Raw genomic sequence first — 1,153,433 nt, 5'->3', positions numbered from 1 at the left:
ATACCCAGGACATCTTTAGGGAGCAGTGTCTCAGAAAGGCAGCGTCCATTATTAAGGACCTCCAGCACCCAGGGCATGCCCTTTTCTCACTGTTACCATCAGGTAGGAGGTACAGAAGCCTGAAGGCACACACTCAGCGATTCAGGAACAGCTTCTTCCCCTCTGCCATCCAATTCCTAAATGGACTTTGAATCTTTGGACACTACCTCACTTTTTAAAAAAATTATAGCATTTCTGCTTTTGCATGTTTTTTAAAAATCAATATACGTAATTGATTTACTTGTTTATTTATTATTATTATTTTATTTATTATTAATATTTTCTCTCTGCTAGATTATGTATTGCATTGAACTGCTGCTGCTAAGTTAACAAATTTCACGTCACATGCCGGTGATAGTAAACCTGATTCTGATATATTCTGACAGTGAAATGCATCGTTTGTACGATTGGCCAACACAATCTGAATACGCGCCGTTGAGCACCGCCATGGATGGTCCCAAGCCCTACTGTGAGAGGAGGAGGGTTGTCCATGGGGCTGGCTGCTCCATCCCATAAAAACCCAGAGCTACAGAAATGACAACAGAAGCTCCAACAGCCTCGTCCCTGAGAGTGGAAGGAAACACCAGGAAGATGGGCTACAGCCTGAGAAAGCTTCAAAGGCTGGCCCAGGACGGTGAGCTCCTGTGTAGGGGTAATGGGCTTAAGGAGAAAAAAAAGAAGCAGGCTTTGAGTGTCACCATTCTTCCAGCACCAACACATGCCCACAACTTAGTAACCCTACGTGATTTGGAGTGAATGTCTTTGAACTGTGGGAGGAAACACATGCGGTCATAGGGAGAATGTACAAACTCCTTACTGACAGCAGCGGGAATCGAACCCTCATCATGGGCACTGTCAAGTGTTACAGTAGCTGCCATACTGCCTTGCCACCCGATTTGGCTAAAATCCCTCTAAACCAGGGGCTCCAACCTTTTTTTATGCCATGAACCCCTACAATTAACCAAAGGGTCTGTGGACCCCAGATTGAGAACCCCTGATCTAACCCTTTCCTATTCACGTACCCTTCCCCTGTTCTCATGCTTACCATCAGGGAGGAAACAGAAGAGCCTGAAGACACACACTCAACGATTCAGGAACAGCCTCTTCCCCTCCACCATCCGATTTCTGAAGGACTTTGAACCCATGAACACTACCTCAGGACTTTTTTATTTTTATTTTTGCTCTACTTATTTAATTTATCTATTTGATACAGTATACATATATATATTTCCTCTAATTCATGTTTTCTCTATTATTATGTACTGCACTGCTGCCACAAAGACTTATCAAAAAATATGCCAGTGATATTAAACATGATTCTGATCCAACTGTCTTTTAAATACTGATATTGTACCACCATCAGCAGCTCTAGCAGCTCGTTCCTACTCAGGGTGAAAAAGTTGCCCGTCAGGTCCATTTTAAATCTCCTCATCTCACCTTATACCTGTGCCCTGTTGTTCGTAATGCCACTTTCCTGGGAAAAGGTCCATGCACATTCACCCCGACTATGTCACACATCGATTTGACACAGATCAGCATGGTCACCCCTCATTCTCTTACACATCAGAGATTACAGTCCTAGTCTGTCCACTCCCTCCCTCTAACTCAGTCCCTTGAGTTCTGGCAACATTATCTCAATAAGATTGAAAGAGTGCAGAGAACATTTACAAGGATGTGGCCAAGGCTTGAGGACCTGAGTGTGTTACGTAACCGGCAACAATAAATATCAATCGAGACAGGTTATATAAAAATAACCAAAGATTTATTAAACACCGATAAACGATAAGGGGAAAAAAAACAAACGAAAACTTTAACCAGAAGTTAACAGATACGCAGCCATTCACCAACTCGCTACTCGGCTCTGGTTCTTAAAGCGTTAAATGCGAAACCCGTTCTTAAAGCGATACAGTCAGATATAGTTCTTAAAGCGATAACTTCAAAAGTTACACGTTCAATTGGGAGAGACTTCCCTGGAGAAAGATTTCTTCACCAACGCACCTTTACTGCTGGTTCTGTCCACAGGATTCCCGATGCCGAAAATAAACAGTTTAAATCAACTGACCTTAAATTCCTTTAGAGAGAGAGAGAGAGAGAGAGAGAGAGAGAGAGCACCTTTTGCATGAACTCCTTGCTCTTTGTGGCAAGAGTTATCTCGATGCAGGTAGCTACTCCTCCAACGAAAACTCAATAAGGTTGATCCTTTATTAAACTGCCAAACGATGCTGACTCCTTTCAATCTGTCAATCCTGTAACTTCGATAAATGCTTCACTCTCCCTTCTAATGTTGGAATTGAGTAAATCAACACATCTAGCAAAAATTTCCAGTCCAACTAATATGGTATTTTGCAACAGAACGCACAACCATTTAAAAAAAATGAAACTGCGTCACAAAAACAAACGCAACAGAAACGGAGATACAGCAGGTTCTACCAGGAAATCTACAAACTCAAAAACCCCCTGCGTCACCTGGGTCGACCCTTATATAGTCACGGGGGGGGCACATGGCATCACGTGACCTCACATTGGCGGCAAAATCACATCAGGTGACCTCCAAAAGACCATTACAGCATTCTCACTAAAAAAACACAGATCTCCTTGAGCATGTAACCAGTGAAAGGGAAAGGGTAAGTAGGTCAGGATTTTATCCTCTGGAACATACAAGAATGAGGGGAGATTTGATACAGATATGCAAAGTAGTGAGGGTTATAAATAAGTAGCCATTTCCACTGGGGTTGCATGAGATGAGAGAGGTCATGGCTGTGGGTGAATGGTGAAATATTTAAGTGGAGCATGAGGAGGAACTTCTCTCAGAGGGTGTTGAGAGTGTGGAATGAGCTGAATAGCACAGGTGGTGGAAGTAGGGTCGATTTCAACAGTTAGGAGAAATTTGGATAGGTACATGGATGGGTGGGGTATGGAGGCCATGGTCCAGATGCACATTGTTAGGAATGACATAGGCAGAGAAATTGATTGAGACACAGATGTGCTGAGGAGCCTGTTTCTGTATGGTGGTGCTCAGTGATTCTAGCATATCTCATGAATCTTATCCACATTTATTTAGAACTTTTATTGACAAAGTAAATTTACTTTTAACTCATCTTTCCAGATGAACGTATCTATTGAGGGGAAATGACAGTTGCCACTTCAGACAAGACAGAAAGGTATAGCACAGAAAAAGGACTCGTTAGGTCATAATATTGAAGTAGTAAAATGGATTCAGCAGTGGCTGGATGGGAGACACCAGAGAGTGGTGGTGGATAACTGTTTGTCAGATTGGAGGCCGGTGACTAGTGGTGTGCCTCAGGGATCTGTACTGGGTTCAATGTTATTTGTCATATATATTAATGATCTGGAAGATGGGGAGGTAAATTGGATGAGTAAGTATGCAGATGATACTAAGATAGGTGGCATTGTGGATAATGAAGTAGGTTTTCAAAGCTTGCAGAGAGATTTAGGACAGTTAGAAGAGTGGGCTGAAAGATGGCAGATGGAATTTAATGCTGATAAATGTGAGGTGCTACATTTTGGTAGGACTAATCAAAATAGGACATACATGGTAAATGGTAGGGCATTGAAGAATGCAGTAGAACAGAGGGATCTAGGAATAATGGTGCATAGTTCCCTGAAGGTGGAATCTCATGTGGATAGGGTGGTGAAGAAAGCTTTTGGTATGCTGGCCTTTATAAATCAGAGCATTGAGTATAGGAGTTGGGATGTAATGTTAAAATTGTACAAGTCATTGGTAAGACCAAATTTGGAGTATTGTGTACAATTCTGGTCACCAAATTATAGAAAAGATGTCAACAAAATAGAGAGAGTACAGAGAAGATTTACTAGAATGTTACTAGACTGTTACCTGGGTTTCATCACCTAAGTTACAGAGAAAGGTTGAACAAGTTGGGTCTTTATTCTTTGGAGTGTAGAAGGTTGAGGGGGGACTTGATAGAGCTGTTTAAAATTATGAGGGGGATAGATAGAGTTGACGTGGATAGGCTTTTTCCATTGAGAGCGGGGGAGATTCAAACAAGAGGACATGGGTTGAGAGTTAGAGGACAAAAGTTTAGGGGTAACATGAGGGGGGACTTCTTTACTCAGAGAGTGGTAGCTGTGTGGAACGAGCTTCCAGCAGAAGTGGTTGAGGCAGGTTCGATGTTGTTGTTTAAAGTTAAATTGGACAGCTATATGGACAGGAAAGGAATGGAAGGTTATGGGCTGAGTGCAGGTCGGTGGGACTAGGTGAGAGTAGGAGTTCAGCACGGACTAGAAGGGCCGAGATGGCCTGTTTCCGTGCTGTAATTGTTATATGGTTATATGGTGCAGCAATGGTGTTGCGTCAAACTAATTAATAAGAGATTCAATTACTACTCCTAATTAATAATTTCAGCCTCCCCAACTGGAAGATCCAAGCATTGCCTCAGAGATTTGCACATTGCAATCAGAGTAAAGGATAGAAATAATGTTGCAACTTTATCAGAGCAGACATATCACACCTGGGTCTGCTCGGACGGAGAGAGTACAGGGTCAGACATATCACACCTGGGTCTGTGGTGACTGGGAGAGTACAGGGTCAGACATATCACACCTGGGTCTGTGGTGACTGGGAGAGTACAGGGACAGACATATCACACCTGGGTCTGCACGGACAGAGAGAGTACAGGGACAGACATATCACACCTGGGTCTGCACGGACGGAGAGAGTACAGGGACAGACATATCACACCTGGGTCTGCACGGACGGAGAGAGTACAGGGTCAGACATATCACACCTGGGTCTGTGGTGACTGGGAGAGTACAGGGACAGACATATCACACCTGGGTCTGCACGGACGGGGAGAGTACAGGGACAGACATATCACACCTGGGTCTGTGGTGACTGGGAGAGTACAGGGACAGACATATCACACCTGGGTCTGTGGTGGCAGCAGAGAGGGCAGGAACTGCAGGCTCAGTCACTGTGACTTACTACTCTAATTGTTGTGTTACACACCAGTGCTTTATCTTCGGGTCAGATTGCAGCTATTGTTCACACACACTCCATTCAAGTCAAGTCAAATCGCTTTTATTGTCATTTCAACCATAACTGCTGGTACAGTGCACAGTAAAAACGAAACAATGTTCCTCCTGGACCATGGTGCTACATGAAACAACACAAAACTACACTAGGCTATGTGAAACAACACAAGGCTGCATTAGACTTCAGACCTGCATGGGACTACATAAAGTGCACAAAACAGTTCAAGACAGTACAATAATTAATAAACAAGACAATAGGCACAGTAATGGACAAATTACAATATAATAATAAATGATGTAAATGTAAAAGTGAACAATGTTTTAGCAGGAATTGAGAAAGAAATGAGCAAAAATTGCAAAGGGAGTGGAGTGATGTTCAGTTGTGTGTGTGTGTGTAGGTTGGTGTCAGACTAGACTCTGGAAATTGAGGAGTCTGATGGCTTGGGGGAAGAAACTGTTGCACAGTCTGGTCGTGAGAGCCTGAATGCTTCGGTACGTTTTGCCAGATGGCAGGAGGGAGAAGAGTTTGTATGAGGGGTGCGTGGGGTCCTTCACAATGCTGTTAGCTTTGTGGATGCAGCGAATTCAAATACCCTTTACCTTGAGTCTTTTTCAATGCAGGATGCACTTGAGGGGTAATAACTTTTCCTGAACCTGGTGTGTGGATCCTGAGGCTCCTGTACCTCCTTCCTGATGGCAGCACAAGACAAGATAGCAACGGTAAACATGAAAAAATCTACAGATGCTGAAAATCCAAAACAACACACACAAAAAGCTGGAGAAACTCAACAGGTCAGGCAGCATCTGTGGAAAAGAACACACAGTCGATGTTTCAAGCTGAACCTTCATCAGGACTGAAAAGGAAGGGGGAACAAAATAGACTAAGAATTTGAGGGGAGGGGAGGAAGAAGTTCAAGGTAGTGGGTGGTTAGTGGGTGGTAGGTGAAACTGGGAGAGGAAGAGGGGGCGAAGTAAAGATCTGGGAAGTTGATTGGTGAGAGAGATAAAGGGCAGGAGAGGGGTTAATCCGATAGGAGAGGACAGAAGACCTTGGAAGAAATGGAAGGGGGAGGAGCACCAGAGGGAGGTGATGGGCAGGTAAGGAGATAAGAGGGAAATGGGGATGGGGAATGGTGAAGGAGAAGAAGGGGGGAAATTATATGGAGTTCGATAAGTCGATGTTCATGCCATCAAGTTGGAGGCTGCCCAGATGTAATAAAAGATGTTGTTCCTTCAACCTGAGTTGGCCTCATCCTGGCAGTAAGGAGGCCAAAGACCGACATGTCAGAATGGGAATGAGAAGCAGAATTAAATTGAAATAGATTGCCATCGGAGCAAGGGTGTTTGGTGAAGAGGTCTCCCAATCTATGTTGGGTCTCACTGATATAAAGGAGACGACGCCAGGAGCACCGGATACAGTAGATGACCCCAACAGACTCACAGGTGAAGAGTCGCCTCACTTGGAAGGACTGTTTGGAACCCTGAATGGGAGTGAGGGAGGAGGTGTAGGGACAGGTGTGGCACTTGTTCCACTTGCAATGGTAAATTCCACAGGTGGCTTATTGACCTTCATTTGTCGGGGGATTGAATTCAAGAGTGGCATGGTAATGTTGCAGCTCTATAAAACCCTGGTTGGATCACACTTGGAATATTGTGCCCAGTTCTGGTCACCTCATTATATGAAGGATGTGGAAGCTTTAGAGAGGGTGCAGAGGAGACTTACCAGGATGCTGCTTGGTAGAGATCATGTCTTATGAGGATAGGTTGCAAGAGCGAGAAGTTTTCTCTTTGGAGTGAATGAAGACGAGAAGTGACTTGACAGAGGTACATAAGATGATAAGAGGCATAGATAGTGTGGCCAGTCAGACTTTATCCCAAGATGGAACTGACTAATACCAGGGGGCATAATTCTAAAGTGATTGGAGGAAAGTATAGGGGGAATGTCAGAGGTAGATTTTTTACACGGAGAGTGGTGAGTGTGTTGTTGAAGCAGATAAATTAGGGGTGTTTAACATAGAACATAGAAGAGTACAGCATAGGAACAGGCCATACGGCCCACAATATTGTACTGAACCAGCTAAAAAGTAAATCAAAAACACCCAAACTAATCCCTCCTGCCTACACCATGTCCATATCCCTCCACCTTTCCTTACGTCCGAGTGCCTATCCAAATCTCTCTTAAAAGCTTCTAACGTATTTGCCTCTACCACCATACCAGGCAGTGCATTCCGGACATCCACCACTCTCTGAGTAAAAAACTTACCTCTCACGTCCCCCTTGAATCCACCCCCCCCCCACCTTCAACGCAGGCCCTTTGGTATTAGACATTTCAACTCTGGGAAATAGATACTCCCTGTCTACTCTGGCTGAGCCTCTCATAATCTTACAAACCTTTATCAGGTTTTCCCTCTGCCTCTAATGCTCCACAGCAAACCACACAAGTTTATCCAAGTGTAGGTTGCCCAACCAGCATTCTATAAAGTTGCATTATAACCTCCTGATTTTGATCTCAGTGCCTTAACTAATAAAAGCAAGTCTTCTTCACCACCTTATCGACCTGCATAGCCACTTTCAAGGAGCTATGAACTTGGATCCCAACATCTCTCTGCTCAGCATCACTGTTCAGGACCTTGCCCTCAATAGTGTACTGCCTCCTTGCATTTGTCCTACCAAAGTGCAACACCTCACATTTGTCTGGGTTAAACTCCATCTGCCATTTCTCAGCCCATATTTGCAACTGATCTATATTGTGCTGTATTTTTTGCCAGTCTTCTACACTATCCACAACTCCACCAATCTTGGTATCATCCGCAAATTTACGAACTCACCCATCTACACTTTCATCCAGGTCATTTATGTACATTACTAACAACAGAGGTCTTAGAGCAGAGTACTTCAAAACTCCACTAATTACAGGCCTCCAGATCAAATAAGTCTCTTCAACCACTATACTCTATCTTCTTTGTGCAAGTCACTTCTGAATCCAAGCAGCCAATTTGCCACAGATCCCATGCATCGTAATCTCCTGGATTAGTCTCCCATGAGGGACTTTGTCAAATGCCTTACTAAAATCCATGCAGACAACATCCACTGCCCTACCCTCATCAATCTCTCTCATCACCTTGTCAAAAATCTCAATATAGTGGCTAAGGCACAACCTGTCCCGCTCAAAGCCATGCTGTCTCTCCTTATTTAAACTAAGGGTTTGCAAATGTTCATATATCCTATCCCTAAGAATTTTATCCATCAATTTCCCTACAACTGACGTGAGACTTACCGGTCTATAGTTCCCAGGATTTTCTCTTGTTCCCTTCTTAAATAGAGATACAACATTAGCCACTCACTCACTTCATCTGTGACTAGAAAGGACACAAGGATACTGATCAAGGACCCAGCAATCTTGTCTCTTGCCTCCTTCAATAACCTGGGATAAATCCCATCAGGCCCTGGGGACCTATCCACCTTGATACTCCTTAGGAGGCTCAACACTCCGTCCTTCTTGGAAGTGTTGACTTCTGAACATACTTATACACTCTGTACTGATCTCCTGATCCTCCATATCCTTTTCCTCGGTAAATACTGATGCAAAGTACTCACTAAGTACCTCACACATTCTCTGCATCTAAGCAAGTGTTCCCCCCTCCCTTTATCATTGAGTGGTCCCATCCTCTCCCTAGTTATGCTTTTGCCCTTAATATATGAATAAAATGCCTTGGGATTCACCTTGAACATACTTGCCAAGGACTCTTCATGTCCCTTCCTGGCTTTCCTAATTCCTTTCTTTAGATCTTTTCTGGCATCTTTATACTCCTCATGTTTGATCCTAACTTCCAAAGCTTTACATACTTTTCCTTCTTCTTCTTGGCTAAGTTCATCACCTCTGGATATGCAAGGTTCTCTTATCTTTCCATCCCCATCCTTCTAACAGGAACATACCTTTCCTGTACTCTGTGCAACTGATCTTTACACAGCCTCCCATCTCTGATGTGGACGTCAGAGAAAAAGTTATTCCCCATTAGCTCTTCTTAGTTCATGCCTAATCCCCTTGTAATTTACCTTACTCCAATTTAAAATTCTCCCACAAGGACCATACCTGTCCTTACCTGCAGCTATCCTGAAAGTTGAGGAGTCATGGTCACTGTTTCCTAACTGTTCACCCACTGAAATGTCAGTCACCTGGTCAGGCTCATTACCCAACACCAGGCCCAGTACGGCCCCTCCTCTCAGTGGACTGTCCACATATTGATTTAAGAAACAATTAACAAATTCAGCCCCTAGAAGATCCCAGTTTACATCAGAGAAGTTGAAATCCCCCATGACAACAATCCTATTATTTTTACACATTTCCCTGATCTGATGATAGGCAGATACAGAGGATCAGATTTTGGAAAGGTGCAAAAATTACAGGATTGTTATCATGGGTGACTTTAGCTTCCCTAATATTGATTAGCACCTGATTAGTTCCAAGGGTTTAGATGGGGCAGAGTTTGTTAAGTGTGTCCAGGATGGATTCCTGTCACAGTATGTGGACAGGCCGACCAGGGGGAATACCATACTAGATCTAGTACTAGGTAATGAACCGGGTCAGGTCACAGATCTCTCAGTGGGTGAGCATCTGGGGGACAGAGACCACCGCTCCCTGGCCTTTAGCATTATCATGGAAAAAGATAGAATCAAAGAGGACAGGAAAATTTTTAATTGGGGAAAGGCAAATTATGAGGCTATAAGGCTAGAACTTGTGGGTGTGAGTTGGGATGATGTTTTTGCAAGGAAATGTACTATGGACACGTGGTCGATGTTTAGAGATCTCTTGCAGGATGTTAGAGATAAATTTGTCCTGGTGAGGAAGATAAAGAATGGTAGGGTGAAGGAACCATGGGTGACAAGTGAGGTGGAAAATCTAGTCAGGTGGAAGAAGGCAGCATACATGAGGTTTAGGAAGCAAGGATCAGATGGGTCTATTGAGGAATATAGGGATGCAAGAAAAGAGCTTAAGAAGGGGCTGAGAAGAGCAAGAAGGGGGCATGAGAAGGCCTTGGCGAGTAGGGTAAAGGAAAACCCCAAGGCATTCTTCAATTATGTGAAGAACAAAAGGATGACAGGAGTGAAGGTAGGACTGATTAGAGATAAAGGTGGGAAGATGTGCCTGGAGGCTGTGGAAGTGAGCGAGGTCCTCAATGAATACTTCTCTTCGGTATTCACCAGTGAGAGGGAACTTGATGATGGTGAGGACAATATGAGTGAGGTTGATGTTCTAGAGCATGTTGAGATTAAGGGAGAGGAGGTGTTGGAGTTGCTAAAATACATTAGGACAGATAAGTCCCTGGAGCCTGACGGAATATTTCCCAGGCTGCTCCATGAGGCGAGGTAAGAGATTGCTGAGCCTCTGGCTAGGATCTTTATGTCCTTGTTGTCCACGGGAATGGTACCGGAGGATTGGAGGGAGGCGAATGTTGCTCCCTTGTTCAAAAAAGGTAGTAGGGATAGTCCGGGTAATTATAGACCAGTGAGCCTTACGTCTGTGGTGGGAAAGCTGTTGGAAAAGATTCTTAGAGAGAGGATCTATAGGCATTTAGAGAATCATGGTCTGATCAAGGACAGTCAGCATGGCTTTGTGAAGGGTAGATCGTGTCTAACAAGCCTGATAGAGTTCTTTGAGGAGGTGACCAGTCATATAGATGAGGGTAGTGCAGTGGATGTGATCTATATGGATTTTAGTAAGGCATTTGACAAGGTTCCACATGGTAGGCTTATTCAGAAAGTCAGAAGGCATGGGATCCAGGGAAGTTTGGCTAGGTGGATTCAGAATTGGCTTGCCTGCAGAAGGCAGAGGGTCATGGTGGAGGGAGTACATTCAGATTGGAGGATTGTGACTAGTGGTGTCCCACAAGGATCTGTTCTGGGACCTCTACTTTTCGTGATTTTTATTAACAACCTGGATGTAGGGGTAGAAGGCTGGGCTGGCAAGTTTGCAGACGACACAAAGGTTGGTGGTGTTGTAGATAGTGTAGAGGATTGTCGAAGATTGCAGAGAGACATTGATAGGATGCAGAAGTGGGCTGAGAAGTGGCAGATGGAGTTCAACCCGGAGAAATGTGAGGTGCTACACTTTGGAAGGACAAACTCCAAGGCAGAGTACAAAGTAAATGGCAGGATACTTGGCAGTGTGGAGGAGCAGAGGGATCTGGGGGTACATGTCCACAGATCCCTGAAAGTTGCCTCACAAGTAGATAGGGTAGTTAAGAAAGCTTATGGGGTGGTAGCTTTCAGAAGTCGAGGGATAGAGTTTAAGAGGCACGATGTAATGATGCAGCTCTATAAAACTCTGGTTAGGCCACACTTGGAGTATTGTGTCCAGTTCTGGTTGCCTCACTATAGGAAGGATGTGGAAGCATTGGAAAGGGTACAGAGGAGATTTACCAGGATGCTGCCTGGTTTAGAGAGTATGCATTATGATCAGAGATTAAGGGAGCTAGGGCTTTACTCTTTGGAGAGAAGGAGGATGAGAGGAGACATGATAGAAGTGTACAAGATAATAAGAGGAATAGATAGAGTGGATAGCCAGCGCCTCTTCCCCAGGGCTCCACTGCTCAATACAAGAGGGCATGGCTTTAAAGTAAGGGGTGGGAAGTTCAAGGGGGGATAAGAGGAAGGTTTTTCACTCAGAGAAGGTTGGTGCGTGGGATGCACTGCCTGAGTCAGTGGTGGAGGCAGATACACAAGTGAAATTTAAGAGACTACTGGACAGGTATATGGAGGAATTTAAGGTGGGGGGTTATATGGGAGGCAGGGTTTGAGGGTCGGCACAACATTGTGGGCCGAAGGGCCTGTACTGTGCTGTACTATTCTATGTTCTATGTTCTATAACGTATCTGTTCATCAATGCCCCAGTGGTTATTGGGGGTGGTCTGTAGTACAATCCCATCAGTGTGATGGCACCCTAGCTATTCTTGAATTCCACCCAAATGGACTCAGTGTCTGACCCTTCCATTAAGTCTCCTCCAAGTGCAGCTGTGATATTGTCCCCGATTAATAGTGCAACTCCGCCCCCTCTTTTAGCTCCTTCTATATTTTTTCTGAAACTTCGAAAACCTGGTATATTGGTTCCCCTCCAGTTCAGGAGTAACCATCACTCTTGTACAGGTCACCTCTTTCCCAGAAAAGGTCGCAATGATCCAGGAACTCGAAACCCCGTCCCCTGCACCATCTCCTTCGTCACTCATTCATCCATGCAGGCACAGAATCTGTTTCTGTCCCCCTAGCTGTCGGGTCCCTTGTAACTACGGAACTGCTTGACTTTACTGTTCCCTGTCGAGGCTCAGAGCCGGCCACGGGGCCTCCAGCCTGGCTGCTGCTGCCATGAGAGGCCATCCACCCCAGCAGTATCCAAAGGGGTATACTGCTGCTGAGGGGAATGGTAACAGGGAGACCCTGCACTGCGTACTCCACTAATTCCCCTGGTAGTGACAAATCAGCTGTCTGAAGCCTGTACTGTGGGTATGACTCCCACTTCAAGGGTCTTCAGCCTCCCAAATGATCCTGAGTTCATCCGGCTCCATCTCCAACTCCTTGACCCGGTCAGTCAAGCTCTGAAGTTGGATGCACTTCCTGCAGGTGTGGTCATCAGTGAAAGAGTCAGGAATGCTGAATTCCCACATTCCAACCTGACTCTATACTAAAAAACAAAAAGGTTTGCCTCTTTTTAATGGTGCCTACACCTGTTCCTGCCAAAGTCTGCGAAGCGAAAGCCTTCACACTCTTCACACTCTTCACACATCACTGGCAAACTCTGACAATGGCTACTCCACTTGAGCCCAGCGTCCTTACATTAGCAGCTGAGGTTAGACCTCCAAGGCCGACACCTGCTGCACCTGTGCAACCCAAAAAGATCAGCCTTTTATCCTCTCTCCCAACTTCTGTAGGATACTTCTCACACCTGAGCCGCCAAAGATAAAGGGATTTATTAGATAGTCACATGGATGAAAGAAAAATAGAGGGCTATGTTAGAGGAAACATCTATTCTATCCAGGCCTTTCAACATTTGGTAGGTTTCAATGTGGTACCCCCTCATTCTTCTAAACTCCAGAGACTACAGGCCACACACTCAAAACAGTCAAAGTTTCGGGCCAAGACCCTACTCCTCATATGTTAATACGTTCAGTCCTGGAATCATCCTCATGAACCTCCTCTGGACCTTCTCCAATGCCAGAACACCTTTGGTCCAAAGCTGCTCACAATACTCCAAATGTGATTTGACCAACAGAGCCTCAGCGTGACTGCCCAGTTGGACCTAGGGCACTGCTGGCAGGACGGCACTGCTGGGCGTTGGCGCTGGTGCAACAACACCTACCTGTGCTGTTAACGGATGTGAAGGTATTTATTTGAAGGAGAAAAGGGAATTCACCCTCTACATTTCCTCTCTCTTTCAGCATTTGTAGGATGGTCCACCTACAAACTGCAGATCTACAGACTGCAGAACTCAGTCTGGTTCTGCAGGCTCGGGGGTAGGAGATGAGCGTAACGTTGGAACTCTTCCACAGGCACCACGAGGCGAAGTTAAGATGGCGCTAAACGGCGACTCCTCTGTTTGCACCTTCAGAAACAGCTCTACTTCCATCTTTAATATCTCTATTTTTCCCTTTCAGGGTTCTTTTGAAGACCCTGACCTGGAGTTACACCCGGACTTCGGTTCTTTGTGGGAATGGGACACGCTCTCGGGGTTCCATAACTGGCCGTTGTTCGGCATGCCAAGGATTCGGCCTGACAGTCCGGCTCAGATTGGAAGCCTAGGATCTCAGGGCTCTGGAGGGTCGGGGTCAAGGCAGGAGACCCATGTGTCGTCGGGGGAGTCAGGATATCTGCTGAGGGCCCGAAGACCCGCGATCTTTGCGATCTTCAGGCACAGAGCTCGGAAAAAGCGACATAACGGACTTTTAACATCGTAAACCGGCAAGTTGTTTGTTACGTCTCCCCGCTCGCTGGGAAAATGGAGCCACCTCCCTCTCCCTGATTAGGGAGAGAGAGAATCTGCGGTATGTCGAATGCCAAATGAAAGGCGAAGTCTTTGAGCTAACTGCAAGTCTGTGTCTTTTCTAATGCTTCGCTCACACTGAGTGCCTGGTGGTGCTACTGATGCTTGCTTTTATTTTTGCTGGTGGGGGGAGGGGGATTGTTGCTGCCGCTTATACGTGGGGGGGGAGAGCTGGGGGGGACTTTGCGGTTCTAACATTTATCTGTCATTCATTCTTTGGGGCACTCCTCTGTTTTTGTGGATGTTTGTGAAGAAAAAGCATTTCAGGATGTATATTGTATACATTTCTCTGACATTAAATTGGACCTTTGAATCTTTGAACCTTTGGTAGTGTGATGCTTTAGCACAGCAGTGATCAGGAAACTGGGTTCAATTCCCGCCCGTCTATAAGGAGTTGTATGTGTTTCCTCTAGGTGCTCCAGTTTCCTCCTACATTCCAGAGGCATATGGGTTGGGCTTAGAGAGCTGTGGGCAAGCTATATTGATTCCAGGAGCATGGCGATACCTGCAGGCTGCTCTCAGCACAGTCCCTGCTGATTTGATTTTGACGCAGACAATGCATTTCCGCGCCTGTTTTGATGTACGGCAGGAGGTGTTTTGACAGGACAGTGGGCAGCTTTTGACTGTAGGGGAGACGTAACACAATATTTGCCAAGAATCAAAGCATTTTGTACAATCCCAATACAATATTGAGGATTGACAGCTGAAAAATATCATAATTGATGTGTCTGTGACTGTGTGTGGATTGTCTGCCAGCAGTTCACTACCCGAGACACTTCATTGTCCACTGCATTGCTTTTAAAACACAGAGTGATGTCCCTGGCAGGGCACTCCACACGCTCACCACTCTGTGTAAAAAACCCACCTCTGACATCCCTTCTGTTCTCTCCCCCAAACTCCTTAAATTAGCCATTGCCACCCTCGCTCTCCAGTCTGTCTGTGTCTTTTATCACCTTACGCACCTCCATCACTTACCTATGGACTCACTTTCAAATGCTCTTCATCTCATGCTCTCTATATTTATTGCTTGTTCATTTATTATGATTATTTCCTTTTGTAGTTGCATAGCATGTTGTCACTTGCACACTGGCATCTGTCCTGTCAGGTGTGGCCTTTCATTGATTTTATTATGTTTCTTGGATCTACTGGGGATGCTCATGAGAAAATGAATCTCAGTGTTATATATGCTGGCTTATGTACTTTGATAATAAATCTACTTTGAACTTTGATCAAGTTGCCTTTCTTCCTCCTCAGCTGCAAAGAGAAAAGCCTTAGCTTGCTCATCCTATTCTCATGAGACAATTCTCTCTAATCCTGGCAGCACCCTGGTAAATCTCCTCTGCAACCTCGCTAAAGCTTCCACACCTTTCTTATAAAGTGGTGAACAGAAATGAATACAATTCTCCAAGTGTGGTCTAACCAGAGTTTATAAAGCTGCAACACTATCTGACAGCTCTTCAACTCAATCCCTTAACTAATGAAGGCCATCACACCATACGCCTTTTTAACCATCGTCAGAGGCTTTTCCCCAGGGCTGAAATGGCTAGCACGAGAGAGCAGAGTTTTAAGGTGCTGGGGAGTAGGTACAGAGGAGATGTTAGCAGTAAGTTTTTTATGCAGAGTGGTGAGTGCGTGGAATGGGCTGCTGGCGACTGTGATGAAGACTGATACGATCGGGTCTTTTAAGGGACTCCTGGATGGCTACATGGAGCTTAGAAAAATAGAGAGATATGGGTAAAACCTAGGTAGTTCTAAGGTAGGGACATGTTCGGCACAGCTTTGTGGGCCAAAGGGCCTGTATTGTGCTGTAGGTTTTCTATGTTTCTATGTATTAACTTGTACGGCAACTTGAGAGATCTATGAATGTGGACCCCAAGATCCCTCTATTCCTCAACACAGCACAGAATCCTGCCATTAACTTTGTATTCTGGCTTAAAGTTTGGCCTTGCAAAGTGAATCATTTCACGCTTTTCCAGAATGAACTCCATCTGCCGCTTCTCAGCCCAGCTCTGCAACCTGTGTCAATGTCCTGTTGTAACCCTGACAATCTTCAACACTACCCTCAACACCACCATCCATCATGTCAACCAGAAACTTACTCACTCACACTTCTGCCTCCTCATTCAAGTCATTAATAGTAATCACAAAGAGCAGGGTTTGTAGACCTCTGCGGAACCCCACTGGTCACTGAAGAAGAAAGAAGAAGAAAGCCCTTAACTCTGAGTGGTGTCATCGGGACATCGTCATGATGGTGTTTTTTTAACAGGCTTTCTTATTTTTATGAGGCCGAGTTGCTAGCTCGACGCTCAACCCAGCACGGATGGAAAGGGTGCAAGGAAGCCGGCTGGATTCGAACTCGGGAGCCTTCGCTCCGAAGTCCGGCGCTGATGCCACTACGCCACCAGCCAGCGTAGTGGCATCAGCCGGTCACTGACTTCCGGGGAATCTCCAACCCGTGACCTTTCAACATGTAGAAGGAGCATTTCAGGTGGTGTTGAGAACCTCAAGGCCTTACAGGAGTCAGATGACCTTTGGTAGACAGTACTTCACAAACTATCCACTGCTCACATCAGAACTCGTTGAATGGAAGAGGAGGAAAGTCAGACTTGGTCCTGAGAAACCACTGAGGAACTTACTTTGTTTATTATTGTTAGTTAGAGATTCAGTCCTTTCAGCCCAACAACCGGCCTATTTAACACTAGCGTAATCACAGGACAATTTACGATGACCAATGAACCTGCTAACCAGTACATCTTTGGACTGTGGGAGGAAACCCACGCAGTTCACGGTGAGAACGTACAAATTCCCTACCAACAGCACTGGAATTGAAAGCTGATCTCAGGAATGCCGCAAGCTGTAATGGTGTCACACTACAACTGTGCTACCATGACGCCCATGTGGTCAGGAGAATTTATTGACAAATTATTCATTGAAAAAAAAATCAGGATGATGCCATCAATATCTCCTCACCGGCAGCTGACTGCACTATGTCATGGGATGAGGTTCACCCCATAAATATTACAATTCGTTTTGTGAGTTAAAGAATCCTGATAGTCAATTGACCTTTGATATTCTTGATCTCCACTTTAATATTAAAACCTACCAAAAGTCGCTTTGTGCTAATGGCCACAATTTGTTACGTAATACCAGGTCTATCAGTGGGGAATAAACAGACCTCTTAGTCGAATCCCTTTGAAGTCAGTGCATCGAAATTCTTTGATGAATTTTTTGTCCACGTTAACTATTCCCTTTATTCTCCTGATGAATCGATTCGACATCTAGTTGGCCTACATTAGAGGGCAATCACATGGACGTGGGATGATGCTGGAGTGACATAGAATCCAAAGCGGCCGGTTTCCTTCCCAAAGGTCAGCACTTGGGAATTTATAAGATCCCAACAGTCTCTCAACATGATGTGCATGAGTAACTCAGGCCCAGAATCAGGTTTATTATCACTAACCTCCAGGAGGGAAACTTGTTTAACTGCAATAGAAGTACAGAATAACGACATCAAACATATCGGCTTCTACCACCACTCCTGGCAGGGCGTTCCACGCCACCACCAAACTCTCTGTCAAAACATACCTCTAACTTCCCTCCTATCCCTCTGTCAAAACATACCTCTAACTTCCCTCCTATCCCTCTGTCAAAACATACCTCTAACTTCCCTCCTATCCCTCTGTCAAAACATACCTCTAACTTCCCTCCTATCCCTCTGTCAAAACATACCTCTAACTTCCCTCCTATCCCTCTGTCAAAACATACCTCTAACTTCCCTCCTATCCCTCTGTCAAAACATACCTCTAACTTCCCTCCTATCCCTCTGTAAAAACATACCTCTAACTTCCCTCCTATCCCTCTGTCAAAACATACCTCTAACTTCCCTCCTATCCCTCTGTAAAAACATACCTCTAACTTCCCTCCTATCCCTCTGTCAAAACATACCTCTAACTTCCCTCCTATCCCTCTGTAAAAACATACCTCTAACTTCCCTCCTATCCCTCTGTAAAAACATACCTCTAACTTCCCTCCTATCCCTCTGTAAAAACATACCTCTAACTTCCCTCCTATCCCTCTGTAAAAACATACCTCTAACTTCCCCCCTATCCCTGCCAGAAGTTCTCCTGAATCAGGCTTCCTGACAGCTGCGTTCTACATCATCTATGCTCAGGTCATTGTGCGGGTGCCCAGTACAGCGTCCTAACAAGCTGCCTCACGGCATAGTACAAAGACCATACCGTGGTGGACAGGAAGCTCTAAACTGTCCAACGCATCACCGACACCAGCCTACCCACCGTCAGCGACACATGCACAGAAAGGTGCTGGAAAATTTCAGTAACATCATGAGGGAATTCACCCTTCCTGCTCATGGACTGTTAGTCCCACTCCCATCAGGGAGGAGGCTACGTGGCATCCACACCAGAACCATCAGGCTCAAAAACAGTTACTTTCCCTGAGCAGTTTGGCTGATCAAATCAACAGCCCCACCCACTAACCCACCCTTCCACATGCCCCACCACCACAACTTCACCATTTCCTGTCAGTCACCTTATGTACAGACACTCCTGTGCCTAGCGTCACTCTATGGACGGACAATCAATCTGTGTATACAAACTATGTTATACATTTATATTTATTGTGTTTTTATTATTACTGTGTCCTTTATCTTATTGTGCTGCATCAGAACAATTATTTTGTTCTCCTTTATGCTTGTGTAGTGGAAATGACATTAAATTATCTTGAATCTTGAAAATAAAGTTTCAGGTTCTTGGTAAAACATGATGGGTTTGCAAAGGTTAGGGAAGTGACCACAGATGTGAAGGAGCATCCTTTCAAGTCAAGTCAGGTCACTTTTTATTGTCATTTCAACCATAACTGCTGGTACAGTACACAGTAAAAACCAGACAATGTTTTTCAGGACCATGGTGCTACATGAAACAATACAAAAACTACACTGAACTACGTAAGAAAAAACACAAAAACTGCACTAGACTACAGACCTACCCAGGACTGCATAAAATGCACAAAACAGTGCAGGCATTACAATAAATAATAAACAAGACAATAGGCACAGTAGAGGGCAGTAGGTTGGTGTCAGTCCAGGCTCTGGGTATTGAGTCTGATGGCTTGGGGGAAGAAACTGTTACATAGTCTGGTCGTGAGAGCCTGAATACTTCGGTGCCTTTTTCAGACGGCAGGAGGGAGAAGAGTTTGTATGAGGGGTGTGTGGGGTCCTTCATAATGCTGTTTGCTTCACGGATGCAGCGTGTGGTGTAAATGTCTGTAATGGTGGGAAGAGAGACCCTGATGATCTTCTCAGCTGACCTCACTATCCACTGCAGGGTCTTGCGATCCGAGATGGTGCAATTTCCGAACCAGGCAGTGATGCAGCTGCTCAGGATGCTCTCAATACAACCTCTGTAGAATGTGGTGAGGATGAGGGGTGGGAGATGGACTTTTCTCAGCCTTCGCAGAAAGTAGAGATGCTGCTGGGCTTTCTTTGCTATGGAGCTGGTGTTGAGGGACCAGGTGAGATTCTCCACCAGGCGAACACCAAGAAATTTGGTACTCTTAACGATCTCTATGGAGGAGTCGTCGATGTTCAGCGGAGAGTGGTCGCTCCATGTCTTCCTGAAGTCAACAACCATCTCTTTTGTTTTGTTCACATTCAGAGACAGGTTGCTGGCTCTGCACCAGTCTGTTAGCCGCTGCACCTCCTCTCTGTATGCTGACTCATCGCTCGTGCTGATGAGACCCACCACGGTCATGTCATCGGCGAACTTGATGATGTGATTCGAGCTGTGTGTTGCAGCACAGTCGTGGGTCAGCAGAGTGAACAGCAGTGGACTGAGCACACAGCCCTGGGGGGCCCCAGTGCTCAGTGTGATGGTGTTGGAGATGCTGCTTCCAATCTGGACTGACTGAGGTCTCCAGTCAGGAAGTCTAGGATCCAGTTGCAGAGGGAGGTGTTCAGGCCCAGTAGGCTCAGCTTTCCAATCAGTTTCTGAGGAATTATTATGTTGAATGCTGAACTGAAGTCTATGAACAGCATTCGAACATACGTGTCTTTTTTGTCCAGGTGGAGGGTGATGGCAATGACATCGTCTATTGAACAGTTGGGACGGTACGCAAACTGCAGGGGGTCCAGTGAGGGGGGCAGCAGGGTCTTGATGTGTCTCATGACGAGCCTCTCGAAACACTTCATGGTGATGGATGTGAGTGCAACGGGACGGTAGTCGTTGAGGCAGGACACTGATGACTTCTTTGGCATGGGGACGATGGCGGTGGCCTTGAAGCACGTAGGAACGACAGTGCTGCTCAGGGAGATGTTGAAGATGTTGGTAACATTAAACTATGAAATAGCCCTAAGTCAGAATCAGCTTTATTGTCACAGACTTATATGATGTGAAATTTGTGGCTTCTGGGGGATGGTACAAAGACTTAAAGTTACTTTAAATTACAAAATAAATTTGAAAAAATAGTGAGGTAGTGTTCGTTGTCCGTTCAGAAATCTGATAGCAGAGGGGAAGAAACTGTTGCTAAATCAGTGAGTGTGGGTCTTTAGGCTCCTGTATGTCCTCACTGACTTGTTGGGCCAAATGGTCTAGATTTCTCGGATGTCTTATAGTCTGACTACATTGTCTGATGCTCAGTCCTTGAACACAGTCTGTTTTACCGATTCTAAGCAGTCCGGTGAACACTCCACCTCCCTTGACGAGACCTTCGTAGTCCTATTACTGCGCTGTGGTCTTCTGTGTCTGGATCATCCCTAGATCCTATTCCACTGCTGACAGAAGCAACTTCAGCTGAAGACAAGGGCTACCCAGCTATTTAACATCAAACCTCTGACCTAAATCTAATCTACCAGTGCAAACTTCTCAAAGGATTGGTGTTGTGTTTAATCTTCACTGGGTGTGACATTGTTGTTAAAGCATTGGCCATATCATTTACACCTGTCCATCTCTCAAATATATTTATAGCAATTCCATCCACACCTCAATACATGACTTACCGAAAATTATTCTTTTACACCCAGTGACATTTTTATTTGGTCTAAGGTCTTGACATATCCTCTGATTTAATTGTTTCAGTTTCCATAAGTCGAATAGAGAGAAAAGCAGAATTAGGCCAGTCAGCCCATCAACTCTGCTCCCCCATTCCGTCGAGGGTAGTTCACTACCCCCTCAACCCCATTCTCCTGCCTTTTCCCCATTACCTCTGACACCCTGACTAATCAACAATCTATCAACTGCTTTAAATATATCCAATGATTTGGCTTCCACGGGCATCTGTGGCAGTGAATTCCACAGATTCACCCCCCTCTGGGTAAAGAAATTTCTCCTCAGCTCTGCTCTAAGGGGAAGTTCTCCGATTCTGAGTCTGTGCCCTCTGGCCCTAGACTCACCCGTTCTGTCCACACAGAAACAGACACACATACAGTATACAGTCACGCACACGCGCGCGCGCACACACACACACACACACACACACACACACACAAAACACACACACACACACACTCACACTCACACTCACAGATACACACACACACACACACACACACACAAAACACACACACACACACTCACACTCACACTCACAGATACACACACACACACACAAATGCACACAGGCACCCCACCACACACACACACACACACGAGATTCTGTAGACACTGAAAATCTTGAGCAACACACACGAAGTGCTGATGAACTCTGCCGATCAGGCAGTATCGATAGAGGGAAATAAACAGTTGATATTTCATGCAGAGACCCTTCATCAGAACGCATGAATCCTACACAAGCATCAAGCCAGTGATGGTGAGACCGAATCTTAAGGAATCTGTTGCCTAGTTTCAGTCTCAGGTTATTTCATCCACCAGGGAATGACTTAACAGTGTTGATAAAATTAGTTTGTGATTCTATCTGGAGAGTGAGCTGATTTGCGCTAGACGTGCTCAGAATATCTGATGTCTCTATGTTTACAAACGTTATGTAACACACAGCTGGAGCAGGAAGTTGTTGAGCAAGGTTTGGTGATAAGATAGATGTTAACAATCAGTGTGTCCAGCGGAGGTCTGGTGGTCAGGAGAATTTTTCCTTGCCTTGCTGAGGCAGACAACACGATATAGCCACAAGCTGTGATAGGGCAGTGAGCTTCAGCATTGCACAGTTCACAGACAGTGAGCCGCTGATGTCCTTCATAACAGTGGAGAAATGTGAAAGATCAGCCGAGAGACAGCCATTCAGCCCTTGGAGACTCAGTACAATGGAGTCACTGAGTCATACAGCACAGAATAGACTCTTCGGCCCAGCTTATATTCAATAGAACAGTGGGATCTGGAAATATGCATCTATAATTCTTTGAAAGTGGTGTCAAGGGTAGATAGGATCATAAAGAAACCTGTGGGCACATAGGCCTTCATAAATCAAAGACCTGAGTACAGGAGTTGGGATGTTATGTTGAAGTTGTATAAGACAATGGTGAGGCCTAATTTGGTGAAATGTGTGCAGGTTTAGTCACCTACTCACGGGAAAGGTGTAAACAGGGTTGAAAGAGTACAGAAAAAATTTACAAGGATGTTGCCAGGACTTGAAGACTTGAGTTATAGCGAAAGATTGAACAGATTAGGACTTCATTCCCTGGAGCGTGGGGGAATGAGGGGAGATTTGATAGAGGTATACAAAATGATGAGGGGTATAGATAGGGTAAACGCAAGCAGGCTGTTTCCACTGAGATTGGGTGAGACTACAGCTGGAGGTCATGGGTTAAGGGTGAAAGGTAAAATGTTTAAGCAGAACATGAGGGGAAACTTCTTCACTCAGAGAGTGTTGAGACTGGAACGAGCTGCCAGTGGAAATGGTGAATGCAGGGTCAATTTCAACATTTAGGAGAAGTTATGGTATTGTTGCACTGTTGTAACTATATGTTATAATTATGTGGTTTTTGTTAGTCTTTCAGTCTTGGTCTGTCCTGTGTTTCTCTGATATCACACCAGAGGGATATTGTATCATTTCTTAATGCATGCATTACTAAATGACAATAAAAGAGGACTACGTGTCCTCATACTCTAAAAACTCGGTTGCTTTCCTGAGTAGTCCCACTGGACCATGTTTCACCATTGCCCTCGTAATGTTTCCCAGCCATGTACCTCTCCAAGTGTCTTTTAAACATTGTAATTGAATATTCCTCAACCACTTTTCTGGCTGCTCATTCCAAACACCCACCAGTCTCTGAATAAAGAAGTTGCCCCTCAGCTTCCCTGTAAGTGCTTCAGCTTAAACCTGTGCCTTCTAACATGAGACACGTGTACACTGGGAAGAAGATCACAAACCTCATGACCTTTCCTCCATCCCCTGTGATTTTATTCGGAGCTGGAGTGCCTGAAGCAATCCTACATTGAGTTCAACACTGACTAGCAACCTCTGCGATGCCACTTGTGTCAAACTGTATCACTGTCTGCCGTTCCTTCGGATTCATCAGCTGTGTGGAGAGGGGATCCTGCTACATGGGCAACAGCTTGCTCACCATATTGTACTGTCCTGGCTTGTGTATTGATAGAGCTGGAACTCAACATCCATGGTCAACCCCAACCAAGTCATACTTGACCTCCTCCTCTCCAGGGAAAGCAGTCCTAGCCTCCGGTCCTGGCAACGCCTTTTTGAATCTTTTCTGCACCCTTAACAACATTCTTCCGAAAGGCGGGGCGACCAGAACTCTACTCACTAAAATACTCTGCAGATGCTGGGGTCAAAGCAATACACACAACACGCTGGAGGAACTCAGCAGGTCGGGCAGCATCTGTGGAAACGAACAGTCAACGTTTCGGGCTGAGACCGAACGAGGGGTGTCCTGACGAAGGGTCTCGGCCCGAAATGTTGACTGTTCGTTTTCACGGATGCTGCCCGACCTGCTGAGTTCCTCCAGCGTGTTGTCCAAGTGTGGTGCCTCCAACATCCAGTAGAGCTGTAACATGATATCCCATCTCCTGTACTCAGTGCCCACACTGGTGAAGTTCAAATTCAAGTTAAAGTTCAAGTTTAATTGTCATTCAGCCATATCCATGAATACAGCCAAATGAAATGGTGTTCCTCTGGGGCCAAGCTACATAACACAGACCAAACAGCACACACAACACAAAGCACATATAATTATGCTAACAGAAATACATAGTTACAGAAAATATTATCTAAAGAAAATATAGCCCAAGTTTTCGAGTGTCATGCCTGTAGATTGTTGGTGCATGGAAGTTGTCCTGGAGCCATGTTTCTGCAAGAACAAGCCTGCAACAGTTACTCATGTCATGCAAATGTAGCCGCAGATGAATGCAGTCCAGTTTGTCTTCCACTGAGCAAACACTGAAGGGCAGCACTGAGGGGGGTGGAGGCTTCCAACCCAGTACAGAATCTAGCAGCACACAGCCAGCTCCGATGTCTCTCTCCTGAGCAGCTGCAACAATGTGCCAAATACCTTCTTCACCATCCTGTCTCCGTGTCACCTCTCGTACATTGGCTAACCATCTTGCTAAGACCCACATTCCACCACTCTCCAAAGATCCTCGATATCTCTTGTAACTGACTACCTACCTCACTGACCTGGCCTCTATGGGGGAGATTTCTACATGTTCCACACCTTCTGGCTGGAGACTTTCATTCTTGTTCATCCAAGTGCCTTATCCCATTGCCTGATACTCTGTTCCTTCCTTTCAGACTCCTCTACAACCACAGACCTGACTGAATGCTTTCCGGAAACTCAATTGAGTATCTTCTTCCTGCACTTGAAAGGCCTAGATAGAGTGGATGTGGAGAGGATGTTTCCTGTAGTGGGGGAGTCTAGGACCAGAGGGCACAGACAGAGTGGATGTGGAGAGGATGTTTCCTGTAGTGGGGGAGTCTAGGACCAGAGAACATGTATAGAGTGGATGTGGAGAGGATGTTTCCTGTAGTGGGGGAGTCTAGGACCAGAGAACATGTATAGAGTGGATGTGGAGAGGATGTTTCCTGTAGTGGGGGAGTCTAGGACCAGAGGGCACAGACAGAGTGGATGTGGAGAGGATGTTTCCTGTAGTGGGGGAGTCTAGGACCAGAGGGCACAGACAGAGTGGATGTGGAGAGGATGTTTCCTGTAGTGGGGGAGTCTAGGACCAGAGAACATGTACAGAGTGGATGTGGAGAGGATGTTTCCTGTAGTGGGGGAGTCTAGGACCAGAGGGCACAGACAGAGTGGATGTGGAGAGGATGTTTCCTGTAGTGGGAGAGTCTAGGACCAGAGAACATGTATAGAGTGGATGTGGAGAGGATGTTTCCTGTAGTGGGGGAGTCTAGGACCAGAGGGCACAGATACAGTGGATGTGGAGAGGATGTCTCCTGTAGTGGGGGAGTCTAGGACCAGAGGGCAGAGACAGAGTGGATGTGGAGAGGATGTTTCCTGTAGTGGGGGAGTCTAGGACCAGAGAACATGTATAGAGTGGATGTGGAGAGGATGTTTCCTGTAGTGGGGGAGTCTAGGACCAGAGGGCAGAAACAGAGTGGATGTGGAGAGGATGTTTCCTGTAGTGGGGGAGTCTAGGACCAGAGGGCAGAGACAGAGTGGATGTGGAGAGGATGTTTCCTGTAGTGGGGGAGTCTAGGACCAGAGGGCACAGACAGAGTGGATGTGGAGAGGATGTTTCCTGTAGTGGGGGAGTCTAGGACCAGAGAACATGTATAGAGTGGATGTGGAGAGGATGTTTCCTGTAGTGGGGGAGTCTAGGACCAGAGGGCACAGACAGAGTGGATGTGGAGAGGATGTTTCCTGTAGTGGGGGAGTCTAGGACCAGAGAACATGTATAGAGTGGATGTGGAGAGGATGTTTCCTGTAGTGGGGGAGTCTAGGACCAGAGGGCACAGATACAGTGGATGTGGAGAGGATGTCTCCTGTAGTGGGGGAGTCTAGGACCAGAGGGCACAGACAGAGTGGATGTGGAGAGGATGTTTCCTGTAGTGGGGGAGTCTAGGACCAGAGAACATGTATAGAGTGGATGTGGAGAGGATGTTTCCTGTAGTGGGGGAGTCTAGGACCAGAGGGCACAGACAGAGTGGATGTGGAGAGGATGTTTCCTGTAGTGGGGGAGTCTAGGACCAGAGGGCACAGACAGAGTGGATGTGGAGAGGATGTTTCCTGTAGTGGGGGAGTCTAGGACCAGAGAACATGTACAGAGTGGATGTGGAGAGGATGTTTCCTGTAGTGGGGGAGTCTAGGACCAGAGGGCACAGACAGAGTGGATGTGGAGAGGATGTTTCCTGTAGTGGGAGAGTCTAGGACCAGAGAACATGTATAGAGTGGATGTGGAGAGGATGTTTCCTGTAGTGGGGGAGTCTAGGACCAGAGGGCACAGATACAGTGGATGTGGAGAGGATGTCTCCTGTAGTGGGGGAGTCTAGGACCAGAGGGCAGAGACAGAGTGGATGTGGAGAGGATGTTTCCTGTAGTGGGGGAGTCTAGGACCAGAGAACATGTATAGAGTGGATGTGGAGAGGATGTTTCCTGTAGTGGGGGAGTCTAGGACCAGAGGGCAGAAACAGAGTGGATGTGGAGAGGATGTTTCCTGTAGTGGGGGAGTCTAGGACCAGAGGGCAGAGACAGAGTGGATGTGGAGAGGATGTTTCCTGTAGTGGGGGAGTCTAGGACCAGAGGGCACAGACAGAGTGGATGTGGAGAGGATGTTTCCTGTAGTGGGGGAGTCTAGGACCAGAGAACATGTATAGAGTGGATGTGGAGAGGATGTTTCCTGTAGTGGGGGAGTCTAGGACCAGAGGGCAGAGACAGAGTGGATGTGGAGAGGATGTTTCCTGTAGTGGGGGAGTCTAGGACCAGAGAACATGTATAGAGTGGATGTGGAGAGGATGTTTCCTGTAGTGGGGGAGTCTAGGACCAGAGGGCACAGATACAGTGGATGTGGAGAGGATGTCTCCTGTAGTGGGGGAGTCTAGGACCAGAGGGCACAGACAGAGTGGATGTGGAGAGGATGTTTCCTGTAGTGGGGGAGTCTAGGACCAGAGAACATGTATAGAGTGGATGTGGAGAGGATGTTTCCTGTAGTGGGGGAGTCTAGGACCAGAGGGCAGAGACAGAGTGGATGTGGAGAGGATGTTTCCTGTAGTGGGGGAGTCTAGGACCAGAGGGCACAGACAGAGTGGATGTGGAGAGGATGTTTCCTGTAGTGGGGGAGTCTAGGACCAGAGGGCACAGACAGAGTGGATGTGGAGAGGATGTTTCCTGTAGTGGGGGAGTCTAGGACCAGAGGGCAGAGACAGAGTGGATGTGGAGAGGATGTTTCCTGTAGTGGGGGAGTCTAGGACCAGAGAACATGTATAGAGTGGATGTGGAGAGGATGTTTCCTGTAGTGGGGGAGTCTAGGACCAGAGGGCACAGACAGAGTGGATGTGGAGAGGATGTTTCCTGTAGTGGGGGAGTCTAGGACCAGAGAACATGTATATAGTGGATGTGGAGAGGATGTTTCCTGTAGTGGGGGAGTCTAGGACCAGAGGGCACAGACAGAGTGGATGTGGAGAGGATGTTTCCTGTAGTGGGGGAGTCTAGGACCAGAGAACATGTATAGAGTGGATGTGGAGAGGATGTTTCCTGTAGTGGGGGAGTCTAGGACCAGAGGGCACAGATACAGTGGATGTGGAGAGGATGTCTCCTGTAGTGGGGGAGTCTAGGACCAGAGGGCACAGACAGAGTGGATGTGGAGAGGATGTTTCCTGTAGTGGGGGAGTCTAGGACCAGAGAACATGTATAGAGTGGATGTGGAGAGGATGTTTCCTGTAGTGGGGGAGTCTAGGACCAGAGGGCAGAGACAGAGTGGATGTGGAGAGGATGTTTCCTGTAGTGGGGGAGTCTAGGACCAGAGAACATGTATAGAGTGGATGTGGAGAGGTTGTTCCCTGTAGTGGGGGAGTCTAGGACTAGAGGATACAGCTTCAGAATAAAGGGATGTCTATTTAGAACAGAGATGAGAAAGAATGTCTTTAGTCAAAGGGGGTGAATCTGTGGAACTCATTACCTCAGATGGCTGTGGAGGACAAGTCATTGGATATATTTAAAGCAGAGGTTAGTAGGTTGTTGATTATTCAGGATATTAAAAGTTATGGAGAGAAGGTAAGAAAGTAGGTTTGAGAGGGATAATAAATCAGCTGTTAGTGATAATAAATCAGTGGAGCAGAGTCAATGGGCCAAATGGCCAAATATTGCTCCTATGGTCTAATGAGGGTCTCTTGGGCAGTTCCTGTGGACTGAGGACGAGTGGTGGTCAGTGTGGACCCCCTAACCTCACTGTACGCAGCAGAAGGTTCAAATGGTGACAAGGGTCAAGGGTCAAGGGTCAACTTTACTTGCCATAGATATTTATATGGGTTGGGGATTTGCTGTGGTGTGTTTGCACAACGTGACAAAAAACAACAACATTCTGTAATTATCCCCTGCTAGCGTGACAAGTGCTACACCCTGCTCCCTGCTACTACACCCCTCCTCACTGCCCCAAGCAGTCCTTCCAACGAGGCAACACTTCATCTGCAACTCTGTCTCTACCCAGTGCGGTGAGACCTGATGGAGACTGGGGGACTGTTTCGGCCAGCACCATTGCTCTATCTGCTATAAAAGGTGGGATTTCACAGTTGTCACCCATTTTAATTCAACTTCCCATTCCCGTACTGACACATCTCTGTCCATGGCCTCTTCTACTGCCACAATGAGGCCAAACTCAGGTCAGGACTGCAACACCTTGTAATGGTCAGACTACACTTGGAGAGTTGTCAGCAGTTTTGGACTGCTTATCTAAATAAAGGATGTGCTGGTATTGGAGAGGGTCCAGAGGGTGTTCATGACGATGATTCTGGGAATGAAAGGGCTCATGAGTGTTTGATGGCTCTGGGCGGTACTCGCTGGAGTTTATTTATTTAACAGTATAGTGTGGATTAGCCTCTTACAGCCCTTCAAGTCGTGCCACCCTATCAATCCCAATCAACCCTAACCTAATCACGGGACGACTTACAATAACCAATTAACCTACCTGGTACGCCTTTGGACTGTGGCAGGACACCGGAGCACCCAGGGAAAACACACACATTCCACATGAGGATGTATAGACACTCCTTACAGAACAGCTCAGGAATTAAACTCTGAAGTTCAAAATGATCTGAGCTGTCATAGTGTTGCTCTAACTGTTACGCTACCGCAGTGCCCGTGGTTTAGAAGAATGAGGAGGGATCTCATTGAAACCTATTAAATATTGAAGGGCCTAGATAGAGTAGATGTGGAGAGAATGTTTCTATAGTGTGGAAGTCTAGGACCAAAGGACTCAGCTTCAGAATAGAGGGATGTCCATTTAGAACAGAGAAGAGGAGGAATTTCTTTAGCCAGAGGGAGGTAAATCTGTAGAATTCATTGCCACAGATGGCTGTGGAGGCCAGGTCACTGGGTATACTTAAAGTGGAAGTTGATAGGTTCTTGATTAGTCAGGGTGTCAAAGGTTATGGGGAGAAGGCAGGAGGATGGTGTTGAGAGGGATAATAAATCAGCCATGATGGAATGGCTGTTCAGACTCGCTGGGCAGAGTTGCCTAATTCTGCTCCTATGTTTTATGGTCGAATGATCTTATTAAGTCTCGGTAACCTCCAACTTGATGGCAGGATCATTGATTTCTGCAACCTCTGGTAATCTCTACCTCATCCACTTCTCTCTTTCTTTATTCTCCACTCTAGCTTCTCTCTCCCCCTTTTCTTCTCACAACCTGCCTATCACCTCCCTCTGGTTCCCCTCCTTCCTTTTCTCCCATGGTCCACTCTCCTCTCCTATCAGATTCCTTCTTCTTCGACCCTTTACCATTTCCACCTATCACCTCTGTCCTGTGGGGGTGTGCCTTATTCTGATTGTTGAAAGTCGCTTCCGTTGTGATTGGTCAGTTTAGAAGCTGCAGCTGCTTTTCCCATTAGATGGATGCCTGGTGTCCAGTGTCAAATATCCTGGGTACATAAAATATCGGGTGGAAGGGGCTTGCTCGCTTCACCCTTTCTTTAGGACGTGGCCATTGGGAAGGCAGGCTCTACGTGCACTCCTAGCCAAGTACGTTTGTTGAATTACGTATGTCTGTTGAGTATTCGGCATTGAGGTGTCCGTAACTTCGAGAACATGAATGTTTGGTCGAATTTTTACTGTTTGTAAATAAATGATAAATATCTCTATTTGCAGAGGCTGCTTTCTGTATCACGGGCCAGACCTTCAAACATGTTTGAATATCACAACCTCCCAGCTTCCGACTTCATCTCCACTCCCACCTCCCCCCTCACCTGCCAGCTTGTGCTCCTCTCCTTCCTCCCACCTTCTTATTCTGACCTCTTCGCTCTTCCTCTCCAGTCCAGATGAAGGTCTTGGGCCCAAAATATCAGCCGTTTGTTCCCCTCCATAGATGCTGCCTCACCTGCTGAGTTCTTGCAACATTTTGTGTGTGTTACTCAATGGGTAAGGGTGTTTACTCACATAGGGCTTGTTTGCACCTGTGACCCCCAGATCTCATCTTGCATGCTCCTCCTCCACCTTGGACCAGGGAATTCAGAGCAATGTAACAAGAGCCAACAGTTGAACAGTTCCAGGTCATTTTGCATTCCTTGTAGAATCAGAATTGGGTGACGAGATGGAGATACGTCTCTACCAAAGGAAGTGTAAGATGCTCTTTCCCTCCACTATCCTGCAGGTCACCCTTGGGCAAGGTGTAGCCCTTGCGTAGCCCTCCAGTCAGGATCAGCTGAGGCCACGGGAGCAGGTGGTGGATGGTCGTACGAGCAGTTGGTGCTGGTGACTGTCCTGTCCTGTCAGTCCTGTGACTGTCGGGAAAGGGAAGAGAGAGCTCAGATAGTAGAGGGCACCCCTGTGGCCATCCCCCTCAGTAATCATCATCTCCTTTTGGATGCTGTTGAGGGGGGTGACCTGACAGAGGACAACCACTGCGATCGGGTCTCTGGCACTGAGTCTGGTTCTGTGGTGCAGAAGGGAAAGAGGAAGATGAGGAATGCGGTAGTCTTAGTGAGGGGAACAGACGGGAGGTTCTGTCAGCCTAATAGAGATACCTGCATGGTGTGTTGCCTCCCAGGTGCCAGCGTATGGGATGTCTCGGATCGGGAGCAGAATATTCTGAAGGGAGAGGGTGAACAGCCAGAAGTCTTGGTACACATTGGTACCAATGACATAGGTGGAAAAAAGGAGGAGGTCCTGGAGAGAGAATTCAGGGAGTTGTGTAGGAAGCTGAAAAGCAGAACCTCCAGGGTAGTAATCTCAGATTGCTGCCTGTGCCACGTGCTAATGAGCGCACGAACAGCCTGATCAGGCATATTAATGCATCGCTGAGAGACTGGTGTAGGAAGCAGGGCTTCAGTTTCCTGGAACACTGGGGCCTCTTCTGGGGGAGGTACGACCTGTACAAAAAGAACGAGTTACATCTGAACCCAAAGGGGTCCAATATCCTAGCAGGCAGATTTAATAGCATTGTTCAGGAGGGTTTAAACTAATTTGGCAGGGGGATTTGAACCGGTGTGATATGGCTGAGGTAGGGGAAAACAGAAATAAACCAAAGATAGCGTACAACAGAGATGAAAGAAAGGACAGGCAGGAGATGAGGCATAATCAATGCCAGTGGGATGAGTTACAGGGCAATAGAGGTGTGGTGCAGTTAAAACAGCAAGCAACAAATACTGGACTGAAAGTGTTACATTTGAACGCACGCAGCATAAGGCATAAAATGGACAATCTTGAAATTCAGCTACAGATTGGCAAGTATGACGTTGTGGCCATCTCTGAAACTTGGCAGCCATCCTTTAGCCATTGGGAGCTGAACATCCAAGGATATACAGTGTATAGGAGAGATAGGTTAGTAGGCAGAGGGGGTGGTGTGACCCTGTGTATAAGAAATAATATTAAATCATTAGAAAAGGATGACATAAGATCGGAAGGTGTAGAGTCTCTGGTATTATTTCTTATACACAGGGTCACACCATCCCCTCTGCCTACTAACTTATCTCTCCGATGCACTGTATATCCTTGGATGTTCAGCTCCCACTGGCTAAAGGATGGCTGCCAAGTTTCAGAGATGGCCACAACGTCATACTTGCCAATCTGTAGCTGAATTTCAAGATTGTCCATTTTATGCCTTATGCTGCGTGCATTAAAAGTAGTCAGAGTAATTTCTCCGCATCTCTGTTCTAAATGGACATTCTTCAGTCCTGAGGTCATGTCCTCTTGACCTAGACTCCCCTACCATGGGAAAGAACTTTGCCATATCTAATCATACCGTATGAGGAATGTCTGGCAGCTCTTGGGCTGTATCCCTTGGAGTTCAGGAGAATGAGGGGGGATCTCATAGAAACATTCCGAATGTTAAAAGGCCTGAACAGATTAGATATGGCAAAGTTCTTTCCCATGGTAGGGGAGTCTAGGTCAAGAGGGCATGACCTCAGGATTGAAGAATGTCCATTTAGAACAGAGATGCGGAGAAATTACTTTAGTCAGAGGGTGGTAAATCTGTGGAATTTGTTGCCACGAGCAGCTGTGGAGGCCAAGTCATTGAGTGTATTTAAGTCAGAGATAGATAGATTCTTGATTAGCCAGGGCATCAAAGAGTAAGGGGTGAAGGCAGGGGAGTGGGGATGACTGGAAAAATTGGATCAGCCCATGATTGAATGGCAGAGCAGACTCGATGGGCCGAATGGCCTATTTCTGCTCCTATATCTTATGATCTTATTATGGATCACTGACACCAGGCAGACAATCTCTGAAGAGTATTGATAATGCCTGGGGTCACCTGCCCAGAAGAAGGCAATAGCAAATGGCATCTGTAGAAAAATTTGCCAATAACAATCATGGTCATAGAAAGACCATGATTGCCCACATCATATGACACGGCATGTAACAAATGAACATAATGTCGGAATGGGTACATTCCTTCCCATATGTGTGTGGGTTTCCCCTGGGTGTTCCCATTTCCTCCTGCATGATGTTCCTCCAAGAGCATACCGGTTAGTAATTAATTCATCTTTATAAATTGTCCTGTGACTAGGCTAGGGTTACATAAGTGGTTTACTAGGTGGAGCAGCTCGAAGGGGTGGAGGGACTTGTTCCGCACGGCCTCCAAGTAAGTGATGGAAAGCTCTATTTTCCTTTAAATCCGTAAGTTTGCTTATATAAGTTTCATATAGTATATAAGTTTGCTGACGACACAACAATTGTAGGCCGTATCTCGGGTAATGATGAGTTTGAGTACAGTGAGGAAATTAAGAACCTGGTGGCATGGTGCGAAAACAATAACCTATCCCTCAACATCAGCAAGACGAAGGAATTGGTTGTTGACTTCAGAAGGAGTAGCGGACCGCACGACCCAATTTACATCGGTGGTGCGCAAGTCAAACAGGTCAAAAGCTTTAAGTTCCTTGGGGTCAATATCACAAATGACCTGACTTGGTCCAACCAAGCAGAGTCCACTGCCAAGAAGGCCCACCAGTGCCTTTACTTCCTGAGAAAGCTAAAGAAATTTGACCTGTCCCCTAAAACCCTCACTAATTTTTATAGATGCACCGTAGAAAGCATTCTTCTAGGGTGCATCGCAACCTGGTATGGAAGTTGTCCTGTCCAAGACCGGAAGAAACTGCAGAAGATCGTGAATACAACCCAGCACATCACACAAACCAATCTTCCTTCTGGTAGTGCTGCTAGGATAATCAAGGACACCACCCACCCAGCCAACACACTTTTCGTCTCTCTTCCCTCGGGGAAAAGGCTCAGGAGCTTGAAGACTCATACGGCCAGATTTGGGAATAGCTTCTTTCCAACTGTGATAAGACTACTGAATGGATCCTGACCCGGATCTGGGCCGTACCCTCCGAATATCCGGACCTGCCTCTCGGTTTTTTTTTTGCACTACCTTACTTTCCATTTTCTATTTTCTATTTATGATTTATAATTTAAATTTTTAATATTTACTATCGATTTATAATCCAGGGAGCGGGAAGCGCAGAATCAAGTATCGCTGTGATGATTGTACGCTCTAGGATCAATTGTTTGGCGACAATAAAGTAAAGTAAAGTGAATCCATGTATGAGAACATGGACAACAACAACACTGGCCTGGGGCTCCTACTGTTGACCACTCCGGGAACAGTGACTGACTCCCCAACACCAAAGCTGGAGGCTAACAATGTTAGCCAATACATAGAACATACAGCAGTACAGCACAGGAACAGGCCACCCCAGAACCCAGTAAACAGACTTGCCACATCCACATTCCATCCCAAAAACAATAAACTTGCCTCAGAAAGTCCTCCCATCTACCTGGGCCACACCAACTGTGGGCCACTCTTTGAGGACCAAGGACCAACTTTATTCACCATATACATACACGTGGATTGGGAATTTGTTGTGGTGTGTTGTTCAGAGACTGACATGCAACAAAAAACAACATTCAACAATTATAAAGAATAATGAATTATATAAAAAGTAAACTTAGAAGTTGAAGTACAGATATGGTACAAAATGTGCATCAACACATAAATACCAGCATGCATTTACATGCAAGCAGAATTATAAAAAGTAGCTTAAGGTGTTTATAGTGGAGTGTCGGGAGTAATAAAGGGGGTGGGATGGTTAACCAGAATGGTTGATCAGATTAACTGCCTGTGGGAAGAAACTCTCAAGATGGCGTGATATCTTGACCACTTGACTGACTGCTCTCCAGTATCTCATTCCCCCCTTCCCACCCCAGAGCCGCATTGGACAGTCGAGCCCAGACTGGGGAGAAGAGGTCAGGCGTTGGGTGTACGCGAATGAGGTCAGTGCAGTCCTGATACAAGGTCTCAGCCCAAAACGTTAACTGTTTACTCTTTTCCAGAGATGCTGCCTGGCCAGCTGGATTCCTCCAGTAGTTTGTGTCTGTTACTTGAATTTGCAGCACCGGAAAATTTTCCATTATTTTTAAACAGTGCGTGTTTGTTGACCCACCTCGACTATTCATTCCAGACACAGTCTTCAGAGAGCTCTGGCACCTGTAGACAGATAAACCCACATTCATGTCCTTGCTGGGATAGGCATCAGAAGGCCATAAGACCTAAAGACATAGGAGCAGAATTAGGCCATTCAGCCCATCAAGACTGCCCCACTATTGCATCATGGCTGATTTCAGAAATCCTCCTCGGAATTGTGAAGGTTTTCTGGATGTAGTCCATGGTTGTACATTCATCTGCTGCAGGAACGAAACTTTAATAAAACTATTCAGAACTTAACAAAATTTATTTCTGTGTTGAACAGCAATAATATAATCCCAATAATATCAGAAGCCAAATTCATATCATCAGCTAGCCCGGTCCCTGACACCAACAGCTTAGCAGAGCACAGACTCGCTGGTGGGAATGGCAAACGATATCACACATTCTAGAACTTTATATTCACAGTGACGTTGCTTATCCTGAACAGTTTCAACATTTAAATGTCTGTATGCCAGATTCTGATTTTTTTTGGGGGGGGAGGGGGGAAGAATTTTGAGCTCAGGGAGTGAGGAGGATTTGGTGCCCACTGTGATTGGCAAGGCCACATCTAAGTCCAAAGGAAGCTAAAATTAAATTTTAATTTTAATCAAAGTAAATTAGTGAAAGGGTGCTGAACAGCGAAGCTCAGAGCCTAGTACAGCTGGAATTACAAAACCCAGCAGAGGGTCGTGGACACAGCTCAGCACATCGGGGAAACCAGCCTCCCCTCCATGGACTCTGTCTACACTGCTCACTACCTCAGTAAAGCAGCATCTACGGAGGGGAATAAACAGTCGACTCCGACTCTGAGACACCAGTGTCACTGAGTCACCTCTCCCTTGCCAGTAAGCACACCACCTGGTTATTTACCAATCCCAGTCACCCACAGGCCCTCGCCCGAGGTCAGGCTTTCCCAAAGGAGGGGCAGTAGATGTCAAGGTCTTCACTCAGCTTCCCCACCCTCACCTTCTCACTCACCACAAGTAACTGCAGAGAGTCGTGGACACAGTTCAGCACATCAGGGAAACCAGCCTCCCCTCCATGGACTCTGTCTACACTCTCACTGCCTCAGTAAAGCAGTCAGCGTAATCACAGACCCACCCACCCCGGACATTCTCTTTCCTCTTCTCTCCCATCGGGCAGAAGACACAAAAGTCTGAAAGCGCATACCACCAGGCTCAAAGACAGCTTCGACCCCACTGGTATCAGATTATTGAATGGTTCCCTATATGAGAAGATGGACCCTTGACCTCACAATCTGCCTATTCTGTTCCTGCACCTTATTGTCTGCCTGCACTGCACTTTCTCCGTAACTGTTACACTTTATTCTGCACTGCTATTGTTTTGCCTCAATGCCCTGTGTAATGGTCTGATCTCTGTGAACAGTATACAGGACAAGCTTCTGATTGTATCTCAGTACATGTGACAATAACAAACCCATCGACCAACCATTAGAGCTGCGAAGGCAGCCTCAGAACTCTGCTTCAGGCTCTGTGAATCTCTTTCCTCAGACACAGAACCACTTACCACGTTACCCCGAAACATACAGTCAAATGGGGGGCTGCAATTAGCATCCAACAGAACCCACAGGTGTCACCACACACTCCAGAGCCAACACACACACACACACACACACACACACACACACACTCATACACACTAAACACACACACACACACATACTAAACACACACACACACACTCATACATACTAAACACACACACATACTAAACACACACACACACTCATACACACTAAACACACACACACACACACACACAAAACATACTACACACTCACATACCCACACACACACACACACACACACACACACACCTAAACACACTGACACACACCCACACACAGACACACATACACACAAGCACCCATTACAGACCCAGGGATTTGGCTGTCAGACTTCACCTTCTGGACTTTGGAATGTGATCTTTGGTTTGAACTGCAGGACCAGCTGATGACAGGACAAAACTCTAGGCCACAAATTTCTGACTTGCTGATGATGCACCCCAGAATCCAGGCCTCAAACTCTGGGATCAGTGACTCCCATACCCAGGGGATCAGTGACTCCCATGCCCAGGGGATCAGTGACTCGCATACCCAGGGGATCAGTGACTCTCATGCCCAGGGGATCAGTGACTCCCATGCCCAGGGGATCAGTGAGTCTCATACCCAAGGGATCAGTGACTCCCATGCCCAGGGGATCAGTGACTCCCATGCCCAGGGGATCAGTGAGTCTCATACCCAAGGGATCAGTGACTCTCATGCCCAGGGGATCAGTGACTCCCATGCCCAGGGGATCAGTGAGTCTCATACCCAAGGGATCAGTGACTCCCATGCCCAGGGGATCAGTGAGTCTCATGCCCAGGGGATCAGTGACTCCCATGCCCAGGGTATCAGTGAGTCTCATACCCAGGGGATCGGTGACTCTCATACCCAGGGGATCAGTGACTCCCCTACCCCTTGCTCATATAGACATCCAGTCCCGGGACCTACTGACCTGGTGGGGTGGGGATATCTCCCTGGCCCACTGGGCCTCCAGACATCTCGTTTACTGGTCCTCGTCCACAGACCTTGCCAACTCAAAAGACATGGCTGTCCTTAGTCACTCATCTATGTTGCCAGCCTCGAGTGCAGAGCTGAGGTACAGACTCCTGACTATGGCAGCGGAAACCTTGAGGGAAGCAGTTCTGGTTCACGACACCAACTTAACCTTCCCAATTAATCCTCCGTTACTGAGCATTCTTGTGGAGAAGAGCAGCTGGGAGATCATGTGCTTTACAGATTCCCTCTTGAAGTGGTCAGTGAACAAAACTACGTCTCGATCTCACTTCCCCTTCCTGACTCCCACCTCTCTCCCTCCCGGGACATCAACTGTCCACTTCCAGTCAGAGATGTTGCCTTACCTGCTGAGGTCCTCCAGCAACTTAGATGTGCTGCTCTCTTTTTTGTGCATTTCCTCAGACCCCTTACTCGAATCCTCTTCCTCCCTCAATCTGCCTTCTACTGACAATCTGGCAGAGTGACCCTTGCTCAGCATGACCCTCCCTTAGAGTGACCCTCCCTCAGTACCATCCCTCCCACAGTGTGACCCTCCCTCAGTACCACCCCTCCCACAGTGACCCTCCCTCAGTACCACCCCTCCCACAGTGTGACCCTCCCTCAGTACCACCCCTCCCACAGTGTGACCCTCCCTCGGTACCACCCCCTCCCACAGTGTGACCCTCCCTTAGCACCACCCCTCTCACAGTGTGACCCTCCCTCGGTACCACCCCTCCCTCAGTGTGACCCTCCCTCAGTACCACCACTCCCACAGTGTGACTCTCCCTCAGTACCACCCCTCCCACAGTGACCCTCCCTCAGTACCATCCCTCCCACAGTGTGACCTTCCCTCAGTACCACCCCTCCCACAGTGACCCTCCCTCAGTACCACCCCTCCCACAGTGTGACCCTCCCTCAGTACCACCCCTCCCACAGTGTGACCCTCCCTCGGTACCACCCCCTCCCACAGTGTGACCCTCCCTTAGCACCACCCCTCTCACAGTGTGACCCTCCCTCGGTACCACCCCTCCCTCAGTGTGACCCTCCCTCAGTACCACCCCTCCCTCAGTGTGACCCTCCCTCAGTTGCCCCACTCCATTGCAGAGGAATTGGGAATTCAGAGGTGGTTTGAACAGTAAGACTTGCCCACGAAGTTGTACACATTTCCTGGGATTTATTCTACATGCTGATAGAAAAATCTCTTTGTTCCAAACACTAACAGCACCTTGGAGACTGAACTGTGTGTGAGCATTAAAGTGGCCGCCTGCCTCACTGTGGAATACCGATAACTGTGGTCGCACTCAAACACAGGAAATCACATCAATCTCGAAGGCAAGGCTCTTTCAATGCTGTGGATTTCAAACCCACTGATTGCTACAATTGTAGAATTTTTCAAAGAAATATTTCACTCAATAACACTGACAATCCTCTGTTACTGTGAATGGATAGAATCACTTGCTGTATATTAACCTTTTGGGTGCTAATTCCAAATATAACACACCTCTTCATGTGTGTTTGTTTTACAGCTCTACGTCTCAGGATGGTCCTGGTCTACACTGTCAAAGTCGCATTTATTATCAAAGTAGATGTATCTTGAGATTCATTTTCTTGCAGGCATTCAGAGGAGAATAAAGAAATACAAAAGAATTTATGAGAAACTATACATGAGAAATGAACAACGTGTAAAGGAAGTCAAATCGAGCAAATAATCATAAATAAATAAATACTGAGAAGCTGAGTTGTAGATCCCTTGAAAGTGAGTTTGTAGATTGTGGGTAGTTATCCCCACTGGTTCAGGAGCCTGATGGTTGAAGGGTAATAACTGCTCCTGAACCTGCTGGTGTGGGACCTTCTTCCTGATGGTAATAGTGAGAAGAGAGCTTGGCCTGGATGGTGGGGGTGCTTGATGACGGAAGCACTCCTTGTAAATGTGCTCAATGGCTGGGGGGGGGGGGAGCTTTTCCTGTGATGGATTGGGCCTTATCCACCACTTCCCGGAGGATTTTCCATTCCTGGGCATTACATTTCCATACCAACCGTCATGCAACGTGAACCCTGGAACACTGGCCAGGGATACAGCACTCCCAGATCCCTGCCTATCAAAACTGCAGGAACTGTGGAAAGGACAAAAAGCGATAGTAGACTAGTTCAGGTCACCCCACTGTAGGAAGGATGTTGAGGCTTTGGAGAGGGTGCAGAAGAGGTTTGCCAGGATGCTGCCTGGTTTAGAGGGATTGTTTCCTGTGGAGTGGTGGAGGCTCAGGGAGATCTGGCTGAAGTTTATAAGATACTGTCTAAGTTGCATGCCATCTTGGACAATATCTCCCATCCACTACATAATGTACTGGGTGGGCACAGGAGTACATTCAGCCAGAGACTCATTTCACCGAGATGCAACACAGAGCATCATAGGAAGTCATTCCTGCCTGTGGCCATCAAACTTTACAACTCCTCCCTTGGAGGGTCAGACACCCTGTGCCAATAGGCTGGTCCTGGATTTATTTCCTGGCATAATTTACATATTACTATTTAATTATTTATTATTTTGTTACTATTTAATTATTTATGGTGCAACTGTAATGAAAACCAGTTTCCCCCGGGATCAATAAAGTATGACTATGACTATGACTGTGATGAGAGGCAAAGATGGAGTAAGCAGGGGGTATCTTTTTCCCAGGGTTGAAGTGTCTAATATACAGGGCATGCATTGAAGGTGAGAGGGGATAGGTTCATAGGGGATGTGAGGGGTAGGTGTTTTACTCAGAGTGGTGGATGCTTGGAATGCGCTGCCTGGTATGGTGGTAGAAGCAAATACATCACAGGCTTTTAAGAGACGTTTGGATAGGCACGTGAATGTGAAAGAGTTGGGAGATATGAACATTATGTATGTAGGAGGGATTAGTTTAGAGGGGGTTGATTTACTTTTTAACTGCAACATTGTGGGCCGAAGGGCCTGTTTCTGTGCTGTACTGTTCTATGTTCTATGATTGTTAAAGAAGGCGAGAGGTTAGACAATGTCTCCAGGTACTTTCACAGTACTGAATCTGGGAGGTTTGCGTGTGCCTCAGTAACAGCATCAGCATACAAGAGGACGTGGCTTTAAGGTAAGCGGTGGGAAGTTCAAGGGGGATATTAGAGGAAGGTTTTTTACTCAGAGAGTGGTTGGTGCATGGAATGCACTGCCTGAGTCAGTGGTGGAGACAGATACACTAGTGAAGTTTAAGAGACTACTAGACAGGTACATGGAGGAATTTAAGGTGGGGGCTTATATGGGAGGCCGGGTTTGAGGGTTGGCAGAACATTGTGGGCCGAAGGGCCTGTACTGTGTTGTACTATTCTATGTTCTATGTTCTATCAGAGTATTCCATGAAGAAGGCTGCACTTCATTGGGAGTTTCAGGGGATCAGGTACAGATGTATAATGGAGAGCATTTTGACTGGCTACCTCACAGGCTGGTGTCACGGCTCCTTCACACAGGCTCGAAGAGAATGCAGAGAGTAGTCTCACTCAGCTGCATCTCAGGCAAAATCCCCCCACCAAGAACATCTTCAAGGCGTGGTGCCTCGGAAAAAATGGTGTCTATTGCTAAGGACCCCCAACTTCCAGGACCTGTCGCCTTCTCATTGCTGCCACCAGTGAGGACCAGCTTCTTCTGAATGGACAGTGAACCCGTGAACACTAATTACCTTATTGTATGTCCATCGCACTATTTATTTATGTACATATATTAATTATTTATGCTTTGCCTGTACTACTGCCACAGAACAACAAATTTCCCGCATATGACCATGATAATAAAGCTAATTCTGAATCAAAATGGGATTAAACTAGTAAAACTCCAGGAAATGTCCACAAGGACGTTGCCTAGACTGAAAGGCTTGAGATACAGCATTTGCCTCTACTGTTACCCCTGGCAGGGTTTTCCATGTACCCACCACTCTCTGTGTAAAAAACCTACCTCTGACATCTCCCCCCACCCCCAAACTTTCCTCCCATCATCTTAAAATTATGCCCCTTGTTTTAGACACTTCTAGCCTGGGGAAAAAGTCTCTGAATGAGCACTCTATCTATGTCTCTTATCATCTTATACACCTCTCATCCTCCTTCACTCCAAAGAGAAAAGCCCTAGTTTACTCAAACTTTCCTCATAAGACATGCTCTCTAATCCAGGCAGCAACCTGGTAAATCTGCTCTGCCACACGCAAAATGCTGGAGGAACTCAGCAGGCCAGGCGTGTGCCACTGAATGGTTTCTGTACTCTTTTCCTAGATGTTGCCTGGCCTGCTGAGTTCCTCCAGCATTTTGTGTGTGTTCCTCAGATTTCCAGCATCTTGTTTGTGATTGGAAATCCGTTCTGCACCTTCTCTAAAGCTTCTACAACCTTCCTATTTTGAGGTGACCGGATGTTATCACAATATTCTAAGCGCGGTCTAACCAGAATTTCATAGAGCTCAATCCCCAATTTATGAAGGCCAACACACCATACGCCTAACAACTTACGTGGCACTTTGAGGATCTATGGACGTGGACACCAGGATGCCTCTATTCCCATACACTTCTAAGAATCCTGCCACTAACCCTGTACTCTGCCTTCCAATTAATTTGGGCCTACTGCTCTGTCATGCCTCTGTGATTCCCTTTACTCTCCTGTAACGCTGATACATCTGACTTCAGCTTCTCCTTAAATTTCAGGGTGAATTTGACCATATTATGATCACTTGCCCCAAAGTGTTCTTTCATCTTAAACTCTCTAATAAATTCTGGTTCATTGCACAACACCCAATCCAGAGTAGTTGATCCTCTAGTAGGCTCAACCATGAGCTGCTCTAAAAAGCCATCTTGTAGGCACTCTAGAAATTCCCCTCCTGGAATCCAGCACCAAACTGACTTTCCCCGTCTATCTGCATACTGAAGTTCCCCCATGACTATTGTAACATATTTCATACTTCATTGTCGCCGAACAATTGATACTAGAGCGTACAATCATCACAGCGATATTTGATTCTCCGCTTTGCGCTCCCTGGAGTACAAATCAATAGTAAATATTAAAAACTTAAATTATAAATCATAAATAGAAAATAGAAAAGGGAAAGTAAGGTAGTGCAAAAAAACCAAGAGGCAGGTCTGGATATTTGGAAGGTACGGCCCAGATCCGGGTCAGGATCCGTTCAGCAGTCTTATCACAGTTGGAAAGAAGCTGTTCCCAAATCTGGCCGTACGAGTCTTCAAGCTCTTGAGCCTTCTCCCGGAGGGAAGAGAGATGAAAAGTATGTTGGCTGGGTGGGTCGTTGACCTTTTGGTATGCATTTTCCATCTCCCGTTGTAATTTGTAGACCACATCCTTACTACTGTTGGAAGTCTGTATGTCCTTGGACATTAAGCTCCCAGCTCTAATCTTTCAGCCATGATTCAGTGCTGCCTGCAACATCATACCTACCAATCTGTAATTGTGCTGCAAATTCATCTACTTTATCCCGTATACTGCGCGCATTCAAATATAATGCCTTCAGTCCTGTATTCACCCTTTTCAATATTTACTGACCTTTATGTTGCAACTTATTCTGCTGACTGCAATTCTGCCCTATCAGCAGCCTCTCCTCACTACACATTGTCTCTGTTTGTAAACCAGCTAGATCATCTTCAGCATTAAATTCCGCCTTTCCTACAAAACTTCTTGCATTGAAATATACACAGCTCAGGACACTAGTCACACCATGGTCATCCTTTGATTCCTAACTTTGTCTGTGGTCTTACCAACACTTGTCTCCACAACTTCCCCACTAACTATTCTGGCACTCTGGTTCCCATCCCCCTGCAACTCTAGTTTAAACCCCACCGTGCCGCATTAACAAACTCTAGGATATTAGTCCCCCTTGAGTTCAGGTGCAAACCGTCCTTCTGTACAGGTCCCACCTTCCCTCGAGGAGAGACCAACGATTCAAAAATCTTATGCCCTGCCTCCTACACCAACTCCTTAGCCAAGTATTCAACTGTATAATCTTCCTTGTTCTGACCTCACTTGCACATGCCTTGGTAGCAATTCTGAGATCACAACCCTGTAGCTTCTGTCCTTTAACTAGCACCTGACTCCCTGAGCTCCCTTTGCAGAACCTCCTCACTCGTCCTACCCATAGTATTGGTACCTACATGGACCACAATTTAGAACATAGAACGTAGAATAGTACAGCACAGTACAGGCCCTTCGGCCCACAATGTTGTGCCAACCCTCAAACCCTGCCTCCCATATAAGCCCCCACCTTAAATTCCTCCATATATCTGTGTTATTCTAACAAATAATAAGATGCATATTCAATACAAGTTAAAAAGTAAACAGTTTAACACTACTGGCACTTCATACGTGATGTGATCCGGGTGGTGTCAGGGAATTCAGTAGTCTCTCAGCGTGAGGGAAGGGGCTATTTCCCATTCTATCAGTTCTTGTTCTAATGCTATGGTACCTCCTGCCTGATGGTAGGGGGTCAGAGAGATTGTTGGCCAGATGGGAGGGATCATTGACAATACTAAGGGCCCTTGTGTATACAGTTCTCCTGGTAAATATCTCTGACAGATGGAAGAGAGACCCTGATGATCCTCCCAGTAGTCCTCGCAAGCTTTTGTCAGAACTTGTGATCAGAAGCTTTTCAATTTCCATGCCAGACAGTGATGCAGCTGGTCAGGACATTCTCAATGGCACTCCTATAAAAATTGGTTACAATGGGGGCTTCCTTGCCTCAGTCTCGTCAAGAAGTGGAGACACTGCTGTGCTTTCTTGAGCAAAGCGGTGATGTTGAAGGACGATGTGAGACCCCCAGCTGATCTGATTCACTCCACACGATATCATGACACAGTTGAGAGCACTGCATATAGCCAAGGCCCTGGGGTCAGGTAACATTGCTGGCTATTCTCCTGGACCAGATGTGCCTCTAAGACAGGCACCCCTAGGACAGTGACAACACTGGCACATCTCGGATCATCTGGGAAACTGCCCAGGTATATCCTGTTTACAGAGAGTAGGTTATATCCAGTCTGGTTAATTACTGCTCCACCTGCCCGCTCTCAAACAACGAGTGTTGTTGCCACACTATTACAAGGTCATAGAGTAATAGAGAACTACAGTGCAGACACAGGCCCTTCAGCCTATCTACCCCCGTGTCAAACTGTTATTCTTCCGAGTCCCATTGATGCACCCCTGGGCCACGGCCCTCCATACCCCACCCCCTTCCATGTGCTTATCCAAACTTCTACCAACTATTGGAATCCAACTATTGAACCCACAGCCACCAATTTTACTGCAGCTCATTCACCACCTTTAAACATCTCACTTTTCATCCTTAACGTCTGACCTCTAGTCTTCATCTCACCCAACTTCAGTGTGAAAACCCTGCTTGCATTAACCCTATTTATATCCCTCATATCAACGCTGGATCTCCTGTACTCTGTTCAGGCTGTCCCTTGGGAAGGAGATTCACATTCAGATTCAGAGTCTGTTACTCACGTGTGTATTGAAACATATGGTGAAATGCACTTTTTGTGTTAACAACCAACACAGCCTGGCTATCACACCCCCTGGCACCAAACTAGCATGTCCATCATGCTCGTCAAACAACACAAACGGCAACAAGAACAAGACAACAACAGCAAAACAAGTCACTTTTCCACACACAAAGACAGGCTACCTGCAGACCTCCAGTCCCTGGCCTCAACTTGCAGTCTCACAGACATCGGATCTCTGATCTCCAAATCAGACAGGCCAGGGAATTCAACCTTTTACACTGTATCTCCAGACTGCCGACTTTGGTCTAAGGCTTTTGGACTTTTATCTCCAAACTCGCTGAGTTCTGAACTTTGACTTTTGGCCAGTGAGTGCAAATTGACTTAAATTCTTTCCTATTTCTGTGGATTCAAAGTTCAAAGTATATTTATTATCAAAGTACATATAAGTTATACAACCTGGAGGTTTGTCTACTTACAAGCAGCCACAAAGCAAGAAACCCAAAAGAACCCGCTTTAAAAAAAAGACCAACACCCAATGCGCAGAGAGAGAAAAAAAAATTGTGCGAACAGTAAAAGCAGGCAACAGCATCCTGAACCAAATAAAGTTCAGAGACCTGGATCCAGGAGAAGCTGGAGCAGGCCCATAGCCAGAGACTTGGCTCATTAGATAGCGGGCGAACCACTGCAAAGCTCGCAGGCAAGATGCATGTAGTAGCCGGGGCAGTCTCACAGCTTCAGAAACACGAGAGGTTCTGAGCAACACAAACAAGGAAGTCCAACATTTGGGGAGGCACAGTAACATAGTAGTTAGTGCATTGCCGTTACAACCCCAGTGGGCCAGGCTGAATTCCCTCCACTGCCTCACGTTCTCTGTGACCGTGTGGGTTTCCTCTGCGTGCTCTGGTTGCCTCCCACAGGCATAGAGGGTAGTAGATTTACTGGTCACGTGGGTGTAATTTGCTGATGTGGGTTTGAGGGAGAAGCGTCTGTTTCCATGCTATATCTCTAAATTAAAACAGTTAAATCAAATTAAACTCAGCACATTGGGCAGCATCAATGTGATTCCTGTCCACCTGTCCCTCCCATCAGTCTCATTCCTGGTGTTAATCCCTGCAAGTGTGGCACCGGCTACATTGTTTTTTAGTGACGTTATGTTTTTTTCCTGCTGTGCTGTGTGCTGTTTGTACTGTGTTTTGCACCTTGGTACTGCGGGAACACTTCATCCATGTGTGGTTGAATAGCATTTAAACGTGAACTTGAATTTGAAGTGCTACAACTGCCCAACACCTCCTCGCTCACCACAATTCAGGGCCCAGACAGTCAGCCCAGGTGAGGCAACACCTCATTTGTGATTCTGTTGGGGTCATCTATTGTGGGCGGTGTAGGGGTTGGTGTAACAGTATCAGCAACCCGAGTTCAATTCCAACGCTGTACGTTAGGAGTGTGCACGTTCTCCCCATGACTGGGTGGGTTTCCTCCTACATTCCAAAGGCGTTCGGGTTAATTAGTCACAGGGGTGTAACTGGACAGCACAGGGTCGTTGGGCTAGAACGGCCTGTTACTGATTTGTATCTCTAAATAAAAGATAGACTGCACCCGGTGCTCCTGGTGTGGACTCTTACACTCCGGTGAGACCTGATGCATATTGGGGGACTGCTCAATCAAGTGTCCTGGTTCTGCCAGGATCTCCCAGTGGCCAAGCATTCACATTCCAACGTCTGTCCATGGCCTCCTCTACTGCCATGATGAGGCTACAGTCAGGTTGGAAGGGCAACACCTCATATTCCACCTGATGACATAATCATCAATTTCTCAGACTTTCTGATGATTTCTCCCTCCTCCTTTCTTCTTTCTTTTTCCACTTTCCATTCTGGTTCCCCTCTCACCCCTTCTCTTCCTGTCATGTGGCCATCACTGCCATTTGGTACCCCTCCTCCTTCCCTTTCTCCCCAGGTGGACTCTCCTCTCCTATCAGATTCCTCCTCAGCCTTTCACCTCTTCCTCCTATCACCTCCCAGCTTCTTACTTCACCCCTCTCCCCCACCCACCCATCTTCACCCTCACAAGGTCTCACCTATCACCTGCCATTATTTACACCTTGCCCTCCCCCGGCCTTATTCTGGCTCCTTCCCAGTCCTGAGGAAGGGTCTCAGCTCAATACATCGACTGTTTATTCCTCTCCATGGATACTGCCTGACCTGCTGAGTTCATCCGGAATCAGAATCAGGTTCATTGTCACTGGGTTATGTCATGAGATGTGTTGTTTTGTGGCAGCAGTACAGTGCAGGCATAACAAGTTACCATAAGTTACAATAACATAATAAATAAATGCATAATGCAAAAGAGGAATAATGCGGTAGTTCATGGGTGCATGGACCTTACAGGGTAAGGGGAAGAAGCTGATCTAAAATGTTGAGTGTGTGTCTTCCGCCCCAATGGTAGTAATGAGAAGAGAGTAATCCCAGATAGTGTGGATGCTTAATGATTGATGCTACTTTCTTGAAACACCTCCTTTTGAAGATGTCCGCGATGGAGGGGAGGGTTGTGACTGTGATTGATCAGGCTGAGTTTACAACCCTCTCCAGCCTCTTGTGATCCTGTGCATTGGAGGCTCGTTACCAGGCACTGATGCAAACAGTCAGAATGCTCTCCACTGTACAGTGCTGTGCAAATTCTTAGGCATGTGTATATAGCTAGGGTGCCTAAGACTTTTGAACAGTGCTCTATTTGTCCATGTGGAGCAGAAAGCGAATCTGTAAACCTGGTAGGAGCAAAGGATGTTGGGAATGATGAGTGTGGAGTGTCACGGGAGGGGTGTGGAACAGGAGGCTGAGAAGAAATGCCAGAAATGGGGGGCTGGGGGTAAACACAACCAGCCCTGAGACACCGGGCATCGTCATTTTATTCCAACCAATTGGTTTATTGATCATTACAGAATGTCTCTCTTGTGCTTCCTGCTCCCTCCCCTCTCCCTTCCCCTTTTCCCAATCATGATTCCCCTCTCCCTGCCCCCTTCCCACTCTCAGTCCACAACAGAGACCCATATCAGATTCAGGTTTATCATAACTCACAAATGTCATGAGATCTGTTTTGTTTTGTGGCAGTACTGCAGTGTAATACATAAAATTACTATAGTACACTGTAACAGTCTGAGGAAACCAATCTATGTATATAATGTGCCTAAAACTTTTGCACAGTACTGTACATCGGTAGAAATTAGCTAGAGTGACGTAAAATCCAGGTGGTCCAAACCCCAGTGGAGAGGCAGTGAGGTTCTTGCTTTGGACTAAGAGGAATCCCATCTGAAATAAACAGATTTACATAGCTGTGTCTTCAAATGGTCCAATCAGAGCTGATTTAGTTCAATTAAGGGTCGTTAATAATGTGAGATTTTCATTTAATTATGCTGTTTGTTATAACCCAAATGAGATATATTACTGTTACAAAACAACTAAAGTGTGTGGGAAGATTAGCAAAACGAAAACCTCATTGCTGTAACATTTTGGATGTGCAATTAGATCACTAAGTATAAACAACAGGTAATGCAGATCAATAATTAATCTCCAACGTTGGGCTCAGCTCAACAGAAGGTCCCTCCAATAACTCTCTTCCTCCTGAAGATCTTGATCTTTTGTGCACCTTTCACTACTTTGAGACCAGAAATACTTAGAGTCAATGAAAGGAGCTTGAAGAAAGTTGACCATTTTGTGCAGGAAACCGCATCATGGGAACACGTGTCAGGGTTAGGTTAACCAGCACAGAAACTTGGCAGCTGGAGTTCACTCTGACAAATGTGAAGTGCTTCACATCGCAAGGTTGAACTTGAAAGCAAAATACAGGGTTAATGGCAGGCTTCTGTGCAGTGTGGAGAACAGAGGGATTTAGGGGTCCACGTATGTAGATTCCTCCAAGTTGCCCGGCAAGTTGACAAGGAGATTAAGAAAGCATATGGGGTGTTGGCTTTCATTAGACCATAAGATGATAAAACATAGGAGCAGAATTAGGCCATTTGGCCCATCAAGTCTGCTCCACCATTCAATCATGGCTGATCCTATTTCCCCTCCTCAGTCTCACTCACTGACCTTCTCAGAATCAGAATCAGGTTTATTATCAGCGGCATGGGACGTGAAATTTGTTAACTTAGCAGCAGCAGTTCAATGCAATACATAATCTAGCAGAGAAAAATGATAATAATAAATAAAAGAAAAACATAATAATAAATAAACAAGTAAATCAATTACGTATATTGAACAGATTTTAAAAAGTGCAAAAACAGAATATTGTATGTTTAAAAAAAAGTGAGGTAGTGTACAAAGATTCAATGTCCATTTAGGAATCAGATGGCAGAATGGAAGAAGCTGTTCCTAAATCACTGAGTGTGTGCCTTCAGGCTTCTGTACCTCCTACCTGATGGTAACAGTGAGAAAAGGGCATGCCCTGGGTGCTGGAGGTCTTTAATAATGGATGCTGCCTTTCTGAGACACCACTCCCTAAAGATGTCCTGGGTACTTTGTAGGCCGGTGCCCAAGATGGAGCTGACTAGATTTACAACCTTCTGCAGCTTCTTTTGGTCCTGTGCAGTAGCCCCTCCATACCAGACAGTGATGCAGCCTGTCAGAATGCTCTCCACGGTACATCAATAGAAGTTTTTGAGTGTATTTGTTGACATGCCAAATCTCTTCAAACTCCTAATGAAGTATAGCCTCTGCCTTGCTTTCTTTATAACTGCATCGATATGTTGGGACCAGGTTAGATCCTCAGAGATCTTGACACCCAGGAACTTGAAGCTGCTCTCCTCCACTTCTGATCCCTCTGTGAGGATTTATACATGTTCCTCAGTCTCTCTGTAACCTTTGATGCCATGTCCAATAAGAACATATTATGCTCTGCCTTAAGTATACCCAATGACCTGGCCTCCACAGCTACCTGTGGTAATAAATTTCACAAATTCACCATCCTCTGGCTAAAGAAATCTGTCCGCAACTCTGTTTTAAATGGATGCCCCTCTATCCTGAGGCTGTGCCCTCTTGTTTTAGACTCCCCCCACCATGGAAAACATCCTTTCCACATCTACTCTGTCTAGGCCTTTCAACATTCGAAAGGTTTCAATGAGATCCCCCCTCATCCTTCTGAATTCCAGCGAGTACAGACACAGAGCCATCAAATGTTATTGTATGATAATCCTTTCATTCCTGGAATCATCCTTGGGAACCTCCTCTGAACCTCTCCAATGCCAGCACATCTTTTCTTAGATAGATAGATAGATAGATATACTTCATTGATCCCAAGGGAAATTGGGTAAATTGGGTAAATTAAGATGAGGAGCCCAGGACTGTTCACAATACTCAAGGTGAGGCCTCACCAGTGCCTTAGAAAGCCTCAGCATCACATCTGTGCTCTTGTATTCTAGACCTCTTGAAATGAATGCTAACACTGCATTTGCCTTCTCACCATCGACAATGCTTGCAAGTTAACCTTTAGGTTGTTCTGCACAAGAATTCCCAAGTCCCTTTGAATCTCAGATTGTTGGGATGTTCTCCCCATTTAGAAAATAGTACGTATATTTCTTTTTTTCTTTCTTTCCAAATCTTTTTATTATTATTATCCAAAATTAACAAGACTACATCGAAGTAAGCAACACTTACAATGCCTCATGAAAAAAAACATTGTTTTAAAGATTGAAAAAACTTTGGTGACAAAAAAAACCCCACTAAGCAAGAAAAAGTGAGGAAAAAAAACCATTAGGTGTTCAACCCCGGAGCCATGCGTCATACAAAAAGCTTCTAAAGATAAACATCAAACCGTCAGCAAGAAAAAATAATATACCAAAAATTTACAATTAGATCGTGGAGGAAATCTATCAATTAACTCAAATGATAGTAACGAGCAAATGAACCCCATCTTTTCTCAAAATCAAATAAAGGTTCAAAAGTTCGACTTCTAATTTTCTCCAAACTAAGACATAGCATCACTTGAGAGAACCATTGTGACAAAGTGGGAGCTGATGTATCCTTCCACTTCAACAAAATGGCCCTCCTAGCTATCAATGTAACAAATGCAACAACATGTTGGTCATTTATTTCTTCTACCAAAGTACATGACCATGTATTTTCCAAGATTGTATTTCATTTGCCACTTTCTTGCCCATTCTCCTAATCTGTCTAAGTCCTTCAGCATCCTACCTGTTTCCTTAACACTAACTGCCCCTCCATCAATTTTCGTATCATCTGCAAACTTGGCAGCAAAGCCATTTATTCCATCATCTAAATCTTTGATATACAGCATAAAAAGAAGTGGTCCCAATACCAATCCCTGTGGAACACCACTAGTCACTGTAGCCAACCAGAAAAGGATCATTTTATTCCCACTCGCTGCCTCCTACCAATCAGCTAATGCTCTAACCATGCCAGTAACTTTTCTGTAATACCAAGGGCTCTTAACTTGATAAGGATCTTCATGTGTGGCACCTTGTTAAAGGCCTTCTGAAAGTCCAAATATACAATATCTACTGCATCCCCTTTATCTATCCTACTTGTAATCTCCTCAAAGAATTCCAACAGGTTCCTCAGGCAAGATTTTCCCTCAGGAAACCATGCTGACTTTGCGCTATCTTGCTCTGTGCCACCAAGTACTCCATAACCTCATCCTCAACAATTGGTTCCAAAATCTTCCCAACCACTGAGGGTCAGGCTAACTGGTCTATAGTTTCCTTTCTGCTGTCTTCCTCCTTTGCTAAAGAGTGAAGGGACATCTGCAATTTTCAGTCCTCTGGCACCACGGCAGAGTCCAATGAGTTTTAAAAAATTATTACTAATGCCTCCATAATCTCTACTGCTACCTCTTTCAGAACCCTAGGATGCAGTTCATCTGGTCTGGGTGATTTATGTACCCTTAGGTCTTTCAGCTTTTTGAGCACCTTCTCCCTTGTAATAGTAACTGCACTCACTTCTCTTCCTTCACACACTACAATATCAGGCACACTGCTAGTGTCTTCCACAGTGAAGACTGATGCAAAATACTCATCTGCCATCTCATTGACCCTCATTATTATTTCTCTGTCCTCATTTTCTCACGGTCCTATGTCCACTCTCATCTCTTTTATTTTTTACAGACTTTAAAAAGCTTTTACTATCCACTTTGATCTTATTTGCTAGCTTGCTTTCATATTTCATCTTTTCTTTCCTAATGATTCTTTTAGTTGCTCTCTGTAGATTTTTAAAAACTTCCCAATCCTCTATCTTCCCACTAATTTTTGCTTTTTTTTATGCCCTCTTTTTTGCTTTTACATTAGCTTTTACTTCCCCTGTCAGCTACCCTTTGCCATTTGAGTATTTCTTTGTTTTTGGAATACATCTATCCTGCACCTTCCTCATTTTTATCAGAAGCTCACGCCATTGCTGTTCTGCTGTCTTTCCTGCCAGCAGCACCTTCCAATTTACTTTACTTCACTGGAATACTGCTATGTCAGACTTTACTTTCTTCCTATCAAATTTCAAGCTGAACTCAATCATATTGTGATCACTGCCTCCTAAGGGTTCTTTTACCTTAAGCTCCCTAATCACCTCCAGTTCATTACATAACACCCAATCCAGTATAGCTGATCCACCAGTAGGCTGAACAACAAACTGCTCTAAAAAGCCATCCTGTAGGCATTCAACAAACTCACTCTTTTGAGATCTATTTCCAACCTGATTTTCCCAATTGACCTGCATGTTGAAATCTCCCGTGTCTATCATCATATTGCCCTTTGGACACACCTTTTCTATTTCCCACTGTAATCTGTGGTCCACCTCCCAGCAACTGTTGGGAGGCCTGTATATAACTGACATTAACGTGCTTTTACCCCTGCAGGTTCTTAACTCAACCCACAAGGGTTCAACATCTTCTAATCCTGTGTCACATCTTTCTACTGATTTGATGCCATTCTTTACCAGCAGAGCCACACAACCCCCTCCGCCTACTTTCCCGTCCCTCCAATAGGATGTGTGACCTTGGACATACAACTTCCAATTACAACCATCCGTCAGCTATGATTCAGTAATGGCCACAACATCATACCTGACAATCTGTAATAGTGCAATAAGATCATCCACCTTATTTGTTATACTCTGCATTGAGATACAACTCTTTGGGTACTGTATTTCCTACCCTTTCCAATTGTACATCCCTAATGCACTGATCCCGCCCTGCTGGCTGCAATTTTGTCCTATCATCTGCCTATCAATTGGTCAGGGAATTGAGTTCAAGAGTCATGAGGTAATGTTGCAGGTCTATGAAATCATGCTCAGACCACACTTGGACTATTATGTTTAGTTCTGGTTGCCCTATCATAGGAAAGATGTGGATGTTTTAGAGAGGGTACAGAGGAGATTTACCAGGATGCTGGGAGTCTCGGCCCACAATGCGACTGTACTCTTTTCCATAGATTCTGCCTGGCCTGCTGAGTTCCTCCAGCATTTTATGCGGGCTGCTTGGATTTCCAGCATCTGCAGATTTTCTCTTGTTTGTGATTGGATTACTACACTGCGAAGTCTCTTCCAGGGATGCCTACCCTGAAGAGATTTAAATATTCCCTTTGGCAGGAGTTCAGTGAAACCCTCTCTGTGATCTCTTCGGCACTCTGACTCTTTGATCACGTGTTTACCCAGACCCGCCACCACAGCCGCGTATCCTTCCTGGGAACATGTCTTTGCCACCAGCCTGTACCACACGGCTTCCAGATCTGTTTTCAAGCTTCTTGATTCCGCCGCCTGAGGACACCAGGAACTCACATACTATAAACCGCTTCTCCCACTGCGTTCTATGTGCCACACTTTCCCCCGTGAGGAGGTACCTGGTGTCCCCATCGCAGTCACTTCCACAACTCCAGAATTCTCTCTCTACCGCCTGTAATGGACCTGCCTCCAGTCCTGCTGAAGGGTCTCAGTCTGAAATGAATTCACTTTATCTCTTAAATCCTTCATGTATGTGAGGAGTGCAAATCTTTACATTACATCTCCATCTGAACGTGCAATCTGCAAATTATAGTAATTTGTAATAAATAGTATGTACAGTAAGATATACAACAGAACAGTCAATATAGCTTAGAAATACAGTGTGTCAGCATGAATTAATCAGTCTGATGGCCTGATGGAAGAAGCTGTCCCAGAGCCTGTTGGTCCTGGCTTTTATGCTGCAGTACCATTCCCTGAATAGTAGCAGCTGGAACAGTTTGTGGTTGAGGTGACTCAGGTCGTCAGTGATCCTTCGGGCCCTTTTAATGCACCTGTCACCATAAATGTCCTGAATAGTGGGAAGTTCACATCCACAGAGGCACTGGGCTGTCTGCGCCACTCTCTGCAGAGTCCTGAGATTGAGGAAAGTACAGTTCCCATACCAGGCAGTGATGCAGCCAGTCAGGATGCTCTCAATTGTGCCCCTGTAGAAAGTCCTTAAGATTTGGGGACTCGTGCCAAACTTTTTCAACCATCTTAGGTAAAAGAGGCGCTCTTGTGCTTTTATCACCACACAGCCAGTATGTACAGACCAAGTGAAATCCTCGGTGATGTGTATACTGAGGAACTTAAAGCTGTTCACCCTCACAACCCCAGATCCATTGATGTCAATAGGGATTAGCCTGTCTCCATTCCTCCTGTAGCCCACAACCAACTCCTTTGTTTTTGTGACATTGAGGAAGAGGTTGTTTTCTTGACATCATTGTGTCAGGGTGATGACTTCTTCTCTGTCGGTGGCCTTGTTATAATTTGAGATTCAACCAGTCAGTGTAGTGTCGTTAGCAAATTTAATTAGCGGATTGGAGCTGTGGGTAGCAACACAGTCGTGGGTACACAGGGAGTAAAGGAGTGGGCTTAGTACACAGCCCTGAGGGGCACCTGTGTAGAGAGTCAGAGGGGCAGAGGTGAGGGAGCCCACTTTTTCCACCTGCCAGCGATCTGACAGGAAGTCCATGATCCAGCTACACAAGGCAGGGAGAAGGCCGAGGTCTCTGAGCTTCTTGTCGAGCTTGAAGGGAATTATGGTGTTGAATGCTGAACTGTAGTCCAAGAACAGCATTCTCACATAAGCATCCTTCTTCTCCAGATGTGTAAGGACGGTGTGTAGAGCTGTGGCTATTGCATCATCTGTCGATCAGTTGTGTTGGTAGATGAATTGTCGGGGTCCAGTGTGGGTGGTAGCAAGCTGCAGATGTAGTCCTTGACCAGACTCTTAAACCACTTGCTTATTTTTGAGGTGAGTACAACACAACACCAGTCGTTCAGACATGTTACCTTGGTCTTTTTAGGTACAGGGACAATGGTGGATGTTTTGAAGCAGGAGGGTGCTCTACACTGGGAGAGGGGGAGATTAAAAATGTCCACTCATTGGAAACAACTGCAAACATCATCCTCAGAGATGACAAAGGTGCAGGTCGCATTGGCAGCTCTCCTCGGGGTTCAGTGTTGGCAACATCCAACCGAGAGTAATAAAGATTTAGCTCATCTGGGAGAGAGGCAGCGATGTTGGCAGCACCACTGCATTTAGCTTTGAAGTCTGTGATGGTGTGCAGTCCCTGCCATAGCTGTTTGTGTTGTTGGTGGAGAGTTGTGTCTGGATCTTATCCCTGTATTGTTTCGCTGCCTTCATAACTTTGCGTAGATCGTAGCTACATTTCTTGAGTTCCTGGTGGTTCCTGGCAGTGAAAGCTTTGTTTCACACGGTAAGTGCAGCGCACACAGAGCTGTTGACCCAGGGTTTCTGGTTTGGATAGACCCTGACCGATTTTTGTGGGACAACGTTCTCAATGCACTTCTGAATGAAGCTCGTGACCCCTTCTGTGAACTCGGAGACATCCTCATCACGAAAGACATTCCAGCTGACATCATCAAAGCAGTCTTGTAGCATGGAGACCGACTGGTCAGACCAGCTGTGGATGGTTTTAACAATGGCCGCCTCTTGTTCCAGCTTCGGCTTGTACTTTGGCAGTAGCAAGATGGAGGAGTGACCCGACTTTCCAAACGGTGGACAGAGGAGAACTTTGTAAGTGTTGCGGAAGGGAAAGTTGCAGTGGTCAACTATGCTATTTCCTTATGTGTTCACCTGGATGTTTTGAGAAAACTTCAGAGAAACTTTCATCAGCGACACTTGATTAAAGTCACCGGCGACAATGAAGGCAACCTCTGGGTGTGCAGTTGATGGTCTCGTACTGTTCCTTGAGAGCCAGGTCAGTATCAGCCTACGGCGGGATATACATAGCTGTGACAATAACAGCCGTGAACTCTCTGTCCACGAAGCACAAAACATTACATTCCTTTGTTTCCTGCTGGTAGGAGATTCCAGCTCTCAGTTCGCACAGCTTGTTGTCCAGGGGCTGAACGTTAGCCAGGAGTATGCTAGGGAGCGGCGGCCGATTAGCACACTGTCTCAACCTCACCAGGATGCCAGACCTTCTCCCTCACTTCCAACGCCACTTCTGAGATAGTTTGTGAAGAACCAAGCTTTCAACTCTTCATCATTATCTTGGCATAACTGGTGAAATATTCTATTCAATGGATGAGACCTTTAATTTTGCTGGTAGCAGATATTACAAGAGTCATGCTTGAAGAAAGTCACTGGCTGAAGTTTTTGACTGTGAGATGTTGATGATGAATTAAACAATAGATTGCAAACAGACTTGGAATTTCTTTTTTCATAAATGCCACTAAACCAGCATGGCAACCTGTCATATCTGGTGTTCCATCTGTTGCACAAGAAATCATGTTCCTAATGAGAATACTTTTATCCTCAATACACAGTTCAAAGATTTCAAAGGTACAATTCAATGTCAGAGAAATGTATATACAATATACATCCTGAAATACTTTTTCTTCACAGCCATCCATGAAAACAGAGGACTGCCCCAAGAATGAATGACAGTCAAATGTTAGAAGCCCAAAGTCCTCCTCCAGCTCGTCTCCCTCCCGCGCGTAGGCAGCAGCAAGAAACAATCCCCCCTCCCCCATGGGCAAAAACAAGCATTGGCACTCACCACCGAGCACTCAAGCACGAGCAAAGCAACAGCAAAGACACAGACTTGCAGTTACCCCAAAGACTTCGCTTTTCAGCCGGTATTCAACATACCACAGGCTCTCTCTCTCCCTAATATGGGAGAAAGAGATGTCTCCATTTTCTCAGCGAGCGGGGAGACGTAACAAACAACTCGCTGGTTTACAATGTTAAAAGTCTGCCACGTCACTTCTATCGAGCTGTGTACCCAAAAAACTGGGCACACAACTGCAGATATTCCGACTCCCCCGAAAACACATGGGTCTCCTGTCGTGACACCGACTCTCGATCTGCCCGTCTCCAGAGCCCTGAGATCCTAGGCTTCCAAATCTGAGCTGGACTCTTAGGCCGTGCCCTTGGCGTACCGAACAACAATAACCGGTTATGGAACCCGAGAGCAGGTCCCATTGCGGCAAAGAGCCGTAGTCAGCATGTAACTCCAGGTCAGGGTCTTCAAAAGAACCCTGAAAGGGAAAAATAGAGATATTAAAGATGGAAACAGAACTGTTTCCGAAGATGCAAGCAGAGGAGTCGCCATTTAGCGCCATCATCACTCTGCTCCACCTCCGCCATTTTTGAGCTCATCATAGACTGATTTTCCATTGATACTTGTTTTTAGATTTTTACAAAAGAGAAGCTTTTTGAACACCTCAAGAGTAATCCTTGAGGTCAGCAGGCTCACTGATTGGCTCTATTTCCCTGCTTGGTTCAGGCCAGTGCTGCATCGTTGGGAAACCTGTTTTCCGTAGATCTGTAGAGAAAGTTGAGAGGGTGTACTTGACTTACCAGCTGTTAAATTGTATGAGCTCGTTCCGTGCCTCGAGTCAAGGGGAACTGTTGAGTACCCTAGTTGCTAATTCATGCATCCCCAATAATATCTGTTTGGTTGTTCAGGTCGGATGACATAGCAAAGTTTCAGACATGTTGTGACGATGAGTGTTCACCGCCTGCAGAGCTATGGGTCTTCCTGTCTTCCAGTGCCTCATCCCTTTTTTTGGAAGTGCCTGCTCTACTAACAATCGGTCAGGTCTCGTGCTGCTTACCAACCCTGCCTCATGAATCTTGAATGCCCCCTGATAACTTCTATTTCCCCTAACACCATCTTAGAATACACAACCACCTCCTTGGGGGGGCAGTACCACCCCTGTTGGGAATCACTGGGTTAGATTAAACTCAGCATAGGTCAATAGGTCAGCAGAACATCGTGGGCTGAAGGGCCTGTACTGTGCTGTGATGTTCCATGTCCTACATTCTAAAATGGAGGACTGTTGACCAGCCTCCTTGAATTGGCACCAGAGTCTTGTGGACCCTCCTGGAAGGGCAGATGTTAATAGCTGGAAGAGTAAGCAGTCAGGCCATTGTGTTTGGGAGAGCGAATGGAATGTGAGTAAATAAAAAGGAAATTCTTTATATTTGGGTCCTGGCATCTGGCCGGAATTTGTCACTCATCCGTAACTGCCAAGTTCTTGCAGAGCTGCAGCCCTTCTAGTGAAGGTGGCCCACGGTGCTATTGTGCAGGGAGATCTTGGGTTCAGGCGCAGTGATATACTTCCAGTCAGGATGGAGAGTGATGTTGAGGAGAACTTACAAGTGACAGTTCTGCTGTATACCTGCTGTGCCCATTCTTGCTGGTAAACATTGCAGGTTTGACTTGTGATGATGCTGGATTGACCTCCTTATTTCCGTTCTAAAGGGATACCCCTCAATTCTGAGGCTGTGCCCTCTGGTCCTAGTCCCCCCCATTATAGGAAACATCCTCTCCATGTCCACCCTGTCTAGGCCTTTCAATATTCAATATGTTTCAATGCGATCCCCTCCCCCCTGCCCCATTCTTCTAAACTCCAGTGAGTACACAGCCAGAGCCATCAAATGCTCTGATACAAAAAAAACACTCAGAAACAACCAGTTTTGGCTAATGTCTCCTCTTAGCATATACACTCTAATCCGGGCAACATTCCAGTCAAGATTCAAAATTCCCCATTGTTCAACACCATTTCCAGTACACAAGGGTGAAGGAGAACAAAATAGTTATTACTCCAGATCTGATGTAGCACAAAAAAACACAATAAGATAAAGTCCCAGTAATTTAAAAAACATAATAAATATAAATATATGAGATAGTTTACATACAATGATTGACTGTATGTCCATAAAGTGACGCTAGGCACAGGGGTGTCTGTACATAAGGTGACCGACAGGAAACGATAACGTAGTGGATTGATTCTTCTGTCACCACGTTCTGGACCTTTGTTCCTGCCCTGCTGTGTCTCGTTTCCTGCCCCTCCCTCTCTGAAACCACGTTGTCTACCTGGTTTCTGTACAGAGCCACATCGCAGCTCACCTTCCTTTCCCAGCAAGGACCTCACAGTAAACTCATCATGCCGATCCGTTTACAATAACTACTGTGCAGCTGTAAATCCATTCAGACACTCAGGGGAAACTTGCAATCTAAGTCCCCTAACATGCTATTAAATTCAATACTGAAACAATCGGGAGAGCAAAATAAACATTAAAATATTCCTTAGAAAACAGAAAGGAAACACTGCACATTCACAACATGGTAGTTTTGGATCGCAGGATATACCAGCATCAGAATCACTTTAAGTACTTGGGGAAAAAGACAAACATGATTTCCCAGAACTATGCCATCGAAACAATAGCTCAGTGATACAATAATCATGGGGGCATTCATCTACAACCTGACTGTGCCAAGCACATCAGCCGCAGTAACATTTCAGATGTGTTTATAGAGTGTGCAGGATATACAGAAAATATTTTCCATTTTTCATTACAACATCAGTTCTATGCCAGCACCAAGTGCTTTCTCTGTGAACATTTCTCCCCCACAAACATCGGCAAGAACATCAATTTCTCCAACTTCCAGTAACTTCTGCCATCTCACTCCTTCTTTCTTTTTGGATTCCCCATTCAGGCACCGCTCTCACCTCTCCCTTTTCCTCACCTGCCTATCACCTCCCTCTGGTTCTCCTCCTCCTCTTCCCCCTTCTTCCATGGTCCACTCTCCTCTCCCATCAGATCCCTTTAATGCTTCCACCTATCACCTCCTAGCTCTTCACTTCATCTCCTCTCCCCACCCACCTGGCTTCATCCATCACCTGCCAGCTTGTGCTCCTTCCCCTCCCTCCACTTTTATATTCTGGATTATTCTCCCCTCCTTTTCAGTCTTGAAGAAGGGTCTCGACCCAAAACATTCATTTGCACAGATGCTGCCTGACTTACTGAGTTCCTCCAGCATTTTGTGTGTGTCGCTTCCCCCACATTCCTATTAACTCACCCCAGATTCAACCTTACATATTAGGGCCAATTTACAGTGACCAGTTAACACAGAAACCTCCAAACCTGAAGGGAACCCACTCAGTCTCAGAGAGAATATGCAAATTCCACACCCAGGGATCAGAATCAAACTGGCGTCACCAGAGCAGCGAGATTTGCCGTGGCATTTTAGACCAGCATGTGGAGGAACTATCAAGGGAATGTGTTATTTTAGATGAAATAGTTGCAGTGAGAAGACTCGAGTCAAGTATGTTGTTCCCCTAGGGGGTTGTCTAATGGAGGGTCTTCAGGAGGTTGAAGGGGCTGATCCAGGAGCCACATCAATAGAGAATGCCTGTGTGTGACTTTGTTTAACGTGGGGAAGCCGATGCAAAGGCAGCCATGAGATGGTCCTTGACAGATTGGGGTCAGGGTCCAGTGGCCTGGGGTGCAAGATGACTGGGGACCCTACAGTACTGCAGCCTTTCTCTAGTCACTGCCGTTCCGATGTGTTATCATCTTGTTATGAGACCCTCCCAACCATGCCAGCTTCCGGGAATTAGACACTCCAACTCTCCAGAGTATGGATAGCTGGAGCAGTCCCTTTAAGTGTTCAGGATGGTCCCGCTAACTGGCAATCATGTTTTGGGTGCCAAGAATTGAGTATTTAAACAGCACCTGAACTGAGGTTCAGTGCTTAATCATAAGTCCTACTGGTGATATCATCTTGTTTTGTGCTCAGTTCTCGATCCAGTTTGATACCATGTCTCGATTCTTGCTTCGGTGACGCCAGCATTTGGGTCCAAACCATCCTCATCAAGGACTCTCATCACACATCATCCGCCAGCTCTACCACTGAAGTCTTGGTTGGATCGCTTGTTGTCTGGAGCCTCCTCCTTGACCTTACCACCATGGGTGACCCTACCAGGAGTTAAGCTCCAGACAGCATCACTCTTGGGATCTCAAGAACTCACAGGCCTCTTCACCACAGCAAGGTGACAATCCCTGGAGAAGTTTAAACCCAGTATTGTGTAATAAGAAAGGGTGAACTGATGCTCTGGTGGTTATGTGATCATTAATACTTCAAGAAAGAAAATACCTGCAGATGCAGGAAATCCGAGCAACATACACAAAATGCTGGAGGAACTCAGCAGGCCAGGCAACATCTATGCAAAAAAGTACAGTTGATGTTTCGAGCCAAGACCCTTTGGCAGGACTAGATGAAAAAAGAGGAGGAGTAGATTTTAAATGTGGGGGAGAAGGAAGGGGAGAGGGAAACACAGGGTGATAGGTGAAATTTGAAGGGGATGGATGAAGTAAAGAACTTGGAAGTTGATTGGTGAAAGAGATACAAGGCTGGAGAAGGGGAGTCTGATAGGAGGTTATGGAAGAAAGAAAAGAGGGCAGGAGCACCAGAAGGAGGCTCTGGTGGGCAAGGGGATAAGGTAAGAGAGGGAAACGGGAATGGGGGAATGGTGAAGGACATGTGGGGCATTACCGGAAGTTCAAGAAATCGATGTTCATGCCATCCGGTTGGAGGCTACCCAGACGGAATATAAGATGTTGTTCCTCCAACCTGAGTGTAGCTTCACCATGACAGTGGCGAAGGCCATGGATAGACGTATCGGAATGGGAATGGGAAGTGGAGTTAAAATGGATGGCCACTGGGAGATCCCACTTGTTCAGGCGGATGGAACACAGATGCTCAGCAAAGCGGTCTCCCAATCTACGTCAGGTCTCACCAATATACAACAGACCACACTGGGAACACTGGACACAGTATATGACCCCAACAGGCCCACAAGTAAAATGTAGCTCACCTGGAAGGACTGTTTAGGGCCCTGAATGGTAGTCAGGGAGGAGATGTAGCACTTGTTCCACTTGCAAGGATAAGTACCAGAAGGGAGATCAGTGGGGAGGGATGAATGGATAAGGGATCCCTGTGGATAGCAGAAAGTGGTGGGGAGGGAAAGATGTGCCTGGTGGTGGGATCCCGTTGGAGATGGTGGAAGTTTCAGAGAAATATGTGCTGGACGTGGAGGCTGGTGGTGCGGTAGGTGAGGATGAGAGGAACCCTATCCCTGGTAGGGTGGCAGGGGGAATATAATATTACAAGATATTGTACGAGCATTGAAAGTTGACTATGAAACTTGGAGGTCTGAAATATAAATCAAGCTTTTATGAAGGTATGAACTAAAAACTAAGATTACACTCTATTGTGAGCATTTCACAATCCGAATCAGAAATAGATCTAACATCACTGGCACGTGTCATGAACTTGGTTAACTTTACAGCAGCAGTACAGTGAAATACATATAAATAAATAGAGAAAATAAAAACTGAATTACAGTAAATATATAAATAGTTAAGTTAAAATAAGTAGTGCAACAAAACAGAAATAAAAAAGTAGCAAACACGAGGAATTCTGCGGATGCTGGAATTTCAAGCAACACACATAAAAATTGCTGCTGAACTGAAAGAAGAGCTAGTAAGAGATTAGCTCTTCTTTCAGTTAGTCCTGATGAAGGGTCTCGGCCCGAAACATCGACTGTACCTCTTCCTATAGATGCTGCCTGGCCTGCTGGGTTCATAAAAAAAGTAGTGAGGTAGTGTTCATGGGTTCAATGTCCATTTAGAAACTGAATGGCAGAGGGGAAGAAGCTGTTCCTGAATCGCTGAGTGTGTGTCTTCAGGCTTCTGTACCTCCTACCTGATGGTAACAGTGAGAAAAGGACATATCCTGTTTGTGGGGATTCTTAATGATGGACACAGACTTCCTGAGGCACTGCTCCTTGAAGATGTCTTGGATACTATGGAGGCTGGTACCCAAGATGGAGCTGACTAATTTTACAAGCTTCTGCAACTTATTTTGATCTTGTGTAGTAGCTTCCCTACCCGCCATACCAGATGGTGTTGCAGCCGGTCAGAATGCTCTCCATGGTGCATTTGAAGAAGTTTTTGAGAGTTTTAGTTCACAAACAAAATTTCCTCAAACTCTAATGGAATATAGCTGCTGTCTTGCCTTCTTTTTATTTGCATCAATATGTTGCGTCCAGGTTAGATCCTCAGAGATTTTGACACCTAGGAACTTGAAACTGCTCACTCTCTCCACTTCTGAATCCCTCTGTGAGGATTGGTTTGTGTTCCCTCATCTTACCCTTCCTGAAGTCCACAATCAGCTCTTTTTTCTTGCTGACAATGTTGCTGCGACACCACTCAACTAACTGGTGTATCTCATTCCTGTACACACCTTCGTCACCATCTGAGATTCTAGCAAACGTTGTATCATCAGCAAATTTATAGATGGCAGTTAAGCTGTGCCTGGCCACACAATCCTGGGTGTAGAGAGAATAGGACAATGGGATAAGCACACATCCCTGCAATGCACCAGTGTTGATTGTCAATGAAGTGGAGATGTTATTTCTGATCTGCACAGATTGTAGTCTTCTGGTTAAGAAGTCAAGGATCCAGTTTCAGAGGGAGGTACTGAGGGCCAGGTTCTGTAGCTTTTCAATCAGGACTGTAGGAATGGTGGTGTTAAATGCTGAGCTTTAGTCAATAAACAGCATCCTGACATAGCTCTTTGCATTGTCCAGTGATCCAAGGCTGAGTGGAGAGCAGGATTTTCCAGAATTTTCTGATTTTATTCCAGTTGGTAAGTTCCCATGAGAGTGTCAGGGACTCTGTAGTATAAGAAAATGTTTCCTCTCAAGTTCCGGCATTGCTGCTCCCACCGCTGGCTCAGCATCAAAACCAGGTTCATTACCAGCAACATTGCTCGTGAAATGTGCTGCTTTATGGCAGCAGTACAGTGCAAGATGTAAAAATACTGAGTTATTAAACAAATAGTGCAACAGAAGGGTTGTGAAGTTTTACACTGTACAGTATTATTGTTTACTATTATTATATCAAGTCCAGGTATAATTGTCATTGAAACATATATGAATACCCATGAATACAGCCAAATGAAACTGCTTTACCCCGAGGCCATGATAGAAAACACAATACCAACAGTAATACACCGCACAAGGCACATGTATGAGATAGTCATAGTTATAGTCATCGTCAAGCACGCAAATCCTTGAGGGTCATGTCCTGTAGATTGATGGTGCATGGATGTTGTTGGCAAGAACAAGCACACAGTTGCTAATCACTCACCAGAGCAGCCACAGATGAGTGCAATCCAGCTTCCACTGAGTAGACCCAAGAGGTCAGCACTGAAAGGAGGTCCCAGCTCCCAATCCAGCATGGACCGCAGCTATGTATTGTGAATTCATGGGGTTATGGACCATTCTTGGGTCAAAGGACACCCTGCCATCCCAGAGTGCAACTGCTTGGACCAAGGCATTGATCTCATTGAGTAAGGTCCCCTAACCCTGACCAGGGCAGCTGGCATTTAAACGTCATGCTGTCACTGAAAGTCAGTGCGGTCTCCCTGGCTCAGCCTCGGCAAGAGTATTATACACGGACAGTCGGAACACAACTGGAAAAGCTGGCAGCAAAGGGAAGCAGGAGGGTGAATCCTACAGAGGACATTAAAAAACCAAGGAGAGGATAACCTAATCACAAGACAATTTACAATGTCCAATTAACCTAACTGGTACATCTTTGGACTGTGGGAGGAAACCAGAGAACCCAGCGAAAACCCACACATTCCACGGGAAGGAGCTCGGCTATAACCAGCGCACCAAACATGAGTTGGAGAGCTACGACAGAGGAGGCTGCACACAGGTCCGGGAGAAAAGCTCAAAAGGAAAGATGCGCGGGAATTCAGCTATAACTGATGCACCAATCGTGTGCTGGAGAGCCCGGAAGGTTCCAGCATAAAAGGGAGACACCGCCTAGCAGAACGGTTATCGTTGGCGTGGTCTGAGTCAGAGTGGTAGGGCTTTGGCTCATTTGGGCTTCGGCGAGGTAAGTGGATAAATGGACTTGTTTTTCCTTGCATTTTTTGAGGAATAGACAGCATGTCTGTAGGGTTTGCTCTGGGTGACAGATATGGGAATCCTGGGAATCTTCTAGTCTCCCAGATGGCCACATCTGCGCCAGGTGTACGAGATGCAGCTCCTGAGAGAGCGTGTTAGGGATCTGGAGCTGCGGCTCGATGACCTACAGCTTATTAGGGAAAGTGAGCAGGAGATCAATAGGAGCTATATAGAGTTAGTCATCCTAAGGCTGTAGGAGTTAGGCAAGAGGGTGACTGTCAGGGAAGGGAAGGGAAGAGCTCAGATAGTACAGAGCACCCCTGTGGCCATCCCCCTTGGTAATCATTATCTCATTTTGGATGCTATTGAGGGGGGGTGACCTGACAGAGGATGACCATGGCGATCCGGTCTCTGGCACTGAGCCCGGTTCCGTGGTGCAGAAGGGAAAGAGGAATATGAGGAATGCAGTAGTCATAGGGGATTCCATCGTGAGGGGAACAGACTGGAGGTTCTCTCAGCCTGATAGAGATACCCACATGGTGTGTTGCCTCCCAGGTGCCAGGGTACGGGATGTCTCGGATCAGGTGAAGGGAGAGGGTGAACAGCCAGAAGTCTCGGTATACGTTGGTACCAATGACATAGGTGGAAAAAGGGAGGAGGTCCTGAAGAGAGAATTCAGGGAGATGGGTAAGAAGCTGAAAAGCAGGACCTCCAGGATAGTAATCTCAGGATTGTTGCTTGTGCCATGTGCTAACGAGCACAAGAATAGCATGATCAGGCATATTAATGCATCGCCGAGAGACTGGTGTAGGGGGCAGGGCTTCGGGTTCCTGGATCACTGGGCCCTCTTCTGGGGGAGGTACGACCTGTACAAAATGGATACCGGACATTCACAAGTGTCAGGGAAGTGAAGTATGTGCAGTAAAAATTATGACTGAGAAGGTGCTAAGGAAGCAATTTCTTGAGGAAATTATAACCAGGGTAGACAAAGGAGATTCAGTAGATGTGGTGTATTTGGATTTTCAGAAGGCCTTTGACAAGGTGCCACACACACTGCTTAGCAAGATAAGAGTCCATGGAATTACTAGCATGGGTGGAGCATTGGCTGATCGGCAGAAAACAGAGAGTGGGAATAAAGGGATCCTATTTTGGCTGGCTGCCGGTTACCAGTGGAGTTCCACAGGGTGTTGGTGTTGGGACCACTGCTTTTTACGATGTTTATAGGCATCCATTAGTCTCATGAGACCATGGATTTGTGCCTTGGCAGGGCGTAGGCCTGGGCAAGGTTGTATGGAAAACGAGCAGTTGCCCAAGCTGCAAGTCTCCCCTCTCCACAACACCAATGTTGTCTAAGGGAGGGGCATTAGGACCCATACAGCTTGGCACCAGTGTCATTGCAGAGCAATGTGTGGTTAAGTGCCTTACTTGAGGACACAACACGCTGCCTCAGCTGAGGCTTGAACTAGCGACCTTTAGATCACTAGACCAACGCCTTAACCACTTGGCCACGTGCCAACACATGTAGATGTTTACGATGTATGTCAATGATTTGGACAATGAAATGAATGGATTTGTGGCTAAATTTGCCGATGATACAAAGATAGGTGGAGAAGCGGGTAGTGTTGAGGAAACAGAGAGTCTGCAGAGAGACTTAGATAATTTAGGGGAATGGGCAAAGAAGTGGAAAATGAAATACAATGTTGGAAAGCGTATGGTCATGTACTTTGGTGGAAGACATAAATGGGGAGACTATTATTTAGGTGGGGAGAGAATTCAAAATACAGAGATTCAAAGGTACTTGGGAGTCCTTGAGCAGGATACCCGAAAGGTTAACCTCCAGGTTGAGTCAGTGGTGAAGAAGGCGAATGCAATGTGTTACCATATAAGGAACTTCTGGCAACTCTTGGGCTGTATTCCCTGGAGTTCAGGAGAATGAGGGGGGATCTCACAGAAACATTCCGAATGTTAAAAGGCCTGAATAGATTAGATATGGTAAAGTTAACTCCCATGGTAGGGGAGTCTAGGACAAGAGGGCACGACTTTAGGATTGAAGGACAACCATTTAGAACAGAGATGCGGAGAAACTACTTCAGTTAGAGGGTGGTAAATCTGTGGAATTTGTTGCCACGAGCTGCTGTGGAGGCCATGTCATTGGGTGTATTTAAGGCAGAGATAGATAGGTTCTTGATTAGCCAGGGCATCAAAGGGTATGGGGAGAAGGCAGAGGTGGGGATGACTGGAAGAATTGGATCAGCCCATGACTGAATGGCAGAGAAGACTCAATGGGCCGAATGGCCAGCTTCTGCTCTTATATCTTATGGTCTTATATTGACGGGGTTTATATGATTTCCCCTTCTTGCACGTTTCTACTCATTTATGTTATTGTCATGCACTGTAGAGTCGGTGGGATTTCCAGGGGGCTTGGCAGGGTGACACAGAGCATGGTGTCACTTCTGCTGTGAGAACCTGTGACACCAGACACATAACAGAGGGAAATTGTGTTGAGTGTTATGTAACGACACACTGCTGTTAATAAACAACCTCTCCTCAAAGTCAACCAAAGCAAAGAGATGGTCTTTGACCTCAGGAAGTGGAGTTGGGCAGCTGAGGTGGAGACGGTTGAGAGCTTCATGTTTCCAGGTATGAGTACCACCAACAGCGTGTATGCAAGACCTCAGTACAGAACATGGAACAGAGAATATAGACCATTACAACACTGTACAGACCCTTCAGCCCACAAACTTGTGCTGACTTCCTAATCTACTCTAACATCAATCTAACCCGACACTCCCACGTGGCCCTCAATTTTTCAATCATCCACATGCCTATGTAAAACTCTCTTCAAATGGGTCTGTTTATTATCAGAGAATACATACAGCATAGAACCTGAAATACTTGCTTCACAGACATTCACGAAAACAGAAGAACCCCAAAAGAGTGAATGACAGAGAAACATTAGAACCCCAAAGCCCCCTCTCCTCCCCACGTAAAAGCAGCAAAGCACCAACCTCTTCTGTCCCCCCACCTATTTCGGCAAAAAGTGTCAGTGCCCACACCCACCAAGCAACTGCAAAGCTAGAGAGACCATGATCTGCAGCCAACAAAAACTATTGCTTACCAGACAGTTCGACATGCCACAGGCTCTGTCTCTCTCCACAAGGAGAGATTTCACCCATTTTCACAGCAAAAGGGGAGACTAACAGTTGCTGTTACAGTGTTACACTCTGCAGGTTGGTTTTTATTCTGAGACTCTCTGACTTGAGAATCAGCAGCAAACTCTCCCTACCATTGAAAGGAAGAGAGAGTGCAATTGCTTGACTACGGAGACCTCCGTCCACACATCTGCTGTTGCAAAATCCTGAAGTTCCTTCTCCCGCGACGCCTCCGTTGACAACACCAGCCTGGAATCGGTTGTCCACAAGGCCGCACACCGGAGACACCATCTTCCATACTGTGCCTGGAGAATGTCGGAAAACAGCTGGTCAGTCTGTGAGCTCCAAGAACAGGAACTCATCCGCCATGAAAAGCTGCAGTTTTTAGTGCCATTACAGAACAGGGGCATCAGTAGAAACCCAGCCACCTTGAGCAGGGGAGAAAGACATCACAGAATGGAATTTAAGCTGTTTCCTCAGATGAACTCGAAGAGGTAGCCAGTTGGCGCTATCTTAACTCTGCCCCTAAAGTTCAAAGTTCAAAAAGCTCAAAGTACATTTATTATCAGAATATATACTGTATACCATATACAGTACAACCTCAAGGTTCAACGGCTAGCCTTGAGAGGCAATCAGCCACAGCATTATTTTTCCCCAAGATATGTTGTGAACTCTGATATGTAGGTCAGGTGGCATAGCTGGTCGTGCAGACCAAAGATCTGATACTTTGCCCATCACATGAAGAGGGATTGGAGGTCAATACACACTGTGAAATGGTGACCCTCTGGAAGAGAACAAAAACAGTGGACAGGCAGGTAGAGGCTGAGGAGCTCTCAGTCCAGCACACTGAGCTTCCATCTCGGGGGACGGAGCTGCCAGCAGAAGAAGACTCATACCTGCCACACGCCTCCGACCAGCTACTCATACACAGCACCCACAGCACAGACTGAAACATCAGTAGTTATCGCTATAGGTCTTTTGGCAAGGGGGTGCAACAGTAGGGTTGCATTGGAAAGAGCTTGTTTGGTATCATCAAATGCCCTGGTCATGTCTGCTGACAAGTCAAGCATGTGATTAGGGGAATTACCTTTAAACACACTACACAGGGGGAACATAAGTTCAGCAGCTCACTGAATCAGAATCAGGTTTATTATTCCCAGCATGTGTTGTGAGATTTGTTGACTTAGCAGCAGCAGTTCAATGTAATACATACTATAGAAGAATAAATAAATAAATTACAGTATATGTATATTGAATAGATTAAAAATCATGCAAAAAACAGAAATAATATATATTTAAAAAGTGAGATAGTGTTCACAGTTCAATGTCCATTTAGGAATCAGATGGCAGAGGGGAAGAAGCTGTTCCTGAATCACTGAGTGTGTGCCTTCAGGCTTCTGTATCTCCTACCTGATGGTAACAGTGAGAAAAGGGCATGCCCTGGGTGCTGGAGGTCCTTAGTAATGGACACTGCCTTTCTGAGACACTGCTTCCTAAGGATGTCCTGGGTACTTTGTAGGCTAGTACCCAAGATGGAGCTGACTAAATTTACAACCCTCTGCAGCTTCTTTCAGTCCTGTGCAGTAGCCTCCATACCAGATAGTGATGCAGCCTGTCAGAATGCTCTCCATGGTACATCTATAGAAGCTTTTGAGTGTATTTGTTGACATACCAAATCTCTTCAAACTCCTAATGAAGTATAGTTGCTGTCTTGCCTTCTTTATGACTGCATCAATATGTTAGGACCAGGTTAGGTCCTCAGACATCTTGACACCCAGGAACTTGAAGCTGCTCACTCTCTCCACTTCTGATCCCTCTATGAGGATTGGCATGTGTTCCTTCACCTTACCCTTCCTGAAGTCCACAATCAGCTCTTTTGTCTTACTGCCGTTGAGTGCCAGGTTGTTGCTGCAGCACCATTCCACTAGTTGGCGTATCTCACTCCTGTACACCCTCTCGTCACCACCTGAGATTCTACCAATGATGGTTGTATCATCAACAAATTTATAAATGGCGTGTGAGCTATGCCTAGTCACACAGTCATGGGTATAGAGAGAGTAGAGCAATGGGCTAAGCACACACCCCTGAGTGTTGAAGCCACAATAGAAGTTCACCATATCAAAAAACTCCTGCAGTTTTTCAGTAGTGCGGGGTGGAAGGAAATCCATAATAGTGGCTACTTTTGATGGGGGGGGGTTTTGCACCTTCTGTGGAGATGCGATGGCCAAGAAAGCCAATGGTTGACAACCCAAGCTGACATCTAGCAGGGTTAATAATCAACTCGTATTGGCTTAAGCTCATGAAAAGTGTGCGGAGATGAGATACACGTTCGAATTTGGATGCACTGGTGACAAGTTTGTCATCCAGGTAAACAAAAAGGAAATCTAAGTCTCTTAATACAGAATCCATCAGCCATTGGAAAGTGTGTGCTGCATTTTTCAGCCCAAATGGCATGCACTGAAACTCAAAAGAGGACAAACGAGGTTATCGCAGTTTTTTTGGGAATGTCCTCCAAGCACACAGGCACCTGATGGTAGCCGCAAACTATACCAACTTTGGAAAAAATTAACTTTCCTGCTAAGAAACTGTCAGATGGAATACAGCGTTAGGAAATGTGTGATAATGCATTTTGGTAAAAGGAACAATAGTGCAGACTATTATCTAAATGGGGAGAAGGTTCAAACATCAGAAGTGCAGAGGGATTTAGGAGTCCTCATGCAAGACTCCCAGAAGGTTAATTTACAGGTTGAATCTGTGGTAAAGAAAGCAAATGCAATGCTGGCATTTATTTCAAGGGGAATAGAATATAAAAGCAAGGGGATAATGCTGAGGCTTTACAAGACACTAGTCAGGCCACACTTGGAGTATTGTCAACAGTCTTGGGTCCCATATCTCAGAAAGGAGGTGTTGTCATTGGAAGAGTCCAGAGGAGGTTCACCAGGATAATTCCAGGAATGAAGAGTTTAACATATGTGTAGCATTTGGCAGCTTTGCACCTGTACTCACTGGAATTTAGAAGAATACATGGGGATCTTATTGAAACCTACCAAATGTTGAAAGGATTAGATCAGGCAGATGTGGAGAGGATTTTTCCTATGGTGGGTCACAGCCTCATAATTGAGGGGAAACCCTTTAGAACAGAGGTAAGGAGGAATTTTTTTAGCCAGAGAGTAATAAATCTGTAGAATGCTCTGCCACAGACTGCAGTGGAGGCCAAGTCTGTGCATATATTTTAGGTGGTAGCTGATCGTTTCCTGATCGGTCAGGGAATCAAGGATATAGCGAGGTGTATGCGGTTGAGTGAATCCGGGATCAGCCATGATGGAATGGCAGAGCAGACTCGAATGATCTGAATGGCCTAATTTTGCTCCTTTGTCTTACGGTCTAAACATGTGGAAAAATCTTGGATGTGTGCGACCAGGTAACATCAGGGGTGGTGGCCTCGTTGAGGTGTCGGTAATTGTCGCATGGGTGACAACCACCATTGGACTTAGGGACCATATGGAGGGTAAAGCCCAGGCACTATTCGACTGGCATAGAATGCCCAAACTTTTCACGTTGGCAAAGTCAGCCTTCATGGTTGACAGCTTTTCTGGGCCCAGCCTGTACACTCGGGAATGGACTGGTGGGCCAGATGTGGAAATGTGGTGCTCGACTCCATGTTTTATGACTGTTGTGGACAACGTGGGTTTGGTGAGGTTTAGGAATTTGCCCAGCAGTTGAGTAAACTCACATACAGTGGGGTGCGCACTTGACAGAGTCACTTGGGACCTTACTGGGGGAACAGGGTAATGACCCAAAGTCTTTGACATTCACAAGCTGGCAGTTAACCATAGAACCATAGAAACTACAGCACAGAAACAGGCCCTTTGGCCCTTCTTGGCTGTGCCGAACCATTCTCTGCCTAGTCCCACTGACTTGCACACGGACCATATCCCTCCATACACCTCCCATCCATGTATCTGTCCAATTTATTCTTAAATGTTAAAAAAGAACCCACATCTACCACCTCGTCTGGCAGCTCATTCCATACTCCCACCACTCTCTGTGTGAAGAAGCCCCCCCTAACATTCCCTTTAAACTTTTCCCCCCTCACCCTTAACCCATGTCCTCTGGTTTTTTCTCCCCTTGCCAGTTCTAAGATTGATTAATAGTGACTCCATGTAGTGTGAAATGGGCCTCAGCTTGTACAAGCCAAGCAACGGCACTTTGCTCCCAAAACTTCGGCAGTCTCAAACCGGCTGTATTGGCCAACACGTTCAATAACTTGGAATTGTCCAAGAACATTGTGGTCACCAATATAGGTTTCTGCAAATAAAACAGCATGAGCTGTTAAAAAAAACCATAACAACTGTAACAACTCATTTATTGTAAGCAAAACACTGAGCACTAAGTGAGATAACAGTACTTCATGATATGACATAATTACATCATTATGTCAGACCATCCTCTTAAAGTGAACTCCAACTTAATGCCGGTGGTTGTGAATTATGTACATTTCCACCAATTACATTATTCTACACATCTTCCTACGGGCAGCCACAAAGCTAAGAAACAATAGAATCCACAAAAAAGCCCTTCACCACAAGCATCCAATGTGCAGAAAAAAGAACAAATCATGTAAACAATAAAAAAGTAAACAAATAACATACGGAACATTAACTGCAGAGTCACTAATGTATCCTTCTCTACCGCCACCCCGGCAGCGTGTTCCACACACCCACCACGCTCTGTGTAAAAAACTTACCTCCGACATCCTCCTGTACTTTCCACCAATCATCTGACCTGCTGAGTTCCTCTAACAGATTGTTTTTTGCCTGCATTTCCCAGAAGCCCTGCACAGCGACCCACGCCTCTCCGAGTGGGTGTAAGGACAGGGCACAGGATCCCAACACTTCCCTTCAGTCCTTTGTTGTTCCTGAGCTGAGCGCGCTGAAAACAGAGCGTCGCAGACATGCGTCAGACATCCCACCCTGCAAAAACTCAATTCAGGGAGGTAGCACCATCAATTTGTGGGAGACTTCCAGAACTTCCGGGAGAGGTGGGATGTCTGCAATAGAGTAGCTCCTTAGCAGCCAGCCAGCTAGTTTAAATAACGTTAGCTATGCTAATGAACGAATGACACCTGTTAAACTCACCTTAACATGTCTTTTACGGTCTTAACCCACCATGGGCAATAGAAAAGTCACTGTTGTAAACAGTGCAGCGAGCAACACTGTCATTATTTTTCACCCCTATTAGACAGGGGTACACTTTAGTGTAGTCTGGGGTGACGTACGTTTTATATTTTTTTGGAACACTCTGCCATGGCGCGCTCTCTCTCTCTCTCGCTCTCTCTCTCTCTCGTGGTCGCTCGCGCACTCTCGCGCGCTCTCGCTTGCTTTCTGTCTCGCTCTCTCTCTCGCGCGCACTCTCTCTCGTGGTCATTCTCGCCCTCTATCTTGCTTTTCTCTCGCTTGCTCTCAAAAAAATTGATTTCCATGATATTGTATATAATTTGTGGGCATCAGGGAGCCACTATTAATATGCGGGAGACTGTCAGAAGTTCCGGGAGAGGTGGGACGTCTGCATGTGTGAACATAGAATAGTACAGCACAGTACGGCCATTCAGCCCATGCTGTTCAGCCGACCTTTTAACCTACTCCAAGGTCAATCTAACCCTTCCCTCCCACATAGCCCTCCATTTCTCCATCATTCATATACCCGACAGGGCAATCCACACTTCTACCACACTGTGTGTAAAAACCTAGCTGTGTCATCTCCCATATACTTTCCTAAAAACACCTTAAAATTATGCCAAGTTATGTTAGCCATTTCTGCCCTGGGAAAAAGTCTCTGGCTGTCCACTCAATCTATGCCTCATATCATCTTGCACACCTCTATCAAAGTTACCTCTCACCCTCCTTCAATTCAAAAAGAAAAGCCATAGTTCACTCAGCCTATCCTCATAAGACATGTTCTCCAATCCACGCAGTATCCTAGTAAATCTCCTCCGCACCCTCTCTAAAATTTTCATATCCATCCTATAATGTGGCAACCTGAACCGAACACAATATTCCAAGTGTGGTCTAGCCAGGGTTTTAAAGAGCTGCAACACTACCTTGTGGCTCATGAACTCAATTCACCAACTAATGAAGGTTAACACACCATAGGCCTTCTTATCCACCCTGAATGGCCTAATTCTGCATCTGTGTCTTATGGTATTATGATCAAGTCAGGCAGCATCTATGGAGGGGAATAAACACTCAATGTTTACATCAGACCATAAGGCATAGGAGCAGAATTAGGCCATTTGGCCCATTGCGTCTGCTCCACCATTTCATCATGGCTGATTCATTTCCCTCTCAGACCCAATTTTCTGCCTTTTCCTGGAACTATACATGGCCCAACTAATCAAGAATCTATCAACCTCTGCCTTAAATATATCCAATGACTTGACCTTCACAGCTGCCTGTGACAACTAATTCCACAGATTCACCACACTCCGGCTAACGAAATTCCTCATCTCCATTCTAAACAGACATCCCTCTATTTTGAGGCTGTCCCCTTGGGTCTTAGACTCCCTCACCATAGGAAGCATCCTCTTCACATCCACCAATCAAATCTTTGATGTGTGACATGAAAAGAAGCTGTCCCAACACAGACCCCTGTGGGACACCACTAGTCACCGGCAGCAAACCAGAAAAGGATCCTTCTATTCCCACTCTTTGCTTCCTGCCAATCAGCCATTGCTCTATCTGTGCTAGTATCTTTCCTGTAATACCATAGGCTCTTAACGTGTTAAGCAGCCTCATGTGCAGTGCCTTGTCAAAGACCTTCTGAAAATCCAAGTACACAACATCAACCAATTCTCCTTTGTCTATCCTGCTTGTTATTTCATTAAAGACTTCTAACAGCTTTTTCAGGCAAGATTTTCTCTTGAGGAAACCATGCTGACTGCGGCCTATTTATCATGTGCCTCCAAGTACCCTGAAACCTCATCCTTAACAATGAATTCCAACATCTTCCCAACCACTGAAATCAAACTAACTGGTCTATAATGTCCTTTCTTCTGCCTCTCTCCCTTCTTGAAGAGTGGAGTGACATTTGCAATTTTCCAGTCCTCCAGAACCATTCCAGAATCTATTGATTCTCGAAAGATCATTACTAATACCTCCACAATCTCTTCAGCCTCTTCATTTCAGAACACTGGGGTGTACACCATCTGGTCCAGGTGATCTCTGTCCACGACTCTTCATCAGGACTGGAAGCTGGCAGGCGATGGGTGAGGGGGAAGGTGGGTGGGGGAGCGTGATAGGTGAAAGAGAAAAACGGCTGAAGAAGAAGGAATTTGATAGACAAGAGTAGAGTGGACCATGGAAGAAAGAGAAGGAGGCGATGGGCACGTGAGGAGAAGAGATGAGGAGTGAAGTGGCCAGAATGGGGAATGGAAAAGAGAGTGCGGTGGGGGAGAGATATTACTGGATGATAGAATCATACCTCTAATATTACTGAACGTGCTCCACCAGGCCTTAGGAGCACCTAAGGAGACCATTAGATTTGTTAATCCCTCCATGAGCAGGGGGCATTTAACACACAGAACAGAGACAGAATCATGTCACGGTAACTTGGTTAGCCCAACACTATTACAGCTGAAGGCATCTGAGTTTGGTCCCATGTCCTCTGAAAGGAGTCTGTATGTCCTCCCCACGTAATGCATGCGTTTTCTCTGGGTGCTCCAGTTTCCTCTTGCAATCCAAAGATGTACCGTTTCGTAGGTTAACCGGCCATTGCAAATTGTGGGTTGAATCAGTGGGTTGCTGGGTGGCGTGAATCAAAGGGCCTGAAAGACCTGTTCCACCCTGAAATAAATGCTTTCTCTCTCTCTCTCTTCCCTCCCCGCTACCCTCTCCCTCTCGCCCCCTCCCCCCCCCGAGGAAGGAGAGAATAGTATTTTGATCGAATTTGTCATAAGAAACAAATGCATAAATTTCCTGTGAACTGCAAATCAGGCCGATAAGTGACAGGAACAGAATCCACAGCCTGTGAAGCATCGGTGATAAAGAGAAATTGTTAGCAGTTTCCATCACACTGACTCACACAACTACTGAATAACAAACGGCCCTGACATCACTCTGATAACTTGTTCCGTCTCCATTATCTTCAGGGTTATCAGCCATAATGAATGTGTGCATGTAGTCCTTTCAGACTCACACACATCCATAATTTACATATCAGGATAAGCACAGCATGTGGTCTAACCTTTCTTTGAGTGACAGGAGTGGTAATTAGTTTGAAAGCATCTCTGCGTAATTACTGAAGAGGCATTTGTGGAAGAGCTTGGTTTGAACCTGCTTTGCGCCACTCACAAACTGTCCAAACATTGCCTCAGAACAGGCGTTTTTAAATAACTTTGCGTCTTGCAAAAGCCTCCACTCTGAGACGACGTGGTGAGATCTGAGACAAGAATTACATGACACACTTACCCGCACTTCCAGTTGAACCTAATCGCAAATAACAACGATTGTCTCAGAGGCCATCTCAATGCCACCCTCACATATCTGCAGTGTCACTTCACCTGAGGATAATCAGAATCACGTTTAATAACACTGACACATTTCATGAAATTTGTTGTTTTGCAGCAGCAGTACAGTGCAATATTAAAAACCTATGAATTACAGTAGGAAGCATTTCTAAAATACTACATTAAATAAGCACTGCAGAAAGAGAGCAAGACACAGTCAGGTGGAGTTCATGGGTTCAGTGTCCATTCAGAAATCTGATGGTAGAGGGGAAGAAGCTGTTCCTGAAACACTGAGTGGGTGTCTTCAGGCTCCTGTATCTCCCCCTTGATGGCAGCAGTGAGAAGAGGGCATGCCCTGGGTGATGGGTGCTGCCTTTTTGAAGGTGCCCTCAGTGCTGGGGGGGCTAGTGGAGCTGGCAGTTACTCATTTCTGCAGCTTTTTCTGGCCCTGCGTTGCCAACTCTCTGTACCAGATGGTGGTGCAACCAGTTAGGAGGAGAAGGTCTCTGAATATGTTCATTTATAGGATGTGGACATTACTGGCAATGCCAGCATTTATCACCACATCCCTAACTGTGCAAAATGGGGTGACAGTTAAGAATCAATTTGGTGCAAGTCACATTTAGTCCCAAATGGGCGATGACAACAGATTTACATCCGTGTGACAACTATCTCACAGTCCCATAGTCATGGCTACCCAGACTGCCTTTTCCCAGAAGACCAGAATATAAAAGCAAGAATGCAATGCTGAGGCTTTATAAGACACTGCTCAAACAGCCCTTGCAGTATCATAAGCAGTTTTGGGCCCCTTATGATGTGATGGCATTGAATAGGATCCAGAGGAGGTTCATCAGTATGATCCTGGGAATGAAAGCGTTAATGTATGAGGAGCATTTGATGGCTCTGGGCCCGTACTCACTGGAGTTTAGAAGAATGAGGGGGGATCTCATTGAAACCTATCGAATACTGAAAGGCCTAGATAGGGTGTCTGTGGAGAGGATGTTCCCAATAGTGGGGGAGTCTAGGACCAGAGAGCACGGCTTCAGAATAGGAGGACCATAAATCAAGTCATGTGTATTGTCATTTAACTATATACATGAATATAACCATGCATATAATCTATTTAGAAATGAGACAACATTTCTTCGAACCAGGTTGTGAAGCACATAACATATGAAGGTAAGGATAAAATCACCAGATGAATTACATGTAAATAACAAACTAAAGTGCATTAATATTAAATATTGTAAGGTATGGAACAGACTAGCCAGTAATGATGCGACAGGGAGATCAGAAACCTGAGGGCCTGGGGGAAGAAACTGTTTCCCCATCCTGACCGTTCTTGTTTTTATGCATCGGAGTCTCCTGCCTGATGGTAGAAAGTCAAAGAGGATCCTGGATGGATGGGTGGGATCCTTATTAATAATAAGGGCCCTGCATATGCAGCGCTCCTGGTAAATGCCCCCAATGATCTGCTCAGCTGCTCTCAATCCTTGGTAGGGACTTCTGCTCGACTACTCCCATACCAGATGGAGATGCAACTTGTCAGGATGCTGTCAATGGTTCTCCTGTAAAACACAGTTAAGATGGGAGAACGGAGCCTAGCTTGTCTCAATCTTCTTAGGCAGTGGAGCTGCTGCTGTGCCTTCTTGTTCAGGGAGGTGATATTATGGGACCAAATGAGGTCAGCCATGATGTGAACTCCCAGGAACTTGGTGCATTTCGCTCTCTCTACAAGGAGCGATGTACTTGCAGAGGGGGATGGTTTGTCTGACCCTTCCCGAGTCCACAATGATTTCCTTTGTCTTCTCTATGTTCAGGTTTAGGTTGTTTTCTCACACCAATCCACCAGCCACTCCACTTTCCCTCCATTTTCCGTCTCGTCATCATTCTTGATAAGGCCAACCACTGTTGCGTCATCCGCAAGCTCGATGACACGGTTTGAGCTGGATCCTGCGATACAGTCACGCTTCGCCAGTGTGAACAGCAGTGGGCTGAACACACAGCCTTGGGGAGCGCCGGTGCTCAGCATAATGGGGCCAGAGATGTTGCTGCCCACACGGACTGACTGTGGCCTTACTGTTAAGAAGTTCAGAATCCAATTGCAGAGGGAGGTGTTGAGACCAGCGAGGACAGTTTCCCCATCAGTTTCTGGGGTATGATGGTGTTGAATACCGAACTGAAATCTATAAACAGCAATCTGGCATATGAGACCTCATTTTCCAGGTGAGACAGGACAGAGTGAAAGGCAGAGGTGACTGCAGAAGGCATGTATCAATTTGAGTGATAAGCGAACTGGAAAGGGTCCAGTGTAACCGGGAGAAAGGCTTTAATGTGCTCCATGACCAGCTGCTTAAAGCATTTCATAATGGTTGATGTTAATGCCACTGGACAATAGGCATTTAGGCAGGTTACTGTCGTCTTCTATGGCACTGGAATGATGTTGCTGCCTTGAAAACTGAGGGGACAATGGATTGTTCCAGAAAGATGTTAAATACATCAGTCAGCACTTCTGTCAGCTGGGCTGTGCAGTCTTTCACAACCAGACCTGGTATGTTATCGGGCCCCGCAGTTTTACGTGGGTTGACTCTGACCAGGGTTTTCCTCAGCTCAGCTTCAGCCAGACGGAGTGTCTGCTCCCCAGGGGGGAGGGGTGCCTTCCTCGCCAGCACTTTGTTCTGTATCAGACTGGGTGTAGAAGATATTCAGCCTCTTAGGGAGTGAAGCATCCTGGTCACTGACACGCAGGGTCGACTGTAAAATCTTCTGAATTTCCTGCCACAAGTGCCTCGTGTATCTGGTATCGCAGAAGTGACTGTAAATTCTCTGAGAATGCTCCATTTCCCCTTTCTGATGGAGTGGGAAAGCACGGTTCTTGCTTTCCTGAGAGCTGCTGCCTCCTCTGATCTAAAGGCTGCATCACGATTAGTCAGCCATGCACGGCCCTCTGCGGTGAGCCATTGCTCCTGATTTCCCTCACCAGGATGAGTTTGGTGATGATAAAAACCTCAGCACACTTCTCTATGTAGCCGGTCACAGAATCCACAGGTTCCTTGATGTTAACATGATTTCCATAGCTAGCAGCCTCCCTGAATGTTCTCCAGTTCGTTTGATCAAAGCAGTCCTGCAGTGCAAAGATTGGCCCCTCGGGTCAGGTTTTCACCACCGTTAGAACTGGTTTGACCCATTTGAACACTGGCCTGCATGCTGGAAGTAATTTTTCAGATAAGTGATCTGACAGTCCAATGTGGGGTGGAAGGACTGCTTTATAGGCAGCCAGTATGTTAGTGCAAACCAGCTATAGTGTATTTTCACCCCGGTAGCAAAATCAGCCCTGAAGGAATGGTGGAGTAGACTCAATGGGCTGAATGGCTTCATTCTGCTCCTATCTCTTATGGTCTTATCGTCTTTTCTAATTAACTACAGATTTATTGAACGGCATGAATTCAGTTCCTGGATGCCGTGGTAGTATTTGAACTCACATCGCTCAACCATGATCCTCGTTATAGGAAGGATGTAGAAGCTTTAGAGAGGGTGCAAAGCAGATTTATGAGGATGCTGTCTGGTCTAAAGAGCATGTCTTATGAAGATAGGTTGAGTGATCGAGGGTTTTTCTCTCTGGAGCAAAGGAGGAAGAGAGGTGATTGAGGTGATTTCATAGAGGTGTACAAGATGATAAGAGATATGGATGGAGTGGGCAGTCAGAAATGTCTAATACGAGTAGGCATAACTTTAGGATGATTGGAGAAAGGTGTAGGGGGGATGTCAGAGTTAGGCTTTTTAAACAGGGATTGGTGGGTGTGCAGAACACCCTGCAGAGCTGGTGGTCGAGGCAGATACGTGAGGGGCACTTGAGACATTTAAGAGTTTCTTAGGCAGGCACGTGGATGATCGAAAAATGGAGGGTTATGTAGAATGGAAGGGTTGCATTGACCTTGGAGTATTCATCGCATTTTTTTAACTTAGAGAGACAGCACAGTAACAGGTCCTAGTGGACTAAGGAACCGACGCTGTCCAATCACACCCATGTGACTAACTGACCAGTACATCTTTGGAAGCTGGAGAAACCCTGGAGGAAATGCACAGGGTCGTGGGGAAAATCTATAAACTCACTGCAGACAGTAATCCAGGTCACTAGTTCTATAAACCGCTATGTTAATCACTACACTACCATGCCTAAGCTTGGAGCACATTACTGCTATCTATCACTTCTATTTGTTCACCCCTGGGGTGTGGGGATTGCTCACCTCCTGTGTTCTCCACACAGGGTCTCTCTTCACTGGGGACCGTTGGTGCCGGGCTATATCAGACCATAGGACTACAAGATATAGGAGCAGGGTTTGGCCATTTGGCCCATCGAGTCGGCTCCGCCATTTCATTATAGGTGATTCAATTTTCCTCTCAGCCTCATTCTCCTGCCTTCTCCCCATTTCCGTTCACGCCCTGACTAATCAAGAATCTATCAACCTCTGCCTTAAATATAAATACAGACTTGGCTTCCACAGCTGCCTGTGACAATCAGTTCCACAGATTCACCACTCTCTGGCTAAAGAAGTTCCTCCTCATCACCATTGTAAGAGGGCACCCCTCTATTCTGAGGCCGTGTCCTCTAGTCTTAGACTCTCCCACCACAGGAAACATCCTCTCCACATCCATTCTATCACAGCCTTTCAATATTCGATAGGTTTCAATGGGGTCACCCCTCATTCTTCTGAGTTCCAGTGAATACAGGCCCAGAGCCATCAAACACTCTTCATATGACAAGCCTTTCAATCCTGGAATCATTTTTGTGAACCTCCTTAGAACTCTCTCCAGTTTCAGCACATCCTTTCTTAGATAAGGGTCCCAAAACTGCTCACAATACTCCAAGTGAGGCCTCACCAGTGCTTTATAAAGTCTCAAAATTACATCCCTGCTTTTATATTCTAGTCCTTTAGAGGACCTTTCATACAGACGGTGCAGTTCAAAGTGTTTAACAATGGGATAAAGTGCAAGCATGAAAATAAAAGACAAAAAGATGTTGGATAAAAGGTTTTGAGCTGGCGTTTAAAAGTGTCAACTGAGTCTGCATCCCTTGTAGTTTTAGATATTGAGTTCCAGTGTAGGAGCAGAGGTAAAAAAAGAGCTTATGTACAATGGAAAGGTTAGATTGAGTTACGAGTAGCTTAAAATGTCGGCACAACATCATGGGCTGATAGGCCTGTACTGTGATGTAGTGTTCTATGTTTTATGTAACTGTGTAACACAGAACATCGAACAGCACAGGGACAAGCCCTTTGGCCCATCATGTCACTGCCAACCATGATGCCATTTTACACTGACTCCACTCTCTGTTCAAAGTACAGATATGTCACCAAATGCAACGCTGGGATTCATTTTCAGTAAAGACAAAGAAACAGAATGGAATCAGTGAAAGATTGCACCCAACAGGACGGACAACAACCAATGTGCAAAAGACAATAAACCACGCAAATATTAAATAAACAAACAAACAAATAAATAAATAAATAAAGATATATATAAGAGAGTAAGAGAGAGAGAGAGAGAGAGAGAGAGAGGTGGGGGGGAAGAGAGAGAGAGAGAGAGAGAGAGAGAGAGAGAGAGAGAGAGAGAGAGAGAGATAAATAAATAAATAAATACTGAGAACGTGAGACGAAAAGTCCTTGAAAGTGAGTCCATAGGTTGTGGAACACACATCAAAGTTGCTGGTGAATGCAGCAGGCCAGGCAGCATCTCTAGGAAGAGGTACAGTTGACGTTTCGGGCCAAGACAAAGGGTCTCGGTGCGAAACATGAACTGTACCTCTTCCTAGAGATGCTGCCTGGCCTGCTGCGTTCGCCAGCAACTTTGATGTGTGTTGCTTGAATTTCCAGCATCTGCAGAATTCCTCGTGTTTGCCATAGGTCGTGGAATCAGTTCTCTGTTGGGAAGAGTGAAGTTATCCATGCTGGTTCAGGAGACTAATGGTTGAGGGTTAGTAACAGTTCCTGAACCTGGTAGTGAGGGTCCTGAGGCTCCTGTACCTCCTTCCTGATGGCACCAATGCAAAGAGAGCATGGTCTGGATGGTGTGGTGTTGATTGATATGTCTGTCTAAATGATTCTTAAAAGTTGCTGACATATCTGCTTCCAGCACCTTCCCTGGCAACCCGTTCTAGGCACCCACCACCTATCCCTGAAGTCATTCCAGTGAAGTCCTTCTGCAACCTCTCCTGGGTTTCACACCTCTCCTACAGCACAGCACCAGAAGCCCCGGCCAGATCCACGTACATTGTGACTCCCATCAGGGTCAGGAGCAGGCACTGAGACAAGGGCCCTTCAGGTGGGAGAGGTGTCAGCCAGTCAGAGAAATCTGTGTGAAGCCCGAGTGAATCTGGAACTGCAGAGGGAATATGGAAATAACTGCAAAAGACAAGTTAAATATTTATACAAACGTTAACAAACATGCTGATTGACTAATTTACCACCCACAAGTAGAACTGTTCACACTTTGAAATTGTTGGCTTCTCTGACTGTTACTGAGAAGTCTGCAGTGGGTTACAGAATTCAATTAAAATGCTCAATGTGTAAAACACTGCAGATGCTGGAAAGCTTAAATAAAAAGAGGGAATTCTGCAGAGCCTCGGCAGTTCCAGTTCCATAAGATATAGGAGCAGAATTAGGTCATTTGGCCTTTCAGGTCTCCTCCGCCATTTCATCATGGCTGATCAAATTTTCCCTCTCAGCCCCAATCTCCTGCCTTTTCCTCGTATCCCTTCATGCCTTGATCAATCAAGAATCTGCTGTAAATGTACTGTACCCAATGACTTGGCCTCCACAGCCATCCATGGCAAATGAATTCCACAGATTCACCATCCTCTGGCCAAAGAAATTCCTTCTCATCTCTGTTCTAAATGGGCGTCTCTCTACTCTGAGGTTGTGCTCTCAGTTCCTAGATTTTCCAGCTATGGAAAACATCCTCTCCCCATCCTCTTTACTGAGCCCTTTCAATATTCAATATGTTTTAATGAGATTCCCCCTCATTCATCTAAACTCCAATGAGTACTGGCCCAGAACCATCAAACACTCCTCATATGTTAACCCTTTCGTACCTGGAGTCATCCTCATTAACCTCCTCTGGACCCTTTCCACTGCCAGCACATTGCTTCTTAGATAAGAAGCCCAAAATGGCTCACAATATTCCAAATACAGCCTGACCAATGGCTTATAAAGGCTCAGCTTCACATCCTTACTTTCATATTCTAGTACTCCTGAAATGAATGCAAACATTGCATTTGCCTTCCTCATCGCAGACTCAACCTGCAAGAAATTAAGCCTTTTGGGAATCCCACATGAGGGCTCCCAAGACCTCATGTGGGAGCCAGATTCACCCCACATCACCAGCACCACGCCACCCCACAAACATCCACAACCCTAGTATTCACCATAACCATAACTTCCAATGGACCGCGCACCCCAACTAAACCGGACAGCACCCCAAATAACCCAAACTACACCACACAAAAGGGCTTATGTAACAGTCCTTTACCCTCCACCTCACAAACATCCCACCCTACCATTCACCCTAACCATAACTGCCAATGGACCGTGCACCCCAACTAAACTGGACAGCATCCCAAATAACCCAAACCACACCACACAAAAGGGCTTATATAACAGTCCTTTACCCTACCCCTAAACCTAACATCTCCAACCCTGCCACAACACCCCCATAAACCCAAGCCCTCACCCCATCAAGGGGCCAAATTCACCCAATATAATCAGCAGTTAGGCTCCTATTTCAGCCCTCCCCGCTACTGCAGGGGCAACACCACCCCGCCGCAATGACATTTGCCACCCCACCCCACCTCCCTTCGCCGTGAATCCTCAACCCCCATTACCTAAATCTACCCCCGGGCATGTCCCTCCCCACAACACCCCTCAATTAGCTACCGCACAACCCCCAGATCACAGTACACAGTCCCTATAAAAAAGACCCCAAATCCAAAACACTATCCATAGGCAATAACTCCACTATTGTAACTTAAACTCCAGAATGGAGGTTGAAGAGGAGGAAGATCCCAGTAAAGGAAAGTTGGGGACCGAGATGATGATGACGTGGGCCAAAAACAAAGTGGCAGGGTAAAATGATACTGCATCTCCAGTACGAGATCCACAAACACTAGGGGGTTATTTTGCCCACTGCCCGCATACTCACATCCCATTCAGAACAGAGATGCGAAGAAATTTTTTTAGCCAGAGGGTGGTGAATCTATGGAATTTGTTGCCACGGGCGGCAGTGAAGGCCAAGTCATTGGGTGCATTTAAGGCCGAGATTGATAGGTATCTGAGTAGCCAAGGCATCAAAGGTTACGGTGAGAAGGCGGGGGAGTGGGACTAAATGGGAGAATGGATCAGCTTATGATAAGATGGTGGAGCAGATTCGATGGGCCGAATGGCCGACTTCTGCTCCTTTGTCTTATGGTCTTATGGCCTAAGACCCTTTGCACCTCTGGTTTCTGAATTTGCTCCCCATTTAGAGCAAAGAACAAAAAGCACAGAACACTGAACTAAGATAATGTAACACAGAATATAGAACATAGGACAGTACTGCATAGGTACAGACCCTTCAGCCCATAATGTTTGCTCTGAACATGATGCCAAATGAAACCAAATCTCTTCTGCCTGCACATGATCCATATCCCTGCATGTTCACGTCTTTCACAAACCTTTTTAGACATATTGTATCTGTCTCTGTGTCCCATGCACTCACCACACTCTGTAAGAAACTTGCCCTGTGCACCTTTGAACTTTCCCCCTCTCAGCTTAAATGTATGTCCTGCAGTATTAGGCTTTTAGGGATGATTGGAGTATGGGATGTATGGGGTGTCCAGGAAGGGTAACACCTCTGGTGAAGGGGCTTGTCAAGTCCACTCCAGGGCAGCTCACTCACCTTTGGTCCCCACTAGACATTCAGCTCTCACCTGTGGTTCCAAGTAGCTGTTTGCATACCACAGTGGTCACACCCCAGTACACCACTTCCGCAGGCTAAATCATGTGAAGGTAGCCGGCGGGCCACATATCCTGGCGAAAGAGGGTCATGTCTGCCCTAGCCTGTGAAGTCAGACTGGGCCAATGAGATCAACAGGAAGGCAGTTCTGCAATGCTCCGTGAAGAGCAAAGAGCTTGACGTCACGTGAAGACTTCATGGTCACTCACTGCAACAAAGGAAGACCCCAGTTTGTGTTACAACTTGTACCTCTGGGTCGAGAGAGTGGACCTACCCCAGTGCAACAGCTTTTCCACTTTAAAAAGACCTCCTGCAATTGTTAGATATGATGAACAACCTGTGGAAACTTAGACCCTGGGGATGATAATGACTGTGCTTCTCAGTACTGGGAGAGGTGGGGCCACAGGAGCTGAGATGTAAATGATTTGTAAGGAAGGTTCCATCATGTGGGCCCCCCCCCCCCGACTAATGGCAGACCAGGACTGGGCTCTGTCCCTTACAGATGGCCAGAGGGAAAGAATCATTGAAGATTATAACAGGAAAGAACCTGCTGCAGTTTACCTCTCTGCCTTAGGGTACCTCACTCCTTGTGATCTTATTGAGCGGTGTAGCTGCTCGACGGGTCAGATGGCCGAATCTTGCTCCTAGTCCGAGTAATTTTATTGAGTGGGGGAGCAGGCTCGATGGGTCAGATGCTGAATCTTGCTCCGGGTTGTTAGGCTCTCATATTCTTATCTTGAAACAGATAAGATTCTGAGGGAGACAAAAGAAATGTATATGCTGGAAGCTAATGCAAAAGAAATCAGAATGCTGGAGGAACTCAACAGGTCAGGCAGCATCCGTGGAGAGAAATGGACAGTCGGTATTTGGGGTAATTTAATCTAGACTGAAGGATTGAGGGGAGATATTTGGTATAAAAAGGTGAGGCAAAGGGGTGGTTCAAGAGCTGACAGGTGATGGGTGGATCCAAGAGAGGAGATATGACTTGAAATGCAGATCATGGGTTAAGGGTGAAAGGTGAAATGTTTAAGGGGAACATGAGGGGGAGCTTCTTCACTCAGAGGGTGGTGAGAGTGTGGAACAAGCTTTCAGCAGAAGAGGTGGATGCGGGTTCAATTTCAACATTTAAGAGATGTTTGGACAGGGTCATGATGGGAGGGGATGGGGGTTATGGTCAATGGAACTAGGCAAATTAATAGTTTAGCACTGACTAGATGGGCTGAAAGGCATACTTCTGTGCTCTAGGACAGGCAGATGGAGGACAGGAGAGTGGGAATAGCATCAGAGGATGGGCGGTAGGAGGTGGAGGTGACAGAGGGCTGCAGATGGTGGGATCTGACGGGAGAAGAAGGTGGGACATGGAATCAAAAGAGTTCTTGGCAAAGCAGATAGGAACAATGTGGGGAGTGTGTGATGACGGGCAGATGGCGAGGGTGGAGGACGGGAATGAAATAGGGATACAGATAGCAGTGAGGGGTTGTGGTGGGTGTGGAAAGAATGGGATAGATCCTGGGAACCTGAGACAGAGACTGAGAACCTGGGGGCATCGTTTCAGAATAAAGGGCTGCCCAGTTCTGATGAAGATGAAGGCAAACCTTTCCACTGCAGGTTGTGAATTTTGGGATCACCCTGATCTGTGGAGGTGGAGGAGATGAGGAACAGGCAGAAGTTTGGGCCTGTGGGGGAGCTGCCTTCATGAGCTGAATGATCTAATTCCACTCCTACATTTCTTATGGTCAAATCAGCCACAGTTTTACTGAATGGGAGATCAGATTCGAGGGGCCGAATGGCCCTGTGGCTGCTCCTATTCCCCCTTCTCTTGTGTTCCGATGCAGTGTCATGTGTACTATGTAAGTTGCACAAACTATTTTGAAAACGAGGTAGTGACCCTTCCTCGTGTTCAAGCCAATATTTACAATCCTTATCCTTTAATCAAAAAGAGATCATGTTTATTGATTTCTCAAGCTTGTTGGCTGCCCTAAGAGCCTAAAATCCCCAGGGACCACGCTTCAAAATGTAATATTGCTTTTCATTGAAGAACATTCTCACCAGAGGTGAAAAGCTGGAGATGAAAAATGTTGTCATAAATGTGAGCTGCACTTTCTGGCCTGTCTTCTCCTTGCACTGACACCGCCAGGATAACTCATTATCTTCAGCCCAGCATCACAGACCAGCTCACCATCTCCCATGCTGGCTCATAGGTGATCATGTCTGTTTCAGCAGACTTTGGGAAATTACTTGAGGAAACTGCAGATTAGGAATCAAATTAAGAAGTTAAGCTTTTCTCTTCGGAGTGATGGAGGATGAGAAATGACTTGATTGATAAAAGTATATAAGATTATCAAACTGGAGAGCCAGCGCCTTTTACCCGGGGCAGCAATGGCCAATACCAGAGGAGTGGAGTGAAGTGGTCTGGCACTCAATGTTGTTATGTTACTTCTGTTTAAACGTACTGTGGGTTAACAGTAAAGAATCATATTCTGGAAGAATTAGAGAACTTTTATTTACAGTAATAAACAAACTCTGTCATGGTCCTGATCGCTTATTCCCTGGGTCCCTTTAAATTTATTTTGTGTCACGATCAGGACCGTTGACTCCTTGTTTTCCCTAATTCATTGTTTCCCCATGTTTCTTGGGCTCTGTAATTAAAGGCACTTGAGTCTCAGCTGAATGAGCAGTATTTAGTGTCGGGCTTACAGCTACTCACTGCTAGATTGTCATCTGATGTTACTGAAGCAAATTACTCTGCTGGAATGAGCCAAGTTACATTGCTGGAGCTACTCAAGTCTTCCCCCTGAAGTGAGTGCCAGTCAGTTACCTCTCCTCACTGGAGCCTACCTGTTAAGTTTCTTTGCCTGATTAAGCTGTAAAGCTACCTCATCATAGTGGGTCTGTGAAGTTATCCTGCTGGAGTGAGACTAGAGCCACTGTCTGTAGTTCCTTGGCCATGTTAAGGGCTTGCCACTACTTGGAGCTATTTTGTGTCAAGGTATGAACTGTATTGTTGTGTGGTACCATCTCTTTGTGTCCTGGTCTCTGCTGAGTAGGTCTGGCTGTTTTGCTGCTGCCCTAAGAGGGGATCTGTCTCCTTGTGTTCACATCTCCACTGAGTAGGTCTGGCTGTTTGCCACTACTCTGAGTTGAGGAATCCTGTCTCTGTGTTCAGTCACTAAAGGAAGTGTCCCTGCTCTATGTCCTGTGTCTAAAGAAGAGCCCTGGCTCTTCCTGTACCCAAGGAGGAGCCCTGGCTCTTCCTGTACCCAAGGAGGAGCCCTGGCTCTTCCTGTACCCAAGGAGGAGCCCTGGCTCTTCCTGTACCCAAGGAGGAGCCCTGGCTCTTCCTGTACCCAAGGAGGAGCCCTGGCTCTTCCTGTACCCAAGGAGGAGCCCTGGCTCTTCCTGTACCCAAGGAGGAGCCCTGGCTCTTCCTGTACCCAAGGAGGAGCCCTGGCTCTTCCTGTACCCAAGGAGGAGCCCTGGCTCTTCCTGTACCCAAGGAGGAGCCCTGGCTCTTCCTGTACCCAAGGAGGAGCCCTGGCTCTTCCTGTACCCAAGGAGGAGCCCTGGCTCTTCCTGTACCCAAGGAGGAGCCCTGGCTCTTCCTGTACCCAAGGAGGAGCCCTGGCTCTTCCTGTACCCAAGGAGGAGCCCTGGCTCTTCCTGTACCCAAGGAGGAGCCCTGGCTCTTCCTGTACCCAAGGAGGAGCCCTGGCTCTTCCTGTACCCAAGGAGGAGCCCTGGCTCTTCCTGTACCCAAGGAGGAGCCCTGGCTCTTCCTGTACCCAAGGAGGAGCCCTGGCTCTTCCTGTACCCAAGGAGGAGCCCTGGCTCTTCCTGTACCCAAGGAGGAGCCCTGGCTCTTCCTGTACCCAAGGAGGAGCCCTGGCTCTTCCTGTACCCAAGGAGGAGCCCTGGCTCTTCCTGTACCCAAGGAGGAGCCCTGGCTCTTCCTGTACCCAAGGAGGAGCCCTGGCTCTTCCTGTACCCAAGGAGGAGCCCTGGCTCTTCCTGTACCCAAGGAGGAGCCCTGGCTCTTCCTGTACCCAAGGAGGAGCCCTGGCTCTTCCTGTACCCAAGGAGGAGCCCTGGCTCTTCCTGTACCCAAGGAGGAGCCCTGGCTCTTCCTGTACCCAAGGAGGAGCCCTGGCTCTTCCTGTACCCAAGGAGGAGCCCTGGCTCTTCCTGTACCCAAGGAGGAGCCCTGGCTCTTCCTGTACCCAAGGAGGAGCCCTGGCTCTTCCTGTACCCAAGGAGGAGCCCTGGCTCTTCCTGTACCCAAGGAGGAGCCCTGGCTCTTCCTGTACCCAAGGAGGAGCCCTGGCTCTTCCTGTACCCAAGGAGGAGCCCTGGCTCTTCCTGTACCCAAGGAGGAGCCCTGGCTCTTCCTGTACCCAAGGAGGAGCCCTGGCTCTTCCTGTACCCAAGGAGGAGCCCTGGCTCTTCCTGTACCCAAGGAGGAGCCCTGGCTCTTCCTGTACCCAAGGAGGAGCCCTGGCTCTTCCTGTACCCAAGGAGGAGCCCTGGCTCTTCCTGTACCCAAGGAGGAGCCCTGGCTCTTCCTGTACCCAAGGAGGAGCCCTGGCTCTTCCTGTACCCAAGGAGGAGCCCTGGCTCTTCCTGTACCCAAGGAGGAGCCCTGGCTCTTCCTGTACCCAAGGAGGAGCCCTGGCTCTTCCTGTACCCAAGGAGGAGCCCTGGCTCTTCCTGTACCCAAGGAGGAGCCCTGGCTCTTCCTGTACCCAAGGAGGAGCCCTGGCTCTTCCTGTACCCAAGGAGGAGCCCTGGCTCTTCCTGTACCCAAGGAGGAGCCCTGGCTCTTCCTGTACCCAAGGAGGAGCCCTGGCTCTTCCTGTACCCAAGGAGGAGCCCTGGCTCTTCCTGTACCCAAGGAGGAGCCCTGGCTCTTCCTGTACCCAAGGAGGAGCCCTGGCTCTTCCTGTACCCAAGGAGGAGCCCTGGCTCTTCCTGTACCCAAGGAGGAGCCCTGGCTCTTCCTGTACCCAAGGAGGAGCCCTGGCTCTTCCTGTACCCAAGGAGGAGCCCTGGCTCTTCCTGTACCCAAGGAGGAGCCCTGGCTCTTCCTGTACCCAAGGAGGAGCCCTGGCTCTTCCTGTACCCAAGGAGGAGCCCTGGCTCTTCCTGTACCCAAGGAGGAGCCCTGGCTCTTCCTGTACCCAAGGAGGAGCCCTGGCTCTTCCTGTACCCAAGGAGGAGCCCTGGCTCTTCCTGTACCCAAGGAGGAGCCCTGGCTCTTCCTGTACCCAAGGAGGAGCCCTGGCTCTTCCTGTACCCAAGGAGGAGCCCTGGCTCTGTATTCTGTGTCTAAGAAAGGTCCAGGTTTCTGATGTTCCAAGCTCAGAGTTCCAAGTCCAGGTCCTGAGTTCTATGTTCTAAGTCCAAGTCTGAGTCTAGCCATGCTTATTCCCACTTCTGCTCTGCTCACTCCTTGATCTCCCTCTGAAAAATCCTTGCTTCCCTGCTTTCCTAGTAACGATTAATAAACTCCATTCTTGTTAATGCTACAAAATGTGTTTGTGCCCTGTTTTTGGGGCCACCCATGCCCTGCACTTGTGACAAACCCATCTTAACCCAGCCATGTGCTAGAACATTCTGGCAGTCCTGTGCATGTGCAGTGCTCTGTCCAATCATGTATAGGCACATCATTGCATGTGATATCATCATATCTTCCTTAAAAAAAACAATTAACAACATTAATCAAAACACATTTAAATCAGATAACAAACTCTGAAGTTGACTCTTTCTTAAAGCCTTAGCGATTCCTTAATGCCACTCCCTCCTCTGTTTGGACCATGTATGATCTGATCTGTGTCCATGTGTTCCTTTTATCTTGTATCCTCACTTTATCTCCTTGTGCTTCAGACAAACGTCTCCTTAGATCAGTCAATTCACATTCCACTTCCATTTGTAATGAAATGCAAATCTTTTCTTCATCTAATTCATTCATTAACTATGTAAACTTTTTTTATGCTGAGACTTCATTTCAATAAAACTTCTCAATTTCTTCACTTGTGCTTTCACTTCTTCCTTGTACTGTGCCCACTGCGTTCTTGCTCTGGACGGTGATGAAACTGAACCTCATTCTGTGTCTCATTAGCAACCACCTCCTGCCATTGCTTTCTCACATCATCAATTGCCTCTCGTTTTGTCATCTCAGACACTGCAGCTACTGCTTTTATATTCTCCATGTCAGCATCTGCCTCCATGAGCAGGACCTGCAGTTGAGTTACATCACCTTCTGCTGACTGTAATGCAACATTCTGTCGCTTCAGCTCTGTCACTATCCACGACAAAAATTCTTTTCACCAAATTAAGTCTTTCACTGGCAGATAAAGCCAGAATTGACTACTTTGGCACAACCAAAATGAAAGTGTATCCACAATATTTTTGTGTGATACCTTTGCCATGCATGTTCCTTTAACTGGAATGTCTGCACCTGAATACCCAGTCACTTTCATATTTGTCTGATGTAACTTCGGTCTTGGCTTTAAAGCATTAAACTCAAATTCTGTAAGAACATTTACTTGCGCTCCAGTATCAAGTTTAAACAGAATATTGTTTTGATTCACTGGCAGCCAAGTAGTCCAGTCATTCTTACTTCGTTTATTTTCACAAAGCACATCTATATAAAATTCCTCATGTTCATCTTCAAGCACAGCATTTACTTGTTTCATTTTATTTTCCTTTCTACTTTTACAACAGCATGAAAAATGTTTAATCTTACTGCAGCCATTGCAAATTTTGCCATATGCGGGACACTGATTTGGACAATGTTCTTGCGCACAGCTACCACATGACTTTTCTTTTCCAATGCCACCTTGCTGTCGGTTTTGTCAACGTATTATTATATTTCTTGATGTATTTGTGCTTTTTTAGTGTTTACATTGCAGTTTTCGACAAAAAGCCTGCAATGTCCTGGTCTCAGAAGCTTTGCAAAGCGCCAAAGCATTTTCAAAATTTAAATCTTGCTCTCTCAACAGCCTTTCTCAGCGCATTATCTCGAATGCCACAAACAAGTATCTTTAATGAGAGTCCATGAGTGATCCAAACTCACATGTTCTACTATGCTTTCTTAACTCAGTCACACTGATAATTGTTTCAGCAGCTCTCTGTGCACATGTGAAGAAATTATGTCGCTCATACATTAAATTACACTTAGGGATACAAAATACTTCAAATCTGTCTATTATTGACTTTAAATTGAAATTATCTCCATCTTCAAAGACAATTGTTATATACCACTACTGTGTCATTCCTGATTACATAATCGATTGCTGATAAGTACAGTTCAAACTGTTGCTTGAATATCCTCATTCTCAGCTACATTGCAGTCAGCTGAAGTTTTGGTGGGGATTATAAGCCTTCCATTTTACTGTTTACAGTTTGAACTTTTTTTTCCAATTATCTTCAATTCTCGATTTTTCCATTCTCCTGTATTCTTCCAGAACCACTTCTCACACCATGATGTTACTTCTGTTTAAAAGTACTGTGTTAACAGTAAAGAATCATTTTCTGGCAGAATTGGAGAACTTTTATTTACAGTAATAAACATGTCTTAACCCAGCCATGTGCTGGAACATTCTGGCAATCCCACACATGCTCAGTGCTCTGTCCAATCATGTACTGGCACACCATTGCATGTGATATCACCACAAACATCAGTAAGATGAAAGAACTGATTGTGGACTTCAGGAAGGGTAAGACGAAGGAACACATACCAATCCTTGTAGAGGGATCAGAAGTGGAGAGAGTGAGCAGCTTCAAGTTCCTGGGTGTCAAGATCTCCGAGGATCTAACCTGGTCCCAACATATTGATGTATTCATAAAGAAGGCAAGACAGTGGCTATACTTTTATTAGGAGTTTGAAGAGATTTGGCATGTCAACAAATACACTCAAGCTTCTATAGTTGTACAGTGGAGAGCATTCTGACAGGCTGCATCACTGTCTGGTATGGAGGGGCTACTGCACAGGACCGAAAGAAGCTGCAGAAGGTTGTAAATCCAGTCAGCTCCATCTTGGGCACTAGCCTACAAAGTACCCATGACATCTTCAGGGAGCAGTGCCTCAAAGGCAATGTCCATTATTAAGGACCTCCAGCACCCAGGACATGCCCTTTTCCCACTGTTACCATCAGGTAGGAGGTACAGAAGCCTGAAGGCACACACTCAGCAATTCAGGAACAGCTTCTTCCCCTCTGCCATCCGATTCTTAAATGGACATTGAATCCTTGGACACTACCTCACTTTTTTTAATATACAGTATTTGTTTTTTTAAATCTATTCAGTATACATACTGTAATTGATTTACTTGTCTATTTAATTTTTAATTTTTTTCTCTTCTAGATTATGTATTGCATTGAACTGCTGCTGCTAAGTTAACAAATTTCACGTCACATGCCAGTGATAATAAACCTGATTCTGACATAGAATCAGAAAAAAACACAGCACAGAAACAGGCCCTTCAGCCCTTTAGTCCATGCTGAACCTTTTAAACTGCCTAGTCCCATCGACCTGCACCAGGGCCACAGCCTTCCATACCCCCAATATCCATGTACCTATCCAAATTTCTCTTAAATGTTGAAATCGAGTTTGCATGCACTGGAAGTCTTGAGTTATGAGGAAACACTGAATAGGTTAGCACTTTATTCCTAGGAATGTAGAAGACTAAGGGAGATTTGATAGGTGTACAATATTATGAGGAGTATAGATAGGGTAAATGCAAGCAGGCCTTTTCCACTGAGGTTGGGTGGGACTGCAACTAGAGGTCATGGGTTTAGTGATAAGTTTAAGAGGAAGATGAGGGGAAACTTCTTCATTCAGAGGGTTGTGAGAGTGTGGAACGAGCTGCCAGCAGAAGTGGGGCATACAAGCTTGACTTCAACATTTAAGAGAAGTTTGGATAGGTCCAAAGGTTCAAAATATACAACTCTGAAATTCTTCTTCTCCAGATAGCCACAAAACCAAGAAAGAACAGCAGCACCACCATCAACCTCCAAATCCCCTCCCTCCACACAGAGAGACATACACGCGCGCGCGCACACACGTGAAAAACACAGAATATCAAACTATAAGACCAGGTTATAGTTCAGGTCCATATCCACAACATGGAAAACCAATGGCAGGCCTTTCCTTCTGCCACAGTGAGCAATTCCCATCGGGATTCAAAAGTCAGCCACCACTCTCCAGCAGCAGAGCGATCACACCAGAGATCAAAAGGCAGCCAGCACTCACCTTCCACATTTGCCTCGATGCTTCAATCTCCCTCATCACTTTAATGAGCAAACAATGGAGCATTAATTGGTGAAATCGAGTTGAATTTCAGCTCATGCCCCACAGTTGTCCTGCAGCCTTCTCACCACAAGGTTCACTCACGCTGCCTCTGCATTTCGGAGTCCCTTCGGAGACTGCAGAGTGCTCAAAAACTCAAACGACCTCCAAACTGCAAATCACAAGTTCCAATAGTTCCAGAATCACAGTCAAGACAAAAAAAAACATAAAAGAAATGAAATATATGGGTTCATGATCTATCCAGAAGATGTTGGCCAAAGAAGTATTGCACACAGGCGCCACCTTGCCCGGAAGGTACATGGATAGTAGGGGTATGGAGGGCTATGGTCCACGTGCAGGTTGATGGGACTAGGCAGTTAAAATGGTTCAGCACAGGCTAGATGGGCTGAAGGGCCTGTTTCTGTGCTGTAATGCTCTATGATTTTAAACAAATTTATAGCAATATTAATGATCAGTGGTTCCAGACGCAAAGGATTTTGCCAGCAGATTATTATTTTGGCCAGAGCTCTGCGGTGGAGAGTCTGATGAGGGCCAGTGATTGGCACTATTTCTGATTTAGACAAATGTTTCCTTCTCATCCTGTGGAGATCTGAAGACTGCCAGCATGCCTGGGGCCTGAGCCCTGGGAATGAAGAGCTGCTATGAATTCTCCTGCTCTAAGCTCTGAGGATGACATGTTTCCTTGTGAACCCTCTCCCAGCACAGCACAGAACTGTTCAGTGTGACTACGTATGCTATAATTAACTAAATGAGCACCTGTTAGACAGCACGTGGCAACTCGATGGTGCCTGGTATCAGAGCGAAGACAGGAATCGTGACTCCCAACAACACACCCAGAGACGCAACCCTTCTTCAGAGGGTGAGATTCCTTCTCGGTTGTCCGAAACACAAAGCTGCATTACCTGTATGTACATCAAGAAACATGTGTTAAAAGAATATACATTTTTTGCATATAGAACACAGAACGTAGAAGAGAACAGCACAGGAATAGGCCTTCTGGTCCACAATGTGCTGAAGTAATTTAGTGAATGACACCTAATCCCTCCTGTCTACACCGAGTCCATATCTCTCCATTCTCAACATATTCATAGTACAGCACAGAACAGGTCCTTTGGCCCACAATGTTGTGCCAACCTTTTAACCAACTCTAATCCTTCCCTCTCCCATAGCCCCCTATTTTTCTTTCATCCATGTGCCCATCTAAGAGCCTCTTAAATGTCCTTAATATATTTGCCTCTACCACCACCCCTAGCAGGGCTTTTCACATACCCACCACTTTCTGTGCCCGTCACATCTCTTTTAAACTTTCCCCCTCACCTTAGATGCATTTTATTCCCTTTTCATACATTTGGGAGGTGGTCTGTGAATTCTGTAAGGATGAATTTCCATTAGCTAAATAGTCATAACACAGAGGTTGGACAAACCTGGATTGTTTTCTCTGGAGCCTCAGAAACTGAGGGGAGATCTGTTAGAGGTTTATAACATATATGAATACATATTTATGAATAGATACCTGGCATAGATAGGGTAGAGAGCTGGTATCTTTTTCCCAGGGTCAAAGAGCCTAATTCCAGAGAGCATGGTCTTAAGATGAGAGGGGCAAAGTTTTTTTTAAAAAAAAAAAAGGTCTGAGGGACAAATTTTTTGCACAGAGGGTAGAGGATGCCTGGAATATGCTGCCTGGGGTGGTGGTAGAGGCAGATACATTAGGAACTTTTAAGGGACTTTTAAGGGACTCTTAGATAGGCACGTGGATGAAAGAAAAATGAAGGGTGATGGGGGAGTGAAGGGTTAGAAGGTTGGCAGAACATTCTGGGCCAAATTCCATTAACTAACCACAGCTCCTCCAGGATAGATGTTCTCAAGGTAATGAGAGGAAAAGATTCTTTCCCATGGATGAATATCAAAAATAACAGGGCACAGGTTTAAACTGAGAGGGATCTGAAGGGTAAGATTTTTATACAGGGAGTGGTTGCTATCTGGAATGTGCTGCTGGAAGTGGGGGAATTAATAGACATTATGTTAAGGAGGCAGTTAGACAGGAAGCTAGATAGGCAAGGCACAGAGGGATAGGAATCTAATGTGGGCAAATGGGAGACATTTCAGACACTGTACATCTCTGCCACTATGTCGAATTTCACTCCAAACAATTCAGATAAGAATTTCCCAATATCCACCTAACTAAAACCAGCTTTATGTCAAAACACAAGGGATTCTGCAGATGCTGGAAATCCAGAGCAACACACGCAAAGTGCTGGAGGAACTCGGCAGATCAGGCAGCGTCTTCGGAGGGAATAAAGAGTTGACGTTTCGGCTCGAAGTGTTTAATAGGACATAGAATAGTACAGCACAGTACAGGCCCTTTGGCCCACAATGTTCTGCTGACCCTCAAACCCTGCCTCCCATATAAGCCCCCACCTTAGATTCCTCCATATACTTGTCTAGTAGTCTCTAAAACTTCACTAGTGTATCTGCCTCCACCACTGACTCAGGCAGTGCATTCCACGCACCAACCACTCTGAGTAAAAAAAGAACCTTCCCCTAATATCCTCCTTGAACTTCCCACCCCTTACCTTAAAGCCATGTCCTCTTGTATTGAGCAGTGGTGCCCTGGGGAAGAGGTGCTGGCTATCCACTTTATCTATTCCTCTTATTATCTTGTACACCTCTATCATGTCTCCTCTCATCCTCCTTCTCTCCAAAGAGTAAAGCCCTAGCTCCCTTAATCTCTGATCATAATGCATACTTTCTAAACCAGGCAGCATCCTGGTAAATCTCCTCTGTACCCTTTTCAATGCTTCCACATCCTTCTTATAGTGAGGTGACCAGAACTGGACACAATACTCCAAGTGTGGCCTAACCAGAGTTTTATAGAGCTGCATCATTACATCGCGACTCTTAAACTCCATCCCTCGACTTATGAAAGCTAACACCCCATAAGCTTTCTTAACTACCCTATCCACCTGTGAGGCAACTTTCAGGGATCTGTGGACATGTACCCCAAGATCCCTCTGCTCCTCCACACTACCAAGTATCCTGCCATTTACTTTGTACTCTGCCTTGGAGTTTGTCCTTCCAAAGTGTACCACCTCACACTTCTCCGGGTTGAACTCCATCTGCCACTTCTCAGCCCACTTCTGCATCCTATCAATGTCTCTCTGCAATCTTTGACAATCCTCTACACTATCTACAACACCACCAACCTTTGTGTCATCTGCAAACTTGCCAACCCACCCTTCTACCCCCACATCCAGGTTGTTAATAAAAATCACAAAAAGTAGAGGTCCCAGAACAGATCCTTGTGGGACACCACTAGTCACAATCCTCCAATCTGAATGTACTCCCTCCACCACCACCCTCTGCCTTGTGCAGGAAAGCCAATTCTGAATCCACCTGGCCAAACTTCCCTGGATCTCAGGCCTTCTAACTTTCTGAATAAGCCTACCGTGTGGAAGCTTGTCAAATGCCTTACTAAAATCCATATAGATCACATCCACTGCACTACCCTCATCTATATGACTGGACACTTCCTCAAAGAACTCTATCAGGCTTGTTAGACACAATCTGCCCTTCACAAAGCCATGCTGACTGTCCCTGATCAGACTATGATTCTCTAAATGCCTATATATCCTATCTCTAAGAATCTTTTCCAACAGCTTTCCCACCACAGACGTAAGGCTCACTGGTCTATAATTACCTGGACTATCCCTACTATCTTTTTTGAACAAGGGAACAACATTCGCCTCCCTCCAATCCTCCGGTACCATTCCCGTGGACAACGAGGACATAAAGATCCTAGCCAGAGGCTCAGCAATCTCTTCTCTCGCCTCGTGGAGCAGCCTGGGGAATATTCCGTCAGTTCCCGGGGACTTATCTGTCCTAATGTATTTTATTAACTCCAACACCTCCTCTCCCTTAATATCAAGATGCTCCAGAACATCAACCTCACTCATATTGTCCTCACCATCATCAAGTTCCTTCTCATTGGTAATCAGGAATGAAAGGACGGGGGAAGAAGCCGGGATAGCAAGGTGGGGGAAGGGGAGAAGTACAAGCTGGCGGAGATGGGTGAGACCAGGTGAGGGGGGAAGGTGGGTGGATGAAGTGAGAAGCTGAGAGGTGATAGGTGAAGAGGTAAAGGGCTGAGGAAGAAGGAATTTGATAAAAGAGGAGAGTTCTCCAGGTGAGAAAGGGAAGGAGGAGGGGCACCAGAGGGAGGTGATGAACAGGTAAGAGTGAAGGGATGAGAGACGAACCAGAATGGGGAATAGAAAAAGAGGGAAGTGCAGGGTGGGGGTGGGGGGGAATTACCAGAAGTTAAAGTAATCAATCTTCAGATTGGAGGCTGCCCAGACGAAATAGAAGGTTTTGTTCCTCCAAGCAGAGTGTTGTCTCATTGTGGCAGTAAAGGAGGCCATGGACTAACATGTCAGAACGGGAATAAAAAGTCAAATTTCAATCAGAATTAGGTTTATTATCACTGACGTATGTCATAAAATTTGTTGTTTTGCACAGCAATGCAATGCAATACACAATAATAACTATAAATTACAATAAGTGTATATTAAAAAAAGAAAATTAAATAAAACAAGTGGTGAAGAGGAGTGGGAAAAATACTGAAGTAGTGTTCATTGGTTCATTGTCCACTCAGAAATCTGATAGAGGGGAAGAAGCTGTTCCTGAATCATTCAGCCTACCTTCAAGCACCGGTACCTGCTCATGACAGTAGCAATGAATCAGAATCGGAATCGGAATCAGGTTTATTATCACCGGCATGTGTTGTGAAATTTGTTAACTTAACAGCAGCAGTTCAATGCAATACATAATCTAGCACAGAGAAAAAATAATAAATAAGTAAATTGATTACAGTATATGTATATTGAATAGATTAAAAATCATGCAAAAAACAGAAATAATACATAATTAATAAGTGAGGTAGTGTTTTAGGGTTCAATGTCCATTTAGGAATCGGATGGCAGAGGGGAAGATATTGTTCCTGAATCATCCAGCGTATCTTCAAGCTCCTGTACCTGCTCCCTGACAATAGCAATGAATCAGAATCGGAATCAGGTTTATTATCTCCTTTTTATTAACCTAGAATATATGGATAGAGGAGCGGAGTTGACGACATTAATGATTGTATTCAATGTAATATGTTAGCCCAGCCTTGTTTTGTTTTGTTTCAACCAGTTTTTGGTTCAGTTTAGTTTAGTTTTTTTGTTACTTTGGGGGTTTTTCTTTCTTGTGAATTTTAAAAAATTTTTCCTTTTATCATGATTAACTATATCGAGAGTTTGGGAGGTCTAGTATACTTGTATTATCTATAGTTTTACTTGCATATGTCTATCATCAATAATGTAATTCCAATCTCTTTGTATTACTGTTTTTGAACTTGAAAATCAATAAAAAGATTAAAAAAGAAAGGTTAATTATCACCAACAATACAGAAGAAAAAGATCATAAGTAAATCGATTACAGTATACGTATATTGAAGAGATTAAAAATCATGCAAAAAAAACAGATATAATACATAATTAAAAAGTGAGGTAGTGTTCAAGGATTCAATGTCCATTTAGGAATCAGATGGCAGAGGGGAAGAAGTTGTTCCTGAATCACTGAGTGTGTGCCTTCAGGCTTCTGTACCTCCTGCCTGATGGTAACAGTGAGAAAAGGGCATGCCCTGGGTGCTGGAGGTCCTTAATAATGGATGCTGCCTTTCTGAGACACCGCTCCGTAAAGATGTCCTGGGTACTTTGTAGGCCAGTACCCAAGATGGAGCCGACAAAATTTACAAACCTCTGCAGCTTCTTTCGGTCCTCTGCAGCAGCCCCTCCACACCAGATAGTGATGCAGCCTGTCAGAATGCTCTCCACAGTAGATCTATAGATGTTTTTGAGTGTATTTGTTGACATACCAAATTCCTTCAAACTCTTCATGAAGTATAGCCGCTGTCTTGCCTTCTTTATGACTACATCAATGTGTTAGGACCAGGTTAGGTCCTCAGAGATCTTGACACCCAGGAACTTGAAACTGCTCACTCTCTCTACTTCTGATCCCTCTATGAGGATTGGTATGTGTTCCTTTGTCTTACCCTTCCTCAAGTCCACAATCAACTCTTTTGGCTTACTGATGATGACTGCCAGGTTGTTGCTGTGACACCACCTCACTAGTTGGTATATCTCACTCCAGTATGCTCTTTCGTCGCCATCTGGATTCTACTAACAATGGTTGTATCATCAGGAAATTTATAGATGGTGTTTGAGCTATGCCTAGCCACACAGTCATGGGTATAAATAGAGTAGAGCAGTGGGCTAAGCACACACCCCTGTCATGCACCAGTGTCGATTGTCAGCAAGGAGACGTTATCACCAATCTGCACAGATTGTGGTCTTCTGATTAGGAAGTCAAGGATCCAATTGCAGAGGGAGGTACAGAGGCCCAGGTTCTGTAACTTCTCAATCAGGATTGTGGGAATGACGGTGTTAAATGCTGAGCTATAGTCGATGAACAGCACCCTGACTTCGGTGTTCGTGTTGTCCAGGTGGTCTAAAGCCGTGTGAAGAGCCATTGAGATTGCATCTGCCGTTGACCTATTGTGGTAATAGGCAAATTGTAATGGGTCCAGGTCCTTGCTGAGGCAGGAGTTCAATCTAGTCATTACCAACCTCTCAAAGCATTTCATCACTGTAGATGTGAATGCTACCAGGCGATAGTCATTAAGGCAGCTCACATTATTCTTCTTAGGCACTGGTATAATTGTTGCCCTCTTGAAGCAAGTGGGAAAGGTGTAATAATAAGAGTTGTTGTGATGGGAGATTTGAATTTCCCAAATATTAATTGGCATCTCCCTAGAGCAAGGGGTTTAGACGGGGTGGAGTTTGTTAGGTGTGTTCAGGAAGGTTTCTTGACACAATATGTAGATAACCCTACAAGAGGAGAGGCTGTACTTGATTTGGTATTAGGAAATGAACCTGGTCAGGTGTCAGATCTCTCAGTGGGAGGGCATTTTGGAGATAGTGATCATAATTCTATCTCCTTTACAATAGCATTGGAGAGAGATAGGAACAGACAAGTTACAAAAGTGTTTAATTGGAGTAAGGGGAATTATGAGGCTATCAGGCAGGAAATTGGAAGCTTAAATTGGGAACAGATGTTCTCAGGGAAAAGTACAAAAGAAATGTGGCAAATATTCAGGGGATATTTGCGTGAGGTTCTGCATAGGTACGTTCCAATGAGACGGAAATTATGGTAGGGTACAGGAACTGTAGTGTACAAAGGCTGTAATAAATCTAGTCAAGAAGAAAAGAAAAGCTTACAAAAGGTTCAGAGAGCTAGGTAATGTTAGAGATCTAGAAGATTATAAGGCTAACAGGAAGGAGCTTAAGAAGGAAATTAGGAGAGCCAGAAGGGGCCATGAGAAGGCCTTGGCAGGCAGGATTAAGGAAAACCCCAAGGCATTCTACAAGTATGTGAAGAGCAAAAGGATAAGACATGAAAGAATAGGACCTATCAAGTGTGACAGTGAGAAAGTGTGTATGGAACTGGAGGAAATAGCAGAGGTACCTAATGAATACTTCAGTATTCACTATGGAAAAGGATCTTGGTGATTGTAGTGATGATTTGCAGCAGACTGAAAAGCTTGAGCATGTAGGTATTAAGAAAGAGGATGTGCTGGAGCTTTTGGAAAGTGTCAAGTTGGATAAGTCACCGGGACCGGATGAGATGTACCCCAGGCTATTGTGGGAGGCGAGGGTGGAGATTGCTGAGCCTCTGGCGATGATCTTTGCATCATCAATGGGGACAGAAGAGGTTCCAGAGGATTGGAGGGTTGCGGATGTTGTTCCTTTATTCAAGAAAGGGAGTAGAGATAGCCCAGGAAATTATAGACCAGTGAGTCTTCCTTCAGTGGTTGGTAAGTTGATGGAAAAGATCCTGAGAGGCAGGATTTATGAACATTTGGAGAGGTATAATATGATTAGGAATAGTCAGCATGGCTTTGTCAAGGGCAGGTTGTGCCTTACAAGCCTGATTGAATTTTTTGAGGATGTGACTAAACACATTGATGAAGGAAGAGCAGTAGATGTAGTGTATATGGATTTCAGCAAAGCATTTGATAAGGTACCCATGCAAGGCTTATTGAAAAAGTAAGGAGGCATGGGATTGCTTTGTGGATCCGGAACTGGCTTGCCCACAGAAGGTAAAGAGTGGTCGTAGACGGGTCATTTTCTGCATGGAGGTCGGTGACCAGTGGTGTGCCTCAGGGATCTGTTCTGGGACCTTTACTGTTTGTGATTTTTATAAATGACCTGGATGAGGAAGTGGAGAGATGGGTTCATAAGTTTGCTGATGACACAAAGGTTGAGGTGTTGTGGATAGTGTGGAGGGCTGTCAGAGGTTACAGCGGGACATTGATAGGATGCAAAACTGGGCTGAGAAGTGGCAGATGGAGTTCAACGCAGATAAGTGTGAGGTGGTTCATTTTGATAGGCCAAATACGATGGCAGAATATAGTATTAATGGTAAGACTCTTGGCAGTGTGGAGGATCAGAGGGATCTTGGGGTCCGAGTCCATAGGATGCTCAAAGCTGCTGCACAGGTTGACTCTGTGGTTAAGAAGGCATACGATGTATTGGCCTTCATCAATCGTGGAATTGAATTCAGGAGCCGAGAGGTAATGTGGCAGCTATATAGGACCCTGGTCAGACCCCACTTGGAGTACTGTGCTCAGTTCTGATCGCCTCACTAGAGGAAGGACGTGGAAGCTATAGAAACGGTGCAGAGGAGATTTACAAGGATGTTGCCTGGATTGGGGAGCATGCCTTATGAAAACAGGTTGAGTGAACTCGGCCTTTTCTCCTTGGAGCGACGGAGGATGAGAGGTGATCTGATAGAGGTGTATAAGATGATGAGAGGCATTGATCATGTGGATAGTCAGAGGCTTTTTCCCAGGGCTGAAATGGTTGCACAAGAGGACACAGGTTTAAGGTGCTGGGGAGTAGGTACAGAAGAGATGTCAGGGGTAAGTTTTTTACTCAGAGTGGTGACTGCATGGAATGGGCTGCTGGCAACGGTGATGGAGGAGGATACGATAGGGTCTTTTAAGAGACTCTTGGATAGGTACTTGGAGCTTAGAAAAATAGAGGACTACGGGTAAGCCTAGTAATTTCTAAGGTAGGGACATGTTCGGCACAACTTTGTGGACCGAAGGACCTGTATTGTGCTGTAGGTTTTCTATGTTTCTATGGAACTTCCACCCGTAGCAGTGAGAAGTTGAAAGTGTCCTTGAATACTCCTGCCAGTTGGTTGGCACAAGTTTTCAGAGCCTTACCAGGTACTCCATCGGGACCTTCTGCCTTGCAAGGGTTCACCCTCTTTAAAAACAGCCTAACATCAGCCCCTGAGACAGATCACAGGGTCATCAGGTGCAGCAGGGATCTTCACAGCTGTAGTTGTGTTCTCCCTTTCAACGTGGACATAGAAGGCGTTGAGTTCATCTGTTAGTGAAGCATCGCCGCCATTCATACTATTGGGTTTCGCTTTGTGGGAAGTAATGTCTTGCAGACCCTGCCAGAGTTGTTGTACACCTGATGTTGTACATTCAATGAGAAGAGCGCATGTCCTGAATGATGGAGACTGCCTTTTTGACACGTCGCCTCTGTTGGGGAGGCTAGTGCCCATGATGGAGCTGGCTGAATTTACAACTTTCTGCAGATTTTTCCATTCCTTCATACCAGACGGTGATGGGTGGCCACTGGGAGATTCTGCATTTTGCAATGGACAAAGAGAAGGTGCTTGATAAAGCAGTGTCCCAGTTTGTGTTGGGTCTCCGACAAAGTGAAATGTTTTGTGGCCATATTCATATCTAGAGAGGATCTGCTAGTATCAATCAAATGTTGAATGGAGAGAAAATTTTTAAAAAATGTCAAAACAGGAAATCTGAAAAACCAGCAAACACTGGAAACAATCAGCAGGTTAGGCTGCATCTGTGGAGAGTAGAACAGAGTGAGTGTTTCTGGTTAGAGGCTGCTCCTCAGAAAGTCAAAAGATATTTAGAAAACATAGAAACATAAAAATCTACATTACAGTACAGGCTCTTTGGCCCACAATGTTGTGCCGACCAGGTAACCTACTCCAGAAACTACCTAGAATTTTTCTACCGCATTGCCCTCTATTTTTCTCAGCTCCATGTATCTATCTAAAAATCTCTTAAAAGACCCTATTGTACCTGCCTCCACCACCGTTGCTGGCAGTGCATTCCACGCACCCAGCACTCTGTGTAAAAAGTTTATCTCTGGCATCTCCCTTCTATCTTCTTCCATGTGCCTTAAAACTATTTGCGTTGAAACAGTTTACGTTGGCTCTGAATTTCCTGTTACTGCCACTTTAATTCCTCATCCCACTCCTACTCTGATCTGCCAGTCTGTGACCTCCTGCCCTCTCAGTGAGGCTATCTCATCCCCTATGTACAATTTTGGTCTCTCTGTTACAAGAAAGGTATTGTCCGTCTGGAAAAAGTGCAAGAGAGATTTATGAGGATGCTACCTGGACTTGAAGACCTGAGTTATAGGGAGAGGTTGGTTTTTATTCCCCGGAGCATGAGGAGAATGAGGGGTGACATCAGAGAAGTTGATAAAGTCATGAGGGGTATGGAGAAGGTGGATAAGTCATAGTCTTTTCTCCAGAGATGAAGACTACACAGCTAGAGGGCACAGGATCAAGGTAAGAGGGGAGAGATTTCAAAGAGACATATACATAAGTGATGGTGAGTGAGGGAGGGCTTTAGATTTCTGGAGCAGGTCAGACCTGAACAAATCATACAAGGTGCATCGTTGAGACCAGGGTCAGTATCTGGATAGCAGAGGTTTGCTTATGCTAAAGGGGAGGGTTTAACCTGATTTGGTAGGGGGATGGGAACAACACAGGGCATTCAGGAGGGAGCGAGAGAACACGGGAAAGAGAGGTTAGGAACATAGTCAGCAAAGTAAGTAGATGGCAAAAGCAAAGGCAGTTAGAGTACCAAAAAATATCAAAATGGCAAAATTAAATAAGCTTTACCCAAATATTCACTAATTCACAGTAAGGTAACTGTATAAATGTCACAAAGTGATGTAAACTAGCTCCTGGGTGATCAGAATGAGGAGTTGGGACTGGAGTTGATTCCATCTGCCATTTTTCCAGCTGATGCAGATCCCTGATAACCTTCCTTACTGTCCTCTACACCCTCAATCTTGGTGTCATTCACAAATTCATGTAAAAGGGGTAACATTGTAATGGGGGAGATTTTCATCCAGATATAGATTAGACAAATCAAGTTTTCTGTAAATGAATTTGGGGAATGTGGAGGAGATGCTGGGTCCATGTAATGAGGAACAATTAGGGAAGAGGTTATTTTGTACGATGAGAAATTGCTGACTGATAATATTGTTGTTAAGGCCCTTTGAATAAGAGTGGCCATACTGTATATGACATTGGGTTTGAATGCGAATGTGACGTTCAATGTCATATTCAAGCCCAATGTAAAACTAGGATTTTTTTTAATTCTAAAGAAAGGAAAATATAAAGGAATAAGAGGACCGTTGCTGTGGTTAATTGGAAATATATATTGTCTGTCACCTGTCATGTCAATCAGTGGTTAGCATTTAAAGAAGTAATACTCAGGTTGAACAAATAATCCTTCTTGAATCAAAAATCCAAAAGGAAAAGTAATTTATCTGTGGCTGACAAGAGATATTAAAGATGGTATTAATCAAAAGATGAGGCTTATAAAGTTGCCAAAAATAGCAGTAAGCCTGAGGATTGGAAGGATTTTAAAACCCACAAAACAAAGGATCAAGAAAAAGAAGATAGTATTCTGGCAAGAATCATAAAAGCTCTTACAATCTTTTTAGCTGAAAAGGGAAAGACTAGCGAGAGAAAATGTTGGTAAGAGAACATTTACAATGGGAATAATGAAATAGCAGTGGGATGAAACAAGACCTCCTCTGGCTTTTCTAACTCTAAAGCATATGGTACTTGCTGGATCTCTGCTGATAAGCAAATCTTCATGCCTCGCCATGGAAAGAGACACGTAAACCTGCCACATATATATTTCATGGTCCACCAAGAAAGAGGAACTGTAGAAAATAACTATAAGTCAGGAAGGGAACTAGCGATAATCCTGGAAACTATAGACCGGCAAGTCTCAAGTCAGTGAGGTTACTGGTGAGGAGTCTTAGGGATGAGCATTTAGAAAACCAGGGCCTAATTATGGGCAATAATGTGGTAAAATGGATGACACCAAGATTAGGGGTATACTTGGCAAGTGCAGAGCAAATTAACAAGCATCTTGCTAGGATTAGAGGATCTGAGTTACAGGGAATGGTTGAAAAGGTTAAAATTTTATCCCTGGAGCAAGGGGTGATTTGAAAGGAGTATACAAAATAATGCTGAGTTCAAGCATTAAGTGCAAGCAGGCTTTTCCAGAGGTTGGGTGAGGTTGCGGTCAGCTCTGAGCCTCAGAAGGGTTAGGGTGAAGTCAGGCAGAGCATTAGTCACAGGGGACTGATAGTTAGGGGGACAGATAGAAGATTCTGTAGCAGCAAAAGAGACGCCAGGATAGTGTGTTGCCTCCCAGCTGCTAGGGACCAAGATGTCTTCGAGAGGTGCAGAATATTCTTGAAGAGGAGAGTGAGCAGCCAGAGGTTGTGGTACACAGGCAGGGTAGGGGTACAGGTCCTGTGCAGTAAGTTTAGGGAGTTAGGAAGGAGGCTGAAGAACAGGACGTTGTGGCCGTTAGAGACTTAGATGTCTCAGGAGCAGGAATGGCTGCTGAGTGTGCCGGGATTTAGATATTTCAAAAAGGACAGGGAGGGAGGCAAAAGGGGTGGGGGAGTGTCATTGTTAATCAGAGAAAGTATCACGGCTGCAGAAAAGGAGGAAGTCACAAAGGGATTGTCTACTGAGTCAGTGTGGGAGGAAGTCAGAAACAAGAAGGGGACAATAACTCTACTGTGTGTTTCTAATAGACCCCCCCCGCAATAGTAACAGAGACATTGACGAGCAGATAGGGAGGCAGATTCTGGAACAGTGCAATAATAATAGGGTTGTTGAGATGGGTGATTTTAACTTTCCTAATATTGATTGGTATCTCCTTAGCGAAAGGGGTTTAGATGGGGTGGATCAGTTCCTAATCAGTTCCCCTCTACCACCACTCTGCTCCGTCTAGCAGAATTAGTCCTTACTCTTAATAATTTCTCCTTTTGCTCCTCCCATTTCCTCCAAACTAAAGGTGTAGCTATGGGCACCCGTATGGGTCCTAGCTATGCCTGCCTTTTTGTTGGGTTTGTGGAACAATCTATGTTCCGTGCCTATTCTGGTATCTGTCCCCCACTTTTCCTTCGCTACATCGACGACTGCATTGGCGCTGCTTCCTGCACGCATGCAGAACTCGTTAACTTTATTAACTTTGCCTCCAACTTTCACCCTGCCCTCAAGTTTACCTGGTCCATTTCTGACACCTCCCTCCCCTTTCTAGATCTTTCTGTCTCTGGAGACAGCTTATCCACTGATGTCTACTATAAGCCTACTGACTCTCACAACTATCTGGACTATTCCTCTTCTCACCCTGTCTCTTGCAAAAACGCCATCCCCTTCTCGCAATTCCTCCGTCTCCGCCGCATCTGCTCTCAGGATGAGGCTTTTCATTCTAGGACGAGGGAGATGTCTTCATTTTTTAAAGAAAGGGGCTTCCCTTCCTCCACTATCAACTCTGCTCTTAAACGCATCTCCCCCATTTCACGTACATCTGCTCTCACTCCATCCTCCCACCACCCCACTAGGAATAGGGTTCCCCTGGTCCTCACCTACCACCCCACCAGCCTCCGGGTCCAACATATTATTCTCCGTAACTTCCGCCACCTCCAACGGGATCCCACCACTAAGCATATCTTTCCCTCCCCGCCTCTCTCTGCATTCCGCAGGGATCGCTCCCTACACAACTCCCTTGTCCATTCGTCCCCCCCATCCCTCCCCACTGATCTCCCTCCTGGCACTTATCCGTGTAAGCGGAACAAGTGCTACACATGCCCTTACACTTCCTCCCTTACCACCATTCAGGGCCCCAAACAGTCCTTCCAGGTGAGGCATCACTTCACCTGTGAGTCGACTGGGGTGATATACTGCGTCCGGTGCTCCCGATGTGGCCTTTTATATATTGGTGAGACCCGACGCAGACTGGGAGACCGCTTTGCTGAACATCTACGCTCTGTCCGCCAGAGAAAGCAGGATCTCCCAGTGGCCACACATTTTAATTCCACATCCCATTCCCATTCTGACATGTCTATCCACGGCCTCCTCTACTGTAAAGATGAAGCCACACTCAGGTTGGAGGAACAACACCTTATATTCCGTCTGGGTAGCCTCCAACCTGATGGCATGAACATTGACTTCTCTAACTTCCGCTAGGCCCCACCTCCCCCTCGTACCCCATCTGTTACTCTTTTTAATGCACACATTCTTTCTCTCACTCTCCTTTTTCTCCCTCTGTCCCTCTGAATATACCTCTTGCCCATCCTCTGGGTCACCCCCCCCCCGTCTTTCTTCCCAGACCTCCTGTCCCATGATCCTCTCATATCCCCTTCTGCCTATCACCTGTCCAGCTCTCGGCTCCATCCCTCCCCCTCCTGTCTTCTCCTATCATTTTGCATCTCCCCCTCCCCCTCCAGCTTTCAAATCCCTTACTCACTCTTCCTTCAGTTAGTCCTGACGAAGGGTCTCGGCCTGAAACGTCGACTGCGCCTCTTCCTATAGATGCTGCTTGGCCTGCTGCGTTCACCAGCAACTTTGATGTATGTTGTTAGATGGGGTGGAATTTGTTAGGTGTGTTCAGGAAGGTTTCCTGATGCAATATGTGGATAAGCCAACTAGAGGAGAGGCTGTACTTGATCTGGTATTGGGAAATGAACCTGGTCAGGTGTCAGATTGCTCAGTTGGCAAGCATTTTGGAAGTAGTGATCACAACTCTAACTCCTTTACCATAGTGCTGGAGAGGAATAGGAGCAGACAATAGGAGCTGCATCCGTAAAGCAAACCGCAATATGAAAGACCCCACGCACCCCTCATACAAACTCTCCTCCCTCCTGCCATCTGGAAAAAAGGCACCAAAGCATTTGGGCTCTCATGACCAGACTATGTAACAGTTTCTTCCCCCAAGCCATCAGACTCCTCAATACCCAGAGCCTGGACTGACACCAACCTACTGCCCTCTACTGTGCCTATTGTCTTGTTTATTATTTATTGTAATGCCTGCACTGTTTTGTGCACTTTATGCAGTCCTGGGTAGGTCTGTAGTCTAGTGTAGTTTTTGTGTTGTTTTTATGTAGTTCAGTGTAGTTTTTGTATCGTTTCATGTAGCACCATGGTCCTGAAAAATGTTGTCTTGTTTTTACTATGTACTGTACCAGCAGTTATGGTCGAAATGACAATAAAAAGTGACTTGACTTGACAATTTGGAAAAAGATTTAATTGGGGTAGGGGGAAACATATGCTATCAGGCAGGAACTTGGGAACATAAATTGGGAGCAGATGTTCTCAGGGTAGAAAGATGGCAAATGTTCAGAGAACATTTGCATGGTGTTCTGCACAGGTATGTTCTATTGAGGCAGGGAAAGGATGGCAGGGTAAAAGAACTGTGGTGTACAAAAGTGAAAGAAAATCTAGTCGAGAAGAAAAGAAAAGCTTCTGAAAGGTTCAAGAAATTAGCTATTGTTAGAGCTCTAGAAAATTACACGGGTTCCAGGAAGGAGTTTAAGAATGGAATTAGAAGAGCCAGAAAGGGCATGAGAAGGTCTTGGCGAGCAGGATTAAGGAAAACCCCAAGGCATTCTACAAGTATGTGAAAAGCAAGAGGATAAACCATGTGAGAATAGGACCAATCACCAGGGGTTTGGATAGGGTGGAGTTTGTTAGGTGTGTTTAGGAAGGTTTCCTGATGCAATATGTAGATAAGCCAACTGGAGGAGAGGCTGTATTTTTTTGTGGATCCAGAATTGGCTTGCCCACAGAAGGCAAAGGGTCGTAAATGGGTCGTATTCTGCATGGAGGTCGGTGACAGAGGTGTTCCGTAGGGATCTGTTCTAGGACCCTCCTGTTTGTGATTTTTATAAATGGCCTGGATGAGGAAGTAGAAGGGTGGGTTAGAAAGTTTTCTGATGACACAAAAGTTGGGGGTGTTGTGGATAGTCTGGAGTGTTGTCAGAGGTTACAGTGCAACATCAATAGGATGCAGAACTGGGCTGAGAAATGGCAGACTGAGTTCAGTCCAGATAAGTGTGAGGTGGTTCATTTTGGGAGGTCAAATATGAAGACAGAATATAATATTAATGGTAAGACTCTTGGCAGTCCAGAGGATCAGCAAGATCTTGGGGTCCAAGTCCATAGGACACTCAAAGCTGCTGCGCAGGTTGACAGTGTTGTTAAGGAGGCATATGGTATGATGGCCTTCATTAGCTTTTGAGTTCAAAGCCGAGAAGTAATGTTACAGCTATATAGGACCTTGGTCAGACCCCACTTGGAGTACTGTGCTCAGTTCTGGTCACCTCACTACAGGAAGGACGTGGAAACTATAGAAAGGGTGCAGAGGAGATTTACAAGGATGTTTCCTGGATTGGGGAGCATGCCTTATGAGAATCGGTTGAGTGAACTCGGCCTTTTCTCCTTGGAGTGACGAAGGATAAGAGGTGACCAGAGAGAGGTGTATAAGATGATGATGGGCATTAATCTTGTGGATGGTCAGAGGATTTTTCCCAGGGCTAACTCAAGGGGGCTTAGTTTTAAGGTGCTTGGAAGTAGGTGCAGAGGGGATGTCAAAGGTAAATTTTTCACACGGAGAGTGGTGGGTGTGTGGAATGCACTGCCAGAGGCGGTGGAGGAAGCAGATACAATAGGATTTTTAAAGAAACTTTTAAATAGGTACATGGAGCTTAGAAAAATAAAGGGCTATGTGGTAGGGAAATTCTAGGCAGTTTCTAGAGTAGGTTACATGATTGGCACAACATTGTGGGCTAAAGGGCCTGTAATGTGCTGTAGGTGTCTATGTTCTATGAGACTAGAACTGGAGGTCATAGGTTAAGGGTGAAAGGCAAAATGTTTAAAGGGAACATGAGGAGGTAACACCTTCACTCAGAGGGTGGTGAGAGTGTGGAACGAGCTGCCAGATGTGGGTTTGATTGAAATATTTAAGGGAAATTTGGATAAGTACCTGGATGGGAGGGGTAGTCAGGGCTGTGGTCTTGGTGCAGGCTGATGAGGCTAGGCAGAACAACAGCTTGGCATGGATTAGATGAGCCCAAGGGTCTGTTTTTGTTCTATGACTGGGATCAGTATCCACACAGCTTTGCCTGTGAGTCACCAGACCAGGAGCGTACAGAAATGGTGTGGAGGGCAGCAACGGTGACAGAAACTCTCAATGGCTCCTCCATGTTCTGTCACCTGTCTGCCCCAAGAGGTAAGTAAGCAGCTGTACTTGTGGCCAGCATCTGCCTGAGATTCTGCTACATCCCCATGGACACCACTCATTGCTGTCGAGGAGCATCTGGCCGGAGATAGCCCCATTCCATATTCCAGTCCTGTACCAGCCTGCACACAGCTCATTTCAAACATTTCTCCCTCACCTTCCACTGCCCCTTTCTTCTGTCATGTTGATCTAATGTCCTGTTCAACTCATCTCACCTGTCCTCATGGCCTCCGACCCTGCCCATGTTTCTCCTGTTTCTCATGGTAGCTCATGGTCATCAGTGGCTGTATTTAAAGTGGATGTTGATGTTTTTTTTATTGGTGAAGATCAAATGTTCTGGGGAGGAGGTAGGAGAATGAGGATGAGGGGTAAATTAAATCAACCAGGATAGAATGGTGGTGTGGACCTGATGGGCTGAATGGCCTAATTCTGCTCATGTCTTATTATCTTATGGTCTGTTTTGAGGGAAGTCACTCAGGGGTTAGATGAAAGCAGATCAGTAGATATTGTCTGTATGGAATTTAGTAAGGCCTTTGACTAGATCCCACATGACAGGCTGATTTGAAAGGTTAGGACACAGGGGATGCGGGAGAAGCTAGTGAGGAGGATTCAGAATTGGCTCAAAGATAGGAAGCTGACGGTGAGGGATGAACTTTGATTCTTCAACTGGAGGCCAAGTAATTGAATATATTTAAAGTGGAGGTTGATAGGTTCTTGGTTAGTAAGAGAGTCAGAGGTTATGGGGAGAAGGCAGAAGAATGGAGTTGACAGCCATGGTGAGATGGTGGAGCAGACTCAATGGGCTGGATGATCTCGTAATGCTCCTATAGTTCATGGTCTTACAGACTGATCTGGATACCATACCCCTGATTTTGGTCTTCTCCCTGCCTCCCCTACCGAGCTGCCCCTCACTCTTCAGAACAGCTCCATTCCTCGACCTCTCAGGGAGACACAGTTCCACCCCTGCCCTCACCACTATGCTGCACTGTCTCTGATGCCTTGTTGCCTTTTACACCCCCAAGACACAGAACAGTGCTTGGACGGAGCAGCTGTCATTTTCCAGCTGAATACAAATTCTCCTCATCTTCATACAGCTGAATACAAATTCTCCTCGCCATTTTACAGCTGAATACAAATTCTCTTCGTCATCATACAGCATGGAAACAGGCCCTTTGATCCAACTGTTGCATGCCAACCAAGACCACGTTCCTCTAAACCTTTCCTATATCCATGTACCTGTCCAAGTGTCTATTGAGATTTAAAAAAATAAATAAGCTTTATTTCTCATATGTACAGGAGGAAACTAAAGGAACCCAAGCGGTTACAAACTCCATACAGACAGCAGTAGAGATTGAACACCGATTGCTGGCACTGTAAAGTGTTACCTTAACTGCTATGCCATTGTGCTGCCCTTAATTGGATGATGATATTTTTGTAATATCATCACCCAGTTAACACTGGTCTGTCTTTGCTCCAGAGCACCATGCACAACTGGACTGGGATACCTGTAAGTTCATCTCCTTGTTTATGTCTGGTCTATAATGCTGGTGATGTGTTAAGATATTACTGTACACACAGAAACAGAATCCTGTCATTCTGAATATCATCTTCTCCAGTGTGACCCATACCAACATCAATGATGTTGTGTGTTGCTTTTCTTCAAATCCTCACCAATTAATTATATAAAGTGATTGCAATGATTCAACACGTTGTTATTGGTAAAATTCCGGATTGAATTATCCCCAGATAACGGCAGCTGATTTCTGCTGAAAAATTCCAGGGGTGGGTGGGATGACTCTAAAGCATAAAGAAATTGAAAAGAACAAAAGGCAAACTGAACATCTGGGAAATCTGTGTAATGTTCAGCTTTTTATAGATCGCTTCACACTGAGCAAAACAGAGTCGGCAGAAGAATAATGCCAGTTAAAGTCATGCCTCAGTTCAGCTAAAGGGTGTGTTCGATTCTGATGTTTTAATCTAAGTGTTCTTTCAGAAGACAGGAATGAGGCACAAAACTTGTTGCTTCATGATCGCTTTATTAAGAGCTGATAGAAAGGAAAGTTGAACAGACAATGATAGAGGTCTACTACACAAAGAGAGAGACAGAGGAACTAAGATGCTAAGAAGAAGATGGTGCTGGTTTGTGTTTAGCTATTTTATACACATTGATAAGGGAAAATTCCATTCAAATTTATAGATAAGAGTTAACCAATTAAAAAGTTATTCTTTAAATAATGCAGTACAAAGAAGTTTTCAGAGCTTTCCAGAATTATACTTTGTATAACCACAAGAGGTATATTAAACTTCTATAAAATATAAGCAGATAATTAATTGTTAAGCTGCAAAGAAAATATCAATTAAATAGTTTATCTAAGAATTAAATAGTTTGCTCCAACAGGTAAGAGCACAGAATGGTGCAGACTTGCATGCTACTAGCACCTTTTACGATCTCAAAATCCCTAAATATACTTCATTAGGTACCTCCTGTATATGTTCGTGGTCTTCTGCTAGTATAGCCATCCACTTCAAGGTTTGATGTATTGTGCATTGTCCCAGAAGATACTCAAACCACCCAGTCTGGCACCAACAATCATTTCATGGTCAAAGTCACTTAGATCACATTTCTTCTCCATTCTTATTTTGGTCTAAACCTCTTGACTATGTGTGCATGCTTTTATGCACTGAATTACTGCCACATAATTGGCTGATTAGATACTTGCATTAACGACCAGGTGTACAGGGCTACCTAATAAAATGGCCAAAGAGTGTACTTCCATTCCAAGGCAAGGAGTGCTTTTTTGATTGTGTTTGTTTTTTGGGATATGGACGTCACGTGAAGGCCAACCTGTATTTCCCTTCAAATGGTAGAGCAGACTTGATAGGCTGAATGGTCTAATTCTGCTCTTATATCTTATGGTATGGTCATTTCTCAGTGCAGCAAGTGCAGTGGTCCCTGTGTGCTGTCCTAAAAATAGTGACACTGCCTCACTCCTCAGAATGGTTGCTCTAACCAGGTTCTGGAGGTTCGAGGCCCCATGTCTGAAGAGTCCAGGCCAGGGACTGCCAGTCTGAGTCTAGGGCAAAGAACTGGAGACCCGGAGGCTCGGAGGCAGCCTGATTGTGGGTGGGACAGTTCTTTTTGTTCTGCTGTTGTTTAGATCTGTCACTGCGATTGTTGTCGCTGTGGTTCTGCCGAACATTGCGGGCTTGCCACGTTGCTGCTGGTATGCGTGGCGACACCAGCAGGCTGCCCCCACACATCCTTGGGTGGTGTTGGTTGTTAAAGCAAACGACACATTTCACTGTATGTTTCAATATACACACGATAAATAGATGAATCTGAATCTGAATTTGCAGCTCCAACAACTACAGGAGAATAAGGCTGGGTTTAATGTGCGATCAGTGTAAATGGCCCATTGATAGCAAGGACAGACTTGATGGGCTGAAGGCCCTGTTTCAATACTGTACCTCTCTAGGCCTCTATAAGCTCAATATCATGGGGAATAAAAGGCCTGCTCATTGATTTTTTACAAAACTATGAAGGTTTATTCACTCACAAGATATACAAAATACAAACATCAGGGATTTACAAGACTACTAACAATTTCAAATTAAAATTGTTAATAACTTTTAATGGTTATTAAAGTCTATAAAACAATCAATTCTCTGGGGGGAGGGGCCACCATTCCCAGAAATCCCCCACTCTACCCATCATGACCACACGCTCCCTCTTTAAGGACACTCGGGCATGAACGTAGCCCTAGAAGAAGGGGCAGGCAGACGGCTTAGCTAGACCCCTTGACTGCCCGCCATCGGAACCCATGAAGGGCCATCTTGGCCAGCCCCTGGAGCAAGCCAACTAGTAGATTCCCCAAGTGACCCAATCATCCCCTCCCCCTCCGTAGTACTCCATGACACTCCACTCATCAGCCCAAATACCCACTTCGCTGCCACAAGTGCACAGTGTGTACCGTCTACAAAGCTCTCCGGCATCACCTCTGCCACCAAGAAGGAGAAGGGTGTACTTGGTAAGTGGGAGGCCTTCAAAAGTGAAATTTTGACAGTACAAACCTTGCATGTGCCTATCAGAATAAAAGCTAAAGATAAGAAGTGTAGGGAACTTTGGTTTTCAAGAGATATTGAGACCCTGGCTAAGAAAAAAAAGGAGGTACCTCGCAGGTATAGCCAGGTAGGAACAAATGAGGTGCTTATGGAGTACAAGAAATGCAAGGGAACACTTAAGAAATCGGGAGGGCTAAAAGGAGGCATGAGGTTGCCCTAGTGAATTACTAAGGACCTTCAGCACCCAGGACATGCCCTTTTCTCGCTGTTACCATCAGGTAGGAGGTACAGAAGCCTGAAGGCACACACTCAGCAATTCAGGAACAGCTTCTTCCCCTCTGCCATCCAGTTCCTAAATGGACATTGAATCTTCGACACTACCTCATTTTTAAAAATATACAGTATTTCTGTTTTTGCACATTTTTAAAAATCTATTCAATATACTATTCAATAAGTTATTTATTTATTATTTTTAAAAATTATTTTTATTTTATTTCTCTGCTAGATTATCTATTGCATCGAACTGCTGCTGCTAAGTTAACAAACTTCACGTCACCTGCCGGTGATAATAAACCTGACTCTGATTCTGATTCTGAACAAGGTGAAGGAGAATCCAAAGGGATACTACAGATATGTTAAAAGCAAGAGGATTACAAGTCACTAAATTAGTCCTCCGGAAGATCAGAATGGTATTTTATGTGTGGAGTCATAAGAGATGAGGGAGATCTTAATTTTTTTTTTTTGCAGCTGTATTTTCTCAGGAGATGGACACAGTCTATAGATGTGAGGCAGAGGGGCAGGACCCTGTACAGGTAACAGAGGAGAAGATGTTTGCTACCCTGGGCCTGACAAGGTCCCTACAGGAGGCAAGTGCAGAAATTGTTGGGGCCCTAGCAGAGATACTTAAATCATTCTTAGGGAAAGGAGTGATACCAAAGGATTGGAAGATGGCCAATGTTGTTCTGCTGTTTAAGAAAGGCTTTAAACATAAACCAGGAAATTATAGGCTGGTGAATCTGACATCAGTAATGGGCAAGTTATTGGAAAATATTCTAAGGGACCAGATATGTAAGTATTCGGATAGACATGGACTGATTAAGGACAGTCAGCATGGTTTTGTGCGAGGTAGGTCGTATCTAACCAATCTTATAGAATTTTTCAAGTAAGTTACCAAGGAAGTGGATGAAGGCAAGACAGTGGATGTTATCTACATGGACTTTAGCAAAGCAATTGACAAGGTGCTGCATAGGAGGCTGGTCATTTGGCATTCAGGGTGAGGTAGTAAATTGGTTTAGATGTTGGCTTTGTGGGAGAAGCCAGAGAGTGGTGGTGGATGGTTGCCTCTCTGACTGGAGGCCTGTGACTAGTGGAGTGCTGCAGGGATCATTGCTGCAACTGTTGCTGTTTGTCATCTAAATCAGTGATCTGGATGATAACGTGGCTAAATGGATCAGCAAATTTGCAGATGACACCAAGGGCTGGGGTGTAGTGGACAGTGAGGAAGGCTATCATGGCTTCCAGTGGGATCTGGACCGGCAGGAAAAATAGGCTAAAAAACGGCAGATAGAACTTAATGCAGACAAGTGCAAGGTTATGGACTTTGGTAGAAACAACTAGGGTGGGCCTTACACAATGAATGGTAGGGTACAGAGGAGTGCGGTAAAACAAAGGGATCTGGGAGTACAGGTCCATAATTCGTTGGAAGGGTGTCATAGGTAGATAAAGTCATAAAGAAAACTTTTGGCACATTGGCCTTCATAAATCAAAGTACTGGGTACAAGAGACAGGATGTTATGTTGAAGTTGTATAAAACATTGGTGAGGCCCAGTCTGGAGTATTGTGTACAGTTTTGGTCACCCACCTACAGGAAGGATGTAAGTAAGGCTGAAAGAGTGCAGAGAAAATTTACAAGGATGTTGCTGGGTTTGGAGGTCTTGAGTTATAAGGAAAGGTTGAATAAGTTAGGAATGTATTCTTTAGAAGTGTAGTGCGTGGCCAAGTGGTTAAGGCGTTGGTCTGGAGATCTGAAGGTCACTAGTTCAAGCCTCAGCTGAGGCAGCGTGTTGTGTCCTTGAGCAAGGCACTTAACCACACATTGCTCTGTGGCGACACCGGTGCCAAGCTGTATCGGCCCTAGTGCCCTTCCCTTGGACAACATCGGTGCCGTGGAGAGGGGAGACTTGCAGCATGGGCAACTGCCGATCTTCCATACAACCTTGCCCAGACCTCAGTCAACATCGAAAACCGATGAAGAGAAGATTGAGAGGAGATTTGATAGAGGTATACAAAAGTATGAGGGGAAGAGATAAGGTAAATGCAAGCAGGCTTTTTCCACTAAGATTGGGTGGGACTACAATGAGAGATCATGTATTAAGGGTGAAAGGTGAAAAGTTTAAGGGGAACATGAGAGGAAAGTTCTTCACTTGGAGCTCATGAGAGTGTGAAATGAGCTGCCAGCACAAGTGGTACATGTGAGCTCGATTTCAACGTTTAAGAAAAGTTTGGAGAGGTACATTGTTGGCAGGAGTATGGAGGGCTATGGTCCCGGTGCAGGTCGATGGGAGTAGGCAGTTTAAATGGTTTTGGCATGGACTAGATGGGCTGAAGGGCCTGTTTCTGTGCTGTACTTTTCTAAGACTCTCTGACTATATGGCAGCAAGCCCTTGAGAATCCTGACATGGTGGGAGCACCTTTGCCCGACCAGACTGAGCTTTTTACAGCCACCTTCACAAGTGCAACTGGTCATGGAGTCCTACTGCACAGAAACAGGCCCCTTAGCCCATCTTACAAGCGAGAAAATCTGCAGACGCTGCAAATCCGAGCAACACACACAAGATGCTGAAGGAACTCAGCAGGCCAGGCAGCATCTATGGAAAAAAGTACAGTCGCCATTTCGGCCTGAACCCTTCAGCAGGAATGGAGAAAAAAAGCTCAGGAGTAGATTTGAAAGGTGGGAGGAGGGGAGAGAGAAATGCCAGGTGATAGGTAAAATTCGGAGGGGCAAAGATGAAGCAAACGGGTAGGAAATCGATTGGTGAAAGAGACAGAAGGCTATGGAAGAAAGTGGGGGGGGAAGGAGCACTGAAGGGAGGTGGTGGGCGGGCAAGGAGATAGCACGAGAGAGGGACAAGGGCATGGGAAATGGTGAAGGTGGGGGGGGCATGGAGGCATTACTGGAAGTTTGAGAAATTGATGTTCATGCCATCAGGTTGGAGGCTAATATGGAATATAAAATGTTGTTCCTCCAACCTCAGTGTGGCCTTATCCCAACAGTAGAGGAAGCCATGGATGGACATATCGGAATGAGTATAGGGAGTGGCTTGTTCTGGTGGATGGAACATAAGTGCTTGGCCAAGCAGTTTCCCAATCTACATTGGGTCTCACTGATATACAGGAGGCCATACCAGGAGTACTGGACACAGTATATGACCCCAACAGACTCACAGGTGAAATGTCGCCTCACCTGGAAGAACTGTTTGGGCCCCTGAATTGTAGTGAGGGAGGAAGTGTAGGGGCAGGTGAAGCACTTGTTCCACTTGCAAGGATAAGTGCCAGGAGGGAGATCAGTGGGGAGGGATGAATGGACAAGGGAGTCACGTAGGGAGCGATCCCTGCGGAAAGCAGAAAGTGGGGGAGAGGGAAAGATGTGTTTGGTGGTGGGAACCAGTTGGAGGTTTCCGAGAATTATGTGCTGGATACGGAGGCCATCCCCTTTTCTCAATTCTTCCGTCTCCACAGAGCATCTGCTCTCAGGACGAGGCTTTTCATTCTAGAATGAAGGAGATGTCCTCTTTTTTCAAAGAATGGGGCTTACCTCCCTCTACCATCAACGCTGCCCTCAACCGCATCTCTTCCATTTCACACACATCTGCTCTTATCCCATCCTCCTGCCATGCTACGAATGATAGGGTTCCTCCTGTCCTCTCCCACCACCCCACTAGTCTCCGCATCCAGCGGAAAGCAGGAAGTGGGGGTGAGTGGGGAAAGGAAAGATGTACTTGGTGGCGGGATCCTGTTGGAGGTGGCGCAAGTTTCGGAGAATTATCTGCTGGATGTGGAGGCTAGTGGGGCGGTAGGTGAGGACAAGAGGAACCCTATCCCTGGTAGGATGGCGGGCGTATGGGGTAAGATCAGACGTGTGTGAAATGGAAGAGATGCAGTTGAGGGCTGTGTTGATGGTGGAGGAAGGGAAGCCCCTTTCTTTGGAAAAGGATGACATCTCCCTCGTTCTAGAATGAAAAGCCTCATACTGAGAGCAGGTGCAGTGGAGTCAGAGGAATTGAGAGAAGGGGATGGTGATTTTACAAGTAACAGGGTGGGAAGAGAAATAGTCCAGGTAGCTGTGAGAGTCCGTGGGTTTATAATAGACATCAGTGCATAAGCTGTCTCTGGAGACAGAGACAGTGAGATCAAGAAAGGGGAGGGACATTCATTCTCTTTCGTTGTTACCAACAGGGAGCAGGTACAGGAGCCTGAAGACCCACACTCAATGATTTAGGAACAGTTTCTTGCCTTTCACCATCAGCTTTCTGAACGGACAATGAATCATGATCACTACCTTTGTATTTTTGCTCTCTTATTGCTTTGTTTACTTATTCTAACTTGTGCTAATCTCTTTAACGCATTGCACTGTACTGCCGCCACAAAACAACACATTTCCTGACATATTCTGATTTTGATTCTGCCTCTGACCTTGATGATTTTCTACACCTTAACAGGGTCAATGAATGTGAATAAATGCTGGTTTTACCAAGAGTACCCTGATCACAGCAGAAACTTTACAGTCAGGAAACGGGTTTGGTACCGTTGAGGAAGCTGTTTTGAGGCTGCCGGCAGCTCTTGTGGGGTCAGGAGTGGCCATTTCCTGAAATCCGCCAACACAAGCTACAACATTTGATTTAATTTCTGTTATTAAAATCATTATGTTTATTTTTCATTGAATTTCAAAAGCAGTCAGATCGTGGGGAAAATATTAAATGTACAATATCTGCACGAAAATTGTGCAGTGATCTCAAAGTATCGATCTGGTTGAAAAAATTGCAATCTCAGATGATCAAATATTATGTTGCTGGCAGATTTCACCGAATGTTTAATGAATCAGGTTTGTTATGTTGCACTGACTGGGTTCTGATTAGACCAGAGGCTGTGCCAGCTCTCAATATCACCTCATCGGCTTTTGTCAACGCAAAGCCTTTGCATTAAAAACCACGCTACACATCGAATTACTGCTTATTAAAGTGACATTGTGTGTCTTTCAAATTGTTACTCAGGCTCAGTATTGGTCAATCCAGGTTTAAGCATTATCAGAAAAATTAATCACAGGAAGAAGCTAGTGTTAAAAAAGCATTCATTAGATACAATGCTGCTTACACATAAAAGGCATTTGTTCCTCTTTAATTGCCATTATGGGTCCAATTCTAAAAGACATTGCTGGCTAATAACAGTGTCCCTGTTACCATGCTAATCATTACCATGCTCCCTGAGATTTCTGAGTGAAGAATTGTGCTGCAGACAAGTCACTGATGAGTGGACCTTGCCAGTTCAAACCTAAAGTCAACTGATTATCAAAGTAATAAGCAAAGTACTTTGATTATTGTCAAAGTGCCTTGAGATTCATTTGCAACACACACAAAATGCTGGAGGAACTCAGCAGGTCAGGCGGCAGCTATGGAGATGAATGAACAGATGAAGTTTTGGACAGTCCTGACGAAAGTTCCTGGCCGGAAATAACAACTGTTTATTCGCTTCTATAGATGCTGCCTGACCTGCTGAGTTCCTCCAGCATTTTGTGTTCTGTATATTGTGGACATGTATGTTGTGCCGAATGTGTGGCGACACTTGTCAGCTGCCCCCAGCACATCCTGAGGTTGTGCTGGTTGTTAACATAAGCAATGTGTTTCACTGTATGCTTCAATGTGCATGTGACTAATGAATCTGAGTCTGATCTGACTTACCTTATGTCAATGGCCCTTCAGCCAGCGTTAGGCCCTGTCCTATTGTTCAAATGACTTGTGTTCTGAGGGTCCGATGACCCCTTGGTTCTTGGTTCCTGATCCTCAAAAATATTCCGCATGGAATTTAAATTGGAGGTGGCGGAGGGTGGGCTTAAGAAGGAGATTTTTGAAGAAGAAAAGCTGCCTTAAATTTAATTGGGTTTGGTTGTGTGATCGTGGTAGGATGAAGATTATTCCATGCTTTAATTGTGCGGGAGAAAAATGAATTGCTGTACACATCTGACTTGATAGTTAGTATTTCAAATTGAGTTGAGTGCCCTCGTCTGCTCCTAATAGGTTTGGGTTTGATGAGGGATTGGTAGTCTATGTCAAGCTGACCATTTAACATTTTGTAAAGACAGTTGGCGTTAGGCCCTGTCCTGCTGATCCAATGACTTGTGAGGGTCTGATGGCCCCTCAGCCAGCGTTAGGCCCTGACTACTGATCCAATGACTTGTGCTCTGAGGGTCTGATAGCCCTTCGGCTGTCTACAAGAAGGGTCAGAGCTGTCTCTATTTCCTGAGGAGACTGAGGTCCTTTAACATCTGCCGGACGATGCTGAGGATGTTCTACGAGTCTCTGGTGGCCAGTGCTATCATGTTTACTGTTGTGTGCTGGGGCAGCAGGCTGAGGGTAGCAGACACCAACAGAATCAACAAACTCATTCGTAAGGCCAGTGATGTTGTGGGGATGGAACTGGACTCTCTGATGGTGGTGTCTGAAGAGAGGATGCTGTCTAAGTTGCATGCCATCTTGGACAATGTCTCCCATCCACTACATAATGTACTGGGTGGGCACAGGAGTACATTCAGCCAGAGACTCATTCCACCGAGATGCAACACAGAGCGTCATAGGAAGTCATTCCTGCCTGTGGCCATCAAACTTTACAACTCATCCCTTGGAGGGTCAGACACCCTGAGCTAATAGGCTGGTCCTGGACTTATTTCCTGGCATAATTTACATATTATTTATTTAATTATTTATGGTTTTATATTGCTATATTTATACTCTGTTCTTGGTTGGTGCAACTGTACTAAAACCAAAATTTCCCTCGGGATCAATAAAGTATGACTATGTTAGGCCCTGTCCTACTGATACAATGATTTGTGTTCTGAGGGTCTGATGGCCCCTCAGCCGGCGTTAGGCCCTGTCCCACTGATCCAATGACTTGTGAGGGTCTGTGAGTCTGATGGCCCTTCGACCTAATCCAAAATCAGTCTAACCCTTCCCTCCCACATAGTCCTCCATTTTTCTATCATCCATGTGCCTATCTAAGAATCTCTTAAATGTCCCTAATGTATCTGCCTCTACCATCACCCCTGACAGCATGCTCCATGCACCCACCACTCTCTCTGTAAAAACCCAGTTGTGACATCCTTCCATACTTTCCTCCAATCACCTTAAAATCTCCTCCCCTCATATTAGCCTTTTTCACACTGGGGAAAAGTTTCTGGCAGTCCACTCGATCTATGTCCCTTATCAACTTGTCACCTCTCATCCTCCTTCCTTTCAAAGCGAAAAGCCCTAACTCACTCACCCTATCCTCATAAGACATTTTCTCTAATCTAAATCTCCTCTGCACCTTCTGTAAAGTTTCCCCATCCAGAACTGAACACAATATTCTAAGTGTGGTCTAATCAGAATTTTATAGAGCTACAACATTACCTCTTGGCTCTTGAACTAAATCCCCTACTAATGAAGGTCAACACACCATACGCCATCTTAACCATCTTATCAACTTCAACGGCAACTATGAGGGATCTATGTACCTGAACCCCAGGATCCCTCTGTTCCTCCACACTGCCAAGCATCCTGTATTCTGCCTTCAAACTCAACATTCCAAAGTGAATCACTTCAGTTTTCCAGTTTGAACTCCATCTAACACTCCTCAGCCCAGCTCTGCATCCTATCGATGTTGCCTTGTAATCTACGACAGCTTCTCACTAGCCACAACTCTACCAACCTTTGTGTCACCTGCAAGCTTACTAACTTGTGGAACAGAGTTGATGGGCTCAATGGCCTAATTCTGCTCCTGTGTTTTAAGGTTTAACACACTCCTCCACTTCTTCATCCAAGTCATTTATAAAAATCATGTTGACAAATCTTGTTTTGTGGCTGTGCAATACAAAATAAAAATGACTAGACTCACCAGGGCACAAGAGGTTTTGGACCACGTGCTGTCTGGTAAATAGGATTAGTACTGAGAGCTACTTACAGATTCACAATTCAAGGTAGTTTATTACCATTCTTCAGTACACGAGGATAAAGCAAAACAAAATGATTATTACTGCGGCTCTGATGCAGCATAAAATAAACACAAGAAGCATAAAGAACACGATAAAAAAAGATAAAATGCAATAACCATAAATATAAAAACTATCTTATGAAACACAATGTACAATAACTGTTATATACAGTACACAGACTGCTGTATTTACATCGAAAACCACCCAACGTATCACTGACACTAGCCTACCCGCCATCACGACAAAAAGGTGCCGGAAAAGGGCCGGTAACATCATGAAGGATCCCACCCACTCTGCTCACGGACTGTTTATCTCATTCCTATCAGGGAGGAGGCTACACATCTATGCCAGGGCAACACTCACAACACGCTGGCGGAACTCAGCAGGTCGGGCAGCATCCGTGGAAACGATCCGTCGACGTCTCGGGCCGGAACCCTTCGTCAGGACTGTAGGGGGAAGGGGCAGGGGCCCTATAAAGAAGGTGTGGGGAGGGTGGGAAGGAGAAGGCTGGTAGGTTCCAGGTGAAGAACCAGTAAGGGGAAAGATAAAGGGGTGAGGGAGGGGAAGCAGGGAGGGGATAGGCAGGAAAGGTGAAGAAGGAATAGGGGAAAACACAATGGGTAGTGGAAGGAGGTGAAACCAAGAGGGAGGTGGTAGGCAGCTGGGAGAGGGGGCAGAGTGACATAGTGATAGGGGAAGAGAGGGGGAGGGAATTACCGGATGTTGGAGAATTCTATGTTCATACCAAGTGGCTGGAGACTACCTAGATGGTATATGAGGTGTTGCTCCTCCAACCTGAGGTTAGCCTCATCATGGCAGTAGAGGAGGCCATGTATGGACATATCTGAATGGGAGCGGGAAGCAGAGTTGAAGTGGGTGGCTACCGGGAGATCCTGTCTGTTGTGGCGGACGGAGCGGAGGTGCTCGACGAAGCAGTCCCCCCAATCTGCGTTGGGTTTCACCGATGTAGAGGAGGCCGCACCAGGAGCACCGGATGCAATAGATGACCCCAACAGACTCACAAGTGAAGTGTTGCCTCACCTGGAAGGACTGTTTGGGGCCCTGAATGGTGGCAAGAGAGGAGGTGTAGGGACAGGTGTAGCACTTGTGCTTACAGGGATAAGTGCCGGGTGGGAGATCCGTGGGGAGGGACCGATCCCTGCGGAAAGCGGAGAGGGGTGGAGAAGGAAAGATGTGCTTAGTGGTGGGGCCCTGTTGAAGGTGGTGGAAGTTGCGGAGGGTAATGTGCTGGATCCGGAGGCTGCTGGGGTGGTAGGTGAGGACAAGGGGATCTCTGTCCCTGTTGTGGTGGCGGGAGGATGGGGTGAGGGCTGAAGTGCGGGAAATGGAGGAGATGCGGATGAGGGCATCATTGATGACGGCAGAAGGGAAACCATGATCCTTAAAGAAAGAGGACATTTGAGATGTCCTGGAACGGAAAACCTCATCCTCGGAGCAGATGCGGTGGAGACGGAGGAACTGGGAATAGGGAATGGCATTTTTGCATGTGGCAGGGTGGGAAGAGGTATAGTCGAGGTAGTTATGAGAGTCAGTGGGCTTGTAGAAGATGTCAGTGGACAGTCTGTCTCCAGAGATGGAGACCGAGAGATCGAGAAAGGGGAGAGAAGTGCCCGAGATAGACCAAGTGAATTTGAGGGCTGGGTGGAAGTTTGAAGTAAAGTCGAGCCATCAGTATAGACAGGATACAGAGTTGGGCAGAAAAGTGGTAGATGGAGTTCAATCCGGATAAGTGTGAAGTGATGCATTTTGGAAGGACAAACCAGAAGGCTGAATACAGGGTTAATGGTTGGTTACTTAAGAGTGTGGACGAACAGAGGGACCTTGGGTTTCAAATCCATACATCCCTCAAGGTCGCTGCACAGGTTGATAGGATAGTTAAGAAGGCCTATGGGATGCTGGGCTTCATTAATAGGGGGATTGAGTTCAAGAGTAGAGAGGTCATGTTGCAACTCTACAAATCTCTGGTGAGACCACACTTAGAGTATTGTGTTCAGTTCTGGTCACCTCATTATAGGAAGGATGTGGAAGCTAAGGAGAGGGTGCAGAGGAGATTTACCAGGATGTTGCCTGGATTGGAAAACAAGTCTTATGAGGCAAGGTTAGCAGAGCTGGGACTTTTCTCTTTGGAGCGTAGAAGGATGAGAGGGGACTTGATAGAGGTCTACAAGATTATGAGAGACATAAATAGGGTGGATAGCCAGTACCTGTTTCCCAGGGCATGAATAGCAAACACCAGAGGGCATATGTAGAAAGTTAAGGGAGGGAAGTTTAGGGGAGACATCAGGGGTAAGTTTTTTACACAGAGGGTTGTGGGTGCCTGGAATGACTTGCCAGGGATGGTGGTGGAGGCTAACACATTAGGGGTATTTAAGAGCTTCTTGGACAGGCACATGGATGTAAGAAAAATAGAGGGTTACAGGGCAGTATGGGTTTAGCACTTTTTTTAAGGAATATATGGGTCAGCACAACATCAACGGCCGAAGGGCCTGTACTGTGCCGTAGTATTCTAGTGCCTAGTGTCTAGTTAAATCTTCATCTTGGATCTCGTATGTACATAAAATGACACTAGGTGACATGGATGTATTGGTGGTGGTGGGAGTGGATTAATGGGTAACCCACAACAATAAAGACAATTAAAAACACAATAAATATAAATATAAAAGCAAAAGCAATCCTATAAAATGTGATGATGGTTGTCATAGACACAATGGGGTAAATGGCCTTTTTCTTTGCTGGCTAATCCTATGATTCTAATATTTGGTTAAACTGCATTTTGAATTATTCTTGTTTTTAATTACTTAGAAATAAAACGCAGAAGCTTCCAGCCCAACAAGCCGCACTGCTCAGTAATCACTGATTTGACCCCAGCCTAATCACAGGACAATTTGTAATGACCAATTAACCAACTAACTGGCATGTCTTTGGACTGTGGGAGGAAACCAGAGCACCCGGAGGAAATCCATGGGCATACGGGGAGGCCGGATCCACTGATGTATCTATCCAAATGTCCTTTAAATGTTACTAATGAAGCTGCCCCAAGCACCTCATACGTGGACCGTCACGCGCTCACGGGAAGCATGCAAAAATTTTCCAACATTGAACTCTGAACTCAGACACCCGAGCTGTGATTGCATCCTGCTAACTACCACACCACTGCGGCACCCCCTCCTCATCCTGTGGTCTAAATACTGACTTATGGTGAAGAAAGCAAGTAATCAACTTCAGAGACGTAAATGCAGGCATCAAATGTTGACTCCGAATCTTTAAATCCTCAAGGAACCAGAAACCACAGTTATATCACAGAAATATCTCTCAGTGTCGTTCAGAATCTGCACGTTTATTGCCTGCTCTTCAAATCAATTCCCATGACGGAAGAGAACAAGCAACCAGTCCTGAATCACTGAGATAGCTTCAAACTAATAAAAGACACACAAATCACACTCTCCAGGAAACTTTGCAAAGGGCAATGCAAATCATGGCCACAGACAGGTCACAATGGAATAGAACAGGCACTTCAGTGATTGTAGCAGACCATTCGAAGATTAACGATCTGTACCGTATCAATGATCCATGGCTTGTAAACCAGACTCGGAGTGATTGCAGAGCTGTTCTTGTGCCCAGTGCACAACACGCCCATCCACTCCAAAACGCCACCCTCTGTCCTCCAGGTGAACAGGAGGAGGGCCAGGGGTGGGAGGGGGAGGAAGGGAAGGAGGAGGGTGACAGGAGCAGGGGAGGAAAAGGGGTGGATGAGGACAAGGAAGAGAAGTAGGTGGAGAGGAGGGGAGGAGAGGAGGAGGGGGAGGATGTTTAGGAGGAGCGGAGGTGGGTGAAAAGGGGGAGGATAGAAAGAGGAGCGGGAAGAAGGGAGGAGGAGCAGGATGAGGGGGAGTGGGAGGGGAGAGGAGGAGGGGGACAATGAGAAGGAGGAGGAAGAGAATGAGGACGAGGATCAGGGAGGAGAGGGAGGTGGAGGAGAGGGGGATGATGATGAGGAGGAAGATTAGAAGGAGTAGGTGAAGGAGGTTGCAGAGGAGGGGAAGGGGAGAGGTGGGAAGGAGGGTCAGAAGGGAGAGGGGAAGGGGCAGGAAGGAGGGGGAAGGAGAAGGAGGGGCGGGGCAGAGGAGGAGGAAGAATAGGGGAGGGGAAGGAGGACGTGTATTAGAAGGAGGAGGGGAAGAGAGGAGGAGGATGACAATAAGGAGGAGGAAAAGTGGGAGGTAGAGGAGGAGGAGGGGAGTAGGTGAGAGTAAGGAGGAGGAGAATGAGGAGGATGAGAGAGAAGGAGAGGAAGTGGAGAAGGGAAGGGGTTGAGAAGGAAGACGAAGAGGGAAGGAGGGGCAGTAGGGGATGAAGGAGGGGTGGAGGAGCAGGGACGAGGAGGGGAGGAGGTTTAGGAAGAGGAGGAGAGGTGGATGAGAAAGAGGAGAAGATAAAGAGGAGCGGGAAGAAGGGGAGGAGGAGGAGGAGGAGGAAGAGGGAGGGAGGAAGGGAATGAGGAGGAGGGGGTGAGTAGGAGAGGAGAAGAGGAGGAGGACGATGAGAAGCAAGAGGAGAATTGGGGAGGAGGAGGAAGAGGAGAGGGGGTTGATGAGGAGGAAAGGAGGGGAAGGTGGTTCAGCAGTAAGCGGAGGGGAGGGGCGGGAGGTCAGGAGGAAGAGGAGGTGGAGGAGGAAGAGGAGGGGAGAGGCAGGAAGGAGGGGGAGAGAGGGCAGAGGAGGAAGAGGAAGGAGGGGGAGAGAGGGCAGAGGAGGAAGAGGAATGGGAAGAGGGCAAGGGGGAGGTGCAGGAAGAGGGGAGGAGGTGTGGGAGGAGTAGGGGGATGAGAATGAGGGGAAAGAGGAGGAAGAGTGGGAGATAGAGGAGGAGAAGGGCTAGGGAGGAGATGAGGGGAAGAGGATGAGGAAGAGGAGCAGGAGTGGGTGAAGAGGGGAGAAGGACAAGGTGGAAGAGGCAGGGAAGAGGAGGAGGAAAAGATGGGAGGAGGAGGGGAATAGGAGGGTAGGATGAAAGTGGGAGGAAGGGGGGAAGAAGGAAGAAGATGAGGAAGGGTGGAGGAGGGGAAGAGGAGGAGGAGGGGGAAGAAGGTGGAAAATGAGGAATGGGAGGGTAAGAAAGAGGTGCCAGAGCGTCCTCCACCTCCTTCTTCTCCCCCTCCTTATCCTCCTCCCCTCCTCCTTCTCCTCCTCCCCTCCTCCTTCTCCTCCTCCCTTCCTCCTTCTCCTCCTCCCCTCCTCCTTCTCCCCCTCCCCTCCTCCTTCTCCCCCTCCCCTCCTCCTTCTCCCCCTCCTTATCCTCCTCCCCTCCTCCTCCTCCCCTCCTCCTCCTCCCCTCCTCCTCCTCCCCTCCTCCTCCTCCTCCTCCCTTCCTCCTTTTTCCTCTCCTCCCTTCCTCCTTTTTCCTCTCCTCCCTTCCTCCTTTTTCCTCTCCTCCCTTCCTCCTTTTTCCTCTCCTCCCTTCCTCCTTTTTCCTCCTCCTCCCCTTCTCCTCCCCACTTCACCCCTTCCCCTCCTCCTCCCCCACTCCACCCCTTCCCCTCCTCCTCCCCCCACTCCACCCCTTCCCCTCCTCCTCCCCCCACTCCACCCCTTCCCCTCCTCCTCCATCTCCCCTCCCCTCCTCCTCCATCTCCCCTCCCCTCCTCCTCCATCTTCCCTCCCCTCCTCCTCCATCTTCCCTCCCCTCCTTTTCATCCTCTTCCACTTAAAAAACATAGAAAAACATAGAAAACCTACAGTACAATACAGGCCCTTCGGCCCACAAAGTTGTGCCGAACATGTCCCTACCTTAGAAATTACTAGGCTTACCCATAGCCCTCTATTTTTCTAAGCTCCAGGTACCTATCCAAAAGTCTCTTAAAAGACCTTATTGTATCCGCCTCCACCACTGTTGCCAGCAGCCCATTCCAAGCAATCACCACTCTATGCGTAAAAAACTTACCCCTGACATCTCCTCTGTACCTACTCCCCAGCACATTAAACCTGTGCCCTCTTGTGGCAATCATTTCAGCCCTGGGAAAAAGCCTCTGACTATCCACACAATCAATGCCTCTCATCATCTTATACACCTCTATCAGGTCACCTCTCATTCTCCGTCGCTCCAAGGAAAAGAGGCAGAGTTCACTCAACCTATTTTCATAAGGCATGCTTCCCAATCCAGGCAACATCCTTGTAAATCTCCTCCGCACCCTTTCTATGGTTTCCACATCCTTCCTATAGAGAGGTGACCAGAACAGAGCACAGTACTCCAAGTGGGGTCTGACCAGGGTCCTATATAGCTGCAACATTACCTCTCGGCTCCTAAATTCAATTCGACGATTAAAAATGAGGGCCAATACACTGTATGCCTTCTTAACCACAGATTCAACCTGCGCAGCTGCTTTGAGCGTCCTATGGACTTGGCCCCAAGATCCCTCTGATCCTCCACACTGCTAAGAGTCTCACCATTAATACTATATTCTGCCATCATATTTGACCTACCAAAATGAACCACTTCACATTTATCTGGGTTGACCTCCATCTGCCAATTATCAGCCCGGTTTTGCATCCTATCAATGTCCCGCTGTAACCTCTGACAGCCCTCCACATTATCCACAACACCTCCAACCTTTGTGTCATCAGCAAACTTAATAACCCATTACTCCACTTCCTCATCCAGGTGATTTATAAAAATCACAAAGAGTAAGGGTCCCAGAACAGATCCCTGAGTCACCGACCTCCATGCAGAATATGACCTGTCTACAACCACTCTTTGCCTTCTGTGGGCAAGCCATTTCTGGATCCACAAAGCAATGTCCCATTGGATCCCATGCTTCCTTACTTTCTCAAGAAGCCTTGAATGGAGTACCTTATCAAATGCCTTGCTGAAATCCATATGCACTACATCTACTGCTCTTCCTTCATTAATGTGTTTAGTCACATCCTCAAAAAATTCAATCAGGCTCGTAAGGCACGACCTGCCTTTGACAAAGCCATGCTGACTATTCCTAATCATATTATACCTCTCCAAATGTTCATAAATCCTGCCTCTCAGGATCTTCTCCATCAACTTACCAACCACTGAAGTAAGACTCACTGGTCTATAATTTCCTGGGCTATCTCTACTCCCTTTCTTGAATAAAGGAACAACATCCGCAACTCTCCAATCCTCTGGAACTTCTCCTGTCCCCATTGATGATTTTAACAATACCTAGTTCCCTGAACCTTTTGTAAGCTTTTCTTTTCTTCTTGACTAGATTTATTACAGCCTTTGTACACCCCGGTTCCTGTACCCTACAATAACTTCCCTGTCTCATTGGAACGTACCTATGCAGAACTCCACACAAATATTCCCTGAACATTTGCCACACTTCTTCTGTACTTTTTCCTGAGAACATCTGTTCCCAATTTCCTGCCTGATAGCCTCATAATTCCCCTTACTCCAATTAAATACTTTTCTAACTTATCTGTTCCTATCTCTCTCTAACGCTATTGTAAAGGAGATAGAATTATGATCACTCTCTCCAAAATACTCTTCCACTGAGAGATCTGACACCTGACCAGGTTCATTTCCCAATACCAAATCAAGTACAGCCTCTCCTCTTGTAGGCTTATCTACATATTGTGTCAAGAAACCTTCCCGAACACACCTAACAAACTCCACCCTATCTAAACCCCTTGTCTAGGGAGATGCCAAAGGATATTTGTGAAATTCAAATCTCCCATCACGACAACTCTTATTATTACACCTTTCCAGGATCTGTTTCCCTATCTGCTCCTCGATATCCCTATTGGGCGGTCTATAAAAAACACCCAGTAAAGTTATTGATCCCTTCTTGTTCCTAACCTCCACCCACAAAGACTCCGTAGACAACCCCTCCATGACGTCCACCTTTTCTGCAGCCGTGACAGTATCTCTGATCAACAGTGCCACGTCCCCCACCTCTTTTGTCTCCCTCCCTGTCCTTTCTGAAATATATAAAACCCAGCACTTGAAGTAACCATTCCTGTCCCTGAGCCATCCTGGTCTCTGTATTTCCACCACATCATAGCTCCATTACTGATCTACGCTCTAAACTCATCCGCTTTGTTCACAATACTCCTTATGTTAAAATAGACACATCTCAAACCATCCATCTGAGTGCATCCCTTCTCTATCACCTGCTTATCCTCCCTCACACACTGTCTTCAAGCTTTCTCTATTTGTGAGCCAACTGCATCTTCCCCAGTCTCTTCAGTTCGGTTCCCACCCCCCCCCAACAATTCTAGTTTAAACTCTCCCCAGTAACCTTAGCAAACCTCCCCGTCAGGATATTGATCCCCCTGGGATTCAAGTGCAACCCATCCTTTTTGTTCAGGTCACACTTGACTCAAAAGAGGTTCCAATGATCCAGAAATCTGAATCCCTGCCCCCTGCTCCAATCCCTCAGCCACGCATTTATCCTTCACCTCATTCTATTCCTATACTCACTGTCATGTGGCGCAGGCAGTAATCCCGAGATCACTACCTTTGCGGTCCTGCTTCTCAACTTCCTTCCTAACTCCCTGCAGTCTTTTTTCAGGACCTCTTCCCTTTTCCTACCTATGTCATTGGTACCAATATGTACCACAACCTCTGGCAGTTCTCCCACCCACTGCAGGATATCGTGGACGCAATCTGAAACATCCCGGACCCTGGCACCTGGGAGGCAAACTACCGTCCGAGTTTCTTTCCTGTGTCCACAGAATCGCCTTTCTGACCCCCTAACTATAGAGTCCCCTATCACTACTGCCTTCCTCTTCCTTTCCCTACCCTTCTGAGCCACAGGGCTGGACTCTGTGCCAGAGGCATGGCCACTGTTGCTTCCCTCAGGTAGGCTGTCCCCCCCAAACAGTACTCAAACAGGGGTACTTATTGTTCAGGGGTACAGCCACAGGGGTACTCTCTAGTACCTGACTTTTCTTCTTCCCTCTCCTGACTGTTACCCACTTGTCTGTCTCCCGTGGCCCCAGTGTGACCACCTGTCTATAACTGCTTTCTATCACCTCCTCGCTCTCCCTGACCAGACGAAGGTCATCGAGCTGCAACTCCAGTTCCCTAATGCGGTCCCTTAGGAGCTTCAGCTCGACACACCAGGTGCAGATATGGCCTTCCAGGAGGCTGGGAGACTCCAGGACCTCCCACATCTGACACCGAGCACAGAACACCAGCCTCACACACATACTTCCTTTCCGCAATTAACACAGGTTAACCTACCTCGCCTCGTCCCATTACTGCCTAAAGCCCGTTGAGCCAAAGCCCTATCACTCTGCTACCCTCTCACTCTGCTGCCCACTGGATATGGCGGTCTTCTTTTTAAACTTTTCCTGCTCTACTGGCTGACGTCACGTGCCTGCGCAGTCTTGCCTCTCTTTACCCTGAGTAGTAAAATGCCTTCACTCCGGAAATCCTTAGTCGTTCACTCGCAGCCTTCTTGTTCTGAATCAAAAAACTTCATCCTTTCCTCCCCTCGTCTTCTTCCTCCATCTCCCCCTTCTTCTGTCCCCTAGGCTACTGGAGCTACAGGTGCATGGGGAACACTGGCACTGTCAGATTCCCCTCCAAGTTGCATGCCATTCTGTCTTCAAAGTAAATGTATTATCAAAGTGCATATGCACTCAGTGGCCACTTTATTAGGTACCTCCTGTACTTAGTAAAGTGGCCACTGTGTATATTTGTGGTCTGCTGCTGTAGTCCGTCCACCTCAAGGTTCGACATGTTGTGTTTTCAGAGATAATCATCTGCACACCATTGTTGTCACGTGTGGTTATCTGAGTTACTGTCACTCTCCTGTCAGCTAGAACCATCCTGGTCATTCTCCTCTGACCCCTCTCATCAACAAGGCATTTTCACCCACAGAACTGCTGCTCACTGGATGTTTTTGTTTTTCGCACCATGCTTTGTAAAGTCTGTTGTGTGTGAAAATTCCAGGAGATCAGCAGTTTCGGAGATACTCACACCACCCCATCTGGCACCCACAATCATTCCATGGTCAAGGTCACTGAGATCACAGTTCTTTCCCATTCTGTTGTTTGGTCTGAACAACAACTCAAGACATGCAGACAACCTCTTGACCATGTCTGCATGCTTTAATGTATTGAGTTGCTACCTCTTGAATGGTTGATGAGATGCTTGCATTAATGGGCAGGTTAATTAAGTGTACCTAATAAAGTGGCCACTAAGTGTATGTTACCATATACAACCTCATGATTCATTTTCTTGCAGGCATTCACAGGAAAATAAAGTACAAAAGAATTAACGAAAAGCTATTAATAAACAAGCAATGTGCAAATGAAAACAAATTGTGCAATTACTGAAACAGAACATGAGATGTACAAGTTGGAAAAATGTCACTGATCACTGGGTTGAAACCCTGGCGCTCCCCATCAGAACTGTGGGAGCACATTTCCCAGGAGATCGGTGAGAGGTGCATGAGGAGGCTCACCCCACTATCCCAAGGGTAATCAGGGATAGAAATAAATGCTGTCCTTGCCAGTGACACATGGTCCCCAGGACTGATTCTTCAACTAGAAAGTCTGAAGCAGAAGAGAAACTCTGACTGAAAAGTGCTCATCAATACGTGTCCACCAAGAGGCCTTCCATTCTCCACCACAGCTTCTTCCCTCTCTCTACTCCACACTAACGCCTTCTGCCGACAGTTTACTGGAAAGGGAATACCAAACAAGCCCAGGAATTTCGCAAAGATCAGATTTCCCAGCATGCTGGCACTGCTGTGAAGCCCTTGTGTGGGCCCCGGTCCTCCAGTGAAGAGCAAAGTTATCACTTCCATGGACGACTGCTCAGAAGGCTGTTGTTCCTGTTGCTGAGCACTCAGGTATGACGTGGAGTGGCATGGTAGCGTAGTGTGGTGGTGGCATCTGTTAGTCTCGTGACACCATGGATCTGTGCCTGGTTTCTCCAGGGCGCAGGCCTGGGCGAGGTTGTATGGAAGACCGGCAGCTGCCCATGCTGCAAGTCTCCCCTCTCCACGACACCGATGTTGTCCAAGGGAAGGGCACTCGGACCAATACAGCTTGGCACCAGTGTCGTCGCAGGAGTTGCCAGAATGAGGTTGAAGGCAACGTTAGACTGTCTTAGGGACTCCAGCTCCGGATTTGTCCTCGGGGTTTACTCCTGAAGCCTTTCCCATGAGTGGGTATGGCCGCAAGGCAGCGGAGGTTTGAAATCAGAGTTTCCCTCCCTTAGATGGACTGCCTTCCCAGGCTGACGAGCTCCATCTACCCGAAGTACTGGTTTTAATGCGGCAGGACCCGCCATTGCCCCTTCTCCTGTCAGTAGAAACGGTTCCACCGGGCTTAGTGGCTAAGCCACACGAGAAGGCCAGGAGCTGGACTTGGTTGTCAGAGGCTATTTGAGGCGCATGCCGTGAGGAGCACTTTTAGGTAGTGGGAGATTGTCCTCACTCCCACTCCTCGGCTTGACAACCTTGGAACCATGGTAGTGTAGTGGCTAGCATAATGCTTTGCAGCAGCAACAGTTCCAGCTGCTGACTGTAAGGAGTTTGTACATTCTCCCTGTGTCTATGTGGATTTCTTCCAGGCGGTCCAGCTAGCTCCCACAAAGACATATGGTGAGGGTTAGTGAGTTGTGGGCATGCTACATTGGTGCTGGAAGTGTGGCAGCATTTGCAGGCTGCCCCAGCACATCCTTGGAGCATGTTGGTCATTGGTGCAATGTATTTCACTGTGTGTTTTGATGCTTTGATGTACATGTGACAAATAAAGCTAATCTTTATCTTTATATACCAAGACCTCAAGGTTTGGACTTCTGACCACAACATCTCTGCGATCAACATACATCTGGCCCAGCTGACAGTCGTCTCCTTCACTTGTCCATGGAGGCAGAGCAGGCTATTAGGTGATAGTAATCTTCCCATATCACCGTCCTGACACAGGGTTTCAACCCAAAACATTGACAATTCCTTTGAGTATCAACACTGCTCAACATTCTGAGTTCCTCCAGCAGATTGTGGTATCTGCCATCTCTTGTGTCGCTTTTCTGATCAGCTGTTTAAGTCATTGTTCCCTTGAGCAAGGCATCCCAGCAGCCGAGAACCAGAAGGGGCTCGATGGAGCGAAGTTCCATCCAGAAAGCTGTGGTTGCAGTGATCACACCACTGCTTTTGTCTTAGAGCTGTGAGTCAAACTGCAAGGAAAGTGGCCACTCAGCCCATCAAGTCCAAGCTGACCACAGAGCACCCATTTATAGTAATCCTAGACTAAACTAGGATCACCCTCGCTACCCACAGATACACTACGGTAGGTTAACAGTGAGCGCAATGGATGCTATTACAACTCAGGACATCGGAGCTTGGAGTTCAATTCCAGCATCCTTTGTATGTTCCTTCCTGTGAGCCCCTGGGTGTTCTCCAGGTGCTCCGGTTTCCTACCACAGTTCAAAGAACTACCAGTCAGATGGTTAATTGGTCATTGTAAATTATCAAGTGATTAGGCTAGGGTTAAACTGGTGGGTTGCTGGCCACAGGCTCCTCGCCCAGTCCACAGTACAGCATATCACTTTAATCAGCTCAGCAGTAAATTACAAATTCCAGGAGCTTGCACAATAGAAAGCTGAGGAGATAGACCTTGGCCTCTTGGTGTCAAGTAATTGGTCCATTCTTAATTATATCATCAGCACCCATCCTGCATTTCAATTACCTGCTGTCCTTGCCACCAGTTGGAAAGTGGTTTAAACCTGTGGCTGCCTTCAAACAGCAGGGAGAGTGAACCAATCTCCTTCTGGCTGTGCTACACCCCGAGTACAATGACCCTGGGGGTAGTAAGGGTCGTTGCCCAATGGAGATTGTTGGTCTCCATGGGAACAGCCTCATTCATCTGAGAGAGGGTTCGGGTCACCGTACCAGCCAAAAGATCTGATTCATCACAGGCACATTCTGAGACTGTTTTTAAACTACATTTCTCAGCCTAATTACTCAACTTCTCAAGTGAATCCCACCCAGCTATTGAGAATATTTACATGGAGCGCTGCCACAAGAAAGCAGCATCCATCATCCATAATCCTGACGAAGGGTCTCGGCCTGAAACGTCGACCGTACCTCTTCCTAGAGATGCTGCCTAGCCTGCTGCGTTCACCAGCAACTTTGATGTGTGTCGCTTGAATTTCCAGCATCTGCAGAATTCCTGTCGTTTCCATCATCCAGGCCTCCCATCATCCATAGAACATAGAATAGTACAACACAGTACAGGCCCTTTGGCCCACAATGTTGTGCCAACCCTCAAACCCTGCCTCCCATATCACTCCCCACCTTAAATTCCTCCATATACCTGTCTAGTAGTCTCTTAAACTTCACTAGTGTATCTGCCTCCATCACTGACTCAGGCAGTGCATTCCACGCACCAACCACTCTCTGAGTAAAAAACCTTCCTCTAATATCCCCCTTGAACTTCCCACCCCTTACCTTAAAGCCATGTCCTCTTGTATTTAGCAGTGGTGCCCTGGGGAAGAGGCGCTGGCTATCCACTCTATCTATTCCTCTTATTATCTTGTACACCTCTATCATGTCTCCTCTCATCCTCCTTCTCTCCAAAGAGTAAAGCCCTAGCTCCCTTAATCTCTGATCATATCCAAAGAGTAAAGCCCTAGCTCCCTTAATCTCTGATCCATGCCCTACTCTCTTCTCACTAATAGTATCAGGCAGGAGGTACAGGAGCCTCAGGACTCACACCACCAGGTTCAGGAACAGTTATTACCCCTCAACCTTCAGGCTGCTGAACCAGCGTGGCAAACTTCACTCAACAACAAGTCTGAACTGACCCACAAACTACAGACTCCCCTTCTAAGAATCTACAACTCAAGTTCTCAGTATTATTTACAATTTTCACAATTTGCCTTTTTTTGCACATGGGTTGTTTGTTAGTCTTTTTCTGTTTATCTTTTTTTTGTAAAATTCTATTGTATTTCTTTTTCCCTGTAAATGCCTGTAAGGAAATTAATCTGAAGGTAATATACAGTAACACGTACAATCCTTGAGAATAAATGTCTTTGACTATATAATGAGGGTGAGCCCGGAAATCTCTGTAAACAATTTTGGACATTTAAAAGACTGTCCTGAGGGAATGTTGCAGTGTGAGAGGGGGCAATACTGGGACAGCACTGGGCTGTGGAAGGAGTGGAACTGAGGGAGCACTGGACTGTGGAAGGGGTGGAACTGAGGGAGTACTGGACTGTGGGAGGGAGGGAACTGAGAGAGCACTGGACTGTGGAAGGGGTGGAACTGAGGGAGCACTGGACTGTGGAAGGGGTGGAACTGAGGGAGCACTGGACTGTGGAAGGGGTGGAACTGAGGGAGCACTGGACTGTGGGAGGGAGGGAACTGAGGGAGCACTGGACTGTGGAAGGGAGGGGATGGAGGGGACTGAGGGAGCACTGGACTGTGGAAGGGAGGGAACTGAGGGAGCACTGGACTGTGGAAGGGAGGGAACTGAGAGAACACTGGACTGTGGAAGGGGTGGAACTGAGGGAGTACTGGACTGTGGGAGGGAGGGAACTGAGGGAGCACTGGACTGTGGAAGGGGTGGAACTGAGGGAGCACTGGACTGTGGAAGGGAGGGAACTGAGGGAGCACTGGACTGTGGAAGGGGTGGAACTGAGGGAGTACTGGACTGTGGGAGGGAGGGAACTGAGAGAGCACTGGACTGTGGAAGGGGTGGAACTGAGGGAGTACTGGACTGTGGGAGGGAGGGAACTGAGAGAGCACTGGACTGTGGAAGGGGTGGAACTGAGGGAGTACTGGACTGTGGGAGGGAGGGAACTGAGAGAGCACTGGACTGTGGAAGGGGTGGAACTGAGGGAGCACTGGACTGTGGAAGGAGTGGAACTGAGGGAGCACTGGACTGTGGAAGGGAGGGAACTGAGGGAGTACTGGACTGTGGGAGGGAGGGAACTGAGAGAGCACTGGACTGTGGAAGGGGTGGAACTGAGGGAGCACTGGACTGTGGAAGGGGTGGAACTGAGGGAGCACTGGACTGTGGAAGGGGTGGAACTGAGGGAGTACTGGACTGTGGAAGGGAGGGAACTGAGAGAGCACTGGACTGTGGAAGGGGTGGAACTGAGGGAGCACTGGACTGTGGAAGGGAGGGAACTGAGGGAGTACTGGACTGTGGGAGGGAGGGAACTGAGAGAGCACTGGACTGTGGAAGGGGTGGAACTGAGGGAGCACTGGACTGTGGAAGGGAGGGAACTGAGGGAGTACTGGACTGTGGAAGGGGTGGAACTGAGGGAGCACTGGACTGTGGAAGGGGTGGAACTGAGAGAGCACTGGACTGTGGAAGGGGTGGAACTGAGGGAGCACTGGACTGTGGAAGGGGTGGAACTGAGGGAGTACTGGACTGTGGAAGGAGTGGAACTGAGAGAGCACTGGACTGTGGAAGGGGTGGAACTGAGGGAGCACTGGACTGTGGAAGGGAGGGAACTGAGGGAGTACTGGACTGTGGGAGGGAGGGAACTGAGAGAGCACTGGACTGTGGAAGGGGTGGAACTGAGGGAGCACTGGACTGTGGGAGGGAGGGGACTGAGGGAGCACTGGACTGTGGAAGGAGTGGAACTGAGAGAGCACTGGACTGTGGGAGGGAGGGAACTGAGAGAGCACTGGACTGTGGGAGGAGTGGAACTGAGGGAGTACTGGACTGTGGGAGGGAGGGAACTGAGAGAGCACTGGACTGTGGAAGGGGTGGAACTGAGAGAGCACTGGACTGTGGAAGGGGTGGAACTGAGGGAGCACTGGACTGTGGAAGGGGTGGAACTGAGGGAGCACTGGACTGTGGAAGGGGTGGAACTGAGGGAGCACTGGACTGTGGAAGGGGTGGAACTGAGGGAGCACTGGACTGTGGAAGGGGTGGAACTGAGGGAGCACTGGACTGTGGGAGGGAGGGAACTGAGGGAGCACTGGACTGTGGAAGGGAGGGGATGGAGGGGACTGAGGGAGCACTGGACTGTGGAAGGGGTGGAACTGAGGGAGCACTGGACTGTGGAAGGGGTGGAACTGAGGGAGCACTGGACTGTGGAAGGGGTGGAACTGAGAGAGCACTGGACTGTGGAAGGAGTGGAACTGAGGGAGCACTGGACTGTGGGAGGGAGGGAACTGAGAGAGCACTGGACTGTGGGAGGAGTGGAACTGAGGGAGTACTGGACTGTGGGAGGGAGGGAACTGAGAGAGCACTGGACTGTGGAAGGGGTGGAACTGAGAGAGCACTGGACTGTGGAAGGAGTGGAACTGAGGGAGTACTGGACTGTGGGAGGGAGGGAACTGAGAGAGCACTGGACTGTGGAAGGGGTGGAACTGAGAGAGCACTGGACTGTGGAAGGGGTGGAACTGAGGGAGCACTGGACTGTGGAAGGGGTGGAACTGAGGGAGCACTGGACTGTGGAAGGGGTGGAACTGAGGGAGCACTGGACTGTGGAAGGGGTGGAACTGAGGGAGCACTGGACTGTGGAAGGGGTGGAACTGAGGGAGCACTGGACTGTGGGAGGGAGGGAACTGAGGGAGCACTGGACTGTGGAAGGGAGGGGATGGAGGGGACTGAGGGAGCACTGGACTGTGGAAGGGGTGGAACTGAGGGAGCACTGGACTGTGGAAGGGGTGGAACTGAGGGAGCACTGGACTGTGGAAGGGGTGGAACTGAGGGAGCACTGGACTGTGGGAGGGAGGGAACTGAGGGAGCACTGGACTGTGGAAGGGAGGGGATGGAGGGGACTGAGGGAGCACTGGACTGTGGAAGGGAGGGAACTGAGGGAGCACTGGACTGTGGAAGGGAGGGAACTGAGAGAACACTGGACTGTGGAAGGGAGGGGACTGAGGGAGCACTGGATTGTGGAAGGGAGGGGATGGAGGGGACTGAGGGAGCACTGGACTGTGGAAGGAAGGGAACTGAGGGAGCACTGGACTGTGGGAGGGAGGGAACTGAGAGAACACCGGACTGTGGGAGGGAGGGGGCTGAGGGAGCACTGGACTGTGGAGATGAGCTGTTGTTGAAGAAATCAGGCTGGTAGGTTAATGAGAGTCTGAAGGGGAAGCAGACCTGTGGGATATGTCTGCATGGTCAGGCTGCTCCAGGGCAGAGAAATCACACTGACCCAATACTATAGGTGACCCATGGCAGAACTGATCTGTCTGATGCCAACACCCAAAGCTGTTGAACACAGAACACCAGCAGAGGTAGCTCCAGGATCCCTAGATCACTGCTACACTAAGATAAGGAGGTGCCGACCGTTCCTTGCTCAGACTGTATTTCGGTATATTGAATAACTTGATGTCCACACCACCGGGTTCAAGAACAGTTACAACCCCTCAACTATCAGGCTGTTGAAAGAGGAAAACTCCGCTCACTTGCCTATTCATTCAGATGTTCCCACAAGCAATGATTTCACTCTAATGACTCTTTATCTTGTTATTTCATGCTCTCATTGTTTATTGCTATTTATTTATATTTGCAGTTTGTTGTCTTCTGCACTCGACTTGATCTTTCATTAGTCCTGTTATAGTCACTTTTCAATAGATTTGTAGGAAAATTAATCTCAGGGTTGTAGTGATATATATGCACTATGATAATCAAATTTACTTTGAACTTTGAACATTACAGTACAGGCCCTTCTGCCCACAATGTTATACCAACCTTTTCACATACTCTAAGATCATTCTAACCCTTCCCTCCCACATAGTCCTCCATTTTTCTAATACCCATGTGCCTATCCAAGAGTCTAATGTCCCTATTGTATTGCCTCTACTGGACAGGCAGTGAGTTTCACACACCCACACTCTTATGTAAAAAACCCTATCTCTAATATCCAGTCCAGACTTTCCTCCAAGCATCTTAAAGTTATACAGTCTCATTTTAGCCATTTCCACCTGGGAGAAAGGTGTTGGTTGTCCAGGCAGTCACTGCTTCTTATCACACTGTAGGCCATTCTGATGTTGAGTGCAGAAGGCAGCAACATGTCCAGGCGAAAGTTGTGACATTGTTCCTCGATGAGTCATTAGACAGAGACACGTATGGAAATATTGGGACAAGCGACCAAAGGATCGGACATTGGTCCTGGTTATAAGGAGACTGGGGATCCAAGACTTACCGTGGTGGAGAGAAACCACCAGCCAACGGAGAGATGTCTGACTGAGCACCTGAAGGGGTCCAAGGATCAAGAGCTGTGACTGGGGCAGACATGAACATGGGTGGCGTAGTATCACAACAGTTAGTCCATAAGACATTGGAGCAGAATTAGGCCATTTGGCCCATTGAGTTTACTCTGCCATTCCATCATGGCTGATTTATTTTCCCTCTCAATCCCATTCTCAGGCTTACTGTCCGTAACCTTTGATGCCCTGATTAATCAAGAATCTAACAACCTCTACTTTAAATATACCCAATGACTCAATCTCCACAGCCATCTGTGGCAATGAATTCCAGATTCACCATCTTCTGGCTAAAGAAATTCCTCCTTATCTCTGTTCTAAAGGGACAATCTTGTACTCTGAGGCTGTGCCCTCTGGTTCCAGACCCCCACACCATAGGAAATATTCTCTCCAAGTCCACCCGATCTAGACCTTTCAATATTCAATAGGTTTCAATGAGATCCTCCCTATTTTTCTAAACTCCAGAGAGCACAGACCCAGAGCCATCAGGTTAGTGTAACATTTTACAGCAACAGCGAAGACAATCGGTGTTTAATTCCTCGCTCTGTATTAAGGAGTTGTACATTCTCCCTGTGACCGTGTGCGTTTTCTCTGGATTCTCCACTTTCCTCCCATATTCAAAAGACAGACACTGCATTTCAAAGTTAGTAAAAGTCGCGGGCGTGGTGCCAGAAGTACGGAAAACTAGTGTGCTGTGTTGGTCAATAACACATTTCACTGAATTTTTCAATATATATGTAACAAATAAAACCAATCTTTTAAAATGTCTAAATCTAATCTTTAAATGAGGGGTGGATGCCGGTCGTGCATGCAGCCTGGTACAGCCGTTCCGATCTATTCTTACTTTCTTCTTACTTTTTAATTTACGTTATTTTTTGTATTTTTTTTCTCACAGTAACACGTCGAAGCTGCACCCTCTCTAACATGCTGTTAGAGAGAGTTTTATTTGGGTTTTCTTTAGCGCTGGAAATGGTTACATCCCGACACGCAGGACAGAAGCAAGGTCGCATTGTGTATTCCACGGACCAACAAATACCGACTGGCTTAGCGAACAGAGCGGCAGACACCCCTGCTGAAACCCGGAGGAAAACACACAGAGGGGGATCACAAAGCCGAGGAAAGAGGACCGGGTCGAGGCAACAGAGACTTTTGGAGAAGAGGAGTTCGGTGGGTAATACCGTTCCACCTGACCGGAAGTGTACCGAGAGTGGTGAGCGGCGTGAAGGAGTGGGGTGCTTACTGTTCTGGCTAACAACGGATGGTGCAATCCAGGGTATATTATGATCGAGGAACGTGTCTACAGACTGGATATTGAACTTTTTACTGTTGGACTTCGGCCACATTCCACCGTGATACAACACTTGGAGGCACGGGAGGTCATTCCTGCCTGTGGCCATCGAACGTGCAGCTCCTCCCGTGGAGGGTCAGACACCCTGAGCTAATAGACTGGTCCTGGACTTATTTTCCATCTGGTATAGTTTGCATTTTGTTGTTTGATTGTTGGTGGTTTTTTGTATTGCTATATTTACGCTCTATTCTTGGTTGGTGCTGCTGTAACGAAACCAAATTTCCCTCTGGATTAATAAAGTATATCTATCTATCTATCTACCTATCTATCTATCTATGAATGAACTCCTTCATTAACTACTTTGGTTATTTGTATTCAGAAGGAATGAAAGGGAAGATGGACAGGTTCAGGGAGGAATGTGGGGTGTGAGGTGGGGATGCTGCCAGTGGAGAAGATGGAAGAGATGAATCCAGAATTCCAGAGGACTGTGGGATTGGAGATTTCAGAGATACCGAGGGGTGGGATCTTTGTTGGTAGGGATGAGACATCCTGTTGAACTTTGTACCAGTTTAGTACACGTAGAGATCTCAGATTACCTCAGGTTTACAAAACTTGGAACAATCCCTTTACCTTTTCCATCAACCACATCCCAACTTATGACTTTGCCCTCCCATGTTCCACCATCCACCCACCTTCCCTCTCACCTGGTCTCACCTATCACCTGCCAGCTTGTGCTCCTTCCCCTCCCCCTACCTTCTTATACTGACCTCTACCTCCTTCCTTTCCAGTCCTGATGAAGGGTCTCAGCCTGAAACGTCAACTGTTTATTCCTCTCCATAGATGCTGCCTGGCCTATTGAGTTCCTCCAGTATTTTGTGTGTGTTCCCCTGGAACTCCAACATCTGCAGAATCTCTTTGCTTTATGTAAAGGAAGTGAATGGTTCAGGGTCAACAGAAATGGAGGGAAGGACAGCCCATCAGTGTTGTTACAGAGCTAGGAATAAAGGTGGGGATGGTTCTGATATCAGGACCAGATCTCTGGCAGAAGATGATGGGACATCAGGATTGAGAGGTCAGAGGTCCAACAACAGGCAGTCTGCCGACTGATTACGTTCCCTGGTTAATAATCTGGGGCTGGGCGAGGTTCCAGCTCAAATACTTTAAGAAGGTTACAGCTTCCGCAGACAACCAGTGAGAATCCCTCAAGGCAGCCAACTGAGCGAAGATCAGGTCAGTCCCAGAGACGAGAGGCATTAGCAAAAGGCCAAACCACACTGTAGGGTCAACCGCTCTGACTTGCTGTCTGCAGCACAGGCCATGTAGCTGTCGGCTCTGTGGTATAAACACCACAGTGCATTTCCTGGCCAGGAAAAACATTCCCAATGCCATAAAACCATAAGATACAGGAGCAGAATTAGACCATTTGGCCCATCGAGTCTGCTTCGGCATTTCATTATGGTTGATTCAATTTTCCTCTCATCCCCAGTCTCCTGCCTTCCCCCCCGTATCTCTTCATACTCTGACCATAGCTGATTGTGGCAACAAATTCCACAGATTCACCACGCTCTGGCTAAAGAACTTCCTCCTCATCTCCGATCTAAAAGGATAGCCCTCTATTCTTAGGCTGTGTCCCCAGGTCTTAGGTGTCCGTGTTCTCAACTTCGACAGAAGGGATCCGGAGGGAATGGTCCCAAAGGTCTGCATCCTTCAATGGGATGTCAGGACGATAAAGCAACAGGCCAGAAGCTAAATCAGAGTTAATATGGAGTGTTAGTTAGGGGGTGCTGCCTCAAGATAGCAACATGGTTGAAGAGTTGGAGAGCAGCAGAGATCACAGAGGAGAAGCAATGAGAGAGGGTCTCACCTATCACCCGCCAGCCTGTATTCCTTTCCCTTTCCACCTCCAACTTCTAATTCTGGATTATCCCCTGCTTCCTTTCCAGTCATGATGAAGGGTCTTGGCCCAAAACGTCTACCGTTTATTCCCCTCCAGAGATGCTGCCTGACCTCCTGAATTCCTTCACACCATCGGTAGTATCTCATAGAACATAGAACATAGAACATAAAATAGTACAGCACAGTACAGGCCCTACAGCCCACAATGTTGTGCCGACCCTCAAACACTGCCTCCTATATAACCCCCCACCTTAAATTCCTCCATATACCTGTCTAGTAGTCTCTTAAACTTCACTAGTGTATCTGCAGGAGGTGTTACCTCGGGAGGTCAACATCTACCATCAAAGAACCCCATGTGGCATCTTCTCACACCTACCATCAGGCAGGAGGTACATAAGCCTGAAGCCACACACCACCAGGTTCAGGAACAGTTACTTCCCTTCAACCATTCGGTTTTTGAACCGAACAGCACAACACTAATCACTGCAGCTTAGCAACATCCTGATCACTTTCATCACTAACATAGACTTTCTTGTGTGTTCTCATTGCATTTTCTTGTAAGAATTGTGCTTATGTTTCAGTTTTTCTTGTAAAATTTGCTTATTTGATGCTGTGTGCCTGTGATGCCTGTAAGGAAGTTTTTCATTGCACCAGTGCACACGTGGACTTGTGTAGATGACAATGAAGTCAACTTTGACTTTAACTCTGACTGCTGGAGAAGGGCCTGGGTGGCCTATCACTATGTGGTGGCTTGTTGTGTCCTGGGGGTAGGCCTCTGTGTTTGAGTGGTGACTCTCTCTTTCGATGATGTTCTGTGCTTATGGATTTGGACTATGGACTATGGACTATGGGCTTTTTCAGTCTTGTGGTTTTTATATTCTGTGTTTTTGCCCGTTCTTTCTCTTTTTTTTGTGAGGGGGGCTGATGTTCTTGTTCTTGTTGCATTTTGTTAGTTTTCTGTGAGGGAGGGGGTTTGGGGGCTGATGTTCTTGTTGCATTTTGTTAGTTTTTTGTGAGGGGGGTTTGGGGACTGACATTCTTGTTACATTTTGTTAGTTTTCTGTGAGCGAGGGGGTTTGGGGGCTGATATTTTTGTTACATTTTGTTTTTTGTGAGGGGAGGGATTTGTTGACATGATCTTAAATTGAATTGAATTGACTTTATTACTTACATCCTTCATATACATGACGGGTGAAATCTTTATGTTACGTCTCCATCTAAATGTGCAGTATGCAATTTAAAGTAATTTATAATAAATAGTATGTACAACAGGACAGTGACTATAACATAGAAATACAATTGTATGAGCATGAATGAATTCTGACAGGCTGCGTCACTGTCTGGTATGGAGGGGCTACTACACAGGACTGAAAGAAGCTGCAGAAGATTGTAAATTTAGTCAGCTCCATCTTGGGCACTAGCCTACAAAGTACCCAGGACATCTTTAGGGAGCGGTGTCTCAGAAAGGCAGCGTCCATTATTAAGGACCTCCAGCACCCAGGGCATGCCCTTTTCTCACTGTTACCATCAGGTAGGAGATACAGAAGCCTGAAGGCACACACTCAGTGATTCACGAACAGCTTCTTCCCCTTTGCCATCCGATTCCTAAATGGACATTGAAGCTTTGGACACAACCTCACTTTTTTTTAATATACAGTATTTCTGCTTTTGCACATTAAAAAAAATATATTCAATATATGTAATTGATTTACTTGTTTATTTATTATGTTTTATTTATTTATTTATTTTTCTCTCCCTGCTAGATTATGTATTGCATCGAACTGCTGCTACTAAGTGAACAAATTTCATGTCACATGCCAGTGATAATAAACCTGATTCTGATTCTGATCAGTCTGATGGTCTGGTGGAAGAAGCTGTCCCGGAGCCTGTGGGTCCTGGCTTTTATGCTGCGGTACCATTTCCCGGTTGGTAGCAGCTGGAACAGTTTGTGGTTGAGGTGACTCGGGTCCCCAGTGATCCTTCAGGGCCTTTTTACACACCTGTCTTTGTAAATGGAGTGTTGAGCAAACAGGTAGGATGCAGACGGACAGACAGATTAGGAGAATGGGAAAGGAGTGGCAAATGAAATACAATGTTGGAAAATGCATGGTCATGCACTTTGGTAGTAGAAATAAACCTGCTGACTATTTTCTAATATAACCCTCAGCTTCTGTTGGCTACATAAGTCCAGGGAAGACAATCTCTGGCCCCACCAAACATATGAGATTGAGATGCAAAACTCCTGTTGTGTGGATGCTGAGTGTTGTGTCACCCTGTTCCAAATCACTACCATGAAATAACAAACAGTACACCATATGCCATTAAATGATTTAGCTTTATAATTCTTAATTTGACTAAAAGGTTAGTAAAGAATTCTAATGGAACAGTCTAGTATGCACAAGTTGGAGCTCACGGTTTCCTTCCCGCTGATCCTCGATCGATTTCCCGGGCTTTGTCGATTCCTGGCCCCACCAAGTCCACTCCTTTCTGGTGTCTACGACCTCTCGTTCTGGCATCCTTTCTCCCCATCTTCTGCTGAACAAAAGACCCAGATCACCTCAGTGTCAGGCACACAACAAGAATAAAAAAACACTTCCTTCACTGGACGGTGCACATTCCAAAGCCCCTGTTATCTCTAGCCATAACCCTAACACTGCTGCTACAGAAAAACCATAACATTAGCAGTAAAACCTTTCCCAAGGTGTTACACTAAATGGGGAGAAAATCCAGGAATGTGAGATGCAGAGGGACTTGGGAGTCCTTGTACAGAACACCCTGAAGGTTAACTTGCATGGTGAGTTGGTGGTGAGGAAGGCAAATGCCATGTTGGCATTCATTTCCAGAGGTCTGGAATACAAGAGCAAGGAATGTAACGCTAAGGCTTTATAAGGCATTGGTGAGGCCTCACCTTGAATATTGTGAACAGTTTTGGGCCCCTCATCTTAGAAAAGATGTGCTGGCATTGGAGAGGGTCCAGAGGAGGTTAACAAGGATGATTCCAGGAATGAAAGGGTTATCAGACAAGGTTGGGGGTGTTGTGGATAGTGCGGAGGGCTATCAGAGCTTACAGCGGGGCATTGATAGGATACAAAACTTGGCTGAGAAGTGGCAGATGGAGTTCAACCCAGGTAAGCGTGAAGTGGTTCATTTTGGTAGGTCAAATATGATGGCAGAATATAATATTAATGGTAAGAATCTTGGCAGTGTGGAGGATCAGAGGGATCTTGGGGTCCAAGTCAATAGGACACTCAAAGCAGCTGCGCAGGTTGACGCTGTGGTTAAGAAGGCATACGGTGTATTGGCCTTCATTAATCGTGGAATTGAATTTAGGAGCCGAGAGGTAATATTGCAGCTATATAGGATCCTGGTCAGACCCCACCTGGAGTACTGAGCTCAGTTCTGGTCCCCTCACTACAGGAAGGATGTGGAAACCATAGAAAGGGTGCAGTGGAGATTTACAAGGATGTTGCCTGGATTGGGGAGCATGCCTTATGAAAACAGGTTGAGTGAACTCGGCCTTTTCTCCTTGGGGCGACGGAGGATGAGAGGTGATCTGATAGAAGTGTATAAGATGATGAGAGGCATTGATCGTGTGGATAGTCAGAGGTTTTTTCCCAGGGCTGAAATGGCTGCCACAAGAGGGCACAGGTTTAAGGTGCTTGGAAGTAGGTACAGAGGAGATGTCAGGGGCAAGTATTTTTACGCAGAGAGTGGTGAGTGCGTGGAATGGGCTGCCGGCAACGGTAGTGGAAGCGGATAGAATAGGGTTTTTTAAGAGACTTTTGGATAGGTACATGGAGCTTAGAAAGATAGAGGGCTATGGGTAAGCCTCGTAATTTCTAAGGTAGGGACATGTTCGGCACAACTTTGTGGGCCGAAGGGCCTGTACTCTGTTGTAGGTTTTCTATGTTCCTATGTTTCTATGGCTCTGAGTCTGTACTTGTTGGAATTTAGAAGGTGAGGGTGGATCTCATTGAAACCTTTCGAATGTTGAAAGGCCTAAACAGAGTAGATGTGGAAAGGATGTTTCCCATGGTGGGAAAGTCTAGGACAAGAGGGCACAGCCTAAGGATAGAGGGGCGCCCTTTCAAAGCTCAGATGCGGAGACATTTATTTAGCCAAAGGGTGGTGAATTTGTGGAATTTGTTGCCACATGCAACTGTGGAGGCCAGGTCGTTGGGTGTATTTAAGACAGAGATTGATAAGTTCTTGATTGGACATTGCATCAAAGGTTATGGGAGTGTGGTAAACTATATATATATGCTGTAACTGGGTTAACTGTCTGGACACGCCCCTCTGCTGACTGCCCCTGTGGCTCCTCCCACAGTCCCTGAATAAAGGCGATTTCGCCCTGCTCCTCCCCCTCAGACCAGGGGCAGACACTCAGCATGGAGGTCACGTCTTACTGCAAATAAAAGCCTTTCGGTATTTACCCTACTTCAGTCTTTTGGAATTATTGAAGGTGCTTCAGGGAGGAAGGCCGGGAACTGGAGTTGAGGAGGAGATAAAAAAAAGGATCAGCTATGATTGAATGGCAGAGCAGACTCGATGGGCCAAGTGGCCTAATTCTGCTCCTATGTCTTATAGTCTAAATGTCCTGAATAGTGGAAAGTTCACATCTACAGATGTGCTGGGATGTCCACACCACTCTCTGCAGAGTTCTGCGATTGAGGGAAGTACAGTTCCCATACCAGGCAGTGATGCAGCCTGTCAGGATGCTCTCAATTGTGCCCCTGTTGAAAGTTCTTAGGATTTGGGGACTCATGCCAAACTTCTTCAACCATCTGAGATGAAAGAGGTGCTGTTGTGCCTTTTTCACCACGCAGCTGGTGTGTACAGGCCACCTGAGATCCTCGGTGATGTGGATGTCAAGGAACTTGAAGCTGTTTACCCTCTCAACCCCAGATCCATTGATGTCAATGGGGGTTAGCCTGTCTCCATTCCTCCTGTCATCCACAACCAGCTCCTTTGTTTTTGCAACATTGAGGGAGAGGTTGCTTCCTTGACACCACTGTGTGAGAGAGATGACTTCTCTGTAGGCTGCTTCGTTATTATTTGAGATTAAGCCAATCAGTGTACTGTCATCAGCAAATTTAATTAGCAGATTGGAAGATTGAACACAACACAATCACATTGTGTTCTTGTTGCACTTTGTTAGTTTTCTGTGCAGGGGAGGGAGATTTTGGAGTCGATGTTCTTGTTGCGTTTCGTGTGGGGGAGCGGGTTTTGGGGGGGTGGTAGATGATCGAGTTGCCATTTTTTTTGTGCAGAGGGTGGTTTTGCTGTTTCTCTTTGAACTGGCTTCCATGCTCTTTTGTTGTTTCACGGCAATCTGGAGAAGCTGAATCTCAGAGTTGTTCACTGCATACGTACTTTGATAACAAATGAACCTTTGAACCTTTGATCCATTGAACATCTGCTTGTGAAGACTCTGGAAACATATCCCCTTTTATCCACAACGTCCACCTTGACCATTAAGCTCCTATTTGTACTGGTCCCATTTGATTTTCCACAGAGTCCCCTGAATCTACCCTTTACCCACACAACAGAAGCACTTTACAGCAGCCAATTAACCTACTAGCTCACACAACTTTTGTGATGCAGGAGGAAGCCGGAACACCAGGCTGAAACCCCTGTGGTCACAGGCAGAACTTGCAAAACATGTAAAGTACCTCTAGTCACTTCACATGAATGTTATCAACACATCTGAGGAAAAATTATGAAAAAGTCTTTTTGGAGGACCTCCATTATTCAGGGTCGACCATGGATTTGCGTCCTAAATATCCACATACACGCAAGCCTGGGCAGTACGATATGGACAGCTCCTCCTCTCGACGCAGCTGATGAATCTAAAGCAACGTCAGAGCCCAATACAGTTTGACACCAGTGACGTCACAGGAGTTGCCAGTCAACATTGAGCTCAGTGTAGGACTGCCTTGGGGACTCCAGCTCCAGACTCTTCCTCAGGGTTTACTCACAAAGCCTTCCTCATAAATGTATATAGCCACAAGGCAGCGGAGGTTTGAGATCACAAACAAGAGAAAATCTGCAGATGCTGGACATCTGAGCAACACACACAAAATGCTGGAGGAACTCAGCAGGCCAGGCGGCATCTATGGAAGAAAGTACAGTCAGTGTTTCGAGTCGACAGTACTTTTTTCCATGGATGCCGCCTGGCCTACTGAGTTCCTCCAGCATTTTGGAGGTCTGAGATCAGAATTTTCCTTCTCTTAGATGAGCTGCTAACCATGGTTGATAAGCCCTATCTGCTCGACGTGGCTGGTTTTAAGACGGCAGTAACCCCCCTTTGCCCCTTGTTCAGTCAGTAGAAACAGGTTTGCTAGGTTTAATAGCTAGGCAACATGGGACGGTCAGGAGACGGGCTTGGTTGTCAGAAGCTATATGAGGCACACACCATTGGGATAATTTAATAGGTAGTGTGACCTTCCCTGGCTACGAAAACCTTAAGGAACCTGAAAAAGTTTAAGGATTGTCTTAAAGGCGCAGAGTGTTGGATCTGGTGATACTGATCCAGAGATTCTTCAGAGGTCAAAAATGAGGCATAAAAACTGGTGGTTATGGCTGTTTCAATGAGGGTTACAAGAACAAAGAACAAACAAAGGAAAGAAGACAGAAGAAGAGAAGTCATGGTCATCTCATACTCAGACTGGAGATAACAATATTCCAGTGATAACAATGAATCTATAAAATTGCCAGATTCAAGTAAGGTTTCAGAAACAAAAATCTGAAAAGTTCCTAGAAAATGCAAAATCAGCTGTATTACCATTACTGGAAAAGTTACTGAACAATTACATACATATAGATGATCATATAAAATTTATAATCAAACATAGGAAATTTAAACTACAAGAAAAATTCTACACCCTAATCCAACAAAAGAGTGAGAGGGAGATTTCCAGAATTCCAGGATCTAGTCAACTGTGAACACAGTCACCATTAGTGGAGTGATGGGAAATGATATTGATGGTATGTCACTACTCACCACAGGTGACTCCAGAAGATGACATCTATCATCAAAGATTCCCACCATTTGGGCCGTGCCATCTACTCCCAGCTCCCATCGTGCAAGAGGTGCAGAAGCCTTAAGTCCCACACCACCAGGTTCAAGATCAGCCTCCAGTCAGTTCTTGAACCGACCGACATAAACCTGATCACTGGAGTTTATCAAAACAATGATCACTTTGCACAAAAATGGACTTTCTTAGTTCTAATCACATTCTTTATTAGAACATAAAACATAGAAACCCTACAGCACAATACAGGCCCTTCAGCCCACAAAGCTGTGCCGAACATGTACTTACTTTAGAAATTACCTAGTCACCCATAGCCCTCTATTTTTCTAAACTCCATGTACCTGTCCAGGAGTCTCTTAAAAGACCCTATCGTATCCGCCTCCACCACCATTGCCGGCAGCCCATTCCACACACTCACCACTCTCTGAGTAAAAAACTTACCCCTGACATCTCCTCTGTACCTACTTCCAAGCACCTTAAAACTGTGGCCTCTCATGCTAACCATTTCAATCCTGGGAAAAAGCCTCTGACTATCCACACGATCAATGCCTCTCATCATCTTATACTCCTGTAATCCTCCGTCGCTCCAAGAAGAAAAGGCCAAGTTCACTCAACCTATTCTCATAAGGGATGCTCCCCAATCCAGGCAACATCGATGTAAATCTCCTCTGCACCCTTTCTATAGTTTTCACATCCTTCCTGTAAAAATTGTTGATGTTTTAGTTGTGAACGTTGCTTACCTGATGCTACGTGTCTGTGATGTTGCTGCAAGCAGAGTTTTCGTTGCACTTGTGCGCACATGGACCTGTGTGTATGACAATAAGCTCCACTTTGATTTTAATCCACTGGACATCTATTTGTGAAAATTCTGTCTATTGGAGACATTTGGAGGGTGGTGAGATGAAGAAAGAGCCCCTCAAACCTGCCTTTTTTGTTTATTTCATTTTCAAGATCTGAGTGTCCACGTGAAGGAGGGTGGGTTTCAGTCACCTCCCTGACCCTCTGCTGTCCTGCTGGCCAAGGTCCTCCCCCAGTGCTACCGGGGAGGGAGTTCCAGGGTTCAGCCCCAGTGACAGATTTCCAGTTCAAGATCATGTGCAAATGAGAGGGGATCCTGCAAGTGGTGGAGTTCCCCTGTGCCTTCTGTTCTTGCTCTTCTTATATACAGAAAGGTGCCAGAAAAAGGCCAGGAACATCACGAAGGATCCCACCCACCCTGCTCCTGGACTGTTTCTCCCACTCCAAACTGGGACGAGGCTATGTAACATCCATGCTCGGACCACCAGACACAAAAACAGTTACCATCCCCAACCCCAACCACCACTACATACATATCACCTAGCATCACTTTATGTACATACAATCAGTCTGTGTATATAACAGTTACTTGTACATTCTGTTTTACTGGATTGTTTTCATACTTGTATGTATTGAGTCTCTTCTTTGTTTTTATTACTTTCTTTGTCGTATTGTGTTATTTTATGCTGCATTGGATCAGGAGTAACAATTTGTTCTCCTTACACTCATGTACTGAAGAATGACAATAAACAATCTTCAATCTTGAATCTGGGTGGGAGAGGTTGTAGCTGTGGGTGTGAAACTGCAGTAGATTTAGATGGTGTACACTGAAGCTACTCTGTGCCTGTGCAGGAGAAGATGAATGTTTAAATTGGTGTATGGGTGACAATCGTGCGGTCTGCTTTGACAGGAGAATGTCGAGCTTCTAGAGTAATCCGAGCTGCACTCATCCACTGAATTGGAGAATATACCTTCTCCAGTCCCTCCCCACCACTGATCTCATCCAAATGGAGCACTGTCAGAGGAAAACAGTATCCATGATCAGGGACCTCCACCATCTGGGCCATTCTCTCTTCCTGCTGCTACCATTGTGAAGGAGGTACAGGAGCCTCAGGACTCATACCACCAGGTTCAAGAACAGTTTTTACCCCTCAACCATCAGGCTCTTGAACCAGAGGGGATAACTTCACTCAACCACACTCTCCACAACACTGAATTGTTCCCACAACTATGGATTCACTTTCATCGATATTTATTGCTTATTTATTATTATTATATTGTTTGTTTTGTTTTCTCTTTGTATTTACTGTGAACGCCAGCAAGAAGATGAATCTCAGGGTTGTACAAGGTGAAGTACTGCATGTATTTTGAACTTGGAGGCACAGGACAGCAGCAGACTCCAGACATTGTGTGTTAGGGAGTGGAACTCTCTGAACCAACCTCCTACCCCTTGGGACACCCCAACAAGTCATTCCCATGGACATTCCAGCACAGACATAGGGCAGAGTCGAGCGGTAGGGATGGACCACGAGGGCGTGAACCCTGCTGTGTTCCTGCAATCCCAAAACAGATTGACCTTCCTCCGGACACCCCAATCTGTCAATCCCAAGGAATCTTTTAAAACCAGACATAGGAATCAGTCATGGTCACATTGAATTGTTGGGCTAGATTAAACCATCAGACATAGGAGAAGAATTAGGCTATCGAGTCTGCTCCACCATTCCATCACAGCTGATCTATTACCCCTCTCAACCCCATTCTTCTGCCTTCTCCCCATAACTTTTAAAACCCTGAATAATCAAGAACATATTAATCTCCACTTTAAATACACTCAATGACTTGGCCATCTGTGGTCATGAATTCCACAGATTCACCATCCCCTAGTTAAAGAAGTTCCTCCTTATCTCTGTTTTAAATGGACGTCCTTCTATTCTGAGGTTGTGCCCTCTAGTCCCTGACTCACCCGTTATAGGAAACATCCTCTCCACATCCACTTCCATCTATGCCTTCCAACATTTGGAATTAAAAATGGCGCCAAAAAGCGACTTCTCTCAGCACACCTGTGAAACAGTTTAAATTCTTCTGTCTAATGCCTCTTCCTTCCTTTTCAAGGAGGCTGGTGTCCTGTCGGAGTCGGTGATCTACAGTTGCACTGATACTTCAGTTCTTCATGGTGCTGGGTTCCTGTTCTTGGAGCTCGGTGATCAGCTGTGTTTTATTATCTGGAGGGCGGGTGCCTTTGGGGTGCAACTTTGCACAGTCCTGTGGACAACTCGAGTCCCCCACCAGTGTCACCAACTGTAGCGTCATGGGAGATTGGAACATCAAGACAGTCCAAGCAGCTGTCAGAGGCCTATGCACTCGATAAAGGGAGAGGGAGCTCTCTCTCTCAATGGGGGGGGGGTGAGTTTGCTGCCAATTCTCAAGTTGGAGAAACTCGAAATAAAGTGATACTGCAGACTGTAACTTCAACACAACAAGCTGTTTGTCTCCCCTTGCTGCGGAAAGGATGATACCTGTCCCTCCCTTGTTAGTGAAAAAGAGAGCCTGTGGCACGCTGAACGATCTGGTGAACCGTGGTTTGGTTTTTGATGGACACTAGACCATGGTCCCTTTTTTCCAGGGAGGTTCAGTACCCTGAGGGATCACAGTCCCGCTGAGGTTCTCTCCTCTCCTTTGTCCATCTCCTGGCAACAAGTGACCATTTAGCCGCAAATAAACAGAGGTGTCTGTTCCCTGTGGCAGACAAGAATGACTGTGCCTCAAAATGTAGTCTGGTTTCCTTGACAACAGATGCACTTTAGAAGAAGATTTATTATAAAAAGCAGCACAACAGCCTGTAATTCTAAAGCTGAAACCATGTCTAAGTGATATTCTCTTTTTGGCGTGCTTACGAGCCATCTGTGAATGACAAATGAGCTGTTGTAAATGCTGACAATTGTCACATTGATCGATGATTATAAGTCCAGAGCACATCATGGTGTGGAAACAGCAGCCAGCGCTCTGCACACTTCATCCGCAAGATACTTCACCAATTTATCACTGCCCTCCTGAACTCTCCAACCAACCGCTGGCCATTTACTGCACCACTGAGCCTCCAGAAGACCAGAAGACATAGGAGCAGAATTAGACCATTTGGCCCAGTGAGTCTGCTCCACCATTCAATCATGGCTGATCTTTTCTCCCCTCTTCAACCCCTTTCCCTAGCTTCTCCCCGTAACCTTTGATGCCGTGTCCAATCAAGAACCTATCAATCTCTGCCTTAAATACACCCAATGACCTGGCCTCCACAGCTGCCTGCGGTAACAAATTCCACAATTTCACCACCCTCTGGCTAAAGAAATTTCTCTGCATCTCTGTTTTAAGTGGATGTCCCTCTATCCTGAACTGTGGCCTCTTGTTCTAGACTGCCCCACCATAGGAAATATCCTTTCCACATCTACTCTGTCTAGGCCTTTCAACATTCAAAAGGTTTCAATGAGATCCCCCCTCGTTCTTCTGACTTCCAGCAAGTACAGTCCCAGAGCTCCTCAACCGATAACCCTTTCTTTCCCGGAATCATCTCTGTGAACCTCCTCTGGACCTTCTCCAATGCCAGTACATCTTTTCTTAGATGAGGAGCCCAAAACTGTACACAATACTCAAGATGAGTCCTCACCTTATAAACCCTCAGCATCACATCCCTGCTCTTGCATTCAAGACCTCTTGAAAGGAATGCTAACATTGCATTTGCCTTCCTCACCACCGACTCTACCTGCAGGTTAACCTTTAGGTTTTCTGCACGAGGACTTCCAAATCCCTTTGCTTCTCAGATTTCTGGATTTCATCCCCATTTGGAAAGTAATCTGCACATTTATTTCTACTATCAAAGTGCATGAAATGAAAAATATGTAACCAAGCTGCCTTGAAATGAAATAATATGTACCCAAGCTGGTTCCATAAGGTTGTCATAGCCAGGGAGGTGGGGGCAGTGGGGACAAGCTCCCACTTCATATTAAATGCTGCAAATGACATGTGTCTCAAATAGCCTATGACAACCAAGTCCAGCTCCTGGCCTTTGCATGTGGCTTACCTGCTAAGCCTGGAAAAACCATTTCTCTGACAGGAGAAGGGGAAAAGGTGGGTTACTTACTGCCCATTATGTTGCTGGTTTTACGGCAGCAATGAAGGTATTCCAACTCTGTCTGTATAGTAGGATTCTTCATTACTATTTCCTTAACAATTTTTTGACCAGTCAGGGTTGTTCGCCCTGATGTGGGCTCTACCCTTTGACCTGTTTGTCATCGGTGACCCTATCAAGAGCCAAAGCACAAGGCCCTGACTCCAGCCAGCATAGCTCTCTTCGGGCAGGTGGGGTAAACCAGTACGCATACCAGGGCAGTACAATATGGAGAGCAAGCTGTTGCCCATGTGGCAGGCTTCCCCTCTCCACGCAGCTGGTGAATCCGAAGGAACAGCATAGATCGGAACAGTTTGGCACCAGTGGCATCACAGCAGTTGCCGCTCAGCATCAACCTCAACGTAGGTACTGCAGCTCTGGATTTTCCCTCGGAGTTGACTCCTGAAGCCTTCCCCATGAGTGGGAATAGCCACAAGGCAGCAGAGGTTTGAGATCAGAGTTTTCCTTCTTCTAGATGAGCTGCCAAACACAGCTGATGAGCCCACCTGCCTGAAGAAACTGGTTTTAAGGTACGAGTAACTCACCTTTGCTCCTTCTCCTGTCAGTAGAAATGGTTCAGCCAGATTTAGTAGCTAAGCTACATATGAAGGCCAGGAGCTAGACTTGTTTGTCAGAGGCTATTTGAGATGCACAACACTGGAGCATTTAATAGGTAGTAGGAGCTTATCCTCACTACCTCTCCTATCCTCGGCTATACAACTTTAAGGAACCTTGAGCAACTCCCAAGATGACTGGGAAACTCAGCAAGCCAGGTAGCATCCATGGAGGGAAATAAACAGCTGATGTTTAGGGTTAGACTGTTAAACCTTATTTCCCTTGACCATCCCTATGGAAGTGAGTGAGGTCTGCACTCTCCTTGTTCTCTGCATGTGCTTGCCATGGGACGGGTTGCAGAGACCCCAATTTCAGGACGAAATGGTCTCGGCCTGAAACATCGACTGTACCTCTTCCTAGGTACCTCTGCCTGGCCTGCTGCGTTCACCAGCAACTTTGATGTGCGTTAACTGCATATACATACTGTGGCCACTAGGGGTAACACTGAACAACTGTATTCACATATAGTGACCAGTATAGTGACCATTAACAATGAATAACTGCATGCATATACTGTGACTAATAGGAAACATACTAAACAGTTACACATATAGAGGTAGTTATGTATAAAATATTAGTAGGCATAAATTGTTAAACTACAAAGAAAATAACAAATATAACAATCTAACCCAACAACAGCCACCAGGATAGACAATGTTGTATAAACAGAAGAGATTCTGCAGATGCTGAATATCCAGAGAAACACACACAAAATCCTGGTGAAACTCAGTAGATCAGGCAGCATCTATAGTGGGAAATGAACAGTTAACATTTTGGGCTGACACCATTCATCAGTCCTGATAAAGGCTTGGCCTGAAATGTTGACTGTTCATTCCTCTACACTGATGCTGTCTAACATGCTGAATTAGACCTCTATGTGGTCTTGTTGCAGCACTAGAGGTATTGCTCGCCTACAGAGACTGAACCAAGACAGGTCCTGCGAGTACACTGACCTTAACATAGGTACATAGGACCAGGGGTCACCATTCAGCCCACTGAGCGAATTCATCCATTCAACAAACGTTGACGTCAGCACCATTCTCCCACACCATCCAGCTTTCCCTTAATTCTTTCAACATCAAAAATTCTATGAACCCCTGTGTTAAATGTCATCAATAATAGCACCTCCACTGAATTAAACTGAATTGAATTGACTTTATTACTTACATCCTTCATTTACATGAGAAGTAAACATCTTTACGTTACGTTTCTGTCTAAATGTGCAATGAGCAATTATAGTAATTTATAATAAATATTATGTACAACAGGATAGTCAATATAATATAGAAATACAGTTGCGTCAGCATGAATTAATCAGTCTGATGGCCTGGTGGAAGAAGCTGTCCCGGAGCCTGTGGGTCCTGGCTTTTATGCTGCGGTACCGTTTCCCGGATGGTAGCAGCTGAAACAGTTGTGGTTGGGGTGACTCGGGTCCCCAATGATCCTTCAGGCCCTTTTTACACACCTGTCTTTGTAAATGTCCTGAATAGTGGGAAGTTCACATCTACAGATGCGCTGGGCTGTCCATACCACTCTCTGTAGAGTCCTGCGATTGAGGGAAGTACAGTTTCCATACCAGGCAGTGATGCAGCCAATCAGGATGCTCTCAGTCGTGCCCGATAGAAAGTTCATACCAATCTTCTTCAACCATCTGAGATGAAAGAGGCGCTGTTGTGCCTTTTTCACCACACAGCTGGTGTGTATAGACCATGTGAGATCCTCTGTGAAGTTTATGTTGAGGGTCAGAGGTACAGCGGCGAGGGGGCCCACTCTTACCACTGATCTGACAGAAGGTCCAGGATTCAACTGCACAAGGCAGGGTGAAGGCCAAGATCTACTGCTATTCAGAACTTCACTTGTTAGGTGAAGAGATTTCTCCTATCAGTCTCACATAGGTTCGTGGGGGTAAATGAAGTATCTGTTTAATTCCTTGTTCCACATTATAAATTTTCTCCTCTTAGTTTGGAAGGTCCCACAGTTGCCCTTGTTAATCTTCTCATTTTTACAGGCTAGTAAAATCTTGTAGCAGCTGTTCATATGTTCCTTTGTCAATCTACTCTCATCGAATCATCAAGTCAAAATCATCGAGTCATAGAGACACCGATACATCGAACCATTGAGACATAGACATCGAGACATCGCGACATAGAGTCATCAAGTCAGTCATTGAGTCATCGAGACATCAAGTCAGTCATTGAGCCATCGAGACATAGGGTCATCGAGTCATCGAGACGTAGAGTCATCAAGTCATAGAGTCACCGATTCATCGAGCCATTGAGACATAGATGTAGAGTCATCGAGACGTCGAGTCAATCATTGAGCCATCGATACATAGAGTCATCGGGTCATAGAGTCACCGATTCATTGAGCCATTGAGACATAGAGATCGAGTCATCGAGACATAGAGTCATCGAACCATTGAGACATAGATGTAGTCATCGAGCCATCAAGTCAATCATCGAGACATAGAGACAGAGAGTCATTGAGCCATTGAGACATAGATATTGAGTCATCGAGAATTAAACCTACAGCACAATACAGGCCCTTCAGCCCACAATGCTGTTATTTTAGAAATTACCTAGGGTTACCCATAGCTCTCTATGGAGACAGAGTCAGAGTCATAGCGACATCAAGCCATCATGACATTGAGACATAGAGTTATCGAGTCATCAAATGATCACATACAGCATTTCTACTCTCATGTTCTATTTTCCTTTACTTGATCAATATCCTGGACATCCTTTTCTGAATTCTAGACCGTACTCAACTCTTACACTTCTTACTTTACTTGGCAACTTTAAGAACCTTTTCTCTTAAGTTAGTACTGCTATTAATTTCTCCTCTAATCCATGGGTGGACCATTTCACTTGTGTTTTTGCGCTTTAAAGGAAGATGTATTTGTTTCAAAACCTGTATTGTTTCTTTCAATGTTGCCAATTATCTGTCTGCAGTAACCAACTCCTCACACCTTCAGAGGAACTTTCTTCTGCTTCGACTGCAAACCCTGGCTCATCACTTCCAGGCATAGTGTGAAATTGACAGAATCAGGTTTATTATCAATGATATATTTATTTAGAGATACAGTATGGAACAGGCCCTTTCAGCCCTTCAAGATGTACTGCCCAGCAACTCACTGATTTAACCATAGCCTAATTGCTGGACAATTTACAATGACCAATTAACCTACTAACTATCTAACTACTTAATGACGATCGCCCAGCAGCACTCACAGTTATGGCAATGAAGTGCTTTGAGAGGTTGATCATGGCAAGGATCAACTCTTACCTCAGCAAAGACCTGGACCCTCTGCAATTTGCCTAACTGGATGACCACAATCTGTGTGGATTGATATCTCCTCCTCACTGACAATCAACATTAGCGCACCTCAGGGGTGTGTGCTTAGCCCACTGTTCTACTCTCAGTATACCCATGACTGTGTGGTTAGGCATAGCTCATACAGCATCTAATGATAACAACCATTGTTGGTAGAATGTCAGATGGAGATGAGAGGGCGTACAGGAGTGAGACACACCAACTGGTAGAGTAGTGTCACAGCAACAGACTTGCACTCAAGATTAGCAATCCAAAGAGTTGATTGTGGACTTCAGGAAGTAGGATGAGGGAACATGAACCAATCCTCACAGAGTGATCAGAAGTGGAGAGACTGAACAATTTTCAGTTCCTGAGTGTCAAGATCCCTGAAGATCTAACCTGGTGCCAACATATCGTTGCAGCTATAAAGAAGGAAAGACAGCAACTTTAGGTTATCACCTAAAACACTCAAAAACTTCTACAGATGTACTATGGAGAGCATTCTGACAGGCTGCATCACTGTCTGGTATGGCGGGGGGGTGACTACACAGGACCGAAAGAAGCTGCAGAAAGTTGTAAAATTAGTCAGCTCCATCTTGGGTACTAGGTTCCATAGTATCCAAGACATCTTCAAGGAGCAGTGCCTCAGAAAGGTGGCGTCCACTACTAAAGACCTCCAGCACCCAGGGCATGCCCTTTTCTCACTGTTACCATCAGGTAGGAGGTACAGAAACCTGAAGGCACACACTCAGTGATTCAGGAAAAGCTTCTTCTCCTCTGACATTCGATTCCTAAATGGACATTGAACCTGTGAACACTACCTCACTTTTTCATATATTATTTCTGTTTTTGCACTATTTTAAATTTAAGTATTTAATATACACATATATACTTACTGTAATTGACTGACCTATTTTTCTACATTATCATGTGTCGCACTGTACTGCTGCCACTAAGTCATCAAACCTCACAACATATGCTGGTGATATTAAACCTATTCTGATTCTGATTCTGAACCAGTACGTCTTGGGAATGTGGGTGGAAATGGAGCACCTGGAGAAGACCCACACATTTCACGGGCAAGACGTACAGACTCTGTGCTGATGATGTCAGAACTGAACTCTGAACTTTGACACCCGGAGCTGTAATAATAGCATCATGCTAACCGCTATTGGTGTGATGTGAAATTTGTTGTTTTGCGGCAGCAGCACAGTGCAGAGTGTAAAAATGACTATAAGTTACAAAAATAAGTAACTAGTGCAGAGGAGGAATAACAAGATAGTATTCATGGTTTCACAAATCAGATGGTGGAAGAGATGAACCTGTTTCTAAAATATAGACTGTGTGTCTTCAGGCTCCTGTACCACCTTCCTGATGGCATCAAAAAGAAGAAGGCATGTCTCAGATGATAAGGAGGAGGGTCCTTAGTGATGGACACTGCCTTATTGAGACTCTGACTATTGAAGTCCTCGCAGTCCATGATGGAGGTGGCTGCATCTACAACCCTCTGCAGGCTCTTACCATCCTGTGCACTGGAACCTCCACATTAGGCTGTTGTTGATTTTAACTGTGTACTCTCACCGTGACTACTACCATCACTGTTTGAGTTCTCCACTGCCCATCCTCTCTGAATCAAGGCAACAAAATGTGTTACTCAGGGGTGAAGCAGGTTTATGGAAAGAAAAACATTTTGGGTAGAAGCTCTTCCCCAGGTGCTGAGTGTTTCCAGCATCTTGCTGAGGCCTCTGTCGGTCGGTGTTGTCACGTACCCCGTGACGGGTTAAAGAACCAGCAAAGATGGAAAACACTTTGGAGTCCAGTATTGCTATTAACTAATAATATTTATTAGTAACTATGCAATACAGTAATATAAAATCAGATATATAAAACAGGTTAGCAATGATTATATATAAGTAAGTGTGGGATATATAGGAAAACCAAGCTTCTTCAAGTCTAGGAGTAAATAGATAGTCTTATGATAATGAGTAAAGTTCAGTTCAGTTCATGGTGTTGAGTTGAGTAGTGATGGAGAGAGAGAGAGGGGGAGAGATTTGAGTCTTCAGATGAGCTGACACCATCGATCTTCCCGTTGTCCTCCAAAATCCTTTAAAAGTCACCGACTGTGACCACAACAAAGGGGACCGGTTTTCTGTGGTGGAGCTATCAACCCAGGCAAGGGTGGACACATGGACACTCCCTTTTCTCACTGCAAGAGCCACTGATCGCTCCGCCTGATTAATCCTCCAAAAACCCACTTTTTCTGTGGGCACAACAAAGCTCATTCAGTGTCCAAAAACATGTGTCTGAGGTCTATCATCCTACCTCCTATTTATCTCACCGCACTGAGTACCAACTGTCATTCAAATAATTCCTCCTTCCTTTGTCTGTGTAAGAAATGTACAAGCATGCCATGTCCTTGGGAAGTATAAACACGCTGCCGAAAAACCATAACGTTGAGTGTCCATCAAATAACGCCGCCCTCGGTCACCATAGCGACTTACGAGCTGCTCGGTGCTCTCTCTCTCTCTCCAACTGAGCAGAAAAGTTAGTCTGAGTTCCTCCTCATGCCTTAAAGTGACAGTCCAAAAGTTAGTCTTTGTCTCTCTCTCTCTCTTTTCAAAACACAGTTCATAGGGATAATTCAAAACCCCGTCACAGTGTCGACCATGGACGTTGCTTCCTAGCTGTCTATGTAGGCACATGCCAGGGCAGTACGAGTTGGAGAGCAAGCTGTTTCCCATGCAGATGATAAATCCAAAGGAACAACAGAGACTGATACAGTTGGCACCAGCGGTGTCGCAGGAGATGCCAGTCAGTGTTGAACTCAACGTGGGATGCCTTAGGGACTCCAGCTCCAGATTTTTCCTCAAGGTTTGCCCCACAAGTGGATACAGCCGCAAGACAGCGGAAGTTTGAGATCAGAGTTTCCCTTCTCCTAGATGAGACAGCATCCTCTGTTCTTATTTCAGATTGCCAGTACCAGCGTTAATATTGAGCTTCAAGAAAACACGATAGTTGTGTCAAGACAGTAATCTCCTGTTCCATTCTCAATGTTGATTGAAATTGCTGAAATTTAAAGGCAAGATTTGTGCTTGAGGCTGAACTCCTGGTGATTTCTTAGTTTCAGCCTGAACTATTTAGTCAGTTCTAATGTGCAAATGTTCAGTAATCTCAAACCATGGTGCAATGGAAGTTGGAAGCAAAAATGTTTTTCCTTGGTGTTACACATCTGACTGCAGGTAGTGAGAGGGGCAGGGGACTCACTCAAACCCAGTCAGCTCTGTCATAGTTAATTCTCACTCCCTGCACTCCCCAGCAGTCACAGTAAACAATTAACCACTCACACCAACATGATGGTAACCACCAGATCGTTTGGAGGAGGACCCTGACCAGTGGCACTGGAAAGTGGGTTAGCTTGAAGGCAGACAAAATCCACTCTCCATCTCTGAGACAAGTCTTCCACCCACAGACATCCACAACCCGCAGCACTGCTCACAGCTACAGAGATTTAATTGAATTGGCCTTTATTGATACGATGCATATGCATAATTACAACAGTTTTAATCGTGTAGCAACACTAATATTCCAATTGTCTATCATCCCATCCTCATCCAAAGCAGCATAATCCCTCAGGCTCATCTTCGGATGCTCAACAAAAGGCATTCTCATCCGTCACGTGTTATTAACCAGTTTTGCATTATTCCATCAATGTTCTGACGCACATCCCGAGTGTGAACATGAAAGCTTTAACCCTCTCTCACCAGGCCTGTATTAATCTTCTGGGCTGCTTGTCTACAAAAGACCTCAACCCTCTCTGGGAGTATCACCCTCCACCATCCCTCAGGACCAGCTGGTTAATTCACTTACACCTTCCTGCCACTGTCTGTAAACAGTTCACACATTCTCCAGTGATTTCCATGAGTTTCCACCTGGTGCTCTGGTTTCCTCCCACAGTCCAAAGACCCACCCACCCTTCCCCCTCCCACACCTCCCTCCATATTCCCCATCTACCCACCCTCCACACTCCCCCACTCTACCCACCTGCCCCCTCTCCTCCCACACCACCTTCCACACCCACACCCTTCCCTTCCCCTCCTCCTCCCACTCCACCCTCCTCTCCCCTCCCCTCCCACTCTCCACACTCCCTGCTCTACCCACCCTCCCCCTTCCCTTCCCACACCATCCTCCACAAGCCCCTACCCTCCCCTTCCCCCTCCCACTCCCCCTCTCCCCTCCCACACCACCCTCCACAAGCCCCTACCCTCCCACTCCCCCCTCCCCCCTCACATGTCCCCATTCCCCACTCACTAATCCTGCACACCCACCCATTCCTTTAAACATCCCCATCCCTCGTGAACCCCAGAACCCTGAGATAGAGCGACTGTGTCCCATTGTCCTGGACACCTTCCAGTATTCATCCATCTTCCAATCAAAGCTCCTGCCAAATCTGCTCTTCTTTTACATACAAATGTTCATTCAGTGACTAAAACATCACAGCAATACACCATACAACATTCAAGACTTCATAAAACACACGATTTACAGTTTTAAATTCAGAAATAGCTGTAGAAAGTTGTAAACTCAACCAGATCGATCATGGCCACTAATAGTAACTTCCCCAGCACCCATGACATCTTCAAAAGAAGATGTCTCAAAAAGTCAGGATCCAGTATTAAAACCCCATCGCCCTCTTCTCATTGCTACCATGAAGAAGGAGGTACCGGAGTCTAGGACCAGAGGGCACAGACAGAGTGGATGTAGAGAGGATGTTTCCTACAGTGGGGGGTGTCTAAGACCAGAGGGCCTAGACAGATTGGATGTGGAGATGTTTCCTACAGTGGGGGGAGTCTAGGACCAGAGGGCACAGATAGAGTGGATGTGGAGATGATGTTTCCTACAGTGTGGGGGAGTCTAGGACCAGAGGGCACAGATAGAGTGGATGTGGAGATGATGTTTCCTACAGTGTGGGGGAGTCTAGGACCAGAGGGCACAGATAGAGTGGATGTGGAGATGATGTTTCCTACAGTGTGGGGGAGTCTAGGACCAGAGGGCACAGATAGAGTGGATGTGGAGATGATGTTTCCTACAGTGTGGGAGTCTAGGACCAGAGGGCACAGACAGATTGGATGTGGAGATGTTTCCTACAGTGGGGGGAGTCTAGGACCAGAGGGCACAGATAGAGTGGATGTGGAGATGATGTTTCCTACAGTGTGGGAGTCTAGGACCAGAGGGCACAGACAGATTGGATGTGGAGATGTTTCCTATAGTGGGGGGAGTCTAGGACCAGAGGGCACAGACAGAGTGGATGTAGAGAGGATGTTTCCTACAGTGGGGGGTGTCTAGGACCAGAGGGCACAGTTAGAGTGGATGTGGAGTTGATGTTTCCTACAGTGGGGGGAGTCTAGGACCAGAGGGCACAGATAGAGTGGATGTGGAGATGATGTTTCCTACAGTGTGGGAGTCTAGGACCAGAGGGCACAGACAGATTGGATGTGGAGATGTTTCCTGTAGTGGGGGAGTCTAGGACCAGAGGGCACAGTTAGAGTGGATGTGGAGTTGATGTTTCCTACAGTGCAGGGAGTCTAGGACCAGAGGGCACAGATAGAGTGGATGTGGGGAGGATGTATCCTACTATGGGGGGAGTCATGACCATAGGGATTAGATAGAGTGGATGTGGAGAGGATGTCTCCTATAGTAGAGGAGTCTAGGACCAGAGGGCACAGATACAGTGGATATGGAGATGTTGGTTTCTATAGTTGGGCGGGGGGGAGTCTAGGAACAGAAGGCACAGATAGAGTAGTCATTTACAATTTTCTAATTATGTATTGCAATGTACTGCTGCCAGAAAACACCAAATTTCAACATATGCCCTGCCAGTGATATTAAACGTAATTCTGATTCTCAGTCTCTTATTCTGATTTAAATTAAAATAGGATATTTACTATTGACAACACACTTGAGCCGCTGGCCGCCCAGCATTGCTAGAAATTCCCCACTGCACCCGTGGACTCTGTGTTCTCCTTCTCCAAGGTCACCTGGGCACAGATAAGGGGAAAGCAGTTGGCTGGGGCAGAGCCCTCGACTGCCTGCCACCCAAACCCCTGAATGGCCATCTTGCCCAGGTCCAGGCCCAGGCCCAGGAACAGGACGACCCTCTCCCTTCCACACTGAGTGAGCCTAGTTCAGAAGCTGGGGCTGAAGTGTCATCAGAACTTTAGGAACAGCCTAGATATACAAATAGAGGCTGCAACCTCTCACTGTCGGTATAGACAAGGTACATGGACTCCCCCTGGACACAGTAGGACGGGTGTCTGGGGAATACGTGAACCCACTCAAACATCTCTTCCTCATTCTTCCTCTACCCAACTTCACCCTTCTGCTCTGTGCTTCCCCCCTCCCCCCAATACTTCCCCACCACTGCAAACTTTTCTTCTCACGGATGCGTTTATGTTTCAAGCCTCATCAAACCTTCCCCTAGCAACACACACAAAGTCTTCCCCTATTCTTTCTCAGATCCTCCATTCATTCTGTGAGTTGACATTGTGGACAGTTCTGGTCACCACATTACAGGAAAGATATGCAGGCTTTGGAGAGGGTGCAGAAGAGACCATGAGACATAAGGGCAGAATTACACAATTCGGCCCATCATGGCTGATTTATTATCCCTTTCAATGCCATTCTTCCGGCTTCTCCCTGTATGTAACCTTTGACATCCTGACTAATCAAGAAACTCTCAACCTCTGCTTTAAATACACCCAATGACTTGGCCAACACAGCCATCTGTGGCAATGAATTCCACAGATTCATCACCCTCTGGCTAAAGAAATTCCTCCTTATCTCTTCCTAAATTATTGGGATTAATTGTGGTTGTGTGTTTGCTACCCTGGCATGGTTGGAAGTGCTGGCAGAGCCTATTCTGTGCCGTATAAACAAACAAACAAACAAATAAACAAACAAATAAATAAATAAAGGGTATCACTCTATTCCAAGGCTGTGCCCTCTGGTCCTAGACTCTCCCAATATAGGAAACATCATCTCATCATCCACTCTGTCTGTGCCCTCTGGTCCTGGACTCCCTCACTTGTCATCTTCAGAAGTTTTCTGATGACTCTGCCATAGTTGGATGCATCAGCAAGGGAGATGAGGCTGAGTACAGGGCTACGGTCGGAAACTTTGTCACATGGTGTGAGCAGAATTATCTGCAGCTTAATGTGAAAAAGACTAAGGAGCTGGTGGTAGACCTGAGGAGAGCTAAGGTACCGGTGACCCCTGTTTCCATCCAGGGGGTCAGTGTGGACATGGTGGAGGATTACAAATACCTGGGGATATGAATTGACAATAAACTGGACTGGTCAAAGAACACAGAGGCTGTCTACAAGAAGGGTCAGAGCCGTCTCTATTTCCTGAGGAGACTGAGGTCCTTTAACATCTGCCGGACGATGCTGAGGATGTTCTACGAGTCTGTGGTGACAAGTGCTATCATGTTTGCTGTTGTGTGCTGGGGCAGCAGGCTGAGGGTAGCAGACACCAACAGAATCAACAAACTCATTCGTAAGGCCAGTGATGTTGTGGGGATGGAAGTGGACTCTCTGACGGTGGTGTCTGAAAAGAGGATGCTGTCCAAGTTGCATGTCATCTTGGACAATGTCTCCCATCCACTACATAATGTACTGGGTGGGCACAGGAGTACATTCAGCCAGAGACTCATTCCACCGAGATGCAGTACTGAGCGTCATAGGAAGTCATTCCTGCCTGTGTCCATCAAACTATACAACTCCTCCCTTGGAGGGTCAGTCACCCTGAGCCAATAGGCTGGTCCTGGACTTATTTCATAACTTACTGGCATAATTTACATATTACTATTTAACCGTTTATGGTTCGTTTACTACTTATTATTTATTGTGCAACTGTAACGAAAACTAATTTCCCCCGGGATCAATAAAGTATGACTATGACTATGAAACATCCTCTCCACGTTCACTCTGCCTGTGCCCTCTGGTCCTAGACTCACTCACTGTAGGAAATATCCTCTCCACACTTACCCTACCAGCCCAAAAATCTGTACACACACCCCTGGTTTCTGCCCTTGCACCTATATCACCGGTTCCTTTAGGTTGCTATAGTAGAGGGTGGTCTTGGGAATAAGCTTCCACTACCTACTGAATGCTCCCAATGGCATGCATCTCAAACAGCCAAGTTCAGCTTCTGTACTCCACGAGCAGCTTCGCTACTGAGCCCAGCGGAACTGTTTCTAGAGGAGACGGGCAAAGGTGGGTTTCAGACACCTTAAAACCAGTTGCTTCAGGCCAATGGGGCACATCAGCTGTGGTTGACATCTCATCTGAGAGAAGGAAAAATCTGACCTCAAACCTCTGCTACCCTGTGGCAATACCCACTCATGAGGAGGCTTCAGGAGTAAACCCTGAGGAAGAATCTGGAGGTAGAGTCCCTAAGGCAATCTGACATTGAGTTCAATACTGACTGACAACTCCTGCAATATCAAAGGTGTCAAACTGTATGGGTCTCCGCCGTTCTTTTGGATTCATCAGCAGTGTGGAGAGGAGGATCCTGCTGCATGGGCAACAGTTTGCTCTCCATATCGTACTGCCCGGGCTTGTGTACTGGCTCTGGACAGCTAGGACACAAAGTCCATGGTTGACTCCAACCAGCAGTGGCTCCTTTCATTTATATGGTCTCTTCTCATTCATCAGAATACATGGAACCATTGAGTAACTTCTCCATATTGAACGTAATCTGCTGAGTGTCTGCCCTTTTCACCAACATATCTCTGCCCTCCTGAATCTACCATTACTTCCGAGACAATCCTGTTTTCAACATGTACCCAGGACACTAATTGGGAACAAAATATCCCCTCGTTTGCTGCTGTATCACTTCTTTCCTTTCTAAAGGAGAGATCAGGAGAGTCAAAATCAGAAACAGGTTCATTATCACTGACTTATGACTTGAAATTTGTTTTGCAGTAGCAGTACAGTGCAGAGACAAACGAAAATCTATAAATTACAAAAACAAATAACAAGTGCAAAAGAAAATAAATAACAAGGTAGTAATAATAACTACAAAAGATTCTGCAGGTGTTGGAAATCCAGAGCAACACACACAAAATGCTGGAGGAACTCCGCGGGCCGGGTAGTATCCATGGAAACGAATAAACAGTCGACTTTTTGGGCTGAGACCCCTCATCAGAACTGGAAAGGGGGCAGAAGCCGAATGAGATGGTGGGGGAGGGGAAGGAGGACGAGCCGGCAGGTGATAGGTGGACCAAGTGAGAAGGAAGATGGGTGGGTGGGAGAGGGGGGATGCTTTAGGGTTAGGGGAAGCTGGGAAATGATAAAGAGAGGGAGGTGGCATTCACAGGTACATGGATCATTCAGAAGTCTGATGGTAGAGGGGAAGAAGCTGTTCCTGAATGCTTGGATGTGTGTCTTCGGGTTCCTGTACCTCCTCCCTGATGGAGGTAATGTGAAGAGGGCATGACCAAGATGGTGAGGGTCGTTAGTGATGGATGCTGCTGGCTTTTTGAGGCACGGCCTCTTGGAGATGACCTCGATGGTGGGGAGGGTTCGATAGAGGAAACTGAACAGTCAAGGATTCGGGTCAAGACCCTTCATCTAAACAAGTAACCAAAGGCTTGGTTAGCAAGGTCAGGTTAAGGACTGGCCTTTGAGGAGTTATCTCAGAGTTTAAGAAGAAATGTTGGAAACTTTGAATCTAGGAAGTAGATGTCACCAGAATCAAGCGGGAGGATAGAAATTACCTGTAATCCCACACTTGCCTTATTAATGGAACTTCAATTCTGCATTCATAAGACTGAAAACCCAACATGAATAAACACAGTACACAGAAAAATAATTCATCATCACACTTAAGTGTTTGGCAATGAAATTTGAAGGGTGAACATTTTCAGAACTCAATTATCTTGAATTAAAGTGCTGTTAATGAAAAGAACCCCTCGGCTCATTTCCACAGTTGAGTTAGGACATAGAACACAGAGCACTACAGCACAGTTCAGGCCTTTTGACCAACCTTATAACCCACACTGAGATCGAGCTAACCCTTCCAGCCTACACAGCTGCCCATTTCTCTATCATCTCTGTGCCTAAGAGTCTCTTAAATGTCCCTAATATATCTGCCTCTACCACCGCCCCTGGCAGGGCATTCCACATATGCACAACTGTCTGATATTCCCCCCAATATTTTTCTCTAATCACCTTAAAATTATAAACACGAGATTCTACAGATGCTGAAACCCAGAGCAACAGACACAAAATGTCAGAGGAACTCAGCAGGTCAGGCAGCATCTAAGGAGAGGAATGAATAGTTGACATTTCAGGCTGAGACGCACAATCAGGAGCTAATTACGTTAAAGATGTGTTAAAGATGTTCTGTGTTATGTGTTTGTCATTTTTAATTTTAATAATATTTCAAAATGTTCCGGGGGTTTGGGGGGTGCACAGTTGAGGTTATGGCTCTTCAAAATGCAGGCTAGGGCCTGGCAAGCTGTGTGACCCCTTTCTGATTCATACATTCTCCAGCAAGTTTTCAAAATGTGACCATATTGGGGCGTCAGAGCCAAGGTGACCGTACTGGGACCTCAGAGCCAAGGTGACCGTACTGGGACCTCAGAGCCAAGGTGGCCGTACTGGGACGTCAGAGCCAAGGTGATCGTACTGGGACCTCAGAGCCAACGTGGCCGTACTGGGACCTCAGAGCCAAGGTGGCCGTACTGGGACCTCATAGCCAAGGTGACCATACTGGGACGTCAGAGCCAAGGTGATCGTACTGGGACCTCAGAGCCAACGTGGCCATACTGGGACCTCAGAGCCAAGGTGGCCGTATTGGGACATCAGAGCCATTCACAAATGTTCTGTGATATGTTTCAATGTGAACTGTAATGATTTCAAGGTACGGACACTACCAGAAACGCAAGAGATCCTGCAGATGAACATGTACACAAACACCCTCGCTCTGTCTACAATAAGCAGGACATTTTGGTGGCCAACCATCTTCATCCCAATTCCCATTCGCATTCTGACTCGTCTCCTCTACTGCCATGATAAGGCCACACTCAGGTTGGAGGAGCAACACCTCATATTAAGTCTGAGTATTCTCCAACATGATGCCACGAACATCAATTTCTCTAACTTCTGATGATTCTCCTTGCTCCTTACCTCTTTTTCCATTCCCCATTCTGGCTCCCCTCTTACCTCTTCTTTTCTCCTCACCTGCCTATCACCTCCTCCTCCTTCCCTGTCTCCCATGGTCCCCTCCCCTCTCCTTCTTTCTCCAGCCCTTTACCTCTTCTACCCTTCACCTCCCCCCCCACCCACTTAGCATCCCCCTCAGCTGGATTCACCTATCAGCTTGTTCAACCTGTCTTCCTTCCTCTCCACCCTCCTCTCCTTCTTCCTCTGTCTTCGTCCCCCTTCCGTTCCAGTGCTTGGGAGGGGTTTCGGCCCAAGACATGATTGTTCATTCCTCGCAGAGCTGGTGCCTCCAGCATTGCGTGTGTCACTCAGGCACACAGGTGAGTCCTACACAGGAGAAAGAGGTGGAGTGGTTAGTGAGGGGAAAGCAGAGAGCAGCGGTGGGGCAAACAACAGTCTCCAGCCACCGCACTGGCCATACCATGGCTGGACACACAGTTCCAACTTCACTGCCCTTCTTAACCTCGAGCTGAAATTGGGAGCAGTAGACCATAAGACCTAAAAACTTAGATTTGTGAGGATGCGGCTGTACTAGAGGCCATGAGTTATTGAGAGAGCTTGGCCACACAGGATCTTTATTCCCTGGAGCATAGAAGAATGAGGGGTGACCTCAGAGAAGTGTATAAGGTCATGAGGGGTATGGGTAAAGTGGACAGCCACAGTCTTTCCCCAGGGTTTCAAAGTCTAAAATTAGAGGCAGGCGATGTTCCACAGGTTGTTCACATCTGAGGCCAAGGGGTAAACATAAATTTGTTGGGGTGGGTTAGTGGGTGGATGCCTTACTACTTAGGGAAATTGTTTTTGAATCTGGTGGTCCTGGCATGGATACTACGTAGCTTCCTCACATTAGCATAGCCGTTAGTGCAATTGCTTTACAGTGCCAGTGATTGGGGTTCGATTCCTGCCACTGTCTATAACGGGTTTGTACATTCTACCCGTGACCATGGGTACTCCAATTTCCTCACACATTCCTGAAGTCCTGACGAAGGGTCTCGGCCCGAAACGTCGACTGTACCTCTTCCTAGAGATGCTGCCTGGCCTGCTGCGCTCACCAGCAACTTTGATGTGTGTTGCTTGAATTTCCAGCATCTGCAGAATTCCTCATGTTTGCGTTTTCAATACCTCATTATTCCTCTTTTGCGCTATTTATTTTTTAACTTTTAGTAATTTTTATGTCTTTGCGTTGAACTGCTGCACAAAAGAACCGATTTCACACCCTAAGACGGTGTTGATAAACCTATTGTGACGGGGAGATGTGAAAGACTCTTTCCCTAGGACAGTAATGAGTGTGAAAGTCACAGTGACTGAGTCAGTGCTGCCCCCTGCTGTGCAGCTCACACACCCCAGTCACGTGGAGACCGGACAAGGTTGTTGGACAGATCCCTTTAACTACCCACAGCCAGGCACAGGTAATGGGCTGAGTAACGAGAACCAGGCATCGAGTTGTTTCAGTCACTCAGACTGTCCTGTCATCAACTCTCATCATCGTTGAGCAGTGGCTGCAGCTCTGGGACCCTGAGTTCAGCAAAGGTTCAGCGATTCCATCAGTCTGAGGGGTATTACACAAGTTCAAGTTAATTGTTATCTGACTGTACAACCAAACAAAACAACGTTCCTCCCTATCACAGTGCTCCCACAAAACATATATAACACACACAGCATGTAAAGCAAAATATTCCCACAAATAAATCAAATACATATAATTCAATATGCATGTACGGCACAGCACAGGTAAACAATAAACATTTCCAACTACAACAGCAGTGCTGGGGATGGCCACTACTCATCTTGCCCACCCCCACACCGAGGGTACGTTCCACTAATGTCTCTGGAGCCTAGGAGAATGAGGGGAGATTTGATAGAGGAGTACAAAATTCTGAGGGATTTAAATAGAGTAAATGTAAGCTGCCTGTTTTTTCCACTGAGGTTGGGTGAAAGCACAACTAGAGGTCATGGGTGGAGGGTGAAAGGCGAAGCGTATGAGAGGAACATGAGGGGAAACTTTTTCACTCAGAGGGTCATGGAAGTGTGGAACGAGCTGCCAGTGGAAATGATGGTTGTGGGTTCAATGCAACATTTAAGAGAATTTGGATAACTACATGGATAGGAGGGGTATGGAGGGCTATGGTTCAGATGTGGGTCAATGGGACTAGGCAAAATAATAGCTTGGCACTTACTAGATGGGCTGAATGGCCTGCTTCTGTGCTCTGTGACTGTAGGAGAAGAGAGTTTAATGGGTTAGTCAGGGAGCCATTGAGCCCTGGTGCTGCAGTACCAAAACTGGCCCCTCAGTCCAACTCATTCATGCCAACCATTATCTGGATTGAAAGCCATTCACCTTTGGGCTGGACTGGCAGTAGTGTAGTGTGATCACTTGAATAGAGTATGATATTCTGCTATTGGTGGGTGTCGAGGATGATCCAGGATGTTAGGGTCGATTCCCGTAATGGAGAACTCCTGAGCATAACTTTTGTTTCTTATGGGCAGGCTGATGCATGGGCAGCTAACACACAGCTCCTGACAGATTGCAGTGAGGGTCCAGTAACACGCAATGCAGGACGACTGGAGATCTTTCAGTACTGCAGCCTTCCTCCACATTCGCTGCTGTTGTGAAGTGTCACATATCTTCCTCCAACTCCACCGTGAGGACTTGGTTGGATTGCTCTTTGTCTGGATCCTCCCCCTTGACCGTTCTGCCATGGGTGACCCCACCTAAAGCTAAGCTCCAGACAGCATTGCTCTCAGGATCTTGGGAAGTCACAGGCCTCTCCACCACGACAAACTGACGACCCTCAGAAAAGAGACTGAAGAAACATTCTCTGTATCATGCCTCAGTCTGACCATCTGGTGCTAGCAGAAAAGTCCGGGCTCCAACACAGAGACGTCCGGGCTCCAACACAGAGACATCCAGACTCCAACACAGAGACGCCCTGGCTCCAACACAGAGACGCCCAGGCTCCAACACTGCTGCTACCCCTTGGCTGATTATTTTCACCTGAGCTTTGTTTTAGTTATCGGTACATATTGGTCTTGTTTCATTGGTCCATTCAAGTTCCCCCTGCTTTCTTTGTCTTGGCTCAATCTTGAGCCTACCTACCCAGTGTGTAGTGATGCTTGAGTCCTAGCCTGTGTTCTCCACTAACTAATCCATAAATAAAGATTCTTTGTTCATTTTCATCGTCATCCCTAGTCTGCTCTGCACTTGGGTGCACCTGGTCTAAAGCACTCGGATTTAGTCCGGATCCAAGACCGAGGAACAAGCCAATGTTTGGCCAGTTTAAGTACTGGGCCAGACTGAAAGGTCGGGTTCTTGGGACCAGAGGTGAGAGACGTGCTGCTGTTCAGCTCACTGCTCGGTGAAGTTGGCCCTGCTCTGTGCTGAACTGAGGCTGCAGCCTGGAATTAACGGTCTCCTTGACTGCCTGCAGTGTGAACTGGCTTTGTAGCTGCAGACTCACTTTTGTGAACTTTAGTTCTGAGTTTTTACTTTTTATTGTCTGCATGATTTGTTCCTTTTTCACACACTGGGTATTTGTCACTTTTTTAATAGGTTCTATGGGTTTCTTTGTTTTGTGCCATAACCTCCTAAAAAGTTAAATTTTACAACATTGGAGACAGCACAGCTTCACTTCCAGATGAGCTCAATTCCTTTTATGCTCACTTTGACCACCAGGACAGGGAGAAACCATCACACCCTCCCCATGTCTCTTGATGATCCTTTAGTCTCAGTATTTGAAGATGACGTGCCTTCAAGAGAATCCAAGAAAAAGCATCCGGTCCAGATGCAGTACCTGACTGAGTACTGCAGACCTACGCTGACCAGCTGGTTGGTGTATTCATGGATATCTTCAACCTCACACTCTGGCAATGTGTGGTACCCACCTGCTTCGAGCAGGCTTCAATCGTACAGGTGCCCAAGAAGAGTGTGGTAACCTGTCTAACTGGCACAACATCCACAGTGATGCAGTGTTTTGAGAGGCTGGTGTTGAAGAATATCACTCCTGTCTGAGTGGCAACTTGGATCCGCTCAAATTTGCCTACTGGGCAACAGGTCCACAGCAGATGTCATTTTATTGGATCTTTACACAACCCCTGGAACATCTGGACAGCAAAGATTCATATATCAGGGTGCTCTTTATCAATTACAAGTCAGCATTTAACACCATCATCCCCTCTAAGCTAATCAGTAAACTGTAAGACCTGGGCCTCAATACCACCTGGTGCAATTGGATCCTGGATTTCCTTACTTGCAGACACCAGTCAGTTCGGATTGGCAAAAACATCTCCTCCACAATCTCCATCAGCACAGGAACACCAGAGGGATGTATGGTTAGCCCCCTGCTCTACTCTCTTTACACCTATCCCTGTGTGGCTAAGCACAGCTCCAGTACCATATACAAGTTTGCTGATGACACCACTGTTGTGAGCAGCATCAAAGGCGGTGATGAATCTGCGTACAGGAGGGAGATTGAAAACTTGGCTGAGTGGTGTCATAACAACAATCTTTGACTCAATGCCAATAAGACCAAGGAACTGACTGGAGACTTCAGGAGAGGGAAACCAGAGGTCCATGAGCTGGTAATCATCACAGGATCAGAGGTGGAGAGGGTCAGTAACTTTAAATTCCTGGGTGTCACTCTCAGGACCTGTTCTCGACCCATCATATAAATAGAATTGTGGAGAAAGTACGACAGCACCTCTACTTCCTCAGGAGTCTGCAGAGATTCAGTATGCCTTTGAAAACCTTGGCAAACTTCTATAGAAGTGTGGTGTAATGTGTGCATTCTGACATGTCTATCCACGGCCTCCTCTACTGTCAAGATGAAGCCACACTCAGGTTGGAGGAACAACACCTTATATTCCCTCTGGGTAGCCTTCAACCTGATGGCATGAACACTGACTTCTCAAACTTCCACTAATGCCCCACCTCCCCCTCGTACCCCATCCGTTATTTATTTTTATACACACATTCTTTCTCTCTCTCTCCTTTTTCTCCCTCTGTCCCTCTCACTATACCCCTTGCCCATCCTCTGGGTTCCCCCCCCCACCTTTCTTTCTCCCTAGGCCTCCTGTCCCATGATCCTCTCATATCCCTTTTGCCAACCAACTGTCCAGCTCTTGGCTCCATCCCTTCCCCTCCTGTCTTCTCCTATCATTTTGGATCTCCCCCTCCCCCTCCCACTTTCAAATCTCTTACTAGCTCTTCTTTCAGTTAGTCCTGACGAAGGGTCTCGGCCCGAAACGTCGACTGTACCTCTTCCTAGAGATGCTGCCTGGCCTGCTGCATTCACCAGCAACTTTGATGTGTGTTGCTTGAATTTCCAGCATCTGCAGAATTCCTCGTGTAATGTGTGCTGCCTGGCTGCATTGAGGCCTGGTATGGGAACACCAATTGAATGGAAAATCCTACAAAAGGTAGTGGATTCAGTCCAGTATATTACGTGTAAAACCCTCCCAACCACTGAGCACATCTACATGAAACAATGCTGTAGAAAATCAACATCTATCATCAAAGATCCTCACCACTCAGACTCTTTTCTCACTGCTGCCATCAGGTAGAGGTGCAGGTGCCTCAGGACTCGCACCACCAGGTTCAAGAACAGTTACTACCCCTCAACCATCAGGCTCTTAAACTAAAGGTAATAACTCTTTTTTCCTTGTTGTTTCATGCTCATCATTTATTGCTATTTATTTATTATCTGCACTTGCACAGTTCATTTACAGTTCCTGATGTTTACAGTTACTGATCTATAGATTTGCTGAGTCTGCCCACAGAAAGAAGAACCTCAGTGTTGTATGTGGTGCCCTGTATGTACTCTGTTAATACATTTTTACTTTCAACTTTGCGGGTTCCTGAAAAAGACGAATTTCAAGGTTGTATAATGTGTACGTACTATAATAATAAATGTACTTTGAACTTTGAATTTTTTAAAACTTTAAAGATAAGTAACTTTGCCATTTCAATCGCAGTTCAAAACCAGCCCGGCAGCCACCCCTGTTACACTCTAATAGAGAGCTAAATGTTCTCACAAACAACGAAGCAGATCAACACTGTGAGTTGGAATGCATGAACGGTGGAGGATGTTTATACAGCTGGCGGGGCTGACCCACATCCTTTCAACCTTTCCTATCCGTCTACTTATCCAACTGTCCTTTAAAGACCCAAATTTGGGCAGGTATGGGCCAAATGGAAGAAAATATTGGGCACAATGGCTAGCACGTACTTGTTAGGCCGATGTGCCTATATCCATGCTGCCTTGCTCGATAGACGGTATTGTACATGCCTCGACTGCTTTCTCAGGCAGCTCATCTGTATATGCACCACTCTGCATGAAGGAGTGGCCTCTCAGGTCCTAATTAGCCATGTGCAGGAACAGAAGTACCTTAAGGTTCATGTCCAAAGAACCCTCAAAGTTGCCACTCAAGTTGATAGGGTGGTTAAGAAGGCTAATGGTCTTCATTAGTTCGGGGATTGTTCAAGAACCGCGAGGTAGTGTTTCAGCTTTATAAACCCCTGCTTAGACCACACTTGGAATATTGCATTCATTTCTGGTCACCTCATTATAAGGAGGATGTGGAAGCTTTAGAGAGGGTGTAGAGGAGATATACCAGGACACTGCATGGATTAGAGAGCATGTCATTTAAGAACAGGATGAGTGAGCTAGGGCTTTGCTCTTTGGAGTGAAGGAGGATTAGAAGTGACGTGATAGAGGTGTACAAGATAATGAGAGGCATGGATCGAGTGAAAAGCCAGAGACTTTCCCAGCATAGAAAAGGCTAATACGAGGGGGCATAATTTTAAGGTGATTGGAGGAAAGTATGGGGGGTGGGATGTCAGCGATAGGTGTTTTTTTTACACAGAGTGAATGAGTGCATGGAACACACTGCTAGGGGTGCTAATAGAGGCAGAAACAATATGGACCCTTAAGTGACTCTTAGATAGGCACAAAAATGGAGGATTATATACTGTAGAAGGGAAGGGTTAGACTGATTTTAGAGTAGATTAAAAGCCAACATTGTGGGCTGAAAGGCCAGTACTATGTTCTAAACCTTTCACTTTTCACCTTAAGCCTATGCCCATTACTATTTGGTGGCCTTCGCTGTAGTCCTGAGTTTTATGGGCTTCAAGATCACCCCTCATTTTGCTAAACTCCAAAGAATTCACCGCTCTGAGGACCTCCCACGGTAATGCACAACGCAAAGGGGAAGAGATGAGAGGGTGATCTGGTAGTGAGTGCAGACGGATCCATGGTAATGATACCAATGAAAATGCATGAAGCAATAAAACCCCCTGCAGCCCCACCACCTCTGTGATCCCTCCTCCTTCCCCCCACCACCTCTGTGATCCCTCCTCCTTCCCCCCACCACTGGCAGCTGAGGCACAACATGGAATATAAGAAATTCTAAACACAAGAGAATCTGCAGATGCTGGAAATCCAGGGTAACACACACAAACTGCTGGAGAAACTCAGCAGGTCAGGCAGCATCCATGGAGAGGAATGAACAGTCAACATGATGGAAGAGAGAAGTGGGAGGAGAAGAAAGTTACCAGAAGGGGAAATCAATGTTGATATCGTCAGGTTGGAGACAAGCCAGACAGAGTATGAGGTGTTGCTGTTCCACCCAGAGAGCGGCCTCATCATTAAACATTAAAATGCCTCCGTTTGTTTTAGAAATGCAAAGTGATGAAACAAGCAGATTCATTAAAAATTTATCAAACTCACAAGAGTGAAGATGGTCTACTAGTGCCCACACTCCATACGTCTGTTCAATAATGACTGAGTACCTCCAGTTATTTCCATAAAGAATAGAGATTGTGAGTTCTAATCTGTGTTTAAACACACGAGGTTTTCTCAGAGCTTTCTGCTTACCTCCTCTCCTGGCCTTTGCATATTTATTACATTCAAGCTATTTTTTATTTATTTTTATTTGCATTCACAGTAAATGCAAAAAATGTTGCTTGTTTACTTGGCGATACAGTACAGAACAGGCCCACTTAGTCCAATGAGCCACACAGCCCAGCAACCCACCTATTTATTCATAGCCTAGTCACAGGACGGTTTACAATGACCAGTTTGGGATGTGGGAGGAAACCAGATCACCCAGAGGAAACCCACACAGTTCACAGAAAGAGTGTACAAGCTCCTTAAAGATGGCGCCAGAAATGAGCTCTGAATTCTGGACCACGTCAAGCAGTAACAACGTGGCGCTAACTGCTGTGCTACTCTGGCAAGCGGAGATTGTGTTGAGCAATGCCTTCATTTTTAAAAGACATCAAACTGTTTGAAAGTCACAGAAAAAATGCTGTGGTAGATTTTCTGTGCCTGTACATGAACACACAACACACACAAAAGTGGGAATTGTCTGTGGAGTGAGAAATTCATAAACACAAGAGATACTGCAGATGCTGGAAATCCGGAGTAACACACAGGAAGTGCTGGAGGAATTTTCAGCGGGTCAGGCAGCGTCTATGGAAATGATTAAACAGTCTACAAGATGGCAGCGCAGACAAGTTCCCCATTTCTGGATTCTATGAGAACATTCAAAGTCACACACAGACCAGAAAAGCATGGGGAGAGCAAAATCTCCTCCACAGAGTAATGAACCACATGAGTTTGTGCTCATTATCAATGCAGCTTTTCATTTCCGAAACAGATTTACATCGTGGGAAAGAGGAGCAGAAACAGGCCCATTGAATGGCCTCATCTTTCAACAAATCACTCCACGTCCACCCTTTCTGTTATCAGAATGGCTCCCAAGTATGATGATAGACTCTTGACTTCTCAATCTATCTCATTATGACCTTGCTCCTTATTGTCTGCCTGCACTGCCCTTTCTCTGTATCAGAATTAGAACCAGGTTTATTATCACCGGCATGTGTCGTGAAATTTGTTAGCTTAGCAGCAGCAGTTCAATACAATACATAATCTAGCAGACAGGAAAAATAAATAAATAAATAAATCAATCAATCAATCAATCAATCAATCAGTTACAGTATACATATATTGAATAGATTAAAAATTGTGCAAAAACAGAAATAATATATATTTAAAAAGTGAGGTAGTGCTTAAGGGTTCAATGACCATTTGGGAATCAGATGGCAGAGGGGAAGAAGATGTTCCTGAATCATTGAGTGTGTGCCTTCAGGCTTCTGTACCTCCTACCTGATGGTAACAGTGAGAAAAGGGCATGTCCTGGGTGCTGGAGGTCCTTAATAATGGACTCTGCCTTTCTGAGACACCACTCCTTGAAGATGCTCTGAGTACTTTGTAGGCTAGTGCCCAAGATGGAGCTGACTAGATTTACAACCTTCTGCAGCTTCTTTTGGTCCTGTGCAGTAGCCCCTCCATACCAGACAGTGATGCAGCATGTCAGAATGCTCTTCAGGGTACAACTATAGAAGTTTTTGAGTGTATTTGTTGACATACCAAACCGCTTCAAACTCCTAATAAAGTATAGCTGCTGTCTTGCCTTCTTTATGACTATATCAGTATGTTGGGACCAGGTTAGATCCTCAGAGATCTTGACACCCAGGAACTTGAAGCTGCTCACTCTCTCCACTTCTGATCCCTCTATGAGGATTGGTATGTGTTCCTTTGTCTTACCCTTCCTGAAGTCCACAATCAGTTCTTTCGCCTCATTGACGTTGAGTGCCGGGTTGTTGCTGTGGCACCACTCCACTAGTTGGCATATCTCACTCCAGTATGCTCTCTCGTCACAATCTGAGATTCTACCAACAATGGTTGTATCATCAGGAAATTTATAAATGGTATTTGAACTATGCCTAGCCACACAGTCATGGGTATAGAGAGTAGAGCAGTGGGCTAAGCACACACCCCTGTGATGCACCAGTGTTGATCGTCAACGAGGAGGAGATGTTATCACCGATCCATACAGATTGTGGTCTTCTGGTTAGGAAGTCGAGGATCTAATTGCAGAGGGAGGTACAGAGGCCCAGGTTCTGCAAGTTCTCAATACGGATTGTGGGAATGACGGTGTTAAATGCTGAGCTATAATCGATGAACAGCATCCTGACTTCGGTGTTTGTGTTGTCCAGGTGGTCTAAAGCCGTGTGAAGAGCCATTGAGATTGCATCTGCTGTTGACCTATTGGGGCAGTAAGCAAATTGCCATGGGTCCAGGTCCTTGCTGAGGCGGGAGTTCAGTCTGTTCATGACCAACCTCTCAAAGCATTTCCTCACTGTCGATGTGAGTGCTCCCGGGCGATAGTCATTAACGCAGCTCACATTTTTCTTCTTAGGCACTGGTATAATTGTTGCCTTTTTGAAGCAAGTGGAAACTTCCACCTGTAGCAGTGAGAGGTTGAAAATGTCCTTGAATACTCCACCAATTGGTTGGCACAGGTCTTCAGAGCCTTACCAGGTACTCCATCAGGACCTTCTGCCTTGTGAGGGTTCACTCTCTTTAAAGACAGCTGTTGCACTCTATTCTGCATTGTTATTGTTTTACCTTGTTCTCCCTCAATGCATTGTGTAGTGATCTGACCCCCAGGCAGTTAATCTGATCAACCATTCTAGTTAGCCACCACCCCCCCCCTTACTAATTCAGTCACTGCACTGTAAGTACACTAGTCCGCTGATTATAATGCTGTTCACAATGTAAATACGTTCTGGTATTTACGCACATCATCTGCACTTTAAACTCTAGCTTTATTTGCACCAACACACCTCAGCAAATTCCTAATGCATGTAAACGAATAAAGTTGATCCTATGCAAGACAAGATTTTCATTGTGTCTCTGTTCAATTGACAATTCCAGTTCTGGCCTGGTGACATCCTCTGTGCCCTCCCTGCACTCCATGATTCCTTGTTGTTTGTGCATGTAGCCCCCCCTGCATATTAATATTTACCTTAGCTGACTGGTGGTGTAGTGACATTAGCACTGGACTTTGAGGTGAGTTGTCCCAAGTTTGAATCTGGCTGGCTGCTGACACACTTTCCCTCCATGGTGAAGTGAGCATTGATCTTGTAAAAAAACAGACATAAAAGCATGCTAAAGAAATGGCAAGATTGCCGCCCTGTGCTCCACAAAGCACAGAGAGGAACAACAACAATCCTTGCCTTGATTGTGTTCAACGTTTCCATCTCCACAGTCCTCTAGGGGTAAAGAATTCCTGAGATTTTCAGCCCTCTGACAGATAAAAACTCCTCCTATCGCTATCGTAAAGAAGCACCCAGTTATTCCGAACCTATAGCCACAGAGTAAATACTTCCACTAAATGAAGCATAAGACCACAAGACATAGGAGAAGAATTAGGCCATTTGGCCCATCGATTCTGTTCCACCATTCCATCGTGGCTGATTTATTGTCCCTCTCAACCCGATCCATCTCGTCGTAACCTTTGACCCCCTGACCAATCAACAACCTATCAAGCTCTGCTTTAAATATATCCAACGGCTTGGCCTCCACAGATTCACAACCCTCTACCTAAAGAAATTGTCAGCTCAGTTCTAAATAGATGTCCTTCTATTCTGAGGTTATACCCTCTGGTCCTAGACTCCCTCACTATTGGAAACATCCTCTCCATGTCTACTTTAGAGAGCTTGTACATTCTACCCGTGATGTGTGGGTTTCCTCCGGGTGCTCTGGTTTCCTCCCACAATCCAAAGACGTACGGTTAGGATTAGTAAGTTTTGGGCATGCTCTGTCATTATCAGAATTGTGGCAACACTTGTGGGCTGTCCAACACAACCTTCTCTGATTTGATTTGATGCAAACGTTGCATTTCACTGTGTATTTCAATGTACAAGTGACAAATATAGCTAATCTTAACCTTAAACATGAGGGTTCCCACTTCTACAAGACAAGCAGTGAGGCAAAGTATCTAAAAACTCAAACACGAGGAAATCTGCAGATGCTGGAAATTCAAGCAACACACACAAAAAATGCTGGTGAACGCAGCAGGCCAGACAGCATCTCTAGGAAGAGGTACAGTCGACATTTCGGACCAAGACCCTTCGTCAGGATTAACTGAAAGAAGAGTTAGTAAGAGATTTGAAAGTGGGAGGGGGAGGGGGAGATCCAAAATGATAGGAGAAGACAGGAGGGGGTGAGATAGAGCTAAGAGCTGGAAAGTTGATTGGCAAAAAGGATAAAAGGCTGGAGAAGGGAGAGGATCATGGGACAGGAGGCCTAGGGAGAAAGAAAGGGGGAGGGAAGCCCAGAGGATGGGCAAGGAGTTATAGTGAGAGGGACAGAGGGAGAAAAGAGAGAGAAAAAAAATTAATAATAATAATAGATAAATAAGGGATGGAGTACGAAGGGGAGGTGGGACATTAACTTAAGTTAGAGGAGTCAATGTTCATGCCATCAGGTTGGAGGCTACCCAGACGGAATATAAGGTGTTGTTCCTCCAACCTGAGTGTGGCTTCATCTTTACAGTAGAGGAGGCCGTGGACAGACATATCAGAATGGGAATGGGATGTGGAATTAAAATATGTGGCCACTGGGAGATCCTGCTATCTCTGGCAGACAGAGCGTAGGTGTTCAGTGAAACCATCTCCCAGCTTGCATCTGGTCTCACCAATATATAGAAGGTCGCACCGGGAGCACCGGACGCAATATATCGCCCCAGCCGACTCACAGGTGAAGTGTCATCTCACCTGGAAGGACTGTCTAGGACCCTGAGTGGTGGTGAGGGAGGAAGTGTAAGGGCATGTGTGGTACTTGTTCCGCTTACAAGGATAAGTGCCGGGAGAGAGATTGGTGGGAAGGGTTGGGGGGGGACGAATGGACAAGGGAGTCACGTAGGGAGCAATCCCTGCAGAAAGCAGAAAGGTGGGGAGGGAAAGATGTGCCCTCTCCCCCTCCTACTTTCAAATCTCTCACTAACTCTTCCTTCAGTTAGTCCTGACGAAGGGTCTCGGCCTGAAACGTCGACTGTACCTCTTCCTAGAGATGCTGCCTGGTCTGCTGCGTTCACCAGCATTTTTATGTGTGTGAGGTAAAGTATCATTTGCATGCACTGACCCCATATCTTTTCACCTGCAATACCCCACGTCACAGCCTCTTAACTTGAAAGTCTACCGACAAACACCTCACACATCTGACTCAGCTGCGTCGCATTACTATCAACTGACAATAACCCCTCACTATCTGACTCACCTTGCGGCCCATTACTGACCCTCTACTGACAATCACCCCCCTATCTGTCTCTCCCTATGGCCCCATTACTGACTATCAACTGACAATAACCCTCCACTATCTGACTCACCCTATGGCCCCATTACTGACCCTCTACTGACAATCACCCCCCTGACTTGCCTACAGCCCACAACTGCCGTGTGTTCTGGGGTTAGTTGCCCCATTGCTCTGTTCATTCCTGATTCTGGTTCACCCTATGCAGTCCGCTATGCCATCACCCTTTCAAGTCCGCATGCGCCCTCCTCTGCTGTTGTTCCTTTCAGGTCCGCATGTCCTCACCCCTCTGCTGTCCTTCCTTTCATCTGCAGGTCCTCAACCCTCGCCATCTCCTTTGCCCTTCTCCCTTTCCAGTCTACCTGAACTCCACACTGCTGGGTCCCCATCCAGTTTGCCAGATCCACTCCAGATTATCCCGCAACCTCTGCGGTTCTCCCCACCATCTGCTTCCTCTATGTCAGGCCTGCACCCACTGACATCTCCCAGCCTGCACATACGGGCACCTCCCAGTCTGCACCCAGCTGATAGGATTCACCTGTCACTCGTTCCAGGCTTGTCACCAGCAGCCTATTTAACCCCCGTTCTCACCCACTGACTTTGTTCACTCATCGAACAAGCTGACCACAACCAGTTGCTCCGAACTTTCCCTCTCCCTGCCTAAAGTTTATCTTGTTGCCTGTTGTGTTGAGTTTCTGTTCTCTCTTGTTTTGACTAGGGCTGCCAGCCTGGGTAACAGCCTCACCCTTCAGGCTGTGAGACTAATGACTCCCCTGCCATCACCAAGATCTCGTCACTATGATAGCGAGCTGCTTGCTGTTTACCTGTGCTGCACACTACATTCATTTTAAATTATATGTACTTAATTCATTTGTGGGAATATTTTGCTTTACATGCTGTGTGTGTTATATATGTTTTGTGGGAGCACTGTGATGGGAAGGAACATTGTTTCATTTGGTTGTACAGTCAGATAACAATTAACTTGAACTTGTGTAATGCCCCTCAGACTGAGGGAATCGCTGAACCTTTGCTGAACTCAAGATTACCAGAGCTGCAGCCACTGTTCAACGATGATGAGAGTTGATGACAGGACAGTCTGAGCGACTGAAACAACTCGATGCCTGGTTCTCGTTACTCAGCCCATTACCTGTGCCTGGCTGTGGGTAGTTAAAGGGATCTGTCCAACAACCTTGTCCGGTCTCCACGTGACTGGGGTGTGTGAGCTGCACAGCAGGGGGCAGCACTGACTCAGTCACTGTGACTTTCACACTCATTACTGTCCTAGGGAAAGAGTCTTTCACATCTCCCCGTCACAATAGGTTTATCAACACCGTCTTAGGGTGTGAAATCGGTTCTTTTGTGCAGCAGTTCAACGCAAAGACATAAAAATTACTAAAAGTTATAGAACAAGTAGTTCATGAACTAGTATAAATCTGATGCTGGAGGGGTAGAAACTGTTGCTCAAACATTGAATACGTTTTCTCTTGTACCCTCTCCCTGATGGTAGCAATGAGAAGAGGACAAGGCCTGGATGGTGAGGGCCCTTAATGACGGATGCCACCTTCTTGAGGCACTGCCTATGGAAGAAGTCCTTAATGGTAGGGAGAGTTTTTCCTGTGATGAAACCTGGCAATCAACGTCAGTAAGACGAAAGAGCTGATTGTGGACTTCAGGAAGGGTAAGACGAAGGAACACATACCAATCCTCATAGAGGGATCAAAAGTGGAGAGAGTGAGCAACTTCAAGTTCCTAGGTGTCAAGATCTCTGAGGATCTAACCTGGTCCTAACATGTCGATGTAGTTATAAAGAAGGCAAGACAGCGGCTATACTTTATTAGGAGTATGAAGCGATTTGGCATGTCAACAAATACACTCAAAAACTTCTATAGTTGTACCGTGGAGAGCATTCTGACAGGCTGCATCACTGTCTGGTATGGAGGGGCTACTGCACAGGACCAAAAGAAGCTGCAGAAGGTTGTAAATTTAGTCAGCTCCATCTTGGGCACTAGCCTACAAAGTACCCAGGATGTCTTTAGGGAGCGGAGTCTCAGAAAGGCAGCATTTATTATTGAGGACCTCCAGCATCCAAGGCACACTCTCAGCGATTCAGGAACAGCTTCTTCCCCTCTGCCATCCGATTCCTAAATGGACATTGAAGTTTTGGACACTGCCTCACTTTTTTTCAATATACAGTATTTCTGTTCTTGCACATTTTAAAAAATCTATTCAATATATGTAATTAATTTACTTGTTTATTTATTATTATGTTTTATTTTATTTATTTTTTTCTTTTTCTCTGCTAGATTATGTATTGCATTGAACTGCTGCTGCTAAGTTAACAAATTTCCTGTCACATGCCAGTGATAATAAACCTGATTTTGATTCTGATCAGTCTACAACCCTCTCCAAGCTCTTGCCATCCTGTGCATTAGAGATGCCACGCAAAGCCGTGATGCAGCCAATCAGAATGTACATTCATTTGGATAGGGTTCAGAGAGAGGAATAGGACTGGAGGGTTATGGGCTGAATATGAGCAACTGGGACCAGCAGGGAGGGAGGAGGCTGTCGACCAGCTGGGCTGAAAGGCCTATTTCCCTGCTGTGTGACTCAATGACTGTCATTAATTTATAAAGCATTGCAGTTTGCCCAGCAGAGGGCACTAGATGACCAGGGATCTCTGCAGAACCAGCAGCAATGGAGAGACTGGCCAAGGGAGGATGGCTATTGCACTGGGTAAATAACAACAACGTTTCTCTAACTTGTTTTTTCACACCAAAACTTAACTGTGTTTAGTTTATCCAGGTTCAAGGTATGTTAAAGAGAATTGTTAGAGAGAAAGTACATAGAGATAAAGATAAGGAAAATTCGTTTCATATACTGCATATCAAAACATACAGTGAAATGCATTGTTTGTAACGATGACCAGTAGTCCGCAGACAACCACGAGTGATGTCACGCTTCTGGCACCAACCTACAGACCTGCATGTGTTTGGAATGTGGGAAGAAACCGGTGCACCCGATGGAAACCATTGTGGTGAGGGGGAGAACATACAAACTGCTTACAGACAGCAGTGCGAATTGAATTTCTATCTTATAGCTGGCCCTGCGGAACACTGTGCTGTCTGCTAACGCCACCATACAGCAGACCAAGGTTCAGTCCAATCCACAGCTCCGGTGTTGTTTGTGTAGAGCTTGTACGGTATGTTCTCCCCAGGACCACATGAGTCTCCCCTGGGTGCTCTGGATTCCTTCCATTATTCCAAAGACATACAGATCGGTGGGTTAAGTGGCTGCTGGGAACTGCCTCAGTCACAGAAAGGAGATTAAAGGGGGGTTAGACGGTCATGCTGCAGGGAAATAAAGAGAAAGAATGAGGTTTATAGGATTGCTCTGCTGGGAATCTGTCAGCTCTGCACAGGCAGACACCTCCCAGTCTCCACCCAGCTAAAAGGGTGCACCTGCTACCCATTTCCAACCCATCAACTGCAGCCTATTTAATCCCAGTTCTCAGCCACAGTCCTTGTTCACTCCTAGAACCAGCTGACCTCAAACAGGTGCTCCTCGCCTTCAGTTAGTATGTCCTCTCTTGGTTTGTACCCCCTTGTGGCTTGATATTTTATTTTGCAGTTTATTATTTAAGTTATTGCTCACTGCTGAATCGTCTCCCCTGCTCTGCATTTCAAGCCTCCTCTACATTTCCTGACAGAACCAGCATGGCCTGGTGGGCTGATTGCCCTCCCTTATGGTGGACAGTGTAATCCTCAGATTAGAAAGGGTGAAAAGTCTCAGGGAGGGGTTGCTGGAGGAGAGTAGGTGTGTAGCAAGAGCACCAAAGTGGGTTTGATGGGTTGGGAGAGAGAATCAGTCGCAGGAGGTGGAGATCTGATGTACCCATGGCCAGCATGGATCCAAGGGGCTGAATGGCCTTCTTTGACTTTTTCTTTTATTTATTTAGAGATACAGCATGGTACAAGCCCTTCTGGCCCTTTGAACTGCACTGCTGCCCAGCAACCCCTGACAACCTCACTTCAGCAGCACCTTTACTCCCATTGGAATGATACAGAGATTAAGACTGGAGGTCCTGGAGTCTCCCAACCTCCCGGATAGCCACATCTGCACCAGGTGCGTCGAGTTGCCGCTCCTTAGGGACCGTGTTAGGGAACTGGAGCTGCAGCTCAATGACCTTTGTCTGGTCAGGGAGAGTGAGGAGGTAATAGAGAGAAGCTCTAGGCAGGTAGTCACTCCGGGGCCTGGGGAGACGGATAAGTGGGTAACAGTCAGGAGAGGGAAGGGCAGGAGTCAGAGGCTAGAGAGCACCCCTGTGCTGTCCCCCTTAACAATAAGTACTCCTGTTTGAGTACTATTGAGGGAGATGGCCTCCCCGGGGGAAGCAACAGTGGTCATGCCTCTGGCACAGAGTCTGGCCCTGTGGCTCAGAAGGTTAGGGAAAGGAAGAGGATGGCAGCATTGATAGGGGACTCTGTAGTTAGGAGATCAGACAGAAACGCGGATGGTAGTTTGCCTCCCAGGTGCCAGGGTCTGGAATGTTTCTGATCGTATCCATGATATTTTGAAGTGAGAAGGAGAACAGCCAGAGGTCGTGGTACATATTGGTACCAATGACATAGGTAGGAAAAGGGAGGAGGTCCTGAAAACAGACTATAGGGAGTTAGGAAGGAAGTTGAGAAGCTGGACCTCAAAGGTAGTAATCTCAGGATTACTGTCTGTGCCACGTGACAGTGAGTATAGGAATAGAGTGAGGTGGAGGATAAATGGGTGGCTGAGGGATTGGAGCAGGGGGCAGGGATTCAGATTTCTGGATCATTGGGACCTCTTTTGGGGCAGGTGTGACCTGTACAAAAAAGACAGCTTGTATTTGAATCCGAGGGGGACCAATATCCTGGAGAAAAGGTTTGCTAAGGCTACTGGGGAGAGTTTAAACTAGAATCGCTGGGGGGTCGAACCGAACTGAAGTGATGGAGGAAAGGGAGGTTGGCTCACAGATAGAGAAAGCTTGGAGACAGTGCCAGAGGGAGGATAGGCAGGTGATAGAGAAGGTATGCGCTCAGACTGGTGGTTTGAGATGTGTCTATTTTAATGCGAGGAGTATCATGAATAAAGCGGATGAGTTTAGAGCGTAGATCAGCACTTGGAGCTACGATGTTGTGACCATTACAGAGACGTGGATAGTGCAGGGGCAGGAATAGCCACTTCAACTGTCAGGCTTTAGGTGTTTCAGAAAGGACAGGGAGGGAGGCAAAAGAGGTGGGGGCGTGGCACTGTTGATCAGAGATAGCTGCACTCTATTATCGATAATCTCCGTGGATTGTCACCTTGCCATGGTGGAGAAGCTTGTGTGGCCCTGTGATCCCGAGAGCAATGCCGTCTGGAGCTACGCTCCTGGTAGGGTCACCCATGGTGGTAAGGTCGAGGGTGAAGTCCCTGACAAGGAACAGTCCAAACAAGACCTCAAGGGTGGAACAGGCGGACGAAGTTACTTCGAACTCAACGGCTGTGAAGGCGGATGAAGGCTGCAACAAATCCACCAGCTCCAATCGTCGTGGTTTCCATGCCATTGGAATCAGTTGGTTGATTTGTGAAGTATCGTGTGCCTCTTGGAGTGCAACATCAAGTACACGTTAAACAAATTCACGCACAGGCGTCTTCACTCTGTGGGCCACTTCTTCAGAACGAAGACCATCATCCTCAACCTCGGGATAGCCACCACGACGATGGATAATGATGGTACAATAAGACCTCCCAATCTATCCTGTTATGTCCTGATCTACACTTTCTCTGTAACTATAATGCTCTAATCTGCTTTCTGTTTTGGTTTCCCGTGTACTCATGCAATCAATTGGACTGGATCACTGTACTTGGTACAAGTGACAATAATAAACAAAATTGAACTGGAATTGGTTTATTAATGTCACATGTGCTGAGATACAATGAAAAACTTGCCTCACACACTGCTCATACAGATCAGATCATTAGTGTATTGAGGCAGGACAAGGTAAACAGTGTAAAAGCTACGGAGAAAGTGCAGCGCCGGTAGAATATAAAGTACAAGAACAGAATGAGGTAGATTGGTCAAGAGTCCATCTTATTGTACTTGTTCTAAAACAGTGGGATAGAAGCTGTCAATGAGATTTCAGGCTTTTGTATCTTCTGCCCGATGGGAGGGAGGGAGGAGAGAGAATGTCTGGGGTGGGTGGGGTCTGTGATTAGGCTGGCTGCTTTACTGAGGCAGACAGAAGTGTAGACAGAGTGCATGGAGGGGCGGCTGGCTTCCACGATGAACGAGTTGTGGACACAGCTCAGTACAATCAATGTCGTTGAAGCTGGATTCACAATTGGCTGGTACGGAGGGGCCACTGCACAGGATCAGAAAAAGCTGCAGAAAGTTGCAAACTTAGCCAGCTCCAACATGGCTACTAGCCTCACTACCATCGACGACATCTTCAAAAGACGATGCCTCAAAAAGGTGGCATCCATCATTAAGGACCCATCACCCGGGATATTCCCACTTCTCAATTATTACCATCAGGAATGAGGTACAGAAGCCTGAAGGTATATACTCAATGTTTCAGGAACAGCTTCTCCCCTCTGTCATCAAATGATTTCTGAATGGACAACAAACCCATGATCACTATCTCACAACAGTGTGCAGGCTGGTAACTATCACCACTGAACTAAGCTATGTGCTGGACCATTTCAGAGTCAATATCCTGGAGTCACGGATGGAGCAAACAGCTTAAAGTCAGCAGATTTATCTCCTATGAGCTGATTAGTAAGCCTTACACAGTTCAAAAGTTAATACTTTTGTGATCATCATTCCCAATGGATTGACTGTTTCTTTAATGTATTCCTTCTGTGCTGTGGCCCAGGATTTGAACCCAGATCCCTGGTAATTTAATCACTGTAGCACCAAGGTACTATGAGCTCTGATATTCTTCCCCCCGTTTCCCATTGTAAGCATCAGCTGTGGTGTACAGCAGGGCTCAGTAGAGTTTGGCATTTAGAGAATGTTCCATCGACCTGCCTGGGTTGGGATTGTCTGTAAATAATTCACCAACAGAAAGCGACAATTGGTCAATGAACCATTGAAAAGAGAGAGGGCACTGATGACTCATTTCCTGCCACAGTCACACACTTCAACAGGACCTTTCCATTAGGTTACACACCCTTCCCTCAACACAGCATAAGCCCCGGCCGGATACCTGGGTTCCATTCCCATGTGTGGAATTCCATGTGTACACCAATGGGAAAGCAGGAAAAATAGAGATCCAAAAAAAACAAGAGATTCTGCAGATGCTAAGAATCTGTCTGTCCCACTCCCATCAGGAGCATACATGTCAGGACCACTAGGCTGAAAAACAAGTTACTTTCCCCAGGTGGTAAGGCTGATCAACACCTCCACACCCCCAACCACCACTGCTTTATCATTTCCTGTCAGTCACCTTATGTACAGACACTCCTGTGCTTAGTGTCACTTTATGGACATACATTCAATCTAGAAACATAGAAAACCTGCAGCACAATACAGGCCCTTCAGCCCACAAAGCTGTGCCCAACATGTCCTTATCTTAGAAATTATCTAGGGTTACCCATAGCCCTCTATTTTTCTGAGCACCATGTACCTATCCAGGAGTCTCTTAAAATTCCCTATCGTATCCGCCTCCACCACTATCGCCGGCAACCCATTCCACCCACTCACCACTCTCTGTATAAAAAACCTACCCCTGACATCTCCTCTGTACCTACTTCCAAGCACCTTAAACCTGTGTCCTCTTGTGGCAGCCATTTCAGCCCTGGGGAAAAGCCTCTGACTATCCACACAATCAATGCCTCTCATCATCTTATACACCTCTATCAGGTCACCTCTCATCCTCCGTCGCTCCAAGGAGAAAAGGCCGAGTTCACTCAACCTATTCTCACAAGGCATGCTTCCCAATCCAGGCAACATCCTTATAAATCTTCTCTGCACCCTTTCTACAGTTTCCACGTCCTTCCTGTAGTGAGACGACCAGAACTGAGCACAGTACTCCAAGTGGGGTCTGACCAGGGTCCTGTATAGCTGCAACATTATCTCTCAGCTGCTAAACTCAATCTGATGATTGGTGAAGGCCAATACACCATATGCTTTCTTAACCACAGAGTCAACCTGCACAGCAGCTTTGAGTGTCCTATGGACTCAGACCCCAAGATCCCTCTGATCCTCCACACTGCCAAGAGTCTTACCATTAAGGGCTGGGGTCCAGGTGCTGGTCAATGAGACTAGGAAGAATAACAGGATGGCATGGACTAGAGGGGCCGAAGGGTCTGCTCCTGTATTATGACTCTACGACCCAAAACTATGCTGTTGTATCTGTTTCCACCATGACAGCCTGTTCTAGGCACCTACCACCCTCTGTGTAAAACAAAAACTTGCCTCTTTCATCTCTTTTAAACTTTCTTCTCTCACCTTAACCAGGGATGATTCCCAACCTTTTTCACGCCATTGGTCCCTACCATTAGCTGAGGGGTCTGTGAACCCCAGGTTGGGAACCCCTGCCTTAAAGCTATGTCCTCTAGAAATAGACTCCGCCTCCCTACCTTATGCAATCCTGGTACATGGTACAGCATAGTAATGCAGTAGTTAGTGTAACGCTTTACCGTGCCAGGAAGCCAGGTTCAATCCCATCACTGTCTCCAAGGAGTTTGTACCGAGACTGTGAGTTTCCTTCGGGTGCTCTTGTTTCATCCCACATTCCAAAGATTAACAGGTTGGGAGGTTGTGGCTGTTCTGTGTTGATGGTGGAAGCAGGAAGTGTAGCGACACTTGTGGGCTGCCGCAGCAGTCCTTGGACTGGATGCAAACAACACATTTCATTGTATGTTTCAGAGTTTCAATGTACACGTGACAAATAAAGATAATCTTTAATTTTCATGTCAGTTTTATGAGCCTCTATCAAATCTCCCTTCAGCCTCTGATGCTCCAGAACAAAACTAACGAAGTTTGTCTAACTTCCCTTTATAAACTATACTCTCCAGTCCAAGCAATATCTTTGTAAATCTCATCTGCACCCCCTCCAAAGCCTCCACATCCTTGTTACACAGTGGTGATGACAACTGCACATGATACTCCAGTTGTGGTCTAAAGAAAGCTTTATACAGCTAAACATGACTTCCTGAGTTTTAAACTCAATGATTCAGGAACAGCTTCTTCCTCTCTGCCATCAGATTTCGGACTGGACACGACCTCAGTGTTTTTGCACTACTTGATTAAAATAAATAAATAAATATAATCAAGAAAAAATATATAATATATTACACAATACACACACACACACAGTTGATTCTGGTTAATTGGGACACACCGGGACTAATACATTTTGTCCCAATTAAGCGGCTGTTCCAATTAGCCAAAGTTTCATGGAAAGTATGAAAAAAGACAAGCTACCATTTAATTGAGTATAAATCTATGTACTTAAATTAACTAGAAAATAAATTGGAACACTAACAATACTACTACAGAACTATAGAACTTTAGTTGCGGATAATGATCCAGGGTGGAATTCATCCAGTGTGTAAACTGCCATGTTCTTTTGACTAACTCTAAATGCACAGGGCAAACACCTGGTGCAGATAATGGACATCTTTCATTAATAAGCATATTGTCCCAAATAAATGAAGAGAATCCTGGATATATTCTTAATAGTTTTTGTCCTGTAAGAGTTGTCCCAAATAAGCTGCTACCCCAGTTAACCAATGATCAAATTACCCAGCATTGTGAGTATATATTTATTAGGCCATTTGGCCCATCAGGTCTGCTCTGCCATTACTTCGTGGTTGACTTATTATCCCCTCAACCCCATTCTTCTGCCTTCTTCCCATAACCTTTATATCCGTATATTTACATTTTTTCTTTTTGTTATTTATAGTATATTTTATGTATTGCACTGTACTGCTGCCACAAAACAATAAATTTCATGACACATGTCAGTGATTTTAAACCTGATTCTCATTCGGATTCAGATTCAGTAGCATTATTCAGGAAGGATAACAGTGAGAAGCCAGATAAATATAAGACTGTGAATCAGGTTGGAAAGCTATTGGAAAAATTTCTGGAGTCTGGGTTACTCTACATTTAGAAAGGCAGGGATTAACTAATGTTAATTGGCATGGCTTTGTTAGTGGGAAATCTTGCCTGTCAAACTAGTCAGGTTTATAGAGCAATAAACCTCGGATACAGGCCCTTTGGCCCATCTAGTCGATGCCAACCACAGTGTCCACCCACTACCCATTTCCTGTGCTTGACCTGTATCCCTCTAAACTAGGAGTTCCCAACCGAGGGTCCGCTGACCCCTTGGCTAATGGTATTGGTCCACGGCATAAAAAAGATTGGGAATCCCTGCTGGAAGTATAGCCTCTTCATTCTACCTGTCCATGTGCTTCATAAATGATACATAGTACCTGCCCCAACAACTTCCTCTGGCACTTTGTTCCATTCACTCACCATCTTCTGGGTGTAAAGTTGCTCCTCAGGTAACTTTTAAATCTTTCCCCTCTCAAATGAAAGATGAGAACGTTAATTGCTAATGAATGTCATAGACTTTGATAATGAAGGTCAACATGGAACACGTGTCTGCAAGGTCAACGTGGAACGCCCGTCTGCAAGGCATGCATGGAACGCCTGTCCATAAAGACAACATGGAACATTTGTCTAAAATGTCCACATGGAAATCTTGTCCACACGGTCCACATGGAACACTTGTCTACAAGGTCCACAAAGACCACATAGAACACTTGCCTACATGGTCCACGTGGAACACTTGTCTACAAGGTCCACATGGAAATCTTGTCCACACGGTCCACATGGAACACTTGTCCATAAGGACTACAAGGTCCACATGGAACACTTGTACACAAAGACCACGTGGACCACTTGTCTACAAGGTCCACATGGAACACTTGTCTACAAGGTCCACAAAGACCACATAGAACACTTGCCTACATGGTCCACGTGGAAATCTTGTCCACACGGTCCACATGGAACACTTGTCCATTTGGTCGACACTGAACACATGTTCACAAGGTCCACAGGGTCTACAAAGGGCAGATGGTCTACGTGGGACACTTGTCCACATGGTCTACATGGGGATCTCATTGAAAACTGCTGAATGTTGAAAGGTCTAGATAGGGTTGATGTGGGGAGGATATTTGCTGTGGTAGGGGTATCCAGAACTGGAGGGCATAGCCTTAAAATGGGGGGGGGGGGGTGACCTTTCAGGACTGAGTTAAGGAGAGGTTTTTTTTAGCCAGAGAGTAGTGAATCTGTGGAATGCTCTGCCAGAGACTGTGGTAGATGCCTAGTCCGTGAGTATATTTAAGGCAGAAGTTGATAATTTCATGATCGGTTAGGGCATCAAAGTCATAGTCATAGTCATAGTCATACTTTATTAATCCCGGGGGAGAAGGATATGGTGTATGCAGTTGAGTGGGATCTGTGATCAGTCATGGCAGTGCAGACTTGATGGGCTGAATGGCCTAATTCTGCTCCTATGTCTTATGGTATAATGCTCCCTTAGTACTCTACAGTAAGTGGGCAGGAAACCCCAGTAGTGTACATCAGGAGCAGCAATCCCTCAGTATTGTACACCTAGAGTGAAGAAATCCCACAGTACTGTACACCAAGAGTGTAACACTCTCTCAGTCCTGTACACCAAGAGTGTAACACTCCCTCAGTACTGTACACCAAGAGTGTAACACCCCCTCAGTCCTGTACACCAAGAGTGTAATGCTCTCTCAGTCCTGTACACCAAGAGTGTAATGCTCTCTCAGTACTGTACACCAAGAGGGTAACACTCCCTCAGTACTGTACACCAAGAGTGTAACACTCCCTCAGTACTGTACACCAAGAGGGTAACACTCCCTCAGTACTGTACACCAAGAGTGTAACACTCCCTCAGTCCTGTACACCAAGAGTGTAACGCTCTCTCAGTCCTGTACACCAAGAGTGTAACGCTCTCTCAGTACTGTACACCAAGAGGGTAACACTCCCTCAGTACTGTACACCAAGAGTGTAACACTCCCTCAGTACTGTACACCAAGAGTGTAACACTCCCTCAGTACTGTACACCAAGAGGGTAACACTCCCTCAGTACTGTACACCAAGAGTGTAACACTCCCTCAGTCCTGTACACCAAGAGTGTAACGCTCTCTCAGTCCTGTACACCAAGAGTGTAATGCTCTCTCAGTCCTGTACACCAAGAGTGTAACGCTCCCTCAGTACTGTACACCAAGAGTGTAACACCCCCTCAGTCCTGTACACCAAGAGTGTAACGCTCTCTCAGTCCTGTACACCAAGAGTGTAACGCTCTCTCAGTCCGGTACACCAAGAGTGTAACACTCCTTCAGTACTGTACACCAAGAGCGTAACACTCCCTCAGTCCTGTACACCAAGAGTGTAACGTTCCCTCAGTCCTGTACACCAAGAGGGTAACACTCCCTCAGTACTGTACACCAAGAGTGTAACACTCCCTCAGTACTGTACACCAAGAGTGTAACACTCCCTCAGTCCTGTACACCAAGAGTGTAACGCTCCCTCAGTACTGTACACCAAGAGTGTAACGCTCCCTCAGTACTGTACACCAAGAGGGCAATGCTCCCTCAGTACTGTACACCAAGAGTGTAACACTCCCTCAGTACTGTACACCAAGAGTGTAACACTCCCTCAGTACTGTACACCAAGAGTGTAACACTCCCTCAGTACTGTACACCAAGAGGGTAACACTCCCTCAGTACTGTACACCAAGAGTGTAACACTCCCTCAGTACTGTACACCAAGAGGGTAACACTCCCTCAGTACTGTACACCAAGAGTGTAACACTCCCTCAGTCCTGTACACCAAGAGTGTAACGCTCTCTCAGTCCTGTACACCAAGAGTGTAATGCTCTCTCAGTCCTGTACACCAAGAGTGTAACGCTCCCTCAGTACTGTACACCAAGAGTGTAACACTCCCTCAGTCCTGTACACCAAGAGTGTAACGCTCTCTCAGTCCTGTACACCAAGAGTGTAATGCTCCCTCAGTCCGGTACACCAAGAGTGTAACACTCCCTCAGTACTGTACACCAAGAAGGTAACGCTCCCTCAGTCCTGTACACCAAGAGCGTAACACTCCCTCAGTCCTGTACACCAAGAGGGCAATGCTCCCTCAGTACTGTACACCAAGAGTGTAACGCTCTCTCAGTCCTGTACACCAAGAGTGTAACGCTCTCTCAGTCCTGTACACCAAGAGGGTAACACTCCCTCGGTACTGTACACCAAGAGGGTAACACTCCCTCAGTACTGTACACCAAGAGTGTAACACTCCCTCAGTACTGTACACCAAGAGGGTAACACTCCCTCAGTCCTGTACACCAAGAGTGTAACACTCCCTCAGTACTGTACACCAAGAGGGTAACACTCCCTCAGTACTGTACACCAAGAGTGTAATGCTCTCTCAGTACTGTACACCAAGAGTGTAACGCTCCCTCAGTACTGTACACCAAGAGGGCAGAAATTCCTCAGTACTGTACACCAAGAGGGTAACGCTCCCTCAGTACTGTACACCAAGAGGGCAACGCTCCCTCAGTACTGTACACCAAGAGTGTAATGCTCTCTCAGTACTGTACACCAAGAGTGTAATGCTCCCTCAGTACTGTACACCAAGAGGGCAGAAATTCCTCAGTACTGTACACCAAGAGTGTAACGCTCCCTCAGTACTGTACACCAAGAGGGTAACACTCCCTCAGTACTGTACACCAAGAGTGTAACACTCCCTCAGTACTGTACACCAAGAGGGTAACACTCCCTCAGTCCTGTACACCAAGAGTGTAATGCTCCCACAGTACTGTACACCAAGAGTGTAACACTCCCTCAGTACTGTACACCAAGAGTGTAATGCTCTCTCAGTACTGTACACCAAGAGTGTAACGCTCCCTCAGTACTGTACACCAAGAGGGCAGAAATTCCTCAGTACTGTACACCAAGAGGGTAACACTCCCTCAGTACTGTACACCAAGAGGGTAACACTCCCTCAGTCCTGTACACCAAGAGTGTAACACTCCCTCAGTACTGTACACCAAGAGTGTAATGCTCTCTCAGTACTGTACACCAAGAGTGTAACGCTCCCTCAGTACTGTACACCAAGAGGGCAGAAATTCCTCAGTACTGTACACCAAGAGGGTAACACTCCCTCAGTACTGTACACCAAGAGGGTAACACTCCCTCAGTCCTGTACACCAAGAGTGTAACACTCCCTCAGTACTGTACACCAAGAGGGTAACACTCCCTCAGTACTGTACACCAAGAGGGCAGAAATTCCTCAGTACTGTACACCAAGAGTGTAACGCTCCCTCAGTACTGTACACCAAGAGGGCAGAAATTCCTCAGTACTGTACACCAAGAGGGTAACGCTCCCTCAGTACTGTACACCAAGAGGGCAACGCTCCCTCAGTACTGTACACCAAGAGTGTAACACTCCCTCAGTACTGTACACCAAGAGTGTAATGCTCTCTCAGTACTGTACACCAAGAGGGCAGAAATTCCTCAGTACTGTACACCAAGAGTGTAATGCTCTCTCAGTACTGTACACCAAGAGGGCAGAAATTCCTCAGTACTGTACACCAAGAGGGTAACGCTCCCTCAGTACTGTACACCAAGAGGGCAACGCTCCCTCAGTACTGTACACCAAGAGTGTAACACTCCCTCAGTACTGTACACCAAGAGGGCAGAAATCCCTCAGTACTGTACACCAAGAGGGTAACACTCTCTCAGTACTGTACACCGAGTGTAACACTCCCTCAGTACTGTACACTAAGAGGGCAACACTCCCTCAGTACTGCACACCAAGAGGGCAGAAATCTCTCAGTACTGTACACCAGGAGTGTAACACTCCTTCAGTACTGTACACCAAGAGGGTAGAAATCCCTCAGTACTGTATCAGCGGGAAACAGTTCCTTTGTACTAAACCTCGATAGCATATCAAGTCTCAGCCTGGACTATCTCTACCTTACCTTACATACCAATTAAATGAGGACATAGCTATCTGGAACAGTCTTGTAGTAAATACCTATTCAGTGATAATGAATTAATTCATTGTGGTATTTAAGTTCAATGTTTTATGAATTTAGTGGGAGAGTCTTGGACCTGAGGTTGCAGCCTCAGAAAAGAGGGACATCCATTTAGGACAGAGATGAGCAGGAATTTCTTTATCCAGAGGTTAGTGAATCTGTGGAATTCATTCCCACAGATGGCTATGGAGGCCAGATCACTGGGTATATTTGAAGCAGAGGTTGACAGGCTCTTGATTAGTCAGGGTGTCAAAGGTTATGGGAGAAGACATGGAGCCATGATGGAATGATGCAGCAGATTTGATGGGCTGAATGGCTTAATTCTGCTCCCATATCTTATGCTGTTAATATTAGTAACTTTATTCCCATTTTGTACACTATCACTGTTGTTCAGCCTATGTGACTAATAGTTTGGTTTTTCTAATCAAGAAAATGAAATGTTAATTTAAAATGTTAACATTGCTAGGTTCATCGATATCTGTCTCAGAACAAGCATTGTTTCTGGGAACACGTTACATGCTTTCCCCAGCCCTCCCCGTAAATACAAAGCCCTCAGTTCAGCCTGTCATCATGAGTGATGGAGATTGTAATGTCAGGTCACTAACTTAAATTTCATAGAAATGCTTAAGGGAGTCGTGCAGAAATTTCACACACTTTCATCTTTCACATTATGTCTGTGGTTAATCAAACCTGCTGGGAAATTAATTAAGCGAGGGGTAAATCTCAAGACAAAATGTCTTTTTGAAAAATCACCCTGTGGGCTGTTGCTGCTCCACTCTCTTGCTATTAGAAGGTCAGAGAGAGGAGCTGCTGACAATGTGAAGTTCGGGTCATGAATAAAAGCTCAAACATCTGGATATTTTTACACAGACAAGGGTGAAACAGAACATTAGGAAGATTTTTACAAAAGTCTGTGAAGGCTTGAGATCAAAGACACAAAGATCATTTCTAGGTGAATGAGGAACACAGGCCCAGGAAGTCAAATAATGAAGAGCAATGAATTTGGTCCAAAAGTGCAAATGTTCCTGAGAAACCGTCTAGCGCCAGTGTATCCGGGCTGTACATAATAACATCGTTTAGAGTCACAGAGCACCGCAGCAGAGAAACAGGCCTTTCAATACATCTAGCCTGTGTCAGTCCAGTCTTCTGCCTCGTCCTAGGTACCGGGCCTGGACCATAGCCCTTGAAACCCACTTATCACTGTACCAAACTTTTCTTAAATTTTACAACTGTTATGTACCCTGTAACTGGGTTGTCAAACCAGCAGAAATGGAACACTCGTTGGAATCTGTGATTACTAGAAACTAATAAAGTTTTATTAAAAAAATAAGTAATACAGTACACTAACCGCAAGGATATAAATGTAACAGGTTAGCAATGATAGTATACACATATACACAGAAATAGGGTAATAGGAATCAACCAAGCTCTATCGCAGTCTAGGGGTAAAATGATCAGTCTCAAGGTGAAGCAGAGTTCAGTTCAGTCTAGTGTAGTTCGAAGTAATCGCTATAGTTGTACCGTTGGGGGACGAGAGGGGGGGGGGAGAGAGAGAGGGAGAGGGAGAGAGAGAGAGAGAGAGAGAGGGAGAGAGAGAGAGAGAGAGAGAGGGAGAGAGAGAGAGAGAGAGAGAGGGAGAGAGAGAGAGAGAGATACGGTTGAGGTTTCAGACAAACCTTTCGAGGCCTTTTGATCCCGTTGTGGTCACCGACTGTGACCCCTCCATTCCGGATGCAATCGTTCTTCCGTGGTGAACCCGGCACCCAGGCAAGGGCGGACACACAACAGGTTCCCACCAGTCGTACCTTTACACCCTGTGAGCCTCTGACTGATTTCCGCGAATTGGTCCTCCAAACTCCCACCGACTTGTGGGGGCACAATGCTCTTTCCAGGGTCTCGTGGCGTGTGTCCTGTGCCTTAGCAAACCCCCTATTTTATTCCCCCCCCCGGATGGGGTATCACCTGTCCATCAAACTTCACACTTCCTATTGTCTCAGCAGGATTTTTAATGAACAGTTCAGGTTCAGAGCAAACTGTCTGTGGCAGACGCCAACATACTGAATTATGTGTCTCGCTCTCATTATCTCTCTCTTCTCTCTCATTAGCACTTTGAATGGCTCTCCTTTGTCTCTCATTATCTCTCTCTCTCATTGACAGCATCCATTCTGCAGCTCTGCTTGGCTTCACACATGACACAACCCACACCTACCATTCTTGTGGCAGTTTGCTCAGTACTCATACTCCCCTTAAATATTTCACCTTTCACCCTAAACCTATGACCTCTAGTTCTCGTCTGTTCCAACCGCAGTGGAAAAAGCCTGCTTGCATTTACTCTATCAATACCTCTCTTCATTTTGTATACCTCCATCAAGCCTCTGCTCTTTCTCTTGCACTCCAGGGAATGAAGTCTTAAGCTGTTCAATCTTTCCCTATAACAGGTCCTCAAAACCCGGCAACATTAGCTAGCGGTGGTAAATCTGTGGAATACATTGCCACAGACGGCTGTGGAGGCAAAGTCTCATGGTCTTATGGTCTAAACATCATTGTAAATTCTCTCTGCATACTTTCAAGCTTACTAATACTTTTCCTGTAGGTAGGTCACCAGAACTGCACACAGTTTAGTGGGTAATTAGGACACTTGCAGAACAAAACAATATCTCTCTGATATCCTGAAGCAGATATGGAAAGGTGGGAAGCAAGGGATTTGGGCAAAGACACAAACACTGTGGAAAGATCCCAGCCCTACCGTTATGGAAATCAGAACGTGTTGCTAGCTTGAACTCAAAACTTCAACTAACAACTTTGCTTTTCCTTCAAAGGTGTATACCTGCCTGATAGCAGGAAGGAGATCAGTTACCTTAGTTACCTGTTGGCTAATTTCTTCGTGATGTTGGTGTGTTTCTGTGTGCCAACTCCTCTTCTTTCCTCAGGTTTTAACAGCAAACACGTTGATGCAGTTATGAAGAAGACAGAGCAGCGGCTATATATCATTAGGAATTTGAGGAGACATGGTATGCATTAAAGATTCTCACTAATTTCTACAGATGTACTTTGAAGAGCATTCCAGCCGGCTGCATCACCATCTGGTCTGGAGGGGCCACTGCACAGGATCAGAAAAAGCTGCAGAGGGTTGTAAACGCAGCCAGCTCCATCATGGGGACTGCTCTCCCCACCGTCATATTTTCCAAAGGTGATGCATCAAGAAGGACCCCACCACCCAGGACATGCCCTCTTCTCATTCCTACCATCAGAGAAGAGGTACAGAAGCCTGAAGACACACACTCAACGGGGTACGAATAGCTTCTTCCCCTCTACCATCACATTTCTGAATGGTCCCAAGAACACTTATCTTGCTCTCTTTTTTCAATATCTATCTATCCAGTTATTCTTACTGTAATTTAGAATCATTTTTATGTCTTGCACTGTACTGCTACCACAAAGTAACAAATTTCACGACATCTGCCAGCGATAATAAACCTGATTCTGATTCTGCAGGTGAGGGGAAGTGAGTGATTTCTGTTGACGTCAAGACTCCTGCGCAGACCTGTTGTTCCAGACTTGAGTGCAGTGCCAGTCCTTCTGCTTTGAATGCAAGACTGGGGAGGTGAGCGGAGATAAAGGAGAACACAGTGAGCTGTAAGAGGAGGAAGTGGACTGTGGGGAAGAGAATCGTTCAGTGGGAAGACATGTCTATCTTGGATATCAATGAGGTAATTCTTGTGCCAGAACCTTTGCAACTATCAATGTTTGGAAAGTCAGTGCTTGGCTGAGGAAGCTGTCACAGAAATCTGACACTAAGTGTGGCTATAGAGGTGGGCAAGGACTCGAAGGTGACTGTGGTCAAAAACACTTATGTATGTGGTACCTTCCAAGTTCATTGAAGATCTTTCAATCAATAGTCATTCAAGGGATTCGAATGAAGATTGAATCCCAAAAGTCGATCGGAAGCCCGTAAGTTGAAGCACAATGGCCGAAGTCTGGGAGACTAGAGGCTATAGGCTTTCCTGGAGTTGGCTGAATGGTTGTACATGTGTGAGAGTGGAAAAGAGGTTAAGAGGGAGGAAAGTGGCTTGATTTACTGATATTGCTTTGATGCTTGTTGTGTTCTGTGTGTTTCTGCCAGAATTGTGGGCATGCTATGTTAGTGACAGAAAGTGTGGTGACAATTGCAGGCCACCCCCGGTACATTCCAAGGTTGTGTTGGTTGTTAACATTAACGCTGCATTTCACTGTATGTTTCAATGTACTTGTGATAAATAAATCTGAATCTGAAGGAAAAATCATCTTCAACACTTCACAGTTTGTATGAGGGAAGTCACACAGACTTTTTGTTCAAAGTTTTGGACCAAAAATTCAGGCAGTCAGTTCTGAGGAGGCAGTCAGCTGATTAACATTGTGGGAACCCTCCGGCGTTCCCTCGGCGCTGCCCTCCGGCGTTCCATCGGCGCTATCCTCCGGTACTCCCTCGGCACTACCCTCCGGCATTCCACCCTTGGCGCTGCCCTCCAGCATTCCCTCGACGCTGCCCTCCGGTGTTCTGCCCTCCAGCGTTCCCTCGGCGCTACCCTCCGGCGTTCCCTCGGCACTACCCTCTGGCGTTCCGCTCTCAGCACTGCCCTCTGGCATTCACTCAGTGCTGCCCTCTGGCATTCCCTCGACGCTACCCTCCGGCGTTCCTCCCTCGGCGCTGCCCTCTGGCGTTCCTCCCTCGGTGCTGTCCTCCGGCGTTCCCTCGGTGCTGCCCTCCGGCATTCCTCCCTCGGCACTGTCTTCCGGCATTCTCTCGGCGCTGCCCTCTGGCGTTCCTCCCTCGGCACTGCCCTCTGGCGTTCCTCCCTCGGCACTGCCCTCTGGCGTTCCTTCCTCGGCACTACCCTCTGGCGTTCCCTCGGCACTACCCTCTGGCGTTCCACTCTCGGCACTGCCCTCCGGCATTCCCTCGGCGCTACCCTCCGGTGTTCCCTTGGCACTACCCTCTGGAGTTCCTCCCTGGGCGCCGCCCTCCGGCGTTCCCTCGGCGCTGCCCTCTGGCGTTCCTCCCACAGTGCTGTCCTCCGGCGTTCCCTCAGCGCTGCCCTCCGGCATTCCTCTCTCGCTGCTGTCTTCTGGTGTTCCCTCGGCGCTGTCCTCCGGCGTTCTGCCCTCGGCGCTGCCCTCCAGCGTTCCCTCCCTCGGCGCTACCCTCCGGTGTTCCTCCCTCAGCACTACCCTCCAGCGTTCCCTCAGCAATGCCCTCCGGCGTTCCTCCCTCGGCGCTGCCCTCCGGTGTTCCCTCGGCGCTGCCCTCCGGCGTTCCCTCGGCGCTGCCCTCTGGCGTTCCCTCAGCGCTGCCCTCCGGCGTACCCTCGGCGCTGTCCTCTGGCGTACCCTCATTTGCTCGGTGCTGCCCTCCGGCATTCCCTCGGCGCTACCCTCTGGCGTTCCCTAGGCGCTGCCCTCCAGCGTTCCCTCGGCACTGCCCTCCGGCGTTCCCTGGGCACTGCCCTTCAGCATTTACTCAGTGCTGCCCTCCGGCAATTCCTCGGCGATGCCCTCCGGCGTTCCCTTGACGTTGCCCTCCGGCGTTCCCTCGGCGATGCACTCTGGCATTCCCTCAGTGGAAGAACAAGCTGGATCAGGAAACGACATTCATACCATTTAGGGACTTATTTATACCATTTAGGGATTTATTTCTTATTTCTTTGTGACTGCATGTTTTTCTGAAATCGTAACTATAGTATATGTGCTATTTGTGCGATGTGTAATGTGCAGTGTGCTATTGGTATTGTATTTTGACTTTGGCCCCAGAGGCACACTGTTTTGTTTGGCTATATTCATGTCAAAGGATAGATGCTTTATTGATCCCAAAGGAAATTATAGTGTCACAGAAGTACTGCAAGTGCACAGTTATACAAATATGAGAAAAGTAAGAAAGAATTTTAAAAAAGTTACCTTGTCTAACAGGAGAGGGTCATCACTTCCCTGCCTACAGGTTGACTCATTATAGAGCCTAATGGCTGAGGGTAAAAATGACCTCATATAGCGCCCTTTGGAGGAGCACTGTGGTCTTAGTCTATTACTAAAAGTGCTCCTCTGTTCAGCCAAGGTGGCATGCAGAAGGTGAGAAACATTGTCCAGAATTGCCAGGATTTTCTATAGGGTCCTTTGTTCTACCACAGCCACCAGTGTGTCCAGTTTGACTCCCATAACAGAGCCAGCCTTTCTAATCAGTTTATTGAACCTGTTAGCATCACCCATGTTGATGCCATTGCCCAGCACACCACCATCTAGAAGACCGTACTGGCGGCAACTGACGGTAGAACATGTGAACATGTATGGTTGAATGATAACTAAACTGGAAATTGATCTCAATATCCTGCATTAGAAACTTGAGGCTGTTTCCTTTTAGACAATAGACAATAGGTGCAGGAGTAGGCCATTCGGCCCTTCGAGCCAGCACCGCCATTCACTGTGATCATGGCTGATCATCCACTATCAGTACCCCGTTCCTGCCTTCTCCCCATATCCCTCGACTCCGCTATCATTAAGAGCTCTATCTAACTCTTTCTTGAAAGCATCCAGAGAATTGGCCTCCACTGCCTTCTGAGGAGAGCATTCCACAGATCCACAACTCTCTGGGTGAAAAAGTTTTTCCTCAACTCTGTTCTAAATGGCCTACCCCTTATTCTCAAATTGTGGCCTCTGGTTCTGGACTCCCCCAACATCGGAAACATGTTTCCTGCCTCTAGCGTGTCCAATCTCTTAATAATCTTATAGGTTTCAATCATTTTATATCTTATATCCCTTAATAATCTTATATGTAATAATCTTTTGACTGACAGTGTGGTTGTTGCTGAGTGACTTGGGCCTCTTCTGACAATGTGGCTCACCAGTGACAATCTACGTACATTTGTGCACATGCATCTAGTGAAAGCCAGAAGAAATGTTACTAAAGGTCAGTGGTGGAGGCTGCAGTTGGGCTTGGAAGGAAACTTCTGTCATCCAGCAGTGTAGCGATTAGCGCGATGGATATTACAGCTTGGGGTGTCAGAATTCGGAGTTCATTTCTGGCATCCTCTGTAAGCTTTGTCTGTCCTTCCCCTGTGTGCATGGGTTTCCTGTGGGAGCTCCAGTTTCTGCCTACATTCCAAAGACATATGGGTTACGAGGTCGTTGTAAATTGTCCTGTGTTGAAGGGGTGGGTTGTTGGGTGGCCGAAAGGGCTTCTTCTGTGTGGCACCTCTAAATAAATAAATAACTCCCTGGGCCCAGAGGTATTCCCCCTCCCCCCTCTGCAATAGGTCTTTGGTAATGAGAAGCATTGTCTCCCCTTGTGAGAGACCTCTCTACTGTGGTAATTTGCTGTTGTCTCTACTGAGCATCACCTTTCTCCTGCAGTAGAGGGAGAAGGTTTGTCTGTAGTTTGCATTGAAAGAAGTGTCTTCAAGCTGAAATGGTTCACTCTTCATAGATGTTGCCTGACCAGTTTGATTTTCATTTGTATTACCATATTTGGGCACAAGATATTCCTCATATACCATAATTCCTGTACCTCTTTCCCAGATTAATCCAACCTCACTGTTCCAAGAGAAGAGAAACAGAATGAATTTGGAATTGGAGAAGAAGCAAGTAGAAAGACTAACAACAATAACATCTCATGCCAGCGTCAAATAAAGTCATTTGAGAAGCGGTGTGAATATCTTCCCACACACTAATTATTACCAATTACAGATTCCTGTGACTCAGCGACAAAGTTGGAAAGAAATGGTGACATCACAACGGCCGCTCACAATCTTGGAAGCAGGTTTAGAAATATTTTTAACTGATTTGAATTCACCTTGATTAATTGAAATTAAACTAAGTGTCAGTGAAGCTAAGGTTGTCAATTAGCCAGGCTTTGAATAACCCCTATAAACCACAATGAGTGACCATGTCATGACACCTAAATTCACCAAAGACTTTGGTTAAATTAGTACCTCCGCAGTCTCCAGAATCGTAGCCAATGTTGTTTATACACTGATCACACTTTTCAGTTCCGAACACTGCCAGGACGTACTACAAATCATAAGACCATAAGAACATGAGCAGAATTAGGCCATTCAGCCTATTGAGTCTGCTCCGCCATTCCATCATGGCTGATCCCAGATCCCACTCAACCCCATACACCCCTTCTCGCCATATCCTTTGATGCCCTGACCAATCAGAGAACAATCAATTTCCGACTTAAATATACTCATGGACTTGTTCTCCACTGCAGTCTGTGGCAGAGCATTTCACAGATTCACAACTCTCTGGCTAAAAATTTCCCCATTACCTCTGTTCTAAAAGTTCACCCTCAATTTTGAGGCTGTGCCCTCTAGTTCTGGATACCCCCACCATAGGAAACATCCTCTCCACATCCAGCCTATCTAGTCCTTTCAATATTCAGTAGGTTTCAATAAGATCCTCCTGCATTCTTCTAAATTCCAGTGAGTACAGGCCCAAAGATGGCAAACACCCCTCATATGTTAACCCCTTCATTCCTGGAATTATCCTCATGAACCTTCTCTGGACTCTGTCCAATGACAACACATCCTTTCTGAGATATGGGGCCCTAAACTGTTGACAATACTCTGTGCAGCCTGAATAGTGTTTTATAAAGTCTCAGCATTATCTCCTTGCTTTTATATTCCATTTCCCTTCAAATAAGTGCCAACATTGCATTTGCCTTCCTTACCTTTGACTCAACCTCTAAATTAACCTTCTGGGAGTCTTGCACGAGGACTTCCAAGTCCCTCTGCACCTCTGATGTTTGAACCTTCTCCCCACTTAGGTGATAGTCCACACTATTGTTCCTTTTACCACAATGGATTATCATACATGTCCCAACACTGTATTCCATCTGCCACTTTTTTGCCCATTCTTCCAATTTGTCTAGGTCCTGCTGAAATTCCATTGCTTCCTCAGCACTACCTACTACCCCACCCATCTTTGTATCGTCCACAAACTTTGCCACAAAGCCATTAATTCCATTATCCAAATTATTGACAAACAATAGAAAAAGTAGCAGTCCCAATATTGACCCCCGAGGAACACTACTAGTCACTGGCAGCCAACCAGAAAAGGCCCCTTTATTCCCACTCGCTGCCTCCTGCCTGTCAGCCATTCCGCTATCCATGCCAGTACTTTTCCTGTAGCGCCTCATGTGTGGCACCTTATTAAATGCCTTCTGAAAATCCAAGTAAATGACATCCACTACTTCTCCTTTATCCACCCTGCTTGTCACTTCCTTGAAGAACTCTAACAGATTTGTCAGGCAAGATTCCCGTTTACAGAAACCATGCTGACTTTGAATTATTTTATCATTGGTCTCCAAGTACCCTGAAATCTCACCTATAATAATAGACTCCAGAACTAACTCAACCACTAAGGTTAGGCTAACTGGCCTATAATTGCCTTTCTTTTGCCTTCCTCCCTTCTTCAAGAGTGGAGTGACATTTGCAATCTTCCAATCCTCCGGGAACATGTCAGTGTCAAGTATTCTTGAAAGATCATGACCAATACATCCTTTATCTCTTCAGCAAACTCTTTCAGTACTCTGGAATGTGGTCCATCTGGCCCAGGTGACTTATCTACCATAAAACATTTGAGTTTGCCTAGCACTTTTTCCTTCATAATAGCAATGGCACTCACTCCTGCTTCCTGACACTCACTGACCTCTGGCACACTGCTAGTATCTTCCACAGTGAAGACGGATGCAAAGTACCCATTAAGATCATCTCTCATTTCTCTGACCCCCCATTACTACCTCACCAGCATTATTTTCCAGTGGCCCAATATCAACTCTCACCTCCCTTTTACTCTTTATATAACTGAAAATACTTTTGGTATCCTGCTTTATATTATTAGCTAGTCTGCCTTCATATTTCATCTTTTCCCATTTTATTGCTTTTTAGTTGCTTTTTATTGGAATTTAAAAGCTTCCCAATAATCCAATCTCCCACTCACTTTTGCTACCTTATATGTCCTTTCCTTGTCTTTTATGCAGTCCATAACTTCCCTTGTCAGCCACAGTTGCCCACACCTGCGATTTGAGAACAACTTTTTCTGTGGGACACACAGTATCTACCCTGTGCCTTGTGAACTACTCCCTGAAACTTCAGCCACCTCTGCTCTGCCATCCCCATCTTCCTCCAATCCACTGGCAAGCTCCTCTCTCATGCCTCTGTAACTCCTTCTAATCTATTGAGACTGATACATCTGACTTACGCTTGTCCCTCTGGAATTGCAGTATGTATTCAATCACATTATGGTCACTGCCTCTTAAGGGTTCCTTTATGTTAAACCCCCTAATAAGATCTGGGTTATTACACAATACCTAATCTAAGATGGCCTTTCCCCAAGTAAGCTCAAGCATAAGCTGCTCTAAAAAGCCATCTTGTAGGCATTCAACAAATTCACTCTCTTCCGATCTGACACCAACTTGATTTTCCCAATCCCCTTGCATATTGAAGTCCCCCATTGCAATTGTCTCATTACCTTTATTACATGCCTTTTCCAGCTCCCTTTGCAATCTCTGTCCCACACCTTGACTGCTATCTGGAGGCCTATATATGATTCTTATAATATTTTTTTACCCTTGCAGTTTCTTAACTCCACCCACAAAGATTTAACGTTCTCTGATCCTATGTCACCTCTTTCAAAAGATGTAATTCCACCTCTTACCAACAGAGCCACACCACCGCCTGTGCCCTCCTGCTTGTCCTTTCAATACAAAGTATATCCTTTGATATTAAGCTCCCAACTATGGTCATCTTTCAGCCTGACACACACACAGTGATGCCCACAATGTCAATCTCCAATTGTGCCACGAGTTCATCCACCATATTCCGAATGCTATGTGCATTTAAATACAGCACCTTCAGTCCTGCATTCTTCACTTTTTTGATTTTTCCCTCTGTGGTACAATTGAACTCTTTGCTCTGTGTGCATTTGCACCCAATCATTGGCTTGTCCTTTCTTACGTTTATGTTACATCCATCATCTAATTGTAAACCTGCCGGCTCATCCTCAGCTCTATCATTCTGGTTCCCATCCTCCTGTCATATTAGTTTAAACCCTTTAAACATTTTGTGGTGATGAATAATGATAAGACTTTTTCAAATTCAAAGGTGGTGGTAAGCACAGATTCAAACACCCTGCATGCATTCTGATGCTAAAGGTTTGTCCTTAACTACGCACATAGGTATCCTGATCTGCTGAGTTTCTCCAGCATTTTATGTGTGTTACACAGGCAACTTGTGCTGCACAGCTCTTAGAAAGAGTGAAGTGGTACGGTGCAGTTAGAAATATGCTAAGACCAATAAGTCAAAGGCCAGGAACAATAATCTAGAGAATGTGGATTAAACTCTCATTGGATTGTGATGAAAATTTGAAAAAAGTTTTAAAAATGTAACAGTGAGAAGTTGGTCTCAGGAAAAATGAGCATCTAAGGAATATAAACAAGCAGGTGCTGGAAATCCAAGCAACACACAAAATGCTGGTGGAACTCAGCAGGTCAGGCAGCATCAGGCCAGGTCCTGATGAAGGATCTCGGCCCGAAATGTCAACTGCTTACTCTTTTCCACAGATACTGTCTGACTTGCTGAGTTTACCCGAGGAATACAGGAACCTTTAGTAGAGACAAGTGCAGGCCATTCAATTGTGGACAAACTCATTTTAGCCTCAGCTCCACTGTCCTGTACAATCACACACCCCTACAAAGATTAGCTTTATTTGTCACATGTTTATCAAAACGGCACAGTGGCGTAGTGGTTAGCACAATGCTTTTAGAGTACCAGTGACCCGGGTTCAATTCCTGCCACTGCCTGAAGGGAGTTTGTACGCACTCCCCGTGACCGCGTGGGTTTCCTCCGCATGCTCCAGTATCCTCCCACAGTCCAAAAACATACTGGTTGGTAGGTTAATTGGTCATTGTAAATTGTCCCGTGATTAGGCTAGGATTAAATCGGGAGTCGCTGGGCAGCACGGCTCAAAGGGCCAGAAGGGCCGATTCTCAATCAATCAATAAGCCCGCAAGTGTCAACACAGCATGTCCACCAATTTCTAATTTTCACCCATACGTCTTTGGAATGTGGGAGGAAACCAGAGCACCTGGAGGAAATCCATGCTGTAGGGGAAATGTAAAATCTCCTTACAGACAACAGCGGGCAATGAATCTGGGTCTCTGGGTCTAGTACTGTAATAGCTTTACTGTGCTACTGTGTCCTCATAGGCCAACAATCAGTCTGGATCACACATCATTGCTGAACATGCACATTAGCTCCAGTCCTGATGAACTGTCTCAGCCCAAAACATCAACTCTTTCTTTATTTCCATAGATGCTTCCTGACCTGCTGGGTTTCTCCAGCATTTTGTGTGTGTTGATCTTGATTTCCAGCATCTGCAGAATCTCGTGTTTATGATTGGCTCCACCTTCCCATATCCTGTAATCTCCACAATGCCAAAAACCAATTGATGTTACATTTGAATAACTTCAGTGACTCAACATCTACAGAACTCCAGGATAGTGAACTCCAAGCATTCACAACACGGAGAAGAACATCTTTCTCATCCCTGTCCTAAATGGCTGACCCAGTGTCCTGGGGACACTATATCTCCTAGCTCTAGACTCTACATCAGCCCACCTCTCATTCTTACACAGTTTTACCTCATTGCACTGTGTAATGATCTGCTCTATAGGAACAGTATGCAAGCCAAACTTTTCACTGTATCTTGGTACATCTGACAATAATCTGAATTTAGAATCAAGTTTAATATCACCAGGATACACCGTGAAATTCAGTTGTCTTTGTGGCAGCAGTACAATGCAATATATATTAACAGAAAAATCTGTGAATTACAGTAAATATATATATAATAGTTAAATTAAGTAAGTAATGCAAAAATAGAAATAAAGAAGTAGTGAGGTAGTGTTCATGGGTTCTATGTCCATTCAGAAATCAGATGGCAAAGGCGAGGAAACTGTTCCTGAATCGTTGAGTGTGTGTCTTCAGGCTCCTGTACCTCCTCCCTGGTGGTAGGAATGAGAAGAGGGAATGTTCTAGGTGATGGAGGTCCTTGATGATGGACGCAATAAACCAATCCTAATTCCAATGCCACAGGAACTGTTATAGGCATCAGATTAGCCTTGAAAAATGAACCCATGAACCACCTCGTCGTGGCCCTTGCACCTTATTGTCAACCTGCACGGCACTTTCTTTGTAACTGTAACATATTATTCTACACAAACACGAGGAATTCCGCAGATGCTGCAATTTCAAGCAACACACACAAAATACTGGTGGATCGCAGCAGGCCAGGCACAATCTATAGGAAGAGGTACAGTCGATGTTTCAGGCCAAGACCCTTTGTCAGGACTAACTGAAAGAAGAGATAGTAAGAGATTTGAAAGCGGGAGGGGGAGGGGGAGATCCAAAATGACAGGAGAAGACAAAAGAGGGAGGGATGGATCTAAGAGCTGGAAAGTTGATTGGCAAAAGGGATACAAGGCCGGAGATGGGAGAGGATCATGGGATGGGAAGCCTAGGGAGAAAGAAAGGGGAAAGACCTGGGGAACCCTATTCCTAGTGGGGTGGCGGGAAGATGGAGTGAGAGCAGATGTGCATGAAATGGGGGAGATACGTTTGAGAGCAGAGTTGATGGTGGAGGAAGGGAAGCCCCTTTCTTTAAAAAAGGAGGACATCTCCCTCGTCCTAGAATGAAAAGCCTCATCCTGAGAGCAGATGCGGTGGAGACGGAGGAATTGCGAGAAGGGGATGGCGTTTTTGCAAGAGACAGGGTGAGAAGAGGAATAGTCCAGATAGCTGTGAGAGTCAGTAGGCTTATAGTAGACATCAGTAGATAAGCTGTCTCCAGAGACAGAGACAGAAAGATCTAGAAAGGGGAGGGAGGAGTGGGAAATGGACCAGGTAAATATGAGGGCAGGGTGAAAGTTGGAGGCAAAGTTAATGAAGTCAACGAGCTCAGCATGCGTGCTCGCTGACTATGTTCTGCTACTCTTACTTCATGTGCTACCTCAGCGCACTATTTTTTCATTGGTCCCGTGACAAAAAAATTTACCAATGCAGTTATGCGGGTAACATGGTAGTGTAGAAGGGCAGCATTTACCTAACGGGCCGAAGGGTGCTATGTTTCCTGAGGAGACTCACTCCCCTTCGCGCTTCAGTGTACGTCCCGCCTCCCACTCCAAACTGACAGGTGCTTTGACCAATCCGTTAGCTGCGAATATTGGCAGTGGGAGTCCGCCTCCGTAGGCCGTGTTCCTTCCGTGCTGTCCGGACGTCCAATAAGAGGCGGGGATTCTTGCTTAGGCGGACCAATGGTCACTGAGAGCAGGATGTTACGTGAGGTGGGGGTGGGCGTTGTGTGCCGAGGCGGCGGCGGCAGACGAGGAGTGAGGGGCGGCTGCTGTGCGCCTGTCTATTGAGTGTCAGGCTGCCGCCGCCTCTCCTCCGGGCACCTGAGAGAGAGCGGGTGCTGGTGGCGGCCCAGGGCAACGGAGCAGGTGGGTCTGGGTTAACTGGTAGCGTTCTCGGGTGGAGTGTGGGGGTTTCTGACCCTTGCCACGGGTCACTGGAAATGTGCGCCCCCTGCCAGCGGGGGTCACTGGTGGCGCGTTCATGTCCTGGGGGTTTGCGCGCTCATGGGGTCAGCGAGGAAATGTGTGATCGACCCGGGAATCTGCGAGTTCGCGCGCTCCCGACCGGAGGGAGCGGGCGCTTGAACAGAGTCAAAGTGGAACCCTAGTGAGTTACCGAGTGCGCGCTCTCTTCCCCAGGGTCGCCGAGGGGATGCGGTCACTGAGGGATAGTGCACTCCCGCCCTGCAGTGTGCGCGCAGCCCGGGGTTTGGTCACTGGCTTAATTATGGGCCGGGCCTCGTTAATGTGCGGGGACCTGCCAGGGACCAAGCTCTGGGCAGGGGTCTACCCTCAGAATTTGTTTTGTGACAGCAGTATTTTGCATTACATGCTGCAAAAAAAAACCTAAATTGCTTTAAGAAGTGTGTGTATGAGTATATAAAAATTTTAAATAAGTAGTGCAAAAGGAGAAAAATAGTGAGATAGTGTTCATGGATTCATTGTCCATTCAGAAAACTTGACGGTGGAAGGGAAAAAGCTGTTTCTAAAACATTTGAGTATGTGGCTTCAGGCTCCTGTATCATCCCACTGATGGTAGCAATGAGAAAAGAGCATGCCCTGGGTGATGGGGGTCCTGAATGATGGATACTGCCTTTTTGAATCATTGCCTTTTGAAGATATCCTGGATGCTGAAGAGGCTAGTGCCCATGATGGAGCTGACTGAGTTTACAACTTTCTGCAGCTTTTTTCCATTTTTGTGCAGTGGCGCCTCCATACCAGATGGTGATGCTACCAGTCTTCTGGATTCTCCCTCCTCACTGTATTCGTATGCCAGGCTTTGTTTGCCAGTATCGGCTGCTTGTGGGTTGACGTGAAACATAAGAATCTGTTCTCTCCATGCATGCCAGTCGTTGTGGGTTTCCTAACTAATTCAACTTGTGTTTAAAATTCCGATTGTGGACGTGACAACCATTAAAATGGCTGAGACCTGTACTGTGGAATTTTGGAAGTGATAAATTGCTGAAAATGTTCAGTAAGTTGGCCAGTATGTGTAAATAGTTTAATGATTCTTGTGTACTTCTCAACTGTCACTTGTGCCATTATTTCAGAGCTGAGTGAAGTTTCAAACTCGCTGTTGTAACACATGAATAGGCAATGCGTTAAGTAATGGAATAAGTGTGAAAGTATAGAGCAGATTTTCTGTAAATAGAAGACACGTCATCCCATGTGTCTCAAATACTTTCTCTCATTATTTCACTTGCAATTTTATTTTATTTTTATCATGATTCAGGGTCTCTGCCCAAAGCACAGACTGTTTACTCATTTCCATAGATGCTGCCTGACTGGCTGAGTTCCTCCAGCATTTGTGGGCACCGTGATAGTGTAGCAGTTTATGTGTCACTATTTCAGCTTAAGGCATTCCGGAGTTTGAGTTCAAGTTCTGGCTCTGTCTGTAAGGAGTTTGTACGTTCTCCCCATGAGGGCATAGGTTTCCTCCCAGGGTCCAAAAATTGGTGGTTGTAAATTGTCATGTGATTAGGCTGGGGTTAAATGGGTGGGCTGCTGGGTGCTGTGGCTCATTGGGCCTGAAGGACCTGTTCTGTGCTGTATCTCTAAATAAATATTTTCTTGTATTTAATTTTTTTAACTTTAAAATTTTTGTAATCAGATATAGCAATTGAGACCCTTTAAAGGGTTTTTGACTTTACTGATACTTGAGCTGAGGTCAGATATCCAATCATAGAACAGCATTGAAATGAATTATTATACTGAGTATGTGGTATAATCCTACAATCAGGAACCTTTCTTCAAATAGGAACCACAGTTAAAATAAATCCTGTACTTAAAAGTGTGTTAGATTAACATTTTGATGGGATTTAAATAGTCTAGAATGTTCCAGTATATCATTTGTGGCAAGTTAGAAATACAAGCTAGGTATGAGCTGTTGCTGAATTGGAAATTGGTGGAGACGAGTATTTTGGGATATATATTTTTGTAGAGCCAGTTGCTGCAAGTGAAACTGGAATAAATTAAGTCTTGTTTATATACCAAACTATAACAGGCAGTTGACACTGAGATGCTTCAGTTGATTTCATGCCTCATTTTTAACTGTGCCGTCTGCCCCTTACGTGGCATCTTAATGAGAGCACAAACTTTGCATCAATTATTTCTCCCTGTTGGTCTACTGTTCCCTGCTTGCTTTGGAAAAATGAATGCTATTTGCAGAGCAAAACACAAAATACTGGAGGAACTCAGCAAGTCAGGCAGCATTTATGAAGAGGAATAAACAGTCAATGTTTCAGGCTAATCTAATCTAATCTAAAACCCTTCATGAGGACTAGACTTGGACTGAGATGTCGACTGTTTATTCCTGTTCAAAAGGTGCTGGCTGACTGTTGAGTTCCTCCAGCATTTTGTGTGTTTCTCTGTATTTCCAGCATCTGCAGAGTCTCTTGTGTTGAATTCTATTTACATCATTGAACCATGTTATTTTTGTTATGGTCACGCACAACACAAAAGTGTGTGTAGTAATTCTGTCCTGCTATATGTGAAGTAAGTTACACTGGAAAAGTTTTGGGTTGACATTGAAAAGTTGGTTTGTTTGTTTTACCTTTCCAAGCCAGGAAGGCTACATGCTCCATCCTCATGGATGGCTGATAATATCCTCAAGAAGTGACCAAGCAAGCTGCTGTTTCAGGCAGTTAATTTGATCTTGCCATGGTTGTGCTCATACAGTGGAATATTTGAAAAGTGGCAGTAGCACTGTTGCCCTTTCATAGGAGAAGTATAGTTGCATGGAAATTTTTTTAAAATGCCAACGCGGGCAGTCTGAAACAGACTAGAAGTACTAGAAGTGATCAGTATGTCAGACAATGTCTGTGGGAGGGGTTTCCACTCTTTCCAGTAACTCAGCAGGGTAGGTAGTGTTGCTAACCTTTTCTTGGGACAGGCGCTTTCCAAAGAACATTGAAGATGGCAGCGCACGTAGCTAACGTGGTTAAGAAGACATGTAGGATTCTGGCCTTCATTCATTGGACTGTTGAGTACAAGAGCTGGAAGATTTTGCTCTGACTTCATAAAGATTGATTATTCCGCAGCAGCTGGGGTACTACATGCAGTTTTGTAGGAAAAATGTCACTGCTGGAGGAGGTGTATAGGGGATTCCCTAGGATCTTAGAAGGGATGTAGTGTTTCTTGAGAGGCCAAATCATTCTTGGAGCAGAGGAGATTAATAAGCAGGGACACAACTTGGGTACATAAATCCACGAGAGGCATCAGTGGGGTAGATTGCAGGAAACTGTCTTAGATGGATATAACTAGAGAGCACTGATTCGCGGAACAGGGTAAGAGATTTAGAGGAGGTCTGAAGGGGATTTTTTCCCTCAGAGTGGTGAGTACTTGCAATATACTGCCTGAGAATGATGGAAGAGCAGTCACTGACAGCATCTAAGAAGTACCCTGACAAGCACTCGAATTGATCAGGCGTAGAAGGTAGAAAGGTAGGATCAATACGGCTGTGTGGCAGCTGGTGGTGTGGATTTTGTGGGCTAAATAGCTACATGCTCTTTGACAAGAGGATGTTGGCTTCATTGAGAAATAGTTATAAGACTCTATTGCACTTTTCATCATGCCTTGTATCAAGTAATGAGATACTAAGTTTTTGTCTATAAAGCGATCCAGTTTGGGGAGAAGTTTTTTGCTACAACATGCAGCGACACGTACAATTTCTGAATACAGCAATAAAAGCACATAGTGTGTGATTGAACTGTGTTTGGGTTTTATGATGAATGGAGTGATTTGTCTGATGTGGCCCATTGTATGCCTCATTAAGATGTTGGTTGTAAGCTTGCAGTACAAGCTAGAAATGAAGTAGCACGGCTTGGTGAAATCAACCTCGGGTCAAGATACCACCAGCATTCTATGCTCTCTCAGTCGACATTTTCCAGAGAGCAAACGAAAATAGTTGAGTGCAATGTGGATGGAATTTTTTCACCTTTTCCCTCAGTGACATCAGTTGAAGCAATTTCAAAACTTAGCACTAATGCATGATTATTGAAAATATTTTGAAATATTTAAAAATGGAATATTATTTTAAAAGCACTGCTGTCCTTTACAGTTTTACTTAGATTTTGTATTTCATTTTTGACTTATTTATTGAAAAGGTTAAATGTTTGATTTGTTAATTTACTTTTCCATAGAGAGCACCTCTGATAGAATAGACAGTATGGTGTTTAAGTATGCAGACATATCAGTTGGCAAGCTGTAGGAAGTATGAGTATTAAACTTGCACTAATTAGATGTCTCACTAGCATTTTGTATTTTTGACAATATATCTTTGATTATGAATTAAACTACCCATCCCAAGTGAGAGCTCAGCTGCACTTAAACCCACTTTTCCCTGTTGGTTCTAAGATGTCGGTGCATTTACTACAGGCTGCAAAATACCTGTTGATGTTTATGTAATGTGCTGTAGGGTTCCACTGCTAATGTAATGGCCTCTCTGTAATGTTCGCTGCTAATGTAACGGTTTCTCTGTACCAGCAATGTTTGGGTCATGACTAGAGATAACGGGTTTGGACTGTGCGCCATCCAATGAGAAGGATGTTGTTCATTCTTGTGGGTCTGAGAGGGCTTGGGGGGCGTCCTGTATCAGGATCAGGGCACTGGGTTGAGACCTGTTGCATTTGTCAGCTGGAGTCTTTCGCTCTCCAAGGAAAAGCTGTTCCATGTACAAGTTGGAATTTCTGGCATTGAAATGGGTGGTGGTGGATAAGCTGAGTGACTACCTCTACGGGGCCAAGTTTGAGGTGAGGACGGACAACAACCCCCTAATTTGTATCCTGACCTCGGCAAAACTGGATGCCACAGGCCATTGGTAGTTGGCAGTGTTGTCTGTCTATGATTTCAGCTTGAAGTACCAGCCGGGAAGCAGGAACATTGATGCTGATGCTTTGTCCCAACAGGCGTATAAGGGACTGGACAGGGATGAGGAGTGGGAGAGCGTTCCTCCCCCAGGGGTGAAGGCCACGTGCCAGTTTACCATCGCCATGAAGGCAGAGGGAAAGAGGGGCAGGATCGAGCAGTGGATCAATTGGGAGCTTCTGATGACGCCACTCCCCAGGTTTACTGTAACCTGACTGCTCTGAGGACAAATCAGCTACCGGAATTGAGTTCTAGAGAAGTGGCAGTTGCTCAGCGAGATGATCCAGGCATCGGTACCATTTGGTCAGTGGTCTAAAAGGGAGACATAGCTCAGGCAGAGAAGACGAAACACGCGGCGGTGCCTCCATTACTGAGAGAATGGCCTCTGTTGGAGATGCGGAACTAGATCTTATACTGGGGTCACGTCACCCCCGGACCAACCTCGGCGTTGCCAGCTGGTTCTGCCGGAGAAGTATCAAAGGATTGTGTTAAAGTCCTTTCATGATGATTCTAGACATTTGGGTGTGGAAAAGACCTATGGATTGCTCAGAGACTGGTTTTACTGGCCCTGGATGGAGTTGGAGGTCAAAGAATACTGCAAGTCGTGCATTTGATGCATATGGCGGAAGACGCTGCCTATGCAGGCAACTCCTGCCCCACTTGCAGAGTTCAGGGCCTCTGGACCTGGTGTGTATGGATTTCCTGTCAATGGAACCCGGCAAATGTCTTGATCATCACAGACCACTACACCAGATATGCGCAGGCTTTTCCTACCGAGGACCTGAGGGCATCTGTGGTGGTCAAAGTGTTACGGGAGAAGTATTTCATTTATTATGACCTTCCGAGGCAGATACATAGTGATCCAGGGATGGGATTTCAAGAGCAGACTCATTCATGAGTTACTAGGTGTGCTTGGAGTCAAAGTCAAGGACCACACCCTATCATCCGCAGGGTGATCCCCAGCCCGAGAGGTTAAATTGGACCTTGCTAGACATGCTCGGGACCTTGGAAATCAGCAAGAAGAGCAGGTGGAGTCAACATATTGGGCATCTGGTCCACAGTTACAACTGTACCCGAAATGAAACTACCGAGTATTCGTCATATTATCTGATGTTTGGGCGCGAGGCGAGGTTGCCCATTGACCTTTGTTTTGGGGCTGACTTGCCACCGAAGACTTACCTGAAATATGTGTCTGATATGGGAAGAGATCTGAAAAGGGCTTATGAATTAGCTGGGGTCGCGGCTGCCAAGCAGAATCGAAGAAGTAAGAGGAGGTATAATCAAAAGGTGAGGTTCTCCAAACTCGTGCTGGGAGACAGAGTCCTCATAAGGAATTTGGGGCTACCTGGCAAGCACAAGTTGGCTGACCGCTGGGCAGCTACACCCTATGTGGTGGAGAGTCAGATGCCAAACCTACCAGTTCTCTGGGTGAAACCAGAGGATGGGAATGGGCCGGTCAAGATTCTCCATCGGAACCACCTGCTGCCCCTGGACAAGAGGTGAGGGTGGACCCAGAGCCTGACCTGGAGGCTGCACCAAGTAAGAGGACTACAGAAATGCAGGCCGATTGCAGGGCCAACAGCAGGAGAGGTTAAGCCGGTCCCTAACTCTGAGAGGGATCCTGATTTGGATGCTGAGGACCTGAATGTGTGGTATATGCTGCCTTTTGCTAACTCCCCATTGATTGAGGAAGAGACTTCCAGCCCTTCTGCTGAGTCAGGTGAAGTGGGGAGAGGGGGTGGCGTCTGTGGACAGCCTGGGTTGCAGCGGGACCCTGCAAGGAATGAAGCGGGGCTTGGCCACGGGACAGAGGGGTCCGAGTGGCAGAAGGGCACGAGTGATTGGCCGAGGGAGGCCTCACCTGGTAGACTCAAAGTATCCCCAGTAGTGTTGAACCTGAGGAGTTAGGTGAGGGGGAACGGAGGTCTCAGAATTAGGAGACCACTGGATAGACTGGCCTATGTAGCACCGGGGGAACAGAGTGTGATCCCTACCGTTTTGGGGAGCTGAATCACTGCCTTTTACACCTGGGTTGACTTTGTGCTTTGTGGGAAGGGTTGACAAATTATCTCAACACCTTGAGGACATGACTAAATTTGGTGCGGGGGGGTAGAGAGAGTGTAACGTGCTATAGGGTTTCACTGCTAATGTAATGGCCTCTCTGTAATGTTCACTGTTAACGTAATGATTTCTCTGTAGCAGCAGTGTTTGGGTTATGACTAGAGATAACGGTTTGGAATGTGCGCCATGCAATGAGAGGGACGTTGTTCGTTCTTGTGGGTCTGAGAGCAGGGACTTAGGTATTTTGTCTGCGAGAGATGAAGAGAGAAGACGCGAGTGAAGAGAGTTGGTAGACCGGCGGATGGAGTCAACTTGGAGTGAGGGTCTGAGGGTCAGCGACATTTGGAGGAGGAGGTCGATGGGAACAAATGGACAGAACTGTGAGCTCCGACATTTTGCATTGGACTGTTTCATTAAAATAGGCCCTTTTTATTTTCTTTACTAACCCTATAGTCAGATTAAAATTTATAAAGTTCATTTGTTTAATTGCAAATGGTGTACTGTTTGATATTTCGCGGTGCGGATTTGTAACCGGGCAACACATCGTGCAACATCCACACAAATGAGATTTCAGTTTGGCTGAGCCAGAGGCTGTCTTCCCCTAGACAAACACGTGCTGGCCGATCCCGAGGGTTACATTTACAAACAAAGTTGCATACTGTGTAACACAAAATGCTGGAGAAATTCAGCATAATAGGCAGCATCTAGGGAGAAGAATGATGAGTCCTGATGAAGGGTCTCGGCTAGCAACGTCGAAGGTTTATTCCCCTCCATAGATGTAGCCTGAGCTGCAGAGTTCCTCTGGCGTTTTGTGCGTACTTTCCAGCAAATGCAGAATCCTTTGGGTTTGCATGTTTTTTTTTAAAAGAAGATTTGCCTTAGAAATTGTTCCTTCAGGTATTGGTGAATCTTGAATCCAGAATTTTTTTCAAACTGTTTTGTGTAAGTGCGTATTAAGTAAATGTTTCTCTGCTGGAATTTTTTGATTCTTCTTAGATGCAGCAGAGGTGCCAGAGCATTAGAAGGTACCGAAATATAACACCCTTCTTCAAAAAGGTGTGGGCCATGCCAAGTAATGGCAGACCAATCTGGTTAAGCAGTTATGGAGAAGCTTTTGGGAACAATGGGCTGATTGTGGTGATAGCTGGTTGGCATTACTGTGGAAGGCAATTAACTGATTGTAGTGTGCAGGTTAGTACATTTGTCATCCACTTCTCTGCATTCCAGTGGGGAAGCTGGAAGCATACCCGACATGCGGTGTTGTACATGTGACCTGGTGAAGTCACGTTGAGTTGAGGGCCAGATGCAGTTCACGTGTGCTTTCTTGGCTGTTGCAGTGATATGGGATGGCAGATATTAAAGGGTTCAGGTTCAGATATTAAATCAGTTCTTAGTGTTTTAATTTTTATACTTTTGAATTATTCGGGGCTTCCAGAGCGCCTAGGTGTGACTCGAGTAGCAGCAGTACTCTCAGTGGATATGATTAAATATTCCCATCTCAGCCTGTTACAGCTGAAAATCACAACTGCTTCCAAGGTCAGTACAATCAACAAAGATGTCTTAATGCATTTAAACGAACTATCGCTGCCTAAGACCAACGGAATTAACACAGTCTGTGGTCGGAAGGGCCCACGGAGAAAACCTCGGAGGAAGCGTGGGCGAAGATCAGGATTACAAGTGCGTTTAAGGAAACGGGGTTTTAAACTCCCTAGACTGATGATCTTGCTGGCGAACGTGCAGTCTCTGGTGAATAAGATCAATGATCTCAGAGCCAGGGTGCTGAATCAGAGGGACATTAGGACCGTGTGTGACCTTTGTTTCACGGAATCCTGGTTAACCCCTTCTGTACCGGATGCAGCGATCCAGATCGAAGAGTTTACACTGTCAGGATAGATCTATAGAGTCTTTCAAAAGCAGAGGTGGAGGAGTATGCCTCATGATCAACTCTTCTTGGTGCATGAGTATATCAGTGCTGTCCCAATTCTGCTCATCAGACCTGGAATATCTAGCAGTAAAGTGTCATCCTTTTTACCTACCACGGGAGTTCTCTGGGGTCATTCTGGTAGCGGTATACATTCCACCTCAGGCCAATGTCAAGCAGGCTTTAGATAATCTGAGCAATGGGATCAACATGCACGAAACAGCACACCCTAACGCCTTCACCGTCATTTTGGGAGATTTTAACAAGGTCAGTCTGGAAAAAATCACTAAGCAATTACAATCAGCAGGTAACTTGTAATACCAGAGGAAACAACACACTGGACCATTGTCACACCATCATCAAGAATGCCTACCATGCTATTCTACACTCTCACTTCGGGAAGTCTGATCACCTAGCTGTACTTCTACTCCCTGAGTATAGGCAGAGACTGAAGACTGCAGCACCAGTAGTGAAGACCAAGAAGGTTTGGACAAGGGAAGCACAGGAGTGCCTACAGGACTGCTTTGAATGGGTGGACTGGACTGTATTCAGGGATTCATTTTTGAATCTGGATGAGTATGCTGCAGTTGTTACGGACTTCATTAAAACTTGTGGATGAATGTGTGCCTACAAAGACTTACAGTATATTCCCAAACCAAAAGCTGTGGATGAACCAGGAGGTACGTCGTCTGCTGTAGGCTAGATTTGTGGTATTCAAGACTGGCAACCCAGGCCTGTACCAGAAACCCTTCAAACTGTGAATCTTCAAACTGCTTTCAATATAACCTTGCTTAAATAATAAGACCAGTACTACAGAGTGAACTCCAGATGCAGTCTCATTAATACTCTATATGTAAGTGTGGTGTGGCATACATGCTTGAGTCGGTGTGGTGTTTACAAGATGTATTGTTTAACTGTAAACTGCTGCAGTATTTTTGGACTCTGGGACTTGGACTTTATTTCTGTGACCATATTTTACTGCTGGCTTGGGCTATGTGTGCCTTCTGTAAAGTCCAAGTGATTGTTGGTATTGTTTTGCATCCTGGTCCCAGAGTAATGCTGTTTCATTTGGCTGTATTCATGAGTTCTCCGCTATGAGTAAATAGCCCCACTGCCTTGTGGGCAGCCTAGAGAGAGACGAAGACTACCAGAGTAAACCCAGACAGAAAATCTGGAGTGGAGCCCTTTAAGGTGGTTAGATGTCACTGAACATCCTTCCGGCAGCTCCTGCAGCCAAGCTGGTGCCAAACGTATTGCTTTGCTTTCCTTTGGACCACACCAGTGAGGCTGAGAGGAGGATCCTGACAACTGGACATCCCTGGATCTCCACACCTTCCACCCAGACTTAAAATTTATGCCTATTGTCATTTGAAGCAGACGGATGCCATCATTCATGGGTATTCACATATGGTTGAATGACCATTAAATTCGAACTTGAATTATATCATGGGTTTGTTGGTGATGTTTGCAGTCTGCCCCCAGCATAACTTTGAACTGTGGTGGTTGTTGAAGCAAACAATGTATTTCACTCTGTTTCAAAGTAAATGTGAGAAATAAAGCTGATCTTTTTTGCAGTTCATGAAATCAAAAGTCTAACAGAAATTATTTGTTTGAGATGCTTTAGACAAATGTATATGTGATGTAATTTTTATGTAAGCCCTTTTGATCCTTCAGGGGCATCTCTCTGTCACAAGTTAGCTACGTATTTTTGAAAACAGAAGTGTATTGTATGGTCTTGTATTTTTTTCCTCCTGAATTCATGGCAGTCTCCTTGAGGTCAGTGAGTAGATGTATCTATCACATACCCCATTGTACATCAACATCATTCTACAGTAGGCTTCTGTCTACAGTTAGACCATGATTTGAAGAATTCTGATGATAAATCCTGAATTGTTTGCATTCAATTGCAGCACCACTTATGGATACTTCTTCATAATTTAAAAGTTGTACAGACTCTGTAAGTCTACCACAATTAAATATGTAGAGAGTTTGAACTTGAAATGCATCAAATATTCTGTGAAAATGAGCACATGTAGTCATGGTGAGGATCTTTAATGATGGATGCCACCTTCTTGATGCACTGCCTCTTGAAGGTGAGATAGTTGTGCCTGGGATGGAACCAGCTGAGTTTATAACACTCTGTAGTCTCCTGTGACTCTGTGTTAGAGGCCCTGTCCAGGCTGTGATACAAGAAGTCAGAATGCTTTCCTGTACAGCTATAGAAATTTGCAAGTGTTTGGTAACATAACAAATCTCCTCAACCTCCTAATGAATTAGAGTCGCTGCTGTGTGAAATTAAGTGTTAACTTCAGGAAAGCAAATCTGCTGTTAATTCATTTGGAGATTGCTGTTTTACTTAGAATCTGGTTCTGTAATGTCAATTATTGAAAAGCTTTGGGCTTTCGCAAAGTTTGGAAAGGGGAATTTAGTGATGGAGTTTTTTTTGTTTGCAGAAGTTTAAACTGAAGCCAAAGCAGCTGACATCTGCTACATGCAATTCTAGTCCAAATTAAGTTATTTTTCTTCTTAAAGAAACATTTGCCAAAATGCTTATTCATGGTAAAACTGACTATCTCACAATTGTGTGAAGTGTTCAAGTTGAGCTCGATTGGTCTCTGCCATTGTCAGTTAAGTTGAACTTGCTGATTTAGATTGTTGTGTTGGATGGGATGATTGGGTTTGAATATTATATTGATGCTGATGAAAGTTTTATGAGAAATTTACCATACACTTTAAGATGCAGGACCAGAGTTTGGACCATCCAGTCAGGATGTAACAAGACCACAGGACGTGAGAGCAGAATTAGGCCATTCAGCCCATCGAGTCTGTTCTGCTGTTCCATCATGGCTTCCCAGATCTCTCTCAATCCCATATACCTGCCTTCTCACCATATCCTTTAATGCCCTGACCGATCAGGAAGCTATCAATTTCCACCTTAAATATACCCACGGATTTGGCTTGCACAGCGTTCCACAGATTCACCACTGTTCCAAAGAAAAATTCTTCCTTATCCTTGTTCTACAAGGTCCCCCTCAATTTTGAGGCTGTACCCGCTAGTTCTGGATACTCCACCATAGGAAGCACCCTGTCCACATCCACCTTATCTAGTCCTTTCAATGTTCGGTAGGTTTCAATGAGATCCCCTCGCATTCTTCTAAATTCCAGTGAGTATAGGCCCAAAGCTGCCAAATGCTTCTCACATGTAAACAACTTCTCAGAACCTCCTCTGGACTGTCTCCAATGACAACACATCCTTTGAGATAATGGGGCCTAAAACTGTTAACAATACTCCAACATTGTACTTACTGCCTTTACCACAGACTCAACCTGTAAGTTAACCTGGGAGTCTTGCACGAGGACTCCTAAGTCCTTCTGCATCACTGATGTTTGAAATTTCTTCCTGTTTAGATAATAGCCCACACTATTGTTCATTTACCAAAATGCATTACCATATTTCCAACACTGTATTCCATCTACCACTTTTTTGCTCTTTCTTCCAATTTGTCTCAGCACCATCTACCCTTACACCTATGTTGGTATCATATGCAAACTTTGCTGCAAAGCGGTCAATTCCGTTATCTAAATCATTGATGAACAATGTGAAAAGTATCAGTCCCAATACTGACCCCTGAGGAACACCACTAGTCACTGGCAGCCAACCCAAAAAGGTCCCCTTTATTCCCACTCACTGCCTCCTGCCTGTCAGCCGTTCCTCTATCCATACCAGTAACTTTCCAGTAACGCCATAGGATTTTATCTTGTTATGCAGCCTCATTTGTGGCACATTATAAAATGCCTTCAGAAAATCCAGGTTAAAGATGTCCACTGCCCCTCATTTGCCACCCTGCTTGTTATTTCCTTGAAGAACTCCATCAGATGTGTCAGGGAAGATTTCCCTTTATAGAAACCACACTGACTTTGACTTATTTTATCATTAAGCCTGGTTTATACTTCTGCATCAATGCGTTGACGACTGCATTGGCACTGCTTCCTGCACGCATGCTGAGCTCGTTGACTTCATTAACTTTGCCTCCAACTTTCACCCTGTCCTCAAGTTTACCTGGTCCATTTCCAACACCTCCCTCCCCTTTCTAGATCTTTCTGTCTCCATCTCTGGAGACAGCTTATCTACTGATGTCTACTATAAGCCTACAGACTCTCACAGCTACCTGGACTATTCCTCTTCTCACCCTGTCTCTTGCAAAAATGCCATTCCCTTCTCGCAATTCCTCCATCTCCGCCGCATCTGCTTTCAGGATGAGGCTTTTCATTCCAGGATGAAGGAGATGTCCTTTTTTCCTTAAAGAAAGGGGCTTCCCTTCCTCCACCATCAACTCTGCTCTCAAATGCATCTCTCCCATTTCACGCACATCTGCTCTCACCCCATTCTCCCACCACCCCACTAGGTATAGGGTTCCTCTTGTCCTTACCTACCACCCCACCAGCCTCTGGGTCCAACATATTCTCCGTAACTTCCGCCACCTCCAATAGGATCCCACCTCTAAGCACATCTCTCCCCCCCCCCCCCGGCTTTCCGCAGAGATCGCTCCCTACGCGACTCCTTTGTCCATTCGTTAACCCCCCCGTTTCTTCCCACCGATCTCCCTCCCGGCACTTATCCTTGTAAGCAGAACAAGTGCTACACATGCCCTTACATTTCCTCCCTCACCACCATTCAGGGCCCCAGACAGTCCTTCCAGGTGAGGCGACACTTCACCTGTGAGTCGGCTGGGGTGATATACTGCGTCCGGTGCTCCCGATGCGGCCTTCTATATATTGGCGTGACCCAACGCAGGCTGGGAGACCATTTCACTGAACACCTACGCTCTGTCTGCCAGAGAAAGCAGGATCTCCCAGTGGCCACCCATTTTAATTTCACGTCTCATTCCCATTCTGATATGTCTATCCACGGCCTCCTCTACTGTCAAGATGAAGCCACACTCAGGTTGGAGGAACAACACCTTATATTCCATCTGGGGTAGCCTCCAACCTGATGGCATGAACATTGACTTCTCTATCTTCTGTTAATGCCCCACCTCCCCTTCATACCCCAGCCGTTATTTATTTATTATTAATTTTTCCCCCTCCCCCTCCCCCTCCCCCCTTTTCTCCGTCTGTCCTTCTCACTATACTCCTTGTCCATCCTCTGGGCTTCCCCCCTCCCTGTTTCTTTCTCCCTAGGTCTCCCGTCCCATGATCCCCTTTTGCCAATCAACCTTCCAGCTCTTGGCTCCATCCCTCCCCCTCCTGTCTTCTCCTAGCATTTCGGATCTCCCCCTCCCCCTCCCACTTTCAAATCTCTTACTATCTCTTCTTTCAGTTAGTCCTGACGAAGGGTCTCAGCCCGAAACGTCAACTGTACCTCTTCCTAGAGATGCTGCCTGGCCTGCTGCGTTCACCAGCAACTTTTATGTGTGTCGCTTGAAATTCCAGCATCTGCAGATTTCCTCGTGTTGGCCTGTAATTGCCTTTTTTTTTTTGCCTGCCTTCCTCCTTCAAGAGTGGAGTGACATTTGCATTCTTCCAGTCCTCTGAGACCATGCCAGAATCAAGTGATTCTTGAAAGATCATGACCAATGCATCTGCAATCTCTTCAGCAACCTTTCTTAGGACTCTGGGGTTGCTGTCCGTCTGGCCCAGGTGACTTATCCGCCTTCAGACCTTTGAGTTTACCTAGCACTTTTTCCTTTGTAATAGCAATGGCACTCACTCCTGCCCCCTTACGCTCGTGGACCTCTGGCACACCGCTGGTGTCTGCCACAATGAAGACAGATGCAAAATACCCATTAAGTTCATCTGCCATTTCTTTGTCCTCCATTACTACCTCACCAGCATCATTTTCCAGTGGTCCAATAACTCTCACTCCCTTTTACTCTTTATATAACTGGAAAAACTTTTGGTATTTTGTTTTATATTATTGGCTAGTTTGCCCTCATATTTCATCTTTTCCCTTGTAACTTTTTTAGTTGCCTTTTGGATTTTAAAAGCTTCCCAATCATCCAATGTCCTTCTTGCTTTTGCTACCTTATATGCCCTTTCTTTGGCTTTTATGCAGTCCTTAACTTCCTTTGTCAGCCACTGTTGCCTACCTTTGCCATCTGAGAACAACTTCTGTGGGACATACCTATCCTGTTCCTTGTGAACTATTCCCAGAGACTTCAGCTATCTCTGCTTTGCTGTCATCTCTGCCAGTATCATCCTCCAATCCATTTGTTCAAGCTCCTCTCTCATGCCTCTGTAATTCCCTTTATTCCATTACTATACTGATATATGTGACCTGTGCTTCTCCCTCTCAAATTGCAGTATGAATTCAATCATATTATGATCACTACCTCCTAATGGTTCCTTTACATTAAGCTCCCTAATAAGATTTGGGTTATCACACAACAGCCAATCTAAGATGGCCTTTCCCCGAGAAGGCTCAAGTAGCAAGCTGCTCTACAAGACCATCTCGTAGGCATTCAACAACTTCCCTCTTTTGCGATCTGGCACCAACCCGGTTTTCCCAATCCCCTTGCATATTGAAGTCCCCCATTACAATTGTGACTTTTCCTTATTAAATGCCTTTTCCAGCTCCCTTTGTAATCTCAACCCCACATCTTGGCTACTATTTGGAGACCTACATATGATTTCCCATAGTGATTCAACATTCTCTGACCCTGTGTCACCTCTTTCTAAAGATGTAGTTCTATCTCTTACCAACAGAGCCATCGCCTATACCTTGCTGCCTATCCTTTTTGATACAAAGTATCTCCTTTGATAAGCCTCCAACTATGGCCACCTTTCACCCACAACTCAGTGATGAACATGACAGCATACCACCCAATCTCTAATTGTACCACAAGTTTGTCCACATTATTCCAAACGTTATGTGCATTTCAGTCCTCCATGCTTCGCCCTTTAAATTTTCGCTCTGTGGTACAGTTTAACTCTTTGCTCTGTCTGCATTTGTACCGAATCATTGGCTTGTCCTTGCATTCACGTTAACACCCATCATCTACACTTTTAATTCTGCTGGCTCATCCTCAGCTCTATCATACTGGTTCCCAATGAAGAGGCTTTATAAGCCATTGGCCAGACTGCACTGGGAGTATTTGAAGTTTGAAACCCACAAAAAGAAGTGACCAGAGCAGCATTTCTACACTTCAGAAATATTGTGAAGGTACGTTCATTTCTGTATCATAAAAGGTAATTTTTGCTATTGTATCGTATGGACTAGATTTCTGCAATGCTTCCTTCACTGGCCTTCCAAAGCAATCCATTGGCAAACTGCAACTCATTCAGAACACTGCTGCTGGACTTTTAACTAAGACCAGGATGAGGGAACATCACTCATCCTCTACATGGGCTTCCTGTATCTTTTGGAGTTGATTTTAAAGTTCTCAGTTTTTAAAGCTGTCAATGGTCTGGAGTTGGAGTACATTACAGAATCGTTTTTGTTTTATAGTCCTGCTCCAGCTCTCGGGTCTTCTTCCTCTGGTCTCTAAAATTGAAACTGTCTCCCTCAAAAGATAATTGGCAGGTTGGCACTTTTTTTTGAATTATGCTCCTAAACTGTGGAATTCAATACCTAAAATTATAAGGGATGCAGACTCGCCTGACACTTCTAAACACCAGCTCAAAATCTTTGTCATTTATTTTCATGTTTGTACTTTATCCTATTGTAAAGCACTTTGAACTAAATTGTTTGTATGAAAAGGCTCTGTAAATAAGTTATTGTGTTTTTAGTTTCTGAGCTCAAGCTGGTAAAGCCTGAGGTACGAGCGCAGTCATTTCTCAATACTTGGAACTTAAGGACTATTCTAGTGGTGTTTAGTATTGCAGCTTTCTGGAGATTTGCATATTTTTTGTGTAGGGCTAATCGTTTAATGCTGTTTAGTGAATTTGGGATGATACCAGTTGTAGATATTATTACTGGGATTATGTATACCCTGTTCATAGTCTTTCACTTTCCTTTTTCAATAAAGCATTTTTCTGGTTTTTTGCACTTATTGATTTCTATATGTTATGTGTTTGGAATGGCTTTATCTATTAATTAAGTTGCTCTTGCATATTTGTCCTCTATTATATCTGGACAATATTATGGATTGTCCTATCTGTAATAATGGATCAGTCTTAATATAATCTGTAGGACTCTGACTCTAAAACCTGATCAGGCTTGTATTTACAGTAAGGTATGCTGTCTTTTATCAGTATGTGTCTTAAACCAAGATTTTGGTGAATGATGTTTGCCATTTGATTGCACCTGTATAAGTAATCAGATAGACATAGTCATACTTTATTGATCCCGGGGATCAATAACAGATAGAGTTAAACTGCTGCAGGATCCTGAAATTGTTTGATTGCTTCTGGTTTCTCGGCCTTTCTGCATTTATCATCTTGAATTTGTTCTTGTGTATTTTTAATACATTTAGATGTCTCCGTCTAAATGTGCAATTATGGTAATTTATAATAAATACTATGTACAATAGGATAGTCAATATGTTAGAAATACAGCTGCATTGCCATGAATTAATCAGTCTGACGGCCTGGTGGAAGAAGCTGTCCCGGAGCCTGTTGGTCCTTGCTATTATGCTGTGGTACTGTTTCCCGGATGGTAGCAGCTGGGACAGTTTGTAGTTGGAGTGACTCGGGTCCCCAATGATCCTTCAGGCCCTTTTTACACACCTGTCTTTGTAAATATCCTGAATAATGGGAAGTTCACATCTATAGATGTGCTGGGCTGTCCACACCACTCTCTGCAGAGTCCTACGATTAAGAGAAGTACAGTTCCCATACCAGGCAGTGAAGCACCCAGTCAGGATGCTCTCAATTATGCCCCTACAGAAAGTTCTTAGAATTTGGTGGGGCAATACCAAACTACTTCAACTGTCTGAGGTGAAAGGCGCTGTTGTGCCTATTTTACCACACAGCCAGTATGTACAGACCATGTGAGATCCTTGGTGATGTGTATGCCAAGGAACTTGAAGTTGTTCACCCTCTCAACCCCAGATCCATTGATGTCTATAGGGGTTAGCCTGTTTCCATTCCTGCTATAGTCCACAACCAGCTCCTTTGTTTTTGCGACATTGAGGGAGAGGTTGTTTTCTTGACCTCACTGTGTCAGGGTGATGACTTTCTCTCTATAGGCTGCCTCGTTATTATTTGAGATTAGGCCAATGAATGTAGTGTCATCAGCAAATTTAATTAGCAGATTGGAGCTGTGGGTGGCAATACAGTCATGGGTATACAGGGAGTAAAGGAGGGAGCTTAGTACACAGCCCTGAGGGGCACCTTTGTTGGGAGTCAGAGGGGCAGAGGTGAGGGAGCCCACTGTACTACCTGCCAGTGATCTGACAGGAAGTCCAGGATCTAACTACACAAGGCAGAGTGAAAGCCGAGGTCTCTGAGCTTCTTGTCGAGCCTGGAGGGAATGCACGGTCATGTGATTCTGCCATTGTAATGCAACATTAGTCATATTTAAAAATTACCCAAATGGTACAATTAGGTCAAATCTTAGTAAAGATGACATTTCCTATGATGCTGACAGACTATGTAAAATTAATTTTTAAATGTCTGTAACTGATAAGTCCAGATCTTGCCCAAAATCGTCCAACACCTGCAAAATTAAGTTTTCTTTTCAATGAACTTAAGCCCTACGTTTACATGCATAGGATATTTCTTAACCTACTGCATGCAGAGACAACCTGGGTTCTCCGTCACAATCTGCTTTCTCTGAAGTGCCACTCATACTGAGTTTTATTTGAGGTTTCAATATGATTTGGGCACAAGGCAACAGGACCCAGTTGGTCTTTGAGGAAACTATTTAAGCTTAGTTGAAATCAGTAGACAGAGTGCTTTTTGTCACTTGTAGACATCCATTCAAGTTGGGATACTCATTCTGGATCTCAATGCTGCTGGTGACCTGTTGTGAATCGCTACACCTGAAGACAGTTTAATTCATTTAAGATTCAAGATTCAATTGTATTTATAATGTGTACATCGAAACGTAGTGAAATTTGTTGTTTTGTTTTAATAACCCAGCACATGTTGGAGGCAGCCTGTAAATGTTGCCACACATTCTGGCACCAACATAACATGCCTACCACATTCAGCAGAACAGCACAGAATACAACTAGAGACAAAACTACAACAGCAAACTTGGCCCCATTCATCCTTCCCAGCCACCCTCTGTCCTCCACCCCAGGACAGATCACCTTCAGCCTCCAGCAGCTAGTGGACTCAGATTCTGGCTTGCAGACATAGCATTTCGATTTCCCCAGCAGAATCGCGGGCCTCGTCTTCCGCACTTCTGTTTTGACCCTCAGATTTCTAGTCTTGACCCTCAGCATCATTCCCAGATCATTCTCTAATTTGAAAATTCTCTGAAAGTAGGCCACGGATTGGACAGATCAAAGCCGCTGTGAAATTACTGAGTTGATAAAAGTGAGCACTCGTCGAGTGTGTATACCAGCTCTGAGGTCTTCACAGATATCTTCGACACATCAAGCATCCAGACTGTTGTCCCCACCTCCTTCAAGTCAGCCGTAATCATCCTTGTACCAAAGAACTCTACAGCTTTAGAACTAAACCACCCCTCTGCACCCCCAGTGAGGTGTTTGTGTGTTCAAATTGTTTTTTTATTATTATTCTGTATTTTGGGGTTTTTTTGTACTGCATCAGAGCCGGACTAACAATTATTTTGTTCTCCTTTACACTTGTGTATTGGAAATAACATTAAATAATCTTGAATGTCAACATCTACAGGGGAAACTCAAATTTGATGTTAATGGAACTCCACTACCCATTTGATAATTTGTACCTCGCATCTATTTTCATATAGTGAGAGGAAGTACAGTAATTCTGAAGGACTCGTGGGGAGTGGTGGTTGGGGGGAAGAGATTGAATTTGCCCCTCTTCTAGACAAAAAAAAATCTTAAAGATGGTGTATTGTATATTTCTGTAGTTTTACATCACTCAATAATTAGTAGTTGTATGTGTAAATATAGGTGCCCACAAAGTAAATACATACCTATGATTCAGTGAGAACCATTTACACTCAGACCCTACTTAACGGTGAGGATGCGTTCTTCAAAGGTGGAGCACTATGTAAATCAGCACTCTGTGGGGTCATTATAACATTACGTAAATGGACGTGTGTGCCTGACTTTAAAAAAATCAAACCTGAGATGTATGATATTTTGTTTACAGTATACACAGTAATTTGTGGAGTAACAAACACACAGATTGATCTAACCAGTACATCAGTGGAGCAGCAATGCATCACAACAGTAGTGGTAGGAAGCAGGTGGTGGCTACATCTTAGAGGGACCAGGCTGTGGGTCCTCTACCTTTGGCTTCTTCAAAGTTAGAGAATTGATTGACTTTTCCTAAGTTTCCTCTCATGTAGCAGGAAATCATGTCGAGAACATCTCTTTTCCTTATTGCTTCACTTCCCATCAGGGTCATTATCAGTGAACTGGTCCATGATTTGTGTGATCGTGGTGATGCTAATGCTGAGGATTTTTGTGGTAAGGTTACTTGCTGGTGTTTCCTCTTCTCCATCCGTGTCCTCAGATTCACCCAGGATGCATTTCTCTGCCAATTCTCAAAGCTCTTTGTTATTAAGGCTCTCACTATGAGAATGCAGTGATTCTTCAACATCACCATCTTTAACATCCTCACACCGTATCACTTGGAGCTTCATATCTATCCTAATGCTTTTCCTAAACATCTTAGATTTATTACCCTCACTGGAAGTTGCAGGCAGTTTTCCCAGACATGGTGAAAACAATGGAATAAATTGGCGAGGGAGCAAGAACGTTGACACACACACTTGGGGGAGGCAGAGTGTGAACTAATACATGATTGGCTGTAAGTATGTAAAGCACTCTCATTGACTGATTGAATGTTTACTGCAATGCCAGCTGCTCTTGAGAAGTTTTAAGTATTGTTTAGTAGGAAATTTTTGTCCTTTTTAAAAATTTCATTAAAGAATTGAATAACCACATTGTAATGATTCAACACAATGCAGGGTAGCGTTATTCAGGGTCTGACTGTATCTCCAAGGCCGGTTTGGTCCATAAGACTTGAACACAAAACAGTGCAGTCTTGAATAGTAAAGAAAATTGTGAATTCTTTCTTGTTTTCTGCCAATGTTTATCTTTAAATCAACTTGATTTAAACACATTATCAGGTCAGTGGGAGTGTTTGTGGTGTCTGCCTGTGTGCATATTAGTTGCAGTAATCTCCTTCCCTGGTAATGATGTATTTCATCGATTAGGGAAATCTCAGAATATGAAATGCGTGAACGTAAGGAAGAGCAGAAGTAGAGGTAGATATTTTAGTCTTGTTGAGACTGCACTGCCATAAGTTCAAGACGCATCTTCTACCTCTGCCATTTTATTGTACTATCCCCATAGCCTTAGGGTCTCTTCATATCCAAAGACACCATATAAATGCAGTTTCTGATGGGATATTCAAGAGAGTAAGGGAAAGCTAGTTCACTAAGTTACGACTGTTGGCCAGAATGAAGAACAGAAGTACAAAGGACTAATGGATAGGAGCTGGAAAAAGGTTTAATTTAGTGCCTTGGACCTTTTCTGCCATGACTGATTCATGGCCACATTGAAGAGATCTTGCTTTCCCCTGTGTTCGCTGATACCTATGGCAATCTCTGATTTAATAAAAGAAAATTGGAGAAAAAAACCTGCAGGTGCTGGATATCCAAAGCAACAGAAAATGTTGGAGAATCTCAGTGTGAAGAAGGGTTTTTGACCCAGGTATTTACATTTTTCTACAAAGTGCTCTACCCAACTGTTTTTAAATCTGTGGTGTAAAATGTTATTTATATCTAATATTGGCTGTTCTTTGAACAAGAGATTAACATTTCTGTTGAATTGTTTTATGGTGTTTTAAAAATTTCACTAATTAAAAATCCTGGTCCTGATTTTTAAGCTATATTCCCTTGTCCCATACTCAGTAGATTCCTGGTCGACTCCAGTGGATTCAATAAGTGTATTGTAAATTATTGATCATCAGGCCTTAACCTAAATTCCAGTGAATTCAATCCTGGTCTGTAGTCTGTTCCCTGTAGTTGGATTATTGGAATCCTTTTATCTTCCTGCAGAATTAGGATCAATTTGGGTGGAGCTAAAATTGAAGACCAGAAAGCATTTGAGGGGTTTCAAAGATTCATCTTACTATCGGAGTATGTACGCAGAATACAACTGAGATTCATCTTCTCCAGATAGTCATGAAATACAGAAAAACCATGGAAGTCTTTGGGGGCGGGGGGGAGTAGACAACACCCGTCCCAGAGAAAAAACAAACAAAACTCGCAAACCCCGAACCCTGCTCCCTCGTATAAAAACTAACAGATTGCCCACTCAGACACAGCAGCTAAAACATCAAACCCCCTAACCCCCAAACCACTCCCATTGGGGGGGGGGAGAAGCACCCAAACCCCTCTCTCACCCAAAAAGTAACATCGTCCACCTGCCAATTAGCAAAAAGAAAGAAAATACACAAAACGATCAATGTAAACTACAGACCACCACACGAATAATCACATGTATCTTAGCATTTTAAAAATATTGCGTCAGCATTGTCCGAAGCAACAACTCGAACTCAGTCCTTCGGTGGAGAGCGACCCTTGAAGAGTGACCATTGGTCCAGCCTCCTCTGCATTCGCCACAATATCTCAATCTTCCTTGACTCTTCGATCAGTGAGAAATGGAGTCAATCATAGCCCCACGCTGTCTCTGGTCCCCAGTTTAGGACAGCACGTGCTCGTGCTCCTCCCCTGGAATTTTCTTGGGGATAGCAGAGTGCTAGATCACACGATTGAATTCCAAACTCTAAGTCACAGGTTCCAACAGTTTTCAAAACACTAAGATAAAAAGAATAAGTAAAGGGTGTAGAAAAGTGAAATAATTGACTGTCTGGAAGATGTCCGTTGGTGCCACCTTGACCATCTTTATTGCACTCTAAGTTGTAGTTGTATTATTGCCAATTGAGTGCATGTTACACTATAATATAATCATGACAACGTCAAAGAATGGAGTGTTACAGAGGGAAGGCTTGGTTGAAAGTGGAGTGTAATAGGTTGGCACAACACCAGGGGCTTGAAGGGCTCATACTGCGCCTTCCAGTTTGATGAGCCAAATTTAAGGATTGAATGCAAGTTTTCTGCATAAGTAAATTGAGGAACCAAATAAGAAGAGGCTATTTCAGGGTTATTGCTTTGCTATGGGAAAGGATTAATTAATAGCCCTGTTACGGAGATCCTTCAGTGAAAAGTGCTAGTAATATGGCAGAATTTTACATTGAAAGTGAATATTAAATCTGAAAGTGTTAAATGTATAGAGGAACCTGTAAAGTTATGAGGAGAGGTAACTGTAGTTGATTGGAGAAACTATTGAAAGGTATAATGGTGGGCAGGTACGGGCAAGCATTTAACATGGTTTGCAAAAAGAAAAATCATTTAAAACACAGGAGGAAGAGTGGGCTGTCTGTGGCTGATAAGTAAAATTTAAAAAGCTTGATATCAAAGGAAGACGTTTATGTTGCCGGAATTTAAGCTACAGGGATGTTGCCAGGACTTGACCTGGGTTATAGGGAAAAGTTGAATAGGTTACGACTTTATTCCCTGGAGTGAAGGAGGATGAGGGAAGATTTGATAAGGAATGTGTGAAATTGAGGGTATAGATGAGAACTAGAGGTCGTAGGTTAAGGGTGAGGGTAAATAAAGGGGAAGCTGAAGAACAACTTCACTTGGAGGGTGTTGAGTGTGGAATGAGCTGCCAGCAGAAGTGCTGGATGCAGGTACGATTTCAACATTTAAGAAGTTTGGATGGGAGAGTATAGAGGGCTATGGTCGAGGTGCAAGTTGAGGGGACTAGGCAGAATAACAGTTCAGCACCAATTAGATAGGCTGAAAGGCCTGTTTCTGTGCTGTAGTGCTCTGATTCCATAAATAACAATGTCATGGGTGTTGGAGCACTTTAGGACAGTGAGTTTGATAAAGTGAATATGGGTAAATGATGAAAAAACAAGTACTTTCAATGCCTCCAAAAGAAGGAAATGACTAACGAGAACAAACATGGGTCTCTTACTGATGGGTATGGGAGAATTTATCATGACAAAGGAAATAGTAGGAAAATTAAAGAACTAGGCCTGTCTTTACAGAACAGACAAACATGCCAGAATTACATGAGAACATGCAAGAATGAGAGAATGCAAATTATTCTATGCTGTATACATGTCTCTGCAAGAGCTGATAACATGCAGTCAAGATGGTGCCAGCAAACGATTCCTCGGGTGACATCTAGATAGTTCACAAAGTTTTATTTCACTTCTTGTATGTCTTCTCTTTATCTTGAATGTGTTTCTGGAACTGTTAGTCTGTGATCTGCAGTTTGGTGATCGACTGTGATCTAGCTCTCTGCTGTCTCTGAGAGCATAATTGGAGATGAGCGTGGGCCTTGTGGCAAAGCTTAGAGATGGGGCACGAACCCATTTGGCTGATTAAAGCGTCCATTAATTGGTGGTTAAAGTGTCGAGGAAGATTGAAACATCGAGGCAATTGCTGAAGGTGAGAGAGGGCTCAGTGCCGACTACCTGCTTGTTGCTGTTATGTGACAGAATTCTGCTGGATTAGGTGTCTGGGTGACTGCCTGCCACTTACTGGTGCCAGATAAGATGTCTGTGTGTGACCACCTATCTCCCTCACTCTGTGCCTCTGCATTTGAGTAGTTGCTGTCTCCCTCAGCTGTTGGAGGATGTTACTGAAGTTCTACGATTTATGGACTGGATTAGACTCTTTCAGATTTGTTTTTTATATGGTGTTTTTGTTCATTCTTGATGCTATCTGAGTGATTTAATTTGGTGGAGTGTGGGTTGGACTTTGATGTTCTTGCAGTTCATGGATTTGTTCTTTTCTGCAGGGAGTTGTTGCTGTTGTTGGCATTGTCATTTAAATTTGGGGTGATTTGTAGGTTTTTGTGCATGGTTGGTTTGATTTCTTGCTGAACGGCTTTCCTGGTTTTGTGGCTATCTGGAGAAGACTAGTCTCAGTTGTATACTGCATGCATGCCGGTACCTTGATAGTAAATGAACCTTTGAAATCCCAAAGGGCCCTATGATTTGGGGTGCCTGGCTGGGGACTTCCGGTAGCGCTCATGGAGTGAAGTCGCGTTCTTGACTCGCTCCATTACCTCTGAGTTTTTTTTCTTATGATCAGCTATATTTTAATTAACCATTAAGGCATCAACTTTTACAATACTTTGAAATAAATTGGGCTCTCCGATAATTGGATGCGTTTAAGGTCTGCTATGTCTAAGAATGGAAAAAACGGGAAGGATGGCAAACCTCCGGTTAAACCGAAAGGTACTGATTTCCCTCCGACTGAACCACCGGTGACTTTGAAAGCTATATCGGAGCTAATTCGGGAGGAAATTTCAACTAGTCTCCAGAAAATTGCCGATTCAATTGAGAAGATACAAATATCTATTATGGAACATCGGTTGGCTATATCTGATCTTCAAAAATCCACGCAACAAAGTGAGCTCAAGATGGAGAAAATCGAAGAAACAATTAATGTAATGAAGAAGAAACTCGACTTTCTGACCTTTAAAAACTCTGACTTAGAATCTAGAATGCGATGGCAGAATCTTCGAATGATTGGGGTGCGTGAAGCTGTTGAATCCGATAACCCTATGAAGTATTTTTCTCAACTTTTAAAAGATGCATTTCCTACTGTATTTCCTGACCAACCACCGTTATTGGATCGTGTTCACAGAGTTCCATCATACTTGCCTAGGTCAGATAAACCTAGACATGTCATTTTACGTTTTCATTACTTTCAAGACAAGGAGAAACTGTTTCGTTTCGTTCGATCTAAAGGTTTCATTGATTTTTTGGATCTTAAGTTCCGATTTGTGGAGGATTTCAGTAAACCAATCCGGGATCAGCGGGTTCGTTACAGATCTGTGATGTCGGAACTCTACAAGATGGATTTAAAACCAGCGCTGCTTTACCCAGCACGTCTAAGGATTCGTACGTTGGATGGAGCCCTCTGTTTTTTTGAATCTCCCATCGGATGCCCAGAGTTATCTGGATCAATTTTCACCTTCAACATCTTAATCGTAATATGTTAACTATCTCCGTTGATCGGAGGCTGTGAATTTGTCGGTCTTAATTTTTTTTTTGCCCTATTTGAGCAGAAAAGTTTATTTTTGATTACTTAATATGGTTGCTAAACTTTCTTTTTAACTGCGTCATTTCTTTCTTTTTCCCAGGGGATTCTGGGTGGTTACTTCCTTATCGTCATTTTACGTATTTCCTTTGTGGCCTTAAATTTTGTAGTTTTTTTAAAATCTATTTTGTTTTGCAGGTTTTTATAACAAGTTTATGTTAATAATCTCTTTGTTTTGTTTACTCATGGGTCTGGGGTTTATTGCGGTTTTTTATATTTTCTGGCTTTTATTCTGTTATGTGTTTATTTTAATTGAGTTATCTTTTTTTTATTCTTTTACTGTTTTATAATCAGCTGATCTTTTTTATATTTACACTTTTTAGGGAGCGTATACTGGAAGTCATGGGGTTAGTTTTAGTGCTTGCTTCTTTCAGGCCGGTCTGCGTTAGATTTAGCCTTGGGGTCATGGGGTGGTGGGAGGGGCTTCACGTTTTAGTTTCTTTCTTCTTGGGCTATATATATTATTGAAGTATTGGTTGCGTTCTTCTTCCCGGTATCTCTTGTATGTTCTGTTCCCTTTCCGGGTTCGTGGGTCGAGCCTATCGTCAATCCTCCTTGTTGCGGGTTGACTTTAGGGTTTATGGAGTCTATTATTAATTTTGTCTCCTGGAATACTAATGGTCTTAATCATCCTATTAAAAGGAAAAAAGTTTTTAAAGTGTTCCGGAGACTTAAAGCACAGATTTTATTTTTACAAGAGACCCATGTGCGGAGGGGGGACAGACTATGTTTTTTTAAATTCTGGAAGGGACAACAATTTCATTCGAACTCCAATGCTAAGATTCGAGGCGTCTCTATTTTTATAGACTCCTCAGTTACTTTTATACAACATGATATTATTTCTGATCCGAATGGTAGATTTCTATTGGTTAGTGGTTTACTATTTAATAAAAAAGTAGTTTTGGTTAATGTTTATGCTCCTAATATGGACTATCCGGAATTTTATAAATCATTATTTAATCAGTTTCCGAATTTGAATGAGTTTTCATTGATCTGGGGTGGAGATCTTAATACCTGTTTGTCTCCAGCTTTGGACCGTTCGGCTCCTTTACGGACCTTACCTAATAAATCTGCAACTTTGATTAATTCATTCCTTTCTGATTCTGGGTCGACGGACATTTGGCGTTTTTTGCATCCTCAGGAAAAAGATTTTTCTTTTTTTTCACATGTTCATCATTCCTATTCAAGAATTGATTATTTCTTTATTGATTCTCATCTTATTTCCTCAGTGATTAAATGTGATTATGATTTGGGGTGCCTGAGTAGCATAGCGGTTAGTGAAATGTTGTTATAGCTTGGAGAATCAAAGTTCAATTCTGGCTTCCCCTGTGAGCAAGTTTGTTTGTTCCTTCCTGTGTTTATGTCTGTTTCCTCCGGGTGCTCAGACTTCCTCCCACAGTCCAAAGACGTACCGGTTAATAGGCTAATTGGTCATTGTAAATTGTCCTGTGATTAGGCTATGGCTAAGTTGATGGGTCACTGGGTGGTGCGGCTGGAAGTGCTGGAACGGCCTCTTTTAAGTTGTATCTCAAGAGGAAGATGACAGTGTTTTGAAAGAGCAAGCAGATAGTATTTAAGAAAGGAGGAAGGGGGAATGAGGGAAACTATTGACCTGTTACTTCAATAGAGAAAATTCTAGAATCAGTGAAGGATATAATAGAACATCTAGAAGGGTGCTAATAGGAGTGACCAGTCACCATGAAAGGAACTAATTTGCTTTTTTGCATATGTTTCAAACAATAAGAGTAGGCTCATTAGGCCAAAAGGGACTCTATCTGTAATACAAGAGATTCTGCTGATGCTGGAGTTACAGAGCAATACATACAGAATGCTGGAGGAACTCAGCAGGTCAGACAGCATCTATGGACAGGAATAAACGGTCAATGTTTTGGACCAGGGCCTGTGTCTGTGCTGTCATCCTATCTGATTCTAAATGAGGGAGAATCAGTGCACATCATGTATTTAGATTTTAAGAAAACTGTCAAAAAGACACAAGGATTTTGAAGGGTAAATGAGCAACTGCTTCTAGCCAGAGATGTTCTCTAATCAATCAGAAGTTAAAAGCAACATTGCAAGTAAATGATTTGGCAATCACATAGTTTTTGTGTTCGCTTAATAAGTTATGGGGTGAACAGTATACTGGCCGGCACATTATCTCCCACAGCAATGGCTGTGCCATCAAAGTGCTTTGTGTATATTGAATATTTCTGTGTTCTGTAAATGCAGGTTTTTCATGCTCTGCTGCAATTTTTAAAGTGTGTGAAGGGAATTCACTAAGAATGGATCTGGTGATTTTCTGAGTTGGGTTGATGGTTGTCTTGATGCCTGTGGCTTTGAAATTGCCACTGCCAGGTGTGGTCAGTAAGTGTTTTGCTGCAGGGGACATCTTCATTGTGTTTCACTGGATGGCTGTATGATATATGGGACATTGTTGTTGCTTGTCACTATGGATCAAAGGCAGCATATTCATTCAAATAAAATTACGGAATGATAAAACATTAAAATACCTATTTGTTCTTGTATGAAAATAAACTTGGTACCGTGGTCAGATTGGTTTGTAATGCAAATTGAGAAACTGTTAGGATGGGAAACGGCTTCTTCCTCCAGGCTGTGAGACTACTGAACTCCCTGTCGCCTCCCAGATCACATATGAAGCACCAGTGGTATTAAACTGTTTACTTTTTAACTTGTGTCATAAGTACTATTATTTTGTAGTAATAGTACTATCTATGTGAGTATATGTGTACTGTGTACACCTTGGTCCAGAAGAATGTTTTCTTTGGAGGGTATACATATGTACAGTTGAATGACAATGAACTGAACTGAAACTTGAACTAGAACTTGAGAGGTATTGTGTTTGTTTGTAGGGAAACGCAGATTTTTGGTCCTTAAAGCTCACGAAATCCTCTCAAAGTTCAAACGCACATACAACCTTGAGATTCATTTTCTTGCAAGCACCCATAGGAAAATGAAGAAATGCAATAGAATCCACAAAAAAAACACACACAAAGACAGACAAACATCCAATGTGCAAACAGTTAAAAGTAAACAAATAATACACGAGCTGCAGAGTCCCTGAAAGTGAGTCCACAAGCTGTGGAGTCAGATTCATAACCAAGAGAACCTTTTGTTTTGGTGTGGTTCTTGGGGTTTTGCTTGGAGAAGGTGCCATCTTCACAACAACGTTTTTGGCTACAGCAGTGACCAGGCTGTGGTAGGTGCTGACAATCTCTTGATCAGTTTGGCAACAGATCTCCAGTAACCACTTGGTTGTATTTACTGGCCTGCATAGGTCATCAAGCTCCTGAAAACATAGAAACATAGAAAATCTACAGCACAATAGAGGCCCTTCGGCCCACAGAGCTGTGCCAAACATGTCCTTGCCTTAGAAGGCGTCAGCTCGAAATGTTGACTGTTTACTCTTATCCATAGATGCTGCTTGGCCTGCTGAGTTCCTCCTGTATTTTATGTGTGTTGTTAATCAATCTAGACTGTCTGCTTGATTCTTTGAACGTGTGACTTAAAACTGGCAGTTTTAATTATTCTGGTACTTTGCTTTTGTTTTACTTCTAATAGATGTATTGCATTCAGTGCTCAGGTTTTGATCATCTACACTGGAGAAACTAAACTCAAATCATGACTGTTTCATAGAAATCCTCCATATTGAGTAACCGTAAGATTTTTCAGTCACTTGCCCTCTCTGTAACCTCGTATAGGTTGTAGGATCTCTGAGATGTTGGCATGCTCTTTTTCCCCCACAGCTACTGCTCAATCCAACAGACTTTGTTCGAGTTTCCTTGATTGGAGTTCTTAAAAGCAACTAACACCACCTTAAGCCCATCACCCTAAGCCCATCACCCCACGGCTGCTGACAGCATCTCACCAGAGTCCTTTCTCCAGGGCCGATAGAAGGTTGATTGTCCCTGTGGCTTCTGCTTTCACTACGTATCTTCATACATCTTCCAGGCAAAAATCCTTCCTATCCCAGAGATGAGGTCTCTGGAGCTTTTGATGTTTCTGTAGTTCTAGGGTTTTGATAGCTCCATGCCCAACCCTTCTCCCACAGCCAGGCTTGGGACTGACCACGGTGGAGTTACTTTACCAAGTGCATTCAGTATAGTTTTGACTACATCTTTGCACTTGGATGGAATTGATTTCCCTGCCCCCTTCTCCCCCCCCCCAAGCTACCTTATTATTAACTTTGTAAAGGTACCAAGCTGAATTTAATTTTAGTCCTGCAACTTTGGCTGAGTCCATCCGCCATAAATGTTAGAAATAACCAATTCCAGAATGAAGACAAGCTGCTGGAAATATTCGAGGTTTAGTAGCATCTTTGGAGAGAGATCAACACTAATATTTAAAATTGATGGTCCTGGTGAAGGTGATAGAAATGCTAGAAGACAAATGTCAGAGAAGAATGTGGAGAGCAACAAGAATGTACATTAGGTGGAAAAATGTTGACTGACCTGCGTTCTTCCAGTGCTTTGTGTGGAGACATGAGGTGACAAGCAACTGGAAGATCAGTTATGCTTGTGTACTAAACACAGAATCAGATCACTGACACAGCAGTGCAGGACAAGGACATAAAACTTTAAATTAAAAAAAAACAAGGTCATTCAGGGACTGTTCACAAAGCTGCCTCTAGTATTCCTAGTAGAGAGGAGAAACCAGTGAATTTTTAAGCATGCAACGTATATGTTGTCACTTAGTACTATTGTTGAGGGGTTATTAAAATAGAGTAGCCGAAATGCAGTATGGTATCTGTGCAGTGTGTATGGCTGAGCTGTTTCTGTGGATTAAGAATCTTAAACAGCGCAAATTGTATGCAAATTAGGGTCAGTGAAAGTTTGTAATAATCAGTACTTTTTTTTTGCTGGAGTACTGCAAGTTAGACATGTCTTGACAGACTTCTAAGCTTGGACCCAGGATGATTACAGGAAACCAACTGCAATTAACCATTCCACGTTCAAAGCTGCAACATGGCCATTTAAGTTTAAATTGATGAGTGTGGGTGCTTGAAAGGGATTTAAATATTAAAGTAAATAGACATGCAAAAGCATTGGGCTTTGGACAAGGTAGATAAATGGGCAGTACTAAATGTGTAATGGATTTTATTCCTAAAATCCTAGAATGGTATGATGCTGAAGTAGGCCATCGTTTCAGTGAGATTTAATTAGTTCTCAACCTCGCCCAAGCCCTTTACATTTCCTGGCTCAAATACAATATGGAAAATTGCATTTCTTGACTTTAGGTCATACGATATGATTTTTCCATCAATGAGACACTACTGTGACTACTGAAGGATCAATTTGAAATACTGAAGTGTAGTCACTGTTGTAATGGAGGGCACGTAGCAATGATTTCCATATAACACAATCCCTCGAATAGAAAGGTGATATGACTAGATAATCTGTTTTTAGTGATGTTAATTATATGCTAGATGTGGAGAGTTGCCTTGCTGTGTCAAGGATTCTGTTGCATTTACTGGGAGTAGGTAGGGCCCTTGTTAAACATTTCATTTGAAATTCTGGACCCCTCCCCCCACCCAAAAAAAACTCCACCCATTTTCTATTTGTGTATAATGCTGGAGTGTTCACTCAATGTTTGTGCTTAAGTTACCGCAGGATAGCTGAAAAGAATGTCTTCCTGTAACTGGTGGCATGCCACAGGCATTGGCGCTGGGATCTCAGCTATTTATAAGCTGGAAGAAGTGCCTGAATGTACTGTAGCCAAAATTGATTTTGGGAAAGTAAGTGAGTTAACATGTGAGGAGGAAGGGATTTGGGTGGGGTAAGGAGTGGGCAGATGTAATATGTAGGAAATGCGACTTCATCCTCTTTGGAAAAGGAATGGAAAAAGAAAGTTATTTAAATTGGGATACAAAATGTGTACAAAGGGAACCCTAGTGCATAAAAGTTACCATGCAAGTATGGCATATAATGGGAAAAAAAACAACAAATGGGGTTGGGGAAAATGCTGGAGGAACTCGTATTATGTAACATGAGGAGCTAGAAGATGTAGAAAGTTCTATTCATAGCAGGTGGAATTGAAAATTCTTTCCATTTTTTTTCACTTTTTTAATCAGACCTGATCACTGGTGTGAATTTCAGTCCCTGGACTTTTAGGTTCTAGTGGAGTTTTGGAAAGATGGTTTCTGTGTCTTGGGTGTACAATTCCTGTAATATTACCATGTGGAGAAAAATTAATATATAAATATAAGGAACTGGAAAAGAAACACATTCTGGTTTTTTAAAAAAAATCTAATGTCTAATTAGACATTTTCTGTTTAGTGTAATGTATGTTTTCAATTTTAAAAAAGTTAGATGCACTTTAAGCATGTGCCACCTCCTTCATGTCCCAACTGGATATAATTTACATAACACCAATTCCAATAATTAGGGTAGGCGGACAGAGGTTACTAAAGTAGTAATTTATTTAAATTTAATTCAGATGAATAAAGCTGGATCATGTAGTACAAATAGAAATAAATTTTTAAAAATAATTTAGTGCTGATGAGCAATGCAGTAGTTACTTATTTTTGGACTGACAAGGTTAGGTACTGTAGTGTAAGACAGTAAATGCCAGCTGCTTTTCCTCCCTGTGACTCAATCTGGCTTTGTATAGGATAATTAGTGCAATTACATTACTTCTGTCTACAAATAATTTAATTAATCAGTGACAGGAGGTTGCAGTGTGATTGTTCTGAACTGTTCTTTATCTACATGGCGTGGTGTTCAGTGGGAATGTGAAATCTTCAAGTTGCAGAGCAATCTTTCTGTCTTCACTCTTGCCTTTTCCCTTCTCACTTACCTATCACCTCTCCTTGATGCCCCCTCCCCTTTCTTCCATAGTTCATACTCCTCTCCTATCAGATTCCTCCTTCTGCCCTTTTCCACCTATCAGCTCTCAGCTTCTTGCTTCATTCTCCCCACCCTGCTTCACCTATCACCTTTTAGCTTGTACTAGTTCCCCACCTCCCCACCTTATTCTGGCTGCTGCTTCTTTCCTTTTCTAGTCCTGATGAAGGGTCTCTGCCTGAAGCACTGACTGTTTATTCCTCTGTCAATGCTGAGTTGCTCCAGCATTTTGTGTTGCTCTGAATTTCCAGCAACTGCAGAATTTCTTGTTTAATCTTTTCTGTCAGATGTTTTCCAATACTTTGATGTTAGTTCATTAAATTACTACTTTGTTGTCTAGCCAGCTGTGAAACCAGATTTGACATGATCACTTGTTGGCTGGTGACCCTTCCCCCTGGTTTTATGTAATACTTCCATAACTGTGCCGCTTTGGGATCACTATGTTGTAGAAGCTTGCTGCAACTGGCGAGGAATAAATAGTTTGCCTTGATTTCTACACCAAATGATGTTTGATGTTAGCAATCGAAATATTGGAGTTTGCACAGATGGATAGCTCTAGATCTGAAAATCAAATACTGATCTTCTCTGCTCCACGACACAGCAAATAGACTGTGAAATAACTTTCTATTAAGTTATTAAGATGTAGGGAAGGAGAGAAGTGTAGAGACATCATGAAGGTCTGATAGGGTGAAAGGCACGAGGGATTGTATGATTTTAAAAAGGTTGAAGGAGGATGATAGAAATAGTGGAAAAAAATATTTTAAAAAAACACTGGCAAGTTTACTACCTGTCCCTGTTAAAGTGGCCACTGAATCTATGTTCATGGTTTTCTGCTGCTGTAGCCCATCCATTTCCAGGTTTGCCATGTATGTTCAGAGATGCTTTTCTGTAACGTGTGGTTTGGAGCTGCTGCCTGCCTTCCTGTCAGCTTGAACCAGTCTGGCCATTCTCCTCTGACCTCTCATTAACAAGGCATTTTCACCCACAGGACTGCCACTCTGTATGTTTTGTTTTTGTTTTGTTTACACCTATCTCTGTAAACTCTAGAGATGGTTGTGTGTGTGAAAATTCCAAGAGATCAGTTTCTGAAATCCCCAAACCAGCTCTTCTGGCACCAACAATCTTTCCATGGTCAGTCACTTAAATTATATTCTTCCCAATTCTGATCTTCGGTCTGAAGAACTAAACCTCTTGACCACGTCTGCATGCTTTTATGTATTGAGTTGCTGTCGCATGATGGGCTGATTAAATACTTGCATTAATGAGCAGGTGTGTGGGTGTTCCTAATAAAGTGGCCACTGAGTACAAGTATGGTGTAAATGGCAGACAAATCTGAAATTAAGAGGTGGACACAATACACATTTGTGTTGGTGAATGCAGAAACAAATGATAAAATATCTCAACTTGTTGAACTTGAAATTGAGTGCAGAAAACTGTAATACTCCTGGTCAGGAGATTCATTGATTTGTAAACTTTAAGACAATTGAATTGGAAGTTTGTTTTTTTTTGGTATTCCTCCCCATAGATCATGCCTGGCCTGCTGATTTCCTCCAGCATTTTGTGTTATTACTTTGTCATAAACCAGTTTGTAGGAATTATCGAGTTTATTGACTCATAGCTGTTAGTAACTAAAATGCAATGCAGTGTGTGCATCATGATTTGGTCTTTAAGTCCAGTACATGGTGAGCTGCATTGGCAGTGGGTTGATTGGAATTAGTGACAACATCCATTGCTTTCTAGCTTAAATACTAACCTTAATTTTTGATGATTTAGTACAACTACTGTACACAGTTGGCTTTGAAAACAGATTCATAAAGCAGTGATTTTTCAAACAGACATTTATTCTGGGATAGAAAGGGATAACATTTACACTTAAATTTAAGTCATTTTTGTAACTTTAAAACAAATCTGTGGCTTATAACTCCTGATTTTAGACTTGTTTCAACAGCTGCCCTAAATGTTCATTAGATTTTAGGAAAGTATGGCTGAGTCATCTTGTGATTCATGCCTGTTGGGGTTTTTGGTTCTTGCTATGCTGGAGCTAGTCCAAGTTTTGTGAGATCCTCTGTGGGTTGTGGAAACTCAAAGTGACCAGTCTTGCCCACATTGAGTATTCCTGATCTTGATAATCACATCATCCTGTGTATTTTTCAGTGTGCCATGTTTTAAACTGATGTTTTTCAGGATGTGGGATTCATTGGAACAATAGCCTATCTACTTGCCCTTAAAGATAATTGCTTTCTAGGCTCTTATGTATCCAAAGCAACATGCTCAATGCTGGAGGAAACAGCAGGTCAAGCAGCATCTGTGGAAATGAATAAGCAGTCATCACTATGGGCCAAAATCCTTCTTCAGGACTGGAAAGGAAGAGGAAAATCACCAGAATAAAAAAGTGGTAGGAGGGGATGGAGGACAGCGAGGAGGAGGAGGGACCCAGCGGGAGGTGATGGACGTGTGAGAAGAGGTGAGAGGCCAGAATATAGAATAGCAGGAGGGGAAAATTTGTGTTTACTTGAAGGAGAAAACTATATTCATGCCATCAAGTTAGAGGCTACCCAGGTGGAATATAAGGTGTTGCTCCTCCACCCTGAGGGAGGGCTCATCGTGGCACAAGAAGCCATGGAGCAATGTCAGAACAGGAATAGGAATCAGAATTAAAATGTTTGGCCACTAGGAAAGTTTCACTTGAGACAGATGGAGCTGAGGTGCACAAGGAAGCAGTCCCCCAACTTATGACTGTCTCACCAATGTAGAGGAGGCTGCATCAGGAACCCCAGCAGGATTAGCAGGTGAAGTGTTGGCTCATCTGGAAGGATTGTTTGGGGCCCTGAATGAAGATGAGGGAGGAGGTGAATGGGCAGGTATAGCACTCGAACAGAGATAAGTGCCAGGAGGGAGTTTAGTGGGGAGGGACTAATGGACAAGGGAATCACGGAAGAGGAGAAAATCTTCACGGAGAGATGTTGGAAATCTAAGCAACACACACAAAATGCTGGAGGAACTCCAGGCAGCATCTATGGAAAAGAGTACAGTTGACATTTTGGGCTGAAACCCTTTGGCAGGACTGTAGAAAAACTGGGGAGCAGATTTAAAAGGCGGGGGAGAGGAGAGAAAACCACCAGGTGATAGGTGAAACCCGGAGGGGGAGAGATGAAGTAAAGGACTTGGAAGTTGATTGGTGAAAGAGACAGAGGGCCATGGAAGGAAGAAAAAGGGGGGACGAGCACCTAAGGGAGGCGATGGGTGGGCAAGGAGATGGGGGGTTCTGTTACTCATTTTTATGCACACATTCTTTCTCTCACTCTCCTTTTTCTCCCTCTGTCCCTCTGAATATACCTCTTGCCCATCCTCTGGGTCACCCCCCCCCCCTTGTCTTTCTTCCCGGACCTCCTGTCCCATGATCCTCTCGTATCCCCTTTTGCCTATCACCTGTCCAGCTCTCGGCTCTATCCCTCCCCCTCCTGTCTTCTCCTATCATTTTGCATCTCCCCCTCCCCCTCCAGCTTTCAAATCCCTTACTCACTCTTCCTTCAGTTAGTCCTGACGAAGGGTCTCGGCCTGAAACGTCGACTGCACCTCTTCCTATAGATGCTGCCTGGCCTGCTGCGTTCACCAGCAACTTTGATGTATGTTGCTTGAATTTCCAGCATCTGCAGAATTCCTGTTGTTTGCGTTATTATAAATACAAGTAGTTTTCTACTTCACAAGATTTAATTGAATGCTTCAGAGGGCATGAAGGGGAATGAGCGAGAGATTTGAACACAGAATGGTACAGACCCTGCAGCCCATGATGTCATGTTGGCCTTTTAACTACTCTTAAGATCCATCTAACCTTTCCATCCCACATGTGCATTGGCTGGCATAGCCATGTGAAGGGGGAGGGTGCATATGTGCTGACTGGTATACCCATGAGGGGGAGGGGGTCCACTGGCCAACATAGCTATGTGGGAGAGGGGCGCATTGGCCGACGTAGCTATGTGAGGAGGTACGTATTGGCTGGCATAACCGTGGGGGGCTGTGTTGGCAAGTTATGATAAATGAAATTGAAAAGTCCAGGAAATGTGCTATTCAGGGCATCCTTAAATTTTGTAGTGAAATGAATTGGTTTATTGTTGTTACAGTGATAAAACCTCCCTTGCACGGTGTTCGTACTGATCAGATCATTACACAGTGCATTTAGGTTGAGTGAACGGCCTTTTCTCCTTGGAGCGTTGGAGGATGAGAGGTGACATGATAGAGGTGTACAAGATAATGCGAGGCATTGATCGTGTGGGTAGTCAGAGGCTTTTTCCCCAGGGCTGAAATGGCTAGCACGAGAGGGCATAGTTTTAAGGTGCTTGGAAGTAGGTACAGAGATGTCAGGGGCAAGTTTTTTGCGTGGGGAGTGGTGAGTGCGTGGAATGAGCTGCCAGCGACGGTGGTGGAGGCGGATACGATAGGGTCTTTTAAGAGACTCCTGGATAGGGACATGGAGCTTAGAAAAATAGAGGGCTATGGGCAAGCCTAGGTAGTTCTAGGGTAAGGGCATATTCTGCACAGCTTTGTGGGCTGAAGGGCCCGTATTGTGCTGTAGGTTTTGTATGTTTCTATGAGGGAGAACAAGGTAAAAACAATAACAATCAGAATAAAAATGTAACAGCTACAGAATTCAGTGCAATTAAACAGTAAGGTTCAAGTTCCTGACAAGGTAGCAAGGGCAACATTGGCTTACTGTCTACTTGCATGTGAATGTTGTAGTTCTGCCTTAAACCTCGTGTCCATATGGTAGAGGCTGATAATGTAATATAACTGATTAATCTGTATTAGATTTTTAGTGTTCTAGAGGCAACATGTTAGTTGGTTTAAGGGCACAACTTTGCTTCACTAAAGGATGTTAATAAACTAGATGGGTTTTGATGACATTCCTGTAATCTCATGCTTCATGTAGATGAATTAACTGAACTTAATATCCAAGTTGTCATTGTGGGGGGAAAAACCAAATGCCGCTCATGGGAGGGTATAATGTCAATGTATTGAATTAGAAATTTGGTTGCATTATGAACATTACAAACTGTTGACTTTAAGTTATAAGGGAAGCAGAAGGGGGTTTATGAAGCAAAGCCAACAAGTTTAGGGAAATGTCCTTGGTGGCTTAATTCAGTGGTCCCCAACCACCGGGCCACAAAGCATGTGCTACCGGGCCGTGAGGAAATGATACGAATCAGCTGCACCTTTCCTCACTCCCTGCCACGCACTGTTGAACTTGAACATAGGGTTGCCAACTGTCCCATATTTGCCGGGACTTCCCATATATTGGGCTAAATTGGTTTGTCCCATACGGGACTGCCCTTGTCCTGTATTTCCCCCGCTAAGGTAGAGCATTCCTATGAAACCTTTCGTGCCGAAATGGTGTAAAGTGAAGAAGCAATTACCATTAATTTATATGGGAAAATTTTTTGAGTGTTCCCAGACCCAAAAAATAACCTACCAAATCATACCAAATAACACACAAAACCTAAAATAACACCAACATATAGTAAAAGCAGGAATATTATGATAAATACACAGCCTATATAAAGTAGAAATAATGTATGTACAGTGTGGTTTCACTGAACAGCATTGCCCAAAACAGATCTGTGGAAAAAAAAGATCGGCACATACGCGCATGCGCACGTCACGCGTGCACACACAGGTGCCCGCGCAAAGCTTCATGGTCATGGTAGTCTTTCTCGGGGTAAACACAAGTGTCCTGTATTTGACTGCTACTTTTGTCCTGAGTGAGAAAGTTGGCAACCCTAACTGTAAAAGACATAGTGAGGTGAGTTTAACCCTACTTGAACACCCCCCGCCCCCCAGGTTGGCCGGTCCACAAGGATATTGTCAATATTAAACCGGTCCGCGGTGCAAAAAAGGTTGGGGACCCCTGGCTTAATTTGACAAGTTTGGCAAGCAACCCAATTCATACACAGGATGTGGATATTCAATATTTAATACCCATCTCTGATTTGCCTTTTGGAAAGGTGGTATGCCTTGTGAAGAAGCACCTTGCAAATATTTACCAAAATGGTAATTGGTTTGAAGAATTGGAAACAAAGGTTTTAAATTATGCATGGTCCTAAATTGACTGAAGTGAAGAGAAACACTTAGTGCTTGGAGTTTCAGGAAAGCTGTGGTTCTCTTCAGAGCACAGAGGGTTAAGTGATGATTGAATAGAAGTTTTCATTCAAGGTCTTGACAAAGTAAATACAGGTCCACAATCCCTTATCCGAAATCCTTGGGGCCAGTTGCATTTTGGAATTCAGAATTTTTCGGATTTCAGCAAATTGATAATTACAGTATGTTGGTAATTAACCTGTCTCAGTGCGGGCGGACTTTAGGACCCAGGGGAGCTCCGGACCTACGCACACCCTCCCGTATACTTTAAATCATCTCTAGATTACTTATAATACCTAATACAATGTAAATAGTTATACTGTATTGTTTAGGGAATAATGACAAGAAAAAAGTCTGTACATGCTCAAACGAGTGCTGGAGAGAGAACTGTCGGGTTTTCCCGATCCGCGCTCTTTTACAAATACTATTACAGTTTATTTATAGAGTAATATACTGATAAATGAAATAGTGGGATAATTATATACATAAGTACACTAGTACATTTTATTTCCAACAAAAACATTCAATAAAACATAAAAGAAAATACAGCTTCAAACGAACCGAATCAAACACATGATAAATGACTTATTGGAATAAATGTGGAATACTTTATACTTTATTGTCGCCAAACAATTGATACTAGAATGTACAATCATCACAGCAATATTTGATTCTGTGCTTCCCACTCCCTGGATTACAAATATTAAATATTAAAAATAGTAAAAATTAGTAAATATTAAATTTAAATTATAAATCATAAATAGAAAATAGAAAAATGGAAAGTAAGGTAGTGAGGGAAAAAAAACGGAGAGGCAGGTCCGGATATTTGGAGGGTACAGCCCTGATCCGGGTCAGGATCTCTTCATCAGTCTTATCACAGTTGGAAAGAAGCTGTTCCCAAATCTGGCTGTACGAGTCTTCAAGATCCTGAGCCTTCTCCCAGAGGGAAGAGGAATGAAAACTCTGTTGGCTGGGTGGGTCGTGTCCTTGATTATCCTGGCAGCACTGCTCCGACAGCGTGCGGTGTAAAGTGAGTCCAAGGACAGAAGATTGGTTTGTGTGATGTGCTGCGCCGTGTTCACGATCTTCTGCAGCTTCTTCTGGTCTTGGACAGGACAACTTCCATACCAGGTTGTGATGCACCCTAGAAGAATGCTTTCTATGGTGCATCTATAAAAATTAGTGAGGGTTTTAGGGGACAGGCCAAATTTCTTTAGTTTTCTCAGGAAGCAAGGGTGCTGGTGGGCCTTCTTGGCAGTGAACTCTGCTTGGTTGGATCAAGTCAGGTCATTTGTGATATTGATCCCGAAGAACTTAAAGCTTTTGACCTGTTCCACTTGCGCACCACCGATGTAACTTGGGTCGTGCGGTCCACTACTCCTTCAGAAGTCAAGAACCAATTCCTTCGTCTTGCTGACGTTGAGGGATAGGTTATTGTCTTCGCACCATGCCATCAGGTTCTTAATTTCCTCTCTGTACTCAAACTCATTACCCGAGATACGGCCTACAATTGTGTCATCAGCAAACTTATATATTGAGTTCGATGGAAACTTGGCTACACAATCATGGGTGTACAGTGAGTACAGCAGGGGGCTGAGTACACAGCCTTGTGGGGCACCGGTGCTCAGAGTGATTGTAGAGGAGAGCTTGTCCCCTATTTTTTTTACAGCCTGGGTCCTGTCTGTGAGGAAGTTGAAGATCCAGCTACAGATCTGAGTGCTAAGGCCCAGGTTCCGGAGCTTAGGAATCAGTTTATTTGGAATGATGGTATTAAAGGCAGAGCTGTAGTCAATGAAAAGGAGCCTTACGTATGCGTCTTTATTCTCCAGGTGTTCTAGGGAGGAATATAGGGCCAGAGAGATGGCATCTGCTGTTGACCTGTTGCTCCGGTTGGCGAATTGCAAAGCATCGAGGTTGACCGGTAGGCTGTGGTTGATGTGTGCCATAACCAATCTCTCGAAGCACTTCATAGCAATTGATGTCTGAGCCACAGGTCAATAGTCATTCAGGCATGCCACCTTGCTCTTCTTTGGCACTGAGATTATCGTTGCCTTCTTAAAACACGAGGGGATCTTAGACTGACGCAAGGAGCAGTTGAAGATGTCAGCAAACACTCCAGCTAGCTCGCTTGCATAGGCCCTGAGATCCCCCCCCGGGATACCATCTGGGCCTGTCGCCTTCCTTGGATTTATCTTCAGGAAGGCCCTTCTGACGTCCTTCTCGATGACGATGAATCTGGATGCCACCAGGTCCGGTTCATCTGGAGGGAGAGGGATGCTCCTCTTCTGTTTGAATCTTGCGTAGAATACATTAAGTTCGTCAGGAAGAGAAGCGCCACAGTTATTGATATTCCCAGCCTTTTTTTTGCACCCAGTGATCTCATTTAGACCCTGCCATAGTCTACTGGCATCCCTCTGGTTAGCCTGGGCTTCCAACCTGGCTCGATATTGCCTCTTGGCGCCCTTAATGGCTTTCCTGAGTTCGCGCCTGGATTCTGTGTAGCTATGTAAATACTCTAGGACATATATAGGTTCAAACTAAGCTAAATACGTACAGGTACCTCTAATTAAGTTGCATTATGTCTGGCAAACAAAGCTAAATACTCTACAGGTACCTGATGGGCCAGGAACAGAATTCTCAAGTTAAGAAGCAGCACTACGACAGCGTTTTTTAAAGACTTCTTTAGATAGATGCTTCCTTTTTTTTTTGTCATTGTTACCCATAGGGGTATCTGCAGCTCTTTTTGACATTTTCACAGTGAAATTAAACACCAAGTCAACAGTGAACACAAAATATCAGCGAACAGCAAATGCACGTGTAACCAGTACAGGCGCTGAGCCACAACTGACGTCTGGCGGCCTCTGCTAGTGCTGCCACATCACACCTGAGTGACGCCAGCTGTTGGCGCACCAAACAAGCCTTGTTAAGACACGCTTCTCACTTCACGAAAAAAACTTAAGTTTTCAGAGCTTTTCGGATAAGGGATTGCGGACCTGTATCAATCATTTCCATGGGAAAAAACTATAAGGGGGCATTGATTTTTGGTAATTTGCAGGTGAGCAAGTAATGCAGTTAGTTATTACGTCATAGAACAATACAACCTGGAAACAGGCCGTTTAGCCCAACTGCTCTATGCCAACCACTGCATCCTCCCTACTAGTGCCAGCTGCCCACATTCACCCATAACCTTCCAAGCCCTCCCCTCCATGTACCTATCCAAATACTACTTAAATAATGCAATTAGATATCCGAATGATTGTTTGCTAATTTCATTAAGTGGAGTTAATGGATAGTGGGCTAGGATAGGCCTGGTTTATTGTCATATACAAGTGATGGGCTGAATTCTTGTTATCATTTAACTCACTAATTTTGAAACCAATTTGTCAGTAATGTCTTCTGTGGGATAATTATTAGGTTGGGCTCAGAATTTTTTAAAATAGTAATTGGAGATTTTAGATTTAGATTTAAAGTTAGAGCACTGTTAGCAGGTCTCAGTGAGCCTGTACCACCCACATAACCAATACTAACCCATATGTCTGGGATGGGGGAGGAAATCCATGTGGGCACTGAGAGAACTTGCAAGCTCCTTACAGACAATGGCGGGAACTGAACCTACGTCACTGGCACTGTTGTAGTATTCTGCTAACTGCTACAGTACTGTGCATCCCCATCTGACATTCTGACCATCTGAAATCTCTGACATTCACCTAAACAAAGAGATGGCCCATTTTACTGGAAAGAAGGCTTTATCAGTATTACAGTGAAGTTGGCGTAGTAAATATGCTGATCTTGGAGTGGACCTTTAGGGAGAAACTACAGTAAATGATATATATTGAAGTCGTTGCATTTCCAGATGTGCTGGATTAACTCCATACTTTGCTACCCTTTTGTTCTGGTGATGAGGTTAGCAGTGTTTCTATCCCAAGGTTTGTGGTTGTGCCTGAGCATCCCGAAATACCATGGTCTTCCTAATAGTTTTAATTTTGCTGTTTGGAATAATTTATAGGATATAGATACATTGACAATAATGGAGCAGAATCCATCTGGAGTAAGATTAGGATGCAAAGTCCAGAGTGACAAAATGCCCCAGAACTGCTGAGGTATGTTTGATAGGTTGCATCTACTTGGCTTATTGTGTCAGTGCTGGCTAATAAGCATACGTCGTTAAGGACTCCCATCACCCATGACATGTTGTCTTCATCAGGGAGGACGTGCAGGAGCCTGAAGATGCCCCTTCCAGGCTGTTTCAGGAACAGCTTCTTCCCCTCTGCTATCAGATTTCTGTATGGACAATTAATCCATGAATACTACCTCACTTTCCCTCCTCTTTTTGCACTAATGTAATTTAACTATAGTAACTATATATAGCAATTTATAACTTTTTATAATGTATTGCTGCTGCAAAACAACAAATTTCATGATAGATGCCAGTAATTTTAAACCTAATTCTGAATCCTCTTCTGTAGCTCCTACAGATTTGCACTTTTAAGTCATTAAGGAGTTCCTGGCTCTGCCCAATTTTCAACTGCAAGTTCCAGAACTTTTAACGCTCTGGGTGCAGAAAAAAGCCTATTACTCTCAACTTTACATTCCTCCTTGACCCTTGGTATGTCATCCCCTTTCTTTAATTTTACAGCTCAATTACATTTCACGTTGGTGTCTTCCCCCATAAAAAATCATCCAATCGATCAAATACTTTCTTCCATACCAAAATTCCCTAGTCCTGACAACAGCTTTGTAATACTTCCATGCGTGGAATTCCAAGAAGAGTGGAAGGTGAGAGGATGTGGGAGAGTCTAGGACCAGAGGGCACAGCCTTAGAGTAGAGGGTCGTCCATTTAGAGCAGAGTTGAGGAATTTCTCCAGCCTGAGGGTGGTGAATCTGTGGAATTCATTGACATGGACGGCTGTGGAGGCCAAGTTATTGAATATATTTAAAGCAGAGGTTGCTAGTTTCTTGATTAGTCAGGGTGTCAAAGGGCATGGGCAGAAGGCAGGAGAATGGGATGGAGAGGGAAAGTAAATTAGCCATGATGGAATGGAGGAACAGACTTTATGGTCCAAATGGCCTAATTCTGCTCATATATCTTTATGGTCTTGAGATCTGATCTGTAATGTGCACAAGTACATGTATGCACAGGTGCAATGAAAATCCACAGCATATTAATCCACAAAGAGGAGCTTTTTGCACAACTGTGGCTTAGGCATTTCATGCTACTTCGTTCTTTAGGGAATGCCTTGTTCGGCTGTCTGGCTTTTCATGCTTATATCTCCAGTTGTGCCATTTTAAATTGCTAAGTAATATGTAACCTGAACTCCAGTAGCTAATCTATTGACGATTGCGATTTGCTCTGTTAATAGCTTTACCTTTCAGCAGCTCCTACTAACTAATCAATTCAGTCACAAGATGATGGCAGCTGGCTCTCATTGTAAATCAATTTTGCAGAAATTGAGGTATTGTTTTCTTTACTAATATAATAGTTGGTTAATTTGTAGCTTTAACCATATTCCTGGGGTAAATTGAAGTGGGATTATTAAGATTAATTTGAATTCATGTGCTAGAGTTGCTTCTGTTAACTTGATTGCCAATTATTAAATCAGACACTCTACAAGGCAACTGGGACTATAAATCTGTCATATTGGATTATAAGTTCTCGTCCTGATGAAGGGTCTCTGCCTGAAATGTAAACTGTTTATTCATTTACATAGATACTGCTTGATTTGCTGAGTTCCTCCAGCACATTGCTCTAGATTTCCAACATCTGTAGAATCTCTAATGTTTGTAATTTCTAGTATTCTGTTGTAGAAGCAAACATTTTTATAAAATTTATTTCTGCCTTTTGCTCACTCTTTGCTTCTTTTCACTTATGGGAGTGACTTGATTCTGCAGATGCTAGAAATCCAGAGTAACACTGGAGGAACCGAGGGAGTTGACAACATCTGAGAATTTGGTCCGAATTGCTGATTACCTTCAGCATTTTGTATGTGTGTTACTTTAGGACTGACCATACCTTTTAGGAGTGAAAATTGGGAGACTAAAACTACACAATATAGAAAATCTTAAAAGTGTAAAATACTTGAATTCCTCAGCATGTGATGCAGTGTTTGTCGAAAGAAATAGTTGATGCTTTGCGTCTGAACTGGGCAAAGGGTCTTTGTTCTGAAATTTACTCAGGTACTGTCAGATCTGTGGAATATTTCCAACACTTACTAAATTTGAGTGTGCAGGCAATATCATTAACTTGTGTTTTGGCTGATGAAACGTTGGAAATCCAGCGCAGCACATACAAAATGCTGGAGGAACTTAGCAGGTCGGGCAGCATTTATGGAAATGAATAGATGTTTCGGGCCAGGACCCTTCATCAGGACCGGAAAGAAAGGGGGAAGATGTCAGAATAAAAAGATGGGGGTGGAGTCACCGAATTATAGGAAAGATGTCAACAAAATTGAGAGAGTACAGAGAAGATTTGCTAGAATGTTACCATTACCTGGGTTTCATCTCCTAAGTTACAGGGAAAGGTTGAACAAGTTGGGTCCTTATTCTTTGGAGCATGGAAGGTTGAGGGGGGGGGACTTGATAGAGGTATTTAAAATTATGAGGGGGATAGATAGAGTTGACGTAGATAGGCTCTTTCCATTGAGAGTGGGGGAAATTCAAACAAGAGGACATGAGTTGAGAGTTAAAGGGCAAAAGTTTAGGGGTAACATGAGGAGGAACTTCTTTACTCAGAGAGTGGTAGCTGTGTGGAACGAACTTCCAGCAGAAGTAGTTGAGGCAGGTTCGATGTTGTCATTTAAAGTTAAATTGGATAGATATATGGACAGGAAAGGAATGGAGGGTTATGGGCTGAGTGCAGGTCAGTGGGACTAGGTGAGAATAAGAGTTCGGCACGGACTAGAAGGGCCGAGATGGCCTGTTTCCGTGCTGTAATTGTTATATGGTTATATGGGAGGGGTAGGAGCATAAGCTGGCAAGTGATGGCTGAAACCAGGGTGGGTGGGGGAGGGAGTGATAAGGTGGATTTATTGATCTAACTAGGAAATTTGCTTGAGTGTAAGAGACACATTAGATAATGACTAGCTAGTTTTATTGCAGACATATATGGTGTTTTACAAATACTTGGGCTATTAATTGATGTAGGCCACATTAATTGTAAATATTCTAGTGGAGAAGAAAGAGAGCCTGATTTGTTCTGCTGCAAAGTTAGATAGCAGTGTAGAATTACAAAGGTCAATTAATAGACTTTTAATAGGTAAAATTGTCAAATGGATCTGCAGAAATCATATATGAATCGGGGTTATTATCACTAACACGTGATGAAATTTGTTTTGCGTCAGCAGTGCGGTTTCTTAAAACTGAGTTGTAAAGTAGTGCAAAAGATGAGTACCAGTAGTGTTCATGGACTTGTTCAGAAATCTGGTGGAGGCAAAGAAGCTGTTCCTAAATCCTTGAGTTTGGGTTTTCGGGTAGTAACACAGGTTGTGTGCCAGATGATGAGGTCTTTGGATGCCAACACCTCTTGATGTTGACGATGACAGGCTTTGAGACGGTATAATACTTTCTAGAAAGTAACTGGTTAGACATAGAGGAGTTTCAATGATACTTGGTAATTCACTTACATTTACTATCAAAATGTCATCTGCAGAAATGCTAAACCAATATAGCCAATGGAATGCTGACCTTGTATTTAGTTGTGCTACAGTTATCCAAATCCTAGTTAGACTGCACTTTCTCACCACCACACTTGGGAAGAATGTATTGTCTTTGGGAGTGTGGCATGAATGAAACAGGGTGATCCCTGGACTCCAAGTTAAACAAGTGAAGAAACACCAAATGCATTTGCAACTTGAAGGTGGTTGCCATGTGGAATTGAGTATTTTGGGGGAAGATGTTTCTATAAGACCATAAGATACGGGAGCAGAATTAGGCCATTTTGGCCCATGGAATCTGCTCTGCCATTTCATCATGGCTGAATCAACTTCCTCTCAGTTCCAATCTCCTGTCTTCTCCCCATGTCCCGTCATGCCCTAACCAATCAAGAATCCATCACCTTCTGCCTTAAACATACAGAAAGTCTTTGCCTCCAAAGCTGCCTGTGGCAAAGAATTCCACAGATTCACCACTCTCTGGCTAGGAAATTCCTCCTCATTTCTGTTCTAAAAGAACGCCTCTCTATTCTGAGGCTGTGTCCTCTGGTCTTGGACTCTCCCACCATAGGAAACATCCTCTCCACATCCAATCTATCAAGGCCTTTCACCGTTAGATAGGTTGCGACTTTTCATTGGCTAAGAGTCTCTGCTTAAGAAAACATATCCAAAACTTGCATTGCAACACACACAAAATGCTGGAGGAACACAGCGTCTATGGAAAAGAGTAAACAGTCGATGTTTCAGGCCGAGACACTTCTTCCGGACTGGATAGGAAGGGGAGAAGGGGAGGGGAGGAAGAAGTACAAGGGTGGCAGGTGACAGGTGAAACGGGGGGGGGGCGGGAGGCAGGGGTGTAGTAAAAAGCTGGGAAGTTGATTGGTGAAAGAGAAATAGCTGGAGAAGGGGGGAATCTGATGGGGAGAGGATAGAAGACCATGGAAGAAAGGAGGAGGAGCATGAAAAAGAGGTGAGAAGCTGAGAGGGGGGAATGGGAATGGTGAAGGGGGGGGGGCATTATCAGAAGTTTGAGAAATCAATATTTATGCCATCAGGTTGGAGGCTACCGGCTACCCAGACAGAATATAAGGTGTTGCTTCTCCAACCTGAGTGTTTTCCAAAGCAACACAAAATGCTGGAGGAACTTCTGGTAATTGCATCCCTCCTCCCCTCCTTCATTCCCCATTCCCCATTCCCCATTTCGGCTGTGTATTTTTACATGTTATTTGGTATGATTTGGCAGCTTCATAACTTAAAGGTTACTGGAGAGCGCTTGCGCCGTGTTTTTGCTGACGGCGCTTGCATGAGATTTGCGCTACGGAGAATAGTTCAGGCAATGATTGTGGAAAAGTATTTCTACTTTGTATAAGCTGTGTATTTATCATATCATTCCTGCTTTTACTATATGTTACTGTTATTTTAGGTTTTGTGTGTTATTTCGCATGATTTGGTGGGTTATTTTTGGGTCTGCCAACGCTCACAAATTTTTCCTATATAAATAAATGGTAATTGCTTCTTCGCTTTACGACATTCCGGCTTACGAACCGTTTCATAGGAACGCTCTACCTTCAGATGGCGGAGGAAACTTGTACTGGGAAAACTTTGGGGATTCCATCAGTCTTCATTGATTCTATTGTTTCTTTGTATTTACCATGAATGCATACAAGAAAACAAATCTCGGTTGTATAAAGTGACATATGTACTTTTATAATAAATTTACTTTGAACTTTTAACAAGGTACACAGAAGGAATAGAACCCCTACCTACTTGAATATTGTGGGGTTCAAACTCAAGTTGAAAGAATTCCATAAATTGACTTCAGCTACCATTCTTGATAACAAAGATAAGTTACGTGTTCTCTTTGCTCTTTAACTTTACATCATAATAGTGCTACTATGCCTTTAGTTAACTTTCTATTAAGGAGTATTTTGTTAGCATAGTTTCAGGGGAAATAACTAACTTTGAAATGTGTGTTGGATATGAATCTTGAAAGAGGGCGTCCAAAGCTGAAGGTTTATAAATTTCCGTTCTGTGCTATTTTTTCCCCCTCTGAAAGTGGTTGTGATTACTCTTTAGGTATCAGAACGCAATCTGGTTGCTTTGGGTTTTTTAATATGTTGCAGCTGTTCTCCCACCAGGATGTTGTTTAGTCACTTGGCTTTTTACCAATGTTAATAGAACCTCAAAGATTTTATTTGTTTATGCATATGGTTTCTAGGGTTGCGCAAGATGGTTGTTCAGCACAGGCTAATATTGAACAATTAATAGCAAATGGATTGCCATTTAAGGATTGTCATTTGTCCTTTGAGAAAACTGGTGATTTGAGTGCAGGATCAAAGTCGTATTACTGCACTTACTTGGGGCCTTGATCCCACATTGAGAACATTGCATATATTGGATCCCCTTGCTTTTTGTTTTAAGAATAAAGGGTATCAGGCTTGCAGTGATGATTCATTAGATTCAGGAGTGGAGAGTGTGAGGAGATTGAGTAAGCTGGGTGGTAGAGTTTAAAAGGATTAGAAGAGACTACAACAGACAAGACTGGATGCAGGGAGGAAGTTAGAACCAAGGGAAGCCATTTTGGGATTGAGTTGAGGAGAAAAATGTATTTGCTAAAGGTGTTGAACTTTCAGATGTTTTACCTGAAGGGCTGTAAAGGTACAGTCCTGTGTTCATTCAGAGTTAATATTAGATTACAGGATATCGGGGTAAGGTGGGGGGTAAAGCAGAAAACGGCATTAAGTTAGAAGATCAGCTGTGATCCTGTTAATTAACAAAGGATTTGTACTTTTTCATAGTTTTATGAGCTGCACATAACTTGTGGGAGCTAATTAATTTTGGGCACCACAGTAATGCAGCATTTATTTCAGAGTAAATAGCACGACAATTTTACAACTCGGTGTTAGAATTTAGAGTTATCCTAGTGTTTTCTGTAAGGAGTTTGTACATCCTCCCCATGAAATGCATGGGTTTCGTCCCAAGTGCTCCTCGCACAGTCCAAAGACTTACCGGTTAGTTGGTTGATTAGTCATTGAAAATTGTCCCGCAGGTAGACTTGGTTAAATTAGTCAGTTGCTGGATGCTCAACTCGAAGGACTGGCAGGACCTATTCCATGCTGTATTTTTAAATAATACATACGTCAGTGATACTTGTAATTTATTTTGTCTACCAGCTTTTTAGGTTTGTAGATGCTGATTTGCTGTACCTCAGTTCTGGCAGATGGAGTACAATGTTGGTAAATGCAAGGTCGTCCACTTTGGAAGGGAAAAATAGAAGAGCAGATTATTTAAATGGTTAAAAAAATCGCAGCATGCTGCTGTGCAGAAGGACTTAGGAGTGCTCGTGCATAAATCACAAAAGGTTGGTTTGCAGGTGTAGCAGGCTATCAAGAAGGCAAATGGGATGTTGGCCTTCACTGCTAGAGGGATTGAATTTAAGAGTAGGGAGGTTATGCTGCAACTATACAGGGTACTAGTGAGGCCACACCTGGAGTACTGCGTGCAGTTCTGGTCTCCATACTTGAGGAGGGATATTCTGGCTTTGGAGGCAATGTAGGGGAGGTTTACCAGGTTGATTCCAGAGATGAGGGGGTTAGACTATGAGGAGAGATTGAGTTGCTTGGGACCACTTACTGGAATTCAGAAGAATGAGAGGAGATCTTGTAGAAACATAAAATTATGAAAGGGATAGATAAGATAGAGGCAGGAAAGTTGCTTTCACTGAGAGGTGAGACTAGAACTAGGGGACCATAGCATCAAGATTCTGATTTAGGACAGAAATGAGGAGGCAAACACGAAGAATTCTGCAGATGCTGGAAATTCAGGCAACACACATCAAAGTTGCTGGTGAACGCAGCAGGCCAGGCAGCATCTCTAGGAAGAGGTACAGTCGACGTCAGGTCCTGGCGAAGGGTCTTGGCCCGAAACGTCGACTGTACCTCTTCCTAGAGAAATGAGGAGGAACTGCTTTTCCCAGAGAGTGGTGAACCTGTGGAATTCTCTGCCCAGTGAAGCAGTGGAGGCTACCTCAGTAAGTATATTTAAGACCAGGTCGGACAGATTTTTGCATAGTAGGGGAAATGAGGGTTTTGGGGAAAAGGCAGGTAGGTGGAGATGAGTCCATGGCTGGATCAGCCATGATCTTATTGAATGGCGGAGCAGGCTTGACAGGCCAGATGGCAGACTCCTGCTTCTATCTCTTATAAGAACATATTTGGGAGCTCTTCGCTGGAGCAATACTATAAGCTTTCACCTTTGATGCTATTTGGATCTCTGAATATTGTCAAAGTAAAAATGGAATGTAAAAGAGTATTCATTCCTCTATTGCATTATTTCTTTTCATCTCTTATCAGTCAAGCCAATTGTGGACAGACTTCTTGCCAGATTCCACGTGGGAAACGTGGCTGCAGGTCAGGGATACAAGTGTGTTAAAGGAAATGGGATTTTAAACTCTCAATACCGACTATCTTGCTAGCAAACGTGCGGTCTCTGGTGAATAAAATTGATGATCTCGGAGCTCGGGTGCTGAGTCAGAGGGACATTAGGACCACATGAGTTCTTTGTTTCACAGAATCCTGGTTAACTCCTTCCATACCGGATGCCGCGATTCAGATAGACGGATTTACTATACACCGTCAGGATAGATCTATAAGAGTCTCTCAAAAGCAGAGGTGGAGGAGTATGCCTCATGATCAACTCCTCTTGTTGTACAAATATATCAGTGCTGTCCTAATTCTGCTCACCAGACCTGGAGTATCTCACAGTTAAGTACTGTCCATTTTACCTGCCACAGGAGATTCCCATGATCATTTTGGTAGTGGTATACATTCCATCTCAGGCCAATGTCAATCGGGCTTTAGATGATCTGAGCAATGGGATCAACATGCACGAAACAGCGCACCCTAACACCTTCACCATCGTTTTAGGGAATTTTAACCAGGCCAGTCTGAAAAAAATCACTAGATAATTGGCATCAACAGATCACTTGCAATACCAGAGGAAACAACAGGCTGGACCATTGTTACACCACCATGAAGAATGCCTTCTGTGCTATTTCTCGTTCTCACTCTGGGAAATCTGATCACCTGGCTGTACTTCTACTCCCTGAGTATAGACAGAGGCTGAAGACTGCAGTACCAGCAGTGAGGACCAAGAAGGTATGGACAAAAGAAACACAGGAGTGCCTACGGGATTGCTTTGAATCGGTAGTCTGAACTGTATCAGGGATTCGTCTTTGAATCTGGATGTGTATGCTGCATTTGTTACCGACTTCATTAAAACCTGTGTGGATGATCGTGTGCCTGCAAAGACTTGCTGTACATTCCCAAACCAAAAGTTGTGGATGAGCCAGGAGGTACGTCAAGGCTGAAGGCTAGATCTGTGGCATTCAAGTCTGGTGACCCAGGTCTGTACCAGAAAACCAGGATGACTTGCAGAGAGCTATGTTAAGGGCAAAGAGACAATTTTGATCGAGGTTGGAAGTGACATCGGATGTACGACAACTTTGGCAGGGTTTGCAAGACATTACTTCCTAAAGAGCGAAACCCAATAGCGATGCTTCACTACCAGATGAACTCGACACCTTTTATGTCCGCTTTGAAAGGGAGAATATAACTGCAGCTGTGAAGATTCCTGCTTCACCCAGTGACCCTGTGATCTCTGTCTCGGAGGCTGATGTTAAGCTATCTTTAAAGAGGGTGAACCCTCACAAGGCGGAAGGCCCTGTCAGAGTACCTGGTAAGGCTAGAAAACTTATGCCAACCAACTGGTGGGGAGTATTCAAGGACATTTTTGACACCTCACTGCTACGGACAGAAAGGCTTTTTTTGCTTCAAAAAGGCAACAATTACACCAGTGCCTAAGAAGAATAATGTGATCTGCCTTAATGGCTATTGTCCAGTAGTACTCACATTTACAGTGATGAAATGCTTTGAGAGGTTGGCCATGACTAGACTGAACTCCTGCCTCAGCAAGGACCTGGACCCACTGCAATTTGCTTATCGCCACAATAGGTCGACGGCAGATGCAATCTCAGTGGCTCTTCATCTGGCCTTAGACCACCTGGAAAACATAAGCACCCATGTCAGGATGTTGTTCATCGACTATAGCCAGCATTTAACACCATCATTCCCACAATCCTGATTGATAAGTTGCAGAAACTGGGCCTCTGTACCTCCCTCTGCAATTGGATCCTCGACTTTCTAAATGGAAGACCACAGTCTGTGTGGATTGGTGATAACATCTCCTCCTCACTGACGATCAACACTGGTGCACCTCGGATGTGTGCGTAGCCCACTGCTCTACTGTCTCTGTACCCATGACTGTGCGGCTAGGCATAGCTCAAATACCATCTATAAATTTTCTGATGATCCATCATTGGTAGAATCTCAGATGGTGACGAAAGGGCATACAGGAGCGAGCTATACCAATGAATGGAGTGGTGCCACAGCAACAACCTGGCACTCAACGTCAGTAAGACGAAAGAGCTGATTGTGGTCTTCAGGGAGGGCAAGACGAAGGAACACATACCAATCCTCAGAGGGATCAAAAGTGGAGAGAGTGAGCAGTTTCAAGTTCCTGGGTGTCAAGATCTCTGAGGGCCTAACCTGGTCTCAACATATCAATATAGCTATTAAAAAAAAGGCAAGGCAGCGTCTATACTTCATTAGGAGTTTGAAGAGATTTGGTATGTCAACAAAAACAAAGACTTCTACAAATATACTGTGGAGAGTATTCTGACAGGCTGTATCACTGTTTGGTATGAGGTGGCTACTACACAGGACTGAAAGAAGCAGCAGATGGTTGTAAATTTAATTGGCTCCATCTTGGGTACTAGCCTACAAAGTACCCAGGACATCAAGGAGTGGTGTCTCAGAAAGGCAGCGTTCATTATTAGTGACCTCCAGCACCCAGGGCATACCTTTTTCCTCGCTGTTGCTATCGGGTAGGAGGTACAGAAGCCTGAAGGTGCACACTCAGCGATTCAGGAACAGCTTCTTCCCCTCTGCCATCTGATTCCTAAATGGACATTGAACCCATGAACACTACCTCACTTTAAAAAAAATGTATTATTTGTTTTTGCATGATTTTTAATCTATTCAATATACATGTACTCTAATTGATTTACTTATTTTTTTTCTTCTATTTTATGTATTGCGTTGAACTGTTGCTGTTAAGTTAACAAATTTCATGACACATGCCGGTGATCATTAACCTGATTCCGATCAATAGCTTCAAGTTTTTTTAAAAATTTCTTCCAATTTTAACACTGCTTTTAGATGCATATGCTTCTAATTTCAAATAAAGCACTGCCATTTAAATTCTGACTGACAGAAGCATGCATTTTATACATCAGTTTTTTTTGTCCTTGTGTGCATTTTTAAAAAAAAATAACCAGGGTGCTCCATAGAATCGTGTAACCTTGCGGTTACAATCAGTGATAAGCATATGGGTTCGACCTTTTGTGTTGTGTGGTGAATTTCTAGTGTGGAGCAGGTTCTGACAAACATAGTCTTAAGGTTAGTGAGATAATGGCCTTTATCACAAAGGCAGTTTGAAGGATTGTTTGTTCAACTCCAGAGAAAAATACAGATGCCTTGGAGAAAATCCAATAAGTATTTATTTACTGGAATGGTGAAAGGAACGAGGAGTCCAAGTTGTGGTCAAGAACTGGGTAAAGTTGTATTTATGAGATGCAGATGCTGTAATTGGAACGGAAAAAAAAGACTGGAAGAACTCAGTAGATCAAGCAACATCTGTGCAGGCAAAAGATGTAAATTGATACTTTGTGTCACTTTTCCAGCTAAATGAGTCTGCACTGCCTTATTACACCTTTGTGACCAATTAACCAACTAACCCATACATCTTTGGAATGTGGGAAGAAACCCAGGGTGCCAGGAAGAAACCCTTTCTCTGAAGCTGAAGAGGTTAAAATCTGAGGTGTGCTGAAAAAAAATAAGGCAGAGTACAAATGTCAACTGTAATTGTCTGAGATAAATGGTAGCAATGACCACATCTCGATGACTACATTTTAAAAATAAAAAGCAATTCTTACTCCTGAGTAGGTTGAAATTCAAAACTGAGAGAATGTTGGTCGACTTAGGCTGGTTAAAATCAGATGAAAGAAATATTTCTGAGCGCACACTGTGTGAAGCAACAGGACTGCGGAAACCAGAGACGACTACAAGAGATACTGAAGTGGAGGCTTGAACAGAGGTGGCAAAATGTTAAGAGACATGAGGAAAGCCAAAATAATGGAGGTCAAGGAATCTGTTCTCTTAACAATCTGTAATGACAGGCTAACAACGTTATTGAAATCTGTATGGTAACCATGTTGGATGTGTATTGGCAAGGAATGGAAACAGTGCAGAGAGTTATCCATCAAAACAGCCCTGGTTATAGGTCTGAGACTATTTTTCAAAATATCTTGTCTTTTTTTTATGGCTTCCCTCAGCATGAGGGAGCAATACCTCCATGTACTGCAAACACGAAGTCCTGACGAAGGGTCTTGGCCCGAAACGTTGACTGTACCTCTTCCTAGAGATGCTGCCTGGCCTGCTGCATTTACCAGCAACTTTGATGTGTGTTACCTCCATGTAATGTCTGGGTAGTCACCAGCCTGATGGCATGATCATCAATATCTCTTAACTTCTGGTATTTCCCCCCCTCATCTTCCTTCCCTATTCTTCCATCACCTCTGTGGCTTCCCTCTCTCTTTTCCTCTTCTGACCTGCCAATCACATCCTTCCTGTTCTCCCATGGTCCGCTCACCTCTTATCAGATTCCTTCTTTTCTAGCCCTCTTCCTTTTCCATCTATCGCCTTTATACTGCTTACTTCCTTGCTCACCAACCTGGTTTCACCCATCCCCTTCTAGATTGTACTCCTTCCCTTTTACTTCTGCTTCTCTCTCTTCTCCCTCCCCACCCCCACACAATCATAGTGTGGCTTCTTCCCCCTTCATTTCCAGTCATGCTGAGGGGTCTCAACCTGAACCATCAACTGTTTGTTCCCCTCCATAGGTGCTGCCTGACCTGCTGAGTTCCTCCAGCATTTTGCGTGTGCTGCTCTGGATTTCCAGCATCTGTAGAATCTCTTGTGCTTAAAATTTGCATGATCCATGCTTTGTAGGACTGAAGTGCTCAATCATGTCAGCTCTGCAGTCTGGAGAAAAGTGGAACTTTTCATATAATATTAAAAGAGTGGGCTCTTATTAGCAATACAAATAAGTGTGTGTATTTAAAAATTGTTCTCCTTCCTTGGAAATACTGTAAAGTAAGCCTGGATTGAAGAGCATAGCTTATAAGGATAGGTTGAGCAAGCTAGGATTTTTCTCTTTGGAGTGAAGGAGGATGAGAGCTGACTTGATAGAGGTGTATAAGATGATGAGATTCATAACTCAAGTGGATAACCAGAGAGTTTTACCCAGGGTGGAAATGGCAAAAATGAGGAGGCATAATTTTAAGGTGATTGAAGAAAAGTATAGGAGAGATGTCAGAGGTAAGACTTTTTTTTACATGGAGTAGTGGGTGTGTCGTAGAGTTTTATCAACTGCTCAAAAGCATTTGATAAAGTGAAGCACAATAAGTTGTTCGAAATATTACAGAAAACTCTAGATCTAGATTCGAAAGACCTCCGCCTAATCAGAAATCTGTACTGGGAACAAACTGCTGTAAGGATAGATGGAGAAGTGAGTCAGTTTACAAAAATTGAGAGGCATTAGACAAGGGTGTGTTTTCTCCCCCGATTTATTTAATGTGTTCAGTGAAACAATATTACAAAAAAATAAGAGACACCTTGGGAATCAAAGTTGGCAGTGAAAACATCAATAATTTCAGATATGCAGATGACACTGTGTTCATTGCAAGTACGGAGGAAGAACTACAAAACTTAATTGATATAATTGTTGAAGAAAGTGCAAAAATGGGTCTAGCTATCATTTGCAAAAAGGCAATGTATGGTGATATCCAAAAAGAAAGAGAATTTTATCTACAGGCTGAGAATAAACGGGGAAGACATAAAACAAGTACAGAACTTTTGCTACTTGGGAAGCTGGGTGGCATCAGATGGCAGATGCGACATGGACATCAAAAGAAGAATAGGGATGGCAAAAGACACCATTACGAGAATGAAGAGTATGCTGACCAAAACTAAATTAGGCATGACAACCCGCCTCAGAGTACTGAAATGTTACATCTATCCAGTTATGTTATATGGCTTAGAATGTTGGACAATATCTAGTAACATGAGGAAATGAATTGAAGCAGCAGAGATGTGGTTTTTGAGGAGGATGCAAAGAATATCATGGATGAAATGAATATCTAATGAGGATGTCGCGAACAGAGCAAACACAAAAAGAATTTTGATTGCACTGCCCCTGAGAAACGCTGTCTCATTCTGCCTTGCAGAGCTGATGTATGGTTAGAATGACAATAAAGTTTTGAATCTTGAAATAATGTATGAGATCATGAAAAGGCAACGTAATGGATTGGACATGTGATTAGGAAAGAGGAGTTAGAATGCACGGTAATTATGGGAAAGATTGAAGGGAAGAAAGCAAGAGGAAGACAAAGACAAATGATAATGGAGACAGCAGCCAGAGAACTGGAAATGAATACCAATGAATTGATCCACTTGACCCAAAACAGGAGTGTGTGGGCTATGGCAGTCAAAGCTCAAACTGGGCACGGCACCTGATGATGATGATGAGTGGGTGTATGGAACGTGCTGCAGGAGTGATAGTAAAATCAGATGTGTTTGGGATATTTAAGAGACTCTTGAGTAGGTACAGGATGAAAGAAAACAAAATGGAAGGCTGTGTAGGAGGAAGGGTTAGACTGATGTTGGAGTAGGTCGAAGGTTCATTGTCCGAGCATGGGCCAAGGTGTCTGCGCTGTAGGCAGGTTCTCCTGCAACCCCGGCCCTCATGACCATGCTTAAACTTGCCTGCTTTCATCTTTAGTCTCACTATTTGCCGTGGGTCTTTATCTAAGATTTACTTTTCTGGGTACAGTGCCTGCTATTGCATAATTACCTGGGAAAACAAAATCAAATCAACCCAAGCTATCTACCTGCCAGCCAGCCAGCGTATCAAACCCTGCACAGAGCACAAGGGGCGTTTAGCAAACACCTTAAAGGCTGGGTAGTGATATCTACAGCCGAAGAACATTCTTCTCACTTTACACTACATTTTTCGTGCAAAGAATCTATGGAATGATGTTTCTCTAGTTCAGAGATTTATTGCATTGGTCTGTATAATCAGATCTTAAATATTATTCAAGGTTTCTAAGGAAGGTTGGGTGAAAAGGATTTATTTGATGCTTTACACTGAGGAGAGAGGTTGCTCATTGCATTTGCATTAACATTATGCCTGAGGTCTCGGAGAAACGTTGATCTAAAATTGCAGCAAGTGTTTTCTGCGCTAAACCTGTTGGGATGTATGTGACTGTTGCTAGAATAAGCCTCATAGTGTGTTGTAATTTTTTTTTTAAGTTCCCATTTATTGTAAGCCTATTTTTGTAATATTCACTCACTATGATTCAAAATGCTTTAGGTCTCCACAATCTATCTGCTAATCAGAATGGAATAATTTTGTATTCTTAGTTTATTGTTGGCAATAATCTGGTGCAAGGTTTTTGTGATAACTCCTGTTAACCAGAATGTACGATGGTAAACTCAGGCCTAATGAAATGTGTCATCTGTGATGTTAGATGACATAAGCTACCATTGGTAATTGCTGCTATGTTGTACTATATTTTATTTAAGCTTTAAGTGACCTCTGTAATTTCAAATGAATTTGAAGTGATTTTGATCTCTTTTTTAAGATAAGCATGCAGTTTAAGTGTTTAAGTCACAAAGACTGACATCTTTTAATGATGAATTTCAAATCTAACAAGTGAAGAACTGTAGGATTTTCTAGAATTAGAGCTAAGTAGATGTGATGTAAAACTTGTAAAAATGTTGAATTGGTTTTGAGGCACTGTACTTGGTTCTGTTTCTTATTTTGTTAAGGAAGGGTATTGATTCATGAGGATGAGAAATAGAGTTGAGAAGTTATACTTAAGATTGAATGGGCAGACGGTGACCTAATGATTTTTTTAGCTTAATGAAAGGATTAAGAGGAGTAAACTTGCTAATGTTTCTAGTTGCAGGAGACATAAATCACGGTCCGTAGGTATAAGAGAAGTCACCAGCAAAGCCTAAAAAGGATTGTAGAGAAATGCAGATTATAGTGTGGAATTCACTTGCCAAACAGGATTTGAGACAAAGCATGCAGGTGATTGGTACAGAATATACAGCCTGCAGGCCACCTCCAGTCTATGAATACTTTCTCTTGCCTACCCCAGAGATGTGGAGCCGGCAGAAGAAACTAGATTGATTGGAGTTCCAGCTTAGTCTGATCAGCTCCTTTCATTAGATGTCGTGTAAATTTGCTGATTTCAGTTTACCGCATTAACATTCAAATCCTTGATAAAGGTGATAAACAACACACACCCGGCATTGATCCTTGTGGCGCACCACTAGTCTTCACCCTTTTGAAATTTGCCTCTGTGGTACAATTTAACTCTTTGCTCTGTCTGCATTTGTACCCAATCATTGGCTTGTCCATCCTTCCTTTCATATTACATCTTGAATACCTGCTGGCCCATCCTCAGCTCTATCATACTGATTCCCATCTCCTTGCCATATTATACTTTATACTTTATACATTGTCGCCAAACAATTGGTACTAGAACGAACAATCATCACAGCGATATTTGATTCTGCGCTTCCCACTCCTCTGATCTGGGCCGACAATTACGTGCTAGGTGGCACCTAATTAATTAGCTAGTTAATTTGGCTTTTTTCTTAAAGATGTGCCGTCTGCCTCCTGGCCACTGCTGCATTCTCCACGAATCGGTACAGTATCTGTCCGGGGCCTGGGGGTTGGGGTGGTGGGACACGGGGGTGTCATCTCATCGTCGATCAGGGTAGGCAGCTCATCTTCTCCTATGACTACCTGCCTCGATGTTGAAGGTCGAGGTTCGTTGTCTGCTGTAGCTGATGTGGAAGGCTTGCTTGACTGCTGAGGCTCGCGCATTTTTCTATCACACAGTTCTTTGTAAGCACTCAAATCATCCTGCAAATATCCCCTAAGCTGACATACCCTTTCAAAATTAAAGTCGTACTTTATCATTGCAGCGTAAATCTCACACAGTTGCTTAACTTTCGCTACTGCATTCGGTTTTGATTGTTATCTTTTCCTCTTCCAATTGCATCAGCTCTTCATTTATCAGATCTTGGTTATGGGATGCCAAAACCTCTTCAACATCATCTTTGTCAGCTTCCACAAGCCAGACTCACTTTGTCCTTGCTTCATTCACCACGATGGAAACGCTTAATTATGTCTAGTTTTACGTTAAGTGTAACACCCTTACAAGCTCTTTCAGGCTTTTCCGACACCTTAGAACTCATTTTGCTAATGGCTGCTCAATGCAACTTGTTTAAGCAATGCTGTTCCAAACCCGGGGGAGAGCAGCTGCTAGGGGCACGCGCTGCCTTTCATCGTAACAGTGAAAACACCTTCTGAAAGCGAAAACAGGGTACTAATGTAGGTCTTTCGTAAGTGAGCTTTCGTAAAGCGAACGTTCAAAAAGCGGGGGACACCTGTATTAAAAAAGTGAGGTAGTGTTCATGGGTTTAATGTTCATTTAGAAATCAGAAGGCAGAGGAAAAGAAGCTGTTCCTGAATCACTGAGTGTGTGCCTTCAGGCTTCTGTACCTCCTACCTGATGGTTACAGTGAGAAAAGGACATGCCCAGGGTGTTGGAGGTCCTTAATGATACTGTAATACTGCCTTTCTGAGACACCACTCCTTGAAGATGTCCTGGGTACTTTGTAGGCTAGTACCCAAGATGGAGCTGACTAGATTTACAACCTTCTGCAGCTTCTTTCAGTCCTGTGCAGGAGCCCCGCCCCCCCGCCCATACCAGACAGCGATGCAGCCTGTTAGAATGCTCTCCACAGTATATAGAAGTCTTTGAGTGTTTTTGTTGACATACCAAATCTCTTCAAACTCCTAATGAAGTATAGTCGCTGCCTTGCCTTTTTTTTATAGCTTTATTGATATGTTGAGACCAGGTTAGGTCCTCGGAGATCTTGACACCCAGGAACTTGAAACTGCTCACTCTCTCCACTTCTGATCCCTCTGAGGATTGGTATGTATTCCTTCGTCTTACCCTTCCTGAAGTCCACAATCAGATCTTTTGTCTTACTGACGTTGAGTGCCAGGTTGTTGCTGCAGCACCACTCCATTGGTTGGTATATCTCACTGCTGCATGCCCTCTCGTCACCATCTGAGATTCTACCAACAATGGTTGTATCATTAGCAAATTTATAGATGGTATTTGAGCTATGCCTAGCCACACAGTCATGGGTATGGAGAAAGTAGAGCAGTGGGCTAAGCACACACCCCTGAGATGCACCAGTGTTGATCGTCAGCGAGGAGGAGATGTTGCCATCAATCTGCACAAATTGCGGTCTTCCGTTTAGGAAGTCGAGGATCCAATTGCAGAGGGAGGTACAGAGGCCCAGTTTCTGTAACTTATCAATCAGGATTATGGGAATCATGGTGTTAAATGCTGAACTATAATCGGTGAATAGCATCCAGGCATAGGTGTTTGTGTTTTCCAGGTGGTCTAAAGCCGTGTGGAGAGCCATTGAGATTGCATCTGCTGTTGACTTATTGTGGTGATAGACAAATTGCAGTGGGTCCAGGTCCTTGCTGAGGCAGAAGTTCATTCTAGTCATGACCAGCTCTCAAAGCATTTCATCACTGTAGATGTGAGTGCTACTGGGTGATAGTCATTAAGGCAGCCCACATTATTCTTCTTAGGCACTGGTGTAATTGTTGCCTTTTTGAAGCAAGTGGGAACTTCCGCCTGTAGCAGTGAGAGGTAAAAAAAAATGTCCTTGAATGCACCCGCCAGTTGGTTGGCATAAGTTTTCTAGCCTTAGCAGGTACTCTGACGGGGCCTTCTGCCTTGTGAGGGTTCACCCTCTTTAAAGACAGCCTAACATCAGCTTCCAAGACAAAGATCACAGGGTCACTGAGTTCAGCAGGATCTTTACAGCTGCAGTTATATTCTCCCTTTCAAAGCAGGCATAGAAAGCGTTGAATTCATCTGGTAGTGAAGCATTGCCATTCATGCTATGCGGCAGGAGGTTGTAATGTATTTAACATGAAGGGGATAGAAAGTGCTCCCACTGGAAGAGAAGCAAAGAGCTAGGAATTGTCATGAAGAACAGTAAAGAGAAGACATTCTGCAGATGATCTGATGAAAGTCTTGGCCCAAGACTTTGCTTATTTCCCTCTGTAGATGCTGCCTGGTTTGCTGAGTTCCTCCAATGTTTTGTGCATTGATGAACAGGGCATAAGATTCTCTCTCTACTGTAAAAGATAATTATGAAGGAAGATTGAATTCTGGTGTGTCAAGGGAAGCTTGATAAATATCCAAAATGATTTGGAAGGATATGGGGAAATGGGATCAGTTGTAGTGCACAGCAGGTGCATACTGAGTGGGCCAGCTGTTCTGTGATTGTGTGAATTCATTGTGAGTAACTCCACTGTATTTGGTAATTGGCCAATGTTCTCAGTTGGCATCAAATGAAATGTAGAAACAGGTTTATTAACATTAACATGTTGTGAAGTGAATTTGTGAACTTGGTTGTTTGGTGGCAACTGTACAGTAAAAGACAAATTCTATAATAAAATAAATAATTCTGAAGAATAGAGGCAGTGTTCATGAACCTTTTAGAAATCTGAAGGTAGAGGGGAAGAAGTTGTTCCTAAAACATTGAGTGTGTGTCTTCAGGCTCCTGTACCCCCTGCCTGATAGTAATGAGAAGAGGGTATGTCCCAGGTAGTGATTATAGTTAGTGATGGCTGCCACCTTGAGGTGCTGCATTTTGAAGGCATCCTCTAGTGGGGAGGGTTGTGCTGGGATGGAACTAGCTAGTCTACAACCTGTGCCTTGGAGCTTCCATACCAGGCAGTGATGCAACCTCTCCAGGGAAAGATCTGTAGAAATTTGCATGAGTCTTTGGTAATGTACTTCATTTGGAGTCTGAGGAGATCTAGTATATGTGTGGAAAGTTAATGAAAGAAATTAAACCTGTACAAGAACTTTTCCTGTATTCTTGTCTTCCTGTATTCCCAGTGTTGGGCAATTATATTAGATCTCAGCAACAAACATCTGGAGGAACTCAACAGGTCAATCAGCATCTGTGGGGTGGAAAGGAATTGTTGATATTTCATCAGAGGACCGAGACTGGAGAGGTGAGATGGCCAATGTAAAGAGAAGGGGACTAGTGAGAAACAAGTCCCAGGTGATGAGTGGACTGAGGTAAGGTATAAGAGTGCGGGGACTTTGTGCCAGGTGAGAGAGAGGAGCGGGGGTGGAGTTGGAAGACAGCAGCAGGTGAATGGTGGAGGCAAATGGGGAGAAATGAAAAGGCAGATCGAGCAAGATCGTAAAAAGGGAAACATGAGGTCTCTTACTATCTCTTCTTTCAGTTAGTCGTGACGAAGGGTCTCGGCCCGAAACGTCGACTATACCTCTTCCTAGAGATGCTGCCTGGCCTGCGGCGTTCACCAGCATTTTTTTATGTGTGTTGCTAGTAAAAAGGGAATGTGAAGATTGAAGATGACATTCGAATAGTCACTGAAGAGGCATTTAGAACTGGAGGGAATACCAGTAGTGGACTCCAAAGGAGTTAAAAAATGGGAAGAATTAGGTGAGAGGTGAATGGCATTTGGAACCAGAACCAAATTAGGCAGGGTAGAGTGGGAGGCCGTACCTGTAAATGAACTGTGTGTGTGTATATGCAGTGAATGGAATCAGGAGGGCAGGGCAGGAGAGGGAAGGGGTTGAAGCGGGGAGGGTTGGGTGTGGATGAGGGAAAGGGAACAAAAAAATCTAAACTTGATTGTATACCACAAGTTACAATTCCCTGAACTTTAAAACCTACTGTGAGCTTGTAGTTGTGAGCTGTGTCTGCAACTCTGTAGTTTCTTGCAGTCCTGGGCAGAGTGGTTGTTATACCAAGCTATGATGCATCCACATAGGACACTTTCTATGGTGTACTGACATTGGTGAGGATCAAAGGAGACAATTCCTTAGCTTCCTGAAGTATTGTTGAGGATCCCTACCACCCATTTCACGATCTCGTTGACCTGCTACCATCAGGACAGAAGCTCAGGAGCATCTGGATTAGGATTGCCAGACTGGGTATTGGCTTCTCCGCCAGGCTGGGAGACAAATGAATGCCCTGCTATCATCGGTCTCCTTGCTGGAACTGTTGACCGTTTACCTGTGCTGCACATTATGTGCATTTTGAACTATATTTTATGAACTTTATGGTAATGTGTGGTATGCTTTGTGGGTGCTCGCTGGTCCGGAGGAACATTTATTTGGTTGTGTATGTACATGTAGTCAGATAACAAATTTGAACTTTAAGTAGAGGCACTGACAAACTTCCTTGGCTGTGGTTGGACCAGGACAGGCTGTTGGTTATAGTCACTCCCAGGAACTTGAATCTCTTAAGCCTCTCAATCTCAACACCTTTGATGTAAACAGAATCATATGCTCTGCCCACTTTACTGAACTCAATGACCAGCTTTTTTGTTTTGCTGACACTGAGAGCAAGGTTGTCAAGACACTGTCATTAGGTTCACTATCTCTTGTTTATTTGAGAGATGGCCCCCTTATGGATGCATCATCTGCAAACATAGGTGGAGTAGAGCAGAATCTGGCTATACAGTTATGAGTGTATGGGGAATAAAGTAGAGAGTTGAGGACACAGCCTTGTGTGAAAATGTTGAGATAATCGTGGCAGAGGTGTTGCTGCCTTCCCTTGATGATTGCAGTCTGTCAGTCAGAAAGTAAAGGATCCAGTTACATAGGAAGGTTGCAAAACACATAAATGACTTCCTAAAAATTCTGGAGAACAAAAAATCTAATGAAAAGAAGAAATTAGAGAACGTTAGGTTGGTATTAGTTAAGAAAAAAAATGTGAGAACTTACTGTGACCAAAAGTTAACCTCCCAGGGCCTGATAATCCACATCCTAAAGTACCAAAAAATATCAATAGCAACTGGTGTAGCATGGATGACCGGCAAAGAACACAGCAGGATATGGATTAGTTGCAGATATGGACAGAGGAACGGCAGATGGATTGTGGGGTGTTGCACCTTGGTAGGTTCAATGGTTAAATTAATATTGAGGTGTACAGCTCTGAAATTCAAATGTAAAGAGATAGTACACTATTTAGGGCAAGAGCCTTAACAGTGATGTTCTTGGGGTCCAAGTTCACAGTTCCCTGGAAGTGGTTATATAGGTTGATAGGGTGTTTAAAAAGGAATACATGGTTGCCTTTATTGGTCGAGACACTGTTTGAAAGTCACAAAGTTGTGTTGCAGCTTTATAGAATGCTAGACCTCATCTGGAGTACTGCACATAGTTCTGGTCATCCCATTATCGGAAGAATGTAAAGGCTTTGGGGAGGGTGCAGGCGAGGTTTATCAGGTTGTTGCCTGGATTAGAGAGCAAGTGTAATAACAAGAGGGTGAATAAATTTTGGATGTTTTCCCTGGAGTGGCAGAGGCTGAGGGTAGATCTGATAGAGGTTTATAAGATTGAGAGGTATAGAATCAGCAGATACTATATTTTCCCCAGGATTAAAATGCCTAATAGGGCATGCATTTTAGGTGTGGTGGGGGCAGGGTTAGAGGGTAGTGTTAAAGGACATATTAAAGATATGGACATTTTGTAGGCATAAGGGATTAGTTGTATCTGGCTTTAAAAAAAAATTATAGTTACCTCTGTTCTAAAGGGTCGCCCCTCAAATTTGAAGCTGTGCCGTCTAGTTCTAGATACCCCCACCACAGGAAACATCCTCTCCACATCCACCCTAGCTAGTCCTTTCAACATTTGGTAGGTTTCAATGAGATCCTCCCACATGCTTCTAAATTCCAGTGAGTATACGCCCAAGGGTGCCAAAGGCCCCTCGTATGTTAACTACTTTATTCCTGGAGTCATCCTCGTGAACCTCCTCTGGACTCTCTCTAATGACAACACATCTTTTCTGAGATATGTTGGTCATTTGACAAGAGACACACATGCAGCTGCTTAATTAGCTACGAGCCCATGGTATTACAGGAAAGATTCTAGCATGGATAAAACAGTGGCTGATTGGTAGAAAAGGGAGCCTTTTCTGGTTGGCTGCTGGTGCCTAGTGGTGACTAGGATTCTTTTGCATTGTACAGGTACGTCAATTGTTTAGATGTTGGAATTGATGACTTTGTTCCAAAGTTTGCAGACTATATGAAGATAGATGGAGGAACAGGTAGATTTGAGGAAGTAGAGGCTACAGATGGACTTTTGACAGATAATCAGAATCGGGTTTATTATCAACGGCATGTGACGTGAAATCTGTTAATTTAGCAGCAGCAGCAGTTCAGTGCAGTACATAATCTAGCAGAGAGAAAAATAAATAAAATAAAAATAATAAATAAGTAAATCAATTACAGTATACGTACGTTGAATAGATTTTAAAAATGTGCAAAAACAGAAATAATGTATATTTTTTAAAAAAGTGAGGTAGTGTCCAAAGCTTCAATGTCCATTTAAGAGGGGAAGAAGCTGTTCCTGAATCGCTGAGTGTGTGCCTTCAGGCTTCTGTACCTCCTACCTGATGGTAACAGTGAGAAAAGGGCATGTCCTGGGTGCTGGAGGTCCTTAATAATGGATTCTGCCTTTCTGAGACACCGCTCCTTGAAGATGTCCTGGATACTTCATCGGTTAGTACCCAAGATGGAGCTGACTAGATTTACAACCATCTGCAGCTTCTTTCGATCCTGTGCAGTAGCCCCTCTGTACCAGACAGTGATGCAGCCTGTCAGAATGCTCTCCACAGTACAACTATAGAAGTTTTTGAGTGTATTTGTTGACATGCCAAATCGCTTCAAACTCCTAATGAAGTATAGCCTCTGTCTTGCCTTCTTTATAACTATATCAAAATGTTGGGACCAGGTTAGATCCTCAGAGATCTTGACACCCAGGAACTTGAAGCTGCTCACTCTCTGTACTTCTAATCCCTCTATGAGGATTGTTATGTGTTCCTTCGTCTTACGCCTCCTGAAGTCCTCAATCAGCTCTTTCGTCTTACTGACGTTGAGTGCCAGGTTGTTGCTGTGGCATCACTCCACTAGTTGGAATTTCTCACTCCTGTACACCCCCTCATCAGCATCTGAGATTCTACCAACAATGGTTGTGTCGTTAGAAAATTTATAGATGGTATTTGAGCTATGCATAGCCACACAGTCATGTATATCGAGAGTAGAGCAGTGGGCTAAGCACACACCCCTGAGGTGCGCCAGTGCTGATAGTCAATGAGGAGGATATGTTATCACCAATCCGTACGGATTGTGGTCTTCTAGTTAGGAAGTCAAGGATCCAATTGCAGAGGGAGGTACAGAGGCCCAGATTCTGCAACTTCTCAATCAGGGTTTTAGGAATGACGGTATTAAATGCTGAGCTGTAGTTAGTGAATGGCATCCTGATGTGGGTGAATAGGCCAAAAAATGGCAGATAGAATAGTGTCGGGAAGTGTATAGTCATGCACTCTGCTTGACTATATTGTAATTGGAGAGAAAATACAAAAAGCTCTGAGATGCAGAAGGATTTTTTGGGAGTCCTTGTGCAGTATTCCCTTAATTTGCAGGTTGAGTCTGTGGTGAGGAAGACAAAATTAGCATTCATTTCAAGAGGACTGGAATGTAAAGGCAAGGATGTAATATTGCGACTTTATAAAACACTGGCGAGGCCTCATTTCGAGTATTATTAGAAAGGATGTGCTGAAACTGGAGAGGGCTCAAAGGAGGTTCTCAAAGTGATTCCAGGATTGAATGGCTTGTCATATGAAGAGCGTTTGATGGCTCTGGAACTGTATTCGCTAGAATTCAGAAGAATGAGGGGTGACCTCATTGAAACCTGAGGTGAAAGGCCTTGATGGAGTAGGTCTATGTGGGGAGGATGTTTCCTATGGTGGGAGTGTCCAAGACCAGAGGACAGCCTCAAAATGGAGGGATGTATGTTTAGAATGGAGGAATCTCTTTAGACGGAAAGTGATAAATCTCTAGAATTATTTGCCTGCAGCAGCTGTGGAGCCAAGTCTCTGTACATTTAAGGCAGAGTTTGATTAGTCGGGACAGGAAGCGATACAGGGGAAGGTGGCGGGGGGGGTCAGGAGATTGAGGCTGAGAGGGAACTTTGATCAGCCATGATGAAAAGGTGGAGCAGACTTGATGGGCCTAATGTCTTTTGGTTTTATAATTACTAATTTAATAGTTTTGGCCCAACATTGAGGGCTGAAGGTTCTGCTCCTGTGTTGTACCGTTCTATCACAAACAAGAAAATCTGCAGATGCTGGAAATCCAAGCAACACACAAAATGCTGGAGGAACTCAGGCAGCATCTATGGAAAAAGAGTATAATAAATATTTCAGGCCGAGACCCTTCATAAGGTCCTGATGAAGTGTCTCGGCCAGAAACGTCAACCTAACTGTTTTCCATAGATGCTGCCTGGTCTACTGAGATCCAGTATCTTGTGTGTTCCCTGCACTGTTCTCATGTTTTATGTTAATAGTTTTTGATGAGACTCTGATTACAAAAATGTAAAAGCATTAGAAAGTATGTGGTTAATGCTTGATCATTATAAAGTACATGGTTAAAGGATATTGGGAAAATATCAATGGGGTTAGACAAAATCAGTGGATTTATGAAAGGGATATTGTGCTGGACAATCTACTGGAATCTTTTGAGGATTAGGCAATGTTGTTATATCCCATTATCTGTGTATACCTCATGCACTGAAACCAAAAATCTAGGTGTAGAAAGCAGTTAAGTCAGATGCTATGTTAGTTTTCATTAGTAATGGGCTTTTGCATTTACAAGCAAAGATTCCTTGCTTCTATACCAGGTTTTGAAACCACTTCTGGAATATTTTGTGCAGTTTTATTTTCTTTACTTGCTATAAAAGGAAGATGTCAATGGTTCATCAGACTGGTTCCTCGAACAGCAGGACTGTTGTCAGAGAGATGAGTTTAATGCGGGTAACTAGAAACAGACTTGAGAAAGTGGCAGGAGCTGACATTGAAAATTCTAGGAGCTCTAAGACATTTTTCTCTTTCTGACACCTCATAGTGGAAGGGAAGATGTTAGAATATAAAAGCAAGGATGTGATGCTGATGCTTCACAAGATACTGGTCAGACTGCATAGAGAATTGTGAGTAGTTTTAGGCCTTGCATTTAAAAGATGTGCTGGCATTGGGTATATGGTCTTGTGTTGCTGAGTGTGTTTTCAGGCTCCTATAATTCCTACTTGATGGTAATAATGAGAAGAGGGCTTGTCGCATCTCAGGATAAGTGGATCAGTGGAGTCTATGAGTTGCTGAATATATTTAAGAAAGAAATCTGTACATGCAAAAGAGGTCATGGGGTATTAGAAGAGTGCAGGAACGTCGGATAGATGATCAGCTGTGATCATATTGAATGGCAGAGCAGGATTTGCAACAAGACTTCTATTGATCAGAAACTCAAACATTCAATCCAGGTAATGAATTGAAGAGTTGAAACAGACCCATGAGCAACATAATACTGCATCTGCCCTCTACACTTTATCATTCAAGAGAAATTGGATCCACTTTGTCCTCGAAGATGCCTGCTTTGACATTCTATGCTTGTTTAAAAGTTGTAGCACCATGCTCAGCAAAATGCTGACATTGGTACAATAATATTGCAGGAGATTGAATTGAATTGACTTTATTTCTTATATCTTTCACATACATGAGTAAAAATCTTTACATCCCTGTCTAACTGTACAATCATAGTAATTTATAATAAATAGAACAGCCAATGTAACATAAAAATACACTCAAATCAGCATGAGTTCATCAGTCTGATGGCTTGGTGGAAGACGCTGTCTCAGAGCCTGTGGGTCCTGGCTTTTATACTGCAGTACTGTTTCCTGGATGGTAGTAGCTGGAATAGATTGTGGTTGGGGTGACTCGGGCCCTTTTTTTTTTCACACCTGTCTTTGTAAATGTCTTGAATCATGGGAAGTTCACAACTACGGATGCGCTGGGCTGTCCACACCACTCTCTGCAGAGTCCTGCGATCAAGGGAGGTATAGTTCCCAAACCAGGCAATCAGCCAATCAGGATGTTCTGAATTGTGCCCATGTAGAAATTTCTTAGGATTTGGGGACTCATACCAAACTTCCTCAACCGTCTGAGGTGAAAGAGGCACTGTTGGTGCTTTCTTCACCACACAGCTGGTGTGTTCAGACCACGTGACGTCCTTGATGATGTGGATGCCGAGGAACTTAAAGCTGTTTACCCTCTCAACCCCAGATCCATTGATGTCAACATGAGGAAATCTGCAGATGCTGGAAAGTAAAGCAACACATACAAAATGCTGGTGGAACGCAGCAGGCCAGGCAGTATCCATAGGAAGAAGTACAGTCAATGTTTCGGGCTGAGACCCACTGATGAAGGGGAAAATGTTCTGATGGTTGTATCACAGCCTGGTATGGAAACTAGAATGAGGATCACAGGAAGGTCATAGTCATAGAACACTACAGCACAGAAACAGGCCCTTTGGCTCATCTAGTCTGTGACAAACCATTACTGTGTCTAGTCCCATCTACCTGCACCCAGACCACAGCCCTTCATACCCCTCCCATCCCTATACCTATTCAAATTTCTCTTAAATGTTGAAATTGATCCTGCATTCACCACTTGTCTTGACAGCTTGTTCCACACTCTCACCACCCTCTGAGTAAAGAGGTTTCCCCCTCATCCTGAGGGTTGTAGACTCGTCCTACTCCATCACTGGACAACCCTCCCCAACATCGAAGGCATCTTCAGGAGGCAATCCATCATTAAGGACTCCCTCCATCTGGAAAATGCTCTCCTCAAACCTGAGGGATGAGTTACTGGAATCTGAAGATGCACACGCAATGTTTTAGCAACAACTTGGCACCTGTAACTCACTTTTGCCTCTTCTGTTAGTAAAACTTAAGCACCAGGCTTAGTAACTGAGCCACACATTGAAGGCAAGGAGCTAGACTTGATTGTCAGAGGCTATTTGAGACTCACCATTAATAGGGTTTAATAGATAGTGGGAGCTTATCCCCACTATCCCCACCCTGAGCTATGACAACTTGGGAACCAGATGAATAGAAGCAGAAAGGGAAAAAGTGGCTGATGGAGTGAGGTGAATGAGGGGATACTGAAGATGGACTCAGCTGGTACTGAACAGTTGATTACATAACTGTTTTCAAAACTTGTTAGATTCTGGACTAGTTCCTGAGGATTGGAGGGTGGCTAATGTAACCCCACTTTTTAAAAAAGGAGGGAGAGAGAAACCGGGGAATTATAGACCGGTTAGCCTAACGTCGGTGGTAGGGAAACTGCTGGAGTCAGTTATCAAGGATGTGATAACAGCACATTTGGAAAGCGGTGAAATGATCGGACAAAGTCAGCATGGATTTGTGAAAGGAAAATCATGTCTGACGAATCTCATAGAATTTTTTGAGGATGTAACTAGTAGAGTGGATAGGGGAGAACCAGTGGATGTGGTATATTTGGATTTTCAAAAGGCTTTTGACAAGGTCCCACACCGGAGATTAGTGTGCAAACTTAAAGCACACAGTATTGGGGGTAAGGTATTGGTGTGGGTGGAGAATTGGTTAGCAGACAGGAAGCAAAGAGTGGGAATAAACGGGACCTTTTCAGAGTGGCAGGCGGTGACTAGTGGGGTACCGTAAGGCTCAGTGCTGGGACCCCAGTTGTTTACAATATATATTAATGACTTGGATGAGGGAATTAAATGCGGCATCTCCAAGTTTGCGGATGACACGAAGCTGGGTGGCAGTGTTAGCAGTGAGGAGGATGCTAAGAGGATGCAGAGTGACTTGGATAGGTTGGGTGAGTGGGCAAATTCATGGCAGATGCAATTTAATGTGGATAAATGTGAAGTTATCCACTTTGGTGGCAAAAATAGGAAAACAGATTATTATCTGAATGGTGGCCGATTAGGAAAAGGGGAGGTGCAACGAGACCTGGGTGTCATTATACACCAGTCATTGAAAGTGGGCATGCAGGTACAGCAGGCGGTGAAAAAGGCGAATGGTATGCTGGCATTTATAGCGAGAGGATTCGAGTACAGGAGCAGGGAGGTACTACTGCAGTTGTACAAGGCCTTGGTGAGACCACACCTGGAGTATTGTGTGCAGTTTTGGTCCCCTAATCTGAGGAAAGACATCTTTGCCATAGAGGGAGTACAAAGAAGGTTCACCAGATTGATTCCTGGGATGGCGGGACTTTCATATGAAGAAAGACTGGATGAATTGGGCTTGTACTCGTTGGAATTTCGAAGATTGAGGGGGGATCTGATTGAAACGTATAAGATCCTAAAGGGATTGGACAGGCTAGATGCAGGAAGATTGTTCCCGATGTTGGGGAAGTCCAGAACGAGGGGTCACAGTTTGAGGATAGAGGGGAAGCCTTTTAGGACCGTGATTAGGAAAAACTTCTTCACACAGAGAGTGGTGAATCTGTGGAATTCTCTGCCACAGGAAACAGTTGAGGCCAGTTCATTGGCTATATTTAAGAGGGAGTTAGATATGGCCCTTGTGGCTACGGGGATCAGGGGGTATGGAGGGAAGGCTGGGGCGGGGTTCTGAGTTGGATGATCAGCCATGATCATAATAAATGGCAGTACAGGCTCGAAGGGCTGAATGGCCTACTCCTGCACCTATTTTCTATGTTTCTATAACAAGTTTCTCAAAGCCCGAATTGTTAATCTGGAGACAAATTCAAATTCCTGTACAGTGACAAGGGAATTCATAGTACAAGTAATTTAATTATATCTGGAATACAAAGCTGATATCAGGACTGGTGCCATGAAACTATTAGACTGTTGCAAAGTGACATCAGTTTGGTTGCTGTCCTTCAGGCTTCTGTGGCCTGCATGTGGCTTCAGACCCAACAATGTGAGTTACTTGGCACAGTGGGAATTGGAAACATCAGTACCGTTTGGGCTCAGCAGTGTCCACATCCTGTGAACAAATTCTTAAAAATGTCTGCATGTCATGATCTTGTGCTTATAATAAATGTTGCTTCTTGTCTACATTAATTTATTTCAGTTGGTGTTATTATTGGGAGATTGCCAGGCTTATTGAAGACAGTAAAACATTACTCTAAACTTTGGGCAGGAATGTAGTCAACTAAACTAAAGAGTTAAAAGAAAACTTCAGGAAGCTACCTTATAAACTCCTTCAATGGGCACTTTCACAAGTATTTGCTATCTTGGCCTTTTTTTTGGGCAGAGGAAGCCAGTTTATTGAGAGAGTAAACATTGAAAATAACTTGTCCAGATTCTAGCAGTTGTTGCGAAAAGGAGTATGAGTCCATTCTGGTAAATCAAGCAACATTCCTTAAACTTGGATGAAATTCACCATTTGGTTTTCCATTAACCATCCAGATTGGTGCCAGTGGAAGGGTCCTTCTGAATGGAAGTTTTGTACTGGTGTATGTTATTTCATCCCTGAGTATATTCACTGGAATAAATATCCCCAGAATTATGTATCTATCCAGATGTGTTGTTTTCTTCCCCCCATCTGATTGCTCACTTCTGGGAATCAATAGGAAGATGTATTTAAAGAATTCTCCTGTGATTTTATTTTTTGTGTCTGCTTGCCAAGTTTCTTTTCAGTTAGTTAGCTGCTTGATACAAAATAATTTTACAAATGCTTTGGCATGGGTTGAACCAGATTTCTGTAGGTTAAGGTAGGTATATAAAGCAGTTGGCTTATTAATCAAAATTTTATTTCTCTTAATATCAGCTGTTTTTTTTAAAAAATCCTCTTTGAAATCCAGACATGCTATCTTATTTCCTGATAGTGGGTTGGAGGAAAAAATAAACTTTTTTAAAAGTGTATTTTGAAATTTGGGCCTATTCTGGTGCTAGCAGAAGAGTTGCTGGCTTTACCCACAGGACTGAACTTTGCTCATGGCTCTGAAAGGATGAATAAGTGGTAGTACTGTGGTGAAGCAGCACTGTGGGCATCAATGAACAGTACAGGACTGAAGCTGGCAAATTACCCTGAAACCTGGGATTCATCCTCTAAAAACACATACAACGATATCTTCCTCCTGCTGACTTATCCACAGGCTGCATGTGGAGCTGGATTGGAGGACCTCGCATCACAAATGTAGTGCAATCACTCAAATCAAATATGATGCTCTCCTCAGATTGTCTATTGGTGGGTCTTCAGGTAGCGGTTGAGGCCGATCTGGGATCATTATAAATGGAGAACATGTGTGACTTTGTATAATACGGGAAGGCTGATGCTCAGGCAGCTACCACATGGTCCTTGACAGATTGGGGTCAGGGTCTCGTGTCCTGGAATTCAAGATGACTGCAGACCCTTCAGAGCTGCAGCCTTCCTCTGTCTGCAGTGTCATCACCTGCCACCTCCACCACTGAGGTCTTGGCCGGATCGTACTTTGGCTGGAAGCTTCCCCCATTGACCTTGCACCACAGGTAGCCCTACCAGGACCTAAGCTCCAAGCCGCATTGCTTTTGGGAGCTTGGTCTTTCCACCATGACAAAGTGATGGTCCTCAGAGAAGTGGAAGGATATGCATGTAATCCAGAGGCACACTGTCCTGCTGTGCTAACTCGTGGAACATGCCAGCTCACCAGCAATTTGTGTGGCTGCTTTAGGCCACAGTTGCACCAATATCCAACTTGTAAAACTGAAATGAATAACTGCACTTTGTACTAAGTGTTATTAGTATTATTATTATGATTTTTTGTATTTGCAGGTTTTTTTTGTACATTGTGTGCCCTGTTGGGAGTGGTCTTTCATTGAAGGTCATCGAGATGCAGCTCCTTGGGGACCACGTTAAGGAACTGGAGCTGCAACTCAATGATCTTTGTCTGGTCAGGGAAAGTGAGGAGATGATAGAGAGGAGCTATAGGTAAGTAGTAACACTGGGGCCTTGAGAGACAGACAAGTGGGTAACAGTCAGGAGAGAGAAGGGTAAGAGTAAGATACTAGAGAGTACCCCAGTGGCTGTCCCTCCTAACAAGTTCACCAGTTTGACTACTGTTGGTGGGGGGGGGGGGTAGAGACTGGCTACCTGGGGAAAGCAACAGTGGCTGCACCTCTGGCACAGAGTCTGGCCCTATGGCCCAGAAGGGGACTCTAAAGTTAGTGGGGTATACAGGCAATTCTGTGGACACAGGAAAGAAACATGGATGGTAGATGCCTCCCAGGTGCCAGTGTCCGGGATGCTTCTGATTGCATCCACGAGATCCTGAAGCGGGAAGGTGAACAGCCAGAGGTCGTGGTGCATATTGGTACCAACAACAGAGGTAGGAAAAGGGAGCAGTTCCTGAAAACAGACTGCAGGGAGTTGGGAAGGAAGTTGAGAAGCAGGACCTCAAAGGTGGTAATCTCGGGATTACTGCCTGTGCCATGTGATAATGAGTATAGGAACAGAGTGAAGTGGAGGATAAATGCGTGGCTGAGGGATTGGAGCAGGGGGCAGGGATTCAGATTTCTGGATCATTGGGACCGCTTGGGGCAGGTGTGACCTGTATGAAAAGGACGGGTTGCACTTGAATCCGAGAGGGATCAATATCCTGGCAGGGAGGTTTGCTAAGGCTATTGCGGAGAGTTTAAACTAGAATTGCTGGGGGGTGGGAACATAGCTGAGGAGACAGAGGAAGGGGCTGTTGGCTCACAAATAGAGAAAGATTGGAGACAGTGTGAGAGGGAGAATAGGCAGGTGACAGAGAAGGGATGTGCTCAGACCAATGGTTTGAGATGTGTCTATTTTAATGCAAGAAGCATCACAAGCAAAGCGGATGAGCTTAGAGCCTGGGTCTGTACTTGGAGCTATTATGAGGCCATTTCAGAGACTTGGATGGCTCAGGGACAGGAATGGTAACTTCGCGTGCCAGGCTTTAGATGTTTCAGAAAGGACAGGGAGGGAGGTAAGAGGGGTTGTGGTGTGGCACTGCGGATTAGAGATAGTGTCAAGGCTGCAGAAAAGGAGGAAGTCATGGAGGGATTGTCTATTGAGTCTCTTTGGGTGGAAGTTATAAACATGAAGGGGTCAATAACTCTACTGGCTGTTTTTTTTATAGACCACCTAATAGTAACAGGGACATCGAGGAGCAGATGGGAGTCAGATTCTGGAAAGGTGTAATAACAGGATTGTTGTTGTGGGAGATTTTAATTTCCCAAATATTGATTGGCATCTCCAAGGGGTTTAGATGGAGTAGAGTTTGGTAGGTGTGTTCAGGGAGGTTTCCTGACACAATATATAGATAAGCCTACAAGAGGAGAGGCTGTACTTGATCTGGTATTGGGAAATGAACCTGGTCAGGTGTCAGATCTCTCAGTGGGAGAGCATTTTGGAGATTAGTGATCACAATTCTATCTCCTTTACCATAGAATTGAAGAGGGGTAGGAACAGACAAGTTAGGGAAGTGTTTAATTGGAGTTGAGGGGAAATATGAAGCTATCAGGCAGGAAATTGGAGGCATAAATTAGGAACAGATATTCTCGGGGAAATATATGGCAGAAATGTGGCAAATGTTCAAATTTGTGTGGTGTTCTACATGGGTATGTCCCAATGAGACAGGGAAAGGATGGTAGGGTACAGGAACAGTGGTGTACAAAGGCTGTTGTAAATCTAGTGAAGAAGAAAAGTTTACGAACGGTTCAAAAAACTAGGTAATGATAGAGATCTAGAAGATTATAAGGCTAGCAGGAATGAGCTTAAGGAAATTAGGAGAGCCAGAAGGGGCCATGAGAAGGCCTTGGCGAGCAGGATTAAGGAAAACCCCAAGGCATTCTAAGAGTATGTGAAGAGCAAGAGGATAAGACATGAAAGAATAGGACCAATCAAGTGTAACAGTGGAGAAGTGTGTATGGAACCAGAGGAGATAGCATGAAAACTTAATGAATACTTTGCTTCAGTATTCACTACAGAAAAGGATCTTGGAGATTGTAGGGATGACTTACAGCGGATTGAAAAGCTTGAGCATGTAGATATTTAGAAAGAGGATGTGCTGGAGCTCTTAGAAAGCATCAAATTGGATAAGTCACGGGGACGAGATGAGATGTACCCAAGACTACTCTGAGAGGTGAGGAAGGAGATTGCTGAGCCTCCGGCAATGATCTTTGCATCATCAATGGGGACAGGAGAGGTTCCGGAGGATTGAAGGGTTGCATATGCTGTTCCCTTATTCAAGAAAGGGAGTAGAAATAGCCCAGGAAATTATGACCAGTGAGTCTTACTTCAGTGGTTGGTAAGTTGATGGAGAAGATCCTGAGAGGCAGGATTTATGAACATTTAGAGAGGCATAATATGATTAGGAATAGGCAGCATGGCCTTGTCAAAGGCAGGTTGTGCCTTACGAGCCTGATTGGATTTTTTGAGAATATGACTAAACACATTTAAGGTAGAGCAGTAGATGATGTGTATATGGATTTCAGCAAGACATTTGACAAGGTACCCCATGCAAGGCTTGTTGAGATCTTGCTTTGTGGATCCAGAATTGGCTTGCCCACAGAAGGCAAAGTGTGGTTGTAGATGGGTCATAATGTGCATGGAGGCTGGTGACCAGTGGTGTGCCTCAGGGATCTGTTCTGGGACCCTTTCTCTTCGTGATTTTTATAAATGACCTGGATGAGGAAGTGGAGGGATTGGTTAGTAATTTGCTGATGACACAAAGGTTGAAGGTGTTGTGGATAGTGTGGAGGGCTGTCAGAGGTTGCAGCCGGACATTGATAGGATGCAAAACGGGGCTGAGAAGTGGCAGATGGAATTCAACCCAAATAAATGTGAGGTGGTTCATTTTAGTAGGTCAAATATGATGGCAGAATATAGTATAAATGATAAGACTCCTGGCAGTGTGGAGGATCAGAGGGATCCTGGGGTCCGAGTCCATAGGACACTCAAAGCTTCTGTGCAGGTTGATTCTGTGGTTAAGAAGGCATACAGTGCATTGGCCTTCATCAACTGTAGGATTGAGTTTAAGAGCCGAGAGTTAGTGTTACAGCTGTGTTGGACCCTGGTCAGACCCCACTTGGCGTACTGTGCTCAGTTCTGGTCGCCCCACTACAGGAAGGATGTGGAAGCCATGGAAAGGGTGCAGAGGAGATTTACAAGGATGTTGCCTGGATTGGGGCGCATGCCGTATAAGAATAGGTGGAGTGAACTCGGCCTTTTCTCCTTGGAGCAGTAGAGGACGAGAGGTGACCTGCCTGACAGATGTATAAGATGATAGGCATTGATCATGTGGATAGTTAGACGTTTTTCCCAGGGCTGAAGTAGCTAACACGATGCTTAGAAGTAGGTACAGAGGAGATGTCAGGGGTAAGTTTTTATGCAGAGAGTGGTGAGTATGTGGAATGGGTTGCCACTGGAGGCGGATACGATAGGGTCTTTTAAGAGACTCCTGGATGGATGCACAGAGCTTAGAAAAATAGAGGGCTTATGGGTAAAGCCTAGGTAGTTCTAAGGTAAGGACATGTTCGGCACAGCTTTGTGGGCCAAAGGATCTGTATTGTGCTGTAGATTTTCTATGTTTCTATACTTTGATAATTTGCTCAACAAAGTTGAGCATTGAACTCAGTGAACATTGAACTTTGAATTTGCAGAGATTTACTTTATACTGGTGTGTCTCTCTCACTTGGTCGTTTAGATTCTGGCATACAGAATATTTGCATGTACATTCTGTTATGTTTCCGAATGAGGTTTATTGTCACTGACATTAGCTGTGCAATTTGTTTTGTGGCAGCAGTACAGTGCGGGCATAGAAATTACTGTAAGTTATAATTAAAATAAATTGTACAAAAGAAGAATAGTGAGGTCGTGTTCATAGCCTGTTCAGAAATCTGATGAAGGGGAGGAAGCTGTTCCCAAAACATTGAATATGCACCTTCAGACTCCTGTACTTCCTCCCTGATGGTAGCAGTGATAAGAGGGCGTGTCCTGCACGATGATGGCCTTTAATGATGCCTTTATGTGGAACTGCCCTTTGAAGATATCCTCAGTGGTGGGGAAGCTTGTGCACGTAATTGAACTTGCTGAGCTCACAACCCTCTGAAACCTCTTATGGGTCTGCGTTGGCACCTCCATAGCAGATGGTGATGCAACTGATCCGATTGCATACCACCATCTATCTGTAGAAATTTGCTAGAGGTTTTGGTGACATATGAAACACACTAGCAATTTTTTAAAATACGGTGGATTCTGGTTAGTTGGACCATCATTTAATCGATCAACAGCTTGTTTGAGCCAACACTTCAAGACCAAAAACTAGTTGAGAAAATAGCTGGGATTCCTTTTGTTTATTAGGAGCACTGTGCTGTTTAATTGGTACAGGTGACTGTTGCCAAACAGTTTCTCACTAGTGTCAGTCGCATCCATTTGTGTGGCAGTTAGGTTGTACTTACAGCAAACAATTTTCAGATGGTGTCAAAAAGCATTGATTTTTGTCACTGATATTTGACGAGAAATAAGCAGTAAGATGATTCAGAATTGTTTTGCTCACCATTGTTTCAAGCATTCAGGCTTGGGGAATTTGAAGGTATCGAGAATAATTTTGAATGTTACAATGAAAATGGAGATTTGGAGGATGCATTCTAGGAAGGCTGTCCATTATCTGCACTGATTTTGTTCGTTTATAGCTGAGCAGAAGACCACAGCAATGTACACCGGATAAATTCCTCCAATAGCTATTAGGAACTAGGTTTTATGGTACTGTAATTGTATTGGTAATGTTGATGTTTGTTTTCTATTTCATTTGAGTGATTGATATGTTTGTGGCCTAAGGTAGAAGGAGTCAATTTTAGAAAACCTAGCACATTTATTTTTCAACATAGTCCCCTCCTACATTTACACACTTAGTCCAGCGTTCGTGGAGCATACGGATCTTGGATCCCCAGAAAGTGTCCACAGGTGGGTGATTGATAAGTTTGTGGCCTACGGTAGAAGGAGATGAGTTATACAGCTCTCTTTACATGCACATGCAGGTCAACTCTGATTATGCAGAAAGTTTGAAGTTAAAATAGCTCATCTCCTTCTACCTTAGGTCACGAACTTATCAATCGCCCCTGATGAGTTATTAACTTCAAACTTTCTGCATAATCACTCAGTTAAACTGCATGTGCATGTAAAGAGAGCTCATCGCCTTGTTAGGCCACGAACTTATCACCCCTGGCTGTGGGTAATCTCTGGAGGTCCAAGATCCGTATGCTCCATGACCACTGGACTAAGTGTGTAAATGTAGGAGGGGACTATGTTGAAAAAATGTGCTAGGTTTTCTAAAATTGACTCCTTCTACCTTAAGCCACAAACTTATCAATCACCTCTCGTAAATGCATAAGTTGTTGCTCGGGTAAATGGGAGATTGTATTTTTTAATACCTTTTAAATTATTACCGTGAAACTTCCATTATGATTGCTGCTTAACTGGGCCAAAATGTACAGGTCCTGATGATCCTACCACCAAACACATCTTTCTTTTCCCCCCAGTTTCTGCTTTCCGCATGGATTGCACCCTTCACGACCCTCTTATCCATTCATTCCTCCCCACTGACCTCCTTCCTGGCTGCACTTATCCTTGCAAGCAGGACGAGTGTTACACGTGCCCCTACACCTCATCCCTCACTACCATTCAGGGCCCCAAACAGTCCTTCCAGGTGAAGTAACACTTGTTGGGACATGTACTGTGTCTGGTGCTCCCAGTATGGCCTCCTGTATGTTGGTGAGACCCAGCGCAGATTAGGAGACCGCTTCACTGAGTATCTGTGCTCCGTCCATCAGAACAAGCGGGATCTCCCAGTGGCCACCGATTTTAATTCCACTTCCCATCTGCATTCCGATATGTCCATCCATGGCTGCCTCCACTGTCGTGATAAGACCACGCTTAGGTTGGAGGAACAACACCTTTGTATTCCATTTGGGTAGCCTCCAACCTGATGGCATGAACGTCGTTTTCTCAAACTTCTGGTAATGCCTCCTCCCCGCCCCCTCACCATTTCCCATCCCCTTTTCCCTTTCTCACGTTATCTCCTTTTCCACCCATCGCCTCCCTCTGGTGGTCTTCATCTTATCTCCCTCCCCCCCTCTTACTTTCTTCCATGGCCTTCTGTCTCTTTCACCAATCAACTCCCTAGCTCTTTGCTTCAACTGTTTCCCCCCCCCCCCACACCTTTCAAATCTACTCATAGAAACATAGAAAACCTACAGCGCAATACAGGCCCTTCGGCCCACAATGCTGTGCCGAACATGTCCTTACCTGAGAAATTACCTAGGGTTACTCATAGCCCTCTATTTTTCTAAGATCCATGTACCTATCCAGGAGTCTCTTAAAAGACCATATCGTATCTGCCTCCACCACTGTCGCCGGCAGCCCATTCTACACAATCGCCACTCCCTGCATAATAAAACATACCGCTGATGTCTCCTGTGTACCTACTTCCAAGCACCTTAAAACTGTGCCCTCTCGTGCTAGCCATTTCAGCCCCAGTAAAAAGTCTCTCACTATCCACACGATAAATGCCTCTTATTACTCCTCAGCTTTTTTTCTCCAGTCCTGTCGAAGGGTTTCGGGCTGAAACATTGACTGTGCTTTTTTCCATAGATGCTGTCTGGCCCGCTGAGATCCTCCAGCATTTTGTGTGCGTTGCTCAGATTTCCAGTATCTGCATATTTTCTTTGCGGTCCTGATGAGTCCAATTGATCAGAATCCACTGTAGATTCTTACTATAAATTGTGTATTTTTAATGTATTGCACTGTACCGTTGCTGCAAAACAAATTTTCACAACATTTCAATGATAATAAACCTGATTCAGATTCATACCAAATCTTCTCAAACACTTAATGAAGCATAGCTGCTGATGTGCATGGCTGTTCCTCTTGGTATTCTATTCCGTGTAATTGTTTGAAATTGAGAGCTACTTACTGATCAGTATTACGTGGTTGAGAGGATTCCATGATTGCTCCCCATGGCCTAGATGACAATTGTGGTTGAATTCTTTATTTTCCGCAGATTTAGCACTCCACTGATATACTTACAAGGGGAGAAAGATGACCGATGCCAGTGAGATGTTAGCTGCCGCCTTGGAGCAAATGGATGGTATCATTGCAGGTAAGATGTTGCTATAATACAGAAACAGAGAAAACTTACAGCACAATACAGGCCCTTTGGCCCACAATGCAGTGCCGAGCATGCACGTACTTTAGAAATTACCTAGGGTTACCCATAGTCCTCTATTTTTCTAAGTTCCATGTACCTATCCAGGAGTCTCTTAAAAGACCCTATTGTTTCCGCCTCCAGCATCGTCGCCGGCAGCCCATTCCACACACTCACCGCTCTCTGCGTTCTTTTTTTAAAAAGAAGGACTTGCCTCTGACATCTCCTCTGTACCTGCTTCCAAGCACCTTAAAACTTTGCCCTCTTGTTAGCCATTTCAGCCCTGGTGAGAGGGGGAATATTTAAAGCAGACGTGTAGGACAAGATTTGTTTTACACAGGGTGGTAGGTACACAATGGAATGGGTTGCTGGAGGAAGTCTTGGAAACAGATAAAATAGTGGTGTTGAAGAGCTTTTCAATAGAGGAATGAATGTGCAGGGAATTGAGCTGTGGACCCCCATTACCCAGGGCGTGTCCCTTCTCATTGCTACCATCAAGGAGGAGGTACAGGAGTCTGAAGATACATGTTCAATGTTTTAGGAACAGCTTCTTCCTGATTGCCATCACATTTCTGAATGGATAATAAATCAATGTACACTACCTCATCTTTTGCTCTTTTTGCATTACTTATTGTAATTTATAGTTAAAACAAGATGGGAGTAGAATTGGGCCATTTGGCCTATTGAGGTGTGCTATTTCAGTGTGGCTGATCCATTTTCCCTCCTGAACCCTATTCTCCTGCCTTCTCCCTGTAACCTTTCATCCCCGAATAATCAAGAACCTATCAACCTCAATGAAAATATGCCTAGTGACCTGGCTTCCACAGTTGCCTGTGCCAACGAATTCCATCGATTAGCCACCCACTAGCTAAACCAATTCCTCATCTCCATTCTAAATGGACATCCCTGTATTCTGAGGCTGAGCTCTCTGGTTCTACACTCCCCCACTATAGGAAACATCCTCACCATATCCACTCTATCTGGGTCTTTCAAAAGGTGATAGTCTTCATGAGACCTCCCTTCACTCATTGTACAAGGAGCAATCAAACACTTCGTACATTAACCCTTTCATCCCCAGAAACAATTGCGTAAGCCTCCTCCGAACCCCCTCCAATATCAGCACATACTTTCCTAGATACAGGGCCTAAAATGACTCTCAGTACTCAAAGTGAGGTCACACCAGTGCCTCTGCATTACATCCTTCTCTTTCTATTCTAGTCCTCTTGAAATGGTAACATTGCATTTGCCTTCCTCACCATAGTCTAAACCTGCAAGTTAACATTTAGAGAATGTAGCACAAGGACTCACAAGTCCCTTTGCACCTCAGATTTTAAAATTTTCTGTCTGTTTAGAAAATAGTCTACATGTTTATTTTTTTACCAAAGTGTATGACTGTACACTTCCTGACACTGTATTCCATCTGCCACTGCTTCGCCCATTCTCTTAATCAGTCCAAGTCCTTCTGCTGACACCCTGCTTCCTCAACCCTACCTGCCCCTCCACCTATCTTTGTATTGTCTGCAAACCTGGCTTCAAAGCCACCAATTTCATCATCCAAATCATTGACATTCAATGTAAAAAGAAGCACTCCCAACACCAACCCCTGCAGAACACCGCTAGTCACCAGAAGCCAACAAAAGTGGCTCCCTTTATTCCCACTGTTTGCGTTCTGTCAATCAGCCAATCCTCTATCCATGCCAGTATCCTTTTTGTGTAATACTGAGGGCTCTTGTTAAGCAGCTTCTTGTGCAGTACCTTGTCAAGGGCCTTCAGAAAATCCAAGTACACAACATCCACTGACTCCTTTGTCTACCCTGTCTATATTCCTTTATAGGAAACCATGCTGAGTTTGGCCCACTTTATCATGTGCCTCCGAATTCCCTGAGACCGTGAACATCTTTCCAACTTCTGAAGTCAAGCTACCTGGCCTTTAGTTTCTTTTCTTCTGCCTCCCTCCCTCCTTGAAGTGACATTTGCAATTTTCTAGTCCTCTGAACCATGTCAGAATCCTGTGATTCTAGAAAGATAGTTAATAATACCTCCACAATCTCTTCAGCTACCTCTTTTAGAGCCCTGGAGTGTATTCCATCTGGTCCAGGAGACTTATCTACCATCAGACCTTTCAGCTTCCCCAACACCTTCTCCCTAGAGATAGCAATTGTGCTCACTTCTGCTCCTAACGCTCTTGAGAGTTCCAGCATACTGCTAGAGTTTTCCACAGTGAAGCAGATGCAAGATATTTAGTTCGTCCACCATTTTCTTGTCCCCCATTACTACCTTTCCAGCATAATTTTCCAGCAGTCTGAAATCTACTCTTTCCTCTCCTTTACTCTTTATATATCGGAACACAACTTTTTCATATCTTCTTCAATATTTTTAGCAAGCTTTCATATTCCATATTTTCTCTCTTTGACCTTTTTAGTTCCTTCTGTGTTAGTTTTTAAAAGCTTCTCATTCACCTAATACACACTAATTTTTGCTCTATTATATGCTCTTTCTTTTGCCTTTGTAGTTTTTGACTTCCTTTGTCAACATGGTTGAATTATCCTGTCTTTTTATTATTACTACCTTGGGATGTTTCTATCCTGCACCTTCCAAATTTCTCCCAAAAACTCCAGCCATTGCTGTTGTGGATCATCCATACTAATTTCTGCTTCCGGTTAACTTTGGCCAGCTCCTCAGTCATTCTTCTATAATTCCCTTTATTCCAGTGTAATACTGGTGGCTCGGGACAGACTTTAAACTTAATACTGATGCATCTTGACTTTAGTTCTGCCTTCCAAATTGCAGGGTGAATACTATCATATTATGCTGTCTCCTAAGGGTTCATCACACAATACCCAGTCTTGAAGCCTTTTGCCTAGTGGGCTCAACTACAAGCTACTCTAAAAAGCTATCTTGTAGACATTCTACAATTCTCTCTGGGATCCAAAAGCAGCACCATCCTGATTTTTCCATCGTCCTTTTGGCATGCTTTTTCTATCTCCATTTTTAAAATTATGTACTGCTGCTGCAAAACAGCATATTTCATGACATACACCTGTGATATTAAACCTGATTCTGATATAGATCGTGTGCAGACAGAAGAGAATTAGTTTGGCATTATGTTCAGTGCAGAATTGGGCCGAAGAGTCTTCTGGTGCGGTACTTTTCAGTGTTGAGTATTTGGCATTCTGTCCCAGAGCTCTGGAATATATTCAAGGCCTGGATGCAGAATTTTGGTGCAAATAGGGTTTTAGGGGAATGGGCAGTAAGTAGAGTTGAGACCAAGATTGAATCATCTGTGATTCTCTTTATCTCTTCCTGTTATTAGTTGAGTTGATGCTTGAATGGTACCAGACTTCAAAAGTTTAAAGGATGAGGAGATTAAACAACTTAGGATTGTGTTTCCTGGGATTTTGGTTAGATGATGTGATTTGGGAGCTCCTTCACCTGTTTCTTATGACAGAAGTTTTAAAAAAAAACAGGGGAACTAATAATGCAAACACAAGGAAATCTGCAGGTGCTGGAATTTCAAGCAACACACATAAAAATTGCTGGCGAACGCAGCAAGCCGGACAGCATCTCTAGGAAGAGATACAGTCGACATTTCGGGCCAAGACCCTTCGTCAGAACTAACTGAAAGAAGAGATGGTAAGAGATTTGAAAGGGGGAGGGGGATATCCGAAATGATAGGAAAAGACAGGAGGGGGAGGGATGGAGCCAAGAGCTGGACAGTTGATTGGCAAAAGGGATATGAGAGGATCACTGGATGGGAGGCCTAGAGAGAAAGAGAGATGGAGGGGGGAAGCCCAGAGGATGGACAAGGAGTATAGTCAGAGGGACAGAGGGAGAAAAAGGAGAGACGGGGAGAGGGAACAATAACAATAATAAAAAAATAAGGAATGGGGTATGAAGGTGAGGTGGGGCATTAACGGAAGTTAGAGAAGTCAATGTTCATGCCAACAGGTTGGAGGCTACCCAGACGGAATATAAGGTAAACACGAGGAATTCTGCAGATGCTGGAAATTCAAGCAACACACATCAAAGTTGCTGGTGAACGCAGCAGGCCAAGCAGCATCTATAGGAAGAGGCGCAGTCGACGTTTCAGGCCGAGACCCTTCGTCAGGACGTCAGGACTGCGCCTCTTCCTATAGATGCTGCTTGGCCTGCTGCGTTCACCAGCAACTTTGATGTGTGTTGCCGGAATATAAGGTGTTGTTCCTCCAACCTGTGTGGCTTCATCTTGACAGTAGAGGAGGCCGTGGATAGACATATCAGAATGGGATGAAGTGTCGCCTCACCTGGAAGGACTGTCTGGGGCCCTGAATGGTGGTGAGGGAGGAAGTGTAAGGGCATGTGTAGCACTTGTTCCGCTTACAAGGATCAATGCCAGGAGGGAGATCAGTGGGAAGGGATGGGGGGGAACGAATGGACAAGGGAGTCGCGTAGGGAGTGATCCCTGCAGAAAGTGGAGGGGAGGGAAAGATGTGCTTAGTGGTGGAATCCTGTTGGAGGTGGCAGAAGTTACGGAGAATAATATGTTGGAGCCCTATTTCTAGCAGGGTGGCGGGAGGATGGGGTGAGAGCGGATGTGCATGAAATGGGAGAGATGCGTTTGAGAGCAGAGTTGATGGTGCAGGAAGGGAAGCCCCTTTCTTTTTTTTAAAAAAAAAAGGACATCTCCTTCGTCCTGGAATGAAAAGCCTCATCCTGAAAGCAGATGCAGTGGAGACAGAGGAATTGCGAGAAGGGATGGCATTTTTGCAAGAGATGGTGGGGAGGAATAGTCCAGGTAGCTGTGAGAGCTTATAGTAGACATCAGTAGATAAGCTGTCTCCAGAGATAGACAGAAAGATCAAGAAAAGGAAGGGAGGTGTCGGAAATGGACTAGATAAACTTGAGGGCAGGGTGAAAGTTGGAGGCAAAGTTAATGAAGTCAACAAGCTCAGCATGCGTACAGGAAGCAGTGCCAATTGCAGTTGTCGATGTAGCAAAGGAAAAGTGGGGGACAATGAGGGGAACTAATAAGATTCTTCGCACTTTCCTGACCTCTCACTCTTTCTTATTTCATCCCATCCCTTTACCCTTCCATATTTTTTTCACTTTTTTTACTTCCTGTCAAGGAACTATGTGTTGAGTGTGGGTGGGAAGTACAGATGCTCATATGGTAATGGAGCAGAGTTCGATTTCCTGTTTGGCCCTCTGTAAGTATGCTGTGGGCTGTGATGTACTGAGAATTTCTAGTGGGCAGATGATTTTCAAAAACATTCTTTGCAGAAAATATTTTGCAAATATCTTCCCACTTGAGACAAAGCTCAACTTTTTTTTTTAACTTTGCTAAAATTTAATAATCAAATCCAGAACACTCTCAATATAAAATGCAATTGTTTGAATCATAGAATGTAAAACAGTACAGGCCCTTCAGCCCACGATGTTGTGCTGACCCTTTAATCTAACCATCCCTCCCACATAGCCCTTCATTTTTTCTTTCATCCATGTGCTTATCCAAGAGTCTTTTAAATGCCCTTACTAATCTACAGTATCTTCCTGTAACAACACCAACTCTGGCAATGCATTCTGTGCACCCACCATTCTGTGGGGGGCGGGGGCCTGTGGACCTACCCCTGACATCCAAGCACCTTATATTAACCATTCTGCTTTAGGAAAAAGCCTCTGTCTATCAAATCATCTTCCACGCCTCTGTGCAGCACTTGGCCCTACCATTTATCTGCTGACTGATCCACCCATCTATATAATTACGATTATCTGTATTCGGTCGATGACCTTGACAGTGGTAATTCAAGTGCTTCCTTCGCTGCTGCTTTGAGGTGTGATTACGTGCCTCCAGCTTTCGCGGTAAACCCATGCCTTGTTTTAGACACCCACACCATGGGGAAATAAGACTCCTACTATCTGCCCTGTCTATTCCTCTTAAAGTTTGTAAATACAAATCAGTTTCCTATTCTAACCTCTGTATTCCTCCAGTGGATTCCAAGAATCTCATTCTGTCTCACATGCTGTAATTGAAATAAATTCCTGGATACTATCCCGGAGGTAATGTGAGCAAGTTCATGGTTACATATTGCAATTAGTTACATCTGTCATTTATCGCAACAGTAAAATTTGTTGAATTAATTAAATATTTGTGGAGAAAGTGCAGAAGGCCTGTTTGGGAGTGTTATTGGTATGGGTACTGGCAATGGTAGCTTGATACAATAGTGTCATTTACAATAAGTGACACTCAGGAATTTCTTTATGGAGTCAGATTCAGGTTTAATATCACCGGCATATGTGGTGAAATTTGTTTTCTGGCAGCTGTGCAATGCAATACACACAAAAATCACTAAATGAGCACTACCTCACTTGGTTAGGAATAAAAAGATCCTGGTCTGGTTGGCTGCCTGTGACTAGTGGTGTTCTGCAGGGTTCGGTGTTGGAATCGCATCTTTTCGTGCTGTCTATCAATGATTTAGATGATGGAATAGATGGCTTCTTCATCCGCCCTTTGACAGGTCTTGTTTTTCGTCCTGCAGTGTGGCTAGCCACCCTGCTCACCAGGCAAGCCTGGTAGGGGAGCCAGTTTTGTCACTGACCATGCGACAGGTGGTACTGCGTTACGTGGTACCAGTAGCACTCAGACGAGTGACCTGACCTGACAAAGGGTGGATGAACCCTCTCATAGGGTCAACGGCCATCTAGCAAACACGTGCCGTGAAGCGCGGAAAGGGCATCCCTTGCATCGAAGCTTGGTCTGGCTATTCACTGCGACAGAACTTCCCCCAGCTGTCTTGGTCCCCACCATGCCGCTGGATCTGGGAGGGGATGTCGAGAGGGTGGGTTTGGACCTGTGCAACCCCCACCTCACCTAAAATCCATTCACGCACACGCTGTTCCTTTATGAGGAGTGGGGTGAACCCCACTAACTGACTGAAAGGAACCATCATCATCCTATGGGATAGACAGAGAGAAAGAGAGATGGCTTCTTGCCAAGTTTTAGATGATACGAAGATTGGTGGTGGGGAAGGTAGTATTGAGGAAATGGTTAGGATGCAGAAGGACTTGGATTAGGAGAATAGGCAAGAATAGGCAAATGAAATACAATGTTCAAAAATGCATGGTCGTGCACTTTGGTAGTAGAAATAAATGCAGACTATTTTGTAAATGGGGGAAAATATCCAAAAGTCTGAAATGCAAGGGACTTGAGAGTCCTTGTGCAGAACACTCTAAAGGTTAACTTGCAGGTAGAGTCAGTGGTGAGGAAGTCAAATGCAATGTTAGCATTCATTTCAAGAGGTCTAGAATACAAGAGCAGGGATGTGATGCTGAGGCTTTATAAGGCACTGGTGAGGCCTCACCTTGAGTATTGTGAACAGTTTTGGGCCCCTCATCTTAGAAGAGATGTGCTGGCATTGGAGAGGGTCCAGAGGCAGTTCACATGGATGATTCCGGGAATAAAAGGATTATCATATGAGGAACGTTTGACTCTGGGTCTGTACTTGCTGGAATTTAGAAGAGTGGGATCCCATTGAAACCTTTTGAGAGGCCTAGAGAGAGTAGATGTGGAAAAGATGTTTCCCATAGAGGGGTAAACTTGGACAAGAAGGCACATCCCCAGTGAGTGGTGTATTTGTGGAGGCAGAGGCTGCTGTGGAGGCCAGGTCGTTGGCTGTATTTAAGGCAGAGATTGATAGGTTCTTAATTGGACAGGGCATTAAAGGTTACAGGGCGAAGGCTGGAGAATGGAGTTGAGGAGGGGGATAAAAGGATCAGCCATGACTGAATGGCTGAGCAGACTCTTATAGGCCAAATGGCCTCGTTCTGCTCCCATGTCTTATGGTCTTAATAATAGTGAGGTTGTGTTCATGGGTTTATTGTCCATTCAGAAATCAGATGGTGAAGGGAAAGAACCTGTTCCTAAAATGTTGTGTGGGTCTTCAGACTTGTGCGGCTCTTCTCTGATTGTAGTAATGAAAAGGGGGTATGTCCTGGGTGATAGAGGTCCTTAATGATTGATGCAGCCTTTTTGAGGCATTGCCTTTTGAAAGCCTCCTGGATATGAGGAGGTGAGTGCCCGTAATGGAACTGGCTGAATCTGCAGCTTTTTCCGATCTTGTGCAGTTGCCTCTCCAATTTTGTATGTTAACTTGCTAACTGGAAGTCCATTAGTAGTCTGTCGTCTTAGACAATGAGATTTACCTGCATAAGAAATTAATTTAATAAAGATAATCAATTTCCACCCCGTTGTAGCCTTGACTTGGCACATTACTGTATTTCAGTGATACTCATTGCTCGTATTCATGAGAGTTAACTTCTTCCTCATTCATCTCTCACTAGGTTCAAAGACCTTGGATTACACAAATGGTCTCTTTGACTGCCAATCGCCCAACTCCCCATATATAGGTGGCCTGCGTGTTTTACACCTGGTGGAGGACCTTCGAGGACTACTGGAGCTGATGGAGAATGAGGAAAAAGACGGACTGCGCTGTCAGATACCAGACTCCACTGCAGAACTTCTTGCCGAATGGCTACAGAGTAATCTGGTGAGTAGTATGCTGTAAAGGTTAGCTTTATTTGTTAAGAGAGACTGCCAACGCTAACATCAGAAACAAAAGATCCAACTGTCAGCGGATCAGGCACCATCTGTAAAGGGAAATGGACAGTCAGCATTTCAGATCAGTTCTGATGAAGGATCTTGACTAAAAATGTCAATGGTCCATTTCCCTTTAGGATGTGTATGACCTGTTGAGTTCCTCCAGCATTGGTCAGGTGCTGGAATCTGAAGCAACACAAAGAAAGCTGGAGGAGCTCAGTGGGTCAGGTTAATCTGTGGAGAGAAATGTGCAGTTATTGCTTTGAGTTGTGTTCCTTCATCTGGACTGTACGATAGAGAGGGGATAGCTCATAAAAGTGTGAAGACAACATTTGATGATGTTACATAGGGGACTCTGAGTTCAAGTTCACTGTATCCTGAACAAACATGGGTCAATAGGATGCTGAAGAAAGCATAGGGCATAGAATATAGAAGCTGTGACGTTATGTTGCTACTTTACAAAGCACTTTGTACTCAGAAAAATGTGAAGTGATTCACTTTGGAAGGTCAGACTTGAAGACAGAATACAGCGTTAATGGCAGGTTTCTTATGTGTTGGGGAACAGGGGGATTTTGGGATCCTCATCCATAAATCCTCAAAATTGATAGTGGTTAAGAAGACCTATGGTGTGTTGCCTTTCATTACCTCACAGCTCTTAAATACAACCCCCTGACTCATGTTGTAGCTCTATGAACCCTGGTTAGACCACACTTGGAACATTGTATTTAGTTCTGCTCACTTCATTATAGGAAGGATGTGGAAGCTTTAGAAAGGGTACAGAGGAGATTTACCAGGAAGCTGCCTGGATTAGAGAGCATGTCTTATGAGGAGAGGCTGATCAAGCTCTTTGGAGTGGAGGAGGATGAGAAGTGACTTGATAGAGGTGTACAAGATGATGAGAGGCATAGATCAAGTGGACAGCTAGGTACTTTTTCCCAGGGTAGAAATGGCTAATATGAGGGGAATAATTTCAACTGTCAGAGGTATTTTTTTTAATAAAGAGTGATGAATGCATGGAACGCATTGCTAGGGGTGGTGGTAGAGGTGGTGTTGTGATGTTCAGTGTTACTTTGGTTAGAATACACTTGGAGTACGTTGCGCAGTTGTGCTCTCAGCACTTTAGGAAGGATGTGGTTGTAGTGGAGATTGCAAATGAGGTTTTACAGGATGTTGTCTGATTGGAGGACTTTAGTTATGAAGAGAGATTGGGCAGACTGAGTTTGTTTACCCAGGAGTGTAGGTCGCTGCACAGTGACTTAATAGAGGCATATAAGATTAGGGGGAGCATCGATGAGGTAGATAGCAAGAATATTTTTCCCCATTCCAAGGGTATCAAAAACAAGGGAGCATGTGTTGAAACTGAGGGGAAGGAGTGAAGAAGGATTTGAGGGCAAATATTTTGCACAATGGTTGATATCTGGATCTCGCTGTCAGAGGTGGTGGTCAAATTGGATACAATGACGACACATGATTGAGACGTTTAAACAAGGACTTAAATAGTCAAGGCACAGCAGGATCCGGACCTGTTGTTGGCAAGTGGTATTACTGTAGTTAGGCGAAAAGGTTGGCTTATGCAGAAAGGCAATTTCCATGCTGCACAACGCTGTGAAGCTTGTATAACATGCTGTCCCCACAAACGAATTCAGCAAATAGAAAGTTAATTTGTTATGGTGATTGAAGCAGGGATTTTGGCCAGAATTCAGAGGAAGTTCCCTGATCAGTGCCATGGGATTTGTTCGGTTCCCCTGGCACCTCCATCCACACAGCAACAACCTCCCCTCTGTAGTAATATGGCACATTTCTGAGAGGAAGTATCTTTCTCACTGAGCTGGGGTGGAGGGCTGTGCATGGGTATCTCGAAATTGTGTTAAATGTAATACACTTTGTTTCACTTTACTTTATTGTCGCCAAACAATTGATACTAGAGCGTACAATCATCACAGCGATGTTTGATTCTGCGCTTCGTGCTCCCGGGAGTACAAATCGATAGTAAATATTAAAAATTTAAATTATAAATCATAAATAGAAAATAGAAAAGGGAAAGTAAGGTAATGCAAAAAAACCGAGAGGCAGGTCCGGATATTTGGAGGGTACGGCCCAGATCCGGGTCAGGATCCATTCAGCAGTCTTATCACAGTTGGAAAGAAACTGTTCCCAAATCTGGCCGTACGAGTCTTCAAGCTCCTGAACCTTCTCCCGGAGGGAAGAGGAACAAAAAGTCTGTTGGCTGGGTGGGTCGTGTCCTTAATTATCCTGGCAGCACTGCTCCGACAACGTGCAGTGTAAAGTGAGTCCGAGGACAGAAGATTGGCTTGTGTGATGTGCTGGGCTGTGTTCACAATCTTCTGCAGTTTCTTCCGGTCTTGGACAGGACAACTTCCATACCAGGTTGTGATGCACCCTAGAAGAATGCTTTCTATGGTGCATGTATAAAAATTAGTGAGGGATTTAGGGGACAGGCCAAATTTCTTTAGCTTTCTCAGGAAGTAAAGGCGCTGGTGGGCCTTCTTGGCAGTGGACTCTGCTTGGTTGGACCAAGTCAGGTCATTTGTGATATTGACCCCGAGGAACTTAAAGCTTTTGACCTGTTCCACTTGTGCACCACCAATGTAAATAGAATAGAATAGTACAGCACAGTACAGGCCCAATTTTTATTAACGACCTGGATGTGGGGGTAGAAGGGTGGGTTGGCAAGTTTGCAGACGACACAAAGGTTGGTGGTGTTGTAGATAGTGTAGAGGATTGTCGAAGATTGCAGAGAGACATTGATAGGATGCAGAAGTGGGCTGAGAAGTGGCAGATGGAGTTCAACCCGGAGAAGTGTGAGGTGGTACACTTTGGAAGGACAAACTCCAAGGCAGAGTACAAAGTAAATGGCAGGATACTTGGTGGTGTGGAGGAGCAGAGGGATCTCAGGGTACATGTCCACAGATCCCTGAAAGTTGCCTCACAGGTGGATAGGGTAGTTAAGGAAGCTTATGGAGTGTTAGCTTTCATAACTCGAGGGATAGAGTTTAAGAGTCGCGATGTAATGATGCAGCTCTATAAAACTCTGGTTAGGCCACACTTGGAGTATTGTGTCCGGTTCTGGTCGCCTCACTATAGGAGGGATCTGGAAGCATTGGAAAGGGTACAGAGGAGATTTACCAGGATGCTGCCTGGCTTAGAGAGTATGGATTATGATCAGAGATTAAGGGAGCTAGGGCTTTACTCTTTGGAGAGAAGGAGGATGAGAAGAGACATGATAGAGGTGTACAAGATATTAAGAGGAATAAATAGTGGATAGCCAGCGCCTCTTCCCCAGGGCACCACTGCTCAATACAAGAGGACATGGCTTTAAGGTAAGGGGTGGGAAGTTCAAGGGGGATATTAGAGGAAGGTTTTTTACTTGGTGGTTGGTACGTGGAATACGCTGCCTGAGTCAGTGGTGGAGGCAGATACCCTAGTGAAGTTTAAGAGACTACTAGACAGGTATATGGAGGAATTTAAGGTGGTGGTTTATATGGGAGGCAGGGTTTGAGGGTCGGCACAACATTGTGGGCTGAAGGGCCTGTACTGTGCTGTACTATTCTATGTTCTAAGAGTTCTGGCTGTTCATCCTCTGCCTTCAGAACACTCTGCACCCGATCCAAGACGTCCCGTACCCTGGCACCTGGGGGGCAACACACCCATGGAGGTATCTCTAACAGACTGACGGAACCTCCTGTATGATCCCCTCGCTGTCGAATCCCCTATGACTACTGCATTCCTCATCATCTTCTCTCCTTCTGCACCACGGAACCAGGCACAGTGCCAGAGACCTGATCACCGTGGTCATCCTCTGTCAGGTCATCCAAAACAAGAGAATGATTACTGAGGGGGGATTGCCACAAGGTGCTCTCTACTCTCTGAGCACTTCCCTTCCCTTCCCTGACAGTGACCCACTTGTCTAACTCCTTGTAGCTCCTACCTATCTCTGGCTCACTTTCCCTTATAAGTCGAGGTGACACTTTGAATACGATGTGGCAGAGAGCTCGGAAGCCCTGGGGGAAGAAACTGTTTCCCATTCCTGATTGTTCTTGTTCTTGTGCATCGGAATCTTCTGCCTGATGGTAGAAAGTCAAAGAGAATGCTGGATAGATTGGTGGGATCCTTACCAATACTAAGGGCCCTGTGTACGCAGCACTTCTGATAAATGACTCCGATGGATGGTAGGAAGACACTCCCATGATCTTCTCAGCTGTTCTCACAGACCTTTGCAGGGACTATCAGTTGGATGATCGACTGTTTCCATACCAGATGGAGATGCAACTTGTTAGGACACTCTCAATGGTGCTCCTGTAAAACACAGTTAAAATGGGGCGAGGTGGGGGTTTGCCTCGGTCTTAGGGAGTGGAGGCGCTGTTCAGGGAGGCGATGTTAAAGGACCAGGTGAGGTAATCTGTGATGTGAGTCCCAGGAACTCGGTGCACTTGATTCTCTCTACGGAGGAGCTATGTATTCATAGAGGGGGTGCTAGCTTCCTTCCCCCCCCCCCCCACCTTTTTATTCTGGCATCTTTCCCTTTCATTCCTGGTCCTGAAGAAGCTTCTCAGCCCGAAACATCAACTGTTTGGTCACTTCAATAGAAGCTGCCTGACCGGATGAGTTCCTTCAGCATTTTGTGTGTGCTGTTTTGGACTTCCAGCATCTGCAAGATCTCTTGTATTTAAAAGTTGACTAAGCTAGCTAGGCAGTGCCATCTTATGGTGACTGAAGACTGTTACCAACCAATCCAAATAATTTATTTTCACACGTACAAGCTGAAGTCTTGTTACTAGTGTCATGTTTTAAAATAGAAATTGTGTTGACCCTGAGCTGTACTTGTGTTCTAATTATCCTGAAGTTTAAGGGAGTTGAGTTGTGCTGATACATTTCTGAGATATTTGGGTGCTTCAGGTGTGTACAGTTTGTGGGAGCTTAATGTGCAATTGGATAAATAATCCATTTAAATATTTCTGTACTTTTAGGATATTAATGAGAGGGGAAGAAGAAATCTCCAAACAATTAAAATACCCAAGGCAGTGAAGAAGGAAACTAAAACATAGCCTTGAATGATTCAGCAGCTTGTGCTGTCAAAGCTTTGACACTGTAAACAATTAAAATGCAGTTTAATAGACAAGTGCCTGCAAGATCAAGGAGATGCCGAGGTACAAATGGGGTACAATCCTGCTGTGTGTTAGGAGTTTGCACCACCTTCCCATGACCATCTGGGTTTTCTTTGGGTTCTGCGGTTTGCTCTTCCATTCTAAGGTTAGTCAGTTTTGGCCATACTAAGTCGGCACCAGTAGCATGGCACACTTTCAGGCTGCCCCAACGCACCCTCTTTGTTTTGACTTGATGCAGTTGAGGCATTTCACTATATGTTGCAATTTACATGTCACAAAGTTGATATTAATAAATATCTTTAGATTGTACTATTTCATAGAACAAAGCATAAACTATTACAGCACAGTACAGGCCCTTTGGCCCACAATATTGTGCCGACTTTTTTTAACTTACTCTAAGATCAATCTAACCCTTTCCTCCTACATAACCCTCCAATTTTCTATCCTCCATGTGCCTATCTAAGCTGCTTAAATGCCCCTAATGCATCTGCCTCTACCACTACACCTAGCAGAGCATTACACGTATCCACCACATCCTGTGTATTAAAAAAAATCCTATCTCAGATGCCCCCCCCATACTTTAATCATCTTAAGATTATGTCTCATCAGGCAGGGAGAAGGGAATTATGGTTGGGGGGGGAGGAATGGGGAGGGAGCGGGAAGCTTCAGAGAGACCTTCTGTAATGATCAATAAACCAGTTGTTTGAAATCAAATAACCTTGCCTAGTGAGCTGGTGTGGATGCTACGTAGCCTCCTCCCTGATGGGAGTGGGACAGTCTATGAGCAGGGTGGGTAAGTTCCTTCATGATGTTACTGTCCTTATTCTGGCTCCTTTCTATATATGTGTCCTTGATAGCAGGGAGGCTGATGCCAGGGGTGCATTAGGCATTATAAAGTATAGATGCTCTTCTGTCCTTAACAAAGCCATGCTTGTCCCTGCTCTTCAGATTTTTTTTTTGCAATAACTTTCCTACTATTGATGTGAGATTCACAGGTCATATATACACACACATACACTACACGTTTCCGTGCTGCCTTTCTTGGGGAAAAAGATCACATTTGCTGCCCTTGCTTGTGTCCAGTGAAGCATTAAAGCTATCAGTCAGGGTTGTCACAATCTCTCGCCTTCTCCCCCATAGCACCCTGTGATAAGTTTCAACTGGCAGTGAAGACTTGCTCATGCTTAAGCTTGCTAAGGTGACAAGTACCTCTTTATTTAGGGAGACGTGTATTCAAATTTAAATTATCCCATCACTGAAGTCTTCAGCTACAAGCTCTGATTCCTTTGTAAATGCAAACAAATAGTAGCAATTAGGACCCCACTAAAACCTTCTGGCTCCATGCACCCCTTGTTACCTTGAATGGACCTTCCTCTTCCCCCAAGTATTCTTTTGCTCTTGGTGTATAGTGGATTATACCACGAGCGCACAGTACACAGAATGAGGTAAATGAACTTGCAGCACAGTTGCTGAATGGCAGGTACGATGTTGTAGGCACCACTGAATCATAGCTGAAAGGAAGTATCTGGAAGCTTGATGCCCAAGGATACACATTGTATCAAAAGTATAGGCAGAAAGCTGGAGGGGGCGGCATTGCTCTGTTGGTTTAAAAAATGAAATCAATTCAGTACAAAGAGCTGAAATTGAGTTGGAAAGTGTTGAATCATTGTGAATAGAGCTAAGGAGCTGCAAGGGTGAAAAGACCCCGAGGGAAGTTGTATACAAACCCCCAAACAGTAGTCAGGATGTGGTTACAAACTGCAATGGGAGATAGAAAATGCATGCCAAAAGGGCAATGTTACAATAGATATTAAAAGTTGCTGGTGAACGCAGCAGGCCAGGCAGGAAGAGGGACAGTCGACGTTTTGGGCCGAGACCCTTCGTCAGGACTAACTGAAGGAAGAGCTAGTAAGAGATTTGAGAGGGGGAGATCGGAAATGATAGGAGAAGACAGGAGGGGGAGGGATGGAGCCAAGAGCTGGACAGGTGATTGGCAACAGGGATATGAGAGGATCATGGGACAGGAGGCCCAGGGAGAAAGAAAAGGGGGAGGGTGGACAAATCCTCGTGTTAATATTACAATAGTCATGGGGAATTTCAATATGCAGGTAGATTGGGGAAATCAGGTTGGTGCTGGATTCCAGGAGGGGAATTTCTAGAGTGCCTACAAGTTGGATCTTTTAGAGCAGCTTATGATTGAGCCCACTAGAGGATCAGCTATGAACCAGAATTGATTAGAGATCTTAAGGTATAAGAATCCCTGGGGCCAAGTGATCATAATATGATCAAATTCACCCTTAAATTTGAGAAGGAGAAGCTAAAGTCAGATGTATCAGTATTACAGTGGAGTGAATGGAATTACAGAGGCATGAGAGAGGAGTTGGCCGGAATTGATTGGACAAGAACACTGGCAGGAATGACGGCAGAGCGGCAATGGCTGGATTTTCTGGAAGTAATTCTGAAGGCGCAGGATATATACATCCTAAAGAGAAAGAAGTATTCTAAAGGAAAAATGACACAACCGTGGCTAACAAGAAGTTAAAGCCAAAGAGAGGGCATATAATAGAGCAAAAATTAGTGGGAAGTTAGAGGATTGGGAAGCGCTTAAAAACCAACAGAAGGCAATTTAAAAAGTGGTTTCTTCTATATTTTATTTAAATACATAATTTGTTATTCAGTTTGTCTCTTTATACCTTTCTAACTATTTCCATGAGACTTCGGCGAATTGGGCCAAAATATACTGGTCCCGAATGTGTTCCCAATTAACTGGAATGCACTGAACTTAAAATGGCTTCACATTCAAGTTAATCCTGTCCATTGGGATACCGCTTTCTCTTTTACATCTACATCTTTCTCATCTGAGAAGTCCATACTCAGATAGTGAGTTGCCATCCTCCCATTTTTCAGTGATGGCAACAATATTGTAGTCCCTTATGTTAACGAATTCATCTGCCCTGCATTAAAATAGATGTAGTTTAGTTTTGTGTAACACAGTGCTGGAGAAACTCGGTGCCAGAGGAATAAAGAGTTGACTGTTTATTCCGTTTCATACATGCTGCAGTCCTCCAGCATTTTGTGTGTGTTCCTTCTTCAGCCGTTTACCTTTTTCACCTATCGTTTCCCAGCTTCTCACTTCATCCACCACTGCTCCCTGCCAGTTTCCCCCTCACCTGGCCTCACCCGTCACTTACTAACTTGTACTCCTCCCCCTCATTCCATCTTATTCTGGCTTCTGTACCCTTCCTTTCCAGTCCTGATAAAGGGTCCCTGCCTGAAACATCGACTATTCATTCCTCTTCGTAGATGCTACCTTCCCCTCAAGACCAGTTACTTATATGCCCTGCCTATTGGACTTGTTTCATCCCCTCTCTGACCGTACACAGTACAACAGAAGCCCCACGTGCCACAGGTTGTGATGTGGCTGCTGTTTTCACACAAGGGTCCATTTCCCCTCCACACTCTCTACCCCAACCCCCCCACCACCACCACAGCGTCCACTGCAGTCTTGACATAGGGTCTTGACCTGAAATGTCAGCTATTCTTTTGCCCTCAAAATACAGCTTGACTCACTGAGGTCCTCAAGCAGATTCTTTTCCTTGCTCTAGAATCCATTATCTACAGTTTTGTGTGTCCCAAGCATAGTGCACCTGTTTGAAAGGAGAATGGCCATAGTGGGCGGCTTCTCTTCCTGATTCATATTCATTTATTTATTACATACACATCGAAACCTACAGTCACAATCAGCTTTATTATCACTGGTATGTGACATGAAATTTGTTAACTTAGCAGCAGCAGTTCGATGCAATACATAATATAGAGGAGAAAAGATAAATAAAAATAATAAGTAAATCAATTACAGTATACGTATATTGAATAGATTAAGAAAATGTGCAAAAAAACAGAAATACGATATATTAAAAAAGTGAGGTCGTGTCCAAGTGTTCAATGTCCATTCAGGAATCGGATGGCAAAGGGGAAGAAGCTGTTCCTGAATCGCTGAGTGTGTGCCTTCAGGCTTCTGTAGCTCCTGCCTGATGGTAACAGTGAGAAAAGGGCATGCCCTGGGTGTTGGAGGTCCTTAATAATGGACGCTATGTGAGTCATTTGCATTACCAACTAGTGTAATCTTGGGATGTGCTGGGATCTCCTCTCACTGAGACTGCAGTATGACTAACTTTCTGGCATATTTTCTGCATCCAGGATACTCCATTGCGAATCCACCCTCTGCTCTTGCTGTTCTGTAGTCTGACAGGTCCATAGCTGACTTTATTCCCACAGGTACAGTCAGCAGGAGCACTGGTGTCCCTGATCTACATCCTGCAGAGGAGCATACCACTACCTAACTTCTGTTACCTTTTCTTAGTGGAAGGGACTAGGATAAAGAAAAGAATAAAAATAACATCAATTATTATTTTATTAAACTTTAAAATGTTAGACTTTTAGAGGGTTTTTTTAAATATTTCTGTCAAAAATATTTAAATTCGTTCAGGTCCTCAGCAAAGAGCCCTTTTCCCAGCCTGACTTCTACTCCTTGCTTGGGCTCGGTGTACTGTACCTGGCAGCTCCCAGGTCAGGAGGGTCAGCCTGACTGGCCCTCTGCATCTACTCCATGTAAGGCAGAGAAGTCTTTGTTAATACAAGGGGTAGGGGTGGGCATCAATTTGAATGTGATAGGGGGAATGCCAGAGGTAAGTTTTACCACAGAGTGATGGATATGTGGAATGCACTACCAGATAGGCACATGTATGATAGAAAACTGGAGGGGTATGTGGGAGGCAAGGGTTAGATTGATCATAGACTAGGTTAAAAGGTCAGCACGATAATGAAGGTCGAAGGGCCTCTTCTATACCGCCTGCTCGATCTAGTGTAATGGACACTAAGTGCAGGTTTGGACAAATTGCTTATTCTGTTGTGAAGCTGCTTCATGGCATCTTGCCCAGAGAGGATCTAATTCTGAATTGTTATGCTATGTGGAGTGCTTGAGATCCATGTCAAATGATCTCTCAATTGTATACTTTGAGCTCATTGTGTATACAGGTTTCCCCCGCTATCCGAAGGTAGAGCGTTCCTATGAAGCGGTTCGTAAGCCGGAATGTCATAAAGTGAATAAGCAATTACCAATTATTAATATGGGAAAAAATTTTGAGCGTTCCCAGAACCAAAAAATAACCTACAAAATCATGCCAAATAACACACAAAACCTAAAATAACAGTAACGTATAGTAAAAGCAGGAACGTTATGATAAATACACAGCCTATATAAGGTAGAAATACTTTTCTGCAGCACTGTCTAGCGCAGTGAAAATTTCGCGGAAGCGCTGTCGGCAGAAACACTCTCTCCAGTAACCTATAAGCTATGAAGCTGCCAAATCATCCCAAATAACACGCAAAAATACACAGCCTACATAAAATAGAAATAATGTCTGTACGGTGTAGTTTCACTTACCGGAATCGGGAAGACTCCAGTAAATTGTAGTTTCGTCACAGTTAAACACTTGCTTATACAAATAACCACCTGACGCAATCGGCAATCGCCGCTGATCTGGGCCGACATTTACGTGCCAGGCAGCACCTAATTAATTAGCTTGTTTATTTCGACTTTTTTCTTAAAGATGTGCTGGGTGCGTTCTGATTACCGTTGCATTCTTCGCGGCAATGTATCAGTCCGTGGCCCGGAGGTTGGGGACCACTGCTTAAACTATGAAGCTGCCCTCGCCTCAGAAGCCGATCAAACCACCCATGACTACCTTTAAATTCCACTTTCATCACCATCGTCCAGTGCTTTCTGTTTCAGCATATTAAAAAGACTGATTTCTCCTTAAGTATAAGAAAACTTAACGAAACACCACGCTTTGTACACCCATCAATCCACTCAAGCAATAGACTTTCCATTTTATCCATTATTGGATGCCTACTAAGAGAGATCACTTTGCTATGAGCAGAACCAACAGTAATATTGGCAGCTTTCAAAATTCTTTCTCTCTGCATATAAATAGTGCAAATGGTGAACGCAGGCAAGTTCAATGAGCAGACAATGTCCTTACTTCGTTCACCATGATCGAAATGCTTAATTATGTCTAGTTTTACGCTAAGTATAATACCCTTGCGAGCTCTTTTAGGCTTTTCGGATACCTTAGAACTCATCTTGCTAACGGATGCACAAAATAAATCGAGATAAAGCACGTGTTTAAGCAATGCTGGCTAGAATGCAGTTCCGGGGGAGGAGCTTGGCTGTTCGGGCGAGTGCTGCCTTTTTTCGTAACAGCGAGGTGTCGTAAAGCGAACATTCGGAAAACGGGGGCCACCTGTAATTAGCATGCTTGTGTATGCTGTCTTAATGGAGGGCTACTCTGGTTCTTGGTGAAAAGATAAAAAATCAATATTAGCTTTATTTGTCATGTATACATTGAAACATACAGTGAATTGCATTCTTTGTGTCTAATACCCCACAGTCCAAGGATGTGCTGGGTGCAGCCTGAAAGTGTTGTCACGCTTCTGGTGTCAACCTAACATGACCACAACTTGCGTCTTTGGAATGTGGGAGGAAACCCAAGCAGCTGGAGGAAACCCACGTAGTCAGAGGGAGAACGTTAAAACTCCTTACAGATGGTGGCAGGAATTGAACCCCAGTTGCTGACACTAAAGCATTACTCTAGCTGTCCCTCCCAGCTGTATGAAGCATCGCCTAGAGAGAAATCCTAGTCACTTTCTGGGTTTTATCAGTATTTCTCAGCATTTTGAAAATTATTCATCTTCAGATTATTAATCTTTTTCTGTTTAGGCACTATTGTTTGTTTGTGTGAGTGCAATCACTGACTAGGTCAGTACCACCTGCTTCCCTCTCCTCCCCCAATCCATCCCAACCATTCTTTCTGTTCATCACTGGAAATTGTCTCAACCTCTGTTAGCCACTTCCCAAAAAGGATGATATAGTTGCAGTTGCAGCTTAATGCTTTCTCCTACTGTTTAAGCATTCTCTTCCCGGTAAAGCAGTGACTATAGAGTGTGATAAATCTGATGTATTACAACTGAAAGGAGTTAAGTTTACTACTCTAATCTTGGTTTTTAAACAGACAAATGGCCACATCTCTGTCTCTGGCGATGCGTACCAAGATAGGCTAGCACGCCTGGAAGGTGATAAAGAATCACTGGTTTTGCAAGTAAGTAAAAATTATGTAATTTGATAACTATTGTTGGCAAGGTGATATATTTACACTATTTGTATTTTATTCTACAGATCAATTTAATCAGACAGTGACAGTTTGATACATTATATTAGGTCTAGGTACAAAACTAATGGAGTTTAAAAACTGCCACCATCAAAGATAAACTCAAAGATAAATAGTTAACTTACATTTTTGTCTCCTGTGCACAAGTTTAAACTTGGTGCAGTGTATGTATGTGTATGTTTTATGTGCTGTGTGTATGTACTCCCATCGAATCGCACATTCCGGTTAGAGCAAATCCTACCACCGGATTTCTCGATCTTCTCTCCAGCTCCCCCTGAGAAAGGACCTCGAGCCCTTTAGAATCCATCACAAAACCTCTCCACCCAGCTTTCTCTAGAACCTTCTCCCAATTCCATCAACCTGATTGGCTGACCCGATATTCCTAAGCTGAACACCATAACCTCATATCTTTAATGGTAACCCAACACTACCAGCAGAACACATTGCCTCTACAAAAAAACTATTAAGTGAAATGCCCTAGAGCATTAGCTGTAAAAGCCTGACTAGGCTGTTACAGAAAATTCGTACATAGCACATGGAACAAAATATTACCATAAATAAGATTTTCTTTAAAAATTCAAAATGCATGTAGTGTGCAGCACAAGTAAACAGTCCAGTAAACAGCTTGCTGTTCTACTGTTAACACTGGTGGTGGTAGTATTCATTAGTCTTACAGCCTAAGCAAAGAAGCTGTCTGGCAGTCCTAGTCCTGAAGCTCCTGTACCAGTTTATCGAGAGAAGTGGGTCAAAGATATTATGGGATGGGAGGTAAAGGTCCTCGACAGTGCTTCAAGCCCTTTGTCTATGCTCCAGGTAAATGTCATCAATGGGTGGAGAAGGACCCTGATGATCCTCTCAGCAGTTTGTACTATCCTGTTTAGGGTCTTGCAATCTGATGCCTTGCAGCTTCTGTACCACACAGAACACTCTCAATGGTGCCCTTGTAGAAAATAGTTAGAATGGGGGTGGGGAGCCTTGCACGCTTCAATCTCTTCAAAGTGTAATGCTGCTGTGCCTTGACTAATGCGGTGGTGTTATGGGTCCAGATTAGATTGTCTGTTATCTGCACATCAAGGAATTTTGTAGTCTCAAGCTTGTGATGTCTGTAACTTGATAACTAAGTATTTCTCTTGATGCTGATCTGAGTGTTTCCAGCAGTTTCTATGCTTATTTCTGAAACTAATCCCACTTTATAGCATGTCCCACCAGACTTGAGGGGAGTTTCTATCACTGTTGATGGAGTTCTGATATGTTAAAGAACTGCTGAGATCTTGCCTACCTCACTGCACTTTTGCTGTTCCTGCTCCATTTTATTTTGTTTTCTTTCAACTACCTTGATGTACACAGATTTGGCATGATCTGTCTGGGTGGTACGCAAGCAAGCTTTTCACTCTTATCTCGGTATACATGACAATAATAAACCAATGTAAATCAATTTCCTTCAAAGTTGCACAGAACAGTACAGCAACAGACTCTTCTGCCCACAATGTTGTGCTGATCCAATTAAATTAGTAATCAAATGGCAACCTAACTAATCCCCTCTGAGTGCACAATGTCCATATCCTTCCATTTTCCTCACATTCATGTGCCTATCCAAATGTCTCTTAAAAGTCTCTAATGTATCTGCCTCTACCACCAACCCATGCAATGTATTCAAGGCACCCACCACACTCTGTTTACCCCAAAAAAAAACAACTTGCCCCTCATATCTCTTTTAGAAATTACCCACTCTTTTGCATGCTCTCAAAGATTAGAGATTGTGGTACTCCTAAGTACTTATAAAACATGATGAGAATTTGATTGTTCCACCACACTGTGAAGTTGTTTACATTAACCCTTGATACAGAAAAGTGCCTGAAAAAGGCCAGCAATATCATGAAACCGTGTCTATGCCCACCTGGACAAGTCAGCGAGCACTGTGAGGGTCATGTTTTTTGACTTCTCCAGTGCGTTCAACACCATCCACTCTGCTCTGCTGGGGGAGAAGCTGACAGTGATGCAGGTGGAAGCTTCCCTGGTATCATGGATTCTTGATTACCCGACTGGCAGACCACAGTAGGTGTGCTTGCAACACTGTGTGTCTGACAGAGTGATCAGCAGCATTGGGGCTCCACAGGGGACTGTTGTCTCCCTTTCTCTTCACCATTTACACCTCGGACTTCAACTACTGCACAGAGTCTTGTCATCTTCAGAAGTTTTCGGATGACTCTGCCATACTTGGATGCATCAGCAAGGGAGATGAGGCTGAGTACAGGGCTATGGTAGGAAACTTTGTCACATGGTGTGAGCAGAATTATCTGCAGCTTAATGTGAAAAAGACTAAGGAGCTGGTGGTAGACCTGAGGAGAGCTAAAGTACCGGTGACCCCTGTTTCCACCCAGGGGATCAGTATGGACATGGTGGAGGATTACAAATACCTGGGGATACGAATTGACAATAAACTGGACTGGTCAAAGAACACTGAGGCTGTCTTCAAGAAGAGTCAGAGCAATCTCTATTTCCTGAGGAGACTGAGGTCCTTTAACATCTGCCGGACGATGCTGAGTCTGTGGTGGCCAGTGCTATCATGTTTGCTGTTGTGTGCTGGGGCAGCAGGCTGAGGGTAGTAGACACCAACAGAATCAACAAACTCATTCGTAAGGCCAGTGATGTTGTGGGGATTGAACTGGACTCTCTGATGGTGGTGTCTGAAAAGAGGATGCTGTCTAAGTTGCATGCCATCTTGGACAATGTCTCCCATCCACTACATAATGTACTGGGTGGGCACAGGAGTACATTCAGCCAGAGACTCATTCCACCGAGATGCAACACAGAGCGTCATAGGAAGTCATTCCTGCCTGTGGCCATCAAACTTTACAACTCCTCCCTTGGAGGGTCAGACACCCTGAGCCGATAGGCTGGTCCTGGATTTATTTTGTAATTTACTGGCATAATTTACATATTACTACTTAACTATTTATGGTTCTATTACTATTTATTATTTATGGACCAACTGTAACGAAACCCAATTTCCCCTGGGATCAATAAAGTATGACGATGACTAAACATCTCACCCACCCTGCTCATGGACAGCTTGTCCCGCTCCCATCAGGGAGGACTATGCAACATCCAAGCCAGGACCACCAGATTCAAAAGTAAACAACAGGAATTCTGCAGATGCTGGAAATTCAAGCAACATATTTTATATATTGGCGAGACCCGACGCAGACTGGGAGACCGCTTTGCTGAACACCTACGCTCTGTCCGCCAGAGAAAGAAGGATCTCCCAGTGGCCACACATTTTAATTCCACATCCCATTCCCATTCTGACATGTCTATCCACAGCCTCCTCTACTGTAAAGATGAAGCCACACTCAGGTTGGAGGAACAACACCTTATATTCCGTCTGGGTAGCCTCCAACCTGATGGCATGAACATTGACTTCTCTAACTTCCGCTAATGCCCCACCTCCCCCTCGTACCCCATCTGTTACTTATTTTTATACACACATTCTTTATCTCACTCTCCTTTTTCTCCCTCTGTCCCTCTGAATATACCCCTTGCCCATCCTCTGGGTTGCCCCCACCTCCTTGTCTTTCTTCCCAGACCTCCTGTCCCATGATCCTCTCGTATCCCTTTTGCCTATCACCTGTCCAGCTCTCGGCTCTATCCCTCCCCCTCCTGTCTTCTCCTATCATTTTGGATCTCCCCTCCCCCTCCAACTTTCAAATCCCTTACTCAATCTTCCTTCAGTTAGTCCTGACGAAGGGTCTCGGCCTGAAACGTCGACTGCACCTCTTCCTAGAGATGCTGCCTGGCCTGCTGCGTTCACCAGCAACTTCTATGTGTGTAGCTTCAAAAGTAGTTACTTTCCCCAAGTGGTAAAATCCCCAGGCACTAATCTGCCCCTCCATGCCCCCAAGCACCACTACTCTATCATTTCCTGTCAGTCACCTTGTGTACAGACAATCCTGTACCTAGTGCCCTATTGCATACAATCTGTGTGTACAAGTTATCTTGTATATTTATTGCTTTTTAAAATTATTGTGTTCCTTACTGTTTTTTTGTTTTTGGTTCTGCATCAGAGCCAAGTAACAAATATTTTGTTCTCCTTTTCACTTGCGTATTGAAAATGACATTAAACAATCTTGAATCTTGTATCTTAACACGAATAAAGGTTATGTTTATGATAACAAATTGGTGCAAGTTTTTAGACATGCTTTACAAGCTATATTTTATAGCTGTAAGACTGTACATAATTTAGTAACCACACGATATGCTGTGTTTTGTACAACTTGACTGGAAGACCCCAATCTGTCTGAGTTGGCAGCAACATCTCAAGTTCCATCACGCTAATCACTGGTGCCCCCCCAGGATTGTTTGCTCAGTCTGCTGCTGTTCACGCTGCTGACTCAAGACTAGATTGCCAGATCCACCTCAACAGTATTAAATTGTTGATGATACAGTGTGGACGACAAAAGATAGCCAAAGGTCGACCACTATCCATTGCATATCAGTTGCTCTGCTGTGAAGAGCACTAAATTCCTTGGTGTGCACATAATGGATGATCTAACCTGGACTCAATGTCTCCTCTCCTTTGAGTCTGAGGAGATTGAGTACATCGCTCTTTTCTTGGCCTAGCCCTCCCCATTTCAACAACTTTCTACAGGAGCACTATGGATAGTGTCCTATCTGGCTGCATCATTGTGTGGTACAGAAACCGCAAAACATTGGACTGCAAGACCCTACAGGGTAAAGACTGCCAAGAGGATCATTGGGGTCTCCTCTCTCCTCCCCATTTGTGACATTTACTGGGAGCATTGTAGACGAAGAGTTTGAAGCACTGCTGAGGATCCCTACCACCCACCCCACAATCTCTGACGCACTACTGTCAGGAGGGAGATACAGATCTTCAAGACTAGGGCTGCCAGACTTGGTCACAGCTTCTTGCCCCAGACTGTGAATCTAATGAATGCCCTGACACCACTGAGGTGTCGTCACTAGGACTGTGAGCTGCTTACTGTTTACTTGTGCTACCCTTTTCTATATGTATTTTGAATGATCTTTTATATATAGTATAATACTTTGGTTTTTGTACTGTATTGTGTATGTCGTGCAGGTGCACCATGATCATGATCATAGTCATAGACATACTTTATCGATCCCAAGGGAAATTGGTTTTCGTTACAGTTGCACCATAAATAATTAAATAGTAATAAAACCATACATAATTAAATAGTAATATGTAAATTATGCCAGGAAATTATGAAATGTCCAGGACCAGCCTATTGGCTCAGGGTGTCTGACCCTCCAAGGGAGGAGTTGTAAAGTTTGATGGCCACAGGCAGGAATGACTTCCTATGACGCTCTGTGTTGCATCTCGGTGGAATGAGTATCTGGCTGAATGTACTCCTGTGCCCACCCAGTACATTATGTAGTGGATGGTGGATGGGAGACATTGTCCAAGATGGCATGCAACTTGGACAGCATCCTCTTTTCAGACACCACCGTCAGGGAGTCCAGTTCCATCCCCACAACATCACTGGCCTTACGAATGAGTTTGTTGATTCTGTTGGTGTCTGCCACCCTCAGCCTGCTGCCCCAGCACACAACAGCAAACATGATCGCACTGGCCAACACAGACTCGTAGAACATCTTCAGCATCGTCCGGCAGATGTTAAAAGACCTCAGTCTCCTCAGGAAATAGAGGTAGCTCTGACCCTTCTTGTAGACAGCCTCAGTGTCTCAGTCCAGAGGAATGTGCTTTCATTCGGTTGTATATACTGTATTTATAGTCAGATGACAATAAACCTGAACTTATAATTATTAAGTGGGACAGATGATGGTAATTCTATCCATGATCACTAGCCCCAGCCAATACTAGGTTTCTGTGACTACAGGGTTCTCATCAGATAGCAGTGATGTTCAGCAAGGTGCTGTGAATACATCATGGTCATTCATGGGTGGCTTTCTGACAGCTCTAAGGCTAGCTCACTGGTTCCAGATGTTTCCACTGTTAAATAAATGTTGAAATAAAAATAAACAAACTTGCCCAGATTCAGATTTATTTATCACATGTAGAGGCAAGTCAGTGGGTATATTTAAAACGGAGGTTGATATGTTCTTGATTAGTCACAGTGTTAAAGGCTATGGGGAGAAGGCAGGGGACTGGGTTGAGAGGGAGAATAAATCAGCTGTGATAGATAGGTGGAGCAGATTTGATGGACCGAGTGGCCCAATTCAGCTCCTATGTCTTATGAGATCCATTGTTTGCATAAACAGCCAACACACCGAAGGGTATACTGGGACAGTCTGCAAGTGTCAACACACATTCCAGCGCCAACATAGCAAGCCCACCATGCCCATACTCGGTTCTCAAAAGGGATTGTGCAAGTTGTGTTGTCTATGGCCAACGTTACAGTGAAGGCTTGGCTACAAAACTTGTCTCAGCAGCGTATAAGCTGCTCTTGGAGTGGGCTTCTCCGTAACAGTACACAAGCAGGAAAGTACGGAGCACGCCGGGTAGTGATTCTCTGTGGACCTGACAGCTAAGTGTTAGTGTAGTCCAACGCTATGCAAATTGATTCATATTCTGTGAATCCTGCAACTATGGAATAAAAGACTTTACTTATGGAACCTAATCTGAAAATTAGTTTCTATAACTCAGGGACATGGGCACGATTGAACATGCCAGCATAAACATCAATTTGTTTAATCAGCGAGCAGCTGAGGTTTGGTATTTGAAGCATGTTTCAAGTTTATAGCTGCAGTTGTGAACAGTCATGACTGTAGCACCAAACCTCTGTGGAGGTGGTGATCTTTGTGACTCTACCAGAAGTCCTGTTTTCTGTCTCATAGGTGAGTGTTCTAACAGACCAGGTGGAGGCTCAGGGAGAGAAGATTCGAGACCTCGAGTGTTGTCTGGATGAACACCGGGAGAAGTTGAATGCCACAGAGGAGATGTTGCAACAGGTACATGAAGTAGTTGGGAGAGGAAAATGAACAATTGATGTTTGAAGTGACTTCAGTTAAGCAGCACTTTATCAATCATTCATGTGGGGGAATTGCAAGTTACTGAGTTGTAAGAGCCATTGGAATTATTGTGCCTCTGCTACAATCACAGTAATTCGTGGCCCCTAATGACTTGCATCTCTGAAGGAGATTCTTAATTCAGTTTTCTCCATTTCCAACAGCCCTGCAAATGTACCTTTTGTTCCTATGAAATCAGCTGCTGTGATTTCATCCCCTCTTACTTCATGATGTCTCCTTCACACTACCAGATGTTTCACCTTGGAGTGAGCAAGAATTATAAACATAAAATACTTAATTCCTTGGCGTGTAAACTTTTAAACAAGAATAATGCTGAGAGTCCAGCTTCAAAGCTGTTGTCTATTGTTTCATTAGTGCAGAGCATGGGTGCCCCTTGCACTACTCTGGTTGTCCTTCAGGAGGCGATGCTGTCACCTTTCACCACATGGACTGCAGTAGCTGTTGTACTTCATAGTTTCTTTTAGGTAGAAAGTTCCAGGATTCTCGCACAGTGTTCTGAATTGAGTGGTGTGTATCTTGGTAATGGATAGTACTTCCTTACAATGGCCAAGGTTGTCCTTCCAGGCAGGTGAGGTTGTAGGTTTGAAAAACACAATCTATGAAACCAAGATGAGTTGCTGCGATGCAATGTATTGATGATACAGGCTAAAACTGTGGGTAATGGGAGCGCTAAATAACTAAATGTTCATTGTGGGGGCTGTAAAGTGGTGTGTTTTGTCATGGGCAGTATTCAACTGCTTGAATGGTATTAAGAGCTGCACTCATCCAGGTAGGTGATTCCACCACACTCCTGTCCTCCATACCTCCTTGTGCAGCTAGATCCTCTGTATTCTTAGACTGCAGACCCCAGTCTGTATGGATTGGCAACAACACCTCTTCCATAAATGCCATCAGCGTAGGTGCACCCCAAGGCTGCCTGCTTGGCTTCCTGCTCTATTCGCCTTGTATCTGTGACTGTGGCTAGGTGCAGCTCCAACACCATATTCAAGTTTGCTGACAACACCAATATTTTTGGATGAATCAGAGGTGGTGACAACTCAGCATATTGGAGGGAGATTGAAAATCTGGTTGAATCTCGAGGTAGTATATGGTGACATATACATACTTTGATACATTTGCTTTGTGTTTAAGCCAGTAAAGGAGAGGTTTCCAGCTGTAGGATATCCAACCTCTGATCTGCTCGTGGGTTTCTCCAACCCTAGTACCCATATGGTGGGTATGTTTTTAGTACCTATATGGTGGGTATGTTCTTTTTCTATTATTGGTGATGTTCTTTGTCGGGCACATAAAAGGTGCACTAAGGAGATACACCTGGAGGAAATCGGTCCAAAAAGGGAGCTGCAATACCTGAGAATGACCTCTGCTGTGCTGCAGAGAACAAGCGGCAGCTACGAAAGGAGAGACTGAACAACTAAAAGACTGCACCTCAAGCCTCAGCCATCACTTATTCTTGCCCACTCTGCATCAGAATATGCCGATCCCAGTTGGGACCATACAGCCTCCTGAGGACCCGTTGATTTAGGAGAACATCATACTCTATTCATCTGATTGCACTCTGGTGCAAAGTACTCCTTGCCACTTGAGCCCAAAGCTGACTCTTGCCCAGATCCTCTTGCATAGAAAAAATGTTATAATGAGGAATCCATGAGTGAAATGAAACATTAACATTAGAGCATCCTTCCTTCTGCCCTTTGGATGTTTTGGGCCGAGGATTTTGCCTAGAGGAACTCCAGTGATGTCTGTGAACTGAGATTAGCCTACAGTGATCTCCAGCAACTTCACTTGTGCAAGGTACAGGAGCCAATTGAGTGAGTTCCCCATTCCCATTAATTTCAGTTTTACTGAGATCCTTGCTGGAGTAGTTGCAGTGGCTCACTTATAGAGCAGATTATGGAGCACAGAACATAGCACAGTACAGCACTGAAACAGGCTCTTTGGCCCATGTTGTTCCAAACCAATGAGTAATCAAATTGCTAACTAACTAATCTCTTCTGCCTACGCCATGTCCATGTCCTTCCATTTTCTTCACATCCATGTGACTATCTAAATGTCTCAAGTCTCAAATGCTTCTGCTTCTACCACCACCCCACACAGTACATTCCAGGCACCCACTATATTCTGCTTGTATATAAAAAATGACTTGCCCCTTGCATCTCTTTTGAAATGACCTTCTCACCCTGAGTGCATGCCCCCTGGCATTAGACGTTTCAACCCTGGAAAAAGGTACTGTCTGTCTACTCTATCTATGTCTCTCACAATCTTATAAACCTCTGTCATCTCTCCTTAGCCTCCACCCCTCCAGTGAAAATAGCTTAAGTTTGTCCAACCTCTCGTTAAAGCACATGCCCTCCAATCCAGGCAGCATCCTGCTAATCATACTTCCAAGTGAGGCAACACTTCACTTGTGAGTCTGTTGGGGTCATCTATTGCATCCGGTGTGCCCTCCTCTACATCGGTGAAACTCGACGCAGATTGGGGGACCACTTCGTCAAGCTCCTCTGCTCCGTCCGCCGAAACAGACAGGATCTCCCAGTAGCCGCCCACTTCAACTTTGCTTCCCATTTCCATTCAGATATGTCCATACATGGCCTCCTCTACTGCCATGACGAGGCTAAACTCAGGTTGGAGGAGCAACACCTCATATACCGTCTAGGTAGTCTCCAGCCCCTTGGTATGAACATAGAGTTCTCTAACTTCCGGTAATTCCCTTCCGCTCCCTTCCCCTATCCCTATTTCACTCTGCTCCCTCCCCCAGCTGCCTATCACCTCCTTCATGGTTCCACCTCCTTCTACTACCCATTGTGTTTTCCTCTATTCTTTCTTCACCTTTCCTGCCTATCACCTCCCTGCCTCCCTTCCCCCACCCCTTTATCTTTCCCCTTACTGGTTTTTCACCTGGAACCTACCGGCCTTCTCCTTCCCACCCTCCCCCCACCTTCTTTATAGAGCCTCTGCCCCTTCCCCCTTCAGTCCTGACGAAGGGTTCCGGCCCGAAACGTTGACTGATCGTTTCCACGGATGCTGCCCGACCTGCTGAGTTCCTCCAGCGTGTTGTGAGTGATCCTGCTAATCGTCTTTTGCACCCTCTCTAATGCCTCGACATGCTTCTTATAATGTCCCTAGCCCTGAGTTTGAACACACTATGGAGTAGCAAGCTGAGCATCTTTGAGCATTTTAATGATATACTGCTTGACAGCATTGCCCATAGCAACTTGCATTAAGACCAGATTTCATTTGTCTTGTGTTTTATGGACAGGAAATACCCGGACAAATTTCTGTTGTTTAGAAAGTATGATTTCTAAATGCTGACTAAGTTGCATGCCATCTTGGTCAATGTCTCCCATCCATTACATAATGTACTGGGTGGGCACAGGAGTACATTCAGCCAGAGACTCATTCCACCGAGATGCAGTACAGAGCATCATAGGAAGTCATTCCTGCCTGTGGCCATCAAACTTTACAACTCCTCCCTTGGAGGGTCAGACACCCTGAGCCGATAGGCTGGTCCTGGATTTATTTCATAATTTACTGGCATAATTTACATATTACTATTTAACTATTTATGGTTCTATTACCATTTATTATTTATGGTGCAACTGTAATGAAAACCAATTTTCCCTGGGATCAATAAAGTATGACTATGACTATTTCAGCTGTTGTCTCCACTTTCCCCAATCATAAGATTTCATTATAATTTGTAATTAAATTCTCTGTACGTTTTTTTGGAAAGGTGTTCAAAGGTATACTTTGTTGCAGGAACTCCTAAGCAGAACATCATTGGAAACTCAGAAACTGGATCTTCTGGCTGAGGTGTCAAACCTGAAAATAAAGTTGAATGCAATGGAAAAGGACCGGTTGGAATATGAGGAAAGATATAAAGATACTGAGGTGCGACAATCATTTAATACACTGCTCTGCTTCAGAACATATTTCTACTTAAAGACCACCTATTTTACGGAATAAATACAAGTTCAAAGTAAATTTATTTACAAATTACATACTGTATGTCACCATATACAAGCTGAGATTTGTGTTCTTGCAGGTATTCACAGTAAAGACAAAGAAATAAAATAATAATGAATAAATAAGCAGTAAATATTGAGAACATGGGATACAAAGTCCTTGAAAGTAAGCCCATAGGTTTTTAGATCAGTTCAGTGATGTCGTGTGAAGTTATCCCTCTGGTTCAAGAGCTTGATGGTTGAGGCGTAATAACTGTTCGTGAACCTGATGGTGAGCGTCTCTGGTAATCTTTTCTGAGTGTAAACATTCCCCCTCTTATTTTTCAGTTCTTTTATTAACTGCTTTAAAATCCATTCAGCATTCCCTATTTCCACCAAGTACACAATTGCTCTTTCACACTTCAAGTCAAGTCACTTTTTATTGTCATTTCAACCATAACTGCTGGTTAAGAACATAGTAAAAATGAAACAGCGTTTTCCAGGCCCATGGTGCTACATGAAACAATACAAAAACTACACTGAACTACGTAAGGAAAAAACACACAATCTACACTAGACTACAGACCTATCCAGGACTGCATAAAATGCACCAAACAGTTCAGGCACTACAATAGATAATAAATAATAAACAAGACAATAGGCACAGTAGAGGGCAGTAGGTTGGTGTCAGTCCAGGCTCTGGGTATTGAGGAGTCTGATGGCTTGGGGGAAGAAAATGTTACACAGTCTGGTCATGAGAGCCCGAATGCTTCGGTGCCTTTTGCCAGATGGCAGGAGGGAGAAGAGTTTGTATGAGGGGTGCGTGGGGTCCTTTGTAATGCTGTTTGCTTTGCGGATGCAGCGTGTGGTGTAAAAGTCTGTAATAGTGGGAAGAGAGACCCCGATGATCATCTCAGCTGACCTCACTATCAGCTGCAGGGTCTTGCGATCCGAGATGGTGCAAATTTGGAATCAGGCCGCGATGCAGCTGCTCAGGATGCTCGCAATACAACCCCTGTAGGATGTGGTGAGGATGGGGAGGTGGGAGATGGACTTGGCCTTCACAGAAAGTAGAGACACTGCTGGGCTTTCTTTGCTATGGAGCTGGTGTTGAGGGACCAGGTGAGATTCTCCGCCAGGTAAACATCAAGAAACTTGGTGCTCTTAATGATCTCTACGGAGGAGTCGTCGATGTTCAGTGGAGAGTGTTAGCTCTGTGTCCTCCTCTAAGTCAACAACCATCTCTTTTGTTCACATTCAGAGACAGGTTGTTGGCTCTGCACCAGTCTGTTAGCCGCTGCACCTCCTCTCTGTATGCTGACTCATCGTTCTTGCTGATGAGACCCACCACGGTCGTGTCATCGGCGAACTTGATGATGTGGTTCAAGCTGTGTGTTGCAGCACAGTCGTGGGTCAGCTTGACCAGTAGATTTTCCTCGGGGTCAGTATTGGGACAGCTACTTTTCACATCGTCAGTGAATTGATGCTTTGTGACGAAGTTTGCGGATGATATGAAGATGGGTGGAGGGGTAGGTAGTGCTGAGGAAGCAATATGTTTGCAGCAGGACTTGGACAAATTGGAAGAAAGGGCAAAAAAGTGGCAAATGGAATAGTGTTGGGAAATGGAACAATAGTGCAGACGGTTATCTAAATGGGGAGAAGGTTCAAACATTTGAGATGCAGAGGGACTTGGGAGTCCTCATGCAAGTCTTCTAGAAGGCTAATTTAACAGTTGAGTCTGTGGTAAAGCAGGCAAATGCAATGTTGGCATTTATTTCAAGGGAATAGAATATAAAAACAAGGAGATAATGCTTAGCCTTCACAAGACACTAGTCAAGCTGAACTTGGAATATTGTTTATGGTTTTGGGCCCCATATCTCAGAAAGGATGTGTTGTCATTGGAGAAAGTTTAGAGGAGGTTCACGAGGATGATGGTGGGAATGAAGAGGTTAACATATGAGGAGCATTTAGCAGCTTTGGGCCTGTATTCACTGGAATTTAGAAGAATGCGGGTGGAGGGGGGAGGGGTTGGTCTCATTGAAACTTATCGAATGTTGAAGGACTAGATAAGGTAGATGTGGAGAGGATGTTTCCGATAGTGGAGATATCCAGAACTAGAGGGCACAGCCTCAAAATTGATGGGCGACCCTTTAGAACAGAGGTAAGGAAGAATTTTTTTAGCCAAAGAATAGTAAATCTGGAATGCTCTGCCACAGTGGGGGCCAAGTGTGTGCATATATTTAAGCTGGAAGTTGATCATTTCCTGATCGGTCAGGGCATCAAAGAATAAGGCAAGAAGGCAGGTATATGGGGTTGAGTAGGATCCAGAATCAGCAGTGATGGAATGGTGGAGCAGACTCGATGGGCTGAATGGTTTAATTCTGTTCCTATGTCTTATGGTCTGACGTAGGAACAGAATTAGGCCATTTGGCCCATTGAGTCTGTCCTACCATTCCATCATGGTTGATGCATTTCCTCCTCCTCAGCCTCATTCCCCGGCCTTCTCCCTATAACCGGTGATGCTGTGTCCAATCAAGAACCTATCAACCTCTCCCTTAAATACACCAAATGACGTTGGAAACCGTCATCATATTTAATTTGTAATTGGAGCCATGGTCTCCAGAGATACACATGTTGTGTTGGAAGGGTGATTATTGAACCAGGTTAGATGTATGTATTGTAATAAATATTTTGTGATTCACTAAGGGAGTACAGATGGCATTTTTGAATTGGGTGAATTAGCCTTTCCTATAGGCATCCATTAGTCTCGTGAGACCATGGATTTGTGCCTTGGAAGGTTTCCAGGGCGCAGGCCTGGGCAAGGTTATATAGAAGACCGGCAGTTGCCCATGCTGCAAGTCTCCCCTCTCCATGCCGCCGATGTTGTCCAAGAGAAGGGCACTAGGGCCGATACAGCTTGGTACCAGTGTTGTCGCAGAGCAATGTGTGGTTAAGTGCCTTGCTCAAGGACACAACACGCTGCTTCAGCTGAGGCTCAAACTAGCGACCTTCAGATCACTAGATGAATGCCTTAACCACTTGGCCACGCGCCAACACGAATTAGCCTTATTATCACAGCAAATGTTAAGTACCCTTACATGTAAACACATGAGATTGCAGAGCAACACGGCGGGGGGGGGGGCGGTGAAATGCTGGAGGATCTCAGCAGGTCAGGCAGCCTCCAGGGAAGAGAATAAATCATCGATGTTTCAGGCTGAGACCCTTCATCAGGACTGGGAAGAAAGGACGGGTGGGAGCCAAAATAAGGTAGTGGGAGGAGGGAAGGAGGACAAACTGGCAGGTGACAGGTGAAACCAGGTGGGTGAGGAAGGCGGGGGATGAAGTGAGCTGCTGGGAGGTGGTGGGTGGAAGAGGTAAAGTGCTGAGGAAGGAGGAATGTGATAGGACAGGAAGAATGAAGTACAAGAGAAAGAGAAGGAGTTGCTGGGCAGATGAGTACATTTAAACTGTTACCTGCAGATTTAGATGTGCAGCTTCTTTATCACGACGCTCTCTGCTTTCGTAGAAATTCTAGAATTAAAGTAAATGTGATCATCAGCTTATTCAAACCAGATTTATTTCTAAGGTTCTAAAGCTGTTAGTAAACCTGGGCTTTCTGCTTAACTTAAAGTCAAAATACAGTTTAAAAAAAAATCCATTTCCTATCCATGGAAAGCATCTGACCCAGATGGGGTACAAGGCCGAGTGCTAGAAACCTCTGTTGATCAGCTGATCAACTGGTTGGAGTTATTACTGAGATCTTTAACTTCTTACTTCAGCAGTCTGAAGTACCCAGCTGCTTCAAGCAGGCTTCAGTTGTACCAGTGCCTAAGAAGAGTGTGGAACTTGTGAAACCTGCCTCAATGACTATTGCATTCATTGTGAAGTGCTTTGAGGTTGGTGATGAAACATCTGTTCCTGCCAGAGAAGTGACTTGGATCCTCTCAAATTTGTCTACTGGCACAACAGGTTGAGACCATTGTTGTTGACCAAATCAAATGTAGCATGAATCAGTATATGGGAAGGAGACTGAAAATCTGCTTTCGTGGTACCATAACAACACCTGTTACTCAATGTCAGCAAGACCAAGGAGCTGGTTATTGACTTTGGGAGGAGGATACCAGAAGTCCATGAACCAGTCCTCATCAGGAATCAAGGTGGGGAGGTCCCCAACTTTAAATTTCTTGGTGTTATCATTTCAGAGGATCTGTCCTGGACGTAAGTGCTATTACAAAGAAAGAACACCTATGCCTCTACTTTCTTAAGTTTGTGAAGATGCATGACATCTAAAACTTCGACAAACTTCAATAGATATGTAGTAGAGAGTGTATTGACTTGTCACAGGAAAGCAGCATCCATCATCAAGGACCCCTCCCCAACAGATTTGGGAACAGTTATTACCCCTCAACCATTCTTGAACCAAAGGGAATAACTTCACTCAACTTCTCACCCCAATACTGAACTGTTTCCACAATCTATGGACTCGCTTTTAAGGATGCTTCGTTTCATGTTCTCTATAATTATTACTTACTTATTATTTTTCTTTTTCTTTGGTATTCTTACATTGGTTGTATGCCCATCCCACTGGGTGTGGTCTTACATTGATTTTGTTGTGTTTCTTGGATTTACTGAGTATGTCTCCAAAAAAAATTAATCTCAGGGTAGTATAGGGTGGTATATACGTACTTTGATAAATTTACCTTTGTAACGTTCCGTTATATTGGCTCGTGTATGTCTAGGGGAAATCCAGCCCAGCACCCGCCTCAACACTCCCCATAGGGTCGGTTGCCGCCCGAATCAATCACAAACATCAATCATCAGCCAGCACACCCAGTAAATTTTAACAAATACACTTTATAGATATTACTAATTCTATGACATTAATATACATTTGATACAGAGAGGAAAGTAATGAAAAAAAAGGCGCCAACACTTATCAAAGTCCAAGTTCTTTGCGCGCTACTGTTGGAGCTCAATTCGACTTCAGACGACCACCCGAATTCCGTCGACTCACGGCTCGGGACCACCCTGAGTGATCGACCGGAGCCTCTCCACACGTCCGCGGTCTTCCTCGTCTCTCCTCCGACCCCCTGCCCAAACTCAGTCCACAGTCATATCATACAGCATGGTATTCGAAAACAAACGATACATAACCACCCATTGGCTAATAGAACCCTGTTATCTCATTTTAAAGTAAAACAAACTGTTAGCGCAAACTCTCTTCAGCGTTAAAGCACAACAAAGCCGCATTCCCCAGATTAACATAACAAAGTCGCCATTTTAAATGTAACAAAAGAAAGACCCCGTACACACTCCCCGCCACCACAAAAAGTCATGCCCTCATGACGTTAACAGAGTTCACCAGTGCTCCTTGTACTCCTGCAGTACAGGGGAGTTTTCAAAATTAAAGGCCTCCTCAGTCAGCTGCCCCCCCCCCCCCCGTTTCCCAATAGTTTCCCTCCAGTGGGCTTCACGTGGGCGCTGGACATCACCGTCACCGGGAACAAGTGCGCAAGGGGCATCCCACGCTTAAAGGTGATCTCCCTCTCTGTGATGTTCCTTACCATCACCCCCATCCGCCGTGCCTGTACAGCTGAGGGCCTCTGCAATTCAGGTCTCACTAGCGCCCCAGCCGGGAACCAGGACTCCCTTTCCAGGTCGTCGGGGGTGTCTACTAGCAGGGCCTTGCCCGGTGGTAATCTGGGGGTCCCCATCACTAATGCTGCCTCCCCAACTGTATCACCTTAGGCCTCACCTGAGTGCACCACACCGTCCCTCGTTTGCACTCAGGATCCAGCCCCTGGAGGTCACTCACTCCTTCGTACACCGCTCGGAACACGGGGTGTACCGAGAGGGTCTCCAAAAAGTTCTCCTTCCCCGCCCCCCCCCCCCCCCGCTTCTTACAGGCTCCCAAGAGCCGTCGCACCAGAGGGGAGTTGGTCCCCACCAACAGGGCAGCACCACCGGTCTCCACCGGGTCCGGACAAACCAACACCAGCGTCTCAAAGGCTTCCGATACTCCCACATCTCCCTCCGAAAATTCCAATCTCACTGACAAGTATCCATCGTACGGGTAATCACCATCACTTATGCCCCAAATCTCCAATGCTTTAAACGGAGTGACTGCCAGATGTTTCAGATATTTGTTGTAGAACGACCGGTACAGTAAGGTAACCTGCGACCCGGTGTCAAGGATGGCTTTCGCAAAGATTCCCTCTATCCGTAGGGACACGCTGGAATGGGGTCCCACCAGTCCATCAGGAATTTGGGCTTGTTCTTTCTGGGGTTCCATAGCGGTTTTCTGGGAACGTGTTCCTCCTGAGACTCCAGTCTGTTCCCTCACTGAGCCTCTAAGTTTCCCGACACCTCTCCCTTCTTAGTGGCCCGGGGGCCCTCCCCCCTCGGCGCATCTCGTCTCTCACAATCCTTCCGCAAGTGGCCAGCTTCCCCACAGCGGTAGCACACCCCCGGCCACTCACATTCCCGGCGGAAATGCCCCTCTCCTCCACAGTTATAGCACCCACTACTCGCTGCCTCTCTCCTCCCAATACGGCACCCCGGAGACCCCTTGGATTTCTCTGGTCTCACCCCGACTACCACCTCCTGAACCGCTGAAGACCGTCCCTGAGGGTCCGAGCCCCCTGGTCAGCCCAAAGCACACTCCACGGCCCGTACCTCTCGGATCAGCTGTCCGAATGATGGAGGGGAGCTCTGCTTAAATGACTGCCGTACACTCCAAGCCACTCTGTCATCCTCCTGGGAACCGCTACATATCTGGCTCATCCTTAACTCCACCACTTCATCCTCCTTCACTACCCCTTGTCGCAGCAACCCCGTAAGCTTTCCTTCCAGCCTGAAAGCATAGTCTGAGAGCTTTTCCCCTCTTCTCTGCCCCATCCGTTGAAACTCTGCTAAATGCCGCCAGGGATCCCCTGACAGTCCAAACACTTCCTCCAAAGCGTCCAAACACTCCGATAGGGAAGCCAAGGGGCGTGCCGCTCTCAGATCGCGGACCACCCGGGCTGCCCCGCCCCTTAAGCTTTCCACCAATCGCTGTCTCTTTTCCTCATCCGAAACTGGCCACACCTCTAACAATTGGGATGTATCTTCAACCCAGGTATCATAGTCATCCTCCCCTTCCGGGGTGGGCTTGGCTCCCGAGAAAATTCTCAGCTTCGGGCGGTGCCCCTCAACCCTTCTCGCCAGGGAGGTAATGGCAGCCGTTAACTCGGCAGTCTCATCCCACCCATGGGGGCCGGGCCTGGCCAAATCTTCCCACTCCACACCTCCACCCCTGGCTACTGGCACCTCCCTTGGGGCCTCATCTAGCTCCTCCTCCTTTGGCACCTCCTCACTTGCGTCCTCGGGGAGAGTGTGGAGACCCCACGGCCCCGCCTCCACCGGGGCATGGACTGTCGCTGGTAGTTCCAAAGTCATGACATCGGCACTCGTCCGCACCAACATCCAGCTAGCCTCCAGTTCTTTCCCACCCCTTCTAGCTACAAGTTCTACCTGCCCGATACCTTTAATCAAACTCAACCCTCGCACCAGTACCTCTGCCGGAATGCGATAATCGACCCCGCTTACCACACATGCATGATTCACTGGTACCTCCTCCAATTCACACCAACTTACAATCTTATCTCGATCCATCTTCACACCACTTACCACAACGACAAGTACAACTTTCCCGAAAAGTCCAAATCCCGGACGAGCCCCCACTTGTAACGTTCCGTTATATTGGCTTGTGTATGTCTAGGGGAAATCCAGCCCAGCACCCGCCTCAACACTCCCCACAGGGTCAGTCGCCGCCCGAATCAATCACAAACATCAATCATCAGCCAGCACACCCAGTAAATTTTAACAAATACACTTTATAGATATTACTAATTCTATGACATTAATATACATTTGATACAGAGAGGAAAGTAATGAAAAAAAAAGGCGCCAACACTTATCAAAGTCCAAGTTCTTTGCGCGCTACCGTTGGAGCTCAATTCGACTTCAGACGACCACCCGAATTCCGTCGACTCATGGCTCGGGACCACCCTGAGTGATCGACCGGAGCCTCTCCACACGTCCGCGGTCTTCCTCGTCTCTCCTCCGACTCCCTGCCAAAACTCAGTCCACAGTCATATCATACAGCATGGTATCCGAAAACAAAACGATACATAACCACCCATTGGCTAATAGAACCCTGTTATCTCATTTTAAAGTAAAACAAACTGTTAGCGCAAACTCTCTTCAGCGTTAAAGCACAACAAAGCCGCATTCCCCAGATTAACATAACAAAGTCGCCATTTTAAATGTAACAAAAGAAAGACCCCGTACACCTTGAATTTAAATTTCTTTCCACAACTTGTTTTATTGAGAGCACTTTCTCCTCTTTAATTTGCCCTGTGATCTACAGTCACTGATTTACCTAATAACAGAACTGAGGCGGCAGATGGAAAAGGTGGAAGTGGAGCTAGCATTATTCCAGGAAAAGAGGTCCCAGTTTGGGGATCAAGAGGTGACTGCATGACAGGGGATGCAGTGTTGCCATGCATGACATCTCTCATTGATCTGGATGGCTTAAGGCAGGAAGGTCTTTCAATCCAGCTATTACTGCTGCCTTTACCCTGTATCGTTAGACCAAGTGTCTTGTTTTGGCTCCTGACTTGTGAGCAGCTTGTTACTGATCAGTGGGAAGTGTTAAAAGTTGAAAATGGCTTTTTGACCACATTCACACACCATATAATTCACTGAGAATATTGCAGCTGCTGGAAAAACATAGTGATGTATAAAAATGGAAGTACACAGGACACCACGGTAGCATAGCAGTTAGCGAGACACTGTTACAGCTCAGACCATCAGAGTTCAATCCTGACGTCATCTGTAAAGAGTTTTCACGCCTCCCCCCCCGCCCCCCATGACCACATGGGTTTCCTTGGGGTGCTATATTTTTCTCCCACAGCTCAAAAGCTAGTAGGTTAAGTGGCCATTGTAAATTGCTCTGTGATTAAGTGAAGGTTAAATCGGTGGGTTGATGGCAGCACAGCTCACTGGGCCAGGTGGGCTTGTTCTGTGCTGTTTCTCTAAATAAATAAATGTTGGAAATATTTGGTGGGCCTGGAGAGACATGTTTTAGTCTGGTGACCTTTTAGAGATGGCTGACAGTTTCGCTGAACTTTATTTATTTAACAGCAGTATGCATTCTGTCTAAGCCATGACGGAAAGCTATGAAATGTATTACTTTCTCTAGCTCTGTTTCTTGCCCATCTTCCTATTCCAAATAGAGCAAGAGTGAAATGTGTACCTTCCCCACTCTAACACCTTATTGACTCCCTTAACCTATTCTGAACGATATCACTCTTGTTTTAATTATCAGTCCACATGCCCTTCATTTTCCTGCATTCTAACAGGCCATCTCAATGATTTTTCTCAACACTGCCCTTTTGATAGTGTGCTCAAAACAGCGTACAGCATTTTAAATTTAACTGAAGGATAAAATGACAAGTTTCAGTTAAGTGAAGTGACCTCCATATGGGACGACACTATAGTGTGGTGGTTAGCACAATCTCTTTACAGTGCTAACTGTAAAGATTGGGGTTTGATTCCTGCTGCTGTCTCTACGTTTTCTTCATGACCATGTAAGTTTCCTCTGGTTTCCTCTCTCATTTCATAAGACGTAAGACAAATTCCGAAGATATTCGGCTAGGGTTAGTGAGTTGTGGGCATGCTATGTCGGCGGCAAAGACATGGTGACACTTGCAGGTTGCTCAGTACTATCCTCGATGATTTCAGGCAAGTGACACATTTCACTGTGTGTTTCAGTGTACATGAGACAAATAAAGTTAATCTTTATATTTGCCTTGTTTAATTCCAGAAAACTTTGAGAGTCATCTTGGTCAAATGCAATATGTTGAATTTGTATCTACTGTTGTTTGGCATTCTTTAAGAGTTGCTTTGATTGTATAGATCTGGCAGGAGTTTATTAATAAGCTATAGTTGGCATTCATGTTACAAGCTTAGCAAACGTTGTGGAGCCTCCTGAGTAGCTATGTAATTGGATTAAAGGTCGGGGAGCAGTTCCAGCTCCTGCTTTCCCTTTTGTACTTGGTCTTTGCTAAATTTGGTATGCACCGGCACTTTTCTCATTTCTCTTTTTCACTATTAGTCCCGCTTTCTCCAGTAGATTTCTCTTGCTTTCCCCTTCTCCTCCTCTCCCAAAACCCTAACCCACATCATCACCTTCCCCTGAAGCTCCTGTGAAACCAGTGCAAGACAGTGGTAAACCTGAGAAGACCAGTGGGCAATGGTTGAGAGCAAGTCGAAGATGAGCAGCGTATGACCATTGAAAACCATGGGGAGCGTTGTGGTTCCTTTGAGTTCCTAAAGTGGTGGAAAGTGAGCAGTCCAATTGTACCATCACCTCACTATGGTGAAAAATAGTTGAGGAAGAGGCGGTGAAGGGACAGGGCAGGCACCAAGCAATGAGGGTGGAAAATAAAAATCAATCTTTCAGTTGAATAGATGCCAAATTGAGCTTGGCTGCCAACAGAATTAAAAAAAACAGTATTAATGAGATGGAGCTGCATGGAGAGCTTTGTGGAGCAGTAACTAACGTCCATGTAATGTGTTCCTGTTGTGTCGGACATCTGAAGCATGAGTTGCTGCTTGTATTCTGAGATGGATTGAAAGAAACTTGTAAATGTCTGTAAGTCAGGCATGCTTCCACTGTTCCATTGCTTAAACAATTCGAAAATATTCATGGACACTGACTTTGCCAAGCTGTTTATCCATGCACGTGAAGTAAATAATGTGTTTTGACTTTAATTAGAACCTCAAAGAATATAACATCTGTGTTTAATTTGATAAATTCCATCATTGGTTTAGAATGCATGCCTGCTGTGGTTAAAATGTGGGGAATGAGTATTTACATTTTTAAGCATGATTGTTTAGCAATTTGAACAATTATATAATGTACAAAAGTATCTAAGCAGATCTGCAGCTTAGTTTGATATGTGACATGGCTGTATGAAACCTACATATTTCTGCAGTTCATTTAATCTAATTAACAAATTCCAAGCTGCTTCTGTATATTTCAGCTTGTCATTGGTTGATTCTAACTTGCTCAGAAAATGTCTCCCATACCCATCACGTTTGTATTATTTGCATTATGAAACTTTTTATGATGATGATTTACATTTGGGGCACCTGGTTGAATATAACTGGCAGGAGTTGATGAATATTTTTGAAAAGGAACTGGGAGTATTTTCACATTTCTGCATAGGCATTGGTTCCATATTGATGAGTTAACTTTAATGATCATTGGAAATGTTTGAATATTACCACAATTTTCTCATAAATGTGTGCATCAGTCACGATGACTAATTGAGATCAGTCTCAACATGCTTTGAAATTGCATCTCCTTTAGGGGTTGTATCAAGAGGTTAATGATCTGAGGATGAAGGTGGTTGACATGGAAAATGAAAGAGTTCAGTTTGAAAAAAAGCTCAAGTCAACCAAGGTAAGGGTTTTTTTCTTTTTAAAGATACAGCATGTTAATAAGCCTGTACTATGTTTAATAGTTCAGTAATATTTGAGTGATACTGTAAATCTATTTGATTTGGCATTTGTTTACATAATTCATTATGGTTTATGTATGAAATGCATGAATGGCCACCGTGTCATATTTGAACACCTCACTAAAGTAAAACGAGGCATACACGTTCTCCCAGCCTTCCATGTTTTTCTTTCCATTAGTTTTAGGAATTACAAAATGTAACACAGCCCTTCTGGCCTAATGAGCCTGTGCTGCCTATTATACCCATGTGACCAATTAATCTACTGACTGAATGTGGGAGGAAACCAGAGCACCTGGAGGTGACCCACACAGTTATGAGGAGAACATACAGACGGCTGTGGTTGCTGGCACTAACGGCTAGACTACCGTGCCGCCCTGAATTAAACGTTGCCTCCTTGATTACAAAACAAAATCAATGGTTAAAGCTTGATGGTTCTACCATGTGGAGAAAATCAGAAACTGCTGGGTTCACTTTCCAACATTTGTATCCTTTCATAGCTCCAGTTTAATCTGAGCTGTCCCCAGTGATTCTTTCTGTACTTCTGAATCAGATTTATTTTCACTGACTTAATAGTGTAAAATTATTTCAGAACTGGAATAATGAACGTGGAAATGATCCCTTTGGTCAACTGAATCCATGCCAACCATTAACCACCCCTTCACATTAATGCTACATTCAGTTCTTTTAAACCCCCTATATTCCCATCAGCTTCCCCACCAAGTGTTCTTCCATTTAGCTACATTCGGGGCAATTAACCTGCTAACACTCAATTCATTGGAATAGAAGAGGAGCCCAAAATGGCTTTCATGTAACAAGAAAGCTTGCCTTGCACACTGTTCATTACACAGTGCATTGACGTACTACCAGGTAAAGCAATAACAGAATGCAGAGTAAGTGTAATGGTTACAGAGAAAATGAAGTACAGATAAACAGTAAGATGCAAAGTCATGAGGGAGATGGTGAGGTCAGGAGTCCATCTTATCATTGTAGAAAGCATTCTCGCCTTAAAATGTCGAGATAGAAACTGTCTTTGAGCAGTGTCGTTGCCGATGAGCTAGTCTCTGAAAACCTGCACTCGTTCCTCAATCACACTTTGTTTACTAGTGCACAGGGAGAACAGCCTACGGGTCCAGTCATCACATTGTTCAGAAGTCTGAACAGAGGAATACTCGTATAGAATTGACTTGCAGTTACTGATATTGGTCAAAATTCTTTCTTTCCCCCAAGATAAATGGTCATTCACAATACTGGCATTAAAAGTCAATAAAAGCTACAAACTAACAACTGATGATACTTTTAAGTCAGTAAAGTAATTGTCTCTTGGCGTGTGTCTTACATTCTTCAATCACATCCTTGTCTCAGTATGCCAAATAGCTCTGGTCCTCTGCTGTGCAATGGGAAGCTGTGTGCTTCAAAATCCTTTCTTGACTAGGCTAAGCTAACCTCGCCTAGACATGATCTTAACCCTTGCCTTGTTGCAACATCCACACATGGTGGAACATAGTTCCAGGCATTTGTATTTTCTGCCTGACAGAAGAGGGGAGAAGAGAGAAGAAATTGGCAGTCACAAAGAGCGTGCAAAGTCCACACAGACAGCACCTGAGGGCAAGATTAAACCTGTATTTCTGCTGGTGTTTGGCAGTGGCTCTACTTAATGCACCACTATACTCCCAAATTTTATCAGTCCAGCATGAAGTGTAGGGCACTCAAAGAAAGACATGGCTTCACACACAACCTTACTGTGTTGTTACCAAATCTGTTTTGCCTGTGCTTTGGTTTGTAGTGAGCTGCAGCAACTTTTGGTTCAAACAAACAGGATCTATTTGCTTGCCTAGAGGCTGCTTTCTTAAACGTTAAATGTACTTGCATTTGAAGAGACTCGATAATCTCCAAACCTTCAGATCTTAAAGTGCTCCCCAAAGGTGGCTACACGGTTTAATGCTGTGGTTAAGAAAGCATGTGGCATGCTTGCCTTTATAAGTTGAGACCTTGAGTTCAAAAGTCAGGAAGTTGTGTTGCAGCTTTATAAAATTCTAGTTAGGCCAAATCTAGAGTATTGCATACAGTTTGGGTCACCTCATTATAGGAAGGATGTCAAGACCTTGGAGAGGGTGCAGAAGAGGTTTACCAGGATGCTGCCTGGATTTACAGAGAGGTTGGACAAACTTCGGTTGTTTTCTCTGGAGCGGTGAAAGCTGAAAGGAGATAGATTGGTGAGATTATGAAAGGCATATATTGAGTAAACAGTTAGTATCTTTTTCCCAGGATTGAAATGTCTAATACCAGATGGCATGCATTTAAGGTGAGAGGGGGTAGGTTCAAAGGAGATTTGAGGGGCAGGTGCCTGGAATGCACTGCCTGGGGTGGTGGTAGCGACTAATAAGAACATAAGAAATAGGAGCAGGAGTAGGCCATCTGGCCCATCGAGCCTGCCCTGCCATTCAATAAGATCATGGCTGATCTGTTCGTAAACTCGGCTCCATCCACCTGCCTTTTCTCCATAACCCTTAATTCCCCTACTATGTAAAAATCTATCTAACTGTATCTTAAATATATTTAGTGAAGAAGCCTCAACTGCTTCCTTGGGCAGAGAATTCCACAGATTCACCACTCTCTGGGGGAAAAACAGTTTCTTCTTATCTCTGTCTTAAATCTTCTCCCCTGAATCTTGAGGCAATGTCCCCTAGTTCTAGTCTCACCTACCAGTGGAAACAACTTTCCTACTTCTATGTTATCTATTCCTTTCAAAATTTTGTATGTTTCTACAAGATCCCCACTCATTCTTCTGAATTCCGGAGAGTATAGTCCCAGGCAACTCAATCTCTCCTCATAGGTTAACCCCTTCATCCCTGGAATCAACCTGGTGAACCACCTCTGCACTGCCTCCAAAGTCAGTATATCCTTCCAAAGTCAGTATATCTATGGAGACCAGAACTGCACCCAGTACTCCAGGTGCGGCCTCACCAGTAAGTACCCTGTATAGTTGCAGCATGACCTCCCTGCTCTTGATTTCAATCCTTCCAGCAATGAAGGCCAACATTCCATTTGCTGCCTTAATAACCTGTTGGACCTGCAAGACAACTTTTTGGGATTCATGAACAAGCACTCTCAAGTCCCTCTGCACAACAGCATGCTGCAATATTTCACAATTTAAATAATAATCTGCTCTTCTATTATTCCTTCCAAAGTGGATGATCTCGCATTTACCAACATTGTTTTCCATCTGCCAGACCTTGCCCCACTCACTTAACCTATCTATATCCTTCTTCAGACTCTCCACATTCTCTGTACAATTTGCTTTTCCACTCAGATTAGTGTCATCAGCAAATTTTGCTATACCGCACTCAGTCCGCCCTTCCAAATCATCGATGTAAATGGTAAACAGCTGTGGGCCCAGCACCGACCCCTGCAGCACCCCACTCACCACTGACTGCCAACTGGAGAAACACCCATTTATACCAACTCTTTGCCTTCTATTAGTTAACTAATCAACTATCCATGCCAATACACTTCTGTAAACTTAAATTCGCCAGACCAAATTACCATAGCACAAAAAGATCGTTACTTATCTTTTCACCGGTTTATTTCTTCGAGCTCAGCCGGTGAGGGAACTTGGTCCCGACATCGGGGGGTGGGGGAGAAGTGTTCTCATCCCTCTGGCAGTTCAAACGAGTTCACTGCTTGACTTCCAGAATTGTTACAATTTATAAGACCACAGATACAAAAGAACAATCACTTCGATAGACACTCCAGCTGCTCAAATAGAGCAAAACTTCTTAACTTGGATAAGAGACTCCGCCAAATTTAAGCTTTATTTAAGAAAAGAATGTCCTGTCTTATCTCCATCAGCAACTGTCTTTTGTCGAAACCAAAAGGTGTGAAAAATCAGGAGATGTCTTTTGTGGATCTTTGTGAGCTTTAATCCTTATCTCGCTCCAAAGAAGCAACTGTAGACATCATCTTAAACATGATGTAGCCATTTACGAACCAGAATACACAGACACAGTCGGTACTCAACCTTAACCCATTATTTACAGGAATTTGAGAATTCCCCCAATTCCCTTAAAACTTTATCACTTCCTCTGACTCCATGCATCCGTATCTTATTTATAAGTCTCTTGTGTGGCACCTTATCGAATGCCTTCTGGAAATCCAAGTATATGACATCCACCTGCTTCCCTCTATCCACTACACTCATTATGTCCTCAGAGAACTCCAGTAAGTTTGTCAAACAGGACCTGCCCTTTCCGAATCCATGCTGCGTCTGTCTAATGGAACCACTCCTTTCTAAATGTTTCGCTATTTCTTCCTTAATGACAGCTTCAAGCATTTTCCCGACTATAGATGTTAAGCCAACTGGCCTACAGTTGCCCGTCTTTTGCCTACATCCTTTTTCAAAAAGTGGCGTGATGTTTGCTGTCTTCCAATCTGCCGGGGCCTGCCCAGAGTCTAGAGAGTTTTGGTAAATGATTACCAACACGTCTACTATAACCTCCACCAATTCCCTCAGCACCCTGGGATGCATCCCATCATGACCAGGGGACTTATCTAACTTCAGGCCCTCTAGTTTGCTCATCACTATCTCTTTACTGACAGTGATTTTTATCGAGGTCCTTGCCTCCCATTTCGTCCATAACATCATTCTTTGGCAAATTAGACGTGTCCTCCACCTTGAAGACTGACACAAAACAGTCGTTCAATGCCTCAGCCATTTCTTTATCACCCAATATCAATTTTCCCTTCACGTCTTCCAAGGGACCTATGTTGACTTTAGCCACCCTCTTCCACTATATATATATATATATATATATATACATAAAAAGTTTTGCTATCTGTTTTTATATTTTGTGCTAATTTACTTTCATACTCTGTCTTCCCTTTCCTTATTTCTTGTTTAGTTGTTCTTTGTTGCTTTTTAAAGTTTTCCCAATCCTCCAGGCTCCCACTACTCTTTGCAACTTTGTACACATGAGCTTTTAATTTGATACTATCTTTTATTTCCTTAGTTATCCAAGGCTGGCTCTCCCCACACTTAATGTCCTTACTTTTGACTGGAATATACTTTTGTTGAGCACTGTGAAAAATCTCTTTGAATGTATTCCACTGTTCCTCAACTGTCCTACCAAATAGCATGTGCTCTGAATCCACATTAGCCACATCCTGCTTCACCCTGTTGGAGTCTTCCTTGTTCAAGCATAATACACTAGTTTTAGATCTAACTGTTTCATCCTCCATCTGTATGCGAAATTCAATCATACTATGATTACTCTTTCCAAGAGGATCCCTAACTTACAAGATCGTTAATCTTACCTGTCTCATTGCACGGGACTAGATCTAAGATAGCATTTTCCCTTGTAGATTCACTAACATGCTGCTCAAGAAAGCCATCACGGATGCATTCTATGAAGTCCTCCTTAAGACTTCTACTTTGCCAAGACTCCTCCTCCTAATTTTTATTAGGTGGCCTGTAGACAACTCCCAGCAGTGATTTTTTTTTTCCCCCTTTACCATTGTTAATCTCTACCCTGATGGACTCAATATTCTGCTCCGTAGATCTTACATCATCTCTCACAATCGCCCTGATCTCATTCTTAATTAAGAACGCCACCCCACCTCCTTTGCCTTCCTGCCTATCCTTCTGTGTTACCTGATGCCCTTGGATATTTAATTGCCGGTCATCTCCACCTTGCAACCAGGTTTCTGTAATGGCCACTAAATCATGTGCCTTGGTACTGATCTGTGCCACAAGTTCACTAACCTTGTTTCTAATACTATAATATATTAGAGGCCTTTAAGAGACATTTAGATGGGCACTTGAATGTGAGGGAAATGGAAGGATATGGACATTGTGTAGGCAGAAGAAATTAGCTGGCCATTTGATTATTAATTTAATTGGCTTGGCATAATATTGTGGGTCGAAGGGCCTGTTCCTGTGCGTACTGTTCTGTGTTAGCATGGATTGCATGACAGTTTAGCAGTTGTAGAGCTATGTTTATATTTAGCTCTAAATTGCCTGTGTCCTGAAGAAGGGCCTCAGCCAAAACACTGACTGTTTATTCATTTCTATAGATGCTGCCTGACCTGAGTTCCTCCAGCATTTTTTGTGTGTTGCTCTTAATTGTTCAGTCTGTTGTTGCAATGTGCTGAAGTAATCCAAAGCAAGGCCACAGACCCGAACATGTTTGGAATTGATAGATAAAAAGGAATTCCAGGGTTGCCTCTTCCCTTGCCTTCACTAATTTATTCCAACTTTTAAATGGGAAAATTTTCCGAATGTATCTTCCTTTACCACCACCACAGCAGCACGTTCCACACACCTACCACTCTGTAGAACAACCTACCTCTGACATCCCCTCTATACTTTCCTCCATTCACCTTAAAATTAGCTCCCTTGAATTAGTCATTTCTGCCCTGGGGAAAAAGTCTCTGGTTATCCACTCTATGCCTCTTATTGTCTTACCCTCGTAATTTTTTTGTTTGTTTTCAGTAGAATACAGTGAATATAGATTCTCTGCATCACAGCTTGTGAATTTATTTTTATTTAAAGATGAAGCACAGAATTGTCCTTCCGAGTTGCACCACCCAACAACCCCTCACAGCCCCCATTTAACCCTAATCTAATGACTGGACAATTTACAGTGACCAATTAACCTACCCAGTACGACTGCGGGTGGAAACCGGGGGACCAGGAGAAAACCCATACGTTCCACAAGCAGCACGTACAGAGGCTCCTTACGGGGGATATTGAGATTGATCTCCAAACTCCCAGCGCCTAAGCTGTGGCACTCAAAATTTAGAATTATGGTGACGAAATGTATCCTGCTGTATTACCCATGTGCTGGCCCCATTGTGTTAGTTCAAGTCACAGTGGGCTTTGAACTTGGCTTTGTTGGTGTCTAATGCCACCCATTGTCAGCAGGTACCAAATCAAAGCTGTGAGAAGCACCGATGCTCCAAACTTCCTTTTTCCAGTCTTTTCTATCTCAGACCTAGAACTTAGAACAGTATAGCACAGGAACAGGCACTTCGGCCCACAATAAGACCCCAAGATACAGGAAAAGTAGGCCATTCAGTCCATCGAGTCTGCTCCGCCATTCATCATGGGCTGATCCAATTTTTCCAGTCATCCCCACTCCTCTGCCTTCTCCCCATACCCTTTGATGCCCTGGCTAATCAAGAACCTATCAATTTCTGCCTTAAATGCACCAATGACTTGGCCTCCACAGCTGCTTGTGGCAATGAATTCCACAGATTTACCACCCTCTGACTAAAGTAATTTCTCCGCATCTGTTATAAATGGACATTCTTCCATCCTGAAGTCGTGCCCTCTTGTCCTAGAATCCCCTACCATGGGAAATGACTTTGCCAATCTAATCTGTTCAGGCCTTTTAACATTAGGAATGTTTCTACGAGATCCCCCCTCATTCTGCTGAACTCCAGGGAATACAGCCCAAGAGCTGACAGACGTTTCTCATATGGTAACCCTTTCATTCCTGGAATCATTCTTGTGAATCTTCTCTGAACCTTCTCCAGTGTCAGTATATCCTTTCTAAAATAAGGAGCACAATACTGCACACAATATTCCAAGTGTGGTCTGACGGGTGCCTTACAAAGCCTCAACATCACATCCCTGCTCTTACATTCTATACCTCTAGAAATGAATGCCAACATTGCATTCGCCTTCTGGATCACCAGCTCAACCGGAAGGTTAACCTTTAAGGTATCCTGCACAAGGACTCCCAAGTCCCCTTGCATCTTTGCATTTTGAATTCTCTTCCCATCTAAATAATAGTCTGCCCGTTTATTTCTTCCACCATACACCATGCATGACCATACACTTTCCAACATTGTATTTCATTTGCCACTTTGCCCATTCCCCTGAACTATCTAAGTCTCTCTGCAGGCTCTCTGTTTCATCAGCACTATCAGCTCCCCCACCTATCTTTGTATTATTGGCAAATTTAGCCACAAATCCATTAATACTGTAGTCCAAATCATTGACATACATTGTAAAAAGCAGCAGTCCCAACACTGACCCCTGTGGAACTCCACTGGTAACTGGCAGCCAGCCAGAATAGGATTCCTTTATTCCCACTCTGTTCCACCCATGCTAGTAACTCTCTTGTAATTCCATGGGCTCTTATCTTGCTAAGCAGTCTCATGTGCTGCACCTTGTCAAAGGCCTTCTGAAAATCCAAGTAAACCACATCTACTGACTCTCCTTTGTCTACCCTGCTTGTAATTTCCTCAAAATTCGCAGTAGGTTTGTCAAGCAGAATTTTCCTTTCAGGAAACCATGCTGGATTTGACCTATCTTGTCATGTGCCTCCTGGTACTCCGTAATCTCACCCCTAACTATCGATTCCCAACAACTTCCCAACCACTGATATCAGTCTAACAGGTCTATAGCTTCCTTTTAACTGCCTCCCACCCTTTTTAAATATTGGAGTAACGTTTCCGGTACAAGGCCAGAGTCTATCGATTCTTGAAGAAGCATTGTTAATGCCTCTGCAGTCTCTCAAGCTACTTGCTTCAGAACCCAAGGGTGCATTCCATCATGTCCAGGAGATTTATCCACCCTCAGACCATTAAGCTTCCAGAGCACCTTCTCAGTCATAATTTTCACTGCACAAACTTCACTTTCCTGACACTGTTGAATGTCCAGTATACAGCAGATGTCTTCCACTGTGAAGACTGATGCAAAATATGCATTCAGTTCCTCTGCCATCTTTGTGTCTCTCATTACAGTATCTCCAATGTCATTTTCTATTGGTCCTATATCTACCCTCAACTCTCTTTTACCCTTTATATACTTAAAAGAGCTTTTAGTACCTTTTATATTAGTCGCCAGCTTCCTTTCATAATTCATCTTATCCTTCCTAATGACGTTCTTAGTTTCCTCTTGCAAGTTTTTAAAAGCTTCCCAATCCTCTATCTTCCCAATAGCTTTGGCTTCCTGGTATGCCCTCTGTTTTGCTTTTACTTTGGCTCTGACTTCACTTGTCAGCCACGGTAGTGTCATTCTTCCATTGGAAAATTTCTTTTTATTTGGAATATATGTCTTGCACTTTCCTCCTGTTTTTTTTGCAGAAACTCCAGCCATTGCTGCTCTGCTGTCCTTCCTGCTCGTGTCTCTTTCCAGTCAACCTTGGCCAGTTCCCCCCTCCTGCCATTGTAATTTCCTTTATTCCACTGAAATACATTGGAATTTAGTTTCTCCTTATCAGATTTCAAAGTGAACTTGATCATATTGTGATCACTGTTCCCTAAGGGTTCCTTAACCTTAAGCTCTCTTATCACCTCTGGATCATTTCACAACACAGTCCAGTACAGCCGATTCTGTAGTGGGTTTAACAATAAGCTGTTCTAAAAAGCCGTCCCTCAGACATTCTACAAGTTCTCGTTCTCTCTGTCTCTCTGTCTCTCTCTCTCTGTCTCTCTCTCTCTGTCTCTCTCTCTCTGTCTGTCTGTCTCTCTCTCTGTCTGTCTCTCTCTCTCTCTCTCTGTTCCAATCCACTTTCATGTTAAAATCCCCAATGATTATCATGACATTGCCCTTTTGACATGCCTTTTCTATCTCCAGCTGTAATTTGTAATCCATATCACGGCTGTTGTTTGGAGGTGATACAACTGCCATTAGGGTCCTTTTACCCTTGCCCTTTCTTAACTCAACCCGTTGAGACGCTACACCTTCCAATCTTATGTCATCTCTTTCTAATGATTTAATATTATTTCTTATACACAGGGCCACACCACCCCCTCTGCCTATCTCTCCGATACACTGTATATCCTTAGATGTTCAGCTCCCAATGGCTAAAGGATGGCTGCCAAGTTTCAGAGATGGCCACAACGTCATACTTGCCAATCTGTGGCTGAATTTCAAGATCATCAGTTTTATTTCTTATGCTGCGTGCATTTAAATATAACACTTTCAGTCCAGTATTTGTTGCTTTCTCTTTTAGCTGCACCACACCTCCATTGCCCTGCAACTCATCCCACTGGCACTGATGATGCCTCATCTCCTGCATGACCTTTCTATTATCTCTGTTGCACGCTATCTTTGGTTTATTTCTGTTTTCCCCTTCCTCAGCCCTATCACTCTGGTTCCCATCCCCCTGCCAAATTAGTTTAATCCTCCCGAACAGCGCTATTAAGCCTGCCTGCTAGGGTATTGGACCCCTTTGGGTTCAGATGTAACCCGTTCTCTTTGTACAGGTTTGTACCTCCTCCAGAAGAGGGCCCAATGATCCAGGAACCCGAAGCCCTGCCCCCTACACCAGTCTCTCAGCCATGCATTAATATGCCTGATCATGCTATTCTTGTGCTCGTTAGCACGTGGCACAGGCAGCAATCCTGAGATTACTACCCTGGAGGTTCTGCTTTTCAGCTTCCTACACAACTCCCTGAAACCTCTCTTCAGGACCTCTTCCCTTTTTCTACGCACGTCATTGGTACCAACATGTACCAAGACTAATGGCTGTTCACCCTCTGCCTTCAGAATACTCTGCACTGGATCCGAGACAGCCGGTACCCTGGCACCTGGGAGGCAACACGCCATGCGGGTATGTCTATCATGCTGACAGAACCTCCTGTTTATTCCCCTCACAATAGAATTCCCTATGACTACTGCATTCCTCATCTTCTCTCCCTTCTGCACCACGGAACCAGGCTCAGTGCCAGAAACACAATGTTCAAAACATAGAAAACTTACAGCACGATACAGGCCCATCGGCCCACAAAGCTGTGCTGAACATGTCCTTACCTGAGAAATTACCTAGGCTTACCCTTAGCCCTCTATTTTTCTGAGCTCCATATACCTGTCCAGGAGTCTCTTAAAAGATCCTGTCGTATCTGCCTCCACCACTGTCACCGGCAGCCCATTTCACACACTCATCACTCTCTGCGTTTAAAAAAAAAAAAAAATACCCCTGACATCTCCTCTGTACCTACTTCCAAGCACCTTAAAACTGTGCGCTCTGGTGCTAGCCATTTCAGCCCTGGGAAAAAGCCTCTGACTATCCACACGATCAATACCTCTCATCATCTTATTCACCTTTCAGGTCACCTCTCATCCTCCGTTGCTCCAAGGAAAAAATGCTGAGCTCACTCAACCTATTCTCATAAGGCATGCTCCCCAATCCAGGCAACATCCTTGTAAACCTCCTCTGCACCCTTTCTATGGTTTCCACATCCTTCCTATAGTGAGGCAACCAGAACTGAGCACAGTACTCCAAGTGGGGTCTGACCAGGGTCCTATATAGCTGCAATATTACCTCTTGGCTCCTAAACTTAATCCCACGATTGATGAAGGCCAATGTACCGTATCCTTTCTTAATCACAGAGTCAACCTGCGCAGCAGTTTTGAGCGTCCTATGGACTCGGACCCCAAGATCCCTCTGATTCTCCACACTGCCAAGAGTCTGACCATTAATACTATATTCTGCCATCATATTTGACCTACCAGAATGAACCACCTCACACTTATCTGGGTTGAACTCCATCTGCCACTTCTCAGCCCAGTTTTGCATCCTAACAATATCCCACTGTAACCTCTGACAGCCCTCCACACTATCCACAACACCTCCAACCTTTGTGTCATCAACAAATTTACTAACCCGTCCCTCCACTTCTTTATCCAGGTCATTTATAAAAATCATGAAGAGTAGGGTCCCAAAACAGATCCCTGAGGCACACCACTGGTGACCGACCTCCTTGCAGAATATGACCCGTCAACAACCTCTCTTTGCCTTCTGTGGACAAGCCAGTTCTGGATTCACAAAGCAATATCCCCTTCAATCCAATGCCTCCTTACTTTCTCATTAAGTCTTGCATGGGGTACCTTGTCAAATGCCTTGCTGAAATCCATATACACTACATCTACTTCATCAGTGTGTTTAGTTACATCCTCAAAAAATTCAATCAGGTTTGTAAGGCCACAGAGCCACGCTGACTAATCCTAATCATATTATACCTCTCCAAATGTTCATAAATCCTGCCTGTCAGGATCTTCTCCATCAACTTACCGACCACTGAAGTAAGACTCACTGGTCTATCATCTCCTGGGCTATCTCTACTCCCTTTCTTGAATAATAGAACAATATCCACAACCTTCCAATCCTCCGGAATCTCTCCCATCCCTATTGATGATGCAAAGATCATTGCCAGAGTCTCAGCAGTCTTCTCCCTCGCCTCCCACAGTAGTCTGGGGTACCTCTCGTCCGGTCCCAGTGACTTATCCAACTTGATGATTTCCAAAAGCTCCAGCACATCCTCTTCCTTAATATGTACAGTACATGCTCAAGCTTTTCAGTCTGCTATAAGACATCCCTAAAATCGCCAAGATCCTTTTCTGTAGTGAATACTGAAGCAAAGTACTCATTAAGTACTTTGCTATCTCCTCCAGTCAGACTGTCAGACTTGATTGGTCCTAATAGGATATTGAGTCTATCCTATTAAATTAGTAATCAAATGAGTATGGTAACTATTCCCTTCTGCGTACATAATGTTCATTTGCTCACATCCATTTAAGCATCTTTAAATGTCCCTAATGTAACTGCCTTTATCACCATTCCAGGCACCCACTTTTTTACTCTCAAAAAAAGAAAAAAAAAGTCTGTCTCCTCCATCTATTGTGTTGGGCACGTGGCCAAGTGGTTAAGGCGTTTGTCTAGTTGATCTGAAGGTCGCTAGTTCAAGCCTCAGTTGTTGCAGTGTATTTGTGTCCTTGAGCTAGGCACATTGCTGTTGTGTCTGTGCGAGGAATGGCGCCCCACACAGACTTCCAATCTGTGCCTTGTAAGGCATGAAAATGCCCAACGCAGGCCTATCATGGTCTGAGTCGATGTTCCCTCCCTCCTCCAACTATCCCCCTCCTAATCGTATAAGCCTCTATTCAGATCTCCCGACAGCCACTGCTACTCCAGAGAAAACAACCCAAGTTTGTCCAACCTTTCATTAATGCATATGCCCTCTAATCCAGGCAGCATCCTGGTAAACGTTGCTTGCACCCTCTCCAAAGCCTCAATATCCTCCCTATAACGGGGCAATCAGAACGGTGTGTAATACTCCAGGATGTGACTGATCTACAGTTTTATAAAGTTGCAACAAAAACTTGACTTTTGAATACAATGCCTTGACTAATAAAGGCAAGCATGCCATATGCCACCTTAACCACCCGATCAACCCGTGTACCTAGATGAGAAGTGTCAGAAGTGTCGCACTGTTTGAAGTGGCGCACTGTTTGAAGTGGCAGAATGCAGGGAATTCCTTTGGAACTACTGGCCACTGCCTGCACGTTTCAAGCCACCGTATTCTCTCACTTGCATTCAAGTCAAACTCATCAGCTGGAGCAAGTAGGTGGGAAGGATTTACTCGATGGGCTAATTCATGAGTGTTTTGACTTCTGATGCCTTGACTACTTCATTCACACTTGCAAAGTGGCAAGAGGCTTCTTCCACAGCACCTGAGCTTTACCAACTTTCCCTCCTTTTTTAGCATTCTCCTTGCAACTAACTAACCAAAGTTCAAAGTAAACTTTTTATCCCAGTATGTATGTCACTATTTACATTGGTTTCTAGTTAATCGGGACACGTCAGGACCAGTGCATTTTGTCTCAATTAGTCACCTGCCCAATTAGCTGAAGTTTTGTGGAAATAGTTAAAATGGTATTTTAAAAAAAAAAGACAAACTACTGTTTAGCTTGGTAGCAAATTGTGTATACAAATTATAACACTATCAATGTGACTATAGTATATAAAACTATTAGTTCCTAATAGTTAACAGCGGAGGAATTCTTCCACTGTGTAAGTGAACAAAATCAGTGCAGACACCTAGTGCAGACAATGGACTGTCTTCATACAATGCTTTAGACCACTGCACTGCACTGTAGTGTCTAACACAAGTGCACATGACTGACACTAGTTAAAAACTGTTTGGCAAGTGTTGTCCCAATAATCAGCGCAGTCCCAAATAAATGAAGGGAATCCTGGCTATTTCTTCAATTTAGCTTTTGTCATTAAGAGTTGTCCCAAATAGGGCGGCACATTAACAGGTGGTTAGCACAATGCTTTGCAGTACCAGAGACTCAGGTTCAATTCCTGCTGCTGCCTGTAAGGAGTTTGTTTTCCCTGTGATCGTGTGGGTTTCCTCCGGGTGCTCTGATTTCCTCCCATAGCTCGAAGATCTACCGGTTGGTAGGTTAATTGATCATTATAAATTGTTCCGTAATTCTACATGAATTAAAATACGGGATTGCTGGGCAGCTTGACTCCAATGGCCAAAAGGGCCTGTTCCGCATTGCATCTCAATAAGCCGCTTTCTCAACTAATTGAGCCATCGGTGAACCAAAATCCACTTTACCACTTGGACATTAATTTTCTTGTGGGTATTCACAGTAGAACAATGTAATACCGTAGAAGAACTACACAAAGACTGATGAACAACTAATGTGCAAACGACAGACTGCAAATACAAAAATAAATAAATAAACAGTAAATGAACAATACTTGGATGAATCGTAGAGTCCTTGAAAGTGGGTCCATAGGTTGTGGAATAAGTTCAGTGTTGAGGTGAGTGAACTTATCTGCTCTGGTGCAGGAGCCTGGTAACTGAGGTGTAGTAACTGTCCCTGAACTTGGTGGCATGGGGCTGAAGGTTCCTGTATCTTTCAGTGAGAAGAGAGCACACCCTAGATGGCAGGGGGCCTAAGAGGATGGATGCTGTTTTCTTATGGCAGTGCTACATATTAATGTGCTCAATGATGGAGAGGGCTTTTCTGTAATGGACTGGGTTGCATCCACTACTTTCTGTAGACTTTTCCTTTCTGGGACATCTAATGATTACTGTTCTACTTACTAATTGATCGTTGCCTGACTGAGGAGTTTCTTTGCGTTACTGCGCTCTAAAATATGACTACAGTTTGGAAAGTATTATATCAGACTCTAGTTCTCTCTCTCTTTGTATTCTCTCACCTCTACCAGTCATTAATGGCTAAGCTCTCTAGCCTGAAAATCAAGGTTGGTCAGATGCAGTACGAGAAGCAGCGAAGGGAACAGAAATCCCAGGCACTAAAGGTGTGATGGGTTTCAACTCATTGGTAATGCTGTGTGGTAACTTCCTGGATTGTTTGCTGTGTGCTTGTGTCCTCGCTGTGGCTTTGAAAAGATTATTATCAGAGAAGTTATTGGACTGAAAGCTGACTTTGCATGAGCCTTTACTTCTTTTTGTACAACTTTGTTTTGTTAAAGCATCTCAAATCTTCATATATTAAAAAAGTCTTAGATAATGATGATTATGTAATGCCATGATTATGGTCTTCATACTGCAGTGTTTCATTTGTCATTTGTGGCATGCATTTTAATTTCTTTGACTGTATTCCATGAATTTTAAGTATGGTTAGAGTCAATGTCAAAATTTATTTGTGGTGATGTTTAAAACCTTTGCATTGGCTGCACATTTCATCCTAGTCAAAGGTGTTCAGAATGCCTGTACATGTTATTCGAATGATTGCAGTTTTGAAAGTGTTTTATTTCCACCCAGCAAGCAACTTGTATTGGGCAAGGAACATCGACTTGAGAAATAATAGAGGATAGTGGAGTCAGAAACATTTTGGGATTAGCACATCTGAAATAGAATATGGATGGATTGACTTCTGAGAATGTAACCTGTAGAACGGTAACCTACTGGATGGTGGAGTCAGAAACACTATAGGATTGGGATTAGCATAACTAAAATAGAATATGGACTGAATTATTTCCTTCTGAGGTGTAACCTGCTTTGCACCCATAATAAATAACTTTTTAATCTTGAATAGATGCTCAAGCAAATTAGGTAATGAATGAATGAGCAGAATTCAAAAATGTGAGATGAGAAGTGAAGTTCTTCCTAATTCTGGGCTTTAAATTCTCCCTTTACTGGCAGAAGTGGTGCAGTGGGTTCTGGTTAATTGGGTACCTTGGAACCAGTACATTTTGTTCGTTAAGTGTTACCCAAATAAGTGACTGCCCCAATTAACCAGAATCCACTGTACGTCTTTCTAAGACAGGAAAACAAGGGGCTAAGCTGAACTGATTATTCTGCCCAACTGTCCCCGGCAATTTCCAGATGGTCAAAGGTTCAAAGGTCCAATTTAATGTCAGAGAAATGTATACGGTATACATCCTGAAATGCTTTTTCTTCACAAACATCCACGAAAACAGAAGTGCCCCAAAGAATGAACGACAAATAAATGTGAGAACCCTAAATTTCTCCCCCAGCTCTCTCCCCCCCCCCGCATGTAAGCGGCAGCAAGCAACAATCTCCCCCCCCCACCGGTAAAAACAAAAGCAAGCATCAGCACTGTCACCAAGCACTCAAACATGAGCAAAGCAATAGCAAAGACACAAACTTGCAGTTACCCCAAAGACTTCGCGTTACACCCGGCATTTGACATACCGCAGATACTCTCTCCCCCAATAAGGGAGGAGAAGGTGTAGTATTGGCAGATTTAACTTAAATTCCACTCCCATATATCCCAACGTCCTCACAATAAGGTTGATCCAAATCTCAAAATATCATTACTCTATGTCACAGGTTTCAAAGGTTAAACTTTGTCTGTAACAAGGTTTAGATGTTGGTGATGTTACACAGAAGCAGAGGTGAGCAAACATGCTTGTATATCTGGCTCTGTTATTCTAATGTCAGTAGCTAGTAAAATGCAAGTGATCTCTGCAGTGGTTTACTGAAATCATTGATAATTTAATATCCAATTTAGAGAAGTGGAAGGTCTCAAATAAATTTATCATCTAAAAATATGTATGTCACCATGTACTATCCTGAGATTAATTTGCTTGTAAGCATTCACAGTGGATACAAAGAAGCACAATAGAATCGATTTCTCTGCTAACCTGATGTGTGCTGAAAGGTTTTCGTTCAGTGGCTGGCAGCAGTAGCCAGATCTCTGGCACAGTGACTCAGAGGCTCTGAGAGAAAGGGTACATTCAGACAAGGTCGATAGTGATAAGGAGACTCGATAATGAGGGCAGACAAGAGATTCTGTTGCTGCAGAAGGGATGATAAGGTGTGTTTCCTCTCGGTTGCCAAGATAATAAGAGGATTGGTAAAGAAACCTGGGAATAATGGTAGAAAAGCATTCAATATTCAAATATTATCAGGCGTGAAATATCCAATGGAAGTATTCCTCATCATAAAGCAAGCTGCTGAACGAAGTGAGTAGGTGAGGCAACATCTATGGTGGCAAAGGCAAATCAGTGTCTGGTTTGAAACCCCACAAAGCTGCATACATCAGGATGCTCTTTATTAACTACAGTTCGGCTTTCAATGTTATCATCCCCTCAAGCTACCCAATAAGCTTCAAGACCTTGGCCTCAGTACCTTGTGCATTTGGATCCTTGATTTCCTCACTTGCAGACCCCAGTCATTTCAGATTGGCAATATCTCCTCCAGCTCAGGTGCACCACAACATTGTGTGCTTAGCCCTCTGCTCTACTCGCTCACACTTAAGACTGTGTGGATAAGCACAGCTCCATTGCGATATTTAAGTTGGCTGATGATGCCACTGTCAGGACCAAATCAAAGTTGGTGACAAATCAGCATGTTGGAGGAAAATTGAAAATCTGAGTGGTTCCACAACAACAATCTCTCATTCAATGTCAGCAAGACCAAGGAGCTGATTATTGACTTCAGGAGAAGGAAAATGAAGATCCATGAGCCAATCCTCATGGGTGCATCAGATGTGGAGGGGGTCAGCAACTTTAAATTCCTTGGTGTTACCATTTCTGGAGGAGCTGTCCAAGGCCCAGCACACAAGTTCCATCATGAAGAAAACACAACAGCACCTCTACTTCCTTAGAAGTTTAAGATTCAGTGTAACATCTGAAAGTTTGAGAAACTTGTATTGATGAGTGGTGAAGAGTATATTGACTGGCTGCATCATAGCCTGGTATTGAAACACCAATGGCCTTGAATGGAACATCCTACAAAAGGTAGTTGATGTGGCCCAGTCCATCATCTGTAAAGACCTTATCACCATTGAGCACATTTACATGGCATGCTATTGCTGGATAACAGAATCCCCCACCATCTAGATCATGCTCTCTTCTTTCTGCTACCATAAGGAAGAAGGTACAAGAGCCTCAGGACTCATGCCATCAGGTTCATGAACTGTTATTACCCATCAACAATAAGGCTCCTGAACCAGATGGGATAACATCACTCACTTGTCCCATCACTGAACTGTTCCCTCAGTCTATGGGCTCGCTTTCAAGGACTGATCTCATGTTTTTGATATTTATTGGTTATTTATTTTGTATTATTATTTTAATTTTTCTTTTTGTATTTGCACAGTTTGTATTTTGCAAACTGGCTATTTGCCCTGCTGGTGTGATCTTTCGTTGATTATATTGTGTTTCTTTGTATTTGATGTCTATTATGGTCTTTTGGTCTTAATAACCATAAGATATAGGAGCAGAAATAGGCCATTCCCACCATTCAATCATGGGCTGATCCAATTCTTCCAGTCATCCCCACTCCCCTGCCTTCTCCCCATACCCTTTGATGCCCTGGTTAATCAAGAACCTATCTATCGCTGCCTTAAATGCACCCAATGACTTGGCCTCCACAGCTGTTTGTGGCAACAAATTCCACAGATTTGCCACACTCTTGACTAGTTTCTCCAGATCTCTGTTCTAAATGGATGTCCTTCAATCCGGAAGTCGAGCCCTCTTGTCCTAGACTCCCCTACTATGGGAAATAACTTTGCCATATCTAATCTGTTCAGGCCTTTCAACATTCGGAATGTTTCTATGAGATCCCCCCTCACTCTCCTGAAATCCAGGGAATACAGCCCCAGTGCTGCCAGACATTCCTCATACGGTAACCCTTTCATTCCTGGAATCATTCTCATGAATCTTCTTTGAACCATGTCCAATATCAGTATTTCCTTTCTAAACTAAGGAGCCCAAAACTGCACACAATACTCCAAGTGTGGTCTCATGAGTGCCTTATAGAGCCTCAACATCACATCCCTGCTCTTATATTCTATACCTCTAGAAATGAATGCCAACTTTGCATTCACCTTCTTCACCACCGACTCAGTCTGGAGGTTAACCTTTAGGGTATCCTGCACAAGGACTCCCAAGTCACTTTGCATCTCTGCATTTTGAATTCTCTCCCCATCTAAATAATAGTCTGCCTATTTATTTCTTCCACCAAAGTGCACGACCATACACTTTCCAGCATTTTATTTCATTTGCCACTTCTTTGCCCATTCCCCTAAACTATGTAAGACTCTCTGCAAGCTCTGTTTCCTCAACACTACCCGACCCTCCCCCTATCTTTGTGTCATTGGTAAATTTAGCCACAAATGCATTAATCCTTTCAGAAAACCATGCTGGTTTTGGCCCATCTTGTCATGTGCCTTCAGGTACTCTGTAATCTCATCATTTATTGGATTTGTGTATGCCTGCAAGTAAGTGAATCTCAGGATTGTGTATGACATGTATGTACTTTGATAATAAATTTAATTTGAATATTAAAAAAATTCTTGCCCGTTAATCAGAGTACCTTAGGAAAGGAAGGATAGTTAATGTATGGCCAGTATTTCCATTGTCATGCTGAAATTGCATTTGTCAGCAGTTTATGATAAATACTTCTAACATATTTTGAAAATGCAAACCCTTGACCCACAAAATTCACCTACTCTTAACTGGAAATTGCATTAAAAATGGAATGTAATAATCAGATTCAGGTTAAATCCCAGGTGAAAACTCACCATGGTAGTAAAGTGAAGAGTACACCAAGATGCTATTGAGCTTTAATCTTTTTTTATGCTTTGTATAATTTTTTGATTGAAACATTATTCAATTTTGTGCTGTAGGATGAGATGGTACAACTGACAGAACAATTGGAGAAGAAGGATGCTGAGATCAAGGGGCTGTTGTCTGAGTTGAATGCCAAAACGGAATTAGATGAAAGTGATGGTGGGGCTGGTAAGAGACATTATTCCTCATTCATTCGTGAGGGAAAGCTGGAACTTTTACTTTGGGTTTTGTCCCAGAACATACATCCATTTGTTTTGTGACTGATTTGTCTGTAAATTAATTCTTGTGATGTGTTAGCATTTATACTCTATTAAAGATTTGAATATTATTGGTTCAATAACGCATTCTAATTTGTTCTATGGCACTTATATCAGCATTTAACATAGTATTTTGTTGAATTATATTTCTTGTTCTGTTTTTATGTGCCAACTTAGGATGTTTTTGAACCTAGAAAACTGTTTTAAGCTTTGCAAAGAAATCCGTTTTAAAATTTTGCATAAATATTGAGTTATTTTCGTGAGCAGTTAGTTTTAAATTTACCTACTTATTTTTTTGTAAACTAACCAACTGCTCTTGTACCTGTATTACATGACCTGTGTGAACTTCCTGTACAGAGGAAAGTTATAAAAAGAAGCTGAAGGAGAAAAGTAAGGACTGGTGCCTGCTCGGTGAACGTGTGACAGTTGTAGCTATGTGCCTACGCTATTGCAGCAACTTGCATGTTCAAAACTTCCTGTCTTCATCTGTAATCGTTAGCTGTAGCTTTGAAATTCAGGATAGAATTAGCCAGTTGGAAAAAAAAATGTTTGTTTATCCTGAACCATAGCTGTTCGTCAGATGTTGAATTAAGTTGTTGCTTGAAATTCTGTTAATTAGTATTATTATGACGGAGTGATGAGAAAAATGGGAATTAATTATGCAGACATGAGGATATCTCGAGGCATGCATGAGGCACATCACACAAACCAATCTTCCGTCCATGGACTCACTTTACACCACACGCTGTCGGAGCAGTGCTGCCAGGATAATTAAGGACAAGACCCACCCAGCCAACACACTTTTCGTTCCTCTTCCCTCCAGGAGAAGGCTCAGGAGCTTGAAGACTTGTACGGCCAGATTTGGGAATAGCTTCTTTCCAACTGTGATAAAACTGCTGAATGGATCCTGACCCGGATCTGGGCCGTACCCTCCAAATATCCGGACCTGCCTCGGTTTTTTTTTTCACTACCTTACTTTCCCTTTTCTATTTTCTATTTATAATTTAATTTTTTAATATTTACTATCGATTTGTACTCCAGGGAGTGGGAAGCGCAGAATCAAATATCGCTGTGATGATTGTACACTCTAGTATCAATTGGTTGGCGACAATAAAGTATAGAAGTATAATCTGTAGATGCTGGAAATTCAAGCAACACACACAAAAAATGCTGGTGAACGCAGCAGGTCAGGCAGCATCTATAGGAAGAGGTACAGTCGACGTTTCGGGCCAGAACCCTTCGTCAGGACACACCTGGAATGGCAGGTTATGCTCAATGATGAAAGATGTAAAGTACACCTCAGCTCTAGTGACCTTCTCTGTCAGACTTTGGCTTTCTGCTGAAAAGAACTGTGAAATACTTGAGCAGCCTTCCCTGTGCTTAGCCTCCCTGATATGTTGTGATCCCTAAAAGAAATAAAAGCATAATGTGTATCCTTATTACAGGTCTGCGCCGCTTAACGTCCATTCAGACAACGTCCGGTAGCATATACATCCGTCTCTCCCTCTCTCTCTCCCTCTCTCTCTCCCTCTCTCTCTCCCTCTCTCTCCCCCTCTCTCTCCCCCTCTCTCTCCCCCTCTCTCTCCCCCTCTCTCTCACCCCTCTCTCTCCCCCTCTCTCACCCCCTCTCTCACCCCCTCTCTCACCCCCTCTCTCTACCCCCCTCTCTCACCCCTCTCCCCCCTCCCCCTCTCTCCCCCCCTCTCTCCCCCCTCTCCCCCTCTCCCCCCCCTCTCCCCCCCCTCTCCCCCCCTCTCTCCCCCTCTCCCCTCTCTCCCCCCTCTCCCCCCCCTCTCCCCCCTCCCCCTCTCTCCCCCCTCTCTCCCCCCCTCTCTCCCCCCCTCTCCCCCCCCCCCCCTCTCTCCCCCCTCTCTCCCCCCCTCTCTCTCCCCCCTCTCTCCCCCCCTCTCTCCCCCCCCTCTCTCTCCCCCCTCCCCCTTTTACATCAAAATGGGGGATTTTAAATGAGTGATTTAGAAGTTCTGTATCTTCAAGTTCCAGTTTATTGTCATCTGGCTGATTGTCCACAAACGAAACAACCTCTGTCCGGACCACAGTGCAGCCACAATACATATATCACGCACACCACATATAACTATATATTACCATATTATTTAACAAAGTGTAATTCAAAATACATATAAAGTGTGCAGTACAGACCTCAGTGGGAGCCGGGTATTTATTAAAATCGTTTTTTCTTCTAAAAATGGCTGTGCTTAAACCCAGCCTATCGCGGGCGTCGATGTACCTGTAAGTGGAAGTGTTTCAGGAAAAAAAACCCTGCAGAATTTGCTTGCGAGCGCGTTTTTAAAGCTGTCTTAGCGGGCGATTTTGGAATTTCGCTCCAATTTAAACCCTGCTCTCATCCCCTTTAAGACACCAATGCGCCCCACCCGTATAGGACAGCCTCGCGTAGTCAGGTTGTCACCGCCAGCCTTGGGAATTTCTTCGCCAGGCTTTTGTACTTCATCACCGACAGTTGTCCGGATGATTTCAGCATCATTACAGACGGCAGTAACTGAACTGATGGACTATGGAAGAGAGAGAGAGAGGTTGACTGTAAAGCCCGCCCACAGAGAAAATTGCTAGGTCTACTTAGCACAAAAAGAGATCAAGCAGGATTCATTCATTTTCTTTCTTTTTTTTCCCCTCTCCCCCTCTAAAAAATCGATTTCCGGGATATTGTATATAATTTGCGGGCATCAGGGAGCCGCTATTGATATGCAGGAGACTCCCTGAACTCCCGGGAGAGGTGGGATGTCTGCAGTATTCATGCCATCAGGTTGGAGGCTACCCAGACAGAATATAAGGTGTTGTTCCTCCAACCTGACCAACACTCATTTATTTATTTTATATTTTCCCCCCCTTTTTTTCTCACTTTTTTTTCCCCTGTCCCTCACTATAACGCCTTGCCTGCTCTCCACCCTCTAGGCTCCCCTCCCCCCTTCTCTTTCTCCCCAGGATTCCCGTCCCATGATCCTCTCCCATCTCCAGCTCTTAGATCCACCCCTCCCCTCCTGTCTCCTCCTATCATTTCAGATCTTCCCCCTCCCCCCCCCCTCCCACTTTCAAATCTCTTACTATCTCTTCTCAATTAGTCCTGATGAAGGGTCCCGCCCCAAAACGTCAACTGTACCTCTTCCTATAGATGCTGCCTGGCCTGCTGCATTCACCAGCAGTTTTTGTGTGTGTTGCTATTCATTACACAGGATGTCTTCCGCTTTGTATAGGATCAGTTATAATCATGATGTTGAAGAAAAATAACCAAACATGATTGAACTGTGAGACTGCAAGTGCCTTTTCTAAATTGATGACCCCCTTTTTTTTATGGGTAACAGTTGGTATGGCAATTTTTCCATAATGCAAAGCCATGGCATCCGGAGATGTACTAAGAAACATGAGATGGAACATAGAAGATAGAACAGTATAACACAGTACACATCCTTCATTTAGCCCTTTAATATACTCTACTGTCAATTTAACCCTTCCATCCTACATAACCTTCTTTTTCATCTATGTGCCTATTGAAGAGTCCGTGTTTTGGTAAAAAATTATCTACTAGTATCCCATATTTCCCTCCAATCACTGTAAAATTATGCCCCTTATTATTGCCCATTACCACCCTGGGAAAAAGTCTGTGGCTGTCCATTCAGTTAATGCCTCTTGTCATCTTGTATGCCTCTATCAATTCACATATCATCCTCCTCCTCTCCAGAGAAAAAAGCCCGTACTTCCTCAACTTACTGCCCAAGTTATGGGAGGGGGGTTGCGTGGGAAAATTGTTTGTTTATTTTTATCACGTAAATTCTGTGTGTGAATTTTATTTATGTATTTCAGATTTTTTTCAGTATTTTGTGGATTTGGTAGAGATGAATTTCTCTTACCCAGCTGGCTGTAATGCAAATATCATCTGTATTGTACTTAACAGCATATATATAGTTTGTGGTAGGCATTGTCAGTGATATGCTAAAGGTTACAGATGAATCACAGTTACAATATGATATTGATATTTGTATTTTAAATGCATGACTACTCATTGTATTTCCAAATGTTGGAATTAATAGGTATCTTAGTTGTATTACTCACAGGGCAGAATTAATAATGCTTCACTTGTTCATCAAGATAACACGTTTCAGATGTTGGTTTTCCATGGAAAACCCTAATCTCGATGCACTGTTTTGGGAACAATGTTTTTAATGGGCAATAGGGTAGGTAATAAGAGCACATTAACGGAGAGATTCAAAACCACTGGTTTTATTCAGTTTGCTCTAATAGAGTTAACTAAAAGGCCCATCTCTCAAACCTTGCAGAAGGAAACTAAGAAGATCATTAGGAAGGAAAAGATGATTTATGAAAAGAAGCTGGCAACTAATATCAAAGAAGATATTAAAAGCTTTTTTAAGCATATAAAGGGTAAAAGAGGGTAGATATAGGACTAATACAAAATGACGCTGGAGATATTGTAATGAGAGCTGCAGAGATGGTAGAGGAACTGATTGTGTATTTTGCATCAGTCTTCACAGTGGAAGATGTCTGCAGTATACCAGACATTCAAGAGTGTCAGGGAAGTCAAGTATGTGTAGTGAAAATTACGACTGAGAAGGTGCTCAGGAAGCTTAATGGTCTGAGGGTGGATAAATCTCCTGGACATGATGGAATGCATCTCTGGTTCTGAAGGAATTAGCTGGAGAGTTTGCAGAGGCGTTAACGATGAACTTTCAAGAATTGATAGATCCTGGCATTGTACCAGATGACTGGAAAATTGCAAATGTTACTTCTCTATTTAAGAAGGGTGGGAGGCAGCAGAAAGGAAACTATAGACCTGTTAGCCTGACATCAGTGGTTGGGAAGTTGTTGGAGTCGATTGTTAGGGATGAGGTTATGAAGTACCTGGAGGCATATGACAAGATAGACCCAAGCCAGCATGGTTTCCTGAAAGGAAAATTCTGCCTGACAAACCTATTGCAATTCTTTGAGGAAATTGCGAAGGCTATTGAGGAGAGTTTAAACTAGAGTTGCTGGGAGGTGGGAACCAAACTGAAGAGATGGAGGAAGAGGCGGTTGGCTCACAAATAGAGAAAGCTTGGAGACAGTGCGAGAGGGCGTATAGGCAGCTGATAGAGAAGGAATGCGCTCAGACCAATGATTTGAGATGTGTCTATTTGAATGCAAGGAGAATTATGAACAAAGCAGATGAGCTTAGAGTGTGGATCAGTACTTGGAGCTATGATGTTGTGGGCAATACAGAGACTTGGATGGCTCGGGGGCAGGAATGGTTACTTTGAGTGCCAGGCTTTAGATGTTTCAGAAAAGACTGGGAGGGAGGCAAAAGAGTTGGGAGCGTGGCACTGTTGATCAGAGATGGTGTCATGGCTGCAGAAAAGGAGGAAGTTATGGAGGGGTTGTCTACGGAGTCTCTGTGGGTGGAAGTTAGGAATCAGAAGGGGTCAATAACCCTACTGGGTGTTTTTTTATACACCACCCAATAGTAACAGGGACATCGAGGAGCAGAGAGGGAGACAGATTCTGGAAAGGTTTAATAATAACCGGGTTGTGGTGGTGGGAGATTTTAATTTCCCAAATATTGATCGGCATCTCCCTAGAGCAAGGGGTTGAGATGCAGTGGAGTTTGTTAGGTGTGTTCAGGAAGGTGTCTTGACACAATATATAGATAAGAAGAGAGGCTGTACTTGATCTGGTATTGGGAAATGAACCTGGTCAGATGTCAGATCTCTCAGTGGGAGAGCATTTTGGAGATAGTGATCACAATTCTATCTCCTTTACCATAACTTTGGAGAGGGATAGGAACAGACAAGTTAGGAAAGCGTTTAACTGGAGTAAGGGGAAATATGAGGCTCTCAGGCAGGAACTTGGAAGCATAAATTGGAAACATGTTGTCAGGGAAATGTACGGAAGAAATGTGGCATTCTGCGTAGGTATGTTCCAATGAGACAGGGAAAGGATGGTAGGGTACAGGAACCGTGGTGTACAAAGGCTGTTGTAAATCTAGTCAAGAAGAAAAGAGATTACGAAAGTTTTAAGACACTAGGTAATGATAGAGATGTAGAAGATTATAAGGCTAGCAGGAAGGAGCTTAAGAAGGAAATTGGGAGAGCCAGAAGGGACCATGAGAAGGCCTTGGCAGATAGGATTAAGGAAAACCCCAAGGCACTCTGCAAGTATGTGAAGAGCAAGAGGATAAGACGTGAGAGAATAGAACCAATCAAATGTGACAGTGCAAAACTGTGTATGGAACCGGAGGAGATAAGAGGTGCTTGCTTCAGTATTCACTATGGAAAAAGATCCTGGCAGTTGTAGGGATGGCTTGCAACGCACTGAGCATGCAGGCAATAAGGAAGAGGATGTGCTGGAGCTTTTGGAAAGCATCAAGTTGGATAAGTCACCAGGACTGGACAAGATGTACCCCAGGCTACTGTGGGAGGTGAGGGAGGAGATTGCTGTGCCTCTGACAATCATCTTTGCATCATCAATGGGGACAGCAGAGGTTCTGGCGGATTGGAGGGTGGCGGATGTTGTTCCTTTATTCAAGAAAGGGAGTAGAGATAGCCCAGGAAATTATAGACCAGTGAGTCTTTCTTCAGTGGTTGGTAAGTTGATAGAGAAGATACTGAGAGGTGGAATTTATGAACATTTGGAGAGGCATAATATGATTATGAATAGTCAGCATGGCTTTGTCAAAGGCAGGTCGTACCTTACAAGCCTGATTGAATTTTTTGAGGATGTGACTGAACACATTAATGAAGGTAGAGCAGTAGATGTAGTGTATATAGATTTCAGCAAGGCATGGGATCGAAGGGGATATTGCTTTGTGGATCCAGAATTGGCTTGCCCACAGAAGGCAAAGAGTGGTTGTAGACGGGTCATATTGTGCATGGAGGTCGGTCACCAGTGGTGTGCCTCAGGGATCTGTTTTGGGACCCCTACTCTTCGTGATTTTTATGTGACCTGGATAAAGAAGTGGAGGGATGGGTTAGTAAATTTGCTGATGACACAAAGGTTGGGGGTGTTGTGGATAGTGTGGAGGGCTGTCAGAGATTACAGCGGGACATTGATAGGATGCAAAACTGGGCTGAGATGGACTTCAACCTAGATAAGTGTGAAGTGGTTCATTTTGATAGGTCAAATATGATGGCAGAATTATTAATAGTATTAATAGTAAGACTCTTGGCAGTGTGGAGGATCAGAGGGATCTTGGGATCTGAGACCAGAGGACGCTCAAAGCAACTGTGCAGGTTGACTCTGTGGTTAAGAAGACATATGGTGCATTGACCTTCATTAATCGTGGGACTGAGTTTAGGAGCCGACAGGTAATGTTGCAGCTATATAGGATCCTGGTCAGACCCCACTTGGAGTACTGTGCTCAGTTCTGGTCGCCTCACTACAGGAAGGATATGGATACTATAGAGAGAGAGTACAGAGGAGATTTACAAGGATATTGCCTGGATTGGGGAGCATGCCCTATGAGAATAGGTTGAGTGAACTTGGCCTTTTCTCCTGGAGCGACGGAGGATGAGAGGTGACCTGACAGGGGTGTATAAGATGATGAGAGGCATTTATTGTGTGGATAGTCAGAGGCTTTTTCGCAGGGCTGAAACGGCTAGCATGAGAGGGCACAGTTGGTGCTTGGAAGTATGTACAGGGGAGATGTCAGGGGTTAGGTTTCTTACACAGAGAGTGGTAAGTGCGTGGAATGGGCTGCCGGCGACGTGGAGGCAGATACAATAGGGTCTTTTAAGAGACTCCTGGATAGGTACATGGAGCTTGGAAAAATAAAGGGCTATGGGTAACCCTAAGTAACTTATAAGGTAAGGACATGTTCGGCACAGCTTTGTGGGCCGAAGGGCCTGTATTGTGCTGAATGTTTTCTATGTTATATGTTCTAAATTAGAAGCAGTGTAGACATAGGAGATGCATTAGACGTAGTGTACTTGGATTTTTAGAAGGCCTTTGACAAGGTGCTGCACGTGAGGCTGCTTAGCAAGATAAGAGCCCATGGAATTACAGGAAAGTTACTAGCATGGGTGGAGCATTGGCTGATCGGCAGAAAACAGTGGGAATAAAGGGATTGTATCCTGGCTGGCTGCTGGTTACCAGTGGAGTTCCACAGGGGTCAGTGTTGGGTCCGCTGCTTTTTACGATGTATGTCAATGATTTGGACTATGGTATTAATGGATTTGTGGCTAAATTTGCCGATTGTACAAAGTTAGGTGGAGGAGCAGGTCGTGTTAAGGAAACAGAGCCTGCAGAGAGACTTAGATAGTTTAGGGGAATGGGCAAAGAAGTGACAAATGAAATACAATGTTGGAAAGTGTATGGTCATGTACTTTGGTGGAAGAAATAAACAGGCAGACTGTTATTTAGATGGGGAGAGAATTCAAAATGCAGAGACACAAAGGGACTTGGGAGTCCTTGTGCAGGATACCCAAAAGGTTATCCTCCAGGTTGAGTCGGTTGTGAAGAAGGCAAATGCAATGTTGGCATTCATTTCTAGAGCTATAGAATATAAGAGCAGGGATGTGATGTTGAGGCTCTATAAGTCACTTTTGAGACCACACTTGGAGTATTGTGTGCAGTATTGATCTCCTTATTTTAGAAAGGATATACTGACATTGGAGAGAGTTCAGAGAAGATTCACAAGAATGATTCCAGGAATGAAAGGGTTACTGTATGAGGAACATCTGGCAGCTCTTGGGCTGTATTCCCTGGAGTTCAGGAGAACGAGGGGGATCTCATAAAAACATTCCCAAAGTTAAAAGGCCTGAACCAATTAGATATGGCAAAGTTATTTCCCATGGTAGGGGATTCTAGGACAAGAGGGCATGACTTCAGGATTGAAGGACTTCCCTTTAGAACGGGGATGTGGAGAAATTACTTTAGTCAGAGGGTGGTAAATCTGTGAAATTTGTTGCCACGAGTGGCTGTGAAGGTCAAGTCATTGCGTGTATATAAGGCAGAGATAGATATGTTCTTGATTAGCCAGGGTATCAAAGAGTATGGGGTGAAAGCAGGGGAGTGGGGATGACTGGTGGAGCATACTCGATGGGCCGAATGGCCTACTTCTGCCCCTATATCTTATGGTTTTATGGTCTAGTCTCTTCTGCCTAACCAACATCCATAAATCCTTCTATTTTCAGCACCTTTCTAAATCTCCCTTAAAAGTCCCTAATGTATCTGCTTCTCGCACTACTCCAAGTAGTGATTCCAGGCACCTACCAGTCTGTGTTAAATAAATAAATAACAACAAACTTGTCTCTCAAATCTCCTTTGAAATTATGCCCTCTCATCTTAAAAGGGTGCCTTCTGGTATGCATTTCAGCATATTGAGGATTCTTATTTTCTGTAATAGAACAAGGAGGATTCAGCACAGTACACGCTCTTCAGCCCATACTGTGTGTCAACCTTTTAACCTACTCCAAGATCAATCTAATTCTAATCTAACTCTTATCTTGACCCTTAATCCCAGTTTTGTTTCATTTGAAGCATTTTGCATTGTTTCTTTCTCTTCTAGTTTTTTTTATTTAAACTGATATTCCTCTTGTAGGACTGGCAGTAAATGCCACCCAGATCCTGAAAATGAATGAAAACAATTTTCTGCATATGCAGTTTTCCTCTCTCCCACTTTTAAATATAGATTGCGAGTTAGCCAAATGTGCTGCCTTTTATTGAATTAGTGCAGGAAATCTTTCAAAATCTAAACCGACAAACTCTTGAAATCATCCAAGAGTTGTCTTTAGCTGTGGAACTTGTTCGGTGTTACCTAGCTTGCTTTCTCTTTGAACAAATTAGTTTTGGCAACTCTTCATTCCAACTGTGCTTTTGATAGTGTGGGCTATTTGTTATTGGACATAGTAATCTGTCCTTGTTTTTTTTTGTAATATTTCCTCCAAGGCTATATTTTTCTACCATTTTACCTCTTGAATTTTGTATTTCACTCCTAATTCAGTTGCATCTTCACCATTTGGATAAATTGTTGAAAATCCTCTTTTAATCTTTGTCATTCTAGCACCCCTAAAATAAATTCTCTTTCTTAATGCATTATATTTTTAATATAATAAAATACTTGATTTCATTTAGTCTTCATCAGTATTTTAAATTTTGGTTTGCATAAATCTTGTTACTTTCGTTTTTGACTCAAAATACAAATCATCTGCAAATTATTCAAAGATTACCAACTGTTGATTAATCATCTTGATCTGCTTTTTCTCTGCTTTAACAAGATCTCCTCAATCTCAGAGTTTATCCATTCCTGCTCATTTATCTTCACATTCGTTTCCTCTCCATACAGTAATCTGAGTGATGCTGTGGTTAGCAATCCCTAATTGTCATCTTTTCAGCTGCCCGTACTCCTTAGGTTTCCACAGAGATTTAGTTAATATAGCTAAAGAGGGGGAAAAGCTGAAACTGAGAGTGTGGAGTGAGCTGCCGACAGAAGTGATGGATTCGGGTTCGATTTTAAGAAAAATTTGGATGGGTACATAGATGAGAAGGTTATGGAGGGCTATGGTCCAGGTGTAGGTTGATGGGACTAAGCAGAATAACAGTTTTGCATGGACTAGATGGGCCAAAGGACCTGATTCTGTGCTGCAGTGTTCTGTGACTATGACTAGTAACATTGAAAGTTGAAAATAGTTCAGTTTAAAACTGAAGCTGCTCTTTTGAAGAATACATTCAATACATCTGTAAGTGTATACTTGGAGTTCTGGTTCTCATCAACTGGGAATGCATCTGCATCAGCTTGTGAGCAGCTATTTACTGCATGTAATCTAACACGTCTCGATTTGTTTAATGCATTTAATTTGCTTGACTTATAGTATTACATGGCTCTATTTTCATTAAAGCAGCATGCATCCAAACTGCCTTTTACCTTTTGTAGAATGTGCGTATTATATGGTTACTATTCTCTTAAAGCGAGGAGAATACCTGGCATGGATTTGGAATCGTTTGCAGTATGCAAATATAAAGATTTCATGGTGCATTCTGTTTTTGGTATTTTCAGATCTTGAGGTCCATAAAATGAAAAAGGCTGTTGAATCTTTGATGGCAGCAAATGAGGAGAAGGTAAGTTTTCTAATTACCTAAAGATTATTTGATTCATTTGATTCCCTTCCCTGTTTGCTGTTGGAGATAGAGGTGTGTTACTTTCTTGAGTCAGTGAGTTTGCTGCTTTGGTGCCTCTAAGACATTTGACTCTGTGAGTCTGCTCCACCGTTGCATTAAGGCTGATTTATAATCTCTCTCAACCACACACTCCTGCCTTCTGTCCGTAACCTTTGTTGTACTGACTAATCAAGAACCTATAAGCTTCCACTTTAAGTATACGCAATGACATGGCCATCACAGCTATCTGGCAATGAATTCCACAAAGTTACCCTGTGGTTTAAGAAATTCCTCCTCATCTGTTTTAAATGGATGTTTCTCTATTGAAGCTGTGTCCTCTAGTCTCCGTCTCCCCACTATCGGAAAATCCTCACCATGATCATTCTATAAGTAGGGTGAACTGTGAATATTGATAATTGAAGGTTTGTGACTGATTGTGAAACCCAGTAGACAGAGGGTCATAGTTTCAAATTCTGTAATGGAGAACATGGGAAAAATCAAGAATTCTATATATAGTCATGATCTCGTCAGGTAAAATCTTCCAATATCTGTCCAGGCTATGCAGGGTGAAAACTATTTCTGGCATGTTTGAATGTTACTATGTTTTGCATGTAGGTCAATTGCTCAATATTCTTTTGCAGGATCGGAAGATTGAAGAATTGCGACAATCTTTGAACAGATACAAGAAGGTGCAAGATATGGTGATGTCTGTGACACATAGTAAGAAAGGTGCGCTGGTTTTATCATCAGTAATGGTTCAATGATTGATGCCCTGGCCATCTTTCATGCACCAGAAGCATCAGAGTTGAATGGCCGAATCTGCTTCTATGTCTTATGGTAATACTCGAGGGCTAGAAAACTTTTTTATTGAGATACAACGCAGAATAGGCTCTTCCAGCCTTTCCAGCCGCGCCCTCCAGTAATTCCCCGATTTAACCGTAGCTGAAACACAGAACAATTTACAATGACCAGTTAACCTACCAACCAGTACATCTTTGGAATGTGGGCGGAAGCTGGGGCACCTGGAAGAAACCCGTGCAGTCACGGGAAGAACATGCAAATTCCTTGTTACACCCTTTTCTGAAAAAGGCTATAGGACAATAGTAACAGACCAATGACAGGGAAAGCTCCAGAAACAATCGCAGGTGGAATCAGGCCATTCGGCCCTTCCAGTCTTTTCCACCATTCCATCACGGCTGATTTATTTTCCCTACCAACCACATTCACGTGCCTTCTCCCCATAACCTTTTGACATCCTGACTTATCGACTGATGAAACTCTGCCTTAAATATACTTAGTGTCCAAACAAAGAGACTTTGGCTTCAGATCCACAGTTCATGAACGTAGTAACACTAGTTGATAAGGTGCTGAATAAAGCTTATGGCATGTTTACCTTTATGGCTCATGGCATAGGGTTGGGGTATTGTGTTGCAGCTTTTCATAACACAGGTTCAACTGCACCTGGAGTATTGTGTACTTCTGCTTGCCTCACTGCAGGAGGGAAGTGATTATGCTGGAGAGTGCAAAAGGGATTCGCCAGGATTTATGACAAATGCATCTGAGGATATTCTCTAAAACTTAGAGAGCTTTATTTGTGGGGAGAGATTTGATAGGCTGTGTATTTTTCATGTCGTGAAAGAAGCAGTCTCTATGAAGGTATAAGAAGTGCAGATAAATAGACGAAATAAGAGACGTGCTTAAATGCCCACCTAGCTAATCTGCTAATCATCCAAACACCTCCCACACCCCCGTTCTCACTCAACCAATCACTTTTTGCCTCCAATCTGTCTTGATGCAGGGTTTTGACCCAAAGCATCAATTCTTTCACACCCATTAGAGGATGTATTCCATCTGCTTAGCTTCCAACCTGATGGCACGAACACCGATTTCTCGAACTTCTGATAATCCCCACCCACCCCCCTCACCATTCCCCATCCCCCATTCCCTCTCTGTTCCCCACACCTTTTAAATCTACTAATCTTTTTTTTCTCCAGTCCTGCTGAAGGATCTTGCCCGAAACGTTGACCCTTTTTTCCATAGATGCTGCCTGACCTGTTGAGTTCCTCCAGCATTTTGTGTGTGTTGCTTTATCTTGAATATGCTCAGTGACAGGGGCTCCACTGGCCGCCAGGGAGGAGATTCCCGCTTCACTGCCTTTTGGGCAAAGACTTATTTTCTCTGTCCTGAGTAGCTGGCTGGTCTTGTGTTTTTGACCACAGCCAGAATTAAAATTATCCTCATGTTCATCCTTCCAAATCACATAGCATCCTGCCAATCACATGGGCATTTGGTCATCTCAGTGAGGTTACCCATCACTCTCCTGAGTTCTAAAGGTTTCAGGCCCAATCCACAATCTCTTACTATGTGATACCTCTGCCATCCAGGAATCAATGTTCAATGTAAGCTTTAGTAATTTTACATGTATGTCACAATATGTAACCCTGAGATTCATGTTCATGTGGGCATTCATAGTAGATATAAAGAAGTAATAGAATAAAGAAAGACCAGCCCAATAATGAACAACTGATGGGCAAAAGACAATAAACTGTGAAAATACAAAATAATTAATAAATAAATAAATAAATAAATAATGGAGCAGGTTCAGTGGAGGTTCAGGAGAATATTTCCAAGAATGAAAGTGTTATATGAGCAGATACTGAAGGCTCTGGGCCTGTACTCGCTGGAATTTAGAAGAATTGGTGGTGGGGGAGGAATCTCATTGAAACCAATTGAATGTAGACAGGCCTAGGTGGGCGTCTTTCAAAACAATAAAATCTAGGTATCAACTACCTGTTGTATATACATGCTAATCTCTAGTGATTTATATGCATCAGATTCCTCTGAGTATCAGCATGTTTCAATCCCTAACCATTTTATAAAAAAAACTTCCATTTTGTTCTTCAGTGTAACCAGTACTGTTCTCAATGTTGTGCCAACTGCTCTAAAATCAATCTTAACTCTTCCCTACTACATAGCCCTCTATTTTTCTTTCATCCATGTCCTATTTAAATCTCTTAATGTCCCTAATGTATCTGCTTCTACCACCACCTCTGGCAGTGCATTCCACGCACCCACCAATCTGTGTTTGAAATAAAACCTACCTCTGATATCTCTCCTATACCTTCCTTCAATCACTTTAAAATTATGCCTCTTATCATCTTGAGATGCCTATATCAAGTCACCAGATTACATTAGAATTTAACGCATTATTCTCCATCTGTGATGTCCATGCCTATCTACATGTCCCTTGTACATCATAATTCCATTTTGTCATAGCTCATTTATTATCCCTCTCATCCCCATTCTCCCGCCTTCTCTCCCTAACCTTTGATGCATCTTCACATTGAGAAATGGCCTCTTCTGTTTCCTTTTATGCAATATTATAAGACCATAAGCTGTAGGAGCAGAATTAGGCCATTTGGCTCTTCGAGTGTGCTCCACCATTTCATCATGGCTGATCTAATTTTCCTCTCAGCCCCAATCTCCTGCCTTCTCGCTGTATCCTTTCATGCCCTGACCAATCAAGAATCTATCAACCTCTGCCTTAAATATACATGCTGACTTGGCCTCTTCAGCTGCCTATGGCAAAGAATTCCACAGATTCACCACTCGCTAGCTAAAGAAAGTCCTCCTCATCTCTGTTCTAAAAGGACGCCCTTCTATGCTGAGCCTGTGTTCTCTGGTCTTAGGCTTTCCCACCATAGGAAACATCCTTTGCACATCCAATCTATCACGGCCTTTCACCATTTGATGGGTTTCAATGAGGTCACCCCTCATTCTTCTGAATTCTAGTGAACACAGGCCTATCAACCTCTCTTCATATGCCAAGGCTTTCAATCCTAGAATCATTTTCGTGAACCTCCTTGATCCCACTCCAGTTTCAGCATATCGTTTCTAAGATAAGGGGCCCAAAACTGCTCTCGATACTCCAAGTGAGGCCTTACCAGCCTAAATATCGACTCTTTATTCCTCTCCATAGATGCTACCTGAGCTGTTGAGTTCCTCCAGCATTTTGTGTGTTGCTCCGGATTTCCAACATCTGCCGAATCTCTCATGTTAATATTGAATAGAGCCTTTAGGAAGGATGGAGGAACTTGGCAGGACAGGCAGCATCAATGGAAGGGAATAAAAGTTGGCCTTTTGTTATTCATTCCTATCAGCTGAAGAGGATTAAATATGGTGCTACAGAAGCTTGGGTGTTTTAAGTTTACAGTTGCCAAGATCAGAGGCATTAGCACAATTTCATAAATCCGTGCTTGATTTTTTTTAAGGCTGATACTTTATTAAAACCTATATTTCTTAAATTGAATGCATTTACCTCATTGCAATGTACAGTACAAGTGAGAGCAAATTAAAATTGTTAGTGAGAACAGACAGTATTTCCTCCAGCAAGAAGTACATCAGTAAAAATTTAATAGCTCAGCACAGACTAGATAGGAAGAAGGGCCAGTGTCTGTGCTATGACTCTACAGATGATCACAGTTGTCGATGTTTTATTGAAGCAAAAGAAGATGAGGGTGACGAATGTCTGACTGGAGGGCCTGCGGGAGTTAACAGCAGTGAAATGTTGGAGATGGAACTGGCTTCTCCTACATCCCTCTCCCCTGATATAGTGACTACAACTGTGATGCCTGAACCGGTAAGTTAACATGCATGAAGAATTAAATCGTGAGTTAACATTAGCATGTCTTCCAGTTAGAAGTGTTAATTGTGAAGTAGGAGGCTAGATCTTTATCTGCTGTTGGAACTCCAAGTAAATGGGTTAACCAACTCTTCAGGATAATTAAGAGACATAGATCGAGTGGACAGCCAGAGACCTTTGTCCAAGGTGGGGATGGCTAATACAAGTAGCATAATTTTAAGGTGATTGGAGGGAAGTTAAGGGGGGGGGTAATGTCAGAGGTAGTTTTTTTAAACAAAGTGTTAGGTGCATTGAGCGTCCTACTATAGGTGGTGGTAGATCAGGTACATTCGGGACATTTAAGAAACTCTCGGATAGTAGGCACATGAATGATAGAAAAATGACAGGATATGTGGGAGGAAAGGGTTAGATTGATTTCTGGAGTACATTGAAGGGCCAGCACAACATTGTGGGCTGAAGGACCTGTACTGTTCTATGTTTTATGTAAAAATAAACTCTATACCTCGGCCACACCCCTGGGCAACAGCTTCGACAAGCCGGCTAAACCAGGTGAGGGTAGCCAACGGGTCTCAAACCCTCAATGAGATAGGGAGTTGTCTATCCCAGCATGTGAAGACTGACTCCATTGGATTGAGCGGATGGGACCAATGCAAGGTCCAACGGTCAAGAAGGCGGTCTCTGCAAGTGTTGTGGAACATGTAGAGCATGACTAGACACAGAAGACATCCTGGTCATCCACTGCGCCTAGTACCATCTCCAGCCGTCTAGACTCTGTCTTGCCACAGGATTCAGATGGGAATTGGGAAGAGAGAGTGAGGCTGACGTTCCGCAACTCTTCCTCACTTCATACAAATCAAGCGCTAGTCTTGACACCATCATCAAAATGGTGTCAAGGTCTTCATCGACGACGACGATGGACAAACTGTCTTATGTTTTATGTAAAAAAAAACTCTACGGGTGCTCCTCAATGGCAAATCTATACTCGGTGGCCACTTTTAGTAGGTACACCTGCTTGTTAATGCGAATGTCTAAATAGCCAATCATGTGGCAACAACCCAATGCATAACCATATAACAATTACAGCATGGAAACAGGCCATCTCGGCCCTTCTAGTCCATGTCGAATGCTTACTCTCACCTAGTCCCACTGACCTGCACTCAGCCCATAACCCTTCATTCCTTTCCTGTCCATATAGCTATCCAATTTTACTTTAAATGACAATATCGAACCTGCCTCTATCACACCTACTGGAAGCTCGTTCCACACAGCTACCACTCTCTGAGTAAAGAAGTTCCCCCTCATGTTACCCCTAAACTTTTGCCCCTTAACTCTCAACTCATGTCCTCTTGTTTGAATCTCCCCTACTCTCAATGGAAAAAACCTATCCACGTCAACTCTATCTATCCCCCTCATAATTTTAAATACCTCTATCAAGTCCCCCTCAACCTTCTATGCTCCAAAGAATAAAGACCCAACTTGTTCAACCTTTCTCTGTAACTTAGGTGCTGAAACCCAGGTAACATTCTCATAAATCTTCTCTGTAGTCTCTCTTTTGTTGACATCTTTCCTATAATCCGGTGACCAGAACTATACACAATACTCCAAATTTGGCCGTACCAATGCCTTGTACAATTTTAACATTACATCCCAACTCCTATACTCAATGCTCTGATTTATAAAGGCCAGCATACTAAAAGCTTTCTTCACCACCCAATCCACATGAGATTCCACCTTCAGGGAACTATGCACCATTATTCCTAGATCCCTCTGTTCTACTGCATTCTTCAATGCCCTATCATTTACCATGTATGTCCTATTTTGATTAGTCCTACCAAAGTGTAGCACCTCTCGTTTTTCAGCATTAAAATCCATCTGCCATCTTTCAGCCTACTCTTCTAACTGGCCTAAATCTCCCTGCAAGCTTTGAAAACCTACTTCATTATCCACAACGCCACTTATCTTAGTATCATCTGCATACTTACTAGTTCCAATTTACCACCCCATCATCCAGATCATTAATGTATATGACAAACAACATTAGACCCAGTACAGATCCCTGAGGCACACCACCAGTCACCGGCTTCCAACCTGACAAACAGTTATCCACCACTACTCTCTGGCGTCTCCCACCCAGCCACTGTTGAATCCATTTTACTACTTCAATATTAATACCCAATGATTGAACCTTCCTAACTAACCTTCTGTGTGGAACCTTGTCAAAGGCCTTACTGAAGTCCATATAGACAACATCCACCGCTTTACCCTCATCAACTTTCCGAGTAACCTCTTCAAAAACTTCAATAAGATTTGTCAAACATGACCTTTCATGCACAAATCCATGTTGACTGTTCCTAATCAGACCCTGTCTATCCAGATAATTATATATGCCATCTCTAAGAATACTTTCCATTAATTTGCCCACCACTGACGTTAAACTTACAGGCTGATAATTGCTAGGTTTACTCTTAGAACCCTTTTTAAACAATGGAACATGAGCAATATGCCAATCCTCTGGCACCATCCCCGTTTCTAATGACACTTGAAATATTTCTGTCAGAGCCCTTGCTATTTCCGCACTAACTTCCTTCAAGGTCCAAGGGAATATCCTGCCAGGACCCGGAGACTTATCCACTTTTATATTCCTTAAAAGCACCAATACTTCCTCTTCTTTAATCATCATAGTTTCCATAACTTCCCTGCCTGTTTCCCTTACCTTACACAATTCAATATCCTCCTCCTTAGTGAATACCAAAGAAAAGAAATTGTTTAAAATCTCCCCCATCTCTTTTGGTTCCACACATAGCTATCCACTCTGATTCTCTTAAGGGACCAATTTTATCCCTCACTATCCCTTTGCTATTAATATAACTGTAGAAACCCTTTGGATTTATTTTCACCTTACTTGTCAAAGCAACCTCATATCTTTTAGCTTTTCTAATTTCTTTCTTAAAATTCTCTATTACATCCTTCCCATAAAACAAATTGCCCCAATCCACTCCTTCTAAATCCTTTCGCATCTCCTTAAAGTTCACCTTTCCCCAATCAAAAATCTCAACCCTGGGTCCAGACCTATCCTCTGGCATTGTGATCACTGGACCCAAAGTGCTCCCTCCCCAACACATACCTCTGTCACCTGCCCTATCTCATTCCCTAAAAGGAGATCCAACACTGCCCCTTCTCTAGTTGGTACCTCTATGTATTGCTGCAAAAACTATCCTGCACACATTTTGCAAACTCCAAACCATCCAGCAGTTTTATAGTATGAGCTTCCCAGTCTATGTGTGGAAAATTAAAATCTCCCACAATCACAACCTTGTTCTTACTACAAATTTCTGCTATCTCCGTACAAATTTGCCCCTCCAATTCTCACTTCCCATTAGATGGTTTATAATACACCCCTATAAGTGTTACTGTACTTTTCCCATTCCTCAATTCCACCCAAATAGCCTCCCTAGATGATCCCTCTAATCTATCCTGCCAGAGCACCGCTGTAATATTTTCTCTGACAAGCAATGCAACACCTCCCCCTCTTGTCCCTCCAATTCTATCACACTGAAGCAACGAAATCCAGGAATATTTAGTTGCCAGTCACACCCCTCCTGCATCCATGTTTTACTAATAGCTACAACATCATATTTCTAGGTATCAATCCATGCTCTAAGCTCATCCTCCTTTCTTACAATGCTCCTAGCATTAAAATAAATGCATTTAAGAAATTTTCCACCTCTTACTCTCTGTTTATCACTAACGGTGCAAACAACTTTACTATCTCCTTTTTCTTCCTTCTTCCCTACATCTGTTCCTACTCTCTGGTTCCCCTCCCCCTTGGTATCTAGTTTAAATCCACTGGAGCCTCTCTAGCAAACCTACCTGCAAGAATATTTGTCCCCCTCCAGTTCAGAAGTAAACCGTCTCGTCGGAACAGGCCCCATAAAAGGATACTAACATGGCCAAGAGGTTTAGTTGTTGTTCAGACCAAACATCAGAATGGGGAAGAAATGTGATTTAAGTGGCTTTGACCATGGAATGATTGTTGAGGCCAGATGGGGTGGTTTGAGCATTTCAAGCTGCTTATCTCCTGGGATTTTCCCACCCAATAGTCTGTAGAGTTGACAATGATGTGACAAACAAAAAAACAGCCAGTGAGCAGCAGTTCTGTTCATTAAAATGCCTCGTTAATGAGAGAGGCCAGAGAATGGTCAGACTGGTTCAAGCTGATAGGAAGGTGACAGTAACTCAAATGATCGTATGTTGTAATGGTGGTATGTTTCTCTGAACACACAACACTAACAGTTGAAGTGGATGGACTACAGCAGGAGACTATGAACATGCACTCCCTGGTCACTTTGTCGGGTTCCGAAGGTAGCTAACATATTAGCCACTGAGTGTATGTCTGAATCAAAACCACTAAAACCCAGGGCATAAGATTCCACAAATAGCAGACAGACTGCTAGTTTTCCTACATGATGACAATCATTACATTTCAAAAGTATTTGACTATAAAAATATGGTTACCCTGCTCATTGGATACATCAATCTAAAATTTGATCATGCAGGAAGTTTTGTAAATTTAAAAAGTTTTTTCAAAATAACAGTAATGAGTGTTACTATAATGATCAATAAGTGAATTTACATGTAATCTGGTCAGAAAAGGTCATGCTTTGTTAAATTTGGATTGGCAATGATTATAAGGGTTGATTGAAAGCCTGAGATTCATTCCTGTCTCAAACTTTTGTACATGTTTCTCAGAGTAATTCCCCACAGCAAATAGATAGTCGTAGTTCTTGCTGTAGCACCTGTGGATACACTGAGCCATCCATAATGTAACTACAACTACTGAGCGACGGAGGGATATGGATTATGAGATTTGGTTTAATTTGGCATATATGTTGGCACAGACATGGCCTGGAGGGTGTTTTCTTGACCTGTACTGTCATCATAGAGTTCTAGAGTACTGCAGCACCGAGAAAGGCACTTCGGCCCACTCCATGCCAAACTATTCTGCCTAGTTCCTTCGACCTGCACCCTGACCAAAGCCTTTCCTACCCCTCCCATCCATGTACCTATCCAAATTTCTCAAGTGTTGCATTTGAACCCACATGCACCACTTCCACTAGCAGATCATTCCACACTCTCTCTGCCATCTGAGTGAAGACATTTCCCCTTGTGTTCCCTTTAAACGTTTCCCATGACCTCTAGTTAGTCTTGCCCAACCTCAGTGTAAAAAGCCAGCTTACATTTACCCTATCTATACCCTTCATACATTTTGTGTAGGTCTGTCAAATCTCCTCATTCTCCTATTGTGTTGGTCTGTCAAATCTCCTCACTCTCCTATTGTGTAGGTCTGTCAAATCTCCTCACTCTCCTATTGTGTAGGTCTGTCAAATCTCCTCATTCTCCTATTGTGTAGGTCTGTCAAATCTCCTCACTCTCCTATTGTGTAGGTCTGTCAAATCTCCTCACTCTCCTATTGTGTAGGTCTGTCAAATCTCCTCACTCTACTCTTGTGTAGGTCTGTCAAATCTCCTCACTCTCCTCTTGTGTAGGTCTGTCAAATCTCCTCACTCTCCTCTGCTCTCGGGAATAATAACAATCTATTTAACCTGTAACTCAGGCCCTCATGTCTGACAAAATCCTTGTAAATTGTCTCTGCACTCTTTCAACCTTGTTTACATCTTTCCTGTAGGTAGGTGACCAAAACTGCACACAATACTCCATATTTGACCTCACTAATATCTTGTACAACCTCAACATAACATTCACACTCCTGTACACAATGCATTGATTTTCAAAGGCCAATGTGCCAAAAGTTTTCTTTACAACCCTGTCTACCTGTTCTGTGTCTTCCAAATTTAATTTTGTACATTCTCATTATTTATGTTTACAACAAAAATTCAAATAATTATTACATTTTAATTGTTAAGGGGAATCAGCCATTGAGAGCTAACAGAATGTATTGGATGGAAAGTGAACAATAATTGAATAATTGTATTTTAGGAACCATTGCAAATCCACACCAGTGTTCTGCAGGTGCCAATACCAATGGTATCATCTACTCCCAAGAGCCGTGCTGAGCAGGTTGATAAGAAGGAACCTGAAGCAGAAACAAGACCTGACATTTGGTAGGAGTATTTTTCTTTGATTATCTGATGAGATGGCACAATGAAACAGCAAAGTGTAGTGGTTGGCTTCCTGTATATGATGTGTTTGAGTACCGAATAAGCTATGACCAAAGTCGACAGATGGTTCATGAAGTCATCTGCAATGTTTGAAAGCTAATTTGAGAGCGTAACACAATTATGGGTAATCTGTTAGTTGTAACATTAGTAGGGTTAATTGCCCGTTGTGAAATGGGCTTAAAGATGGCTACACCCCCAGCATCAGATCCGCTCCTGCAGGGGCAAGGCAAGAGAATGCTGGGATTCTGGGGTCACAGTTTGAGGATAAAGGGGAAGCCTTTTAGGACCGAGCTATAGGAAAAATTTCTTCACACAGAGAGTGGTGAATCTGTGGAATTCTCTGCCACAGGAAACAGTTGAGGCCAGTTCATTGGCTATATTTAAGAGGGAGTTAGATATGGCCCTTGTGGCTAAAGGGATCAGGGGGTATGGAGGGAAGGCTGGGGCGGGGTTCTGAGTTGGATGATCAGCCATGATCATACTGAATGGCGGTGCAGGCTCGAAGGGCCGAATGGCCTACTCTACCTATTTTCTATGTTTCTATTCTGGCAGAATTGTTTGTGTCTCTACTGGACATATAATGTACTTAATGGTGGCAAATGTGCTAACCTTTTCCATGAGACCAAAAGATACAGGAGCAGAATTAGGCCATTTGGCCCATTGAGTCTGCTTCACCATTTCATCATGGCTGATCTAATTTTCTTAGCTCCAATCTTCTGCCTTCTCCACGTCCCCTCTTGCCCTGACCAATCAAGAATCTATCACCCTGTGCCTTAAATGTAAATACACACTTGGCCTCCACTACTGCCTGTGGCAATGAATTCCACAGATTCACCACTCTCTGGCTAAAGAAATTCCTCCTCATCTGTGTTCCAAAAGGACGCCCCTCTGTTCTGAGAATATCTTCTGGATTTAGACACTCCCACCAGAGGAAACATTCTCCCCACATCCACTCTATCAAGGCTTTTCACCATTCAATGAGATCACCACTCATTCTTCTGAATTCCGGTGAATGCAGGCCCAGAGCCGTCAAACACTCTTTATATGACAAGCCATTGAATCCTGGAATCATTTTCTTGAACCTCCTTTGAACCCTCTCCCGTTTCAGCACATCCTTTCTAAGATGAGAGGCACAAAACTGCTCTCAATATTCCAAGTGAGGCTTTAACAGTGCTTTATAAAGTCTCAACATTACAGTCTTGCTTTTATATTCCAGTCCTTTTGAAATGAATGCTAACATTGCATTTGCCTTCCTCACCATAGACTCAACTTTCAAATGAACCTTTATGGACTCCCAAGTCCTTTTATTTTAGTTTTTTCTATTTTCTTTTCCAATATTTTTATTATTAATTTTACATAGAAGAATACAGAGTACAAGAAAAAATATATATCAATACATTATACTAAATCGCCTCCTTACCCTATATTCATACAGATTAATTTGTAACATTGAAGTATAGTAATTTTATTATACAAAAATAATCCACTACCAAGACCGAAGCTGATAAGTAAAGAAAAAAATGGAAAAAAAAATTATTAGTCATCATCTGTGATTTAACAGTAAATCAAAGGTTTTGAAAATAATTCAAAAAAGGTCCCCACAATGTTTGAAAGTCTTGGCTAGATTCAGAGATTGAACATCGAATCTTTAAACTTAAACATGAATCACATCACATAACCATTGAGCATGAATAGGAGGGGCCGCATCTTTCCATTTAAGCAAGAGCGCCCTGGCCAGAAGAGAAATAGAAGCCAAAATGTGCAAGTCAGGTGACTCCAAAATAGTATCCTTTCTCCAACAACACCAACTAAAGCCGTCAAAGGATTGGGCTTAAAGTTTACTTTGAAAAGTATCCAGAAAGTTTGAAATACTTCTTTCCAATACTCGGGCATGTCCAAAACGTATGAATGAGTGAAGCTTCTCCATTATTACATTTATCACAATACGGAGATATATCTAAATAAAAACGAGACAACTTATCCTTGGTCATATGGGCCCTTTGGACCACTTTAAATTGTAGGAGAGAGTGGCGGGCATATAACGATGAAGTGTTAACCAATTTAAAAATTTGATTCCAAGTTCCTCAGAAATTGAAATCTGTAAATCTTGTTCCCAATGATTTTTAATTTTATCTAAAGGAACACTTCTCATTCCCAACAGCATATTATAAATATTAGATATAGATCCATTATAAAAAGGTTTCAAATTAAAAATTACATCTCATAGATTCTTAGCAGGACTTTTAGGAAATGTACTTATTTGAGACCGTAAAAAATCTCATATTTAGAAAATAGTCAACCCTTCCATTTCTTCCACCAAAGCGCATGATTGTACATTTCCTGACACTTTATTCCATCTGCCTTTTCTTTGTGCATTCTCCTAATCCGTTTGTGCTTCTGTAGCCTCTCTACTTCCTCAAAACTACTTGAACCTCACCTATCTTCATACTGTCTGCAAACCTTGTAACAAAGCCATCAATTCCATTATCCTAATCATTGACATATAATGTAAAAAGAACTGGCCCCAACACAGACCCCTGTGGAACATCACTAATCACTGACAGTCAGCCAGAAAAGGCTTCCTTTATTCCCACTCTCTGCCTCCTGCCAGTCAGCCACTGCTTTATTCATTCTAGTACCTTTCCTGTGATACCATGGGCCTGTAGCTCGTTAAGCAGCCTCATATGTGGCACCTTGTCAAAGACCTTCTGAAAATTTAAATACACAACATCAACTGATTCTCCTTTGTCTATCCTGCTTGTTATTTCTTAAAAAATTTCAATGGGTTTGTCAGGCAAGATCCTCTCTTGAGGAAACCATGCTGACTACAGCCTATTTTATCACGTGCCTTTGAGTACCCTGAGACCTCATCGTTAATAATCTTCCCAACCACTGAGGTCATACTAACTGGCCTATAATGTTCTTTCTTCTGCCTCTCTCCTTCTTGAAGAGTGAAGTAGCATTTGCGATTTTCCAGTCTTCTGGAACCATTCCAGAGCCAGGTGAGTGTTGAGATCCGTGATCTCTTCAGCCACCTATTTCAGAACTCTGGGATGTACACCATCAGGTACAGGTGACTTATCTATCTTCAGACCTTTCAGCTTCCCAAGAACCTTCTCGCTAATTATGGTAACTTCACACATTCATGACCCCTTACACCTGGAACTTCCACCATACTGCTAGTATCCACAGTGAATACTGATGCAAAATACTTAATGACTTTTTAGTTGTCTTCTGTTGTTGTGTTTTAAGCTTCCTAATCCTCTAACTTCCCACTAATTTTTGTTTTGTTTTATGCCCTCTTTGGCGTTTATGTTAGCTTTGACTTCTCTTGTTAGCCACAGTTATGTCATCTTTTCTTTAGATACTACTTCCTCTTTGGCTTGTATATAGCCTGTGCCTTCTGAATTGCTTTCAGAAATTCCAGCCATTGCTGCTCTGCTGTCCTCCCTGCCGGTGTTCTTTCCCAATCCATTTTGTCCAACTCATCTCTTATGTCTCTAATTCCCTTCACTACACTGTAATACTGATATAAGATAATAAACCTGATAACTTTAGACCTACAGTGGTATGCAAAAATTTGCACACCCCAGTCAAAATTTCTGTTACTGTGAATAGCTAAGCGAGTAAAAGATGAACTGATTTCCAAAAGGCATAAAGTTAAAGATGACACATTTCTTTAATATTTTAAGCAAGAAAACTTTTTTATTTCCATCTTTTACGGTTTCAAATAACAAAACAGGAAAAGAGCCCGTAGCAAAAGAAGGTGTGGTGTTTGCTTCCAGAATTTGCTGATATTTAATTGAATTCATTCTTCCCTCTACCAGTAAATGTTCCCTGTGCCACTGGCTGCAACATAAGCCTAAAGCATGATCGATCCACCCGTGCTTAACAGTTGGAGAGGGGTCCTTTTCATGAAATTCTGCACCCTTTTTTCTATTCAAAAAGTTCAAAAGTTCTATTCAAAAGGTTCAAAGGAATATCTAAACAAGCCTGACGCATTTTGGAAACAAGTCCTGTGGACTGATGAAGTTAAAATAGAACTTTTTGGCTACAATGAGCAATGGTATGTTTGGAGAAAAAAGGGTGCATACCACTGTATGTGCCTAACATCAGTGATGAGGAAGATCCTGGAAAGAATATTCCAAGGAAGAATCATTTTGCTTATTTGGGAAGGCAGGGTCTAATCAGAGATGGCAATTTGGTTTGAATTCAATTGGATAGAATTCTTTGAAGATGTAACAAAGTACATTGATAAGGACAGACCAACAGATTTGATTTAGAAGAAATTCAGTAATATTTTTAACAAGGTCATACATAGGAAACTGGTTCCCAAAATTGGTGCCTTTAGCATGCAAGGCAAGTTGGAGGGATAGAGTTATGGTTAGGGTTAAGGCAGGATGGAGGTACTGAAAAAGGTTTTTATACAGTCTTGTACCTCACCTCTGGAAGTAGAATAGTTCTTTCTACTTTGATTAACCATGCGAAAACTATTTCAGACCCATACAAGGGTGAAAAACCAGGAAACCTAATAACAGGGAGGAACCTGTTGGTACTGCCTGTCCTCCCTATCATTCCACGGTTTCTGGAAGGATCACTAGGATCCTGAAATACCGGATTAGTACAATCTACAAACTCATAAGGAAGCTCAGGTCACAGCTTATGCGGGTCAGAGATGACCTGGGACTTGAGTCAGCTGGTGTTACAGGATTCTCTGTGAATGCGGAGCAGCATATATCAATCAGATGGATGCACGGTGGAAACTCGCATCAAGGATCACAGGTCGTGTATCTGTTTGGGTTACCTGAAGAAATTGACGGTAGCAGAACATTGCATTTGCAATGACTATAGGATTGACAACAACGGCACAAACCTACTGTGCAACGCCAATGGTTTTTGGGACCGCCTGGTAAAGGAAGCCATTGAAATAAATCTAGAGGAAAAGAATTTTAACAAAGTTGAAGTAAGAACTGGAATTCAATTGCAATACAAGGTGCTAGAGCAGAACCTGATTGGTTAGTCCTCATCCAATCAGATAGGACAGAATACAGGTGTATGAATAAGACGGGTCTAGGCATCATCCCTGAAGATAGCAAGTTTGTCATCAAAACATTGGTTTTAATCAATACCTGTACCTGGCTTGAAGCCCAAAAAGAGTTTATTCATCATGTACGCCGGGGAAGCACTAGATCCTTTTTCGAGGTTCATCAGATTGATTCTGAAGATTAAGGGGTTAGGCAATGCGGTCAGATTGATTTATTTAGAACCATGCTCACTGGAATTCTGAAAAATGAGATGATATCTTAAAAACACTAAAGGGATAGATTAAGTTTGAAGCAGGTAAGACTAGAACTTGGGGGACGCATCCTCAAGGTTCTGGGATGGAGATGAGGAGGACTGCTGTTCCCAGGATGTAGTGAATCTGGAATTCTCTGCCCAGGGAAGCCGGAGAAACATAAAACATAGAAACCCTACAGCTCAATACAGGCCCTTTGGCTCACAAAGCTGTGCCGAACATGTCCTTACATTAGAACTACCTAGGCTTTACCCATAGCCCTCTATTTTTCTGAGCTCCATGTACCTATCCAGGAGTCTCTTAAAAGACCCTGTTGTTTCTGCTTCCACACACTTACCACTCTCTGCGTTTTAAAAAAAAACAAACAAACAACAACAACTTACCCCTGACATCTCCTCTGTCGTCATCATCATGGCTTGGCTTTGCGAGCGAAGATTTAGGAAGGGGGCTGCCCACGTCTTCTGCAGGCTCGCTGGTGGCTGACGAGGACAATACGGGACAGGCAGGTCTGGCCACAGCGGCTGGGTCGGGGAGGATGGTCGTAGATGTGGGCATGTCCTTCGGCCTACGCAATGGTATTTTGGGCGGAGTGCAGTGTGCGTGGTACTGGCCCCGCCCTTTACACCAGGGGTTCATCTGCCATAGCCTAGCAAGCTGGGACGGAGACAGCGAGGTCCTCGGGTTGTAGGAGTTACGTCGGAGTGTCCTTCTCCGAGGTGGATGGCCTGACAAGGCTAACGAGCCCCACCTGCCCGGGTTTGGATTCAGAGTTGTCCTTCTCTTAGGCTGGCTGCCAACCAAGGCCAACGAGCCCAGCCTACCCATCCAGTTATACCGCCGGACACTGGGTTGCGCCATGACATAGCAAGCTCGGTGGAAACGGTGGGGGGGTGATGCATCGACTAGAAGGTGTTGCTACAGACGCAGTAATGTAGGAGAGGCCATTTGCAGTGGCCTCCTGCCTAGCAGGCCAGACAGTGACCATGCAGCGATCACTACACCGGGAAAGGAGAGGCGATGTATTGCACATTCACTTTCCCTGGGAGAGCGGGACGTCAGGCCCAGACCTCACCCGCCCCTTCTCCTCTGTACCTACTTGTCAAATTGTATATTAGACTCAGATATTTGCGTAGTTGGGGAATTCAAATCAACCATGATCTGAATTAGTGTCAGAGTAGGCTTGATGGGCCAGATGCCTTACTCCAGCTCCTGTTTCTGTTTATTATTTTCATAAGTTGCCAAACTGTCTTGGCAATGGGAGACAGGGTACTGTAGAGGATTGTGGTTGTGATTAGTGGCTAGTGGCGATTCATGAGGATCAATGCCAGGGCCGCCTTGTAATATATGGGACTGACTTGTAATTTCTGTAGTCCTTCTGAAGGCTCTCAGCCTGAAACTTCGATTGTACTCTTTTCCATAGGTGCTACCTGGCCTGCTGAGTTCCTCCAGCATTTTGTGTGTGTTACTTGTAATATATGGGAATAACTTTGTGAAGAAGATATGATCAATATGTCTGCAGATAATATTTAGTTATAAATCATTACAGCACAGAAACAGACCCTTTAGCCCATCTAGTCTGTGCTGAACCATTATTCATAGTCCCATCAACCCACACCTGGACCATAGCCCTTCACATCCCTCCCATCCATGTACCTAGCTAAGTTTATCTTAAAAGTTGAAATTGAACCCATGCCCACCACTTGAGTTGACAGCTCTTTCCACACTCTCATCACCCTCTAAGTGAAGGAGATCCCCCTAAGGTTCAGAATCATTTAATGTCATTTCCAGTACACAAGTTTATGGACAATAAAATAATTGTAACTCTGGACCCAGGTGGCACTAAGAAGACATGCAAGATTAAAGCACAAACACACAATCCATGTAAATAGATACGGCAGCTTATATACATTGTATGTCCATAAAATGATGCTAGGCATAGGAATGTGTTCATAAGGTAACTCTGACAGGAACTGAAAGCAGTGGTGGTTGGGGGTGTGGAGGGGTGAGTTAATGGGTGGAGGTGTTGATCATCCTTACCGCTTGGGGAAGTAACTTTTTGAGTGGTGTAACCAATTTTCCTCGGGATCAATAAAGTGTGACTATGACTATGAATGGATGCTACATAGCCTCTTCCCTGATAGGAGTGGGACAAACAGTCCATGGGTGGGTGGGATCCTTTATGATGTTATTGGCCCTTTTCCGGCACCTTTCTATAGACTTGTCCTTGATGACAGGTAGGCTGATGCCAGTGGTGTGTTGGGCAGTTTTGATTGCCTGTTATAGAGCCTTCCTCGCCGATACAGTGCAGTTTCTGTGTAGGATTATCTCTACTGCACATCTGTAGGATGGCTGTGCACCATTAAACACTCCACCTTTCATTATTAACCTACATGTCTCAGCCATCCTCAGTGGAAAAAGTGTGATCCTGATGAATGTTACGTGATGCATTTTGGGAGCATTAATGAGGCTAGGTCAGCAGGAAACGTTTCCCCATGGCAGCATGTTGGTCATGATGAAGAAGCTTTATGGCGTGCTTGCCTACATTATTAAGAACATAGAATATTAGAGGTAAGAAATCAAAGTTGTAGCTGTATAACACTTTGGTTAGGTTACAGTTGAAATAATGTGTGCAATTCTGATCATCCTATGACAGGAAGGATGTAGAGGCTTACCGAGATGATGCCTGGATTAAAGGGTATGAGCTATAAGGAGAGATTGGGTTGCTTTCTCGAGAGCATCGAAAGCTAAGAGGGAGACCTGATGAAGTTTATGAAATTGAGAAGCATAGATGGAATAGGAGCCAGAATCTCTTTCCCAGGATAGAAGTGTCGAATACTAGAGGCACAGCTTTAAGGATGATGTTTCAGTGTACTTGGAGGCACGTGTTAAAATAAGGCAAAGTCAGCATGGTTTCCTTTAGAGAAGGTCTTCCCTGACAAATCTACTGTGATTCTTTGAGGAATGAAAGGGTTAATGTACAAGGAGCATTTGATGGCTCTGGGTCTGTACTGACTGGACTCTAGAGAAATAAGGCTGGGGAATCTCATTGAAACATATTGAATATTGAAAGGCCTGAATATAGTGGACATTTGAGGGGGAGTCTTGGACCTGAGGGCACAGACTCAGAATAGAAGGGTGTCCTTTCAGAACAAAGATGAAGAATTTCTTTAGCCAGAGTATGGTGAATCTGTGGAATTCATTGCCACAGAGGACTGTGGATGCCAAGTCATTGGGTATATTTAAGCTGATAGTTCTTGATTTATCAGGGTATCAGAGGTCACGGGGAGGAGGCAGGAGAATGGGGTTGAGAGGGATAATAAATCGCCCATGTATTATTTTTGAGAGTAGACTCTATAGACCGTTATGGTGTTTGAGGTGAGAGGAGGGAAGTTTAAAAGGAATGTTGGATGGATACATGAATATGGGGGGATGGAGAGACATGGATCACATGGAGTCAGAAGGGATTACACTCCGACCCCGCTTAATGCTGAGGATGCATTCCTCGGAGGTGGAGCGCCTTGTAAATCAGCACCATGCCGGGATCAGTATAACATTATGTAAATGGATGTGTATGGTAATGTAATATGTATGGTATATAATTTTATGTATACACAGTAATTCCTGGAGTAACAGACACACAAATAGGCTGAACCTGTACATCAGTGGAGCAGCAACACATCACAGCAGTGGCAGCGGAGGGAAGCAGCTGGTGGTTACATGTCAGAGGAGGGACCAGGCTGTGGGTTCTCCTCTGATTTTGGCTTCTTTAAGTAGGCATCAAGATTTGACTGCCTTTTCTTAAGTTTCCTCTCATGAAGCAGTTCTCAGTAGCAGGAAATCATGTCAAGAACATCTCTCTGCTTCCAGTCAGGGTCATTATCGATAAACTGGTCCATGATTTGTGGGATAGTGGTGATGCTAGTCCTGAGGAACTTTGTGATGAGGTTTCTTGCTGGTGTTTCCTCTTCGCTGTCCATGTCCTCGGATTCACCCAGGATGTATTGCTCTGCCAATTCTCAAAGCTCTTTGTTATTAAGGCTCTCACCATGAGAATGCAGTGACTCTTCAACATCACCATCATCAGCATCCTCTAATGCCATTTCATTGGCCATTTCAACAATGTTTTGATGACTGGTTCTGTCTGAAATCCCAGGATGTTCTTGCATGCTTCTGGCTATAACCTCTTCATGCGGTTTGAAGTTGCAGACAGTTTTCTAGACATGGGTGGAAAAAATGGAATAAATTGGCAAGTGAGCAAGAATGTTTACATATGCAGAGGAGGCAGAGACGAACTAATACGGGATTGGCTGAGAGTGGCTCAGGGCATATATAAAGCACTCACATTGGTTGATTGAATGTTTACTGTAATGGTGGCTGCTCTTGAGAAATTTCAGGTGTTGGTTAGAATTAATTTTTGTCATTTAAAAAAATTTCAGTAAAGAATTGAATAACTGCATTGTAAAGACGCAGTGCTATGCAGGGTCTGAGTGTAGTTTAATTTACTAAGGGCCTGTTCCCATGCTATAACATTCAGTGTTCTATATCAAAGGCAGATAAAACTGAGGACATAACTTTAGGGTAGGGGTTGAGAGACTTGAAGGGGATACAAGAGATCTACCTTTACCTAGAGAGTAGAGAGCATCTGCTTGAGAGTAGTTCACTGCCTGAGAGTTGAAACTGGACTGGAGAGTTTAGTGTCCAGACGAAAAGTTCAAGTTTATTCTCATCTGACTGTACATGTATCCAACCAAACAAAACAGTGTTCCTCCAGGCCACAATGCACCCATGAAACGTATATCACGGACAGCACAAAATACATTAATAAAATATCATTTAAAATGCATGTAGTGAGCAGCACAGGTAAACAGTACACAGCTTGCTCTCCTAGTGATGAGACTTCAGTAGTGACAAGGTATTCATTAGTCTCTCAGCCTGAGAGAAGAAGCTGTTACCCAGTCTAGCATGTCTTCATCCTGAAGTTCCTGTAACTCCTTTCTGATGGTAGTGGGTCAAAAAGATTGTGGGATGGGTAGTAGGGATCCTCAACAATGCTTTGGGCCCTTCATCTACAATGCTCCTGATAAATGTCACAAATAGTGGGGAAGGAGACTCCGATGGTTTTACTGTCCTCTATAGGGTATTGTGGTCCAATGCCTTGCTGTTTCTGTGCCACACAATGATGCAGCCTGATAGGACACTCGATAGTGCTCCTGTAGAAAGTTGTCAGAATGGGGGCAGGGAGACTAGCATGCCTCATCCCTTCAGTGCAGACGCTGCTGTGCCTTCTTGACTAATGAGGTGTTGTGGGTCCAGATTAGATTATCCGTTATGTGCACACCAGGGAATTTTGTGACGTTTACTCGCTCCACGGCAGAGCCTTTGATGTGTAATGGAGAGTGGTTGACTGGCATCTTCCTGAAGTCCACAATCGTTTCTTTTGTCTGGTCCACAACACTGTATGCCTGGGAGGTTCATGTGCTGGCAGATAGGACACCTGGAAAAGTGTTGGTTGCTGTGGGGTAGTTGAGCCAAATTTTTCCATATTGCACAACTAGTTTATAACCTGTAACCTGGTGTAAATTTATATTTTTTTTTGCAGTGAAATACAGCCGAGTGACATCTCTTCTTTAGTTGAAGAAACCATCATCTGTGATAGTCCCATGTAAGTATAAGAATAATTTTACGTCAATCTTGTTAATCTGGAGATTTTTTAAAAACTCATTTAAAAGAAGTGATATTTGCAACTCTGTCTGAAAAGCTTATAATATGCTATCAAATTGGGCTGTTTAGCAAAGTTTGAGATTTTGATTGTTGTAGGTCTTGCTTTTTACAGTGGTATGAAAATATATCCAGGTTTATACCACAGGACTGGACCAACCAGCCCTTTCATCATATTTGTGGCTATTTTTCTACTTCAACTATCTCTATATCCCTTCACGCCAGTAAAATTCAGATATCTGTCAACCTCTGTGTCAAATGAATTCAGTGACTGAACCTACAGCCCCTCAGGGTAGGAAATTCCAAAGATACCTTGCTCTCAGATCTCAGTCCCACTCTGCCTACTCCTTGTTCAGAGACTGATCTTTGGTTCTAGACTCCTCAGCTCAAGGAAATGACATCCTTTCATCCAGACTGTTGAGCCCTTTGTAAAGTTTGTATGTTTCTAAATTATAGAGAATATAGGCCTCATCTACTCAACCCATCCTTGTAAGAATGTTCCACATTCAAGCTTCTTACTACTGCTCAACAGTGGCCTTCAGTATGGACAGTGTTTCAGGAATGGTTTCCGGATTAACACACACAAAATGCTGGAGGAACTCAAACAGGCCAGGTAACATCTAGGGAAAGAATACAGACGATGTTTTGGGCCAATACCCTTTCCTCCTACTGAAGGGTTTTGGCCAGAAACATTGACTGTATACTTTTCTACTTGCTGCCTGGCCTTCTGAGTTCCTCCAGCATTTTATGTGTTCTTTGGATTTCCAGCATCTTCAGATTCTCTTGTTTGTGGTTTTCTGAATAGGCTGGTTAGCCTCTGTGTTCCTTTCTCAGAGGTTTGGCACTGCACTACAGTTCAGGTTCCATACTGATCAAATTTCACCTGTCAAACCAGGGAGAGTGGCACCTTGTATTCCTTCTCGGTAGCGACTAACCTGATAATATGAACATAGATTACTCTTTTGGGTAAAAAATTATTTTCCCCTTCGCTGTTCTTCTGTTCCCACTCTGACCTCTTGCCACTTCTCCTCACCTGCCTATCACATCCCCCTGTTGCTCCTCCTTCACTTTTTCCTATGGTCCACTCTCCTCTCCTATCAGATTTCCTTCATCTTCAGCCCTTTACCTATCCTACCCACCTGGTCTCACCTATCACAGTCTAGCTGTCCTCCTTCCCCACCTCTTTATTCTGGCAACTTCCCCCTTCCTTTCCAGTTCTGAAGAAGGATCTCAGCCTGGTCCGATTGTTTGTTCATTTCCATAGGTGCTGCCTGACCTGCTGAGTTTCTCCAGCATTTTGTGTGTATTGCTCTGGAGAGTCAAGAAATTATTTGTGCAATGAGTTAATGATCTAGACAGCTGGAAAGAAAACCTATTCAATCCTACCTCCCAAAAGGAAAATGGAGAGATAATTGGATACCAAACTAGTGACAGATTCTGGGAAAAAGTGCTTAAAATTATAGTATTACAAAGAGTAACTGTGGGCTGAATGCTATGTGAATGAGATTAAAGATGGCTTTATTTGTAACCAAGCACAGTATGAGGATTGTGTTAGTGGCAGCCCACAAGTGTTGCCATCCTTCCAGTGTCAACATAGCTTGTCCACAACAACCTGTGTGTGGGAGGAAACCCACACAGTTATGGGGCGAACTTGCAAGCTCTTTAGAGATGATGGTAGAATGGAACCTGGATCACTGATGCTGTAAAGTGTTATGCTAGCTGCTACACTGCCATGCCTTTCATGACTCAAACAATGCACAGTGCAAGTCTAAGCTATAATTTAGAGGGGAATAAAGCATGACCTAGCATAGTTCAAAAGCAGAACACCATTTTACATTGTAGGTATAAATATATTTTTAAAATTTCTTTTGTAATCTAGCTTCTCACTAGCTCTCAAAGTAAATTCGTTTCTTATTTGCGTCCTTATTTAGAATGTAAGACCGTAAGACATAGGAGCAGAATTAGGCTATTCAGCCCATCGAGTCTGCTTTGCCATTCCATCATGGCTGATCCCAGATCCACTCAACCTCATACACATGGGAATCTTGCACGAGGACTCCTAAGTCCCTCTGCACTTCTGATGTTTGAACCTTCTCCCCATTTAGGTCATAGTCCACACTATTGTTCCTTTTACTAAAATGCATTATCATACATTTCCCTACACCGTATTCCATCTGCCACTTTCTTGCCCATTCTTCCGATTTACCAAGTCCTGCTGCTGCAATTGCATTGCTTCCCTAACACTACCTACCCTAGCATCTATCTTTGTATCATCTGCAAACTTTGCCACAAAGCCATCAATTCTATTATCCAAATCATTGACAAACAATTTGAAAAGTAGTGGTCCCAATGCTGACCCCTGAGGAACACCACTACTCACTGGCAGCCAACCAGAAAAGGCCCCTTTTATTCCCACTCACTGCCTCCTGCCTGTCAGCCATTCCTCTATCCATGCCAGTCTCTTTCCTGTAACACCATAGGATTTTATCTTGTTATGCAGCCTCATGTGTGGCACCTTATCAAATGGCTTCTGAAAATCCAAGTAAATGACATCCACTGCCTCTCCTTTGTCCAACCTGCTTGTTACTTCCTCGAAGAATTCTAACAGGTTTTTCAGGGAAGATTTCCCTTTACAGAAACCATGCGGACTTCGACTTATTTTATCATTAGTCTCAAAGTACCCTGAAACCTCATCCTTAATAATAGACTTCAACACTTTCCCAACCACTGAGGTTAGGCTAACTGGCCTGCAACTGCCTTTCTTTTGCCTTCCTCCCTTAAAGGGCGGAGTGACATTTGCAATCTTCCAGTCCTCCGAGACCATACCAGGATCAAGTGATTCTTGAAAGATCATGATCAGTGCATCCGCAATCTCTTCAGTAACCTCTCTCAGGACTCTGGGATGTAGTCCATCTGGCCCAGGTGACTTATCCACCTTAAGACCTTTCAGTTTGCCTAACACTTTTTACTTAGTAATAACAATGGCATCTCTCCTGCTCCCTGACACTCACAGACCACCGGCACACTGTTGGTGTCTTCCACAGTGAAGACAGATGCAAAGCACTCATTAAGTTTATCTATCATTTCTTTGTCCCCCATTACTACCTCACCAGCATCATTTTCCAGTGGTTCAATATCAACTCTCACCTCCCTTTTACTCTTTATATAACTGAAGAAACTTTTGGCATCCTGCTTTATATTATTGGCTAGCCTGCCCTTGTATTTCATCTTTTACAACTTTTTCAGTTGCCTTTTGTTGGATTTTAAAAGCTTCCCAATCATCCAGCTTCCCACTCACTTTTGCTACCTTATATACCCTTTCCTTCGCTTTTATGCAGTGCTTAACTTCCTTTGTCAGCCTCGGTTACCTACCCCTACCATTTGAGAACATCTTCCTCTGTAGGACATATCTATCCTGTGCCTTGTGAACTATACCCAGAAACTTCAGCCGTCTCTGCTCTGCCATTATTCCCTCCTGTATTCTCCTCCAATCCACCTGGGTAAACTACTCTCTCATGCCGTTGTAATTCCTTTTTATTCCATTGCGATGCAGTTACATGTGAGTTTGCTTCTCCCTCTCAAATTGCAGTATGAATTCAATCATATTATGATCACTCTCTCTTAAGGGTTCCTTTACATTCAGCTCCCTAATAAATCAGGGTTATTACACAACACCCAGTCGCCTTTCCCAGAGTAGGCGCAAGCACAAGCTGCTCTAAAAAGCCATTTCGTAGGTATCCAACAAATTTCTTCTTTGCAATCTGACACCAACCTGATTTTCCCAATCCCCTTGTATATTGAAGTCCCTCATTGCAATTGTGTATTACATGCCTTTTCCGCCTCCCTTTGTAATCTCAACCCCACATCTTGGCTATTGTTTAGTGGCCTATATATGATTCCCATAATGGTTTTTTTTACCCTTGCAATTTCACCCATAAAGATTCGACATTCTCTGACCCCATGTCACCTCTTTCTAAAGATGTAATTCCATCTCTTACCAACAGAGCCACACTACTGCCTATGTCTTCCTGCCTGTCCTTTTAAGCTCCCAACAATGGCCTTCCTTCAGTCACTACTTAGTGATGCCCACAATGTCATACCGATCAATCTCTAATTGTACCACAAGTTCATCCACCTTATTCTGAATGCTACATGTATTTAAATACAGCACCTTCAGTCCTGCATTCTTCAAACTTTTGAATTTTGCTTAAGTTCAGAAGCTGTGTACATTTTGAAGCAATGAAACAAGTTTCCTCTGTTTTTTTGCAGATTATTAGATGTGCACAAGTCTAGTAGTCTGGAGAACCTGAAAATGGAGGAGGAGAACAAGGTTTGTTGGTTTCAACATCTGCTCTTGACGATTGGTATCTGTGAATATTAATGACTGTAACCGTATACAGCTGCACTCAACTGTTGTAAGATTCTTTACTCTTTGTCTTTGGACAGAAATCCTTGGAGCCTGCACAACAGAGTCCGTTAGAGGTACATCTCCATTATCCATGACATTTTTGGAAGAGACTTATTACTCCTGACTTGGCGGGTAGCCCTTTGATTTCAGTCAAGTGATCTTTGCAGATAATGAACTTGTACTTGGCATTCACATGTCATTTCATGTCTGCTCTGTTAATATTATCTTGCTGAACTCCCTGGATATTTTGACTCTGTAAAGGCTTTTTCTCTTATCCTAATGCTGTTTCTTTGTTTTTCTTCCTGTCTTCTACAACCCTTTTCTCCAATCTCAGCTGGCAGAGAACATTTTGCTCTTGATTAAGGTTAGCTGGGAATGTTTTTGTTTGTGTCTAATGTGTGTTTCAGGAGTCTCTTCAGGTTGTAAATTTTATCTTTGTTTGAATACTTCTAGAACAAGGCATGTATGGAGATCAGTAAATTCACGTCTCTGCCACCAAAACCAATCGGGCAGCACAACTCACTGGGCGATGAAAGCGCTGCCTCCAAAAAGGCAAGAGCTTCCTTTGGTCGTGGTTTCTTCAAGATCAAAGGCGGCAAGCGGACTGCTAGCACACCTAACCTTGGTGAGCAAGTAGTTCACGTTCTATTAAATTGGTGTCCATGTGTTGTATTTAAATTTTTGTTCATGCAATGTAGGTAACTTTGGCAAAGCAGCTCCTTCGAACATTGATGGTCAATCACATGGAGTGGGATTGAAGTCACACAGAAACCAGAATGTTGCAACTGAACCCATGAGTTTCCCTTATTCTGACTGCTTCCTTGGTTATCTCCTGGTACTAGCCCTCAATCTCAAATCTCCTGATGGATATTTGAATTCAGATCTTGGGCTGCGATTCCTGGATCATAAACACAATGTAACAACGTTCAAGCATTTGGAGGTGTGTTTGGAATGAGTAGTTTCAAAAAGTAGATTTATCATCTGATATAACCAAATATAACTCCTTAAACCAAGAAGGCCATTTTATACTTTTTATGTTGATCAATATCTTTGGCCGTTAGGAATACAAATCATAATGGTAAATAACAATAATTAATTTACATTCTCAAATTAGGCTCATTCTGGGGTCTATTTTGTTAAAATAATTTGCCAATTACTAGAAATCTCATGTGAATATGTCTGAATGGGAGGTTTTGCAGATGCTGGAAATCATCTGTCCCTATCTCTCTCACACATAATGCTGGACGAACTCAGTAGGTCAGGCAGCATCTATGGGGAGGAATAAAGAGTTGGCGTTTCAGACTGAAACCTGATGACATGAAAATCGATTTCTCTAATTCCCAATGATTTCTCCCCTCCTCTTCTCTTTTTCCGTTCCCCATTTTGGCTCCCTCTTAACCCTTCTCTTCTCAACTGCCTATCACCTCCCTCTGGTTCCCCTCCTCCTTCCCTTTTTCCCATGGTCCACTTTTCTCTCCCATCAGGTTCCTCCTCCTTCAGCAGTTTACCTTTTCCATGTATCACGTCCCAGCTTCTCACTTCATCTCCCCTCCCTCAAGTAACTCTTACAAAGTGAAACCATGCCACATAGGTGACAGTAGACTTGGCTGCCAGATGAGCTCGATGCCTTCTGTGCTCACTTTGACTGTCAAAACATAGAGGAACCTTCATGAACTCCCACACTGAAGACCCTGATTTTAGTCTCTGAGGCTGATGTGAAAACATCCTTCAGAAGAATGAACCCATGGAAAGCATCAGGTCTAGATGGGCTACCTAGCCAAGTTCTAAACATCTGTACTAGTCAACTAGCTGGAGTGTTCACTGAGATCTTTAACCTCTCGCTTCAGCAGTCTGAGGTACTCGCCTGCTTCAAGCGGGCTTCAATTATACCAGTGCTCATGTTGACCTGCCTCAACGGCTTGCATCCATTGTGAAGTGTTTTGAGAGGCTGGTGATGAAACATATCACCTCCAGCTTGAGAAGCGACTTAGGTTGACTCCAATGTGCCTGCCGGAGCAACAGGTCCATTGTAGATGCCATTTCATTGGCTCTTCTCTCAACTCTGGAACATCTGCACAGCAAAGATGCATACATCAGGATGCTCCTCATCATCAACAGATTGGCATTAGCAGTACTATCATCCCCTCAAAACTCATAAGCTTTAAGACCTTGGCCTCAATACTTCGTTGTGCAATTAGATCCTCTATTTCCTCACTTGCAGGCCCCAGTCAGTTCAGATTGGCAGCCACATCTCCTCAACAATCTCAATCAGCACGGTTGCACCATGGGGCTGTGTGCTTAGCCCTCTGCTCTACTCGCATTATACTTACTGCGTGACTAGGCACAACTCCAATGCCATATTTAAGTTTGCTGATGACAACACTGTCATTGGCCAAATCAAAGGTGGTGAAGAATCATCACGTACAGTGGTGCTAGAAAGTTTGTGAACCCTGTAGGGTTTTCTTCCTGCTTAAATATGACCTAAGATATGATCAGATCTTCATGCAAGTCCTAAAACTAGATAAAGAGAACCCAATTAAGTAAATAGCATAAAAAACATTAAACTTGTTCATTTATTTATTGAGAAAACTGATCCAATACAAACATGTATTTGTTGGATAAAGTATATGAACCTCTGGGGTAATGCCTTCTACAAAAGTTATGTAACCCTCAGGTTTGGCCCGTATGTGTTTGTCTAGGGGAAGAGTGCTTCCATCACAGTCAAATTTGAGAAATCTTGTTTTGTGCGGATGCTGCATGATGTGTTACCTGGTTACAAATGTGTACCACAAAATATCAGACAGTACACCATATGCAATTAAATAATTTAGCTTTATAGTTCTTAATCTGACTATAGGGTTAGTAAAGAGAACAAAAAGAAAAAGGGCCCATTTTAACGAAACGTTCTAATGTGCACATTGGAGCTCATGGTTGTCCATTCGTTTCCCATCGATCTGTACAAGTGTCGTCGACTCCCAGGCCCTCACTCCAAGTCCACTCCATCCTGCGGTCTACCAACTCCACTCAAGTCTTCTCTCTCCATCCCTCTCCTACAAAAGACCACAAAACCCTTCTCAGACCCACAAGAAAGAAGTAACACGCCTCATTGGATGGCGCACATACCAAAGCCCCTGTTATATCTAGTCATAACCCAAACACTGCTGCTACAAAGAAACCATTACATTAGCGGTGAAACCTTACAGAGAAACCATTATATTAACAGTGAAACCTTACACAGTGAGACACTCATTTAGAGTCAGTGTTCCAATCCATGAGATAAGATTGGAGGTCTGGGTTGTAGAGGTACCCTGCCCTATGAGAAAGACACAAAAAGTCAGGTTACTGACAGAACCTGCTCTTCTCAAGAAAGATCTGTTCATGTGCACCATGCCTCGATCAGAACAACTTTCAGAGGACCTTGGAACTGTAGAGATTCATGAAGCTGGCAAAGGCTACAAAAGCATTTCTAAAGACCTGAGTGTTCATCAGTCCACCATAAGAGACATTGTCTACAAATGGAGGAAGCTCAATGCTGTTGCTACTCTCCCTAGGAGTGGGTATCCTGCAAAGATCACACCAAGAGCACGACGTGCAATGCTGGAGGTGGAGGGAGAAAAAAACCCAAGGGTAATAGTCAAAGACCTGTAGAAATCTTTACAGCTTGCTAAAGTCTCTGTTCATGTGTCTACAATAAGAAAAATACTAAACAAGAATGGTATCCATGGAAGGACACCACGGAGGAAGCCACTGCTCTCCAAAAAAATAAAATTGCTGCACATCCCAATTTTCAAAAGACTACCTGGATGCTCTGCAGCACTTCTGGGCCAATGTTCTGTTAACAGATGAGACAGAAGTTGAACTTTTTGGCAGAAATACACATTGCTATGTTTGGGGAAAAATAAGGGCACTGCACACCAACACCAAAACCTCATCCCAACTGTGAAGCATGGTTGAAGGCACATCGTGGTTTGGGGCTGCTTTGCTGCCTCAGGGCCTGGACAACCTGCAATCATTGAAGGAACAATGAATTCAAAATTGTATCAAGACATTTTACAGGAGGGTAGCAGTTCATCACTTGAAGCTTAATAGAAGTTGGATAATGCAACAAGACAATGATCTGAAAGACGACAACATATCAACATCAGAATGGGTTAAAAAGAAGAATATTTGTGTTTTGAAATGGCCAAGTCAAAGTCCTGACCTTAATCCTATAGAAATGTTGTGAAAGGACCTGAAGCAAGCAGTTCATGCAAGGAAGCCCACCAACATCCCTGAGTTGAAAACTCAAACAAGTGGAAACCGGCAGATGCTGGAAATTCAAGCAACACACGCAAAATGCTGGTGGAACGCAGCAGGCCAGGCAGCATCTATAGGAAGAGGTACAGTCGATGTTTTGGTCCGAGACCCATTGACAAAGAGTGTCAGCCCGAAACGTCGACTGTACCTCTTCCTATAGATGCTGCCTGGCCTGCTGCGTTCCACCAGCATTTTGTGTGTGATCCTGAGTTGAAGCAGTTCTCTAAGAAGGAATGGCCTTGAATTCCTTCAAGCCAATGTGCAGGACAGATCAACAGTTACTGGAAACATTTAGTTGAAGTTATTACTGTATGAGGTGGGGGTGGGGGGAGAAATCACACTAGTTACTGAAAGCAAAGGTTCACATACTTTTTCCAACAAATACATCTTGGATCTTTTTCCAATAAATAAACAAGTATAATGCTTTTTGTGTTGTTAATTGGGTTCTGTTTATGTAGTTTTAGCACCGGCATGAAGATCTGTTCACATTTTGGGTCATATTTGTGCTGATATAGAGAAAATTGTACAGGGTTCTACAGGGAGATTGGAAATCTAGCTAGTGCTACAACAACAACCTCTGTCAGCAAGAACAATGAGCTGATTATTAAAAACAAGAGAAAATCTGCAGATGCTGGAGATCTGAGCAACACACACAAAAAGCTGAAGGATTTCAGCAGACCAGGTGGCAACTATGAAAAAGAGTTTTGGGCCAAGACATTTCATGAGGACTGGAGGAAAAAAGATGTTAAGTCAGAGTGGAAGGTGGGGGGAGGAGAGGAAGAAACACAAGGTGATTGGTGAAACTGGGAAAGAGGGAGGGGTGAAGTAAAGAGCTGGGAAGTTGGTGAAAGAGATACAGGGCTGGAAAAAGGAGGGGGGGTGTCTGATAAGAGAGGACAGAAGGCCATGAAAGAAAGAAAAGGGGGAGGCATCAGAGGGTAATAGGCAGGTAAGGAGATAAGGTGAGAGAGGAAAATGGGAATGGTGAAGAGTGTGGGCATTACCAGATGTTTGAGAAATCGATGTTCATGGCATCAGGTTGGAAGCTACCCAGACAGAATATAAGGTGTTGCTCTTCCATCCTGAGTGTGGCCTCAATCTGACAGTAAAGGAGACATGGACTGATATGTTGGAATGGGAAGTGAAGGTAAAATGGATGGCCACTGGGAGATCCTGCTTTTACTGGTGGACAGAGCGTAGGTACTTGGCAAAGCAGTCTCCCAATCTACGTTGGGTCTCACCAATATATTCGAGAGGCCACACCGGGAGCACCGGATACCGTGAAATGTTGCCTCACCTGGAAGGACTGTTTAGTGCCCTGAATAGTAGTGAGGGAGCAGGTATGGGGCAGGTGTAGCACTTGTTCAGCTTGCAAGGATAAGTGCCAGGAGGGAGAACAGTGGGGAGAGACAAATGGACAAGGGAGTCGCTTAGGGAGCGATCCCTGTGGAAAGCAGAAACTGGGCAGAAGGGAAAGGTGTGCTTGGTGGTGGGATCCCGCAGAAGATGGCAGAAGTTACAAAGAATTATGTGCTGGACATGGAGGCTGGTGGGGTAGTAGGTGAGGATTAACGGAACCCTATCTCTGGAGAGGTGGCGGTAGGATGGGGTGAGGGCATATGTGTGAGAAATAGAAGAGTTGAGGCCAGCGTTGATGGTGGAGGAAGGGAAGCCCCTTTCTTTGAAGGAGGAGGACATCTCTTTCGTTCTGGAAGGAAAACCTCACCCTGAGAGCAGATGTGGCAGAGATGGAGGAATTGAAAGAAGGGTATGGCATTTTTATGCTGATTTTGACTTCGGGAGGAGGGCACCAGAGGTCCATGAGCCAGTCCTCATTAAAGTATTAGAGGTGGAGAGGGTCAGCACTTTAATTTCCTCAGTGTTAAGATTTCAGGGGATCTGTACTGTGCCCAGCATGTACCATTACAAAGAAAGCATGACAGCACCTCTATTTCCTTGGAAGTTTTCAAACATTCAGCATAACATCTAAAACTTTGACACACTTGTATAGATGAGTGGTGGAGAGTATATTGACTGCATCACAGCCTGGTATGGAAACACTACTGCCCTTGTGGAAAATCCTATGAGATGTAGTGGATATGGCCCAGTCCGTTACAGTAAAGCCCTCCAAACATAGAGTGCTTTTGCAGGAATGGAACATCCATCATCAGGGACCCCCACCATTCAGGTCATGCTCCCTTCTTGCTGTTGCCATTAGGAAGAAGATACAGGAGCCTCAGGACTTGGTACCACCAGGCTCAGGAGCAGTCATTACCCCTCAACCATCAGGCTTTTGAACCAAAAGGGATAACTTCTCTCACCCCAACACTGCACTGTTCCCACAGCTTATGGACTCATTTTCAGGGACTCTTCATCTCATGTTCTTGATATTTGCTTTTTTTTGTACAGTTTTGTTGCACATTGTTTGTCTGTCCTTTTGGGTGCGGTCTTTCAATAATTCTGTTGTATTTTGGATTTACTGTGTACTCCCACAAGAAAATCGCTCAGGGTTGTATACGGTGGCATATGCAGTCTGTACAGTATATACTTTGGTAATAAATTTACTTTGAACTTTGATCTTCACAGCCATCTGACCCAGCAATAGACAACCCCTTGGGAGAACATCATACTCTACTCGAATGATTGCACCACTCACACTACCTTCCCCTCACTTGACTTCACCTACCACCTTCATCTTGTAACCTCTTTCTGCCCCCACACCACCTTATTCTGGCTTCTTCCCCCTTCTTTTCCAATCCTGATGAAGGGTCCCAGCTGGAAACATTGACTGGTTAATGCCTTCCATAGATGATGCCTGCCCTCCTGAGTTCCTGCAGCATTTTGTGAATGTGTACACATTTTATTTCTCCCCCCCCACCTTCACTTTGTCATTGTACCTGCCAGTCCTGTATAATGTTCAGAATGTGCATCCTGATGTGCAGGTTGATAGTTTTGATAATGTAATTTTATTGGTTTATCGAGAAATTTCCATTTATGAAAATGGACAGACTGGCTGCTTTGAATTTTTTGTTTCACACAAAACCTTCCTTAGTTCTTCCGTACACTTTCGCATATGTACTTCATTAGGAAAAGTGTTGTTTCTCTACAAACCATCTAGTGTAGTGGTTTGCTTGTCACTATTACAGTTCAGGAAGTTCAATTCTGATGTCTTCTGTAAGGGGTGGATGCATGGATTTCCTCTGGGTGCTCCAGTTTGGTTCCACAGTACAAAGACCTACCAGCTAGTAGGTTAATTGGTGATTATAAATTGTCCTGTGATTAGGCTGGGGTTGAACTGGTGGGCTGCTCGATGAGCCTGTAGGATCTGCTCCGCCCCGGATCTCAGAATAAAAATACTAGAACTTGTCTGTATATTGTTGCGACATGTAGGAGATGGCTACACCTACACCTGATCACAGAAGTGCTGTTACCAATTTCTGATTGAGCTGATTGTTGGGTAAACTTAGTAATGTATTTCACAACTTAAAAGTGTGAATCATCTTGGATCTGAAGGGCATCCTGGATATGGGGTTTGTGCAATAAAGTGGTGCTGGGCCAGAAGATCAGCTCTGGTTGCGCCAGGCGGTGGAGCAGGTGTGAAGGGTGAAGTGGTCTACTACTGAAGTGGTTTCCTTTCCACTTACCAACTGAATTGTTCTATAAATTTAAATATCTAGACAACTGTTTCTGTGGTCTGTTTAATATTGCAATCGTTTTACCTGCCCTTTGATTGGGGTGGTTTCTATCTGTACATTGATGTGTCCTTTACCTTGTTGTTCTGCATATTCTGTGCTGCTGTGCTCTCCACGATCACACACATTATCTGGACGGCTGAAGACCGCAGTCGAAGTGCAAGTGCACCGATGCTAGGTATAGTATAGCTGCATGTTTGACTGCACCAATGCCTTGCTGTGGGCATTATTGCAGCTGTTTACTGCTTGTCATCCTCAGTAGAGCTACTGCAACTGTGATACCCTAAAGCTGAATGAATCTTTGGAGCATTTAATCAATGCAATGTGAGCTCTCAAAGTGCAAATCCTACCTTGGCTATGACCAGTGGCTTTATGAAAGTTGAACAGATACAATAAGACAGAGGAGCAGAATTACACAATTTGGTTCATCAAGTTTGCTTCACCGTTCCATCATGGCTAATTTATTAACCCTCTCAGCCCCATTTCTTACTTTCACCCTGAAACCTTTGACCCCCTGTCTCATTAAGAACCTGTCAACCTTTGCTTTAAATATACCCAATGAGCTGGCCTCCACAGCCATTTGTAGCAGTGAATTCCCCAGGTTCACCACCATCTGGCTGAAGAAATTTCTCCTCGTCTCCATTCTAAAAGGTCATCCTGTTCTGAGGCTGTGCCCTCTGGTTAAAGGCTCCTGATTAGAGGGTGCTGCTGCATGTTAGCTCATCAGCATTTGTTTATCCATGCTCACTTAGTCGCTTAGTCATGAGTCTGCTGGGTTTGGCGATGCTAATCTTGGAGAGCTTGGCGTGCTGGGTTTGTTAGAGGCGAATTTCGTTATCGTTGGTGACATGCTGGAGAATATTAATCAGCATGTATTGGTACAAGCCCCTGCTTCATTTAGTAAAGGTCTACATCCGCTTCAATCTCTCCGAAATTAGTTCAAGATGCCTTATTTCAGATATCAGGAGCTTAACTACTGAAAACCAAGAAGAATCCAGAATGTAAGGGCCAGGAAGGAGAGGAAGATTTGAATAGGAACTTGAGGGGCAACTTTTTTCTTTTTACACTAAGGATGGTATGTATGTGGAATGAGCTTCCAGAGAAAGTGGGTGTGGCAGGTACGGTAACTTAAAAGACAGTTGGATAGGTACATGGATTGAAAAGCATTAGAAAATTCTGGGTCAAATGCTAACAAATGGGAGTAGCTTGGATGGAACATTTTTGGTCAGCTTGTTTCTGTTCTATATACAGTACTGTGCAAAAGTCAGAAGCACAGAGAGCTAGAGATAGAGAGCGCTAGGGAGCCTAAGACTTCTGCACATTACTGTAGTAATTTTATGTATTGCACTATACTGTTGCTACAAAAAAACAAATTTCATGACCAATGTGAGTGATGATAAACCTGATTCTGATATGGGTCTCTATAGGGGACTGAGAGTGGGGAGGGGGCAGGGAGAGGGGAATTATGGTTAGGAAAAGGGGAAAGAGGAGGGGAAGCACCAGAGACACATTCTGTAATCTATAAGCCAGTATTTTGGTATCATTGACCTTACCTGCTATCTTAGGGTTCGGTGTATCTACGCCCACACCACTCCCCCTGCCCCTGACACTCCTCTGCCATCCATCCCACACCCCTCCTGTGGCACATCACCTCACCATTCCCAACATCCTCTGCTCCCACCAGACCTGAAAACTGACTCTCTGCTCCACGTTGACAAATACAACACTGTGCAAAAATCTTAGGCATCCTGGCCCCCTCTCTCCCCCCCTCTCTCCCCCCCTCTCTCCCCCCCTCTCTCCCCCCCTCTCTCCCCCCCTCTCCCCCCCTCTCTCCCCCCTCTCTCCCCCCCCTCTCTCCCCCCCTCTCCCCCCTCTCCCCCCCTTCTCCCCCTCTCTCCCCCCCTTCTCCCCCTCTCCCTCTCTCCCCCCCCATATACACACACACACACATCCCCTCCCCCTCCCCCACACCTCACACACAAAACTGTAACTCTGTGACTCATAGAGTCAACAGCACTGAAACCAGCTCTTCAGCTCAGCTGATCCATGCTCCATCCAAGGTGGCCCCATTTGTCCCATATTCTCAAACCCTTTTCTATCCATATTCCTTTCCAACTGTATTTTAAAAAGTTATTATACCTGCCACAACTACTTCCTCTGACAGCTCGTTCTGTGTACATACCAACTTAAATGTATATATTTTTTTAAAACAAAGGTCCTCAAGTTCTCAGTAAATCATTCAGCTCTCATCTTAAAGCTATGTCTTCGAATTCTTGATTTCCTAACATCTGCTGAAAAGATTGAGGTACATGCATCCAATCTATGCCCCTCATTATTTTATTTCCTTGGAAAGGTGACCCTATAAAAAGCTGTATGAGTCCTAGCGTGCCCAATGTTTCCCAAAACTCAGTCACTTATGTTCTGAAAACATCCTGGTAAATCTTCTCTCCAGTCTTTCCAGTTTAATCACTTTTCATATGAGAGGGTGACCAAAACTGGATACAATACTCCAAGTGTGACTTCATCGATGTCTTGTACAACTGCAACATAACGTCCCAACTTCTCTACTCAGTGCCCTGACTGATGAAGGCTAGCATGCCAAAAGCCACTCTGCTAGCTGCCCTTTCTACCTGTGGGTCCACCTCTAGGGGAAAGCAGCCCCTCATCTCAAAGAGGCTCTGTTGTGTCCACATAAGGGGTGAGTATATGAGTAGCAGCCTGTCAGGAGTCTGCCCGGCCATCTAGCCTTCCTTGGAAACCTAGGCTTGCTCTCATGTGACCCTTTCTTCTGTGTAAAAGGGTATGGGCACTAACATTCATCTTTCTGTTGCAGACAACTTGATGGGGAACTGCATTAGAGTTTTTTTATTCTGTTGTAGTTTACAGGTTCAGATTCACTTATTGTTTGTACATCAAAGCATACGGTGAAATGTGTTGTTTGCATTTGAGGATGTTCTGGGGGCACCCTCAAGTGTCGTCACTCATTCCGGCGGTAATATGGCGTGCCCGCGATGCTGACGTACTGTCCTCCACTTAACTAAAGGAAAGATTAAACCTTGTGAGAATGATTTTGCTCCTCGCTACCAGGTCACATGAAGTATAAGATATACGAGAGCAATTGTCAAATGCACAATGTATTGAGGCATGTGAGTTAGTTTGTATCAATGCTACTGGCTCTGCTGAGGTGCTGAACATAGACAGTAACACAGCTGCCAAGGTCCATGAAAGCAAGGCATTTGCAGAGGCAACTTCTGACTATTGAATCTTTTCAGAAGTTGGTCATTTAAGTGCAATAAAGAGTTGTTAACTTGTGAAAGAGAGCGCAAACCAGCATCCTTTATCTATCTATGTGAATCATGTTCTGCATTTCAGTCATTCATATTAGCATTTTTTTAATGAGTAAGGTAATCACCTAACCTAATCATCATCACCACCTCAATATTTCAATTGGATTGTTTTGCTTGATTCTTGACTCTCCCTTTATACACTGGAGAGACAAAACCTGTGTTTGTGTCGACCATTAAATTCTCAAATAGAACTCATTTCAAAGGCAGACGCATCATGGTAAGTTGTATTGTTAATCTAGATTAATCAAATTTAAAGCCATTCCGTTTATGTTGAAGTGTTTTCCAGAATTTTACCATTCCTCTTTCTTTACTATTTAAAAAAAATATTTTATATCATAAGGGAAAGAATTAATGAACTTTGATTTTTACAAAAATATACAGCGGAGACGGAGAGAGAGTTGGAGCAGGTGGATGTTGCTGGTCTCCCACTGCGTTCAGTAGAGGCTGATAGTTGTCAGCTCTTTCCAACCTCACCAGATCTCAAAAAGAAATCCAAAGGAATCAAAAAGTTATTTGGAAAGTAAGTATCTTTTAATTACACTTCAGGACACAGGTCATTAGAAGTGGGAGCAGAGATAGACTCTCTGATCTACACTGCCATTCCTTGATTTATTTTAGCCAGAGGGTAGTGAATCTGTGGAATTCATTGCCGCAGACAGCTGTGGAGGCCAAGTCATTGGGTATATTTAGAATAGGTATTGATGGGTTCTTGATTATTCAGGGTTTCAAAGGTTAAGGGGAGAAGGCAGGCAAGTGGGGTTGAGAGGGAAAATAAGTCATCCATTATGGAATGGTGGATATGATAGAGAGCAGAGAAGATTTACAAGGATGTTATCTGGATTGGAGGGTGTACCTTTAGGTTGAGTGTACTTGGCCTTTTCTCCTTGGAGCGACGGAAGATGAGAGGTGACCTGATAGATGTGTATAAGATGATGAGAGGCATTGATCGTGTGGATAGCCAGAGGCTTTTTCCCAGGGCTGAAATGGCTAACACAAGGGGGCATAGTTTAAAGTGTTTGGAAATGGGTATCGAGGGGATGTCAGGTAAGTTTTTCATACAGAGTGGTGGGTGCATGGAATGCACTGCCGGTGGAAGTGGATAAAATACCTACCTCTTAGATAGGTACATGGAGCTTAGAAAAATAGAGGGCTATGCACTAGGGAAATTATAGGCAGTTTCTAGATAGGTTACATGGTCAGCACAACATTGTGGGCCGAAGGACTTGTAATGTGCTGTAGATTTCTCTGTTCTAAGACTGGATGGGCCAAATAGCCTAATTCTGCTCCTATGTGTTATTGTCTTGTATTCTAAAAGATCGTGTGAATAGCTTTTGGAGTTATTTTGAATTGGAATAGATTTTTGAGGCTGTTTATTTTCATAATTTATCAAGCTCATTTCATACTAATTTATCCTAATTATACAAGATTTGAGAGGATTTGTGTGGTGAATTCTGCACTGATAGCTTCAAAACTGGTCCACTGTGAGCATCTAATTGGATGTTTGTTATTTAAGCACCCTGTCACAGTATGACACTCTCTATATAATGTGTTATAAAATGCAATTGAGTATTAAATTACTAGTGAACAGTGAAAATCATCAAGAATTATCTATGAGATGTTTCAAGTAGATGACCCATCATCAGAATGAGGAAAATTTAGTATATGAATGTGTTTTAAGGTGCAGAGTAACAGACAAGTGTAGGGAATAGAGAGGTGGACACCAGCAGAGACTGTTACTACTGCCTGTGAAAGGTTGTTAATTGCCATGGTTGTGTCTGTGGGCAATTGAAATGGAAGGAGATGAATGAGAATACAGAGGGGAGAGGCAGTAAAATATACAACTACTACAACTATGACCTCACAAACACTAAATGCTGGGATTCTGAAAATAAAAGCCAGTGATCGAAATAAAAGATTAGCTTTATTTGTCATATGTACATCGAAGCATTCAGTGAAATGTGTTTGCGCCAATGACCAACGCAGTCAGAGGATGTGCAAGAGACAGCCACAAGCTTTGTCATGCTTCCAGCACCAACATAATGTTCACAACTTACTAACACTAACCCATACATCTGTAAATGTGGGGGGAAACCAGAGAAAGCCCACACATTCAAGGGCACAACATGAAACTCCTTATAGAACATCAGTGGGTATTGAACCCCAATTGTTGGCATTCCAAAGCATAATGCGAACAGCTAAACTACCGTGCTTCTTGGCATCAGCGGTAGGAGTGGGATCGAGGAAAAGCGAAGTGCCACTAAGGTTCCATACCCCTACCACTCTGCGTTTTTTTAAAAAATATAAATAAACTACACTGGCATCCATTCCCCTCCAGTCACCTTAAAAAATATGCTCTTTGTATTAGCCATTTCCAGAAAAAATCTCTGGCTATGCTTCTGATTATCTTATACACCTCTACCAAGTCACCTGTCATCCTCCTTTGCTCCAAAGCAAAGACCTAGCTCACTGAGCCTATCCTCACAAGACATGTTCTCTAATCCAGGCGGCATCCTGGTATATCTCCTTTGCACCCTCTGTAAAGCTTCCACATCCTTCCTATAATGAGACAATCAGAATTGGAATATTATGTTCAAGTAATTAATTTGGAAGAGCACAAACAACAGGAATTCTGCAGATGCTGGAAATTCAAGCAACACACATCAGAGTTGCTGGTGAACGCAGCAGGCCAAGCAGCATCTCTAAGAAGAGGTACTGTCGACGTTTCAGGCCGAGACCCCTTCGTCAGGACTGCCAGTTAGTCCTGACAAAGGGTCTCGGCCTGAAACGTTGACTGTACCTCTTCCCAGAGATGCTGCCTGGCCTGCTGCGTTCACCAGCAACTTTGATATGTGTAACTTGGAAGAACAGTTGGGTTTTGATTGGTCTGTCTAATCCAGCATGAAAACGACAAGCAGGTGACAGCCTCCTTTGCTTTAACCCTGTATCATTTGTAATGAAGGAGTGTGGCGATCCGATTGTCACTGCACAGCCCAGGACAGTAGGACCTTTGAGAGTTCAGGTTCATCTTGTGAATGGTCGCGTTTGTGTTTTTATACTCAGGCTTAAACGAAGTCAGTCAACCACATTCAACCCTGAAGACATGAGTGAAGGGGAATTCAAAAGAGGTGGAACCAGAAGTACCTCCGGTCCGAAGCTTGGCTGGTCCCGGGATCTACAGCACACTAAAACGTACAGAACTATTGAAGTCATTTACTTAGAGATGCAGCACGGTAACGGGCTTTTCCAGCACAACAGACCCATGCCGTCCAGTTACACCCATGTGACCAATTAACTTTCCAACCCTTACAGGCAGTGGTGGAATTGAACCCAGGTCACTGGCGCTGTGGTAACTGCTAGGTTATTGTGTCACTCCTAAGTCACGACGAAAACATTGGGATTTCATTTACATCACTGCTGTTGTGTTGTAGATTTGCCATTACATTTGAGCTAGATCTTCTCTGGGAGGCATGACAATTATTGATTATCCATTCACCTGTCTTCATTAAAACAGATTCATTGGTTAGTAGAAATGGGCAAAAATAATTCCATAAATATTTGAGGTAGAAAATAGCTGGCACTGAGATATATAAGATCAGGAGGGGTGTAGACCATCTTTTTCCTGGATGCAGGTGCAAAAAGTAAGGGAACAGAGGTTTAAGATCAGAGGTGAGAGATCTAAAAGGGACATCAGGGGCAACTGCTTCATACACAGGTGGTGTATTTGACAGAAATAGTTGTTGAGGTGGGTACATTAGCAGCGTTTAAAAGCCAGTAGATGATACATGGATAGGGTTTTGGAGAGCTGTGGGCCAAGCAAGGCCAGGTGGGCTAGATCATTGGAAAAATCCAGAATTTCTTTAGCCAGAAGGTGGTGAATTTGGAGCCCAAGTCATTGAGGGTACTTAAAGATTGATAGGTTCTTGATTGGTCAATGCAGCAGAGGTTACGAGAAGAATGCAGGAGAATGGAATTGGGGGGGGGGTGGAATAGTAAACCATCTATGATGGGCCGAGTGGCCTAATTCTGCTCCTATTATTTATGGTCCTATAATACCCATACCTGAATGGTCACTGTGATTTGAAGGAATATTGTGATTAATCCTCCTGTATTTGGTATCTCCACTGGTCCTCGTGTTGAATTGCCTCCCATTACCCAACAGGCTGAAACACTTCCAGACACAGTAACAGTAAGATTGAAAGAGTACAGAGAAGTTTTACAGGATGTTGCCAGGACTGAGGACCTGAGTTATACAGAAAGGCTGAATGGTTGGGATTTCATTCCCTGGAGCTAAGAAGATTAGTAGGAGATTTGATAGAAGTATACAAAATTATGAGCGGTATAGGTATTGTAAATGCAAGCAGACTTTTTCCACTGAGGTTGGATGAGACAAGAACTAGACAACGGGAGTTAAGGGTAAAAGGGAATGTTTAAGGTGAACCTGAGGGGGAATTTCACTCAGAGGGTAGTGAGAGTGTGGAGTGAGCTGCCAGTGATGGGGTGGATGTGGGTTCGATTTCAGAGTTTTAGAGAAATTTGAATAAGTACATGGATGGGAAGAGTATGGTTCAGGTGCAGGTCGATAGGACGAGGCAGATAAATAGTTCGGCGCGGACCAAATGAGCTGAAGGGCCTGTTTCTGTGTTTTAGTGTTCAGTGACTCTAGCCGCCTCCATCACCACCTTGTCACTCTGTTGGCTTGATCATTTCCACTGCCATTCTAGTCCAAGATCTGAGTTTCTTTCACTGCAGGGCATGCCAGTGATGCACGCAAACAGCAGCTGGTTAGTCTGGAAGAGCTGTGTAAGCTGAACTTTAATCCTTTCAAGGCCCCAATTTGTCTTGGACCTACTTGATGCATTAGCTTCTGAACTTGGACTTTGTGCCTGGGTGATGTTGTAACTTGAAGCCCAACACTCCGCTCTGCCCTGAGGGATCAGGGGGCATGCATGCGATCCAGTCTGCCATGGGGGATCAGGGGGCATGCATGCGATCCAGGCTGCCCCTGAGGGATCAGGGGGCATGCATGCGATCCAGTCTGCCATGGGGGATCAGGGGGCATGCATGCGATCCAGGCTGCCCCTGAGGGATCAGGGGGCATGCATGCGATCCAGGCTGCCCCTGAGGGATCGGGGCATGCATGCGATCCAGGCTGCCCCTGAGGGATCAGGGGGCATGCATGCGATCCAGTCTGCCATGGGGGATCAGGGGGCATGCATGCGATCCAGTCTGCCATGGGGGATCAGGGGGCATGCATGCGATCCAGTCTGCCATGGGGGATCAGGGGGCATGCATGCGATCCAGTCTGCCATGGGGGATCAGGGGGCATGCATGCGATCCAGGCTGCCCCTGAGGGATCAGGGGGCATGCATGCGATCCAGGCTGCCCTGAGGGATCAGGGGGCATGCATGCGATCCAGTCTGCCCTGAGGGATCAGGGGGCATGCATGCGATCCAGTCTGCCCTGAGGGATCAGGGGGCATGCATGCGATCCAGTCTGCCCTGAGGGATCAGGGGGCATGCATGCAATCCAGTCTGCCCTGAGGGATCAGGGGGCATGCATGCGATCCAGTCTGCCCTGAGGGATCAGGGGGCATGCATGCGATCCAGTCTGCCATGGGGGATCAGGGGGCATGCATGCGATCCAGGCTGCCCCTGAGGGATCAGGGGGCATGCATGCGATCCAGGCTGCCCCTGAGGGATCAGGGGGCATGCATGCGATCCAGGCTGCCCCTGAGGGATCGGGGCATGCATGCGATCCAGGCTGCCCCTGAGGGATCAGGGGGCATGCATGCGATCCAGTCTGCCATGGGGGATCAGGGGGCATGCATGCGATCCAGTCTGCCATGGGGGATCAGGGGGCATGCATGCGATCCAGTCTGCCCCGAGGGATCAGGGGGCATGCATGCGATCCAGTCTGCCCCGAGGGATCAGGGGGCATGCATGCGATCCAGTCTGCCCCGAGGGATCAGGGGGCATGCATGCGATCCAGTCTGCCCCGAGGGATCAGGGGGCATGCATGCGATCCAGTCTGCCCCGAGGGATCAGGGGGCATGCATGCGATCCAGTCTGCCCTGAGGGATCAGGGGCCATGCATGCGATCCAGGCTGCCCCTGAGGGATCAGGGGCCATGCATGCGATCCAGGCTGCCCCTGAGGGATCAGGGGCCATGCATGCGATCCAGGCTGCCCCTGAGGGATCAGGGGGCATGCATGCGATCCAGGCTGCCCCTGAGGGATCAGGGGGCAGGATACCGAGGGTGAGACACCTTTTCAAAGAGCAACAAATCCTGAGCATTACAGGGGGAAAATGGGGAACATGACGACAGAGTAATGACTGAGTGTAATTAACAGTTCTGAAATGGAAACAGTATGAAATTGGGAAGAAAGTAGACATATTATCCATGTGTAAGTAATCAGTCAATGGTGTGGAACTAAACACAGTGGAACCGTTTCTACTGACAAGAGAAGGGACCAAGTCAGGCAACTGGAGCTTAAAACCAGTTGCTTCGAGCAGATGGGGCTCGTCAGCTGTGCTTGGCAGCTCATCTCAGAGAAGGAAATCTCTGATCACAAACCTCTGCTGCCCTGCAGCTATACCTACTCATGCAGAAGGGTTTGGGAGTAAACCCTGAGGGGAAAATCCAGAGCTCGAGTCCCTAAGGTAGTCCTACAATGTGTTCAATGCTGACTGGCAATTCCTGGTCTCTGCCATTGCTTTGGGTTCATCAGCTGAGTGGAGAGGGGGAGCCTGCTGCTTTCCATGTTGTGTAGCCCTGGCTTGTGTTTCCGTAGTCAGCTAGGACACAGAACATAGAATAGTACAGCACAGTACAGGCCCTTCGGCCCACAATGTTGTGCCGACCCTCAAACCCTGCCTCCCATATAAGCCCCCACCTTAAATTCCTCCATATACCTGTCTAGTAGTCTCTTAAACTTCACTAGTATATCTACCTCCACCACTGACTCAGGCAGTGCATTCCACGCACCAACCATTCTCTGAGTAAAAAACCTTCCTCTAATATCCCCCTTGAACTTCCCACCCCTTACCTTAAAGCCATGTCCTCTTGTATTGAGGAGTGGTGCCCTGGGGAAGAGGCGCTGGCTATCCACTCTATCTATTCCTCTTATTATCTTGTACACCTCTATCATGTCTCCTCTCATCCTTCTCCTCTCCAAAGAGTAAAGCCCTAGCTCCCTTAATTTCTGATCATAATGCATACTTTCTAAACCAGGCAGCATCCTGGTAAATCTCCTCTGTACCCTTTCCAATGCTTCCACATCCTTCCTATAGTGAGGTGACCAGAACTGGACACAGTACTCCAAGTGTGGCCTAACCAGAGTTTTATAGAGCTGCATCATTACATTGCGACTCTTAAATTCTGTCCCTCGACTTATGAAAGCTAACACCCCATAAGCTTTCTTAACTACCCTATCCACCTGTGAGGCAACTTTCAGGGATCTGTGGACATGTACCCTGAGATCCCTCTGCTCCTCCACACTACCAAGTATCCTGCCATTTACTTTTACTTTACATGGTTGACCACAACCAACGGAGGCCTCTCCAGGATGTGGAAACATTGAACTAGATCTTAAAATGTCAACAGCTGTGTTCCTGTGAGATGAGTAACGTACCTTCAGCTCGCTCTCATTCCAGAATTCAGTCTGAGAAAAAGCAGTAATGCAGAGTGACGGGGTGGGGCTGGGGAGACCCTGGCAAGAGGCTTTGAAAAAGCAATCACAGTAACCAAGAATGGAGTGTAGGCAATGGTAGAGGGAAGGTGGGCCAGCCAGTAGTCAAAGAGTATAGAATCAGGCCCTTTAGCCCATCTAGTCTATGCAGAACTATTATTGTGCCTGGTCCTTTTGACCTGCACCTGAACCATAGCCCTCCATCCCTTAACCATCCATGTAGCTATCCAAACTTCTCGTAAATGTTTTGATTAAGCATGCATCACCACTTCTGCTAGCAGCTCTTTCCACACTAGCACCATCCTCTGAGTTAAGAAGATTCCCCTTCATGTTCCCCTTAAACATTTCAACTTTCACCTTAACCTATGATCTCTAGTTCTAATATAGTTGGAAATCAGAGAAATAATGGCGTTTCCGTTTTCATACTCAGTGTTAAACGAGGAAACTGTATTAGGGCAGGATACTCTCCAGTTGTCCATTGCTTTAATAAGAGCCTAAGCTCTGTGTTTGGGAAAAGCAGCAGAGTGGGTGATTTTTTTTATAGACCACCCAATAGTAACAGGGACATCGAGGAGCAGATTGGGAGACCGATTCTGGAAAGGTGTAATAATAACAGGGTTGTCGTGGGAGATTTTAATTTCCCAAATATCGATTGGTGTCTCCCTAGAGCAAGGGGTTTAAATAGGAGTTTGTTAGGTGTGTTCAGGAAGGTTTCCTGACACAATATGTAGATAAAGCCTACAAGAGGAGAGGCTGTTCTTGATCTGGTATTGGAAAATGAACCTGGTCAGGTGTCGGGTCTGTTCAGTGGGAGAGCATTTTGGAGATGGTGATTACAATTCTAGCCCCTTTACCATAGCATTGGAGAGGGATAGGAACAGACAGGTTAGGAAAGCATTTAATTGGAGTAAGGAGAAATATGAAGCTATCAGGCAGGAATTTGGAAGCATAAATTGGGAACAGATGTTCTCAGGGAAATATACGGCGGAAATGTGGCCAATGTTCAGGAGATATTTACGTGGTGTTCTGCATAGGTACGTTCCAATGAAACGGAAAGGGTACAGGAACCATGGTGTACACAGGCTTTTGAAAATCTAGTCAAGAAGAAAAGAAAAGCTTACAAAAGGTTCAAAAAACTAGGTTATGATAGAGATCTAGAAGATTATTAGGGTAGCTTAATGAAATTAGGAGAGCCAGAAGGGGCCATGAGGAGGCCTTGGCAAGCAGGATTAAAGAAAACCCCAAGGCATTCTACAAGTATGGAAAGAGCAAAAGGATAAGACATGAGAGAATAGGACCAATCAAGTGTGACAGTGGAAAAGTGTGTATGGAACCGGAGGAGATAGCAGAGATACTTAATGAATACTTCACTTCAGTATTCACTATGGAAAAGGATCTTGGGAATTGTAGGGGTGACTTACAGTGGATTGAAAAGCTTGAGCATTTAGACATTAAGAAAGAGGATGTGCTGGAGCTTATGGAAAGCATCAAGTTGGATAAATCTCTGGGAGTGGACGAGATGTACCCCAGACTACTGTGGAAGGCGAGGGGGGAAATTGCTGAGCCTCTGGCAATGATCCATGCATCATCAATGGGGACAGGAGAGGTTCCAGAGGATTGGAGGGTCGCAGATCCTGTTCTCTTATTCAAGAAAGGGAATAGAGATAGCACAGAAAATTATAGACCAGTGAGTCTTACTTCAGTGGTTGGTAAGTTGATGGAAAAGATCTTGGAGTACTGTGTGCAGTTTTGGTCTCCTAATCTGAGGAAAGACATCCTTGCCATAGAGGGAGTATAAAGAAGGTTCACCAGATTGATTCCTGGGATGGCAGGACTTTCATATGATGAAAGACTGGATCGGCTAGGCTTATACTCGTTGGAATTTAGACGATTGAGGGGGGATCTTATTGAAACATATAAAATCCTAAAGGGATTGGACAGGCTAGATGCAGGAAGATTGTTCCCGATGTTGGGGAAGTCCAGAACGAGGGGTCACAGTTTGAGGATAAAGGGGAAGCCTTTTAGGACCAAGATTAGGAAAAACTTCTTCACACAGAGAGTGGTGAATCTGTAGAATTCTCTGCCACAGGAAACAGTTGAGGCCAGTTCATTGGCTATATTTAAGAGGGAGTTAGATATGGCCCTTGTGGCTAGAGGGATCAGGGGGTATGGAGAGAAGGCTGGTACAGGGTTCTGAGTTGGATGATCAGCCATGATCATACTGAATGGCGGTGCAGGCTCGAAGGGCCGAATGACCTACTCCACCTATTTTTTATGTTTTATCCTGAAAGGCAGGATTTATGAACATTTGGAGAGGCATAATATGATTAGGAATAATCAGCATGGCTTTGTTAAAGGCAGGTCGTGCCTTACGAGCCAGATTGAATTTTTTGAGGATGTGACGAAACACATTGATGAAGGTAGAGCAGTAGATGTAGTGCATATAGATTTCAGCAAGGCATTTGATAAGGTACCCCATGCAAGGCTTATTGAGAAAGTAAGGAGGCATGGGATCCAAGGGGAAATCGCTTTGTGGATCCAGAATTGGCTTGTCCACAGAAGGCAAGGAGTGGTTGTAGACGGGTCATATTCTGCATGGAGATCGATGACTAGTGGTGTGCCTCAGGAATCTGTTGTGACCCCTTCTCTTCATGATTTTTATACCTGACGTGGATGAGGAAGTGGAGGGATGGATTAGTAAATTTGCTGATGACAGAAAGGTTGGGGATGTTATGGATAGTGTGGAGGGCTGTCAGAAGTTACAGCGGTACATTGATAGGAAACTGGGCTGAGAAGTGGCAGATGGAGTTCATCCCAGATAAGTGTGAGGTGGTTCATTTTGGTAGGTCAAATATGATGACAGAATATAGCATTAATGGTAAGACTCTTGGCAGTGTGGAGGATCAGAGGGATCTTGGGGTCCGAGTCCATAGGACACTCAAAGCTGCTGCGCAGGTTGACTCTGTGGTTAAAAAGGCATACGATGCATTTGCCTTCATCAACCATGGGATTGAGTTTAAGAGCCGAGAGGTAATGTTGCAGCTATATAGGACCCTGGTCAGACCCCACTTGGAGTACTGTGCTCAGTTCTGTTCACCTCCCTACAGAAAGGATGTAGAAACTGCAGAAAGGGTTTAGAGGAGATTTAAAAGGATGTTGTCCTGGATTAGGGAGCATACCTTACGAGAATAGGTTGAATGAACTTGGCCTTTTCTCCTTGGAGTGACGGAGGATGAGAGGTGACCTGATAGAAGTGTATAAGATGATGAGAGGCATTGATCGTGTGGATAGTCAGAGGCTTTTCCCCAGAGCTGAAATAGCTAACACAAGAGGACACAGTTTTAAGGAGCTTGGAAGGAGGTACAGAGGAGGTGTCGGGTAAGTTTTTTACGCAGAGAGTGGTAAGTGCATGGAATGGGCTGCCGACGATGGTGGTGGAGACGGATACGATAGGGTCTTTTAAGAGACTCCTGGATAGGTACATGGAGCTTAGAAAAAGAGAGGGCTGTGGGTAACCCTAGGTAATTTCTAAAGTAAGTACATGTTTGGTAGCATTGTGGGCCGAAGGGCCTGTATTGTGCTGTAGTTTTTCTATGTTTCTAATGCTAACCACTTTACATCTATTGTGTCTGCAAGGGCATGTGCCATCCGCCAAGGCTAGAGTCATAGAGCACTACAGTGCTGAAGCAGGACCTTTGGCCCATCTAGTCTATGTCGAACTGTTATTTTGCCTCATCCCATCAACCTGCTCTTGGACCATAGCCTTTCATATATTTCCCACTGGCTACTTCGCAGTCTGATCTGCTAGCAAGAAAATTGAGGGCAGCGGGTACTTGCATATCCGCCTTTTGTGGAATTGTTTCTGACTCACAATGTCCTTGAACTGCAACGTCCCTTCATTACTGGATCTAAACCTTAGAACTCCCTCCCTAATAGTGCTGTGAGACAACCATTGCCCATTAAGGCTTTATAAGGATTGGTCAGACTGCCCGAGATATTGTGAGCAGTTTTAGGCCCCTTGTTTAAGAAAAAATGTGTTGGCATTAGGGAGGGTCCAGAGGAGTTTCAGAAGAATGATTTTGGGAAGGAAAGGGTTAATATATGAGGAGCACTTGATGGCTCTGGGAATTGCATTGAATTGACTTTATTGCATCCTTCATATACGTGAGTAAAATTTTTTGTTTTGTGTCCTGTCTAAATGTGCAATTTATAGTAATTTATAATAAATAGTATGTACAACAGGGTAGTCACTATAGCATGGAAATACAGTTGCATCGCCATGAATTAAGCAGTTTGATGGCCTGGTGGAAGAAGCTGTTCCAGAGCCTGTTGGTCCTGGCTTTTATGCTGTGGTACCGTTTCCCGGATGGTGGCAACTGGAACAGTTTGTGGTTGGGGTGACTCGGATCCCCAATGAATACTTTGGGCTCTTTTTATACACCTGTCTCTGTAAATGTCCTGAAAAGTGGGAAGTTCACAACTACAGAAGCGCTGGGCTGTCCACACCATTCTCTGCAGAATCTCACGATTAAGGGAGGTGCAGTTCCCATACCAGGCAGTGATGCAGCCAGTCAGGATGCTCCCAATTGTGCCCCTGTAGAAAGTTCATAGGATTTGGGGGCCCATACCAAACTTCCTCAACTGTCTGAGGTGAAAGAGGCGTTGTGTGTTTTGTTCCACCACACATCCGGTATAAACAGACCACGTGAGCTCCTCGGTGATGTATATGCTGAGGAACTTAAAGCTGTTCACCCTGTCAACCCCAGATCCATTGATGTCAATGAGGGTTAGCCTATCTCCATTCCTCCTGTAGTCCACAACCAGCTCCTTAGTTTTTGTGACATTGACGGAGATGTTTTTTCTTGACATCACTGTGTCAGGATGATGACTTCCCTGTAGGCTGCCTCACTATTATTTGAGATTAGGCCAGTCAGTGTAGTGTCGTCAGCAAGTTTAATTTGCAGATTGGAGCTGTGGGTGGTGGCACAGTCATGGGTATACAGGGAGTAAAGGAGGGGGCTTAGTACACAGCCCTGAGGGACACCTGTGGTGAGGGAGCCCACTCTTACCACCTGCCGGCGATCTGACAGGAAGTCTAGAATCCAGCTACACAAGGCAGGGTGAAGGCCGAGGTATCTGAACTTCTTGTCAAGCTTGGAGGGAATTATAGTGTTGAATACTGAACTGTAGTCCAAGAACAGCATTCTCACATAAGCATCCTTCTTCAGATGTGTAAGGATGGTGTGCAGAGCTGTGACTATTGCGTCATCTGTCGATTGGTTGTGTCGGTAGGTGAATTGTAGGGGGTCCAGTTTGGGTGGTAGCAAGCTGCAGATGTAACCCTTGACCAGCCTCTCAAAGTATTTGCTTATTATTGAGGTGAGTGTGACAGGACACCAGTCGTTCAGACATGTTACCTTGGCCCTGTACTAATTGCAGTTTAGAAGAATGAGATGGAGGTGGCGAAGGGGGGGTGTGGGGAATCCCATTGAGACCTATCGAATATTGATGTGGAAAGGATGTTTTCTACAATGGAGGAATCAAGGACTTGACAGTACAACTTCAGAATAGAGGGATGTCCCTTTATGACAAAGAAGGGGAAGAATTTCTTTAGCCAGAGGGTAGTAAATATGAGGAATTCATTGTCAAAGACATATGTGGAGGCCAAGTCATTGGGTATATTTAAAGTGGTGTTTGATAGGATCTTGTTTAGGGTGTCAATGATTATGGTGAGAAGGCAAGAGAAGGGGTTGAGAGGGATAATAAATCAGCGCAGAGTTGATGGGTCGTGTGCTCTAATTCTGATTCTACGTCTTATGGTTTGATAACCTGGCAGGTCAAGAATTTGTTCTCCTCCACCTCTTGGGAGTACCTGTTGATAGTCAATGTCCTCGTCCTGTTAATAAACATTTTCTCCACACTTTGCAGAAAGTGGTGTACGTAATGTGTGTTGGGTGACTTAATCAGAACTTTGCCTTTGAAGCTACTTGGTCATTAATCTGAAAGTGCAATCACTTTGTCTGCAGTGATCTGGATGCTCCATTTGCAAAGTGGAGCAAAGACCAGGTGTGCAACTGGCTGGATGACCAGGGACTAGGAATATATGTTGGGGCTTCTGGATCCTGGATCACCTCAGGCCAGACCTTACTGCACGCATCTCAGCAAGACCTGGAGAAGGTAAGCTTCTTGTGTTATTATAGTGTCTAATGTAAGAGAATCTCGCAGTGTGCAGTTTAACACAAAATTGACCAATCCAGAGATGTCTGATATTGAAGCGTTGGGAAGGTGTAGGAAAATAACCTTTGGCAGCACTCACAAAATTTTGGAGCAATTTGGTAGGTCAGGCAGCATCCATGGAGATGACAAACAGTTTGACATTTCAGGCTGAGACCCTTCTTCAGGACTGGAAAGGAAGGGGGATGATGCCAAATTAAAAAGATAAGGGAAGATGATAGGAAAAGCCACGTGGATGGGAAAGGTAAAGGGCTGGAGAGGAAGGAAACTGATAGGAGAGGAGTGTGGATGATAGGAGAAAGGGAAGGAGGATTGGACCCATGGGTAGGTGATAGGCAGGTGAGAGGAGGTAAGAGGCCAGGGTGGGGAATAGAAGATGAGAGAAGGGGGAGGGAAAATGTTTTAACCAGAAGGAACCATCAATATTCATGCCATCAGGCTGGAGGCTACCTAGACAGAATATAAGGTGTTACTCCTCCACCTTGAGGGTGGCCTCATCGTGGCACAAGAGGAGGCCGTGGACCGACATTGGACTCACTTTGAAGGACACTTCATCTCATTCTTAGTATTTATTGGGTTTTTTTGTGTTTCTTTGTATTTAAGTTGAATGCACATGAAAGAATTAATCTTAGGGCTGTATATGATGGCATATATGTACTTTAATAATTTACTTTGAACTTTTAAAATGCTAGTGTGCAGTGTCTTGATGGCTGAAGGCACAGCTGCAAATAGAGAGAAAGAAGTTTGACACAGCCTGTCCCAAGGGGCTGAGACTTCCTAAGCAACAGTGTGGAGAGTCTGAAATGAAGGTGATTGGTCAGCTGATATAATGAAGGAACTGATTACACTTTGTTCCCTCTACACATCCAATTCCTATGTTATTTTTCACTTTGTTATCTTTCCTATGTTATTTTTCAAGTTCACTTTTTGGGGATTGAGAGATATAGCAGAGTTCTAGGTGATCTGAGGTTTAAAGTAATTAGAATAGCGAAGGCAACCAGGTCAATGTTAGAAAAGTTGAGGCTAGAACTAATAATATGACCATAAAACATGGGAGCAGAATTAGGCTGTTCAGCCCATAAAATTTGCTTTGTCATTCCATCATGGCTGATTTATTATCCCCTCAACTCCATTCTCTTGCCTGCTCCAGTAACCTTTGGCACCCTAACTAATCAGGAAACTATTAACCACCACTTTAAGTATACCCAATGATTTGACCTCCACAGCTGTCAGTGGCAATGAATTCCACAGATTCACTATGCTCTGGCTAAAGAAATTCCTCCTTGTTCTAAAGAAATGTCCCTCTATTCTGAGGGTCTGCCCCCTGGTCCTAGCCTCCCCCACTATAGGAAACATCTTCTACACATCCACTATCTAGGCCTTTCAATATTCAATAGGTTTCAGTGAGATTCCCCCACCCTCATTCTTCTAAACGCTGATGAGTTACAGGCCCAGAACCATCAAACGCTCCTCATACATTAACCCTTTGTCATGGATGAGGGCTTTTATCTGTAGTGAACTGAGGCAAGGGTCAGAGGAAAATGTTGGAGGTAGAAATGTTTGGTCATACTGATGAGATGGATATGTGGTCTGATGTTCATCATGGTTTAGAGTTTAACATTGAGGGTTTTTGTTTCAGGGAAAAGTTGGCATTAGGTAGTTGGGGGATGTGGTGAAAGACGGTGGATTTGGCTTTTACCAACATTTGGAGGAAATTGCTGTTGATGGTGACGAATCTTTGACTACGTAGTTCATGGAGACCAAAGGGATGGAGTTGAGTGTCATCAATATAGTATTGACAGGTAATATCACCAACAAACAGTATATAGTTAAGAAATGGTGTAGTAAAGGATAGATATTTGAGAAACATCAGAAGTGATGGTATATGTAGGTGATTCTGCAACAAGAACTGGATGGAGTTTGCAGTTTATAAAATTATAAGGGGCACAGGTAGAGTGAATGTACAGTCACTTTCTCTGGATTGGGGAATCAAGAACTGGAGGGCACAGGTTTAAGGTGAGAGGGGAGAAACTTAATAGTAACTTGAGGAACAACTTTTTCCACCAAGGTGACAGTCAGTCTATGGAATGAGCTGCCATAGCTGCGAGTGGCCAGTACGTTATCAACATTTAAAATGCATTTGAGCAGGTATATAGAAATGGTTTAGAAGGTATGGACCAATCGTGGGCCACTGGGACTAGCTTAGGCATGAATCTTGGTTAGCACGGACCAGATGGATCAAAGGACACTTTTCCCTGCTGTTGGACTCTATGAAGCAAATCATTTTTGCAGTGTGAGCTGATCTGACTGTAGTACCTAGGATACCCACCTGGTTTCAAGGGGAGAATATACAAACTCAGAAGGTTGAGCATGGTGCGACAAATTGGCAGGTATATTGTAGGCAACACTGAATCATGGCTGAAAGATTATAGCCAGGAAGTTAATGTCCAAGGATACACATTGTATCAAAAGGACAGGCAGGATGGCAGAGAGTGGTGTTGGGTCTGTTGGTTAAAAAACATGAAATCAAATCATTAGGAAGAGGTGACGTACAGTCAGAAGGTGGTGTGGACAGAGCTGGGGAACTGCAAAGGTAAAAAGACCCTGATGGGAGTTGGTACAGACCCCCAAATAGTAATAAGGATGTGGCCTACAAATTACAACGGGAGATAAAAAAAATACATGCCAAAAGGGCAATGTTTCAATAATCATGGGGGATGTCAATATGCAGGTAGATTGGGAAAATCAGGTTGGTGCTGGATTCCAGGAGGAGCAATTTCTAGTGTGCCTACAAGATGGCTGTTTAGAACAACTCGTGGTTGAGGCCACTGGAGGAACAGCTACTCTGGATTGGGTGTTGTGCAATGAACAAGAATTGATTAGAAACCTTAAGGTAAAAGGACACTTGGGGGCAAGTGATCATAATATGATTAAATTCACTCTGCAATTTGAGAAGTCTTTATCAGAATTACAAAATTAAAGGGAATTACAGAGGCATGAGAGAAGAGTTTGCTAGATTTAATTGGAAAAGAACAATGGCTGTAAATCAGCAATGTCTAGAATTTCCGGAAGCAATTTGGAAGACACAGGATATATTCATCCCAAAGAGGAAGAAGTATTCGAAAGGAAAGATGAGACAACCGTGGCTAAGGAGAGAAGTCAAAGCCAACATAAAAGCCAAAGAGGGGGCATGGAATAGAGAAAAAAAAATAGTGGAAAGTTAGAGGATTGGGAAGCTTTAAAAACCAACAGAAGAGAACACAAAAGTCATTAAGAAGAAAAAAATGGAATACAAAAGTAAGCTAGCCAATAATATTAAAGAAGGTGCCAAAATTTCTTTAGGTAAATAAAGTGTAAAAGAAAGGCAAGGGTGGATATCAGACCACCGGAAAATTATGCTGGAGAGGTAGTAATGGGGGCCAAGGAAATGGTGGACAAACTGAGTAAATATTTTGCATCAGTCTTCACTGTGGAAGACACTAGCAGTATGGTGGAAACTCCAGGTGTCAGGGGCATGAGGTGTGTGAAGTTACCATTACTAGAAAGAAGATTCTTGGGAAACTGAAAGGTCTGAAGGTAGATAAGTCACCTGGACGTGATGGTGTGTACCCCAGAGTTCTGAAAGAGGTGGCTAAAGAGATTGTGGAGGCATTAGATTTTTTTTAGATTATGAGAACACTCAGTCCTCTTTTATTGTCATTTAAATATGCATACATGCATTAAGAAATGATGCAATGTTCCTCCAGATTGATATCACAAAAAAACAGAACAAACCAAAGACTAACACTGACAGAACCACATAATTATAACGTATTGCAAAGCAATACCATAATTTGATAAAGAACAGACCACGGGCACGGTAAAAAAAAAGTAAGTCCCGATCGACTCCCAAGTTCCCAATAGCAGGTGGCAAAAGGGAGATAATCCTTGCCATAAACCTCCAGGCACTGACAACTTGCCGATGCATTGGAAGCAGCCGACACAGAGTCCGTCCATCCGAAAACTTCGAGCCTCTGACCAGCCCATCTGATACAGCCTCCCGAGTGTCATCCTCTGCCGAGCGCCTTCGACCTCGCCCCGGCCACTGAAACAAGCAAAGCCGAGGATTTGGGGCCTTCTGCTCCAGAGATTCCGGTTACCACACAGTGGCAGCGAAGCGGGCATTTCAGAAGTTTCTCCAGATGTTCCTCCGTACTCTCACGTCTGTCTTCATCAAATCAGAATTGTGCACGGTCCCCTACTTGACAGATTACAGATATCATTCACCAGAGAGGCCGCGCACACTGTGTCGCGCCACCATCTTCTCCTCCTCCTTAGTAATGATCTTTCAAGAATCACTAGGTTCTGGAATGGTTCCGGGAGACTGGAAAATTGCAAATGACACTTCACTCTTTGAGAAGGCAGAGAGGCCGAAGAAAGGAAACTATAGGTCAGTTAGTCTGACCACAGTGGTTTGGATGAGCTCTTGGGTAGTTGGAGGCACATGATAAAATGGGCCATATTCAGTATGGTTTTCTCAAGGGAAAATCTTGCCTGACAAATCTGTTGGAATTTTTTGGAAGAAATAACAAGCAGGACAGACAAAGAATCGTTTGATGTATCCTTGGATTTTCAGAAGACCTTTGACAAGGTGCCCAATATGAGGCTGTTTAACGAACTATGAACCCATGGTATCTCAGGAAAGATTCTAGCATGGATAAAGCAATGGCTGATTGGCAGGAAGCAAAGAGTGGAAATAAAGAGAGCCTTTTCTGTCTGGCTGCTGATGACTAGTGGTGTTGCACAAGTTGGGACTGATTCCTTTTACATTGTATATCAATTTGTATGATGGAATTGATGGCTTTGTTACAAAGTTTTCAGACAATATGAAGATAGGTGGAGGGTAGGTGGTTTTGAGGAAGTAGAGAGGCTACAGAAGGACTTGGACAGATTAGGAGAATGGGCAAAGAAATGGCAGATGGAATACAGTGTTGGGAGTGTATAGTCCTGCACTTTGGTAGAAGAAATGAAAGGGTGGACTATTTTCTAAATGGAGAGAAAATACAAAAAAAAACTGAAATGCAAATTGACTTGGGAGTAACCTTAAAGGTTAGTTTGCAGGTTGAGTCTGTGGTGAGAAAAGCAAATGCAATGGTAGCATTCATTTCAAAAGGACTGGAATATAAAAGTATGGATGTAATGTTGGAATTTTATAAAGCACTGGTGAGGCCTCACATGGAGTATTCTGGCCAGATTTGGGCCCCTTATCTTAGAAAGGATGTCCTGAAACTGGAGAAGATTCAGAGGTGGTTCACAAAAATGATTCCAGGATTGAATGGCTTGTCATATGAACAGTGTTTGATGGCTCTGGGCCTGTATTCACAAGAATTCAGGTAGATTAGGGCTGACCTCATTGAAACCTATCAAATGGTGAAAGGCCTTGATGGATGAAGAGGGTGTTTCCTATGTGGGAGAGTCCAAGACCAGAGGCCTCAGAATAGATGGATGTCTTTTTAAAACAGAGTTGTGGAGGAATTTCTTTATCCGGAGAGTGGTTAATCTGTGAAATTCTCTGCTCCCGGCAGCTGTGGAGACCAAGACTTTCTGTATATTTAAGGCAAAGATTTATAGATTCTTCATTGGTCAGGGTATGAAGGGATATGGGGGATAAGGCAGGAGATTGGGGCTGAGAGGAAAATTGGATCAGTCATGATGAAATGGCAGAGCAGAAGTCATGGACCAAATTCTGCTCCTCTATCTTGTGGTCTTATTGCTAAACTCCCTATGTTGATGTGCGCAATAAAGCGGTCCCTCACTTGACAGCTTATGGCAGTGATGAGGCAGAGAACATGTCAGCTGCCTCATTGTTGGCTAGATAATTGCTCTTCATTTTTAGTCTACAACTAAGGGTCTGCGCCTAGCTCAATTGCTTGTTCTTGGTTTCTGCAGAACCCTTTACTTTGTCCTGAGAAGAATTGGTATCCGCAGGCTCTACTTCCCAAGCAGTACTCTAGGCTATGTTACTGTAGGCTGTACTAATTCTCTGCCTGTTACAGTAAAGAGTTGGCAAAAGATAACACATTTTTGAAGAATCAGTACATTCTTTGACCAGTTTCTTTGCACAGGAACTTGGCATCAAGCACCCTCTGCATAGAAAGAAGCTGCAGCTAGCTCTGCAGGCATTTGGTTCTGAAGAAGAAGATAACAAGGGGAAACTGGATTACAATTGGGTCACAAGTGAGTATGATGATCTTTCTCACCCTTTTAGCACGTAGAAACTTACAGCTCAACAATCTTGACTGACACTTATTTATTACACTGGGACGTATCCTGTTGTTTGTGGGTCAGTGTGGGCGGAGAGTGGTCACTGGCAGAAGTAATATCAAAGAGAAAAGGTTTAACTGACTCTCTGTCTCAAAGCATTTCAAACCATGGGAATTGATTGGAATGTGAGGGAGTGAGGAGGGCAGCAAGAAATCCCTTTTAATGACAGCATTGTTTCCTTTCAAACTACTCGGTGTATGAATGAAACGTGCAAAATGTTAGAGGAACACAGCAGGTCAGGCAGCGTCTATAGAGGGGAGTAACAGTTAACATTTCAGGCTGAGGCCCTTCATCAGACCCGGAACATTGACTTTACTCCCCTGCACTGATGCTACCTGACTTGCTGACTTCCTCCAGCATTCTGTGTTTGTCATTCAAAATTTCCAACGTCTGTAAAATCTCTTGTCTATGACTAAGTGAGTGAAGTATAAACTGCTTTATAGAACATTGAACTTTACAACACTGCAGGACCAAAAGAAGCTGCAGGGGGTTGTAGATTTAGTCAGTTCTATCTTGAGTACTGGTCTACAGAGTGCCCAGGACATCTTCAAAGAGCAGTATCTCAGAAAGGCAGCATCCATTATTAAGAACCTCCAGCACCCAGGGCATGCCCTTTTCATCAGGTAGGAGATACAGAAGCCTGAAAGAGCACACTCAGTGATTTAGGAACAGCTTCTTCCCCTCTGCCATCCGATTCCTAAATGGACATTGAACCTTGGACACTACCTCACTTTTTAAAAAATATATAGTATTTCTGTTTTTTTGCACAATTTTTAATCTGTTCAATATGCTTATGCTGTATTTGATTTATTTACTATTTTGTTTTGGTTTTTTTCTTCTGTATTACATTGAACTGCTGTTGCTAAGTTAACAAATTTCACGTACCGGTGACAATAAACCTGATTCTGTATAAGCTGTTTGGCCCATGCTGTTGTGCTGACCTTTTGACCTACATCAAGATCAATCTTTCTTTCTTTTTTAATCTTTTTATTAATTTTCAAATTCATAAACATAGCAACAATACTAGTACAAAGAGATTGGGATTACATTATTGGTAATTAACATATGTGAATAAAAACTACTGATAATACAAGTATATTAGGCCCCCCAAACTCTTAGTATAATTAAACATGATAAGAAGAAAAATGAAAAAATATCGAGGGGGAAAAATCCCTAAATTAGAAAAAAAACTAAACTGAACTGACCAAAAACTAAACTAAACTAAAAGCTGGGCTATTATATTACATCGAATACAATCATTAATGTGATTCACTCTGCTCCTCTGTCCATATATTTTAGGTTAATAAAAAGGATTTGGAAAAGGTCAAGGTACATCATATGAAAGTGTTGAATAAATGGCCTCCAAGTCCCTTCAAATTTAACTGAAGGATCAAAAGTGACACTTCTGATTTTTTTCTAAACTTAAACAAGATATAGTTTGGGAAAACCATTAAAATATAGTAGGAGGATCAAGATCAATCTAACCCTTACTTCCCAAATAGCTTTCCATTTTTCTATCATCCATCTGCCTATCTAATGGATTTTTAAATGCCTTTAATGTATCTGCCTCTACCATCATCTCTGGCAGGACATTCCATGTACCCACCACTCTCTTTTTATATAAAAAAAAACAACTTCTGACATCCTCCACCCACCCAATATACGTTCCTCCAGTCATCTTAAAATCATCCCCCCCTAGTGTCGGCCATTTCTGCCCAAGGAAAAAGGTCTCCAGCTCTTGCCACAAAGCACACCTTTCCCTTACCACCTCCCTCCACTTTCTGTAGGGATTGCCTCCCTCATGACTTCCTTGTCTACTATCCCTCTACCTCTCCTGGCTACACCTGTCCATTCATGTCCTTTCCACCATTCAGGATCCTAAGCAGTCCTTCCAGGTGAGGCAAAACTTCACCTGCAAGTCTGTTGGGGTCATCTGCTGTATCCAGTGCTCTTTGTGTGCCCTCTACATTGGTGAGACCCAATGCAGATTGGGAGACCGCTTCATCGAGCACCTTTGCTCTGTCCACCACAAAAGGCAAGATGTCCTGATGTACCCCCATTTCAACTCAACCTCCTATTTCTGTTCTGACATACAGCAGCATGCAAAAGTTTGGGCATCCCTGGTCAAAATTTCTGTTATTGTGAATAGTTAAGTGAGTAGAAATGAACTGATCTCCAAAAGTCATAAAGTTAAAGATGAAACATTCTTTTCAATGTTTTAAGCAAGATTAGTGTATTATTTTTGTTTTGTACAATTTTAGAGGGGGGGGGAAGGAAAGGAGCACCATGCAAAAGTTTGGACACCCCAAAAGATTTGAGCTCTCAGATAACTTTTATCAAGGTCTCAGACCTTAATTAGCTTGTTAGGGCTATGGCTTGTTCACAGTCATCGTTAGGAAAGGCCAGGTGATGCAAATTTCAAAGCTTTATAAAGGAGGAGGAGGAGAAGATGGCGGCACGACGCAGCGCACGAGGCCTCTCCAGTGATCGATATCTGTAATCTGTCAAGTAGGGGACCGTGCACAATTCTGGTTTGATGGAGACACGTGAGAGTACGGAGGAACATCTGGAAAACTTCTGAAATGCCTGCTTCGTTGCCACTGCTACTGTGTGGTAACTGGAATCTCCGGAGCAGAAGGCCCCGAATCCTCGGCTTTGCTTGTTTCGGCAGCCAGGGCTAGGTCGAAGGCGCTCGGGAGGCTGTATCGGAGGGGCTGGTCGGAGGCTCGAAGTTTTCGGATGGACGGACTCAGTGTTGGCTGCTTCCAAGGCATCAGCAGTTGTCGGTGCCCTGGAGGTTTATGGCAGGGAGTTTCTCCCTTTTGCCGCCTGCTATCGGGGACTCGGGAGTCGATCCGGACTTGAGACTTTTTTTTTACCGTGCCCATGGTCTGTTCTTTATCAAATTATGGTATTGTTTTGCACTGCTGTAACTATATGTTATAATTATGTGGTTCTGTCAGTGCTGGTCTTTGGTTTGTCCTGTTTTCTGTGATATCACTCTGGAGGAACATTGTATCATTTCTTAATGCATGTATGCATTTCTAAATGACAATAAAAGAGGACTGAGTGTTCTCATAATCTAAAATATCCTGACTCCTCAAACCTTGTCCCAACAATCAGCAGCCATGGGCTCCTCTAAGCAGCTGCCTAACACACTGAAAATTAAAATAAATGATGCCCACAAAGCAGGAGAAGGCTATAAGAAGATAGCAAAGTGTTTTCAGGTAGCCGTTTCCTCAGTTCGTAATGTAATCAAGAAATGGCAGTTAACAGGAATGGTGGAGATCAAGTTGAGGTCTGGAAGACCAAGAAAACTTTGAGATAACTGCTCATAGGATTGCTAGAACGACAAATCAAAACCCCTGTTTGACTGCAAAAGACCTTCAGGAAGATTTAGCAGACTCTGGAGTGGTGGTGCACTGTTCTACTGTGCAGCAATAGCTGCACAAATATGACCTTCATGGAAGAGTCATCAGAAGAAACTCTTTCCTGCGTCCTCACCACAAAATTCATCGTCAGAGTTTGCAAAGGAACATCTAAACAAGCCTGATGCATTTTGGAAACAAGTCCTGTGGACTGATGAAGTTAAAATAGAACTTTTTGGCCGCAATGAGCAAAGGTATGTTTGGAGAAAAAAGGGTGCAGAATTTCATGAAAAGAACACCTCTCCAACTGTTAAGTACGGGGATGGATCGATCATGCTTTGGGCTTGTGTTGCAGGCAGTGGCATGGGGAACATTTCACTGGTAGAGGGAAGAATGAATTCAATTAAATACCAGCAAATTCTGGAAGCAAACATCACACCATCAGTAAAAAAGCTGAAGATGAAAAGAGGTTGGTTTCTATAACAGAATAATGACCTTAAACACACCTCAAAGTCCACAATAGACTACCTTGAGGTGCAAGCTGAAGGTTTTGCCATGGCCTTCAGTCCCCCGGACCTAAACATCATCGAGAATCTGTGGATGGACCTCAAAAGAGCAGTGCATGCAAGACAGCCCAAGAATCTCACAGAACTAGAAGCCTTTTGCAAGGAAGAATGGGTGAAAATCCCCCAAACAAGAATTGAAAGATTCTTAGCTGGCTGCAGAAAGCGTTTACAAGCTGTGATACTTGCCAAAGGGGGTGTTACTAAGTACTGACCATGCAGAGTGCCCAAACTTTTGCTTCGGGCCCTTTTCCTTTTTTGTTATTTTGAAATTGTAAAAGATGGAAATAGAAACATAGAAAATAGGTGCAGGAGTAGGCCATTCGGCCCTTCGAGCCTGCACCACCATTTATTATGATCATGGCTGATCATCCAACTCAGAACCCCGCCCCAGCCTTCCCTCCATACCCCCTGATCCCCGTAGCCACAAGGGCCATATCAAACTCCCTCTTAAATATAGCCAATGAACTGGCCTCAACAGTTTGCTGTGGCAGAGAATTCCACAGATTCACCACTCTCTGTGAGAAGAAGTTTTTCCTAATCTCAGTCCTAAAAGGCATCCCCTTTATCCTCAAACTGTGACCCCTCGTTCTGGACTTCCCCAACGCCTGTCCAATCCCTTTAGGATTTTATATGTTTCAATCAGATCCCCCTTCAATCTTCTAAATTCCAACGAGTACAAGCCTAGTTCATCCAGTCTTTCTTCATATGAAAGTCCTGCCATCCCAGGAATCAATCTGGTGAACCTTCTTTGTACTCCCTCTATGGCAAGGATGTCTTTCCTCAGATTAGGGGACCAAAACTGCACACAATACTCCAGGTGTGGTCTCACCAAGGCCTTATACAACTGCAGTAGTACCTCCCTGCTCCTGTACTCGAATCCTCTCGCTATAGATGCCAGCATACCATTCGCCTTTTTCACCGCCTGCTGTACCTGCATGCCCACTTTCAATGACTGGTGTATAATGACACCCAAGTCTTGTTGCACCTCCCCTTTTCCTAATAGGCCACCATTCGGATAATAATCTGTTTTCCTATTTTTGCCTACATTTGTCTTTACCAGTCTTTTCCTTTTTACATATCTATAAAAGCTTTTACAGTCAGTTTTTATGTTCCCTGCCAGTTTTCTCTCATAATCTTTTTTCCCCTTCCTAATTAAGCCCTTTGTCCTCCTCTGCTGAAAAAAGTAATCTTGCTTAAAATATTGAAGAAATACGTCATCTTTAACTTTATGCCTTTTGGAAATCAGGTCATCTTTTACTTGCTTAGCTATTCACAGTGACAGAAATTTTTACGGGGGTGCCCAAACCTTTGCATGCCACTGTACCTGTTTATGGCCACCTCTACTGCTGATAGGAGGTCAAGCTCAGGTTGTAGGGAGGAGCAACACCTCACATTCCGTCTGCGTAGCCTCTAACCGGTGGCATGAGGTAACTTCTACCCACTCCCTCCTTGCTCTGCCCCTACACCCCTACCTTCTGATCTGTCTTCTGCCCCCTTCCTATCAGGGATCAACTTTATTCACTAGATACATTTACATATATTAGGAATTTGCTGTGGTGTAGAAGTCAGGGTGCGACATGCAACAACCTCAATCACACAGAATAAATATTTATATATGATATAAAGTTAGAAGTACAGATATGGAATAAGATGTGCATAAATAGATACCAGTCCTGAAGAGTCTTGGCATGAAATGATGACAGTTTATTCCTCTCCATAGATGCTGCCTGACCTAGAGAGTTCCTCCAGCATTGTGTGTTTGTGTGTGTATATGTGTGTTACCTTGCAGAATGTCTGGTGAGTAATGATAATTTATCTGTTTCAGGGTGGCTGGACGATATTGGATTACCCCAGTACAAGACCCAGTTTGATGAGGGAAGAGTAGATGGTCGAATGCTTCACTACATGACTGTGGTAAGCAAATTCTTGGCTTTGAATGTAAGCCGTAATGCTACCATTGAAAGCGTAACTTAGATAATTTCAAATACATTTGCAACCATAATTCTTTACATTGGCTGCAAATAGATAATCTTCAAGTTTCTTAAAAGAATAGTCCTGCATAGATCCAAGATTCAGATTTATTTATCACATAAACATCGAGACGTGTAGTGATCTGTGTTGTTTGTGTTGGATGTGCAGGGAGCAGCCTGCAAGTGTCGCCACACATTCCGGTGCCGATATAGCATACTCACAATGCTTGGCAGAACAAGACAGAGCACAACAACAGCAAAACAAGTCCCATTCCTCTCTCCCACCTGCACATGTGCACAGTCGTACAGCATCTCAAACCCACAGACATTGGGCCCTCAACTTCCCCAGCGGGCTCGCAGACATTCAGACTTGGGGCATCGACCACTGGGCCTAGGTTTCCACACCTTGGATGAGGACAAGAACCCTAGCCCCAGCATATCATGGGTAACAGGGTAATGCCCTCCGTACCGTTGAGCACATCTAAGTGGAGTACCGGTTTTCAGGTTCTAAGCTGCCCTTGCCTACCTGCTTTATAAAAGCTGTAGTGCTGGCTTCCACATCCATTAGAAAGAAAGCACAGCGGCGCCTCTACTTAGAAACTTGTGGAGATTCAGCATGACATCTAAAACTTGACAAACTTCTACAGAGGTGCGATGGAGAGTATATTAACTGGTTACATCAAGGCCTGGTATGGAAACACCAGTGCCCTTGAATGGAAAATCCTACAAAAAGTAGTGGATATGGCCCAGTCCATCACAAATAACGTCCTCCCAACCACTGAGCACATCTACACAGAGCACGTTGAAAAGCAGCATCCATTATTAAGGACCCCCACCATCCAGGCTGTGCTCTCTTCTTGCTGCTGCCATCAGGAAGAAGCCTCGGGACCCACACAACCAAGTTCAGGAACAATTATTACCACTTGACTATCAGACTCCTGAACCAGAGGGGATAACTTCACTCAATGTTACTCACCCCAACACTGAACTATTCCCACAACTAATTGATGCACGTTCAAGGACTCTATCTCATATTCTCAATATCTATTGCTTATTATTAATATTTTATTTTATCTTTCTGTATTTGCACAGTTTGTTTTTTGTCTGTCTTGTGTACAGTTTTCATTAATTTTATGGTGTATCTTTATAATTACTATGAATGTCTACAAGAAAATGAATCTCAGGGTGGTATATGGTGACATTTATGTACTGTAATAATTTGCTTTGAACTTTAAACTCCAGAGGGATCACTAGCCCTCGATCCACCTGTCTGCATGGAGAGAGGAAGCCCAACCAAGTATTTCAATTAAAAACACGTAATCTTGAGAATTTATAAAGCACTGGTAAGGCCTCACTTGAAATATTGTGAGCAGTTTTGGGCCCCTTGTCTTAGAAAGGATGTATTAACATTGGAAAGGGCTCGAAGGAGATTCATGAAAATATTCCAGAATTGGAAGGTTTGTCATATGAAGGAGCATTTGATGGGCTGTACTCACTGGAATTCAGAAGAATGAGGGATGACCTCATTGAAACGTATTGAATGTTGTAAAGCCTCAATAGACTGGACATGGAGAGGATGTTTCCACAAAGACCAGAGGACACAGCCTTAGAGTAGCGGGGTGTCTTTTTAGAATGGAAATGAGCAGTTTCTTTAGCCAGAGAGTGGTGAATTGGTGGTATTTGAGTATTTTTCTACAGAAGTATTTTTTTTAATCTGTCTTCTCTGTGGAAGACACAAGCAGTGTGTCAGATGTTGAAGGATGTGAGGGAAGAGAAGTGGATGAGTTACTATTACAAGGGAGAAGGTGCTCAAAAACCTGAAAGACCTGAAGTACTTAAGTCACCCGGACCAGATGAACTGCACCCAAGGATTCTAAAAGAGGTAGCGGTAGAGATTGTGGCGGCATTAGCAATGATCTTTCAGAAATCATTGTAATATGGCATGGTGCCAGAGGACTGGAAAATTGTAAATGTCACTCCACTCTTTAAGAAAGGAGGAAGGCAGCAGAAAGGAAATTACAGACCAGTTAGCCTGACCTCAGTGGTTTGGAAGATGTTGGAGTCAGTTGTTAAGTATAAGGTTATGGAGTACTTGGTGATATAGGACAAGATGGGACAAAGTCAGCATGACTTTCCTAAGGAAAAATCTTGCCTGACATACCTTAAAGGAGATGCAGTGGATGTAGTATATTGCCATTGACAAGGTGCCATATGTGAGACTGCTTACCAAGATGGCATTACAGGAAAGTTACAGGCATGGTTGGAGCATTGGTAGGAGGCAGCAAGTGGGAATACAAGGATTCTTTTCTGGTTGGCTGCCAGTGACTAGTGGTGTTCCGCAAGGGGTCAATGTTAGGACCACTTCTTTTTATGCTGCATATCAATGATTTAGATGATGGAATAGATCGCTCTGTTGCCAAGTTTGCAGATGATATGAAGATTGGTGGAGAGGCAGGTAGTGTTGAGGAAACAGGTAGGATGGAGAAGGACTTAGATTAGGAGAATGGGCAAGAAAGTGGTAAATGCAATACAATATTGGAAAATGCATGGTCATGCACTTTGGTAGTAGAAATAAATATGTGGACTATTTTCTAAAAGCAGAAAAAATCCAAAAATCTGGATGCAAAGGGTCTTGAGAGTACTTGCGCAGAAGTCCCTGAAGGTTAACTTGCAGGTTGAGTCGGTGAGGAAGGCAAATGCCATGTTAGCATTCATTTCAAGAGATCTGGAATACAAGAGCAGGGATGTGATGCTGAGGCTTTATAAGGCACTGGTGAGGCCTCTCCTTGGGTATTGTAAACAGTTTTGGGCCCCTCATCTAAAAAAAGAACTGCTGACATTGGAGAGGATTCAGAGGAGGTTCACAAGGATGATTCCGGGAATGAAAGGGTTATCATATGGAGGAACTTTGGCTCTGGGTCTGTGCCTGCTGGAACTTAGAAGCATGAGGAGGGATCTCATTGAAACCTTTCAAAGTTGAAAGACCTAGACAGAGTAGATGTGGAAAGGATGTTTATTATGGTGAGGGAGCCTAGGACAAGAGGGCATAGTCTCAGGATAGAGGGCCGTTAATTAAAACAGAGACACAGTGAAATTTCTTAAGCAAGACAGTGGTGAATTTGTGGAATTTATTACCACAGGCAGCTGCAGAGGCCGGGTCGTTGGGTGTGTTTAAGGCAGAGCTTGATTGATTGTACATGACAATGGTTATGGGGAGAAGGCTGAGGAGGGGATAAAAGAATCGATGATTGAATAGCGGAGCAGACTCAATGGGCTAAATGATCTAATTCATCTCCTATGTCTTATGGTCTTATTTGTTGCCACTGGCGGGTGTTGAAGGTGTACATTGGTAATATTTAAGGCAGCGCTTGATAGATTCCTGATCGGTCAGGGCATGAAGGTGGGAGATTGGGGCTGAGATGGAAAATTGATCAGCCATGATGAAATGGCGAAGCAGACGCAATGGCCCAAACGGCCTATTTCTGCTCCTATATCTTATGGTCTTATTTTAACATTTTAACAAGTTACTTCATGGGTGTCTGGTGGAAAATGCTAACCAACCAGTGCAAGAGGAACCAGGGAATCACTAACTGGCGAGCCATTGGTAGCTGGGAAACTAGTGAGTAGATTTTTAAAGATGGGATCTACACAAATTTGTGAAAACCTGGACTCACTACAATTATCAGCATAGCTTTGTGTCGCTGAGGGCTTATCTCAGATCTGATTGGGATTTTTAAGGAGGTGGCAAAATCCAGAGGTAAAGTCTTGAAGTTAAAGTCTGGCCCAGAGACTGGATGTCGGTCTCTTGATGTCTGAGTTTGAGAGTCTGGGGCCAAGAACGGAGGCCTAGGGCAGAGCAAAGGTTGGAGTTCTGTGTGTGTAATGGGGTTGGAGGGCAAGAAAGAGGCTTATGCTGTTGTTGCTGCTTTTGTTCTATGTTGTGTTACGTTGTGAGTATGCTGTGTTGGTGCCAGAATGTGTGGCAACACGTGTCGGTTGTCTCCAGTACATCCCTGGATGGATTGGTTGTTAATGCAAAAAATATGCATTTCACCGTTTGTTTCAGTGTACATGTGATAAATTAAAGTGAATCTGACCAGTGTTGGGTTATAAATGATTTAACAAGGTCTCTAACAGTAAGGTGATGCAGAGGATTGTCATTCAACCTCAGTAGTAGAGGGAAGTGGTACTGACTGGATGTCCAATCGTAGGGAAATTAATCTGCACTGAGAAAAGCACAGATTCATCAGGGATACAGTCAGCATAGCTGTCAGGGAGATTTCATTTGACTAAAGATTAAATTTATAAATTTATGTTAATGGTAGTTTGGTTGATGTAGTCTGTGTGGACCTTGGGGCATTTAACTAGTTAATAAGTTAATTGGTCAGATGGGTGTAATTGAGGAGCACAGATTAGAAACATAGAAAACCTACAGCACAATACAGGCCTTTGGCCCACAAAGCTGTGCCGAACATGTCCTTACCTTAGAAAATTACCTAGGGTTACCCATAGCCCTCTATTTTTCTAAGCTCCATGTACCTGTCCAGGAGTCTCTTAAAAGACCCTATCATATCCGCCTCCACCACCATCACTGGCAGCCCATTCCACACACTCACCACTCTCTGCGTTTATATATTTAAAAAAAGACAACTTACCCCTGACATCTCCTCTGTACCTACTTCTAAGCACCTTAAAACTGTGTCCTCTCATGCTAGCCACTTCAGCCCTGGGAAAAAGCCTCTTGACTTTCCACATGATCAATGCCTCTCATCATCTTGTACACCTCTATCAGGTCACCTCTCATCCTCCATCGCTCCAAGGAAAAAAGGCCAAGTTCACTCAATCTATTCTCATAAGACATACTCCCCAAATCAGGCAACATCCTTGTAAATCTCCTCTGCACCCTTTCTATGGTTTCCACATACTTCCTATAGTGAGGCGACCAGAACTGAGCTCAGTACTGCAAGTGGAGTCTGACCAAGGTCCTATGCAACTACAACATTACCTCTCGGCTCCTAAACTCAATCCCACGATTGATGAAGGCCAATACATCGTATGCCTTCTTAACCACAGAGTCAACCTGCGCAGCAGATTTGAGTGTCCTATGGACTCGGACCCCAAGGTCCCTCTGATCCTCCACACTGCCTAGAGTTTTGCTGTTAATACTATATTCTGTCATCATATTTGACCTACCAAAATGAACCACCTCACACTTATCTGGGATGAACTCCATCTGCCACTTCTCAGCCTAGTTTTGCATCCTATCAATGTCCCGCTGTAACCTTTGACAGCCCTCCACACTATTCACAACACCCCCAACCTTTGTGCCATAGAAACATAGGAAACCTACAGCACAATACGGGCCCTTTGGCCCACAAAGTTGTGTCGAACATGTCCCTACCTTAGAAATTACTAGGGTTACCCATGGCCCTCTTTTTTTAAGCTCCATGTACCTATCCAAAAGTCTCTTAAAAGACCCTCATCAGCAAACTTGCTAACCCATCCCTCCACTTCCTCATTCAGGTCATTTATAAAAATCACAGAGTAGGGGTCCCAGAACAGATCCTTGAGGCACACCACTGGTCTCTGACCTCCATGCAGAATATGACCCGTCTATAGCCACTCTTTGCCTTCTGTGGGCTAGCCTGTTCTGGATCCACAAGGCAATGTCCCCTTGGATCCCATGCCTCCTTACTTTCTCAATAAAGCCTTGCATGGGGTACCTAATGAAATGCCTTGCTGAAATCCACGTACACTACATTACTGCTCTACCTTCATCAATGTGTTTAGTGACATCCTCAAAAAATTCAATCTGGCTCATAAGGCACAACCTGCCTTTAACAAAGCCGTGCTGATTATTCCTAATCATATTATGCCTCTCCAAATGTTCATAAATCCTGCCTCTCAGTATCTTTTCCATCAACTGAAGTAAGACTCACTGATCTATAATTTCCTGGGCTATCTCTACTCCCTTTCTTGAATAAAGGAACAACATCCACAACCCTCCAATCCTCCGGAACCTCTCCCGTCCCCATTGATAGAAACATAGAAAATAGGTGCAGGAGTAGGCCATTCGGCCCTTTGAGCCTGCACCGCCATTCAGTATGATCATGGCTGATCATCCAACTCAGAACCCTGCACCAGCCTTCTCTCCATACCCCCTGATCCCTTTAGCCACAAGGGCCATATCTAACTCCCTCTTAAATATAACCAATGAACTGGCCTCAACTGTTTCCTGTGGCAGAGATGATGATGCAAAGATCACGCCAGAGGCTCAACAATCTCCTCCCTCGCCTCCCACAGTCGCCTGGAGTACATCCCATCTGGTCCCGGTGACTTATCCAACTTGATGCTTTGCAAAAGCTCCAGCACATCCTCTTCCTTAATATCTACATGCTCAAGCTTTTCAGTCCGCTGTAAGTCATCCCTACAATCACCAAGATCCTTTTCCATAGTGAATACTGAAGCAAAGTATTCATTAAGTCCCCCTGCTATCTTCTCTGGTTCCATACACACTTTTCCACTGTCACACTTGATTGGTCCTATTCTATCATGTCTTATCCTCATGGGTTGGAAGGGCCTATTACAGTATTGTATCTCTAAATAAAAATAAAACATTCTACAGTCTGGATGAAGATGGGTGGAATTGTACTTCTCATGGCAACCACTGAACTACGGGTTTTAATTTAAATCCCCATCTAGTTCAGCAGTGTCCTTTAGGAAGGGGAATGTACCATCCTGGCCTGATCTGACCTGTGTTACACTGATGTTGTTTGCTGTTCATCATCGCCACCTGGAGGACAGTGAGGGAAGGGTAACAGAAAATTCTTTGCTGATGCTGGGATCAAAGCAACATGCACAACACGCTGGAGGAACTCAGCAGAATGCTGCCCGACCTGCTGAGTTCCTCCAGCGTATTGTGCGTGAAGGGTAACAAATACTGGCTGAGAGTTTTTAATAAAATAGTAAATCTCTTGCCTCCAAAATTAGTGCTTGGGCTGTTGGCAGTTCCTTGTTGAGATACTTCACTGTGCCAAGTTCTGGGCTGTTTCAGTAACTATGCTGTACTTCTAGTCAAACAGCTCATTAAAAATTAAAGACCCTGAAGAAGGGTCTCTGCCCAAAACATCAACTGTGCCTCTCCATGGATGTTGCCTGACCTGAGTTCCTATAGCATTTTTGTGTGTTGCTCTGGATTTCCAGCATCTGTTGAACCCTTTGGTGTTCATTAAAGATCAGCTTTCTTTGTCACATGTACATTACATTGAAACATAGAGAGAAATCACTTCTGATTCTGAAATGTCTCATTGCACCAACAACCAATACAGTTCTGAGCCAGCCCACAAGTGTCTCCGTGCTTCTGGAGCCAACATAGCATGCCTCCAACTCACTAACTTGGACATTTTTGGAATGCGAGAGGAAACTAGAGCACCGGGGGAAATCTATGCAGTCATGGGGAGAACGTACTAAGAACTTATAGATGGCAGAGGGAATTGAACCTGGGTCACAGGTGCTATAAATTATTGTGGTGGCATCCGTTAGTCTCGCGAGACCATGGATCTGCGCCTGGAAAGTCTCCGTGTTGTGCCGTCGCGGTGAGGCGATGCTGGAGTGTCCTCTCCAGGGCTGTAAATTATAGAGCATAGAAATCTTTAGTACATTACAGGCCCTTTGGTCCACAATGTTGTGCTGACCTTGTAACCTACTCTAGAAACTGCCTAGAATTTCCCTACAGCATAGCCCTCTGTTCTTCAAAGCTCTGTGTACCTATCTAAGAGTCTCTTAAAAGACCCTATTGTAGCTGCTTCCACCGCCGCCGCTGGCAGTGCATTCCACGCACCCACCACTCTCTGTGGAAAAACTTACCTCTTATATCCCTCTTGTACCTACTTTCAAGCACCTTCAAACTATGCCCCCTTGTGTTAGCCATTTCAGCCCTGGGAAAAAGCCTCTGGCTAGCCACACAATCAATGCCTCTCATCATCTTATACACCTCAATCAGGTCACCTCTCATCCTCTGTCACTCCAAGGAGAAAAGGCCAAGTTCACTCAACCTATTCTCGTAAGGCACGCTCTCCAATCCAGGCAACATCCTTATAAATTTCCTCTGCATTATCTCAATAGTTTCCACATCCTTCCTGTAGTGAGGTGACCAGAACTGAACATAGTACTCCAAGTGGGAGTACATTACCTCACAGCTCTTGAACGCAATCCCACAGTTGATGAAGGTCAACACACCATATGCTTTCTTATGTTAACCTGTGCAGCAGCTTTAAGTGTCCTGTGGACATGAACCCCAAGATCTCTCTGATCCTCCTCACTGCCAAGAGTCTTGCCATTAATACTATACTCTGTCTTCAATTTGATCTACCAAAATGAACCACTTCACAAATATCTGGGTTGAACTCCATCTACAACTTCTCAGTCCAGTTCTGCATCCTATTGTTATCCCGCTGTAAGCTCTGACAAACTATCTACAATTTCCCCCATCCTTTATGTCATCAGAAAACTTACTAACCCACCCTTCTACTTCTTCATCCATTATAAAAATCACAAAGAGGAGAGGTGTACAGATCCCTGTGGAACTCTAATGGTCACCGACCTCCATGCAGAATACGAGCCATCTACAGCCACCCTTTGCCTTCTTTGGGCAAGCCAATTCTAGATCCACAAAAAAAGGTCTCCTTGGATCCCATGCCTCTTTATTTTCTGAATGAGCCTTGCATGGGGAACCTTATTAAATGCCTTACTGAAATCCATATACACTACATCCGCTGCTCTACCTTCATTAATTTGGTTATATCCTCGAAGAATTCAATCGGGCTCATAAGGCACAACCTGCCCTTGACAAAGCCATGCTGACTATCCCTAAGCAGACTATGTCTCTCCAAATGCTCATAAATTCTTTCTCTCAGGATCTTCTCCAACAATTTGCCCACCACTGAAGTAAGATTCACTGGTTTATAATTCCCTTGGGTATCGCTACTCCCTTTCTTGAACAAGGGAACAACATTTTCAATCCTCCAATCTTCGGTACTTCTCCCGTCCCTATTGATGATACAAAGACCATCACCAGAGGCTCAGCAATCTCCTCCCTCACTTCCCACAGTAGCCTGGCGTATATCCCATCCGGTCCCGGCTACTTATCTAACTTAATGCTTTTCGAAAGCTCCAGCTCATCCTCTTTCTTAATGTCTATATACTCAAGCAGTTCAGTCTGCTGTAAGTCATCCCTACAATTGCCAAGGTCCTTTTCACTGGTGAATACTGAAGCAAAGTATTCGTGAAGTACCTCTGCTACTTCTGCTGACCACTACATGACCGTGCCGCACTGTGGGAACGTGGGAAACAGACATACATTTTTAATTACTTTTATTAAACTATTCAGGTTTTAAAAAGCCAGACGTGCAATTTTCAGGCAAAAATATTTAAGTTCAAAATTCAGGTTTATTTATCACATGTACATAGAAATGTGTAGAGAAATGGATCGTTTGCGATAAGAACGGACACACCCTAGGGTGTGCTGTGGACAGCCCACAAGTGTCGGCACACTCTCCAGAGATTACCCTTGGGTGAAATTCACGTAATCTGAAATAAAACTGGAATTAAGTCTGATTCTGTGCAATGCTATCCGTCCATTTATTATTCTGCGCTGTTTTGATGTGCTGGGTTGAGAGAGCAAAGCTATTGGCCTTATTATGCACTTGTCTAGAGTTACAGTCACTGTTTCCAAATGCTACCCATTTGAAGTGAACAATTCTACTAAATATACTTTCTCTGGGCTATGATCACTGCAATCTGCAGCACATAGAAATCTACAGCACATTACAGGCCTTTCAGCCCACAATGTTGTGCCAACCATGTAACCTACTGTAGAAACTGCTTAGAATTTCCCTAACACGTAGCCCTCTATTTTTCTAAACTCCATGTACCTGTCTAAGGGGCTCTTAAAAGACCCTGTTGTATCCGCATTTAATTTCTCTGTGGGAGTTGTGCTTTTGAACCGTCTCTACGACCTGTCGTTTTTACGGTGTCCTAAAGGATTCGCTGAACTGGATTCTTGAGATTGCAGGTATGAATGCAGCAGCATTGCTGGAGCATACTTCGAGGCAGAGCCCAGGACCTAGAGCGAGAAACAAACCAATATTTAGTCGATTTAAGCACTGCGCCAGATTAAAACGATTAAGGTATTGAGGCTATGGACGAAGGACAAAGCAGCATTCAGCTCTCTGCTCAGCGCTGAATCGGCTTCGTGGCTGTGGACTCACTTTTAGGGACTCTGGCTCATGTTCTCTGTTACTTGTTTACTTATTTTTACTGTTTGCACGATTTGTCCATTTCTCACACATTGGATATTTGACAGTGTTTGTTGTATGAGGATTTTCATGAAGTCTGTAGTGTTTATTTGTTTTGTGGCTGCCTGCAAGAAGATGAATCTAAAGGTTTTATATGGTGTACATACTTTGGAACTTGGGTTTATCCTAGAACAGGCGACTGCTGCAGAGAACGTCCACTCTCACTGCTCTTGTCAGGCTCCTGAAACCTTGTCAAGTGAATGTTGGGGATATTTTGCTGTGTTCATCTGAATCCAGTCATCAGCTGCTCTTCATTATATGGTGTTTCACAAAAGAGTTAAATATCAGTCGATCTGACTAAATATTTTTAACCTTAATTTGAAAATTATGTGTTTGTATTGGTAAGTGTTGAATTTATTGTCTTTTTATTTGCCTTTCTCTTTAAATAATAACAGCAATATTTTAAAGGTTCGTAATGTAACCAAGTCTTTGACGTGTATCTGAGTAGCCAGGCAAGGCTTTGATGGAATGATGACACTGTACGTTTGTATGTTCTCGCCATGGCCTTAGAATGCTGCAATTTCCTCCTGCATTGCAGACATGAGGGTTAGTAGGTTAATTGGTCACATGGGTATAACTGGGCATCACTGTAGCATTGCAGACATGAGGGTTAGTAGGTTAATTGGTCACATGGGTATAACTGGGCATCACTGTATCATTGTGGCACAAGGGCTTGATACCATGCTGTATCATTTAAAAAAATTAAAGTCTCAAGTCGAAGAATTGGCTTCAGATTTGGCATTCAATATAAATAAATTTGCAACCTCATATTCAGAAATGTTAGCACCATACAAAATGCTGGCAGCATCTATGGAAAAGAGTAAACAGTCATCTTTTCGGGCTGAAACTCTTCATCAGGACTGGGGGAAAATGTGAGAGCAAGGTGGGGGAGGGAGGAAGAAATGCAAGGTGATGGGTGAAGCTGGAAGTGGGGGTGGGGGGGAAGGTGAAGTAAAGAGCTATTGTATCGCTTTCACCTATTGATAGGTGAAAGCGATACAAGGCTGGAGAAGGGGGAATCTGATAGGAGAGGATAGAAGACCATGAAAGACAGAAAAGGGGGAGGAGCAGCAGAAGGAGATGATGGGCAGGTAAGAAGATAAGGTATGAAAGGGAAATGAGAATGGAGATGGGTGGGGTGGTGCAATTACTGAAGGTTCAAGACATCAGGTTGGAGGCTACCCAGGTGGAATACAAGGTATTGCTCCTCCATCCTGAGTGTGGCCTCATTGTGCCAGTAGAGGAAGCCTTGGATTGACAAGTTGGAATGGGAGGTAGAGTTGAAATGGGTGGCCACTGGGAGATCCTGCTTTTTCTGGCAGACAGAGTGTAGGTCTCACTGATCTACAGCAGGCCACAATGGAAATGCAGAATACAGTAGATGACCCCAACAGACTCACAGGTGAAGTGTTGCCTCACCTGGAAGGACTGTTCAGGGCCTTGAATGGCAGTGAGGGATGAGATGTAAGGGAAGATGTGGAACTTGTTCCACTTGCAAGGATAAGTACCAGGAGGGAGATCAGTGGAGAGGGATGATTGGACAAGGGAGTCGTGTAGGGAGCGATCCCTGTGGAAAGTGGATGGTGAGGGAAAGATGTGCTTAGTGGTGGGATCCCACTGGAGATGGCATAAATTGCAGCAAATTATATGTTAGAAGGGGAGGCTAGTGGCGTGATAGGTGAGGAAAAGATTACCTCTTCTCCAGCCTTGTCTCTTTCATCAATCAACTTTCCAACTCTTTACTTCACCCCTCCCCCTCTCCCAGTTTCACCAACCACCTGCCACCTTGTACAAATTCCTCCTCTCCCCCCACCCTCACTTCTTGCTCTGTCTTCTCTTTTTCTTTCCCCAGTCCTGATGAAGGTTCTCGGCCAGAAACCTCAACTGTTTACTCTTTTCCATAAATGCTGCTTAACCTGCAGAGATCCTCCAAAATTTTGTGTGTGTTGCTTGGATTTCCAGCATCTGCAGATCCATGCCACAGATTAGCCCTTGTAGTTAGTCTGAGAACAGTTAAGATTAGCTTTATTTATCACTTGTACATCAAAACGTACACTACCATCATTTGTGTGAATGACCAACATAGTTCAAGGATGTACTGGGGGAGGCCTGTAAGTGTTGCCATGCCTCCAGCACCTACATAGCTTACTAACCCTAACTTGTATGTCTTTAGAAGGTGGGAAGAAACCCATGCATTCATGGGGAGAACCTACAAACTTCTTACAGACAGCGGTGGGAATTGAACTCCACTCGCTAGTTCTGTAAAACAAGGTGCTAACCACTACGCTACTGTGTCTGCCACAGTTTGTGTTGAATGCAGATTGCGATATGGTTTTTCGTACCATTGTTATTTATATTCGGTGTGTTGTACTGTTTCTGGTCCTTTGGTTTAATACTTTCTCTCCTGGTTTGCTGCTTTCCAGGACGATCTGCTCTCGATGAAAGTCGGGAGCGTTCTCCATCACCTCAGCATCAAGCGAGCCATCCAGGTTCTCCGAATAAATAACTTTGAAGCTAATTGTCTGCGGAGGCGGCCATCTGATGAGGTAGGGGCAGCTTCACAAGGGATCACTCTTCAGGCCTTGTTCCTCTACATCAGAATGGTGTGCAACTTGGTGGAACCTCATCCATCTGGATCTACAAGGCACAAGTCAGGAATGCTCCCAGCTGCCTGATCCAGTGCAGCATCAACAACTCCATGCCATCCACCGAAGAGCAGACAACAACTGGTACCTCATTCATAGCTTGCCCCTTCGCTCCCCAAACCCTCAAGGACGCATCTACTATAGAGAAGACCACAACGGGCACCTCATTCACCCTTAAGAAAGACAGGGCAGTCAGCCCGGAGGAATACCACCACCTCCAAGTTGCACTCCTTTTTGACTTGGAAATATATAGTTGTTCCTTCACTGTGGGGGGGTACCTGAACACTGAGGGCGAGTAGGATTAGCATGAATAGGCATTGCAGTCAGCATGGGTGAGTTAGGCTGAAGGGCCTGTTTCAGTGCTACACAGCTCTGCAAATCTGAGTCTGTCACTAGATCTAAATCCCAAAACTCTTACCCAACAGCACCAGAAAGACTGAAGTGAACATGTACAGTACAGTACCGGAACAGGCCTTTTGCTAAATTAAACCCATCACAGCTGCTTGCACATGCTCCGTCTCCCTCCATTCCCTCCCACCTTGTCACAATCTGAATAAGGTTTATTATCTCGTATAGTATTCTTCTTGTTAAGCACATCATCCCTATCCATGCAGCATAAGCCGTTGACAGCAGCTCGCCCGCATCCTCTGTCCTGGACCTCTCTTTCAAGTGTTCCCAGGTGTAATCCATCATCTTGGTGGATCCTTGCTCTCCCAGGGATGAGGTCTTTGGAGTTTCTGTTGCCATTTCTGTAGCGCCCTACCCAACCCCCCTCTTTCCACAGCTGGGCTTGGGACAGTCCATGGTGGAGTTACCTCTGATATATGTCATGAAGTTCGTTATTTTCTGGCAGCAGTCAGTGCAATACATAAAATGTACCATAAATTACAATAAGAACTGTATAAAATAAATAAGTAGTGCAAGAAGAGTGTGAAAGAAATGGGTAGTGTTCATGAGTTCATTGTCCATTCAGAGATCTGGTGGAGGGGAAGAAACTTCCTGAAACATTTGAGTGTGTGTCTTCAGGCTCCTGTACCCACCACCTTCATGGTAACAATGAGAAGAGGGCATGTCCTGGGTGTGGTGGTGGTCTCTAATGTCTTTCTGAAGATGCTCTCGATGCTGCGGAGGCTGGTGCCCATGATGGAGCTGAGTTTACAACCCAAGAGCCCCTCGGCCTGGGCCAATAAATGTGGGTCTTGTCAGTGATGCACAGGTCCCAGAAAGAGAAGCGCACACTGTTTAGGAGTTTGTTTTCAATATGTCTAAAATAGCTAAAAAGTGGAGTTTGAAGCATGCCTAAAAACACTTTCTCTCCCAGAATAACCTCAGCCCAGCAGAGGTGTCACGATGGACCAACCACCGGGTGATGGAGTGGCTTCGCTCGGCCGATCTGGCGGAATACGCTCCCAACTTGAGAGGCAGTGGAGTGCATGGGGGACTGATGGTAAGGCCGACCAGAGCTGACATTGATCCTGTTTATTTAATGTTATAAATTAAAGTGACTGTTTCTTCACCTAAAATGTACTGTATGTGCTGTGCCTCTGGATGTTGGCTGTTAGTTGCTTTGTGTAGAATGTAGAACGGTGCAGCACTGTACAGACCCTACAGTTTGTGATGTTGTGCAGATATTTTAACCTACTCTAAAATCAATTGTAGAGGGAGAACTGCTAATTTAAGCAAGCTTTAGATTCCTAGATGTTGCTGCTCTCTGTCCAGTCTGAGGCAAGGCAGCAGCAGTTTGAATCCACAATCTGCTGGAGGAACACAACAGGTCAAGAAGCATGGGGTGGAGAAATTACCTCCAAGTTGTTTGACTAGTAGTAATGGCCACCAGATTAGAATCACAGAACACTGCAATATAGAAACAGGCCCTTCGGTTCATCTAGATCCTGCCGAATTCTTATTCTGCCTAGTTCCATTGACCTAGGCCATACCCTCCATACCTCTCCCATCCGTATACCTGTCCAAACTTTCTTAAATGTTGAAATTACACTTGTATCCACCACTTCCCCTGGCAGCTCGTTCCACACTCTCACCACCCTCAGAGTGAAGAAGTTCCTCCTCCTCATGTCCCCCTTAAACATTTCACTCTTAACTCATGACCTCTTGTTCCAGTGTCACCCAGCCTTACTGGAAAAAGCCTGCTTACATTTACCCTATCTATACCTCTCATTACCCCTCATAATTTTGTACATCTTCCCACCTCTTATGCTTCAGGGAATAAAGTCAACCTCTTCAATCTTTCCCTGTAATCAAGGCCTCGAGTCCTGGCAATATTCTTGTAAGTGTTCTCTGTAGTCTCAAGCTTATTGATACTGTTCTTGTAAGTCGATGACCAGAAATGTACACAATACTCCATATTTGGCCTTGTCTTGTACAGCTTCAACATAACACCCCATCTGCTGTACTCAATACTGTGATTTATAAAGATCAGTGTGCCAAAATGTATCCTTACAACCCTACCTGTAACACCACTTTCAAGGAATTATGGATCTGTATCCCCAGATCCCTTTGTCCTATCACACTCCTCGGTGCCTAACCTCTCACTGTGTGAGCCCTACCCCAGAATACAACACCTCACACTCTGCATTAAAATCCATCTGCCATTTTCAAGCTCATTTTTTTCAGATGCTCCAGATTCCACTACAAGCTTTGATAGCATCCTCGCTGTTCAATTTGCCCCCAATTTTGGTGCCATTTGCAAATTTACAGACCAATTTTCTTCTTCTAAAAACGTGCTGTGCCACTTGATATTAGGTTTTAATTGCATTGTGCATACCTTGCACTCAAAGTTACTAGTAGGTAGTTGCTAATTAAAACAAGCTTCTGATTCCTGAATGTTGCTCTCTCTGTCCGGTCTGGGGCAAGGCAGCAGCACTAAACCAACAATCTAGATTCTTGCAGAAAGGGGCGTCTCTGGACTCATTCACATTATGCTTGGGGCCGATACCCTCTAGATTGTCTTTTAATATATGAGGAGCATTTGATGGCTCTGGGTCTGTACTTGCTGGAGTTTAGAAGAATGGGGGAGGGGGGGAAATCTCATTGAACTCTATTGAATATTGAAAGGCCTTGATAAAGTGGATGTGGAAAAAATGTTTCCTATAATGGGGGAGACTAGGAGCAGAAGACACAGCCTCAGAATAGAGGGACATTCATTTAGGGCAGGGATGAGGAGGAATTCCTTTAGCCAGAGGGTGGTGAATCTGTGGAATTCATTGCCACGGCAGCTATGGAGGCCAAGTCATTGGAAATATATTTCAAACAGAGGTTGATGGGTTCTTGATTAGTCAGGGTATCAAAGGTTATGGGGAGAAGGTAAGAGAAAGGGGTTAAGAGGGATAATAAATTAGCCATGATGGAATAGTGGAGCAGATTTGATGTGCAGCGCGGCAGATTTAAAAGGGCAGACATCCTGCTTCGGGTTTGATTCGAAGAAGGAGTCTGAGAGTCTGAGTGGGAGTGCCGAGAAAGAGATTTTTGAAATTTTCGTTATTTTTTTTCTCCAACGGCTTTCTGAGAGGCAGGACTGCGCAGGCGTGTGACATCGGGCAGTGCAGCGCGGCAGATTTAAAAGGAACAAAGCCTCATAGAGCGGGCAGCGTAGTTTGCGGGCTACGGAGTGAGCCGGGAGCAGAGTGAAGACTTAAGGGCTTCGGCTCACCGGGCTTAGGCGGAAGCGGGCGAGGCGAGGAAGGTTTGACATTCATTTTCTGTTGCTATTTGAGGAGAGGGGCATTATGACTGTGAGGGCAGTTTGCTGTTCTCGGTGTCGGATGTGGGAGGCCCTGGAGTCTCCAAGCCTCCCGGACGTCTACATCTGCGCCAAGTGCATCGAGATGCAGCTCCTAAGGGACCGCATTACGGAACTGGAGCTGCAGCTCGATGACCTTCGTCTGGTCAGGGAGAGCGAGGAGGTGATAGAGAGGAGTGGAAGGCAGGTGGTCACGCCGGGGCCACGGGAGGCAGACAAGTGGGTCACGGTTAGGAGGGGGAAGGGGAAAAGTCAGGTGATGGGGAGTACCCCGGTGGCTGTGCCCCTTAACAACAGGTACTCCTGTTTGAGTACTGTTGGGGGGGACAGCTTACCCGAGGGAAGCGACAGTGGCCGTGCCTCCGGCACAGAGTCCGGTCCTGTAGCTCAGAAGGGTAGGGCAAGGAAGAGGAGGGCAGTTGTGATAGGGGACTCGATAGTAAGGGGGTCAGATAGGCGATTCTGTGGACGCAGTCCAGAGACCTGGATGGTAGTTTGCCTCCCTGGTGCCAGGGTCTGGGATATTTCTGATCGTGTCCAAGATATCCTGAAGTGGGAGGGTGAGGAGCCAGAGGTTGTGGTACATATAGGTACCAATGACATAGGTAGGAAAAGGGATGAGGTCCTGAAAGGAGAATATAGGGAGCTAGGAAGGGAGTTGAGAAAAAGGACCGCAAAGGTAGTAATCTCGGGATTACTGCCTGTGCCACGCGACAGTGAGAGTAGGAATGCGATGAGGTGGAGGATAAATGCGTGGCTGAGGGATTGGAGCAGGGGGCAGGGATTCAAGTTTTTGGATCATTGGGACCTCTTTTGGCGCAGGCGTGACTTGTACAAAAAGGACGGGTTACACTTGAATCCTAGGGGGACCAATATCCTGGCAGGGAGATTAGCGGGGGCTACTGAGGTGACTTTAAACTAGAATGATTGGGGGGTGGGAATCAAATTAAAGAGGCTAGGCGTGAGGAGGTTAGTTCACAACAGAGGGATGGGAACCAGTGCAGAGAGACAGAGGGGTGTAAAGTGAGCGTAGAAGCAAAAAGTACAAAGGAGAAAAGTAAAAGTGGCAGGCCGACAAATCCAGGGCAAGCATTAAAAAGGGCCACTTTTCAACATAATTGTACAAGGGCTAAGAGAGTTGTAAAAGAGCGCCTGAAGGCTTTATGTGTCAATGCAAGGAGCATTCGTAATAAGGTAGATGAATTGAAAGTGCAGATTGTTATTAATGATTATGATATAATTGGGATCACAGAGACATGGCTCCAGGGTGACCAGGGATGGGAGCTCAACGTTCAGGGATATTCAATATTCAGGAGGGATAGACATGAAGGAAGGGGAGGTGGGGTGGCGTTGCTGGTTAAAGAAGAGATTAACGCAATAGAAAGGAAGGACATAAGCCGGGAAGATGTGGAATCGATATGGGTAGAGCTGCGTAACACTAAGGGGCAGAAGACGCTGGTGGGAGTTGTGTACAGGCCACCTAACAGTAGTAGTGAGGTCGGAGATGGTATTAAACAGGAAATTAGAAATGTGTGCAATAAAGGAACAGCAGTTATAATGGGTGACTTCAATCTACATGTAGACTGGGTGAACCAAATTGGTAAAGGTGCTGAGGAAGAGGATTTCTTGGAATGTATGCGGGATGGTTTTTTGAACCAACATGTCGAGGAACCAACTAGAGAGCAGGCTATTCTAGACTGGGTTTTGAGCAATGAGGAAGGGTTAATTAGCGATCTTGTCGTGAGAGGCCCCTTGGGTAAGAGTGACCATAATATGGTGGAATTCTTCATTAATATGGAGAGTGACATAGTTAATTCAGAAACAAAGGTTCTGAACTTAAAGAGGGGTAACTTTGAAGGTATGAGACGTGAATAATCTTCCAGAAATAGTAAGGGACAGAGGGTCCAGTGAGATGGAGGAACTGAGTGAAATACATGTTAGTAGGGAAGTGGTGTTAGGTAAATTGAAGGGATTGAAGGCAGATAAATCCCCAGGGCCAGATGGTCTGCATCCTAGAGTGCTTAAGGAAGTAGCCCAAGAAATAGTGGATGCATTAGTGATAATTTTTCAAAACTCGTTAGATTCTGGACTAGTTCCTGAGGATTGGAGGGTGGCTAATGTAACCCCACTTTTTAAAAAAGGAGGGAGAGAGAAACCGGGGAATTATAGACCGGTTAGCCTAACGTCGGTGGTGGGGAAACTGCTGGAGTCAGTTATCAAGGATGTGATAACAGCACATTTGGAAAGCGGTGAAATGATCGGACAAAGTCAGCATGGATTTGTGAAAGGAAAATCATGTCTGACGAATCTCATAGAATTTTTTGAGGATGTAACTAGTAGACTGGATAGGGGAGAACCAGTGGATGTGGTATATTTGGATTTTCAAAAGGCTTTTGACAAGGTCCCACACAGGAGATTAGTGTGCAAACTTAAAGCACACGGTATTGGGGGTAAGGTATTGGTGTGGGTGGAGAATTGGTTAGCAGACAGGAAGCAAAGAGTGGGAATAAATGGGACCTTTTCAGAATGGCAGGCGGTGACTAGTGGGGTACCGCAAGGCTCAGTGCTGGGACCCCAGTTGTTTACAATATATATTAATGACTTGGATGAGGGAATTAAATGCAGCATCTCCAAGTTTGCGGATGACGCGAAGCTGGGTGGCAGTGTTAGCAGTGAGGAGGATGCTAAGAGGATGCAGGGTGACTTGGATAGGTTGGGTGAGTGGGCAAACTCATGGCAGATGCAATTTAATGTGGATAAATGTGAAGTTATCCACTTTGGTGGCAAAAATAGGAAAACAGATTATTATCTGAATGGTGGCCGATTAGGAAAAGGGGAGGTGCAACGAGACCTGGGTGTCATTATACACCAGTCATTGAAAGTGGGCATGCAGGTACAGCAGGCGGTGAAAAAGGCGAATGGTATGCTGGCATTTATAGCGAGAGGATTCGAGTACAGGAGCAGGGAGGTACTACTGCAGTTGTACAAGGCCTTGGTGAGACCACACCTGGAGTATTGTGTGCAGTTTTGGTCCCCTAATCTGAGGAAAGACATCTTTGCCATAGAGGGAGTACAAAGAAGGTTCACCAGATTGATTCCTGGGATGGCAGGACTTTCATATGAAGAAAGACTGGATGAACTGGGCTTGTACTCGTTGGAATTTAGAAGATTGAGGGGGGATCTGATTGAAACGTATAAGATCCTAAAGGGATTGGACAGGCTAGATGCAGGAAGATTGTTCCCGATGTTGGGGAAGTCCAGAACGAGGGGTCACAGTTTGAGGATAGAGGGGAAGCCTTTTAGGACCGAGATTAGGAAAAACTTCTTCACACAGAGAGTGGTGAATCTGTGGAATTCTCTGCCTCAGCAAACTGTTGAGGCCAGTTCATTGGCTATGTTTAAGAGGGAGTTAGATATGGCCCTTGTGGCTACAGGGGTCAGGGGGTATGGAGGGAAGGCTGGGGCAGGGTTCTGAGTTGGATGATCAGCCATGATCATAATAAATGGCGGTGCAGGCTCGAAGGGCCGAATGGCCTACTCCTGCACCTATTTTCTATGTTTCTATGTTTCTCCTGGTCTTGTTGTCTAATATTGGCTGGTCTTTCACCTGCAGGTACTGGAACCACGCTTTAATGTGGAAACACTGGCCATGCTGCTGAACATCCCTCCCAGTAAAACACTGCTCAGGCGACACTTGGCCACGCACTTTAATCTACTGGTTGGTCCTGATGCTCAACGCCAGAAGCGAGAGGCAGTGGAATCCCCGGACTATGCTCTTCTTACGGCCACTGCCAAGGTTAAGGTGAGCACAATGATCTGTACTTGCTGTACACATTGCCATTCTGTTGCACAGCATTCTTATGTATCTCTCACCTGCTGGTGTACTGGTCAGCACAGGACTCACTCTGCACAAATCGGGTTGCATAGTGTTCTCTTTGCGTAGAGTCCTTTAATGTTTTGAAGCCTATTTCTCTCTGTTGTAGGCTCAGGAACAGTCAGTTACCCTTCAAAAGTGTGGCATCCTTTTTGTGTATCTTACAATTTTCTAAATGCACTTCTAATTAAACAATAAAACCATAAGGTAACGGCAGAATTATGCCATTTGGCCTATTGTGGCTGATTTATTAGCTCTCTCAATCCCATTCTCCTCCCTTATCCCTATAACTTTGACACCCTGACTAATCAAGAACCTATCAACCTCCACTTTAAATATACCCAGTGACTTGGCCACCACAACTGCCTGTGCCAATGAATTCCTTAGATTCACTACCCTCTGGCTAAAGAAATTCCTCCTCAACTCTATTCTGAATGCGCGCCCCTTGATTCTGATTGTAGATTCCCCCACTATAGGAAACATCCTCTCCACATCTAGTCTGTCTAGACCTTTCAATATTCAAAAGGTCTCAATGAGGATTCCCCCCCCTTATTCTTCTAAACTCCAGCAAGTATGGGCCCAGAATGATCAAATGCTCCCAAACAAGAGAAAATCTGCAGATGCTGGAAATCCAAGCAACACACACAAGATGCTGGAGGAACTCAGCAGGCCAAGCAGCATCAATGGAAAAGAATACACTCTTTCAATAGATGCTGCTTAGCCTGTCCTGACGAAGGGTCTCGGCCCGAAACATCGACAGTACCTCTTCCTAGAGATGCTGCCTGGCCTGCTGCGTTCCTCCAGCATTTTGTGTGTGTTGATCAAATGCTCCTTGTACGTTTCATTCCTGGGATCATTCTTGTGAACCTCCTCTGGATCCTGTCCAATGCTAGTACATACTTTCTTAGATAAGAGGCCCAAAAATTCTCTCAGTATTCCAAAAGCTGTGTGACCAAAGCCTTATAAAATCTCAGCCGTTACATCCTTGCTCTTATATTCTAGTCCTCTTGAATAGAATGTTAATATTTGCCTTCCTTACCGCTGACTCAACCTGCAAGTTAACCTTGGGGAATCCTGCACGAGGACTCCCAAGTTCCTTTGCAGCTCCGAGTTTTGAGCTTTTCTCCCCATTTAGAAAATGGTCTATGCCTTTGTCCCTTAAATGAAGAAAGGAGATAATTGAATATTGAAATAACCAAGTCTTGAAAGCCTAGATAGAATGGACATGAAGAAGATGTTTCCTTGAGTGGGAGAGCTTAGGACCAGCGGGTACAGCCTCAGACTGGAGGAACATCCCTTTCGAACAGAGATGAGGAATTCCTGTAGCCTGATGATGGTGAATCTGTGGAATTCATTGTCACAAACGGCTGTGGAGGCCAAGTCATTGGGTAAATTTAAAGTGGAGGTTGATTCTTAATTAGTAAGATGTCGAAGGTAACAGGGAGAATGGGAGTGAAAGAGAAAATAAATCAGCCATGATGGAATGGCAGAGCAGACTTGATGGATCAAGTTGAATGTCTTCTGATGTTAATCCTGCTTCTAACATGGTCCTTGTGACCTTTTGTGATGCAGAGTCCAGAATTAAAGTTTAATGGCCTCCATATTTGCTGAATTCTCTCTCAAAAATGTATCTTTTGCCTGTTGTGTTGAAAAACAAGTGGAAGATGTCGAGGAGGAAGGGTAATGATCAAGTGCTCTGTTGATTCAGAGAAAGGACACTTTATATAGTTAGGTAAAGCATAGAACCAGCCCATCACATCCATGCCAGCCTTTTTACCCAATTACAGCAGTTCCATTTGCCTGTATCCTTCTATGCCTTGCCTTAAAATGTCTCTTAAAAGTAGTGATTTAATCTAGTTCCATCACCACCACTGTCAGGGAGATCCAGATATCAACCACTCCTTGTGTGTTTTTAAAAAAAAACTAAGTAACTTTTTCCCTTCTGATGCCCGTTATAACTCCATCTCAAAATCAATTTTAATATTACTGGCACATGTCATGAAATGTATTGTTTTGCAGCAGTACATTACAATACATAATAAAAAGTACTAAGTTAAAATAGGGTGTATATATAAAAAAATTAAGTAAGCAGTGCAAAAAGCGGAAGAAAGTAGTGAGGTGGTGTTCATGGATTCACTATCCGTTCAGAAATCTGATGGAGGGGAAGCTGTTCCTGAAATGTTGTGTGCGCGCGTTCAGGCTCGTGCCACCACCGTGATGGCGTGTCCTGGGTGATGGGGGTTCTTCATGATGGGCGGTGTCTTTCTGAGGCATCGCCTTCTGAACGTGTCCTCGATGCTGCGGAAGCAAATCCCCATGATGGAGCTGGCTGAGTTAACAACCCTCTAGTTTTTACCAATCCTGTGCACATTAAACTTGTACCCTTTTGTCTTTGATTCCCCTACCATGGGAAAAAGATTCTATCTGCTCTTTCTGTGCCTCCCAAGTTTTTATTTAGCTCTATCAGGTTATCTCTCAGCCTCTTCTCCAATGAAACAAGTCAGCCAATCCAGTCTTTTCCCACAACTCTAGTCCCTGGTGAATCTCCTTTGCCCCCCCTCCAGTAAAACTATAGCCTACCTGAACTACACACAAGTGCCACCTAACCATTGTTTTGTGAAGTTCAAATGTAACATCCCAACTTCTACAGCCTGTGCTCTGACCTTTTGTGAAGGCATGTGTGCCATATGCCTTCACAGTGTGAAACTGTTGCCACTTTCTGGGAAACTTAGACTATTCTGGATTCTGATAACAAAATGAAAAATGTTTCCTCGTTGACAAAAGATTTTGCGGGGGGGGTGATTATAACTCAACTCCCCATTACTGATGAAGGTTAGGAGGAAATGTTCTGCTCTGTCGAAGTCCTCCTAATGGGAAAACCTCCATGAGCTGGCCTCTTGTCCATCTCTGTTCCAGCAACTAGATAACCATAAGACATGCCAGCAGAATTAGGCCATTTGGCCCATTGAGTGTGCTCGACCATTTCCATTATGGCTTATTTATTAAACCTCTCAATGTCATTCTCCTGCCTTCTCCCTGGAACTAGGATGCCTGGATTAATCAAAAACCTATCAACTTCCACTTTAAATATAGCAAAGGATTTAGCTTCCACAGCCGTCTGTGGCAATGAATTCCACAGATTAATCACCATCTATCTAAAGAAATTACTCCTTATCTGTGTTCTACAGGGATGTCCCTCTATTCTGAGGTAGTGCCCTCTGGTCTTAGACTCCCCCACTATGGGAAATTTCCTATTTACACCCACTCTATATTCTGTCAATAATCTATAGGTTTCAGTGAGACTCTCTCCTCTCTCCCCCCCCCCATTTATCTAAATTTCAATGAGTACAGGCTCGTATGTTAACTCTGTCATCCCCAGAATTGTTTTCATGAACCTACTTTGAACCTTCTTTGATACCAGCATATCTTCTCTCAGATAAGGGGCCCGAAAGTTCTCACAATATGTGCACTGACCAATTCTTCATAAAGCCTCAATATTACATCCTTGTTTTTATATTCTAGTCCTCTTGAAATGAATGCTAACATCGTATTTGCAAGTTATTAATCAATGCTTTTCTCCTGTGGCTGTTGTGGTTGTTGCTGGATTTTGGATGTTCATCTCTCTCAGCCCAAGAAGCTGGTGTTCAGCAACTTTGGGAGCCTGAGGAAGCGGAAGCAGGATGAGGAAGAGTACATCTGTCCGATGGAACTGGGGCTCCCAGCAGGAAGTGGCTTCAGAAAAGGAAGCAAGCAGGGTCGAGGGATGGAGCTGAGACTGTACAACGAGGAGGACCTGGACAAGCTGGAGCAGGTAACATTGACCGAGCCAGATACACTGTGTCATTACCTTCTGAACCTTCCGAAAAGTCTGGTGAACAGCGTTGACCCAGGCTTTAGTTGTACCCATGCACAATACACAGCAGCAAGGCTCCACGTGCTGTTCTCACTGGTTATCAGTTTGCTAGGCAGTTATCCTGCGCGGTCTTCTCAGTGTTTATACAAATGCAAGTGAGGGAACAGTCCCTTCAAAAGTTGAAGGTAAATTTTTTTATTGAAGTATATACAGTTCTGTGCAGAAGTTTCAGGCACTCTTAATTTTTTTATACAAATTGTTTTAGATGTTTATGTCGTCTGCATTAGTGGCAGTAGCAAGAACAAATTTTAGGTTTCAAGACATTCATTTTCCAAAAAAATTAAATGTTAAACATTTTTGTTTTTCGTTAAAGAAAGTAACATATTAAGTAATATGCCACTTATCAAATAAAAACTTAATTACTTGTGGGTATTCGCAGTAAATGCAAAGAAACACAATAGAATCAATGAAAAGCCACTCAATGAAATGATTGATAAACAACCATTGTGCAAAAGACAACAAACTGTGCAAGGACAAAGGGAAAAAAAGCAAAATAATAATAATAAATATAGGCAATAAATATCGAGAACATGAGATGAAGAGTCCTTGAAAGTGAAATCCACAGGTACTGGGAACAGTTCAATGATGAAGTTATAGGATCATAAGACATAGGAGCAGAATTAGACCATCTGGCCCATCGAGTCTGCTCTGCCATTCAATCATGGAGATCCTTTTTACTTGTCTATCTCCTCAACCCCAGTTCCCAGCCTTCTCCCCATAACCTTTGATGCCATGTCCAATCAAGAACCTATCAATCTCTGCCTTAAAGACACCCAACGACCTGGCCTCCACAGCTGCATGTGGCAACAAATTCACCACCCTTTGGCTAAAGAAATTTCTCCACTTCTCTTTTTGAAAGGGTGCCCCTCTATCCTGAGGCTGTGCCCTCTTGTCCTAGACTCTCCCACCATGGGAAACATCCTTTCCACATCTACTCAGTCTAGGCCTTTCAACATTTGAAAGGTTTCAGTGAGATCCCCCCTCATCCTTCTGAATTCCAGCGAGTACAGACCCGGAGCCATCAAACGATCCTCGTATGATAACCCTTTCATTCCTGGAATGATCCCTGTGAACCTCCTCTGAACCCTCTCCAATGCCAGCACATCTTTTCTAAGATGAGAGGCCTAAAACTGTTCACAATACTCAAGGTGAGGCCCCACCAGTGCCTTATAAAGCCTCAGCATCACATCCCTGCTGTTGTATTCTAGACCTCTTAAAATGAATACTAACATGGCATTTGTCTTCCTCACCACCGACTCAACCTGCAAGTTAACCTTAAGGGTGTTCTGCAGAAGGATTCCCAAGTCGCTTTGCATCTCAGATTTTTGGATATTTTCCCCTGTTTGGAAAACAGTCCACACATTTACAGTATTTCTACTTCCAAAGTGCATGACCATGCATTTTCCAACATTGTATTTCATTTGCCACTTTCTTGCCTATTGTCCTAATCTGTCTAAGTCCTTCTGCATCCTACCTGTTTCGTCAACACTACCTGCCCCCCCCCAACCAATCTTCGTAATATCTACAAACTTGGCAACAAAGCCATCTATTCCATCATCTAAATCATTTATGTACAGCATAAAAAGTGGTCCCAACACCAACCCCTGCGGAACACCGTTATTCACTGACAGCCAACCAGAAAAGGATCCTTTTATTCCCACTAGCTACCTCCTACCAATCAGCCAATGCTCTAACCATGTTAGGAAATTTCCTGTAATACCATAGACTCTTAACTTGGTAAGCAGCCTCATGTGTTGCACCTTGCCAAAGGTCTTCTGAAAGTCCAAATATGCAATATCGACTGCATCCCCTTTATCTATCCTACTTGTAATCTCAAAGAATTCCAACATGTTCATCAGGCAGGATTTTCCCTGAAGGAAACCATGCTGACTTTGTACTGTCTTGTCCTGTGTCACCAAGTACTCCATCACCTCATCCTTAACAATTGACTCTAACATCTTCCCAGACACTGTGGTCAGGCTAAGTGGTCTATAATTTTCTTTCCGCTGCCTTTCTCCTTTCTTAAAGAGTGGAGTAACATTTGCAATTTTCCAGTCCTCTGGCACCATGCCAGAGTCCAATGATTTTTGAAAGATCATTTCTAATTCCACCGCAATCTCTAACACTGCCTCTTTCAGAACCCTAGGGTGCAGTTCCTCTGGTCTGGGTGACTTATGTACCTTTAGGTCTTTCAGCTTTTTGAGCACCTTCTCACTTGTAACAGTAACTGCACACATTTCTCTTCCTTCACACTCAACATCTGGCATACTGCTGGTGTCTTCCACAATGAAGACTGACGCAAAATATTCATTTAGTTCATCAGCCATCTCCTTGTTCCCCATTATTATTTCTCCTGCCTCATTTTCTAGCGGTCCTCTATCCACTCATTTCTCTTTTATTTTTAACATACTTGAAAAAACTTTTACTATCCATTTTGATATTATTTGCTAGCTTGCTTTCATGTTTCATCTTTTCCCTTCTAATGATTTTTTTTTTAGTTGCTCTTTGTAGGTTTTTAAAAATTTCCCATTCCTCTGTCTTCCCAGTAATTTTTGCTTTGTTGTATGCCCTTTCTTTTGTTTTTACAATACTTTAGACTTCCCTTGTCAGCCACGGTTGTGCTATTTAACCAATTGAGTATTTTTTCATTTTTGGAATACACATGTTCTACACCTTCCTCATTTTCCCCAGAAACACACGCCATTGCTGTTCTACTGACATCCCTGCCAGCAGCTCCTTCCAATTTACTTTGGTCAACTCCTCTGTCATACCACTGTAATTTCCCTTACTCCACTGAAATACTGCTACATCAGACTTTACTTTCTCCCTATCAAGTTTCAAGTTGAACTCAATCATATTGTGATCACTGGTTCTTCAGGGTTCTCTTGCCTTGAGCTCAGTAATCCCCTCTGGTTCGTTACTTAACACCCAATCCAGTATAGCTGATACCCTAGCAGGCTCAACGACAAACTGTTCTAAAAAGCTACCTCCTAGGCATTCAACAAACTGACTCTCTCAAGATCCATTACCAATCTGATTTCCCCAATCGACCTGCATGTTAAAATCTCCCATGACTTCCATGACATTGCCCTTTTGACTCGCTCTTTCCTGTTGTAACCTGTGGTCCACCTCCCAGCCACTGTTGGGAGACCTGTATATAACTGCTGTCGACGTCCTTTTCTTAACGCAACCCACAAGAATCCAACATCTTCCGATCCTATGTCACTTCTTTCTACTGATTTGATGCCATTCTTTACCAGTAGGGCCACACCAACCCCTCTGCCTACCTTCCTATCCCTCCGATATAGCATGTAACGTCGGACATTCAGTTCCCAACTACAACCATCCTTCAGCCACGATTCAGTGATGGCCACATCATCATACCTGGCAATCTGTAATATTGCGACAAGATCATCCAGCTTATTTCTTTTACTATGCGCATTTAGATACAACACCTAGTACCGTATTTGCTGTCCTTTCTGACTCTGCATTCCGAATGATCTGATACTCAGCCTGCTGGCTGCAACTAAGTCCCATCACCTGCCTGCCCTTCCTGACAATCTGACTGCACGCTATCTTTACTTTTTTACCATCTGTCCTTTCCTGAGTCCCTTCACTCTGGTTCCCACCCTGCCAAGTTAGTTTAAACCCTCCCCAACATCTCTAACAAATCTGCCCGCGAGAATATTGGTCCCCCTCGGGTTCAGTCATGCCTCCCCCAGAGGAGATCCCAATGATCCAAGAACCTGAAGCTCTGCCCCCTACACCAACTTCTCAGCCATGCATTTTTCTGCCAAATCATCCTGTTTCCACCCTCACTGGCATGTGGCACAGGCAGCAATCCAGAAATTACTACCCGGGAGGTCCTGCTTCTCAGCTTTCTACCTAGCTCCCTAAATCCTCTTCGGGACCTCATTGCTTTTCCCTCCTATGTCATTAGTACCAATATGTACCGAGACATCTTGCTGCTCCCCCTCCCTTTCCAAAATGTGGTGGATATGATCTGAGACATTCCTGGCACCTGGGAGGCAACATACCATTCGGGTGTCCCATTCACGTCCACAGAATCTCCTGTCTGTTCCCTCACTACTGTGTCCCCTATCACTACTGCTCCCTTCTTCTCTCTCTTTCCCTTCTGCACCATGGACCCATGCTCAGTGCCTGTAACCTGGTTGCCGTGGCATTCTCCTGGGAGGTCATCCCCCACAAAGGTATCCAAAGTGGTATACTTATTTTTGAGGGGAATGGCCACAGGGGTGCCTAACTGGCTATTTCCATTTTTCCTGGCGGTCACCCAGTTACTCACCTCCTGCCAGTTTGAGGTGACGACTTTCCTGTTGATCAATTATATCCTCGTTTTCCCTTACAAGCCGAAGGTCATCCAGTTACTGCTCCAGATCCCTAACACGGTCTTCAAGGAGCTGCAACCCGATGCACTTCACACAGATGTAGTTCCCTGGGTGATTGAGTTTCCCAGTTCTCTAATATCCGGCACGAAGAGCACACCACATCCATTTAAATGGTACAGTAGAGAGGGGGGAAAAACAAAAAGGAAACGTTAACAGACACTTTACACAGAGTCCGTTCCAATGTCACATCTGGTTATCCCGTCTGGTTCAAGAGCCTGATGGTTGAGGGGTAATAACTGGTGTGGGTCCTGAGGCTCCTGAAATATGTTCTGAGTTATAGGGGAACTGCCATAAGAGCAGGTCATACAAAATGCTGGAGGAATTCAGCACGTCAGGCAGCATCTATGGAGAGGAATACCCAGTTGATGTTTTCGGCTGAGACACTTTATGATGAAGGATCCATGGATGCTACCTGACCTGTTGCATTCTGCCAACATTTTGTGTGTGTTGCTCTAGATTTCCAGCATATGCAGAATCTCTGGTGTTAATAGGGGCACGTGGAAACCAATGACAACTATTTGTTTTCTGAAGTAATCACACCCTTCGATAGACTTGCCCCAAGTTTGCACATCTTTCTGCTGACCCTATAGTGAAGAGCCTGCAGAATGCAGGGGTAGTAGAAACAGGAATGGAGTGCAATTGACCCTTTGCTTGTGTTTAACTATCAACATTACAGTTTGGCAAGTTCTGTTGAAATTAAGTGCGTGGTATCTAATTGTAGATGGATGACTCTGAGGGAACAGTGAGGCAAATCGGAGCGTTCTCGGAGGGCATCAATAATCTCACAGTAAGTACAGCATTTACCATTGTCTAATGTAACTTCCAGTACACAAGTGTGAAGAAGGAGAAGGAGCCACGCATGAGTGAGGGTAAGAATAGGATGATTTGGCAGATGAATGCGTGGCTGAGGAATTGGTGTAGGGGGCAGAACCTCGGACTTCTGGATCATTGGGATCTCTTCTGGGAAAGGTATGAGCTGTACAAAAGGGACTGGTTCCGAGGAGGACCAGTATACTGCGGGCAGGTTTGCTGGAGCTGTCAAGGAGGGTTTAAACTAATCTGGCTGAGGAAAGGGAACCAGAGTGATAGGGCTGAGAACTGGGCAATTGGAAGACAACGAGATGCAGTGTGTAGTGAGACTGTGAGGAAGCACAAGCAGATAATAGGGCAAAATCGCAGTCTGTGGGGTGAATTGCCGTGTAATATGGGGACAAAATCAAAAAGGGTGACAAGATCACGTGGACTCTCAATGACCATTCTTCAGGGCACAGTGCAGGAGAGAGAAAATGGGGCAGACAGGAAGAAATGGGCAGACAACATTGCAGAGTGAACCGGAGAGAGCCTTGCTGTGGCCCAGGCACTTTGCCCACAACTGGTGCAGCACCCCTACGACCCAGGTGGGTTATGGGATCCAAAACTGTGACCCGTTATCTCATAGCACATAATATTCATTTGGACTTTCAAAACAAACATTAATATTACATATAAGCAATAAGCCCAAATCAAAAAAAGAATCCAGCTGCAGACACTAACAGTGTTTACCCTGAACAAGCACTCTCCAAACATTACCCATTAAACATTAACAGACGTGCTGATCCCACATGCTCAGGGTTCAGAAAAAGTTAAATTGTCATTTTACCCTCCAGCCATTTATCCAATGTTTTACAAAATTTAATACAACAGAGTTAGGAAACTGTAAAGGTAAAAAGATCCTGATGGCCATTGTATAAAGCCTTCAAACAGTAGCCAAGATGTGGGCTACAAATTACAACGGAGGATAGAAAAAGGGGACTGTTACGTTAGTCATTGGGGATTTTAATATGCAAGTGGATTGGGAAAATTAGGTTGGTGCTGTATCCCAAGAGAGAGAATTATAGAATGCCTACAAGATGGCTTTTTAGAGCAATTTATGGTTGATCCCACTAGGGGAAAGGCTATACTGGATTGGGTGTAGTATAATTAACTGGATTTGATAGGGAGCTTAAAGTAAAGGAATCCTTAGGAGACAATGATCATAATATGTTAGGCTACCCTATAATTTGAGAGGCAGAAGCTAAAGGCAGAAAAATCAGTATTACACTGGAGTATAAGGGAATTACAGAGGCATGAGAGGAGCTGACCAAAATCAATTGGAAGGAGACACTTGTAGGACAGCAACAGCTAGAATTTCCAGGAGCAAATTGGAAGGTGCAGAACAGATACAGTCCGAAGTAGTAGTATTCCAAGACAGGATGACACAACCGTGGCTGACAAGAGAAGTTGAAAACAACCTAAAAGCAAATGAGAGGGCATACAATATAGCAAAAATTGGTGGGAAGTTTTTAAAAACCAATGGAAAGCAACTTTAAAAAAAGCCATGAGGGGGTAAAAGATGAAATAGGAAGGTAAGCTGGCTACTAATATTAAAGAGAAATAAACTCTTCTCAGGCTTCCAGCTGGGTACAGATATTGGTTATACCCAACATTTTGATGACAAACTCTGCCATCTTCAGGGATGATGCCTGGGCATGTCGACTCTGGTAGTACTTATACCACCATAGTCTATCCCTCCTGATTGGATCAGGTTTCTGCTATCCCACCTTGTTTACATTGGAATTCCAATTCTTACTTGGAGTGAGACCTTCGTCTTTATTAAAGTTCTTTTCCTCTATTTTGGTCCCGGAAGCAATTGGCACAGCATAGTAGGTTTGTGCCATCAAAGTCAATCCTATTGTTACGTGTCCACAGTTTCGTTTCTGTGAGCGTTACCTTATGACGTATGCCCACTGCTGTGCTAAGCAGTGCTCCTGGGAAACGTTGTCTCATTCTGCCCTGCAGAGCTGATGTACAGTTAGAATGACAATAAAGTTTTTTGAGTCTTGAATCTTGATCTTGAGTCAAAGGAGAGAGAGAGAGAGTGAAGATTGCAGACATGGAGCTGTCAGGGAACAACTCACGAACGAGAAGGCTAAAATCTAATGCTTACCCGTACCCAAAGGATTGGGTTAATCAGCGGCACACTGTGCATTGTGGAGACGTGTCTGTCCTTCGTATGGTCCATGGGTGTGGATTTTGTGATAGTCACTTTGTGAAATCGCTCTTCGTGGACCTCGGAACAGTATTCCTCGGCTGGAATCTTCAGTAACCGTTTCTTCGTTCGCTAGCCATGGAATCTTTGGAATTCGTCGTGATCACCTCGTCACTGCACTATGAATCCACAAGTCTCTCCTCTCACCTATTTTGTGAATTACTGGGACTCTCTGAACTGCTACTGTAAGACTGTGCTTGAGTAAGATTTGTTAAGAACGGGTTCTAAGTTTGACTGTAAGGGAGCTATAGACGCATAACACTGTTAACTTCTGTTTAAGAAAGTAGTTTATTTAATTTTCTAAATATTTGAGTAGATGTAAATAAATATAGTGGTTTTAATATTAAAACCTGACTCAATTTGTCATCTCTTGCTGCTGGTATGTTACAAAATCGTAACACTATGATCATCACAAATGTAATGTTCTGCTACCGTCAGTGTATTCAGATATACCTCCTGTGCTTCTTGAGGTGGGTTTCCACGGTGCACCCTGCCTGGAGGAATATTTGTAGTCAGAGGGTGGTGAATCTGTGGAATTTGTTGCCATGGCAAGGGGGTCGGGTCATTGGGTGTATTTAAGGCAGAGGTAGATAGGTTCTTGATTAGTCAGGATGTGGAAAGTTATGGGGAGAAGGCATTAGAAAGAGGTTGAGAGGAAAATAGATGACTTATGATGAAATGGTGGAGCAGACTTGATGGGCTGAATGGGCCAGTTCTGCTCCTACCTCTTGTGGTCTAGTGTACGTAAACTATCTCATGTATTTACCATATGTCCATAAAATGATACCAGGTATAGGACCGTCTGTACATAAGGTGACTCTGACAGGAAACAATGGTGGCGTTTGGGGGTATGGTGGGTAGTGGTGTTGGTCAGCCTTACTACTGCAACTACTGAACTGTCATCAACTGTCTAATGGTCATAGATTTGATCTGTGAAATGATTGCTGTTCTGTCAGTTTAAATTTTCTGAAACGTGGCCTTTTGAGTTTCAGCCTCCTTGTCATACGTCTGTTTCCTTTTTCTTTGCAGCACATGCTGAAGGAGGACGAGTTGTTTAAAGATCTGAGCACCAGCTCACCCTACACCAACATGACAGATGAGGATTCAAATGTCTGACCCGCAACTCCAGTGTAACACTACAAAACAAACTGCCTGCACTACTAAATACCTTCTGAAATGTGTTCCCTTGTAGTAACTGCACAAGACACCACCAAATATTTATTACTTGGGAAAATCTGTGATATTTGACTTTAAAGAAAGTACATTTCACATGTTTCAAATGGTTTGCGCTAGTAGACCATAAAATGCCAGAAATTTGAATTGTGGATTTATTTTAAGTTTTAAGAAGCAGTTCTCATTTGATTTTTTTTATGGAGATTTTGAGAAGTTTACTGGCAGTGCCCTGGATGCTGCAGCCTAGCCTGCCTGCTGCTGCCAACAGATAGTTTAGTGAATGTCTCTCATTGGCTACGTCAATGAAGCAATATCCCTAAGAATGCCTTAAATAACCAAAAATATTGCCATTTTAACTATCCAGTTATTTTACACCAATGTCTCTTTCTGCCACAGTGTGAATTTTGTACCTTTTTTATAATTTTCTAAAGTGGCAGATAAAAGGAATATTTTATAATGTGCAACTTTTGAATGGGGTTACTCGGTAGTGCAATGATATTTTGTAGGGATTGAATTCCAGCTGGTTCCTGGCCTAATCCATGTAGAATTTACCTAGTGCTTTTCAAAATGGTGTGGGGGTTGTGTGATTCCTGTTTATTGACCCAGGTTACAGTAATGACTTGGGTTAGACAAAGCAGGTGCTGTTCACTGGGATGATATCATGTTTGTTTATGGTACAGATTGCATTGTAGGAATTACTTCCATTTCATACTTGGAAGGGTAACTGGTGAACTGTGCAGCTGGTGCATGGACATTGGCTAATGCTTTGCTACTTAATGAGGTCATCAGCCCATGTCGGATCAGTTGAATGTGAAAATTACAACTTTGAGTACTGGTGTAGAACTGAACATTAACACTCCAGTCAATAGAATGGACTCTGGTTCTAATTCCTGGGCATCAATACTTAGTGGTTCTGAAATCAGTAATGTAATTGTCCAAAGACCTCAAGAAAACAGTGGATATTTAGTATTCTACCTGACCCAGCAGCCTGTACTGTATTACTAATGCATCAATTGTAACACTAATCTATTTTAAAAATAACTTTTATCCAAAACTATGTTCATATGATTCTACAATTTAAGTATGCTCCTTATTTAATCACTTGTCAAAAGAGAAACTAATCTTGAGAAGCTGTTTCTTCTACCACAACCACTCAGGTATCCGGTCTCTAGAAATGTATTTTTCTATGTGCACAGCTTTCTAATTGAACCAAACTCTGCATTGAGTTCAGCATGAACCCTGATGCTCCGGATACCATTGTGTGGTGGTATAGGATAGCTTCAAAAATGCCAGCAGACTCTGATCCAGAACCCACAGCTCACTCCAAACAACAGATTAATATGCTTTTTATCAGTTTATTTATTTTGCATTGTTAATGATGCCATGCCATTATTCTGCCATTTATTGTGTTGAGGGTTTCTGTGCAATGTTTGTAGCATATTTATGTATTTTATAGTGCATTTAACATTTTAATTTTCCCACAGGATGTTTAGGTTTCATCCATCAAATTTTTAAAGACATTTAAACCTGTAGAGACCATCAGAACTGTGCTCTGTTGCATGGATATTGATTAAACAATCCAGGGAAGGTGCATTGTTTAAACAGATACTGTAGTATGTGTAGCCTGTTCCTCCTCTGGTAGCAGGTCATAACCTAAACCTGAAAGGCAGAATCGTGTATAATCCACTACAGCAATATTATATACACATGACCCTCGTGTGAATATTTCAATGTCAAAATAAAGTATTGCTTAATAAATTGAAATATGTTGGATTTAATGTTGAATGAATTGCTAGGCACTGCTTTCCTGTTAAGTGGAGTTAGACAACCCTAGAACAAAGATTGATTCAAATTAAGAGTTCCCCTCTCTAGGTGAACCTTTGTGTGAAATTAATGATTTCTATCAAATGATCTAAATAGTGGACATTTGGGGAGTCCAGGACCAGAGGCCACAGCCTCAGAATAGAGGATGATGTATCTGTGGAATTCATTAACATAGAAGGCTGTGGAAACCAAATCATTGGATATATTTAAAGTAGAGGTTGATAGGTTCTTGATTAGTTGGGCATCAAAGGATTGAGAGGGATAGTAAATCCCTGGTGGTAGACCTGAGGAGAGCTAAGGTACTGGTGACCCCTGTTTCCATCCAGGGGGTCAGTGTGGACATGGTGGAGGATTACAAATACCTGAGGATACGAATTGACAGTAAACTGGACTGGTCAAAGAACACTGAGGCTGTCTACAAGAAGGGTCAGAGCCGGCTCTATTTCCTGAGGAGACTGAGGTCCTTTAACATCTGCCGGACGATGCTGAGGATGTTCAACGAGTCTCAATACCAGTCAGAGCTAAAGTTAGTTTCTCTAGCTACTTAGCTTTCTCATCCTATCTTGTGGTACAGTGAATGTAATAAATGTACACCCAGGCATAGATGTCAACAGAAGTGCTTGTTGAAATAATTTGAGAAATACCATTCAATCTTTATTTAGCTATATTATTACAAGGGGTGTGGACAGTGCACAAGATTACAATTCTGTAGTGTACATTCTGCTAATATGAAGTCCTGCAAACACCTGCAGTAGAATGCATCATGGCCCGGCTCCTGCAGGTTAGTTGGGGAAAATTAACTCAGCAGTTCAGGCAGCATTTGTGGAAAGGAATAAATAGTCAACGTTACAGGTTGAGACCCATGCATTACGCTACATAATAAAAACTAAATTATAACAAGTATACTGTTTGTAAAAATAAGTAGTGCAAAGAGGAAACAGACTGATTTTAGTGTTCACGGGTTCATTGTCCATTCAGTAATCTGATAGGAGTGGGGAAGAAGCTGTTGGACAGACAGTGAGTGTGTCTCTTCAGGCTTCTGTACAACCACCTCAAAGGTAAATGAGAAGAAGGCATGTCCTGGGTGATGGAGGTCCTTAATGATGGGCGATGCCTCAACACCTAGTCTCAGTGGTGCCAAAATGACATTCCCTTGGTCAGGAAATTAACTCAAAATCTTTGAGGGTTTCCTCAAAGCAAGGCTGGAGAATCCATCCATAAATTTCAATATCTGGCTTATCTCACATATACTACAGCATTCATTAAAGCAAATGTTAGTTTTAAAAACTCCTCTAATCTCCATTTCAGACTGAAGTGATGCCAAAAAAACCAACTTGCAATAATCCTTCAAAAAGCTGGCATCCTTAACTAAGGACCCCTATCAGCCAGGATGTGCCCTCTTCTCATTGCTACCAGCAAGGTGGTAGTACAGGAGCCTTAAGAGAGATGCTCAACATTTCAGGAATAGCTTCTTCCCCTCTGCCATCAGATTTCTAAATGGACAATGAACCCATGAACACTTTTTTTTTCTTTTGCTTTCTTTTTGCACTACTTGATTTTATATATTTCACACCAATTTAGTTGTTTGTATGTATTGCAATCTACTGCTGCAAAACAAATTTCACCACTTGCCAGTGATATTAAACTGGATTCTAATTCCTCTAGACATGATCGTCACATTGATTCTGTAACTAGAAATAGTGTCCATTCCCAGAAGTCCCACCTTATGCACATACATTACATCCTATCACGTACACCTCAGCCACACAACCAAATTTTGTTTCATCATCTAGACAGGATAGTCGGTCACTGCAGCCCAATGCAAGCCCTCAGCTTAAAGGAGCAGACACTGTTAGGGCATGTCTCTGCTGTTTCCATGCTCCCAGAGCAGAGAGTATCTCCCAAAATTGGTGCAAATTTACAATGAAGCAGAAACATATAGAGGCTCAGCTAGCTGAGATCGCTCGACTCAAACCCTTGCTTTTCTACTTTAGCTCTAATAATAAATTGTAAAATGCCAACAAGCAGGTAACTTATATAAAATGGAATCGTAGCCATTACACTAATTCAGGACAGAAGCTCCTCAAAATGCGAAGCGTGCATCCTGACTGTAGCCCAGTTTGTCGAGGTTGGGGTTGCAGGCGAATTCTATCATCGGCGGAGGACCGCACATGAGGATGAGAACATCGTCTGCTGCTGGGGGTAAGTGCTCCTGAATCATCTGTTCATTCACAAATCCCTCACTGTACTTCCAGCCTAGGAATCAAAGTTCAAAGTTAATTTATCATTGAGGTACAGGTATGTCACGGTATACTACCCTGACATTCATTTTCTTGCAGCTATTCACCGTAGAACAAAGAAATATGACAGAATCAAATGAAAACTACACAAAGACAAACAACCACTGTGAGAGTGAAAAGACAAAATACTGAGAACGAGTGGTTAGATCCTTGAAAGAGAGTCTGTAGGGCTGTGGAATCAATTCAGTGTTGAAGTAAGTGAAGTTATCCATGCTAATTCAGGAGCCTTATGATTGAAAGGTAATAACTTCCTGAACTTGGTGGTGTGGGGCCTGCCCAATAAATAGTAGTGGTGAGCAGAGAGCATAGCCTGGTGGGTGTCCTCAGCGATGGATGCTGCTTTCTTGTGGCAGTGCTCAATGGTTTGTGTTTTTAAAAAAATAGGCAATAGCTGTATCTGAGAGGTCTAGTTCTGAGAAATTCCCATTTCTGTGCATCTGAAAACGAGATCACTCCAAGTTTCCTCTGTTTAAACGTTACTGAAAACACTTGTCTCGTGCAGATATCCAATTCACACAAGAAGCTTAACACTCAAGAAAACCCAATCCTCAAGTCTCAACCCCTCTCCAAGCTGTCCAAAACACTTCAGAATCATAGGATCTCGGCCAAGAGCCAACATAGGCCTGACCAGCAAGTGGGTGTGATGTTGTGGGGATCATTGGAATCAAAAAATCCTCTGCTTAACACCGATCATCCAAGCAAGCTGGTTGTTACCAGAATCAGGTTTAATATCACTGGCATTTGTTATTTTGTGGTAACAATACATAATTAAAACCATAAATTAAAAGAAATGCATATATTAGAAATTTTAAATAAAGTAATGCAAAAAAGAAAAAGTGAGGTAATGCTCATGGGTTCATTGTCCATTCAGTAATCTCATGATAGTGGGGAAGAAATCGGCTCCTGTTCTTCCTCCTTGATGGTAGTAATGAGAAAAAGGCACGTCTTGGGTGATGGAGGTCCTTAATGATGGATACCATCTTTTTGACGTATCGCCTTTAGAATGTGTCCTGGATGCTGGGGAGGCCAGTGTCCATGATGAAGCTGACCCCCGTCACCAGGACATGCCCTCTTCTCATTGCTACCATCAAGGTGGTGGTACAGGAGCTTTAAGGCACACACTCAATGTTTCAGGACCAGCTTCTTCCCCTCTCCCATCAGATTTCTGGACAGCCCATGAACACTACCTCACTATTTTGTACTTTTTGCACTTTTTCTGTCCATTTTACTGTAACATAGTACTGAACTGTACCACTGCCACAAAACAAATCTTACAACATAATGCCAGTAATAATAAACCTGATTCTGATTCCAGATGAAGAGTGATTTAGGAATAGGAAGGGGTAACAGGGATAGAGGGGGAATATAGGGGTCAGAAGTGTTACAGGGAGCAAAAAGGGTGTGTGGCTGGAAGAGGTCACAGGGAAAGGGAGGGGACCAAAAAGTGATCTCCAAAACTGCCCAGCCTGAAGACATTTGCAAGGTGTGCAACATACTGGAAGAACCATACCTTCAGGTGCTTTGTCCAAGGTGTACCAGATTATCACACGATGAGGATTCTCTGCCTCAATCTCTTCCAGCTCAGACTGCAGAAGAATGTCCTTCTCACTCTGCAAAGGTTAAACAGCCGATGACAGCCACACACGCAGCTCAGAACCAGATCCTGGACAATTCTATACACATATCCAAAAACCAACCACTTCAGCTACCCAATGGCCAAGCATCCAGTCTCACATGAGGTTCACCACCTTCTGCCATGAGATTTCCATCTCAAACTCCAAACCCTGACCCACATTCCTTGGTTCTAAACTCCTCACACATCACAGGAAAAGGACATTTCACTTTTCATTGTGCTCTGCAATACTGGCTCTGGGAGACAGTGAACACAGCAACCCAATAACACAGGGCTTCCACAAAAGCCATCTGCTAATAACCAGATAATTCCTGACCATTGTTGATAGAGAAAGTAATATTGGCCAGGGCAATGGGGACAAACACCCTACTTCAAAGTAAACCCTCAGAATTGTTCCTATCTATCGGGCAAGGGCTTCTACAGATATACAAGAGCAAAAGGAAAGAAAGGAAAAATTGGTCCTCTTGAGCATGAACATGGTCAACTATGTATGGAATTGCAAGACTTCAGTGTTCTTGCACCTGTATTTGCTCAAGAGATGGAGACAGGAAAAGGAGCAGAGGGGTGGGGAGGAGTTTGCTGTCATGAAACAAATCGGTATGGATAAATCCCCAGGACCTGACAAGGTGTTCCTCAGACCCTGTGGGAGGCTAGTGCAGAAACTGCAGCAATATTTAAAATGTCCTTGGGCGCAGGTGAGATACCAAAGGATTTGAGAATAGCTATTGATGTTACGTTGTTCAAAAAAGACTAAGAATAAACCTAGAAACTGTAGGCCGCTGAGCCTGATATCAGTTGTGGTAAAGTTATTGGAATGTATTCTCAGGGACCTGATGTACAAGAATTTGGATAGACATGGACTGATTAAGGAAAGTCGAGAAGGGCAATGCATGGTAGGTCATGTCTAACCAATCTTAAAGAGTCTTTTGAGGAAATTACAAGGAATGTGCATGAAGGCAAGGCAGTGGATGTTGTCTACGTGGACTTTAGCAAGGCATCTGACATGGGAAGTTAGTCAAGGAGGTTCAGTCACTTGGCATTCAAGATCAAGAAGTTAGTAAAGTAAGATTAGACACTGGCTTTGTAGGAGAAGCCAAAGAGTGTAGTAGAGGGTTCCCTCTCTGACTGGAGGCCTGTCACTAGTTGTGTGCCACAGGGATTGATGCCTGAGTCCCTTGTTGTTTATCACCTAAATTATCTGGATGATCATGTGGTAAACTGGATCATCAATTTTGTGAAGGACACCAAGATTGGGGATGTAGTGGACAGTGAGGAAGGCTGTCATGATCAGTTAGAAAAATAGACTAAAATGGCAGATGGAATTTAATGCAGATAAGTGTGAGGTATTGTAGTCTGGGAGAACAAATCAGCGTAGGACTTGCACAATGAGTGGCAGGGCACTGAAGAGTGCGATAGAACAAAAGGATCCAGGAATACAGATCCATAAATCCTTGAAAGTAGTGTCACAGGTAGGTAGGGTCATAAAGAGAGGTTTTGGGACATTGGCCTTCATAAATCAACATATTGAGTACAAGAGGTGGAATGTTACATTGAAGTTGTAGAGACATTGGTGAACCGAATTTGGAGTAGTGTGTGCAGTTTTGGTCACCTACCATAGGAAAGATGTCAATAAGATAGGAGTACAGAGAAAATTTAAGGTTGTTGTCAGGTCTTGACACCTGAGTTATGGGGAAAGGTTCAGCAGGTTAGAATTTTATTCCCTGGAGTGTAGGATACCACCAGGCCTGGAAAATCTGAATCCCAGAGGTCAGTGAATGTGTGGGAGCAGCAGTATGGGGTGGCAGTGACAATTCTGCTTGAGTTAGTTTGAGAGAACCCTCTGTTTCTCTGAACTCTGACAGGAAGTGGCTCCTTACCTGGTTGGCAAACAGCAAATGGCAAATTGTGGGGTCATTGGGATCCTTCACAATCGCTCGTATCAGTTGCAGCATAGGGGTGATGCCTGGAAAGTTTCAAAAGCACACATCAAACTGAAGAATGCAGAAGTAGGAGTTGTGGAAGACCTCACAGACTCATGCCCGAACCAATTAGTCACAGCCACACAAATTCCTGTTTTCCAAAGCACATACCAGAAGTCTTCTCCCACTCTCCAAAAGGCACAGAGGGTCTTTCACACTCCACTGCCCAATACCTGTGACAGTGTGATTAAGGGCTGGAAATTACTCTCCCATTTTGCCTCACTCCATGATGCTACAACTACAGGGCGGCATGGTAGCGTGGCGATCAGTGTAACACTTTACAGTACCAGTAATGGAAGATCAGAGTTCAATTCCTGCCCTTATCTGCAAGGAGTTTGTATGTTCTCCCTGTGACTGCGTGGATTTCCATCGGGTACTCCGGTTTCCTCCCACATTCCAAAGATATGGGTTATGGTCAGTGAGTTGTGGGCAATGTTCGTGCTTCATTGGCATCAGAAGATGGCAACACTTGTGCCAGGGCTTCCTCCGACTGCGTTGGTCTTTGACACAAAGTGATGTTTCAATGTACATGTGATAAATAAAGCCAATTTTTAATACAAAAAAAGTCAGTCACCCAACTCACCTGTTCCACCAGCAATCATGCCCACTTTCTTAACCTCCTTGATCTTGGCTTCAGATTTCTTATCTGGCTGAATGGCAAACTGTCCTGCAAGTGAAACACAGCACAATTACCAAACGCCCAGGACACAGCAGCCCCATTGCATGGCTGTTCTGCTCAACCCATCCCTGTGACTGGCTCCTCACCACCACTGACGAGTCCTCTAATTGCTGACAATCCGAGGGAACCAACGTAATGGGTTGTAGCTCCTCAATCTGTTTGGATCAGACCACCTAATGCCAGCAGTGCCGAGGAAGGAAGCTCAGAGATGTCAGCCGCTACAGAACACATAGATACTCTCGGCTCTGAAAACCTGTGCCAACCAACTAGCAGGAGTATTCAAGGACATTTTCAACCTCTTTGCTATGGGCAGAAGTTCCCACTTGCTTCAAAAAGGCAACAATTATACCAGTGCCTAAGAATAATAATGTGGGTTGCCTTACTGACTATTGCCCAGTAGCACTCACATCAACAGTGATGAAATGCTTTGAGAGGTTGGTCATGACTAGACTGAACTCCTGCCTCAGCAAGGACCTGGACCCATTGCAATTTGCCTATCACCACAATAGATCAATGGCAGACACAATCTCAATGGCTCTTCACATGGCTTTAGACCACCTGGACAACACAAGCGCCTACGTCAGGATGCTGCTCATCAACTATAACTCAACATTTAATACCATCATTCCCACAATCCTGATTGAGAAGTTGCAGAACTTTGGCCTGTATACCACCGTCTACAATGGGATCCTCTACTTCCTACCCAGAAGACCACATTCTGTGTGGATTGGTGATAACATATCCTCCTCACTAACGATCAGCACTGGCGCACCTCAGGAGTATGTGCTTAGCCCACTGCTCTACTGTCGATATACACGACTGTGTCGCTAGGCATAGCTCAAATACCATCTATAAATTTTGTAACGACACAACCACCGTCGGTAGAATCTCAGATGGTGACGAGAGGGTGTACAGGAGTGAGAAATTCCAACTAGTGGAGTGATGCCACAGCAACAATCTGCCACTCAACGTCAGTAAGACGAAAGAGCTGATTGTGGACTTCAGGAAGGGTAAGACGAAGGAACACATACCAGTCCTCAGAGGGATCAGAAGTGGAGAGAGTGAGCAGCTTCAAGTTCCTGGGTGTCAAGATCTCTGAGGATCTAACCTGGTCCCAACATATTGATATAGTTTTAAAGGCGGCAGAGATTTGGCATGTCAACAAATACACTCAAAAACTTCTATAGCTGTACCATGGAGAGCATTCTAACAGGCTGCATCACTGTCTGGTATGGAGGGGCTACTGCACAGGACTGAAATAAGCTGCAGAAGGTTGTAAATCTAGCCAGCTCCATCTTGGGCACTAGCCTATAAAGTACCCAGGACATCTTTAGGGAGCAGTGTCTCAGAAAGGCAACGTCCATTATTGAGGACCTGCAGCACCCAGGGCATGCCCTTTTCTCACTGTTACCATCAGGTAGGAGGTACAGAAGCCTGAAGGCACACACTCAGCAATTCAGCAACAGCTTCCTCCCCTCTGCTATCTGATTCCTAAATGGACATTGAAGCTTTGGATACTACCTCATTTTTTTTTTAAACATACAGTATTTCTGTTTTTGCACTTTTTAAAAAATCTATTCAATATATGCAATTGATTTACTTGTTTATTATTAATTTTTTCTCTATGCTAGATTTTGTATTGTATTGAACTGCTGCTAAGTTTAACAAATTTCACGTCACGTCGGTGACAATAAACCCGATTCTGACTCGATGGCGCGAGGGACAGTAATTTTAAGGTGATTGGTGGAAAGTATAGGTGGATGTCAGAGGAAGGTTTTCTCCCCTACACAGTGAGATGAGTGTGCGGAACGCACTGTCGGGAGTGGTGGTAGAAGAGACACTGGGATAAATGATAGAAAAACAGAGGGCTATGTTGGAGAGAAGAAATAAAGAGCTGGATGTTTAGGGCCCAGCCCCTTCATCAGGATCAGGGTCCTGATGAAGGATCTCTGTTTGAAGCATTCATCGCTTCAGGGTTGCTGTCTGAACTGCTGAGTTCCTCCAGCATTTTGTTTATGTTGCTCTGGGTTTCCAGCGTCTGCAGAATCCCATGTGGGTGGGAGGAAAGGGTCAGCACATCATGGGCTGAAGGGCTTCTGCTGGGCTGTTCTATCTCTTATGTCCGAGATCCCCAGGACAAGACATTGGTTCCATTGCTGGAAAAGAGCAGGAAGGAAACTCCCGACTCCGGTCCACCGATAACTGGGAGACATGGCCCCCAAATTCCACCAGATCATTTCTACAGCCAACTGAAGTCCCACTGCCAGGCCCCTACCCAGCCAAATTCAATCCCAAAGAAAAAGTTTCCCAATGAGTCACCACTTGCCTTTTCCCTTGTAAACAAGCAGGCCACTGGGTCCCCGGAAGTCAATGCTGTCCTGGATTCTTAGATTCTCCAGGTACTGGGACATTTTACCTCCTTCAGGGAACTTGGGATGGACTCCTTTGAAGTAAACCTGAAACAGGAAACACTGTTATGACCAGTCTCCCATAGGTGAAGTGGCAATTTACACACCAAACTTGAATCATTGAAGGACTGTCGACAGCTGTGGCAGGGCTTGAATACTGTTAGATCTTACAAAGTGAAACCTCGCAACATAGGTGAGAGCAAGGCTCTGCTCCCAGATGAGTTCAATGCCCTTTATGCTTGTTTTCACCATCAAAACATGCAGGCATTTCCCACAGGCCCCAATGATCCTGTCATTTCAGTCTCCAAGGCTGATGTGAGAGCATCCGTCAGAAGGGTGAACGCACAGAAAGCATGTGACCTAGATGGGGTACCTGGTTGAGTACTAAAGACCTGTATTTGTTCAGTGATATCTTTAACCTCTTGCTTTGGCAGTCTGAGTTACCCACCTACTTAAAGCAGGCTTCAGTTATAGCAGTGCCTAAGAAGAACATGGAACCAGCCTCCAGTAGCACTTACACCCACAGTGATGGATTGCTTTGAAAAGATGGCGATGAATCATACCAACTCCTGCATGAGAAGCACCTTGAATCCGCTCCAATTTGCCTACTATCACAGCAGGTGAACAGAAAAAGCCATTTCGTTGGATCTTTATTCAATCCTGGAACATCTGGACAGTAAAGGTGCATACATCAGGATGCTCTCTATTGACTACAGTTCAGCATTCAATACTATCATCCCCTCAAAACTCATCAATGACCTAAAAACATTGGGCTCAATACCTCCTTGTGCAATTCGGTCCTCGACTTCCTCTGTTGCAGATCCCAGTCAGTTTGGATTGGCAACATCTCCTCCACAATCTCCACCAGCACTGGTGTACCATAAGACTATGTGCTTAGTCCCCTGCTTTGCTCGTTTTATACTTATGACTGTGAGGCTAAGCACAGCTCCAGTGCCATTGTGACGATATCCTGAGTTATTCATTATGGACTGTGCCTCTAAAAAGAGAGAAAGAGAGCGTGCAGCTGTACAGCACAAACAGCTAGAGAGAGAGAGAGAGGGGCGAAGACTGCTCACAGTTTGTTTGGGATTTCTGCAAGGACACTGCCAGCTTCTGAGGGGAGGGAGGGAGGGAGGGAGAGAGACAGAGACAGAGAGACACACACTCTGACTACATGATGGACAGCTGGTGTTCAGCACAACAGTATTTAAACCAGCATAGTTGCTTGTTTCACAGGACGCACAGAAGAAAGGGACACACAGACGCACTAAGGTGTGGTGAAGTTACCACTACACTTTCAGGTGCCCACGAGTGTGGGACTGAGGATCGATTAAGAGCAATCGATCTGTGATTATTATTTCATTTTAAAATTTTTTATTAATTATTATTGAAAATCAACAAGAAAAATACAAAATAATCAAGACAACATATCCATATGTAGAATAAGAGTTAAACTATCAACCAAACTGAACAGTATATCAATAATAATAAAGAAACACAAAATGTTAAAGCTTTTTTTTAAAAAAAAGAAAGAAGGAAAAATGAACCCCTACTAACTAAAACAAAAAAAGGAGAAGAAAACCCATTGGGAGCACAAACCCGGAGCTATACGCCATACAAGCTTCCATAAAAAAAGACATCAATCCGCCAACCAAATCCATATACCCAAGCATCAGAAAAGGACCATCTCAATTAACTCAAATCAAATGATAATAACAGGCAAAACAGCCCCACCTTTTCTCGAAGTCAAATCTAGGATCAAAAGTTTGACTTCTGATTTTTTCCAAACTAAGACATAACATCACCTGAGAGAACCATTGTATCAAAGTGGGAGCAGAGGCATCTTTCCATTTTAATAAAATAGCCCTTCTAGCCAATAATGTGACAAATGCAATTACATATTGGTCTGATATAGAAATACCGTGAATATATTGGAATTACACCAAACAAAACTGTCAATTTATTAGGTTGTAAATTGATTTTAAACTTTAGAAATTGTAGAAAAAATAAGATTTCCAGAACTGTTTCAATACAGAACACGACCAAAATATGTGTCAATGTAGCTATCTCAGTTTTACATCTGTCACACTGACTATTAACATTAGGAAACATTTAAGACCATCTCTCCTTTGTCAAATAATAACGATGTACAATTTTAAATTGAATCAGAGAATGACTGGCACAAATCGAAGAAGAGTTGACCAACTTCAAAATTCGCAACCAATCCTCTGTTATCAAGGTCATGTTAAGCTCTCTTTCCCAATCTTGCTTAATCTTAAGGATAGTTATCCTGTTGTAATAATAAATTATAAATTTTCCCAATAAAACCTTTCACTAAAGGGTTCATTTTTAAAATAATGACTAACAGTTCAGAATCTTGTACATATGGAAAATTACTTAAATATTCTTGTAAAAAATATCTGACCTGAAGATATTGCAGAAAATGTGAATATAAGAGAGAATATTTAGTTACTAATTTCTCAAAGGACATCAATCGGCCTTTTTGAAACAAATCCATAAAGGAAAAAATTCCTTTATTCCTCCAAAGGGAAAAGGGAGGATCACTAAGTGAAGGTTTAAATAAATAGTTCCGATAAATTAAACTAAAAAGGTTAAATTTTTAAGGTTAAAAAACTTACGAAACTGGTACCAGATTCGTAATGACTGCTTAATCATAGGATTTATATTTAGAATAGAAATTCTGGCTAATTGTACAGGTAAAGGAGCTCCTAATAACGAAGTTAAATAAAATTGTTTCAGAATTTTCAATTCCAGATCAACCCATGGTGGTCGTTCCTTTTTATCGGTCCAATATAACAAAGAACATGCATAACGTATATTAACCGCCCAGTAATACATTCTTAAATTAGGCAAAGTAAGACCTCCATCCTTTTTTAATTTTTCTAAATGACATTTTCTTGGTCTTTTATTATTCCAAACAAAAGATGAAATAATAGAGTCAACCTGATCAAAAAACTTCTTAGTTAGAAAAATAGGAATATTTTGAAATACATGAAAATTCAAATCATTATTTTAACTGCATGAATTTGACCAGTTAACGCAAGTGTAAGTGGATTCCATCTAGAAAATAATTACTTCATAAAATCCACTAAGGGAACTAAATCAGCTCTATAAAGGTCTCCATAATTTTTAGTGATAATACCTAAATATTTAAAAGAATCCGTAACTTTAAAAGGAATGTCATCATACATAGAAGCAGAATCATTTAAAGGAAACTATGCAGGTTAAATTTATATCCTGAAAACAATCCAAATTCATTTAATAATTTCAATAAACTAGGAATAGATTCTTCAGGATTCGAAACATAAACCAAGAGATCATCCGCATAAAGGGAAATCTTATGAATAGTCCCATTTATGGAAATTCCTTGAATATCTTTAGCTTCACGAAGTGTAATAGCCAAAGGTTCCAACATCAAATTAAATAACAAAGGGCTTAACGGACATCCTTGTCTCGTACCCAGCGAAAGTCGGAAAAAGGGGGATCTGCAGTTATTAGTAGTAACAGTGGAAATAGGGCTTTTATACATCAATCTAATCCATTTATTAAAATTGGTACCAAAGCCAAATTTCTCTAAAACTTTAAATAGATATTTCCATTCAACTCTATCAAATGCCTTTTCAGCATCTAGAGAAACAACACATTGGAGAGTCTTCCAGAGGGACGAGTATATAATATTTAACAATCTCCGAGTGTTAGAAAAGGAATAACGGCCTTTTATAAAATCTGTTTGATCCTGAGAAATAATTTTAGCTAGTATATTCTCCAACCGATTAGCCATTATTTTTGAAAGAATTTTAGCATCCACATTTAATAATGAAATAGGTCTATATGAAGCACAATCAGTAGGGTCTTTATCTTTCTTAAGAATTAAAGAAATAGAAGCTTCATAAAATGTGGAAAGTAACTCTCCTAACAGAAAAGAATCTTTAAGCATTTCCAACATATAAGGAGTAAGCAAATCTTCAAATTTTTTATAAAATCCTACAGTAAAACCATCCATTCCAGGAGCTTTACCAGATTGCATTGAAAGAATAGCTTTCTGAATTTCTCTTTCAGTAAAAGGAGCATCAAGACTTTGCTGATCTTCAACAGATATTCTAGGAAAATCAATCTTTTGTAAAAAGGCATACATAGAAAATAGGTGCAGGAGTAGGCCATTCGGCCCTTTGAGCCTGCACCGCCATTTATTATGATCATGGCTGATCATCCAACTCAGAACCCCGCCCCAGCCTTCCCTCCATACCCCCTGACCCCCGTAGCCACAAGGGCCATATCTAACTCCCTCTTAAATATAGCCAATGAACTGGCCTCAACTGTTTCCTGTGGCAGAGAATTCCACAGATTCACCACTCTCTGTGTGAAGAAGTTTTTCCTAATCTCGGTCCTAAAAGGCTTCCCCTCTATCCTCAAACTGTGGCCCCTCGTTCTGGACTTCCCCAACATCGGGAACAATCTTCCTGCATCTAGCCTGTCCAATCCCTTTAGGATCTTATACGTTTCAATCAGATCCCCCCTCAATCTTCTAAATTCCAACGAGTACAAGCCCAGTTCATCCAGTCTTTCTTCATATGAAAGTCCTGCCATCCCAGGAATCAATCTGGTGAACCTTCTTTGTACTCCCTCTAAGGCAAGGATGTCTTTCCTCAGATTAGGGGACCAAAACTGCACACAATACTCCAGGTGTGGTCTCACCAAGGCCTTGTACATCTGCAGTAGTACCTCCCTGCTCCTGTACTCGAATCCTCTCGCTATAAATGCCAGCATACCATTCGCCTTTTTCACCGCCTGCTGTACCTGCATGCCCACTTTCAATGACTGGTGTATAATGACACCCAGGTCTCGTTGCACCTCCCCTTTTCCTAATCGGCCACCATTCAGATAATAATCTGTTTTCCTATTTTTGCCACCAAAGTGGATAACTTCACATTTATCCACATTAAATTGCATCTGCCATGAATTTGCCCACTCACCCAACCTATCCAAGTCACCCTGCATCCTCTTAGCATCCTCCTCACAGCTAACACTGCCACCCAGCTTCGTGTCATCCGCGAACTTGGAGATGCTGCATTTAATTCCCTCATCCAAGTCATTAATATATATTGTAAACAACTGGGGTCCCAGCACTGAGCCTTGCGGTACCCCACTAGTCACCGCCTGCCATTCTGAAAAGGTCCCGTTTATTCCCACTCTTTGCTTCCCGTCTGCTAACCAATTCTCCACCCACACCAATACCTTACCCCCAATACCGTGTGCTTTAAGTTTGCACACTAATCTCCTGTGTGGGACCTTGTCAAAAGCCTTTTGAAAATCCAAATATACCACATCCACTGGTTCTCCCCTATCCACTCTACTAGTTACATCCTCAAAAAATTCTATGAGATTCGTCAGACATGATTTTCCTTTCACAAATCCACGCTAACTTTGTCCGATCATTTCACCGCTTTCCAAATGTGCTGTTATCACATCCTTGATAACTGACTCCAGCAGTTTCCCCACCACTGACGTTAGGCTAACCAGCCTATAATTCCCCGGTTTCTCTCTCCCTCCTTTTTTAAAAAGTGGAGTTACATTAGCCACCCTCCAATCCTCAGGAACTAGTCCAGAATCTAACGAGTTTTGAAAAATTATCACTAATGCATCCACTATTTCTTGGGCTACTTCCTTAAGCACTCTGGGATGCAGACCATCTGGCCCTGGGGATTTATCTGCCTTCAATCCCTTCAATTTACCTAACACCACTTCCCTACTAACATGTATTTCGCTCAGTTCCTCCATCCCACTGGACCCTCTGTCCCCTACTATTTCTGGAAGATTATTTATGTCCTCCTTAGTGAAGACAGAACCAAAGTAATTATTCAATTGGTCTGCCATGTCCTTGCTCCCCATAATCAATTCACCTGTTTCTGTCTGCAGGGGACCTACATTTGTCTTTACCAGTCTTTTCCTTTTTACATATCTATAAAAGCTTTTACAGTCCGTTTTTATGTTCCCTGCCAGTTTTCTCTCATAATCTTTTTTCCCCTTCCTAATTAAGCCCTTTGTCCTCCTCTGCTGAACTCTGAATTTCTCCCAGTCCTCAGGTGAGCCACTTTCTCTGGCTAATTTGTATGCTTCTTCTTTGGAATTGATACTATCCCTAATTTCTCTTGTCAGCCACGGGTGCACTACCTTCCTTGATTTACTCTTTTGCCAAACTGGGATGAACAATTGTTGTAGTTCATCCATGCAACCTTTAAATGCTTGCCATTGCATATCCACCGTCAATCCTTTAAGTGTCATTTGCCAGTCTATCTTAGCTAATTCACGTCTCATACCTTCAAAGTTACCCCTCTTTAAGTTCAGAACCTTTGTTTCTGAATTAACTATGTCACTCTCCATCTTAATGAAGAATTCCACCATATTATGGTCACTCTTACCCAAGGGGCCCCTCACGACAAGATTGCTAATTAACCCTTCCTCATTGCTCAAAACCCAGTCCAGAATAGCCTGCTCTCTAGTTGGTTCCTCGACATGTTGGTTCAAAAAACCATCCCGCATACATTCCAAGAAATCCTCTTCCTCAGCACCTTTACCAATTTGGTTCACCCAATCTACATGTAGATTGAAGTCACCCATTATAACTGCTGTTCCTTTATTGCACACATTTCTAATTTCCTGTTTAATACCATCTCCGACCTCACTACTACTGTTAGGTGGCCTGTACACAACTCCCACCAGCGTCTTCTGCCCCTTAGTGTTACGCAGCTCTACCCATATCGATTCCACATCTTCCCGGCTTATGTCCTTCCTTTCTATTGCGTTAATCTCTTCTTTAACCAGCAACGCCACCCCACCTCCATACGTATTAGAAGGGTCAGCTGGAAACTGAGATTTATAGAGTTCACTGTAATAGTCTTGAAAAATTTTATTAATATCTTCATAATTACAAGCTAAACTACCATCTCCCTTATCTGTCTTTTAGCTCTAACTGCCTTAAACTGAGATGCTAATAGCTTGTTACTTTTATCTTCAAACACATAAAATTGACTTTTTAATTTAAGCAAATTTCTTTCAATAGGATAAGTTAATAGTAAATTATATTGTGATTGAAGTTCAACCCTTTGTTTAAATAAATCAACATTAGGAGAAACTGCGTAAGTGTTATCCAGGTCCTTAATTTGTTTTGAAATTCTATCTAACTCTATTTTTGTCTGTTTCTTGAGCTTAGCCAAATAGGAGATTATCTGACCTCGCAAATATGCTTTAAGTGTATCGCATATAATCAATTTCGACATATCTCCCACATTATTAAAAAGAACCAAATCTTTTAACTGAATCTCTATAAATTTGACAAAGTCCGAACTTTGTAATAAATTTTCTGGAAAACTCCAAGACAAGTTTGCATTACTAACATCATTTAACTGAAAAGTTAAGTTTAAAGGTGCGTGATCCGAAACAACAATAGCATCATATTCACATTTGGACAAAAATCAGAAATCAGCTATAAAATAATCAATTCTCGAATATTTTTTATGGACATGTGAATAAAAAGAATAATCTCTATCATTAGGATGTAAATTTCTCCAGATTTCTATCAAACCATAATCAATTAAAAAGGAATTAGTAAGTGATGCTGAACAATTCAGAAGCTGCTGATTGGTTGAACTCTTGTCAATCAAAGGGTTTAACCAACAGTTGAAGTCACCTCCCATCAGCAGCACATATTCATTTAAGTCTGGTAATAAACCAAATACATTTTTAAAAAAAGGATCATAGATTAACCAGGACAATTTTTCTATTACAAATTGTTCCCTTAATAATTAAAAATCTACTATTATCTGAGACGATGTCTTCTTGAATAAATAAAATATTAGATTTAATAAAAATAGATACTCCCTTTGTTTTATTTAGACAAGTAGCATGATATTGAAGGCCCTTCCATGTTTTGAAAAATCTATTTTGATCGTCTGTTCTGATATGCGTTTCTTGAACAAAAATTATATCGGGCTGGAATCGATTAATAATTTTAAAAGTCTTCCTTCGCTTAATAGGGTGATTCCATCCACGTACATTCCAACTAATAACGTTTATCTGTTTAAGTACCATTGAATATTATTTTTAAACACGAAAATACACACATACCATCGCGGGCTAATCAAAGATGGCGGTGATGAGTATAACCAAATAGAAAACACGCATGCTCCAGAACTTCATAATAGGGAAAAATACAGGAAATGTGTGAAAAAAATTGAAAAATGAAATCCCACCATAAACCCCAAAATGCAAAAATACCCCCAAACCTCCCACCATCCCCAAAGATAGAAATCCGGCAAAGAAGAAAAAAAGCCAGGACGCATCCCCAAGAAAAAAAGCAAAAACGGCAGAACTCTGCGTGCCGCTCAGTTTAAATAGTGATTTAAAAGTTTTTACTCTCAATTCCCCCCTCCCCCTTACAAAGAAAATACATAACCTTAAGATTATAAAGCCCAACAGGGAAGAAAAAATGTTTATACTTAATCATTGAAAATAAACTAAGGAATGCAAAAACCATCTCCAAAGACGTCAAAGCAATACTATTAAACCTAAACAATATAATCTCTAAGAAGAGAAAAATAGCGCCATTATTCTTTAGCTTACTTAATTTAACAAAAGAACTGAAGCTAATTATCTATTACTAAACACTCCATAATATAAGAAAAAGTCTATATAAACTATAAGCAAACTATCACTTAAAGTAAAAGATAGAAACAGATAGCCAAACCAGTTAACAATCTGTCCACTGTATTAATTCACTCCGTATACTAAACAGACTTCAAAAAAAGTCATTCTTTAGTCAAACCAAGAAGTTCCTCTTCTTTAAATAATCCATCGATCAAAGGATATCTTCAGCATACAGAAATCTTCAGAGCCTGTTTTCTTTCAGAAAATTATTAAGCAACTCTAATATCCTTCATACATCAGCCGATTCTACAATAGAATTGACAAAATCCGATGCTGCTTGGGGATCCGAGAAAACACAAGGTGTAGAATCTTTAGGAAATAATTTTAATCTGGCAAGATATCTGAGCGATGGGAAAAGCCCGCTTGCATGCGCTTTCTTCATAGCAGGTATAAATTTGATCCGCTGTTTTATAACTTCCCGTGGATAATCTTCATAAAAACGGATCTCGGAACCGTTAAATTTAAAAACTTTATGTTTCCATGCACATTTTTTGATTTGGTCTTTAACTTTAAAGCAAAGAAAATTGACTAAAATTGGCCGAGCTTTATCTGACAAAGTGAAAATTCTGTGAGCTCTTTCAATATCGGGAGGCTGAGATAGAATATCTGGAAACAGAGATTGAAACAAATTGGCAAGATAGTCCAATAAATTCCTACTCTCAGAGCCCTCATTGAGACCAACAATTCGGATATTATTTCAACAAGACTACGCCTCAAATCGACAATTTTACGTTGAGCCTGTTCCAAGCAGGTTGAAATATCCACAATCTGACGTTTCGATTCTTTAAACTCAGTATTCAAGGAAACAATATTTTCCTCAATAGTCTGTAAACTCTGTCAGAACGACTTCAGCTCAGAAGTGTTATTGTCTATTTTGTTGTCGAGACCCATCAACGCACGTTCCAAACGCTCAGCCCAGACAGGCATATCTTCTGATTTTTCTTTCGAAGTTTTTCCCTTTCCATTGCTGAGTTCAAAAAGCTGCTTTCCACTTCTTAAAGGATACGACATAATGACCACTATTTCCCTCCAAGATCCAAGAAATAAAAGTTAAACAATTCAAAGTTTAGACTGGGGAAAAGGAGGAATTAAAGGCAGCCACAAAATGTAGGTATTACTCCATTGAGCTGCAGGTGGAAGTCTGATCTGTGATTATTAGTGCGTGAAAGAGTGACCCTGTGGAGTCGACCAGTGTGTCTAACCCTTGCCTGGGTTGATAGATTATCACTTGAAGACGGCGCTCTTAAGTTGGTCAAGTTTGGCTAACTTGGAAGTTTCGGAGGACAAAAGGAAGAATCGACAGCATCAGCTTATGTGGGCAACGAACCTCTCTCTCCCCTCAATTCTACTCAACTCAATAACACGAACTGAACTGACTTTGTTTACCTACCACCGTAAGACTATCACTTACCACCTAAGTTTGAAGTAGTTTGGGTTTTATATTCCACACCTATATGTGCATAAACTCTGCTAACCTGTTTGATTCACCTGGTTTTATGTTACTTTATTACATAGTTATTAATAAAATAGAATTAGTTAATAGCAAAACCAGACTCCAGGTGTATTCCATTTCTGCTGGTTCTTTAACCAGTCACAGGGTACGTAACACCATAAATAAGTTTGCTGAGGACACCACTGTGGTAGGTCAAATCAAGTGTGGTGACGAATCAGCTTATGGGAAGGAGATTAAAAATGTGGCTGAGTGGTGTCACAGCAATCTCTTACTCAATGTCAACAAGACCAAAAAGGTGATTGTTGACTCTCAACCTCATTCTCCTGCCAGCTCCCTATAATCTTTGAAGCCCTGGCTGATCAAGAAAATATCAACCTCTTCTTTAGACATAGTCAATGACTTAGCTTCTTTCGCAACTGTGGCAATGTATTCCACAGATAGGTGGAGGGGAGATGGGGGAAGGGGTGGGGGAGAGAATCAGAACTGGTGGGGGGAGAGGGGAGGGTGGTAAGGAATGGGTGGACAGTAGGAGGGGGAAGTGAGGTGGGAGGGTGAAGAGGTAGAGGTGTGGGAAAGAGTAGGTGGAGGGGAGAGATCATGAAGTTGTTCCTGGATTACAGCCACATTCACCAGATGAATCATTACCTTGATCACCAGATCCACATATCCCTTGTCATCGTCGCTGGAGACGGGGGTGTAGGGTCTGACCACCAGTTGCCCATTCACCCTGGCTGACAGGTAGATGTGCTGCCCTGAGGAACAGATGATCAGGCCAGTAAAATTTAAGGCCGTTAAATTCACTACAGAGCCCACTCTTACACAAGAGGCTCCAACACAGCCCAAATGCAGCTACAGCCCTCCCTCTCCCAGAGTGCAGGCTGTCCATAACCACGTAATACGACGTGAGAGAATAGGGCCTATCAAGTGTGACAGTGGGGAAAGTGTGTATCGAACCAGAGGAGATAGCAGAGGTACTTAACGAATACTTCAGTATTCACTATGGAAAAGGATCTTGGAGATTGTAGTGATGACTTGCAGCAGACTGAAAAGCTTCAGCATGTAGATGTGAGATGTGCTGGAGCTTTGGAAAGCATCAGCTTGGCTAAGTCACCGGGACCAGATGAGATGTACCCCAGGATACTATGGGAGGCGAGGGAGGAGATTGCTGAGCCTGTGGCAATGATCTTTGCATCATCAATGGGGACGGGAGAGGTTCTAGAGGATTGGAGGGTTGCGGATGTTGTTCCTTTATTCAAGAAAGGGAGTAGAGGTAGCCCAGGAAATTATAGACCAGGGAGTCTTACTTCAGTGGTTGGTAAGTTGATGGAGAAGATCCTGAAGAGCAGGATTTATGAACATTTGGAGAGGTATAATATGATTAGGAATAGTCAGCATGGCTATGTCAAGGGCAGGTCGTGCCTAACGAGCCTGATTAAATTTTTTGAGGATGTGACTAAACACACTGATGAAGGAAGAGCAGTAGATGTAGTGTATATGGATTTCAGCAAGGCATTTGATAAGGTACCCCATGCAAGGCTTATTGAGAAAGTAAGGAGGCATGGGATCCAAGGGGACATTGCTTTGTGGATCCAGAATTGGCTTGCCCACAGAAGGCAAAGAGTGGTTGTAGACGGGTCATATTCTGCATGGAGGTCGGTCACCAGTGGTGTGCCTCAGGGATCTGTTCTGGGACCCTTACTCTTCGTGAATTTTATAAATGACCTGGATGAGGAAGTGGAGGGATGAGTTAGTAAGTTTGCTGATGACACAAAGGTTGAAGGTGTTGTGGGTAGTGTGGAGGGCTGTCAGAGGTTACAGCAGGACATTGATAGGATGCAAAACTGGGCTGAGAAGTGGCAGATATAATTCATTCCAGATAGGTGTAAAGTGGTTCATTTTGGTAGGTCAAATATGATGGCAGAATATAGAATTAATGGTAAGACTCCTGGCAGTGTGGAGGATCAGAGGGATCTTGGGGTCCAAGTCCATAGGACACTCAAAGAAGCTGCGCAGGTCGACTCTGTGGTTAAGAAGGCGTACGATGTATTGGTCTTCATCAATCGTGGAACTGAATTTAGGAGACGAGAGGTAATGTTGCAGCTATATAGGACCCTGGTCAGACCCCACTTGGAGTACCGTGCTCAGTTCTGGTCACCTCACTACAGGAAGGATGTGGAAGCCATAGAAAGGGTGTAGAGGAGATTTACAAGGATGTTGCCTGGATTGGGGAGCATGCCTTATGAGAATAGGTTGGGTGAACCCAGCCTTTTCTCCTTGGAGCGATGGAGGACGAGAGGTGACCTGATAGAAGTGTATAAGATGATGAGAGGCATTGATCATGTGGATAGTAAGAGGCTTTTTCTCAGGGCTGAAATGGTTGCCACAAGAGGACACAGGTTTAAGGTGCTGGGGAGTAGGTACAGAGGAGATGTCAGGGGTAAGTTTTTTACTCAGAGAGTGGTGAGTGCGTGGAATGGGCTGCCGGCAACGGTGGTGGAGGCAGATAAGATAGGGTCTTTTAAGAGACTTTTGGATCGGTTCATGGAGCTTAGAAAAATAGAGGGTTATAGGTAAGCCTAGTAATTTCTATGGTAGGGGCATGTTTGGCACAACTTTGTGGGCCGAAGGGCCTGTATTATGCTGTAGGTTTTCTATGTTTCTGTATTTCACACAGACCAACAGTACGAACCCCCTCCCCATCTCCACAGAAACAGAAAGGGGAGTTTGCAAAGGGATGGTGTGTAGTGTAGTGTAGTGGTTAGTGATGAGAGATCAGCAGCAATATCAAGGGATATGCTGATCAACAGTAAGAGAATTCAGGAGATATCAGTGATCTGTCCAGAAATCTCCAAAGTCCCTGAGGTGGCAGAGTAAAGTAGTGGGAAGAATGTGTGAGATTAACCCTTGGGAACCCTGCTGCGCCAGAGGGCAATGCAGTAAGATTGTGAAATACTGATTGATTATTCCACTCCATAGATGCTGCCTGACCTGCTGAGTTCCTCCAGCATTTTGTGTGTGTTACTCAAGAATGTGAAGGGGTTTCGGAGGGGCTTCCTCTGGCAGAGAGCTGGGCAGCTGGGGTGTCTCGGGGGTGGGGGGGCAGTTGGTGATGTCCTACACCCACTTAAGAGTTCTGACCCAGAGTGAGGGAGACATTCACAGTTCTGACTGAGAACCCCTGGAGACCACAAATTAAGGGAAGGATGGACTGAGTGGGTTAATCAGCCATTGGATAGTGGAACAGGCTCAAGGGACAATCTGACACACCCTAGATCAGAACTCACTGCCCCAAGGGTGAAGGAAACAGATTCCACACTGACCTCCCAAGCAAAATCCATAAATTTGGTAGGGGAAGAACGGGGGGGGGGGGGGGAGAACATGTGAGCGTGGGAAGTAGGGGCTTGTTCTCGGTGGGCCCACCCTCCGAATGAACACAGCGACCGGACAGAGTGCAATGAACACAGTCAGCAGCAGTGGGCGTGAGCCGGGAACCCGACAAGAGGAACTGAGACTCACCAATCGGCAGTCCCAGCACATAATCTGTGGATGGGAGGGCGAAGCGGAACCTCCTGGTGTCACGGGTCACCACCTGAGATCAGAAATAAATGGTCACATCCCCAGTGCAGAGCCATAGGGAGGAGTGGGGCTGACTGATCTCACTCTGACACCCAGGCTGTGAGATCAGTGGAGGTTTAAAGATCAGAGCCCACTGGGTTACCGGTGGTGGGATACTGCTCCAGTCCAATGCACAAAGCAACCGACACTGTTCATCACACTCAGCTGTAGTCACTGGCTAAAAATCAACTCTTCTCCCTCACAGTGTGGCTGTGTATGAACTACAGTAAAATAAATGATTAACATCTGCAAACAGGACCAAAGTTCAGAGAATTACTGGGTAAAAAAAGGTCATCTTTCTACAGAAACAGAATCAACCAGCAGTTTAAATCACCTGACCTGACCTTTACACAATTCCACAAGGATAACTTCTGGATAAGCTTGAGGTTTGGATAGAACACAGAACTGTATAGCACATACAGGCCCCTTGGCCCACAACCCTTACGCTAAGATTAATCTAACCCTTCCCTCCCACATAGCCCTCCATTTTTCTATCATGTCTATCTAAGAGTTTCATAAATGCCCCAAATATATCAGCCTGTACCACCACTCCCTGCAGGGCACTCCACATACCCATGGTTGTGTATTTCCCTGAGAACATCTGTTCTCAATTCATGCTCCCCAGTCCCTGCCTAATAGCATAACTTTCCCCTCCAATTCCTTCATACAATTCCAAAAGGATACCCTCAGGATCAGCTCGATTTCTGGACATCGTGGAAGTGCAGTGTGACTGATCCAAGTAGCATATACAAGGTTACCACTCCATCTCTCTCCCATCCCCACAATCACCGTTTGAGCGCCTTCACTGGTGTAGTGATGGTGAGCAGCCCATCAGTTAGAATCACAGCTGATATGGGTCCAGGTACCAGACAGCGGATGGGTGGCAAAGACAGCACCTTTCCAATGAAGCCATTAGTGAGGTTGGTGTCACTGGCAGCGGCTGGAGGTGCTCTGTGCATTCCTTGAAGTTTTTGCTGAGACCATACCTGTCTGGCACCGCATGGAAACTGACTCAGGCAAATGCTCTACACCCACCGGGAGATGATCCAGGACACAATAACCAGCCTCCAACCAACTGAATCAGACCCATCTCCTTTCTTGAAGGTGCTCACAATCAAGATTACAATCAGGACCGCTGCCTGCCCCCTCCCTTCCAGTCTTGTGACATTAGTTTGGAAATTTGTGACTGAAGTTACGTCTTTTGAGGAAACGTTGAGTGACCTAGAGCATCTCTCTTTGGAGTGAGAAAGGTGACTTGATAGAGGGATACAAAATGACCAGAGGCACAGATAGGGTAAACAGAAGGGCATAACTCATAGGAACACAATTATACTTCTCAGTCCACTGACTCTGCTCCATCATTATGAATGACCTGGATGAGGAAGTGGAGGGCTGGGTTAGTAAGTTTGCTGATGACACAAAGGTTGGAGGTGTTGTGGATAGTGTGGAGGGCTGTCAGAGGTTACAGCAGGACATTGATAGGATGCAAAACTGGGCTGAGAAGTGGCAGATGGAGTTCAACCCAGATAAGTGTGAGGTGGTTCATTTTGGTAGGTCAAATATGATGGCAGAATATAGTATTAATGGTAAGACTCTTGGCAGTGTGGAGGATCAGCGGGACCTTGGAATCCAAATCCACAGACACTCAAAGCTGCCGCGCAAGTTGACTGTGTGGTTAAGAAGGCACATGGTGCACTGGCCTTCATCAATTGTGGGACTGAGGTTAGGACCCGAGAGGTAATGTTGCAGCTATATAGGACCCTGGTCAGACCCCACTTGGAGTACTGTGCTCAGTTCTGGTCGCCTCACTACAGGAAGGATGTGGAAACCATAGAAAGAGTGCAGAGGAGATTTACAAGGATGTTGCCTGGATTGGGGAGCATGCCTTATGAGAATAGGTTGCGTAAACTCAGCCTTTTCTCCTTGGAGCGACGGAGGATGAGAGGTGACCTGATAGAGATATATAAGATGATGAGAGGCATTGATCGTGTGGATAGTCAGAGGCTTTTTCCCAGGGCTGAAATGGCTAGCACCAGAGGGCACAGTTTTAAGGTGCTTGGAAGTAGGTACAGAGGAGATGTAAGGGTAAGTTGTTTGTTTTTTTTTACGCAGAGAGTTGCACGTGCGTGTAATGGGCTGCTGGCGGCGTTGGTGGAGGCGGATATGATAGGGTCTTTTAAGAGACTCCTGGACAGGTACATGGAACTCAGAAAAATAGAGGGCTATGGGTAACCCTAGGTAATTTCTAAGATAAGGACACGTTCGGCATAGCTTTGTGGGCCAAAGGGTCTGTATTGTGCTGTAGGGTTTCTATGTTCTATTCCATCATGGCTGATTTTTTTTAATCCCTCCCTATCCCATTCTCCTACCTTCTCCCCATAACCTTTGGTGGTTTGACTAACCCATCAACCTCTGCTTTAGCAATGTCTCAACAGCTGTCCATAGCAATGAATTCCACAGATTCACCACCCTCTGCATCAAGAAATTTCTTCTCGTCTCTGTTCTAAATGAATGTCCCTCTATTCTGAGGCTATGCCCAGTCCTAGACTCACCCACAATAGGAAACATTCTCTCCTTATCCACCCTGTCTAGGTCTCGGCCTGAAACGTCGACTGCACCTCTTCCTATAGATGCTGCTTGGCCTGCTGCGTTCACCGGCAACTTTGATGTATGTTCCTTTCAATATTTGATAGGTTTCAATGAGATTCCTCATTTCTTCTTCTAAACCATGCAATACAGGCCTAGAGCCATCAAATGCTCCTCATACTGATACTCTTTCATTCCTGGAATCATTCTCTTGAACCTCCTCTGGACGATCTCCAACTGCAACACATCTTTTTCTTAGATAAGAGGCTGAAAAATGCTCACAATACTCCGTACAGTCTGACCAAAGCCTTATAAAGCCTCAGCATCACATCCTTGCTCTCATATCCTAGTCCTCTTGAAATGAATGCTAACATTTGCCTTCAAGCTGCAAGTTGACCTTTAGGGAATCCTGCACAAAGACTCCCAAGTCCCTCTGAGTTCTGAATTTTCTCCATTTAGAAAATGGTCAACACATTTACTCCTTCTACCAAAGAGCATAACCATACACTTTCAAACACCATATTCCATTTGCCACGCAGTTGACTATCCTCTCAATCTGTCCAAGTCCTTCTGCAGATTGCCTACTTCAACACTACCTGCCCCTCAACCTATCTTCATATCATCCGCAAGCCCGGCCACAAGGCCATCACTTCCATCATCCAAATCATTGACATATAACATGCAAACAGTCCCAATACTGACCCTGCACACCACCACCAGGCACCGGCAGTTAACCAGAATAGGTTCCCTTTATTCACACTCTTAGCTTCCTGCCAGTCAGCCAACCTTTCCTGTAATACCATGGGCTCTTATCTTGTTAAACAGCATCATGTGTGGCACCTGTCAAAGCCCTCCTGAAAATCCAAGTAAATGACATCCACTGATTCCCTTTTGTCTATCCTGATTGTTATTTCCTCAAAGAATTCCAAATTTGTCAGGCAAGATTTCCCCTTAAGGAAACCATACTGACTTTGGCCTACTTTATCATGTTACTCCAAGTACACTGAAATCTCTTCCGTAATAATTGACTCCAATATCTTCCCAACCATTGAGGACAGACTGACTGGTCTATAATTTCCTTTCTTCCGCCTCCCTCCCTTCTTAAAGAGTACAGTGACATTTGCAATTTTCCACTCCTCTGGAACCATTCCAGATCTAGAGATTCTTGAGAGATCAATGCCTATGTCTCCATAATCAAGCAGACAGCTGGAGATTTTCTCCCTAAGGCAGAAAGGGCTAAAGTATAGAAGGGATGTTAGGGATAGGTCTTTTTTTTAAATACAGAATGCTGGGTGCATGGAACACCTTGTCAGGGATTTTGGTAGATACATTAGGGACATTTAAAAAACTTCGATAGGCGCCTGGAGAGTTATGTAGGAGGGAAGGATTAGTTTGATCTAAGAGTAGGTTAAAAGTTCAGCCAAAAGCTGGTATTGTTCTATGTTCTAAAGCTTTCTCCTCTAAAGGGGGCCAAAACATCGAGTGTTTACTCCTCTCCATTGATACTGCATGACCTCCTGAGTTCCTCCAGCACTTTTTGTGAGTTGGTCAAGATTTCTAGCATCTGCAGAATCTTTTGTGCATTAATGTGTTTTATTGGATTAGTTCAGAGGGAGTAGGTGGTATTTATAGACCACCAACTTCCCATGAACAGCCTTCAGACACAACCCTGATCTCTGGTGTCTGGTGAGCCACAGTGGTTGCTCAGTAACGGGGTGTAAAACAGTCCACAACACCGCTGGCATGGCTGGTACCGAGCAGTCCAACTACACATTCCTTCCTGCTGACTCTCCGTGTATAAACTGGACTGGCCTCTGACATTCGTGTGCAGGAATCCAGGATTGGAGAAGCATTGGTCTCAGAGGGTCAGAGGGCTGCACAGATCAAAGATGGGCAAAACCTGGTAAATAAATGTGGGGATATTAAAACCCAGCCATTGCCAGATCAATACTCACAGGAGGGACATTACTTTTCCCAGAGGACATCAACCCAATCATTTTGTAGAGGCTATTTTGTAGTTTCACTCCAAAAATGTAATACAATTTTTTTAAATGCAATTTCACTTGGATTGCAACAATGTTGTCATAAGATTTGAGAATTTCTACAGGTGTACTGTGGAGAACATTCTGACTGATTGCCTCAGTGGGGGGACCATTGCAGAGGATCAGAACAACCAGAGGGTTGTAAGCTCAGCCAGCCCATCAGGGTACTGGCCTCCCCACCATTGAGGACATCTTCAAGGAATGGCGGCTCAAAAAGGCAGCATTCATCATAAGCGGACATCGCCCTCTTCTCATTGCTATCATCAGGAAGGAAGTAAAGGAGACAAACAGTTTCTTCTCTCAGTCATCAGACTTTTGAATGGACAATGAACCTCACTACTTTTGTAAGACTTCATATATATTTACTGTAACTTAATAGTACTGTTTTATATTTTTCATTGTACTGCTGCTGCAAAGTAACAAATTTCACAACACGTCAATGGTAATAAACCTGATTCTGATTCTTTCTGCCTGGGTCACGAACCCAGCTACTCCTCCAGTACCTCTAACAGCAAAGTCCAGTCTCTCAACTCCACTCACCTCCTTATCGATCAGTCTCAATGCATATTTGACATTTGGGTCTTCGAGTGTGATTGGCGGACCTGTTTTCTTGAGACCAAGTATCTTCAGGAAAACGTTAACCAGTGACTTCAGAAAGGAGACGAGAGCCTGGAGAACAACCAGAGAAAATTGGACATGTCAGCACACCAAGTGGACGGTCCCACATTCAGCTGTTCTCCGGTGATTGGCACCTCAACGACTAACTTGGGAGGTTGGTGTAACCCAACTCCACACCATGTTCAGGACCATAACTGACCTCTGGACAAGAGCAAGAGCTGGCTGAAACTTTAGTCACTAGAATACAGGTGACTTTGGGGTGAATTCAAAGAGATGCAAACACTCACAAGGGGCAGAGACAGGGTGAAAGTGCACATTCTTTTTCTCAGGGTTGGGGAATCAAGAACCAGAGGGCACAGGTTTAAGGAGAGAGGGGAGAGATTTAATAGAGACCCAAGGGCAATTTTTTCATGCAGAAGGTGGAACAAGCTACCAGAAAAACTTGTTAAGATTTAAAGACACTTGGATAGGTACGTGAACAGAAAACAGTTAACAGGCAAATGGAACTAGGGCAGCTGGGCATCATGATCAGCATGGGCCAGTTGGGCTGAAGGGCCTGTTTCCTTGCTGTACAAACCTGTATTAATTTCAATTCACTCACCAGAGAAACCTGTGCCCTGCTAGACCCCCACAGCCCATGCTCTGCCACTGGGTTCCTCCAATGTCTGAAGATCCTCAAACTCCCTTCCACTGCTCAGCTGACCCAAGCTAGGCCACCCATCCAGGAGACAGACCCAACTCCAAACCAGACCAAAGGAGAGAACCATAACAGTTCAACTCAAAGTCCTTGATGTGCACCTTACAGCTTCCAGAATTGTCCACCTCCCACCCAACATCTAAACACAAGTCATGGTTGAGCCCACTAGAGGATCAGCTATTCTGGATTGGGAGTTGTACAATGAACCAGAATTAATTAGAGACCTGAAGGTAAAAGGACCCTTAGGGCAAATGATCACAATATGATCAAATTCACACTGAAATTTGAGAAAGAGAAGCTAAAGTCAGATGTATCGGTATTACTGTGAAGTAAAGGGAATTACAGAGGCATGAAAGAGGAGTTAACCAGAATTGATTGGAAAAGAACACTGGCAGGGATGAAGGCAGAGTACCAATGGCTGGAATTTCTGAAAGCAATTCAGAAGGCATAGAATATATTCATCCCAAAGAGGAAGAAGTATTCTAAAGGAAAGATGACACAGCCATAGTTAACAAGAGAAGTCAATGCCAGCAGAGAGGACATATAAGAGGAGCAAAAATTAGTGGGACATTAGAGGATGGGGAAGCTTTCAAACAGAACAGAAGGCAACTGAAGTAGTTATTAAGGTAAAAATGGAATACTAAAGTAAGATAGCCAATAATATTACAGAGGATATCAAAAGTTTCTTCAGATACAAATAGTGTAAAAGAGAGGTGAGAATGAATATTGGACCGCTGGAAATGATGCTGGAGAGATAGTAATGTGGAACAATGAAATGACAGACAAACTGAGTAAGTATTTTCCATCAGTCTTCACTGTGGAAGACACTGGCAGTATGGTGAAAATTCCAGGTGTCAGAAGGCATGAAGTGTGTGAAGTTACCATAACAAGAAAGAAGGTTCTTGGGAAACTTAGAGGTCTGCAGGTAGAACCTTTACCTGGACCAGATGGTGTACAACCCAGTGTTCAGAAAGAGGTGGCTGAAGAGACTGGGGGGGGGCATTAGTGATAATCTTTCAAGAACCACTGGAAAATTGCAAATGTCACTCCATTCTACAAGAAGGGAAAGAGGCAGAAGAAAGGAAACTCAAGACCAGTTAGTCTGACCTCAGCAGTTGGGAAGATGTTGGAGTCAATTATTAAGGATGAGGTCTCAGGGTACTTGGAGGTACATGATAAAATAGGCTGTAGTCAGCATGGTTTCCTCAAGGTAAAATCCTGCCTGACAAATCTGCCGGAATTATTTGAAGGAATAACAAGCAGGATAGACAAAGGAGAAGTGGTTGATGTGCGTGCCACACGAGGCTGTTTAACAAGCTACAAGCCCATTGTACTACAGATAAAGATTCCAGCATGAATAAAACAATGGCTGATTGGCAGGAGGCAAAGAGTGGGAATAAAGGGAGCATTTTCTGGCTGGCTGGTGGTGACTCGTAGTGTCCCACAGGGGTCTGTGTTGGGACTAATTCTTTTTACGATACTTGTCAATGATTTGGATGATGGAATTGGTGGCTTTGTAGCAAAGTTTGCAGATGATATGAAGATAGGTGGAAGGGCAGGCAGTCTTAAGGAAGTTGAGAGGCTAAAAAGGACTTGGACAGATTAGGAAAATGGGCAAAGAAATGGCAGATGGGATACAGTGTCAGGAAGTGTATGCTCATGCCCTTTGGTAGAAGAAATGAAGGGGTTGATTATTTTCTAAATGGAGAGAAAATACAAAAAACTGAGATGCAAAGGGACTTGGGAGTCCTTGTGCAGGATTCCCTAAAGGTTAATTTACAGGTTGAGTCTGTGTGGAGGAAGGCAAATGTAATATTAGCATTCATTTCAAGAGGACTAGAATATAAAAGCAAAGATGTAATGTTGAGACTTTATAAAGCACTGATGAGGCCTCACTTGGAGTATTGTGATGAGGTTTGGGCCCCTTATCTTAGATAGGATGTGCTAAAAATGGAGAGAGTTCAAAGGAGATTCATAAAAATAATTCCAGGGGTTAAATAGCTCATCATATGAAGAGCATTTGATGGCTCTGGGCCTGTATTCACTACAATTCAGAAGAATGAGGGGTGACCTCATTGAAACCTATCGAATGGCGAAAGACCCTGACAGAGTGGAGGTGGAAAGGATGTTTCCTATGGTGGGAGAGTAAGACCAGGGGACACAGCCTCAGAATAGAGGGGCATCCTTTTGGAACAGAGATGAGGAGAACTTTCTTTAGCCAGAGAGTGGTGAATATCTGGAGTTCTTTGCCACAGGTGGCTGTGGAGGACCAGTTTTTATGTATATTTAAGGCAGAGGTTGACAGATTCTTGATTGGTTAGGGCATGAAGGGATATGGGGAGAAGACAGGAGATTCGGGCTGAAAGGAAGATTGGATAATCTGAGATGAAATGGCAGAGCAGACTCGATAAGCCAAATTCTGCTCCTGTATCTTATGGTGTTATAACTCTGGGCCTGTGCTCAAGCCTAAAGGGACATGTAACCATACACTTGTATACCACCAAACGAAACAACGTTCCACTGGACCAATATGCACAACACAGTACATATAACACACACACACACAACACATAGTAATAGTACCACAAATAATAAGATGCATTTATGACACGTGAAAAAATAAATGGTATAACACTATTGGCGCTTCATGCATGAGATCTGACTGGTGTCAGAGAGTTCGGGAGTCTCACAGTCTGGGGGAAGAAGCTGTTTCCCATCCTAACAGTTCTTGTCCTGACACTACAGTACCACCTGTTTGATGGTAGGGGGTCAAAGAGATTGTGGGACAGATGGAAGGGATCACTGAGAATGTTATGGCCTTTGTGTACGCAGTGCTCCTGGTTCGTGGAAAAGAGACACCACTCATCCCCTCAGCAGCCCTGGTGATGCTTTGTAGGGACTTGTGATCAGACATCTTATCATTCCCGTACCCGACGGTGATGCAGCTGGTCACAACATTCTCAATGGTGCTCCTTTAAAAATTGTTTAGGTTGTGTGGGGGGGTCTCACTTGCCTAAATCTCCACAGGAAGTGGACACACAGCTGACCAAGGGAGTGGTGTTGAGGGACCAGGTGTGATGGTGGTGCTGGAATCCCTGGTGACACTTGTGAGCTGCTCCCAGCACATCCCTGGGTATACTGGTCGTGAAGACAAGTAACACATTTCACTGTACGTGTGATAAATGAATGAATGGTTTGGGATGGTTCACACCGGAGTACAGGGCTGACATTATATACACTTACGATGTTATGAGGAGCAGGGCATGGACAAACTACAGTTACAGTATTTTCCCCCAGGGTGGGGAAATCTAAATCCAGAGGCATAGGTTGAAGGTGAGGGGAGAGAGATTGAAAAGAAACTTGGTGTAAATTTACCCACAGAGTGTGGGTGGATGTGTGGAACGAGCTACCAGAGGAATTGGGACTGGTAGCTACGTCTCAGAAGCATTTGGACAGCCGGACACAGGACAAAAGCAGGGAAACATTTGGGTATGTTGGTCAGTGGGGACAGGTCGAGTCAAAGGGCTGGCTTCCAGCGGAGCTCAGCACCAACCAGAGTTCAGAGAGGCTGCACAGCCCTCGCTACCCTACCCCATCAATTCACTGCAAGGAGAGGGGATGGCTCATCTCCACACCTCCACCATTCCATTCCTCTGTTCTCCGCACACTCCCCAACTCTCCATTCTCTCACCCCACCCTCCAATGCCCCATCTCATTTCTCCTGCCTATGCCCCTCAGTCAACTCACCCCATTCCCCCGTATCTCCTCTCCCCATTCCCCCACCCTCCTCTTCCCCCATTCCCCCACATCTCCTCTCCATTTCCCATCCCCTCTCCCCCATTCCCCCCGCATCTCCATTCTCCCCCATTCCCCCGCATCTCCATTCTCCCCCATTCCCCCTGCATCTTCTCTCCCCCATTCCCCCCACATCTCCATTTTCCCCCATTCCCCCCATCCCCCGCATCCTCTCCCCCATTCCCACTGCATCTTCTCTCCCCATTCCCCCACATCCCCCCTCTCCCCATCCCCTCCATATCTCCCCTCTCCCCATCCCCTCCATATCTCCCCTCTCCCCATCCCCTCCATATCTCCATTCTCCCCATTCCCCCATATCTCCTCCCTCCATTCCCCCTGCAACTCCATTCTCCCCATTCCCCCACATCTCCATTCTCCCCCATTCCCCATTTTCCCCCATCCCCCCGCATCTCCATTCTCCATTCCCCCCGCATCTCCATTCTCCCCATTCCCCCATCTCCATTCTCCCCATCCCCCGCATCTCCATTCTCCCCCATCCCCCACGCACCTCCATTCTCCATCCCCCATGCATCTCCATTCTCCCCCATGCATCTCCATTCTCCCCCATCCCCCACGCATCTCCATTCTCCCCCATTCCCCCGCATCTCCATTCTCCCCATTCCCCCTGCATCTTCTCTCCCCCATTCCCCCCGCATCTCCATTTTCCCCCATTCCCCCACATCCTCTCCCCCATTCCCACTTCATCTTCTCTCCCCATTCCCCCACATCTCCCCTCTCCCCATCCCCTCCATATCTCCATTCTCCCCATTCCCCCATATCTCCTCCCTCCATTCCCCCTGCATCTCCATTCTCCCCATTCCCCATTTCCATTCTCCCCATTCCCCCATCTCCATTCTCCCCATTCCCCCATCCCCCGCATCTCCATTCTCCCCATCCCCCTGCATCTCCATTCTCCCCCATCCCCCACGCATCTCCATTCTCCATCCCCCACGCATCTCCATTCTCCCCCACTCCCCCTCATCTCCATTCTCCCCCTTTCCCTCCGCATCTCCATTCTCCCCATTCCCCCGCATCTCCATTCTCCCCATTCCCCCGCATCTCCATTCTCCCCATTCCCCCCGCATCTCCTCTCCCCCATCCCCCCCGCATCTCCACTCTCCCCCATCCCCCCGCATCTCCACTCTCCCCCATCCCCCCGCATCTCCATTCTAACCCATCCCCCCGCATCTCCATTCTCCCCCATCCCCCCGCATCTCCATTCTCCATCCCCCCCGCATCTCCATTCTCCCCCATCCCCCCGCATCTCCATGCTCCCCCATCCCCCCGCATCTCCATTCTCCCCCATCCCCCCGCATCTCCATTCTCCCCCACTCCCCCGCATCTCCATTCTCCCCCTTTCCCCGCATCTCCATTCTCCCCCTTTCCCCCCGCATCTCCATTCTCCCCATTCCCCTGCATCTCCATTCTCCCCATTTCCCCCGCATCTCCTCTCCCCCATCCCCCCCGCATCTCCACTCTCCCCCATCCCCCGCATCTCCATTCTCCCCATCCCCCCGCATCTCCATTCTCCATCCCCCCGCATCTCCATTCTCCCCCATCCCCCCGCATCTCCATGCTCCCCCATCCCCCCGCATCTCCATGCTCCCCCATCCCCCCGCATCTCCATGCTCCCCCATTCCCCGCATCTCAATTCTCCCCCATTCCCCCCATCCCCCGCATCTCCATTCTCCCCCATTCCCCCATGCCCCGCATCTCCATTCTCCCCCATCCCCCCTGCATCTCCATTCTCCCCCATCCCCCGCATCTCCATTCTCCCCATTCCCCCATCTACATTCTCCCCATTCCCCCATCTCCATTCTCCCCCATTCCCCCATCTCCATTCTCCCCCATTCCCCCATCTCCATTCTCCCCCACTCCCATCTCCATTCTTCCCCACTCCCCCGCATCTCCATTCTCCCCCACTCCCCCGCATCTCCATTCTCCCCCTTTCCCCCGCATCTCCATTCTCCCCCTTTCCCCCCGCATCTCCATTTCTCCCCACTCCCCCCGCATCTCCATTCTCCCCCATTCCCCTTCTCCATTCTCCCCATTCCATCTCCATTCTCCCCACTCACCCACATCTCCATTCTCCCCATTCCCCGTATCTCCATTCTCCCCCATTCCCCCATCTCCATTCTCCCCATTCCATCTCCATTCTCCCCCATTCCCCCTGCATCTCCATTCTCCCCCATTCCCCGTATCTCCATTCTCCCCATTCCACCATCTCCATTCTCCCCCACTCCCCCATCTCCATTCTCCCCATTCCCCCATCTCCATTCTCCCCCAGTCCCCCATCTCCATTCTCCCCCACTCCCCCATCTCCATTCTCCCCATTCCCCCATCTCCATTCTCCCCCACTCCCCCATCTCCATTCTCTCCCACTCCACCCACATCATTCTCTCCCATGCCCCGTATCTCCATTCTCCATTCCCCATATCTCCATTCTCCCCATCTCCATTCTCCCCCATTCCCCCATCTCCATTCTCCCCCACTCCCCATCTCCATTCTCCCCCACTCCCCCATCTCCATTCTCCCTACTCCCCCCCGCATCTCCATTCTCCCCCACTCCCCCATCTCCATTCTCCCCATTCCCCCATCTCCATTCTCCCCATTCCCCCATCTCCATTCCCCCCACTCCCCCATCTCCATTCTCCCCACTCCCCCATCTCCATTCCCCCCACTCCCCCATCTCCATTCTCCCCACTCCCCCATCTCCATTCTCCCCCACTCCCCCCGCATCTCCATTCTCCCCATTCCCCCATCTCCATTCTCCCCATTCCCCCATCTCCATTCTCCCCCATTCCCCCCGCATCTCCATTCTCCCCCATTCCCCGTATCTCCATTCTCCCCCATTCCACCATCTCCATTCTCCCCCACTCCCCCATCTCCATTCTCCCCCACTCCCCCATCTCCATTCTCCCCCACTCCCCCATCTCCATTCTCTCCCACTCCCCCCGCATCTCCATTCTCCCCATTCCCCCATCTCCATTCTCCCCCACTCCCCCATCTCCATTCTCCCCCACTCCCCCATCTCCATTCTCCCCCATTCCCCCGCATCTCTTCTCCCCATTCCCACGCATCTCCATTCTCCCCATTCCCCCGCATCTCCTCTCCCCTATCCCCCCGCATCTCCTCTCCCCTATCCCCCCGCATCTCCACTCTCCCCCATCCCCCGCATCTCTATTCTCCCCCATCCCCCCGCATCTCCATTCTCCCCATTCCCCATCTCCATTCTCCCCATTCCCCATCTTCATTCTCCCCATTTCCCCATCTCCATTCTCCCCATTCCCCCATCTCCATTCTCCCCCACTCCCCCCGCATCTCCATTCTCCATTCCCCCATCTCCATTCTCCCCCATTCCCCCGCATCTCCATTCTCCCCATTCCCCCGCATCTCCATTCTCCCCATTCCCCCATCTCCATTCTCCCCATTCCCCCATCTCCATTCTCCCCCATTCCCCCGCATCTCCATTCTCCCCCATTCCCCCGCATCTCCATTCTCCCCCATTCCCCCGCATCTCCATTCTCCCCATTCCCCCATCTCCATTCTCCCCATTCCCCCATCTCCATTCTCCCCACTCCCCCATCTCCATTCTCCCCCACTCCCCCATCTCCATTCTCCCCATTCCCCCATCTCCATTCTCCCCATTCCCCATCTCCATTCCCCCCCATTCCCCCATCTCCATTCTCCCCATTCCCCCGCATCTCCATTCTCCCCCATTCCCCCCGCATCGCCATTCTCCCCCATTCCCCCGCATCTCCATTCTCCCCATTCCCCCATCTCCATTCTCCCCATTCCCCCATCTCCATTCTCCCCATTCCCCCATCTCCATTCCCCCGCATCTCCATTCTCCCCCATTCCCCCCGCATCTCCATTCTCCCCCATTCCCCCCTCATCTCCATTCTCCCCCATTCCCCCCTCATCTCCATTCTCCCCCATTCCCCCCGCATCTCTCCCCCATTCCCCCCGCATCTCCATTCTCCCCCATTCCACCATCTCCATTCTCCCCATTCCACCATCTCCATTCCCCCCATTCCCCCATCTCCATTCTCCCCCATTCCCCCGCATCTCCATTCTCCCCATTCCCCCATTCCCCCCGCATCGCCATTCTCCCCCATTCCCCCGCATCTCCATTCTCCCCCATTCCCCCCGCATCTCCATTCTCCCCCATTCCCCCCGCATCTCCATTCTCCCCCATTCCCCCATCTCCATTCTCCCCATTCCCCCATCTCCATTCTCCCCCATTCCCCCGCATCTCCATTCTCCCCATTCCCCATTTCCATTCTCCCCATTCCCCCATCTCCATTCTCCCCATTCCCCCATCTCCATTCTCCCCATTCCCCCATCCCCCGCATCTCCATTCTCCCCATCCCCCTGCATCTCCATTCTCCCCCATCCCCCACGCATCTCCATTCTCCATCCCCCACGCATCTCCATTCTCCCCCACTCCCCCTCATCTCCATTCTCCCCCTTTCCCTCCGCATCTCCATTCTCCCCATTCCCCCGCATCTCCATTCTCCCCATTCCCCCGCATCTCCATTCTCCCCATCCCCCCGCATCTCCACTCTCCCCCATCCCCCCGCATCTCCATTCTAACCCATCCCCCCGCATCTCCATTCTCCATCCCCCCCGCATCTCCATTCTCCCCATCCCCCCGCATCTCCATGCTCCCCATCCCCCGCATCTCCATTCTCCCCCATCCCCCCGCATCTCCATTCTCCCCCATCCCCCCGCATCTCCATTCTCCCCCACTCCCCCGCATCTCCATTCTCCCCCTTTCCCCGCATCTCCATTCTCCCCCTTTCCCCCCGCATCTCCATTCTCCCCATTCCCCTGCATCTCCATTCTCCCCATTCCCCCGCATCTCCTCTCCCCCATCCCCCCCGCATCTCCATCCCCCATCCCCCGCATCTCCATTCTCCCCCATCCCCCCGCATCTCCGTTCTCCATCCCCCCGCATCTCCATTCTCCCCCATCCCCCCGCATCTCCATGCTCCCCCATCCCCCCGCATCTCCATGCTCCCCCATCCCCCCGCATCTCCATGCTCCCCCATTCCCCGCATCTCAATTCTCCCCCATTCCCCCCATCCCCCGCATCTCCATTCTCCCCCATTCCCCCATGCCCCGCATCTCCATTCTCCCCCATCCCCCCTGCATCTCCATTCTCCCCCATCCCCCGCATCTCCATTCTCCCCATTCCCCCATCTCCATTCTCCCCATTCCCCCATCTCCATTCTCCCCCATTCCCCCATCTCCATTCTCCCCCATTCCCCCATCTCCATTCTCCCCATTCCCCCATCTCCATTCTCCCCCACTCCCATCTCCATTCTCCCCCACTCCCATCTCCATTCTTCCCCACTCCCCCGCATCTCCATTCTCCCCCACTCCCCCGCATCTCCATTCTCCCCCTTTCCCCCGCATCTCCATTCTCCCCCTTTCCCCCCGCATCTCCATTCTCCCCACTCCCCCCGCATCTCCATTCTCCCCATTCCCCTTCTCCATTCTCCCCATTCCATCTCCATTCTCCCCACTCACCCACATCTCCATTCTCCCCATTCCCCGTATCTCCATTCTCCCCCATTCCCCCATCTCCATTCTCCCCATTCCATCTCCATTCTCCCCCATTCCCCCTGCATCTCCATTCTCCCCCATTCCCCATATCTCCATTCTCCCCATTCCACCATCTCCATTCTCCCCCACTCCCCCATCTCCATTCTCCCCATTCCCCCATCTCCATTCTCCCCCATTCCCCCATCTCCATTCTCCCCCATTCCCCCATCTCCATTCTCCCCCACTCCCCCCACATCTCCATTCTCCCCATTCCCCCATCTCCATTCTCCCCATTCCCCCATCTCCATTCTCCCCATTCCCCCATCTCCATTCCCCCCCATTCCCCCGCATCTCCATTCTCCCCCATTCCCCCCGCATCTCCATTCTCCCCCATTCCCCCCTCATCTCCATTCTCCCCCATTCCCCCCGCATCTCCATTCTCCCCCATTCCCCCCCGCATCTCCATTCTCCCCCATTCCACCATCTCCATTCTCCCCATTCCACCATCTCCATTCCCCCCATTCCCCCATCTCCATTCCCCCCATTCCCCCATCTCCATTCTCCCCCATTCCCCCGCATCTCCATTCTCCCCCATTCGCCCCTCATCTCCATTCTCCCCCATTCCCCCCGCATCTCCATTCTCCCCCATTCCCCCCTCATCTCCATTCTCCCCCATTCCCCCCGCATCTCCATTCTCCCCCATTCCCCCCCCATCTCCATTCTCCCCCATTCCCCCGCATCTCCATTCTCCCCATTCCCCCATTCCATTCCCCCCCCGCATCGCCATTCTCCATTCCCCCGCATCTCCATTCTCCCCCATTCCCCCCGCATCTTCATTCTCCCCATTCCACCATCTCCATTCTCCCCATTCCCCCCATCTCCATTCCCCCCATTCCCCCATCTCCTCTATTTCCCCCGCACCTCCCCTAACCCACCTTTCCCCCCTTCCCGCTGTCTCTCCCCACCCTCTCCTCCCCGCGCCTATTCGACCTACCCACCATCCCTCCTTCCCCTCAACCGCAGCCCCTCACCGCCACCACTCGGCCCAACATTGTCCGTCTGCTGCTCTCGCTCCGACACAAAGTGACCGCACCCCGGTCCCGCCCCTTCCCTTCCCTTCCCTTCCTTTAAATTAATTGGTCTCCTCCCCTTCCTCTCCGATCCTTATTGGTTTGCAGCTAACCAATCGCCGTGTGTCCGCTCACCAGTCACCGGGACTCCAGCCATTGGGAGGCGAGATTAGTGCCGTGGCTCCGCCTTGTGTCTGAAGCCATTCGCCGAATCGCCAGTTTCGGCGTTGGTTGGCGGCGCAGCGGGATGGCGTCGGGGTGAGTGAGTGAGTGAGGAGACCGGTATCCCGCCCCGCCCCATCACACCCCTCCCGCTGCACCGCTACCCAGCCTGCGGGTCGCGCTTTACACCGCTAACCAACCTCCGGGTTTAAACCGTTATCTAGGCTCTCCGCTGTTAGTACACCCTTATCCTAATCTGTACTCCTGGCTGCGCCGTTACGCCGGGTTTGCACTGCCGTCCGGGCTGTTTCCGCCGTTAATGCACCGTTAGTCGGACATCGGTTTTAAGTGGGACTCCTTTATTCCCACTCATTGCCTCCATTTGAGTATTTCTTTATTTTTGGAATACATCTATCCTGCACCTTCCTCATTTTTCCCAGAAATTCAAGCCATTGCTGCTCTGCTGACATCCCTGCCAGCATCTCCTTCCAATTTACTTTGGCCAGCTCCTCTCTCGTACCACAGTAATTTCCCTTACTCCACTGAAATACTGCTTTGTCAAGCTTTACTTTCTGCCTATCAAATTTCAAGTTGAACCCAATCATTCTGTGATCACTGGCTCCTAAGGGTTCCTTTACTTTAAGCTCCCTAATCATCTCTGATTCATTACGTAACACCCAATCCAGTATAACTGATCCTCTAACAGGCTCAACAACAAACTGCTCCTGAAAAGCTATCTCACAGGCATTCAACAAATTCACTCTTGAGATCCATCACCAACCTGATCTTTCCAAACTACCTCCATGTTAAAATCTCCCATGAATATCATAACATTGCCCTTCACGCAACTTCATTCAGCTTCATTCGCCACAGCAATGAACTTTTCCCACAAACTATGGACTCAGTTTCAAGGACGTGTGCTCAATAGTTATCACTTAATTGTTACTATTATTTTGTTGGTACTTACTGTGAATGCCCACAAGAAAATTAGTCTCAGGGTTGCATATGGTGACATACGTAATTTCATAAAAATGTAGTTTGAACTTTGTGGTTCCTTTGTTCATGAAAAGTGGTGGCAACAATGAGGTAGTAATTACAGACACTCAAGATTAGAGTGTATCGTCATATACACAAGTACATGTGTGCACAGGTTATAGACCATTGGAGAATGAGGGGAAATCTTTTATAGAGGTATTGTATCCAAAATTGCAAGGGGTATAGATTGAGTAAATGTATGCAGGCTTCCCCTGGTTAGGTGAGACTGGAACTAGAGGTGATAGGTTTAGAGTGGAATGTGAAATATTTCTGGGGAACATTTTCACTCAGGGTGGTGTGAGTGTGGGGCGAGCTAGGTACACGGATGGGAGGGGTATGGAGGGCTGTGGTCCAAGTGCAGGTTGATGGGACTTGGCAGGAAAACAGACTGGCGAGCACTAGATGGTCCGAAGGGCCTTTTTTTTTACTCTGATAGTCTGACGCCACAACTATGACACAGGTGCAGTGAAAATCTTAATCGTAGCAGCATCAACAGGTACACAGTTTGTAAAGAGCATTCATAAAGGGAAAAAAACATGAAGGAAGCAGATTTTGTGTGACTTTCAAGAAAACATAATTAGTACACTCATTATCATTATTATGTGCTCTGTTGTGTGACGTGACCGATCGTGGTCTTACCCATGACCGTAATTGTTCTTGACAAATTTTTCTACCGAAATGGTTTGTCATTGCCGCCTGCTGGGCAGTGACTTTACAAGACGGGTCATCCCAGCCTTTATTAATACTCTTTAGAGATTGTCTCGCAGACACGAGGAACTCTGCAGATGCTGGAAATTCAAGCAAAACACACAAAAAATGCTGGTGATAGTCTCTTAGTATCTCTTCTTTCAGTTAGTGCTGACGAAGGGTCCTGGCCCGAAACATCGACTGTACCTCTTCCTATAGATGCTGCCTGGCTTGCTGCATTCCACCAGCATTTTCTGTGTGTGTTGTTAGAGATTGTCTGCCTGATATCAGTGGTCGCATAACCACAACTTGTGATATACATCAGCTGTTCATACGACCATCCACCACCTGCTCCCACGGCTCCCCGTGACACTGTTCGAGGGCTCAGCAAGTGCTGCACTTTGCCCAAGGGTGACCTGAAAGCTAGCGGAGGGACGGAATCCCATATACCTCCTTTGGTAGAGATGTATCTCTACCCTGCCACCCAAAGTCTATTTTAGTGCAAATTGGCATGGTGTTGCTAAGCTGTAGTGATTAGGGTTGTGCCAGCTGGTTCAAGAATTGAATGGTTGAAGGGAAATAGCTGTTCCCGAACTTGGTGATGTGGGACTTCAAGCTTCTGTACTTCCTGCTTGATGGGGCTGTGAGAAGATAGCATGGCTGAGATGGTGGGGGTCTTTAATAATGAATGCTGCCTCATTGAGGCATCACCTCCTGTTGATACGACCAATGGTGAGGAGGGATGTGCAGTTGATATATTGAGCAGAGTCTGCAGCTTCCTGCAACTTCTTGTGTTCCTGTGCATTGAAATTGTTGTACCAGACCACTGACCATAGACAGATACAGCATTGGAAAGGCTTTCGGCCCATAATGCTGTGCCAGTGCTGATACTAATTTATGCTAAATGTCCTCCTACACATATCATCCATATCTCTCTATTCCCTTCATATTCATGGGTCTGTCTAAAAGCCTATTAAATTCCACCAAACTACCTACTTCCACTACCACTCCTGGTAACCCATTCCACTGTCACTTGTGTGAAAACAAAACTTCCCCCTGTAACCTCTACTTTTTGACATTACCACCCTGGGGAAAAGATTCTATTCTATCTATGGCTCTAATACTTCTAAAAACCTCGATCAGGTCTCCCCTCAGTCCCTGACACTCTAGGAAGAAGGACTCGTGTCTCTCCGATCCCTCCTTATAGCTTATATTCTCTGCTCCAGGCCACATACTCGGTGTTAACATTCCTGAGGGTCTTGTGCCCAGCATATATTGGTGCAGTTACAAAGAAGGCACAACAGCAGCTATACTTTATCAGGAGTTTGAGGAGATATGGTATGCCACCAAAGATGCTCGCAAATTTCTACAGATGACCCATGGAGAGGCTACATCACTATCTGGTATAGTGGTTGGGGGGTCTACACAGGATTGAAATAAGCCGCAGAAAGTTGTAAACTTAAACCAGCTCCATCATGGGCACCTGCTTCCCCAGCAATGAGGACACCTTCAAAAGGCGGCACCCATCATTAAGGACCCCCATCACCCAGGACATGCCCTCTTCTCATTGCTACCATCAAGAGGAAATTACAAGAGCCTGAAGAGACACACTCGACAATTCAGGAACAGTTTCGTCCCCTCTGCCATCAGATTTCTGAATGGACATTGAACCCACGAATACTACCTCATTACTTTGTTGGCACTACTTTATTATGCTGCATAACAACAAATTTCGTGGTATTTGCTGGTGATTTCCGAACCTCTCTGTACCCACTCTGCAGTCTCCACATCCTTTCTCTAATGGAGTGACCAGAACTGCATACAATATTCCAAATGAGAACTGACTAAAGTTTTATATAGCTAAAGCATGACTTCCTTACTCCCACTGCCCCACCAATGAGAGCACACATGCCATGTGCCTGATGCATCCAGTCAGGATATTGTCAACAGAGCATCTGTGGAAGTTGGTTAGAGTGTTTGGTGACAAGCCGAATCTCCTTCAGGATTCAAGATGACTATGCTTTGTATGGCCTTCCCGTCTGCTGCAGTGCAGTTTCTGTACCATGGAGTGGTACGGTTTGTTAAGATGCCTTCCACCGTGTGCCTGTGGAAGTGTATAGTCCAGCTGTCTTCAGCCTCCTCAGAAAGTAGAGGCATTGGTGAGCTTTCCTGATTGTGTAGAAGGTGTTCTGGGACCATGAGAGGTGTGCACTCCCTGGAGTTTGAAACTGCTTGCAGTTTTCACTACTGTGCCGCCAATGTAAAGAGGGGTGTGAGTGGTGGGAGTTCTCCTGAAGTCAATAAGATCTCCTTTTGTCTTGCTGATATTAAGGAGGTTGTCTAGCCCTTCCACAGAGCTGTGGTCCCTCATCCCTGGACTAATTCCTTCTACACTCTCTTCACAGCCTCCATATCTGTCTTTTATAACTTAAAGCATATTTCCAATGGAAATAATGGTGGCCATCATCATCTCGGTGCCCTTCTTCTTCTTCTTCTTTTCTCCGTCTTGTTTTACGGCGGTTGGCACCCAGCTTAATGGTGCATTACCGCCACCTTCTGTTCCAGAGTGTGCAACAGACTTACATTCTAATCCCTTCACCCAATCACACACACACACATACATACCCTAACCTACACTTTATCCTCCCATCTTTGGCCATCCTAGTACCCTATTCCTGCTTATCCATCATATCCTATATTTTAAAAAAACCCTGTATCCATTAAGAAAGCTAAAAATATCCTGACCTGTGCTTTCTCACCCATGCCCAGCAACCCTTTTAATGTGAATTCCTGCACCCCCAATTCCCTTAGATTGATTATCATGATCTCTCTCTGTATCCCATACTTCCTGTAACTCAGAACTACATGTTATACTGATACCTCTACCTGACATTCCTCACACAATCCTGTCTGGTGTTTCCCTATCATTTTCAATGTTTTATTTAACGCACAGTGCCCCAGCCGTAACCTAGTCCACACGGTTTCCTCTCTTCTGTATCCACTACCTACCCTAGTACCATCATCTTGGTGCCCAAGAGGGCGACAGTAACCTGCCTCAGTGATTACTGTTCAGTGGCACTGACCTCTATATGAAGAGCTTTCAGTAGCCGGATATGGATCATGTTATATCCCATCTTCCTGCTACATTGGACCCTTCCTAGTCCACTTATCGCTCAAATTGGTTCTCTGATGATATCTTAGCCTCTGAACTCCACACTATCCTGTCCCATCTGGAAAGTGGTACCTCATGCCAAGATGCTATTTATTGACTCAACTCAGTGTTTAATACGATCATCGCTCAGAAGCTGGTGGGTATAATGTCCACGTTGGGTTGCAAGACCTCTTTTTGTAGTTGGATTCTGCATTTCTTGACACACAGGCCAAGGTCAGTCCGTACTGGCAGAAAGATCTGTAGCTCCATCGCTCTGAGCACCAGTGCTCTTCGTGCTGCATGCTCAGCTTGCTGCTGATGCACAACTGCTTTGCTAGATCCAGCTGAAGTGGAATCATCAAGTTTGTTGATGACACATCATTGCTTGGCCTCGATAATGACAACAGTGGGATGGCATTCACAGGGGAGGAAGAGCAGCTGGTAGAATGGTGCGAGTCTCATTGTGGACAAGATCAAAGAGACGATTGTGGTTTCGACCTGCCCTCACTCCATATATGCAGCTCCTCCATGGAGAGAGTTAGGAGCACCAAGTTTCTGTGAGTGCACATAACAGTTCACCTGCTCCCCCAACACTGCCTCTTTGGTCAAGAAAACACAGCAGTGTCTCCACTTCCTTAGGAGACTGAGATGAGCACGGCCCTCCCACCCCCATTGTAACCAGTTTTTACAGGAGTACCATCGGGAGTGTCCTGACCTGCTGCATCACCATTTAGTACGGGAATTGCAAGGTATCTGACCACAAGACCCTACAAAGGATTGTGAGGACTGCTGAGAGGATGATCGAGGTCTCTCTTTCATCCATTAGAAATATGTAAAAGCAGTGCCGTGTTTGCAGGGCCCTCTGTACTGTCAATGATCCCTCCCATCTGTCCAACCATCTCTTTGACCCTCTACCATCAAGCAGAAGGTACCATAGCATTATGACAACGTGAGAAACAGCTTCTTCTCCCAGGCCATTAGACGAAGCTTACTGCTATCACCCTAATCATGTACAAAGTGCCCTGAGGATTTATCCACCCTAATTTCCCTCAAGGTAGCAAACTCCTCATCTGTAATCTGTATAGGGTCCATGACCACACTGCTGCATTGAATCACGTTTATAGACTCTGTACCCATTTCCCAAATCAATACAGATCCAAAAAAATCCATTTAAGATCTACATCTCTTTCAGCTCCACGCCTGGATTACCACTCTGACCTTCCAGAGGACCGATTTTTGTCCCTTGCAATCCTTCTGCTTTTAATGTATCTGTAGAATCACTTGGGATTCTCCTTCACCTTGTGTGCAAGGGGAATCTCATGTCTTCCTTTAGCCCTCTTCATTTCCCTAAATCTTGTACTCCTCAAATACCTCATTTGTTCCTATCTGCCTATACCCTGCTCTGCACCTCCTTAACCAGAGCCTCAATATCTCCTGAAAACCAAGGCTCCATAAACCTGTTCATCCTTGCCTTTTATTCTGACAGGAATATTCAAACTCAAAATTTCAGTTCTGAAGGCCTCCCACTTACTTAAGTACAACTTTGTCAGGAAACAGTCTGTCCCAATCCATACTTGCCAGATCTTTCCCAATGCCATCAAAATTGGCCTTTCTCTAACTTAGAATCTTTATCAGATTTATCCTTTTCCATAATTACCTTGAAACTCATGGCATTGTGAAAACGAGATGCAGAATATTCCCCTGCACGAACTTTTGTCAACAGTCTGTCTCATTCCCTAATGGCAAATCAAATATCTCACACTCTCTCGTTAGGACTTCTGTATACTGATTAGGGAAATATTCCTGAACATGTTTGACAAATTCTGTCTCATCTTGTCGTTTTACAGTATACAAGTCCCAGTCAATACGTGGAAAGTTAAAATCATTTATTTACACAACTTTATGTTTCTTGCAGAAGTCTGCGATCTCTCTACAAATATACTTCTCTAAATACCGCAGACTGTTGCATGGTCAGTAATATAATCCAGTTAATGTGATCATACTTATTCCTCAGTTCTACCCATAAAGCCTCACTAGACAAATTCTCTGGTCTGTCCTGACTTATAAGTACTTTATAAAAGCAATGTGTCATTGGAGAAGGGGGGTTTCAGACTCTCAGTAACAAAGTTATTTATGCAGCAGGATTTTCAAAAACGAACCTGTTATTTTTTAAATAGCTTTAAGTTTATTTTGTTACTGCAGACTAAAAGTACCAGAGTCTGTATGCTACATGGTTTGAAATTATCATAGCACAGTGTCAGTCAAGCTGTTCATTGTTGGCAGCCTCTCGCGATAAACGTGGCAGCCTGTGTCCTTCAAGGAGAGTGGTGTCTGATTTCTGCTAGGAAGCATGCCGTTTTCCCAGAGTGTTTAGTCAATTTCCAAAGTATCTCTTCAGTGGTTCTCTGTTTCCTGGTTGAAATCACAGTATAACGACTTCGGCCTCCGTAGAACACTACAGCACAGAAAACAGGCCATTCGGCCTTTCTAGTCTGTGCCAAAATTTTATTCCGCTAGTCCCATTGACCTGCACCCAGTCCATAACCCTCCAGACCTCTCCCATCCATGTATCTATCCAATTTATTCTTAAAACTTAAGAGTGAGCCCACATTTACCACGTTAGATGGCAGCTCGTTCCACACTCCCACTACTGTCTGAGTGAAAAAGTTCCCCCTAATGTTCCCACAAACCTTTCCCCTTTCACCCTAAAGCCATGTCCTCTCGTAATCTAAGTGGAAAGAGCCTATTCACATTTTCACTCCATACTACAAATAATGTTCACTAATTCATCAATAGTTTTATAGCCCATATGTGTTTATGGAGCTGCATGTTATAGCAGAACTACCTGTGTGTATAATTCAAGGAAATGCAATGGCCACATGTTCACAACAAACCCTCAACATGGCACATTAGAGGGAGCTCTCTTATTAGGAATGCATCCCACCCTAACCATGGACATTTTACTCTGCTCCCATCCGGTAGACGCTATACGAGCCTCTGCTCCCACACCAGCAGGCACAGGAAGAGCTTCTTCCCTGAGGCTGTGACCCTGCTGAACCTCACATCACAGCGCTAAACAGTATTGCATCCGCATTGTACTGTCTCAGTACTTTTATATTTGTGTGCTGTAGCACTTTTTTTTATTCGCAGTTATTTTGTAAATAACACTATTTTTTGCATTTCTAGTCAGATGCTAAATGCATTTCATTGGTTTTGTATCTGTAGTCGGCACAATGACAATAAAGTTGAATCTAATCTAATTAGACAGTAAGACATGGGAGCAGAATTCAGCCATTTGGCCTATCGAGTCTGCTTCGCCATTCAATCGTGGCTGATACTATTTTTCCCCTCAGTCCAACTCTCCCCCCCCGCCTTCTCCCTGTAACCTTTACATGGCTAATCAAGAACCTATCAATCTCTGCATTAAATACACCCAACAACCTGGCCTCCACAGCTGCATATGGCAACAAATTCCACAAATTCACCACCCTCTGGCTACAGAAATTTCTCTGCATCTGTTTTAAATGGACGCCCCTCTATCCTGAGGGTGTGCCATCTTGTCCAAGACTCCCCCACCATGGGAGATATTCTTTCCACATCTACTCTGTCTAGGCCTTTCAACATTCAAAAGGTTTCAATGAGATCCTCCTCATCCTTCTCAATTGCAGCAAGTACAGGCCCAGAGGCATCAAATGTTCTTTGTATGATATCCCTTTCATTCCTGGAATCCTCCCTGTGAACCTTCTCTGGACCCTCTCCAATGCCAGCACATCTTTTCTTAGATGTGGAGCTCAAAACAGTTCACAATACTCATGGTGAGGCCTTACCAGTGCCTTATAAAGCCGCAGCATCACATCCCTGCTCTTGTATCCTAGATCTCTTGAAATGAATGCTAACATGGCATTTGCCTTCCTTACCACCGACTATCTGCATGTTGACCTTTAGGGCATTCTACCACAGTATGTGACCATGCATTTTCTAACATTGTATTTCATTTGCCACTTTCTTGCCCATTCTCCTAATAAGTCCTTTTCCAACCTTCCTCATTCCTTAACACTACCTGCCTATCCACCAATCTTAGTATCATATGCAAACTTGGCAGCAAAGCCATCTATTCCATCATCTAAGTCATTGATATACAGCATTAAAAGAAGTGGTCCCACCACCGACCCCTGGGGAACACCACTAGTCACTGGCAGCCAACCAGAAAAGGATCCTTTTATTCCCACTTGCTGCCTCCTACCAATCAGCCAATGTTCTAGCCATGCCAGTAACTTTCCTGTAATACCATGGGCTCTTAACTTGGTAAGCAGCCTTGTGTGGCATCTTGTCAAAGGCCTTCTGGAACCTCAAATATAAAACATCCACTTTATCTATCCTACTTGTAATCTCAAAGAATTCCAATAGGTTCATCAGGCAATATTTTCCTTGAAGGAAACTGTGTTGATTTTGTCCTATCTTGTCCTGTGTCAGCAAGTACGCCATAACCTTATCCTTGGCAATTGACTCCAATATCATCCCAACCAATGAGGTCAGGCTAACTGGTCTATAACTTTCTTTCTGCTGCTTCCCTCCTTTCTTAAAGAGTGGAGTGACAATTGCAGTTTTCCCGTCCTCTGGAACCATGCCAAAGTCTAATGATTTTTGAAAGATCATTACTAATGCCTCCGCAATCTCTACTGCTACCTCTTTCAGAACCCTAGGGTGCAGTTCATCTGGTCTGGTGAACTTCAGGTCTTTCAGATTTTTGAGTACCTTCTCCCTTGTAACTGCACTCACATCTCTTCCTTTCTACCCTTCAACACCTGGCCATCAAAATTGCAAGGGGATTAGATCGAGTAAATGCATGTAGGCTCCCCCACCCCAACAGGTCAGGTGAGACTGGAACTAGAGGTGATAGGTTTAGAGTGAAATGTGAAATATTTCTGGGGAACATTTTCACTCAGAGGGTGGTGTGCGTTTGGGGCGAGCTAGGTACACGGATGGGAGGGGTACAGAGGGCTGTGGTCCAGGTGCTAGACTAGGCAGGAAAACAGACTGGCAAGCACTCGATGGTCCGAAGAGCCTGTTTCTGTACTCCGGTAGTCTGTGACTCTGCGACTATGACACAGGTGCAGTGAAAAATATGCTTGTCGTAGCATCACAGGTACATGGTACGAAAAGAGTTCATAAGGGAACAAAGCAAGTAAACAGACATTTTGCATAACTTACATTATCCTGTGTTCTTCTGTAAACCCCAGTGGTCAGATGTTGGGTCTGGTTAAGTTAGATCAGGGGTCCCCAAACTTTTTTGCACCGCGGCCCGGTTTAATATTGACAATATTCTTGCAGACTGGCCGACCGGGTTGGAGGGGGTATCGGGGGGGGGGGGGTAGGGTTGCCAACTTTCTCACTGTGTTTACCCCGAGAAAGACTACCATGACCATGAAGCTTTGCACGGGCCCCTGTGTGCGCATGCGTGTATGTGCCGATTTTTTTCTACAAATTGGTTTTGGCAATTCTTCAGTGAAACTACACTGTACATACATTATTTCTACTTTATATAGGCTGTGTATTTATCATATCATTCCTGTTTTTACTATATGTTAGTGTTATTTTAGGTTTTATGTGTTATTTGGTAGGTTATTTTTTGGGTCTGGGAATGCTCAAAAATTTTTCCCATATAAATTAATGGTAATTGCTTCTTTGCTTTATGCCATTTCGGCACGAAAGGTTTCATAGGAACGCTGTACCTTAGCGGGGGAAATACGGGACAAGGGCGGTCCCGTATGGGACAAACCAATTGAGCCCAATATACGGGATGTCACGGTTAATACGGGACAGTTGGCCACCCTAGTTGGGGGTGTTAATCATGACTGGAATATAGGTGATAAGTCAACTATAAAGTCACTTATAAGTGGCTAATACACTCAATTTCATTTCTAAAAGGGATTATCTAATGAACTTAATAATATATCTAACGAATTTAATATTAAACACAGTGCATATTTTCCTCGTATGAATATAGTGATAAGTCACTTAGAAGTCAATAGCATCATAACATTTTAAGTAACGTTTGGATATTAAACACACAGCGCATATTTTCCTCGTATGAACATATAAAATCATTGCAACACACCAATATCGCTGAATCAGAGGGAGCACTGGGCTTGTTTCTCTGCAGCAAGACGGTCCTATCGAGGGGTGATGGGAGACAGCGATACCCGAAGGGGGTTCCTTATGTCCAGTCTATTCCGCAATTTAGTTTTCGTTGCATTCATAGAAACATAGAAACATAGAAAATAGGTGCAGGAGTAGGCCATTCGGCCCTTCGAGCCTACACCGCCATTTATTATGATCATGGCTGATCATCCAACTCAGAACCCAGCCTTCCCTCCATACCCCCTGACCCCTGTAGCCACAAGGGCCATATCTAACTTCCTTTTAAACATAGCTAATGAACTGGCCTCAACAGTTTGCTGTGGCAGAGAATTCCACAGATTCACCACTCTCTGTGTGAAGAAGTTTTTCCTAACCTCGGTCCTAAAAGGCTTCCCCTCTATCCTCAAACTGTGACCCCTCGTTCTAGACCTCCCCAACATCGGGAACAATCTTCCTGCATCTAGCCTGTCCAATCCCTTTAGGATCTTATACGTTTCAATCAGATCCCCCCTCAATCTTCTAAATTCCAACGAGTACAAGCCCAGTTCATCCAGTCTTTCTTCATATGAAAGACCTGCCATCCCAGGAATCAATCTGGTGAACCTTCTTTGTACTCCCTCTATGGCAAAGATGTCTTTCCTCAGATTAGGGGACCAAAACTGCACACAATACTCCAGGTGTGGTCTCACCAAGGCCTTGTACAACTGCAGTAGTACCTCCCTGCTCCTGTACTCGAATCCTCTCGCTATAAATGCCAGCATACCGTTCGCCTTTTTCACCGCCTGCTGTACCTGCATGCCCACTTTCAATGACTGGTGTATAATGACACCCAGGTCTCGTTGCACCTCCCCTTTTCCTAATCGGCCACCATTCAGATAATAATCTGTTTTCCTATTTTTGCCACCAAAGTGGATAACTTCACATTTATCCACATTAAATTGCATCTGCCATGAGTTTGCCCACTCACCCAACCTATCCAAGTCACCCTGCATCCTCTTAGCATCCTCCTCACTGCTAACACTGCCACCCAGCTTCGTGTCATCCGCAAACTTGGAGATGCTGCATTTAATTCCCTCATCCAAGTCATTAATATATATTGTAAACAACTGGGGTCCCAGCACTGAGCCTTGCGGTACCCCACTAGTCACCGCCTGCCATTCTGAAAAGGTCCCGTTTATTCCCACTCTTTGCTTCCTGTCTGCTAACCAATTCTCCACCCACACCAATACCTTACCCCCAATACCGTGTGCTTTAAGTTTGCACACTAATCTCCTATGTGGGACCTTGTCAAAAGCCTTTTGAAAATCCAAATATACCACATCCACTGGTTCTCCCCTATCCACTCTACTAGTTACATCCTCAAAAAATTCTATGAGATTCGTCAGACATGATTTTCCTTTCACAAATCCATGCTGACTTTGTCCGATCATTTCACCGCTTTCCAAATGTGCTGTTATCACATCCTTGATAACTGACTCCAGCAGTTTCCCCACCACCGACGTTAGGCTAACCGGCCTATAATTCCCCGGTTTCTCTCTCCCTCCTTTTTTAAAAAGTGGGGTTACATTAGCCACCCTCCAATCCTCAGGAACTAGTCCAGAATCTAACGAGTTTTGAAAAATTATCACTAATGCATCCACTATTTCTTGGGCCACTTCCTTAAGCACTCTGGGATGCAGACCATCTGGCCCTGGGGATTTATCTGCCTTCAATCCCTTCAATTTACCTAACACCACTTCCCTACTAACATGTATTTCGCTCAGTTCCTCCATCTCACTGGACCCTCTGTCCCTTACTATTTCTGGAAGATTATTTATGTCCTCCTTAGTGAAGACAGAACCAAAGTAATTATTCAATTGGTCTGCCATGTCCTTGCTCCCCATAATCAATTCACCTGTTTCTGTTTGCAGGGGACCTACATTTGTCTTTATCAGTCTTTTCCTTTTTACATATCTATAAAAGCTTTTACAGTCCGTTTTTATGTTCTCTGCCAGTTTTCTCTCATAATCTTTTTTCCCCTTCCTAATTAAGCCCTTTGTCCTCCTCTGCTGAACTCTGAATTTCTCCCAGTCCTCAGGTGAGCCACTTTCTCTGGCTAATTTGTATGCTACTTCTTTGGAATTGATACTATCCCTAATTTCTCTTGTCAGCCACGGGTGCACTACCTTCCTTGATTTATTCTTCTGCCAAACTGGGATGAACAATTGTTGTAGTTCATCCATGCAACCTTTAAATGCCTGCCATTGCATATCCACCGTCAATCCTTGAAGTGTCATTTGCCAGTCTATCTTAGCTAATTCATGTCTCATACCTTCAAAGTTACCCCTCTTTAAGTTCAGAACCTTTGTTTCTGAATTAACTACGTCACTCTCCATGTTAATGAAGAATTCCACCATATTATGGTCACTCTTACCCAAGGGGCCTCTCACGACAAGATTGCTAATTAACCCTTCCTCATTGCTCAAAACCCAGTCCAGAATAGCCTGCTCTCTAGTCGGTTCCTCGACATGTTGGTTCAAAAAACCATCCCGCATACATTCCAAGAAATCCTCTTCCTCAGCACCTTTACCAATTTGGTTCACCCAGTCTACATGTAGATTGAAGTCACCCATTATAACTGCTGTTCCTTTATTGCACACATTTCTAATTTCCTGTTTAATACCATCTCCGACCTCACTACTACTGTTAGGTGGCCTGTACACAACTCCCACCAGCGTCTTCTGCCCCTTAGTGTTACGCAGCTCTACCCATATCGATTCCACATCTTCCCGGCTTATGTCCTTCCTTTCTATTGCGTTAATCTCTTTTTTAACCAGCAACGCCACCCCACCTCCCCTTCCTTCGTGTCTATCCCTCCTGAATATTGAATATCCCTGAACGTTGAGCTCCCATCCCTGGTCACCCTGGAGCCATGTCTTCATTGCAGAAAACCCCGCTTTGCAGAGATATGTTGGAAATGGAAGCAACGTTTTCAGTGCTTTCATGGCTATCTCAGGATATTTAGCCTTGACTTTGATCCAGAATGCCGGCAGAGATGTTATGTCAAACATACTTTTCAGCCCGCCGTCATTTGCAAGTTTGAGAAGTCGATCTTCTTCCCGCGCTGACATGGATGATTCACCAGGGACATTCACAAATGGGTCATGGACCCATTCCTTTGCATGTCCTGGTTCATTTGCGACTTGGGTCACTGATGACCTCATGCGTAATGACCTCGCGTGCATTCAAGTTCAACAGTGGACGTGACAGGGAATGAGGAAAGATGCAGCTGACTCATATCGCCAAATCATATCGTTTCCTTGCGGCCCGGTAGCACATGCTTTGCGGCCCGGTGGTTAGGGACCAGTGAGTGAGATGAGGTCTTGGTTTAATATGGAATACTGTTAAACGAGTGTGTTAACTTGGTCCTTATAGAATGTAGACCGACAGTACTGCACGGTACATGCCCAAGTTTTCATGCAAACCCTTTAACCTACTCTAAGATCAATCTAACCCTTTTCTCATACATCATCCTCCATTTTTCTATCATCAATTTGCCTATCTAAATATCCCTTGAATGCCCCTAATGTTTCTGCCTCACAGTCATAAATGTAAAATGAGTAGAGGGGGTTAAATTCAAATTTAATTGTCATTCAACCATTCATGAACACCCATGAATACAGTAAAGCGAAAGTGTTCCTCTGGGGCCAAGGTGGAAAACACAGTGCCTACGGTTACGCAGCACGAGACACATATACTGAGAATAGTAGTAAACATGCTCACAAACAATACTGTAGGCCAAGGCCCCGAGTGTCATGTCATGTAGATTGATGGTGAAAAGCCCCTAGCAGTCTGGCCATGCAGCCGCAGACAAACACAGCACAGCTTTCACTGAGTGAACACCGGAAGGTGACACCAATGGGAGGGGTCAGCCCCCCCACTCCAGCCTGGATGCTTGCTGCACTACACGGTCTCCAGCATCTCCTCCCCTGGGCGACTACAATGGGCAACCCTGCAGAATGAGGGCCTGGGCCGACAGCTTCTCTGCTGTCGGTCTCATCAATGAACCAGCAAACCAAACTGATAACTCAAACCTTCCAGTCGTGGTAACATCTTGTAAATCTTCTTGGCACTCTCTAGTTCAATGAGTCTTCCTATAGCAAGTGACCAGACCTCAGGCCAGTAGTCCAAGTGTGACCTGTTCCTCTGGTTATGATGAGATTGCAGGCTGGACTGATGCTGGTGGAATATGTCAATATTGGTTGCCTTTTAGACTAAGAGCAAATATATTTTTCCATTGGCCTGTGTGCGTTTTTTTTTAGAATTCTTTGAGCTGCATCAGTATACATCAACTGTTCTAGGGCAGGTAATATCGAGAAAGGTTGGAGAACAAACTAGTGTGGAGGTCCTAGAGGAGTGGGCAAGGGCAAATGGAAAATAATCAGATTGTGGGTGTAGTGGGTCGCGATGAAGACTGTCAAAGCTTGCAGCAGGATCTGGACCAGCTGGAAAATAGGGCTGAAAAAAAAAGGTGCTGTATAGTTTAGAGTGAATACAGGGGTGGGGCTTGGGGAAGAGCGCTGTATAATTCAGAGTGACTAGTGAGAGCGGTGGAATACAGAGAACAGGGTCCCATGGGTTGAAGGACATTGAGAGACTATCGATAAGGGAGACTCAGAGTGTGTGAGAGGGTAAGTTGAAAAGAGGAAAGTTTACAAGACTAGTTTTAGAACAGGGAAACAGTTGTTTGGAAGATATAGACATTTAGACAGACGTGAAAGGGGGGGTAACAAGCATGTGGGGGCAGATAGGATTGGTTTAATTAGGCCCTATGGTCAGTACAAACTCAATATACTGTTCTTGTGTAAAGAAATTGGAAAGTAGTTTATATTAAACACGGATCCAATTGGAGAGCCCCTTCAAAGGCTAGGACAAAGGAGGGGCTGATTGGCTTCCTTGAGTAACGCTGAAATCCATGGATAGTACTGTGGGTCCATCAGGGGAAAATTTCTTCCCACCATGGAGCCTATCAATGAGGAATGCTGTCACAAGAAAGCAGCATTCATCATCAGGGAGCCCCCTCCACCACCCAGGTCATGCTGTCTCCTCACTGCTGCCAACAGGAGCCTCAGGACGCACATCACCAGGTTCAGAAACAGTTATTACTCGAGACTTCCGGTAGCGCTCATGGAGTGAAGTCGCGTTCTTGACTCGCTCCATTACCTCTGAGTTTTTTCTCTCTATGGTCAGCTATACTTTAATTAACTATTAAGGCATCAATTTTTACAATACTTTGAATTAAACTGAATTCTCTGACAATTGGATGATACTGAGATCGGCTATGTCTAAGAACGGGAAAGACGGCAAGGATGGTAAACCTCCGGTTAAACCGAAAGCTACGGATCTCCCTCCGACTGAATCACCGGTGACTTTGGAAGCTATATCGGAGTTAATTCAGAGGGAAATTTCAACCTCTGTTAGGGAGATGATTCGTACAGAAATTATGGGCTCTGTTAAAGACCTGATTCATATGGAAATCTCAACTAAGTTCCAGAAAATTGCCGACTTAATTGATAAGATGCAAACATGTATTGCGGAACATCAGTCGGCTATATCTGGTCTTCAAAAATTCGTGCAACAAAGTGAGCTTAAGATGGGGAAAGTCGAAGAAACAATTAATGTAATGAAGAAGAAACTTGACTTTTTGACTTTTAAAAACTCTGACTTGGAATCTAGAATGCGACGGCAGAATTTACGAATGATTGGCGTCAGGGAAGCCGTGGAAGCTAACAACCCTATGAAATATTTCTCCCAACTTTTAAAAGATGCATTCCCTACTGTATTTCCTGACCAACCACCGCTACTGGATCGTGTTCACAGAATCCCATCATACTCGTCTAGGTCAGATAGACCTAGGCATGTTATCTTACGTTTTCATTACTTTCAAGACAAGGAGAGACTGTTTCGATTCGCTCGATCTAAAGGTTTCATTGATTTCTCGGATCTTAAGTTCCGATTCGTGGAAGATTTCAGTAAACCAATCTGGGACCAACGGGTCCGTTACAGATCCGTGATGTCGGAATTCTATAAGATGGATTTAAGACCAGCGCTGCTGTACCCTGCACGTCTAAGGATTCGCATGTTAGATGGAGCTCTTCGTTTTTTTGATTCTCCAGAAACAGTTATTACTCTTCAAGCGTCATGCTCTCGAACCAGCGTGGGTAATGCCACTCACCTCAACAATGAACTGGTTCCACAACCTATGGACTCACTTTCGAGGACTCTGCAACTCATCGTCTTGGCGCTATTTATACTTAAAAATTCATTATTATTTGCTTTTTTCGTATTTGCCCAGTTTGGCATCTTTTGCAAACTGGTTCATAGTCAGCCTTTGTGTGAAGCTTTGTAGTTTGTTCCAATGTGGGGGAGAAAAGATGGTACCCACAACCAACATGACTAATGGCGGTGTCCTGCAGACAGTTCACGGACAACTACTTCTCAATACATCAATGAACGACACAGTGCTAAACTGAACAGAACTACCCTGAGCATCCCTAGACATTCTCAAGGACTCTGTAGCTTAATGATGAATATTCTGTGTGCTATTTGCTCATTTTTTTGTCATTTGCATGATTCGTTCTTCTTTTTTATGCATTGGGTGTTTGATATTTTGTTTGAGTGGGTTCCATGATGTTTCCTTGTTTTGTAACTGTGCAGGAAGGTGAATCTCAGGATACGTACTTTTATAATAAATGTTCTGTGTGGGTAAATTCTCAGTGGTAATCAATGTGATGTGTACGCTCTTCCCATCTGTCCCTGCCCTCTCATCTCACTCTGTTTCGTCTCTCAAATCTTATTCAACATAGCGACGTGCATTTCTCACTGCTGCCATCAGGAGAGGGGTACAGGGGCCCTGGGACCCACATCACCAAGTTTCAGGAACAGTTATTACCCTCAACCATCAGGAGAGGGGTACAGGGGCCTCAGGACCCACATCACCAGGTTCAGGAACGGTTTACCCCAACCAGAGGGTTTAACTTCACTGAACTGTTCCCACAATCTACGGACTCACTTTCAAGGACTCTCATTTCAAGTTCTCAATAATTATTGCTTACTTATTTATTATTAACTATCTGTTTAGTTATTTATCAAGATTCAGCACAGATCAGGCCCTTCGAGCCATATTACCCAACAATGCCCCAATATAACCCGAGCCTAATCACGGGACAATTTACAATGGCCAGTTAATCTACCAACTGGTACATCTTTGGACTGTGGGAGAAAACGGGAGCACCTGGAGGAAACCAACACAGTCATGGGGCGAACATACAAACTCCTGTATTTACTGTGATTGCCTGCAAGAAAATGAATCTCAGGGTTGTATATGGTGAAGTATATGTACTTTGATAATAAATTTACTTTGAACTTTGATATCACCTCTCACCATCACAAAGTGCTTCAAAGCCAGTAATAACCATTGTAATGTGGGATATCCAGCATTCAGTGCAGGCATGGCCACACCCAAAACCAACACTCAAGTGACAGTTAGTAATACTGGCCCTGAGATTTCCCCTGCTGCTTTTCCAGAGGTGTTGAGGGGTACTTTACTCCCACGCAGAGGAGCAGATATTTCTGTTGTTTATCCCACACAAAGATTGTCCTTTAGGTGATGGATAGGTCCTTGAAAGCAATCTCTGTGCTGTGGGGAAGAGATGGGACCAACTGCAATGCCAGGGCAGTTGTGAAGATTTGAGTGTCTGTCCAGTGCGCTGTTTCTGTTCAGTGATTCCAGAAACACTAAGGGTTTAGGCCGTAAGGTTGGTTGGCAGGAAGTGAGGGAAGTGGATCTACAACCCAGATGTTCTGACTGTTTAAATATAAATTTCTCTCTGCTGCTTGTTTCCTGCTGAAACTATATTACCCACAGTTCCGCCCTCTTATTTCTGCTCCGCCTGCACTTTTCACTGGTCTGGGCTGTGTATAAACTGTTGCACACCTTCCACACTCGTGTGTGTGTGTGTGTGTGTGTGCGCGTGAGCGGACGGAAAGAATCCTCTCAATTCACTTCATCGTTTGCTTCTTCCTCCCTTCCAGCTTGGTAATGAATGAAGAGCTTTCTAAGATACTGAACGAGCTTTGGAAAGCTGACGAGAATCGTCTACTGCCCGAGGTGGACTACCAGATATACGTGCAGGTCGGTGAGTTTTTAACGTCTGCAGGTGCAGCAAAACATGCGTGCTGAAACTCAGAAACAGAACTGTGGGTGTGCTGCTCGATGAATGCAGGGGCAAACGGGGTTAACGGACCTCTCAGTGTCTGGACCACATTCTGTACGTCTGCTGTTTCTGTGGAGCAGCTGTGTAGGGTGTGGTCAGTGCTGTGCGTGGTGTACATGGAGGGTGTTGCATTGGGGTTAAAGCGGGTGATTATGTGTAAGGGAAATTCTGGGGTGGATCAAGACTAGTGATTCTGTATGGAAGGTGAGAGTTATGAGGTGGGTAATATGGTCTAAATTTGGCATGGGTGGAGGGAGTTTTGTGTGTCTGTGTGTGCATGTATTTGTGTGTGTGGTGAAGTGTAGGACTGTAGTTTGTACAGGCCTGTGAATGTAGTTTGGGGTATATTTGTGTGTGTATAGTGTTGGACCATGTTGGGGTTATCCAGGGCTATTGTTGGAGATAGTGGGTATGTGTGTAGTGTAGGACTGTGGTTTGCATAGGCCCGTGTTGGAGGCAGTCTGTGTGTGTGTGTGTGTGTGTGTGTGTGTGTGTGTGTGTGTGTATAATGTTGCACTGTGTTGGACTTATCCAGTGCTGGGCTGGAGGCAGTGGGATGTGTGTGTGTAATGTTGCACTGCGATGGCTTGGTATCAGATACCTGCGCACAAGATGTCTCTGAGTGATTATAGAGCATTACACTTCCCACCTGCCTGTGTCGTTGGGTGTAAAATTCCCATTGGACGTAGCTTCAGTAAGCTGATGACACAGTCAGCCACTGATGATTGAGGATAATCTTGAGGAAGGTCTGAATTAGACACTGCTGGGTCCCAGGGGATAGGTGGATCTGGTACGGTGCACACACAAGACATCAATCATTGTGCATCCACTCACTATTCAGAATGATTTGAAATTTGTTGTTTTATAGCAGCAGCTCAGTGCAAAGAAATAAAGTTGGTATAATTACAAAAATCACTAAATAGTCAAAGAGAAGGAATGATGAGGTAGTGTTCCTGGACTATTCAGAAATCCGATGGGGAGGAGAAGAAGCTGTTACCAAATCAGTGAGTGTGGGTCTTCAGTATCTTGTACTGCCTCCAATGAGAAGAGGGCTTGTTACAGATGGTGATGCTCCTTAATGACGGTATCACCTCTCTCAGATGGCCTCGATGGTGGGAGGGTTGTGCCCATGATGGAACTGGCTAAGTCTACAACCCTCAGCAGCCTCTTTCCATCATGCACGTTGGAGCCTCCATAGCAGACAGTGATGCAACCCGTTAGAATGCTCTGCACGGTGCATCTGTGTAAATTTGCAGGAGTCTTTGGTGACATACCAAATCCCCTCAAACTTCAGAAAGGAATTTGAAACTGCTCACCCTTTTCCACTGTTGACCCTTCAATGAAGATTGTGTGTTCTCCTGAAGTCAACAATTCCTCGTTTGTAAGCTCTTTTAAACAGAGTTGTGGTTGTGGTCTGACTCCCCTCTTCTTCCTGTGCTGCTATAAACTTCTCACCTTCAAACATACATCCAATTTGCTTAGAAAGTCACCACTGAGCTTGCTTCATGGTGTGTATGTGTGTACTGAAGTCTTGGACTATGCTGGGTTTGCACAGGGCTGTGTTTGAGCTGGTAGGTGGGTGTGTGAAGTAAGCTTTGGACTGTGCTGGGCTTGCACAGGACTATGTTGGGGAGATCTGGTTCACACTAATATTGCTCTGACAGTGAACTCAACCTCTCTCCCCAGGGTAAGGCCTATTATGTCGCTGCTGGCAGCAACAGAGCGAGGGACTGTGCCCGCTATCCCTTGTTCTCCTACGTAAATGAGGAACGTCTGAAGACAATTAAATCCTTCGCAAGTAGGTTCCCAGGATAGCTATATTGTGCTCAAGTGTAATCAATTTCCCTCGGGATCAATAAAGTATGACTACTATCACACAGAGTAAAGGCATTCACACCAGTGCAGTGGCTGTTTGACAAAATAATTTGAAGATTCAGAATTGTTTAATGTCATTTCCTGTAAGTGAGTATAAAGGAGAACAAAGTAATTGTTACTCTGGATCTGTTGCAGCTCAAAAAACACAGTAAGATAAAGAATATAATAATAAAATACATAATAAATATAAATACATCACATAGTTATATACTTGATTGTATGTCCATAAAGTGATGTTAGGCTGTACATAAGGTGACTGACATAAAATAATAAAGTAAAGGAGGTGTAGATCAGGCTGTTTGTCTACCTTCACAACTCCTTACTTGTTACATTGCAGCTGTCCATTTGGCCTATTTCCTATGCTAGTGTGACAAGGTTGAAATCTGATCAATTTAGTTATTTTTGTTCAAATAATTTTAAGAGTTAATATTTATTTGATGTTAATATTTCATGCTGAAAAAATGAATATTAATTTAAAACATGCAAATGTGTTAAGTTGAAAATTCTGAGAATCTGTGTGCAAGGTTTCCTTTTGTTATATTGAGCACTGAATTTGCCATTGATGTAGAGTCTTGCATTCAATCTTCAGCATGCGATTGATTGCTCACCTGCCAGAATGCCTGGGGGGTGGGGGGATGGAATATACGCTGAATCCCTCATTCACCTTAAAGTTACTGGGGAGTAAACAGTACAAAGTCTAAGTTTCATTCGTCATCTCCCTTTTAGGGAAACTACAACATTTTGGAGGCACTGCTGGGATGGGTGTGGAGGTGGACCATCTGCTTGCCAGATTGAGTTCAGCCAAGCCTCACTCGGCCTTTTCTTAATTGCCTTGAGCAGTAGTAGAGTGAGGCAGTTGATTGAGGTGAGGCTGAGAGCTGATGAAGCAGTGCACGCACTTGAGTCACAGTCAGCAGCAGGTAATCTTACAGCCACCACAATAACTCGCACCACTGCCAAGGGGAAAAGAAAATGGATGTGCTTGGGAATCTCCAAGAAGAAATTAGTGAGAGAGTGTGTGAATTACCTAAAGACCAGCTGGTGGAAGCTCCCAGGAGAGGACATGGCTACAAAAACACATCTGTCTCTCGTATCAGTAATAAGTAACCATCTGGGAAGAGAGGAGCTGAGAAATATAGGGGACAGTGGCATGTCTGAACTTCTGCAGGTTAGAAACAAGTTAAATGAGCTGGTGGTTATAACTGCTATGGCTGATGAAACGGAGGGAAAAAACAGGGAAATTACATTAACTTGTGGTTCAATACAAAGGTCAGCTCCTAACAGGATGAACTCTAGTGATGTACAGTGGTTAGTTCAGAGGGAAATTGTCTTACCAGCATGGTGCAAAGACTTCAAAATATCTGGTCAGGTTGGTGAGCCCAGTCAGAAAGACAAGTTGTTGTTTTCTAGCCTTGTTCGCCAGATAGAAAGCACCCTAAGTAGAGGTTATCCAGAGGAGCCGATAATCGATCCAGTGCCTGGGTTCCAGTTGTGCAACTGTCTTGAGGGCCTACCCTTAGTCAGATCCTTTCTCACATTATCAGGAAAAAGGGAGCAACTGAATTGTATAAACAGCTGACAACAGAAGCCCAAGGCAGTACAGAGATGCCACAAAGTTACTGAATACGTGTTCTTGACCTGAAGCAGAAAGTATCGTTTGCCTCAGAGGAAGCGAAGCCTGGTCTGGAATATGATCCAGCCGTAGTGCAGAGTACGTTTTTACATACTGTACGCACCGGTCTGCAAAGTGATTGTATTCAAAATTACCCTCAGCCATACGCAAAGTGACTGTATTCAAAATTACCTCCAGCCATACCTTTTAGATCCCAAAGCCTCAGGTGAAGTACTCTGAGAGAAGCTGAACATTGCATGTACAAATGAAGCAGAGAAAAAGAATAAACAGAAGCCAGCTGGGTCAGTCCACACTGTCACTGCTGAGTGTAAATGTTGGACGGAAAGGACTCATATAGACCTGGTGTCACAGTTGAAAACACTTAATGAAGACGTTGCACAGGTCGAGGAGCAACTTCAACAGCCTCTACCTGTGCGTCAACAATGCTTTTCGGTTTCAAACAAAAAAACAGGAGGTGATAGCAACTCCTCAGCTGCAGGACCTCGCACAGAGTTACCAGCAACCACCAGGGTGGGGTACAAAAGAGGCTAAGCGGTCTGTGGGGCAAAACATTGTTGGGTCTGAACTCCAGAGAGGGCCAAGCATTGAACAAAAACGGTGGAAAAAGCAAAACCAGTTAATTGAACCAGTTCTGCTTCAATCATATCCAGCCCCACAATAAAAATTTCCCCCATTTCAACAGTATGCAACAGTACCCTATGCATTGCTGCCTGAAGCACAACAGCTATGTCAACTAGCTCCAGAGAATTATTCATTTTTACCACAGCAGCATGGAGTTTCACAACAATATGCAGCCCCAGTATGTCCGTATCCTGGCCTGCCTCAGCGGCTTTGTTCAATACGAACAAGAAAGTGTTTCCGCTGTCAACAGAGAGGGTGTGAGGAACTTTGCACCCACTGTTACAGCTGTGGTAGCAGCGGGCTACTTAGCAGGATGTAAAGCACGAGGAATAAGCCAACACAGAGAGGGTCCTTTAAACCAAGATGGGTTGCTTGTGTGGGACAGGAAGTGACCAGTATTACAGAAGTGTCCCACCAATGTGCCAGCTGTGGTAGAGAGGGTGTAAATACAAGGTGCCCCAGATGTAAAGCCTCATATTACTGCTCACAGACCACTGGAATCAGTGTAGGATCAAGACAAATAACGAAGGACAGTCATCCACCAGTGTTTTAGTTGCTCAGTGCCAAGTCAATCAACATTTGTCTGTATCTTCACTGGTGGGCAGATGGTGTCTCATAGAATGCTGCTTATAGGGACATCAAATTGAAGCGATATGGGACAGGTGTACATCACTGACGGGCAGTGGAAAACTAGGCGCTTACCTGGAGTTAAACTGAGGGATGTTTCGGAGGCAGAAGAGACACCCGAGACATTACAGCTAGTGGCACCCAATGGCGTAAGCATGCCATATGTAGCATGGGTTGAGATCACTTTCAAATTAGTTTAGCCCAGTGCAAAAGAATTGATTGTGCCAGCTCTGGTTCTGAAAGGTAGACCTCTACCCCGTCCCATCACTGGAGTCAACATGACAGAACAGATTAAGGCTTAAAGACAGAGAGGGAGAACCTTTGTATGAAACAGTAAGAGCTACATTCCCTGGCCTGAAGAGAAGCAAAACCAAGGCATTTATCAATCTGATTAGCATTGAGAATCCCTGTGAGTATTGAGTAAAGACAACAAAGCAGAGGGTTAACTTAACACTCCAGAGGGGTGCACGTCCGTATATTGTTACTGATATGCACAACAGAACGGACCATGATATTGTGCTAGCTGAGAAAACCGTGCTCGGGATATTGCAACAAGTCCGTATTCCCTGTCACTGCACAAGAAGGTACTGTATTTGACCCAACTGACGAGTGGACAAACTTGTGGCGCAATTAAAGATTGGTCAGTATGACATGGTGGGCATCACGGAGTCATGGGTGAAAGAAGCCCATAGTTGGGAGCTTAACATCAAAGGATATACTTTCTATCGAAATGACAGGCAGTGGTGTGGCTCTGTTGGTAAGAGATGGAATTACATCTTTAGAAAGTGGTGACATAGGGTCAGAGAATGTTGAATCTTTGTAGGTGGAGTTAAGAAATTGCAAGGGTTAAAAAAAAACCATTATGGGAATCATATATAAGCCTCAAAATAGTAGCCAAGATGTGGGGTTGAGTTTGCAAAGGGAGCTGGAAAAGGCATGTAATAAGGGTAATGACACAATTGTCATAGGGGACTTCAATATGCAATGGGATTGGGAAAAACAGGTTGGTATCAGATCACAAGAGAGGGAATTTGTTGCTGACAACAAAGTTCAGCACTGCGTAAAAGCCAAGGAAAGGGCATATAAGGCAGCAAAAGTGAATGGGAAGTTGGATGATTGGAAGCTTTTAAAATTCAACAAAAGGCAACCAAAAAGCAGGGAGAAGGGAAAAGATGAAATGTGAGGGCAGACTAGCCAATAATATGAAGCAGGATACCAAAAGCTTTTTCAGTTATATAAAGAGTAAAAGGGAGGTGAGAGTTCATATTGGACCACTGGAAAATAATGCTGGTGAGGTAGTTATGGGGGGCAAAGAACTGTCAGATGAACGTAATGGGCACTTTGCTAGTGTCTTCCACAGTGAAGGCAGGTGCAATGTGCCAGAAGTCAGTGAGTGTCAGGGAGCAGGAGTGAGTGCCATTGCTATTACAAAGGAAAAAGTGCTAGGCAAACTCAAACTCATATCTGTCCATGTACCTTTATCTGTACCAAGTCACCCAAATGACTTTCCAGTTGCGAATCATTACCGGTCCCTGTACCTTCATCTTAACCAAGTGACCCGAGTGATTTTTTTTTCTGCCTGTGAACAGATCCCAGTTCCTGTATTTACTCCTGTGAACGATAAGCCAGATAACCAGAAACGCTTTACTTATGATGGGGTTGGGTCCCCCACATCTCACAACATACAGATTGCAGACCATATCAGTATCAGGCCTTGCCTTATAATTGTAACATCAATGACATCATGGCTATCTGTGCCTCAGTTCTCACATTAACTACCATGTGCCTACTAGAAACAAAAGGGATGTTTGGTACAAGGAAAGTAGTATAGGGACTGTTGATTGAGGGGACTGTTTATGCCCTAAACAAGTGAATGTCGCACCATAAAGCAACTGACGTGTTGGCAAACTGAAGTGCTCATGACTGCTGTTATACCCTATGCTAATTGACAAGTATGCTCCTGGTGCTCAAAGGCAATTGCTATCAAAGAGCACTTTAGAGAGAAAATCAAATAAACCTTTCCTTATTTGAGCCCAGAATGCCCTGGTAATTACAAACCATTGTTGGAAACTAGGACGTAGCAGCCATGATCTATTTAAGTGCACGTGTGATTATGATCTGCTCTCATGGTCAAGAAATTTCTATCATTGAATGACTGTGATTCATAGCTAAATATTTGGAAAGATGTGTCCAAACAACTTCTCTGTCCAAACTACTACAGTGTGACAGCCTTGAGACTGAAATAAGAAAAGTAATGATTGCAAGTCTAACACTGGGAGGAGATGTTGGTGACATCTATTTTTGAGGGGGTGTATATGACAAAGTTGAAATCTGTTCAATTTAGTTATTGAAATTTTTTAAAAAGGTAATATTAAAAATTTGAATATCATTTCATGTTGAGGGAAAAAAGGGATATTACATTTAAAAACGTGCAAATTTGTTTAGTTGAAAATTCTGAGAATCGGTGTGCAAGGTGTACTTTTATACTTCTGAGTACTGAATATACTATTGATTTGTAAGGTCTTGCATTCAATCTTCAACATACAATTGATTGCTCATGCCTGCGTAAAGGGGGAAGTATGCACTGTACTCCTCATTCACCATAAGGTTACCGAGGAGTAAACAGTATAGCGTGTGTGCTTCATTCACCATTTCCCCTTTTTCAGGGAAACTACTCTAGCTTCCAATCCCCTTCTCATTTCCCTGTAACCCTGGAATTTATTGTCTCATCCCTCTCAGTTACTCTTTCATCACTGACTATAAGGATAATAGTTACTTGGCCTACCTGCACATCTCTACACAGTCACAAACCCCACACACTTCTGCATGTCATTGTGAGGCCAGCACAGCACAGTCAACTGCTAAAATCAGCCAGCGTTAATCAGAGGGCTGGCACAATCTGATGAGCAGTGTGTAGAATGGCCCTGTCTGTGACACAGACGGATCACTTGAATGATCATAGAAGCACAATGGGATGATTTTACTACTGAACAACTTGGAATTCTTTTAAATTTTGTTTTTGGGTGAATTCTTACTGGCAGGGAGGAAAGAAGCTTGGTTCACAGATATTGCTTTGTTGCTGTTGTTCTGTTTTGACTCCATTGTGTTAGTCAGTCATAGAGATTTACAACACAGAAACAGGCCCTTTGACCCATCTAGTCCGTGCTGAACTATTAATCTGCTTAGTGGCATCGATCTGCACCTGGACCATAGTCCTCCATTCCCCTCCCACCCATTTACTTACCGAAACATCTTAAATGTTGAAATTGAACCTGCATCCACCAGTGCCACTCTCACCACCCTCTGAGTGAAGATGTTCTCCCATATGTTCCTCTTAAACATTTCACCTTTCACCCTTAACCCATGACCTCTAGTTTTAGTCTCGTCTGCTGAACGTGGTGGCCAAATTACGTTGGTGCCAGAACTTGTGGCTACGTTGCAGGCTGCCCCCAGCACATCTTTGGGTGTGTTGGTTGTTAATATATATATATATATATATATATATTTTTTTTTTTTCATATGTTTTGATGTATGTGTTAAGTAAAACTGAATCTATTCTGCATAATTTGGTTATTTAACACACCCACATTTGATTACCCAGCATTCATTGCTCTCCTGGATAACTATGAAATGTCGACTGGAATTGCGGAGGTCGTGACCCCTGAGGAAATGGCTGAAAACTTCCGTTTTCTGGACGCGATTCTGGAAACAAAGGTCATGCAGGTGGGTACGTTGGTGAATACACTTGGGAATGGCACGGACTGGCACACTTCCTGAGGGCTGTTACTTTTATTAGTAACTGGATGTATTGCTGTCACATGTGCTGAGGTACAGGGAAAAATTTTATTTTGTATGCCATCAATACAGATACAGTGCCTATAAAAAAACATTCACCCCCCTCCGGAGTTTTTCATGTTTTATTGTTTTACAACATTGGATCACAGTGGATTTAATTTGGCTTTTTTGACACTGATCAACAGAAAATACTCTTTCATGTCAAAGTGAAAACAAATTTCTACAAATTGGTCTAAATTTATTGCAATTATTAAACACAAAATAATTGATTGCATAATTACTCATCCCCTTCAAATCAGTATTCAGTCCTGATGAAGGGTCTCGGCCTGAAACTTTGACTGTACTCTTTTCCATAGATGCTGCCCGGCCTGCTGAGTTCCTCCAGCATTTTGTGTGCGTTGCTTGGATATCCAGCATCTGCAGATTTTCTCTTGTCACTATTTAGTAGATGTAATTACAGCCTTCAGTCTGTGTGGATAGGTCTCTATGAGCTTTGCACATCTAGACACTGCAAATTTCCCCCATTCTTCTTTACAAAACTTCTCAAGCTCTGTCAGATTGCACGTGGATCATGAGTGAACAGCCCTTTTCAAGTCCAGCCACAAATTCTCAGTTGGATTGAGATCTGAACTCTGACTTGGCCAGGACATTAACTTTGTTATTTTTAAGCCATTCCTGTGCAGTTTTGGCTTTATGCTTGGGATCATTGTCTTGCTAGAAAACAGATCTTCTCCCAAGTTGCCGTTCTCCAGCAGACTGCATCAGGTTTTCCTCCAGGATTTCCCTGTATTTTGCTGCATTCATTTTACCCTCTACCTTCACAAGCCTTCCAGGGCCTGCTGTAGTGAAGCATACCCAGAGCATGATGCAGCCACCACCATGCTTCACAGTAGGGATGGTGTGTTTCTGATGCTATGCGGTGTTTGCCAAACATAGCATTTAGTCTGATGCCAAAAAGCTCAATTTTGGTTTCATCGGACCATAGAACCTTCTTCCAGCTGACTTCAGAGTCTCCTACATGCCTTCCGGCAAACTCTATCCAAGATTTCATGAGAGTTTTTGCAACAGTGGCTTTCTCTTTGTCACTCCCCCATAAAGCTGTGACTGATGTAGCACCCGGGCCACAGTTGTTGTTTGCTCAGTCTCTCCCATCTCAGCCACTGAGGCTTGTACCTCCTCTAGAGTTGTCATAGGTCTCTTGGTGGCCTCCCTCACTAGTCCCCTTCTTGCACAGTTGGTCAGTTTTTGAGGACAGCCTGTTCTAGGCAGATTTACAGCTGTACCATATTCTTTCCATTTCTTGATTGGCTTAACTGTACTCCAAAGGGTATTCAGTCACTTGGGATATTTTCATGTCTCCATCTCCTGACTTGTGCTTTTCAATAACCTTTTCATGGAGTTGCTTGGAGTGTACTTTTGTCTTTGTGGTATAGTTTTTGCTAGGAGACTGACTCCCCAGCAGTTGGATCTTCCAGATACAGATGTAGTTTTATTACAAACAACTGATACACCTTGACTGCACACAGATCTCCATTTAACTAATTATGTGACTTCTAAAACCAATTGGCTGTATGATTTGGTCTGTCATATTAAAGGGAGTGAATACTTATGCAATCAATTATTTTGTGGTTTATATTTGTAATTAGTTTAGATCACTTTGCAGAGATCTACTTTCACTTTCACACAAAGGAGTCCTTTTCTGTTAAACGATGTCAAATAAGCCAAATGAAATCCGCTGAGATTCAATCTTGTTAAACAATGAAACCTGAAAACTTCTGGGGGGGCGGGATGAATACTTTTATTGGCACTGTGATTTCATTGTTAATGTGCATTGAAGTAGTTCAAGGAAAAACAATAACGGAATGCAGAACAATTTCTGCCCACAGTCACCTCTACTGCCACAATGAGGCCACACTCGGGTAGGGGAGCCACACTTTGTGTTCCATCTGGATAGCCTCCAATCTGACTGCATCAACGTATCTCTTTAACTTCCAGTACTTTTTCCCTTTCCGCCTCCTCTCAATTTTCAATTCCCATTCTGGTTCCCGTCTTACAACTTCCCTTCCCCACACCTACCAAACACCTCCTCTTGGTGCCCCTCCTCCTCCCCTTTCTCCCCTGTTGAATTCTTCTCTTTTATCAGATTCCTCCTTCTCCATCCCTTTTACCCTTCTACCTAACACCTCCCACCTCCCTCAACCTACCTTCCCACTCACCTGGTCTCACCTGCCAGCTTGTCCTCCTTCCTCTCCGTCCATCTTGTTCTGGCTTCTTCCGCCTTCTTTTTCTGTCCAGATGAAGGGTCGAAGGCTGAAACATCAGATGTTTATTCCGCAGCGTAGATACTACCTGACCTGTTAAGTTCTTCCAGCTTTTGTGTGTGTGTGTTCCTCTGGATTTCCATCATCTGCAGAATATTATGTGTTTATAGTGTGCAGTATAGTGTTATGTTACAGAGAAAGTGCAGGACAGACAGACAATAGGGCACAAGGCCGTAAACAAGGTAGACTGTGAGGTCAAGAGTCCAACTTGTCATACTAGGGCAGGGATTCTTAAGGATTATCAAGTCAATTATTAAGAATGGGGTCTCAAGCTACTTGGAGGAATATGATAAAATAGGCTGCAGGCAGCATGGATTCCTCAAGGAAAAGTCATCTTACCTGGCAAATCTTTTGGAATTCTTTGAAGAAATAACAAGCAATATAGACAAAGGAGAATCAGTTGATGTTGTGTACTTAGATTTTCAGAAGGCCTTCGTCAAGGTGCCACACATGAGGCAGCTTAACGTGGTGTTACAGGAAAGGTTCCAGCATGGATAGAGCAGTGGCTGATCGGCAGGATACAAAGAGTGGGAATAAAGGGAGCCTTTTCTGATTGGCTGCCAATGGCTAGTACTGTTCTATGTTCTAAATTCTGCCTGATGGGAGAGTGGAGGAAGAAAAGAGAACAACCAACATCTCAAATGGTTGAAGTTGAAAATATTATTGTAAAACTCCTTAATCTCCATATGCTGGTGCCTGATTATTGGATGTTATTCTATTAGTATCCAATACACTTTGAATTTTTTTCAATGTGTTGCATACTTCTGAAATCAGTTTTATTTTAAAAAAAACATGGTACAATTCAGGAGAATGTAGCCAACAGTGGCCTGGTGTGGTTAAAGAGAGAACAGGAAATAATTTAAGAGGAGAGGGGGGAGAAACCACAAAATTCACAAACATTTGAATCATGGATTAACAGATGTGACGTCGGGCACAAGACCTCCTGCCTGTCACACTTGCTTCAAAAAGGCAACAATTACACCAGTGCCTAAGAAGAATAACGTGAGCTGCCTTAATGACTATTGTCCAGTAGCACTGACATCTACAGTGATGAAATGCTTTGAGAGGTTGGTCATGACTAGACTGAACTCCTGCCTCAGCAAGGACCTGGACCCATTGCAATTTGCCTATTGCCATAATATGTCGATGTCAGATGCAATCTCAATGGCTTTCCACACAGCTTTAGACCACTTGGACAACACAAACACCTATTTCAGGATGCTGTTCATCGACTGTCGCTCAGATTTTAAAACATCATTCCCACAATCTTGATTGAGAAGTTGCAGAACCTGGGACTCTGTACCTCCCTCTGCAATTGGATCCTCAACTTCCTAAACAGCAGACCACATGGATTGGTGATAACATATCCTCCTCGATGCTGATCAACACTGGTGCACCTCAGGGATGTGAGCTTAGCCCACTGCTCTACTCTCTCTATACCCATGACTGTGTGGCTATGCATAGCTCAAATACCATCTTTAAATTTACTAGTGATACAACCATTGTTGGTAGAATCTCAATTGGTGACGAGGGGGTGTACAGGAGTGAGATATGCCAACTAGTGGAGTGGTGCCACAGCAACAACCCGGCACTCAACGTCCATCAGACGAAAAAGCTGATTGTGGACTTCCAGAAGAGTAAGACGAAGGAACACATACCAATCCTCATAGAGGGATCAGAAGTGGAGAGAGTGAGCAGCTTCAAGTTCCTGAATGTCAAGATCTCTGAGGATCTAACCTGGTCCCAACATATTGATGCAGTTATAAAGGAGGCAAGACAGCGGCTATACGTTATTAGGGTATGTCAATAAATACACTCAAAAACTTCTATAGTTGTACTGTGGAGAGCATTCTGACAGGTGACACTGTCTGGTATGCGGGGGGGGGGGTACTGCACAGGACTGAAAGAAACTGCAGAGGGTTGTAAATTTAGTCAGCTCCGCTTGGGTACTAGTCTACAAAATACCCAGGACATCTTCAAGGAGCAGTGTCTCAGAAAGGCAACGTCCATTATTAAGGACCTCCAGCACCCAGGGCATGCCCTTTTCTCACTGTTACCATCAGGTAGGAGATACAGAAGCCTGAAGGCACACACTCAGTGATTCAGGAACAGCTTCTCCCCTTCTGTCACCTGATTCCTCAATGGACATTGAACCCTTGGACTCTACCTCACTTTTTTTTAATATATAGTAATAGATTTTTAATCTATTCAATATACATATACTGATAAAGTATACTGAATAAGATTTATTTATTTATTATCTTTTTTTCCTTCTATATTATGTATTGCATTGAATTGCTGCTACTGATTTAAGAAAATTTACATCACATGCCGGTGATAATAAACCTGATTCTGATTCATTTTTGTTACCGTTCAAAGAGGGAGTTTTGTCAGAACCCACTGTCGGTGTGAGTGTCCTTGCAAACTACCACTTTGTCCTGTGTGATCTTAGGCATTCACATTTAACATTGGAGACGCGCGAGTCGTCCAAAGCTGGAAGTTGGAGCAATACATGGAATGCTGGACGACTCAGCAAAGGGCGCCATGGCAGTGTAGCAGTTAGCTCAACACTATTACAACTCAGGGCATCAGAGTTCAGTTCTAATGGTCCTTGTAAGGAGTTTATATGTCCTGTCTGTAAACGTGTGTGTTTCCTCCAGGTGCTCCAGTTGCCTCCTATGGGTTGAAGACATAGAAACATAGAAACATAGAAAATAGGTGCAGGAGTAGGCCATTCGGCCCTTCGAGCCTGCACCGCCATTTATTATGATCATGGCTGATCATCCAACTCAGAACCCCGCCCCAGCCTTCCCTCCATACCCCCTGACCCCCGTAGCCACAAGGGCCATATCTAACTCCCTCTTAAATATAGCCAATGAACTGGCCTCAACAGTTTCCTGTGGCAGAGAATTCCACAGATTCACCACTCTCTGTGTGAAGAAGTTTTTCCTAATCACGGTCCTAAAAGGCTTCCCCTCTATCCTCAAACTGTGACCCCTCGTTCTGGACTTCCCCAACATCGGGAACAATCTTCCTGCATCTAGTAATCCCGAGATTACTACCTTTGCGGTCCTTTTTCTCAACTCCCTTCCTAGCTCCCTATATTCTCCTTTCAGGACCTCATCCCTTTTCCTACCTATGTCATTGGTACCTATATGTACCACGACCTCTGGTTCCTCACCCTCCCACTTCAGGATATCTTGGACACGATCAGAAATATCCCGGACCCTGGCACCAGGGAGGCAAACTACCATCCGGGTCTCTGGACTGCGTCCACAGAATCGCCTATCTGACCCCCTTACTATCGAGTCCCCTATCACAACTGCCCTCCTCTTCCTTGCCCTACCCTTCTGAGCTACAGGGCCAGACTCTGTGCCGGAGGCACGGCCACTGTCGCTTCCCCCAGGTAAGCTGTCCCCCCCAACAGTACTCAAACAGGAGTACCTGTTGTTAAGGGGCACAGCCACCGGGGTACTCCCCATAAGACGTACCAGATAGTAGGTTAATTAGTCATGGTAAATTGTTCTGTGACTAGACTAGGGTTAAATAGGTGGTTGGTGGGTGGTGTGGCTCATTGGGTTGGAAGGGCCTGTTTTGTGCTGTATCCCTATATAAAAATAAGTAAGCAAGCTGCCTGGCCTGCCAAAGGCCTCCAGCATCTTGAGGCTTATCATTAATTAGATGTGGTGGCATTAAAGGGATCCTTAAAGATGTCATATCCTAGGGAGGTAGTGGGAATAAGCTCCCATTACCTATTAAACGCTCCCAATGACCTGCCTCTGACACCTAAGTCCAGCACCTGGCCTTCACATGTGGTTTAGCTACTAAAACCAGTGGAACAGTTTTGTCTGACAGAAGGGCAGAGGCGGGTTACTGGTGCCTTAAAATCAGTTGCTTTGGGCTGGTGGGGCTCGTCAGCAGTGGTTGGCAATTCATCTAGGAGAAGGAGAACTCTAATCTCAAACCCCTGCTGCTTTATGGCTATACCCACTCATGAGGAAGGCTTCAGAAGTAAACCCTGTGAGAAAAATCTGAAGCTGAAGTCCCTAGGCAGTCCTACATTGAGTCCAACGCTGACTGGCAACTCCTGCGATGTTGCCAAACTGTCGGTCTCTGCTGTTCATCAAACACATGGAGAGAGGGAGCCTGCTGCATGGGCAACAGCTTACTCTCCATACGTGCTGCCCTGGCTTCGTATCATGTAGACAGCTGGGACGCAATCACCATGGTGGATCCTGACGGACGGAAGAACTTGAGAGGTGAGGTCCTTTGTATTATTCTGGAAGCTTCTCTGGTATCACATAATTTGAATAGGGGCTATCTGATTGGTTAACTCTTATCTACAAATGTGAATTGAATGTTATCTATGGTACAAGAAGAGTGGAGCCCCACGCAACTAAATGCTGAAGGAACTCATCGGGTGAGGCAACATCAACTGTACTTTTTTCCAGCATTTTGTGTGTTGCTTGAATTTCCAGCATCTGCAGATTTTCTCTTGTTGGTGAAAAGTAGAATCCGTTAGTTTACATCTTTGTTCTTTCCTGCCAGCACTACAAGATGCTTGCTACTCCTCATTTCCAATTCCTTTGTTCTCCTAGCACTTGTGAATGAACAATCACAAAGCAACAAGTTTTAAGCCTTTCTTGCAGTCACAGGCAAAGCAGTTGTCGTACCAAGTCATGATGCATCTAGACAATGTCTACTTAACAAAGAAGATGTGCCGGAGCTTTTGAAAAGCATTGTTGGATAAGTCACCGGGATCTGACGAGATGTACACCAGGCTACTGTGGGAAGCAAGGGAGGAGATTACATCATCAATAGGGATGGGAGAAGTACCAAAAGATTGGAGGTTTGCAAATGTTGTTTCCTTGTTCAAGAAAGGGAGTAGAGTTAACCCAGGAAATTATAGACCAGTGAGTCTTACTTCATTGTTTATTCAGTGGGCAAGTTGTTGAAGATCCTGAGATGCAGGATTTATGAGCATTTGGAGAGACATAATCTGATTTGGGATAGTCAAGGACAGGTCATGCCTTACGAACCTGATTAATTTCTTTGAGGATGTAGCAATACACATTGATGAAGGTAGAGCAGTGGATGTAGTGTATATGGATTTCAGTAAGGCATTTGTTAAGGTTGCCCATGCAAGACTGATTCAGAAAGTAAGGAGGCATGGGATCCAAGGAGACCTTGCTTTGAGATTTCCAAGGATGTTCCCTGAATTGGAGAGTGTGCTTTATGAGAATAATTGAGTGTTCTTGGCCTTTTCTCCTTGGAGCGACGGAGGATGAGAGGTGACCTGATAGAGGTGTATAAGATGATGAGAGGCATTGATTGTGTAGATAGCCAGAAGCTTTTTCCCAGGGCTGAAACAGTTAACACGAGGGGGCATAGTTTTAAGGTGCTCTGAAGTAAATGCAGAGGGGATGTCAGAGGTAAGTTTTTCACACAGAATGGGGTGTGCGTGGAATGGACTGCTGATGATGGTGATGGAGGCAGATACAATAGGGTGAGGAGCTTAGAAGAATAGGGGCCTATATGGTATGGTAATTCCAGGCAGTTCCTAGAGTAGATTACGTGGTCAGCACAACATCGTGGGCGGAAGGGCCTGTAATGTGCTGTCACTTTCTATGTTCCATTAACAAATGATCTTTGAATTGTGTTGTTTGTTCCAAGATACAATATTAGCAAGATTTAACATCACATATCAACTAAAGCATGTAAATAGTTTAAAGCAGGTTTCCCAATCTGGGACCCACGGGCCCCTCAGTTAATGGTAGGGGTCCATGGCATAAAAAAGGTTGGGAACCCCTGCTCTCAGGACACATCTGTTTTGATGTTGCACATTAATTTTGCATTTTGAGCCTAGGATGTCACTCAAGGTTACAGTTACTCCCGTCCACCCCACGGGAACCTGGTGAGAAGGGTTTGGTTACCGTCACTCTCCACAACTTCTGCGATCTTTAATGGCTCCTTCCATCAAATAGTCTTTACTCCTCCCCCCACCCCCATTCTCTGCTTTTCACAGAGTACACTCCCTTTGCGATTCCCTTGTCCGTTTGTCCCTCCTCACTAATATCCCCCCCCTCCCCTGGCACTGATCCCTGTAAGCGAGAGAAATCCTATACCTGCCCATCCACCTGCTCCTTCACCTCCATTCAGGGCCCCAAATTGTCTTTCCAGGTTGAGGCAATACTTCACCTGCGAATCTGTTGGGGTCATCTTTTGTATCCGGTGCTCCCGGTGTGGCCCCCACTAAATTAGTGAATTGGGGACTGCTTTGTTGAGCATTGAAGGCAGGCAGCACAGTAACCTTGATCTTATTGTTATTCTCGCAGCTGGCTCACCAGTACCTCGCCAGTAAAAACCTGACATCAGCCGATCCACAGGACTTCAAGCAGCACCTTTATGACATCTGGTTCAAGCTGTACTCTAGAGGAGGAGGCCGTGGGTATGTTTGTGGTAGAGAGTGTGTGCTGGGAATGTTAACCTGACCACTGGAATATAGGGAGCAGGGGCACAGGGTGGAAAGAGGCACGAGCACGTGGGGCGGAGGGAGGGAGGACTGGAGAACGTAATTCAACCTGTAACTAGAACACCACCCACACCAGCAGTTTGAAGACACACACTCAACATTTTAGAAATATGCCTTTGGATTTCTGAATGAACCTGTGAACAGTACCTCACTATTTTTTCCGTGCTTATTTATCTTTATTTAATGTTTATTATAGTTTATAGTGTAGTTTATATATTGCACTGTAGTGCTGCTGCAAAACCAGCTGAATTAAACATAGCAGTACCTAGGGTGTTAAATTGATGTTAGAGCAGATTAAAAGCTCAGCACAACATCATGGGCCGTAGGGTCTTTACTGGGCTGTAATGTCCTGTATTCTAAAACAACAAATTTCACAGCAAGTGTTAGTGGTAATAAACATTATTCTGATTACAAATAGGCTATTTAGCCCAGTCAGCCCTCCAGCATAAGCATGAGATATGGAAGTAGAATTAGGCCAGGACCATGGTCAGACCCCTCTTGGAGTACTGTGCTCAGTTCTGGTCACCTCACTACAGGAAGGACGTAGAAACTATAGAAAGGGTGCAGAAGAGATTTACAAGGATGTTGCCTGGATTGGGGAGCATGCCTTCTGAGAATAGGTTGAGTGAACTCAGCCTTTTCTCCTTGGAGTGTCGGAGGATGAGAGGTGTATAAGATGATGAGAGGCATTGATCGTGTGGATAGTCAGAGGATTTTTTCCAGGGTTGAAATGTTTGCCACGAGAGGACACAGGTTTAAGGTGCTTGGAAATAAGTACGGAGGAGATGTCAGGGGTAAGCTTTTTACACAAAGAGTGGTGAGTGTATGGAATGGGCTGCCAGCAACAGTGGTGGAGGCTGATACAATAGGGTCTTTTAAGAGACACCTGGGATAGGTATATGGTGCTTAGAAAAATAGAGGGCTATGGGTAACCCTAGGTAATTTGTAAAGTAAGTACATGTGGATAGCATTGTGGGCCAAAGGGCCTGTATTGTGCTGTAGTTTTTCTATGTTTCTATGAACCAATTTTTCTCTCAGCCCCAATCGCCTGTATCCCTTCATGCCCTGAAAAATCAAGACCCCGTAAAGCCCCGTTGGTGGCCATCCACAGCTGCCGGAAGTGAGGCCTCCAAGAAGGCCCACCAGCACCTTTACTTCCTGAGAAAACTAAAGAAATTTGGCCTGTCCCCTAAAACCTTCACTAATTTTTATAGATGCACCGTAGAAAGCATTCTTCTAGGGTGCATCACAACCTGGTATGGAAGTTGTCCTGTCCAAGACCGAAAGAAGCTGCAGAAGATCGTGAACACGGTGCAGCACATCACACAAACCAATCTTCCTTCCGTGGACTCACTTTACACCGCACGCTGTCGGAGCAGTGCTGCCAGGATAATCAAGGACACAACCCACCCAGCCAACAGACTTTTTGTCCCTCTTCCCTCCGGGAGAAGGCTCAGGAGCTTGAAGACTCGTACGGCCAGATTTGGGAACAGCTTCTTTCCAACTGTGATAAGACTGCTGAACGGATCCTGACCCAGATCTGAGTCGTACCCTCCAAATATCCGGACCTGCCTCTTGGTTTTTTTACACTACCTTACTTCCCATTTTTCTATTTTCTATTTATGATTAATAATTTAAATTTTTAATATTTACTAATTTTAACTATTTTTAATATTTAATATTTGTAATCCAGGGAGCAGGAAGCGCAGAATCAAATATCGCTGTGATAATTGTACATTCTAGTACCAATTGTTTGGTGACAATAAAGTAAAGGAAAGGAAAGTAAATAGGGGGAAAACACATATAGTAAAGGGTAGGACATCAAAGAATGATGATGAACAGAGGGACCTTTACGGATAAAGCCCACCCCACCATTGTGTACATCGACACAAAACATTGTTGCAGGAAAGCAGCATCCATAATCAGGGACCTGCACCACCCAGGGCATAATCTCTTCTCAGGAAGAAGGTACAGGAACTTCAGGACTCACAACACCAGGTTCAGGAACAGTTATTACCCCTCAACCATCAGACTCCTGAACCAAAAGGATAACTTCACTCAACATCTCAACTTCATCATTGAAATGCTCCCACAACCTGCAGACTCACTTTCAGGGACTCTTCATCTCATGTTCTCGATATTTAATGCTTATTTATTATTATTATTATTATTTCTTTCTTTTTATGCTTCCACAGTTTGTGTCTTTTGCACACTGATTGAACGCCTAAGTTGCTGAGGCCTTCCACTGATTCTATTATGATTATTATTCTATTGTGGAATTATTGAATAAGCCTGCAAGAAAATGAATCTCAGGGTTGTTTCTGGTTAAATGTATGTACTTTGATAATAAATTTACTTTGAACTTTGACCTAGGGTATAAGAAGGCATATTCAATGCTTGACTTTGTAGGTCGAGGTATGGAATATAAACAGCACATTGTGTTGCAACTTTACAAGTCACTGATTAGACCACCCTTGGAGTTCTGAGTTCAGTTCTGGTCACCACACTGTATCAGGGATGTAGTTGCACTGGAGAGGGTGAGAAGGACTTTGATTTGGGGAGAGATCAGATAGGCTGGGCTTGTTTTTCCCTGGAGCAAAGGAGGCTGAGCGGTAACTCAATAGAAACATATAGATCTCTAAGAGGCATTGGGTGAGTAGGTAGCCACAATCTTTTTCCCACTGGTAGGCGTAACAAAAACAGGTTTAACATGAGAGGAAGGAGTTTTAAAGGGGAACTGGGGCGAGTTTGGTTACTATCTGAGCTTTTGCTGCCAGGGGAGATGGTGGAATCAGACCTAGTCACAACATTTAAGAGACTTCCACTCAGTAGCCACTTTATTAGGTACTACTGGTACCTAATAAAGTTGTCACAAAGTGTATCTTCATGGTTTTCTGCTGCTGTAGCCCATCCACTTCAAGTTTTGATGTATTGTGCATTCAGAGATGCTGTTCTGCACACCACTGTTGTAATGTGTGGTTATTTGAGTTACTGTTGCCTTCCTGTCAGCTTTAACAAGTCTGGCCATTCACCTCTGACCTTTCTCATTAACAAGACATTTTTGCCCAGAGAATTGCTACTTCATGCTTTTTTTGTTTCTCGCACCATTCTCTATAAACTCTAGAGGCTATTGTGTGTGAAAATCCCAGAAGATCAGCAGTTTCTGAGATGCTCAAACCACCCCATCTGGCACCAGAAATCTTTCCACGGTCAACGTCACTTAGATCACATTTCTTCCCCATTTTGATGTTTGGTCTGAACAACAACTGAACCTCCTGTCCATGTCTGCATGCTTCTGTGTATTGAGTTGCTGCCACATGATTGGCTGATTTGCATTAATGAGCAGGTGTACAGGTGTACTTAATAAAGTGGCCACTGAGTGGAAAGACAGGACTTAAATAGGCAAGGTGTAGAAAGGTGCAGATTTGATATAGGCAGACGAGATGAGTGGAGATGGTTCAAGTGATCAGCATGAACATGATGGGCTGTGGGGCTTGTTCCTATGATTCTAATGAAGGGGGTTTTTACTTTGGTGCAGTTTGAGCAGATCCTGTACATGATTTTGAGGAGATTTCTTGCACTGTTGACAGTGTAACCTTTGCTTTGTCCAGGCGGGACTCCTCCGGGTTCGAGCACGTGTTTGTGGGAGAGACCAAGCGAGGGAGAGAGATCATGGGACTGCATAACTGGGTCCAGTTCTACCTGCAAGAGAAACGCAACCACATCGATTACAAAGGCTTTGTGGCAAGGAAAGACAAGAACAAGGTTTGAATGTGCTTATCTCACCGGGCATGAAGAGCCTTCTTCCCCCTCAAAAAAAAAATCAATGATTGACCTTTGACCCAGCTTGAGAACCATCCTTTCCACAAGCCCCTTCTTGTGTTGGTTAATAAAAATCCTATCCATCTCTATCTTTGGGGTTCTCAGTGGGATCAGGGTTAGGGTTGTCCCACTCATGGATTGTGTGTTCTACTCCCATCAGGGACAAGGTTGCTCAGCCTTCACACTAGGACCGCCAGAGTCAAAAACAGTTATTTCCCCAAAACATCAGCTTGATCAGATCTCCAACCATTAACCCCCCATCAGGACCTTGGTCCGAAATGTCAACTGTCTGTTCCTCTCCTTACGTGCTCCCTGACCTGCTGAGTTGCTCAGGATTTCCAGCACCTGCAGAATCTGTGTTGATGTTTCTGTCTGCGGCTTTAACACGGGGCTGTTAAATCGCATTCCTGCTGCCTTTCTTTGTACAGCTCGATCACTCATCCATAATCTAATTCAGGAGAACAAACTTGTTCTTAATCTTCCCTCCCAAGATGCAGATGTTACCTGGGATAGACACACATTTCTCTTTTGTTTAATCATTATGGACAAATCTTAAATTGTCCTAAACAACACACACAAAATGCTAGAGGAACTCAGCAGGCTAGGCAGCATTTATGGAAAAGAATAAACAGTCGATGTTCCTGGCCAAGGCCTTTCAGCAGGACTGGGAAGGAAGAGAGGTCAGAGTAAGAAGGTGGAGGAAGAGGGGAGGAAGAAGTACGAGGTGGTAGGTGCGAGGTGAAACTGGAAGGGGTGAACTAAAGAGCTGGTAAGTTGATAGGTGAAAGAGGTACAGGGCTGGAGAAGGGGGATTCTGATAGGAAAGGGTCGAAGACCATGGAAGAAAAGGAAGGGGGAGGAGCACCAGAGGAAGGTGATGGGCAGGTAAGGAGATAAGATGAAAGAGGGAAACAGGAATGGGGGAATTTGTGCAGTGGGGAGGCAATTACCGGCAGTTCGAGAAATCGATGTCCATCAGGTTGGAGGCTACCCAGACGGAATATAGGGTGTTGTTCCTCCAACCTGAGCATGGCCTCATCACGGTAGTATAGGAGGATGTGGACAGGCATGTCAGAATGGGAAGAGGAATTGAAGTGGGTGGCCACTGGGAAGTCCCACTTATTATGGCAGATGGAGCGGTCTCCCAATCTGTCCAATATCACCGATATATAGGAGGCCACACTCGTAACGCCAGATATAGTAGATGACGCCAACAGACTGTCAGGTGAGTGTCACCTTATCTGGAAGGACTGTTTGGGGCCCTGAATGGTACTGAGGAAGGAGGTGTAGGGGCAGATGTAGCACTTGTTCCACTTGAAGTACCATGAAGGAGATCAGTGGGGAGGGACAGATGGACAAGGGAGTCGCCTAGGGAGCGATCCATGCAGAAGGGGTGGTGGGGGAGGGGGGAAGATGTGCTTTGTGGTTGGATCCCACTGGAGTTGGCGGAAGTTATGGAGAATTATGTGCTGGAAGCAGAGGGTTGTGAGGTGGAGAGTGAGGATGAGAGGAACCCTATCCCTGGTGGGGTGGCGGGAGGATAGGATGAGGGCAAATATGCATAAATTGAAAGAGTTGCGGTTGAGGGCAGCGTTGACAGAAGCCCCTTTCCTTGAAGAAGGAGTTCTGAAATGAAAAGCTTCATCCTGAGAGCAGATGCGGCAGATAGGGAAAAACTGAGAGAAGGAAATAGTGACAGGGATGGGAAGGGGTCCAAATAGCTGTGAAAGTTAGTGGGTTTAAAAAAAGAGATGGAGACAAGTCAAAAAAGAAAAGAGAGGTGTCGGAAATGGACTAAGTAAATTTGAGGTCAGGGTGGAAGTTGGAGACAGTTGATGAAGTCAACGAGCTCTGCATGGGTGCAGGAAGCAGCACCAATGCAGTCGTCATTGATGAATAGGAGGATTTTGGGAGCAATGCCAGTGTAGGCTTGGAACATGGACTTTTTCACCTAGCCAACAAAAAGGCAGACATAGCTGGGACCCGTGCGAGAGCCCAAGGCTGCACCTTGGTTTGAAGGAAGTGGGAGGAGCCAAAGGAGAATTTGTTGAGGATGAGGAGCAGTTATAGAAACACAGAAAATAGGTGCAGGAGTAGGCCATTCGGCCCTTCGAGCCTGCACCGCCATTCAGTATGATCATGGCTGATCATCCAACTCAGAACCCTGTACCAGCCTTCCCTCCATACCCCCTGATCCCTGTAGCCACAAGGGCCATATCTAACCCCCTCTTAAATATAGCCAATGAACTAGCTTCAACTGTTTCCTGTGGCAGAGGATTCCACAGATTCACCACTCTCTGTGTGAAGAAGTTTTTCCTAATCTCGGTCCTAAAAGGCTTCCCCTTTATCCTCAAACTGTGAGCCCTCGTTCTGGACTTTCCCAACATCGGGAACAATCTTCCTGCATCTAGCCTGTCCAATCCCTTTAGGACTTTATACGTTTCAATAAGATCCCCCCCCTCAATCTTCTAAATTCCAACGAGTATAAGCCTAGTCGATCCAGTCTTTCATCATATGAAAGTCCTGCCATCCCAGGAATCAATCTGGTGAACCTTCTTTGTACTCCCTCTATGGCAAGGATGTCTTTCCTCAGATTAGGGGACCAAAACTGCACACAATACTCCAGGTGTGGTCTCACCAAGGCCTTGTATAACTGCAGTAGTACCTCCCTGCTCCTGTACTCGAATCGTCTTGCTATGAATGCCAGCATACCATTCGCCTTTTTCACCGCCTGCTGTACCTGCATGCCCACTTTCAATGACTGGTGTATAATGACACCCAGGTCTCGTTGCACCTCCCCTTTTCCTAATTGGCCACCATTCAGATAATAATCTGTTTTCCTGTTTTTGCCACCAAAGTGGATAACCTCACATTTATCCAAATTAAATTGCATCTGCCATGAATTTGCCCACTCATCTAACCTATCCAAGTCACCCTGCATCCTCTTAGCATCCTCCTCACAGCTAACACTGCCACCCAGCTTCGTGTCATCCGCAAACTTGGAGATGCTGCATTTAATTCCCTCATCTAAGTCATTAATATATATTGTAAACAACTGGGGTCCCAGCACTGAGCCTTGCGGTACTCCACTAGTCACTGCCTGCCATTCTGAAAAGGTCCCGTTTATTCCCACTCTCTGCTTCCTGTCTGCCAACCAATTCTCTATCCACATCAATACCTTACCCCCAATACCGTGTGCTTTAAGTTTGCACACTAATCTCCTGTGTGGGACCTTGTCAAAAGCCTTTTGAAAATCCAAATATACCACATCCACTGGTTCTCCCCTATCCAGTCTACTAGTTACATCCTCAAAAAATTCTATGAGATTCGTCAGACATGATTTTCCTTTCACAAATCCATGCTGACTTTGTCTGATGATTTCACCACTTTCCAAATGTGCTGTTATCACATCTTTGATAACTGACTCTAGCAGTTTTCCCACCACCGATGTTGGGCTAACCGGTCCATAATTCTCCGGTTTCTCTCTCCCTCCTTTTTTTAAAAAGTGGGGTTACATTAGCCACCCTCCAATCCTCAGGAACTAGTCCAGAATCTAAAGAGTTTTGAAAAATTATCACTAATGCATCCACTATTTCTTGGGCTACTTCCTTAAGAACTGTGGGATGCAGACCATCTGGCCCTGGGGATTTATCTGCCTTTAATCCCTTCAATTTACCTAACACTACTTCCCTACTAACATATATTTCCCTCCGTTTTTCCATCTCACTGGACCCTCTGTCCCCTACTATTTCCGGAAGATTATTTATGTCCTCCTTAGTGAAGACAGAACCAAAGTAGTTATTCAATTGGTCTGCCATGTCCTTGCTCCCCATAATCAATTCACCTGTTTCTGTCTGTAGGGGACCTACATTTGTCTTAACCAATCTTTCACATATCTATAAAAGCTTTTACAGTCAGTTTTTATGTTCCCTGCCAGCTTTCTCTCATAATCTTTTTTCCCTTTCCTAATTAAGCCCTTTGTCCTCCTCTGCTGGACTCTGCATTTCCCCCAGTCCTCAGGTGAGCCACTTTTTCTGGCTAATTTGTATGCTTCTTCTTTGGAATTGATACTATCCCTAATTTCTCTTGTCAGCCACGGGTGCACTACCTTCTTTGATTTATTCTTTTGCCAAACTGGGATGAACAATTGTTGTAGTTCATCCATGCAATCTTTAAATGCTTGACATTGCATATCCACTGTCAACCCTTTAAGTGTCATTTGCCAGTCTATCTTAGCTAATTCACATCTCATACCTACAAAGTTACCCTTCTTTTAAGTTCAGAACCTTTGTTTCTGAATTAACTATGTCACTCTCCATCTTAATGAAGAATTCCACCATATTATGGTCACTCTTACCCAAGGGGACTCTCACGACAAGATTGCTAATTAACCCTTCCTCATTGCTCAATACCCAGTCTAGAATAGCCTGCTCTCTAGTTGGTTCCTCGACATGTTGGTTCAAAAAACCATCCCGCATACACTCCAAGAAATCCTCTTCCTCAGCACCTTTACCAATTTGGTTCACCCAATCTATATGTAGATTGAAGTCACCCATTATAACTGCTGTTCCTTTATTGCACGCATTTCTAATTTCCTGTTTAATGCCATCCCCAACCTCACTACTACTGTTAGGTGGCCTGTACACAACTCCCACAGCATTTTCTGCTTCTTAGTGTTATGCAGCTCTACCCATATCGATTCCATGACCTTCCTTTCTATTGCGTTAATCTCCTCTCTAACCAGCAATGCTACCCCACCTCCTTTTCTTTCATGTCAATCCCTCCTGAATATTGAATATCCCTGAATGTTGAGCTCCCATCCTTGGTCACCCTGGAGCCATGTCTCTGTGATCCCAACTATATCATATTCATTAATAACAATCTGCACTTTTAATTCATCCACCTTGTTACGAATGCTCCTTGCATTGACACACAAAGCCTTCAGGCTCGCTTTTACAACACTCTTAGCCCTTATACAACTATGTTGAAAAGTGGCCCTTTTTGATTTTTGCCCTGGATTTGCTGGCCTGCCACTTTTACTTTTCACCTTACTACTTTTTGCTTCTACCCTCACCTTACACCCCTCTGTCTCTCTGCACTTGTTCCCATCCCCCTGTTGTGAACTAACCTCCTCTCACCTAGCCTCTTTAATTTGATTCCCACCCCGCAACCATTCTAATTTAACATCACGTCACCTCAGTAACCCTCGCAAATCTCCCTGCCAGGATATTGGTCCCGCTAGGATTCAAGTGTAACCCGTCCTTTTTGTACAGGTCACACCTGCGCCAAAAGAGGTCCCAATGATCCCAAAACTTGAATCCCTGCCCCCTGCTCCAATCCCTCAGCCACGCATTTATCCTCCACCTCATTACATTCCTACTCTCACTGTCGCGTGGCACAGGCAGTAATCCTGAGATTACTACCTTTGCAGTCCTTTTTCTCAACTCACTTCCTAGCTCCCTATATTCTCCAGACAGATAGTTCTGCCAGACAGTGGTACTGGAGGGGAACTGATTGGGTCTGTTATCCAGAAAGAAGAGAACTTTAAGGCCCTCATGAGAGAGGATAGAAGTGTATAGCGAATGGACATCCATAGTGAAAATGGGCAACTGGGACAAGGGAACTTAAAGTTATGGAGAAGATTGAGAGCATGTGAAATGGCACAGATGTAGGTTGGAAGGGACTGAACTGGAGGGGATAAAACAGAGTGGAGGTATGCAGATACAAATTCCGTGGGGCTGGAGCAGGCAGAAGCAATGAGTCTACCTGAACAGTCAGGTTTGTGAATCTTAAACTGAGGTTGGTGGCAGTGATGGGAGACCCCCAGAGTTGGTGAGGTTGGTGATTGTGCGAAAGACGGTAGCCTAGTGCTCCTTAGTGGGATCCTGTTCAAGGGGTAAGTAAAAAGAGGTGTCTGAGAGTTATCCAAGTTGTCCTGTTTATCAAAGAGAGTGTAGATTTAAACACAGATTCTGCACATGAATCTCAGCAGATCAGGCAGCATCTGTGGAAATCATAGCAGCATCATAGAAATGCTACTTCAGTACTGTAAAACTGTGTATTAGTCCTAATAGTTATCGACAGAGGAATTCATCTGGTGTACACTGCCATGCTCTTTTGACTGTAAATGACCAAAATCAGTGCAGATAGTGGACTGACTTCATACGATGCTTTCAATGATTGCATCCTCCAAATCTTCATTTTCATTGTAATACTCAAGATGATGGGTGTTACCTTTAATTTCTTCATAGTTTCCAACTTGTTGAAGTAGTGAAATTGTTTAATTTTCACTCATGGCTATTTCTGGCATCTTCAAGCCTGAATGCTTGAAGCTGCATCGAGCAAAGCAGTTCTGAATTGTCTTACTGCTTATTTCTCACCACCTGTCGGTGACAAAAACCACTGCTTTTTGAACACAAACACACGTAAGTGATGCTATTTAAAAACTGTTCGTTCTAAGTACAATGTGGTGTCCAACCGTCATACATGTACTCACAACTGACACTGGTTAGAAACTATTCGACTACAGTCTCCTGCCCCATTTAAGTTACATAATATCCCAAATAAACGAAGGGTATCCCAGCAATTTTTTCAAGTAGTCCTTGTTCTTTGAGTTGTCCCAAATAAAGAGCTGTTCTATTAACTGCTGGCCCAATTAACTGGAATGCACTGTATTTGGGATGGGGTTGCATGCTGCTGGGGGCAAGGACAAGACTGTGCCATTGCATTTCAGCCCAGATGCACTATATTTGGACTGGGAGTGAGGATTGACTGTACTGTTGCATTCCAGCCCGATGAGGACGATCATGTCTTGACCCTGCAGTTCAGCTGGAAGGATATGGTGAAGCCAGTCGGCAGCTCCTTCATCGGGGTCAGTCCGGAGTTTGAATTCGCCCTCTACACGATCTGCTTCCTCCTGTCGCAAGGCAAGGTGTCGCGGGAGCTGGTGATGGTGGATGAATACCACCTGCAAATTGTTGTGTACCGTCATGGCAAGTACATTGGGACATCGTACCCCGTCCTCCTGAGCAACAACAACACTCCCGTGGAATGAGTCTCCAAGCCAGTGTGGCTTCTCATCAGCTCATTGCCGAATCCGTCCGGGAACAGGCCTACTGATGTTGGGAAGTTTCCATGTGTTCCATGCTTTGTGCTAATGTCCTGCACCGAATGCCAGGGTGTGCCTTACCAGATGCTCTCTTCTCCACCCCACACCCCCCCCCCACTGCATTGATCCAGCTTACTCCCTCCCCCTACCCTCACATTCCTCTAAATATAGGAGCAGAATCAGGCCATTTGACCCGTCCAGTCTGCTCTGCCATTCCATTATGGCTGATTTATTATCTCTCTCAACCCCATTCTCCTGCTTTCTCCCTGTAACCTTTGACCCTCCCACTAATCAAGAACCTATCGACCTCCACTTCAAATATACGCAAATGACTTGGCCTCCAAAGCCTTCCTTGGCAATGAGTTCCACAGATTCATCACCCTTTGGATAAAGAAATTCTAAATGGACATCCCTCTATTCTGAGGCTGTGCCCTCTTGTCCTAGACTCCTTCACTATAGGAAACATCCTCTCCTATCTTTCCTTTCGGTAGGTGACCAGAATTGCACACAGTACTCCAAAATAGGCCTCACCCGCATTGCATACAATTTCAACATAACATCCCATCTCTTGTACTCCATACTCAAGGTTTATAAGGCTGTTATGTTGGAGGCCATTCATAAGAAATGTTATATGTTAAACTGGCATTGTATTTGTATTTGTTATGGCTTCATTTGCTCTGCTGCCTTCACCATAGGATTCTGTGCTTTCCTGTGGCCTTAATATATTGTGTTAGTGCTCTACCTAAGCAATCAATTGTAATTGCAGTTTATAATTTAAATTTTTAAATGGCACAAGTTGGCATTTCACATTGTTTTCAAGTCACCCAATCCTGTCTCAGTATGGGAAATATTGATGGTAACTAACTAGATGAAGTCTCAGTTGGGGCAGTTCCGGAGTCTCTGAAGCTGCCCATCAGACCCAGTGGTCAGTGTTGTTAACCTGGCTGCTGCTGCAGTGTGGTGAAAGGAAATTTAAATGGTTCCGATTGGACTGGATGGGTTGAAGCACCTATTTCTAAGCTGTAGTTTCTAAGATTTTATGAATTTATAAGTTTGGTGTTCAAGTTCAAGGCTGATTGTTATTCAACCATACAGCCAAACAAAACAGAGTTCCTGCAGATGCAAAACACAGTACCAACAGATACACAGCACGGGGCACATATATGATAGCAGTAAACAGTCGCACAGAAAGTATACAGATAGCCCAAGACCTTGAATGACATATTGTGTAAATTGATGGTGCGTTGGTGTTGTCAGCCCCCAGCAGTGCAGACAGACATACACACACATGCATGAGTGCAATGCAGCTTGTCTTCCAACAAGTGAACACTGGAGGGCAGCACTGACAGGAGCTGGGCTCTTGCCCCATGGTTTAATAATTATCCTCTGTTTGCAGCTTGGTTAATGTCAGACTCAGAGCTGGACACTTAGCATAAAACTACACACAAAAAAAGTGCTGGTGAATGCAGCAGGCCAGGCAGCATCTATAGGAAGAGGTACAGTCGACATTTCGGGCCAGGACCCTTCGTTGGGACAAAACTATTTGGGATTTCAGATTCTGATTTACTCAGATTCAGATGTATTTATTGCAAAACTTTCACTATCTATTTGTCCATGCCCTGTCCCTCATAACTTTATAAATGTGTGTAATGTCAGCCCTGTATTCCAGTTAGAAACATCGCAGCCCATTCATTTATTTATTGAAACATGTTGTTTGCATAAACGACATATACGCCCAAAGATGTGCTGGGGTTAGCGTGCAAATGTCACCACACATTCTGGCACCAACATAGCATGCCCACTATACTCAAACCCTGAACAAACCTACAGAGCAAGTGGGGTTAAAGGAATTTCTGCTCCTTGTACAAAAATAAATGTTTAGCTATCTGGTACAATCCATAAGCCGATGCACAACTTGCCATGCAAGCAGCTCACAAAACAGCTGCATCACAGTTAACTCTGTTGGGAAAGGCACCAAACTTGATTACATTATCTTTTATTTCTCACTTTATAAAGAAAACCTTCATTCCAACAAGTATCAGTTCATTTTTCCCAAAAAAACTGATTTAATTTCATAGTACACAGAGTACAGTACCAGCCCTTCGTCCCACGATGTTGTGCCAACCTTTTAATCTACTCTAAAGTTAATGTAACCCTTCCCTCTTGTACAGTTCTCCAATTTTCTATCAATCATATGCCTATCTTAAATGTCTTAATGTATCTGCCTCTACCACCATCCCTGCAGTGCTTTCCACACCCTCTGAATTAAAAAAAACCTACCTGACATACCCTCTGAAATTTCCTCCAATCACCTTAAAATTGTGCACTCTCATATTGCCATTTCCGTCCCAGGAAAAAGCTTCTGGCTATCTACTTGATCTATGCTTCATCTTCCATACCTATTGTGACCTCTCATCCTCCTCTCCAAGAGGAAAGCCCTACATCAACTGATCTTCATGAGACGTGTTCTCTAATCCAGGCAGCATCCTAGTAAATCTCCTCTGCACCCTCTCTGAAGCTTCTCTAAGTCATTTATTCTGACATGGCTGATGTCCTGATGAAGGGGCTCCGTCTGAAGCCGCAGACTGTTTATTCATTTCCATCAATGCTACCTGACCTGCTGAGTTTCTCCAGCATTTTGTGTGTTACTCTGGATTTCCAGCATCTGCAGAATCTCTTGTGTTTGTGATGTTTAACACAGCCTGCAGACATGATACATGAATAGGTACTGGAAAATGTTCACTGTAGCATACTTGACTGAATCTTTTCTTTCAGCTACTGGTAGATAACAAAAATTTCTTGTCAGGAAATCATATTGGTCTTTGTTGTCCTAGGGGCTTCATTCTGCAATTAAAATGATTCAGATCCCCTTTATTTGTCACATGTATTTCGAAACATACAGTGAAATGTGTCAGTTGCAAGTTTTTTTTGAAGTATTATCTGTCTTATGTAATGCTTGTGCAAATTTGTATAATCAACAAGCCTTTAATAAAATTATATGTGATCTTTGGCTGTTTAATATCTGCAATTTTTGACCAGTTGGACACTGCAGTTGTTGTCCAGGATGTGCATTCTAAGTGGACAACATTGCCTTCATATGTTTCTTGTAGCAAGCCAGAGACCATTAAACAAACCTCACAGTTAAACACTGATAACAACAGCCATTAGATCTGGTGGAAGAATCATCGGTTGGCAAGACATTGGCTGAAAGAGGGAGGCAGACAGAGACTGGAGGAAGATATTACCTTTCCACATCCAGGCAACTGGCTGCTCCATGTAACCTGGTATCACAGACACTACAGCACTCTGAGTTGTACTGGGCCGTTGCTGAACTCCCATCCCACAGAATGATCCTCTCTCAGTACCATTGATGTCTCTCCTTCAGTACTGCCCCTCCCTTGAAGTTAAAAGTAAATATACCTCACCACATACAACCCCGAGATTCATTTTCTTGCAGGCATTCACTGTAATCACAAACACAATTGAGTCAATGAAAAACTGCACACAAAGATGGATAAATAACCAATGTGGAAAAGACAACAAAATGTGCAAATACAAAAAGAATGCACAAAATAACAAATATTGAGAACATGAGTTGTAGAGTCCTCGTGGTGAGTGAAGATATCCTTGTCTCTTCAGGAGCTTGATGGTTGAGGGGTGATAACAGTACCCCTCTACCATCAATTAGACCCTCAATACTACCCCTCCCAAAACGTAACCCTCCTTCAGCACTGCCCACTCACAGTGTGACCCGCTCTCTGCACCACAACCCTCCCACCACCCAACCCCCCAAACTGTGACCCTCCGATAGGGCGGTTATATCCGGACCGATTGTCCAGGCAATGTGTTCCGGGGACCGGTTTGTCGGTCGGACATGGAAGCTGCAGCCATCGACCTGCTGGTGGCCGAATTCGGGGAGTTGGGCCCCGCGGCACTGGCGGCGCCCGTCCGAGCTGTCGAGGTGAGTGTGGTGGTGGCTAGCAGAGTCCGGGGGCTGCGAGTTTCAGATCGGGCCGTGGGCCCGGGCCACGTGAAGACTACCGCCGGGTCCTGACACACTGGTCCTCCCTCCTCTCCCTTCCCCGCTTCCACTCCTCCCCTCCCTCCTCTCCCTTCCCCGCTTCCACTCCTCCCCTCCCCGCCCCCTCCCCCTCCCCTCCCCCCTCTCTCCCCCTCCCCCTCTCTCCCCCTCCCCTCCCCCCTCTCTCCCTCTCCCCTCCCCCCTCTCTCCCCCTCCCCTCCCCCCTCTCTCCCCTCCCCCTCCCCTTCCCCCCCTCTCCCCCCTCCCCTCCCCCCCTCTCCCCCTCCCCTCCCCCCCCTCTCCCCCTCCCCTCCCCCCTCTCTCCCCCTCCCCTCCCCCTCTCTCCCCCTCCCCCCCCCTCTCTCCCCCTCCCCCTCTCTCCCCCTCCCCCTCTCCCCCTCCCCCCTCTCCCTCTCCCCCTCCCCCTCCCCTCCCCCCTCTCTCTCTCCCCCTCCCCCTCCCCTTCCCCCTCCCCTTCCCCCCTCTCTCTCCCCCCCTCCCCCTCTCCTCTCCCTCTCCTCTCCCTCTCCTCTCCCTCTCCCCCCTCTCCCTCCCCCTCTCCCCCTCTCCCCCTCTCCCTCCCCTCCTCTCCCTCTCCCTCTCCCTCTCCCTCCTCTCCCTCTCCCTCCTCTCCCTCTCCCTCCTCTCCCTCTCCCTCCTCTCCCTCTCCCCCCTCTCCCTCCTCTCCCTCTCCCCCTCTCCCCCCTCTCCCTCTCCCCCTCTCCCTCTCCCCCTCTCCCCCCTCTCCCTCCTCTCCCTCTCCCTCCTCTCCCTCTCCCTCCTCTCCCTCTCCCTCCTCTCCCTCTCCCTCCTCTCCCTCTCCCTCTCCCTCTCCCTCTCCCTCTCCCTCTCCCTCCTCTCCCTCTCCCTCCTCTCCCTCTCCCTCTCCCTCCTCTCCCTCTCCCCCCTCTCCCTCTCCCTCCTCTCCCTCTCCCTCTCCCTCTCCCTCCTCTCCCTCTCCCTCTCCCTCCTCTCCCTCTCCCTCTCCCTCTCCCTCTCCCTCTCCCTCCTCTCCCTCTCCCTCTCCCTCTCCCTCCTCTCCCTCTCCCTCTCCCTCCTCTCCCTCTCCCTCTCCGTCCTCTCCCTCTCCCTCTCCCTCCTCTCCCTCTCCCTCTCCCTCTCCCTCCTCTCCCTCTCCCTCTCCCTCTCCCTCTCCCTCCTCTCCCTCTCCCTCCTCTCCCTCTCCCTCCTCTCCCTCTCCCTCCTCTCCCTCTCCCTCCTCTCCCTCTCCCTCCTCTCCCTCTCCCTCCTCTCCCTCTCCCTCCTCTCCCTCTCCCTCTCCCTCCTCTCCCTCTCCCCCTCCCTCCTCTCCCTCTCCCCCTCCCTCCTCTCCCTCTCCCCCTCCCTCCTCTCCCTCTCCCCCTCCCTCCTCTCCCTCTCCCCCTCCCTCCTCTCCCTCTCCCCCTCCCTCCCTCTCCCTCTCCCCCTCCCTCCTCTCCCTCTCCCTCTCCCTCTCCCTCCTCTCCCTCTCCCTCCTCTCCCTCCTCTCCCTTCTCTCCCTCCCCCCTCTCCCCTCCCTCCCCCTCCTCTCCCTCCCTCCCCCTCCTCTCCCTCCCCCCTCTCTCCCCCTCCCCTCCCCCCTCTCTCCCCCTCCCCTCCCTCCCTCTCTCCCCATCCCCTCCCCCCTCTCTCTCCGTCCCCTCCCCCCGCTCTCCCCCTCCCCTCCCCCCTCTCTCCCCCTCCCCTCCTCCGTCTCTCCCCCTCCCCCTCCCCTCCCCCCCTCTCTCTCCCCCCTCCCCCTCCCCTTCCCCCCTCTCTCTCTCCCCCCTCCCCCTCCCCCTCTCCTCTCCCTCTCCTCTCCCTCTCCCCCTCTCCCTCCTCTCCCTCCTCTCCCTCTCCCTCTCCCTCTCCCTCTCCCTCTCCCTCTCCCCTCCCTCTCCCTCCTCTCCCTCTCCCTCTCCCTCTCCCTCCTCTCCCTCTCCCTCTCCCTCTCCCTCTCCCTCCTCTCCCTCTCCCTCCTCTCCCTCTCCCCCTCCCTCCTCTCCCTCTCCCCCTCCCTCCTCTCCCTCTCCCCCTCCCTCCTCTCCCTCTCCCCCTCCCTCCTCTCCCTCTCCCCCTCCCTCCTCTCCCTCTCCCCCTCCCTCCTCTCCCTCTCCCCCTCCCTCCTCTCCCTCTCCCCCTCCCTCCTCTCCCTCTCCCCCTCCCTCCTCTCCCTCTCCCCCTCCCTCCTCTCCCTCTCCCCCTCCCTCCTCTCCCTCTCCCCCTCCCTCCTCTCCCTCTCCCCCTCCCTCCTCTCCCTCTCCCCCTCCCTCCTCTCCCTCTCCCTCCTCTCCCTCTCCCCCTCCCTCCTCTCCCTCTCCCCCTCCCTCCTCTCCCTCTCCCTCTCCCTCTCCCTCTCCCTCTCCCTCTCCCTCTCCCTCTCCCTCTCCCTCCTCTCCCTCTCCCTCCTCTCCCTCTCCCTCCTCTCCCTCCTCTCCCTCTCCCTCCTCTCCCTCCTCTCCCTTCTCTCCCCTCCCTCCCCCTCCCCTCCCTCCCCCTCCCCTCCCCTCCCCCCTCTCCCCTCCCTCCCCTCCTCTCCCCTCCCCCCCTCCTCTCCCTCCCCCTCCTCTCCCTCCCCCTCCTCCCCCTCCCCCTCCTCTCCCTCCCCCTCCTCTCCCTCCCCCCCTCCCCCCCCCCCCCCCCCTCCCCCCCCCCCTCTCCCCCCCCCCCTCTCCCTCCCCCCCCTCTCCCTCCCCCTCTCCCTCCCCCCCCTCTCCCTCCCCCTCTCCCTCCCCCCTCTCCCTCCCCCCTCTCCCTCCCCCCTCTCCCTCCCCCCTCTCCCCTCCCCCCTCTCCCTCCCCCTCCCCTTCCCCCTCTCCCTCCCCCTCCCCTTCCCCCTCTCCCTCCCCCTCTCCCTCCCCCTCCTCCCTCCCCCTCCTCCCTCCCCCTCCCCTCCCCCTCCCCTTCCCCCTCTCCCTCCCCCTCCCCTTCCCCCTCTCCCTCCCCCTCCCCTTCCCCCTCTCCCTCCCCCTCCCCCTCTCCCTCCCCCTCCCCTTCCACCCTATCCCCTCCCTCTCTCCCCCTCCCCCTTCCTCCCCTCTCCTCCTCTCCCCCTCCCCTTCCCCCCCTCTCCCTCCCCCTCCCCTTCCCCCCTCTCCCTCCCCCTCCCCTTCCCCCCTCTCCCTCCCCCTCCCCTTCCCCCTCTCCCTCCCCCCCTCTCCCCCTCCCCCCCCCTCCCTCCCCCTCTCCCTCCCCCTCCCCTCTCCCCCTCCCTCCCCTCCTCCCCCTCCCCCTCCTCCCCCTCCCCTCCCCCTCCCCTCTCCCCCTCCCCCTCCCCTCTCCCCCTCCCCCTCCCCTCTCCCCCTCCCCTCTCCCCCTCTCTCCCCCTCCCCCCTCTCCCCCCTCCCCCTCTCTCCCCCTCCCCCTCTCTCCCCCTCCCCCCTCTCTCCCCCTCCCCCCTCTCTCCCCCTCCCCCTCTCTCCCCCTCCCCCCTCTCTCCCCCCTCCCCCCTCCCCTCTCTCTCCTTCCCCTCTCTCTCCCCTTCCCCCCTCTCTCTCCCCTTCCCCCCTCTCTCTCCCCCTCCCCCCTCTCTCTCCCCTTCCCCCCTCTCTCTCCCCCTCCCCCCTCTCTCTCCCCCCTCTCCTCCCCCTCTCCCCTCTCTCCTCCCTCTCCCCCTCCCCCTCTCCCTCTCCCTCTCCCCCTCCCCCTCCCCCTCTTCCTCCTTCCCCCTCCCCTCTCCCCCTCCCTCCTCTCACACTCTCCCCCTCCCTCCCTCCCCTCACCCTCTCCCTCCCTCCCCCATCCTCTATCTCCTCCCCCCTCTCTCTCCTCCCTCCCTCTCTCTCTCTCCCCATCTCCCCATCTCCCCATCTCCCCATCTCCCTATCTCCCTCCCCATCTCATGGCATGTTAGCCTTCATAACAAGGGGAATTGAGTATAAGAGCAAAGAAGTCCTTCTGCAGTTGTACAGGGCCCTGGTGAGACCACACCTAGAGTATTGTGTGCAGTTTTGGTCTCCAAATTTGAGGAAAGATATTCTTGCTACTGAGGGTGTGCAGCGTAGGTTCACAAGCTTAATTCCCGGGATGGCAGGATTGTCATGTCTTGAAAGATTGGAGCAACTGGGCTTGTATACACTGGAATTTAGAAGGATGAGAGGAGATCTGATTGAAACATATAAGATTATTAAGGGATTGGACACGCTAGAGGCAGGAAACATGTTTCTGATGTTGGGGGAGTCCAGAACCAGAGGCCATAATTTGAGAATAAGGGGTAGGCCATTTAAAGCGGAGTTGAGAAAAAAACTCTTTCACTCAGAGAAATGTAGGTCTGTTGAATGCTCTGCCTCAGAAGGCAGTGGAGGCCAATTCTCTGGATGCTTTCAAGAAAGAGTTAGATAGAGCTCTTAACGATAGCGGAGTCAAGGGATATGGGCAGGAGGCAGGAATGGGGTACTGATAGTGGATGATCAGCCATGATCACAGTGAATGGTGGTGCTGGCTCGAAGGGCCAAATGGCCTACTCCTGCACCTATTGTCTATTGTCTCCCTGTCTCTCTCCCTCCCTCCCCCCTCCCTTCCATCTCTCCTCCCCCCCCCCAGTGTGTAGTGACATACATTACTAAACGATCAATAAATGCCATCTATTACTTGTGAGGTTAACACAAAGTGGGAACCTTGTCATCATTAAATTTTGCTGTGAGCTTTTCTTGATCATCTGTGTTTTGTTTCTGTTTTGCTCTTAGGAAAAATGGAAGTTGCTCCCTGCTTTCCTGAAGGTAATATCAGAGTTCATATTTTTTGAATTCTCCTGTGATTTGGAGGATGGGATGACAGACATCCCACCTCTCCCGGAAGTTCCGGGAGTCTCCCACATATTAATAGTGGCTCCCTGATGCTTGCAAATTTTATACAATATCCCGGAAATCGATTTGTTTGAGAGCGAGAGAGAGCGAGCGCGCCATGGCAGAGTGTTCCAAAAAAAGAAAATATAAAACATACATCACCCCAGACTACCCTAAAGTGAACCCCTGCCTAATAGGGGTCAAAAATAATGACAGTGTTGCTCGCTGCACTGTTTGCAACAGTGACTTTTCTATTGCCCATGGTGGGTTAAGACTGTAAAAGACATGTTGAGGTGAGTTTAACCAGTAGTATAGCTAACGTTATTTAAACTAGCTGGCTAGCTGTTAAGGAGCTACTCTATTGCAGACGTCCCACCTCTCCCGGAAATTGATGATGCTACCTCCTTGAAGTGAGTTTTTACAGGGCGGAATGTCTGGGATGATGCTTTGTTGTGTATTTGTTCCCTGTCACGTACCCCATGACAGGTTAAAGAAATGGAAAACACTTTGAAGTCCAGTATTGCTATTAACTAATGGTATTTATTAGTAACTACGCAATACAGTAATATAAATGTGGATATATCAAACAGGTTAGCAATGATTATATATAAGTAAGTGTGGAAATACATGAAAACCAGGCTTCTTCAAGTCTAGGGGTAAATAGATAGTCTTATGATGACAAGTAAAGTTCATTTCGGTTCGTGGTATTGAGTTGAGTAGTGATGGAGAGAGGGGGAGAGATTTGAGTCTTCAGGTGAGCTGACACTGTCAATCTTCCCGTTGTCCTCTGAAATCCTTTAGAAGTCACCGACTGTGACCACAACAAAGGGGGCCGTTCTTCTGTGGTGGAATTATCAACCCAGGTGAGGGTTGGACACACGAATAACCCCACCCTCCCCCTCCTGTCTTCTCCTATCATTTTGGATCTCCCCCTCCCCCTCCAACTTTCAATCTCTTACTAACTCTTCCTTCAGTTAGTCCTGACGAAGGGTCTCGGCCCGAAACGTCGACTGTACCTCTTCCTAGAGATGCTGCCTGGCCTGCTGCGTTCACCAGCAACTTTGATGTGTGTTGCTTGTCTGTATGTCTAACAGCTGACCTATTTATCTCACCATGCTGAATACCAACTGTCCATCAAGCAGCTCCTTCCTTCTCGCTCTATAAGACACAGAAGCTGCCAGTGTCCTTGCAGAAAGTATAAACAAACTGTGAGCAGTCTTCGCCTCTCTCTCTCTTTCTCTCTCTTTTTAACAAAGTGTCTGGTATTGAACAGCTCTCTCTCTCTTTTCAAAAGCACAGTTCATAGGGGTAATTCAGGACCCCCAGGGATACATAACATCCCCGTATATAATGGACATGACGTCTCACACATCACAGCATCTGCTGCCCTACCCTCGTCAGCTCTCTCCATCGCTTCTTCAGAAAACTCAGTCAAACTCTGGGTAAAATTTTGCAGAAGCATTATACTGTATGTCACAAAAATTGATTTGTGCAGCGGCACTGCAGTTAGTTTTGCTATCAAAAAGCTCTACGAATCTTGGTCCAATCCTGACCTCTGGAGTAGACTTTGCGAAGTTTATGCATTCTCTATCTGGATTGCCGTTGATTGATTTAATTTCCTCTCATGTTCCGGAGATCTCTGCTGAGTTCATTGGTGACTAAATTATTGGTGAGTGTCAGGAGAATCTGGGTAATTGATGAGAGACTGAGTTACTACTACTACTACGTCAACTCAGGCCTAGGGGGCCGGCGACTCTCCACTTCTCCCTCTCCCTCATCAGTGTGTTCAGTTCATCCACATTAGCCGCACCGCTGTCTTCTAGGAGCGTGTTGACCATAGTCTTGGGAGGGCGCCCAGGGTTCATCCTCCCGTGCTTGGGCTCCCATATGATGACTAGGCTGGCAGGTAGCTCGGGGTGGTGTAGACAGTGCCCTGCGAGTTGCAGTCTTCTCGCCTGGATTTTAGTGGTGAGCATCGTAGGTTGTTATAGAGCTCGACATTCGTCACGTGCTGTTGCCAGCTCACGTCAAGAGCCATCCGGAGCATTCGTGTATAGCAACCATCTAGAGACTTTCGCATCGTCTTGGTGAGTGTCCACGTCTCGCATCCGTATGTGAGAATGGACTAGACCATAAACCCTAAGACAAAGGAGCAGAAGTTGGCTGCTATGAAAATCCTCTCAACTCAGACTGAGTTAAGTTCAAATTTATTGTCATCTCGCTGTACCAAACAAAACAGTGTTCCACCAGACCAGTGCACCCACAAAACATATCATACACAGCACATAAAACAAAATATTACCAAAGATAAGTTAATAAAACATAATTCAAAATGTAAGTAGTGTGCAGCACAGGTAAACAGTAAACAGCTCCCTGTCCTAGTGAGGAGACCTTGGTGGTGGTGGGGCATTCATTTGTCTCTCAGAACCTGCTACCCAGTCTGGCAATCCTTGTCCTGCTGCTCCTGTGTTTCGGCCTGAAACATTGACTATACTCTTTTCCTAGATGTTGCCTGGCCTGCTGAGCTCCTCCAGCATTTTGTGTGTGTTGCTTGGATTTCCAGCATCTGCAAATTTTCTCTTGTTTGCTTCTGTATGTCCTTCCAGATTGCAGTGGGTCAAAGAGATTGTGGGATGGGTGTTACGGATCCTCAACAATACTTTGAGCCCTTCATCTACAACGTTCCCAGTAACTGTCACAAATTAGGGGTAGGAGGACCCTGGTGATCTTCAGTGGGAATAGGTGAGGGAATGGACTGCGGTCAGAGACTCGAGAGGCCAGATCGCTGTCTCCAACATCAGTGCAGCTGGAAAGCTGTCAGCATTTTGTTTTCAGAGATTGTAGTACAGACTGGCCTGAAGGTTACAACGGGAAACTGATGGCGTGCAGAGCTGGGCTGAGAAGTGCCAAATAAATTTCAACATGGAAAAGTATGAAGTGACTCACTTTGGAAGGTCAAACTTGTAGGTGTAGTGTAGGGTTCTTCTTAAATCCCATCACCCCGACTTGGGCATGGGCAGCCACCAACAGCTCACCAGAGTGCTTTGTCCTGAACCTTTTTGCTGCAGGCCCTGAATGCAGAAGGATGATTGGCCAAGAGGCTTCCACAGACTTTCAGCTTTCACCATGCAGCTTCATAAGTTTTCTGAGGAAAGATCCTTCCTCTCTCAGGGATGAGGTCATTGGAGCTTCTGCTGACATTTCAGGTTTTTACAGGATGGGGTTGCTAGCCTCATACCCAACCCTCCCTCTTTCACAACTGGCCCAGCGACCATGACGGTTATAGAATAGTGTTAATTGCAGGATTCGTACCAGTGTGGAGGAACTGAGGGATCTTGGGGTCCACATCCATAGATCCCTCAAAGTTGCTGCACGTCGATAGGATGGTAAAGGAGGCTTGTGGTCTGTTGGCCTTCATTAGTCAGGGATTGAGTTCAAGAGCCACAAAGTAATGTTGCACCTCTATAATACTCTGGTTAGACCATACTTGTGTTCAGTTTTGGTCACCTCATTCTAGAATGGATATGGAAGCTTCTGAGGGTGTAGAGGAGATTTACCAGGATACTGCCTGGATTAGGGGCCATAAGACATAGGAGCTGAATTTGGCCATCTGGCCCATTGAGTCTGCTCCACCATTCAACCAAGGCTGATCCTTTTTTTTCCCCTCCTCAACCCCAGTTCCTGGCCTTCTTCCCGTAACCTTTGATACTACGTCCAATCAAGAACCTATCGATCTCTGCCTTAAATACACCCAGCGACCTGGCCTCCACAGCTGCCTGTGGCAACAAATTCACCACCCTTTGGCTGAAGAAATTTCTCCACATCTCTGTTTTGAAAGGGCGCCCCTCTATCCTGAGGCTGTGCCCTCTTGTCCTGGACTCACCCACCATGGGAAACATCCTTTCCATATCTACTCTGTCTAGGCCCTTCAACATTCGAAAAGTTTCAATAGAATCCCCCCCCTTGTCCTTCTGAATTTCAGTGACTACAGACCCAGAGCCATCAAATGTTCCTCATATGATAACCCTGTTATTCCTGGAATCATCTTTGAATCCTCCTCTGGCCCCTCTCCAATAACAGCACATCTTTTCTAAGATGAGGGGCACAAAACTGGGGACTGTGTCTTGTGAGAATACAATCAGCAAGCTAGGGTTTTCCTCTTTGGAGGAAAGGAGGATGAGAGGTGACTTGATAGAAATGCACAAGATGATAAGAGGCATTGATAGAGTGGACAGTCAGCGCTTTTTCACCAAAGTGGAAATGTCTAAAATGAGAGGGCATAACTTTAAGGTGATTGGAGGAATGTATAGGGATGGTATCAGAGCGTTTTTTTCCCACCACAGAGTGGTGGGTGTGTGGAATACACTGTCAGAGGCAATGGTAGGGACAGATACATTAGGGGCATTTAAGACACTGCTAGATAGGCAGTTGGATGACAGAAAAATGGAAGGTTGTATGGAAAGGGGAAGGATTGATCTTAGAGTAGGCTAAGAGCAAAAGAGCCTGAACTGTGTCTGCTCCGCCATTTGATCATGGCTGATTTATTATCCCTCTCAAACCCATTCTCCTGTCTTTTCCCTGTCAGCTTTGACGCCCTTGCAAATCAAGAAATTTCACCACCCTCTGGCTAAATAATGAAATTCCTCCTCCTAAAGGAATGTTCTTCGATTCTGAAGCTGTGCCCTCTGTACAATCTGTGTGGATTGGTGATAACGTCTCCTCCTCCCTGCTGATCAACACTGGTGCACCTCGGGTGTGTGCTTAGCCCACTGCTCTACTCTCTCTACACCCATGACTACACGGCTAGGCATAGCTCAAATCCCATCTATAGATTTGCTGACAATACAACCATTGTTGGCAGAATCTCAGGTGGAGACAAGGGGCGTACAGGAGTGAGATATACCAACTGGTCAAATGATGCTGGAGCAACAATCTTACACTCAACTCAGTCAGATGAAAGAACTGATTGTGGACTTCCAGAAGAGTAAGATGAAGGAACACATACCAATCCTCATAGAGGGATCAGAAGTGGAGAGAGTGAGCAGCTTCAAGTTCCTGGTTGTCAAGATCTCTGAGGACCTAACCTGGTCCCAACATAGCGATGCAGCTATAACGAAAGCAAGACAGTGAATATACTTCATTAGGAGTTTGAAGCAATTTGGTATGTCAACAAATACACTCAAAAACTTCCATAGATGTACCGTGGAAAGCATTCTGACAGGCTGCATCGCTGTCTGGTATGGAGGCTACTGCACAGGACCGAAAGAAGCTGCAAAGGGTTGTAAATTTAGTCAGCTCCATCTTGGGTACTAGCCTACAAAGTACCCAGGACATCTTCAGGGAGCAGTGTCTCAGAAAGGCAGCGTCCATTATTAAGGACCTCCAGCACCCAGGGCATGCCCTTTTCTCACTGTTACCATCAGGTAGGAGGTACAGAAGCCTGAAGGCACACACTCAGTGATTCAGGAACAGCTTCTTCCCCTCTGCCATCTGATGCCTAAATGAATATTGAACCCGTGAGCACAACCTCACTTTTTTAATATATATTATTTGTTTTTTTTGCACAATTCAATATGCATATGCTGTGATTGATTTATTTCTTATTATTACTTTATTTTTTTTTCTTTTTCTTCTATATTATGTATTGCATGGAACTGCTGCTGCTAAGTTAACAAATTTTGCGACACATAATAAACCTGATTCTGGTTTTAAAGTCTCCCACTATAGGAAATATCCTCCCTGTGTCCAATGTCTAGGCCTTTCAAAGTTCAGTAATTTTCAATGAGATACCCCCTCCTTCTTCTGAACTTCAGCGTGTACAGGCCCAGAGTCATCAAATGCCCCTTCTACATTAACACTTTCATTCCTGGGATAATTCTCGTGAAACTCTTCTGGATCCTGTCTTATGACAACACATCCTTTTTTAGATCGGAGGCCCAAAACTGCTCACAATGCTCCAAGTGCAGTCAGACCAATACCTTATAAAGCCTCATTAGTTCCCTCTGCTTGGCCTTGGCTGTTGGTACGCACCAGTTACTGGCTCCCGTCCGTGTGGGTCTGTGGTGGAAAAAGCTTTCATTTTTTTTTGTTTCTTTCTATGCAGGTGAAAGGGCTGGTAAAGCAGCACATCGATTCATTCAACTACTTTATAAATGTAGAGGTAGGTGTGGTGAACAGCGAGGCTTGTTTTACTCATGTTATTGTGTGGCTGGTTGTGCTCTGTGTTGTTCTGTTGAACATGATGGGTGTGCTATGTTGGCATCAGAGTATGTGGTGACACTTGCGGGATGCCCCTGGCACATCACAGCTCTTTTCACAGTATGTTTCGATGTACGTGTGCTAAGTATATCTGAATCTCGAGTCAAACTCTGCTCCGGTTCTCAGAACCTGTTCATTGCCCTCACTGCCTCCTCTTCTCCCCTCTAGATTAAGAAGATTATGAAAGCCAACGAGAAAGTGACCAGCGATGCTGACCCGATGTGGTATCTGAAGTGAGTAGTTATCCTCAGAAGATGCTGGTCTTTGCCATCTGTCCTCTGAAGGGATGTTACTTTCATTGTTGGGAAAGAAATATATCAGAAATCCATAAAAATCTCCAGCCAGTCACAGCATTTGTGATAGGGCATTGACACCCCTGCACTCTTCTCCCAGTTTTAACTCCCAGGAGAGTGAACTGGTTTCTCTTTCCACAGATTGCCTGTCTGGCTGAGTTCCTCCAGTTTTTGTTACATTGATAGTAGTTTATTATTGTCACGTGTACTGAGATACAGTGAAATGCTTGTCTTGTGTCCCATTCACACAGATCAAACGGTGCCTTGAGGTAGAACAAGGTAATGTCTTTTTCCAAGGTTTGAAATATCTAATAGCAGGGGGCATGCATTTAAAGTGAAGGGGATATGAGGGGCAAGTTTTTTACACAGAGTGGTGCGTACTTCGATTGCGCTGCCTGGGGTAGAGGCAGAAACTTTAGAGACCTTTACAAGGTGTTTAGATAGGCAGATGAATGTGAGGAAAATGGAAGGATATGGACATTGTGTAGTCAGAATCAATTAGTTCAGTTGGCCATTTGATTGCTAATTCAATTGGTTCAGCACAGCATTGTGGGCTGAAGGGCCTGTTCCTGGCTGTACTGCCTGCGTTCTATGTTCTAGAATGCAGGATAAAGTATAACAGCTACAAAGAAAGTGCAGTACTGGTAAACAAGGAGAAAGATCATAATGAGGTAGAATGTGAGGTCAAGAGCCCATCTTAATCTACTGGGGAGCTGTTCCGACACTGTCCTTGAGTTAGTGCAGCAGTGCCCTGCCGGATGTGTCCAGGTGAGGACATGCCCTGTGCCAAGATGACCTGTGACCTGGTGGGTAGTTCTCTTGCTTTTGAAACTATAAAGATTATCTTTATTTGTCACATGTAAATTGAAATATAATGTGAAATGCATAGTTTGTGCAATGACCAACACAATCTGAGGATGTGCTAAGGGAGCCCACAAGTGTCACCATGCTTTCGGCACTGACTTAGGATGTCCACAATTCACTAACCCTTACCCGTACATCTTTGGATTGAGGGAAGAAACTGGAGCACCCGGAGGAAACAGGAAAGGTCACAGGGAGAACGTAAGAACTCCTTACAAACAGTGGCGGGAATTAAACGCAGGTTGTTGGTGCTTTGAAGCGTTACACTAACTGCTATGCAGCCTTGCCAACTGTGTCAGGGTATCTATAGGTCAAGGACTTGGGTTCCACACCAGAGTTTCAACCACATCTCTAGGCTGATGTTCCTATTACTAAATTGGAGCTGCATAGTCACAGGAATCAAACGGAGCTACCACCTGTACCTGAGTCACAGGAATCAAACGGATCTACCACCTGTACCTGAGTCACAGGATGTGCACTGATGGAACAGCTGCCCCGTTCTGTACCCTTAGGTGCTGCCTCTGTGGTGATTGCACTTTCTCCCTGTGACCGCATGGATTGCCTCCCACATCTCAAAGGAGTGCTGGTTGTTGGGTTAATTGCCAGGATAAACTACCTAGTAGGAGTGGGTCAGACAGCTGTGTAGGCCATGTCATTGGGTATATTGTTGACAGGTTCTTGATAAGGAAGGTTATGGGGAGAAGGCAAGAGAATGGTGTTGAGATGGTTAATAAATCAGCCGTGATAGAATTCTGGAGCAGACTCAATGGGCTGAATGGCCTAATTCTGCTCCAATGTCTGATGGTCCTGGAAGGGAGCTGCTAAGAATGTGGGGGAAATAAAATGGGTTCAATATGGGACTAATGTAAACGTGGATGATATTCAGTACAGACGTTTCTGTGCTGTATCTCTCTGACATCTTGAACTGCTGTGCTGTCTATGTCCCTTCGTTGTGGATAGCAGGGCTGCAGCCATAGAGTCAGAAAGTACAGCACAGAAACAGGTCCTTTGGGCCATCTAGTCCATGCAGACCCATTTAAGTTGCCTAGTCCCATTGACCTGCACCCGGACCACAGCCCTCCATACCTTCCCATCCAACACACCTATCCTATCATCTCTTAAACATTGAAATCGAGCTCGCAGGCACCACTTCCATTGGCAGCTCGTTCCACACTCTCCCAACCCTCTGAGTGAAGATATTTCCCTTCACGTTCCCCTTAAACTTTTCACCTTTCACCCTTAACCCATGACCTCTGGTTGTGGTCACACCCAGCCTCAGTGGAAAAAGCCTGCTTACATTTATTTACCTTATCTATACCCTCATAATTTTATATACCTTTATCGAATCTCGCTCTCCCATTTTAGTCCTGAAGTCTGAAACACCCTGAACCTCCCCTTTGCATATCCTGTGTCTCAGAGTAGATCAAGTTCTCCCTTTAACCCTCGGGTGAAGCTGCTGGCTGAGGTTGGTGTCCTCTGTGCAGCGTCACACTTTTGTTTCCCTACAGCAAGAAGCCTTTCACTCGATCATTAATCACTCACACAGCTCAAGTTGAAGCCAACCAGCAGGTTGTCCTGTATTTTGGTAGGTTTCTCTCTTTCTGTTCTTCATTCCTCATCTATTAAGACATCATAGCTTAGTGAGAATGGCTCCGGGACAGTGTTCTGTACTCTGTGTGGGATGTAGGAAGTCTGGGAGACTGGACGTCTCCCAGATAAACCCATCTGTACCAGGTATACCGAGCTGCAGCTCCTGAGAGCCTGCATTAAGGGTGGAACTATAGCTTGGTCACCTTCAAGTCATACGAGAGAATGCGGTAATGGACAGGACCCACAGGGAGCTAGTCACCCCTAGGAGCAGGAGACAGGTAACTGGGTGACTGTCAGGAGAAGTAGGGGATATACAAAGCCAGTGAAGAGTACACATGTGGCCGTTCCCCTCAATAATAAGTATTCAACTTTGGATACTATTGAGGGGGATGATCTTCTGTGGGGGAGCCATAGTAACCGGGGTGGTGCACACCCCAGTGTTCTGAAAAGGGTGGCTGAAGAGATTGTGGAGGCATTAGTAATGATCTTTCAAGAATCACTAGACTCTGGAATGGTTCGGGAAAACTGGAAAATTTAAAACATCATTCCACTTTTCAAGAAGGGAGAGAGTCAGAAGAAAGGAAACTATAGGCCAGTTAGTCTGGCCTAAGTGGTTTGGAAGATGTTGGAGTAGATTATTAAGAATGAGGGCTCAGGGTACTTGGAGACACCTGATAAAATAGGTCAAAGTCAGAAGGGTTTCCTGGAGGGAAAATCTGGCCTGACAAATCTGTTGGAATTCTTTGAAGAAATAACAAGCAGGATAGACAAAGGAAAATCGATTGATGTTGTGTACTTGGATTTTCAGAAGGCCTTTGACAAGGTGCTGCACATGAGGCTGCTTAACAAGCTATGAGCCCATGGTATTACAGGAAAGATTCTGGCATGGATAAAGCAGTGGTTATTGGCAGGAGGCAAAGAGTGGGAATAAAGGGAGCCTTTTCTGGTTGGCTGCAGGCGACTAGTGGTATTAAACAGGAGTCTGTGATGAGACCAGTTCTTTTATATTATATGTCAATGATTTGGATCGAATTGATGGCTTTGTTGCAAATTTTGCAGACTGTCAAGATAGGTGGAGGGGCGGGTAGCTTTGAGGTAGAGAGACCACAGCAGGACGTAGATTAGGAGAATGGGCAAAGAAATGACAGATGGAATGCAGTGTTGGTAGAAGAAATGAAAGGGTTGACTGTTTCCTCATAGAGAGAAAATACAAAAAACTGAGGAGCAAAGGGACTTGGGAGTCCTTGTGCAGGAATCCTGAAGGTTACTTTGCGGGATGAGTCCATGGTGAGGAAGGCAAATGTGATGGTAGCGTTCATTTTGAGAGGTCTAGAATATAAAAAGTATGTAATGTTAGACTTTATAAAATACTAGTGAGGCCTCACTGGAATATTGTGAGCAGTTTTGAGCCCCTTGTCTTAGAAAGGATGTGCTGACATTGGACAGGGTTCAAAGGAGGTTCACGAAAATGATTCCAGGATTGAATGGCTGTTCATATGAAGAGTGTTTGATGACTCTGGGCATTCAGAAGAATGAGGGGTGACCTCATTGAAAACTATCAAATTATGAAAGGCCTTAGTAGAGTGGATGTGGGGAGGATGTTTCCTGTGGTGAGGGAGTCAAAGACCAGAGGATATAGCCTCAGAATAGAGGGGCATTCTTTTAGAACAGAGATGAGGAGAAATTTTTTGCCACAGTCAACTGTTGAGACCAAGTCTTTAAGTATACTTAAGGTGGAGGTTGGTAGTTATTTGATTGGTCAGGGCATGAAGGGATACAGGGAGACGCCAGGAGATTGGGGTTTGGAGGAAAATAGGTCAGCCGTGATGAAATGGATTGGATGGGCCGAATGGCTCCTATATCTTATGGTCTGATAGATGCAACATTTTAAATCAGGTTTCAAAATGGAAACTCCAGGCTCCTATTTTTAGCAGGCGCTAGATAACTTGACCAACACGCAAAATTCTAGAGGAACTGAGCAGGTCAGGCAGCATCTACAGAGGAGAAATAAACAGTCAACATTTCAGGCTGAGATGAAGAACTTGGTGTAGGTACCATTTAACTTTTTATTTCCCCTCCATAGATGCTGCCTGACTTGTTGAGTGCCTGCAGCATTTTTTGTATTTTTCTCTATTTTAATTTATTTCTTCCCCATAGTATTGACAAATGAAATCTTGATAGAGTTTATCTAACCCCAGTTCTAAAATAGTGTTAATTATAATGTCACAGAACATAGTACCTACACCAGTCTCTTTACTGGCAATTAAGCTATTGAAGTGTGATCACCAATACAATGTTGAAAACTGGATTTATTTTAGGTATCTGAATATTTACGTTGGAGTTCCAGACGTTGAAGAAAGTTTCAATGTGACGCGGCCTGTTGCACCTCATGAGGTATGGTGCAGCTCACTCTCAGTGGAAATTACTTATTTATTTAGAGATGATTATTCAGTTGCTGACTCGATATTTGCATTAATGAGCAGGTATACCTAATAATGTGGCCATTGAGTGTATACCATCCTTGTGTGGAAAATGTATGGCCATTGCAGCTGGATCAGGGTTCGAGGCTGTATGATTTGCACTCTAGTCCATTTACAGCATATGGTTGTTGCTGCTCCCCGCTCCTAGTTTTATTTTTAATTTGGAGATACAGCACAGAACAGGCCCTTCCAGCCCAAGGAGCCGCACAGGCCAGCAACCCTCTGATGTAACTCCGGCTTAATCACAGGGCAATCTACAATGATCATTGACTGTTGAGGAAACCGCGCACACGTGGGAAGGAACGTACAAAGTTTCTTACAGAGGGAACTCTGAGCTCCAATGCCCCGAACTGTGATAGCATGGTACTAATTGCTACACAACCTTGGCACCCCATTTCTCCTTGATTTGATGGTAGTGAGTCGCTGCCTTGAGCCTCAGCAGTTCGTGTGGTTCCGGTTCTTCCACAGTGCTTTTGGGGAGGGAATTAGACCCAACTGCAATGAGAGAATGGCGATACATTTTCCACAAAAGGTGACATTTTATTAGGTACACCTGCTTGTGAATGCAAATATCTAATCGGCCAATCATGTGGCAATCGGCAACTCAATGCATAAAAGTATGTAGACATGAACAAGAGGTTCACATGTTGTTCAGAGTAAACATCAGAATGGGGAAGAAATGTGATCTAAATAACTTTGAAAGTGGAATGATTGTTGTTGCCAGACAGGGTGGTTTGATTATCTCAGAAACTGCTGTTCTCCTGGGATTTTCACGCACAATAGACTCTAGAGTTTACAGAGAATGGTGCAAGAAACAAAATAAAAACATACTGTGAGCAGCAGTCTGTGGGAGAAAATTTCTTGTTAATGAAACAGGTCAGAGGAGAATCGCCAAACTGGTTCAAACTGACAGGAAAGCAATAGTAACTCAAATAACTGTGTGTTGCAATGAATCTGTGCAGAAGAGCAGCTTCAAGCACACAACAGGTTGAACTTTGAAGTGGGTGGGCTACAGCTACAGAAGAACGTGTGCTCAGTGGCCTCGGGTACAGGAGGTACAGTACCTAATAAAGTGGCCATTGAGTGTCGAACCTGAATATTTTGGTTAAAGGAATAAATCAGCTTTTCAAAGTTTTCCCTTACCATGAAACTGGGTAGCAGTTCGAGCAAGATGCAGCGAAGCTTTAAGATGCCTTAGGGAGACTGAATGAGAGGGTAAGTAACGTCAAGAGCAGTACAACGCGGATAAATGTAACATGATCTAGTTTAGTAGGAAAATAAAGGCAGAGAATATTATTTAAATGAAGATGGGTTGGCACCAGGTCTTATACACCAGTCTTTGAAGCAAACATGTATAGCACTGTGCAAGAGTCTTAGGCATCCTAGATTTTTTATATAGTTTCAGATGGTATGGCCTCCACAGAGCCCTGATCTCAACATCTTTGAGACTGTCTGGGATTACTTGGAGAGACAGAAGCAAGCAAGGCAGCCCAGCCATAGTCTGCAGAAGAACTTTGGCAAGTTCTCCAAGATGCTTGGAACAACCTACCATCTGATTTTCTCATAAAACTGCATGACAGTTTTGAAAAGCAACGCTGGCAGTTTGAAAGGCAAAGGGTGGTCACAACAAATCATTCATTTGTTTTAGTTTTTTACTGTTTACTGCTCTTTTTCATATTTAGAAACTTTTCATATGATTATTTTGAAATAATCTTTTCTTTGCACAATTTATTTACATGTGCCTAAGACTTTTGCACAGTTCTGTAGGTACAACATAAACACAAGATATCCTGCAGATGCTGGAAATTCAGAGAAATTCACACCAAATGCTGGAGGAGCTCAGCAGGCCAGGCAGCATCTATGGAAGGGAATTAACAGTTGAAGTTTCAGGTTGAGACCCATCATCAGTGTCGTCTAAAGCATCGACTCTTCCTCTCCATGGAGGATAGTGAGATTTGTGTGGAGTGTGCTGATTTACTGGGGCACTTGGAGATAAAGAAGGAAATGATTTTGGGTCTCTCAAAGAACATTAAGGTAGATCAATCCCTGGGGCTGATGGGATATACCACAGGTATTAAGAGAGGTAAGAGGAGAGATTGCTGGGGGTTGACCAAGATCTTTGTGTCCTACCTGCAATGCTAGTTCTTTCTTCACACACTCATCCTTTTGAATGTTCCTTGACAGATATTTGTCCAGATTCTTCAGTTGGAATTAGCTAATTGCCAGTTTAGCTGTGTAAAGAGAACAAATTCCAAATGGAGGTGATAGGTGACTAGGTGATCTTTATAAGGTGACATTGTTCAACGTTCAAAGTAAATTTAATATCAAAGTACATATACAGTATGTCACCATATACCACCTTTTTTGCGAGCATTCACAGTAAATACAAGAAACACAATAGAATCGATGAAAGACCACACCCAACAGGACAGACAGCAACCAATGTCCGAAAAAATCAACAAACTGTGCAAATACAAAAAGAAAGAGGAAAAAAGAAATAATAATAAATGAATAAGCAATAAATATCGAGAACGTGGAATGAAGAGTACATTAAAATGAGTCCCTAGGTTGTGGGATCAGTATAGTGATGAGGCAAGTGAAGTTATCCCCTCTGGTTCCAGAGCCTGATGGTTGAAGGGTGATAACTGTTCCTGATCCTGGTGATGTGAGTCTTGAGGCCTCTGTACCTCCTCCCTGATGGCAGCAGTGAGAGGAGAGCATGTACGTTTTGGTGGCGCTCCCTGATGATAGATGTTGCATTACTGCAGCAGCACTCCGTGTAGCTTTGCTCAGTGGTTGGGAGGACTTTACCTGTGAAGGTCAGAGCCATATCTACTACTACTTGTAGGATTTTCCATACAAGAGTATGGTGTTTCCATCGATCATAGTTAACACCAAATGAAGTAATTCTCTTTTTCTGATGTAGCCCAAAGTATTAAATCACTATCCAATGACAAACAAGATGTTGGAGGGACACTGAAGATCACTGCTCACCTCTGAATCAAATTATTTATTTCCCATTTCCGTTCTCAGTGTCGCCTGAGGGACATGACGTACTCCGCCCCCATCACGGTGGACATTGAATACACCCGAGGAAGCCAGCGAATAATACGCAATGCATTGCCCATCGGCAGGTAATTGGCACCCAGCGAGGGCTCCACTCAATAATTCGTCCAGTGTCCTGGGTATTTCCTTACCTGCTGTGTCCTAATGGCTGATGTTTCACTCTAGGATGCCTATAATGCTACGCAGCTCGAATTGTGTACTCACGGGGAAAACTCCAGCAGAGTTTGCAAAACTGAATGAATGTCCCCTGGACCCAGGTGAATATTGATGATCTTTCTAACTGAATGTTACAGCAGAATCTGTTTGGAAAGTGAATCCCAATAAGCTACAATAGATAGTTTGTCCTGGGGTTGGAGGACGATGTGGGTGGGTGAGTGGGAGAAAAGGTGTTTGATGTTGTTTTGTTTTTGTTGTGCCAAACATTGTTTAATCTTAGTATTGGTGCTGTTCAGCCAGTAATATCTTAATGAAACACAGAAAACAAATTTAATTTTATGTATTTTCATCATATTTAGAATATAGAATATCATAACACAGTATAGTCCCTTCAGCCCATAATGTTCTGCTAACTTTTTAATGTACTCTAAGATTAGTCTAGCCCTTCCCTTCTACAAAGCCTTCCATTTTCTATCATCCACGTGCCTCTGAAATGTACTGTGAGATTTTAAAAGAGCTCGGGTGCTGTTGGGAATTTTCAGTGGGCTACAATCAGTATGAGAGGTCATTCTTTAGTGACACAGCATGAGGTTTAAAAAGAGCCTGGGCACTTTTGTGACTTTTCAGCAGGCTGCAGTCGTAATGAGCTATAAAAGGGCAAGGGTCAATAAAAAGCGACATGTAAGTGGAGCGGCCATTGTGTGAGTGGGCAGTGTTGGAGTGGTCAGGCTTTGGCTCAATAAGCTTGGGCAAACACAGGGGGAGGTTCTAAGTAAATTTCAAGTAATTGATTGTTTATGTTAGCACATAGCTAGTTTGCTGAGAATGAGTCCAGAGTTGGTGCCATGTTCCTTGTGTGAGATGTGAGAACTCTGGGAGACCTCCAGTCTTCTTGATAACTACATCTGCATAAAGAGCACTGGGCTGTAGCTCCTTAGAGGCCATGTTAAGGAACTGGAGCTTCAGCTCGTATGAGAAACTGAGGAGGTGGTAGGTAGATTCTACAGGGAGATAGTCATCCCTAAGTTGTGGGAAGCAGGTACCTGGGTGACTGTCAGGAGAGCAAAAGGGAGTGCAGAGTATCCCATTTCCCTCAATAATAAGTATACCACTTTGGATGTTGTTGGGGAGGGAGGAAAATCAGCCTACCAGGGGAATCTGCAGCAATCTGGCAGCTGAGTCTGAGTCTGTGTCTGTCACTCAGAAGGGAAGGGGAAGAAGAGGAGTGCAGTCATGATGGGAGATTTCATACATAAATAGAGATTCTGTGGACATGAAAGAGACTCCCAGATGGTATGCTGACTGAGTCAGGGCGACTCGGATCGGGTCCATAGCATTCTAGAGGGGGAGGGTGAACAGCTGGAAGTTTGGTACATATTGGTACCAATGACATGGGTAGGAAGGGAGCAGGCCTTGAAGAGCGAATATAGGAAATTAGGTAGAAAGCTGAAAACCAGGAGTTCCAGGGTAGTGGACTCCTGCCTGTGGGGGTAAGAATAGGATGATTTGCCTGAAGAATTCATGCAGGCGGTAGAGTTGCAAATTTCTGGATCATTAGAATCTCTTCTGGGGAAAGTATGACCAGTACAAAAAGGACGGGTTACCCGAGGGTAACTAATATCCTTGCGGGTAGCTTTGCTAGAGCTGTTGGGGAGGGTTTAAACTAATTTGGCAGAGGAATGTAAACCAGCCCGATAGAGCTGAAGATGGGACAGTTGGTATACAAGTACGTGGTGTGTAGCGGACTGTCAGGAAGGACATGCAGATTGCAGTCAGTGGAAGATTTTAGAGGATTGGAAAATTACAAAAGTTGCTCCACTCCTTGGGAAGGGAGGGAGGCAGAAGAAAGGAAATTAAAAGCCAGTGAGCCTGACTTCCATGGTTGGAAAGATGTTTGAGTCTATTATTAAGGGTGAAGTTTCAGGGTACCTGGAGGCACATGACAAAATAGGCCAAAGTCAGCATTGTCTACTTAACAAGAATTCTTGCCTGACAAAGTTGTTGGAATTCTTTGAGGAAATAACAGGTAGGATAGACAAAGAAGAGTCAGTGGATGTTTATTTGGATTTTCAGAAGGCTGCTGCACATGAGGTTCTTAACAAGATAAGAGCCCATGGTATTACAGGAAAGATACTAGCATGGATAGAAGATTTGCTGACTGGCAGTAGGCAAAGAGTGCGAATAAAGGGAATCTTTTCTGATTGGCTGCCGGTGACTAGTGCTGTTCCACAGGGGCTGGTATTGGGGCCACTTCTTTTGACGTTATATGTTAATGATTTGGATGAAGGAATTGATGGTTTAGTTGCCAATTTCATGGATGATACAGAGGTAGGTGGAGGGGCGAGTAGTGTCGAGGAAGCAGGGAGGCTGCAGAAGGAATGGAGGCTGGAGAATGGCCAAAGAAGTGGCAGATGGAATATAATGTCAGGAAGTGTATGGTCATGCACTTTGGTAGAAATAAAAGTATGGACTATTTTCTAAACTCAGAGAAAATTCAAAAACCAGAGGTGTAAAGGGATTTGAGAGTCATTGTGCTGGATTCCCTAAGGTGGTAACTTGGTGGGGAAGAAGACAAATGCAATTTCCACATTCATTTCAAGAGGACTAGAATACAAAAGCAAGGATGTGACGCTGGGGCATTATAAAGCATTGACCAGACCGCACTTTGAATATTGTGAGTAGTTTTGGGCCCCTTTTCTAAGAAAAGATGTGCTGACGTTGTAGAGGGTTTAGAGAAGGTTCAGAAGCATGATCCCAAGAATGAAAGCATTGATGTAAGATGGCTCTGGGCCTGTACTCACTAGAGTTTATAAGAATGGGGGAGGGGGTCGCTCATTGAAATCTCTTGAATATTCAAAGGCCTAGATAGAGTAGCTGTGGAGAGGATGTTTTCTATAGTGGAGGAAACTAGGACCAGAGGGCATAGCCTCAGAATAGAGAAACATCCATTTAGAACAGCTGTGAAGGAAATTTTCTTTAGCCAGAGGGTGGTGAATCTGTGGAATTCATTGCTCCAGATGGCTGTGTAGGCCAAGTCATTGGGTATATTTGAGGCAAAGGTTCATAGGTTCTTGATTAATCAGGGTATCAAAGGTTATGGGGAGAAGGTAGGAGAATGAAGTAGAGAAGGATAATAAATCAGCCATAGTGGAATAGTGGAGTAGACTCGATGGGCTGAATGGCCTAATTCTGCTCCTATGTTATGATCTTATGGTATCTGCCTCTATTACCACCCCTGGTAGTGCGTTCAATGCACCCAACACTCAGTGTGAAGAAAAAACCTGCCACTGACATGCCCCTTATACTTCCCTCCACTTACCTTAAAATTCTGCGCCCTTGTATGAGCCACCAGGCAAAAAAAGTCTTTGGCTATCCACAAATTTTCTCAAATGTGTCAAATCACTTCACATACTGTGAATTATTCCTTCTGTTGTCTTCTCCCTTCCTTTCCAGCCCTGATGAAAGGGCTCAGCCTGAAACATCAACACCTTATTCCCTTCCATAGTCTCTGCTTGACCTGCTGAGTTCCTCCAGCATTTTGTGTGTGTTACTGTGAATTATTCTGGGTTAGCAACTGTTAATTGTGCAGAGGTGAAAAACAAGTTCAAGTTTTTAATTGTTATTCAACCATACACATCCATATAGCCAAATGAAACAGAGTTCCCCCGAGTCCAAGGTGCAAAACACAGTACCTGCAGTCACACACAGCACATAGCACGTATAGTTACGATGGCAGAAAAATATACTGTTACAAGAAATATATATATATAAAAAAATAACGTAGCCCTGAGTGTTGTGGCCTAAAAATTGATAGTGCATGGGATGTTGTGCTGGAGCCACATTTCTGCAAGAACAAGCACGTAGCTGTTCCTCATCTCGCCCAGCTGCAGATGAACACAATCCAGTTTGTCTTCCACTGAGCAAACACTGGAGGGCAGCATGAACAGGAGGGGATAGGAATGGGAGGAAAATTAAGGATATGGGCATTGTGCAGGCAGAAGGTTTTAGTTTTGTTGGCCATTTGATTATTAATTTAATTGGTTTGGCACAACAATGTGGGTTGAAGGACCTGTTGCTGTGCTGTACTGTTCCTTGTACTAAGATCCCACACAGTTGGAATGGATAGGCATGAAGCTGGCATTCGGTGCTGTTGGTTATGGCAACAGGTTTTGCCTGAGCATTGAATCAATTGTTTGCTTTTCACAAAGAGACTTACATTTTGGGCAAACATGAGGAAATCTGCAGATGGTGCAATTTCAAGCAACACACATAAAAATTGCTGGTGAACACAGCAGGCCAGGCAGCATCTATAGGAAGAGGTACAGTCGACATTTCGGGCCGAGACCCTTCGTCAGGACTAACTGAAAGAAGAGATTCTCTTACTATCTCTTCTTTCAATTAGTCCTGACGAAGGGTCTCGGTCCGAAACATTGACAGTACCTCTTCCTAGAGATGCTGCTTGGCCTGCTGCGTTCACCAGCAATTTTTATGTGTGTTGCTTACATTTTGGGCATATGGATTAGATAAACACCAAACTGCATGAAATGGCACCAGAACTGGAAAACATTTGTAAAAAGTTGGAGTTTATTATCATTCAACCGTATACATGTATACATCCGAACAAAACAAGGAAATAGTGTTTGAGGTCAAACACTTTCTATCAGAATCAGGGAGATTTAGAGCAGGAACGGTCTTTAAACAAGTGCAACAAAACAACAAGTTTCATGGCATCCGTGATAATAAAGCTGATTGTGATTCAGGTGGGCAGAGGAGGGAAAATGAAAGGGACAGTCTGTGATAGTGTATGAGGCAGGTGAGATTAAACGACAAATGGGATGAAGGGCATTGGGATCTGTTAGCAGCAGTGGGCCCAGCGGCTGCCGTCTGCAGTTGTAGATCATCATTTCAATCCGGAGAACTGTAAGGTGTCTCACAACAAGATGAAGCCCAGTTCCTTGCACTGCAATCAAATTTGATAATGGAAGTAGTGGATAGTAAGGGAACATTAAAGTGGGGCAGATTGAATAGAGCTGTACAAGAGAGCAATCACCCAAATTGTGTTTGTAAAGGAATCATGTCATGGGCAGTAAGTAGTCTAGCATGGGGAAGTGAACCTGGTTGGGTGATTAGAGCCTCAGTGGGACAGTGTTTTGGGAGCAGTGATCATAACTTGGATAATGATAATACTGGACTTTTGCAGTGAGGAGAGGTACTGAATTGGGAAACAGGTAATTACAGCATTATTGGGTAGGAGCAAGAGAGAGCAGATCAGGAGTAACTATTACTCAGTAAGTCCATGTCCAGTGTTGGGGTCATTCAAAGGCAGCTGGTCAGAATTCCACACCAACTTATTTCCGTAAGGAAGAAAGACAGGGATGGCGTAGTTCAGCAGTCTTGGATGATAAGAGATATAGGAAATTAAGTCAAAAAAAAAAAGGAAGTGCATGTTAGGTTTAGGAAGCTGAAATCAGACGGAGCCTTTGAAAGATATGTAGGAAGCAGGAAAGTACTTAAACAGGGAATTGGGAAGCTGAAAGGGGCCATGAAATGCGCTAAGTGACTAGAATTAAAACAAATCCCAATTTGTTTTATACGTTCATTAAAAACGAGATTAAATATGTAGAACATAAAGGAGGGAATTTCTGCCTGGGGCCAGGGAAAGTGGGCGAGGTATAAATTGGGGATGTTGCATCAGTATTCGGCATGGAAAAGGACAGTAGTGAGATGGGAGATGCGTGCTGACGTTCTGGGACATGGATGGACAATAGTGAGATCAGGAGAGACATGCTAACATTCTGGGTCATGGAGATAGATAATAGATGCAGGAGTACGCCATTTGGCCCTTCGAGCCAGCACCGCCATTCACTATGATCATGGCTGATCATCCACAAGCAGTACCCAGTTCCTGCCTTATCCCTATAACCTTTGATTCCGCTATCTTTAAGAGCTCTATCCATCTCTTTCTTGAAAGCATCCAGAGACTTAGCCTCCACTGCCTTCTGGGGCAGAGCATTCCACATATCCACCACTCTCTGGGTGAAAAAGCTTTTCCTCGACTCCGTTCTAAATGGCCTACCCCTTATTCTTAAACTGTGGCCTCTGGTTCTGGACTCACCCATCAACGGGAACATGCTTCCTGCCTCCAGCGTGTCCAATCCCTTAGTAATCTTATATGTTTTAATCAGATCCCCCTTCATCCTTTTAAATTCATGTATATACAAGCCCAGTCGCTCCAATCTTTCAACATATGACATTTCTGCAAGAAAGTTCAACTTTTGTTTCATCTGTTCACAGAATATTGTCTCAGAAGTGTTGTGGAACATTCAGGTGGTTTTTCAAAACTTGAAACGTGCTGCAATGTTTTTTTTGGAGAGCAGTGGTTTTTCCATGGTGTCCTTCCAAAAACATCATTCTTGTTTGGTGTTTTTCTTATAATGGACAAATGAACAGAGACTTCAGCAAGTTTTAGTGATCTCTGCAGGTCTTTTGCTATTACCCTTCGGTTCTTCTCCACTTCCTTCGGCATTCATTGATTGGAGCAGCTGACTCCAAATAGCTTCTGTAGAAGGCATTACCCCAGAAGTTCATATACTTTTTGAACCAAGACTATGATTGCTTAAATGGCGTACAATGTAACTACAAAGGGTTCACAAACTTTTTCTTGCAACTGTATGTCCCCAGGCCTGATGGGATCAGAGAAGATTCACGCGAATGATTCCAGGAATGAAAGGGTTATCATATGAGGACTGTCTGGCAGCTATTGGGGCTGTATTCCCTGGAGTTCAGGAGAATGAGGGGAGATCTCATAGAAATATTCCAAATGTTAAAAGGCCTGAACAGATTAGATATGGCAGTTATTTCCCAAGGTTGGGGAACCTAGGACAAGAGGGCACGACTTGATGATTGAAGAACGTCCATTTAGAACAGAGATGTGGATAAATTACTTCAGTCAAAGGGTGGTAAATCTGTGGGATTTGTTGCCACGAGTGGCTGTGCAGGCCAAGTCATTGGTGCATTTAAAGCTGAGATCGGTAGGTTCTTGATCAGTCAGAGCATCAAAGGATATAGGGAGCAGGCAGGGGAGTGGGGGTGACTGGAAGAATTGGATCAGCCCACGATTGAATGGCAGAGCAGACTATCAAGTCTTTATTGAGAAAAACTAGAGACGAGAGCGTAGAGGCCTTGACAGAGATCTTCGTGTCCTCTTTAGACACATAGGAGGTCCTGGAGGACTGGAGAACAGCTGGGAAGAATTTAAAAAGAAGACAGCTTTATAGAGCGGGCATCGGAATAGAGAGGGTCAGAGCAGGTGGGCTTTGACAATAACGGGTCGAGGCATGGTAAGTTACTTGTGAAGAATAAGAAGTATGTCTGCAAGGCCGGTGTTCTGTACTGGGTGTCGGATGTGGGATGTCCAGGAGACTCCCAGCCTCCCGGACGGCCACATCTGTGCCGGGTGCACCAAGCTGCAGCTCCTCAGGAACCAGGTTAGGGAACTAGAGCTGCAGCTCGATGACCTTCGTCTGGTCAGGGAAAGTGAAGATGTGATAGATAGAATCTTTAAGCAAGTTGTCACACCAGGGGCCTCGGGAGACAGAATAAGTGGGTAACAATCAGGAGAGGGAAGGGCAGGAGTCAGATTCTAGAAAGTACCCCAGTGGCTGTCCCCCTTAACAATAAGTACTCCTGTTTGTAGGTGGAGATGGCCTACCTGGGGGAAACAACAGTGGCCGTGCCTCTGGCACAGAGTCTCTCCCTGTGGCTCAGAAGGATAGGGAAAGGAAGAGGATGGCAGCAGTCACAAGGGACTTTATAGTTAGGAGGTCAGACAGGTGATTCTGTGGACGCAGGAAAGAAGCACGGATTTTAGTTTGCCTCCCAGGTGCCAGGGTCCGGAATGTTACTGATCGCGTCCAAGATATCCTGAAGTGGGAAGGTGAACAGCCAGAGGTCGTGGTACACATTGGTACCAATGACATAATTAGGAAACGGGAGGAGGTCCTGAAGACTACAGGGAGTTAGTAAAGAAGCTGAGAAGCAGGGCCACAAGGGTAGTAATCTCGGGACTACTGCCTGTGCCATGCAACAGTGAGTATAGGAATAGAGTGAGGTGGAGGATAAATGCGTGGCTGAGAGATTGGAACAGTGGGCAGGGATTCAGATTTCTGGATCATTAGGGCCTCTTTTGGAGCAGTCATGACCTGTACAATAAGGATGGGTTGCACTTGAATCTGAGGGGGACCGATATCCTGGCAGGGAGGTTTGCAAGGGCTATTGGGGAGAGTTTAAACTAGAATCGCTGGGGAGTGGGAACCGAACTGAAGAGATGGAGGAAGGGGCATTTGGCTCACAAATAGAGAAAGCTTGTAGGCAGGTGATAGAGAAGGGATGTCTCAGATCGATGGTTTGAGATGTGTCTATTTTAATGCAAGGAGTATAATGAACAAAGCGGATGAGCTTAGAGCGTGGATCAATACTTGGAGCTATGATGTTGTGGCCATTACAGAGACTTGGATGTTTTGAGGATGTGACTAAACACATTGATGAAGGAAGAGCAGTAGATGTAGTGCATATGGATTTCAGCAAGGCATTTGATAAGGTAGCCCATGCAAGGCTTATTGAGAAAGTAAGGAGGCATGAGATCCAAGAGGACCTTGTTTTGTAGTTCCAGAACTGGCTTGCCCACAGAAGGCAAAGAGTGGTTGTAGAAGCGTCATATTCTGCATGGAGGTCAGTCACCAGTGGTGTGTCTCAAGGGTCTGTTCTAGGACCCCTTCTCTTCATGGTTTTTATATGAGGAAGTAGAGGGATGGGTTAGTAAATTTGCTGATGACACAAAGATTGGGGTGTTGTGGATAGTGTGGAGGGCCGTCAGAGGTTACAGCAGGACATTGATAGGATGCAAAACTGGGCTGAGAAGTGGCAGATGGAGTTCAACCGGATAAGTGTGAGGTGGTTCATTTTGGTAAGTCAAATATGATGGCAGAATATAGTACTAATGGTAAGACTCTTGGCGGTGTGGAGGATCAGAGGGATCTTGGGGTCCGTGTCCATAGGACGCTCAGAGCTGCTACGCAGGTTACCTGTGTGGTTAAGAAGGCATACGGTGTATTGGCCTTCATCAACTGTGGTATGGAGTTCAAGAGCTGAGAGGTAATATTACAGCTACTGTATATAGGACCCTGGTCAGACCCCACTTAGAGTACTGTGCTCATTTCTGGTCACCTCACTACAGGAAGGATGTGGAAACCATAGAAAGAGTGCAGAGGAGATTTACAAGGATGTTGCCTTGATTGGGGAGCATGCCTTATGAGAATAGGTTGAGTGAACTTGGCCTTTTCTCCTTGGAGCAACGGAGTATGAGAGGTGACCTGATAGAGGTGTATAAGATGATGAGAGACATTGATCGTGTGGATAGTCAGAGGCTCTTCCCCAGTGCTGAAATGGCTAACACGAGAGGGCACAGTTTTAAGGTGCATGGAAGTAGGTACAGAGGAGATATCAGGGGTAAGAATTTTACGCAGAGAGTGGTGAGTGTGTAGAATGGGCTGCTGGCAATGGTGGTGGACCCGGATACGATTGGGTCTTTTAAGAGACTCTTGGATAGGTACATGGAGCTTAGAAAATAGAGGGCTATGGGTAACCCTAGGTAATTTCTGAAGTGAGTATATGTTCAGCACAGCTTTGTGGGCCGAAGGGCCTGTGTTATGCTGTAGGGTTTCTAATTACTTAACTGGTCCTTTGTCTAAAAAGTGTAGCCTCCAACCTGATGGCAGAAACATCGATTTCTCCAACTTTCAGTCATTTTTTCCCTCCCCTTCCCTCTTCTATTCTCCACTCTGGCCTCCTATCTCTTCTGATCACCTACCTTTCACCTCCCTGGGTCCCTTCTTCCTTCCCTTTCTCTCATGGTCAGTTCTCCACTGCTACCAGATTCCTTCTTCTCTAGCCCTTTGCCTTTTCCACCTGTCGCCTCCCAGCTTCTTACTCCACCTCTCCTTCCCCACCCACCTGGTTTCACCTATCTTGTCTTCCTTCCCCTCCCACCCCACCTTGTTATTCTGGCTTCTTCCCCCTTCCTTTTCAGTCCTGATGAAGGATCTCAGTCCAAAACGTTGATTGTTTATTCTCTTGCACAGATGCTGCCTGACCTGCGGAGTTCCTCCAGCATTTTGTGTGTTGCTCTATTTTTACAAATCTCTTGTGACATTTCCTCTGAGCAAATGAGCCCGTATTTCCATCCTCCAGCGTTCTGTGTGTGTAGTTTAGGAGGTGTTGTTGTTCAGGGTTTTTTACTTATTGAAGGGATGTGGAAGTGTCTGAGGACATTGACGTTTATTGTCAATATTGGTCAGGGACTTGCAGAAGGAAGGGTCCCTTTCCATACTGAAAGGGGACGGGACGATGTTTGTGGAGCCAGGAAGGGCAGAACTGTTAGGATGGAGCTACAGGTGGTTCTGAGTGGTTAGGGTTGGGGTGAGAACAAGTGTGGCCAATAAACAGTGTTATTGAAACTAGAAGGAACGTATGGCTTGGACAGAAATAATTTTTATGTGCTCGTTAACTGTAGAAATTTCATTTGCAGTATAAAGCTGGAATTAATTCTTTGCCTGTTGATCTTTTTAGGTGGCTATTTCATTGTGAAAGGTGTTGAAAAGGTTATTCTCATCCAGGAACAGCTGTCGAAGAACAGAATAATTGTGGATGCTGACAGGAAGGGTACTGTTGGTGCTTCTGTGACAAGGTACTGCACTCAGTGACAAGCTGACACTGAAGTTCAGTTAATAGACAGTCCATCGCCAATGTGTGGTTGACAGGACAGCTTGGGGAGCTCCAGGGATGGATGTGCACAACACCTCCCAACTGCCTGCTCCACCTCTTAGTCTTTCCATAATACATGGGAGCAGAATTAGGTCATACGGGCCATCGAGACTGCACCACCACTCCAGCAATGGCTGGAGTGGCCTCTCAGCCCCATTTTCCTCTGTTCTCTGCAACCTTTGACGCCCTGACCAATCAAGAACCTATCAACCTCTGCTTTAAATACACCATTGACTTAGCCTCCAGCTGTTTGTGGCAGAGATTTGCCACCTACTAGCTAAAGAAATTTCTCCTCATCTCTGTTCTAAAGGGATGTCCCTCTGTTCTGAAGTTGTGTCCTCTGGTCCTAGACTCTCCCACCATAGGAGCCATCCTCTCCACATCCACTCTCTATGGGCCTTTCAATATTTGATAGGTTTCAAAGAGATCCCCTCTATTTCTTATAAATTCCAGCGAGTACAGGCCCAGATCCATCGAACATTCCCCATACATTAACCATTTAATTCCCAGAATCATACCTGTGAACCGCCTCTGGACCCTCTCCAATGTCATTGTCCCATGATTAGGTTAAAGTTAATTAGGGGTTTCAGGGGTTGCTGGGCAGTGTGGCTGGGAGGACTGTGTCACTAAATAAATAAAAAAATAATAAATCACATCACATTAATAAATAAGGGTGAGGAGGGACAAGTTTAAAGGGAACATTGGGGGGGACTTCTTCACACAGAGAGTGGTGGGAGTGTGGAATGAGCTGCCAGACGAGGTGGTAAACGCAGGTTCTTTTTTAACATTTAAGAATAAATTGGACAGATACATGGTTGGGAGGTGTATGGAGGGATATGGTCCATGTGCAGGTCAGTGGGACTAGGCAGAAAATGGTTCGACACAGCCAAGAAGGGCCAAAAGGCCTGTTTCTGTGCTGTAGTTTTTCTATGGTTTCTATTTTTCTACTATAAATTGCAATCAGAAATATATATAAAAATTGTTGTGCAAAAGAGGAGAAAAAATATAATGAGGTAGTGTTCATGGGGGTCCCTAATAATGGATGCCGCCTTTTTGAGGCATTGCCCTTTGAAGATGCCCTTGATGCTGGACAGGCTCGTGCCCATGATGGAGCTGGCTGAATTTACAACTTTCTAAAACTTTTTCCGATCCTGTGCAGTAGCCCCCCTATACCAGATGGTGATGCAGCCAGTTAGAATGCTCTCCACAGTACATCTGTTGAAATTTGTGAGAGTTTTTGGTGACGTACCAAATTCAATAGGTTGTGCAAAAAGATAGTAGCAATTAGAAGTGGACATGTGCTGGTTGATGGGGGCCCTTTATGACAGATGCTGCCTTTTTGAGGTATCAACTTTTGAAGTTGTCCCCACCCCCACGTGCTGCTCCCTACTGCCTTCACTGAGACCTGATGCAGTGTCTCAACCTGAATTGTCACCTCACACCTTCTGCCTCCAGAGGTGCCACTTGATCCACTGAGCTCTTTGTGAGTTCTGTTTTTGTTGCCGGTTATAAATGTAGTTGGGCTGACCTCTGCGCTTCAGGTTCTGATGCAACAGATTCACTGTGCTGAATACTGGTGTGCCAGAATTGTCCTGTCACATATTCAGTGGGCTGAATACTGGTGTGCCAGGATTGTCCTATCACAGATTCACTGTGCTGAATACTGGCGTGCCAGAATTGTCCTGTCACATAATCACTGGGCTGAATACTGGCGCGCCAGGATTGTCCTATCACAGATTCACTGTGCTGAATACTGGCGTGCCAGAATTGTCCTGTCACAAATTCACTGTGCTGAATACTGGCGTGCCAGAATTGTCCTGTCACAGATTCACTGGGCTGAATACTGGCGTGCCAGGATTGTCCTGTCACAGATTCACTGGGCTGAATACTGGCGTGCCAGAATTGTCCTGTCACAGATTCACTGGGCTGAATACTGGCGTGCCAGAATTGTCCTGTCACATAATCACTGGGCTGAATACTGGCGCGCCAGGATTGTCCTATCACAGATTCACTGTGCTGAATACTGGCGTGCCAGAATTGTCCTGTCACAGATTCACTGTGCTGAATACTGGCGTGCCAGAATTGTCCTGTCACAGATTCACTGGGCTGAATACTGGCGTGCCAGGATTGTCCTGTCACAGATTCACTGGGCTGAATACTGGCGTGCCAGAATTGTCCTGTCACAGATTCACTGGGCTGAATACTGGCGTGCCAGGATTGTCCTGTCACAGATTCACTGGGCTGAATACTGGCGTGCCAGGATTGTCCTGTCACAGATTCACTAGGCTGAATACTGGCGCGCCAGTATTGTCCTATCACAGATTCACTGTGCTGAATACTGGCGTGCCAGAATTGTCCTGTCACATATTCACTGGGCTGAATACTGGCGTGCCAGGATTGTCCTATCACAGATTCACTGTGCTGAATACTGGCGTGCCAGAATTGTCCTGTCACAGATTCACTGTGAATACTGGTGTGCCAGGATTGTCCTGTCACAGATTCACTGTGAATACTGGTGTGCCAGGATTGTCCTGTCACAGATTCACTGTGAATACTGGCGTGCCAGGATTGTCCTGTCACAGATTCACTGTGCTGAATACTGGCGTGCCAGGATTGTTCTGTCACAGATTCATTGGGCTGATTTCTAGGGTGCCAGTGTTGTCACAGATTCACCTGGCTGATTACTGGGGTGCCAGGATTGTCCTGATACAGATTCACCGGGCTGATTACTGGGATGCCAGGGTTGACACATCACAGATTCAATGGGCTGATTACTGGAGTGCCATCGTTGTCCTGTCACAAGTGACTGAGGGGTCTAGAAGAATGAGGGGTGATAAAGTCATAGAGCTTTAGAACATTACAGTGCAGAACTGGCCATTCAGCCCACCTACCTGTGCACAGACCACACCCATTTGTAATCCTTCTATCCATGTACCTATCCAACTTTCTCTTAAATGTTGACATCTAATACTCCCACTAGCGTGTCGGTCCACACTGTCACCATCTTCTGAATGAAGAAGATCCCCCTCAGATTTTCCTCACAAATTTCTCCTTTCATACCGAAACATACATAACCCTTAGGGTCACAATGTTGAGATCCTTCCATTAATGAGAGGACCTTGAACATGGGGACATGGTTAAAAATTCTATGTCAAGACTCTGCATTGTTTGATGTCTTTTCCAGTGAACAAGTGTAAAGGAGAATGAAGTAATTGTTACCCCGCATTCAATGCAGCACAAAAAACACAATAAATATGAATACGTAAGATAGCTTATATCCATAGATTTATTGCGTGTATTAGGTGACACTAGGCACAGGAGTGTCTGTACATAAGGTGACTGACAGGAAATGATAAAGTCGTGGTGGTTGGGGGTGTGGAGGCGTGGGTTAGTGGGTGGAGGTGTTGATCAGCCTTACTGCTTGGGAAATCTAACTGTTTTTGAGTCTGATGGTCCTGGCGTGGATGCTGCCAGATGGGAGTGGGGCGAACAGCCCATGAGCAGGATGTGTGGGATCATTCATGATGTTACTGGCCCTTTTCCAGCACCTTTCTGTACGCACAGTATGTCCTTGACGGTGGTTAGGCTGGTGCCAGTGAAGATCATTTAAACCTGAGGTGTAATGGAACTCCTAGAGGTTGGTGAACCTTTGGAATTCTCTGCCTCAGAGGGTTATGGGCAGGATCACTGGGAACAAAAAGAAAGGAGAATAGTTTGTGAAAGATTGGTGAATTAAGGATTATGAAGAATTGATGAGACCAGTGGCAGGTTTGTGATAATCCTCTCAAATTGCAATTAGTTAAATACAACAGGTAGTCAAAACTGCCCAATATATCACCAGCACTAATCAACCCACCATCAAGGACATATATATACAGAAAGATGCCAAAAAGGGCCAGTAACATCATGAAGGATCCCTCCCACCCTGCTGATGGACTGTTTGTCCCATCCCTATCAAGGGGGAGGCTATGCACCATCCAAGCTTGGACCACCAGACTTAAAACAGTTACATTCTCCAAGCAGTAAGACTAATCAACATCTCCACCCACTAACCCACCCCTCTACACCCCCGACCACCACTACTTTATCACTTCTTGTCAGTCGCCTTATGTACAGACACTCCTGTGCATAGCATTGCTTTATAGACATACATAAGGTAGTTTATATACCTAGATTGATTGTGTGTATTCTTTATACTATTGTGTATGTTTTTTTTGCTGAATCAGATCTGGATTATCAATTATTTTCTCTCATTTACACTTATGTACTGGAAATGATATTTAACAATCTTGAATCTTGATTATATTTGGAAAATTTGGGTCTTTGAAATACTTACATGTCCACCCTGCTGATGGTACATGTTGATGAACAAAAAAATGACAGTTTATCTTTACTGAAGTAGGACTGCTGATTAATCTTCTGCTCGGAAGTAACGATGGAGTTTATACCAGTCCTGTGCTATGCGGAGGTGAACTATAGGCTTGCAGTTTGCCTTGAGAATAACACTAGTTCTGCACTGGCCCTGTCTTTTGGTCGTGATACAGGATGTTGCCCTGGCTATGACTCTGGGTCTGCACTGGACCTGGGTTCAACTTCAAATTCAAGTTTATTGTCTTTTGGCTGTACATATGTTGCAGTTGTCTGTCGTATCCAATGATGACGGGAAATCTGTGTGGGAGAGTTTTTAAAGAGGAAACCTTTTTGCACTGGGCTGTACCATTCTCTCAATCTTGGATGTCTAGGTCCAGTGATACCAAGTAGTTATCACAGCTGGGGTCTTCTTCAGTTGCAATGCCTGACCATGACTTCATTTGCTCTCGTCATACCCTTCGCTCTCCATTGAACGTTGCAGAACTGCCTTCCTGGCCTTTTGACCTCGCTGTAGATATCATTGACCCAGTCCGTTGGAGTAGACTTCACTTGCTAGGAGAAACATGTACATACGTTCAACCAAACGAAGCAACCTTCCTCCAGAACGTGGTGCACCCACAAAACATACATCACACATAGAATATAAACCACAATGTTACCATCAATAAGTTAATAAAATATAATTCAAAATGTGTGTAGTGTGCAGCACAGTTAAACTGTACATCGGGGTTCTGATGTCTTTATTCACCCATATTTCTTCATTACCCAGCCCCGTGCCCTGCATCAAACTAGTAATGGAACTCTGCTCAACTTTCAGCTCCACACACGAGAAGAAAAGTAGAACCAACCTGGTGGTGAAGCAGGGTCGCTACTACCTGCGGCACAACACTCTGTCAGAGGACATCCCCATCGCTATCATATTCAAGGTAACGGTGAACAGCTCAATAACTGCCCAGCTCATTGTCTGGGCTGTTTCTGTATTTCAACCTAATGCCAAGGCATAGAGACCGAGTCGGTCTTTCCGGTTAATAACCAATGCATAGAGATCGAGTCGGTCTTTCCGCTCAGTTACCAATGCATAGAGATCGAGTTGGTCTTCCCGGTCAATTACCAATGCATAGAGATCGAGTCAGTCTTTCTGGTCAATGACCAATGCACAGAGATCGTGTCAGCCTTTCTGTGCTTTTTGGATCTTTGTTTCATGAAATTGCATCCTGATCCCAATCCAAGGGAACCACCAGCCACACACTTCTGATTGGTGGAGTGGATCTTGGAGCTGCTTTTAACAGTTGATCTCAGATATGACCAAAAGACATAGGAGCAAAATTAGGCCATTTGGCCCATCAAGTCTGCTCCACCACTCCATCATGGCTGGTTTATCATCTCTATCAATCATATTCTTCTGCCTTCTTGCCATAACCTTTGACTCCCTGACTAATCAAGAACTTATGATCTTTCTTTTTAAATGTACCCAATGAATTCCACAGATCCACTACCCTCTAGCTAAAGAAATTCCTTCTCATCTCTGTCCTAAATAGATGTCCCTCTATTCTGAGGCTGTACCCTCTGGTCCTAGACTCCCCCACTACAGGAAACATCCTCCCCACATCCACTCTGTCTGTGTTCTCTGGTCCTAGACTCTCCCACTATAGGAAATATTGTCTCCATATCCACTCCACACCCATAGCTTTAATCTGCTAACTAAATTTGTTGATGACACTACATTGATTGGCCTTATCTCAAATAATAACAAGGCAACCTAAAGAGAAGAAGTAATTACCCTAACGCAATGGTGTCAAGAAAACAGCCTCTCCCTCAATGTTGCAAAAACCCCCCTCCACCAGATGGTGATGCAGCCAGTAAGAATGCTCTCCATAGTATATCTGTAGAAATTTGAGAGTTTCTTTGAGGAGATTTGGTATGTCACCAAACTCCTCATGAAATATAGCCACTGTCATGCCTTCTTTGCAACTGTATGGATATGTTGGGCCCAGGATAGATTGTCAGGAATGTTAACACCCAGGAAACTGTTCACCTTTTCCACGTTTGATCCCTCAGTGAGGAATGGGGTGTGTTCCCTTTTCTTACTGAGACAAGGTGCCACACATGAGGCTGCTTACCAAGGTAAGAGCCCATGGAATTACAAGGAGGTTACCAGCATGGGTGGAGTGTTGGTTGGTCAGCAGAAAGCAGAGAGTGGGAATAAAGGGATCCTATTCTGGTTGGCTGCCAGTCACTAGTGGACCCCACAGGGGTCGGTGTTGGGACCACTGCTTGTTACAATGTATGTTAATGATTTGGATTTGTGGCTAAATTTGCCGATGATACAAAGATAAGTGGAGGAGCAGGTAGTGTTGAGGAAACAGAGAAACTGCAGAGAGATTTAGATAGTTTAGGGGAATGGGCAAAGAAGTGGCAAATGAAATACAATGTTGGAAAGTGTATGGTCATGCACTTTGGTGGAAGAAATAAACAGGCAGACTATTATTTAGATGGGGAAAGAATTCAAAATGCAGAGATGCAAAGGGACTTGGGAGTCCTTGTGCAGGATACCCTAAAGGTTAACCTCCAGGTTGAGTCGGTTGTGAAGAAGGCAAATGAAATGTTGGCATTCATTTCTAGAGGTATAGAATATAAGAGCAGGGATGTGATATTGAGGCTCTATAAGACACTCGTGAGACCACACTTGGTGTATTGTGTGCAGTTTTGGCTCTTTATTTTACACTGACATTGGAGAGGGTTCAGAGAAGATTCACAAGAATGATTTCAGGAACGATAGGGTTACCGTGTGAGGAACGTCTGGCAGCTCTTGGGCTGTATTCCCTGGAGTTCAAGAGAATGAGGGGGGATCTCACAGAAACATTCCAAATGTTAAAAGACCTGAACAGATTAGATATGGCAAAGTTATTTCCCTGGTAGGGGATTCTAGGACAAGAGGGCACGACTTCAGGTTTGAAGGATGTCCATTTAGAACAGAGATGTGGTGAAATTACTTTAGTCTGGTAAAGTCTGTGGAATTTGTTGCCACGAGCAGCAGTGGAGGCCACGTCAGTGGGTGCATTTAAGGCAGAGATAGATAGGTTCTTGATTAGCTAGGGCATCAAAGGGTATGGGGTGAAGGTAGGGGAGGGGGGATGACTGGAAGAATTGGATCAGCCCATGATTGAATGCCAGAGCAAACTCGATGGGCCAAATGGCCTGCTTCTGCTCCTATATCTTATAGTCTTATGGTCTTACCCTTTCTGAAGTCCACGATCAATTCTTTAGTCTTGCTGATGTTGGGTGCAATGTTGTTGCTGTGACATCACTTAACCAACTGATCTATCTCACTCTTGTACGCTTTCTCATCACCATCTGATATTCTGCCAACAATAACCGTGTTGTAAATAAATTTATACATGGCATTAGAGCTGTGCCTGGCCACACAGGCATAGTTATAGAGAAAGTAGAGCAGTAGGCTAATTCGGACTGTACTTATTTGGACGTGAAAATGAACCCCAGAATACTGTTCAGTCTACCAACTCAAAGCAGACCTGTTAGCGCTCCTCTGACTCTCTAATCCATACCTTCTTGGTCCTCTGTACTGCTGCTGTGGTCTTCATTTTCTGCCTACACTCAGGGAGTAGTACAGCCCGGTGATCAGAGTTCAATTGAACCAAGTTGCATTCAGCTGTTTGGAACCAGAGCCATTCGGTTAGATCTTACCTGATGTCTCTTTAATTTCTTACGTCAGCTTTAGTTCCACAACATGTACATCTTTATCTAGAAATTCAAGACTAAAGCATTTAAGGGCTTTTGAAGGAGGGAGTTTCATCTCCTCTTGTTTAAATAACTTACTTCCCAACTTAGAAAAGTAGAGGGCTATGAGTATCCCTAGTAATTTCTAAGGTAAGGACATGTTCGGCACAACTTTGTGGGCCGAAGGGCCTATATTGTGCTGTATGTTGTCTATCTTTCTATGTTTTCTATGTTTGGTCAGTATATGGAATGAGCTGCAGGAGGAAGGGATTGAGGAAAGATTAACAACATTTAAAAGACACCTGGACAGGTACAGTACATACGTAGAAAAGGTTTCGAGGAATGTGGGCCAAATTAAGTCTAATGTTCCCGGTGTAGATGGGTATCATGGATGGAATGGACAACTGAGCTCAAGGGCTGATAACCGTGCCTGATTCTTATCCCTGCCTCTGTATCAGAATCATCCCCATTTCTGTACTTTCTGTGTCTCTCCCCCTGCATCAGAATGAAGTTTAATATCACTGGCTTATTTTGTTATTGTTTTTATTCTTATTTGGCGATACAACATGGGGTTGACCCTTCCAGCTCTTGGAGCCATGACTCCCTAGCAACCCCACTACCCAGATTAACCCTAACCTAATCACAGGACTATTTACAGTGACCAGATTACCTACTGTTACGTACCCCGTAACTGGGTTGCCAAACCAGCAGAAATGGATCACTCAATTGGAGTCTGGAGTACTAGAACTAAGAAAGTTTTATTAAAGAAACAAGCAACACAGTAATCGAAAGGATAATAAATGCAACAGTTCAGCAATGATAACCACACATGTGCACAGAATTAAGATAACAGCATCAATCAAGCTCTACCGTTGTCTAGGGGTAAATGACCAAATTTCAAAGTGACTCAAAGTTCAGTCCAGTTTAGTAGTTCAGTTCGCAGTAATCGTTGCCATGGCGATGGACAACGTGGGGGAAGAGAGAGAGAGAACAGGAACAACTGATCATTCAGACACGGCTTCACTCACAGACCGGCGATATGGCTCACAAGCAGCTTTTGGGCGGGTCCTTGGTGATGTCACCTGAGGTCACCGACCGTGACCCCTCCTCCAGATGCGGTCGATCCTCTGCAGTGAACCCGGCACCCAGGCAAGGGCGGACACACACCGGGTTCCTGCTGATCGTACCTTTCCACCCTGGCCGTTGTCTGGTACTTCCCACCGACTCGTGAGAAGCGTACCGCTTCCAGGGTCTCGTTACCTCGGGTGGCGTGTGTCCTGCCTTAGCAAACCGGTCCCTTTTTATCCCCCTGCTGGGGTATCGCCTGTCCATCACTTCAAACAGTTCAGGGTTCAAAAGGGGGAGCCGCTCCAGACAGCTCTCTCTCCCACGTCCCTTCATTACACATCTCCAGACGCTGCTCCATTGTTCCTTATCTCTCCTTCCCCTGAGGGCAGGTGGCAGACCACTTGCTGACGTCACTGATGCTAACCCAGGCCAGCCAACATCTTAATTTTATGTGTATTCTCGTCACACTACTCAGTGAAATTTTGGATTGTGGGAGGAACCCAGAGTACCCTGAGAAACTTATCCATTCCGCATGGAAAGCGTACAGAGACTCCTTACAGAACGGCACCGGAAATGCACTCCAAAATCCAGACCGCCCCAAGCTGTAATGGCATTGTGCTAACCACTACACTACCATGCTTCCCTTGTTGTGAAATATGTTGTTTTTCAGGAGCAGTACGTTACAATATATATAAATATGTAAGCTACATTAAGAAATATATTAATGAATTAAATTAGTGGAAAAAAATACAAAGAGAAAGTAATGAGGTAGTGTTCGTGAGTTCAATATCCATTCTGAAAACAGATGGCAGAGTGGAAGAAGCTGTTGTTGAATTGTGTGGTGTGTGTCTTCGGGCTTCTGTATCTCCTCCCTGATGGTAGCCATGAGAAAAGGACATGTCCTGGGTGATGGGGTCCTTGATGATGAATGCTACCTTTTTGAGGTAAAACCTTACTGTTAAGGAAGGTCTCTCCTCAGCTATCATTAATTTCTTCCTAAGTGTTTTTGGAAATGGTTTTATATAAAAAATGAGAAGAAGAGCACTTTTAATTTCACCCAGTCAGCTCAACTCATTTACTTGCATTATAACAGTGAAGGTTGACAGTGGTGCGGTAAATGAGGCCAGATAGATGGTGTGAGGTGTGGATAGAATCAGATCTATTGTCTAGGACATGCTGTGAAATTTGTTGTGTGGCAGCAGTATGTTATGTCAAACATACTTTCCAGCCTACCATCATTTGCAAGCTCGAAGAGTTGATCTCCTTCCCGTGCTGACGTGGATGACGCGTGCGTAATGATCTTGCGTGCTTTCAAGCTCAAAAGTGGGCGTGACAGGGAATGAGGAAAGGTGCAGCTGACTCATATCACCAAATCATACCGTTTCCTCGTGGCCCAGTAGCGCATGCTTTGTGGCCCGATACCGGTCCGCAGCCCGGTGGTTGGGGACCGCTGCTGTAGAGTTATCATTCGTCAATGCAGGATGTTCTGGTGGGTTTTAATCAACATGGTCTCTCCTCTCTGGATATACCTAGACCCTGTGGAATCCCCAAACTCAGATGGTTGGAAGTGAGTTTGAGAAGCTCTTTAAAGTTACTTGTGGTGAAGTTTAGAAGGATAAGGGGGACTCTCATTGAAACCTGCTGAATATTGAAAGGCCGAGATAGAGTGGATTTGGAGAGGATGTTTCCTTTCGTGGGGAAGTCTAGGACCAGAGAGCACAGCTGCAGAATAGTGGGCATCCATTTAGAACAGAGATGAGGAAGGATTTCTTTAGCCACGGTGATGAATCTGTGGAATTCATTGCCCCAGACAGCTGTGGATGCCAAGTCATTGGGTATATTTAAAGCTGAGGTTGATAGGTTCTTGATTAATAAGGACATCAAAGATTACAGGGAGAAGGCAGGAGAATGGGGTTGAGAGGGAAAATACATCAGCCATGATTGAAAATGCAAACAACAGGAATTCTGCAGATGCTGGAAATTCAAGCAACACACATAAAAGTTGCTGGTGAACGCAGCAGGCCAGGCAGCATCTCTAGGAAGAGGTGCAGTCGACGTTTCAGGCCGAGACCCTTCGTCAGGACTAACTGAAGGAAGAGTGAGTAAGGGATTTGAAAGTTGGAGGGGGAGGGGGAGATCCAAAATGATAGGAGAAGACAGGAGGGCGATGGATGGAGCCAAAAGCTGGACAGGTGATAGGCAAAAGGGATATGAGAGAATCATGGGACAGGAGGTCCGGGAAGAAAGACGAGGGGGGGGGAGACCCAGAGGATGGGCAAGGGGTATATTCAGAGGGACAGAGGGAGAAAAAGGAGAGTGAGAGAAAGAATGTGTGTATAAAAATAAGTAACAGATGGGGTACGAGGGGGAGGTGGGGCATTAGCGGAAGTTAGAGAAGTCGATGATCATGCCATCAGGTTGGAGGCTACCCAGACGGAATATAAGGTGTTCCTCCAACCTGAGTGTGGCTTCATCTTTACAGTAGAGGAGGCCGTGGATAGACATGTCAGAATGGGAATGGGATGTGGAATTAAAATGTGTGGCCACTGGGAGATCCTGCTTTCTCTGGCGGACAGAGCGTAGGTGTTCAGCAAAGCGGTCTCCCAGTCTGCGTCGGGTCTCGCCAATATATAAAAGGCCACATTGGGAGCACCGGACGCAGTATATCACCCCAGCCGACTCACAGGTGAAGTATTGCCTCACCTGGAAGGACTGTTTGGGGCCCTGAATGGTGGTAAGGGAGGAAGTGTAAGGGCATGTGTAGCACTTGTTCCGCTTACACGGATAAGTGCCAGGAGGGAGATCAGTGGGGAGGGATGGGGGGGGGGGGCGAATGGACAAGGGAGTCGTGTAGGGAGCGATCCCTGCGGAATGCAGGGGGGGGGGAGGGAAAGATGTGCTTAGTGGTGGGATCCCGTTGGAGGTGGCGGAAGTTACGGAGAATAATATGTTGGACCCGGAGGCTGGTGGGGTGGTAGGTGAGGACCAGGGGAACCCTATTCCTAGTGGGGTGGCGGGAGGATGGAGTGAGAGCAGATGTACGTGAAATGGGGGAGATGTGTTTAAGAGCAGAGTTGATAGTGGAGGAAGGGAAGCCCCTTTCTTTAAAAAAGGAAGACATCTCCCTCGTCCTAGAATGAAAAGCCTCATCCTGAGAGCAGATGCGGCAGAGATGGAGGAATTGCGAGAAGGGGATGGAGTTTTTGCAAGAGACAGGGTGAGAAGAGGAATAGTCCAGATAGCTGTGAGAGTCAGTAGTCTAATAGTAGACAACTCTGCTCCTAAACGCACCTCCCCCATTTCACGTACATCTGCTCTCACTCCATCCTCCCGCCACCCCACTAGGAATAGGGTTCCCCTGGTCCTCACCTACCACCCCACCAGCCTCCGGGTCCAACATATTATTCTCCGTAACTTCCGCCATCTCCAATGGGATCCCACCACTAAGCACATCTTTCCCTCTCCCCCCCCCCGCATTCCGCAGGGATCGCTCCCTACGCGACTCCCTTGTCCATTCGTCCCCCCCATCTCTCCCCACTGATCTCCCTCCTGGCACTTATCCGTGTAAGCGGAACAAGTGCTACACATGCCCTTACACTTCCTCCCTTACCACCATTCAGGGCCCCAAACAGTCCTTCCAGGTGAGGCAACACTTCACCTGTGAGTCGGCTGGGGTGATATACTGCGTCTGGTGCTCCCAATGTGGCCTTTTATATATTGGCGAGACCCGACGCAGACTGGGAGACCGCTTTGCTGAACACCTACGCTCTGTCCGCCAGAGAAAGCAGGATCTCCCAGTGGCCACACATTTTAATTCCACATCCCATTCCCATTCTGACATGTCTATCCACGGCCTCCTCTATTGTAAAGATGAAGCCACACTCAGGTTGGAGGAACAACACCTTATATTCCGTCTGGGTAGCCTCCAACCTGATGGCATGAACATCGACTTCTCTAACTTCAACTAATGCCCCACCTCCCCCTCGTACCCCATCTATTATTTATTTTTATACATATTCTTTCTCTCACTCTCCTTTTTCTCCCTCTGTCCCTCTGAATATACCCCTTGCCCATCCTCTGGGTCCCCCCCCCCCGTCTTTCTTCCCGGACCTCCTGTCCCATGATCCTCTCATATCCCTTTTGCCTATCACCTGTCCAGCTCTTGGCTCCATCCGTCCCCCTCCTGTCTTCTCCTATCATTTTGGATCTCCCCCTCCCCCTCCAATTTTCAAATCCCTTACTCACTCTTCCTTCAGTTAGTCCTGACGAAGGGTCTCGGCCTGAAACGTCGACTGTACCTCTTCCTAGAGATGCTGCCTGGCCTGCTGCGTTCACCAGCAACTTTGATGTGTGTAGCCATGATTGAATGGTGGATCAGACTCAGTGGGCTGTATAGTCTAATTCTGCTCCAGTATCTTTTGGTGCTGTGATTTATGTCAGTGAGTCACCAGGAGAGGGCAGCATTTCCTCACAGTTCGATACGCGAAGCCATGGTACTATTTGTAAACATTTAACATCAGTAAGCAGATTTATCTGCTCAAAGCTGTATTTCAGAGATAAGCACTGCAGATGTCCAGAGCTGGTTAGCAAAAGGCTCCAGGGTGGAGGTGTGCTGTGCTTTGATGAAGTTTTGTTCACATTGACATTGTACAGTTGCCATTCTCTGTGTCTGGCTAGCCTAGCAAAGACAGACTGTGTCAGACTGAGGAACAATCACCTATTCCATCCTCTCATGGGTCTGTAGTTTTCCGTGTTAATAGGAGTCAAGGCAGTTTTTACATGTCATCCTAAATGTCTCTGGGGTAGGGGGGGGGTGGTTAGAATTGATAGCACAGTTAGGAATAACTGCATGCAGTCAAGTAACCTTTGCAGGTATCATTACATCTTGTCTGTGGTTGGCATTTAAGTAGCCAGGATCTGTAACTGTTTGGAGATAAGAGCAAAGTGGAAACGGAGAGGAGACAACTGATAAAGAACAGGATAATGGCAGCTGGACAGTTAACCAGCAGGTTTTGCAGAAGTAATTCAGTTCACAATAGTTCAGCGCTAAAACAACGACAGGAAAATCATCCAACCAGTGAAGATGAATGAGAAGATTACAGTAGAAGATGATACAGATCATAATAGATCAAAGGAAAAGATTGATAATATTGTCAAAAAAAGGATAGTGTTTATATAAGGTGATTATGGCACAGACAAGGTGAGACTTCAAAGTAAATTTTATATCATGTTACATACATGTCACCGTATACTACTTTGAGCTTGTGGGCATTCACAGTAAATGCAAAGAAAACAATGGAATCAATGAAAACGTACGCAACATAATGAACAAACAACTTGTGTGCAAAAGATAGCAACCTGCAAATACAAAAAAAACAAAAATAATAATATTAAACAAATAAGTCAATAAATATGAAGAATGTGAGATGAAGAGTTCTTGAAATTGAGTGCATAGGTTGTGGAAACAGTTCACTGCTGGGGTGAGTGAAGTTCTCCCTGTCATTCAAGACCCTGATGGTTGAGAGGATTAACTATTCCTGAACCTAGTGGTAAGGGTCCTGCGGCTCCTGTATCTTCTTCCTGATGGCAGAAAGAGCATAGCCTGCATGGCGGGAATAGTTAATGATGACTGCTGCTTTCTTGCAACAGCGCTCCTTGTGGACATGCTCAGTGGTGGGGATGGACTGGGGCGTATCCACTACTTTTTGTCGACTTTTCCGTTCAAGGGCATTGGTATTTCCATACTAGGTTGTGATGCCATCAGTCAATTTACTCTCCACCGCACATCTATAGAAGTTTGTCAAAGTTTTAGATGTCATGCCTTTTAGTAGAAGCACTGCTGTGCTTTCTCATAGTGGCACTTATGTGCTGGGCCCTGGAAAGATCCTTTGAAATGAAAACACTAAGGAATTTAAAATTGCTGACCCTCTCTATCTCTGATTTCCCCCTATTGAGGACGGGATCACGGACCTCCAATTTCCTCCTCCTGAGGTCAATAATGAGCTCCCTGGTCTTGATGACAATGAGTGAGAGGTTGTTGTTGTGGCACCACTCAGCCAGGTTTTCAGTCTCCCTCCTACAAACTGATTCGGCCAATGTCAGTGGTGTCCTCAGCAAACTTACTTATGGCACTGGAGCTGTGCTTAGCCTCACAGTCATAAGCATAAAGCGAGTAGAGCAGGGGACTAAGCACACAGCCTTGTGCTCTTTTTCCCAGGGAAGGGCTACTAAACATAGAAGGGCAAGGTTTAAGGTCAGAGGTAGGATATTTAGAGAGGACATCTGTAGGATGTTCTTCATGCAAAGGGTGCTGTGACTGGAATCCTGCTGAAGGGTCTCGGCCTGCTGAGTTCCTCCAGCATTTTGCGTGTGTTGCTTGGATTTCCAGCATCTGCAGATTTTCTCTTGTTTGTGATTGAAGTGAGTTGGTTGAGGCGGGCAAATTAACAATGTTTAAAAGCCATTTAGAAAGGTACATGGATAAGACAGGTTTTTGGAAGGCTCTGGATGGGACTAGTTCACTGGGAAACGGATGAGTAGGATCAATAGGTTTCAATGAGTAAATCTAACACGGAAAAAGAGGTGTCCCCATTTCGAGTGAGAAGGGAAACATAACATGACTTATGATGTTAAAAAGTCTGTTGCGTCGCTTTTTCCGAGCTCTGCGCCCAGAGAGTTGGTCCGAAAACGACTCAGGTCTCTGGGCACACAGCCCACGGCAGCTAACTCACTGCTCCCGGTGTTCCATCTTCTCCCGGAACGCCTCTGTCGGGGGCACCGGCCTTGAATCGGCACATCTCCAGAGCCACGAAGATCTGGCACCCTGAAAGCGGGCTTGGGATATCAAAAAGCAGCCAGTCATAAGGCCCTGAGAGCGGGTCCCATTCCCACAAAGAACCAAAGTCAGAGTGTAACTCCAGGTCAGTGTCTTCAAAAGAACCTTGAAAAGGAAAAAGGGGATATCAAAGATAGAAATAGAGCTGTTTCCGAAGATACAAGCAAAGCAGTCACCATTTAGCATCATCATCACTTCGGATCAAATGGCCTGTTCGCCTGTTCTATTGGCCTTACTTACTGCTCATTAAGCTGCTGCTGTGGCCTTCTTCTCTAATAGAGCCATAGAGTACAGCACAGAAGCAGGCCCTTCGGCCCATCTAGTCCATGCCAAAACCATTTAAACCGCCTATTGCCGACAACCTGCACCAGGACTATAGCCCTCCATATCCCTACTATCCATGTACCTATCCAAATTTCATTTGAACGTTGAAATTGAGCTTGCATGTACCACTTGTGCTATCAGCTCATTCCACACCCTTATGATCCTCTGAGTGAAGTTTTCCCCTCATGTCCCCCTTAAACTTCTCACCCTTCACCCTTAACCCATGACCTCTGGATGTACTCCCTCCCAACCTCAGTGGAAAAAACCTGCTTGCATTTACCCTATCTATACCCCTCAATTTTGTATACCTCTATCAAATATCCTCTCAGTCTTCTACATTCTAAAGAATACAGTCCTAACCTATTCAATCTTTCCTTATAACTCAGGTCCTCCAGACCCAGCAACATTCTGGTAAATTTTCTCTGTATACTTTCAACCTTGTTTACATCTTTCCTGTAGGCAGGTGACCAAAACTGCACACAGTACTCCAAGTTGGGTCTCAAAAACATCTTATATTGGCCTTAGGTGTGGTTCAGGGTCCTCATTTCTACCTCTACAGTATAGCACCTAGTTGTGTTTGTCTCGTGTTTCAGGGGTCCAATGAGTGCTGTCTTGTGAGGGAGTTTGCCTTTCTTCTCATCACATGCCCAATCCATCTCCAACGTTTCCTCATTATAATTGTGGCCATGTCCTCTTGGTGACAGTGAAGGAATAGGGCACGGTTGAGATCTCTCTTGGCCAGAAAATATGGAGGATATTCCGGAGGCTTGTGGTGGAATGACGACAGCTTGGCAAGGTCGCTCTCTGTCATGCACCAGCATTCTGACCTGTACAAGAGTGTGGACAGAACGCAGCTCTGGTACAGCTTCAGCTTGGTGTGGGTACTGTACTCGGTTGATCCCTATAAATTGTATATTATTCTGAAGACACTTCTAGCTTACTGTATAGGTTTATGACGCAAACCTCAACTTGAGGATTGGGAAAGTAGGAATTCAGAAATCAACAAAGCAGGATTGTACATATGACAATAATAGACCAATCAAATAATCCAGCCTGCCTGCACATGATCCATATCCCTCCATTCCCTGCATATTAATGTCTCGCACAGTCTCTTAAATGGCGTTATCATATCTACTTCCACCACCACAATCCACGCTAGTCTCTGTAAAACAAAGCTTGCCTCTCAAATCTCCTTAAACTTTCCCCCCTCACCTATACCCTCTGGTATTTGACATTTCTGCCCAGAGAGAAAGAAAAGACCGTAGAAGTTTCTGGTATCTTCTTTCCAGTCCTGATGAGGGGTCTCGGCCCAAAACGTTAACTGTTTATTCCCCTCCATAGATGGTGTCTGACCTGCTGAGTTCCTCCAGTATTTTGTGTGTGTTGCTCTGGATTTCCCAACGTCTGCAGCATCTCTCATTGTCATAGAACAGTACAACTGTGTTTATATTTACATTCTTTATGTTTTAAATTATTTAGCAGAATGTCCCGATTTGAAAGTCTACCTGGAGATTTATAATCTACGTGGACACATTTATTAACTTGCGGACAAATTAAATTCTGGTTGCCGAGTCTGTCTTCTGCTTCTTTGCCAAAGACAGATGGCAGAAGTGTGAGAGAAACACCAGTGGCTGCTCTGAATTCATGCAGCCAACAATACCACATTAGCATAAGCAAATGTTACTGTGCTGACTGGAAATCGAATACTGCCCATCTCTGTCACTCCTATTGTAGGCCATGGGGGTGGAGAGCGATCAGGAGATTGTGCAGATGATTGGGACAGAGGACCCTGTGATGTCCGCCTTCGCTCCGAGTTTGGAAGAGTGTCAGAAAGCTCAGATCTTCACCCAGATGCAGGTGTGTCTGTAGAGTTATAAACCTCTGTTTAAAATCTGCCTTTTGATCAGTGTTAGAGCATCAGACTGAAAACCTACTGCAAAAGCTCATGTTTCTTCGGAATAAGGTTTAATATCACTGGCATATATGGTACTGAAAATTGTTGTTCTGCAGCAGTGGAATATTGCAATATATAATAAAAAACTAAATTATAGTGAGAAATACATGTATGTGTGTGTGTATACATATTAATTAAATTAACAAGTAATGCAAAAGGAGAGCAAAAATGGAAAAATAATTGCTTCTTAAATATTTTAACAGGATTTAATGGAAGTGACCAAGGTAATCTCAGTATCTTGCAATGTATCACAATATAGTGTTTTTGAAGTATTGTTATTAATTAAGAGTCATCTTTATTCACCATATACATTTACATATATTAAGAATTTGCTGTGGTATGTCGGTCAGAGTGCAACATGCAACAAAACACAGCGTTCAGCAGTTGTAAATGGGACTCCATCTTATGTGGAAAAACAATTCAAAGTTCAAGTCAGGGTTTTGCTATTGGTTATTTATTTATTTGACCACTGCTTTGATAAGATATTTAAAAGGTAAAAGTACTGGAGCGAGGGGCCGGGGCATTGGAGCGAGGGGAGGGGACACTGGAGTGAGAGGACGGGACACTGGAGGGAGGGGAGGGGACACTGGAGCGAGCTGACTAGATATTGGAGTGAGATAACTGATGGAGATGTACAACCAGATAAGAGGCATAGTTCGAGTGGGCAGCCAGACTGTTTTTGCCAGGATGGAAATCGCTAACACAAGAAGGCATAATGTTAAGGTATTGGATGAAAGTTCAGAGGGGACTGTCAGAGATAGGTTTTTAACACAGAGTGGTGTGTGCATGGAATGCCCTGTCAGGGATAGTGGTAGAGCCAGATATATTAGGGACATTTAAGAAACTCTTAGATAGGCATATGGATAATAGGAAAATGGAGTGCTATGTGAGAAGAAAAGGTTAGGTTGACCCTAGAGTAGGTTAAAAGATAGCACAACTTCATGGGTTGAAGATCCTGTACCGTGCTGTACTATTCGATACTCTTGCAACTCTGTGTTGGGGTTGTAAATGCTTTTAATTCTGCACGATTCACTCCTTTCCTCTGACCCGCAGGCACTGAAGTACATCGGGAATAAAGTACGCAGGCAGAGGATGTGGGGAGGCCCCAAGAAGACGAAGATGGAGGAGGCCCGGGAACTACTTGCGTCAACTGTGCTCACCCACGTGCCGGTAAGTGCTGTACCGTGTGTCAATACTGTCAACTGTGCTCACCCACGTCACACCACGTGTCAGTAAGTATCAGAGTCACACCACGTGACAGTCAGCGTAGAACCACGTGTTAGCGTAGAACCACAAGCAGTCAGCATCAGACCGCGTGCCAGTCAGAGTCACACCATGTGCCAGTCAGCGTAGCACCATGTGCATGGCAGCGTAGAACCACAAGCAGTCAGCATTGCACCAGGCTAATCATATGGCTACATAGACAAAATGATGGAGGAACTCAGCAGACCCAGCCTTCCTCCAGCATTTTGTGTGTGTTGCTTGGATTTCTAGCATCTGCAGATTTTCTCTTGTTGGTCTTATGCCTGTCATGTTTGTGAACTGTAAAACCCTCCTTGACATGGTTGAAAAGGCAAAGAAGCTATCTGCAAACGTGATTCCAGAACTGTGAGCTTATGGACATTGAGGAAGACTGTACAGTGGGTGAAAGAGCTCAAACTACAGCAGAGAGACACCAAACGTTACAGGTGCCAAAACTCTGCAGGAACACACTAAAAGCTCAAGCAACAAGTGCTGGAAAAATATAAGACAAAGGAGCAGAATTAAATAATTAGGCCCATCATGGCTGATCCATTTCACTCTTAACCCCGCTCTTCTGCCTTCTCCCCATAACTTTTGCTGCCCTGACTAATCAAGAACCTATCAACTTCCACTTTAGTTGCACATAGTGACCTGGTCACCACAGCTGCCTGTGGCTACGAATTTCACAGATTTACCACCCTCTGACTAATGAAATTCCTCCTCACCTTTGTTCTAAATTCGTCATCCCTCTAAATTGCTGTGCTCTCTGGTCCTAGACTCCCCGCCAAAGGAAACATCCTCTTCACATCCACTTTTGTCTGGGCCTTTCAACATTCGATAGGTTTCAATGAGATCCCCCCTTCATTCTTCTAAATTCGAGTGAGTACAGGCCCAGACCCTTCAATCGATGCTTATATGGTAACCCTTTCATTCACAGAATCATTCTAGTGAACTTCATCTGAACCCTCGCCAATGTCAGCACATCCTTTCTTAAATAACTACTCACAAAATTCCAAGTGAGGTCTCAGTAGTGCTTTGTAAAGCCTCAGCATTACATCCTTGCATTTATATTCTAGTTCTTTCGAAATGTGTGCTAACATTGCATTTGCCTTCTTCACCACCAGATCAACCTGCAAATTAACCTTTTACGGAATCCTGCACAAAGGCTCCTAAGTTCCTTTGCACCTCTGATATTTGAGTTCTCTCCCTGTTTGGAAAATGGTCTATTCTTTTATTCCTTCCAGCAAAGTGCATGACCATACACTTCCCGACACTATTCCATCTGCCATCTCTGCCCATTTTCTAAATTTGACCAAGTCCTTCTGCAGCCTCTCTGCTTTGGCAACACTACCTGCCCCTCCATCTAACTTCGTATCGTCCACAAAATTGACCACAAAGCCTTCAAGCCCTTCATCCAAATCACTGACATATCACGTAAAAAGTATCGGTCTGAACAGAGACCCCTGTGGAACACCACTAGTCATGAGCAGCCAGTTAGAACAGGATCCCTTTATTCCCACAGTTTCCCTACTGGGTGCTCAATCAGCCAATGTTCTATCCATGCTGGTATATTTCCTGTACTACCATGGGCTCTTAACTTGTTAAGCAACCTCATGTGGCAGCTTGTCAAAGGCCTGAAAATCCACGTGCACAATATCCGATTATTCTCCTTTGGAGCTGGAACTCTGGAGCAACACACTAAAAGCTGAAGGAACTCAATGGTCAGGCAGCACCTACGAAGAAAATGGACAGTTGAGACCCTTTGACAAGACTGAAACAGGGCCCTTTACCCTTCGTCAGGACTGGATGAGTCAGGGATCTTCACCCTTCATCAGGACTGGGTGAGTCAGGGATCTTCACCCTTCGTCAGGACTGACTAAGTCAGGGATCTTCACTCTTCATCAGGACTGGCTGAGTCAGGGATCACTCTTCGTCAGGACAGGGTGAGTCAGGGATCTTCACTCTTCGTCAGGACTGGGTGAGTCAGGGACCTTCACTCTTCGTCAGGACTGGCTGAGTCAGGGATCTTCACTCTTCGTCAGGACTGGGTGAGTCAGGGACCTTCACTCTTTGTCAGGACTGGGTGAGTCAGGGACCTTCACTCTTCGTCAGGACTGGCTGAGTCAGCGATCTTCACTCTTCATCAGGACTGGCTGAGTCAGGGATCTTCACTCTTCGTCAAGACTGGATGAGTCAGGGATCTTCACTCTTCGTCAGGACTGGCTGAGTCAGGGACCTTCACTCTTCGTCAGGACTGGCTGAGTCAGGGATCTTCACTCTTTGTCAGGACTGGGTGAGTCAGGGACCTTCACTCTTCGTCAGGACTGGGTGAGTCAGGGACCTTCACTCTTCGTCAGGACTGGCTGAGTCAGGGATCTTCACTCTTCGTCAGGACTGGCTGAGTCAGGGATCTTCAACCTTCGTCAGGAGCGGGTGAGTCAGGGACCTTCACTCTTCGTCAGGACTGGCTGAGTCAGGGATCTTCACTCTTCGTCAGGACTGGGTGAGTCAGGGACCTTCACTCTTCGTCAGGACTGGGTGAGTCAGGGACCTTCACTCTTCGTCAGGACTGGCTGAGTCAGGGATCTTCACTCTTCGTCAGGACTGGCTGAGTCAGGGATCTTCACTCTTTGTCAGGACTGGGTGAGTCAGGGACCTTCACTCTTCGTCAGGACTGGGTGAGTCAGGGACCTTCACTCTTCGTCAGGACTGGCTGAGTCAGGGATCTTCACTCTTCGTCAGGACTGGCTGAGTCAGGGATCTTCACTCTTCGTCAGGACTGGCTGAGTCAGGGACCTTCACTCTTCGTCAGGACTGGCTGAGTCAGGGATCTTCACTCTTTGTCAGGACTGGGTGAGTCAGGGACCTTCACTCTTCGTCAGGACTGGGTGAGTCAGGGACCTTCACTCTTCGTCAGGACTGGCTGAGTCAGGGATCTTCACTCTTCGTCAGGACTGGCTGAGTCAGGGATCTTCAACCTTCGTCAGGAGCGGGTGAGTCAGTCCCCCCCTTCACTCTTCGTCAGGACTGGCTGAGTCAGGGATCTTCACTCTTTGTCAGGACTGGGTGAGTCAGGGACCTTCACTCTTCGTCAGGACTGGGTGAGTCAGGGACCTTCACTCTTCGTCAGGACTGGCTGAGTCAGGGATCTTCACTCTTCGTCAGGACTGGCTGAGTCAGGGATCTTCAACCTTCGTCAGGAGCGGGTGAGTCAGGGACCTTCACTCTTCGTCAGGACTGGCTGAGTCAGGGATCTTCACTCTTCGTCAGGACTGGGTGAGTCAGGGACCTTCACTCTTCGTCAGGACTGGGTGAGTCAGGGACCTTCACTCTTCGTCAGGACTGGCTGAGTCAGGGATCTTCACTCTTCGTCAGGACTGGGTGAGTCAGGGACCTTCACTCTTTGTCAGGACTGGGTGAGTCAGGGACCTTCACTCTTCGTCAGGACTGGCTGAGTCAGCGATCTTCACTCTTCATCAGGACTGGCTGAGTCAGGGATCTTCACTCTTCGTCAGGACTGGATGAGTCAGGGATCTTCACTCTTCGTCAGGACTGGCTGAGTCAGGGACCTTCACTCTTCGTCAGGACTGGCTGAGTCAGGGATCTTCACTCTTTGTCAGGACTGGGTGAGTCAGGGACCTTCACTCTTCGTCAGGACTGGGTGAGTCAGGGACCTTCACTCTTCGTCAGGACTGGCTGAGTCAGGGATCTTCACTCTTCGTCAGGACTGGCTGAGTCAGGGATCTTCAACCTTCGTCAGGACTGGCTGAGTCAGGGATCTTCACTCTTCGTCAGGACTGGCTGAGTCAGGGATCTTCAACCTTCGTCAGGAGCGGGTGAGTCAGTCCCCCCCTTCACTCTTCGTCACGACTGGCTGAGTCAGGGCCCTTCACTCTTCGTCAGGACTGGGTGAGTCAGGGACCTTCACTCTTTGTCAGGACTGGGTGAGTCAGGGACCTTCACTCTTCGTCAGGACTGGGTGAGTCAGGGATCTTCACTCTTTGTCAGGACTGACTGAGTCAGGGACCTTCACCCTTCGTCAGGACTGACTGAGTCAGGGATCTTCACTCTTCTTCAGGACTGGGTGAGTCAGGGATCTTCACTCTTTGTCAGGACTGACTGAGTCAGGGACCTTCACTCTTCATCAGAACTGACTGAGTCAGGTCCCCACTCTTCGTCAGGACTGACTGAGTCAGGTCCCCACTCTTCGTCAGGACTGACTGAGTCAGGTCCCCACTCTTCGTCAGGACTGACTGAGTCAGGTCCCCACTCTTCGTCAGGACTGACTGAGTCAGGTCCCCACTCTTCGTCAAGACTGACTGAGTCAGGTCCCCACTCTTCGTCAGAACTGGGTGAGTCAGGGATCTTCACCCTTCACCATTCCTGATGAAGGGTCTTGGCCAGATACAAGATATGAATCAATAAATCTTATCCAGAATTTGGAAGAAACACTTTATTGGATAAACAAGTGCGAAATGCTGGAGGAACTCATAAAGATAGGCAGCCTAGGAGAGTCAGTGGATGTTGTTTACTTGGAATTTCAGAATTATCTTCAAGATAAGAGCCCATGGTATTACAGAAAAATCTTAGCGTGAATAGAAGATTGGCTGACTGGCAGGAGGCAGAGAGTTGGTATAAAGGGTTCTGGTTGGCTGCCGGTGACTCATGGTGTTCCATGGGGGTCTGTGTTGTGACTGTTTCTTTTCTCGTTATATATTAATGATTTGGATGACAGAATTGATGGCTTTGTGGTCAAGTTTGCAAACGATAGAAAGATATGTGGAGGGGAAGGGAGTCTGCAGAAGGACCCGGACAGTTTAGAAGCATAGGCAAAGAAGTGGTAGGAGGTGTAGACTATTTTCTAAACAGGAATAAAATTTAAAAAATGAGGGGTGCAAAGGGACTTTGGGAGTCCTTGTGCAGGATTCCCTAAAAGTTAACTAGCAGGGTGAGTCGGTGGTAGGAAACCAAATGCAATCTTAGCATTCACTCTGAGAGGACTAGAATACAAATGCAAGGATGTAATGCTGAAGGCTTTATAAGGCTTTGGTTGGACCACACGGAGTATTGTGAGCAGCTTCTGGCCCTTTATCTAAGAAAGGATGTGCTGGCAATGGAGAAGGTCTTGAGGCGATTTATGAGAATAATTCTGGGATGAAAGGATTAATGTACGAGGAGCTCTTGATTCTGGACCTGTCCTCACTGCAATTTAAGACGTTCAGACCGAGCGAATATTGAAAGGCCTAGTTAGAGAGGATCTTTCCTTTAGTGGAGGAGTATAGGACCAGAGGGCGCAGTCTCAGAACAGAGCAACGTTTATTTAGAACAGAGATGAACAGGGATTTTTTAGCCAGAGAGTGGTGAATCAGTGAAATTCATTGCAGCAAATGGCCGTGGAGGCCAAGTTTTGGGGTATGTTTAAAGCAAGGTGCTGGTTCTTGATAAGTAAGGGCATCAAAGATTACAGGGAGAAGGCAGGAGAGTGGGATTGAGAGGGATAATAAATCAGCCACAATGGAATGGAAGAGCAGACCCATGGGCCAAATTGCTATTTCTGCACCAACGTTTTATGGTCACATATTGAGGGAAGTGAAGAGTCAACATTTCGGACTGAGACTCTTCATCAGGATTGAAAGGAAGGGGTTTAAAGTGAGGGTGTGAAATTTGGTCCCACAGGGAGAGGTTGAAGGAGCTGCCGATTATTTAATGGAAAGCTGGATAAATGCATCAGATAGAACGGAACAGGAAGGTGCTGAGCAGTGGGAAGTGATGCACAGGGGGTAGATTGTGCATCATAACTAGCTCAGCCCAGGTGGAGACAAAAGATTGCAGCGGCCTGCAAGGACGAACACCTCCAGATCACCCTGTGCCCTGAACCACATCCTACATTTACGCTGACAGTTTTAGTGAAGACACAGGGAACTACAGATTCTGAAACATGGAGCGAAATAGGGGGAACTCTGCAAGTCAGGCTGCACCTGTTTTGGATTGAGACCTGCTTAGTGAGTGTGGGGGGGAGGTTGTGTTGAGAGGGGAGAGGGGAGGTGAGACAAGGGCTGGTAGGTGAAGGGTGGAACCAGATGAGGACAGTGGGGTGATAGGCGGATGGACCAGTTGGAGGTAGGTGGGTAATGAGTTCAAAGGAAATTTGTTATCCAAGTATATTTATGTCACCATATAAAACCCCAAGATTTTGCTTTTTGCAGACATTCACAATAATACAAAGAACAAAATAATAATAAATTAAACCTCTTTTTACTGGATGACTCTATAGTTGTGACTCATTAGTTCCTCACTAACAGGCACCGGACTCTGGTGAGAAATCCACCATTCTCAGACTCCATACGTCTAAAGTCGATATGAGTTGGGTCCTGCCAAACCTGTGTGGTTAGGATGTCTTGCCCACCTAAACCCCGATCTATATGAATACTGTGTAATTACTGCCCCCATGCAATCACCAGTCGGCAAGAAATAACAGATTGTACACTGCAAACAATTATAAAGTAAGTAACAAATTTTAGTTTTATCGAACAGTTAGTAGGAAAAATGAAGCCGGCTGGTGGCGTAGTGGCATCAGCGCTGGACTTCGGGGCCGAGAGGTTCCGAGTTCGAATCTGGCCGGCTCCCTCCCTTGCACGCTCTCCATCCGTGCCTGGGTTGAGTGTCGAGCTAACAACTCGACCTCGTAAGAAAAAAACCTGGAGAGGAATGGGCTCCACCAGGTTTCAGATGCCCAAGACACGCCGTACGATGAGCATACCAAAAGCTTGTCATGATGGCGCCCCGACGACTCCACCAGGAGTTAAGGGCGCACGCGCACACACACAGTAGGAAAAAGAAAAGAAAAAAATAAAAAGGGCCCATTACAGTTAACCCAGTCCAAATGGGTTCATAAGTTGGAACTCATCTCAAAGTTCCCTTTAACTCGCACGCTGGACCCACGGTCTGTGTGAAAGCCCACACCACCTTCTAGATGTCTCTCAAAATCCATCTCGAACAAACGGGCTCACTCACGGGAGTATTGGTCCTTCCACCTTGAAGCTGTTCATCTGCACAAAGCAACTTCTGCAACAGGGACGGCATCCTCAGCCTTCTTCCTTCCTGTCTTTTCCCAGCTCCTGTCAGAAAGACCTCAATCCACACCAGTGTCCGTCACAAAATCCTCTCTGCCCAGCATTCTCTAGAACCTTCTCCCAATTCCACCATCCTGATTGGATGACACTACATTCCTAAGCATAGACATCACAACCCCTTATCTTTAGCTCAGACCCAAACATGCTCAAAGCAGAACAGACTGCTCTTACAGAACTGCTACAATGAAATACCTACAGCACAGCAGTAAAAATCTTAACCAGGGTGTTACATAAATAAATAAGCAATAAACATCGAGAACATGAGATGAATCCTGAAAGTGAGTCCATAGGTAGTGGGATCAGTTCAGTAATGTGGTGAGTGAAATTATCCCCTCTGGTTCAAGAGCCTGATGGTTGGGAGGTAATAACTGTTCCTGAACCTGGTGGTTTGAGTCCTGAGGCACCTGTACTTTCTTCCTGATGGCAGCAGCAAGAAGAGAGCATGACCTGGATGGTGGGGGTCTCTGATGATGGACACCACTCTCCAGGCCATAAAAAGGAAACAAATAAGGAAGATATTGGGGCAGACGGAGTCAGATGATGGTGATGAGTGGAGAGGTAGAGGAAGCTGATAAGTGAAACTAGAGGGGGAAGAATGGTGAGAGATGGAAACTGGTGGAGGAGCAGATGAGAAGGGTAAGGCAGGGGAGAAGAAGCTCTGATGGATAGGGTGGGAGGAGGTGGGAGTAATGAATCTCAGTAACAGTGGGAGGAATTGGATGGAAACTGTGATCAGGGCAGAAGGAACAGAACTGGACAGGTAGGATAGGAGTGGAACAGGAAGGCAGGGAAAACTGGGTTGTAGGCCACCCAAGTGGAATAGCAGATTCTCTTGCGCAAATGTTCAGTCTGCTTGCTATAATCAATAATATTACAGGAAAGAAAGTTCAGTCCGTGATGCTTTTCAAGGCATTTGGAAAGTGAACTATTTCTTGGGACTTGTACAGAAGAGGAGATTACAAACTGCAGCAGAGACCCAGAAAAAAGACCTTTTATTTGTTTTACTTAGAGTTACAGTGCAGAACAGGCTTTCTGGCCCAATGAGCTGCACCACCCAGAAACCTAGCCTAATCACAGAACAATTAACCTACTGACCGTGTCTTTGTATGTGGACCTTTTGGTCCAGAGAAAACCCACACATTCACAGAGAACCTTCATCAGAACTGGGAAAAAAATGAGGGGTCAGAGTTAGAAGGTGGGGGGAGGGAAGGAAGAAATGCAAGGTGATAGGTGAAACTGGGGGGCAGGGTAAAGGTGATAGGTGAAACCGGGGGGGTGGGGGGTAAAGGTGATAGGTGAAACTGGGGGGCAGGGTAAAGGTGATAGGTGAAACCGGGGGGTGGGGGGTAAAGGTGATAGGTGAAACTGGGGGGGGAGGTAAAGAGCTGGGAAGTTGATGGTGAAAGAGATACAAGGCTGGAGAAGGGGGAATCTGATAGGAGAGGATAGAAGGCCATGAAAGAAAGAAAAGGGGGAGGAGCACCAGAGAGAGGTGATGGGCAGGTAGCAGGTAAGAAGATGAGGTGAAAGAGGGAATGGTGAAGGATCTCCCAGTGGCCACCCATTTTAATTCCACTGCCCATTTCCATTCCCATTCTGATATGTCAGTCCATGGCTTCCTTTACTATCACAATGAGGCCACACTCAGGGTGGAGGAGCAGCGCTTTATATTCCGTCTGGGTAGCCTCCAACCTGATGGCATGAACATCGATTTCTCGAGCTTCCAGTAATGCGCCACTCCTTCACTATTCCCCATTCCCATTTCCCTCTTTCACCTTATCTTCTCAGCTGCCCATTATCTCCCTCTGGTGCTTCTCTCCCTTTTCTTTCATCCATGGCATTCTGTCCTCTCCTACCAGATTCCCCCTTCTCCAACCCTGTGTCTCTTTCATCATCAACTTCCCATCTCTTTGCTCCCCACCACCCCCCCCAGTTTCACCTATCACCTTGTGTTTCTTCCTTCCCTCCCCACCTTCTAACTCTGATTCCTCGTCTTTTTCTTCAGCCCTGATAAAGGATCTAGGCTCGAAACGTTGACTATACCCTTTTCCGTAGATGCTGCCTGGCCTGCTGAGTTCCTCCAGCATTTTGTGTGTGTTGCTTGGAGATTTCCTGTACAGTATCTGCAGATTTTCTCTTGTTTGAGATTATATGAGCTGAAAGATCTGTTTCTTGTAAAGCAGCCCCAAACATCTGTAATTGGAGCAGACATGTCCTGCCACTGACTAAAGCTTTTGAATGAGCAGTGTACATGTATCTGTGTAACTATGCAGTAATTTAACAGGTTATAAGTGTTATATTTGCCATAGATTTCCATATGGAAGGCAAATGGCCAGGCATGTTCTCCAGATATAGACTGCTCCTTTTCTTGGTTTAATAGGGTGGTGACTAGGTCACACCTGACAGTTTCTGTATTTATAGTTAAATAAAATCTGTGCTGGATTTAACTGGTGGCTCTATTCATAGCATAGGAGCAGAGTTAGGGCATTTAGCCCATTAATTCTGCACCTCCATTCCATCATGACTGATTTATTATCCCTGTCAAAGCCCTTCCCCTGCCTTCTCCCTGTAATCTTTGAATCCCTGACTAATCAAGAACCTATCAATCTCCACTTTAAAGAAGAAGTGAGAAGGCAGGAAAATGGTGTTGAGGGGGATAATAAATCAGCCATGATGGAATTTTATGGTCATTTTATGGGGCATGCAATCAATTTATGTATATAAGCTATCTTATCTATTAATATTATGTTTTTTATTACTGTGTTCTTTATCTTATTATGTTTCTTTTTGCTCTGCTTCTTTTTCATTCAGAGTAACAATTATTTTGTTCCCCTTTATCCTTATGTACTGGAAATGGCATTAAGCGATCTTGGATCTTGAAAGAAGGCCCAAATGGCCTAATTCTGTTCCTTTGTCATACAGTCTTAAATATACTCCATAACTTGGCCTCCACATCCATCTGTGGCAATGAATTCCCCGGGTTCACCACCCTCTGGCTAAAGAGATTCTCCTCATCTCTCGTCTAACAATTCATGTTTGATGTGGTGACATTACATTTACAAGTGGATTCATTTGAACTATTAACACTATGGATTTTGCAGTTACTGGAAATCCAGTGCAACACACACAAAAAGTTGGAGAAACCAGGCAGGTCAGGCGGCAGCTATGAAGAGGAATAAAGAGTCAACAGTTCAAGCCAAGACCCTTCATCAGGACTAAAACTGAAGAGGGCAGAAGCTAGAATAAGAAGGTGAGCAGGGGAAGGAGGGCAAGCTAGAAGGTGATAGATGAAGTCAGGTTTATGTCGGAGGGGGGGATGAAGTGAGAAGCTGGGTGGAAAAGGCAAAGGGCTGAAGATGAAGGAATCTGTTAGGAGAAGAGAGTGAAACATGGGAGAAAGGGCAAGTTAGAGGGGCATCAGGAGGAGGTGATAGGTAGGTGAGGAGAAGAGGAAGGGTATAATGGGAACCAAAATGGGGAATGGTGAAAAAGAGAAAGAAAGAAAGAATGGAGAAAATTGCAGATGTCACCCCACTCTTCAAGAAGGGAGAGAGACATAAGACAGTAAATTATAGGCCAGTAAGCCTGACTTCAGTGATAGGAAGTATGTTTGTGTCTATTATTGAGGATGAGGTTTTGGAATACTTGGAGGCACATGATAACATAAGTCAAAGTCAGCATGGTTTCCTTAAGGGAAAATCTTGCCTGACAAATCTGTTGGATTTCTTTGAGGAAATAACAAGCAGGATGGACATAGAAACATAGAAAATAGGTGCAGGAGTAGGCCATTCGGCCCTTCGAGCCTGCACCACCATTTATTATGATCATGGTTGATCCAACTCAGAAACCCGCCCCAGCCTTCCCTCCATACCCCCTGATCCCCGTAGCCACAAGGGCCATATCTAACTCCCTCTTAAATATAGCCAATGAACTGGCCTCAACTGTTTCCTGTGGCAGAGAATTCCACAGATTCACCACTCTCTGTGTGAAGAAGTTTTTCCTAATCTCGGTCCTAAAAGGCTTCCCCTCTATCCTCAAACTGTGGCCCCTCGTTCTGGACTTCCCCAACATCGGGAACAATCTTCCTGCATCTAGCCTGTCCAATTCCTTTAGGATCTTATACGTTTCAATCAGATCCCCCCTCAATCTTCTAAATTCCAACGAGTACAAGCCCAGTTCATCCAGTCTTTCTTCATATGAAAGTCCTGCCATCCCAGGAATCAATCTGGTGAACCTTCTTTGTACTCCCTCTATGGCAAGGATGTCTTTCCTCAGATTAGGGGACCAAAACTGCACACAATACTCCAGGTGTGGTCTCACCAAGGCCTTGTACAACTGCAGTAGTACCTCCCTGCTCCTGTACTCGAATCCTCTCGCTATGAATGCCAGCATACCGTTCGCCTTTTTCACCGCCTGCTGTACCTGCATGCCCACTTTCAATGACTGGTGTATAATGACACCCAGGTCTCGTTGCACCTCCCCTTTTCCTAATCGGCCACCATTCAGATAATAATCTGTTTTCCTATTTTTGCCACCAAAGTGGATAACTTCACATTTATCCACATTAAATTGCATCTGCCGTGAATTTGCCCACTCACCCAACCTATCCAAGTCACCCTGCATCCTCTTAGCATCCTCCTCACTGCTAACACTGCCACCCAGCTTCCTGTCATCCGCAAACTTGGAGATGCTGCATTTAATTCCCTCATCCAAGTCATTAATATATATTGTAAACAACTGGGGTCCCAGCACTGAGCCTTGCGGTACCCCACTAGTCACCGCCTGCCATTCTGAAAGGGTCCCGTTTATTCTCACTCTTTGCTTCCTGTCTGCCAACCAATTCTCTATCCACATCAATACCTTACCCCCAATACCGTGTGCTTTAAGTTTGCACACTAATCTCCTGTGTGGGACCTTGTCAAAAGCCTTTTGAAAATCCAAATATACCACATCCACTGGTTCTCCCCTATCCACTCTACTAGTTACATCCTCAAAAAATTCTATGAGGTTCGTCAGACATGATTTTCCTTTCACAAATCCATGCTGACTTTGTCTGATGATTTCACCACTTTCCAAATGTGCTGTTATCACATCTTTGATAACTGACTCTAGCAGTTTTCCCACCACCGATGTTGGGCTAACCGGTCTATAATTTCCCCGGTTTCTCTCTCCCTCCTTTTTTAAAAAGTGGAGTTACATCAGCCACCCTCCAATCCTCAGGAATTAGTCCAGAATCTAATGAGTTTTGAAAAATTATCACTAATGCATCCACTATTTCTTGGGCTACTTCCTTAAGCACTCTAGGATGCAAACCATCTGGCCCTGGGGATTTATCTGCCTTCAATCCCTTCAATTTACCTAACACCACTTCCCTACTAACATGTATTTCGCTCAGTTCCTCCATCCCACTGGACCCTCTGTCCCCCACTATTTCTGGAAGATTATTTATGTCCTCCTTAGTGAAGACAGAACCAAAGTAATTATTCAATTGGTCTGCCATGTCCTTGCTCCCCATAATCAATTCACCTGTTTCTGTCTGCAGGGGACCTACATTTGTCTTTACCAGTCTTTTCCTTTTTACATATCTATAAAAGCTTTTACAGTCCATTTTTATGTTCCCTGCCAGTTTTCTCTCATAATCTTTTTTCCCCTTCCTAATTTATCCCTTTGTCCTCCTCTGCTGAACTCTGAATTTCTCCCAGTCCTCAGGTGAGCCACTTTCTCTGGCTAATTTGTATGCTTCTTCTTTGGAATTGATACTATCCCTAATTTCTCTGACAAGAATCTGTGGATGTTGTTTATTTGGATTTTCAGAAGGCATTTGACAAGGTGCCAGACATGAGGCTGCTTAACAAGGTAAGAGCCCATGGTATTACAGGAAAGGTACTGGCATGGATAGAAGATTGGTGGACTGGCAGGAAGCTAAGAATGGGATGAAGGTGGCCTTTTCTAATTGGCTGCTGGTAACTAGTGATGTGCCACAGGGGTTGGTGTTGGGACCACTTCTTTTCACATTATATGTCAATGATTTTGGATGATGGAATTGATGGCTTTGTGGACAAGTTTGCGGATGATATGAGGATAGGTGAAGGAGTAGGTAGTGTTAAGGAAGCAAGGTGTCAGCAGAAGGCATCAGAGAAATTGGGGGAATGGGCAAAGAAGTGGCAGATGGAATATTGTGTTGGGAGATGCATAATCATGCACTTTGGCAGAAGGAGTAAAGCCTTGGCCTATTTTCTAACTGGGGAGAAAATTAAAAAATCAGAGATGCAAATAGACTGGGGAGTAATACACACAAAATGCTGGAGGAACTCAGCAGGCCAGGCAGCATCTATGGAAAAAAGAGATTAGAAGTCAGAGTAACAAAGTGGGGGAAGGAGAGGAAGAAATACAAGATGGTAGGCAATGGGTGAAATCAGGGGAGGGGATTTGGAGGAAAGAGCTGGGAAGTGGATTGGTGAAAAGAGATAAAGGGCTGGAGAAGGGGGAATCTGATAGGAGGGGACTGAAGGCCATGGAAGAAAGGGAAGGGGGAGGAGCACCAGAGGGAGGTGATGGGCAGGTAAGGAGAGAAGGTGAGAGAGGGAAATGGGAATAGGGAATAGTGAAGGAGAGAGTGGGGGACAGTTATTGGAAGATCAAGAAATTGATGTTCAGGCCATTTGGTTGGAGGCTACCTAGTCAGAATATAACGTGTTGCTCCTCCAACCTGAGTGTGGCCTCATCGTGACAGTAGAGGAGGCCATAGACTGACATGTCGAAATGGGAATGAGAAGGAGAATTGAAATAGGTGGCCTCTGGGAGATCCTACTTTTTCTGGCCGATAGAGCATAGGTGCTCAGAGAAACTATCTCCCAATCTACATTGAGTCTCACCGATATACAGGAGGCCATACTGGGAGAACCAGATACAGTGGATGACCCCAACAGACTCACAAGTGAAGTGTTGCCTCATCTGGAAGGACAGTTTGGGTCTTTGAATGGTGGTGAGGGATGAGGTGTAGGGGCAGGTGTGGCACTTCCTCCACTTGCAAGAATAAGTGGCAGGAAGAAGATCAGTGGGAAGACAAATGGACAAGGGAGTCGTATAGGGAGCGATCCCTGCAAAATGCAGAAAGTGGGGGGAAGGGAAAGATGTGCTTGATAGTGGGACCGCGTTGGAGGTGGCAGAAGTTACAGAGAAGCTTGGGAGTCCTCATGCAGGATTCCCTAAAAGTTAAATTTGCAGGTTGAGTCGGTAGTGAAGAAGGCTAATGCAATGTTAGCATTCATTTCAAGAGGACTAGAATACAAAAGCAAGGATATAATACTGAGGGTATATAAGGCATTAGTCAGTTAGTCCTGACGAAGGGTCTCGGCCTGAAATGTCAACTGCGCCTCTTCCTATAGATGCTGCTTGGCCTGCTGCGTTCACCAGCAACTTTGATGTATGTTGCTTGAAATATTTGAGCAGTTTTGGGCTCCTTGTCTAAGAAAAGATGTGCTAGCATTGGAGAGGGTCCAGAGGAGGTTCACAAGAATGATCCCAGGAATGAAAGGGTTATCGTATGAGGAGTGTTTGATGTTTCTGGGCTGTACTCAGTGGAGATTAGAAGAATGAGGGAGGATCTCATTGAAACCTTGAATATTGAAAGGCCTAGATAGTGTGGCTGTGGAGAGGATGTTTCCTGTAGTGGGGGAGTCTAGGACCAGAGGGCACAGTTTCAGAATAGAGGAGTATCCCTTTAGAACAGAGATGAAGAAAAATTTCTTTAGCCAGAGGATGGTGAATCCTTGGAGTTAATTGCAGGCCCAGTCATTACATGTATTTAAGGCAGAAGTTGATAGGTTCTTGATTAATCAGGCTGTCAAAGGTCAAGGCAGAAGAATGTGGTTTAGAGAGATAATAAATCAGCCATGATAGAATAGTGGAGCAGACTCAATGGGCTCGATGGCCTAATTCTGCTCCTATGCCTTTTGGTCTTATTGGAAAAGCAAAGGGCTAGATAAGGAGGAACCGGATAGGAGAGGAGAGTGGAGTATGGGAGAAAGGGCCATTAGAGGGTAGCTGGGGGAGGTGATAGGCAGGCGAGGAGAAGAGTTAGGAGGCCAGAGGAGGAATTGAGGAAGGGGGGGTGGGGAAAAAGTTACTGATAGTTATGGAGATTGATGTTCTTGCCATCAGGTTGTAGGCTACCTAGACAGAATATGAAGTGTTGCTCCTCCAACCTGAGACTGGCCTCATCTTGGCCATTTTCTGATTCTGTCAACACTTTTCAGGTGCTGAGATAAGACCGTTTGTTGCAGCAGGGGAAATGCACTAACCTCTTTGTTGCCAGCTGTATTTTCACATTGTTCTGATTGAATCATATTCTCCTTGTTCCTGTCTTGTGAGTACTTCTCCATACACTCACACACTCGGTGTTTCAGGAACAGCTTCTTCCCCTCTGCCATCAGATCTCTGGACCGACCGTGAGCACTAAAACACCTCACGAATTATTTTTCTTTTTTGCTGTTGTGATGCATTACTTATTTAATTTTATATTTATTTATATTGTCATTTATGGTTTATTATGTACTGTACTGCTGCAAAGTAACAAATTTCATGACAAACTGTATGCCAGCCATATTAAACCTGATTCTGATTGTAAATACAGTTAATTAAGGATAAATTTGATGTCCGTAGTGGTTAATATTACAGAAATGGTGTTTTAAGCACTTTTGATCTCATTACCACATGCTTTAATAACATACTCAATTTGGTTAGTGTACAAAACGTTGTTTAAATAACCAGCATCCCTCCAATCCACTTGATAAATCCTCTTTCGAATAAATACCGAAAGAAGTTCTGATTATCCTCGCCCTCTCATTCAGCCTTATCTTAATCTCCAGCTTCCACTTTTACAAGTCTCTTGTGATATTTCCTCTCAGTCAATATGTCCATATTTCTTTCTCTCTGTTGTAAATGGTTACACTGGTCAGTACATGCCATGTTTTTTTTATTGAGCTATTTTATTTCCTTGTACAAGCAAAACAAAGGCTTTTCGATGTTTAAAGTCCAGCAGCTGTTTTCATTGCACATTGCGGACAATTCCGCAATGCAACTTGTGTCCCCATAGTAACCCATTCTTTCGCCAATCAACACTGGAATCCAGTTAACCAGTTTCAAAAAAAAAGTTTGTGCGCCAGGCCATGACCATGAAAAGAAATCAATAAGTTTCTGTTCACTCCTTTGAAAGTATTTTATATTACCTGAAACTTCATGAAGTCAGTGGCCTATTAGACAGTGGGGAGTTTGGACAGTGGTCAGTCATCTTCAGCTTCTTCCCTTGGTGTTCTCAGTGCGAATGAATTGCTGCCAAACACTTCATCTCTTTATTTCCTCCTGGACTCCGCGATTGTAACACTAACTTGTGTAGTCTCCCACCCTTCCGAAACACAAGAGATTCATTCTGCAGGTTGAAATCTAAAGCAACGCACACAAAATGCTGGAGGAACTCAGCAGGTCAGGCAGCTTCTGTGGAGGGGAATAAAGAGCTGACGTTTGGACCAAGAATCTCAGCTCAAACGTTGGTTCTTTATAGATGCTGCCTCACCTGTTGAGTTCCTCTGTTGGGTGTGTGGAACGTGCTGCCAGAGCTGGTGGTACAGGCAGATGCAATCAGGCCATTTAAGAAACTCTTAGATAGGCATATGGATGATAGAAAAATGGATGTTTATTTGGGAGGGAAGGGTTATATTGATTTTAGAGTAGGTTAAAAAGTTGGCACAACATTGTGAGCCAAAAAATCTAGTACTGGGCTGTAATGTTCTACCTCTCCTTGCCTGCCTATCCTCCTCTCCTTTCTCCTACGGTCTGCTCTCCTCTCCTATCAGGTTCCTTCTTCTCCAGAGCTTTGCCTTTGCTATTTATCACCTCCCTGCCTCACCTATCACTTCTAGATTGCCCTCCTTCCCCTCCCCTCCCCCATCTTCTTATTCTGGCATTTTTCCCCCTTCCCTTCCAGTCTTGATGAAGGGTCTCAGGCCAAAGCGCCAGCTGTTGAATCATTTCCATAGATACTGATTGACCTGCTGAGTTCCCCCCTCCAGCATTGAGTGTGTAATGTTCTCTGTTCTGTTTGTGACTGGAAACATATTCAGATTCACTTCAGAGTCTTGTTTTAAAAAATGTGGTCCAGAATTGTATGTAAAAGAAAAGATTGAGCTGGCAGAAGTCCTGTGCCTGCTGCCTGACATGTACACAAACTTGTCTCAGCTCATTGTGAACAGAATCAGGTGTCAGCATCTTATGTGGACAGGAGCAGTGATTCAGCCCTTTCACAGCCCATTGTTCATGCTGAATATCTGTTTGCACATTCACACAGCAACCATTTCACTGGCAGTGTAAACCCAGAATGAAAACCAGATCCTGTGGTACATGAGATAATCCTTCTCTTTTACCCCACCCCCACCCCGTACAGTATACAGATTAAAATCAACCATCGTTCATATGTCCTGTGCAAAGTCCTTAATATTTGGACATCAATTTTTCTAACTTCTAGTAATTTCTCACCCTTCCCTCTTCTGACTTTTCCATTCCCCATTCTGGTTACCCTCTTACCCCTTATCTTCTCCTCACCTACCCATCATCTCCTTCCTTTGCTCCTGTGGTCCATTCTCCGGCAGGATTTTGAAGGGTTTCAGCCCGAAACGGCGACTGTACTTTTTCCCATAGATGCTGCCTGCCGAGTTCCTGCAGCATTTTGTGTGTGTTGCTGCCAGCCTGTACCTCTCCCTCCCCCCACACTTATTCTGGCTTCTGCTCCTCTTCCTTTCCAGCCCTGATGAAGGGTCTCGAGCTGAAATGTTTACTTATTTCCATAGATGCTATCTGACCTGTAGCATCTTTTCTGTGTTGCTCTGGATTTCCATCATCTGCAGCATCTCTTGTGTTTAATATTTTTATTCTGAGTATAAGCATAATTTTGCTACTGTTCCTGTGTAGGTTGGGACTGTGTACTGAGTACAACAACTTGGTTCACTGTAACATTCTTATGAGCATGCCAGGGTACCGTTAAGTTCAAGCCTTGCTCCAGAACTGGACCATATAACCTAAATATTTCTGGTATGTTCAAGAAGATGTAAAAAAAAATGCAGAACAAATGTCCTGACTCTAGTTAACATTTCTCAATTTAGGCAAAACAGGAATTCTAAAAATTTATTTTTAATTAGAGATACAGCATGGAACAGACCTTACCAGCCCACGAGCCATGTCGCACAGCAGCCCACCTATTTAACACTAGCCTAATCACAGGGCAGTTTACAATGGCCACTCTTTGGACTGTGGGAGGAAACTGGAGCAGCCGAGGGAAACCCAAGTGAACACGGAAAGGAACTTGTAAACTTGATTATAGGGGATGCCGGGTTTGAACTCAGAACTCCAACCCCATGAGCTATAATAGCATCACACTAACTGCTTCGTTACCGTGTCGTCCCTCCCCCCACCCCCCACTCCCGTGATTTGACAGAATCACACAACAGAAGTAATATCATTGCTCTGGGGTTGCAAATAGATAGATAGATATATTTTATTGATCCCGAGGGAAATTGGGTTTCGTTACATCCGCACCAGCCTAGAATAGAGCATAAATATAGCAATACAAAAACCACAAACAATCAAACAACAATATGCAAACTATGCCAGATGGAAATAAGTCCAGGACCAGCCTATTGGCTCAGGGTGTCTGACCCTCCACGGGAGGAGCTGCAAAGTTCGATGGCCACAGGCAGGAACAACCTCCCATGACACCCAGTGTTGCATCTCGGTGGACTATGGCCGGAGTCCAACAGCAAAAAGTTCCATATCCAGTCTACAAACACGTTCCTTGATCGTAATATGACCAGGATCGTTGTGGAAATGGAAACAGAGTTAAAGTGACATGTCACATAACGGAAGGGACATGGTTCCTGTACAGGGGCTGGTGTTGTAGTCTCTACCACTGACCGGAAGAACAGTGCAAGTCAGTTCAGCGTGACTTCAGAATGGAAAGGACATGGTTCCTGTACACAGAGTGATGTTATAATCTCTATGGTGATGGGAAGAGCAGTGCATGTCAGTTCAGCGTGACTTCAGAAGGCAGAGGTGGCAGAGCTGAGGGTAAAGTGCGGTAGCGTAGCAGTGAGCGCCAGCGTTGGGGTTCAATTCCCACCACTGTCTGTAAGGAGTTTCTGCATTCTCCCTGTGACCACGTGGGTTTCCCCTGGGTGCTCCGGTTTCTTCCCACACTCCAGAAGCATTCAGATTAAGGTTAGTAAGCATGATGACGCTTGCTGGCTGCCCCCACCACAGCCTTAGATTGTGCTGGCCGTTGACACAAACAACGTATTTCACTGTTTGCTTCGATGTGCATGTGACAACTAAAAATAGTCTCTAACCTCTGAAAGGGCAGAGAACTGGGTCTAACTGGAAAAGTAAATGGGACAGTCATAAAATGTTTTTCCAGAATGATATCACAGAAACACATGACAAACCGACTTAAAAACTGACAAAAACCACATAATTATAACATATAGTTACAACAGTGCAAAGCAATACTGTAATTTGATAAGAACAGACCATGGGCACGGTAAAAGTCTCAAAGTCTCTTGAAAGTCCCATCATCTCACGCAGACTTGCCGATGCAGCATCCTGGAAGCGTCCAACCACAGTCCGACTCCGAGCCTCCAACCAGCTCTCCGACACCGAGCACCATCTCTGCTGAGTGCTTCGACCCCGGCCCCGGCAATAGGCAAGGCCGAGGATTTGGGGCCTTCCCCTCCGGAGATTCTCGATTGCACAGTAGCAGTGGCAGCGAAACAGGCATTTCAGAAGTTTCTCCAGGTGTTCCTCCGTGCTTCTCACGGCTGTCTCCGTCAAATCCAGATTGTGCACGGCCCCTAGTTACACATATGATATTCATTCGGAACGGCCACGCGTGCTGCGTCGCCATCTTCTCCTCCCCCCACATTGTATCATTTCTTAATGCATGCAATACCAAATGACAATAAAAGAGGACTGTGTGTCCTCATAATCTAATCTAATCTAATAAAAGCTTGTGTTCCTCATCTGCAGGTTAAAGAATTCAACTTCCGTGCCAAGTGTATCTACACCGCAGTTATGGTTCGGAGGGTGATTTTAGCACAAGGAGCCAACAAAGTAGATGACAGAGATTATTATGGTAACAAGCGCCTGGAGCTGGCTGGACAGGTACATGTGATGTCTCTCTATCTCCAATTTTGTCATTTTATCCCTCCTTTGGCAATTTTCCACATCAATCTCTTTCTACTGCCTGTGAAGGAGGAAGGAATTGGAGAGGTCGGAATGCTGGGCTATGTAGAGGGAAAAGTGTGGTGGTGTTCATGGCACTTCAGTAAATTGTGGACATGCTATTTTGGCCCTGGAGGCATGGCGACACTTGCGGCTGTTCCCAACACATCCTTGGGCTGTGTTGGTGGTTGACATTAATGGCATTTCATTGTATGTTTCCATGTACATTCGCAAGAAAAGGTTTGTGAACCCTTTGCAATGACCTAGTTTTCTGCATTAATTACTCATGAAATGTGGTCTAATCTAAGACACAATAATAGACAAACACAATCTACCTAAGTTAATAACCTGCAAGCAATTGTACTTCCTCTTGTCAGTACAGAGTACACCATTTAAACAATCACAGTTAGGCTCAAAAATGTATGTGAACCTCTGGAGTAAATCCTTCTGGAAAAGCTATTTGGGGTCTGGTGTTCCAATCAATGAGTGCTTAGAAGGTGGAAAAGAACCCAGGGGTAATAGTCAGTGGCCTGCAGAAAACTCTAGAACTTGCTGAAGTCTCTGTTCATGTGTCCACTATAAGGAAAGTACTGAACACAAATGGCGTTCAGGGAAGGATACATGGAGGAAATTACTGCTCTCCAAAACAAAAACATTGCTGCACGTTTCAAGTTTTGAAATAACACCTGGATGTTCCACAATTCTTCTGGAACAATGTCCTGTGGACAGATGAGACAGAAGTTGAACTTTTTGGCAGAAATGCATACCGCTATGTTTGGAGGAAAAGGGGCACTGCGCACCAACACCAAAACCTCATCCCATCTGTGAAGCATGGTGGAAGGAGCATCACGGTTTGCGCTGTTTTGCTGCCTCAGAGCCTGGATAGCTTGTATCATTGAGGGAACAATGAGTTCAAAATTGTATCAAGACAGTCAGAGGTCTGTCACCTGAACCTTAATAGAAGTTGGATGATACAACAAGACAGTGATCTGAAAAGCAGGAGTAAATCAGTGACAGAATGGTTTAAAAAGAAAAAAAATTGTGTTTTGGAATGGCCAAGTCAGAGTAGTGTCCAGACCTTAACCCTATTGAAATGCTGTGGCATGATCTGAAGAGGACTCTTAATGCAAGGTACCCCAGAAATATTGATAAACTGAAACACTTTTGTAAAATTCCTCCTCACCATTGTGCAAGACGGATCAGCAGCTACAAGAAACATTTGGTGGAGGTTATTGCTGCTAAAGGAGGTTCTACCAGTTGTTAAATAGAAGGGTTCACATACTTTTTCCAGCCTGAACGGTGAATGATTAAAAATATATTCACTAAAGCTATGAGAAGTACAATAGTTTGTGTGTTATTAGTTTAGGCAGATTGTATTTGTTTATTATTGTGACAGATGAAGATCAGACCACATTTTATGAGTAATTAACGCCGAAAATCAGGTCATTGCAAAGGGTTCACATACTTTTTCTTAGGGAGACTTTTTCTTGCAGCTATACGTGTGACAAATAAAGCTAATTTTATTTAAAATGTATCTTTAAGCTAATTCCTTCTACCTGCACATTCATGTACCTAAGAACCTCGTAAACACCATTATTGTATCTACCTCCACCACCCCAGGCCGCGCATTCCAGACACCCACCACTCTATGTTTGACAAAAGAAACTTACTCCTTTGAACTTGCGCCTTAAATGCATGTCCTGTAGTGTTAGACATTTCAACCTGGGAAAAAGATACTGGCTACTTACTATATTTGCACCTCTCATAACGATCTCTGTGGCATGTACCAGCAGGGAGAGGATGGGCCAATTGGCCTATTTCAGAGCTCTCTGTTAATGCCTCCATAAAGATCTCTGCAGCATGTACCAGCTGGGAGATGATCAGCCACTTGGCCTTTATTGGAGCTCTCCATGTATGCCTCCCGTGAAGATCTCTGAAGCATGTACCATCAGGGAGTTGATGGGCCGGGTGGGCTGTGGGATCAAAGGGATTGCTGAGCTATAACCCACAGTGAGCGCTGCCCGCTCAATCTAAGATCAAGATCAATCTAACCCTTCCGTCACATATAGCCCCTCATTTTTCTTTCATCAATATGCCTTTCTAAGAGTCTCATAAACGTCCCTAATGTGTCTGCCTCTACCACCTTTGGTAGCACATTCTACACACCCATCGCTCTCTCTGTAAAAATACCTACCTCTTGCATTCCTCTCTATACTTTCCTCCAATCACTTTAAAATTTTATCCCCTGCTGTTAAAGGACAGAATGAATTATTTTGCTTTACTCTGGAATTAAATTCAATTTTATAATTTACAAATCTAAGAGGAAGAGTAAATATTTTCTTCTAAAGCTCACCAAATTGAAGTCCATCTAAGTTTCTAAATGGTTTCCCATATTAACACCCTGTGCTGGGTGCAGGTAAAAAATGCAATGGTACCACTTTGAAGACCAATTAAAACAACTGTTTTCCTGTGTAATTGAGAAAATTAAGTTGTGAGCCTATGCTGGATAGGCCAGTGAGAGAGGTATCTGAAATGAAGGAGCTGTTTTCAAAAATTGTGGAGACAATTGGCTTTCATTCCACACCACATGGGATTGAGGGAGGCTAAATCTTCATTGGATTGTAGATAAGAGTGGAGCGGCTAAGTCAGTTGAGTTCCAACATGCGGCATTAAGCTGTGTAACCACCAGACAATTAACAGGCCTGGAGCCAGTGGAGGTGTTTGTAAAACCTGCCAGTTTTCCGGCTTAATCTTTCACCTTAATATTCAGTGTTTTTAATGTGTTCATTATTTCCTCTGCATTTCCCTATTCTTTGTTGCCAGCTTTTTGTCCCTAATGCTTCTCGCTTTGTTGGTGAGAGATATGGAACGGTCCCAAATTCAGGGCTCCCTGGAAAGCAAAGTATTTCCCTAAAGACAAAAGAATAACACATTGGCTTTGGAGATTGTCTAATCCTACCCACTCTGATAATGTAATTAAGTCTGCCATATTGCCTTTAATTTAACAACTAGTTTCTGTGAATGAAGAATTGGCAATCAGAAGCCTTCAAAGTAACATGGGAATCTCAAGGTACCTAATTAGAATTCCCTGACATTAAACTAATTCATGATGGCATAATCAGAAAGCTAATTTCTCTCTAAAATGTGTAATTGTTTATTGTGCGTGTTAAATGCCATCATAGAGCTGCTTGGTGGATGAATTAACTTGTTGCCAGGTTTATTGAATTTCAAGGTGTGACTTGATATGAATGTTATCGTGGCTTGTCCATTCATCTGCACTCCCATTCTTGTGCCTCCCACTCGAACAGCTCCTCTCCTTACTCTTTGAAGATTTGTTCAAGAAATTCAACTCTGAGCTGAAGAAAATTGCAGATCAGATCATTCCCAAACAGCGAGCTGCTCAGTTTGACATTGTCAAGCACATGCGCCAGGATCAGATCACTAACGGCATGGTTAACGCTATCTCAACAGTAAGCACCTTCAATTTGTGTTTGTGTTGCACGTTAGTGACTGACTTCAATTATTGCTTAGTTTCTCTTGTTTTGATGGGTTTCATTCCTGTGTAGTAGTTATGGGAGAAAGTGCCACTGTTGAGTCAATCTCGTGTGTGTGTGTGTGTGTGTGTGTGTAAACACACCCACATCCAAACAAAACAACGTTCCTCCAGAATATGGTACATCCACAAAACGTACATCACACACAGCACATAACCCAAAGTATTACCATGAATAGTAGTAGTAGTAGTCATACTTTATTGATCCCAGGGGAAATTGGTTAAGTTTATTTATACTTAAATAAGAATAAGTTTATAAACTATAATTCAAAAAGCATGGAAGCAGTGAACAGCTTGATGTCCGAGTGATGAGACCCCGGTGGTGCCAGGGTATTCATTAGTCTCACAGCCTGAGGGAAGAAGCTGTTACCTAGTCCTGATACTCTGTATCTCCTTCCTGACAGTCGTGGGTCAAGAAGATTGTAGGATGGGTGGTAGAGATCCTCAACAGTACTTCAGGCCCTCTGTCTGACCCTGGTGATCCTCTCAACGGTGTTTACCGTCACTAATTGTTTTTACCAAATGTAACATGCTGTAAGGTTTCGCTGCTAATGTAATGGCTTCTCTGTAGTGTTCACTGCTGAGGTAACGGTTTCTCTGTAGCAGCAATGTTTGGGTTATGACTGGAGATAACAGGACTGTGGTATGCATGTTAGCGAAGCGGAGATTGTTGCTCTGTCTTGTGAATCTGGAAGGGGATTTTTCATGGTCTTTGGTCGAGGAGAGATGAAGAGGGAAGGCACGTGTGGAGAGAGCTGGTAGACCACCAGATGGAGTGGACTGAGGAGCGAGGGCCTGAAAGTCGGTGACGCTCGGAGCAGATCGATGGTGGAAGAATGGCGAATGAGTGAGCTCCAACGTGCACTTTTGACTTTTCCTTGAAATGGGCCCTTTTTTAAATTTTCATTACTAACCCTATATTCAATTAAGATTCATAAAGTTCAATCATGTAATTGCATATGGTGTACTGTCTGATATTTTGTATTGTGGGTTTGTAACTGGGCGGTACATTACACAGCATCCACACAAACGTGATTTCTGAGTCTGGCGGGGCCAGAGGCTGTTTTCCCCTAGACGAACCCAAGCTGTCCGAACCTGAAGGTTACACAAACAATTGACAAAACTCCCAAATGGGAGGCCTTTGAATGTCTGATATCAGGAGTTTAAGGCTTACATGTTCCTGTTAGGTTAAGGGCAAGGTTGGCAGGTTTTGGAAGCCCTCTCTAACGACAGATAGTGAAGCTCTGGTTAAGAAAAAAGGAGGCATGCACTGTCCTTTAGCAGTTGGGAATTACTGATTCTCTTAATGAGTGACGAGAAGTGTTAGGCATGCACTCCGGAGGGAGGTTGGCAAGCCCATGGTTTAATTTTTTTTTAATGTTTATTTTGAGATACAGCACTGAATCGGTCCTTCAAGCAGCACCACCCAGCAACACCTCCCCCCCGCACCCCACAACCTCCAATTTAACCCTAACCTAACCTAACCACAGGACAATTGTCAAAGGCCAGTTAACCTACCCGGTACGTTTTTGGAATGTGGGAGGAAACCGGAGCACCTGGAGACGACCCACACATTCCATGGGGAGAATGTACAGAGGATGCCGGGACTGAACTCCATACTCAGACGCCCTCAGCTGTAAAAGCGCTGTGTCGGGCCGGCTGGTGGCGCAATGACATCGGCGCCGGACCCGGGAGCGGAGGTTCCCAGGTTCGAAACCAGTCGGGTCCGCTCCCGAGTACACTGTCCATCCACACCGGGTTGAGTGTCGTAAAATAAAAAGGAAAAATACTGCAGAAATGTCTGTGTGAGGAGTGGCGAGTCACACAGTCTCTCTCTCGCTCGCTCCGCGCCTTGTAAAGGCATGAAAAATACGTCATCGCAGACGCACGCACACGCAGATGCTCATGCTCATGCACAGACTGGCACACGCCAAAAAATAAAGCGCTGTGCTAACCTCTACAGTACCGTGGCACCTTGGAGTACACGGTACAGTACTGGAATAATGTTGTTAAAATACTGCAGAAAAGATTTACCAGGATATCACCTAAGTTAGAAAGAGAGGTTGTGTACACTGGGACTTTGTTTCCTGGCATGTAGGAGATTGAGAGGTGGCGTGACAGGCAGAGTTGCATAATACAATCTACAGCCTTAGGCACCTATATACAGCTCGGGTGCCTGAGATTCTTGCACAGTACTGTATTTGTCAACATGGAGTGGAAAATGAGGTTGAAAATCTGATGGGAGCATAGGATGTTGGGAAAGATGAGGGTGGAGTGCCACGGGTAAAAGTACTCTGGCTTTTTGCCAGGGAGAAGATCCTAAAATCAAGAAGGTTTCACATCAGAGACGAGAGATTTAAAATGGACATCAGGAGCAGCTTCTTCATGCATAGGATGGGGTGTATTTGGAATGACTGCCAGAAATGCTGGTTGAGGCAGGCACATGGATAGGAGGGGTTTAGAGGGCTATGGGTCAAATATGAGCAGATGGAACTAACTTGCTGAGCATAACAGTTATCATGGACAGGTTGTACTGAATGGCCTCTCTCCATGCTGTAAGGCTCTATGACTAAATTTCTCAGTTTTCGATGTCCTGTGTGTGTAGAGGCAGTGCTATACAATAGAAGGGTGATCAACTGTTGCCCACCTTGAAAGTACTGGAATTGGTTTATTATTGTCACGTGTACTGAGATACAGTGAAAATGTTGTCTTGCATACTCACAACACGCTGGAGGAACTCAGCAGGTCGGGCAGCATCCGTGGAAAAGATCGGTCGATGTTTCGTCCACAGATGCTGCCCGACCTGCTGAGTTCCTCCAGCGTGTTGTGAGTGTTGCTTTGACCCCAGCATCTGCAGAGTATTTTGTGTTTTGTCTTGCATACTGTTTGTACTGATCAGATCATTACACCGTGCGTTGAGGGGGAACAAGGTAAAACAATAACAGTGCAGTATAAAGTGTCACAGCTACAGAGAAAGTGCAGTGCAGGCAGACGGTAGGGTGCAATCTAATATTTAGGCATAATACTGTGCAAAGGTCTTAGCCTAAGCGTTGCAGTACTGTAATTATTTTCTGTACTGCAATATACGGCTGCAGCAAAAACAACAAATTCCATGACGTATGTGAGTGATGATAAACCTGATTCTGATATGGGTCTGTACTGTGGACTGAGAGTGGGAAGGGGGCAGGGAGAGGAGAATCATGGTTGGGAAAAGGGGAAGGGAGAGGGGAGGGAGCAGGAAGCACCAGAGAGACGTTCTGTAATGATCAATAAACCAATTGTTTGGAATCAAATGACCTTGCCTGGTGTCTCAGGCTGTGTGTGTCAGCACCTGTGCCACCTCCATCCTGGCACTCCTCTGCCACCTGTCCCACACCCCTCCTGTGGCACTCCACCCTCATCTTTCCCAACATCCTTTGCTCCCATCAGATTTTCAAACTCATTTTCCACTCCATGTTGACAAATGCAGTACTGTGCAAAAGTCTTAGGCACCCTATCTGTATATATGTGCCTAAGGCGGTAGATTGTGAGGTCAAGCATCCACCTTATTGTAGTAGGGATCCTCTAATAGTCTTATAACAGTGGGATAGAAGTTGTCCTTGGGTCTGGTGGTACGTGCTTTAAAGCTTTTGTAATTTTTGCCCCTGGGAGAGGGGAGAAGAGAAAATGTCTGGTATGGGCGGGGTCTTTGATTACACTGGCTGCTTTATTGAGGCGGTGAGACGTGTAGACAGAGTCCATGGAGGGGAGGCTGGTTTTGTGATATGCTGAGTTGTGTCCACAACTCTGTAGTTTTTGCGTGATCACAGGCAGAGCAGACAACATTTCACTGAATATGTCACCATAAGCAGCACAGTAGCTAGTGTAATGCTATTACAGCACAGCGCCAGTGATCCCGGTTCAATTCCTGCCAGTGTCTGTAAGCAGCTTGTACACTCTCCCCATGACTGAGTGGGTTTTCTCCTGCATGCTGAAGATGTATAGGCTGATGGGTTAATTGGTCACGTGATGTAAATGGGCAGCATGGACTTGTTGGGCCAGAAGAACCTGTTACTGTTCTGTATCTCTGAATCTAAACTCTAATCATTTAGAGTCATGATGAGCATTTTGTTTAAGTTGCTGACAATTAAACATAAGAAATAGAAACAGAAGTCAGGTCATTCAGTTTTTAAACCTCTTCTCTCATTCACTAACATCATGGCTGATCTTTCACTCTTTCACTTCACCATTCCTTGCACTAATCCTTTAACTCCCATAATTGCTAAAAATATGCCATCTTCGTTTAGATTATACTCAGCAATTAAGCTTCTACGGCGTTTTTTGGGTAGACAGTTTCCAAGATGCACTCCCCCCACCACCCCCAGAGTAAAGAAACTTCATCTTATCTCCTTTCTGAATGGCCGAGCACTTATCTTAAAAATGCACCCCCTGGTCTGAGCACCCAGCTGAGAATGTCATTCCAACATCTGTCCAGTGAGGCCCAGAAGAACTTTGAATATTAGAAACATCTTTACATTATGTAATTTAATAGCATCATGCCATTGTAGTGTAGTGATGAGTACCCCATAAGGAGTCCCTCCACATCCTCCCCATCAAATGCATGGGTTTTCTCCGGGTCCTCTGGTTTCCAGCCACAGTCCAAAGACATGCCGGTGGGGGGGGTTAATTGGTCATTGTAAATTGTCCTGTGATTAGGTTAGGGTTAAATCGAGGTTGTCGGGCATTGCTAGTAGCATGGCTCAGAGGGCCAGAAGAGCCTCCTCTGTGTTGGATCTCCAAATAAATAAATAAAGCATACACCTGTTACATTCTCTGTGTGCAATGTACTTGTTTTTTTTGTTTGGGACAATTATCCAGAGCTTTTTAGTCTTATTAAAATATACAGCACTCTGACTGTCCCAAATGGGACTGCATCTTTGGAGTTGTAGTTATCACCCAGACTTTCCTTAGGTTTGGGGAAGCATGGTAATGAGCCATGAATGTAACACAGTTACAGCATCGGTGACCCGGGTTCAACTCCACTGCTGTCTGTACGTCCTCCCCGTGACCACGTGGGTTTCCTCAGCATGGTAATGAGCCATGAGTGTAACACAGTTACAGCATCGGTGACCCGGGTTCAACTCCACTGCTGTCTGTACGTTCTCCCTGTGACCACGTGGGTTTCCTCCGGGTGCTCTGGCTTCCTCCCACAGCCCAGAGACTGCGGGTTACATGCGAGTAATTGAGGCTTAAACTGGTGATCATAGAAAAGAGTGAAAGGTGAAATGTTTGAGGAGAACATGAGAGGGAACTTCATCACTTAGGGTGGACCGAGCTGCCAGTGGAAGTGGTGTGTGAGGGATCACTTGCAGTTTGGAGAAGTACACGGGGTATGGAGAGCTGTGGTCCATGTGCTGGTCAATGGGACAGTTCAGCATTAACCAGATGGGCCAAAGAGTATGTTTCTGTGCTGTAGTCATCTGTGACTCTTAATTGGGCAGTGTGGGCTCATTGGGCCAGAAAGACCTGTTACTGTGCTGCATCTCGAATCTACCATTGTCTACTCCTACACTGTTGTGTCTAGACTGTTATCAACTCAGAATCTTGTCACTGTGATTTGTTCCAGGGAAACTGGTCTCTGAAAAGGTTTAAGATGGATCGTCAGGGGGTGACTCAGGTATTATCACGTTTGTCCTACATCGCTGCCTTGGGTATGATGACCAGGATCTCCTCACAGTTTGAGAAGACCAGGAAAGTGAGTGGTCCCAGGTCCCTGCAGCCATCACAGTGGGGCATGCTGTGTCCGTCAGACACTCCTGAAGGAGAGGTACGCCATCTCTGAGCATTTTAATGCCATATCACTGAAAGATTGAAGATTAGTTTTATTTGTCATATGTACATTGAAACATACAGTGAAATGCGTTGCTTGCATCAACAACTAACACAATCCAAGGATATGCTGGGGGCAGCCTGCAAGTTTCAGCATGCTTCCGATGCCAACATAGCATGTCCACAATTCACTGACCCTAACCTGTATGTCTTTGGAATGTGGGAGGAAACCGGAACACCCAGATGAAACCCACACAGTCACAGGGGGAACGTACAAATCCCTTACGGTCAGCCGCCGGAACACCCAGATGAAACCCACACAGTCACGGGGGAACATGCAAATCCCTTACAGTCAGCCGCCGGAATTGAACCCCAGTCAATGGCGCTCTAAAGCACTATTCCAGCCGCTAGGTTAGTGGATTTTATTGTGTGATTTGCAAATTCTGTTGCTGCTGCTGCTGTGATTGCTATAGGGTAGGTGCTGAGGTGAACTATCACAGAGAGTCACAGCCTTGCTGTCAGCGATCAGCATGAAACCTATCAAATATTAAAAGATATCAAAGGTTGTGGGGAGAAGGCAGGAGAATGGAGTTGAGAGGGATAAAGAACATCCATGATGGAGTGGTAGAGGTGACTGGATGGACCGAATGGTCTAATTCTGTTTCAATGGTCTCATGATCAGTTATGCTGGATTAACATGTAGGGAAACATCACTACAAATGGTTATCAATCTTTGAAAATACTGTAGACAAATATTGATGATTGGACATTGATACAGCCAATTCACTGTGAACCCCATGCATCTTAATCTTCCGGATTAGCCTCCCACGAGGGACTTTGTCAAACACCTTAGAAAATTCATGTAGGCAACATCCACTGCCCTATCCTCATCAATTTCTCTCATCACCTGTGAAAAACTCAATCAAGTTGCTTCAACATTGGCCACTCACCAGTCCTCCAGGACTGTGGCTAGAGAGGACATGAATATACTGGTCAACGGCCCAACAATCTTGTCTCCTGCCTCCTTCAATAACTCCTGGGGTAAATCCCATCAGTCCTGGGGACTTATCCACCTCTAGACTCACTAGGATGCCCAATACGTCCCCCTGCTTGACCTGTTAAATACCCTAACATATTTATACACTCAGCACTTAACTCCTCAACCTCCCTATCCTTTCCCTTGGTAAATACTGAAGCAAAGTACTCACTAAGTACCTCACTCACATATGTAGCCCCCCGGCCACCCTCAGGGTCGCTCGGCTCGCAGTCGTCTAGGGAAACAGCCTCGCCCCGCCAAACTGGATAATTAGTTTGTGTGGATGCTGTGTGAGGTACCCCACCCTGCCCAAATAACAGACAATACACCAGATGCAATTAAATGATTTACAGTTTATAGATATTACTGGAACTATATAATTAAAAGAGAATAAAATATAACAGGAAAATAAAAGGCGCCACACTTATCAAAGTTCAATCTCTTCGTGCACAAAAACCGTTGGAGCTCAAGGACCTTCTTCTTCACCCTGCGACCCCCTCGGACCACCTCGACCGGCCGCCTGGGACCAACAACGGTGGTCAACCAGACACTCCACACGAGTCTGTCTCCGTCTCCTCGCCAAACGTCCAGCTCGGGGTCCGACCCCGTTAGCAGACTCACAGCACCTGGTCCATCCTCTGTCTCGCTCTCCCGCCTTCTCCCCAAAACCCCGCGCATACAGTATCTTCAAATACACCAAAACCATAACAACTATCCCAATTGGTTAATAACGTATTTCTTATCACCCTCTAAACCACAACAAGCTGCTAGCGCAAACTTTCTCAGCGTTTAACACAACAAAGCCGCATTCCCCAGGTTAACATAACAAAGACACCATTTTAATTAGCCTCCGCAGTAACATAAAAATCGAAACCCCCTTACACTCTCCCCCCACCAAATAAAGTCATGTCCTCATGACTTCTAAATAACTCGCCACCCAGTCCTACAGACACACAACACACACAAAAACAGATACACACAGTGACAGTACTCCCCAAACAGTGGACCTTACTCCCGTCCTACGGGCGCTAAATAGGCCAACCTATCTGGGAGCGTCTTAACCCTCTGAGACCTCCGTACCCCCTCACCTAAACCCAAAAGGCTCAGACACTGCTAGGGATACCTCGGGCCTGCTTGCCAACTCCTCTCTCACTCAGGCCACCACTACAGCTCGGAGCCCCCAGTCCTGTGTCCGGGGCCCCGCCTCTCCTCCTTCCTGATCCTGCCGTAACTCAGACTGCCCACAGCTAGCCCTCCCCACTACACCTGACTCAGTGGGAGAAGGGCCAAAGGTCTCTTCCTCAATCACGGGGAAGTTAGCGAAAGGCAGCATGTACCACATGTCCAGCATATCATCCTTTGAACCTGTATCCTTCCTCATTCCCTCGATCGGTAGCTGCTGTTTGAGTTTCTCCAAACTGAAACATTTAGCCAGGGCTACCCCTTCAGCCTCCTGCAGTCGAGACGTCAGCTTCTTCAGGGACTCCTTCAACTCTCGCCACAGCCTCAACAGTTCTGACTCAGGGTTCCTGGCCATCTCAGTCTGGGACACAGTTACCCCACCAGCTTCTCCCACCCTGACCTGAAAAGCAGCAGTTAAAGAATGTTCAGCCTCCGGTTGTTTCTTCCTGAGGGCGTCTTCCAGGTCAACTTTCAGTTTTTCCACTTCATTTAAACTCGCGATAGTCATCTTCAGGTTCCTTTCAAGCATCCGCCTCCCTTTTCCGAGATCTGTCCTCCATTTCTTCACCTCCTCGGGAGTGTAGTCAAACTCCCCTCCCTGGGCTCTCGGTTTTCTGTTGACCTTAGTCAGAACACTTCCTTGATCTTCCCCAACTTGTAGATCTTCCAATCTGTTCTGAATCGACGTCTTGAGTTTCTGCTGATCCCTTCGAAGGTGGGTCATTGTTTCTTCTCGCTGGATTAATTCATCAGTACATGACCGCAGTGCGGTGCAAATCCCCTCTCTTCCCTGTGTCTCATTCAGATTGACGACCTGGGTTTCCATCCCCATGTCCACCGCCGTCTGTCCCAACACCAGGAAGTTCAACTGGTATGTCGGGTCATTTTCCTCACATTGCACCAAACTCCTCCGGCCAAAAACTCCTCCACATTTGACACTTTGCTTCGGTCGCCTGGGCTCAGCCACTTGCCTCATAGTCCCCCCAGGCGAATCCAAGCTCTAGGCGGTCATCCACATACGTCAAAACTCCACACACCTTCACTTCCCCCATGGTCTTCCTCATGCCCCGCAGGAAGGATGCAGGGGCTCCGGATATGCCCTTGGGCATCTTTTCGGATCGGAAGAATCCTAGGGAACTAGTAAAGGCCATCTTCAGCTCAACAGCCGCACTCCTCAGGATCTGGCAACATCCACCCCTCAGATGCAGCACATTAAACCACATCGCATAATCCACACACACGCTGCCTTCATCTTCCACGCCGCTAGGATCCAGTTGCCACGACCTCTCTCTCACTGAGGTGTCTTCAGCGGTCAACTCCCCTCCCTCGTGGTGGTTCGGAGCGTCTACTAAGAGGGTCTCAACCTCAGCTACTTTCCCCAAGCCGTACCACCACCCGGTCTCGTTTAAATTCGGTACCGGCTCAAGGCTGCTACACACGTCCTCAGAAGCAACTCGACACGCTGGGTGCCCAGAAAATGCCTCCATGAACTCCAGGGTCATTAACCAATCATCGTCTTCTGGATAACTACTGGCACTGGTACCCAAAATCTCCGGTGCCCTTGCGGTTGTCAAGGATAAATGCTTCAGACACCGGTTGTAAAACGAACTGTACAACAACTTGACCTGCGCCCCGGGGTTGAGGTTGGCTTTAGCATCACTTCCCTCTATCCATAGCGACACCCTGGGGCGTGGCCCCTCGAAGCCTTCAGGAATAGGGTCTTTTCCTTTCAGAAGTTCATCGGTACATTGCTGGGAACGTGCTTCCTCAGAGACCCCAAGCCGTTCCCCCACTGGGCCTCCACTAAGTTTCCCGACACCTCTCTGATCAACTGAACAACTGAGGGAGGGGCTGATCACCTGAAATGATCCCCCTGGCACTACAAGCAATCTAGCCGCCCTCCTAGCCAGAGAAGACACACTGAAAACTTTCCCCCCTCTTTCAAATAACTGACAGCTGTCACTACGGTGTAAGTGAACCTGACAGATGTAACACCGTCACCAGCCCACCTACTCAAACTTTCAACCAATCCCTGTCGCTCTCCCTCCACCGAGCACTGCCACTCATCTAACAACTGAGAGATCCGCTCCGCCCACGTCTCGCACGTCTCCGCCCCTCTTGGGGTGGACACTATCTCAAGTGCCAGGCGGAGCCTGCCAGAGCTAGAACATCTATTCGCAGACTCTACCTCCAAATCAGACCACTCTTTCCTCTCTCACCCAACCGCATGGACAGCCCCGAGTACCACCTCCAACTCGTCAATGCTAGTCTGAACTCGAACAAAGACCTCACCCACCACGCATACAGCAATCACCAGCAAATAACCCACAGAGACACACATTACAGATTTAAACAGGGCACCCACACAGCATACCAGCAGACTCAATCCCGGACAAAGCCCACACAATGTAGCCCCCCGGCCACTCTCAGGGTCGCTCGGCTCGCTGTCGTCTAGGGAAACAGCTTCGGCCCCGCCAAACTGGATAATTAGTTTGTGTGGATGCTGTGTGAGGTACCCCACCCCGCCCAAGTAACAGACAATACATCAGATGCAATTAAATGATTTACAGTTTATAGATATTACTGGAACTATATAATTAAAAGAGAATAAAATATAAAAGGAAAATAAAAGGCACCACACTTATCAAAGTTCAATCTCTTCGTGCACAAAACCCGTTGGAGCTCAAGGACCTTCTTCTTCACCCTGCGACCCCCTCGGACCACCTTGACCGGCCGCCTGGGACCAACAACGGTGGTCGACCAGACGCTCCACACGAGTCCGTCTCCGTCTCCTCGCCGAACGTCCCGCTCGGGGTCCGACCCCGTTAGCAGACTCACAGCCCCTGGTCCATCCTCTGTCTTGCTCTTCCGCCTTCTGCCCCAAAACCCCGCACATACAGTATCTTCAAATACACCAAAACCATAACAACTATCCCAATTGGTTAATAACATATTTCTTATCACCCTCTAAACCACAACAAGCTGCTAGCGCAAACTTTCTCAGCGCTTAACACAACAAAGCCGCATTCCCCAGATTAACATAACAAAGACGCCATTTTAATTAGCCTCCGCAGTAACATAAAAATTGAAACCCCCTTACACATATTTCTGTATCCAAGCAAATGTTCCCCCCTTTATTCTTGAGTAGTCCCACCCTCTCCTTAGTTATCTTCTTGTTCTTGATATATGTATAGAAAGCCTTGGGATTCACCTTAATCCTACTTGCCAAGGACTTTTTATGGCCCCTCCTGGCTTTCCTAATTCCCTTCTTTAGTTCTTTTCTGGCTTTTTTACACTCATGCGCTTAATTTGATCCTGACTTCCGATGCGTTACATACTTTTCCTTTTCCTTCCTGGCTAAATTCATCACCTCTCTGGACATCCAAGGTTCTCTTATTTTTTCATCGCCGTCCTTCCTCCTAACAGGAGCATAGCTTTCCTGTACTCTGTGCAATTGATCTTTAAACACCCTCCATGTCTGATGTGCACTTGTCAGAGAAAAGATGTTCCCAACTAACACTTCTTAGTTCCTGCCTAATACCCTCGTAATTGGCCCTACTCCAATTTAAAACTCTCCCACAATGACCTTACCTATCCTTCCTTGTGTAGCTATCCTGAACGATAAGGAGTTGTGATCACTATTCCCTAACTGTTCACCCACTGGAAGGTCAGTCACCTGGTCAGGCTCATTACCCAACACCAGGTCCAGCATGGCCCCTCCTCTCGTTGGGCTGTTCACATATTGATTAATTCTCATTGAAGTTAAGCTCACAGGAGCCAGGTTTCACATTCAGCAATTAATAACCAAATCTATGCAAGCCAGAAAGTACCAATCCTCGTTGGAAAGAAGTGTCTGCACTGTCCCGGAATAACTCAGCACAATTAGATTATTCAGAGATGTGCACTTAATGCTTTAATTTGCACTGTTTTAAATACATTTGTTAACACAAATTAAATGAAAACCTTTGAGATTTAACACAAGTTCCTTACCTTTATCAGAGCTTAAAAACCTGTCCAAAATAGTGGTAGCAAGAGAAAGGGTTTCTGGATAAAAATAAAATGTGCTGTTCAGTTCAGCCAGCCTTGAATCACCTCATCCCGCTGTGTTGGAGAGACATCTGATTGGTTAGATAGCTCATCAGCCATCTCCTTGTCCCCGTTATTATTTCTCCTGCCTTATTTCTCTTTTATTTTTAGCATACTTGAAAAATCTTTAATATCCACTTTGATATTATTTGCTAGCTTGCTTTCATATTTCATCTTTCCCCTTCCAATGACTTTTTAAGTTGCTCTCTGTAGGTTTTTAAAAACTTCCCACTCCTCCCTTCCCACTAATTTTTGCTTTGTTGTATGCCCTTTCTTTTGCTTTTACGATAGCTTTGACTTCCCGGGTCAGCCATGGATGTACTATTTTACCATTTGAGCATTTCTTCAGTTTTGGAATACATATGTCCTGCACCTTCCAAATTTTTCCCAGAAACACACACCATTGCTGCTCTGCTGACATCCCTGCCAGCAGCTCCTTCCAATTTACTTTGGCCAACCCCTCTCTCATATCACTGTAACTTCCCTTACTCCAATGGAATACTGTTACATCAGACTTTATTTTCTCCCTATCAAATTTCAAGTTGAACTCAGTCATATTGTGATCACTGGTTCCTAAGGGTTCTTTTACCTTAAGCTCTCTAATCACCTCCAATTCATTACACAACACCCAATCCAGTATAGCTGATCCCCTAGTAGGCTCAATGATAAACTGCTCGAAAAATCTATCTCTTGGGCATTCAACAAACTCACTCTCCTGAGATCCATTGCTAACCTGATTTTCCCAATCGACCTGCATGTTAAAATCTTCCATGACTACCATAACATTGCCCTTTTGACATGCCTTTTCTATATCCTGTTTTAATCTGTAGTCCACCTCCCAGCCACTTTTGGGAGGCCTGTATATAACTGCCATCAATGTCCTTTTACCCTTGCAGTATCTTAAATCAACCCACAATGATTCACATAGAAACCATAGAAAAACTACAGCACAGAAACAGGCCTTTTGGCTCTTCTTGGCTGTGCCGAACCATTTTCTGCCTAGTCCCACTGACCTGCACACGGACCATATCCCTCCATACACCTCCCATCCATGTATCTGTCCAATTTATTCTTAAATGTTAAAATGAACCCGCATTTACCACCTCGTCTGGCAGCTCATTCCATACTCCCACCACTTTCCGTGTGAAGAAAGCCCCCCCCCAATGTTCCCTTTAAACTTTTCCCCCCTCACCCTTAACCCATGTCCTCTGGTTTTTTTCTCCCCTTGCCTCAGTGGAAAAAGCCTGCTTCTGATCATATCTCACATCTTTCTACTGATTCGATTCTATTCTTTACCAGCACAGCCATGCCTCTCCCTCTGCCTACCTTCCTATCCCTCCTATATAGCATGTAACCTTGGACATTCAGTTCCCAACTACAACCATCCTTCAGTCACGATTCAGTGATGGCCACAACATCATACCTGACAATCTGTAATAGTGCAACAAGATCATCCAGCTTATTTCCTGATACTACGTGCATTTAGATACAATACTTTGAGTACTGTATTTGCAATCCTTTCTGATTCTGCATCCCTAATGTTTTGATACTTAGCCTGTTGGCTGTAACTAAGTCCCATCACCTGCCTGCCCTTCCTGACAGTCTGACTGCACGCTATCTTTACTTTTTTACCATCCGTCCCTTTTCACTGGACCCCGGTACGTGTGACTATAATGAACCAGTTATTGTGTTCAGTTCTGGTCTCCTTATTGTAGAAAGGATATTATTAGAAAGGATGGTCACTTCATTATAGGAAGGATATGGAAGCTTTAGAGGAGATGCTGCCTGGGTTAGAAAATGTGTCTTATCTTTGCAATGAAGGAAAATGCAAAGTGATTTGATAGAGGCATGGATGGAGTGGACAGCCAGAGTTTTTTTTCCTCAGAGTGGAACTGACAAATACAAGGGGCATAATTTTAAGGTGATTGGAGGAATATACAGGGGGGATATCTGAAGTAGATTTTTTACACAGTGAGTTGTAGGTACGTGGAACGTGCTCCAGGGGATGCTGGTAGAGTTCGATATATTAGGAACATTTAAGAAACTTAGATAGGCTCACTTTTTTTTAAAATCCTTAATTCCGAGTGGAGTCATCGGGACGCCGTCATGACGGCGTTTTTTTAGCAGGCTTTCTTATTTTTACGAGGCCGAGTTGCTAGCTCGACGCTCAACCCAGCACGGATGGAAAGCGTGCAAGGGAGCTGGTTGGATTTGAACTCAGGAGCCTTCGCTCCGAAGTCTGGTGCTGATGCCACTACGCCACCAGCCAGCGGATAGGCTCATGGTTGATAGAGGAAATGGAGTGTGATGTGGAAGGGAGAACTAGATTGATTGTGGAGTAGGTTAAAAGGTTAGCATAATGTTGTGGGCCAAAGGGCCTGCTCTGTGCTGTACACTCCTGTCCTGTGCTCTAATTACCACTGTGTTTTGCAGCAATCCACCAGTTTCAGGGTCACTGATACCTTCACTTACTAACATGAAATAAGTTTCTCAGATGTCATCATGGAGTTGACTTGTCTCTGGATCAGTGATCTAGAACTCTGGCTGCTGATCCTACCACATTCTTTATTCTGGTTTTTATAACCTATTGGATGGTATTCTTTTGCTTTGGAGGAGATTGGTCAGGCCACCGGCAGTCCAGATTCCAGCATCAGCAATCTGGCATTCAGTTCCGAGCCTCTGATGTTTTTGCCTGCCTTTCTCTTCAGCACCCATCAGGCAATGTCCATCTTCAAGCCCTCCCTGCCCACCACCACCATCCAAACCATGCTCTCCAACTCTTTGGATATATTTAAAGTGGAGGTTGATTTGTTTATGGTTGGTCAGTGTGTCAGATGTTAGGGGGAGAAGGCAGGAGAATGGATGTGAGATGGCCAAATAGTCCAGTTCTCGCTGCTGCCATCAGGAAAGGGGTACAGGAGCCTCAGGACCCTCACCATCAGGTTCACTAGTTAATACCCCTCAACCATCAGGAAAGGGGTACAGGAGCCTCAGGACCCTCACCACCAGGTTCACTAGTTAATACCCCTCAACCATCAGGAAAGGGGTACAGGAGCCTCAGGACCCTCACCACCAGGTTCACTAGTTAATACCCCTCAACCATCAGGCTCTTGAACCAGAGGGAATCATTTCACTCACCCTGATACTGAACTGTTCCCATAACCTTTGGACTTGCTTTCAAGGACTCTGCAACTTATGCTCTTGATAGTTATTACTTATTTATTATTATTAATTTTTTTATATATCTGCAGATTGTTATCTTTTGCACACTTTTTTTGAATTGTATGTAGCTTTTAGTTGATTCTGTGGTGTATCTTTGTATTTACTTTGAACTTAGAAACAAATCTTGAACCCCGGGACTCCATCCTGCGTGCTGTATGATCTTTAAATGGTGCAATTTCTGTCCTCGTACTGCAGGCTTGTGGTTTGGTGAAGAATTTGGCTCTGATGACACACATCACCACAGACATGGAGGATGCTCCTATTATTAAACTGGCCTTCAATCTTGGTGTTGAAGATGTCAATCTGCTTTGTGGGGAGGAACTTTCATATCCAAATGTCTTCATTGTGTTTCTCAATGGTAAGTGATGTCCTGAGCAGTTTTTGTTACTCATAATTTTGAATGTACCGTGAAACAGGCACATGCATTATGTTATAGAACATAGACAGATCCAGGAAAACACGCACAAAAGAATCTTACAGTGAACCAAGCTGTCATAGTACACAGCCCCAACCTACACAGGAACAATAGTAAAATTCTGCTTATACACAGAATAAGAATATTAAACACAGGAGTTTCTGCAGATGCTCGAAATCCAGAGCAACACACACAAAACTCTAAAGGGTCTCCGCAGCAAGAGAAAATCTGCAGATGCTCGAAATCCGAGCAACACACACAAAATGCTGGAGGAACTCAGCAGGCCAGGTAGCATCTATGGAAAAAAGCACAGTCGGCATTTTGGGCCAAAACCGTTTGGCAGGAACTCAGCAGGTCTGACAGCATCGATGGAGAAGAATAAAGAGTTGATGTTTTGGGCTGAGACCCTTCATCGGGACTCTGATCCAGGATCCGGGATACGTGAACTGCAAATGCTCTCTGGGGTAACTTTGCTTCAGGCTGACTGAGTGAAACCTCTGCAGATCTGCACTGAGTCTCTGACGTTACGCATTTCCAGAGCAGTCTACTCTAGTCCGTATATCTCTGTCTCAGTGTTCTCTTGGGTGGTAGTCTCCCTGCACACAGAAGGCAGCTAGGAGAGTATTTCAATTGTCAGCCCGAGCAGGGATAGCAGATACACTTACATTTTGATCCATTTTACTGTGTACCATGGAGAGGATTCTGACTGGTTCCATCACCATCTGGTGTGGAGGGGCCACTGCACAGGATCAGAAAAAGCTGCAGAAAGTTGTAAGCTCAGCCAGCTCCATCATGGGGGCTGGCCTCCCAGTATCCAGGACACCCTCAAAAGGCAACGCCTCAAAATAGTGGCATCCACCACTAAGGCGTTCTGACACCCAGAAATGCCCTCTTCTCGTTGAGGAGCCTGAAAACACACACTCAGTGTTGCAGGGACATCCACCAACTCTCCTTTCTCTATCCTGCCTGTTATATAGAACACTACAGCATAACACTTGGGCCCACAATGTTATGCCAACCCTTTAACCTACTCTTTGATCAGTCTAACCTTTTCTGAAACATAGCACTCTATTATTTTTAATCACCCATGAGCCTATCTAAAAGTTACTTAAATGTCCCTAATATATCCACCTTCACCATCCCTCTTCTTCCCCGCCCCCCCCCCCCACTCCTGGGAGTATGTTCCTTGCACTCACTATTCTCTGTGTAGTTAACTTACCAACAACATGCACCCTATACTTTCCTCCAGTCACCTGAAAGTGATGCCCTGGTATCAGTCATTCTCGCCTCTCGGCTGTCCATACAATCTGTGCATACAAACATGCATCCCAAGCTTCTCTGTTCCTGTACGTCTCTCTGTATCGTTCATTCATTGAGGAACAAAGGTGATGAACTGAGAGCTTGGATACATACATGGAATGATGATGTAGTGGCCATTACAGAGACTTGGCTGGCACCAGGGCAGGAATGGATTCTCAATATTCCTGGATTTCAGTGCTTTAAAAGGGATAGAGAGGGCGGAAAAAGGGGAGGAGGGGTGGCATTACTGGTCAGGGATACTATTACAGCTACAGAAAGGGTGGGTAATGTAGCAGGATCCTCTTTTGAGTCAGTATGGGTGGAAGTCAGGAACAGGAAGGGAGCAGTTACTCTACTGGGGGTATTCTGTAGGCCCCCTGGTAGCAGCAGAGATAACAAGGAGCAGATTGGGAGGCAGATTTTGGAAAGGTGCAAAAATAACAGGGTTGTTATCATGGGTGACTTTAACTTCCCTAATATTGATTGGCATCTGATTAGTTCCAATGGTTTAGATGGGGCAGAGTTTGTTAAGTGTGTCCAGGACAGATTCCGGTCACAGTATGTTGACAGGCTGACGAGGGGGAATGCCATACTAGATCTAGTATTAGGTAATGAACCGGGTCAGGTCACAGATCTCTCAGTGGGTGAGCATCTGGGGGACAGTGACCACCGCTCCCTGGCCTTTAGCATTATCATGGAAAAGGATAGAATCAGAGAGGACAGGAGAATTTTTAACTGGGGAAGGGCAAATTATGAGGCTATAAGGCTAGAACTTGCAGGTGTGAATTGGGATGATGTTTTTCAGGGAAATGTACTATGGACATGTGGTCAATGTTTAGAGATCTCTTGCAGGATGTAAGGGATAAATTTGTCCCAGTGAGGAAGATAAAGAATGGTAGGGTGAAGGAACCATGGGTGACAAGTGAGGTGGAAGAAGGCAGCATACATGAGGTTCAGGAAGCAAGGATCAGATGGGTTTATTGAGGATTATAGGGTAGCAAGAAAGGAGCTTAAGAAGGGGCTGAGGAGAGCAAGAAGGGGGCATGAGAAGGCCTTGGCAAGTAGGGTAAAGGAAAACTCCAAAGCATTCTTCAATTATGTGAAGAACAAAAGGATGACAGGAGTGAAGGTAGGACCGATTAGAGATGAAGGTGGGAAGATGTGCCTGGAGGCTGTGGAAGTGAGCGAGGTCCTCAATGAATACGTCTCTTCGGTATTCACCAATGAGAGGGAACTTGATGATGGTGAGGACAATATGAGTGAGGTTGATGTTCTGGAGCATGTTGATATTAAGGGAGAGGAGGTGTTGGAGTTGTTAAAATACATTAGGACGGATAAGTCCCCGGGGCCTGACGGAATATTCCCCAGGCTGCTCCACGAGGCGAGGGAAGAGATTGCTGAGCCTCTGGCTGGGATCTTTATGTCCTCGTTGTCCACGGGAATGGTACTGGAGGATTGGAGGGAGGCGAATGTTGTTCCCTTGTTCAAAAAAGGTAGTAGGGATAGTCCGGGTAATTATAGACCAGTGAGCCTTACGTCTGTGGTGGGAAAGCTGTTGGAAAAGATTCTTAGAGATAGGATCTGTGGGCATTTAGAGAATCATGGTCTGATCAGGGACAGTCAGCATGGCTTTGTGAAGGGCAGATTGTGTCTAACAAGCTTGATAGAGCTCTTTGAGGAGGTGACTAGGCATATAGGCATATAGACTAGGCATATAGGCATATAGCAGTGGATGTGATCTGTATGGATTTTAGTAAGGCATTTGACAAGGTTCCACACAGTAGGCTTATTCAGAAAGTCAGAAGGCATGGGATCCAGGGAAGTTTGGCCAGGTGGATTCAGAATTGGCTTGCCTGCAGAAGGCAGAGGGTGGTGGTGGAGGAAGTACATTCGGATTGGACCACTGGGCCTCAACCTCCAGACCTCCGATTTGTCCTCACGTCCTAATCTTTCTCAGCAGAGATCCCATGACGTGCTGATCACTGAATATCAGGCCTTGAAATCCAGAATCGCCATAGGCAGGACCCCAGATATTAGGCCTCAAACTCCGGTTCATGATTCGTGAACCCAGAGAGTCATTGAAACGCTTTGCTGGGTTTCACAACACAGGGCTGTTAAAATCTGGATCACGGATTTAGAAAGGAATCAGAATCCTATCTGATTCCTGTCTGGCTGCATCATTGTGTGCTTCGAAAGCTGCAGGGCATCAGACCTCAGGACCTATAGGGGATAGTAAAAACTGCAAGAGAATCACCGGGGTCTGCCTCCCCCACCCCTCACCATTTGTGGCATTTACTGGGAAAGTTGCAGACGTATATATGTTCAGATGAGAATAAACTTGAACTTGTACTTTCTCTGAAGGCAAATGGATATGCGCTGGGAGAGAAATAATTCACATTATTAGGAAGTGAAAAATGGGATGTGGATCTAAACTGAAAAAGTTTGCACAGAGCTGGCACTACCACAATTGGCCAAATAGCCTCTTTCTTTAAAGATGAAGACTATCCACATAAAACATCAATTTTCAATTTCCCTCCACAGCTGCCGCCTGGCCTGCTGAGTTACGTAGAACAGAGAACAGTACAGCACATGAACAGATCCTTTGGCCCTCAATGTTGTGTCGTTCCAATTAAATTAGTAATCAAATGGCTAACTAAACTAATCTCTTCTGCCTACAGAATGTCCGTATCCCTCCATTTTCCTCACATTTATCTGCCTATCTAAACGTCTCTTCAAAGTCTAATGCTTCTGCTTCTACCACCACACTAGATAGTGTATTCCTGTGGTAAAAAAAATGACCCTCATATCTCCGTTCCTATCCCCCTCACTTTAATTGCATGCCCTCAGGTTTTAGATATTTCAGTTTTGGGTAAAAGATTCTCTCTGTGCCTCTCATAATCTAATAAACCTCTTATCAGATGTCCCGTCAGCCTCCGCTACTCCAGAGTCTTTCCAGCAGATTTTTGCTCTTTTACTGTGAGCTTGTGTGTGACTGTTTCAGGAACTTAGTTTAACACTACATTGGTACGTAATTCCTCTTCCTGTGCTGATCTGATTAGGTAACATCCTGGGTGTAATACGCAATCATCAGAAGCTGGTGAAAACATTCCGGCTGATGCGACGAGCCGGTTACATCAACGAGTTTGTCTCCATCTCTACCAACCTGACGGACCGCTGTGTGTATATTTCCTCAGACGGAGGCAGACTTTGCAGGTACCTACCAGTCAAATGCAGACTTTCCAATATCTCCAGCTGCTGAGGAAGGGAAGGAGAGTGAGACGTGGAAGACTAGGAAGAGAATTCTGTAGATTGGGGCCAGGCAGCTAAAGGCGGGGTGGTCAGTAATGCAGTGATTTTACTGGCGTATGAACATAGAGCATTACAGGCCCTTCGGCCCATGATGTTGTGTTGACCTTTTAACATACTGTAAAATCAATCTATCCCTTTCCTCACACATAGCCCTCTATTTTTCTATCATCAATGTGCCTATCTAAGAGTTTCATAAATGTCCCTAATGTATCTGCCTCTACCACCACACCTGACAGGGCATTTCATACACCCACCTTTCTTTGCGTAAAAAAAACTTACCACTGAAATCCCTCCTATACTTTCCTCCAATCACCTTGAACTCTGCTCCCTTGTATTATCCATTTTCACCCTGGGAGAAAGTCTCTGGCTATCCATTCTATCTATGCCGTTCATTGTCTTGTACACCTCTATCAAGTCACCTTTCATCCTCCTTCACTCCAAAGAGAAAAGCCTGAGCTCACTCAGCCTACCCTCATCAGACATGCTCGCTAATCCAGGCAGCTTCCTGGTAAATCTCCTCTGCTCCTCCTTTAAAGCTTCTGCGTCCTTCCTATAATGAGGCAACCAGAATGGAACACAATACACAAGTATACCAGAATGAAAGATCTGCTGATTAGGTGAGGTAAGATGGCTTTTGTGGTTTGTGAACTCCAGCGGCAGTGAATGGGGCTGAATTGCCTGTTTGTGTTCTCATACTCTGCAGTTTGCGAAATGGTCCCGTTAGCACCTGCAACGGTAGCGATTCACCACCTCAATAAACTGAATTGGTCTTCAAGGTTTCCACAACTCATTCAGACCAACAGAAATCATCTTTCCCTGAACCCCAAACCCCGTGTATTGAAAATTAATTAGTGACCGGAACTGCACATAATAACTAGTTTATTTTTGTCGCATGCACCAAGTTAGGGTGCAAAAGTTGCCTTGCATTTGCATACCATTCATACAGATAATTTTTTTTGAGCACTGACACGGTGTCACAAATGGAAAATTCCACAAGGTGCTGGGAGGTTATGCACAGGTCTTTGCGCCACGGTCAGTTCTGAGAATTGACCTCACATACCCTCACAGGAGCAAAGTGATGAGTTTGAAGGGTTACGTACTGTTGTCAAATGAGAAAAAGAGGATGTCGGAACTCCTTCCATATGCAAAAGGAATACCTTCAGAGTCTGTCAGTAAGCTGGAGGAAGTGGATATTGAACATGAGGCTGCAGTTGTTCATTCAGTGACTGATGGTGAAATAGCTGAAATAGTTCTGAATCATGGTGATCACGATGGTGAAGATGATGTTGTGAACACAGTAGAAAAGTTGCCCATAGACGACATGGTGAAAGTGTAATGGACTTGTTGAAGGGTTAGAGCAGCATGCATTCATAACAGAGCAAGAAATCATGTCAGTTTATAAAATCAAAGAAAGATTGCCACAACAAAAAACCCATGTTAATGAGGCAGACAACACTGTAAATGTCATCCAGCACAGTGTCTCCTCACCCCGAGAGCACCCACTTCCAGGTTCCTCCTCACAATGACGTACTCTCCCTCGAGTTTCTCAGACCTGATGTAGTTGTCATGTTTGGTGCTGCAGTTATCTTCTGTTGTAAGTGAAGATCATTTTTTTTTGGTAATTACAAAACATATTATTTTTGCGTGATATCTGAGTTTGATATCCCCTGTTTGACCATAAAATGTATTCCGTTAAAAATAAATTGTTGATTTTTTTCAGTTTACATTACATTACACTTACTTGTAATTCAGTTCAATCTTTTGATTTTATACCTTACATAAAACCTTTAAAAAAAAGTAAAATACAATAATACAGCAAAAAACTGTCAATTTTTAATCAAAACACGGCATCGCATGTGGAGGCAGACAACCTGCCGTTGTTCGTTGTTGTTCAACAGCTGATTCAGGTACTCTCCCGATGCTGCTGTACTGCTTTTGTTACCCTGCACACTTTGTATTTTCATTATATGCAATAATTTTTACTGTTAAGTACTTACGTGTGATGAACAAGGGTAAAAAAAAGACTGCTTACCAGTAGCACATAAACTCAGAGTCAGAAATGATGGGGATCCTAAACTACCTCATTATATATTCCAAAATTTAAAACACTTCCAGCCCCAAGCATTTTGGATAAGGGGCACTCAACAATAAAACAAATACAGAATGCGGAATAAAGGGTAGCAGCTACATAGAAAGTGCAGTGCAGATAGACAATAAGATTCAAGGCCATAATGAGGTAGATTGTGAGGTCGAAAGTGCCATCTTATCGTACCAGGAAACCATTGAATAGTGTTATAACAGCAGGATAGAAGCTGTCCTTGAGTCTGGTGGTACATGCTTTCAGTGTTTTCCATCTTCTGCCTGATAGAAGGGTAAGAGGAGAGACTATCCGAGATGCATGACGTCTTTGATTATGCTGGCTGCTTTACCAAGGCAGTAAGAAGTGTAGACAAGAGAGAAGGTTAGTTTCCACGATGTGCTGAGCTGTGTCCATAACTTTCCACAGTTTGTTGTGGTCTGTGACATGAGTAGTTGCCACGCCAAGGCGTGATACATCTGGGTAGGATGTCTCCATTTTAAAAAGGTGAACTAGTTAAAACCTCTTCCTTCCCCAGTTGTCGGTTCACTTCACTGCTGGAAAAATGCTCATCTCTCTCTGGTATTATTCAAGAGGGCTTATCGAAAATTCTATCCAATCTGTCCTGTAGGATTTCAAAGTATTGTTCTGATACAGTGCTTAACTTTTAAAGAAGTGCTCATTAAATGTCTGACAAGTGTGTGTACTTTATTTTGTATAGCTACCTAGTATTTACCTTCTACCCTTCACTAGAGCTGACTGTATGAACAGACAGTTTGCTGATGGTCAGATGTCACATACCAGCCTTTGTGCTGGTGGGTTCCTCTTGGCAATGGTGATGGAGAACACCAGAGTCCATGCTCCCCGCCGAATGCTGCAAGGAGCAAGATCTGAAACTGTTCACCAAGTCTCACCTTCATTGACTTTACAGATCTGAGCCTTTTCAGTGACACACACTGTTGATGCAGACAAGGCGGTGGATTTCACTGTTCTCCTTGTGTTTACATTCTGCATTTGATGTAAAATTGCACAGCGTGCAGTCATCCATAACCTTAATCATTACAATATTATATTACAAAATGATCTTTTTAATATTTTTCAATGGCAATGCTGTTGTGTAAATTTAATAATGTTGTGTACATTCAAACATCTGACTCAGAGCCAGACCAGGACCAATGGAATTCAAAACAGGAATGTTGGAAATACTCAACAGGTCAGACAGCATCTCTGGAGAGAGAAACAGAGCTAATGTTCAGTTTGATCTCTGTTTATCAAATGTAAGTTCTTCAGCCTGAAGAGTTAACTCTGTTCCTCTCTGCAAATACAACCCGATCTGCTGAATATCTCCAGTGACTTGCATCACTAGAAAATTAGAGGCCAAGAGGGACAGAGTGAGGCTTTTGGTTTAGAACAGTTGCTAAGTCGCTCTAGATTCTCCAGCAGAAAGTAATCTGCATTTTGGACGCACATCCCAGGAGCGGGCCCTTCGGCCCAACATGTCCGTGCCAGCCATGATGCCAGATTTAGCTCATCCCAGCTGCCTGCACATGATCCACATCCCTCCCTTCCCTCCATATCCACGTGCAGATCTAAATGCCTTTTTATCGAATCTGCTTCCACCACCTCTCCTGGAAGCGTGTTCCAGGAACTGTCATTCTGTGTTCAAAAATAATTACAAATCTTTAAATGTTCTTTCTCTCACCTTAAACCTATGGTCTCCGTTATTTGGCATTTCCACACTCTGTATGCCTCTTTTAATTTTATAAACTTCTTTCAGGTCGCCAACACTCCAGAGTCATTAACTCACAAGTGTCCAACCTCTCCTTGTAGCACACACCTACTAATTCAGGCAGCATCCTGGTGAGCCTCTTCTACCTCCTCCACAAAGCCTTCACATCCTCCTTACATATAATGAGGTGACAGGAACAGCACCTCTGATGGTAGGCAGCTGCTTTTCATAGTATTACATTATACCGTATGGGTGGCGGGGTCTCTACCAAAGGAGTTGTGAGGTGCTCCTTCCCTCCGCTATCCTGCAGGTCACCCTTGGACAAGGTGTAGCATCTGCTTAGCCCCCCGATCAGGGTCACATGAAGTCATGGGAGCAGGTGGTGGGTATTTGTATGAGCAGCCCGTACATATCACAAGTCCTGGTTATGCGACCGCTGACATCAGGCAGACGATCTCTGAAGAGGCTGGGGTCACCTATCTTGTAATGACACTGCCCAGAAAAAGGCAAACCACTTCTGTAGAAAAATTCGCAAAGAATAATCATGGTCATGTGAAGACCATGGTCGCCTATGTCATACGACACAGCATATAATGAGCAAACAGTGCAGTAATACTTCAGTTTTGCTGCTCTAGCAGTGACTTGGTCAATCAATGCTCTGTCTCTCTCAACGTGGCTCCCCCTTGTTACTCACCATTTGATAGTTTATTGCTACTAAATGGCATTTGAGGACAGCAGAGACTTTTTCCCCAGAGCTGAAATGGCATAATTTTAAGGCGGTTGCAGCAAAGTATAGGGGGATGTCAGTGGCAGGTTTTTTACACAGAGAGTGGTGGGTGCATGGAATATGCAGTTGGGGATGGTGGTGGAGGCAGATACATTAGGGGCATTCAGATAGATGAGTGGATGATAGAAAAATGGAGGGCTATGCAGGGGGAAAGTGTTAGATTGATCTTACAGAGTAGGTTAAAAGGTCAGCACAACATCATGGACCAAAGGGTCTGCATTGTGCTGTACTGTTCTGTGTTCCTTTAGTACAGATACTTACTTTGCAGCCCTCCCTGCGATGTCAGTCCAGTTTATGTGGTTAGGTTAGGTTAGTAGAGTGCTATTTTGGTTATGTTAAGCTGTCCAGTACATATTATGGATGTGATTTATTGACCAGCAATTATGTAAAATTTGCTGTAACAAGGAGATAAATAGCGTTTGTAATTAAGTTGAAAATTTGAAAGTTGAAAATATCCTCACATGTTTATGATTGGTTCTGAGATGGTGTGGAACTGACCGTTTGCTGTCTTTGTACTGAATACAGTCATTGGTTGAGTTCCTTTTTTGATGGAGAATTTCTGATTAACGTGTTTAGACCGTACATCATTGTGAGGAATGGAAAACCAGCCGTGACAAACAAGCACATTGACGAGCTCTCTCAGGGATACAGGTAATCTGTCTTTATCTGTTCAGTGGCAGTGTGGTGACTGTTGGGCCTTGCTTCTTGATATGGGGGAAAAGATGCTGGCTGAGCTGCCCTGTCTGGGGCTTGAAATGCGGGGAGGGAGCGTGGCTGGAATCAACTCTACTGTCTGGATAAGACGTAGGAGCAGAATTAGGCTATTCAGCCAATTATATCTGCTCCACCATTCCATCATGGCTGCTTTACTTTCCCTCTCAACCCTGCTGTCCTGGCTTCTCCTGGTAACCTTTGACACCCTTATTAATCAAGACCCTATCACTCTGCTCTTTAAATATACCCATTGACCTGGCCTCCACGGCCATCTGTGGCAATGAATTCTACAGATACACCACCCTCTGGCTAAAGAAGTTCCTCCTCATCTCGGTTCTAAATGGACATCTCTCTATTCTAAGGCTGTGTCTTCTGGTCCTAGACTCGCCCACTATTGGAAACATCCTCTCCACATCCACTTTATCTCGGCCTTTCAATATTCAATAGATTTCAATGAGATCTCCTCATTCTTCTAAACTCCAATGAGTGCAGGCCCAGAGCCATCAAATGCTCTTGGAGTTTGAGGAGGGGTTGTGAGCTTCACTGTCTTGGGCTTGGAGTGTGGGTTGTGTGAGCTGCATTCTGATGAGCCAGGAATCCCAATATGCCTGATTTACAAGGGTAGGGTTCCTGACCAAATCAAAGTTTTTGTCATCAGTGGTAAACTGAATGGCCTTGTCCAATTAGCCGAGTGCTCAAAAGATCTGCTTAGCAGAGCTCCCAACCATCCTTTTGAATATCGAAAGGCCTAGATCGAGTGGATGGTAGACTGGATAATTCCTATAGTGGGTAAGTCTAGGGCCCGAGAGCACAGCCTTAGAATACAGGGACGTGTGTTGAGAATAGAGATAAGGAGGAGTTTGCCACTGTCAGCTGTGGAGGCCAAGTCACTGGGTATATTTAAAGTGGAGGTTGATGGGTTTTTGATTAATCAGGGTGTCAAACGTTACAGGGAGAAGGCAGGAGAATGGGGTCGAGGGGGATAATAAATGAGCCATGGTAGAATGGCAGAGCAGACTCAATGCACCAAATGGCCTAGCTTTACTCCTATGTCTTATTGACCTTATGGTCTATCCTGTGTAAAGGGGGGGGTGGGAAAGAGGGCGGGTGGAGGTGAGAGGGTGATGTGTGTTGAGGCAAAGGTACAGAGAATGGAAACGTACCCCAGACTGGAACTTTACACTGGAATTAGGCAGCAGGCGGATGCAGAAACATTTGGAATCTTCAAATCAGTTCAAATTAAGTTTAATTTTCATTCAAACCATATAGTGCCTATAAAAAGTATTCACCACCTCCCCTTGGAAGTCTTCATGTTTTATCGATTTACAATATTGAATCACAGTGGAGTTAATTTGGCTTTTTTGACACTGATCAGCAGAAAAGACTCTTTTGTGTCAAAGTGAAAACAAATTTCTGCAGATTGGTCTAAATTTATTACAATCATTAAACACAAAATAATTGATTGCATAATTACTCACCCCCTTCAAGTCAGTATTCTGACTTGTCAGTATCCAGGCCAAGTCAGGTCTGGACTCTGACTTGGTCACTTCAGGATGTTAACTTTGTTGTTCTTGAGCCATTCCTGTGTAGCTAAACTTTCTGCCAAGTTGCAGTTCTCTTGGAGACTGCATCCAGTGTTCTTCCAGGATTTCCCTGTATTTGGCTGCATTCATTTTACCCTCTACCTTCACAAGCCTTTCAGGGCCTGCTGCAGTGAAGCATCCCCACAGCATAATACAGTCACTACCATGCTTCACGGTAGTGTTGGTAAGTTTTTGATGATGTGCAGTGTTTAGTCTGATAGCCAAAAAACACAGTTTTGGTTTCATCAGACCACAGAACCACCTTCCAACTGACTTCAGCATCTGCCACATGCTTTCTGGAAAACTCCAGCCGAGTTTTCATGTGAGATTTTTTCAACGGTGGCTTTCTCTTTGCCACTCTCCCATAAGGCTGTGACTGGTGAAGCACCCGGGCAACTGTTGTTGTATGTGCGGTCTTTCCCATCTGAGCCACTGAAGCTTGTAACTCTTCCAGAGTTGTCATAGGTCTCTTGGTGGCCTCCCTCACTAGTTCCCTTCTTGTATGGTCACTGTTGGCTCTAGGCAAATTTACAGCTGTGCTATATTCTTTCCATTTCTTGATGATTCTTAACTGTATTCCAAAGGATATTCAGTGACTTGGAAATGTCCTTGTATCCATCTCCTGCCTTGTGCTTTTCAAGAGCCTTTTCCCGGAGTTGCTTGGAGTGTTCTTTTGTCTTCATGGTATAATTTTTGCCAGGATACTGACTCGCCAGCAGTTGGACCTTCCAGATACAGGTGTAGTTTTACTACAATCAATTGAAACACTTGACTGCACACAGGTCTCCAAAAGCAAATCTCCTTTTAACTAATTATGTGACTTCTAAAACCAATTGGCTACACCAGTGATGATTTAGTGTGTCAGATTAAAGGCGGTGAATACTTATGCAGTCAGTTATTTTGTGTTTTATATTTGTAATTTAGATCACTTTGTAGAGATCTGTTTTCACTTTGACACTAAAGAGTCTTTTTCTGTTGATCAGTGTCAAATAAAAGCCAAATTAAATCCACTGTGATTCAGTGTCAAGAACATAAGATATAGGAGCAGGAGTAGGCCATCTGGCCCATCGAGCCTGCTCCCCCATTCAATAAGATCATGGCTGACCTGGCCGTGGACTCATCTCCACCTACCTGCCTTTCCCCATAACCCTTAATTCCCTACTATGTAAAATCTATCCAACCTTAAATATATTTACTGAAATAGCCTCCACTGCTTCATTTGGGCAGAGAATTCCGCAGGTTCACCACTCTCTGGGAAAAGCAGTTCCTCCTCATCTCCGTCCTAAATCTACTCCCCTGAATTTTGAGGCTATGTCCCCTGGTTCTAGTCTCACGTACCATAGGCCCTTTCAGGGCCTGCTGCAGTGAAGCATCCCCACAGCATAATACAGTCACTACCATGCTTCACGGTAGTGTTGGTAAGTTTTTGATGATGTGCAGTGTTTAGTCTGATAGCCAAAAAACACAGTTTTGGTTTCATCAGACCACAGAACCACCTTCCAACTGACTTCAGCATCTGCCACATGCTTTCTGGAAAACTCCAGCCGAGTTTTCATGTGAGATTTTTTCAACGGTGGCTTTCTCTTTGCCACTCTCCCATAAGGCTGTGACTGGTGAAGCACCCGGGCAACTGTTGTTGTATGTGCGGTCTTTCCCATCTGAGCCACTGAAGCTTGTAACTCTTCCAGAGTTGTCATAGGTCTCTTGGTGGCCTCCCTCACTAGTTCCCTTCTTGTATGGTCACTGTTGGCTCTAGGCAAATTTACAGCTGTGCTATATTCTTTCCATTTCTTGATGATTCTTAACTGTATTCCAAAGGATATTCAGTGACTTGGAAATGTCCTTGTATCCATCTCCTGCCTTGTGCTTTTCAAGAGCCTTTTCCCGGAGTTGCTTGGAGTGTTCTTTTGTCTTCATGGTATAATTTTTGCCAGGATACTGACTCGCCAGCAGTTGGACCTTCCAGATACAGGTGTAGTTTTACTACAATCAATTGAAACACTTGACTGCACACAGGTCTCCAAAAGCAAATCTCCTTTTAACTAATTATGTGACTTCTAAAACCAATTGGCTACACCAGTGATGATTTAGTGTGTCAGATTAAAGGCGGTGAATACTTATGCAGTCAGTTATTTTGTGTTTTATATTTGTAATTTAGATCACTTTGTAGAGATCTGTTTTCACTTTGACACTAAAGAGTCTTTTTCTGTTGATCAGTGTCAAATAAAAGCCAAATTAAATCCACTGTGATTCAGTGTCAAGAACATAAGATATAGGAGCAGGAGTAGGCCATCTGGCCCATCGAGCCTGCTCCCCCATTCAATAAGATCATGGCTGACCTGGCCGTGGACTCATCTCCACCTACCTGCCTTTCCCCATAACCCTTAATTCCCTACTATGTAAAATCTATCCAACCTTAAATATATTTACTGAAATAGCCTCCACTGCTTCATTTGGGCAGAGAATTCCGCAGGTTCACCACTCTCTGGGAAAAGCAGTTCCTCCTCATCTCCGTCCTAAATCTACTCCCCTGAATTTTGAGGCTATGTCCCCTGGTTCTAGTCTCACGTACCAGTGGAATCAACTTTCCTGCCTCTATTTTATGTATCCCTTTCATAATTTTATATGTTTCTCCTGAATTCCAGTGAGTACAGTCACAGACAACTCAATCTCTCCTCATAGTCTAAACCCCTCATCGCTGGAATCAACCTGGTGAACCTCCTCTGTACCTCCAAAGCCAGTATATCCTTCCTCAAATAAGGAGACCAGAACTGCACGCAATACTCCAGGTGTGGCCTCACCAGTACCCTGTACAGTTGCAGCATAACCTCCCTGCTCTTGAATTCAATCCCTCTAGCAATGAAGGCCAACATCCCATTTGCCTTCTTGACAGCCTGCTGCACCTGCAAACCAACCTTTTGTGATTCATTTACAAGTACTCACAAGTCCCTCTGCACAGCAGCATGCTGCAATCTTTTAACATTTAAATAATAATCTGCTGTAAAACAATAAAACATGAAAACTTCCGGGGGGTGGGGGGGAGAATACTTTTAATAGGCACTGTACGTCATCATATACAACACTGAGATTCATTTTCTTGCCAGCATACTCCAATAACCATAATAAAATCAATGACAGACTGCGCCAACAGACTGGACAACCTGTGTGCAAAATACAAACTCTGCAAATACAGAAAGAAAGAATAAATACATAAATAAATAAACTATAAATAGTGAGAACATGAGACGAAGAGTCCTTGGAAATGAGTTCATAGGTTGAGGGAAAAGTTCAGTGTTGGAGCAAGTGAATCTGAGTGAAGTTATCCCCTGTCATTCAAGAGCCTGATGGTTGAGGGGTAATAACAGTTCCTGAACCTGGTGGTGTGGGTCTTGAGGCTCCTGTACCATTTCCTTGATGGCAGCAGCGCAAAGAGAGCACGGCCTGGGTGGTAGGGGTCCCTGATGACGGGTGTAGCTTTCCTGTGGCAACTGTCCATGTGGATGTGCTCAGTGGTTGGGAGGGCTTTACCCGTGATGGACTGGGCTGTATCCACTACTTTTTGTAGGATTTTCCATTCAAGGGCATTGGTGTTTCCTTATCAGGCTGTGTTGTAGCCAGTCAATGTAATCTCCACTGCACATCTATGTTAGTTGGTTAAAGTTATAGATGTCTTGCCGAATCTTTATAAACTCCTAAGAAAGTAGAGGCGCTGCCGAGTTTTCTTTGTAATTGCTCTTGCGTGTTGTGCCCAGGATAAGTCCTCTGAAATGCCACATGGAGAAGAGATTGATTGATTTCTATAACACAAGTTGAAAATTTGTTTTTGAACGGAGGGTTTTCTTTCACATAGAATACTTGCCCAAATTCTCAGCGCCCCGTTACAGAGGTGACAAGAAAAGTTTAAAATAGTTCGATTGGACGGGATTCAGGAATGAGTGGAAATGGGACAGGTTGACATACTTGGATTGAATATACTGGAGGGGAACTGGAGCAAAGGACAGAAAACTATGGTGGGAGAGAGCAAGTGGGAAAAAATCAATCCCATTCATAAAATATCTGCAAACCCCATTGAAATGCTGAGTTTTCTGTGAAGGCTATCAACATTGTCCAGTTATCACATTTAAAGGGGAGTTAATCGTAGGAAATAAAGGCCAATCCTGCCATTAAAATATCTGATGAAGTGCTGCAGATGTAACTGGGTGATAAGTGATTGATTTTTTTTACTGTTTATTTACAGATCATTTGAAGATTTTCTGCATGAGGGGTTGGTGGAGTACCTTGATGTCAATGAAGAAAATGACTGTTACATTGCACTTTATGAGCACATGATCAATACGTGAGTGATTGATTACACAAAATCATCAATAGGTTTAAATTATAACTTGTTTATCCTGTGCAAAGGTATGTTGTTACGATGGTGATATCTGGATGTTAGGAAGAGAGGCAGATATCACCGTCATGTGTCATGAAATGTGTTGTTTTGCAGCAGCAGTACATTGTAATACATAATAATAAAATCTATAAATTACCATAAGTATATATCAAAAAGAAGATTAAATTAAATCAGTAGTGGAAGCAGAGAGGGAAAAATAATGAGATAGTGTTCATGGGTTCACTGTACATTCAGAAATCTTTTAGCGGAAGGAAAGAAGCTTGTCCTGAAATGTTGAGAGTATGTCTTCAGGTTCCTGTACCTCCTCTCCGATGGTAGCAATGAGAAAGGGGCATGTAATTCAGAGAATTGTAGGTACAATTTGCTCAAACCTTACCACACTCACACACAGAGAAGCTGAGAATGGGGCTGGGGCCAGGTTTATCATTTGAATCGCAGTGTAGTTTAAACTCAGAGTTCACTTTAAACCACTTTGCTTCTCGTGGAGAATTTTGTTCAAGACCAGTTGTATTTCGCCACTACATGCAACACCATTCGTTAAAGAGAGTGAATGCTAATTATTACATTAGAAAGATTTAAAATACTCCTGGGAGCTGCTATTATTAAACAGTTAGTACAGTCTTGAGATGCTGCAAATGGGAAAACGGGTTAAGGGCCCCTTTGCAATAACAGTTTGCATTTACTGCTTCACTCCTGGATTTGTCTGCAGGAGGCAATAATGGGCCATAAAATAGTAATAAAAATGATAAATTACAATAAGAAGTATATATTAAAAAATTGAAAATTAAATTAGTAGTGAAAAAAGAGAGGGAAAAATATTGAAATAGTGTTCATGGGTTCATTGTCCATTCAGAAATTGAATGGTGGAGGGGAAGAAGCTGTTCCATATCTTCAGTCTCTGGAGCCTCCCAGTCCCAAGTGTGAGGAAATTCTTTATCAATTTCCTGATTTGTATCGGATTTAAGTTGTCAGACTTGTTCAAGTTCACGTTTAGCGTCATTCAACTGTACACATGTATACAGATAAATGAAGCAACGTTCCTCTGGGATCAAGATGCAAAGCACCATACACGTATCACATATAGCACATAAAATAATATTAACACAATAATATTCACAGATAATAACATACTGTGATAATTAAATCTGATTCTGATACTGTGGTTCCTTCTGCCTGACAGTATGGGCCCTTGATAACTTGTTCCAGTTTCTCCCATTAAAGAGAGCAGTTTCTATCATTATGTTTTATGCCTTAATTTATTCCTCACTCTTCTTTCCAAATGAACAAATCCTCTCTACTAAAGCCAGATTTATGCTACCATATCTCATTCAGTCCATCAGTACAATATTACTCAGGATCAGAATCGGGCTTGTCACTACTGATGTACAGTATGTTGCGAAGTTCATCGCCCAGACCAATCTATCTGAACCCTGGTGCCATACCACAGTAAACCAGGTTCTATCCCCCACCTTCCTCTGAACTCAGCAGCCTTTGCTCATCTTTGTCTCCATCCTCTTTCAACTTTACCTGTCCACAAGTCTTTTTTTTTCTTTTTTCTTTTTGTATTTGCACAGTTGGTTGACTTTTGCACATTGATTACTTTTCTATCTTGTGTGCGGTCTTACATTGATTCCATTGTGTTTCTTTGTATTTACTGTGAGCGTCCACAGGAAAGTGAATCTCAGCATTGTATATAGTTACATGTACGTACTTTGATCATAAATTTACTTTCAACTTGAACTTTGAAGCCTGTCTTACCCAGTGCCATGCCTCACCCTGTCTCTGCTGGCTCTCCAGGGGAACAATTCCCTCAAATTCCGCCCCTCAGGTTCATGTTCTTTGTTCATTCTGCCGTCAGTCATCACCTGTTGGTGGTGGTGGTGGGAGAACTTTGCTGCTAGAGTCCACACTCTGGAGCTGTCCTTCCTACAATCTCTGCTCTTTGCCTAACCAATTTTGAAAACCTGCAGCAGGTCCATTTTGAGCCAGGTATCAACCTTCTTCCTCCCCATAGATGCCGCCTGACCTGCTGAGGTCCCCCAGCATTTTGTACTGACCCTCATTCCACACAACTTTTTGTCACTGCCCTCTGCCACAGGATGCTTTCTCTTCATACACTGAATCAGAACCTTCAGCAATTTTGAACACATTTCCCATTCACCTTCTAGCAGGAGAAATAGAAATAGCAGTAGGAATCATCAATCCAATCCCTGGGGCCTGCTGAACAAAGCTGATCCTGCCTTTCCCAGCCATATCTCCCAATTCCATTAATTTCCAATAACACATACAGATCAGTACAGCACAGGAACAGGCTCTTTGGCCCAGAATACTGTGCCAAACTAATTAAACTAGTAATTAAATGCCTAACAAAACTAATCCCTTCTGATTACACAATGTCCATATCCTTCCATTCTCTGCACACTTGCCTGCTTATTTAAGAGCCTCTTAAACCTCCATCATATCTGCCTCCACCTTGTAATTTCAGTCCCGATTATATTTAATCTCACAGATTAGGTCACCTGCTTTAGCAGGAATAATACTTGTGAAAATATTCTTACTTATGTGTTCCTAGTACATTATTTCCCAATTTAAAAAAAAACTCATAGTTGAACAAATTTGGTAGAAATAGATAATGGGCACAGTGTAGTGGTTTTAAAAACGCAAACAACAGGAATTCTGCAGATGCTGGAAATTCAAGCAACACACATAAAAGTTGCTGGTGGATGCAGCAGAGTCCTGACGAAGGGTCTCGGCCTGAAACGTCGACTGCACCTCTTCCTACAGATGCTGCCTGGCCTACTGCGTTCACCAGCAACTTTGATGTGTGTTACAGTGTAGTGGTGTAAGCTTTGCTGTCTGTTAACACTCTGTGGCCACTTTGTTAGGTACACCTGTACAGCTGCTGGTTAATGCAAATATCTAATCAGCCAATCCACTGAGCAGCAACTCAATACATAAAAGCATGCAGACACAGTCATGAGTTTCAGTTGTTGTTCATATCAGAGATCAGAATGCAGAAAAATGTGACCTAAGTGACTTTGATCGTGGAATGATTGTTGGTACCAGACAGGGTGGTGTAAGTATCTCAGAAACTGCTGAACTCCTAGGATTTTCATGCACAACAGTCTCTAAAATTTACAGAGAATAGTGTAAAAAAGAAAAAAAAAATCCAGTGAGCAGCAGTTCTGAGGCTGAAAATGCCTTGTTACCGAGAGGTCGGAGGAGAAAGGCCAGACTGGTTCAAGCTGACTGGAAGGCGACAGTAACTCGAATAATCATGTGTTACAACAGTGGGGTGCAGAAGACCATCGCTGAATGGGCAACATGTCGAAGCTTAAAGAGCGTGGGCTATAGCAGCAGATGATGTTGGTGTACCTAATAAAGTGGCTACTGTGTGTATTTGAGCAATGTGTTTTGTGCTTAGTGAATAAGATTTCTTCTGCTTTTTGCTGTAGGTCAACAACCCACCTGGAGATTGAACCATTTACGCTCCTCGGAGTATGTGCTGGCCTCATTCCCTACCCTCACCACAACCAGTCTCCAAGGAACACTTACCAGTGTGCCATGGGCAAGCAGGCCATGGGTAAGAGCTGCAGGCCTTGCAGAGCCGCTCCCCTCCTCCCTGCAAGAGGACAAACCGGGAACTAGAGCAAGTAACTTGTTCCCACTACATTGAATCCATCGCTATATTTAGCTGTATTCTTCTACATTTGCAAGCTAGTGAGAAAGGCAGTTAAAAGCAATTATAATGATAAAAGGCTGAAATTTGCAGAAAGAGGAGAATGTAAAAAGAGAGATTTTGAGGAGGGAAAATGGTGGGAGTTGATTGCCACTGTCTGGTTGACTCAGGAACTGTACAAAAGCGTATGAATCTGGCACTGTCATTAGAGTCAGCTTTAATTTTTACAGAGAAGCAGCACGGTGACAGGCCCTACCAGCCCAGCAAGTTCACACCATCCAGTTACACCCATTGACCAATTAACCTACCAGCTTGTATGTCTCTGGAATGTGGGAGGAAACCAGAGCACCCAGAGGAAACCCAGTGCTGTCAGGGCGAGCATGTACAGCAGGAGGAATTGAACCCAGATTGCCACCACTGTAAAGCATTGTGGTAACCACTGTAAAACGAGGAAATCTGCAGATGCTGGAATTTCAAGCAACACACATAAAAATTGCTGGTGAACGCAGCAGGCCAGGCAGCATCTCTAGGAAGAGGTACAGTCGATGTTTCAGGCCGAGACCCTTCGTCAGGACTAACTGAAAGAAGAGAGAGTAAGAGATTTGAAAGTGGTGGGGGGGGGGGAGATCTGAAATGATAGGAGAAGACAGGAGGGGGAGGGATGGAGCCAAGAGCTGGACAGGTGATTGGCAAAGGGGATATGAGAGGATCATGGGACAGGAGGCCCAGGGCGAAGGAAAAGGGGGAGGGGGGGAAGCCCAGAGGATGGGCAAGGGGTATAGTGAGAGGGACACTAACCACTATACTATGTTATAGAGCACTACAGTGCAGAAGCAGGCTCTTCAGCCTGTCTAGTCCGTGCTGAACTCTTGTTCTACCGAGTAACGTTACCCTGCACCTGGACCATAGTCCTCTGTACACCTCTCATCCAAGCTTCTCTTAACTGTTAAAATAGATCCCACACCCACCACTTCCACTGGCAGCTCATTCCACACTCTCACCACCCTCTGAGTGAAGAAGTTCGCCACTCAGGTTCTCCTTAAACACTTCACCTTTCACCCTTAACCCATGACCCAACCTCAGAAGACTGCTTACATCTACCCTCCCTATGTCCCTCATGATTCTGTAAACCTCTGTCAAGTCTTCACTCTTTCTCCTGTGATCCGGGGCGTGAAGACCTAACCTAGAGCAACATGCCGGAGGAACTCAGCAGGACAGGTAGCATTTATGGAAATGAATTAATAGGCACTGTTTTGGGCCAAGAGCCTTCTTGAGGAGGTAAAGTCCCAACTTATTCAACTTTTTCCTACACTCATTAAGAAAGGAGTTATTTTGGTATTTCTGTTCAGTGAGTTTCTGGAGTAGAGTGGTGTTAGGAACTACAGGTAGGCCCGGAGTTACGTGAGGGTTCTGTTGCTGAGAAATGCCGATAAGCTGATTTCTCAAAGTCAAAAATGTCTATAACTACCCCTTTTATGTCTCTGTGCACTTCCTACAATTTCACTGAATATCCACAGTATAACACTACCCAGAATTAAAGTAAAGGATATATATTGTATCCTCTCGTTCATCAGTACCAGGACATATTATTATTGATAGCTTGAAAAATGTATGCCACGGTAGCGTAGTTAGCCTGACGCTATTACATCGGTATCGGAGTTCAGTTCTGACATCATCTGTGAGAAGTCCATGGAATGCTTGCATTTTCTCCGGGTGCTCCGATTTCCTCCCACAGTCCAAAGCTGTACAAGTTAATAGATAAATTGACCTATGTATGCTGCCCCATGATTATCTTTGGATTAAATTGGGAGTTGGTGGGCGGCGCGGTCGATGGGGTGGAAGGGCTGAATCTCAAAAACTATAAATCAATAAATAAATGTACGGCAGAATTTGCATAAAGTTAGGTTTCATTAAGTAAATTGATCAGTAACCTTGGGAGCCCCTGTAAGGTAGAGGTCACATCATCACTCCAGTAGGACATTTGATCAGAGTAGCAGGTAGAATCAAAAGAGCTTCTGTTGAAGAGCAGAGGCCCAAGGGGCCGAATGGCCTCCGCCCAGGCTGTAATTCAAGGAAGGCCTATTATATTGCTGTGGGCTGGTAGAGATTTTCTGCAAACCTTCTTTACTGACTGCAGGTCAGTGGTGCGAGACCAGCGCTAAAGCTTCCTACTAATTGCTTGCCGTGTTTGTCCCATTTGACATCATTTCCAAAGTGAACAGTCTGTTGCCACACACAGTTAAGTAGAGTCAGTGCATAGAGAACGGCCGATCAATATATATGCAGAGTTCCTTTGTTGGTTTTGTGTGTGAAGGTTTTTTTTGTGTTTTTGTTTTGGAGTGTCATTTGCAATTCATTGTCTGTTTTGCTGTGTGGCTGGTGTATTCAGCTGCCCGCACCCTGAGCCTGTACAATCAGCTCCCTGGTTACAGTGCCCTGTCGTCATTTCTGACGTTAGAATGAGGGGCGACTGTCAAAACCTGGATGTAAATGTTGGGCTGGCTGAATGCACGGCTATGATTAATGACACCGTCATTACAATGTGTGGCCTTTGTGGAATATAAACAAGTTAACTTTAACTGGGGCTGCGTTGAGTGTTGGCTGAACTAACTCCGCACAAGCTAAGATTTACTGGTGTGGCATCAGGGAAGAAGGACCTCGCTGATGTCGAGAATGCAGAAACTGGGGTTCTTCTTGGAGCAGGCAAGATTAAAAGGAGATTTAAAAGGGCGTTTAGAATAGTGTTGGTATTTTCTGGGCGACATGGCTTCAGATAATTGACAAAAGACCCAGACACAACGTGGAGAGAGTTCTTTACTGCAGCAAGTTTCTGCCATCTCATAGATGCAACCCGTCTGAAGTGAATTCAGCTGGAAACTCCAAAATAAGTTGGCTAAGTATCAGAAAAGGAAAGTTTACAGGGCACTGGGGAACAGCGGGAAAGAATCAGAATTATGATCACTGACTGAAATGATGTGAAATTTGTTGTTTTTCAGTGCCGTACAAGGGCATAAAATGGCTATAAATTACAAAAGGAACTAATGCAAACAAAAGACCATAAAACAGGAGCAGAATTATGCCATTCAGCCCATCAAGTCTTCTCTGCTGTTTCATCATGGCTAATTTATTATCCCTCCCAGCCCCATTCTTCTGCCTTCTCCTGTAACCTTTGACACCCTGACTAATCAAGAACTTACCAACCACTGCTTTAAATATGCTCAATGACTTGGCCTCCACAGCCGTCTGTGACAATAAATTCCACAGATTCACTGCCGCTGGCTAAAGAAATTCCTCCTCAACTCGGTTCTAAATGGAGGTCCCTCTATTCTGAGGCTGTGCCCTCTTGTCCTAGACTCCCCCACTATAAGAAACATCCTCTTCACATCCATTCTGTCTAGGGATTTCAATATTCAATAGATTTCAGTGTGATTCCCTCCTCATTGTTCTAAACTCCAGTGAGTACAGGCTCAAAAATAAGGAATAACGAGTTAGCATTCATGGCTGTTCAGAAATCTCATTGCAGAGGGAGAAGAAGCTGTTTCTGAGACGTTAAGTGTGGGTCTTCAGCTCCTGTATCTCCTCCTGGATGGTAGTAAGGAGAAGAGGCCATGTCCTGGGTGGGGTGGTGAGGGATTGCTGGTGGGCTAGCACTAAGTAACCGCTTCAGATTGGAGTGGGTACGATCAGTCCACATTTGTCCCAGAATGTGGAAGTAACGTTTGGTCTGGAGCATAGGAGTACTAAAGAGCCGTGCTGATCAATTATCGGGAGTATTCACTGAGGTCATTAACCTCTCACTTCAGCACCTGCTTCAAACAGGCTTCAATTTTAACGATGCCTAACAAGAACAAGAGGTTAACAAGAACCTCAATAACTATAACCCAGTAGCCCTTACATCCACAGTGATGAAGTGTTTTGAGAGGTTGGTGATGAAGCATACTGTATCAAGTCCTGCCTGAGAAGCAACTTGGATCTTTCCCAATTTGCCTACCATTGGCTCTTCACTCAACCCTGGAACATCTGGACAGCAAAGGTGCATACATCAGGATGCTCTTTATCAACTACAGCTTGACACTCAATGCTATAATCCCCTCAAAGCTAACCAATAAGCTTCAAGACCATAGCCTCAATACATCGTTGTGTAATTAGATCCTCTATTTCCTCACTTGCAGACCCCTGTCGGTTCAGATTAGCAACAACATCTACTCTACAATCTCCATCAGCACAGGTACTCCACAAGGCTGTGTGCTTAGTCCCCTGCTTTACTCGCTTTACACTTTGACTGTGAGGCTAAGCACAGCTCCAATGCTATATTTGAGTTTGTGATGACACCACTGTCTTAGACCAAATCAAAGGTGGTGATGAGTCAGCATGTAGGAAGGAGATTGAAAATCTGGCTGAGTGGTGCCACAGCCACAAACTGTCAACTGATTATTGACTTCGGGAGGAGGAAACTGAAGGTTCATGAGCTAGTCCTCACCGGGGGATCAGAGGTGGAGACGTCAACCACTTTATCATAACCTCAGTGTTATAATAATTTCAGCACGTAACTGCCATTATGAAGAAAGCATGACAGCACCTGTACTTCCTTAGGAGGTTGTTAAGATTTGGCATGACATCTAAAACTTTGACAAATTTCTATACATGTGTGGTGGAAAGCGTATTGTCTGGCTGCATCACAGCCTGGTATGGAAATACTAATGCCCTTGGCCGGAAAATCCTACAAAAAATAGTGAATCCAGCCCAGTCCATCATGGGTAAAGCCCTCCCCACCATTGAGCGTATTTACATGGACCATTGCTGCAGGAAAGCTACACCCATCTGTTCTCGATGCTGTCATCAGGGAGATGTACAGAGTCCTCAGGATTCACACCAACAGATTCAGGAACAGTTGTTACCCCTCAACCATAAGGCTCTTGTACGAGAGGGGATAACTTCATTCATCATCACTTGCCTCAACACTGAACTGTTTCCGCAACCTATAGATTCACTTTTAAGGACTCTTCCTCTCATGTTCTTGATGTACAGTGGCATGCAAAAGTTTCGGCATCCCTGGTCAAAATTTCTGTTACTGTGAATAGCTAAGCGAGTAAAAGATGAATTGATTTCCAAAAGGCATAAAGTTAAAGATGACACGTTTCTTTAATGTTTTAAGCAAGAAAATTTTTTTATTTCCATTTTTTACAGTTTCAAAATAACAAAAAAGGAAAAGGGCCCGAAGCAAAAGTTTGGGCACCCTGCATGGCAGTACTTAGTAACACCCCCTTTGGAAAGTATCACAGCTTGTAAACGCTCTTTGTAGCCAGCTAAGAATCTTTCAATTCTTGTTTGGGGGATTTTCACCCATTCTTCCATGCAAAAGGCTTCTAGGAGAAGATGGCGGCGCGACGGCAGCGCACCCAGACACTTCGGTGGTGATGTCTGTTATCTGTCAAGTAGGGGACCGTGCACAATTCTGATTTGATGGAGTCGGACGTGAGAGTACGGAGGAACATTTGGAAAATTTCTGAAATGCCCGCTTCGCTGCCGCTGCTACTGTGTGGTAACTGGAATCTCCGGAGCAGAAGGCCTCGAAATCCTCGGCTTTGCGTGTTTCAGCGGCCGGGGCGAGGTCAAAGGCGCTCGGCAGAGGATGGCGCTCGGGAGGCTGTATCGGAGGGGCTGGTCGGAAGCTCAAAGTTTTCGGACAGGCGGACTCAGTGTTGGCTGTGGTCGGCTGCTTCCAAGGCATTGGCAAGTTGACGGTGCCTGGAGGTTTATGGCAGGGAGTTTCTCCCTTTTGCCGCCTGCTATCGGGGACTCAGGAGTCGATCGACTCGGGGACTTTTGAGACTTTACTTACCGTGCCCATGGTTTGTTCTTCATCAAATTATGGTATTGCTTTGCACTGCTGTAATTATATGTTATAATTATGTGGTTCTGTCAGTGTTAGTCTTTGGTTTGTCCTGTTTTCTGTGATATCACTCCGGAGAAACATTGTATCATTTCTTAATGCATGTATGCATTTCTAAATGACAATAAAAAGAGGACTGAGTGTTCTCATAATCTAGTTCTGTGAGATTCTTGGGCCGTCTTGCATGCGCTGCTCTTTTGAGGTCTATCCACAGATTCTCGATGATGTTTAGGTCGGGGGACTGTGAGGGCCATGGCAAAACCTTCAGCTTGCGCCTCTTGAGGTAGTCCATTGTGGATTTTGAGGTGTGTTTAGGTTCATTATCCTGTTGTAGAAGCCATCCTCTTTTCATCTTCGGCTTTTTTACAGACGGTGTGATGTTTGCTTCCAGAATTTGCTGGTATTTAATTGAATTCATTCTTCCCTCTACCAGTGAAATGTTCCCCATGCCACTGGCTGCAACACAAGCCCAAAGCATGATCGATCCACCCCCGTGCTTAACAATTGGAGAGGGGTTCTTTTCATGAAATTCTGCACCATTTTTTCTCTAAACATACTTTTGCTCATTGCGGCCAAAAAGTTCTATTTTAACTTAAATCAGTCCACAGGACTTGTTTCCAAAATACATCAGGCTTGTTTAGATGTTCCTTCGAACCTTTTGAATAGAACTTTTTGGCTTTGGGCTTGTGTTGCATCCAGTGGCACGGGGAACATTTCACTGGTGGAGGGAAGAATGAATTCAATTAAATACCAGCAAATTCTGGAAGCAAACATCACACCGTCTGTAAAAAAGCCGAAGATGAAAAGAGGATGGCTTCTACAACAGGATAATGAACCTAAACACACCTCACAATCCACAATGGACTACCTCAAGAGGCACAAGCCGAAGGTTTTGCCATGGCCCTCACAGTCTACCAACCTAAACATCATCGAGAATCTGTGGATAGACCTCAAGAGCAATGCATGCAAGACTGCCCAAGAATCTCACAGAGCTATAAGTCTTTTGCAAGGAAGAATGGGTGAAAATCCACCAAACAAGAATTGAAAGACTCTTAGCTGGCTACAAAGAGCGTTTACAAGCTGTGATACTTGCCAAAGGGAGTGTTACTAAGTACTGCCATGCAGGGTGCCCAAACTTTTGCTTTGGGCCCTTTTCCTTTTCTTGTTATTTTGAAATTGTAAAAGATGGAAATAAAAAAAGTTTTCTTGCTTAAAGTATTAAAAAAATGTGTCACCTTTAACTTTATACCTTTTGGAAATCAATTCATCTTTTACCCGCTTAGCTATTCACAGTAACAGAAATTTTGACCGGGGTGCCCAAACTTTTGCATGTCACTGTATATTGCTTATTTATTATTAATATTATTATTTATTTTTCTTTGTGTATTTGTACAGCTTTTTGTCTTCTGCATACTGATTGCCCTGTTGTGCAATCTTTCATTGATTCTATTGCATTTCTTTGTATTTCTGTCAATTATGGTTATTGGATTTATTCAGTGTGTCCGCAAGAAAGTGAATGTCAGGGTTTTATATGGAGACATAGATGTACTGTGATAATAGATTTACTTTGAACTTTGAGGAGGATAGAGGTGTACGAGTGGGTAAGAGGCATTGACTGAGTGGATAGCCAAAAACTTTTTCCCAGGGCAAAGTTGCTAATACGAGGGGGAATAATTTTAAGGTGATTGGAAAAAAGTTAGGCAGTGAACCTATGGAAAAGCTGACATTGACAGATTCTTCATTAGTCAGGTTTCAAAGGTTATGGGAAGAAGGCAGGAGAATGGGGTCGAGAAAGATAATAAATCGACCATGATGGATTGGTGGAGCAGACTCAATGGGCCGAATGGCCTAATTCTGCTCCTCCTATGTCTCATAGTCTATATGTAGTGTAGCCCACACATTGCTTACAGCTACTAGAATTACAATCTCTGTGATATTTGTTCTCAAGACTCAAGAATCGAAGTTCTGTACTGATTTAAGTTCAGGAGTACTGCTGATTGTTTTAATTACTTTGGCTGCCATGTTATAAATTTCTCTCTTGTTTCAGACTGGGCTGCAGTCACAATAGTTTAGTGAACAGAGGCCAAAATCAAAGCAGAATTTCTTTGATTTCTCAGAGAAATGGCTCCAAATTTCACACTTCATTGAGTGCTGTGCCTTGTTACCTGATGTTACTGATGAATACTAAACTATGGTTCAGCTGTTACCAACACCTACTCTTTGGGAATAATAAACTGGTTATATTTAACATGAGAGACAGAGTTTTACACTTGCCAATGAGCTGTTATTTCACCAAACAGCAATTCCTGACCGTCCCACTGTCTTGTGAACACGAGATTCTGTTGATGCTGGAAATCCAGAGCAGAAGAGAGGGATAATAAATCAGCTGTGATGGAATGATGGAGCAGACTTAATTGGCCGAATAGCCTAATTTTGCTCCTATGTCTCATGGCCCAACTCAGCAGGTCGGGTTCCAACTGTAGAGAGGAGTCCTGATGAAGGGTCTCGGCCCAAATCAGCAACTGTTTATTGCCCCTGCATGGATGCTGACTGACCTGCTGAGTTCCTCCAGCATTTTGTGTATATTCAACTGTCTTCTGAGCCAGTTATAGTAATAGAACACTACAACACAGAAACTGGCCATTCAGCCCATCTGGTCTGTGCCAGAATATTATTCTGCCTAATCCATTTGACCTGCACGGGGACCATAATCCCTCTGTACCCCTCCCATCCATATGCTTATCCAAATTTCTCTCCATTGTTGAAATTGAACCCACATCCACCATTTCCACTGACAGGTCGTTCCACACTCTCACCACCCACTGAGTGAGGAAGTTCCCCCTCATTTTCCCCTTAAACATTTCATCTTTTACCCTTAACCCATAACCTCTAGTTCTAGACTCGCTCAACCTCAGTGGAAAAAGCATTTCCCCGATCTATACCCCTCATAATTTGTATACCTCTATCAAATCTCACTATTCAACCAAGTCAAGTCCTAACCTATTCAGCCTTTCCCTTTAACTCTGATCCTCAAGTTCTGGCAACATCCTTGCAAACTTTCTCTGCACTCTTTCAGTCTTTCCTGTAGATAGGTGACCAACATTCGAAATTAGAAAATTGTGTGCAGTTCACATTGGGTGCCAAAGAGAAGACGCTTAGTAGTATTTCATCCTCTGAATTTCAGGGTCAGAATCCGAGAAATGTCTTCCCCTTTCCTTTCCAATACTGATGAAGGGTGTTGGCCCAAATTGTCAACTGTTTATTCTTTTCCATAGAAGATGCCTGACCTGCTGTGTCCTCCAGCATTTTGTGTGTGTTGCTCTTAAAATCTGACCCATGGAAAGGCCGGGCTTTCACTGATTTCTGGAATTTATTTTTAAAGCTGTTATTATGATTTGCAACTAAATTTGATGTGATGTTTATGGCAGGGATTCTGATCATGAAAGTTGCTGGTCAATAACATTGCTTTCGAGCTGCAGACTGTTGCTGATCTATCATTGTCTGCCTGTAGGTACCATCGGCTACAACCAGCGGAATCGGATTGACACTCTCATGTACCTGCTCGCCTATCCTCAGAAACCCATGGTGAAGACCAAATCCATCGAACTGATAGATTTTGAGAAGTTACCCGCTGGGCAAAATGCTACAGTTGCAGTGATGAGCTACAGTGGTTATGACATTGAAGATGCCCTTGTGTTAAATAAGGCTTCTTTGGACAGAGGTAACACGCACTTGAATTATCTTTCAATTTTAACAAGTTATTCTGGCAAAGATATATAGTTTGCAGGAACAATTTGTCAAGCACCTCCATTCCATCCACCAAAGTGAGATTTCCCATTGACCAACCATTTTAATTCTTAACCCCATGCCTGTTCCGATATATGTCGGTCCATGGCCTCCTCTTTTGCCATGATGAAGCCACACTCAGGGTGGCGGAGCAACACCTAGTATTCCGTCTAGGTAGCCTCCAACCTTATGGCATGAACATTGATTTCTCCTTCCGGTAAATTTTTTCCCTCCCCATCTCTCTCCTTCTATTCCCCACTCTGGCCTCTTACCTCTTCTCATCTGAAAATCATCTCCCACTGGTGCCCCTCCTCCTTCCCTTTTTCTCATGGTCCACTCTCCTTTCTTATCAGATTCCTTCTTCTCCAGACCTTTGCCTTTTCCTCCCATCACCTCCCAGCTGTTTACTTCATCCCCCACCTGGCTTCACCTATCACCTTCTAGCTTGTCCTCCTCCTGCTCCACTCCCCTTCTTATTCTGGCATCTTCCCTCTTCCATTCCATCCTGGTGAAGGGTCTCGGCCCAAAACGTCGACTATACTCATCTCAGTAGATGCTGCATTTTGTTTGTGTTACTCTGGATTTTCGGCATCTGCAAAACCTCATGCATTAAAGATTGATAGAATTGCTTGGCCTAGATAAACAGTTCATTTGAACCTTTGTGACCTACAGGATGTTGCCGAGCACTCTTGAGTTGTGACACTGTCACTATGACCCTCCGTTGGTCGGGGTTAACTGGGATGTTGCATCCTAACTATCTACGTGTCAGTCAATACACAAGCCAGAGAGTAAGCTGTTGCCTGTGTAGCAGGCTCCCTCGCTCCATGCAGTTGATACTCCAAAGAAATGGCAGAGACCAATACAGTTGGACATCTACCATGTTGCAGGAGTTGTCCATCAGTGTTGAACTCAAAATCAGACTGCCTAGGGACTCCAGGTCATGGTGATCCCATGTTTTCAGGAGTTAGAAGTGAGCTGATCCCAGTACAATAGTAAATTCCTTTACAAGGCTTGAGGGGTAAGTTCCCAGAGCCCAGGAAGGAGCATTTTAAAGATAAGATAGGCTCATAGAGTCAAAGAGCACTACAGCATACAAACAGGCTCGTCAGTCCATCCAGTCCATGCCAAACTGTTATTCTTCCTAGCCCCATTGATCTGCACCCAGACCAGAGCCCTCCATACCCTTCCCATCCATGTACCTACTCCTCATAATTTTGTATATCTCTATCAAATCTCTCTTCAAAGATAAAGATTAAAGATTAGCTTTATTTGTCACACGTACATGGACACATACAGTGAAATGTGTCATTTGCGTCAACAAGCAATACAGTGAGAAGATGTGCTGAGGACAGTCTGCAAGTGTCACCATACATCCAGTGCCAACGGAGCAGGCCTTCAAATTACTGGCCCTAATCATATTTTTATGGAATGTGGGATGAAACTGGAGTACTTGGAGGAAACACACAGAGTCATGGGGGAGAACAAATTCATTACAAACAGCAGCTGGAATTGAACCGGGGTCGCTGACATTGTAAAACATTACGCTAGCCACTAAGCTGTTGTGCCGCCCCCGTCTCAGATTGATGTGCCTCAGAGGGTTAGGGTGCTCATTTGCAGGGGGGTGATCAGTGAATTCATGGGGACGGAGAAAACCAATGGTTCAGATGTAAAGGAGGCTTCACTTTACATTCAGCAATATCATGACATGTCCTCAACTTTACTTTGCTGAGTGGCCAAGTAGTCAGGTCAATACAGCCCACTCCTCACTCACCACGTTTTGATTAACATCACCAGAATAACACCTACAAAATGCTCCTTAGCCACTCTCCATGGCTACTCATTAGCCCCTGAGGAAGCGAGCCATCCAGGAAGGACCTCATCATTGCACACCATCCCCCTGAAAACATCACCATTCCTGGGTCTCCACGTTCCTCAGCACTGTGAGTCTGCTTTCCTCAAACACGCAGAGCGATTCTATCAGGTACTCGTCATCACAAACCATCCCACTGGAAACATTGCCATTCCTGTGCCTCCACGTTCCTCAGCACTGTGGGACTGTCTCTGCCAAGCAAGCAGAACGGTTTGAGCTGATGGCGCCACTTTCTCAAGGGCAATGAAAGATGGATAATCAGGACTTCCAGTTTTACCCAGAACCAGAAAAGAAATGTGCTCCCTGGGCCTTGCCTCATGCTCCTGCATCTCTTTCTTAGGTTCTTCTTACTATTGGTGAGTTTCTCTACCCTCACCCTACTCTACTCTATGGAAAGCAAACAATGACAGGACCATGACCGTATGGCTTTTCCTTTAATACAGTGTCTGAGATTTTGTAGATGCTGGAAATCCAGGGTAGCACAAACAGAAAATACTGGAAGAACACAGCAAGTCAGGCAGCATCTTTGGAGAGGAACAGAGAGTTGAAGTTTTGGGTCGAGACCTTTCATCAAGACTAGAAATGAACAGGGAAGAAGCCAAAGTAAGAAGGTGGGGGGAAGAGAAGTGAGTGCAAACTGGCAAGTGATAATGAGAGCAGGTGAGGGTGGAGTGAGTGGGTGGAAGACAGAAGGTGATGGTGGAAAAGGTAAAGGTTGAAGAAGAAGAATCTGATCAGAGTGCAGAATTACTGGAGTAATGCTCCCCTCCTCAATAAGGTGCTGCCTATTTTTACCAGATTTATTGACTGTAACCCAGAGACTGACCATGTAAAAAACACCCCTTTCCTGATCAGAACTACACTGGTATAATAGAGCCAAGTGTGTCTGAAAATGGCCACTGCGGTTGCTTCTCGCTATTCTACCTGCTGCCTTTCTCATCTTGGCAGCAAAGTAGAACTGGGCAAAGGTTATAATCCTTGTCTGTTTGGTCAACATCCTTTGGAACTATCTTGTTAATTGCAGTAACACTGTGCCAAGGGTGGTGGTAGAAGCAAATACATTGGGGGCATTTAAGAAAGTTTTAGATGATAGAAAATTAGAGGCTGTGTAAGAAGGAAGGGTTAGATTGAGAAGAACATAAGAAATAGGAGCAGGAGTAGCCGTCTGGCCCGTCAAGCCTGCTCCACAGTTCAATAGGATCATAACTGATCTGGCCATGGACTCATCTCCACCTACCTGCCTTTTCCCCATAACCCTCAATTCCCCTACTATGCAAAAATCTATCCAACCTTGTCTTAAATATATTTACTGAGGTAGCCTCCACTGCTTCATTGGGCAGAGAATTCCACAGATTCACCACTGTCTGGGAAAAGTAGTCCTCTTCATCTCCATCCTAAATTTGCTCCCCCAAATCTTGAGACTATGTCCCCTAGTTCTAGTAATCTTAAATTAAGTTAAAAGATCGGCACGACATTGTGGTCCAAAGGGCCTGTACTGTGCTGTTATGTTCTATGTAGCTTGTATTTCTGTGGTTGACACCATGGAACGTGTTTATCCTTGTGTCGACCCACACTGGCGCTGCCCACCCTGCCTCTCTCTGCCATCCCTGCATATCACTGTTTTTAGAACTTGCAGTCCCCACTGACAAGGGTGTGGTAGAGGCAGGTACATTAGGGGCATATAAGAAAATCTTAAATAGGCACATAGATGATAAAAAATGGAGTGCTGTGTGGGAAGGAAGGGTTAAATTGACCTTAGATTAGGTTAAAAGTTCAGCACAACATTGTGGGCTGAAGGGCCTATGCTGTGCTGTAATGTTCTTTATATGTTCGTCAGTAATGGTCAGTACAATTATCCTTTCTCTTTTCTCCAAGGCTTTGGAAGATGCCTCGTGTATAAAAATGCAAAGTGTACCCTTAAACGTTACACCAATCAAACTTTCGACAAAGTCATGGGTCCAATGCTTGACGCGGCCACACGAAAACCCATTTGGCGGCATGAAATTTTAGATGCTGACGGTATTTGTTCACCAGGTGAGAGTTTGGGAATGCACTGGAGTAGATTGGAGAGTGAGCAACATGAGACATTTTATTAAAATACATTTTTGGAAATAGTTTCCTTTCAGTGACTGTTTGGAGTGCCATAGAAACAGGCCCTTCGACCTAACTGCTCCATGCTGACTGCAACATCCTTCCTGCTAGTACCAGTTGGCTGTATTCAGCCTCTAATCCTCCAACCCCTTCCCTTCCTCGTACCTATCCAAATATTGTACCCACCTCGCCACTTCCTCTGACAGTTCATTCCAGGTACTCTTTTCCTTCTGTGAAAAGAAGTTACCTCTGAGATCTCTTTTAAATCGTCCCCTTCTGCCTGTGCTCTCTTGTTTTGGATCCAGCTTTTAGTCACCTACTTGTACCATACTAAGCTCATTTAAGCAATGAGTTTTTCCAGTATTCGGCAGAAACAGGGCATTTGTCCCAACTGCTGTGTGTCAGTGTTTATGCACTACATGAGCTTCCATATCCCCCTTCCCTCTCTTCCTTTTACCCTCATGTTTAATCAGCCCCTTCCTAAATCTACCTCTGCTATCCAACTTGACCGCATCAATGGGCCAAATAGCCTAATTCTGCTCCTATGTCTTGTGGTTTATCTCGTTCTGGGAGAAAAGCCACGTTTTCTAGGAAAGGAGATCCTCCTTACTTCCAAATGGATTCCTGTCCAATTTTAGATCATACTCAAGGTTGTGCACTGCATAACTCTGAGCTCAAAAGATCAGTTGTGGATATTAGAGGGGAAATACTCAGCTGAATGAACATGGCTGATGTCTGATTATACGAGAAAGCTAGTCATTCCTATGTGAATATTGACCGGACTATATTATCCGCAACAGCTAGCGGTTAGCACGATGCTGTTAAAGCTCGGGGCGTCGGAGTTCAGAGCTCAGTCCCAGTGTTCTCTGTACATCCTCCCCGTGGAATTCCTGAGCTTTCTCCAGTTGCTCCGGTTTTCTCCTGCAGTCCAAAGGCATTCCGGGTAGGGCATTTGATTATTGTAACTTTCCCCGTGATTAGGTTAGGGTTAATTTAGGGTTGTTGGGCGCCGCTGGGCTAGGAAGACCTATCCCTCGCTCTGTCTCTAAATAAATCAATCTTGTGGTGACTCTGACTATATTACAATGAAATAGGCAATCTGTCCTCTGAAATAGGTTACTGCAGATTGGAAATTGTCCAAGTATGTCACAGGTCTCATCTCATCATTCTGGTTGTCTAGGGGAGAAAGTGGAAAACAGACAAGTGTTGGTGAACAAGTCGATGCCGACAGTTACACAGACGCCGCTAGAGGGAACGGCACAATCCCAGCAGCCGCAGTTCCGTGACGTCCCAATCACGTACGTTAAAGCTCTTAATTCTGGGAATTTATTCAGAAGGAACAGCACAGAAATGGGGCTGTTTTTACTAAAATAATTTAGTATGCTTGATATTAAATTGCCACGGGCGCAAGTGGGTAGCGTAGCAGTTAGTGCGATGCTAGTAATGCTTGGGTGTCAGAGTTCAAAGTTTAATTTCAGCGTCCTTTTTCCCGTGTGCACGTGTCGGTTCCGCCGTGCTTAGCAGCTACACCACGCATGAAGGTCAGGAGCTGGATTCATTCGCTGCGTGAAGGGGAGCCTGCTGCATGGGTAGCATTTTGTTCTCGATATCATACCACCTTGGCTTGCGCATCCACACATGGACAGCTAGGACACAATGTCCATGGCCACCCCGACCAACAAAAGCCGGACTGGTCCTGAGGGCTTACAGTTGTGTCCATCATATCACGAGTTTTGCCTACCTGCAGTGCTGGGTCAAAGGGGATGTGTATTGTGACCTGGGGTGGCATTCTTTGGCCTCCCACCCTCACTGTGGGAGTAGGTCAGGTATGGTAATAATTAAATGTCTTTAGGCTAGATTTGGGTTGAGTGTTTATATCCAGGCAGATCACCAGTCTGATATCATCACACAGAGGGTTATTCAGTAGAGAAAAAGCTCTTCAGCCCAACTTATCCATGCTCTCTGTTGCCCAGTGAGCTATTCCCATCTGCCCACGTTTTGCCCATAAGCCTCTAAACCTCTCCTTTCCATGGACTTACCAAGATAGCTTTTAAACACCGCTAATGTGCCTGCCTCAACCACTCTTTCTGGCAGCTTATTCCAAATACGCACCATCCTTTGTGAGAAGAAGCTGCCCGATGTAACCCTTATACACATGCCACCTTCTTCGTAGTACACCCTGCTGGGGAAAAGTCTGAGTGTTTTCACCCTGTGTATGCCTCTGTCAGGCTTTCCCTCTCAATCACCTTCGTTACAGGGACGAAAGTCCTAGTCTACACAACCTCTCCTCGTGACTCAGGACCCAAGTCCTGGCAGCAACCTGGTACATCATCTCTGCACTCTTTCTAGTTGAATAATCTTTTCTGTAGCAGAGCAACCAAAACTGTACACAGTACTCCACGTGCAGCCTCACCAATGTCTTGACAACTACAGCATAACTTCCCAGCTCCTGTACTCAGTGCTCTGACTGATGAAGGCCAGTAAGTCAAGCACCTCTTTCACCACTCTATCTACCTGTTGCACTACTCTCAGCGAACTCTGCACCTGCACTCCTAGGTCATTTGGTTCTGTGACACTCCGCTACAATTTTCTGTATTAGTCCTTGCCTGGTTTGGTCTCCCAAATCATAATATCTCACACTTATCTGGACTAAAAGCCAGTTGCCAGTCCTTGGCCCACATACACAGCTGATCACAATTCCCTGTAATTTTTTTAATCTACAACTCCACAACTATGAAGTAGCATTGTGGTTAGCACCACACCATTACAGTTTGTAGTGTCGACGTTTACTTCCAGCGTCCTCTGTAAGGAGTCCGTATGCCCTCCTCATGATCGTGTGGGTCTTGTTCTGGTTCTTTGGTTTCCTCCCACAGTCCAAAGATGTACCACTTAGTCTTGTAAATCTTCCTGTGATTACTCTATGGTTAAATCAAAATCAAAGTCAAATTCAAACTTAGAGTAAAATTTATGATCAGAGTACATACGTGTCACTACATATAACCCTGAGATTCTTTTTCTGCAGGCATACTTAGCAAATCTATAGAACAGTAACTGTAAACAGGATCAATGAACAACAAACTGCAAATGCAGATATCAACAAATAGCAATAAATAATGAGCATGAAATAACAAGATAAAAGGGTCCTTAAATGAGTGTAGTTATCCCTTTTTGTTCAACAGCCTGATGATTGAGGGGTAGTAACTGTTCTTCATCAGGGTCTCGGCCCAAAGTGTCAACTGTACTCTTTTGCATAGATGCTGCCTGGCCTGCAGAGTTCCTCCAGCATTTTGTGTGTGTTGCTTGGATTTCCATCATCTGCAGATTTTCTCTTGTTTGTTCCTGGACCATCACTCTCTGTTTCCTACCGCTGAACCAGTTATGAATCCAATCTGCTATCTCCCCCAGATACTAACCTTCCAGACTAGCCTGCCAAGAGGAACCTTTTTTTTAAAGGCCTTGCTGAAGTCCATAAAGTCAACATTCACTTTCTTCCCTCACAAGACCATAAGATATAGGAGCAGAATTAGGACATTTGGCCCATCGAGTCTGCTCCGCTATATCAAGATGCTGACCAATCAAGAATCCATCAATGTACATATTGGCCTCCACAGCTGCCTGTGGAAACAAATCCACAGATTCACCACTCTCTGGCTAAGGAAATTGCTCTTTACCTCCCTTCTAAAAGGACGCCCCTCTATTCTGAGGCTGTACCCTCTGGTCTTAGATTCTCCCACCATAGGAAACATCCTGTCCACATACACTCTATCAAGACATTTCACCATTCGATAGGTTTCAATGAGGTCACCCCTCATTCTTCTGAATTCCAGTGAATACAGGCCTACAGCCATCAAATGCTCTTCATATGACAAGCCATTCAATCCTGAAATCATTTTGTGAGCCTCCTCTGATACCCTCTCCAATTTCAACACATCCTCTCTAAGGTAAGAGCACAGAACTGCTCACAATACCCCCAAGTGAGGCCTCACTGCTGCTTTCTAAAGTCTCAAAAATTACATCCTTGCTTTTATATTCTAGTCCTCTTGAAATGAATGTTAACATCACATTTGCCTTCCTCACCACAGACTCAACCTTTAAATTAACCTTCATGGAATCCTGCACAAGAACTCCCAAATCCCCTAGCACCTCAGATGTTTTTTTTTTCTCTCCATTTAAAAAATAATCAACTCTTTCATTTCTCCTACTAATGTGCATGACCGTACACTTTCCAACACTATATTCCATCTGCCACTTCTTTGCCCTTTCTCCTAATTTGTCTAAGTCCTTCAGTAGCCTCAATTTTTCCTCAAAATTACCTGTCCCTCCACCTATCTTCATATTGTCTGCAAACTTTGCAACAAGGCCATTAATTCCATCATCCAAATCATTGACATATGAGGTAAGAAGAACCGGTCCCTTGGAACACCACTAGTCACTTGCAGCCAACCAGAAAAGTCTCCCTTTATTCCCGCTCTTTACTTCTTGCCAATCAGCCACTGCTTTATGCTAGAATCTTTACTGTGATATCATGGGCTCATAACTTTTTCAGTAGCCTCATGTATGGCACCTTGTCAAAGGCTTTCTGAAAATCCAAATACACAAGATCAACAGATACTGCTTTGTCTGTCCAGCTTGTTATTTCTTCAAAGAATTCCAACAGATTTGTCAGGCAATATTTTCCCTTGAGGAAATCATGCTGACTCAGGCCTATTTTATCATGTGCCTTCAAGTACCCCAAAACCACATCATTAAAAATCGACTCCAACGTTTCCCCAACCACTGAGGTCAGACTAACTGGCCTATAGAGTCTCTTTCCCTTCTTGAAGAGTGGAGACATTTGCAGTTTTCCAGTATTCCTGAACCATTCCAGAATCTAGTGATTTTTGAAAGATCATTACTAATGCCTTCACAATCTGTTCAGCCACCTCTTTCAGAACCCTAGGGTGTGCACCATCCGGTCCAGGTGACTTATCTAACTTCAGAACTTTCAGTTTCCTGAGAACCTTCTCTCTAGTAATGGTAACTTCACACACTTCATGACCCCCGACACCTGGAGCTTTCACCATACTGCTAGTGTCTTCCACAGTGAAGATCGATACAAAATACTTGCTCTGTTCATCAGCCATTTCTTTTTCCCCCATTACTACCTCTCTAGCATCATTTTCCAACAGTCCAATATCCACTGTTAGATATCATCTACACTTTGTGTCTGAAGAAACTTATGGTATCCTCTGTAATATTATTGGCTAGCTTTCAGATCCATCTTTGCCTACTTAATGACTTTTTAAATTGCCTTCTGTTGGTATTTAGAAGTTTCCCAATCCTCTAATTTCTCACTAATTTTTACTCTATTATATGCCCTCTCTTTGGCTTTTATATTGACTTTGACTTTCCTTGTTTACCACGGTTGTGTCATCTTGCCTTTAGAGCACTTATTCCTCTTTGGGATGTATGTATCCATGCCTTCCAAATTGCTTCCAGAAATGCCAGCCGTTGCTGCTCTGCCTTCACCCCTGCCAGTGTTCTTTTCTGGCTAACTCCTCTACTATTCCTCTGGAATTTCCTTTACTCCACTGTAATACTGATACGTCTGAATTTAGCTTCGCCTTTTCAAATTTCAGGGTGAATTCAATCATATTATGATCACTTTCCCCGAAGGGTTCTTTTACCTTAAGCTCTCTAATGTACAGGTATGCGTCGCTTAACGTCCAAGATACGTTCTGTGAAACCGGACCTTATGTGATTTGGACGTTGTGCGAACACCATATTAAATACTTAGCAAACCTATATGGAGTACTGTAGTGTGCCTGTATTGACTAAATAGCCAAGAACTTGCACTAAAACTATATACTGTACACTATAATACATCATAATTTTTTATTTCATTTTAAACTTTTTAATTTTTTTCACTTTTTAAACTTTTACGTAAACACTTTTTTAGCCTATATCACACACAGTTTATCGATATCATAGTCTGGTCCTGCTTTTTCTTTAAGATTTTGAACAAACTCCGTGCCTTAGCAGTGATTGTCAACGTGCTGAGAGGGATTGTCTTTTGTGTTGGGTCCTCAATCCATGTCATCAGCAATTTCTCCATATCCGATATAGATCCTTCTCGCATTTTCGTGAGCCTTGTAGTTTCCAGCGAAGCCGATCCTTTAACAGCTTCCAGAATTTTTTCTTTGTTTTTCAGGATCGTTGTGATTGTCGAGTGCGACAAACCTAAATCCCGAGCAATAGCACTCACTGGTTTTCCACCTTCATATTGTTTAACAACCTTTTGTTTCACTTCCAAATCAATACTTTTCCTTTGCCTCGTGCTGCTGCTATCACTAGGAGTGGTTTTGCTGCGTTTGGAAGCCATGATGCACTCGGTAATATTTTCGAAAGAAAATTAAACAGAGAGATAACGCTACTACACTCAAGAGACGCGTGATACACGAGATTGGTTACGTCCGCTACGTCACGTTCTCCGATCAGGACTACGGACGTATATGCGATCGGGCGTTGTCCGAATGGATGTTAAGAACATAAGAAATAGGAGCAGGAGTAGGCCATCCGGCCCATTGAGCCTGCCCCACCATTCAATAAGATCATGGCTGATCTGTCCGTAAACTCAGCACCATCTACCTGCCTTTTCCCCATAACCCTTAATTCCCAAGTGGCGCATACCTGTATTCTGGTTCGTTGCACACAGCCAATCTAGAATAGCTGATCCCTTAGTGGACTCAACCATGATCTGCTTTAAAAAGCCATCTCATAGGCATTCTAGAAATTCGTCCTATTGCAATCCCGCACCAACCTGAATTTCCCAATCTACCTGCATATTGAAATCCACCATGACTATTGTAACATTGCCCTTTTGGTATGCATTTTCTATCTCCTGTTATAACTTGTAGACCACATCCTTGCTACTGTTTTGGGGGATCTGTATATAACTCCCATCAGGGTCTTTTTACCCTTGCGGTTCCTTAGCTCTATCCACAACGATTCAACACCTTTCGATCCCATGTCACCTCTTTCTAATGATTTAATTTCATTTTTTACCAACAGAGCCACACCACCTTCTCTGCCTTCCTGCCTGTCCTTTTGATACAATGAATATCCTTGGGCATTAAGCTCCCAGCTATAATCTTCTTTCAGCCACGATTCAGTGATGCCTACAACCTCATACATACCAACCTTTAACTGTGCTACGTTCATCAACCTTATTCTGTATACTGCGCGCATTCAAATAGAGGACCTTTAGTCCTGCATTCACCCTTTTTAATTTTATCCACCTTTTACATTGCAACTCATCCTGTTGACTGCAATTTTGCCCTATCATCAGCCTCTGCTTGCTAGGAGTCTCGCTACACATTGCCTGTTTGTAAACCTTATCCTCAGAATTATCATTCTGGTTCCCATCCCACTGCCTAATTAATTCAAACCCTCTCAAACAACTCTAGCCAATCGGCCCGTAAGGATATTGGCCAGAGGCTTGGTGTGCACCATGATTCCTACTGTAGATGAAGCTTCAGTTCAGTTAATAAAAGCCCTTCGAGTTATTGTAAAATCCCTTCTGGAGCACTTGTGTCCTTTAGGAAGAGGAACCGGTTCCACTTATTGTTCTGGCTTGCATGTGACCCCAAGATAGTTGAGCCTTACTAGCAAGCAACTGAATGCTTACAGTCCACCACCACATACCTGCAGTGGTTCAGGGAAGTGGTTAATGAGAATGTGTGGAGAGTGATAAATGTGATTAAAGTAGGAATGGTGTATTGCTTGTTGATGGTTGGCACAGATAGAGTAGATGTGGAGACGATGTTTCCTAATAGTAGGAGAGTCTCGGACCAGAGGGCACAGATAGAGTAGGTGTGGAGACAATGTTTCCTAATAGTGGGGGAGTCTAGGACCAGAGGGCATAGATAGAGTAGATGTGGAGATGATGTTTCCTAATAGTGGGGGAGTCTCGGACCAGAGGGCACAAATAGAGTGGATGTGGAGATGATGGTGGGGATGTCTGTAGGACCAGAGGGCACCGATAGGGTGTGTGTGGAGAGGATGTTTCGTATAGTGGTGGAATCTAAGACCAGAGGGCACAGACTCAGAATAGAGGGACGTCCATTTAGAACAAAGATGAGGAGAAATTTCTTTAGTCAGAGGTGAAGATTCTGTGGAATTCGTTGCCGCAGGCAGCTGTTACAGGGAGAAAGCAGGAGAATGGGGTTGAGAGGGTTAATTAAATCAGCCATGATGGAATAGCAGAGCAGACTCGATGGGCTGAATGGTCTAATTCTTCTCCTCTGTCTTATGGTCTCATGGCTTGGACTCAGATGCCTAAAGGGCAAGTTTCCTGCAGTATTTCTCTGAGTACCTTCACAAGGACAGTCAGGGATGGACTGCAAATACCAATATCCACCACCTTTGAATAAATTAAAAGATTGAAAAACCACAAGAACCTGACAAACAGCTGGGATGATTCAGACCTTTAAACTCAATCAGTAACATCGTGGATCATGTGTAAAGTGAATTTACTCATCGGCTTTTGTCCATCATGCCCTGATCCACTTCCTCAACATCCAACGTGCAGAGTTCCCTCAGTGTGGGTCACCCGTACACCCCTGGAGAAGGCTGGAGTTCAGGAGAGAGCTTGTCACCTGCCATACACCATGTAAACTCATTATCAACAGTTAGCACTGTAATCATATTTAAAATCAGACTGCAGCGTACATTTTTTTCTTCCAGAGGTTCTGATCTGATGTTCTTTAGTTGGATTTGGATTTGCATCTGCAGCCTGGTGTAAAAAGTTCAGATTAATCATGAGATTGTTGTTCCCCCATCTGGTGTAAATCAGCAAATCTGACACACTCAAGCTCAGCGTGCAGAGCTGCTACCTCACCTCTCAGTGATCCAGCGTCATTCCCCGCCTCTGTGTGATTTATACATCCTCCCTGTGGCCTCATGGATTTCCCCCCAAGTGCTCCCCTTTCTTCCCACATCCCAATGCACTTGGTGGTTAAAAGGCTGCTGTAAGTTTTCCCTCGTGTGTGGGTAAGTGATAGAATCTAGAGGGAGTTGAGGAAAATAAAAAGAGATTGGTGGCAGGGTGGAGATACATCTCGACCAAAGGAGGTGTAAGGCGCTCTTTCCCTCCGCTAGCCTGCAAGTCACCCATGGGCAAGGTGTAGCACCTGCTTAGCCTCCCACCAAGGTCACGTGAAGGCAAGGGAGCAGGTGGCGGATGGTCGTATGTGCAGCTGGTGCATATCACAAGCCCCGGTTATGCGACCACTGATGCCTGGCAGGCAATCTCTGAAGAATATTGGTAATGGCTGTGGTCACCTGTCTTGTAAAGACACCACCCAGATGAAGGCAGTGGTAAACCACTTCTGCAGAAAAAATTGCGAAGAACAATCATGGTCACGGATAAGACTGTGATTGCCCACGTCAATAAGACATGGCACATGATGCTGGTGAGTGTGTATGAATATCTGATGGTTGGTTGGGATGTGTGAACCAAAGGACTCGCTCCATTCTGTTTAACTCTATCCTGTAGTGTTAAGATTGAAGATTGTTTATTGTCATTCTTCAGTACATGGGTGTAAGGAGAACAAATTGATTGTTAATCCAGGTCCAATGCAGCATAAAATAACACAGTGAATATAAAGTAGACATATAAAGCAATCCTCTAAAACCCAATGAGCAAGTAGTTATATACATGGACAGATTGTGTGTACGTAAAGTGACGCAAGATGATGTGTATGCAGTGGTGGTGGGGGGTTAATGGATGCAGGTGATGACTTGGGTAAGTGACTGGTTTTTGAGTCTTGTCCTGATGTGCATTTCTATCATATGTTATGGGTTTAGAGCTAATTCCAGGAGCAAGAAGATTCATTCACTTAATACCTTAAATAATGCACAAGAAAAGGCATAAAGAGTTTATGTTCGTAGACCATTCAAAACTGTGATGGCGGGCGGGGGTGGGGGAGGAAGAATGACATCGTGAACTTGAACAAAATAGGAAAATATGATAGTTTATCTAAACATCCACCTTTGAAGGTGGCAGGACATAGCAAAGCTACATGATTTCAGAGTTCAGAAATACAGGGCAGTTGTTCTGAGCCACACCTAGAACGTTACATGCAGTTCTGGTGACAGTACTTTGGGAAATGTGACGGTCTTAGTGGAGATTTATTGGAATGGTTCTGGAAATGAGGGGTTTCAACAAAACGTTAGACTGAGGAAACTGGTGTTCTGAAGCAAAAGACTGAGACCTGTTGGGAGAGAATTCCAGAGATTTGCAGCATTCTGGAGGAAGTGTTGCTCCTCATCTGTCTCACCCCTTATTCTGAAACTGTAACCTCATTTGGGATAATACTGGAATCCACTTGGAAGCAGTTGAGTTTGGACCAACTGAGCTTGTTTTGCTGGAGTTCAAAAAATGAGTGGGGATTTGATCGAAGCATCTAGGATTTGAATAATAATATTAATGCAGGTTCAAAATGTTTTACGTAAATTATAAAGATAAATTAATATAGTCATAAAACTACGAGACAAAATTAAAAATCATAAAGATAAACATTATAAAATGTAATTGAATATACCAAATTATAGAAATGTAATCAACATAATCAGGCATTAGGCAATCCTATAAGTAGGCCAAATTTTAAAAGTAGGTTTTTAGAAATGTTTTGAAGTACTAGCTTGGCATATCTCAGTGGGTAGAGTATTCTAGATTTTTGGTGCATAAAAGCAAAAGGCCACATCGTCAGTTCTTATATGCTTGCCTCTAGATACACAAAGCAAACCAGTATTTGCAGATCTAAAATTACGATGTAAGGAGATAGATATTCCAAACTATACAGAGGAGCTAGATTACTCAGAGCCGTATGTACACTGAAGGGTATTTAAAAGTTGTTCCTAAAGGACACAGGTAGCCAGTGTAATGATGTCAAAACCGGTGAAATGTGCTCAAATTTTCTTTTTCTGGTTAAGATTCTTGCTGCTGCATTTTGAACAAGCTGCAGCCAATCTGTATCTATCTTAGGCAATCCTGAGAAGAGTGCGTTACAGTGGTCTAATCGGCAAAAGCATGAATCAATTTTTCTACAACATAAGAAATCAATCTCTTCCAATGTTCCTTAAGTTAAAGAATACAGTCTTAATAATATGGTTAATACGTGATTTGAAATTTAGCTCAATAATAACATGCAAATTCTTTACCTCTGGCTTGATTTGTAAGGCCAGATGATCAAGTTTATTGCTAAGATTCACACTTTTTTTTATTGCTACCAATAACCATAAATTCTGAAATCTTGACACAGGTTAGATACAGAGAGGATATTTCCCTTGCAGGTGGATCTAAAGGCAGGGGTTGCTTTAAAAGTTCAAGTGCATTGTCATTCAACGTGTACATGTGTCAGGGAGGGGTAGCACCTCTGGTGGGGGAACATGTCGCGTCCTTTTTTTGGGTGGTTAGTCCGCCTTTGGTCCCCACCTGGCACTCAGCTCTCACCTGTGGCTCCTCGTAGCTGTTTGCATGCGACAGCGGCCACACCCCGGACCACAGCTTCGACAAGCCGGCTAAACCAGGTGAGGGTAGCCGACGGGTCTCAAACCCTCGGTGAGATAGGGAGTTGTCTATCCCAGCATGTGAAGACAGACTGTGGCGGATTGAGTGGATGAGACCAATGGAAGGTCCAACGGTCAAGAAGGCGGTCTCTGCAAGCGTCGTGGAACGTGTAGAGCAGGACAATACACAGAAGACATCCTGGTCATCCACTGTGCCTAGTCCCATCTCCAGCCGTCTAGACTCTGTCTTGCCACTGGATCCAGATGGGAATTGGGAAGAGAGAGCGAGGCTGACACTGCACAACTCTCCCTCACTTAAATCCAAATCACGCACTAGTCTCGACACCATCATAATGGTGTTGAGGTCCTCATCGACGTCAACGATGGACGAACAACAACAACATGTATACCACCAAAAGAAACAATGTTTCTCTGGACCAAGGTGCACAACACATAAAGTAATATTACTACAAATAAATTAACAAATAATAAGGTGCATTTATGACACAAGTTAAACGATAAACAGTATAATCCTGCTGGCATTTCATATGTGATGAGACCTGGGTGATGGCAGGGAGTTCAGTAGTCTGTCTGGGGGAAGAAACTGTTCCCATCCTAATAGTTCTTGTGCTAATGCAATGGTATCTCCTGCTTGATGGTAGGAGGGTTAAAGAAGTAGTTGGACAATGGAAGGGATCACTGACAATGCAGAGGGCCCTGCATACACAGCACTGCTGATAAATATCTCTAATGGATGAAAGAGAGACCTCAATCATCCTCTCAGCAGTTTTCACAGTTCTAGTGTCTTGTGGTCAGATGGCTTGCAATTCCCGTACCAGCTGGTCTGAACACTTGATGGTGCTCCTGTAAAAATTGGTTGGAATGGGGTGTGGGGAGCCTTGCTCGCTTCAATCCCCTCAGGAAGTGGAGGCACGGCTGTGCTTTCTAGACGAAAGAGGTGATGTTGAGGGTTGAAAGTTAAGAGTTGTCCAATTTAGGGAGAGATGAGGTGGAAGTATTTATGAGGGTCATGGTTCTTCCTCAAAAGAAGGTGGAAACAACTCTTTGAATGTTTAGCTAGATCAATTTTGACAAGTAAATGGTTGAAAGGTTACAGCAGGCAAGACAGAGTGGGGATCTCATTACATAGTGAAGCAGCCTTGAGCGGCCAATGGCCTATTGCTAAATTGGTTTTAGGTATTCCTCAGGTTACCAGCAGTACCAGGCTGCCTGCTCCTGAGATCACCAGTGCCTTTGGACTGTCTAATCCTGAGGTTATGCCGATGGTCTAGGGCTGCCTAAACCTGGATTTCTGACTGTGTTCTGCTCAGATTACCAATGTGACATACTGTGAGATTCCTAATGGATAGGTACATAGAGAAGTTGGGCTTCAAGGGATAAGTGCGCAGCACAGGAAATTGGGACTAGCTGGCTGATCACCGTGGTTAGCTGAAGGACCTGTATTCATGTTGTGTTTCTCCAGGACTCTAATATTGTTGTCACTTACGTTGACAGTTACAAAGGAGCAACAGACTCGTATATTGAGAAGGTGATGATTTCTTCAAACTCCGAAGATGCATTCTTAATTAAAATTCTCTTGAGGCAAACGAGGCGACCTGAGATTGGTGACAAATTCAGCAGTCGACACGGACAAAAAGGTAAACTGGAATACAGTGCCTTGTAAAAGCATTCAGTCCCCAACCGTTTGTTCACATAAATGAGTATTACAACCAGGGATTTCGATCAATTTAACTGAGAATTTTTATTTGTGAATCACTCATTCCTTTTTTCACAGTAAAGCCCAAAACACAGGGAAAATTGTAAAGCATGGAAAACTAAAAATTCAAAAACTGAAATGTCAGCAATTCAGAAGTACTCATCCTCCCCTTTGCTCAGGATTTAGATGAACCACCTCTCACAGCTATTACAGCCAGTATTTTTTTTGAATGTCTCTTTTAGTTTTGCACAATATGATGGAGCAAGACTTGCCCATTCCTTCTTGCAAAATTGCTCAAGCTGTGCCAGGTTAGTTGGGGAGTAGCAGTGGACAGCAATGTTGAGGTCTTGCCAGAGATATTCGATTGGGTTAAGGTCAGGACTCTGACTGGGCCACTCAAAGACATTAATTTTCTTCATTTGAAGCCACCCATGGTTGCTCTGGCAGTGTGCTTTGGGTCGTTGTCCTGCTGAAAGACAATCTTCCTCCCCAGTTTAAGCTTTATGGTAGATGCTAGCAGGTTTTTATCCAGTATCTCTCTGTATTTAGCAGCATTCATCTTCCCATCAATCCTGACCAGATTTCCAATCCCTGCTGCTGAAAAGCATCCCATAGCATGATGCTACCTCCACCATACTTTACTGTAGGGATGATGTTACCTGCTGATGTGCAGTATTAGATTTATGCTACACGCACTGCTTAGAATTGAGGCCAAAAAGTTCCACTTTAGTCTCATCCGAGCACAAGGCCTTCTTCCACATCTTTACAGAATCTTCCAAGTGATGCTTTACGAAGTCTTTACAGGCAAGGATATGACTTTTTTTGGGCCAGGGCTTCTTCCTTGTCACTTCTCCATAAATACCCCTTTTGTGCAAGGCCTTCGCATTATTTGTGCAAGACCTTCGAGACTGTGGAGCCATGAACGTCATCTCCAATTGCAATCACTGACTTCTGCAGCTCATGCAGAGTGACTGTTGGCTCACAGTAGCCTATCTTACAAGTACCATCTCCTCCAGCAAAAGTTTAGAAGGATGGCCTGTTCTAGGCAGTGTGACTGTGGTTTCATTTTTTTAACTTTTTCTCAAAGGGCTGCACTGAGCTCCAAGGTATGTTCAGTGTCTTTGAGATGGTCTTCCCCAGATTTGTGCTTCTCTGTTATAATTTTCCTGACTTGTCTTGAGTGCTTTTTGTCTTCATTTTGGTTTGGTCTGTTGAAAATCTACCATACTGTTGGACCTTACAGAGATAAGGAGTATTTATTCTTATGAATTCATTGAGATCAGGTGATCCTCCAATTTTCTATACCAGCAAATTGGGTAGGTTGGTAAGGTGATATATATTGCACCCGAGGAAAGTTAGCATGGTAATTACAAAAGGGGTGAATACTACTTCAGCCTCACAATTTTGATTTTTAATTTTTAGTAACAGGTTTTCTAAGTTTTCTTTTGATTTGACATGATGCACAACATTTTGTGGATTAGCTCAAAAAGCTATACTTCAATATCTCTTCAGTTTAAAAAAATGAGATAATAAAACGTAAAAATTGTTGTGAGGGCTGAATACAGTATGTCCACTTTCTGATTTTGCATCTTGTAACTTGGTAAATTGCAAACAAGAGAAATTCTGCCCGTGCTGAAAATCGAAGTAATATACACACCATGCTGACTCTTCATCAGACTTGAAGAAGGGTCTTGCCCCAAAACATTCCTGCTGAGTTCCTCCAGCGTTTTGTGTGTATAATTTGCTAAGCTGGTTTGTATTGTCACATGTACCGAGGTAGAGCGACAAGCTTGTCAGGGAACTGTTCATACAGATCGTTGCATTGAAAGGAGACAACAGAATCCAGAATGAAGTGTTACAGTTTCAGAGAAAGTACAGTGCAGATAAATAATAAGATGCTGTAGCCGTGACATGATAGTTTGTGACATCAAGGGTTCATCTAATCGTACTCGGCAACCATTCAATAGTCTTATACTGCAAAAGGGAATCTGTCCTTGAGCATGATGGTACGTGCCTTCAGGCTTTTAATATCTTCAAGTTAAAGCAAGCACCATCTCCCTGGTGTTGCACTCATCTCTGGAGTATCCGGACAGTGAAAGTACCTATGTGAGACTATCATTTATTGATTACAACCCCACCTTCAATATTATAATTCCATGCATACTCATCACCAAACTCTGGATTGTAGAAGTCAGTACCCCCCTCTGCAACTGGATCCTTGACTTCCTGATCAATAGACTGCAATCGTTAAAAGACAGGAACCCCTCCACCACGATTATACTAAACATTGGGACTGCACAAGCTGTGTCTTTAGCTCACTACTCTCTTCCCTCCCTGCACATTCATGATTGACTAGATTCTGCTCTAACTCCACCTTCAAGCTGTCTACTCAAGATTTTTTTGGTGTTGGTTTGGGATTTATCAACTTTGATGGGATGTTAAGGGGTGCAGAGCAAAGCTGGATGATTGAAGTTAAGACAAGGTCAATCTGATTGAAGAAACGATATCTCACGGCTGAATGGCCTTCTCCTGCCCCATTGGAAAGGGAGAATGAAATACACTCAGTGACCACTTTAATATGTGCCTCCTGTACCTAATAAAGTGTCTGCTGAGTGTATGTTCCTGGTTTTCTGCTGCTGTAGCCCGTCCACTTCAGGGTTCGTGTTGTGCATTCAGAGATGCTCTTCAGCATACTACTGTTGTAACGCATGGTTATTTGAGTTACTGTCGCCTTCCTGTCAGCTTGAACCAGTCTGGCCATTTTCCTCTGACCTCTCTCATATAACATGGCTTTTCCACCCACAGAATAGCCACTCACTGGATGTTTTTTTTTTGTTTTTCACACCAGTCTCTAAACTCTAGAGACTGTTGTGCATGAAAACCCCAGGAAATTGGGAGTTTCTGAGATACTCAAACCATCCCATCTGACACCAACAATCAGTTCACAGCCAAAGTCACTTAGATCATATTTCTTCCCCATTCTGTTGTTTGGTACGAACAACAACTGAAAATCTTGACCATATCTACATACTTTTATGAATTGAGTTGCTGCCACCTTACTGGCTACATTAACGAGTGGGTGTACTGGTGTACCTAATAAAGTGCACAATATCCACTGTTACTGTAAAACCTGGGGGTAGTTTACAACCTGGTCTGCCACCACTTTAGTTTCCAAAGTTACTACACTGAATGCTTTTCCAAATCCAGTCACCATGTCCAAATCATACCATTAATAGGCAGTTTAGTGTGGTTTTGCCCACCTCTGAGGTGAGAGAAGGATGCAGTTTGGTTACTGTGGCTCACCAGGTGCTCACCCTGCTTTTGAACATAGCTCATTTATCAATTAAAAACTGCCAGCAATGACATGGACAAACAACCCATATGCAAAAGATAACACTCCATACAAATACAAAAAGAAGAAAAAACTAAATAATAATCATAATAAATACATAAACAATAAATATCGAGAATAAAGGTGAAGAGTCCTTCAAATTGAATCCATAGATTGTGGAATCAATTCAGTGTTGGAATGAGTGAAGTTATCCCCTCTGGTTCCACAGCCTGATGGTTGAGCAGTAATGAGTGTTCCTGAACCTGGTGGTTTGGGTCCTGTACCACCTCCTCGATGACAGAAAAGTAAGCATGGCCTGGATAGCAGTAATGAGTGTTCCTGAACCTGGTGGTTTGGGTCCTGTACCTCCTTCTCGATGGCAGAAAAGAAAGCGTGGCCTGGATAGCAGTGGTGCTCTATGATGAATTCTGCTTTTCTGCAACAGCCCTCTATGTAGATGTGCTCAGTGGTGGGGAGAGCTCTGCCATGATTGTCTGGGCTGTATCCATGACTTTTTGTAGGATTTTCTGTTCAATGGCATTGGTGTTTCTATACCAGTCAATATACTCTCCACAACATATCTATAGAAGTTTGTCAGAGTTTTAGATGACATGTTGGATCTTCACAAACTTCCAAAGAAGTAGTGGCGCTGCCTTTGTTACTTCATAATGGCACTTGCCTGCTGGGCACAGGACAGATCCTCCAAAATGGTAACATCGAGGAATTGCTGACCCCTCCACCTCTGATCCCCGGTGAGCACTGGATCATGAACCTCCAGTTTCCTGCACCTGGAGTCAATAATCAGCTCCTTGGTCTTGCTGACATTGAGTGAGAGGTTGTTGTTGTGGCACCACTCAACCAGATTTTCAATCTCCCTCCGATTGGCTGATACGTCACCACCTTTGATGCAGCCAATGACAGTACTGTCATCAGCAAACTTAAATATGGCATTGGAGCTGGGCTTAGCCTCACAGTCATTAATATAAAGCTAGTAGAACAGGGGATTAAGCACACAGCCCCCTTCTGTGTAAAGAAACCCACCTCTGACATACCCACTCTACTCTCCTACAATCTCCTTAAAGTTATGCCCCCTGTATTAGCCATTTTAGCCCTGGGACATAGTCTCTGGCTGTCCACTCAATATTGAAACAAGTTATCTCGAAATGTTTTATTCTGGATAGATCACTCAGTTTAAAATCGAACTTTTGAAATTAATACGTGTGCACTTTGGAGTATAAACCAATTGGAAGGGTTCACTCATTGTAGTCGTTTTATAAAGTGCAGTCTCTTGAATATTTGTTCATTCTGCTTAAGCCACGAAATGTGAAAGGCAAGAGAGCCTTGCAAAATGTCCCGCAGTGTATGTTTTCAGATACAAGACCTGAACCGGTAACCTTCTGACCTCCTAATTAAGTATGCAAAACAGTGGCATTACCATTTTATGGCCCATAATTGCCTCCCGCAAACAAATTCAGGAGTGAAGCAGTAAATGCAAACTGTTATTGCAAAGGGGCCCTTAACCCGTTTTCCCATTTGCAGCATCTCAAGACTGTACTAATTGTTTAATAATAGCAGCTCCCGGGAGTATTTTTAATCTTTCTAATGTATTAATTAGCATTCACTCTCTTTAACGAATGGTGTTGCATGTAGTGGCGAAATACAACTGGTCTTGAACAAAATTCTCCACGAGAAGCAAAGTGGTTTAAAGTGAACTCTGAGTTTAAACTACACTGCGATTCAAATGATAAACCTGGCCTCAGCCAGTTCTCAGCTTCTCTGTGTGTGAGTGTGGTAAGGTTTGAGCAAATTGTACCTACAATTCTCTGAATTATATGCCCTCTTCTTATTGCTACCATTGGACAGGAGGAACCTGAAGACAGATTCTCAAAATTTCAGGAAAAGCTTCGTCCCCTCCACTATCAGATTTCTGAATGGACGATGAACCCACGTACATTACCTCACTAATTTTTCCCTCTCTTTTTGCATTACTTATTTAATTTAATTTTATATGTATAGAAATATACTTATTGTAATTTATAGTTTTTATTATTGCAATGTACTGCTGCCACAAAACAACAAACTTCACAACATATGGCAGTGATATTAAACCTGATTCTGATTCAGAAAGCTGTGATCTGTTTTTGCAGTTTTACTGGGTTTTAATGCAGGCCATGTGTACAGTCCACAAAGGCAATATATAAATGTGCAATTAAATGTGAAGAAAATGTTAGTAAAAGGCCTTGGATATGGTTAGCCCTGTCAGCACTTTCACTGGATGACAATTGGTTAATTATTTACTCTAGTCCACCAGTCTCTTCATTTAATGAAACCCACAGCTGTGTTGGATCTGTGGGACCCATTGTTATGCAGCTCACCAAAGGCTATGAGCTGCCTCTGACGGAGTACCCCTGCTTCTTTCTCTTCTCCGGCCTTTTTGTGTCAATTTCATGCATCTTTTATCATTCCCTTTCACACAAAACAAACAACACACTGTCCCTCTGTGGCCCAGGCAGTCTGCACTTTCCACACTCGCCTGCTCATTCTCCGTTTTGATTATTAAATCATATCACAAGTCTGGCTGAGGCTTTCCCCAAAAGATGATTATTCACCTGTCGCAGCAAAACTCAAAGTTTGCAAACTGTAGTCCTTTAAGCAGCCCCCAGTCCTGTGCATAAGGACTTGCATGCATGTTAGGGTTAGGGTTATTTAAAGTAGAGTTAGAAAGTTCTTGATTAGTCAGGGCATCAAAAGTTACAGGGAGAAGGCAGGAGAATGAGATTGAGAGGGTTAATAAATCACCCATGATGGAATGGGCCAAATGGCCTAATTCTGCTCCTGTATCTTATGGTCTTAAGAGAGAGGATATTTCCTACACTAGGGGAGTTTAGGGCCAGAGGGCACAGCCTCAGAATAGAAGGATGTCCCTTTAGGACAGAGATGAGGAGAAATTTCTTTAGCCAGAGGGAAGTGAATCTGTGGAATTCATTGTCACAGGCTGTTGTGGAGGATATGTCATTGGGTATACTTAAGGTGGAGCTTGATAAGTTCTTGATTAGTAAGGATGTCAAAGATTACGGGGAGAAGGCAGGTGAATGGGACTGACAGGAATAATAAATCAGCCATGATGGAATGGTGGAGCAGACTCAATGGGCTAAATGGCCAAATTGTACTCTTTATGTCTTATGGTATGAGGTTAGTGGGGCATTGTGCCTTCCTGCCACACTGCAGGCATGACCTGTGATTGAACCATTACACCCTTCCCTTGCCGGTAACCTGACTGAGGATTCCCCCTGTGCCCTTGCTGGCTTCGAGCTGCACAGCAGTCTGCTAAAGATTGTGTTTCCTTAGATGTTGCGAAGTTGTGAAATCTTCATTCTGGAAGCTTCTGTTCTGTATTTCTCAGGCTGGTTCTCAGGATTTGCCACTTATGGCCAAACTGACACTGACTGGTCCACCTGATGCTCCCGACGCTGTCAGTTTGTTCATTGGCAGCTTGAGGTGTCCCCTGCTGTGATTACCAACTACAGATTCTGGTATTGGTTCATTATTCAGAATCAGAACCAGGTTTAATATCACTGATGTTCCTGACGCTGTCAGTTTGTTCATTGGCAGCTTGAGGTGTCACCTGAACTACAGATTCTGGTATTGGTTTATTATTCAGAATCAGAATCAGGTTTAATATCACTGACTTATGTCATGATATTTGTTGTTTTGCAGCAGCAGTACAGTGCAATACATAAAATATACTGTAAATTACAACAATATTTTAAAAATAATTAAATCGGTTATGCAAAAAGAGAGCAGAAATAGTGAGGTAGTGTTCATGAGTTGGTATATTGTCCATTCAGTTATTTGGTGGTGAAGGGAAGAAGCTGTTCCTAAAACATTGAGCCTTCTGGCTCCTGTACCATTTCCCTGGGGTAGCAATGAGATAGGGAGCCCAGGACAGATTCTGGTGTAAGCTTAAAAATAACCTGGATATCTTGCCAATTCTTCTCGATGCATCACAGAAACTAGCCTCCCTCCATGGGCTCCCCTCACTGCCTCTCTAAGCTGCCAACATAATCAAAAACCTCACCCACCTTGGACATTCTCTCTTCTCCCCCTCCCCCATCAGGTAGATGATACAAAAGTCTGAAATATGTACCACCAGACTCAAAGACACCGTCTACCCTGCAGTTAACAGACGCTTGAAGAACATGTTGTTCGATAAGATGGAGTCTTGGCCTCACAATCTACCTTGTTATGACCTTGCACTTTATCGTTCCTGCACCGCACGTTTTCAGTAACTTTTATACTGAATTGTTATTATTTTACTTTGTTCTACTTCAGTTCACTGTGTAATGATCTGATCTGTATGAACAGCATGGGAGACAAGCTTTTCAGTATATCTCAGTACACGTAGTCATAATCACATCAATGGTCCATCATTAAGGGCCCTCACCACCTAGACCCTCACTCCTTTGGCACACTAATCTGTGAGCAACTGACTCTACATTATGAAGCAAAAATATCCTAATGGCTGCTGTGGTTTATAAATATTTTGGTAAATATTGGTGACTTTTCAGAATTGTGATGCATGTTGAATTTGCAAGTAATTATACCATTACTAGAACAGTTTTCCAAACATCTCCCGCTCTCTAGGTGTCTGTGGCTTAATTGTACCTCAGGAAGACATGCCATTCTGTGACAGTGGAATCTGCCCTGATATCATCATGAACCCTCACGGTTACCCCTCGCGAATGACGGTGAGTCTCGACTGGTCTTTTTGGCACAGTGATTTACTGCAGACAGACACAGTCTTAGTGATCGAACTCAGGAGAATGGGGGGCCGGTGGGGAACAGAGTATTTCTGTGGCACTGCCTGGCAATGAGAACTTCAGGCAAATCTTACTTAAGAAACGTTTGCATTAAAAGAGCACAGAAAAAATAAACTAACGAGCATGTTGCTGGGACTTGAGTTATAAGGAAAGGTTGAATAGGTTAGGACTTTATTTCCAGGAGTGTGGAAGAATAGGGGTATTTTATAGAGGTATACAAAATTCTGAGGGGTATTGATAGGGTAAATGCAAGGAAATTGGGTGATATAGAACTAGAGGTCATAGAGTAAGGGTGAGAGGTGAAATATTTAAGGGGAACTTCACTCAGAGGGTGGTGAGAGGGTGGAATGAGCTGCCAGTGCAGGTGCTGGATGCGGATTCAATTGCAGTATTTAAGGGAAGTTAAGATCAGTACGTTGATGGGAGGGGTAGAGAGGGCTGTCGTCCAGGTTTGGCTTGATGAGACTAAGCACAACAGTACAGCATGGACTAGACCAGTTGAAGGGCCTGTTCTTTGTTGTAGTGCTCTACGACTCTGTGACCAAACCGATGAAGATCCACTAATTATAAAGATAGGTCTAGAACTGCTGAGATCTGGGGATATCCTCCAGCATGGGTGCTAAAGTTGTTTTCCAAGCCTTGAAAGGTGGATAAGCAAGTTGAGTTAACCCCGTAATAAATATGGGTTAAATCCAGTCCCGTCCCTGGTGTGGTGCTGGGTTTCAAAGACAACCTGGAATGTGCAACATTCTGGCCTTACCAGTAAACTGCCATCTCAGGTCGGTCAGAGTCACTTCAAATTGTTGGATCCTTTAGGGAGCACAAATTTTCCGTACATGTTGCTCCTCCTGTTTACTTCTGGGGAGAAACTTTCACCTAGGTGTATTGTGAGAGCTTTGGTTCCCTCATCTAAGAAAAGATGTGCTGGCTTTGGAGATAGTCCAGAGGAGATTCACGAGAATGATCCCAGGAATGAAAGGATTAACGTACAGGAAGTGTTTAATGGCCCTGGACCTATACACACAGGGGTTTAGGAAAATGAGGGAGGATCTCATTGAAACCTATGGAATATTGAAAGGCATGGAAAGAGTGGATGTTTCTTGTAGTGGGGGAGTCTAGGACCGGAGGGCACAGCCTCAGAATAGAGGGACAACCATTTAGAACAGAGATGAGGAGAAATTTCTTTAGCCAGAGGTGGTGAATCTGTGGAATTCATTGCTGCAGACAGCTGCAGATATTAAGTATATTTAAAGCGGGGGTTGATTGGTTCTCAATTAGTAAGGGTGCCAAAGGTTACAGGAAGACAGGAGAAGAGGATTGAGAGGGATAATAAATCAGCCATGATGGAATGGTGGAGCAGACTCAATGGGCCGAATGGCCTAATTCTGTCTTTTTGTCTCCATGTTTGCTCAAGTACACCAGCTAACTCCTGAACAGGATAGCTGTGCTCAATTAGTAGAAATGGGCTTGGTCTCGGGGTAAGCAGTAACTCCAGAGAGAACTGGCTCTAGGAGAACAGGTTACCGGCCTGTTGTTGGATGATGGTGAAAACTGGGGTAGCAGTTACAGATCTACACGGTTTGTTGGTTTGACCTGATGTCTGCTTGCACCCACAGGTCGGGAAGTTGATTGAGTTGCTGGCAGGCAAAGCCGGCGTCCTTGACGGCAGGTTCCATTATGGTACTGCTTTCGGAGGGAGCAAAGTGAAGGATGTGTGTGAGGATCTGATTCGATACGGCTACAACTATCTGGGCAAGGATTATGTCACCTCCGGAATCACTGGGTATGACAGATGTGGGGTTTAATCAATGGGTTTGGGCCGGCAAGGGTAGGGTACACACAGAAGCCTTCAAGGGCTATGGGGGGTCTGATACCAAAAGTTATGTAAAAGTGCTGAACATGCTCGATGGACTGAATGGACTCCTGCTTTCTGTGTTGCTTTCCCTCAAGCTGTGATGATTAAGTGGTGATTTAAAGGGTTGTTCAGAATTCTGCAGTGTCTGATCTGAGTGCATGAGTGGAAGGGAGAGGTATATTCACAGTGCCAGCTGTCAGTGAGGCACTAACTAGTGGGAAGGGTGCAGTGTGTCACAGAGGGGGCGCACTGTAGTGGCGACAGTGAATCCTGAATAGACTAGGGGAGGAATAAGAAGAGGGGGTGAATTTCCCCTAGTGAGAGGGAGAAGGCCAAATCATTGAGTATATTTAAAGCAGAGGTTGAAAGGCTCTTAATTAGTCATGGCATCAAAGGTCACAGGGAGAAGGCAGAAGACTGGAGTTGAGAGGGTGAATAAATCAGCCGTGATGGAACAGTGGAGTGAACTCGTGAGCTAAATCACCAGCTCTGCCCTTATGTCTTATGGTCTGAAAACAAATGGAAGGACAAAGTGTGTTATGGGGATGTGACAGCAGAGAACCCCTATCACCCAGCGTAGACTGGGCTAGGAATAGGAAAAGTAAGTTGGTTAAATTACCAGACTAGAGGTCCAGAACTCTGAATTCAAGTGGGGTTCCACGGTAGCATAGTGGATAAAACAATGCCTTTGCAGTTCAGGGCGTCAGAGTTTGGACTTCAATTCTGACATCCTCTGTAAGAATGCAAACACGATTAACTTTGCCTCCAACTTTCACCCTGCCCTCAAGTTTACCTGGTCCATTTCTGACACCTCCCTCCCCTCTCTAGATCTTTCTGTCTCTATCTCTGGAGACAGCTTATCCACTGATGTCTACTATAAGCCTACTGACTCTCACAGCTATCTGGACTATTCCTCTTCTCACCCTGTCTCTTGCAAAAATGCCATCCCCCTTCTTGCAATTCCTCCATCTCCGCCGCATCTGCTCTCAGGATGAGGCTTTTCATTCCAGGACGAAGGAGATGTCCTCCTTTTTTTAAAGAAAGGGCCTTCCCTTCCTCCACCATCAACTCTGCTCTCAAACGCATCTCCCCCATTTCACGCACATCTGCTCTCACTCCATCCTCCCGCCACCCCACTAGGAATAGGATTCCCCTGGTCCTCACCTACCACCCCACCAGCCTCCGGGTCCAACATATTATTCTCCGTAACTTCCGCCACCTCCAATGGGATCCCACCACTAAGCACATCTTTCCCTCCCCCCCTCTCTCTGCATTCCACAGGGATCGCTCCCTACGCGACTCCCTTGTCCATTCATCCCCCCCATCCCTCCCCACTGATCTCCCTCCTGGCACTTATCCTTGTAAGCGGAACATGCCCTTACACTTCCTCCCTCACCACCATTCAGGGCCCCAGACAGTCCTTCCAGGTGAGGCGACACTTCACCTGTGAGTCGACTGGGGTGATATACTGCGTCTGGTGCTCCCGATGTCGCCTTCTATATATTGGCGAGACCCGCCGCAGACTGGGAGATCGTTTTGCTGAACACCTACGCTCTGTCCGCCAGAGAAAGCAGGATCTCCCAGTGGCCACACATTTTAATTCCACATCCCATTTCCATTCTGACATGTCTATCCACGGCCTCCTCTACTGTAAAGATGAAGCCACACTCAGGTTGGAGGAACAACACCTTATATTCTGTCTAGGTAGCCTCCAACCTGATGGCATGAACATCGACTTCTCTAACTTCCGCTAAGGCCCCACCTCCCCCTCGTACCCCATCTGTTATTTATTTATATACACATATTCTTTCTCTCACTCTCCTTTTTCTCCCTCTGTCCCTCTGACTATACCCCTTGCCCATCCTCTGGGTTCCCCCCCGCTTGTCTTTCTCCCTAGGCCTCCTGTTCCATGATCCTCTCATATTCCTTTTGCCAATCAACTGTCCAGCTCTTGGCTCCGTCCCTCCACCTCCTGTCTTCTCCTATCATTTCGGATCTCCCCCTCGCCCTCCCACTTTCAAATCTCGTACTAGCTTTTCCTTCAGTTAGTCCTGACGAAGGGTCTCAGCCTGAAACGTCGACTGCACCTCTTCCTAGAGATGCTGCCTGGCTGCTGCATTCACCAGCAACTTTGATGTGTGTTGATCCTCTGTAAGAATGTTTGTTCGTTCATCCACGTGCACATGAGTTTTCTCCCAGAGTCCAAAACATACTGATTAGTAGGTTAATTGGCTGTTGTAAATTGTCCTGTGATTAGGCGAGGGTTAAATGGGTGGATTTTTGGGCAGCGTGGCTCAGTGGGCCAGAAGGGCCTGTTTTGTGTTGTAGCTCTAAATACAATTTTTTTAATATTTCTGAGGTGCTTTTAGGACACTTCAGAGAGGAGGTCCCACCTGGTATTCTGGTATTCTGGTCCAGAGGGTGAGTTCATGTGGGATCTGGTGTGAGCTGGCCAAGTGGGTACAAGATTGGCTTGTTGGTAGGAGTCAGATTGTGATAATGGAGGAACTGCTGCTGGACCTACCACTGATCGTCATCTGTAGTGATGATTTGGATGAGGGTGTAGGTGGTGTGATTAGTAAGTGTGCCAATGATACTAAAGTAGATGGTATCACAGACAGTGAAGAACAGCATCTATTATTTCAGCTGGGTACATGAGCCAAGAAGTACCAGACAACCTTTATAAGACATTAGTCAGGCCACACTTGGAGTATTGTCAACAGTTTTGGGTCCCTTATCCCAGAAAGGATGTGTTGTCATTGGAGAAAGTCCAGAGGAGGTTCACGAGAATGTTTCTGGGAATGAAGGGGTTAATATATGAAGAGCGTTTGGCAGCTTTGGGCCTGTACTCACTGGAATTTAGAAGAATGTGTGGGAATCTCATTGAAACCTACAAATGTTGAAAGGACTAGAAAGGGTGGATGTAGAGAGCATGTTTCCTATGGTGGGGGTATCCAGAACTAGCGGGCACAGCCTCAAGATTGAGGGGTGACCTTTTAGCATAGAAATAAGGAGGATTTTTTTTTCAGCCAGAGAGTAGTAAATCTGTGGAATGCTACGCTACAGACTGCAATAGCGGAAGTTGATCATTTCCCGATTGGTCAAGGCATCAAAGGAAATGGCAAGAAGGGAGGTGTATGGGGTTGAGTGGGACCTGGGATCAGCCATGATGGAATGGCAGAGCAGACTTGATGGGCTGAATGGCCTAATTCTTTCTGCTCCTATGTCTTATTTAACTTGGACGTGTGTGAAGTGATGCATTTTACTAAGTTGAACAGGGCAGAATTTACAGAGTGAAAAGCAGGGCCCTGGGGAGTGCTGTAGGACAGAGAGACCCAGGGGTACAAGAACATAGTTCCCTGAGCAGGTGAAGAATGCGCACTGAATGGTTGTTTCCGTCAGACAGGAGATGGAGTACAAGAGTTGGGATGTTTTGTAACAGCTGTATAGATCATTGGTGAGACCACACCTGGAATAATGTGAGCAATTCTGGTCAGCACACAATTGGAAAGATGTGAATAGAAAGCTGCAGAAGAGACTCAGGAGGATGTGACCAGGACTGGAGGGAAATAGAATCAGGTTTATTATTACTGATGTATGTCATCAAACGTGTTGTTTTGTGGCAGCAGTACTATGCAATACATAAAATATACTTTTTAAAAAAGGAGGGAGAGAGAAACCGGGGAATTATAGACCGGTTAGCCTAACATCGATGGTGGGGAAAATGCTGGAGTCAGTTATCAAAGATGTGATAACAGCACATTTGGAAAGCGGTGAAATCATCGGACAAAGTCAGCATGGATTTGTGAAAGGAAAATCACGTCTGACGAATCTCATAGAATTTTTTGAAGATGTAACTAGTAGACTGGATGGGGGAGAACCAGTGGATGTGGTATATTTGGATTTTCAGAAGGCTTTTGACAAGGTCCCACACAGGAGATTAGTGTGCAAACTTAAAGCACATGGTATTGGGGGTAAGGTATTGGTGTGGGTGGAGAATTGGTTAGCAGACAGGAAGCAAAGAGTGGGAATAAACGGGACCTTTTCAGAATGGCAGGCAGTGACTAGTGGGGTACCGCAAGGCTCAGTGCTGGGACCCCAGTTGTTTACAATATATATTAATGACTTGGATGAGGGAATTAAATGCAGCATCTCCAAGGTTGCGGATGACACGAAGCTGGGCGGCAGTGTTAGCTGTGAGGAGGATGCTAAGAGGATGCAGAGTGACTTGGATAGGTTGGGTGAGTGGGCAAATTCATGGCAGATGCAATTTAATGTGGATAAATGTGAAGTTATCCACTTTGGTGGCAAATGTAGGAAAACAGATTATTATCTGAATGGTGATTGGACAGATTGAGAGAGATTGCGGTGAAGGAACCCTTAGGAGGCAGTGATCATAACATGATTGAGTTCACTGTGAAATTAGAAAAAGAGAAGCCGAAATCTGATGTGTCGGTGTTTCAGTGGAGTAAAGGAAATTGCAGTGGCATGAGAGAGGAACTGGTCAAAGTTGACTGGAAAGAGACACTGGTGGGAAGGACGGCAGAGCAGCAGTGACTGGAGTTTATGAGAGAAGTGAGGAAGGTGCAAGACAGGTATATTCCAAAAAAGAAGGAATTTTCGAATGGAAAAAGGATGCAACCGTGGTTGACAAGAGAAGTCAAAGCCAAAGTTAAAGCAAAGGAGAGGGCATACAAGGAAGCAAAAATTCGTGGGAAGACAGAGGATTGGGAAGTCTTTAAAACCTTACAAAAGGAAACCAAGAAGGTCATTAAGAGAGAAAAGATTAACTATGAAAGGAAACTAGCAAATAATATCGAAGAGGATACTAAAAGCTTTTTCAAGTATATAAAGAGTAAAAGACAGGTGAGAGTAGATATAGGATCGATAGAAAATGATACTGGAGAAATTGTAATGGGAGATGAGATGGCAGAGGAACTGAACAAGTATTTTGCATCAGTCTTCACTGAGGAAGACAGCAGGATACCGGACACTCAAGGGTGGCAGGGAAGAGAAGTGTGCACAGTCACAATTACGACAGAGAAAGTACTCAGGAAGCTGAATAGGCTAAAGGTCGATAAATCTCCTGGACCAGATGGAATGCACCCTCGTGTTCTGAAGGAAGTAGCTGTGGAGATTGCGGAGACATTAGCAATGATCTTTCAAAAGTCGATAGATTCTGGCATGGTTCCGGAGGACTGGAAGATTGCAAATGTCACTCCGCTATTTAAGAAGGGGGCAAGGAAGCAAAAAGGAAATTATAGACCTGTTAGCTTGACGTCGGTGGTTGGGAAGTTGTTGGAGTCGATTGTCAAGGATGAGGTTACAGAGTACCTGGAGGCACATGACAAGATAGGCAGAACTCAGCATGGTTTCCTTAAAGGAAAATCCTGCCTGACAAACCTATTACAATTTTTTGAGGAAATTACCAGTAGGCTAGACAAGGGAGATGCAGTGGATGTTGTATATTTGGATTTTCAGAAGGCCTTTGACAAGGTGCCACACATGAGGCTGCTTAACAAGATAAGAGCCCATAGAATTACAGGAAAGTTACATACGTGGATAGAGTGTTGGCTGATTGGCAGGAAACAGAGAGTGGGAATAAAGGGATCCTATTCTGGTTGGCTGCCGGTTACCAGTGGTGTTCCGCAGGGATCTGTGTTGGGGCTGCTTCTTTTTACATTGTACATCAACAATTTTGATTATGGAATAGATGGCTTTGTGGCTAAGTTTGCTGACGATACGAAGATAGGTGGAGGGGCCGGTAGTGCTGAGGAAACGGAGAGTCTGCAGAGAGACTTGGATAGATTGGAAGAATGGGCAGAGAAGTGGCAAATGAAGTACAATGTTGGAAAGTGTATGGTTATGCACTTTGGCAGAAAAAATAAACGGGCAGACTATTATTTAAATGGAGAAAGAATTCAAAGTTCTGAGATGCAACGGGACTTGGGAGTCCTCGTACAGGATTCCCTTAAAGTTAACCTCCAGGTTGAATTGGTAGTGAAGAAGGCGAATGCAATGTTGGCATTCATTTCTAGAGGAGTAGAGTATAGGAGCAGGGATGTGATGTTGAGGCTCTATAAGGCGCTGGTGAGACCTCACTTGGAGTACTGTGGGCAGTTTTGGTCTCCTTATTTAAGAAAGGATGTGCTGACGTTGGAGAGGGTACAGAGAAGATTTACTAGAATGATTCCGGGAATGAGAGGGTTAACACATGAGGAACGTTTGTCCGCTCTTGGACTGTATTCCTTGGAGTTTAGAAGAATGAGGGGAGACCTCAAGAAACATTTCGAATGTTAAAAGGCATGGACAGAGTGGATGTGGCAAAGTTGTTTCCCATGATGGGGGAGTCTAGTACGAGAGGGCATGACTTCAGAATTGAAGGGTGCCCTTTCAGAACAGAAATGTGAAAAAAAATTTTTAGTCAGAGGGTGGTGAATCTATGGAATTTGTTGCCACAGGCAGCAGTGGAGGCCAAGTCATTGGGTGTCTTTAAGGCAGAGATTGATAGGTATCTGAGTAGCCAGGGCATCAAAGGTTATGGTGAGAAGGCGGGGCAGTGGGACTAAATAAGATAAAATGGATCAGCTCATGATAAAATGGCAGAGCAGACTCGATGGGCCGAATGGCCTACTTCTGCTCCTTTGTCTTATGGTCTTATGGTGGCCGATTAGGAAAAGGGGAGGTGCAACGAGACCTGGGTGTCATTATACACCAGTCATTGAAAGTGGGCATGCAGGTACAGCAGGCGGTGAAAAAGGCGAATGGTATGCTGGCATCTATAGCGAGAGCATTCGAGTACAGGAGCAGGGAGGTACTACTGCAGTCGTACAAGGCCTTGGTGAGACCACACTTGGAGTATTGTGTGCAGTTTTGGCCCCCTAATCTGAGGAAAGACATCCTTGCCATAGAGGGAGTACAAAGAAGGTTCACCAGATTGATTCCTGGGATGGCAGGACTTCCATATGAAGAAAGACTGGATGAACTAGGCTTGTACTCGTTGGAATTTAGAAGATTGAGGGGGGATCTGATTGAAACGTATAAAATCCTAAAGGGATTGGACAGGCTAGTTGCAGGAAGATTGTTCCCGATGTTGGGGAAGTCCAGAACGAGGGGTCACAGTTTGAGGATAAGGGGTAAGCCTTTTAGGACTGAGATTAGGAAAAACTTCTTCACACAGAGAGTGGTGAATCTGTGGAATTCTCTGCCACAGGAAACAGTTGAGGCCAGTTCATTGGCTATATTTAAGAGGGAGTTAGATATGGCCCTTGTGGCTACGGGGATCAGGGGGTATGGAGGGAAGGCTGGTGCAGGGTTCTGAGTTGGATGATCAGCCATGATCATAATAAATGGCGGTGCAGGCTCAAAGGGCCGAATGGCCTACTCCTGCACCTATTTTCTATGTTTCTATATTATAAATTACAATAAGAAATATTGTAAATAAGTAGCACAAAAAGAGTAAAAATACTAAGGTAGTGTTCATGGGTTCATTGTCCTTTCAGAAATCTGATGGCAAAAAGGAAGAAACTGTTCCTAAAACATTGAGTGTGTGTCTTTAGGCTCCTGTACCTCCCTCTTGATGGTAGCCAAGAGAAGAGGGCATGTTCTGGGTGATGGGGGTCCTGAATGATGGATGCTGCCTTGTGAAGATATCCTCACTGCTGGGGGAGCTGTTGCCTATGATGGAGCTGGCTGAGTTTACGGCCTTCGCAGCTTTTTCCGATCCTGTGCAGTGGCCCCTCCGTACCAGACGGTGATGCAACCCATTGGAATGCTCTCCACGGTACATGTGTAGAAATTTGCTAAAGTCTTTGGTGATAGACCAAACCTCCTCAAACTTCAAATGACATACAGCTGTTGGCATGCCTTTAAAGAGAGTTTTTGAACTTGCCACTCTTTTCCCTCACAGGGGCAGATGAGCACACTCACGCTTGGTCTGTTTTCCCTTGCAGAGAGCCTTTGGAAGCGTACATCTACTTTGGTCCTGTGTATTACCAGAAGCTGAAGCATATGGTCCTCGACAAGATGCACGCTCGAGCCCGAGGTCCCCGGGCTGTTCTCACCCGGTGAGCCATTACCACTGTGGTTACTTTTACTTCATTCACTGTTACAATAATTATGTTTTGCTATGATTCCTCCTCCTCTCCCTCTCCCACCCTCTCTCTTCCTCTTCTCACTCCCTCCCTCCCTTTCTCCCTCCATCTCTCTCCCTCTCCCTCCTCCTCTGTCCTTCCCTCTCCCTCACAATCCCCTCTTCCCCCACCCCAATCATTATTGGAGCTTCAGGTAGTGTTTCTGTAGCTCTGGGATACGAGATAGGGCTTCTGTTGTTACGAGATGGGGCTTCTAGCCCCATGCCCAGTCCTCCTCCTTTCACAGCCGGTGTTGGGACCGTCTATGGCGGTATTTTGCTATGATTCTGAGGCGTCCATTTGATCGGATGCTGGTTGGATTATTTGATTGTGTAAGGTGAGAATTGCGGAAGTGTGGTACTCAGATTTACTTCGATAGTGGACTGTCTGCGTTAGTGTGAGATGGGCTGTACAACCTTTCACTGGGTGTCAAATCTTTCACACAGCTTCAGTCTGTTACTCCTGTAATCTGAGAATTTAACCAGAAGTAACAAACTACGATGTGAGGTCCAAAATCCCAGTGAAGGATATCGACCTAAAATGTCGACTGTCTCTTCCTGTCCATTGATGCTGCCTGAGCTGCTGAGTTCCTGTAGCCTGTTCAAACATTACTTAGATATATCTTGACTGATCTGTCCCACATTTATCTGCCATTGGTATATGGAAGCACAAAATGTTGCAATCCTAATCCAGTGCTGAATTAGGAAGGCTCATGGAATATGAGACAAGGTACGGAGTATGAAATTAGCAAAGGTTTAATGCACAAAAATTAGCAGACCTTCAAGGAAAATTAAAACAACTTCAAGTTGTAGATAGCAACAAAAGTAATTCAAATGGAAAACAGGAAATTAGGAAATTGCAAAGTGAAATTGATGATATTTATACGTTGGAAACTCAAAGAAATTTTCTTTACCTGAGACAAAAGAATTATGAAGTAGGAGGTAAATCAGCTAGATTATTAGCATATAAATTACGAAAACAACAAGCAGACAATACAATTCATAAAATAAAGAATCCAAAGACAAAGCTTGTGGAGAGTACAATAGGGAAAATTCAAGAGAGTTTTGAAACATATTATCGAGAGCTGTACTCCCAACCCCGGGCCCCCAGTGAGCCCTATATAGACAGTGTATTGAATTTTTTAGATCTACCTAAACTTACAGATTTACAAAATGAAAGTTTATTACAACCAGTAACTGTCAAAGAACTGAACGTGGCCATCTCTAGGTTAAAGGCTGGAAAGTCCCCGGGTTCTGATGGGTTTACCTCAGAGTGGTACAAGTCCCTGAAGACACAGTTAGCCCCATTACTACTTAACACCTTTAATTGGATCTTGCAGAGAGGAGAAACTCCACCTTCCTGGAGAGAAGCGATTATTTCAGTTATTCCTAAAGAGGGTAAAGATAAACTAGAATGTGGCAATTGTCGGCCAATTAGTGTTCTTAATTTAGATTACAAACTATTTACATCTATATTAGCGCGCAGATTGGAAAAGCTTTTACCTGGCCTAATCCATTTAGACCAGACTGGCTTTATTCAACAAAGACAAACACAGGACAACATAAGGAGAACTCTGCACATATTAGAACAGGTTAATAAGAACGAGACAGAGACAATGGTAGTAGGATTGGACGCTGAGAAAGCTTTTGATTCGGTTAGTTGGGCATTCCTATACAGAGTGTTAGAGAAGATTCGGCTTTCAAGAAAGGTTTATTAAAGTAATTCAGACTCTATATGACAGCCCTACAGCCCGAATTAAGATAAATGGGGACCTCTCTGACTCCTTCATTTTAGAGAGAGGCACTAGACAGGGATGCCCAATTTCTCCTCTCCTTTTTGCGCTATATATTGAACCGCTTGCCCAACTAATAAGACAGAGCGAAATCGTAAAAGGTATCAAGGTGGCAGGGATTGAACAGAAAGTGGCGTTATTCACAGATGATGTTTTGGTCTATCTGAGTGAACCAGAAAAATCATTTATAGGATTGTTTACACTGTTGGATGACTTTGGGAAAATATCAGGTTATAAAATAAATGTAAAGAAAACGCAGGTTATGTCCCTAAATTATACACCATCCAAAAAATTGCAGGATACATACGATCTTAAGTGGGAAGCTAAATCATTAAAATATTTAGGAATAACCCTGCCGAAGGATCTTTCAACACTGTCACAGGTAAATTATGGGCCATTAATCTCAGAGATAAAAGCAGATATGCATAGATGGAATCTTATCCCCTTTTTAAGTTTAAATTCAAGGATAAATACTATAAAAATGAATATTCTTCCTCGGTTATTGTATTTTTTTCCGTACTTTACCGGTGGAGGTGAATGATAATCAATTCAGGGAATGGGACAAATGGATTTCCCGCTTCATTTGGCAAGGAAGGAAACCTAGAATTCAATATAACACCTTACAGTTAGGGAAGGAAGGAGGAGGTATGGTTCTTCCTTGCCTGAGAAATTATTTTTATGCCTCACAGATAACCCCTCTGTTATATTGGTGTAATAGGGAATATAAGGCTAGATGGAAGGAAATAGAATTTGGATTAGTTGACAGTTTTCCTCTTCAGGCCTCAATAGCTGACAAAGGATTGATGGCCCAGTTGGAAAAATTTAATAATGCTTGGATAAATCTTACATTAAAAGTATGGCAGAAGGTGGTTAATTCATGTGGAATTAATAACATGTTAAAACTCTTTAGATGATGGCTAAATCTAATACCACCTACATTAGAAGATTGGTACGAAATTATCTTGGAAATATTTAAAATGGAAAAGTTGACTTACTCCCTGAGAACTCAAAACGAAACATTTTATCAAATCTGGAATAAATGGATTGAATATATAACCCCAATGCGAGCAGACTTTAGATGACTCTCCTAATGATTTATATTGCTCTTCTCATCAACACAGTAATATTGCTAACGTAAACACCCCTAGTCTAAATGTTTGTTTTTTTTTTGGAAAATAGAGAATTAACACAAGTAAGGGGAAAGATTTGGGAAAGGGATAAAAAAAAATGAAAAAATTAAGTAAGTAAGTACATAGGGATTGGATAATTATGTCTGCGGGCAGGAACAAGCATGAACAAATTGGGATATAAACACCTACAATGGTTGGTATATAGGCTTGTATGCAACATTTTGGACCAGTGGAAATGGTCCGGAAGGGTTGTATGGAAACTATTATTACCATTTTTCTTAACAACTAATTTCATTACTTAGCCTAATAGGTTAGATTTACCACAGTACATAATTATCTATTTAAATGTTTATTTTCCTTTTATATCATCTCAATGTGTACTTAAGAATGTATAAATAATTGTAGTTTTATACATATAAAAAAATGGAAAAGGTTATATGTGTGAAAAAAGTACATGATAATTGTGAATTCCTTATCCAAATAAAAATAAAATTAAAAAAAAAGAAATTAGCAAAGGTTTGATGCCACTTTACGAGACCAGATGTGGGATTCTGTGTGACCGTTCGGTCTCCGTATTGAAGGCGGGGTGGAGTTACATCAGGGCGATTGCAGGCTCCCAACACTGATTCTTGGGGGGAAGGGGAAGGTTGAGCAGTCACAGAGCACAGGAACATGCCCTTTGACCCAACTGGTCCATGCAAACCAAGATTCCCATCAGAGCCAGTGTGATTTACCTGTTTATCACCCTACCTTTCCTGTGCATGCACCCATACAGGTATCTCTTCCCATATCTCTCTATCCTTCCCGTCCATGTACCTGTCCAGGAATCAATTCCCATATCCCTCTACCTTTCCTGTCCAGATATCTGTTCCCATCACCTCCCTCTGATGCTCCTCCCCCCCCCCTTCCTCCAGCTCTGAATCTCTTTCACCAATCAGCTTCCCAGCTCTTTACTTCTCCCCAGTTTCACCTATCACTTTGTGGTTCTTCTGACCCTCCCCCCACTTTCTTAATCTGACTCCTCATCTTTTTCTCCAGTCCCGCCAAAGAGCCTGGCCCAAAGCATTGACTGTACTCGTCTCCATAGACGCTGCCTGGCCTGCTGAGTTCCTCCAGTATTTTGTGTGTGTTGCAGAGATCTTTAAGAGATGTTTAGATAGGCAGATGAATGTGTGGAAAATGGAAGGATATGGACATTGTGTAAGGCACAGGGATTGGTTTAGTTGGCCATTTGATTACTAATTTAATTGGTATAGTATAACATTGTGGGCTGAAGGACTTGTTGCTGTACTGTACTAGTCTATGTTCTATGTTCCTGCCCAAGTGTCTTTTAAATATTGTTAATATAACAATAAACATAACCATTTCCTCAGGTTTATTATAGAAACATAGAAAACCCACAGCGCAATACAGGCCCTTCAGCCCACAATGTCGTACCGAACATGTACTTACTTTAGAAATTACCTAAGGTTACCCATAGCCCTCTATTTTTCTCAATTCCATGTACCTATCTGGGAGCCTCTTAAAAGACCCTATTGTATCTGCCTCCACCACTGTTCCCAGCAGCCCATTCCACACACTCACCACTCTCTGTGTAATAAAAAAACTTACCTCTGACATCTCCTCTGTACCTACTTCCAAGCACCTTAAAACTGTGCCCTCTTGTGTTAGCAATTTCAGCCCTGGGAAAAAGCCTCTGACTATCCACACGATTAATGCCTCTCATCATCTTATACACCTCTATCAGGTCACCTCTCATCCTCCGTCACTCCAAGGAGAAAAGGCCAAGTTCACTCAACCTATTCTCATAAGGCATGCTCCCCAATCCAGGCAACATCTTTGTAAATCTCCTCTGCACCTTTTCTATGGTTTCCATGTCCTTCCTGTAGTGAGGTGACCAGCACTGAGCACAGTACTCCAAATGGGGTCTGACCAGGGTCCTGTATAGCTGTAATTATCACTGACGTTGTGAAATGCATTGTTTCGCAGCAGTAGTACATTGCAATACATTAAAAAATACTACAATCTATAGTAAATGAATAAGTAATCCATATGAGGCAGCTCGTACCACGTAGCAACCTCCCTTTGGCTGAAAAAGTTGCCCCTCAGGTTCCAACTATATCTCTTCCTCTCGCTTTAAACCCGTGCCACCTGGTTCTTGATTCCACATCCCTAAGGAAGAGACTGTATTCACCTTATCTGTGCCCCTCGTGATTTTATACACCTCTATAAGGTCACCCCTCGGTCTCATACACTCCAGGGAATAAAGTCCAACCTGCCCAGCCTCTCTTCTTAAGTGTTGAGGAATGAAAAGTAATCTTAATGAGACTCAGGATTCTGAGGAGTGATGAATGGGTGCTGAAAAGATGGTGCAGAAGGGAAAGAGGGAGAAGAGGGGGGTGGTAGTGATAGGGGACTCAATAGTCAGAGGAACAGAAAGGAGATTCTGTGGCCATGAACGGGGCACCCGGATGGTATGTTGCTTGCAACACACGTAAAAGTTGCTGGTGAATGCAGCAGCAGTCCAGGCAGCATCTCTTGGAAGAGGTACAGTCGACGTTTCAGGCCGAGACCCTTCGTCAGGACTAACTGAAGGAAGAGCTAGTAAGAGATTTGAAAGTTGGAGGGGGAGGGGGAGATCCAAAATGATAGGAGAAGACAGGAGGGGGAGGGATGGAGCCAAGAGCTGGACAGGTGATTGGCAAAAGGGATACGAGAGGATCATGGGACAGGAGGCCCAGGGAGAAAGAAAACAGGGAGGGGGGAAGAAAGCCCAGAGGATGGGCAAGGGGTATGTTGTCTCCCAGGTGCCTGGGTCAGGGACGTCTCGGATCACGTACATAACATTTTGAAGAGGGAGGGAGAGCAGCCAGATGTCTTGGTACATGTTGGTACCAATGACATAGGAAGGAAAAGCAGAGGTCCTGAAGAGAGAATTTCGAGAGCTAGGCAGAAAGCTGAGAAGCAGGACGTCCAGGGTAGTAATTTCTCGGATTGCTACTTATGCCATGTGCCAATGAGGCTAGATTTGGCAGATAAATGCGTGACTAAGAAGTTGGTGCGGGGACAGGGCTTCAGATTCTTGGATCATTGCGATCTCTTCTGGGGGAGGTATGACCTGTTCAAGAGTGTCGTATTGCACCTGAATGCAAGGGGAAATTAAAGTGTAGCCACTGGGAAATCCCGCTTTTCCTGGCGGACAGAATGTAGGTGCTCAGCGAAGCAGTCTCCCAATCTACGTCGGGTCTTGCCGATATACAGGAGGCCACACCGGGAGCACCGGACACAGTAGATGGCCCCAACAGACTCACGGCTGAAGTGTTGCTTCACCCGGAAGGGCTGTTTGGGGCCCTGAATGGTAGTGAGGTGGGAGGTGGGGAGGGGGGGGATGTAGGGGCAGGTGAAGCACGTGTTCTTGTCTTTGCTGTATTGTTGTCTTGCTGCATGACCCACTTTCTCTTGAGCTTCAGTTCACGGATAGATACCCCAACATTTTCCTATAGAATTTACTGGTACAATTCAGAATTCATAGTTCCATCAATGATGACAAACGGTCCTGGTCCCGAGGCAGCAAAGCAGGCCCAAGCCGTGACACTGCCACCACCACGTTTCACAGATGGGATGACGTTCTTGTGCTGGAATGCAGGTTTGCTTTTTGCCAAACATAATGCTTCTCACTTAAGCCAAGAAGTTCTATTTTGGACTCATCCGTCCACAGAACATTCTTCCAGTAGCCTTCTGGTTTATCCATGTCTCTGAGGCCGACGTGAGAACATCCTTCTGGCCCAGGTAGGGTACTAAAGACCTCTGCTCATCAACTGGTTCTTCAACCTCTCACTTCGGCAGTCTGACATATCCACCTGCTTCAATTATACCAGTGTCTAAGAAGAACATGGTAACCAGTCTCAATGACTATTGTCCAGTAGCGCTTACATCCACAGTGATGAAGTGTTACGAGAGATTGGTGATGAAATATATCAACTCCTGCCTGAGAAGCAACTTGGATCCACTCCAATTTGCCTACCAGCACAAATGGTCTACGGCAAATGCCATTTCATTGGCTCTTCACTAAATTCTGGAATATCTAAACAGCAAAAATGCATATATCAGGAAACACACACAGAAAGTTGCTGGTGAACGCAGCAGGCCAAGCAGCATCTATAGGAAGAGGCGCAGTCGACGTTTCAGGCCGAGACCCTTCGTCAGGACTAACTGAAGGAAGAGTGAGTAAGGGATTTGAAAGCTGGAGGGGAAGGGGGAGATGCAAAATGATAGGAGAAGACAGGAGGGGGAGGGATAGAGCCGAGAGCTGGACAGGTGATAGGCAAAAGGGGATATGAGAGGATCATGGGATCAGGGGGAGAGGAGGCCTAGGGAGAAAAAGGGGAAGGGGGGGAAGCCCAGAGGATGGGCAAGGGGTTACAGGGAGAGGGACAGAGGGAGAAAAAAGGAAAAGAGAAAAAATAATAAATAAATAAATAAATGAGGGATGGGGTACGAAGTGGGGGGGGGCATTAACGGAAGTTAGAGAAGTCAGTGTTCATGCCACCAGGTTGGAGGCTACCCAGATGGAATATAAAGTGTTGTTCCTCAAACCTGAGTGTGGCTTCATCTTGGCAGTAGAAGAGGCCGTGGATAGACATATCAGAATGGGAATGGGACGTTAAATACATCAGGATGCTCTTTATCGACTACAGTTGGGCATTCAATACTATCTTCCCCTCAAAACTCATCAATGAGCTGAAGACCTTGGCCTCAATACTTCCTTGTGCAATTGGATCCTCCATTTCCTCACTTGCAGACCCCCAGACATTTTGGATTGGCAACAACATCTCAAAAGGTTCAAAGGTTGATTTGTTATCAAAGTATACAACTTGAAATTCTTCTTCTGCGGGTAGCCACGAAACCAAGAAAGAAAAGAAAGGCAGCATGATCACCAACTCCCAAAAAATCCCTCGGCTGCATGAATAAAATAAACAAAAATGGAACAGGCACATTAATCCCCAAATCCATCTCCCAGACAAAAGACCGAACAAAAACGGAACAGGCACCTTAACCATCAAATCCCTCCTCCTGCACAAAATAAGCTAACAAAATGGAACAGGCACATCAATACCCAAATCCCCTCCCACACAAAAAAAATAAAATCAGAACAGCACCTTAACACCAAAATTCCTCTTCCCCACACAAAAAAATGAACAAAACGGAGCAGGCACGTTAACCCCCAAATCCCCTCCCCACACAAAAAAAAAGAAGAAAGAGCAGGCGAAAAGCATATAATATGTAAAAAAAATCTATACGACTGAATAAAGTCTGTAGTGCAAGTCCACGTCCAAAATGCAGAAAACCTGGGCAACATTCACCGGGCCCAGCGGTTGACCCTTCCCTCTCCATAGCAGAGCCACAAAACTATAGGCAGCCGGACTTACCACACTCCATGCTTCAATCTTCCTACTTGTAATCAGCAAAATAGAGTCAAGCAACTGTATATAGATAGAGTCAACCCCATCTCTCAGTCTTCACGTTCGCAGTCTCTGTCTCTGGGAATCCACTTGGAGTCTGCAGAGCGCTGAAGCACCAAAACTATCTCCAACCTTCCACATTCGGCTCCTTGTTTCAATCTCCCTCTTCACTTTAACCAGCAAACATTGGAAGCTTTAATCGGTAAAGCAGAGTCGAACGTCAGCTTGCAGCCTGCCCACCATGAAGTTCCTGCACGCTGCTTCTGCCTCCCGGAATCCCCTTGGAGACTACAGAGCGCTGGAATACCCAAACAATTTCCAAGCAGCAAATCACAGGCTCCAGTAGTTCCAGAATCACATCCAAGATGAAAAACAAATGTAAAAGACATAAATAAAGTGAAATATATGGTTCCATGATTTATCCAGGAGATGTCGACCAAAGGAGCATTGTTACACAGTGGCCATCTTGACTATCTTGATTTCCTCCACAATCTCCATCAGCACAGGTGCACCACAGGGCTGTGTGCTTAGCCCCCTGCTCTACTCACTTTATACTTACAACTGTGTGGCTAAGCACAGCTACAATGCCTTATTCAAGTTTGCCAATGACACCACTGTCATGGGCGAAATCGAAGGTGGTGACGAATCACATATAGGAAAGAGACTGAAAATCTGGTTGAGTGATGCCACAACAACAACCTCATACTCAATGTCAGCAAGACCAAGGAGCTGATTATTGACTCCAGGAGGAGGAAATCGGAGGTCCATGAGCCAGTCCTCATCGGGGATCAGAGGTGGAGAGGGTCAGCAACTTTAAATTCCTCGGTGCTAACATTTCCCAAGACCTGTCCTGGGCCCGGCACATAAGTGCAATTACGAAGAAAGCACAACAGCGCCTCTACTTCCTGAGGAACTTTGTGAAGATTCGGCATAGTATCTAAAATTTTGACAAACTATGTATGTGTGATGGAGTGTATATTGACTGGCTGCATCACAGCCTGGTATGGAAACACCAATATCTTTGAACCATGGGAGAAAGGGGAGGAGGAGGGGCACCAAGAGGGAGGTGATAGGCAGGTGAGGAGAAGCTGTAAGAGGGGGTCTAGAGTGAGGAAATGAAGAAGGGGGGAGGGGGAGAAATTACCAGAAGTTGGAGAAATCAATATTCATGCTATCAGGTGTTGCTCCTCCAACTTGAGAGTGGCCTCCTCATGGCAGTCCCTCCCAACCTCCTCCCCCCACCCACCTGGCTTCACCTAACACCTTCTTGCTTGTACCCTTCCTTTCTCCACCTTCCTGTTCTGGCTTTTCCCCCTTCCTTTCCAGTCCTGCAGAAGGGTCTCGGCCTGAAACGTTGACTGCTTATTCATTTCCATAGATGCTGACCGGCTTGCTGAGTTCCTCCAGCATTTTGTGTGTGTTGCTCTGGATTTCCAGCGTCTGCAGAATATCTTGTGGTTGTGAAATACTGCAGCCCAGTGTGTCTGTGCTTCTCACTTGTATGTGTTTCAGTGACTTGATAAGAGTGGGAGGCATGGGATTGGTCAATGCAGACGAATCAAGCCAGGTTTAATCCTTTTCCTCTGTTGCTGGGATGATACAGGGTGATGTTAAATGGGTTACAGTTTTCACAATTCAATACTGTGCAAGTTAGCTTCCACGTTGAATCCACTTTTGGAGCTCAGCCTGACAATCTGTGTGAACCTTCCCTGGCAGGCAGCCAACAGAAGGACGCTCTCGTGATGGAGGGTTGCGCTTAGGTGAGATGGAGAGGGATTGTCTGATCGGCTATGGTGCCAGCATGATGCTGCTGGAAAGGTTAATGATCTCCAGTGACGCATTTGAAGTGGACGTCTGTGGACTATGTGGACTGCTGGGGTACTCTGGTTGGTGAGTATCTGGGCTTCTATTCTCTGCCGTCGATGTGGTACTGAGAGTATGTCTGATGCTCAGTTGTGTCACAGTGGGCAACTCCCCCACCTCCGTCAAAGGTTAGACCAGTACCTTCTCCCTTGTGGATGTAGCAGACTCCTTGGCTTTATTTTGAAGATTAAGGTCTTCACCCCGCTCATGGACTGTTTGTCCCACTCCCATCAAGAAGAAGGCTACATTACAGCCATGCCAGGACCACTAGACTCAAAAACAGTTACTTTCCCCAAGTGGTAAGGCTGATCACTAACCCACCCCTCCACACCCCCAACTATCACTACTTTATCATTTCCTTTTGGAGTCTGCTTATGTGCACACACTTTATGGACACACAATCAATCAATGTATAGAAGCTATCTTATGTATTTGTATTTATTTTGTTATTGTGTTCTTTATGCTTATTCTGTTTTGTAGTGCTGCATCAGATCCAAAGTAACAATAATTTCAATTTTCTTTACACGTAGGTAGGAAAAGCAAGGAGGTCCTGAAGAGAGATTTTAGGGAGCTATGTAGAAAGCTGAAAAACAGGACCTCCAGGGTTGCAATCTCTGGATTACTGCCTGAACCCAAGGGGGCCAACATCCTTGCAGGCAGGTTTGCTAGAGCTGTTGGGGAGGGCTCAAAGAAATTTGGCATGGACCAGAGTAATAGAGCTGAGGATGGAGCAGTTGGTTTACAAGCATGACAGTGTGTAGTGAGACTGTGAGGAAGGACTGGCAGGTGATAGGGCAAAATTGCAGTCAGTGGGATGAATTGCAGTGTAAACAGGGTGACAAAATCGTAAAGGGTGTTGGATACAGGACCAAAGGTGTTATATTTGAATGTACGCAGTATACAAAATAAAGTAGATGAACCTGTAGCAGTTAGAGATTGGCATGTATAATGTTGTGAGTCGTGGCTGAAAGAAGACTATAGTTGGGAGCTTACCATCCAAGGATGCACATTGTATCGAAAGGACAGGCAGGCAGGCGGAGGAGTTGCAGCTCTGTTGGTAAAAATGAAGTCAAGTCCTTAGAAAGAGGTGATATAGCATCAGAAGATGTAGAATCCTTGTGGGTAGAGTTAAGAAACTGGGAGGGTAAGAAGACGTGATGGGAGTTACAGCAGGCCTCCAAACAGTAGCCAGGATGTGGTCTGCAAGTTACAATGGGAGATAGAAAAGACCTGTCAAAAGGGCAATGTTGCTATAGTCATGGAGGACTCCAATATGCAACTAGATTGGGGAAAATTGGGTTGGTGCTGGATCCCAAGAGAGAGAATTTGTAGAATGCCTATTAGGTGGCTTTTTAGAGCAGTTGTGGTTGAGCCCGCTAGAGGATCAACTAAAACAGACAAAATGCTGGAGGAACTCAGCAGGCCGGGCAGCATCTACGGAAAAAAAGTACAGTCACTGCTTCGGGCCGAAGCCCTTTGGTAGGACGGGTTTTGGCCCAAGATGGCAACTGTACTTTTTTTCCATAGGTGCTGCCTGGCCTGCTGAGTCCCTCCAGCATTTTGTGTGTGTTGCTCGTGTACCTCTCACTTTGGCTAGCAGCTAAATATAGGGGGTGATAGCCTCTGCCCTGGCCCGGCCCAACTTAAGAAATCTCATTTGGATGGATGCTGCGCGATGTGTCCCCCGTTACAAATCAGTACCCCGAAGTAACAAACATAATATGCGATTAAACGATTAAATTTATAATTCTTACTTTGACTGTATGGTTAGTAAAGAAAACGGGAAAAAAAAGAAATAAAGGGCCCAGTCTTATGAAACAGTCGGTTGCGCAAAGTTGGAGCTCACTGATAAGCCATCGACCTCCTCCGATCGTCCCCTCGGACCCTCGCTCCAAGTCCACTCCATCCGGTGGTCTTCCAACTCTCTCCATTCGTGTCTTCTCTCCTCATCTCTCCCCGGCAAACGACCACGAAAATCTATCTTACAGGCTCACAAGAAAGAACAACAGCATTCCAAACCCCGTTATCTCTAGTCATAACCCAAACATTGCTGCTACAGAGAAACCATTACATTGTCAGTGAAACCTTACAGCATGTTACACTTGGATTTCCAGCATCTGCAGATTTTGTAGAGCAGCGGTCCCCAACCACCAGGCTGCAGACCGGTACTGGGCCGCAAAGCATGTGCTACCGGGCCGCGCGGAAACGATATGAGTCAGCTGCACCTTTCCTCATTCCCTGTCATGCACTGTTGAACTTGAACATAGGGTTGCCAACTGTCCCGTATTTGCTGGGACATCCCATATATTGGGCTAAATTGGTTTGTCCCATACGGGACTGCCCTTGTTCCGTACTTCCCCCGCTAAGGTAGAGCATTCCTATGAAACCTTCCATGCCGAAATGGTGTAAAGCGAAGAAGCAATTACCATTAATTTATATGGGAAAAATTTTTGAGCATTCCCAGACCCAAAAAATAACCTACCAAATCATACCAAATAACACTAAGATATAGTAAAAGCAGGAATGATATGACAAATACACAGCCTATATAAAGTAGAAATAATGTATGTACAGTATAGTCAGGAAGATAAGCCAAAAGTGATATTTGGGAAAAAAATCGGCATGTACGCGCATGCGCACACAGGTGCCCGTGCAAGGCTTCTTGATCATGGTAGTCTTTTTGGGGTAAAGTGTCCCAGGATTTGACTGCTACTTTTGTTACTTATTTGGGAGTGAGAAAGTTGACAAACCTAACTGTAAAAGACATGTTGAGGTGAGTTTAACCCTACTTGAACACCGCCCCCCCCGCCCCCGGTCGGCTGGTCCGCAAGAATATTGTCAATATTAAACCAGTCCACGGTGCAAAAATGGTTGGGAACCCCTGTTGTAGGGGATCAGTTATTCTGGATTGGGTGTTGTGTAATGAATAGGATCTGATTAGGAGCTTAAGGTAAAGGAACCCTTAAGAGGCAGTGATTATTATATGATAGATTTTGCACTGCAGTTTGAGAGAGAAAAGCTAAAGTGAAACATATCAGTGTTCTATTGGAGTAAAGGGAATTACAGAGGCATGACAGAAGAGTTGGCCAAAGTTGATTGGAAGGGAACACTAGCAGGGATAATGGCAAGACAGCAGTGGCTAGAGTTTTTGGGAGCAATTCAGAAGATGCGGGATAGATACATACCAAAGAAGTTTTCTGAAGGCAGGATGATGCAATGATGCAACTGTGGCTGACAAGGAACACTGGTATACTTTCCTTGTAATTCATCTATGTGCTGGGCCCAGGACAAGAAATCTGATGTTAACATCCAAGAATTTAAAGCTTCTGACTCTCTCCACCGCCAATGCAGACTGGCCTATGTCCACCCTCCTTCCCTTTCCTGAAGTCAACAATCAGGCCTTTAGTTTTGCTGATGTTGAGCAGCTCCACCCAACCAGGTATCCTGACTTGTCGACTCCTGTGATTTGTCGTAACCTCAGCACTGTCATCAGCTAATTTGAAGATGACATCAGAGCTGTTTTTATAATCCATTCTCCCTAGTCACCGTGGAACTCATGTGACTTCATCTTCTAGATCAGCCTACCATGAGGAGCCTGGTCAAATGTTTTACTGAAGTCCATGTAGGCAATAACCGCACAACCCACATCAGTCATCTTCATCACCTCCTCAAAAACCTCAATCAAATTTGTAAGATGTGCAAATTTATTCTTGAGTGGTCCTATCCTTTCCCTAGTTAGGATGCATAGTGGCGTCACAGTTAACGTAATGCTTTACAGTGACAGACGTAAGGTTAAGGTTCAATTCCTGCCACTGTCTGTAAGGAGTTTGTACACTCACCTCATGACCACATGGGTTTTATCTGGGTACTCTACTGTCCTCCCACGTTCCAGACACACAGTGTTAGTGAGTTCTGGGAAGGCCACGTTGGTGCTGGAAGCATGGCGTTACTTGCAGCCGTCCCCCAGCACAATCCTTGCTGATTTGATTTGACACAACCAACACATTTCACTCTATGTTTCAGTGTTCATGTGGCAAGTAAAGCTAATCTTTATCTCTTAGTGTAGGTATAAGATGTACGGTACTGTGCAAAAGTCAAAAAAATTCTGTAAAGCCAAGATGCTTTCAAAAATAATTAAATGAAAAGTTTCTAAATATCAAAAAGAACTATAAGCACCCATAAACAGTAAAAGAAAACTAAATCAATTCAATAGGTAGTGCGATTGCCCTTTGCCTGTAAACTGCATCAATTCTCTTAGGTACACTGTTATGCAGTTTGATAGGAAAATCACCTGGTTGGTTGTTCCAAGCATCTTGGAAAACTTCCTACCATTCTCCTGCAATATTTGTCTGTCTCACTTACTTCTGTCTCTTCAAACCGCCCCAATGTTGTTGAGATCAGGGCTCTGTGGGGGCCATACAGTTCTGTTCCAGAACTCCTTGTTTGTTTTTTCACTGAAGATAGTTCTGTGTTTGGGGTCATTGTCCTGCTGCAGAGTGAAGTTGGAACTGATCAGACACCTCCCTGATGGTATTGTGTGATGGATGAAAATCTGCTTGTACTTCTCAGCATTGAGGACTCCATTAATTCTGATCAGATCACCAACTCCATTTACAGAAATGCGGCCCTAAACCTTCAGGGAACCTTTGTGGTGCTTCACTGTTGGCTGCAGACACTCGTCCATGTAGGACTCTCCAGCTCTTCTACAGAAAAACTGCCTCCTGTTTGAGCCAAAAATTTCAAATTTTGACTCATCAGTCTAGAGTGCTACCATTGTTCAGCAGCTCAGTCCTTGTGTTTTTATGCATAGGGGAGTCTCTTGGCTTTGTTTCCACTTTGGAGGAATGGCTTTTTGACAGCAACTCTTCCATGAAGATCACTCTGACAAGATGTCTGAAGCGTAGTGGGGTGTACTTGGGTTCCAGTGGTTTCTGTGAGTACAGAGCTGAAAGTAGTGCTGGACTTCCAATTTAGAAGGAACATCAGTTTGATGTATCTCTCATGTGCTGCTCTCGGTTTCCATGACCAGCCACTGCATTTCTTTACCTGTTTCTCTGTGCTTCTTCAGAAGAGCTTGGACAGCACATCTTGAGATTCCTGTCTGCTGTGAAATTTCTGCAGGGAGAGACCTTGCTGATACTGGATGACCACCTTGTGACTTGTTGCTATGCTCACTCTTGCCATAGTGTAAGAATTGATAATTTGAAGGTTAAACTGTCTCATCTTTGCCACACCTTCACCTTTGAGTTTGGTTGTCCTACGCCCAGTTTGATTCTTTCTACATACGTTTCTGTTTCAGTTCATCAGTGCAGTTCATTATGTCATTGATCATTAGCACCTGTTTGTTACCTTTGCTTAATCATGTACTGACAAAGTAATCAAGTCCTTTTTGAAAAGAGGTCTGTTACTTAATGTTACTTTCTTTAATAAAATAGAGAAATTTCTCTAACATTTTTTTTGGGGAAAATGGAAATATGAAATTTGCTCTTTTCTACCGACACACTAACGCTGAAGCTAAAAAATAAACACCTAAAACAAAATGTGTATTAAAAATCTAGGGTGCCTAAGACTTTTGCAGAGTACTATATGTAAGCAGATTTGAGAAAACAGGGGTTTGAGGTTTTGGGCAATGGAAACAGTCTGAGTGAGGACAAATGTTTTAGACCAGGGGTTCATGAACACATAAGACCATAAGATATAGGAGCAGAATTAGGCCATTCGGCCCATCGAGTCTGCACCGCCATTTCATCATGGCTGATCCAATTTTCCTCTCAGCCCCAATCTCCTACCTTCTCCCCGTAACCTTTCATGCCCTGACCAATCAAGAATCTATCAGCCTGTCTTAAATATAAAGACTTGTACTCCACAGCCCCTCGGACCCCTCTGTTAATGGTAGGGGTTCATCACATAAAGGGTTGGGAATGTGAGGTTGTGGAGCTCAGCCTGCAGTGGAGGTGGAGTCAGACAGAATTCATTGATGGGTCGCGAGGACAGAGCAGGCTTTCTCCATGTGGAGCTGGTGGGCTGAGAGAGCTGAACCATTTTTGACCAGCAGCAGAGAGGAGTGCAGTTAACGATATTGGGTAGCATGGGGGTGGGGAAACAGGAGAGAGATGGAGGAGGTTTGGTCTGTTTGGCAGGGGGTGGTCCTAGGGAGGAGTGGATGGGGATGATGAGGGGTCACAATCCTGTGACTGAAGAGTGCTTTGTCTTTCTAGGTGTCATTATTGCAAATCTTCCTGTCACGTCTCGTCTCTGCGAATCCCATATGCCTGTAAGCTGCTGTTCCAAGAGCTTCAATCCATGAACATTGTTCCCAGGCTGAAGCTGGCCAGATACAACGAGTGAGGCATGGTGGAGTGCAAAGGAAGGGTTTGCTGCATGAAGACTCTCTCTCGAGGCTGCAGTTGTGAGAGTGAATCGTCAGCCCGACTGATTTATGCTCCCTCTCCAGCACAGCGTGACGAGGGAGAGAATCGTTTGCTGGTGATTGATGGGCTGATACAATGCCCCCCGCACTGACTCGATCTGCCTTCATAAAGGTCTGGCGAGCTCGCTAGTGTCGAGCAAGCAAAGTTTGTACAAGAAACTGTGTTTGTTCATCGATATTAGTTTTGCTGCTAAACAAGGGAGGCAAAGCAGCTTGCATCATTGAGATGTTAGTCTGCAGCTGGGAGCACTCACTGGCCCTGGCAGATTCACACAAAAAGCGGGCTATTTAATTTAATTTTTGTATTGATGGCGTTGAATGTGGTGAGATATCTTTTGTTCTGTGCGCCATAAATATTTCAATTAAAAGACATTTTTTAAACAAACATTATCTTTGAATAGAGTAAAATTTCTTCTTCTTCTTAAGCCCATCACCCCTGCTGGGGCACAGGCTGCCGACAACAGCTCACCGTAGTCCTCTGTACTGGGCCAGTCTTTCAAGGTGATCCCAGGTGTGGCCCTTCCTCTCCCTGGAGTGAGGTGTTTCGAGCTTCTGTTGGCATTTCTGTAGCTCTGGGTTTTTATGGGATGGAGCTGCCAACCTCATGCCCAACCCTCCTTTCGTATCCAGGCTTAGGACTGTCCGTGGCGGAGTTGAGAAAAATTTCAGCTGGGAGGAAACCCAGGGGGTCACTGGGAGAACGTGCAAACTTCACACAGACTGCGCCCAAGGTCAGTACTAAACCCAGGTCTCTGGAAGAGTGATAGCCACACTGCCTTTGGGCTGCTGCTTTGACCAGGGTACTGAGATTACCTGATGCTCTCCAGTGGTAAGGTATGGCTGCCTGCAAAGGACAGGAGTCAGAGTCACACTGCACAGAGTCTGGCCCTTCATCCCACAATGTAGTGCCGCCCTTTTTACATACTCCAAGATCAAGCTAACCCTTCCCTCCTACATAACCCCCCATATTTCTATCTAAGTCTATATTTCTACCTGTCTAAGAGTTTCTTAAATGTCCCAAATGTATCTGCCTCTACCACCACCTGTGGCAATGCATTTCACATACCACCACTCACTGTGTATAAAACCTACTTCCAACATTCCCCCTGTACCTTCCTCCAATCACCTTAAAATTATGCCTCTTCATATTAGCCATTTGTGTTCTGGGAATGAAGCATTGGCTGTCCACTCAATCCATGTCTCTTATCATCCTGTATACCTTCATCAGATCACCTGTCATCCTCCTTCACTCCAAAGAGAAAAGTCCTACCTCACTGAGCCTATCCTCATAAGACACGCTCTCTAATCCAGGCAGCATTCTGGTAAATCTCCTCTGCACCCTCTAAAGCTTCCATATCCTCCTTATAATGAGGAGTCCAGAACTGAATACAATACTCCAAGTGTGGTCTAACCAGAGATTTATAGAACTGCAACACTACCTTGTGGCTCTTGAACTCAATCCCCCGGCTAATGAAGGCCCACACGTCATATGCCTTCTTAACCACCTATCAACTTGAGGAAAATGAGGGGTTGATGAACATGGACCCCAAGATATTTCTGTTCCTACACACTGCTAGGAATCCTGCCATTAACCATAACTGAGGCAAATCAGCTGGGGTGAGTGCACCCTGCTAAACCTGATGTCACAAAATACCCATTCTACACCCTACGGCAAGGGCAGAAGCTACCAGAGGAAAAGGCAGAGATGACCAACAAGATAAAGAGAACCACAAACCTCAAGGGGAAGGTGAGGAGGAGGCAGGTACCTACACTGAGGGACAGGGGAGGGTGCAGGAGGAGACGGGCAGCAACACTGAGGGATAGGGGAGGGTGCAGGAGGCAGGTACCTACACTGAGGGACGGGAGGTGAGGAGGAGACAGGCACCAACACCGAGGGACAGGGGAGTGTGCAGGAGGCAGGTACCTACACTGACGGACAGGGGTGGTGAGGAGGAGACAGGCAGCAACACTGAGGGACGGGGAGGGTGCAAACTGCAGAAGTTGAAATGACAAGAGCTACAGAACAGAGCGTGGAATGAAGCTTGCAAAGTACAGTTATTCCCAAAAGTACAGAAGACATAGAAGCAGAATTAGGCCATCTGGCCCATCGAGTCTGCTCCACCATTCAATCATGGCTGATCCTTTTTCTCCTCCTCAACCCCAGTTCCCGGCCTTCTCCCCGTAACCTTTGATGCCATGTCCAGTCAAGAACCTATCAATCTCTGCCTTAAATACACCCAATGACCTGGCCTCCACAGCTGCATGTGGCAACAAATTCCACAAATTCACCACCTCTGACTAAAGAAATTTCTCTGCATATCTGTTTTGAAAGGACACCCCTCTATCCTGAGGCTGTGCCCACTTGCCCTAGACTCTCCCACCATGAGAAACATCCTTTCCACGTCTACTCTGTCTATGCCTTTCAACATTTGAAAGGTTTCAATCAGATACCCCCCCCCCCACCATCCATCTGAATTCCAGTGAGTACAGACACTGGAACATCAAATGTTCCTTGTATGATAACCCTTTCATTCCTGGAATCATCCTTGTGAACCTCCTCTGGACCCTCTCCAATGCCAGCACATCTCTTCTAAGATGAGGGGTCCAAAACTGTTCACAATACTCAAGGTGAGGCCTCACCAGTGCCTTATAAAGCCTCAGCATCACATCCCTGCTCTTGTATTCTAGACCTCTTGAAATGAATGCTAACATGACATTTGCCTTCCTCACCACCGACTCAACCTGCAAGTTAACCTTCAGAGTGTTCTGCACAAGGACTCCCAAATCCCTCTGTATCTCAGATTCCTGGATTTTCTCCCCGTTTAGAAAATATTCCACACTATTTCTGATACCAAAGTGCATGATCATGCATTTTCCAACATTGTATTTCATTTGCCACTTTCTTGCCCATTCTCCTAATCTGTCTAAGTCCTTCTACATCCTACCTGTTTCCTCAACACTACCTGCCCCTCCACCAATCTTTGTATCATCTGCAAACTTGGCAACAAAGCCATCTGTTTCATCATCTAAATCATTGATATGCAGCATAAAAAGAAGTGGTCCTGCAGAACACCACTAGTTACAGGGAGCCAACCAGAAAAGGATTGTTTTATTCCCACTTGCTCCCTCCTACCAATCAGCCAATGTTAGTATCTTTCCTGTAATACCATGGGCTCTTAACTTGGTAATCAGCCTCATGTGTGGCACCTTGTCAAAGGCCTTCTGAAAGTCCAAATATACAACATCCACTGCATCCCCTTTATCTATCCTACTTGTAATCTCCTCAAAGAATTCCAACAGGTTCATCAGGTAGGATTTTCTCTGAAGGAAACCATGCTGACTTTGTACTATCTTGTCCTGTGTCACCAAGTACTCCATCACCTCATCCTTAACAATTGACTCTTACATCTTCCCAACCACTGAGGTCAGGCTAACTGGTCTATAATTTCCTTTCTGCTGCTTTCCTCCTTTCTTAAAGAGTGGAGTAACATTTGCAATTTTTCAGTCCTCCGGCACCATGCCAGAATCCAATGATTTTTGAAAGATCATTGCTAATGCCACCACAATCTCTAACGCCACCTCTTTCAGAACCATAGGGTGCAGTTCATCTGGTCTGTGTGACTTATGTCCCTTTAGGTCTTTCAGCTTTTTGAGCATCTTCTCCCTTGTAATAGTAACTGCACCCACTTCTCTTCCCTCACACTCTACAACATCAGGCACACTGCTGGTGTCTTCCACAGTGTATGTCACTATATTCTACCTTGAGATTCATTTTCATCGAATAGTACAGCACAGTACAGACCCTTCGGCCCACATTGTTCTGCCGACCCTCAAACCCTGCCTCCCATTGACCCCCCCCACCTTAAATTCCTCCATATACTTGTCTAGTAGCCTCTTAAACTTCACTAGTGTATCTGCCTCCACCACTGACTCAGCCAGTGCATTCCATGCACCAACCACTCTCTGAGTAAAAAACTTTCCTTTAATATCCCCCTTGAACTTCCCACCGCTTACCTTAAAGCCATGTCCTCTTGTATTGAGCAGTGGTGCCCTGGGGAAGAGGCGCTGGCTATCCACTCTATCTATTCCTCTTAATATCTTGTACACCTCTATCGTGTCTCCTCTCATCCTCCTTCTCTCCAAAGAGTAAAGCCCTAGCTCCCTTAATCTCTGATTATAATCCATACTTTCTAAACCAGGCAGCATCCTGGTAAATCTCCTCTACCCTTTCCAATGCTTCCACATCCTTCCTATAGTGAGGCGACCAGAACTGGACACAGTACTCCAAGTGTAGCCTAACCAGAGTTTTATAGAGCTGCATCATTACTTCATGACTCTTACACTCTATCCCTTGACTTATGAAAGCTAACACCCCATAAGCTTTCTTAACTACCCTATCTACCTGTGAGGCAACTTTCAGGGATCTGTGGACATGTACCCCCAGATCCCTCTGCTCCTCCACACTACCAAGTATCCTGCCATTTATTTTGTACTCTGCCTTGGAGTTTGTCCTTCCAAAGTGTACCACCTCACATTTCTCCGGGTTGAACTCCATCTGCCACTTCTCAGCCCACTTCTGCATCCTATCAATGTCTCTCTGCAATCTTTGACAATCCTCTACACTATCTACAACATCACCAACCCTTGAGTCGTCTGCAAACTTGCCAACCCACCCTTCTACCCCCACATCCAGGTCGTTAATAAAAATCACGAAAAGGAGAGGTCCCAGAACCAATCCTTGTGGGACATCACTAGTCACAGCTCTTCAATCCGAATGTACTCCCTCCACCACGACCCTCTGCTTTCTGCAGGCAAGCCAATTCTGAATCCACCTGGCCAAACTTCCCTGGATCCCATGCCTTCTGACTTCCTGAATAAGCCTACCGTGTGGAATTCACAGTAAGTACAAAGAAACAATACAAAATAATAATAATAATGTATAAATAAACAATAAACATTGAGAACGTGAGATGAAGAGTCCTTGAAAGTGAGTCTAAAGGCTGGGGGAACAGTTCAGAGATGAGGTAAGTGAATTTATCCCTTCTGATTCAAGAGCCTGATGATTGAGGGGTATTAACTGTTCCTGGTCCTGGTTTGTAGGAGTCCTGAGGTTCCTTTGCCTCCTTCCTGATGGCAGCAGCAAGAAGAGAGCATGATCGGCTGAATGCTGAGAGTACTTGATGGGTGATGGGTCCCGTCTCCTGCGACAAAGGTCCATGTAGATATGCCCAATGGTGGACAAAGAAGGACTAGCCATATCCACTACTTTTGTAGGCTTTTTTGTTCAAGGGCATTGGTGTTTCCAAATGAGTGTTTTAAGATTTATAGGGATTATGGAGAGAACTTCAAGTTATCAAATCTTAAAACATGGAACCAGGCCATTCTGTGCCCTTGCATACTAACTACAGCACCCAGCATGTTGTCCACTGTTTCAAGTGTTGATCTAGCTTTCTGTCAGTGATCCAGGCACACATTCTCCAGCAGTGTGTTCCAGATACTCATCACCCTCTGGGTGAATGAGTTCCCTCAGGTTCCCGCTAGATCTGCGTCCTTTAGTTTCGTATACCTTTGACATTGATAAAGTCTCTAGAGTTCCCCAGATCTCAGAATGACACAACATTATGTTCGGAATGACACTTACAGGACGGCAGACCCGGTACTGGAGGTGGAGTCGGGCCAGATTTGCACAGACTGGTGGGTTGAAAAGTCTCCAACATTGTAACAACCCCATGATTTTGACAATAACCTTCACTGTCAGAACTCACCCTAAACCATAGGCTCCATCTGTCCTACACTTGTGGATAGACATGGACAGATATCAACACAAATCCAGACATCTGGTGAACTCCGTCTCTCCATTGAACATTAACAAGTGAAGGCAAGATGCTGGGAGAGAACCGAAGGTTTCATCAAAACGTTCCAACGTCGTCTGCATGCAACAGTTTACAGATGATACCACTGTAGTGGGACATATTTCAAATAACAGGGAGATAAAGTACAGGAAGGAGATAGAGAGCTTAGTGACATGGTGTCATGACAACTTTTCCCTAGAAGAACTAGTAACTCTCACAAAGTGCTGGAGGAACTCAGCAGGCCAGGCAGCTTCTATGGAAAGAGTAAACAGTCGATGTTTCGGGCCGAGACCCTTCTTCAGGACTGGGAAGAAAGAGATGAGGTCGGAGTAAGAAGTTGGGGGTAGGGAGAAAGAAATACAAGGTAGTAGGTGATAGGCAAAACCAGGAGAGGGGGTAGGGTGAAGTGAAGAGCTGGGAAGTCAATTACTGAAAGAGATAAGGAGCTGGAGAAGGGGAATCTGATAGGAGAGGACAGAAGGCTAGGGAAGGGGAAGGAGCACCATTAGATCATAAGACATGGTAACAGAATTAGGCCATTCAGCCCATCATGTCTGCTCCACCATTCCATCATGGCTGATGCTGGATCCCACTCAACCCCATACACCTGCCTTCTCGCCATATCCTTTGATGCCCTGACCGATCAGGAATTGATCAGCTTCTGCCCTAAGTATACCCATGGAATTCACCTCTACCACAGTCTGTGGCAGAGCATTCCACAGATTCACTTCTCTCCAGCTAAAAAATTCCTTTTTACCTCTGTTCTAAAAGGTCTCCCCTCAATTTTGAGGCTTTGCCCTCTAGTTCTGGATACCTCAACCAGAGGAAACATCCTCTCCACATCCACCCAATCTAGTCCTTTCAACGTTCTGTAGGTTCCAATGAGATGCCATGCATTCTTCTAAATTCCAGTGAGGACAGGCTCAAAGCTGTCAAACACTCCTCATATGTTAATCCTTCATTCACTGAATCATCCTCATGAACCTTGTCCGCACTCTCCCCAGTGATAACACATCCCTTCTGAGATATGGGGCCCAAAACTGTTGACAATACTCTAAAGTGCAGCCTAACTAGTGTCTTAAAAAGGTTCAGTATTATCTCCTTGCTTTTATATTCTATTGCATTTGCCTTCTTTATCAGACTCAACCTGTAAATTAACTTTCTGGGAGTATTGCACGAGGCCTCCGAAGTCCCTCTGCATCTCTGATGCTGGAACCTTCTCCCATTTAGATAATTCTCTGCAGTATTGTTCCTTTTATCAAAATGCATAATTATACATTCCATCTGCCACTTTTTTGCCAATTCTTCAAATGTGTCTAAGTCTGGCTGCTATTGCTTTGCTTCCTCACCACTATCCACCCCTCCATCTATCTTTGTATCATCCACAAACTTTGCCACAAAGCCATCAATCCTATTATCCATCAAAGTTGCTGGTGAACGCAGCAGGCCAAGCAGCATCTATAGGAAGAGGCGCAGTAGACGTTTCAGGCCGAGACCCTTTGTCAGGACTAACTGAAGGAAGAGTGAGTAAGGGATTTGAAAGCTGGAGGGGGTAGGGGGAGATGCAAAATGATAGGAGAAGACAGGAGGGGGAGGGATAGAGCCGAGAGCTGGACAGGTGATAGGCAAAAGGGGATACGAGAGGATCATGGGACAGGAGGTCCGGGAAGAAAGAAAAGGGGGGGGGTGACCCAGAGGATGGGCAAGAGGTATATTCAGAGGGACAGAGGGAGAAAAAGGAGAGTGAGAGAAAGAATGTGTGCATAAAAAAGAGTGACAGATGGGGTACGAGGGGGAGGTGGGGCCTTAGCGGAAGTTAGAGAAGTCAATGTTCATGCCATCAGGTTGGAGGCTACCCAGACGGAATATAAGGTGTTGTTCCTCCAACCTGAGTGTGGCTTCATCTTTACAGTAGAGGAGGCCGTGAATAGACATGTCAGAATGGGAATGGGATGTGGAATTAAAATGTGTGGCCACTGGGAGATCCTGCTTTCTCTGGCGGACAGAGCGTAGATGTTCAGCAAGGCGGTCTCCCGGTCTGCGTCGGGTCTCACCAATATATAAGAGGCCACATCGGGAGCACCGGACGCAGTATATCACCCCAGTCGACTCACAGGTGAAGTGTTGCCTCACCTGGAAGGACTGTTTGGGGCCCTGAATGGTGGTAAGGGAGGAAGTGTAAGGGCATGTGTAGCACTTGTTCCGCTTACACGGATAAGTGCCAGGAGGGAGATCAGTGGGGAGGGATGGGGGGGACGAATGGACAAGGGAGTTGTGTAGGGAGCGATCCCTGCGGAATGCAGAGAGAGGCGGGGAGGGAAAGATGTGCTTAGTGGTGGGATCCCGTTGGAGGTGGCGGAAGTTACGGAGAATAATATGTTGGACCCGGAGGCTGGTGGGGTGGTAGGTGAGGACCAGGGGAACCCTATTCCTAGTGGGGTGGTGGGAGGATGGAGTGAGAGCAGATGTACGTGAAATGGGGGAGATGCGTTTAAGAGCAGAGTTGATAGTGGAGGAAGGGAAGCCCCTTTCTTTAAAAAATGAAGACATCTCCCTCGTCCTAGAATGAAAAGCCTCATCCTGAGAGCAGATGCGGCGGAGACGGAGGAATTGCGAGAAGGGGATTTTTTTTCATTCTAGGACGAGGGAGATGTCTTCATTTTTTAAAGAAAGGGGCTTCCCTTCCTCCACTATCAACTCTGCTCTTAAACGCATCTCCCCCATATCACGTACATCTGCTCTCACTCCATCCTCCCACCACCCCACTAGGAATAGGGTTCCCCTGGTCCTCACCTACCACCCCACCAGCCTCCGGGTCCAACATATTATTCTCCGTAACTTCTGCCACCTCCAACGGGATCCCACCACTAAGCACATCTTTCCCTCCTCCCCTCTCTCTGCATTCCGCAGGGATCGCTCCCTACACAACTCCCTTGTCCATTTGTCCCCCCCATCCCTCCCCACTGATCTCCCTCCTGGCACTTATCCGTGTAAGCGGAACAAGTGCTACACATGCCCTTACACTTCCTCCCTTACCACCATTCAGGGCCCCAAACAGTCCTTCCAGGTGAGGCATCACTTCACCTGTGAGTCGACTGGGGTGATATACTGCGTCCGGTGCTCCCGATGTGGCCTTTTATATATTGGCGGGACCCGACGCAGACTGGGAGACCGCTTTGCTGAACATCTACGCTCTGTCCGCCAGAGAAAGCAGGATCTCCCAGTGGCCACACATTTTAATTCCACATCCCATTCCCATTCTGACATGTCTATTCACGGCCTCCTCTACTGTAAAGATGAAGCCACACTCAGGTTGGAGGAACAACACCTTATATTCCGTCTGGGTAGCCTCCAACCTGATGGCATGAACATCGACTTCTCTAACTTCCGCTAAGGCCCCACCTCCCCCTCGTACCCCATCTGTTACTCATTTTTATGCACACATTCTTTCTCTCACTCTCCTTTTTCTCCCTCTGTCCCTCTGAATATACCTCTTGCCCATCCTCTGGGTCACCCCCCCCCTTGTCTTTCTTCCCGGACCACCTGTCCCATGATCCTCTCGTATCCTCTTTTGCCTATCACCTGTCCAGCTCTCGGCTCTATCCCTCCCCCTCCTGTCTTCTCCTATCATTTTGGATCTCCCCCTCCCCCTCCAGCTTTCAAATCCCTTACTCACTCTTCCTTCAGTTAGTCCTGACAAAGGGTCTCGGCCTGAAACGTCAACTGCACCTCTTCCTAGAGATGCTGCCTGGCCTGCTGCGTTCACCAGCAACTTTGATGTATGTTGCTTGAATTTCCAGCATCTGCAGAATTCCTGTTGTTTGCATTTAAAATCCTATTATCCAAATCATTGACAAGCAATGTGAAAAGTATCGGTCCCATTACAGACCTCTGAGGAACACCAATGGTCACTGGAAGCCAACCAGAAAAGGCCCCTTTTATTCCCACTCGCTGCCTCCTGCCTGTCAGCCATTCCACTATCCATGCCAGTGTCTTTCCTGTAACGCCATACGATTTTATCTTGTTAAGCAGCTTCATGTGAGGCACCTTATTAAATGCCTTCTGAAAATCCAAGTAAGTCATCCACTACCTCTCCTCTGTCCACCATGCTTGTTACTTCCTCAAAGAACTCTAACAGGTTTGTCAGGCAAAATTTCCCTTTACAGAACCCATGTTGATTTTGACTTATTTTATCATAAGTCTCCAAGTATCCCAAAACCTCATCCTTAATAGTAGACTCCAACACTTTCCCAACTACTGAGGTTAGAATAACTGGCCTACAATTTCCTTTCTTTTGCCTTCCTTCCTTCTTAAAGAGTGGTGTGACATTTGTAATCTTCCAGTCCACCAGGACCATGCCAGAATCAAGTGATTCTTGAAAGATCATGACCAAATCATCCGTTATCTCTTCAGCAACCTCTCTCAGGACTCTTGAGTTGCAGTCCATCTGGTTCAAGTGACTTATTCATCTTAAGACCTTTGAGTTTGCCTGCACTTTTTCCTTTGTGATAGCAATGGCACTCACTCCTGCTCCCTGACACTCACGGACCTCGGGCACACTGCTGGTGGCTTCCACAGTGAAGTCAAATGCAAAGTACCCATTAAGTTCATCTGCTATTTCTTTGTCCCCCATTACCACCTCACCAGTATCATTTTCCAGTGGTCCAATATCAACTCTCACCTCCCTTTTACTCTTTATATAACTGGAAAAAAAACTTATATTGTCCTGCTTTATATTATTGGCTAATTTGCCCTCATATTTCATCATTTCCCTTTTTATAACTTTTTAGTTGCCTTTTGTTGGATTTTAAAAGCTTCCCAATCATCCAACTTCCCACTCACTTTTGCTACCTTACATGCCCTTTTCTTGGCTTTTTATGCAGTCCTTAACTTCCCTTGTCAGTTAAGGTTGCCTACCCCTGCCACTTGAGAAGTACAAGGTGGATGAATTAAAAGTGCAGATTGTTATTAATGAAAATGATATAGTTGGGATCACAGAGACACGGCTCCAGGGTGACCAAGGATGGGAGCTCAACATTCAGGGATATTCAATATTCAGGAGGGATAGACATGAAAGAAAAGGAGGTGGGGTAGCATTGCTGGTTAGAGAGGAGATTAACGCAATAGAAAGGAAGGACATAAGCCGGGAGGATGTGGAATTGATAAGGGTAGAGCTGCATAACAATAAAGGGAAGAAAACACTGGTGGGAGTTGTGTACAGGCCGCCTAACAGTAGTAGTGAGGTTGGGGATGGCATTAAACAGGAAATTAGAAATGCATGCAATAAAGGAACAGCAGTTATAATGGGTGACTTCAATCCACATATAGATTGGGTGAACCAAATTGGTAAGGGTGCTGAGGAAGAGGATTTCTTGGAATGTATGTGGGATGGTTTTTTGAACCAACATGTCGAGGAACCAACTAGAGAGCAGGCCATTCTAGACTGGGTATTGAGCAATGAGGAAGGGTTAGTTAGCAATCTTGTCGTGAGAGGCCCCTTGGGTAAGAGTGACCATAATATGGTGGAATTCTTCATTAAGATGGAGAGTGACATAGTTAATTCAGAAACAAAGGTTCTCAACTTAAAGAAGGGTAACTTTGAAGGTATGAGACGTGAATTAGCTAAGATAGACTGGCAAATGATACTTAAAGGGTTGACGGTGGATATACAATGGCAAGCATTTAAAGATCGCATGGATGAACTACAACAATTGTTCATCCCAGTTTGGCAAAAGAATAAACCAGGGGAGGTAGTGCACCCGTGGCTGACAAGGGAAATTAGGGATAGTATCAATTCCAAAGAAGAAACATACAAATTAGCCAGAAAAAGTGGCTCACCTGAGGACTGGGAGAAATTCAGAGTCCAGCAGAGGAGGACAAAGGGCTTAATTAGGAAAGGGAAAAAAGATTATGAGAGAAAACTGGCAAGGAACATAAAAACTGACTGTAAAAGCTTTTATAGACATGTGAAAAGAAAAAGATTGGTTAAGGCGAATGTAGATCCCCTACAGACAGAAACAGGTGAATTGATTATGGGGAACAAGGACATGGCAGACCAATTGAATAACTACTTTGGTTCTGTCTTCACTAAGGAGGACATAAATAATCTTCTGGAAATAGTAGGGGACAGAGGGTCTAGTGAGATGGAGGAACTGAGGGAAATACATGTTAGTAGGGAAGTAGTGTTAGGTAAATTGAAGGGATTAAAGGCAGATAAATCCCCAGGGCCAGATGGTCTGCATCCCAGAGTGCTTAAGGAAGTAGCCCAAGAAATAGTGGCTGCATTAGTGATAATTTTTCAAAACTTGTTAGATTCTGGGCTAGTTCCTGAGGATTGGAGGGTGGCTAATGTAACCCCGCTTTTTAAAAAAGGAGGGAAAGAGAAACCGGGGAATTATAGACCGGTTAGCCTAACGTCGGTGGTGGGGAAACTGCTGGAGTCAGTTATCAAAGATGTGATAACAGCACATTTGGAAAGCAGTGAAATCATCGGACAAAGTCAGCGTGGACTTGTGAAAGGAAAATCATGTCTGACGAATCTCATAGAATTTTTTGAGGATGTAACTAGTAGACTGGATAGGGGAGAACCAGTGGGTGTGGTATATTTGGATTTTCAAAAGGCTTTTGACAAGGTCCCACACAGGAGATTAGTGTGCAAACTTAAAGCACTCGGTATTGGGGGTAAGGTATTGATGTGGATAGAGAATTGGTTGGCAGACAGGAAGCAAAGAGTGGGAATAAACGGGACCTTTTCAGAATGGCAGGCAGTGACTAGTGGGGTACCGCAAGGCTCAGTGCTGGGACCCCGGTTGTTTACAATGTACATTAATGACTTGGATGAGGGAATTAAATGCGGCATCTCCAAGTTTGCGGATGACACGAAGCTGGGTGGCAGTGTTAGCTGTGAGGAGGATGCTAAGAGGATGCAGGGTGACTTGGATAGGTTAGGTGAGTGGGCAAATTCATGGCAGATGCAATTTAATGTGGATAAATATGAAGTTATCCACTTTGGTAGCAAAAACAGGAAAACAGATTATTATCTGAATGGTGGCCGATTAGGAAAAGGGGAGGTGCAACGAGACCTGGGTGTCATTATACACCAGTCATTGAAAGTGGGCATGCAGGTACAGCAGATGGTGAAAAAGGCGAATGGTATGCTGGCATTTATAGCGAGAGGATTCGAGTACAGGAGCAGGGAGGTACTACTGCAGTTGTACAAGGCCTTGGTGAGACCACACCTGGAGTATTGTGTGCAGTTTTGGTCCCCTAATCTGAGGAAAGACATCTTTGCCATAGAAGGAGTAAAAAGAAGGTTCACCAGATTGATTCCTGGGATGGCAGGACTTTCATATGATGAAAGACTGGATCGACTAGGCTTATACTCTCTGGAATTTAGAAGATTGAGGGGGGATCTAATTGAAACGTATAAAATCCTGAAGGGATTGGACAGGCTAGATGCAGGAAGATTGTTCCTGATGTTGGGGAAGTCCAGAACGAGGGGTCACAGTTTGAGGATAGAGGGGAAGCCTTTTAGGACCGAGATTAGGAAAAACTTCTTCACACAGAGAGTGGTGAATCTGTGGAATTCTCTGCCACAGGAAACAGTTGAGGCCAGTTCATTGGCTATATTTAAGAGGGAGTTAGATATGGCCCTTGTGGCTAAAGGGATCGGGGGTATGGAGGGAAGGCTGGTACAGGGTTCTGAGTTGGATGATCAGCCATGATCACACTGAATGGCAGTGCAGGCTCGAAGGGCTGAATGGCCTACTTCTACACCTATTTTCTATGTTTACTTCTTCTGTGGGAGATATCTATCCTGTGGCTTGTGAACTATTCCCAGAAACTTCAGCCAGCTCTGCTCTGCCATCATCCCTGCCAGTATCCTCCTCCAATCCACCTGGGCAAGCTCCTCTCTCATGCCTCTGTAATTCCCTTTATTGCATTGTGATACTGATACTGTATGTGAGACTTGTGCTTCTCCCTCTCAAATTGCAGTATGAATTCAATCACATTATGATCACTGGCTCCTACGGGTTCCTTTACATTAAGCTTGCTAATAAGATCTGGGTTATTACACAATACCCAATCTAAGATGGCCTTTCCCTGAGTAGACTCAAGCACAAGCTGCTCTAAAATGCCATCTCGTAGGCATTCAACAAATTCCCTCTCTTGCGATCTGACACCAATCTGATATTCCCAATCCCACTGCATATTGAAGCCCCCATTACAATTGTGACTATTACCTTATTGCTTGCCTTTTCCAACTCCCTTTGCAATCTCAACCCCACATCCTTGCTACTACTTAGAGGCCTACACATGATTCCCATAATAGTTTCCCAGAGGGAGGTGATGGGAAGGGAGGTAGATAAGCTGAGGGAGGGAAATGGGAAAGGGGAATAGTGAAGGAGGTGAGGGGACGGCTGGCAGAAGATCAAAAGAGCTAGTCATTACTCAGTGAGCCTGACATCAGTAGTGAGTAAGTTATTGGAAGGTATTCTGAGGAACCAGATATATAAGCATTTGGATGGAAACATAGAAAACCTACAGCATATACAAGCCCTTTGGCCCACAATTCTGTGCCCAACATGTACTTACTGTAGAAATTACTAGGGTTACCCATAGCCCTCTATTTTTCTGAGCTCCATGTAGCTGTCCAGGAGTCTCTTAAAAGACCCTATCGTTTCCACCTCCACCACCGTCGCCGGCAGCCCGTTCCACGCACTCATCACTCTCTGCGTAAAAAACTTACTCCTGATATCTCCTCTGTACCTACTCCCCAGCACATTAAAACTGTGCCTCTCGTGCAAGCCATTTCAGCCCTGGTAAAAAGCCTCTGACTATCCACTCGATCAATGCCTCTCATCATCTTATATATTTCTATCAGGTCACCTCTCATCCTTCGTCGCTCCAAGGAGAAAAGGCTGAGTTCACTCAATCTGTTTTCATAATGCATGCTCCTCAATCTAGACAACATCCTTGTAAATCTCCTCTGCACCCTTTCTATAGTTTCCACATCCTTCCTGTAGTGAGGTGACCAGAACTGAGCACAGTACTCCAAGTGGGGTCTGACCAGGGTCCTATATAGCTGTAATATTACCTCTCGGCTCTTAAACTCAATCCCACGATTGATGAAGGCCAATGCACCATACGCCTTCTTAATTACACAGTCAACCTGCGCACCTGCTTTGAGTGTCCTATGGACTCAGACCCCAAGATCCCTCTGATCCTCCACACTGCCAAGAGTCTTACTATTAATACTATATTCAGAATCAGGTTTATTATCACTGGCATGTGATGTGAAATTAGTTAACTTAGCAGCAGCAGTTCAATGCAATACATAATCTAGCAGAAAGAGAAAAATAAGTAATAATAAATAAAATAAAAACAATAATAAATAAACAAGTAAATCAATTATGTATATTGAATAGATTTTTTAAAATGTGCAAAAACAGAAATACTGTATATTAAAAAAATTGAGGTAGTGAGGCAGTGTCCAAAGCTTCAATGTCCATTCAGGAATCTGATGGCAGAGGGGAAGAAGCTGTTCCTGAATCGCTGAGTGTGTGCCTTCAGGCTTCTGTATCTCCTACCTGATGGTAGCAGTGAGAAAAGGGCATGCCCTGGGCACTGCCTTTCTGAGACACCACTCCCTGAAGATGTCCTTTGTAGGCTAGTTCCCAAGATGGAGCTGACTAGATTTACAATTTTCTGCAGCTTCTTTCAGTCCTGTGCAGTAGCACCCCCCCATACCAGACAGTGATGCAGCCTGTCAGAATGCTCTCCACAGTACAACCATAAAAGTTTTTGAGTGTATTTGTTAACATGCCAAATCTCTTCAATCTCGTAATGAAGTATAGCGGCTGTCTTGCCTTTTTTATAACTACATCGATATGTTGGCACCAGTTTAGATCCTCAGAGATCTTGACACACAGGAACTTGAAACTGCTCACTCTCTCCACTTCTGATCCCTCTATGAAGATTGGTATGTGTTCCTTCGTCTTACCCTTCCCGAAGTCCACAATCAGCTCTTTTGTCTTACTGACGTGGAGTGCCAGGTTGTTGCTGTGGCACCACTCCACTTGTTGGCATATCTCACTCCTGTACGCCCTCTCATCACCACCTGAGATTCTACCAACAATGGTTGTATCGTCAGCAAATTTATAGATGGTATTTGAGCTATGCCTAACCACATAGTCATGTGTATATAGAGAGTAGAGCAGTGGGCTAAGCACACACTCCTGAGGTGCACCAGTGTTGATCGTCAGTGAGGAGATGTTATCACCAATCTGCACAGACTGTGGTCTCCTGGTTAGGAAGTCAAGGATCCAGTTGCAGAGAGAGGTACAGAGGCCCAGGTTCTGCAACTTCTCAATCAGGATTGTGGGAATGATGGTGTTAAATACTGAGCTATAGTCGATGAACAGTCTCCTGAAATAGTGTTTGCATTGTCCAGGTGGCCTAAAGCTGTGCGAAGAGCCATTGAGATTGCGTCTGCTGTTGACCTATTGTGGCGATAGGCAAATTGCAGTGGGTCCAGGTCCTTGCTGAGGCAAGACGTCTGTCTATGTAGTCCATGAACACCTCATTTGTTCCTACTTGCCTATACCTGCTATTCACCTCCTTTTTCTCATAACCAAGGCCTCAATATCTCTTAAAACCCTAAGCTCCCTAACCTGTTATCTTTGCCTTTTATTCTGACAGGCAAATAGAAGCTTTGTACTCTCAAAATTTCAGTTTTGAAGGCCTCCCACTTACCAAGTACACCTTTGCCAGAAAGCAGCCTGTCCTAATCCACACTGGCCAGATCCTTTCTGATAGCATCAAAATTGGCCTTTCCCCTATTTAGAATTTCAACCTGTAGACCAGACCAATTATTTTGGATATTTATTTTGAAACTAATGGCATTGTGGTGACTAGAAGCACATTGTTCCCCTACACAAATGTCTGTCACTTGCCCCGTCTCATCCCATAATAGCAGATCAAGTATCACACACTCTCTCATTGGGACTTCTTTGTACTGTTTAAGAAACCTTCCTGAACACATTTGACAAATTCTATCCCATCTAGTCCTGTTACAGTATGGGAGTCCCAGTCAATACGTGAACATTTAAAACCACCTACTATAACAATCTTATGTTTCTTGCAACAGTCTGAGATCTTTCTACAAATTTGTTCCTCTAAATTCTTCAGACTGTTGGGTGGTCTGTAATATAGCCCCATGAACATGATCCTGTCTTTCTTATTCCTCAGTTCCGCCTCACTAGATGAGCTCTCTCGTCTGTCTGACTGAGCACTGCCAAGATATTTTCCTGCACTAGTTACCACCACCCCTCCTCCTTTAATCCTTCCTGCTCTTTCACATCTAAATAGAGTATCACTAAAGTCTCAGACTTTAGATACAACACTGAGTCTTGACATCTGCAGAAATTCGCTGATGACTCAGCAATAGTTGGGTGTGTAAAGGGCGGACGGGAGGATGAATACAGGGCCCTGGTGGAGGACTTTGTCAAACGGTGCAAGCTGAATCATCTGCCGCTCAACATCAGCAAGACAAAGGAGATGGTGACGGACTTTAGGAAGACTGAGCCTGTACTGCTCCCTGTTACTATTGATGGTGAGGACGTGGATGTGGTGAAGACCTACAAGTACCCGGGAGTGCACCTGGATGACAGACTTGAGTGGAGCAACAACACAGAGGCTGTGTACAAGAAGGGCCAGAGTCACCGCTACTTCCTGAGGAAGCTGGGGTTTTTTGGAGTACGCAGGCCTCTCCTTCACATGTTTACCAGTCTGTTGTCGCCAGTACAATCTTCTATGTGGTGGTGTGCTGGGGCAATGGAATCAACATGGGTGATGCCAACAGGCTCAATAAACTGATTAGAAAGACTAGCTCTGTTATGGGAGTCAAACTGGACACATTGGAGGCTGCGGTAGAACAAAGGAAAATCCTGGCAATTCTGGACAATGTTTCTCACCCTCTGCATGCCACCTTGGCTGAACAGAGGAGCACTTTCAGTAACAGACCAGACAACTGTGCTGCTCCAAAGAACGCCGTATGAGGTCATTCTTACCCTCGGCCATCAGGCTCTATAATGAGTCAGTCTATAGGCAGGAAGTGATGATGCCCCCCCCCCCACCCACATTAGACATTGAGGTAACTTATTTTTTTATTTTTTCTTACTTCTCTATTAATATTTGTACATCTCTGCACTTGTAATGCTACTTTGACAATGTAATTTTGTTAGGGATCAATAAAGTATCTATCTTATCTTATTTTATCTAATGGCTACAATATTATAATTTCAGGTGTTGATCCATTTCCTTGGCTCATCTGCCTTTCCTATGGTACTTCTTGCATTGAGATATACACAGCTCAGGACACTAGTCGCACCATGCTCAACCTTTTAATTCCTGACGTCTTAACAACATCGGCCTCCACAACCTCTCCACTAACTGTTCTGGTACTCTGGTTCCTAATCCCCTGCAGCTCTAGTTTAAACCCCTACTTCCCATGCAGCACTAAAGCAATAAATATCAAGAACATGAGACAAAGAGTCCATGAAACTGAGTCCATGGGTTGTGGGAACATTTGAACGATGGGGCAAGTGCAGTTGAGTGAAGTTATCCCTTTGGTTCAAGAGCCTGATGGTTGAGGTGTAGTAACTGTCCCTGAACCTATATTAATGAGTCCTGATGCTCCTGTACCTTCTACCTGATGGTAGCAGTGAGAAAAGAGCGTGGCCTGGGTGGAGAGGACCTCTGACGATGGATGCTGCTTTCGTATGACAGCGTTTCATGTCGGTGTGCTCGATGGTTGGGAGGGCTTTACCTGTGATGGACAGGGCCGTTTCCACAACTTTGTAAAGCACATATAATTCTGATACCAGCGAAACATGCAATCACAACATGTATTAATCAGCATGAATTAATGAAAGGAAATTTTTAAATTGTGGATCTCGGAGCTGAACAGGTTAACTCTGCAATTCTTCACACAGCTGCCATTGGTCAGGGATTGGTCCATGAGCTTTGATTTGGTTAACCCTCTGATGGGAAGCTTTACTCAGTTTATTTATTCAGAGATACAGGCCCTTCCAGCCCAACAAGCCTGCACCGCTCAGTTACCCTACTGGCCCATACAGCTCTGGGCAGAAGCCGGACATCCAGGGAAGCCAACACAGTCACGAGGAGAACGTACAGACTGTGATGGGAATTGATCGGAGGTCTCTGGCACTGTAATAGCATCGTGCTGACCACTACAGCATGTGCCACCCCCGGCTGGAAGGGCTGCTGGTTGTATTTCCTGGATCAGTGCAAACCCTCTCCTGTTCAAACCATAAGGCATAGCAGCAGGTTCGGGCCATTTGGCCCTCTGAGTCTGCTTTCCCATTCCATCATGGCTGGTGTATCAGTGGGCACTGGAAACCCTGTCTATGTCGCTCATTATTTCATAAGCCTCATCAGGTCTCCACCCCAGAAAGAAGAAACTCAGCCTTTCCAGTATCTCCTCGTAACCGAACCCCTCCATCCCAGCAACCCCAGGTGAATCTCTTATAGAACTAGAGGTCAAGGGTCAAGGGTGAAAGGTGTAATATTCAAGGGGAACTTCACTCAGAGGATAGTGAGGACGTGGGACGAGCTGCTAGTGGAGGGAGTGGGTGTGGGTTAGATTTCAACATTCAAGGGAAGTTTGAATAAGTACATGGATGGGAGGGCTATGGTCCACGTGTGGGGTGAATGGAATATGCAGAATAATAGTTGGCATGGACTAGATGGACCGAATGGTTTATTGTTGTGCTGTACTGTTCTAGGATTCTCTGCAATGTAATCACATCCTCCTGGAGTGTGATAACCACAACTGCAGTTAATACTCCAGGTCTGGTCCGACCAATGTTTTATAAAACTCTACTCCACGTACTCTTGCTGATGAAGGCCAATATCCTGTCTACCCTCCCTCCCTGTGCTGTCACCTTCAAGGAAGTACTCTGTTCCTCGGCCCTCTCGGGACGCTGCTGTCTGTGGTGCAGGGTTCGCTGAAGTTTAACTTGCAGGATGAGTCAGTGGTGAGGAAGGCAAGTGCAATGTTGGCATTCATTTCGAAAGGACTAGAATATAAAAGCAAGGATGTAATGCTGAGGCTGTATAAGGCACAGGTCAGGTTGCACTTGGAGTAACGTGAGCAGCTTTGGGCCCCTTATCTGAGAAGAGATGCACTGATACTGGAGAGGGTTCAGGGGAGGTTCATGAGAACGACTGTGGGGATGAAATGGTTACCGTATGGTGGCTCCAGGTCTGTGCCGCTGGAGGTCAGAAGAATGGAGGGATGGGGGGGTGAGGTCCCATGGAAACCTATCGAACATTGAAAGGCCTAGGTAGAGGGGATGTGACGAGGATGAGTCTAGGACCAGAGGGCACAGCCTCAGAATATTGAGGACAAAAACATTGAGGAATTCTTTTTAGGTAGAGGGTAGTGAATCTGTGGAATTCATTGCCACAGACAGCTGTGAAGACCAAGTCATTGGATATATTTAACGCGGAGGTTGATAGGTTCTTGATTAGTTAAGGCGTCAAAGGTTACGGGGAGAAAGACAGGAAAATGGGTGAAAGGGATAATAAATCAGGCATGACAAAATGGTGGAGCAGATTCTAATCTGCTGCTATGTCTTATGTGCTACCCATATCAGACCAGCCGGCTCCCCGTCCCCCCGCCCTGCATTTACCGAGATTACGTTTTATCTGCTGTTGCTCAGTCCCGTTTACCAGCTGGTTAATATCGTTCAATAACCTGACGACCCTCATCAATGTTCACAGTGGATAGTGTTTGTGTTTCTCTTAATTGCCAAATTAAATTACCTTCAACTAAGACCATAAAGCCACAACAGGAGAATCAGGCCATTTGGCCCATTAAGTCTGCTCTGCTATCCCATCGTGGCTGATTTATTTTTCCTCACATCCCCGTTCTCCTGCCTTCTCCCCGTAACCTTTGACACCCCGACAAATCAAGGACCTGTCAAACTTCGCTTTGAGTATTTCCAATGACTTGGCCTCCACGGCCGCTGCGGCAATGGATTCCACAGATTCACCACGCTCGGACTAAAGAAATTCCTCCGCATCTCTGTTTTAAATGGCATCCCTCTGTGTGAGTTTGTTCCCTAGACTCGCCCACTATAGGAAACATCTTCTCCACATCCACTGTCTAGGCCTTTCAATATTCGATAGGTTTCGATGAGATCCACCCCCTCATTCTTTCAAACTGCAGCGAGACAGGGCCAGAGCCCTGGAACTTCTGTGAGAAATGTGAGAGATTGAAATAGCGGCAGGAACTGTCCAACCAGTTTGTCTAATCGAGACCCGCTGCAGCGTGAGAGTGGAGCTGTTCAGCGGCCGGGGTCCTGAGGAAGGGTCAACGAACCAGTGTCTTCCCGGGAACGTTGACCAATTCTCCATCTTACCCGCTCCCCACCAGGTAACCTGGCAAATCTAGAGAAGCCCGTCCATTTCTCTGGGCGGGCACGGTCACGGAATAAACCGGGAGGCGTGTTCGTGAGCAGCTAGCCCACAACCGTTCCATGCCATCAGAACAGAGTCTTGCTCCAAGTCCGGCCGTCTCCGCGACCGCAGTGCTGGGCAAGGGTCGGAGGTACCACTGGTCACCCTCGGGCGAGGAACAGGGGGCGAGCTGGGTTAAACACCACTGACACCTCTGGGCGCCAGTTCGATGCCGTCGGTGGGATCTTGCGGTGCACGATCTGGTTGTCGCAGTTCTCGCCAGCGAAATTTGAGTCCTGGGTGAGGTGTGTAGGACAATGAGCCGGCGCCACATCAATGCAGAAGTTCGGTCGATGTCTCATTCAGGCTAGAAGCGTGGGATGTGGGGGTGGGCGGTCAGTCCCTGGAGGGGGGCGTTCCGGGGAGGTCAGTCTTCCCCGGGAACGGAGTGTCCCTGGCAGGGTCACAGTCACTACAGCACAGAAAGGGTCCCTTCGGCCCATCTAGTGAGTGTATCTATTAATCTGCCTAGTTCCACCGACCAGCACCCGGATCATAGCCCTTCATACCCCTCCCGTCTATGTACCTATCCAAATTTCTCTTGAATGTTGCAAACGAGCCCACATCCACCACATCTTCTGGCAGCTCATTCCACGCTCCTACCATACTCCGAGTGACGAAGTCCCCCCTCATGTTCCTCTTTCACCCTTAACCCATGATTTCTAGTTGTATTCTCACCCAATCTCCGTGGGAAAAGCCTATTTGCATTTATCCAATCTCTACCACTCCAAATTTTGTGTATTTCTATCAAATCTCCCCTCAATCTCCTACGCTCCAGGGAACGATGTCCGAATCTGTTCAAATTTTCCCTGTAACTCGGGTCCTGGCAACATCCTTGTAAATCTTATTTACATCTTTCCTGTAGGTAGGTAACCAGGACGACATAAAATACTCCAAATTAAGCCTCACCAACGTCTTATACAACTTCAACATTACATCCCATCTCCTGTACTCAGCACACTGACTAATGAAAGCCAATGAGTCAAAAGGTCTCTTTTGATCCTATTTATCTGTGAAGCCACCTTCAAGGAATTATGGATCCGTATTCCCAGATTCCTCTGTTCTACTGCATTCCGGAGGGTCCCCAGGAATAGTCAGCACCCAGAGTGGAGGGTCCCCGGGGCTGAGAATCCCTGAGGTAGAGGGACCCTGGGGATGGAGATCATCCAGATCATTGAGATAGATGACAAACAACAAATAACCCAGCACTGATCGCTGCGGCACCTACCAGTCACAGGCCTCCGGTCAGAGAGGCAACCCTCTGACTTCTCCCACAAAGTCAATGTCTAATCCAGATTACTACCTCATCCTGAACGCTGAGCGCTGAACGGTTTTCACCAATCTCCCATGCGGGACCTTGCCAAATGCTCTATTAAAATCCACGTGGACAATATCCACTGCCTTGCCTTCATCCCTTTCCTGGTAACTTCCTCCAAAAAGGCTAAGATTGGTGAGACAAGGCCAACTGTGCACGAAGCCATGCTGACTATCTTTAATCAGTCCATGTCTATCCAAAAACTTCTATATCCGGTCTCTTAGAATACTTTCCAACAACTTTCCGACTTCCGATGTCAGTCTCACCGGCCTGTTATTTCCTGATTAATCTTTACAGTCTGTTCTTAAGCAGCGGAACAATAATGGCTGTCCTCCAATCTTTCGACACTTCACCTGTCGCTAAGGATGGTTTAAAAATCTCTGCAAGGGCCTCGGCAATTTCCTCCCGTAGGGTCCGAGGGAACACCTTGTTAGGCCCTGGGAATTTATCCACCCTGATTTACCTCAGGATAGCAAACACCTCCTCCTCTGTAATCTGTACAGGGTCCATGAAGTCGACGTCGCTTTGCCTCACTTCTACGGATTCTATGTCCGTCTCCAGATGCAAAAAAAAATTTAAAACTGCATTTGTTTTGATTTCACACATGGATTACCATGGTCTTCCAGAGGACCAACGTTCTGCCTTGCAATCCTTTTGCTCTTAACATATCTGTAGAATCCCTATGGATTCTTCCGTCAGTCCCCAGGGTGAAGGGTCCGGGGGCGGGGGGAGAGGATCCCTGTGGATAGAGGGTCCCCATGAATAGTCAGTCCCCAGGGTGGAGGGTCCCGGGGGGGGGGAGAATTCCTGTGGATGGAGTGTCCCATGAATAGTCAGTCTCCAGGGTGGAGGGTCCCGGGGGGGGGGGGGAGAGGATCCCTGTGGATGGGGTGTCCCATGAATAGTCAGTCCCCAGGGTGATGCATCCCTGAGGTAGAGGGTTCCCAGAAATAGTCAGTCCCTAAGGTGATGGGTCCTAGGGGACAAAAGATCCTTGAGCGAGGAGGTCCCTGGGAATAGTCAGTCCCTAGGATGATGTGGTCCCCAGGGAGAAAGGATCCCTGACGCAGAGGGACTTTGGGGAGGAAGGGTCATTTCCAGGGGAGATAGAGATGTGACCATGAAGCTTCAGGAGAGAGGTCTCAACAGAGGGTCCAGGACAAGGGTTACAGTTTTTAGAAAAGGAAGATTTCCAAACTTTAGGGAGGGAAAGGCAGGTTGTGGGCATTGATGCTGAAAGAGTTTGGAAGCACATGCAAGGCTTATTGAGAAAGTAAGGAGGCATGGGATCCAAGGGGACATTGTTTTCTGGATCCAGAACTGGCTTGCCCACAGAAGGCAAAGAGTGGTTGTAGATGGGTCATATTCTGCATGGAGGTCGGTGACCAGTGGTGTGCCTCAGGGATCTGTTCTGGGACCCCTGCTCTTCGTGATTTTTATAAATGACCTGGATGAGGAAGTGGAGGGATGGGTGAGTAAGTTTGCTGATGACACAAAGGTTGAGGTGTTGTGGATAGTGTGCAGAGCTGTCAGAGGTTACAGCGAGACGTTGATAGGATGCAAAACTGGGCTGAGAAGTGGCAGATGGAGTTCAACCCAGATAAGTGTGAGGTGGTTCATTTTGGTAGGTCAAACGTGATGGCAGAATATAATATTAACGGTAAGACACATGACAGAGTGGAGGATCAGAGGGATCTTGGAGTCCGAGTCCATAGGACACTCAAAGCTGCTGTGCAGTTTGACTCTGTGGTTAAGGAGGCATACAGTGCATTGGCCTTCACCAACTGTGGGATTGAGTTTAAGAGCTGAGAGGTAATGTGCAACTATATAGAACCCTGTTCAGACCCCACTTGGAGTACTGTGCTCAGTTCTGGTCGCCTCACTACAAGAAGGATGTGGAAACTATAGAAAGGGTGCAGAGGAGATTTACAAGGATATTGCCTAGACTGAGGAGCATGGCTTATATAGGTTGGCCTTTTCTCCTTGGAGCGACGGAGGATGAGAGGTGACCTGATAGAGGTGTACAAGATGATGAAAGGCATTGATCATGTGGATAGTCAGAGGCATTTTCCCAGAGATGAAATGGCTAAAACGAGAGGCACAGTTTTAAGGTGCTTGGAAGTAGGTACGGAGTAGATGTCAGGAATAAGTTTTTTACGCAGAGAGCGGTGAGTGTGTGGAATGGGCTGCCGGCAACGGTAGGAGATTATAGGGTCTTTTAAGAGACTCTGGATAGGTACATTGAGCTTAGAAAAATATAGGGCTATGGGTAACCCTAGGTAATTTCTAAAGTAAGTACATGTTCGGCACAACTTTGTGGGCCAAAGGGCCTGTATTGTGCTGTGGGTTTTCTATGTTTCTATGAAAGGGTGACTTTGGCGAGACGTAGAACAGAACGCACGGGAACATGCCATTCCGCCCACCAAGTCGGATCGAACGCATTAAACTAGTTAACAAATGCCCAGCTAAACGAATCTAATCTTGTTGCCTCCCACTTCCTGCACATTCAGTGCCTGAGAATCAGGTTTAATATCACTGGCATTTGCCGTGAAATTTGTTGTTTTGCCGCGACAGCACATTGCATTGCATAATCATTAAAAAGTACAAATTACAAAAAGGTATATTTAAAAATAATTCAATATGTAGTGTAAAAAGAGGGGAAAATATATTGAGATGGTGTTCATGCTTTCAGGAGAATGGGGGTTGAGAGGGAGAATAAATCAGCCATGATGGAAGAGCAGAACGGACTCGAGGGGCCGAGTGGCCTAATTCTGGTGGTCTTGCCGGCACATCTGGTCGGAGCACATCTGTACAGCGGCGGAGCCGGTGTGGGCAGTCTCTCGGACACAGACTGCTGTCCAAGGTTTACACTTGCAGACCTAATCCCTTCTCTCTCTGGGCGAGCTCCATTCATATTCTAATCACAGCCAGCCGCTGGCGAACACGCTTCACATCAACACTTTTACTCAGAAGTCCTTTCACTAGGGGCCTCACCGTTTTCACTGCGCCCCGTCCCCTGGTCCTCCGGTGCCCCAGTTCCTCTCCTCACCGGCCCCAGGGAGGGGCAATCTCTAACTGTACCCAAGTATAATGGAAACACCGCGCAGAGGGGTTGAAAGAAACAGGAAAGTTGCTCCAGTGGACGCGATTAGTTTTAAACAGTTCTAACAATTTTCATTCGCAACCCACTAATTTACAGCACCCAGAGTTTCATCTTTTTCTTTAATTTTGAAGTTTCTGGGTCCGGAGGAGAGGGCAGGGCGAAATGCAAGAGCTTGCGTCTATCTAAGCCTTTTTTTTAAAGGCTTTTCTTATTCAAAGTACCATGACAATGGAGCACAGTGCGCCCGTTCGCGCTGGGCATCTGACGAGCTGCCATTCAGCCGGCGCCGGCCTATCAATGGCAGGATTCCCACCAGGCTTGCTATAAAACCATGCTTTTTCCCATGCAACACTCGGACCGGGGCTGCTTCGGCGCACAGGAGCGGATCGGCTCGGCTCGGCTTGGCTTGGCTTGGCTTGGCTTTCCGTGCCATGAACTGCGCGCTACTGGAAGGCTCCGACATGGAATCCACAGGTTGGTCCCGCTCCCAAAGGGTCGGGGCGCCTCCCGGCACGTTTCTCCTGCTCCTCCCGGTCAGCCAGAAACCTGTGAGCCCCTTGAGTTTTCCCTGCGCCCGGCGTCGCTTGGCGACCGAAAGCGACGGTCCCCGCTGCCAACCCGGGTCGGTCTCAGGGGCGCAGCGCTGTGAGTCTCCTGGGTGCCCGGTGTTGCAGCGGGATGGCGGCCGCTCTAAGAGCCACTCGGCCCCTCGGGACTGTGCTGGCTGTTAGGGAGAATTTCCAGTCAGCCTGCTTCCACTGCTCCTTCTCCGCAGCCCCGAGTCGCCTTTCCCGTCCCGTTATGACATGCCCCCGGTCACATCGCTCGCCTTATTGTTGGGTGGTGATTTATAGATTACCGGAGCCGCCACCTAGCCCAATTTCCCAACCCCACCGCTGACTCAGAAGTGTTTACGCTCACTCCAGCCACCACCCTAACTCCCCCCCCCCACCCCCACAACATTCCCGGCAGTGCAAACATTAACCTGTGTCTTCCCGTTCAACCCAGTCCCCGAGGACATTACAGATCTGGTCAGAGTCCGGTACTGGGGAACTCGGGATGTTTGCTTTCCAAAACTTTATAAAGAGGCGAGACCGCTGTGAATTCTGACCCTCGGACCGGTGACGCCGACCTAGTCAAAGAACCGTCCTCTCTTCCCCTCCGTCTTCCTCCATCCTCTCTCCGATTCCACAACCCTTTTCCTCCCTTTCTCTTCTATTTTCTTTCCTTTATTCCTCCATCCTTATCTCCTTGTCTTGCCCTCTCCCATTCCCCTTCTCTGTTCAGCCCTCTCTCTCCCCCCAATGCCCTCTCTGTCCCCGTGCCCTCTTTCTCATTCCCCCTCTGTCCCCCATTCCATCTGCCTTCTCATACCCCCACTCACCCATTCCATCTGTCTCGCCCATACCCTCACTCCCCCATTCCCTCCCCCCCACCCCCGCTCCAGTTTCTGGGGAATATTCCAGTCCAGGCCTCTAACTCCCAGCGGCCGCAGGTATCACTGAAACAAGTGGCGACTTTTGGAAGTTTTGAAGTCGTCCGGGGCAATCGGCGAGTTCGGGAAGAGTTGGGATCGCTGCACCCATTCCAGACTGGAACTGCTGAACATCCGAAGCAAGGATTTGAGTTGGGGAACACGCAGAGAGTTAACAGTCGGTCCGGGGAAGAGTTCGTGCCTTCGTGCGTCTGTGTTCCAATTCCGACGTGTTTCTTCAATAAGGAAATCCTTTCAGCGAAATCGAAAAGCTCCGTCCTCTTCACAACAACCTATCAGAATGGATAAATTAGCAAATTTCACGCCACATGCCGGTGATAATAAACCTGATTCTGATTCTGAAATGAACTCGGCACACTGGGAATACCAGGACAATACATGCACTTGTTGTTCGGGAAATCATATCAACAGTTGTTTTAACTTCGGGAGTGAACGCTGAATTCTTCGTTACCTATACGGCTCAAACGTGCTTAAATTTGGGATTAACTGAATGAACGAGTCCCTCACTGCTAATTTTGGGTTTTCGCTGGAACAATTAAGGGAAAGGTTTTTTAATGCACCGGCACGCCATCTCTGTGTTGTCCGAGCTCCGGCTTGAATGCGCTGGACTTGCGCCTGGATTTCGGTCCTTTTCTGGGTCGCGTCTCCAGGAGGAGGCGGTCCACGGCCGCTCGAACTTCTCCCGGTCCCGGTCCTGAATTTGGACTAGCTCCAGATCTGCTCCATCGGCCACGACGTTAACGCGGGAAACATCAGCGGAAGCTCCCAACTCGGGAATTTCCTCTCGCATATCCCGGTGCATCAGAACAGACATTCACTGGAAATTGCATTACATTCATTCGGCAGCGGAGTCCCCAATGGCTCCAGGTCCGTTCGCCGATTTTGGTGACGGATTAAATCCGTTTTCATTGACATTCAGGAAAATGCGGTCAGTTTTGTGAAACTTGAACTTCGGATCGATCCAATGGAAAACTGCCTGAATTTCTCCGCGGACATGCCCCCCCCCACCCCATCACTTCGCCCTCTCACTTCCCGAAATTCCAGCCCCTTCGGAAATAAACCTCGACGCATTCCAGGACTGAAGCGGCAGGCGGGACGTTCGGTGCTACCGGCTCTGCGCCGCTACCAAATTCGCGCCGCTCTGGATGCGCAGTTCGCCGGCAAATGGGCGGTGGGGTCGAGCCAGCGGTTGCAGCCTTGAACTCGTTGACCCGCGGATTAAATTGTCACCAAAATCTGACACCGGGAAATGGGAAAGTGACCCGGTGTATCCAGGGACACGTTGCCATGGGTTACCAGGACACCCGGCGCTGCCTTGGTTACCGCAGGAGCAAACAGACCGGGAGTGAAAATGGGATCTGGAGGACTGAACATATACGGAGAGGGTCCCGGGATAGTGAAAGGATGCCGGGGATGGTGGTTGGGATGAGGGTCCCAGGACGTGGGGGGGGGGGGGGAAATCCCGGGATAATTGGAAGGATGCCGAGGTCCCGGGACGAGGGGAGGGTCCGCGCTCTATCTTAGGGCCAGTCTCCAAACTACAGTCCTCCTGATCCTCAACCTCCTTCCAATCCCAGACCTGTGACACCTCCATTCCCAGATCCTGTACCGCATTCCCGATTCTAGACCTCCGACATTAACTGCCCCCCTCTCCAGTTCCCAATTCAGCCATCGATCTGTTCGCTGAGAGCCCGTTCCAACGTGAGTCCTGAACCAGTCATGGCGTTCAACATTCACTGGGGTTAATAAGACACCCCATCTCTAACACCTCCTAACTTCCTACCCCTTCCCAACTTCTCCCCAACACCTCCTCAGAACCAGATTTAACATCAGGGGCGTATGTCCTGAAATTCGTTGTTTTTCGGCAGCAGTACAGTGCAATTTATTATAAATTATACATTACAGCGAGAAGTATATATATAATTAGTGTAAAAAGAGAGCCAGAATAGTGAGGTGGTTTTCAAGCGGTCAGTGTCCATTTAGAAACCCGAGCACGGAGGGAAAGCTGCTCTTGTATCTCCTCCATGATGGCAGCAGTGAGAAGAAGGTATAGTCTGAGCGATAGGGGATCTGAATGACGGGTGCTCGCTTTTTGAGGCATTGCGTGTTGAAGGTGTCCTTAATGTTGGAGAGGTCAGTCCCCATGATAGAGCTGACTGAGTTTACAACTTTCTGCAGCCTTTTCCGTTCCTGTGCAGTGACCCCTCCGTACCAGACGGTGATGCAGCCAGTTAGAATGCTCTCCACGGTATATCTGTACAAATTTATGAGTCTTTGGTGACACACTATGCCTCCTCAGACTCCTAAGGAAAATAGCCTCCCTCGTATCTTCTTCTTGTAATTACATCAATGTTGGGCTCAGAATAGATTTTCAGAGATGTTGATATCCAGAAACTGGAAACTGGTCACCCCTTCCACCGCCGACCCCTCGACGAGGACTGGTGTGTGTCACACGAATTCGCCTTCCTGAAGCCCACAGTCAATTCCCTGGTCTTACTGACACTGAGTGCAAGGTTGTTGTCGCGACTCGACTCGACTCGACCAGCTGATCTATCCCACTCTGATAAGCTTCCTCGTCACTGTTTGAAATTCTGCCGATAATTGTTGTGTAACCTGCAAATTCATTTTCACTGCCCTGCCCCTCTACCGCATCTCCATCTGTTAAAGTGCTCATCAGGCAGTGGTGAGGCATCAAAGGCTCCTGACCAACCTCATGGGGCAGCGTGTCCTCAATGTAACGCGCTCTCAGTGTAGTAGGTGAGGTGTTGTGGCGTCTCCCAGAGTCGGCCGGAATACGCTCTCCCATGGTCAGTGGGTACTCCGTGTTAGATAGAACATAGAACAGCATAATACAGTACTAGCCCTTTGGCCCACAGTATTGTGCTGACCTATGTAACCGACTCCATGATCAATCTAACACTTGCCTCCTATGCAGCCTATAAACTCCAATTTTCTTTTATTCATCTGCTGGTCTAAGTATTTTTAAATGCCCCTGATGTATTTGTCTCTACTGGCAGTGTGTTCCACACACCCAACTCTCCTCTTTTAAAAAAAACCCTACCTCTAACACCTCCCTAAACTTTCTTCCGCTTGCCTTAAGTGGATGTCCTCTGGTACAGGCCATTGTTGTCTGGGGGAAAAGGTACTGACTGTCCATTGTACCTCTACCTCTTATCATCTTGCACATCTCCATCAAGACACTTCTTATCCTCCATCACTCCAAGGAGGAAGACCCCGAGCTCACTCAATCAATCCTCGTAAGACCTGCTCTCTAGTTCAGGTAACACCCTGGTAATTGTCCTCTGCACCCACTCTAAAGATTCCACTTCCTTCCTCTGCACTCTGTTAAAGATTCCACTTCCTTCCTATAACGAGGCGACCAGAACTGAACACAATACCCCAATGTGATCTAGCTAGGGTTTTATAGAGCTGCAACCTTTCCTCATGGCTCTTAACTCAATCTTCTAATTAATGAAGTCAAACACACCATCTGCCTTCTTAACAACCCTATTAACTTGTGAAGCAACTTTGAGGGGTCTATGAGTGTGAATTCCAAGATCCCTCTGTTCCTCCACGTTGCTATTGTATATCTCTGGGTAGTTGGGCAGATGTTTCAGAGGACTGAGTTTCCCATCAGTTTACATCAGATTTGTTGGTTCAGACAGTCAAACCAACTTTCTGGTGTGTCTGGGATTGGAGGGCTGGGTTGATGCTGGTTAAGTTACTGCTGGTTAACACTGGGTTAGTGCTGATTAAAACTGGATGGATCCTCATTAACACTCATTAGCACTGGGTTAGTGCTGATTAAAACTGGATGGATGCTCATTAATGCTGGGTTAGTGTTGTACTGGTTAATTTATTTATTTAGCGATAGAGCGCTGAACAGGGCATTCCAGCTCTTCAAGCTGTGCTGCCCAGCAACCCCGATTTAACCTTAGGACAATTTACAATGACTAATTAACCTAATAACTGGTATGTCTTTGGACTGTGGAGGAAACCAGAGCATCTGGAAGAAATCCACGCATTCACAGGGAGGACATACAGACTCCTTACAGATGACAATGGAATTGAACTCCAAGGTGCGGCACCCCCAGCTGTAATAGTGTCATGCTCACCACTATGGAACAGTGATGTCCTTGCAGGATTAGTGCTGGTTAATAGTGGGTTAATGCTGGTTGATGATGGGTTAGTGTTGCTTAACACTGGTTAATGGCAGGTTTCCCATTTGCAGAGAGCTGGATTGAAAGGTGCCTGAACGAGAGTGAAAGCAAACGATTTCCAAGCCACAACCCTCTGGGAAATGTGTCCATCGGCGAGGAACGTGAGTATATGGGTTGGGGTGGGGTTTAGGGTCTCTAAGAGAGACAGCCTTAGTGGTGGAGTAGGTCTGCAGAACTCCCAGGGATGCACAGATTGAGTGGAGTCCCATGCTCTATAGTGAGAGCCACTAGACACTGCAGCTACCCGGCCACGCTGCATTGACCGCACCTCCCAAAACCCACAAACTTGATCAACAAGGACAAGGACAGCAGGACTGGGAACCCCACTTCCTGCAAGTTCAAGCATCATCCTGACTTTGAGATCTAACACCATTCCTCATTCCTGCTGGGTCCAAGACTGTGGAACTTGCTCATTAAAGCACCTCCTCCAGAAGGTCTACAATGAGGGAGCTCAAGGGTTTGCCAGTGTTGGCCCAAGGCGGCAGTAAACACTGGCCTTGACAGTGATCCCCAGATACAACAAGATGTTTCACGGGGGTATAATCAGGCAGGAAATGCAGAGGAAAATAACTAAACACAAAGGAGGGAAGAGAGTTAGGCTGGTGGGGATGGCGGTGAGGAAGGTCCCATCACTAATGGAGAGGAAGTTCAAATGGGATTGAAGAAAGCAGAAGTTCATATAATCATAGAGTCATAGAGCATTACAGCATAGAAATAGGTCCTTCAGCCCATCTAGTCCATACCGAACTGTTAACTGTCCAGTCCAATCAATCCACACCTGAACCATAGCCCTCAATGTTCCTCAATTTTTTTTTTACAGCCAACCACTGCTCTGAGCAGGACATTTTTACATGGCCTGAAGACTGTACAGCACTTTAAATATTTAAATGTTAAGAAAATTTCAGCTACACGGCAACAAAGGCTATGTGCGTGGGAGCATTTCAGATACTGCGTGGCCGTGTACCCACACAGCTTAGAGGGAACAGTGATAGCCGTCCATCTCTCTCCTATCCTTGTATCTATCCAAAATTCTCTCACTGGCAGCTCGTTCCACACTCTCACCACCTTCTGAGTGAAGAAGGTTCCCCTTATGTCCCACTTAAACATTTCACCTTTCATCCTAACCTGTGACCTCTATTGCTAGTCTCATCCAACCTCAGTGGAAAAAGCCAGCTTGCATTTACTCTATTTATATCCGTCATAATTTTGCATGCCTCTATCAAATCGCCCCTTATTCTTCTACATGTTAGGCAATAAAGTCCTAACCTAGTCAACTTTTCCCAATAAATTTAGTCCTCAAGTCCTGACAACATCTATGTAAATTTTCTCTGTACTCTTTCAACCTTGTTTACGTCTTTCCAGTAGGCAGGTGACCGAAACTGCACACAGTACTCCAAATTAGGCCTGTACAACTTCAATATATCATCCCAATTCCTGTACTCAGTACAGTACTTTGATTTATGAAGGCCAATGTGCCAAAAGTTCTCTTTATGACTCTATCTACCTGTGACACCACTTTCAAGGAATTGTGGATCTGAATTCCCAGATGCCTTTGTTTTTCCAAACATGTTCAGAAAAGACTGAAGGGGAGTAGGGTGGAAGGAGTGATGGTGATGAAACACCATTAAGTGTTTGGAAAACAGAACTAGATTCAGGTTTATTATCACCAACACAGTACATTGTGAAATTTGGAGTTTTGCAGCAGCAGTATGGTGAAGTAGATAAAAAATACTAAAATTTACTAAAGAAATATAAAAATAGTAGTGCAAAAGGAGATCAAAAATAGTGAGGTAATTTTCATTGTCCATTCAGAAATCTGATGGTGGAGGGGAAGAAGCTGTTCCTGAAACACTGAGTGTGTGTCTTCAGGCTCCTGTACCTCATCCTTGATGGTAGCAGTGAGAAGAGGGTGTGTCTATAGAAACAGAAAATCTACAGCACAATACAGGCCCTTCAGTCCACAAAGCTGTGCCGAACATGTCCTTACCTTATAACTACCTAGGCTTACTCATAGCCCTCTATTTTTCTAAGCTCCATGTATCCATCCAGGAGTCTCTTAAAAGACCCTATCATATCCACCTCCACCGCCATTGCCGGCAGCCCATTCCACACACTGACCACTCTCTGTGTAAAAAGAACTTACCCCTGACATCTCCTCTGTGCCTACTTCCAAGCACATTAAAACTATGTCCTCTCGTGCTAGCCATTTCAGCTCTGGGAAAAAGCCTCTGACTATCCACACGATCAATGCCTCTCATCATCTTATACACCTCTATCAGGTCACCTCTCATCCTCCGTCTCTCCAAGGAGAAAAAGCCAGGTTCATTCAACATATTCTCATAAGCCATGCTCCCCAATCCAGGCAACATCCTTGTAAATCTCCTCTGCACCCTTTCCATGGCTTCCACGTCCTTCCCGTAGTGAGGTGACCAGAACTGAGCACAGTATTCCAAGTGGGGTCTGACCAGGGTCCTATATAGCTGCAACATTACCTCTCGGCTCTTAAACTCAATCTCACGGTTGATGAGGGCCGATGCACCGTACTTCTTAACCACAGAATCAACCTGCACAGCAGCTTTACTGATGAGGATTCTTCATGACGTATGCCACCTTTGGCACTGCCTAGGGCATTGCCTACTGATGTGGGGAGGCTAATGCCCATCAAGGATTTGGCTGAGTTTAGGGCAGAGTTTCAATTTCCTTGTGGGATTGTATACTTGGATGAATGGCTGATGGTTTGTATCCAGAGAGGAGAAGGAAGGTTGTTGGGGGTGTGTTCCACTCAGGCCATGTGCTACAAACTGGCTTCCCTTTAGATCAGAGCTGAGGAGGAATTTCTTCAGCCCATGAATGGTGAAAGTGTGGAAATCATTGCCACAGATGGCTGTGGAGGCCAAGTCACTGGTATATTTAAAGCAGAGGTTGATAGGTTCTTGATTAGTCAGGGAGTCAAAGGTTATGGAGAATATGCAGGAGAATGGTGTTGGGAGGGATTATAAATTGGCTATGATGGTATGGTTGGAGTAGACTTGATGGGCTGAATAGCCTAATTCTGCTCCTATGTCTTATGGTCCTCTGACATCCCCTCTATACTTTCCTCCAATCAGCTTAAAGTTATGCTCCCTTGTAATAGCCTTTTCAGCCCTGGGAAAAAGTCTCTGGCTGTCCACACTATTTATGCCTCTTATCATCTTGTACACCTCTATCAAGCCACCTCTCATCCTCCTTCACTCCAAAGAGAAAAGCCTGAGCTCACTTCTGACCACATGATGGAAGGAGAGATTGATAAAAGAGCTTAAAGACAAGAAAATCTGCAGATGCTGGAAGTCCAAGCAACACACTCAAAATGCTGGAGGAACTCAACAGGCCAGGCAACATCAGTGGAAAAGAGTAAACAGTCAGCGTTTCGTGCTGCGACCCTTCATCAGGACTGGAAGGAAATGATGTAACTCTCACTTTGACTAGCGGCTTAATACAGGGGGTGATAGCCCCTGGCCCGGTCAAACTTAAGAAATCTCGTTTGGGTGGATGCTGCGTGATGTGTCCCCTGTTACAAATCAGTACCCCGAAATAACAAACAGTACCCAATATGTGATTAAACCATTGAGCTTTATAATTCTTAATTTGACCATATGGTTAGTAAAGAAAGAAAAAAAGAAAAAAGTGCCCATTCTCATGAAACAGTCTATTGCACAAATGTTGGAGGTCACCGATAAGGCGGTTCGTCCACCAACGACCTCCTCCGATCATCACTGACCTTCGGACCCTCACTCCAAGTCCACTCCGTCCTGGCTCCCAGACACACAAGAATGAACAAGATCCCGCTCATTGGCTAGCATGCCCTGTTATCTCTAGTCATAACCCAAACATTGCTGCTACAGAGAAACTGTTACCTCAGCAGTGAAACATTACAGAGAAGCCATTACAGTAGCAGTGAAACCCTACAGCGTGTTACAATGAGAAGATGGTTTTGACCCAGACCTTCCCCCAAGTAATACCTGCAGTGGTGTCCTGGGGCAAGGATGCTGTTGTGTGTGGAAGTGCAGTGGGTTTCAGAGCGAGAGCGGGATTACAGTGGCCATCTGTTCACTACTTATGTTGTCCTCCCATTAACAGATGAAGAAAAGGAAAACAACCGAGCCTCGAAACCACACTCCACCCCGGCAACCCTACAGTGGTGAGTTTGCCTGTCCGCATGTCTCCACCATCTCCCCTCCCCTTTCCCTCACTCAATGTGTAGGAGGTTCATTGTGTGTCACCTCCATCTCCCCCTCACTTTCCTACCCCGTCTTGTACTCCCTCCTTTGTCCTCACCCTCTCTCCGCATTCTCCGACCTTCCTTCAAGCTCCATCACCATCTGTGCAGACGCCATCTTTGTGTGTTTTGGACCCACGATGGACTCTTCACTGCTTGAATGACGTTGCCAATGTCCGTCCCTCTGTGGTGATTAAAGCCACACTGGGGCTTGACAATGAGAGTTGTTTCAACGGTGGACTGGGTTGTTCAACGGACCCTCAGGCTGGCACTTCATCTTCCATTTGCTACCACAAGCTTGCCGCCCGGTTCCTGCACAACAGACTGTTGAACGGACTTGTTGTCCCATTTAGGCTGGAGGAGAACTACGAGATTGCCGAAGGCGTCTGTATCCCGCGCAGTGCCTTGTACATGCACTACCTGGACTTCTGCGAGAAGAACGACACGCAGCCTGTCAACGCCGCCAGTTTCGGGAAGGTAAGGGAGAGAGGTGGGGGGTGAGTGAGGACAGGGTGAGAGAGAGGGGATGTGGGGACGGGGTGGGAGAGGTGAGGACAGGGTGAGAGAGAGAGGGGAGGTGGGGACGGGATGGGAGGAGGTGGGGACGGGGTGGGAGGAGGTGAGGACAGGGTGAGAGAGAGGGGAGGTGGGGACGGGGTGGCAGGAGGTGAGGACAGGGTGAGAGAAGGGATGTGGGGACGGGGTGGGAGGAGGTGAGGACAGGGTGAGAGAGAGGGGAGGTGGGGACGGGGTGGGAGGAGGTGAGGATAGGGTGGGAGAGGGGATGTGGGGACGGGGTAGGAGGAGGTGAGGACAGGGTAAGAGAGAGGGGATGTGGGGACGGGGTGGGAGGAGGTGGGGACAGGGTGGGAGGAGGTGAGGACAGGGTGAGAGAGAGGGGAGGTGGGGACGGGGTGGGAGGAGGTGAGGATAGAGTGGGAGAGAGGGGATGTGGGGATGGGGTGGGAGGAGGTGAGGACAGGATGAGAGAGAGGGGATGTGGGGACGGGGTGGGAGGAGGTGAGGACAGGGTGAGAGAGAGGGGATGTGGGGAAGGGGTGGGAGGAGGTGGGGACGGGGTGGGAGGAGCTGAGGACAGGGTGAGAGAGAGGGGATGTCGAGACGGGGTATGACGGGGTGGGAGGAGGTGAGGACAGGGTGAGAGAGAGGGGATGTGGGGACAGGGTGGGAGGAGGTGAGGACAGGGTGAGAGAGAGGGGAGGTGGGGACGGGGTGGGAGGAGGTGAGGACAGGGTGAGAGAGAGGGGAGGTGGGGACAGGGTTGGAGGAGGTCAGGTCAGGGTGAGAGAGAGGAGATGTGGGGACGGGGTGGGAGGAGGTGAGGACAGGGTGAGAGAGAGGGGATGTGGGGACGGGGTGGGAGGAGGTGAGGACAGGGTGAGAGAGAGGGGATGTGGGGATGGGGTGGGAGGAGGTGGGGACGGGGTGGGAGGAGGTGAGGACAGGGTGAGAGAGAGGGGATGTGGGGACCGGGTGGGAGGAGGTGAGGACAGGGTGAGAGAGAGGGGATGTGGGGACGGGGTGGGAGGAGGTGAGGACAGAGTGGGAGAGAGGGGATGTGGGGACGGGGTGGGAGGAGGTGAGGACAGGGTGGGAGAGAGGGGATGTGGGGACGGGGTGGGAGGAGGTGAGGACAGGGTGAGAGACAGGGGATGTGGGGATGGGGTGGGAGGAGGTGGGGACGGGGTGGGAGGAGGTGAGGATAGGGTGGGAGAGAGGGGATGTGGGGATGGGGTGGGAGGAGGTGAGGACAGAGTGAGAGAGATGGGAGGTGAGGACGAGGTGGGAGGAGGTGAGGACAGGGTGAGAGAGAGGGGAGGTGGGGACGGGTTGGGAGGAGGTGAGGATAGGGTGGGAGAGGGGATGTGGGGATGGGTTGTGTGGAGGTGAGGACAGGGTAAGAGACAGGGGATGTGGGGACGAGGTGGGAGGAGGTGGGGACGGGGTGGGAGGAGGTGAGGATCGGGTGGGAGAGAGGGGATGTGGGGATGGGGTGGGAGGAGGTGAGGACAGGATGAGAGAGAGGGGATGTGGGGACGGGGTGGGAGGAGGTGAGGACAGGGTGAGAGAGAGGGGATGTGGGGACGGGGTGGGAGGAGGTGAGTACAGGGTGAGAGAGAGGGGATGTGGGGACGGGGTGGGAGGAGGTGAGGACAGGGTGAGAGAGAGGGGATGTGGGGATGGGGTGGGAGGAGGTGAGTACAGGGTGAGAGAGAGGGGATGTGGGGACGGGGTGGGAGGAGGTGGGGACGGGGTGGGAGGAGGTGAGGACAGGGTGAGAGAGAGGGGAAGTGGGGACGGGGTGGGAGGAGGTGAGGACAGGGTGAGAGAGAGGGGAGGTGGGGACGGGGTGGGAGGAGGTGGGGACGGGGTGGGAGGAGGTGAGGACAGGGTGAGAGAGAGGGGAGGTGGGGACGGGGTGGGAGGAGGTGAGGACAGGGTGAGAGAGAGGGGATGTGGGGACGGGGTGGGAGGAGGTGAGTACAGGGTGAGAGAGAGGGGATGTGGGGATGGGGTGGGAGGAGGTGGGGACGGGGTGGGAGGAGGTGAGGACAGGGTGAGAGAGAGGGGATGTGGGGACGGGGTGGGAGGAGGTGAGGACAGGGTGAGAGAGAGGGGATGTGGGGATGGGGTGGGAGGAGGTGAGGACAGGGTGAGAGAGAGGCAAGGTGGGGACGGGGTGGGAGGAGATGAGGACAGGGTGAGAGAGAGGGGATGTGGGGACGGGGTGGGAAGAGGTGAGGACAGGGTGAGAGAGAGGGGATGTCGGGACGGGGTGGGAGGAGGTGAGGACAGGGTGGGAGAGAGGGGAGGTGGGGACGGGGTGGGAGGAGGTGAGGACAGGGTGAGAGAGGGGGAGGTGGGGATGGGGTGGGAGGAGGTGAGGACAGGGTGAGCGAGAGGGGAGGTGGGGATGGGGTGGGAGGAGGTGGGGACGGGGTGGGAGGAGGTGAGGACAGGGTGAGAGAGAGGGGATGTGGGGACGGGGTGGGAGGAGGTGAGGACAGGGTGGGAGAGAGGGGATGTGGGGATGGGGTGGGAGGACGTGAGGACAGGGTGAGAGAGAGGCGAGGTGGGGACGGGGTGGGAGGAGGTGAGGACAGGGTGAGAGAGAGGGGAGGTGGGGACGGGGTGGGAGGAGGTGAGGACAGGGTGAGAGAGGGGGAGGTGGGGATGGGGTGGGAGGAGGTGAGGACAGGGTGAGCGAGAGGGGAGGTGGGGATGGGGTGGGAGGAGGTGGGGACGGGGTGGGAGGAGGTGAGGACAGGGTGGGAGAGAGGGGAGGTGGGGATGGGGTGGGAGGAGGTGGGGACGGGGTGGGAGGAGATGAGGACAGGGTGAGAGAGAGGGGATGTGGGGATGGGGTGGGAGGAGGTGAGGACAGGGTGAGAGAGAGGGGATGTGGGGACGGGGTGGGAGGAGGTGAGGACAGGGTGAGAGAGAGGCGAGGTGGGGACGGGGTGCGAGGAGGTGAGGACAGGGTGAAAGAGAGGGGATGTGGGGACGGGGTGGGAGGGGATGAGGACAGGGTGAGAGAGAGGAGGTGGGGACGAGGTGGGAGGAGGTGAGGACAGGGTGAGAGAGGGGATGTCGGGACGGGGTGGGAGGAGGTGAGGACAGGGTGGGAGAGAGGGGATGTGGGGACGGGGTGGGAGGAGGTGGGGACGGGGTGGGAGGAGATGAGGACAGGGTGAGAGACAGGGGATGTGGGGACGGGGTGGGAGGAGGTGAGGACAGGGTGAGAGAGAGGGGATGTGGGGACGGGGTGGGAGGAGGTGAGGACAGGGTGAGAGAGGGGATGTCGGGACGGGGTGGGAGGAGGTGAGGACAGGGTGGGAGAGAGGGGATGTGGGGACGGGGTGGGAGGGGATGAGGACAGGGTGAGAGAGAGGAGGTGGGGACGAGGTGGGAGGAGGTGAGGACAGGGTGAGAGAGGGGATGTCGGGACGGGTTGGGAGGAGGTGAGGACAGGGTGGGAGAGAGGGGAGGTGGGGACGGGGTGGGAGGAGGTGAGGACAGGGTGAGAGAGAGGGGATGTGGGGACGGGGTGGGAGGAGGTGAGGACAGGGTGGGAGAGAGGGGATGTGGGGATGGGGTGGGAGGAGGTGAGGACAGGGTGAGAGAGAGGGGAGGTGGGGACGGGGTGGGAGGAGGTGAGGACAGGGTGAGAGAGGGGGAGGTGGGGATGGGGTGGGAGGAGGTGTGGACAGGGTGAGCGAGTGGGGAGGTGGGGACGGGGTGGGAGGAGGTGAGGACAGGGTGAGAGAGAGGGGAGGTGGGGACGGGGTGGGAGGTGGTATAGAAACAGGATGTAATGGGGGGGTGGGTAGGCAGTGGGAGTGAGGGAGGGGGAGGACAGGGTGGGGGAGTGGGGTTAGAGGATGGGAGAGAGGTGGTGGGGACAGAGGATGGCAAGGGAAGAGTGAGGCTAGAGAGGGGGACACAGATGTGGATGATGAATGGGTAGAGCTGGGACTTTGTGGAGTGTAAGGGGAGTGGAGACGTGTGTTTGAAAAGGGAGGGTGTAACTGTGACCGGGGGTCAGTGGGTGAGGGGGTTGCGGCTGGGTAAGTCTAAAGCTCAAAATGTTTCAACGATGAATCATTCACTGTAGAAAACTGTTGGAAATGTCCAGATAATTGTTTAAAATGAGAAATGTAGCTAATATTTTCCAGCATTTTCAACCAAAGTGTAACAGCTGAATCTAGTTGATAGCCAGTTCGTGGAATATAAATATTGTGAAATGAGTTGCTTGCTTCTCCCTGTTTGAAATAACATATCCACAACTCCATCAGATTTGGTTCCCAATCTTCTCTCTGCACCTGAATACTTCCTCTCTCTCTCTGTCTCTCTCTCTATCTGTCTCCCCATCTCTCTTTCTGTCTGTCTGTTTCTCTGTCTCCCTACATCTGTCTCCATCTCTGTCTGTCTCTGTGTCTCTCTCTCTTACACACACACACACCCTCACAGTCAAAAACAGGCTCTGTCTCTGTTCCTTCCCACCCTCTGTTCCTACATCACCCACTGTCTATCCCATTCCTAATGTTCTGTGATTCTCTGGTGTGTGTGTGTGTGTGTGTGTGAGAGAGAGAGAGAGAGAGAGAACCAGAGATAGCAGGGAGTCAGAAGAACAGCAATCACACTCCACACACACACACACACACACACACACACACACACACACACACACACACAGACTGTGATTGAGTTTAATATTCAAATCTGATTGTTATTGGAACAATTTTGTTGGAAGTACCTTTTAGCCAACTTTAACTCTTTTGACTTTCGAGATTTCCTTGACTGGGCTAATTTAACGAGGAGATGATCTCTTCACAGAGTAAAGGTTTAAATTAAATTAATTTCAGAGGCACACTGAGCTCTGTACTTCGAGAAAGAGAGACACTGGGCAGACGCATGCAGAGTTGTGTTGATGGAACAATCTGAAGTGGTTTGTACTGAGATTCTTTCCAAAACACCTGCTAAACCAGGGTGGGTTCTGAATGATATTCTTTCTCCGCTGGCTCACTCTAACTAAAATGTCGGATTTGATTTTGACTGTGAAGTATCTCTGAGTGAAATCGGGTGTGCGGCAATAGTTTACAATCACGGGGCCACAAGAGAAGCCAGTAAAAGCGAATGCAGGGATGTTGAACCGAAGAGAGCCAGCTCTTTGTCTGAAGAAGTTGGCCCGTTGTAGGATGTGTTTTCCCACAGCCCCGGGAAGATCGCCATGCCCGTACATGTGGATCTTAAAGGATAGGGGGAGGGATTAATGTGCAATTAAAGAGGCAGTAGAAGGCAGTGATGTTCTGGAATGTTAGATCACTAGCTGGAACAGCGGGGGTGTCCTTTACCTAAGCTTCATTGAATTTACACAAAAAGCGAGGGGCTGTCTCTGTGTCGGCTCAGTTATCACAGGCAGGCAAACTCCAGCAACTTCAAACTCCCGTCTCCTGTTTGAGAAACTATCTGCAGTGAAATTAAAACTGGGCTTTTTGCCGCTGGTGAGCAGACCCCGGTTTCACGGGAGAACAGAGGGGATCTACCCCTCCGACTCCCAGAGTCTTACTGCTTAACCAGTCGCCAGGCTTCCCGCTCACATAATATAATTTTCAGCCTTTGTTGCACTGGGATGGCTGTACATTTACATAAATTTACATACATGAAATTATTCCTGGAATAAGTTTACTTGTGGAAGATATGCAAATAAGCACTGTCCCTTTTTAATCTGTCAGTGTTTATTTACTGGGTTCCCAGGCTCTGCGCCAAGTTTTTCACCATTTCAGTGGAAATTCTCCTTCTGCCGAATTTATCAGGAGTGACAGGAAAATACAAACTGGGTGAAGTTTTCAGGAAAACCTCTGGAAATCTGCAATGAAGCGGTGAATGTGCCGGAGATGGAGGGCCGGCCGTTGTCCTGGTGGGAGCGGGACGATTGATTAATATCGATCCTTTGTTTGTGACTGCATTGAGGGATATCTACTGAGGCACCCACCGCTCCGACAGCCATTACTAAGTGCGAGCTGATCTCAGAGGAAACTTTTTAAAATTTAGAGATACAGCACGGTGCCAGACCCCAACAAACCCGCCTGACCAGTGAAGCTCCTAACCCGAGCGCCTGTGAAATGCGGCAGGAACCCGAGCGCCCGGGCTAGGCAGACTGGTAGTTCGACGGGCCAAAGGGCCTGTTTCTGTGCAGTACTGCTCTACGACGTGATAAACATAGGCAGCAATTTATAGTGCACTACTCCGGTAATTCTGCTTTCTGCCCTACTGGGTACCGTAACGTTTCAGGCGTTTTATTTAAGGACAAGGATATACGTTTGTGGTCCTATCACTGGCATGTTTCAATGGGCGGGGGGGGGGGCGCTGAAAGAGCTGCATAACATTAGGAGAGGTGTTGGTTTATTTATTTAGAGGTAACAGGCCCTTCTGGATCAACGGACCCACGCTGCCCAGTTACACACAATTAACCTCCTAACCCCAGCGTCTGCGGAATGCGGGGGGAGACCCACGGCGTCACGGGGGGAAGGTACAAGCTTCTTACGGCCACTGGTGCAATTGAGCCCCGGTCACTGGCGTTATAAAACATTACACTAACCACTACAGCACCCTCCCGAAAGACCACAAGACAATAAAACATACCAGCAGAATCAGGCCATTCAGCCCATCGAGTTTGTTCCACAACTCCATCATAGCTAATTATTATCCCCCTCAACCCCATTCCCCTGCCTTCTCCCCAGAACCTTTGACACACCTGCTAGTCAAGAACCTACCAAACTCTGCTTTAGACATACCCAACGACTTGGCCTCCAGAACTGTCTGAGGCAATGAATTCCAGAACCGAACCTGTAATAGGGAAAGGGACGAGATTCCAAGAGTACAAACGGAAACCGAGTGTCCAGCTCAGACTCGGGAATTCTGGCATTTCACCCTTGTCCAGACTGATGATAGAAATATTCCCTGTAGATAATCACGCTCCTGCTGTCGGAGCTGTTGGCAAGCAATCAGTGATGGAAAATATATAAGATGCTGAAGCAACTCAGCAGGTCAGGCAGCAGCTATGGAGAGAAAAACACAGTCAATGTTTTGGGCCAAGACTCTTCATCAGGGCTATGTTCCTCTGACACTTTGTGTGTTACTCTGGATTTCCAGCATCTGCAGAATCTTATCGATTTCTCCAACCTGCTTATTTCCTCACTCTGTCTCCCCCCCACCTCTTCTTTTCTCCTAACATGCCTATAACCTCCACCTGCCTCTCCAGCTTCCCCTTCTCCTGTGGTCTACTCCTCCCCTATTAGATTCCTTCCTATCCATCCATTTGCAATTCCTACCTCTCATATCCCAGCTTCTTACTTCATCCTCCCTCCCCAACTCACCTGGCATCATCTATGATCTTCCATCCCCTCTGCCCACATTTTCATTCCAGCACCTTCCCCCCTCCTTTCCAGACCCGATGAAAGGTCTTGGCCTGAAACATCGACCGTCGAGGAGAGCATAGAGGTCAGCGGCCTGACCTGATGAAAGGTCTTGGCCTGAAACATTGACCGTCGAGGAGAGCATAGAGGTCAGTGGCCTGACCTGATGAGTTCCTCCAGCGTGTTGCTCTGGATTTCCAGTATTTGCAGAATCCCTCATGTGGGAAGACAGTGGTTTCCTCCATACGCATAGACTAGAGTTTACAACAGAAATATTCCATTGATAGAGCCGTAGGTTTTCTATACTTGTAAAAAAAAATTCAAAATATGTCTAAAGGTTTTATTGAAATCTTTAAGTGGACCTCAGGTTGTAGTAGTGACTCTGGAGAACGAACTGGAATGGGACTGGAATTAGTCTATTACTGCCACATGTATCGAGATGCAGTGAAAATCCTGTTCGTACACATCAGATCATTACACAGTGCCTTGAGGTGAACAAGGGAAAACAATAACAGAATGCAGAGTGAAGTGTAACAGCTACTGAGAAAGTGCAGTGCAGGCAGGTAGGCTAGAAGGTGCAGGGTAAGATGGGTACCACGGTACTGTATGGTTAACACGGCTCCATTACAGTTTGAGATGTTGGAGTTTGGAGTTGAATTCTGACATCATTTGTCAGGAGTCGTACATTCTTCCTGTGACCTTGTGGGTTTCCTCTGGGTGTTCCAGATTCTTTCCACAGACCAAAGACTTGCTGGTTAGGTTATTTGGTCATTGTAAGTTGTCTCGTGATTAGGTAAGGGTTAAATCAGGGGTTGTTGGGCGGTGTGGCCAGAAGGACCTGTTCTGCACTGTATCTCGATGCATAAAGATCATAATGAGGTACCTGGAGTTGTGAGTTGAAGAGTCCAACTTGCATACCAGGGACTGTTTAACAGAAGCTGTCCTCTGCAGTGAGGCAGAGCCGATGGAGGGGCAGATGGTTTCCACAGTAAACTCTTTCTGACCAATTTTTCTTCATTTAGATAATTCGACAACAATTTCCACAACTAACAACAAGAAGATTAGGAACAAGAGGTCAGTCAAAGTAAGTAATCGGACTCCGTTTACACTTACACATCATTCCACATGTACTATTTTCAGTTTGGAACTTTGAGTAAGTGTTTAGATATACACTCAATGGCCACTTTATTAGGTACACCTCTACATCTGTTCGTTAATCTAGTGAGCTGATCATGTGGCAGCAGCTTAATACATAAAAGCATGCAGGCATGGACAGGAGGTTCAGTTGTTGTTCAGACCAAACATCAGAATGGGGAAGAACTGTGATCTAAGTGACTCAGACCATGGAATGATTGTTGGTGCCAGACAGGATGGTCTGAGTATCCCTGAAACTGCTGGTCTGGGATTTTCACACACAGCCGTCTCTAGAGTTTACAGAAAATGGTGCAAGAAACAAAAACAATCCAGTGAGTGGAAGTTCTGTGGGTGAAGAAGACTTGTTAATGAGGAGGGTCAGAGGAGAATGGCCGGACTGATTCAAACTGATAGGAAGGTGACAGTAACTCAGATAATCTCACCTTATAGCAGTGGTGTGCAGAAGAGCATCTCTGAATGCACAACATGAAACTTGAAGTGGGTGGGCTACAGCAGCAGAAGACCAAACTGGGTTCCTCTTTTGCACTTAATAAAGCAGCCACTGAATGGACCTTCGTATTCTTTGTCCTTTGCTGGCAAAGTTTTAATTTCATTTCAGTTGCAAAAAGCTGCCATGGTTTCTCACTTTCCTCTGGTTCTCCCAGTAGAAGAAACTGTTACTCTATTATGTTTTGTCCATCAAGAGGTGTCGGCTTCTCATGCTAAGTCAGTGTTTATTGTCCGTCCCTCGTCATCCTTGAGAAGGTGGTGTTGAGCTGCCTTCTTGGATTGCTGCTGTCCCTGTGGTGTGGGTATACCACCGAGATGGTCAGGTCTTCACCATCGTCAGCAGTTTGCTAGTGCCTTCTGTCCTGGGCTACTCTTTCAGTCTTTCAAGGTGCAGTCCATCAAAGATATTTCCACTCTGAGGGATGAGGTCTTTGGAACTTCTGCTGGCATTGGTGTAGTGCTGCTTTTTTATGGGATGAGGTTGCTAGTCCCATGCCCAACTCTCATCCTTTTGCAGTTAGGCTTGTGGCCTTCCAGGGTGGAGTCACTAAGCTGGTATCTACCCTAAAATATGTCAGTTTAAACTCTAGAATTATGTCCAGATGCTTAGCTATCCTCTGGACTTTGAAATTGGAGCCAAATTAGTACATAAGAGCAGAATTAGGCCATTCAGCCCATCAAGTCTGCTCCACCATTCCATCATGGATGAGTTAATATCCGTCATACATGAACTCTTTCATTCCTTGGGATCACTCAACCAGAGAGCAGAAGACAACAAACTGTAAATCAGAATCAGGTTTATTATCACTGGCATGTAACGTGAAATTTGTTAACTTAGCAGCACTTCAATGCAATACATAATATAGAAGAGAAAAAATAATAATAAATAAGTAAATCAATTACGGTATACATACACCAAATAGACTAAAAATGTGCAAAAATCAGCAATACTGTATATTTAAAAAAAAGTGAGGTAGTGTCCAAGGATTCAATGTCCATTTAGGAATCGGATGACAGAGGGGAAGAAGCTGTTCCTGAATCGCTGAGTGTGTGCCTTCAGGCTTCTGTATCTCCTGCCTGATGGTAACAGTGAGAATAGGGCATGCCCTGGGTGCTGGAGGTCCTTAATAATGGACACTGCCTTTCTGAGACATCGCTCCGTAAAGATGTCCTGGGGTACTTTGTAGGCTAGTGCCCAAGATGGAGCTGACTAAATGCAAAAAGATGAAACAATAATAATAAATAAATAAGCAATAAATATCAAGAACATGAGGTGAAAAGTCCTTGAAAGTGAGTCCATTGGCTGTGGAAACATTTCAATGATGGGGCAAGTCAAATTGAGTGAACTTATCTCCTTTACTTCAAGAGTCTGATGGTTGATGGGTAGTAACTGTTCTTGAACCTGGTGGTGTGGGTCCTGAGGCTCCTATACCTTTGATGGCAGCAGCGAGAAGGGAGCATGTTCTAGGTGGTGGGAATCTCTGATGATGGATGCAGCTTGCCGGTGACTTTTTGTAATATTTTCCATACAAGGGCATTGTTGTTTCCAGTATGACTCTGTGGTTGTAATCCTTCGATCTGCTATGATCTCCCTCAGTTTCCTCACTCACTTTATTTAGAACACATGAGTTTCTGCAGATGCTGGAAATCGAGAGCAACACACAGAAAATGCTGGAGAAACTCAGAAGATCAGGCAGCATCTATGGAGGGGAATAAAGAATCGATGTTTTGAGCCAAGGCTCTTTGTCAGGGCTGGAAAGGGAGTGGGAAGGTGCCAGAATAAGAAGGTGGAGGAGGGGAAAGAGTGCAATCTAGAAGGTGATAGGTGAAGCCAGATAAGGGATAAGGTAGGTAGGTCTCGGCTCAAAACATCGACTCTTTATTCTTCTCCATAGATGCTACTGACCTCCTGAGTTGCTTCAGCGTTTTGTGTGTGTAACTGCAGAGATACAGCACAGTAACAGGCTTTCAGTCCCAACAAGCCCACACTGCCCAGTGACACCCATGTGACTAATCAACATACTAACCCCTGCACAGAACGCACCACCGTTCAGGTGCACTGATCCACGATGCTATGCCAACACCCTAACCTACTGTAAGATTAATTTAACCCTTTCCTCCCCATAACCCCCTTTTTTTCTATCATCCATATATCTAAGAATTATTTAAATGCCCCTAAGGTTTCTGCCCCCACCACCGTCCCTGGTAGGGCGTTCTACATACTCACCACTCTCTGTATAAAGAACCTATTTCTGACATCTCCCTTATACTTTCCTCCAATCACCTTAAAATTATGCCCCCTCAAATTAGTCATTTCCACCTGGGGAAAATGTCTCTGCTTGTCCAATCTATGTATGCCTCTTATCATCTTGTACATATAACCATATAACAATTACAGCACGGAAACAGGCCATCTCAGACCTTCTAGTCTGTGCCAAACTCTTACTCTCACCTAGTCCCACCGACCTGCATTCAGCCCACAACCCTCCATTCCTTTCCTGTCCATATAGCTGTCCAGTTTAACTTTAAATGACAACATCGAACCTGCCTCAACCACTTCTGCTGGAAGCTCGTTCCACACAGCTACCACTCTCTGAGTAAAGAAGTTCCCCCTCATGTTACCCCTAAACTTTTGCCCTTTAACTCTCAACTCATGTCCTCTTGTTTGAATCTCCCCCACTCTCAATGGAAAAAGCCTATCCACGTCAACTCTATCTATCACCCTCATAATTTTAAATACCTCTATCAAGTCCCCCCTCAACCCTCTATGTTCCAAAGAATAAAGACCCAACTTGTTCAACCTTTCTCTGTAACTTAGGTGATGAAACCCAGGTAACATTCTAGTAAATCTGCTCTGTACTCTCTCTATTTTGTTGACATCTTTCCTATAATTTGGTGACCAAATCATCTTTAAAAATTCACCTCTCATCCTCCTAGACCCATGTGATCTATTAAGCTACTAACTGTACGTCTTTGGACTGTGGGAGGAAACCAGAGCACCCGGAGGAAATCCATGCGGTCACGGGGAGAACGTACAAACTCCTTGCAGGCAGAGGCAGGTTGCTGGTACTGTAAAGTGTTATGCTAACTGCTGCTCTGCCAGGGAATAAGAAGACCACGTCTCCCAGCCTGTAGCTCTGTCCATTGCAGTTGTAACAGGTGGTATGGTAACATGATGGTTTGACACGGGTTCATTCCTGATGCTGTCGGTAAAGACATTGTACGTTCTCCCCATGAGTGTGCGAGTTTCCTGCAGGTGCTCTGCTTCCTCTTGTTCTAAACACGTACGGTTAGGGTGAGTGAGAGTTGGGAATGCTATGTCATTGCCAGGAGTGTGGTACCCCGGGCAGGCTGACTAGAGCACAACCCTCGGACTGTGTTGTCGTTACTGTATGTTTTGATGTTCCCAGGTACATGTGACAAATAGAGATCATCTTTATCTCCCGCTGCAGAGGCAGCTGAACGGTGGGGCTGGAACTGGGGGGGTGGGGGGCAGGATTTCACATTCTCTCTCAGGGTGGGTGGGGTTAACACTGATCTCAGGCCGGCATTGTGGCTGCCCCAGACACTGATGGTTGGGCTGGCACTGGGAGAACAGATCCCACAGTGTCTGGATGTCTAGATATAGATCCATTGATGGAGACCTTGCACATATGAACTGCGAGAGAGTAGCCAGTTACATTCCTGGTCAGAGCCTCTAATCTAGAACACACTACACTAGCTCCCTGAGGAGCACTGGATGCAGGGTCTACTGGGAACTCTGGTAGAGCTGGTGGGTGCCATTGCATTGAATATTGAGTGACTGTGGTGTGTGTGGCTGTCAGGCAGTGATGTGGTGGGTGGGGGATGGTTCGGGGAAGTCTCCTAGTCGGTTGAACCTGTTAACCTAGAAGAATGAGGAGAGAGCTTGTTGAAACCTAATGAATATTGAAAGGCCTAGATAGAGTGGATGTGGAGAGGATGTTTCCCATAGTGGGGGAGTCTAGGACCAGAGGGCACAGCATCAGAACAGACGGTCATCCATCTTGAACAGAGATAAGAGCCGAGAGGTAATGTTACAGATGTACAGGACCCTGGTCAGACCCCACTTGGAGTACTGTGCTCAGTTCTAGTCGCCTCACTACAGGAAGGATGTGGAAACCATAGAAAGGGTGCGGAGGAGATTTGCAAGGATGTTACCTGGATTGGGGAGTATGCCTTATGAGAATATGTTGAGTGAACTCGACGTTTTCTCCTTGGAGCGACGGAGGATGAGAGGTGACCTGATAGAGGTGTATAAGATGATGAGAGGCATTGATCATGTGGATAGTCAGAGGCTTTTTCCCAGGACTGAAATGGCTAGCACCAGAGGGCACAGTTTTAAGGTGCTGGGGAGTAGGTACAGAGGAGATGTCAGGGGTATGTTTTTTTTTTAAGCAGAGAGTGGTGAGTGATTGGAATGGGCTGCCAGTGATAGTGGTGGAGGTGGAAACGATAGGGTCTTTTAAGAAACTTCTGGATAGGTACATGGAGCTCAGAAAAATAGTGGGCTATGGGTAACCCGAGGTAGTTCTAAGGTAAAGACATGTTCGGCACAACTTTGTGGGCTGAAAGGCCTGTATTGTGCTGTTGGTTTTCTATGTTCTATGGGGACGAGAAGGATAATAAATCAGCCATGATGGAGTGGGGAGCAGACTTGATGGGCTGAATGGACTAATTCTACTCGTGCCTAATGGTCACACAGTTCCACTGCCACACTGTTACATCGTACTGAGTGGCAGCTGTTCCTTATGCCTCTGCTTGCACCCAGTGCAGAGGTAGGGTGTTGGCCCTGACCCTGTGGCGTGAGTGGGTTCTGCAGAGAACGCTCATGTCCTGAGCTCTGTGGTTGGGTCTGATAAATGCCCGTGTTAGTTGCCATCTGTCGGCACAGGAAGAACCCACAAGGCACAGGTCGGCAGCTCCAGGGATGAGACTGGATGTGAATTGTGGGACTGCTTTGTCGAGCAGCTCCACTGCCAATGCAAAAAGCAGAATTTCCTACTTTAATTCCTATGCCCATTCCTGTTCCAACATGTTGGTCCATGGCCGCCTCTTCTGCCAAGATGAGGCCAGTCTCAGGTTTGAGGGCAACAGCTCATATTCCGTCCAGAGTAGCTGGCATGAAGATTGACTTCTCCAAATTCTAGTAAAATTCTCCCCCGCTTCCTTCTTTTTCAATTCCCCACTGTGACCTTTTACCTCTTCTCTCCTTAGGCCTATCAGATCCCTGGTGTCCCTCTTCCTTCACTTTCTCCCAAGGTCCACTTTCCTCTCCTATGAGATTCCTCCTTTACCTTTCGATCCTCTGCCAGCTACTTGTTTTATCCCCCTCTCCCCTACTCACCTGACTTCCCCTATCATTTTCCTTCCCCCTCCCCCACCACCTTATTCTGGCAGCTTCTGCCCCATCCTCTCCAGTCCTGACGAAGGGCATCAGCGAAACGTCGACCGTTTACTCTTTTCCGTAGATGCTGCCTGACCTGCTGAGTTCCTCTTGCATTTTGTGTGTGTGGCTCCTGGGGCTGTTGGGACATTGGATGTGACGCATGAAGATGCAGGTGGCATCACCTGAAATTGGCATCCGGGTTGGTACAGAGCTGATGGGTTGAATGGCCTTACTGTATGATTGTGATCTACTCCTGCCCGAGATGGGGCCACTAGTTCCTCACTGGCAGGGGCAGGCCCGGGCCAGAGATTGGGCATGCAGACTGTCCGCCACATCTGGTAACGTGTTAACCAGCCTGGTCACCAAGTTAGCAGAATCTCTTGTGTTTATGATCTGCTGCTCCGCTGAGAAGTGTCTTCGAGGGATGTCTACCCTGAAGAAGCTGAAATCTTCTTTTTGATGGGAGTTCAGTGAGACCCACTCTCACTGCTCCTCCTCTGTGATCCCTGCTGCTCTCCTATTCTTCAACCATATACTCACCAAGACTCGCTCTTCACCTATCACCTCCCCCTCACCCACCTTTTAATTCCAGTCCTAATGAAGGGTCTCGGCCCGAAACGTCGAAAGTGTATTCTGATCGTGATCAGCTCATTCAACAAGTGATCGGCACCTCCTTATCCCACCTGGAGATGGCAGTGCGTCAATCAGTCTGTGGCACAGCGAGGGTTAATGGGAAAGTACTGGGATCTTCTTGTGCTGTGCTGAGGGGGGAGGGGGGATTTGGTGCTGTCCTCTCTCTTCCAGCCCATGGGGGTGTGAACCGCTGTCAGGTCCTGGTGGAAGTTTTCACGGACACGGGTCAGGGAGTGGTTGGTTCCTCCAAACCTCAGACCAAAAATCCCTTTCTGACCCTCACGTTAACCCCGTCCTGACTCAGTTCCCACTGATGTGCTCTGACCCCACCTACCTATCAGATATGCCCGAGCCGTCGTGTCCGACTCCACTCGCGCTGCCTTTGTACTGTTCCACAGCACACTTGCGCTGGAAATGCTCCGGTTTACATGGGATATCCTACCCTCTTCCTCATGTTGGGTGTAGCTTAGAATGAGGCCACTCAGCCCAGGAAGTCTGCTGTCCCACTCAAGGAGCTGATCTTCCACCTCAGACAAATTTCCTGCACTCTCCCATTCCCTCATCAGTAATCTCTCTGTTCCCATCTGGCATGTACACAGGAGCAGAACCTGAGTGAAGATATTTCTCCCCCTCTCAGACCTGAAGCCACTGTTTATCTCCAGCCTGTAACCCCTGGGCAGTTACTCAGAGGAAACTCCCGCCGTTTATAATACAAGAGATTCTGCAGAGGCTGGAAATCCAGAGTAACACACACAAAATGCTGGAGAAACTCAGCAGGTCGGGCAGCATCTATGGAGGGGAATAAACAGTTGACGTTTCAGGCCGAGACCCTTCATCAGGACTGGGAAGGAAGAGGGAAGATGCCAGAACAAGAAGATGGAGGGAGGGGAGGGAGGACAAGCTGAAAGGTGACAGGTGAAGCCAGGTGGGTGGGGGAGGGGGGATGAAGTAAGAAGCTGGGAGGTGAGAGGTGGAAAAGGTTAAAGGGCTGGAGAAGAAGGAATCTGATAGAAGAGGAGAGTGGACCATGGGAGAAAGCAAAGGTGATAGGTAGATGAGAAGAGGAGGTAAGAGGTCAAAGTGGAGATTAGAAGAAAAGAGAAGAGGGAGGGGGCAGATTCCCAGATGGAAAAAATCGGTGTTCATGACAACAGGCTGGAGGCTCCCTCGATGGGATGTGAGGCGTTGCTCCTCCAGCTGCAGCTCCCATGTTTACTATGTCGAACTTTGGGCAGTTCTCTGTTCAGTGAGGCCACATTTCATTCTTCTCGTCAACCCCTGCACCCACACCCCTCGCCACCTTCCCCCTCCCGAGCATCCTGGGAACCTGAGCTGCAATCAAAGTTCAAAGTAAATTTATCTTCAACAACATAGACACCCTGAGATTCATTTACTTGCAGGCATTCACAGTAAAATACAAAGAAACACAAAGAATCAATGAAAAACCACAGACAAGATGGACAAACAACCAATGTGCAAAAGACTACAAACTGCAGATACAAATAATAATAATAAATGAATAAACAAACAATAAATATTGAGAATATGTGATTAAGAGTCCTTGCAAGTGAGGCCATAGGTTGTGGGAGCAGTTTAGTGATGGGCTGAGTGAAGTTGAGTGAAGTTATCTCCTCTGGTTCAGGAGCCTGATGGTTGAAGGCTAATTACTCTGCCCGCAGTAAGGATCTCCTTCCCTGGGTGACATATTCAAACTGTACACAATACCCTGGCAGTAGCCTCACTTCTATAATGTACTAACTCTTTATCTTTGTAATCCAGTGATTGAAAAACTGGGAAGAGAAGTGAAATGTTGTAAAAAACATAGCCTGTAGACAGCCAATATGGATGAATAAATTCTTCCCAGGCTTTTTTCCAGCTGGGCGAAAACCCAAGAAAAGATTTTTCATCATATACGCTAGGAAAACCCTGGATCCTTTTTCAGCCGATACAGACTTCACTTACTGGGTGGATGTCACTCACCACAACTGAACTGATTCTACAGCCCATCGACTGAAAGACTCTTTACAACTCATGCCCTCAGTATTATTTATTCTTTATTTGCTCAATTCGTCTTCTTTTGCACCTTGTTTTTCATCAGTCTGTGTTAATGAATGTTTAGTTGTAAATTCTCTTGCATTTCTTTACTTTCCTGTGAATTCCTGCAGGAAAATGAAATGCAAACTTCGATAATAAATTTACTTTGACTTTAAGATCTTCGAGGGTGGATCCGGGGGAGTGCGAGGGGAACCAGTGGATGAGGTGTACCTGGAGTGTTAGAATATTTATCATAAGGCCCCGCACGGGCTCAGGGTGCATGGAAATGGTGTTGAGCTGCTGTGGTAACTACCGAGAGAATCATCGGGGCCTCCCTCTCCCCTATTTGTCTGATTTACTGGGAGGGTTGTAAATGAAGAGCCTGAAGTATTGTTGATGATCCCGACCACCCATCCCACAATCTCTCAGACCCACTGCCATCGGGGGGGGGGATGTACAGGAGCATCAGGACTCGGAATTCCAGACTGGGTAACAATTTCTGCCCCCGGGCTGTGAGACTAATGAATACCCTGTCACCACTGAGGTCTCGTCAGTAGGACAGCGACCTGTTTACCTATGCCGTGCACGACATGCATTTTGAATATTCTTGGCAGTGTGGAGGATCTGAGGATTCTTGGGGTTCAGGTCTATGGATCCCTCAAAGATGCCGTGCAAATTGATAGGGTGGTTAAGAAGGCGTATGAGTGTTTGCCTTCATTAGTCTGGGGACTGCATTCAGTAGCCACAAGTTAATATTGCAATTCTATAAAACCTTGGTTAGACCATGCTTGGAATACTGTGATCAGTTCTGGTCACCATTATAGGAAGAATGTGAATGCTTTAGAGAGAGTGCAGAGATTTACCAGGATGCTGCCTGGATTAGAGAGCATGTGTTATGAGGATAGGTTGAGTGAGGTAGGGCATTTCTCTTTGGGGTGAAGGAGGATGAGAGGTGACTTGATAGAGGTGTACAGGATGATAAGAGGCAAAGACGGAGTGGATAGACAGAGATTTTTTTCCAGAGTGGAAATTGCTAAAACAAGGGGGCATGATTTTAAGGTGATTAGAAGACAGTATGGGGGGGGTGTCAGAGCTGATTTCTTTACACAGAGTGGTAGGTGCCAGGGGTGGTGGTAGAGACAGATACATTAAAGATAGGTACATGGGTGGTAAAAAATCAAGGACAGTGCAGAAGGGAAGTGCTAGATTGCTGTTAGAGTAGGTCAGCACAATGTAGAACATATTGTGCTGTATGTTTTATGTTCTAGTACTGCCCCTCCCCACAGAGGGTGACACTCCTTCTGTACAGCCCCCTTTGCTTTTACAAACATAAGACCATAAGACACAGGAGCAGCGTTAGGCCATTCAGCCCATCAAGTCTGGTCTGCCATTCCATCATGGCTGATTTATTATCCCTCTCAGCCCCGTTCTCCTGCTTCCTCCCCGTGACCTTGGCCACCCAGACTAATCAAAACCTATAAATCTCTGCTTTAAACATACCCAATGACTTGGCCTCCACAGCCATTCCTGGCAATAAATTCCACAGATTCACCACCCTCTGGATAAAGAAACTCCTCCTCATCTCTGTTCTAAAGGGATGTTTCTCTTTTCTGAGGCTGTGCTCTCCGGCCCTGGACTCCCCCACCTTAGGAAACCATGTCTCCACTCAGTACCGCCCTTCCTAAAATGTTACCCCTCAGTATTGACTCTCTGACAGTGTGACTATCCGTGTGACAGCGTGATGCTCTTCAGCACCCGCCCTCTAACCTCACGGTGCTCCGTCATCAGTCGGCCTCTGACCGTGTCATAGTCCCCTCACAATATCAACCCCTTCCTGCTACACTGGAGTTTCAGAGTTTGATGTAGCTATGTGCGTGGGATGGACCCCACACCCTCTCACTGCCTCTCATTTCCAGCTCAGGCCCCTGGCCATGTGTCCGTGTCAGTGCCGGTGATGTTGTAACACTGTGCGTTTGCTGTTACAGGTACCATTATTACGGGATCGCGGTGAAGGAGAGCTCCCCTTACTACGACGTTATGTATTCCAAGAAAGGGGCTGCCTGGGTAAATGAGACTGGCAAGAAGGAGGTCGCGAAGCAGACAGTAGCTTACTCACCCCGCTCCAAGCTCGGCACCCTGTTGCCCGAATTCCCAAATGTCAAGGATCTAAACCTGCCAACCAGCCTGTCAGAGGAGAAGGTAAAACAGTACCCTGGCCCCAGCCTCTGTCCCACAGTCACTGTTTAGGATAGTTGAATGTCATTTCCAGTACACAGTTGTAAAAGAGAATGAAATAATAGTTACTCCAGATCTGATATAGCGCAAAAAACACGGTAAGATAAAGAACACAATAATAGTTTATATTCACAGATTGATTGTATGTCCATAAAGTGATGTTAGGCACAGGAGTGTCTGTACATAAGGTGACTGACAGGAAATGATAAAGTAGTGGTGGTTGTGGGTGTGGAAGGGTGGGTTAGTGGTTGGAGGTGTTGATCAGCCTTACTGCTTGGGGAAAGTAACTGTTTTTGAGTCTTGTGGTCCTGGTGTGGGTGCTAGCATAGCCTCCTCCCTGATGGGAGAGGGACAAACGGTCCATGAGCAGGATGGCTGGGATCCTTCATGATGTTACTGGCCCTTTTCCAGTGCTTTTCTGTATATATGTCCTTGATGATGGGTAGGCTGCTGCCTGTGATTTTTATAAATGACCTGGATGAAGAAGTATAAGGGTGGGTTAGTAAGTTTGCTGATGACAGAAAGGTTGGGGGTGTTGTGGGTAGTGGGGGGTTCTCAGAGGTTACAGCGGGACATCGATAGGATGCAGAACTGAGCTGAGAGGTGGCAAATGGAGTTCAACCCAAATAAGTTCATTTTAGTAGGTCAAATTTGAAGACAGAATATAGTATTAATGGTAAGACTCTTGGCAGTGTGGAGGATCAGAGAGATCTTGGGGTCCGTCCACAGGACATTCAAAGCTGCTGCACAGGTTGACAGTTTTGATAAGAAGGCATATGGTGTGTTGGCATTCATCAACTGTGGGACTGAGTTCAATAGATGGGAGGTAATGTTACAGCTCTATAAGACCCCTTGGTTAGACCCCACTTGGAGAACTGTGTTCAGTTCTGGTCACATAATTACAGGAAGGATGTGGATACTATAGAGAGAGTGCCGAGGAGATTTACAAGGATTTTGCCTGGATTGGGGAGCATGCCTTATGAGAATAGGTTGAGTGAACTTGGCCTTTTCTCCTTGGAGCGACAGAGGATGAGAGGTGACCTGATAGAGGTGTATAAGATGATGAGAGGCATTGATCGTGTGGATAGCCAGAGGCTTTTTCCCAGGGCTGAAATGGCGAACACGAGGGGGCATAGTTTTAAAGGGCTTGGAAATAGGTACCGAGGGGGTGTCAGGGGTAAGTTTTTCACACAGAGAGTGGTGGGTGCGTGGAATGCACTGCCGGCGACGGTGGTGGAAGCAGATACAGTAGGGTCTTTTAAAAGCCTCTTAGATAGGTACATGGAACTTAAAGAAAATAGAGGGCTATGCGGTAGGGAAATTCTAGGCAGTTTCTAGAATAGGTTACGTGGTCGGTACAACATTGTGGGCCGAAGGGCCTGTAATGTGCTGTAGATATCTTTGTTCTGTGTTCTATGTTCGATGCAATATTTATTATCAAAGTACATCTATGTCACCATATTCAAACTTGAGATTTATTTTCTTGCAGACATTTACAGGAAAACAATAGAATTTACAAAAAAGAAATACAATTGAATTTACAGAAAACTAGACATAGCAGAGATTGACTGACAAACAATGTGCACACAAAAATAACACGAGTTGAGTCCCTGAAAATGAGGCTGTAGTTTGTAGATTTGGTTCAAAGTAGAGATAATTGTAGTTATGCACATCATTTCAGGAGCCCAATGGCTGAAGGGTAATAACTGTTCCTGAACCTGGTGGTGTGGGACCTAAAGCCCCTGTACCTCCTGCCAGATGGTGGTGACTAGAGAGCAGGGCCTGGATAGCTGGGGTCTTTGACGGATGCTGCTTTCCTGTGGCAGCGCTCTGTGTAAGTGTGCTCAATGGTGGGGATGGTGGAGGATTTAAGACCATGAGACATTGGAGCAAAATTAGAACATTCAGTCCATCATGCCTGCTCTGCTATTTCATCATGGCTGATCCATTTCCTTCTCAACCCCACTCTAGTGCCTTCTCCCCATAACCTAGCATGCCCTCATTAATCAATCTCTGCTTTAAATACGTACACCCAATAACCTGACTGCACAGCCACCGATTCCCTACACTCTGACTAAAGAAATTCCTCCTCATCTCCTGTCTAAAGGGACGTCTCTCTATTCTGAGGCTGTGTCCTCTGTTGCTAGACTCCCCCACCATAGCAAACATCATCTCCACATCCATTCAATCAAGGCCTTTCAACATTTGACATGTTTCCATAAGACCATAAGACAAAGGAGCAGAAGTCGGCCATTCGGCCCATCGAGTCTACTCCGCCATTTTATCATGAGCTGATCCATTCTCCCATTTAGTCTCACTCCCCCGCCTTCTCACCATAACCTTTGATGTCCTGGCTACTCAGATACCTATCAATCTCTGCCTTAAATACACCTAATGACTTGGCCTCCACTGCTGCCCATGGCAACAAATTCCATAGATTCACCACCCTCTGGCTCAAAAAATTTCTTCGCATCTCTGTTCTGAATCTCTGTTCAAACCTTAAGTCATGCCCTCTCGTACTAGACTCCCCCACCATGGGAAACAATTTTGCCACATACACTCTGTCCATGCATTTCAATATTTGAAATGTTTCTATAAGGTCCCCCCTCATTCTTCTAAACTCCAAGGAATACAGTCCAAGAGCGGACAAATGTTCCTCATATGTTAACCCTCTCATTCCCGGAATCATTCTAGTGAATCTTCTCTGAACCCTCTCCAACGTCAGCACATCCTTTCTTAACTAAGGAGCCCAAAACTGCCCACAGTACTCTAAGTGAGTTCTTACCAGTGCCTTGTAGAGCCTCAACATCACATCCCTGCTCCTATACTCTATTCCTCTAGAAATGAATGCCAACATTGCATTCGCCTTCTTCACCACTGACTCAACCTGGAGGTTAACCTTAAGGGTATCCTGCACAAGGACTCCCAAGTCCCATTGCATCTCAGAACTTTGAATTCTCTCCTCATTTAAATAATAGTCTGCCCGTTTATTTCTTCTGCCAAAGTGCATAACCATACACTTTCCAACATTGTATTTCATTTGCCAATTCTTTGCCCATTCTTCCAATCTATCCAATTCTCTGTGCAGACTCTCCGTTTCCTCAGCACTACCGGCCCCTCCACCTATCTTCGTATCGTCAGCAAACTTAGCCAAATCGTTGATGTACAACATAAAAAGAAGCGGTCCCAACACGGGCCCTTGTGGAACACCACTGGTAACCGGCAGCCAACCAGAATAGGATCCCTTTATTCCCACTCTCTGTTTCCTGCCAATCAGCCAACGCTCTGTTCATGTATGTAACTTTCCCGGAATTCCATGGGCTCTTATCTTGTTAAGCAGCCTCATGTGTGGCACCTTGTCAAAGGCTTTCTGAAAATCGAAATATACGACATCCACTGCATCTCCCTTGTCTAGCCTACTTGTAATTTCCTCAAAAAATTGCAATAGGTTCGTCAGGCAGGATTTTCCTTTAAGGAAACCATGCTGAGTTCTGCTTATCTTGTCATATGCCTCCAGGTACTCCGTAACCTCATCCTTGACAATTGACTCCAACAACTTCCCAACCACCGATGTCAAGCTAACAGGTGTATAATTTCCTTTTTGCTTCCTTGCCCCCTTCTTAAATAGCCGAGTGACATTTGCAATCTTCCAGTCCTCCAGAACCATACCAGAATCTATTGACTTTTGAAAGATCATTGCTAATGCCTCTGCAATCTCCACAGCTACTTCCTTCAGAACACGAGGGTGCATTCCATCTGGTCCAGGAGATTTATCTACCCTTAGACTATTCAGCTTCCTGAGTACTTTCTCTGTCGTAATTGCACACACTTCTCTTCCCTCCCACCCTTGGGTGTCCGGTATACTGCTAATGTCTTCCTCAGTGAAGACTGATGCAAAATACCCATTCAGTTCCTCCGCCATCTCCTTATCTCCCATTACAATTTCTCCAGCATCATTTTCTATCGGTCCTATATCTAATCTCACTTGTCTTTTACTCTTTATATACTTGAAAAAGCTTTTAATATCCTCTTTGATATTATTTGCTAGCTTCCTTTCATAGTTCATCTTTTCCCCCTTAATGACCTCCTTAGTTTCCTTTTGTAAGCTTTTAAAAACTTCCCAATCCTCTGTCTTCCCATTAATTTTTGCTTCCTTATATGCTCTCTCCTTTGCTTTAACTTTGGCTTTGACTTCTCTTGTCAGCCACGGTTGCATCCTTTTTCCATCCGAAAATTTCTTTTTTGGAATATACCTGTCTTGCACCTTACTTCTCGCATAAACTCCAGCCCCTGCTGCTCTGCCGTCCTTCCCGCTAGTGTCCCTTTCCAGTCAACTTCGGCCAGTTCCTCCCTGTAGCTCCTGTCTATCACCTCTTCACTTTCCATCAAGCTGCAGCTCCAGATCCCCAACACGGTCTCTGAGGAGCTGCATCTCGGTGCACCTAGCACAGACGTGGCCATCAGGGAGGCTGGAGGTCTCCCAGGATTCCCACATCTGACACCCTGAACAAAGCACTAACCCTGCAGGCATGCTATCTAATTCTACAGGAATGAAACAGGAAAAATAAGTCTACTCACCCACTTACCTCACCAAACACACAAACTTTTTAAACTGTTATCTCATACCATTAGCTGTGTGAGCCCTGCTGTTCCTCTGTCTGTCCGGACCGATTCACCAAGGGGAAGAAAAGAGTCGGTCACTCGCTTATGCCTCTTCCCGTTACTGCCTAAGCCCATTGACCCAAAGCCCGACACTCTGCTACCACTGACCCCGCTGCCCGCTCCGACTGCTGCCCACTGTATAGGGTGGTCTCCTTTTTAAACTCTCTGTGCTGTCCTGACTATGTCACGCGCCTGCGCAGTCTCGTCCTTCTTGCACTTGAAGAAGTTTTAAAAAAAACTGCTTTCCTTCAGAATTCTGCTCTCACGCCGCTCTTCTTGTCCCGATCCAAAAGACAGCCGTTGGAAGTCCCCTTCCTTTCCAAACTCTCCGTGCTTTCAATGAGATCACCCCCCCATTCTTTGAACTCCAGCGAGTAAAGGCCCAGAGGCACCAACCGCTCCTCATAAGATAAGCTCTTCATTCGCAGAACCTTTCTTGTGAACCTCCTTTCAACCCTCTCCAATGTCAGCACATTCTTTCTTAAGTAAGGTGCCCAAAACTGCTCACAATACTCTAAGTGAGCCTCGCCAGTACTTTATAAAGCCTCAGCAATACATGCTTGTTTTTGTATTCTAGTATTCTCGAAATGAATACTAACATCGCATTTGCTTTCCTCACTACTGACTTGATCTGCAAATTAACCTTTAGGGAATCCTGCACAAGGACTCCCAAGTCCATTTGCACCTCAGATTTTTGACTTTTCTCCCCATTTAGAAAATACTGTACGTTTTATTCTTTTTACCAAAGTGCATGACCAGGCACTTCCTGACAATGTATTCCATCTACTACTTCTTTGCCAATTCAGTCCTTCTGTAGCCTCTCTACTTCCTCAAAACTACATGCCCTTGCACCTATCTTCACATCATCCACAAACTTTGCCACAATTCCATCATGCAAATCATTGATATATAATGTAAAAAGAATTGGTCCCGACACAGACCCCTGTGGAACACCACTAGTCACCAGCAGCCAACCAGAAGAGGCTCCCTTTATTCCCCCTCTTTGCCTCCTGCCAATCAGCCACTGATTTATCCATGCTAGAACCTTTCCTGTAATACCATGGGCTATTGTTAATCAACTTCATGTGTGGCACCTTGTCAAAGATGTTCTGAAAAGCCAAGTACACAACATCAACCGATTCTGCTTTGTCTATCCTGATTGATATTTCTTCAAAAAATTCCAACAGATTTGTCAGGCAAGATTTTCTTTCAAGGAAACCATGCTGACTTTGTCCTATTTTATCATGTGCCTCCAAGTACCCTGAAACCTCATCCTTAACAATCGACTCCAACACCTTTCCAGGCCAGCTGACCTACAATTTCTTTTCTTCTGCCTTTCTCCCATCTGGAAGAGTGGAGTGACATATGCAATTTTCCAGTGCTCTGGAACCATGTCAGAATCAATTAATTCTTGAGAGATCATTACTAATGCCTCCACAACCTCTTCAGCCTCCTCTTTCAGAACATTGGGGTGTAGTCCATTTGGTCCAGGTGACTCTTCTACCTTCAGACCTTTCAGTCTCCCTAGTCATAGGGAGCATTCGGCATACAGCTAGTGTCTTCCACAGTGAAGACTGATGCAAAATACTTATTCAGTTCATCTGCCGTTTCCTAGCCCCCCATTACTACCTCTCCAATATCATTTTCCAGTGGTCCAATAGCTACTCTCTCCTCCCTTACTCTTTATATTATCAGAAAAAAATGGTATCCTCTTTGATACTATTGGTTAGCTTACCTTCATATTTCATCTTTTCCCTCTTTATGACTTTTTTAGTTGCCTTCTGTTGGTTATTAAAAGCTTCCCAATCCTCTAACTTCCCAGTTTTTGCTCTATCATACACCCTCTCTTTGGCTTTTATGTTGGCTTTGACTTCTCTTGTCAGCCACTGTTTCTCATCCTGCCTTCAGAATACTTCCTCTTTGGGATGTATGTGTGCTGCACCTTCCGAATTGCTCCCAGAAACTCCAGCCATTGCTGCTCTGCTGTCATCCCTGTAAGCGTGCTCTTCCAATCAGCTCCTGTTTCATGCCTCTAATTCCCTTTACTCCATTGTAATACTGATACATCTGATTTTAGCTTCTCCCTCTCAAACTGCAGGATGAATTCTATCATACTATGATCACAGCTTCCCTAATCAAATCCCATTCATTACACAGCAGCCAATCCAGAACAGCTGATCCCTAGTGGGCTCAACCATAAACTGCTCTAAAAAGCCATCTTTTTGGCATTCTACAAAGTCTCCCTCTTGGGATACAGCACCAACCTGATTTTCACAATCAACTTGCATATTGAAATCCCCATGACTATCATAACATTGCCCTGCTGACGTGCATTTTCTGTCTCCCTTTGTAATTTGTAGCCCACATCCTGGCTACTGTTCAGAGGCCTATATACAACTCCCATCTATGTCTTTTTACTCTTGAAGTTTCTTAACTTTACCCACAAGTATTCTACATCTTCTGATCCCATGTTACCTCTTTCTAATGATTTGATTTAATTTTAACAACAGAGCCACCCATCTCCTCTGCCTACCTGCCTGTCCTTTCAATACATTGTGTATCCTTAGATGTTAAGCTCCCAACTATAATCGTCTTTTAGCTATGACTCAGTGATGCCCACAAATCATACATGTTAATCTGAAACTGTGCTACAAGATCATCTACTTTATTCTGTATACTGCGTGCATTCAAATATAGCATCTTCGGTCCTGTATTTACTTTTCAATTTTGTCGACCTTAAACATCGCAACTCATCCTGTTGACTGTCATTTTGCCCTATCATCTGCCTGTCCTTCCTTACAGTCTCACTACACACTGCCTCTGCTTGTAAACCAACAGTCCTATCACTCCAGTTCCCATCCACTTGCAAAGTTAGTTTAACCCTCCTGAACAGCTCTCAAACCTACCTGCAATGATATTGGATCCCCTGGGTTCAGGTTTAACCTGTTCCTTTTGTACAGGTCATACATTCCCTAGAAGAGATCCCAATGACCCAGAAATCTGAAACCTTGCCCCCTGCACCAGTTCCTCAGCCACACATTCATCTGCCAAATCATCCTATTCCTACCGTCACCAGTATGTGGCACAGGCAACAATCATAAGAATGCTACCCTGAATGTCCTGCTTTTCAGCTTTCTACCTAACTCCCTAAATTCTCTCTTCAGGATCTTCTCCCTTTCCCTACCCATGTCATTGGTGCCAATATGTAGCAAGATTTCTTGCTGCTCCCCCTCCTCCTTTAGAACATTGTGGACCTGATCCAAGCTGTCCCTGACCCTGGCACCTAGGAGGCAACATACCATCTGGGTGTCTCTATCACGTCCATTGAATCTTGTGTCTACTCCTCTAACGATGGAATCCCCTATCACTACTGCAGTCCCCTCTTCTCCTTCTTCCCTTTTGAGCCAGAGTACCAGAATCCCAGTTGCTGCAGCTCCCCGCAGTAGGTCGTCCCTGTTCGATATGTAGGTTATGACCAAAGAAAAATTGTCTGGAGTCGCTTATCACTTTAGTGCAATGCATGTCAAAAGTCAACTTACAAAAATTAGTGAAAAGAAAGATGGCAATATTTACAAAATGATATTTACGAGTACACACAGTTAATTCTCTGTACGTATCCTTGTCCAGTGAGCTCCTGGCAGCCTCTATGTCTCTGCTCTGCTGAGGGTGATCAGCTCTTTTTTTAAGTACTAGGACATACCATTTTTCATTACCAACAAAGTTAACTTAAAACTACACATGAATCAGAAAATGATGCACGAGACAGTGTAGTTACAATCATATTACAAAATAAACAGAAGTAACAAACAACATATACATATTTACACATCCCCATTACAAAAGAAATGCCGTGTACAGCGGGAAAGGCACCATAAAGCCAACTTGAGTGTATCTGCTCAGCTTAGGACCCAGCAGAAGACTCAACACAATCTCACACTTACCGTTAAGTAGAAACAAAGAATAAAATTAAACTAGACTTTGGTGTCTGGCTCTCAATGCAAAGGGAAACAATGGGTTAATTATGAGAATATACTGAGAAAGTCATTGAAGTGGGTATGCTCGCCGCAACGACAGAAAATGACAAGGCAATGTTTGTATGTGAGTGAATGCACGTGTGTAAAGAGTGTGTTTGTCAAGACTCTCAGTCACAATTCCCCTCAACAGTATCCAAGGAGGTACACTTATTATTGAGGGGAATGGCCACAGGAGCACTCTGCACTGCCTGCCCATTTCTCTTCCCTCTCCTGACAGTCACCCATTTACCTGCCTTCTGCAACTTAGGTCTGACTACCTCCCTACAGTTTCTATCTGTTGTCTCCTTCGTTTCCTGTGTGAGCTGAAGGCCATCGAGATGCTGCTCCAGTTCTTTGACACGTTCTCTGAGGAGCTGCAGCTCAGTCCACCTGATACAGATGTGATTATCCAGGAGGCTGGAGTTATCTCAGAATTGCCACATCTCACACAAAGAACACAACACAGCCCCGGAGCCATTCTCACTGCTTAACAATGCACCCAAAAGACAACGAATGAAGAATGAAAAAAGGAGAAAGTAGAAGAAGATGCAACTGATCAGATACTTAACCTCGCCCAAGACTGTTCGTGTGGTAGTATGATGAGCTAAAGCATCCCCACTCTAACCCTGGTCCACTCACACAATGACCGCTCTAAAAATGGCCGCTCCACTTGTTCCTACCTTATTTTTATTTACCCTTGCTAATGAATGACAACTGTGCCACCAAGAAAAGCTAAATCCTGCAAAAGTTCTTTTTAAAAATCTCTCTCTCTCTCTTCGGACGTGTGTGAGGCCCCTCTGCCAATTCCACTGCAACGCTACTGTTTATGAGGACCTGAATTATGGAAAGAGGCTGGGCAGGCTAGAACTTACCAGCATGGTGCGTAGGAGACTGAGGGGTGACCACATAAACTCTTGAGGGGCATAGACTACCATCACAGAGGAGGTACGGGAGCCTGAAAACACACGCTCAACATTCAGGAACAGTTTCTTCCCCTCTGCCATCAGATTTCTGAAAGGACAATGAACCCATGAACCTCAATTTTTTTTGCTCTCTCTTTTCACTACTCAATTTAATTTTAAAAAATATGTATTTCTTATTATAATTTATAGTTTATTAAAAATCACTGTACTGCTGCATCAAAACAACAAACTTCACAACATTTTCCGGTGATACTAAACCAGATTCTGATTGATTTTGAAAGCGTTGTACGTAGAGGAGGAGGGGAGTGCCTGTGAACATCTCAACCTTTCTGTCTTGTCCCTGCAGGTTTCCACCTTCATTATGATGTACCGTACTCACTGTCAGAGGATCCTGGACACAGTGATCAGGGCAAACTTCGATGAGGTAACAGCTCTGTCCTTGCGCACAGCCTCCCGTCATTGATACCCTCCCTCTGACCATTTTCCTTTCTGCCCTCACCAGGTTCAGAGTTTCCTGTTGCATTTCTGGCAGGGAATGCCCCCACACATGCTGCCTGTGCTGGGCTCGGCCACTGTGGTCAACATCGTCGGGGTCTGCGACTCAATCCTCTACAAGGCCATCTCCGGGGTTCTCATGCCCAGTGTGTTGCAAGCATTACCAGACAGGTTGGTGAAGTCACCCACACCAGCTGATCCGTACCAAGCATGGGGAGTCTCTCTCCCGTCTGGAGCTGGGTCACACCTGACCCAATGTAATGCTGGCTGTTGTACAGCGAGTACAGTACACAGAGCCTGTTCTGTCCCTAGTTCAGTGTGACCCTGGTGCATTACTCTACCATTCAGTTACACTCCTAGACCATCACACAAATGACACATTGCACATCAGGCCTGTTGCACCCAGTAATTTTCTGACCTGATGTGCTCCTCACCTGGTCTTCAATACAGGTGTCCATTTCTGTTATGTTCCCAGCTCCACTTTACACTGGATCCATTCCACCCTGATCCATCACAACACCCCCCACCTCGCATCCAGTCCATTACACATTCATTACACCACCACCACAGTTCATACACAGTCCATTACATACCCATTACACCACTGTCTCAGTTCACACACAGTCCATTACACCACCACACCAGTTCACAGTCCATTACACACCCATTACACCACTGCCCCAGTTCACACACAGTCCATTACACCACTGCCCTAGTTCACACACAGTCCATTACACACCCATTACAGCATCATTCCCTCTTCACATCCAGTCCATTACACACTCATCACACCACCACCACCCTAATTCACACAATCTGTTACACACAGTCCATTACACCACTGCCCCAGTTCACACACAGTCCATTACACCACTGCCCCAGTTCGCACACAGTCCATTACACCACTGCCCCAGTTCACACACAGTCCATTACACACCCATCACACCACCACCCCAGTTCACACAGTCCATTTATTCAGCCAGGCTGGTTTTGGTTTCAATGTTGCAATTTTGTTCACACTCACCTTCATTCATAGAAACATAGAAACATAGAAAATAGGTGCAGGAGTAGGCCATTCGGCCCTTCGAGCCTGCACCGCCATTTATTATGATCATGGCTGATCATCCAACTCAGAACCCAGCCTTCCCTCCATACCCCCTGACCCCTGTAGCCACAAGGGCCATATCTAACTCCCTCTTAAACATAGCCAATGAACTGGCCTCAACAGTTTGCTGTGGCAGAGAATTCCACAGATTCACCACTCTCTGTGTGAAGAAGTTTTTCCTAATCTCGGTCCTAAAAGGCTTCCCCTCTATCCTCAAACTGTGACCCCTCGTTCTGGACCTCCCCAACATCGGGAACAATCTTCCCGCATCTAGCCTGTCCAATCCCTTTAGGATCTTATACGTTTCAATCAGATCCCCCCTCAATCTTCTAAATTCCAACGAGTACAAGCCCAGTTCATCCAGTCTTTCTTCATATGAAAGACCTGCCATCCCAGGAATCAATCTGGTGAACCTTCTTTGTACTCCCTCTATGGCAAAGATGTCTTTCCTAAGATTAGGGGACCAAAACTGCACACAATACTCCAGGTGTGGTCTCACCAAGGCCTTGTGCAACTGCAGTAGTACCTCCCTGCTCCTGTACTCGAATCCTCTCGCTATAAATGCCAGCATACCATTCGCCTTTTTCACCGCCTGCTGTACCTGCATGCCCACTTTCAATGACTGGTGTATAATGACACCCAGGTCTCGTTGCACCTCCCCTTTTCCTAATCGGCCACCATTCAGATAATAATCTGTTTTCCTATTTTTGCCACCAAAGTGGATAACTTCACATTTATCCACATTAAATTGCATCTGCCATGAGTTTGCCCACTCACCCAACCTATCCAAGTCACCCTGCATCCTCTTAGCATCCTCCTCACTGCTAACACTGCCACTCAGCTTCGTGTCATCCGCAAACTTGGAGATGCTGCATTTAATTCCCTCATCCAAGTCATTAATATATATTGTAAACAACTGGGGTCCCAGCACTGAGCCTTGCGGTACCCCACTAGTCACCGCCTGCCATTCTGAAAAGGTCCCGTTTATTCCCACTCTTTGCTTCCTGTCTGCTAACCAGTTCTCCACCCACACCAATACCTTACCCCCAATACCGTGTGCTTTAAGTTTGCACACTAATCTCCTGTGTGGGACCTTGTCAAAAGCCTTTTGAAAATCCAAATATACCACATCCACTGGTTCTCCCCTATCCAGTCTACTAGTTACATCCTCAAAAAATTCTATGAGATTCGTCAGACATGATTTTCCTTTCACAAATCCATGCTGACTTTGTCCGATGATTTCACCGCTTTCCAAATGTGCTGTTATCACATCCTTGATAACTGACTCCAGCAGTTTCCCCACCACCGACGTTAGGCTAAACGGTCTATAATTCCCCGGTTTCTCTCTCCCTCCTTTTTTAAAAAGTGGGGTTACATTAGCCACCCTTCCTGACTGCAACTCAATTGTGTCTCTGTCCGTGGTTTCCTTTGATAGAACTATTTCAACTGCTCTTTTAAGTGCAGGTGTGCCTTAGTTGGGAGCTGTTTTTGAAACAAACTAACCAATCTCTCAGTGCACCATTAAGCTCATTAATGAACTGACAATCCTCAGACAGCTTCCTCAGTTCAGCCATGCATACTGAAATGGGCTGCCCTTTCTTTTGATTCCACTTATGAAACCTAAAGTGTTTTGCAATGAATGGTAGTTTTGGTTCTAATTATTCCTGCATTTCACAATATCAGCAAAGCTCATTTCAGCTGGTTTGGCTGGAGCGGTCAAATTTCTAAGCAAACAGTATGCCTTTAAAATCAATGCACTCAGTAAAACTGATACTTGTTTCTCATTGGCTATTCCATTTGCTTTAAAATACTGTTCAATTAGCTCAGTATACATTTTCCAATTATTGTGTAATCGAATGTAGTTATCTTTCTGATGTAGCTAGCCATTTTTGATTTTTTAAATTTATGATTATTATCACCCAGTACTCACTGTTTATGAACCTATGAATTTGTCTGTTTTCTGCCTTTTTTAAACTCAAAAGTCTCATTTTCCAAAGAAGCATGTGCTACACTATTTTATTTTACTCGACCGTTTCTCACTGTGCTTTTTTAAAAAGCCCGAACATCTCACTGTGCTTTAACAGGAAGGTAGCCATCCTGGGTTAATTTAAAACTTTCTCATCACCACTGTTATGTTTTGTAACTCCAAAACATAAAAAGTTATTGAAAGGAAAACCAGGAAGCTGGGAGATGCAAGTCTCAGTTAGTTTTAACTTTAAGTGATACACTTGCAATCATGTAGTAGCATCATGACGTATGCAATTCACGATTTTTACATATGACCATAATGAAATATTTAAGCAAACAAGAATGCTCAATCAAACAGTATATTTATGAGATTACTCAAATATTACTGATATATGAAGATTCTGCATCTGTGGAGAGGAGACTAACTGCTGACACTGGGCATCTTGGGTCCTCATGATGTTGACAGTGGATGAGTTCTGGAAGTCAGGTCTGTATGTTTCATTTCTGGTCACTAACGACCCCATTGGCTCTCCCCCCAGGGAGGTTTGTGTTGATTAGGGGAAATGGGACTGTTTGCCATACTGAAAACACTCTGGAAAGGTAGGTTATTTGTGCACTGACAGGACATTCACAGTAGCAAAGCAGTTAGTGCAGTCTCTTTACAGCACCTGCGATCACAGAACAGGGTTGGATTCTCGCTGCTGTATGGAAGGAATTTGTATGCGTTCCTGTTACCACATGGGTTTCCTCCAGGTGCTCCAGTTTCCTCCCATATTCCAAAGATTACGGGTAAGTTGTGGACACGCTATGTTGGTGTTGGAAGCACAGCAACACTTGCAGGCTGCCCCCAGTGCAATCCTCGAACAAACTCCTTTATCTCTTTATCTTTAGTTCATTGAAAACCCTTTATGTATTTACAGAATCAGTGGAGATGAGGAGGAATTTCTTTAGCTCGAGGGTGGTGAATCTATGGAATACGTTGTTACAGATGGCTGTGGAGGCTAAGTCACTGGGTATATCTAAGGCAAAGGTTGATAGATTCTTGATTAGTCACGGCATGAAGGGATACGAGGAGAAGGCAGGAGAGAGAAAATGGATCAGCTATGATGAAATGGCAGTGCAGACTTGAACGGGCCAAATGGCCTAATTCTGCTCTTATATTTTACAGTCTTATGGTCTTACGGAATAGGCCCTTGCAGCCTTTCAAATTGTCCTGCCACCAATTGAACCCTAGCCTACTCACAGGACAATTTACAGTGACCAATTAACCTACTAACCAGTACGCCTTCGGACTGTGGGAGGAAACCGGAGCACCCGGAGGAAACCCACGCATTCTACGGGCAGGACGTACAAACTCCTTGCAGAGGACGCCAGGACTGAGCTCTGAATTCCAATGCCCCCAGCTGTAATACAGTCGTGCTAACCATAATTTTCTCTGTTGCAATTTCAGCCTCACTCAGGTGATTCGTAAATTTGCCAAGCAGCTGGACGAGTGGCTGAAGGTCGCACTTCACGAACTTCCTGAGAACTTGAGGAACATCAAGTTTGAATGTGAGTAATGTATCAGTGTGAACTTACTCCTGTAACAAGCCTACAAACTAAACACTTGTGTAACATTGCAGGTTCCTGTCTCTCTATCCTGGAATGTGATTGGAGAACGTGACAGGTGAATGCTCATCCCCATCAGATATCAAGTTCAAGATTCAAGATTGTTTATTGTCGTTTCCAGTACACAATTATTAATGGAATGATTGTTACTCTGAATCCAATGCAGCACAAAAAAGAACACAATAAGATAAAGGATGCAACAAAATAAAAAAAACAATAAATATAAATATAAAAGATAGCTCATATAGGATTATTTATATGTCCATAAAGCGACTCTAGGTATAGGAGTGTCTGAACATTGCAAGTGTCATTCCACTCTTCAAGAAGGGAGAGAGGCAGAAGAAAGGAAACTATAGGCCAATTAGTCTGACCTCTGTGGTTGGGAAGATGGTGGAGTCGATTATTAAGGATGCGGTCTCAGGGTACTTGGAGACACATGATAAAATAGGTCAATCAGAATGGTTTCCTCAAGGGAAAATCTTACCTGACAGATCTGATGGAATTATTTGAAGAAATAACAAGCAGGATAGATGAAGGAGAATCAGCTGATGTTGTGAACTTGGATTTTCAGAAGGCCTTTGACAAGGTGACACACATGAGGCTGTTTAACAAGCTATGAGCCCATGGTATTACAGGAAAGATTCTAGCCTGGATAAAGCAGTGGCTGATTGTCAGGAGGTAAAGATTGGGAATAAGGGAAGCCTTTTCTGACTGGCTGCCGGTGTTCCACAGGGGCCTGTATTGGGACTGGTTTTTTTTTACATTATATGTCAATGATTTGGATGATGGAATTTATGGTTTTGTTGCAAAGTTTGCAGATGATATGAAAATAAGTGGAGGGGAAGGTAGTTTTGAGGAAGTAAAGAGGATACAGAAGGACTTGGACAGATTAGGAGAATGAACAAAGAAGTGGCAGATGGAATACAGTGTTGGGAAGTGTATGGTCATGCACTTTGGTAGAAGAAATGAAAGGGTTGACTATTTTCTAAATGGAAGACAAAATACTAAAAAACAGAGGTGCAGAGGGACTTGGGAGTCCTCATGCAGGATTCCCTTAAAGTTAATGTGTAGGTCGAGTTGTTGGTGTGGAAGACAAATGCAATGTTTGAGTTCATTTCAAGAGGACTAGAATATAAAAGCAAGAATGTAATGTTGAAACTTGAGAAGGACTGGTGAGGCCTTACTTGGAGTATCGTGAGCCGATTTGGGCAACTTATCTTAGAAAGAATGTGCTGAAACTGGAGAGGGTTCAAAGGAGATTCATGAAAATGATTCCAGGATTGAGTGGCTTGTCATATGAAGAGCGTTTGATGACTCTGGGCTATGTTCACTAGAATTCAGAAGAATGAGGGGTGACCTCATTGAAACCTATTGAATGGTGAAAGGCCTTGATAGAGTGCATGTGGAGAGGATGTTTCCTATGATGTGAGAGTCTAAGACCAGAGGACACAGCCTCAGAATAGAGAGGCGTTCTTTTAGAATGGAGATGAGGAGGAATTTCTTTATCCAGAGAGTGGTGAATCTATGGAATTCTTTGCCACAGGCAGTTGTGGTGGTCAAGTCTTTATGTATATTTAAGGCAGAGGTTGATAGATTCTTGACTGGTCAAGGTATGAAAGGATACGGGTGAAAGCAAGAAACTGGGGCTGAGGGGAAAATTGGATCAGCCATGATGAATTGGTGGAGCAGACTCGGTGGGCCAAATAGTCTAATTCTGCTCCAATATCTTATGGTCTTACATACAGTAAGGTGATTGACAGGATAAGATAAAATAGTGCTGGTTGGGGTGTGGAGGGGTGGGTTAGTGGGTGGAGGTGTTGATCAGCCTTACTGCATGGGGAAAGTAACTGTTTTTGAGTCTGGTGGTCCTGGTGTGGATGCTACATAGCCTCCTCCCTGACGGGAGTGGGATAAGCAATCTATGAGCAGGGTGGGTGTGATCCTTCATGATGTTACCAGCTGTTTTTTGGCACCTTACTGTGTCTATGTCCTTGATGGCAGGTAGGTTGGTGCCAGTGATGCATTGGGCAGTTTGGACTACCCGACGTAGAGCCTGCCTGTCTGGCGCAGTGTAGTTTCTGTACCATGTGTTCTCTTACTGTGATCCACCTCTTGTTGGGCAAGAAACAAGCAAAATGTCTTTCACTCGGTGGTAAGGAAGGCAAGTGCAATGTTAGCATTCATTTGGAAAGGACTAGAATATAAAAGCAAGGACGTAACGCTGGGAGTTTATAAAGCACTGGTGAGGCCTCATTTGGAGTATTGTGAGCAGCATTAGCCATCGTATCTTAAAAAGGGTGTGTTGACATTGTAGAGGGTTCAGAGGAGTTTATGAAAATGATTCCAGGAATGAAAGGCTTATTGTATGAGGAGCAGTCGGCAGCTCGGGGTCTGTACTCGTTAGAATTCAGAAGAATGAAGAGGACCTCATTGAAATCTATCGAATGTTGAAAGGCCTTGCTCGAATGGATGTGGAGAGGATGTTTCCTATGTTGGGAAATTCTAAGACTAGAGGGCACGGCTTCAGAATAGAGGGACATCCTTTTAGAATGGAGATGAGGAGGAATTTCTTTAGCCAGAAGGTGGTGAATCTGTGGAATTTGTTGCCACAGATAGCTGTGGAGGCCAAGTCATTGGGTATTTTCAAAGCAGAGTTTGATAGATTATTGATTAGTCAGGGTATGGGGAGAAAACAAGAGATTTGGCCTGAGAGGGGAAAATGGATCAGCCATGATGAAATGGTGGAGCAGACTTGATGGGCCAAATGGCCTAATTCTGCTCCTATTTCCTTATGATCTAAATTAAAGACTCTTTGAAACATTTGCCTAAAGGAAATCAGTAAACTTAGTTAATGGATCCATGCTAGACTTCATTTTCACAGAACGCTGCAGTACAGTACAGGCTCTCTAGACCACAGTTGTGCCAGCCTTTTAACCCTTCCCTCCCAATCACCCTCCATCTTTCTATCATCCTTGTGCCTATCTAAGAGTCTCATAAATGCTCCTAATGTATCTGCCTCTACCACCACTCCTGGCAGAGCATTCCTCTGGGTAAAAAACCTACCTCTGACATCTCACCCCTTCTAATACCTTCCTACCTTAAAATTATGTCTCCCCTATTAGCCATTTCCTCCCTGGGAAAAAGTCTCTAGCTATCCACTCTAGCTATGCCTCTCATCATCTTGGACATCTTTATCAATTCGCCCCTCATCCACCAGCACTCCAGAGAGAAAAGCCCTAGCTCAATGAACCTTTCCTCAGTTATACCGTTAGTGGCATGTTCCACTCTACCCAACGGCAAAGCAGTTCATTGTTAGGGTCAATGAGAGTGAACAGGGTCTCTTTCGTTGGTTCTTTAATCACAGTCTGATGCAGTTCAGGAAGAGGCTGTTCGGCCCATTGAGTATATACCAGCTCTCCCAGCACTCACACTTTCTACATTCCCTGTGCCCTGACAATGCCCCCTCTTTTCAGTCTGTGTTCAACCTATTTTGAAGTTTCAGGAAACATGTAAAAGATCACAAGGAACTGCACTAAACTTTTGCTTCTCCCCTTTTCTTTTCATCTGGGTCCAGTTACCATGAACACTGGTGCCTTTAGAGCCGGACCTTTATCTGAATTAGATGTAAACTCCTAAAGTTGTTGTGTACCTTCATTCAATTTCTCTTCAGAATCAGAATCAGTTTTATTATTGTTGGCATTTGAGGTACAATGCAATACATAATAAATGTATGTATATAGAAAATTAAATAAGTAGCGCAAAAAGAGAGAAAAAAAGAAAAATTGATTAAAAAATGGTGAGGTAGTGTTGATGGGTTCATTGTCCTATGCGTTCAGTGTGCGTCTTCAGTCTCCTGTACCCCCCTGATGGTGGTAATGAGAAGAGGGCATGGCCTGGATGATGGGTTCTTAATGACGGATGCTGCCTTTTTGAGGCATCTCCTTTTGAAGGAGTCCTGGATGCTGGGGAGGCTGGTGCCCGTGATGGAGCTAGTGGAATTTGCAATTTTCTGCCTTTTTTAATGATCCTGTACTGTGGCCTCTCCTTACCAGACAGTGATGCTCTCCACAGTACATCTGTAAAAACCTCTCATGCCTGTGTATCGGGGTTAAGCAAGTCATTGCTTGTGCGCAACATATCCAGAGGCAAAGTGGTCCTTGCCTAGACAACAACAGCCCTAATGTATCTGATCCTCATTCTGCTGTCTCCAGGAGCATTCTTCCTGCCAGAAATGCACTCATGGTGTTTCAAGGGTGTTGAGTGGTGGTTCAACTATAGTGGGAACAGCAAAACGTGAGGATTGGTGAAACTTTTTGGAGATTTCTTTATCTGACAATTGTGTTTCTTTCCAGTGGCAAGAAGATTTTCGCAAGTTCTCAGGCGCCAGACCTCCTTAAATCACCTGTGCCAGGTAAGGCTGATTGCTGGAAACCTTCGACACATGGCTCCCTGTCCACCCCCACCTACCGGCTGCCAGCACCCCCCACTGATCAGATGGGTATCCACCAGATGCCGGGTGTCAAGTGTGTCCCAGGCTGGTATGTCCAACAGCTCTGAGGAAATAGTGATTGTATCGATCAGATCAGAGGGTGAAGGTGAGGGAAAGGTTCACGAAGGAGATTCTTCCTTTCCTCAGCCTGATTTGAGTCCCAATCCCATTTCAATCCCACTCATAATCCTATTCCCAAACAAATCATTCTCTATCCCAATCTCAATCCCATTCCCACTCCCAGTCCTCACAGAAGTCCCAATTCCACACCCATTTCCACTTGTCTCCATCCCATTCCCAATTCCATACTGCCACCCTGCTTCACATCCTGTTCCCTAACAACTCCCACTCCCTTTCATGTTTCTTAATCTATCCTGATCTGTTCCCAAACAACTCCCACTCCCTATCCTGTTTTGTTCCCTAACAGTTCCTCAACAAATCCCATTCCCAATCCTATTCCCTAACAACCCCCATTCTCTATCATGTTACCTAGCAACTTCCATTCCCTGTGCTGTCCCCTTACAATTCCCATTCCCTCACCTGATCTCTAACAAGTCCGCTCCCTGTTGTGCTCCCAGTCCGTCTCCCTATTCCAATCCAAATCCAGTCCCACTTGCTGTCCCATTCCCAACTCTATCCCATTTGCATCCCAATCCCAAACCATCCACTCCTTGTCCCAATCCCAATCCTCACCCCAGTCCCAATTGCACACCCATTTTCACTCCCTCTCCCCAGACCATAAAAACTTTCACTGCTACCCTGCTTCATAAGATATAGGAGCAGAACTGGGCCATTCAGCCTGAGTCCGCTCCACCATTCCATCATAGCTGATTTACTATCCCTCTCAACCCCATTCTCCTGCCTTCTCCTCGTAACCTTTAACACTCTGACTAATCAAGAATCTATCAACCTCTGCTTCAAATAAACTCAATGACTTGGCCTTCACAGCCACCTGTGTCAACGAATTCCATAGATTCACCACTACTGGCTAAAGAAATTCCTCCTCTTCTCTGTTTTAAATGGACATCCCTCTATTCTGAGGCTGTGCCCTCTGGTCCTAGACTCCCCCATCATAGGAAGCATCCTCTCCACATCCACTCCCCATCTCGTTCCCAACCTTCCCTCACTCCCTATCGCATAGCTAAGAAACTCCTGCTCCCAATCCCACTCTTGTTCCCTATCCAATTCTGCTCCTGTTCCTGCCCCTCCATTGTTTCTGATTTTTTCCAAGTGTGGAAGCACAGTTAGGTCCAGGCAGTGTGCTTTGTGGAGAAGGGTGCTTTCCCCTTACAAACCTCCTCAGGGTGACAAGAGCCATTGATGACATCTCCCCCTTCTCCTTTGTCCTCAGCTGTCTGCCTACACCAGAAGAGCCGTCATCTCCTGTCCATTCTGGGAGGTCTAGTTCCAGAGCGATTCCAGGCCACAGCAACCCTCTCCTGTGCCTGGCTCCTGACTAAAGATGTGTTGTTTGCTCCTGACAGGCATCGCGAGCAGTGATCCACAGTGCTGACATTACGTTCCAGATGCTGGAGGACTGGCGTAGTGTGGACCTCAGCAGCATCAGCAAACAGACCCTGTACACCATGGAGAGCTCACAGGACCAGCACCGGAAACTCATCATTAAATGTAAGAGAGGCTGAGAGTGGTTCTGGGAGAGGGCAGAGCGCAGTACAGGGAAAGGGGAAGGGGAGATGGAGGAGTGTAGTACAGGGAGATCTCGGGGTGCAGACACTCTGTACCTGGGAGATCTCGGGGTGCAGACACTCCGTATCTGGGAGATCTCGGGGTGCAGACACTCCGTACCTGGGAGATCTCGGGGTGCAGACACTCTGTACCTGGGAGACCTCGGGGTGCAGACACTCTGTATCTGGGAGATCTCGGGGTGCAGACACTCTGTACCTGGTAGATCTTGGGGTGCAGACACTCCGTACCTGGGAGATCTTGGGGTGCAGACACTCCGTACCTGGGAGATCTCAGGGTGCAGACACTCCGTATCTGGGAGATCTCGGGGTGCAGACACTCCGTACCTGGGAGATCTCGGGGTGCAGACACTCTGTACCTGGGAGATCTCAGGGTACAGTCACCTTCCTTGAAGAGTGCACTAGGTACATCATGTCAGAATGTCAACTTAGAACATTGATGAGAACAGGGTTTCAGATTTTGGATCATTGGAATATCTTCTGGAGAAAGTATGACCTGTACAAAAATGCAAACATGAGGATTTCTGCAGATGCTGGAAATTCAAGCAACACACACCAAAGTTGCTGGTGAATGCAGCAGGCCAGGCAGCATCTCTAGGAAGAGGTACAGTCGACGAAGGGTCTCAGCCCGACATGTTGACTGTACCTCTTCCTAGAGATGCTGCCTAGCCTGCTGCATTCACCAGCAACTTTCATGTGTGTTACCTGTACAAAAATGATGGGTTACAGGTAGTTCAGTTCTGGTCGCCTCACTACAGGAAGGATGTGGAAACCATAGAAAGGGTGCAGAGGAGATTTACAAGGATGTTGCCTGGATTGGGGAGCATGCTTTATGAGAATAGGTGGATGAACTTGGCCTTTTCTCTTTGGAGCGACGGAGGATGAGAGGTGACCTGATAGAGGTGTATAAGATGATGAGAAGCATTGATTGTGTGGATAGTCAGAAGCTTTTTCCCAGGACTGAAATGACTAACATGAGGGGGCATAGTTTTAAGGTGCTTGGAAGTAGGTACAAGGGGGATGTCAGATGTATGTTTTTTACAGAGAGTGGTGGGAGTGTGGCAATGGTGGTGGAGGCGGACACAATAGGGTCTTTTAAGAGACTCTTGGATAGGTACATAGAGCTTAAAAATAGAGGGCTATGCAGTAGGGAAATTCTAGGCAGTTTCTAGAGTAGGTTACATGGTCGGCACAACATTGTCTACACCTGAACTCAAGGGGGACCGATATCCTTGTGGGCAAGTTTGCTAGAGCTGTTGGAGAGGGCTGAAATAATTTGGCAGGGGGTGTGGTTAGAACCAGACTGATAGGGCTGAGGATGGGGCAGGTGGTTTGCAAACAGATGCAGTGTGTCGTGAGATGGTGAGAAAGGACAGGCAGATAATAGGGCAAAATTGCAGTCAATGAGATGAGCTAAAGTGCAACAGGGGGCCAACATGGAGAACGGTGATGAACTCAGGCGTTGTATTTGAATGCACAGTGTATATGTAATAAGGTAGATGATCTTGTAGCACAGTTAGAGATTGGTGGGTATGACATTGTGGGTGTTGCTGAGTCATGGCTGAAAGAGAATTATCATTGGGAGCTTAACATCCAAGAATACATATTGTATTGAAAGGACTGGCAGGGACGCAGAATGGGTGGTGTGGCTTCCTTGGTAAAAAATGAAATCAATTCCTTAGAAAGAGGTGGCATAGGATTGTATGATGTAGAATCCTTGTGGGCAGAGTTACGAAACTGCAAGGGTAAAAATAACCCTATGGGAGTTATAGCAGACCTCCAAACAGTAGCTAGGATGTGGGTTACAAATTACAACCAGAGACAGAAAAAGCTTGTTGAAAGGGCAATGTTATGACAGTCATAGGGGATTTCAATATGCAGGAAGTTTGGGAAAATCATATTGGAGCAGGATCCCAAGAGAGGCATTTATAGAATGCCTACGAGATGGCTTTTTAGAGCAGCTAGAGATAGCATTTCTGGATTAGCTGTTATGTAATGATCCAGATTTGATGAGAGATTTTAAAATAAAGAAACCCTGAGGAGACGGTGATCATAGTATGATAGAATTTGCCCTGAAGTTTGAGAAAGGGAAGCTAAAATCAGAAGTATCAGTATTACAGTGGAGTAAAGGGAATTACAGAACCATGAGAGAGGAGCTGGCCAAAATTGATTGGAAGGGGATACTAGCAGGGATGATGGCAGAACCACAATAGTTGAAGTTTTCTAGGAGCAATTCGGAAGCTGTTTTAGATAAAGATAAAGGCATCCGTTAGTCTTGCAAGACCATGGATCTGTGCCTGGAAAGTCTTCACTCTCCAGGACGCAGGCCTGGGCAAGGTTGTATGGAAGACCAGCAGATGCCCATGCTGCGTCTCCCCTCTCCACGACACTGATGTTTTCCAAGGGAAGGGCATTAGGACCCATACAGCTTGGCACCAGTGTCATCGCAGAGCACTGTGTGATTAAGTGCCTTGCTCAAAGACACAACATGCTACCTCGGCTGGGGCTCGAACTCACGACCTTCAGATCGTTAGTCGAATGTCTTAACCATTTGACCACGTGAAAAGTTCGCTCTCTGGAGTCATCTTAACTCCTCCCCTGGAGTACTTGGAGGCACATGATAAAATAGGCCAAAGTCAGCATGGTTTCTTTAAGGGAAAACCTCGCCTGACAAATCTGTTGGAGTTCTTTGAGGAAATAACAGGCAGGATAGAGAAAGGAGAGTCAGTGGATGTTGTTTATTTGGATTTTCAGAAGGTCTTTGACAAGGTGCCACACATGAGGCTGTTTAATGAGTTAAGTATTATAAAATATATATGTACATATATATATCCTGACCTGCCTCTCGGTTTTTTTGCACTACCTTACTTTCCGTTTTCTATTTTCTATTTATGATTTATAATTTAAATTTTTAATATTTACTATCGATTTGTACTCCAGGGAGCGGGAAGCGCAGAATCAAATATCGCTGTGATGATTGTACGTTCTAGTATCAATTGTTTGGCGACAATAAAGTATAAAGTGTTACAGGAAAGGTACTAGCATGGATTGAAGATTGGTTGATTGGCAGAACGAAAAGAGTGGGAATAAAGGGGGTCTTTTCTGGTTGGCTGCCACTGACTAGTGGTGCTCTGCAGGGATCAGTGTTGGGACCGCTTCTTTTCACGTTATATGTGAATGACTTAGATGATGAAATTTATAGCTTTGTGGCCAAGTTTGCAGATGATACAAAGATAGGTGGAGGGATAGATAGTGTTGAGGAAGCAGGGTGTCTGCAGAAGGAATTGGATAAATTGGGAAAAGAGGCAAAGAAGAGACAGATGGAATAATATAGGGAAGGGTATGGGTGCATACTTTAGTAGAAGGAATAAAGCCTTGGACTATCTTCTAAACGGGAAGAAAATTAAAAAAAACCAGAGCTGCTAAGGAACTTGGGAGCACAAAAGGTTAACTTGTAGGTTGAGTCTGTGGTGAGGAAGACAAATGTTAGCATTCATTTTGAGAAGACTAGAATGCAAAACTAGTATGTAATGCTGGGGCTCACTTGGAGTATTGTGAGCAGTTTTGTGCCCCTCATCTAAGGAAAGATGAAGATCCAGAGGATCCGGAGGAGGTTCACGAGAATGATTCCAGGAACGAAAGGGTTAACATATGAGGAGTGTTCGATGGCTCTGGGATGTACTCACTGAAGATTAGGAGAATGAAATATATTGAATATTGAAATGCTTTGATAGTCTGGACATGTAGAGGATGTTTCCAGTAGCAAGGGTGTCTAGGACCAGAAGACACCACCTCAGAATAAAGGGATGTCCAGTTAGACGGAGATGAGGAAGAATTTCTTTAGCCAGAGGGTGATGAATCTGTGGAATTCATCATTACAGATGGCTGTGCAGGCCATGTTATTGGGTGCATTTAAGGCAGAGGTTGATCGTTTCTTGATTAGACGGCATCAGAGGTTATGGGGAGAAGGCTGAAGAATGGGGTTGAGAGGGATAATAGATGCGCTATGATGGAATAGCGAGGCTGGCTCGATGGGCCGAAGAGCACAACTCTGCTCCTACATCTCACTGTCTTGTGGTCTGGTTGCCATACCATAGGAAGGATGTGCTTGAACTGGAGGGGGTGCAGAAATGTTTCACAGGAATTTTCTCAGGACGGGAGGCTTTCAGTTCTAAGGAGAGACCGGACGGACTGGGCTTGTTTTCTCTGGAGCGAAGGAGGCTGAGCAGTTGACACAGTGAGGGTTTATGAAATTCTGAGGGGCATACATAAAGTGAATGATCCCAGGGTAGTGAGTTTAAAACTAAAGGACATAGGCTTATGGTGAGGGAAAATATTTAAAGGTGGCCTGAGGGGCAACTTTTTCACACTGAGGGTGGTGTGTATGTGGAATACACTGCTGGGGGAAGTGGGGGGGGGCATACACTTGCATTTGAACAGGTACAAGGATAGGAAATATTTGGAGGGATTTGGGCCAATGTGAGCAAATGGAACCGGCTTGGAAAGGGACTTTTGTCGGCACAGACAATTTGTGACAAAGGGCCTGTTTCTGTGCTGTACATCTGTGTAAGTCTATGATTGTAGGAGGTGACTTTTCTACACCCTGAGGAGAAGCCTGGTTCCCTTCAAACCACTGCCATGAGATTGTTGATGCCCATGGGTACAGCTGCCCCATTGTGGTGTGGACACAGCTTGGCCCCTGAGGTTGGCGTGACAGTGGCAAGGCTGTAATGTCAGGACTCGGGTAGACTGCGTCCCTGCAGTGAGGCAGCACTGGTCTGGGAAGCTGCCACGGTACATTTAGCCTCGACAGTCATTTCCATGCCTGTCAGACAGGTGTTTGAGTGCCTCAGGCTGATGTTTGTGTGTCAGACAGATGTTTGTGTGCCTCAGGCTGATGTTTGTGTGTCAGACAGATGTTTGTGTGTCTCAGACAGATGTTTGCGTGTCTCAGGCCGATGTTTGCCTGTCTCTTTGGCAGATGTTTGCGTGCTGGTCTCTGCTCCCTGACTCTGATGCCTCTTGTTTCCTGACAGTGTATCAGGAATTCGATCGGCTCCTGGAGGAGCAGTCTCCCATTGAGTCCTACATCGAGTGGCTGGATTCCATGGTCGACAGATGTGTCGTCAAGGTTGGTGAGCAGATGTTCTCTCCTCCACGATGTGTACAGACCGAGCGGATGGAGATGGTTCTCAGGAAGGGTTGGGGGAAGTATCACCTCACCTTCTGCACCCGGGCCAAGACACCATATCCTGTTCCTTCATCCCACGTCTGTCTCAGAGGGTGGGGAGAGTGGGCAGCTGGCTCACATGGGGAATGGCTCAGAGACCAAGGCAAATGCACAGGGGGATGGTGTTGGGAGGAGGTGCTGAGGGAGCGGGGGAGGCTCATGTGGGACATGATGAACAGATGGAGCTGTTGGGCTGAATGGTCTTTCTCTCCCCTAACATTCAGTCTGTGTATGCGTACGTCTGTGCGTGTATGCTGTGTGTGCGTATGTCCATGTTTGTGTGTGTGTGTGTGTGTCTGTGTGTGTGTGTGTCTGTGTGTGTGTGTGTGTGTGTGTGTGTCTGTGTGTGTGTCTGTGTGTGTGTGTCTGAGTCTGTGTGTGTGTGTGTGTGTGTGTGTCTGTCTGTCTGTGTGTGTCTGAGTCTGTGTGTGTGTGTGTATATGTGTGTGTGAGTGTGTGTGTGTGTGTGTGTGAGTCTGTGTGTGTGTGTGTGTGTGTGTGTGTGTGTGTGTGTGTTGTGTGTCTGTGTGTGTCTGTGTGTGTCTGAGTCTGTGTGGGTGTGTGTGTCTGTGTGTGTGTGTGTGAGAGTCTGTGTGTGTGTGTGTGTGTGTGTGTGTGTCTGTGGAAAAGACTTGCCTCATAATTTCCATTTAAATTCTCTGACCCCCTCACCTAAAACCTCTGTTGTCTAGAACTTGAGACTCCTACCCTGGGGAACAGACTGGCTGTCCACCCAGTCTGCGCTTCTCACCAGTGCTGGGCTTTTCATCCTGTAGGTATCGGCAGCACGTCCAGGCAGCCTGAAGAAAGTGGCCAGACAGTTCCTGCTGATGTGGTCCTGCTTCGGGACAAGGGTGATCCGGGATATGACTCTGCACAGCGCTCCGAGCTTCGGTAAGCGGCTGCTTTCCCGCTGTGTGGGGGAGCCAAGTCACTCGCTGACTCAGACAAAGAGCACTGAAATGTGAACATTCATAATTCCATCTTAACACATTCAGCATCCAGGATAGTTTCATGTCATCTCCAGTACACAAGTGTAAAAGAGAACGAAATAATTGTTTCTCCAGATCTGATGCAGCACAAAAAAACACAATAAGATGAAAAGCACAATTATTTAAAAACATAAAGAAATATAAATACATAAGATAGTTTATATACATAGATTGATTATATGTCCATAAAGGGACACCAGGTACAGGAGAGTCTGTACATAAGGTGACTGGCACTGGCAGGAAATGATACGGTAGATTGAATCAGTACTGCTTCTAAGGACAATTCCATCAATACCATTCACCACTTCTTCCCTTATGATTTTTTAAAATTTTGCTCTTTTTGCACGATTTAATTTTTAATATATATTTATCGTACATTATCCTTTTTTATGGTTCTGTATTGTCACAAAACAACAAAAATCACGACATCTTCCAGTGACATTAATTCTGATTCTGATCAACCCTGTCTTGTATGCCCACCATCTTCCTGCCTCCTGCCTCCTGTCCTGGTCTCTGTAAACTGTCACATTAGAGATGTGCTTGGAAATTGAAGTACACAGAGGAAACAGGCCCGGTGCGGGGAGAACATGAGGCCGGGATCGAACTATTGACTGTGGAGCTGGGAGGTAGTGGTGCTAGCGTGAGGATGTGGCTCAGGTCACTGCTAACATGGGGACAGAAGCTACAGAAGGCAGCACGGTGCAGTGGGTAGAATCTATAACCAGAGGACAAAGGGTTACATGGACAACAGCTTGCTCTCCATATCGTACTGCCCAGGCTTGCATACCTAGACAGCTGGGATGCAATATCCATGGTCGACCCTGAGCGCCGGAGGTCTCACTCACTCACTCAGATAAGGTGGATGATTACCTCAGCCAGAGGACAAAGGTTTGTTGTGAGAGGTGAATGAACCTGAGGGACACTCAGAGGGAGGTAGGTATATGGACGAGCTGCCAGAGGAAGTGCTAGAGGTGGGTACAATTACAATGTTTAGAAGACATTTAGGCAGGCTCATGTAGAGGAAAGGTTGAAAGGGATATGGGTCAGATACAGGCAAATGGGCGAGCTCAGACCATGGGTGAGTTAGGCTGAAGGGCCCTTTTCTGGGCTGTGCGACTCTACCTCCCTCTCATCTTAAACCTATCTCCACTAGCAGTAGACTCTCCTAGCCTAGGAACAAGACCATGTACCCCATCTATGCAACCGATAATTTTATAATCTTCTGTAAGGTCTCCCGTTAGCCTCCTGTTCCAGTGAGAACAATTGCAGCCTGATGACCAGATTACTCTGTTCCAGGCAACATCAATTTTTTTCTGAATAGCACCAAACTTCCACAGAACTGCACACAGTACTCTAAATGTGGCCTAACTCATGTCTCGTACAGCTGTCTCAGCACTTATTTTCTATCCGGGGGATCTGCTGAGAATGTAGCAGGGGTAAATGGGTAATGGTCATTGAAAGCTATCAAATATTGAAAAGCTGATACAGAGTGGATGTGGAGAGGATGTTTCCTATGGTGGTGGAGTCTAGAACCAGAGGACACAGATAGAGTGGATGTGGAGAGGATGTTTCTTCCAGTGGCGGAGTATAGGGCACAGTCTTAGAATAGAGGGACATCCATTTAGAACGGATCTGTGAAGGCCAAATCATTGTATATTTAAAGCGGTGGTTGATACATTCTTGATTAGTCATAGCATCAAAGGTTACGGGGAGAAGGCAGGAGAATGGGGCTGAGAGGGATAATAAATCAGCCATGATGGAATGGTGGAGCAGACTCGAATACTGGGCTGAATGACCTAATTCTTCTCCCATGTCTTGTGTTCTTATGGATCAGTGTAGGATCAGAGTAAAATGGGTACCATGGAGCCCATCTCATGAGCTGAAAAGCCTGAACTTTCCATGTTCATAATAGAGGCTTTGACCAGCGACCATTCCGAACACCAGAAGTTTAAGAGGAGGGGATTTCACTCAGGTCCACTGCCGGAGTAGAAGAGGAAGCAGCAGGTTGCTGCTGGAGCATTATAAAGCTTTCTCTAGTGACCACTTTGGTTTGGGATTGATTAGCAGGAGTAAATGAGAGGAAAGCAAGTCAAGTGCGGCAGCCCTCATCTGAGTAGACAAAGTCAGAGTGGCGATCTTGAGGCTTCATCTCCTCGAGGCTTCAGCGAAGAAGGGCTTCTATCATAGAAAGTTTAATAAAGAAAAGCTCAAGGCCAAGTTTTTTTCCTTCTCTTCTTTATGTCTGCTCAGCTGGGACAGTAGAGATGTCAGGCAAGATAGTGGAATGGCCCTCTTGCGGGAGGTGGGAAGGCAGGGAGACCTCCAGTGTCCCTGACAACTACAACTGCCAGAAGTGCATCCAGTTGCAGCTCCTAACAACTCTCAGTTAAGGAGATGGCGCTGGAACTGGATGAACTCTGGATCATTCAGGAGGTTGAGGAGGTGATAGATAGGACATACAGAGAACAGTTATACTCAAGGTGCAGGGCACCGGAAACTGGGTGACAGTCAGGAAAGGAAAAGGGGTTAAGGAGCCAGTACAGAGTACCCCTGTGGACATCCCCCTCAGCAACAGGTATATCACTTTGAGGACTGTTGGGGTGGGGGGTTGACCTAACAGAAAAGTCACAGAGTCTCTGGCACAGAGTCTGTCTCTGTGACTCAGAAGGGAAGCGGCACACTGTAATGATAGTGGATTCGTTAGTTAGGTGAACGGACAGGAGGTTCTGTGGGCAAGAACGAGATTCCTGGATGGTATGTTGTCTGCCGGGTACCAGGGTCCAGGCTATCTCAGTTGAGTCCTCAGCATTCTTAATTGGGAGGGTGGACAGCCAGAGGTTGTGGTCCATGTAGGTACCAATGACATGGGTAGGATGAGTGAAGATGTTCTGCAAAGGGAGTTTAGGAAGTTGGGTGCTAAACATAGAATAGTACAGCACAGTACAAGCCCTTCGGCCCACAATGTTGTGCCAACCCTCAAACCCTGCCTCCCATATGAGCCCCCACTTTAGATTCCTCCATATACCTGTCTAGTAGTCTCTTAAACTTCACTAGTGTATCTGCCTCCACCACTGACTCAGGCAGTGCATTCCACGCACCAACCACTCTCTGAGTAAAAAACCTTCCTCTAAAATCCCCCTTGAACTTCCCACCCCTTACCTTAAAGCCATGTCCTCTTGTATTGAGCAGTGGTGCCCTGGGGAAGAGGCGCTGGCTATCCACTCTATCTATTCCTCTTATTATCTTGTACACCTCTATCATGTCTCCTCTCATCCTCCTTCTCTCCAAAGAGTAAAGCCCTAGCTCCCTTAATCTCTGATCATAATGCATACTTTCTAAACCAGGCAGCATTCTGGTAAATCTCCTCTGTACCCTTTCCAATGTTTCCACATCCTTCCTATATTGAGGTGACCAGAACTGGACACAGTACTTCAAGTGTGGCCTAACTAGAGTTTTATAGAGCTGCATCATTACATCGCAACTCTTAAACTCTATCCCTCGACTTATGAAAGCTAACACCCCATAAGCTTTCTTAACTACCCTATCCACCTGTGAGGCAACTTTCAGGGATCTGTGGACATGTACCCCGAGATCCCTCTGCTCCTCCACACTACCAAATATCCTGCCATTTACTTTGTACTCTGCCTTGGAGTTTGTCCTTCCAAAGTGTGCCACCTCACACTTCTCCGGGTTGAACTCCATCTGCCACTTCTCAGCCCACTTCTGCATCCTATCAATGTCTCTCTGCAATCTTTGTCAATCCTCTACACCATCCACAACACCACCAACCTTTGTGTTGTCTGCAAACTTGCCAACCCACCCTTCTACCCCAACATCCAGGTCGTTAATAAAAATCACGAAAAGTAGAGGTCCCAGAACAGATCCTTGTGGGACACCACTAGTCACAATCCTCCAGTCTGAATGTACTCCCTCCACCACCACCCTCTGCCTTCTGCAGGCAAGCCAATTCTGAATCCACCTGGCCAAACTTCCCTGGATCCCATGCCTTCTAACTTTCTGAATAAGCCTACCGCATGGAATCCTGTCAAATGCCTTACTAAAATCCATATAGATCACATCCACTGCACTACCCTCATCTATATGCCTGGTCACCTCCTCAAAGAACTCTATCAAGCTTGTTAGACACAATCTTCCCTTCACAAAGCCATGCTGACTGTCCCTGATCAGACCATGATTCTCTAAATGCCTATAGATCCTATCTCTAAGAATCTTTTCCAACAGCTTTCCCACCACAGACGTAAGGTTCACAGGTCTATAATTACCCGGACTATCCCTACTACCTTTTTTGAACAAGGGAACAACATTCACCTCCCTCCAATCCTCCGGTACCATTCCCGTGGACAATGAGGACATAAAGATCCTAGCCAAAGGCTCAGCAATCTCTTCTCTCGCCTCGTGGAGCAGCCTGGGGAATATTCCATCAGGCCCCGGGGACTTATCTGTCCTAATGTATTTTAACAACTCCAACACCTCCTCTCCCTTAATATCAACATGTTCCAGATCATCAACCTCACTCATATTGTCCTCACCATCATCAAGTTCCCTCTCATTGGTGAATACCGAAGAGAAGTATTCATTGAGGACCTCGCTCACTTCCACAGCCTCCAGGCACATCTTCCCACCTTTATCTCTAATCGGTCCTACCTTCACTCCTGTCATCCTTTTTTTCTTCACGTAATTGAAGAATTCCTTTACCCTACTTGCCAAGGCCTTCTCATGCCCCCTTCTTGTTCTTCTCAGCCCCTTCTTAAGCTCCTTTCTTGCTTCCCTATATTCCTCAATAGACCCATCTGATCCTTGCTTCCTAAACCTCATGTATGCTGCCTTCTTCCACCTGACTAGATTTCCCATCTCACTTGTCACCCATGGTTCCTTCACCCTACCATTCTTTATCTTCCTCTCCGGGACAAATTTATCCCTTTCATCCCGCAAGAGATCTCTAAACATCGACCACATGTCCATAGTACATTTCCCTGCAAAAACATCATCCCAATTCACACCCGCAAGTTCTAGCCTTATAGCCTCATAATTTGCCTTTCCCCAATTAAAAATTTTCCTGTCCTCTTTGATTCTATCCTTTTCCATGATAATTATAAAGGCCAGGGAGCAGTGGTCACTGTCCCCCAGATGCTCACCCACTGAGAGATCTGTGACCTGACCCGGTTAAAGGGCAGAACCTCCAGGGTTGTGATCTCAGGATTACTACCCATGCCACATGCTAGTGAGGCTGGAACTAGGAAGATTATACAGTTCAATATTCAATATGTGGCTAAGGAGTTGGTGTAGGAGGGAGGGCACAAGAATTTTGGATCATTGGTCTCTCTTCCAGGGAAGGTGGGATCTGTACAGAAGGATGGTTTGCACCTGAACTCAAGGGGGACTAATATCCTAGAGTTTGTTAATGCGGCATGGTGGGGTTCAAACTAGAGCTGCAGGGGGATGGGAACCAGAATGCCAGAATAGTTAGTGGGGAAGTTGTGGAGGCAGATGTTGGAAAGACCACAGACAAAGTTAGGAATCAAAGGTTGACCATGGTGCGACTAGTGTCCTGAGCTGTGTATATTTCAATGCAAGAAGTTTTGTAGGAAAGGCGGAAGATAATGCTGAAGATGATCTAGCTGGTTTACAAACAGAGACAATGTGTAGTGAGGAGAGGCTGCTGATATGGCAGAATTGCAGTCAGCAGAATAAGTTGCAACATAAAGGTCAGTGAATATTGAAAAGGGTGAATACAGGACTGAAGGCATTATATTTGAATGCACGCAGTATACGGGATAAAGCAGATGAATTTGCAGCACAATTACAGATTGGCAGGTATGATATTGTAGGCAGCACTGAATCATGGCTGAAAGAAGGTTACAGCTGGGAGCTTAATGTCCAAGGATACACATTGTACAGAAAGGGCAGGTAGGATAGTAGAGGGGGTGGCGTTGCTCTGTTGGTAAAAACTGAAATCAAATCATTAGAAAGAGGTGACATGGGGTCCATAAGACCATAAGATGTTGGAGCAGAATTAGGCTATTCAGCCCACTGAGTCTGCTCTGCCATTCCATCATGGCTGATCCCAGATCCCACTCAACCCCATACACCTGCCTTCTCGCCATATCCTTTGATGTCCTGATCGATCAGGAAACGATCAACTTTTGCCTTAAATATACACATGGAATTGCCCTGCACCACAGACTGTGGCAGACCATTCCACAGGTTTACTGCTCTCTGGTGAAAAAAATTCTTCTTTGCCTCTGTTCTAAAGGGTTGCCCCTCAATTTTGAGGCTGTGCCCTCCAGTTCTGGATATCTCCACCACCATAGGAAATATCATCTCCACATCCACTCTATCTAGTCCTTCCAATGTTCTGTAGGTTTCAATGAGATCCCCAGTGTTGAATCATTGTGGATAGAACTGATGAACTGCAAAGACAAAAAGACCCTCATGGGAGTTGTATACAGACCTCCAAACAGTAGTAAAGATGTGGTGTACAAATTATAATGGGGGATAGAAAATGTATGCCAAAAGGGCAATGTTACAATAGTCATGGGGAATTTCAAATGCAGGTAGATTGGGAAATCAGGTTGGTGCTGGATTCCAGGAGGGGGAATTTCTAGAGCGCCTTTGCCTTTGAGATGGTTTTTTAGAGCAGCTCATGGTTGAGTCCACTAGGGGGTCAGCTATTCTGGATTGGGTGTTGTACAATGAACCAGAATTCATTAGAGAGCTTAAGGTAAAAGAGCCCTTGGTGAAAAGTGATCATAATATGATTGAATTCACCCTGAAATTTGAGAAGGAGAAGCTAAAGTTAGATGTATCAGTACTACAGTGGAGTAAAGGGAATTACAGAGGCATGAGAGAGGAGATGGCCAGAATTGATTGGAAAAAAAACACTGGCAGGGATAATGGCAGAGCAGCAATAGCTGGAATTTCTGGAAGCAATTCAGAAGGCACAGAATATATATCCCAAAAAGGAAGAAGTATTCTAAAGGCAAGATGACACAACTGTGGCTAACTAGAGAAGTCACAGCCAACATAAAAGCCAAAGAGAGGGCATATAATAGAGCAAAAATTAGTAGGAAGTTATAGGATTGAGAAGCTTTTAAAACCAACAGAAGACAACTAAAAGTCATTAATAAGGTAAAGGTGGAATACATAAGTAAGATAGTCAGCAATATTATAGAGGATACCAAAAGTTTCTTCAGATCCAGAAAGTGTGAAAGAGAGGCAAGGGTGGATATCGGACTGCTGGAAAATGATGCTGGAGATGTAGTAAATGGGAGAACAAAATGGTGGATAAACAGAATAAGTATTTTGCATCAGTCTTCACTGTGGAAGACACTAGAAGTATGGTGGAAGTTCCAGGTGTGAGGGTCATGAAGTGTGTGAAGTTGCCATTACTAGGAACAAGCTTCTTGGGAATCTGAAAGGTCTGAAGGTAAATAAGTCACCTGGACTCTGTGATGAATAAAGTATGACTATGACTATGACTATGGACCAGATGATGTACACCCAGGGTTCTGGAAGAGGTGCATGAAGACATTTTGGAGGCATTAATAATGATCTTTCAAAAATCAATAGATCCTGGCATGGTTCTGGAGGACTTTAAAATTGCAAATGTCACTCCACTCCTCAAGAAGGGAGAGAGATAGAAGAATGGAAACTATAGGCCAGTTAGTCTGACCTCAGTGGTTGGGAAGATGTTGGAGTCAATTAAGAATGAGGTCTCAGGGTACTTGGAGGCTCATGATAAAATAGGCTGTAGTCAGCATGGTTTCCTGAAGGGAAAATCTTGCCTGACAAATCTGTTGGAATTTTTTGAAGAAATAACAAGCACGGTAGAAAAAGAAGAATTGGTTGATGTTGTGTACTTGGATTTTCAGAAGGCCTTTGACAAGGTGCCACATATGGAGCTGCTTAACATGGTATTACAGGAAAGATTCTAGCATGGATAAACAGTGGCTGATTGGCAAGAGGTAAAGATTGGGAATAAAGGGAGCCTTTTCTGGTTGACTGCTGGTGACTAGTGGTGTTCCACAGGGGTCTGTGTTGGGACTAATTTTTTTTACTTTATATGTCAATGATTTGGATGATGGAATTGAAGACTTTGTTGCGAAGTTTGCAGATGATATGAAGATAGGTGGAGGGCCTAGTAGTTTTGAGGATAAACAGATGCTACCGAAGGACTTAGACAAATATGGAGAATAGGCACAGTGGCAGATGGAATACAGTGTTGGGAAGCGTATGGTCATGAAGAAATGAAAGGATTGACTATTTTCTAAATGGAGAGAAAATACAAAAAGCTGAGGCACAAAATGACTTGGGAGTCCTTGTGCAGGATTTCCTCGAGGTTAATTTGCAGGTTGAGTCTCTGGTGAAAAAGGCAAATGAGTTGTTAGCATTCGTTTCAAGAGGTCCAGAATATAACTTATCCGTGGAATGCTCTGCTACAGACGGCCAAGTCCGTGGGTATATACAAAGTTGAAGTCAATAGATTCCTGATTGGTCGGGGCATTAAGGGACATGGTGAGAGGGCAGGTGTATGGGGTTGAATGGGACCCAGGATCAGCTGTGATGAAATGGTGGAGTGGACTTGATGGGCTGAATGGCCTAATTCAGCTCCTCTGTCTTACAAAAGCAAGGATGTACAGTTGGAACTTTACCAACCACTGGAGAGGTCTCACCCGCAGCATCGTGAGCAGTTTTGGGCTGTTTAACTTAGAAAGGATGTGCTGAAACTGGAGAGGGTTAAAAGGAGGTTCAAAAAAATGATTACAGGATTGAATGGCTTGTCATATGAAGAGCATTTGATGGCTCTGGGCCTGTACTCACTAGAATTCAGAAGAATGAAGGGTGACTTCCGTGAAACTTACTAAATGGTGAAAGGCCTTGATAGAGTGGATGTGAAGAGGATGTTTCCTATGGTGGGAGAGTCTAAGCCCAAAGGACACAGCCTCAGAGAATGGAGATGAGGAATTTCTTTAGGCAGGGAGTGGAACAGCTGTGGAGGCCAGGTCTGTATGTATATTTAAGGCAGAAATTGTTAGATTCTTGACTGGCCAGGGCACGACGGGATATGGGAAGAAAGCGAGATTGGGACTGAGAGGAAAATTGGATCAGCCATGATGAAATGGTGGGGCAGACCAGATGGGCCAAATGGCCTAATTCTGCTCGTGTTTTATGATTTTATGTTCCATGTGTTCAGAGAGAAGAAGAAGTGGACAGTGGGCTCAGGTATAATTGGGCTTGTAGTTGTACTCATCAGTCATCAATGGTGAGAGACCCCAGGGCTGAGAAAACCACTGACTTCAACTTACCGCTGGTCAGAATTCAATCAGCTCAGGGAGAGACCATTCAGCCCATCATTTCTCCACAAGCTCTTTGAAGGTCCCTTTCCACACTGTCCCACCCTCCAATTTCTCCTAGAAACACAAGTTCAGTGTATTGTCACATTCACCGCTATGGTGAGGTATTAGGCACAGTGAAAGTGGATTTGTCCTGATCACACCTTGTGAGTGAGAACATCCTCTCCCCTCTGGGTCCTCTCTGACCCCATTCCCTCCTGAACCCAACACGTGGGGAGAACATCCTCTCCCCTCCGGGTCCTCTCTGGCCCCCTTCCCTCCTGAACACAACCCGTGGGTGGAAACATCCTCTCCTCTACCAGACCCTTTCCTCTGTATCCTGTGGAATGCCATAACTTGCACCCATGAGGAGAAGGTCCCTCTGCTGTGAGGCCCCTGCGTCACAGGTCATGGCTGTGTAGCGGTTAGTGCAAAGCTATTACAACTTGTGGCATCAGAGTTTGGACTTCAGTCTGGCATCCACGGTAAGAAAGTATGCAAGTTCTTCCTGTGTGTGCGTTGGTTTGGTCCAGGTGTTCCAGTTTTCTCCCAGAATCCAAAGACTTGTCAGTTGGTATGTTAATTGGTCGATGTCAATTTTCCTGTGATTAGGCTGGGGTGTTGGTGGGTTTTTGGGTGGCGGGGTTTGTTGGACCGGAAAGGCCTTTTCTGTACTGTATCTCCAAATAAAAATAAAAATGACATCAGTGGGTTAGAAACCACTTGCCCTGAGATCAGAACTGGCTGTTAAGCCTTTTCTCCTGGTGAGCTGTGTACAGGCATGAAAATTCCCCTCCCTTTTGTACAAAGCTGCCTTGTATACTGTCCGGTGAATCTGCTCAGTACAAAGCCTCGTCCCCTCCCTGCTCTGAGGGTGGGGGATGTTGGTGGATTGTTTGTGTTCCCTCAGTGACATGGCTAAGTGACTGAAGCTCTGTCCCAGCAGGCACTACATGTTTGTGTTTTATGGCATGGGTGTCGGTCCCATTGTGAATTGTCACTGGTTCTTGTGGGGTGGGGGCACCTTTATCTAATATGGCTGCAGACGATAAAGTCTCATTGAAATCCGTTTTCCTGTTTGGTTGGGATAGTGACCTCCTCCTCACTGCTCTATTCACACGCTCTCTCAGTTAAAACATTAGACCATGCATTTGAATTAAATTGACTGGTTTAATGAAACTTAACACATTCATATTTTAATTGAAAGGAAGATCGCAGGGTTCCTTTGTGCTAAAATTCAAGTGGTGCCAGAGTAAAGATTATGAATATTGATGCTTTATTCAGAGTTTTGTGAATGGAGGTCGGCTGAGGAAGAGGCCCAATCGAACAGTGAGCAAGTGAGAAAGTGGGAACCAGGTGAGAGATGGTCGCTTTGGTGTCCTGCAGTGGGAGAAGGACAGACGGTCACTCCAAACCACAGGCTTTGTTGGGGGAGTACATTTAGGATGGAGGTGATGAGGAAGTGCTTTTCCCAGACAGATGTGAATCTGTGGAATTCTCTGCCCAGGGAAGAAGTGGAGGCTACCTCATTAAATACCCACTCAGTGGCCACATATTAGGTACACCTGTATACCTGCTCGTTAATGTAAATATCTCATCAACCAATCATATGTTAGCAACTCAATGCATAAAAGCATGCAGACATGGTCAAGAGGTTCAAACATCAGAATAAGGAAGAAATATGATCTAAGTGACTTTGACTGTGGAAAGATTGTTGGTGCTAGACAGGGTGATTTGAGTATCTCAGAAACTGCTGATCCTCTGGGATTTTCACACATAAAAATCTCTAGAGATTACAGAGAATAGTGCAGAAAAACAAACAAAACATCCAATGAGAGGTAGTTCTCTGGATGAAAACACCTTGTTGATGAGAGAGGTCAGAGGAGAATGGCCAGACTGGTTCAAACTGACAGGAAGTGACAGTAACTCAAATAACCACACGTTACAACAGCGCTGTGCAGAAGAGATCTCTGAATGCATAACATGTTGAACCTTGAAGTGATTGGGTACAGCAGCAGAAGGCCACATTGCGTTGCACACCTGTATACATTGAGTGTAGTTAAGGCAGAGTTAGATGTTTGCATAGTAAGTGTTGTGGGGAAGAGGATGGAGGTGGAGATGGGTCAAGTGGCAGAGTCCTGCTTGTAGTTCTCCTGTTCACTTCTTGCTCCCCATCTCAGACACCCTGGACAGCACCACTCCCAGACTCTGCTGTTGTATTGCCAGAGTATTACAGCCACCCACCTTTGAGCTCAAGAACCACAAGGTAATGTTGCAGCTCTGTGAAACTCTGGTTAGACCACACAGAGTATTGTGTTCAGTTCTGGTCACCTCATTATAGGAAGGATGGGGAAGGTAATGTCGCAGCTCTATAAAACTCTGCTTAGACCACACTTGGAGTACTGTAAACACGAGGAATTCTGCAGATGCTGGAAATTCAAGCAACACATATCAAAGCTGCCGGAGAATGCTAATGCCCCACCTCCGCCTCGTACCCCATCCGTTATTTATTTATATACACACATTCTTTCGCTCTCTCTCCTTTTTCTTCCTCTGTCCCTCTGACTATACCCCTTGCCCATCCTCTAGGATTCCCCCGCTTGTCTTTCTCCCCGGGCCTCCTGTCCAATGATCCTCTCATATCCTTTTTGCCAATCAACTGTCCAGCTCTTGGCTCTATCCCTCCCCTTCCTGTCTTCTCCTATCATTTTGGATCTCCCCCTCCCCCTCCCACTTTCAACTCTCTTACTAGCTCTTCCTTCAGTTAGTCCTGACGAAGGGTCTCGGCCCGAAATGCCGACTGTACCTCTTCCTAGAGATGCTGCCTGGCCTGCTGTGTTCACCAGCAACTTTGATGTGTGTTGCTTGGAATATTGTGTTCAGTTCTGGTTGCCTCATTATAGGAAGGATGTGGAAGCTTTAGAGAGGTAGCGGAAGAGATTTACCAGGATGCTGTCTGGATCAGAGAATAGAAGGAGCAAGCTAGGTCTTTTCTCTCTGGAGTGAAGGAGGATGAGAGGTGACTTGATAGAGGTGTGCAAGATGATAGATTGAGTGGATAGCCAGAGATTTTTTTCCCAGAGTGGAAATGTCTAATGTGAGGGGGCATGATTTTAAGATGACTGGAGGACTGTATGGGGGGGGGGGTTAAGATTTTAACATTGATAATGGTGGGTGCGTACAACACACTGCCGAGGGTGGTGGTAGAGGCAGATACATTAGGAATATTTAAGAGATTGTCAGCAAGGCACATGGATAATAGAAAAATGGAGGTATGTTGGAGGGAAGGAGATTGATCTTAGAGTAGGTGTAAAGTTCGGCACCACGTCGTGGATCAAAGAATGTTCTACATTCTGTGATCTACACTCTCCACAAACAACATCTCATCCAAACTTAACTCACACCACAAGCTGTTCACCTGTTACCCTCTGTGCTCGATGCACATATCTCCCTGTCCAACAATTCTTTAAACTTCCTGAACAACCCCTCTGCCTGCCCTCTCTCGAACCTCCTGCCTATAACCCCTCCCCTATGACCTCTCCGATATTAACCCCTCCAGAGTCGCCCCTCCATCCCTCTCTAACCTCTGGCCTGAAACCTCTCTGATATTCACACTCCTTTATTTCTGGCTGTTTCATCGCTCTTTCGAGCCATATTAAGTCACCTACAGATCTCCTCCCCTAGTGAATGTTGGAAAACATTTCAACATACTTCCCACCAACCCATCTCACATGGTAGGTTGGTCTGGAGATCAGATAGGATCCAGGGGAAGCAAATGGCCACAAGGCCATCAGACATTGGAGAAGAATTAAGCCATTCAACCCATTGAGTCTTCCCCACCATTCTATCATAGCTGATTTATTATCCCTCTTAACCCCATTCTCCCTGTAACCATTAACATCCTGACTAATCAAGAATCTATCAACCTCTGCTTTAAATATACCCAATGACTTGGCCTCCACAACTGTCTGTGGTAAGGAATTCCACAGATTCACCACTCTTTGGCTAAAGAAACTCCTCATCTCTGTTCTAAATGGATGCCCCCCCCCCCCCCATTCTGAGGCTGTGCCCTCTGGTTCTAGACTCTCCCTCTAAAAGAAACATCCTTTCCACATCCACTCTGTCTCGGCATTTCAATATTCAATAGGTTTGAGTGAGATCCCCCACTTCTCATTTTTCTAAACTCCAACGAGTACAGGCTCAGAGCCATGAACAGTCGTTGTATGTTACCTGGGAATAAGGAATCTTTCTTCAGCCTGCACTGGCTCTTCTTGTCTTTAACAACCACTGGGACCAAACTTTACGCTCAGTGACTCATTGCTACTTGTGAGATCTTGCTGAGCACATTTGATTGCAAAAATCATTTTATGAATTTTATTGTTAGAAATGCTCTTCGTTCTATTAGGGTTCTAAAACTAAAGTTATACAGCAGTTCCAGGGAGCTCCACACTATGAGAAGAGAGGTACTAAGGGAGCCACCTACTGACGGTGTAGAGCTCCGTCAGTACTGCCCCTCTGACAATGTGGAGATCCCTCAGTACTGCCCCTCTGACAATGTAGAGCTCCCTCAGTACTGCCCCTTTGACAATGTGGAGATTCCTCAGTACTGCCCCTCTGACAATGTGGAGCTCCCTCAGTACTGCCCCTCTGACAATGTGGAGCTCCCTCAGTACTGCCCCTCTGACAATGTAGAGATCCCTCAGGACTGCCCCTCTGACAATGTGGAGCTCCCTCAGCACTGCCCTCTAACAATGTGGAGCTCCCTCAGTACTACCCCTCTGACAATGTGGAGCTCCCCCAGTACTGCCCCTCTGATAGTCTGCAACTCCCTCAGTACTGACATTCAGATAGAGTGGGGCTCCTTCAGTACTGCAGTAGCGTATCACCCTGGTTTATTGGTTGCCCTCCAGTTTTCCGGAGAGTGATTGTAACCCACTTCCTTGTGTGCTGGGTGGAGAGGCTATTGATTCATTGAAATACGGCATGAAATAGGCCCTTCCAGCCAAACCACCCAACAACCAACAAATTTAACACTACCCTAATCTCAGGATAATTTGTAATAACCAATTAATCTATCATCTGGTACGTCTTTGGTGTCTGTGAGGAAATGGGAGCACCTGAAGGAACCCGCATTGTCACGGGGAAAAGATTGTTTGGTTCATCCTTTCTATCATCCCTGAACTCTGGGTGTACAATCTCTTTACATACAGCAGTGGGAATTGAAACTGAGTCACTGGTGCTATAAAGTGTGACGCTAACTGCTATGATCCTGGTTGCTGAGTTGGGACAATAAACAGGATTTAACTCTTTTACCAATTACCACTGTTTACAAATTATGTAAAACCACAGATATAAACTTCTATAGTTGTCATGTGGGAGTTGGACATGTTCTGTGTTCCCTGAAACCTCTTGGTTCCTGCTGATTGTGGAAGGGGGTTGAGGACATGCTGTCCATGGTGCTGAAGTGCACTGTCTCTGGCTCTGTACCGGGCAACCTAGAAACTCTGCAAACCCTTAGCATACTTAGATGCCCAGAACAGAAACTAGTGATCCCAGTGTGGCCTACTAGTATAACAATCTGGGTGTCATGCAAACACCTTTGCACAAGGTACCAGGTAGTAAGGTGTTCAGCAGGAACCATTAAAGCTTGGGGCATAAGGGTTCAGAGTTCAGTTCCGGCATCCTCCAGAAGAACATTTTGTACTTGCGTACTTCCTCTGTGCTTACGGGTTGACTCCAGGTGTTCCAGGTTCTTCCACACAATCCAAAGACTTACCAGTTAGTAGGTTTGTTGGTCATCGGAAAAAATTAGGATAGGGGTTAAAACATTGGGTTACTGGGTTGCATGGCTCGATGGGCTGCAAGGGCCAGTTCTGTACTGTATCTATAAATAAATCAAGTAAAAAAAAATAGAAATTCAATGTGTAGATGGTTAGACAGGTTGCACCTCTGTACAACAGTACACCACACACCGTACAACAATATAACACACACATCACTCCTCACCACACACCAGACAACAATAGAACATTCACAGCAGTCTACAGCACACACCACACAACAATATAACACACACATCACTCCACACCCACACCGTACAACAATTTCACACTCAGATCACTCCACACCGCGCATCACACAATATATATAACATTATATATGGTTAATATAACACTCACAACACTCCACACCACACACCATACAACAACATAAAATTCACATCATTCCACACCACACAATATAATTCTCACATCACTGCACACCACACATGGTACAACAATATAACACTCACATCACTCCACACCACACACTGTACAACAATATAACACTCACATCAGTCAACACCACACACTGTACAACAATATAACACTCACATCACTCCACATCAGATACTGTACAATGATTTCACACTCAGATCACTCCACACCGCGCATCACACAATATATATAACATTATATATGGTTATATGGTTAATTTAACGCTCACATCACTCCACACCACATACCGTACAAGAATATAACACTCACATCACACACGAAACAACAATATAACACTCACATCACACCACACCAGACACTGTACAACAATATAACACTCACATCACTCCACACCACACAATATACAATATAACACTCACATCACTCAACACCACACAACAATATAACACTCCCATCACTCCACACCAGAGACTGTTCAACAAGGGGAAGCAGGGAGGTGATAGGCAGGAAAGATGAAGAAGGAATAGGGGAAAACACAGTGGGTAGTAGAAGGAGGCGGAACCATGAGGGAGGTGATAGGCAGCTGGGGGAGGGGGTAGAGTGAAATAGGGATAGAGGAAGGGAGGGGGAGGGAATTATCCGAAGTTGGAGAATTCTATGTTCATACCAAGGGGCTGGAGACTACCTCGACGGTATATGAGGTGTTGCTCCTCCAACCTGAGTTTAGCCTCGTCGTGGCAGTAGGGGAGGCCATGTATGGACATATCTGAATGGGAATGGGAAGTAGAGTTGAAGTGGGTGGCTACTGGGAGATCCTGTCTGTTGTGGCGGACGGAGCGGAGGTGCTCAACGAAGCGGTCCCCCAATCTGCGTCGGGTCTCACCGATATAGAGGAGGCCGCACCGGGAGCACCGAATGCAATAGATGACCCCAACAGACTCACAAGTGAAGTGTTGCCTCACCTGGAAGGACTGTTTGGCGCCCTGAATGGTGGCAAGTGAGGAGGCGTAGGGACAGGTGTAGCACTTGCTCTTACAGGGATAAGTGCCGGGTGGGAGATCCGTGGGGAGGGACCGATCCCTGCGGAAAGCGGAGAGGGGTGGAGAGGGAAAGATGTGCTTAGTGGTGGGGTCCTGTTGAAGGTGGCGGAAGTTGCGGAGGATAATGTGCTGGATCTGGAGGCTGCTGGGGTGGTAGGTGAGGACAAGGGGATCTCTGTCCCTGTTGTGGTTGCGGGAGGATGGGGCGAGGTGTGGGAAATGGAGGAGATGCGGGTGAGGGCATCATTGATGACGGCAGAAGGAAAACCACAATCCTGAAAGAAAGAGGACGTTTGAGATGTCCTGGAACGGAAAACCTCATCCTGGGAGCAGATGCGGCGGAGACGGAGGAACTGGGAATAGGGAATGGTATTTTTGCATGTGGCAGGGTGGGAAGAGGTATAGTCAAGGTAGCTATGAAAGTCAGTGGACAGTCTGTCTCCAGAGATGGAGACCGAGAGATCGAGAAAGGGGAGAGAAGTGTCCGAGATAGACCAAGTGAATTTGAGGGCTGGGTAGAAGCTAGAAGTAAAGTTGATGAAATTGACAAACTCAGCATGGGTGCAGGAAGCAGCACCAATGTAGTCGTCAATGTACCGAAGGAAAAGTTGGGGAGCAGTACCAGAATAGGTTTGGAGCACAGACTGTTCCACATAACCAACACAATATAATGATGTATTAAGTAGCATCAGACCTTCAGATTCAAAAGGTGAATTGGATCCATTGTTCTTTTGGAGGTCAACCAAGATCTTGCTGATTTACGATGGTGTTATTTAGTTCTAATAGAACAAATATAACCGGAAATGTTGTGTTGCAAAATTCGATTGGCATAGAAACAGAAAAGGAAAAGTCTAAGAAGATGGTGGGGCAATTTGTTTTTATATCACACATAAGAAACTTTCCATTGAAATCAGCAGTGGGAGCAGAGCACAGCAAATTAAATAAAAGTACAGAAGGGAGAAACGCTGGCAGCCATTGCTGGGAGTAGGCCAGTGGTGAGAGGAGGAGTGTCAGGCTTCGGCTCTGAAAAGGTGTTTGTTCTGGGTCAGTTTCTGTTAGGTTCCCTTTCTTTTCTCTTTCTTGCTGTAATTTATATAGTAAATGGCCTTTGTGTGTTCTTCATGCCAGATGCTGAGGTCCTTGGAGACCCAGAGTCTCCTGGAGAACTACATCTGCATGAAGTGCATCTGGCTACAGCTCCTTGAAGACCGTGTGAGGGATCTGGAGCAGCAACTGGATGACCTTCAGCTTGTACAGGAGAGCGAGGTGATAATTGATCAAAGTTGCAGGGAAGTAGTCATCCTGAAGTTGCAGGAGGCAGGTAGCTGGGTGACTGTCAGGAGAGTTGGAAACGTGAATAGACAGTTAGTGCAGAGCACCCCTGTGGCCATTCTCCTCAATACCATTTCGGATACATACTGTTGTGGAGGATGATCTTCCAGGGAATCCACAGAGACCAGGTTACTGGCAGAGTGTGAGCCTATGGTGCAGAAGGTAAAGAGCGAGCAGTGTGATAAGGGAGGAGTAGTCAGAGGAACGGGCAGAGGATTCATGGATGTGAATAGGGCACCCTGATGGTATGTTGTCTCCCAGGTGCCTGGGTCAGGGATGTCTTGGATCACGTACATAACATTTTGGGGAGGGAGGGGGAGCAGCCAGATGTCTTGGTACATGTTGGTACCAATGACATAGGAAGGAAAAACAAAGAGGTCCCGAAAATAGAATTTAGGGAGCTAGGTAGAAAGCTGAGAAGCAGGACCTCCCAAGTAGTAATTTCCGGCTTGCTGCCTGTGCCATGCGCTAGTGAGGGTAGAAACAGGATGATTTGGCAGATCTATGCCCAGCTGAGAAGTTGATGCAGGGGGCAGGGCTTCAGGTTCTTGGATCATCGGGATCTCTTCTGGGAGAGGTATGATCTGTTCAAAAATAACAGGTTCCACCGGAAACAGAGGGGACCAATATTCTCGCGGACAGGTTTGTTAGAGCTGTTGGGGGGGGGTTTAAACTAATTTGCCAAGGGGGTGGGAGCTGAAATGAAGAGACTCAGGATAGGACAGATGCTAAAAAAGCAAACGTAGCGTGCAGTCAGACTGTCAGGAAGGGCAGGCAGATGACAAGACATAATTGCAGCCAGCAGGATGAGTATCAGTGCATTAGGGACAGAAAATCAAAAAGCATAGCAAATACAGCAATCAAAGTGTTAAATCTCAGTGCATGGGGTATCAGAAACAAGGTGGATGATCTTGTTGTATTATTACAGATTGTTGGGTATGATATTGTGGCCATCACTGAATCAGGGCTGAAGGATGGTTGTAGTTGGGAGCTGAATGTCCAAGGTTACACATTGTATTGGAGGGATAGGAAGCTAGGCAGAGGGGGTGGTGTGGGCGAAGAGGTGGATCAAAGTGAGGAAGAGTGGGTAGGTCGATGGAGGAGGGAGATTGGAGAGAGTGACCGATGCTGGGAGGTGATAGGTGGACTGCTGGAGAGACTGGTGAAAGCAGAGTCTCTGACAGCATTTGGGAATTGTTCAGATCAGCGCTTCAGTCACCCAAGCTCCGGGCCTGTAACTGAAAGATACAATTCAGATGCATGGGTGCCCAGTGGATAGCAGGGACATGGTGGGCCGAATGGCCTGTTCCAGGCTGTAGGATTCCAGAAATCTATGACTATGAATCTCATTAAGTGCATTCCATTCCAACAGGGTCCTTCCATCTGATCCACCTGACATTTGATGACTACGTACTCTATCTGCTGGAGTCCCTTCACTGCCAGGAGAGGGCCAACGAGCTGATGAGGTCCATGAAGGGAGAAGGTTGCACAGGTAAAGGGAGAGAGCTTGTCCATTTCCTGCCCAGCCCAAGAGTAAAATCCTCGAGCTGAGATTGCCCGCCACACTCCTGTCTCACCCACACAATAATGAGTACATGAGAATCTGGGATGCTTGGCTGTCAAGGCAGGTAGTATTAGAAGTGTCACCAGATCTTTTTTTTTTATATAACATACATACACTTCTGCCGGAAAATTCTGCCAAATTCTGGACCACACAGTTTATGGATGATGTCAAGTCTTCATGAGGGTGCAGGGGAGATTTACTAGAACAGTCCTGGGGAAAGGGGGCTTGTCATGTAGGGAGACTGGAGGAAACCATAAGACCATAAAATACAGGAGCAGAATCAGGCCATTCGGCCCATCGAGTCCAGTCCACTATTCCATCATGGTTGATGTATTTTCCCTCTCAACCCCATTCTCCTGTCTTCTCTCTGTAAACCTTGATGTCCATACTAATTGAGAACCCATCCATGCCTGCTTTAAATGTAGTCACAGAATGCTGGAGGAACTGACGGATCAAGCAGTATCTTACAAAAGGTCCTGATGAAGAGTCTCAGTCCAAATGTCGAATCTTTATTCCCCTCCATAGATGTGCCTGACCCACTGAGTTCCTCCAGCATTTTGCGTGTGTTACTCTGGATCTCCAGAATCTCTTGTGTCCTCAAATATACCCAATGACTGAGCCTCCACAGCCATCTGTAGCAATGAATTCCACAGATTCACCACCCTCTGGATAAAGAAGTTCCGCCTACTCTCTTTTCTGAAGGAGGAAGTGATTCATTCTTAGAGCCAAGATGGTTCAGTTAAGAGTTAGTAGAGATCTGAAGAGAAGCTTGAAGTAATTGAATACATTTGGAAGATTTGTTAAGGGAGACATGGCAAGTGATGTGTTATCACTGCAGCTTAAGGGAGTTGGCAGAGAGCAATAAGATTCAACATACCACATCTGGACTCAGTTTCTGCATCTTGAGGAGTTTCAGCTCAGAGTTGTTGAACTGGAATCTGAGCTTTGGGGGACCGTGTGCTACCTATGGTGTAGGAATCAGCTCCATACCAGTTAGGTCATGGTCACACATAGTGTGTGACCACAAGCCAGGTGCTGGTGCTTTGACTATAGGCAGGAATGAGGAATTAGAATCAGAATCAGGTTTAATATCATTGGCATGTCATGAAAAATCATGAAATGTGTTGTTCTGTGACAGCTGCACATTGCATTATATAATAATAATGAACTATAAATTACAATAAGAAATATACAGTATATGTATATAAATTAGTTTACTGTAAGTAGTGCAAAAAGTGAGCAAAAAATGACCGAGGTAGTGTACATGACTTAACTGTCCATTTAGAAATCTGATGGTGGTGGGGAAGAAGCTGTTCCTGAATCGTGAATTGTGTGTCTTTAGGCTCCTGTACCTCCCTCTTCATGGTAGCAATGAGAGGAGGGTGATGGGGGTTGTTAATGGTGAGAGCTGCCTTTTGAAGGTGTCCTGGATGCTAGAGAGTCTGGTGCCCATGATGGAGCTGGCGAGTTTATGACTTTCTGCAGCTTTTTCTAATCCTGTGCCAGAAGGTGATGTAACCTGTTAGAATGCCCTCTACTGTCGGCATTTCAGGCCAAGACTCTTCATCAGGACTGAAAGGGAAATGGGAAGGATCCGGAATAGGAAGGTGGGGGAGGGGAAGGAGAACAAGCTAAATTGTGACTGATGAAGCCACATAGGCTTGGGAGGGGGGATGAAGTGAGAAGCTGGGCGGTAATGGGTAGAAAAGGCAAGGGGCTGGAGATGAAGGAATCTGACAGGAAAGGAGAGTGTAGACCATGTGAGAAAGGGAAGGAGGAGGGGCACCATGGGTCGATGAGAGGCTTGTGAGGAGAAGAGGTAAGAGGCCAGAGTGGAGAATGGAAAAGAGAGATGGAAGATGGTGAAAAATGGCCAGAGGTTAGAGAAATTGATGTTCAGGGCTTCAGGTTGGAGCATACCACATGGAGTATGGAGTATAGTTGCTCCCACAACCCGAGAGTGGTCTCTTCGTGTCAGTAGCAGAGGCCGTAGATCAACATGTTGGAATGGGAATGGGAAATCAAATTGAAATAGGTGGCCAGTGGGAGATTACAGCCTGGCTATTTACCAGTTTCAAGTGCTGTACTGTTCGTTTATGTTGTCCCTGTCTATGACAGTTTGAATGTTTCACTACTATCGTGTAGCTCAGCATTTTGTTCAGTTGCCCGGTGTCCGCCATGAAGCCCATCACTGACATGCTCTCTCCTTCCATGTGCAGTGGGCCGGCAGGAGGAAGCATTGCCAACTGATCACAATCCCCCAACGCAATCCCCTCCGCCTTTCTCTCCGGATAAATCCGTCACAGCTGAGATCCAACCAACGTCACCCACCAACAACCAGTCGCCGGAGTACACTGGAGTTACCACAGCAGGTGAGAGAGTCCCCTGTCCACACGGCCATGCTCACTGAGTCCACAATGGCTGGGAACGCCCCTTCACTGTGGCAGTGATGGTCCAAGAGCAGAGCGGGAGACGCAGACACAGAACGAACAGTTCACTGAGTTTTAGGAAGAATTGTACAGTACAGAGGAAAATAATAACTGTTAGGCCAACAGGGCCGATATCTAAACACTCTCTAAATAAAATCTAACGTTATCACTGTGGCTTGAAAATAGTAACCCAGAACTAAATTAATATTGCTCCTTTAACAGCATCTATCTAAATCACTAATCTTCTTCCCTGGAACGTGGACTAAGGTAAGCAAGGAGCATTGTCATCGCTGTGTTTCAATCGGGACTTGACAAGACTGAAGCAGAAGGAACAGAGTTGAAAAGAGTTACAAAGAAACTCTAGCAACATACATCAAAGTTGCTGGTGAATGCAGCAGGCCAAGCAGCATCTATAGGAAGAGGCGCAGTCGACGTTTCAGGCCGAGACCCTTCGTCAGGACTAACTGAAGGAAGAGTGAGTAAGGGATTTGAAAGCTGGAGGGGGAGGGGGAGATGCAAAATGATAGGAGAAGACAGGAGGGGGAGGGATAGAGCCGAGAGCTGGACAGGTGATAGGCAAAAGGGGATACGAGAGGATCATGGGACAGGAGGTCCGGGAAGAAAGAAAAGGGGGGGGTGACCCGGAGGATGGGCAAGAGGTATATTCAGAGGGACAGAGGGAGAAAAAGGAGAGTGAGAGAAAGAATGTGTGCATAAAAATGAGTAACAGATGGGGTACGAGGGGGAGGTGGGGCCTTAGCGGAAGTTAGAGAAGTCAATGTTCATGCCATCAGGTTGGAGGCTACCCAGACGGAATATAAGGTGTTGTTCCTCCAACCTGAGTGTGGCTTCATCTTTACAGTAGAGGAGGCCGTGGATAGACATGTCAGAATGGGAATGGGATGTGGAATTAAAATGTGTGGCCACTGGGAGATCCTGCTTTCTCTGGCGGACAGAGCGTAGATGTTCAGCAAAGCGGTCTCCCAGTCTGTGTCGGGTCTCACCAATATATAAGAGGCCACATCGGGAGCACCGGACGCAGTATATCACCCCAGTTGACTCACAGGTGAAGTGATGCCTCACCTGGAAGGACTGTTTGGGGCCCTGAATGGTGGTAAGGGAGGAAGTGTAAGGGTATGTGTAGCACTTGTTCCGCTTACACGGATAAGTGCCAGGAGGGAGATCAGTGGGGAAGGATGGGGGGGACGAATGGACAAGGGAGTTGTGTAGGGAGCGATCCCTGCGGAATGCAGAGAGAGGCGGGGAGGGAAAGATGTGCTTAGTGGTGGGATCCCGTTGGAGGTGGCGGAAGTTACGGAGAATAATATGTTGGGCCCGGAGGCTGGTGGGGTGGTAGGTGAGGACCAGGGGAACCCTATTCCTAGTGGGGTGGTGGGAGGATGGAGTGAGAGCAGATGTACGTGAAATGGGGGAGATGCGTTTAAGAGCAGAGTTGATAGTGGAGGAAGGGAAGCCCCTTTCTTTAAAAAATGAAGACATCTCCCTTGTCCTAGAATGAAAAGCCTTATCCTGAGAGCAGATGCGGCGGAGACGGAGGAATTGCGAGAAGGGGATGGCGTTTTTGCAAGAGACAGGGTGAGAAGAGGAATAGTCCAGATAGCTGTGAGAGTCAGTAGGCTTATAGTAGACATCAGTGGATAAGCTGTCTCCAGAGATAGAGACAGAAAGATCTAGAAAGGGGAGGGAGGTGTCGGAAATGGACCAGGTAAACTTGAGGGTAGGGTGAAAGTTGGAGGCAAAGTTAATAAAGTCAACGAGTTCTGCATGCGTGCAGGAAGCAGCGCCAATGCAGTCGTCGATGTAGCGAAGGAAAAGTGGGGGACAGATACCAGAATAGGCACGGAACATAGATTGTTCCACAACTCCTCTACTGTAAAGATGAAGCCACACTCAGGTTGGAGGAACAACACCTTATATTCCGTCTGGGTAGCCTCCAACCTGATGGCATGAACATTGACTTCTCTAACTTCCGCTAAGGCCCCACCTCCCCCTCGTACCCCATCTGTTACTCATTTTTATGCACACATTCTTTCTCTCACTCTCCTTTTTCTCCCTCTGTCCCTCTGAATATACCTCTTGCCCATCCTCTGGGTCACCCCCCCCCCTTTTCTTTCTTCCCGGACCTCCTGTCCCATGATCCTCTCGTATCCCCTTTTGCCTATCACCTGTCCAGCTCTCGGCTCTATCCCTCCCCCTCCTGTCTTCTCCTATCATTTTGCATCTCCCCCTCCCCCTCCAGCTTTCAAATCCCTTACTCACTCTTCCTTCAGTTAGTCCTGACGAAGGGTCTCGGCCTGAAACGTCGACTGTGCCTCTTCCTGTAGATGCTGCTTGGCCTGCTGCGTTCACCAGCGACTTTGATGTGTGTTGCTTGAATTTCCAGCATCTGCAGAATTCCTGTTGTTTACAAAGAAACTCTAATTGCCTAGAGTGTGTGCACTCTCACGTATGAGAGTGTTGACTTTTTCAGCTGCTCACCTGTGAGAGGGCCCGGGCTCCGCGGTTGTGACAGCCGAGCCCTGAGCAGAGGTGGCTGAACAGTGTGGTTTGGTGGGGAAGGTCGGAACAATAACGGAGGGGGGGGACATTACAGTGGAGAGTACAGAGCACCCCAGGGTAGGGCAGTGGGGTCAGTCAGATCAGAGCCTCAGCTGGAAGGGTATCAGGAACAGCAGAAGCATCAGCATGCCACTCGGCCCATTGGGCCCATTCCATCACAGCTGACCCCCTGCCCCTGCCCTGTCCATAGGAATGGGCCTGCTCCACACAGAGTGAGTTCCCTCTGCCTCTGTCCACCACTCGTTCTACTCCAGATATTCACTTCTCCGAGCCATGGAGTGAGGGTACCCTCAGTTGGAGATCATCTCGGTGGTCCAGCTGAGATTCACCGCCCATCACAGCTTGTGGGATCTTCCTGTACACAGACTACTCCTGGCATCAACCGTAATCCCCCTTGTCTACAAGCTCCTTCCCCTGCTCCTCCCTCTGTCTGGGAGTGTCTGAGCTTGGAATTGGTCTATCTGTCATGTCACATGTGTCACTCCTGTCTCGGGCATTGTGATGTGGGGAGGCATTCCCTGAAACAGCTCGACCCTCATCATCTGATATTCAGAGGCATGAGATGTTGTGAAAAACATCTTCCCATTAAAATGCTGCTCTTTACACACTTATCTTATAAATGATTTACTTGTGTGAACAATGCAAATAGCAGTAGCAAAATATCATTAGACAGGAGCAGAATTCGGCCACTTGGCCCATGTAGAGGCTTCCTGCCTGCTGGGGTGCAGTTCGCGGTGATGGGTACTCTCTGCTGCACACAGAATAACTCGAGTGCGTGTTGCTGGTTCTGTGCCTTGCCAGGAGCGGTGCAGTCCTACACATGGTCCCTGACGTACACCGTCACCACCGGAGCGGCTTCTCCCGACAACACACAGCCGCTGCCCTGCATGAGGAGTAACCACGTGGCTCCCGCATCCACAACGCACAGGATGCCAGGGTACACGCACAGAGAGCAGCACGGGTGAGTCATATCACAATACGAACGGTCACTGACTTCCCGCTAACGGATTTCCTTAACATTCCACGTTAGAATTTAAACAGTCTTCAAGAATGATCTGAAGTTTTGTGTAACATAACTACCATAACTACATACCACAGCAACTGACTGGCAAGTATTCCCTATTGACACACCTGCTCACCTTCCTTACTGATGCACCTGTGCAGCTGCTTCCTATTAACACACCAGTGGACCTGCTTCCTACTAACATACCTGTGTACCTTCCCTACTCATACACCTGTGCATTCGCTCCATATACTGATATACCTGTGCACTGGCCTTCTACCAACACACCTGTGCATCCTCACTTACTGACACACCTGTTTACCTGCCCTGCCCCATCTACTGACACATCTATTGCACCATATACGGCTCCGGGGTAACATCCCACGCACCAATAATCAGCCGGCCATGACGCTCCGGGATTTGGGCTATTTTTTGTAACTGTTTGCTTTTCTGGTGTTGTAATTGTCTGTGTTGTATGTGCTGTGTGTGACTGTGCATTGCACCCTGAACCCAGAGGAACGTGATGTTGTTTGACTGCATGCATGTGTATGGTTGAATGACAATTTGGTGAACTTGAACCTGAACTTGCTTGCTATGAACAAACCTGTGTACTGTCACTTACTGACACACCTGAACACCTGTTCCACTACCAACACACCTGTGCATCTCTGCTACAGACACATCTATGCACTGCCCTAATTGACGTACCTGTTTACTTGCTCCCTACTGATACACCTGTGTGCCTCCCATACTGACACCTCTGTGTACATCCTCTCTCTACTGACACAACTCTGCAACTTCTTCTACTGATATACCTATTCACCTGCTCCATCTACTGGCACACCTGTGTACCTGCTTACACTACAAACACACCTGTGCACCTCCCTGACTGATATTCCTGTTCACCCCATCAGGGAGGAGGTACAGGAGGCAGAAGCATGCACTCATTGTTTTAGGAATAGTTTCTTCCCCTCTGTCATCTTCCTCTTTCATGCTATTCCTTTGTTTGTTTGTTTTTGCATGCGTTTACTTATTTATCTCTTTGTTCATTTATATAATTATTGTAACTTCTAGTAATTTTTATGTCTTGCACTGTACTGCTGCCATACAGCAACAAATTTCACCACCTTTGTCAGTCAAAATAAACCAGATTCTGATTCTGATTCCTGAATGACACACCTGTACACCTCTCCACCTGCCTGCTTCCTCTGCGGGCGAGAATAACCCTTTTCACTCTTTTTTCCAAGCAGCAAACTATTTCTCCGATATATTTCCTCAACCCAGTACACTTCTATTATTTGCAATAAACTTTTCATGGGATCTTGTCAAATGAGTCTGGATTTCCTGTACATAGGACAGCACACCTGTGTACGTCTCCTCCCCTCTGTCCACACACCTGTGTACTGCTCTAATCTTGTCACATCTGTGTAGGTCTCCTCTGCCAAAATACTTGTGTACCTATAAGACCATAAGATATAGGAGCAGAAGTAGGCCATTCGGCCCACCGAGTCTGCTCTGCCATTCAATCATGGGTTGATCCAATTCTTCCAGTCATCCCCACTCCCCTACTTTCACCCCATACCCTCTGATGCCCTGGCTAATCAAGATCCTGGCTATCTCTGCCTAAAATACACCCAATGACTTGGCCTCCACAGCTGCTCGTGGCAACAAATTCCACAGATTTACCACCCACTGACTAAAGTAATTTCTCCGCATCTCAGTTCTTTGGCTGTCTTTCTATCCTGAAGTCGTGCCCTCTTGTCCTAGACTCCCCTAACATGGGAAATAACTTTGCTATATCTAATCTGTTCAGACCTTTTAACAATTGAAATGTTTCTGAGATCCCCCCTCATTCTCCTGAACTCCAGGGAATACAGCCCAAGAGCTGCCAGACATTCCTCATACAGTAACACTTTCATTCCTGGAATCATTCTCGTGAATCTTCTCTGAACCCTCGCCAATGTCAGTATATCCTTTCTAAAATAAGGAGCCCAAAACTGCACACAATACATCAAGTGTGGTCTCACGAGTGCCTTACAGAGCCTCAACATCACATCCCTGCTCTTATATTCTATACCTCTAGAAATGAATGCCAACATTGCATTCGCCTTCTTCACCACCGACTCAACCTGGAGGTTAACCTTTAGGGTATCTTGGACAAGGACTCCCAAGTCCCTTTGCATCTCTGCATTTTGAATTCTCTCCCCATCTAAATAATAGTCTGCCCATTTATTTCTTCCACCAAAGTGCATGAACATACACTTTCCAACATTGTATTTCATTTGCCACATCTTTGCCCATTCCACTCCCCCAAACTATCTAAGTCTCTCTGCAGGCTCTCTGTTTCCTTCACATTATCCACTCCTCCACCTATCTTTGTATCACCGGCAAATTTAGCCACAAATCCATTAATAAAAAGCAGCAGTCCCAACACCGAACCCTGTGGAACTCCACCAGTAACCGGCAGCCAGCCAGAATAAGATCCCTGTATTCCCACTCTCTGTTTTCTGCTGATCAGCCAATGCTCCACCCATGCTAGTAACTTCCCTATAATTCCATGGGCTCTTATCTTGCTAAGTAGTCTCATGTGCAGCACCTTGTCAAAGGCCTTCTGAAAATCACACGTCTACTGCATCTCCTTTGTCTACCCTCCTTGTAATTTCCTCAAAGAATTGCAGTAGGTTTGTCAGGCAGGATTTTCCTTTGAGGAAACCATGCTGGCTTTGGCCCATCTTGTCATGTGCCTCCAGGTACGTCGTAATCTCATCCCTAACAATCGATTCCAACAACTTCCCAACCACTGATGTCAGGCTAACGAGTCTATGGTTTCCTTTCTGCTGCCTCCCATCCTCCTTAAATAGCGAAGTAACATTTGCAATTTTCCAGTCATCCGGTACAATGCCAGAATCTATCGATTCTTGAAAGATCATTGTTAATGCCTCCACAATCTCTCCAGCTATTTCCTTCAGAACTCAAGGGTGCACTCCATCAGGTCCAGGAGATTTATCCACCCTCAGACCATTAAGCTTCCTGAGCACCTACTCAGTCAAAATTTTCATTTTTCATTTAAAATCTTTTTTATTATTATTGAAAATCAACAAAAATACATTAAAGTAATCAAGTCAACATGTCAATATGTACAAGAAGAATTAAATTATCAAATAACTGATTAACAAAGCTAAACAAAACAATATATCAATAATAATAAGAAAAAATAAAATGTTAAAACTATTTTTTTGGAAAAAAGAAAGGAGGAAAAAAGAGCCCCTACTAACTAAAACAATAAAACCCCTACTAACAGAAATAAAAAGGAAAAAAAAAACCCATTGGGAGCACAACCCCAGAGCTATACGTCATACAAGCTTCCATAAAAGAAAAAACAGCAATCCGCCAACTCAAATCCATTTAAACAAGAATCAGAAGGGGACCATCTTAATTAACTCAAATCAGATGATAGTAGTGGGCAAAAGAACCCCACCTTTTTTCAAAGTCAAATCGAGGATCAAAAGTTTGACTTCTGATTTTCTCCAAACTAAGACATAACATCACCTGAGAGAACCATTGTATCAAAGTGGGAGCAGAGGCATCTTTCCATTTCAATAAAATAGCCCTTCTGGCTAATAATAACAAATGCAATTACATGTTGGTCTGATATAGAAATACCATGAATATATTGAGGGATAATGCTGAACAAAACTGTCAGTTTATTAGGTTGTAAATTAATTTTTAAAGCTTTAGAAATTGTAGAGAAAATAGATTTCCAAAACTGTTTCAATACAGAACACGACCAAAGCATGTGTGTCAATGTAGCTGTCTCAGTTTTACATCTATCACAATGACTATCAACATTAGGAAATATTTTAGACAGTCTCTCCTTTGTCAAATTGTAACGATGCACAATTTTAAATTAAATTAAAGAGTGACTGGCACAAATCAACGAGGAGTTAACCAACTTCAAAATTCGCAACCAATCCTCTGTTATAAAGGTCATGTTAAGCTCTCTTTCCCAATCTTGCTTAATCTTAAGTAAAGGATAATTGTACTGTTGTAATAGTAAATTATAAATTTTCCTAATAAAACCTTTCACTAAAGGATTCATTTTTAAAATAATGTCTAACAGGTCAGAATCTTGTATATATGGAAAATTACTTAAATATTCTTGTAAGAAATGTCTGACCTGAAGATATTGCAAGAAATGTGAATATGAGAGAGAGTATTTAGTTACTAATTTCTCAAAAGACATCAATCGGCCTTCTTGGAACAGATCCATAAAGGAATAGACTCCTTTATTCCTCCAAAGAAAAAAGGTAGGATCAGTAAGTGAAGGTTTAAATAAATAATTTCAATAAATTAAACTAAGAAGGTTAAATTTTTTGAGATTAAATAAATTATGAAACTGGTACCAAATTCATAATGACTGCTTAATCATAGGACACAAATTTAGATTAGAAATTTTGCCTAGTTGTACAGGTAAAGAAGCTCTTAATAATGAAGTTAAGTAAAATTGTTTCACAGCTTTCAATCACAAATCAACCCAAGGTGGTCATTCATTTTTATCACTAACAGGTCTATAGTTTCCTTTCTGCTGCCTCCCACCCTTCTTAAATAGTGGAGTAACATTTGCAATTTTCCATTCATCTGGTACAATGCCAGGATCTATCAATTCTTGAAAGATCATTGTTAATGCCTCTGCAAACTCTCCAGCTACTTCCTTCAGAACCCGAGGGTGCATTCCATCGGGTCCAGGAGGTTTATCCACCCTCAGACCATTAAGCTTCCTGAGCACCTTCTCAGTCAAAATTTTCACTGTACAAACTAAACTTCCCTGACACTCTTGAATGTCCAGTATACTGCAGACATCTTCCACTGTGAAGACTGATAAAAAAATATGCATTCAGTTCCTCTGCCATCTCTGCATCACTCATTACAATATCTCCAGCATAATTTTGTATTGGTCCTATATCTACCCTCGACTCTCTTTTACCCTTTATATGCTTGAAAAAGCTTTAAGTATCTTCTTTGATATTAGTTGCCAGCTTCTTTCCATAATTCATCTTTTCCTTCCTAATAATCTTCTTAGTTTCCTTCCGCAAGGTTTTAAAAGCTTCCCAATCCTCTATCTTCCCACTAGCTCTAGCCTCCTTGTATGCCCTTTCTTTTGCTTTTACTTTGGCTCTGACTTCACTTGTCAGCCACTGTAGTGTCCTTCTTGCATTTGAAAATTTCTTCTTATTTGGAATATCTGTATTGCACTTCCCTCATTTTTCACAGAAACTCCAGCCAATGCTGCTCTGCTGTCCTTCCTGCTAGCGTCTCTTTCTAGTCAACTTCGGCCAGTTCCCCTCTCATGCCATTGTAATTTCCCTTATTCCACTGAAATACCAACACATTGGATTTTACTTTTTCCCTCTCAAACTTCAAAGTAAACTTGATCATATTGTGATCACTGTTCCCTAAGGGTTCCTTAGCCTTAGAGCTCTCTTATCACCTCCGGATCATTGGACAATCCAGCACGGCCGATCCCCTAGTGGGCTCAACAACAAGCTGTTCTGAAAAGCCATCCCTTAGACATTCTACAAATTCTCTCTCTTGAGGTCCAGTACTGGCCTGGTTTTCCCAATCCACTTTCATGTTAAAATCCCCAACGATTATCATCACTTTGCCTTTCTGACATGCCTTTTCTATCTCCTGCTGTAATTTTTAATCCACATCCTGGCTGCTGTTTGGAGGCCTGTTTACAACTGCCATTAGGGTCCTTTTACCCTTGCCATTTCTTAACTCAACCCCTAGAGACTCTACACCTTCCAATCTTATGTCATCCTTTTCTAATGATTTAATATTATTTCTTATACACAGTGCCACACCACCCCCTCTGCCTACTAACCTATTTTTCTGATGCACCGTATATCCTTGGATGTTCAGCTCCCAATAGCAGCCATCCTTTAGCCAAGTTTCAGAGGTGGCCACAATGTCATATTTGCCAATCTGTAGTTGAATTTGAAGAACATCCATTTTATTCCTTATGCTGCGTGCATTCAAATACAACAATTTCAGTCCAGTATTTGTTGCTTTCTGTTTTAACTGCACCACACCTCTATTGCCCTGTAACTCATGCCACTGGCTGTAATTAAGCCTCATCTCTTGCCTGTTCTTTCTATAATCTCTGTTGCACGCTATCTTTAATTTATTTCTGTTTTCCCCTTCCTCAACCCTAGTACTCCAGTTCCCATTCCCTTGCCAAATTACTTTAAACCCTCCCGAACAGCTCTATTAAACCTGCCTGCTAGGATATTGGACCCCTTTGGGTTCAGGTGTAACCCATCCTTTTTGTACAGGTTGTACTCCCCCAGAAGATCCAGGAAACTGAAGCCCTGCCCGCTACATCAGTCTCTCAGCCATGCATTAATATACCTGATTATGTTATTCTTGCACTCGTTCACACGTGGCACAGGCAGCAATTCTGCGATTACTACCTTGGAGGTCCTGCTTTTCAGCTTCCTATCCAACTCCCTGAATTCTCCCTTCAGGACCTCCTCCCTTTTTCTACCTACGTCATTGGTACCAACATGTACCAAGACTTTTCGCTGTCCATTCTCTCCCTTCAGAATATTCTGCACCCGATCTGAGACATCCCGTACCCTGGCACCTGGGAGGCAACACACCATGCGGGTATCTCTATCAGGCTGACAGAACCTCCTGTCTTTTCCCTTCAATATGGAATCCCCAATGACTACAGCATTCCTCATCTTCTTCTCTCCCTTCTGCACCATGGAACCAGACTCAGTGCCAGAGACCCGATCGCAGTGGTCATCCTCTGTCAGGTCATCCCCCTCAACAGCATCTAAAACAAGATAACGATTACTGATGGGGATGGCCACAGGGGTGCTCTGTACTATCTGAGCTCTTTCGCTTGCCTCCCTGACCGTCACCCACTTGTTCAACTCCTGCAGCCTCCGGATGACTATCTCCCTGTATCTCCTCTCTGTCTCCTGCTCACTTTCCCTAATAAGCTGTAGGTCATCGAGCCACAGCTCCAGATCCCTAACACGCTTTCTCAGGAGCTGCATCTCGTACACCTGGCGCAGATGTGGCCATCTGGGAGACTCGAAGATTCCCAGGATTCCATATCTGACACCCAGAGCAAAACACTAACCATACCAACATGCTCTCTATTCCTCAAAAAAATGCAAAGAAAATCCAAAAATGAAGCCCACCTACCCACTTACCTCGCCGAAGACCGCTTTCACTGAAACCTGGATGAGCAAAAGCCTGTCGCTTCTACTCTCGCCACTGGCCTACTCCCGACAATGGCCGTTCCGCTTAACCCTCCTGTACTTTTATTTAGTTCATCGAGCTCAGTTTCCACCGCTGATAGGCCCCACATAAGTATGTGCCATCTGCACCTGTGCGCACACTCTCTGCAGGTGTACCTGTGTGCACACTCTCTGCAGGTGTACCTGTGCACACGCTCTCTGCAGGTGTATCTATGCGCACGCTCTCTGCAGGTGTACCTGTGCGCACGCTCTCTGCAGGTGTACCTGTACTTAGTGCCTAATGCTGGTGCTGGTGCACAGGTGTTTCAGTGTGTGGAGCAGGTGCAGTGGGAGTGTTTGACCTTGTGAGCTGACAGAGGGAATATGTCTGTCAGCCTCTTCCTATATAGATCACAAGGTCAAAAGACATAGGAGCAGAATTAGGCAATTCAGCCCATCGAGCCTGCTCCCCCTTTCCAGTGTGGATAATCTATTATCCCGCTCAAACCCATTCTCGCTTTGACCTTTCACACCTCTATCTAGAACCTATGAACCTCAACTTTAAAAATATCCCAAAACACCCACAGGTAAAAATACCTGTGGCAATGAATTCCACAGTTTCACCACCCTCTGGTTAAAGAAATTCCTCTTCATCTCTGTTCTAAACAGACATCCTTTTATCCTGAGGCTGTGCCCTCCGATCTGCACTCCCCCACTATAGAAAGAATCCTCCCCACATCCACTCTGTCTAAACCTTTCAATATTCGAAAGGTTTCAATGAGATTCTTCCCTCATTCTTCTAAACTATAGCAAATACGAGCCTAGAGATATCAAACGCTCCTCATATGTTAACCAGTTCTTTCCCAGGACCATTGTTAATCACTACTGGACCCTCTCCAATGGCAGCACATCTTTTCTTACGTGTGGCCCAAAATTGTTCACAATACTCCAAGTGAAGCCTCACTAATGCCTTATAAAGCCTCAGCGTTACATCCTTCCTTTTATATTCTAGTCCTCTTCAAATGAATACTAACATTGCATTTGCCTTCCTTACCACAGATTCAACCCGCAAATGAACCTTTAGGGAATCTTGCACAAGGACTCCCACGTCCCTTTGACAATAGACAATAGGTGCAGGAGTAGGCCATTCGGCCCTTCGAGCCAGCACCGCCATTCACTGTGATCATGGCTGATCATCCACAATCAGTATCCAGTTCCTGCCTTCTCCCCATAACCTTTGATTCCGCTATCTTTAAGAGCTCTATCCATCTCTTTTTTGAAAGCATCCAGAGACTTGGCCTCCACAGCCTTCTGGGGCAGAGCATTCCATATATCCACCACTCTCTGGATGAAAAAGTTTTTCCTCAACTCCGTTCTAAATGGCCTACCCCTAATTCGTAAACTGGCCCCTTTGCACCTCCGATTTTCTTGTACAAAAGTGCATGACCATACACTTCCAGGTATTGTATTCCATCTGCCATTTCTTTGCCCATTCTCCTAATCTGTCTGTCCTTCTGTAGCCTCTCTACTTCCTTAAAACTATCTGCCCCTCCACCTATCTTCATATCATCTGCAAACTTTGCAACAAAGCCATCAATTCCATCATCCGAATCATTGACATATAACATAAAAAGAATCGATCCCAACACAGACCCCCTGTGGAACATCACTAATCACCGGCAGCCAATCAGAAAAAGCTCCCTTTATTCCCGCTCTTTGCCTCCTGCCAATCAGCCGCTGCTTTATTGATGCTTGAATCTTTCTGTAATGCCACAGGCTCATAGCTTGTTAAGCAGTCTCATGTGTGGCACCTTGTCAAAGGCCTTCTGAAAATCCAAATACACGGCATCAACTAATTCTCTTTTGTCTATTCTACTTGTTGTTTCTTTAAAGAATTCCAACAGATTTGTCAGGCAAGATTTTCCCTTCAGGAAACCTTGCTGACTATGGCTTACTTTATCATGTGTCTCCAACTGAGGTCAGAGTAACTGGCCTATAGATTCCTTTCTTCTGCCTCTCTCCTTCTTGAAGAGTGAAATGACATTTGCAATTTAATAGTCTTCCGCAATCCTTCCAGAATCTAGTGATTCTTGAAACATCATTGCTAATGCTTCCACAATGTCTTCCTCCACCTCTTTCAAAACCCTGGGGTGTACACCATCTGGTTCAGGTGACCTAGCTACCTTTAGACCTTTCATTTTCCCAAGAACCTTCTCTCTCGTTATGGTAACTTCACACACTTCATGATCCCTGACACCTGGACTTTCACCATACCGTTAGTGTTTTCCACAGTGAAGACTGACGCAAAAAAGTTATTCAGTTGGTAGACGTTGGTCAAACCACCCTTAGAGAATTGTGAGCAGTTGAGGGCCCCATGTGTAAGGAAGGATGTGCTGGAATTGGAGAGGGTCTAAAGGGGGTTCACGAGTGATCCCAGAAATGAAAAGGCTAACGTATGAGGAGCATTTGATGGCTCTGGGCTTGTACTCGCTGGAGTTCGGAAGAATGAGGGGGATCTCATTGAAAACTATTGAATACTGAAAGGCCTAGTCAGAGTGGATATAGAGAGGATGTTTCCTATAGTGGAGGAGTCTAGGACCAGAGGGCACAGATTCAGAATTGAGGGGCATCCATTTAGAACAGAGATGAAGAGGAATTTCTTTGGCCAGAAGATTGTGAATCTGTGGAATTCATTGCCACAGACAGCTGTGGAGGTCAAGCAATAGGGTGTATTAAAGTGGAGGTCGATAGGATGTGGGTTGGACAGGGCATCAACAGTTATGGGGAAAAGGCAGGAGAATAGGATTGAGAGGGTTAATAAATCTGCCATGATGGAATGGCAGATCAGACTTGATGGGCTGAAAGGCCTAATTCTGCTACACCTGATAGAGGTGTACAAGATAATAGATCGAGTGGACAGCCAGACACGCTTTCCCAGGGCGGAAGTGGACAGTGGATAATAGATCGAGTGGACAGCCAGACGCGTTTTCCCAGGGCAGAAGTGGCTAATATGAGGGACCATAATTTTAAGGTGATTGGAGGAAATTATGGGGGGGGCGGGAGTGAAGTTGGAGGTAGGTTTTTTAACACAGAGTGGGCACATGGATTGTGCTGCCAGAGGCAGTGGTAGAGGCAGACACATTCGGGACACGTCAGAGACACTTAGACAGGCATATGGATGATAGAAAGATGGAGGGCTACGTGGGAGGGAAGATTGATCTTAGAGTAGGTTAAAAGGTCAGTACAACATTGTGGGCCAAAGGGCCTGACTTCTCTTTAAGCCCAGCACTCCTACTGGGGCAACAGCAGCTTGCCAGAGTCCCCTCTCTTGGGCTGATAGAAGGTTGGTCGTCCTTGTGGCTTCTGCTTTCACCACACGACTTCATATGTTTCCTGGCAAAGATCCTTCTCCTCCCGGGGTGAGGTGTTTGGAGCTTTTGTTGCCGTTTCAGTAGCTCTTGTTTTGTACCGGGTGCAGTTGCTAGCCCCATGCCTCTCCCTCCTCTTTCCGTAGCCGGGCTTGGCAGATTGAAGGACCTGTACTGTGCTGCAATGTTACATGTTCTAATAAACAGTGTTGTTTTGTAACGTCTCTCTATGTGCAACCTCTCTCTTCCAGGTACACAGGAGGCTACAATTATGGCAGTTACAGCAATCAGCCTGCACTCCCCATCCAGAACCAATACCCAGCCCTCACGCATGACAGCCTCTCCTCACCTCTGCCATACTCCGCATACCACCGGACTGCATCACAGGTCAGTCAGCGCTGTCGGCGTTTAGCTGTGCCCTGACATAGGACTGTTTTGGTGAAAGTGAATCTGAGAGCAAAATCCCTGGAATCTGATATAAAACAGAATAGACTAGAAATTCTCAGAGAGCTGGGCAGTGTCTGTGGAGAGGGGATTAACGTTTCAGACCAAAGATCCTTCCATGAGAAATGATAGGGTGATGTAATGAGGCCGTTTAGACAAGTATGCAAATCCCACAGGCATTTACAGTAATGGATGGACTTGATGGGCTGAAGGGTCTGATTCATGACCAAGGGTCTGTAACTCTGTACATGCTGCCCGGTCCTCCGTGTGCTCTCAGCACGTTCTGTGTGAAGAAAGCCGCTTTGCGTGGTTTAACACAAATGCTGGAACTTAAGAAATATATGAGCTCTGCATGGCCTGGTGCTCAATGTGGGCAAAGTCTCCTGTAGCCACGTCCCTTACGTTGGCTGGAGATAGAGAGAGAGAAAGAGAGCATGAGGCAGAGAGACAGACATGACAGAGAGGCAGAGAGAGGGGAGAAAGAGCAAAATAGAGAGAAGGAGAGAGTCAGAGACGGACTGAGAGACAGCGATGGAGAGAGAGACAGAGAGAGAGAGACAGAGAGATGGGGGAGAGACAGAGAGACTCACACACAAACACAGACAGGGAGAGAGAGAGAGAGACAGACAGACTCTGGGAGGCAAAGACAGAGAGATAGAAAGACTGAGAGACAGAAAATGATCAAGAGATAAGGAAAATGAAGATAAAGATTAGCTTTATTTGTCACATGTACACCAACAGTGATGAAATGCTTTGAGAGGTTGGTCGTGACTAGACTGAACTCCTGCCTCAGCAAGGACCTGAACCCACTGCAATTTGCCTATCACCACAATATGTCAACGGCAGACGCAATCTCAATGGCTCTTCACACAGCCTTAGACCACCTGGAAACACAAACACCTATGTCAGGATGCTGTTCATCGACTACAGCTCAGCATTTAATACCATCATTCCCACAATCCTGATTGAGAAGTTGCAGAACCTGGGCCTCTGTACCTCCCTCTGCAATTGGATCCTCAACTTCCTAACCGGAAGACCACAGTCTGTGCAGATTGGTGATAACATCTCCGCGCTGACGATCAGCACTGGCGCACCTCAGGGGTGTGTGCTTAGCCCACTGCTCTACTCTCTCTATACCCATGATCGTGTGGCTAGGCATAGCTCAAATCCCATCTATAAATTTCCTGATGATACAACCATTGTTGGTAGAATCTCAGGTGGTGACGAGAGGGTGTACAGAAGCTAGATTTGCCAACTAGTGGAGGGGTGTCGCAGCAACAATCTTGCACTCAGCATCAGTAAACGAAAGAGCTGATTGTGGACTTCAGGAAGGGTAAGACGAAGGAACACATACCAATACTCATAGAGGGATCAGAAGTGGAGAGAGTGAGCAATTTCAAGTTCCTGGGTGTCAAGATCTCTGAGGATCTAACCTGGTCCCAACATATCGATGTAGTTATAAAGAAGGCAAGACAGCAACTATACTTCATTAGGAGTTTGAAGAGATTTGGTATGTCAACAAAAACACTCAAAAACTTCTATAGATGTACCATGGAGAGCATTCTGACGGGCTGCATCACTGTCTGGTATGGGGTGGCTACTGCACAGGACCTAAAGAAGCTTCAGAGGGTTGTAAATTTAGTTGGCTCATTTTGAGTACTGGCCTACAAAGTACCCAGGACATCTTCAGGGAGCAGTGTCTCAGAAAGGCAGGGTCCATTATTTAGGACCTCCAGCACCCAAGGCATACCCTTTTCACACTGTTACCATCAGGTAGGAGGTACAGAAGCCTGAAGGCACACACTCAGCGATTCAGGAACAGCTTCTTCCCCTCTGCCGTCCGATCCCTAAATGGACATTGAACCTGTGAACACCACCTCACTTTTTCAATATATATTATTATGTTTTTGCACTATTTTTAATCTATTCAATATACATACACTATAATTGATTTACTCATTTATTATTATTATTTTATTATTTTTTTCTTATTATTATGTATTGCATTGAACTGCTGCTGCTAAGTTGACAAATTTCACGACACATGCTGGTGATAATAAACCTGATTCTGATTCTGAAACATCAAAACAACCAGTGAAATGTGTCAATGTCCAGCACAGTTTGAGGATGTGCTGGACGCAGCCCACAAGTGTTACCGTGCTTCTGGCACCAACGTAGCATGCCCATAACTCACTAACCCTGACCCGTACATTTTCAGAATGTGGGAGGAAATCCATATGGTCATGTGGAGAACATACAATCCTCTTACAGACAGCAGTGAGAACTGAAGCTAGTGACTGATAATAGCACTACACTAACTGCCACCCCACCATAACACCCAGGTGTGTAGACTGAGAGAAGGAGGAGGACAGACATAGTGAGGGGGAGCCAGGGACAGACTGGGGATACGGTCGGTGCTGTCTCATCACATTTGGCTGAATTTTGACTGGATTGGGTGCAAATACTCACATCAAACAATAATGAGATTTCTTGACAGTAACTGACTGTAGTAAAGCAGCCTTATTGTAACAACTTCCCCGGTGAGACAACCGTGATGCCAAATTCAACACCTATCTGCCTGCACTCCTTGCCTATTCATTTCTAGATGCCTCAGACATCACAATCGTATCTGCCTCCATCCCCACCCCCGGCAGTCCACTGCAGGCACTCACCACCCTACGTAAAAAAAATTGACTCTCCCATAAATTTAACCACCTCCCCTCTCACCTTAACCTGTGCCCTGTCGTATTTGACTTTGGCAGGTCAGCTATTTTGAACTATGCTCCTAAACTATGGAATTCAATACCTCAAACTATGTTCAAAGTTCAAAAGTTAAAAGTAATTTTATTATCAAAGTACATATATGTCATCAGATAAAATCCTGAGATTCATGTGCTTGCGGGCATACTGTAATCCAAGAAACACAATAGAATCAATGAACAATCCAACAGGACAAACAACCAATGTGAGAAAAAAATCACCAAACTCTGCAAATCTAAAGGAAAATAATAATAATAAATAAGCAAATACCGAGACCGTAAGACGAAGAGTCCTTAAAAGTGAGTCCTTTGGTTGTGGGAACAGTTCAATCACTGGACAAGTGAAGTTGAGTGAATTTATCCTCTTTTTGTTTGACAGCCTTTTGGCTGAGGGGCAGTAACTGTTCCTGAACCTGGTGGCGTGGGTCCTGAGGCTCCTGTGTCTCCTTCCTGATGGCAGCAGCAGGAAGAGAGCATGGCCTCACTGGTGGGGGTCCTTGATGATGGATGCTGTATCCCTGCATGAAGTCTGTCATGCCGAATCATCGTAAACTTTTAAGCAGAAGCACTAATGTGCTTTCTTCTTAGTGGCATTTACGTGCTGGACCCAGGGCAGAGCCTCTGAAATGACAACACCGAGGAATTTAAAGTTGCTGACCCTCTCAGCCTCTGATCTTCCGATGACAACTGGCTCATGGACCTCCAGTTTCCCCCTCCTGAAGACAATAATCAGTTGCTTGGTCTTGCCGACATTGAGTAAGAGACTGTTGTAACATCACTCAGCCAGGTTTTCAATCTCCTTCCTGTATGCTGATTCATCACCACCTTTGATTCAAGCAATGGCAGAGGTGTGGCCAGCTCTGGAGCTGTGCTCAGTCTCATAGTCATAACTGTACAGCGGGTAGAGCAGGGGGCCAAACACACAGCATTGTGGTGCACCTGTGCTGATGGAGATGTTGTTGCCAATCTGAACTGACTGGGGTCTGCAAATGAGAAAATCCAGGATCCAATTACACAGGGAGGCATTGAGGCCAAGGTCTTGAGGCTTTTTGATCATTTAGGGATGCCCACTCAGTTGATACATTTATACACCAGCTCAAAACCTATTTATTTAACCTTGCTTTCATCTAACATCTTTTTGTCTTTTATTTTCATGTTTGCACTTTATCCCATTGTAAAGCACTTTGAACTACTTCAGCCGTATGAAAGTCCTCCATAAATAAGTTGTCATTATTATTATCTCTACCCTGTCTACCCTGTCTTTGTCTCTTGTAATTCTATAAACCTCTCAGCCTCCACTACTCCGGAGAAAACAACCCACACCGATTCGAGGTTTAGGGATGTCCCATTTTGAGTCCACAGCATTCTGAAGTGGGAGGGTGAGCAGCCTAAGGTCGTGGTCAATGTCGGTACCAATGACATGGGTAGGACAAGTGACGAGGTCCTGTAAAGTGAGTTCAGGGAGTTAAAGGGCAGGACCTCCAGGTTGTAATCTCAAGATTGCTCCCCGTTCCACATGATAGCGAGGCCAGAAATAGGAAGATTATACAATTTAACATGTGGCTATGGGTTGGTGTAGGAGGGAGAGCTTCAAATTTTTGGATAATTAGGCTCTCTTCCAGGGAATGTGGGATCTGTACTTGAACTGAAGGAGGACTAATATCCTAGCGGGAAGTTTTTAGTGTTGCCCTGTGAAAGTTTAAACAAGAGTTGCAGGGGGATGGGAATCAGAATGCCAGAACAATTAATGGAGTGATTGTGGAGAAAGATATTGTTAAGTCTACATAGAAGATCAGGAATCAAAAGGTTGGGCATGGTGGGAGTGATGTTCTGAGCTGCGTATATTTCAATGCAAGGAGTATTGTAGGAAAATTGGAGATGTACATGGATGGTAGGGGTAATGAGGGCTATGGTCTGTGTGCAGGTCAATGGAACTAGACAGATGAATGTTTCGTCACAGACTAGATGGGCTGAAGGACCTGTTTTTGTGCTGTACTGTTCTATGACTCTACGAACTGCCCAATATCTCTTTATTGCTCAAACTCCAGGATGCTACAGTGTGGTGAAACTGATTATTAATCATTCTTTTGAATACACAGCTCATAAGAATTTATATGTGGAAAGAACTATTTCTGTTTGGCTGTTCCGCACCAGTCTATAATAGTGGAGTTTCTAGATTTAGAAGCATAAGATAGAAAAGGGACCTTTTATTTTCTGGGGCTGATTTTCCAGGATGTTTAACAATGAAGAATGGTGCCTTAAATTGCATCTTGGCATGTTGGCCATCTCTCATTCCTCAAGTATTCTCGGCATGTGTTCCTGAAGCTGTAACAAACAAAGATTTCGTGTCTGGCTCTTTGATGAAGATATATAATATTGAATCTATCAAGAAATTAAATTTAAGCAAAACACAAAGTTCATTACTGATGATCACATTTATTAATAGATCATCGATGATCGATTGTATTCTACCATAAGTAATCAATCCCTCACTAAGTCCTCTGATAGAGTCGGGCAGCACTACAAAACAGAAACAGACCCTTCTGTCCATCTACCCCATGCTGAACTATTAATCTGCCTAGTCCCTTCGACCTGCACCTGGACCATCGCCCTCCATACCGCGCGCCCCCCCCCAATCCATGTACCTGAAGTGTGTGTCCCTCAATGCAAGAAGCATCAGGAACAAAGGTGATGAACTGAGAGCTTGGATACATATATGGAATTACGATGTAGTGGCCATTACAGAGACTTGGCTGGCACCAGGGCAGGAATGGATTCTCAGTATTCCTGGATTTCAGTGCTTTAAAAGGGATAGGGGGGGGGAAAGGGGAGGAGGGGTGGCATTACTGGTCAGGGATACTATTACAGCTACAGAAAGGGTGGGTAATGTAGCAGGATCCCTTTTTGAGTTAGTATGGGTGGAAGTCAGGAACAGGAAGGGAGCGGTTACTCGAGTATTCTCTAGGCCCCCTGGTAGCAGCAGAGATACAGAGGAGCAGATTGGGAGGCAGATTCTGGAACGGTGCAAAAATAACAAGGTTGTTATCATGGGTGACTTTAACTTCCCTAATATTGATTGGCCCAGTAAGGAAGATAAAGAATGGTAGGGTGAAGGAACCATGGGTGACAAGTGAGGTGGAAAATCTAGTCAGGTGGAAGAAGGCAGTGTACATGAGGTTTAGGAAGAAAGGATCAGATGGGTCTATTGAGGAATATAGGGAAGCAAGAAAGGAGCTTAAGAAGGGGCTGAGAAGAGCAAGAAGGGGGCATGAGAAGGCCTTGGCAAGTAGGGTAAAGGAAAACCCCAAGGCATTCTTCAATTATGTGAAGAACAAAAGGATGACAGGAGTGAAGGTAGGACCGATTAAAGATAAATGTGGGAAGATGGCCTGGAGGCTGTGGAAGTGAGCGAGGTCCTCAATGAATACTTCTCTTCGGTATTCACCAATGAGAGGGAACTTGATGATGGTGAGGACAATATGAGTGAGGTTGATGTTCTGGAGCATGTTGATATTAAGGGAGAGGACGTGTTGGAGTTGTTAAAATACATTAGGATGGATAAGTCCCCGGGGCCAGATGGAATATTCCCCAGGCTGCTCCATGGGGCGAGGGAAGAGATTGCTGAGCCTCTGGCTAGGATCCTTATGTCCTCGTTGTCCACGGGAATGATACCGGAGGATTGGAGGGAGGCGAATGTTATCCCCTTGTTCAAAAAAGGTAGTAGGGATAGTCCGGGTAATTATAGACCAGTGAGCCTTACATCTGTGGTGGCAAAGCTGTTGGAAAAGATTCTTAGAGATAGGATCTCTGGGCATTTAGAGAATCATGGTCTGATCAGGGACAGTCAGCATGGCTTTGTGAAGGGCAGATCGTGTCTAACAAGCCTGATAGAGTTCTTTGAGGTGGTGACCAGGCATATAGATGAGGGTAGTGCAGTGGATGTGATCTAGATGGATTTTAGTAAGGCATTTGACAAGGTTCCACACGGTAGGCTTATTCAGAAAGTCAGAAGGCATGGGATTCAGGGAAGTTTGGCCAGATGGATTCAGAATTGGCTTGTCTGCAGAAGGCAGAGGGTCATGGTGGAGGGAGTACATTCAGATTGGAGGGTTGTAACTACTGGTGTCCCACAAAGATCTGTTCTGGGACCTCTACTTTTTGTGATTTTTATTAACCTCCTGGATGTAGGGGTAGAAGGGTGGGTGTTGTAGATAGTGTAGAGGATTGTCGAAGATTGCAGAGAGACATTGATAGGATGCAGAAGTGGGCTGAGAAGTGGCAGATGGAGTTCAACCCGGAGAAGTGTGAGGTGGTACACTTTGGAAGGACAAACTCCAAGACAGAGTACAAAGTAAATGGCAGGATACTTGGTAGTGTGGAGGACCCTAGGGATCTGGGGGTACATGTCCACAGATCCCTGAAAGTTGCCTCACAGGTGGATAGGGTAGTTAAGAAAGTTTATGGGGTGTTAACTTTCATAAGTCGACGGATAGAGTTTGAGAGTCGCGATGTAATGATGCAGCTCTGCGTCCGGTGCTCCCGATGTGGCCTTTTATATATTGGTGAGACCCGACGCAGACTGGGAGACCGCTTTGCTGAACATCTACGCTCTGTCCACCAGAGAAAGCAGGATCTCCCAGTGGCCACACATTTTAATTCCACATCCCATTCCCATTCTGACATGTCTATCCACGGCCTCCTCTACTGTAAAGATGAAGCCACACTCAGGTTGGAGGAACAACACCTTATATTCCGTCTGGGTAGCCTCCAACCTGATGGCATGAACATCGACTTCTCTAACTTCCGCTAAGGCCCCACCTCCCCCTCGTACCCCGTCTGTTACTCATTTTTATGCACACATTCTTTCTCTCACTCTCCTTTTTCTCCCTCTGAATATACCTCTTGCCCATCCTCTGGGTGACCCCCCCCTTTTCTTTCTTCCCGGACCTCCTGTCCCATGATCCTCTCGTATCCCCTTTTGCCTATCATCTGTCCAGCTCTCGGCTCTATCCCTCTCCCCTCCTGTCTTCTCCTATCATTTTGGATCTCCCCCTCCCCCTCCAACTTTCAAATCCCTTACTCACTCTTCCTTCAGTTAGTCCTGACGAAGGGTCTCGGCCTGAAACGTCGACTGCACCTCTTCCTATAGATGCTGCTTGGCCTGCTGCGTTCACCAGCAACTTTGATGTATGTTGCTTGAATTTCCAGCATCTGCAGAATTCCTGTTGTCAGCTCTATAAAACTCTGGTTAGGCCCCACTTGAAGTACTGTGTCCAGTTCTGGTCGCCTCACTATAGGAAGGATGTGGAAGCATTGGAAAGGGTACAGAGGAGATTTACCAGGATGCTGCCTGGTTTGGAAAGTATGCATTATGATCAGAGATTAAGGGAGTTAGGGCTTTACTCTTTGGAGAGAGGGAGGATGAGAGGAGACATGATAGAGGTGTACAAGATAATAAGAGGAATAGATAGAGTGGATAGCCAGCGCCTCTTCTCCAGGGTACCACTGCTCAATACAAGAGGACATGGCTTGAAGGTAAGGGGTGGGAAGTTCAAGGGGGATATTAGGGGAAGGTTTTTTACTCAGAGAGTGGTTGGTGCGTGGAATGCACTGCCTGAGTCACTGGTGGAGGCAGATACACTCGTGAAGTTTAAGAGACTACTATACAGGTATATGGAGGAATTTAAGGTGGGGAGTTATATGGGAGGCAGGGTTTGAGGGTTGGCACAACATTGTAGGCCGAAGGGCCTGTAATGTGCTGTACTATTCTATCCAATTTTCTCTTCAATGTTGAAATCGAATCTGCTGGCAGCATGTTCCTATATTTTGATTTATTAAGGTCAAACGTGCTAAAAACTCTCTTTATGATCCTCTCTACCTGTGACATCACATTCAAGGATTCATGGACCTGTATTCCCAGATCTCTCTGCACTAATGCTGTATCTCCTGTTTGATCAACCGTCTACACAGTCTCTCCATTACCAGTGACACTAATCTTTCACCATGTACTCACCACCTGCTCTCCAGATGTTCCTCCAGCTGTTTCACACACCTCAGCCTTTCCTCTTGTACCTGTGGTAAGGACTCACACAGAACCAGCTTCCAACATCTCCATTCCCATCGTTGGGAATCTCTCCAGTAATTGGCACCTTTGCTTAATCAAGCAGAGAAGGAAGCCATTTAGCCCATAAATACCTGGGCTAGCCCCCGGAGGCCATTTAGCCCATTGTGTCTGTGTTAGCTCCCTGGAAGTGCTCTCCACCCGATTTGGAATCCCTTCTCTGTTCCTTCCCACTGTCCCTACACGGCCTTCCTCTCCCTCCCTACACTTAATCTGTGACTCTTTGAACTATCTTGTGGAGTGTGCTCCTACCGTTGGACAAACTTGGGTCGTTTTATCTAATCTTATGGCTTTCTCTGGTGCGGTGGAGGTTGACGGGAGATCTGATAGAGGTTTATAAAAATCATGAGAGGCGTAGATAGAGTAGATAAGCAATATCTTTTTCCTAGGGTTGAAATGTCTAATACCAGAGGGCATGCATTTAAGGTGGTGGGGGGTGGGGTGTAATTTCAAAGGAGCTGTGAGGGATAAGTTCTTTACACAGAGAGTGCTGGGGGTGTGGAATGTGTTGCCTGTGGTAGTGTAGAGCCAGAAACATTAGGAACATTTAAGAGATGTTTAGATAGGCAGATGAATTTCAGGGAAAGGGAAGGATATGGACATTACGTAGGCAGAAGAGATTAGTTAGTTGGCCATTTGAACAACTACAGAGATGATCCGTATGAACACCATGCAAGACAAGTTTTTCACTGTATCTCGGTACATGTGACAACAATAATCAATTCACCAATACCAGTCCCCTCTGTACCCTCTGCCAGTCTTCTAATAGTGTGGTGACCAGAAATGTACACAGTATTCAAGCAGAACTTCTTTGATTTGTTTCATGAGCATAAGAGAATGAGAGGAGATTTAACAGATGTATACTCCATTTTGAAAGGTACAGATAGGGTACTGAGCTTGCGTGAAACTAGAACTAGAGGTCATGTGATATATTTAAGCAGAACACGAGGGGGCAAGGCCAGTGTAGACTATCACACTGGGAGCACTGGAACTGGACTGGTGCAGACCATCACAATGGGAACACAGGAACAGGGTCCGGGCAGACTGTCACAATGGAGGCACAGGAACAGGGCCGGGCAGACTGTCACAATGGGGGCACAGGAACAGGGTCCGGGCAGACTGTCACACTGGAAACACAGGAACAGGGTCTGGGCAGACCATCACAATGGGGGCACAGGAACAGGGTCCGGGCAGACTGTCACAATGGGAACACAGAAACAGGGTCCGGGCAGACTGTCACAATGGGAACACAGGAACAGGGTCGGGCAGACTGTCACAATGGGGGCACAGGAACAGGGCCGGGCAGACTGTCACAAAGGGGGCACAGGAACAGGGTCCGGGCAGACTGTCCCACTGGAAACACAGGAACAGGGTCTGGGCAGACTGTCACAATGGGAACACAGGAACAGGGTCCGGGCAGACTGTCACAATGGGAACACAGGGACAGGGTCGGCACAAAATGTCACAATGGGGGCACAGGAACAGGGTCCGGGAAGACTGTCACAATGGGAACACAGGGACAGGGTCGGCACAAAATGTCACAATGGGGGCACAGGAACAGGGCAGCATCTATGAAGTTGTCATTTTGGGCTAAGAATGAGGGAGAGCAGATAATATCATCAAGAACCCCTCCCACTGCAAAACACTCTCTTTTTCTGTCTCCCATCAGGTAGAAGATACAAAAGCCTGAAAGCATGTACTTACAGTGTTAAGGACATCTGATAATTGCATTGAAATCAGACTAGTAAACAGTGAATAAGATGGAGTCTCGACCCTGGAATCTAGCTCATTTATGGCCTTGTGCCCTATTGTCTGATGGGACTGCACTTTCTCTGTGACATAACACTATACTGCACACCATAACACCATAAACACACTATATTCTGCAGATGCTGAAAACTCCACAGGAACACATACAAACTGCCCGATGAACTATACTGCACACCATAAGAAGTTATGGAAACTATGATGATTAAAGAAGAGGAAGTACTGGCACTTTTAAGGAATATAAAAGTGGATAAGTCTCCAGGTCCTGACAGGATATTCCCTAGGACCTTGAGAGAAGTTAGTGTGGAAGTAGCAAGGGCTCTGACAGAAAAATATTTCAAATGTCATTAGAAACGGGGATGGTGCCAGAGGATTGGCGTATTGCTCATGTTGTTCCATTGTTTAAAAAGGGTTCTAAGAGTAAACCTGGCAATTATCGGCCTGTGAGTTTGACATCAGTGGTGGGTAAATTGATGGAAAGTATTCTTAGAGGTGATATATATAATTATCTGGATAGACAGGGTCTGATTAGGAACAGTCAACATGGATTTGTGCGTGGAATGTCATGTTTGACAAATCTTATTGAATTTTTAGAAGAGGTTACTAGGAAAGTTGATGAGGGTAAAGCGGTGGATGTTGTCTATATGGACTTCAGTAAGGCCTTTGACAAGGTCCCACAACGAAGGTTGGTTAGGAAGTTTCAATCATTAGGTATTAATATTGTAGTAGTAAAATGGATTCAGCAGTGGCTGGATGGGAGATGCCAGAGAGTGGTGGTGGATAACTGTTTGTCAGATTGGAAGCCGGTGGCTAGTGGTGTGCCTCAGGGATCTGTACTGGGTCCAATTTTATTTGTCATATACATTAATGATCTGGATGATGGGGTGGTAAATTGGATGAGTAAGTATGCAGATAATACTAAGATAGGTGGAGTTGTGGATAATGAAGTAGGTTTTCAAAGCTTGCAGAGAGATTTAGGCCAGTTAGAAGAGTGGGCTGAAAGACAACAAATGGAGTTTAATGCTGATAAATGTGAAGTGCTACATTTTGGTAGGACTAATCAAAATAGGACATACATGGTAAATGATAGGGCATTGAAGAATGCAGTAGAACAGAGGGATCTAGGAATAATGGTGCATAGTTCCCTGAAGGTAGAATCTCATGTGGATTGGGTGGTGAAGAAAGCTTTTGGTATGTTGGCCTTTATAAATCAGAGCATTGAGTATAAGAGTTGGGATGTAATGTTGAAATTCTACAAGGCATTGGTGAGGCCAAATTTGGAGTATTGTGTACAGTTTTGGTCACTGAATTATAGGAAAGATGTCAACAAATTAGAGAGAGTACAGAGAAGATTTATGAGAATGTTACCTGGGTTTCATCATCTAAGTTACAGAGAAAGGTTGAACAAGTTGAGTCTTTATTCTTTGGAATGTATAAGTTTGAGGGGGGACTTGATAGAGGTATTTAAAATTATGAGGGGGATAGATAGAGTTAACGTGGATTGGCTTTTTCCAATGAGAGTGGGGGAGATTCAAACAAGAGGACGTGAATTGAGAGTTAGGGGGCAAATAGGGGTAACATGAGGGGGAACTTCTTTACTCAGAGAGTGGTAGCTGTGTGGAACGAGCTTCCAGCAGAAGTGGTTGAGGCAGGTTCGATGTTGTCGTTTAAAGTTAAATTGGACAGCTATATGGACAGGAAAGGAATGGAGGGTTATGGGCTGAGTGCAGGTCGGTGGGACTAGGTGAGAGTAGGAGTTCGGCATGGACTAGAAGGGCCAAGATCGCCTGTTTCCGTGCTGTAATTGTTATATGGTTATATAAACACACTATATTCTGCAGATGCTGAAAAATCCACAGGAACACACACAAACTGCCTGATGAACTCAGCAGGTCAGGCAGCATCTATGGAGGGGCATAAACAGTTGACATTTTGGGCCAAGACCCGATGTGTATTCCTCTTCATAGATGTTGCCAGACCTGCTGAGCTCCCCCAGTAGTTTGTGTGTGTCGTATGAACCAAAGTCTCCTGTAAGCCCCAGCAGGGTATGGGGCTGGGCTGCGGGGTGGGGTTCGCTGGCTTGCTGCTGGGACTTCCGAAGTGATCAATATTTATTTAACTTAATATCAGCCTGTGTACTGAGCCCTGCTGGCCTGATACCACGTGGCTATGTTGGACATATTAAGAGTGTGTGCAGTGAGTTTCTGCAAGAATTTAGCTGCCGGCATCGGGATTGTTCTGGTTGACGTGGACGGGATTAGCTGGGAAACAGTTAAATCAGGAATTAGCCAACTGAGCTATTTTCTTCGTCTATAAGAGCGGCCTCGGAGTCTGTGAACCCAACAACGCACTCTGAAGGCAAATGTTTTGCTGTTTAAACAGAGCCCTCATTCACACTTTGCATAATGACCGGCGTACAAATCTGAATGAGAGGGACTTCATTCTTCTTACTTGAACTTCAGCTATGGGGAATAGGAGAGAGAGTGTGTGTGTGACAGAGAGAGACAGAGAGAGAGGGGGAGGGAGAGAGGGAGAGAGAAAGGGGAGGGAGAGAGGGGAGAGAGAAAGACAGAGAGAAAGAGAGAGAGGGAGGAGTCAGAGAGAGAGAGACAGGGAGAGTGACCGAGGGAGGGGAGAGGGAGAGGGGGAGAGAGGGGAGAGAGAAAGAGAGAGAGGGAGCGAGAGAGGGAGGAGGCAGAGAGAGAGAGAGAGAGAGAGAGAGAGACAGACAGACAGAGAGAGTGACCGAGGGAGGGGGAGAGGGGGAGATAGATAGATAGATAGATATTTAACTGCGTGCTGCTCCAAGAATTTCTGACCTCTGTTATTTCTTTATAAACACCCCTGTAATCTTTCCCATTACTTGGATGCAATCAATGCCATTATAAAGTCCCCCATCGCGAGCTGACCTGTCTAATGAAACTTCCTGTCAAAGAGCCTTCCAACAACCATAGCCTTTGTACTTGCTGACATCACTGGAACGCAGTGTTTCGGCCTCGATGTGTTGAAGAGCTCTTCGTGTCAGCGGATGTGGAGTGTGAAGGGTGATTGTGGTGGCCTGGGCAGACATCCGAACAGATGGTCCAGCCCTGGCCACTTCAATCGGACTCAGTAAGCAGCTTGACCAGCAGACGGGAGGAGGGGGCTGAGTGTTTGGGACACTGCTGTTTCAGGACCAGGAACAGGTTTAATGTCACTGGCATATGTCATGGAATTTGTTTTGTGGCAGTAATATGTTGCAATACATAATAATAAAAATATATAAATTACAATAAGAAATATAAATTAATTAAATAAGTCATGCTAAAAGAGAGGAAAAATATATTGAGGTAGTGTGCATGGGTTCAATATCCGTTCAGAAATCTGATGATGGTGGGGAAGAAACTGTTCCTGAATGGTTGAGTATGAGTCTTCAGGCTCCTGTACCTCCTCCCTGATGGTAGCAGTGAGAAGAGGAAATGTCCTGCGTGATAGGAGTCCTTAATGACAGATGCTGCCTTTTGAAGAAATTTCCCCAAGCAGTTGCTTGGGCTAGGTCGAGTTAGTGGTTGGGTCTTGATCGTTCAGTCTTTCCTTTCACGGCTGGTAGCACAAAGATACTACCTCAAAAGGAAACAATAACAGAATGCAGGATAGTGTGTAAAAGCTACACAGAAAGTGCAGAGCAGGCAGATGATAAAGTGCAAGGGCCACAATGAGGCAGATCTTCAGCTCAAGAGTTCATCTTCACTATCCTCATTCAGCACCTCATTTAGCAGGACACCTGTCTTCAGTTGCAATGGAGAGCAGAAGCACACAGTGTTGACCACTCGATGTTCTCTGGATCTACTGACCTGACCACAGTAAAACTCACCCATATCTTTAGTTCTGGGCACCAATGCCATAGAATGATAGGGCAATATTATGCAGATATAGGCCCTTCAGTCCATCTTGTTTGTACTGAGTTATTATCGTGCCTCATCCTATCGATCTGCACCAGGACCAGCACTCTCCATACCCCTACCGTCCATGTACCTATCCAAACTTCTCTTAAATATTGCCATCACACCTGCATCCATCACTTCCACTGGCAGCTCGTTCTACACTCTCACCAACCTCTGAGTGAGAAGTTCTCTCTCACATTCCCCTTAAACATTTCACCTTTCACCCTTAACCTACGACCTCTAGTTCTAATCTTCAAGTCTCACCAGACTTCAGTGGAAAAAGCCTGTTTGCATTTACTGTATCTATAATGCTCATAATTTTGTATACCTCTATCAAATCTCCCCTCATTTACAGAATAAATTCCTAACCTATTCAAGTTGTTCCTATAACTCAGATGCTCAAGTCCCTACAACAACCTTGTAAATTTTCTCTGCACTCTTTCAATCTTGTTTACATCTTTACTGTAGGGAGGTGACCAAAACTGCACACAATACTCCAAATTAGGTCTCACCAATGTCTTATACAACTTCAACATAACATCCCACCTCCTGTACTTAATACTTTGATTTATGAAGGCCAACGTGCCAAAAGGTTTCTTTACAACCTTATCTACCTGTGACACCACTTTGAAAGAACTATGGACCTTTGTTCCCAGATCCCTTTATTCTACCATGCTCCTCAGTGCTCTACCGTTCACTGTATAAGACCTACCTCGGTTGGTCCAACCAAAGCACAACAACTTGCACTTGTCTGCACTAAATCCCATCCGTCATTTCTCAGCCCATTTTTCCAGCTGGACCAGATCCCACTGCAAGATTTGATAGCCTTCCTCGCTGTCCACTACACCCCCAAACTTGGTATCACAGGTCATTTCTTCTCAAATCTTCAAATCCATCCCTGAACAGACCAGGTTGAATAATCTACAGTACATTTGTTTATTAACTCAATTCCACTGACAAAATTTGCATAATTGGCAGCTTGAAAATGTAGGTGCTCATTGTGTAGCGGGTAGAAGAGATAGGCATCAGGTTGCTTTCTGGCCCCAAGCATTTCTTCACAACACTGGCCAAGGTTACTCAGCCTGATGCATGTCGGGACACTGTAACCTGGAAACAAAATGGAGATGAGAGGAAATGAGGGGTAGTCTCGAGGCAAAGTGACTGGTATTAGCTTAGAGGGATGTCCACTTAGAACAGAGATGAGAAGAAATTTCTTTAACCAGAGTGTGGTGAATCTGTGGAATTCATTACCAGAGGTGGCTGTGGAGGCCAAGTCCACAAGCAGAGATTGATAGGTTCTTGATTAGTCAAGGTGTATAAGGAGATGGGGAGAAGGCAGGAGAATGGGATTAAGAGGGATATTAAATCAGCTATGATGGATGGCGGAGTGGACATAATTCTGCTCCTAAGTCTTATGGTCTTCTTAGTTGTTCAGAGAGAGCAGGAAGGCACTGAGGGTATGGTGAGGAGGAACAGATTGCAGAGAGGAAGGCTATCATGATTTGCTGTGGAATCTGGATCAGCTGGAAAAATGGTAGATGGAATTTATTGCAGACTACTGCGAGGTGTTGCACTGTGGTAGGACCAACCAGGGTAGGTCTTACATGGTGAACGGTAGGACACTGAGGAGTGTGGTAGAACAAAGGGATCTGGGAATACAGGTCCATATTTCTTTGAAAGTGGCATCACAGGTAGGTAGGGTCGTAAAGAAAGCTTTTGGCACATTGGCCTTAACAAATCAATGTATTGATACAGGAATGGGATGTTATGTTGAAGTTGTATAAAACATTGGTGAGGCCTAAATTGGAGTATTGTGTGTAGTTTTGGTCACCTACCCACAGGAAAGATGTAAATAAGGTTGAAAGAGTTAGTCCTGACAAAGGGTCTCGGCCTGAAACGTCGACTGCACCTCTTCCTAGAGATGCTGCCCGGCCTGCTGCGTTCACCAGCAACTTTTATGTGTGTTACAAGGATGTTGCTGGGTTTGGAGGAACTGAGTACTAAGTAAAGATTGAATAGGTTAGGACTTTATTCCTTGGAGCATAGCAGATTGAGAGGAGATTTGACAGAGTTATACAAAATTATGAAGTGTTGTCAAAGTGTGAACGTGAATCCTGGCACAGTCAGATGGGACAAACTGCTCACACAGGAAGGTAAACACCTGAATGTTGTGAGACAGACGAAATGAGAAGCTGGGATTCACAGCCATATCTACAATGGAAGTGGCTGGGGAAGATGTGAGTCTGCATTATGTGGGGCAGCTACTATTTCTTCCTGACACAGAAACAGGCAGGATTAGTCTTTGAGCAACACACACAAAGTGCTGCAGGAACTCAGCAGGTCAGGCAGCATCTATGGAGAAGATTAAACAGGCTAAGACCCTTCAACAGGACTACAAAGGAAGTAGGTGCAGAAGCCAGCAAAAGAAGGTGGGGGGAGGGAGAGGATACGACCAGGTGATGGGGAAGGTCGGTCGGTGGGGAAGGGGTGATGAAGTGAGAAGCTGGGAGGGGACTGGTGGAAGAGGTAAAGGGCTGAAGAAGAAGGAATCTGATAGGAGAGGAGAGTGGACCATGGGAGAAACAGAAGGAGGAGGGGAACAGAGGGAGGTGATGGGCAGGTGAAGAGAAGGGGTGAGAGGGGAGCCAGAGTAGGGAACAAGAAAAGAGAAGGTGGCGAGAAATTGGAGAAAGTTTTAAGTTGGAAGCCTCTGAGAACTTTCAAATCATTTCATCTAAGTTAGTGCCCGAAGCCAAGAGGTCCAGTTCCATCTAAGCGCACAGTTAGCCCAGATTTACGGGGAGGGTGGGAATTGTTCCGGGGGGTTCGTAGCAGTTAGCATAATGCTATTACAGGACCCACATCGCCAGTGGGAAGATGCACTCATAAATAGGAGAAGGTTAAGGACAGGATCCAGGAGGAACCAGGGTCTGAACCCAAGATGCCAATGCATACATCTGCCTCTACCGATGCGGCCTGACCTGCTGAGTCCCTCTGGCAGCCTGTTTCTTGCTGCAGGTTCCAGCGTTAGCAGTCCTCTGTGTCTGCAGGAGAACACTGGCCTAAGAACACGAATTGGCCAGCAGAGCAGGATCCCTTGCCTTGAGGGAGTCTTGCTCCTAAGGCAGCTGCTGAATTCAGTTGGAACGATGCAGATGGGAGGTAGATGGTGACTATTAAAAGTAAACGTATTATCAAAGTATATATGCACCGTAGTCTGGAGGAATTTTGTTTTGTTTGGTTGTATATATACAGTCAGATGACAATAACCTTGACCTAGAACTTATATGTCATCATATACAACCATGAGAATCATTTTCCGTAAGACTTTAAGACATAGGAGCAGAATTAGGCCATCTGGCCCATTGAGTCTGCTCGGCCATTCAATCATGGCTGATCCTTTTTTCTATCTCCTCCTCAACCCCGTCCCGGCCAGTTCCCGGCCTTTTCGCCGCAACCTTTGATTCCATGTCCAATCAAGAACCTATCAATCTCTGCCTTAAATACACCCAATGACCTGGCCTCCACAGCTCATGTGGCAACAAATTCCACAAATTCATCATCCTTTTATGCCCACTCGCTGCCTTCTTCCAATCAGCCAATGCTCTAACCATTTTAGTAACTTTCCTGTAATACCATGGGCTCTTAACTTGGTAAGCAGCCTCATGTGTGGGTCCTTGTCAAAGGCCTTCTGAAAGTCCAAATACACAACATCCACTGCATCCCCTTTATCTATCCTACTTGTAATCTCTTCAAAGAATTCCAACAGGTTCATCAGGCAGGAAACCATGCTGACTTTGTACTATCTAGTCTTGTGTCACCAAATACTCCATCACCTCATCCTTAACAATTGTCTCCAACATCTTCCCAACCACTGAATTCAGACTAACTGGTTTATCATTTTCTTCCTGATGCCTTCCTCCTTTCTTAAAGAGTGGAGTAATGTTTGCAATTTTCCAGTCCTCTGGCACCATGCCAGAGTCCAGTGATTTTTGAAAGATCATTTTTAATGCCACCACAATCTCTAATGCTACTTCTTTCAGAACCCTAGGATGCAGTTCATCTAGTCCAGGTGACATATGTACCCTTATGTCTTTCAACTTTTTGAGCATCTTCTCCCTTGTAATAGTAACTGCACCCACTTCTCTTCCTTCACACACTACAACATCTGGCACACTGCTAGTGTCTTCCACAGTGAAGACTGATGCAAAATGCTCAGTTAGTTCATCAGCCATCTCCTTGCCCTCCATTATTATTTCTCCTGCCTCATTTTCTAGCGATCCTATATCCACTCTCATTTCCCTTTTATTTTTAACATCTTTTACTATCCACTTTCATATTATTTGCTAGCTTGCTTTCATATTTCATCTTTTCCCCTTCTAATGATTCTTTTAGTTGCTGTCTGTAGGTTTTTAAAAACTTCCCAATCGTCTATCTTCCCACTAATTTTTGTTTTGTTGTATGCCCTCACTTCTGTTTTTACAACATCTTTGACTTTCCTTGTCAGCTATGGTTGTACTATTTTACCATTTGAGTATTTCTTCATTTTTGGAATACACATGTCCTGTACCTTTTTCATTTTTTCCCAGAAATGCATGCCATTGCTGCTCTGCTGACATCCCTGCCAGCAGCTCCTTCCAGTTTACTTTGGCCAACTCCTCTCTCACACCATTGTAACTTCCTTTACTCCACTGAAATACTGCTACATCAGACCTTATTTTCTCCCTATCAAATTTCAAGTTGAACACAGTCATATTGTGATCACTGGTTCCTAAATGTTCTTTTACCTTAAACTCCCAAATCGCCTCTGGTTCATTACATAACACCCAATCCAGTATAGCTGATCTCCTAGTAGGCTCAATGACAAACTGCTCTAAAAAGCTATCTCCTAGGCATTCAACAAATTCACTCTCTTGAGATCCATTACCAACCTGATCTTCCCAATCGACCTGCGTGTTAAAACCTCCCATGACTACCATAACATTGTCCTTTTGACTTACCTTTTCTATTTCCCATTGTAATCTGTGATCCACCTCCCAGTCATTGTACGGAGGCCTGTGTATAATTGCCATCAATGTCCTTTTACCCTTGCAGTTTCTTAACTCAACCGACTCAACTCATTCCAATCCTATATGTCACATCTTTCTACTGATTTGATGCCATTCTTTACCAGTAAAGCCATACCTCCCTCTCTGCCTGCCTTCCCATCCCTCCGATACAACGTGTAACCTTGGACATTCAGCTCCCAACTACGACCATCCTTCAGCCACGATTCAGTGATTCCTTGTGGGCATTCACAGTAAATACGAAGAAATATAATAGAATCAATAAAAGAACGCACAAAACAATACAAGCAAACAAACTATATGTAAAAAACAAATTGTGCAAATACAAAAGTGAAAATAATAATAAAAATAATAATGAAAAATGAAGAAGTTATCACTACAGAAAAAGTTAACCGATGGAAGAGCATGAGCCTCTGTGGAAGGCATCCCCCACCCCCCCATCTGAGCAGACTAGATGTTGTGAAATTTAAGAGACTACTAGACAGGTATATGGGGGAATTTAAGGTGAGGGTTATATGGGAGGCAGGGTTTAAGGGTCGGCACAACACTACAGGCCGAAGGGCCTGTACTGTGCTGTACTATTCTATGTTCTATGTTCTATGTTGACAAGGAAGCGTCAAACACATGGCTCAGAGTTGGAGACCTCTTCCCAGAAACAGAGGAATTCCTTGTGGCAATACAGGACCAGGTGGTTCACACAAAAAATTATCAAAAATACATAATAAAAGGCCAAGAAAATCAAGATGATAAATGTAGAAAATGCCAAGCAAAATCAGAAACAATCCAACACATTACAGGATCCAGTAGCAGTTTAACACAATCTGATTACTTACACAGGTACAATCAAGTGGCAAACATCATTCACCAAAATCTTGCTTTAAAATACAAACTCATGAATGAAATCACACCTTACTATAAATACAAGCCTGATCCAGTTTTGGAGTAAGAGTCCCACAAATTATATTATGACCGATCTGTTATTACAGATAGGACAATCCATAATAACAATCTGGATATAATAATGTAGGATAAACAAGCAAGAACAACTTACTTAATAGATATAGCCATTCCAAACACACATACAATAATCAATAAGTGAAAGACAACTTAAATATGCAGAATTAAAAGAGGAAATTGAAAGACTTTGGAACATGAACAAAGTATACATTGTCCCAATAGTAATATCTACAACTGGTCTCATCCCAAAGGCACTACACAATAGCATGGAACAATTAGGGCTACACAGTAACTCTCCAGAAAGCCACAATACTAAACGTCACTGGAATAGTCCAAAAGTTCCTAGCAATTGACAAGTGAGCATCTTTGGCTATGCCATACCTCAAGTTTTCCCAGCTTGAACTGAGAAAAAATAAATAATAATAATAGTTTGGCCATGTTTACAAGTGATCTATAAAATTCTAAGATAATGTATCTCGCAACTGATCACCACTCACTTTGATAACCACGATATACTTACAGAAGAGCAGAAAAGATGCCATAAGGGTATGAAAGGATGTAAAGAACAACTGATAATAGACTCTGTAATTCTAAATCAACCCTGGTGGAAAAGCAGAAATCTTTCATGTTGCTCTATTGACTACCGAAAGGCATTTGATCCTGCCCCACACTCATGGTTAATAGAAGTTTGAAATATATATATATATATATATATATATATATATATATTGCTACCTGTGCTAGGTGCCAGTGAGGGTAGGAATAGGATGCTCTGGAGGAGGAACAAGTGGCTGAGGAACTGGTGTAGGGGGCAGGGTTTCAGACTTCAGGATCATTGGGACCTCTTCTGGGGCAAGTGGGACCTGTACAAGAGAGATGGGTTACACTTGAACCACAGGGGGACCAATATCCTTTCAGGGAGGTTTGTTAGTGCTATTGGGGAGGCTTTAAACTAGATTTGCAGGGGGATGGGAACCAGAGTGCCAGAGCTGACAGTGTGGCTGGGGTGAAAATAAATGATGTTGAAAGTTTAAGCAAATCCGCTGATAGAAAGGTTGTGAGTGGTGGTAAAAATCTTCTGAGGTGTATATATTTCAATGCTAGGAGTATTGCGGGGAAGGCGGATGAGTTGAGGGCGTGGATTGACACGTGGAATTATGATGTTGTAGCAATTAGTGAAACTTGGCTACAGGAGGGGCAGGACTGGCAGCTTAATATTCCAGGGTTCCAATGTTTCAGATGTGATCGAGGCAGAGGAATGAAAGGTGGGGGAGTGGCATTGCTGGTTAGGGAAAATATTACAGCAGTGCTCAGGCAGGACAGATTAGAGGGCTTGTCTACTGTGTCCTTATGGGTGGAGCTGAGAAACAGGAAAGGTATGGCCACATTAGTGGGATTGTATTACAGACCACCCAATAGTCAACGAGACCTGGAAGAGCAAATCTGCAGAGAGATAGCAGGCAACTGCAGGAAACATAAAGTTGTGGTGGTAGGGGATTTTAATTTTCCATATATTGATTGGGACTCCCATACTGTTAGGGGTCTAGATGGTTTAGAGTTTGTAAAATGTGTTCAGAAAAGTTTTCTAAATCAATATATAGAGGGACCAACTAGAGGGGATGCAATATTGGATCTCCTGTTAGGAAACGAATTAGGGCAAGTGACAGAAGTCTGTGTAGGGGAGCACTTTGGTTCCAGTGATCATAACACCATTAGTTTCAATTTGATCATGGACAAGGATAGATTTGGTCCTAGGGTTGAGGTTCTGAACTGGAAGAAGGCCAAATTTGAAGAAATGAGAAAGGATCTAAAAAGCGTGGATTGGGACAGGTTGTTCTCTGGCAAAGATGTGATTGGTAGGTGGGAAGCCTTCAAAGGGGAAATTTTGAGAGTGCAGAGTTTGTATGTTCCTGTCAGGATTAAAGGCAAATTGAATACGAATAAGGAACCTTGGTTCTCAAGGGATATTGCAACTCTGATAAAGAAGAAGAGGGAGTTGTATGAAATGTATAGGAAACAGGGGGTAAATCAGGTGAAGTGCAAGAAAATACTTAAGAAAGAAATCAGAAGGGCTAAAAGAAGACATGAAGTTGCCTTGGCAGTCAAAGTGAAGGATAATCCAAAGAGCTTTTACAAGTATATTAAGAGCAAAACGATTGTAAGGGATAAAATTGGTCCTCTTGAAGATCAGAGTGGTTGGCTTTGTGCGGAACAAAAGGAAATGGGGGAGATCTTAAATAGGTTTTTTGCATCTGTATTTACTAAGGAAGCTGGCATGAAATCTGTGGAATTGAGGGAATCAAGTAGTGAGACCATGGAAACTGTACAGATTGAAAAGGAGGAGGTACTTGCTGTCTTGAGGAAAATTAAAGTGGATAAATCCCCGGGACCTGACAGAGTGTTCCCTCGGACCTTGAAGGAGACTAGTGTTGAAATTGCGGGGGCCCTGGCAGAAATATTTAAAATGTCGCTGTCTACGGGTGAAGTGCCGGAGGATTGGAGAGTGGCTCATGTTGTTCCGTTGTTTAAAAAAGGATTGAAAAGTAATCCAGGAAATTATAGGCTGGTGAGTTTAACGTCAGTAGTAGGTAAGTTATTGGAGGGAGTACTAAGAGACAGAATCTACAAGCATTTGGATAGACAGGGGCTTATTAGGGAGAGTCAACATGGCTTTGTGCGTGGTAGGTCATGTTTGACCAATCTGTTGGAGTTTTTCGAGGAGGTTACCAGGAAAGTGGATGAAGGGAAGGCAATGGATATTGTCTACATGGACTTCAGTAAGGCCTTGACAAGGTCCCGCATGAGAGGTTAGTTAGGAAAATTCAGTCACTAGGTATACATGGAGAGGTACTAAATTGGATTAGACATTGGCTCGATGGAAGAAGCCAGAGAGTGGTGGTAGAGAATTGCTTCTCTGAGTGGAGGCCTGTAACTAGTGGTGTGCCACAGGGATCAGTGCTGGGTCCATTGTTATTTGTCATCTATATCAATGATCTGGATGATAATGTGGTAAATTGGATCAGCAAGTTTGCTGATGATACAAAGATTGGAGGTGTAGGAGACAGTGAGGAAGGTTTTCAGAGCCTGCAGAGGGACTTGGACCAGCTGGAAAAATGGGCTGAAAAATGGCAGATGGAGTTTAATACTGACAAGTGTGAGGTATTGCACGTTGGAAGGACAAACCAAGGTAGAACATACAGGGTTAATGGTAAGGCACTGAGGAGTGCAGTGGAACAGAGGGATCTGGGAATACAGATACAAAATTCCCTAAAAGTGTCGTCACAGGTAGATAGGGTCGTAAAGAGAGCTTTTGGTACACTGGCTTTTATTAATTGAAGTATTGAGTATAAGAGCTGGAATGTTATGATGAGGTTGTATAAGGCATTGGTGAGGCCGAATCTGGAGTATTGTGTTCAGTTTTGGTCACCAAATTACAGGAAGGATATAAATAAGGTTGAAAGAGTGCAGAGAAGGTTTACAAGGATGTTGCCGGGACTTGAGAAACTCAGTTACAGAGAAAGGTTGAATAGGTTAGGACTTTATTCCCTGGAGCGTAGAAGAATGAGGGGAGATTTGATAGAGGTTTATAAAATTATGATGGGTATAGATAGAGTGAATGCAAGCAGGCTTTTTCCACTGAGGCAAGGGGAGAAAAAAACCAGAGGACATGGGTTAAGGGTGAGGGGGGAAAAGTTTAAAGGGAACATTAGGGGGGGCTTCTTCACACAGAGAGTGGTGGGAGTATGGAATGAGCTGCCAGATGAGGTGGTAAATGCGGGTTCTTTTTTAACATTTAAGAATAAATTGGACAGATACATGGATGGGAGGTGTATGGAGGGATATGGTCCGTGTGCAGGTCGGTGGGACTAGGCAGAAAATGGTTCAGCACAGCCAAGAAGGGCCAAAGGGCCTGTTTCTGTGCTGTAGTTTCTATGGTTTCTATATATATATGTGTGTGTGTGTGTGTGTGTCTATATATATAAAACAGTCAATACATGTAAAATTCCTTCAACATCTTATGAAGCATAGGCACACTATGATCACCCTATCTATTAACAACCAGAAAAAGAACAAGCACCATTATCAAAATAAACCAATGCATTTTCCAAGGTGACTTTCTAAGCCCACTATAGTTCTGTCCAGGTTTAAGTCCATGCTCTAATTTACTGAATCGTACGAAAACTGGATATCAAATCAGAAACAATGAAATGAGCTATATTTTAACACACCTTTTATACTGGGTGATTTGAAATTATATGCTCCTTTATCAGTAAAGCTAAAGCAATTAATTCAAATAGTAGAACTACGTTTGAAAGATATAAACCTGAACTTTGGACGAGGTAAGTGCAGAACATTAAACATAAAGAAAGGTGCAATAGAGCTAATAGACAAACGGAGCGGCAGGATGCATAAAAACACAGAAACATAAAAAACCTACAGTACAATACAGGCCCTTCGGCCCACAAAGTTGTGCTGAACATGTCCCTACCTTAGAAATTACTAGGCTTACTCATAGCCCTCTATTTTTCTAAGATCCATGTACCTACCCAAAAGTCTCTTAAAAGACCCTATCATATCCGCCTCCACCACTGTTGCCAGCAGCCCATTCCACGCACTCACCACTCTCTGTATAAAAAACTTACTCCTGACATCTCCTCTGTACCTACTCCCCAGCACCTTAAACCTGTGTCCTCTTGTGGCAACCATTTCAGCCCTGGGGAAAAGCCTCTGACTATCCACACAATCAATGCCTCTCATCATCTTATACACCTCTATCAGGTCACTTCTCATCCTTTGCTCCAAGGAGAAAAGGCCGAGTTCACTCAACCGATTCTCATAAGGCATGCTCCCCAATCCAGGCAACATCCTTGTAAATCTCCTCTGCACCCTTTCTATGGTTTCCATGTCCTTCCTGTAGTGAGGTGACCAGAACTGAGCACAGTACTCCAAGTGGGGTCTAATCAGGGTCCTATGTAGCTGCAACATTACCTCTCGGCTCTTAAACTCAATTCCACGATTGATGAAGGCCAATACACTGTATGCCTTCTTAACCACAGAGTCAACCTGCACAGTTGCTTTGAGCGTCCTATGGACTCAGACCCCAAGATCCCTCTGATCCTCCACACTGCCAAGAGTTTTACCATTAATACTATATTCTGCCATCATATTTGACCTACCAAAATGAACCTTTTCACACTTATCTGGGTTGAACTCCATCCGCCACTTCTCAGCCCAGATTTGCATCCTATCAATGTCCTGCTGTAACCTCTGACAGCCCTCCACACTATCCACAACACCTCCAACCTTTGTGTCATCAGCAAACTTACTAACCCATCCCTCCACTTCCTCATCCAGGTCATTTATAAAAATCACAAAGAGTAAGGGTCCCAGAACAGATCCCTGAGGCACACTACTGGTCACTAACCTCCATGCAGAATATGACCCATCTACAACCACTCTTTGCCTTCTGTGGGCAAGGCAGTTCTGGATCCACAAAGCAATGTCCCCTTGGATCCCATGCCTCCTTACTTTCTCAATAAACGTTGCATGGGGTATCTTATCAAATGCCTTGCTGAAATCCATATACACTACATCTACTACTCTTCCTTCATCAATGTGTTTAGTCACATCCTCAAAAAATTCAATCAGGCTCGTAAGGCACGACCTGCCCTTGACCAAGCCATGCTGACTATTCCTAATCATATTATACCTCTCCAAATGTTCATAAGTCCTGCCTTTCAGGTTCTTCTTCATCAGTTTACCAACCACTGAGGTAAAACTCACTGGTCTATAATTTCCTGGGCTATCTCTACTCCCTTTCTTGAATAAAGGAACAACATCCGCAACCCTCCAATCCTCCGGAACCTCTCCCGTCCCTATTGATGATGCAAAGATCATCGCCAGAGGCTCAGCAATCTCTTCCCTCGCCTCCCAGAGTAGCCTGGGGCACACCTCATCCGGTCCCGGTGACTTATCCAACTTGATGCTTTCCAAAAGCTCCAGCACATCACATACAATACAACTGCTGTATGAATATGAAACATAGAAGTATCTGGGATACCAACACGGAAAGAAAATAGATCATAGTGTGATAAAGGGAAAATGTTCAAAAGAATTTACTTCAAGGCTTAAGAAAATCTGCCAAACAGAACTCAACAGTACAAATATAACATAGGCAATAAACACTTTCGCTATACCTATATAAATATATTCTTTTGGCATAATATCTTGGTCTGAAACTGATCTGGAAAACTTACAAAGAAAAATAAGAGCTAAAATGACAAATTTCGGAAAACATTATGTACGCTCGAATGCATTACCAAGGACAGAAGAAGGAAGAGGAATAAGAGACATTAAAAATCTACACATCTTTTAGTCAGATAAAAGATCTAAGGCTATTCGCTACACCACTAAACTTAAATGAGTCCTCAACTCAGAAAAATGAATACATTATTCCTGACTCAGCAAGGACCTGGACCCATTGCAATTTGCCTATTGCCACAATATGTCAACAGCAGACGCAATCTCAATGGCTCTTCACACGGCCTTAGACCACCTGGACAACACAAACACCTATGTCAGGATGCTGTTCATCGACTATAGCTCAGCATTTAATACCATCATTCCCACAATCCTGATTGAGAAGTTGCAGAACCTGGGCCTCTGTACCTCCCTCTGCAATTGGATCCTTGACTTCCTAACCGGAAGACCACAGTCTGTGTGGATTGGTGATAACATATCTTCCTCGCTGCTGATCAACACTGGTGCACCTCAGGGGTGTGTGCTTAGCCCAATGCTCTACTCTCTCTATACCCATGACTGTGTGGCTAGGCATAGCTCAAATCCCATCTATAAATTTCCTGATGATACAACCATTGTTGGTAGAATCTCACGTGGAGACGAGAGGGTGTACAGAAGCTAGATTTGCCAACTAGTGGAGGGGTGTCGCGCAACAATCTTGCACTCAGCATCAGTAAACGAAAGAGCTGATTGTGGACTTCAGGAAGGGTAAGACGAAGGAACACATACCAATCCTCATAGAGGGATCAGAAGTGGAGAGAGTGAGCAGTTTCAAGTTCCTGGATGTCAAGATCTCTGAGGATCTAACCTGGTCTCAACATATCAATGTAGTTATAAAGAAGACAAGACAGCGACTATACTTCATTAGAGTTTGCAGAGATTTGGTATGTCAACAAAAACACTCAAAAACTTCTATAGATGTACCATGGAGAGCATTCTGACGGGCTGCATCACTGTCTGGTATGGGGGGGCTACTGCACAGGACCGAAATAAGCTGCAGAGGGTTGTAAATTTAGTCAGCTCCATCTTGGGTACTAGCCTACAAAGTACCCAAGACACCTTCAGGGAGTGGTGTCTCAGAAAGGCAGCATTCATTAATAAGACCTGCAGCACCCAGGGCATGCCCTTTTCTCACTGTTACCATCAGGTAGGAGGTACAGAAGCCTGAAGGCACACACTCAGCGACTCAGGAACGGCTTCTTCCCCTCTGCCATCCAATTCCTAAATGGACATTGAACCTGTGAACACTACCTCACTTTTTAAGTATATATTATTTCTTTTTTGCATGATTTTTAATCTATTCAATATATGCATACTGTAATTTATTTATTTTTCTTCTATATTATGTATTGTATTGAACCGCTGATGCTAAATTACCAAATTTCATGTCACATGCTGGTGATAATAAACCTGATTCTGATTCTGAGTATTACTACGGAAGAAAAAGTTAACCAATGGAAGAGCATGACCCTCTATGGAAGACATCCCCATGATCTGAGCAGACTCGATGTCGATAAGGAAGTGTCAAACGCCTGGCTCAGAGTTGGAGACCTCTTCACAGAAACAGATGGGTTCCTTGTGGCAATGCAGGATCAGGTGGTCAACATAAAAAAATTATCAAAAATACATAATAAAAGACCAACAAATTCAAGATGTAAATGTCGAAAATGCCAAGAAAAATCAGAAAGAATCCAACACATTACAGGATCCAGTAGCAGTTTAACACAATCTGATTACTTACACAGGCACAATCAAGTGGCAAACATTATTCATCAAAATCTTGCTTTAAAATACAATCTCATAATAAATGAAATCACACCTTACTATAAATACAAGCCTGATCCAGTTTTAGAGTCAAAATACCACAAATTATATTATTACCGATCAGTTATTATGGATAGGGTAATCCATAATAACCGCCCTGATATAATTATACAGGATAAACAAGCAAGAACAACTTAGTAAATAGTTATAGCCATTCCAAGCACACATAATTTACAGAAATCAGTAAATGAAAACCACCAGAAATATGCTGAATTAAAAGAGGAAATTGAAAGACTATGGAACATGAACAGGGTATACATTGTACCAATAGTAATATCTACAACTAGTATCATCCCAAAGTCACTACACAACAGCATGAAACAATTAGCTCTACACAAAAATATTTATGTAAATCTCCAGAAAGGCACAATACTAAACAACACTACAATGTTCCAAAAGTTCCTAGCAATTGACAAATGAGCATACTTGACCATGTCCGTTTTACCAGCTTGAGTTAAGAAAAAATAAATACTAATAACAATAAAGAAGCAATAAATATCGAGAACATGAGATGAAGAGACCTTGAAAGCGAATCCATAGGTTGTGAGAACAGTTCTGTGATGGGGTAAGTGAAGTTGAATGAAGTTATCCCCTCTGGTTCTAGAGCCTAGTGGTTGAGGGGAAACAACTGCTCTTGAACCTGGTGGTGTGAGTCTGGAGGCTCCTGTACCTCCTTCCTGATGGCAGCAGCAAGAAGAGAGCATGGCCTAGATGGTGGGGGTGTTTGATGATGATGGTTGCTGCTTTCTTGCAACAGCTCTGCATGTAGATGTGCTCAATCAATTAGTTCTGAGCTGGTGGGGAGGATAGGAGTAGATGAGTCAGTATCCTTACCACAACCTAAGCAGTTGTACTGACCTTATGAAGTAAATCTGAAAAAACTAGCAGATTATGTACAGCAATGAGTTCTATAGGAACACTTAATTATTCATTCAGCTATCACCTTTATTAGAAGAAATAAATCAAATTACTTAGAACAATGAAGGGATCTGTGAGAAGAGATTATCTGAGACGATCGAGCATCTACATCAAGGGCAGGTTTAGGTTGGAACGGCAGAGTAGTGGTTATTTGTCAATAAATGGCATTACAGTGGTTATTTGTCAATAAATGGTATTACAGCACCAGCAATTGGCAATCAGGTACTATTCCTCTGTAAGAAGTTTGTATGTTCTCCCTGTGACAGTGCGTGTTTCCTCCGAGTGCTCCAGTTTCCCCCCATATTTCAAAGATACACATAGAACATACCCTCAGTAGCCACTTTATTCGATACAGGAGTGGAACCCAGTGTGGTCTTCTGCTGTAGCCCACCCACTTCAAGGTTCGACATGTTGTGCATTCAGAGATGCTCTTCTGCACATCACTGTTGTAACGTGTGGTTATTTGAGTTACTGTCATCTTCCTGTCAGTTTGAACCAGTCTGGCCATTCTTCTCTGACCTCTATCATTAACAAGGTGCTTTTGCCCACAGAACTCCACTCACTGGATTTTTTTTTGTTTTCTGTAAACTTTAGAGACTGTTGTGTGTGAAAATCCCAGGATATCAGCAGTTTCTGAGATACTCAAACTACTCCATCTGGCACCAACAATCATTCCATGGTCAAAGTCACTTAGATCACGTTTCTTCCCCATTCTGATGTTTGGTCTGAACAGCAACTGAACCTCTTGGACATGCCTGCATGCTTTTATGCACTGAGTTGCTGCCACATTATTGTCTGATTACATACTTACATTAACGAGCTGGTGTACAGGTGTACCTATTAAAGTGGCCACTGAGTGTAGGACATGACAGGACAGTACAGGCCCTTCAGCCCATAATATTATGCAAACCTTTCAACTACCTGCCTTGACCATCTTTACTTCAGTCATCCTTTATTAGTTTCCAAAATTTTCCCAGTCTTCAGATTCACCACTTGACTTTGCAAGAAGGGTGGCTCTCTCTCCAGTGTGATTAAAGATTAGTCTTACTTACATCAAAATGCCAAAACATCCAGTGAAATGTGTTGTTTGTAACAAATCAAATCAGTGAGGATTGTGTTGGGCAGTCTGCAAGTGTCGCCACACAACTGGTGCCAGAACGGTATGCCCTCAACTCATTCACCCTAACCCATGGTAGAGTCAGTTGCATTTAGATCATTTAAGAGACTCTTAGGTAGGCAGATGGATGATAGCAAAATGGAGTGCTGTGTGGGAGGGGAGGTTAGATTAATCTACAGTAGGTTAAAAGATTGGGCCGAAGGGCCTGTAGTGTGCTGTACTGTTACCATAGGACATTACCACCAGGAACATAGGACAGTACCACCTCTCCCTTCAGTCTTACACTGACCCATACTCCTGCGCCAAACCCGAGCCCTTGTGTGCAGATCTGAGCTGCTCTGTGGCTGGCTCATCCACTACACTGATAAAGAGTAGTGACGTGATCAAAGTGCCAGCAGTCACCAATCAGGATTCAATTTACACCACCGTCTCGAAGGAATTTGTCAATAAAGATGTTCCTGAGTGAAACCTTTGACCCCTTCTCACTGCTGGGGTTGTCCCCTTCATTTTGCACCGCTGCTTTCTGTAAGGAGTTCGTGCTTCCTCCCTGAGACCTCTGGGTGCTCCAGTTATCCCACAGTCCGTGATGTGATCAGCAGGTTAGTGGGTCACGTGGGTGTGATTGGGCATTGTAGGAAGGGAAAGGCCTGTTACCGTACTGTATCTCCGAATAAAAATACAGATAAACAGTTATTCTGATGGTTACCTGTGCACTTGTTGATGGGGTTAACACTCTGCTTACCTTCCACAGTACCCCTTCAATGGGCAGAGTCCGCGAATGGAGCCTTGCCTGATGAATACCAGTCCGCGGCTCCAGAGCACAGCTGTGACCCCACGCTGGCCCGACATGGCATCGGCCAACAGCTGCTATGCCGGCGCCTCAATGCACTCCGGCCGGTATGGGGGCTCGGGCGAGATGTACACCCCGCTCGCTCCCCGCAGGAGTGCCGACTACGAGCACACGCAACATTTCCCTGGCTTTGCCTACATCAACGGTGAGGCCTCCACTGGATGGGCCAAGTAGGCCGGAGCTGGGATGGTTGACTTTGCCTGGATTGACGTCTCCAGTGGGGAACTGCCAACAGAAAATGCTGCAGGAAAGCAAGGCAACCTCTGCCGATGCACCCCACCTTCCCACCAGAGGATTGAGGAGGGCACTTCAAACGGGAACCTCCCTGTCATTTCCCAGAGACACTGAGTTGGGACTTAGGGAAGCCACAGTCCTTAAACTAGGCACTCTACCCTGGGAGCAACATATACACATTGCTGCCTCATTCACCCTCAATCTCCTACATCCTCTGCTCCAGAAAGAACATTCCCAACATTAACACAAGGGATTCTGCTGATGCTGGAAATCCAGAGCAACACACACAAAATGCTGGAGAAACTCAACAGGTCTTGTGGAACGCCAATAGTGCAATCACTTGAGTGAGTATGATGTTCTCCCAGGGAGTTATTCCCTTAATGGAGAACGCCTGTGTATGACTTTGTCTAATGTGGGGAGGCTGATGCACGGGCAGCCATCACACTCTTTGACAGACTGGGGTCAGGGTCCAGTGGCCTGGAAATCAAGACGACTGGGGACCTTTCACTGCTATAGCCTTCCTCCCCCTTCACTGCCATTCTGATGTGACATCATTGTCCACTAGCTCCACCACGTTCTGATGTGACATCATCGTCCACCAGCTCCACCACGTTCTGATGTGACATCATCGTCCACCAGCTCCACCGCTGAGCCCTTGCTTGGATCATCGTTTGTCTGGAACCCTTTGCCAGATGCCATCGTTCACGGGATCTCAGGAACTCACAAGCTTCACCACCATGACAAAGTGATGATCCTTGGAGAAGATGGAAGTGCAGTGGGAACCTGAGGCTGCCTGGTGAGTGATGGGGAGCAATGTTTGCTCCAGCTTGGGACAGCTTTCGTTTCCTGTCCTCCATCAGCCACCAACCACATCGTCAAAGTTTCCTCCCCAGACCTTTTCCAGGGCACAGCAGGTACCCTCAGCCATTCCCAGACCCTGGATGCCAATGTAGAGGCTGCCATAGGAGATGTCAGTTGATGGAATCTGTAGGTCAAGCAGCATCTGTGGGGAGAATGCTTTGGGGATAAACATTCTGGTTTTGGAAGTTGTCGCTGCATTGCATGACGCAGTGAACTGGAAAGACCTACTCAGCTCAGACCTGCTGATAACTGATTCAGACCTATTTTTCACACGTACATGCAAACATACAGTGAAATGTGTCCTTTGCATTAACAACCAACACAGCCCAAGGGTGTGCTGGAGGCAGCCTGCCGGTGTCGTCACACATTCCAGCACCAAATGTAGGTTGTGCTCGACGCCCAGGAGCCTTTTGAACTGGAGGACAATTGTGGACTGGTGTATCCATCTTTGTCTCCCGAAGGCCAGCAGCATTGACTCCTGACGTGGATCTGCTCTGCAGTACATAACCGCAACAAGAGGTACAGTACCTTGGGGAACAGAGAATTTCACCAGACCTCTTTATATAGTGACAGGAACCCTTCAGATACACAATGCTGTGCCTTAGAAATCAGCTGTGTTTGTGTGAAAATGCTTATCTAACTTTCTCCTGTACATTGACAGACCAGATGTTGAATAACTTGTCTCAAGCCTGGCACTATAATGTGTTTGTCCACTGGTTAATTAACATAGTTCTTTCTTTGTAAGTCTTACAATTACGAAACGCACTCAGCAGGTTATATGGGCATATTACCCTATGGGTAAGGTGGATAAGTGACAAATAACACAAGAAACACTAGTTTTTTTTTGTAAATAAAAGCACTGAGAGCACTGTGTGTGGTAACGATGGCTAGGCGGAATGCTGAGGTACATAGTATTATTTGTACAGATGTGCAAGATATATGAAGGCAAAACTTTCTCAAAATACAAATAGATTTTTAAAAAAAGATCTGTTTAGTCTTTTTCTCCAAACATCTGTTCTGGGTGAGAAAGGTAAGGCTGCAACTTTAAGATCATAAGACAATAAGATACAGGAGCAGAATTTGGCCATTCAACCCATTGACTCTGCTCTGCCATTCTACCTGCTGACCCCATTCTTCTGCTTCTCCTTGTAGCCCTGAATAGTCAAGAACCTATCAACTTCCAGTTTAAATATACCAATGACTTGGCCTCCACAACCATCTGTGGCAATGAATTCCACGGATTCACTAATCTCTGGATAAAGAAATTCCTCCTCACCTCTGTTCTAAAGGGATTCAACAGACAACAGACAATAGGTGCAGGAGTAGGCCATTCGGCTCTTCGAGCCAGCACCGCCATTCACTGTGATCATGGCTGATCATCCACTATCAGTATCCAGTTCCTGCCTTATCCCCATAACCTTTGATTCCACTATCTTTAAGAGCTCTATTCATCTCTTTTTTGAAAGCATCCAGAGACTTGGCCTCCACAGCCTTCTGGGGCAGAGCATTCCATATATCCACCACTCTCTGGGTGAAAAAGTTTTTCCTCAATTCTGTTCTAAATGGCCTACCCCTAATTCTTAAACTGTAGCCTCTGGTTCTGGACTCACCCGTCAGCGGGAACATGCTTCCTGCCTGCAGCATGTCCCATCCCTTAATAATCTTATATGTTTCAATAAGATTCCCTCTCAGCCTTCTAAATTCCAGGGTATACAAGCCCAGTCGCTCCAATCTTTCGACATATGACAGTCCTGACATCCCGGGAGTTAACCTCGTGAACCTACGCTGCACTCCCTCAATAGCAAGAATGTCCTTCCTCAAACTTGGAGACCGAAACTGCACACAGTACTCCAGGAACATACATCAAAGTTGCTGGTGAACGCAGCAGGCCAAGCGGCATCTATAGGAAGAGGTGCAGTCGACGTTTCAGGCCGAGACCCTTCGAAGGCGTGACCTGTACAAAAAGGACGGGTTACACTTAAATCCTAGGGGGACCAATATCCTGGCAGGGAGATTAGCGGGGGCTACTGAGGTGACTTTAAACTAGAATGGTTGGGGGGTGGGAATCAAATTAAAGAGGCTAGGTGTGAGGAGGTTAGTTCACAACAGAGGGATGGGAACCAGTGCAGAGAGACAGAGGGGTGTAAAGTGAGCGTAGAAGCAAAAAGTACAAAGGGGAAAAGTAAAAGTGGCAGGCCGACAAATCCAGGGCAAGCATTAAAAAGGGCTAAGAGAGTTGTAAAAGAGCGCCTGAAGGCTTTATGTGTCAATGCAAGGAGCATTCGTAATAAGGTGGATGAATTGAAAGTGCAGATTGTTATTAATGATTATGATATAGTTGGGATCACAGAGACATGGCTCCAGGGTGACCAGGGATGGGAGCTCAACGTTCAGGGATATTCAATATTCAGGAGGGATAGACATGAAGGAAGGGGAGGTGGGGTGGCGTTGCTGGTTAAAAAAGAGATTAACGCAATAGAAAGGAAGGACATAAGCCGGGAAGATGTGGAATCGATATGGGTAGAGCTGCGTAACACTAAGGGGCAGAAGACGCTGGTGGGAGTTGTGTACAGGCCACCTAACAGTAGTAGTGAAGTCGGAGATGGTATTAAACAGGAAATTAGAAATGTGTGCAATAAAGGAACAGCAGTTATAATGGGTGACTTCAATCTACATGTAGATTGGGTGAACCAAATTGGTAAAGGTGCTGAGGAAGAGGATTTCTTGGAATGTATGCAGGATGGTTTTTTGAACCAACATGTCGAGGAACCGACTAGAGAGCAGGCTATTCCGGACTGGGTTTTGAGCAATGAGGAAGGGTTAATTAGCAATCTTGTCGTGAGAGGCCCCTTGGGTAAGAGTGACCATAATATGGTGGAATTCTTCATTAACATGGAGAGTGACATAGTTAATTCAGAAACAAAGGTTCTGAACTTAAAGAGGGGTAACTTTGAAGGTATGAGTCGTGAATTAGCTAAGATAGACTGGCAAATGACACTTAAAGGATTGACGGTGGATATGCAATGGCAGGCATTTAAAGGTTGCATGGATGAACTACAACAATTGTTCATCCCAGTTTGGCAAAAGAATAAATCAAGGAAGGTAGTGCACCCGTGGCTGACAAGAGAAATTAGGGATAGTATCAATTCCAAAGAAGTAGCATACAAATTAGCCAGAGAAAGTGGCTCACCTGAGGACTGGGAGAAATTCAGAGTTCAGCAGAGGAGGACAAAGGGCTTAATTAGGAAGGGGAAAAAAGATTATGAGAGAAAACTGGCAGAGAACATAAAAACGGACTGTAAAAGCTTTTATAGATATGTAAAAAGGAAAAGACTGATAAAGACAAATGTAGGTCCCCTGCAGACAGAAACAGGTGAATTGATTATGGGGAGCAAGGACATGGCAGACCAATTGAATAATTATTTTGGTTCTGTCTTCACTAAGGAGGACATAAATAATCTTCCAGAAATAGTAAAGGACAGAGGGTCCAGTGAGATGGAGGAACTGAGTGAAATACATGTTAGTAGGGAAGTGGTGTTAGGTAAATTGAAGGGATTGAAGGCAGATAAATCCCCAGGGCCAGATGGTCTGCATCCCAGAGTGCTTAAGGAAGTAGCCCAAGAAATAGTGGATGCATTAGTGATAATTTTTCAAAACTCGTTAGATTCTGGACTAGTTCCTGAGGATTGGAGGGTGGCTAATGTAACCCCACTTTTTAAAAAAGGAGGGAGAGAGAAACCGGGGAATTATAGGCCCGTTAGCCTAACGTCGGTGGTGGGGAAACTGCTGGAGTCAGTTATCAAGGATGTGATAACAGCACATTTGGAAAGCGGTGAAATGATCGGACAAAGTCAGCATGGATTTGTGAAAGGAAAATCATGTCTGACGAATCTCATAGAATTTTTTGAGGATGTAACTAGTAGAGTGGATAGGGGAGAACCAGTGGATGTGGTATATTTGGATTTTCAAAAGGCTTTTGACAAGGTCCCACACAGGAGATTAGTGTGCAAACTTAAAGCACACGGTATTGGGGGTAAGGTATTGGTGTGGGTGGAGAATTGGTTAGCAGACAGGAAGCAAAGAGTGGGAATAAACGGGACCTTTTCAGAATGGCAGGCGGTGACTAGTGGGGTACCGCAAGGCTCAGTGCTGGGACCCCAGTTGTTTACAATATATATTAATGACTTGGATGAGGGAATTAAATGCAGCATCTCCAAGTTTGCGGATGACACGAAGCTGGGTGGCAGTGTTAGCAGTGAGGAGGATGCTAAGAGGATGCAGGGTGACTTGGATAGGTTGGGTGAGTGGGCAAACTCATGGCAGATGCAATTTAATGTGGATAAATGTGAAGTTATCCACTTTGGTGGCAAAAATAGGAAAACAGATTATTATCTGAATGGTGGCCGATTAGGAAAAGGGGAGGTGCAACGAGACCTGGGTGTCATTATACACCAGTCATTGAAAGTGGGCATGCAGGTACAGCAGGCGGTGAAAAAGGCGAACGGTATGCTGGCATTTATAGCGAGAGGATTCGAGTACAGGAGCAGGGAGGTACTACTGCAGTTGTACAAGGCCTTGGTGAGACCACACCTGGAGTATTGTGTGCAGTTTTGGTCCCCTAATCTGAGGAAAGACATCTTTGCCATAGAGGGAGTACAAAGAAGGTTCACCAGATTGATTCCTGGGATGGCAGGTCTTTCATATGAAGAAAGACTGGATGAACTGGGCTTGTACTCGTTGGAATTTAGAAGATTGAGGGGGGATCTGATTGAAACGTATAAGATCCTAAAGGGATTGGACAGGCTAGATGCGGGAAGATTGTTCCCGATGTTGGGGAGGTCCAGAACGAGGGGTCACAGTTTGAGGATAGAGGGGAAGCCTTTTAGGACCGAGATTAGGAAAAACTTCTTCACACAGAGAGTGGTGAATCTGTGGAATTCTCTGCCACAGCAAACTGTTGAGGCCAGTTCATTAGCTATGTTTAAAAGGAAGTTAGATATGGCCCTTGTGGCTACAGGGGTCAGGGGGTATGGAGGGAAGGCTGGGTTCTGAGTTGGATGATCAGCCATGATCATAATAAATGGCGGTGCAGGCTCGAAGGGCCGAATGGCCTACTCCTGCACCTATTTTCTATGTTTCTATGTTTCTATTATGAAGCTGCTCCCACTATAGGAAACATCTGCTTTCCATGTCCACTCTGTCTAGGCCTTTCAACACACAATTGATTTCCTCATTCTTCTAAATTTCAAGGAGTTATCAAACACTCCTCATACCAAGCTGATAATAGATTTTACTGATAATCATTTGCATTTGAATGGAATCATGGAATGGTACAATACAGAATGTGGCCATTTGGCCCTAAATGCCCACACATCCAGTCTCCTGGTATATCTCTCTAGTCCAGTGAATGTCTCCCCTCAGGTATTTATCCGACTGCCTTTCCACAGGTTCCAGTTTAACCTCTGTCCTTCTATGTCACAGCAGCTTGCTGTGTAACGCCCTCCGGTTCAGACTCATTTATTTATCACACATGCAGTGAAATGTGTTGTTTGTGTTAATGACCAACACATCCTTGTGATGTGCTGAGGGAAGCCTACAAAGGTCACCACACATCCTGGCGCTACATAGCATGCCCACCACGCTCATCAGAACAACACACGCAACACCAATAAAATGCAGCCCCACTCTCACTCACACACACACAGGCCTTCAACCATAGGACAGGCTGCATCCAGGCCTCCAGGCCTCTTTTCAGATGGGCTTTGGCCTTGAAGCTATCTACAAATAGTTTTGGCCCCTTTGTCATTTTAATCAGAGAAACCTGGAATAACAGTTCAACATGTTCAGATTATCTACAGTTGGAGACAAGGCAATTTAAAACTCCTTTGCTGCCTTGGTGTCACTGTGAGACTGGTACATATTGCTTAGCTGTTGTAGTCAGGGCAACTTCACACCAATCAGACCACTGGTTATAATCTGGTGCAATCGAAGGTTGTCACTCGGTGATCTTGGAGGCTCAAGTACGTTGCCATAGAATTGGGATTGGCTGGGACGGGTGAGTATGGGAGATTAAGCAATATTGCAAACGTACGTCCGTTTATGTCACGTAATGATGCTGTAAAACAAATTCACGCTTTCGTATCGAACAGACTAGATTTCTGCATTGCACTTTTTACCGGCCTTCCAAAGCACTCTATTGACAAACTTCAACTCATTCAGAACGCCGCTGGTGGAATTTTCACTAAAACGAGGATGAGAGAACATATCACTCCCATACTAGCTACCCTGCATTGGCCTCCTGTGTCTTTTAGAATTGTATTTAAAATTCTCTTAGTTGTTTTAAAGCTCTCAATGGTCTGGGTCCGGAGTATATTACAGAATCATTTTCATTTTATAATCCTGCCCCAGCTCTCAGGTCTTCTTCCGTCGGTCTCTGAAATTTAAACAATCTCCCTCAAAAGATAATTGGCAGGTTGGCTCTTTTGAATGATGCGCCTAAACTGTGGAACTCAGGGATGCAGACTCAGTTGACACTTTTATACACCAGCTCAAAACCTATTTATTTAACCTTGCCTTTATCTAACACCTTTTTGTCTTTTATTTTCATGCTTACACTTTATCCCATTGTTAAATGCTGAACTACACCATCTGTATGAAAAGAATTGTAAATAAGTTATTATTATCATTATCATTATTATTATTATTTCCTTCCCTAGAAGCACTACCAGGATTCTGGATTGTTTTGGCCACAGAATTGACATTCCAATCTGAGTCCCAGCGACTAAACATTACAATTCCTTTTGAGGTGCACAAGGCACTGGGGTACGTGTGATCGTGTGTGTTCGAGAAGAGATAATTTCACTGTGTCAGAGGTTCAGGGAACATAGAATGTAAAACGTTACAGCCCTTCAGCCCACCATGTCGTGCCAAACTTTTAACCTACTTTAAGATCAATCTAACCCTTCCCTCCCACAAAGTCCTCCATTTTCTGTTCATCCATGTGCCTACATAAGAGTCTCTTAAATATCCCAAATATTCTACCACCAACCCTGGGAGGGGCGCTTCAGGCACCCACCACTCACTGTGTAAAGAACTTAACTCTGACATCGACCCTATACTTTCCTCCAATCACCTTAAAATTAGGCCCTTTCGTATTAACTGTTTCCACCCTGGGAAAAGTCTCTGACCGTCCACTCCATCTATACCTCTTACCATCTTGTACACCTCCAACAGGTCACCTCTTATCCTCCTTCACTCCAAAGAGAAAAGCCCAAGCTTGCTCAATCTATCCTCATAAGAAATGCTCTCTAATCCAGGCGGCATCTCCCCTGCACCCTCTCTAAAATTTCCACATTGTTCCTATAATGAGTGGACCACAACTGAACACAATATTCCAGTGTGGTCTCACCAAGATTTTATAAAGCTGCGCTATTACCTCACAGTACAGTACAGGCCCTTCAGCCCACCATCCCACCATGTTGTGCCAAACTTTTAACCCACTCTAAGATCAATTTAACCTTTTGCTCCCACATAGGCCACCATTTTCCATGAGCCTATCTAAGAGTTTCTTAAATGCCCCTAATGTATCTGCCTCAACCCCCAATTCTGGCAGTGTGTTCCACACACTCATCACTCTCTGGGTAAAAACCACACCTCTGATATTCCCCACCCCTGTACTTTTCTCTAATCAGTACATTGCCGCACCGCCACACTGCCGCACCGTCAACCTGCCGCACTGTCACACTGCCGCACTGTTACCCCGCCGCACTGTCACACTGCCACACTGTCACCCCGCCGCACAGTTACCCCACCGCACTGTCACACTGCCGCACGGTCACCCCGCCGCACTGTCGCACTGCCGCACTGTTACACTGCTGCACAGTTACCCCGCCGCACAGTTACCCCGCCACACTGTCACACTGCCACACTGTCACACTGCCGCACAGTTACCCCGCCGCACTGTCACCCCACCGCACTGTCACCCCACCGCACTGTCACACTGCCGCACAGTTACCCCGCCGCACTGTCACCCCACTGCACGGTCACCCCGCCGCACTGTCACACTGTCGCACTGTCACACTGCTGCACTGTTACCCTGCCACACAGTTACCCTGCCGCACAGTTACACTATCAAGTCAAGTCAAGTCACTTTTTATTGTCATTTCAGCCATAACTGCTGGTACAGAACATAGTAAAAATGAGACAACGTTTTCCAGGACCATGGTGCTACATGAAACAATAACAAAACTACACTGAACTACGAAAGAAAAAACACAAAAACTACACTAGACTACAGACCTGTCCAGGACTGCATTAAGTGCACAAAACAGTGCAGGCACTACAATAACATAGTTACACTGCCACACAGTTACCCTGCCAAACTGTTACACCAATACACCGTTACACTGCCACACCGTTACCCTGCCGCATCGTCACACTGTCGCACTGTCACCCTGCCACACTGTCACCCTGCCGTACAGTGACACTGCCGCACTGTCACACTGCTGCACGGTTACCCTGCCGCACGGTCACACTGCCGCACTGTCATCCCCGCTGCACTGTCACCCCGCCGCACTGTTACCCTGCTGCACTGTCACCCTGCCGCACTGTCATCCCCGCTGCACTGTCACCCTGCCGCACTGTCATCCCCGCTGCACTGTCACCCCGCCGCACTGTCACCCTGCCGTACAGTGACACTGCCGCACCGTCACCCTGCCGCACTGTCACACTGCCGCACTGTCACCCCGCTGCACTGTCACCCCGCCGCACTGTCATCCCCGCTGCACTGTCACCCCGCCGCACTGTCACACTGCCGCACTGTCATCCCCGCTGCACTGTTGCACGGCCGCACTGTCGCACTGTCACACTGCTGCACTGTTACCCTGCCACACGGTTACCCTGCCGCACGGTTACACTGTCAAGTCAAGTCAAGTCACTTTTTATTGTCATTTCAACCATAACTGCTGGTACAGAACATAGTAAAAATGAGACAACGTTTTCCAGGACCATGGTGCTACATGAAACAATACCAAAACTACACGGAACTACGTAAGAAAAAAACACAAAAACTACACTAGACTACAGACCTGTCCAGGACTGCATTAAGTGCACAGAACAGTGCAGGCACTACAATAACATGGTTACCCTGCCAAACTGTTACACTGCCACTGATAGCTTTATGGCCATGTTTATGGATGATATGAATATAAATGAAGGGACAGTAAGCGTTGAGGAAACAGGGAGGCTGCAGATAGGCAGACAGATTAGGTGAATGGGCAATGAAGTGGCAGATGGAATACAGTGATATGAAGTGTATCGTTATGCATTTTGGTAGAAGGAATAAAAGCATAGACTATTTCTAAATGGGGAGAAAATTAAAAAATCGGGGGTGCAAAGGGACATGGGAGTCCTCGTGCAGGATTCCCCAAAGGTTAACTTACAGGTTAAGTCAGTGGTGAGGGTGTTAAAAGCAATGTTAGTATTCATTTCGAGCAGGCTAGAATATCAAAGCAAGGATGTAATACTGAGGCTTTATAAAGCACTGGTGAGGCCTCACTTGGAGTATTGTGAACAGATTTGGGCCACCTATCTAAGAAAGAGTGTGCTGACGCTAGATTGGAGGGGGGAGGCGTCGGATGATATTCACGAGAATGATCGCAGGAATGAAAGGGTTAATGTTTGAGGAGTCATTGATGGCTCTTGGCCTTTACTTGTTAGAGTTGAGAAGGATGAGGGAAGATCTCATTGAAACCTATCGAATGTGAAAGGCCTAGATAGCATGGAGTGTTGAGGATACTTCCTCTGGTGGGAAAGTCTAGGATCCGAGGGCAGAGCGTCAGAATAGAGGGATGTCTATTTAGAATGGAGATGAAGAAGAATTTCTTTACCAGAGAGTGGTGAATCTGTGGAATTCATTGCCACAGGCTGCTGTAGAGAACAGGTTTTTGGGTGGAGGTTGATAGGTTCTTGATTAGTCAGGGCATGAAAGGTTATGGAGAATGTGGTTGAGAGGGTAATGGATCAGCCATAATGAAATGACAGAACAGACTCAATGGAACGAATGGCCTAATTTTGCTCCTATGTCTTCCGTTCTTATCACACAGTGACACTGCCATGCCAGTACACACCAGTAATCACATCACCACACCATGATACCACAACACTGCCACATTGTCTTCCGTGATTTCACACCACAACACTGCCACACCGTTACATGACAGCATTGCACAATTACATTGTTACACCACAACACTGCCCCGTTACATTACAGCATTGCATCATTACATTGTTACACCACAACACTACCACACTGTTACATGACAGCATTACACTGTTACACCACATGACATCAATACATTGTCATACTGTTACATGACAGCATTACACTGTCATACTGTTACACCACAAAACTGTCACACTGTTATATGACAGCATTACACCGTTACACTGTGACAGCACAACATTGCCACACTGTCATAACACATAGCCAAACTGTTGTGCAACACCATATCCAGAAATTCTGAGGAATATTATAATAGGACCACATTCAGAAAATACAGATGTTAAATTAGCTCATTATAAATAAATTCCAAATGACATAACTATAGATGAAAAGGTGGGAGGAAGAAGAAGAAGAAGAAGAAGAAAAGCCCTTAACTCGGCAGTGGAGTTATTGGGGCACCGTCATGACGGTGTTTCCGTAGCAAACTATTCTTGTTTTTACGAGGCCGAGTTGCTAGCTTGACGCTCAACCCGACTTGGATTCGAGCTCGGGAACCTTCGCTCTGGAGTCTGGCACTGATATTATTGCACCACCAAGCGGGACAAGAAGCTGGGAGTACCATTTAAATATAACTGTGGTGACCAGGACGGTACTGTGGTGAGATGAGGAATTTAAGAGACTGATTTCATTGGCAGAGGAAGACTCATTTTAAACAAAAAAACTTTTGAAAACTGCGCTCTCCCAGATAGCTCTCCAGTTCTCAGCATGGATCCCATTGCATTAACAATGTATTAAGCAACATAGATCAGTTCAAAAATACACTGTTGTGTTTCTGTTCATGTAGAGCATAGAACAGTACAGCACAGGAACAGGCCATTCGGCCCACAATGCTGTGATGAATCAGCTAAACAGCAAATCAAAAACACTCAAACACTGATCCCTCCTGCCTACACCATGTCCATATCCCTCCATCTTCCTTACATCCATGTGCCTATCCAAACGTCTCTTAAAAGCCTCTAATGCATTTGTGTCTACCACCATACCAGGCAGCACATTCCAGGCATCCACCATTCTCTGAGTAAAACACTTACCCCTCACATCCCCTTGAACCTACCCACACCCACCCCCCTCACCTTCCATGCATGCCCTCTGGTATTTGACATTTCAACCCTGGGAAACAGAGACTCACTGTCCACTCAATCGACGCCTCACATAATCTTGTAAACCACTATCAGATCTCCCTTCACCTCTGATACTCCAGAGAAAACAACCCGAGATTTTCCAGTCTCCCAGGATTTCACATACTGTCTAAACCAGGCAGCATCCTGGTAAACCTCTTCTGCACCTTCTCCAAAGCCTCAACATCCTTCCTACAGTGAATAGGGAATATTGCATATAGTTCTTATAGAACTGTATGCAACATTCCCGATGTGGCCTAACCAGAGTTTTATCAAGTTGCAAAGTTTTGGGATAATCAGTCTGACATTCCCTTCACCAGAACGTGGAATGCAGTCGTGTCCATGGGTTCTACAGAAGATGGGTTCTACAGTTGGAGAACCTTGTTCTGTTGGCTGAAGGAAGAGCCAGAGCAAAATGAGTTGTTAACAGATCAGGCTCCAGCATCTGAAATGTTAACAGTGTTCCTCTCACTGCACATGCTGCCTGACCTGCTGCTTATTTGGAAAGCTGACACTTCTCTGATGCTGCTGCAGTCAGATTGTAGAATATGTCTCACTGAGTATCCCATTCATTTACACGTTAGCAACAGGAATTCTGCAGATGCTGGAAATTCAAGCAACACACATCAAAGTTGCTGGTGAACGCAGCAGGCTAGGCAGCATCTCTAGGAAGAGGTACAGTCGACGTTTCAGGCCGAGACCCTTTGTCATTTACACGTTAGCATTATTTTTCGTACCTAATCTCCATCGAAACATACAGGGAAATGCATCATTTGTGTCAGGGATGTGCTGGGAGGGCAGCCCACAAGTGTGCCATGCTTCCAGCAACAGATAAACATGGCCACAACTAACTAACCGTACTCCTAACCACTAGTCTTTGGAATGTGGGAGAAAAGCGTCCCAGTCACAGAATCCCGATCTTACCGCTGATGCTACCACACATTGCTTGTGCCATGCTCCCCCAGTACAGAATCTGGACATCACGGCAGGGCCAGGGTGCAGGTGGAGGGGGAGGAACGGGGATCTGATGGGTAGGAATTTACACACAGAGAATGGCGAACATCCGCAACTCACTGTAAGACAAGGTGGTGGAATCAGACCCAGTCCAACTGGAATCAGACACAGTCACTATGAAATCAGACACAGTCAATATGGAATCAGACACAGTCACTATGGTTTCAGACACATTCACTACGGGATCAGACACAGTCACTATGGAATCAGACACAGTCACTATGTAATCAGACACAGTCAATATGGAATCAGACACAGTCAATATGTAATCAGACACAATCACTGTGGAATCAGACGCAATCACTGTGGAATCAGACACAGTCACTATGGAAACAGACACAGTCACTATGTAATCAGACACTGTCACTATGGTTTCAGACACAGTCACTATGTAATCAGACACAGTCACTATGGTTTCAGACACATTCACTATGTAATCAGACACAGTCACTATGGAAACAGACACAGTCACTATGTAATCAGACACTGTCACTATGGTTTCAGACACAGTCACTATGGTTTCAGACACAGTCACTATGTAATCAGACACAGTCACTATGGTTTCAGACACAGTCACTATGGTTTCAGACACAGTCACTATGTAATCAGACACAGTCACTATGGAAACAGACACAGTCACTATGTAATCAGACACAGTCACTATGGTTTCAGACACATTCACTATGGGATCAGACACAGTCACTATGGGATCAGACACGGTCACTATGTAATCAGACGCAGTCACTATGGAACCAGACACAGTCACTATGGAATCAGACACAGTCAATATGGAATCAGACACAGTCACTATGGGATCAGACGCAGTCACTATGGGATCAGACGCAGTCACTATGGAATCAGACACAGTCACTATGGAACTAGACACAGTCACTATGGAATCAGACACATTCACTATGGAATCAGACACAGTCAGTATGGACAGAGGATGCAGTCATCACAGCTATCCACACAGCCCTTACAAGCCTGGATCAGGGTAACACCTATGAAAGAATGCTGTTTGTGGACTACAGCTCAGCTTTTAATAGTCATCCCCGACAAACTGGTGCAGAAATTGAGCAACCTGGGCCTTGACAGCTCACTGTGCTCAGGGATACTGGATTTTCTGAGTAACAGACCCCAAAGTGTCAGGATGGGAGAACACACATCATCTACTCTCATCCTGAACACCGGTACACCACAGGGGTGTGTTCTCAGTCCCATCCTCTATTCTCTTTTCACCCATGACTGCTCTACTATTCACTCCACCAACACCATTGTCAAATTTGCTGATGATACCACCCTAACAGGTATCATATCAGACTGTGATGAGACAGCCTATAGGGAGGAGGTACAGCATTTGACAGAATGGTGTTGTCACAATAACCTGGACTTGAACATCACAAAAACCAAGGAGCTGATAGTAGACTTCAGGAAATCAAAGCGCGTCGAGCACTCTGCTCTGCACATATACGGGAAAGAGGTGGAGAGAGTAGAGAGTTTCAAGTTCCTTGGCGTCCACATCTCAGCTGACCTCACCTGGACTGCCCATATCTCTTATCAGGTGGGGAAGGCCCAACAGAGGCTCTACTTCCTAAGGAAGCTAAAGCATGCTCTCCTCCCTCATCACCTGCTGATCAACTTCTATCGGACAACTACAGAGAGCCACCTGACGCATTGCTGTGCAGTGTGGTTTGCCAGCTGCACAGAACAAAACAGGAAGGACTTGCAGCGGGTGGTGAGGGTAGCAGAGCGGGTTATTGGCACAACATTACCCTCCCTCAGAGACATTTAAACTGGCAGACTTCAAAAGAAGGCTACTTGTATTTCAAAGGATCCCACTCATCCTGGACATCACCTGTTTTCCCCTCTACCTTCTGGGAAGAGATACAGAGCATTAAGGACGAAAACAAAAAGACTCCTTAGCAGCTTCTACCCACAAGCAGTGAAATGTATAACACCCTCTTCCCTTCTCCTGCCCCCCTCCTAAGACGGTGGCAGCTGAATGCATCACACTTCCAGGAGTGGCAGGTGTGCAATAGTCCTACCCCACCCCCCATCCATATATTATTAATTTTGGACTGCACTCCTGAGGTTTTAGAGTTTATTTTATGTATATATTCTTTGTCATGCAGCAAAATGTTGAGCTGCTAAACTGTGTTTCATTGCTCCACAACAATGACAATAAAGATATTCTATTCTATCAGACACAGTCACCATGGAATAAGACACAATCACTGTGGAATCAGACACAGTCCCACCGGAATCAGACACAGTCACTATGTAATCAGACACAATCACTGTGGAATCAGACACAATCAATATGTAATCAGACACAGTCACTCTGTAATCAGACACAATCACTGAGGAATCAGACACATTCACTATGGAATCAGACACAGTCAATATGGAATCAGGCACAGTCACTGTGGATTCAGACACAGTCACCAGGGAATCAGGCACAATCACTGTGGAATCAGACACAGTCACTATGGAAGTAGACACAGTCACTATGATTCCGACACTATCAATATAGAATCAGACACAGTCACTGTGATTCGGACACTATCAATATAGAATCAGACAACCACTTTGGATTCAGGCAGACTCACTGTGGAATCGGACACAGCCCCCTATGATTCAGACACAGTCACTGTTGAATCAGACAGTTAGAATAGATTCAGGCACAATTACTGTTGAATCTGACAGCCAGTATGGACTTAGGCACAATTACTGCTGAATCAGACAGCCATTTAGGATTCAGGCAGACTCACTGTTGAATTGGATACAGTCACTATGATTCAGACACACTGTGGAATCAAACACAATCACTATGTAATCAGACACAACCACCATGGAATCAGACACAATCACTGTGGAATCAGACACAGTCAATACGTAATCAACCACAATCAATGTGGAATCAGACACAGTCAATGTGGAATCAGACATAGTCACTGTGTAATCAGACACAGCCACTGTGGAATCAGATAGTCTCTATGGAATCATACACAGTCACTATAGTTTCAGACACAGTCACTGTGGAATGAGACACAATCACTATGGAATCAGACACAGCCACTGTGGAATCAGACACAGCCACTGTGGAATCAGACACAGTCAGTACGTAATCAAACACAATCACTGTGGAATCAGACACAATCACCATGGTATCAGATAGTCTCTATGGAATTATACACAGTCACTATGCAATCAGACACAGCCACTATGTAATCAGACACAGCCACTGTGGAATCAGACAGAGTCACTATGTAATCAGACACAGTCACTATGGAATCAGACACAATCAGTACATAATCAAACACAATCACTGTGGAATCAGACTCAGTCACTATGTAATCAGACACAATCACTGTGGAATAAGACTCAATCACTGTGGAATCAGACTCAATCACCATGGAATCAGATAGTCTCTATGGAATCATACACAGTCACTATGGAATGAGACACAAACACTATGGAATCAGTCACAATCAGTTTGGTAACAGACACAGTCACCATGTAATCAGACACGGTCACTATGGAATCAGACACGGTCACTATGGAATCAGACACAGTCAGTGTGGAATCAGACTCAGTCACTATGTAATCAGACACAATCACTATAGAATCAGACACAGGCAGAGTGGAATGAAACACAATCACTAAGGAATCAGACATAGTGTGGAAACAGACACAGTCACCATGTAATCAGATATGGTCACTATGGAATCAGGCACAATCACTGTGGAATCAGACACAGTCACTGTGGAATCAGACTCAGTCACTATGTAATCAGACACAAACACTGTGGAATCAGACACAATCACCATGGTATCAGATAGTCTCTATGGAATTATACACAGTCACTATGGTTTCAGACACAGCCACTGTGGAATCAGACACAATCACTATGTAATCAGACACAATCACTATAGAATCAGACACAGGCAGAGTGGAATGAAACACAATCACTATGGAATCAGACATAGTGTGGAAACAGACACAGTCACCATGTAATCAGATATGGTCACTATGGAAACAGACACAGTCACTATGGAATCAGACACGGTCACTATGGAATCAGACACGGTCACTATGGAAACAGACATGGTCACTATGGAATCAGACACAATCAGTGTGGAAACAGACACAGTATAGATTCAGACACAGTCACTATGAATGAGACATAGTCAATATGGAATCTGACACAGTCACTAAGAAGTCAGGTAGACTCTATTAATCCAAACACAGTCAATATGATTCATGCACAGTTACTGTTGAATCAGATAGCCATTATGGATTCAGGCAGACTCACTGTGGAATTGGATACAGTCACTATGGAATCAGATACAGTCACTATGGAATCATTCACAGTCTCTATGGAATCAGACACAGTCACTACGGAATCAGACACAGTCACTACGGAATCAGACACAGTCGCTACGGAATTGGATACAGTCACTGTGGAATTGGATACAGTCACTGGAATCATACACAGTCACTGTGGTTTCAGACACAGTCACTATGTAATGAGACACAGACACTGTGGAAACAGACACCATCACTATGGAATCAGACACAATCACTACGGAATCAGACACAATCACTGTGGAAACAGACACAGTCACCGTGGAATCAGACACAGTCACTATGTAATCAGACACTATCAATATAGAACCAGACAGTCACTTTGGATTCTGGCAGACTCACCGCAGAATCGGACACAGCCCCTATGATTCAGACACAGTCACTGTTGAATCAGACAGTCAGTATGGATTCAGGCACAGTTACTGTTGAATCAGACAGCCATTATATATTCAGACAGACTCACTGTGGAATTGGATACAGTCACTGGAATCATACACAGTCACTGTGGTTTCAGACACAGTCACTATGTAATGAGACACAGACACTGTGGAAACAGACACCATCACTACGGAATCAGACACAATCACTACGGAATCAGACACAATCACTGTGGAAACAGACACAGTCACCGTGGAATCAGACACAGTCACTATGTAATCAGACACTATCAATATAGAACCAGACAGTCACTTTGGATTCTGGCAGACTCACCGTAGAATCGGACACAGCCCCTATGATTCAGACACAGTCACTGTTGAATCAGACAGTCAGTATGGATTCAGGCACAGTTACTGTTGAATCAGACAGCCATTATATATTCAGACAGACTCACTGTGGAATTGGATACAGTCACTATGGAATCAGACACAGTCACTGCAGAATCAGACACAGTCACTGTGGAATCGGACACAGTCACTACAGAATCGGACACAGTCACTACAGAATCGGACACTGTCACTACGGAATCAGACACAGTCACTCTGCAATCAGCACAGCCACTGTGGAATCAGACACAGTCACTATGTAATCAGACAGAGCCACTGTGGAATCAGACACAGTCACTATGTAATCAGACACAGTTACTATGTAATCAGACACAGTCACTGTGGAATCAGACACAGCCACTGTGGAATCAGTCACAGTCACAACGGAATCAGACACAATCACTGTGGAATCAGACACAATCACTGTGGAATCAGATAGTCTCTATGGAATCATACACAGTCACTATAGTTTCAGACACAGTCACTGTGGAATGAGACACAATCACTATGGAATCAGACACAGCCACTGTGGAATCAGACACAGCCACTGTGGAATCAGACACAGTCAGTACGTAATCAAACACAATCACTGTGGAATCAGACACAATCACCATGGTATCAGATAGTCTCTATGGAATTATACACAGTCACTATGCAATCAGACACAGCCACTATGTAATCAGACACAGCCACTGTGGAATCAGACAGAGTCACTATGTAATCAGACACAGTCACTATGGAATCAGACACAATCAGTACATAATCAAACACAATCACTGTGGAATCAGACTCAGTCACTATGTAATCAGACACAATCACTGTGGAATAAGACTCAATCACTGTGGAATCAGACTCAATCACCATGGAATCAGATAGTCTCTATGGAATCATACACAGTCACTATGGAATGAGACACAAACACTATGGAATCAGTCACAATCAGTTTGGTAACAGACACAGTCACCATGTAATCAGACACGGTCACTATGGAATCAGACACGGTCACTATGGAATCAGACACAGTCAGTGTGGAATCAGACTCAGTCACTATGTAATCAGACACAATCACTATAGAATCAGACACAGGCAGAGTGGAATGAAACACAATCACTAAGGAATCAGACATAGTGTGGAAACAGACACAGTCACCATGTAATCAGATATGGTCACTATGGAATCAGGCACAATCACTGTGGAATCAGACACAGTCACTGTGGAATCAGACTCAGTCACTATGTAATCAGACACAAACACTGTGGAATCAGACACAATCACCATGGTATCAGATAGTCTCTATGGAATTATACACAGTCACTATGGTTTCAGACACAGCCACTGTGGAATCAGACACAATCACTATGTAATCAGACACAATCACTATAGAATCAGACACAGGCAGAGTGGAATGAAACATAATCACTATGGAATCAGACATAGTGTGGAAACAGACACAGTCACCATGTAATCAGATATGGTCACTATGGAAACAGACACAGTCACTATGGAATCAGACACGGTCACTATGGAATCAGACACGGTCACTATGGAAACAGACATGGTCACTATGGAATCAGACACAATCAGTGTGGAAACAGACACAGTATAGATTCAGACACAGTCACTATGAATGAGACATAGTCAATATGGAATCTGACACAGTCACTAAGGAATCAGGTAGACTATATTAATCCAAACACAGTCAATATGATTCATGCACAGTTACTGTTGAATCAGATAGCCATTATGGATTCAGGCAGACTCACTGTGGAATTGGATACAGTCACAATGGAATCAGATACAGTCACTATGGAATCATTCACAGTCTGTATGGAATCAGACACAATCACTATGGAATCAGACACAGCCACTGTGGAATCAGACACAGCCACTGTGGAATCAGACACAGTCAGTACGTATTCAAACACAATCACTGTGGAATCAGACACAATCACTGTGGAATCAGACACAATCACTGTGGAATCAGACACAATCACTATGGAATCAGATGCAGTCACTGTGGAATCAGACACAGCCACTGTGGAATCAGACACAGTCAGTACGTAATCAAACACAATCACTGTGGAATCAGACACAATCACTATGGAATCAGATGCAGCCACTGTGGAATCAGACGCAGCCACTGTGGAATCAGACACAGCCACTGTGGAATCAGACACAGTCACTATGTAATCAGACACAGTCACTATGGAATCAGACACAGTCACTATGGAATGAGACAATCAGTATGGAAACAGACACAGTATAGATTCAGACACAGTGACTATGAATGAGACACAGTCAATATGGAATCTGACACAGTCACTAAGGAATCAGGTAGTCTGTATGAATCCAAACACAGTCACTATGATTCAGGCACAGTTACTGTTGAATCAGACAGCCACTATGGATTCAGGCAGACTCACTGTGGAATTGGATACAGTCACTATGGAATCAGACACAGTCACTGTGGAATCGGACACAGTCACTGTGGAATCGGACACCGTCACTACGGAATCAGACACAGTCACTGTGGAATCAGATACAGTCACTACGGAATCAGACACAGTCACTGTGTAATCAGACATGGTCAGTCTGGAATCAGACACAGTCACTATGATTGTAGCATTCATGCAGGAGTAGGTTGATAGGGTCCTAATTATTTTAAATTTATCTGTTGACACACAGCATGTAACAGGCCATTCCAGCACTTCCAGCTGTGCTGCTCAGCAATTCTTCCACTTTAACCCTAGCCGAATCATGGAACAATTTACAATGACTGATTAACCTACTAATTGGTACATCTTTGGACTGTGGGAAGAACCCTGAGCAGACGGGGGATACACACTCAGTCACGGGGTGAAATTACAAAGTCCTTGTAGATAGCCTGGGGAGTAAACCCTGGTCACCTGTACCGTAAAGCTTTCTGCTAACCACTACGGCACAGAGCTACCGCAGTAAATGGATTCCTGTCAATCAGCAAAAAGTGTCCGCTGGACAAGTTGGGTCAAAGTTTCTGTTCCTCTGCTGTCCCACTGTGTGATTCTGTGAAAGTGCAACTGATTATATCAGATCAAGATGGCTGCCACTGGAGAGCTGGGAGGGCAAGCAGAATGCAAGTGTCCCACTAGCAATCCTGAGATGAATTCCTTTTAATAATAGTAATAATAATAATAAATGATCAAAAATGAATAGTAGTATCTACAACCGGTGTCATCCCAAAGTCACTGCACAATAGCATTAAACTATTAGGGCTACACAGCAATATTTATGTAAATCTCCAGAAAGCCACGATACTAAACACCACTAGAATAGTCCAAAAGTTCGTAGCAATTGAGAAATGCATGTGCTTGGCTATACCTGTACCCCAGGTGTACCAGCTTGAGCTGAGATAAAATAAACAAAAATAATAGCGGAGCATGGACCCAAGCTTGGCTGTGAAAGGAGGAGCAATGGGCATGGGACTAGCAACCTCATCCCATAAAAGCCCAGAGCTACAGAAATGCCGACAGAAGCTCCAGAGATCTCGTTCCTGGGAGAGGAAGGACACACCTGGCTACACCTGGGGACAACTTGAAGGAATGGCCCAGTACAGGGGAATCTGGTGAGCTGCTGGCAGTGGCGTATGCCCCAGTAGGTGATGGGTTAAGTCAGTAACAATAACAATAATTCCTTTCACCGTTCTCAGTGTGAATGGGGAGCCCGGAATATCGGTTATTTAGTTTTCAGTGTTCGGAAAATTTCAACAACTAAACATCAGCTTTCAGTTTCTCCTTGCTAATATTTATTCATGAGAGCACTGTAATTACAGAAACATCACATTATCTGTATAAGAGAAGGTATTTATTTCAAATTTAAAGATAAGGGTTTCAGACTCTGATTGTGAAACAAGTGACTGTAGAGGACAGACCACAGAATGAACTATTCAGACTTGCACAACACATGAGAACAAGCAACTGAAACATACAGCAATGGTAAAAAGATCCTCACTAAGCGATCTGCTGATTGTCCCATTAGCAGGATCAAAGATCGACGATTCATTGCAGACTCCTCATAGATGTCCGTCAGTTCTTTAAAACAATCCTACTTCTCTCACTCTAATTAATGACAAAGCAAAAGGTTTGTAAAATGTCTACTGGATTTCGTAATTAAGGTTGTGTCTGATGGACAGGTTGTGGGAGTAGCAATACTGAAGCCTTTGGAATTAATTCAGAGTGTACTGTTCATCACATAATTACCAGCATAAAGCAGATCAATTTGACTGCTGAATGCCAGCTCAGCTTATACACTGAAGCTTTTAATTTGTGCCAGAGCATCGGAGTGCGTACCAGCCAAACATTTAGCCTTATCTGTCTCTGAACTAAGGAGAGTGGTGGTGTGAAATGGAATATGCTGTAAGTGCAGAAGAAGATCCCCTTTGCTCTACTGGGCAAATACACTGGGATACACAAAAACATTGACCCTCTCATTACTCTTCACAGGTGCTAGGTAACGCCAACACTGACTGATGTCACTATACATTTTTAGCTATTAAAAGATATAATTATTCATGTAGATAGACTAGCTCCTCACAAGTTAACCCTTTTATTCCTAACCGTTATACCCCCTCCACCTATCTTTATATCATCTGCAAGCCTGGCCACAAAGCCATCAATTCTGTCATCCAAATTGTTGATATGTAATGTGAAATAAGGTAACGGCAGGTACATTAGGAGCATTTAAGAGACTCTTAGAAAGGCACAAGGATAGAAAAATGGAGGGCCATGTGCAAGGGAAGGGTTAGATTGATCTCAGAGTAGGTTAGCAAAGTGCCTGCACTGGATTGTAAATACCTATTTGTCACCATATACAACTCTGAGATTCATTTTCTTGCAGGCATTCACAGTGAACACAAGAAACACAATCAAATCAATGAAAGACCACACTCGACGGGATGGACTACAACCAATGCACATTAAAAAACTACAAACTGTGCAAATATGAAAAGAAAGAGTGAAAAAAGAAATAATGATAATAAATAAATAAATAAGCAATAAATATTGAGAGTGTGAGATGAAAAGATCTTGAAAATGAGTCCATAGGTTAAGGGAACAGTTTAGTGATGGGGCAAGTGAATCCCCTCTGGTTCAGGAGTCTGATAGTTGAGGGGTAATAACTGTTCTGGAACTTGGTGATGTGGGACCTAAGGTTTCTGTACTTTCTTCCTGATGGCAGTAGCAAGAAGAGAGCATGGCCTAGGTGGTGGGGGTTGCTAATGATGGATGCTGCTTTCCTGTGGCAATGTTTCATGTAGATGCGCTCGCTGATGGGGAGGGCTTTACCCATGATGGACTGGGTCAAATCCACTACTTTCTGTTCAAAGGGATTGGTGTTTCTATACAAGACTGTGATGCAACCAGTCAATTTACTCTCCACTGCACATATATAGAAGTTAAGTAAATTAGTTGCAGTAAATTACTCCTCGAGAGTGAGTGAGAGAAAGGGAGGTGATGAAAAAGTGGAGACCATGAAATGGAATTGGTAGCTTATTGGGGACATTGTGGGTCGATGGGTCTATTTCTGGGTGGCACCATGCTGTACCTTATAGTTTTTGAACTACAATTATAATTTCTAATAATTTGAATTCATCGATATTATTGACATAGTAAAGAGGGACCATAATACTGAAAACGATCAGATCTTTTGAATTATGACGACCCCAAATGTCATTTGTGAATCTTAGCCGAACACAGCTCAGATCTCTACATCTCACTTCGTCAAAGATCAAAGTAAATTTACTATCAAAGTACGTATATGTCACCATATCATCATCATCGTTATATGCTGTGTCATATGACATCATCATTATGTGCCATGTCGTATGATATAGGCAATCGTGGTCTTTCCATGACCATGATTGTTCTTGGCAAATTTTTTTTACAGAAATGGTTTGGCATTGCCTTCTTTTTGGCAATGCATTTACAAGATGGATGACCCCAACTATTATCAAAACTCTTTGGAGATTGTCTGCCTGGTGTCAGTAGTCGCATAACCAGGACTTATGATCTGCACCACCTGCTCCCATGGCTTCCTGTGAGCCTGATCAGGTACTAAGCAGTTGCTAAATCTTGCCCAAAGGTGACCTGCAGGCTAACAGAAGGAAGGAGTGCCTTACACCTCCTGTGATAGAGATGAATCCCCACCTTGCCACCCATTGTCACTATATACTACCCTGAAATTTATTACTTTGCAGGCATTTACAGGAAAATATACACATAGAATAGAATTTATGAAAAACTAGACAGAAACAAATGATCAGAATCAGAATTCAGTCTATATATTTATTTATTTATAGTTAAAGATAGAGTGCAGAACAGGCTCATCCAGTATTTCAAGCTGCACTACCCAGCAACCCCCACAGCCTCGATCTAGCCCTAACCTAATCACAGGACAATTTACAATGACCACTTAATTTACCCTGTGGGAGGTCTTTGGACTGCAGGAAGAAACTGGAAGTCGCAGAGAAAACCCACACATTTCATGGGGTGGGGGGGGGGAATACACAGACTCCTTTAAGAGCATGCTGGGATTGAACTCTGAACTGTGATGTCCTGAGCTGTAATAGCATTGTACTGACTGACCACTGGGTATCAGCTTAATGTCACTGGCATATGTCCTGGTGGTGGCAGTACTTACAACACACAATAATTGAAAAGCTATACGTTATAATAAGAAATAGATTTTAAAAAATTAAATTCAATAACTAGAGAAAAAAGAGAGCAAAAGACTTTTTGAGGTAGTGGACATGGGTTCATTGCCCATTCAGAAATCTGATGGCAGAAAGGAAGAATCTATTCCTAAAATGTGTCTTTAGGCTCCTGTACCTCCTCCTTGATGGTAGCAATGAGAAGAGGGCTCATTAACTTGCAGGTTGAATCAGTGGTAAGGAAGACAAATGTAATGTTAGCATTCATTTCCAGAATATAAGAGCAAGGATGTAATGCTGAGGATTTATAAGTCATTGCTCAGACCACAAAGAGTATTGTGAGCAGTTTTGGGCCCCTTATCTATGGAAAGATGTGCTGGCATTGGAGGGGATCCAGAGAATGATTATGGAATGAAAGAGTTAACATATTGGGAGCATTTGATGGCTCTAAACCTGTACTCAGTGGAGTTTAGAAAAATGTGTGGGATTTCGTTGAAACCTATTTTGTTATAGGGCCGGAGGGCACACCTTCAGAATAGAGAAACACACGCAAAATGCTGGAGGAACTCAGTAGGTCAGGCAGCATTGATGGAAAAAAAAGTAAACAGGCGACATCTCAGGCCGAGACGCTTCATCAGATCCCAGCATCTGCAGATTTTCTGGTGTTTCAGAATAGAGGGATGTCACTTAGACCAGAGATGAGGAGGTATTTCTTTAGCCAAAAAATTGTGAATCTGTGCAATTGATTGCCACAGATGGCTGTGGAAGCCATGTCATTGAGTATATATAAAACAAAGGTTGTTAAATTCGTGATTTACCTATCAACTCTGGTTTAAATATACTCAATGACTCAGCCTCCACAGCCGTCTGTGCACTGAATTCCACAGATTAGTCAGGATGCCAAAGGTTATGGGGGAAAAAGAGAAGAATGGGGTTGAGAGGGTAATAAATCAGCCGAGCAGACTCCATAGGAGCAGAATTAAGCCATTCGGCCCCATGTCTTATGGTCCAGGGTGACGGGGCCCTTAATGACAGAAGACTGACAAACAACCGATGTTGAAAAGAAGACAAATTGTGCAAATACGGAAATAAATAATACTGAGAACATGAATCATAGAGTCCTTGAAAGAGAGTCTGTAGGTTATAGAATTGCACACCTCTTACAAGAAATAAATAGTTTAAGTGCACTATGTTTTGTTTTTAAACAAGTGTCTATTTTACAGGTGCTGTTAGGCTTTGGGCTGAATCTAGAGGTGCAGCTTGTGAACTAAAGTTCACACTTTCTTGTCTGGCTCCTGTTAGCACGTGGTAAGCTTTCATTTCCATGTGAACCTGCTTCCCAGGGACTAAGTAGTAAAGAAGTCTTCACAAAGGTGGGCAGGACTCTTGCTGCGGTTGTAAGATTGAGTGTACTGTGCAAGGACTGTTGGTGTTTCACTCCTGGGCTGTGGACTTTTACATTTGGTGAGTTGTAGACGGGGTAGCCTTAATGCAGTGTGAAGATCATTATTTTCAAACATCATTGAAATGCGAGAGAGTTTATTAGCAGAGAGTGAAAGGGAGCCAGCAAGGGGCCGTGTGCAATGAAAGTCCACGTATTCATGCTTTTGGCAAGCTGTCTCTTGCTGGTGGGGTCAGTGCCCTTCAATACCATAACCTTTGACACAACACCGAGTCTATCGGTTAAAACTGACCCACAACTCACAGCCAGACTCCGCTCAGAGGTTTGTACAAGGGGAAGGCGCACAGTGTGGATGGCACAAAACAAGTAGTGTTACTCCACTAATCAGAGGTGCAACTCATTATAACTTCCCCCTTCAATCCAGCACTAATCCAGCATCTTTTCAAGCGAACCCTTAAAATAATGCAGTTGCTGAATTGTTAGAAGATTTAATCCAATAAGGCAGCCAATAAATCAGATTTGTCCAACAGCTGAGAATTACAATGGGCAGTACACTAATCTCATCAATGTGTCCCGAAACAAGATCGATGGCAAGTTTACAATCTTCAATTTCTGTGTGGTTAAATTTTATTGAAATTTGGTGTAAAATACTGCCTGTCCAGGAACGTTGTATGGATGGAGTTCAGTCAGGACTCCTGTGGCAATACCTACTTAAGACCATATGACATAGGAGCAGAATTAGGCCATTCAGCCTATCAAGACTGCTTCACCATTCCATCATGGCTGATTTATTATCCCTCTCAATCCTATTCTCCAGCCTTCTCCCCATAACCTTCGATGCCCTGACTAATCAAGAATCTATCAACTTCTACTTTAAACATCCTACAAAGTGGTGCAAAAGGGCCCATATAACTCCAAACAGAAAGCACAAGTGCACTCCACCAAGACTCTTTCCAGTACAACCACAATGCCCCCAGTTCACCCCCTCTCCTCTCTACCTGTTGCTGCCTCCAGGTGGGGCATCTCCTGATCAACAAGCATCTCTGGTGCTCTATCATCCCACTTGGTCTGTCTGCAAACACACTTGTTGAGGTAATATGTAAATATCTAATTCAAAGATAGAGTAAACATTTATCATATTCCTTGAGATCCATGCTCTTGCAGGCGTTTAAAGTAGAACCAAAACATACAATAGACTGTATGGAAAACTACACACAAACAAAGACTGACCAATGTGCAAAAGAAGATAAACAGTACAAATAATACAAATTAAATAAATAATACAGAGAACATGAGCGCAGAGTCCTTGAAGGTGAGTCCATATGTTGTGGAATCAGTTCAGAGTTGAGGTGAGTGAAGTTACCCACATTGGTTCAGGAACCTGATCGATGAGGGGTAACCACTGTTCCTGAACCAGGTGGTGTAGGTAGGTCCTGAGGCTCCTATACCTCATTCCCAATGGCAGCAGCAAGAAGAGAGCATGGTGGGGGTCCTTGGTGATGGATGCTGTTTTCTTGTGGCAGCGCTCCTTGTAAATGTACTCAATGTGGGGCAATGGACAGGGCTGTATCCACCACTTTCTGTACACTTTTCCATTCCCAGGTAGAGGTGTTTCCATATCAGATCATGATACAACCAGTTAGGATACACTCCAGTGTGCATCTATAGAAACTTTTCATTTAGATGACATGCCAAATCTATGCAAACTTCTAAGAAAGTCAAGGCACAGTTGTGTATTCTTTATGATGGCACTTACCTGCTGGTCCCAGGACAAATTCCCTGATTGATAATGCTAGGGAATTTAAATTTACTGATCCTCTCCACCGCTGATTCCCTAATGAGGACTGACTCATGGACCTCTGGCTTCTTCCTCCTGTAGATGATAATTAGCTCTTTGATTTTGCTGACTTCGAATGGAAGGTTATTGTGGCACCACTCAACAAGGTTTTTAATCTCGCCCCTCTATGCTGATTTGTTGTCACCTTTGATTTGGCTAACATCAGCAAATTGTACATGCCTTCATTCTCCTGCATAGAATGAAATGTTTATTGAACCACATAGGAGGGATGAAGTATTAAGGTGGGTAACTCCAAATGGCCTGATGGGATTTACCCCAGGTTATTGAAGGAGGCAAGAGACAAGATTGCTGGGGCCTTGACCAGAATCTTCCTGTCTTCTCTACCCACAGGTGAGATCCTGGAAGACTAGTGAGTAGCTAATGTTGTACCTCTACTTAAGAAGAAAACAAGTGAAAATCCTGGGAAATATAGAGTGGTGAGTCTCACATCAGTTGCAGGAAAATAGCTGGAGAAAATTCATAGGGATAGGATCTACGAGCATCTGGAAATCCACAGCCTAATTAGGGAGAGCCAACATGGCTTTGTGTGGGGTACATCGTGTCTTACCAACTTGACTGAGTTTTTTGACAAGGTGACAAGAGGAATTGATGACGGTAGTAGGGCATTGGATGTTGTCTACATGGATTTTAGTAAGGCATTTGATGAAGTTCCTCATTAGAGGCTAATCCAGAAAATTAAGATGCATAGGTTGCACCATGAATTGGCTGTTTGATTCAGAACTGGCTTGCACATAGAAGATAGACGGTAGTGGTTGAATGGACTTATTCAAGATGGAGGTCTGTAATTAGTGGAGCTCTTCAGGGGTCTGTGCTGGGACCTCTGCTGCTTGTAATGTATATAAATGACCTAGATGAAAATGTAGATGGGTGGGTTAATAAGTTTGTGAATGATACCAAGACTGGTGGAATTGTGGATAGTGTAAAAGTGTAAATTCTTCATACATGTAAATGTATATGCCAAATAAAGTTGATCTTGATATTTGATCCTGGATGACAATGTGCTGAATGAAGAGGAATTTGAAGCAAGAGTTGGCTGTTTGGCGCCTCAAGCCTGTTCAGCCATTTGGTGATATCTTGGTGTGTGACAAAAAAGGGCTACAAAAGTACACGTAGACTAAGATGTTAACTGTCCTGTGCTATCACAAGTGGGATCATCAGTTGATTTGCCACCTGTCTTCAGGAGAGAGAGATAAGTAAGACAATGGAGCAGCATTTGGAAATGTTAATGAGGAGACGAGAGAGAGTTTAACGGAAGGAGACACCGGTCTGAGTATTGTCAGACGGGCTGCTTTGAACCCTGAACTGTTTGGAGTGTGATGGACAGGCGATGCCCCAGCAGGGGGATAAAAAGGGACAGGTTCGCTAAAGCCGACACCACACACGACACCACGAGGTAACGAGACCCTGGAAGCGGTGTGCCTCCACAAGTCGGTGGGAGTTTTTGGAGGACTGGTCGGGGGACCAGCCATAGACGCACAGGGTGGAAAGATATGGTCGGCGGGAACCTGATGTGTGTCCACCCTTGCCTGGGTGCCGGGTTCACCGCTGAAGAACGATCATGTCTGGAACGGAGGGGTCACAGTCGGTGACCTCAGAAGACATTACAAAGGGCTCGCCCGAAAGCTAACTGCGAGGAATATCGAAGGTCTGTTTGGAATCTGATTTGCATATTCATTCGTTCTCTCTCTCTCTCCCCAACGGCACGACAGCGATTACTGCGAACTGAACTAAACTGAACTCTGTCACTTGTGATTGAAGATTTTACCCCTAGACTGCGATAGAGCTGATTGACCCTATGATCCTAGTTCTGGGTACATGTGTGTCTATTCATTGCTAACCTGTTGCATTTATATCCTTACTATTATGGTACTGTGTTGCTTATTTCTTTAATAAAACTTTCTTAGTTCCAGTAATCCAGACTCCAACTGAGTGGTCCATTTCTGCTGGTTTGGCAACCCAGTTACCGGGTACGTAACAGGTGTCAGTTCCCTGTCCCATGTTCTGCTAACCCTGGCCTTCCCTACAAAACAAACACACCAGTCCCAACACTAAACACATCAAGACTACACCTAATAAGATGGAAAGGTCTGCTAGAGCTTCATGGGGGTGGGGTGGGGGTTAAACTAGAGTTGCTAGAGTTACAGGGGAATGGGAACCAGAGTGCCAGAACAGATAGTTATATAGTGGAGAAGATGTAGAGACAGTTATTGTTAAGACCTCAGACAAAGTCGGGGATTAAAAAGTTGAGCATGGTGCGTCTACTATCCTGAGCTGCATATATTTCAATGCAAGAAGTATCATAAGAAAGGCAGATAAGCTCGGGGCATGGATCAACACATGGAATTATGATATTGTAGCTATTAATGAGACTTGGTTGCAGGAGGGGCAGGACTGGCAGCTCAATAGTCCAGGATTTGGTTGATTTGGATGTGACAGAGCAGGATGGCTGAAAGGAGCAGTGGTCAGGGAAAATGTCACGGCAGTGTTCAGTCAGGACAGACTGGAGAACTCATCTAGTGAGACATTATGGGTGGAACTGAGGAATAAGAAAGCTATTAATGAGGCTATATTACAGTCTGCTGGAATTCGAACAACAAATTTGAAGAGAGATCGCAGACTGTTGCAAGAAACATATGGTTGTTCTAGTAGGTGATTTTAACTTTTCACATATTGACTGGGAATCCCATACTGTGAAAGGACCAGATAAAAAAGAGTTTGTCAAATGTGTTCAGGAAAGTTTCCTTAATCAGTACAAAGAAGTCCCAATGAGAGAACGTGCGATATTGGATCTCCTATATAGGAGACTAATGTCTCCTAATGCCTGGTATGGAAACACTAATGTCCTTGAATGGAAAATCCTACAAAAAGTAGTGGATATGGCCCAGCCCATCACAGGTAAAGCTCTCCCAACCATTGAGCATATCTACATGAAATGCTGTTGCAAGAAATCAGCATTGATTATCAGGGAACCCCACCATCCAAGTCAAGCTCTCTTCTTGCTGCTGCCATCAGGAAGGTGGCACAGGAGCCTCAGGATCCACACCACGAGGTTCAGGAACAATTACTACCCCTCAACCATCAGGCTCTTGAACCAAAGGGCATAACTTCACTTTCCCCATCATTGAAATGTTCCCACAATCTATGGACTCACCTTCAAGGACTCTTCATCTCATGTTTTTGATATTTATTGCTTAATTGTGTGTTGGCGCGTGGCCAAGTGGTTAACGCATTCATCTAGTGATCTGAAGGTCACTAGTTCAAGCCTTGACTGAGGCAGGGTGTGTGTCCTTGAGCAAGGCACTTAACCACACATTGCTCTGCGACGACACCAGTGCCAAGCTGTATGGGTCCTAATGCCCTTCCCTTGGACAACATTGGTGGCGTGGAGAGGGGAGACTTGCAGCATGGGCAACTGCAGGTCTTCCATACCACCTTGCCCAGGCCTGCGCCCTGGAAACCTTCCAACGCACAAATCCATGGTCTCACGAGACTAACGGATGCCTAAAAAAAATTACTTACTATTAATTTTCTTGTTTTGTTTTTGCAGTTTGTTGTCTTCTGTTCTCTGGTTGAACACCCTAGCTGGGCAATCTTTCATTGCTCCTGTAATAGTTATTATTCTATAGATTTGTTAAGTATGCCCACAAGAAAATGATTCTCAGGGATGTAGACGGTGACATATATGTACTTTGATAATCAAATTTACTTTGCATTTTGAACTTTGAACTTCATTAGGAAATAAGGCAGGGCAGGTGACAGAAGTTCATAAAGGGGAACATTTTGCACCTAGCGACCACAATGTCATTAGATTCAAAGTGAATATAGAAAAAAGATAGGTCTGGCCAATTGGTTGAGATTCTAAATTGGAGAAAGGCCAATATTGATGGTATCAGAAAGGACATGGCAAGTATGGATTGGGACTAGCTGTTCTCTAGCAAAGGCGTACTTGGCAAGTGGGAGACCTTAAAAAGTAAAATTTTGAGAGTACAAAGCTTATATGTGCCTATCAGAATAAAAGGTAAAGATAACAGGTTTAGGGAACCTTGGCTTTCTGGAGATACTGAGAACCTGGTTAAGATAAATAGGAGGTACATAGCAGGAATAGGCAGGAAGGAACAAATGAGGTGCTCATGGAGTATAGGAGTACAGCCCTGCCGGGAGATTATTTAAACAGTAACTGGGTGAACACAAGAGATTCCAGAGATGCTGGAAATCCAGGGGAACACACATGAAACACTGGAGGAATTCAGCAGGTCAGGCAGCATCCATAGAAATGACTGAAAATGGACTGATCAGCTGGCTGAGATCTGGGCAGGAGTTTGGATAGGTGAGAGCCAATGTTGGGATGTCGTAGACCAGCCTGGCTCAGGCACAGCTGGACTTTAGGTGTCCAGTCCTGCAGCTGAGCTGTGACCAGTGTTCCCAGCTGCTTCTCACTGGCTGTGAGTTGTGGACCCGAGGAACAGGGCTCAGGAAATGTTCACTCCTCAACAAACATGCTGTTAACTACAAGGTTTCTCCTCCGGGAGACATCTTGGTCTGGCATCTGGGGTGGGCTGGGCTTCAGTTGGACAGGACACACCAGAGAGAGAAGCAGGTTTACCTAGAGAATCACAAACACAGATGCTGGAAATCCAGAGAAACACACACAAAATGCTGGAGGAACTCAGCAGATCAGACGGCATCTATGAAGGGGAGTCAGTGGACTGGACCATGTTCAAGAACTCAAATGAGGACCAGGATCATTACAGACTTTATTAAATCAGCTGTGGATGAATGTGTCCCTACAAAAACATTCAGGGTTTCCCCCAATCATAAGCCCTGGATGAACAGTGAAATTCAGAACCAATGGGCCAGATCAAAGGCATTCAAGTCTGGAGATCAAGACTGCTGCAAAAGGTACAGTTATCAATTCCAGAAGGCAACCTCTTGGGCAAAGTGGAGATTACAGACTAGACTAGAATCAACGAGAGATGCTCGATAGCTTCAGCAGGGTTTGAATGCCATAACCTCCTACAAAGCTAAATCTTGCGACATGGGGGACAGCAGAGCTTCACTTCCAGATGAGCTCAATGCCTTCTCTGCTCACTTTGACTACCAGAACAGGGAGGAACCATCACACACCCCCATGTCTCCAGATGATCCTTTGGTCTCAGTATCTGAAGATGACATTAGATTAGATTAGATTATGAGGACACGCAGTCCTCTTTTATTGTCATTTAGTAATGCATGCATTAAGAAATGATACAATGTTTTTCCAGAATGATATCACAGAAACACATGACAAACCGACTTAAAAACTGACAAAAACCACATAATTATAACATATAGTTACAACAGTGCAAAGCAATACTGTAATTTGATAAAGAACAGACCATGGGCAAAGTAAAAAGTCTCAAAGTCTCTCGAAAGTCCCATCATCCCACGCAGATGGTGAACCTCCAGCGCTGCAAACTTGCCGATGCAGCATCCTGGAAGCATCTGACCACAGTCCGACTCTGAGTCTGTCCGAGAACTCCGAGCCTCCGACCAGCTCTCCAACACCGAGCACTGAGCACCATCTCTGCCGAGCGCTTTGACCCCGGCCCTGGCAACGGGCAATAGGCAAAGCCGAGGATTTGGGGCCTTCCCCTCTGGAGATTCTCGATCGCACAGTAGCAGCGGCAGTGAAGCGGGCATTTCAGAAGTTTCTCCAGGTGTTCCTCCGTGCTTCTCATGGCTGTCTCCATCAAATCAGGATTGTGCATGGCCCCCTAGTTAACACATATCGATATCATTTGGAATGGCTGCGCGCGTTGTGTCGCGCCGCCATCTTCTCCTCCCTCCTAATGAGGGAGACATGCAGGCTGTCTTCAAGAGAGTGAACCCAAGGAAATTATCTGGACCGGACAGAGTACCTGGTTGAGTACTGAAGACCTGTGCTGACCAACTGGATGGTGTATTCATGGATATCTTCAATCTCTGGCTCCAGCAGTGTGTGGTACCCACTTGCTTCAAGCAGGCTTCAATTGTGCTGGTGCCAAAGAAGAAAGTGGTAACCTGTCTAAGTGACTATCTCCCAGTGTCACTTACATCCACAGTGATGAAGTGTTTTGAGAGGCTGGTGTTGAAGCACATCAGCTTCTGTCTGAATGGTGACTTGGATCTGCTCCAATTTGCCTACCAAAGCAACAGGTCTACAGCAGATGCCATCTCACTGGCTCTTCATAAAACCCTGGAACATCTGAACAGTAAAGTTCCATACATCAAGATGCTCTTTATCAATTCAAGCTCCGCATTTAACACCATCATCCCCTCAAAACTAATCAGTAAACTCCAAAACCTGGGCCTCAGTACCCCCTTGTGCATCTGGATCCTGCATTTCCTCACTTGCAGACCCAACTCAGTTCTGATCGGCAAAAATATCTCCACAATCTCCATCAGTATAGGAGCACCGCAGGGATGTGTACTTAATCTCCTGCCCCCCCCTCCACTATATCCCTTCATACCCCGACCAATCAAGAATCTATCAACCTCTGCCTTAAATATACATAAAGACTTGGCCTCCACAGCTGCCTGTGGCAAAGAATTCCACAGGTTCATCACTTTCTGCCTAAAGAAATTCCTCCTCATCTCCATTCTAAAAGGACACCCCTCTCTTCTGAGGCTGTGTCCTCTGGTCTTAGACACTCACACCTTTGGAAATCCTCTCTACATCCACTCTATCAAGGCCTTTCATCATTTGATAGGTTTCAATTGGGTCACCCCTTATTCTTCTGAACTCCAATGAATACAGGCCCAGAGCCATCAAATGCTCTTCAGATTCAATTCTGGAATCATGTTCCTGAAGCTCCTTTGAACCCTCTCCAGTTTCAGCACATCCTGTCTAAGATAAGGGGCCCAAAACTGCTCACAATATTCCAAGTGAGGTCTCAGCAGTGCTTTATAAAGCCTCAACATTCTATCCCTGCTTTTATATTCCAGTCCTCTTGAAATGAATGCTAACATCACATTTGCCTTCCTCACCACAGACTCAACCTCCAAATGAACCTTTAGGGAATCCTGCACAAGGACTCCCAAGTCCCTTTTCACCTCAGATTTTTGTATTTTCTCCCATTAGAAAATAGTCACCCCTTTCATTTCTTCTACCAAAGTGCATGACCATACACTTCCTGACACTGTATTCCTAATGCCATTTCTTTGCCCATTCTCTTAATCTGTCTAAGTCCTTCTATAGCCTCCCTACTTCCTCAAAGCTACCTGCCCCTCCACCTATCTTTGTATCATCTGCAAACTTTGCAAGAAACCCATCAATTCTGTCATCCAAATAATTGACATATAACATAAAAAGAATTGGTCCCAACACAAATCCCTGTGCAACACTGATAGTCACCAGCAGCCGACCAGAAAAGGCTCCCTTTATTCCCACTCTTTGTCCCCTGCCAATCAGCCACTGCTCTATCCATGCTAGCATATTTCCTGTAATACCATGGGCTCATAGCTTGTTAAGCAGCCTCATCTGTGGCACCTTGTCAAAGGCCTTCTGAAAATCCAAGTACACAACATCAACCAATTCTCCTTTGTCCATCCTGCTTGTTATTTCTTCAAAGAATTCTAACAGATTAGTTAAGCAAGATTTTCCCTTGAGGAAACCACGCAGACTACAGCCTATTTTATCATGTTCCTCCAAGTAACCCAAAACTGCATCCTTAACAATTGATTCCAACATCTTCCCAACCACTGAGGTCAGACTAACTGGTCTATAATGTCCTTTCTTCTGCCTATCTCAGATCTTGAAGAGTGGAGAGACATTTGCAATCTTTCAGTCTTCTGGAACCATTCCAGAATCTAGTGATTGTTGAAAGGTCATTATTAATGCCTCCACAGTCTCTTCGGCCACCTCTTTCAGAACTGTGGTGTGTAAACCATCTGGTCCAGGTGACAATTACCTTCAGACCATTCATTTTCCCAAGAACCTTCTCTCTACTAATGGTAAGTTCATACACTTCATGCCCCCGATACCTGGAACTTCCACCATACAGCTAGTGTCTTCCACAGTGAAGACTGATGCAAAATACTTAGTTTGTACATCATTTTTTTGTCCCCCGTTACTACCTTTCCTGTATCATTTTCCAGCTGTCCAATATCCACTCTCGCCTCTCTTTTACACTTATGAAACTTTTGGTATTCTCAACATTATTGACTAGCTTACTTCCTTATTACTTCTTTACCTTCTTAATGACTTTTTTAATTGCCTTCTGTTGGCTTTTCAAAGCTTCCCAATCCTCTAAACTTTCCACTGATTATTCCCACTCGTTAGACAGCAGTGTGGTTTGAGAGTTTCTGATGATGTGATAAGGAGTAGAAAACTGCAATCCATTTGCTGCCTTCCTCTTCTGTTCCTTGTTAGTATTCAGCAGGCTGAAGACTGTTACTGCAGAGAGGCCCAGTGTTAGACTCAGTCACTACCAGGGAAAGTATGTGACTGTGGGGGGAGAAAAGAGTGCAGTTTCAGAGAATAAGAACAAGATGAGGACATGGACATGAAGTCTAGTTTTGCACTCCTCCATCCATCCATTTCAAGCATTTACCCAAAATAACAACTTTAAAAACTAAAATTGAAGGTGGTGTTTAGAAATGAATAAACTACTTCAACTTGTTTCGAGTCTTCAATTGAATCAGTTTCCAGTGATTAGCTGCAACATGGAAACCGGCGCCAACTTCTCAATTAACTGCACTTCACCCTTTCATCTCTTCCAACACATCCCCTCCCTTTGATTGAAGTAACACAAATAGTTCTGTGCCAGCATCTACAATCCATGTCTCTGGCAACATTACAGATTCCAAAGCTCCCTTTATCCACTCGGAAATTCCCTCTTTTCTCGTGTAGCGGGAAGGATCCAGCAGTATTGGGAAGTGGTGTTTGTAACCTACATCAGCTTGATCCCAGCTGCCACTCTCAGCCCACTGTCACACAAAGACACAGAGCAGAGGTGCTGAGATCAGCAAACTATCAGAATTTCTACAAAATGTCCCTCATTCCCAGAAATGGCTGCCACATCCTGTGCATCTGCATTCCGTATTCTGAAGCTGTTCTGCCCCATAGTGGCTGTATATCTACACTTCCTGACCAATAGTTATATACAGAAAACATTCTTGAAAAGTGATGCTGATTTCATTTATTGATTGCATTTTGAAAGAAATGTACAATATAGTCTCAACAGGTCAGGTAGCATCTACGGAGAGGAATAAACAGTCGATGTTTCAGGCCAAGATCCTCCAGATCCTGATGTAGGGTCTTTGTCTGAAATATTGACTCTTTATTCCTCTCCATAAATGCTGTAAAGTATAGCTGTCAAAATAATTTAAGATTTAGTTTAGGTAATTGCTGATATATTGTAAATAAGACAAGCATTTAGAAACAGAAGAAAGAATGCAGATGCTGGAAATCCAAAGCAAAACACGTAAAATACATTTAGAATTACAGTCATCCAGTAGAGGAACAAGCCTTTCATCCCATTACATCCTTGCTGAATTGTGCAGGATTCCTTAAAGGTTAACTTGCAGGTTGAGTCAGCGGTGAGGAAGGCAAATACAATGTTAGCATTTATTTTGAGAGGACTAGAATATAAAAATAAGGATGTAATGCTGAGGCTTTAAAAGGCACAGGTCAGACTGTAACTGGTGTTTTGGGAGCAATTTTGGGTCCCTTATCTAAGAAAAGACGTGTTGGCATTGAAGACGGTCCAGGGGAAGCTCACGAGAATGAGCCCAAAAATGAGACGGTTGATGCACGAGCAGTGTCTAATGGCTCTGGGCTTGTACTTGACAGAGTTTAGAAGAATTGTGGTGGGGGTGGGTGAGATCTCACTAAAACCTTTCAAATATTGAAAATTCCAGACAGAGTGAATGTGGAGAGGATGTTTCCTATACTGTGGGAATCTAGGACCAAAGCGAACAGCCTCCGAATAGATAGAGGGACATCTAGAACAGAGCTGAGGAAGAATTTCTTTACCCAGGGGATGGTGAATCTGTGGAATTCATTACCACAGATGGCATTCTAGGCCAGGTTATTGGGTATATTTAAAGTGGAGGTTGAAAGGCTCTTGATAAGTAAGGGTGTCAAAGGCTGTGGGGAGAAGGCAGGAGAATGGAGTTGAGAGGGATAATAAATCAGTCATGATGGAATAGTGGAGGAGACTCGATGGGCTGAATGGCCTAATTCTGCTCATATGTCTTATGGTGTTATAGCAATCCCATTTACCAGTGACTGGTTTGTTACCTTCTATAGATTGACAATTCAAATGTTCTACAGATACTTCATAAATTGGAGATTACTTGTTTCCACCACCCCTCAGGCAGTGTATTCCTGATTCCAACCTCCCTCTGGGTGAAGAGTTCCTTTGAGTTATACATCACAGAAACAGACCCTTCAACCCAACTGCTCCATTCTTACCAAGACGCCCATCCAAGCTGGTCCTTTCCTCATATCTCTTCTAAACCTTGAACAACACATTCAAAATGGACACAGATTTATTTCCCACATGCACTATGAAACATACAGTGAAATGTGTCATCAACACACCCAAGGGTTTCAATTGTTGCAGAAATTCTGCCCCTCAGCCAATCAGGCAGCATCTATGGAGGGGGGAGTAAATAGTCGACATTTCGTGCCAAGACCCTTCATCCAGACTAAATGTTTTATTCCTCACTTCTGCCCTGGGGGGAAGTTTCTCACTATCTACCTTGCCGATGTCTCTCATTGATTGATAGATCGATTAGTCATAGCTCAGTGACATTTCCATTACTTTGAAAGAATTTTCTTCAACAAATGCAGATGTTTGAAATACCTTGAAGCATTTGGAGCCAGAGCAAGTGTGAAATGGAGTGTGAGAGTTTGTGCAGGAGAATTTGAGCCTTTCATTCCCAAAGCTCTTCCACATTGGGAACTTGCATTGATTCAGAGGTGCTGACATAGTCAGCATTGATTGTCTGTCAGTAATTGTCCCTCGGAGTGACTGACCAGCTGGGCCATGTAGATTCACAGTCATACAGCATGAATGACAGGCCTTTTGGCCCAAATGGTCTATGCTGACCAAGATACAGATTCAGATTTACCACACATACATCGAAACGTACAGTGAAATACTTCATTTGTGTAAATAACCAACAGCCTTAGGATGGGATGAGCTGGGGGAAGCCTCCGAGTATCGCAAACATATCATGCCCACAAGGCTCAGCAGAACAGCACCTAACACAGGCAACAAAGCAACAACAGCAAATCAAGCCCCCTTTCCTCCCTCCCTGCCACCCACAGTCCTCTAACCTCGGGTCTCCAGGCTTCAGACATAATGCTTAGACTTCCAGTCTTCTGATCAACCTTCAGGCTCTGTTCTGCAGTATTGAACTCCTGGACCTGCTGAAGACATCCAGTATACATAAGAACATAAGAAACAGGAGCAGGAGTAGGCCATCTGGCCCATCGAGCCTGCCCCGCCATTCAATAAGATCATGGCTGATCTGTCCGTAAACTCAGCACCATCTACCTGCCTTTTCCCCATAACCCTTAATTTCCCTACTATGTAAAAATCTATCTAACGGTACCTTAAATATACTTAGTGAAGAAACCTCAACTGCTTCCCTGGGCAGAGAATTCCACAGATTCATCATTCTCTGGGAAAGACAGTTTCTCCTCATCTCCATCCTAAATCTTCTCCCCTGAATCTTGAGGCAATGTCCCCTAGTTCTTGTCTCACCTACCAATGGAAACAACTTTCCTACTTCTATCTTATCTACCTCTTTCAAAATCTTGTATGTTTCTATAAGATCCACTCTCATTCTTCCGAATTCCAGAGAGTATAGTCCCAGGCGACTCAATCTCTCCTCATAGGTTAACCCCTTCATCTCTGGAATCAACCTGGTGAACCTCCTCTGCACTGCCTCCAAAGCCAGTATATCCTTCCTCAAGTAGGAGAACAGAACTGCACACAGTACTCCAGGTGCAGCCTCAACAGTTCCCTGTATAGTTGCAGCATAACCTCCCTGCTTTTGAATTCAATCCCTTTAGCAATGAAGGCCAACATTCCGTTTGCCTTCTTAATAACCTTCTTAATACCAATGCTGCTGTTCCTTTCATCAAGCCAGTCTTATCTCTAGAAACAGCAGCTTTTAAAAATAAAGTACAGGAAGATTATCTGAATCAAATACTTTCGAATATTGGTGACAGACCTAAACTGCACCACATTCTGCAGCCTTGTCCCTCAGTCCACAATCCCTGCTCACCAGAAATGACAGTGCTGGGAATGTTGGCACATGAGTGAATTCCGACACTGCTTTGAGGTGACACTTCACCTGTGAGTTGGCTGGGGTGATATACTGTGTCCGGTGCTCCCGATGTGGCCTTTTATATATTGGCGAGACCCGACGCAGACTGGGAGACCGCTTTGCTGAACACCTACGCTCTGTCCGCCAGAGAAAGCAGGATCTCCCAGTGGCCACACATTTTAATTCCACATCCCATTCCCATTCTGACATGTCTATCCACGACCTCCTCTACTGTAATGATGAAGCCACACTCAGGTTGGAGGAACAACACCTTATATTCCGTCTGGGTAGCCTCCAACCTGATGGCATGAACATCGACTTCTCTAACTTCCGCTAATGCCCCACTTCCCCCTCGTACCCCATCTGTTACTTATTTTTATACACACATTCTTTCTCTCACTCTCCTTTTTCTCCCTCTGTCCTTCTGAATATACCCCTTGCCCATCTTCTGGGTCCCCCCCCCGTCTTTCTTCCCAGACCTCCTGTCCCATGATCCTCTCGAATCCCTTTTGCCTATCACCTGTCCAGCTCTTGGCTCCATCCCTCCCCCTCCTGTCTTCTCCTATCATTTTGGATCTCCTCCTCCCCCTCTCAAATCCCTTACTCACTCTTCCTTCAGTTAGTCCTGACGAAGGGTCTCGGCCTGAAACGCCAACTGCACCTCTTCCTAGAGATGCTGCCTGGCCTGCTGCGTTCACCAGCAACTTTTATGTGTGTTGTTTGAATTTCCAGCATCTGCAGAATTCCTGTTGACTGCTATGTGCATCCTCTCTTGGAACTGGGGTATTCAGGTGAGGCAGTGTGTGTAGTATCTCACCAGCGTGGGTGGCTTCTCTTCTGTGTTGGCTTCTTTACAGCGGAGAGCCTATTGAAGGAGAGGTAAAAAAAATTAAGGGCATGGTTTGAAAGCCCATTTCCATGGGCAATCAAATTTTAGAATGTTCTACAAACCTTGTTTATTGTCAGAATGAAAGGACTTTGTGAGGTTGATCTGCTCACTGTGTTTTCATTGAAGTTGCTGCAGTGTTTGTGTCCCAATCATTGTATTTCTAGAAAGACAAAATCCACCTTATAAACTTGAGAGCTGCACACAAAATTTTGTGCAGGATTTATCCCATTCCTGTACAGCTTTATAAGAGTGAGGTAGGTTGTTCGATTGAGTGATATCACAACAACAACCTTGCACTAAACATCAGTAAGCCCAAGGAATTGATTGTGGAATTCAGGAAGGGAAAGTTAGGAGAACACACATCAGCCCTCATTGAGAGATCAGCAGTAGAAAGAGTGAGCAGCTTCAAGTTCCTGGGCAACAACATCTCAGAGCATCTATCCCGTGCTCAACATATTGATGTAATCATGAAGGCGGCACACGTCATGAGGAATTTGAGATATCATCAAAGTCTCTAGCCAATTTCCACAGATGTACTGTGATACGTCTAACAATATGGTGGTGTGCCCAGTTGCAGCAGCCACTCGCTCCAACTAATGGAGTAATTGTAGATCTTTTACATCATTCTTATGATCTCAAGACACTACAGGATATTAAGAAAACAAAATACTGTAAGTCTACCTCACTAGCAGGTTAGCAGATAGCAGATGAGCTGCTCAGCATGGGCTTTATTAGAGTCATCAGACACTGCAGCAAAAACACAGGACCTTCAGTCCACAGTTTGTGCTGGCAACCATCATTCTATTTATTCCCATTGACCAGAATCCAGACCAGCGTCCATGAAAGTATCCAATTTTCTCATCAATGTTGAAATCAAACGAATAATCACAACTTGCGCTGACAGCTTGTTCTACACAGAAGTTCATCCTGAGGTTCTCCTTAAACATTTCACTTTTCACCCTCAAACCATTACCTCTATTTGTAGTCTTACCCAATCTCAGTGGAAAAAGCTTGTTTGCATTTACCCTATCTGTACCCCTTATAATTTTGTATACTTCTATCAAATTTCCCTTCAATCTTCTATTTTCTAATAGGAAATAGTCCAAGGTCCAGAACTATACAATTTTTCCATGTTACTCAGGTCCTCAAGTCCTTGTAAATTTTCTCTGTACTCTTTCAATCCGATTTACATCTTTCCTGTAGGTGACTAAAACTGCACACAGTATTCCAAATTAGGCCCCACTAACGTCTAATACAACTCCAACATAACATAGAACATAAAGCATAGAAAATTACAACACATTACAGGCCCTTTGGCCCACAATGTTGTGCCACCCATCTAATACACTCAATAGACTGCCTAGAATTTCCCTAGTGCACAGCCTTCTAATTTTCTAAGCTCTAGGTAGCTATCTAAGAGGCTTTTAAAAGACTCTATTGTATCCGCTTCTACCACCGCCACTGGCAGTGCATTCCACGCACCCGCTATTCTCTGTGTGAAAAACTTACTGCTGACATCCCATCTGTCCCTACTTCCAAGCACCTTAAAACCATGCTCCCTCATGTTAGCCATTTTAGTCCTGGGAAAAAGCCTCTGGCTATCCATTAGATCAATGCCTCTCATCATCTTACACACCTCTATCAGGTTACCTCTCATCCTCCGTTGCTCCAAGGAAAAAAGGCCAAGTTCACTCAACCTATTCTCATAAGGAATGCTCTTCAATCCAGGCAACATCATTGTAAATCTCCTCTAAACTCTCTCTATAGTATCCACATCCTTCCTGTAGTGAGGTGACCAGACCTGAACATAGTACTCCAGGTGGGGTCTTATATAGCTGTAACATTACCACATGGCTCTTGAACTCAGTCCCACAGCTGATGAAAGCCAACACACCAGACACCTTCTTAACAACACTATCAACCTGAGTAGCAGCTTTGAGTGTCCTATGGACACAGATCCCAAGATCTTGCTGTTCCTCCACACTGCCAAGAGGCTTACCATTAATATTATATTCCATTTTCAAATTTGACCTACTGAAATCAACCACTTCACATTTATCTGGGTTGAAGTCCATCTGCTACTTCTCATCCCAGTTCTGCATCCTATCGATGTCCCGCTGTAACCTCTGACAACAGTCCAGACTATCCACAACACCCTTAACCTTTGTGTCATTGGGAAACTACTAACCCATCCCTCCACTTCCTCATCCAGGTCATTTATAAAAATCACAAAGAGGAGGGGTCCTAGAACAGATCCCTGTGGAACACTACTGCTCACTGACCTCCATGCAGAATACAAACCATCTACAACCACCCTTTGCCTCTGTGAGCAAGCCAGTTCTGGGTCCACAAAGCAAGGTCTCTTTGGATCCCATGCTTTCTTACTTTCTGAAGGAGCCTTGCATGGGGTACCTTATCAAATGCCTTGCTGAAATCCATATACACTACATCCACTGCTTTACATTCATCAATGTATTTTGTTACGTCCTCAAATAACTCAATCTGGCTCATAAGGCACGGCTTGCCCTTGACAAAGCCATACTGACTATTCCTAATCAGATTATGCCTCTCCAAATGCTCATAAATCCTGCCTCTCAGGATCTTCTCCAACAACTTACCCACCACTGAAGTCAGACTCACTGGTCTCTAATTTCCTGGGTTATCTCTACTCCCTTTCTTGAACAAGGGAACAACATTTGTAACCCTCCAATCTTCTGGCACTTCTCCCATCCCTATTGATGACGCAAAGATCATCGCAAGCGGCTCAGCAATCTCCTCCCTCGCATCCCACAGTAGTCTGGGGTACATCTCATCCAGTCCCAGTGAGTTTCTAACTTAATGCTTTTCAAAAGCTCCAGCACATCCTCTTTTTGAACGTCTATATGCTCAAGTGTTTCAGTCCACTGTAGGTCATCCCTACAATTGTCAAGGTCTTTTTCCCTGATGAATACTGAAGCAAAGTATTCATTCAGCACCTCCACTACCTCCTCTGACTCTATGCACGTTTCCACTCTCGCACCTGATTGGACCTATTCTCAAATGGCTCACCCTTTTGCTCTTCACATACTTGCCTCGGGGTTTTCCTTAATCCTGCTCACCAAGGCCTTCCCATGGCCCCTTCTGGCTCTCCTAATTCCATTCTTAAATTCCTTCCAGGCAACCTTATAACTTTCTAGAGCTCTAACAGTACCAAGTTTCTTGAACCTTTCGTAAGCTTTTCTTTTCTTCTTAACTAGGTTTTTTTTTACATCCTTTGGACACCATGGTTCTTTAAGCCTACCATCTTTTCCCTGCCTCAATGGAACATACCTATGCAGAGCTTCATGCAAATGTTTACCGAATATTTGCCACATTTCTGCCATGCATGTCCCTGAGATCATCTGTTCCCAAAGTTCCTGCCTACTAGCATCATATTTCCCCCTACCCAAATTAAATGTTTTCCCAGATTGTCTGTCCTCTCCCTCTCCAGCGCGATGGTAAAGGAGATAGAGTTGTGGTCACTATCTGCAAAATGCTCTCCCACCCACCAAGAGATTTGACACCTGACCAGGTTCACATCCCAATACCAGATCAAGTACAATGTCTCCTCTAGTTGGCTTATCTACATATTGCTTCAGGAAACCTTCCTGAACACATCTAACAAACTCCACCCCATCTAAACCCCTTGCGCTAAGGAGATACCAATCAATATTAGGAAAGTTAAAATCTCCCATCACAACAACCCTATTATTATTGCACAGTTCTAGAATCTGCCTCCCTTTCTGCTCCTCAATATCTCTGTTACTATTGAGGGGGGTCTATAAAAAACACCCAGTAGAATTATTGCCCCTTTCCTATTTCTGACTTCCACCCACACTGACTCAGTAGACCATCCCTCCATGACTTCCTCCTTTTCTGCGGCCATGACACTATCCCTAATTAGCAATGCTATGCCCCCAGGTCTTTTGCCTCCCTCTCTGTTCTTTTTGAAACATCTAAAGCCCGGCACACTCAGCAGCCATTCCTGCCCCTGAGACATCCAAGTCTCTGTAATGGCCACGATGTCACAGTTCCACATATTGATCCACGCTCCAAGTTCATCTGCCTTCTTTATGATATTCATTGCATTAAAATAGACATATCTCAAACCATCAGGCTCAGTGCATCTTTGCTCTTACATCTGCCTGTCCTTCCTCACAAACTCCCTACAAGCTGTCTCTACTTGTGCTCCAACATCTCCATCCTCTGCCTCTTCACTTTGTTTCCCATCCCCCTGCAAATCTAGTTTAAACCCTCCCCAATAGCACTAGCAAACCTCCCCGCCAGGATATTGGTCCCCCTTGGATTCAGGCACAACCTATTCTTTTTGTACACGTCACACCTACCCCAGAAGAGGTCCCAATGATCCAAAAATCTGAATCCTTGCCCCATGTTCCAATCCTTCAGCCACGCATTTATCCTCCACCTCGTTCTATTTCTGTATTCATTGTCCCATGGTACAGGTAGCAATCCTGAAATGACTACCTTTGAGGTCCTGCTTCTCAGCTTCCTTCCTAACTCCCGGTATTCTGCTTTCAGGACCTCCCCGCTTTTTCTACCGATGTTGTTGGTATCAATATGTACCACTACCTCTATTTGCTCACTCTCCCACTTCAGGATATTTTGGACACACTCAGAAACTTCACAAACCCTGGCATCTAGGATGCAAACTACCATCCTTGTTTCTTTATCACTTCTACAGATTCACCTATCTGCCCCCCCTAACTACAGAGTCCCCTATTACCACTGTCCTCCTCTTCCGTTCTATCTGTCTGAGCCAAAGGGCCAGAGTCAGTGGCAGAGGCACGGCCACTGTTGCTTCCCCCAGGCAGGTCGTCCCCCCTGTAATTATTGTTAAGGGTGACAGCCACAGGGGTGCTCTCCACTACCTGATACCCTCCCTTCCCTCTCCTGACGGTCAGCAACTTATCTGTCTCCTGTGGCCCCGGGCTGACTACCTGCCTGTATCTCACATGACGAAGGGAACTGGAGCTGCAGCTCGATGCACCTGGCACAGATGTGGCCATCAGGGAAGCTGGAATTCTCCCGGACATCCCACATCTGACACCCAGAACAGAAAACTGGCCTCGCAGTCATACCCACTATTCTAATACGCCGAGCCCTGCAAAACGCTCCTCTTTTAAGCTCTTCTCCCTGACCTGTGCGAAGCTCTCTCTCTCTTTGAATTGATTGGTCCGCCGTTAATGCCATCCCATTTTCTGCACTCAATACTGTGATTTGTGAAGGCTAATGTGCCAAAAGTTTTCTTTCCAACCTTATCTACCAGTAATGCCACTTTAAATGAATTATGGACCTGTATTCCCAGATCCCTTTGTTCTACCACACTTCTCAGTGCCCTACCTACCCTGGCTAGTCCTACCGAAGTGCAAAGCTTTACACTGGTCTGCATTAAATATAATCTGCCATTTTTCAGCCCATTTTTCCAACTGGTCTAGAGCCTGCTGCAAGCTTTGATAGTATTCCTTACTGTCCACTACACCCCGAATCTTGGTCTCCTCTGAAAATTTGCTGATCTAGTTTATCATATCATTATCCAGATCACTGATACATATAACCATAAGGCCATAAGATATAGGAGCAGAATTAGGCCATTTCGCCCATTGAGTCTGCTCCACCATTTCATCATGGCTGATCCAATTTTTCCCTCAATCTCCTGCCTTATCCCTATAACCCTTCATGCCCTTACCATTCAAGAATCCATCAACCTCTGTCTCAAATATACATAAAAACTTGGCCTCCACAGCTGCCTGTGTCAAAGAATTCCACAGATTCACCACACTCTGCTAAAGAAATTCCCTCTCATATCCATTCTACAAGGATTCCCCTCTAGTCTGAGGCTGTGTTCTCTGGTCTTAGACTACCCCACCATAGGAAACATCTTCTCTGCATCCTCTCTATCAAAGCCTTTCACTATTCGATAGGTTTCAATGGGGTCACCCTTCATCCTTCTGAATACCAGTGATTGCAGGCCTTGAGCCATCAAACACTTTTCATATGACAAGCCATTCAATCCTAAAATCATTTTTGTGAACCTCCTTTGAACTCTCTTCACTTTCAGTACATCCTTTCTAAGAAAAGGGGCCTAAAACTGCTCACAATACTCCAAATGAAGCCTTACCAGTGCTTTATGAAGTTTCAACATTACATCCTTTCTTTTTTATTCTAGTCCTCTTGAAATGAATGCTAACATTGCATTTGTCTTCCACACCACAGACTCAACCTACAAATTAACCTTTAGGGAATCCTGCAAGAGGACTCCCAAGTCCCTTTGCACCTCAGTAGTTTTTTTGTATTTTCTCTCCATTTAGAAAATAGTCAACCCTTGTAGTTCTTCTCCCAAAGTGGCAGTAACTGGGTCTTTGCAACTGAGTCTGGGGCTGTGGTTCAGAAGGGAAGGGGGTGGGGAGAATAGGACTGCAGCAGTGATAGGATATTCCGTAGTTGGAGGAGTAGCCATCAATTCTGTGCATGTGATAGAGACACCCAGATGGTATGTTGCCTCCCAGGTACCAGGGTCATAGATGTCTCGGATCGTGTCCATGACATTCTAAAGAGAGAGGTGAGCAGTCAGAAGAATTGGTACATATTGGCACCTATGATATAGGTAGGAAAAGGGAGGAGGTTCTGAAGAGAGAATTCAGGGAGCTAGGTAGAAACCTGAAAACCATGACCTCAAGGGAAGTAATCCCTGGATCACTACCAGTGCCAGTGAGGGTAAGAATAGGATGTTTTGGCAGATAAATGCATGTCTTCAGATTTCTGGATCATTACAATCTCTTCTGGAGAAGGTATGGCCTGTACAAAGAGGATGAGTTACACCTGAATCCAAGTGGGACAAATATCCTTGTGGGTAGGTTTGCTAGAACTTTTGGGGAGGGTTAAACTAATTTGGCAGGGGGAAGGGAACCTGAGTGATAGGGCTGAGGATGGGGCATTTGGTATGCAAGCAGAGGCAGTATGTAGTGAGACTGTCAGGAAGGACAGGCAGATGATAAGGGGAAATTGCAGTCAATGGGATGAGTTGCAGTGCAGCAGGGGGACAAAATCAAAAAGGGAGACAAATACAGGACTGAATGTGTTATATTTTAATGCACACAATATATGGATAAGGTAGATGATCCTGTAGAGCAGTAAGAATTTGGCAGGTATGACAGTGTGGGTATCATTGAGTGTGGCTTGTATCGAAAGATTCGGCAGGCAGGCTGAGGAGGTGGGGTGGCTCTGTAGGTAAAAAATGAAATCAAATTCTGAGAAAGATGTGGCATAAAATGTTTGAGGGTAGAGATAGGTAACTGCAAGGAAAAAAAAGGACTCTGGTAGGTGTTTATATACAGGCCCCTGAACAGTATCCAGGATGTGGGATATAAATTAAATGGGAGATAGAAAAGGCATGTCAAAAGAGCAATGTTATGATAGTAATGGGAGATTTGGGAAAATCAGGTTGGCGCTGGATCTCAAGAGAGTGAATTTGTAGAATGCCTACAAGATGTTTTTTTTTTCCCAGAGTAGCTTGTGGTTGGGATTGGGTGTTGTGTAATGAACCAGAATTGATTAGAGAGTTTAAGGTTAAGGAACACTGAGCAATCAGTGACCATAATCAGTAGCCCAAGAAATAGTGGATGCATTAGTGATAATTTTTCAAAACTCGTTAGATTCTGGACTAGTTCCTGAGGATTGGAGGGTGGCTAATGTAACCCCACTTTTTAAAAAAGGAGGGAGAGAGAAACCGGGGAATTATAGACCGGTTAGCCTAACGTCGGTGGTGGGGAAACTGCTGGAGTCAGTTATCAAGGATGTGATAACAGCACATTTGGAAAGCGGTGAAATGATCGGACAAAGTCAGCATGGATTTGTGAAAGGAAAATCATGTCTGACGAATCTCATAGAATTTTTTGAGGATGTAACTAGTAGAGTGGATGGGGAGAACCAGTGGATGTGGTATATTTGGATTTTCAAAAGGCTTTTGACAAGGTCCCACACAGGAGATTAGTGTGCAAACTTAAAGCACACGGTATTGGGGGTAAGGTATTGGTGTGGGTGGAGAATTGGTTAGCAGACAGGAAGCAAAGAGTGGGAATAAACGGGACCCTTTCAGAATGGCAGGCGGTGACTAGTGGGGTACTGCAAGGCTCAGTGCTGGGACCCCAGTTGTTTACAATATATATTAATGACTTGGACGAGGGAATTAAATGCAGCATCTCCAAGTTTGCGGATGACACGAAGCTGGGTGGCAGTGTTAGCAGTGAGGAGGATGCTAAGAGGATGCAGGGTGACTTGAATAGGTTGGGTGAGTGGGCAAATTCATGGCAGATGCAATTTAATGTGGATAAATGTGAAGTTATCCACTTTGGTGGCAAAAATAGGAAAACAGATTATTATCTGAATGGTGGCCGATTAGGAAAAGGGGAGGTGCAACGAGACCTGGGTGTCATTATACACCAGTCATTGAAAGTGGGCATGCAGGTACAGCAGGCGGTGAAAAAGGCGAATGGTATGCTGGCATTTATAGCGAGAGGATCCGAGTACAGGAGCAGGGAGGTACTACTGCAGTTATACAAGGCCTTGGTGAGACCACACCTGGAGTATTGTGTGCAGTTTTGGTCCCCTAATCTGAGGAAAGACATCTTTGCCATAGAGGGAGTACAAAGAAGGTTCACCAGATTGATTCCTGGGATGGCAGGACTTTCATATGAAGAAAGATTGGATGAATTGGGCTTGTACTCATTGGAATTTAGAAGATTGAGGAGGGATCTGATTGAAACGTATAAGATCCTAAAGGGGTTGGACAGGCTAGATGCAGGAAGATTGTTCCCGATGTTGGGGAAGTCCAGAACGAGGGGTCACAGTTTGAGGATAGAGGGGAAGCCTTTTAGGACCGAGATTAGGAAAAACTTCTTCACACAGAGAGTGGTGAATCTGTGGAATTCTCTGCCACAGGAAACTGTTGAGGCCAGTTCATTGGCTATATTTAAGAGGGAGTTAGATATGGCCCTTGTGGCTACAGGGGTCAGGGGGTATGGAGGGAAGGCTGGGGCGGGGTTCTGAGTTGGATGATCAGCCATGATCATAATAAATGGCGGTGTAGGCTCGAAAGGCCGAATGGCCTACTCCTGCACCTATTTTCTATGTTTCTATGTTTCTATAAAATAATATAATTCACCCTGCAGTTTGAGAAGAAACAGATAAAGAAGATATATCAGTATTCCACTGCAATAAATGGAATCACAGAGGTGAGCGAGCAGTAGTAATGGGCAACAAAGAACTGGCAATCAAACTTAACAAGTATTTTGCTTCAGTCTTCACTATGGAAGACACTAGCAATATACCAGAAATTAGAGAATGTCAGGGAGCATGAGTGAGCATTCTTGCTATTACTAAGAAGACATGGGAAGCTGAAAGGTCCAAAGGTAGATAAGTCACCGGGAGCAGAGGGACAACACACTAGGGTTTGGAATGTGGAACCTGAAAAGATTGTTGAGACAATAGTAATGATCTTTCAAGAATAACCAGATTCTAGAATGGTTCCCAAGGACTGAAAAATTGCAAGTGTCACTCTCCCACATGGACTTCACCTCAGCTCTTCCAAGATCAACATCTGCTCGGCCCCTCTCAGGTTGACATTACCTTGGCCTCTCCAACTTCTACATACCTCAGCATCTCCAAAACGACAGCCACTCGGACCCTACCACAATGATATCCATTAACCCCCCCCCCCCATGTTGACAACACCTCGCCCTCTCCCAGTCGTCATGACCATAAGACATAGGAGGAAAATTAGGCCAATCAGCCCATCAAGTCTGCTCCACAATTCCATCTAGGCTGATCCCAGATCCCACTGAACCCCATACACCTGCCTTCTTGGTCCTTTGATGCCCTGTCTAATCAGGGAATGATCAACTTCCGTCTTAAATATACCCACGGACTTGGCCTCCACTGCAGTCAGTGGCAGAGCATTCCACAGATTTACCACTCTCTGACTAAAAAAAAATTCATCCTTACCTCTGTTCTGAAAGGTCACCCCTCAATTTTAAGGCTGTGCCTTCTATCTCTGGATACCCCCCCCCCCCATAGGAAACATCCTCTCCACATCCACCCTATCTAGTCCTTTCAACATTCGATAGGTTTCAATGAGAACCCCAAGCGTTCTTCTAAATTCCAAAGAGTACCGGCCGAAAGCTATCAAGCGTTCCTCGTGCTAACGCCTTCATTCCTGGAATCATCCTTGTGAACCTCCTCTGCACTCTCTCCATTGACAACACATCCCCCCTGTGATATGGGGACCAAAAATGTTGACAATACTCCGTGTGGCCTGACTAGTGCCTGATAAAGGCTCAGCATTATCTCAACCTGTAAATTAACCTTCTGGGAGTCTTGCACGAGGACTCCTAAGCCCCTCTGCACCTCTGATGTTTGAACCTTCTCCCCATTTAGATAACAGTCCGCACTATTGCTTCCTACGTCCTTCTTAAAGACAGCAATGACATTTCCAACCTTTGTCCTCCCAGATCAACCTCTCCAACGTCAACATCTCTTCTCCCTCTCCAACGTCAACATCTCCTCGCCCACTCTCATGTCAACAACTACTTGCCCTCTCCCACGTCGACGTCTCTTCACACTCTCCCACGTCGACGTCCCCTCACCCTCTCCCACGTTGACATCCCCTCGCCCTCTCCCACGTTGTCGTCTCCTCGCCCTCTCCCACGTCGACATTTCCTCACCCTCTCCCACGTCGACATTTCTTCACCCTCCCCCACATCGACATCTCCTCACCATCTCCAACGTCGATATGCCAGCAACCCCTGCCACATCGTTATGCCCTCACCATCTCGCACGTCAACATCACATCTTCTCCAATGTCAATGTGCTGTCACCTTCTCCCATATCGACATCTCTCCTACATCTACATTCTGTCACCCTCTCCCATGTGGACATCTCCTCACCCTCTCCTATAGTGACATCTCCTCAACCTCTCCCACGTCTACATTTCTTCACCCTCTCCCATGTAAATATCTCTTCACCCTCTCCAATGTCAATATCCCCTCGCCCTCTCCCACATCGACATGCTTTCACCCTCTCCCACGTTGAAATTGCTTCACCCTCTCCAACATCGATAGATCGTCACCCCCGTCACATTGATATCTCCCTCACTATTTATCACGTTAACAACTTCTCAGCTCTCCATGAACATCTCTTCATCCTCTCCCACCTCTAGATCTCCTCATCCTCTCTAACGTTGACATGATCCAGGGCATCAAAGGGCATGGGGCAGGTGTGGCCAACCTTTTACACTCACGTGTTCAGATGCGCCATACAACTCTTGTACCCCCATTCAATTCTTGTAAAAATAGGTTAATATAGAACTCAACCGTGAAAAAAATTGCATCTGAACTCGTGCGTGAAAAAAATTGATGCATGGAATGTAAAAGGTTGGCCACCTCTGGTATGGCGTGAAGACAGGGGAGTGGGGATGACTGTAAGAATTCGATCAGCCCATGATCGAATGGTGAAGCAGACTCCATGGGCAGAATGGCTGACTTCTGCTCCTATATCTTATGGTTCTATGATATCACCTTCACCCACATCGACATCTCTTTATTCTCTTCTACATATACATCCAGTCACCCTCTCCCACGCTGACACCACCTCACCCTCTCCCACTTCAAAATCCCTTCACCCTCTCTCACATCTACATCTCCTCACCCTCTTCCACATCGACATTCTGTCACCCTCTCCCTGGTCGATATGCCCTCACCATCTTCCATGTCAACATCTCATCTTCTCCAACGTTAACGTGCTGTCACCTTCTCCCATATCGATATCTCTCCTACGTTTACATTCTGTCACCCTGACCCACGTTGACATCTCCACACCCTCTTCCCTGTTGACATGCTCTCACTTGCTTCCATGTAGGCATCTCTTTGCCATCCCCCACGTCGACATCTCCTCGCCCTCTCCCGCATCGACATCTCCTCGCCCTCTTCCGCATCAACATCTCCTCGCCCTCTCCCACGTTGACATCTTCTCAGCCTCTTACAACCGACATCTCCTCACCCTCTCCCATGTCTCCATCTCCTCACACTCCCTCACGTCTACATCTCTTCACTCTCTCCCACGTCGACATCTCCTCGCCCTCTCCCACATTGACATCTCCTCGCCCTCTCCCACGTCGACATCTCCTCAGCCTCTTACAACCGACACCTCCTCATCCTCTCCCATATCTACATCTCCTCACTTCTCCCATATTAACATCTTGTCACCCTCTCCCCATGTCAATATCCCCTCACCATCTTCCACATCAACATCTCCTCATCTTCTTCAACATTAACGTGCTGTCATCTCCTCCGATATCAACATCTCCTCCATCGCTCCTACATTTACATCCTGTCACCCTCTCCCAAGATGACATCTCCTCACCCTCTTCCTTGTCGATATGCTCTTGCTCATTCCCACATAGACATCTCCTCACTCTCCCTCATGTCGACAACTTTTCACCGTCTCCAATGTTGATATGCTGTCACCACCTGCCACGTTGATATGCCCTCACATCTGCCACATCAACAACTTTTGAGCCTATCCATCAACATCTCATCACCCTCTTCCACCTCTATATCTCCTCATCCTCCCCAACATTGACATGATGTCACCTTCACCCACATCGACATCTCCTCATTCTCTTCTACATCAACATCCCGTCACCCTATCTTATGCTAACATATCCTCATCCTATCCCATGTCAAGATGTCCTCGCCCTCTCCCACGACGACATCTTCTCACTCTCTCCCACGTCATCATCTCCCCACCCTCTCCCACATTGACATCTCTTCACCCACTCCCACGTTGATACGTTCTCACCCTCTCCCACCTCTACATCTTCTCGCCCTCTCCCACGTCGACATGCCGTCACCTTCTCCCACGTCAACAGCTCCTTGACCTCTCCCATGTAACATCTCCTCGCCCATCTCCTCATCGACATCTCCTCAGCTTCTCACAACCCAACATCTCCTCATCCTCTTCCACATAGACATGCCGTTGCCCTATCCCACGCAGACATCTCTTCAGACTCTCCCATGTGGACATCTCCTTACCCTCTCCCAGATCGACATGCTCTCACTCTCTCCCACGTCGACGTCTCTTCACTCATTCCCACATCGACATGCCCTCACCTTCTTCAAAGTTGACATCTCTTCACCTTCTTGAAAGTCAACATCTCCTCAGCATCACTCTCGACATTTATTCACCCCCATGTTGACATCTCCTCACCCTCTTCCACGTCGACATCTCCTCACCGTCAGCCATGTCGATATGCCGTCATCTTCTCCTTCATTGACATGCCCTTGCCCTCTCCCACATCAATATGCCCTTGCCATCTTCCATGTCCACGTCCTCACCCTCTCCTACGACTTCTCTTCACCCATTTCCACGTTGACATGCCCTCACCCTCTTCCCTCCTCTACATCTCATCTTCTTCAACATCAACATGCCATCACCTTCTCCCACATTGATATTTGCTCACCCTATCCCATGTTGGCATCTCTTTACTGTCTCCAAAGTCGACATGCTGCCACCTTCTTTCACGTTGATATGCCTTCGCCACTTCCCATGTCAACATCTCCTCAGCCTCTCCATCAACATCTCCTCACGCTCTCCCACCTCTACATATCCTTATCTCTCCAAAATTGACATGTTGTCACCTTCTCCCACATCGATATCTGCTCATTCTTCCTACATCAACATCCCGTTACCCTCTCTTATGCTGACACATCCTCATCCTATCCCATGTCAAGATCTCCTCACCCTCTCCCACGATGACATCTTCTCGCCTTCTCCCATGTCGTCATCTCCTCACCCTCTCCCACATTGACGTCTCTTCACCCACTCCCATGTTGATATGCCCTCACCCTCTCCCACCTCTACATTTCCTCATTCTTCCTACATCAACACCCTGTCACCCTCTCTTATGCTGACATATCTTCACCCTCTTCCATGTCAGCATCTCTCACGCTCTTCCACATCGACATCTCCTCAGCCTCTCCCACATCAACATCTCCTCACCGTCACCCATGTCAACATACATAGAACATAGAACATAGAATAGTACAGCACAGTACAGGCCCTTCGGCCCACAATGTTGTGCCGACCCTCAAACCCTGCCTCCCATATAAGCCCCCACCTTAGATTCCTCCATATACCTGTCTAGTAGTCTCTTAAACTTCACTAGTGTATCTGCCTCCACCACTGACTCAGGCAGTGCATTCCACGCACCAACCACTCTCTGAGTAAAAAACCTTCCTCTAATATCCCCCTTGAACTTCCCACCCCTTACCTTAAAGCCATGTCCTCTTGTATTGAGCAGTGGTGCCCTGGGGAAGGGGCGCTGGCTATCCACTCTATCTATTCCTCTTATTATCTTGTACACCTCTATCATGCCTCCTCTCATCCTCCTTCTCTCCAAAGAGTAAAGCCCTAGCTCCCTTAATCTCTGATCATAATGCATACTTTCTAAACCAGGCAGCATCCTTCATCAACATCTCCTCGCCATCACCCATGTCAACATACCTTCATCAACATCTCCTCACTGCCTCCCTCATCAATATGCTGTCATCTCCTCCCACGTTGACATGACGTCACCCACTCCAACATCAACATCCTGTCACTCTCTTCTTCGTCGACATGCTCTCACCCTCTCCCACATTGACATCTCCTCACTCTTTTCCATGTCGACATACCCTCAGTTGCTCCCAGGGTGACATGCCCTCACTCTCTCCCACCTTGTCATCTCCTCGCCCTCTCACACGTCGACATCTCCTCGCCCTCTCACACGTCGACATCTCCTCGCCCTCTCACACGTCGACATCTCCTCGCCCTCTCCCACGTCGACACCTCCTTGCCCTCTCCGTTGACATCTCCTCGCCCTCTCCCACGTCGAAATCTCCTTGCCCCCTCCCACGTCGACATCTCTTCACCTTCTCCCACATTGACATCTCCTCGCCCTCTCCCACGTCGACATCTCCTCGCCCTCTCCCACGTCGACATCTCCTCGCCCTCTCCCACGTCGACATCTCCTCGCCCTCTCACACGTCAACATCTCCTCGCCATCTCCCACGTTGACATCTCCTCGCCCTCTCCGTTGACATCTCCTTGCCCTCTCACACGTCGACATCTCCTCGCCATCTCCCACGTCGACATCTCCTCGCCCTCTCCCACGTTGACATCTCCTCACCCTCTCCCACGTCGACATCTCTTCACCTTCTCCCACATTGACACCTCTTCACCCTCTACTATTTCAACATCTCCTCGCCCTCTCCCACATCGACATCCCCTCAGCCGCTGAACGCTGACACGCCCTCGCCCTCTCCCACGTGGACGTGCCCTCCCCCATTCCATGAGCATAATCCATTATCCTCTCCCATGTCGACATCTCCATAAGACTATAAGACATAGGAGCAGAATTAAGCCATTTGGCCCATCGAGTCTGCTCTGCCTTTCAACCATGGCTGAGCCTTTTTTTAATCTCCTCCTCAACTCCATTTCCCAGCCTTCTCTCTGTAACCTTGATGCCATGTCCAACCAAGAACCTATCAATCTCGACTTTAAATTCACCCAATGCCCTGGCCTCAACAGTGCACGTGGCAACAAACTCCACAAATTCACTACCCTCTGGCTAAAGAAATTTCTCTGCATCTCTGTTTTGAATGGATTCCCCTCTATCCTGAGGCTGGGACCGCTTGTCCCAGACTCTCCCACCATGGGAAACATCCTTTCCACATCTACTCTGTCTAGGCCTTTCAACGTTCAAAAGGTTTCAATGAGATCCCCCCTTCATCCTTCTAAATTTCAGTGGGAACAGTCCCAGAGACATCAAACATTCCTCGTATAATAACCCTTTCGTTCCTGGAATCATCCTTGTGAACCTCCTCTGGACCCTATCCAATATCAGCACATCTTTTCTTAGATGAGGAGCCCAAAACTGTACACAATACTCAAGGTGAGGCCTCACCAGTGTCTTATAAAGCCTCAGCATCAAATTCCTGTTTTGGTATTCTAGACCTCTTGAAATGAATGCTAACATGGCAAATGTTCAATCTCAGATTTTTGGATTTTCTCCCTGTTTAGAAAATAGTCTGCACATTTATTTCTACTACCAAAGTGCATGACCAAGCAGTTTCCAAAATTACATTTCATTCACCACTTTCTTGCCCATTCTCCTAATCTATCTAAGTCCTGTATCCTACCTGTTTCCTCAACACTACCTGCCCCTCCACCAACCTTCGTATCATAGAAAACATAGAAAAACACAGAAAACTAAGAAAACCTACAGCACAACACAAGCCCTTCAGCCCACAAAGTTGTGCGGAACATATCGTCACCTTAGAAATTACTAGGCTTACCCTTTGCCCTCTATTTTTCTAAGTTCCATGTACCTATCGAAAAGTCTCTTAAAAGTGCCTGTCTTATCCGCCTCCACCACCGTTGCTGGCAGCCCATTCCACACATTCACCATTCTCTGCGTAAAAAACTTACCCTGACATCTCCTCTGTACCTACTCCCCAGCACATTAAACCTGTGTGCTCTTGTGACAACCATTTCAGCCCTGGGAAAAAGCCTCTGACCATCCACACGATCAATGCCTCTCATCATCTTATACACCTCTATCAGGTCACCTCTCATCCTCCATCACTCCAAGGAGAAAAGACCAAGTTCACTCAACCTGTTTTCATAAGGCATGCTCCCCAATCCAGGCAACATCCTTGTAAATCTCCTCTGCACCCTTTCTATGGCTTCCACATCCTTCTGGTGAGGCAACCAGAACTGAGCACAGTACTCCAAGTGGGGTCTGACCAGGGTCCTATATAGCTGCAGCATTACCTCTTGGCTCCTAAATTCAATTCCATGATTGATGAAGGCCGATACACCGTATGCCTTCTTAACCACAGAGTCAACCTGCACAGCTGCTTTGAGCATCCTATGGGCTCGGACCCCAAGATCCCTCTGATCCTCCACACTGCCAAGTGTCTTACCTTTAATACTATATTCTAACATCACGTTTGACCTACCAAACTGAACCACCTCACACTTATCAGGGTTGAACTCCATCTGCCACTTCTCAGCCCAGTTTTACATCCTATCAATGTCCCGCTGTAACCCCTGACAGCCCTCCACACTATCCACAACACCCCCAACCTTTGTGTCATCAGCAAACTTACTAACCCATCCCTCCACTTCCTCATCCAGGTCATTTATAAAAATCACGAAGAGTAAGGGTCCCAGAACAGATCCCTGAGGCACACTACTGGTCACTAACCTCCATGCAGAATATGACCCATCTACAACCACTCTTTGCCTTCTGTGGGCAAGCCAGTTCTGGATCCACAAAGCAATGTCCCCTTGGATCCCATGCCTCCTTACTTTCTCAATAAGCCTTGCATGGGGTACCTTATCAAATGCCTTGCTGAAATCCATATACACTACATCTACTACTCTTCCTTCATCAATGAGTTTAGTAACATCCTCAAAAAATTCAATCAGGCTCATAAGGCACGACCTGCCCTTGACAAAGCCATGCTGACTATTCCTAATCATATTATACCTCTCCAAATGTTCATAAATCTGCCTCTCAGGATCTTCTCCATCAACTTACCATCCACTGAAGTAAGACTCACTGGTCTATAATTTCCTGGGCTATCTCTTCTCCCTTTCTTGAATAAAGGAACAATATCTGCAACCCTCCAATCCTCTGGAACCTCTCTCGTCCCCATTGATAATTCAAAGATCATCACCAGAGGCTCAGCAATCTCCACCCTCACCTCCCACAGTGGCCTGGGGTACATCTTGTCCGGTCTCAGTGACTAATCCAACTTGATGCTTTCCAAAAGCTCCAGCACATCCTCTTTCTTAATATCTACATGCTCAAGCTTTTCAGTCTGCTGCAAGTCATCACTACAATCACCAAGATCCTTTTCCATAGTGAATACTGAAGTAAGGTATTCATTAAGTACCTCTGCTATTTCCTCTGGTTCCATACATACTTTCCCACTGTCACACTTGACAGGTCCTATTCTTTCACATCTTATTATCTTGCTCTTCACATACTTATAGAAAGTCTTGGGGTTTTCCTTAATCCTGCCTGCCAAGGCCTTCTCATGGCCCCTTCTGGCTCTCCTAATTTCCTTTTTAAGCTCCTTCCTGTTAGCCTTATAATCTTCTAGATCTCTAACATTACGTAGCTCTCTGAATCTTTTGTTAGCTTTTCTTTTCTTCTTGACTAGATTTATTACAGCCTTTGTACACCGCGGTTCCTGTACCCTACCATAACTTCCGTCTCATTGGAACGTACCTATGCAGAGCTCCACACAAATATTCCCCAAACATTTGCCACATTTCTTCCGTACTTTTCCCTGAGAACATCTGTTCCCAACTGAAGCTTCCAATTTCCTGCCTGATAGCGTCATAATTCCCCTTACTCCAATTAAACGCGTTTCTAACTTTTCTGTTCCTCTCTCTCTCCAATGTTATTGCAAAGGAGATAGAATTATGATCACCATCTCCAAAATGCTCTCCCACTGAGATCTGATACCTGACCAGGTTCATTTCCCAATAGCAAATCAAGTCCAGTCTCTCCTCTTGAAGGCTTATCTACGTATTGTGTCAAGAAACCTTCCTGAACACACCTAACTAACTCCACCCCATCTAAACCCCTTGCTCTAGGGCAGGGGTCCCCAACCTTTTTTGCACTGCGGACTGGCCGACCCGGGGGGGGGGCAGGGGAGGTGTAGGGGTGCCAACGGACAAGAGTAGCAGTCAAATACGTTGTGTTTACCGCAAGAAAAACTACCATGACCATGAAGCCTTGTGCGGGCACCAGTGTGCATGTGCGACTTGCGCATGCGTGTACGTGCTGATTTTTTTCTACAAATCGTTTTTGGCGATTCTGTTCAGTGGGGCGGTGTTAATCATGACCGGAATTTGGCGATAAGTGGCTAATACACTCAATTTTGTTCCTAAAAGGGTTTATCTAACGAATTTAATATTAAACACACAGTGTATATTTTCCTCGCATGAATATAGTGATAAGTCAATCATCAGGGGAGGACAGGGGAGCTTGAAGTAAGTGTTGAACGAACTTCCAGTAGAAGTGGTAGAAGCAGGTTCGATATTATCATTTAAACAAAAATTGGATAGGTATATGGACAGGAAAGGAATGGATGGTTATGGGCTGAGTGCAGGTCGGTGGGACTAGGTGACAGTAGCGTTCGACACGGACTAGAAAGGCCGAGATTGCCTGTTTCTGTCCTGTAATTGTTATATGGTTATATAAGTCACTTATAATTCAATAGCATCATAACATTTTAAGTAACATTTGGATATTAAACACACAGCACATATTTTCCCTGTATGAACATATAAAATCATTGCAACACACCAATATCGCTGAATCAGTGGGAGCCCTGGGCTTGTTTCCCTGCAACAACACGGTCCCATCGAGGGGTGATGGGAGACAGCGATACTCGAAGGGGGTTCCTTATGTCCAGTCTATTCTGCAATTTAGTTTTCATTGCATTCATTGCAGAGATATGTTGGAAATGGAAGCAACGATTTTGGTGCTTTTGTGGCTATCTCAGGATATTTAGCCTTGACTTTGATCCAGAATGCCGGCAGAGATGTTATGTCAAACACACTTTTCAGCCCACCGTCATTTGCAAGCTCGAGGAGCTGATCTCCTTCCCGCGCTGACATGGATGACGCGCGGGTAATGACCTCACGTGCGTTCAAGCTCAACAGTGGGCGTGACAGGGAATGAGGAAAGGTGCAGCTGACTCATATCACCAAGTCATATCGATTCCTCGCGGCCCGGTAGCACATGCTTTGCGGCCCGGTGGTGGGGGACTGCTGCTCTAGGGAGATGCCAATTGATATTTGGGAAATTAAAATCTCCCATCATGACAACTCTGTTATTATTACACCTTTCCAGGATCTGTTTTCCTACCTGCTCCTCGATATCCCTGTTACTATTGGGTGGCCTATAAAAAACACCCAGTAAAGTTACTGCAACATACATCAAAGTTGCTGGTGAACACAGCAGGCCAAGCAGCATCTATAGGAAGAGGCGCAGTCAACGTTTCAGGCCGAGACCTTTCCTCTTGGCCTGCTGCGTTCACCAGCAACTTTTGATGTATGTTGCTTGAATTTCCAGCATCTGCAGAATTCCTGTTGTTTACAGTAAAGTTACTGACCCCTTTCTGTTCCTCACCTCCACCCACAGAAACTCCATAGACAATCCCTCCATGACGTCCACCTTTTCTGCAGCCGTGACACTATCTCTGATCAACAGTGCCATGCCCCCACCTCTTTTGTCTCCCTCCCCGTCCTTTCTGAAACATCTAAATCCCGGCACTTGAAGTAACCATTCCTGTCCCTGAGCCATCCAAGTCTCTGTAATGGCCACTATATCATAGCTCCAAGTACTGATCCACGCTCTAAGTTCATTCGCTTTGTTCACAATACTCCTTGCGTTAAAATAGACACATTTCAAACAGTCCGTCAGAGTGCATCCCTTCTCTATCACCTGCTTATCCTTCCTCACACACTGTCTCCAATCTTTCTCTATTTGTCAGCCAACTGCCTCTTCCCCAGTCTCTTCAGTTCGGTTCCCACCCCCCAACAATTCTAGTTTAAACTCTCCCCAGTAACCTTAGCAAACCTCCCTGCCAGGATATTGGTCCCCTTGGGATTCAAGTGCAACCCGTCCTTTTTGTACAGGTCACACCTGCCTCAAAAGAGGTCCCAATGATCCAGAAATCTGAATCCCTGCCCCCTGCTCCAATCCCTCAGCCACGCATTTATCCTCCACCTCATTCTATTCCTATACTCACTGTCATGTGGCGCAGGCAGTAAACCCGAGATTACTACCTTTGCGGTCCTGCTTCTCAACTTCCTTCCTAACTCCCTGCAGTCTTTTTTCAGGACCTCTTCCCTTTTCCTACCTATGTCATTGGTACCAATATGTACCACAACCTCTGGCAGTTCTCCCACCCACTGCAGGATATTTTGGACATGATCTGAAACATCTCAGACCCTGGCACCTGGGAGACAAACTACCATCTGAGTTTCTTTCCTGCGTCCACAGAATCACCTGTGTGACCCCCTAACTATAGAGTCTCCTATCACTACTGCCTTCCTCTTCCTTTCCCTACACTTCTGAACCACAGGGCCGGACTTTTGCCGGAGGCACGGCCACTGTCGCTTCCCCCAGGTAGGCTGTCCCCACCACTCCCCCCAACAGTGCTCAAACAGGAGTACTTATTGTCAAGGGGTACTCTCTAGTATCTGACTCTTACCCTTCCCTCTCTTGACTGTTACCCACTTGTCTGTCTCTCGTGGCCCCGCTGTGAACACCTGCCTATAACTCCTTTCTGCTCCTTTCTTTCACTTCCTTGCTCTCCCTGACCGGACAAAGGTCATCGAGCTGCATCTCCAGTTCCCTAATGCGGTCCCTTAGGAGCTGCAGCTCGACACTCCGGGTGCAGATATGGCCTTCCAGGAGGCTGGAAGACTCCAGGACCTCCCACATCTGACACTGAGCACAGAAAACCGGCCTCACACACATACTTCCTTTCCGCAATTAACACAGGTAAACCTACCTCGCCTCGTTACCACCTAAGCCCATTGAGCCAAAGCCCTATCACTCTGCTACCCTCTCACTCCGCTGCCTGCTGGATATGGCGGTCTTCTTTTTAAACTTTTCCTGCTCTACTGGCTGACGTCACATGCCTGCGCAGTCTTGCCTCTCTTTACCCTGAGTAGTAAAATGCCTTCGCTCCGGATATCCTTCGCCGTTCCACTTGCAGCCTTCTTGCTCCGAATCATCTGCAAACTTGGCAACAAAACCATCTATTTCATCATCTAAATCATTTATATACAGCATAAAAAGAAGAGCTCCCAACACCGATCCCTGCAAAACAACATTTACAGCCAACCAGACAAGGATCATTTTATTCCCACTCACTACCTTTTTCCAATCAGCCAATGCTCTAACCATGTTAGTAACTTTCCTCTAATACCATGGGCTCTTCACTTGGTAAGCAGTCTCATGTGTGGGACCTTGTCAAAGGCCTTCTGAAAGTCCAAATATACAACATCCATTGCATCCCTCAATCTATCCTACCTGCAATCTCCTCAAAAAATTCCAACAAGTTCGTCAGGCAGGATTTTCCCTGAAAGAAATCATGCTGACTTTGTCCTATCTTGTCCTGTGTCACCAAGTACTCCATCACCTCATCCTTAAAAAGTGACTCCAACATCTTCTCCTTACCCTCTTGCATGTCAACGTGCCCTCACGCTCTTCCACGTTGACATCTCCTCACCATCACCCACGTTGATATGCCCTCACCCTCTCCCACATCAATATCCATTCACCACTTCAACATCTCCTTGCCTTCTTTCACATGGACGTGCCCTCACCCTCTCCCTCATCGATGTGCCCTCGCCCTCTCCCTCGTCGACGTGCCCTCTCCCTCTCCCTCGTCGACCTGCCCTCGCCCTCTCCCTCATCGACATGCCCTCGCCCTCTCCCTCGTCGACATGCCCTCGCCCTCTCCCTCGTCGACATCACCTCACCGTCTCCCTCGTCGACATCACCTCACCATCTCCCACATCAATATGCTGTCACATTCTCTCACGTTGACATGACGTCACCCTCTCCAACATCAAAATCCTGTCACTCTTTCCCTCGTCAACATGCCCTCACGCTGTTCCACATCGATATCTCCTCACCATCACCCATGCTGACATGCCCTCACCCTCACCCATGAGCACAATCCATCACCCTCTCCCATATCGACATCTCCTCACCTTCTTCCATGTCGATGTGCCCTCACGCTCTTCCACATCGATAGCTCCTCACCATCACCCATGTCGACATGAAATCACCCTCTCCCAGGTCAACATGCCTTGACCCTCTCACACGTCAAAATACCTCTCTCCCTCCTCGACATCTCCTTACCATCTCCCACGTCGATATTTCTGGGGAATCGCTCTTCTGCCAGAGATGGGAGACTGCCTTTTTAATTGCTAGTGGATCTCTCTTCTGCCGGAGAGGGGAGACTGCCTTTTTATCGCTGGGAAATCGCTCTTCTGCCGGAGAGGGAAGATTGCCTTTTTATTGCTGGAAAAAGGAAGACTGCCTTTTTAAATCGCTGGGAAATCACCGTTCTGCTGGAGAAGGGAGACTGCCTTTTTATATCACTGGGAGATCGCTCTGCTGTTGGATAGGGGAGACTGCATTTTGATCACTGGTGGGATAGCTCGCTGCTGGAGATGGAAAGGCCTGCCACTGTGCCCAGAGAATGCTACCCAGGCATTCTGCCTTTAGGATAGAGACTTGGATTGCAGACTTTTTTTCCAGTTTTATAGTTTTTCAAATTTTGTGTTTGTTGCCCAATCTTCCTCTTTTTTTCCTGTGCAGGGGAGGTTGATTTGGGGGTCAATGCGCCTGTTCCATTTTTCTTTGCTTTTTTTTGTACGGGGATGAGCGATATAGTGGTTGATGATCACACTCCCACTCGCCCTCAACCCCCCACACACACTCCTACTCACACTCAAACTCATTCACTTCCACCCACTCACCCTCAATTCCACTCACACCCTCTCACTCACCCTCAGTCTCACTCACAGCTGCCCACTCACCCTAAACACCACTTTCTCAACCCCACTCATTCACCCTCACCCACACCTTCCCACTCACACCTTGAACCCCACCCACACACTCACACTGAACCCCAACCACACCCTCTCTCTCAACCCTACCCAAATCTTCCCATGCCCTCAACCCCACTCACACCCTCAACTCGACACACACCCTCCCATTCACCCTCAACACCACCCACACCCTCAACCATATTCACACCCTCCTCCTCACCCTCAACCCCACTCACACTCTCACCCTCAACCCGACACACATCCCCGCACTTGCCCTCAACACCACCCACACCATCTCACTCACCCTCAAACCCCCTCACACCCTCCACTCACCATCAACCCCACTCACACACTCCCACTCGCCCTCAAACCCATCCACACCCTCCCATTCACCCTCAAACCCACTCACACCCTTACTTGCACTTAACCTCATTCACTTCCACACACTCGCCCTAAAGCCTACTCACACCCTCGTACTCGCTCTCAACCACACTCCCATACTCCTACTCACCCTCAACCCAATTCACTTCCATTCACTCGCTCTCATCCACACTCATACCCTCGTACTCACACTCAATCCCACCCACATCCCCCACTTGCCCTCAACCTCATTCACTTCCACCCACTCGCTCTCATTGCTACTCACACCCTTGTACTCGCCCTCAACCACACTCACACCCGACCTCATTCACTTCCACCCACTCACCCTAAACCCTACTCACACCCTCGTACTCGCTCTCAACCACACTCCCATACTCCTACTCATCCTCAACCCAATTCACTTCCATTCACTCGCTCTCATCCACACTCATACCCTCGTACTCACACTCAACCACACTCAATCCCACCCACATCCCCCACTCACCCTCAACCTCATTCACTTCCACCCACTCGCTCTCATCGCTACTCACACCCTTGTACTCGCCCTCATTCGCTTCCACCCATTTGCCCTCAACCCTGCTCACACTCGTACTTGCCCTCAACCACACTCACACTCTTTCACTCGCTCTCAAGCCCACCCACACCCTTTCACTCACTCAGCCCCACCCACATCCTCAACCCCACTGATACTGTCACTCACCCTCAACCTAATTCTCACTATTCCACTCACCTAACCTCAAGCCTACCCATACCCTACACACAAATTCAGCACTCATCTTACAGCTATCACCCCACCTTTCACCCACTTCTATTCCCATCGACATCCTACACCTACCCTCACCCTACATATTTATCTCCACTACCCTACTCCCGTCTCCATTACCGTACACCTAGTCACCTACCCTACATCCAGCTTCACTATGCTTCACCCATCGCCACTATACTACACTCATCTCCACTGCCCTACCCCCACCTCCACTGCCCTATACCCATCCCCACTAGCCTACACCCACCTCCGCTACCCTAACCCATCTCCATAACCCTACACTCATCACCACTACCCAATAACATTTCCACTACCCTATACACACCTTCACTACCCTCCAATCACTCATCTTCTACCCCACAGCAGTCTCCTCTTCCCCACACCCATCTCCATTATCCTACACCCCTCTCGCAACCCTACACTCATTTCGATCCTACACCCATCTCCACTGCCCCACACTCATCTCCACCACCTTGCACCCATGTCCACCATCTATGCTCACCTCCACTACCCTACACTCATCACCACTACCCAATAACATTTCCACTACTCTATACACACCTTCACTACCCTCCAATCACTCATCTTCTACCCCACAGCAGTCTCCTCTTCCCCACACCCATCTCCATTATCCTACACCCCTCTCGCAACCCTACACTCATTTCGATCCTACACCCATCTCCACTGCCCCACACTCATCTCCACCACCTTGCACCCATCTCCACCATCTATGCTCACCTCCACTACCCCACACACAGCACCACTACCCAACACCCACTTCTGCTAACCTTCATCCACGTCCATTACCCTGCACCCACCTCCGCTACCCTACACGCATCTCTGCTACCCTACACGCAGCTCCGTTAACCTACACGCAGCTCCGCTATATTAACTCCACTACCCTACACACATCTCCACACTACACTCCTCTCCACTACCCTACACCCATTTCCACCGCCCTACACTCATCTCCACCTCCCTCTGCTCATCCCCACTACCCTACACCCATCCCCACAATCTTACAGCCACCTCCACTACCCGACAACCATCCCCACTATCCTATACTTATCTCCAGTACCCAACACTCATTCCTACCATACATCCATCTCCACTACTCAACACCCAGCTCCAAAACCCTCCAACCACCCTCATTATTTGTCACCCCACTCCACTACACTACACTCATACCCACCACTGTCAGTCCACTACCCTACAACGAACTCTACTACCCAACACTCATCTCCACTACCCTACACCCATCTCCACGACCCTGTAACTATTCTACTACTCTGTACACATCTCCATGACCATGTGCCCATCTCCACGACCCTGCGCCAACCTCCACAACCCTGTGCCCAGCTTCACTAACCAATACTGACCTCCACTACTCAATATTCATCTCCACTACCCTCCACCCACCTCCAATAACAAACACTCATCTGCACCACTTGACATTCATCATTGCTACCCTATACACACCTCCACTACCTTACACACACTCCTAATGACCAACACCCAGCTCCACTGCCCTACACTGATCTCAACTACCTGAAATTCATCTCCACAAACCCTACCCTCCACCACCATTCACTCAATTCCAATGCACTACTCATCCTCATCCCACACCCTTTTCCATTCCACTACACTCATCTCCCATCTCCCCTGCCCTACACTCATCCCCACTGTTCTACACTGACCTCCACTACCCTACACTCAATTCCAATACACTACTCGTCTCCATCCTACACCATTTTCCACTCCACCACACTCATCTCCACTGCCCTACACTCATTTCCACTTCCTTGCCCCATTCTCCGCTTCCCTGCGTCCATCCCTGCTTCCCTATACTGACCTCAACTACCTGACAATCATTTCCACTACCCTATACTCAACTAGCCTTCACCCATCTCCATTACACAACATTTATCTCCATTACCTTTTGCTCATCTCCACTATGCTATGCTGTCACCACTACCCAACATCCACCTCCACTACCTGACACTCACCTCGGCTACCCTACCTCCACCACCATACACCCATCTACACCAACCAACCCCCTACCTCCACTACCCTTCATCCACCTACATTGCGCTACACTCATTCCACTACCCTACACCCATCTCCACCATCCAACACTCATCCCAACTGCCCTACTCTGATCTCCACTACTCATTCACCTCCACTTCCCTATGCTCAACTCCACAAACCCTACACTGCATTACCCTACATCCATCTCCATCACCCAACACTAACCTCCACTACCCTACACTCAAATCCAGTATAGTACTCATCCCCACCCTACACCCTTTTCCATTCCCGTACACTCATCTCCACAACCCTACACTCATCTCATTACCTTGCACCCTATACTTCACTGCTCTATACTTATCTCCACCTCCCTACACCCAACTCCACTACACTACAGCCATCTTCACAACCCAACACTGATCTCCGCTATCTTAAGCTCAACTCCACAAACTCTACACTCCAGTAGCCTACACCCAGCTCAACTACCCAACAGTCAATTCCAGTACACTAATCCCCACTCTACACACTATTCCATTCCCATGCACTCATCTCCACACTAAACATATCTTCAGAACCCCACACTCATTTCTACTACCCTACACCCATCTCCGGTACCCTACATCCAGCTCCACTACAATATAGCGATCTCCACTACCCGACACCCACCTGCACTAACACTCTTCTCCACACTAAACACATCTCCACTACAGTACACTCATCTCCAGTACCCTATAGTCATATCAACTGCACTACACTCATCTCCACCCATCTCCTCTACCCTACACCCAACTCCACTACCTTACGCTGAACTCCACAAACCCTACACCCATCTCTACTACCCTACACTCACCTCTACTACCCTACACACTCACCTCTACTACCCAACACTTACCTCCAGCCCTACACCCACCTCTATCCCGTCCGCTACTCGACCTCATCTTCACCCTCCATCCACTCTCACCCCTCTCACTCTCCACCCAATTCAGCCAGCACCAGCACCAACACTAACACCAAGCACCCAGCCTCAGCCAACACCTCCAGTTTAAATTCTATGCGGAATATTTTGGAGGATCAAGAACCAAGAAAACACGCCGCCCTCCCCACTCAATTAGGCCCCGCCCGCGCCGTTGCTGGGGTGACGGGGCCGCCGGGTGATGGGTTAGGCCAGTGGGCGGGGCGAGACGGGACGTTGCGGGAGCGGCTGCAACTCGAGTGTCAGGCTGTGCCGGGCCTCGGGATGGCGGCGATGGAGTGCGGGACCGAGGTAAACGTAGAGGCGGCGCTGGCGGCGTTGGAGAGCGGCGACAACGCCGAGCTGGAGCGGCAGTTGCGGGGTTTCAACCGGCAGGTGAGAGGCAGGCCGGAGGCCTTGGGCTGACGTGCGGTGATGGGGAGCGATAACCCGCTGCCGCCTCAAAACAGTCCAGTTACTTCTATTCCCTCCCCTCCGCACAGCTGTAATCCTCTCCTTCAGTCTCACACCTTCAATTTCTCCTCCAGCCTTCCCTCAATTCCCTCCCCTCCCAATTCTCCCCACCCACCACCCTCTGCCCTCTCCTCCCCACCACTCTCCCCCACCATTCTCTCCTCTCTCCCCCCACTCCCTCCTCTTTCCCCATCCCCTCTCCCCAACCTCCCCCTCCCCATCATCCCCCTTCCCATCGTCCCCCTTCCCCTCCACTATCCACCCTTCACTTTCCCACTCCCCCTCTCCCCTCTGCCCACCACTCTCTCCCACTCTTCCCTCCCCCACCACTCCCACCCACCTTCCCCTCTCCCCCTCCCCCACCACTCTCTCCCACTATCCTTCTCCCCTGCACTCTCCTCCCTCCTCACCCCCTCCCACTCTCCTCACTCATCCCTCCCCCTCCCCCCCACTATCCCCCCTTCTCTCCGCCTGCTCACCCACTCACGCCCCCCACTCCACCTGCTTTGCCCCCCACCCCGCCCTCTCTCCCCCAACCACCCCCCACCCTCCAGAGATGTGGGGCTGGGCAAATTGTGTAGGGAAATCTAAGGTTGAATTGGAGCACAATTTGACAGTGACGTTATATAACTCAGTACATTTGATAACCTCTCCTAGTAGTTGGAATACCCTGTTGCAGTGCTTTCTCTTGTTTGTGACATTTCGGACATTTTCTGTGTTTTATTTAACAGAACAGCCAAACTTTCAAGTTTGATCAAAATGAACAAGAAGCTAGAAAGGTAAGGAACTGATAAATACCCAACAATCCCACAGAAATGTTTGCTTAAAATGCCCGCTCATTTAGCAGAGTATGACAATGTCATTGTACATAAATGGCAATCTCAACTGTTCATCTCAAGCTAGATTTCTGCAGACTTTAGTTCCCACGTGATCTCCTGGTTCCTCTCCATCTTCTTCTTCCTACAGAATATCTTGTGTTTATGATTTCTTATTTCATCCTTACATTTAAATAGTTTGTTTGATACAGTTTAAATAATGCATAACTTTAATTAAATAGTTAAATGGAATTGATGTTCAGGACCTTTGTGCAGGTAACACACTCACAAAATTTTGGAGAAACAGCAGCTCTCCATTATCCTCCCATATACACACAAGAGATTCTATAGGTACTGGAAATCTAAAGTAACACACACAAAATGTTGGAGGAACTCAGTAGCTGTACATTATCCTCTCACAGAAGCCCAGAGTCATGGTAGTACATTATAAAATTTTGGTTAGGCAGTGCCTGGATTGCCCTCTGCCTCACTTTTTTTTAGTGTACAGTATTTCTGTTTTTGCACATTCTTTTAAATCTATTCAATATAAAAGTATGACTATGACTACTTGTTTATTTATTATTATGTTTTTATTATTATTTTTCTCTCTCTGCTAGATTATGTATTGCATTGAACTGCTGCTGCTAAGTTGACAAATTTCACATCACATGCCGGTGTTAATAAACCTGATTCTGATCTGGTCACGACACTCTGAGAAGGTTGTCATTGCACCGAAGACAATGATTTACTGGGGATGCTTGAGGCATCATTGGTATAACCATATAACCATATAACAATTACAGCATGGAAACAGGCCATCTCGGCCCTTCTAGTCCGTGCCGAACTCCTACTCTCACCTAGTCCCACCGACCTGCACGCAGCCCATAACCCTCCATTCCTTTCCTGTCCATATAGCTGTCCAGTTGATGAAGGGTCTCAGCCCAAAATGCCAACTGTTTACTCCCCTTCGTAGATGCTGCCTTACCTGCTGAGTTCCTCTAGCATTTTGTGTGTAAGGCAGACTGTACCTGTTGATACTATAGGCAGCCTGTCTGAATTTTATTCCAGGGATAATTGAACTGCTCATGTTTGGTCGTGGGTTGTGTTCAAGTTATAGATTATGTTGTTTTCTGCATGAAAAGAAAGCCTGATCTTTCATGATTTATTAGGTTTTTTGTGTTCTCATAGCGGATGTCTGTCAATATCCTAAAGGTCTCAGTGGCAAAATAATCATAACTTGACGCTTTCTTTGCTTTCAAGCTATTGTTGTGGCAGTGAATTGAGTTTATGCACGGGCCCTGCCATTTCTGGGTGCAGGCAATGCCTTCAAATGTGGCTGTCTGAGTACCTCAGTATAACTCCATAGTACTGTGGGAGGGTTTCTCCACGAGAGTATAACCCTAGAAATATCTAGTCACATGACAAAATGTTAGCACTGCTTTGATCATGATAACTGTCCTGTCCCTGGAGAAGTTTAAAGTAAATTTAATCAGAATCAGGTTTATCATCATCAGCAAATGTCGTGAAATTTATTAACTTGAAAGCGAAGTTCAATACAATACATGATAATGTAGAAAGAATAAATAAATTAAGTGTGTGTATATAGTAGATTAATATATATATTAGATTAAAATAGTGCAAAAACAAATAATATATTTTAAAAAGTGAGGTAGTGTTCAAGGGTTCAATGTCCATTTCGGAATCGGATGGCAGAGTGGAAGAAGCTATTCCTGAATTTGCTGAGTGTGTGTTTTCAGGCTTCTGTACCCCCGATGGTAACAATGAGGACAGGGCATGCCCTGGTTGAATGAACATCTTTCTGAGGCACTATATCTTTGGTACTTCAGAGGCTAGTACCCAAGATGGAGCTGCCTAATTTTATGATTTTCAGTAGCTTATTTCAGTCCTGTGCAGTTTCCTCCCCCCCCCACCCCTGTACCAGACAGTGATGCAATCTGTCAGAATGCTCTCCACAGTATATCTATAGAGGTTTTTGAGTGTTTTAGTTGACAAAGCAAATCTCTTCAAAGTCCAAATGAAATATAGCTAAATATTATTAAAATGCATATAGTCTGTGTCACTATATATTGCTTTGAGATTCGTATTCTTGCAGGCATTTACAAGTAAAGCAATACAGTAAAATTTATGAAAAACTGTACATTGGATCTAGGAGGAAGTACAGGAGCCTGAAGACACACATTCAACATTTTAGCAACAGCTTCATCCCCTCTGCCATCATACCTAAGAATGGACAATGAACCCATGAACACTACCTCAATATTTTTTTCCTTTTCTTTGTTGTCTTTTTGCACTATTTATTTAATTAGTTTTTAATATATTTTTCATTGTAATTTTGATTCTCATTGTAATTTTAAAAAATTATGTATTGCAATGTACTACAATACTTACTGTCAGTTGCATGGCTGTTAGACACTACACCGTGCTTGGAGTGAACAGATTTTTAAAATAGCGTCACTTGCGTGTTTTTTTGTTCAAATCGCAGTGATTTTTGTCACTGATAGTTGGTGAGAAATAGTAGTAATACAATTCAGAACTATTTTGCTCACTGTGGTTTCAAGCATTCAGGCTTGGAGAACACAGAAGTGGCTAGGAGTCAAAATGAAATTATTTCACTACTTCGACAAGTTAGGATCTACGAAGAATTTGAAGGTACAGGTTTCCCCCGCCATCCGAAGGTAGAGCGTTTCTATGAAACGGTTCGTAAGCCGAAATGTCGTAAAGCGAAGAAGCAATTACCATTTATTTATATGGGAAAATTTTGTGAGCGTTCGCAGACCCAAAAATAACCCACCAAATCATGCCAAATAACACATAAAACCTAAAATAACAGTAACATATAGTAAAAGCAGGAATGATATGATAAATACACAGCCTATATAAAGTAGAAATACTTTTCCACAATCATTGCCGGCACAGATCACCGTAGCGAAAATCTCACGCAAGCGCCGTCGGCAGAAAATCTCACGCAAGCGCTGTTGGCAAAAACACGGCGCAAGCGCTCTCCAGTAATCTTTAAACTATGAAGCTGCCAAATCATACCAAATAACACGTAAAAATACACAGCCGATATAAAGTAGAAATAATGTATGTACAGTGTAGTATCACTTACCGGAATCGGGACAGCGCAGAGCACACTGATGATGGTGTGTTAGGCTGAGTCGTCGCAGGTTGGGGTGGTGCAGTGGCCCCACCCTCCAGGTCGCCGACAGATACCGAACCGCGAAGCATGCAGGGGTGCAGCGGTAGCCAGGAGGCATCCAGCACATCTTTAAGAAAAAAGCCGAAATAAACATGCTAATTAATTACGTGTCGGGCGGCACCTAATTAATTAGAATGTTTATTTCGGCTTCTTTCTTAAACATGTGCTGTGTGCCTCCCGGCTATTGCTGCATTCTCCGCGAATCGGTACAGTATCTGTCCGCGGACTGGGTGTTGGGGTGGTGGGACACTGGGGTGTTATCTCGTCAGCTGTTTCCATTAGAACAGGCAGCTCATCTCCTATGACTGCCTGCCTCGATGTCGAAGGTCGAGGTTCGTCATCTGCTGTGGCTGATGCAGAAGGCTTGCTTGACTGCTGAGCCTCGCGCATTTTTCTATCATACAGTTCTTTATAAGGACTCAAACCATCTTGCAAATATCCCCTAAACCTACGTACCCTTTCAAAATTAAAGTCGTACTTTATCATTGCAGCAAAAATCTCACGCTGTCACTTTCGGTCCGTTCGCTACTGCATTTGGTTTCGATTGTTATCCTTTCCTCTTCCAATTGCATTAGCTCTTCATCTATCAGTTCTTGGTCATGGGATGCCAAAACCGCTTCAACATCATCTTCGTCAACTTCCACAAGCCAAACTCACTTAGTCCTTACTTCGTTCACCACAATCAAAACGCTTAATTATGTCTAGTTTTACGCTAAGTGTAACACCCTTACGAGCTCTTTTAGGATTTTCCAATACCTTAGAACTCATCTTGCAAATGGCTGCTCACAGGCACATGTTTAAGCAATGCCGGCGAGAATGCACTTCTGAATCCGGGGAGAGCGGCTGCTGTGGGAGGGAAAAGTGGGAATAATGGCTCGAGATGGGAAGTGATAATGTGGAAGTGACAGAAGGTTGAAGGTTATGGAGAAGCAATGAATGGAGTGTTAATATTTTAGATACCGGCTGGGGCTAGATACCGGCTAGATACTGCCTTTTATCACGCGCTGATTTTTTTTCCGTAACAGTGAAAGCACCTTCTGAAAGCGAAAACAGGGTACTAATGTAGGTCTTTCGTAACAGTGAGGTTTCGTAAAGCGAACATTCAAAAAGCGGGGGACACCTGTATTATGCCTAAATAATGGAGATACAATGCGATGAGGGAGGATTTGGCTAGTGTAGAGTGGGAACACAGGCTATATGGTGGGACAGTTGAGGAACGGTGGAAGACTTTCGAAAAGATTTTTCACGGTGCTCAAGGAAAGTATATTCCAGTTAAAAGCAAGGACAGTAAGGGTGGGGAGAGCCAGCCTTGGACAACTAAGGAAATAAAAGAAGGCATCAAACTAAAAGCTCATGCATACAAAGTCGCCAAGAGTAGTGGGGAAACTGGAAGATGAGGAAAACTTTAAAAAGCAACTAAGTGCCACTAACCGAGCAATAAAGAAAGGGAAGCTAGATTATGAAAAGAAACTAGCACAAAATATAAAAACGGATAGTAAAAGTTTTTATAATTATATAAAACGGAAGAGGGTGGCTGAAGTGAATGTAGGTCCCTTGGAGGATGAGAAGGGGGGAATTGATACTGGGTGATGAGGAAATCGCTGAGGCTTTGAATGACTTATCTTGTGTCGGTCTTCACGGTGGAGCATGCATCTAACATGCCAGAATGCAATGTGATTGGTGATGCTAGGCCTGCCCAGGAATCTAGACTTACATACACACTGAGTGAATTCTGGGTGGTTTAGGGGAAAAATAGGTGACATTTAGGAGATAAATTGTGTTATGACCGTTATTTAGTAACTTTTGTGAAAGGTGAGGTGTTATCCATATTCATCATAATCTCAATATGAAATATATTTTTACTCTTTAATGTTTTCTCCTCACCTTGAGAACATTGACATTTAATTAAGTTTTTTTTCCCCAGTTTGGACCTATGAGCACTACCCCATTACTTTGCTCTCTGTTTGCACTTTTTACAGTGGATTATAGTTAATTGGGACACATTTTGGCCCAATTACATGACTGTCCCAGTTAGTTGAAGTTTCCTGGAAATAGTTAAAAAGTACAAAAAAAAAGACATTACCATTTAACTGAGTTACAAATTATTATATTTAAATGAAACACAGAACAAATTAGAGCACTACCAATGCTACTACAGCGCTATAAATTTGTGTATTAGTTCCGAAGATATTGATGGAGGAATTCATTCAGTGTACACTGCTGTATTCTTTTGAATATCTGTAAATGACCAAAATCAGCACAGATACCTAGTGCAGATAATGGACTGCCTTCAGACAATGCTATCAACAATTGCATCCTCCAAATCTTCATTTCCATTGTAACACTCAAGATGATTGTTGATACCTTCAAATTCTTCATAGTTCCTAAATTGTTGAAGTAGTGATATTATTTCATAGAATATGGAACATAGAAGAGTACAGCACAGGAGCAGGCTTTTCGGTCACAGTGTTGTGCTGAACCAGCTAAAAAGCAAGTCAAAAACATCCAAACACTAGTCCTTACTAACTAGGCCATTTCCATGTTTCTCCTTCTTCCTTATATTGATGTGACTAGCCAAACACCTCTTAAGAGCCTCTAATGTATTTGCGTCCCACAATACAAGGCAGTGAATTCCAGGCACCCACGACTGGCAAATGTCCCTCCACTCTTTAAGAAAGTGGGGAGGCAGAATAAAGGGAATGAGGCCTGTTAGCCTGACTTCAGTGGTTGGAAAGTTGTTGAAGTCTGCTATCAAGGATGAGGTTTTGGAGTACTTGGAAGTATGTGACGTAATGGGCCAAAGTCAGCATTGTTTCCTTAAGGGGAAATCTTGCCTGACAGATCTGTTGGAATTCTTTGAGGAAATTACAGGCAGGATAGCCAAAGGAAAAAGGTGCATGTTGTGTACTTGGATTTTCAGAAGACCTTTGACAAGGTGTTGCACATTAGGTTGCTTGACAAGTTGAGAGCCCGTAGTATTACAGAGAAGATTCTAGCATGGATAAAGCATTGGCTGATTGGCAGGAGGCAAAGAGTGGGAAGAAAGGGAGCCTTTTCTGACTGGCTGCCAGTGACTAGTGTTGTTCCACAGTGGTCTGTATTGGGACCAATACTTTTTATGTTGTAGGTCAATGATTTGGATGATGGAATAGATGGCTTTGTGGCCAAATTTGTGGGTGATATGGAGGTATGTGGAGGTGTGGATCGTGTTGAGGAAACGGGGGCAGCAAAAGGACTCAGATAGATTAGGAGTATTGGCAAAGAAATAGAATACATTGTTGGGAAGTGTACGGTCATGCACTTTGGTGGAAGGAATAAAAGCATAGACTATTTTCTAAACGGGCAGAAAATTAAAAAATCTGAGCTTTAAAGGGACTTGGGAGTCATTGTGCAGGATTCCTTAAAGGTTAATTTGTAGGTTGAGTCCGTGGTAAGGAAAGCAAATGCAATGTTAGTATTCATTTTGAGAGGACTAGAATATAAAAAGAAGAATGTAATGCCGAGGCTATATGATGCACTGCGAACCCTCACTTGGAATATTGTGAACAGTTTTAGGCCCATTATTTAAGAAAGGATGTGCTGACATTGAAGAGGGTTCAGAGGAGGTTCACGAGAATGATTCCCGGAGTGAAAAACTTATCATATGAGGAGTGATTGATTGGTGGCTCTGGGTCTTCACTCACTGGAATTTCAAAGGATACTGGGATGGGGGGGGGCGGGGGAGTGGTGTGGATCTTATTGAAATATATTGAATGTTGAAAGGCCTGGATAAAGTGGATGTGAAGAGGATGGAATGGGCACTGAAATGCATGAGAATAGAAGGATGTCCATTTAGAACGGAGACGAGGAGGAATTTCTTTAGCCAGAGACTGGTGAATCTGTGGAATTCATTGCTGTGGCTATGGAGGCCAGGTCAATGAGTGTACTTAATGTGGAGGTTGATAGGTTATTGATTAGTTAGGGCATGAAAGTTATGGGGAGAAAGCAGAAGAATGGGATTGAGGGGGAATGGATCAGCAATGAAATGGTGGAGCAGACTTGATGGGCCAAATAGCCTAATGCCATCAACAAATTTTGCAACGCATGTCAGTGGTAATCATTCTGATTCTGATTTTTGATTCTGACTAGATCATCTCTCGAGTGCTGATCTCAAGCATTCTTTCAATGTGTTTAAATCAACTGTGGTTAGGAGGACAAGTTCTTTAAATATATTTCAGTGTTTGCGTGACAATTAGTGGCAGGAATTCCATCTGGTTTCAAAGGAAATTATTGAGGCCTGGACTTGTGGACAAGAAACTCCACTGCAAGTATCAAAACTAATGTCAGTTCTTGTACATACAGAATGGGATTTGGCTGAGTGCAGAGTATAATTATTTTTCTCCTTGTATTTAAGAACTCTATCTTCTCAATTAAACCCTGATAATGAGGGTTTTTTCTCTCAAGTGGTGGAGGCTGATGGGAGATCTCTTGGAGGTTTATAAGATTATGAGAGGCAAAGATAGAGTAGACAGACTGTATCTTTCTCCCAGGGTTGAAATGTTTAATACCAGAGGGCTTGCATTTAAGGTGAGAGGGTGTAAGTTCCAAGTTGATGTGAGGAACAAGTTTTTTTACACAGAGTGCTGGGTGCCTTGAATGCTTTATGAGGGGTGGTGGTAGAGGCAGATACTTTAAAGAGGTGTTTAGATAGGCATATAAATGTGAGGAAAATGGAAGAGTATGGGCATTTTTTTTAGTGGAAGAGATTAGTTAGCCACGATTACAAATTTACTTGGTTTGATACAATATTGTGGGCTGAAGGGCCTGTTCCTGTGCTGGACTAATCTATGTTTTGTGAGAGATATTTGGCTCAATTCAAATACTTCGGATGGTTCTGACTGCTGCATGTTAGTAAAGGAGAGAGAGCCTTGAGAAAGGCCCCAAACTTGTTGCTAAGCGACAGGACTTGACTCTTCCAGCCATTTGTGTTATTTATAGATTTTTTAAAAATGTCAGTAATGGTGAACACATAAGTCTTGTACAAATGCAAACTTTATTCAATGTGATTCTAAACTGCCTTTTATCTTATTTCAGCTCTTTGTATTTTCTTTTGTTTCCTGGTTGCACACCAGTGGCTAAGAAGATGTTTATCTGGGGAATGTAGTGTTAACAGCAAAAAAGACAAGCCAACAGTGTGGTGGATGTTTTGGGGGATGCTGCCTGGCAGGACAGAACAGTTTGTGCCCTGGTCTAGATTTATGGTGACCTCCAGGTACCCTGTTATTTTGGTCTAGTTTGTGCTGCTTTATCAGTCAAATGAGAAGGTAATCTCTGACCGCACCAGGCTTTACCAGCTTGGATTTAGCTGCTGCGGTCAAAGACTTGGAGTGCAGACAACAATAGAAATTCAGATCCCAGCTATAAATCTTTAAGCCTGCTCACCATTTAACCAAAACAGCTGTGTTTTTTAACAATTTATATTCACATCTGTCTTTTATATACATATTTAAAATTGAAATTAAAAATTTTAAATCTTCACCTTTATTTTCAAGTTCCTTTGTGATCTTGCTGCTCCCAATTTTCGTAACTGCTCCATTAACCCTGAATGCCTCTGTCCTTTCAGCTTCCCTGAATTGAATCACTGTACTGCTGGTGTCCTTGCTTTTGGGTGCCGGGGCACACTGCTCTGGAATCTTCTCACTCCACTTTCTGCCTGTCTTTTTTTTTGGAGATTTCTCAAACCTATTTAACACCATAAGACCATAAGTCATTGGAACAGAATTAGGCCATTTAGCCCATCGGGTTTACACTGTTATTCCATCAAGGTTAATTTATTATCCCCCTCAACCCGATTCTTCTGGCTTTTCTCCATACCCTTTGACAACCCTACTAATCAAGAACCTATCAGCCTCCACTTTAAACAAACCTAATGACCTGGCCTCCGCAGCCGTTTGCAGCAATGAATTCCACAGATTCAGCACCCTCTGGCTAAAGAGATTTCTCCTTGTCTCTGTTCTAAATGGATATCCCTCTATCCTAGACTCACCCACTATAGGAAATATCCTCTTCACATCCATTCATCTATCTACTTCATTGATTAAACATGTGGTCACCTGCTTTGTTATCTCCTAATACAATTAGCTTAAAAGATATTTGCAATAATGATTCTGTGAAGTATCTTGAAGTAATTTGGTGCATTTAAGGCGGTATAGAAATACAAGTACTATGAAATTCTTCAAAAGAGGAGGCTTCAATACACAGATATGATTGATATATTGGGTGTAGTCACTTCTTGGGTCAGGTCACTTGGGGATACTTGGTAAATTTGATGTACTTGGGGCAGCACAGTAGTGTAGTTAGTAGTAGTTAGTGTAGTCGCTTTACAGTGATTACTAACTGGGGTTCAATTCCAACCACTGTTTGGAAAGTGTTTGTATGTTCTCTCCATGACTGTGTGGGTCTCAAGGTTCAAGATCGTTTAACGCCGTTTCCTGTACACAAGAGTAAAGGAGAACAAAATAATTGTTACTCCGGATCTGATGCAGCACAAAAAAACACAATAAGAAAAAGAATACAGTAATAAATATAAATACATAAAATAGATTATATATGTTGATTGTAAAGTGACACCAGACTGTACATAAGATGACTTGATAGGAAATAATAAAGTAGTGGTGGAGTTAGTGAGTGGAGGTGTTGATTAACCTTACTGCTTGGGGGAAAGTAACTGGTTTTGAGTCAAGTAGCCCTGGTGTGGATGATACATAGCCTCCACCCTGATGCGACGACTCTGGTGCCAAGCTGTATGGGTCCTAATGCCCTTCCCTTGGACAACATTGTCGTGGAGAGGGGAGACTTCCAACATGGGCAACTGCTGGTCTTCCATACAACCTTGCCCAGCCCTGCGCCCTGGAGCAGATCCATGGTCTCGCAGGACTAACAGATGCCTTTACCCTGATGGGAGTTGAGACAAACGGTCCATGAGCAGGGTGGGTGGGATGCTTCATAATGTTACTGGCCCTTTTCCGGCACCTTTGTGTATATATGTCCTTGATAGTGGGTAGGCTGGTGCCAGAGGTGAGTTGGGGAGTTCTGTAGTGCCTTTCTGTACACTCCTGTGCCGTTTCCATACCAAGTAGTAAAGCAGCTTGTTAGGATGCTCGCTACTGTGCATTTATAGAGTGATGTAACTATGGATATGCATAGTCCAACTCTCAGTAAATCTGGGTTACTTGGGGCAGCATGGTAGCAATCAATTACAATGCAGGCAATCACTAGGGTTCAATTCCTTTAAGGAGTTTGTAAGATCTCCCCAGCACCATGTCGGCTTCTCCCGGGTGCTCCAGTTCCTCCCATATTCCAAAGACGTACGGTTGGGGTTAGTAATTTGTGGACAAGCTATGCTGACAGCAGAAGCATGCCGATGATTACTGGCTGCTCACAGCACACAGCACATCCTTGGACCAAAACTGAACACAATATTCCAAATGCTGTCACATCAACATTGTGTAGAACTGCAACGTAACATACCAGCTTAAACAGAAATTAAAGCAATAACATGAAGAAGTCACTTCCTGCAAAGCAGTCAGTGATTTTCTTTGATTACATTAAATTCTTCCAGGACAGCCAGTCCCATCTCTGCTGCTCTATACTGAACAGTAACAGCATGCATTTGTACAGTGTGCCCGTGTTGGATTAAACTGTATATTAGGTATTTTCTTTGCAGTTTAACAATTTATCCTTGCTTGCATTTGAAACCCCTGACTTCTTGGGCTGCGTAAGCCGAGGGAATATGCACTCTGGTCCCACCAAATCCGTGAGACTGGCATGTCTCTCCCACCCAGACTCTGGTTTGTGTGAATGCTGTGTGACTTGCTATGCTATTACAACTCCTTGTGAGCAAATACAGAGAGTGCACTGCATACGATCAAAGGACGTATATTTATGAATATTAACTTAACTAAAGGGTTAGTAAAGAAAAGGAAGGGAAGAAACAAAAAGTGCCCATTATAATTAAACAGTCAAATGTGCACAGGGTGGAGCTCAGCTCTTCCAAAAGTCGTATTCACCAATCCACAGTAGATGTCCTCATTTTGCTCCATCGAATCACAGTCCCCACCGGGTCGAATCCTACGACCAGTTCTCTCCAGTGTCGTCTCTCTACATTCCCCGCTGAACAAAGAGCCAAGCTCACACCGGTGTCAGGCACACCAAAAAACCCCGCTTCACTGATTGGATGGCTTACATTCTGAAACACACGTTATCTCTAACCATAACCCAAACACTACTTCTACAGAGAGACCATTACATGAAATAACTACAACGTTAGCAGTGAAACCTTTGCCATGGTGTTACATATTTTATATAACTACTTATATACCTGTGCGTGCAAATTTTAGTATGTTTCTTAGCGGTCGTAGTATGTATATGCAGTTGTTCAGTGTGTCCCCTCATAGTTACAGTCCTCCTGTCTCTTTCTGGAAGCTTCTTGGTGTCCCATTATTTGAACAGGGGCTGTCTGATTGATCACAAATTTGAATGGAGTGTCTGTATATCTGGGGTATAAGAAGAGCAGAGATCATTTTGCTCGTTATCTTTAGTCTTTTTCTCTCCTTTCTTCTTTATTCCTAGCCTTTCACTATTCCCCATTTCCAATATGCTGTGTTCTATTAGCACCTAAAACAATTGTGAAGCAACAAATTTTGTGCCATTTTCTTGACTTCCGAAAGAACCTTGGATCAAAAACATCAGAATCCAATGTGAGTACATTATTGCAAGCCTCATAAAGAGATGTTACTAGAGTAGAGAGAGGCAGGAGGATTAAAGAAAGGAATTCCAGAGTTTGGGACTTGAGTGATTAAAAGCACAACAGGCATTCGTACTACAATAAACAGAATTCATCTACCTATTGCTGAAGCCCGTGTTCGGGTGTTTTGCTTTGTCAGTTGGTGTTATATCATTTGCTTTAATTTGATTGACTGATAGTAACCAACCAGCCACCAGTTTCACAGTCTGCAGGTTTCCTTTTGCTTTGGCCGGTCTGCATTGCTGCCCCACTCTGAGTCTACTGCCCCCAGTCCTGTCCTCACGTGGCCAAATGGCTTCATTCAGCTGCTGTAAGGCCTTATGGTACTACAGTGTTTCCTCAGAGACTCTCATAAGAAAGGAGTGGTCAGGAGTGAGCTTTATCAGTTCAATGTCATTTTACCCAATGTATTGGATGCATGGTAAAATCTGCTCACAAAGAGGCAGAACAACTGCCCAAACAGTGTACCTGTTGTATCAGAGTTGGCTTTGTGTAGACGGTGATGGGATTCCTTTCAATGCCTACACAATCAGTGTGAAATTGTCTTCACCCCATCTACCACTGGAGTTTCCATTAGTGGCTGCAGAACCAACTTGAAAGCTGCCAGGGATCAGTCTCTGTGACTTCTGTTGACACCACTGGAGGCCATATCCTTGTTATCAGTCCAAATGTATAATGACACACAGTAAAGAGGTCTCTGGATTTTCACTCACATGTCTGTGTTTGCCAGGGAAGATGGCCACAACTCTTTCACCACCTAGCTCTGCTGCCATCTCTACTGTGCATTTTTTAAACACAAGAGATTCTGCAGATGCTGGAAATTCATACTAAAACGCTGGAGGATCTTGGCAATGTGGAGGATCAGAGGGATCTTGTGGTCCAAGTCCATAGGACACTCAAAACTGCTGTGGTTAAGAAGGCATACGGTGCATAGGCCTTCATCAACTGTGGGATTGAGTTCAAGAACCGAGAGGTAGTTTTGCAGCTATATAGGACCCTGGTCAGACCCCACCTGGAATATTTTGCTCAGTTCTGGTCACCTCACGACAGGAAGGATGTGGAAACTATAGAATGGGTGCAGAGATTTACAAGGATGTTGCCTGGATTGGGGAGCATGCCTTATCAGAATAGGTTGAGTGAACTCAACTTAATCGCTACTCTTTGTTTTCTGTCAGCCAGCCAATTTTCAATCCATGTCAGTACTCTGCCCCCAATACCATGTGCCCTAATTTTGCCCACTAATCTCCTATGTGGGACTTTATCAAAGGCTTTCTGAAAGTCCAGGTACACTACATCCACTGGCTCTCCCTTGTCCATTTTCATAGTTACATCCTCAAAAAATTCCAGAAGCTTAGTCAGGCACGATTTCCCCTTCGTAAATCCATGCTGACTCGGACCGATCCTGTTTCTGCTATCCAGATGTGTCGTAATTTCATCTTTTATAATTGACTACAGCATCTTTCCCACCACCGACGTCAGGCTAACCGGTCTATAATTCCCTGTTTTCTCTCTTCCTCCCTTCTTGAAGAGAGGGACAACATTAGCCACCCTCCAATCCACAGGAACTGATCCTGAATCTATAGAACATTGGAAAATGATTACTAGTGCATCCACAATTTCTAAAGCCACCTCCTTAAGTATCCTGGGATGCAGACCATCAGGTCCCGGGGACTTACCAGCCTTCAGACCCAACAGTCTATCCAACACCATTTCCTGCCTAATATAAATTTCCTTCAGTTCATCCATTACCCTAGGTCCTTTGGCTACTATTTCATCTGGGAGATTGTTTGTGTCTTCCCTAGTGAAGACAGATCCAAAGTACCTGTTCAACTTGTCTGCCATTTCTTTGTTCCCCATAATAAATTCACCCGTTTGTCTTCAAGGGCCCAATTTTGTTCTTAACTATTTTTTTCCTTTTCACATACCTAAAGAAGCTTTTACTATCCTCCTTTATATTCTTGGCTCGTTTACCTTCGTACCTCATTTTTTCTCCACGTATTGCCTTTTTAGTTACCTTCTGTTGCTCTTTAAAAGTTTCCCAATCCTCCGGCTTCCCACTCGTCTTTGCTATTCTTATCTTTTATTTTGCTATTCTCTTTTATTTTTATACTGTCCATTACTTCCCTTGTCAGCCATGGCCTCCCCTTACTCCCCTTAGGATCTTTCTTCCTCTTTGGAATGAACTGATCCTGCACCTTCCGCATGATTCCCAGAAACGCTTGCCATTGCTGTTCCACTGTCATCCCTGCTAGCGTATTGTTCCATTGAACTTTGGCCAGCTCCTCCCTCATAGCACCATAGTTCCCTTTGTTCAACTGTAATACTGACACTTCCGAGCTTCCTTTTTCCCTCTCAAATTGTAGATTAAAACTTATCATATTATGGTCACTACCTCCTAATGGCTCCTTTACCTCGAGGTCCCTGATCAAATCCAGATCATTGCACAACACTAAATCTAGAATTGCGTTCTCTCTGGTAGGCTCCAGTACAAGCTGTTCTAAGAATCCATCTCGGAGGGACTCCACAAACTCTGTTTCTCGGGGTCCAGTACCAACCTGATTCCTCCAGTCTACCTGCATGTTGCAATCCCCCATAGCAACCGTAGATTACCTTTGCGACATGCCAATTTTAACTCTTGATTCAACTTACACGCTACATCCAGATTACTGTTTGGGGGCCTGTAGGTAACTCCCATTAGGGTCTTTCTACCTTTAGAATTTCTCAGTTCTATCCATACTGACTCTATGTCCCCCCTCGCAAGGGACGGAATATCATTCTTCACCAACAGAGCCACTCCACCCCCTCTGCCCATCAGTCTGTCCTTTCAATAGGACGTATACCCGTGAATATTCATTTCCCAGGCCCTGTCCACTTGAAGCCATGTCTCTGTTATTCCCACAACATCATACTTACCAATTTCCAACTGTGCCTCAAGCTCATCCACTTTATTTCTTATACTCCATGCATTCATATATAATACTTTTAATTCATTACTCCCCTCACCTCCCATATCCATTCCTATTTCACTTGGCCATACTTACGACCCCTCTTGAGCTTTCTGCTCTGTTGATTCTGCTGTCTTTCTTAACTTTTCTTATTCTCACTTTCCCTTTATCTCCATCCTTATATTTCCAGTTTGTCCCCTCCCCCCCGCAACTTAGTTTAAACACACCCGTGTTGCAGAGGCAAACCTGCCTGCCAGAATGCTGGTGCCCCGCTTATTAAGGTGCAACCCGTCCCTTTTGTACAATTCATCCTTATCCCGAAACATACCCCAATGGTGCAGGAATGCAAATCCTTGCTTCCCACACCAGTTCCTCAGCCACACATTCAGATCCATTATCTCCCTGTTCTTGCCCACTCCAGCATGAGGAACTGAAGGCAAACCGGAGATAACCACCCTGGAAGTCCTGCTTTTCAGACTTCTTCCGAGTTCGCTGAAGTCACGCTGTAGAATGTCTTTCCTCTTCTTCCCCACGTCATTTGTGCCAACATGCACCACCACTTCCGGATGTTCACCTTCACTCTTGAGGATTTCCTGTGAGGGTCATGGCAAATCCTTCAGCTTGCGCCTCTTAAGGTAGTCAGTCCATTGTGGATTTTCAGGTGTGTTTGTGATCATTATCCTGTTGTAGCAGCCATCCTCTTTTCATCTTCAGCTTTTTACAGACAGTGTGATGTTTGTTTCCAGAATTTGCTGGTATTTAATTGAATTCATTCTTCCCTCTACCAGTGGAATGTTCCCCGTGCCACTGGCTGCAACACAAGCCCAAAGCATGATAATCCACCCACGTGCTTAACAGTTGGAGAGGTGTTCTTTTCATGAAATTCTGCACACTTTTTTCTTCAGACATACCTTTGCTCATTGCAGCCAAAAAGTTCTATTTTAACTTCATCAGTCCACAGAACTTGTTTCCAAAATGCATCAGGCTTGTTTAGATGTTCCTTTGCAAAGTTCTGATGCTGAATTTTGTGGTGAGGATGCAGGAAAGGTTTTCTTCTGATGACTCTTCCATGAAGGTCATAGTTGCGCAGGTGTCGCTGCACAGTAGAACAGTGCACCACCACTCCAGAGTCTGCTAAATCTTCCTGAAGGTCCTTTGCAGTCAAACGGGGGTTTTGATTTGCCTTTCTAGCAATCCAATGGGCAGTTCTCTGGGAAAGTTTTTTTGGTCTTCCAGACCTCATCTTGACCTCCACCGTTCCTGTTAACTGCCATTTCTTAATTACATTACGAACTGAGAAAACGGCTACCTGAAAACGTTTTGCTATCTTATCGCCTTCTCCTGCTTTGTGGGCATCATTTATTTTAATTTTCAGAGTGCTAGGCAGCCTCTTAGAGGAGCCCATGGCTGTTGATTATTGGGACAATGTTTGAGGAGTCAAGGTATTTATAAAGCTTTGACATTTGCATCACCTGGCCTTTCCTAATGATGGCTGTGAACAAGCTATAGCCCTAACAAGCTAATTAAGGTCTCAGACTTTGGTAAAAGTTATGTGGGAGTTCAAATCTCTTGGGGTTCCCAAACATTTGCATGATGCTCCTTTCCTTTTTTTCACTCTAAAGTTGTACAAAACAAAAATAATACACTAATCTTGCTTAAAATGTTGAAAAAAATGTTTCACCTTTAACTTTATGACTTTTGGAGATCAGTTCATCTTCTACTCACTTAACTATTCACAGTAACAGAAATTTTGACCAGGGGTGCCCAAACTTTTGCATGCCACTGTATTTTAAGCGGAGGTTGATTGTCTCTTGATTAGTAAGGGTATGAAAGATTATGGGGAGAAGGCAGGAGAATGAGGTTGAGAGGAATAATAAATTGATCATAATGGAATAGTGGTGCATACTTGATGGGCCAAATGGCCGAATTCTGTTCCTATGTCTTATGGTCAAATGGTGGATGGATCGCTAATCAAGTTGTAGTTGTCTCAGCCAATCACAGCCCCACAATGCTGGCCCTCCTGTTTTTACCACTTACAAGTCCAATGTGGCTTGGTGGTTGTGGTATTTCGCTATTGCAAATGTCATCTCACATGAGTTATCTTTTCTCCAGTATAAGTTCTTAGTTGGATATCTGCAGGCTTCAGTTCAGTATCTTGAAATGCCATTCACACTCATTTTGTGAAATGACTGAATCAGCCAAGCTAGTGTCCAATTCCATTTTAACTATACCGTTTGCTTCTGGTGTAAGCCATATTGCTTGTCTGTTTTTCATTTTCACATTGTAAGTCTTGAGGCTACTCAGTCCTGTATCACTTTCATCATTGTCAGATTTTTCATCAACAGTGTGCAGACTAGTGCTCTCTGAAAATGCATCATGACTTTTTATCTTTATCTCTTTGTTGTGTAATCCATTTATTTTTGTCTGCTTGACATACTTTTTGTACGTGTCCTACTTTATTGCATTTTCTGCAACTTTTGCCTTTAGATCTGCATTGGTCTGGTCTGAGCCCCTGCCAAAATGGTAACACATTTTGTTAGGCCTTGCTGGTTTCTGTTTAAAGATTGAAATTTTGTTCACATGCACTTTCATTTCTGACTGCAACTCAGTTGCGTCTCTTTCTGTTATTTCCATTGATACAGCAATTTCAACTGCTATTTTAAATGTAAGCTGTGCTTCAGTTAGGAGCCGTTTTTGAATGCCGCCTTGTAAGATTACACAAACTAAACAATCTCTCAGTTATATCTTGTGCAATTGAACATGTCTATCTTTCTGATGTAGCCAGCCATTTCTGCATTTTTAAATTTATAATTATTATCACCCGATACTCACTGTTTCTGAACTCATGAATTTAGACTGTTTTCTACCCTTTTCCTAACTCAATGTCTCTGTCCCCTTGTGAAAAACACATGCTGCACTGCTTTTTTAAATTTGTAATTATTATCACCTGATAATCACTGTTTCTGAACTCATGAATGTAGGCTGTTTTCTGCCCTTTTTTTTAAACTCAACGTCTCTGTCCCCTTGCGAAGAAGCATGTGCTGCGCTGCTTTTTTTTTTAACTTGGCTTCAGTAAGTAGGTAGTCGGCTCGGGTTCGTGTAAAACTTCCTTATTGCCACTGTTGTGTTTTGTAACTCCGAAACATAAAATGAATTGCAAGAAAAATACAGAAGTTACTCGATGGGCGGAATAGCCTACTTCTGCTCCTATATCTTATGGTCTTATAACTCATGTATCTTTGTTTGTAATTTAAGCAAGGCACACACATATGAAATGCTGGCATGAAGATCTATACCATGTTTGTACTTTTGCATATAACCCGTAATAAATTATTTAAACAACAAAGAGTGCTTAAGCAAACAATATGTTTATAATATTACTGAAATATTAAATATACAACAATATATGTCACCATATACAACCCTGAGATTAATTTTCTTGTGGGCATTTACAGTAAATACAAAGAAACACAATAGAATCAATGAAATAAAGAATCAATAGAACCCCCTCCCCCTCCAGCTTTCAAATCCCTTACTCACTCTTCCTTCAGTTAGTCCTGACGAAGGGTCTCGGCCTGAAACGTTGACTGCGCCTCTTCCTATAGATGCTGCTTGGCCTGCTGCGTTCACCAGCAACTTTGATGTATGTTGCTTGAATTTCCAGCATCTGCAGAATTCCTGTTGTTTGAGAATCAATAAAAAACTGCACATGATAGAGATGGTCAACCAATGTGCAAAAGACAACAGAGTGTGCAAATATAAAAAAGGAAAAAAAACAAAACAAAATAGTAATAATAACTAAATAAGCAATAAATATCAAGAACGTGAGGTGAAGATTCCTTGAAAGTGAGTCCATAGGTTGTGGGAACAGTTCAGTGTTGAGATGAGTGAAGTTATTGCCTTTGGTTCAAGAACCTGATGGTTGAAGGTTTGAAGGCAGAAGAGGAGTGAAGAACTGTGTTTAAGAAGATGAGCTTTACTTGTCACATGTACATTGAAACAGTAACACATACAGAGAAATGTGTCATTTGCATCATTTGCAACCAACACGGTCCCAGGGGGCAGCTTGCAAGGGTCGCCATGCTTTCAGCGCCAACATAGCATGCCCACAACTTACCGAGCCTAACCCGTGCACTTTTGGAATGTGGGAGGAAACCGAAGCACCTGGAAGAAACACACGTGGTCACAGTGAGAATGTAGTCCTTAAAGATATTGCTTGTTGGTGGCATCTTGCTGGAAGCGCTACAAATGACAGAGGGTGTTATGTTGAGTGAGTGGGGTCAACAGCACCTGGTAGTATCAATAGAAAGTGCTAGAGAGACTTGAGGGGTAAGCAGCATCTACAAAGAGGGAAACAGCTACCATTTCAGATGTATGATTTGCCATCAGAGCTGACTGTTTCGTTGATCTGAAATGTTAACCATTCCCTCTCCATCAGTACTATTATGTCCAGCATCAGCAGCTTTTGCTTGTTTCACCAGTGAAGCCTGGTGTGTTTCAAAGGTGGCTTTCAAAGCTTGCAGAGGGATTTGGACCAACTGGAGGGGCCAACCAGAAAGTGACAGATGGAATTTAATGCAGAAAAATGTGAGGTGTTGCATTTTGGAAGGACAAATCAAGGTAGGACATACACAGTAAATGGTAAGGCACTGATGAGTACAGAGGAACAAAGGGATCTGGGAGTTCAGATACATAATTCCCTGAAAGTGGGGTCACAGGTAGACAGGGTTGTAAAGAAGGCTGTTGGCATCCTGGCATTCATAAATCAAAGTATTGAATATAGGAGTTGGGATGTTATGGGGAGGTTGTATAAGATATTGGTGAGGCCAAATTTGGAGTATTGTGTAAAGTTCTGGTCACCTAACTATAGGAAGGATATCAGTAAAGAGTGCAGAGAAGATTTTCTAGGATGTTGCCGGGTCTTCAGGAGTTGAGTTACAGGGAAAGATTGAACAGGTTAGGATTTTATTCCTTGGAGCGTAGAAGAATGAGGGGAGATTTGATAGAGGTTTACAAAATTATGAGGGGTATAGACAGAGTAAATGTGAATAGGCTCTTTCCACTTAGACAGCTGAAACGTCTCAACCCAAGCAAGGCTGCAGGGCCAGATGGTGTCAGTACCAGGGTGCTCAAAGTCTGTGCCCCTCAGCTATGTGGAGTACTTTGCCATGTATTCAACCTGAGCCTGAGGCTCCGGAGGGTTCCTGTACTGTGGAAGACGTCCTGCCTCGTCACTGTGCCGAAGACGCTGTGCGCCAGCGCCGAAGACGCCGCGCCCCAGCAGCCTCAATGACTACAGACCGGTGGCATTGACCTCCCACATCATGAAGGCCCTGGAGAGACGTGTTCTGGAGCTACTCCGGCCTATGGTCAGGCCACACTAGATCCCCTCCAGTTCGCCTACCAGCCCCGACTAGGACTTGAGGATGCCGTCGTCTACTTGCTGAACCGTGTCTATGCCCACCTGGACAAGTCAGCGAGCACTGAGGGTCATGTTTTTTGACTTCTCCGGTGCGTTCAACACCATCCGCCCTGCTCTGCTGGGGGAGAAGCTGACAGCGATGCAGGTGGATGCTTCGCTGGTATCATGGATTCTTGATTACCTGACTGGTAGACCACAGTACGTGTGCTTGCAACATTGCGTGTCCGACAGAGTGATCAGCAGCACTGGGGCTCCACAGGGGACTGTCTTGTCTCCCTTTGTCTTCACCATTTACACCTCAGACTTCAACTACTGCACAGAGTCTTGTCATCTTCAGAAGTTTTCGGATGACTCTGCCATACTTGGATGCATCAGCAAGGGAGATGAGGCTGAGTACAGGGCTACGGTGGGAAACTTTGTCACATGGTGTGAGCAGAATTATCTGCAGCTTAATGTGAAAAAGACTTAAGGAGCTGGTGGTAGACCTGAGGAGAGCTAAGGTACCAGTGACCCCTGTTTCCATCCGGGGGTCAGTGTGGACATGGTGGAGGATTACAAATACCTGGGGATACGAATTGACAATAAACTGGACTGGTCAAAGAACACTGAGGCTGTCTACAAGAAGGGTCAGAGCCGTCTCTATTTCCTGAGGAGACTGAGGTCCTTTAACATTTGCCGGATGATGCTGAGGATGTTCTACGCATCTGTGGTGGCCAGTGCTATCATGTTTGCTGTTGTGTGCTGGGGCAACAGGCTGAGGGTAGCAGACACCAGCAGAATCAACAAACTCATTCGTAAGGCCAGTGATGTTGTGGGAATGGAACTGGACTCTGTGACGGTGGTGTCTGAAAAGAGGATGCTGTCTAAGTTGCATGCCATCTTGGACAATGTCTCCCATCCACTACATAATGTACTGGTTGGGCACAGGAGTACATTCAGCCAGAGACTCATTCCACCGAGATGCAACACAGAGCGTCATAGGAAGTCATTCCTGCCTGTGGCCATCAAACTTTACAACTCCTCCCTGGGAGGGTCAGACACCCTGAGCCGATAGGCTGGTCCTGGACTTATTTCATAATTTACTGGCATAATTTACATATTACTATTTAACTATTTATGGTTCTATTACTGTTTATTATTTATGGTGCAACTGTAACGAAAACCAATTTCCCCCGGGATCAATAAAGTATGACTATGATTAGGAGAGATAAATACAAGAGGACATGACTTTGGTGTAAAAGGGGAAAGGTTTGGGAAAACATTAGGGGGAACTTCTTCACTCAAAGAGTGGTGGGAGTGTGGAACGAGCTGCCATCTGACATAGTAAATGCGGGCTCACTCTTAAGTTTTAAGAATAAATTGGATAGGTACATGGATGGGAGAGGTCTGGAGGGTTATGGACTGGGTGCAGGTCAATGGGACTAGCGGAATAAAGTTTCAGCACAGACGAGAAGGGCTGAATAGCCTGTTTTCTGTGCTGTAGTGTTTTATGGTTCTATGGTTTGTAGACAAGGGAAGGTTGAAAACAGAGTGGGGGAAATGAGTGCCCTGCCAACTGTGACAGAGGTGCATACCTGGTTGTGGTAAACAGAGGGCACCTGAGAACAGCTGGTGTGAAAAATGACTCCATGGGAATGCATGGGACATGAGACAGAGGTTTGAGGAGAATGGAATTGGCCTCTTTTTGGAAGCAACTGTGAGAGTTGATAGATTCATAGTAGCATTAAACAAACCCTTCAACACAGAAATTAAGAAATAAAAGCTGAAGTAGGCCATTTGGCCCTTCTAGTTTGCTCTACCATTCATCAAGATCATGACCCTTTATGTCCGTGCAGTTCTCATATCCGTTTATTTTCTAATCGCAGAATCAGGTTTACTGTCACTGGCATATGTCATGAAATTTGGTGTTTTGTGGCAGCAGCACATTGCAATATTATTTTTTAAAAAAGGCATCATTATTTAAAAAATGGCTGATTGATTTCCAAAGTCCTCGATGCTGGGAAGGCCAGTGTCCAGTGCCCATAATGGAGCTGGCTGATTGATCTCCAATGTCCTCAGTGCTGGGAAGGCCAGTGTCCAGTGCCCATAATGGAGCTGGCTGATTGATCTCCATTACTAATGGAAGCAATGTTCTAATATTTATGGTACAAGATGCATAATTGATGAAACATTTCAAATTGATGTTATTATGTTCAAATAAGAAGTTGAGTTACTATTTCTGTTTATGTATTTTACAAAATAGTTGAAGAAGCAACTGTTTTGTGTTTGTGTACTCATACTGGAGTTGATGCACTATATTTTTAACTCCTGTTTTGAAATGACATTAGTTTCCTTGCTGCTTCACTGGTTGATAGTTGCGATCTCATTAATGTTCTGAAATGCAGCATTTAAGTTTTCCTTATTTATCTGCTATTCTATAAGATCTGTTATTCTATAAAATCTCTGTTATTAATTATCTGATGTGCTATAATTGACAGAAGCTATGCGATGAAGTACTGAAGGTATTGCAGAAAGACCTGCCGTTGTCCTGCCAAGCCACCTGTCTAGAAACTATCCGTATTCTGTCCAGAGACAAGAAGATTTTGGCTCCTTTGACCACCAGGCCAGGAATGCTGCTTCTGATGAGGCTGGCTGGGTTGGAGTATACACAAAAATCCCCACAAGAGACCTCTCACTTTGGTGTAAAAGTTGAGGCATTAAAATGCCTGTGCAACCTTGTGTTTAACAGCGAGGCAGCACAGCAACTCAGTATGGACTTTAAGATAGTTATAGGTATCTGTGAGCGCCTGAAGATGCACAGAGACAAGAACCTATCACACGAGATTAAGTTCTTTGACTTGCGCCTCCTTTTCCTGTTGTCCGCCTTACGGATAGACATCAGAACTCAGCTGAAGAAGGAGTTGCAGGGCCTGCTTTTGCTTACAGATGTCCTGGAGAACATGCTGGATATCAAGTGGACAGATAAGTATGTGGTGGCCACAAATCACAGGAATACTTCCTTGTCTGAAGAACAGGTGGATTTTGCCATTGAGTCTCTCAAGGTTCTCTTTAACGTCACATATGACTGCAGCCAGCAGCAAACTGATGAAGTAAGTTTCATTTTTTATTTGAGTTTCTGAAGTGTCTGGACATTTGGCCCAGAAGGAGGGGTGCATTTTCCACTCATCAATCCAACTAATATTGTGGTTCAATTTCAATTTTATCCTTTGTACAACATCCAGGAAGAACTCTGATTGGCTTAAAAATTTGACAGCTTGTAGATCTGAGAGGGTATTGATTTGGAAAGATGTTAATAAGATTGAAAGAGTACGGAGAACATTTGCAAAGATGTTGCCAGGACTCGAGGACCTGAGTTATAGGGACAAATTGAACAGGTTAGGACTTTAGTCACTAGAGTGTAGGAGAATGAGGGGAGATTTGATATAGGTATACAAAATTATGAGGGGTTTAGACAAAGTAAATGCAAGCAGGCTTTTTCCACTGAAAAAGTTGGGTTGGGTAAGACTAGAACTAGAGTCATAGGTTAAGGGTGAAAGATTAAATGCATAAGAGGAACATGAGGGGTAACTTCTTCACTCAGAGGGTTGTGAGAGTGTGGAATGAGTTGCCAGCACAAGTGGTGGATGCACATTTGATTGTAACTTCTAAGAGAAATTTGGATAGGTATGTGGATGAGATGGTTGTGAAGGGCTGTGGTCCCATTGCAGGTCGATGAGATTAGGCAGTTTAATAGTTCGGCATGAAATAGATGGGCTGAAGACTTACTTCTATGTCATAGTGTTTCATGATCTATGACTCCATCAGAGATACTGTACTGCTTTATTGAAGTGACCTGGGCATCCTCATTCGGGAACAGGCATGGGATCTTTCTTAGGTGGCATGTGATGAGGGACCAGATTTCAGTCAGTGCCTTGTGGACATGGTGAAGTGATATGTAAGCTAGGTAGGTCTTTAGCAATCTGGAACAGTGATAAGGTATTGGATTCATCGAACTTGATAACTGGGGAGGCCAGTGTTTCTAACATCACTCCAGAGTAAATCTACTGAAGAGTTCCTACTGGCCATGTGTAATTGTACACATTAAGCATCATCGAGTTACTATTTTAGTTAATTAAGTTTCTGTTCCACTGTCCTTTCTGGCTCTGAGTTTGGGATGCCTGTTACAATGATTCAAGATTCAGAATTGTTTAATGTCATTTCCATTACACAAATGTAAAGGAAAATGTAATAGTTGTTAATCCAGATCCATTGCAGCACGGAAAAAAAAACTTTTAAGATTAAGAATGCAATAATAATAAATAATCACAATAAATATAAATACATAGGATAGCTTATATGCATGGATTGATTGTCTGTTCTTAAAGTGATGCTAGGCATGGCAGTGTTTGTACATAAGGTGACTGACAGGAAATGATAAAGTAATGGTGGTTGGGGGCATTGAGAGCGGTTTCGTGGGTGGAGGTGTTGATCAGCCTTACTGGTGGACAGCTCCTGTCTGTTACTAGTTTTACACCCTCTAGTTATTAATTTCTCTTTTAAGAGAAATGGATACTTCTTATTCACTCTGTCCAAGCCTCTCATAATTTTGCACATTTTGATTAAATCTTCCCTCAAGTTCCTTATGCAAAAAAAGCAACCACATTATAGCAATGTCTCCTCGTAGGTCAAAATTCTCCACCCCTGGCAATATCATTGTAAAATTCCTCCACACTTCCTCTTGTGACTGGAGCTAGGACGTAACTAATGTTTTATGTGGCCTATTTGTCATTTTTCTGATCATAAATTCCTTGCCTTGGCCAATAAAGATAATGCTCTATTAGCCTTATTATCATCAGAGTACAGGAACTGGACTGGGGTGACCCCTATTTCAGTATTTTGCATATTTTGTTTATTCATTTCCCTTTATTTCTTTCCCCAAGTGCATTATCTCAACTTTGCTGGATTAAATTCCACTCTCTATTGATCTGGCTTTTGACAACTTAAAAATAAGTAAGATCTGATGGGGACGGTGTTATACTGAATCCAAAGTTGGTACAGTAGCAGGAAGTAAGAATCATCCATCTGCTGCTTCGCAGCTCCAATGACCCACGCAGTGCTGACCTCCTGCCCACCAGTGCTGTCTGCTGACCCAGGTTCTCCATTTCCCATCTGCTAGCTCAAGATGTGCCTTGGTAGGTTAATTGGTCTTTGTACATCATAAGAAATTATATCAATGTTTTTACTGTCTTGGGATACTCAGCCTGTGTCAAAGGTGTCATGTAAGCTGTTAACTTCAAATGATTTTGGTGGATGCAGAGACCATCAGACATAGGAGCAGAATTAAGCCATTCAACCCATTGAATCTGCTCCACCATTCCATCATGGCTGATTTATCATCCCTCTTGCCTTCTCCCTGTAACCTTTGACACCCTGACTAATCAAGAACCTATCAACCTCCACTTTAGATACACCCAATGATGTGGCATGCACAGGCATCTTGGCAATGAATTCCACAGGTTCACCACCCTCTGGCTAAAGAGATTCCTGATCAGCTCTGTTCTAAATGGATATCCCTCTATCCTGAGGCTGTGCCCTCTGGTTTTAGACTCGCCCACCATATAAAACATCCTTTCCATGTCCACTTTATCTAGGCCTTTCAATATTCAATAGATTTCAATGAGATACCCCTCATTCTTCTAAACACCAGCGAGAACAGGCTCAGAGCCATCAAACACTCCTCTTACATAATTCTTTCATTCCGGGATCATTCTCGTGAACCTGCTCTGGATTTTTTCCAATGTCAGCACATCTCTTCTCAAGTAAGTGACCCAAAACTACTCACAATATTCTAACTGTGGTCTGTCCAATGCCTTATAAAGCCTCAGTATTTCAGCACAGTCCTTGTTTTTGGCAAAAGTTGATATTGTACTTTTGGATTTATATTTAGAGAAAACTAAGTATATGATGAATACATTTATTTCAGTGGTTGTATATGAAATGCTATGCAGAGATGTGAAGGAGGTTCAACTTGTCACTGAATATTGTAACAAACATTTATAGAAGTACTCTAGAAGTATCCAGACTGGTTGCATCCTGGTCTGATTTAGCAATTCAAATATGCAGATACATGAGAAGCATTAGTGAGTAGTGGACTTTGCCTACTACATCACAGGCACATTCTCCCCACCACTATCGGTAGTATCTGTAGGTTGAGATGCCTTAAGAAGGCAAAGTCTATCATGGAGGATCCCATTTTTTAGGCCTTGCCATCTTCTCACAACTATCATCAGACACAAGGTACCAAAAAGCCTGAAGTCCTGAACCAGCAGGTTCAGGAACAGCTAAGTCCCTTCAACCGTTTACAAGGCTGTTGCCAGAACTTGAGTACCTGTGTTATACGGAAGGTTAAATAGGTTCGGACTTTATTCCCTAGAGTGTAGAATAACGAAGGGCAATTTGATAGAGGTAAACAGAATTATGAAGGGTATAGATAGGGTAAATGCAAGCAGGCTTTTTCCACTGAGGTTGAGTAAGATGAGAATTAGAGCTCTTGGGTTAAGGATGAAAGGTTAAATATTTAAAGGGAACATTAGGCGGAATTTCTTCACTCAGGGTGATGAGAGTGGTGAACGAGCTGCCAGTAGAAGCAGCGGATATGGATTTAATTTCAGCATTTAAGAGAAATTTAGATAGGTACATGAATGGCAGGGGTATGGTGGGCTATGGTCCAGGTGCAAGTTGATGGGACTGGGCAGATTAATAGTTTGGCACTGACTAGATGGGTTGAATGGCCTTTTTCTGTGCTGTAATGATCGATGATTCTATGTTTGTGTAGTTCTTAAACCAACCGGCATAACCCTAATCAATACAGTTTAGCAACATTATCTCCACTTTGCACTACAATAGATTTTTTTTGTTTTAAATGCATTCTTTCATGTAAAATTGTGTATAATTTATGTTTAAATTTTGTTTTTTTTCTGAACGCTGTTTCTATGATGCTGTGTGCCTGCAATGCTGCTGCAAGTAAGTTTGATCAAGTATGGCTGATCAACACTTCCACCATTACTTTATTATTTCCCATCAGCCTAGTGTCACTTTATGGACATAAATCAATCTGTGTATATAAGCTATCTGATGTTTTTATATTTATGGTGCTGCATCAGATCCAGAGTATCAATTATTATTCTCCTTTACACTTGTGTACTGGAAATGGCATCAACTAATCTTGAATCTTGCATATTTGTACATTTGACAATAAACTCGACTTTGACTTGATTTCTCTCTCTGTGTTAGTGCCCATATTTGATATCAGTGCGGTTTGTTTGTTTTCTCCTCCATTTTTTCAGTATTTTTTTCTCCCTGAGAGTGGATGATGTGCCCAGCCTGACCTGCTGGACACATTCTCCTGCTCTGCATTTTGCTACTCCTACATACTTTTGTCTGTATTCTCACCCTCTGACTGCTCGCATTCACTGGTTGGCCAGGTTACCTTACAGCATATTCCCATGGTTACCCTGGTTTTACCCATCAGAGATAATCACTCTTCCCAACTCTCCCTGCAGCTTAATGAGCTTCTTATCTCCCAGCTCCATGGAAGGTTCTTCAGTCTGCACTGTTAATTCTGTTTCTCTTACCACCGATGAGGCCTGACCTGCTGGTACTTCCAGCATTTTGTGTTTGTATTTTAGATTTCTAACAGCTGCAGTTTTGTTGATTTTCCGATTGACTGCTTGCAGTTTGGCCAGTGTTCGTTGCCTTGTAATGAGTAACCTGCTGGATTATTTCAGTCAGCATTTAAAAGTCAACACTTTCCTGTGATTCTGAGGTCACATGTTAAAACATTGAACAGTAGAGCATCAGACAGGCTATTTGGCCCATGATGTTGTGCTGATCTTGATGCTAATTTATACTAAGTATCTTTCTATGGATCATCAAGCTGTTGTGATTGGTGGTGTTCTGCTGAACATGGTGGGCGTGCTATGTTGACACCAGAATGTGTGGTGATATTTGTGGGCTGCCCCTAGAACATCTTGGGTGTGTGGGTTGTTAATACAAAAGATGCATTTTACTGTATGTTTTGATGTAGTGTGATAGATAAATAAATCTGAATCCATATCCCTCCATTCCCTTCATATTTATGTGTCAAGTGCATTGACTAAGCCAGGTAAGGATGGCAGATTAGCTTCCCTGAAATTCACTAGCAACCCATTAATTTTTCTGTTGGTTGGTTACCTCAAGAACAAGAGGAGTTAAGAGCAGGAGTAGGCCATCAGGCCCCTGAAGCCTGCCCCACCACAAAGTTTGATCTGCTCTGAACTCCTCTTCAAAATACCTCTGTTCCTCGATCATATATCTGTAGTGATCCAGAGCTTCTACCATCATCATGGGCAGAGGATTTCAGAAATTCATCTCCCTCTGTGGACCAAAACTGTGCACTGTATCCCAGGTATGGCCTGTGTAATTGCCGTAAAACTTACCTGTTATTAAACTCCAACCCTTTTTACAATGAAGACCAAAATGCTGTTTCCCACCTTCATGACTTGTTGACCCTGCCTGCTAACTTTTTTGTGATCTGTGCGCAGTGACCTGTCCATTTTTAACCTGAGTTTCTCTAGATCTTGTCCCTTCTGATTTGGATGTTTGTTAGTTTTACCATCTTAATTGGAATTAACCCTTCTGATATCTTAAGCATATTACCAAAGGTGAGACAGTGAAGACTGATACAAAAAATTAATTTAACATAACTGCCATTTCTTTGTTTGCTGTTATTAATTCACGGGCCTCTTTTTCTAGAGATCCTACATTACCTGCCCTTTTTGTATTTATGGATCAGTAGAAACCTTTACTGTTTTTATACTACATGTAAGTTTCCTTCAAAAGTTAATTCTCTCCCTTATATATTTCTGATGCTCGTTCCCAGTACTGTGACCCATCACTGGTCTGTCCCACTTTGTATGTCCTACTTTTCAATTTAACATTATTCCTTACCTCCTTTGTTAGCCATGGATTACTTTTCCGGGGAAATAACTTAGCAGTCACGGAGAACATGCATTAATTTTTATTTAGAACCCATCGTTGTGGTTGGATTCAAGTACTTATCACCAGTAATTAACTCGATGTCACTATACTGCACATAAGTGTAATTACAAAGAGACCACGGCGGCGCCTCTGCTTCCTTAGAAATTTGTGAAGATTTGGCATGACATTTAAAATTTTGACAAACCTATAGTTGTGTGATGGGGAGTATATTGACTGGGTGCATCACAGCCTGGTAGGGACACACCATTGCCCTTGAATGGAAAATCCTATAGAAAGTATGGATATGGCCCAGTCCAAAATGGGTAAAGCCCTCCCCAACATTGAGCACGTCCACTAGTGCGTTGTGGCAGGAAAGCAGCTTCCATCATCTGGACTCCCACCACCCAAGTCATGCTTTCCTCTTGCTGCTGCCATCAGGAAGAAAACACAAGAGCCTCAGGACCCACCCCAACGGGTTCAGGAGCGGTTATTACCCCTCAACCATCAGGCTCTAGAACCAGAGTGGATAACTTCAGTCAACATCAATTGCCCCATCACTGAACTTTTCCCACAACCAATGGACTCTCAAGGACTCCTTACCTCATGTTCTTGATATTTATTGTTTATTTATTTATTATTATTTATTATTTTTCTTTTGTATTTGCCCAGTTTGTTATCTTTTGCACACCATTTCTCTGCCCTGTTGGTTATGGTCTTCCATTTGGTTATTGGATTTACTGAGTATGCCCACAAGAAAACAAATCTCAGGGTTGTCATAGAGTCAGAGTCATAGAAAAGTACAGCACAGAAATAAGCCCTTTGGCCCATGCAGTCCATGCTGAACCATTTAACATGCTTAGTCCCATCAACCTATAACAGGACCATAGCCCTCCATACCCCTCCCATCCATGTACCTAGCCAAACTTCTCTTAAATGTTGAAATCAAGCTGACATGCACCACTTGCGTTGGCAGCTTGTTCCGCACTCTCAGGACCGTTTAAGTGAAGAAGTTCCCCCTCATGTACCCCATAAACATTTTACCTTTCACCCTTAACTCATGACCTTCAGTTGTAGTCCAATCCAACCTCAGTGGAAAGAGCCTGCTTCCATTTAATCATTCTGTACCATAGGATCATAAGATATAGGAGCAGAGTTAGACCATTTGGCCTGTCGAGTCTGTTCCATCATTTCATCATGGCTAATCCATTTTTCCTCTCAACCCCAGTCTCCTCCCTTCTCCCCATTTCCCTTCATGCCCTGAATAATCAAGAATCTATCAAGCTCTGCCTTAAATGTACCCAATTACTCGGCCCCCACAGCCACCTGTGGCAACAAATTCCACGGATTCACCACTCGCTGGCTAAAGAAATTCTACTTTATCTCTGTTCTAAAAAGATGTCCCTCTATTTTGAGGCTGTGCCCTCTGGTCTTAGATGGCCCCATCATAGATCCTCGCCACATGCACTCAAATCAAGGTCTTTAACCATTTGATAAGTTTCAATGAGGTCCATAAGATATGGAGCAGAATTAGGCTATTCAGCCCATCGAGTCTGTTCCGCCATTCCATCATGGCTGATCCCGGATCCCAGACAACCCTATACACTTAGCTTCTTGCCTTGGCCTTTGATGCCCTGACCAATCAAGAAACTATCAATTTTTGCTTTATATATACCCAGGGCCTTGGTCTCTGTGGCAGAGCATTCCACAGGTTCACCACTCTCTGGCTAAAAAGAATTCCTCCTTACCTTTGTTCTAAAGGGTTGCCCTTCAAATTTGAGGCTGTGCCCTCAAGTTCTGGACACCCGCACCATAGGAAACATCCTCTCAACATTCACCTTATCTAGTCTTTCAACATCTGCTAGGTTTCAGTGAGATTCCCCCCCCCCTGCATTCCATAAGCCATAGGGCAGAATTGGGCCATTTGGCCCGTCGAGTCTGCTCCGCCATTCAATCGTGGCTGATCCTTTTTCTCCCCCTCCTCAGCCTCACTCCCCGGCCTTCTCCACATAACCTTTGGTACCGTGTCCAATCAATAACCATTCAAGCTCTACCTTAAATACTCCCAACGACCTGGCCTCCACAGCTACCTGTGGTAATAAATTCCACAAGTTCACCACCCTCTGACAAAAGAAATTTCAACGCATCTCTTTTTAAATGGATGCCCCTCTAACCTGAGGCTGTGCCCTCTTGTTTTAGACTCCCCCCACCATGGGAAACATCCTTTCCACATCTACTCTGTCTAGGCCTTTCAACTTTCAAAAGGTTTCAATGAGATTCCCCCCCATCCTCTAAATTCCTGCGAATAGAGACCCAGGGCTATCAAACGTTCCTTGTATGAAAACCAGTTCATTCCCAGAATTATCCTTGTAAAATCTCCTCTGAACCCTCTCCAATGCCAGCTCATCTTTTCTTAGATAAGGAGCCCAAAATTGTTCACAATACTCAAGGTGAGGCCTCACCAGTGCCTTATAAAGCCTCAGCATCACATCCCTGCACTTGTATTCTAGACCTCTTGAAATGAATGCTAACATTGCATTTGCCTTCTCACCACTAACTCTATCTGCAAGTTCACTTTTAGAATGTTCTGCACAAGGACTCCCAAGTCCCTTTGCATCTCAGATTTTTGGATTTTTCTCCCCGTTTAGAAAACAGTCTGCACATTTATTTCTACTATCAAAGTGCATGACCATGCATTTTCCAAAATTATATTTCATTTACCACTTTCTTGCCCATTCTCCTAATCAAAGTCCTCTGTAGCCTACCTGTTTCCTCAAAACTCCCTGCCCCTCCAAAGGTGTAAAAATCTTCATGTTGTGTTTCCATCGCACAATGACATGCAATAAAGAGGGCAAATGTGAGAGGATATTACCCAAACACTAAAATTGTATACATAATTACATAATCAGATCAATGTACAGTCAGATATGCAATCAGATCAAAGTATACTGATAAATCTGATGGGCTGGTGAAAGAAGCTGTCCCGGAGCCTGTCGTTCCTGGCTTTTTAATGCTGTGTTATTGTTTGCCAGATGGTACAGCTGAATCTGGTTGTGGTTGGGGTGGCTGGAGACCTTGATGATCCTCTGGGCCCTTTTTATAACACCCACTGCCTCTCCTTTGTCCAGCTTGCTTGTTACTTCCTTGAAGCACTCTGACAGATTTGTCAGGCAAGATTTTCCTTTACAGAAACCGTGCTGACTGTGACTTATCATTAGTCTCCAAGGACCCCGAAACCTCATGCTTAATAATGGACTCCAGCACTTTCCCAACCACTGAGGTTAGGCTACCTGGCCTATAATTTCCTCTCTTTTGCCTTCCTCCCTTCTTAAAGAGTAGAGTGACAATTTCAATCTTCAATTCCTCCAGGACCATGCCAAAATTCTTGAAAGATCATAACCAATGTATCTGCTATCTCTTCAACATCTTCTTTCAGAACATTGGGATGTAGTCCATCTGGTCTAGGTGACTTATCCACCTTAAGATCTTTCAATTTGCCTAGCACATTTTCCTTTGTAATAGCAATAGCAGCCACTCCTGCTCCCTGACACTCACGGATCTCTGGTACACTGCTAGTGTCTTCCACAATAAAAGCTGAAGCTAAGTACTCATTAAGTTCATTTGCCATTTCTTTATCTCCCATTACTACCTCACCAGCATCATTTTCCAGTGGTCCAATATCAACTATCTCCTTCCTTTTACTCTTTATATAACTGAAAAAACTTTTAGTATCCTGCTTTATATTATTGGTTAGTTTGCCCTCATATTTCATCTTTTCCCTTATAGCTTTTTTAGTTGCCTTTTGTTGGATTTTATAAACTTTTCAATCATCCAACTTCCCACTCACTTTTGCTGCCTTATATGCCCTTTCCTTGGCTTTTATGCAGTCCTTAACTTCCCTTGTCAGCCACGGTTGCCTAACCCTAACATTTGAGAACTTCTGTGGGACATATCTGTCCTTTGCCTTGTGAATTATTCCCAGAAATTTCAGCCACTTCTGCTGTGCCATCATCCCTGCTGGTATCCTCTTCCAATCCGCCTGGGCAAGCTCCTCTCTCATGCCTCTGTAATTCCTTTCATTCCATTGCGATACTGAAACATGTGACTTGTACTTCTTCTGAAATTGCAATATGAATTCAGTCATATGATCACTGTCTCCTAAGGGTTCCTTTTCATTAAGCTCCCTAAAAAAATCTGGGTTATTACACAACACCCAATCTATGATAGCTTTTCCCCGAGTAGGCTCAAGTACAAGTTGCTGTAAGAAGCCATCTTGTTGGCATTCAGCAAATTCCCTGTCTTGCAATCTAACACCAATCTGATTTTCCCAATTCCTTTGCATTTACATTCCCAGTCCCCCATTACAATTGACCTCTTGAAATGAATGCTAACAGACTTAAATTGCAAATTAACTTTTAGGGAATCCTGCACGAGGACTCACAAGTCTCTTTGCATCTCAGTTTTTTGTATTTTTTCTCCATTTTTAAACAGTCTGTTCTTTTATTTCTTCTTCCTAAGTGCATGACCACACTTCCCGCCACTGTATTCCCTCTGCTACTTTGCCCATTCTCCCAATCTGTCTAAGTCCTTCTGTATCCTCTCTACTTCCTCTAAACTACCTGCCGCTCCACCTATCTTCATATCGTCTGCAAACTTGGCCACGATTCCATCAATTCTGTCATCCAAGTCATTCACATAAAACGTAAAAAGGAGTGATCCCAACACAGATCCCTGTGGAACTCCACTGGCAGCCAACCAGAAAAGGCTCCTTTTTTCCCACTCTTTGTCTTTTGCCAATCAGCAAATGTTCTGTCCATGCTATTATCTTTCCTGTAATGCCATTGGCTCCATGTACCTATCCAGGAGTCTCTGAAAGTCCCTATCGTATCTGCCTCAACCACCATCGCTGGCAGCCCATTCCACGCACTCACCACTCTCTGCATTAAAAAAAACTTACCCTTGACATTTCCTCTGTACCTACTCCTAAGCACCTTAAAACAGTGCCCTCTCATGCTAGCCATTTCAGCCTTGGGAAAAAAGCTTCTGACTATCCACACGTTCAATGCCTTTCATCATCTTATACACCTCTATCAGGTCACCTCTCATCCTCTGTCGCTCCAAGGAGAAAAGACCGAGTTCACTCAACCTATTCTCATAAGGCATGCCCCCCAATCCAGGCAACATCCTTGTAAATCTCCTCTGCACCCTTTCTATGGTTTTCACATCCTTCTTGTAGTGAGGTGGCCAGAACTGAGCACAGTACTCCAAGTGGGGTCTGACCAGGGTCCTATATAGCTGCAACATTACCTCTCGGCTCCTAAACTCAATCCCAAGATTGATGAAGGCCAATGCACCATATGCCTTCTTAACCACAGAGTCAAACTGCACTGCAGCTTTGAGTGCCCTATGGATCCTCCACACTGCCAAGAGTCTTGCCATTAATGCTATATTCTGTCATCATATTTGACCTACCAAAATGAACCACCTCACACTTATCTGGGTTGAACTTCATCTGCCAGTTATCAGTCCAGTTTTGCATCCTATCAATGTCCCGCTGTAACCTCTGACAGCCCTCCACACTATCCACAACACCCCCAACCTTTGTGTCATCAGCAAATTTACTAACCCATCCCTCCACTTCCTCATCCACATCATTCATAAAAACCACGAAGAGTTGGAGTCGCAGAACAGATCACTGAGGCACACCACTGGTGACCGGCCTCCAGGCAGAATATAACCCGTCTACAACCACTCTCTGCCTTCTGTGAGCAAGCCAGTTCTGGATCCACAAAGCAATGTCCCCTTGGATCCCATGCCTCCTTACTTTCTCAATAAGCCTGGCATGGGGTACCCTATCAAATGCCTTGCTGAAATCCATATACACTACATCTACTGTGTTACCTCCAACAATGTGTTTAGTCACATCCTCAAAAAAATCAATCAGGCTTGTAAGGCACGACATGCCTTTGACAAAGCTATTCCTAATCATATTATGCCTCACCAAATGTTGGTAAATCCTGCCTCTCAGGATCTTCTCCATCAACTTACCAACCACTGAAGTAAGACTCACTGGTCTATAATTTCCTGGGCTACCTCTACTCCCTTTCTTGAATAAGGGAACAATATCTGCAGCCTTCCAATCCTCCAGAACCTCTCCTCTCCCCATTGATGATGCAAAGTTCATCTCCAGAGGCTCAGTAATTTCCCCCCTCGCCTCCCACAGTAGCCTGGGGTACATCTCGTCCGGTCCTGGAGACTTACCCAACTTGATGCTTTCCAAAAGCTCCAGCACATGTTCTTTCTTGATGTCTGTATGCTCAAGTTTTTCAGTCCGCTTTAAGTCATCCCTACAATCGCCAAGATCCTTTTCCGTAGTGAATACTGAAGCAAAGTACTCATTAAGTACCTCTGCTATCTCCTCCGGTTCCATACACACTTTTCCACTGTCACACTTGATTGGTCCTATTCTCTCATGTCTTATTCTTTTGCTCTTCACATACTTGTAGAATGCCTTGGGGTTTTCCTTAATCCTGTCTGCCAAGGCCTTCACATGGCCCCTTCTGGCTCTCCTAATTTCTTTCTTGAGCTCCTTCCTGCTGGCCTTGTAATCTTTTAGCTCTCTACCATTACCTAGCTTTTGAACCTTTCGTAAAGACTTCTTTTCCTCTTTACTTCTTGACTAGATTTACAACAGCCTTTGTTCACCATGGTTCCTGTACCCTACCATCTTTCCCTGTCTCATTGGAATGTACCTATGCAGAACTCCACGCAAATATCCCCTGGACATTTGCCACATTTCTTCCGTACATTTCCCTGAGAACATCTGTTTCCAATTTATGCTTCCAAGTTCCTGCCTGATAGCCTCATACTCCAATTCCCCTTACTCCAATTAAACACTTTCCTAACTTGTCTGTTCCTATCCCTCTCCAATGCTATGGTAAAAGAGATAGAATTGTGATCACCTATTCAATCTTTCCATGTAACTGGGGTCCTTCAGTTGCAGCAACATCCTTGTAAATTTTCTCTGTATTTCTTTCAAACTTATTTACATCTTTTCTGTAGGTATATGACCAATTCTGCACCAACGTCTTATACAGGTTCAACATAACATTCCGTCTCATGTACTTAATACTTGGATTTATGAAGGCCATTGTGCCAAGAGCTTTCTTTATAGCCTTATCTACCTGTGCCAGTGCTGTCAATGAAGTATGGACCTGTATTCCCAGATCCCTTTTTTCTACCACACTCTTCAGTGCCCTACCATTCTCTGTGTAACACCTACCATTGTTGGTCCTACCAAAGTGCAACACCTCACACTTGTCTGCATTAATTTCCATCTGCCATTTTTCAGTCCATTTCTCCATCTGGTCAGATCCCGCTGCAAGCTCTGATTGTCTTCCTTGCTGTTCTCTACACCCCCAATCTTGGGGTCATTGGTAAATTTGCTAATCCAGTTAATCTCATTATCATACAGATTGTTGCCTTCATCAACTTTCCTGGTAACTTCCTTGAAAAAGTCCCTAAGATTGGTTAGACATGACCTACCACACATAAAGCCATCCTGACCATCCCTAATCAGTCCCTGTCTATCCAAATATTCATGTATCCGGTCCCTTAGAAAACTTTCCAATAACTTTCCCACTGCTGATAGATTCACCAGCCTATAATTTCCTGTTTTAATTTTAGAGCCTTTCTTAAACAGCAGAACAACAACAACTATCCTCTAATCCTCTAGTACCATGGTTTAAGTATTTCTGCTAGGGCCCCTGCAATTTCTACACTTGCCTCCCACATGGTCTGCGGGAACACTTAGTGAGGCCCTGGGGACTTACCCACCCTAATTTGCCTCAAGACAGTAAATACTTCCTCCTCTGTAATCGCTATAAAGTCCATGACGTTGCTGTGCTTTGCCTTACTTCTGTAGACTCTGTGTATAAAGTGTATATGGTGATGCACATTAACTTTATTAATAAATTTGATTTGAACTTTGAACAAGTTGCTGCGAAATGAAACCATCTGACGTACACAATGGGATATTGTTTCCCTGTCTCTGGTACTTTTTTCCCAGTTGCAGAGGGGCTGGTGGATCAATGCAGTGAAGTTTGCTTCAGTGTTACTGAATTCCGGAGAGGACGCCAACTGGCTGCCATTGTTTCGCTGTTGGAAGACACAGTAAAGGATTTCTCATGTCAGGCCATGTGGGCAGTGCCATAGATACTGACTACTGTCGGAAGCAACAAGTGGAGGGCACTTCCAAAAAAGGAAGAAGAGTTCCAAAGATATTTGGTTTTCCTCAATACATTAGCCATAGGATGCCCTGGTCTTAATTATCAGTCCCATGTCAAAACTTTGTTATTGTGGACTGACAAAACAGTTTATTAACATATGTTTTCTCTCTGGTAGGATCAGGCCCACCAGTACCGATACCTAACTGCCATACTGTGCCACTGTTTGCTGATAAATGTACAGAATGATGAAAAAACTGAAGAATTTCACAGGTGTGTATTCCATTTATAACATCTTAAAACCCAGAGTTATGGAGAGAATATTTCTTCTTGTCAGAGATCCCAGAAGTAGGAGTCTCTGTTTAGAAAGGGGGGCTCACCCACTTAAGATGGAGGTAAGACAAAAGTTTATTTCTCAGGCGATTGATTATAGTCATCGAGTCAATCGGTATGAGAACTAGCCCTTCAGTGCAAAAAGTACACATGTGCCGTGAAACAACCAGTTACTTGATAAAACGTGCTTACTGGGTCATGTTAGTGACGGTGTGGGAGCTGTGAATCACATACACCGAGACACAAACATGCACACTGGAAAGCCCACGCAAAAAGAGAGCGGGGTCTTCTGTGCTAAGAAGCCCCAATCAATTCGCTGTATGATCAATCAGCCACATATGAATTTGCCACATCTTGTAGTCGATCCAATTCAGCTCACTCCCCACTTGTCTCTTTACCTAACACTCCCCCTCCCCTCTTCACCCTCCTGCTACTACCCCACCCCACGTACTTTCTTCCTCCTATGCTCTCAGATATCAATTCTGATCTCAATCAGATCAGGTTTATTATCACTGGCGAATGTTGTGAAACTTGTTGTTTAGTGGTAGCCATACATTGCAATACATTATAAAGAGGCTATAAATTACAATTATATAATAAATTGTAAATATATATTAAATAAGTAGTGCAAAAAAAGAAAGTAACTAGTGAGGTAGTGTGCATGAGTTTATTTCTATTCTGAAATCTGATGGCAGTGGGGAAGAAACTGTTCCTAAAACATTGAGTGTGGGTTTTCAGTCTCCTGTACCTCCTCCTAAATAAATAAAACTAGGGCTGAAATTGGAATTAGGTACAGGTCTGAAATAATTATCACAAAGTCAGAAAGTTTATAGCCTGTGTATATTTAACTGCATTTAGTAATGCAGTTGTTGCCAGGTTGAGAAAATCATTTGTCGTCATCGTTATGTGCCATGTCAAATGACATAGACCATCATAGTCTTTCAGTGACCATGTTATTCTTGGCAAATTTTTCTACAGAAGTGGTTTGCCATTGCCACTTTCTGGGCAGTGTCTTTACAAGACGAGTGACCCCAGCCATTATCAATACTCTTCAAAGATTGTTTGCCTGGCGTCAGTGGTCACTTAACCAGGACTTGTAATATGCGGCATCTGCTCATATGACCATCCACTAGCTGCTCTTATGGCTTCAAGGTGACCCTGATTTGGGGGGGGGGGGTGCTAAGCAGGTATTACACCTTGCCCAAGGGTGACCTGCCGGCTAACAGAGGGAAGAGCACCTTCCACCTCCTTTTGTAGAGAGAATTATTAGGTAAACAAATTTCTTTTGTTCCTTCATCTGTTTCCAGAGTGTGGCTGATTCTGGTAAGGTTTCATTTATTGCCTACCTGCAAGAAACATAAGATTGTGATAGTAGGTGATTTTAACTTTCCACATATTGAGTGTGATTTGCATACTGTGAAAGAGTTCGTCAGATGTGTTCTGGAAAGATTCCTTAGTCAGTGCATAGAAGTCCCAACAAGAGAGTGCCTATTATGGATTGAGACAGGGCAAGCCACAGAAGTCTGTGTGGGGGGAACACTCTGCATCTAGACCATAAGACACGGGAGCAAAATTAGGCACTTTGGCCCATCGAGTCTGCTCTGCCATTCAATCATGGCTGATCCTTTTTTTCTCCCCTCTTCAGCCCACTCCCCGGCCTTCTCCCTGTAACCTTTGATGCCATGGCCAATCAAGAACCTATCAATCTGTGCCTTAAATACACCCAACAACCTGGCCTCCACAGCTGCATGTGGCAACAAATTCCACAAATTCACCACCTCTAGCTAAAGAAATTTCTCTACATCTCTGTTTTAAATGGATGCCCCTCTATCATGAGGGTGTGCCCTCTTGTCCAAGACTCCTCCACCATTGGAAACATTCTTTCCACATCTACTCTGTCTAGGCCTTTCAACATTCAAAAGGTTTCAATGAGATCTCCCCCATCCTTCGAAATTGCAGTGAGTACAGACCCAGAGCCATCAAATGTTCCTCATATGATAACCCTTTCATTCCCGGAATTATCCTTGTGAATCTCCTCTGGACCCTCTCCAAAGCCAGTGCATCTTTTCTTAAATGAGGAACCCATAACTGTTCACAGTACTCAAGATGAGGCCTCACCAGTGCCTTATCAGGCCTCAGCATCACATGCCTGCTATTGAAATGAATGTTAACAATGCATTTGCCTTCCTCACCACCGACACAACCAGCAAGTTAACTTTTAGAATGATCTGCACAAATACTGTCAAGTCCCTCAGATTTTGGGGTTTTCTTCCCATTTAGAAAATAGTCTGCACATTTATTTCTACTACTAAAGTACATGACCATGTATTTTCCAACAGTGTATTTCATTTCCCACTTTCTCACCCATTCTCCTAAACTGTCTAAGTCCTCCTGCAGCCTACCTGTTCCCTAAACACTTAAAAGCTTCCCAATCCTCTGTCTTCATGCAGATTTTTGCTTTGTTGTGTGCCCTCTCTTTTGGTTTAATATTAGCTTTGACTTCCCTTGTCAGCCACAGTTGTACTATTTTGCCATTTGAGTGTTGCTTTGATTTTGGAATACATCTATCCTACACCTTCCTCATTTTTCCCAGAAACTCAAGCCATTGCTTCTCTGTTGTCATCCCTGCCAGCATCTCCTTCCATTTTACTTTAGCTAACTCCTCTCATACCACTGTAATTTCCTTTACTCCACTGAAATACTGCTATGTCAGACTTTACTTTCTCCATATTGAATTTCAAGTTGAGCTCAGTCATATTCTGATCACTACTTCATAAGTGTCCCTTTACCTTAAGCTCCCTAATTGCCATCGGTTCATTACGTAACACCCAATCCAACTACGATGCCCTAGTAGGCTCAATGACAAACTGCTCTAAAAAGCCATCTCATGGCATTCAACAAATTTACTGTCTTGGGATTTGTTACGAACCTGATTTTCCCAATGTACCTGCATGTTAAAATCTCCCATGACTGTCAAAAAATTGCCCTTTTAACAGAACTTTTCTGTTTCCTGTTGAAACCTGTAGTCCACATCCCAGCTACTGTTTGGAGGCCTGTATGTAACTGCCATCACGGCCCTTTTACTCTTGCAATTTCTTAACTCAGTGCACAGGGATTCAACATCTTCCGATCCTGTGTCATATTTTTCCGATGATTTGATGCCATTCTTTATCAGCAGAGCCATGCTACCCCCTCTATCTAGTTCCCATCCATCCGATACAACGTGTAAGCTTGGACGTTCAGCTCCGAATTGCAACCATTCTTCAGCCACGATTCAGTGATGGCCACAACTTCATGTCCAACAAACTGTAAAAGTGTAAGACAGTCATCCACCTTATTTCTTATACTCCGTGCATTGAGATATAACACTTTGAGTACTGTATTTGCTACCCTTTTTGATTCTGCATCCCTAATGCACTGATACTCACCCTGCTGGCTGCAGTTTTGTCCTATCATCTGCCTGCCCTTCCTAACAATCTGACTGCACACTATCTTTGCTTTTTAGTTTAAATCCTCCCCAACAGCTCTAACAAACCTGCCTGCAAGAATATTGGACCCCCTCTGGTTCAGGTGCCACCCATCCCTTTTGTACAGGTTATTCCTCCCCTAGAAGAGATCCCAATTATCCAAGAACCTGAAGCCCTGTTCCCTGCACCAGCTTCTCAACCATGCATTTATCTGCCAAATCATCCTGTTTCTACCCTCACTGGTGCACGACACAGGTAGCAATCCAGAAATTAGTACCCTGGACATCCTGCTTCTCAGCTTTCTGCCTAGCTCTCGAAATTCTCTCTTCAGGACCTCATTGCTTTTCCTTCCTAAGCCGTTGGTGCCAATATGTACCAAGACATCTGGCTACTCTCCCTCCCTCTCCAAAGTGTTGTGGACACGATTCAAGACATCCTTGACCCTGGCACCGGAGAGGCAACATATCATCCAGGTGTCCTGTTCACATCCACAAAATCTCCTGTCTGTTCCTCTGACTATTGAGTCTCCTATCACTGCCACTCCCGTCTTCTCCCTCTTTACTTTCTGCATCACAGACCTATGCTCAGTGCTAGTAACCTGAAAGGTCATCCCCCACAACATTATCCAAAACAGTATACTCATTATTGAGGGGAATGGCCACAGAGGTGCTATACGCTAACTGCCTATTTGCCTTCCCATTTCTTTTCCTGAAAGTCACCCAGCTACCCACTTGGTGCAACTTAGGGGTGACTATTTCCCTGTAACTCCGATCAATAATCTCCTCACTCTCTCACACAAGCTGAAGGTCATCCAGCTGCTACTGGATTTTTTGATCTAGTAATCATAATGCCATTAGTTTCAAGGTAGTTGTGGGAAAGGATAGGTCTGTTCCTCGGGTTGAGATTCTAAATTGGAGATTGGGCAAATGTGGATTGGGTAGGTTCTTTTCTGGCAAAGGTGTAAATGGTAAGCGTGAAGCTTGCAGAAGTGACATTTTGAGAGTACAGAGTTTGTATGTTCCTGTAAGAATAAAAAGCAAGGATAACAGATTTATGGAACCTTGGTTTTCAAGAGATATTGAGGGCCTGGTTAAGAAAAATAAAGAGGTCCAGAGCAGGTATAGGCAAATGAGTTTCTTCAGGAGTATCAGAAATGCAAGAAAACATTTAAGAAAGATATCAGGGGAGTTAAAGGAAGGCATGAGATTGCTCTGGCAGACGAGAAAGAAAATCCTAAGGGCTTCTACTAATGTATTAAAAGCAAATTGATAACATGGGACAAATTGGTTCTCTGGAAGATCAGAGTGGTAATCTCTGTGTGGAGTTGAATGAGACGGGGGAAATCTTAATGGATTTTTTGCATCTGTTTTACTTGGGAGGAGGACACAGCATCTATAGATGTGAGGCAATACAACAGTGAGGTCATGGGCCCTGTACAGATTACAGAGAGGAAGATGTTTGCTGTCTTGAGGCAAGTTAGGGTGGATAAATCCCCAGGGTCCTATATTCTCTTGGACCTATGGGAGTGAGGTGCAGAAATTGCTGGGGACCTAGCAGTTATATTTAAATCCTCCTTAGTGACAGCTGTGGTAGTGAAGGGTTGGAGGGCATTAATGTTGTTCCAGTCAGCTTGACATCAGCAGTGGAAAAAGGACCAGATATATAAGTATTTAGATAGACATGAACTAATTAGGGATAGTCAGCATGATTTTGTGCATGGTAAGTCATATCCAACCAACCTTTATGTCTAACCAGAGTTTTCAAGAAAGTTACCAGGAATGTTGATGCAGGCAAGGCTGAGGATGTTGTCTCAAAACCTTTTACAAAACCTTTGTCAAGGTCCTGCATGGGAGGTTGGTTTAGTCGCTTGGCATTCAGGATGAGGTAGTAAATTGGATTAGACATTGGCTTTGTGGGAGAAGCCAGAGAGTGGTAGTAGAGGGTTGCCTCTCTGACTGGAGGCCTGTGACTGGTGGAGTGTTGCAGGGATCATTGCTAGGTCTGTTGTTGTTATCTATATCAACGATCTGGATGATAATGTGGTTGGCTGGATCAGCAAATTTCCGATTGACACCATGATTGTGGATGTAGTGGACAGTGAGGAAGGCTACTGGAACTTGCTGTGGGATCTGGACCAGCTGAAGAGGTCAGATGGAATTTAAAGCTGACAAGTGCGAAGTTTTGCACTTTTGTGGGACCAACCAGGGTAGATCTTGCACTGTGAATAGTAGGGCATTGAGGAGTGGGGTAGAACAAAGGGATCTGGGAATACGGGTCCATTATTTATTGAAAGTGGCAGCATAGGTAGATAGGGTTGTAACAAAAGTATTTGGCACATTAGCCTTCATTAAAAAGTATTGAGTACAAGAGATGAGATGTTAAATTGAAGTTGTATAAGACGTTGGTGAGGCCTAATTTGGAGCATTTGTGCAGTTTTGGTCACCTACCTACAGAAAAGATGTAAAGAAGGTTGAAACTGTGCAGAGAAAATTTACAAGGGTGCTGCCAGGTATGGAGGACCTAAGTTGTAAGGAAAGATTTTACAGGAGCAGGGAGGTAGTACTGCAGTTGTACAAGGCCTTGGTGAGACCACACCTGGAGTATTGTGTGCAGTTTTGGTCCCCTAATCTGAGGAAAGACATTCTTGCCATAGAGGGAGTACAAAGAAGGTTCACCAGATTGATTCCTGGGATGGCAGGACTTTCATATGATGAAAGACTGGATCGACTAGGCTTATACTTCTTGGAATTTAGAAGATTGAGGGGGGATCTTATTGAAACGTATAAAATCCTAAAGGAATTGGACAAGCTAGATGCAGGAAGATTGTTCCCGATGTTGGGGAAGTCCAGAACGAGGGGTCACAGTTTTAGGATAAAGGGGAAGCCTTTTAGGACCGAGATGAGGAAAAACTTCTTCACATAGACAGTGGTGAATCTGTGGAATTCTCTGCCACAGGAAACAGTTGAGGCCAGTTCATTGGCTATATTTAAGAGGGAGTTAGATATGGCCCTGTGGCTAAAGGGATTGGGAGTATGGAGGGAAGGCTGGTACAGGGTTCTGAGGTGGACGATCAGCCATGATCATACTGAATGGCGGTGCAGGCTCGAAGGGCCGAATAGCCTACTTCTGCACCTATTTTCTATGTTTTTATTCCTTGGAACATAGAAGACTGAGAGGAGGTTTAATAGAGATATACAAAACTTTGAGGGGGAATAGATAGGGTAAATGCAAGCAGGTTTTGTCCACTGAAGTTGGGTGGGACGACAACTAGAGATCATGAGTTAAGGGTGAAAGGATTAAGGTGAACATGAAGGAAAACTTGACTCAGGTTTGTGAGAGTGTGGAATGAGCTGCCAGTGCAAGTGGTACATGTATGCTTGATGTCAACATTTAAGAGAAGTTTGGATAGGCACAGGAATGGTAGGGGTGTGGAGGGCTATGCAATTCAATTGGAGTGGGCAGTTTAAATGGGTGGGCATGACCAGATGTGTAGAAGGGCCTGTTTCTGTGGCTCTCTGACTGTGTGAGGTGTGGCAGTTCGGGATGACCAACCAGGATAGACCTTACACATTGAGCGTTAGGGCACTGAGGAGTGCAATAAAACAGAAAGATCTGGGAATTCCTTTGAAATGGCATCACAGGCAGATGGGGGGTGTATTGAGGGTGAATTTTACTAAGCATGCCCAGCAATTCATTACAGAGAGACCTGATTCCTTAGTGATTTGTGACTGCTTGTAACAGGCCAGAAATGTTTTCCTAAAAGAACACCACTGTGACCTGAACACTCTGTTAGAGCAGTTGCACTGACCATGTGTGCATGTGCAGATAACTAGTAGTGGATGAGTTATCCGTTGAAATAATCAAAGCCATAAATGGTTATACATCATAGTGTCTTCTGAATGTACCTTGTATGGAAAATAAATCTATGGTGTTTCGGCTGGTTGTGAGGCCAGACATACCAAAGCAAGTGGTGAAATTGAATCATTCTGCTAAACACGAGATTCTGCTGATGCTGGAAATCATAGGCAACACACACACAAAATGCTGGAGGAACTCAAGTCAGGTAGTATCTATGGAGGGAATAAACAGCAAATGTTTCAGACTGAGAATGAGAGATTTGATAGGGGTATACGCAATTACAGGGGTAGAGATAAGGTAAATGCAAGCAGGCATTTTCCATTGAGGTTGGGTGAGACTGGAACTAGAGGTCATGGGTTAAGGGTGAAAGGTGAAATGTTTAATGGGAACATGAGAGAAAACTTTTCCATTCGGAATATATTGCAGGTGTAGGATGAGCTGCCAGCAGAAGTGGTGAATTGGGTTCAATTTCAACATTTAAGAGAAATTTGGATAGGTACATGGATGGGAGGGGTACGGAGGGCTATGGTCAAGTTTAGGTCAATGGGACTAAGTAGAAAATAGTTTGGCATGGCCTAGATGGGTTGAAAGAAATGTTTCTATGACTGAGACCCTGGTGAAGTGTCTCAGCCTGATGGTTTATTCTCCATTGATGCTGCCTGAGTCGGACTGAGAGTCTTCATCAGCATCTCAGATACTCAGACTGTGTGCGTTGAATATATCTGCTTATGTGGGGTAGATAAAATTCCAAGTTTATAAGACCATAAGACCATAAGAGCATAAGACAAAGGAGCAGAAGTAGGCCATTCGGCCCATCGAGTTTGCTCCGCCATTTTATCATGAGCTGATCCATTTTATCCTATTTAGTCCCACTGCCCTGCCTTCTCACCATAACCTTTGATGCCCTGGCTACTCAGATACCTATCAATCTCTGCCTTAAAGACACCCAATGACTTGGCCTCCACTGCTGCCCGTGGCAACAAATTCCATAAATTCACCACCCTCTGACTAAAAAAATTTTTTCGCATTTCTGTTCTGAAAGGGCGCCCTTCAATCCTGAAGTCATGCCCTGTCGTACTAGACTCCCCCATCATGGGAAACAACTTTGCCACATCCACTCTGTCCATGCCTTTTAACATTCGAAATGTTTCTATGAGGTCTCCCCTCATTCTTCTAAACTCCAAGGAATACAGTCCAAGAGCGGACAAACGTTCCTCATATGTTAACCCTCTCATTCCTGGAATCATTCTAGTGAATCTTCTCTGTACCCTCTCCAACGTCAGCACATCCTTTCTTAAATAAGGAGACCAAAACTGCCCACAGTACTCCAAGTGAGGTCTCACCAGCGCCTTATAGAGCCTCAACATCACATCCCTGCTCCTATACTCTATTCCTCTAGAGATGAATGCCAACATTGCATTCGCCTTCTTCACTACCGACTCAACCTGGAGGTTAACTTTAAGGGAATCCTGTACGAGGACTCCCAAGTCCCGTTGCATCTCAGAACTTTGAATTCTTTCCCCATTTAAATAATAGTCTGCCCGTTTATTTTTTCTGCCAAAGTGCATAACCATACACTTTCCAACATTGTACTTCATTTGCCACTTCTCTGCCCATTCTTCCAATCTATCCAAGTCTCTCTGCAGACTCTCCGTTTCCTCAGCACTACCGGCCCCTCCACCTATCTTCGTATCGTCAGCAAACTTAGCCACAAAGCCCTCTATTCCGAAATCCAAATCGTTGATGTACAATGTAAAAAGAAGCGGCCCCAACACTGATCCCTGTGGAACACCACTGGTAACCGGCAGCCAACCAGAATAGGATCCCTTTATTCCCACTCTCTGTTTCCTGCCAATCAGCCAACGCTCTATCCACGTATGTAACTTTCCTGTAATTCCATGGGCTTTTATCTTGTTAAGCAGCCTCATGTGTGGCACCTTGTCAAAGGCCTTCTGAAAATCCAAATATACAACATCCACTGCATCTCCCTTGTCTAGCCTACTGGTAATTTCCTCAAAAAATTGTAATAGGTTTGTCAGGCAGGATTTTCCTTTAAGGACTATATAGTTCCTTTATGAACTATATGGTTTATTTTGAAGCGGTGTACTACATTGCTCTGTTAATAAGAAAACAGACAGTAATTAGTAGCCATCACCCTTCCTTCCCCAGAGACCATCTATCTCTGTCTTGAATATACGTAATGACGTAGGGGGGGCTTCTTCACACAGAGAGTGATGGGAGTATAGAATGAGCTGCCAGACGAGGTGGTAAATGCGGGTTTTTTTTTTAACATTTAAGAATAAATTGGATAGATACATGGATGGGAGGTGTATGGAGGGATATGGTCCGTGTGCAGGTCAGTGGGACTAGGCAGAAAATGGTTTGGCACAGCCAAGAAGGGCCAAAAGGCCTGTTTCTGTGCTGTAGTTTTTCTATGGTTTCTATAGACACAATATCTGTAGACAGCTGGGAAATTCCAAAGATTCGGAATGCTCTAAGAAAATAAATTCCTTTCATCCTACCCTTTATCTTGCAGTTGTGACCCCTAGATCTACATTCCTGTTCTTCTACCCTGTCCAACTTTTTCTGGGCTGTATAAACTTTCAATAAAATTCAAGGTTCAAAATTGTTTATTCTTGTTCTTCAGTATATGGGTGTCAAGGAGAACAAAATGATTGCTACTCTCGATCTGATATTGCATTAAAAATGTAATAGGCTTAAAAATATAATAAATATAAAAAGAATCCTATAAAACACACAAGTACATAACTAACATGGCAGTGTGTGGGAGAATAAAGGGTACTGAGGGGCTGTGAAAACAAGTGGCTGATGTGGATGTAGTGGTGTTGAGGTGGATTAATGAGTGAGATGTTAATCAGCCTTAATGCTTGGGAACATAATTGTTTTTGAGTATGGTTGTCCTAGCACAGATGCAGCGTAACGCCTTCCCTGATGGGAGTGGGACAGTCTATGAGGAGAGTTGATGGGATTCTTTATGATGTTACTGACCTTGTTCTGGCACCTTTCTGTATATACAGTTTGTCCTTGATGGCAGGTAGGCTGGTGCTGGTGATGCATTGGGCAATTTTAACTACCCATTGATGACCCCTGCTGCAGTAAAGTTGAGAGCAAGTTAGTGTAACCCAGGGCTTGTACACCAACTTGGCTCGTTAGTTAACTCTGCTAACAGCCAGATGACTCAGCGGTGAGAAGGCGGCCCTTCACGGGCAGTATACATCTAGGGTCAGTGTGATTTGGGGTTCACCAAAAGTAGGAATGTCGGAATATTCTGATTAAAGGAACCTCAATTTGAGCAAATGCTATGTAAATTCTGCCTATACACAGTTATAGATGAGATGAGATAAAGCTTTATATTTCCTAAAGGAGATTATTGTTGCAAGGTTACTCAGTCAAAAATATATACTTTAAAATATAAAATGTAACCGTTGAGGTACAGAAGAAAATGCAATCTGTGCATTAAAAAGAAATAGTGCAAAATGCAGATGTGCAATGAAATCAAATAGTTATATACTTTATGAGGAGGAGTTGCAGTCTTATAGCCGCAGGGAGAAAGGATCTTCTGTGGGGTTCAGTGGCGGAGTCAGTCTGTTACCAAAGGTGCTCTTCTGTTTGTCCAGTATGTCATGGAGGGGGTGAGAGGGATTGTCCATATTGCTCCGTAGCCTTTGCAGCATCCTCCTCTCAGACACGACCGCCAAGGGATGCAGTTCCACCCCCAGAAAAGAACCAGCCTTCCTGACGAGCTTATCGATCTCCTCAGCATCGCTGCTCTCACCCTGCTGTCCCAGCAGACTGCAGCGTAGAATAGAATGCTGACCACCAGCATAAAATTATAAAGAAAGTATATTTACAAAATTTACAGTTACGGAAAAAAAGGAAAATAGAAGGGCACATTATAGTTAAAGCAGTCCAATGTGCACAGAAACATTGGAGCTCGTTTCTGTAGTAGTCGGGAGTCCATTGCTTAAGTCATGCTCTAGACACATGGTCTGTGTGAAAACATCCACCACAGTCCAGATTTCCCTCAAAGACCATCTTAAATGAACAGGCTCTCTTAGGAATATTAGCTCTTCTTCCTCGGAGCCATTCATCTGCACAAGGCACTTCTTGCAATGGGGACTCTTGTTCCAGTGGCATTCTGCTGCATCTTCCCTTGTGCCCTGTTCTGCAGTTCCTGTCAAAAGGATCCCAAAGCAGACTACTATGCTTCAGAAATCTCTTCCCACAGGGCTCTCTGGAACCTTCACTGCATCCCAGAATCCTGATTGGCTGACACAGCATTCCTAAGTTGGACAACATGGCCCCTTATCTTTAACCTAAATCAAAACATTCTAACCAGCAGGACACACTGTTCTTACAGAAAACTGCTAAAATAAAATATCTCACAGCATAGCTGTTACGTTAGGATACTCTCAACAGTGCACCTGTATGAAGTCATGAGTTTGGATGTGCATTTTCCAGCTCTCTTCTGCCTCCCCTGAAAGTAGAGGTATTGGTGACCTTTCTTGACTGTGGAAGATGTGTTCTGGGATTATGAGAGTTATGTGAGATGAAAGCTCCCAGGAGTTTGAAACTGTTCAAAGTTTCCACTGCTGTGCCGCCAAAGTAAAAACTCCAAAAGTACAGTATACACTCTGTTTACCCAACCTCTTCTCAGAATGTCAGTCATTCATCCTAGAAATCAGTCCAGTAAACCTGCTCCACACTCTTCCTTCATTATATCCCTTGTTAAATCAGGAGAGCAAAACTATGTTGAGTCTCACTATAGTCGTTGGTTGGGTATTGCTTGCTGCTGCAGTGGCTCCTGCTTGCATCAAATACCAAAGTGCAGTGTCCCTACAGATAGGTATATAGTCATAGAAAACTGGCACAGAGCAGTAAATGTTTACTACTCTGTTTCCGGAACACCGTTCAACCCTTCCCTCAGGTTCTCTGATTGTAAGGTTATCCTTCTCACAACATCACTAAGTGCCACTCCAATCTCAATCCTATTTCACGTCCTCAGCGGTTCTGATATTTCTTCCTTTTGGTCGTGGTTGCCCCCGCTATCTGATGCTAACAAGAAGCCTGTGTGGGAGAGGTTTTAAACTGGAAAAGCCATTGTACTGGGGCAGTTCCACTCTCAGCCTTGGAAGTCAGAGTTAAGTGATACAAGTTGTTGTCACAGCTGAGGTCTTCGTTGGTTGCAGTGGATGACAATGACTTCTTCTGTGCCTTTCGCTCTCCTCAAAGCATTGCAGAACTGCCTTCCTGGCGATTGGATCTCACTGCCGATATCATCTACTCAGTCCCCCAGAGCTGATTTTGCACAGTAGGACAGGTGTGTCCCTATCTCACTGGGGTATGAGGCTTGCCAGCTATCCTCACCTGTATCGTCTGCCTATCGAGGTGTGGCCTCTGTCGCATGCAAACAGCTGCTGGATGCCACAGGTGAGAGCTGAGTGTCCAGTGGGGACCAAAGTTGAATGAGCTGTTCCAGATTGAACACAACATGCCCCTTCACCGAAGGTGCTACCCCTCCCTAGACACACCCTACACCCCATTTCTTCCTTTTAGCAACTTAGATAACCTCAATGTAACCTGAGAAAAGATTTTTATATGAACACACAAATTAGGACAGGAGCAGGCCACTCATCCCAAACATACTGATCTACCTTCCAATAAAATCATAGCTGATCCTTCTAACCTCAGCCCTACATTCTTGCCTTCCTCTAGTAACCTTTCATCATCTTCCTTATCAAGAATATCTGCCTACTTTTGTCTTAACCATGTTTGACGACTGCTCTTTGAGGAAGAAGTTTCTAAGGTCATAGTGCTCTAAAAGAAAAAAAACAGCAGGATCTCCCAGTGGCCACACATTTTAATTCCACATCCCATTCCCATTCTGACATGTCTATCCACGACCTCCTCTACTGTCAAGATGAAGCCACACTCAGGTTGGAGGAACAACACCTTATATTCTGTCTGGGTAGCCTCCAACCTGATGGCATGAACATTGACTTCTCAAACTTCCGCTAATGCCCCACCTCCCCTCGTACCCCATCCGTTATTTATTTATATACACACATTCTTTCTCTCTTTCTGCTTTTTCTCCCTTTGTCCCTCTGACTATACCCCTTGCCCATCCTCTGGGTTTTTCCCCCTCTCCCTTTTCCTTCTCCCTGGGCCTCCTATCCCACTATCCTCTCATATCCCTTTTGCCAATCACCTGTCCAGCTCTTGGCGCCATCCCTCCCCCTCCTGTCTTCTCCTATCATTTTGGATCTCCCCCGCCCCCCCCACTTTCAAATCTCTTACTAGCTCTTCCTTCAGTTAGTCCTGACGAAGGGTCTCGGCCCGAAACGTCGACTGTACCTCTTCCTAGAGATGCTGCCTGGCCTGCTGCGTTCACCAGCAACTTTGATGTGTGTTGCTTAAACATCCTTCATCTTTGAGTTTTCCAGTTCTAGGCAACTTTGCCCTTTGGTGAATGTTATGCCTGTCCCCCAGCACCACACCCTCTCACTCAACCCTCTTTGGTTCTCCCATTTTTGTCCCCTTTCCCACACCTTCTAGCTCCCACCCCCAACCACACATAACCCTTCTTCATCTACTTGTCCACTTCCCCTCCCGGTTACATCTTCCCATTTCACACAGGCCATTCAAAGGATTCTTCCCCTCCCCACCCTCAGTGCCTTCACCGCCTATCTGGTGGTTCTGGTTGCGGCTCCATCTGCCATTCACTGCTCGCATAATGATTCCCATTATCACCACCTTTACTTGGAGTCATAGAGTTATACAGCCCGTCAGCCCAACTGGTCCTTGTTGGCCAAGATGACATCCAAGCTAATCCTCTTTGCCTGCATTTGGCCCATAAACCTCTAAATGTTTCTAATCCATGCACCTGTCCAAATATCTTTTAAAAGTTGTTATTTTATCTGCATTAACCACTTCCTCTGGCAGCTCACTCCACATACACAGCACCCATTGTATAAAAGAGATGCCCTCAAGTTCCTATTAAATCCCATTAATTTTTTTTGTGATATCACTCTGGAGGAACATTGTATAATTTCTTAATGCATACATGCATTTCTAAATGACAATAAACGAGGACTGAGTGTCCTCATAATCTAATCTAAATCTCTCCCCTCTCACCTTTAACCTATGCCTTTTAGTTCATGATCCCTCAATCCTGAGTGAAAGACTGAGTGTATTCATCTTTCTATAGCCTTCATGATGTTATACACCTCTAGAAGATCACCTCTCCATCTGCTGCACTCCAAAGAATACAGTGTTAGCCTGTTCAGCTCTCCTACAATTTAGTCCCTCAAGACCTGGCAACGTCCTTTTAAATCTCTTATGTACTCTTTCTGCACATATGCAGAAAGCTTGCCCAGATGGATTGAAGGAAGATACTGGTAGGGATGATGGCAGAGCAGAGATGGCGAAAGTTTCTGGGAAAAGTTCACAGGCACAAAATAGATATATCCCACAAAGGAAGAAGTTCTCAAATGTCAAGGATAGGCAACCGTGGCTGACAAAGGAAGTTAAAAACTGCATAAAAGCCAAGGAAAGGGCATATAAGGTAGCAAAAGTGAGTGGGAAGTTGGATGATTGGGAAGCTTTTAAAATGCAACAAAAGGCAACTAAAAAGCTAAAAGAAGGGAAAAGATGAAATATGAGGGCAATTAGAGTAGGCAGCTGTCGATCCCAGGGGATTATGCCTTTGTGCCTCTGGTGGATTGTGGCCTCTCCGGCATACAAGCCTGGGGGGAAAGATTTGAAGAACTGCCTGTTGCCCATGCAGCGGGTTCCCCCTCTCCACGTCACTGATGTAGTCCAAGGGAAGGGCAAGCACCGATACAGCTTGGCACCAGTGTCATTGCAGAGGTTGCCAGAGTGAAGTCATAAACAACATTAAACTTCCTTAGGGATCCCAGCTCTGGATTTCATCCTCAGGGTTTACTCCTGAAGCCTTTCCCATGAGTGAGTATGGCTGCAAGGCAGCAGAGGTTTAAACTCAGAGTTCTCCTTCTAGGTGGGCTGCTGTCCAAGGCTGACGAGCTCCACCTGCCCAAAGCAACTGGTTTTGAGGCACCAGTGGTCCACCTTTGCCCCTTTCTTGTCAGTAGAAGCAGTTCCGCCGGGCCTAGTAGCTAAGCCACACATGAAGGCCACGAGTTGGACTTGGTTGTCAGAGGCTGTTGGAGTCTCGTGCCATTTGGAGAACTTTATAGGCAGTGAGAGCATATCCCCACTACCACCCATCCCGGCTATGACAACCTTAGGAACCAAGGGCAGACTAGCCAATAATATAAAGTAGGATACCAAAAGTTTATTTTACAGTTATTTAAAGAGTAAAAGGGAGGTGAGAGTTGATATTGGACCACTAGAAAATGATGCTGGTGAGATAGTATTGGGGAACAAAGAAATGGCAGATGGGTACTTTGCCTCTGTCTTCACTGTGGAAGACACTAGCAGTGTGTCAGAGGTCCGTGAGTGTCAGGAAGTAAGAGTGAGCGCCATTGCTATTATAAAGGAAAAAGTGCTAGGCAAACTCAAAGGTCTTAAGGCGGATAAGTCACCTGAGCCAAATGGACCACTTCCCAGAGTCCTGAGAAAGGTTGCTGAAGAGATAACAGATGCATCGGTCATGATCTTTCAAGAATTACTGAATTCTGGCATGGTCCCGGAGGACTGGAAGATTGAAAATGTCACTCCACTCTTTAAGAAGGGAGGAAGGCAAAATAAAATAAATTATAGGCCAGTTAGTCTAACGTTAGTGATTGGTAAAGTGTTGGAGTCTATTATTAAAGATGAAGTTTCGAGGTACTTGGAGATTAATGACAAAATAAGTCAAAGTCAGCATGGTTTCTGTGAAGAGAAATCTTGCCTGACAAATCTGTTAGAGTTCTTCAAGGAGGTAACAAGCAGGGTGGACAAAGAGGAGACAGTGAAAGTCATTTACTTGGATTTCAGAAGGTATTTGATAAGGTGCCACACATGAGGCTGCTGAACAAGATAAAATCCTGTAGTGTTACAGGGAAGATGCTGGCAGAATGGCTGACAGACAGGAGGCAGTGAGTGGGATTAAACGGGGCCTTTGCCGGCTGGCTGCCGGTGACTAGTGGTGTTCCTCAGTGGTCAGTATTGGGACCACTACTTTTCACATTGTTTGTCAGTGATTTAGATAATGGAATTGATGGCTTTGTGGCAAAGTTTGCGGATGATACGAAGATGGGTAGAGGAAGCAATGTGATTGCAGCAATATTTAGACAAGTTGGAAGAATGGGCAAAAAAGTGGCGTATGGAATACAGTTGGGAAATGTATGATAATGCATTTTGGTAAAAGGAATAATAGTGCGAACATTAGACGCGCAGAGGGACTTGGGAGTCCTCGTGCAGGATTCCCTAAAGGTTAATTTGCAGGTTGAATCTGTGGTAAAGAAGGCAAATGAAAGGTTGGCATTTATTTGAAGGGGAATAGAATATAAAAGCAAGGAGATAAGGCTGAGCCTTTATAAGTCACTAGTCAGGCTGTACTTGGAGTATTGTCAACAGTTTTGGGCCCTTTATAAGACCATAAGACAAAGGAGCAGAAGCTGGCCATTCGGCCCATCGAGTCTGCTCCGCCATTTTATCATGAGCTGATCCATTCTCCCATTTAGTTCCACTCCCCCGCCTTCTCACCATAGCCTTTACTTATCAATCTCTGCCTTAAATACACCCAATGACTTGGCCTCTACTGCCGCCCGTGGCAGATTATCTCAGAGGGGATGTGTTGTCATTGGGCAGATTCCAGAGGAGGTTCACAAGAATGGTTCTGGGTATGAAAGGGTTAACATAGGAGCATTTGGCAGCTTTGGGCCTGTACTCGCTGGGATTTAGAAGAGTGCGTGGGGATCCCATTGAAACCTACCAGATGTTGAAAGGACTGTTATAGGGTGGATGTGGAGAAGTTGTTTCCAATGGTGGGTGTATCCAGAATTGGAGCGCACCGCCACAAGATTGAGGGGTGACCTTTTGGAACAGAGGTAAGGATGAATTTTTTTTTTAGCCAGAGAGTAGTGAATCTGTGGAATGCTCTTGTCACTGGCTGGGCTAGAGGCCAAGTACGTGCGTATATTTAAGACGGAAGTTGATCGTTTCCTGATTGGTCAGGGCATCATAGGATATAGTGAGAAGGCAGGTGTATGGAGTTGAGTGGGATCCGGGATCAGCCATGATGGACTGGTGGAGCAGACTCGATGAGCTAATTCTGCTCTTATGTCTTATAGTCTTATGGGTTAATTGTCTATTTAGAAATCTGCTGGTAGTGTTCATGGGTTCAAAGTCTGTTCAGAAATCTGCTGGCAGAGGGGAAGAAGCTGTTCCTAAAACATTGAGTATCTTCAGGCTCCTCTACCTCTTCACTGATGATGGTAATAAGAGGTGGTAGGGTCCTTAATGATAGATGCCACTTTTTGAAGCATCATCTTTTGAAAATGATGGTGAACGTAGAACATTACAGCACAGGAAGAGGCCCTTTGGTCCACGGTCTGTGACGACTACAATGCCAGTCCAGCTGAAATCCATCTGCCTGCATATGGCCCACATCCTTCCTTTCCCTGCCTGTTCATGTGTCTGTCTAATTGCAGACGTTGCTATAATATCTGTCCCACCACTTTCACTGGCAGCATGTTCCAGGAACCAACCACTGTGTTTAAAAAAAAATTGCCTCATAAATCTTCTTTAAATTTCCCCCCTCTCACCTTAAACCTATGCCCTCTAGTATTTGACATTCCCACCCTGGGAAAAAGACTCTGTCTATTCTCATTATTGAAGCCAGGGATAATCACACAAGCTCTGATGTTAATCCTTTCTCTGCTAGCATCTGTAGAATGAGAAAAACCACAATGTGCTCAGGTAATCATCATGATCACTTTTTGATTTGATTCAATCACCCTGATATCTTACACTCTGTTCCTTTATCCTTTAACCTTGCTTTTAATATCTTATATTAGCTGTAGAGTTGAATAAAGTTAAGCATATTGTATATTCTGCAGTTTGACCTGTTTATGATGTTAATCAAATTTCTATATGTACAACATATATCAAGGGATTTAAGCAGTATATTACAGCACATTCAGACAGAAATATAACTATTTATATGATACACTGGATCATGAATTATTAAATATATTGTCATATTTTTTCCCAGCCCTGGTTCACTGAAGATTTGAATTATATGTCCACCACTTTTTCGTCTTCATAACACATGCTGAGATTAACAGCTGTACAAAAACCGTGACATTTAAAAAGTTAACAACATATTGGATTTGTTTTTAATGAAATGGTTCCCAAACTATTGCGGGCTTAATGTGAAAAGATCTGGGGAGAACTGTTTGAAAGCAGCTCCCTCTGCCATGATGCTTATAAAGCTGTGAGCCGTTCATCAGCTGAATGTGAGCGGCTAGTAATTTGTGTCAGTGTACACTCACTGTGAGAAGTGGCTGAGAGTGTCAGGAGCTTCATTCAGTGTGCTGGTCAGGAGGGGGCTGAGTGTCAGCCAAAGATGATTAATGGGCTGTCTAGGGTGCAATAAGGGCTCATATATGCTCAACACCAGTGTGTAGTTCTACCTCCTAGGGGAAGAATGCTAATGGCTTTGTGTAGACCTGTGTATAGTGGCAGACTCGATGGAAGCTAAGGAATTTCATACCCCCTTCCGGCAAATAAAACTGTCAGCAGAGTGACAGAGATCAGAAAGTCAGGGATCTTTTACTGAAACACAGTGATCCATAAACTGATGTTCCAAGGTGTTGTGGAGTCTCTTGCATTTGCTCCATAAAGGGAGACCTTAGTGTCAGTGAGGAATAGGCACTCGGGGCCGATTCCAGACTCAACATCACCTCACTTGGTTAAAAGAGCAGAGAATCAAAGAGATTTAGCAAATAGGGTCCTTCCCCAGGAATTCCTGGAGGTAGTATTTGATAAGAGGAGTAAAATACATATGACTATGTTCTGTCAGTGTTGTTGAGAGCTAGGTCTAGCAGCCAGCATAATGAAATCATACAGCAGAAGAACGGGCCCTTTCGGCCCAATTCTTTGATGGGTCTGGGGTATGAAGGGCTATGGTTCAGGTGCAGGTCCGTGGGAACAGTTTGCATGGACTGGATGGGCTGAAGGGTCTATTTTGCCAAACATATGCCTGTACGAAGCCGTCAGCATTCTCTGTGACTCTTTGAGAGTGATGGTGATACCTACTGACACCAGTTCACTTCCTTTCCCATCTGAATACCAATCCATGACTCTGCACCTCCGCCTGCAGGGTCTTACCAAGTACTCACAGAGTCTGACGCAGGCTGTCTGTATTGCAGGACTTTTGTTCTCCGCAGCTTTTATTGTCTAGCATGTCAAGCTGAAACACAGAACTAATACAATATACCAAATCTGGGAATATATTCCTAAAAGCAGTATATCAACACAGTAGCATAGCAGTTAGCGTAACGCCTAACAGCGCCACCGACCTGTGTTCAATACCCTCCACTCTCTGTGCGGAGTTTGTACATTCTCCCTATGACCGTGTGGGATTCCTTCAAGTGCTTCCATTTCCTCCCACACTGCAAAGGTGCATGGGTTCGTGTTGTGTTGGCACTGGAAGCGTGGCGACACTTGTGAGCCACAGCCAGTACACAAATAATACGTTTCACAATATGTTTAAATGCACATGTAACAAATAAAAGTAATCTTTCTTCTTTTTAGTCCAGCTAGGAATGATCGTCTCATAATTCATCCCTGATTTTGCCTGGTTTATTTGGGAAAATATGCTGCATTCTTTAGTGACAATTAACATAAGCAGTGTTATTCATAAATAGTTGAGCACTTGGCTTAAGGTGAAAGCTCTCAGATTACAGGCCAGATGTGAATGTGGGTAGACGCCATCACACTACGTGTTGTCTGGTGGAAATGGCCGATCAGAGGAGCGGAGCAGGTGGTGTCAGCTGAATGAGGATGTGATTAATGGGAAGTGGCAAAGTGAGCGTGTGAGCAACTTGACAGGGACTGGCAGAGCACACTGGTGCAATGGGGGAGGCGACAGCCTCTAGTGATTGAGTGAGTGAGGGGGATTGGCTGATGAGGGCAGGGACAGATTTAAGTTGTTCACTGGTACAGAATGTGCCCACCAGTTGAAGATTAGCTTGATTTGTCACTTGTACATTAAAAAACAAACAGTGAAATATATCATTCGTGTCAAGGACCAACACAGGATGTAAAGGGAGCACCTTGCAAGTATTGCCACCTTTTGCCGCCAGCATAGCATGCCCACAAGTCACTAACCCTAATCTGTGCGTCTTTGGAATGTGGGATAAAACTGGAGCACCTGGGGGAAATGCACACGGTCATGGGGAGAATGTACAAACTCCTTACAGACAGCAGTGGGAATTGAATTCCAGTCACTGGTGCCGTAAAAAAACATTATGCTACACTACCATGCCACCCAGTTATAAGGATGCTGACCATTGCATTATGTGCCATTACTGTGGTGGAAACTCATTGGTGACAATGACTGGCAACAGAAGGGGGAGAAGCCATGGAGTGGTTGGAGCGCATACACGTGTGTTTACCTCAGCTGGAGAGTGGTGTTCCCAATGAATGTAGTAGATGGAAAGGGCTGCAGAGATCCCGTGGGCAGAGTCAGTCACGTGTGCCCGTACAGCAGCTGAAACTGTGGCCAGTCTGCACCTTCACCTGCATTAGAGATCGTGAAACACCATAAACACTCCAGGTTGGGATTGGGAAGCTTGGAGTCTAAAACACAAAAACACGTTCCAGTCCAGCGAGGCTACACGCACCAGGTGCTGTCAACCCCCAGAGTCTCCACCCTATTTACACACTTTACCAACCTGCTGCAGACATTTAATCTACAAACTATGGCTTGGGTTGTGCACCTAGGGAAGAACATGGAAACTCCTTGCAGATAGCATTGGGGGCCAGGATTAAGCCCACTGTCAGACAGCAACTTTACCAGCTGCCCACTGTTAGCAGCAGAGGTGGCGGCATGGTACCATAACAGTTAATGTAACACTTTACAACACAGGCATTTGGGATTCACTACCTGCCACTATCTGTATGGAGTTTGTATGTCATCCCTGTGACCATTTGGGTTCCTCTGGGTCTCCTCCTACATTCCAAAGATCTACAGGTTAGGGTCAATAAGTTGTGGTCATGTTATGTTGCACTGGAAACATGGCAACACTTGTGGGCTGGCCCCAGCACAATCTTGGACTGCGTTGCTCGTTGATGCAAATGACACATTTCACTGTATGTTTCAACGTACACATGACAAATAAAGTTAATCTTTAAGCTGCACCACATTTTCGCATGATTTTGCAAAATTTTTGTGCGTAATGTTCCATGGTTCATCGTTTTCATAGTCAGTGTGGTGCCCATTGCCAAAATAATGCTCAAGGATCAGGATGCATCAAGGATATGTAAAAGTTGTTCAATAATATGCCCAGATCTTTCCAAAAAGTCACCTTCCTAAATTCTAAACACAAGAGATTCTGCAGATGCTGGAAATCCATACCAACTCACACAAAGTGCTGGAGGAACTTAGCAGGTCAGGCAGCATCTATGGAGGGAATAAACAGGTGATGTTTCAGGCCGAGAGTCCTGATGAAAGCTCTTGGTCCAAAACATGAACTTTTTATTCCCCTCCATAGATGCTGCCTGACCTGTAGAGTTCCGGTAGCATTCTGTGAGTATTGCCTTCCTAAGTTTGAGAGATCATCATAAAGCAGATGTTCAGCGGTGAAAGAAAGCAGAACCATTTCTGAGCAGTGTAATGAGCTGTATCCATTGAACTGACTACACTGTTTGTGCTGTATTGTAATGGTGGGATTCTATACCTGTGCTTGCCAATCTTGCCTTTGTATCCAAAAGCCACATTGTTGTGCATCATGCCAGAAAAAAAAACTTCTAGCTGCATCTCTCAGAGACCTTGAGCACTCTACCATGAATCTTGTGAACAATGCAAGTATGAGGTTAGTAGAGCAGGATTCTGGGAGCACCCACTAACCCAGTGAGGTTAATATACTCCAGAATAAGGGGCTTTCACGCTGTCCTTTAATCAACAACTTTATTTGCTATATACATTTTTACACAGAGAGTAGGGGGCACCTGAAATGTGTAAGAAACATAAGACATAGGAGAAGAATTAGGCCATTCAGCCCGTCGAGTCTGCTCTGCCATTCCATCATGGCTGATCCTGAATCCCTTTCAACCCCATACACCTGCCTTTTCATCATATCCTTTATCCTTTTCTTCATATCCCTGTAGAGGCAGATACTTTAGGGACTTTTAGATGTCCGTAAAGAGATGTTTAGATAGACACATGAATATAATGAAAATCAAAGGATATGGATATTGTGTAGGCAGAAGGGATTAGTTTAGTTATCCTCTTGATTACTAATTTAATTGATTTGACTCAGCACTGTTCTTGTGCTGTACTCTTCTATATACATTTACATGTATTAGGAATTTGCTGTGGTATATTGGCACAATATTTAACAATAAACAAAATTCAATAATTATAAAGAATAAGAAATTATTATAGAAATAAAGTTATCAGTACATATACAGAATAAAGTATGCATAAATACATAATTTGTAACGGATCTGTCTGCTGAACAACTTCAATGGTAGGCTCCGTGAGTTACAGCCAGTCACCAGGAACATTTCTGCTTGACTTGGAATACATGCAATTACTAGTAAAATAATTCCATTGAATGAGTATTGAAATGTGGATCAATTGTCACTTTGTGTTCCAGACCTCCAGTAAAGTGGGGAGTGCTGAATATCTGACCTGCCTTCAGTTTGTTTCTCTTGCTGCGTGCACTTTCTGAGGAACCCATAGGAGCATTCAAACTTTTAATTTTCTTTCAGTCACACAATCAATCTTTTGAACAACATTCCAGTGTCGAGTCTCGATCTCCTCTTCAGCCCGGACATCGAATGTAGAGCAATCGATTACAACGGGAAGAAGATGGACGCAGTTGAGGTTTTACTGGCTTTTATGGAGAAGAGAATAGACAGGGTAAGGCACACACTGGTTTTGTGTTCAAATCCAGCCCTATCCAGTGATGTTGTGACACACACTGGTGCTGAGGGAGAAGTTCTAATGCTGGGTTAAGAAATGCTATGTTCACATCTTCTCTTCATCGGGATCACTTGATGTAGTTGCATTTTAGTGGGCATTCCCAATTACCAATGTTATTTATTTGAGTTCAGTAGGAATTAAGTGAGCAGTCTTTCACTTGTCTTCTGGTTTTAAAACTGTATATTATGACAAAAGTGCACAGAGTTTGCATCATTTATAAATACCAGCAATCACGTTTCACATGAGTGATATCGAAAGTCACTACAAATCTGCCACGCTGTGATCAGAGGTAATGTCACAGTGCAACTTGAGGGAGAAGGATGTACTTGCATTCCGACAGGTTTACACGGGGCGTATCACCACTTTCTGTTTGTCCATTACAATTCCCAAGGGGAAGAGGGCAAAGAATTGCTCCTTCAATGCTTTTTCCTTCCACTCTTTTGTAGGAAAATGAATTGAAGCTCATTATTTTGATTGCTTAAAGTGGAGAATAAGATACATCAGGGAGTAATGTACACTGGTGTTTAGAAGAATGAGGGGATCTCACTGAAACCTATCGAATATTGAAAGGCCTAGACAGAGTGGATGTAGAGAGGATGTTTCCTATAGCGGGGAAGTCTCGGACCAGAGGACACTGCCTCAGAATAGGATGTCCCTTTAGAACAGAGATGAGGAAGAGTTTCTTTCGCCGGAGGGTGGTGAATCTGTGGAACTTATTGCCACAGACAACTGTGGAGACCAAATCACTGGGAATATTTAAAGCGGGGGTTGATAGGTTCTTGATTAGTTAGTGTGTCAAAAGTTACGGGAAGAAGATAAGAGAATGGGGTTGAGAGGGATAATAAATCAGCTATGATGAAATGGAGGAGCAGACTCAATGGGCCAAATGGCCTAATTCTGTTCCAATGTCTTATAGTGTAAAATGTATATAAATAACAACAGGCATTCACAATGGAAAAAATCTATTGTAAACAGTGGTTTAAAGTAACATACATCAAAGTTGCTGGTGAACGCAGCAGGCCAAGCAGCATCTATAGGAAGAGGTACAGTCGACGTTTCAGGCCGAGACCCTTCGTCAGGACTAACTGAAGGAAGAGTGAGTAAGGGATTTGAAAGCTGGAGGGGGGAGGGGGAGATGCAAAATGATAGGAGAAGACAGGAGGGGGAGGGATGGAGCCGAGAGCTGGACAGGTGATAGGCAGAAGGGGATACGAGAGGATCATGGGACAGGAGGTCCGGGAAGAAAGACGGGGGGGGGGGTGACCCAGAGGATGGGCAAGAGGTATATTTAGAGGGACAGAGGGAGAAAAAGGAGAGCGAGAGAAAGAATGTGTGCATTAAAAAGAGTAACAGATGGGGTACGAGGGGGAGGTGGGGCCTAGCGGAAGTTAGAGAAGTCAATGTTCATGCCATCAGGTTGGAGGCTACCCAGACGGAATATAAGGTGTTGTTCCTCCAACCTGAGTGTGGCTTCATCTTTACAGTAGAGGAGGCCGTGGATAGACATGTCAGAATGGGAATGGGATGTGGAATTAAAATGTGTGGCCACTGGGAGATCCTGCTTTCTCTGGCGGACAGAGCGTAGATGTTCAGCAAAGCGGTCTCCCAGTCTGCGTCGGGTCTCACCAATATATAAAAGGCCACATCGGGAGCACCGGACGCAGTATATCACCCCAGTCGACTCACAGGTGAAGTGATGCCTCACCTGGAAGGACTGTTTGGGGCCCTGAATGGTGGTAAGGGAGGAAGTGTAAGGGCATGTGTAGCACTTGTTCCGCTTACATGGATAAGTGCCAGCAGGGAGATCAGTGGGGAGGGATGGGGGGGACGAATGGACAAGGGAGTTGTGTAGGGAGCGATCCCTGCGGAATGCAGAGAGAGGCGGGGAGGGAAAGATATGCTTAGTGGTGGGATCCCGTTGGAGGTGGCGGAAGTTACGGAGAATAATATGTTGGACCCGGAGGCTGGTGGGGTGGTAGGTGAGGACCAGGGGAACCCTATTCCTAGTGGGGTGGTGGGAGGATGGAGTGAGAGCAGATGTACGTGAAATGGGGGAGATGCGTTTAAGAGCAGAGTTGATAGTGGAGGAAGGGAAGCCCCTTTCTTTAAAAAATGAAGACATCTCCCTCGTCCTAGAATGAAAAGCCTCATCCTGAGAGCAGATGCGGCGGAGACGGAGGAATTGCGAGAAGGGGATGGCGTTTTTGCAAGAGACAGGGTGAGAAGAGGAATAGTCCAGATAGTTGTGAGAGTCAGTAGGCTTATAGTAGACATCAGTGGATAAGCTGTCTCCAGAGACAGAGACAGAAAGATCTAGAAAGGGGAGGGAGGTGTCAGAAATGGACCAGGTAAACTTGAGGGCAGGGTGAAAGTTGGAGGCAAAGTTAATAAAGTCAACGAGTTCTTCATGCGTGCAGGAAGCAGCGCCAATGCAGTCGTCGATGTAGCGAAGGAAAAGTGGGGGACAGATACCAGAATAGGCACGGAACATAGATTGTTCCACAAACCCAACAAAAAGGCAGGCATAGCTAGGACCCATACGGGTGCCCATAGCTACACCTTTAGTTTGGAGGAAATGGGAGGAGCAAAAGGAGAAATTATTAAGAGTAAGGACTAATTCTGCTAGACGGAGCAGAGTGGTGGTAGAGGGGAACTGATTAGGTCTGGAATCCAAAAAGAAGCGTAGAGCTTTGAGACCTTCCTGATGGGGGATGGAAGTATATAGGGACTGGACATCCAAGGTGAAAATAAAGCGGTGGGGGCCAGGGAACTTAAAATCATCGAAAAGTTTAAGAGCGTGAGAAGTGTCACGAACATAGGTCGGAAGGGATTGAACAAGGGGTGATAAAACAGTGTCGAGGTATGCAGAAACGAGTTCGGTGGGGCAGGAGCAAGCTGAGACAATAGGTCGGCCAGGACAGGCAGGTTTGTGGATCTTGGGTAGGAGGTAGAAACGGGAAGTGCGGGGTGTGGGAACTATAAGGTTGGTAGCAGTGGATGGGAGATCCCCTGAGCGGATAAAGTCGTTGATAGTGTGGGAGACAATGGCCTGGTGCTCCTTAGTGGGGTCACGATCGAGGGGTAAATAAGAGGAGGTATCCGCGAGTTGTCGCTGTGCCTCGGCAAGGTAGAGGTCAGTACGCCAGACTACAACAGCACCCCCCTTATCAGCGGGTTTAATAATAATGTTAGGATTAGTGCGGAGGGAGTGGAGAGCAGAGCGTTCCGAAGGAGTGAGGTTGGAATGGGGACAAGGTGCGGTGAAGTCGAGACGGTTGATGTCCCGTCGGCAGTTGGCAATAAAGAGATCCAGAGCAGGCAGAAGACCAGAGTGGGGTGTCCATGAAGAAGAGGAGGGATGAAGACGGGAGAAGGGGTCATCGGTGGGGGTGGAAGAGTCCTTGCCGAAGAAGTAGGCTCGGAGACGGAGACGGCGGAAGAAAAGTTCCGCATCATGGCGAACACGGAACTCGCTGAGGTGTGGGCGAAGGGGGACAAACGTGAGGCCCTTACTGAGAACAGAGCGTTCTGCCTCCGACAGTTGAAGGTCGGAGGGGATGGTAAAGACCCGGCACGGATGAGAGCTGGGATCAGAGGGGGGAGGGGGGAGGCTGGGGGTGTCAATGGAGAGGGGAGGGTTGGGGTGAGAGGAAGATGGAGCCTCTGAGGGCCCAGGAGTTGACGGTGGGATCTGAAGAAGACGGGGCTGCGGAGTGGTGGTGGGGGAAGGGGAGACGGGAGTCACAACAGCAGCACATAAAGACCCGGCCTGGAGTTCAAGGCTGGAGTCGCAGTTGGTGGTTGCGCGATCGCTTTGAATGTCTCCATGGTCGTTGCTGGAGTCCGGGTTTTGAATATGTCCTGAGGTGTTGGAGCCGCCGAGACCAACGGCAGGAGCCGCAACCGAAAGTTCATGCCTGCTAGCGTCGGGGCCGGCAAGCTCTGCAGTCCGTAGATGTAAGATCTTGCGATCTTTGCCTAACATGACAAAGTCAAAGAAACGGCGATTGCAGGCGTGGATCCGACGGAGGATGAAATAGCGGGTAGGACCATTACAGACGGCGAAGAAAGTGTCCCGAAGGTGTGGAAGGGTCTGGGATAGGGACACCAAGTACCTCCTCATGGCGGAGAGCGTCGCCTTCAGAGCTTGACGGGAGAAGCGGCAAGAGGCAGAGTCAATGAAATGTGAGTACCTGGGATCCTCAGAAGGTCCAAATTGAGAGGCTTGGAAACGAATCCTAAAGCCAACTGGAGTAAGTTGGCGACGGAGGCACGTTCCAAGAAAGGATACATGGCAGTGATAGCGAGTTTGAGTCAAAGTCTGGTCGAAAAGTTGAAGAGCCGAAGAAATCACAGATGGGGAGCAGTGAGAGATGGTTTCACTGAACTCCCGTCAAAGAGAGGATCTAAACTTCTTCGGTGCAGGCATCACCGGAAGAGGCTTCGCAGTAGTGAATTTAAACGCAAACAACAGGAACTCTGCAGATGCTGGAAATTCAAGCAACATACATCAAAGTTGCTGGTGAACGCAGCAGGCCAAGCAGCATCTATAGGAAGAGGTACAGTCGACGTTTCAGGCCGAGACCCTTCGTCAGGACTAACTGAAGGAAGAGTGAGTAAGGGATTTGAAAGCTGGAGGGGGAGGGGGAGATGCAAAATGATAGGAGAAGACAGGAGGGGGAGGGATGGAGCCGAGAGCTGGACAGGTGATAGGCAGAAGGGGATACGAGAGGATCATGGGACAGGAGGTCCGGGAAGAAAGACGGGGGGGGGGTGACCCAGAGGATGGGCAAGAGGTATATTCAGAGGGACAGAGGGAGAAAAAGGAGAGCGAGAGAAAGAATGTGTGCATTAAAAAGAGTAACAGATGGGGTACGATGGGGAGGTGGGGCCTAGCGGAAGTTAGAGAAGTCAATGTTCATGCCATCAGGTTGGAGGCTACCCAGACGGAATATAAGGTGTTGTTCCTCCAACCTGAGTGTGGCTTCATCTTTACAGTAGAGGAGGCCGTGGATAGACATGTCAGAATGGGAATGGGATGTGGAATTAAAATGTGTGGCCACTGGGAGATCCTGCTTTCTCTGGCGGACAGAGCGTAGATGTTCAGCAAAGCGGTCTCCCAGTCTGTGTCGGGTCTCACCAATATATAAAAGGCCACATCGGGAGCACCGGACGCAGTATATCACCCCAGTCGACTCACAGGTGAAGTGATGCCTCACCTGGAAGGACTGTTTGGGGCCCTGAATGGTGGTAAGGGAGGAAGTGTAAGGGCATGTGTAGCACTTGTTCCGCTTACACGGATAAGTGCCAGGAGGGAGATCAGTGGGGAGGGATGGGGGGGACGAATGGACAAGGGAGTTGTGTAGGGAGCGATCCCTGCGGAATGCAGAGAGAGGCGGGGAGGGAAAGATATGCTTAGTGGTGGGATCCCGTTGGAGGTGGCGGAAGTTACGGAGAATAATATGTTGGACCCGGAGGCTGGTGGTTTAAAGTGTTTACAGGGCAGTGTGATATTATGTGCATCAGCCAGGGAGCACAGGGCTGGGGTTGGAGTTGAGGAAGGTTGTGGTTAATGCAGAGGAAAAGGTATTTCCTGAGGTTAGGTAGTCCTTCATTAGAAACCTGGAGCAAAGAGACCTGTAGGAACAAAAGAGCTAAGCTGTGATATTCCACTCCATGGCCTGAAGCTGGAGTTTTTTTGAGGGTCTAACAGCCAACAGGAAACATCAAGCATATGATAAACAACTTCTCTAATCTTTTGATTTTAAAATGAAATATTTATTTATTTGTGCTCTCATGTTTGATAGGGGACCAATTTAAAAGAAGGACTGACTCCAGTTTTAAGCGTTTTGACAGAGAGTTGCAGGATTCACAAAGATATGAGAAAATATATCCGTTCAAGGGTAAGGAGTTGAAAAAATATATCAGAAAATACGTTATTTGATTCTTTCACAGAAACTTTGAGAAATATTTTAGTTGTTTAAGTATCTCTGGAGCATAGAACACCAGAATTGGATTAACTTTATTAAAACTATAAATGGCAACTTGGTAAGATCCAACTTCTGATCAAAGCTCAACAAAATCAGTGATTGTTTGTCTTAAAAACTGTGGCAATTACTCCGCTCACGGCCTTCCCTATTTCTCTTTTCTAATTCACATTCTGTCCCAGTTCTCAGTGGCTTTCAGTGTATTTATTTATTTTCAAAGTGTATTTATCTTAAGTAAATTATATCTTAATTAAAATTAATGATGAAAGTTCTGTGACATTGTCGAAGTCAAGGAGATTTGTAAAACGGGACTATTTTTCATTCTAAACCCATGCTGACTATATGAGAACTCCTTGTTGTAGTTTAGCATCACCTCTAAATTCCCTTTACTGAGCTTGTTTCCATGGCGCTACATGTTTGTTCATTTAGATGCTGGAACAATTGGCAAGGCAGACAACATTGTGGATAGAGAAAGAGGGTTAATCTATCAGAATGAAACCCGTTCATCTTCAATGGGGAAATTAGTAAACAAGTTAGTTTTATGCAACACACACAAAATGCTGGAGGAACTCAGCAGATCAAGCAGCATCTATGGAAAAAAATACAGTCGATGTTTTGGGCCAAGGTAGCAAAAAGTGTAGACAGAGTCCATGAAGGAGAGGCTGGTTTCAGTGACATACTGTGTATTTCTTGGGCAGTTTCTTATAGTTTTAGACAGAGCAGTTGCCATACCAAGCTGATATGCATCCAGATAGGATGCTTTCTGTGGTGCGTTGGTAAAGAACGATGGGCACATGCTTAATTTCTTTAGCCTTCTGAAGAACTAGAAGCATTGGTGAGCTTCACCGTGGTGTCAGTGTCGTAGGTCCAGGACAGGCCATTGGTGATGTTCATTCCTGGGAGCTTGAAGCAGTCGACTGTCTCGACCGCAAGACCAGTTGCTGTAAACAAAAGTGTGTGCACCAACTCCTTCCTGAAGTCAATGACCAGCTCTTTTTTTTGTTGACATTTAGGGAAACATTGTTGCCGTGACACCAGGTCATGAGGCTGTCTATCTCTTCCTTGTACCACAGCTCAATGTTACATCAGTAGGAATGGGAGAACGGATTGGAGTCTGTTGTCATAGATGGATGGCAGATCAATGCGTGGCTGAAAAATTGGAGCAGGGGGTGGAGATTCAGATTTCTGGATAATTGGGATCTCTTCTGGGATAGTTGTGACCTGTTTAAAAAAAGGATAGGTTGCTGTGAAATCTGAGGGGGACCACTATTCTTGTGGGCAGGTTTGGGAGTGGTTTAAACTAGTATGGTAGGGGGATGGGAACCAGGATGACAGAGCTGAGGATTTGCATCATTCTTCAATGTGGAAGACACTGGCAGTGTGCCAGAAGTCCATTTGTCAGGGAGCAGGAATGAGTGTCATTGCTATTACAAAGGAAAAATTGCTAGGCAGACTAAAAAGATGGATATAACATGAACATAAGGACAAGCCAATGATTGGGTGCAGACAGAGCAAAGAGTTAAATTGTACCATAGAGGCAAAGTTCAAAAGGGCAAAGAATGCAGGACTGAAGATGCTGTATTTAAGTGTGCGTAGCATTCACAATAAAGTGGATGATGAAATGGCAAAATTAGAGTTTGGTTGTTATGGTGTTGTGGGCATCACTGAGTCGTGGCTGAAAGAAGGCCATAGTTAGGAGCTTAACATCAAAGGATATGCTTTGTATCGAAAGGACAGGCAGGAAGGCATAGGCGGTGGTGTGGCTCTGTTGGTAAGAGGTGGAATTACATCTTTAGAAAGAAGTGACATAGGATCAGAGAATGTTGAATCTTTGTGGGTGAAGTTGAGAAACTGCAAGAGTAAAAAAAAAACCCATTATGGGAATCATATATAGGCCTCCAAACAGTAGCAAAGGTGTGGGGTTGAGATTGTAAAGGGAGTTGGAAAAGGCATGTAATAAGGGTAATGACACAATTGTAATGGGAGCCTTCAATATGCAAGGGGATTGGGAAAATCAGATTGGTGTTGAATTGCAAGAGAGGGAATTTGTTGAATGCCTAGAAGATGGCTTTTAGAGCAGTTTGTGCTTGAGCCTACTTGGGGAAAAGGCTGTGTTAGATTAGGTGTTGTGTAATAACCCAGATCTTATTAGAGAGCTTAATGTGAAGGAACCCTTAAGAGGCGGTGATAATATGATTGAATTCATACTGCAATTGGAGAGGGAGAAGCACAAGTTACATGTATGAGTATCACAATGGAATAATGGGAATTATAGAGGCGTGAGAGAGGAGCTTGCCCAGTTGGGTTGGCGGAGGATATTGGCAGGGATGATGGCAGAGCAGAGATGGCAGAAGTTTCTGGGAATAGTTCACAAGGTGCAGGATAGATATCTCCCACAGAAGTTGTTCTCACTTGGCAGTGGTATGCAGCCAATAATATAAAGCAGGATACTAGTAGATTTTTTAGTTATAGAAAGAGAAAATGGGAACTGAGATTTCTTATTGGACCACTGGAAAATGATGCTGATGGGATAGTAATGGGGGACAAAGAAATGGCGGATGAACTTATTGGGCACTTTACATCATTCTTCGATGTGGAAGACATGAGTAGTGTGCCAGAGGTCTGTTTGCCAGGGAGCAGGAATGAGTGTCATTGCTATTACAAAGGAAAAAGTGCTAGGCAGACTGAAAAGTCTTAAGGTGGATAAGTCACCTGGACCAGATGGACTAAATTCCAGATTTTCAAAAGAGGTTGCTGAAGAGACAATGAATGCATTGATCATGATCTTACAAGAATCACTTGATTTTGGTATGGTCTCGGAGGACTTGAAGATTGTAAATGTCACTCCACTCTTTAAGAAGGGAGGAAGGCAAAAGAAAGGAAATTATAGGCCAGGTGGCCTAACTCAGTGGTTGGAAAACTGTGGTAGTCTATTATTAAGGATGGGTTTTGGGGTACTTGGAGACTAATGATAAAATAAATCAAAGTCACCATTATTAGAGATCTAGGAATAATGGTGCATAATTCCCTGAAGGTGGAATCTCAAGTGGATAGGGTGGTGAAGAAAGCTTTTGGTATGCTGGCCTTTATAAATCAGAGCATTGAGTATAGGAGTTGGGATGTAATGTTGAAATTGTACAAGGCATTGGTGAGGCCAAATTTGGAGTATTATGTACAGTTCTGGTCACTGAATTATAGGAAAGATGTCAACAAAATAGAGAGAATACAGAGAAGATTTACTAGAATGTTACCTGGGTTTCAGCACCTAAGTTACAGAGAAAGGTTGAACAAGTTGGGTCTTTATTCTTTGGAGCATAGAAGGTTGAGGGGGAACTTGACAGAGGTATTTAAAATTATGAGGGGGATAGATAGAGTTGACGTGAATAGGCTTTTTCCATTGAGAGTAGGGGAGATTCAAACATGACATGAGTTGAGAGTTAAAGGGGCCAAAGTTTAGGGGTAACATGAGGGGGAACTTCTTTACTCAGAGAGTGGTAGCTGTGTGGAACGAGCTTCCAGCAGAAGTGGTTGAGGCAGGTTCAATGTTGTTTAAAGTTAAATTGGACAGCTATATGGACAGGAAAGGAATGGAGGGTTATGGGCTGAGTGCAGGTCGATGGGACTAGGTGACAGTAAGTGTTTGGCACGGACTAGAAGGGCCGAGATAGCCTATTTTCGTGCTGTAATTGTTATATGGTTAGATGGTTTCTGTCACAGGAAATCTTGCTTGACAAATCTGTTAGAGTTCTTTGAGAAAGTAGCAAGCAGAGTAGACAAAGGAGAGGCAGTGGATGTCATTTATTTGGATTTTCAGAAGGCATTTGATAAGGTGCCACACATGAGGCTGCTTAACAAGATAAAATCCTATGGTGTTACAGGAAAATACTTGCATGGATAGAGGAATTGCTGACGGGAAGGAGGCAGTGAGTGGGAATATGGCTTCCAGTGACTAGTTGTGTTCCTCAGGGGTCAGTATTAGGACCTCTACTTTTCACATTGTTTGTCAATAATTTAGATAGTGGAATTGATGGCTTTGTGGCAAATTTTGCGGATGATATAAAGATAGGTCAAGGGGTAGGTAATGCTGAGGAAGCAATGCAATTGCAGCAGGACTTAGACAAATTGGAAGAATAGGCAAAAAAGTGGCAAATGGAATACAGTGTTGGGAAATGTTTGATAATGCATTTTGGTAAAAGGAACAATAGTACGGACTATTACCTAAGTGGGGAGAAGGTTCAAACATCAGAGGTGCAGAGGGACTTAGGAGTCCTCGTGCAAGACTCCCAGAAGGTTAATTTACAGGTTGAGTCTGTGGTAAAGAAGGCAAATGCAATGTTGACATTTATTTCAAGGGAGTAGAATATAAAAACAAGGAGATAAGGCTGATGCTTTGTAAGACACTAGTCAGGCAACACTTGGAGTATTGGGCCCCATATCTCAGGACGGATGTGTTGTCATTGGAGAGTCCTGAGAAGGTTCACGAGGATAATTCTGGGAATGAAGGAGTTAACATATGAGGAGTGTTTGGCAGCTTTGGGCCTGTACTCACTGGAATTTAGAAGAATGCTGGGGGTGGGGGTGGAATCTCATTGAAACCTACTGAATGTTGAAGGGACTAGATAGAGTGGAAGTGGAGAGGATGTTTCCTATGGTGTGGCTATCCGGAACTAGAGAGCACTGCCTCAAAATTGAGGGGTGAACTTTTAGAACAGAGGCAAGGAATTTTTTTAGCCAGAGAGTTGTAAATCTGTTGAATACTCTGCTACAGACTGCGGTGGAGGCCAAGTTTGTGGGTATATTTAAGGTGGAAGTTAATAGTTTCCTGATCGGTCAGGGCATCAAAGGATATGGCGAGAAGGCAGCTGTATGGGGTTGAGTGGGATCCGGGATCAGCCAAGATGGAATGGTGGATCAGACTTAATGGGCTGAATGGCCTAATTCTGTTCCTATGTCTTATGGTCTTATTGTCTTACGGAGTCTCTGCAGGAAAAAATGCGGGAGGGTGTGGCCAAGAGATGTAGGTAAGCCCTGTAAGGGAGAGGTGGGAGGGCCCCTGAGAGGGAGGTGGGGGAGTCCCGCAGAGAGAGGTGGAAGGGTCTGGTCTAAAGAGGTGGATTTTCCATATTTAGAGCTAGTACATACTCTTAAGGGATGAGCGGCCTCCTTCCATGCTGTATCTGTTCTGTAATGTTTTCTGAGTAAACTGGAGTCTCTTTTTCACCTGTATGGGCAGCGTGAGACACTTTCTGATAGTTGCTCTCACTAACCTAGGCTGAACTGAACTAGATCCAATATGAGAGTGTGTGTAACTTGTCTGAGCTGATACTTATCCCATGTTGCAGATTCTGAGTCCGGATGGTTAAATTTGCCTCTGACAGTTCCAGTAATCATGTTGACCCTACATCGTTGGTGTGGCAGAGGAATGATTGGTCCTATAACCCAGCTGTTGAGCATCTCCTAATGGCCAGTTAGTTAACAGTAGACATTGTATCTGCTGCAACAGTAAGGTGCAAACTAAGCTGGAGGACAGCAACTGTCCTAATGTGCTGCTGTATAATTCCTCCAATTCCCAAAGCTTCATTAAGAACCGCAGATGTATATGCGAAGGACCTTACACATTTGAGAAGTATTGTGATAATGGCATAATGAAAGTCTATTTATACCTTTTCTTTATTAGATTTAATTTCAACTGTTTGTCCTGTCCATTCCCTGCTGACCTACAATTAAATATCACAGAATGAGTTAAGGCGTTAATCTTGTGACATCTCAAATCTCCTCCTCACCTGGAAAGCAAAAATGTCTGTATTTCATCACCTTCTGCCAATCTTACTATCCCAGGTCCTGCCTCCCTTAAAAGATGTAACGAACCGCCCTGAAGTTGGCAACACTCTTCGGAATAAGCTGGTTCGCCTTATGACGCACATCGACACAGGAGTGAAGCACACGGCAGCAGAGTTTCTCTTTGTGCTGTGCAAAGAGAGTGGTGAGCATTAGGAATTTCCTACCTCTATAACTGCTCCGTACTGTAGTTAACCCAGTGATCAGGCTGGGGTGAAATCAGTGGGCCGCTGGGCCTGTTCGGTGCTTTATCTCCAAATAAATAAATAAATGAGGGGGGCTCACACATGCAGCTGAGGAAAGAATAATAACCTATTGTTCAGTGACATATTACTTTTTCTTTTTGTATAATTTTGTAAATAGTTACTGGCTATTGAAAATGTTTACTTTCTGCCTGCATGCCATCCAGATGTCCAATTCATGCCTGCAGAATCTCCTGTCTGTTTCCCTCACTACTGAGTCCCCTATCACTACCATTCCTGGTGAAGAACTTATGTCAATATTCTGACCAGTGTCAGTCCATTTCTAACACTGAAAACCCTGTGTCAATCCTCTGACCAGTGTCAGTGCATTTGTAACTGTGAATACACCATGTCAATCCTCTGACTAGTGTCAGTGCATTTGTTGTTGTGAAAATCTCATGTCAATCCTCTGACCAGTGCCAGTCCATTTCAAACAGTGGAAACCCCATGTTCATCCTTTGACCAGTGTCAGTGAAGGGCAGCATACAGAGCTGATGGGCATCATTAAACCTGCGCCTTTATTCTCTCTTCGTTATCCTGTATCACTTATGTTCTCTGTGTTGCCTGTATCTATGTGTCCGTGATGATATTCTTTATCCCTGTATCTCTCTGTACTTGTGCACATGACAATAAATTCCCCATACTGGCTCTTTGAAAGAGCTTTTCAATGATCCTTCTCCCCCATTTTAACCCCCCTACCCACAGCCCAGACCTGCATCTTGCAGACCAAACCGTGTTATAGATCCTCCAAATGCTCCTCACCTAGAGTAGCAGTTATTACAGCTCGGGGTGTTCTGAGGTTCAGAGTGCAGCTCCAGCACCACCTGGAAGGAGTTTCTTTGTTCTCCCCTTGACCACATGGGTTTCCACCAGGTGCTCCGGTTTAGTAGGTTAATTGATCATTGTAAATTGTCCTGTAATTAGGCCAGGGTTAACTAGATATATGGATACTTTATTGATCCCAAAGGAAATTAGTGTCACAGCATTACAAATGCACAGATATGCAAATATTAGAAGAGAAGTAAGAAAGAATAAAAGATAAGTTATCTCAAACAGTTGAACAGGAGGGAGTCATCACTTCCCCGGCTAGAGGTTGATTTGTTATAGAGCCTAATGGCCGAGGGTAAGAATCACCTCATACAGCGCTCTTTCGGGGAGCGCAGTTGTCATAGTCTGTTACTAAAAGTGCTCCTCTGTTCAGCTAAGGTGGCATGCAGAGGATGAGAAACGTTGTCCAGAATTGCCAAGATTTTCCATAGGGTTCTTTGTTCTACCACCTATAAGTAGGTGGGTTGCTGGGCAGTTTGACTCGTTAGGCTGAAAGGGCCTGTTCCACGTTGTATCTCTAAATAAATAATGCAAGCTAATGTGTAGCTCTTTAATTGTGTTCAGTTCTGGTCACCTCATTATAGGAAGGATGTGGACGTTTTAGAGGAGGTGCAGAGGAGATTTACCAGGACGCTGCCTGGATTAGAGAGCATTTTATGAAGATAGGTTGAGTGAGTTAGGGTTTTTCTCTTTGGATTGGAGGAGGATAGGAGGTAAATTGATAAAGGTGTGTAAGTTGATAAGGTATAGATGGGGTGGACAGCCAGAGACTTTTTCCGAAGGTAAAAATGGCTAAAATGAAAGGACATAATTTTAAGGTGATTAAAAGAAAGTAGAGGGTGGATGTCAGAGGAAACCTCTTTACACAGAGATTAGTGGGTGTGTGGAATGGGCTACCAGGAGTAGTAGTAAAGGCAGATACATTAGGGACATTTAAGAGACTCTTAAGGCACATGGATGATTAAAATATGGAGGCTATGTAAAAGATCAGCACAGCAGTGTAGGCTGAAGGGTCTGTACTGCGCTGTAATTTTCTGTGTTCAATCAGTTGCTAAGTTCTTGTTTTTTTTCACATCCAAATATAAATGATAATATATGCCAACTTGTCAGAAAGAATAAGAGTGCAATGTGTGGTGTTTCCAGTTGCTAACACAATCTCATCATTAACCCTCGAGCATTTAGTTCTGTTGTTTGTAATCAACTCACCTAATAGCTGTGGTTAGTTTCCACTCTGAGGTACTGAAAATAATGAATTGAATTGAATTGACTTTATTATTGTTTGGGACCTATCAGCGGCATCAACAGAGCTCTGAGAAGAAGTGTTTCTCGCAGGTCGGCGGCGGTTATTTAAAAAGGGAGCTTCATATGCATTTGTCCACTGTATGGGGCCTATCAGCAGCGTCAACAGCTCGACGAAGAAGAGGTGTTTCTTGCAGGTCGGTGGCGGTTATTTAAAAAAGGAGCTTCACGGGCGTTTGTCCACTGTATGGGGCCTGTCAGTGGTGTCAATGGAGCTTGACGAACTAAATAAAAGTACAGAAGGGATAAGCGAAGAGGCCATTGGCGGGAGTAGGCCGGTGGCAAGAGTAGAAATGACAGGCTTTGGCTCTAAAGAGGATTCGGCAAGGAAGAGGTGTTGGCTCTGTAAAAAGCATCTGTTAAGGTTTCCTTTTTATCTTTTTTTTCCCCTCTCTTACTATACCATTTAAATGACTGTGGTATGTTCTTCATGCCAGATGTTGGAGAACTGGGAGACCCAGAGTCTCCTGGAGAACTACATCTTTGTGAAGTGCATCCGGCTGCAGCTCCTTGAAGACCATGTTAGGGATCTGGAGCAGCAACTGGATGACCTTCGGCTTGTACCGGAGAGCGAGGAGATCATTGATCAAAGTTACAGGGAAGTAGTCACCCCAAAATTGCAGGAGATGAGCAGCTGGGTGATTGTCAGGAGAGATGGAAATAGGCAGTTAGAGCAGAGCACCCTGTGGCCATTCCCCTCAAAAACAAGTATACTGCTTTGGATACCTTTGTGGGGGATGATCTCCCAGGAGAATGCCACAGCAACCAGGTTGCAGGCACTGAGCATGGGTCCATGGTGCAGAAGGGAGAGAGAGAGAAGAAGGGAGTGGTAGTGATAGGGGACACAGCAGTGAGGGGAACAGACAGGAGATTCTGTGGACGTGAATAGGACACCCGGATGGTATGTTGCCTCCCAGGTGCTGGAGTCAGGGATGTCTCAGTTTGCGTTCAGATTTTGGAGAGGGAAGGGGACCAGCCAGATGTCTTGGTACATATTGGTACCAATGACATAGGAAGGAAAAGCAATGAAGTCCTGAAAAGAGAATTGAGAGAGCGAGTTAGAAAGCTGAGAAGCAGGACCTCCCGGGTAGTAATTTCTGAATTGCTGTCTCTGCCACACACCAGTGAGGGTGGAAACAGGATGATTTGGCAGATAAATGTGTGGCTGAGAAGCTGGTGCAGGGGCAGTGCTTCAGGTTCTTGGATCATTGGGATCTCTTCTGGGGGAGTTATAACCTGTTCAAAAGTGACGGGTTGCACCTGAACCCGAGGGGGACCAATATTCTCACAGACAGGTTTGTTAGAGCTGTTGGGGAGGATTTAAGCTAACTTGGCAGGTGAGTGGGAACTGGAATGAAGGGACTCAGGATAGGATGGATGGTAAAAAAGTAAAGATAGCGTGCAGTCAGATAGGAAGGGCAGGCAGGTGATGGGACTTAGTTACATCCAACAGACTGAGTATCAAAACGTTAGGGATGCAGAATCAGAAAGGATAACAAATACGGTACTCAAGGTGTTGTATCTAAATGCACGTAATATAAGAAATAAGGTAGATAATCTTGTTGCACTATTACAGATTGCCAGGCTGAATGTCCAAGGTTACACGTTATATCGGAGGGATAGAAAGGTAGGCAGAAGGGGTGGTGTGGATCTTCTGGTAGAGAATGGCATCAAATCAGTAGAAAGATGTGACATAGGATTGGAAGATGTTGAATCCTTGTGGGTTGAGTTAAGAAACGGCAAGGATAAAAAGACGTTGATGGCAGTTACATACAAGCCTCCCAACAGTGGCTGGGAGGTGGACCACAGATTACAGCAGGAAATAGAAAAGGCATGTCAGAAGGGCAATGTTATGGTAGTAATGGGAGATTTTAACCTGCAGGTCGATTCGGAAAATCAGACTGGTAATGGATCTCAAGAGAGTGAGTTTGTTGAAAGCCTAAGAGATGGCTTTTTAGAGCAATTTGTTGTTGAGCCTACTAGGGGATCAGCTATACTGGATTGGGTGTTATGTACAGTAAGGAACCAGAGGCGGTTCGGGAGCTTAAGGTAAAAGAACCCTGAGGAATCAGTGATCACAATATGATTGAGTTCAACTTGAAATTTGACAGGGAGAAAGTAAAGTCTGATGTAGCAGTATTTCAGTGGAGTAAGGGAAATTACAGAGATATGAGAGAGGACTTGGCCAGTAAATTGGAAGGAGCTGCTGGCAGGGATGTCAGCAGAGCAGCAATGGCGTGTGTTTCTGGGTAAAATGAGGAAAGTGCAGGACACATGTTTTACAAAAATGAAGAAATACTCAAATAGTAAAATAGAACAATCATGGCTGATAAGGGAAGTCAGAGCTATCGTAAAAGCAAAAGAAAGGGCATACAGCAAAGCAAAAACTAGTGGGAAGACAGGCAGCATCTCTAGGAAGAGGTGCAGTCGACGTTTCAGGCCGAGACCCTTCGTCAGGACTAACTGAAGGAAGAGTTAGTAAGAGATTTGAAAGTGGGAGGGGGAGGGGGAGATCCAAAATGATAGGAGGAGACAGGAGGGGAAGGGATGGAGCCAAGAGCTGGACAGGTGATTGGCAAAGGGGATACGAGAGGATCATGGGACAGGAGGTCCGGGGAGAAAGACAAGGGGGGGGGACCCAGAGGATGGGCAAGGGGTATAGTCAGAGGGACAGAGGGAGAAAAAGGAGGGTGATGTCCCGATGTGGCCTTCTATATATTGGTGAGACCCGACGCAGACTGGGAGACTGCTTTGCTGAACATCTACGCTCTGTCCACCAGAGAAAGCAGGATCTCCCAGTGGCCACACATTTTAATTCCACATCCCATTCCCATTCTGACATGTCTATCCACGGCCTCCTCTACTGTAAAGATGAAGCCACACTCAAGTTGGAGGAACAACACCTTATATTCCGTCTGGGTAGCCTCCAACCTGATGGCATGAACATCGACTTCTCTAACTTCCGCTAATGCCCCACCTCCCCCTCGTATCCCATCTGTTATTTATTTTTATACACACATTCTTTCTCTCACTCTCCTTTTTCTCCCTCTGTGCCCCTCACTATACCCCTTGCCCATCCTCTGGGCTCCCCCCTCCCCCTTTTCCTTCTCCCTGGGCCTCCTGTCCCATGATCCTCTCATATCCCTTTTGCCAATCACCTGTCCAGCTCTTGGCTCCATCCCTCCCCCTCCTGTCTTCTCCTATCATTTTGGATCTCCCCCTCCCCTTCCCACTTTCAAATCTCTTACTAGCTCTTCCTTCAGTTGGTCCTGACGAAGGGTCTCGGCCGGAAACGTCGACTGTGCCTCTTCCTAGAGATGCTGCCTGGCCTGCTGCGTTCACCAGCAACTTTGATGTGTGTTGCTTGAACTTCCAGCATCTGCAGAATTCCTGTTGTTTACTAGTGGGAAGATAAAGGATTGGGAAGTTTTTAAAAACCTACAGAGAGCAACTAAAAATAATTAGAAGGGAAAAGATGAAATATGAAAGCAAGCGAGCAAATAATATCGAAGTGGATAGAAAGAGATTTTTGAAGTATGTTAAAAATAAAAGAGAAATGAGAGTGGACATAGGACCATTAGAAAATGAGGCAGGAGAAATAATAACAAGGGACGAGATGGCTGATGAACTAAAATGAGTATTTTGCATCAGTCTTCACTGTGAAAGGCACTAGCAGTATGCCTGATGTTGTTGTGTGTGAAGGAAGAGAAGTGAGTGCAGTTACTATTACAAGAGAGAAGGTGCTCAAAAAGCTGAAAGACCTAAAGGTACATAAGTCACCCAGACCAAATGAACTGCACCCTATGGTTCTGAAAGAGGTGGTGTTAGAGATTGTGGTGGCATTAGAGATCATCTTGCAAAAATCATTGAACTCTGGCATGGTGCCAGAGGACTGGAAAATTGTAAATGTCACTCCACTCTTTAAGAAAGGAGAAAGGCAGCAGAAAGGAAATTATAGACCACTTAGCCTGACCACAGTGGTTGGGAAAGATGTTAGAGTCAATTGTTAAGGATGAGGTGATGGAGTATTTGGTGACACAGGACGAGATAGTACAAAGTCAGCATGGTTTCCTTCAGGGAAAATCCTGCTTGACAAACCTGTTGGAATTCTTTGAGGAGATTACATGTAGGATAGATAAGGGGGATGCAGTGGATTTCGACTTTCAGAAGGCCTTTGACAAGGTGCCACACATGAGGCTGCTTACCAAGTTAAGAGCCCGTGGTATTACAGTAAAGTTACTAACACGGTTAGAGTATTGGCTGATTAGTAGGAGAAAGTGAGTGGGAATAAAAGGATCCTTTTCTGGTTGGCTGCCAGTGACTAGTGGTGTTCTGCAGGGGTCGCTGTTGGGACGACTCCTTTTCATGCTGTATATCAATGATTTAGATGATGGAATAGATGGCTTTGTTGCCTAGTTTGTAGATGATACAAAGGTTGGTGGAGGGGTAGGTAGTGTTGTGGAAACAGGTAGGATGCAGAAGGACTTAGACAAATTTGGAGAATAGGCAAGAAAGTAACAAATTAAATACAATGTTGGAAAATGCATGGTCATGCACTTTGATAGTAGAAATAAAAGTGCAGACTATTTTCTAAACAGGGAGAAAATCCAAAAATCTGAGATGCAAAGGGACTTGGGAGTCCTTGTGCAGAACACTCTGAAGGTTAACTTGTAGGTTGAGTTGGTGCTGAGGAAGGCAAATGCCATTTTAGCATTCATTTCAAGAGGTCTAGAATACAAGAGCACAGATATGATGCTGAGGCTTTATAAGGCACTGGTGAGGCCTCACCTTGAGTTGACGACGACTTCACTGTAGGCTGCCTCTTTATTTATTGAGATTAGGCCAATCAATGTAGTATCGTCAGCAAATTTAATTAATAGATTGAAGCTGTGGGTGGCGACACAATTGTGGGTATACAGAGAATAAAGAAGGGAGCTTAGGACACAGCCCTGAGGGGCACCTGTGTTGAGGGTCAGAGGGGCAGAGGTGAGGGAACCCACCCTTACCACCTCTCGGCAATCTGACAGGAAGTCCAGGATCCAGCTGCACAAGGCAGGGTGAAGGCTGAGCTTCTGAGCTTCTTGTCAAGCCTGGAGGGAATTACGGTGTTGAATAACGAAATATAGTCTAGGAGCAGTATTCTCACATAAGCATCCTTCTTCTCCAGATGTGTAATGATGGTGTGTAGAGCTTTGGCTATTGTGTCATCTTTCGATCAGTTGTATCGATAGGGGATAGGGGATCCAGTGTGGGTGGTAGCATGCTGCAAATGTAGTCCTTGACCAGTTTCTCAAAGCATTTACTTATTATTGAGGTGAGTGTGACAGGATGCCAGTCGTTCAGACATGTTATCTTGGTCTTTTTAGGTATGGATATGATTTTGCCAGCAAGTATGTTGGTGTTGGAACAATTAAAACTAGTAATTATGGTCAGAAATAGAGATAAGTCTATGAAGAGAATGCACAAAGACAGCAAGTAATTAAGGCTGATGTTGAGGAGATTGTCCACAAATCTTTAACAGTGGGAAACATTTGAGGAGAAGTTCATGGTCAAGGTGTAGTGGTCTGGTCCCTTGAGTCAGGTACAGCTGACCATGGGATTTTCAGTCTCCCTTTACAGCTCCTTCAGACATATCACCTGTGATCAGCAGTCCTGGCCCGTACCCAGCCAGCTACAGCAAATTAAGAAACTTCTAGAAATATAACAATACTACACCGTAATCCAGCAGTTCCTTGGGAATCTCTGCATGATGAACCTGGTCTTGATGAGTTATTCAAAAGGTTCCATCACTGGTTGTTCAGATTACGACTTAAGACCATCGTGGGAGTGTTTGAGAAAAGTGCTTCCAACTCAGCCTTTGTGGAAATGTTGGTTGTCTGCCGTAGCTGACAATGCCAGGAAACCTATACGGGAAGGTTTCTAAAGTGGAAAGCCATTGCACTGGAGCAGTTCCACTCGTTCAAGCTCAGGAGTCCGGGACCAGGAGTACGAGTAATTATCACAGCTGGGGTCTTCCGTGGTTGCAGTGGATAACCAAGACTGCTTCTGTGCCTTGTCATGCCCTTCAGTCTCCATGGAGATTTACAGATCCATCTTCCTGGCCATTGGATCTCTTGATTTCATCCACCCGGTCCGAGCTGATTTCACATGCTAGGACAGGCATGTCCCAAACTCACCTGAGTATCAGGCTACCAGATACCCTCACCTGGTTTAGCCCACCTGTTGAAGCAGTGTGCTGGAGTTTGGCTACTGTCGCATGCGAATGGCTACTTGGAGCCACAGATTAGAGCTGAGTGTCTGGTGGGGCTTAAAAGTGAACAAGCTGCCCCAGAATGTCACGACAAGCCCCTTCACCAGAGGTGCTACCCCTTCCAGGACACCCCATACACCCCATGTGTCTGGTGGAAATAAGCTCTTTAAAAACTATCAGTACTTAATCCATAATACATCCCTTCTCAGGTGCTTTGTTAGTATGCAGTTAACTCCAGCATGGAAGTGTGTTACTTTTTCCGTTCTGTGGTAATTGGTCTATAGTTTCTGAATGGAAAGTGTTGCTAGAAGCAGTGTGGAGTTTATTGACAGATGCCTCTACCTTCCAGTCGACTGCTTGTTAAAGTACACTGGCTATGGGAACGCGGCAGGACTACTTGCTGCCCATGGACTGCTGGCCGGAGGAAGGGGAAGCGGGGTGTACTCCGACGATGAGGACACAGATACTGAAGAGTACAAAAGTGTCAAATCTCAGTAAGTAACTTTTAAAACAATTACACTGGTTTACCAGTGCAGGTGCAGTGAGAAGGTGAAACTTCGGATAGCAAACAGTAGAGGGACAATGAGTAAATTTTGGTTTTGATTGGGAAGTTAACTATTTATTAATTTCCATAAATACTGACCTGCTGAGTTCCTCCAGCATTTTGTGTGTGGATTTCCAGCACCTGCAGAATCTCTTGTGCTTTTGTTTGGGGGTGCATGACATTGGCTGCTAAACCTGCAGAATGCTCCAATGGAAGAGCTGCCATGGACGGGATACTTGTTAAAATTGGGGCTGTTGTGTTCGGTCCTCTGCACCCCATGTTCTTCGCTCCCACTAGTCTGGGAAATCAGCTTTCAACAGGAAAATACTATGGATGCCAGAAATCTGAAATAAAACACAAAATGCTAGAGATATTGAATTGAATTGACTTTATTTCTTACATCCTTCACATACATGAGGAGTAAAAATCTTTACGTTGCATCTCCATCTAAATGTGCAATGTGCAATCATAGTAATTTGTAATAAATAGAGCAGTCAATGTAATATAGAGTACACTCAAATCAGCATGAGTTCATCAGTCTGATGGCCTGGTGGAAGAAACTGTCCTGGAGCCTGTTGGTCCTGGCTTTTATGCTGCGGTACTGCTTCCCAGATGGTAGCAGCTGGAATAGATTGTGGTTGGGGTGACTCGGGTCCCCAATGATCCTACAGGCTCTTTTTACGCACCTGTCCTTGTAAATGTCCTGAATCATGGGAAGTTCGCAACTACAGATGTTCATGGCTGATCGCACTGTTCTCTGCAGAATCCTGCAATTAAGGGAAGTACAGTTTCCATACCAGGCAGTGATGCAGTCAATCAGGATGCTCTCAATTGTGCCCCTGTAGGACGTTCCTTAGAATTTGGGGGCCCATACCAAACTTCCTCAACTGTCTGAGGTGAAAGAGGAATTGTTGTGCCTTTTTCACCACACAGCTGGTGTGTACAGACCAGGTGAGATCCTCAGTGATGTGGATGCCGAGGAACTTAAAGCTGTTTACTCTCTCAACCCCAGATCCATTGATGTCAATAGGGGTTAGCCCGTCTCCATTCCTCCTGTAATCCACAACGAGCTCCTTTGCGGCATTGAAGGAGAAGTTGTTTTCTTCACACCACTGTGTTAGAGAAATGACTTCTTCCCTGTAGGCCACCTCATTATTGTTTGAGATAAGCCCAGTCATTGTAGTGTTTAAAGAGATTATTTGTATTTGTCACATGAACAAATTAAAAACATACATTGAAATATGTTTTGTATCATATCAAATCAGCGGAGATAGTGCTAGGTAGCTCGCAAATGTCAGCATGCTTCCTGCACCAATATGGCATTCCAGAACAGTAACAGGCCCTTCTGGACTAATGAACCAGCACTGCCCAATTACACCCATTCATCCAACCAATTAACCTACTAACCTGTACACCTTTGGAATGTAGGAGGAAACCCACACTTGGCACAAGGAGATCATGTGTACAAACTCCTTACAGACAGTGACGGGAATTAAACCTGATCTTCCAGCCGGTGCTGTAAAGTTTTGCGCTAACCACTATACTACCTTGGGCTAGGCAGGGTCATTGAAGAAAGAAACAGTTGACATCATTGATTTTTTACCTTTCACCACGAAGTCGTGATGAAATGCCACTGACCTCTGAAGAAACTTTGTTTCTTTCTCCTGAGGTACTACCTGACTTGCTGAATATTTCCCAAGTCGGCTACCTTTTTAGTAAACTTTGTTATAGTTCTTGTAAAAAGTACATTTTTATGGCAGTAATGAGAGAATTATCACTCTCTGCTATGTGTCTTGCAGAGTACACAGCAGAAAGTGGTAATCCTCTTTCTCTGCACACTGGGCGTTGGTCTTTTTTTCAATGGGTTTTTTCAGGTTTCTTGCTTTGTGGCTGACTGTAAGCAGATAAATCTCAAGATTGGGCAGTTTTCCAGGGGAGGTGGGACGGTTTACATCTGAACTGGAGGGGGACAAATGTTCTTGCAGGTAGGTTTGCTAGAGAGGTTTTGCAGCAATACATAGAGGTACCAACTAGAGAAGGGGCAGTGTTGGATCTCCTGTTAGGGAATGAGATAGGCCAGGTGACGGAGGTTTGTGTTGGGGAGCACTTTGGGTCCAGTGATCACAATGCTATTAGTTTCAATATAATTATGGAGGATAGGTCTAGACCCAGGGTTGAGATTTTTGATCGGAGAAAGGCTAACTTTGAGGAGATGCGAAAGGATTTAGAAGGAGTGGATTAGGACAATTTGTTGTATGGGAAGAATGTAATAGAGAAATGGAAGTCATTTAAAGGTGAAATTTTGAAGGTACAGAATCTTTATGTTCCTGTTAGGCTGAAAGGAAAGGTTAAAAGTTTGAGAGAGCCATGGTTTTCAAGGGATATTGGAAACTTGGTTCGGAAAAAGAGAGATATCTACAATAAATATAGGCAGCATGGAGTAAATGAGGTGCTCGAGGAATATAAAGAATGTGAAAAGAATCTTAAGAAAGAAATTAGGAAAGCTAAAAGAAGATATGAGGTTGCTTTGGCAAGTAAAGTGAAAATAAATCCCAAGGGTTTCTACAGTTATATTAGTAGCAAAAGGATAGTGAGGGATAAAATTGGTCCCTTAGAGAATCAGAGTGGACAGCTATGTGTGGAGCCAAAAGAGATGGGGGAGATTCTGAACAATTTCTTTTCTTCGGTATTCACTAAGGAGAAGGATACTGAATTGTGTAAGGTAAGGGAAACAGGTAGGGAAGTTATGGAATTATGATGATTAAAGAAGAGGAAGTACTGGCGCTTTTAAGGAATATAAAAGTGGATAAGTCTCCGGGTCCTGACAGGATATTCCCCAGGACCTTGAGGGAAGTTAGTGAGGATATAGCAGGGGCTCTGACAGAAATATTTTAAATGTTATTAGAAACGGAGATTGGCGTATTGCTCATGTTGTTCCATTGTTTAAAAAGGGTTCTAAGAGTAAACCTAGCAATTATCGGCCTGTGAGTTTGACGTCAGTGGTGGGCAAATTAATGGAAAGTATTCTTAGAGATGGTATATATAATTATCTGGATAGACAGGGTATAATTAGGAACAGTCAACATGGATTTGTGCGTGGAAGGTCAAGTTTGACAAACCTTATTGAATTTTTTGAAGAGGTTACTAGGAAAGTTGACGAGGGTAAAGCGGTGGATGTTGTCTATATGGACTTCAGTAAGGCCTTTGACAAGGTTCCACACAGAAGGTTAGTTAAGAAGGTTCAATCGTTAGATATTAATATTGAAGTAGTAAAATGGATTCAGCAGTGGCTGGATGGGAGATGCCAGAGAGTGGTGGTGGATAACTGTTTGTCAGATTGGAGACCGGTGACTAGTGGTGTGCCTCAGGGATCTGTACTGGGTCCAGTGTTGTTTGTCATATATATTAATGATCTGGAAGATGGGGAGGTAAATTGGATTAATAAGTATGCAGATGATACTAAGATAGGTGGAGTTGTGGATAATGAAGTAGGTTTTCAAAGCTTGCAGAGAGATTTAGGCCAGTTAGATGAGTGGGTTGAAAGATGGCAGATGGAGTTTAATGCTGATAAATGTGAAGCGCTACATTTTGGTTGGACTAATCAAAATAGGATATACATGGTAAATGGTAGGGCATTGAAGAGTGCAGTAGAACAGAGGGATCTAGGAATAATGGTGCATAGTTCCCTGAAGGTAGAATCTCATGTGGATTGGGTGGTGAAGAAAGCTTTTGGTATGTTGGCCTTTATAAATCAGAGCATTGAGTATAGGAGTTGGGATGTAATGTTGAAATTGTACAAGGCATTAGTGAGGCCAAATTTGGAGTATTGTGTACAGTTCTGGTCACTGAATTATAGGAAAGATGTCAACAAAATAGAGAGAGTACAGAGAAGATTTACTAGAATGTTACCTGGGTTTCATCATCTATGTTGCAGAGAAAGGTTGAACAAGTTGGGTCTTTATTCTTTGGAGCGTAGAAGGTTGAGGGGGAACTTGATAGAGGTATTTAAAATTATGAGAGGGATAGATAGAGTTGACGTGGATAGGCTTTTTCCATTGAGAGCGGGGGAGATTCAAACAAGAGAACATGAGTTGAGAGTTAAAGGGGAAAAGTTTAGGGGTAACATGAGGGGGAACTTCTTTACTCAGAGAGTGGTAGCTGTGTGGAACGAGCTTCCGGCAGAAGTGGTTGAGGCAGGTTCGATGTTGTCGTTTAAAGTTAAATTGGAAAGCTACATGGACGGGAAAGGAATGGAGGGTTATGGGCTGAGTGCAGGTCGATGGGACTAGGTGAGAGTAAGAGTTCAGCATGGACTAGAAGGGCCGAGATGGCCTGTTTCCGTGCTGTAATTGTTATATGGTTATATATTGTATAATTTATACATACTTTGATAATAAATGTATTTTGGATCCTCTGAAGCTTCAACTTTCTCTAATGATTAGTGTTAGCAAAAGGTTGCAAAGTTGAAACCATAATTAACTCTCCAAACAACCTGAAGTTTCTTTGTTAATTTGAGAGAATCAACTTTAACCTGTCTCTGTGTACTTAATGTCAGTTTGTACATTTGGTTTGTAGTATTAACCCCATCACTGGCCATGTAGAAGAACCAGTACCCAATCCAATGGCTGGGATGACAGAAGAGCAGAAAGAGTACGAAGCAATGAAACTTGTCAATATGTTTGACAGACTTTCCAGGTATTTCCCTAATTTAAATTGTTACTGTGTTTTGTTACAGGTTTTTATTAAAGGCGTTGTAATCGTATGTGATTTTAACTTCTTAAGTATTGACACACACTGCCTTAGAGCTAAAAGATTAAAGGGGACAGAATTTCTGAAGTATATCCAGAACGGTTTTGTCGGCAACATATAGACTGCTATACTGGAAAGGGGCTATACTCCCCTTTGACCAACGACCAATCCGGACATCAGAAGTTTGAGAGGAGGGGATTTCACTCAAGTCCGCTGCCTGGGTAGAATAGGGGAGCATTGGTTCACAGCAGAGTAACTGAGCTTTGACCAGTGACCAATCCACATTTGAGATTGATTAGCAAGAACAAGTTAAAGGAAGGCAGGGGCAAGCACAGCGGCCATCGTCTGAGTGGACGGAGTCAGAGTGGTGATCTTGAGGCTTTAAACTCTTGGAGGATTCAGCGAAGAGAGACTTCAGTCAGAGAAAGCCAAGAAAAGAAAAGCTCAAGTTTAGGTTTTTTTTTCCCTTCCCATCTTTATATCTGCTCAGCTAGGACAGTAGAGATGACAGACAGGATAGTGCAAAGCTCCTCTTGCGAGATGTGGGAAGGCAGGGAGACTTCCAGTGTCCCTGACCACTACAACTGTGAGAAGTGCATCCAGCTGCAGCTTCTAACAATCCACATTAAAGAGTTGGAGCTGGAACTGGATGAACTCTGGATCATTCAGGAAGCTGACGGGGTGATAAATAGGACATAGAGAGAGGTAGTTACACCCAAGGTTCAGGACCCAGGAAACTGGGTGACAGTCAGGAAGGGGAAAGGGGTGAAGGAGCCAGTGCAGAGTGCCCTGTGGCCATCCCCCTCAACAACAGTTATATCACTGAGGACTGTCGGAGAGGAGTTGACTGAACACAGTGATCGGGTCTCCAACACTGAGGCTGCCTCTGTCACTCAGAAGTGAATTGGGGAGAAGAGGCACCTGTGGTGATGGGGGATTCATTAGTTAGGGGAACAGACAGGAGGTTCTGTGGCAAGAATGAGATTCCTGGATGGTATGTTGCCTGCTGGGTACCAGGGCCCAGGACATCTTGGATTGAATCCTCAGCACTCTTAAGTGGGAAGGTGAACAGCCAGAGGTCATGGTCCATGTAGGTACCAATGACATGGGTAGGACAAGTGACGAGGTTCTACATAAAGAGTTCAGGGAGTTAGGTGCTAAGTTAAAGGGCAGGATTTCCAGTGTTGTGATCTCAGGATTGCTACCCGTGCCACAAGCTTGTGAGGCCAGACCTAGGAAGATTATACAGTTTGATACGTTGCTAAGGAGTTGGTGTAGGAGGGAGGGCATAAGATTTTTGGATCAACAAGCTCTCCTCCAGGGAAGGTGGGACCTGTACAGAAGGGACAGTTTGCACCTGAACTGGAGGGATCTAATATCCAGATTTGTTAATGCTGCATGGTGGGGTTTAAACTAGAGTTACAGAGAGATGGGAACCAGAATGCCAGAACAGTTAGTGGAGAGGTTATGGAGGCAGATGTTGGTCAGACCTCAGACAAAGTCAAGAATTAAAAGGTTGAGCATGGTTTGACTGGTGTCCTGAGCTGTGTATATTTCAATGCAAGAAGTATCATAGAAAAGGTGGATGAGCTTAGGACATGGATCAACACCTGAAATGATGATGTTGTAGCCATTCATGACACCTGGTTGCAGGAGGGGCAGAACTGGCAGCTCAGTGTTCCAGAGTTTCGTTGGTTTAGACGTGACGTAGCAGGAAGGATTAAAGGAAGAGGGATAGTCAGGGAAAATGTCACAGTAGTGCCATGTCAGTGACGCCAACTAGTGAGGCGTTATGGGTGGAACTGAGAAATAAGAGAAGTATGACCACGTTAATCGGGCTATATTACAGACCACCCAACAATCCTAGGGATTTAGAGGGACCAAATTTGTAAAGAGATCACAGACTGTTGCAAGAAACATAAGGTGGTTACAATAAACAAGAGAAAATTTGCAGATGCTGGAAATCCAAGCACACACAGAAAATGCTGGAGGAATTCAGCAGGCTAGGCAGCATCTATGGAAAAGGGTATAGTCATATAGTCAACATTTCGTGTGAGACCCTTCAGCAGGAGTCCTTTCTTCCACAGATGCAGCCTGGCCTACTAAGTTCCTCCAGTATTTTGTGAGGTTGTTATAGTAGGTAATTTTAACTTTCCACATATTGTCTGGGAATCCCATACTCGAAAAGGACTAGATGGGATAGAGTTTGTCAAATGTGTTCAGGAAAGTTTCCTTCATCAGTATGTAAACGTTCCAACGAAAATGAGTGTGATACTGGGTCTGCTATTAGGGAATGAGATGGAAAGCTCTAGCAGACAAAGTGAAGGCAAATCCTACGGAATTTTACAGGTATGCTAAGAGCAAAAGGATTGCAAGGGACAAAATTGGTCCTCTGGAAGATCAGAATGGTAATCCATGTGTGGAGCCGAAAAGATGGGGGAGATTTTCAATGCATTCTTTGCATCTGTATTTACTCGGGAGACGGATACAGAGTCTATAGAAGTGAGGCAAAGCGGCATCAACTTCATGGACCCTGTACAGATTACCGAGGAGGAGGTGTTTGCCACCCACCTTGAAGCAAATCAGGGTGCATAAATCATCAGGGCCTGACCAGGTGTTCCCTCGGAACCAATGGGAGGCAAGTACAGAAATTGCCAGGACTTCAGCAGAGATATTTAAAACAACCTTAGTGATAGGAGAGGTACCAGAGGATTAGATGATAGCCAATGTTGTTCCATTGTTTAAAAATATCTCTGAACAGAAACCTGGAAGTTATAGGCCAGTTAATCTGACATCAGTTGTGGGAAGGTATTCTAAGAGACCGGATATATAAGTTTTTGGATAGACGTGGACTGATTTAAGGATAATCAGCATGGCTTCATGTGTGGCAGGTCATGTCTAACCAACCTTATAGAGATTTTTTGAGGAATTTACCAGAAAAGTGGATGAAGGCGAGGTGGTGAATATTGATTACATAGACTTTAGCAAGACATTTGACAAGGTCGCACATTGGAGGCTGGTCAAGAAGGTTCAGTCACTCAGCATTCAGGATGAGGTAATAATTTGCATTAGACACTGCTTTCTGGGATAAGTCAGAGAGTGGCAGTAGAGGGTTGTCTCTCTGATTGGAGGCCTGTGACTATGGTATACCACAGGGATCAGTGCTGGGTCCTTTGCTATTTGTTATCTTTATCAACGATCTGGATGATAAATGTGGTTAATTAAATCAGCAAATTTGCAAATGACTCCAGGTTTAGGGAGGTGTAGTGGACAGTGAGGAAGACTATCATGGCTTGCAGAAGGATCTGCTTCAACTGGAAAAATGGGCTGTAAAATGGCGGAATGAATTTAATGCAGACAGGACCAACCAGGGTAGGTCTTACACAGTGAATGGTAGGGCACTGAGGAGTGAGGTAGTACAAGGGATCTGGGAATACAGGTTCATAATTCATTGAAAGTGGTGTCACAGGTAGATAGGGTCATAAAGAAAGCTTTTGGCACATTGGCCTTCATAAATCAATGTATTCAGTATAGAAGATAGGATGTTATGTTGCAGTTGTGTGAGGCGTTGGTGAGGCCTAATTTGGAGTATTGTGTGCAGTTTTGGTTACCTACCTCCAGGAAGCATGTAAATAAGATTGGAAGAGTGCAGAAAAAATTTACACGGATGTTGTCTGGTCTGGAGGATCCAAGTTATAAGAAAAGATTCAATAGATATGACTATGTTCTTTAGAACTTTGAAAATGAGAGGAGCTTTGATAGAGATATACAAAATTTTGAGGGGTACAGATAGGGTAAATACAAACGGGCCTTTTCCACTGAATCTGGGTGAAAGGTGTAACATTTAAGGAGAAGATGAGGAGAAACTTCTTCACTCAGAGGGTCGTGAGAGTGTGGAATGAGCTGCCAGAACAAGTGGTCATTTCAAGCTTGATTTCAATGTGTAAGAGAAGTTTGGATAGGTACGTTCATAGTAGGGCTATGGAAGGTGCAGGTCGTTGGGAGTAGGCAGTTTAAGTTGTTTCAGCATGGATGAAATGGACCGAAGAGCTTGTTTTTGTGCTGTACTTCTCTATGACTTCCTCTTTGAAAATGTCATACTGACGCTTTATAAGGCATTGGTCAGTTCATATTTGGAGTATTGAGCAGTTTTGGGGCCATTTATCTAAGGAAGGATGTGCTAGCATAGTGGAAGTCCAAAGGAGGTTCACGAGAATGATCTCAGGAATGAAAAGGGTAACATGATGAGGAGAGTTTGATGGTTCTGGGCCTGTACTTGCTGCAGTTTAGAAGAACAAGGGGGCATCTCATTGAAACCTATTGAATATTGGAAGTTCTTGACAGAGTGGATGTGGAGAGGATGTTTTCTATAGTGAGAGAGCCATGGACCAGGGAGCACTACTTTAGAAAACAAGAACATCCCTTTAGAACAGAAATCAGGAGCAATTTCTTTAGCCAGAGGGTGGTAAATCTGTGGAATTTATTGCCACAGATGGCTGTGGAAACCAAGTCATTTGGGTATATTTAAAGTGGAAGTTGATAGGTTCTTGATTATTAAGAGTATGACAGGTTATGGAGAGAAGGTAGGAGAATGGGGTTGAGAGGGATAGTAAATCAGCCATTGTGGAATGGTGGAGCAAAGTTGATGGACCAAATGGCCTAATTCTGCTCCTCTATCATAGTCTAAATGAGGCAGGGGAATGGTTGATGTGTTGGTGGGGGAGAACTCTGGGGCTGGTGACCATAATTCTATTAGTTTCAAGATAGTCATAGGAAAACTATAGGACTGGTCCTCAAGTTAAAGTCCTGGAATGTTAATTTTGATAACATCCGCTGGAAATCTCAAGCTTTCAGGTTGTTTGCAAGAAGTGTCTGGTAATTGAGTGGCTTTTGAAAAAAATAGCAGAGGGAGTGTTCAGGTATGCAGCCTTGCCCAAGTCACCGTTTTAACATCATTTGCACAGCTTTTACCTGCTGGATTGAAGGGGAAGGCAGGCTGGAGTAGGGAACCATTTAATCACTTTGGATATTGGGCTTTGGTCAGGAAAATGTAGGTGTGTGTCAGGTTTAGGCAGCTGGGATCAAGCAAATCCCTCAAAGTGTATCAGAGATATATAAGTACACTTACAAAGGAAATCAGGAGGGTAAAAAGGGGCCATGAGATATCCTTAGAAGGTAGAATAGAGGAGAATCCTAACTGATGCTCTAATTATGTTAATAATAAAAGGGTAGCCACAAGATTCAGTGTGGTGTTCTGTATGTAGAACCATGGAAACTTAAATAAATACTTATCATCTATACTTACTGTGGAAAAGGGTGTGGAAGCTTGTGAGTTGAAGGGAGGTGATATTCTGGAGCAATTCAACATCACAAAGGAGGAGGTGTACAGTCCAGAAATGCATAAAGGTGTTTAAATGCCTGGGGCCTAAACAGGTGTATACTGGGATATTATGGGAAGCAAGGGGACCTGGCAAGATTTTTGTATCTTTGTTTGCCACAGGTGAGGTCTGAGGTCTGAAGTCTGGAGAATTGCTAATGGTGTACCTTAATTTAAACAGGGCAGCAGGGATAAACCAGGGAACTGCAGGTCTGTGAGCCTAGCATCACTAGAGATGAAGTTATTGGAAGGGATTCTGAGACAGGAGTTATTGCATTTGGAAAGACAAAGATTAGACAGCAGGGCTTTGTGCGTGGCCCGTCATATTGTAGAAACCTGAGTGAGTTTAATTTTAAATTTGACTTTGAATGAGGGAAGGGCAGAAGATGGGTGAAAAGATTCTCCCTCAAATCTCCTCTCAGTCTCCTACTCCTTACATTTCAACTATGCCCACTATTTATATTGTAGATACCTCTGATAAGCGGAAATGTTTCTCACCATCTACCCTATTTACTGTATGCCTGTTTTTGTTCACTTCATTAAGGTCCTTCCCTTAGTTATCCCTGGTCCAAGGGTAACTATCCCTTCTCCCTTCATAGCTGAAGCCCTCCACCACAATCACCACCCTGGTGAATCTTCTCTGCATTGTCTCTAGTGCAGTCACATCTCTCCTACAGTGTGGTGACCAGAACTGTACACAGTCCTCCAGCTGCGATTCACTTCATGTTTTATAACATTACTCCATAACCTCCCCACATTTGCATTCTCTGCACTGGCTCATGAAAGCACCTCCTCCATCTGCTTTCTGTCACCTTCTCTATCTGAGCCACAGCTATAGGAATTCTCACCAATGTGGACCTAGGTCCCCCTGTTCCACAGAATTTCTTAGGGTCCAACCATTAATTCTGATGAAAAGTGTGTACTGTATTCTTGCTGTCAGAGTAGAGTAGTAATCAATAGCAGAATGACCCTGGGAATGAAAGGGATTTGATGGCTCTGAGCCCGTACTGGCTGGTGGGGGTGGGGGTGGTCTCATTGCAACCTACCAAATATTAAAAGGCCTACACAGAGTGGATGATGTTGGAAAGGATGTTTCCAAAGGGAAGGCCAGGACCCGAGGTCACAGCCTCAGAATAAGACATAGCTTTAGAACAGAAATGAAAAAGAATCTTATTAGCCAGAGAGTGGTGAATCTGTGGAATTCATTGCCACAGACCACGCTGGAGGCCTAGTCACTGGACATATTTAAAGCAGAAATTGATAGGTTCTTGATTAGTCAGGGCATCAAAGTTACAAGGAGAAGTTGAGAAGGATAGTAAATCAGCCAGAGTGATAGAGCCAGAATGAAGATCAGAGTGAGATGCAGGCGAGAGTATCATGAATAGTGGAGAAGATGTCAAGCCTCGGCTTCTACTAACTAGTTTTAAAAACTAATATCTGATGAGCCTCATTGAAATTAATGACTCAACTCTGAAGTTTGTGGTAATGAGTTTTGAAAAATGGACAGATGTCTGGCGATGAGGAATCATTCAAACTGCCTTGTTTATATTGATTAGACCCTGCAAAGGCAGTGTGCTGTAGAACTCGCAGGGATACAGCTGCTGTAGCAAACACTGGGCAGCAGTACAGCAGCAAGGATCACAACCAGTTTAACTTGGTATGAGACCCCTGTTTTAATGTGATTTTAAATTATTAGTGTACAATGGGTTTTGGGTTCTCGGAGTTATGCCCAGATTATTTATTTTTCTGTCACTTCCATTCTTTGGTGAAGAAAATTCCATTGAAACATCTAAATGATATTAAACTGTATAATAAGATTACAAAATAGTTAAAGATGCTGCATATCTTTGTCATGGAAATCTGTATCATTAAGGACCCCATCACCCAGGACATGCCCTCTTCTCATTGCTACCATCAAGGAGGATATAGGAGCCTGAAGACACGCACTCAACATTTCAGGAACAATTTCTTCCCTTTGCCATCAAATTTCTGAATGAACAATGAACTCATAAACACTACCTTACTGAAAACTGATTCTGATTCTAAAGATGCTGTATCTCTTTGTCACGGAAATCCACATCACTGAATAAATATTTAAACTTAAGGAATATTTAGGACTTGAATGGAGGCAGTGGGTTTAGCTGAGTGTTGCTGTAGCAAGGAACAAACAGGGAGTTAGAGGCAGATGAACAAGACTCTTCAACCCCACGCCTTACAGCATTCCTTAAGATCTTGGCTATTCAGTGATTTAACTCTGTACATCCAGACCTTGTTATATTGTTTAAATAAATATGTTGACTTCAGATTTAAAACTAATTTCTGACCTGTCATTACTGTTTACAGTTGTGAATTCCACATTTCTGCCATTGGTTGTATGCAGTCATTGTTTGTAACTTCGTTCCAGAAACTGGATCCAGTTTTTGACCTGGGCTGCAAGGCACAAACTAGAATCAGAATCAGGTTTATTGGCAATGACACAAGTCATGAAATTAATTGTTTTGTGGCAGCAGTACAGTGCAGACAGAATAAATTAGTATCAGTTACAATAAATATTGCAAAGAGAAATAGTGAGGTAGTATTCATGAGTTCATGGCCTTTGAAAGATCTGATGGTGGAGGGGAAGAAACTGTTCCTAAAATGTTGACTGTGGATCTTCAGGCTCGTGGACCTCCTCCCTGATGGTAACAATGAGAAGAGGGCATGTCCTGGACAGTGAAGGTCCTTAGTGATGGATGTCACCTTCTTGAAGCACCACCTTGAAGATGACCTTGATTGTGGGGGAGGCTGTGTCCATGATGGAGCTGGCCGGTTCTGCAAACCTCTGAAGCCCCTTGTGACCCTGTGTGTGCATTGGAGCCTCTACCAGACGGTGATGCAACCAGTCAGAATACGCTCCACTGTGTACATCTGTAGAAATTTGTGAATATATATTTATCTTGCATAGAATAGGCACTTCCAACCCTTCAAGCCACACTGCCCCAGCAACCCCCAACAACCCTGATTAACTGTAACCTAATCACAGGACACTTTGTAATAACCAATTAACCTACCTTGTACGCCTTTGGACAATGGGTGGAAATCAGAGCACCTGGGGAAAACACACTTATTCCAAGGGGAGGATGTATGGAGACTTCTTACAGATGATAGTGGAATTAAACTCCAAACTCCCATTCTCAGGGCTATAATAGCATCGTGCTAACTGCTACACAACCTTGGCACCCAATAATGGAAATAGTTGGTATAATTTCCCCTTAACATCTGTGAAAACTTTAATCAAAGCATCCTGTAACCTTTTACATCCCTGGAAATACAATTCTAGTACATGTCTGTGTGTGTGCTCACTCCTTTTAAGTTAACCCTTACTTTCCAAATGTATTTCTGATAAAGCCACATGATTAAACAAGAATAAGTAAATAAGCAATAAATATCGAGAACATGAGAGTCCTTGAAAGTAAGTCCATAGGTTGAGGGAACATTTCAGTGGTGTGGTGAGTCCTCTGGTTCAAGAACCGATGGTTGAGGGGGTAAAAGGAACAGTTTCTTCCCCTGCGCCGTGAATACTACTAAACTAATCCTCTTTTGCATTATTTATTATTGTAGCTTATAAGTTCCCACTCGATATTTGAGGTTGGGTGAGCAGGACTGAAACAGAACTGCCATGTCTATGCACCACAATGAGCTAATCATAAAGCATAGCAACACACACAAAATGCTGGAGGAACAGCAGGCCAGGCAGCATCTATGGAAAAAAGTACAGTCGACTTTTGGGCCGAGACCCTTTGGCAAGACCTGTAGACTGTACTTTTTTCCATAGATGCTGACTGGCCTGCTGAGTTCCTCTAGCATTTTCTGTGTGTTGCTTGGATTTCCAGCATCTGCAGATTTTCTCTTGTTTTTAATCATTAAGCATACTCCACTTCTTCTACCTTTTAAAGACTGAGCTGGCCTGTCTTTGTGGAGAATAGTGAAGCCATCAGGAAGGAGATACAGTAGCCTCAGGACCCACACCACCAGGTTCAGAAACAGTAATTACACCTTAACGATCAGGCTCTTGAACCAGAGGCCTCTTCCCATGATGTGAGTGTCCCTGGGTAATTACTAGAACACTTTATTCAAAGCGGGGTGGGGGGAGGTTGAAAGCAGTAGCTCACCACGACCTTCACAGTTACTGTTACTTCAGGAACCCAGCTCAATCCTGCTCTTTTGTGCCTCCTGTTGGGCACTGACACACTCTGTGTTTGGCTGTGCTTGAGTTTCTGTGGGTGCTCTGGTTTCCCCTACACTGGTGGCTGTCAAAAAGAGAGTCTGCAGGCAGGCAAGGGAGAATAAATAGCAGGGAATAAGGAAAGAGAATAGGACAGAGGAAGTTTCTCTGTGGGGAGCTGGCATGAACAGAATGGGCCGAATGGCCTCCTCCCACATCGAGCAAGTGAATAGGGGAGGGCAGTAAAATCTGAATTTAACAACATCATATCTTATATATAAAAAAATCTAGAAAGTGAAAGTGCTTTACACTTTTGTGATGATTACTTTTATCTGTTTCTTTATTTTCAATAAGGGTTTGTAAACAATTTCAGGTGTATTTTTTTTTAATGTTTAAGCGAATCAGGTGTTCTGAAAGAAAATAGCCGGTAATGAGAGAGAGGGTAGGAGACCCCTTGGGTGTGTTGCCTCAGTTAGACATCAAATAGCATTTTTGCAGTGCCTTTTTTACATATTACCTCTTGACTCAGTGATGCAGTTCTGATTCCTTGCCAACCTATCCCAGAGGTTAGGAATCTGTGGAAATGAGTGTAGGCCAATTATCAGAGCGGAACCAGGCAGAAACCTGCACAAAGGTTGGAGCTGAACGAGTGTGGCTCAGCCAGTGCTGCTACCAACCACTCTCATTAAAATCATTAGTTTAATTAACAGCCCATTGAAGGTAGCGGTACAGCTTTGAATTTCTCTGTCTGCAGAGCTCATCCCTCACATATAGTGCCTCATGAAAAGATTAGAACTATAATGTGGCACTCAATTAGAGAAAGATGTACAAGTCGGTCCTGTGCTAACAGAAGGTTTACCCAGGGCAACAGCTATTCAGCTTTGTTCGCTTGGCAAGGTGTAATTAATTCCAGGTATATTTTCCGTTGAACACACAACGGCCAGAAAAATTGTTGTACAAAAGGACTGACTTCCAGTTATAATCAGGCTAAACAGTAACGCAACGATCAGTAATGGAGCGTCTCAGGAGACCGGCAGCCCCAGACAGGAATGCACACAGCCAGCTGCGTAATTGATGCAAAAGCAATGAACTGCGGAAGCTGGAGGACTAAAATAAAACTATTTTTTAATTGAGTCCTCTTTTTCACAAAAGGTGATGTTTGGCATTAAGCCTGTGATTCTCTCAGCAGTAAGGTGTCCATATTCCTCAACTAGTTTCTCCCAAATCCCATAAGACATAGGAGCAGAATTAGGCCATTCAGCCCATCAAGTCTGCTCCATCATGGATGATTTATTTTCCTTTAATTCCCTGACAGATGAAGGCCAGCATGGTTAAAGTCTTCTTCACCACTTTGTCTACCTGTGACACCGCTTTCAATGAACTCTGAAGTGCTTCTTTCATGACATTCCCCAATGCCCTACCGTTAATGGTATATCCTACGCTGGATTGACTTTCCAAAATACACCACCTCATACTTGATCATTTCCATTTGCCAATCCTTGACTGATCAAGATCCCCTTGTAATCTTAAGATTAACTATCAATAACACCCCCCAAATTTCATGTCATCCACTAACATACTGATCCGGCCTTGAGCATTCAAATTTCAAATTTATTATCAAAGTATGTATACCATATACAATCTTGTGATTCATCTTCATACAGGCAGCCCCAAATAAAGAATCACAATAGAATCCATAAAAAATACACACACAACAAAGACTGTCACATGTCCAATTTGCAAAAGAAGAGAAATTAGGCAAATGGTTAAAAAAAAAAGTACATAAATAACACAGAACATGAGCTGCAGTCCCTGAAAGTGAGTCCATAGGCTTCAAAGTTAGTTCAGCGCTGAGACGAGTGAAACCTGTACAGGAGCCTGATGACTGCAGGGCAACAACTACTCCCAAACCTGGAGGTGTGGAACCCAAGACCTCTGCACCTCCTGGCCAATGGTGGTAGCAAGAAGAGAGGGAGACAGTGAAACGCAGGCAGACGGCACTGAACACCTGTTCATTTTTCTCTCTTGGCCTCGATGATTTTAATCGTACTTGCGTGGAGAAATGGAGCCGAGCACACGGTCATCTTCCACATTTAGGCATCGACGCAGCGTCCTTCCCCCAGTGATGGCCATCCCGGCTGTACCTGCATTCTCAAGAGTCTAGTTCACTGAATCTCCCAGGAGATGTCAAAATTGCCAGTTTGTTCAGATGGTTCAAAAGTACATCCCGTAAAGGGAAATTACAGGCTACAGACTGTAGCGATCACAGTTCAGAAGAAGTATATCTAGTAGAGTATCTAGCAGTTTTGTGAGCTGGGTGCAAAACATGGCTGTAGGTCGCCAGCGCCATCTTGCATCGAAATCACTTCATAGATAATAAACGACAAGTGTCTCAACACCCAATACCTATCCCTGCAGCACACCATCAGTCACCAGCCCCCTCATTCTGAGAAACAACCTTCACCACCACCCTCTGCTTTCTAATTTGATTCCGCCTGGCTGGCTCTCCCTGGATTCCTTGGGACTTAACCTTCCAGACCAGCCTGCCATGCGGTTGGCATATTGAAGGCCTTGCTAAAGTCCAAATTAGCAACATTCTCATCTACCTTTTTGGTTACCTCTTCAAAAATCTCTCAAAAATTGTCAAGCACAACTTCCCACACACACAGATACACTGAATCCTCTACATTGTTAGTATCCCTGCCAGCTCAGGAGCCTCGCAGACGCCACTATTCTAACTCTACTGCCACTAACGTTGCCGGAAATTGGTTCTCCCGGATGCATCAACACAATCATTTGACTTCTCAGCTGCTCCAACTGGTTGTTCAATACAGGGCATGAGCTGGGGTGTGTTGCATAGGAGACCAGGTAGAAAATAAAGCTGAGGAAAGGGGTCCTCAGTGACAGGATTCTTCTGCACACCTCCTCCCTTTGACCTTGTAAGGACATTGGGGATTTTAACATGATTGGGAAAACCAGGTCAGTACTGGACCTCGAGAGAGAGAGAATTTGTAGAATGTCTAAGGAATTGCTTTTTAGAACAGCTTGTTGTTGAGCCCACTAGGGGATCGGCTGTGTTGGACTGGGTGTTGTGCAATGATCCGGAGGTGATAAGAGAACTTAAGGTTAAGGAACTCTTAGGGAACAGTGATCACAGTATGATCGAGTTCACATTGAAATTTGAGAGGGAGAAAATAAAATCCAGTGTGTCGGTATTAGACAATAGACAATAGGTGCAGGAGTAGGCCATTCGGCCCTTCAAGCCAGCACCACCATTCACTGTGATCATGGCTGATCAGCCATAATCAGTACCCTGTTCCTGCCTTCTTCCCATATCCCTTCACTCCGCTATCATTAAGAGCTCTATCTAACTCTTTCTTGAAAGAATCTAGAGAATTGGCCTCCACTGCCGTCTTAGGCAGAGCATTCCACAGATCCACAACCCTCTGTGTGAAAAAGTTTTTCCTCAACTCCATTCTAAATGGTCTACCCCTTATTCTTAAACTGTGACCTGGACTCCCCCAACATCGGGAACATGTTTCCTGCCTCTAACGTGTCCAATCCCTTAATAATCTTATATGTTTCAATCAGATCCACTCTCATCCTTCTAAATTCCAGTGTATACAAGCCCAGTCGCTCCAATCTTTCAACATATGACATTCTCACCATCCCTGGAATTAACCCAGTGAACCTACGCTGCACTCCCTCCGTAACAAGAATGTCCTTCCTCAAATTTGGAGACCAAAACTGCACACAATACTCCAGGTGGGGTCTACTATAGACCTGTTAGCCTGACATCAGTGTTGGGAAGTTGTTGAAATCAATTGTTAGGGATGAGATTACCGAGTACCTGAAGGCACAAGATAGGCCAAAGCCAGCATGGTTTCCTGAAAGGAAAATCCTGCCTGACAAATCTACTGCAATTCTTTGAGGAAATTACAAGCAGGGTAGACAAAGGAGATGTAGTAGATGTGGTGTACTTGGGTTTTCAGAAGGCCTTTGACAAGGTGCCGTACATGAGGGCACAGCCTCAAAATTGACTGGTGACCTCTGGTGACAGAGGGAAGGAGGAATTTTTTAGCCAGAGAGAGGTGAATCTGTGGAAGACTGCAGTGGAGGCGAAGTCCATGCGTATATTTAAGGCAGAGGTTGATCGTTTCCTGATCAGTCAGGGCATCACAGGATGTGGTGAGATGGTGGGTATGTGGGGTTGAGTGGGATCCGGGATCAGCCATGACGGAATGGTGGAGCAGACTTGATGGGCTGAATGGTCTAGTTCTGCTTCTATGTCTTATGGTCTTATGGTCTATTAGAGGGGTGGGCAAGGTTCGAGGGGCTGAATTACCTTTACCTGTGTACACTGGTCTAATGAACTAGGACTCATTCAGGAGTACATTCAGCCAGAGACTCATTCCACTGAGATGCAGCACGGAGCGTCATAGGAAGTCATTCCTGCCTGTGGCCATCAAACTTTACAACTCCTCCCTTGGAGGGTCAGACACCCTGAGCCAATAGGCTGGTCCTGGACTTATTTCTTGGCATAATTTACATGTTACGATTTAATTATTTATGGTTTATTACTATTTAATTATTTATGGTGCAACTGTAACGAAAACCAATTTCCCCCGGGATCAATAAAGTATGACTATGACTACTATGAACTAATAGAGGGGTGGGCGAGGTTCGAGGGGCCGAATCCCCTTTACCTCTCTACACTGGTTTTGGGTCTTGAGTGTGGGTGACCAGTTGTAAGGACAGGATCAAAGTTCAAAGTAAATTTATTATCACACCAACTGTTCCACCTGTAATGTTTGATAATCCTGCTGTAGGTGGAGTGCTGGGTATACAGAAGTTCCTGGAGGAAGGGGTGAACAATGGGATTGGGATGTTGGGGCTGGACTGTTGCTGAGTGATTCTCCGCTGCTTTGAGATCTACGTCATTATGACAGCTTGTGGTTTTGGGACAGTTTGGGTACACAGCATGTACAGGAGAAGAGAAGCAGTCGTGGTCTGCAGAGCACGAGGAGCTGGACGACACCAAAGTCTACCTGCAGGTTCTAATCTCTATGGAGGAATGACTACATACATGAGAATCATCTGAAAACTGAAAATTCCTGAATGGGTGTGAATCTGTATTTAATAATTTAATCCATAATTCTCTCAGGCATTGGACCTTTTCCTGGAGTTTGGGTTGTATTTGTGCAGGTGCAGTTCCTGCTTTTGATTAGAAAATCATGGTTAGATCAGGCCGCAGTGCACTGGGTAGATGTAATTGGATTAGCTGGGAAGAGGCACAAAGTTCCTTTGAAGAGATTAAACTGACTGACAATTTTATAATTAAACTTTCCTAAACAAAGGGAGTCCGGGATGAGGCATGCCAATCAGAATCAGCTTGCCTGTACTTGAGAGGCATTGGAGTTGACACAGGATTCGTGTTGAGCACGATTGCTCTATTTACCAAAATTAAATAAATTTGCTTATTTGAATGCATTTAATGAGTTGCTTTCAGACCTGGGAGGGGATGTGGGGCAGTAGGGTGTGCGTGGGGGTGGGGGGTGGGGGTTGGGGGGGGAGGTTGCACTCTCTGAGACAATGGTTCTGCATCCTGTTCTAGATTCATTAGGGTTGGATCTTGCTTTAGTCTTTAATTGGTTTACTGGGTCTAATGGAGATTTGTGTGTTAGAGATATTTTGACCTTTTTATCAGTCGACAACAGTGACGGAAGCTGCCACTCATCACCTTTCAATGGGATATGACTTGTATTCTCAGGGAGGAGATAATTAAGCCGATGAGAGTGAGGCCGGATGGAACGATGGGTCCGTTAGAGGAAGCGGCTAATGAGTTCACCAGTGACCGTGATTCCACGTCAGATTCTGATCAGGACGAGTAGCAACTCTTTCTCCTATTCTGCCAGTTCCGGTGGTACTTGATGGATACCTAGACCAAACACAAAGTTTCGACCTAAAATGCAGATAGTACATTAGATCACATCTTTAACGCTGGCACCAACTGAACAGAACAAGCAAAGACTCCTCTTGTCCTCAGGGCCAGTTGTACCATGATTCCAAATATTGCCAAAGTCCATAACCAATAACATGAACAGTGTGCAGAGGCCAACATATTGTGACAGAAGGAACGGTGTCCCTGATTGAGGCTGGGGAACCAATAGGAATTGATGCTTCAAAACCAGGACCACAACTCTGTACACTTAGCTGATTTCCTAAGCTCTGAACCATCTGAGCTGTAAGAAATCATTCAAATTTACATTGATGTTTCAGAATTTGTTGTAGCTGATTCTTAATAGCAACAGCATTTCATATAGAGAAACACAGCAGCCATTTTGCATACTCAAAAGGTTCTACAATTGTGTTGCATTGATTTATTTTTGGTTCTGTTGTTAATCAGGCTTTGGTCTAGTGCACAATACTTTTGAGGTCTATGGCTGTCCTGAGAGAACAGTCGAAAGAAGCAGAGAGCAAACAGCAGTGACGTATTCAGTGAGACTGAGGAGCAGGTCTGTGCCTGCTTTTTGATGATGTAGGGGAAGCCTACACCTTCTCTGGTCTTTCCCCACACTAAAGGATGGGTTTAAATTTAATTAAGTAAACATATTAATTACGTGTTTCAGAGATGGGAGGTTTGACAAATCAAACGTATGTATAATGCAGTGTTAGTGTTAATGAACAGTGTGCACTGAGAGAGTTTGTGCATGCACATGTATTCATACTTCCAGCAGCATACAATATTAGGCACGCTTTAAAATCAGCTCATAAACTTTGTAATTATAACAAGCCTCCAGAAAATGGGAGCAATGGCTCATGGGTTAAACCAAGGTTAAGCCTAAAAATTCTTTAATTTTAAAATACATGATTGTTAACATTTTAAAGGTGAGAAATGACGTTTCTTGTACTTAGTTTTCTGAAAAAAGTAAAAGAGGAAAATAACAGAAAAGAACGTCTTACATGTCTCACCGTACAGTTAAACATGAAAAATCATTACTTCAAGGATTCACGGATTTGCCTGGCAGAAGGTTGAGGATTCTATAATGACAGATCACAACACAGTTATCCATGGGTGATTTCCTTTCGCTGTCAACCTTAATCACTGGCTGTTGTAAGTCATGCCTTTGTATGAAATTTGCAACTGGTGGAAATAGAAAATTTGTGTATGAAACTTTAAATACTTTTCTAGCTTGTGATAATTAAGGTTTTGTGAATTTGGCCTCCTTCACCCTATGCTATTATAAATCAATAAAGTGATTATTGAATGCAGATTGGCCTGCCAGAGTTGTTGAGAGACAAAGATCCTCATAAACTTGTGTTGTAATTAAAGATTTAGTACAGATGAGTCACGTGAAAATGGGGACAGGAGTAGTTCACTGGGTCCATCAAGCCTTCTGCAATCTTCAATATCTGATCAGTTACACTGGCCTCAACTCCCCCTCAGTTTCCCATCACCTTCAATTCCTCAAACTTTCAAATATTTATCTGTCGCCACCTTCAATATATCCAGTGATCCAGCCTCCACCACTGTCAGGGAAACAGAATTCCAGAGATTCAGCCCTTTTTGAGACAAGACATTTCTACACACAGGCCCATTCTGTTCTGTGTAACTTCCTGACATTTGAACTCAGTTCCTCAACTAATAAAGACAAACAAGTGATCCCCCTTCTTTACTACCCTGTCAGCCTGTATAACCACTTTCAGCGAGCTGTGCACTTGGACCCCAAGATCTCTCTAAAAATGCAACATCTCACACTTGTGTGCATTAAGCTCCATCTACCATTTTTCAGACCATTTTCTCAGCTAGTCCAGGTCACTTTCCAAGCCTTGATAGCCTTTCTCACTGACCACTCTGCCCAGAAAAGCCAACGTTGAATCCAGTTGGCAACTTCATTCTGAGTGCCAAGCAACCTAACCTTTTGGACCAGCCTCCCATGCAGGACTTTGTCAAGGGCCTTCCTAAAGTCTATTTAAACAGCATCCACTTCCTTTCCTTCATCAACATTCTTGGTAATTGATTAGACATGACCTACTGCGCGCATAGTCATATTGACTATCACTAAAAGGCCCTGTCTATCCAAATACATATACAAGAGGTTGCTTCGAATACCTTCCAATAATTTACCCACGACTGATGTCAAGCTCACTGACCTGTCACTTCTCTGATTATTCTTGGATCCTTTCTGACATTAGCATTAGCTGTCCTCTAATCCTCCGGCAACTCACCCCTGGCTCAGGTTATTTTAAATACCTCTTCAATTTCTGCATTTGTCTCCCACAAGGTCAGAGGGGACACTTTGTCAGGCCCTGGGGATTTATCTATCCTAATTAGCCTCAAGACAGTCAGCAGCTTCCCGTCCATAAGAGGAGGTCCATTCCTTCTGCAGGAATTTATTCCAGCTAGAAAGTGGGATTCCGTCATGGAATAAATTCCATCGAGGATAAATCGCTGCCGACTGACGGGGCAACTGTTTAACAATCCGTTTCTGTTCATCCACTGACTCGTCTTTCATGGCTTGAGCTCTGAGCGGTGACATCCCTTCACCCAGCAGCCCCAGCTGAGGGAAGCATTAGGGTAGACCTTGGGCAAGGGGTGTCTATGGGTCACTTGTGAAATGGAGCCTGGGTTACCAGTAGCCACATTTTCCTTCACGTAAGGAATAAATGCTCCTCCAAATCACAAACATTTTTAAAATATCTATGGTGGGAGTTCATTCTGGGACTCCAGGGGTTTGATCTGGTCCCTTCCCTTTCCCTAAAACCCCGAGTCAGGGATCATCTCCCCCCACAGAAACAACAACTCATATTCCACCTGGCTGATCTGCAGCCTTGTGTCATGAATATTGAACTCATCAGTTGCAGGTAACGATTCCACCTCTGTTCCCTTTCTCTTTTCTCTCCCCCACCATCCCATATCACCACATCTCCTCCTCCAACCGATATCCGAGTAAATCTTCTTCCCACCCTCTCCTGTGCTATCAAAAGGAGGGCACAGAGCATATGATTTAGGAGCAGAATTAGGCCATTTGGCCCATCAGTTCTGCTTTGCCACTCCATGGCTGATTGCTTATCTTTCTGAACCCCTTCTCCCCAAAACTTTGATCCCCTTACTAATCAAGAACCTATCAACTTCCGCTTTAAATATACCTGGGATCTCATTGAACTCTATTGAAGATTAAAAGGCTGAGATAGAATGGCTGTGAGAGGATGTTCCTTTAGTCAGGGAGTATAGGACCAGAGGACACAGACAGAGTGGATATGAGAGGATCCTTCCTATACTGGGGAGTCTAGGACCAGATGGCAGAGACTCAGAACAGGGGGACATCAAGATTAGACATAAGACATCAAGATTAAACAAAAATAGGCCAGGGAGGAAGAGTGGAGGGAGTAGGAGGGGTGGGAGAGAAAGGGGGATACAGTATGTTGAGGGTGAAGTACATAGGTGATTCTTATGAAGCTGAAATCTCCCTGATTGTTCATTAATGACAAGTAAATCTCCCTGAAGGAGTTGGGAAGAGATTAAATGAGACTTTGTGGTTTCCACCCTGCATTGTCACAGTGGGAGCTGCTGGTGTTAATCTGATTTCTGCCTGGCTGATCTGTCTCCTCAGCTCTTCATCATCCATAAGACATGAGACATGGGAGCAGAGTTAGGCCACTCGGCTCATGGAGTCTGCACTGCCATTCCATTATGACTGATTTATTATCCCTGTCTCCATGGACTGAGGGGGTTTGGAAGCTGGGACAGCAGCCTGGGCTGAGCATAACAGAACGACAGTGGGTATGTGTGCCACCAGCCTCAAAAACTCGCACCAGAAACCACCGAACCTCAGCAGTGGGAGATTCCCTTCTGTCACTTTGGGGGAGCGGGGGGGGTCCCAGAAATTAAGTTAATGTCCCCACTGATACTAACCTCTCTCTGTGAAGACATTCAGACTTCCCTGCTCCACTCCTCTTTACCTCTTCCCCTCTTTAATCCAACTCCAATGTCACCCCTCTGTCTACTTTCTTCCAGTAGCTCAGTCTACACTGGACTCACTCAAACTTCAAAGTAAATTTATTATCAAAGTAAATGTATGGTGTACATATAAGACACCATACACAACCCTGATTCATTTTCTTGCAGGTATTCACAGTAAATACAAATAAACAACAAAAGAGCAAGCAAAATAATAATAAATAAATTACCAATGAGCAACGAGAACATGAGGTGAAAAGTCTTTGAAAGTCAGTCCGTAGATTGTGGGAACAGATCAGTGAAGGGGCAACTGAGGTTATCCCCTCTGGTTCAAGAGCCTGATGTTAAGGGGTAAGGGCTGTTCTTGGGGCTGCGGTGTGGGAGCTGATGGCAGCTGCAAGAAGAGAGGTGGTGGGGGTCCTTGATGGATGCTGATTTCCTGCGACAACGCTCCTTGCATACGTGCTCAATGGTGGCCCCATTCCTGCCCCACTCCTCCAGCTCTGCTGACACAGGTTCGATCCCACCCTCTGCCACTGTCAGTGTGAAGTTTCTACATTCTCCTTGTGACCACATGGGTTTCTCGCCGGAGCTCCGGTTTCCACTCGTATCCCAACACGTGCAGGTCAGGAAATTAACTGGAACAGTGTGTGGTTGAGAAATAGATCTGGGGGGAGGTGAGGAGTATCCATCTCTATATGGTCATCCCTCAGTCTCCTACACTCCAAGGAATAAAATCCTGACCTCTCCCACCAGGGGTTCCCAACATGAAACTCCTCAGCAATCTTACCAACTTCATGACATCTTCCCTACAGCAAGGTGGCTGAAACTGAATGCAATATTCCAACTCCATCCTCATCCAACGCTTTGCACATTATAAATGTCTACACTCAGGTCAGTGAAGAAGAATGCCAAAGCCTTCTTCACCACCGTCTACCAGCGATGTTACTTTCAGGAAATCAGCCAAAGGAGGGGGTTGGGGAAGAGCTGTCCCCTGGGTCTGAGGGGGAGGTGACCCCTGGACGTCAGATCTTTTGTAGAACAAGACCAACGTTTGAAAGTCATGAACAGGAACATCCATCTGTGTGAATGGATTGTTTGATCAAAAGAAGTTGCTTCTTGTAAAATAAAGTTCCAGCAGTAAAGGTCCCAAACACCAGTACGAGTCTGGGAGTGAAGAGCTCGAAACTGGCATACCTGACCTTCACCAGGACAGGGTCCTCTGATTAAACCCCCATATCCTCCACCCCTATCTCAGACACACACCCACCCACCCAATACTCATCCTTCACCCAGAGGGTGTCCTCTGATTTAAACTCCTCCATCCACACCACAGACATCCTCTGGCACTCACTCGCAGATGAGGGACAATCAGTGCTTGACAGCAGATGGACTGAATGGCCTCCTTTAGTATTCATTTCTACCCCGTGTGGGATTCAGGGAGGGGCCAAGGAATGAGGAAGATGAGGGTAGCGGTGGGGTCTGCGAGGGGATGGTGTAGGAGGGATATGAGTGTGAGGGAGCATACAGAAATACAGAAAACCTGCAGCACAATACAGGCCCTTCGGCCCACAAAGCTGTGCTGAACACGTCCTTACCTGACAAATTTCTTAGGGTTACCCATAGCCCTCTATTTTTCTGAGCTCCATGTACCTATCCAGGAGTCTCTTAAAAGACCCTATCGTATCCGCCTCCACCACCGTCGCCGGCAGCCCATTCCACACACTCACCACTCTCTGGGTAAAAAAAACTTACCCCTGACATCTCCTCTGTATAGAAACATAGAAAATAGGTGCAGGAGTAGGCCATTCGGCCCTTCGAGCCTGCACCGCCATTTATTATGATCATGGCTGATCATCCAACTCAGAACCCCGCCCCAGCCTTCCCTCCATACCCCCTGACCCCTGTAGCCACAAGGGCCATATCTAACTCCCTCTTAAATATAGCCAATGAACTGGCCTCAACAGTTTCCTGTGGCAGAGAATTCCACAGATTCACCACTCTCTGTGTGAAGAAGTTTTTCCTAATCTCGGTCCTAAAAGGCTTCCCCTCTATCCTCAAACTGTGACCCCTCGTTCTGGACTTCCCCAACATCGGGAACAATCTTCCTGCATCTAGCCTGTCCAACCCCTTTAGGATCTTATACGTTTCAATCAGATCCCTCCTCAATCTTCTAAATTCCAATGAGTACAAGCCCAATTCATCCAATCTTTCTTCATATGAAAGTCCTGCCATCCCAGGAATCAATCTGGTGAACCTTCTTTGTACTCCCTCTATGGCAAAGATGTCTTTCCTCAGATTAGGGGACCAAAACTGCACACAATACTCCAGGTGTGGTCTCACCAAGGCTTTGTACAACTGCAGTAGTACCTCCCTGCTCCTGTACTCGGATCCTCTCGCTATAAATGCCAGCATACCATTCGCCTTTTTCACCGCCTGCTGTACCTGCATGCCCACTTTCAATGACTGGTGTATAATGACACCCAGGTCTCGTTGCACCTCCCCTTTTCCTAATCGGCCACCATTCAGATAATAATCTGTTTTCCTATTTTTGCCACCAAAGTGGATAACTTCACATTTATCCACATTAAATTGCATCTGCCATGAGTTTGCCCACTCACCCAACCTATCCAAGTCACCCTGCATCCTCTTAGCATCCTCCTCACTGCTAGCACTGCCACCCAGCTTCGTGTCATCTGCAAACTTGGAGATGCTGCATTTAATTCCCTCATCCAAGTCATTAATATATATTGTAAACAACTGGGGTCCCAGCACTGAGCCTTGCGGTACCCCACTAGTCACCGCCTGCCATTCTGAAAAGGTCCCGTTTATTCCCACTCTTTGCTTCCTGTCTGCTAACCAATTCTCCACCCACACCAATACCTTACCCCCAATACCGTGTGCTTTAAGTTTGCACACTAATCTCCTGTGTGGGACCTTGTCAAAAGCCTTTTGAAAATCTAAATATACCACATCCACTGGTTCTCCCCTATCCACTCTACTAGTTACATCCTCAAAAAATTTTATGAGATTCGTCAGACATGATTTTCCTTTCACAAATCCATGCTGACTTTGTCCGATCATTTCACCGCTTTCCAAATGTGCTGTTATCACATCCTTGATAACTGACTCCAGCAGTTTCCCCACCACCAACATTAGGCTAACCGGTCTATAATTCCCCGGTTTCTCTCTCCCTCCTTTTTTAAAAAGTGGGGTTACATTAGCCACCCTCCAATCCTCAGGAACTAGTCCAGAATCTAACGAGTTTTGAAAAATTATCACTAATGCAGCCACTATTTCTTGGGCTACTTCCTTAAGCACTCTAGGATGCAGACCATCTGGCCCTGGGGATTTATCTGCCTTCAATCCCTTCAATTTACCTAACACCACTTCCCTACTAACATGTATTTCACTCAGTTCCTCCATCTCACTGGACCCTCTGTCCCTTACTATTTCTGGAAGGTTATTTATGTCCTCCTTAGTGAAGACAGAACCAAAGTAATTATTCAATTGGTCTGCCATGTCCTTGCTCCCCATAATCAATTCACCTGTTTCTGTCTGCAGGGGACCTACATTTGTCTTTATCAGTCTTTTCCTTTTTACATATCTATAAAAGCTTTTACAGTCCGTTTTTATGTTCTCTGCCAGTTTTCTCTCATAATCTTTTTTCCCCTTCCTAATTAAGCCCTTTGTCCTCCTCTGCTGAACTCTGAATTTCTCCCAGTCCTCAGGTGAGCCACTTTCTCTGGCTAATTTGTATGCTACTTCTTTGGAATTGATACTATCCCTAATTTCTCTTGTCAGCCACGGGTGCACTACCTTCCTTGATTTATTCTTTTGCCAAACTGGGACTCTCTGACGGTGGTGTCTGAAAAGAGGATGCTGTCTAAGTTGCATGCCATCTTGGTCAATGTCTCCCATCCACTACATAATGTACAGGGTGGGCACAGGAGTACATTCAGCCAGAGACTCATTCCACCGAGATGCAGCACGGAGCGTCATAGGAAGTCATTCCTGCCTGTGACCATCAAACTTTACAACTCCTCCCTTGGAGGGTCAGACACCCTGAGCCAATAGGCTGGTCCTGGACTTATTTCATAATTTACAGGTGTAATTTACATATTACTATTTAACAATTTATTACTATTTTTCTATTACTATTCTATTGCTATTTATTATTTCTATGACTATTACTATTTACTAATAGTAATACTACTATTACTATTTATTATTTATGGTGCAACTGTAACAAAAAACAATTTCCCCCAGGATCAATAAAGTACGACTATGACTATCTTATCATCTTATACACCTCTATCAGGTCACCTCTCATCCTCCGACACTCCAAGGAGAAATGGTCGAGTTCACTCAGCCTATTCTCATAAACCATGCTCCCCAATCCAGGCAACATCCTTGTAAATCTCCTCTGCACCCTTTCTATGGTTTCCACATCCTTCCTGTAGTGAGGCGACCAGAACTGAGCACAGTACTCCAAGTGGGATCTGCCCAGGGTCCTATATAGCTGCAACATTACCTCTCAGCTCCTAAACTCAATCCCATGATTGATGAAGGCCAATGTACCGTATGCTTTCTTAATCACAGAGTCAACCTGTGCAGCAGCCTTGAGTGTCCTATGGTCTCAGACCCGCATTGATCCAACGGACTGCCAAGAGTCTTACCATTAATACTATATTCTGCCATCATATTTGACCTACCAAAATGAACCACCTCACACTTAAACACCAGGAATTCTGCAGATGTTGGAAATTCAAGCAACACACATCAAAGTTGCTGGTGAACGCAGCAGGCCAGGCAGCATCTCTAGGAAGAGGTACAGTCGACGTTTCGGGCCGAGACCCTTCGTCAGGACTAACTGAAGGAAGAGCTAGTAAGGGATTTGAAAGTGGGAGTGGGAGGGGGAGATCCAAAATGATAGGAGAAGACAGGAGGGGGAGAGATGGAGCCAAGAGCTGGACAGGTGATTGGCAAAAGGGATACGAGAGGATCATGGGACAGGAGGCCCAGGGAGAAGGGGGGGAGGGGGGAAACCCCAGAGGATGGGCAAGGGGTATAGTCAGATGGACAGAGGGAGAAAAAGGAGAGAGAGAAAGAATGTGTGTATATAAATAAATAACGGATGGGGTACGAGGGGGAGGTGGGGCATTAGCGGAAGTTAGAGAAGTCGATGTTCATGCCATCAGGTTGGAGGCTACCCAGACGGAATATAAGGTGTTGTTCCTCCAACCTGAGTGTGGCTTCATTTTGACAGTAGAGGAGGCCGTGGATAGACATATCAGAATGGGAATGGGATGCGGAATTAAAATGTGTGGCCACTGGGAGATCCTGCTTTCTCTGGCGGACAGAGCGTAGGTGCTCAGCGAGAGACCTCCCAGTCTGCGTCGGGTCTCGCCAATATACCGGACGCAGTATATCACCCCAGCCGACTCACAGGTGAAGTGTCGCCTCACCTGGAAGGACTGTCTGGGGCCCTGAGTGGTAGTGAGGGAGGAAGTGTAAGGGCATGTGTAGCACTTGTTCCGCTTACAAGGATAATTAAGGCACGACTTGCCTTTGACAAAGCCATGCCGACTATTCCCAGTCTTATTATTCCTCTCCAAATGTTGATAAATCCTGCCTCTCAGGATCTTCTCCATCAACTTACCAACCACTGAGGGGGTGCAAGGGGCTTGTGGGGTCGGACTGGACCGGACCCCGCAACTCGAGGGGGATGAGGATTGGGTGTGAGGAGGCTGAGGGAGATGGTGTAGGAAGGGTATGAGGGTGAGTAGGGTGAAACGGAGACGGGGGGAGAGAAGAAGGGGTGGATGAGGAGAGGGAAAGGGCTGAGGTGAGAAGGGAGAGGCAAGTGACGGTGAAGGAAGGGACCGGACTCTACATCGTACCGACGAGCCCTCTGTCGGCGGCCGGAGCTCGAATGTGTGCGGACTGGTCCAGCGCGGCCTCTGGCGTCGGGAAAGGGAACTGCAGGGTGAGCACGCCTGCTCCGTGTCCCAGTTCCTCCCGGGTCCCGCTCCGATCCGCAATCGCCCCGATCCTCATCCTGCGCCAACGAACGTCCGGAGAAGAGGGCTCAGGGGTAGGGGCTGGTCACCTTCCTGCATTGTGCATCAAACACGTTTTGACATTATGTTGTATCTGCCATGCCCTCACCTCTGTCCCCCTGCAGCCTGTATTATTCTCCAAACTCCTGCTCAGGGCGTCAGCCGCAAGCTCCGATCCTTTAGCCTGATGTCCCAAACACGCACAGTGAACAGTCAGCATGGAGTAGTCTCTGCAGGAACCTGAGAACGATCCTTATGGCCACAGTGCTTGATGTCCAAAATTTCATCCACACCAGTACTTTATTCCCAGTACTGAGTACTCCAACACTGTTGACCAAACTCCTGTGTAGGATCTTCTCGAAGTCTTACAGAAATCCAAATGTACACCCCCCCCCCTTCTATCTGGTCCAAAGGTCACATCTCCGAAGAACTCCAGTAAGACCATAAGATATAGGAACAGAATTAGGCCATTCGGTCCATCGAATCTGCACCACCATTCCATCCCTCTCAACCCCATTCACCTGCCTTCTCCCCGTAACCTTTGATGCCCTGACTGATCAAGAACCTATCAACTTCCACTTTAAACATATCCAATGAATTGGCCTCCACAGCTATCTGAAGACCAGCTAAAACTGACTTTCCTCTCATAACCCAACACTCACTCTGATCACTGTTGTTATTATTCTCAATCTGTTCTGTACTTACATCCTGTACTGTAGATTCCAGCATCCTCCCCACCACTGACCTGCGAAGAGATGTCCTTAACACTACACAGCATGCATTTAAGGTGAGGAGGAAAAGTTGAAACAAAGCAACATATGTCAGTGATGATAAATCTGATTGTGTTTTTCACGGAGACTGGTGGGTCCCTGGATGTGCTGCCAGATGGGGTGGTGGAGGCAGATATGACAGATGCATTCAAGGGGCTCTTAGACAGTCACATGAAACTGCAGACGATGAGGGGATGTGGATATTGTGCTGGCTGAAGGGATTTAGAGTCATAGAAAAATACAGCACAGAAACAGGCCCTTCAGCCCATCTAGTCCATAGAAAACCATTTAGACTGCCTACTCCCAACAACCTGCACCAGGACCATAGCCCTCCGTATCCCTACCATACACCTACCTATCCAAACTTCCCTTAAACGCTGAAATTGAGATTGCATGCACTCCTTGCACTGGCACCTCATCCCACACTCTCACGAACCTCTGAGTGAAGAAGTTTCCCCTCATGTTCCCCTTAATCTTTTCACCTTTCACTCTTAACCCATGACCTCCAGTTGTAGCCACACCCAACCTCAATGGAATAAGCTTGCTTGCATTTACCCTATCTATCATCATCATCGTCAGGTGCCGTGCCCAGTTTGAGCTTTGACTGCCATGGGCTACACACTCCTGTTTCGGGTCAAGTGGATCAATTCATTGGTATTCATTTCCAGTTCTCTGGCTGCTGTTTCCATCATCATTTGTCTTTGTCTTCCTCTTGCTTTCTTTCCTTCAATCTTTCCCATAATTACCGTGCATTCTAACTCCTCTTTCCTAATCACATGTCCAATGAAGTTACGTTGCCTTTTCATGATCTCATACGTTATTTCCCTTTTTGTGTTTGCTCTGTTCATGACATCCTCGTTAGATATTCGTTTCATCCATGATATTCTTTGCATCCTCCTCAAAAACCACATCTCTGCTGTTACAATTCGTTTCTTCATGTTACTAGATATTGTCCAACATTCTGAGACATATAACATAACTGGATAAACATAATATTTCAGTGCTCTGAGGTGGGTTGTCATGCCTAGTTTAGTATTGGTCAGTATACTCTTCATTCTCGTAAAGGTGTCTTTTGCCATCCCTATTCTTCTTTTGATGTCCATGTCGCACCGTCCATCTGATGTCACCCAGCTTCCTAAGTAGCAGAAGTTCTTTACTTGTTTTATGTCTTCCCCATTTACTCTCAGCCTGCAGATAGGATTCTCCTTCTTTTTGGATATCACCATACATTCTGTCTTTATGCAATTGATAGATAGACCCATTTTTGCACTTTCTTCAACAATTATATCAATTAAATTTTGTAGTTCTTCCTCCGTACTTGCAATTAACACAATGTCATCTGCATATCTAAAATTATTGATGTTTTCACCGCCAACTTTGATTCCCAAGATGTCTCTTATTTTTTGTAATATTGTTTCACTGTACGCATTAAACAAATCAGGGGAGAAAACACACCCTTGTCTAACGTCTCTCTTGATTTTCGTAAACTGACTCACTTCATCTATTCTTACAGTGGCAGTTTGTTCCCAGTACAGATTTCTGATTAGGCAGAGGTCTTTCGAAACTAGATCTAGAGTTTCCTGTAATATTTCAAGTAACTTATTGTGCTTCACTTTATCAAATGCTTTTGTGTAGTCGATAAAACAAACAAACAAATCTTTTTTTTGATGTTGATAAATGCAATATTGATGTTGAGAAATGGGTAGAATGGTGCAAGATGAATAATTGGGTCATTATGAATACCTACTTTAAAAACTATCCAAGACGCTGTGGACCTGGAAAAGTCCAGGTGATAACATTAGAAATCAAATTGACTTTCTTACTATAAACCAAAGATTTAGAAATTCAGTGACTCAATGCAAAACATATCCAGGTGCAGACTCTAATAGTGACCATAACCCAGTAGTATGTCATGTAAAAGTAAAACTTAAAAAACGAAAGAAGCAAAAAACTGAACAATCCCTTGACTACTTGCAATTAATTAAAGAAGAAAACTTAAGACAAAAGTTTACATTTGAAGTAAGGAATAGATTTCAAAGTCTAGAAATAGAATCTGTTGAAGATGATAGCAATCATGTAGAAATGAAGTTTAACTCTCTAAGGATGCCTTGGTAGAATCAGCAAAGTCAGTGATTCCTAAAAATGAAAAAAGCACAAAGAATAAATGGATGACAGATGAAATCAAAAATCTAATGGAAGAAAGGAGACAGAAGAAAGCAAATCCTATCGAATATAAGTCCTTAGATAAAAAAGTTAAAAGCTTATTTCAAAAAGTCAAAGAAGAATGGTTAAACCAGGAATGTGAGCAAGTAGAAAGAATCCCTATTACTGATCCAAAAAGGTTACATCAACAAATCAAGAAGATCACTGGTAAAAAGCTCCTCTGTTCTTCAAGTGGATGTTTGAAAGCAAAGGACGGTACCATTATCATGGAAAAAGATGAGACTATGAACAGATGGACTGAGTATATTCAAGAATTGTTTGAAAACGATCAAGGCGAAAAACCAGAAATTAAGAAAAACATTGAAGGTCCAAGTATTTTAAAATCTGAAGTTCGTAATGCAATAAATAAGATGAAGAAAGGAAAGGCAGCAGGTCCTGATGAATTAGTAATAGAACAAATGATCGCCCTTGAAGATTATGGAATTGAAAAACTTACTGATTTAATCAATGACATTTATGAGACTGGAATAATACCAAAAGAGATGAAAAAATCAGTATTTATCACTCTTCCTAAGAAACCTGGAGCAATTGAATGTGAATTACAAAGGGCCATAAGTTTAATGAGTCATATCACCAAGATACTTCTAAGAAATTTGATGACAAGAGCTAAAAGTAAGATACAAGCTGAAATAGGCAAAGAACAATGTGGTTTTGTGAAAGACAAAAGTACAAGAAATGCAATATTGATGTTAAGGATACCCTATCTATACCTCTCATAATTGTGCATACCTCTGTCAAATCTTCCCTCAATCTTCTACGTTCCAAGGTATACAGTCCTAACCTATTCAATCTTTCCTTATAGCTCAGGTCCTCCAGACCCGGCAACATCCTTGTAAATTTTCTTTGTACCTTCAACCTTATTTACATCTTTCCTGTAGGCAGGTGACTAAAACTGCACACAATAATTCCAAATTAGGCCTCACCAAAATCTTATACAACTTCAACATAACATCCCATCTCCTTTATCAATACCTTGACTTATGAAGGACAATTTGCCAAAAGCACTCTTTACGACTTTGACATCACTTTCAATGAATTATGGACCTGTACTCCCAGATCCCTTTGTTCTACCACACTTCTCAGTGCTCTACCATTCACTGTGTAAGACCTACCCTGGTTGGTCCTACTGAAGTGCAAAACCTCACACTTGTCTGCATTAAATTCATTCTCCCATTTTCGGCCCTTTTTCTAGCTGGTCCGGATCCCACTGCAAGCCATGATTGCCTTCCTCACTGTTCACTACATTTCCAATCTTGGTGTCATCCACAAGTTTTGCTGATTCAGTTAATCACATTGCTGAGCGATTGAACCTTCTTGACCAATCTCCTATCCAGGACCTTGTCAAATGCCTTGCTAAAGCCACCGCTGACAACATCCACTGCCTTGCCTTTATCTACTTTCCTGGTAAATTCCTCAAAAAACTATAAGATTGGATACACACAACCTACTACGCACTAAGCCATGCTGACTATCCTTAATCAGCCCATGTTTATCCAAATACTCATATATCTGATCCCATAGAATACCTTCCAATAACTTTCCCACTGCTAATGTCAGGTTTACTGGCCCATAATTTCCTGTTTTATTTTTAGAGCCTTTCTTTAACAGTGGAACAACGTTGGCTATCCTCCAGTCCTCTGGTGCCTTACCTGTTCCACTTTCTGCACTTGCCTCCCGCAAGATCCGAGGGCACACATTGTCAGGACCTGGGATTAATCCACCCTGATTTGTCTCAGAACCTGCTCCTCTGTAATCTGTACAGGGTCCATTAAGTTGATGCCACTTTGCCTCACTTCTATAGAGTCTTTGTCCGTCTCCTGAGTAAATACAGATGCAAAACAAATGCATTTAAGATCTCCCCATCCCTTTTGGCCCTACACATGGATTAACATCCTGATCTTCCAGAGGATTTTGTCCCTTGCAATCTTGTTGTACTTAACATACCTTAGGATTCTCCTTCACCTTGTCTGCTAGAGCAACTTTATGCTTTCTTTTTGCCCTCCTGATTTCTTTCTTAAGTGTTCTCTTGCATTTCTTGTACTACTAAGCACCTCATTTGTTCCTGTCTGCTATGCACCTCCTCTGTTTTTTTGTTAACCAGGGTCTCAATATTTTTTGAAAACCAAGGTTTCCTACACCTGTTGTCTTTACCTTTTATTTTGACAGGCACATACAAGCTTTGTCCTCTCAAAATTTCACTTTTGAAGGCCTCCAAGTACACCTTTGCCAGAAAACAGCCTGTCCCAACACACACTTGCCAGACCATTTCTGATAGATACCGTCAAAGTTGGCCTTTCTCCAATTTAGAATCTCAACCCACGGACCAGACCTATCTTTTTGCATATTTATTTTGAAACTAATGGCATTGTCGTCACTAGATGCAAAATGCTCACCTATACAAACCTCTGTCACCTGCCCTGTCTCATTCTCTAATAGCAGATAAAGTATCACATGATCTCTCATTGGGACTTCTACATACTAATTAAGAAAACTTTCCTGAACATATTTGACAAACTCTATCCCATCTAGCCATTTTACAGTATGGGAGTCCCAGTCAATATGTGGAAAGTTAATATCAGTTACTATTACAGCCTTATGTTTCTTGAAGCAGTCTGCGATCTTTCTACAAATTAGTTCCTCTAAATCTCTCAGACTGTTGGGTGGTCTGTAATGTAGCCCCATTAACGTGCTCATACCTTTCTTAGTCCTCAGTTCCACCCGTAATGACTCACTAGACAAGTTGTCCAGTCTATCCTGACTGAGCACTGCTGTGATATTTTCCCTGCCTAGTAACACCACCCCTTCTCTTTTAATCCCTACTCCTATGTCACACCTAAAAAAACGGAAGCCCAGAATATTGACCTACCAATCCTGCCCCTCCAGCAACTAAGTTTCACTAATGGCTACAATATCATAATTCTGGGTGTTGACCCATGCCCTGAGTTCATCTGCCTTTCCAATGATACTCCTGGCATTAAAATATACACAGCTCAGGACACAAGTTGCACCATGTTCAACCTTTTGATTCCTGGCTTTGAGGTCTTACCGATATCTATCTCCACAAGCTCTCCATTATCTGTTCTGGCACTCACACATAGTGCAAAGCAGTGATGGCTTTGGCGAGATCAGGCTTGGGTAAGTTAAGTATCTGGTAAGTTTCTTCTTCTTCATTCTTCATTCCTCATTCGTTAAGCACAGTTAGTGCAGTGAGGATGGCTGCAGGGGCAGTGTTTTGTTCTGTGTGTGAGATGTGAGAATTCTGGGAGACCTCCAGGCTCCTGGACAACCACATCTGCGTCAGGCACACCGAGCTGCAGCTTGCTCACCTGCGGCAGATGCAGGAGTCCGAGAAAGTGATAGATAGGAGCTACACGGAGTTGTCACTTCCTAGCCTGCTGGGTGCCCGTCAAGAGAGGGGAGGGAAGTGGGCAGCCAGTGCAGAATGTCCTTGTAATAATAAATACAGTATACCACTTTGGATACTGTTGAGAGGGACGACCTACTTGGGTGAAGACGCAGTGACCAGGTCCCTGACACTGAGTCTGGTGCTGTGGCTCAGAAGGGAAATAGGTGAAGAGCACTGCAATCATGATAGAGGATTCCATACTTAGAGGAATAGAGGCGACCTTCTGTTGATGTGATAGAAGCACCTGGATGGTATGTTGTCTCCCTGGTGCCAGGGTCAGGAAAGTCTCAGATCGGGTTCACAGCAACCTAAAAGCGGCCAGATGTCTTGGTACATTTTGGCACCAATGACATAGGTATGAAAGGTGAGGAGGTCCTGAAAAGAGATTTCAGGGGGCGAGATAGAAGCTGCAGGACCACCAATGTAGTAATCTGTAGGTTGTTGCCCGTGCCATGTGCCAGTGAGGGTAAGAATAGGATGATCTGGCAGGTGAATGCATGGCTGAGGAACTGCCACAGGGGGCAGGGGCTCAGATTAGAAACATAGGAAACCTACAGCACAATACAGGCCCTTCAGCCCACAAAGTTGTGCCGAACCTGTCCCTACCTCAGAAATTACTCCATCTGTCACTTCTCAGCCCAGTTTTGCATCCTATCAATATCTCGCTGTAACCTCTGACAGCCCTCCACACTATCCACAACACCTCCAACCTTTGTGTCATCAGCAGACTTACTAACCTATCCCTCCACTTCCTCATCCAGATCATTTATAAAAATCACAAAGAGTAAGGGTCCCAGAACAGATCCCTGAGGCACACCACCTGTCACCAACCTCCATGCAGAATATGACCCATCTACAACCACTCTTTGCCTTCTGTGGGCAAGCCAGTTCTGGATCCACAAAGCAGTGTCCCCTTGGATCCCATGCCTCCTTATTTTCTCAATAAGCCCTACATGGGGTACCTTATCAAATGCCTTGTTGAAATCCATATACACTACATCTACGGCTCTACCTTCATCAATGTGTTTAGTCACAAATTTCTCAAAAAATTCAATCAGGCTCGTAAGGCACGACCTGCCCTTGACAAGCCATGCTGACTACTCCTAATCATATTATACCTCTCCAAATGTTCATAAATCCTGCCTCTCAGGATCTTCTCCATCAACTTACCAACCACTGAGGTAAGACTCACTGGTCTATAATTTCCTGGGCTATCTCTACTCCCTTTCTTGAATAAAGGAACAACATCCGCAACCCTCCAATCCTCCAGAACCTCTTCCGTCCCCATTGATGATGCAAAGATCATCGCCAGAGGCTCAGCAATCTCCACCCTCACCTCCCACAATAGCCTGGGGTACATCTCATCCGGTCCCGGTGACTTATCCAACTTGATGCTTTCCAAAAGATCCAGCACATCCTCTTTCTTAATATCTACATGCTCAAGCTTTTCAGTCTGCTGAAAGTCATCACTACAATCACCAAGATCCCTTTCCATAGTGAATACTGAAGTATTCATTAAGTACCTCTGCTATTTCCTCCAGTTCCATACACACTTTCCCACTGTCACACTTGATAGGTCCTATTCTTTCATGTCTTATCCTTTTGCTCTTCACATACCTGTAGAATGCCTTGGTGTTTTCCTTAATCCTGCCCGCCAAGGCCTTCTCATGGCCCCTTCTGGCTCTCCTAATTTTCTTCTTAAGCTCCTTCCTATTAGCCTTATAATCTTGATCTCTAACATTACTTTGCTCTCTGAACCTTCTGTAAGATTTTCTTTTCTTGACTAGATTTATTACAGCCTTTGTACACCACGGTTCTTGTACGCTACCATAACTTCCCTGTCTCATTGGAACGTACCTATGCAGAACTCCACACAAATATCCCCTGAACATTTGCCACATTTCTTCTGTACTTTTCCCTGAGAACATCTAAGCATCCAATTTCCTGCCTGATAGCCTCATAATTCCCCTTACTCTAATTAAATGTTTTTCTAACTTGTCTGTTCCTATCTCTCTCCAATGCTATTGTAAAGGAGACAGAATTATGATCACTACCTCCAAAATGTGCTCCCACTGAGAGATCTGACACCTGACCAGGTTCATTTCCCAATACCAAATCAAGTACAGTCTCTCCTCTTGTAGGCTTATCTACATATTGCATCAAGATCTACATATTGTGTTAATGGATCATTGGGATTTCTTCGGAAGAAGCTATGGCCTGTAAAAAAGGGAAGGGTTACATCTGAACCTGAAGGGGACTAACATTCTTGCAGGTAAGTTTGCAAGAGCTGTTCAGGAGAGTTTAAACTAATTTGGCAGGGGGATGGGAACTGGAGTGATAGGGCTAAGGATGGGGTAGTTGGTTTACAAAGAGAGGCAATGTGTAGTGAGACTGCTAGCAAGGAGTGGCTGATGATTGGGCAAAATTGCTGTCAATGGGATATGTTGCAATGTAAAAGGGGGACAAAATCGAAAAAGTTGAATACAGGACTGAAAGTATTTGAATGCACACAGTATACAGAATAAAAAAAGATGAACGTAGCACAGTTAGAGATTGACATATCAGAATTAGAATCAGATCACTGGCATATGTTGTGAAATTTATGACTGTGCGCATCACTGAATCGTGGCTGAAAGAAGATTATATCTGGGAGCTTAACATCCAAGGATACACATTGTATCTAAAGGACAGGCAGGTAGGCAGAGGGGGTGGTTTTGCGCTGTTGGTAAGAAGATGAAATCAAATCATTAGAAAGCGGTTGGTTGGAAAGTGTAGAATCATTGTGGGTCGAGCTAAAGAACTGTAAGGGTAAAAAGACCCTGATGGGATTTATATACAGACCTCCGAACAGTAGTAAGGATGTGGTCTACTCTACAAATTACAATGGGAGATAGAAAATGCATGTCAAAAGGACAATGTTATGATAGTCATAGGGGATTTCAATATGCAGGCAGATTGGGAAAATCAGGTTGGTGCTGGATCCCAAGAGGGAATTTTTAGAATGCCTATGAGTTGGCTTTTTAGAGTAGCTCATGGTTGAACCCACTAGGGGATCAGCTGTTCTGGACTGGGTATTGTGCAATGAACCAGAATTGATTAGAGAGCTTAAGGTAAAGGAACCCTTAGGAGACAGTGATCATAATATGACAGAATACACCCTGCAATTTGAGGAGAAGCTAAAGTCATATGTATCAGTATTGCAATGGAATAAATGAAATTACAGAGGCATGAGAGAGGAGCTGGCCAAAATTGATTGGAAAGGAGTACTAGTAAGGATAATGGCAGAGCAGCAATGGCTGGAGTTTGTGGGAGCAATTTGAAAGATGCAGGATAGATACATCCCAATGAAGAAAAAGTATTCTGAAAGCAGAATGACATCACCGTGGCTGACAAGATAAGTTAAAGCCAACATAAAAGACAAAGAAAGGGTGTAAAGGGAGCAAAAATTAGTGTGTAGTTATAGGATAGGGAATCTTTTAAAAACCAACAGAAGGCAACGAAAAAGTAATAAAGAAGGAAAATATGGAATACAAATGTAAGCTAACCAATAATAGTAAAGAGAACATCAAAAGTTTCTTCAGATATATAACTCAACTCTGAACTGATTCCACAACCTATAAGTTCACTCTTGCACCTACCTCCCACTCTACCTTCCCTGAACAATGCAATCCTCCCCTCTCCTCTGACATCTCCAGCTCTCTTTGCATTAGGGTTAGCTCTGATCTGAGCTCTAATCCCTGCTGAGTCTTCACCATTCCCTACGACACTATCCTCTCTGTCCTCAGCAAGGGTCTTACCTTCACCTGCACTTCAGTGATTCCCTGCCCATCACAACACCAAGCTCTTCTCTGTCGCCTCCGTTTTCAGCCCCACTTCTTTGGCAAGGATTCCCCTCCCTGCACTGATGACCCCTTCTCTCATCTTCAAATCTCCTCCTCTTCTTGGACAAAACTCCTGGTCTTCTGCCTGCTCTAAATGTTTTCATCTTTAAATGCTGATGGAACATCAACCATTTCAACTTCAACACTGCTCTTTCCTCTTTAAACCTTACTCCCTCTACTGCATTGCCCTCCACTCTCTCCGCACCATTCCCAACCTCACATCAAATCCACAGACAGAGGAGGTGTTGTGTGCTGCAGTAAACCACAACTCTTAGACCTCATCTTACTTACCCTTTGAAGAGGACCCCAATCCAGACCATCAGAAAACTGTCTCCGACATCATTAGTGACCTCATCAACTCTGGAGAACTCCCATCCACAGCCACCAAACTCATAGTTCCCTTACCCCGCACTATTCACTTCTTGCTCCTACCCAACATCCACAAACCTGACTGTTCAGATAGGCCCTTTGTTTCTGCCTGCTCCTACACACTGAATTCGTATCCACATACCTCAACTCTTGGTTCAATCCCTTCCCACCTACATCTGCAATTCTCCACACGCGCTTAATCTTCTCAACAACTTTCAGTTACTTGGACCTGATTGCCTCATTTTCATCATGGATGTCCCTATACATGTCTGCCCCCCTCCCCCATAGAAGAGGCCTTAAAGCTCTCCACTTCTTTCTCAATAAAAGAAACAATCAATTCCTCTCCACCACCACCTCCTCTGTCTGGCAGAAATGGTCCTCACTCAGTTCTTCCCACTTTCTCCAGACTTGATAATGCTCCTTAACTCTTTCTTCACTACATTGATGACTACATCAGTGCTGCTTCATGCACCCGTGCTGAGCCCGCCAATTTCATCAATTTTGCTTCCAACTTCCACCCTGCCCTTCAAGTCTCTTGGTCCATCCCTCCCCTTTTTTGATTTCTTAGTCTCCAACTCTGTAGACAAAATGTCGACCAACATCTTTTATAAACCAACCAATTCCAATGACTACCTTGACTATATCTCTTCCCACCCTATCTCCTGTAAAAATGCTATTCTCTCGGCCTCCAATGCATCTTTTCCCAAGATGAGTCTTTCAAGGACACTTTTCAAGTCTGACAAAGAGCTTTTAAAAACCCGGTCTCTGGAAAAGAGAAGTACTACCTAACCGAGCAGTCATCATGGAAGTGGCCGCTGTCAGAGTAGTCCTGAGTCACGAGTAGGAAGGCTTTGGCTTAAACAGGGCTTCGGCAAGAACAGCCAGTCTAGGTAAGTTCATTCCTTATTTCTAATTCAACTCTAGAGAGAATAGGGTAATGTTGACAGAGCCAGTGTTAGGTGTGAGATTTCCAGGAGATGCCCAGCCTCCCTGATGGCCACATCTGCACCAGATGCATCAAGATACAGCTCCTTAGAGACCATGCTAGGAAACTGGAACTGCAGCTTGATGACGTTCAGCTTGTTAGGGAAAGTGAGACAGTGATAGACAGGAGCTACAGGGAGGTAGTCACCCCAAGGCTACAAGAGACAGATAAATGAGTGACTGTCAGGAGAGGGAAGGGAGAACATCAGAAAGTGGAGAGCACCCCTGTGGCCATTCCCTCTCAACAATAAGCACTTCATTTTGGGGGAAGCAACAGCGGCCGTGCCTCTGGCACTGAGTCTGGCCCTCAGGGCTCAGAAGGGTAGGGAACTGAAGAGGAGGGCAGCAGTAAGGACCTGGACCCATTGCAGTTTGCCTATCGCCACAATAGGTCAACGGCAGATGCAATCTCAGTGGCTCTTCACACGGCCTTAGACCACCTGGACACCAAAACACCTATGTCAGGATGTTGTTCATCGACTATAGCTCAGTATTTAATACCATCATTCCCACAATCCTGATTGATACATTACAGAACCTGGGCCTCTGTACCTCCTGCTGCAATTGGATTCTTGACTTTCTAACTGGAAGACCACAATCTGTGTGGATTGGTGGTAATATCTCCTCCTCGCTGACAGTCAACACTGGTGCACCTCAGGGGTGTGTGCTTAGCCCACTGCTCTACTCTCCGTATACACATGACTGTGTGGCTAGGCATAGTTCAAATACCATTTATAAGTTTGCTGATGATACAACCATTGTTGGTAGAATCTCAGATGGAGGCAAGAGGGCATACAGGAGCAAGATATGCCAACTAGAGAGGTGGTGTCACAGCAACAATCTTGCACTCACGTCAGTAAGATGAAAGAGCTGACTGGGGACTTCAGCTTCAGGTTCCTGGGTACCAAGATCTCTGAGTACCTAACCTAGTCCCAACAAATCGATGTAGTTATAAAGAAGCCAAGACAGCAAATATACTTCATTAGGAGTTTGAAGAGATTTGGTATGTCAATAAATACACTTAAAAATGTCTGTAGATGTACCGTAGAGAGCATTCTGACAGGCTGCATCACTGTCTGGTATGGAGGGGCTACTGTACAGGACTGAAAGAAGCTGCAGAAGGTTGTAAATCTAGTCAGCTCCATCTTGGGTACTAGCCTACAAAGTACCCAGGACATCTTTATGGAGCGGTGTCTCAGAAAGGCAGTGTCCATTATTAAGGACCTCCAGCACCCAGGGAATGCCCTTTTCTCACTGTTACCATCAGGTAGGAGGTACAGAAGCCTGAAGGCACACACTCAGCGATTCAGGAATAGCTTCTTCTCCTCTGCCATCCGATTCCTAAATGGACATTGAACCCTTGGACACTACCTAATTTATTTAGTCTATATTATTTCTGTTTTTGCATGATTTTTAATCTATCCAATATACGTATACTGTAATTGATTTACTTATTATTATTTTGTTTCTTCTTCTTCTATATTATAGAAACATAGAAAATAGGTGCAGGAGTAGGCCATTCGGCCCTTTGAGCCTGCACCGCCATTCAGTATGATCATGGCTGATCATCCAACTCAGAATCCTGTACCAGCCTTCCCTCCATACCCCCTGATCCCTTTAGCCACAAGGGCCATATCTAACTCCCTCTTAAATATAGCCAATGAACTGGCCTCAACTGTTTCCTGTGGCAGAGAATTCCACAGATTCACCACTCTCTGTGTGAAGAAGTTTTTCCTAATCTTGGTCCTAAAAGGCTTCCCCTTTATCCTCAAACTGTGACCCCTTGTTCTGGACTTCCCCAACATCGGGAACAATCTTCCTGCATCTAGCCCGTCCAATCCCTTTAGGATTTTATATGTATTGGATTGAACTGCTGCTGCTAAATTAACAAATTGCATGTCACGTGCCAGTGATAATAACCCTGATTCTGATTCAGTTACAGAGGATTCTATAGTCAGAGGACAGATAGGTGATTCAGTGGATGTGAAAAGGAAACACGGATGGCAGTTTGCCTCCCAGGTGTCAGGGTCGAGATGTTTCTGGATGCATCCACAATATCCTGAAAAGGGAGGGTGAGCAGCCAGAAGTCGTGGTACATATTGGTACCAATGACGTGGGAAGGAAAAGGGAGGAGGTCCTTGAAAAAGAATACAGGGAGTTAGGAAGGAAGCTGAGAAGCAGGACCTCTAGGATTGCTGCCTGTGCCACGCAACAGTGAGGATAGGAATAGAATGAGGTGGCAGACAATTGCATTGCTGAAGAATTGAAGCAGGGGGCAGGGATTCAGATTTCTGGATAATTGGGACCTCTTCTAGGGCAGGTGGGACCTGTACAAAAGGGGATGGGTTGCACTTGGATCCGAACAGGACCAATATTCTTGCAGGCAGGTTTACTCAAGCTGTTGCGAGTAGTTTAAACTAATGTGGCAGGGGGTCGGGAACCAGTATGATAGAGCTGAGGATAAGCCAGCAGGTTTACAAGTAGATGTTGGGTGTAACATGAACAAAAGGAAGGACAAGCCAATGATTGAGTACAAATGCAGACAGAACAAAGAGTTAAATTGCACCACAGAGGTAAAATTCAAAAGTGGGAAGAATGCAGGCCTGAAGGTGCTGTATTTAAATGTGTGTAGCATTTGGAATCAGGTGGATGAACTCGTGGCACATTTGGAGATTGCTCGGTATGACGTGGACATCACTAAATCGTGGCTGAAAGAAAGCCACAGTTAGGAGCTTAATGTCAAGGGATCATCATCATCGTCATCATCAGGTGCCGTGCCCAGTTTGAGCTTTGACTGCCATGGCCCACACACTCCTGTTTCGGGTCAAGTGGATCAATTCATTGGTATTCATTTCCAGTTCTCTGGCTGCTGTCTCCATCATCATTTGTCTTTGTCTTCCTCTTGCTTTCTTCCCTTCAATCTTTCCCATAATTTCCGTGCATTCTAACTCCTCTTTCCTAATCACATGTCCAATGAAGTCACGTTGCCTTTTCACAATCTCATACATTATTTCTTTTCGTGTTTGCTCTGTTCATGACATCCTTGTTAGATATTCGTTTCGTCCATGATATTCTTTGCATCCTCCTCAAAAACCACATCTCTGCTGCTTCAATTCATTTCCTCATGTTTCTAGATATTGTCCAACATTCTGAGACATATAACATAACTGAATAAACATAATATTTCAGTGCTCTGAGGCGGGTTGTCATGCCTAGTTTAGTGTTGGTCAGCATACTCTTCATTCTCGTAAAGGTGTCTTTTGCCATCCCTATTCTTCTTTTGATGTCCATGTCGCACCTGCCATCTGATGTCACCCAGCTTCCTAAGTAGTAAAAGTTCTGTACTTGTTTTATGTCTTCCCTGTTTATTCTCAGCCTGCAGATAGGATTCTTCTTCTTTTTGGATATCACCATACATTCTGTCTTTTGGCAATTGATAGATAGACCCATTTTTGCACTTTCTTCAACAATTATATCAATTAAGTTTTGTAGTTCTACCTCCATATTTGCAATTAACAGAGTGTCATCCACATATCTAAAATCATTGATGTTTTAACTGCCAACTTTGATCCCCAAGATGTCTCTTATTTTTCGTAATATTGTTTCACTGAACACATTAAATAAATCAGGGGAGAAAACACACCCTTGTCTAACGCCTCTCTTGATTTTCGTGAACTGACTCACTTCTCCATCTATTCTTACAGTGGCAGTTTGTTCCCAGTACAGATTTCTGATTAGGTGGAGGTTTTTCGAATCTAGATCTAGAGTTTCCTGTAATATTTCAAGTAACTTATTGTGCTTCACTTTATCAAATGTAAATAAAACAAACAAATCTTTTTGTACTTGAATAGCTCGTTCTGATAGTATCCTTAACATCAATATCAAAGGAAAGGACAGCCAGGCAGGAAGGCATAAGTGGAGGTGTGGCTCTGTTGGTAAGAGATGGAATTACATCTTTAGAAAGAGGTAACATAGGGTCGGAGAATGTGGAATCTTTGTAGGTGAAGTTAAGAAACTGCAAGGGAAAAAGCTTTATGGGAATCATATATCGGCCTCCAAATAGCAGTCAAGATGTGGGGTTGGGATTCCAAAGGAGCTAGAAAGGGCATGTAATAAGGGTCAAATTACAGTTGTAATGGGGGACTTCAATGTGCAAAGGGATTGGAAAATTTAGGTTGGTCCTGGATTGCAAGAGAGGGAATTTGTTAAATGTCTATGAGATGGCTTTTTAGGGCAGCTTGTGCTTGAGCCTACTCAGGAAAAGGCCATCTTAGATTGGGTGTTGTGTAATAAGCTAGATCTTATTAGGGAGCTTTACATGACGGAACCCTTAGGAGGCGGTGATCATAATATGATTGAATTCATACTGCAATTTAAGAGGGAGAAGCATAACTCACATGTATCAGTATTGCAATACAATAAAGGGAATTACAGAGGCATGAGAGAGGAGCTTGCCTGGTTGTATTGGAGGAGGATACTGGCAGGCCAGAGGTTGTTGAGGTTTCTGGGAATAGTTCACAAGGCACTGGATAGATATGTCCCACAGAAGAAGCTGTTCACAAATGGCAGGGATAGGCAATCCAATCCTCTCTCACGCCTTTGCAATTCCCTTTACTCCATTGCGATACAGATTGAGTTATGCTTCTTCATCTGAAGCTACAGTATGAATTCAATCATATTGTGATCACTGCCTCCTAAGGGTTCCTTTATGTTGAGCTCTATAATAAGATCTGGGTTATTACACAACACACAATACAGAACAGCCTTTCCCCAACTAGGCTCAAGCACAAGCTGCTCTAAAAAAGCCATCCAGCAGGCATTCAAGCAATTGCAAGAAATTCCAAGTAAAAATTACCTCGATCTGGGCCGTACCCTCTAAATATCCGGACCTGCCTCTCGGCTTTTTTGCACTACCTTACTTTCCATTTTTCTATTTTCTATTTATGAATTCTAATTTAAATTTTTAATATTTACTAATTTTTACTATTTTTAATATTTAATATTTGTAATCCAGGGAGCGGAAAGCGCAGAATCAAATATCGTTGTGATGATTGTACACTCTAGTGTCAAGTGTTTGTCGATAATAAAGTATAAAGTAAATTCTCTCTGCCATCCGATTTCTAAATGGACATTGAACCCTGAACACTACTTAAGTTTTTTGCACTACCTATCTACCTTAATTTTATATTCAACAATTTACTTCCTTTGTAATTTATATTTATTACTATGTATTGTACTGCACTGCTGCTACAAAACAACAGATTTCACCGCAAGTGCCGGTGATATTAACTTGACTCTGACCCTCCATTCCCTGGGCCCTCGTCACCCGGGTTCGGTTTCAGCCGCATCCCGCGGACTCTCTGCAGAACTCCGGGTCGATCCGGCGGCCCGGGCCCGCACGGCCAGGAGACGGAGATGCGTCCGGCCGGCGAGCGCAATCCGGAGCCCAGGAATCAGGCGAGCTCGGCCGCCGCTCCGCCCCCGGAAGGCCCGCTGTCGGGATTGGCGCAGCGGTGGAAGTGCGGCCTCGGGGAGGAGGAGAGAGTGGCCTGGCATCCAGGGCTTCGAGAGAGAGTGGGGGTAAGGGGCCCTGGGTCTACCCGGGGGAGGAGGAGAGGGACGGAAGGTGTGAGGTAGGGGAGGGGGAGGGGGAGGGAGGGAAGGTGTGAGGTAGGGGAGGGGGAGGGAGGGAAGGTGTGTGAGGTAGGGTAGGGGAGGGGAGGGAGGGAAGGTGTGTGAGGTAGGGGAGGGGGAGGGAGGGAAGGTGTGTGAGGTAGGGGAGGGGGAGGGAGGGAGGGAAGGTGTGAGGTAGGGGAGGGGGGGGAGGGAGCGAAGGTGTGTGAGGTAGGGGAGTGGGAGGGAGGGAAGGTGTGTGAGGTAGGGGAGGGGGAGGGAGGGAAGGTGTGTGAGGTAGGGGAGGGGGAGGGAGGGAAGGTGTGTGAGGTAGGGGAGGGGGAGGGAGGGAAGGTGTGAGGTAGGGGAGGGAGGGAAGGTGTGAGGTAGGAGGAGAGGGAGGGAAGGTGTGAGAGATAGGGGAGGGGAGGGAGGGAAGGTGTGAGAGGTGTGGGTGAGGAGGGAGGGAAGATGTGAGAAGGGGAGGGGAGGGAGGGAAGATGTGAGAAGGGGAGGGGAGGGAGGGAAGGTGTGAGGTAGGGGAGGGGGAGGGCGGGAAGGTGTGAGGTAGGGGAGGGGGAGGGAGGGAAGGTGTGAGGTAGGGGAAGGGGAGGGAGGGAAGGTGTGTGAGGTAGGGGAGGGGGAGGGAGGGAAGGTGTGTGAGGTAGGGGAGGGGGAGGGAGGGAAGGTGTGTGAGGTAGGGGAGGGGGAGGGAGGGAAGGTGTGAGGTAGGGGAGGGAGGGAAGGTGTGAGGTAGGAGGAGAGGGAGGGAAGGTGTGAGAGATAGGGGAGGGGAGGGAGGGAAGGTGTGAGAGGTGTGGGTGAGGAGGGAGGGAAGATGTGAGAAGGGGAGGGGAGGGAGGGAAGATGTGAGAAGGGGAGGGGAGGGAGGGAAGGTGTGAGGTAGGGGAGGGGGAGGGAGGGAAGGTGTGAGGTAGGGGAAGGGGAGGGAGGGAAGGTGTGTGAGGTAGGGGAGTGGGAGGGAAGGTGTGTGAGGTAGGGGAGGGAGAGGGAGGGAAGGTGTGTGAGGTAGGGGAGGGGGAGGGAGGGAAGGTGTGTGAGGTAGGGGAGGGGGAGGGAGGGAAGGTGTGTGAGGTAGGGGAGGGGGAGGGAGGGAAGGTGTGAGGTAGGGGAGGGAGGGAAGGTGTGAGGTAGGAGGAGAGGGAGGGAAGGTGTGAGAGATAGGGGAGGGGAGGAAGGGAAGGTGTGAGAGGTGTGGGTGAGGAGGGAGGGAAGATGTGAGAAGGGGAGGGGAGGGAGGGAAGATGTGAGAAGGGGAGGGGAGGGAGGGAAGGTGTGAGGTAGGGGAGGGGGAGGGCGGGAAGGTGTGAGGTAGGGGAGGGGGAGGGCGGGAAGGTGTGAGAGGTAGGGGAGGGGAGGGAGGGAAGGTGTGAGAGGTAGGGGAGGGGGAGGGACAGAGGGTGTGAGAGGTAGGGGAGGGGGAAGGAGGGAAGGTGTGAGGTGGGGGGGAGGGAGGGAAGGTGTGTGAGGGAGTGAGGAGGGAGGGAAGATGTGAGAGGTAGAGGGGAAGGGAGGGTGGGAAGGTGTGAGAGGTGGGGATGAGGGAGGGAAGGTGTGTGAGGTAGAGGGGAGGATACGGGGGAGGGATGGTACGAGTTACAAACCATACTATGGAATTCCCACTGGTGGGGTAGGATTACAGGGGGATCGGAGGGATAGGAATGGAGGGAGGGGATGGACAGAAGGAGGGGGTGGACAGACAGATGGAAGGGTGGAAACAAAAATACATAGGTCAAAAATAGCTACAGAGAGGACAGAATGTGTGTGACAGGGTGACACACTAGAGAGACTGAAGAACAGATTTTGGGGAGGTGATGGGTGGAAATTGGTGACCACAGTGAACAGTCTGCTGGGGCTCACTCCCTCACTCTGATTTAGCTTTGGACATTTGTCTTCTGCATCCCCTACCTTCTCTGTTCCATTTCAAGCTTTCCTGGTTTTGATTAAAGTTCAACAACAGGAGATGTGGACTGTCTCTCTCTGCACAGAGACTGTCTGATCTGCTGAATGTTTCCAACACTCTCAGTCCTCATTTACAAAATGACAGAGAAACTCAGCAGGTCAGGCAGCATCCTGAATAAACAGTAAATGTCTTGGGCCGAGACCATTCTTCAGGACTGGAAAGGAAGGGGGACGAGGGCAGAATAAAAAGGAAGGGGGAAGGGGAAAGAAAGTGATAGGCATAGCCAGGTGGATGGGGGAGAGGGGATGAAGTAAGAAGCTGGGAGGTGATGGGTGGAAATGGCAGAGGGCTGGAGATGAAGGAATCTGGTAGGAGTGGAGAGTGGACCATGAGAGAAAGGGAAGGAGGAGGGGAACCAGGGAAGGTGAGGGGCAGGAGAGGAGAAGGGGTAAGAGGCCAGAGTGAGGAAGAGGGCTTCCCACTTTTTTATTCTGGTATCTTTCCCATTCCTTTCTAGTTCTGATGAAGGGTCTCTGTCCAAAACATCGACTGCTTATTCCTCTCTATAGATGCTGCCTGACCTGCTGAGTTCCTCCAGCATTTTGTGTGTGTTGCTCTGGATTACCAGCATCTGCAAAACCCCTCATGTTTAGAATTTCTTATATTCCATGTTGTGCCTCAGCTGCCAGTAGTGGAGTGAAGGAAATGGTGGGGGGAAGGAGGAGGGATTACAGAGGTGGTGGGGCTGCAGGAGGTTATGGAGGGAACTGGGTGCAGGGTTTTAATTCGAAGGCATGGTAGAACAATGCAGTGAATATTTTCACGAGCAGTCATTCCCTCTTTATCTACTGTTGAAACACTTGACTATCTCTGCTGGTTCAAAGTTCTAAGTAAATGTATTATCAAAGTACATTTATGTCACCATATTCCACCCTGAGATTTATTTTCTTATGGGCATTCACTGTAAACACAAAGAAACAGAATGAAAATGCAATAATAATAAATAAATTAGCAATAAATATCAAGAACATAAGATGAAGAGCCCATGAAAATCATCTCAGATATTCCCAGTCCAAAGACATATCAATTAGTCAGCGTAAATTGTCCCGTGATTAGGCTGGGGTTAAAATTGATGGCTGCTGGGAAGTGTGGCTCGCTGCCGGAAGGGCCTGTTCCATGTATCTAAACGAGTTTCCTTCTTCCCCAGGGTGACGATCGAGGTTAGGAATGTATAGAGCTGTTTCCCTCCACAGGGTGCTGGCAGTAGGATTCCTGGCAACTGGGCGATGCAGAGGATGGCCACCCTCGTGGAGTGGCTGTGCCCCGCTTACAGCCCCCACAGCAGAAGGGCAGGAGAACCAGCGGACAGTGAACTCCCTGCACTCTCTGTTGGTGGATGTAACCAGAGTCCGGCAGCTGAAGAGTTGGGTATTGCTGGCCGACGAGGCTTACGTCAGCGAAACGGCCGACATTTTGAAGGTGATGGGAGCCGAGGAGAAGACAGTGGCGAGGATCTTACAACGATATCCAGAAGCTGTTCTCTGTCCACCATCGGAAACCAGGGCCCAGTGGGCGTTGTGGGCCTCTCTGTGCCCTAACAAGGAGGAGCTGCTGAGAATAGTTGAGCAGTGTCCTGAATCTTTCTTTATCATCAAAAACTCCAGGAACTGGCAGGACAACGTCAGGTACCTGGAGCAGTTAAACCTAAACAGGAGGATTATCAGACACTTGCTGGCCACATGCCCACAGATCTTCTGCAACGACGTGGGGAGAAATCGGGCTATGGTTGAGGCTCTGCAGAAGGCCTTCCTTCAGCTGGGAGGGACCCAAGCCAACATGAATACCTGGCTGGTGAAACTGTTGAGCCAGAACCCCGTAGCCTTGCTGAACCCTCCAGAGAAGCTGGTGGAGAACTTGACTGGTCTACAGGCCATGGGCTTCAGCCCTATGGAGTGCCTGCAGCTGATTGCCAAACTCAGGGGGTTAATCCTGGAGCTATCCCCCCATGGAATGGAGGCTTGTGCTGGGTTCTGCCAGCAGGAACTGCACTGTAGTAGCCAGGAGCTGCGGAGCTTGGTGCTGAGGTGCCCAGGCCTGTTGTACCTCTCGGTTGAGGTGTTGCAGGAGCGGCTACAGGCCATCCTGAGGGACGGGTTCTCTGTAGAGCGGGTGAAGGAGAGTCCAGCCATTCTGGAGGTGTCCACACATATTCTGCAGTACCGGCTGCAGAAACTGCGTGCGCTGGCTAACAGCAAGGAGAGGGACAGCCTGGATCTATTGGCTGCAACCAGGAAGGACTTTGAGGCCGGTTATGGAAAGATGGCACGGAGGCAGGAGCGGCCACTCTTTAATCCAGTGGCTCCCTTAGACATCGAGAACTGAGGATGGCAAGTTACTGACGGAACTGAGACAACTGTGGAGGTGTCTCCCACCACCGACCCAGAGCTGTCCACGTCCTGCTAACCATGGTAGGGTAGTGGTTAACGCGATATTACAGCTCGGGCCGTCGGAGTTCAGAGTTCAATTCTGATGTATATTCTCCCAGTGAGCACGCGAGTTTCCTTTGGGTGCTCCAGTTTCCTCCCACAGTCTAAAGAGTTACTGGTTAGTAGGTTAATTGGTCATTATGATGAAGTTAGGGTTAAATCATGGGGTGCCGGATGGCAAAGCTCGTTAACCAGAAGGGTCTGCTCTCTGCTGTACCTCGAAATCAGTAAATAAAATCACCACGGCAATGAAGTGTAGGTCCCTCCGCCAACCCGAAGCTGGGACCACCATGGGTGTGTTACACCACAACTCTCCCACCTGGGAACGTCCCAGAGCTGATCGGGAGGTAATACTGTCTGACTTTCATGTTCTGTGTTTGGACTGTCGGGGATGCTCATGTGAATTTATGTAAAACAATAAACTGAATTTACAGAAATGGTTTCTTCTAATTGGTGAATCTGCACAGGAGACTTCCTTCTCCCTCCACCACCTTGTTATCTCAGCCATGCTTCCTCCCGTCCTGCTCCTACTGAGGAAGCCCCTTTACCTTATTTACTTAGGTAAGCCCATCACCCTACTGGGGCACAGGCTGCTGACAGGACAGCAGCTCGCCAGGGCCCTCTGTCCTGGGACAGCCAGTCTTTCAAGTTGTCAAAGGTCCTTCCTCTCCCAGGGATGAGGTTTTTGGGCTTCTGTTGGTGTTTCTGTAGCTCTGGGTTTTATGGGATGTGGTTTCTAGCCCCCTGCCCACCCCTCCACCTTTTGCACCCGGGCTTGGAAAGTCCACAGCAAGCTGAACCTTTTTATCCTTTCATTTCTATTCCCGGCTGAGATGAGTCTCTCCAAAATGGTGTCCAGTGTTCCCTTCGTCCTCTGACTCACCCTCACCGACTAGCGTGAACCGAACCTTGTTACCTCACACCCTCCCAAACCCTCTCTGTCCCTCACGCCCTCCGCCCCATCGCTTCGTCCCTCTGTCACTCACACCCTCTGCACCTCCCTCCATGATCTCCCACCTCCCCCTCGTTGTTACACAGGGAGGATGAAAAGCTCTCTTCCCCTTCACAATTCAGGTCTGACATGATTAGATCTCTCTGCACCCCCCCCCCCACTTTGCTCTTGTCCACACCTCGATCACTATCTCAGTATTTCCAATATTTTCTCACTTTATTTCAGAAAAAGTCAGATGTATCCAAGGAGGAATCTTTTTTTTGCCAGCAAACACATGGGTTGTAGACCAAACAGTCTGGATATCCAGGGAATGCAGAGGTGTGACAGGTATGGCCAACATTGGACTGCAGGTTTTTGACAAATTTTCATCAGATAGACAAAATGATTGCATGGCTAGTGGGCAACTAGAGGTATAATCAGTGATACTGTAAATCTTTTTGGCTCCAAGGTCAGGGTCAACAATGGATGTTGCGTCGTAGCTTCCTACGTTGTTGGTGTAGTGCCATCAGTCAGGGCAGTATGATATGGAGAGCAACCTGTAGGCCACGCAGCAGGTTCCCGCCCCTCCACACAGCTGAAATGTAGAAACCAATACAGTTTGGCTAACAGAAGTTTAAAATTAGTCATTCACGTAGTCAGAATCTGTCTGGTCTTCACATCCAGAAAGTGTGTGATCCAACACAAGAAACACCATTCCCACTCTCTCCTCCCTCACATGGATTCACCCATCACCACTTGCTCTTGCTCTAACCCGCCTCCCCCCCACCATCTTTTAGACCAGCTACCTTCCCTCTTTTTTTCCAGGCCTGATGAAGTGTCTTGAACAGAAATGTCACTTGTCATATATGCTGCCTGACCCGCTGAGTTTCTCCAGCACATTGTGTGTATTCCTCCTAATTTCCAACATCTGAAGAATCTCTGGTGTCTACAAGAACTGCTCCAATCTGACACAGGTACGCAGTTCTCTCGGCTCAGATTTGCCGGCGGGAAACCTTCTGAAAGACTTGAAATTTATATTTGATGCCATTTTCTTCCAGAATCTCACCTGGAATTCCAGGAAACCTAATAAAAATAGCAAAAGAAATAGTTTAACAGTCTGGTCAGTTCTGGTCGCCACGCTACAGACATGATGTGGAGGCCATGGAGAGGGTGCAGAAGAGGTTCATCAGGATGCTGCCTGGATTACAGGCCATCAGCTATAAGGAGAGTTTAGAGAAACTTGGTTTTTTTTTTCTGGAGAGGCAGAGACTGAGGGAAGATCTGATAGAGGCTTATAAGATTATGAGAGGCATAGACAGGGTGGAAATGTCAATTATTAGAGGGCATAATTTTAGGGTGAGAAGAGGTAAGTTTAAAGGAGATGGGTAGGTTAAGATGATTTTTTTTTTATAAACACAGAACGTTGTAGAAACAAACACAACAGCAGAGTTTGTCAGACCTGCACAGGCAAGCTCCTCCTGTTCTCCACACAGCTAACAGAAATCACCTGCCACTTGTTTCTAACTCATCACCTGCAGCTTATTTAAACCCAGCTCTCATCCTCAATCCTTGTTCACTCAACGAACCAGCTGACCACAGTTAGTTACTCCAAGCTTTCACACTCCCTGCCTAAAGTTTACTTTGTTGCCTGTTGTGTTTAGTGTCTGTTCTCTCTTGTTTTGTGGCCCCTTATGGCTTGGTATTTATTGTTTATTATTAAAGTTATCACTCACCCCTAAATTATCTCTGCCATTCTGCATTTGGGTCAAGCCTGCTCTGCATCTTGTGAGGCACTTAGACAGGGAATGGAAGGATATGAATCATGATAGGCAGGTGAGATTGGTTTAAATTAGACATTATGGTTGGTATAGACATGGTAGAGAAATGCAGGTCTATATTTTTTCAAAGCTAGTCCTTAAGTATTCTCCAGAGTGGACTGGCATTCCACTATACATCACCTGCCCTTGTTCATGTGTCCCAACAGGAACACTGGGACACAGCATAGAGCACACCTCCCAAACCAGACCTCACTCCAATTAGGCAGTCTCCCACTCTCTCCACACAGATGCTGGCTGACCGATAACACAGAGAGGACTCAGGTTAGAGTATGTGGAAAAGGTTCAGGGGGGCTCTAGGGGGAAATCCTTTCACTTAGAGTCTAATCTGGACCTGAGGGGTGGAGAGACGAGACTCTCACAGCACTGGTAAATCAGGAGAAAAATATCAATTCCTTACTCATCCAGCAACCGGAAGATCTTCTGGTCAAATTCTGGGAAGAAAGTGTCGCAATTGAAGCAAGCCATGATGTTGGTCAGATAAATCTGCTCACAGTTTGGATGTTTCAAGGCTTCCTGTAACCAAGATAGAAAAGGGACGATTGACACGTTTATAAGGCATTGGTCAGATTGCTTTTGGATTGTTATGAGCAATTTTGAGAGGGTCCAGAGGAAGTTCACAGGAATGATCTTGTGAACGACAGGGTTAATGTTTGAGAAGCATTTGATTTCTCTGGGCCTTTATTCTTTGGAGTTTAGAAGAATGGGGGTTGAGGGGGAGACTTGTTGAAACCTATTGAATATCAAAATCCCTTGATAGAGTGGATATGGAGAGCCTATTTCCGATAGCACCAGAGGGTACAGCCTTAGAATAGAAGGACGTCCCTTTAGAACAAAGATAATGAGAAATTTCTTTAGCCAGAGCGTGGTGAGTTTGTAGAATTCATTGCCACAGACAGCAGTGGAAGCCAAGTAATTGGGTATATATAGTTTTTATATTTTTCTTTTTTGCTCAGCATAACAAAACTTGCAATTTCCAGGTACATTTACATTTCTTCCCCTCACAGATATCAGCTATCAGAACACTTCCGTCAAAGTGTAGACATCACCACCACATCCTATACAAAAGCCCTTATTAGTATAGCAGACAGGTTTACATCTACATATTGTAGAAAAGGTTGACATGTTTTATGAAAACTATTTGTTTTTGAGTGTACCATACATGTTAAAAAGTCCAAAGGAATGTACTCCATGATTAATTTATGCCAACCAGAAAGTCCGGGGGCCTTATTGGATACCCAACAAAGTAAAATGTTCTTCCTTGCACAAAAAGTCAGGATATTAAAAGGTTTTTTCTGATGTGCATTAATAATATAATTGGGTATATTTAAAGCAGAGGTTAATGGGTTCTTGATTAGTCAGGGTGTCAAAAGATGACAGGGAGAAGGGAGGAGAGTGGGATTGAGAGGGATAACAAATCAGCCATGATGGAATGGTAGAGCAGACCCGATGGGCCGAATAGCCTAATTCTGTTCCCGTGTCTTATGTTCTTATGGCATCATGGCATGGCAGTAACGTGTGTCCTGTTGAAACTCTCCTGGAGAAAGCAGTGGTAGACAAAACTCTCTGGCAGTGAGTACTCAGAATTCCTGAGCTCCAGCATCCTCAGGAGGCATGTCCTGTTCCACCTCTACCAATTTTTATTGATGTACCACAGAAAACATCCTATCGGATGCACCAAGGCTTGGTACGGCAACTGTTCTCTCTGTGATCACAAGAAACTTGCAGAGAGTTGTGGACACAACTCGGCACATCAGGGAAACCAGCCTCCCCTCCATGGACTCTGTCTATCCTTCTCGCTGCCTCGGTAAAGCAGCTAGCGTAAGCACAGACCCAACTACCTCGGACAATTTCTCTCCTATTGGGCAGAAGATACAAAAACCTGAAAACATGTACCACCATGCTCGTGGACAGCATCTACCTCACTGTTATAAGACAACCGAATGTTCCCTAGTTATGATAACATAGGCTCTTGACCTCACAATCTAACTTGCACCTTACGGTCTGCCTGCACTGCACTTTCTCTGCAGCTGTTACACTTCATTCTGCTTTCCGTAAAGCAGCCAGCATAATCAAAGACCCTACCCACCTCAGATATTCTCCCTTCTCCCCTCCCCTATCAGGCAGAAGATACAAAGGTCCGAAACCACGTACTGACAGGTTCAAGAACAGCTTCTGCCCTGCTGTTATCTGGCGCTCGAGCGGACCTGATGTACGATAAAATGGAGTCTTGGCCTCACAATCTGCCTCGTTATGATCTTGCACTTTATCATTTTCCTGCACAGCACTACACTGTCCATGTAACTGTTACAATTTATTCCGTATTATTATTGTTTTACCTTGTTCGACCTCAGTGCACTGAGTCATGATCTGACCTGTCTGAACAGTTTTTCACTGTGTCTCGGTACATGTGACAATACTATGTCACAACACTGATGTGATGAAATGATCTGCATGGATTACAAGCAAAGCAAATTTTTTCGCTGTACTTTGGATACATGTGACAATAATAAACCAACCACTGAGAGTGTGCAGTGAGCTCTGGTGAAACAATAACTCCCAGTGACCTGACCCCTGATAAAATTATTGACTTTAGCAAAGGTTTGCTGGTGGGTGGGTTCCGTGTTGGAGCTAGGAGGGAACAGTGGAATGAGGTCAGATCCCCAGCAGTAAGGTTAGTCAGACTCTGCACAGACACAGGAGGTTCTGTGCTCAGTAATCATACACACTCACACATGCGTACCTGATAGACGTGTGTCCCGCCAAGGACCCAGACGATTTCAATGGTGTCACTCAGGGGAGGGAGGGAGGCGAGTTGGATGGCACTGGCAAAATCTCGGCAGACGTGGTCCGCACCAGGAGGCACACAGCTAATAAAGAAAAGACCCGCTGACACAGTACAATACACAGCTTGCTCCTCACCTGCAATTGTTACACTTGGTACTGGGCTCACAGCATTTAACGCTGGAGAGTCACGGAGTGAGACAGCATGGAAAGAGGCCCTCTGACCTATCTGGTCCAGACCCACCACTCACCCTGCTAATCCCAGTCCACCACCATCTAAGCCCCTCCCTTCCAGGTATGTCTGGTTACTATTGCACCTGCCTTAACCACATCCTCTGGCAGCTCATTCCAGGTACTCACTGTTACCTCTCCCCCGTCTCATCTTGCATATCTGCCCTCTAGTTTTGGACTCCCCAATCCTAACTGATAAAAATCTCTTTGTAATTCATAATGACCTGCTTCACTATCAACAAGATCCCCTTTTCTTGTATCATCAGCAAACTTGCTAATCATGCCAGTTACATTCACATCCCAATCATCTACATAAATAAATAACTCTGACCCCTGGGACATTCCACTAGATTCTGGCCTCCAGTTGGAGAATCGCCCTTCAGCCCTCACCATCAGCTTCTGATCTTCGAGGCAATTCTGAATCCACCTCACTGGCTCTGCCCGAACCCATGTGACCTAACCTTCTGGATCAGCCTGTCATGTGGAACCTCGTCAAAGCCTTAGTAAATTCAATAAAAAGAACGTCCCCTTACTTATCTGAAAAATTCCAGAGGATTTGTTAGACGTGACCATTCTGTCTATACCTGTTCAGGCCTTGACCTTGAGTGGTGGTACATCTCGCCCCTCAGGATTCCCTCCAATAACGTCCCTACAACTGACGTCAGGCTCACCGGCCTGTAGTTTCCTGGCCTGTCTTTGACAATATTAGTCCTCTGGAGCTTCACCAGTGGCTAACAATGAAGCAAGTATCTCTGCGGGGGCCTCCATGATTCCTTCCCTGGCCTTGCATAAAGTTCAGGGGTGCCTTTGGTCAGGTCATGGGGATTTGTCCACCTTAATGAGCTTCAAGGCTCCAAATACTTCTTTCCTTGTAACTGGCCTATCTTGTGTCTAACACTGCTGACCCACCCTATGTCACTGATGCATCTACCTTGTGTACATAGAACATAGAACATAGAATAGTACAGCACAGTACAGGCCCTTCGGCCCACAATGTTGTGCCGACCCTCAAACCCTGCCTCCCATATAAGCCCCCACCTTAGATTCCTCCATATACCTGTCTAGTAGTCTCTTAAACTTCACTAGTGTATCTGCCTCCACCACTGACTCAGGCAGTGCATTCCACGCACCAACCACTCTCTGAGTAAAAAACCTTCCTCTAATATCCCCCTTGAACTTCCCACCCCTTACCTTAAAGCCATGTCCTCTTGTATTGAGCAGTGGTGCCCTGGGGAAGAGGCACTGGCTATCCACTCTATCTATTCCTCTTATTATCTTGTACACCTCTATCATGTCTCCTCTCATCCTCCTTCTCCAAAGAGTAAAGCCCTAGCTCCCTTAATCTCTGATCATAATGCATACTTTCTAAACCAGGCAGCATCCTGGTAAATCTCCTCTGTACCCTTTCCAATGCTTCCACGTCCTTCCTATAGTGAGGTGACCAGAACTGGACACAGTACTCCAAGTGTGGCCTAACCAGAGTTTTATAGAGATGCATCATTACATCACTACTCTTAAACTCTATCCCTCGACTTATGAAAGCTAACACCCCATAAGCTTTCTTAACTACCCTATCCACCTGTGAGGCAACTTTCAGAGATCTGTGGACATGTACCCCGAGATCCCTCTGCTCCTCCACACTACCAAGTATCCGGCCATTTACTTTGTACTCTGCCTTGGAGTTTGTCCTTCCAAAGTGTACCACCTCACACTTCTCCGGGTTGAACTCCATCTGCCACTTCTCAGCCCACTTCTGCATCCTATCAATGTCTCTCTGCAATCTTTGACAATCCTCTACACTATCTACAACACCACCAACCTTTGTGTCGTCTGCAAACTTGCCAACCCACCCTTCTACCCCCACATCCAGGTCGTTAATAAAAATCACGAAAAGTAGAGGTCCCAGAACAGATCCTTGTGGGACACCACTAGTCACAATCCTCCAATCTGAATGTACTCCCTCCACCACCACCCTCTGCCTTCTGCAGGCAAGCCAATTCTGAATCCACCTGGCCAAACTTCCCTGGATCCCATGCCTTATAACTTTCTGAATAAGCCTACCATGTGGAACCTTGTCAAATGCCTTACTAAAATCCATATAGATCACATCCACTGCACTCCCCTTATCTTTCTGCCTGGTCACCTCCTCAAAGAACTCTATCAGGCTTGTTAGACACGATCTGCCCTTCACAAAGCCATGCTGACTGTCCCTGATCAGACTATGATTCTCTAAATGCCTATAGGTCCTATCTCTAAGAATCCGACACTAACCCACCCCACCTGTCCACAGTTGTTATGTGGACATTGTTTCTAGGCTCCTTACCGCAAGGTCCTACTTAAGCAGACACGGTAGCAGTTTGGCAGGGGCTGGGAGGGATTGACCGCACTGTATCTACCCCAGATCAGCATGTTCTTCTTGCCTGAAGTTGGACAGAAGATGACTGTGATGAACAACGTTTACAGACAGAGTGGCCATGGCTCTTGAAGCCAGCAATTCAGATCACAAATGAGACCACAGAGGTCAGAGTCCACAGCAACATACTCGGAACTCAGTGCATCAGGCAGTATCTGTGATGGGAAATGGACAGTTGAATCTTTGAGTTGAGATCCTTCATCAGGACTACAGAGTTCACATGGAATGCAGGCGAAGGGTCTGGACGCAAAGGATCAATGTCCACTGATGCTGCCTGATCTGCTGCATTCCTCCAGCATTCTCTGGGTGTTGGATGACACATCAGCCTGGTTAATGGATTACGTTACAGATTTCTGTGACTTTAAACTAATTTGGCCCTGTGTGCATCATGCCAGAGATAATGTCATGTGGAGACAAGGCAGTTGTGAAGCTGAATGAGCAACCTCAGGATTGACTCAAATGAACTTCGCCCAGGCAGGCTCCTTCTGCCCTCCACATGCTCGAGTGTCACCTGGATCTGACACCTCCGAGCTCAGACTTAAACAGACAGGTTGCACAGTAACATTTCTTCAAAAAACCTCTCTACTGACATTGGGAGACCTGAGCAGCCTCTTCATGAGCCGAAGGGCCTGTTCCTGTTCCGTTCGATGGATGGGAGGTTCAGGACTAAACCCCACAATTTTCCAATAGGTAGGAACCGAGGTCCCCATCCCACCACCAGTCAGATCCCACTCCAACCTGGGACCCCCGATGCAGCGAGACCCCCACTGGGAACCCCTCCAGAGGTAACTTTCCCAGGACCCCACTATAAGTGAGATCCCCACAACAGGAAACCCAGCAGGGACACCCTGCCTCAGAGACTCCCAATAGTGGGAGCCCCCTCAATAGCCCACTATCTTTCAGACTCATCCGATGTCCTTCTCAGGCCTTGTGGATGAGATCCCACTTGACCTCCCCTTCCCATGGAATTTGACCTTCCCCAAATTCCAGTGAGAACTAACTCTGATGGCTGCTGCAAACCTGAAATAAAATTCCGTGGTAGGCTAGGTAGTGTCCGGGGGGGGGGGCAGGAGGCAGGGGGCACAAGTCATGGGTAACTGGCCCCCACTGCCTCACATCCTCCTTCAGCGGTTGTGACAGGTCTGAACCTGGAACAAACTGCATCCTCCTCCCTGTCTCCACCCCCACCCGACCCTCGCAGAGCCCCCTGCCCCCACCATCCTACCACCATGACCATGTCTCCACTTTGCTCCTGTGGCTCTGTACCTCTCTGTTCTGGCTCTGCCCACTCAGGCCCCAACCTCTCCCCTCTGCGCGCCCTGGTCTCCCGTCCCCCTCTGGTTCCGCACCTCGCAATTCAGACCCCGCCCACCTACTCACCTAGCTCAACCTCTCCCCTCTGGCCGCGCCCCTGGGTGCCCCCAACCCACCCCACCCCCCTCTCCTGGCGTCGCCACCGCGGCCTCGTCCCTGCAACGCCTCTCGCGGCTCGAAGGTCTCACTTACCTGGCTCGGAAACGGCAGTGATCCGGGATACGAACCAGTTGAACTCGTTCCTGCGGAGAGAAATTCGGTAATTCAGGGCGGGCGGGAATGTTGGGAATTCCCAGCTAGATCGGCACAACTGTATCTCAGGCTCCGATTGGGTTCATGGGGTCTGGAGACGAGTGTCCGGTGTCCGACATTCCTGGGGCTGATGTTCGGAGTTCGGTGTCCGGTGTCCGGTTTCCCAAACTCCAGAGCACAGTCCGAGTCTCGGGATTGAGTGTCCTGCAGCTAGAGCCGCGTGTCCGGGTCCCGGGATGTGGAGTCCGGAGCGCGCTGTCCAGATCACGGGATCCAGTATCTGGAGCCGCGTGACCGGGTCCCGGGATGCGGAGTCCGGAGCGCGCTGTCCAGATCACGGGATCCAGTGTATGGAGCGCGTTGTGTTTGTCCCGGTACTCACGGCAGATGCCAGGGCAGGTGCCCACCCAGACCGATCCCCAGCTCCGCGTCGGCGGCGGCGATCAGACGCAAGGGTTTCCCGTCCATTGGCGGCCGGTGCCAAGCAGCGCGTCTGCCGAGAGATCAACTGCGACTCCACTCCAGGCAGTGAATGCGGAACAGCCACCGCGCGGAGCCGTCGCCTCACACCTGCGGGGACTCGGATTCGATCCCGAGTCTCGCCGCTGTTTGTGTGGAATTACCACAGTCTCTCTGTGACTGCAGGTTCCATCTCAACGCATTGTGTAACGATCTGATCTGAATGAACAGTATCCATAACACTGGGCTGTCAGGGAGGGGTAGCACCTCTGGTGGGGGAACATGTGTCCTTTTCAGGGCGGTTTGTCCACTTTGGTCCTCACCCGGCACTCAGCTCTCACCTGTGGCTCCCCGTAGCTGTTTGCATGCGACAGTGGCCACACCCCGGGCACCGGCTTCGACAAGCCGGCTAAACCAGGTGAGGGTAGCCGACGGGTCTCAAACCCTCGGTGAGATAGGGAGTTGTCTATCCCAGCATGTGAAGACAGACTCCGGCGGATTGAGCGGGGAGCCGGAATCCGGCGGTAACCGATGGCGGCGGAGACACGTTCCCGGGAAGGAGACGTGGCTGTGGGAGCGGGTCTGGGTCAGGATCTGGTCAGAGAGCCGGAGATCACCGAGGGGGAGCAGTGAGAGAGGGTCTCACCGAACTCCCGTCGAAGGGAAGACTTAACCTTCTTCAGGGTAGGCATACCTCGAAGAGACTTCGCAGCGGAGTAGCGAATCGTAAACACAAAATAATCTGCAGATGCTGGGATCAAAGCAACACTCACAACACGCTGGAGGAACTCAGCAGGTCGGTCAGCATCCGTGGAAACGATCAGTCGACGTTTCGGGCCGGAGCCCTTCGTCAGGACTGTAGAGGGAAGGGGCAGAGGCCCTAGGGAAGGGAGGCAGGGAGGTGATAGGCAGGAAAGGTGAAGAAGGAATAGGGGAAAACACAATGGGTAGTAGAAGGAGGCGGAACCATGAGGGAGGTGATAGGCAGCTGGGGGAGGGGCAGAGTGAAATAGGGATAGAGGAAGGGAGGGGGAGGGAATTACCGGAAGTTGGAGAATTCTATGTTCATACCAAGGGGCTGGAGACTACCTAGACGGTATATGAGGTGTTGCTCCTCCAACCTGAGCTTAGCCTCATCATGGCAGTAGAGGAGGCCATGTATGGACATATCCAAATGGAAATGGGAAGCAGAGTTGAAGTGGGTGGCAACGGGGAGATCCTGTCTGTTTATCTTTCCCCTTCCTGCCCCTTCCGTCTTCGGTCCTGATGAAGGGTTCCGGCCCAAAACGTTGACTGATCATTTCCACAGAAGTTGCCCGACCTGCTGAGTTCCTCCAGTCTGTTGTGAGTGTTGCTTTGACCCCAGCATCTGCAGCATATTTTGTGGTTCTGAGCTATTCAAATCTTGATTTTCTAATCAACTGCTTTCTGCTGAGGTATTCAAATCTTGATTGATTTGATTGCACAGTCCTACTGCCTAAATTGCCAGAATCTCTCGAGTCAAAGCCTCAAAGCTCCACTCTTTCACTGGCCCACTCACTCACTGGCCACTTTCCACTTGAAATTTGATGGGGAGAAAGTAAAGTCTGACATAGCAGTATTTCAGTGGAGTAAGGGAAATTACAGTGATATGAGAGAGGAGTTGGCCAAAGTAAACTGGAAGGAGCTGCTGGCAGGGATGTCAGCAGAGCAGCAATGGCATGTGTTTCTTGGAAGAATGAAGAAAGTGCAGGATTCCAAAAAGCAAACAAATGCTCAAATGGCCAAATAGTACAACTGTGACTGACAAGGGAGGTCAAAACTAGTGTAAAAGCAAAAGAGAGGGCATACAACAAAGCAAAGATTAGTGGGAAGACAGAGGATTGGAAAGCTTTTAAAACCCTACAGACAGCAACTAAATGAATGATTAGAAGGGGAAAAATGAAATGTGAAAGCAAGCTAGCAAATAATGTCAAAGTGAATAGTAAATGCTTTTTCAAGTATGTAAAAAATAGAGAGATGAGAGTGGATAGAGGGCCGCAAGAAAATAAGGTCAGAGAAATAATAACGGGGGAGAAGGATATGGCAAATGAACTAAATGAGTACTTATTTTGCATTCGTCTTTACTGTGGAAGACACTAGCAGTGTGCTAGATGTTGAAAGGTGTGAGCGAAGAGGAGTGAATGCAGTTACTATTACAAGGGAGAAGGAGCTCAAAAAGCTGAAAGACCTAAGGGTGTATAAGTCACCCGGACCAGATGAACTGCTCTCTAGGGTTCTGAAAGTGGTAGCGGTAGAAATTGTGGAGGCACATGTAATGATCTTTCAAAAATAATTGGACTCTGGCAGGGTGCCCGAGGACTGGAAAATTGCAAATGTCACTTCACTCTTTAAGAAAGGAGGAAAGCAGCAGAAAAGAAATTACAAACCAGTTAACCTGACCTCTGTGGTTGGGAAGATGCTGGAGTCAATTGTTAAGGATGAGGTTATGGAGTACTTGGTGACACAGGACAAGATAGGACAAAGTCAACATGGTTTCCTTAAGGGAAAATCTTGCCTGACGAACCTGTTGGAATTCTTTGAGGAGATTACACATAGTGTAGATAAAAGGGATGCAGTGGATGTTGTATATTTGGACTTTCAGAAGGCCTTTGAAAAGGTACCACACAAGAAGCTGCTTACCAAATTAAGAGCCCATGGCATTACAGAAAAATTACTGATCGGTAGAAGGCAGCAAGTGGGAGTAAAAGTATCCTTTTTTGGTTGGCTGCCAGTGACTAGTGGTGTTCTGCAGGGGTCAGTGTTGAGACCACTTGTTTTATGCTGTATATAAATGATTTAGATGATAGAATAAATGGCTTTTTTGCCAAGTTTGCAAATGATATGAAGATTGGTGGAGGGGGAAGTAATGTTGAGGAAACAGGTAGAATGCAGAAGGACTTATACAAATTAGGAGAATGAGCAAGAAAGTGGTAAATGAAATACAAGGTTGGAAAATGCATGGTCATGCACCTTGGGAGTAGAAATAAATGTGCAGACTATTTTCAAAATGGGAAGAAAATCTAAATATGTGAGTTGCAAAGGGACTTGAGAGTCCTTGTGCAGAACATTCTAAAGATAAACTTACAGGTAGAGTTGGTGGTGAGGAAGGCAAATGCAATGTTAGCATTCATTTCAAGAGGTCTAGAATACAAGAGCTGAGATATGATGCCTAGGCTTTATTAGGCACCAGTGAGACCTCACCTTGTGTCACCCGATTTAGATATGACCCAAGTGTGGCCTGAGAGACACTGAAGCAGGTCGATAATTCACAGACTTTAATGTGAACAGTGTGAAAGGGAAAAGAAAACAATAAACGTTAGGCTACACAGAGCTGTTAACTGAAGCTCTCAAATGGAAAACGGAGCCTACACTGTGGCTGAAAAGCACAACTAAGAATAAAACGAATACTGCCAAGTCTTCACAGTCAATTGACTCGACAGTTCAATTTCTCAGGCAAGGCAGAATGCAAGCAGGCAGCAAAGCGTTGCTGTGTCCAAGTCTCAACTAATACTACAACGGAATGAATGGACTTAAAGACTATCACAATTAAATAATAATTAGCTGACACGTGCTATTCACGGGCGCAATTGCCGTATCTGCTGCGCTGCCAAATCTGTGGTTGTGACACCTTGAGTATTGTGAACAATTTTGAGCTCATCTAAGAAGTGCGTGAGGAGGAGAATGCATCGGAGGTGCGGGAGGCCTCTGTCAGTAGGGAATGTAATGCCCTGGGAAAGGATTCACTGCTAATGTAATGGTTGCTCTGTAGCAGCAGCGTTTGGGTTATGACTAGAGATAACGGGGGCTTTGGAATGTGCGCTGTCCAGTGAAGGGAGTGCTTTTTCCTTCTTGTGTTTCTGAGAGCAAGTTATTAGAGGTCTTTTGTTTAGCGGAAGATGGAGAGAGAAGATGCCAGAATGGAGAGGTTGTAGACTGCAGGACAGAGTGAACTTGGAATGGGGCTGGGAGTCAATGACGCCTGGGGGAAATCGTTTGAGGACTAAGGGACAGGAAACCATGAGCTCCAACGTGGGCATTAGACTGTTTCATTAAAATGGGCCCTTTTCTTTTTGTTTTCTTTACTAACCCTCTAGTCAAATTAAGAATTATAAAGCTAAATCATTTAATTGCATATGGTGTACTGTTTGTTATTTTGTGGTACTGATTTGTAACAGGGGACACATCATGCAGCATCCACACAAACAAGAGGTTTTGCCCCTCAGATTTCACACGGCTGGCGGAGCCAGAGACTGTCTTCCCTAGACTAACACTGCTGGCCAAACCTGAGGGTTACAATTCTGGGGGCTCATCCGGGATTGATTTTGTTGGATGCTGTGTGATTGCCCTGAGCATTGAACCAGTGGGTTGTGTGTTTAAGTGTGTGCTGGTATGGATGCACCTGGGGTGGAGCGGTGGTGTTCATCCACGGGGTTACCAGTAACTAATGTGAGCGTGTTGAGTGGAGTAGCTATTCGTACTCCTAATGAATTGTTAATTTGACTTTCAAGTACTGTTAAAGCTGTTGACAAAGTTATGATTGTGGGGCCAAGATTTGATAAAATGGCAGGCACAGACTTCGTTTTAGTTCAGACTAGCGCTGACGTAACAGCAGTGGGACTGCCTGGTACGACTAGGGCTCCAGGTGACGGGGGTGGGGGGCAATTGACTGTCCATACTTTACGGCGGGGGGGGGAGAGTGCAGGGGAGCAGGCCGAATCGCAAGCCGAGTCTCCTGTAGCTGGGGGCAGAGACTCCAAAGACAGGGTTCTTTCGTTTCTGCTTAGCGAGGGGAAGGAGTGGTCTGATGTCTAATGAGTCCTTGCCCCCCAGGGAAGGGTGAGAATTCTGAGTTAGTATCCGCTCTTACCTCTCTGGCGAATAAATGGAAAAATGCCCAGGTCCAAACTCCCAGCTATGGTAGGCTCAGCCTGTTCTCAGGAAGGAAGCCCACCCCTGAAGGGGAAGAGGAGTCTGAGACTTGGGCGAAGCAGACCTCTCAGTTGTTAGATGAGTGGCAGTGCTCTGATGACGTAAATCAACAGTGATTGAAAGTTTGAGGGGGTGGCTGCTGACGTGCTGAGAGCCGTAAAGTCCCAGTACCCCCAAGGCAAGGCTGCTGATTACATGGGAGCACTGGCAAATGCACTTGGCACGACAGGAAGCCCAATGGAGCTCATGACGGGGTTTCAGAATGTGCATCAGGAGGGGGGAGAAGCTTTCTGCCTACATTTTTTGGCTAGAGAGGCAGCTAAAGTGCTTGAAGTGTAGAGGGGTCATTCAGACGGCTGAGGTGGATCAGTTAAGAATGGACCAAACAGCGAAAGGCACCCAATCCCAGAACCTGATCGCTTGGGGTCTCCGACTGTCTCGTAAGATGTGTCCCCCTCCCTCGTGTGCTGAGCTGATCAGAGAACTACAAAAGGAGGAGAATGCATCTGAGGCGGGGAGGCCTCTGTCAGCAGGGTACAGTCCTCGGTAGTGGTCCCTTGTGATGAAGTGACCACAGATAGCCCACCCCAGGGAGTGGTAGAGGAAATCATGGCAGAGCTGAGAACTGAGATGTCCCAGTTGTTATCAGCAAGTGTGACCCCCCCCCCCTTATGATGGAGCTGATAGGGAGGTGGACCCTCTAAGGGGACGGACTATGCTGAGGGCTGCAGCAGCTGGGGTCCTGCGAGAAGAGAAGCGGCCAGTATTGTCTGTTATAACTGTGGTGAAGAGGGACACTTCAGGCGGGAGTGTGAACGATGGGAAACCCTTGGACAGTGAGCCGCCGGGTACCGAAGCGAGAGAGACATTGTGAAAACTCAAAAGAGACCCAGTGAGCGGATGGCCTGGGGTATTGGTGGGACACATTCCCAGCAATATATCAAGGAACACCCTAACACAAAGAACCATATTCCTGAAGGCTTAGTGGGGCCAAGCTCCAGTGGATCACTAGGGATAGAGGGTATTTATGCTGGAGCCATACTTGACACAGGGTCACAGGTCACTTTGCTATAATGTTCATTTTACAACCAGTAAGAAAGAACAACATCCCACTCATTTGCTAACATGCCCCGTTACCTCTAGTCATAACCCAAACATTGCTGCTACAGAGAAACGGTTACCTTAGCAGTGGAACCTTACAGCGTGCTACAGGTGAAAAGTTTAAGGGAAACATGAGGGTAAACTTCTTCACTCTGGAGCGGTGAGAGTGTGACGTTGGTTGGTTGGTAAGGTGTCCTGACAGTGACATGGGCTGTAAAACTCTGATAATCTGGTGTTCAGTTGCCCGGAAATGCCAACACTTTGGCACTCAGATCACTCATTATTCTGGAATAGGAACTGCAGGTACCACAGTGGTTCCAGCTATAGGTAGGGCCCTGACTGGGGCTCGGTGTGTCACTGGAACTTAGGACAGGCTTGGAATTTCAGGGGTCCAAACCATGGGTGGATTTCTGGCTTCAGGCAGCTCGGAATGGTTTACCATACCAATATATCTTGTAAAAATGTGAAATAACATTTTTTGGGATATTAATAGCACTCAGAAATCTAGGAAGGTACTGGTCTGACCACAAAATCCTGTGGTGTCAGATTATTGGAGTTTTCTTTTTGTTTTGTCAAAGGTGATGGGAGTTTGTGTTCTTGAAACAGGTTTGTTGCCAGTCAGTCCCTCGGAAAGGAAATGACTGGTGAAGTTTAAAGTGGTTTGTTGTCAGTCAGCCCCTTGGAAAGGACACGGCTGGTGAAGGTTAGAACATAGAAAACTAACAGCACAATACAGGCTCTTTGGCCCACAATGCTGTGCCGAACATGTACTTACTTTAGAAATTACCTAGAGTCACCCATAGCCCTCTGTTTTTCTGAGCTCCGTGTACCTATCCAGGAGTCTCTTAAAAGACCCCATCATATCCGCCTCCACCACCGTCGCCAGCAGCCCATTCCATGGACTCACCACTGTCTGAGTGAAAAACTTACCCTTGACATCTCCTCTGTATCTACTCCCCAGCACCTTAAACCTGTGCCCTCTCAAGGTAGCCATTTCAGCCCTGGGAAAGAGCCTCTGACTATCTACATGATCAATGCCTCTCATCCCTAGGTTAGGGTTAGGGTTAGGTTAAAGCGGTTTGTTGCCAGTCAGCCCCTCGGAGAGGACACGGCCGGTGCAGGTTAAAGCGGTTTGTTGTCAGTCATCCCCTTGGAGAGGACACGGCCGGTGCAGGTTAAAGCGGTTTGTTGTCAGTCATCCCCTTGGAGAGGACACGGCCAGTGAAGGTTAAAGCGGTTTGTTGTCAGTCAGCCCCTCGGAAAGGAAATGACCGTATAAGTTTAAAGCGGTTTGTTGCCGGTCAGCCCCTCGGAGAGGACACGGCCGGTGAAGGTTAAAGCGGTTTGTTGCCGGTCAGCCCCTCGGAGAGGACACGGCCGGTGCAGGTTAAGGCGGTTTGTTGTCAGTCAGCCCCTCGGAAAGGAAATGACCGGAGAAGTTTAAAGCAGTTTGTTGCTGGTCAGCCCCTCGGAAAGGACACGGCCGGTGCAGGTTAAAGCGCGACAGGAGTTAGCAGCAAACATGACAAAGTGCAGGAAATGGCACTGATGCACCTACTGATGAAGTGCAAAGAGATGCCGGTGGCACAAAAGGTCTGAAGCAAACATTCAGAGTCAGGCAGCACCTGTGGCAGCAGAGGGCTGAAAATCATAAACACAAGCAATTCTACCGATGCTGGAAATCCAGGGCAACACACACAAAATGCTGAGTGAACTCAACAGGTCAGGCAGCGTCTATGGAGGGGAATAAACAGTTCGTGTTTCAGTCCGAGGCCCTTCATCAGGACAGGAATGCAAGGTGGGGGGAGGGGAAGGTGGACAATCTGGCGAGTGACAGGTGAGAGGGAAAGTACGTGGGTAGGGGAGGGGAATGAAATAAGAAGCTGGTAGGTGATAGGTGTAAAATGTAAAGGGCTGAAGAAAAAGAATCCAATAGGAGGAGGAGAGTGCACCATGGGAGAAAGGGAAGGCGGAGGGGCACCAGGGGGCCGGGGTAGGTGATTGACAACTGAGAAAAAGAGAATGTATCAGAGGGGAACTGGAATATAGGCAATGGAAAGAGAAAAGGGGAGTGAGCAAATTACCAGAAGTTAGAGATATTGATCTCCGGTGTTCGCTTGGTGCTGCTCCTCAGTGTTCACTCAGTGTTGCTCTCCAGTGTTCGCTCAGTGCTGCTCTCCAGTGTTTGCTCGGTGCTGCTCGCCAGTGTTCGCTCGGTGCTGCTCGCCAGTGTTCGCTCGGTGCTGCTCTCTAGTGTTCGCTCGGTGCTGCTCCCCAGTGTTCGCTCGCTGCTGCTCGCCAGTGTTCGCTCGGTGGTGCTCGCCAGTGTTCGCTGGGTGGTGCTCGCCAGTGTTCGCTCGGTGCCGCTCTCCAGTGTTCACTCGGTGCTGCTCTCCAGTGTTCACTCGGTGCTGCTCGCCAGTGTTCACTCGGTGTTGCTCTCCAGTGTTCACTCAGTGTTGCTCTCCAGTGTTCGCTCACTGCTGCTCTCCAGTGTTCGCTCGGTGCTGCTCGCCAGTGTTCGCTCGGTGCTGCTCGCCAGTGTTCACTCAGTGTTGCTCTTCAGTGTTCACTCAGTGTTGCTCTCCAGTGTTCGCTCGCTGCTGCTCTCCAGTGTTCGCTCGCTGCTGCTCTCCAGTGTTCGCTCAGTGCTGCTCTCCAGTGTTCGCTCGCTGCTGATCTCCAGTGTTCGCTCGCTGCTGCTCTCCGGTGTTCGCTGGCTGCTGCTCTCCGGTGTTCGCTCGCTGCTGCTCTCCGGTGTTCGCTCGGTGCTGCTCTCCGGTGTTCGCTCGGTGCTGCTCTCCGGTGTTCGCTCGGTGCTGCTCTCCGGTGTTCGCTCGGTGCAGCTCTCCAGTGTTCACTCGGTGTTGCTCTCCAGTGTTCGCTCGGTGCTGCTCTCCAGTGTTCGCTCAGTGCTGTTCTCCAGTGTTCGCTCGGTGCTGCTCTCCAGTGTTAGCTCGCTGCGTTCTCCAGTGTTCGCTCAGTGCTGCTCTCCAGTGTTCGCTCGCTGCTGCTCTCCAGTGTTCGCTCGCTGCTGCTCTCCAGTGTTTGCTTGCTGCTGCTCTCCAGTGTTCGCTCACTGCTGATCTCCAGTGCTCGCTCGCTGCTGCTCTCCGGTGGTCGCTCGGTGCTGCTCTCCGGTGTTTGCTCGACGCTGCTCTCCAGTGTTCGCTCGCTGCTGCTCTCCAGTGTTCGCTCGCTGCTGCTCTCCGGTGTTCGCTCGGTGCTGCTCTACGGTGTTCCCTCGGTGCTGCTCTCCAGTGTTCGCTCGGTGCTGCTCTCCAGTGTTCACTCAGTGTTGCTCTCCAATGTTAGCTCGCTGCGTTCTCCAGTGTTAGCTCAGTGCTGTTCTCCAGTGTTCACTCGCTGCTGCTCTCCAGTGTTCGCTCGCTGCTGCTCTCCAGTGTTTGCTTGCTGCTGCTCTCCAGTGTTCGCTCGCTGCTGATCTCCAGTGCTCGCTCGCTCGGTGCTGCTCTCCAGTGTTTGCTCGCTGCTGCTCTCCAGTGTTCGCTCGCTGCTGCTCTCCAGTGTTCACTCAGTGTTGCTCTCCAATGTTAGCTCGCTGCGTTCTCCAGTGTTAGCTCAGTGCTGTTCTCCAGTGTTCGCTTGCTGCTGCTCTCCAGTGTTCGCTCGCTGCTGCTCTCCAGTGTTTGCTTGCTGCTGCTCTCCAGTGTTCGCTCGCTGCTGCTCTCCAGTGTTCACTCAGTGTTGCTCTCCAATGTTAGCTCGCTGCGTTCTCCAGTGTTAGCTCAGTGCTGTTCTCCAGTGTTCGCTCGCTGCTGCTCTCCAGTGTTCGCTCGCTGCTGCTCTCCAGTGTTTGCTTGCTGCTGCTCTCCAGTGTTCGCTCGCTGCTGCTCTCCAGTGTTCACTCAGTGTTGCTCTCCAATGTTAGCTCGCTGCGTTCTCCAGTGTTAGCTCAGTGCTGTTCTCCAGTGTTCGCTCGCTGCTGCTCTCCAGTGTTCGCTCGCTGCTGCTCTCCAGTGTTTGCTTGCTGCTGCGCTCCAGTGTTCGCTCGCTGCTGATCTCCAGTGCTCGCTGGCTCGGTGCTGCTCTCCAGTGTTTGCTCGCTGCTGCTCTCCAGTGTTCGCTCGCTGCTGCTCTCCAGTGTTAGCTCGCTGCGTTCTCCAGTGTTCACTCAGTGTTGCTCTCCAATGTTCGCTCGCTGCTGCTCTCCAGTGTTCACTCAGTGCTGTTCTCCAGTGTTCGCTCGGTGCTGCTCTCCAGTGTTAGCTCGCTGCGTTCTCCAGTGTTCGCTCAGTGCTGCTCTCCAGTGTTCGTTCGCTGCTGTTCTCCAGTGTTCGCTCGCTGCTGTTCTCCAGTGTTCGCTCGCTGCTGCTCTCCAGTGTTCACTCAGTGCTGTTCTCCAGTGTTCGCTCGCTGCTGCTCTCCAGTGTTCACTCAGTGTTGCTCTCCACTGTTCGCTCGCTGCTGCTCTCCAGTGTTCGCTCGCTGCTGCTCTCCAGTGTTCGCTCGGTGCTGCTCTCCAGTGTTTGCTCGCTGCTGCTCTCCAGTGTTCGCTCGCTGCTGCTCTCCAGTGTTCACTCAGTGTTGCTCTCCAATGTTCGCTCGCTGCTGCTCTCCAGTGTTAGCTCACTGCGTTCTCCAGTGTTCACTCAGTGTTGCTCTCCAATGTTCGCTCGCTGCTGCTCTCCAGTGTTCACTCAGTGCTGTTCTCCAGTGTTCGCTCGGTGCTGCTCTCCAGTGATAGCTCGCTGCGTTCTCCAGTGTTCGCTCAGTGCTGCTCTCCAGTGTTCGCTCGCTGCTGCTCTCCAGTGTTTGCTCGCTGCTGCTCTCCAGTGTTCACTCAGTGCTGTTCTCCAGTGTTCGCTCGGTGCTGCTCTCCAGTGTTAGCTTGCTGCGTTCTCCAGTGTTTGCTCAGTGCTGCCCTCCAGTGTTCGCTTGCTGCTGCTCTCCAGTGTTCGCTCGCTGCTGCTCTCCAGTGTTTGCTTGCTGCTGCCCTCCAGTGTTCGCTTGCTGCTGCTCTCCAGTGTTCGCTCGCTGCTGCTGTCCAGTGTTCGCTCGCTGCTGCCCTCCAGTGTTCGCTCGCTGCTGATCTCCAGTGCTCGCTCGCTGCTGCTCTCCGGTGGTCGCTCAGTGCTGCTCTCCAGTGTTCGCTCGGCGCTGCTCGCCAGTGTTCACTCGGTGCTGCTCTCCCATGTTCGCTCGGTGCTGCTCTCCAGTGTTCGCTCAGTGCTGCTCTCCAGTGTTCGCTCGCTGCTGATCTCCAGTGTTCGCTCGCTGCTGCTCTCCGGTGTTCGCTGGCTGCTGCTCTCCGGTGTTCGCTCGCTGCTGCTCTCCGGTGTTCGCTCGGTGCTGCTCTCCGGTGTTCGCTCGGTGCTGCTCTCCGGTGTTCGCTCGGTGCTGCTCTCCGGTGTTCGCTCGGTGCTGCTCTCCAGTGTTCACTCGGTGTTGCTCTCCAGTGTTCGCTCGGTGCTGCTCTCCAGTGTTCGCTCAGTGCTGTTCTCCAGTGTTCGCTCGGTGCTGCTCTCCAGTGTTAGCTCGCTGCGTTCTCCAGTGTTCGCTCAGTGCTGCTCTCCAGTGTTCGCTCGCTGCTGCTCTCCAGTGTTCGCTCGCTGCTGCTCTCCAGTGTTTGCTTGCTGCTGCTCTCCAGTGTTCGCTCACTGCTGATCTCCAGTGCTCGCTCGCTGCTGCTCTCCGGTGGTCGCTCGGTGCTGCTCTCCGGTGTTTGCTCGACACTGCTCTCCAGTGTTCGCTCGCTGCTGCTCTCCAGTGTTCGCTCGTTGCTGCTCTCCGGTGTTCGCTCGGTGCTGCTCTACGGTGTTCCCTCGGTGCTGCTCTCCAGTGTTCGCTCGGTGCTGCTCTCCAGTGTTCACTCAGTGTTGCTCTCCAATGTTAGCTCGCTGCGTTCTCCAGTGTTAGCTCAGTGCTGTTCTCCAGTGTTCACTCGCTGCTGCTCTCCAGTGTTCGCTCGCTGCTGCTCTCCAGTGTTTGCTTGCTGCTGCTCTCCAGTGTTCGCTCGCTGCTGATCTCCAGTGCTCGCTCGCTCGGTGCTGCTCTCCAGTGTTTGCTCGCTGCTGCTCTCCAGTGTTCGCTCGCTGCTGCTCTCCAGTGTTCACTCAGTGTTGCTCTCCAATGTTAGCTCGCTGCGTTCTCCAGTGTTAGCTCAGTGCTGTTCTCCAGTGTTCGCTCGCTGCTGCTCTCCAGTGTTCGCTCGCTGCTGCTCTCCAGTGTTTGCTTGCTGCTGCTCTCCAGTGTTCGCTCGCTGCTGCTCTCCAGTGTTCACTCAGTGTTGCTCTCCAATGTTAGCTCGCTGCGTTCTCCAGTGTTAGCTCAGTGCTGTTCTCCAGTGTTCGCTCGCTGCTGCTCTCCAGTGTTCGCTCGCTGCTGCTCTCCAGTGTTTGCTTGCTGCTGCTCTCCAGTGTTCGCTCGCTGCTGCTCTCCAGTGTTCACTCAGTGTTGCTCTCCAATGTTAGCTCGCTGCGTTCTCCAGTGTTAGCTCAGTGCTGTTCTCCAGTGTTCGCTCACTGCTGCTCTCCAGTGTTCGCTCGCTGCTGCTCTCCAGTGTTTGCTTGCTGCTGCTCTCCAGTGTTCGCTCGCTGCTGATCTCCAGTGCTCGCTGGCTCGGTGCTGCTCTCCAGTGTTTGCTCGCTGCTGCTCTCCAGTGTTCGCTCGCTGCTGCTCTCCAGTGTTAGCTCGCTGCGTTCTCCAGTGTTCACTCAGTGTTGCTCTCCAATGTTCGCTCGCTGCTGCTCTCCAGTGTTCACTCAGTGCTGTTCTCCAGTGTTCGCTCGGTGCTGCTCTCCAGTGTTAGCTCGCTACGTTCTCCAGTGTTCGCTCAGTGCTGCTCTCCAGTGTTCGCTCGCTGCTGTTCTCCAGTGTTCGCTCGCTGCTGTTCTCCAGTGTTCGCTCGCTGCTGCTCTCCAGTGTTCACTCAGTGCTGTTCTCCAGTGTTCGCTCGCTGCTGCTCTCCAGTGTTCACTCAGTGTTGCTCTCCAATGTTCGCTCGCTGCTGCTCTCCAGTGTTCGCTCGCTGCTGCTCTCCAGTGTTCGCTCGGTGCTGCTCTCCAGTGTTTGCTCGCTGCTGCTCTCCAGTGTTCGCTCGCTGCTGCTCTCCAGTGTTCACTCAGTGTTGCTCTCCAATGTTCGCTCGCTGCTGCTCTCCAGTGTTAGCTCACTGCGTTCTCCAGTGTTCACTCAGTGTTGCTCTCCAATGTTCGCTCGCTGCTGCTCTCCAGTGTTCACTCAGTGCTGTTCTCCAGTGTTCGCTCGGTGCTGCTCTCCAGTGATAGCTCGCTGCGTTCTCCAGTGTTCGCTCAGTGCTGCTCTCCAGTGTTCGCTCGCTGCTGCTCTCCAGTGTTTGCTCGCTGCTGCTCTCCAGTGTTCACTCAGTGCTGTTCTCCAGTGTTCGCTCGGTGCTGCTCTCCAGTGTTAGCTTGCTGCGTTCTCCAGTGTTTGCTCAGTGCTGCCCTCCAGTGTTCGCTTGCTGCTGCTCTCCAGTGTTCGCTCGCTGCTGCTCTCCAGTGTTTGCTTGCTGCTGCCCTCCAGTGTTCGCTTGCTGCTGCTCTCCAGTGTTCGCTCGCTGCTGCTGTCCAGTGTTCGCTCGCTGCTGCCCTCCAGTGTTCGCTCGCTGCTGATCTCCAGTGCTCGCTCGCTGCTGCTCTCCGGTGGTCGCTCAGTGCTGCCCTCCAGTGTTCGCTCGGCGCTGCTCGCCAGTGTTCACTCGGTGCTGCTCTCCCATGTTCGCTCGGTGCTGCTCTCCAGTGTTCACTCAGTGTTGCTCGCCAGTGTTCACTCAGTGTTGCTCTCCAGTGTTCACTCAGTGCCGCTCTGCAGTGTTCGCTCGGTGCTGCTCGCCAGTGTTCACTCGGTGCTGCTCTCCCATGTTCGCTCGGTGCTGCTCTCCAGTGTTCACTCAGTGTTGCTCTCCAGTGTTCACTCAGTGCCGCTCTCCAGAGTTCGCTCGGTGCTGCTCGCCAGTGTTCACTTGGTATAAGAGCAAGCTGGACCAGTACAATTTTCCCTTTATCTAGTCATGCCACTTCAGGACTTGGACTATTTCATTTTTTCCCAGTTTATGGAGTATGCTTTTTGTGAAATTGTTAATGCAGGTGCTATTTGTGTAATATGCTATGTGCAGTGTGCTGTTGGCATTGTGATTTGCACCTTGGCCCTGGAGAAACATTGTTTCTTTTGGCTATATTTGTGTATGGTTGAAGTTAATCTTGACCATTAACATGAGTCGTGGTGTTGCTGCATATCTCACTCTCTGACTTCATACTCACCTCCACCACCTTGCTCTATTTCTGTTTTCTATCATTTTCCTCTCTCTCTCTATCTCTCTGTCTGACTCTACCTATTCCCCCCTCTGTTCTGTTCCCTTAACTGGCAGTTCCTGCCTGTCATCTTACACCCCTTCTCAGTCCATCAACCACCCTGGGGTCATTCCTCACCACTCCCCTTCTCCTCTGTATGCTGGTCATGTTACCTTGTCTCCTCAATTAGTCCTAACGTAGGGTTTCACCGTGAAACTTCGACAGTTTCTTTCCTCCCTCCAATGCTGCCTGACCCACTAAGTTCTTGCAACGAATTGTGCGTTGCTTCAAATTGCAGCATCTGCATTGGAGCCTCATACAAAGCTGGGTGGCAGTGTGAAATGTGAGGAGGATGTAATGAGAATGCAGGGTGACTTGGACAGGCTGGGTGAGTGGGCAGATGCATAGCAGATGCAGTTTAATGTGGATAAATGTGAGGTTATCCACTTTGGTGGTAAGAACAGGAAGGCAGATTATTACCTAAATGGAGTCAAGTTAGGAAAAGGGGAAGTACAGCGAGATCTAGGTGTTCTTGTACGTCAGTCACTGAAAGCAAGCATGCAAGTACAGCAGGCAGTGAAGAAAGCTAATGGCATGCTGGCCTTCATAACAAGGGGAATTGAGTACAAGAGCAAAGAGGTCCTTCTGCAGCTGTACAAGGCCCTGGTGAGACCACACCTGGAGTACTGTGTGCAGTTTTGGTCTCCAAATTTGAGGAAGGACGTTCTTGCTATTGAGGGAGTGCAGCGTAGGTTCACTGGGTTAATTCCCGAAATGGCGGGACTGTCATATGTTGAAAGATTGGAACGACTGGGCTTGTATACTCTGGAATTTAGAAGGCCGAGAGGGGATCTTATTGAAACGTATAAGATTATTAAGGGATTGGACATGCTGGAGGCAGGAAGCATGTTCCCGCTGATGGGTGAGTCCAGAACCAGAGGCCACAGTTTAAGAATAAGGGGTAGGCCATTTAGAACGGAGTTGAGGAAAAACTTTTTCACCCAGACAGTGGTGGATATATGGAATGCTCTGCCCCAGAAGGCTGTGGAGGCCAAGTCTCTGGATGCTTTCAAGAAAGAGATGGATAGAGCTCTTAAAGATAGTGGAATCAAAGGTTATGGGGATAAGGCAGGAACTGGATATTGACTGTGGATGATCAGCCATGATCACAGTGAATGGTGGTGCTGACTCGAGGGGCGGAATGGCCTACTCCTGCACCTATTGTCTATTGTTTATACCAGAGGTGATGCAACCAGTCAGAATGCTCTCCACCGTACATCTATAGAATTTGCAAGAGTCTCTGATGACATACCAAACCTTCTCACGCTCCTTATGAAGTCGAGCATCTGGCATGCCTTCAGTGTAATTGCATCAAGAAGGATGGATTCTCTGAGATGTTGACATCCAGGCACTTGAAGCTGCTCACCCTTTCCACTGCACACAGAGTGAAAGAAGAACTTAGCAGGTCAGGCAGCATCATCGGAGGAAAGTAAAGAGTTGACATTTTGAGCCAAGACATCAGTACTGATGTGTGTTCTCCATACTTCACTTTTCTGAAGTCCAAAAACAATTCCTTGCTCTTGTAGATAGAAACATAGAAATATAAAAAACCTACAGCACAATACAGGCCCTTCGGCCCACAAAGTTGTACCTTAGAAATTACTAGGTTTACCCATAGCCCTCTAATTTACTAAGCTCCATGTACCCATCTAAATGTCTCTTAAAAGATCCTATCATATCCACCTCCACCACCGTTGCCGGCAGCCCATTCCATGCATTCACCATTCTCTGCGTAAAAAACTTACCCCTGACATCTCTTCTGTGCCTACTCTCCAGCACCTTAAACCTGTGTCCTCTTGTGGCAGCCATTTCAGCCCTGGGAAAAAGCCTCTGACGATCCACACGATCAATCCCTCCATCATTTTATACACCTCTATCAGGTCACCTCTCATCCTCCGTCGCTCCAAGGAGAAAAGGCAGAGTTCACTCAACCTGTTTTCATAAGGCATGCTCCCCAATCCAGGCAACATCCTTGTAAATCTCCTCTGCACCCTTTCTATGGTTTCCACATCCTTCCGAGAGTGAGGCGACCAGAACTGAGCACAGCACTCCAAGTAGGGTCTGACCAGGGTCCTATATAGCTGCAAGATTACCTCTTGGCTCCTAAATTCAGTTCCATGACTGATGAAGGCCAACACACCGTACGCCTTCCTAACCACAGAGTCAACCTGCGCAGCTGCTTTGAGCGTCCTCTGGACTCGGACCCCATGATCCCTCTGATCGTCCACACTGCCAAGAGTCTTACCATTCTGCCATCATATTTGACCTACCAAAATGAACCACTGGCAGTGGATATTGTCTACATGGATTTCAGTAAGGCCTTTGACAAGGTCCCGCATGGGAGGTTAGTTAGGAAAATTCAGTCTCTAGGTATACATGGAGAGGTGGTAAATTGGATTGGACATTGGCTCGATGGAAGAAGCCAGAGAGTGGTGGTAGAAAATTGCTTCTCTGAGTGGAGGCCTGTGACTAGTGGTGTGCCACAGGAATCAGTGCTGGGTCCATTGTTATTTTTCATCTATATCAATGATCTGGATGATAATGTGGTAAATTGGATCAGCAAGTTTGCTGATGATACAAAGATTGGAGGTGTAGTAGGCAGTGAGGAAGGTTTTCAGAGCCTGCAGAGGGACTTGGACCAGCTGGAAAAATGGGCTGAAAAATGGCAGATGGAGTTTAATACTGACAAGTGTGAGATATTGCACGTTGGAAGGACAAACCAACGTAGAACATACAGTGTTAATGGTAAGGCACTGAGGAGTGCAGTGGAACAGAGGGATCTGGGAATACAGATACAAAATTCCCTCAAAGTGTCGTCACAGGTAGATAAGGTGGTAAAGAGAGCTTTTGGTACATTGGCCTTTATTAATCAAAGTATTGAGTATAAGAGCTGGAATGTTATGATGAGGTTGTATAAGGCATTGGTGAGGCTGAATCTGGAGTATTGTGTTCAGTTTTGGTCACCAAATTACAGGAAGGATATAAATAAGGTTGAAAGAGTGCAGAGAAGGTTTACAAGGATGTTGCCGGGACTTGAGAAACTCAGTTACAGAGAAAGGTTGAATAGGTTAGGACTTTATTCCCTGGAGCATAGAAGAATGAGGGGAGATTTGATAGAGGTATATAAAATTATGATGGGTATAGATAGAGTGAATGCGAGCAGGCTTTTTCCACTGAGGCAAGGGGAGAAAAAAACCAGAGGACATGGGTTAAGGGTGAGGGGGGAAAAGTTTAAAGGGAACATTAGGGGGGGCTTCTTCACACAGAGAGTGGTGGGAGTATGGAATGAGCTGCCAGATGAGGTGGTAAATGCGGGTTCTTTTTTAACATTTAAGAATATATTGGACAGATACATGGATGGGAGGTGTATGGAGGGATATGGTCCGTGTGCAGGTCAGTGGGACTAGGCAGAAAATGGTTCGGCACAGCCAAGAAGGGCCAAAGGGCCTGTTTCTGTGCTGTAGTTTCTATGGTTCTATGGTTCTATGGTTCACTTCACATTTATCTGGGTTGAACTCCATCTGCCACTTCTCAGCCCAGTTTTGCATCCTATCAATGTCCCACTGTAACCTCTGACAGCCCTTCACACTATCCACAACACCCCAACCTTTGTGTGATCAGCAAACTTACTAACCCATCCCTCCACTTCCTCATCCAGGACGTTTGTAAAAATCATGAAGAGTAAGGGTCCCAGAACAGATCCCTGAGGCACCCCACTGGTGACCAACCTCCATGCAGAATATGACCCGTCTACAACCACTCTTTGCCTTCTGTGGGCAAGCCAGTTCTGGATCCACAAAGCAATGTCTCCTTGGATCCCATGCCTCCTTACTTTCTCAATAAGCCTTGCATGGGGAACCTTATCAAATGCCTTGCTGAAATCCATATACGCTACATCTACTGCTCTTCCTTCATCAATGTGTTTAGTCACATCCTCAAAAAATTCAATCAGGCTTGTAAGGCATGACCTGCCTTTGACAAAGCCATGCTGATTATTCCTAATCGTATTATACCTCTCCAAATGTTCATAAATCCTGCCTCTCAGGATCTTCTCCATCAATTGAGGTATGATTCACTGGTCTATAATTTCCTGGGCTATCTCTACTCCCTTTCTTGAATAAAGGAACAACATTCACAATCCTCCAATACTCTGGAACCTCTCCCGTCCCCATTGATGATGCAAAGATCATCACCAGAGGCTCAGCAATCTGTTCCATCTCCTCCCACAATAGCCTGAGGTACATCTCATCCGGTCCCGGTGACTTATCCAACTTGATGCTTTGCAAAAGCTCCAGCACATCCTCTTTCTTAATATCTACATGCTCAAGTTTTTCAGTCTGCTGCAAGTCATCACTACAATCACCAAGATCCTTTTCCATAGTGAATACAGAAGTAAAGTATTCATTAAGCACCTCTGCTATTTCCTCCGGTTCCATACACACTTTCCCACTGTCACACTTGATAGGTCCTATTCCCTCACGTGTTATCCTCTTGAGTTGTTGGATAGTTGTTTTTGCAACATCTCAAATTGCCAATTTAACTCAGAGCTGCCCACCTCCCCGTTGTATTCTGATATTTCACCAACAATGCTTTTGTCATTGGTGAATTTATCGACAGCGTTTGAGATGTGCTAAGCCACACAGTCATGAGTGTAGAGAGAGTTGAAGAAAAGGTTCATCACACATTCTTTAATTCCATTTACTTTCCATTTCGCTTATCACACAAATTGCTCTCTGCTCTCCACTCTGTCCCGTCCCAACTCGAAAATGGGCCTCATATCCAAGATGCTGTTGATCAATTTCAGCTCAATGTTCAAACGTTCAAAATAAATTTATTATCAAAGCACATATATGTCACCATATACAACCCTGACTGCCTCTACCCCTAGACCGTGAGACTCCAAACTCCCTAAACCACCCAGACCGGGAGACTCCGAACTCCCTAAACTTCCCAGACCGGGAGACTCCGAACTCCCTAAACTTCCCAGAATGTGAGACTCCCGAACTCCCTCACCACCCAGACTGTGAGATTCCCGAACTCCCTAAACCACCCAGACTGTGAGACTCCTGAACTCCCTAAACCACGAGACTGTGAGACTCCCGAACTCCCTTAACCACCCAGACTGTGAGACTCCCGACATCCCTAAACAACCCAGACAGTGAGACTCCGGAACTCCCTAAACCACCCAGACTGTGAGACTCCCGAACTCCCTAAACCACCCAGACTGTGAGACTCCCGAACTCCCTAAACCACCCAGACTGTGAGACTCCCGAACTCCCTAAACCACCCAGACTGTGAGACTCCCGAACTCCCTAAACCACCCAGACTGTGAGACTCCCGAACTCCCTCACCACCCAGACAGTGAGACTCCCGAACTCCCTAAACCACCCAGACTGTGAGACTCACGAATTCTCTAAACCACCCAGACTGTGAGACTCCCGAACTCCCTAAACCACCCAGACTGTGAGACTCCCGAACTCCCTAAACCACCCAGACTGTGAGACTCCCGAACTCCCTAAACCACCCAGACTGTGAGACTCCCGAACTCCCTAAACCACCCAGACTGTGAGACTCCCGAACTCCCTCACCACCCAGACACTGAGACTCCCGAACTCCTTAAACCACCCAGACTGTGAGACTTCGAACTCCCTAAACGACCCAGACTGTGAGATTCCCGAACTCCCTAAACCATCCAGACTGTGAGACTCCCGAACTCCCTGCCTCTACCCCCAGACTGTGAGTTTCCCGAACTCCCTCACCACCCAGACTGTGAGACTCCCGAACTCCCTAAACCACCCAGACTGTGAGACTCCCGAACTCCCTAAACCACCCAGACTGTGAGACTCCCAAACTCCCTCACCACCCAGAGTGTGAGACTCCCAAACTCCCTAAACCACCCAGACTGTGAGACTCCCAAACTCCCTAAACCACCCAGACTGTGAGACTCCCGAACTCCCTAAACCACCCAGACTCTGAGACTCCCGAACTCCCTCACCACCCAGAGAGTGAGATTCCCGAACTCCCTCACCACCCAGACCGTGAGATTCCCGAACTCCCTAAACCACCCAGACTGTGAGACTCCCGAACTCCCTCACCACCCGGCTTGTGAGATTCCCGAACTCCCTCACCACCCAGAGAGTGAGATTCCCGAACTCCCTCACCACCCAGACTGTGAGACTCCCGAACTCCCTAAACCACCCAGACTGTGAGACTCCCGAACTCCCTCACCACCCAGCTTGTGAGACTCCCAAACTCCCTCACCACCCAGACTCTGAGACTCCCGAAATCCCTAAAATACCCAGACAGTGAGACTCCCGAACTCCCTCACCACCAAGACTGTAAGACTCCCGAACACCCTCACCACCCAGACTGTGAGACTCCCGAACTCCCTAAACCACCCAGACTGTGAGACTCCCGAACTCCCTAAACCACCCAGACTGTGAGACTCCCGAACTCCCTCACCACCCAGACTGTGAGACTCCCGAACTCCCTAAACCACCCAGACTCTGAGACTCCAGAACTCGTTAAACCACCCAGATTGTGAGACTCCCGAACTCGCTCACCACCCAGACTGTGAGACTCCCGAACTCCCTAAACCACCCAGACTGTGAGACTCCCGAGCTCCCTAAACCACCCAGACTGTGAGACTCCCGAACTCCCTAAACCACCCAGACTGTGAGACTCCCGAACTCCCTAAACCACCCAGACTGTGAGACTCCCGAACTCCCTAAACCACCCAGACTGTGAGACTCCCGAACTCCCTAAACCACCCAGACTGTGAGACTCCCGAACTCCCTAAACCACCCAGACAGTGAGACTCCCGAACTCCCTCACCACCCAGACTGTGAGACTCCCGAACTCCCTAAACCACCCAGACTGTGAGACTCCCGAACTCCCTAAACCACCCAGACTGTGAGACTCCCGAACTCCCGAAACAACCCAGACTGTGAGACTCCCAAAATCCCTCACCACCCAGAGTGTGAGACTCCCAAACTCCCTAAAGCACCCAGACTGTGAGACTCCCAAACTCCCTAAACCACCCAGACTGTGAGACTCCCGAACTCCCTAATCCACCCTGACTCTGAGACTCCCGAACTCCCTCACCACCCAGAGAGTGAGATTCCCGAACTCCCTCACCACCCAGACCGTGACATTCTCGAACTCCCTAAACCACCGATACTGTAAGACTCCCGAACTCCCTCACCACCCGACTTGTGAGACTCCCGAACTCCCTAACCAACCAGAATGTGAGACTCTCGAAATCCCTAAACCATCCAGACTGTGAGACTCCTGAACTGCCTAAAATACCCAGACAGTGAGACTCCCGAACACCCTCACCACCAGACTGTGAGACTCCCGAACTCCCTAAACCACCCAGAGTGTGAGACTCCCGAGCTCCCTAAACCACCCAGACACTGAGACTCCCGAACTCCCTCACCACCCAGACTGTGAGATTCCCGAACTCTCTAAACCACCCAGACTGTGAGACTCCCGAACTCCCAAAACAACCCAGACTGTGAGATTCCCGAACTCCCTAAACCACCCAGACTGTGTGACTACCGAATTCCCTAAACCTCCCAGACTGTGAGACTCCCGAACTCCCTAAACCACCCAGAGAGTGAGACTCCCGAACTGCCTAAACCACCCAGACTGTGAGACTCCCGAACTCCCTAAACCACCCAGACTGTGTGACTACCGAATTCCCTAAACCTCCCAGACTGTGAGACTCCCGAACTCCCTAAACCACCCAGAGAGTGAGACTCCCGAACTGCCTAAACCACCCAGACTGTGAGACTTCCGAACTCCCTAAACTACCCAGACTGTGACACTCCCGAGCTCCCTCACCACCCGGATTGTGAGACTCCCGAACTCCCTCACCATCCAGACTGTGAGATTCGCGAACTCCCTCACCACCTGGATTGTGAGACTCCCGAACTCCCTCACCACCCAGACTGTGAGACTCCCGAACTCCCTAAACTACCCAGACTGTGAGACTCCCAAACTCCTTAAACCACCCAGACTGTGAGACTCCCGAAATCCGTAATCTTCCCAGACAGTGAGACTCCCGAACTCCCTAAACCACACAGACTGTGAGACTCCCGAACTCCCTAAACGACCCAGACTGTGAGACTTCTGAACTCCCTCACCACCCAGAGAGTGAGATTCCCGAACTCCCTCAGCACCCAGACCGTGACATTCTCGAACTCCCTAAACCAACGAGACTGTAAGATTCCCGAACTCCCTCACCACCCGGCTTGTGAGACTCCCGAACTCCCTCACCACCCAGACTGTGAGACTCCCGAAATCCCGAAACCATTCAGACTGTGAGAATCCTGAACTGCCTAAAATACCCAGACAGTGCGACTCCCGAACTCCCTAAACCACCCAGAGTGTGAGACTCCCGAGCTCCCTAAACCACCCAGACAGTGAGACTCCCGAACTCCCTCACCACCCAGACTGTGAGATTCCAGAACTCGTTAAACCACCCAGACTGTGTGACTACCGAATTCCCTAAACCTCCCAGACTGTGAGACTCCCGAACTCCCTAAACTACCCAAACTGTGAGACTCCCGAACTCCCTCACCACCCGGATTGTGGGACTCCCGAACTCCCTCACCAGCCAGACTGTGAGAGTCCCGAACTCCCTCACCACCTGGATTGTGAGACTCCCGAATTCCCTCACTACCCAGACTGTGAGACTCCTGAACTCCCTAAACTACCCAGACTGTGAGAATCCCAAACTCCCTCACCACCCAGACTGTGAGACTCCTGAAGTCCCTAAACCACCCAGACTGTCAGCAACCCGAGCTCCCTAAACCACCCAGACTGTGAGACTCCCGAACTCCTTAAACCACCCAGACTGTGAGACTCCCGAACTCCCTAAACCACCCAGACTGTGAGACTTCGAACTCCCTAAAGTACCCAGACTGTGAGACTCCCGAACACCCTAAGCCATCCAGACTCTGAGACTCCCGAACTGCATAAACCACCCAGACAGTGAGACTCCAGACCTCGTTAAACCACCCAGACTGTGAGACTTCGAACTCCCTAAAGTACCCAGACTGTGAGACTCCCGAACTCCTTAAACCACCCAGACTGTGAGACTCCCGAACTCCCTAAACCACCCAGACTGTGAGACTTCGAACTCCCTAAAGTACCCAGACTGTGAGACTCCCGAACACCCTAAGCCATCCAGACTCTGAGACTCCCGAACTGCATAAACCACCCAGACAGTGAGACTCCAGACCTCGTTAAACCACCCAGACTGTGAGACTCCCGAACTCCCTCACAACCCAAACTGTGAGACTACCGAACTCCTTAAACCACCGAGACTGTGAGACTCCCGAACTCCCGAAACCACCCAGACTGTGAGACTCCCAAAATCCCTCACCACCCAGAGTGTGAGACTCCCAAACTCCCTAAACCACCCAGACTGTGAGACTCCCAAACTCCCTAAACCACCCAGACTGTGAGAATCCCGAACTCCCTAATCCACCCAGACTCTGAGACTCCCGAACTCCCTCACCACCCAGAGAGTGAGATTCCCGAACTCCCTCACCACCCAGACCGTGACATTCTCGAACTCCTTAAACCACCGAGACTGTAAGACTCCCGAACTCCCTCACCACCCGGCTTGTGAGACTCCCGAACTCCCTAAACCACCCAGACTGTGTGACTACCGAATTCCCTAAACCTCCCAGACTGTGAGACTCCCGAACTCCCTAAACCACCCAGACTGTGAGACTCCCGAACTCCCTAAACCACCCAGACTGTGAGACTCCCGAACTCCCTAAACCACCCAGACTGTGAGACTCCCGAACTCCCTCACCACCCAGACTGTGAGAGTCCCGAACTCCCTCACCACCCAGACTGTGAGACTCCCGAAGTCCCTAAACTTCCCAGACAGTGAGACTCCCGAACTCCCTAAACCACCCAGACTGTGAGACTCCCGAACTCCCTAAACCACCCAGACTGTGAGAGTCCCGAACTCCCTCACCACCCAGACTGTGAGACTCCCGAACTCCCTAAACTTCCCAGACAGTGAGACTCCCGAACTCCCTAAACCACCCAGACTGTGAGACTCCCGAACTCCCTAAACCACCCAGACTGTGAGACTCCTGAACTCCCTCACCACCCAGAATGTGAGACTCCCAAAATCCCTAAACCATCCAGACTGTGAGACTCCTGAACTGCCTAAAATACCCAGACAGTGAGACTCCCGAACTCCCTCACCACCAAGACTGTGAGACTCCCGAACACCCTCACCACCAGACCGTGAGACTCCCGAACTCCCTAAACCACCCAGAGTGTGAGACTCCCGAGCTCCCTAAACCACCCAGACTGTGAGACTCCTGAACTCCCTCACCACCCAGACTGTGAGACTCCCGAACTCCCTAAACCACCCAGACTGTGAGACTCCCGAACTCCCTAAACCACCCAGACAGTGAGACTCCCGAACTCCCTCACCACCCAGACTGTGAGATTCCCGAACTCCCTCACCACCCAGACTGTGAGACTCCCGAACTCCCTAAACCACCCAGACTGTGAGACTCCCGAACTCCCTAAACCACCCAGACTGTGAGACTCCCGAACTCCCTAAACCACCCAGACTGTGAGACTCCCGAACTCCCTCACCACCCAGACTGTGAGAGTCCCGAACTCCCTCACCACCCAGACTGTGAGACTCCCGAACTCCCTAAACTTCCCAGACAGTGAGACTCCCGAACTCCCTAAACCACCCAGACTGTGAGACTCCCGAACTCCCTAAACCACCCAGACTGTGAGACTCCTGAACTCCCTCACCACCCAGAATGTGAGACTCCCAAAATCCCTAAACCATCCAGACTGTGAGACTCCTGAACTGCCTAAAATACCCAGACAGTGAGACTCCCGAACTCCCTCACCACCAAGACTGTGAGACTCCCGAACACCCTCACCACCCAGACCGTGAGACTCCCGAACTCCCTAAACCACCCAGACTGTGAGACTCCCGAACTCCCTCACCACCCAGACTGTGAGACTCCCGAACTCCCTAAACCACCCAGACTGTGAGACTCCCGAACTCCCTAAACCACCCAGACTGTGAGACTCCCGAACTCCCTAAACCACCCAGACTGTGAGACTCCCGAACTCCCTCACCACCCAGACTGTGAGAGTCCCGAACTCCCTCACCACCCAGACTGTGAGACTCCCGAACTCCCTAAACCACCCATGCTGTGAGACTCCCGAACTCCCTCACCACCCAGACACTGAGACTCCCGAACTCCTTAAACCACCCAGACTGTGAGACTCCCGAACTCCCTAAACCACCCAGACTGTGAGACTCCCGAACTCCCTAAACCACCCAGACTGTGAGACTCCCGAACTCCCTAAACCACCCAGAGAGTGAGACTCCCGAACTCCCTAAACTACCCAGACTGTGAGACTCCCGAACTCCCTAAACCACCCAGACTGTGAGACTCCCGAACTCCCTCACCACCCAGACTGTGAGACTCCCGAACTCCCTAAACCACCCAGACTGTGAGACTCCCGAACTCCCTAAACCACCCAGACTGTGAGACTCCTGAACTCCCTCACCACCCAGAATGTGAGACTCCCAAAATCCCTAAACCATCCAGACTGTGAGACTCCTGAACTGCCTAAAATACCCAGACAGTGAGACTCCCGAACTCCCTCACCACCAAGACTGTGAGACCCCCGAACACCCTCACCACCAGACCGTGAGACTCCCGAACTCCCTAAACCACCCAGAGAGTGAGACTCCCGAACTCCCTAAACTACCCAGACTGTGAGACTCCCGAACTCCCTAAACCACCCAGACTGTGAGACTCCCGAACTCCCTCACCACCCAGACTGTGAGAGTCCCGAACTCCCTCACCACCCAGACTGTGAGACTCCCGAACTCCCTAAACTTCCCAGACAGTGAGACTCCCGAACTCCCTAAACCACCCAGACTGTGAGACTCCCGAACTCCCTAAACCACCCAGACTGTGAGACTCCTGAACTCCCTCACCACCCAGAATGTGAGACTCCCAAAATCCCTAAACCATCCAGACTGTGAGACTCCTGAACTGCCTAAAATACCCAGACAGTGAGACTCCCGAACTCCCTCACCACCAAGACTGTGAGACTCCCGAACACCCTCACCACCAGACCGTGAGACTCCCGAACTCCCTAAACCACCCAGAGTGTGAGACTCCCGAGCTCCCTAAACCACCCAGACTGTGAGACTCCTGCACTCCCTCACCACCCAGACTGTGAGATTCCCAAACTCTCTAAACCACCCAGACTGTGAGACTCCAGAACTCGTTAAACCACCCAGACATTGAGACTCCCGAACTCCCTCACCACCCAGAGTCTGAGACTCCCGAACTCCCTAAACCACCCAGACTGTGTGACTACTGAATTCCCTAAACCTCCCAGACTGTGAGACTCCCGAACTCCCTAAACTACCCAGACTGTGAGACTCCCAAACTCCTTAAACCACCCAGACTGTGAGACTCCCGAAATCCCTAAACTTCCCAGACAGTGAGACTCCCGAACTCCCTAAACCACACAGACTGTGAGACTCCCGAACTCCCTCACCACCCAGACTGTGAGATTCCAGAACTCGTTAAACCACCCAGACTGTGTGACTACCGAATTCCCTAAACCTCCCAGACTGTGAGACTCCTGAACTCCCTAAACTACCCAAACTGTGAGACTCCCGAACTCCCTCACCACCCGGATTGTGGGACTCCCGAACTCCCTCACCAGCCAGACTGTGAGAGTCCCGAACTCCCTCACCACCTGGATTGTGAGACTCCCAAATTCCCTCACCACCCAGACTGTGAGACTCCTGAACTCCCTAAACTACCCAGACTGTGAGAATCCCAAACTCCCTCACCACCCAGACTGTGAGACTCCCGAACTCCCTAAACCACCCAGACTGTCAGCAACCCGAGCTCCCTAAACCACCCAGACTGTGAGACTCCCGAACTCCTTAAACCACCCAGACTGTGAGACTCCCGAACTCCCTAAACCACCCAGACTGTGAGACTTCGAACTCCCTAAAGTACCCAGACTGTGAGACTCCCGAACATCCTAAGCCATCCAGACTCTGAGACTCCCGAACTGCATAAACCACCCAGACAGTGAGACTCCAGACCTCGTTAAACCACCCAGACTGTGAGACTCCCGAACTCCCTCACAACCCAAACTGTGAGACTACCGAACTCCTTAAACCACCGAGACTGTGAGACTCCCGAACTCCCGAAACCACCCAGACTGTGAGACTCCCAAAATCCCTCACCACCCAGAGTGTGAGACTCCCAAACTCCCTAAACCACCCAGACTGTGAGACTCCCAAACTCCCTAAACCACCCAGACTGTGAGACTCCCGAACTCCCTCACCACCCAGAGAGTGAGATTCCCGAACTCCCTCACCACCCAGACCGTGACATTCTCGAACTCCTTAAACCACCGAGACTGTAAGACTCCCGAACTCCCTCACCACCCGGCTTGTGAGACTCCCGAACTCCCTAAACCACCCAGACTGTGTGACTACCGAATTCCCTAAACCTCCCAGACTGTGAGACTCCCGAACTCCCTAAACCACCCAGACTGTGAGACTCCCGAACTCCCTAAACCACCCAGACTGTGAGACTCCTGAACTCCCTCACCACCCAGAATGTGAGACTCCCAAAATCCCTAAACCATCCAGACTGTGAGACTCCTGAACTGCCTAAAATACCCAGACAGTGAGACTCCCGAACTCCCTCACCACCAAGACTGTGAGACTCCCGAACACCCTCACCACCAGACCGTGAGACTCCCGAACTCCCTAAACCACACAGACTGTGAGACTCCCGAACTCCCTCACCACCCAGACTGTGAGACTCCCGAACTCCCTAAACCACCCAGACTGTGAGACTCCCGAACTCCCTAAACCACCCAGACTGTGAGACTCCCGAACTCCCTAAACTACCCAAACTGTGAGACTCCCGAACTCCCTCACCACCCGGATTGTGGGACTCCCGAACTCCCTCACCAGCCAGACTGTGAGAGTCCCGAACTCCCTCACAACCTGGATTGTGAGAATCCCAAACTCCCTCACCACCAGACCGTGAGACTCCCGAACTCCCTAAACCACCCAGAGAGTGAGAATCCCGAAATCCCTAAACCACCCAGACTGTGTGACTACCGAATTCCCTAAACCTCCCAGACTGTGAGACTCCCGAACTCCCTAAACCACCCAGAGAGTGAGACTCCCGAACTCCCTAAACTACCCAGACTGTGAGACTCCCGAACTCCCTAAACCACCCAGACTGTGAGACTCCCGAACTCCCTCACCACCCAGACTGTGAGACTCCCGAACTCCCTAAACTTCCCAGACAGTGAGACTCCCGAACTCCCTAAACCACCCAGACTGTGAGACTCCTGAACTCCCTCACCACCCAGAATGTGAGACTCCCAAAATCCCTAAACCATCCAGACTGTGAGACTCCTGAACTGCCTAAAATACCCAGACAGTGAGACTCCCGAACTCCCTCACCACCAAGACTGTGAGACTCCCGAACACCCTCACCACCAGACCGTGAGACTCCCGAACTCCCTAAACCACCCAGAGTGTGAGACTCCCGAGCTCCCTAAACCACCCAGACTGTGAGACTCCTGAACTCCCTCACCACCCAGACTGTGAGATTCCCAAACTCTCTAAACCACCCAGACTGTGAGACTCCAGAACTCGTTAAACCACCCAGACATTGAGACTCCCGAACTCCCTCACCACCCAGAGTCTGAGACTCCCGAACTCCCTAAACCACCCAGACTGTGTGACTACTGAATTCCCTAAACCTCCCAGACTGTGAGACTCCCGAACTCCCTAAACCACCCAGAGAGTGAGAATCCCGAACTGCCTAAACCACCCAGACTGTGAGATTCCCGAACTCCCTAAACTACCCAGACTGTGAGACTCCCGAACTCCCTCACCACCCAGACTGTGAGAGTCCCGAACTCCCTCACCACCCAGACAGTGAGACTCCCAAACTCCCTCACCACCCAGAGTGTGAGACTCCCAAACTCCCTAAACCACCCAGACTGTGAGACTCCCAAACTCCTTAAACCACCCAGACTGTGAGACGCCCGAACTCCCTAAACGACCCAGACTGTGAGACTCCCGAACTCCCTCACCATCCAGACTGTGAGACTCCCAAACTCCTTAAACCACCCAGACTGTGAGACGCCCGAACTCCCTAAACGACCCAGACTGTGAGACTCCCGAACTCCCTCACCATCCAGACTGTGAGACTCCCGATCTCCCTAAACCACCCATGCAGTGAGACTCCCGAACTCCCTAAACTACCCAGACTGTGAGACTCCCGAACTCCCTAAACCACCCAGAGTGTGAGACTCCCGAGCTCCCTAAACCACCCAAACTGTGAGACTCCTGAACTCCCTCACCACCCAGAATGTGAGACTCCCAAAATCCCTAAACATAGAAACATAGAAACATAGAAAATAGGTGCAGGAGTAGGCCATTTGGCCCTTCGAGCCTGCACCGCCATTGATTATGATCATGGCTGATCATCCAACTCAGAACCCAGCCTTCCCTCCATACCCCGTGACCCCTGTAGCCACAAGGGCCATATCTAACTTCCTTTTAAACATAGCTAATGAACTGGCCTCAACAGTTTGCTGTGGCAGAGAATTCCACAGATTCACCACTCTCTGTGTGAAGAAGTTTTTCCTAACCTCGGTCCTAAAAGGCTTCCCCTCTATCCTCAAACTGTGACCCCTCGTTCTAGACCTCCCCAACATCGGGAACAATCTTCCCGCATCTAGCCTGTCCAATCCCTTTAGGATCTTATACGTTTCAATCAGATCCCCCCTCAATCTTCTAAATTCCAACGAGTACAAGCCCAGTTCATCCAGTCTTTCTTCATATGAAAGACCTGCCATCCCAGGAACATATGAAAGACCTGCCATCCCAGGAACATATGAAAGACCTGCCATCCCAGGAAACCATCCAGACTGTAAGACTCCTGAACTGCCTAAAATACCCAGACAGTGAGACTCCCGAACTCCCTCACCACCAAGACTGTGAGACCCCCGAACACCCTCACCACCAGACCGTGAGACTCCCGAACTCCCTAAACCACCCAGAGAGTGAGACTCCCGAACTCCCTAAACTACCCAGACTGTGAGACTCCCGAACTCCCTAAACCACCCAGACTGTGAGACTCCCGAACTCCCTCACCACCCAGACTGTGAGAGTCCCGAACTCCCTCACCACCCAGACTGTGAGACTCCCGAACTCCCTAAACTTCCCAGACAGTGAGACTCCCGAACTCCCTAAACCACCCAGACTGTGAGACTCCCGAACTCCCTAAACCACCCAGACTGTGAGACTCCTGAACTGCCTAAAATACCCAGACAGTGAGACTCCCGAACTCCCTCACCACCAAGACTGTGAGACTCCCGAACACCCTCACCACCAGACCGTGAGACTCCCGAACTCCCTAAACCACCCAGAGTGTGAGACTCCCGAGCTCCCTAAACCACCCAGACTGTGAGACTCCTGAACTCCCTCACCACCCAGACTGTGAGATTCCCAAACTCTCTAAACCACCCAGACTGTGAGACTCCAGAACTCGTTAAACCACCCAGACATTGAGACTCCCGAACTCCCTCACCACCCAGAGTCTGAGACTCCCGAACTCCCTAAACCACCCAGACTGTGTGACTACTGAATTCCCTAAACCTCCCAGACTGTGAGACTCCCGAACTCCCTAAACGACCCAGAGAGTGAGAATCCCGAACTGCCTAAACCACCCAGACTGTGAGATTCCCGAACTCCCTAAACTACCCAGACTGTGAGACTCCCAAACTCCTTAAACCACCCAGACTGTGAGACTCCCGAAATCCCTAAACTTCCCAGACAGTGAGACTCCCGAACTCCCTAAACCACACAGACTGTGAGACTCCCGAACTCCCTCACCACCCAGACTGTGAGATTCCAGAACTCGTTAAACCACCCAGACTGTGTGACTACCGAATTCCCTAAACCTCCCAGACTGTGAGACTCCCGAACTCCCTAAACTACCCAAACTGTGAGACTCCCGAACTCCCTCACCACCCGGATTGTGGGACTCCCGAACTCCCTCACCAGCCAGACTGTGAGAGTCCCGAACTCCCTCACCACCTGGATTGTGAGACTCCCGAATTCCCTCACCACCCAGACTGTGAGACTCCTGAACTCCCTAAACTACCCAGACTGTGAGAATCCCAAACTCCCTCACCACCCAGACTGTGAGACTCCCGAACTCCCTAAACCACCCAGACTGTCAGCAACCCGAGCTCCCTAAACCACCCAGACTGTGAGACTCCCGAACTCCTTAAACCACCCAGACTGTGAGACTCCCGAACTCCCTAAACCACCCAGACTGTGAGACTCCCGAACTCCCTAAACCACCCAGACTGTGAGACTCCCGAACTCCCTCATCCACCCAGACTGTGAGAGTCCCGAACTCCCTCACCACCCAGACAGTGAGACTCCCAAACTCCCTCACCACCTGGATTGTGAGACTCCCGAACTCCCTCACCACCCAGACTGTGAGACTCCCAAACTCCCTAAACCACCCAGACTGTGAGACTCCCGAACTCCCTAAACCACCGTGACTCTGAGACTCCCGAACTCCCTAAACCACCCAGACTGTGAGACTCCCGAACTCCCTCACCACCCAGACTGTGAGACTCCCAAACTCCCTAAACCACCCAGACTGTGAGACTCCCGAACTCCCTAAACCACCCAGACTGTGAGACTCCCGAACTCCCTCACCACCCAGACTGTGAGACTCCCGAACTCCCTAAACCACCCAGACTGTGAGACTCCCGAACTCCCTAAACCACCCAGACTGTGAGACTCCCGAACTCCCTAAACCACCCAGAGTGTGAGACTCCCGAACTCCCTAAACCACCCAGACTGTGAGACTCCTGAACTCCCTCACCACCCAGAATGTGAGACTCCCAAAATCCCTAAACCATCCAGACTGTGAGACTCCTGAACTGCCTAAAATACCCAGACAGTGAGACTCCCGAACTCCCTCACCACCAAGACTGTGAGACCCCCGAACACCCTCACCACCAGACCGTGAGACTCCCGAACTCCCTAAACCACCCAGAGAGTGAGACTCCCGAACTCCCTAAACCACCCAGACTGTGAGACTCCCGAACTCCCTAAACCACCCAGACTGTGAGACTCCCGAACTCCCTCACCACCCAGACTGTGAGAGTCCCGAACTCCCTCACCACCCAGACTGTGAGAGCCCGAACTCCCTAAACCACCCAGACTTTGAACTCCGAACTCCCTAAACCACCCAGACTGTGAGACTCCCGAACTCCCTAAACCACCCAGACTGTGAGACTCCTGAACTGCCTAAAATACCCAGACAGTGAGACTCCCGAACTCCCTCACCACCAAGACTGTGAGACTCCCGAACACCCTCACCACCAGACCGTGAGACTCCCGAACTCCCTAAACCACCCAGAGTGTGAGACTCCCGAGCTCCCTAAACCACCCAGACTGTGAGACTCCTGAACTCCCTCACCACCCAGACTGTGAGATTCCCAAACTCTCTAAACCACCCAGACTGTGAGACTCCAGAACTCGTTAAACCACCCAGACATTGAGACTCCCGAACTCCCTCACCACCCAGAGTCTGAGACTCCCGAACTCCCTAAACCACCCAGACTGTGTGACTACTGAATTCCCTAAACCTCCCAGACTGTGAGACTCCCGAACTCCCTAAACCACCCAGAGAGTGAGACTCCCGAACTGCCTAAACCACCCAGACTGTGAGACTCCCGAACTCCCTAAACTACCCAGACTGTGAGACTCCCGAACTCCCTAAACCACCCAGACTGTGAGACTCCCGAACTCCCTAAACCACCCAGACAGTGAGACTCCCGAACTCCCTAAACCACCCAGACTGTGAGATTCCCGAACTCCCTAAACCACCCAGACTGTGAGACTCCTGAACTCCCTCACCACCCAGAATGTGAGACTCCCAAAATCCCTAAACATAGAAACATAGAAACATAGAAAATAGGTGCAGGAGTAGGCCATTCGGCCCTTGGAGCCTGCACCGCCAGTTATTATGATCATGGCTGATCATCCAACTCAGAACCCAGCCTTCCCTCCATACCCCGTGACCCCTGTAGCCACAAGGGCCATATCTAACTTCCTTTTAAACATAGCTAATGAACTGGCCTCAACAGTTTGCTGTGGCAGAGAATTCCACAGATTCACCACTCTCTGTGTGAAGAAGTTTTTCCTAACCTCGGTCCTAAAAGGCTTCCCCTCTATCCTCAAACTGTGACCCCTCGTTCTAGACCTCCCCAACATCGGGAACAATCTTCCCGCATCTAGCCTGTCCAATCCCTTTAGGATCTTATACGTTTCAATCAGATCCCCCCTCAATCTTCTAAATTCCAACGAGTACAAGCCCAGTTCATCCAGTCTTTCTTCATATGAAAGACCTGCCATCCCAGGAACATATGAAAGACCTGCCATCCCAGGAACATATGAAAGACCTGCCATCCCAGGAAACCATCCAGACTGTAAGACTCCTGAACTGCCTAAAATACCCAGACAGTGAGACTCCCGAACTCCCTCACCACCAAGACTGTGAGACTCCCGAACACCCTCACCACCAGACCGTGAGACTCCCGAACTCCCTAAACCACCCAGAGAGTGAGACTCCCGAACTCCCTAAACTACCCAGACTGTGAGACTCCCGAACTCCCTAAACCACCCAGACTGTGAGACTCCCGAACTCCCTCACCACCCAGACTGTGAGAGTCCCGAACTCCCTCACCACCCAGACTGTGAGACTCCCGAACTCCCTAAACAACCCAGACAGTGAGACTCCGGAACTCCCTAAACAACCCAGACCGTGAGATTCCCGAACTCCCTAAACCACCCAGACTGTGAGATTCCTGAACTGCCTAAACTACCCAGACAGTGAGACTCCCGAACTCCCTCACCACCAAGACTGTGAGACTCCCGAACACCCTCACCACCCAGACCGTGAGACTCCCGAACTCCCTAAACCACCCAGAGTGTGAGACTCCCGAGCTCCCTAAACCACCCAGACTGTGAGACTCCTGAACTCCCTCACCACCCAGACTGTGAGATTCCCAAACTCCCTAAACCACCCAGACTGTGAGACTCCAGAACTCGTTAAACCACCCAGACTGTGAGACTCCCGAACTCCCTCACCACCCAGAGTCTGAGACTCCCGAACTCCCTAAACCACCCAGACTGTGTGACTACTGAATTCCCTAAACCTCCCAGACTGTGAGACTCCCGAACTCCCTAAACCACCCAGAGAGTGAGACTCCCGAACTGCCTAAACCACCCAGACTGTGAGACTCCCGAACTCCCTAAACTACCCAGACTGTGAGACTCCCAAACTCCTTAAACCACCCAGACTGTGAGACTCCCGAAATCCCTAAACTTCCCAGACAGTGAGACTCCCGAACTCCCTAAACCACACAGACTGTGAGACTCCCGAACTCCCTCACCACCCAGACTGTGAGATTCCAGAACTCGTTAAACCACCCAGACTGTGTGACTACCGAATTCCCTAAACCTCCCAGACTGTGAGACTCCCGAACTCCCTAAACTACCCAAACTGTGAGACTCCCGAACTCCCTCACCACCCGGATTGTGGGACTCCCGAACTCCCTCACCAGCCAGACTGTGAGAGTCCCGAACTCCCTCACCACCTGGATTGTGAGACTCCCGAATTCCCTCACCACCCAGACTGTGAGACTCCTGAACTCCCTAAACTACCCAGACTGTGAGAATCCCAAACTCCCTCACCACCCAGACTGTGAGACTCCCGAACTCCCTAAACCACCCAGACTGTGAGACTCCCGAACTCCCTAAACCACCCAGACTGTGAGACTCCCGAACTCCCTAAACCACCCAGACTGTGAGACTCCCGAACTCCCTAAACCACCCAGACTGTGAGATTCCCGAACTCCCTAAACTACCCAGACTGTGAGACTCCCGAACTCCCTCACCACCCAGACTGTGAGACTCCCGAACTCCCTCACCACCCAGACTGTGAGACTCCCGAACTCCCTCACCACCCAGACTGTGAGACTCCCGAACTCCCTCACCACCCAGAGTGTGAGACTCCCAAACTCCCTAAACCACCCAGACTGTGAGACTCCCAAACTCCCTAAACCACCCAGACTGTGAGACTCCCGAACTCCCTAAACCACCCAGACTGTGAGACTCCCGAACTCCCTCACCACCCAGACTGTGAGACTCCCGAACTCCCTAAACCACCCAGACTGTGAGACTCCCGAACTCCCTAAACCACCCAGACTGTGAGACTCCCGAACTCCCTCACCACCCAGACTGTGAGACTCCCGAACTCCCTAAACCACCCAGACTGTGAGACTCCCGAACTCCCTAAACCACCCAGACTGTGAGACTCCCGAACTCCCTAAACCACCCAGACTGTGAGACTCCCGAACTCCCTAAACCACCCAGACTGTGAGACTCCCGAACTCCCTCACCACCCAGACTGTGAGACTCCCGAACTCCCTAAACCACCCAGACTGTGAGACTCCCGAACTCCCTAAACCACCCAGACTGTGAGACTCCCGAACTCCCTCACCATCCAGACTGTGAGACTCCCGATCTCCCTAAACCACCCATGCAGTGAGACTCCCGAACTCCCTAAACTACCCAGACTGTGAGACTCCCGAACTCCCTAAACCACCCAGAGTGTGAGACTCCCGAGCTCCCTAAACCACCCAAACTGTGAGACTCCTGAACTCCCTCACCACCCAGAATGTGAGACTCCCAAAATCCCTAAACCATCCAGACTGTGAGACTCCTGAACTGCCTAAAATACCCAGACAGTGAGACTCCCGAACTCCCTCACCACCAAGACTGTGAGACCCCCGAACACCCTCACCACCAGACCGTGAGACTCCCGAACTCCCTAAACCACCCAGAGAGTGAGACTCCCGAACTCCCTAAACTACCCAGACTGTGAGACTCCCGAACTCCCTAAACCACCCAGACTGTGAGACTCCCGAACTCCCTCACCACCCAGACTGTGAGAGTCCCGAACTCCCTCACCACCCAGACTGTGAGACTCCCGAACTCCCTAAACCACCCAGACTGTGAGACTCCCGAACTCCCTAAACCACCCAGACTGTGAGACTCCCGAACTCCCTAAACCACCCAGACTGTGAGACTCCTGAACTCCCTAAACCACCCAGACTGTGAGACTCCCGAACTCCCTCACCACCAAGACTGTGAGACTCCCGAACACCCTCACCACCAGACCGTGAGACTCCCGAACTCCCTAAACCACCCAGACTGTGAGACTCCCGAACTCCCTAAACCACCCAGACTGTGAGACTCCTGAACTCCCTCACCACCCAGACTGTGAGATTCCCAAACTCTCTAAACCACCCAGACTGTGAGACTCCAGAACTCGTTAAACCACCCAGACATTGAGACTCCCGAACTCCCTCACCACCCAGAGTCTGAGACTCCCGAACTCCCTAAACCACCCAGACTGTGTGACTACTGAATTCCCTAAACCTCCCAGACTGTGAGACTCCCGAACTCCCTAAACCACCCAGAGAGTGAGAATCCCGAACTGCCTAAACCACCCAGACTGTGAGATTCCCGAACTCCCTAAACTACCCAGACTGTGAGACTCCCAAACTCCTTAAACCACCCAGACTGTGAGACTCCCGAAATCCCTAAACTTCCCAGACAGTGAGACTCCCGAACTCCCTAAACCACACAGACTGTGAGACTCCCGAACTCCCTCACCACCCAGACTGTGAGATTCCAGAACTCGTTAAACCACCCAGACTGTGTGACTACCGAATTCCCTAAACCTCCCAGACTGAGAGACTCCCGAACTCCCTAAACTACCCAAACTGTGAGACTCCCGAACTCCCTCACCACCCGGATTGTGGGACTCCCGAACTCCCTCACCAGCCAGACTGTGAGAGTCCCGAACTCCCTCACCACCTGGATTGTGAGACTCCCGAATTCCCTCACCACCCAGACTGTGAGACTCCTGAACTCCCTAAACTACCCAGACTGTGAGAATCCCAAACTCCCTCACCACCCAGACTGTGAGACTCCCGAACTCCCTAAACCACCCAGACTGTCAGCAACCCGAGCTCCCTAAACCACCCAGACTGTGAGACTCCCGAACTCCTTAAACCACCCAGACTGTGAGACTCCCGAACTCCCTAAACCACCCAGACTGTGAGACTTCGAACTCCCTAAAGTACCCAGACTGTGAGACTCCCGAACACCCTAAGCCATCCAGACTCTGAGACTCCCGAACTGCATAAACCACCCAGACAGTGAGACTCCAGACCTCGTTAAACCACCCAGACTGTGAGACTCCGAACTCCCGAAACAACCCAGACTGTGAGACTCCCAAAATCCCTCACCACCCAAAGTGTGAGACTCCCAAACTCCCTAAAGCACCCAGACTGTGAGACTCCGAAACTCCCTAAACCATCCAGACTGTGAGACTCCTGAACTGCCTAAAATACCCAGACAGTGAGACTCCCGAACTCCCTCACCACCAAGACTGTGAGACTCCCGAACACCCTCACCACCAGACCGTGAGACTCCCGAACTCCCTAAACCACCCAGAGTGTGAGACTCCCGAGCTCCCTAAACCACCCAGACTGTGAGACTCCTGAACTCCCTCACCACCCAGAATGTGAGACTCCCAAAATCCGTAAACCATCCAGACTGTGAGACTCCTGAACTGCCTAAAATACCCAGACAGTGAGACTCCCGAACTCTCTCACCACCAAGACTGTGAGACCCCCGAACACCCTCACCACCAGACCGTGAGACTCCCGAACTCCCTAAACCACCCAGAGAGTGAGACTCCCGAACTCCCTAAACTACCCAGACTGTGAGACTCCCGAACTCCCTAAACCACCCAGACTGTGAGACTCCCGAACTCCCTCACCACCCAGACTGTGAGACTCCCGAACTCCCTAAACTTCCCAGACAGTGAGACTCCCGAACTCCCTAAACCACCCAGACTGTGAGACTCCTGAACTCCCTCACCACCCAGAATGTGAGACTCCCAAAATCCCTAAACCATCCAGACTGTGAGACTCCTGAACTGCCTAAAATACCCAGACAGTGAGACTCCCGAACTCCCTCACCACCAAGACTGTGAGACTCCCGAACACCCTCACCACCAGACCGTGAGACTCCCGAACTCCCTAAACCACCCAGAGTGTGAGACTCCCGAGCTCCCTAAACCACCCAGACTGTGAGACTCCTGAACTCCCTCACCACCCAGACTGTGAGATTCCCAAACTCTCTAAACCACCCAGACTGTGAGACTCCAGAACTCGTTAAACCACCCAGACATTGAGACTCCCGAACTCCCTCACCACCCAGAGTCTGAGACTCCCGAACTCCCTAAACCACCCAGACTGTGTGACTACTGAATTCCCTAAACCTCCCAGACTGTGAGACTCCCGAACTCCCTAAACCACCCAGAGAGTGAGAATCCCGAACTGCCTAAACCACCCAGACTGTGAGATTCCCGAACTCCCTAAACTACCCAGACTGTGAGACTCCCGAACTCCCTCACCACCCAGACTGTGAGAGTCCCGAACTCCCTCACCACCCAGACAGTGAGACTCCCAAACTCCCTCACCACCTGGATTGTGAGACTCCCGAACTCCCTCACCACCCAGACTGTGAGACTCCCAAACTCACTAAACTACCCAGACTGTGAGACTCCCAAACTCCTTAAACCACCCAGACTGTGAGACTCCCGAACTCCCTAAACCACCCAGACTGTGAGACTCCCGAACTCCCTCACCATCCAGACTGTGAGACTCCCAAACTCCTTAAACCACCCAGACTGTGAGACGCCCGAACTCCCTAAACGACCCAGACTGTGAGACTCCCGAACTCCCTCACCATCCAGACTGTGAGACTCCCGATCTCCCTAAACCACCCATGCAGTGAGACTCCCGAACTCCCTAAACTACCCAGACTGTGAGACTCCCGAACTCCCTAAACCACCCAGAGTGTGAGACTCCCGAGCTCCCTAAACCACCCAAACTGTGAGACTCCTGAACTCCCTCACCACCCAGAATGTGAGACTCCCAAAATCCCTAAACCATCCAGACTGTGAGACTCCTGAACTGCCTAAAATACCCAGACAGTGAGACTCCCGAACTCCCTCACCACCAAGACTGTGAGACCCCCGAACACCCTCACCACCAGACCGTGAGACTCCCGAACTCCCTAAACCACCCAGAGAGTGAGAATCCCGAACTGCCTAAACCACCCAGAATGTGTGACTACTGAATTCCCTAAACCTCCCAGACTGTGAGACTCCCGAACTCCCTAAACGACCCAGAGAGTGAGAATCCCGAACTGCCTAAACCACCCAGACTGTGAGATTCCCGAACTCCCTAAACTACCCAGACTGTGAGACTCCCAAACTCCTTAAACCACCCAGACTGTGAGACTCCTGAACTCCCTCACCACCCAGACTGTGAGATTCCCAAACTCTCTAAACCACCCAGACTGTGAGACTCCAGAACTCGTTAAACCACCCAGACATTGAGACTCCCGAACTCCCTCACCACCCAGAGTCTGAGACTCCCAAACTCCCTAAACCACCCAGACTGTGTGACTACTGAATTCCCTAAACCTCCCAGACTGTGAGACTCCCGAACTCCCTAAACCACCCAGAGAGTGAGAATCCCGAACTCCCTAAACCACCCAGACTGTGAGATTCCCGAACTCCCTAAACTACCCAGACTGTGAGACTCCCAAACTCCTTAAACCACCCAGACTGTGAGACTCCCGAAATCCCTAAACTTCCCAGACAGTGAGACTCCCGAACTCCCTAAACCACACAGACTGTGAGACTCCCGAACTCCCTCACCACCCAGACTGTGAGATTCCAGAACTCGTTAAACCACCCAGACTGTGTGACTACCGAATTCCCTAAACCTCCCAGACTGTGAGACTCCCGAACTCCCTAAACTACCCAAACTGTGAGACTCCCGAACTCCCTCACCACCCGGATTGTGGGACTCCCGAACTCCCTCACCAGCCAGACTGTGAGAGTCCCGAACTCCCTCACCACCTGGATTGTGAGACTCCCGAATTCCCTCACCACCCAGACTGTGAGACTCCTGAACTCCCTAAACTACCCAGACTGTGAGAATCCCAAACTCCCTCACCACCCAGACTGTGAGACTCCCGAACTCCCTAAACCACCCAGACTGTCAGCAACCCGAGCTCCCTAAACCACCCAGACTGTGAGACTCCCGAACTCCTTAAACCACCCAGACTGTGAGACTCCCGAACTCCCTAAACCACCCAGACTGTGAGACTTCGAACTCCCTAAAGTACCCAGACTGTGAGACTCCCGAACACCCTAAGCCATCCAGACTCTGAGACTCCCGAACTGCATAAACCACCCAGACAGTGAGACTCCAGACCTCGTTAAACCACCCAGACTGTGAGACTCCCGAACTCCTTAAACCACCCAGACTGTGAGACTCCCAAAATCCCTCACCACCCAGAGTGTGAGACTCCCAAACTCCCTAAACCACCCAGACTGTGAGACTCCCAAACTCCCTAAACCACCCAGACTGTGAGACTCCTGAACTGCCTAAAATACCCAGACAGTGAGACTCCCGAACTCCCTCACCACCCAGACTGTGAGACTCCCGAACTCCCTCACCACCCAGACCGTGAGACTCCCGAACTCCCTAAACCACCCAGAGTGTGAGACTCCCGAACTCCCTAAACCACCCAGACTGTGAGACTCCCGAACTCCCTCACCACCCAGAATGTGAGACTCCCAAAATCCCTAAACCATCCAGACTGTGAGACTCCTGAACTGCCTAAAATACCCAGACAGTGAGACTCCCGAACTCCCTCACCACCAAGACTGTGAGACCCCCGAACTCCCTCACCACCCAGACCGTGAGACTCCCGAACTCCCTAAACTACCCAGAGAGTGAGACTCCCGAACTCCCTAAACTACCCAGACTGTGAGACTCCCGAACTCCCTAAACCACCCAGACTGTGAGACTCCCGAACTCCCTCACCACCCAGACTGTGAGACTCCCGAACTCCCTAAACCACCCAGACTGTGAGACTCCCGAACTCCCTAAACCACCCAGACTGTGAGACTCCTGAACTCCCTCACCACCCAGAATGTGAGACTCCCAAAATCCCTAAACCATCCAGACTGTGAGACTCCTGAACTGCCTAAAATACCCAGACAGTGAGACTCCCGAACTCCCTCACCACCAAGACTGTGAGACTCCCGAACACCCTCACCACCAGACCGTGAGACTCCCGAACTCCCTAAACCACCCAGAGTGTGAGACTCCCGAGCTCCCTAAACCACCCAGACTGTGAGACTCCTGAACTCCCTCACCACCCAGACTGTGAGACTCCCGAACTCCCTAAACCACCCAGACTGTGAGACTCCCGAACTCCCTAAACCACCCAGACTGTGAGACTCCCGAACTCCCTCACCACCCAGACTGTGAGACTCCCGAACTCCCTAAACCACCCAGACTGTGTGACTACCGAATTCCCTAAACCTCCCAGACTGTGAGACTCCCGAACTCCCTAAACCACCCAGACTGTGAGACTCCCGAACTCCCTCACCACCCAGACTGTGAGACTCCCGAACTCCCTAAACCACCCAGACTGTGAGACTCCCGAACTCCCTAAACCACCCAGACTGTGAGACTCCCGAACTCCCTCACCACCCAGACTGTGAGACTCCCGAACTCCCTAAACCACCCAGACTGTGAGACTCCCGAACTCCCTAAAGTACCCAGACATTGAGACTCCCGAACTCCCTCACCACCCAGAGTCTGAGACTCCCGAACTCCCTAAACCACCCAGACTGTGTGACTACTGAATTCCCTAAACCTCCCAGACTGTGAGACTCCCGAACTCCCTAAACCACCCAGAGAGTGAGACTCCCGAACTGCCTAAACCACCCAGACTGTGAGACTCCCGAACTCCCTAAACTACCCAGACTGTGAGACTCCCGAACTCCCTCACCACCCAGACTGTGAGACTCCCGAACTCCCTCACCACCCAGACAGTGAGACTCCCAAACTCCCTCACCACCTGGATTGTGAGACTCCCGAACTCCCTCACCACCCAGACTGTGAGACTCCCAAACTCCCTAAACTACCCAGACTGTGAGACTCCCAAACTCCTTAAACCACCCAGACTGTGAGACTCCCGAACTCCCTTAACCACCCAGACTGTGAGACTCCCGAACTCCCTCACCACCCAGACTGTGAGACTCCCAAACTCCCTAAACCACCCAGACTGTGAGACTCCCGAACTCCCTAAACGACCCAGACTGTGAGACTCCCGATCTCCCTCACCATCCAGACTGTGAGACTCCCGATCTCCCTAAACCACCCATGCAGTGAGAATCCCGAACTCCCTAAACTACCCAGACTGTGAGACTCCCGAACTCCCTAAACCACCCAGACTGTGAGACTCCCGAACTCCCTAAACCACCCAAACTGTGAGACTCCTGAACTCCCTCACCACCCAGAATGTGAGACTCCCAAAATCCCTAAACCATCCAGACTGTGAGACTCCTGAACTGCCTAAAATACCCAGACAGTGAGACTCCCGAACTCCCTCACCACCAAGACTGTGAGACCCCCGAACACCCTCACCACCAGACCGTGAGACTCCCGAACTCCCTAAACCACCCAGAGAGTGAGACTCCCGAACTCCCTAAACCACCCAGACTGTGAGACTCCCGAACTCCCTAAACCACCCAGACTGTGAGACTCCCGAACTCCCTAAACCACCCAGACTGTGAGACTCCCGAACTCCCTAAACCACCCAGACTGTGAGACTCCCGAACTCCCTAAACCACCCAGACTCTGAGACTCCCGAACTCCATAAACCACCCAGACTGTGAGACTCCTGAACTCCCTCACCACCCAGACTGTGAGATTCCCAAACTCTCTAAACCACCCAGACTGTGAGACTCCAGAACTCGTTAAACCACCCAGACATTGAGACTCCCGAACTCCCTCACCACCCAGAGTCTGAGACTCCCGAACTCCCTAAACCACCCAGACTGTGTGACTACTGAATTCCCTAAACCTCCCAGACTGTGAGACTCCCGAACTCCCTAAACCACCCAGAGAGTGAGACTCCCGAACTCCCTAAACCACCCAGACTGTGAGACTCCCGAACTCCCTAAACTACCCAGACTGTGAGACTCCCAAACTCCTTAAACCACCCAGACTGTGAGACTCCCGAAATCCCTAAACTTCCCAGACAGTGAGACTCCCGAACTCCCTAAACCACACAGACTGTGAGACTCCCGAACTCCCTCACCACCCAGACTGTGAGATTCCAGAACTCGTTAAACCACCCAGACTGTGTGACTACCGAATTCCCTAAACCTCCCAGACTGTGAGACTCCCGAACTCCCTAAACTACCCAAACTGTGAGACTCCCGAACTCCCTCACCACCCGGATTGTGGGACTCCCGAACTCCCTCACCAGCCAGACTGTGAGAGTCCCGAACTCCCTCACCACCTGGATTGTGAGACTCCCGAATTCCCTCACCACCCAGACTGTGAGACTCCTGAACTCCCTAAACTACCCAGACTGTGAGAATCCCAAACTCCCTCACCACCCAGACTGTGAGACTCCCGAACTCCCTAAACCACCCAGACTGTCAGCAACCCGAGCTCCCTAAACCACCCAGACTGTGAGACTCCCGAACTCCTTAAACCACCCAGACTGTGAGACTCCCGAACTCCCTAAACCACCCAGACTGTGAGACTTCGAACTCCCTAAAGTACCCAGACTGTGAGACTCCCGAACACCCTAAGCCATCCAGACTCTGAGACTCCCGAACTGCATAAACCACCCAGACAGTGAGACTCCAGACCTCGTTAAACCACCCAGACTGTGAGACTCCCGAACTCCCGAAACAACCCAGACTGTGAGACTCCCAAAATCCCTCACCACCCAGAGTGTGAGACTCCCAAACTCCCTAAAGCACCCAGACTGTGAGACTCCCAAACTCCCTAAACCACCCAGACTGTGAGACTCCCGAACTCCCTAAACCACCCAGACTGTGAGACTCCCGAACTCCCTCACCACCCAGACTGTGAGACTCCCGAACTCCCTCACCACCCAGACCGTGAGACTCCCGAACTCCCTAAACCACCCAGACTGTGAGACTCCCGAACTCCCTAAACCACCCAGACTGTGAGACTCCTGAACTCCCTCACCACCCAGAATGTGAGACTCCCAAAATCCCTAAACCATCCAGACTGTGAGACTCCTGAACTGCCTAAAATACCCAGACAGTGAGACTCCCGAACTCCCTCACCACCAAGACTGTGAGACTCCCGAACACCCTCACCACCAGACCGTGAGACTCCCGAACTCCCTAAACCACCCAGAGAGTGAGACTCCCGAACTCCCTAAACCACCCAGACTGTGAGACTCCCGAACTCCCTAAACCACCCAGACTGTGAGACTCCCGAACTCCCTCACCACCCAGACTGTGAGACTCCCGAACTCCCTAAACTTCCCAGACAGTGAGACTCCCGAACTCCCTAAACCACCCAGACTGTGAGACTCCTGAACTCCCTCACCACCCAGAATGTGAGACTCCCAAAATCCCTAAACCATCCAGACTGTGAGACTCCTGAACTGCCTAAAATACCCAGACAGTGAGACTCCCGAACTCCCTCACCACCAAGACTGTGAGACTCCCGAACACCCTCACCACCAGACCGTGAGACTCCCGAACTCCCTAAACCACCCAGAGTGTGAGACTCCCGAGCTCCCTAAACCACCCAGACTGTGAGACTCCTGAACTCCCTCACCACCCAGACTGTGAGATTCCCAAACTCTCTAAACCACCCAGACTGTGAGACTCCAGAACTCGTTAAACCACCCAGACATTGAGACTCCCGAACTCCCTCACCACCCAGAGTCTGAGACTCCCGAACTCCCTAAACCACCCAGACTGTGTGACTACTGAATTCCCTAAACCTCCCAGACTGTGAGACTCCCGAACTCCCTAAACCACCCAGAGAGTGAGAATCCCGAACTGCCTAAACCACCCAGACTGTGAGATTCCCGAACTCCCTAAACTACCCAGACTGTGAGACTCCCGAACTCCCTCACCACCCAGACTGTGAGAGTCCCGAACTCCCTCACCACCCAGACTGTGAGACTCCCAAACTCCCTCACCACCTGGATTGTGAGACTCCCGAACTCCCTCACCACCCAGACTGTGAGACTCCCAAACTCACTAAACTACCCAGACTGTGAGACTCCCAAACTCCTTAAACCACCCAGACTGTGAGACGCCCGAACTCCCTAAACGACCCAGACTGTGAGACTCCCGAACTCCCTCACCATCCAGACTGTGAGACTCCCAAACTCCTTAAACCACCCAGACTGTGAGACGCCCGAACTCCCTAAACCACCCAGACTGTGAGACTCCCGAACTCCCTCACCACCCAGACTGTGAGACTCCCGAACTCCCTAAACCACCCAGACTGTGAGACTCCCGAACTCCCTAAACCACCCAGACTGTGAGACTCCCGAACTCCCTAAACCACCCAGACTGTGAGACTCCCGAACTCCCTAAACCACCCAAACTGTGAGACTCCTGAACTCCCTCACCACCCAGAATGTGAGACTCCCAAAATCCCTAAACCATCCAGACTGTGAGACTCCTGAACTGCCTAAAATACCCAGACAGTGAGACTCCCGAACTCCCTCACCACCAAGACTGTGAGACTCCCGAACACCCTCACCACCCAGACCGTGAGACTCCCGAACTCCCTAAACCACCCAGACTGTGAGACTCCCGAACTCCCTAAACCACCCAGACTGTGAGACTCCCGAACTCCCTAAACCACCCAGACTGTGAGACTCCCGAACTCCCTAAACCACCCAGACAGTGAGACTCCCGAACTCCCTAAACCACCCAGACTGTGAGACTCCCGAACTCCCTAAACCACCCAGACTGTGAGACTCCCGAACTCCCTAAACCACCCAGACTGTGAGACTCCCGAACTCCCTCACCACCCAGACTGTGAGATTCCCAAACTCTCTAAACCACCCAGACTGTGAGACTCCAGAACTCGTTAAACCACCCAGACATTGAGACTCCCGAACTCCCTCACCACCCAGAGTCTGAGACTCCCGAACTCCCTAAACCACCCAGACTGTGTGACTACTGAATTCCCTAAACCTCCCAGACTGTGAGACTCCCGAACTCCCTCACCACCCAGAGTCTGAGACTCCCGAACTCCCTAAACCACCCAGACTGTGAGATTCCCGAACTCCCTAAACTACCCAGACTGTGAGACTCCCAAACTCCTTAAACCACCCAGACTGTGAGACTCCCGAAATCCCTAAACTTCCCAGACAGTGAGACTCCCGAACTCCCTAAACCACACAGACTGTGAGACTCCCGAACTCCCTCACCACCCAGACTGTGAGATTCCAGAACTCGTTAAACCACCCAGACTGTGTGACTACCGAATTCCCTAAACCTCCCAGACTGTGAGACTCCCGAACTCCCTAAACTACCCAAACTGTGAGACTCCCGAACTCCCTCACCACCCGGATTGTGGGACTCCCGAACTCCCTCACCAGCCAGACTGTGAGAGTCCCGAACTCCCTCACCACCTGGATTGTGAGACTCCCGAATTCCCTCACCACCCAGACTGTGAGACTCCTGAACTCCCTAAACTTCCCAGACTGTGAGACTCCCAAACTCCCTCACCACCCAGACTGTGAGACTCCCGAACTCCCTAAACCACCCAGACTGTCAGCAACCCGAGCTCCCTAAACCACCCAGACTGTGAGACTCCCGAACTCCTTAAACCACCCAGACTGTGAGACTCCCGAACTCCCTAAACCACCCAGACTGTGAGACTTCGAACTCCCTAAAGTACCCAGACTGTGAGACTCCCGAACACCCTAAGCCATCCAGACTCTGAGACTCCCGAACTGCATAAACCACCCAGACAGTGAGACTCCAGACCTCGTTAAACCACCCAGACTGTGAGACTCCCGAACTCCCGAAACAACCCAGACTGTGAGACTCCCAAAATCCCTCACCACCCAGAGTGTGAGACTCCCAAACTCCCTAAACCACCCAGACTGTGAGACTCCCAAACTCCCTAAACCACCCAGACTGTGAGACTCCCGAACTCCCTAAACCACCCAGACTGTGAGACTCCCGAACTCCCTCACCACCCAGACTGTGAGAGTCCCGAACTCCCTCACCACCCAGACTGTGAGACTCCCGAACTCCCTAAACCACCCAGACTGTGAGACTCCCGAACTCCCTAAACCACCCAGACTGTGAGACTCCCGAACTCCCTCACCACCCAGAGTCTGAGACTCCCGAACTCCCTAAACCACCCAGACTGTGAGACTCCTGAACTGCCTAAAATACCCAGACAGTGAGACTCCCGAACTCCCTCACCACCAAGACTGTGAGACTCCCGAACTCCCTCACCACCCAGACCGTGAGACTCCCGAACTCCCTAAACCACCCAGACAGTGAGACTCCCGAACTCCCTAAACCACCCAGACTGTGAGACTCCCGAACTCCCTAAACCACCCAGACTGTGAGACTCCCGAACTCCCTCACCACCCAGACTGTGAGACTCCCGAACTCCCTAAACCACCCAGACAGTGAGACTCCCGAACTCCCTAAACCACCCAGACTGTGAGACTCCCGAACTCCCTCACCACCCAGAATGTGAGACTCCCAAAATCCCTAAACCATCCAGACTGTGAGACTCCTGAACTGCCTAAAATACCCAGACAGTGAGACTCCCGAACTCCCTCACCACCAAGACTGTGAGACTCCCGAACACCCTCACCACCAGACCGTGAGACTCCCGAACTCCCTAAACCACCCAGACTGTGAGACTCCCGAACTCCCTAAACCACCCAGACTGTGAGACTCCCGAACTCCCTCACCACCCAGACTGTGAGACTCCCGAACTCCCTAAACCACCCAGACTGTGAGACTCCCGAACTCCCTAAACCACCCAGACTGTGAGACTCCCGAACTCCCTCACCACCCAGACTGTGAGACTCCCGAGCTCCCTAAACCACCCAGACTGTGAGACTCCTGAACTCCCTCACCACCCAGAATGTGAGACTCCCAAAATCCCTAAACCATCCAGACTGTGAGACTCCTGAACTGCCTAAAATACCCAGACAGTGAGACTCCCGAACTCCCTCACCACCAAGACTGTGAGACTCCCGAACACCCTCACCACCAGACCGTGAGACTCCCGAACTCCCTAAACCACCCAGACTGTGAGACTCCCGAACTCCCTAAACCACCCAGACTGTGAGACTCCCGAACTCCCTCACCACCCAGACTGTGAGACTCCCAAACTCCCTAAACCACCCAGACTGTGAGACTCCCGAACTCCCTAAACCACCCAGACTGTGAGACTCCCGAACTCCCTCACCACCCAGAGTCTGAGACTCCCGAACTCCCTAAACCACCCAGACTGTGTGACTACCGAATTCCCTAAACCTCCCAGACTGTGAGACTCCCGAACTCCCTAAACCACCCAGAGAGTGAGACTCCCGAACTCCCTAAACTACCCAGACTGTGAGACTCCCGAACTCCCTAAACTACCCAGACTGTGAGACTCCCGAACTCCCTCACCACCCAGACTGTGAGACTCCCGAACTCCCTCACCACCCAGACAGTGAGACTCCCAAACTCCCTCACCACCTGGATTGTGAGACTCCCGAACTCCCTCACCACCCAGACTGTGAGACTCCCAAACTCACTAAACTACCCAGACTGTGAGACTCCCAAACTCCTTAAACCACCCAGACTGTGAGACGCCCGAACTCCCTAAACGACCCAGACTGTGAGACTCCCGAACTCCCTCACCATCCAGACTGTGAGACTCCCAAACTCCTTAAACCACCCAGACTGTGAGACGCCCGAACTCCCTAAACGACCCAGACTGTGAGACTCCCGAACTCCCTCACCATCCAGACTGTGAGACTCCCGATCTCCCTAAACCACCCAGACTGTGAGACTCCCGAACTCCCTAAACTACCCAGACTGTGAGACTCCCGAACTCCCTAAACCACCCAGACTGTGAGACTCCCGAACTCCCTAAACCACCCAGACTGTGAGACTCCTGAACTCCCTCACCACCCAGAATGTGAGACTCCCAAAATCCCTAAACCATCCAGACTGTGAGACTCCTGAACTGCCTAAAATACCCAGACAGTGAGACTCCCGAACTCCCTCACCACCAAGACTGTGAGACCCCCGAACACCCTCACCACCAGACCGTGAGACTCCCGAACTCCCTAAACCACCCAGAGAGTGAGACTCCCGAACTCCCTAAACTACCCAGACTGTGAGACTCCCGAACTCCCTAAACCACCCAGACTGTGAGACTCCCGAACTCCCTAAACCACCCAGACTGTGAGACTCCCGAACTCCCTAAACCACCCAGACTGTGAGACTCCCGAACTCCCTAAACCACCCAGACTGTGAGACTCCCGAACTCCCTAAACCACCCAGACTGTGAGACTCCCGAACTCCCTCACCACCCAGACTGTGAGACTCCCGAACTCCCTAAACCACCCAGACTGTGAGACTCCCGAACTCCCTAAACCACCCAGACTGTGAGACTCCCGAACTCCCTCACCACCCAGAGTCTGAGACTCCCGAACTCCCTAAACCACCCAGACTGTGTGACTACTGAATTCCCTAAACCTCCCAGACTGTGAGACTCCCGAACTCCCTAAACCACCCAGACTGTGAGACTCCCGAACTCCCTAAACCACCCAGACTGTGAGACTCCCGAACTCCCTAAACCACCCAGACTGTGAGACTCCCGAACTCCCTAAACCACCCAGACTGTGAGACTCCCGAACTCCCTAAACCACCCAGACTGTGAGACTCCCGAACTCCCTAAACCACCCAGACTGTGAGACTCCCGAACTCCCTAAACCACCCAGACTGTGAGACTCCCGAATTCCCTAAACCACCCAGACTGTGAGACTCCCGAACTCCTTAAACCACCCAGACTGTGAGACTCCCGAACTCCCTGCACCACCCAGACTCTTCCACCACCCAGTTTTTACCATAATTGAAGCACCAGCAGCGTGTTTTTGAGTCATAAAGGTAGCTTCTGATAGATGTCCATCTTCTGGCATATTGTGGAGCGGGGTGGCGGGCATGGTCGACAGCTCGTCCCAACATTCCTTGCCAGCGAATATTCATTGCTTTTGTTTAAATTGCATTGGTGGGATTATGGTGGATTGTTCGTGTTCTTTTATTGTTATATTTTAGCTTGGGTTATTCAGTTGTTCTCTTGTGTGTTTGTCTGCCCCCCTGGCTGTAACCAGGGTGTGTAATAATCACCTGCCCTATCTATGTGTGACTGAGTGGGTTCTCTCCCTGAGTCATGGCGCTGGGCTTTGCTGAACGAGCCAGTTCAACAAGCTTCTCTCGTCTGTCATTATGGACCGAATGATCGTCACCTCCAACAGAATCTCTCCATTGTCGTCTCCCTGCACTAACCCAGCCCACCCCCCTGCGGCCCCATCGCCTGGCGCTTGCCGAACAGCAGAAGACCAGAGCTCTGGATCAAAGAGATGGCGGCGGCTGGCATCATTGAGCCTCCGTCAGCTCGCGGGCAGCCTCAGCAGTGTTAGTCAGAAAGAAAGGCAGGTTTTGGCAGTTCTGTGTAGACTACCACCATCTTACGATGTGAATCAGACAGACTGACCCGCTGCCCGGAATTGATGATGCCCTGGACTGTATCGTGGCTTCTACCCGATTCTCCTCTCTTGATCTCCACAATGGCTACTGGCAGGTTGATCTGACCCCGGAGGCCCAGCCCAAGGCAGCCTTCACCATTGGTCAAGGGCTGTGGCACTTCTGGGTAATGCCGTTTGGCCTGTGTAACGCCCAAACCATGTTTAAGAGACTGATGGAGAGAATGCTGGCTCACATTCTGTGGAGTCGCTGTGTCATCCATTTGGACGATCACCACCGCTTTTACTGATGCCCTGCGGAACCTGGAAAGGCCTTCACTGCCACCTGTCAGGTGAACCCGTGCCTCAGCCCTGGAAAATGCCGCCAGATGAGGTTCCTGGGGCACGTGGTGAGTGCGGAAAGAATAGTGACAGAGCCTGAGAAGGTATCGGCGGTCAAGGAATACGTGATGTCTCCGAGCTTCACGGCTTCCTGGGGCTGGCATCGCACTACCGCCGGTTTATTCAGGACTTCACCACCATTGCCAGTTCCCTGCATCCGCTCACCGAGAAGGGGAGGCCTTTCGTCTGGACTGATACCTGCGCCGCCACATTCGACCAGCTCCGAGCTGCGCTCACCCGGGCCCAGTCCAGCACACCCCTTCATTTGCGGCGATGGGAGCTCGGCGCAGTGTGTCACAGGAGGGGGACCAAGGAGAACATGTGGCGGCATACTTCAGCTGCACCCTCAGCTGCCTGCGACAGAACTATTATGTCACCCGCCAGGAGTTCTTAACCTTGGTCCAGGCCCTGTGGCACTGCCGCCCTCCCCACCCTCTCCGGCTGACAGTTCCTGCTTCGCACGGGTCATACGTCGCTGCCCTGGCTGTTGAGTTTCCGTGGCTCCGAGGGGCAGCTGCCGCAGTGGTCGGATGCTCTCCAGGATTATGATTTCGAAATACAGCACTGCGCTGGAAATGCTGACACCCTCTCTCAGCGTCCCTGTGAGGCCACCGAGTGTCGCTCCTGTCGCCCCCTCGCGAAGCGGAGCCGGGGGCTTGCGGCGGTGGCGGCTCTTCAGGTGATAGCCAGGGTGACCTCCCCACATTGACTACTAGGAGCTGTGCAGCTAGCAGGAGAGTGATGACGTGCTGGCCCGGGTCATCACTCGGGATGGCTGAGCATGGGACAGTGGCCGGAGGTCTCCACCCTCAATCCGGAGACTAAAGCACTCGCCTCTCAGTGGGGCACGCTACAGCTGCGTGATGGGTCGCTGTTTCGCCGGTTCCCTGACGGGGGCAGACAGCTCCTGAAGCTGACGGTCCCCCTGGGGGCTCCACGCCACGGTGCTGTGCTCGTTGCACAGGCTGGTGGGGGCTGGCCATTCCGGGGTTGCAAAGAGGTTGGGCAAACTGCACGATCACTTCAATTGGCCTGTGTGCAGGGAGGACGTGGAGCTGTTTGTGCACGTCTCAGGAGGGGCCAGGTCCCCAGACGAGGGTGCCAATGCAGCAGTACCTGGTGGAGGCCCCAGTGGAGCACATGGGGTGGGCATCCTGGGCCCCTTCCCCTGCACTGATGCCGGGAACCCAGTGATTATGTCACCAAGTGGCCAGAGCGAATGTGGTCCCAGACCAGAGTGCCACCACCACCGCTGGGAGACTCATGGATGGGTTCTGCCGCTTCGGCACCCTCGAGGAACTCAACAGTGACCAGGGGCGCAACTTCGAGGCGAAGGTGTTAGTTGAAGTATGCAAGCTGCTGGGAATCACCAAAACGTGGACTATCTCCATTCACCCACAAAGTGATGGGCTGATGGAGCACTTTAACCACACCCTGTCAACGCAGTTTGCCATCCTCATTAGCCAGCGATTGGGAT

General features: G+C 45.3%; 8 protein-coding genes across 23 annotated transcripts; 6 read left to right on the top strand and 2 right to left on the bottom strand.

The window, feature by feature from the left end:
- The first annotated feature begins 216,280 nt into the window (after positions 1-216,280).
- On the top strand, positions 216,281-472,099 carry ppfibp1b (PPFIA binding protein 1b). 12 transcript variants are annotated; one of them, XM_063057579.1, is made up of 32 exons: positions 216,281-216,425; positions 298,458-298,556; positions 306,918-307,123; positions 319,373-319,459; positions 326,366-326,479; positions 330,314-330,445; positions 338,909-339,010; positions 341,918-342,010; positions 357,047-357,139; positions 361,942-362,053; positions 362,500-362,532; positions 373,160-373,221; positions 373,902-373,989; positions 377,763-377,899; positions 383,900-384,024; positions 394,977-395,039; positions 399,365-399,425; positions 399,542-399,577; positions 399,838-399,867; positions 399,957-400,128; positions 407,637-407,669; positions 411,220-411,358; positions 413,899-414,027; positions 424,552-424,702; positions 430,864-430,975; positions 436,822-436,910; positions 449,745-449,867; positions 451,288-451,413; positions 457,337-457,525; positions 461,226-461,408; positions 466,641-466,706; positions 470,016-472,098. In XM_063057579.1, exons 2-32 carry the CDS (start codon positions 298,496-298,498, stop codon positions 470,100-470,102), a joined length of 3,234 nt encoding a protein of 1,077 aa, XP_062913649.1. In that variant the 5' UTR covers positions 216,281-216,425; positions 298,458-298,495; the 3' UTR covers positions 470,103-472,098. The 12 variants fall into 12 exon arrangements, with proteins under 12 accessions (XP_062913649.1, XP_062913656.1, XP_062913653.1 ...); XM_063057586.1 differs by lacking the exon at positions 326,366-326,479 and having other exon boundaries at positions 470,016-472,099; XM_063057583.1 differs by lacking the exon at positions 362,500-362,532.
- Positions 472,100-472,612: 513 nt separating this feature from the next.
- Positions 472,613-511,173, bottom strand: LOC134351447 (NADH-cytochrome b5 reductase 3-like). Its single transcript, XM_063057578.1, has 9 exons — positions 511,094-511,173; positions 499,943-500,071; positions 494,676-494,748; positions 491,805-491,911; positions 480,901-481,030; positions 478,479-478,562; positions 477,794-477,879; positions 475,794-475,893; positions 472,613-474,239 (listed from the first exon to the last, which is right to left on the bottom strand). The coding sequence occupies exons 1-9, from the start codon at positions 511,112-511,114 to the stop codon at positions 474,067-474,069; spliced, it is 903 nt and encodes a 300-aa protein (XP_062913648.1). The 5' UTR covers positions 511,115-511,173; the 3' UTR covers positions 472,613-474,066.
- A 157-nt stretch (positions 511,174-511,330) lies between these two features.
- Positions 511,331-561,901, top strand: endouc (endonuclease, polyU-specific C). The gene is made up of 7 exons (XM_063057577.1): positions 511,331-511,390; positions 530,382-530,481; positions 532,250-532,361; positions 538,921-539,042; positions 547,771-547,883; positions 551,579-551,732; positions 558,580-561,901. Exons 1-7 carry the CDS (start codon positions 511,380-511,382, stop codon positions 558,841-558,843), a joined length of 876 nt encoding a protein of 291 aa, XP_062913647.1. The 5' UTR covers positions 511,331-511,379; the 3' UTR covers positions 558,844-561,901.
- An 861-nt stretch (positions 561,902-562,762) lies between these two features.
- polr3b (polymerase (RNA) III (DNA directed) polypeptide B) lies at positions 562,763-734,093 on the top strand. Of its 2 annotated transcripts, XM_063057575.1 has the most exons (28): positions 562,763-562,858; positions 567,583-567,615; positions 573,785-573,841; positions 574,108-574,172; positions 579,002-579,077; positions 582,197-582,297; positions 582,395-582,486; positions 593,012-593,129; positions 598,395-598,503; positions 611,277-611,399; positions 612,550-612,666; positions 632,943-633,077; positions 636,446-636,607; positions 642,296-642,496; positions 652,220-652,382; positions 656,798-656,951; positions 662,217-662,291; positions 668,175-668,273; positions 671,786-671,913; positions 681,414-681,623; positions 685,434-685,592; positions 686,830-686,947; positions 698,715-698,857; positions 706,892-706,995; positions 708,684-708,850; positions 716,875-716,988; positions 727,155-727,328; positions 733,520-734,093. In XM_063057575.1, exons 1-28 carry the CDS (start codon positions 562,772-562,774, stop codon positions 733,647-733,649), a joined length of 3,414 nt encoding a protein of 1,137 aa, XP_062913645.1. In that variant the 5' UTR covers positions 562,763-562,771; the 3' UTR covers positions 733,650-734,093. The 2 variants fall into 2 exon arrangements, with proteins under 2 accessions (XP_062913645.1, XP_062913646.1); XM_063057576.1 differs by lacking the exons at positions 562,763-562,858; positions 567,583-567,615; positions 579,002-579,077 and having other exon boundaries at positions 573,811-573,841.
- A 25,773-nt stretch (positions 734,094-759,866) lies between these two features.
- rfx4 (regulatory factor X, 4) lies at positions 759,867-886,825 on the top strand. The gene is made up of 18 exons (XM_063059584.1): positions 759,867-760,021; positions 765,274-765,363; positions 769,379-769,439; positions 769,871-769,994; positions 778,480-778,541; positions 789,161-789,374; positions 799,355-799,432; positions 799,511-799,674; positions 804,027-804,127; positions 808,537-808,595; positions 810,158-810,302; positions 815,413-815,507; positions 816,383-816,500; positions 835,914-836,033; positions 838,325-838,477; positions 841,916-842,075; positions 852,990-853,125; positions 884,686-886,825. The coding sequence occupies exons 1-18, from the start codon at positions 759,979-759,981 to the stop codon at positions 884,956-884,958; spliced, it is 2,196 nt and encodes a 731-aa protein (XP_062915654.1). The 5' UTR covers positions 759,867-759,978; the 3' UTR covers positions 884,959-886,825.
- Positions 886,826-954,530: 67,705 nt separating this feature from the next.
- On the top strand, positions 954,531-1,059,688 carry ric8b (RIC8 guanine nucleotide exchange factor B). Of its 3 annotated transcripts, none has more exons than XM_063057574.1 (10): positions 954,531-954,815; positions 955,625-955,672; positions 978,558-979,169; positions 993,478-993,572; positions 1,016,885-1,017,035; positions 1,022,906-1,023,001; positions 1,028,924-1,029,068; positions 1,037,892-1,038,036; positions 1,042,662-1,042,781; positions 1,050,086-1,050,832. In XM_063057574.1, exons 1-10 carry the CDS (start codon positions 954,705-954,707, stop codon positions 1,050,147-1,050,149), a joined length of 1,587 nt encoding a protein of 528 aa, XP_062913644.1. In that variant the 5' UTR covers positions 954,531-954,704; the 3' UTR covers positions 1,050,150-1,050,832. The 3 variants fall into 3 exon arrangements, with proteins under 3 accessions (XP_062913644.1, XP_062913643.1, XP_062913641.1); XM_063057573.1 differs by lacking the exon at positions 1,050,086-1,050,832 and adding an exon at positions 1,058,187-1,059,688 and having other exon boundaries at positions 954,541-954,815; positions 978,561-979,169; XM_063057571.1 differs by lacking the exon at positions 1,050,086-1,050,832 and adding an exon at positions 1,058,187-1,059,688 and having other exon boundaries at positions 954,541-954,815.
- Positions 1,059,689-1,085,515: 25,827 nt separating this feature from the next.
- On the top strand, positions 1,085,516-1,090,847 carry mterf2 (mitochondrial transcription termination factor 2). The gene is made up of 2 exons (XM_063057560.1): positions 1,085,516-1,085,652; positions 1,088,817-1,090,847. Exon 2 carries the CDS (start codon positions 1,088,837-1,088,839, stop codon positions 1,089,989-1,089,991), a length of 1,155 nt encoding a protein of 384 aa, XP_062913630.1. The 5' UTR covers positions 1,085,516-1,085,652; positions 1,088,817-1,088,836; the 3' UTR covers positions 1,089,992-1,090,847.
- A 397-nt stretch (positions 1,090,848-1,091,244) lies between these two features.
- On the bottom strand, positions 1,091,245-1,101,268 carry zgc:153031. 2 transcript variants are annotated; one of them, XM_063057570.1, is made up of 6 exons: positions 1,101,088-1,101,268; positions 1,099,796-1,099,845; positions 1,098,200-1,098,296; positions 1,095,605-1,095,731; positions 1,093,262-1,093,377; positions 1,091,245-1,092,109 (listed from the first exon to the last, which is right to left on the bottom strand). In XM_063057570.1, exons 1-6 carry the CDS (start codon positions 1,101,120-1,101,122, stop codon positions 1,092,019-1,092,021), a joined length of 516 nt encoding a protein of 171 aa, XP_062913640.1. In that variant the 5' UTR covers positions 1,101,123-1,101,268; the 3' UTR covers positions 1,091,245-1,092,018. The 2 variants fall into 2 exon arrangements, with proteins under 2 accessions (XP_062913640.1, XP_062913639.1); XM_063057569.1 differs by lacking the exon at positions 1,101,088-1,101,268 and adding an exon at positions 1,100,238-1,100,580.
- Between the last annotated feature and the right edge of the window lie 52,165 nt (positions 1,101,269-1,153,433).

This window comes from Mobula hypostoma, chromosome 9, assembly GCF_963921235.1.
Source record: "Mobula hypostoma chromosome 9, sMobHyp1.1, whole genome shotgun sequence".
Lineage (NCBI taxonomy): Eukaryota > Metazoa > Chordata > Chondrichthyes > Myliobatiformes > Myliobatidae > Mobula > Mobula hypostoma.
Note: the sequence above shows the minus strand (reverse complement) of the source record. Positions and strands in the feature narration are given on the sequence as shown.

Coding starts and splice junctions, on each gene's coding strand:
- ric8b (XM_063057571.1), top strand. CDS start 954,705: ATGGCGGCGATGGAGTGCGGGACCGAGGTAAACGTAGAGGCGGCGCTG. Junction 979,170..993,477: donor GCCAGCAGCAAACTGATGAA/GTAAGTTTCATT, acceptor TCTCTCTGGTAG/GATCAGGCCCACCAGTACCG. Junction 1,042,782..1,058,186: donor ATGTTTGACAGACTTTCCAG/GTATTTCCCTAA, acceptor TTGTATTCTCAG/GGAGGAGATAATTAAGCCGA.
- rfx4 (XM_063059584.1), top strand. CDS start 759,979: ATGAACTGCGCGCTACTGGAAGGCTCCGACATGGAATCCACAG. Junction 838,478..841,915: donor CACTGGAGTTACCACAGCAG/GTGAGAGAGTCC, acceptor GTGCCTTGCCAG/GAGCGGTGCAGTCCTACACA. Junction 853,126..884,685: donor ACCACCGGACTGCATCACAG/GTCAGTCAGCGC, acceptor TACCTTCCACAG/TACCCCTTCAATGGGCAGAG.
- endouc (XM_063057577.1), top strand. Junction 547,884..551,578: donor TCTAGAGGAGGAGGCCGTGG/GTATGTTTGTGG, acceptor TGCTTTGTCCAG/GCGGGACTCCTCCGGGTTCG. Junction 551,733..558,579: donor CAAGGAAAGACAAGAACAAG/GTTTGAATGTGC, acceptor GTTGCATTCCAG/CCCGATGAGGACGATCATGT.
- ppfibp1b (XM_063057579.1), top strand. CDS start 298,496: ATGACCGATGCCAGTGAGATGTTAGCTGCCGCCTTGGAGCAAATGGAT. Junction 399,426..399,541: donor AAATGGAGGAGGAGAACAAG/GTTTGTTGGTTT, acceptor GTCTTTGGACAG/AAATCCTTGGAGCCTGCACA. Junction 436,911..449,744: donor TGCTTCACTACATGACTGTG/GTAAGCAAATTC, acceptor GCTGCTTTCCAG/GACGATCTGCTCTCGATGAA.
- LOC134351447 (XM_063057578.1), bottom strand. CDS start 511,114: ATGTTGGGCCGAGTGGTGGCG. Junction 491,912..494,675: donor TGTGCTGGGACTGCCGATTG/GTGAGTCTCAGT, acceptor TCTGTTCCTCAG/GGCAGCACATCTACCTGTCA. Junction 474,240..475,793: donor CTTGGACAAAGCACCTGAAG/GTATGGTTCTTC, acceptor TTTGATTCCTAG/GCTGGAAGTACAGTGAGGGA.
- polr3b (XM_063057575.1), top strand. CDS start 562,772: ATGGAAGCTGCAGCCATCGACCTGCTGGTGGCCGAATTCGGGGAGTTG. Junction 579,078..582,196: donor GGCCTGTTGCACCTCATGAG/GTATGGTGCAGC, acceptor TTCCGTTCTCAG/TGTCGCCTGAGGGACATGAC. Junction 582,487..593,011: donor TGAATGTCCCCTGGACCCAG/GTGAATATTGAT, acceptor TGATCTTTTTAG/GTGGCTATTTCATTGTGAAA.
- mterf2 (XM_063057560.1), top strand. CDS start 1,088,837: ATGTATAGAGCTGTTTCCCTCCACAGGGTGCTGGCAGTAGGATTCCTG.
- zgc:153031 (XM_063057569.1), bottom strand. CDS start 1,100,323: ATGGACGGGAAACCCTTGCGTCTGATCGCCGCCGCCGACGCGGAGCTG. Junction 1,099,846..1,100,237: donor CACCTGCCCTGGCATCTGCC/GTGAGTACCGGG, acceptor TTCTCTCCGCAG/GAACGAGTTCAACTGGTTCG. Junction 1,093,378..1,095,604: donor GCGGGACACACGTCTATCAG/GTACGCATGTGT, acceptor TCTTGGTTACAG/GAAGCCTTGAAACATCCAAA.